The sequence below is a fragment of the Astyanax mexicanus genome, chromosome 8 (genome assembly GCF_023375975.1).
Source record: "Astyanax mexicanus isolate ESR-SI-001 chromosome 8, AstMex3_surface, whole genome shotgun sequence".
NCBI classification, from domain to species: domain Eukaryota; kingdom Metazoa; phylum Chordata; class Actinopteri; order Characiformes; family Acestrorhamphidae; genus Astyanax; species Astyanax mexicanus.
Genome location: NC_064415.1, coordinates 33,012,061 through 34,095,369, shown reverse-complemented (window position 1 = coordinate 34,095,369; position 1,083,309 = coordinate 33,012,061). Strand labels below are relative to the sequence as shown.

The 1,083,309-nt window shown below is 39.3% G+C and overlaps 12 protein-coding genes, 2 long non-coding RNA genes and 404 other non-coding genes across 424 annotated transcripts; 409 read left to right on the top strand and 9 right to left on the bottom strand.

Moving 5' to 3' along the window:
- Positions 1–8,929: 8,929 nt before the first annotated feature.
- On the bottom strand, positions 8,930–9,504 carry LOC111190785 (uncharacterized). The gene is made up of 3 exons (XR_007440124.1): positions 9,392–9,504; positions 9,142–9,233; positions 8,930–9,042 (listed from the first exon to the last, which is right to left on the bottom strand). It is a non-coding gene; the product is annotated as an uncharacterized LOC111190785 (long non-coding RNA).
- Positions 9,505–76,385: 66,881 nt separating this feature from the next.
- On the bottom strand, positions 76,386–84,593 carry LOC111197052 (uncharacterized). The gene is made up of 2 exons (XM_049483064.1): positions 84,143–84,593; positions 76,386–78,263 (listed from the first exon to the last, which is right to left on the bottom strand). The coding sequence occupies exon 2, from the start codon at positions 77,898–77,900 to the stop codon at positions 76,476–76,478; it is 1,425 nt and encodes a 474-aa protein (XP_049339021.1). The 5' UTR covers positions 77,901–78,263; positions 84,143–84,593; the 3' UTR covers positions 76,386–76,475.
- A 51,463-nt stretch (positions 84,594–136,056) lies between these two features.
- Positions 136,057–148,186, top strand: dph2 (diphthamide biosynthesis 2). 2 transcript variants are annotated; one of them, XM_007230325.4, is made up of 7 exons: positions 136,057–136,317; positions 137,501–137,656; positions 139,029–139,141; positions 139,265–139,485; positions 142,395–143,078; positions 145,403–145,597; positions 147,574–148,186. In XM_007230325.4, the coding sequence occupies exons 2-7, from the start codon at positions 137,504–137,506 to the stop codon at positions 147,705–147,707; spliced, it is 1,500 nt and encodes a 499-aa protein (XP_007230387.3). In that variant the 5' UTR covers positions 136,057–136,317; positions 137,501–137,503; the 3' UTR covers positions 147,708–148,186. The 2 variants fall into 2 exon arrangements, with proteins under 2 accessions (XP_007230387.3, XP_007230386.3); XM_007230324.4 differs by having other exon boundaries at positions 136,058–136,317; positions 137,472–137,656.
- A 1,931-nt stretch (positions 148,187–150,117) lies between these two features.
- Positions 150,118–164,735, bottom strand: ncf2 (neutrophil cytosolic factor 2). The gene is made up of 14 exons (XM_007230323.4): positions 164,455–164,735; positions 164,158–164,240; positions 161,824–161,932; positions 159,896–160,030; positions 159,399–159,506; positions 159,205–159,264; positions 155,540–155,583; positions 155,313–155,454; positions 153,634–153,699; positions 153,466–153,531; positions 152,128–152,279; positions 151,882–151,993; positions 150,528–150,636; positions 150,118–150,420 (listed from the first exon to the last, which is right to left on the bottom strand). The coding sequence occupies exons 1-14, from the start codon at positions 164,626–164,628 to the stop codon at positions 150,338–150,340; spliced, it is 1,443 nt and encodes a 480-aa protein (XP_007230385.2). The 5' UTR covers positions 164,629–164,735; the 3' UTR covers positions 150,118–150,337.
- A 1,906-nt stretch (positions 164,736–166,641) lies between these two features.
- Positions 166,642–177,371, top strand: garem (GRB2 associated, regulator of MAPK1). The gene is made up of 6 exons (XM_007230322.4): positions 166,642–166,968; positions 169,558–169,698; positions 172,027–172,157; positions 172,563–173,762; positions 175,063–175,247; positions 176,175–177,371. The coding sequence occupies exons 1-6, from the start codon at positions 166,848–166,850 to the stop codon at positions 176,989–176,991; spliced, it is 2,595 nt and encodes an 864-aa protein (XP_007230384.2). The 5' UTR covers positions 166,642–166,847; the 3' UTR covers positions 176,992–177,371.
- Positions 177,372–183,684: 6,313 nt separating this feature from the next.
- Positions 183,685–256,646, bottom strand: prkdc (protein kinase, DNA-activated, catalytic subunit). Its single transcript, XM_049482503.1, has 86 exons — positions 256,387–256,646; positions 254,547–254,623; positions 254,355–254,459; positions 253,822–253,896; positions 253,618–253,726; positions 253,361–253,473; positions 253,176–253,275; positions 252,830–252,885; positions 248,724–248,754; positions 248,473–248,630; positions 248,240–248,386; positions 246,956–247,120; positions 246,598–246,766; positions 244,006–244,055; positions 243,684–243,824; positions 243,100–243,249; positions 241,669–241,781; positions 241,415–241,574; positions 240,088–240,168; positions 239,539–239,658; positions 238,317–238,476; positions 236,306–236,412; positions 236,055–236,145; positions 235,579–235,742; positions 235,308–235,460; positions 232,330–232,437; positions 231,706–231,932; positions 230,937–231,031; positions 229,459–229,561; positions 229,151–229,284; positions 228,256–228,486; positions 227,056–227,288; positions 226,755–226,963; positions 225,386–225,518; positions 225,139–225,297; positions 224,762–224,965; positions 223,067–223,255; positions 222,841–222,945; positions 222,513–222,680; positions 221,326–221,453; positions 220,987–221,194; positions 220,699–220,877; positions 219,368–219,536; positions 219,079–219,144; positions 218,930–218,993; positions 217,778–217,923; positions 217,235–217,372; positions 216,043–216,162; positions 215,775–215,918; positions 214,989–215,140; positions 214,434–214,565; positions 213,416–213,527; positions 213,196–213,323; positions 212,939–213,088; positions 211,758–211,931; positions 209,162–209,260; positions 208,867–209,077; positions 208,568–208,760; positions 207,459–207,662; positions 207,245–207,360; positions 207,024–207,155; positions 206,744–206,923; positions 205,034–205,245; positions 204,755–204,893; positions 202,860–203,048; positions 200,914–201,138; positions 200,617–200,725; positions 199,849–199,951; positions 198,641–198,803; positions 197,888–198,062; positions 197,245–197,429; positions 196,197–196,377; positions 195,468–195,628; positions 194,618–194,829; positions 194,406–194,493; positions 192,464–192,607; positions 192,153–192,360; positions 190,638–190,705; positions 190,195–190,415; positions 189,699–189,791; positions 188,772–188,852; positions 188,578–188,649; positions 188,137–188,338; positions 186,475–186,663; positions 186,169–186,308; positions 183,685–183,901 (listed from the first exon to the last, which is right to left on the bottom strand). Exons 1-86 carry the CDS (start codon positions 256,580–256,582, stop codon positions 183,697–183,699), a joined length of 12,399 nt encoding a protein of 4,132 aa, XP_049338460.1. The 5' UTR covers positions 256,583–256,646; the 3' UTR covers positions 183,685–183,696.
- Positions 256,647–303,786: 47,140 nt separating this feature from the next.
- abcf2b (ATP-binding cassette, sub-family F (GCN20), member 2b) lies at positions 303,787–319,535 on the bottom strand. Of its 2 annotated transcripts, none has more exons than XM_007230321.4 (15): positions 319,427–319,535; positions 317,064–317,243; positions 314,792–315,004; positions 313,417–313,599; positions 310,712–310,883; positions 310,478–310,573; positions 310,294–310,396; positions 309,138–309,233; positions 308,347–308,466; positions 306,824–306,913; positions 306,374–306,484; positions 306,172–306,234; positions 305,402–305,530; positions 304,305–304,508; positions 303,787–304,206 (listed from the first exon to the last, which is right to left on the bottom strand). In XM_007230321.4, the coding sequence occupies exons 2-15, from the start codon at positions 317,209–317,211 to the stop codon at positions 304,090–304,092; spliced, it is 1,845 nt and encodes a 614-aa protein (XP_007230383.1). In that variant the 5' UTR covers positions 317,212–317,243; positions 319,427–319,535; the 3' UTR covers positions 303,787–304,089. The 2 variants fall into 2 exon arrangements, with proteins under 2 accessions (XP_007230383.1, XP_007230382.1); XM_007230320.4 differs by lacking the exon at positions 319,427–319,535 and adding an exon at positions 319,145–319,251.
- A 1,215-nt stretch (positions 319,536–320,750) lies between these two features.
- chpf2 (chondroitin polymerizing factor 2) lies at positions 320,751–339,315 on the top strand. The gene is made up of 4 exons (XM_007230319.4): positions 320,751–322,327; positions 327,389–327,953; positions 330,463–330,645; positions 334,392–339,315. The coding sequence occupies exons 1-4, from the start codon at positions 322,056–322,058 to the stop codon at positions 335,661–335,663; spliced, it is 2,292 nt and encodes a 763-aa protein (XP_007230381.1). The 5' UTR covers positions 320,751–322,055; the 3' UTR covers positions 335,664–339,315.
- Positions 339,316–347,310: 7,995 nt separating this feature from the next.
- Positions 347,311–348,691, top strand: LOC125803979 (uncharacterized). Its single transcript, XR_007440459.1, has 2 exons — positions 347,311–347,665; positions 347,697–348,691. It is a non-coding gene; the product is annotated as an uncharacterized LOC125803979 (long non-coding RNA).
- Positions 348,692–350,634: 1,943 nt separating this feature from the next.
- smarcd3b (SWI/SNF related, matrix associated, actin dependent regulator of chromatin, subfamily d, member 3b) lies at positions 350,635–434,388 on the bottom strand. Of its 5 annotated transcripts, none has more exons than XM_015606813.3 (15): positions 434,184–434,388; positions 379,498–379,688; positions 373,451–373,540; positions 367,717–367,759; positions 363,688–363,810; positions 362,653–362,775; positions 359,979–360,074; positions 358,634–358,654; positions 356,407–356,508; positions 356,006–356,167; positions 353,671–353,768; positions 353,407–353,542; positions 353,194–353,316; positions 352,878–352,979; positions 350,635–351,584 (listed from the first exon to the last, which is right to left on the bottom strand). In XM_015606813.3, exons 1-15 carry the CDS (start codon positions 434,193–434,195, stop codon positions 351,531–351,533), a joined length of 1,476 nt encoding a protein of 491 aa, XP_015462299.1. In that variant the 5' UTR covers positions 434,196–434,388; the 3' UTR covers positions 350,635–351,530. The 5 variants fall into 5 exon arrangements, with proteins under 5 accessions (XP_015462299.1, XP_007230378.1, XP_015462301.1 ...); XM_007230316.4 differs by lacking the exon at positions 434,184–434,388 and adding an exon at positions 395,859–396,135; XM_015606815.3 differs by lacking the exons at positions 373,451–373,540; positions 434,184–434,388 and adding an exon at positions 395,859–396,132.
- A 5,565-nt stretch (positions 434,389–439,953) lies between these two features.
- On the bottom strand, positions 439,954–466,769 carry nfx1 (nuclear transcription factor, X-box binding 1). Its single transcript, XM_007230314.4, has 24 exons — positions 466,546–466,769; positions 460,124–461,125; positions 458,785–458,946; positions 458,559–458,636; positions 457,332–457,437; positions 455,237–455,308; positions 454,994–455,133; positions 454,729–454,828; positions 454,235–454,452; positions 452,542–452,639; positions 452,413–452,443; positions 452,234–452,316; positions 452,024–452,132; positions 451,779–451,898; positions 450,286–450,365; positions 448,816–449,046; positions 448,590–448,663; positions 446,616–446,714; positions 446,441–446,482; positions 446,121–446,219; positions 444,027–444,093; positions 443,639–443,784; positions 443,095–443,199; positions 439,954–440,092 (listed from the first exon to the last, which is right to left on the bottom strand). The coding sequence occupies exons 1-24, from the start codon at positions 466,565–466,567 to the stop codon at positions 440,026–440,028; spliced, it is 3,351 nt and encodes a 1,116-aa protein (XP_007230376.3). The 5' UTR covers positions 466,568–466,769; the 3' UTR covers positions 439,954–440,025.
- Positions 466,770–471,259: 4,490 nt separating this feature from the next.
- On the bottom strand, positions 471,260–697,706 carry plxdc2b (plexin domain containing 2b). The gene is made up of 14 exons (XM_007230313.4): positions 697,228–697,706; positions 614,176–614,366; positions 581,426–581,572; positions 579,853–579,922; positions 558,310–558,432; positions 555,801–555,919; positions 549,833–549,932; positions 533,951–534,046; positions 531,176–531,257; positions 514,501–514,561; positions 512,311–512,461; positions 500,481–500,519; positions 480,794–480,954; positions 471,260–476,912 (listed from the first exon to the last, which is right to left on the bottom strand). The coding sequence occupies exons 1-14, from the start codon at positions 697,310–697,312 to the stop codon at positions 476,793–476,795; spliced, it is 1,545 nt and encodes a 514-aa protein (XP_007230375.3). The 5' UTR covers positions 697,313–697,706; the 3' UTR covers positions 471,260–476,792.
- Positions 697,707–713,142: 15,436 nt separating this feature from the next.
- malrd1 (MAM and LDL receptor class A domain containing 1) lies at positions 713,143–866,815 on the bottom strand. The gene is made up of 33 exons (XM_049482896.1): positions 866,379–866,815; positions 863,965–864,099; positions 862,484–862,572; positions 858,233–858,406; positions 851,612–851,708; positions 840,021–840,149; positions 839,067–839,219; positions 837,758–837,863; positions 835,672–836,039; positions 834,761–835,194; positions 828,413–828,500; positions 827,126–827,305; positions 826,852–827,011; positions 823,200–823,356; positions 822,952–823,062; positions 818,128–818,341; positions 815,862–816,109; positions 811,317–811,602; positions 792,801–793,046; positions 789,677–789,834; positions 770,405–770,582; positions 757,320–757,448; positions 755,949–756,101; positions 739,863–740,020; positions 732,095–732,296; positions 728,746–729,024; positions 727,518–727,643; positions 725,122–725,188; positions 718,540–718,631; positions 717,567–717,663; positions 717,034–717,094; positions 716,066–716,170; positions 713,143–713,717 (listed from the first exon to the last, which is right to left on the bottom strand). Exons 1-33 carry the CDS (start codon positions 866,542–866,544, stop codon positions 713,655–713,657), a joined length of 5,409 nt encoding a protein of 1,802 aa, XP_049338853.1. The 5' UTR covers positions 866,545–866,815; the 3' UTR covers positions 713,143–713,654.
- Positions 866,816–871,710: 4,895 nt separating this feature from the next.
- Positions 871,711–871,783, top strand: trnaf-gaa (transfer RNA phenylalanine (anticodon GAA)). Its single transcript has one exon. It is a non-coding gene; the product is annotated as a tRNA-Phe (tRNA).
- A 665-nt stretch (positions 871,784–872,448) lies between these two features.
- trnaf-gaa (transfer RNA phenylalanine (anticodon GAA)) lies at positions 872,449–872,521 on the top strand. The gene has a single exon. It is a non-coding gene; the product is annotated as a tRNA-Phe (tRNA).
- Positions 872,522–872,621: 100 nt separating this feature from the next.
- Positions 872,622–872,693, top strand: trnaq-cug (transfer RNA glutamine (anticodon CUG)). Its single transcript has one exon. It is a non-coding gene; the product is annotated as a tRNA-Gln (tRNA).
- A 498-nt stretch (positions 872,694–873,191) lies between these two features.
- On the top strand, positions 873,192–873,264 carry trnaf-gaa (transfer RNA phenylalanine (anticodon GAA)). The gene has a single exon. It is a non-coding gene; the product is annotated as a tRNA-Phe (tRNA).
- Positions 873,265–873,364: 100 nt separating this feature from the next.
- On the top strand, positions 873,365–873,436 carry trnaq-cug (transfer RNA glutamine (anticodon CUG)). The gene has a single exon. It is a non-coding gene; the product is annotated as a tRNA-Gln (tRNA).
- Positions 873,437–874,107: 671 nt separating this feature from the next.
- Positions 874,108–874,180, top strand: trnaq-cug (transfer RNA glutamine (anticodon CUG)). The gene has a single exon. It is a non-coding gene; the product is annotated as a tRNA-Gln (tRNA).
- Positions 874,181–874,678: 498 nt separating this feature from the next.
- trnaf-gaa (transfer RNA phenylalanine (anticodon GAA)) lies at positions 874,679–874,751 on the top strand. The gene has a single exon. It is a non-coding gene; the product is annotated as a tRNA-Phe (tRNA).
- Positions 874,752–874,851: 100 nt separating this feature from the next.
- Positions 874,852–874,923, top strand: trnaq-cug (transfer RNA glutamine (anticodon CUG)). The gene has a single exon. It is a non-coding gene; the product is annotated as a tRNA-Gln (tRNA).
- A 498-nt stretch (positions 874,924–875,421) lies between these two features.
- On the top strand, positions 875,422–875,494 carry trnaf-gaa (transfer RNA phenylalanine (anticodon GAA)). The gene has a single exon. It is a non-coding gene; the product is annotated as a tRNA-Phe (tRNA).
- Positions 875,495–875,594: 100 nt separating this feature from the next.
- trnaq-cug (transfer RNA glutamine (anticodon CUG)) lies at positions 875,595–875,666 on the top strand. The gene has a single exon. It is a non-coding gene; the product is annotated as a tRNA-Gln (tRNA).
- Positions 875,667–876,337: 671 nt separating this feature from the next.
- trnaq-cug (transfer RNA glutamine (anticodon CUG)) lies at positions 876,338–876,409 on the top strand. The gene has a single exon. It is a non-coding gene; the product is annotated as a tRNA-Gln (tRNA).
- A 498-nt stretch (positions 876,410–876,907) lies between these two features.
- Positions 876,908–876,980, top strand: trnaf-gaa (transfer RNA phenylalanine (anticodon GAA)). The gene has a single exon. It is a non-coding gene; the product is annotated as a tRNA-Phe (tRNA).
- Positions 876,981–877,080: 100 nt separating this feature from the next.
- Positions 877,081–877,152, top strand: trnaq-cug (transfer RNA glutamine (anticodon CUG)). The gene has a single exon. It is a non-coding gene; the product is annotated as a tRNA-Gln (tRNA).
- Positions 877,153–877,650: 498 nt separating this feature from the next.
- Positions 877,651–877,723, top strand: trnaf-gaa (transfer RNA phenylalanine (anticodon GAA)). Its single transcript has one exon. It is a non-coding gene; the product is annotated as a tRNA-Phe (tRNA).
- A 100-nt stretch (positions 877,724–877,823) lies between these two features.
- trnaq-cug (transfer RNA glutamine (anticodon CUG)) lies at positions 877,824–877,895 on the top strand. Its single transcript has one exon. It is a non-coding gene; the product is annotated as a tRNA-Gln (tRNA).
- Positions 877,896–878,393: 498 nt separating this feature from the next.
- Positions 878,394–878,466, top strand: trnaf-gaa (transfer RNA phenylalanine (anticodon GAA)). The gene has a single exon. It is a non-coding gene; the product is annotated as a tRNA-Phe (tRNA).
- A 100-nt stretch (positions 878,467–878,566) lies between these two features.
- Positions 878,567–878,638, top strand: trnaq-cug (transfer RNA glutamine (anticodon CUG)). The gene has a single exon. It is a non-coding gene; the product is annotated as a tRNA-Gln (tRNA).
- Positions 878,639–879,136: 498 nt separating this feature from the next.
- On the top strand, positions 879,137–879,209 carry trnaf-gaa (transfer RNA phenylalanine (anticodon GAA)). The gene has a single exon. It is a non-coding gene; the product is annotated as a tRNA-Phe (tRNA).
- A 100-nt stretch (positions 879,210–879,309) lies between these two features.
- Positions 879,310–879,381, top strand: trnaq-cug (transfer RNA glutamine (anticodon CUG)). Its single transcript has one exon. It is a non-coding gene; the product is annotated as a tRNA-Gln (tRNA).
- Positions 879,382–880,051: 670 nt separating this feature from the next.
- Positions 880,052–880,124, top strand: trnaq-cug (transfer RNA glutamine (anticodon CUG)). The gene has a single exon. It is a non-coding gene; the product is annotated as a tRNA-Gln (tRNA).
- Positions 880,125–880,622: 498 nt separating this feature from the next.
- Positions 880,623–880,695, top strand: trnaf-gaa (transfer RNA phenylalanine (anticodon GAA)). The gene has a single exon. It is a non-coding gene; the product is annotated as a tRNA-Phe (tRNA).
- A 100-nt stretch (positions 880,696–880,795) lies between these two features.
- Positions 880,796–880,867, top strand: trnaq-uug (transfer RNA glutamine (anticodon UUG)). Its single transcript has one exon. It is a non-coding gene; the product is annotated as a tRNA-Gln (tRNA).
- Positions 880,868–881,366: 499 nt separating this feature from the next.
- trnaf-gaa (transfer RNA phenylalanine (anticodon GAA)) lies at positions 881,367–881,439 on the top strand. The gene has a single exon. It is a non-coding gene; the product is annotated as a tRNA-Phe (tRNA).
- Positions 881,440–881,539: 100 nt separating this feature from the next.
- trnaq-cug (transfer RNA glutamine (anticodon CUG)) lies at positions 881,540–881,611 on the top strand. Its single transcript has one exon. It is a non-coding gene; the product is annotated as a tRNA-Gln (tRNA).
- A 498-nt stretch (positions 881,612–882,109) lies between these two features.
- Positions 882,110–882,182, top strand: trnaf-gaa (transfer RNA phenylalanine (anticodon GAA)). Its single transcript has one exon. It is a non-coding gene; the product is annotated as a tRNA-Phe (tRNA).
- A 100-nt stretch (positions 882,183–882,282) lies between these two features.
- On the top strand, positions 882,283–882,354 carry trnaq-cug (transfer RNA glutamine (anticodon CUG)). The gene has a single exon. It is a non-coding gene; the product is annotated as a tRNA-Gln (tRNA).
- Positions 882,355–883,025: 671 nt separating this feature from the next.
- Positions 883,026–883,097, top strand: trnaq-cug (transfer RNA glutamine (anticodon CUG)). The gene has a single exon. It is a non-coding gene; the product is annotated as a tRNA-Gln (tRNA).
- A 499-nt stretch (positions 883,098–883,596) lies between these two features.
- On the top strand, positions 883,597–883,669 carry trnaf-gaa (transfer RNA phenylalanine (anticodon GAA)). The gene has a single exon. It is a non-coding gene; the product is annotated as a tRNA-Phe (tRNA).
- A 100-nt stretch (positions 883,670–883,769) lies between these two features.
- Positions 883,770–883,841, top strand: trnaq-cug (transfer RNA glutamine (anticodon CUG)). Its single transcript has one exon. It is a non-coding gene; the product is annotated as a tRNA-Gln (tRNA).
- Positions 883,842–884,339: 498 nt separating this feature from the next.
- trnaf-gaa (transfer RNA phenylalanine (anticodon GAA)) lies at positions 884,340–884,412 on the top strand. The gene has a single exon. It is a non-coding gene; the product is annotated as a tRNA-Phe (tRNA).
- A 100-nt stretch (positions 884,413–884,512) lies between these two features.
- On the top strand, positions 884,513–884,584 carry trnaq-cug (transfer RNA glutamine (anticodon CUG)). Its single transcript has one exon. It is a non-coding gene; the product is annotated as a tRNA-Gln (tRNA).
- Positions 884,585–885,255: 671 nt separating this feature from the next.
- Positions 885,256–885,328, top strand: trnaq-cug (transfer RNA glutamine (anticodon CUG)). The gene has a single exon. It is a non-coding gene; the product is annotated as a tRNA-Gln (tRNA).
- A 498-nt stretch (positions 885,329–885,826) lies between these two features.
- Positions 885,827–885,899, top strand: trnaf-gaa (transfer RNA phenylalanine (anticodon GAA)). Its single transcript has one exon. It is a non-coding gene; the product is annotated as a tRNA-Phe (tRNA).
- A 100-nt stretch (positions 885,900–885,999) lies between these two features.
- On the top strand, positions 886,000–886,071 carry trnaq-cug (transfer RNA glutamine (anticodon CUG)). Its single transcript has one exon. It is a non-coding gene; the product is annotated as a tRNA-Gln (tRNA).
- Positions 886,072–886,569: 498 nt separating this feature from the next.
- Positions 886,570–886,642, top strand: trnaf-gaa (transfer RNA phenylalanine (anticodon GAA)). Its single transcript has one exon. It is a non-coding gene; the product is annotated as a tRNA-Phe (tRNA).
- Positions 886,643–886,742: 100 nt separating this feature from the next.
- trnaq-cug (transfer RNA glutamine (anticodon CUG)) lies at positions 886,743–886,814 on the top strand. Its single transcript has one exon. It is a non-coding gene; the product is annotated as a tRNA-Gln (tRNA).
- A 498-nt stretch (positions 886,815–887,312) lies between these two features.
- trnaf-gaa (transfer RNA phenylalanine (anticodon GAA)) lies at positions 887,313–887,385 on the top strand. The gene has a single exon. It is a non-coding gene; the product is annotated as a tRNA-Phe (tRNA).
- A 100-nt stretch (positions 887,386–887,485) lies between these two features.
- Positions 887,486–887,557, top strand: trnaq-cug (transfer RNA glutamine (anticodon CUG)). The gene has a single exon. It is a non-coding gene; the product is annotated as a tRNA-Gln (tRNA).
- Positions 887,558–888,228: 671 nt separating this feature from the next.
- Positions 888,229–888,300, top strand: trnaq-cug (transfer RNA glutamine (anticodon CUG)). Its single transcript has one exon. It is a non-coding gene; the product is annotated as a tRNA-Gln (tRNA).
- A 498-nt stretch (positions 888,301–888,798) lies between these two features.
- trnaf-gaa (transfer RNA phenylalanine (anticodon GAA)) lies at positions 888,799–888,871 on the top strand. Its single transcript has one exon. It is a non-coding gene; the product is annotated as a tRNA-Phe (tRNA).
- A 100-nt stretch (positions 888,872–888,971) lies between these two features.
- On the top strand, positions 888,972–889,043 carry trnaq-cug (transfer RNA glutamine (anticodon CUG)). Its single transcript has one exon. It is a non-coding gene; the product is annotated as a tRNA-Gln (tRNA).
- A 1,242-nt stretch (positions 889,044–890,285) lies between these two features.
- Positions 890,286–890,358, top strand: trnaf-aaa (transfer RNA phenylalanine (anticodon AAA)). Its single transcript has one exon. It is a non-coding gene; the product is annotated as a tRNA-Phe (tRNA).
- A 100-nt stretch (positions 890,359–890,458) lies between these two features.
- Positions 890,459–890,530, top strand: trnaq-cug (transfer RNA glutamine (anticodon CUG)). Its single transcript has one exon. It is a non-coding gene; the product is annotated as a tRNA-Gln (tRNA).
- A 671-nt stretch (positions 890,531–891,201) lies between these two features.
- trnaq-cug (transfer RNA glutamine (anticodon CUG)) lies at positions 891,202–891,273 on the top strand. Its single transcript has one exon. It is a non-coding gene; the product is annotated as a tRNA-Gln (tRNA).
- A 498-nt stretch (positions 891,274–891,771) lies between these two features.
- Positions 891,772–891,844, top strand: trnaf-gaa (transfer RNA phenylalanine (anticodon GAA)). Its single transcript has one exon. It is a non-coding gene; the product is annotated as a tRNA-Phe (tRNA).
- A 100-nt stretch (positions 891,845–891,944) lies between these two features.
- On the top strand, positions 891,945–892,016 carry trnaq-cug (transfer RNA glutamine (anticodon CUG)). The gene has a single exon. It is a non-coding gene; the product is annotated as a tRNA-Gln (tRNA).
- A 672-nt stretch (positions 892,017–892,688) lies between these two features.
- On the top strand, positions 892,689–892,760 carry trnaq-cug (transfer RNA glutamine (anticodon CUG)). Its single transcript has one exon. It is a non-coding gene; the product is annotated as a tRNA-Gln (tRNA).
- A 498-nt stretch (positions 892,761–893,258) lies between these two features.
- Positions 893,259–893,331, top strand: trnaf-gaa (transfer RNA phenylalanine (anticodon GAA)). The gene has a single exon. It is a non-coding gene; the product is annotated as a tRNA-Phe (tRNA).
- A 100-nt stretch (positions 893,332–893,431) lies between these two features.
- trnaq-cug (transfer RNA glutamine (anticodon CUG)) lies at positions 893,432–893,503 on the top strand. The gene has a single exon. It is a non-coding gene; the product is annotated as a tRNA-Gln (tRNA).
- A 671-nt stretch (positions 893,504–894,174) lies between these two features.
- trnaq-uug (transfer RNA glutamine (anticodon UUG)) lies at positions 894,175–894,246 on the top strand. Its single transcript has one exon. It is a non-coding gene; the product is annotated as a tRNA-Gln (tRNA).
- Positions 894,247–894,918: 672 nt separating this feature from the next.
- Positions 894,919–894,990, top strand: trnaq-cug (transfer RNA glutamine (anticodon CUG)). Its single transcript has one exon. It is a non-coding gene; the product is annotated as a tRNA-Gln (tRNA).
- Positions 894,991–895,488: 498 nt separating this feature from the next.
- On the top strand, positions 895,489–895,561 carry trnaf-gaa (transfer RNA phenylalanine (anticodon GAA)). The gene has a single exon. It is a non-coding gene; the product is annotated as a tRNA-Phe (tRNA).
- A 100-nt stretch (positions 895,562–895,661) lies between these two features.
- trnaq-cug (transfer RNA glutamine (anticodon CUG)) lies at positions 895,662–895,733 on the top strand. The gene has a single exon. It is a non-coding gene; the product is annotated as a tRNA-Gln (tRNA).
- Positions 895,734–896,232: 499 nt separating this feature from the next.
- Positions 896,233–896,305, top strand: trnaf-gaa (transfer RNA phenylalanine (anticodon GAA)). Its single transcript has one exon. It is a non-coding gene; the product is annotated as a tRNA-Phe (tRNA).
- A 100-nt stretch (positions 896,306–896,405) lies between these two features.
- trnaq-cug (transfer RNA glutamine (anticodon CUG)) lies at positions 896,406–896,477 on the top strand. Its single transcript has one exon. It is a non-coding gene; the product is annotated as a tRNA-Gln (tRNA).
- Positions 896,478–896,975: 498 nt separating this feature from the next.
- On the top strand, positions 896,976–897,048 carry trnaf-gaa (transfer RNA phenylalanine (anticodon GAA)). Its single transcript has one exon. It is a non-coding gene; the product is annotated as a tRNA-Phe (tRNA).
- Positions 897,049–897,148: 100 nt separating this feature from the next.
- Positions 897,149–897,220, top strand: trnaq-cug (transfer RNA glutamine (anticodon CUG)). Its single transcript has one exon. It is a non-coding gene; the product is annotated as a tRNA-Gln (tRNA).
- Positions 897,221–897,718: 498 nt separating this feature from the next.
- Positions 897,719–897,791, top strand: trnaf-gaa (transfer RNA phenylalanine (anticodon GAA)). The gene has a single exon. It is a non-coding gene; the product is annotated as a tRNA-Phe (tRNA).
- Positions 897,792–897,891: 100 nt separating this feature from the next.
- Positions 897,892–897,963, top strand: trnaq-cug (transfer RNA glutamine (anticodon CUG)). Its single transcript has one exon. It is a non-coding gene; the product is annotated as a tRNA-Gln (tRNA).
- Positions 897,964–898,462: 499 nt separating this feature from the next.
- trnaf-gaa (transfer RNA phenylalanine (anticodon GAA)) lies at positions 898,463–898,535 on the top strand. The gene has a single exon. It is a non-coding gene; the product is annotated as a tRNA-Phe (tRNA).
- Positions 898,536–898,634: 99 nt separating this feature from the next.
- Positions 898,635–898,707, top strand: trnaq-cug (transfer RNA glutamine (anticodon CUG)). The gene has a single exon. It is a non-coding gene; the product is annotated as a tRNA-Gln (tRNA).
- Positions 898,708–899,205: 498 nt separating this feature from the next.
- Positions 899,206–899,278, top strand: trnaf-gaa (transfer RNA phenylalanine (anticodon GAA)). Its single transcript has one exon. It is a non-coding gene; the product is annotated as a tRNA-Phe (tRNA).
- A 100-nt stretch (positions 899,279–899,378) lies between these two features.
- trnaq-cug (transfer RNA glutamine (anticodon CUG)) lies at positions 899,379–899,450 on the top strand. The gene has a single exon. It is a non-coding gene; the product is annotated as a tRNA-Gln (tRNA).
- A 498-nt stretch (positions 899,451–899,948) lies between these two features.
- Positions 899,949–900,021, top strand: trnaf-gaa (transfer RNA phenylalanine (anticodon GAA)). The gene has a single exon. It is a non-coding gene; the product is annotated as a tRNA-Phe (tRNA).
- Positions 900,022–900,121: 100 nt separating this feature from the next.
- Positions 900,122–900,193, top strand: trnaq-cug (transfer RNA glutamine (anticodon CUG)). Its single transcript has one exon. It is a non-coding gene; the product is annotated as a tRNA-Gln (tRNA).
- Positions 900,194–900,693: 500 nt separating this feature from the next.
- trnaf-gaa (transfer RNA phenylalanine (anticodon GAA)) lies at positions 900,694–900,766 on the top strand. Its single transcript has one exon. It is a non-coding gene; the product is annotated as a tRNA-Phe (tRNA).
- Positions 900,767–900,866: 100 nt separating this feature from the next.
- On the top strand, positions 900,867–900,938 carry trnaq-cug (transfer RNA glutamine (anticodon CUG)). The gene has a single exon. It is a non-coding gene; the product is annotated as a tRNA-Gln (tRNA).
- Positions 900,939–901,436: 498 nt separating this feature from the next.
- On the top strand, positions 901,437–901,509 carry trnaf-gaa (transfer RNA phenylalanine (anticodon GAA)). The gene has a single exon. It is a non-coding gene; the product is annotated as a tRNA-Phe (tRNA).
- Positions 901,510–901,609: 100 nt separating this feature from the next.
- trnaq-uug (transfer RNA glutamine (anticodon UUG)) lies at positions 901,610–901,681 on the top strand. Its single transcript has one exon. It is a non-coding gene; the product is annotated as a tRNA-Gln (tRNA).
- Positions 901,682–902,353: 672 nt separating this feature from the next.
- trnaq-cug (transfer RNA glutamine (anticodon CUG)) lies at positions 902,354–902,425 on the top strand. The gene has a single exon. It is a non-coding gene; the product is annotated as a tRNA-Gln (tRNA).
- Positions 902,426–902,923: 498 nt separating this feature from the next.
- trnaf-gaa (transfer RNA phenylalanine (anticodon GAA)) lies at positions 902,924–902,996 on the top strand. The gene has a single exon. It is a non-coding gene; the product is annotated as a tRNA-Phe (tRNA).
- Positions 902,997–903,096: 100 nt separating this feature from the next.
- Positions 903,097–903,168, top strand: trnaq-cug (transfer RNA glutamine (anticodon CUG)). The gene has a single exon. It is a non-coding gene; the product is annotated as a tRNA-Gln (tRNA).
- Positions 903,169–903,667: 499 nt separating this feature from the next.
- On the top strand, positions 903,668–903,740 carry trnaf-gaa (transfer RNA phenylalanine (anticodon GAA)). The gene has a single exon. It is a non-coding gene; the product is annotated as a tRNA-Phe (tRNA).
- A 100-nt stretch (positions 903,741–903,840) lies between these two features.
- trnaq-cug (transfer RNA glutamine (anticodon CUG)) lies at positions 903,841–903,912 on the top strand. Its single transcript has one exon. It is a non-coding gene; the product is annotated as a tRNA-Gln (tRNA).
- Positions 903,913–904,584: 672 nt separating this feature from the next.
- On the top strand, positions 904,585–904,656 carry trnaq-cug (transfer RNA glutamine (anticodon CUG)). The gene has a single exon. It is a non-coding gene; the product is annotated as a tRNA-Gln (tRNA).
- A 498-nt stretch (positions 904,657–905,154) lies between these two features.
- trnaf-aaa (transfer RNA phenylalanine (anticodon AAA)) lies at positions 905,155–905,227 on the top strand. The gene has a single exon. It is a non-coding gene; the product is annotated as a tRNA-Phe (tRNA).
- Positions 905,228–905,327: 100 nt separating this feature from the next.
- Positions 905,328–905,399, top strand: trnaq-cug (transfer RNA glutamine (anticodon CUG)). Its single transcript has one exon. It is a non-coding gene; the product is annotated as a tRNA-Gln (tRNA).
- Positions 905,400–906,070: 671 nt separating this feature from the next.
- On the top strand, positions 906,071–906,142 carry trnaq-cug (transfer RNA glutamine (anticodon CUG)). Its single transcript has one exon. It is a non-coding gene; the product is annotated as a tRNA-Gln (tRNA).
- Positions 906,143–906,641: 499 nt separating this feature from the next.
- On the top strand, positions 906,642–906,714 carry trnaf-gaa (transfer RNA phenylalanine (anticodon GAA)). Its single transcript has one exon. It is a non-coding gene; the product is annotated as a tRNA-Phe (tRNA).
- Positions 906,715–906,814: 100 nt separating this feature from the next.
- Positions 906,815–906,886, top strand: trnaq-cug (transfer RNA glutamine (anticodon CUG)). The gene has a single exon. It is a non-coding gene; the product is annotated as a tRNA-Gln (tRNA).
- Positions 906,887–907,558: 672 nt separating this feature from the next.
- trnaq-cug (transfer RNA glutamine (anticodon CUG)) lies at positions 907,559–907,630 on the top strand. The gene has a single exon. It is a non-coding gene; the product is annotated as a tRNA-Gln (tRNA).
- A 498-nt stretch (positions 907,631–908,128) lies between these two features.
- trnaf-gaa (transfer RNA phenylalanine (anticodon GAA)) lies at positions 908,129–908,201 on the top strand. Its single transcript has one exon. It is a non-coding gene; the product is annotated as a tRNA-Phe (tRNA).
- Positions 908,202–908,301: 100 nt separating this feature from the next.
- trnaq-uug (transfer RNA glutamine (anticodon UUG)) lies at positions 908,302–908,373 on the top strand. The gene has a single exon. It is a non-coding gene; the product is annotated as a tRNA-Gln (tRNA).
- Positions 908,374–908,872: 499 nt separating this feature from the next.
- On the top strand, positions 908,873–908,945 carry trnaf-gaa (transfer RNA phenylalanine (anticodon GAA)). The gene has a single exon. It is a non-coding gene; the product is annotated as a tRNA-Phe (tRNA).
- A 100-nt stretch (positions 908,946–909,045) lies between these two features.
- trnaq-cug (transfer RNA glutamine (anticodon CUG)) lies at positions 909,046–909,117 on the top strand. Its single transcript has one exon. It is a non-coding gene; the product is annotated as a tRNA-Gln (tRNA).
- A 672-nt stretch (positions 909,118–909,789) lies between these two features.
- trnaq-cug (transfer RNA glutamine (anticodon CUG)) lies at positions 909,790–909,861 on the top strand. Its single transcript has one exon. It is a non-coding gene; the product is annotated as a tRNA-Gln (tRNA).
- Positions 909,862–910,532: 671 nt separating this feature from the next.
- On the top strand, positions 910,533–910,604 carry trnaq-cug (transfer RNA glutamine (anticodon CUG)). Its single transcript has one exon. It is a non-coding gene; the product is annotated as a tRNA-Gln (tRNA).
- A 499-nt stretch (positions 910,605–911,103) lies between these two features.
- Positions 911,104–911,176, top strand: trnaf-gaa (transfer RNA phenylalanine (anticodon GAA)). The gene has a single exon. It is a non-coding gene; the product is annotated as a tRNA-Phe (tRNA).
- A 100-nt stretch (positions 911,177–911,276) lies between these two features.
- On the top strand, positions 911,277–911,348 carry trnaq-cug (transfer RNA glutamine (anticodon CUG)). The gene has a single exon. It is a non-coding gene; the product is annotated as a tRNA-Gln (tRNA).
- A 499-nt stretch (positions 911,349–911,847) lies between these two features.
- Positions 911,848–911,920, top strand: trnaf-gaa (transfer RNA phenylalanine (anticodon GAA)). The gene has a single exon. It is a non-coding gene; the product is annotated as a tRNA-Phe (tRNA).
- A 100-nt stretch (positions 911,921–912,020) lies between these two features.
- On the top strand, positions 912,021–912,092 carry trnaq-cug (transfer RNA glutamine (anticodon CUG)). The gene has a single exon. It is a non-coding gene; the product is annotated as a tRNA-Gln (tRNA).
- Positions 912,093–912,764: 672 nt separating this feature from the next.
- On the top strand, positions 912,765–912,836 carry trnaq-cug (transfer RNA glutamine (anticodon CUG)). The gene has a single exon. It is a non-coding gene; the product is annotated as a tRNA-Gln (tRNA).
- A 498-nt stretch (positions 912,837–913,334) lies between these two features.
- Positions 913,335–913,407, top strand: trnaf-gaa (transfer RNA phenylalanine (anticodon GAA)). The gene has a single exon. It is a non-coding gene; the product is annotated as a tRNA-Phe (tRNA).
- A 100-nt stretch (positions 913,408–913,507) lies between these two features.
- Positions 913,508–913,579, top strand: trnaq-cug (transfer RNA glutamine (anticodon CUG)). Its single transcript has one exon. It is a non-coding gene; the product is annotated as a tRNA-Gln (tRNA).
- A 498-nt stretch (positions 913,580–914,077) lies between these two features.
- trnaf-gaa (transfer RNA phenylalanine (anticodon GAA)) lies at positions 914,078–914,150 on the top strand. Its single transcript has one exon. It is a non-coding gene; the product is annotated as a tRNA-Phe (tRNA).
- Positions 914,151–914,250: 100 nt separating this feature from the next.
- Positions 914,251–914,322, top strand: trnaq-uug (transfer RNA glutamine (anticodon UUG)). The gene has a single exon. It is a non-coding gene; the product is annotated as a tRNA-Gln (tRNA).
- A 499-nt stretch (positions 914,323–914,821) lies between these two features.
- trnaf-gaa (transfer RNA phenylalanine (anticodon GAA)) lies at positions 914,822–914,894 on the top strand. Its single transcript has one exon. It is a non-coding gene; the product is annotated as a tRNA-Phe (tRNA).
- Positions 914,895–914,994: 100 nt separating this feature from the next.
- trnaq-cug (transfer RNA glutamine (anticodon CUG)) lies at positions 914,995–915,066 on the top strand. Its single transcript has one exon. It is a non-coding gene; the product is annotated as a tRNA-Gln (tRNA).
- Positions 915,067–915,565: 499 nt separating this feature from the next.
- trnaf-gaa (transfer RNA phenylalanine (anticodon GAA)) lies at positions 915,566–915,638 on the top strand. Its single transcript has one exon. It is a non-coding gene; the product is annotated as a tRNA-Phe (tRNA).
- A 100-nt stretch (positions 915,639–915,738) lies between these two features.
- trnaq-uug (transfer RNA glutamine (anticodon UUG)) lies at positions 915,739–915,810 on the top strand. Its single transcript has one exon. It is a non-coding gene; the product is annotated as a tRNA-Gln (tRNA).
- Positions 915,811–916,309: 499 nt separating this feature from the next.
- Positions 916,310–916,382, top strand: trnaf-gaa (transfer RNA phenylalanine (anticodon GAA)). The gene has a single exon. It is a non-coding gene; the product is annotated as a tRNA-Phe (tRNA).
- A 100-nt stretch (positions 916,383–916,482) lies between these two features.
- trnaq-cug (transfer RNA glutamine (anticodon CUG)) lies at positions 916,483–916,554 on the top strand. The gene has a single exon. It is a non-coding gene; the product is annotated as a tRNA-Gln (tRNA).
- Positions 916,555–917,053: 499 nt separating this feature from the next.
- Positions 917,054–917,126, top strand: trnaf-gaa (transfer RNA phenylalanine (anticodon GAA)). The gene has a single exon. It is a non-coding gene; the product is annotated as a tRNA-Phe (tRNA).
- Positions 917,127–917,226: 100 nt separating this feature from the next.
- trnaq-cug (transfer RNA glutamine (anticodon CUG)) lies at positions 917,227–917,298 on the top strand. The gene has a single exon. It is a non-coding gene; the product is annotated as a tRNA-Gln (tRNA).
- A 499-nt stretch (positions 917,299–917,797) lies between these two features.
- trnaf-gaa (transfer RNA phenylalanine (anticodon GAA)) lies at positions 917,798–917,870 on the top strand. Its single transcript has one exon. It is a non-coding gene; the product is annotated as a tRNA-Phe (tRNA).
- Positions 917,871–917,970: 100 nt separating this feature from the next.
- On the top strand, positions 917,971–918,042 carry trnaq-uug (transfer RNA glutamine (anticodon UUG)). The gene has a single exon. It is a non-coding gene; the product is annotated as a tRNA-Gln (tRNA).
- A 499-nt stretch (positions 918,043–918,541) lies between these two features.
- On the top strand, positions 918,542–918,614 carry trnaf-gaa (transfer RNA phenylalanine (anticodon GAA)). The gene has a single exon. It is a non-coding gene; the product is annotated as a tRNA-Phe (tRNA).
- A 100-nt stretch (positions 918,615–918,714) lies between these two features.
- trnaq-cug (transfer RNA glutamine (anticodon CUG)) lies at positions 918,715–918,786 on the top strand. Its single transcript has one exon. It is a non-coding gene; the product is annotated as a tRNA-Gln (tRNA).
- A 498-nt stretch (positions 918,787–919,284) lies between these two features.
- trnaf-gaa (transfer RNA phenylalanine (anticodon GAA)) lies at positions 919,285–919,357 on the top strand. The gene has a single exon. It is a non-coding gene; the product is annotated as a tRNA-Phe (tRNA).
- A 100-nt stretch (positions 919,358–919,457) lies between these two features.
- trnaq-cug (transfer RNA glutamine (anticodon CUG)) lies at positions 919,458–919,529 on the top strand. The gene has a single exon. It is a non-coding gene; the product is annotated as a tRNA-Gln (tRNA).
- A 498-nt stretch (positions 919,530–920,027) lies between these two features.
- trnaf-gaa (transfer RNA phenylalanine (anticodon GAA)) lies at positions 920,028–920,100 on the top strand. Its single transcript has one exon. It is a non-coding gene; the product is annotated as a tRNA-Phe (tRNA).
- Positions 920,101–920,200: 100 nt separating this feature from the next.
- trnaq-uug (transfer RNA glutamine (anticodon UUG)) lies at positions 920,201–920,272 on the top strand. The gene has a single exon. It is a non-coding gene; the product is annotated as a tRNA-Gln (tRNA).
- Positions 920,273–920,771: 499 nt separating this feature from the next.
- trnaf-gaa (transfer RNA phenylalanine (anticodon GAA)) lies at positions 920,772–920,844 on the top strand. The gene has a single exon. It is a non-coding gene; the product is annotated as a tRNA-Phe (tRNA).
- Positions 920,845–920,944: 100 nt separating this feature from the next.
- On the top strand, positions 920,945–921,016 carry trnaq-cug (transfer RNA glutamine (anticodon CUG)). The gene has a single exon. It is a non-coding gene; the product is annotated as a tRNA-Gln (tRNA).
- A 498-nt stretch (positions 921,017–921,514) lies between these two features.
- Positions 921,515–921,587, top strand: trnaf-gaa (transfer RNA phenylalanine (anticodon GAA)). The gene has a single exon. It is a non-coding gene; the product is annotated as a tRNA-Phe (tRNA).
- Positions 921,588–921,687: 100 nt separating this feature from the next.
- Positions 921,688–921,759, top strand: trnaq-cug (transfer RNA glutamine (anticodon CUG)). Its single transcript has one exon. It is a non-coding gene; the product is annotated as a tRNA-Gln (tRNA).
- A 498-nt stretch (positions 921,760–922,257) lies between these two features.
- On the top strand, positions 922,258–922,330 carry trnaf-gaa (transfer RNA phenylalanine (anticodon GAA)). The gene has a single exon. It is a non-coding gene; the product is annotated as a tRNA-Phe (tRNA).
- A 100-nt stretch (positions 922,331–922,430) lies between these two features.
- On the top strand, positions 922,431–922,502 carry trnaq-cug (transfer RNA glutamine (anticodon CUG)). Its single transcript has one exon. It is a non-coding gene; the product is annotated as a tRNA-Gln (tRNA).
- Positions 922,503–923,000: 498 nt separating this feature from the next.
- Positions 923,001–923,073, top strand: trnaf-aaa (transfer RNA phenylalanine (anticodon AAA)). The gene has a single exon. It is a non-coding gene; the product is annotated as a tRNA-Phe (tRNA).
- A 100-nt stretch (positions 923,074–923,173) lies between these two features.
- trnaq-cug (transfer RNA glutamine (anticodon CUG)) lies at positions 923,174–923,245 on the top strand. Its single transcript has one exon. It is a non-coding gene; the product is annotated as a tRNA-Gln (tRNA).
- A 671-nt stretch (positions 923,246–923,916) lies between these two features.
- Positions 923,917–923,988, top strand: trnaq-cug (transfer RNA glutamine (anticodon CUG)). The gene has a single exon. It is a non-coding gene; the product is annotated as a tRNA-Gln (tRNA).
- A 498-nt stretch (positions 923,989–924,486) lies between these two features.
- trnaf-gaa (transfer RNA phenylalanine (anticodon GAA)) lies at positions 924,487–924,559 on the top strand. Its single transcript has one exon. It is a non-coding gene; the product is annotated as a tRNA-Phe (tRNA).
- A 100-nt stretch (positions 924,560–924,659) lies between these two features.
- On the top strand, positions 924,660–924,731 carry trnaq-cug (transfer RNA glutamine (anticodon CUG)). The gene has a single exon. It is a non-coding gene; the product is annotated as a tRNA-Gln (tRNA).
- Positions 924,732–925,402: 671 nt separating this feature from the next.
- trnaq-cug (transfer RNA glutamine (anticodon CUG)) lies at positions 925,403–925,475 on the top strand. Its single transcript has one exon. It is a non-coding gene; the product is annotated as a tRNA-Gln (tRNA).
- A 498-nt stretch (positions 925,476–925,973) lies between these two features.
- trnaf-gaa (transfer RNA phenylalanine (anticodon GAA)) lies at positions 925,974–926,046 on the top strand. The gene has a single exon. It is a non-coding gene; the product is annotated as a tRNA-Phe (tRNA).
- Positions 926,047–926,146: 100 nt separating this feature from the next.
- Positions 926,147–926,218, top strand: trnaq-cug (transfer RNA glutamine (anticodon CUG)). The gene has a single exon. It is a non-coding gene; the product is annotated as a tRNA-Gln (tRNA).
- A 498-nt stretch (positions 926,219–926,716) lies between these two features.
- On the top strand, positions 926,717–926,789 carry trnaf-gaa (transfer RNA phenylalanine (anticodon GAA)). The gene has a single exon. It is a non-coding gene; the product is annotated as a tRNA-Phe (tRNA).
- Positions 926,790–926,889: 100 nt separating this feature from the next.
- trnaq-cug (transfer RNA glutamine (anticodon CUG)) lies at positions 926,890–926,961 on the top strand. The gene has a single exon. It is a non-coding gene; the product is annotated as a tRNA-Gln (tRNA).
- A 500-nt stretch (positions 926,962–927,461) lies between these two features.
- Positions 927,462–927,534, top strand: trnaf-gaa (transfer RNA phenylalanine (anticodon GAA)). The gene has a single exon. It is a non-coding gene; the product is annotated as a tRNA-Phe (tRNA).
- Positions 927,535–927,634: 100 nt separating this feature from the next.
- trnaq-cug (transfer RNA glutamine (anticodon CUG)) lies at positions 927,635–927,706 on the top strand. Its single transcript has one exon. It is a non-coding gene; the product is annotated as a tRNA-Gln (tRNA).
- A 498-nt stretch (positions 927,707–928,204) lies between these two features.
- trnaf-gaa (transfer RNA phenylalanine (anticodon GAA)) lies at positions 928,205–928,277 on the top strand. The gene has a single exon. It is a non-coding gene; the product is annotated as a tRNA-Phe (tRNA).
- Positions 928,278–928,377: 100 nt separating this feature from the next.
- trnaq-cug (transfer RNA glutamine (anticodon CUG)) lies at positions 928,378–928,449 on the top strand. Its single transcript has one exon. It is a non-coding gene; the product is annotated as a tRNA-Gln (tRNA).
- A 672-nt stretch (positions 928,450–929,121) lies between these two features.
- On the top strand, positions 929,122–929,193 carry trnaq-cug (transfer RNA glutamine (anticodon CUG)). Its single transcript has one exon. It is a non-coding gene; the product is annotated as a tRNA-Gln (tRNA).
- A 498-nt stretch (positions 929,194–929,691) lies between these two features.
- Positions 929,692–929,764, top strand: trnaf-gaa (transfer RNA phenylalanine (anticodon GAA)). Its single transcript has one exon. It is a non-coding gene; the product is annotated as a tRNA-Phe (tRNA).
- A 100-nt stretch (positions 929,765–929,864) lies between these two features.
- trnaq-uug (transfer RNA glutamine (anticodon UUG)) lies at positions 929,865–929,936 on the top strand. The gene has a single exon. It is a non-coding gene; the product is annotated as a tRNA-Gln (tRNA).
- Positions 929,937–930,435: 499 nt separating this feature from the next.
- Positions 930,436–930,508, top strand: trnaf-gaa (transfer RNA phenylalanine (anticodon GAA)). The gene has a single exon. It is a non-coding gene; the product is annotated as a tRNA-Phe (tRNA).
- Positions 930,509–930,608: 100 nt separating this feature from the next.
- On the top strand, positions 930,609–930,680 carry trnaq-cug (transfer RNA glutamine (anticodon CUG)). The gene has a single exon. It is a non-coding gene; the product is annotated as a tRNA-Gln (tRNA).
- Positions 930,681–931,352: 672 nt separating this feature from the next.
- Positions 931,353–931,424, top strand: trnaq-cug (transfer RNA glutamine (anticodon CUG)). The gene has a single exon. It is a non-coding gene; the product is annotated as a tRNA-Gln (tRNA).
- Positions 931,425–932,095: 671 nt separating this feature from the next.
- Positions 932,096–932,167, top strand: trnaq-cug (transfer RNA glutamine (anticodon CUG)). The gene has a single exon. It is a non-coding gene; the product is annotated as a tRNA-Gln (tRNA).
- A 499-nt stretch (positions 932,168–932,666) lies between these two features.
- On the top strand, positions 932,667–932,739 carry trnaf-gaa (transfer RNA phenylalanine (anticodon GAA)). Its single transcript has one exon. It is a non-coding gene; the product is annotated as a tRNA-Phe (tRNA).
- A 100-nt stretch (positions 932,740–932,839) lies between these two features.
- On the top strand, positions 932,840–932,911 carry trnaq-cug (transfer RNA glutamine (anticodon CUG)). Its single transcript has one exon. It is a non-coding gene; the product is annotated as a tRNA-Gln (tRNA).
- A 499-nt stretch (positions 932,912–933,410) lies between these two features.
- trnaf-gaa (transfer RNA phenylalanine (anticodon GAA)) lies at positions 933,411–933,483 on the top strand. Its single transcript has one exon. It is a non-coding gene; the product is annotated as a tRNA-Phe (tRNA).
- A 100-nt stretch (positions 933,484–933,583) lies between these two features.
- trnaq-cug (transfer RNA glutamine (anticodon CUG)) lies at positions 933,584–933,655 on the top strand. The gene has a single exon. It is a non-coding gene; the product is annotated as a tRNA-Gln (tRNA).
- A 672-nt stretch (positions 933,656–934,327) lies between these two features.
- trnaq-cug (transfer RNA glutamine (anticodon CUG)) lies at positions 934,328–934,399 on the top strand. The gene has a single exon. It is a non-coding gene; the product is annotated as a tRNA-Gln (tRNA).
- Positions 934,400–934,897: 498 nt separating this feature from the next.
- trnaf-gaa (transfer RNA phenylalanine (anticodon GAA)) lies at positions 934,898–934,970 on the top strand. Its single transcript has one exon. It is a non-coding gene; the product is annotated as a tRNA-Phe (tRNA).
- Positions 934,971–935,070: 100 nt separating this feature from the next.
- Positions 935,071–935,142, top strand: trnaq-cug (transfer RNA glutamine (anticodon CUG)). Its single transcript has one exon. It is a non-coding gene; the product is annotated as a tRNA-Gln (tRNA).
- A 498-nt stretch (positions 935,143–935,640) lies between these two features.
- On the top strand, positions 935,641–935,713 carry trnaf-gaa (transfer RNA phenylalanine (anticodon GAA)). Its single transcript has one exon. It is a non-coding gene; the product is annotated as a tRNA-Phe (tRNA).
- Positions 935,714–935,813: 100 nt separating this feature from the next.
- Positions 935,814–935,885, top strand: trnaq-uug (transfer RNA glutamine (anticodon UUG)). Its single transcript has one exon. It is a non-coding gene; the product is annotated as a tRNA-Gln (tRNA).
- A 499-nt stretch (positions 935,886–936,384) lies between these two features.
- On the top strand, positions 936,385–936,457 carry trnaf-gaa (transfer RNA phenylalanine (anticodon GAA)). The gene has a single exon. It is a non-coding gene; the product is annotated as a tRNA-Phe (tRNA).
- A 100-nt stretch (positions 936,458–936,557) lies between these two features.
- On the top strand, positions 936,558–936,629 carry trnaq-cug (transfer RNA glutamine (anticodon CUG)). The gene has a single exon. It is a non-coding gene; the product is annotated as a tRNA-Gln (tRNA).
- Positions 936,630–937,128: 499 nt separating this feature from the next.
- On the top strand, positions 937,129–937,201 carry trnaf-gaa (transfer RNA phenylalanine (anticodon GAA)). The gene has a single exon. It is a non-coding gene; the product is annotated as a tRNA-Phe (tRNA).
- A 100-nt stretch (positions 937,202–937,301) lies between these two features.
- On the top strand, positions 937,302–937,373 carry trnaq-uug (transfer RNA glutamine (anticodon UUG)). The gene has a single exon. It is a non-coding gene; the product is annotated as a tRNA-Gln (tRNA).
- Positions 937,374–937,872: 499 nt separating this feature from the next.
- trnaf-gaa (transfer RNA phenylalanine (anticodon GAA)) lies at positions 937,873–937,945 on the top strand. The gene has a single exon. It is a non-coding gene; the product is annotated as a tRNA-Phe (tRNA).
- A 100-nt stretch (positions 937,946–938,045) lies between these two features.
- Positions 938,046–938,117, top strand: trnaq-uug (transfer RNA glutamine (anticodon UUG)). Its single transcript has one exon. It is a non-coding gene; the product is annotated as a tRNA-Gln (tRNA).
- A 499-nt stretch (positions 938,118–938,616) lies between these two features.
- trnaf-gaa (transfer RNA phenylalanine (anticodon GAA)) lies at positions 938,617–938,689 on the top strand. The gene has a single exon. It is a non-coding gene; the product is annotated as a tRNA-Phe (tRNA).
- A 100-nt stretch (positions 938,690–938,789) lies between these two features.
- Positions 938,790–938,861, top strand: trnaq-uug (transfer RNA glutamine (anticodon UUG)). Its single transcript has one exon. It is a non-coding gene; the product is annotated as a tRNA-Gln (tRNA).
- A 499-nt stretch (positions 938,862–939,360) lies between these two features.
- On the top strand, positions 939,361–939,433 carry trnaf-gaa (transfer RNA phenylalanine (anticodon GAA)). The gene has a single exon. It is a non-coding gene; the product is annotated as a tRNA-Phe (tRNA).
- Positions 939,434–939,533: 100 nt separating this feature from the next.
- trnaq-cug (transfer RNA glutamine (anticodon CUG)) lies at positions 939,534–939,605 on the top strand. The gene has a single exon. It is a non-coding gene; the product is annotated as a tRNA-Gln (tRNA).
- Positions 939,606–940,103: 498 nt separating this feature from the next.
- Positions 940,104–940,176, top strand: trnaf-gaa (transfer RNA phenylalanine (anticodon GAA)). The gene has a single exon. It is a non-coding gene; the product is annotated as a tRNA-Phe (tRNA).
- Positions 940,177–940,276: 100 nt separating this feature from the next.
- On the top strand, positions 940,277–940,348 carry trnaq-cug (transfer RNA glutamine (anticodon CUG)). The gene has a single exon. It is a non-coding gene; the product is annotated as a tRNA-Gln (tRNA).
- A 498-nt stretch (positions 940,349–940,846) lies between these two features.
- Positions 940,847–940,919, top strand: trnaf-gaa (transfer RNA phenylalanine (anticodon GAA)). Its single transcript has one exon. It is a non-coding gene; the product is annotated as a tRNA-Phe (tRNA).
- A 100-nt stretch (positions 940,920–941,019) lies between these two features.
- On the top strand, positions 941,020–941,091 carry trnaq-uug (transfer RNA glutamine (anticodon UUG)). The gene has a single exon. It is a non-coding gene; the product is annotated as a tRNA-Gln (tRNA).
- Positions 941,092–941,590: 499 nt separating this feature from the next.
- trnaf-gaa (transfer RNA phenylalanine (anticodon GAA)) lies at positions 941,591–941,663 on the top strand. Its single transcript has one exon. It is a non-coding gene; the product is annotated as a tRNA-Phe (tRNA).
- Positions 941,664–941,763: 100 nt separating this feature from the next.
- On the top strand, positions 941,764–941,835 carry trnaq-cug (transfer RNA glutamine (anticodon CUG)). The gene has a single exon. It is a non-coding gene; the product is annotated as a tRNA-Gln (tRNA).
- Positions 941,836–942,334: 499 nt separating this feature from the next.
- trnaf-gaa (transfer RNA phenylalanine (anticodon GAA)) lies at positions 942,335–942,407 on the top strand. Its single transcript has one exon. It is a non-coding gene; the product is annotated as a tRNA-Phe (tRNA).
- A 100-nt stretch (positions 942,408–942,507) lies between these two features.
- Positions 942,508–942,579, top strand: trnaq-cug (transfer RNA glutamine (anticodon CUG)). The gene has a single exon. It is a non-coding gene; the product is annotated as a tRNA-Gln (tRNA).
- Positions 942,580–943,077: 498 nt separating this feature from the next.
- trnaf-gaa (transfer RNA phenylalanine (anticodon GAA)) lies at positions 943,078–943,150 on the top strand. Its single transcript has one exon. It is a non-coding gene; the product is annotated as a tRNA-Phe (tRNA).
- Positions 943,151–943,250: 100 nt separating this feature from the next.
- trnaq-cug (transfer RNA glutamine (anticodon CUG)) lies at positions 943,251–943,322 on the top strand. The gene has a single exon. It is a non-coding gene; the product is annotated as a tRNA-Gln (tRNA).
- A 498-nt stretch (positions 943,323–943,820) lies between these two features.
- trnaf-gaa (transfer RNA phenylalanine (anticodon GAA)) lies at positions 943,821–943,893 on the top strand. Its single transcript has one exon. It is a non-coding gene; the product is annotated as a tRNA-Phe (tRNA).
- Positions 943,894–943,993: 100 nt separating this feature from the next.
- On the top strand, positions 943,994–944,065 carry trnaq-cug (transfer RNA glutamine (anticodon CUG)). Its single transcript has one exon. It is a non-coding gene; the product is annotated as a tRNA-Gln (tRNA).
- Positions 944,066–944,563: 498 nt separating this feature from the next.
- Positions 944,564–944,636, top strand: trnaf-aaa (transfer RNA phenylalanine (anticodon AAA)). Its single transcript has one exon. It is a non-coding gene; the product is annotated as a tRNA-Phe (tRNA).
- Positions 944,637–944,736: 100 nt separating this feature from the next.
- On the top strand, positions 944,737–944,808 carry trnaq-cug (transfer RNA glutamine (anticodon CUG)). Its single transcript has one exon. It is a non-coding gene; the product is annotated as a tRNA-Gln (tRNA).
- Positions 944,809–945,479: 671 nt separating this feature from the next.
- On the top strand, positions 945,480–945,551 carry trnaq-cug (transfer RNA glutamine (anticodon CUG)). Its single transcript has one exon. It is a non-coding gene; the product is annotated as a tRNA-Gln (tRNA).
- A 498-nt stretch (positions 945,552–946,049) lies between these two features.
- trnaf-gaa (transfer RNA phenylalanine (anticodon GAA)) lies at positions 946,050–946,122 on the top strand. The gene has a single exon. It is a non-coding gene; the product is annotated as a tRNA-Phe (tRNA).
- A 100-nt stretch (positions 946,123–946,222) lies between these two features.
- On the top strand, positions 946,223–946,294 carry trnaq-cug (transfer RNA glutamine (anticodon CUG)). The gene has a single exon. It is a non-coding gene; the product is annotated as a tRNA-Gln (tRNA).
- A 671-nt stretch (positions 946,295–946,965) lies between these two features.
- trnaq-cug (transfer RNA glutamine (anticodon CUG)) lies at positions 946,966–947,038 on the top strand. The gene has a single exon. It is a non-coding gene; the product is annotated as a tRNA-Gln (tRNA).
- Positions 947,039–947,536: 498 nt separating this feature from the next.
- trnaf-gaa (transfer RNA phenylalanine (anticodon GAA)) lies at positions 947,537–947,609 on the top strand. Its single transcript has one exon. It is a non-coding gene; the product is annotated as a tRNA-Phe (tRNA).
- A 100-nt stretch (positions 947,610–947,709) lies between these two features.
- On the top strand, positions 947,710–947,781 carry trnaq-cug (transfer RNA glutamine (anticodon CUG)). The gene has a single exon. It is a non-coding gene; the product is annotated as a tRNA-Gln (tRNA).
- Positions 947,782–948,279: 498 nt separating this feature from the next.
- trnaf-gaa (transfer RNA phenylalanine (anticodon GAA)) lies at positions 948,280–948,352 on the top strand. Its single transcript has one exon. It is a non-coding gene; the product is annotated as a tRNA-Phe (tRNA).
- A 100-nt stretch (positions 948,353–948,452) lies between these two features.
- trnaq-cug (transfer RNA glutamine (anticodon CUG)) lies at positions 948,453–948,524 on the top strand. Its single transcript has one exon. It is a non-coding gene; the product is annotated as a tRNA-Gln (tRNA).
- Positions 948,525–949,195: 671 nt separating this feature from the next.
- On the top strand, positions 949,196–949,267 carry trnaq-uug (transfer RNA glutamine (anticodon UUG)). Its single transcript has one exon. It is a non-coding gene; the product is annotated as a tRNA-Gln (tRNA).
- Positions 949,268–949,939: 672 nt separating this feature from the next.
- trnaq-cug (transfer RNA glutamine (anticodon CUG)) lies at positions 949,940–950,011 on the top strand. Its single transcript has one exon. It is a non-coding gene; the product is annotated as a tRNA-Gln (tRNA).
- Positions 950,012–950,509: 498 nt separating this feature from the next.
- On the top strand, positions 950,510–950,582 carry trnaf-gaa (transfer RNA phenylalanine (anticodon GAA)). The gene has a single exon. It is a non-coding gene; the product is annotated as a tRNA-Phe (tRNA).
- A 100-nt stretch (positions 950,583–950,682) lies between these two features.
- trnaq-cug (transfer RNA glutamine (anticodon CUG)) lies at positions 950,683–950,754 on the top strand. Its single transcript has one exon. It is a non-coding gene; the product is annotated as a tRNA-Gln (tRNA).
- Positions 950,755–951,253: 499 nt separating this feature from the next.
- trnaf-gaa (transfer RNA phenylalanine (anticodon GAA)) lies at positions 951,254–951,326 on the top strand. The gene has a single exon. It is a non-coding gene; the product is annotated as a tRNA-Phe (tRNA).
- Positions 951,327–951,426: 100 nt separating this feature from the next.
- On the top strand, positions 951,427–951,498 carry trnaq-cug (transfer RNA glutamine (anticodon CUG)). Its single transcript has one exon. It is a non-coding gene; the product is annotated as a tRNA-Gln (tRNA).
- Positions 951,499–951,996: 498 nt separating this feature from the next.
- On the top strand, positions 951,997–952,069 carry trnaf-gaa (transfer RNA phenylalanine (anticodon GAA)). The gene has a single exon. It is a non-coding gene; the product is annotated as a tRNA-Phe (tRNA).
- A 100-nt stretch (positions 952,070–952,169) lies between these two features.
- On the top strand, positions 952,170–952,241 carry trnaq-cug (transfer RNA glutamine (anticodon CUG)). The gene has a single exon. It is a non-coding gene; the product is annotated as a tRNA-Gln (tRNA).
- A 498-nt stretch (positions 952,242–952,739) lies between these two features.
- On the top strand, positions 952,740–952,812 carry trnaf-gaa (transfer RNA phenylalanine (anticodon GAA)). Its single transcript has one exon. It is a non-coding gene; the product is annotated as a tRNA-Phe (tRNA).
- Positions 952,813–952,912: 100 nt separating this feature from the next.
- trnaq-cug (transfer RNA glutamine (anticodon CUG)) lies at positions 952,913–952,984 on the top strand. Its single transcript has one exon. It is a non-coding gene; the product is annotated as a tRNA-Gln (tRNA).
- A 499-nt stretch (positions 952,985–953,483) lies between these two features.
- On the top strand, positions 953,484–953,556 carry trnaf-gaa (transfer RNA phenylalanine (anticodon GAA)). Its single transcript has one exon. It is a non-coding gene; the product is annotated as a tRNA-Phe (tRNA).
- Positions 953,557–953,656: 100 nt separating this feature from the next.
- On the top strand, positions 953,657–953,728 carry trnaq-cug (transfer RNA glutamine (anticodon CUG)). The gene has a single exon. It is a non-coding gene; the product is annotated as a tRNA-Gln (tRNA).
- A 498-nt stretch (positions 953,729–954,226) lies between these two features.
- trnaf-gaa (transfer RNA phenylalanine (anticodon GAA)) lies at positions 954,227–954,299 on the top strand. Its single transcript has one exon. It is a non-coding gene; the product is annotated as a tRNA-Phe (tRNA).
- A 100-nt stretch (positions 954,300–954,399) lies between these two features.
- Positions 954,400–954,471, top strand: trnaq-cug (transfer RNA glutamine (anticodon CUG)). Its single transcript has one exon. It is a non-coding gene; the product is annotated as a tRNA-Gln (tRNA).
- Positions 954,472–955,142: 671 nt separating this feature from the next.
- trnaq-cug (transfer RNA glutamine (anticodon CUG)) lies at positions 955,143–955,215 on the top strand. Its single transcript has one exon. It is a non-coding gene; the product is annotated as a tRNA-Gln (tRNA).
- Positions 955,216–955,713: 498 nt separating this feature from the next.
- On the top strand, positions 955,714–955,786 carry trnaf-gaa (transfer RNA phenylalanine (anticodon GAA)). The gene has a single exon. It is a non-coding gene; the product is annotated as a tRNA-Phe (tRNA).
- Positions 955,787–955,886: 100 nt separating this feature from the next.
- trnaq-cug (transfer RNA glutamine (anticodon CUG)) lies at positions 955,887–955,958 on the top strand. Its single transcript has one exon. It is a non-coding gene; the product is annotated as a tRNA-Gln (tRNA).
- Positions 955,959–956,456: 498 nt separating this feature from the next.
- trnaf-gaa (transfer RNA phenylalanine (anticodon GAA)) lies at positions 956,457–956,529 on the top strand. Its single transcript has one exon. It is a non-coding gene; the product is annotated as a tRNA-Phe (tRNA).
- Positions 956,530–956,629: 100 nt separating this feature from the next.
- Positions 956,630–956,701, top strand: trnaq-cug (transfer RNA glutamine (anticodon CUG)). The gene has a single exon. It is a non-coding gene; the product is annotated as a tRNA-Gln (tRNA).
- Positions 956,702–957,201: 500 nt separating this feature from the next.
- trnaf-gaa (transfer RNA phenylalanine (anticodon GAA)) lies at positions 957,202–957,274 on the top strand. The gene has a single exon. It is a non-coding gene; the product is annotated as a tRNA-Phe (tRNA).
- Positions 957,275–957,374: 100 nt separating this feature from the next.
- On the top strand, positions 957,375–957,446 carry trnaq-cug (transfer RNA glutamine (anticodon CUG)). The gene has a single exon. It is a non-coding gene; the product is annotated as a tRNA-Gln (tRNA).
- A 498-nt stretch (positions 957,447–957,944) lies between these two features.
- On the top strand, positions 957,945–958,017 carry trnaf-gaa (transfer RNA phenylalanine (anticodon GAA)). The gene has a single exon. It is a non-coding gene; the product is annotated as a tRNA-Phe (tRNA).
- Positions 958,018–958,117: 100 nt separating this feature from the next.
- trnaq-uug (transfer RNA glutamine (anticodon UUG)) lies at positions 958,118–958,189 on the top strand. Its single transcript has one exon. It is a non-coding gene; the product is annotated as a tRNA-Gln (tRNA).
- A 672-nt stretch (positions 958,190–958,861) lies between these two features.
- On the top strand, positions 958,862–958,933 carry trnaq-cug (transfer RNA glutamine (anticodon CUG)). The gene has a single exon. It is a non-coding gene; the product is annotated as a tRNA-Gln (tRNA).
- A 498-nt stretch (positions 958,934–959,431) lies between these two features.
- On the top strand, positions 959,432–959,504 carry trnaf-gaa (transfer RNA phenylalanine (anticodon GAA)). The gene has a single exon. It is a non-coding gene; the product is annotated as a tRNA-Phe (tRNA).
- A 100-nt stretch (positions 959,505–959,604) lies between these two features.
- trnaq-cug (transfer RNA glutamine (anticodon CUG)) lies at positions 959,605–959,676 on the top strand. The gene has a single exon. It is a non-coding gene; the product is annotated as a tRNA-Gln (tRNA).
- A 499-nt stretch (positions 959,677–960,175) lies between these two features.
- On the top strand, positions 960,176–960,248 carry trnaf-gaa (transfer RNA phenylalanine (anticodon GAA)). Its single transcript has one exon. It is a non-coding gene; the product is annotated as a tRNA-Phe (tRNA).
- A 100-nt stretch (positions 960,249–960,348) lies between these two features.
- On the top strand, positions 960,349–960,420 carry trnaq-cug (transfer RNA glutamine (anticodon CUG)). Its single transcript has one exon. It is a non-coding gene; the product is annotated as a tRNA-Gln (tRNA).
- A 672-nt stretch (positions 960,421–961,092) lies between these two features.
- Positions 961,093–961,164, top strand: trnaq-cug (transfer RNA glutamine (anticodon CUG)). The gene has a single exon. It is a non-coding gene; the product is annotated as a tRNA-Gln (tRNA).
- A 498-nt stretch (positions 961,165–961,662) lies between these two features.
- trnaf-aaa (transfer RNA phenylalanine (anticodon AAA)) lies at positions 961,663–961,735 on the top strand. Its single transcript has one exon. It is a non-coding gene; the product is annotated as a tRNA-Phe (tRNA).
- Positions 961,736–961,835: 100 nt separating this feature from the next.
- Positions 961,836–961,907, top strand: trnaq-cug (transfer RNA glutamine (anticodon CUG)). Its single transcript has one exon. It is a non-coding gene; the product is annotated as a tRNA-Gln (tRNA).
- Positions 961,908–962,578: 671 nt separating this feature from the next.
- Positions 962,579–962,650, top strand: trnaq-cug (transfer RNA glutamine (anticodon CUG)). The gene has a single exon. It is a non-coding gene; the product is annotated as a tRNA-Gln (tRNA).
- Positions 962,651–963,149: 499 nt separating this feature from the next.
- Positions 963,150–963,222, top strand: trnaf-gaa (transfer RNA phenylalanine (anticodon GAA)). The gene has a single exon. It is a non-coding gene; the product is annotated as a tRNA-Phe (tRNA).
- Positions 963,223–963,322: 100 nt separating this feature from the next.
- Positions 963,323–963,394, top strand: trnaq-cug (transfer RNA glutamine (anticodon CUG)). Its single transcript has one exon. It is a non-coding gene; the product is annotated as a tRNA-Gln (tRNA).
- Positions 963,395–964,066: 672 nt separating this feature from the next.
- Positions 964,067–964,138, top strand: trnaq-cug (transfer RNA glutamine (anticodon CUG)). The gene has a single exon. It is a non-coding gene; the product is annotated as a tRNA-Gln (tRNA).
- A 498-nt stretch (positions 964,139–964,636) lies between these two features.
- Positions 964,637–964,709, top strand: trnaf-gaa (transfer RNA phenylalanine (anticodon GAA)). Its single transcript has one exon. It is a non-coding gene; the product is annotated as a tRNA-Phe (tRNA).
- A 100-nt stretch (positions 964,710–964,809) lies between these two features.
- trnaq-uug (transfer RNA glutamine (anticodon UUG)) lies at positions 964,810–964,881 on the top strand. The gene has a single exon. It is a non-coding gene; the product is annotated as a tRNA-Gln (tRNA).
- Positions 964,882–965,380: 499 nt separating this feature from the next.
- trnaf-gaa (transfer RNA phenylalanine (anticodon GAA)) lies at positions 965,381–965,453 on the top strand. Its single transcript has one exon. It is a non-coding gene; the product is annotated as a tRNA-Phe (tRNA).
- A 100-nt stretch (positions 965,454–965,553) lies between these two features.
- Positions 965,554–965,625, top strand: trnaq-cug (transfer RNA glutamine (anticodon CUG)). The gene has a single exon. It is a non-coding gene; the product is annotated as a tRNA-Gln (tRNA).
- Positions 965,626–966,297: 672 nt separating this feature from the next.
- Positions 966,298–966,369, top strand: trnaq-cug (transfer RNA glutamine (anticodon CUG)). The gene has a single exon. It is a non-coding gene; the product is annotated as a tRNA-Gln (tRNA).
- Positions 966,370–967,040: 671 nt separating this feature from the next.
- On the top strand, positions 967,041–967,112 carry trnaq-cug (transfer RNA glutamine (anticodon CUG)). The gene has a single exon. It is a non-coding gene; the product is annotated as a tRNA-Gln (tRNA).
- A 499-nt stretch (positions 967,113–967,611) lies between these two features.
- trnaf-gaa (transfer RNA phenylalanine (anticodon GAA)) lies at positions 967,612–967,684 on the top strand. The gene has a single exon. It is a non-coding gene; the product is annotated as a tRNA-Phe (tRNA).
- Positions 967,685–967,784: 100 nt separating this feature from the next.
- Positions 967,785–967,856, top strand: trnaq-cug (transfer RNA glutamine (anticodon CUG)). The gene has a single exon. It is a non-coding gene; the product is annotated as a tRNA-Gln (tRNA).
- A 499-nt stretch (positions 967,857–968,355) lies between these two features.
- trnaf-gaa (transfer RNA phenylalanine (anticodon GAA)) lies at positions 968,356–968,428 on the top strand. Its single transcript has one exon. It is a non-coding gene; the product is annotated as a tRNA-Phe (tRNA).
- A 100-nt stretch (positions 968,429–968,528) lies between these two features.
- trnaq-cug (transfer RNA glutamine (anticodon CUG)) lies at positions 968,529–968,600 on the top strand. The gene has a single exon. It is a non-coding gene; the product is annotated as a tRNA-Gln (tRNA).
- A 672-nt stretch (positions 968,601–969,272) lies between these two features.
- Positions 969,273–969,344, top strand: trnaq-cug (transfer RNA glutamine (anticodon CUG)). Its single transcript has one exon. It is a non-coding gene; the product is annotated as a tRNA-Gln (tRNA).
- Positions 969,345–969,842: 498 nt separating this feature from the next.
- Positions 969,843–969,915, top strand: trnaf-gaa (transfer RNA phenylalanine (anticodon GAA)). Its single transcript has one exon. It is a non-coding gene; the product is annotated as a tRNA-Phe (tRNA).
- A 100-nt stretch (positions 969,916–970,015) lies between these two features.
- trnaq-cug (transfer RNA glutamine (anticodon CUG)) lies at positions 970,016–970,087 on the top strand. Its single transcript has one exon. It is a non-coding gene; the product is annotated as a tRNA-Gln (tRNA).
- A 498-nt stretch (positions 970,088–970,585) lies between these two features.
- trnaf-gaa (transfer RNA phenylalanine (anticodon GAA)) lies at positions 970,586–970,658 on the top strand. The gene has a single exon. It is a non-coding gene; the product is annotated as a tRNA-Phe (tRNA).
- A 100-nt stretch (positions 970,659–970,758) lies between these two features.
- trnaq-uug (transfer RNA glutamine (anticodon UUG)) lies at positions 970,759–970,830 on the top strand. Its single transcript has one exon. It is a non-coding gene; the product is annotated as a tRNA-Gln (tRNA).
- Positions 970,831–971,329: 499 nt separating this feature from the next.
- On the top strand, positions 971,330–971,402 carry trnaf-gaa (transfer RNA phenylalanine (anticodon GAA)). Its single transcript has one exon. It is a non-coding gene; the product is annotated as a tRNA-Phe (tRNA).
- Positions 971,403–971,502: 100 nt separating this feature from the next.
- Positions 971,503–971,574, top strand: trnaq-cug (transfer RNA glutamine (anticodon CUG)). The gene has a single exon. It is a non-coding gene; the product is annotated as a tRNA-Gln (tRNA).
- Positions 971,575–972,073: 499 nt separating this feature from the next.
- On the top strand, positions 972,074–972,146 carry trnaf-gaa (transfer RNA phenylalanine (anticodon GAA)). Its single transcript has one exon. It is a non-coding gene; the product is annotated as a tRNA-Phe (tRNA).
- Positions 972,147–972,246: 100 nt separating this feature from the next.
- trnaq-uug (transfer RNA glutamine (anticodon UUG)) lies at positions 972,247–972,318 on the top strand. The gene has a single exon. It is a non-coding gene; the product is annotated as a tRNA-Gln (tRNA).
- A 499-nt stretch (positions 972,319–972,817) lies between these two features.
- trnaf-gaa (transfer RNA phenylalanine (anticodon GAA)) lies at positions 972,818–972,890 on the top strand. Its single transcript has one exon. It is a non-coding gene; the product is annotated as a tRNA-Phe (tRNA).
- Positions 972,891–972,990: 100 nt separating this feature from the next.
- On the top strand, positions 972,991–973,062 carry trnaq-uug (transfer RNA glutamine (anticodon UUG)). The gene has a single exon. It is a non-coding gene; the product is annotated as a tRNA-Gln (tRNA).
- Positions 973,063–973,561: 499 nt separating this feature from the next.
- trnaf-gaa (transfer RNA phenylalanine (anticodon GAA)) lies at positions 973,562–973,634 on the top strand. Its single transcript has one exon. It is a non-coding gene; the product is annotated as a tRNA-Phe (tRNA).
- Positions 973,635–973,734: 100 nt separating this feature from the next.
- trnaq-cug (transfer RNA glutamine (anticodon CUG)) lies at positions 973,735–973,806 on the top strand. The gene has a single exon. It is a non-coding gene; the product is annotated as a tRNA-Gln (tRNA).
- A 499-nt stretch (positions 973,807–974,305) lies between these two features.
- Positions 974,306–974,378, top strand: trnaf-gaa (transfer RNA phenylalanine (anticodon GAA)). The gene has a single exon. It is a non-coding gene; the product is annotated as a tRNA-Phe (tRNA).
- A 100-nt stretch (positions 974,379–974,478) lies between these two features.
- Positions 974,479–974,550, top strand: trnaq-uug (transfer RNA glutamine (anticodon UUG)). The gene has a single exon. It is a non-coding gene; the product is annotated as a tRNA-Gln (tRNA).
- A 499-nt stretch (positions 974,551–975,049) lies between these two features.
- Positions 975,050–975,122, top strand: trnaf-gaa (transfer RNA phenylalanine (anticodon GAA)). Its single transcript has one exon. It is a non-coding gene; the product is annotated as a tRNA-Phe (tRNA).
- Positions 975,123–975,222: 100 nt separating this feature from the next.
- Positions 975,223–975,294, top strand: trnaq-cug (transfer RNA glutamine (anticodon CUG)). The gene has a single exon. It is a non-coding gene; the product is annotated as a tRNA-Gln (tRNA).
- Positions 975,295–975,792: 498 nt separating this feature from the next.
- trnaf-gaa (transfer RNA phenylalanine (anticodon GAA)) lies at positions 975,793–975,865 on the top strand. Its single transcript has one exon. It is a non-coding gene; the product is annotated as a tRNA-Phe (tRNA).
- Positions 975,866–975,965: 100 nt separating this feature from the next.
- trnaq-cug (transfer RNA glutamine (anticodon CUG)) lies at positions 975,966–976,037 on the top strand. The gene has a single exon. It is a non-coding gene; the product is annotated as a tRNA-Gln (tRNA).
- A 498-nt stretch (positions 976,038–976,535) lies between these two features.
- Positions 976,536–976,608, top strand: trnaf-gaa (transfer RNA phenylalanine (anticodon GAA)). Its single transcript has one exon. It is a non-coding gene; the product is annotated as a tRNA-Phe (tRNA).
- Positions 976,609–976,708: 100 nt separating this feature from the next.
- trnaq-uug (transfer RNA glutamine (anticodon UUG)) lies at positions 976,709–976,780 on the top strand. Its single transcript has one exon. It is a non-coding gene; the product is annotated as a tRNA-Gln (tRNA).
- Positions 976,781–977,279: 499 nt separating this feature from the next.
- Positions 977,280–977,352, top strand: trnaf-gaa (transfer RNA phenylalanine (anticodon GAA)). The gene has a single exon. It is a non-coding gene; the product is annotated as a tRNA-Phe (tRNA).
- A 100-nt stretch (positions 977,353–977,452) lies between these two features.
- On the top strand, positions 977,453–977,524 carry trnaq-cug (transfer RNA glutamine (anticodon CUG)). The gene has a single exon. It is a non-coding gene; the product is annotated as a tRNA-Gln (tRNA).
- A 499-nt stretch (positions 977,525–978,023) lies between these two features.
- trnaf-gaa (transfer RNA phenylalanine (anticodon GAA)) lies at positions 978,024–978,096 on the top strand. The gene has a single exon. It is a non-coding gene; the product is annotated as a tRNA-Phe (tRNA).
- A 100-nt stretch (positions 978,097–978,196) lies between these two features.
- Positions 978,197–978,268, top strand: trnaq-cug (transfer RNA glutamine (anticodon CUG)). Its single transcript has one exon. It is a non-coding gene; the product is annotated as a tRNA-Gln (tRNA).
- Positions 978,269–978,766: 498 nt separating this feature from the next.
- trnaf-aaa (transfer RNA phenylalanine (anticodon AAA)) lies at positions 978,767–978,839 on the top strand. The gene has a single exon. It is a non-coding gene; the product is annotated as a tRNA-Phe (tRNA).
- Positions 978,840–978,939: 100 nt separating this feature from the next.
- Positions 978,940–979,011, top strand: trnaq-cug (transfer RNA glutamine (anticodon CUG)). The gene has a single exon. It is a non-coding gene; the product is annotated as a tRNA-Gln (tRNA).
- Positions 979,012–979,682: 671 nt separating this feature from the next.
- On the top strand, positions 979,683–979,754 carry trnaq-cug (transfer RNA glutamine (anticodon CUG)). Its single transcript has one exon. It is a non-coding gene; the product is annotated as a tRNA-Gln (tRNA).
- A 499-nt stretch (positions 979,755–980,253) lies between these two features.
- trnaf-gaa (transfer RNA phenylalanine (anticodon GAA)) lies at positions 980,254–980,326 on the top strand. The gene has a single exon. It is a non-coding gene; the product is annotated as a tRNA-Phe (tRNA).
- A 100-nt stretch (positions 980,327–980,426) lies between these two features.
- trnaq-cug (transfer RNA glutamine (anticodon CUG)) lies at positions 980,427–980,498 on the top strand. Its single transcript has one exon. It is a non-coding gene; the product is annotated as a tRNA-Gln (tRNA).
- Positions 980,499–981,170: 672 nt separating this feature from the next.
- Positions 981,171–981,242, top strand: trnaq-cug (transfer RNA glutamine (anticodon CUG)). Its single transcript has one exon. It is a non-coding gene; the product is annotated as a tRNA-Gln (tRNA).
- Positions 981,243–981,740: 498 nt separating this feature from the next.
- On the top strand, positions 981,741–981,813 carry trnaf-gaa (transfer RNA phenylalanine (anticodon GAA)). Its single transcript has one exon. It is a non-coding gene; the product is annotated as a tRNA-Phe (tRNA).
- A 100-nt stretch (positions 981,814–981,913) lies between these two features.
- On the top strand, positions 981,914–981,985 carry trnaq-uug (transfer RNA glutamine (anticodon UUG)). Its single transcript has one exon. It is a non-coding gene; the product is annotated as a tRNA-Gln (tRNA).
- A 499-nt stretch (positions 981,986–982,484) lies between these two features.
- On the top strand, positions 982,485–982,557 carry trnaf-gaa (transfer RNA phenylalanine (anticodon GAA)). Its single transcript has one exon. It is a non-coding gene; the product is annotated as a tRNA-Phe (tRNA).
- A 100-nt stretch (positions 982,558–982,657) lies between these two features.
- Positions 982,658–982,729, top strand: trnaq-cug (transfer RNA glutamine (anticodon CUG)). Its single transcript has one exon. It is a non-coding gene; the product is annotated as a tRNA-Gln (tRNA).
- A 672-nt stretch (positions 982,730–983,401) lies between these two features.
- On the top strand, positions 983,402–983,473 carry trnaq-cug (transfer RNA glutamine (anticodon CUG)). Its single transcript has one exon. It is a non-coding gene; the product is annotated as a tRNA-Gln (tRNA).
- A 671-nt stretch (positions 983,474–984,144) lies between these two features.
- Positions 984,145–984,216, top strand: trnaq-cug (transfer RNA glutamine (anticodon CUG)). Its single transcript has one exon. It is a non-coding gene; the product is annotated as a tRNA-Gln (tRNA).
- A 499-nt stretch (positions 984,217–984,715) lies between these two features.
- trnaf-gaa (transfer RNA phenylalanine (anticodon GAA)) lies at positions 984,716–984,788 on the top strand. The gene has a single exon. It is a non-coding gene; the product is annotated as a tRNA-Phe (tRNA).
- A 100-nt stretch (positions 984,789–984,888) lies between these two features.
- On the top strand, positions 984,889–984,960 carry trnaq-cug (transfer RNA glutamine (anticodon CUG)). The gene has a single exon. It is a non-coding gene; the product is annotated as a tRNA-Gln (tRNA).
- Positions 984,961–985,459: 499 nt separating this feature from the next.
- trnaf-gaa (transfer RNA phenylalanine (anticodon GAA)) lies at positions 985,460–985,532 on the top strand. The gene has a single exon. It is a non-coding gene; the product is annotated as a tRNA-Phe (tRNA).
- A 100-nt stretch (positions 985,533–985,632) lies between these two features.
- On the top strand, positions 985,633–985,704 carry trnaq-cug (transfer RNA glutamine (anticodon CUG)). The gene has a single exon. It is a non-coding gene; the product is annotated as a tRNA-Gln (tRNA).
- Positions 985,705–986,376: 672 nt separating this feature from the next.
- trnaq-cug (transfer RNA glutamine (anticodon CUG)) lies at positions 986,377–986,448 on the top strand. Its single transcript has one exon. It is a non-coding gene; the product is annotated as a tRNA-Gln (tRNA).
- Positions 986,449–986,946: 498 nt separating this feature from the next.
- trnaf-gaa (transfer RNA phenylalanine (anticodon GAA)) lies at positions 986,947–987,019 on the top strand. The gene has a single exon. It is a non-coding gene; the product is annotated as a tRNA-Phe (tRNA).
- Positions 987,020–987,119: 100 nt separating this feature from the next.
- Positions 987,120–987,191, top strand: trnaq-cug (transfer RNA glutamine (anticodon CUG)). Its single transcript has one exon. It is a non-coding gene; the product is annotated as a tRNA-Gln (tRNA).
- Positions 987,192–987,689: 498 nt separating this feature from the next.
- Positions 987,690–987,762, top strand: trnaf-gaa (transfer RNA phenylalanine (anticodon GAA)). The gene has a single exon. It is a non-coding gene; the product is annotated as a tRNA-Phe (tRNA).
- Positions 987,763–987,862: 100 nt separating this feature from the next.
- Positions 987,863–987,934, top strand: trnaq-uug (transfer RNA glutamine (anticodon UUG)). Its single transcript has one exon. It is a non-coding gene; the product is annotated as a tRNA-Gln (tRNA).
- A 499-nt stretch (positions 987,935–988,433) lies between these two features.
- On the top strand, positions 988,434–988,506 carry trnaf-gaa (transfer RNA phenylalanine (anticodon GAA)). Its single transcript has one exon. It is a non-coding gene; the product is annotated as a tRNA-Phe (tRNA).
- A 100-nt stretch (positions 988,507–988,606) lies between these two features.
- trnaq-cug (transfer RNA glutamine (anticodon CUG)) lies at positions 988,607–988,678 on the top strand. Its single transcript has one exon. It is a non-coding gene; the product is annotated as a tRNA-Gln (tRNA).
- A 499-nt stretch (positions 988,679–989,177) lies between these two features.
- On the top strand, positions 989,178–989,250 carry trnaf-gaa (transfer RNA phenylalanine (anticodon GAA)). The gene has a single exon. It is a non-coding gene; the product is annotated as a tRNA-Phe (tRNA).
- A 100-nt stretch (positions 989,251–989,350) lies between these two features.
- Positions 989,351–989,422, top strand: trnaq-uug (transfer RNA glutamine (anticodon UUG)). Its single transcript has one exon. It is a non-coding gene; the product is annotated as a tRNA-Gln (tRNA).
- A 499-nt stretch (positions 989,423–989,921) lies between these two features.
- trnaf-gaa (transfer RNA phenylalanine (anticodon GAA)) lies at positions 989,922–989,994 on the top strand. Its single transcript has one exon. It is a non-coding gene; the product is annotated as a tRNA-Phe (tRNA).
- A 100-nt stretch (positions 989,995–990,094) lies between these two features.
- Positions 990,095–990,166, top strand: trnaq-uug (transfer RNA glutamine (anticodon UUG)). The gene has a single exon. It is a non-coding gene; the product is annotated as a tRNA-Gln (tRNA).
- A 499-nt stretch (positions 990,167–990,665) lies between these two features.
- Positions 990,666–990,738, top strand: trnaf-gaa (transfer RNA phenylalanine (anticodon GAA)). The gene has a single exon. It is a non-coding gene; the product is annotated as a tRNA-Phe (tRNA).
- A 100-nt stretch (positions 990,739–990,838) lies between these two features.
- Positions 990,839–990,910, top strand: trnaq-cug (transfer RNA glutamine (anticodon CUG)). Its single transcript has one exon. It is a non-coding gene; the product is annotated as a tRNA-Gln (tRNA).
- A 499-nt stretch (positions 990,911–991,409) lies between these two features.
- trnaf-gaa (transfer RNA phenylalanine (anticodon GAA)) lies at positions 991,410–991,482 on the top strand. The gene has a single exon. It is a non-coding gene; the product is annotated as a tRNA-Phe (tRNA).
- A 100-nt stretch (positions 991,483–991,582) lies between these two features.
- On the top strand, positions 991,583–991,654 carry trnaq-uug (transfer RNA glutamine (anticodon UUG)). The gene has a single exon. It is a non-coding gene; the product is annotated as a tRNA-Gln (tRNA).
- A 499-nt stretch (positions 991,655–992,153) lies between these two features.
- trnaf-gaa (transfer RNA phenylalanine (anticodon GAA)) lies at positions 992,154–992,226 on the top strand. The gene has a single exon. It is a non-coding gene; the product is annotated as a tRNA-Phe (tRNA).
- A 100-nt stretch (positions 992,227–992,326) lies between these two features.
- trnaq-cug (transfer RNA glutamine (anticodon CUG)) lies at positions 992,327–992,398 on the top strand. The gene has a single exon. It is a non-coding gene; the product is annotated as a tRNA-Gln (tRNA).
- Positions 992,399–992,896: 498 nt separating this feature from the next.
- trnaf-gaa (transfer RNA phenylalanine (anticodon GAA)) lies at positions 992,897–992,969 on the top strand. The gene has a single exon. It is a non-coding gene; the product is annotated as a tRNA-Phe (tRNA).
- A 100-nt stretch (positions 992,970–993,069) lies between these two features.
- On the top strand, positions 993,070–993,141 carry trnaq-cug (transfer RNA glutamine (anticodon CUG)). The gene has a single exon. It is a non-coding gene; the product is annotated as a tRNA-Gln (tRNA).
- A 498-nt stretch (positions 993,142–993,639) lies between these two features.
- trnaf-gaa (transfer RNA phenylalanine (anticodon GAA)) lies at positions 993,640–993,712 on the top strand. Its single transcript has one exon. It is a non-coding gene; the product is annotated as a tRNA-Phe (tRNA).
- Positions 993,713–993,812: 100 nt separating this feature from the next.
- trnaq-uug (transfer RNA glutamine (anticodon UUG)) lies at positions 993,813–993,884 on the top strand. Its single transcript has one exon. It is a non-coding gene; the product is annotated as a tRNA-Gln (tRNA).
- Positions 993,885–994,383: 499 nt separating this feature from the next.
- Positions 994,384–994,456, top strand: trnaf-gaa (transfer RNA phenylalanine (anticodon GAA)). The gene has a single exon. It is a non-coding gene; the product is annotated as a tRNA-Phe (tRNA).
- Positions 994,457–994,556: 100 nt separating this feature from the next.
- On the top strand, positions 994,557–994,628 carry trnaq-cug (transfer RNA glutamine (anticodon CUG)). The gene has a single exon. It is a non-coding gene; the product is annotated as a tRNA-Gln (tRNA).
- Positions 994,629–995,127: 499 nt separating this feature from the next.
- Positions 995,128–995,200, top strand: trnaf-gaa (transfer RNA phenylalanine (anticodon GAA)). The gene has a single exon. It is a non-coding gene; the product is annotated as a tRNA-Phe (tRNA).
- Positions 995,201–995,300: 100 nt separating this feature from the next.
- On the top strand, positions 995,301–995,372 carry trnaq-cug (transfer RNA glutamine (anticodon CUG)). Its single transcript has one exon. It is a non-coding gene; the product is annotated as a tRNA-Gln (tRNA).
- A 498-nt stretch (positions 995,373–995,870) lies between these two features.
- trnaf-gaa (transfer RNA phenylalanine (anticodon GAA)) lies at positions 995,871–995,943 on the top strand. The gene has a single exon. It is a non-coding gene; the product is annotated as a tRNA-Phe (tRNA).
- A 100-nt stretch (positions 995,944–996,043) lies between these two features.
- Positions 996,044–996,115, top strand: trnaq-cug (transfer RNA glutamine (anticodon CUG)). Its single transcript has one exon. It is a non-coding gene; the product is annotated as a tRNA-Gln (tRNA).
- A 672-nt stretch (positions 996,116–996,787) lies between these two features.
- trnaq-cug (transfer RNA glutamine (anticodon CUG)) lies at positions 996,788–996,859 on the top strand. Its single transcript has one exon. It is a non-coding gene; the product is annotated as a tRNA-Gln (tRNA).
- A 498-nt stretch (positions 996,860–997,357) lies between these two features.
- On the top strand, positions 997,358–997,430 carry trnaf-gaa (transfer RNA phenylalanine (anticodon GAA)). The gene has a single exon. It is a non-coding gene; the product is annotated as a tRNA-Phe (tRNA).
- Positions 997,431–997,530: 100 nt separating this feature from the next.
- On the top strand, positions 997,531–997,602 carry trnaq-cug (transfer RNA glutamine (anticodon CUG)). Its single transcript has one exon. It is a non-coding gene; the product is annotated as a tRNA-Gln (tRNA).
- Positions 997,603–998,100: 498 nt separating this feature from the next.
- On the top strand, positions 998,101–998,173 carry trnaf-gaa (transfer RNA phenylalanine (anticodon GAA)). Its single transcript has one exon. It is a non-coding gene; the product is annotated as a tRNA-Phe (tRNA).
- Positions 998,174–998,273: 100 nt separating this feature from the next.
- Positions 998,274–998,345, top strand: trnaq-uug (transfer RNA glutamine (anticodon UUG)). The gene has a single exon. It is a non-coding gene; the product is annotated as a tRNA-Gln (tRNA).
- A 499-nt stretch (positions 998,346–998,844) lies between these two features.
- Positions 998,845–998,917, top strand: trnaf-gaa (transfer RNA phenylalanine (anticodon GAA)). Its single transcript has one exon. It is a non-coding gene; the product is annotated as a tRNA-Phe (tRNA).
- Positions 998,918–999,017: 100 nt separating this feature from the next.
- Positions 999,018–999,089, top strand: trnaq-cug (transfer RNA glutamine (anticodon CUG)). Its single transcript has one exon. It is a non-coding gene; the product is annotated as a tRNA-Gln (tRNA).
- A 670-nt stretch (positions 999,090–999,759) lies between these two features.
- On the top strand, positions 999,760–999,832 carry trnaq-cug (transfer RNA glutamine (anticodon CUG)). Its single transcript has one exon. It is a non-coding gene; the product is annotated as a tRNA-Gln (tRNA).
- A 498-nt stretch (positions 999,833–1,000,330) lies between these two features.
- trnaf-gaa (transfer RNA phenylalanine (anticodon GAA)) lies at positions 1,000,331–1,000,403 on the top strand. Its single transcript has one exon. It is a non-coding gene; the product is annotated as a tRNA-Phe (tRNA).
- Positions 1,000,404–1,000,503: 100 nt separating this feature from the next.
- Positions 1,000,504–1,000,575, top strand: trnaq-cug (transfer RNA glutamine (anticodon CUG)). Its single transcript has one exon. It is a non-coding gene; the product is annotated as a tRNA-Gln (tRNA).
- A 498-nt stretch (positions 1,000,576–1,001,073) lies between these two features.
- Positions 1,001,074–1,001,146, top strand: trnaf-gaa (transfer RNA phenylalanine (anticodon GAA)). The gene has a single exon. It is a non-coding gene; the product is annotated as a tRNA-Phe (tRNA).
- Positions 1,001,147–1,001,246: 100 nt separating this feature from the next.
- On the top strand, positions 1,001,247–1,001,318 carry trnaq-cug (transfer RNA glutamine (anticodon CUG)). The gene has a single exon. It is a non-coding gene; the product is annotated as a tRNA-Gln (tRNA).
- A 671-nt stretch (positions 1,001,319–1,001,989) lies between these two features.
- On the top strand, positions 1,001,990–1,002,061 carry trnaq-uug (transfer RNA glutamine (anticodon UUG)). Its single transcript has one exon. It is a non-coding gene; the product is annotated as a tRNA-Gln (tRNA).
- Positions 1,002,062–1,002,733: 672 nt separating this feature from the next.
- trnaq-cug (transfer RNA glutamine (anticodon CUG)) lies at positions 1,002,734–1,002,805 on the top strand. The gene has a single exon. It is a non-coding gene; the product is annotated as a tRNA-Gln (tRNA).
- Positions 1,002,806–1,003,303: 498 nt separating this feature from the next.
- On the top strand, positions 1,003,304–1,003,376 carry trnaf-gaa (transfer RNA phenylalanine (anticodon GAA)). Its single transcript has one exon. It is a non-coding gene; the product is annotated as a tRNA-Phe (tRNA).
- A 100-nt stretch (positions 1,003,377–1,003,476) lies between these two features.
- Positions 1,003,477–1,003,548, top strand: trnaq-cug (transfer RNA glutamine (anticodon CUG)). The gene has a single exon. It is a non-coding gene; the product is annotated as a tRNA-Gln (tRNA).
- A 498-nt stretch (positions 1,003,549–1,004,046) lies between these two features.
- Positions 1,004,047–1,004,119, top strand: trnaf-gaa (transfer RNA phenylalanine (anticodon GAA)). Its single transcript has one exon. It is a non-coding gene; the product is annotated as a tRNA-Phe (tRNA).
- A 100-nt stretch (positions 1,004,120–1,004,219) lies between these two features.
- trnaq-cug (transfer RNA glutamine (anticodon CUG)) lies at positions 1,004,220–1,004,291 on the top strand. Its single transcript has one exon. It is a non-coding gene; the product is annotated as a tRNA-Gln (tRNA).
- Positions 1,004,292–1,004,789: 498 nt separating this feature from the next.
- Positions 1,004,790–1,004,862, top strand: trnaf-gaa (transfer RNA phenylalanine (anticodon GAA)). The gene has a single exon. It is a non-coding gene; the product is annotated as a tRNA-Phe (tRNA).
- A 100-nt stretch (positions 1,004,863–1,004,962) lies between these two features.
- Positions 1,004,963–1,005,034, top strand: trnaq-cug (transfer RNA glutamine (anticodon CUG)). Its single transcript has one exon. It is a non-coding gene; the product is annotated as a tRNA-Gln (tRNA).
- Positions 1,005,035–1,005,533: 499 nt separating this feature from the next.
- On the top strand, positions 1,005,534–1,005,606 carry trnaf-gaa (transfer RNA phenylalanine (anticodon GAA)). The gene has a single exon. It is a non-coding gene; the product is annotated as a tRNA-Phe (tRNA).
- A 100-nt stretch (positions 1,005,607–1,005,706) lies between these two features.
- On the top strand, positions 1,005,707–1,005,778 carry trnaq-cug (transfer RNA glutamine (anticodon CUG)). Its single transcript has one exon. It is a non-coding gene; the product is annotated as a tRNA-Gln (tRNA).
- A 498-nt stretch (positions 1,005,779–1,006,276) lies between these two features.
- On the top strand, positions 1,006,277–1,006,349 carry trnaf-gaa (transfer RNA phenylalanine (anticodon GAA)). The gene has a single exon. It is a non-coding gene; the product is annotated as a tRNA-Phe (tRNA).
- A 100-nt stretch (positions 1,006,350–1,006,449) lies between these two features.
- On the top strand, positions 1,006,450–1,006,521 carry trnaq-cug (transfer RNA glutamine (anticodon CUG)). Its single transcript has one exon. It is a non-coding gene; the product is annotated as a tRNA-Gln (tRNA).
- Positions 1,006,522–1,007,192: 671 nt separating this feature from the next.
- On the top strand, positions 1,007,193–1,007,265 carry trnaq-cug (transfer RNA glutamine (anticodon CUG)). The gene has a single exon. It is a non-coding gene; the product is annotated as a tRNA-Gln (tRNA).
- Positions 1,007,266–1,007,763: 498 nt separating this feature from the next.
- Positions 1,007,764–1,007,836, top strand: trnaf-gaa (transfer RNA phenylalanine (anticodon GAA)). Its single transcript has one exon. It is a non-coding gene; the product is annotated as a tRNA-Phe (tRNA).
- A 100-nt stretch (positions 1,007,837–1,007,936) lies between these two features.
- trnaq-cug (transfer RNA glutamine (anticodon CUG)) lies at positions 1,007,937–1,008,008 on the top strand. The gene has a single exon. It is a non-coding gene; the product is annotated as a tRNA-Gln (tRNA).
- A 498-nt stretch (positions 1,008,009–1,008,506) lies between these two features.
- trnaf-gaa (transfer RNA phenylalanine (anticodon GAA)) lies at positions 1,008,507–1,008,579 on the top strand. The gene has a single exon. It is a non-coding gene; the product is annotated as a tRNA-Phe (tRNA).
- A 100-nt stretch (positions 1,008,580–1,008,679) lies between these two features.
- Positions 1,008,680–1,008,751, top strand: trnaq-cug (transfer RNA glutamine (anticodon CUG)). Its single transcript has one exon. It is a non-coding gene; the product is annotated as a tRNA-Gln (tRNA).
- Positions 1,008,752–1,009,251: 500 nt separating this feature from the next.
- Positions 1,009,252–1,009,324, top strand: trnaf-gaa (transfer RNA phenylalanine (anticodon GAA)). Its single transcript has one exon. It is a non-coding gene; the product is annotated as a tRNA-Phe (tRNA).
- A 100-nt stretch (positions 1,009,325–1,009,424) lies between these two features.
- trnaq-cug (transfer RNA glutamine (anticodon CUG)) lies at positions 1,009,425–1,009,496 on the top strand. Its single transcript has one exon. It is a non-coding gene; the product is annotated as a tRNA-Gln (tRNA).
- Positions 1,009,497–1,009,994: 498 nt separating this feature from the next.
- Positions 1,009,995–1,010,067, top strand: trnaf-gaa (transfer RNA phenylalanine (anticodon GAA)). Its single transcript has one exon. It is a non-coding gene; the product is annotated as a tRNA-Phe (tRNA).
- A 100-nt stretch (positions 1,010,068–1,010,167) lies between these two features.
- Positions 1,010,168–1,010,239, top strand: trnaq-uug (transfer RNA glutamine (anticodon UUG)). The gene has a single exon. It is a non-coding gene; the product is annotated as a tRNA-Gln (tRNA).
- Positions 1,010,240–1,010,911: 672 nt separating this feature from the next.
- On the top strand, positions 1,010,912–1,010,983 carry trnaq-cug (transfer RNA glutamine (anticodon CUG)). Its single transcript has one exon. It is a non-coding gene; the product is annotated as a tRNA-Gln (tRNA).
- A 498-nt stretch (positions 1,010,984–1,011,481) lies between these two features.
- Positions 1,011,482–1,011,554, top strand: trnaf-gaa (transfer RNA phenylalanine (anticodon GAA)). The gene has a single exon. It is a non-coding gene; the product is annotated as a tRNA-Phe (tRNA).
- A 100-nt stretch (positions 1,011,555–1,011,654) lies between these two features.
- On the top strand, positions 1,011,655–1,011,726 carry trnaq-cug (transfer RNA glutamine (anticodon CUG)). Its single transcript has one exon. It is a non-coding gene; the product is annotated as a tRNA-Gln (tRNA).
- A 499-nt stretch (positions 1,011,727–1,012,225) lies between these two features.
- trnaf-gaa (transfer RNA phenylalanine (anticodon GAA)) lies at positions 1,012,226–1,012,298 on the top strand. The gene has a single exon. It is a non-coding gene; the product is annotated as a tRNA-Phe (tRNA).
- Positions 1,012,299–1,012,398: 100 nt separating this feature from the next.
- Positions 1,012,399–1,012,470, top strand: trnaq-cug (transfer RNA glutamine (anticodon CUG)). The gene has a single exon. It is a non-coding gene; the product is annotated as a tRNA-Gln (tRNA).
- Positions 1,012,471–1,013,142: 672 nt separating this feature from the next.
- On the top strand, positions 1,013,143–1,013,214 carry trnaq-cug (transfer RNA glutamine (anticodon CUG)). Its single transcript has one exon. It is a non-coding gene; the product is annotated as a tRNA-Gln (tRNA).
- Positions 1,013,215–1,013,712: 498 nt separating this feature from the next.
- On the top strand, positions 1,013,713–1,013,785 carry trnaf-aaa (transfer RNA phenylalanine (anticodon AAA)). The gene has a single exon. It is a non-coding gene; the product is annotated as a tRNA-Phe (tRNA).
- Positions 1,013,786–1,013,885: 100 nt separating this feature from the next.
- Positions 1,013,886–1,013,957, top strand: trnaq-cug (transfer RNA glutamine (anticodon CUG)). The gene has a single exon. It is a non-coding gene; the product is annotated as a tRNA-Gln (tRNA).
- A 671-nt stretch (positions 1,013,958–1,014,628) lies between these two features.
- trnaq-cug (transfer RNA glutamine (anticodon CUG)) lies at positions 1,014,629–1,014,700 on the top strand. The gene has a single exon. It is a non-coding gene; the product is annotated as a tRNA-Gln (tRNA).
- Positions 1,014,701–1,015,199: 499 nt separating this feature from the next.
- Positions 1,015,200–1,015,272, top strand: trnaf-gaa (transfer RNA phenylalanine (anticodon GAA)). The gene has a single exon. It is a non-coding gene; the product is annotated as a tRNA-Phe (tRNA).
- A 100-nt stretch (positions 1,015,273–1,015,372) lies between these two features.
- Positions 1,015,373–1,015,444, top strand: trnaq-cug (transfer RNA glutamine (anticodon CUG)). The gene has a single exon. It is a non-coding gene; the product is annotated as a tRNA-Gln (tRNA).
- Positions 1,015,445–1,016,116: 672 nt separating this feature from the next.
- trnaq-cug (transfer RNA glutamine (anticodon CUG)) lies at positions 1,016,117–1,016,188 on the top strand. The gene has a single exon. It is a non-coding gene; the product is annotated as a tRNA-Gln (tRNA).
- Positions 1,016,189–1,016,686: 498 nt separating this feature from the next.
- trnaf-gaa (transfer RNA phenylalanine (anticodon GAA)) lies at positions 1,016,687–1,016,759 on the top strand. Its single transcript has one exon. It is a non-coding gene; the product is annotated as a tRNA-Phe (tRNA).
- A 100-nt stretch (positions 1,016,760–1,016,859) lies between these two features.
- Positions 1,016,860–1,016,931, top strand: trnaq-uug (transfer RNA glutamine (anticodon UUG)). Its single transcript has one exon. It is a non-coding gene; the product is annotated as a tRNA-Gln (tRNA).
- A 499-nt stretch (positions 1,016,932–1,017,430) lies between these two features.
- Positions 1,017,431–1,017,503, top strand: trnaf-gaa (transfer RNA phenylalanine (anticodon GAA)). Its single transcript has one exon. It is a non-coding gene; the product is annotated as a tRNA-Phe (tRNA).
- A 100-nt stretch (positions 1,017,504–1,017,603) lies between these two features.
- Positions 1,017,604–1,017,675, top strand: trnaq-cug (transfer RNA glutamine (anticodon CUG)). Its single transcript has one exon. It is a non-coding gene; the product is annotated as a tRNA-Gln (tRNA).
- Positions 1,017,676–1,018,347: 672 nt separating this feature from the next.
- trnaq-cug (transfer RNA glutamine (anticodon CUG)) lies at positions 1,018,348–1,018,419 on the top strand. The gene has a single exon. It is a non-coding gene; the product is annotated as a tRNA-Gln (tRNA).
- A 671-nt stretch (positions 1,018,420–1,019,090) lies between these two features.
- trnaq-cug (transfer RNA glutamine (anticodon CUG)) lies at positions 1,019,091–1,019,162 on the top strand. The gene has a single exon. It is a non-coding gene; the product is annotated as a tRNA-Gln (tRNA).
- A 499-nt stretch (positions 1,019,163–1,019,661) lies between these two features.
- Positions 1,019,662–1,019,734, top strand: trnaf-gaa (transfer RNA phenylalanine (anticodon GAA)). The gene has a single exon. It is a non-coding gene; the product is annotated as a tRNA-Phe (tRNA).
- A 100-nt stretch (positions 1,019,735–1,019,834) lies between these two features.
- trnaq-cug (transfer RNA glutamine (anticodon CUG)) lies at positions 1,019,835–1,019,906 on the top strand. Its single transcript has one exon. It is a non-coding gene; the product is annotated as a tRNA-Gln (tRNA).
- Positions 1,019,907–1,020,405: 499 nt separating this feature from the next.
- trnaf-gaa (transfer RNA phenylalanine (anticodon GAA)) lies at positions 1,020,406–1,020,478 on the top strand. Its single transcript has one exon. It is a non-coding gene; the product is annotated as a tRNA-Phe (tRNA).
- Positions 1,020,479–1,020,578: 100 nt separating this feature from the next.
- trnaq-cug (transfer RNA glutamine (anticodon CUG)) lies at positions 1,020,579–1,020,650 on the top strand. Its single transcript has one exon. It is a non-coding gene; the product is annotated as a tRNA-Gln (tRNA).
- Positions 1,020,651–1,021,322: 672 nt separating this feature from the next.
- On the top strand, positions 1,021,323–1,021,394 carry trnaq-cug (transfer RNA glutamine (anticodon CUG)). The gene has a single exon. It is a non-coding gene; the product is annotated as a tRNA-Gln (tRNA).
- Positions 1,021,395–1,021,892: 498 nt separating this feature from the next.
- Positions 1,021,893–1,021,965, top strand: trnaf-gaa (transfer RNA phenylalanine (anticodon GAA)). The gene has a single exon. It is a non-coding gene; the product is annotated as a tRNA-Phe (tRNA).
- Positions 1,021,966–1,022,065: 100 nt separating this feature from the next.
- Positions 1,022,066–1,022,137, top strand: trnaq-cug (transfer RNA glutamine (anticodon CUG)). Its single transcript has one exon. It is a non-coding gene; the product is annotated as a tRNA-Gln (tRNA).
- A 498-nt stretch (positions 1,022,138–1,022,635) lies between these two features.
- On the top strand, positions 1,022,636–1,022,708 carry trnaf-gaa (transfer RNA phenylalanine (anticodon GAA)). The gene has a single exon. It is a non-coding gene; the product is annotated as a tRNA-Phe (tRNA).
- A 100-nt stretch (positions 1,022,709–1,022,808) lies between these two features.
- On the top strand, positions 1,022,809–1,022,880 carry trnaq-uug (transfer RNA glutamine (anticodon UUG)). The gene has a single exon. It is a non-coding gene; the product is annotated as a tRNA-Gln (tRNA).
- Positions 1,022,881–1,023,379: 499 nt separating this feature from the next.
- On the top strand, positions 1,023,380–1,023,452 carry trnaf-gaa (transfer RNA phenylalanine (anticodon GAA)). Its single transcript has one exon. It is a non-coding gene; the product is annotated as a tRNA-Phe (tRNA).
- Positions 1,023,453–1,023,552: 100 nt separating this feature from the next.
- trnaq-cug (transfer RNA glutamine (anticodon CUG)) lies at positions 1,023,553–1,023,624 on the top strand. Its single transcript has one exon. It is a non-coding gene; the product is annotated as a tRNA-Gln (tRNA).
- A 499-nt stretch (positions 1,023,625–1,024,123) lies between these two features.
- On the top strand, positions 1,024,124–1,024,196 carry trnaf-gaa (transfer RNA phenylalanine (anticodon GAA)). Its single transcript has one exon. It is a non-coding gene; the product is annotated as a tRNA-Phe (tRNA).
- Positions 1,024,197–1,024,296: 100 nt separating this feature from the next.
- Positions 1,024,297–1,024,368, top strand: trnaq-uug (transfer RNA glutamine (anticodon UUG)). Its single transcript has one exon. It is a non-coding gene; the product is annotated as a tRNA-Gln (tRNA).
- Positions 1,024,369–1,024,867: 499 nt separating this feature from the next.
- trnaf-gaa (transfer RNA phenylalanine (anticodon GAA)) lies at positions 1,024,868–1,024,940 on the top strand. Its single transcript has one exon. It is a non-coding gene; the product is annotated as a tRNA-Phe (tRNA).
- A 100-nt stretch (positions 1,024,941–1,025,040) lies between these two features.
- On the top strand, positions 1,025,041–1,025,112 carry trnaq-uug (transfer RNA glutamine (anticodon UUG)). The gene has a single exon. It is a non-coding gene; the product is annotated as a tRNA-Gln (tRNA).
- Positions 1,025,113–1,025,611: 499 nt separating this feature from the next.
- Positions 1,025,612–1,025,684, top strand: trnaf-gaa (transfer RNA phenylalanine (anticodon GAA)). Its single transcript has one exon. It is a non-coding gene; the product is annotated as a tRNA-Phe (tRNA).
- Positions 1,025,685–1,025,784: 100 nt separating this feature from the next.
- trnaq-cug (transfer RNA glutamine (anticodon CUG)) lies at positions 1,025,785–1,025,856 on the top strand. Its single transcript has one exon. It is a non-coding gene; the product is annotated as a tRNA-Gln (tRNA).
- A 499-nt stretch (positions 1,025,857–1,026,355) lies between these two features.
- trnaf-gaa (transfer RNA phenylalanine (anticodon GAA)) lies at positions 1,026,356–1,026,428 on the top strand. The gene has a single exon. It is a non-coding gene; the product is annotated as a tRNA-Phe (tRNA).
- Positions 1,026,429–1,026,528: 100 nt separating this feature from the next.
- Positions 1,026,529–1,026,600, top strand: trnaq-uug (transfer RNA glutamine (anticodon UUG)). Its single transcript has one exon. It is a non-coding gene; the product is annotated as a tRNA-Gln (tRNA).
- Positions 1,026,601–1,027,099: 499 nt separating this feature from the next.
- trnaf-gaa (transfer RNA phenylalanine (anticodon GAA)) lies at positions 1,027,100–1,027,172 on the top strand. The gene has a single exon. It is a non-coding gene; the product is annotated as a tRNA-Phe (tRNA).
- A 100-nt stretch (positions 1,027,173–1,027,272) lies between these two features.
- trnaq-cug (transfer RNA glutamine (anticodon CUG)) lies at positions 1,027,273–1,027,344 on the top strand. The gene has a single exon. It is a non-coding gene; the product is annotated as a tRNA-Gln (tRNA).
- Positions 1,027,345–1,027,842: 498 nt separating this feature from the next.
- On the top strand, positions 1,027,843–1,027,915 carry trnaf-gaa (transfer RNA phenylalanine (anticodon GAA)). Its single transcript has one exon. It is a non-coding gene; the product is annotated as a tRNA-Phe (tRNA).
- Positions 1,027,916–1,028,015: 100 nt separating this feature from the next.
- On the top strand, positions 1,028,016–1,028,087 carry trnaq-cug (transfer RNA glutamine (anticodon CUG)). The gene has a single exon. It is a non-coding gene; the product is annotated as a tRNA-Gln (tRNA).
- Positions 1,028,088–1,028,585: 498 nt separating this feature from the next.
- Positions 1,028,586–1,028,658, top strand: trnaf-gaa (transfer RNA phenylalanine (anticodon GAA)). The gene has a single exon. It is a non-coding gene; the product is annotated as a tRNA-Phe (tRNA).
- Positions 1,028,659–1,028,758: 100 nt separating this feature from the next.
- trnaq-uug (transfer RNA glutamine (anticodon UUG)) lies at positions 1,028,759–1,028,830 on the top strand. The gene has a single exon. It is a non-coding gene; the product is annotated as a tRNA-Gln (tRNA).
- A 499-nt stretch (positions 1,028,831–1,029,329) lies between these two features.
- On the top strand, positions 1,029,330–1,029,402 carry trnaf-gaa (transfer RNA phenylalanine (anticodon GAA)). The gene has a single exon. It is a non-coding gene; the product is annotated as a tRNA-Phe (tRNA).
- A 100-nt stretch (positions 1,029,403–1,029,502) lies between these two features.
- Positions 1,029,503–1,029,574, top strand: trnaq-cug (transfer RNA glutamine (anticodon CUG)). The gene has a single exon. It is a non-coding gene; the product is annotated as a tRNA-Gln (tRNA).
- A 499-nt stretch (positions 1,029,575–1,030,073) lies between these two features.
- On the top strand, positions 1,030,074–1,030,146 carry trnaf-gaa (transfer RNA phenylalanine (anticodon GAA)). Its single transcript has one exon. It is a non-coding gene; the product is annotated as a tRNA-Phe (tRNA).
- Positions 1,030,147–1,030,246: 100 nt separating this feature from the next.
- On the top strand, positions 1,030,247–1,030,318 carry trnaq-cug (transfer RNA glutamine (anticodon CUG)). Its single transcript has one exon. It is a non-coding gene; the product is annotated as a tRNA-Gln (tRNA).
- Positions 1,030,319–1,030,816: 498 nt separating this feature from the next.
- trnaf-gaa (transfer RNA phenylalanine (anticodon GAA)) lies at positions 1,030,817–1,030,889 on the top strand. The gene has a single exon. It is a non-coding gene; the product is annotated as a tRNA-Phe (tRNA).
- Positions 1,030,890–1,030,989: 100 nt separating this feature from the next.
- On the top strand, positions 1,030,990–1,031,061 carry trnaq-cug (transfer RNA glutamine (anticodon CUG)). The gene has a single exon. It is a non-coding gene; the product is annotated as a tRNA-Gln (tRNA).
- Positions 1,031,062–1,031,733: 672 nt separating this feature from the next.
- On the top strand, positions 1,031,734–1,031,805 carry trnaq-cug (transfer RNA glutamine (anticodon CUG)). Its single transcript has one exon. It is a non-coding gene; the product is annotated as a tRNA-Gln (tRNA).
- Positions 1,031,806–1,032,303: 498 nt separating this feature from the next.
- trnaf-gaa (transfer RNA phenylalanine (anticodon GAA)) lies at positions 1,032,304–1,032,376 on the top strand. The gene has a single exon. It is a non-coding gene; the product is annotated as a tRNA-Phe (tRNA).
- A 100-nt stretch (positions 1,032,377–1,032,476) lies between these two features.
- trnaq-cug (transfer RNA glutamine (anticodon CUG)) lies at positions 1,032,477–1,032,548 on the top strand. Its single transcript has one exon. It is a non-coding gene; the product is annotated as a tRNA-Gln (tRNA).
- Positions 1,032,549–1,033,046: 498 nt separating this feature from the next.
- Positions 1,033,047–1,033,119, top strand: trnaf-gaa (transfer RNA phenylalanine (anticodon GAA)). Its single transcript has one exon. It is a non-coding gene; the product is annotated as a tRNA-Phe (tRNA).
- A 100-nt stretch (positions 1,033,120–1,033,219) lies between these two features.
- Positions 1,033,220–1,033,291, top strand: trnaq-uug (transfer RNA glutamine (anticodon UUG)). The gene has a single exon. It is a non-coding gene; the product is annotated as a tRNA-Gln (tRNA).
- A 499-nt stretch (positions 1,033,292–1,033,790) lies between these two features.
- trnaf-gaa (transfer RNA phenylalanine (anticodon GAA)) lies at positions 1,033,791–1,033,863 on the top strand. Its single transcript has one exon. It is a non-coding gene; the product is annotated as a tRNA-Phe (tRNA).
- A 100-nt stretch (positions 1,033,864–1,033,963) lies between these two features.
- On the top strand, positions 1,033,964–1,034,035 carry trnaq-cug (transfer RNA glutamine (anticodon CUG)). Its single transcript has one exon. It is a non-coding gene; the product is annotated as a tRNA-Gln (tRNA).
- A 498-nt stretch (positions 1,034,036–1,034,533) lies between these two features.
- trnaf-gaa (transfer RNA phenylalanine (anticodon GAA)) lies at positions 1,034,534–1,034,606 on the top strand. The gene has a single exon. It is a non-coding gene; the product is annotated as a tRNA-Phe (tRNA).
- Positions 1,034,607–1,034,706: 100 nt separating this feature from the next.
- Positions 1,034,707–1,034,778, top strand: trnaq-cug (transfer RNA glutamine (anticodon CUG)). Its single transcript has one exon. It is a non-coding gene; the product is annotated as a tRNA-Gln (tRNA).
- Positions 1,034,779–1,035,450: 672 nt separating this feature from the next.
- trnaq-cug (transfer RNA glutamine (anticodon CUG)) lies at positions 1,035,451–1,035,522 on the top strand. Its single transcript has one exon. It is a non-coding gene; the product is annotated as a tRNA-Gln (tRNA).
- A 498-nt stretch (positions 1,035,523–1,036,020) lies between these two features.
- On the top strand, positions 1,036,021–1,036,093 carry trnal-uaa (transfer RNA leucine (anticodon UAA)). Its single transcript has one exon. It is a non-coding gene; the product is annotated as a tRNA-Leu (tRNA).
- A 100-nt stretch (positions 1,036,094–1,036,193) lies between these two features.
- Positions 1,036,194–1,036,265, top strand: trnaq-cug (transfer RNA glutamine (anticodon CUG)). The gene has a single exon. It is a non-coding gene; the product is annotated as a tRNA-Gln (tRNA).
- A 498-nt stretch (positions 1,036,266–1,036,763) lies between these two features.
- Positions 1,036,764–1,036,836, top strand: trnaf-gaa (transfer RNA phenylalanine (anticodon GAA)). Its single transcript has one exon. It is a non-coding gene; the product is annotated as a tRNA-Phe (tRNA).
- A 100-nt stretch (positions 1,036,837–1,036,936) lies between these two features.
- Positions 1,036,937–1,037,008, top strand: trnaq-uug (transfer RNA glutamine (anticodon UUG)). The gene has a single exon. It is a non-coding gene; the product is annotated as a tRNA-Gln (tRNA).
- Positions 1,037,009–1,037,680: 672 nt separating this feature from the next.
- Positions 1,037,681–1,037,752, top strand: trnaq-cug (transfer RNA glutamine (anticodon CUG)). The gene has a single exon. It is a non-coding gene; the product is annotated as a tRNA-Gln (tRNA).
- Positions 1,037,753–1,038,250: 498 nt separating this feature from the next.
- On the top strand, positions 1,038,251–1,038,323 carry trnaf-gaa (transfer RNA phenylalanine (anticodon GAA)). The gene has a single exon. It is a non-coding gene; the product is annotated as a tRNA-Phe (tRNA).
- A 100-nt stretch (positions 1,038,324–1,038,423) lies between these two features.
- On the top strand, positions 1,038,424–1,038,495 carry trnaq-cug (transfer RNA glutamine (anticodon CUG)). Its single transcript has one exon. It is a non-coding gene; the product is annotated as a tRNA-Gln (tRNA).
- Positions 1,038,496–1,038,993: 498 nt separating this feature from the next.
- On the top strand, positions 1,038,994–1,039,066 carry trnaf-gaa (transfer RNA phenylalanine (anticodon GAA)). Its single transcript has one exon. It is a non-coding gene; the product is annotated as a tRNA-Phe (tRNA).
- A 100-nt stretch (positions 1,039,067–1,039,166) lies between these two features.
- On the top strand, positions 1,039,167–1,039,238 carry trnaq-uug (transfer RNA glutamine (anticodon UUG)). Its single transcript has one exon. It is a non-coding gene; the product is annotated as a tRNA-Gln (tRNA).
- Positions 1,039,239–1,039,737: 499 nt separating this feature from the next.
- Positions 1,039,738–1,039,810, top strand: trnaf-gaa (transfer RNA phenylalanine (anticodon GAA)). Its single transcript has one exon. It is a non-coding gene; the product is annotated as a tRNA-Phe (tRNA).
- Positions 1,039,811–1,039,910: 100 nt separating this feature from the next.
- Positions 1,039,911–1,039,982, top strand: trnaq-cug (transfer RNA glutamine (anticodon CUG)). Its single transcript has one exon. It is a non-coding gene; the product is annotated as a tRNA-Gln (tRNA).
- A 499-nt stretch (positions 1,039,983–1,040,481) lies between these two features.
- On the top strand, positions 1,040,482–1,040,554 carry trnaf-gaa (transfer RNA phenylalanine (anticodon GAA)). Its single transcript has one exon. It is a non-coding gene; the product is annotated as a tRNA-Phe (tRNA).
- A 100-nt stretch (positions 1,040,555–1,040,654) lies between these two features.
- Positions 1,040,655–1,040,726, top strand: trnaq-uug (transfer RNA glutamine (anticodon UUG)). Its single transcript has one exon. It is a non-coding gene; the product is annotated as a tRNA-Gln (tRNA).
- A 499-nt stretch (positions 1,040,727–1,041,225) lies between these two features.
- trnaf-gaa (transfer RNA phenylalanine (anticodon GAA)) lies at positions 1,041,226–1,041,298 on the top strand. The gene has a single exon. It is a non-coding gene; the product is annotated as a tRNA-Phe (tRNA).
- A 227-nt stretch (positions 1,041,299–1,041,525) lies between these two features.
- Positions 1,041,526–1,041,597, top strand: trnaq-cug (transfer RNA glutamine (anticodon CUG)). The gene has a single exon. It is a non-coding gene; the product is annotated as a tRNA-Gln (tRNA).
- A 142-nt stretch (positions 1,041,598–1,041,739) lies between these two features.
- trnaq-cug (transfer RNA glutamine (anticodon CUG)) lies at positions 1,041,740–1,041,811 on the top strand. Its single transcript has one exon. It is a non-coding gene; the product is annotated as a tRNA-Gln (tRNA).
- A 499-nt stretch (positions 1,041,812–1,042,310) lies between these two features.
- trnaf-gaa (transfer RNA phenylalanine (anticodon GAA)) lies at positions 1,042,311–1,042,383 on the top strand. The gene has a single exon. It is a non-coding gene; the product is annotated as a tRNA-Phe (tRNA).
- A 227-nt stretch (positions 1,042,384–1,042,610) lies between these two features.
- Positions 1,042,611–1,042,682, top strand: trnaq-cug (transfer RNA glutamine (anticodon CUG)). Its single transcript has one exon. It is a non-coding gene; the product is annotated as a tRNA-Gln (tRNA).
- A 142-nt stretch (positions 1,042,683–1,042,824) lies between these two features.
- trnaq-uug (transfer RNA glutamine (anticodon UUG)) lies at positions 1,042,825–1,042,896 on the top strand. The gene has a single exon. It is a non-coding gene; the product is annotated as a tRNA-Gln (tRNA).
- Positions 1,042,897–1,046,021: 3,125 nt separating this feature from the next.
- On the top strand, positions 1,046,022–1,049,050 carry LOC125804018 (uncharacterized). Its single transcript, XM_049483121.1, has 5 exons — positions 1,046,022–1,046,195; positions 1,046,278–1,046,741; positions 1,047,046–1,047,373; positions 1,047,814–1,048,612; positions 1,048,750–1,049,050. The coding sequence occupies exons 1-5, from the start codon at positions 1,046,193–1,046,195 to the stop codon at positions 1,048,992–1,048,994; spliced, it is 1,839 nt and encodes a 612-aa protein (XP_049339078.1). The 5' UTR covers positions 1,046,022–1,046,192; the 3' UTR covers positions 1,048,995–1,049,050.
- The last annotated feature ends 34,259 nt before the right edge of the window (positions 1,049,051–1,083,309 follow it).

Here is a 1,083,309-nt window from a genome sequence, read left to right as displayed (position 1 = left end):
AGAGTGTACTGTCCTTTACCACCGGGGTCTGATATTATAGACAGTGTACTGTCCTTTACCACCAGGATCTGATATTATAGAGAGTGTACTGTCCTTTACCACCAGGATCTGATATTATAGAGAGTGTACTGTCCTTTACCACCAGGATCTGATATTATAGAGAGTGTAAAGGACAGTACATTCTCTATAATATCAGATCATGATGCTAAAGGACAGTAGACTGTCTATAATATTTACCATCAGATGGCGCAGAGTTTAAACGTGGAGCGTGGCGTCTCCACTGTAAATGAGATCAGCCGGTCTTTGTTCAGGTCTCTGTTCAGCCAGAACAAAAGACTGAAGCTGAATGTTTAAAGGACAGTTTTAAAGCTATTGATAGATTCTAGTTTTAGAAGAGAGAAAGTTTGACAACGTCCAGGAAAGGCTTCTGGGAAGGGTTCGTCCTTCTGGCTGTTGGATCCAGGAAAGGTTTGTCCACAGTTAAGAAAAGGTATTTGACCGCTTTCCTTGTCTTTCGAGCTGTGGATCTCCTGCAAGCTTGTCTTGAAGAAATAGCTGTGTGGAAACGTTGATCAGACGTTTGGATAAAGTTCTAATATTGAAGGCTTGGGGCAAAATGTGTTTTCTTTGTCTCTCTTGTTAGAACAAAGGAGAGGCCTTGTTGTCTTGTGGTTCTCGTCTCTTTGTTCAGATGTTTACCTGTTGGTGGCAAACTCAAAGAGGGGGAGCTCTTCTTCTTCTTCTATCAGGCTTATGGCGGATGGCAGACCAACAAGGTGCATTACCGCCACCTACTGAGCTGGAGTGTGAAGTGTGATTTCGGGCAAGTTAATTATGCGACAGTAGTGAAAGAAAAAAATTATAAATAATAATAATAAGCAAAATAATTAAGCAAAATAAATATATAAAAATAAATTATATGATATAAAACATTCCAATAGTTTTCAAAAAAAGAAAAATTTGCTTGTGTACAACCCCCATTCCTGACCCATAAGAAAGTAACCCTTTCATAGAAAAATCAGTGTGACCCTTGTCCTTTAGTGCACTAAACCAGCGTTTCTCAACCTTTTTTCTATCACGACACCCTTTAAAATATTGCAAAATGGCAAGGCACCCCAGTTTACAATGGGGGAGGGGCGGTGGCGCAATACTTGAGAACGAGGGGTGTTGCTGGCGGAATACTTTATTTCAGGTGAGAAGGGGGGGGGTATTTACTGACTTTTCAAACGAGTGAAATACTCTGCTACACTCACTGCTGAACTACCACTGGACGAAGAAGTTAATGGCTCCGATTCAGAGCTATCTGAATCTGCAGTCTTCTTTTTAAAAAACGTTCCATGCTAGATTGAGCGCTTCACACAACTCTCGCAGTGCATCGCGTTGGGGAAAAACTTTACAGTGTGTCCCAATTTAGGGGCCGCATCCTTCGGAGGCTGTATTCGAAGGCAGATTGCGTCACAGCTGCGCAGTAATGCACTATCTCTGCGGGTCGCATCCTTCAGAGTATGCTGCCTGTGAATTGGGACATACCCCGACACGAGCTGACTCTGGAAAGGAAATTTGCACGTGAGGCGCAATATTTTGACGGCACCCCCGATGAAGCCAGACGGCACCCTGGTTGAGAAACACTGCACTAAACATTATGTCCCTGTGTGCAGTATATGTTCCACAAGAAAGTAGTACATGTTCAGCAGTTTCCCTCTGGTGACAATTACGACAAAAGCCCCGTGGTGTGCTTTTGTATCATGTGCAGAGAGGAATTTAACAAAGTATGTCCTACTCTGAGCCTGGTGAGAACAGTTTCCTGTCTTCGACCGTACCCTCCACTGCCACTCTAACCAACCCTTGCCTGTATAGCAAAAAGATGCAAGAGGGGGAGTTTCTCACTCCTGAGTGCTTTTGTTAGCTGTGAAGCCACACCCCTATTTCTTCTTTTTGGTGTTGCTTGCATTATGCATTATTGGTGGTGCTGCCACCTACTATTATATTATATTATATATATTATATTACACCTATTATAGACAGTGTACTGTCCTTTACCACCAGGATCTGATATTATAGAGAGTGTACTGTCCTTTACCACCAGGATCTGATATAATAGACAGTGTACTGTCCTTTACCACCAGGATCTGATATTATAGACAGTGTACTGTCCTTTAGCATAATTATCTGATATTATAGAGAGTGTACTGTCCTTTACCACCAGGATCTGATATTATAGACAGTGTACTGTCCTTTACCACCAGGATCTGATATAATAGACAGTGTACTGTCCTTTACCACCAGGATCTGATATAATAGACAGTGTACTGTCCTTTACCACCAGGATCTGATATAATAGACAGTGTACTGTCCTTTACCACCAGGATCTGATATTATAGACAGTGTACTGTCCTTTACCACCAGTATTTGATATTATAGACAGTGTACTGTCCTTTACCACCAGGATCTGATATTATAGACAGTGTACTGTCCTGCTACCTTAGAGAATACCCTAATCTGTTGTATGAGTACAGTATATTGCTGTGCTGGTATTACTTTTCCTACTGAAATATCTGTGATAAAATTGTAGGACTACAGTGCTGGAACCAATGTCAATAGCCAGATCATCCCCCAGCCCTCGGTGACCTGTACAGTAGCCTGGTGCTGGTATTATGACCTTGATAACTGAAGTCCAGAGTAATGTTCAGATTTAATACACATATATCCAACAACAGAGCAACACTATTCAGACATCCCAAGTTGCAAAAGTTGATTTCAGGGAGGTTACCCCCCTGCCCTCCGACAACCACCACCCCCCCCCCCCCCCCCCAAAAAAAAAAATTGATATATATAAAAAAAAAGAAAAAGAAACTTTTTCTTGCCTATTCTGTTAATAATTAATTCGTTTTCTTTATTTGGCAGGCTACACCAAGCCATTGAACAATAAATAAACAATAAAATTACTATTTACCATCTCTGTAAACTTATATATATTCGACTACAACTTTAAACAAGTCCAAGGAGTTTGCTCTTTTCATGTTGGCCATCAGCACATACTTAGCCTCTCTCCAACTAATTGAGACAGCTAAGTTAATATATATTTCTCACATTTACTCACCTCAACATGCCTTCTGCAATCATGAAGTCCCCCGTGAGCAATGCTAAAATCGCTGTTACAAACTGTACAGCGGGCAACACTTTCGTTGTTCTTTACTTTTATCAGACATGGATATAATTTAGAGTATTCAGAGGTGAAATGAGTTTTACATTTTTTCTTTTTGGAAGATCCTGCCTCTGCTTTCCCTGCCTCCGCCATGATCTGCTTTCTCTCACACACTGAACAAATCTCGTCGGGGAGGGGGGAAAAACACTGCCCGCCCACACTAAAATCTGATTGGCTGTCTCGCAGAGAACAGGCCAATCAGAACCTTCTCTGTTTTCTCTCTCTCCTTCCCACACGTGATTAGAGAAAAAAAGTCTGTCGCCTGTGTGCGCGTTTGTGTGCAGTGCACTCTTGGGGCGCTCGTTCTGAATTCCGGGAGATTATATGTGACTCGCGGGCATCAGGGAGCCACTACCGAAATGCGGGAGACTCCCGCAGCTTCAGGGAGACTTGGTTTGTCTGCACTATTTTTAATTAACTAAAAATTAATCTCAAAAAACATTGGGCTAATTCATTTCAATCCTTACTGCTGATTTAGGCTGTTAGCTAGCATTGAGCTGTTAGCTGCATTTGGGGGCCCACAGTGCACACAGGTTTATAAGAAATTAGCCTAATTCAACCCGAAAAACACTTAGCATCACTACTTGGCCGTTAACCTTAAAGACTAATCATATGGCAAATCATATTAAAATGTGCTAAAAAAATCCATTCTTTTTATTTTGTATTTAAAACATTTCATAAGAATATGTTGAAATATGTAAATTCTGTTAATATCTGTATCTGCTGTTTAATCATTGTAATAAGGGCTGGTACATATTAAAGAGTAACATAATTCAGCAATTAATGTAAAATATCTAAGAGTGTAGTTACTCCAAGACATAGTATAATTGTAGAATTTCCAGAAAATAAGCTCTAGCATGTGTGAGGGTCTTCTATAATAGGTGTGTAATGTTTAGGTAAATAAAGTGCACGTATATAAATTGGTCTAGTGTTGTAAGAGATACAGTACTTACAGCATCTGTTACTGACTGATCATTATAGTACGCTTTTAACTCTATACCAGTTATTAATTTACTCCGCACATGCAATTCTACTCAACTCAGTTTAACTCTACAGTTTAATATAATTTGATGACAAATGCAACTGCATGCGATTAACAAATTAACCACTGAGCCTGTAATTATATCTTTTTTAATTGCATGCCCGCACTGGTTTATACACATTCACGTACAAACAGATGGAACCAATATGAAAAGTCCTCATGCTGAGGTTCTAGAATTCATTAGCATTACTTTTACAGGAATATTGAACAGCAAAAAGCAATACAAGACAGTTTTATTTTTAAAAATACTTCAGAAATAAAAGAGAAAAAATACATTCCCAGCGCTCAAAATGCAGCATGTTAGATGCAATATATACAAATAGTAAAGTTAATTTTGTATTAAATAATCACAACACAAAAAAAAGAACAATATTGCATATGGGTAAACAGAATTAGATGTTGGAGATTTTTTTCCTTATGGCAAAGCACTATTAAACCTCAAGCACAGAATCACACCTCAAATCAAGTTGCCCCTGGGGAAGCATTTAATGATCAATTTTCAAGCTGCTATCATATGACTCAAGGCATGACTGTGTATAATGCTTATAATGGTGAAACAGTAGAAATAAGAATAAATAAATAAAACATAAAATAAATTAAATCCTTAAAAGATGTTGGTTGGGGAATGAGTGAGCTTCTCAAAACCATACCACGTACACCATTCAGTGTAAGCATGACAATTTGACATAACTTTTTGAGTGAGCTTTTAGAGGTATTAAACATTTGTTGCCAGTGAAAACAAGTGATATGCTTCAAGTTCTGAACTCAAACCATAAGTCTTATTCCAGTCCATACTTCCATCTCTCATCAGCTTGAAATAAAAATGTCAAGTTTCTGATCCTTTTTCAGTATAGTAGTTTGGGAAGGCATCAAGTCTAAATGTCACTGTCACTGTCGTCTGAGGTATCAGATGTTTGTCTATTGTACTCCACCTTCGGTATGTCCTCATTCCAATCTTCAGGCAGTAGTGAAGCAGTTGCTCCTAAAGGCATGCTGTACCTTGATGAAATGACCTTGATTTTCTGTTCAATGTCTGCAAGTTTCTCTTGGAGAAGGCACATAAGCCCACACCGCCCCTCCTCAGTTAAGTTATCTACAAAGAACGATAGATACAGAGATATACATAGTTTTTAAAACTTTTTAAGTTTTATTTCATAAGCAAAAACAAAAAAAATATGGGATGGGGGGGCGGCGGCTGGGAGCAGGAGCGCAACTCTGCCGGGGGGGGTTGGGGTGTGCCCTTTCTTCAGGTTAGAGCAACTGCCCTTCAAGATTCCTGTGCACGTCCCTGCACAGAAGGTGGTGGTTGCATCTGACTCCAGCTCAGCACTTATGAGCATAAGGAATGGCCAGTCTGATTCAAGGCCAGACCTTATATATGATATAGTGAAGAGAGCAAATAATCTGGTCAAGGCTGGAGTCGACACAGTTTTTCTATGGGTACCAGCGCACATAGGGGTCAGTGGCAACGAGATGTCTGACAAGCTAGCAAAGGAGGCCTTAAAGAAGGACAGCGTTGAGCTTGAAATGAAATACAGTAAGGCTGAGATCAAAAGTGTAGCCAAGGCCAGGACCTCTGGTTAATGGCAACGCATATGGAATGATGGAGAGACAGGGAGGCAGTACCATGCCATTCAGAATGAAGTGGGGAGGCCTAGAAACACAAACAGAGAGAAGAAGGTGGAGGATGTGTTCTCCAGAATGAGGTTTGGTCACACAAAGCTCAGAAGTACACTTTATAAGATGAAGAATCATTTTGATGGGACCTGTGAGTGCAGCGACATCCAGGAGACTGTAGAACATGTTTTGATTCATTGTCCGAAATACCAGACAGAAAGAAAATGTGTCTTTTAATCTCCAGAGCTCAATGTAGTTGAGCACAGGTCATGTGAGCTTTAATCACCTTTGCAGGTTCCTAAAAAACACAGGATTAATTAACAAGATTTAACGGATAAGTCATTTTATCTTTTCTGTTTCATTATTTTTTTTTGTTTGTTTGTTTTTGTATGTGTTTTGAGGGTTGTTAGCTATTCCTGATCCACACTCCAGTCCAGAGGTGGCGGTAATGCACCAAATATGCTGGTTTGCCAACCGCCATAAAACCACAAGAAGAAGAAGACAAATGGGAATGGCGCAGAGTTTTAAACTTGGAGCGTGGCGTCTCCACTGTAAATGAGATGCAATAAAGCTGGTCTTTGTTCAGGTCTCCGTTCAGCTAGGACAAAGACTGAAGCTGAATGTTTAAAGGACAGTTTTAAAGCTATTGATAGATTCTAGTTTTTAGAAGAGAGAAATACAGTAGCTGTATTATTTCAGTGTTAGAAAAGAGAAAGAGATTTGCATGCAGAGAAAAATATAGGTTGGTTTGCTCACAGATATTAGTTTAGAATATAAACAGTTCAGTGGCGGATGCTGGTCTTTCAAGGAGGGGAAGCTCAATTTCGGCCTACATTTTAACATATGTTGTTTTATTTATACGTAAATTCTACTCTCCCTGAGATGTTTTTATTTGTAAACAATAGGCATTATTTTCAAGTTTTCACTACACAACAAAAAGGTACCCATTCTTTACATTGAACAATTACATAAAAAAGACGCTATGGCATGAATAAACATAAAATGATCAGTAAAAAAAAAAAACATTACACAAAATCTTTAAAGTTGGTAAAGGAAAAAATGCAGGTAAATTTATTTCCTTTTTGGACAGTTTTCATTTTCTTGAATAATCCCTTTATTATTTTTAACGAGAACACAATACTTACTACTGGATCCTGTTAATTTCTGTCCTGAGATGGTTTCATCAATAGGCATGACCAACAGTACATTTTATTTGTTACAGCACTTCCAGTCAGCCAGCTCACTTTATCACACCAGCACAGCTGAAAATACCTGTTACTTTCCCCACCTTTTACACCAAATTAATCTGAGCAGTTGATCTGCCCTGCTGTTTAACTCTAATGTTTTTATTCATAAGGAAGACTATCAAATGGCTTCTCCAAAATCCGTCCACAACATTAAAACTGTCTGACATTATGTGAAGCTTGCATTGGCGCGAGGTGAAGTGTGTCCGTCTGTGAGTGCTTTGTGACGAGAGGGGATCATCAGTAGCTGGACAGAAACTGCGCTATAAAAGAGTGATAGAAGTCAGTCTCCAATCACATGCAGCTACAAAAAAACAGCAGAAATAGAAGCTGGATTTGTCGCTAGTAATTTTAATAAAGAAAATGCCGCTGAGAGGATTAGTAAAGTCTCCGGTTTACTAATCCCGCTGTGGAACTCTCTGGACGCTGAGCGTCCGCTCTGTTTAAAGCGCTGTGAAGCTGCGGGAATGAGTGAGAGGAAAACCGCGTCGTTAACAGTGATAAGAAGCTGATTCTGAACTAAAGCTCAGCACGTTGTAGCGCATATTTAATCAGTGACATGTACACACAACAGTATATATTTAATCACTTATTTTTAATCACATTTTAGGGGAAGCTGAGCTTCCCTTGCAGTCTTAGAGCAATCGCCACTGAAACAGTTGCAGATTTCATAAATAAAATCACTTATGTAAAATACAGTAAGTTTAAAGATATGTGCTTTATCTAAACGATGCCCAGATGTTTTAAAAGTTCAGTTTACGCAATGGATATGTTAGAAAATACCCATGTTTTCGTCCTCACTCGTTGGTGGGAATTTTCAGCTTCTTGTAGAAAGGATTTGAAGACGTCCAGGAAAGTCTTCTGGGGATGGTTCGTCCTTCTGGCTGTTGGATCCAGGAAAAGTGTACACAGTTAAGAAAAGGGATCTGGCCGCTTTTCTTGTCTTTCGAGCTGTGTCTCTCGTGCAAGCTTGTCTTTGAAGAAATAGCCGTGTGGAAACGTTGATCAAAAGTTTGGCAAAAGTTCTAATCTTGAAGAATGTAGGCCTAAAGGTGGTTACTTCTTTGTTCTCTTGGTAGAACAAAAGAAGGGGCCTTGTTGTCTTGGTGTCCTGTCTGATGGCAAACTCAAAGAGGCTTTGTTCTTGCCTGCCCAGGGGTTTTGTTTCCTGTGAAGCCACACCCCTATTTCTTCTTCTGGTTCTGCTTGCATTGTGCATTACTGGTGGTGCTGCCACCTACTGGCTGGCTATGGTACCTACACATACTAACAGAACCAGTGTACTAAATTGATTGAATTGAAATTGAATTGAATTGATTGAAAGTGCATAATTTGTGCATTTTTAATACATACAAAAAGAATAAAAAGAAGTCATACACAAAAGCTGAGAACTGCAAGCACATTTTTAAAATGACACATTTAGTACATCTTATAAATGAGAAATGGTCACATTTGTGTGTTAGGTGTGTGTAGTTTGCTAATAGAATAGAAGTTTGTAATGATTTTTTGTTTAGCAGTATAGTAGGTTGGAAAATGAACAGGGAGAACACTTTTCCCATATGAACAGGGAGAACACTTTTCCCATATGTCAAACAAATCGAAACCAAATCGAACCAAGCGGAAACTTTTACTAAGTTAGTAACTGATTGGGACCTGGGAAAACCACTCATAGCTATGCAAATGCCATAAACACACCTAATGCTGATAATCAATGCCTTCATGAGCATCTGATTACTTGAGCAAAGCATGTTAGAACTCTGCTCCTTTACAGAAAAGATCCATTGAATGCTTTAAAGGAGTATCATAATACTGTACCATCAGAAGCCCACTCTCGGACATCATGGACCCACTGTTGCACCATATTCTCAGGACACCCAAGTTCACTGCACATGTTTTTGTAGATTCTGCGATGCTTCATCAGTTTTGCTCACAGTCTGCAACGCAAAGGAAAACACAGCAAGATAGGTATACATGCTATGGCACTAATTAAATATAAAACTCATGAAACATTTAATGTTAAAATGGTCAGTGACCTTGATATATCTGTTGGATAATGAAAGGTGAAGGGTGTTAAGCTTTCGTTGGTTTCATCCAATAGCATGGACATTCAGCATATCATTCCGAGCTTTTGGGAGGTGGGGGTGAGGGATAAAAACAGTATTGGCCCATAGTTAGTTCATCAAGTTGTACATTAAGTTCCCAACTATGGGAACCTTAACATATGATGTCAACTTAAATTATTAAAATACAAGTAAAGTAATTAATAATAAAGCAAACACATACTACATTTCGTCATGTACTTTGTTGTGAGTGCACAGCGAGAGAGGTAGCTGTTCACCATTTCTACTTCCTCCCCTGCAGTGGTTCCAGCACCCTCCAGATTTCTGCCACTCTAGACAATCGAACTCATCATAATGAAATAATTAGTTTAAAAAATATATTAAAATATTAAAAATGCACAATAAATGCACAAACTGTACTGCACACTTAGTTGAATGGGCTTTGGCATGCATCACAGACAGGAACTGACTCATTTGAAGTAAAGAACCCAGTTCTGGCATGGATACTGCCACCTTCTTATGGTATGGTCAATACTTGCATAGAATTGCACACTTGTGATTGCATGAAGCTCCTTTTAAAGAAACAAGGGATAAGCAAATATCTCCCCCTTAAACATATTGAGAGCTTTAAATAGAACTCAGTGTCTGCAGACAGCCACCTCAAGGCCCCCTTCATCCAGTCTGTGAGCACTTCGGGCAGTCTCACGTGCTGCAGACCACTGGCTTGTACCACATGCTCCTTTGCCTTGAGTCTGTTTGAAAGACAGACAAAAAGGTTTAGGGCAAAATTAAGGCAATGTTTTGTAGACTCTAGATTTGGGAACTCTTGCTGGGCGCACTTTGTATGCCCAAATATAGCATGATTACTTTAAATCACTATGGCACATTATAGAACCAGAAACAATATTTATTTTGTTTGAAAAATAATCGTTTTATTCTACATTTTACATATGGGCGCCACTATTATTTTAGACAGGCAAATGACATAAAATGGTTGCACACAATGAAGAGCACTAAACTTAAATACAGAGAAGGCTAGTTTAAACAAAACCATGACACATCGTGTTGCTGTTGGATGTTGTTTCCAGTCGAAGAGCATTTTCTGTTTAACGTACTGTGGTAGGCCCCTGGGGTTAGGGGCGTGATCACTGTGACCCGGAAGGAGGAAGCACGCAGAGATACACAGACACAGGGATTGAATGAACTAAAATCATATCTTTATTTGTTCCAAAACGCCCTCCACCACACCCAAAAACAACTCAAAACATAATCTACGGCCCAGTGGGGCTCTAGAGTCTGTAGTATCACTTTTTAAAGGTTTAAAGTGTCCGTGCAGCCTCAGTCCTCAGCTCCCCAGTGAAAGACCTTCCTCGAGTGAGGGCTGAGGCTGGGTTTATATGCCTGTCCCAGCTGCATTTAATCCATCCGAACGCGGATCAGCTGGGACAGGCAGAGCTGTGCGTGTCGGCGTGGGCGGACCAACGACTCCCCCGCCTCCTCACGCCACAGTACCCTGAATTATGCCCTTATTGCTAGCATTGTTAGCTTTTTGTGAGCCTCGGGTAAAAGCGCTGTATGTTGGAATGCTGGGGGCAAATGGAGGTGGGCTTTTTGACAAAGGTTTGAACTAGACCCATTTCAAGTCCATTTCACTCCAGAGTTCTCCTTAAAGGCTTACAAGTGATACCAGCCAGGGTTCCCTTTAAAACAAAAATATAAATATATTCTATTTACAACAGTTACATATACTTCACATTTCACTTACATTTTTCACTTTGCTCCTGACCTCCTCAACAAAATGGACCACATCAATGTCATCTGCAATGAAGGTAGCATGAAAATATGGTTCCTCTGACCTTGATCAAATAATATGAAATATGTATTCAGTGACCCACAACAGTTCAGCAGTGTTTATGCAAATAATTCAACTGAGGATGCAAAAAGACAAAAGGAACTGGTGGCTGTTGCTACCTGTGTGGCGCCTGCGTAGTTTGCATTGTACATCTGTTACATTTTTTTCCAAATCGGCACCAGATGGCATAAAGAAATCCACAATTAAACATTTTCAACTAAGGAGACCATAGCAGGAGAAACAGAAAATTACATCTGCAAAATGTTTTCTTTTGGTTTATATTTGACAAAAAGCTGAAAATAGAGGCAACCTATTTTTGAATAAGTCAGAATCCATTCTCATTTTCAAAAAAACTTTTTTTTGGGTGAAGCTACTGTTGCGCGGAGCTTTTTAACTGTACTGCGGAGCTCATACTGTCTCGCGGAGCTCACCTACTGTCGCACAGAGCGTTTTAACTGTACCGCTGAGCTCACAGACTGTTGTGCGGAGCTCTTTAACTGTAGCGTGGAACAGGAGAAGATATTTTAATAAATAAAACTCCAACGAGCTACCGGCTCGCTCAAAAAAAAAACAAAAAAAAGCTCCGCGCGACCATGCTCTTACTGCCTCTCTCTATTAGGCTACAGAGGGGTGTGTAGTGTTGTGTTACGGTGTTTGTTGTTGCGCCGCTAAAGTATGGAGGATGAAGAAAAATAAATCCAACCGATTTGAAAGAATCGGAAAAAAATCGAATTGTGACCCCAAGAATAGTTTCTGAATCGAATTGTGGGATTCCTAAAGATTCACAGCCCTAGCGTATGCCATTTTCTAGTTTTTGTGCGTGCGCACACTTTCACTCCAGAAACTACAGAGAGCTTTATAAATGAGGTCCCTAGTTGTAGAGCTGATTCATTTGGAGTAGGGCGCAGACATTAAATAAGTAGCTAAAATTCACAACAGAAAGGAAAAAAAGTATAGTTTGTATATTTAATAATATGTACACAGCTTAGTAATATACTTTTACTGAATGGTCTGCGATATTATTAGCAAAAAGTGTCAATTGTAAAACGTATCTGTTTTTGTTTACAGTGAAATTCAATCCTGACATGATTGGCAAAGAAGTACACAGAAAATGTGACATCGTATTTTATTTAACACTGTACCAGATAACATATGGTCATTATATTAATCATATTAGTCATTAGAGTTAATTCAATATTTTTTTTTAGATTAGATTTGATTCAACTTAATTGTCATTGTGCAGAGAACAGATACAGAGCCAATGAAATGCAGCATCTAAGAGAAAGTGCAATTTACAGTATTATTCTCATAGAGTGTTGTAGTAACCATGACAGGTGCTACAGTGAGTAGTAAAAAATATATAATATGTAAATATAAGCATCTATGTATCTAATCAATACACAGATATATAAGTAATCTATACATTTTAATATAGTTATTAGAGGAATTCAATATGCATGTACTAATATATTCTTACCAAGTTACAAATATTTTACACACACACAATAAATAAATATATGCACAAGTCTGTGCACTTTACATACTAATCTGACCTCACCCATTGGCCTAATACCATAATGTACATTCCTTTTTAGCAGGGCTTGACTGGGACAAAAATATCAGCCCTGGCATTTCTGGTTTAGACCGGCCCCTTATAATTAGCGGAGCACAACCAACTTGTAATTTATGTATGTGGGGTTACAGAGAAGCATAATGTATAATCAACATATTAAATATAAGAAGTTTAATGTCTATTGTTAACTCCACCATTTTTGTCTGCTCTGTAATTTTTTTATCCTTTTTATTGAAACGTAGAGGAGGCAGGATGCAAACGCAAGTCTTCTTTATTTTCCATTAGTAACTATCAAAGAACAAAACACTTTGGAGTAATATAAAGAGAAGGTAACTAAAACAAAACACTATGAAACAGAGGATAAACTAAAAGACTGAAACAAACAAGCAAAAATAACAAACAAAGAAACAAACTACATAAAGCAAACCTGGAACACTGAAGACAAAAAACACAGCAGGCACACTGAGGCTAAACAAAACACAGATAAACAAGATCCAGACAGAGTAACAGGACATGGTCAAACAAAAAGCAAGACAGAGAACAAAGGTGCACATGGGATATATATACACAGGCACACACTGGGACAGCTGTGGAATTAACAAGGGGGCGGGGTTACAAATGAGACAAGAGGGATTGTAGATGACAGGTCGGGGCTAAGGCGGAGACAAGACAATAACACAGGTCACGTGTTTAAAGAGCACATGGGGGAAGAAAACTAAACAGACCGAAACACAGGTCAGAAACAGAAAAGGAAACACACTAGACATACAAAGGCTAAAGGTGTGACAGGTGCTTCCTCCTCTAAACAGCTATAACATGTATTTGTATCAGGCTACAAACTGGGCTGCTTTATGAATTCATGCAACACAAGTATGTCTTCAAAGCGATTGACACTGCTTTACTCTTATTCAGTGTGGGCATACCTTTCGCTAATATTACTTTTATATATTTTTTACACTTACTTTAGTCATACTTAAATTTAAAAGCTTATACTTATCATTTATTAGTTTTAAAATCTGTTATTTCACTTTTGAGTGTTTTTTAAAACATGTTGAACCACAGCATAGAGGATAGAAATTCAAACTACTATTCAGTGTTTCAACACACCTTTAACCTAAATATCTAAAATGCTATGATGTAGCCTAAAATGGACACTTGCTACACTTGCTAAATGTTTGCTATTTTATTAGAATAAGGGGGCCTGGCTTTTGATACAAAAAAGTATGCAAATACTAATTAATACTGATACTAACCAATCGCCATTGTTAATCATTCTCATGTAATAGAGCTACGTTACAACCATCACCTCAAAGTCCCTGTGTAATCCTAACGTTACCTGCTTACGTACTGCACTTTCCCGCTTAGTCTGTCACTCGGTTTCTCTGTCACAAGCCTGCATCTTTGTCTGCTGCTCTCCCGGTCTGCTGCTGCTGTCTTCACCTACAGAGGAAGCGTAGGCTACAGCAGTGAACATTTTGTAGCATCTACAGTGAGATTCGTAAATGTATTTGCGCAAAACTTCTCCGCAACCCCTTTCTGCCGCTTCTGTTTCTCCATGCTTCCTCTCCTTTAACATACATGCGCAACACTGACCCTAGCGGGACCTTGAGTGGGACCACACATGCAAAGAAAGGGTGGGGCCATTTTCATCCTATATACTGATTGGTTCAGTCCACTGTCTAAATTGTGGGCCGGTCTTTTAGACAAAAAATGGAAGAAAAAAATCCAACCGCATCGGCCCCTGTGGACTGTTGGTCCACCGGGCAAATGCCCAGTATGCCAGATTACCAGTCCAGCCCTGCCTTTTAGAATGGTTTATCTAAAAATAAAAGAAATAACTCAACTTTACCAACTGACTGTCACCAGGCAAAAACATTTTTTTATTTATTTAATTTGCAAAATGTAAAAGTTCTTGTTTTTGGTTAATGTTCACATTATTCTTTCCAGAATTTGCTTTATCAAGGCAGTAGTTAATTCATGCAAAATATTTCTACTATATATGTATAGTAATATTATATATAATAATTATAGGTAATAAAGCACAAAGAAATGTCCTCAGGTGACATGACTGTTGTGGGGGAAAATCAACATTTACTTCATGTATTCATAATCAATTACATTGATTATTCTTATTCAAGTATTCATAATCAATTACACTGATTATTCCTATTAATCATTCAATCAGTATTATTACTCCCTGTAACAGAGTTGATCACTGTATTCTTGCATTACACTATATTCTTGTATTTTATCATTGAGTGTTATGTGAACTTATATTCTCTGCTCCTGTGACAAGGCTATTCATTCAGACTGAGGGCAAAGCAAAGAAAAGAAAGTCTGCCTGGAGACAAGCGGGTCATAGGAAATGGAGTTTTCTGATTTATGAATTATTCTTGACTTTTGCTCTCCTAAAAGCTTATCATCTTTTATACGTGCGTTTTCGGTTCCTCTTTTTAAGAGAACAAGACATCCAGTGTTTGTTCAGCATCCTTTCGCCTCTGTGTATTCCATGTATGGTAGTGACTGGTTCCAAAACAAGTCACAGGGAGATTACCTCATGCATGCACGGTGACATGTATATATACGCCCGATTGAGACAGATTAGGGGGGCTCCGATTTTTCTGACTACTTCATCTTTATTGCCTGCTTGCTGTTTTTTTCCTTTTGCATCTTTAAAATAAAGAACTTCTCTTTTCGGCATCCCGGGTCTTTGACTGTCATTTGTCGATTTCCACGACACTGTTCATGGTAAAAACTTTATCATGGTTAAAATTGCTCCTGCATTTATGAAAGCAAGGCTGAGTGCCTTTTACGAGCACTGACGAAGCACTAACGAATGAGGGGGGCTGGGTGGTGATGTATGTAAATAAATATTTTTTTTTTACCTGTAGCTCCCCCCCTCCCTGGACCCCTACCAGTTTGCATATCGGTCAAATCGCTCGATCGATGATTCCATCTACACTGTTCTCCACTCAGCCCTCACACACCTGGACAAGAAAGACAGCTACTTCAGAATGCTGTTTGTTGACTTCAGCTCAGCATTCAACACAATCATCCCTCAACAGCTCATACACCATCTGGACAGTCTGGGTCTGAGCACTTCCCTGTGCAACTGGCTGTTAGACTTCCTGACCGGACGACCACAGGCAGTGTGGGTTGGCAGCAACACATCCAGAATCACTACACTGAACACAGGGGCTCCCCAAGGATGTGTGCTGAGCCCCCTTCTGTTCACTCTGCTGACCCACGACTGCACACCAGCACACACCTCCAACCTCTTTGTCAAGTTTGCGGATGACACGACGGTGGTGGGTCTCATCAGCAACAACAATGAGTCACACTACAGAAGCGAGGTGAGCTGCCTGGCCTCCTGGTGCAAACACAACAATCTCTCTCTGAACGCAGAGAAGACTAAGGAGACTGTTGTGGACTTCAGGAGAACTTGCACACAGCACACTCCTCTGTCCATCAACAGAACTGCTGAGGAGAGGGTGAGCAGCACCAAATTCCTGGGTGTGCACGTCACTGAGGACCTCTACGCAAGCTGAGAAGAGCTGGAGCTCCCAACCCCATCATGAGCACCTTCTACAGAGGGGCAATCGAGAGCATCCTGACCAGCTTTTTCACCGACAAGACACCTCCGCTTTTTTTGCAACAGTGATGCTTCTCTTCCAGATGCACTAAACACCTTCTACGCAAGGTTTGAAGCACAAAACTGCAGAACGGCAAGTAAGACCACACCTTCCCCAAATGATCAGGTACTGTGCCTGTCCTCAGCTGATGTGTGGAGAACTCTACTCAGAGTGAACCCAGAGAAAGCCCCAGGACCAGACAGCATACCTGGCAGAGTGCTCAGAGGATGTGCAGACCAGCTCACAGATGTTCTCACGGACATTTTTTAACACTTCTCTAAGCACTGCAATTGTGCCAACGTGCTTCAAGACGACCACCATCGTTCCCATGCCAAACCTCCTACCATCCCATTGCACTTACTTCCATCATCATGAAGTGCTTTGAGAAGCTGGTCATGGGGCACATCAAAAACCAGCTCCCCTCCTCACTGGGCCCACTGCAGTTTGCATATCGGCCAAACCGATCAACAGACTGTAACTGGGTTTCGGACTTCCTGACTGAGAGATCACAATCAGTCAGGATTGAAACAACACCTCTAGCACCATTAAACTTAGAACCGGTGCCCCCAAGACTCAGCCCACTGCTCTTCACACTGCTGACTAATGACTGTGACAGTGCTTTAGAGTCAGCTAAACACTCAATACCAGAGGAAAACAGCAAAGCTACGATAATTAGCATTTAAATGGCCTTTTAAAAGGTAAATAAGAGTGTTTTTTCTGGGATTAAAAGCATGAATTCAGCTTTAACTGGAAATATCTGCGCAAAACTGCAGAACTGAGCTGCACAGCTTTGGACAGGCTGTCTGAGGCAGTTACAGGGTTCATACACTTTTTATATTTTCATGACCGTACAGTCTTTAAAATATCAGTGCAGACATTAACGATAAAAAAAAAAATCCATGTCAAAACTGATTATAGTAGGCCTATATCTTACTTACAATGTTTTAAAAAAATTCTTTCTGCAATGCTGACAATCTTCAACAATAAAATGTGTCTCAAATCCTGAGAGCTCTATTGTGTATAACGGAATTAACTCTGAACTGATTCCATACACTGCTAAGCATTTCTAATGTTTAACCTGTAAACAGTGGTTCATACTTTCATCAAATAAAATTATATAAATTATTTAGTTTGAAACTTTGAATACATTTTTAATAATCTGGCTGTTGGTTGGGATTTCTAAACCTGCTTCCCAAAGAAAGAGAAAAAAATGCCTTAACACAAATTAGTAACTTGAAAGAGATTCATTTTTTTGCTTTTTAATATTGGCTCAAAAATAAAATATTAAAGCAGATTTTTTATTACTGAACTATTTAACATGTAATATGTTTAATGTGTAAATTACTTATCAATTAGTATAATGAAGCAAAATAAACTAAATGTGTGTAGAAAAGATAGAAAACCTGCTTTTAGAGCCACTCTAAAATATTAGAACACACACACACAAACATACATACATACAGGAAAACACTCTCATCTCTCTCACTCTCAGTACTGCAGGCAGCAGCGTGCACGGGGTTTCCTCTGTGAGTTTTGTAGAAGTTAAATCCGGACAGTCTGTTTCACAGTTTAAAGGAACAGCGAGATTTCTGCACGTTTCTCTCACTGAGTGAATTAGAGCTGCTGAAGCTCCCCCTCCCCCTAGCGTCCGCACTACGACTCCCCCTCGTGCCCGCCTCCCCCTCACGCCCGCACTACGACTCCCCCTCGCGCCCGCGCCTCCTCCCCCTGCTCCTCCCTTGCACGTGTTTGTTCTCATTGCCACATGACATCGCAGGGTCCGCGATGTGACTATCGCACATCGCGATGTCGATGCTTAAACGATATATCGCGCAGCCCTAGTGTGGAGCTCCACAAATGGGTGGATACCTTGAAACGGTGGAGCTCCCGAAAACGGGTGGATACCCCGAAGCGGGCGGATCTACTGAAAAGGGGTGGTGGAAAAAACAGATCCAAAAACAGGTGGACAAACACAAAATGGCGCTGAGCGCGAGTGAGGGAGAAACAGAGGATCGCCTGGAAAGACTCGAGGGAGGGGCGGCGAAGGAGAGCACACAGCTCTGGCTCCACTAGACTCGAGACAGAGAGGACAGAGAAATTAGAGAGAAGTCGAGAAGTCAGCTATGCTGCCCAGTCTCCCTCAAAGTAAAGTGGGAAGCGGCACTTGCCGTAGATAGAGCAGAGGGGAATAGAAAAGAGCAAAAGCACACTCGAGAAACCGGCATAGATTTGCTCTCACAAGCTTCAAAGATCCAGCGTCGAGTGGCTGGTTGGCGTCGCTTAAAAGGTGTTGATAGCAGGTGTTAGTAATTAGCCAAATTAACCCTCGTGGTGGCCTGGTGCGCCCTCCAATGCCCCGGAGGATGCCTCGATCGGGCACCAGCCCTTACAGGATGTTCAGATTTATTTAAATCACATGCATTTGGAGGCTAAGCAGTGTTGTTTGGAAATTAGGTGTTATTTTTGATAATGAGCTCAGTTCTAAATCACACATTATGCAGGACAGCTTATTACCACCTTCGAAATATCGCTAAGGTTCAAGATATTCTTTCTCCTACTGATAGTGAGAAGCTAGTTCATGCATTTATTACTTCGAGATTAGATTATTGCAATGCTGTTTTATCTGATCTTCCAAAAAGCTCTATTGCACATCTGCATGGAGTCCAGAATGCTGCTGCAAGGGTACTGTCTCGTAAAAAGAAGAGTGATCATATTACCCCTACTCTTCATTTATTGCACTGGCTACCTGTCAGATTTAGAATAAATTTAAAGGTACTAGTAATGGTTTTTAAATGTCTTCATTGTCTTACTCCCCTTTATCTCAATGATATGATTGGTATTTACTGGCTAGGTCTCTCAGGTCTTTCATAGTAATTTACTGGTAGTTCCCAAAACTCGGTTGACATCTGGGGAAGCTGCTTTTAGCCACTATGGCCCAAAGGAGCTTTGAGCCATTTCATCTTTGCACATTTTTTAAAAAGAATATTAAAACATTTTTATTTAAATTAGCATTTTCCTAAGGAATCATAATATTTTTTTGCATATTGTATAAATATGTGTATATTGTATAATTACTGCAGAGGTTCTTTTTTGTGTAACACACTTTGGGTTGCATTTGTGTATGAAAAGTGCTGTATAAATATAGATAGTTATTATTATATTACAGTGGATTGTGAGGACAGCTGAGATCATCGGAGTCTCTCTCCTCTTCATCACTGAGATCTACACCACACGCTGCATCCGCAAAACCGCAAGCATTGTGGACAACCCCACCCATCCCTCACACGGACTCTTCACTCTGATGCAGTCCAGGCGGAAGATACAGGAGCATCCATGCCTCCACTACTATACTCTGCAACAGCTTCATCCACAAGGCAGTCAGAACCCTTAACACAGAGAGATTGAGCTGACCCCCCCAACCCCTCCCCAACCATTACTCATCCTACACACTTACACAGAACTGAACTGAACCTACCCCCCCACTCTTCGTACACATATCTGTTCAACTATCTCGTATTTTGTATTTACCGTAGTGTGGTAGTTGTATGTGGCACAACAGTTACACTTTTGCACTTAATGTTTGTCTATTGTATTGTTCCATGCTGCACCATGGTTCTAAAGGAACGTAATTTCATTACACTGTGTACCTGTACTCAGATGTAATGACAATAAAAGCCTCTTGACTTGACTTGAATAACCCTGGCTTTTAATCACAGTTTTCATGCATATTGGCATGTTCTCCTCCACCAGTTTAACACACTGCTTTTGGATAGCTTTATGCCACTCCTGGTGCAAAAATTCAAGCAGTTCAGCCTGGTTTGATGGTTTTGATCATCCATCATCCTTTCGATTACATTACAGTGTTTTTTTTTAATTGGTAAAATTAAAGAAACTTATAATTTTTAAGCTGTGCTTTTCCAGAGCTGTATCACCAAATCAGCCCATTCATCTAATTATTGAATCAGCAGATACAGCCCAGCAGCTTTAGTTAAAGTGCTAACCAATAATTAGAATGTAGAGAAAATGTGATTCTAAATGTAGCGTGATTGTTGATATATAATGGCCCCCAACTAAAATCTAATTGGCCCCCTGTCACGCCACAGTGCTCTCCTTCCACACTCCCAAACTCCACTCCCCAAAAACCGATTACGTCACCGTCAGCCGCTCACCTTCGCCCAAGATTTCGCGTTACACTCCAACCCTCTGATTCACCTGTGTTCTGAGGAAGTTCTGGGTTGTGCTCATCTAGCTTCCTGTATTTAAGGCTGCATTTTGTAAACAAACTCCACAAGGTTTTGTCGACTTATGTGGTGTACTGAGCGTTTTCCCTGTTTTTTTCTGTCTGCCCTTTTGTTATGACCTATTTTTCTGTATCACGGTTTTTGTCTTTCATATTTGCCCTTATTGGATTTTTTGTATTGTTGGACTGCCTTTCTGGTTTCGGATCTTGGACTGTTTACTCTACTACGGCTCCTGTTTTCAGTGTGAGTGTTGTTTATCCTGTTATCTGGCTGTTAATTCCTGTTACACAGTCTGTAAATAAACCAGTCTTTACCTTTTACTCTGCAAGCGTTACTCCTATCTGTCTGGCGTTACATAATACCTCGTAAAAGTGATGGCCGAGTTTAAGTACAAATTACAGCAGGCTGTCGGTAACCAGGGGAGAATGCTTTGACAGCATAGCCAGCTGTTCGAGGATCTGTTAATACTCTCTACGTTCAGCAATCAGAACAACACTCCCAGCTAGCCCAGATAACCGCTAGCCTCCAGGGTAGCTCCACTCAGCTAGCCCATCTAAGTGTAGCACCCCAGCTAGCTTAGCCCCCGCTAGCCAGCCTCCGGCTAGCTTTGCTTATCCTGCCCCGGCAGCAGCTACTTTCTCAGTGAGCAAGCCTGATAAATATGACTGCAACCCTGATCAGTGTAGAGGGTTCCTCCTTCAGATGTCGCTATATTTTGCTAACATTCCATCTAGCACCGACAGAGCTCACATATTGTTTTTTGTTTCTCGTATGACCGGCAAAGCATTAGATTGGGCTACTGCTATTTGGCCTTTAGTGGAAAATGGCACATATGAACAGTTTCTGGGCGAGTTTCAGCTCGTTTTCGATCATCCCCATCAGGGACAATCTCAGGGAGAGTTATTGGTTCGCTTACACCAGGGGAACCGTTCGGTTGTGCATTACGCTTTGGAATTCCATACATCAGCTGCGGGTAGTGGATGGAATGAACCAGCACAACGCGTCATGTTCCGTAACGGGCTTCAAACTGACATTTTAGCTTAATTAGCTTGCAAGGATGACGGACTTCCTTTAAAAGACTTGATTTCCCTGGCTGGATCAGTTAAAATGAAACTCGTCATTGGGTCATAGAACTACTATTACGTCTACTCACCTGGCAACTGCACGCACTACTGGATTTACTCCCAGGATTTCCACCTCTCCTCTACCAGTGACCAGTTCACCTGCCCACGTGGAACCCATGCAAGTAGATGCTACTCGGTTGTCGAGAGAGGAACGTCTACAACGAATACAGGCTGGCTTGTGTCTGTATTCTTGTGGAGCGGGTCATATGCTATGTGAATGTCAGATTCGCCTCTTCTGAGTACCAAAAAGATCTAATACTTCTGGCTTGTCCCACGGTGGGCTCTGCCATGGTCTCCATGGCAACCCGGACCGTCCATACAAGCCACCTGCTACATACTCGGGAAAGCGTGTGGAATCCTCTCCAAGGTCAAATAATGAAAGAAAATTTTGATCTCCATATTGTCACGAACATTGTATCATTACTCCCAAATTAAAGATCCAGCCCATCTCTGTAGAAAGTCCCTTGCACATATTCCCCCCGAGTACTCTGATCTTAGTGAGGTTTTCAGCAAATCTTGTGCCACTCAACTCCCTTCACATCGTCCTTACGACTGTGCCATTGAGCTCATTGACAATCAAATACCTCCTAAATCTCACATCTATCCCTTAACACAGACAGAGGAGCAAGCTATGGAGGAGTATGTGCAGGAGGCTTTTGACTTGTGCAGGGTCATATCCATCATTGTACTTCTCCAGTTGCTGCATCTTTCTTTTTTGTAAAAAAAGAAGGACGGGGGTCTTCGACCCTGTATTGATTATAGACAACTTAATGCAGTTACCAAAACCTACCCGTATCCTCTCCCACTAGTACCAGTAGCCTTAGAACAGTTGCGAGGTGCCTCTGTCTTTACCAAATTGGATTTCCGTAGTGCTTATAATCTTGTGAGAATTAAGGAAGAAGATGAGTGGAAGACTGCCTTTTTCACCACTAGGGGGCACTACGAATACTTAGTTATGCCGTTTGGCTTCAAAAACCTGTTCCAGCTCGACCTTGGTCCCACTTGGCAGTCGATTTTGTTACAGATCTTCCCGTATCCATGGGCAATACAGTTATTATGATAGTTGTAGATCGCTTTTCATGTGGTGTTAAGTTTATTCCCTTCGCTAAACTAACCACTGCATTTGAAGCTGCAGAGAGTCTATTTAATAATGTTTTTCAAGCTTTTGGTATCCCCGAGGATATAGTTTCTGATCGTGGCCCTCAGTTCATATCTCAAGTCTGGTCTGCTTTTATGAATAGGTTGGGCATCTCTGTCAGTTTGTCTTCTGGTTATCATCCTCAGAGTAATGGTCAGTGTGAAAGAATGAAGGTTATCAACCTTCCCTCATGCCGTGGTCAGCTGAACCATCTGACATCCCTGCTGTGGATCAGTGGATGCGCAGTAGCGAGGAAGTGTGGGAGGAGACTCACAGATGCATAGAAGCTGTGTTAGAACAACATAAACAGCAGGCTGATCGCCATCATCGTGAGGCTCTACTCTACTCCCCTGGGGATCGAGTTTGGCTATCTACCAAGTATTTACGGCTCCCTGAGGGAAACAAAAACTATCAGTTAAGTATATCGGCCCTTTTAAAATCGTTAAAAGAATTAATGAGGTAACCTACCGTCTTGATTTGCCTTCTAATTTAAGTATCTGTCCCTCTTTTCATGTTTCTCTACTCAAGCCGGTTATCCCTGGTCCGCTGGATGAGACCTCACATGGGGTTCTACCTCCTCCACCCGTGCTCATGGATGGTGGACCTGTCTACATGGTGGAAAGCCTGTTGGACTCCAGAAGGAGAGGGGGAGCTCTGGAGTACCTGGTGGATTGGGAAGGCTACAGAGAGAAGCTGGGTTCCTGCAGCTGACGTTCTTGACCCTTTATCGGTGGAGGAGTTCCACCGTTCTCACCTGTCTCGTCCAGCACCACGCCCTAGGGGTCATCCAAGCAGGAGGTTTCCTGACCCTGGAAGGGGTAGGCGCTATGGGTCTGCTACTACCCGGTCTCTCAGTTCCGGCCGCAGCTCCACGAGGGGTCGTCCCAGGTCCAGGGCTCCTGTCCAGGCTATTCCCGCTTCCGGTCCTCTCTTCCGTTGGGCCTCCGGGCGGAGAGGGGCGGTTCCTTTGTGTCGTCCTCATCCTTCGGTCCTTTCGGACTCCTCCGGGGGGGGGGGGTGGGGGGTATAGTCCTCCACAGTGCTCTCCTTCCACACTCCCGAACTCTACTTCCCAAAAACCCAAATCCGGGGGGCTTCGCCCCGCTGAGAGAGACAGAGACCAGAGACCCAGGTTCTTGTTCACACAGCCGAGAACTCTGGAAGCCCCAACTTTTCTCACCTTTGGGGTTTTCTCTTATTTTCACCTTTTTATTCAAATTCATTTTTCAATCATCTTTTATTCAATTTTTGATGTACCCAAAACTGTTTTGCTCAGAAGATTCCTTGAATAAATCTGACGAAACTACAATTTTTGGACTGGATCTCTTTTTCTTCTTTATGACGTATCAAGCCAGATACATCATAATTCGAACAATAGATCAATAATCTTTCAATGACGAGCAAGCCCAGGATTTTTGAGATCTGAAAACTTCATTAAAGCAAGAATTGGAGCCCAAGTGGACAACCAGACCAAACGACATCGAAATACACATCACGTAGCCCAGTGGGGTTTGGCGGACGCTGTGAAAACATAGACGTCAAAAAATTGCAGGCTTGTCAGCAATCCTCCTCATGATGTTGTAAGTATAAGGTTGTTTTGCTGTCAGAGTTGTCAGGCTGAAGGGAATGTTTTTGCGGCTTCAATTACTGTTATGTATATGGTTAAAGTTGTAAAAATTCATATCTCAAACTAAAAAGAACTTAGAATTTAAATTTGAAGTTAGTCATGCATTACATGAGATGATTTTATTATTCTGGTGCAATTGTACGACATGGTAGTTTTAAAAATGGTGAAATTCTTGCTATTTGTGTGTGTGGTTTTCCTGATTTTGGTCTTGTGAAGTGGCAAGATGGGCAATACGGCTTTGTTGGTTCTAGAAATATTAACAGCAAGTATTTTGCTAGCTATGTTGTTGTGGCAATTGAGATCGTCAGTACTATAATTCTGCTGGTTTTTTTTTTCCTCCTGGGTGGTTTTTGCTGCTGTGTGTGACCATTTCTCGCTACGCATACTGCCATGGGGAAAAAGGATTTTTTTTTTGTGCCAGTAAGTGGCTAAGCAGATCACTAAACACAAGGTTGAAGAGAATATTGTTAAGGATTTGTCAGAAGCAGAGGATTTGCTGGGTGATTTAGAATCAACTTTGTCAAATCACAAGTTTAAAAATCATGTCCATAAGCTTGCCACGAACCTGTATGCGGTATATAAACTATACTGTGTCACAGATTCACGCCTGTCTCGCACTTAGAAAGAACTCAGCCTTGTTGACGAGCTGGAGGACTTGGTAGATAAGCTGGAGCGAGACGTCCAAATGCAAAAGGCAATCATTACGGACTTGGCTTTTGAAAAAACATAGCAAAACAGATTAACAATTCTGTTCAAAAGCATGCTGCAGATGAGGCTAGAATTAGCACCTTAGCAAAACAGGTGAAGGAGCGTGGTATCGCTTACAAAGCTCTATATGAGGAGAAAAACAAGTCCTCAATCCACCACAAATATTAGACCCAGTTCGTGAGCTAGAAAAACAAAAGCGGGCAACTATAAAAAGAGCCAGGTGTCCATTCTAACCACTGAGGGGGAGGAAGAAGAGGGTAGTGAGGTTCTGCCGGAACCAGGTGCGGTACCTGGTCTGTCTGACCATCACAAATCACATCCTAAGGTATCTTTCAACTCCGGAGATGACTCCATGGCAGAACAAAACAGTACAGGCTCAGAGAAACAGGGTGATAGCCAGTACACATACTACAGACACCCGGGGGACGTTAGGTCTAGGTCTCCCAGTGTCCATAACTTGAATATGGACACTGTGGGCACCAAACACCACTTACAACCCCTCACTGTGCCTTTGATCAGCAGGAAAACAGCAGATTCATTTGCAAATGCTTTGAGGAAATTTGATCCAGAACTTTGCACATTCTTGAACCGTTTTGAACACAAAATTGCTAGTGAACAGTTTGCAGATGCTGAAGCATTACATTACATTACATTACATTTGGCAGACACTTTTGTCCAAAGCGACTTACAATAGTGAAGAACAAAAAATAACAGAAGTTAAAGATAACAACATCATTAGATAGGGCCTAAAGGAGTTTAAATAGGAGTAGAGAAGAGGAAGAAGGAGATGAGGTTAGAAATAGTTAGTTTGTTAGTGGTGTTAGGAGAGTAAGTGCTCTTTGAAGAGCTCAGTCTTCAAGAGTTTCTTAAAGATAGTGAGAGATTCTCCTGATCTAGTAGTGGAAGGTAGTTTGTTCCACCGTTGTGGAACTCTGTATGAGAACAGTCTGGATTGCTTTGTGTGAATGTGGATTGCTTTGGCGACGTTCATTGGAGAAGCACAGCAGCCGGGAGGTAGCGTAAGCCTTGAGGAGTGAGTGCAGGTAGGAAGGAGCCTGTTCAGTAATCACCTTGTAGGCGATTGTAAGAGCTTTGAATTTGATGCGAGCAGCAACTGGTAGCCAATGGAGCTCATTGAGCAGCGGAGTGACATGTGCCCGTTTTGGCTGGTTGAAGACCAGACGTGCTGCTGCATTCTGAATCATCTGTAATGGTTTTACTACATCGGCCGGGAGGCCAGTTAGTATGGCATTGCAGTAGTCGAGACGTGAGATTACCACCACTTGTACCAGGAGTTGGGTGGCCTGTTGCGTCAGAAACGGTCAATTTTTTCTGATGTCATAAAGTGCAAAACGGCAGGATCGAGCAACTGAGGCCACATGGTGCGTGAAGGAAAGCTGGTCATCAACCATAACACCCAGGTTCCTAGCAACCTTTGTTGGTGAGAGAGAGAGAGAGAGTCGATTGTTATGGCAAAGTTGTGTTGAAAAGATGGTTTCGCTGGTATAACCAGAAGTTCAGTCTTTGAGAGGTTTAGCTGAAGGTGATGCTCCTTCATCCATGCGGATATGTCTGAGAGACATTGTGATATCCGTGCAGAGATTGAGAGATCTTCAGGTGAGAATGACAGGTATACCTGAGTGTCATCCGCAAAGCAATGGTAGGAAAAAAGCCATGTGAGCGGATAACCCGACCTAGGTTGTGGAGGTCGTGTATATTGAGAAGAGAAGGGGTCCCAGTACCGAGCCCTGGGGAACCCCAGTGGATAAAGAGTGTGCTGAGGACAGTTGTCCTTGCCATGATACCTTGAACGAGCGCTCATTGAGGTATGATCTGAACCATGACAGCACATTGTCTGAGATCCCCATGTTTGAGAGTATAGTTATGAGGAAGTCATGGTTGACTGTATCGAAGGCAGCCCAGCAGAATGAGCACTGCGGACTGTCCTGCAGCTCTGGCAGTTTTTAACGCTTCAGTCACAGACAACAGAGCCGTCTCATTAGAGTGCCCTTTTTTGAACCCAGACTGGTTTTGGTCCAGGAGGTCATTCTGGGAGAGGAAGCCAGAGACCTGATTGAGAACTGCTCTTTCTAATGTTTAGAAAGAAAAGGTAGTAGTGAGGCCGGTCTGTAGTTATCAACCTGGGCGGGGATGAGAGTAGGTTTTTTAAGCAGTGGTGTGACCTGTGCTTGTTTAAAAGCAGTCGGGAACACACCAGATGTTAAGGAGGCATTGATGGTGTGAGTGATAGCCAGAATAATTGCAGGTGCAATTGTTTGCAGTAGGTCTGAAGAAATTGGGTCAAGTGGACACGTAGTAGGGCGGCTACGTGTTATGAGAGCCAGTGTTTCGTTCTCAGTGAGAGGAGAAAGCGACTCCTTCAGTAGAGGGATACCGGGCAGCAGAGCATGTAGTAGGACTGCTACATGTTGCATCAGTAAACTGGCTGCTGATGGCTGCCACTTTCCTAGTAAAGAATAAGGCAAGTGTTTCAGCTGTAAGGCAGGTAGCCTGAGGAGGAGGTGGAGGGTTGAGTATTGTTTTAAATGTAGCAAATAGTTTCCGGGAGTCTGTGAGGGAGCTGATTTTTTTGTGATAAAATTCAGCTTTAGCATTAGTGATGCTGGCTGAGAAGGAAGCCAGGAGCAGTTAGTAGTTTTTGAGGTCTGCATGATTTTTTTTTTTTTTGCCATTTTCTTTCGGCAGCTAGGAGTTTGGAGCGTAGTTCCCTGAGAGTGTCATTTTTGAGCCATGGCTGTGGTTTGCTTGAGCTAATGGCTCGAGGTGTTAGAGGACAGAGGTTGTCCAAACAGGAGCTTAGCGTGGAGCAGAGAGTTTCGGTGGCATCATTTACATCGAGTGATGAAAATGAGCCTAGTGGAGGCATATTATCAGTTACCAGCGAGGAGTACTGGTCAGCTGAGAGATCTCGAAGATTTCGGCGGAACGAGACCATAGTAGGTATAGCTTTGGGTTTTATCGAAATATGAACATTGAATTGCATGAAGAAGTGATCCAAGAGGTGCAAAGGAGTGACAGTTAAAGAGTCAGTGTCACAGTTACGAGTGAAGATCAGGTCTAGATGTTTGCCAGCTTTATGTGTTGGAGGGCTGGGGACCTGCTCCAGATCGAAAGACTGCATGAGAGATGAGAAGTCTGTGAAGCTGGTACTGTCATGGTGGATGTTCATATCCCCTAGAATGAGCATGGGACAATCGTGCTCAGGGATAGAAGACAGTAGCATGTCAAGTTCATGTGTGAACTCGCCCATTTGTCCAGGAGGACGGTAGATAACAATAACAGCAAGTTTTGCTGGAGTATTAACCAGTGTGGCATGATACTCGAACGAGTTGTATGTATTTGCAGGTAGTAGTGGAGTATGTGTTAAGCCATTAGCGAGCAAAAGGCCAGTTCCACCTCCTCGTCTTGAGAGACGAGGAGTATGGGTGAAGGAATAATTATTAGAAAGTGCAGCTGGAGTAGCAGTGTTTTCTGGTTTAATCCAAGTTTCAGTCAGGGCCAGCAGTTGTAATGAAAGATGGTTTGCATAAGACGCGATAAAATCTGCTTTATTACCAGCCGACTGGCATTTCCACAGCCCAACAGAGAATGAGGTAGTAGTGGGCGTGGTTTGCTTTAGCGGACGCAGGTTAGTATGGTCCTGGTGCCTATGTGTGTTTTTCTGCCTTCTTTGCGTACCGGAGATGACAGGAATGTGATGGGAGCACATTTTAGGAGGCAGTAGGACGGGCTGCCTTGTCAGTGGCCTTGCTCGGTGGACTCACGCAGGTAGACTTGCAGGTCTTTATGAAGCATGTTATCTGCTCAGATACTGTGTTAATGAATTTGATGCCGCTGCTCTGGCCTGTCACAAACTAATTAAACAGAACAGAGCAGATGAACGTGAATGACGCCGTGCATTCTATTCTGTAATGGGAGTTGATGCAGAACTCTCTTATTTGGATATCGCACAAATTGTTCAAACTGATAGGGAATCACCTGAACGTTTTGCCCAAAGGCTGTTTATGTATCTCTCCGAGTGTGAGCCACATAGAGCGAGTGCAACAGAAAGGGAAGGAAGCAGCTCCGCCCAAACAGAATTCTCAGGGAGGGGAGGGGGCAGTTCACATGCCTTTTCACACACACTCACAGGCAGCTCAGCAACACAAACGGGCCACTGATAACACAGGCAAGAGAGAGACAGAGGAGAGGTTTGGTAATTTCTTTTACAAGTGTGGCCGGACAGGACAATAGAACAAGTATGGCCAGACAGGACAATAGAAAAATTTTGCTCAACTGGTTGCAGCAGTTGAAGTCTCTAGCACCTCAGCACCAGAAAATCACAAAAAAAGCAACTTCCAAGTCTAAGTGACTAGCCATGGGGTCACACGCGGCAGCAATGACACCTATTGCCGTAATTGGGAGGGATAATTGTGGGAGACCAACTGTTGATGTTTTAGTGGGTGAAATTAAGGCTTCATGTCTTATTGACACTGGAGCGACAATCAGCCTATTAAATTGTGCTCCAGAACCTGACTGGAGAAGTAATAACTCCATAAATGTGAAGTCTGTGAAGCTGGTACTGTCATGGTGGATGTTCATATCCCCTAGAATGAGCATGGGACAATCGTGCTCAGGGATAGAAGACAGTAGCATGTCAAGTTCATGTGTGAACTCGCCCATTTGTCCAGGAGGACGGTAGATAACAATAACAGCAAGTTTTGCTGGAGTATTAACCAGTGTGGCATGATACTCGAACGAATTGTATGTATTTGCAGGTAGTAGTGGAGTATGTGTTAAGCCATTAGCGAGCAAAAGGCCAGTTCCACCTCCTCGTCTTGAGAGACGAGAAGTATGGGTGAAGGAATAATTATTAGAAAGTGCAGCTGGAGTAGCAGTGTTTTCTGGTTTAATCCAAGTTTCAGTCAGGGCCAGCAGTTGTAATGAAAGATGGTTTGCATAAGATGCGATAAAATCTGCTTTATTACCAGCCGACTGGCATTTCCACAGCCCAACAGAGAATGAGGTAGTAGTGGGCGTGGTTTGCTTTAGAGGACGCAGGTTAGTATGGTCCTGGTGCCTATGTGTGTTTTTCTGCCTTCTTTGCGTACCGGAGATGACAGGAATGTGATGGGAGCACATTTTAGGAGGCAGTAGGACGGGCTGCCTTGTCAGTGGCCTTGCTCGGTGGACTCACGCAGGTAGACTTGCAGGTCTTTATGAAGCATGTTATCTGCTCAGATACTGTGTTAATGAATTTGATGCCGCTGCTCTGGCCTGTCACAAACTAATTAACCCTTGTGTTGTGTTCATATTTTTGTCACTCATTTACTTTTGTAACTTGTATTAAATTCAGCTAAATTAAGCAATTCTACATTAAAATACTTTACACATGCTTGCTTCACCTAAATTACAAGCAATATAAACAGCTTACATTGTTAATATTTGCCCTTTACCTTTTTTATGTTACATTTCTTTTAAAAAGTGCTGCTCTTTTTTTTTTTTTTTTTTAATAAAATGTAAAAGAAAATGAATTAAACTCAAGATTTGAGTAGAACATTTGTTTAGTTTCAAATTTACAAATGAAGCAATGTTTATTAGCTCTTGGCTAAACATACTGTATTTAATATAAATGTGCAGGGAGGGGATGGGGGGTGTATATTGTGTGTTTATCGAAAATGAGTTTTGATATATGTTCTTCACAAAAAATGAGCCAACACCAATGAGTTTAAGTTAGCACAAATATTTTTTTAGTATCATTTGATGAAAAATTAAAACGGGTCCCACAGACCCGAACACCACACAAGGGTTAAACAGAACAGAGCAGATGAACGTGAACGACGCCGTGCATTCTATTCTGTAATGGGAGTTGATGCAGAACTCTCTTATTCGGATATCGCACAAATTGTTCAAACTGATAGGGAATCACCTGAACGTTTTGCCCAAAGGCTGTTTATGTATCTCTCCGAGTGTGAGCCACATAGAGCGAGTGAAACAGAAAGGGAAGGAAGCAGCTCCGCCCAAACAGAATTCTCAGGGAGGGGAGGGGGCAGTTCACATGCCTTTTCACACACACTCACAGGCAGCTCAGCAACACAAACGGGCCACTGATAACACAGGCAAGAGAGAGACAGAGGAGAGGTTTGGTAATTTCTGTTACAAGTGTGGCCAGACAGGACAATAGAAAGATTTTGCTCAACTGGTTGCAGCAGTTGAAGTCTCTAGCACCTCAGCACCAGAAAATCACAAAAAAAACAACTTCCAAGTCTAAGTGACTAGCCATGGGGTCACACGCGGCAGCAATGACACCTATTGCCGTAATTGGGAGGGATAATTGTGGGAGACCAACTGTTGATGTTTTAGTGGGTGAAATTAAGGCTTCATGTCTTATTGACACTGGAGCGACAATCAGCCTATTAAATTGTGCTCCAGAACCTGACTGGAGAAGTAATAACTCCATAAATGTGAAGTCTGTGAAGCTGGTACTGTCATGGTGGATGTTCATATCCCCTAGAATGAGCATGGGACAATCGTGCTCAGGGATAGAAGACAGTAGCATGTCAAGTTCATGTGTGAACTCGCCCATTTGTCCAGGAGGACGGTAGATAACAATAACAGCAAGTTTTGCTGGAGTATTAACCAGTGTGGCATGATACTCGAACGAGTTGTATGTATTTGCAGGTAGTAGTGGAGTATGTGTTAAGCCATTAGCGAGCAAAAGGCCAGTTCCACCTCCTCGTCTTGAGAGACGAGAAGTATGGGTGAAGGAATAATTATTAGAAAGTGCAGCTGGAGTAGCAGTGTTTTCTGGTTTAATCCAAGTTTCAGTCAGGGCCAGCAGTTGTAATGAAAGATGGTTTGCATAAGATGCGATAAAATCTGCTTTATTACCAGCCGACTGGCATTTCCACAGCCCAACAGAGAATGAGGTAGTAGTGGGCGTGGTTTGCTTTAGCGGACGCAGGTTAGTATGGTCCTGGTGCCTATGTGTGTTTTTCTGCCTTCTTTGCGTACCGGAGATGACAGGAATGTGATGGGAGCACATTTTAGGAGGCAGTAGGACGGGCTGCCTTGTCAGTGGCCTTGCTCGGTGGACTCACGCAGGTAGACTTGCAGGTCTTTATGAAGCATGTTATCTGCTCAGATACTGTGTTAATGAATTTGATGCCGCTGCTCTGGCCTGTCACAAACTAATTAACCCTTGTGTGGTGTTCATATTTTTGTCACTCATTTACTTTTGTAACTTGTAATAAATTCAGCTAAATTAAGCAATTCTACATTAAAATACTTTACACATGCTTGCTTCACCTAAATAACAAGCAATATAAACAGCTTACATTGTTAATATTTGCCCTTTACCTTTTTTATGTTACATTTCTTTTAAAAAGTGCTGCTCTTTTTTTATTTGTTTTTTAATAAAATGTAAAAGAAAATGAATTAAACTCAAGATATGAGTAGAAAATTTGTTTAGTTTCAAATTTACAAATGAAGCAATGTTTATTAGCTCTTGGCCAAATATACTGTATGTAATATAAATGTGCAGGGAGGGGATGGGGGGTGTATATTGTGTGTTTATCGAAAATGAGTTTTGATATATGTTCTTCACAAAAAATGAGCCAACACCAATGAGTTTAAGTTAGCACAAATATTTTTTTTAGTATCATTTGATGAAAAATTAAAACGGGTCCCACAGACCCGAACACCACACAAGGGTTAAACAGAACAGAGCAGATGAACGTGAACGACGCCGTGCATTCTATTCTGTAATGGGAGTTGATGCAGAACTCTCTTATTCGGATATCGCACAAATTGTTCAAACTGATAGGGAATCACCTGAACGTTTTGCCCAAAGGCTGTTTATGTATCTCTCCGAGTGTGAGCCACATAGAGCGAGTGCAACAGAAAGGGAAGGAAGCAGCTCCGCCCAAACAGAATTCTCAGGGAGGGGAGGGGGCAGTTCACATGCCTTTTCACACACACTCACAGGCAGCTCAGCAACACAAACGGGCCACTGATAACACAGGCAAGAGAGAGACAGAGGAGAGGTTTGGTAATTTCTGTTACAAGTGTGGCCAGACAGGACAATAGAAAGATTTTGCTCAACTGGTTGCAGCAGTTGAAGTCTCTAGCACCTCAGCACCAGAAAATCACAAAAAAAGCAACTTCCAAGTCTAAGTGTCTAGCCATGGGGTCACACGCGGCAGCAATGACACCTATTGCCGTAATTGGGAGGGATAATTGTGGGAGACCAACTGTTGATGTTTTAGTGGGTGAAATTAAGGCTTCATGGCTTATTGACACTGGAGCGACAATCAGCCTATTAAATTGTGCTCCAGAACCTGACTGGAGAAGTAATAACTCCATAAATGTGAAGTCTGTGAAGCTGGTACTGTCATGGTGGATGTTCATATCCCCTAGAATGAGCATGGGACAATCGTGCTCAGGGATAGAAGACAGTAGCATGTCAAGTTCATGTGTGAACTCGCCCATTTGTCCAGGAGGACGGTAGATAACAATAACAGCAAGTTTTGCTGGAGTATTAACCAGTGTGGCATGATACTCGAACGAGTTGTATGTATTTGCAGGTAGTAGTGGAGTATGTGTTAAGCCATTAGCGAGCAAAAGGCCAGTTCCACCTCCTCGTCTTGAGAGACGAGAAGTATGGGTGAAGGAATAATTATTAGAAAGTGCAGCTGGAGTAGCAGTGTTTTCTGGTTTAATCCAAGTTTCAGTCAGGGCCAGCAGTTGTAATGAAAGATGGTTTGCATAAGACGCGATAAAATCTGCTTTATTACCAGCCGACTGGCATTTCCACAGCCCAACAGAAAATGAGGTAGTAGTGGGCGTGGTTTGCTTTAGCGGACGCAGGTTAGTATGGTCCTGGTGCCTATGTGTGTTTTTCTGCCTTCTTTGCGTACCGGAGATGACAGGAATGTGATGGGAGCACATTTTAGTAGGCAGTAGGACGGGCTGCCTTGTCAGTGGCCTTGCTCGGTGGACTCACGCAGGTAGACTTGCAGGTCTTTATGAAGCATGTTATCTGCTCAGATACTGTGTTAATGAATTTGATGCCGCTGCTCTGGCCTGTCACAAACTAATTAAACAGAACAGAGCAGATGAACGTGAATGACGCCGTGCATTCTATTCTGTAATGGGAGTTGATGCAGAACTCTCTTTTTCGGATATCGCACAAATTGTTCAAACTGATAGGGAATCACCTGAACGTTTTGCCCAAAGGCTGTTTATGTATCTCTCCGAGTGTGAGCCACATAGAGCGAGTGCAACAGAAAGGGAAGGAAGCAGCTCCGCCCAAACAGAATTCTCAGGGAGGGGAGGGGGCAGTTCACATGCCTTTTCACACACACTCACAGGCAGCTCAGCAACACAAACGGGCCACTGATAACACAGGCAAGAGAGAGACAAGTATGGCCAGACAGGACAATAGAAAAATTTTGCTCATCGGGTTGCAGCAGTTGAAGTCTCTAGCACCTCAGCACCAGAAAATCACAAAAAAAGCAACTTCCAAGTCTAAGTGACTAGCCATGGGGTCACACGCGGCAGCAATGACACCTATTGCCGTAATTGGGAGGGATAATTGTGGGAGACCAACTGTTGATGTTTTAGTGGGTGAAATTAAGGCTTCATGGCTTATTGACACTGGAGTGACAATCAGCCTATTAAATTGTGCTCCAGAACCTGACTGGAGAAGTAATAACTCCATAAATGTGCATGGGTTTGGTACTGACGACGCAGTTCGTACGCAAGCAATTCAGACACCCCCTTTAGAGATGGCAATTGGGTCCGACATGTTTGTAGATTCAGTATGGTGTTGTGTTAATTTTGGGCTCAGATTTAATGAGCAAACGAGGCTATCTGGTGGATTATGCAAACAATCTCCTGTGAAAAGGTGATTTCCCTGATGGGGATCATCACACGATTGCAATTTCAGATGCTCATTTTGTTTTTGCAATAAAAGGTTCAGAGGAATTTGCCCTGGACACTCTGTTAGTCCACGAGGATATTGATATGCATAATTTACTCCAGAAGCATAGACAGGTTTTTGCCAAGCATAAACATGATTGTGGGAAAGTTCTGGAAAACATCATGCTGGTAGATGTTCAGGGTATCAATCCTGCCCCACAGAGGCAGTACTGGTTTCTAGTGAGGCGCACCCGTACCTAAAAAACACTATTGAGTCTTTACTGAAGCAGGAGGTACTGAAAGAATGTACATCTCTGTGTAATAATCTGATTTGGCCTGTAAAAAGGCACGCTGAACCTGGTAAGGCCCCTGCCTGGTGCCTGACAATCAATAACTGAGCCTTGAATGCTAAAATTGAAGCTGCTGCACCTGTTGTTGCAACAATCCCAGATATCCTGACCTCTCTGACCCCTGACAGCCTTATCTTGTCAACAATTGATGTGAATAATGCTGTACTGTACAAACCAAGCTCGTTTTTACCCATGACATTGGTCTATGAGGGTCTTCCACATACCTGTAAAACAGGGCCTTCTGTTTTCCATGACTCCTTGTGTTTTCAGACAGCAATGCAAGAAGCAGTGACCAACTTCGTTGGTGGAGCAAGATTCCTGGATCCGGAAACTACCTCATATTTGGCAGGGTTTGCTGTGTGTGTACAGGGGGGAGAAGATTTCTTGTGTGAACCTCATGTGTCTGCACAAACTGCTGAAATAGCTGCTGTGTGTCAAGCTCTGCTCATCTTCACTAATGAACCTCTGAATGTTTACTCAGACAGCTGATTCGTTGTGAACTCGCTGACAGAGTATCTGCCGATCTGGGAGAAGGGAGGATTCATCTCGGCAGATGGGAAGCCCCTGGCACAAGCTGCAGCACTGGAATTTGCTGCTGCTCTTCTTCGGACAAGGGGGGAGGCAGTGGCTGTGATCAAGGTCAAAGCACATCAGAAGCCAGGTGTGTCAGAATTGGCAGATGGCAACAGAAGAGCTGATGTGAGGAACTGCTGCTTCCTCAGGACAAAACTGGACATCGACAACTGTGGATCGACAACTTCATCGTGGAGGGGGGCAATACCCCCCCGACCTGAGACCTGTTGCAGGACCAGACACACCCCCACCACTGACACACACACAGCCCTTTTCACAACCGTTAAACGCTACCTCACACTCTGCCTCACAACCATGTGACCTCCAGCAAACTCAGAGAACTGACATAGTTTTGACTTCTGTGATACAGGCTATCAACACGAGTGCTGCCCTGCTAGATGCCTGGGAGCCTCACAAGGATAAACTGTCACTGCACGAGGGCGTTCTGCTGTATGATGGACTATTTGTGGTGCCTGACTTGTTGCATGGAGATCTGCTATATCTTACCCCCTGAAGTGCCCTTGTCCTGTTACTCTGTCTTTCACAAGAGAGATTCCAAAAGGAAAATCTACATAAAATACACAAAAACACAAAAATAAAAGCAAACACTGACATAATCCATATGCAAATAATAATGAAAAAATTGGCCCAAACTTTTAAATTACATTTATGTTTTAACTTGGTGAGAATTATTAAATAATATCTGTCTCCTCTATCAATACTGTGGCCCTTGATATACCCTTACAGCCTGGGATTCCCACCATTGGTAGAAACTGATGGAAGAATAAATTCAAGTAAACAGTCTTCAGTCAAAGATACATGTAGTACAAAAGGTAAAACAGAATATTGAGGATCTCAAACTCAAGTGATGGCACTTTAAGGCACTTTTACCCTAACCTAATCCTTATATTATTTCATGCCAACGCTGAACTCTTAACTTCCTTAACATAAGCCCCCATATTTCTCAAATGCTTCTAGGGCAAATGTATTGGAATGTCTTTCCAGATGTGTGGAGGCTGCTATAATAATGCTTTTATTATGATTTTGGAATCAGACATTGTGATGGGTGTCCACATACTTTTGGCCATGTACCTCAATCTAACCAACACTGAATAAACTGAAAAAACAAATCTGATGCAATGTAGCCGGTTATTTGTTCCATCAATTTAATTACTTCTCTCAATTTAGTAAAGCATACCCTTAATTTAATTAATTAATCACTTGATTTAATTGATTATTCCATCCATTTAATTAATTGGTTCCACATTTCATAACTCTTCTCCTTAATTTATTCAGTTGTTCCCTCAGTTTAATAAATATTTATTTTAATTTAATAACTTAATTATTAATTTAATTAACTTGATGTTTTTTTGTCAATCAAAAAAATGCAAACAAATATATATATATATATAAATATATATATAAATATATATATATATATATATATATATATATATATATATATATATATATATATTTTGCAGTCAAATCAAATACTCAAATCTTTATATATATATATATATATATATATATATATATATATATATATATATATATATATATATATAAAGATTTGAGTATTTGATTTGATCGCAGTCACAGACGGGAAATTGTGGTCTCTAATATGAATGAAAGTCCATGTGATCTGTTTTTTGTGAAAAAAAGTGCTCAGGTGTTTTTTTTTATTTAGCACTGATTTAGATCACTGTATTATAGGTTATAGGTCTTTAAAGAAAGAGAATATTTCCAGGGCTCAGGAATATTCAAATATGCAAATATATCGCCTCTGATTGGCTAATAGCACTGCAGCAGAGAATGCCAACCTGCCTTCCCCCCACAGTTAATTTTACAGCTCTAAAACTCAAAGGACAAAATGCTTTCAGAGATATAGGCTTAGTTAATAATATAGCACTAAAGGAAGTTAACCCTTACTCGAGTGGCCACAGGGCTGAGAAATGTTATGAACGCCCCGAGCCGAGCTTAAACTGCCCCGCCTCGATGGCTCTCCTCCCCATGGCCGAGAAATGTTATGAACCACCAGAGCTGAGCTCAAACTGCCCACCCCCGCGGCTCTTCTTCTCCCTGCGGCCGAGAAACGTTATGAACCCCCCAAGCCGAGCTGAGACTGCCCACCCCTGGCGGCAGTCCTTCTCCCCGCAGTGTAGAAACATTATATACACCCCTAGCTGAGCTCAGACTGCCCGCTCCGGCAGCTGAAAAACGTTAAAGCCCCGAACCAAGCCGGAGCTTAGCCACGGCTCCTATTCCATCCAATGGTGTTAGCTTATCCTCGGCTACCATTTTACATACATTTTATGCCGTTAGCATAGGTTCAAATTACATTCAATAAAGTTAGCTTAGCCTTGGCTACCGTGAAATTACATCATGTTAGCTTATCATAGTTTCCCTTTACATTCAATGACGTTAGCTTAGCCTTGGCTCCCCTTACATTCAATGGAGTTAGCTTAGCTTCAGCTACCAGCTTAGACTGCCCGCCCCCAGCAGCTCTCCTCCCCGGGACCTAATAACATTATGATGTTATTATACAGCCGATCTTGCTCTGGGGCCGTGCGGATCTCCCTGCAATCCCCCCCACACCTTCCTTCACACCTGCCCCCACCCTTTTAGCTATACTAACGCTAAACTCTTATCTCAGACTCGGTACCTGGGCAGTTTCACCACGTCGAAGCCCCAGGGTCCGCTCTATATCATAAAATTCAATGCGAACAGCTCCCGCTTTGACCAGTTTTTTCCGGCGAGTTATGCTATCTTGTCAAACCATGCTCCAATAGTGTATAAAAGGTCTTGGTAAAGTTGAATCATCCTGAGATCTGAATAAACCCACATTATTTACACAAGATAGCTAAGGCTAACTAGCTCTTTAAACAAAAGCTTTAAGCTCTGCCTGTGGGCGGTTCTGAGGCCCTAGGTGGGCAAGGCTATGAACTCACTGGTTGACATCGACATTTTACATCTCTCTGATCAACTCATATTTTTGAGGATTTTCTTTTATTAGCTACTGCAGACAATGGAGGCTGAGAAACAGTTTCATGTGCAGAATGCATATACAACTCAGAGAGTATTTCACAAAGAATAAGAAAAAGGGGATTTTAGCAGAAGGAGACATTTAAAGAGATTGAAATATTTTTTTGAAACATTATTTTAAAAAGCAGTTCAAGTTCATTTTCAAAAAGATTCAAACCATTTTTTTAAGTAGTTCAAGTCAGTTTTCAAAAAGATTCAAATACTTTTCCAAAAAGTAGTTATTTTTTTTCCTGACATGGAACGCCCTCAAATCAGGACCCCCCTGGCTTCAGCCAATATGGTCGGGCTGCAGCCAGGGGGCGGTTTCAGTCTGAGAGTCTGACTGTAAACTTTTCCACACTCTTCTCTCACCGGCGGACTGAGAGATAACTACAGGACCGGGCTTTAAACCTGCCTTTAGCCGCCCTGTCTGCAAGCAAAACCACACTCGCGCGCGCGCGGAAGTAAAACCACACTCGCGCGCGGAGAGGGCTGGCTGCACGCGCGCGAGTGTGGTTTTACTTCCGCGCGCGCGCGAGTGTGGTTTTGCTTGCAGACAGGGCGGCTAAAGGCAGGTTTAAAGCCCGGTCCTGTAGTTATCTCTCAGTCCGCCGGTGAGAGAAGAGTGTGGTTTTGCTTGCGCCAAGTGACTTTGCTCGCTCGCGAATTTTGACACGGTTTTGACGCCATACAGCATGCCCAAAACACCCTCGAACTCGGTGGAGAAACATCTGGACGGAGTGGAGAACCCCGCGGTGCAGGTAGGGGGGCTTCAAAGTCTTTAGGCTTGTTCGAGATACGGCTGCGCCTCGTGTTGCTGGTCAGCAAGAGCAGGCGCGCGCAGTTGGGTGTTGGAGGAGCTGAGAAGTCAAGTATATAACGTATTATAAGTATTCACAAAACATACTGGCATGTTACAGATGTTTTGTGTAGCACTAAATGAATAATGGGATTAAATTTTGCATTATTCAAAAGTCTGTTCTTCAGATACAGAAAAGTAAAATTTCAGACGATTTTTCAAATGAATCACACATAAAACAATAAGCTTTTAAAACATTGTTTTTTTTATGTGCAGACCAGCTTTTCTGTTCTTTGTTCTTGGAAATAAATACAACATTATGCTCGTTTACACAGCTTTGATTTTTTAGCGTATTTCACAACAGAAAATAATAGAAGGAAAGAAAAGTAGGTCTCAGTGTAACAATTATGTAGTGCTGTTAAATATACTTAATAAGAGCAGTTCAGAACGCTTTAGAAAACAGTAAAAAATTATAGCAGTTGAGCTTTATTAACATATAAAATGCTGATTACGAACAAATAAATATAGTCTTGCTACTATGACCAGTGGCGCAAAAAGTGGGTATGCAGTATGTGACGCATAGGGGCGCTGCACTAGAGGGGGCGCCAAATTGATGCCGGAAAATTATTCGTAGGCGGCATTTTCTGTAAGAGCTGTTTGTTCATGTATGATAATACACAGGGGCGTCGCCTGGCCTGGGCTTCCAGTAGCCCCGAAAAGTTTCGCTCAGCTCAGCTGTATTATTAGTGAGGAGACAGGCCGCTGTGTGTATGGAGAGGAATTAGTGCCAAATTGAAAAGCAAACTCTAGGGTGGAAAAATGTAAAAGCAGTCCACAAAATGCATTGCTTTTCCTCACTAACATGAAGCATAAGTGCCAAAATGAAATGCAAAACTACTATTACATTACATTTTATTGCACTTGATTTCTTTATTGAAAAACAATACACACCTTTTTGCATTTTCAAAACCAAACGCTGAATTAGTGCCAGAATTTAATGAAATACACCTTGAAATGTAAACAAGGCACAGCTGTATTGCTTTTCACCATAAGGTACTTTAAAGCTCACCTTCCGTCGTTTTTTCTTTCATTTTAAAATGTCTAGTTGTGGTCTCTAGTATGAATGAATGACATGTGAGCCGTTTTTGTAAAAAAAAGTGCTCAGGTGTCTCTGTATAGCTCTTTTTTAATGGACTGTTTAGGGGTGTGTCCAAAATGACCGGATTCCAGCTTTGCTCATGAATATTCATACATGCAAACAGCATGCAAATATCTCTCCTCTGATTGGCTAGGAGCACTGCGACGCCCCTCCACCGCTCTGCCGCTCACTGCCTCCCACCTCCTAAAGGTTCTTACACACTGAACGCGGTACACCGCGCTGTATTCCGCTGTGCTGCCGCTCTGCTCTACGCTGGTCAGTTGCGGGTGCGTTGCGCTGCTGCTGACGCCAAGCGTCTCCTGCTGATAATAGGCGGAGTTTTCTAAAACCCATCACCTCTGCGAGCGGTGTTTTGTAGTTTTGAGTCTCTACAGCCTCTGTGGATCTGTATCTGTTTCTCAGCCTCAGAACAAAGCTCTGATTCTTCTCTTCCTCCTGTTATCTCTATATGAGTGTAGGGAAGTGATGTACAGCTGAGGGGATTCACTAATCGCTATTATTAGTCACTCGCGCACGTTTATTGTTGTTTGGACTACAGTTTCTCTCTAGTCGCGTGAGTTCACGTCATGCGTTTTCTGCCGAGGTACCGCTTGCCGCGAGGTCAAAGTTGAACCATGTTGAACTTTGCCCGCGGTAAGCGGTAGCGCGGTGGAGGCGTGGTTATGGGCGGGGAAACGCGCCGCTTTCCGCTCTGCTCCGCGGCAGCGACGCACCGCTCTACCGCTCTAGACACTATTGAATCCTATGGGGGTCAGCGTACCGCGCCGCACCTACCGCGTGCAGTGTGTAAGCACCTTTACTGATGAGCGGTGATGTTGCGTCGCTTCAGCTCCGCCTCTGGGAGTTTCTCGAGCCAACGTGGGCTGGTCTGTGAGTAGGCAGAAAGATAATTCAAAATTCACCCGTTTTTCGGAGGGGGGGAGGGGGGATTTCTTTGCTTAGCTCCTGCAGACAATGGGGGCTGCAAAACAGTTTAATGTGCAGGTGTACACATTCAACTCGGAGAGACCTACTGTATTCCACAAAAAAAATCGGATTTTCGCGGAAGGTGAGCTTTAAACATTAACTCCTCCTTTAAATGTAATACTCACGAGATTGCTTTTAAGCACGTGTAACAGTGTTAAAAGTATATATGTTAAAAGTTCAGTTGGTCACACCAAGGAAAGTTAAAGAACCTCCAACCTTTAGAGGGGATGGTTCAGACACAGTCTCTATACAAGAATGGGAGGATCTTATGAAAACTTTCATGAAAAGAGCCAATCTTAGACTGGAGGATCAGGCTGAAGAAATCCTTGTGCATCTGCGAGGGAAAGCAAAAGATGTTGTGAGATTCGGAATTCGAAACGGTAACCTTGACATTCAGAGCCATCCAGACATGATTTATAGCCTTCTGAGGAAACACTTCAGCTGCTCTAAGTATTCCTCTGTTCCACTGGCCGACTTCTACACAACATTGCCTGAGAACAAAGAAAATCCCTATGACTACTGGCTGAGACTCAATAAAGCTGCTGATATCGCTACAGAATGTCTAAATGAACAGGGTAGGACACTAGACAATCCGGCAATGGAAGTCACACGCATGTTTATTAGAAACTGCCCAAGCAAAGATCTAGCCCTTACATTCAGATCCAAGCCCATAGTTAAGTGGTCAGTGAATGAGGTACAGGAAGTGTTGAATGAATATCATGCTGAGACATCTACTGCTTCTGTATACACTGAAACGAAAGGACACATTGCCATGAACATGGCAGAGGTGGGCCCTAGCCCAGTTGCCACTTCCAGCAGCCAAGTAAAACAGCACACACCAAGCTCTGACCATGCTAGTTTAGCTCGTGTTGTAGAGATGCTAGAGGAAATCTTGCTGCGTGATGCTGGCGCAGTTTAGTCTGGGTTTCGAAAGGGAATCCATAACAAGCTGCCTAGAATAGAAGGTTTTGACAAAACACCTTGCTCTATTTGCAGTGATGCCGCCCACTCTGCCCTTTCTCACTGCCGTGAGAAGAAACTGTGTTTTCAGTGCCATTCAGCTGGTCACACACGCCACAACTGCACTGAGGGGACGAGATTTCTCCGTGAGCATCAGGGAAACTAACCCGTCTGCACTACAGGGAGGGCAGCGCAGACGAATACAACAAGCCTCCCAGAGAGATAGGAGAAACTGATCAAATATATGATTGTGAGTCACTTTATGAACATTACAGTGGCACTGTGTCTTCATCCAAAACAGTAATTTTTCATGGATCTCGCAAGATCGTGACAGCTGATAGCTTGTTCTACACCTCAGTGGATGTCCACAATGGTCCTACTCTCAGAGCAATGATAGACAGTGGATCAATGGCCTGCACCCTAAGTGAAGCTGCAGAGGAAAGCCTTTTACTGCATTTTCCTGACATTATAAAGAAAGAGACTGAAAATATTGTCATTGTTGGGTGTGGTGGTAATCATGTCACCCCTAAGGGCTTGTATGATCTTGATGTCACCGTCTTTGGGTGCAAGATGGTTATTCCAGCACTAGTTGTGCCAGGTCAAACAGAGCAGATGATCTTGGGCAGCAATGCAATCAAGCACTTGTTAACATCATTGAAAAGCACTGACAGCTATTGGAAGCTGATGTCCTTACCTTGCAAAACTGATGATGAGCTCAGTCAATTCATGTCACTGTTGTCCAACACTGAAAGATGGAAGGGTGATTCTGTTCCTGATAAAGTGGGCACAGTACAGATTAAACGATGTGTGATTCTTAAGCCACAAAGTGAGCATCTTCTCTGGGGCAGGTTGCCTGCCTCATCGTCAATGTCAGCAGGCAGCACAATACTTGTGGAGCCTACCCAGTCAAAAGCCAGGCCAAAGCACATCCTTGTTGGGAGAGTCATCACTCCGTTGTGGGGTGATAGGTGGGTGCCAGTCAAAGTAATTAATCCCACCAGTCACACTGTTGTTCTTAAGAGGAATGCAAAGATTGCAGATGTTTCTCCCTGTGTAGCAGTGGAAGATTTGGCTAGCCCTGATGAAGTCCGCTGTGCCATGCAGCACACCCAAAGTGTACAGTCAAAACCTAGATCAGAGGAAGACATAACACACATGTTGGAGACTTAGGCCTATCAGATCTAAACCTGAACTCTTGTGAAGTGTCTATTGAATGGAAGGATAAACTACTCAATCTCATTGTGCAGTATGACTCAGTGTTTTCTCGACACAAGATGGACTGTGGTGAAGCAAAGGGTTTTGTGCATCGCATTCGCCTGGTCGATGATAAGCCTTTTCGTTTACCCTACCGACACATTCCTCCAAGTCATTATGAGAAGCTCAGGACAACCTTGAATGAGATGGAAGAAAAGGGCATCATACAGAAGTCGCACAGTGAATATGCATCGCCGCTGGTTTTGGTGTGGAAGAAAAATGGCGATCTCAGGATTTGTACTGATTTTAGATGGCTGAATGCAAGGACTGTGAAAGATGCTCACCCACTTCCTCACCAAGCAGATTCTCTGGCCGCGCTTGGTGGTAATGCATTCTTCTCCACCATGGACCTCACTTCAGGGTTCTATAACGTCCCTTTGCATGAGGAGGACAGAAAATACACTGCCTTTTCGTCACCATTTGGCCTTCATGAGTATACTCGTCTTCCTCAAGGATTATGTAATAGTCCTGCCACATTCATGCGTATGATGATGTCCATCTTTGGAGATCAGAACTTCTCTAGTCTTCTTTGCTACCTGGACGATCTCCTAGTGTTCGCCCCAACTGAAGAGGTTGCCCTTGAGAGGTTACAGATGGTATTCTCCCGTCTTGCTGTACACAATCTCAAACTCTCACCGAAGAAATGTTCCTTTCTTCAGAGGTCTGTGAGGTTTCTTGGCCACATCATATGTGAAGATGGTGTTCAAACTGATCTGGAGAAGGTCAAGGTCATCAACGACATCGAGACAATAGATCTTATGGAGTCTGATGGGAAGACACCTTGTGCCAAGAAAATCAGATCATTTTTGGGCATGGTCATGTACTATCAACACTTTATTGAGAGATGCTCTGCAAAAGCCAAACCCCTATTCAACCTCACTGCTGAGCCTACCACACATAACTCTGGTAAGGGAAAGCGCAAGGCCCTTAAGAAATCAACACATGTCAAACTGTCTTCATCTGACTGGTCAACAGAATGTCAAGAGGCATTTGAGATCCTGAAGCACGACATCAAGACGAGTGTCACTCTGGCCCACGCCAACAGTGAGCCATTCATTTTGGCGGTGGATGCTTCATTTGATGGAATTGGAGCAGTTATTTCTCAAATGACACCGGATGAGAAAATAGCTAGGCCTGTGGCCTTTGCGAGTAAAACACTATCCAAGTCCCAGTTGAACTACCCCGCACATAGGCTTGAATTTCTCGCATTGAAATGGGCAGTTTGTGACAAATTCAGTCATTGGCTGAAAGGTGGACATTTTGTAGTATGGACCGATAACAATCCATTGACATATATACTGACCAAGCCTCGACTTGATGCGTGTGAGCAGAGGTGGATTTCCAAGCTTGCCTCATACAGTTTTGATCTAAAGTACATACCTGGTCCCAAAAATGTTGTTGCTGATGCTTTGAGCCGACAGCCATTTGTCCAGTCCTGTGTCAGCCACCGCCTTGTATCTGAGCCTTATGCTGCGCTCCTCAATCAAGTTGATGGTGTATGTGATAGAACTGTTCAGGACACATTCAGACTCTCTAACAACTGTCAAGAAGTTCAGAACCAGACTCATGACTCAGCGGAAGGGTTAGTAGACGATCCTACACTGCATGACACAGGGTGTTCTATAGCATCAGATGAGATTGCAGCGTTGTTCACCGCGCAGCAAACTGGTGGTGTGAGTCGGATGGTGAGATTGGGCACTGCTGTTCCTCAACTTCTAAAAGAAGACCCAAGCACGACCCATCCTCAGAGCCAACTGCTTGCTTTGCAAGAACAAGATGACACTATAGGCAGAACCATGTTTTACGTGCAAAGACACAAAAGGCCCAACAAACGTGAACGAGCCGCTGAGCCTCGTAGTGTTATCAAATTTCTTAAGCACTGGAATAAATTCACCATAAGAAATGGTATTCTGTACAAAACAAGAAAGGACCTCCGCACAAACAAGAAGCTCTTCCTGTTTGTTGTTCCTGACTCCTTGAAGAAAAAGGTGCTACATGGTCTCCACAACGCTGCAGGTCACCAAGGCCAGTCTCGGACCCTGTCCCTAGCCAGGCAGAGATTTTTTTGGTGTGGCATGGAGCGTGACATTGTGAACCACGTTAAGGCCTGTGACCGATGCATTGTGGGAAAGACACCTGAACCACATGCTTGTGCTCCACTCGCAAACATAAGGACCACCGAACCTATGGAACTGGTCTGCATTGACTTTTGGACAGCAGAGAAAGGTGACAAGTGTGTGGATGTCCTTGTCATCACAGACCATTTCTCAAAAATGGCACATGCATTTCCATGCAAAAACCAATCTGCTAAACAAGTGGCACGACGTCTTTGGAATGATTTCTTTCTCATTTACGGATTTCCAAAGCGTATCCATTCCGACCAGGGTGCCAATTTCGAAAGCAGACTTATCAGAGAACTACTTCAGATGGCTGGAATACAAAAGTCACACACCACGCCCTATCACCCGATGGGCAATGGTGTCACTGAAAGATTTAACAGAACTCTTGGCAACATGATTAGGTCATTGCCTCCACAGTCCAAAGCAAAGTGGCCTAACATGCTACAGCTCTTGACCTTCTGTTATAATTGTACAGAACATGAGACCACTGGATTTGCACCTTTTTACCTCATGTTTGGGAGGATTCCAAGGCTCCCTATTGATGTCATATTCCAGCATGCTCTCAATGACAACACCGATGTAGTCAGTCATCTTGAGTTTGTGACTCATCTAAAGAGGGACCTATCTGAGGCTGCCCAAATTGTACAGAGGAACACCCGTAAGGAGCAGACGCGTCATGCTAAGCTGTATGACCGAAAAGTAAGAGGATCTCCTTTTTTGGTGGTTGGCGATAGAGTGCTTCTTGCCAACAGAGGTGAAAAAGGGAAGCGAAAGATTGCTGACAAGTGGGAGTCAACCCCTTATGAAGTTGTTTCTGTGAGGCCAGCCATAAATGTCTACAGAGTCAAGGATTCTCTGACAGGCAGAGAGAAAGTCATTCACAGGAATCTTATGCTGCCTGTGAACTTCTTTCCTCTGGATAGTGGCGTGGATGAGACTTCAACACATCTAGACGAGGGTGACCTCACTTACGAACACAATGCTGTTGTGCCTGATGAAGTAGAAGGAAGTGACAAACGTACTATGTCCTGGCTATTGCAGTGTGATGATGCTGGCGAATCACATGTTAATGTGAACACAGTGCCACAAAACTCTACTGAACATCTTGATGAAAGGCCTGACATGATCTCTTCGCTTGAATACTCAGATAGTATTTCTAGACAGTCAGCCCTAGATCATATCAGTGACAGTTCCTCAGTCAGCAGCACTGATAGTTCACCTCAGCCACCACTTACGTCGCATGATCACATTCAGCCAGACATAGACACACTAGAATCACCCACTCAGGATCCTGTAATATGCACACAGCCCACTACAGCTCACACTAGGGTTGGTAGAGTCATTAGGCCTCCCACACGTCTTACTTGTGAGATGAATGACCAAGTCTTGCATGGTCCCAGACCTACTGTTAGTTCCCTGTTTGATTTTGTGAGAGATATGCTTTCAGTATAAACAGTATAATTTTGTGCATTATTGATGGTTAAAAGCTTCTTATAACAGTTGTGCTTTTTGTTTGATTGGAACTATGTGTTAGTTTATAAGGTGTAGAAGGGCACCTTTTATGTCTATGTTGATCAAAGGAGCTTGGTACCTCTCTTTTTTTCCACATACTCTTCAAGGAGAATTTTCTAATTGACGTGTACACAGAAATGTTCCATAGTATGTCCCCACCCCCCTCTTTTTTTTTTCTTTCTATTTTATTATTATCAAGTTCATGCTTCACCCATTTGACAGAATTTCAGGGGGGTATATGTAACAGTGTTAAAAGTATATATAAATAGTTAATAATATATAAATTACTGCAAATGAGTTCAGCACCACCTGCTGGTCAAAGGCTGCCAGTTTTTTAGTATAAAATGAGTGCATGCTGGGAGACCCCCAGCAGTCCGAGATATCCCTGCTGTGGGTGAGTTGGCTCTCTACACAGCTCCAGTAAAAATCACTAAAATAATAAAATAAGTACTAAGTGCTAGTATATTTTAATACTTAACAGCTCTAAATGACTATATAATGAATGTGCATGTGTTAGTTACATGGATTAAGTCATTTTTGTGTGCCAATTAGCTAGCTAATTAAGCTAGCTGATTTAGCTAACAGGCCACATGTCTCTGTTGCTAACAATAGCTAACTCTGTTTAGGCTGTAGGGCTGGGGCGACGCGTCGACATAATCGACGTCATCGATTAAGAAAATACATCGATTTGCATAACGTGCGTCGGCGCGTCGTAAATATGATCAGAACTATGTTAATTAACACGGTAACATAGAAGCATAGAACTATTATTTAATTAAAATGATTTTTAAGAACAGCTAAACACAGTTCTGCAAGTCAAACGCGGAGGAGTTCACGTGCGAGAGAGAGAGAGACACACACACACAAAGAGAGAGAGAGAGAGAGAGAGAGAGACAGAGAGAGAGAGAGAGAGAGAGAGAGATTCGCTTGTTCTGGTGAGAGCTCATATTCTAGTCCCATACATAATTCTGCAGCTCCCTCAGTGTTTTCTGCCGTATTTTGCGGCTAGCGCGAGCGCTTACAACTGACACCGTGGACCGCGAGGTGCCGCCGCGTTTGTGCCGAATCCGACTCTCTGCTGAATCTGACTCCCGCTTCGCGGACAGAATCGGCACAACACCCCCGCTGTAGAACTGCGGTAAAACAGCGCTTATAAATAAATTAGTTTAGTTTCACTTTCAGTTTTCGTTATTTTCGTTTTTTTTAAATAAAAATATAATTAAAAAACAGACGCCTACATCTCGGACTATTTTCTGGAGCCCGGGTCGGATTTCGGGTCGGACCTCGGGTCATGTCGGGTTCGGGCAGAGAATCTAAGCTCTAGAGAGCTTGGACTCCGGAGAGCAATCTCCAGCTACAAAAAAACGCCAGCGGGCATCTAAAGTTTGGGAGCATTTCACGCAAAAGGGCAACAATGTGGTCCTCTGCCATATGTGCAAAAGGAGCACTTGAAGCGCAAACATCCAGGAGCATATGTCAACAGGGTCACACAGTAAGTTACCGTTTACATCAGGGTCTCCGCGGGTGTCCTTAAAAAGACTTAAGGCTGTCTACCAAAGGTTTTAAACCTGCCACAGGCAGAAATTATACAGTTTTGGTTTATATTTGTGCATGGCATTTCGCAGTTTCCAGAAACAGTAGCATTATTCATAAGTTCAGGTGTTTAGCTAAGCTAGCTGCCTTAAGTTATTTTACCTAGCGCCGTCTGCGCTGCGGTGTTACAACCTTTTCTGTCACCGTCGGAATTTTGTGACCAGTGCTCACGGTTATGAGCGTTCATTGGCAAAACGGAAGCTTTCTATACCTACACCTTATTCTCAGCCCTAAACTTAACCGTTTTGGCCAGTCGGGGTAAACATTAGAAACGAACACGCTGAGAACTACTTGCCCGTGGTCACAAAATCTAGCGGTCACAGAAAACAGTGTAACACACGGTTGTGGTGTATGGGAGCTTATTCATTTTTAGCGTTATAGATCTAAACGTGTTGTACATGTAAGTGATTATAAGTGTGGGGTTTGGTTTAGTAGGCTTGTGTTGTTGTTGTTGTTGTTGTTGTTGTTATTATATATAAATATAGTAATTTATCGTTTGCTTTAAAACGTAAAATAACAATTATTTAAATATGTTTCTCAATAAATAGATTAGTCGACTAATCGAAAAAAATAATCGTTAGAATAATCGTTTAAAAAATCATCGTTAGGGACAGCCCTATTAGGCTGGCTAAGCTGACCAGAAACTGATCTGATGTGTTATGTGAATGCTGAACTCGTTGCAGGTGGGTTTAAATATATAATTCGTGTTATTCCTTTGGTTATATTAATAAGTTAAATATTTGAGGAATTAAAAAAAATGTGCTTTAGCCATGAGCCTAGCTTTGCTAGGTGTGTTATATCTGGTGTCCAAAAGGTGGCAGTATTGTATCTCTTTTTTCAATGTTTCTACTGTGAAAATCTACAAAATGGATGATGTGATTTGTGCAGCTGTAGTATAATTTTATAAGAATGTTTTTATTTTATTTTATTTTGTCTTAGTCATTATTTTGTAAGGATAAAGTTAACTTAGATTAATATAATGTATACTAATTATGAGAATAGCGTTATAATATAATACTTCATAATAATTATAATAATAATATAATTACGTAAATAGATACCATTATAAATGTTTAGTTGCTTAATTAATATTTACTATACGATCACTGTTTTTTTTCTATTTTTATGTACCATGGGCAAGAAAAATGTCAAAACTGTACATACAAAAAAAAACGAGCAGTCTGAGATATCCCTGCTGTGGGCTGGCTAAGCTGACCAGAAACTGATCTGATGTGTTATGTGAATGCTGAACTCGTTGCAGAATAAAAATACCCATCATCCAAACCATGTGGTGTCCATCCTTGGGGCGGGACGGAGTATGAGAGGTCACACACGGATGTGAGGAAAATGTGCCAGAATGAAAAGTAATAGCTCCAGTGCACTGCTTTAATGTCACCCAATCTCTGAACAGAAATACAGTGTGTGGGGATTTGTATTTAAAGAAAGAAACGCTGAATTCGTGTCAGAACTGCACTTAAAGTGCAATCACCTCAACTACGTTGTATTTCACTGTGTGGCGCTGCGAATGTGTAAAGCAATCACAATGCCCAGCGATTGCATTCCATCTAACCACAGCGCTGTAAATGTGCCAAAATTAAATCCAATCACTGTCCAATCAGAACGCTCTCCTGAATTTGGGGCGGGGCTGAGACGCCAGTCTCTCGGAGCTGTACCTGAAGAAAAGCCTTTTCGACAGGATAAAAGAGAAAAATAAAATAAAAATAAAATCAAAGAAATCCATAGTTTCAGGTGGTCTCTCTCTGTATGTATGTATGTCTGTATGTATATGGGGGGTGTATGTACATATATTTACATGTATGTATGTATGTATGTACATATCAGTATATACAAATAATAAATTTATACACTTTTTTTAATATGCCATACCATATTCCAGCATGAAAGCAGGTATTTGTAATGTGTAACAGCGTCCTGTTTCATTACTGTGATTATTATAGGTGTATTTTACACCTTCCTCAGTGTAAATTAATGCACTGGGGGCGCGTGCAACTGACGGCATCAGTCAATGCAGTGTCTATGTATATTTGTCTATGGTTGGACTACTGGAGTTGTTCCAGAACGTGCCTCAGCGCATTGTTTGACGTTTCGGGAAAGTCTTTGGCGCTAAATGTGAGAACATGACCGTCTTCTCTAAAATCCACTCCACTCTGAGCAGCACATAGTCATCTGTAACTGCCCCAGCCTCAATTTGTTGAATTAAAGTGTTTATTTTTCTCTTTTATCCTGTCGAAAAGGCTTTTCTTCAGGAACAGCTCCGAGAGACTGGCGTCTCAGCCCCGCCCCAAATTCAGGAGAGCGTTCTGATTGGACAGTGATTGGATTTAATTTTGGCACGTTTACAGCGCTGTGGTTAGATGGAATGCAATCGCTGGGCATTGTGATTGCTTTACACATTCGCAGCGCCACACAGTGAAATACAACGTAGTTGAGGTGATTGCACTTTAAGTGCAGTTCTGACACAAATGCAGCGTTTCTTTCTTTAAATACAAATCCACACACACTGTATTTCTGTTCAGAGATTGGGTGACATTAAAGCAGTGCACTGGAGCTATTACTTTTCATTCTGGCACATTTTCCTCACATCCGTGCTTAAAAGCAATCTCGTGAGTATTACAGTTAAAGGAGGAGTTAATGTTTAAAGTACCTTATGGTGAAAAGCAATACAGCTGTGCCTTGTTTACATTTCAAGGTGTATTTCATAAAATTTTGTCACTAATTTGTCACTATTGCACCAAGTGCAATAAAATGTAATGTAATAGTAGTTTTGCATTTCATTTTGGCACTTATGCTTCATGTTAGTGAGGAAAAGCAATGCATTTTGTGGACTGCTTTTACATTTTTCCACCCTAGAGTTTGTATTTCAATTTGGCACTAATTCCTCTCCATACACACAGCGGCCTGTCTCACTGCTGAGCTGAGCTGAGCGAAACGATTCGGGGCTACTGGAAGCCCAGGCCAGGCGACGCCCCTGTGTATTATCATACATGAACAAACAGCTCTTACAGAAAATGCCGCCTAGAAATAATTTTCCGGCATCGATTTGGCGCCCCCTCTAGTGCAGCGCCCCTATGCGTCGCATACTGCATACCCCCTTTTTGTGCCACTGAGTACACATTATGTCATTATAAAGTGCGATATGGCGATGCAGTGATAAAAAGGAATGTAACGGGGCTGTTGTAGAATACTTAATGGCATATTTGACCAACAGACCACATAACAGTGCAACAACAGTCTTCTGGAATGGGCCTCCTGAAATAGCTCTGCTTCCAGTAACTGTTCAGCTGCTATGAAAAAGGCACTGTTTTGAAATTGTCCTGTCATAACAACCATATGACCTGATCATACCATTACAGTTTTTGGAGCTCAATTTTTTAAAATGGGAAACTTGTGAAATAATATATATATATATATATATATATATATATATATATATATATATATATATATATATATATACTGCTCAAAAAAATAAATAAAGTGAACACTTAAACAACACAATGTAAGGCACTGTTTTGAAATTGTCCTGTCATAACAACCATATGACCTGATCATACCATTACAGTTTTTGGAGCTCAATTTTTTAAAATGGGAAACTTGTGAAATAATATATATATATATATATATATATATATATATATATATATATATATATATACTGCTCAAAAAAATAAATAAAGTGAACACTTAAACAACACAATGTAACTCCAAGTGAACCACACTCTTCTGAGAAATCAACCTGTCCAATTAGGAAGCAACACTGATTATTAATCAATTTCACCTGCTGTTGTGCAAATGAATCAGTTTTGCACATCAAGAGAATTTTTTGCCGATTCTTCCCTGCAAAACAGCTGAAGCTCAGTGAGGTTGGATGAAGAGCGTTTGTGAAAAGCAGTTTTCAGCTCTTTGCAACAGATTCTCCATTAGATTCAGATCTGAACCATTCTAACACCTGGATACGTTTATTTGTGAATCATTCCATTGTAGATTTTGCATTATGTTTTGGATCATTGTCTTGTTGGAAGATAAATCTCCGTCCCAGTGTCAGGTCTTTTGCAGACTCCAACTGAACGGTCCAGAATGGTCCTGTATTTGTCCACATCCATCTTCCCATCAATTTTAACCATCTTCCCTGTCCCTGCTGAGGAATAACGGGCCCAAACCATGATGCTGCCACAACCGTGTTTCACTTTGGGGATGGTGTGTTAAGGATGATGAGCTGTGTTACTTTTCAGCCACACAAAGCATCTTAGGCCATATTTAGGCCAAAAAGTTTGGTCTCATCTGACCACAGTATCTTCTTCCACGTTTGCTGTACAAACAGCACTTCTTATGTCTTTCTTTCAATAGTGTCTTTCTTCTTGCTACTCTTCCATTAAGGCCAGATTTGTGCAGTGTACGACTTATAGTTGTCCTGCCTGCTGTGTTTCCTTGTTCCTGAAGGTAAAGGGGCTGAATAATATTGCACGCCCTACTTTTCAGTTTTTTATTTCTAAAAAAAAAGTTTAAAATATACAATAAATTACATTCACGATTGTGTCCCACTTATTGTTGATTCTTTACAAAAAATTACAGCTGTTTACTTACTGTTTGCTGTCTGAAGCCTGAAATGTGGCAACATAGCCTTACATAGTCCCTGTACACATATGACAGCATGACCAAAAAAAAAGTAAAAAAAAAAAATGTATGAAAATAATTTGAAATGTTTAAGCAAAGTAGACAAATAACAATATCATTTTAAGTTTACTTTTAACAAGTCTATGTTTACTTTTATCTCAATTATTATTAATTAGCTAAGAGATATTTTTTCAGTTTTTAAACAGAATTATAAGTCACATAACATATGTAATGCCTAATAATGAGTTATCAGAACAATGTAGCCTCATCACTACACAATTTGTGTTTACATTGGGAATCTTTTAATATATGTAGTTTACACACTGCATGACTGATCTAAAACACAGGGTCACAAATTATAAAATCTTTCACCAGGAGGAACCCACACTAAATCTGTCTGTTGTCCAAAACCACATTTTGTCAAATGGGAAAACTGATACGATGTCATGTTTGAGACACATGCCTTTAATCTTTCACAGGGTTGCCAACAGGCCCAGATATGAAACCTGCTACATATTTGTTGGGTCTAGCAAGTCATGGTCTAGCAACTCTGGTGACCTCAATTTAAAAGAACAGACAGCAACTTAAAAAATTGTGCTAATATGGTGTAGTGTGTATCTGACATATCAAGTAATGGAACATATTTTAATTATTTTAATTATTTGTTTGATTATCTACGCACTCAAATCTAATAGGGTTTTGTACATATTTTCTTCTACGTTATTTATTACATGAATCTATTGCATATGCTATCATATTGCATGTGGTAACTAAACAAGTGTTATACAGTAGTGCTTAAAATAATAGCAGTCCAATATGACTAACCAGATAATCATTTTATTACCACATGACAAACAATATACCAGTTGGTACAGTAGATTGTTAGAAAACCAACAGACTCAGCATTCATGGCATGCATGCCCTTGAGTCAGTGTGTCTGAATAATTATTTAAAAGGGGTGTGTAAAGAATAATAGCAGAGTGTAGTTAGTGAGGTCAATCATTCTGTGAAGAAACAGGTGTGAATCAGGTGGCCCTTATTTAAGGGTGAAGCCAGCACATGCTGTACATGCATTTCTCCTTAAAAAGCCTGAGAAATGTGGGTAATTCGAGACATTGTTCAGAAGAACAGCAAACTTTGATTAAAAAGTTTAAGAAGATTGAAGAGAGTGAAACTCAAAAACGAGTGCCGACAATAATAGGCTGTTCAGCCAAAATGATCTCCAATGCTTTATAATGGGTTTTGCTCTTCATTATAAAGCATTGGAGATCATTTTGGCTCAACAGCCTATTATTGTCGGCACTCGTTTTTGAGATGTGGAAGACAATGCAATGCTACCAAGGCAAGGCAAGTTTATTCATATAGAGCCTTTCATACACAACGGTAATTCAAAGTGCTTTACAAATTAGAAAATACAAAAAGAAATCAAATTATAAAACATGTAAAAGAATAACAATAATAAAAATAAAATACGAATAAAGCATGAATGATTCAAACATGATTAAAACAAAGAGGTCAAATTTAAAACATGTAAAAGAATAACAATGAATTGGAAATAAAATAAGAATGAGAATAAAAATAGGATTATAACATGATTCAAACATGAAAAAAAAAATATATATATATATATATATATATATATATATATATTAAATATGGAAAATTATCTAAATGAATTAGAATAAGAGTGCGGTTACAAAATAAGTGTGTGGAGCTGCAGTGTTTTAAACTGAGATGAAGGCCTGATCAAATATGAAGGTTTTCAGTCTGGATTTAAAAGTGTTTCGTGTTGGAGCTCTTTTAATGCTCTCTGTTACCTGGTTCCATTTATGTGGTTGGGTTGAATTATATTGTATTATATAATATGTGTAATTAATGTTATATTATGTGTAACTGGACATATTGGAATTGACCAATCAAAATCACTAATAAATCATTAAAATCCAGATTAGTGATGTTATGAGTTCTTGACATTAATGCTGCAATGAATACAATCAATGAACTCCTGCATGAATTCCTCCAAGTCTGTGCATTCTGTAACCAGGCTGTTACTGTGCCATACACACACCAATACACAATGCCCACCAGACTGGTGAAGTTTGGACACGTCTCATTAAATGTTTTTTCATTCTTTATTTTTTTATTTAATTTATTTTCTACAATGAAGATTAATATTAAAACCATGAAACCTATTAATTGACGCATATGGAATTATCTAGTAAACAAAAAGATGCATGGCCTTTACAATACCCTGACGTAAACCCAACTGAGATGGTGATTTGGGATAAGCTGGAGCTTCAAAGCTAAAAGCAGTAGTTATTGTTCAGCACCTCCAGGTACTCCTTCAAGACACTGAGAAAACTATTCCAGGTGACTCTTCCTCATGAAGACACTGAGATGCATATCTGTCCTCAAAGATAAATGTATAAAGTATAAAACATATTCTGGTTGGTTTAAATTTTTTGTTTATAAAATCGTGTTCCTGTAAATAAATAAATTTATATATTAATATTATACATCCTTTTGTTATCCTTTTTAAATTTTTTAGAATATGTATAATGTTGTTGATTACAAGTTTTTAGGGTGTAATAGTGAATAAATACTGCATATTGGCAGCTTTGAATTAATGTCTGTGGTTGGATGTGGTTGAAAGACGTTCTTTAAACTTGTTCGTTAATTTTTTACTTTGCAAAGCTCTTTGGGAAACACTTTTGTCATTTGTTAGTTGGTTCGTTATTCGCTAAGATTGATCGCTTTCAGGAAACCTACCCCAGTCCCTGATGATCTGAGAGTTCTGCTCGGCTCATATTGCTGGAGCACATCACATAATTATGCTGGTCCTGCACCATTAAGACGTTTATAGACCAGTAATAGTATCTTAAAGTCTATTCTGTAACACACTGGTATCCAGTGTAGGGATTTAAGGATAGGTGTGATGTGCTTCCTTCTTTTACTTCTAGTCAGAACTCTGGCTGCTGCATTCTGAATCAGCTGAAGCTGTTTGATGGTCTTTTCTGGGAGTCCTGTTAGGAGTCCATTACAGTAATCAATCCTACTAAAATTAAAGGCGTGGCTGAGTTTCTCCAGATCTGCTTTAGACAGAAAATCTCTGATCTTGTTTATGTTCTTGAGGTGATAGAATGCTGATTTGGTGATGGCTTTGACATGACTGTTAAAAGTGAGATCAGAGTCCATTTGTACACCAAGATTACGCACTAGTAATTTTAGGCCTCTTAAATCCAGATAGGCAGCTAGTCTGTGCCTTTCATTACTATTCCCAAATAAAATTATCTCTGTTTTCTCTTTATTGAACTGCAGAAAGTTCTGTCCCATCCATTTATTTACCTGCTCAAGGCATTTACACAGTGAGTCAATGGAACCGTATTTGTTTGGGCAGAGGGCCATGTAGATCTGCGTGTCATCTGCATAGCTGTGATAAGATATCCCATAATCACACATGATTTCAGCCAGAGGAATCATATATAAATTAAATAAGAGTGGTCCAAGAATTGAACCCTGGGGTACACCACAGGTCACTGGCACAGTCTCAGAAACATTATTTTCCATTTCCACAATGTATTTTCTTCCTTGAAGGTATGAACTGAACCATTTTAGGACAGTTCCAGAAAGTCCAACCCAGTTCCCAAGTCTATCTATGAGAATGTTGTGGTCAGTGGTGTCAGAGGCAGCACTGAGATCAAGCAGTAGTAGAATAGACATTTTTCCTGAGTCTATATTTAAGCGAATGTCATTGATAAACTTAATTAGCGCAGTCTCAGTACTATGATTAGACCGGAAACCGGACTGAAATTACTCACATGAATGGTAGATTAGAGATTGTGTCATGTCCTGGCCCTGTTTCCTGTCTGTCCTCGTGCCTGTGTGTTATCCCCACGTGACCTGTGCTCCTCTGTGTCTCTTGTCAGTAGTTTTCCACCACGTGTTTCTCATTTGTGGCTCCGCCCCTTCCCCAGGTGTTTCCAATTTTAGTGTGTTTCCTGTAAATAGATCCCCTGTGCCACTTGTCCCTCGTCGGTCTTTGCACTAACCCCTGTTATTTGTCGTACCTCAGTTTCTTGTGTTTATTCCTTGGTTCCCTGCTCTGTGTTTATCTCTGTTTATTTTCTAGTTCCCTGTTTAGTTGCCTTGTTTTCTCCCTTGCCCTGTTAAGTTTATCCTGTCTTGTTTTAGTTCCTTGTTTATCTTGTTTATTCTTTTTATATATCCCTGCCCTGTTTTGGTTTTGTATTATTTCTGTTCCTTGTTTCAGTTCCTCGTTTCATAGCCTCCCTGTTTGTTTATGTTAGTTTTATCTCGCATTTGTTTCTTGTTTATTTCTTTGTTCCGTGTTTACTTGTTTCTTTTGTTTGTCTGTTATTTATTTAATAAATTATATTTTGCCCTTACCTGCACATACTTCTGTCTCCTCGTCTCCCTGCCTGGGTCTCAGCATGACAGATTGGTCTGTAATTGTTTAATAAGTTTGAATCTAGATTATTATTTTTCAAGAGAGGCTTCACAACGGCAGTTTTTAATGCATTTGGAAATACACCCGACATTAGTGAAGTATTTACTACTTGAAGAATGTCCGCTGATACGGAGTAAAAAACATTCTTTAAAAACTTGGTTGGTAATGTATCAAGACTGCAAGTGTATGATTTGAGGTGACTCACTGTATCAATTAAATCAATTGACCATGATGCATTGCATGGTTGTGGAGAGAACATGGGCTCGTTGGTGGATATAGATGTACTGATGGCTTGTCTGATATTGTGGATTTTAGAATTAAAAACTTTTGCAAACTCATTAAATCTCTCAGTTGAAACTAGCTCGGGGGCCATATATGTAGGTGAGTTTGTTAGTCTGTCAACCACAGTGAAAAGAACTTTGCTATTGTTAATATTATTGTTAATAATGCTGGAGGATTGTCTAGTTTTGCACATTATTTTATTGAAATCACGCAGTCTATCTTTTTTGTTAATGAGAAGCTTGGTTTTACGCCATCTGTGCTCAGCCTTTCTGCATTCTCTCTTTTGGAGCTGAACTGCAGTATCATTTCTCCATGGAGCTTTCTGCTTGCATGGCATGGTTTTAACTCTTAACTGGTGCTATCTCATCTAAAACACTACAGGGGTGATGGGGGGGCGCACAACATACTACATATGTGACGTGACGTAGGCATAAATGTTGATACATTATTCAAGTAATATAACACAGGAAATTGACAAATCCTGCACCTAACAGCTGGGGTTATGCATAGGGCTCAGCCAGGATCTACTACTCACTCAACTAACAACAATAGCAAAACCACCACAATCTGATACTGGCTCGACAAGAATCCAGAAGCACAGCCTAACACTATGTTCATGGTCCATTGCCTCAACTGCCAAGTAACAGACCTACCAAAAAATAACCTATGAACAAACAGAATCCCTCCTTAATCTAAGCTCACTTCCTTTAACTATGGCAACAACACACTTACCTAAGCACAATCACACACAATAAATCACATTATAAGTTGCGTGAGCAGAACACAGCAACCACTACCATCTGATACTGGCTCGACAAGAATCCAGAAGCATAGCGAACTATGTTCATGGTCCGTGCCTCAACTGCCAAGTACTCAGACATCTGCAAAAACTCATGAGACAAATTATTACAAGAGCAGGACCACACCAATCCCCTTCATCCAAACTCTAACACAAACTTCAGTGCAAGCTCTTCTCAGGGGTCATCAGGCAGGCACCTTCCTTCGTCAGTGTTTCGCTGAATTAGGCCCACGACACCTCCAGAAGGCTCAACAGTGAAGTCTGGCGTCCCAGACCCACCCCCCTCCAAGCTTGCTGTAGAAGCACAAACTCACTCCCTTCCCCACACAGCCTCAGCCCTTCTGAACCACAACCACTGACTAGATCTTTCAGCTACATCTGACAACTCCTTCACTACAGTCCTTAGCACACGACCTCTAATTCCGAATTCAGACAGCAGTCTTGTGGCAGACTTCGCAACAAAGCCTCTAGTACCTACCTCTACCGGTCTAATATACGCTTGCCACCCACGCTCTCTCACCTCAGCCACCAAGTCTGTATACTTCAGCCTTTTCCTTTCATAAGCTCCATCTACCTCGTCTTCAAACGGAACAGTCAGCTCTATAAAATACACTATCCGCTTACTTTCAGGGTACAACACTACATCCGGCCTCAAGGTTGTAACCAGAATGCACTCTGGGATCTGCAGTTTACTACCTACATCCACTAATAACTTCCAATCTCGTGCATTGGCCCACTTACCAGCAGTTTTCAAGCACTGTGCTGTTTCTCCACTATGCTGCCCCTCACGCACAAACGTGATTACCCTACTGCAACCTACAACGGGCATGTTATTAACTTCTAACCGTTTCTTATCAAGTGCACCTGCAAGAGATCTAAGTACCTGATTATGCCTCCATGTGTAGCGCCCCTGGGATAGACTCACCTTACATGCCGACAAAATGTGCTTCAGCGTGCCACTTCCTGCACATAGCTTACAACTTGGATCCTCACCCACCCACTGAGCAAGGTTTTGTGGCGTTGGCAGAACATCATATGTAGCTCCCAAAAGAAACTTTATACGGCCTGTATCCAATCCCCATAACTCTCGCCAGGTGATTCTCCGCTTCTCTACACTTTCCCATCTCATCCACTGCCCCTGTTTACTCTGCCCTGCTGCTTTTGCCCTCCTTGCTTCCTCCTCCTGCTCACGAATAAACCCTGTAACCATACGCCTTTTCTCAGGTGATGTGGTCTTGCCGAATGCTTTCCAAGAATCACCTAAACCTAATCCTGCCCTCCCATTTTGCACCTGCCCCACAACATCCCTGTGATCCAGTGCCCTCCTTGCGGCTTGAGTAGCTTCTCGAGCATTCCACTTTCTCCCAGACCTAGTCACTGGTGCTGTTGCTTTAACCAGCCCGTCTTTTGACCCTAACCCTAACCCCAAACATTTAATAGTCTGTGTATGACCTTATAGTCAAGTGACACATTTTAGATAATGTTTTCATTTTTGCCTTTGTCTATAGTGTTATTCGCGAAAACACAGATCATTTCCATCTTGGTATAGCACTTAAAATTGACTGAAAGAAACTGGCCACGTACGGTTCTACCTGTAAAAACGAATTACAGCGTATGCAGTTAGCAATGAGAAGGAAGCACTAAGAGGAAGAATACAAGATCTAGAACACCATAAAAATAATTATAAAATGCAGGTTTTTTTTTAAAACATGAGGAATGAATATGCACGTTCTGCCCCGAGCCCGACAACCCAATTAAAACCCGACTTTTTTTTGTTAAGTAGAGCATTAAAACTGAGTTGTTTTTTTTGGGGGGGAGGGGCTGTTTAAATGAGTAAAATCTGTTCAGAATTACATTACATTACATTACATTACATTTGGCAGACGCTTTTGTCCAAAGCGACTTACAATAGTCAAGTACAAATAATAGAAGAAGTTAAGTACAGTAATAATAGAAGTTAAAAAAAGTCAAATAAAACATCTTTAGATAGGGCCTTAAGGAGTTCAGAGGGAAATAATGGGATAGAGAAGTGAAGGAGGGGAAGAAGGAAATGAGGTTAGAAGTAGTTAGTTTGTTAGAGGTGTTAGGAGAGTAAGTGCTCTTTGAAGAGCTCTGTCTTCAGGAGTTTATTAAAGATAGTGAGAGATTCTCCTGGTCTGGTAGTGGAAGGTAGTTTGTTCCACCATTGGGGAACTCTGTATGAGAACAGTCTGGATTGCTTTGTGTGAATGTTTGTTTGGCAAAGCGAGGCGACGTTCGAGGAGCGCAGCGGCTGGGAGGTAGCGTAAGCCTTCAGGAGTGAGTGCAGGTAGGAGTGCAGGTAGGATTGCAGGTAGGTAGAATGATGTTGAAGAAGAACTATCTATTTAAAAAAAAAGTGTATTAAGAACAGATTAGAACAGAAAAGAACAGATTAAAACGCCAACAATGCGAAATATGATCCACAAAAAATTGTCTGAATGACCTTCCTCTAATCTAATGTAATTTAACATGGTTTAAGAATATAAAATACTTTCTTAACAAACAAACATTTTAATATATAGCACATAGCCTGTCCAAAAACACAAAAAAGTCTATGCCCTGCACACTTATTAAACCAAAATAACTATGTAACTATAAAATAAAATATACTTAAAATGTGCACAGTAACTACTCTACACTATAGTTTCCTAGAACTATTTGTGAAAATTACTTTTAATCACAGTTAGCTAACATCCAACTTAAGGTGATTTTACAACCTAAACATGTTACTCCACGTTACAGTTACTGTTGTTAGAAAAAATGATGCATGCAATGTCTGAATTATATACATATGACAAAAATGATCAGTTATCACCTAATATTTAAAATAATATAACAGATTAGTTTATTATTATTATTATTATTATTATTATTATTATTATTATTATGTATTGGCATGTCAATTCTGTTGTATATTTACATTTTCTCCACTCTTTAAAAAAAAAACTTTGGGCCATGCTCAGTAAATGGATCAGGTGGAAAACACAATTTTGGGGCAGTGATCAGGGTTAAGAAACTGCTTTAAAGTACCAACTTAAAGTACTGTACTAAATTATGTCAATCCTCTACATCCAGCTTCTAGCTAACTAGCTAAATTAATTTTCTCCTGTAATCCTTTTTTTTGTGATTAACGTTTTATTCAATTTTAAAGCATTATAATAACATCTTACAAAGCACATACAAAGAAAAAAACAGCAATACATATACAAAAACTCTGACTAAACAATGGAAAAGAAAAGACAGTGAAAAAAAATTTAAGGGGGGAGAAGAAGACAAATGAGGCTGTATGTTAGATAGAAGTAAAAAGAGGCATTAAGACAAAATATGCATGTTTTGTATACACAGGAAGGCTGAGGCATGACTATTTTTCTCCTGTAATCCTAAATTAATAAACACAGTTTGAAAATGAAATAGTGATTAGCTGATCAGGTACATCAGGGCAAGTTGAACATTACATATATAGTTTGTTTTTTTTCTTTAACCTTGACTCCCTATCTAGCTAATTCCAAAGTTAAGATAACTCACTAACACAGCTGCAGTTTATTAATCACAGTGGGTTTAATCTGTGTGCTGATTCAGAGACGTGCATTTTTAAGCAGCTATCAGAAACATATCATCACAGTTTACGTGGTTAGCCGACCGTTATCTTTCTTTTAGAAAAATCTCTGTATATCCAGATCTGTTTTAAAATCTGCTGCTGCTACGTCCCGATCCCGCTGCTAAATCTCCTCCGCTCGCGCAAAAACAGCAAGCTGATTGGCTGTTTCTACTGAGAGGCGGGACTTAATACCTGAACCGGCTCTATTTATTTATTTATTTATTTATTTTTATAGAGCCACGCTATGCCGGATTTCCGGCGCAGTGCCGGAATGCTATCACCCCTGATAGCAGTTTCTAAGAGTATCTACAGAGTCTGATGATTTGCATGGTGCAGAGCACACTTTGCTCACAAAAAGTTCAGCTGTCATGTCATTTAATGCAGAGCAGCAGTCCACGGACGGAGCGGCACAGGTAGAGGCTAGCAACAACCAAGACCAGGTAGCAGCTAGCGATATTCTGAAAGCCATCCAAGCATCGAAGGACAAATTTACACCTAAATTCGACAAGCTAGTTTCCGCCATCCAAAGCGTGCAACAAGAGCTGCATGCCCATGAAACCCGAATGAACGAGGCTGAGAGCCGTGTGAGTACTAATGAGGACAATATAGAATCTCTGCAAAGACAAAATGAGAGAATGGAGGCTACCGTAAAGGCACTCACTTTGAAGGTAGACGACCTGGAAAATAGAAGCCGCAGGTCCAATTTACGACTGGTGGGGCTGGAAAAGGCTGAGGGAGGAGACATGTGCACCTTTCTGGAGAGATGAATCCCTGAAACGCTCGGCTTAGAAGCTCTTCCCAAACCCTTAACAATTGAAAGGACACACAGAATCGGACGGAGAGATGAAGGTATGACTGGTCCTGATCAAAGGCATATTCCTCCAAGAGCACTCGTCATAAAATTCCTGAACTACAGTGACAAAGTATGGACCATGAAGGCATCGAGGGACAAGGGCAGCATTATGTTCGAAGGCAGGCGAGTGATGTTCTTCCCTGATATCTTGGCAGAGCTCCACAAGCAGCGAAAACGTTACGACGCGGTGAAAAAGGAGCTTCAATCCCTTAACATTCGCGACCTCCGCTACGGTATTGTTCACCCGGCCACGCTGTGTGTGACATTTAAGAGGAAACGCAGCTCCTTCAGCTGCCCAGTGGAAGCGAGAAAATGTGTTCAAGGCTTGATAAAGACCCAGCAGCAGCGTGAGACGGTCCAAAGCTGCGATTACTTATCGACTGCTAAATTCCCATACGCTGTAGGCAGGGCTCTCAAGTTTTGAAGTTTGGTGGGAGTGAGAATGGGGGTGATTGGTTGGTGGTGGGCGTCCGCGCAGGTCGTATTAGGTTGGGGGGGTTGGTGGGGGAAGAGAAGGTGGGGTAGGGTGTTTGCGTGCAGTTCTTCAGTTGTTCAAAAGGGGGGGGGGGGGGTGTTGGTGAGTGTTTGCGCTAAGTTCTTCAGTTGTTCAACCGGGGAGGGGGGGGAGTGTGCGTACAGTTCTTCAGATGTTCAACGGGGGGGACGTGGTCTGCCTAACAACAGAGCAATCTTTATTCTCATTGGCCGATGGATTGGCAAGCATGACAAATACCATGTGTGGCGTGTGAGCGTGTGAACTCGCTGAGTTGCGTGTGGGTTAACATTGTCAGCCGTAGTCTGCATATTGGCTAAAGTTTAACAATTTATTTCATTGGCTAAATGTCATACTGAAAACTAGTTAACATAGGTTGCCGTTTTATGGCGAACTGAGAAACGTTCGAAACAGATGTTCATGTTTATCCTTTACCTCTTGCGTTTAAAAGAGGAATATTGGTTAATTGTATTAGTTCCAACTGTGTTTTAAAGCGGGTTTAAGCAATTCTATGTGAGCGACGGGGGGTAGGCTAGAGCAATCACATGCATTATGCTGTTCCCCACGGGAGTTAAACGTGTGGACCGGCTTTGCTCCATAATCGGGTCGAAACGTAAGGGAAGGGAAATCTACTCAGATTGGGTTAGAGTAGGAACGCTTGGTTATAGAAGCGTTTTAGTTTGTGTTTGCATGTTCGTTTTTGAGTGTGTAATTGGTTTAATTTGCAGCAATCAGAAAGGGTACTCAAAGCATCAGGAATTTGTACTCCACCACAATAAGTTTACAGGCTGAGATTCAGTTCACATCATGGAATGTAAGAGGCTTAAATAGTTTTATTAAACTGAAACAAGTCATGAGCAGGCTAAAGCAGTTAAAATCCATGATTGTGTTCCTCCAAGAAACGCACTTAGTGCTGGAAAATGTAGATAGAATACGGAGAAGGTGGCCTGGACAGGTGTTTTCTGCATCATTTTCCTCACATGCAAGAGGTTTGATACACAAATCAGTTCCATTTCAAGTAATTAATACAATCAATGACCGCTCAGGGAGATATGTCATTATTCAAGGAAAACTTATGTCTGTTCCGTTAAATCTAGTTAACCTATATGGCACAAATGATTATAACCCAATATTCTTTAGAAATCTATTTCTCTCATTAGCCTCATTGCCAGGATATTTTGTTATAGGAGGGGACTTCAATTGTACCATGTCCCCAGGAATAGACAGGTCCACAGGCTTGGATATTTCTCATCAACAAACACGGCTAGAGGTGCATCAGTGCCTTAGAGACTTTAACTTAGTAGATATCTGGAGGTATAATAACCCTAATGCTAGAATGTTCTCATGTTTTTCAGCTACACATCAGACATTCCTGCATTAACTATTTCTTAGTTTCAGCTCATCTCCAGCCCCAAATTAATAACTGCTGGTATGATAGCATACTTTTTTCTGATAATGCTCCAGGCTCTTTTACAGATGCGCCACCCAACTTCTGTAGAGGCTTTCCAAGATGGCATTTTCAAACAACATGGCTAAGGGACCCTGATTTTCAGAATTTTATAGAGGCGCAGATTAGGGGTGGGCAATATTATATCGTATACAATATATCGTGACACAGAAATATCATGATATTAAAAATCCATATCGTGATAATAGGGATGTTCTGTTTTAAAAGTAGTCTATTATTTACTGTGAAGCTTTAGGTGTATTTATTGTACTAAAATTGTTTTATTATTTTATGCAATATTATTTATTTTGCCACATTATGATTATACTGTTATACTATATTCTTGAAATGAATGAATCATTTTAGTTTTCCTATATCGGCAAGTATATCGTTATCGTAAAAATACCCTGAAATATTGTGATATTGTTTTAAAGCCATATCGCCCACCCCTAGCGCAGATAGACATGTTCTTTGCTCTGAACACAAATGAAACGACAGCAGCAGTGAGATGGGAGGCCTTTAAAGCCTTCCTAAGGGGGCAAATTATAAGCTATACAAGTCATAAAAATAAAGGTGATAAGATAAAGTAAAAAAAAAAAATAGAGGATAAAATTAAAGAAATGGAAGAGCAAATTTATTCAAGTAATGATCATTCTAGACTTATTACCCAATTGCATGCTCTACAATCCCAATATAATGAATGGGCTCTAATCAGGCAATAAAGAGCTTGATGCACCTAAAGCAGAGTTATTATGAACAGGGAGAGAGAGCGGGGAAACTTTTGGCCTGGCGCATTAAGCAGCAGCAGTCAGAGAGAGCTATAAATGCAATTGAAGGTGAGGATGGAAAAATAACAGTTGACCCAGAAGAAATAAACAACTCATTCAGAACCTACTACCAGACCCTATATAGTTCAGAATATGGACATATCTCGCAACAGAGGCAGTCAGATTTTCTTAACTCTATTTCATTCTCAGTGTTGTGCGTGAACGAGTTCAAAAGAACGCGTTCATTGAACATACTCATTTTTTCATGAATGTTGAACTGAACGCAACACATTTTTAATAAAGAACTTGAATAAGTTCACATTATGTGTCATGAACGGCAGACATCACTGTAAATGAATGTTGGATGAGAGCGCGGAGGGCTGAGAGAGAGAGAGAGAATAGAGAATAGAACTAAGCAGAAGCGCAACAACATACTTTTGGGGCATATGCAAACGTAGTATCTGCGGGGGGGAGGAGGGGTAGAGAACTGTTCACTCTGAGCATTTATGAACTGAACTTGAACTAGTTCAGAATAGCTGTGAACTGGCATAACACTGATCATTCTCTACACTAGAAGAAAAGTATTCTACATCTTTAGATCGTGAATTGGAAACCGAAGAGCTCGCAGAGGCAATTAGCAGCATGAAAAGTGGTAAAACATCGGGACCTGACGGCATACCGATAGAAATATATAAATTATTCATGAATAAATTAATTCCACCCCTCATGGACATGGACGAAATATTGAATTCAGAGGTGGGGGGGACACAAATGGCTTGAGAATTGGGGGGGGGGGGGGGGGTTAAATTTACAACAGGTTTACAAGAATTCTAAAATGACCACCTGTAAACCACTTATAAACTACAAATAGATGTTTCTAATCTGATAGATCTACATTTGTAGACAGTGAAATGTTGTGGACATTCCTACATATGAAGTTCTTATAATACAGCCTAAATATAATAATTTTCTAGATTTTTCACATGAAGTCTTTACTTTTTTGGCAGGAATATTATGTATATATATATATATATATATATATATATATATATATAATTATATTTATTTATTTAATGGATTTAAATTGAACAAAGGGTGCACAAATTCTGCAAAATGACTGGTGGTGACCTAATTTTCCTTCACAACACATATATAAAAATTGTATTAACTATATTCTTTTGCAACATTCTTTCTCTTTTAACTTTTCACAAACTAGATTAAACACTGTCACACTATTGACTAAGTTGCTTTAAAGTTACTCAAAACATACAATTACAGTAAAAAAAAAAATAAAAAAAAATTCATTTGTCAGAATCCCTCTATTTACTCAGGATATTAGGTCTTACTGTGATCTTACTGTGAATTACAAATGAACAGAAGTCACGTTAGATCAGTGTTTCTACACCCTGTTACTGCATATTCTACTGCATATTCCCACTGTTCAGTATATTCTACAGCTTCCTCTGTTTACTTAATAAAGTGGTGATATGATGTGTCTAATACACTGCTGATTATACATAATGATTGATCTATGGTAATTGGGAGCTAATGGATTTTAACAGGTAAACTCAATAAAGGATTGTTTATTAGCTGATCAGTTGGATCTGGTGGAAAACAATTTTAGGGCAGAGACCAGGTTGCAACTGCTTTAAACTATCAACATATAGTACTGTACTAAATTATGGCCATTCACCACTAGATAACTAGTTAGCTAAATTGATTTTTGTTCAATATAACATTTAGCTCAGAGTAAATCCTCTAATCCTAAATTAATAAACACAGTTTGAAAATGAAATAGTTATTGGCTGATCTGGCACATCAGGGCAGGTTGAACATTATATATAACGTTAGAGTCTTTTTAACCAGCTATCAGAAACAATCTCATCATAGTTTACATGTTGAGCTCCGTTACCTTTTCTTCTAGTAATCCGTATATCCAGATCTGTTTTAAAATCAGCTCCGACTAGCTCTCACAGCGAGGAGGGGGGTGGGGCTTCCCCACACTGACCCTCATCCGCGCTCCTCAAAACCAGCAAGCTGATTGGCTGTTTATCCTGAAAGGCGGGACATTCTTGTTGAACCGGCACCACGATTGGTGAAGAGACACCCAGCGGTCATTGGTCCTTGACAGGTATGTGGTTCTCAAAAAAACTGAAGGGGACCAAAACTGGCTTTTGAAAAAGTGCAGGGGACATGTCCCCCCGTTCCCCCCCCAAATTACGTCCGTGCTCATGGATATGTATCTTGAGTCCTACAAATCTGGCACTCTCCCCCCGACTTTAAATTGTGCATTAATTACACTGCTGTTCAAACCTGGGAAATGTCCAACAGACAGGAAGTCATATAGGCCAATTTCACTTTTAAACAATGATACAAAAATTCTGTGCAAAGTACTAGCTAGAAGATTGGAAACCCTTTTGCCAAAAATTATACATGAAGACCAAAATGGTTTTGTACAAGGTAGACTAACTTTTTATAATATTCGTAGGGTGCTAAACATTGTACATGTAAATACGGAAATAGATGATAGAGCTGTATTGTCATTGGATGCAGAGAAGGCTTTTGACCGCGTCGAATGGCAGTACGTTTGATGTTCTCCACAGAATGGGTATAGGAGATGGATATATACAATGGATACGTACTCTTTATGCAAAGCCATCTGCTAGAATTCTCACTAATGGGCTGGTCTCTTCTCTTCTATTTCGGTTATTTAGAGGCACACGACAAGTTGCCCCCTATCAGCATTTTATTTACTGCCACCATAGAGCCTCTTGCCACAGAGATATGAACACATACTAGTATTAGGGGGAGGTTGGTGGGATGGAGCATCAAATATCATTGTATGCAGATGACATCGTTTTATTTCTTTCTAATTTGAAGCAGACTATTCCTGCACTTCTTGAATTTATAAGCTCCTTTGGTAACATTTCTGGGTATAAGATTAATAACAACAAATCAGTTATAATGTATCTGCAAGAAAATAACAAGATTCAGCCACCTCTGTTAACACCATTTAGTCCCACTAAAGAGGGATTCACATATCTTGGAATTAAAATAACCCCTGATATAAATAAACCAAATTTGAACTCAACATTAAAGTCAATCTCTAGATGGGCCAAATTGCCTATATCCATGATTGGAAAAATTAATATAATTAAAATGTCTGTCTTACCTAAATTTCTATATATTTTCCAGACGATACTTCTCCAGCCACCACCTTCTCTATTTAATATTTAAAAAAAACAATTTCACATTTCATCTGGAATGGTAAGCATCCCAGGCTGAGATATCCTCTACTCTATCTGCCATACGACAGAGGGGGTCTGAGGTTACCTTACCTTATTAAGGGTAAAATGAAGGAATTTAGAGAGATCTGGGAGGTTTTCCTGAATTTTCTTGAAAAGGGGGAGCTTGCTGACATTGATGATTGATAATTGAAAGACTTGTACCAGTATTTTGATATGTTAGATATAGGTAGCCGGAGAACTAAATCCTAAATCCTAAATCCAAGCCTTGAGAGGAACACCACAAAAGACCTGGACATTGCTGAACTGTAACAACTCTGCAAAGAGAGAACTATGAGCATTTCATACCCTTATTATATATTTTTTTCTTTTTCTTTCTTTTCCTTTTTGTGAGATGTTGGTAAGCTGCAAACTTGTTTTATAAAATACTGCTATAATATTCTTCTGTCATTTTGAAAATCGAATAAAGATATTGTTTTAAAAAATATATATTCTTGGTGCCCCTTTTAAAACTGTACCTAAATATTCAAAAAATGTGAAGTCACCAAGTGATAACTGCTTGCATTGGACTGTATCATCAAACAGCATAGCTACACCTACACCTTTCTTGCCAGTACGTGAGACATTTAGGGCCCTATTTTAACGATCTATAGCGCACTAGTTAATTGCGCATTTGGATTTAGGGGCGTGTCCAGTGTCTTTGCTATTGTGAGGGCGTGAAAAATACACCTTGCGCAGCTCCAACGGCACAAAGGGTGTGTTTTAATTCTCTGAATTATTCATGGGTGTGTTTTGGGCGTACCGTGAAATAAACCAATCAGTGTCAGTACTCATTACCTTTAAGAGACAGGAGCGCGCTGACTTCTGTTCATTCCTATTTTAAGAGCGCATAGAAAACTGACTGCATGTCAGCTGCAAAAGAAACACCAGCAGCTTAAATAAAATAAAATAATTTTATTGTTTATGTAAAAACTGGTTTTGCAACACTGAATATTTAACAAGCAATCGATTATTTACACTGGATAGGGGCCCTCATTTACAATGCCGCTGAGCACTAACAGTTTAAAAGGGATTAAAAATATATATAAAAAAATTTAAATAAAAACTGACATTTACTATAGACAAATAAAATATATACGTAAAAAAGGAAAAATAGGACCTTTTAAAATGATCATAGAAATTGACATAAAAGGTAAATAATTTATATCTTATGAAGATATATATTTAATAATTTGATTATTAAAATAATTAAAATGAATAAATAAATAATATAAAATATAAACTAAAAGAAACTCATTTAAAATAACTCAGGCTTTCTGATAGTGCGCAGAATAATTAAAGTTTCAGTTAGTTTCAGTTTCAAATCATGAAAGCAGCTCACCAAAACCTCAAACTTTATATTTGACAATGTTTACTTACAGGTCCTTACTTATTTTAATTTAACTGAACTCAGTTTTATATTATCTGTAGCCTCGCGCTGAATTCAGCTCCGCACTGCAAAAGAGAGTGAGAGAAAGAGAGAAAGAAAGAGAGACAGAGAGGCGCAGCACATTTTGCCTGATTTCTCTTGATTAATTATCAGTAGCTATAGCAAGTTTAATAACATTAATTTTACTACACTTCTCCGACCTTATTTATTAAAACGTTTATTTTAGAAGACAGAGGTTATTTTGCAGGCAATGCGCGCATGCTGCACCAAGCTCGCTTTGCATGCCTAACATTTTTGAGCACTGGACAGATTTTAATGAATAAATTAATATATTAAATATTTTAATAAATTTTCCCTGGCGAAAAGAAACTAATTCTAAAATATAGCTTTATATTTCTGTGCATGTTTTAAGTTTTATATAATTGACGGGCAGCACCAGACGCTGACAATGTGCTTTATTTTTCAGATATAAAAGTGAATTTCAGTTAAATAATAGCAAAGTTAAATAAAATAAATTTATGTTCAGTCAAAGTGCTTTTTTCTTTTCTTTTTTCATTTCAAAAACTCCAGCTATTGACTGAGAATAAGCATCTGTTGAAATTCTCAACTCAATTAATACACCTTCAGCACTACAAGAATTTAACCATGTCTCTGTTAAAAACAGAAAATCAAGTTCATAATTTGTAATAAAATCTTTAATTAGAAAAGACTTGTTTGCAAGAGATATTTAGTAGAGCAAACTTAATAACCTGTGCGTTGTGTTCTTAAGACTGTGGGTTACATTTTACAAACTGCAAGTTGGATGTATTTACACTATCTGACCTAGACTCCCTGTTCTTTCTGCTTCTGATAAGAACTGGAATTGGGGAGATAATTGGCAGAGATCGGAGTCCATTTGTACACCAATATTACGCACTAGTTCTTTAGATTTTAGGCCTCTTGAATTCAGATAGGCAGCTAGTCTGTGCCTCTCATTACTATTCTCAAAAAAAAATCTCTGTTTTCTCTTTATTCAACTGCACAACGTTCTGTCCCATCCATTTATTTACCTGCTCAAGGCATTTACACAGTGAGTCAATGGGACCGTATTTGTTTGGGCAGAGGGCCATGTAGAACTGAGTGTCATCTGCATAGCTGTCATAAGATATCCCATAATCACGCATGATTTCAGCCAGAGGAATCATATATAAATTAAATAAGAGTGGCCCAAGAATTGAACCCTGGGGTACACCACAGGTCGCTGACACAGTCTCAGAAAAATGATTTTCCATTTCCACAAAGTATTTTCTTCCTTAAAGGTATGAACTAAACCATTTTAAGACAGTTCCAAGTCCAACCCAGTTCCCAAGTCTTTCTATTAGAATGTTGTGGTCAGTGGTGTCAGAGGCAGCACTGAGATCAAGCAGTAGTAGAATAGACATTTTTCCTGAGTCGGTATTTAAGCGGATGTCATTGATAAACTTTTGCAGAAGTTAGCGGAAACCTGAAACCTGACTGAAATTACTCCCATGAATGGTAGGTTAGAGATTGATCTGTAATTGTTTAATAGGTTTGTATCTAGATTATTCTTTTTCAAAAGAGGCTTCACAACGGCAGTTTTTAATGCAGAGCACACTTTGCTCACAAAAAAGTTCAGCTGTCATGTCATTTATCTGCCTTTTCTTTTACCTAATCTGTCTGGCTTCACTTTGTATTAAAGTCCACATTTCAAATAAAACACTGTAGTGATCTGACAGTGCAACATCCTTAAAAGAGGCTGATATGTTAAAACCCTTCAAAATAACCACATCCAGAGTGTGACCACGACAGTGTGTGCTTCCAGTCACATGCTGAGAGAGTTCAGAAGAGTCAAGTACATCATAGAGTTCCCTGGCATAATAATCAATATGAATGTTAAAATCACCAGCAATAATAAAATGATCAAATTCAGTAGAAATAAAAGATAGCATATCTGTAAGATCATCAATAAAATTAGCATTATATCTTGGAGGCCTGTAGACAATTACTAGTAATATTCTTGGTGCCCCTTTTAAAACTGCACCTAAATATTCAAAAGATGTGAAGTCACCAAGTGATAACTGCTTGCATTGGAATGTATCATCAAACAGCCAGTGTGCTCAAAGTGAACAGTTCACGTTCAAAGTTCACAATTTTAATTCTGAGCTAGTTCAATGTTCAGTTAATTTTACTTTTTTCGTGAGATATTCAAATAAAGGCTTTTTTTCACACTACAAGCTAGAAATCACTATACGTTCTTTGAAACTGCTCATTGTAGACATTTGCTCATGACACTGCAATTGAGGGTTTCTTACCAGGTGATGAAAATGTTCATAAAGAGAATCGGTGTCTGTCTCCGTGCATCACTACCACTAGCCATTTTTTTTTTATTGCAGCGCTTTCTCTCACTCTCATCATTGGTCTCTCTCTCTCTTTCTCTCTCTCTCTCTATCTCTGTATCTCTCTCTCTCAATTCAATTAAATTTAATTCAAATAAGCTTTATTGGCATGACCATAGTAATTAACAGTATTGCCAAAGCATTAATTGATTAAATGATTAATTAAAAAAAAGAACAACATTTGATCAGTTATAACATATACATAAACAATTTACATATACATAAACAATTCACATATACATAAATAATTTGCTACATTTAATTACACATTAATTATCATTGTAATTAATTGTTTGGATATTTTCGATTTTTTCAATTATATGATTTATATGATTATCTCTGTATTAGAATCTGGTGTTTTTGGTGTGTTTATAACTGAACTAACACACTCTCCCTCAGACTGTGACACCTGCCAGCCAAAGCAGGACTCCGCCCCTCTCCCAGCACTACCCTCAGTTTCTGTGTGTCTGATAAATCAGTGAACCTTAAGATATGGTCTCTGAATTTGGGAAAGTATTTATCCCTGATGTGCTGCGCACTCTCCGCGTCGTTGCTCCGCGCTCCCCGCGTCGTTGCCAGTATGTTATTAACTAGCCAACGTTCATTTACAGTAATGTCTGCCATTCATGACACATACTGTGAACTAATTCACGTTCAAGTTCTTTATTTAAAAATGTATTGCGTTCAGTTCAACATTCATGAAAAAATGAGCTTGTTCAATGAACGCGTTCTTTTGAACTCGTTCACACACAACACTGCAAACAGCATAGCTACACCTCCACCTTTCTTGCCGGTACGTGAGACATTTAAAAATGTAAAGTTTGGTGGAGCCGACTCAATTAATACACTTTCAGCACTACAAGAATTTAACCATGTCTCTGTTAAAAACAGAAAATCAAGCTCATAATTTGTAATAAAATCATTAATTAGATAAGACTTGTTTGCAGGGGATCTGATATTTAGTAGAGCAAACAAACTTAATAACCTGTGCGTTTTGTTCCAAAGACTGTGGGTTACATTTTACATACTGCAAGTTGGATGTATTTACACTATCTGACCTATACTCCCTGTTCTTTCTGCTTCTGATAAGAACTGGAATGGGGGAGATGATTGGCACACAGGGTCCGTACTTGTTTTGAAATCATGTACTGCTGACATCATCATTGTAGCAGCACAGACCCAAAAGATATGTTTGCTGGATTACTTGTGGTGGCCTCTTCCCTAACGGTAGAGGGAGGTGGGTGAAGCTATTGCTGGTGAAGAGGTTGAGAGCCTGCCAGTAGGGGTGGGCGAAATAATATCAGGGTATTTTCGCGATAACAATATACTTGGCAATATAGAAAAAATTAAAATAATTCATTAATTTCAGGAATATAGTATAAGAGTATAACAGTATAATTATAATGTATAAAATAAATAATATAACATAACATAATATAATGCATCAAAAAATATTGCAGAATATTTTGTGCATATCTTCGGTGTCCAATAAAAACACTTATCTCCAAAACAAAAAAAAAACTTGTAAACTTTCAGTGGAAGTCAATGTAAAAAGAGTTTATTTCAGGTAATTTTGAAGAGTTTCTATTGGTCTATTCATTAAGATGAATTATTTTGGCACAGTATAAGGGACAGTTTGTCTGTTCAAATTATGTAGTAAACCAAAAATTGACAAAAATAGAGATGAAAGTGTTTTTCATAGGACAGCGACGATATAAACTGCTAACTAAACTGCTAACTACAATAAATACACTTAAAGCTTCACAGTAAATAATAGAATACTTTTAAGACAGAATATACCTGTTATCACGATATGGATTTTTAATATCATGACATTTCTGTGTCACAATATATTGTATACGATATAATATTGCCCACCCCTAGCTGCCAGTGCTTTAACTCAGCATGTTTCCTTAATATCTGATGATACACTGAAAATAAATTACATATTGGTCCTGTTACCTAAACCAAAAATTGTTTTAAGTTAATCTATGGCTTGCACCCAATAGAAAAAAACCTAATACAATACAAAGATGATCACACTACATTGCAGAGGTTATCGTTTGTGGTGGAAATACCTGTGACGATTAATAAAGACAAATATTAAGTTCTGAGTCGTGTCAGATGAGTAACAAGTTTTTATTAATGCAAATTATTGAGAGTACAATCAGTCATGAAATCATCACGCTCTGAAAGTGCTCTGAGAGTAACAGTCTCTCAGAGCCATTATTTATCCCCGCTCCGCTGTATCCGGAACCGTAAACCATATAAGGACATAGGGTTTCCGCTTGCAACGGCATCCTTCAAATCTCCCTTCTATCCCAAGACAGAAACTCCCTTCTGTTCCCAGACAGAGTTGTCAGGGTTGGTTCTCGTCAGAAATGTCAGCATAACCTCTTCACGTTCACATCCTAGTGTTTACCCAAAATGGTTATCAGACAAGATTTCTCTGCTAGCTAGCACGTACACAAATGTCGACCTGACCTAAAGAGTAACTCTGCAAAACGAGCTAATATGAAGTGAATTACCACTGTGAATATGAAGTGAATTACCACTGTGATTTTAAGTGTGATTAAGCACATCTAATAAAATGCACATCTAAGAAAATAACCATGCATACAAATGATCAAGTGAAATTAACATGCATAAAATGATTACATTTGTCATAACAAGGTGGTTATAATCGTAATAACATGGTGATAATGAAATTTACCACGTCACTCCTCCCTTTTGATTCTAGGAATCAACTCACGCAATTTCATACACATTGCTCGGATTCTCATACCGAGGTTCCTCAGTAAGCATTAGGGATAGCCCTGTAACAGGGTCTTCGTCACCTGGAATTACCTGAAACATCATGTAGTGACTGAATGCGCGAGTAATCATTTTCGAGATACAATTCATAACACATGGTACGATACATAGGATAAGGAGTCCCAAACAAATAATAGGGAGGACCATAGGCAGTAGCCAACATCCCCATGGCCCAAAGAAAGACTCCAGCCATGCTAGCCATGGCTCATTCACAGGTGGAGGTTCATGGATTGCTTGTTTCATGTGACTTACAAGGTCAGTGATGTTCTCATAATAGTCTGGAATTGAAAAACAACAAGAGGTGTTCAAAACCTGACACACTCCCCCTTCATGGGACAGCAAAAGATCAAGAGCCATTCTATTCTGAAGTACAGCCTGACGTATGGCCCTCATCTCTGCATTTATTAGAAAAAAGGCTTCAGTGCTACTATTAGCCATAACCAACATTTGCCATGCAAGTCCATTGATCTTATTCAAAGTAGCAGTTGTTCCACCTCCTAGGAAAAGGGACCATCCAACTGATGCTCCAGGTGTTGTCCAAGGGTCAGCCAGGACATACCCGTGGTATTTCGAACCCACGGCACGTCGTTTCCTAGTCAAAGAGTTCTTAGGGAGAACTGCCATGTGTGGGACCACCATAGCTGGAGTGCAACACCCACTCCAAGGGAATGAGTGGACCCAAGTCCCGTTCCGGCTCTTCTTTTGTGGTAAGTTGGTGTAGGCAGTTTGGCCACACACCCAGCTCACAGGTCCCGAAGTTCGGGCCCCTGACATGATGTGACATTCTGTGTAGTTGGGTCTCACGGTGTGAGTGCCATCCGATATTGAACAGTTGAAGCCTAAGCTATCATAGAAGGTGATGTTAACTTTACAGTCAGTGTACCCTAAACGAGGCCCTCCTCTTATTCCAGATGAGCACATGCAGGTGGATGCATTGAGAGGGGGCACCGTGGTGAAAGACATGTTTGCAAATTTTGGCTCATATCTTGGTCCGGGGTGGGTCATGTTACATTGGGGCATCATCTGAAACATAGCAGTCACATTTCCATTAAATGGAGGGCTCTGTTTCGTGGCTGCAAAATGGGCTGATACATTTAGCATAAATGCCATCTGAATGTCTAGAGCGCAGTCTGCTGGATCCTTCAGCAATGTAGCAGCGGTCACATTGTTTAAAGGAGTTGGTATCCAGGGGACAGCAAGCTTGTGGCAGACAATACATTCTCTGTTGGGAGACACCTCGTCAGCTGCTGCTACTGTGGCCATGCATGCTTTGTTTCCAAAGCACTGTTGTTCCACTCGGTCCTGAAGGGACTGATGGGACCCAGGTAGGAGGGTCACCACCATTAACAGCCACAGCATGGTGATACTGGTTTATCAGGGTGGGTGCCCCTAGCCTATGTAGACACTTTAGTGCTCAGAGTGCGGGCACGCCCAATCGCACTCGTCCCACCAGCCGTGAGACCTTAAGACACCCACTCACTGATCAACCAGAGCTTCCTCTTCTTCAGGTTTGGTGGGGGCCTTCTTGCAGTGTGTGTGATGAACCCAGGTTCCACGTCCTTCAATCTTCAGCGCCGTGTGGGTCGTCAGGAGCACAAGATGAGGTCCAGTCCACCTTTGCTGGTTCCACCTTCGTCTCCGCAGGTCCTTGATCAGCACCCAGTCTCCTGGCTTGTGGTTATGGAAGGGTTGGTCAGCTGGTTGAGGTAGCACAGCTTTTACCTGTCGAGATGCAGACAAAAGAGAATCATGCAATGAGATACAGTATTCAACAAGTGTGTGGTCTAACAGTTGGTCCTCCAGTGGGGGGGGGCCCACTCCTACATTGGGAGGTCTGCCAAAAACAATCTCAAATGCACTTAGGCCTGTTTTTGCTTGCACCCTGGTTCTGCTTTGCCACAGGACCAGAGGGAGACATTTGACCCAATTTAGACCTGTTTGCTGTGTAATTTTTGCCAATCCATTTTTGATGGTGCCGTTTGCTCTCTCTACTGCGCCTGCTGAGGCGGGGTGGTAACTACAATGCATGTCAATACCCAAATATTTGGTCAAACTTTTGAGCCCTGTGTGTACAAATGGTGTGCCATTGTTGCTAGAAACCCTTTTTGGCAGACCAAATCTTGGGATCAGTTCTCTGAGAAATGCTTTAGCCACTGCTTCTCCATCCTTTTTTCCTTCAGCTGGAGTTAGCTCTACAAAGTCTATCTGCCAGTGTTGAAATGGTTCTGTGGCAGGTGGATGACCTGCTGGCTGCTGTGTAAGTGGTGCAGCATGTCTGTGTGTGTGTTGAGCACAGATGAGACATGAAGAGCAAAAATTTTGGGCAAGTGTATGGAGTCCAGGTGCATACCAATACCTGGAAATCTGCTCTACTATCCCTCCCTTGGCCATGTGACTCCTCCCATGGACAATTTTGATCAAAACCTTAGCATATTGTTTGGGCAGGAGCGGCCTGTTGGTGGATTTCTGTCTCCAAATGCCATTGTCTTTGTAACAATCAGTTTTAGCCCACATTTTTTTCTCTAATGGTGTTGCCATTGACTGAATGTCAATTAAGGAAGGTTTCTCCTGCTCTGGTGTAGAAATTTGTGCAGCTGTGATGTTTGCATTATGAGCTGTGTGCTTAGCGACGCTGTCTGCAAACGCATTTCCCTTGCTCACTGGATCTCCTGCGGATGTGTGTGCGGCACACTTGATTACTGCGATCTGTGAGGGAAGCAAAAGAGCAGAAAGCAAGTTGTTAATCAGCTCATGGTGTTTGATCTTTGTTCCTGAACTTGTCAGGAAATTACGCTGCTTCCACATAAAACCAAAATCATTTGCCACGCCCCATGCGTACCTGCTGTCAGTGTACGCATTCAATGATTGACCTTTTGCCAATTCGCATGCCTTTGTAAGGGCTACTAGCTCAGCTGCCTGTGCTGAGTAAGAGCTGGGCAAAACGCCAGTGTCCAAGACCTCTGTGGCTGACACTACAGCGTATGCTACTCTGTTCGTTCCTGTCTTATCTCTGCTTGCTGAACCATCAACAAAGAGCTCCATTTGCGCATTGTGCAATGGCTCTTCTTGCAAATCTATTCGTGGTGTGCACGCGTGCTGCAGCAACAGCTGACAGTCGTGTGGCTCCCCATCCTCTGGAGTTGGGAGGAGGGAAGCAGGATTGAGCGTGCTACAACGTTGTACTGTAACATTAGGCATGTCAAGTAAAGCAGTGTGATATCGCAGCCATCTCTGGGCTGATAGATGTGCAACTCTCTGATCTTGGAGAATGTTGTGCACTGCATGTGGTACCTTTAATGTAAGTGGAGCATAAGCCACTATGTCTCTTGAAGCTATTAGTGCCTTTTCTGCTGCTGCCACTGCTCTAAGGCAGGTGGGCAGGCCCTGAGCCACTGAGTCCAGCTTACAAGAGAAGTATGCAACAGGGCGAAGCTTATCTCCATGTTTTTGAGTAAGCACTGAAGTCATATAGATGCCTTTTGCATCTACCATCTGAACAAAAGGTTTAGTTGGATCAGGTATGCCCAATGCTGGCATATTTTGCAAAGCCACCTTAAGCTGTATAAATGCTTCTTCTGCCTCTTGTGTCCACTGCAGTTTTGCAGTGCTAACCCCTTTTGTAGGAATAATGTCCCTAAGAGGGCCCTCCTGCTCTGCATAGGAGGAAATGAAAGTGCGGCAATATGAACACATTCCTAAAAAGGAAAGCAGTTGTTTCTTTGTTGTGGGCTTAGGAATTTGGCAAATTGCCTCAATTCTGTCAGTTGCCATGCGTCTCTCTCCAGCCCTTATGACATGGCCCACAAAAGTAACCTCAGTCTTACAGTACTGTAATTTTGCTTTGCTGGCCTTGTGGCCTTGCTCAGCCAAGTGTTTCAGCAACTGTAATGTGGCTTGTTTACAAAGCTGCCGCGAGGGGGCAGAGATGAGAAGATCATCCATGTACTGCGCCAGAGTGACCCCTTGCGGTAGAACTAAGCTTGCCAGGCTATCTCTCAGTGCAGCATTATAGATAGTAGGTGACTCACAATAACCCTGACACAACCTCGTAAAAGTATATGCTTTCCCTTCAAAGGAGAATGCAAACCAGAATCTGCTGTCTGGATGAATTGGAACACTGAAAAATGCATTAGCCAGATCCACTACACTGTAATGGGTGTGTTCCGTTGGTATCTGAGACAAAATAGTGTGGGGATTTGGAACCTCAGGGGCTCGTGCTTGAACTGCTGCATTTACTGCTTGCAGATCCTGTACAAATCTCCACTCATCCCGGCCGGGCTTCTTAACAGGAAAGATTGGTGTTCTAACTGGTGAGTCTGCGCATGGCACTATGACCCCTTTTTCAAGAAGAGCTTGAAACACGGGCCTAATACCTTCAACTGCTTCAGGTTTTAAAGGATATTGAGCTTGTCTAGGCCTATATGAAGACTTAGGTGTAATGGACACAGGTTCACAGCCTTTAATTAACCCTACATCATACTTACTGCTGGCCCACAGCTGAGGAGGGAGAGAGCTAAGCTCCAGTTCCTCTTCCTCTGTGAGCGAAACAGCCTGCACCAGTGGCGCGCTGCCAAACAGCTCCACTGTAGGCTCTGTTTTCAAACGATACTGATAAGGGCATCTCCACGTGTGGGTGGAGGCGCTGTGCTGCACATTGGGGTGTTTTGTATTCACTCAATCTTTAGCCCTGGCCACCCGTAAAGCCCATGGACCAATATTTTTCCATGGCACGGTATGGTTAACTCTGGCCAGGGAGATGTGAGGGGAGGAATTTTCTACTGTGAACAAAGTGTCCTGCTGTTTAGTTAAAGAGACCATAGCTGCTGCCTTTTCACTGTCCCAAATTAAAAATGTTGTAGACAGTGGTTCTGAAGTCTGGTGGTAAAACAACTGTTCGTATTCATGGTCTGGCCCACTGCTAATGTGGGATGTACAATGCAATTCAGTTTGCTTCCATTCTAAAGGCTTTGTCACCAGTTTCTTTGTTTCTGACAGAAAATGTTTCATTGTTTCACTCTGTTCTTCTACACAACGCCACATATATGCATATCCTGGAGCCCCAGGTGCAAATTGGACCATGCATGGTTGTTCAAATTCTATAGATAAACCAGTTGGTGAGCTAATCAAGTTACAACCTAATTTACACATCAAATCTCTAGCCAACAAGTTTACTGGGCATGTTGAGGAGATCAAAAAGCAGTGAGAGAAGGATCGATCATTTAGAGAACATTGGAGAGGCACAGACACCTTTTCTTTAACTATTTGTCCTCCTACCCCAATTAATGCTGTATGTTTTCCTGGTTGTGTTTCACATTTCAAATCCTCAGCCCTAATTACAGAATAACCAGCACCGCTGTCAACCATAAATTTCCATGTCTTTCCACACACTTCAACATTTAACATTGGCATTGCTGTTGGATTATTGGTTAATTGCTGCACTAAACTAAGGTAAGAGAAAGAAAGATCTACTTCCCTGTCCGATGACTCAGTGGACTCGTCTGTGCCGTCCTGCCTCTCCGCCGCCCGTCACTTGTTTGACGCACTGCTGTCAACTTCTCCAGGACAGTCTCTAGCAAAGTGTTCTTCCCTTCTGCAGGCGTAACACCTGTTTGTCCAATCCACTTCAGTTTCGTCCTCCTGACTGTTTTGTTGCTGTTGTTGAGGAGCTGGTGGTCGGAATACAGGCCACTTCGTCCACCTCGTCCACCTCTTCCTCTACCTCTTCCTTTTCCTCGTGCTTTTCCTTTTCCCCTCTGGGAGCTTGCAGTTAGCTCCGTTACCTGCTGTACCATCGTTAACATAGCTTGATCCATCGTTTCAGACTTTTTCTTCTTCTTTTTCTTTTCTTGATTTTTGAAGAGAATCTCATAGTGTCTGGCATGATCTTCAATAACGCTGAGAGGTTGTCGATAATATCCAATACAGTGTTGTTTGATGGAATTGGCCAATTCTGGCTTCAGTCCCAGTAGGAAGCTATTGCGCAAGTGTGCTTCCCAGGAAGAAACCGCATCAGCATTTTCTGCTCTGGCTGCAGGAGCGTCAAGTCCACTATGATCAGTGTGGACTCTGGTTAAACGAACCATATAATCCTGCACAGTCTCTCCGTCTTCCTGTTTGCATTCAGCGATTTTTCCCATGTCGACATGAAGGGGAAAAGCTGCAACAAGGCGCTCTTTTAAGTCTCTTATCATGTTCCTGTACTCCAAATTCACATCTGGGTTTGCTACAGGATCTCGATTCCACTGAACATCACCCAGTCTGATGTCCTGCTGCGGCCAGCCTCTGTCAATCTTGCAGTAACTTGATCCAAGTTTTCTCATCAGGATGCGCTTTATCTCATTGGCTGTGGGTCGGCACGAAATACAAAAGTTCTCAAATTCATTTCCGAATTTCCTTCCTCCAACTTGTTGTGGGTCTGGTAATCCAGTAGAAACTTCCAAAATGTCCCTTTCAGTCCAGTATCTGTGAACTAGCATTGGCCCTTCATGCCCTGCTACTTGAACCATCGGTCCTACGAAAATCAGATCATCTGACTGGTCCAAACTCCCTGTGTTTTGGGGCTTTGCAGGAGGGAGATTGGTTTGCCCCACCCCCCCCCCCCCTCCCCCTGGCCACTTTTGCCTTGTGTTGCTTGACACCGGGGAACTTGCTGGGGCGTTGGTCCCCAAACCTGTGCTGGCTATCATCTCATCCAGCCTCTCCCTCAGTTCTGCATATGGACCGGGCTGAAATGGGCCTGCATACGCTGATGATGGTGGCGGTGGTGGTGGTATCTCAACTGCTGGTGGTGGTGGTGCCTCAGCTGCTGGAGCGCCCACTTGATTGTTGTTCGGTGGTGGGCGTCGGGGACAGGCGGCGTCCAGGTCAGGATCGAGCACTGCTGAGAGACACTGAGACATGGGTTTAATTGCACCCCCCTCCCTTTCTTTCTCCCGTTTTTCTGCCTCCTCTATCCAAAACCCTGCTGCCCTTAACATATTTTCCTTATGCTTTTTCCAATGATTAGTTACTGCCCGTGGACACCCCATGGGCGGCTGCTGTATCCTCTGCTTGAATCTCCCTAAATATCTAACACCAAGACTGCCATTTACTGGAAATCCAAAGTATCTAATCCAAATTGGAACATACATTACACTCTCTGTGCCATAATTTCTACTCATCTCATGAAATAATGGAGCAGTGTGTATTTTTGGGTTATATTTTAGTTCTTTAGCTAAGTGGGATCCCATTTTGTTGTTCTCTCACTTGACTTTGACTCAGAAATTTAGTTCCCAAAAATTATTCTCACCCTCCTCTATTCTTGCAGTCCTTCTAGCGGTCCGGACCTATTTTACTCTAATACACGTCTGTACTTAGAGACCTTATCAACCAGGTGGGTTTTGTACACACGCCGCTAACTGCCGCATCTTTAGACGCCATTAACTGCCACGAGTTATATGCCGTTAAAACTGCCACATATACTATACCGCTAACTGCCACCCCTTTAAAGGGCCGCTAACTGCCATATAGGTACTATTTTATTCTCAAGAAGGAGCTGCTTGAGGACCGGTGGAGGGAATTTAATATTACAGTTTTCTCAAAAAACTGATTTTGTCACTTACCACCAAGGTTCTTATTAAATCCCGTCAGATCGGCGGATGGAGATCTGCCCCCCTTCACCCCCACGGTACTGTCCCTTTGTCTGTGGGCCTTCCTCGTTTTGGGTCCGGTCTCACCGGAGAGCGTCCTCGATGAGAGGGACCTTTCTCCGTCCGTCGATCACTTTGGGATCCTGTCTCGTGACGCCAATTTGTGGTGGAAATACCTGTGACGATTAATAAAGACAAATATTAAGTTCTGAGTCGTGTCAGATGAGTAACAAGTTTTTATTAATGCAAATTATTGAGAGTACAATCAGTCATGAAATCATCACGCTCTGAAAGTGCTCTGAGAGTAACAGTCTCTCAGAGCCATTATTTATCCCCGCTCCGCTGTATCCGGAACCGTAAACCATATAAGGACATAGGGTTTCCGCTTGCAACGGCATCCTTCAAATCTCCCTTCTATCCCAAGACAGAAACTCCCTTCTGTTCCCAGACAGAGTTGTCAGGGTTGGTTCTCGTCAGAAATGTCAGCATAACCTCTTCACGTTCACATCCTAGTGTTTACCCAAAATGGTTATCAGACAAGATTTCTCTGCTAGCTAGCACGTACACAAATGTCGACCTGACCTAAAGAGTAACTCTGCAAAACGAGCTAATATGAAGTGAATTACCACTGTGAATATGAAGTGAATTACCACTGTGATTTTAAGTGTGATTAAGCACATCTAATAAAATGCACATCTAAGAAAATAACCATGCATACAAATGATCACATCTAGTGAAATGAACATGCATAAAATGATTACATTTGTCATAACAAGGTGGTTATAATCGTAATAACATGGTGATAATGAAATTTCCCACGTCACACTTTAACATTATCCAGTAAAGGGTAAGCAGTTCTGCCTGGCACCCATGCATGCTCCATGAGAGGTGTAGCAACCTCTTGGGTAGGGTTGCAACTAATGATCTTAGTAGTCAACTAATCAAATAATCGATTATTTTTCTGATTATTTGAGTAATATTATTTTTACCATGTTTCAAGTTGGTGCCTGAGTCAATGCCTGTTTTATCCCACCTTGAAAGCTAAACCTTTAGGACCATAGACCGATATCATAGGAGGCATTCACGCTAGGGGTGCAAATCTCTCAGTGTCTAGCGATTCGATTCAGAAACTATTTTCGGCCTATAAATTTTGTTTAAATTATGCAAGCAGATAAAAAAAAATGATTTTTTATTAAAAACAATAAACTTAGGTTCCTTACTGTATTAAATCCTTTTGCAACATAGTGACAGTGCCACAATAATGAATGGCTAATTTCTAGCATGGTTAACTAATCCTGAATTCATTTCTAAAAGGAAGACATTGTTAAAACTGGAAAAACACTCATGTAACACAGCCACAAGGTCAAGAGTGGAACATTATATATAATTATGTACAAAAAAAATATGCTTTTTAACTGTACTGCGGAGCTCATCTCATGTCGCGGGAGCTTTTTAACTGTACCGCGGAGCTCACCTACTGTCGCGCTGAGCTTTTTAACTGTACAGCGGAGCTCACCTACTGTCGCGCTGAGCTTTTTAACTGTACAGCGGAGCTCACCTACTGTCGCGCTGAGCTTTTTAACTGTACCGCGGAGCTCACCTACTGTTGCACGGAGCTTTTTAACTGTACCGCGGCGCTCACCTACTGTCGCGCGGAGCTTTTTAAGTGTACCGCGGCACTCACCTACTACTCGTCTACTGTCGCGCGAAGCTTTTTAAGTGTACTGCGGAGCTTTTAAAGTGTACCGCGGAGCTCACGTACTGTCCCGCGAAGCTCATACTGTCCAGCGAAGCTTTTTAACAGTTAAAGAGCTCCGCAGGACAGTAGCTGAGCTCCACAGGACAGTTAAGAGCTCCGCGCGACAGTAGCTTCACCCAAAAAAAGATGAAAATGAGAATCGATTCTGAATGGTTCAATGTTAGAATCGAGATTCAAGCTCGAAACGATTTTTTCCTGCACCCCTAATTCACGCATGCCTCATGTTGAAATTTTCCCAGTGATAATCAGACTGGAATGGGCACTGACTGACATTTATTGATTCACAGGAAAATAAAACCCATCTTCACTAATGTAAACTTAGATTAAGAAGGAAAAAAATGCACATGACCCATAGAATGAATGAGGTGTCTTACCAGACCACCCTTTTTGCCGCATAAAGCAAGAAAGAGGTGGATCTTGTTGATTTTGTGGAAGGGCGAGATTTTATCTGTAAACAGGCACAATAAGACAAACAAGCATTATGAGAAATCCCTTTACACAGCAGTCAGTGGCTGGACTTTTATTAGTAAGGTCTGATTATGCTAATAACCTAATGTTTTCTCTTTGTTTAGGTGGTGGAGGGCCTTTTCCCATTTAGAACTACAGCAGACCTTTACATTCCTTAAGTGCAAGGACGCCAACCAAAAGCCACGATTGTGATAAGGTGAAACTGCCTTTATATTCAGAGTTAGAACATCGTGTTGTGTAGTCAGAGTAGCTTAGTAGTTTATCTAACTGGAATACTATAATTTCATGGATTAGATTTACATATGCCAGCCTGTTTACAATTCAATGCTTTGTTTTTATCACTTAATATTAGTTAATATGTAAAAGCAATTAAAAATTACAGCAGGATGTGTCAGTGTGGTAGAATACAGTGTGATACACTTAGGTCTAGGGCTGGGTATCAAAATTCGATACTAAAAAGGCACCAATCAAAAACATTTAGTGGTGATTATTGTTCTAAATAAAGCTTTACAAACATGCTCACTGTTTGTTCCGACAAAATCTAAAAAGATGGAGTCTTTCATGATGACCGTATGAGAATAAGATTACTCATGTCGGCTGTTAAATAAATATGTTATATGAGAATGATTATAATTTTTTTGTATTTTAAGTTACAGTTGTTGTTTTTTTTAAAGGTACCGGAAAAAGTATTGTTTTGGTATTGGTACCAAATTCAAAGTTTCGTATCAGTACGGTATCAACAATTTTAAAACAATACTCAGCCTTAGTTAGGCCCAGACATATTTGGACAGTGACACAATTTTCATAATTTGCTCTGTGCACCACCACACTGAACTTGAATAAAACAACTGCAACTGTAGACTTTCAGGTTTCAGGAGCCCCTGAAATGAGGAGACCTTGTAAAAAAAACACTTCCACTGCATCTCATTTGTTTCATTTCAAATCCAGTGTGGTGGAATACAGAGCCTAAATCATGAAGATTGTCTCACTGTCCAAATATTTCTGGGCCTAACTGTACTGGTCTTTTAGTTTTTAGACAGGGCACTGCTGTTCAACCCTAAAAAAGGAAACCAAGCCTGAATACTTCAGTAAATATCCAACTTAATAAATAATATGTAGAAATGTATGTCTGGACAAAATGTGCTGTTAAAATATAATTAATTATTGTCAATAATTATTAATAAACAGCAACATCAATAATAATGTTGTGTTGTATTGAATCTGAATCTTTGTGGAAGTTTGTGTGAGTGTAGGGCAGCCATGACAATACAACTTTGATTCTGAACTCACCAACACTTAGCAACAGTAATCTAATAACTCTTACTTGTTACTAGAGCTTCACAGCTGCTGTTATAAGCTCTCTTACTCGGGCACAGAGCAAACGAGCAGTGAGCAACCTAACATTTTTCTCAGCATCTACTTTTCATCTCTCTGGCTCTACCTATCTGCTTCGTAGTAAACTGAATACATTACTGACATGGGAGGGGGCAAAAAGGGGAAGCTAAAACCTGCTGCACTACAATAGTAAAAATAATAACAATGAAAACAATATCACAACTACAATGCATAATAATAATAATAATAATAATAATAATAATACCTTTTAAATTATAGCCAGGAATTGCTGTGTTGTTCATCTGTTGTTTTTGTTAACTTTTATGTTACAATTTTGGTTTCTGTCTAAATTTTATATAATCTATATTTTTCAGGAAAATACTGTTGCAATGGGGAACGCCCCTTCAGAAAACAACATGGGCGACCGGCTGAGATGTTGCAAGTGTGATAAAGTCTTGCCTCGGTGCAAGTCCTTCTCAGATTACTATAAAGATACTATTCATGGGCGATTTGTATATGTTTTTAATGGAGGCGAGTACTACAGACCAGTTGGCCAAGACATGGCATATGAGTGTGAATACTGCTTCAATAAGCCAATCAGGGATCAAGAAAGAATGAGAGAAGAAGAAAAACGAAGAGAGGAAGCAAGGAGAAGAGAAGAAGAGAAACAGAGAGAGGAAGCAAGGAGAAGAGAAGAACTGAATCAAAGACTTGAAGAATCACACAAACAAGCTCAAAAGCAGCAACTGAGCAGATACATATTAGAAAAACAGGAGTCCAAGCATCACATTCTAAAATGCAATCTGAAAGAGTTTGAGACAAATGATAAATCAGGCAGTGACAGTGATCAGCTTCTAGAAAAACTTGCTCACATGACTGCTGATCAGATGGGAAACGTCCTGTTAGTCCTGGACAAACTCCTGTTTGATGAATGGGTCAGTGATCCTCCATCCCTCAGCACTCTGCAGCACACTCAAGTGTTCATCACAGAACTGAGTGCCTGGTCTCTGAAGATATCTGAAGTTTCCCTGGAAAGCATTTCTAATCAGATACAGTCACTCATGGAATCCATCAGTCAGTCTGCAGTTAATGTTTTTGAGAGTCTCCTGTTGGCGCAAGCCCTGTACCTAACCATAATGCACTTGATTACTGAGCATGGCAGCTGTGATTCTGATGCAGCTCTCATAGCCAAACAATGGGCTGAGGACGACCTTTCCACTGAGGATCTCTATCTTATAGAATTCCTAGGCACCCTCATACTGTCACTACAGAATGTGGTTGGAAGAGCCTCTGTGTTTATTTTAAAGATGGAAGTCCAGTGCTTCAAGTTCCTCCTCGACATACTCACACATCTAAATGGTAAAGAAAACCACACAGAGTCTACTAAAATGCTCCTCAGACTTGTGCAAACAAACCAGTGGACACCAGCAGAGGCAGTGGCTCTATTTAAAGCACTGTCTGAGAAATATGTAGAAGATGCTACAATAGCTGAAGTGCTCACATTGGTACATGTGTATGACATATCACCAGAATGGACAGATGACGCTGGACACTCTCTTATCCAAGCTGTTGAATTTGTAGGACCTAAGAGATTCCAACAGGATTTCCCAAAGGCTCTCAGACAACAAGATGCAAGCAGTCTAGATTCAGCTCTAGGAGAAATAAAATCAATCAGGAATTTGGATGATTCTGTTGTTAATGTGATACGAAATATTATCACTGGTGTCCTTCAACATTCAGAAAATGCCCCAAAAGATGAAGCATTTATTAAAGATTCCTTTAAACATGCAGACCTGAACACAGGTGAAAATCTAAACTTATTGTACATGCTCTGCAAAGCAGTTTCAGATACAAAAGGCTGGTGGCCCACAGTGCAGCACATGCTGAGGTGGTGTGTGTTGGTGCTGACTGAGAAGAGCCAAACACCAGAACTGGTTGGTGTGGAAGAGGATCCATGTGTCATAGCCATGTTTGCAGCCACACAAGTCTGGAAGGGAAACAAACTGGACATTGTGCTAAGCTCTGACACTGACTCACATGAGCAAACTGGGGAGTGGTCTGACTTCTACAAGCACCTTAACATTTCTCTCAACACAAACATGAAGAAAAATACCACATCACAGAGGGATATCTATAAGGCAGATATTGTCTATGGTACCATGGATGACTTTGTCTCTGATTACTTTCAATATGGCTTAGAAGTGACAGAAACAGGAAACTCTCACTTTGAAAGAGGATTTATTATTCTTGAAAGAAGTATCACTGACTCCCACTATCTGGAACTTTCAAAGCTCAAAGAAAATGACACTCTGACATATGCTAGGGAGTTCTTGCAGCGTCTCATGGGTAATTTTCAAAATGAGAATGTTGAACTGAAACACAGATTTATTAAGGCCCTTTTTCAGATCCTCACCACTAACCTAAACAAACACACAGAGACTGACAAGATACTTGTAAACATCCTGCAAAAATGTACTGGAGAAAAGCTGCCTTCTGATGAGGTTTACACTCTGACATTTCTTGAGAGTTTCCTCAGAGTGTTCGCTGGAGAAAAAGAAAGTAAAACAAGCAGGGGATCTCTGGTAGGCAAATTTTCTTTGGACATTTTATTTGCCTGTGCAGTTCAATTCCATTCCCTGAAAGAACATGCTAAAGATCTCTTCCAGCTGGTGTCCAATCTTGTGGCACAAAACCTTTGGTCACCAGTAGAAGCACTGGATCTCCTTCAAGCATTAACTGACCATCATTTCACTAAAGACTGTGTTTTCATCAAGCAGATTTTACATCTGATCGAGACTTATCAGGTTTCTTCTGACTGGGAAGATGAGAGTAGTCAGTCTCTACTTAAACTCTTAAATTCAAGAAAAACTGAAAAACTGATCCAGAATCTAGAAAAAGGTTTAAGAGATGAGAAAGAGAAAAGCATTGAATGTCTATTTGAAGAATTACGGCAGATGAAAAACATTGATGAACAAACTCTGAAGAAATCATACTGTATAGTAAAGACTGTTACAGAAATGATTAAATCTGGTGAAATTAAAAAACACAGAAATGTACAGCAAGCTAAGAAGCTGAGTCACAGCACAGAAACAGAAGACCTTCAGGATATCCTGGCAGTCATATGTAATGCTGTACACCAGTGCAATTTTGAAAGAAAGTGGTGGCCCAGAGCCACTCAAATGATAAGCTGGTGCCTCTTGGCCTTGTCTAACACTGGAAAGCTCCTGGAGATGGGAACTGGAGAAGGGAAGTCTTGCGTCATAGCAATGTTCGCAGTGCTGCGTGCACTTAGAGGAGAAAAAGTCGACGTGCTGTCCAGCTCTTCTGTATTATGTCAAAGAGATGCACAAGAATGGACCAAGTTCTACTCGTGGTTTGGCATCACAGTTGACACAAACACAGATAAAACTGAAGACAAAGACAGAAAAGAATGCTACCAGAAGGATGTGGTCTATGGAACAATTGAAGCTTTTGCTGCAGATCACCTTCGCCAGATATTTGAGATGAAAGATGTGAGGCCTGATCGCAGCTATCAGTGCATCATAATTGATGAAGTGGATTCACTGCTGCTGGATCAGGGAGTGCAGCTGACCTACCTTTCCAGCCCCATGGTCTCCATGCAGCACCTGAACGTTATTCTGGCCATGATCTGGGGCCATGTCAGCAAGTATGGCTTCCTGTCAACAGGACACCAGACATTTGTACAGGGTCCACCTGCTTCATTCTTTAAGGCCATATTTGACTCAATTGACACAGAAGGAACTGAAATTAATGACCCCATGGATATTTTACTTCTTGCTGAAGAATCAAACATTGTGCCCAAAGGATTTACAGAGGAGATCTTCCAAAGTGAAAAAGAGGAACTTCTTAGAAAACTAGGAACTGTGAGTCAGGATGCAATGGTAGATTTCTTCAGAGAAATTGAACACTATGTTCCTTATGGTTTTACTGTTTACACTTTAGATGACAAAGGATTGCGCCCTCTTAGAAAGCCCAACTCATACAACAACCAGGACATTCCAGACCTCACATTTCTTGTTTTGGGAGAAGGCTTGTGCTGTGCTCTCTATGATTCTGAAGAAATTCTCATCAAGCCCATTGCAGAATTGATCTCAGAGAAGATTCAGTACACCCCCTGTGAGAATGTTAAAGATAAAATCAGCGTCCCTGGATTCCTGAGAAATCTGATAGAGAAGAAAGTGCCAGTGTGGGTTCAGAATGCCTTTTTGGCAATGCGACTAAGGGAAGGACGGGAATACGTGGTAGAAAATGACAGTATCTGTCCAGTGGACTTCAGATCCACTGGTACTGTAGAACTTAATAAGAAATGGGGTGATGGTCTACAACAGTTTGTTGAGATTAAACACCAAATCAAACTGAGTACAATTTCAACAGTGACAAATTACATTTCCAACATTTGCTTTTTTGAAAAATACCATGGTAAAATATATGGAACGACAGGGACACTTGGGAGCGAAACAGAAATGTTGTTTTTGCGTGACCTGTATCCAAATCTCTCTGCCTGCAAAATGCCAACATTCAACCGGAGAAAATTATTTGAGGTCAAAGGTACACTTAAGACTTCAGCTGAAGAGTGGAAATCTGAAATAAAGCAAGTGCTTCAGGCTGAAATTACCAAAAATTCATACAGAGGTGGAAGAGCAGCCCTGGTGATCTGTGAAACTATCAATACAGCCAAAGACATCCATGAGGAGCTGAAAAGCATCATCCCAGGTGAAATTATTCTATACTGCCGCAGTGACAAAGAGAGTTTGAGCAAAATAGACAAGGAACTTCTTCCTGGTGATGTCATTGTTGCCACAAACCTTGCTGGACGTGGCACAGACATAAAAGTCTCCAAACAGGTGAACAACAATGGAGGATTATTTGTGATCCTCTCCTTCCTTTCTGAGAACACAAGAGTGGAACTCCAGGCATTTGGCCGAACTGCACGCAAAGGTAAACCTGGATCTGCTCAGGTAATCATGACCAATGATCATCTTCCAGAGGCTTTCAGGACAGTTTGTTCTCTGGAGGAGGCAAGAAAAACAAGGGATAGACTTGCAGCAGAAAAGATAACTGACATGATGAATGATATCACTGAGATGAAACTGCGGGAAGACCTGTTTTCAGAGTACTGCAAAACCCTTGAAGAAATTCACAGGATCACAGATGAAGATGAAAAACTAGCTGTTATTGCCATCTTAAATGAGTTCTGGGGGGTTTGGTTACAAACTAAATCAGAAGAAATTGAGCAGTTGAAAATAACTGAATTGCAAAAGAGCTTGACAGCTGATTTGTCTCTGGCGAAAAGTCAGTCTCAAAGTCAGACTTCACCATGTTCTAGCATTTACCACTACATCAAGTTTGGGAATGTTGCATTAGATAAAAAACAATGGGATGTCAGCACAAGGCTGTTTGAGAAAGCTATGAAACAAGATGAAAGTTGGGCAGCCATAGCTTTTTACAGTCATGCATACTGCACTATAAAGCAGCAGAAGGAAAATTACATCACAAGGGCTCTACATGATCTTAATAAAGCACAGGAGTCTCTGAAATACCTAGTTGAGGAAAGCATGGTCTGCCTGCAGTTGGTAAAAATGTCCTCTGTTTTCTCAGCCAACAGTAACCAAACCAGTCTTGAAAAACAGTTAACAACCAAGTGCAACATGTTGGGTTGCTTTGATCAAAACATCAGTGAGGCTGTGAAGAAGCTGGAGGAAATCAAGGAAAGAGGGGGGGATGCAAGAGCCAGTAAATCACCCATGTTCTCCCTGGTGTCAAGTGCTGATGAAGATCTCCAAGAGGAGGCCAACAATCTGTACAGACAAGGTCTGAAATATGTCTTTGCTGTGGAAGAGAAGCCTCGTTTCCCATGGGGAGCTCTGCTGGTGTTCGGGTTAGGAGTTTTACAGATTGTTGGAGGGGTGCTTCTCACTGTATATACATTTGGAACATTAGCTCAAGTCGGCATGGGGCTAATCACTGAAGGAATATCAGACTGCATCTATGGAATTGAGTCCATGGTGACAGGAGAATTCAGTTGGAAATCATGGGCTATAGAAAAAGCTATTTCTATTGGTATATCTCTCATTGGATTTGGAGTTGGAAAACTGATTGCAAAAGGCTTTAAAACTTCTAAAATTTTGCTCAAGAAATTTGGCAAAGAACTTAAGTTGATGCCAAAGTTTCTTTCTAAACAGGCTAAGGATAGTGTTAGTGTTGTTACAAAGACAAATATGAAGAACGCACTGAAGTACACAGCAAAAACAGTGGTACATGAAATCGTTACTTTTGGATTTGGAAAGGCAGAACAGGCATTACTAAATAAAATACTTGAAGGCATAAAGGATGAAGTGAAAAAGAAAATTGCTGAGGCCGTGAAAAGTAACATGGAAAAAGAGCCTTTGGCTGGATTAGTAGACTCCATCATACTTTCACACCTTCAGGATAAACAACAATTGTCTGATCTACTGCAGGACGAAAACAGAGAGAGTCTTCTGGACATTTTCAGAAAGTTAGGCAACAGTGCATTACAGCCATTCTATTCAGACTGGCAGAACAAGCTAAACTCATTCATCTTTGAAGTGATTGAGCGTGCTAAATCTGAGGTTAAAGGCACAACACATGCAATTCTGACAGCTATCCAAGTCGGACACATGACAGGACTTGCAGCAGATGCCATATGTACAGTACGTAGCCTCTTGGACAAGTTTTTCCAAAACTTTCAAGAAGAAATGAACAAATTTGTAAAAGAAAAAGATTTATCAGAAAAAGTAAAGCACAATGAGCTGTCTGCTTCTGAAACTGAGATGCTAAAAGAGTTTAAGAGGGATCTAGCTGATTCCATCTGTAATTTATTAGCTGATGCTCTGGTAGAAGTATTTCACCAGAAGTTCTCCAATCACATTGTTTCACATGTACAAGGCAAAGTAAATGGAATAATTGGAAATTATGTAAAAATGGGCTTAAAGACTCACAGAACAGAGGAAAAACTTAGAGCTGGACAAAACAACAGATATATTGCATACATGCCAGTAGATCTGAATAAAAATAAACTTGCAGAGGCACCAGGTAAATACTCACTGTCTCATGCTGAGAAGATTAAGAATCCCACAACACCTGGTACCATTCTCGATATCAGAGTTCTGTCAGAAGAAACTGGTACTAAAGTTGTTATCCTAACACCTGACAGCAAAGGCAAGCTTACCAAAATGCTGGAGATTAATCCTGACACTGTGCCTGCCAGTCAAACTGTGACACTGATCTACAGACCAAAGAGTGCCCAGTACCCAGGCGGTCATTATGATGTGCACATCAACAATCAGATAGTTAGTGTAACCGGTGAAGACAAGAACTGCCTGTTTCATGCTTTTGCACGAGGCCTGAAACCAAAGGCCAGTGAGAAAAAGATTGCTGAGGATGCAGCCCACCTACGATCTGTGGAGGCAGATAGCCTCCTGAGACACCCAGGCCAATGGGAGCATTTCATCAAGCGTAAAGAGTGGACAGAATCAATCAGAGGAGGGGACTGGTACATGGCAGAGGGAGCTGCACCAAAATATGAAAGTGAAGAAGTGCTCAATGAAGAGGTTGGAAAAATATTTTTGTACAAAAATTGGAAAAAATATAAAGGGAATGATGAAAATGCTGGCATTGGAACATTTATCAATGCAGATCACCAACCACCTGTTCAAAGTATATTGGATGCCAGAGAAAGAAACCAGAGTAGTAAATTAGCTCAAGCCATGCTTGAAGTGGCAACCAATTCATCACGTCTGGATACCAATCTGATTGCTAATGTAAGAAATAATCATGGCCTTGAACTTCCAGCTGTTTATGTGCCAACAGAAATACATCGTGACTTTCCCAGTTCAACTTCACCAGCCTTCAGGAAAGAGGTAGCTACTGCTATAAGCAATGATGATGTTGTGACCACCTTCAAACTGACCATCCTAGGTGCAATGCCTCGATTCATGGTATACAGTGGCACGGAAAATACTTTCAAAAAGTTTAATGATTCCCAAATTAGCAAAACCAGGCTTAATGTTTTTCAAAACAGTTTTAAGCAACATTCTATAAACATGGTAGAGACATGGTTCAAACTGCTTCAAGGCAAGGGTGTCATGGACAGTACCCACGTTAAGACTCTTACTGACTGGATCAACAACAAAGGCTACATGGATCAAAATGATCCTGACCGGAACAAAGTCTCCAGGTGCATAGAACGCAAGGGTAAGACAACATTTTTTTAAAAACAGCAATAACAGTATATAAAAAGTGTATTAAGGGGTTGGAAAATGGAGCAGTGCATTTTTTTAAATGCAAAATTAGTAATTGGGTCATTCTCACGAAATCCTGATTCAGAGGACATCCAGTAGGAAAATTTTCAAAATGCATTTAACAACAAATTTCCTTTTGAGGATTTAAGATTAAGGTCTACATAAATTATTATAAATTATAAATCTATCATAAATATTATTTTCAGAACATTTGTTTGTAAATTGTATTGCATATTTAATTAGCATTTTATAGATGAAGTCCACAAACATGTCTCATTACCGCAATGTGATATGACATTTAATATATGATTAAAAATGCATTTTTTTGCAATTCTGAAAGCAGATTAATGTCATTCATGCACAGGGCTACATAAAAATATGTAGAATATATATTTTTTATATTTGTTTTTTTTTTTCTTCCTAAATTTCTCTCATTACCGCAACATAGTCAGTGCTTTACAACTTGTTTTTTTAGGATATTCAGTTGAAAACTAATATGTTTTTTTCTAAATAAATAGAGATGAAAAAAGATGGTTTATGGATTATGTAAATATGATTGCAAACAAAATATGACTATCTGATTATTAATTAATTTGTAAATAAACAACAATTTCAGTACTGAGAAATATGTTTTGGAAATGAAACTTATCAAAGTAAAACAGTTCAGTACATTCACAGTTAAGCAAGGAAGACTTCTTAGCTTACACTCTTAACACAATGCTACATTATGAAAATAATGTTTTTTTAAAGAACATTTCATATTATTTAAGACAATACACAATGCAAACATTTGTATATCAAAATAATCTTTCATGTAGACCACAGCACCTTCCTCAAAAAAACAACAAATGTCAAAGAAAGACCTCTCAGAAACTCATTTTGCTTACATTCCTGATACCTGGAAATATGAAATTATGATATGCATTCCAGTTTTTGTTCAATTCCTTAGTATGGACTGTGTACAAATAATATCATGTGAAAGTAACTCCAACTGGAACAACTCTCTGTTTGTTTGCGTATGTGGTTTTCTAAATATTGTAATTCTTGCTGTAAATTTTCTACCTAAACTTTGACAGCCTTGCTTTGCTGCTGCCTTTCTTTTCTCAATAGCTACCTGCTTATAAACAAATACACATTGCATATTACAATAAAATATAACAAGATGGAAAAAAACTCTCAAGTTATGTGGTCTAACATTTAATTCAGTGTACGGAATTAGATTTAGCCAGATAAAATGAAACATTAATGACTCTACTGGTGGTTTGAAATAGCTATTGTTAACAAGTTAGAATGATCTACTATAGAAAATGTTCAGGGTAACGCTCATGTTATGACAACCAGGAAGTAAAAAGGCATTTGTACTATGCGTCCTAATCAAATTCTCATTACCGCAACAGGTATTGAAATGTAGCGGTAAGTGAGAATGCGGTTGCGGAGGATGAGTGACTTTAAAGTTTTATGCTAACTGTAGAGGCACCATGAGTGCTAGATAAATTTTCACTCACAGTTTCCATTTAGACCTTAATATACTATATTATAATCAAAAATAAAAACTGTAACTTCAAACTGTAAGTTTAAAACTTGATATATCGGTAATGACAATGAAAAAGAAATCTGATGAGACAATCTTTTAACTTTTATCCAGAAACATATGAGAAGAACTGCTTATCTGGTAGCCATCTTGAGTGTCATGGCCAATGTCTTCCCTAATGTCGAAAATGCCATGAAAATTTAAGTCCCTTGTGGATTTAAACAATAATTGAAAATTGTTGCGGAGGATGAGAAAATTAGTGTTGGACATATTTCTTTTCTTTATTAATTTTAATGCTTTTACTTTTCAATGTAAAATATTTAATGCTTATTTAACAAAAGTGTTTATAGTATGACATGCATTTAAGTTGTTTGGTTTTTTTTATGTTTAAATATTAAAATGTCCAAACAATGTACTGAAATTTTGATATGGACACGTTGCGGAAATGAGAATTTTACTCTAATATGTGAAAAAACAACAAAAATTATATTTATAATGTTCATTTTTAAACATGTGCAAGATAGACCAAAAGAAGTTGTTTCATGATTCTATATTTATTATTTTGTTAATATTTGCTTGTTTATTAAAATTCCTCATGCCACCTCATAAGCCAGTTTCGTGAGAATGACCCAATTATATAAGTTCATCCACTTACTGATATTTAGTCCGACTCAGAGATGTTCCACATGTGAATTAGTAAAGCCTGAGAAAATTCACAGATCATTTTTTAACTTGAGCTGGGCTCTGTATTTGTTTATCAGATATATATATATACTACTGGTCAAAGATTTTATAACACACTTTTTCCCTTTATTTTTGCTTTTTTAGCTCTTCAGGTCCAGTCAATAACTGGAAATGGTACAATTTGGCGTGTAATTTTGCAGTAAACTTCTTTCGCACAGAAAACAAATACAAATTTACAAAAAGTTAAAGAGCTGGTGATTTTTGAGAAACAATAAATTAGTTAACAGCTTAACAGCTGGGGAGGAAAAAATAAAAAAGCAGGTTGTCTGGGCCATACAGCACTGATACTGAACTAATACAAAATAGGGATGTTCTAAAACTTTTGACCAGTAGTATAAGTGCAAAAATCTGGATTCACAGAGAAATTTCTGGATTTTCAAATTATTATATTTTTATTTCCCTTAGGTAGAAGGGTGAATGAGTCAATCTGATTCAGTGAACTCTGGATAATGTCTGGTTCAGATTATCTGCACATTTTGCACCAAAAAATCAAATAATTAGCATCACACTTTCAATCTTCAGGTAAACAAACCCTGAAGTAGAGCAGTGTGTCTGTAGAGCAGCTTTACATCCTCTATTCTAGCCAAACTGTTAAGGAAACAGAGGGCTCAGCATCACCAGGGAAACATATGGGTTTACTGAATACACCAGATCTTAACTCAAAACCCTCTTAGGTATTAAACTGTTGTAGAGCTGATTTATTTGACGTAGGGTGCAGACATTTCCTCAGGGTTAATTAAGTTGCCAAAATTCATATAGGATAAAGTAAAACAAGTATAGTTTGTATATTTATTAATATGTACACAACAAAGCAATATACTTTCATAGAATGGTCTGCAATATTATTAGCAAAAGTGTTAAAATTATCTGTTTTTATATACATCATGTATATTATATTAGATTGGATTTGATTAAACTTAATTTTGCAGAGAACAGATATAGAGCCAATAAAATGCAGTTAGCATCCAACCAGAAGTGCAATTTACTTTATTATTGAAGAAAAGTGTTGTAGTAACCATGTCAGGTGTCACAGTGAGTAGTAAAAAATAGATATATGTTAATATAAGCATCTATATATCTTGACAATATACACATACCTTCAATATAGTTATTAGAGAAATGCAATATGCATGGACTAGGTGCAGCAATGCAAATGAAGGTTTAAACTGTAAGAGTAGGACCTACTGCCTACAAATACCAAAGAACAGTACTATGCACATACGATTAATACAGTAATATAAATAAAACTGCCTTAAAATTAAATTTATAAATCACAACCTGCTTAAAAATGTGCGCAGCTGACCCAGCCTCGTGTTCTGCCTCTGTACTGCCCACATTTACCCATAAAATGTCCATGCAAATCACTCAATGAATATTTAAATGTAGGATTCCCTAGTTACCCTGAGCGGGATAAGGAAGGAACGCACCACAAAGAAGTGAAATTATGGAGACTGTGATGTAGAAGTCCGTGTTTTGAAGGTCAAGGGTAAGGATTGTGTTGTTTTAGGTTTTTGTCAACATGTGGCTGCAGCAGTTAATAATGTAGCTCAACAAGCTGAACTGTTAGAGGTTAAAATGTCTTCAGATTTAAAAAGCTTTTCCATGGGTTGTAAGTGTTAATTTATTACCTGATTCTGTAATAATGGTCTCTAAAGATCTTTGCTCAACTCAGCACACAGTTCCATGAGAGTGGCTACTGGAAACCTAAATCGACTCACAAAAAAAATCTTCAGGATCTCTGAAAATACGTTGTTGCAGTATTTGTCGGTTGTAATAATAATAATTATTTATTTTAGTATTAGTATTATTATTATCATTATTATTATTAGTAGTAGTAGTATTACAATATTTACAATAATAATAATTACAATAATAATAAGAAGAATTATATTTAGCACCTTTACATTTGTTTAATTGTGAGATAAAACAAACCAGATGTCAGGTCTCCAGGATCTCCTCTCACACACCCGAACTCTATTTCCCAAAATCCCACTGGCCATGACGTCACCGTCAGCCGCTCACTCTCACCCAATCGCGTTACGCTCCCCCGTTCTGAGTCACCTGTATTCTAAGAAGTTCCGGTTCATAGTAATTCCATGTTTTGTATATATAGGGTTCGGTTAACGTCTGTTCTTCGCGAGGTATTGCCGACTCATGTTGCGTACTGAGCGTTATTCCAAACCCTTTTCTGTCTGCCCTTTTGTTATGATCTTTTTGCCTGTATTACGGATTTTGCCTTTTGTCTTTGCCCTTATTGGATTTGTTATATTATCGGACTGTCTCTCTGGCTTTGGATCTTGGACTGTCTCCTGTATTACGATTCCTGCTTCCAGTGTGAGTCTTGTTCAACCTGTTCTCTGGCTGTGTTACTCTGTTTACAATTCTGTAAATAAACCCGCCTTTACCTTTTACTCGGCGTGCGTCTCCCCTACCTGTCTGGCGTTACATAATACCTCGCCTCAAAGACAGATGGCTGAGTTTAAGGATTTACAACAGGCTGTAGATAACCAGAGGAGATTGCTCGGGCAGCATAGCCAGCTGTTCGAGGGTCTCACTCATTCTGTTAGCGCTCTCACCGCCCAGCAAACCGAGCAACACTCCCAGCTAGCCCAGATAACCGCTAGCCTCCAGGGTATCTCTGCTCAGTTAGCCCAGCTGAGCATAGCCACCCCAGCTAGCTTAGCTCCCGCTAGCCAGGCCCCGGCTAGCTTAGCTTATCCAGCCCCGGCAGCAGCTGTTTTTTCCGTGAGCAAACCGGATAAATATGACGGCACCCCTGATCTGTGTAGAGGTTTTTTGCTCCAGATGTCGCTATATTTTTCCAACATGCCTTCTACCACCGACAGAGCTCGGGTTTCATTTTTTGTTTCACGTTTAACCGGCAAAGCTTTGGATTGGGCTACTGCTATCTGGCCAGTTGTAGAGAATGGCACCTATGAACAGTTTCTGAACGAATTTCAGATGGTTTTTGATCACCCTCATCAAGGACAATCACAGGGGGAGTTATTGATTCGTTTACGCCAGGGAAACCGTTCTGTTGCGGATTATGCGCTGGAATTCCGTACGCTAGCGGCGGGTAGTGGATGGAATGAGCCAGCTTTGCGCGTTATGTTCCGTAATGGATTACATCCGGACATTTTAACCGAGTTAGCTTGTAAGGATGATGGTCTTCCCATGAATGACTTGATTTCCCTGGCTATTAGACTGGATCAACTAAAACGTAACTCGTTTGTTGGTCAAAAGAACACTCCTACAGCGGCTCACCTGGCTACTCCCCGCGCTTCTGGATTTAACCCCCGCGCTGCTGGATTTACTCCCCGGTTCTCCACCTCACCTCGACCTGCTGCCATTTCATCTGCTCCAGAAGAACCGATGCAAATCGACGCTTCTAGGCTATCGAGAGAGGAGCGGCAACGACGCATCCAAGCCGGTTTGTGTTTATATTGCGGTGGAACTGGTCATGTGCTGCGGAATTGTCAGATTAGACCCCCCCGAGTATTAAATAACAATACTCCTGGCTTGTCCCGCGGTGGGCTCTCCCATGGTTTCCATGGCAACCCGGACCGTCCATACGAGCCACCTGCTACATACTCGGGAAAGCGTGTGGAATCCTCTCCACACGCTAAAGGGGTAAGCGGTCTATACTCTGACATGATTTCTAAATCTATCTTCATATCTATTGTTCTGCTCTGCCAGTCTGCTTCTCCTTTTGTGTTTCCAGCACTAATTGACTCCGGTGCCGAGGGTAACTTCATGAATCACCAACTGGCCAGACAACTCCAGATCCCAATAGAACCCCTGGATAACCCTGTCAAACTGTCTGCTGTGGATGGGAAACCAATTGGACAGGGAACCATTTCCCACGTCACCGTTCCTGTCAGAATGAACGTCAGCGCTCTGCACTCTGAGGAGCTCAGGTTTTTTGTCATAATGGACTCTGATTATTTTGTTATTTTGGGTCTCCCTTGGTTGAGAAAACATAATCCATTGATTTCCTGGTCTAATAATGAAATTATGTCCTGGTCTCCATATTGCCATACACATTGTATTACTGCTCCTAAACTAAAAGTCCAGTCTACCACTGTTGAGAGTCCTGAGCCTGAGTCTCTTGCACATATCCCAGTTGAATACTCTGATCTTGTTGAAGTCTTCAGCAAATCTCGTGCCACACAACTCCCACCACATCGTCCTTACGATTGCGCTATTGATCTCATTGACAATCAAATACCCCCCAAATCTCACATTTATCCCTTGACTCAGACTGAGGAACAAGCTATGGAGGAGTATGTGCAGGAGGCCCTGGCTCAGGGTTTTATTCGTCATTCCACTTCTCCAGTTGCAGCATCATTCTTTTTTGTAAAAAAGAAGGATGGTGGTCTTCGACCTTGTATAGATTACAGACAACTTAATGCAGTTACTAAAACTTACCCGTATCCTCTCCCTCTAGTGCCTGTAGCTTTAGAACAATTACGTGGGGCTTCTGTCTTTACCAAATTGGACCTTCGTAGTGCATATAACTTAGTGAGAGTAAGGGAGGGAGATGAGTGGAAGACTGCTTTTTTCACCACAAGGGGGCACTATGAATACCAAGTTATGCCTTTTGGCCTCAAAAACGCCCCGTCCGTGTTCCAGTCCTTTATAAATGATGTCCTACGTGACATGTTAGGAAAGTTTGTGATTGCATTTTTAGACGACATTCTAATCTACTCATCCGATCTGACCACACACATTCCCCAGGTCCGCACTGTCCTATCTCGTCTGCTAGAAAATCAACTTTTTATCAAAGCTGAGAAATGTGAATTTCACCTCTCCTCTATCTCTTTTCTGGGATATATCATTAATGCTAAGGGAGTTTCTATGGACAATAATAAAGTCCAGGCAGTAGTAGACTGGCCCATTCCCAAATCAGTAAAGGAACTACAGAGATTTTTGGGTTTTGCCAACTTCTATAGACGTTTCATACGCAATTATAGCTCAGTAGCAGCACCACTCACTAATTTGTTGCGACATAATACTAAGACTTTAGTTTGGTCTGAACAAGCGCACGATGCTTTTTCTACCCTTAAGGGAAAGTTCACTTCTGCCCCTCTGTTAAAACATCCTGATCCAAAAGAACCATTCATTGTAGAGGTTGACGCCTCCAGCGTGGGAGTGGGGGCTGTACTCTCTCAAAGATTAGGCTCACCCAGTAAAATGCATCCTGTGGCCTATTTTTCTCATAAACTTTCTCCTGCTGAACAGAATTATGGTATTGGGGACCGCGAACTCTTAGCCATTAAATTAGCTTTAGAGGAATGGAGGCATTGGCTGGAGGGAGCTTTACACCCCTTTGTAGTTATCACTGATCACAAAAATTTAGAGTTTTTGAAATCCATGAAATGCATGAACTCACGTCAGGCTCGATGGTCTTTGTTTTTTGCTCGTTTTAATTTCACTGTTACTTACCGACCAGGGTCCCGTAACACTAAAGCTGATGCACTCTCGCGTATCTATGATGAAAATAATTCAGTCATCTCAGAACCCACCACTATTCTAAAACCAGAGGTAATTTTGGCTCCTATCAGGTGGGAAATTTCGGAGGAGATTAGTCAAGCTAATCAAATTACACCTCCTCCCGCACAATGTCCACCTAACAAAACATATGTACCAAATCCGTGTAGAAATAAATTAATCACATGGGCTCACACTTCCCCATCTTCTGGACATCCCGGTGAGACCCGCACCTATCAATTATTGGAGGGTCGATTTTGGTGGGAAAACATGCGTTCAGACATCCATGAGTTTGTATCATCGTGTACCATTTGCGCTCAATGTAAAATTCCCCGTACTCTACCTGCCGGTAAATTAATACCATTACCAGTTCCAGCTCGACCTTGGTCCCATTTGGCAGTAGACTTTGTTACAGATCTTCCTGATTCCATGGGTAATACAGTCATTATGACTGTCGTTGATCGTTTCTCACGTGGTGTTAGGTTCATTCCCTTCGCTAAATTACCCACTGCTTTTGAAGCCGCTGAAAGCCTGTTTAATCAGGTATTTCGTATTTTTGGTATTCCCGAGGATATAGTGTCTGATCGCGGTCCTCAATTCATATCTCAAGTCTGGTCAGCATTCATGAGTAGGTTGGGTGTCTCTGTCAGTCTGTCTTCCGGTTATCATCCTCAAAGTAATGGTCAGTGTGAAAGGATGAACCAGGAACTAGGGAAATTCTTACGTATATATTGTTCTAACAATGTTCATGATTGGGCCCAATATCTCCCCTGGGCTGAATTGGCTCAAAATTCTCTTGTCAGCTCTTCCACTAAGTTAACACCCTTTCAGTGTGTCCTAGGTTATCAACCTCCGCTCATGCCATGGTCAGCTGAACCTTCTGATATCCCTGCTGTAGATCAGTGGATGCGCCGTAGCGAGGAGGTGTGGGAGGAGACTCACAGACGTATAGAAGCCGTGTTAGAACAACACAAACAGCAGGCTGATCGTCATCGTCGTGAGGCCCCGCTCTACTCCCCAGGAGATCGCGTTTGGCTATCTACCAGGGATTTCCGGCTCCCCGAAGGCAACAAAAAATTATCAGTTAAGTTTATTGGCCCTTTTAAAATAATCAAAAGAATCAACGAAGTTACATACCGTCTTGAATTACCTTCTAATTATCGTGTCTGTCCTTCTTTCCATGTTTCTTTACTTAAGCCGGTTATCCCTGGTCCGCTGGATGAGACCTCGCATGGGGTGCTGCCTCCTCCGCCTGTGCTCATGGATGGTGGACCCGTCTACGCGGTAGAGCGCCTGTTAGACTCCAGAAGGAGGAGGGGAGCCCTGGAGTACCTGGTTGATTGGGAAGGCTACGGACCTGAGGAGAGAAGCTGGGTTACTGCAGCAGACGTCCTTGACCCATTGTTGGTGGAAGAATTCCATCGGTCGCATCCGTCTCGTCCAGCACCACGCCCTCGGGGTCGTCCAAGGAGGAGGTCTCCTGACCCTGGAAGGGGTAGGCGCTATAGGTCTGCTGCTACTCGGTCTCTCAGTTCCGTCCGCGGCTCCAGGAGGGGTCGTCCCAGGACCAGGGGTCGTCCCAGGACCAGGGCTCCTGTTCAGGCTATCCCCGCTTCGGGTTCTCGTGTCCGTCGGGCCTCCGGGCGGAGAGGGGCGGTTCCTGTGTGTCGTCCTCGTCCTTCGGTTCTTTCGGACTCCTCGGGGGGAGGTACTGTCAGGTCTCCAGGATCTCCTCTCACACACCCGAACTCTATTTCCCAAAATCCCACTGGCCATGACGTCACCGTCAGCCGCTCACTCTCACCCAATCGCGTTACGCTCCCCCGTTCTGAGTCACCTGTATTCTAAGAAGTTCCGGTTCATAGTAATTCCATGTTTTGTATATATAGGGTTCGGTTAACGTCTGTTCTTCGCGAGGTATTGCGGTAAACCCTTTTCTGTCTGCCCTTTTGTTATGATCTTTTTGCCTGTATTACGGATTTTGCCTTTTGTCTTTGCCCTTATTGGATTTGTTATATTATCGGACTGTCTCTCTGGCTTTGGATCTTGGACTGTCTCCTGTATTACGATTCCTGCTTCCAGTGTGAGTCTTGTTCAACCTGTTCTCTGGCTGTGTTACTCTGTTTACAATTCTGTAAATAAACCCGCCTTTACCTTTTACTCGGCGTGCGTCTCCCCTACCTGTCTGGCGTTACACCAGATAATACAAATAAAAGTGAAATAAACTACAAGTGTCATATTGGGGACGGAATGCAGACACTCGCAGATACAGATAAAACAAAAGTTTTATTAAGAGCTTGGTTTGTACAGGGATAGTCAGAGACGAAAGTAGAGTAACACCAGCAGACAGGAACAATGTAGGATAAACTATACCATAAACAGGAGACAGTCCAGAGTTCATACACGAGGAAGCCAGTATCAGAGATAATCACAAAAATCAGAAACGAAAACAGTCCAGGTAATACACAATAATTCCACAATCAGAGGCAAAGGCAAAAATCAGCGTCGAAAAAACAAAAGGCAAGGTCATACACAAGAAAAACTATCACAGAAAATAATGCTGTGTAAAGTGGACGAACCAAACAATACGCAGCACAGGAGTGTGCGTGGAGTGTCCTTTTATAGTGATTTCACGTGATTTGGTGTGTGTGTGTGATGTCAGCGGCTGGTGCGTTCTGGGTAGTGTAGATGTCTAACTGAAAATCTCTGTTGGAGAAACAAAAGCACCAACAGCACAAGACGTGACAGTACACCAGTACATCACCGTCGGCAACCCAGCAACTCTCCTCAGGGCCGTAGCCCTCCCAGTCGATAAGATAGTGGAGCACAACGACGTGCCTGCGAGAATCCAGCACCTCTCTCACCGCGTAGGTGGATGAATCCTCCCCCTCCACTGCCGCGGGCGGCAGGTCATCTGGAGTCCCCTCAGCGAGTGGGCACGGGACTAGAGGCTTAAGCAGAGAAACATTAAAGGAGTTATGAACACGTTTGTACGTAACTTCATTAACTTGAGACAAAACTTTGAAAGGACCAATATACTTAGGTAACAGTTTCCTGCATCCCCCCTCGAACCTCAAGTCCCGGTTTGACAACCAAACTCGATCCCCGGCTTGGTATTGGGGGGTACAGAGGCGGTCTTTGCATAGAGGCATAGCTAGGCAACTGCCTTGGGCCCCTCCCACTGTAGGGGCCCCCTGACAAGCTGCAAACGTCCCATAGGCCTACAGCTGGTAATTGGGGCCCTTTGGAAAGTAATTCACAGATAGTGCGTTGATAAATCGTGATTCTTGTATGTTTAAAATGGAAACAAAGACAACACAATAAATTACAAAGAAATACAGATTTCGTGCACACCCCCCTCTTTCGCGTTAAAATGGAATATTCCATCCATGCCATGTGCGCTAGACGAGATCAGCTGTACTATTAATGAGGAGACAGACCGGACCAATCACGGAGCCGGTTCAGGAATTAAGTCCCGCCTCTCAGTAGAAACAGCCAATCAGCTTGCTGGTTTTGCGGCGCGCGGAGCCCCTTCCTCGCTGTGAGATTAAGCAGCGGGACCGGGATTCAGCTGCTGATTTTAAACAGATCTGGATATACGGTGATTAAAGGTAACGTTAGACTAACCACGTAAACTGTGATGATATGTTTCTGATAGCTGGTTAAAAATACACGTCTCTGAATCAAAACACACAGTTTAAACCCACTGTGATTAATAAACTGCAGCTGTGTTAGTGAGTTACCTTAACTTTGGAATTAGCTAGATAGGGAGTCAAGGTTAAAGAAAATAAATAAACTATATATGTAATGTTCAACTTGCCCTGTACCTGATCAGCTAATCACTATTTCATTTTCAAACTGCTTTTATTAATTTAGGATTACAGGACTTACTGTGAGCTATAATGAATGAAAATTCATTTAGCTTTCTAGTTGCCTAGAAGCCAGATGTAGTGGATAGCCAGAATTTAGTACAGTACTTTGTTTGTAATTTAAAGCAGTTTCTTAACCCTGATCACTGCCCCAAAACTTTGTTTTCCACCTGATCCAGCTGTTCAGCTAATAAACAGTCATTTACTGAGTTTACCTGTTAAAATCCTTTAGCCCCTATGGAGCCTCAATTAATCATGTATATCAGCACTGTATTAGACACATCATACCATCACTTACTTTATTAAACTGTCTTTAAACAGAGAAAGTTGTATAATATGCAGAACAGTGTTAATATGCAGTAGAATATGCAGAACAGTGTTAATACACAGTATAATATGCAGTAACAGGGTTGAGAAACACTGATCTAACGTGACTTCTGTTCATTTGTAGTTCACAATAACACATGTCCTGACGTTTATAAAAAACTCTGTGAAACAGATATGTTTATTGATTACACATATAAAAAGTACAATTAGCATCGAAAGCGTCAATTTCCTTTTTTAACTATTTTTTAAATAAATATTTTCCATTTTGACACATACAATAGTGTTATATCTGAAATTTATTTCTCGCATATTAATGTTGATGGGCCCCCTAGCTAAATTCGCCTTGAGCCTCCAAATTGCTAAGTCCGCCACTGGGGGGGTATTACCTCGGTGTCTGTCAGACTGCTCCTTGTATTTGCGCAACGCTTCCGAAACCTGCTGGTGAGTGTCCTCCCACACCTGCTCACTCCGCTTCATCCAGTCGTCCACCGCAGGTACCTCAGAAGACACAGCTGTCCACGGAGCTAACGGAGGTTGGTACCCAAAACGCACTGAAACGGTGTAAGACCAGAAGTGTTAGTGACCAGAAGTGAGTTAGTGAGGGAGTTTTGCGCTATCTCAGCCCATATAAGGAACTGAGACCAGTCAGTGGGATGCTTATAACAGTACAAATGGAGAAACTTGCCTAATTCTTGATTAACTTGATTGCACTGACCATTACTAGTGGGATGAAACCCAGATGTCAGGCTGACATGAACACCCAAATGATCAAAAAACTATTTCCAAACTCTAGAGGTAAACTAAGGGCCACGGTCAGAGAGGATATCTTCGGGAATACCAAAATGTCTAAAAATGTGTGTGTAGATAGCCTGTGCGATCTGAAGAGCTGTGGGCAAAGCTGGGAACGGAATAAACTTAACACTACTACAGTGAGAACTGTGGTGTAACCCTCAGATTCAGTTAAATCTAGAGAAGAATAATGACCAACGAGCTTGGCGAGGGTTGAGGCGCTTAGCAGTGCGTAAGTACTCTAAATGGTCAGTGAGAACCGTGAACAGGTGTGCGGCCCCTTTCAGCCAGTGACGCCATTCCTCGAGAGCCAGTTTGACAGCAAGAAGCTCCCTATCCCCTATGCCGTAGTTACGCTCCGCGGGTGACATCTTCCGCGAAAAGAAGGCTATGGAATGGAATTTAGGCGGATACCCACTACCCTGCGAAAGAACAGCCCCCACCCCAGTATCAGATGCATCGACCTCGACCACAAATGGAAGCTCAGATTTAGGATGCGCGAGAATAGGAGCAGACACAAATGCAGCTTTAAGCTCATCAAAGGCTTGGTCAGGCTCGGGAGACCATTTGAAAACCTTAGTGGCCTTTTTAGTTAATGCAGTGAGAGGAGCAGCAATACCACTGAAATTGCGGCTGAAACGCATATAAAAATTAGCAAAGCCTAAAAAACGTTGAAGCTCCTTTATCGACTGAGGAACGGGCCAGTTAGTAACAGCGGTAACTTTGTTGTCCTCCATAAGGACACCCTGGGAACTGAATACATAGCCGAGAAATGCGACCCGTTGGAGATGGAACTCACATTTCTCGGCTTTGGCAAAGAGACTATTTTCCAGTAAACGCTGGAGAAAACAAATAAGTTTTATTAAGAGCTTGGTTTGTACAGGGGTAGTCAGAGACGAAAGTAGAGTAACACCAGCAGACAGGAACAACGTAGGATAAACCATACCATAAACAGGAGACAGTCCAGAGTTCATACACGAGGAAATACACAATAATTCCACAATCAGAGGCAAAGGCAAAAATCGGGTAGTGTAGTTGTCTAACTGAAAACCTCCGTTGGAACTGTGTGTGGGAGGAACAGAAGCGCCAACAGCACCAGACGTGACAACAAGTGAAATACGCAAGTAAGCATAAAAATAATAAAAGGCGAATAATTTATGGCAAGCATTAAAATTTTATACATAGACAGACAAAATATATTTAAACAAGTACATTTATATTTTGTTATATTTTAACTTCTTTAATCTTATGTTTTTAATCTTAAATCACAGTTTCTGCTTGAGATGTTGTGCACGCACATTTCAGGCCTGTTTTTGAGGGTACGCACCCTTTATAAATGAGGCCCCTGATCTTAACTCATAACTTGTGTAACATACCTTTTTTGGCTGACATGGGGCCTCATTTATAAAGGGTGCGTACGCAAAAAACAGACCTGAAATGTGCGTGCGCAACATCTTATGCAAGAACTGTGATTTATAAAGAAATACTTGGGGAGAAAACGAGCGTATATATAGGGAAACAGCTGTACCTAATTGTAGTAATTTACAGCTCTATAAATAGACATAAAAGAGTGATGCACTGTCTGTTGTAATGGTGTTTATGCTCGAAGATCTAGCCAACCAACAACGTGATTTCAGAGATGTTTTTTGCGGAATGAATGACTGGTTAATGAACCGATTTAGGTTGGGGGCAGATTTATAGAGACCATTGTTACTGAATCAGGTAATAAACGTCCATTTACAGGTGTTAATATCCCTTGGAAGATGTGCGCAGGTGAAACAGGGTTTTCAATCTGAAGACTTTTATTTAACCTCTGTAACAGTTCAGCTTGTGGAGCTACATTATTTGCGGTGCGTTCTTTGCATCCCACTCAGGATGAATGGGGAATCCCACATTTAAATATTCACTGAGTGATTTGCATAGACCTTGTAGGGGCGGTACATATGTGGAAGACGAGGTTGGGTCAGCTGCGCACAGTTATAAGCAGGTTGTGATCTATAAAAAGGAAACAGCGTTCAGGTGTGCCAAGGGCGTAGGAGCGGGTTTGATATTGGGGGGGGGGGGGCACATTTGCTAATATAAATCAAAGCCCACCCTATAGTGACTTAGAACAACATTTGTGGAATTACTTTAAATATGCGTGCAATGTCTAAATTATATACAAAAACTGATCAGTTATTATCTAATATTTAAAATAAAATAATAACCGATTTGGTTATTATTATTATTATTATTATAAAGCTGGCACCCAAAGAGGCGAAAGCTCGGGTCAGTGAAGCTGCTGACTGCAGGACATTTCTAAACAGGAAATGTTTACCACTATAATGTGTAGATTTTTTTTTCATTCAGTGGATTTAAAATTGAACAAAGGGTGCAGAAATTTTTGAAAATGACTGTTGGGGACCTAAAAATAATATTGGAGCTTTTACTAAAGGAACAGATATATTCCATCAGTAAATCCATTCCTCAATAAAGAATGCAAAACAGTAGTAGGGTGCAGACATTAAACAAGTAGCTAAAATTCACAGGAGAACGTAAAGGGGAGGAATGTTTGTATATTTAATAATATGTACACAGCTAAGTAATATACTTTCACTTAATGGTCTACAATATTATTAGCAAAATGTGTAAAGTGTTAAAATGATCTGTTTTTGTTAATAGTGGAATTCAAACCTGAAATCAGGTTCAACAAACTCCAAACCTAACCCTGAACTCCGAGTTGACTTACCTCACCCTGTCATACTCAGAGTTTTCAGTTCCACAGCAGCTGATCAGAGTTGGTTACTCAACTCTGATTAGGTTAAACCCAACTGAAGCGCGCTCACAGTTACCTACAAACAGACATTCTCAATGGAGCGCTGAAACAGGGATTGACCATGAAAATGAATGAAGGAAAGCACAAGGCATCATATTTGACTCATATTGAGCAGGAAATATTAATTTCTGCGTATGCAGAGTATGAAATCATATTCAGGCCTAAAAGCAATTCAGCGGCAAAGCAAAGGGAGTCAGCTTGGGCAAAAATAGCTGACAGAGTTAATGAAAAACTTACAACAATAGACTTAGTAAAAGACATAGGAAAATATTTGAATTGTTGTTTAATTTAATTGTTTAGTTGGTATTATTATTCAAACATTTTTATTTGCGTTGATTTGTACACTTTTCTTTTTTTAAATTAACCTAGGTGTAATCCAAGTGGGATTAAACGCACATGGTAGCAAGTGAAGATGAAATATAAAAACGTAGTCCACAGTGGTATGACTTGTACACAACTACCTAATGTTGTTACTTTTATCAAGCTATGTTTGATTATGGTTTTGTAGCTAATAGGAAAAAGGCCGGGGTAAGAAAAACAGGAGGGGGCCACCACCGCCGCCTTTTACCCAGGCAGAGGAGACCAGTGATTGGTGGTGTGGTGCAACTAAATGAGCCTCCTTCAGTTGTAAGTTATCTTAATGTTCCCAAATCTTATTTGATGTGTATAAATATCTGTGTTTAACAAAAAAATCTGAATTCCTGTTGCAGGATGATGATGAAACAATCTCTGCTGCCTCAGAATGGAAGGATCCTCGGAGGCACATGGAGGTGCAGTATGTTTAATATGTTGATCATAGTATTTAATTTGATTAAACATGGTAATGTGTGTGACTGTCCTATAACAGAATGTGACTGGTGATCAGAAATCTGATGAGGAACCATCCACCTCCAAAGCTCAGCTTGGAACAATAAGAATCTCAAAACACAAAGCTATTTATTTAAGCATAACATGGTATTTTTTGTCTCTTTCTTTCAAGATGTCTGTTAAAGATTTATACTAGGTTCACCTAAAAAAAAAACAATCTGAGAAGTGTGATCTACAAAAGGAACACATAAAACTGCAAATAAAATAGACAAGACTGGAAAATGGAGTTGCTGGAATATAAATTAAAGGTGGGAGTAGTTGCTGTGAGTGTACATCTATTTTTACCAAGAATAAGGACAAGAAAATTCACTGGTTGACATTTTTTTTTCTTCAGGAAATAAATAAATCATAAACATAGGCAAACCCTGATAAGATTTACTGTATAGAGCAAACCCTCGACAAATCCGTGCATCATGTACAGAGCCTGGCCATTTGGCTTCAACATTAGTAATAATGTTAGTAGCATCACATATGATCGTAATGGAGGAGAAAATACGTTTTTGTAATGTATTAAATATTAGTCCTTTGTTTTTTTTTTAAGTAGTACATTTATGATCACTACTTGTATATTAATGCTGTGGAAGGATTTTCTGTTTACATAATCCCCTTCATTTTTGGCAGGTGCTTTAATTGAAATGCGGTTTCCATCCATGCATCCAATGACTCATGGAAATCCTAAAATATGAAATATTGCAGAGCTATTTATCTTTCACTTCCCATATGTCTGGTAATTTTGTAATCTTTGTTATAAAGAAAAGGCTGCAATATTGTGGAATTCCTCTTTAATGTTCATCAAAGTCTTATTCCCAGGGAATACCACAAAACTGGACAACTGTTTTAAAGCGAGGCATACTTTGCAGACTGACTGACATACAGTTGCCTTGTCTATGTGTTCAGCGTCTCCTATATTGTACAAAAGACCCATTGGCAAAGAAACGGAGAGCAATGCAAAGACTTGAGGGCTGATCCACGATGCATGATATTTTAAATGTGTGGCTTTAAAATATTGTTTAAGTATAAAATTGACTGCAAGGAAAAACAGTAACATTCGAGGAGAAAATGAAAGCACGTCTTAACTGGGTCAAAGTACTCGTTCACGAAGGAGAGCTCTGTGAATAATTGCACTTCAATATCAACTGGATCCGTTTGCATGAGAAAAGTGGGTGTAATCTGAGTTCGGAGTAAGTTAACCTGCCAGCGAGCAGGTTAGCTTCAGAGCATAAGTTGCTCTAGTAACAGACCCAGGTTCTCTCTAAGCTCTGTTTTTGGAACGGAAAATCCTGGGTTTCCATTAACTCTGAGTTTACTTACCCGTTTTTGTCACTTAACCTGCTTTCTGGAATACCCCTCTGACATGATTGGCAAAGAAGTACAACGAAAACTACAGTTTTCTACCAAGCTGATGTTCACCTGTCTGGATATTTTTAAAAAAGATTGCTTTTTTATTCAGAATAATTACACAGAAAATGTGACATTGTTAAATTAAATCTTGTACAGTTGAATTTAACACTGTACCAGATAACATATGGTCATATGTAATAGTAGTAGTAACAACTACAAAAGTTAATATTTTACAGTTAATTCAACATCATATGGGGTCATATGAACATCACGTATATTAGATTAGATTGGATTCAACTTAATTGTCATTGTGCAGAGTCAGAGCCAATAAAGTGCAGTTAGTGTCTAACCAGAAGTGCAACTTCCAGTATTATTCACATTAAGTGCTGTAGTAACCATGACAGGTGGTACAGTGAGTAGTAAGAAATATATAATCTGTAAATAAAAGCATCTATATATCCAATGTATGTACACATACATAAGTAATATATACATTTACTGTTATTAGAGAAATGCAATATGCATGTACTGGGAGCAGCAATGCAAATGAAGGATTGAACTGTAAGAGCAGTGTGAGTACACAGTAGAATAAATACCAAAGAACAGTACTATGCACATAAGATTAATGCACTAATAGGCTTGGCAGATATGAAGAAAGTGCATTGACAGTACAGAGGGTGCAAGGATGCAGATAAGTGTCATTGCAGCATTTATCAGGATCACAGGCTTAGAAAAAATATCTGCTTGAGGCACATACCCTGGACAAAGGGTACAAATATAGGAAAGGTGCTATAAAATAAAACTTCCTTAAAAGAAATTGTCTTTAAAGAAATTCCATTAATGTGTGAATTCTGAAATTGAATTAAATTTTCTAAATTCTAAATTTTATAAAATAAATAAAAATAAGCCCTTGCATTTCCTGGAGTGCTGCCTTGCAGTGCTACAGCTGCTGTTTTTCAGTGCAGTTGGTCAAGCTACTGTTTTATTGGCTGGTACACTTTTTCATTGGTATGTAAATGGTGTGTTGTGTGCAACAAAACATTAAAAAAAGAAGAAACAACATGATGTCCACTGTAATTGACGCAGGGTCTGAAAGGGTTGAATAAGATATTTTGTATATTCTTCAACGTTATCTAACCTAGTCCTTTACATAAACAGTTACAGAACGTTTTTGCATTTTTCAAGTCTTCAAGGCTTTCATTGTCATTACATCTCAGTACAGGAACACAGTGTAACGAAATTACATTCCTCCGGAACCAACACAGTGCAACATGGAACAACAAATACAGTAGATAACAAAGTGCAAACATTTAAAGAATGTGCAACATAAAACTATAACACTACAATAAATACAAAAGACAATTTAACAGACAGGACAGTGCAGTACCAATATGGTACAATGAAATGTGAGTAGTGAGAATAAGGTTCATGTGCAAGATACTGTAACATATAGGCACATGTGCATAATCACAGCAGTTACTGAGGTAGAGAATTTATAGTTCTTGTAGATGAGCAGCAAATATTGCGTAGATGTGGGTGCTGGTTGCAAATCTGAAGATTTGGCTTTTTCTCCTGCAAATAAAACTTTTTTTCCAGAAATATATTTAGTCAGTCAAAAACTGAATTTGTCCACATATTTACTTGAAAAGCACATTGTGCTATCACTAAGAAACAACTTTTCAGAAAAGCGCATAGAAAACAACAGCAACAGTACCTCCTGGAACAGAAATGCATCACTTTCTCAAAGTAGAATTCTCCAAAATTGTTTAACAAAGACTTTTTCTGACACTTATAAACATGATGCATGGCACGATATTTCAGGGTATAATATCGTTAACGTATTTTACCCTATTCACAAAACAGTTGGCAATATTACGGCATACGATACAATATGGCACATAAAACATAATTTCTCTGAAACATCAGAGAAGAGGCCAATCACGGGCCTAGACAGACAGATGTCAAACAATCTGCCAATGTTGAAATGGTTCTGTCGCTGAGAGGTGTCCTATAGGTTGATGCGAGAGAGTTTGTGAATGCCTGTGTGTGTTGTGCACATATGAGGCTCGAGGAACCACTGAGCTTTTTGAGTCTGCTCTTATTACGTGACCCAGAAAGGTGACAATATTGTAGCTTCGCCTTGCTGGCTTTGTGACCGTTTGCTGCTAGATGCTCTAGGAGGTATATGCAGGTATATGCTTTTCCTTCAAAAGAGAAAGCAAACCAAAATTGGCTGTCTGAATGAATTGGGACACTGAAAAATGGTCCTGAACTGCAGCGTTTACTACCTGCAGGTCTTGAACAAATCTCCAATCATCCCGGCCGGGTTTCTTTACTGGGAAGAAAGGTGTTGTCATTGGTGAATCTTTGCATTGTACTATAACCCCTGATTTCAGCAATGCTTGAAATACTGGCCTAATCCCTTTCACAGCCTCTGGTTTTAGGGGATACTGGGCCTGTTTTGGTCTTTATGTAGACTTTGGTGTAATTTGCACCAGTTCACACACCACGATCAGCCTAACATCATGTTTACTAGACACCCACAGCTGAGGGGGAAGTGAAACTAATTCCAGTTCCTCCTCCTTTGTGAGTGTGGCTGCTTGCATGAGGCAGGGTTCAAGCGATACTGAAAAACAAATCCTGCAAGTGTTTGTGGAGGCACTGTATTGCACATTGGGTCTAGTGGAAAGATGCCAATCCTTTGCTTTAATAGCTTTTGCTGTCCATGGTCCCAAATACTCCCAGGGAATGGATGGACTAGCCCGTGCTAGTGAAATGTAAGGATGTGAGTCATATATGGTGAACATTTCACCCTGCTGTTCAGTCAAAAGGACCACAACTGGTTGGAAATCTTAAATATTTAATCCAGAGTGAAACATACATTGCACCATCAGTCCCATAATCCCACTCATCTGACTAAATAATGCTGCACTGTGTACCTTGGGGTTGTGTTAAAATATTTTTTTTGCTAATTGGGATCCCGTTTTGTGTTCTCTCGTTTGACTTTTGTCCTCAGAAATTTAGTCCACCAAACAAAATTCTCTCACCTGCCTTCCCTCATTAATACTGGATGTGCCGTCAACTGCCACAGATTTTAATCTGCCGCTGATCTGCCACACGTTGTATATTAACACCCCTTCCAGCGGTCCAGACCTTTAATACTCTATAATACGTCTATATATAGAGACCCACCTTGGGTGCCTGATACCGTTAACTGCCGTGCCTTTTCAGACACCGCTAACTGCCATATCACGATTAGTACCATTAACTGCCATGCTCAATCACCGATAACTGCCATACTAACTCATTTCACAGGTAGGAGTGTATTAGGCCAGGTGGAGGGGATAAACTATTATTTCTACTGAATTAATATATCACTCACCACCTCTGTTCGCTGATGAAGTTTGAACTGCGAGAGGAGGGATGATCAGTCACGCCTCACCCCCGCGGTACTAGCCCTTATTCTGTGGGACTTCCTCATCTCGGGTCCGGTCTCTGCTGGAGAGCGTCCTCGGTGTGCATCCCGCTGTCCTCCCCCCTCGTATATCCAAATTCATCCTGTTCGTGAGGCCAATTTGTGGTAGAAAAATTATGACAGAAAGAATGATCTGAGTCTCTGAGCTGATGCCAAACAAGTAACCCATTTATTGAGAAGAGATAAAAGGAAGTTCAAATCTCATCTGCCCTAGCTGGGCTCACACAAAGCTTTTTGTAAATAAGAAAAAGTCCTTATCACATTGTTGAAATACACTCTCACCCCTGCCCGAGTTTATTCTCAGTGGCAGAGGTAGGGAGGAGAGAGCAGGATGATTCTCTGTGTCTATTCTTTGTGGTTGTTATAATTTCAAGCAAAAATAAACTGCACAAGCAATTCATAACTCCAGAGTACATTTTCATAAACACACATGTATTATAATTTAATCAACTTGTTAAGATTACTGAATCACATCATAAAAATACATGACAACCACCACACTGAATTTGAAGACAACAACTGAGATTCAATTGAAATGTATACTTTTAGGTTTTAGAAGCCCCTGAAATGAGAAGGCATTTGTAGAAAAATAGTTAAAATTTCTAAAAGCGCCATTAGATGTTTTTGTTCAACCCGTTAAATCTGAAATTCTACACTTCCGCTGCATCTCATTTGTTTAATTTCAAATCCAATGCGATGGAATACAGAGCCCAAATCATGAAGATTGTCTCACTGCCCAAATATTTCTAATCTACATTTTTCAGGAAGAGTAAGTAAAGAGAAGAGAAGAAGAGAGATGGAGAGAGGAAGCAAGGAGAAGAGAAGAAGAGAAACAGAGAGAGGAAGCAAGGAAAAGAGAATAGAGACGGAGAGAGGAAGAAAGGAGAAGAGAAGCGAGACGGAGAGAGAGAAGCAAGGAGAAGAGAAGAAGAGAGACAGATAGAGGAAGCAAGGAGAAGAGAAGAAGAGAGACAGAGAGAGAAAGCAAGGAGAAGAGAAGAAGAGAGTCGGAGAGCGGAAGCAAGGAGAAGAAGAGAGACGGAGAGAGGAAGAAAGGAGAAGAGAAGAAGAGAGTCGGAGAGAGGAAGCAAGGAGAAGAAGAGAGACGGAGAGAGGAAGAAAGGAGAAGAGAAGAAGCGAGTCGGAGAGAGGAAGCAAGGAGAAGAGAAGAAGAGAGACGGAGAGAGGAAGCAAGGAGAAGAGAAGAAGAGAAACAGAGAGAAGAGAAAATGAAGGAAGAACAGCACAGGGCAAGAGAAACAGAGCAGAAAAAGCAACAAGAAGAACTAAATCAAAGACTTAAAGAATCACACAAACAAGCTCAAAAACAGCATGAGCAACAACTGAGCAGATACTTATTAGAAAAACAGGAGTCCAAGCAACACGTTCTAAAATGCAATCTGAAATAGTTTGAGACAAATGATGAATCAAGCAGTGACAGTGATCAACTTCTAGAAATCCTTTCAACAAAATGTAGCATCCCTGTCCCAAAACTTAGTCTTGCTCACATGACTGCTGATCAGATGAGGAATGTCCTGTTAGTCCTGGACAAACTCCTGTTTGATGAATGGGTCAGTGATCCTCCATCCCTCAGCACTCTGCAGCACACTCAAGTGTTCATCACAGAACTGAGTGCCTGGTCTCTGGAGAAATCTGAAGAAGTTTCCCTGGAAAACATTTCTAATCAGATACAGTCACTGGTGGAGTCCATCAGTCAGTCTGCATTTAATGTTTTTTTAGTCTCCTGTTTGCGCAAGCCCTGTACCTTACCATAATGCACTTAATTACTGACCATAGCAGCTGCGATACTGATGCAGCTATCATAGCTAAACAATGGGCTGAGGACGACCTTTCCACTGAGGATCTCTATCTTATAGAATTCCTTGGTACCCTAACATTCTCACTACAGAATGTGGTTGGAAGAGCCTCTGTGTTCATTTTAAAGATGGAAGTCCAGTGCTTCAAGTTCCTCCTCAACATACTCACACATCTAAATGGTAAGGAAAACCACACAGAGTCTACTAAAATGCTCCTCAGACCAGTGGACGCCAGCAGAGGCGGTGGCTCTACTTAAAGCACTGTCTGAAAAATATGTAGAAGATGCTACAATAGATGAAGTGCTCACATTGGTACATGTTTATGACATATCACCAGAATGGACAGATGACTCTGGACACTCTCTTATCCAAGCTTTGGAATTTGTTGGACCTGAGAGATTCCAACAGGATTTCCCAAAGGCTCTCAGACAACAAGATGCAAGCAGTCTAGATTCAGCTCTAGGAGAAATAAAATAATTCAAGAATTTTGATGATTCTGTTGTGAATATGATCGGAAATATTATCACTAGTGTCCTCCAACATTCAGAAAATGCCCCAAAAGATGAAGCATTTATAAAATATAAATATAAAATATAGATTGACTATATAAAGAAAGGTATTTTACAGAATATTTACCAAATATCATGCCACTTCTGGTATATGAGTTAGATGTGTCCTGATTAAATTTTCCTACACAGTCTGAATCAACAAGGTTTAACTAGTATTTGATAATTTAGCTGTATTTAGTTATCAGTGGCATATTATCTTTTAAGTGATTTAACTGGTGTTAAATAATAACATGACTCTTGATCTATTTTTGACAAGGTACTATCCATTGTTGTATTTTCTAGGATTATCTTGAATGTTACAAACTGTTTGTAGGCAGAACATATAATTTACATTTATTGTGATTCAATTGTAAAATTGTTGTTTTCTGAATTTATCCTCACAAACTGGTATGCTGAAGATTGTATTTTGATCCAATGTTTAATTGAGTTTTCTTTTGGGTCTGGTCGATCAGTAAAATAAGAAATCTCTCACTAGCCGAAAGCAGGGGGGGAAATGTGGGGTGTTTTATTGCTCTTTGTGTTACAAGATCATCTTCCCCGACAAGATTTGAAATCACTCCTAGACCAGTTAAAACACAGACACATTAGTAGCTCCGGCCCCAAAAAGCCAAATGAGCCAATCATAGACCTCAGGGTCCGAAGCAGGCCATAGAGATATACACACAGGTCAGTTCAGTAGAAAGTAGTCATTTGTAGACAGTTGGGAGAGTCAGAAGGAGAAGGTGGACAGAGAAGTCCAGCTTAGGAGCCAAGGGCTCAGGTTAGTTTAGGTTTAGTCCTGAGTAGAGTCTAGAGGAGAGATGGAAGGATAGCTTAGTTTAGTATTTTAAGCTCCAGTTATTGATAGTTTAGCACTCTTAGTATAACTCATTTAATCATCTTCAAGTATATGGTATTAGTTATTCTAGTTTAAAATAACTAAGCTATTTTATGATCTACTGAGTTCTTCTGTTCGCCAAGATAGTTAATTCAGTAAACCAACTAGACCAACCGACGGATCACCGAAAGGGTACGCCAGTCCAGCCAGCTCCGGGGAAGGCTTTCCCTGTGCCGAGACTAGAAGCGGGTGTCAACCAGGTGTGCCGCTGGCCCACAGTGCACCATCTTTACCCTGCGGATAGGTTCACGTTGGGTTCAAACGTTCAAAGTTTGGGTATTTCTTTCAGTAATTGGTGTTTTGGTTGGTCAAGTCTAGTTTGGTTATTGTTATTTTTCTTAGTATAGATTCATTTCTAGTTATTTGGCGAAAAGGATGATCTTTGTAGGTCCTAAAATATCTTAATTATCTACATATTTTAATGTTTTCATTTGATCGTTTTGATCTCATTACATTTAGACCCTTATTTAGAAATCCTCACTTAATAGGTCTATTAATCTTTATTTCTTTCATACCAGTATTATAACATTTGTTATTTTGTTTCTCATTTATTATTACACACTATGATTTAATATCTAATGGCTACATTTAGGACATTTTAATGAATTATTTACTCATCTGTGTGATTTAATAAAAATACTTTTATATTACTAAATCTGTAATTTCAGTGTGTTTTCTGGATAACTTGGTTATGAGAATTCCTGTCACCTGTAGAAGCCACACCCTGAGATGTCTTGTGTTATTAATTAATTTGATTAATTAATTTATTAATTATCTAATTTAATTAATTTAATAACTGGCGCCCAATTAAAAATATTTTAACATTTCAATTAGCACCAGGTATTAAACCGCTGAGTCCGCTACATTCAGATACAAAAGGCTGGTGGCCCACAGTGCAGCACATGCTGAGGTGGTGTGTGTTGGTGCTGACTGAGAAGAGCCAAACACCAGAACTAGTTGGTGTGGAAGAGGATCCATGTGTCATAGCCATGTTTGCAGCCACACAAATCTGGAAGGGAAACAAACTGGACATTGTGTTAAGCTCTGACACCGACTCACATGAGCAAACCGAGGAGTGGTCTGACTTCTACAAGCACCTTAAAATTTCTCTCAACACAAACATGAAGAAAAATACCACCTCACAGAAGGATATCTATAAGGCAGACATTGTCTATGGTAAAATAGATGACTTTGTCTTTGATTAATTTCAATATGGCTTAGAAGTGACAGAAACAGGAAACTCTTACCATAACAGAGGATTTATCATTCTTGAAAGAAGTCTCAGTGCCTCCCACCATCTGGAACTTTCAAAGCTCAAAGAAAATGATGCTCTGATATATGCTAGGGGATTCTTGCAACGTCTCATGGACAATTTTCAAAATGAGAATGTTGAACTGAAACACAGATTTATTAAGGCCCTTTTTCAGATCCCCTACACTAACCTAAACAAATGCACAGATACTGACAAGATACTCGTAAACATACTGCAAAAATGTACTGGAGAAAAACTGCCTTCTGATAAGGTTTACACTCTGACATTTCTTGAGAGCTTCCTTCGATTTTTGGCTGAAGAAACAGAAAGTAAAACAAGCAGGGGATCTCTGGTAGGCAAATTTTGTTTGGATATTTTATTTGCCTGTGCAGTTCAATTCCATTCCCAGAAAGAACAAGCTAAAGATCTCTTCCAGCTGGTGTCCAATCTTGTGACACAAAACCTTTGGTCACCAATAGAAGCATTAAATCTCCTTGTAGCATTAACTGACCATCATTTTACTAAAGACTGTGTTTCCATCAAGCAGATTTTACATCTGATGGAGACTTATCAGGTTTCTTCTGACTGGGAAGATGAGAATAGTCAGTCTATACTCAAACTCTTAAGTTCAAGAGAAACTAAAAAACTGATTCAATATCTAGAAAAAAGTTTAGGAGATGAGAAAGAGAAAAGCAGAGAGTGTCTTTTTGAAGAATTACGGCAGATGAAAAACATTGATGAACAAACTCTGGAGAAATCATACTGTATAGTTAAGATTGTTACAGAAATGATTAAATCTGGTAAAATAAAAAAACACACAGATGTACAGCAGGCTAAGAAGCTGAGTCACAGCACAGACACAGAAGACCTTCAGGAGATCCTGGCAGTCATATGCAATGCTGTACACCAGTGCAATGCTGAAGAAAAGTGGTGGCCCAGAGCCACTCAAATGATACGCTGGTGCCTCTTGGCGTTGTCTGACACTGGAAAGCTCCTGGAGATGGGAACTGGAGAAGGGAAGTCTTGCGTCATAGCAATGTTCGCAGTGCTGCGTGCACTTAGAGGAGAAAAAGTCGACGTGCTGTCCAGCTCTTCTGTATTATGTCAAAGAGATGCACAAGAATGGACCAAGTTCTACTCGTGGTTTGGAATCACAGTTGACACAAACACAGATAAAACTGAAGACAAAGACAGAAAAGAATGCTACCAGAAGGATGTGGTCTATGGAACAATCGACGCTTTTGCTGCAGATCACCTTCGCCAGATATTTGAGATGAAGGATGTGAGGCCTGATCGCAGCTATCAGTGCATCATAATTGATGAAGTGGATTCACTGCTGCTGGATCAAGGAGTGCAGCTGACCTACCTTTCCAGCCCCATGGTCTCCATGCAGCACCTGAACGTTATTCTGGCCATGATCTGGGGCCATGTCAGCAAGTATGGCTTCCTGTCAACAGGACACCAGACATTTGTACAGGGTTCCCCTGCTTCATTCTTTAATGCCACATTTGACTCAATTGACACAGAAGGAACTGAAATTAATGCCCCCATGGATATTTTACTTCTTGCTGAGGAATCAAACATTGTGTCCAAAGGGTTTACAGTGGAGATCTTCCAAAGTGAAAAAGATGAATTTCTTAGAAAACTAGGAACTGTGAGTCAGGATGTAATGGTAAATTTCTTCAAAGAAATGGAGCACTATGTTCCTTATAGTTTTATTGTTTACACTATAGATGACAAAGGATTGCTCCATCTTAGAAAGCCCAACCCATACAACAACCAGGACATTCCAGACCTCACATTTCTTGTTTTGGGAGAAGGCTTGTGCTGTGCTCTGTATGATTCTGAAGAAATTCTGATCAAGCCCATTGCAGAATTGATCTCAGAGAAGATTCAGTACACCCCCTGTAAGAATGTTAAAGACAAAGTCAGCATCCCTGGATTCCTGAGAAATCTGATAGAGAAGAAAGTTCCAGTGTGGGTTCAGAATGCCTTTTTGGCAATGCGACTGAGGGAAGGACGGGAATATGTGGTAGAAAATGACAGTATCTGTCCAGTGGACTTCAGATCCACTGGTATTATAGAACTGAATAAGAAATGGGGTGATGGTCTACAACAGTTTGTTGAGATTAAACACAAAATCAAACTGAGTACAATTTCAACAGTGACAAACTACATTTCCAACATTTGCTTTTTTGAAAAATACAAAGGTAAAATATACGGAACGACAGGGACTCTTGGGAGTGAAACAGAAATGTTGTTTTTGCGTGACCTGTATCCAAATCTCTCTGCCTGCAAAATGCCAACATTCAACCGGAGAAAATTATTTGAGGTCAAAGGTACTCTGAAGACATCAGCTGAAGAGTGGAAATCTGAAATAAAGCAAGTGCTTCAGGCTGAAATTACCAAAAATTCATACAGAGGTGGAAGAGCAGCCCTGGTGATCTGTGAAACTATCAATACAGCCAAAGACATCCATGAGGAGCTGAAAAGCATCATCCCAGGTGAAATTATTCTATACTGCCGCAGTGACAAAGAGAGTTTAAGTGAAATAAATAAGGAACTTCTTCCTGGTGATGTCATTGTTGCCACGAACCTTGCTGGACGTGGCACAGACATAAAAGTCTCCAAAGAGGTGAACAACAATGGAGGATTATTTGTGATCCTCTCCTTCCTTTCTGAGAACACAAGAGTGGAACTCCAGGCATTTGGCCGAACTGCACGCAAAGGTAAACCTGGATCTGCTCAGGTAATCATGACCACTGATCATCTGCCAGAGGCTTTCAGGACAGTTTGTTCTCTGGAGGAGGCAAGAAAAACAAGGGATAGACTTGCAGCAGAAAAGATAACTGACATGATGAATGATATCACTGAGATGAAACTGCGGGAAGATTTGTTTTCAGAGTACTGCAAAACCCTTGAAGAAATTCACAGGATCACAGATGAAGATGAAAAACTAGCTGTTGTTGCCATCTTAAATGAGTTCTGGGGGATTTGGTTACAAACTAAATCAGAAGAAATTGAGCAGTTGAAAAGAACTGAATTGCAAAAGAGCTTGACAGCTGATTTGATTCAGGCAAAAAGTAAGACTCTAAGTCAGACTTCACCATGTTCTAGCATTTACCACTACATCAAGTTTGGGAATGTTGCACTAGATAAAAAACAATGGGATGTCAGCACAAGGCTGTTTGAAAAAGCTATGAAACAAGATAAAAGTTGGGCAGCCATAGCTTTTTACAGTCATGCATACTGCACTATAAAGCAGAAGAATGGAGATTACATCACTAAGGCCCTAGATGATCTCAATAAAGCACAGAAGTCTCTGAAATACCTAGTTGAGGAAAGCATGGTCTGCCTGCAGTTGGTAAAAATGTCCTCTGTTTTCTCAGCCAACAGTAACCAAACCAGTCTTGAAAAACAATTAACAACCAAGTGCAACATGTTGGGTTGCTTTGATAAAAACATCAGTGAGGCTGTGAAGAAGCTGGAGGAAATCAAAGAAAAAGGGAGGGATGCCATAGCCAGTAAATCACCCATGTTCTCCCTGGTGTCATGTGCTGATGATGAAGATCTCCAAGTGGAGGCCGACAATCTGTACAGTCGAGGTCTGAAATATGTCTTTGCTGTGGAAGAGAAGCCTCGTTTCCCATGGGGAGCTCTGCTGGTGTTCGGGTTAGGAGTTTTACAGATTGTTGGAGGGGTGCTTCTCACTGTATATACATTTGGAACATTAGCTCAAGTCGGCATGGGACTAATCACTGAAGGAATATCAGACTGCATCTATGGAATTGAGTCCATGGTGACAGGAGAATTCAGTTGGAAATCATGGGCTATAGAAAAAGCTATTTCTATTGGTATATCTCTCATTGGATTTGGAGTTGGAAAACTGCTTGCAAAAGGCTTTAAAACTTCTAAAATTTTGCTCAAGAAATTTGGCAAAGAACTTAAGTTGATGCCAAAGTTTCTTTCTGGACAGGCTAAGGATGGCCTTAGTGTTGTTACAAAGACAAATATGAAGAACGCACTGAAGCACACAGCAAAAACAGTGGTAACTGAAACCATTACCTATGGACTAGGAAAAGCAGAAGAGGCATTACTTAATAAAATACTTGAAGGCATAAAACATGAAGTGAAAAAGGAAACTGTTGAGGTTGTGAAAAGCAACATGGAAAACGAGTCTTTGGTTGAATTAGTAGACTCCATCATACTTTCACATCTTCAGGATAAACAACAATTGTCTGATCTCCTGCAGAACAAGAACAGAGAGAGTCTTCTGGACATTTTCGGAAAGCTAAGCAAGAGTGCATTACAGCCATTCTATTCAGACCTCAGCTGGCAGAACAAGCTTAACTCATCCATCTTTAAAGTGATTGAAAGTGCTAAATCTGAGGTCAAAGGCACAACATGTGCAATTCTGACAGCTATACAAACCATACACATGTCAGCACTTGCAGCAGATGCCATATGTACAGTACGTAGCCTCTCAGACAAGTTTTTCTCAAACTTTAAAGAAGAGCTGAACAAATTAAAAAAAGAAAAACAATCAGAAAAAGTAAAGCACAATGAGCTGTCTGCTTCTGAAACTGAGATGCTAAAAAAGTTTAAGAGGGATTTAGCTGATTCCATCGGTGCTTTATTAGCTGATGCTGTGGTAGAAGTGGTTCACCAGAAGTTCTCCAGTCACATGGTTTCACTTGCCCAAAGTGAGGTAAATGGCATCATTAGCAAGTATGTAAAAAAGGGCTTAAAGAGTGAGAGAACAGAGGAAAAACTCAGAGCTGGACAAAACAACAGATATATTGCACACATGCCAGTAGATCTGAATAAAAATAAACCTGCAAGGCCATCAGATAAATACTCACTGTCTCATGCTGAGAAGATCAAGAAGTCCACAACACCTGGTACCATTCTCGATATCAGAGTTCTGTCAGAAACCACTGGCACTAAAGTTGTTATCTTAACACAAAACAGCAGAGGCAAGCTTACCAAAATGCAGGAGCTAAACCCTGGCACTAAGCCTGCCAGTCAAACTGTGACACTGATCTACAGACCAAAGAGTGCCCAGTACCCAGAAGGCCATTATGATGTGCACATCAACAATCAGACAGTTAGTGTAACCAGTGAAGACAAGAACTGCCTGTTTCACGCTTTTGCACGAGGCCTGAAACCAGAGGCTGGTGGAGAAGACATCACTGTGGATGGTCTCCGATCTGTTGTAGCTGACACTCTTCTAAAAAACACGGGCCAATGGGAGCCTTTCATCAAGCGCAAAGAGTGGACAGAATCAATCAGAGGAGGGGACTGGTACATGGCAGAGGGAGCTGCACCAAAAAACGTGGAGGAACAGACAGAAAATGTAATGCTCAAATCAGAGTGAGGAAAAATTCAACCACACAAATATTGGAAAAACTATGCACAAAAAAATTACAAAAATGCTGGCATTGGACATGCTATCAATGCAGATCACCAACCACCTGTTAAAAGTATATTGGATGCAACAATATCAAACCAAAAAGCAAATTAGCGCAAGCCATGCTGAAAGTAGACCAAAAAAATGTGAAATCTGAAAAAAACAATCTGAATGAAGTGATTCTTAGGGTAAAAAAAATCATGGCCGTGAACTTATAACTGTTTGTGTGCCAACAGAAATACATTGTGAGTTTCCCAGTATGTCACACATTTAAATATACATTTAATGAGTATTACAGCTGTATCACTATTATACGCCGGGTATATTAGAAATGTACTTAGAATTGATATGAAATATATTTACATTAGTGTTGGGTATAAAAATATATATTAATATACTGTTATTTGACACTGTATCCTATAATTTACTTATATTTATATTTTCCTAATTATAATTACAGAGCACTGAAATACATTGTAACTGTTATGTTAATGTAATACCTATTAATACCTAAATATATTTTACCATTTAACAATTTTTCAATGTAGTAATTTAATTTACTTTCTAAAATTTACATAAAACACTGTACTTTAAGTGAACTAATGTAACAGTTATTTTTAACAAACTTTGCTAAAAATCTACAAAAGAATATTTTGAAATAAGTATTATACTGAGTTACAACAAACTAAAAGTGTACTTCATAGTAATCTATTTATTTAAAATACAAAATAATATTGAACTTTTTAAGACGTATTATCAAAGTTTACTTTCAAACATTTGATGAAAGCATTATATTAATGTACTTTTCATATATTTTAGGTAAGTACAGAAATCTGTTATTTCAATCTGTATATTTACAGCATACTTAGACATTTCTCAATATGTTTTAAGTACAATTAAGTAGATGTTTTTTCACCAGGGCAGTCAAACGTTTTATAACATATTTGTCCCTTTATCTTCAGGTCCAGTCAATAACTGAAAAAGGTACAATATAGCATGTAGATTTGCAGTAAACTTAATGGCCAGGGCCTTTAGGGAAAAAAAATACAAATTTACAAAAAGTAAGAGAGTGATTTTTGGGAAACAATTAATTGGTTTACAGCTTAACAGCTAGGGAGGAGAAAATAAAAAAGCAACTTGTCTGGGCCATACAGCATTGATACTGGACTAATACAAAATAGGGATGTTCTAAAACTTTTGACCAGTAGTGCAGAAAATCTGGATTCACAAACAAAATTCTTGGCTTTTCTATTTGAATTTCCCTTGGGTAGAAGGGTGAATGAGTCATTCTAAATCAGTGAACTCTGGAACAGATTATCTGCACATTTTTCACCAAAAAAGCAAATAATTAGCATCACACTTTCATTCCTCAGGTTACCAAACCCTAAAGTAGAGCAGAGTGTCTGTAAAGCAGATTTACATCCTCTATTCTAGCCAAACTGTTCAGGGAACAGAGGGCTGAGCATCACCAGGGAAACATATGTGTTTAATGAATGCACCAGGTCTTAACTCAAAACCCTCTTAGGTATTAAACTGTTGTAGAGCTGATTTTTTTGAAGTAGGGTGCAGACATTTCCTCAGGGTTAATTAAGTAGCCAAAATTCATCAGGAGAAAGTAAAACAAATATAGTTTGTATATTTATTAATATGTACAGCTAAGCAATATACTTTCATTGAATGGTCTGCAATATTATAAGCAAATAGTGTAAAATGTAAACATTATCTGTTTCTGTTTACAGTGGAATTCTCTCCAGACATGATTGGCAAAGAAGCACAACGAAAACTACAGCTATAGATCATCCTGATGTTGACCTGTCTGGATGTTCACCTGTCTTCCTTTTTTTTAATCAGAATAATTACACAGTAAATGTGACATTGTTAAATTAAATCTTACAAAGTTGAATTTAGCACTGTACCAGACAATAACCTATGGTCATGTGTAATAGAAGTAGTAACTTCTACAAAAGTTAATATTTTAGAGTCATAGAGTACAGATACAGAGCCAATTAATTGCAGTTAGCATCTAACCAGAAGTGCAGTTTACAGTATTGTTCACATAAAGTGTCGTAGTAACCATGACAGGTGTTACAGTGATTAGTAAAACAAATATAATATGTAAATATAAGGATCTATATATCTAATCTATATACACATACCTTAAATATAGTTGTTAGAGTAATGTAATATGCATGTAGCAGCAATGCACATGAAGGTTTAAACTGTAAGAGCAGTGTGATTACACAGTAATATACAGAATAGAAAAATAACATCTGCAGTAGAACAAATACTATAGGAGCCAAAAGAAGGATTGCCTTTAATGTATATATTGTTTTGCATATATATTGTTATATATTGTTATTTCTTTATTGATTTCTTTGCCATTTTCAAGAGACACACATACCACATTGTTTAGAATGTTTCTTTTGATGTTAGTTTCAATAACTGGGTAATTGTGTCCTGTCTCTTGTGTGAAAGACAGCAAGAATGTTCTAGAATGTGTTTTTGCTCACTAGAAGGAGAAACAGAGCTGCAGTGAAAACATAGGTGGAAAATGGAGCACACGTTAAATGGATATTTTTTGTGAAAGTTCTTGGAATTTTTGCTTATTGGAAAACTTTTACTCAGTAAACATTTTCAAACAACAAGTGGTGTGGTTACTGCTACGCATCAACCTTACTCAACCAACCTGCTGCCTACAAATACCAAAGAACAGTACTATACACACTTAATACAGTCATAAACAAAAGTGCCTTAAAATAATTTTTTTATAAAATAAATCCCAGAAGTGTTGGAATTTTGACATAAAAAGTCTTAACCTTTTTGCTCTCTCGGCGGCTCTCGCCGGATCTGTCAGACAGCGACATCTATCGGTTAGGAACTGTAGTGCACGCCGGGGTTAGGCAGCAGTGAGAGTGAGCAGTGACGGTGCAACTGCGCGCGCACACGCACACACAGCGGAGAGTGTGTTAGCTAGCGAATGTATTCGAGGATAATTTGACTTTCTTAAAACTAAAGAGCTTTAGAGAGCGTTTGAGGAAGTTTAGTCCAGAATGGGCTGTGTTTTAAACTGTATTCCTCAGCTCCGGTGTGGGAGTATTTTGGCTTTAAGCCAAATGAACGAGGAGAACCATCAACGTGAATCAGCCGGTATGTTTACAAGGTTTCACAACAGTGGCAACAAAAGCTGGCAATACTACTAACCTGAGATCTTATTTAAGCACAACCATCCAGCTCAATTCATCCAGCTGAATATTGAATATAAATATTAAAATAAAAAAACACTGCTGACCATGCTTCTAGATCCCTATCTTCTACACATCTCTCCCAGTCTTCATTGTTCACCGGACCCTCTTTCTTGTGTCAGCCACCTGCACAAAAAACACAGACAAGTGATACATTTTAGCTAATTGAACCCGAGAATTACCCAGAAATTCGTCCACAAATACAAACCTGTGCTACCAACCTGGAAGAACCAACACTTACCTCTGATCGATTCCATCAGTTCTCCACCTTCACCTCACTGGTAAGAGGAATTGCTTTCCTTATCCACATAGCAAGATCCTTCAAACTCTCAAATCAAAGCAAAACATGCAAAGGCTGGCACAGATGTAGTTTACCTAGCACTCCAGATGAGATGGACGAAGCAAAGCATGTAATTCTAAAAGCCACATAAAAACAAGCTTTTTCAAAAGAATTGGTAACCCTCCGAGCCAACAAAGTAATACCCAAAAGCAGTCCCTTGCATAAACTCAGCCCCACTTTGGTGGATGATCTCATTTGCATTCAAGGCAGGCTCAGGCACTCTAGCCTTGCTGACATGGAAAAGTGCCAGTAATTATGTGCAAAGGGAATCACATCTCTGCTACTAACACGGCATTACCATGAGCAGGTGAGACATCAGGGCCGTCACTCGACGGAAGGAGCAATTCAGGCTGCAGGACTGTGTATTTTGGGAGTCAAGAGGTTAATCAATTCCGTGCTCCACAAATGCATAACTTGCTGCAGATTGCGCGGAAAGCTGTCAGAACAACGCATGGCAGAACTGCCACCTGAACGCCTTACAACCTGCCCTCCCTTTACGTATGTAGGGCTTGACGTATTTGGACCCTGGTCTGTCATAGCCAAGCGAACTAGAGGAGGACACGCAGAGAACAAGCGGTGGGCCATCATGTTCAGCTGTATGTCTTCCAGAGCTGAGCATATTGAGGTCATTGACTCTTTGGACACATCCAGCTGCATAAATGCTCTTAAGCGCTTCTTTGCACTCAGAGGGCCTGCAAAGCAGCTTCATTACGATTGTGGCACCAACTTTGTAGGAGTGTGCAAGGAGCTTGGAATGGACAAAACAGTGCAGAGATACCTTAGTGAGCAGGGATGCAGCGGGGAATTCAACCCTCCTCATTCCTCTCATATGGGAGGCTCCTGGAAGCATATGATTCAATGCCAGAAGAGCGCATTGCCAGAAGAATCCTCAATTCAATGCTCCTTTAATTAAATACTCACCTAAACCAGGATGTACTTTGCACATTAATGGCAAAAGTTACAGCCAGTATAAATGCAAGACCGCTGCTACCTGTTTCTGTGGATCCGGAAAAGCCCTTCATACTTTCACCATCAATGCTACTCACACAAAAGATTGGAGTTCCACCTCCACTTGGAGACTTCTCAAGTAAGGACTTGAATACAAAGCAGTGGAGGCAAGTTCAGGCTCTTGCAGACCAGTTCTGGGCTCCCTGGAGTCGTGAATACTTGCATTCATTACAACAAAGACAGAAGTGGACAGTGCCAAAAAGGGATCTGTAAGTCGGTGACATAGTTCTGCTCAGGGATAAGCAGACTTCCCGGAACTGCTGGCCTATGGCTACAATTATTTCCACATTCCCTGGTAAAGATGGACATGTAAGGAAGGTTGAGGTGAAGATCACTGATCAAGACAATGTAAAAACCTTTCTGAGGCCAATAACAGAAATTGTTTTGCTCCTACCCACTGGCTGATCAGGTTTTCTGCAAGTTCTTAGTAACCTCACACAGGTCAGGCGGGGAGTGTGTTGCTTAATGCATCAAGTTAATTTTCTACTTTCTTTGGATTTTAATTAAATACAATTTTTATTTAAATACAATTTTTATAAAAGCAAAGAAGGTGTATTAGGCCATTAAGTTTATGTTGTATACTGTTTTTTGGAATAAATTAGTGTTATTTTTCTAATTATTTATTGTGTGATGTCACTTCCTGTTTGGGTCAGGGTTTTTAAGGATTTGCAGACCTCTTTTTACTGGTTTTAAACTAATGGAAACATGGAAACATGTTAAAAACATTGTTGTGAATGGGAAAATACGTTTTAACCTAGCTGAGCCAGGCTGTTACTTCTGCATTCAATTCAAGGACAGCTGCTGTGACTGTTAGTATTGCGAGTTTAATCAGCTGTTTAAATCGCATGACAATATGTGAAGTTCATAGGACATTAATTCAGACTAATACAGTACTGTAGTACTGTAATTGTGGCTGTACTTGAGCATTTGTTCTACAAAAAGTTAAAATATATTTGATTCGAAACCATCAACTTACTCAGCAGGAAACATGCAAAACTCACAATCTTTAAAATATTATGCCAAAAATATGTTACTAATGTATTATTTAGGCTATATATATTGTAATCATTACCACAACATGAACCGACAACAATACTATAAAAAAAATAACAATGAAATGTTACTTAAAAAAATACACATATTTGCTACTACTATATATTTGTTAAAAAAAATAAATAACAATTTTACATTGAAATATACACTAGGGTAGCATGGTTTGACAGGGTAGCAAAACTCGACAGTACACTGGATGGAAGCCTACTTCGAATCCCAGTGGTGGTTTTATTCTTAATGTTTTTTTTTATAATGGCAATTAATGTTCTCATTTTTAAAAATATCTATTAATGTAGCCTACATATTTCTACTTATTTCCTGTGATGAATATTATTAAACAAAGACTAATTGTTAACATTTGTACATCTATTACATCCAGAGGAGTAATTAGGTAATTCAAAACACCTGCTTATTGCATGTCTCTATAATTTTCACTTTTATTTTAAGACATTTTTTTACTTAGTTTTTTCTTGTTATTAATATATAATTAAAAGACACATTCCATGCCTACTGTATGGATACATTTGTTTCACATTTTAGCTAAAGAGCACTTCAGTACACTTTCACTATACTGGATTCATGTTTGCCAAAGAAAGCTTAATGTTAAAGATAGCAATTATCTTACATTATCAAAATACATTTGAGTATTTAATTTGATTATTTTTCCTGGGCGCACATGGGTAAAAGTAAAGTGGCTCAATAAACGTGATAAACACAAACATTAAAAAAATAATTAGGTACATGTTCAAAACACTTGACATCTTAAATCCTCGTGCAGTAATATTAATGTGATTTATCAGCTTTCTGAATCCTACCATCCGTCGTCTGCACTAATCACCTGGGGCCAGTTGTTCAGAGGTAATCTGATCGGATTTTGGTTATCGGATTGGATCAAATCTGGAAAACGGGTTGTTCAAAAGGGAAAGAAGCATTCTGAAATCGGATCAGATCACGTAATCCAATCCTAGTTTGTAAATGGATCAAACCTTCAGTTTCTGTTGTTCAAAACTTTTCAGTAGGATTTGGATAACTCTGATCCAAAAAAACAGGATTACCCTGATCCCAACAAGGGGTAGGATTTCAAGGGGGATTTCAGGAAGTAAATGTGGTAAAACTTTAAAATCAAAGTTTTAAAGTAAAAAAAATACATTTGTACAATTTAGTGTATATACCCCATTTAGTGTATAGACCCCATTAAATAAACCCCCCAAAAGATTTCAATAACAAACAAAAATAATATATTCATTTTTTCATCTACGTCACTGTCATTCATCACTGTATATTAATGTCAAAGAAACATTCATCAGATATGAAGCTGTCAAAAATAATTTCGAACAATTGAAAAGAACACCAGAGTTTGTTCTGGTTCTTCAACGGGCTCAGGTGCATCATAAACATCACAGAGAGGGACATTGCGTCTGGTAGCAACAGTGGGCAGGACAATACATGCAAGTGTTATGTTGCATGCTCCCTGTGGTTCGACTCGCAAATAGTTAAGTCATGCAAAGCGTCTCTGCAGAACGCTCAATTGCTCGTATTGTTTTGCAATAAGCAGTATCTTGTTACTGCAAGAAAAGAAGTCATCAACCCCTGTTGGTTCTTCTATCTGTTTTTTACATAGCTAGTGATCCGGATTAGGTAATCCTGAAAACTGTGTTTCTGGATCAGGTTGATCCAATCAAATATTGCTTTGAAAAACTGGCTTAAAAGTAAGACAGATCACCTGATCCTGGATAGCAAAAAATGTGATTACCAAATCTGGATAATTTTGATCCGGATTACATTTTTTGAACAACTGGCCACTGGATAAACTCCTAACGACAGGTCTAGAGCTGTAGTTGGAACGACGCAGCTGAACGACGGTAGTTGCGAAGGTTTGCTGGAACTACGGTTTTGGGAAACACCTGAGTAGCTTAACTAAGGTTCGCACTATCTAAGTTACTAACGTGGTTACCTCCATAGTTCCAACTACGCTTTTGGGAAACACCTTCATCGCAAGTTGCTGATAATGTGATGGAAGCAAACAAAACAACGTGAAGCAATGCTACAAAAGCACTACTCTCCTCCTTACTCTCCTTTAATAGTGCCTAGATGTCTGGCATGTTCTGTGTCTGAAATAAAAAGATGTGGAATTAAATTTAATTTGAACTGTGCAATTTACAAGACTTCTATAGTGAAAGGTGATATGCATTAATTTTGATTAATTAATCACATCATGGAATTAACTATAGATTTTTTAATCTACTGACAGCCCTGTATTGTGTATATAAACTCACGTGTCACGTTGTTGTCATTATTTTTATTATTTTATTTATAAAATATAATTTATTATATTTTAAAATTTAAAAAGTGAATTAATCAGAACATCTGAATAAAATGTAATTTTTTATTACATTTAAAATGGTAAAACACCCACTACAGAATGAAAATGGGTAATATAAAGTATTTGTTTTATTTTAATTGCAAAATAAAAGTTTTTTAGTCCTCTATTTACACCGTCACCTCCCACAGCCACGCCACTGTTGCAACTGTCACTCACCACTGGGGGGAACACGTAGCACCGTCACAGTCAGGGACGTGTAAAATATGCCACTGCAGTAACTGGCCTGCACCACTTGGGGGCGCCATGATGCCAGTAAATAAACAATACAGTGAAATTTGCCCAAACTTGCAGAGGTGATAGTCTAGGAAAGACTCTTTTAAATGGTAGTGGAATTGTTTTGGCATTATTGGAACATCATGAGTAATTTATTTAAAGCATGAATTTAAATAAAAAAAAAAATTAAATTAAAATAAACAATACAGTAAAATTTACCCAAACTTGCAGAGGTGATAGTCTAGGAAAGACTCTTTTAAATGGTAGTGGAATTGTTTTGGCATTATTGGAACATCATGAGTAATTTATTTAAAGCATGAATTTAAATAAAAAAAAAAATTAAATTAAAATAAACAATACAGTAAAATTTACCCAAACTTGCAGAGGTGATAGCCGTGTACAGACTCTTTCAAATGGTAGTGGAATTGTTTTGGCATTATGGAAAAATCATGAGAAATTTAATTTTAAGCATGAATTAAAAATATTTAAATTAATATAAAATAAACACAGACACACACGTTCATTTCTGTTCAGGCACTGTACTGAGCTGCCTTTTCTGCATCCACCCACGAGGTTTAAAAGACGTAACGTTATTACAGATAAATAAACGCTCTATGAAATGGAATCGCATAAGCCTCTCTGGTATGCGGGCGTTATTCTGAAGTAGTATGAAACACAGCCTATAGTCATTTTAGAGAAAAACTGACCAGTAAGGCGAGGCGCAGCTGTATCTGGAACACGTCTTGTATGTGTCTGTGTGTCACTAGATGGCGCACATTCGGTGTTTGAGAGAGAGCGAATCTGTTTATTCACCACAGAGGAAGAGGAGACTGAGCGCGAGCTGCTGTTTTCACGTGGGCCCGGGTTAAGGAGAATACATGCTTTTATTTCAGTATGTAAATTAAACTGTATATATTTCTCTCTCTCTCTCTGTAAACCCTGTTTTCACCCGCTTTTCCTCTTTATATGATTCGCTTAGTGTCATGTTTCAGTCTTTATCCTGCTCCTGTGAACTCAGAGATATATCATTACTGAACTTTACCTTCAGATAAATAAACAGACATACAGATATAATTATGTAATTATTATATGTAAAATTTGATACAGATATAGATGCCCTCTTTGGTGATTTTGACGGACAATGAGAGCCGTGAAGATATTATCTAGTGTCTCTGCTGTCAGTGTGTTTCATTTATATTTTCTCCTGGTTTGGCTCCTAGTACTTGTCTAACAGCTGTGCATTTACTGAGTGCTTTCTATTAATTTTAAATGACACTTAAAATATATAGATAATAAAGAGAAGAACATTTTCATCTTAAGATGTGTTTTTTTCTGTCTATCAGTTACTAATTACAGTTTTATGCAATGCAATGTTATATGCAATGACTGTATATCATTATGTATGTAATACTTATACACTTGTCCAGCAATTAGATATGTTAACATTGTGCACTGGGTCAGAAATGTAACTAAAACATTTTAATCATGTAATAAAGAGTCCTTATCATTTATATATTATATATCTCATATCATATTTACTGATGATGCAATTTTTTAGGTCTTACATTTGTTTGGTATTTATTATTTGTTTATAATTCAGTTTAATGATTTGTAATTAGGGTTTCCGTGCTCCCTGGATAATCTGGAAAGCCTAAAAATGATCAACAATTTTTCCAGTCATGGAAACTCAGGGACAATTTGAAAAGTGTTAAAAATTGATCCTGAAAAAGGATGTTTATCATTTTGTCTATGAGCTGAGAAAATATTACATACTTAATAATCTTTTTATTGAACGCCAAGTGATTCACAGTGGAATTCGCCTTTTACAAACTTAAGTATATGAGTTTAGTATAAGAGTTGAATGGTACATTTCGTAATAATGTGTGTAAAAAAAAACAAAAAAACAATGCCGACAGGCTATCGATGCACTAATGAAATATTTTGGAGAAGTCCTGCAAAGCCCTGGACTCTTTGTAATACTTTACTGTATTATTGGATTATAACATGTATTACTTTATTATTTTGTGTTTTTCCTCTTTATTTTAGTCTGTTAATGCGGTGCTTCTCTGAAACAGAAAATGACGGAGGCGTTCAGCAGTAACAGTGAGGCGGTCTTGCAGCGCACTGTGGATGTAGCTTCCACTGAATCAGACCACCAGGCTGGAGATCTAGAGGGTCTATATCAGATCAGTGACACCTGTCATTTCATTCAGAGCAAAGGTTTTAAAAAGGTGAGTTTTCTATACATTGTTTTTACATCTCATTTTGCACTGCTGCTACTGTGGTCAATGAACAAAATATATTTCATACAGAATCAGGGGTATTGTGACCATGAGACTTAAGTAAATGGTCTTTTTAATTTTTGTTTTTATGAAACAAAGAAAGGCATAATTCCTTTCCATAATACAACCAGTTTGTAATTACTTTATGTCTTTAACAATTAAATTATCAATGATGGAAGTGACTAAATCTCTGTAACCAAACCCTTTTCTATTTTGTACCCCTACCCCTTGTTTTCGAGTGTAACTCTTCTTCTTGGAACAAAGTTATAAGGGGAAGGGGTGAAATCCTCCCCTAAGAAATGGGACAACCCTTAAAGCCCCTGATACATATACAGTTATAAACGTGAAGCGCAAAAGTTCAGCAACTTAACTGCTGCTGGATAACTAGTAAACTTTAGGGCAATGTATATCATCAGAATGAGGGTAGGTAGAACAACAATTCATTATTATTGCCACTCCCTAATTCCTCTGTGATGGGGAACTGAAATTAGCTTTTATTTTATTTATCAGTTCCACCTTAAATGCTGCAGCCTCTGCCATCTGTTGCACCATTTAAGGTGGAACAGAAAAGTTAGCAAGCTAGCCACTAAGCCTAACAACTATCACTTTTTTCTGCTTGTTATGAAAAAATGGCCATAAAACATTAAAACTACACATTAAACTATGGTAATTGTAGTGGTTATTGTAATTTTAAACAAGGAAATGCTTAAATTTGTAGGATTCTTTGGTCGCTTGTGCCGCCATCTTACCAGTGATTCTCAAAGCCCTCTGTTTTGAGTGTGCCTCTGAAAAATTTCAGTTTGAAGGGCCATGTAGTCCTAACACTTCCTCCTACCCTTTCAGCATAACATGAATTGGGACACCCTACCCCTAGGTGTGCACATGCAAAACAAAGGGTTACGGCAATTGGGTATGTTGAAAATAAATCACCATGGACAACTTTACTGTTGCTACTCTGGACCTTGAATACTGCTTACTACACTAATTAATTCGGGTGAAGCTTGTATAAGATTTTAAAAAATTAAATTACATTTTTTTTTCTTCAAAATTCTGTAGTAGTTCTTTACAGTCTCAACCCGGATGCTCCTTTCACATTAGAAGTCAGTGCTAAATCTCGTTTGTCTACAAATGCACTTTTGTAACTGTCCACAAGGGGGCACTCAGAGGAGCAAAAATAAAATTCTACCATGGTGCTGCTTTAAGCTACTTCTGTACACTTAAGGATTTCCTGCTGTGGCAACAAAAAAAATAAAGATAAAATAAGCAATTTTACTAGCAGCCATAAATATTCTTAATAGACCGTTTTCTGTTTTCTACACAGGTAGCTTTGCAGTTTCCTGATGAACTCCTGGTTGATGCAGTAGGAGTGTCTGCAGCAATCGAGAAGGAAACCAATGTAAAGACGTACATTTTAGGAGACACATCCTATGGCAGGTAAGACCTGCTCTCACATTTGTAGTTTTTCTAGCTTTTGTATTTACTGCTGGAGCATGTCATTATTAAAGTGTAAAAGAACAGTAAATAACCTTGGTTCTTGTTTATGGTTCTCTTCCACAGCTGTTGCGTAGATGAAGTAGCTGCAGAGCACGTTGGGGCTGACTGCATCGTGCACTATGGCAGATCCTGTCTTAGTCCATCCAGAAGACTGCCTCTCATGTATGTGTTTGGGAAGAGACCAATGGACGTCCAGAAGTGTGCTGAAACCTTCAGAGAACTTTACCCTGAGAGTGACAGCTGTGTGGTTGTATTATACAGTGTCATTTACGCACATGCCATAGGTGAGGTCACAACATTTTGACAACATTTCAAGTGTGGACAAATAGTTTAATATCTAAATTTAATGTAAATGTATCTGATTAGACTAATCATTTGTTATTGAACAAAAACAAAAATTAATTTCACTAATAAAATGTCCAGTCATTTGAAAAGGGCCCTCAAACATTTTGTACTGATTAGATATGTTTTTATAGCTAATTTTTGTGTGGAAAAACACAAACCCTTTCCCTATAAAATCTGCCATTTCAACTCTTACGAAGAGAGAAAAATAATAAATTAACAATAAAATAACGCGACCTGAATTAGCGTATCAGTTGGTTATGGGGAAGAAAAACACAAGGTGCATCATACAGTGCTATGTCTTTAGTACTTCTTTCCCTCTATATTCGGTGGAAATTAGATTAAACTGACATCCTGTTATGTCTGTCTGTGAGCTGAAGTTGCAGGGCAGTTGACCTATGCAACAAGACAATGATCCAAAGCACACAAACAATTTTACTTTAAAATAGGGTTGTGTACCCAGTGGGTAGTTTTAAGGGCAATAGCCAAATGATATTGGTATTTCTAAGAACACAGTCAGTGCTGCTTCCTCAATTATTTAAATATTTGTAGATCAAATTTCTAGTAATTTTTAAAAACTTTTTGGGTATTTTTATTTTTCCAAAACGTATCCAGGCCTGGAAATTGCTATTTTCAAATTCCATGACTTTTCCAGGTTTTTCATGACCATACAAACTGCTTTTATGCAGCTTGCCTTCAGCTGCCGGAGCCCTGAGAGAGCACAGTTGGCCTTGCTCTTTCTGTGTGGGTAGATGACGCTCTTCCCCTCAGCACTCCGTGATGTCAATCAGCACAAGACACTTGTGAGCTGATGTATTAGAACCGAGTCGCTGTGCTTTCCTCCAAGCGTGCTGGATACTTGGCAATGCTACATCAGAAGCAGTTTGTAAAAAGGCGGTGGCTGACTTCACGTGTCGGAGGAGGCATGTGCTATTCTTTACCCTAAATTGAGAGAAAATGGGAAAAACTTCTTAGAAGTACCAACATCATTTTGCCAGTACCCTTAAAAGTACCTACTTGGTACCCAACCCTATTTTGAGTTCAATTTGTTTGTGTGCTTTGGATCATTGTCTTGTTGCATGAGGCAACTGCACTGCAATTTCAGCTCACAGACAGACATAAACGGATATCAGTGTATTTGAATCTCAATTTTAACCTGATTTCAACAGAATATTAATAAAAATAAATACTGAAACTTTTTTTGCACTCTGTATGACAAAAAAAATACTTGTTTCACTTTTCATGTGTATATTGTATCATAATATTTTGTAATACTTAATTACTTCTGGTCCCCTACTTCAGTAACTATGAAGAAAAAGGTTTAAATCTCAAACACAGTTCACCCTTTACACTCTTGGAGGGTCTATGTTAACTAGTCACTGGATGCATGGACAGGACAGCCTTTTCTTTTGAATAGCACAAAGCTCTTCAGTGTTTTCCCCATAATTAATTTAGTAGTGATGCGCCCACAATTGCTTCTGCTTGGTAAAAATAAACAAAATGTGTATAAATCTTTTGCCCTGATTCAGTTACTCATGGAAAAAAAGGATTTACACCTTTTTAATTTGTTTTGTTACTTTACTACAATAAAGTAAAGTCAGGGAAATATAGCATCATATTCACCAACTTAAAAGTTTTTCCATGTATGAGAAACCACCGCCAGAGGGCAGCAAGTCATAGAAGCACAAATTCGTTTAGATCTCAATAAAGAAGATGTGTGTTGTGTGTAATTATATATATATATATATATATATATTGTACTTCGTTTTCTTTTTTTATTTGTTTTGATATATGTTTAGTGATTACTAAAAGTTTACCGGCTCATCAAACTTATCAGTGCTTATAGAACCTAAGTACTACTTGATGTGTATTGGCTTTAACCCAAAAGAGCTCACAATGACATGTTGATGTACATACACTTTGTCCTTCACTGTTAACTTGTGAGGTCCTAGGTACTGAACATCTCAGTGCATCACAGAACAGTGTATGAACATGTGATTATGTGACCATTATGTGTTTACAAAATATTGCCGTACTTGGTTAGTGCTTGAGAAAAAAACAGCTTATTTTAAAAGTTTATTTTTGCTTCAAAATGTCTGTTTCAAGACCTTTAATTTAAACTCTCTAATGAAAGGTTATATATTGACATCTGACCCCATTTCTTGAACCCAGTGATAATTCGCATGTTTTAAAGTTACTCGTTGTAACGTGTCATTATATGATTTTACCCTTTAAAATATTTGCAGTCATGTGAATGTGTTTCCATAATTCGAAAAAAAATAAATGAGCTTCTCAATTAATTTAACTCTCTATGGCATGATGTTGCCTTCAGGCAACAAACCACTTTTTAATTATTACATTGTCCTTTTTAATGTGTATTGTTAGTCTACATAGATGTGGCTGTTTTGTTTTCATTAACTCACTTTTCTTTATTGTTGCCTCGGGGTAACATTATGGAATTAAATGATCTATATCAATGGGGACACCCAAGCTCTCAACAAACAGACTAAATATATATTTTTCTCAACAAATATAAAAATCATGCCATAGAGGGTTAACCGATTCAGTTATTTAGTATAAATATTCAAAACTGGGTCTGGGCTCATATGGAAATATTACTTCAACATTTTGCACCTGTAAGGTCTCCAGCATTAAATTTGGAATTAAAATAAATTAAAATAAATATAATAAAAATCTTATAACTGTTATTCTGCATTGTTTCCTTAAAATGTCTTCAAATATCCTGATTTCACACTGTGGCCATATCTCAAACCCTCTAATTAACTGTATGTTAACTGTGACCGTTCATTTGTCAGAATTTTAAAATCTAATATCTTCTTTCTCTTCTCAGATGACTGCAGAAAGCTCATTGGTGCCTCTTATCCCAACACTGTGTTCTCTGTTCTTAGACCAGAATGTTCGGATGGTCAAGAACAGGTTTACGGACTTCTCTCAGACGGTGATCACTCAGACTGTCTGGGCGACAGGGTTGTCAAAAAATTGGGCAGATATTTTAGGTTGAAAGAAGGGAAGAGCGTGGAGGATTACAGTATGTTCTATATTGGCCATGAGGGTCTTACTCTTACAAACTTTATGATGACCTGGAACCGCTGTGCCTTCAGTTCATTCGACCCCGAGACGTCCACAGGCCGAACCGAATCCATTAATATTAACAAAGCGCTCATGAAACGCTACTACGCCATTGAGAGGGCAAAAGATGCCGGTGTGGTGGGCATCTTGGTGGGCACGCTAGGAGTGGCTAACTACCTGACCATCATTGATCAGCTGAAGGAAAGCATTCGGAAGGCTGGAAAGAAAAGCTACATGTTTGCGATGGGCAAGATCAACGTAGCGAAGCTGGCTAACTTCTTGGAAATTGATGTATATGTGTTGGTGGCTTGTCCAGAGAATTCTCTGCTGGATTCCAGTGAGTTCTACAGGCCTGTGGTGACGCCCTTTGAGATGGAAGTGGCCTGCAACAAGCATCGTGAGTGGAGTGGAGAGTATGTGACAGACTTCCGTGACCTGCTTCCTGGTACGTACTTCCCTGTAGACTGTAGATTCTTCCTTTTGCTTTACCTTGCTTTAGCTTTTTGTCTGGAGTGTTCAGTTGTCTTGATGTTAAACGTTTACCAGACAGAACGTTCCACATTTCCAGAAAGGCTGCTTAGTTATTTGGTGTAGTTTGGTAAATGACCATTAAGAAATCTGAACTACCCAGCAAATAACACTCTACTTTTAGCCTGACAAGTTTGTTTCATGTTTGCTCACTCTGTATTTGAATATTACATCTGTTGTAATATTACATCTGTTCTAATATTACTTAAAATAGTGCAGCTGATCATAATCCTTAAAAAAACACACACAATGTACATAGACTACTACCATCTACCATCCCAGGGGTATCAAATAATTAATAAAATTATTATTTTTATTTAGCTTTTTACTGTACTCTACATTTTAAAAATAGTCTTTTTCACCTCAGCTTGTTTTCATTTAGGTTTGTGGTCACTTACAAAATTGTCCAGATAAATCTCTCCATCTGGACAGAGTGAATTTGATTGTGGTTGAATGAGAAGTATAAATAAACTTTATTCAGACACCATATTGATTCATACCAGTGAATATAAAGAATGCATTACAAATTATATAAACTAAAAATTTTACAACGATGAACCACTCAAGCACATTTTCAGTTTCCTCTGATTGGTCAAAGCTGTCTGGTTCAGGAGCAAGAAAGTAAATATAGAATGAAGATTCTGTTTTCCAGCATGTATTTCAAACACAGTGTTTTTAATGGGACGTGCAGCACAGAGTCACACAGCTGCAAGCAGTGAACTCTGCATGGAGGAGCAGCAGTGTTTGTTTATAGCAGTATATTATCTAGCTAATATATCAGATAAAACTGCACTTTATCAGCTGTGTAGTTCAGATAAAAATAAGTATTTTTGATAGCCAGGTCGCATTGAGACCTGATGATGTTCACACCACAAGCGAACTGGAATTCAAAATTAATCGCGTGCGTTAACGGTTTAATGTTGAGAGCCCTTGTTTATACACAATCCATCACACCTGCACACATCACGTTACACTCCAGCAAGAACATAGCAGACATATGTGGTCTCAACTAAGCTTCTTTAATATATTTGCGTTGTACTAAACTGCATTCATTTTTAATGGGCATATATGCATCTGAAACAGGGAGTCTAGCGTATCCCAATTTTTTCAACATTAACATTTTAATATAACAATTAAGTCATTAAGTTTTTTTTTTTATGTGTTTTCGGGAGGGGGGGGGGGGTATTGCACTATAGGCCCCTGTGGCGTTGCCTAAGCTTTTGTCCTTAGTGGCATTTTTTTTTTATTTCTCCTTTGTACAATCCTAGAAACAATATTTCCCCTTTTTTAAACCAACTGCATCTGTGTTTAGTACACTTGCATGAGATTTCAGAATAACCGTGTGAAATCTCCATGATTTAGCTTTAGTTTTATTTTAGGTTGTTTGGTAAATATTGCAGTACTGAATAAAAGACACTTATGTCAAATATAATTCATATTGGCAGGCTTTTGTTTGTATTATTATAATGTTGCTCATGTTTTTATCTTGCAAGTGAAGGCATCGTTGCTAGGTTACATATGTATGAGTAATATTTGAGGTGCTTTGGTACCAGTGCCAGTATTGTGCAATATTTGCACTCCTAAAACTGTATCTCTCAGCCTATAATGTTGTGGTATAATAAACTATAGCTCAAAAAAACTACAATGCTAAAGCAGACAGCATAGAAAGTCCATACACAGATAACATATGACATAAACATAGAGACCTGCAGCTACAGACGTTACAGCTTGGGCCTTGTTTACACATACCTGGATTTTTATTTATTTATTTTTTTTTTTATGGGGCTAAGCACTTTGCTATGACTAAAAGACAATATCAAGGACAGACACTCTCTGTTTCATCATACAAAGGCCTATGTGCCTGTGCATGCAGTACAGTGCAGTAGCCTTCCGCACCAGCACCTTCTGCTACTGGACTGATTGCAAACATACAGGCTGAGTGGAAAGTACATGGAGACACACCTTTCTTTTTTTCATTAAGAACAAAGTACCAATACTGCAAATGAAATGTTCAGTGCAGTAATTACATACGAGTTGTTTCTAAAATGTGAAAATGTGTATATATATATATTTGTTTTCAGTATTTGATTTGTTCACTTATCCTTATTTAGAAAGTGAACAAACTGTCATTTCACCAAGAATTCATTCATAGGCATAAGCCTGTGTCTTTGTGTGTGCATGTTCATGTGCACGTGTGCTTAGTGGCTCAGGAAGCAGCTTAATTTGAATTACTTGTAACAGGAGGCAGCAGTCATGTGGACTTCCCAGAGCCAGATGAATCCGCTAATGAAGAGGACTCGACAGATGTGTCGCTGATCACTGGAGCCCTTCGTTCTTCCTGTTTACGTTCATCCTCTGAGCCTGCGAACGCTTCATCAGCGTCATCACTGGTCATCAGGAATCAGACTCTGACTGTGGCCAACGCAAACCCTGCAGGTAAAACACTACGAAATCTGCTTAGATACGTATACTTAGTGATTAACTTATTATTTTTTGAAGATCAGCCTTGTAGTACTGAGTTTACATGCATTTCCTAATCTGATTACAAAAGGATTTCCACAGTTATCTAATTAGTATTCAAGTAGTCACATAAACAGCATACTCTGATTCTGATCAGTGAGGTCTAAAATCTGATTAAGAAAACTGATATAGAAAGAGAGCTAGTATTTCTCTGTCCACTCTTAACAAGGGTATTCTCCGATTTTTCGGTCTGTGATTTTGTAAAAAACAGACCTTGGTACCAGAAATAAGCAACAATATAAGATGGCAATATAAACACTTGATGTTTGCTGAAGGATATATATCATGTATATCATCCTCTTTGGCTGATGACTATATTGTGGCTTGGGCTGGGCATTACAAAATCAGGGCAGGGCAATATGACTTTTATCTAATTGCAATAAATTTGTTCATGTGATGAGTTATGCACTTCTCTAATCATATTGTGGATATCATAGTTTCTAAAAAACACTGACCGACTGTACAAAACGTTACAGAAAGTGTAACTAGTGTTTTTAAATAGCTATAGCATTTTAATTGTTTTTGTTAAGAATCGCACAAAAATCTGCTACTAATGTCTCTCAAATTTGCGATATAAGCATGCGTACAGCCCCACACTTACGCTTATAGTCAGTTTCCTCTGCTGAGAAGCTCTGCGCTGTTAAAATACCAATCCGCCAAAGTCAGAGCACACATGGTTCTTACAGTTAATGGCAAGTGACACGCTGATTGGTTTACGTCATGTTAGGCCCAAAACACACCCATGGTAAAATAAGAGATTAATACGTTTTGATCGGCGCAAGGCGTATTTTTTGCATCCTCGCAAGACCAAACACACACTGATGTGCCCTAAATCAAGCTGTGCAGTTAACGGCTCACCTATAGATCACTAAAATAGGGCCCATTCTATTTTACCATATTACTCAGCTTTAGCATGATTTTTTTTTTTCATGATGTTTATATCACATCATATTCTGTGAAAGTGTTGGCTGGTTGCAAAGCAAAAATCTGATTATTGACTTATTCATGTAAACTAAAACTTGAAGTTGCATATTATCTGATTACAGAAGTTCATCTGATGGTTTGCAATAATCAAATTATGAATTGCATGTGAACGCTCCTTAAACACTCATTAATTTGTATGTAAACAAAAATATACATAAAAACAAAATGGACAATATCAAGGTTTCAATATGTTATTAACACATCCAGTTCACATCCATGTATTACGTAGATAATATTATTATTGTGACAGGCTTAAGAGCTGTTATCCACCATCTTAACTAAACTAAAGTGTATTATGGACTACTTAGTAACGCATTACTCTAATCTGACTATTTTTTTCTGGTAACGAGTAATCTTACATCTTACTATTTCCAATCTAGTAATTAGATTAAAGTTACTTGTCCAAGTCACTGTGCACTGTGTTACTTTTTGTTTTGTTATTTCTCTTAGTAAAAAGATATTGTAGGGTCCGGCTGGTTAAAAGGATAAATGGGAAAGACGTTTACAGTAGTCGCTTTATTGCTAGAACTTACAATGGTTGCTGTCGGCTGCAACTATGCCATAATAACAGGCTAGCGAGCTAACAAGCTAAAACTAGCATTCGGGCTGAACACACACACTCACACAGCGAGTTTCCCTCTCTCACACAACCACAGCGAGCCCACCTCTCTCTCCACTTCACACACACACACAAACACACAAGCGCAGCTGCTAAATTTAACTAATAAAGTAGCTTTTAATCTAATTCAGTTACTTTTAAAATCAAGTAATCCATAAAGTAATTAAGTTACTTTTTAAGAGGTTACATTTTCAAAGTATTTATGCCATCACTGATTATGGCCAGTGTTGATGTAGCCACATACTGTACTGCTGGTTTAATAGATTTGTGCTTTCTGCTTTCTCTGCAGTTTCCTTTCTTGCAGGACGTAGTTGGCAGGGCTTGGAGCCCAAACTAGGAGAAACCCCGGTGGTGAAAGCTGTAGAGGGAAGACGAGGCATTGCTATTGCTTATGAAGAGGAGGGCACAGACAAAAGAAACTGATTCACCTGATCATACTGTACTTTCAACAGTACTCAGCAGACCAGGAGGAAATGAGAACGAGAAGTAACCTAGACTGCAGCTCCATATGATGTCATACTATGTAATGGTCATGTAACGAGGTTACAGTACAGTAGGGCTGGTTTTAAAATTGTAATGTATGTCCTGTTTTGGGCAGTAAGACTGTTGGAACAGCTGAGTGTGTCCTGCTGTTGAAAGATAGACAAACCTGGTGGTATTAGCTTCGAATGTGTCTTTAAATAAAAGCTACAGAAGACATGGAGGTACAGCACAACTGAGCATGTGGCGAGCAGGTTGGTAAGCATGAAAAGAAGACTGACACAAAATCACCAGTCCATTTAAACCTGAGCAAAATCAAGTACTACAATCATCAGAAAGCCAAGTATCCAAAGCATAAAGGGTGCCAGAATGTAATTGACATTTTACAACTATTTAAATAAATAACAGAAATGAAAGATGAACAGCTGATGTCTTCTTTTTCAGAGAACCATAGGAACCGTTTTGTGTCCCACAGTTTCACTTCTTCTTTTCTCTTCTGTCATGGAAAAAACACACTTTCGTCTTTCTTCCTGATGACTGTGTTTGTCATCAGTCAATCATCACCAATGTGGTCATATAATGTTTCTCTCTCAAATATTGGTGTTTCCCACATCCATTTTATTCTAGTATAAATCATGATTTTTCTCTGCATATCATTTGTTAGATTGTGTGAAGCAAAGGAAGCATTAAGAGAAAGTCAGCAGGTTGAAGATCAAGCCGGAAAAAAGATTATGCTTGGTTATATTTAAGAAGAATTCCACTAATTTCTGTCAGTGATTCCATAAGGTTAATTATATTGAGAATTATGTACAGTGATTATGTGAACCATGTCTTATTTCTTGTATATATCTAAAATACTCTGGAAAAATTTAAGAGACAACTTAAGTTTCTGAATCAGTTTCTCTGATTTGCTATTTATAGATATATGTTTGAGTAAAATGAACATTGTTGTTTTATTCTATAAACTACGGACAACATTTCTCCCAAATTCCAAATAAAAATATGCTCATTTAGAGCATTTATTTGCAGAAAATGAGAAATAATACGTTTTAAGAGTTCAGAAATCAATATTTGGTGGAATTCAGTTTGGTTTGATTATATTTCAGAGATTTTCAATTTGGTAAAATCAAAGAAACTCAATTTTTAAGTGGTCTCTTATTTTTTTTCCTAGAGCTGTATATGCTCATTTTAAATACCTAGATGTGTATGTATTTTATGTGGGACAATAAGGATAATACCATGAAACATACCATGATTCTCAGTGCTGTTGTGTCATCTTTTAAAATCATTATAAAATAGCTGCAAAATAACATGCCTTTTTTCTGTACACTTAAAATGTACACCCAGTTCACTAGTGAAAGCCTTTCCAGGCTAAAAAGTTAATATCAATATTATGTGTCCTGTCTGTCTGTAGAATAGTTTGTGGAAGTCCATTTTTCAAGATTTATTTTACATTAATTTAAATAAATTCAGCAAAGCAAAGGATATCTTTGAAACATAACAGGATACCATGGGCAATTCAACATGTCTGCAACTCTTGGTCAACCACCATTTCATAAAATACCAGTTTTTGCTAAATCAATTGTGCTGTGTCCAAGCCATCATTGTCTACCCTTTCATGCATGACCATGGATAAACTGTGATTAAGTTGTCTAAGGTTTGAGGGATAGAAGGCACAGTATTCTGATAATGACCCAACTCTTTCAGGCAGTTATAGGAGGTGAGACTAAAAAAAAACTACAAGCCTGTTTATAGAGAGCCTACCCACTTTCTATCTCCCCCATTATATAAAAAATAGACTGTAAACTGCTAGAGGGTGCCTGTGAGTTCAAAATTAATGGGGTATAGAAACTATAAATACAGATACTAAAACCTTCAATTAAAATGTGTAAATATCCACTTGACTAGGACATTCCTTGAATTTTTGAAAGTGGAATGACTTAAAAGTAGAATAAAAAAACATTTTGAAACTGAAACATAATAAAGAGTACAAACTGTTGTGGAATAGCCCACCTCTGCTTTTAGCTGATGCTACCAACACACTGTGCTACAGCTATCCAATTTAACAGCTCCAATTCTGATCTGTTTGTCATGAAACGTGCAGTTGGTCAGTGTTTTATGTACTTTTAATGTCTGTTAACTAGGAAATATTTAATTGAAGTCTATTACCTTTTGCAACTATTTGATTTTAGGTGAGATTTCCATGTTCTACCAAGCAGAGAACATTAATATGAAATTGTTAGTTTAGAAACCCTCCTTAACTTTTTTGATTGAACAAAAAAATGTAATAAAAAAAATGAATTAGGATCCCCATTCATGTTGATGTAAGAAGTCACTTCAGCAGGTCTCTTAACTTAAAATAATTTATTTGCAGCATAACGACAATATAAAAGCATACAGATTTTAATTTATTTTGTCATTTGTAAAAGTATTTCATGAATTGAGTAAAATTTAAAAGTATCACATGTTAATGTTAACTAATGTGATAAGCAGAACCAGTTATTTAAATTATTTTTGTATTTCTTGGTTGTTTTTTCTTTCTTTTTTTTTTTTCGATTGGTTTCAGCAATACCTCAGCCTACTTGATCTGTAACAAAAGTTGAGGGAAAAATACCAATCTTCCCATTGCACTCCCCTTCCAGCCACTCTTCATTGACTGAAATGGAAAGAAAAAACATTATTAAAATATACTTTATGAGAATACTCTGTTTATGAATTTCTGATACACTGGACTGTCAACCCTCAGCTCAGCTGTGTTCTTACCATTAGAGAGGATGGTGATGACATCACCTTGGCTGAACTCCAGATCTTCTGGTGTGGAAGCTTCATAAGAGTACAGAGCCACCATTTTCTTCTGAGTTACACTTTTATCCTGGAAAAATAAATAGGAAAAAGAGTTTTTTTTTTACACAAAATAGATGTGCAGTAGTTTATATCTTGTCTGTAACTATTCATTTATATAATTTGTGTATTTGTTAATAATACATCACAGTGCTATAGCACCAGTCAAAAAGGAATGACAATGCTGACAATACTGACGAAGTGTGCTACTGTTTAAAATGTTTGGAATTTTAACAATTATTTTTTTATGGCAGATAATTTATGTAGACAAACTTTTTTTTTTAGGTGAAACCAAATAAACTGTAGGAAGCTGTACAGAGTTAAGAAATGTAAGATGTGTCCAGAATGATGAATGGCACTGTAGATCATTCTGAAATGGAGAACATCAAAGTAAAATAGGATTTGTTTTGTGGTTAATTTTAATTTTATTACATTTTCTTAAACATTTTTTTTTTTTTTTTTTAGAAATTTCAATTACCCAATCCTCTCATTAGGATTCCACCTATCACTAGTAACACCCCCAACACTACGAGAATAAGGGCTAGTACATGACTCTTTTGATACACCAATTTCCTTTTTTTATAATATTATTTATTTTTTTCCCCTTTTCTCCACAATTTACACAGCCAATTACCCAACCAGGAGGGTGAAGACGAGCACATGCCTCATCCGATACATATGAAGTCAGCCCACACCTCTTTTCATTGCCGAGAAGCCAGCGAGCTCAGAGGAAAGCGCAGTGGTTTCTGGTTCTGATACATCAGCTCACAGATGCCTTGTGCTTTTTGACATCACCCTTTGGAGTGATGTGGTCAGGGAGTGCCATCTACCCACCCAGAGAGAGCAAGGCCAATTCGGTAGCCGATGGCAAGCTACATGAACAGGATTCAAACCAGCGTAGCTTAGCCCACTGGACCACTCAGAGCCATGATACACCTCTTTTCAACCTGTTGCTGGTGCACTGGTAAGCACAGCGCACTTTGAAGAAAGCACAGCGACCCAGCTCTGATACATCAGCTATCAGATGCCTGTACTGACCAGCATCATGCTAGAAGTGATGTGGTGAGAGAGCACCATCTACCCAGCCAGACATAATGGACAATTGTGCTCTCTCAGACTCAAACTGAACTGTTTGGAGCCCAATAACGCAAAGTAAGTTTGTATTGGTAAATATATGTCCCTTTCCTGTTAAATATTTAAATGATCAGGTTCTTTTCTTTCTTGTAGTGGATATGTATTTCCTAAGTGTTAGATTCTGGTAATAAATTAGGATTACCTCCGTAGCTGAGCACCACAGCGTCAGGCGATTTTTCTTTATGCAGCTCCACAGCAACTCCATCTCTGACTCGTCAACAGTCTCTCTCTTTTCAGAGCCAGGCTTCACATAGCTAACAGAGATATTAAAAAATTATTATTCAGTGACTACACTACCAATAGAAATATTCTTATAACTGGCACTTTCACAAGTGGACAGACTGTGTCACTAGGAGGCAGTAGTATTAGTAGTAGTGGATGTTTTCACCTCAGAGTAAGTGCAGAAGCAGGTCGTTTGACTTTAGTGCTGATCTTCTGGAGCATGGTTTGATATGGCTGGCCCGGTTTAATGCAGATTGCTATCGTAAACACAAAATGCACTTTCACAATGCACCCAAAGGAAGCTTCAGTTCCGTTCATCTACAAGAAAAAGAAAGATTATATATGAACTGGACAGGATTGTGCAAGTAATCTTTCTTAACATTCACGCCTTTCATGGATTTAATGGAACACAAGTGTTGGACACAACTACAACTGTTTCTGTTCTGTTTACATTGCAAGAATCTAAATTAGCAAGTGAATGTATCTAATTACAAGGCAATAAATCATATTTATATGTTTATTAAGCATTGTATGTGTAAGATATTTTTTGCTTATTTTAGAAATAATTATCTAGATAATAATCAGTTTTAGAATTTTAACCTTATTTTAAGTACTTTTTAAATGTTTAACTCACCAGTCAAGTTATTCTGGTTCTTGATTTCAAATTCAAGTACACAAATCAGTGATTTTTGCATGAATTAGGTCTTATTTTACACCTTTACAGATTTTGCATTCGCTTATTTAAAAAAAAAAATCTTACTATAAAACATTTGCTTAACTTATTGGCAGATTTGTTTGCTCAACTTAAGCATATATCTGAATCAGAATTTAATATAATGTGTCTAGTTTTTGCAAATGTTTTTTTATGCAAAACTGTTCATTTGTGTTTGTTGGAAATAGCAGGAATTACAAGCTTACCATAAAGTCTGTGAACCTAACATTGGTGTTTTGTGCTTTTTGCCGTATTTTTTTTGCTCAAGTACGCAGCTAACATTTTTTGTTTAGTAGAACGTTTTCTGAAAATTACAGTTAACGTCTTTAGAATGTTGTTTTCTGGATGTTCTTAGAACATTTTTATTTTAAACATGTTGACATCACTGCAACGTTACTTGTGACAGTGTTTTTAGTATTTTTGGTTATGTGAGAATCGTTCTAATAAAGGCTGTGAAGCATACCATTATTATATTGCATGTTTTTAGAAAGTTCCTGGAACATTATTTCTGTAATGTTACAGGTTAACCTTCCTGGAACTCTGCTAAACATTCTTTAACGTTCGCTGTTAGCTGAATAGTATTAATCTGCCTCTGAGGGATATTAAAATGTTTAAAACATTATTAAATGCAATTTCCTTATACATACAGATACCCTGAGCAGCATGCAAATAACTGGGAGAGCTAGTTAGTCAAAAGTGCAGCCTCCACACTGTGGGGTTAGTTTTAACAGTGGTTTAACTAAGTCTCTCCAAAAGTTGAATAACAGAAGTTTTTGCTTCTTCTTTGCTTACAGGTTTACTTGGTGCTTCTCTTCTTGGTGGGGCAGGTATGTTTTCATTGCTCTGGACTGGTGTAACCTACAGATTAAAGAAATTGTTGAAAATGTTTGAGAAATTAGGGGGAAACTGTTGTTTGTTTTGGGATTATAATACAAAAAAACTCTCAAAAAGGACACTTACCGGCATGACCCTGGATGCCACTGTAATATCCAAGGGTTCCAAGAAATTATATGGAACTAGTCCTCTCTGAAAACAATGACAGCAACCAGAGAACAAGATTATCTGTCTCCATTCACACGCGTGTGAACACATGTTTTCAAGTGGATCAGTGGATGGCTTGAGAAGACCCACAGCTGTATAAGTATGATTTAAGCAAGGCCTGGTAGTTGGCAATGAATTGGACATTCCATTTCTAAAGTTAATTTTAAAACTTTTACTCTCTTCTGTCCACAGTGTCACATGTGTACCAGGAACACATTATTCAAAGCATTACCACCCGTAGTGAACAGTAAATCTTCTCAATTTTCTTCTTTGATTTTTTTTGTTAATAAAAAAGTCTGGTCTCAGCTATAAGGACTCAATATGTCCTGGTGTTGGTCTTAATTTGGACTTGGCACGAGCAGTCTTGACTACAACACTACCTAAGAGAGATCCTGTCTATTTTTCACACTCTTTGACTGGCTTAATGCTTCATTTAAAAGCACAAATTGCAAAATGACAAATGCATGGGTGAAATTACACAGAGCATATAAATTTTGGTGCAGTGGAAAATAGGCAAAAAGGACTGAACAATTCAGGAGACTTACTTGAGAGGATTGATGCTGTAACTAAGACTACATTTACATTACAAGCCACATTGCTCAAATCCGGATTCCTTGCTCAGATCAGATTTGGCTTTTTTGACGGCTGACATACACAAATGTAAGTGAGCTGTATCTGTGTGTAATGTCAACGAATCTGTCCCTGAAACGCCTCATATTGGCACATTGATTTGTGTATAAACGTCGCCTTCTTCACCTACAACAAAAAACGTCATAATTGAGAGACGACTCGTAGCTTTATAAAGGTGAAATGGATGCGTTAGCAGCTCATATGTAAAAGCAAAAGGACGCATGAATTACGATTTGACCGTTCACATTCATGTTGCATGTCCATGGATCAGATACGTATCAGATTTAGGACTACATATGGAAGTGGCTCAGATCTGGTTTGAAAAAATCTGATTTCACAAGTTCACACAGTCTTTAAAAATTTTTTTTTGAGCCACATTGAGACAAAAAATCGGGTTTGAGTCACTTCAGCCTGGTAATGTAAATGTAGCCTAAGACAAGTAAGAATAAAAGCTGGTCTTAAAGGGGCACTAACCCCCTGATTTTTGCTGACTCCTCCCTTAGCTTAAATATGAAAAAGGCAAAAAAAAAAAATGTAGAGGTAGTTTTGAGGGTCAATGGGTGATGTATGGGTTTAGAGGCAGGGCAGGACGATCAGTAAATTGGCTGAGCTGCAGCAGCAGAAGTATGCCTCTGATAGAGCTATTGCACTTTTGCACTGCTCTATAGTACAGTTGATTCTGAGAGAGTGCTGCAGAAGTGGAAATTACAACAATTAAATTTTTTTAAGCAAGACTTTACTTCATTTCAGCTATTATTGGAAGAAATATGATTTAGGGTTTAGAGGCTCTTTAAAAAGATGGTGGAAATCGTATTGATATCTGCAATTTACAGATATCAGCACCTTGCAGTGCCCTCAAAACTATCAAAACAAATCTGCTTTCAAAAGGTCACTGATAAAAGTCGTATAAGTCAGGAATCACATAGTAAATTACGTATTCTGGGCACAATGTGACATAGACAACACACCCTTTCATTGAAGATAACAGATGCCCAGTTGTCAGCCCCTCTCTGAAGAACAAAAACGACGTTGCCTGGCAACACTGCTAACTCCTCTTTGGTCTCCGGTATGAACTCGTACAGAACAGTGTGTGGCTCACCTTCGAGTGCCCTGCAGATTACACAAAGCAAGAGGCTATAAATAACACCCCCAAACATCTGTGCCCTGGCTTAGGAACGGCCGTACAGTACATTACCTCAGTACTTCAGGAGCCTTAGGTGTAGCTGGTACATCTTCAACCTGTTCAAAGAAAAACGAGACATCAAACATGCATGGGAGTGGAAAGTGAAGTACAGGTGTGCATCAGCTTATTATTCAAGTTATTTATGAGCATTTTCTAGCTCTCAATTGAAAAACTAATTTCTTGATGAATGCCCCAATAGAAATTCACCAAAATAAGCTATTTTTACATTGACTTCCACTGAAAGTTAAAAAGGTTTCTTCTCTCCTGTTTAGAGAAACTTATTTTTCATTGGACAGCAATGATTTTCACTCTGATATGGTGTAAAACCTGCAGCAGTATTAAATAAATAGATGTCAAGTAACTAGGTACAAATACTTCTAGGTACTTAAGTAGAATTTTTTTGTTACCTATACTTTACATAAGTAATTCTTTTTCAGACGACTGTTTGGCCTCTTTACTTCTATTTCATTTCAACTTGTTTTCATTCCAGTTTGTCATTGTTCAGAAAAATACTATCCAGACAAATCTCTCCATCCAAAGAGTGAATTTGATTGTGATTGGATGAGATGTACAAATATATATATATATATATATATATATATATATATATACAATTCCAACACCCTATTGGTTTATACGTAATCCACCATGTCGCACTCCAACAAGAACATAGCAAATGTAGTATGAAGATAATCTGTGGAGAAACTCAAGAGAACTTGAGTGAAATGTCCCAACTAAGCTTCTTTAATATATTTGCATTTAATTTAGTTTTTAAGCCAGTAATTTTACACTTTTATCTAAGTAAAAAGCTTGATTTATACCTCAACTTCTATAGAAACATTTAAACTCTAGTATCTACACTTGTACCTGAGTAATAAATATGTGAATACATTTGACACCTATATATTAGTAATAAATAATATTAGTAAAGCTCAAAATAGCGTTTTAGGTGCTTGTTAAAGAACACATTGCCTTGTCATACTAACATTACTATTGACCTATGCAAGTATATAGACAACAATTAGCTTTACTTACTGTTATATTATGCTAATTGATGATTACTAGTTTTATTGTACCAATATTAGCATGTAGTCTATAGTTAAACTGTTCCAAAAAAACAAAGGCATTAGTTTAGCCTGACATGCTAACTATGCTAACAGCTAACAAAAAAAACTGAGAAGAACACTAGTTACTGTTTTTAAACATAGTAGCTTTATTAGGCTTAATCCCAATGCTTTAAGGGCTAGCTTTGGTTTTAAAGCTAAAGAGAGCTTTATGAAGTTACACATAAATTAATGAGTAAAGTTTTGTATAAAGCTCCATTCCATTTAAGGTGGAAATAGGATTTTAAACCTAGGAAAAATATCTCAACCAAGCTGACTGCATTATAGATAAACATTTAGATAATTATACACTTTTTAAAAATACATTTCTTAAAAAATGTTAGCTAAGGATTTTAAAGTTTACCATGACTAGTTTGAGAGTTAATTACTTGTGTTTATGATGTATCTTAAGAAAATATATCCCATTCTTTATGTACCAGATTATCATTGTTAGCATTGTCACAGGTTAGCATTGTTAGAAATTCCAGTGGATAAAGACTGCTTACATATTATTTTGTAATTTTGAATCCAAACACCATAAAAACATGTCAACACAGAAATTGAACAGTTCTAGTGCGTGTTTGACTGATTTAATCAGACATAAAAAGCAGAAGTGCTAATAAATAGTAGCTATAATGCTATTGCTTTTACTACTGTTCATGTGTGGAGCAGCTGTCTTGGATTTTAAACAAAGTTGGAAAGGCTTCGCTAATTTTTCAGTCAATTCCAACTTATAGGGGTGTTCCTTTTGAAATGTTGTACTTGGAACTTAGAAATTCTGACATTTCAGTTCAAATGGATTGCAGCATTAGAGCTGTTCTGCGGTTCTGCTTCATAGTTATTATTATTAGACAACTGATCACTGCAGACATCCCAAGTTGCAAAAGTTAATTTCAGGGAGGTAACCCTGGACTTGTGAAGCCATTTGTGTTCACTCTTGTAAAGTATTACACACAATGGTTACAAATATGTTGCCAGATGCATGTGACTTCATTTTACAATAAATTAGAATTTACCATAATCAACATTATATTTAATAGAAATGCTTAGAACACATGTTTAGGTTACTAGAGATTTCTTTTGGTAAAATAGTCATAGTTGTGTTGTTGATGAGACAGCACTTATTTTCAATTGCCCACATGTTAAAGGAGAAAGCCGGTGTGAAATGGACTTGTGGTGTAGTGAAACATGATAATGAGTTAAACTTTTGTTTAATAACCCACATCCATTCCCCCTTGGCATATTGAAATACAGCACTTTTAGTAATTTTGAATAATTTTGCAATCTGTTCCCTATCCTACCTATTAATTCATGTTCTTCAGTTGACTTATTGCTTTAAATATTAGGGCCCTCAGAATTCTACCAATGAGGTGTGGAGCTACTTTGAGTTTGTTAGGCGTGTAAAATATTTTTTTGCATGGGTAACGCTATGCCCCTATCACTCGCATTGTAAGCGTGATGAAAGCATCTGTAAAATTGGTGTTTTTAGAATGCTGCTCGACAAAATTCCATACTTGTTATCATGTTTCACTACATCCCAAGTCCATTTCACACCGGTTTTATCCTTTATGGAAACATGTTAAGTAGTCAGAACATTTCACACCAAACCACTCTGAATGATGCTGCTTAAATCTCATCTAAACAACTCGTTTACCAATTTTAGAGCTACCCCTGAAAGTGAGGACTTTGGAAACCGGGGTGAGCATGTTGCTTCAGCATCAGTGGAAACTCTGAGCCAGTACCAGTGTTTGTGCTTGTGGTTTTGTGTACTTGTGTGGATTCTTGAGTTTTCTGGTCAGTGTCAAAGTGTGACATTTTTCAAACATGCAAAAACACAAAGTAGAAGGCCACATTACATGGACCCTTTTTTGTACACCAAATACATTTTTTCCATGTTGTGATGTTGTAACATGGTGAGAAGAACAACATCTTGATGTCCGCACAATTAACTGAACTTTTGATATATCTTGAAAGGCATTGTGTTTTTGTAACCAGAATCACAATCTTAATCCCACCCTGTCATTCTGGGATAACCGTGCTTTTGAGAAAGTAACATCAGTAACAGTAACATCAAACCTTCACAGTATTTTCATTTCAAGGGACTGAAAAAATTTACTACATTCTCAATAATCAATAATATTTATTTAACTCAATATTTCTCATATTGTCTCCATTCTTATCTGAGGTAATGCTGAAGCTGCCATCCTATCATGGTAAAATATCAAGGTAATTAAAATAATTTTAGAAATGTAATAACGTATCTTTACACGTCTGCAACTCTAGGTCAACCATGGTTTATGTTCAATATTATATTAATATGATTTATTTTTTGATAAAATTGTCCACCCTGTCTTGCAGCTTCCCATGATGTACCAGGGTGTATGCATGGATGATATAAAAGATCGAGAAAAAACACAATATCTGTGTAGTCTAATGTCTTATAATAGGCTTATAATAGTATAATTGATAAATAGTATTATAAATATTATAAATAGTCTTTTAAGTGATTGTAATGTTGTGAAGGACAAAAAGCACTGTATTCTGATAATGACCTAATTGTTTATCGTGACTTACCTGAGGCTGTAGAGGGGCGAACCCAGAGAAACTGTCAGCTGGAACAACAGAAGACAGAACCTGTGGGCAGAACGTCCATACAGTTCAACTATTTGTTTTAACACAGCACATCTTAATGACACACTACGAGGTAAAACAAAATGTGGTATCTCATGTAGCAACCTCTAAAATTGTGTAATGATTTATTATTGTACCTTGGCCTTTCCAAGGTAGTCCTTTTTCTCAAGCTCTGCCACATACTTCTTATTGGGTTTGAACAGAAGGCCTGGCTTAATCACTGCCAGAGAAAAGAGCTTCTGCTTCTGTACATGTGAAAAGAGACAGTTAAAGGAATATAGACAGTATAATGCTCAAGTTAAACCCTGCAGCTTAATACAATAACATGCAATGGAATGATACTGATAATGAGAACAAAATTTGGAAATGTCTTTACTATTTATTTCTCTCTTTCACGTTGAAACCTAGCATAGCAGTTACTTCTGCAAGAATAAGTGTCATAAACATGTGAACATGTTTGTGTAACCTCTGCAGCCCACGTACCATACCTTCCCCTCAGTCTCTAACGAGAACCAGTGATGCAACCTGACCCTCATGTTCCTCATACAGAGAGATTCTGTCGCCATCAAGTCTAAGAAGTATCTACAATATAATACAATTACATTTTAAACTAAGCTATTGAGGATAAACTCACCAGAATGGACTCCAGGGCTTTGTCAATGTGGCTGGATTTGGCTTCAGTGCGAACATTAAGAGCAGCTGACAGGTTCTCCTGGGCCTGTTCCCATTTCCCCAGGTTGGCATAGAGAAGACCAATATTGTGCAGCACCTGGCATGATTATAAAGACTAAATAGATCAGTTAACAATGTATTATATGTATCATTATCTACCATCATTTGTGTACAGTAAGAGACATAATGGTCTCCGTGGATAAGATCAATGAGACATATTTGTCTATAACCCTGACACTGGCTCCACTGTTTGGCATTTCTTAGAGAACCTTTATTAAAAATACATACTACATATTGTACCAGACAACATTAGAAAATAAGACCTGTCTGATATTGTGGAGATGTTCAGACCCAGTCTAAGATGTCACAACTTGGCTCTTGTCAAAGTGCCTCAGATTTCTATGCTTGGCCATTTTTTCTGCTTTTAAACACACTACCTTAAAACAAGAACTTACTTACTTTCCACTAATATAAATATCCCACACTCTGACCGGTGACAGTGTAGATGAAGATAATCAGTGATTTCATATTTGTAAGTGGTCTTAAGGTAATGACTGATCAGTTTATGTTTTTCATGTGTTTTTTTAGTACACATGGGACTGATTGCTAAATTTATTGCTAGATTGTCACATTTTAAGCAGAGTACGTTTCAATAAACTGTTCATATGTGGTATCATCAGGTAATAGAGTTGATTGTCCACATAACCTGTCAAATATATATATATATATATATATATATATATATATATATATATATATATATATATCAAAAATGCCGTAATCAGAAGAAATTTAAAAACAAATGAGAAAAACCTGGAAAAGGTTACCAGGCTTAAAAAGCTTTGGGTCTCCAGTGAACCACTGTGAAAGCTAATATTTACAAATGAAGAAAACATGGAACACTGGTGAACCTTCCCAGGAGTGACCAATCAACCAAAATTATTCCAAAAGGGCAAGGACAGCTCATCGAGGAGGTCACAATAGAATCCAGAACAACATTTTAAAGACTGTAGGTCTTTTAGCTCAGTTAAGGTCAGTGCTAATAACACATAATACATAATGGCCCGTCTCACAATTGCCAAAAAAAACATCTTAATGATCCCCAGGACTTTGGCTAAATATTTTTCGGACTGACGTGACAAAAGTGGAACTTTTTGGAAGGTGTGTGTCCCATTGCATTTGGCATAAAACTAACACATAATTCCAGAAAAAAAGAATACCACACTGAATGTAAAACATGGTGGTGGTAGTGTGATGGTCTCAGACTGCTTTGCTTATTTAGGGCCTGAACAACGTGCTTTTATAGATGGAACCAGGAATACTGCTGGTTATCTGTTTGTGACCTCAAGCTCAGCCGTACTTGGGTTCTGCAGCAGGACAATGATTCAAAGCACACAAACAAGTCCACCTCTGAATGGCTTTAAAAAACAAAACAAAGGTTTTGGAGTGTCCTAGTCAAAGTCTGGTCGAAATGCTGCGGGATGATTTTAAACAGGACGTTCATGCTTGAAAACCCTCCAATGTGGCTGAATTACAACAATTCTGCAAAGAAGAGAGGAACCAAATTCTTCCACAGAGATGTGAAAGACTCTTTACCAGTTATTGGTAAGCTTGATTGCAGTTGTTGCTGCCAGTGGTGGCACAACCAAGTTGTTAGGTTTAGGGGCAACCACTTTTTACACAGGTCTAGATTGGGCTTGAATAGTTTTTTCCTTTAATAAATAAAACAATTATTTAAAAAATTATTTTTAAATTTATTCAGGTTATATGTGTCTGATTTTAAAGTTTGTTTAATAATCTAAAAAATATTGTTATGACAAATTTCACACCTCTATTTTTATTTATCTAATTTTCTGTTTACAATCATATGTAAGTCCAAACAGTTCTTACCTCACTAGCATAAAGTTTATACCTCAGGCCAAGAGGTTTGTAGTCTATCAACTGGTTTCCTCTTAGCTCCTTAAAGGCTTGCTGGAAGTCCAGAAGTGATTCCTCAAATCTGTAAGGAGATATATTTAGATATTACGCTTTATTTAAATCTGCAGTGCAAGCTCTACTGATAAAAAAAAACGAAGCCCTTTCTCAACATGTTTCCTGTTAGTGAAACACTGTGGGCACTGCAACGTTACATCAAATTCCCTCCAGTTTCACAAGGCAGACAAGAGACACACCACAAGCTAACATTTGTGGAAAATGTAGCTAACATATTAAAGATCATGTACTTCAACACATTCTGGCTGAATGGATTTGGTCATCTTATTTTAAAAGGAAGTGTTTTAATCAGACAGTTTTGTGTGCAATAAAGGAACAATCTGGTGCGCAATTAACTTTGGGTGTAGTGTAGGGTGACCAAACGTCAGTATTTCACGTCCTGTCCCAGGCGTCCCGGGTTTTTTTCAAAAAGTGAGGAAATGTCCTAGTTTTTAAATGACCTTCATTGGACCATTAAATTTACAGGCACTAGGGCACTGCGCACGGCGCTGCATGTGACATAATCCCTGAGCCGCCTCAGTGAGAGCAGTAGTGTCAGTCTCACAGTCAGAGCACCTAGACCCCAAGGAACAAGTATGAGTGTAACCAAGTGACAACTAAAATGTGTATTTAACTTAAATATTATGGATTTATTGTGAAAAAAAAAAAAAAATTAAGCATAGATGCGTTTTGGACTCACGCAACAATGCAAAAATCTCTGAAGGATTTTAATAATTATATTTTATGGTAAAATCTATAGTTAGAGAGTGGGGACAGGTAACAATGCTATATATATATATTTTTTTTTATGTTGCTAACATTGGCTGCTTTTGCTGTATTTCGTAATCCAGAGGGCGTAAGAATATGTTTTTTTTAAACAAACGTTTGTCATGTTTCACTACATCCCAAGTCCATTTCACACCTGATTTCTGCTTTAATGTCATGATTACTTCACCAGACACTTTACAGTTTTTCAGATCAGGGCCAGGCAAAGATATAGCCTCCACACAACAAGGTCTGGTTACATATAACAGTGTTACATATAACCTCCCCAAAAAACATAAAAAAAGTCCATGTCCCCTCATATATCAGTGCTATTGTTCTGATATGTATTATCAGAATACAATTTGCCATTTATGAGATGTTTTTATTTCTCTAATCCTGTTTATTTAAGTTCAGATATGTATGTGTGTTTTGACATGCCAAAAGTCATGGAATAGCAGTGTGCAAATTTATTAATTGTGAAGTATTGTTTACATCCTGGGACAGCTTGGGAGTACGAACACCTGTAAAAGTTGCGAGGTGTTGTTTTATAAGTGTGGCTGAACACAGGCAAAGTGAATTATGGGAATTACAGCAATTTCTAATAGTGGGTGCCAGATAAATGGATCATTCCATTTCTGAAATGGTGCAAGCACAGTAAACAGCACGCACAGTGGATGGTAATGACAGTGACCAGTGGTGTCTGGTGAGAAGTCACATCCATATGCAGTGCAGGAGACGGGCAGTGCATTGTTCTTTAGCTTAAAGACTAGTCAAATCTACACTGCCTGGCCAAAAAAACGTAGCCACTAAAAAAAAGTTCACACAATCTAATATTTGGTTGGATCACCTTTAGCTTTGATTGCAGCACACATTTGCTGTGGCATTGTTTTAATACGCTTCTGCAATGACACAAGACTTATCCAGTGTTGCATTCATTTTTCACTGATCTTGCAATGATGATGGTAGAGTCTGACCGCTGCACAAAGCGCAGAACATCCCAAAGATTCTCAATGAGGTTAAGATCTGGACTCTGTGGTGAACAATCCATGTGTGAAAATGATGATTTCATGCTCCCTGAATCACTATTTTACAATTCCAGCAACATGAATCCTGACATTGTTATCTTGGAATATGCCTGTGCCATCAGGGAAGATAAAAGAATTCATTGATGGAATAACCTGGTCTATATTCAGTATATTCAGGTAGTGAGCTGACTTTTTTTTCCCCAGGCAGTGTACTTTCAGCCACTGTTTCAATTAGCTCTTTAGTCTGTTACACTAAAAATCCCTATGAGATGTTTAGGGTTTTTGTGTAAAACATTTTGAAAACTCTTTTATATATAATATTTTTCTAATAAAATATTTAATTAAAATTATTTAGCAAAACAAAACAAAAAAAAAACATTGATTCAACCTTCACACTTCCCTACTTATTCTGTTGCATGTGGCAAAATTAAACATGGTACTAAATAATCACTGAAGCACTTACTTTTCTTTTTTGTAGAATGTAATTCCCCTTTGAAAAAAAGCCACAGCCAGATGCTCATCTTTTCTGATACTGCAGTCAAATGCCTTGAAATGAGAGATTAGAGAGTTTCCTCTTAAAAGCCTGAAACAACTTTTACTTCTCCTTTTTCAAAGTAACATTTATTTTAAGAAGAACATTAGAAAACGATACTGTAGCATTCTGTTTTACAATATTTTAAGTTTTGAAGCTACTTATTATAATCTGATAACTTTATCTATGACCTTTTTGACAAGGCCAAGAGTCTACAGTCGACTTTACCTTCTCAGCAGCCTCAAAGTCATCAGCGTTCAGATGGAGGCATCCAATGTTGAAGGCGATTTTAGAAGTCTTCTCCTCAATGTCCTGGAATGTCCTGAGGGCTGCGGCTACATCTCCTTTCTCTGCATAAGCCACTGCTTCATCCCACTGCCGCAGAGTGCTCACAAAAGACATGTTCCCTTCACTGCTGCTGAAACCTCACTGAAATGGCTCTTCCCTGTTATTGAGAACCAACTCAGCTCGGAACAGCCTCTTACTGTCAAAGAGGAAGTGCTTCAATCAGAGCTGGCTGCTCATTATTTCCTATGGCAGATTAACTTTCTCTGTAACTGTATTAGAGCTGGCACAGGTCCAGAAAAGACAATGGACTGAGAATCCCCCCCTCCATTCAATTTTATTTGTGTGGTCATTTTACAACACACACATTGCCACAAAACAGCTGTTCCAGGAAAAGTAACCCAGAAACAAAAAAATGAAACCAGCCCCATGACTGTCTTGTGCAAGGCTGATGGATTTGAGATCTTTTTATATCCCTCCTCAGACTCGTCTACATCTACAACCTTCTTTCTACAGTCCTCAGAGAACTCTTTGAGTTATGAAACTTTAGCAATCAACAGCAAACCAGACTTAATATCTGAGGTTTAAAAAAGACAGGCTCCTCCAGAATCCTCTCTAACCATATTCTAATCAATCACAGCTGATGAGCTGGACCTGGTTTAATAGTCTCAAAAGTTGCATTGACATATACTAATAAAGATTAAACAAAAAGGGGATGACAATTTATTAGGTTAATATAATGATTACACTCAGAGAACAGAAAACAAACATTTGAACATATTTTTAAGCATGGGGTGCTGTTAACCTGCGGTTTCTGAGGCTGGTAACTATGATGCAACAGAGGTAATTTTCCTGGAGCAGTCCTGATGAAAGCCAGTTTCATTTTAGATGGTCTTTGTGACTGCTCTTGGGGATACTTTCAAAGTTCTTAAAATTTTTCGGATTAATTTACCTTAATTTCTTAAAGTCATTTTTTTCTTTACTTAGTTGAGTAGTTTTTGCCATAATATGGATTTGAACATAATTTAAATAGGGCTATTCACTGTATACCAACTATACCTCTTTACAACTTTACAACTGATGCTCTCAAACACCTTAAAAGGGCAAGACATTCAAGACATTACTTCTTGACAAGTTCAGCACAGCTGTTAACTGAAAGTCATTCCAGGTGACTCTACCTCATAAAGCTGACTGAGAAAATGTTGAGATGTTTAAAACTGTCATTCACGCAAGGTGTTACTTTGAATAATGTAAAATATATATTTTTTAAATGTATATGTATTTCTTCATAGTATGGGTGACTTTAGTAATAAACTATAAGGCAGAAAATATGTAAATATATGTAGCTTTTTACTATCTTGAAACTCTGTATACAGGTGTATACCACAACAACTGGTTGAGTTTGAGGAAATGTATAAAACGATTTTGTGACCTAATTGCTCTTGGTTCACATCAGTACAACATGGCAACATTTTTCATTTGAAAAATGTGTGATTTTAAATAAACATTTCTCCTAAATTTCAAATAAAACTATTGCCATTTAGAGCATTAATTTGCAGAAAACGAAAAACAGAATGAAAAAGGAGTTTTTATATAAATAAATAATGCAAAGAAAACAAGTTCATAATCATAAGGTTTTAGAAGTTCAGAAATCAATATTTGGTGGAATAACCCTGGTTTTTAATCACAGTTTTCATGCATCTTGGCATGTTCTCCTCCACCAGTCTTACACACTGCTTTTGGATAACTTTATGCCACTCCTGTTGCAAAACTTCAAGAAGTTCAGCTTGGTTTGATGGCTTGTGAAAATTCAACTTCCTCTTGATTATATTCCAGAGGCTTTCAATTTGGTAAAATCAAAGAAACTCATATTTAGTAGTAGCCCATACTGGGGAGGATTTGGCAAAGCGACATTTATCTATTTAATATTTTGTTATGATTTTAATATTATTAATTAGGATTATTATAAGATTATTAGATTATTGTTTCATCTTCTTATATTTTTCAATAACGCATAATTGTCTGTTTTTATATGAGATAAAAATCTGTATTTATGGATTAGGAGGAGTTTAGCCATTCACGGCGGCGGTTTCCCGGGCAACCCGAGCAGCCAGTGGTGTGAGAGGAGGAAGCGGCTCCAGATCTCTATGGTCAGAGAGAGCCATGGCATTTCCTGTGAGTGTAAACAGAGCCGTCGGGCTGCCATGGCCTCGTCCTTTAGGTGAGGGGGAAAGAGCGGCCGCCGGAGCGCTCTCTCCATGAACCAGCAGCCGCTCTGCGCCGCGGGAGAACTGGGCGGTGAGGCATGAGGCGCTGGTGTTAGCGAGCGAGCTACCATGGACGTGGGTTCAATGCTGTACAACAGTTTGAAAGATGTGACCTGGAGCTCCACCACTCTGCCCCTGGATCGGCTGGTCAGCGCCTACAGACTCCCGCAGATTGTGAAGCTGGACGGCGGTAAGGCTGGACTTATAAACTGGACTTTAATAAACTCGGCTGCAGGTGTGGGATGTGTTTTTGGGCGGCTTTAGTTGGTACTAGGCGAGTTTTGGCTCGGATAAACTCGCTCCAACTCCCGAGCGTGGGTGGCGTTGTAGCTCGCCTGGAATTCCGAGCATTAGCTCTGGCTGGTTAGCTTAGCACGCCTGCTAAAGTTAGTTAGCTCGTTAGCTCCATTGTCAGTGCTGGTGGACTGCTGGCCATCATAAAGTTAGGTTAGCCAGCCTTTAATAATAATAATATTGCAGCAGGGAAGCGTTAGCTAGCTGTGTTTTATTAGTGGATATCTAGGTAATCTAGCTAGCCATGTTCTTTCTAACAGGTCAGGTCAGTGTTAACCACTGAAACTAAAGTTACAGTCCATAATGTCGAGTAACAAAAATATTATTAGCTAGCTTAGGTTAGGTATTCACAGACTAGAGGTGGGTAAGGCAGCTCCAGAAAGTAAAAATCCACCACAGGGTTTTGTACCATCTGCCAGCTGCAGCAGAGCCGCCCAGGCAGTTGGTACAAAACCCGGGGATGGATTTTTACTTTCTGGAGCTTGCTTACCCACCTCTATCCCAGACTCACCATATTGCTTATATTTTTTTAGTTTAAACGCCAATGTTGAATCTAGTTTACTTTAGGTGTTGTCAACAGAGTTGAAACCGCTGACCTAGTTATCTAGGTTAGATAGTATTGTTCTTAACTATGTTATGTGCAGCTAAGGCACACTGAACTATAGCTAAAGCACTAAAGTCAGGTCCAGCCCGTAAACCTGCTAGCGGTTAGGAGCTGTAAATCACAGGATCCGCAGAAAGGTTGGTCTTCTTGCTCTCTCTGTTGGTGTAGGAACTGGCTTGACAACAGAGATTTGGTTTACTTACAGAGAAAGATTGCCCCAGTGATAACTGTATGCATATGGTTGTCAAGGCTGTCACAATTTGAAGACATTTACTTAATATTTGAATGAACAAAGCTTGGTTCCAGATGTTTGTTGGACACAGTGTTCAATTCCATCACCAGCTTCCCTGATATAACGTCATTAAGCACTGACTTAGCAAACTAGGTGTTTGATAATAACCAGGCCTCTCACAATAATTTGCTACATTATTGACTTATCATACAATATTGTGATCAACAAACCTTTTTTTTGTTAACACTAATATTGGCCTTTTTGTTTAGTTTCTAAGATGAACGCATTAGCTAAGTTTGTAAATTTATTTATTTTTTTGTTATAATTAGGGCTGCAACTAATGAGTGTTTTGTTAGTTGACCAATCTAACGATCAGTCGATTAGTCAGCGATTATTTTTACAATGTTCTACATCTGTCAAATGATAAAAACAGCTAAAAAAAGATTTATACGCCATTTAAATGTCTAGATGTTGTTTAAACATGGAAAGTTCAGAGACACAGACTAAGTTGAGTGTAACCTGTGTGAGTAACCCATTTATCTCACATTGTGTTTCTGTCCATAGCACTTGTGTGTAATGTGTACTGTTACGGTCACAAATTAAGTATTAGTTGACAATGAAATTTGTAGTAGACAAATAAAAAATATATATAACATTGTCGATTATATCGACTTATTGTTGCAGCTCTATTAATAATTAGTAGGTAAATGCTCATTAAAGATGTTCATTGACGACTAATTGTTAACCTGTAGCACTAAGCAAAGTACGAAGGTCAGAAACACAATGGGAAAAGGGTAACACTAAACTTGACCTGCATCTCCAAAAGTGCCCAAACACATCAGATGACACACACTAAATAGCTGCACCATCCAGAACAATGTTCAGGACATTTAAAGAGCATTTAAATCCCACATTTAGCTGTTGCTATTGTTTGGAGCGACAGAGAAAGCTAGAAGGAAGAAAAATAAAAAAAAGTAAGGAAAATAAAGTTTTTGCACTATACTGTATACATTTAATATCATGCTTCTACACAAAAAAATCTGTCCTTTAGCTCTGTGATCACAAAACTCTCATCATCTTATTTCACCTCCCAAATGTGCTGAAATGCTGAGGTAATATTACCGTCTGTCTTAAATTCTGAAGTAATTTGGGACAAACCATTGAGGGAAAATTCTGGGAACTGTCTGGCATAATCTCCTCTGCCTGCATCCACACAAAGCCTGAATCATTAATAAGGAACCCAGATGAGCACTTTAATGGCACCCTGCTGTCTGTGACACATTCACTTCACTTAGTCAGGTCAGGAGCTGAAAAGATGAATAACTCGTCTGGGTGGGAATTAGTGAATGAAAGTGATTTGCATGGAGATGCAATCTGGAAAGGCTACATCCGTAGATTTTTATGTAAATGACTTCCCTGAGCATTCCCTCGAGTTGAGAACGCAGGCTTGATATTAGCTTAATTAAATTCAGAGGGCTGGCCTGGTTTAACTCTGTTACAATATTTCAGTGTTGCTACATGAAACATTTATTTGTGTTGAGATTATATCTCTGAATGCCTGCTTGTCTCTGTGGCCTTACCTGACTTATTGTGCTGATACTATAGTGTCATATTTCCATATTGATGTAGATAAGTGTCTTTTTCTCCAGGGGAATCGGTGGAAGGGCTAAGAGAAAATGACTACCTCTTGATTCATTCATGTCGGCAGTGGACCACGATTACTGCTCATAGCCTGGAGGAGGGCCATTATGTCATCGGACCGAAAATCGAGATCCCTGTCCATTATGAGGGTGAGGCCTCTCATAGTGTTGTGTAGGGCTCTCTCTCTCTCTCTCTCGGCTGTCCGCAAACACTGTACATTCTTTTTGCTGTGTTAACAAGATGTATGTATATGCCTTGCTCTTACATGTGTAATATTTTTAGACATATAAAACACTAAGTAATAACAGAACAATTGTCGGGAACAAAACATGAAACAGTTCAAGCCAAATAAAGCAGAGAAATTGTCATCATAGTAAAGCTATTGCATCTGCTATGTAGGCTGCAGCATTTTCCATCAGTTTTACGCTGGCAGGCAATTATCTAATTGACCCCTCCATATAGACGTCACTCTAGTGACCGAACAAATGCTGAGGACTGGAAAAAAGGTCATTCACTTTCAGTTTGAAAATTGATGTTCAATAAGTGGCAGTAAATTCCCTGATATTTATGTAGCTACTTAAATTAAGAACATCAACCCCATTGTTGCAGCTTATGTTAATAAGTGCTCCAGTGATGCAATCTAGTTTTAATGCTTTGCAGTGTGGACTTTGCAATGTTTGTTTACAGCAGAGGACGTGGTCTGATAAAGTTAATCTTTTAATTTCCAGTTGTAAAAGAAATGAAAGTGTAAGCCCAGTGGAAGTGTTATTCCCTGCTATTTACAGCTATATTAAGTCTAAACGTTTTATGCAGTAAAAAGTTTTATTTATATGTATAAATATATTTTTATTTTCGCTACTGGTTTGAATTTTTTTGGTTAGAAACTATCTGCAGGTTAGGTTTAAAGCAGGAAACATGAGTTGTGTTTGACCGATGGAGATGGCAGATAGCCTTGTTTTTATAATTCTGCTGAAGGTTGCCATTTTCAAAGCTACACACACACTGCAAAAGCAAAAAATCTAAAAGAAATTAGTAAGGACTATTTCTGAAAGCCATTTATATGTGACCTTGTTTCCATATGACAGAACATAAAGAGCAATAAACACAAATAATAATCCAATTCACTACTTTAAATTTATTTTTATAAGTGGAAGTATTCACCCTTGAATCTTCTGACATTTTGTAGTGCTACAGTCTGGAATTCAAAGATGTTTTATTGAGATTTTATGTCATGAATCAGTATCAAGTAGTCCATTGTACTGTAATAAAATTCAGGTGTAGTCTGCAAATAGTTTTTAAATAAAAAGCATCACATTATTGCTCCAGTATTCACCTCTTTAAAATACTTTTAAATCCCCTAAATTATTTCTGGCTCAATCAAATGCTATCAAAGTGTTTCCAGAGGGACTTCTGAGCTTGTTAGATAAGTATTGCCTAATCAAACTGCATTATGAAGTCCAGGATAAAGTCAGAGTTTGGTTATATATATATATATATATATATATATATATATATATATATATATATATATATATATATATATATATATATATATATATATATATATATATACCAAAAACTTATACCTTTATTAAATAATCCATTGAATACATATAATATTATATCATTTTATTAAAGATTTCATTTGTGTATAAAAGGCTGTTACCCAATAATCAGTGTGCAGATGTGGACTCAAGAGGAGCTGGACAGATGGAAGAAACCCTGTAAAGGACAGTCAGAGTCTGGGCACTTGGCTGATTTTTATGGAAGAAAGCCACTGTTGGAAGTTGCCAAAAGAAGTGTTGAGAACTCAACAAATATGTGGAAAAAGCTCTTCAGTCAGATGAGACCAGAATTGATCATTTTTGGCATTGTTCCTAACTTTAAAAACATCATTCCCACAGTGAAGTAGCATGAATACGAGGATCCAGATGTGCAGCGCTGATTGGCTATTTCCCAAAATGAACCACAGCTGAAGTTCTAAATACTGAAGCAGAGTGAATAACACATTAGACATACTGGGTGAATCAAATGGGGAATTAGTTCCATTTCAGGATCAAGTGGCAATGTAAAAAAACATCAAGAGTGCTTAAATATTTGTGGAGAGACTGTATGAACCATCTCATAGCATGGTTTTTGAGTAGGGTTTTTGCAGAGTGAACAAAACAGGTGGTAACTGAACTAAGCTGTAACCCAGCTGAATTACTATGGTTAATAGTAGTCAACAGTTGTCAGTAGTAGTAAAATAGGCAACTGAAATGACACTTGTCAGACGGTGTTATTTTCAAAATATTAATGGCTGACGCAATCTGACTTTTAAAGCAATACTTTTAAAATGAAAAATAAAAATAAAATCTACAATTTTAAAATGAATGTTAGTGTATATAGAATTCTTACCGTTTGAATAAATGTAGAATATACTCTTATTTGTACAATTTTACCATTATTTAAATGTTTTGTTTTTTGCTGTTTGGCAGGCCAGTTCAAACTGTTGGAGCAGGACCGGGACATTAAGGAGCCTGTGCAGTACTTCAACAGCGTGGAAGAAGTCGCCAAAGCATTCCCTGAGCGAGTCTATGTCATGGAGGAAATAACATTTAATGTTAAGGTCTGGCATGCACATGTGACTCTCGTACCTTCTATATAATGCTTTCCTGTGATCACCTTAATTGTTTAAGAATTACTTGTATTCTGTACAGTCTTTGTCCGTTCTTGTATTTTAAGTGCGTAATTCGTAATCTCATTATCTGTATTCTGTTACTTCCTAACCCTGATTAGCAGTAAGCACTCTTGCTCGTAGCATAGCTGATGGGCCAACGAGTCTGAAACAGACCTTTCATTGTGTTCTGAGCTGAATTCACAATGGCCGCTCTAAATGCAAAGTCCCATTGTCTTTGAGTGTCCTGTCTTTGTTCTTTGTAGTTGGCCCTAAATGTTTTGTATGTGCATGTTAATATAGGCTGTGAGGAAGTTGAGCATAAAATCTGTTTACTGATGTAAGTTTCCCCTGCAGATGGCCTCAGGTGAATGCAATGAGGACACAGAGGTCTACAACATCACTCTAAGCACTGGAGACGAGTTAACTCTTATGGGCCAGGCCGAGATCCTCTACGCCAAAACGTCAAGGGAAAAGTCACGCTTCAACACCATCTTCAAACGCATCGGCAAGCTCAACTCCATTGGCAAGCTCGGCCGTGGCAAGATGCCGTGCCTCATCTGCATGAACCACCGCACTAACGAGAGCATTAGCCTGCCTTTCCAGTGCCGCGGCCGCTTCAGCACCTGCTCCCCCCTGGAACTGCAAATGCAGGATGGAGAGCACACCATCCGCACAATCGTGGAGAAAACTCGGCTGCCTGTGAATGTTACAGTGCCCAGCAGTCCACCGCGCAACCCACATGACCTGCACCTGATCCGTGAGGGCCATCGCTATAAACTTGTTAACATCCAGACTAAGACGGTGGTGGTGTGTTGCGTGCTGCGCTCCAACAAGGTGCTGCCTGTGCACTTTCCTTTGCATGTGTCCACTGCCCTACCGAGGTTGTTAGTGCCTGAAGGGCTGCTGCACGGGGAAGCCTGGCTAGAAACAGTGGTACATCGATGGTTCACTTACTGCCAGGAGCAGTTCGACATTGACGATTACTCAAGGGCTGTTCGGGATGTGCGGGTGGACTGGCAGGAAGACGGTAAGAGTCCCAAGAAGAGCGGTACTGGAGGAACCGGCAGCGGTACTGGAGGTGGAAACAACAGTAGCGGCAACATCGGTACCAATGGCTGCCCCAGTCACGTTCACTTGCCGAGCTCTCTCAGTTCAGCTCGAGATGAGCTAACGCAGTCCTTCCATCGCCTGTCCGTTTGCGTCTACGGTAGCAACCTTCATGGCAACAGCGAGGTGAACCTGCAAGGGTGCGTTAGCTTGTATGGCGAATATGTGCCTCCTGAACCACCAGATGCTGATTATCTGTTTCCCGAGCTGCTAGACACCACCTCAGGCCCAGGCAGTTTGTACAAACACGATCTGCCGTATGAGGAACTGTGGCTGGACGCAAAGAACCGTGGACCTGTACATGAACTGACGGAAGTTGTGAGAATAAATGCAAGCATCTCTAACTGCTCGTCTGCCCTGCCCTACCCCAGCGTAGGTTCTTCTAGTGCTCTCCTCAGTACAGAAATTAATCTACCTCCACCCCCTGTGCCTCCAAAGTCCGAAGCTGTGAGTATGCCATGTATACGGTTATTTATTTAATTACTATAACATCTTGACACAGGTAATGCAACTAGTAAACAGCAGCAATTATTCATTTACAGCAGAATGAACCCTGGTCTAAAAGGAAAAATGACAAATATGGTGCACTTTTGGAAATGACGTGTAACTGCTGCTCAAAGATCATCCAAATATTTGCCAAAGCAATGTCCTTTATGCTTTTTTTAGTGTCACTCAAACACATGAATAAGTACTACAAACATTAGTGATCTGCAGGATAAGCATGGACTAAGGACCAATCCCATTTCTCATTGGTACCCCTTGCCCTAATTTTTGAGTATTACCCTTCACCTTGGAACAAATCCAACCACTAAGAATTTGGACAATACAGATAAATATAAAGCTATAGCAATGGAGCGCAAAAGGTCAGCAACCAAGCTGCTGTTTAACTAGTTAACTTTAGGGCACTGTGTATCTTCAGAAGGGGGGCAGGTGGTGCAGCAATTAATTATTATTGTCCATCACTTTATTCCTCTGTGAAGGGAAGCTGACATGAGATTTTATTATTTTTTATTCGTTATTTTTCCCTTCCATCTTAAGTGCTGCACCTTACCCTTACGTGTGTGCATGTGCAAAACAGATAAGTGGTAGGGCCAAGGGGTGAAATGGGATTGGGAGACATCAACTGTCTTAACTTCAGTCAGAATCTCACTCTGCAAGGTGACATTAATACACTGTCTATTCCAGGTTAGAAGTCATCCATTTTTCTTTTCAGTTCTGTGGCTTGAGCAATGTAGTCTGGAATTCTGGACTCCAAGGTTACATTTGACCTATATCCACAAACGGTTTAATCTTACGTACTTTGTTGTTGGTATTTTTTTTTTTTTTTTTAGATTTTTTTTTTTTTTTTTAGATTTTTTTTTTTTTTAACTAAAGGGCTTGTCCACTTTAAAACTCCAATTAAACATTTTAAACATCCTACAAAATCCTTAAAAAAAACTAATCATTGAAACAATTATTCCTCTCATAATTGCTAGATATTATGATGTAGCCATCAGATTTTACTTTTAGTTTGAGATTGTTTTATGGTTTTGCCTAAATACCCAGAAAAAAACGCAGAATGTGTGAAGTACAAAATACAATCACAATCCAACTACTAACTACTGTAGCAGCAATAAACTATAACAAAATAATGTAAAAAAAAATATATATATTTTTTTAGATTTTATTTTCCTTAAAAATAATCGTTTGAATATACATTTGACAAAAAGTTGCTACAGGTGTGTATAAAATCGGATGATCTTTGCAGGTGAAGGAGGAATGCCGGTTGTTAAATGCTCCTCCAATTCCACCACGGAGTTCCAAACAAATGGGCACAAGCTCCACAAGCTCCACAGGTGCCACCCTGCCATTCCCTCCCACCAAGTTACGGCAGACAGACACTCGCTCCCCGAGTCCAACCCTGTCCTACTACTCCTCAGGCCTACACAACATGTGAGTACTGGTCTGTTTAATTGGCTGTACGTTTTTTATTTTACTGTCCCAATCCAGGTTTTCAGGCCCAGATTGAATTCCAAAAAAGTACCAAAGCTGTGGAAAGTATTCGCATTGAAGTATAGATATTAGAGTTTAAATATTTTTGTTGAACTCAAGCTCTTTACTCAAGTAAAAGTGTAAAAGTACTGGTTACAAAACTGTAAAAGTAATATAAGGGGAAAATTTAAGACAAGATGGATCATGTATAAACCAATAGGGTATCCAAATGGAATAAGTTTATACTTTTTATTCATACAATTAAATTTACTTTATCTAGATGGAGAGATTAACCTGGATTTTTTTTATGAGAAGCCAGAATGAAATAGGAGTAACAAGGCTATTTTTAAAATGTAATGAGTGGAATAAACAGATAATTGTGTGAACATAAGTAGAAGTAAAAAGTTGTCTGAAAAACAATTACTACAGTAAAGTAGATAACCAAAATTTGAGAGTTCAAACACACACACACACAGTCAATTTTATGTGTCAGATGCATTCTCACTACAATGGTTTGTATGGTTTATACATAGAACAGCACTTGCGTTGCATATGTATAAGGCATGGCATGACCCACTGTGAATTCTCCAGAAAATAACCTATTCACACAAATGTTAAAAACTATGTTTGTAATGGAGATGTAAATAAAAAGAACATTTATTTGATGTTTTAAAATTATTTACATCTCTATTACATGGTTCATTATGGAACAATGTGGTGTTGTTCTTTAGCGATGTAATGTGCCGCTGATTGGAACAGCTGAAAGGATCGGAGCGCTGTTGCACCTAAAACAGCAGATTCCTAATCCGTTAGAATATGCCTAGATCAAATTGGTGCGATGTTCACCATATTATATCGTATTTAACAAGACATTCTCTCTTTCTGCAGAGGAGGAGAGAGAGAGAGCGAGTCGTCAAAAGAAGCAGACGACCAGAACCACGTGTGTTATCCGTGCAACTGGATTCGACCTGACGCCAAAGAGAGCACCAAACTGCACCCCTGCCTCAGTCCCTCCATGGATGCCGCGCTCTCTCGTCTGTCCTGGCCCAACAACTTTTGTGGGGCTGAGCTACACAAGGCAGAGGACTTTGCATCAGTCCATTGTCGCAGTTACTCCAGCTACCCCAGAAAAAGGACCCCCGGTACCCCCAAGGCTTGTTCCTCGGGTCTCTTTGACTTCAACAAAGGGGAGAGGTCTGAGGGAAGTGCTGCAGCCACAAAAGCCCAACAGTCTGCTCAGTTTTGTACTAAATCTACTAGTTATACCCTGGAAATGTACAGAGACAAACCCATCGAGGAATGTAACACTAAGCAAAGCCAGTCCTGCCCTATATTGCCACCAAGAACCCCCAAATCCTGTGATGCAAAGAAACATAAGGAATGTCCGTCGACAACAATAACCAGTGTCGACACCACAGAACTTCAGGTGGTAAGCTGCTTGCCCGAGACCCCACAAGAAGAAGCTACTGGGTTGCATTGGCAACCACCAAACAACCTAGCAGGCCTTTCCATTGAAGAGGTCTCCAAGTCACTACGGTTCATTGGGATGTCCGAGGATGTGGTTGCTTTGTTTGTCAACGAAAAAATTGATGGCAATTTGCTTCTGCAACTAACGGAGGAGATTCTATCTGAGGACTTTAAGTTAAGCAAACTACAAGTGAAGAAACTTATGCAGTTTATTAGCGGCTGGAGGCCCAAAATGTAAGCTTGAACAAAAAACAGTCAATGGCAAAACATGCAATGTGCTGCAGAAAGCAGATTCTAACACCTTGGCCTTCAGTATTCCGTCAAACTGTTTTGTATCTATATGCTATGCACAGTCCAAAGTCTTGTAATGATTTCCCCTGGTTTGTAAAAAAAAAAATATGTATATATATATATATATATAGGGTGCTTTGTGTATTAACTTTCACATCTTTACTTGTACCCTTGTCTGTATAATCTTTCTCTGTGACCGTACGGTACCTGCACAATGAACTTAACACTTTGCTCAAACCCAAAGCCTTGACAAATATGAATTTTGACCCAACCTAATTATGCCTTCTCTTCTCTTGGTTGGTGATCAATAAATATTAACAAACCCTTTATATGTGCCACATGTAGATATTCAAAGACTGGTCATATTTGGTATTCAAATTTCCTTGACAATTCTGGTATTTATCTTAAAGAAACATTCAGGATTATATTTCCAGTACTAAATGGTGGTGAGGAGTAACTAAGTTAAGTAAAGCTAAGCTAAGTAAACAAAACTGTAATTAAAAAAAGACTTTCTTTTAAAGTCAACTGATCGGTGGATTTTAATCTACACAGATTTTTCTCCTGAAAACTGTTTATTTGGGTGAGTAAAGCGAAGAAAGGAGAGATTATCGAATTTCTGCTGCACTAAGGCTAGAGGCTACAGGCTGATAATACCCATCTCTGAGTGGGACAATAGCTAGCGCAGTTAACGGGTAATGCTAATGCTGCTTCAGCAGTACTAGCTGGGGTTAGCAGCAGGCTACAGGCTGATAACACTCAACTTTAAATAGGAAAATACCGGTTAGTGGCTAATGCTAATGCTACTTCAGCCTTGGAGCTGGAGAACTTGGTGCGCTTTACAGTGTGAAAAATACTGTACTGGAACTGTGCAGTATGTGACTGATATCTGTGTGCTGCTCAACATACATTCAGGTTGGCAGGTTTAAAAACACAAGATAAGCCTTGGAAGCTAACAAGCAAATCTTAGCTACTACACAGCCTACACAGTGCCTTGGCACTCGTCGAAAAAGCTCAAAGACCAAAGACAAATAAAACAAGTAAATATTGGCAGTGAGTTTGACAGATGTAGTAGACTTGGAGCTCAAAAAGGCAGATGCAGAGGCTAGCTACTTTAGCCATGTTATTTAACGCTAGCTGAATTAGCAAGGCAACGGTATTATATGTTGAGCGATTTCTTATGTCCAAATCATGTAACGGTAAATGTTACTCATGACCATTCCTGACAACTAGCTAACGCTAGCTATTTAGCGGTTTATTTTCAGTCTTTACTGACATTGTCTGACACCAGTGAGAGCAGGTCGTAACTGAGATCTAGATCAGGCTGCAGATGTATATGGTATCTGCTAAACGAAGCAGTGTATTACTGCAATCTGTGAAGTACTAAATCCAACTCTAGGGTGTTTATTTATAGAGCAGAGGGCTTTTTTCTGGTATAACTGACTTGGCTTAGGCTAATGCAGCTAGCGGTGCATAAAGCTAGCTAGCTAACTGCGAAAAAAGTTAAATAAAATCCACATATATAAAAAAAAAACTTTATAATATTGCTTGCCATGATAGAAGTTATTTATCTTGGCAACCTTAGTGAGCTAGGCATATGTGGAGGTGTTTTAAAACTGGACTGCTGTAGCCATTTTACACACTCGCCCACTTCATTTCTTAATGATTGCTGCTTTAACATCCTCAACTACTGTTAATCAGGTTGGCATTATTTAATGATTTTTTTCCTGAGACAATGGGTTTGAACATATGTAACAGGGTTGATTTTGTTTTTATACTCCAGAACCTCTCATTTTAAATCCAGTGTCAGTATTAAGGTTAAAGTATGCACACTCCCAGTGTCCCAGCCCAGTGTCCCGGTACTTTTGAACTGGTCCATGTATTGTAGTTTGTTTCTATATGGACTGTACGCATGACATAAATCACTATGCAAGTCATCAGGTTCAGGTTTTGTCCAGAAAGAATACTCCCCTGTATGATGCTGGATTGCAAAAGCATTTAGAAAAAAACAGCTCTGGAAAAAAAATTAGACCACTTAAAAATGATAAGTTTCTTTAATTTTACCAAATTGAAAGCTATTGAAATATAACCAAGAGGAAGATGGATGATCACAAGCCATCAAACCAAGCTGAACTCCTTAAATCTTTGCACTAGGAGTAGCATAAAGTTATCCAAAAGCAGTGTGTAAGACTGTTGGAGGAGATTGCCAAGATGCAGAAAAACTGTGATTAAAAACAGATTTATTCCACCAAATATTTATTTCTGAACTCTTAAAACTTTATGAATATTAACTTGTTTTTATTTGCATTATTTGAGGTCTGAAAGCTCTGCATCATTATTGATATTTCAGCCATTTCTCATTTTCTGCAAATAAATGCTCTAAATGACGATATTTGGAATTTGGGGAGAAATGGTGACCGCCGTTTTTTAGAATAAAACAACAATGTTTATTTTAATCAAACATATACCTATAAATAGTAAAATCAGAGAAACTGATTCAGAAAATAAGGTGGTCTCATTTTTCCCAGAGCTGTATATATATATGCAAATGCCTAATGCAAATATTTGGGTAGTGAATTGTTTCAATCAATAACCAAGTCAATTTTTTATATAATTCTTTTTCACATTGTATAGCTCCATGTGGTCAGGCACCCTGAAAGTTTAGTATTTAGAAACACCCTGCTCTGCAGGTCTCTCAGCTCTCAACTTTTTGTGGCCAGCTAAGAATCTTTTAGGTCTTGTTTGAGTGATTTTTGTCTTTTTTTTTTTTTTTAAGTTTTCTTGTTTGGTGAGATTCTTGGGCTGTGTTGCTGCTGCTATTTTGATGCCTATCTTGATGTTTAGGTTAAGGAGAATGTAAAGGCCATCAGAATCTTTAAGCTTGTCTCTTGAGTTCATTGGTGGTTGCTTTAGGGTGTTTTCACAACTGTAGGTTGTTTCTCTGGAGTGTTGGAGCACGTTGTCTCCTCTGATTGGTCAGAGCTGTTTGGTGCAGGAGCAAGAATGTAAATATAGCTAAAAGGTCCTGTGTTCTAGACCTGTGCATATATTTGTGCAGTGTGAAGCTGCTGTACATTCAAACAGTGTTTTAAATAGATATATTTAAGACGGTAAGCTGAGTTGCGTGGCCTTGAGTGGCAAGCAGTGTGAAAACAGCTTAGTATGGAGGAGCTGCAGCAGAGACCATGCTTGTTCATAGCTATTGTTATTATCAGGGTAATACATCAGGTTAATTTGCACCTAAGTGTTACTACTGTTTTTATTCCTGCCCAAACAGACTGGACCAAGGGTACTAACAAACCAGAGCCTGTTTTAACCGGACCACATTGTGCTGGTGTGAAAACAACCTGAATCCCTATTTGGACGGGATTAGTTTCTCAGGGGGACAGCTGTAAAAAACATTTAACACTTCTACTTAATGATAAAACCCTTTCATCTGGACTGCAATTAAAAAAAACAGGAGGATCAGTGAATTGTTTGGCTTTCTCAGTGACATTGCGTTGTCGCAAAATATCAGGAGCACAATGGCGGCATTTAAGCGCTCTAAAAGATACTGACTCTTATTTCGGTTTGGGGCGAAGCCAAATTTCAGCAACAATTTAAAAGTATAGTTCACAACCACAAAGTGTGAGAGTCCAAAGGGAAATGCGTCTGTGAGCTGTGTCCATTTCCACCCGCTGTTGTGTTCACGTGGATCTCAATGGGAGCGCGCGCAGATTCAAAGATGTGCGTCCAGACGGGACTTAAATTGCCGGAGGACCACGGAGTTCAGTGAAAAACTGGTAATTCAGCCTGTAATTTTCTCAGAGGACGTCTGAGAAAAACACATACATGGTCGGGAATAAAATCACAGAGAACCCCCATAAAAAAAGAAAATTACACCAGAACTCCCTGAGAAACGATTCCCCTCCGGATAGGGCTTGTTTATCTTTCTTTATTTCAGAATTAGATTTTGGTGTTCTTGATGTTTGCATGTAGAATTTTCTTTCAGTTTAATTAATTCTGCAGGACCAGGAGTGCCCAAACTTTTGCACTTTCAGCATATACAGTTTCCACGTCATCATTGTTGCCATGGCCTTTGCTAATCAACATGCTTGACTTAAGATGGTGTCCCAGCATAGAGAACCATACATATCTGTTCATTTTTTTTTTTAAATGTTGCAAAATATTTTTTGCAATGCTATTTAGAAGGAAGATAAAGGTTACAAGGAACAATACTAAAAATGTAGACTGACCTGGGTAACTTTTGATCATATTTTTTTTTACACACACAGAATGTGTGTGACAACATGCCAAAAAATGTCTCAGCGTGAAATTATAGAGATTTCTAGTGGTGTCCTGTGATATATTTCTTCCCAATCTGCAGATTTTTGGATTTGCGGTCAACGCAAGCTCTCATAACAACAGCAGTATGTTTGAATAGCTCACCGGAGTGTGTCCAGAAAAGGTAGGGATCACTGGCGATGCCACCGTCTGTCATGATTACACAGCAAGTTTCAGTCCTGTCTGTTAATTCTTTTGAGGTGTGTATAGTAACAAAACCCAGAGTCAAATCTGACCTCCTACCTACTAGTGGGAATAACCATCCTTTGCTTACATTATACTAGTGAGCTGTCAGGGCCAGGACTAATACCATATCCATTCAGTGTCCAGAGATGCTCATAAGTTCCTTTTTGCATCAGTTGCCTGTATAAGGTAAGATACTCAATGGTGTAAGGAGTCAATTCCCAGTATACTTTCACTACGGTGGCTTGAATCATAATCAGCAGTTTCTATTACTCTTTGCCTGGTAGGCTAATAGCATTCCTATTTGAAGATCAGTGAAACTGCATCCTTTGTCCATGACAGTCGTTTTGCACTGTACTACAAATTACTAACGAGCTCATATAGTCATCATTTAATCAGGTGCAGCAAACCCAATCCACGTGATCTCCATGGAGATCAATCCAAAACAGGGGTGACTCACTAAATGACTAATTCACTTGATGACCTGCTCACTCGATGACTCATTTAATAGATAACTCACTCAATTGATGACTCATTTACTCAATGATTCGTTCATTCGATGACTCGTTCACTCGATGACTCACTCAATCTATGACTTGTTTACTCAATCAATGACACACTTACTTGACTAATTCGCTCGATGGCTCATTCGCTCATGGCACACTCGCTGGATGACTCACTCACTCAATAACTCACTCAAACTATGACTCGCTCAATCTGACTCCCTCATTCCAATGATGACTCATTAACTCGATGACTCATTAACTCGATGACTCACTCACTTGATGACTCACTCACTTGATGACTCACTCAACGACTTACTCATTTAACGACTCACTTGATGACTCAGTGACTCACTCGATGACTCACTCACTCGATGACTCACTGACTCACTCAATGACTTACTTATTTAATGACTCACTTGATGACTCAGTGACTCACTCAATGACTCACTCACTCAATGACTCACTCACTCAATGACTCACTCACTCGATGACTCACTCAATGACTTACTTATTTAATGACTCACTTGATGACTCAGTGACTCACTCAATGACTCACTCACTCGATGACTCACTCATTCGATGACTCACTCACTTGATGAGCCACACACTCGAGGACTCACACACTCGAGGACTCACACACTCGAGGACTCACACACTCGATGACTCACTGACTCACTCAATGACTTACTCATTTAACGACTCACTTGATGACTCAGTGACTCACTCGATGACTCACTCACTCGATGACTCACTGACTCACTCAATGACTTACTTATTTAATGACTCACTTGATGACTCAGTGACTCACTCAATGACTCACTCACTCGATGACTCACTCATTCGAGGACTCACACACTCGAGGACCCACACACTCGAGGACCCACACACTCGAGGACCCACACACTCGAGGACTCACTCACTCGATGACTCAATCACTCGATGACTCAATCACTCACTCAGTAACTTACTTGACTCACTAAGTACATCTAGTGACACTCTGGATCGAGGAACGTCAAATGCCCACACAACTTCGTAAATGGTATGTTCCTTTCACTCACCATTGGGCCTTATATGAACTATTTGAATAATTTGAATAATTTGACGTCACCTCGCCATTAGAAAGCTGGTCAGTATTCAACCTTACACCTTACCGCAAGATAAAACCTCACAACTGTTACAGGTGGAGATTTTCCCAAGCAACACCCTGAGGTAACACTTTATGATCAGTTTACATACTGCTAATCGAAGACTTTTTGATCCCACAATTATGCTAATATGAAATGACCAGAGTTTGTTTTACTGTTGAATTTATTTATTTATACAAAATTAATTTGGATATTACCCTTTTAAAATATGCAGACAGATGTTCTAGTTGTAATTCAACTAAATTTGGACAGCTAGGCATAACACAATTTAGTACAATAAGATCCACAGATAAGATGTAAAGCTTTAAAGCTGAACAAAACCTGTTCTCATGTAGTTTTATTTACTGCCCCACAGTGATCAACTGATTTCAGTTAGTCACCAAAATCCATACCTTCCCCCCCCACCCAACAATGACACATCATACACATACTGCTGTTAGAAGCTGTTCCGTCAATAACATCAATAAGTCCAATTAATCAACTGACAGATCTATACCCTTACATCCAGGGTTCCCAGCCTACCCACACCCTGCCCAGTAGGTTGGCATCAGTTGCTTGATCAATAAGGCAGTCCACCTGGTGTTCCACGCTCAGATCTTTCTCTCCTAGTCGAGCACGTATGTTGTGTTCCTCACTCCCTCGAGCCACGGCCAGCATGCCCTTAAACGCAGCTGCTTTTTCAAAGCCGAGACGCAGCTCCTCACTGAAAGAGTAAAGAAAACGCATTTACAATTACAACTTATAATGGTACACTTTACTTTTACTCACATGTCTAGGAGAAACTGCTTGGAGAGAGTAAGGCAGAGAATATATTAGTGTACTGGTGGTTGACGCACTCCTGTCATGGTCTTTGGGCCCCGACATTGAGTTTCGGCAGACTTCACAAGCATATTCATTGCCAATGCAAAAAGAATCACGGAGATGGTGCAGCCTGTGATGATCCCAACCTCCACTCTGTGCCACTCTGATGTTATGGACCCTGTTGATACTCTCATGCTGAACTGGTCATAGTAGTCCATGATGAGTTCAGCCACTTGGCCCGGCACATGGTGCCTCTCCAGGGTTGTTTGGACCAGCTTGTGTGGGATGGAGCCGTAGTCAGGGCATTCATGGACGACCTGACTATTACCACCGAATCAGTACCCGGCAGTAGGTGGATCCTTCAAGGGCTGGAGGAGCTATGTGGGTGGGCTAGGATGAGATTTAAGCCCGAAAAATCAAGGTCGCTGGTTTTGAAGCGGGGCAAAGTTGTGGATAAGTTCCGCTTCAGTATTGGAGGGGCATCAATCCCAACTGTCTCAGAGAAACCAGTGAAGAGCCTGGGCAAGGAGTTTAACAGCAGCCTGAAGGATTCAGTATCCGTTCAGGGAACCTGTCAGGAGCTGGAAAGCTGGTTGAGAGCGGTGGACCGGTCTGGGCTTCCTGGTAAGTTTAAGGCTTGGATCTACCAGCACGGCATCCTGCCAAGGGTACTGTGGCCTCTGCTTGTTTACGAGGTGCCAATCTCAATCGTGGAGGGCTTAGAGAGGAAAGTCAGCAGCTTCCTCAGGAGGTGGCTGGGTCTGCCTAGGAGCCTTAGCAGCATTGCTCTCTACGGACGCAACACCAAGCTCCAATTGCCCCTGAGATCACTGGAAGAGGAGTTTAAGGTGACAAGGGCCAGAGAAGTAATGATGTACAGGGACTCCAGCGACCCTAAGGTGGCCCAGGCAGGGGTCAGAGTGAAAACCGGGAGGAAATGGGTAGCCGATGAAGCCGTATTACAGGCAGAGTCGCGGATACGGCACAGAGCTTTGGTTGGAGCTGTAACCCGCGGTAGAGCTGGCCTGGGGACCTTTCCAACACCTCAGTATGAGAAAGTCAAGGGGAAGGAGAGATGCAGACTGGTGCAGGAGGAAGTGAGGGCAGAGGTGGAGGAGAGGAGGATTAGCAGAGCTGTCGGTTTGAGGCAGCAGGGTGCCTGGACAAGGTGGGAGCAGGCCATGGACAGGAAAGTCACATGGTCTGAGCTGTGGCGGGCAGAGCCGCAGCGCATAAAGTTCCTTGTCCAGGCAGTGTACGACATCCTGCCCAGCCCATCAAACCTCTCCATCTGGGGCAAGACGGAGTCTCCCAACTGTCCGCAGTGCCCAGGCAGGAACATTGGAGCACATCCTGAGCTGCTGCCCAGTAGCTCTTGGGCAGGGGCGATACACCTGGCGCCACAACCAAGTCCTGAGACCCATTGCGGAAGCCATCAGCATGGGAATCAGCAGTAGCAAACGGTCCCACTCCACCACCCAGATGATCGCCTTTGTGAAGGCTGGCGAGCGCCTGGGGAAAACCACCGGAGCCAGAAACCCAGCAGGACTGCTGGCGACGGCGAAAGACTGGCAGCTGTCGGTTGACCTGGAGAAACAACTGAAGTTTCCCCAGCACATAGTCGCCACCACCCTGAGGCCAGACATCCTCCTGGTCTCAGAGGAGACAAAGAACATCCTCCTGATTGAGCTAACAGTTCCATGGGAGGACCGATTGGATGAGGCCCACGAGAGGAAAAGGACCAAGTACGAGGAGCTGGTTATAGACTGCCGCAAGCAGGGCTGGAAGGCAAAGTGCATGCCCATCGAGGTAGGCTGTAGGGGGTTTGCAGGCCAATCACTCTACAAGACCCTGAGCGCTCTGGGCATAACTGGGATGGAGAGAAGAAGGGCCATCAAGAAAATCATGGAGGAAGCAGAGAAAGCCTCCAGATGGCTCTGGATCAGGAGAAGTGACCCATGGAGTAGTAGCAAATGCCACCTGAACACAAGCCGGGTCTGATCAACCTAGGCTGGGTCGCCAAGGGTGTCTGATGTTGAAAGACCCGAAACACCCGAGGACCCTTGGTTACATCACTGACGATGTGTTCAGGAGCATCCTAGAGATGTATTTCATCAAGTGGAGCATCCTAGAGATGTATTTCATCAAGTGTCCAAGACTTCAGCTTACCTTGTAATCACTGCAGGATTGGCTCCCTCTAACTTTCTACGGGCAAAGTTGACTTTCTGTAGTGGGTACCAGTTGATCTCTTGAGTATCCACACTTTCAGTCCAGGTACCTCCTTTCTTAAGCTGTTTCACTGCAAAGTTCTAAAGAATGATACAGATACAGGGATACAGAACTTTTTAAAACTGTACAGTTTAAATGTAAAACTCAAAATGATCAATAGGGTGTGTATTAAAGGGACACTAAGTCCCTTAGCTGTTCCATGATCAGAAGTGACCAAACATTTGCATGTCATGTCACACTGCCTACCTTCCAGTCCAGTGAAGGCTCTTTTACGAACACGTCCATGGTGTTGAGCAGCAGCTCAGGGTCGTCTCTGTAAGCTCGGAGAGAGTGCACCATCACACTACGGATCAAACCAGACTCTGCCATCGGCCTCATGAGATTCACAAACTGTCGTGTGAGCCGGAAGGGCATCAGCTCCGGCACTGGCAGAAACTGCAGAGTAAAAACAGTGATTTACATTTCCATTATCCTACATATTTCTTTACTTTTTCCTAGTTAGTATATATGGGGTCAATAAACTCTTTAAATGTCTACATAATGCACTCTTAAAACCAAACATGCTTCAAATGATGTAAAGAAACTTTGAACTGGTACAGAATCATTAAATTAGGGCTGGGCGATATGGATATATAATAACAAAAAGACACTTCTGAGTAAAGCTACATGTTCCAGATTTCAAACAAGCACTTTTATTATTCAGTGCCATAATCCTGTATATTAGAGTAGCCTAGTTGTTCTAGCAGCATTTTATTTTGTCAACAACTGAAAGGCAATTCAGATTACACAAATTAATTATAAACAACAGATTTTTCAAATGAGTTTTTGTTTCCCCACTGCATTAAATACAGTGTGCTTTTGGGAAAAGTGCGTCTAAAGTGCTTAAGAAAAAGTAAATAAGTAAATAAAAAGAGCAGATTGAGTTTTACTTTTTCTTTCTATAAATCTGGGCTGAAACGGTTTCATGTTTAATCTCATACCCGTGTAAAGAGCAGAAGGACATTTCTGAGAAAAGCTACATGTTCCAGATTTTAAACTAGTGCTTTTAATATTTAGTGCCATAATCCTGTATATTAGAGTAGCCTAGTTGTTCTAGCAGCATTTTATTTTGTCAACAACTGAAAGGCAATTCAGATTACACTAATTAATTATAAACAACAGATTATTCAAATTAGTTTTCCCCCCACTGCATGTAGCCTAAATACAGTGTGCTTTTGGAAAAAGTGCATCTAAAGTGCTTCAGAAAAAAGTAAATAAGTAAATAAAAAGAGCAGATTGAGTTTCACTTTTTCTTTTTCTATAAATCTGGGCTGAAACGGTTTCATGTTTAATCTCATACCCATGTAAAGGAGCTGATTGGTCAGTGTAGGTTAGAGTGGGCATGTCTGCTGTAAAGATTAGCGGTGGCACTTCACGCTGCTGCTGTTTATTAACGCTCTGATCTTAGAACATGAGACGTAAGGCAACGTCTGTGTCCAGACTTGAACCATGATTTGACTATTAGTGACTCATGTTTTACAGAGTACCTTATTCTGCTGCTCATCTGACAATCTGAACCCCAAGCATCTCCAAATAATTGAGCAACTAAATTTCTTTTTACTAACCAAATCCTTTTCTATACCTTCCGTCATGTGTTTATGCATCTCTGGGCTCTCACTGCCTGCATCGGTTCCGATACATCAGCTTACAGACGCCTTGTGCTGATCAACATCACCCTTTGAAGCCATCTACCCACCGACAGAGAGCAAAGCCAATTGTGCTCTCTCGGGGATCCGGCAGCTGATGGCATGATACATGAACGGGATTCGAACCAGCATACTGATTACAGTAATGTGAATATGAGAAATGATCTGACTATTTTGAGTGTAATTTCCGGTCCTGTTTCCCCAATAATACAGTGCAGCACACCTGCGTGGCTGATCCAAACGCATGGCCAAAGTCGATGCCAATCATGCCTCCTGTCTCCGTGTTGATCATGAAGTTGGAGAGATGGCGATCTCCAATGCCGAGCACCCACTGACTGATACAGAGCAGGGCGTGGGAGCTGGCGAAGTGAGAGCGCAGTGAGAGGAACGCCTCCGGGGTAGTGCTCATCCTTACAAAGGCTCGCCTGAATGGAGACAAAACCAATTAATACCATCAGAAACTTCAGCCTGGTACTAATCTGGAGGACGACGTGTCTCTACTCAGTAACTGGCTACTCAGAATTCTATAGCTAATAAACTATAGAGTCAGTTCTGATGCCAGAAAAAAACAGTGGAGCAGAGTACAGTATAATGTTGGCTGGAAACTTTTGGCACATAAATCACACAGTAATCACAGGATAATGTAACCGTCACAGGCGCATACCTCAGCAGATCCTCTGGCACAGTCTGCTCAATCTTCTTGAAGTTATTTACAGTGTCTGTGCGGTTGGCCTTCCTGTGGTAAAATGACATCAGATACAGTAATGCTACACTTGACCTTTCCACTTACTGCAGACACTGACACCCAACCCAACACAACATTACTGCCAGATAGAAGGAAACTGATCAATAGCGCACCTGTATACTTCAGCGTATCGCATTATTCCCTCAGATTTCCCAGCAGCTTTACTTATCCAGGCATCGTATATCTCATTAGGCCTGGAAAAAAACCCCAAAAAAACAAAAGATAAAGTTTTTAATACTAACAGCATTTATTACAAATAAAGGAGTCTACAGTTCTTCATATAGCAAAGCAGAATGGGTTATCCCTAGAGTAGAAATTATGACTGTATATTCAAATGAGGATGATTTTTATTCTGTGTACTACAGAGTATTGCAGTACTACAGAGTATTTATGTACTACAAAGTATTTCACTATTACAGATTACTGAAAGGTCCAAAATGTCTCATCTTGCTGCGCAACAAGGTAAACAAAAAACACGACGAGAGCGTGAACAGAAATGCGTCTGATTCTACATCTAAAGAGTCATCCACACATTTTTCCGCAAACTGTCAACAAACTATCACGGTCCTTAAGTCTCAATTTGTACTTTTTGTACATGTAATGCTGTTGTTTTGTTTTTAATAAAGCACTACACACATGCTAACTGTTTTTGTTCAATCAAGATCCAAAAAGCTGGTATCCTCTAATGGCGACAGTTTGAGAATGAGATTACTCATGTCTGCTGTTAAACAAATACACTGTGTGATGATAATCTCTTTTTGTATTTTTATTTTTTTTTTTACAATTAGGAATAAAATATATATATAAAAAGGTATTGTTTGGATATTGATATAACTTTTAATAAAGATACCCACACAGCCATAAAAAGATAATTCATTTAAGTCACAGGGTGGTGGCACTGTGGGAGCTCACAGATGTTGCACTCTTAAACAGGTGGAGGTAGAGAAGACAGAAAGAAAGAAAGAAAGAAAGACAGAAAAAAAGAAAGAAAGAAAGAAAAAAGAAAGAACAGCAGTTGTTCTGGTTAGTAAAAGGTATACCGTGTGATGGTCTTCTGCTCTTTCTCAGTTCTTCTGCTGGCTAAGAAGTCTTTTAATGTGCAGGTATTCTCCATCCACTCTATCAGTCCAATCCTGCAAGTAGCAGACAACAGACCAGAAATGTCAAAAATAAAAATCTAAAGTTATATATAAAAAAATGGTAATATAAATAGTGTTTAATGCTATTTAGTGTACATTTTTTATTTTGACAATACTATATGTAGTTTTAGATGTCTTGTTTCATTTTACAGGATATATTAGGTATTTTGCAGTTTGTTTCTTTGTTTTTTTTTAATTGTTTTCAAGCAGAAATAAGTGAGAAACTTGGTAAGCAAAATCCTCTGACCAAAGTATAATTTGCAAAAGGGAATTCAACCAATAGGTGCGCTGTACATACATTATTTACTGTACATTATTGATTGAATATTACATTTTGTATTTGTTAGTTGAGTCACACAGTTTGTTGAGGAATCTGATCCAGAAACAGGCGCTCTACCTGCTGGTCATTGGAATAACTTGGTAGGTGCGCAGCATCAGGCTGCGCTGAGAACAGGCCGCATCCTGGCTGAGGATGATGTTCATAACGCCAAAGAGCTGCTCAATGCGCTGGTCCTGCCGAAGATCTTCTCCTCCTTTCACTAGGAATGGATGGTCCTTCTCATCATCACCGCGAACGATCAGACGCTTCGGACGGCGAATGGAAGTCATTACCTTTACCTTTAATAGAAGTAGCACAAATAAGCCTTAAACTTCATTAACATACTGTAAAATACTCACCCCCCCAAATACATTTAATTGTGATATAATCGGACTGACTTATTTAGTTATTTAAATAAAAAAATGTAAATAAAATCCTATGTTGGCCATTGTTCATTTTGTAACAGTTACAGCTGTGTGTCCTGTCAGTGTGTTTGGGAATCAGGTTGTACATGTACCTACCCTCTCATCAAATCCTGTGATTTTAGCATGGTACTCTGGCAGCGGTTTTGATCTACCATCATATTGTCCTAAAGGGGAGAATCAAATTAGTATAAACAAGTCTTATAAAAAATAATTTGATATCACTAGCAATGCTCCCAACAGGGTGAAGACCTGCACACAAGGGCTGGGTATCATTTAACCTCTTAACACGCCCTGGCTCATGGATGGGCCAGAAAAATATCATATTTAATAAAGTATAAAATTAGTAGTTTTTATTCTTATAAAGTTTCCAGTCCTTTGGAGAAAGAAAAGACCATACCAGGTTCAGATCACAATAATATCTAACCAGTGAAAAGGAGAAGTTTGTAATTTTATATGATGAATGTAAACACATTATAGCAAAATATAGAGCTGCAAAAAAATTAATCCATATAAATATTTAATTTTATGGATCTGAAAATAAAAATAGAAAATCTGAAAAGCGCCTAAAATTTTCCTGTTTTTTACCATATTTTGGCTATTACATGTTCAATTGAATAATTAAAGTGTCTTAAATGAATTGTGTAAAGGCTTCTAAGTCATATTAATTCATAACATTGCCCCTGAATTATTTAATATTAGAGTGAAAAGCCTTCAAATGTGAGTATGTAATTTCAGGTGGAAATTGGTAAAAAATAGGCTTGGAGTTTAAGAGGCTAAAAAAATGTGATACCAATACAATACTTTACAATACTGATACCCAAATGATTTCAATATTTTTTTTTAACTGTAACAAAAAAAATGTGATAATTAATCTCAAAAAAGTGTTAAATACACAGAGTGTTTATTTAACATAGTCTCTAATGGCGACAGTATGAGCATAAGATTACCTAACATCTTTTTGGATCTTTTTGAAACAAAAACAGTGAGCAGGTTTGTGGCGATTTATTAAGAACAAAAATTTTAAATATTTAAACTATAATTATTTTTTTCTCTAGGCATATTGCATTTTAATAGTTCTTTTAAAAAAATAAGAACATTACATGCTTGCTAATTTCATTAATTCACAATCATTTGTTTGTATGCCTTGATATGGATTGGCACTCTCTGCTGGGTAAACTCCTCAGGGCCTGATGCAGTCCTCTAGGTGGACGGTCATTCCTGTTGAGAGTACGCTGTGCATGACTGGCTGCTATGAGTGCCTTGAAAAGCATCCTTGAGTGCTTATAAGTGTAATTGTAAATTAAGAAAGAAGGTATGGTGCTTTGATGTGGTGGTGCTTTGATGGGCAGTTGACAGATGCAATCACCCCCCCCCCCCTGACCAACATCCCATTGTGAAAAAAAGCCATCAATCCACCACTGACAAGGCAAGGTTCTCTCTGACTAGCTAATGGTAGAAGTATTGCCTGAGATTTCAACCAGTGATCCTTGGATTATGGTGACAGCGCCTTGGTCCAGTACCATTCAAAGCTGTTTGGTGTTTACCCTTTTTAATAAGTCTAATATCATAATTTCACAGATTGCTAATAATAGTAGACAACTCTTTCCTTACCCGGAACCTCCAGCTCACTTCTCAGCGTCTCCACTCTGAAGTTGCTGAGCCATGGCGAATACTCCTTCAGGTTCCCCGGCTCTTTCTGAAAGCCTCTCATGGACTTAGCCAGCTCATCCACTTTCTTAAGGTACTCCTTATCCTTTCGCTTCTCATACAGCTTTGAGCCACCAGGACCAAAAAGCTTCTCCACTTCTTTGGAGAATCTCTATTTAGAAAAAGACAAAGGACATATAAGAGATAGAATTTCCGAATCAGTTACGTTTCAGCAAATACCTTTAAAAATCATTACAAGTATCATGATGGTGAACCTGAACAAATTTCTTCCGGAATGATCCAAACCCCGGGGCTTTTGAATCACAGAGCGAGGCACTCATCTCTCCATAGAGGTCCCTCAACACCTTTTTGTCCACACTTGGTTTTTCCAGCTGATTCTGGACTTCATCCAACCAATCCTGCCAATCAACCAAACATTAAAAACATTAATCACATCTCCTAAAAACAGAGTTCAAGAGTCACATGTTTACATTTAATGTGCATTTAATGTTTAAACACCAAAGATATCACAGTTCACACTCCCCTCAGACTCACCAGTGTTATTAGTAAAATATGCATCAACATGGATCCAGTAAATATTCTGCACTGATTCATTTTAATTCTTTGTTAAAAAATCAGAAGAATATTGAATTATATACCAGGAAAAAGGTGACACTAAAATTTACCAACATGGGTCTTTGAAACAATTATTCAAAGTTCTAAAATTAAAACAGTTCAGTTATCTGAAGTAGTGTAGTAGTGTTTTCTGGCATGTCTACGATATGGCAAAATCTATCATGGAACAGGACAAACCAGTTATCACTTTTATATATCAATGACCCAAACTTACATTAGGTGTCACCCTGCACCTGGAGTTCACCACTTTGCTTAACACTTAATTAACACTTTCAAACATGCATTAAGTAGTAGTGTGTGTAGTAGTGTTGCAATACTCTTATTGAAATCACCAACAAAATGTAATTTTGAAAATCTTTGCTCTATGGTAAACAATGATTTAACCCTTTATGTGACGTGTCGCCGTGTTTTACTTCTAATTCAGCAGGTCTTGCCGCTGGGTGATTGTAGGTAAGACATGGTGATTCTAGGTAGCGGTTCATCCCACATAGTTTGTTTTAACCCAGTAAACACGCAGACTACGGTCCAATATACTTGCCTCTGAATGGCAAAAGAGCTAGCAATTAGCATGGTTAGTGCATGGCTAATGCTAAGGCTGCTCCAGCCTCGACCCTGGCGAACAAAAGTAAAACTCCTTTATAACGCTGTACTTTAGCGGGATGGATTTACTGCTTCTTACAACCGGACTGGTAAAATTCATACATAAGATATATTGGATTATAAGCTGCACTGATGATTATTGGGGAAAATTAAGGATTTTATGTGTGCCGTATAGTATGAAAGATACGGTGTGTATGTATGAAGGCTTGAAAGTAGGTATGGCACATTTTTCTTTTTGTGCTCTCTCAGACTCTGGTTGTAGATGGCAGGCAGCTTGATAGGGGGTTTGATATGGTGGTCCTCAGACTACAGCAGTGGCATCTAACTCCACTGGACCACTCGACACTCAAGCAGTCAGTCGCTGTAATACAATGTATATTCCTTTGACTTTCCATGCAATTGGAAGTTTATACCAATTGCTATTTTATTTCACTCTTTATTCAGTAAAAGGAAAAAGGTCAAACAGCCATAGATGGGTAGTTAGTATTACAGCAGTCTGAATATTGATTGTGCTGGTTCAATGCCTGTTATAGGGTTAAATTAAGCCTTTTAGACCTGAATTATGTTTCATTGATGGGAAAACATAAGAATGCTTCTTTTCTGTCTCTAATGCACACAGAATGAGACACCACTATCCTAATATAAATCTATATACAAATAAAGGTAATTAACTAAAATGTGTATTTCTTAACATGATAAAAAGTGGTCTTAATCACAGAGAATTAGTAAAAACGACCTTGCATTACTTTGCCTCATTTGATCTGTAGAGCTGACATGCCATAATGTCTGAGTTACTGATGAGTTACTAATGGCTAATCTACTGTTTCATTGGCTGGTTTGTGATCTATTTTAATGGACAACAGGTCTCAATTAGTGTTCTGTGCAACAAAACATTTAAAGAAAAAAAAACATGATGTCCATTGTAATTAATGAAGGAACTGAAAGGGTTAAAATACTAAATAAATGCTAAATATCTGTTACCTTGAAGAGCATTTCAGGGTTAGTGAGCTGCTGAAGAGCATCAACAAACTCTTTAATGACTCCCCCTTTATCCAATGTTGACTTTAGCCTGAAATACATTAACATGCACACAAATTAATTATACAGTAAATTATAAAGATTGTATAATTTCTTACCATGATTTATATATCTCATATATCCATATGTCAGTTTTTTTATCATTATTGACATACTTCTCCACAAACTCCTGGTTCCTGTGACCACTAGCAGACTCTTCAAAGGTGTAGCTCTCACTGCTGATCATGAACGGGTAGACGAGGGCTTGTGGGTAGCACTCTGCAATCTCCTCAAGTACATGCTGCACCGCCACTGCTTCTGGCTTATCCAACAGGGCCATCATCTGACTAATCCAGCCAATCAGCTGCCAGCAAGGTACACTTACCACCTGTTAAAATGCAACTGTATTTAGGGTCTGTATCAAAAATGACAAAATTCAAACTGACAACTCAATTCAAACGGGACAGCACGAAACCCTAATACTGAATAGAGGGTTCTGCCCCACCACGCTACTCCCCAGATGTAAAGCTCATGTGGGTTGCCAGATTAAAACACAGTGGTAAGCGATAAAGAGTCACTACACAGCCCATCTCTACTACAATAATGGTGGTAATAAATGACCCAGCTATAATCAGCAACCATACAGAAAGGATTTCCTGTTCAGCAGTTGAATAGCCCGTTTCTATGGCTGCAGCACACCATTTGCATGCTGCTGTGTATACCTGGCAACCCTGAGTGTGGAAATGTGACTGCGGGAATGGAGGTTCAGATTCGGATGTTAAAACCCAAACAGATTTCCGTGACTTAGCACACAGTTTAAATTAAAAAAATACTGTCTGAAGCTCTGCTGACGAGAACTATCAATGCTTAACCTTAGCATATGTTCTGGTCAGTCTTTAAGTTAACAGAGAATATATAATCCTTAATAATTTTCCTTTAAAATTGGTCAAAAAGTAAGAAACTGGATATTGGCATCAGAAGTACATAACTAGTAATGTTCACAACCCAATCCAAAACCCCACCCACCTCTCTTGCCATCAGGTCCAGGGTCTCTTTAGAGTAGAGCTCAACCAGCTGCAGTAGACGAGGGAACCTGAGTCTGGCTTCTTCAGAGCCAAGCTTTAGCGCTTTCAGCATCATCTTCACCACATGTGCAGGTAAGGTCTGGAGCTGTTGTGAGCTGCTCACTGCAACAAACAGAATTTAATATATTAAAATAATTTTAAGACATGCAAAAATATCAGGTACATTATCTAAGGACCACAAGGCAATGGCAAAACCTTTAGCTAGCACCTATTAAGGTAAGAGTTATCACACAAACCTAAAGCATGAATTACCTTTGGGCTTAACAGTTTTTTTTCACACACACTTGTTTCATTGCTTTTTATAGTGTACTATAAAATGTCTTTGATTTGCTTCTTACATTAATATTTGTTGTATAGTTAATAGTTTTCTTATCACGTTTTATATGATAATTAATCCATGAAATTCATATTAGTTCAGACATGCACAGCACAATAATGCTCTATCAGTTCTATTTCATCTCAATTTTGCTGAAGGCCTTTTGCAGTCAAACACTCTTATCTTGCTTAAAAACGGTAAAATTTTTAATGTTGTGATTTATGGAGATATGTTCATCCTCCATTCACTCAACCATTTACAGCAACAGAAACATTAATCAGATGTGCCCAAAATTTGTACAACTCGTATCATTTTATTATCTTTTTGTACTTTTGTTATGCAGTGCACACATACCCTCCCCTTTTTGTTCATCTTCCCTCAGTCTGTGGTCACAAAAATTGGCGAGAGTCATGTAGGCCTCCACAATGCCGAGTGTGTCGGCATGCTTGCGGCTGAATGACTGCTCTTCTTCCTCTGCCCTGCGAGCAGCACTGTGCAGCAACTCCAGAGCACGCATCCGCAGCCCCTCCACCACCTAAAAGTTAACAAAAGCCAAACATACTAGACGGATCAGTGTTCACATAAAAACATTGTAAAAAGCTGACCTTTAAATCAGTCTGATTAAACTGGTGCCTAGGGATGCCCAATCACATTTTTTGCCCCCAAGTCTGAGTATCTGCTGACAGAGAGTCCCGATCTGATACTTTTTAATAATAAATTTAAAATTGTTATTGAAAGAACAGTATCAAAAATGACCATTTTGGCACAAAATAAACAATTACTAAATGGCTATATGACTGATTTCCATTTAAATATGCATCCTATCTTAGATAAACAAACTAAAAAATGTTGCACAACAACAATTGTGTGACAAAACATAACCAAGATCATGATACATTTTATAAATTTGCTGTTAGTTCTGTTTTTTGGGCAGGGGACAGTAATAGTAGTGTTGTGTGGTTCAGGCTTAGTTTGTGTATGTGTATATAAGAGAGAGAGAGAGAGAGAGAGAGAGAGAGAGAGAGAGAGATTTTAAGGAAAACAGTGTGGATTAAAGGAAAATGTCGGATGGCTCCATAGGTCATTGCTAACCAGACATATATCAGCATTAATAAACACTGTGACAGCAGAGGCGCCCACAAACACACTCACATGAGGGGCTTGTCACTGCTAGTGTGAACATAGCATGGGCATTTTCACTGTACAGCATATATAGTGAACTTGTGAAGTAAAAACACAACATTACATTTTTGATAAATCAGTGATTTGGATCTTTTCCACCAATTCCGACCCTTTGAAAATTACGTGACCGGCCCCCGATTTCCGAGGACATCCTTACTTGAACCCAAATATTTCAGTCAAGAAAAAAACAACTCAGAACAAGATCTTTACAACACCAAACCTGGTTAGTTGAAGAGCCTCCGGAAAGTTCCTGAACTCTTTGTGCCTTCTCTTGTCCGAGAGTCTCCAGAGCAGAGGGACTGCGAGCCACAGCACCAGCCAGAAGGTCGAAGGTGGTGCCCAGCAGGATTTTTTGGTCTCTAAAAACACTCCCCACAGATCCTTCACTCTGCCTCTCAATCTCCTCTACACACCAGAAACATATAATTAATATTTTATTTATGTGACAAACTACACTGAAACAAAGTCAGGGCAGAATTTATGAACCAGTTTGAAAATCTATTGACTTAAACACACATTAGAAGATAGCATGTCATAAGTTAGAAGATTAAGTTAGAATTTAAAATTAAGTTAAAATTAAGATAGCATGTTATACTGGTGATTAACTACCAGTTAGTTTTAGAACACCTCTATGTTTTTATCTTTTCATTTCATTATGGGCTTCACCGGTCAGACCCCTAATTCTTCTCTTCACTGCTAAGACTGACATTGATATTTCGCACAATGTTAAGCTGAGCTAAAGGCACTGTAATGTGAGTGAGTCAGATTTTGTACAGTGAATTTTGTATGATTCCGGTTAATAACCTTAAAAAATAAAGGGTAAAAAAGGGGTGTTTTAAAACTTAGCGTAGGTAAGATATTACCAAGCAGTGGTACAGTCTTGAGCAGGGAGCTGATCTGCTCTGCTGGGCCGATACTTTGGCTCCTTCTTTGAGTAAAATGAGTAAAGCAGTGAACCCAACGCTGCAGCCAAGCTTTCTCAGTCTTCGCCTCCCGGTGAAGCTCTTTCAACACCTTTGTTGCCACAGAGAAGTTGTTCTGGGAAAACATCACACACACACAAAAAAAAAGCTGAAGCTGAAGCTGCAGTCTGAGCACAGCACACATCCCGGCCACGTCTTCATGTATACAGCATGAACTTAAGTTAACATTATGTGCTCTTCACTGTACTTATCATTACTTTAATTTAGGATGGTGGCACCCGGAGATGTAGGTTACGCCACCTGTTGTTTTTAGGTGTTTTTTAATAAACTTCTTCTGCACTTTTAAAGTTCTTAATGTCTCATTTTAAATATCAGAGATCTCTGAATTCTTCCAATGAGGAGCCTGGATAACGGTGTAAAATCTGCAGGGGCAAGAATATGATCCGTATCACCCAGTCTAGAGGGTGTTAGGACAAGCAGAATAAAAAACGCTGGATCTCAAAAAGCTGCGGGAGAACAGAGGTGGGCTATTCAACAAAGCTTAGTACTCTTTACCATGTTTTACTACACCCAAAGTAAATTTCACATGCTTTAAAGATATGATCTGTTGTGTTAAACCCTGCCTAAATTCTTTTACTGTTAATGTTCTTTAAAATGATGCATGTAAGAGGAATAATGACTATGTATCGCTACCTGTTTCCAAGCACTGTCTGCCATCCTCAGTTTCATATTAAACTTGCATTGCTTCACCAGTGACCCTATCGCTTCTGTGCTGTCTTGCTCAGCTCCATCCACTTCCATACTGTTAGCAGGAGAAGAGTTCAACTTCTCCAAGATCTTATCCAGAAAGAAACAACTGGAAAAAAAAACAGCACACAGAGCTGGAATTAAGCACTAGGTCACAAAAGGTATTACTCTGATGGTTCAACTGGTGTTTGTAGACTAAACAGATGAATATCCTCTTTTTAGAGAAATGCCACAAAAATGATTTAAATCAGCTGACAAGACAAGGTATTACACTGCTCATCAAGTGAAGGAATAGACTAAGCAGAGATAAAGCTTAGGTGATGTCAGATTAGATTTAAAAAGCATTTTAAGAACTTTTGAGACTGTACTGGAAATATGTGGAGCGAAAAATCTCTAGAAAAAGAAAGCAGTTTGACAGCTGTGAAGGGTATCTGGCAAAACCTTCATTCAGATCATATGAACTCCTTTAACCCAGCTTACCTTGCTTTTGAATTCTATTATTCAGGAATGATGTACTAACTTCTGTAAATGATTCAGTATCTAACAAATGACCCAGTATCTAGTGCTTCAAATGATCTAGCAACTGCTGTATATTATTCAGTAAAATATTGCTCCCTATAGTCTCCCTTCTACATGCACTTACTCTTGAAGGCTTATGTTCCCTCCTGGCAGCCGCACTCCTCCAGTGAACCAAACATTCCCACAAAGCAATCCAGAGTGTTTTCCTACATAAAGTTTCCCAACGGTACCTTCCACTACCAGATCAGGAGAATCTCTCGCTATCTTTAAGAAGCTCCTGAAGACAGAGCTCTTCAAAGAGCACTTACTCTCCTAACACCTCTAACACACTTGCTACTTCTAACCTCATTCCCTGCTCCTTTCCTCTTCTATCCCACTATTTTCCATTTGGCCTCCTTTAGGCCCTGTCTAAAATGTTTTTTCCTTGAACTTCTATGTCCTCTATTGCTAAATGTAAATATTTTTTGTAAGATAAAAGCATCCACTAAATGTAATGTAATGTAATGTAATGTAATGTAATGTAATGATCCATATCTAAAAAAAGAGGTTTTTCTCTTTTTGATCACTACAAAATAACATTAGGATTACTTTTCATCTGCCAGTGTAACGCAGCAAAAATCACACTGATGACTCACCGAGAGGTAATGATGTCATCCCACACATTCATTGGATCGATTTTAGCATCAGGATAGTGACTGGTCCATCTTTTGATCACACGTTTCAGGGAGCACACTGAAACTGGAAGAAACAACTCAGGGTTATTGCTGGAAATGCTATATTATACAAACACAGACACCATCATAGGAAGTCATTTATTGTACATTTAATTGGAAACAACACACATAGGCATTTTTGCATACCATATTTTTCGCACAATAAGGTGCACCGGATTATAAGACACATCTTCACTGAATGTCTATTTTCTGGTCTAGTTTTATACATTAAGGCGCACTGGATTATAAGGTGCATTTTAAGAGACACTATAAGGAACTTCTTATTCAGCAGGTCTCACCGCTGGGTGGTGGGGGGTAACTAAGTTAAGTAAAGCTAAGTTAATTAAACAAAACTGGAAAAAAAACTGACCATTTTTGGAAAAATTAAAGGATTTTAAGTGCGAATTATAGTGCAAAAAATATGATACGCAAAGATTCAGAGTTTATTTCAGAATTGCTGGTGATTTGATCTGATACTTTACTGTTTAATATCCCCACCAAAAAGCATCGTAAAAAAAGAATGCAAGTGAATGGTAACTGGTAAACCCACCACAAATCAAATGTGATCTACACATGTTCAAGGTTCAATGTATAAATACAGCTATCAACCTAGATACTAACCTAACTCAAAAAAATATATATAAAATGACTAAATCTGTTTAAAAAAAGAACACAACTACGGTATCTTACCCTCCCCTGTGATGAAATGCAGGAAGTCCTGGATCTCAGTCAGAGCCTGGACTGACTGGAGCACAGACAGTCGGCTGCGATTCAGTAGAGGATCAATACTGGAATAGTTCTAAAAAAAAAAAAAACACACAACAGCATAAAAGAAAACCAAATTAAAAAAAAAACGTTATTGTGTAAACATTGAGTCAGTGGATGCTTTCATCATACGTTTCAGCATTTATTGTCTTTTAACTCAAAAAATGCATTTGAAGACAGTAAAATCATTTTGTATCCACCTCTAAAAAAAGCTAAACTGACCTGCATGAAGACCTGCATGCAGTTGTTTGCATAGTATTTAGCCCGGTCATAATCTTCTTGAAGGATGTACAGTAGACTCAGCTCCTGACTGTAGTGAGTCTCCATCACCAGTTTGCGTCCCTCCACCTTCATGGCAGCATCCACAAAGCTCAGCAGAGCCTGGTCCCTCTCGCCCAACTGCAGCTGCTTCAGCATGCTGCGCATCATGTACTGCAGGTATGTTTCCTGTTAGACATTTAAAAAGCAAAACATTAAATGGTGTAATTATAAAGTACACCGATATTTTAGCTTAAACTACGGGTATTTTTCGCACTTTAAGGCACAGCGGATTACAAGGCGCATTTTCAAAGACACAATAAGGAACTCCTAATTTAGCAGGTCTCGCCGCTGGGTGGTGGAGGTAGCTAACTACGTTAAGTAAACAAAACTGTAATAATAAAAAAAAACATTTTCTTTTAAAGTCAACTGAGCGCTGGATGTAAATCTACACAGATTTCTCTCCTGAAAACTGTGTATTTGGGTGAGTAAAGCACTTCCGTTTATTTACAGTAAGCTTAGATTCCCATATTTCTACAGCACTAAGGCATTAGCATTAGCGGCTAACCGCTCCAGCAGTTAGTGGCTAATATCCTGAGTGTTCCCGTAAAACCCTGTACTTACCGTATTTTTCGGACTATAAGGCGCACTTAAAAACTTTTAATTTTCACAAAAATTGACAGTGCGTCTTATAATACGGTGCGCCTTTTGTATGGATTTTACTCGTCAGGTTGTAAGGAGCAGTAAACACACACTCCGTGCAGCGTTATAGAGAGTTTCAGTGCTATACAGAGTCCAGAGCCGTGCAGCTCCGAGGCTGGAGCAGCAAATAGCATTAGCTAGCTTATTCACTGTTCAGAGATCAGTATTATCTAAATTTTACCCGTCAGGTGTAAGGAGCAGTAAACACACACTCCGTGCAGAGCCGTGCCGCTCCGAGGCTGGAACAGCAATAGCATTAGCTAGATGCTAACCGCTTAGCTAGCTAGCTTTTTCACTGTTCAGAGATCAGTATTTTCTAAATTTAGCACTTTTAATACTGCTGGAGCAGTATTATTAGAGTTAGATGCTAATCGCTAAGCGTTCACCGTTCAGAGGTGAGTTATCAGCCTGTAAGTCTGTGCTGCTTTGCCTGGCTAGCATTAGCTAGATGCTAAGCGCTAACTCTCTCAGAGGTGAGTTTTATCAGCCTGTAATCTGCTTGTTTACCGTGTTAAAACAAGCTACGGGGGACGAATCGCTAGCTAATATCTCACTGTCTTACCAGAACACGCAGGATTACTCAGTGTAACGCTGTCGTTTAAGTTTGGGTTAACTTTACTAGTTTAGGTGACTAGCTAGCGTGCTAGCGGATAGCTATGCTAACACTGGTGCAGCAAGCCTTAGTGGACATCTGGAAATCTAAGCTTACTGTAAATAAACTGAAGCACGTTACTCACCCAAATAAACAGTTTTCAGGAGAGGAATCTGTGTAGATTAATATCCAGCACTCGTTTGACTTTGAAAGAGCTATATTTGTATACTGAGACGCTCCACCGGCAAGCGACCACCCCCGGTGGGGGAAGGGAAACATGGCGCCACCCCTGTTCACTTTGATATAGGCACCCTTTCTAGTGTCACTTAACGCGCCTTATAATGCGATGCGCCCTATGTATGGAAAAATAGCAGAAAATAGGCGTTCTTTGATAGTGCGTCTTATAATACGGTGCGCCTTATAGTAAAATACGGTAATTGGACTGGCTTTACTGCTCCTTACAACCTAAATGGTAAAAATTATACAAAAGACACACCAGATTAAATGGCATACTGACGATTTTTGGGAATATTAAAGGATTTTAAGTGCTCCTTTTAGTGTGTAAAATACGGTATTTTATATTATACAAAACATTAGAAAAAAATAAAATAAAAACCTGATAAAAGGGGTCATCCCACATCTTCTCCAGATTCACAGGGGTGCTGTCATCTATATTGACTGTAGCACAGTACTGCAGAGACTTCCACTCTGTCAGGTGATTGTAGGCTTCCAGAGCTGCTGTCTCCCAGAAGTCCTTCTCTGTATCAGTTGGCTCTCCATCCATCCACTCTTCAATGTTCAATGCCTGAGCAAAAGAAAAAATAAACAAAGCAATGGTTATTTTTTTACATCAGCTTGCCAAGATTTTGTGGCTGGGTGTCGGTGCCTGCCTTCCCTGGATCCCTGGTGGTCTTTACAACTGTGTGAATTCAGTAGTGACTGACACAATCCTCATAACTTATTTGTTTTCCTCTTTTACATGTATTAGGATAGCCTGCTCATCCGGGCTCTCCACTGCTGCCTGCTACAATCCTGTCTTGCTCTGGACCCCTGCAATTACTGTTTAACCTGCATTGACTTTCACATTAACACATGTTCAACACTTATTAATTCACAATTCAAGCTCTATTAGCTATTAGTTTTCTCACATTCTGTCCAATTATTCTTGTTTTTCTGTTATTCATTGTGATATATGGTGTATTTGTAGTGCTACTGTGCATTAACCAGAGTCATAGCTTCTCCCAAGGAACTTTGTTACAACATTTGTTGTGAAAAGTGCTATATAAATAAATGTGAATTGAATTTAATTTCCTCATCTTTCAATTCTACACTTAGAAACATCAGATGGTTTAACCAATTTTTCTCCAGACAATTAAGGTTAAGGAAGAAGTATAACGTATAACATACAACAGCCTAGTATAAAGTAGAACAGCCTAGTCACCGACTGCTACAGAAAAGGCTGGAATGCTAGGTGCCTACTGTGGAGGTTGGGTGCAGAGGATTTGCAGGTCTTAGCTTCTAAGTAGGGCTGGGTATCATTTTGAATTTTTTTTGATACTGGTAAAGATACAATACTTTAAATCCAGTACCAATACCGATAGTTTTGCGATACCTTTTCTTAAATTGTAACCAAAAAATACAAAAAAAAATATATTTGTTTTTACACAATGTATTTATTTTACAGCCGACATGAGTAATCTCATTCTCATACTGTTACCATCTTTCTAGACCTTGTTGGAACAATCATGTTTGTGGCACTTTACTAAGAAAAAAAAACACTTTGTGCATAAACTACGCATATAGCTTTATGCAGATTATTTTTTTTTATATTTTACATTGACAAAATTAAATTTAATTATATTAGTGGAGTCAATCACTAAAAAATATTATATTCATGATTCTTTTAATGCTGACAGTTCCCTGTATTTTGAGAAGAGGGCAGTAATAATGGTGTAGTGTGGTTTAGATCGGGAAGAAAAGAGAGTTTTTTTTTTTTTTTTTACTGTCTCTGTACCATTGGGGTTGTTTTTACCTTGCTGTGCGCGCTTTCCAAGTTTGGCTCATTTATGCGCATTTTAGGCAAAGTATCAAAAACAGGCACCAACTTTTTTGTACTCAATAATCAGAAGTAATGGGACATTCTTATTAATGATAATAATAAAAAGGGGAGGATTAAAAATCAGTTGCAATAAAAAAAAAATGGCTTTACACTTCGGCCCTTTGTTCTCTCTAAATATCGGCATTGGCCATTAAAAAACAATATCAGTCTTTTGCGACATATAAAGATGTATCACAACAAGATAATTCTCCAAAACACTTAATCTATAAGTCAACTAAACCTACACAGGCATATATAGACTTTAAAAGCTAATTTTAAATAGTGTCAGTAGTCAATTTCACTTCCTGGAATAAGCCTCTGAAGATGTTTAGGTACAGAAGGTTTATGTTAGAGGTCATGAATGGCTTGAAAAAGCTGCCCTTCTGAAAATAGTAACCAGATTGTCTTATTACCTCATTATAGAGCTTCACAGCCTCAGCGTAGTCACTTTTTGCCTCTGCCTGCAGCGCAGAGCATGTAATGGGCTTTGTGCCAATCTTCCCTCCAAAGATGCCCCTGACAACATCATAATCCCCCAAAGATCTATACAACCTACACAAGGTGACAGAAGAATTAGTTCAGAGAAAGCCGCCACATATTTACACATACAGTATATTTTATAGACATGTTGAAATTGAAATGAGGCATGTAGGAGGGGTAAATAAGTGTTTGAATAGTACAGCTGAACTCACTTGGCTAGATGAATCCAGCGCTCTGTGTCTGGGGGCAGCTCTCTCTTGCCCCGTGCCCGTTTGGAAGGAGGTTCATCAGGCACACTGCTGGAGTGCAGGAGACTCTCCTCTAGGAGCAGAATGCCCATGGGCTGCTGGAGGCTCGCCAGACAGCTGGCACTGACACTGGCTGGATGAAGCTCCAGTAGAGCCCTGTTATGGTAGCACATGTCCTGCAGAGAAAGCCATCATCAATCATGTGGTTTGAGATTAAAATCAACTGAATTGTGCATTGTGTGATAAACATTTGACAAAACAGCCGTTTTGATTTTCAATATTTTATGATGATTACGCACATAAAAATGTGCCAAAATGTGTTTTGATTTAAAACTAAATCAATTAAATTGTTCTAGTTGATGTTCCACTTTGTCATACTAACTTGCTTTACCTATAAATAATGTATAATTGCTATAAAAAAACACAAAGAGGAAGTGCCATCATTCAAGCATTTGAGCAGCCAGAAACAAACAAAAAAAATGTTCTAACACACAGCTCTGGAAAAAATAAGAGACCACTAAAAATGATAAGCTTTTTTTAATTTTACCAAATTAAAAATCTTTGGAACGTAATCAAGAGGAAGATCACAAGCCATCAACCCAAACTGCTTGAATTTTTGGACCAGGAGTGGCATAAAGTTATCCAAAAGCAGTGTGTACGACTGGTGGAGGAGAACATGCCAAGATGCATGAAAACTGTGATTAAAAACCAGGGTTATTCCACCAAATATTGATTTCGGAACTCTTTTAAACTTTATGAATATAAACTTGTTTTCTTTGCTTTATTTGAGGTCTGAAAGCTCTGCATCTTTTTTTGTTTTGTCAGCCATTTCTCATTTTCTGCAAATAAATACTCTAAATGACAATATTTTTATTTGGAATTTGGGAGAAATGTTGGCTGTAGCTTATAGAATAAAACAACAATGTTCATTTCATTCAAAAATATACTTATAAATAGAAAAATCTGAGAAACTGATTCAAAAACTGAAGCAATCCCTTAATTTTTTCCATATATATATATATATATATATATATATATATATATATATATATGGAAATATAGCAATTAAGTTAAAAAAGAGTACATATATATGTGTATATATATATGTATGTGTGTATATATATATATACACACATATATATGTACTCTTTTTTAACTTAATTGCTAAGCCAGGAACCTGACCACAATACGAAATGCAGATATTTTGGAATTAAACTCATCACCCAGTGATAAATTCGAATCCCCAGAGTCCACTCTAAATCATAAAATCCCACGCAAACAGCGCCCGCTTTGAACAGTGTTCTGTCGAGTTTTGCTACCTTGTCAAACCGTGCTTCCCTTGTGTATATTTAAGGTCTTAATAAAACGTTAACTAGCTGGTGTAAATAGACCTATAATTAAACAGCCGTGGTTCGGCGTCAGCAGTGGGAGTCTCTTCACGCTCACAATCTTTTCTACGGAAGGACACATCTCTGTTATGCACACTACACTTTCACACATCTGATTTATGTTTTTTTGCGTCCTGTCATCATTTTGTTTTTAGTTATTGTTAACGTCTTAAAAACTTTCTCGTTTCGTTTCTCTTTCTCGTTTGTGAATCAATGCAGAAGATGCATCTAAGAATCCAAGATTTACCCACCCCTAACTATAACCTACTGTATAACTATAACTTACCTGCACACAAGAAATAAAAGGTGGGAAGTACGTAGTACTCTTGTGCAGATAGTCATTCATATTCTGCAGCAGGTTTTTCAGAACTCCCTCCCTCTCTCTAGATGACTTGGATCCCTCCATTTCAACAAGGACACCAGCAAACAGGGAGCTGAACAGCTGCTTGGCCAGAGTGGCATCTCTCTGAGGTAGTAAAATAAATGAATTTATTAAAGAAATATGATTAATGTACATTTGTCATTAAATGGTAAACTTGATCTGGTTTAAAAACATCAGCTCATACTTGTGCCAGAGCCTGTAAAGGAGCAATTAGACTGCTGTGCTGGATCTGAATGTCTGGCAGGTCTCCCACCCTGTAGCTACGGTACATGGTCACTTGAGCTTCTCGTTGTATCTTCTGGTCTGCCCTTTTTTCCTGTTCATCAAATAGACAGAGAGTTACAGTAAAACAGCATACAGTTACAGATAAAGACGACAAACTGGTTACTGTGTTGAGATTCCTACCCTTTGGATCTGTTGGGACTGAATCTCTCTTTTGGCAAACTTTACGCTCTCTTTCTCTTTGTCCTTTAAGAACCTTCTTCTCAGTCGCAGGATGTCAGCTCGCTTTTCCCGATCAGCTGTGTGGAAAGTAAGTGCATTTTAAAGTAAAACGACCCGCACTTTATTGCCTGCTCATTGTTTGCATAATTAACTGCTTCTTTAGCTACCAACAGACCTGCACTGCGGCTGTCTGTCTCGTCAGTGGGTGCGGCGAGACGTCTGGAGCCGAAGCCAGGGCCGACGGCTCGGAAGCTTTGGGGCCTCTCGGCTCTCTTCTTCTCAAATACCAGCAGGGAGGACAGAGAGTCCGAAGATAGAGAATAATCGGCCAAAGTGTCCACGCTGCTGCCCGTCAACCAGTTATATGCTGAACGACGACCTGAAAATACAGAAAAACACTAACTAGCATTAGCATGTGGATGATATCTATTGTATACAGAAACAAACGAATAGAAAAGGCCTGCTGAGTCTGAACTGATCCTTGATCAGCAAGACTTGTGGCTAAAAGTCTGTGAAAGTTTAGCAGGTAAAAGAACTAACCATAGTTATGTAGGCTGCTTTTTAGATAAATTAATAGACCAGGGGGGGTCGGCAATAGGCGGCCCGCGGGCCAGATGTGGCCCATGAGGTTGTTTGAAGTATAATGAACAATAATAAAAAAAAAAGTTTAAAAAATAAAATTCTTCTCTGGCGAGCTTTTGTTTACATTTCTCCCCTGTGTCTCTGTCACGCACTGTGTGACTTTAGTTTCCGCCCGTTCTCGTTTTTTCCGCTCGTTCTCGGGTTTTTCCCCAGTTCGCGTCCGCGTGAGAAGCGGTGTGTTTATTTCTTTCTTTTTTTCCTTTCTTCTTGAGTAAACATACATATAAGCATGCTAAAATCTCTTTAAAAAAACAATATCCAGCCTGTGTAAATGTTTCCTATAATATACTTTGTAGTATTTAGTGTAATATACGTACATCAAACTATCAAAATGTACTGTAAAAACAGTATTGGGCCTAAAGGTTTAGCTGTCCTCACCAGTAGGAAATACAATGTAGGGCACGACAAAGAAATAATCGTGACTAATCGAACAAATAATGGGCAGATTAGTCGAATAGTAAAATATCCATTACTGGCAGCCCTACGTGCCATAGAGGGTAATAGAGCTAAGGTGAATATTGAAGACTGCCTTTTTAGATGAGCTAAATATTTAACAGAGCTCAGAGAAGTAACGAATGCTGCCTCATCAGAGAAGCTAGCAAAAAACTCCTTGAATTTAAAACTTAAAAAAATAAAAAATACCTGCACCAGGAGCCTGAGTCTGGGAAAACTCCAGAGAGGCCTGAGTGGCTCTGATTTGGCCCTTCATGCTGCCGGCCTGTGACTTTGCGCTGTCTGCACCCTGAGTGCCTGTAGCCTGGGTTGCCTGAGTCTCCATGAACATAGGTGTGAGAACTGTGCTCCTCAACCTCCAGTTGGAGTCGATTGTGTAGTCCTGCAGAAAAAAAGAAATAACACAGAGAAATTAATTAATGTAATTACTTTGCACCATTAACTATGTGAAATCCATCCTGAATGTAAAAGCCTATGCAAGAGCCTACCTGAAACTTGCATTCAGAGAGTGGGAACTCAAACATATCACGAGTGTAGTCAGGACTCTGGCTGGTCATTTCCAGGAGTAAATCTGTAGCCAGACTTAAGAAGCGCTCCTCAATGCGGGCTGAGTACAAAGAACCCAGCACCATCAGCATCCGCTCCAGTGTGGCAGGAGGCAAGCGCTTCTCATGACTCCAGAAGTTACGAACGTACAACCTGAGAAAATACACAATAGCTGAGAAAACAGTGGCATTTTAAACAGTATGCCTGAATTACTAGGAAATCTGTGTAAGTACTCACTGTAAGCCCTGGTTTTCATCTGTCAGCCCTTGAAGGAGTGTATCTTTGGCCGTGTTGAGCACCTCAACGGATGTACTGTCCTCTCTGCTCTCAGCATCACTGTCAATACACAGTAAAAGCAATGGCAGTTACGATGGTCTAATCAAGTTTACTAAAAAATATATATTTTTTTTCTATTTTGAGAAGTAAAAATTATTTTAAATATATAAATAGTTCAGCAAATGTAGATGTAAAGTTAATTAATAAGATGATAAGTTCATTTATTTGCAAAACAACCACGCTTAGGTCCACCTAAATGATTGGTTTGACAAAGTACAGTCACAGGCAGAGATAGCTAGTGGACTGACACGCTAGCTGTGTTATTAATGAGAGTCTGATTGAAAGCGGTAGGTGTTTTACACATCATGGATAAATGATTAAAAGGATCTTTAGCAACAAAAGACCCTGAATTTCAAGAAAATTGTCTATAGCGTAGGCCTATGTTTCTTTTTTATTTCAATTTTTTTCCATTTTCTCCCCAATTTACACGGCCAATTACCCAACCCAGTCATTAGGATTCCCCCTATCACTAGTGATACCTCAACACACCAGGAGGGTGAAGACTAGCACATGTTTCCTCCGATACATGTGAAGTCAGCCACCGCTTCTTTTCGAGCTGCTGCTGATGCAGCATTGCCGAGCAGCCAGCGCGCTCGGAGGAAAGCGCAGCAACTCGGTTCTGATACATCAGCTCACAGACGCCCTGTGCTGCAGATATCACCCTAGGAGTGAAGTTGGGAGAGAGCGCCATTTACCCACCCGGAGGGAGCAGAGCCAATTTCGCTCCCTCTGAGCACCGGCAGCTTGATGGTAAAGCTGCATGAGCTGGGGTTCGAACCTGCGACCTCCTGCTCATAGTGGCAGCGTTTTAAACCACTCAGCGCCTAGGCCTATGTTTTTATTGCTATTTATTATTGTATAAAAATCTACTGCATAATAATCTGAATACAGCAAAAGTAACTAATCAAACTACACAGGTTACGGCACAGGTTAGAATGGTAATGTAATGCCGCATATCACTCAAATCCGTGTGCTGTGCTGCGCACCTCACAGCGGTGCAGGAAGTGGCCAGCAGCCAAGATAACAGAAACTTTTGGGAGCAGGCACCTGCCACTCGGAATTGTAGTTAAAAAGTTTTAAAGGGGTTTAAACCGGATTCATATTTACATTTTTGGGTGGCTGGGTCAGGCTCGTGTAGAACATACACAGGCTCGGGTCGGTACCAGAACATTTTGTGTCTCTATTGTAGGGACTTTTGATGGTAGACAGGGTTAGCTTGTTGGTGTATGTATCTTAAGCAGAGGTGGGCAATTAATTTTCCCAAAGGACCACATGAGAAATTGCAATTGTTTTAGAGGGCCAGACTAATATACTTAGCTCGGTTCTGCCCAACAAATACATACAAAAACAACAAATGAAATATTAAAATGATACAATAAAATGTGGTGATTTATATAATTATTTAATAAACATTTGATGGTTCAGTTTAGAAAACTGTAAACATTTTGCATTATTTTGACTAGCACCCCAACCTGACATAAAACAGCAAGTTTTTCAAAGACTAGCATAATAAATTAATAAAGAACAGTAAATTACAGCATTGCAATTAAAATGTTGAGCACATAATTATATAAATATTTAACAAACATTTATGAAAAAATATTTTAAAAAATCTGTAACATTAACAGTGTTTACAAAACTAGCAGCACTATCAGCTACACAACTTTACACAAAAATCAAGACCAGCAACACTTAACTTTATGAAAAAAAATGCATTAAATGCATTTGTATGTTTTTTTCTACCTCAGTTTTTTTAGTTCACTGAGAGAAATCAAGCCTGTTTTGGGCTTGTACAAGTGCATTAAAGTCAGGCTGAATATCTGATGTGGAAATGCAGCAGGACAGCACACAAGTGATCAAACCTGTTTTATGAACAACTGAATATAGATTTATCCTAAGTTTGTCTTTAATACATGAGAAAGAGAACTTTAAGCATACAGTGGTGTGATATATTAACTCTTTGATTTTCCTGTTTTATAGGACTCTAAATTGTCTTATTTTTCAATATTATTACTGGAAACATACATAATAAATACAATTAACAATGTTCTTCAAGACTTTTGTGTTATCATTTGATAACCATTTGATTTGTTTATTTTATAGGACTCCAAACATTTCTAAAATTTTACACTGTTCTACAGATATGCAGTTGTGTTTCTGGTGTGTATTAGTTGATTAGACTTGGTTAAATTATATTAATTTAGCTGTAAAACTAGTTTCTGTTCCATTTTCAGTCTCTGCAGGAGAAGCCCGAGCCTCTGCCCCTCTAGCTCCGCTGTGCACACGGCTACGTTGATACACTGCTTAGATGTGCACACAGGTTTTCGGTGCGTATAGCTTTATTTACAGATTTACTATTCTCTTCTAATTACCAACAATCTCACATGGGCCATACAATGCCCAGGTCTGATCTTAAGGAATAAAAACAACAAGTAGGAATTGGAAGCTGTTTGAGTTAGTGAAATAACAAAACAAAACAAAACAAAGTATAAGGTACCTGTAGTTGTCCTGGATCCACATCAGGATGTCATACATCCTTTCCCTGCACACGGGGGACGGATGAGAGACAAAGGCACAGACTGTCCCCAGAAACTCCTTCAGCTCCTCAGGCTTCAGAACAGCCAGGATTTTATGCACAATATCCAGACACACTCGCTGCCTGGCCTCGTCTCTGAAAAACACATTTTAATAAATCAATATTCAGAGACAATCTTTTTAGTCTTCACAGGAAGTCCTGAACTAAACTGCACACCTGTTTAACATAAGCCTAAGATTTACTGTGAAACCAGTTAATTAATATACACTGTTCTAAGTTTTAGAATAATTTATTTCTGGCTTTTAAGCTCTTCAGGTCCAGTTAGTAAAATGGAAATGGTACAAAATCCAGGGTACAAAATTTTGCTGTAAACTGCCTGGACTTTAAGAAACTAAATGAATTAAAAACTGAAAAGGTAAATTTTAGAACTGCAATAAATAAATAAATAAATGAATAAATAAATAGCAGAACACTGTAATCAGAAAAAAATCATATTGTCTCTACCCAATGAAAAACAAGTCCAAATCAGCAAATTTACAGCAGAGAGAAAAAACCTTCTAAACCTTTAATGGAAGTCAACGTAAAAACAGGTTATTTTGAAGTATTCCTATTGGTCCGTTCATCAGGAAATTTAGCACAGTGTAAGGGACAGTTTGTCTGTTCCAATTATGTAGTAAACAAAAAATCGACAAAAATGGAGATACTTGTTTTTCATTGGACAGCAATGATATATTGTTTAAAAAAGAAAGTGTGATTTTTAGCAAATAAATAAGTAGATTTTTAAAAATGTCAATTTTGTGTTACTGCACTCATTATTGTAGCATCTACATTTCTTTAGAGAAATTACAGATTAGGTCAGAGAATGTTAAATACTGTTTCCTACACCTTCAAAAGACAGAAAGAGTCACGTCTGGCTGACTACATGGCAATGCCTTTAGCTCAGCTTAACACCAGAGTGTCAGTTTCAGTTTCAACAGTAAAGAGAAGAATTATAGATCTAATAGGTGAAGTGCAATAATAAAGTTATTGCTAAGATATGAAAATAAAAAAAGCTTGTCTGGGCCAAACAGCACTGCTACTGGAAAAGTAAAAAACACGGGGGTTAATTGAAAAAGTCTGAAAAAAGACACCTGAGAACACACCTGTGAGCCATAATCTGAACAAAGCCCTTGGTCTTGAGGTGCATGAAGATATCAGGGATAGAGTCAGCGCAGCTGAGGACGCACTCCAGACAGTGAGTCTTCAATATTCCATGCAGCTTCGGCAGCAGGTAAAAAGCAGTGTTTACAAATCTAGTAAAGACAATCAGACACACACATACAGTTTCCCCAATAAGAAATTCACAGAAGTCAATCAAAGGACAGTTTAGAGAAAAGCTCTGGATTTTGAATCAACTTACTGAGATACCAGAGGTGGGAAGTGTCTGGACACTTTGCTCAAACAAATGACAAATTTGTCACTCAGGTCTTTCTTCTTTAAATCCGTCAGCTTTGTAACCGTTGCGTTTAACAACGGAGCCTGGTTTTGCTGAATAAAAACAATCATCAATAAACATTCAAATCAATAATATTCCCCCCACTGAGCTTTTAATGTAATAGCTGTATGCACCGTATACATACGTCTTCCCTGTCTTTCATGTAGTTTAGGGTTAACCCAATGATCTCCGCTGCAGCAGAGTAGATTTCCTTGTATCTGATGAAGGACAGGTTGCTTGCAAGAGACTGGAAATACCTGTAAAAAATTGTAATTTGCAATTTAATTAGTGGTGTCAATCAACAAAAAGAAAATTTTAATGTGATTATTATACTTTTTCTTTTAAAGAATAAGCTTTTGATAATAAGTATTTAAATGTGAATAAATAATCAGTGTTAGAAATACTTAGATTTGTTTTATTGTGCCAGAGATTAAATCCTGGATAAAATCATGCATTTTTTTTTAAACTTTATTTTTAATTTGTTCTCCCAATTTTCAAACTGGGGGGTATAAAGAAAAAAATACAATATAAAGATAAATACAAGGGCATAGTATATGTAGATACAAATGTATACAAATGTAAACAGATGTGTAGAAATAAATCAAGTGTATATATATATATATATATATATATATATATATATATATATAAGAAACTACATACATTAATAATAAAAAATAATAATACAAAAAAAAAGAAGAGAAATACAGGGTGCCTCTTTGCTTACAGAGTCAGAAAAACATTTTTTAAATGCTGGTATTGAACTGTATTTTTGGGAAAGGGACAGTAATAACAGTGGAGCGTGGTTTACACCTGGAAGACTAGATCCTTTTTCCTCTGTATTGTAATATCTTAGGATAGTTTTGATGCGTTTTAATTCAGAATATTGTTATATGCTAAAGTGTTACTGAGTTTAATGGAGTTTTTAATGGAGAAAATAAATGCTAGTGTAGTATCATATTCCAACAACATGAAAAGAGAAAACATGCCATCAGCTGTGCGTGTGTGTGCACGCGTGTGTGTGTGTGAATGTGTGAGCATGTGTGTGTAAGAAAAAGAGAGAAAGAGAGAGAATAAACCTCAGCATAAATAAACAGTAACCTACTGTCTGAACTCAAATAGGAGAATTGCTTTAAGCTTGCCTTAAAGACTTGAGTTTATACCTGTCATGGTCAATGCCACAGGCAGCATCATAAGGGGAAAGGTGATTGGCCAGCACAATACCCAAGAGCTGCAACCCAACAGAGTTGTCTTTGCTGTTGACATCAGTTCCAGAAAAGCGCTCAAATATCAGACTGTAACAGAACAAAAACAGACAGAAACTTTGAGTTTCTGAGATAATATTTTTGCACTCTTCCTTCGGAATACTTTAATACTCTGAGAATACTTTCATTATATACTTTTATATATATTTATCATAAAGGAGAAGGAATCAATTGACAGGATCTAAACTTAGTCATAAAGTGACTCAGAATGGCAACAGGTCATCTTTAGTGACAAGTCCCACAACCATTTCTTTGATATAAGTGTTTATACACATGCAGACGCTCACTGTATACTTAGCTAAATGGTCATGGAACTTGACATAGTAAGCACAGTGCTATTGCAATAAACTAATTTCATATAATATGACATATTCAGGAATATATGGATTTTGTATTTTATACTGTAATATTGTGTATTGTTACATCCCTTAAAAACAACGTGCCATCCCATACTTGTACGGGATGTGCAGACAATCTTTCCAGCATTCCACTATGGTACGAATAATCTCCAGATTATGCCTGAACACAGCCCGCTTGGAATGGAAGCAGTTTTTCATCAGAAACTCTATCAGACGATTGGCCAGGACCTCATCTCTGGTGTTTCCCTGAACAGAAAACAAAAAAAAAAACACAATCAGAAGTCTAATAAAACAGGCTCAGTGGCTTAGTGGTTAGCACGTTTGCCTCCCAGCACTGGGGTCTTGGGTTCAAGTCCCTATCTGGGTGGAGTTTCCATGTTCTCCCTGTGTCTGCGTGGGTTTCCTCCCACAGTTCAAAAACATGACGACCAGGTAAATAGGATACTCTAAATTGCCCATAAAAATTTAAATTGAATACTCTAAATTGATCTGTGTATGTGTAATATGTGTATGTATGTAAGTTTGTGTGTGTGTAAAAGTATGTATAACTATGTGCCCAGATATGGATTGGCACTCCTAGGTAAATGCTGTAGAGCACGATGCAGTCCTCATGGTGGACAGTCGTTTCCGGTTGAGAGTACGCTGTGCGCTATTGGCTGCCGCTTCTTACTGGTGTGTGGAGGAGTGTTCATGTGTAATCTGCTTGTGTGTAAAACGTGTAAATTGTAAAGCGTCCTTGGGTTTCTAGAAAGGCACTATATAAGTTGAACTTCATTTATAGAACAGACAGAAAAACCTAAAAGAAATGTTTATTTCGTATACTGTACCTTGAAGGTTATGATATTTTCTTATATTAAAACTTAAATATACACACACAAACCTTTGGAGTGGCTACACCGGTCCAAGAGAGGACAGTGACCACAATGTCCACCACCATAAAGTGGATACCCTCTCCTCCATTGTTTCCAGAAACCACAAGCTGCAAAAGGGGTCCCAGCCAGTGCCTGGCATAAGGACGGAACATCTGTATAAAAAAAAAAAACAAACAAACAAAAAAACTTTATCACAGAGAAAAAACACAAATTTAAAAACCCAGAAGTAATAATTGTTCAGTGAGAATTTGTCATGCAAAACACTGAAAGGGTTACTTCTTCTGTATTAATGATGAGTTTAGCAATGAACAGGCGAATGTTCAGAGGTGTGGAGGGATTAGCCAGCTTCCCATGCAGGAACTTCATCCACGGGGGCAGATCACTGGGAGTCGAACCCTTAAAAAGACAAGACAGCTTAAATACTGTGTGTACAAATGTCTCTAGACATTTTCTCATACAACACTTCTTCTGAAATTAAGGGTACTAGCACAGACGTAAGTTTCACTACAATATCAGCATCTTCTTTTTTGAAAAAGGTTTATATTAGACAGTCAAACACTGCTGAGAGAATTTGATTGTAATCAGCTGCAAGAACATAAGTAAGGTCCAGCTTGATGATGATGAATAGCAGAGTTTACAAATATAACTGCACTGATGGGCATGGTGGTCTAGAAGTGAGATGTGTTAAAGTAAATTTCTTGTGTATTGCTATCTTGGCAACAGAAAGCACAGAGTAACCCCTGACTGATTAAAACCCTGACAACAGTCAACGGTCAGATGTGCATTCCTATCTTGATAATGCAGGCGCACCGTGCACTCAGCATGTGCACACCCCCACACGTTACACTCACACATGGATGCGCTGCATTGCGTAAACACTACTTTTACAGCAGGAACAGAACACACAAAAAAATATATTATTGTTTCTGTAAACGACCTACGTATTCACATTGTGAAGGTGCGAGAGCAGGTCAGTTTCCCCTCTTGAGAAGTGCAGAAGTACTGCGCCATTAAAATAGCAAGCTGCCAAAGTCAGAGCACACCTGGCTCTTAAAGGGAATGGCAACTGACACACATTCACGAAAGTCATATTTTTAGCGGCCTTACCACAGTAAAAAGATACACTAACACCCTAAGTCAGTTGTTGCGTTGCCCAGTGAATGACTCGTCTATAGATCAAAAACAAAGGTCCCATGCAAAACTCAATGTCTCTCGGTGTACTCCCGATAGTACTTAAACAGTAAAATCAGTAAAAAAAAAAAAAAAAAAAAAATCCCTCACTTAATCATTTGGTTTTAATAATTAGAGAATCATGGGCTAAAATGTGCAATCTAAGTGATTAAAAAGTTTACTTTTCTAGGACTTTTTCTAGCAATTTTCTAATTTTTAATGTTAAATGAGAAAGGGTGTCTGGATACATCAAATCAGATCTATCATTAATAGATGTGAACGTCAACATTTTACTCACTTCCTCAACTTTAGGGGTGATGTTGTTTCTCTGCATGTGGCGGAACAGAGCAGTCATGGTGGCCATGCACTCATGTTGGTTCAATTCATCCATCTCCAATTCAACAGTTTCATCCTGAGGCACCATCTCCACACGTTCCTAAAAGAAAAAGGAATAAACTAATTACAACTGTTTGTAATGGTTTGGGGAATGTGTTCTTGGCATGCTTTTTATACTCAACTAATAGCAGTCAATCATCACTTTAATGCCACAACCTATTTTAGTATTAATGTCTTCTAATAGCTTATTCTAAAATGAAAATGCAACACCTCACAAAGACATCACTAAACGGGTTTCATAAAGACGATAATGTAATGATGTGCGTTTACCTGATCTGAATCCAATAGAACACATTTGGGATGTGGTAGAGTGGGAGATTCATTAAAATGCTCATGAACAATCAGCAGTAACTGACATATATCAAAATATCAAAGAAGCATTTTCAACATAATGTGGATGCTGTCACCAAGATCTAAGTGGGGAAAAAAATTGCATTTCACTCACCCTTGCCCTACCGCCACGGTGCCCTGTGGGATTTTGGGAGCTGTAGGAAAAGCTCTGGACTCCAGTAGAGAAGTCAAACTGACTCATCTCCTCACTGAGGCTACTGTCTGCCATGTAGGACTGAGAGGAGAGATATACTGGTGCATCTAAGTAAAATAAAAAACAAACATGAATTAACAAGCATACTGAAGAAGAAACCCAATATTATTAAGCTTGGTTATAATATTAGAACTGCCTAGAAACTTTAAAGTTACACTGTGTGTCATTGTGTCATGTGATGAGTATGAGAAACGAAAAAACAAATCTAGTGACAATCAGGGGAGAATAGCATGTTAATCACAATATAACAGTCATAAATCATACTTTTTTTTTTTTTATTGTATAAGTTAGAATGTTATAAATCACACAGCTCTGGCCTGTGCAGTGCAGCTCCTTCAGTGCACATGTGGTGCATAGTCTCATGCTGTTTTTTTTTTTGGACATAAGTTAAATATTAAATATGAAAATGTTTGTTCAGAAAGTGTTTTATATTCTTAAACCTTGTTAATCATATTAGAGTAGATGAAATTAATTTTAAATTCATTGTTGTTGGCCTAATTGGTTTTAATGATTGTGCGGCGCATAGCAGTATTGCTTTTTGTGTTTCTGCACTTAGGATAAGCTCAAATGTTTGTTAAGAAATAATTTTATATCCTTAAACCATGTTAAATTATATTAGATTAGAAGAAATGGCATTCAGACATCATTCGTGTAGCTTAATTTACTGATGTTAAGGCTGTGGATCATTCTTTGCATTGTTCATGTTTTAATCTTTCGGAGATCTGATGCTCCTTCAGTGTTGCAGTGTTAATTTACATCTTTCTGAACAGATTTCGCTCATTCAAACAGCCCCGATGTTTTTCAAAATTTTACTTAATAAAAAAAAATTCAGGTTTAAATCAGGCTAGGGCTAACAAAGACAGTTTATAGGGCGGAGCGGGACGGGCTGCATTTTTTGGGACCAATCTAAGCTCTTAGTCACCCCCCTTTGATAACAATGCATTTTGGCACTACTTGGTCATACCATCTTCTAGTCCTCATGTGGCACACATAAAAATGTGATTAAGATTAGGGGTCCCATAAAATGTACTAGTAAAATTAGTAACACTTTACCTCCATTTTCTCCACTCACTTCCTTTCTTATCATGACATATTTCTTCTTTCTCTCAATGGGAACCTAATTAAAGAAAAAAAACATGCACTGCATCAACAACCAAACCTCACATCATATTCTTTTTTTTTAAAGAAGAAGAATGACTTACATCAATCTCTATAGGAAAACTGTATGTTCTTTGTGTGTCAACAAGGTTCTCAAAAATGAACTGATTCTGTAAGGAAAAAAGAGAAAAAACAATAACAAAATGTTTAAAATGGCAACTCTGCAGAAGAACGAAACAACCTTATTAACTTTCAATGGAAATCAATGTACAAAATATAAAATTCTGAAGCATTTCTATTGATCCTTTCATTCTGAAATTGTGACAGTGAATTATAAATAGGCTACTATTGCTGCCTCACATATGCTCCCTGCAAGAAAATCTCAGTACTCACCTTCTCTGCTTTTTCGGTGAAGAGAAAGCCCTGATAGAACTTGGTTTCATTAAAGCTACAGCTAATAAGGGCAATGGCACAGTTGTAGGCAGAGCAATGATACTGCCTCCTCAGCTCCAACAGTGCAGTCTCTCCTGCCATGTTCTCAGTGAACCCTTCAAAACACGACCTGCAAAAGAATAAAGGCAAATTTAAGAAAACTCCAAAAACTCCAAAATGGTTTTAATTAAAGCACTCTGTTTTTACAATGAATATTCAGCTCTGTAACAGTGTTAATTTTGACAACAAATTTTGATTTAGTTTTAGTCATAGTCTTGTGACGAAAATAGCATTTAGTTCTAGTCATAATTTAGTCATCTGAAATGTTTTTAGTTTTAGTCGACTAAATATCATAAGAATATAATGTAAAATGTGAAGGGTGTAAATGTAAATGCTTTTTCATCAGTTCCCTTGAATTATTAACTACACACTTAAAAAGTTAAACATTTATTAACCAGTTGTGTAATATTGTTAATGTTTAAATGTGAAATATATGTATATTTATATATGATTTAATGTATATTATTATTGTAGGTATGTGACTATAAATATTTTACATTTAAAATTTTGTTCTAAAAATCAGGTCATAAAGCATTTAAAGAGTTAAACTGTAGTTTAAACAGACCTGTAGATGCAAAAATACAGCTTTTAAAGCTTGTTTTATCTCCAGCACTAACCCAACACATCTATTGAAGCTACATTCCATAAATGACCTCAAAAACACACACACATTCACACACTGTCCTTAGGATGTACTTAGAGACTTCAATAAAATTAACACTGCTCTGGAAAAAAATAACAGACCACTTAAAACTTAAAAATTATGAGTTTCTTTGATTTATAATGAAGAGCAAGATGGATTATCACAAGCCATCAAACCAAGCTGAACTGCTTAATTTTTTGCATCAGGAGTGGCATAAAGTTATCCAAAAGCAGTGTGTAAGACTGGTGAAGTAGAATATGCCAAGATGCATTATTTGAGTCTGAAAGTTTGAGAACTCTGCATCTTTTTTGTTATTTCAGAGATTTCTCATTTTCTGCAAATAAATGCTCTAAATGATGCTCTAAATATGTTTATTTTGGAATTTTTGAGAAATATTGTCTGTAGTTTATAGAATAAAACAACAATGTTTTTTTCCATAGCTGGATAATTATGCCAGGAAAATGATAGCATTTATTTGAATATTTACCCCTCCACTTTTAGGAATACTACTGTTTCAATTTAAACAAAAAATTGTAGGGACTATTGCTTTCATTACTTCTTCAATTACTACAAAAACAGTTCTACTCACTTGAGCAGGTTCTTGGACAGCTCGTTTCCTTCTGCTTTGACTGGGCCGCAGAACGCCTGGTTGATTGCAGAGTCTTTAGAGTAGACCTCCTCTTTAGGCAGACGAGAGTAAAGCAACTCCAGCAGCTTACAGCAGCCAATCTTCGTGATGATTTGGCTCTCAAAGGCAGACTCTACAACCTGTTGAAGACATGAGGATCTGGATTTAAAAACAGCTTCTTAAAGGTTGCAACAACCAGCAGGACTCTATTTTTAACGTCCATCTCATGGCTGCAAAACCGCTACTTACTTTAGAGAAGCGAGCCTGTAGAGTGGTCATGATGGTGGCCACATTAGTGATAAAGAACTGGGACAGAGCTTTTGGACTACAGTGAGTGGTCAGGGGGATCAGCACTCTGTCCAGCAAGCCAATGAGCATGGAGTTCATGGGAACATCTTTGGTCTGGAACATCTCAAAGATGGTGCAGAGCAGGAGAACTTGCCCTTCACAGGTAGACCTGTTGATGTGGAGTCATAGCTTCAGATACTACATTTGCCCTTAAAGATACATGCCCATAAATGTCTGCATACATACACACACACACACACACACACACACACACACACAGAAAATAATGCAGTTTCTTACTGTCGAGCAATTCTCTGGAAGCATGTCTGAAAGTTGTCCTCCATGATGTGCTTTTTGTCCCGACACAGGACTTTAGCCATTAGCTTCAGCAAGACAGGACTCTGGGACAGCTCCAATGCATCTAAAAACTGAAGTCAGTCATCAATATCTAATTAGGTATAATTTTTTGTAATTAAGGTTGGAAAAAAAATGTAAACCGGATTTTAAGGTGCATTATGCAACAATAGTAAAGAACAGGGGTGTCACCATGTTTCCCTTCTAATTCAGCAGGTCTCGAGTGGCGAGTGGGTGGTAAGACCTGTAAAGCTAAGCTAAGTAAACAAAACTGTAATTCTTAAAAAAAAAAAAAAAAAAAAAAAAACAGTGCTGGAAGTTAATCTACACAGATCTTTTTTCTCCCCAAAACTGTTTATTTGGGTGAGTAAAGCATTTTCATTTATTTACAGTAAGCTTGGATTTCCAAATTTCCACTAAGGCTGGGTGCAGCAGTATTAGCATTAGCCAAGAGTGCTAAACTGAGGAACCCTGAGTGTTCTGGTAATCCAGGGCAATATTAGGTATCGGTTAGTCCAACATAGCTTATTTTAACATGGTAAACGCAAAGACTACAGGCCAATAATACTCACTTCTGAACGGCAAAAGAGCTAGTGCTTAGCGTGGTTAGTTGCTCCAGCAGTGCTAGCCGAGGTTAGCAGGAGGCTACGGGCCGATAATACTCACCTCTGGAATTTGAAAAAGCTAGCGCTTAGCACAGTTAGCGGCTATTGCTAATGCTGTTGGAGAAATAAACTGAAACTCCTGTATAACTCTGGACTTTAGTGGAGTGTCTTTACTGCTCCTTACAACCTGATGGTAAAATTCATACATGAGGAGCACCAGATTATAAGACGCACTGATGATTTTTGGGAATTGGTACTTTGTATAATGGGGGTGTCCCGTTCAAGTTCACATGATCAGTTCCCTAATACAATGTACCAAACACCCTAAATAAACTCCAACTGTGCTTACCTGTTACATCTAATGACTTCATTCTTCGTTACAATAACTTAATATTTGAGCTTTAAGTCAATTTGCTCACTTTCTCTCTCTGCTTGATCTGATTATACTTCAGGTTAAGTCGTTAAAAGAAAGAAGAAAGATATGTTACAATATGTGGAAATTTTTTCATGCAAATAAAAGCAGTTCACCTTACGAACGCAGTCCATATAATTATTGCACTGGAGCGATCCTCGAGGGAACTCATCTGACTGCATGGGGAAATGGGCGACCACTAGACTATTCAAAGCTCCCTGCAGCTCCTCCAGAGGGCCGCTGGGTAATTTGGTAAAGAAGGGCAGGATGATCAGGGCCTGACTCTGTGCAAAATAGAAAATCAATGAAAAAATTGGAGAATTGTCTTTTTACAGTGCTCATGTGGGAGAATGCATTTTCAAGGACTTTTACAAATAAAAATATTAAAAAAGATATTAGAAATATACTAAACATCATTAAAATGATGTATTATGTATGTATTACCTTTAGATTTAAGGGCAGAGCTGTATCAGTGATGAGAGTGGTGAAGGTAGAAAATATTGCAGTAAATGCTGGGTGGTTGATGTCTGAACACACTGAAGAGTCAATCTGTGATTAACAATAAAAAGTAATGTAAACACATGCATCATTTTATAAATATATAAATAGGGCATTAGTTTTAAATATTTAACCACACTTTATGAGTAAAGGGTCTAGTAGTTTGTGGTACCTGCAGAACTTTGGAAAGCAATGTAAGGATCGAGGTTTTGCTCTCTGGTGAAGAGGCAGGGATTCCCCACCATGGTTTCAGAAAGTCCCACCCCTTCAGGAGTTGCTCTGCCAATCGAGAGCCTTGAGTCTTCCTGACAGACCGCTCTCGGAAACTGTGGTCCAACATGCCATTGAGCAAGATACTAACCTGAGAAAGAGGAAAACGTGGGCATATTGCATGTAAAAACTGAACCATTTTCACTGTATTTGATTGTGTCCAGCGTCAGATCATATAATTCACTAATGGTGGGCACGTGGATACTATCCAAAAATAAACAAAAAAAATTGCATAGTTTTGAAAAGTTGGAACACATACTAAAACTGAGTGTTATCACAATCCAATTAAGCTGCACTATTGTCTGCAAATGCAGACCTGCCAACCTTGAAACAATTTTATGAATACAAACTAGGGGTGTGTCATATCGTATCGTGGGTGATAATATCGCCAAAAATGTTGAATATCGTGAACGATATTATACACTGAAATATCGTGCCATATCACCCACCCCTAATTATCACATCAGGGTACTACTTTTTTTGCCGTTTTTAGCAAAAGAAAAATTCACACTGTTCTCATTTCTCATTATATATATACTAGAGACAGATTATATCTTTAATCATGGATATATGGATATATTTGGAGTACATTACTAGTATCATGACATTCTGGATCATTGACTTCTGTTACAAATCTGATGAAGGGTATTTTTTTTAATATCTCAGTTTTAGCCATATCATATTGCAGGCAATAATGAAATTCTAAATATTTTTTCTAATTCAGTGTTTTGTCATATCGCCAAAAATATAGTTATCGTGAAAATAGCATGAAATATTGTGATATTATTTTAGAGCCATATCGCCCACCCCATTACATGGGTTTAACCATATCTTGTAACTCAGCAGGTCTCAACACTAAGTACACAAAACTAACGTTAAACATGCAGACTACAGGTCGATAATACTCACCTCTGAAATGCAAAAGAGATAGCGCTTAGTGCACTTAGTGGGTAATGCTAATACTGCCCCAGCAGTGCTAGCTGGGGTTAGCAGCAAGCTACAGGCCGATAATACTCACATCTGAACAGTGAAAGAGCTAGTGCTTAGCGTAGTTAGCAGGTAATGCTAATGCTACTCCAGCAGCGCTACCTGGAGTTAGAAGCAGGCTACATGTGTCATCATTATATCTTAGCCTTTTTTTGTAGCATCTGTGTACTATGTATACCTGCTAAAGTATGTCCAAAATTTCCCTCTGGAATCAATAAAGTATCTATTTATCTGTCTGTCTGTCTGTCTGTGCTGAGTTACTGAGTTTAACTAAGAGATTTAATAGAGGAAATACACAATAGTGTAGCTGTGTATTCTACCTCCAAGAACCTGGAAACATGCCATAAGCTGTGTGTGTGAGTGCATGCAAGAGAGAGAGAGAGAGATTGAACTTCTGAGAATCTTCAGTACAGTGACTGTGTTTCAATAATTTGGAGGAAAATGAAGCATGGATAAAACTATCGGATGGCTCAGCAGTTGGTTTTCTGGATTAGCGTCATTACTAACCGGACACACAATAAAATGTGTACATGTTGGCAGGTCTGCAATCAGTCAAATCATGAAGTGAACTCACATGGGGTCAGAAGTGACAGATACACGTAAGTCTCACCATGTTGGGACTCTGGGTGGCTGCAGTGAGCAGCAGGGGTACAGAGCGATCTAAGCAGCACAGAAGCTCTGTGTTAACGGTGGTCTGGAAAAGGCTGTAGAAATACTCTCCATGGGAGAAGCTGAGGAAGTGAGGGTTCAGGCTGCCGGACAGAGGCACTGAGAGAGTAATAGAGTTCAGCAGCAGGCCCACCAGCTGTTCAGTCTGTGAACCAACAAAAGGAAAGAACACAATTTAAACACAGAATTGTACAATATTAAACAACAATCAAATAACATGCATTGGTTTTAACTGTAGGAAACAATATTTCTACTGGTGTTAAAGAAGAGTTCCACGATACAGATATAAATATAGGAGATAGCAATTTAGTTAGTTACCTGGTCCCCCAATGAGAAAGCCAACTGCACCAAACCATCAGCCAATTTTCTGCTACTAACATCCATAGAGGGGAGGGACTTCCTGTCCTCTCCTGGTGCAATGCCTTTGTAGACTGCGTTAAGAAGCTTGAAGCCTAAAGAGCGGCAGTAAGCTGCATCCTATACAATAATAATGTTAAAATTCATTACAGTCATAACAAACACTAAAATCAGCTATGACATCAAACTAATGTAAAAAAAAGCATACCTGGTTATGTAAGATGGAGTTGAGAAGCCCACATTGGTGAAGCTGTTTGCAGGCAGAGAGTAACAGCTCAAGCTTGGCATGGCTGTCACACGTGTCTGGGTCATAGAGATCTACAGCACATAACTCCTCCACACTTTTAAGAAAAATTAAATGCAAATTTACAAGAAAATAGTAAACAGAAAACGTCTACAAAATGTGATCCAGGAGATGCAGATTTTAATTTAAGGTCAACCAGTTCTGATCATTGATTTTACCTTTATTAATTGTAATTATTCATAGCCTTTAGCAGGGAGGAGAGCTTTCAGAAAGTACCAGAGCAGTTTAGAGTCTGCAGTGTAAAAGTATATACATTGTTCACTAAAAACATGATTTTCCCTATACAGTATATATTAGCAGCACATGTTACCGAAATTCTGTGATCTTTGTTCTAGTAAAACACAGAACTCTTATGCCTGGTTCATGCAGCTCTACTTTTTGAGTCTTCAGGTTGTTGTGCTGTTCAAATTACACGAGTGGTTGTGCTGCACCTGCGAGTCCTTCAGTTGTTGTGGCTTTCACACTACATGACTGATCAGCGACGCGATTACAAATTAGACAATTTCTCACAGGGGAAAACTCTTTTGGCTGATTTCCAAAACATGTTGTATCACATGTAGGTTTAAAAAAACCTAAACAGGACTGGTGTGTATAATTACTAAAAAAAAAAAATTCAGCTATTGATGATAAAAAATATATGCTTTAGGGTTTAGAGTCTCTTTAAGGTTTTAAACTCAGTTATAAGCATTTTAAACATGCTCTGGCTGAAATGTACAGGTATGCTTTCTTTGCTTTTTAGTTAAATGTTAAATCTTCTACTTTCTAAAATTTACAGAATACTCTGAACCAGTTTTCACACTTTATCTCCATTCAGCCCTATTTGTAAGTTCTCTCTAGCCGTTAACAGTCATTTTCTGACATAACAGGGAAACAGAAAGTGGTCAGACCCTCCAAAAATGGCTCTGGCCATGCAGAAGATTGAGGACCCGTGGTTTTCTCTTTGTACATGATCCCTTTGGCTGTAGATATCTGCTGTTCTTGACACCCAGTCATCGACTGGGTCAGATATTAAACACAACAGATATTTGTGACTCATCAGCGCCTGGTATAAAAACGTGTACTGTGAACTAGACATTTGCATAAAGGTTGGTGGGCTGGATTGTGTAGGGCAAAAAAAGGAAAACAGCAAAACAATAATGCTGTGTGAGTAGAAAAATAAAATATGCCCACTAAAAAAATCTCTTAAAAATAAATTAAACATCTTAAATGTTAAAAAAGTATTTTTTTCTTTAAAATAACAAGATCATTACCATCATTGCTATCGCTACCTTACCTCTGAGAAGTTATCTTCTTCCTAATGCTTTTCTCCAGATCGGTCCTGTAGGGTGTTGATGCCAGGGCCTTCAGCAGTGTTACACACACTTCAGGCAGTCGAGTCATCACCTCCAGGTCAGCCATGTTGAAACCAACAGAAGAAGGTTCACACACCGCTAGGGCAACCAGTGTGAAGAAGGAGCCATTGAAAATGTCCCGTTCCAGCAGCTGGAATCAGAGCAAGTACAATACAGTGCCTTTTAATAACAAATCACAACATTAAAGAGGTTAATACAACGTGAGAAAGCAGAGGATCACACCTTCCAGAGGTCCTGCTGGCATTTCTGCAGCACCATGGTGGAGAACTCCAGCAGCCGTACAATAATTGTACACTTGCTGTAGCTGTAGAGCTCAGTCTCTCGAGGGCTGAAGTGCGGAGAAACACCCGAGTCTGACACTCTGAAACAGGCCGAGGCTGCTTTCAGGTCATGCACGGCCAGTTCAGCCAGAAAGAAACGAACAGCAGGCAGGAAGCTGGACTTCTCACCAGAATCTAATGATAAAAAGAATGAAATAAGCTATGAATCTAAGAATGCACAGAATATTTGGCAACCAATTATTCAGCCAAAAATGTCAAAAAAATATTACCATATTTTTTACACTATAAGGGCACACTGGATTTAAAAAGGCACAATTTAAGCGGCACTTGTCAGGAACAGTAGTGTCGCTGTGTTTCCCTTTTTTAATTCAGTAGGCTACAGGTCGATAATACTCACTTTGGGCCAAATAGATAGCATTTAGCGGATAATGCTAATACTGCTTAAAAATTAAACTGAAACTTCTGTATAATGCAGCACTTCAGCAGAGCGGCTTTACTGCTTCTTACAACCTGACCGGGAAAAAAAATCATACACGAGTCACACTGGATTATAAGGCACACAAACGATTTATGGGAAAATTAAAGAATTTTAAGTGTGCATTATAGTGCGAAAAATACGATAAGTGAAAAGGCAGAATTATTTACACTATACAATTATTAAATAATTTTCAGTTTTTCTTTAAACCTTAGGAGTCACTACTAATTTTCCTTACTAATGCCTACAAGGTGATGATGGAACAGACTCCCTCCTACTTGCACTTACTCCTTAAGGCTTACGTTACCTTCTAGTCGCTGTGCTCCTCTAGTGAATGTCACTTAGCTTTTGCCAAACATTTATACAAAGCAATGCAGACTGTTCTTATACATGTATTTTTCGCTAATGGTGGAAAATGCTACCTACCACTTCAAAAGCAGGTGCGTCCCTCGCTACCTTTAAGGAACTACTAAAGACTGAGCTCTTCAAAGAGCCCCTACTCTCCTAACATATTATCCCAATATTATCCATCTGCCATCTTTCAGGCCCTGCTAAATGTTTTACTTTTTGCTTTGGATTTAAAGTCCTATTGCATATGGAACTCATATTCAACATCATTTGTAAGTCCACTAAATGTAATGTACTGTAATGTAAAGTGGGGCTCACCAAGAATTTTCTGAGGCTGGATGAGGCGCAGGCCAGTAAATGTGTTATAGCAGTCGAGAGCAGCCAGCAGGAGATCCATCCACTGTAAGGCGGCTCTGACACTAAATGGGGCTTCAACCTCTCTCAGAGTGGGCTGGGACAGCAAGCCCGCTCCCTCCAAACGTGTGATTAGAAACCTTTGTCCTTCTTTTTTAACCTGTTCCTCCAGCCACTGTGCAGGTGAAGGTTTACCTGGTGATCAAAATAAAAAATAATAATTCAATCTGTTCATGCAAAACTGAAACAGTCATCTGTACTTTCTCACTACAACAGGCTTAGGGTATGTGATGATACGGTGACAATAATTTATAACCAGTTTTGGCCATACATTGATGATCACCCACTCTCCCAAGGTTTCTTCCTCGAGCTTTGAGGGAGTTATCCTTGTCATTTTTGGATTTGGCTTGTTTAAAAGGAGGTTTTATTTAGTCTTATAACAGATTTCAAAAAAGCAGCTTTGCTACAACATCATCTAAAAATAATTAACAAACAAAAATAGACAAATAAATTTGTCACTGGATTTTATTTTTTTTTTGCTCCTGGTCTCCCTCTTCTGCCGAGAAGAGTCATTAACAACAACTTTACACATGCATTTCTGGACAGGCTATGAGATACAGAGCTGCCACTGAAGGTAAAAGAAGAACATGGACTGGTACTGTAGAATATATCTCACACAGTGCTATTCCTTTCTCACAATTGTTGTCCTTCATTAAATGCTTCATTAAAGTTGCAAAGTGCAGTTAACAGCATCTGAGGCCCTGAGTAGCTATCATATTTCTATTCTGACTATTACCCTCCAGTATAGGAATCCAATCATACATATTTACTGCAGAATATCATCTGTTATTTCGCTTACCTGGCAAAAGTGGAACAAACTCATAAAAGAGCTCCATGCACTTATGGCGACACTCAGTTTGAGGACGTCCACACTGGGTCAGCAGCCACATGACCACATCGCAAAGTAAGACTGGCTGCTCTGGAGGAAAACCTCTGTGAAATATATAAACAGACACAGCTAAACATTTCTGACCTGTACGTTTGGTGAGCTTCATCAAATCAACAAAGAACAAGGGAGTTTAATTTAGTTAATGTATATATATATATATATATATATATATATATATATATATATATATATATATATAAAATATAGTCATGTTATACCTGGGTATGCGTCTCTTGGTGCTCTTATTGTTAAGCGAGTCTGCCTTGTGTTTGATAATCCTTTTAAGGTGGTCTAGGGCACTACAGCACTGTTGAACCGTTCCTGAAAATCACATAACAGTATTGGTCATGACAGTACAGTAAAAAGACACAGTACAGTACAGTACAACATTAGCATACGCATCCAAGCATCTATGCAAAAATGGTTTATACAGTACATAAAAACTTGTGTTGTAAATTTATTAAAAAAAGTATTCAGATCACAACAATATTCTGTGATTAACTGCGATTTATCGAACTTGTTCTCCTTAAGACACATTTTTATAGTGGATATTTAAATGTAAACACACAAATGAAAGTAAGAAAGGTAAAATGCAATTAAATTTATATTAGGAGTGTCAATTAAAATACTATTATATACTTGTATGTTTGAGGGGAGAAAAAAAAACAAAGTGGGGCACTGAAATAAAGAACGAATAACACTTTAGATAGAGGAAACTTTTTCTTTTTTTTTACTTTATTGTAAGATTTCTGAATTGGAACTTAATTTGCTGAGTATAAAAGCGTGTTTTCACACCAAAGTTGGTTTCTATGGTCCGGATCATTGGATGAGTTTGTTTATTTCACACAGGCATAAACCCAAACACACCAAAATGAGCAACAATAAACCAAGCGAGCACATTGTCTCCTCTGATTGGTCAGAGCTGTCTGGCGCAGGAGAAATAAAGTAAATACAGAGAGAAGATTTTGTGCTCCAGCGCATATATCTGAGCAGTGTGAATCTACTTTAGCATAGAACGCTAAAAAGTTGCCACTGCGCTTTTAAACACGGAGTGGTTTGCTGAGAGCAGTGAACACAGCGCAGACCGTGCGTGTAAACAGCATGGAGCAGCAGAGACAACATTTGTTTATAGCAGTATATTATCTGTCTAATATATCAGATTAAACTGTGCCTTATCAGCAGTTTAGCTCAATTAAAAATAAGTTTATATTCATGTTCTCACCAGTGAACCGCTCTAGAAAAATAATCTGCACATTGGGAGGGGGCGGGGCAGATTACAGCAGAAGTTGGGGTCACAAATGTATCTATTTCATATGGCTTTTACAATGAAATTGATTATGTGTATTGTGAATACATGACAATGTATCTTAACAAACTGCCAAAGTCAGAGCACACCGGGCTCTTAAAGGAAAGGCAAGTGAAATGCTGATTGGTTTATTTTTCATGCTATGTCCAAAATACACCCATGATTAGTACATGACTTTTTCGAGTTTCAAGCCACACAAGTGGTATTTTTTGCGTCTTCACGATACCAAAGACACACTTATGCAACCTAAGCCAAGTTATGCAGTTGGCGGCTTGTGTATATATATCTCTAAAATTGGGCCCTAAGGGTTTGGACTGGGAAATATGAATAAAATCAAATGCTCTTGCTAAAGAAACTTTAAAGAATCAAATTTATAAGAGAGTAGCTTACCCAAAGATTTTTCATCAGAATGTGCCAAAGCCAAGCTCTCCACAAACACCACCAACACCTCAAAGACAAATTGTTCCACAAGAGAGTTCTCCTCTCTGAAAGTAAAAAAGAGTGATGTTTAGACAAGCATCTAATTTAAAAAATTAACTAGAGTTAGATTTCGAATCAGCATCTGTTTTTGTACTGGCTAGCTAGTCAATATTAACTTTTACTTCTGACATGAAAACTTAAGTAATTTTCTGCATGTGGCTCAAGAATTCTTAACACCTGTCTGGAAACTGCATCTTCACATACATTGGCTTCAAAAGTATTTATACCCCTTGAACTTTTTCCCATTTTGTCACCTTACAACCGCAAACATAAATGTATTTTATTGAGATTTTAAGTAACAAACTAACACAAAGTAGCACATAATTATGAAGTAAAGAAAAAATTGGGGCAGAATCATGCTATGGGGATGCTTTCTTTGCAGGGACAGCGAAGCTGGTCAGAGTAAGAACATGGATGGAAGAAAACCAGTTGGAGGCTGCAAAAGACATGAGACTGGGAAGGAAATTCACCTTCCAGCAAGACAATGACTCTAAATATACAGCCAGAGCTACAGTGGTGGCATCGTTTAGATAAAAAATAATAATGCGTTAGAATATTATTTGTAATGTTGCCTAAGACATTAGAATGAATTTATATGCATGATATCACACTTCATACACCCTAATTTAATTATTCACTACTGGACTCTAACTGCTCATTTTATAATGATGAGACAGACCTGAAGTGCCTGTAGATGCTGTTGAAGGCCAGTGCAGCTCCCAGTCTCTTGAACACATTGGGATGCAGGGCCAGGCTGTAGATACGTTTGAACAAGGACTTCATGTTGGCCGGACTCTTCTCCTGCTGCTTTGGGGTGGTCTGTTTGATCGACCACTTTACAAACTCCTGGATGCACCTGCCACTGAAGTCCCTTAAAGTGCTGTCCAGTGGGTCCACCACTCCATGCTGAATTAAAAAATATATAAAAATATGATTTAATTTTTATCAATTAAAAAATAACATGATAAAACTATTTTTAAATTATTATTTTTCCTATTGTGAAGACGTGACAATGCATCATGGGTGACAGATGTGCAAACAGGACTGAGAGACGTGGGAAAAATAATACAATCATGATATTTAAAAACATTTTCACATTACATAACATTTATCGTGATACATATGATATCACAATAAATCAATTTCCCTCATTTGCAGAAGATCCAATGCTAACTACCTGTAATAAAGATTTAAAAAATGATTTCATGACTTCTGTTCATGGACATAAAATACATGTTCTTTAATAATAAGTAAATCAGACATAAATCTCTGCTAAATAATATAATTAAACAACAATATTTACCAGTATGGCTTCCAGCACAGCTACTGTGTCTTGACTTTCAAACTTTTTGTTGTTGGTGAACCAGTGGATCAACTGCATCACCAGAGGCTCAAAGAGTTGTCTTGCCACCTGAAACAAGTGTGTAAGTTCATACCCAAATAATTAATTTGATAATCTAATATAATTAAATAAAACTTTAACACACAACAATTACAAACGCTGCATTACACTGTAAAAAATGTCCATAGAATTTACGGTGAAAAACTGTCAAACCATGACAGTAAAAGACTGTAAACGCTAAAAAGGCTAAATACTGTTTCGGTAACAACAAAATACCGTAAATTCATATATCATCCAATACACTAATTTTTACACATTTTCTCTGGAAAAAATACATTATTTCAACGTAAAATTCTCTTGCACTGTGTTTATAACAGAAATTTTCCGTATTTTTGGATAACTGGTAAAACCGTAATTTCTACATTATTTTTTTGTGAATAATACATTTTTTCTTTGTTAAATATACAAGCCATTATTACATTTCCGTATTATTTAGATAACAGCCAAAACCGTAATTTCTACATTAATTTTTTGTGATTAATATTTTTTTTTTACTGTTAAATACACAAGCCATTAATAAATGTCCATATTATTTGGATAGCGGCAAAAACTGTAATTTCTACATTTATTTGTCATGAATAATATTCTTTTCACCATTGAATACTGTAAAAAATGTCCGTGAAAATTACAGTGAAAAACTGTGAAATGGCAACAGAAATAAACCGTAAAGCAAGAACTAGCTTATTGTTGTAGAATAAACATTGAATTACCATAAATTAAAAAACTGACATGGCAATGGTAATAGATTGTAATATTAAAAACAGCATATTACTGTATAATCACTGAGAAAAAAATTTAAAATTTACGGTAAAATACTGGCAGCTGTGGTTGCCAGAATTTCACCGTAAAATAAACGGTTGCCAAGAATTGTACTGTAATATCTTCTACATGGCAACCGTTTATTTTACAGTAAAATTCTGGCAACCACAGCTGCCAGTATTTCACCGTAAAATAAACAAATGCAAATGTATAAGATATTACAGTTTAATTCTTGTCAACAGTAAATTTCATATTCATAAACCGTTTTGTTTACAGTATATTCTTGTGAAAAAAAGTATATTACATTGAAGGAGAAGGATATTATTAGGGCATTGTATATAATGAGTTTGTTTGCTCCTGGATTTTATTGATATCCGCAGGGTCTGAATGGGATGTAACACAGCTGTCTATGGGGCGTGGTTATGTTAATTAGATGTTTAGTTTAGAGAAGTCACCATGATGTAGTTTCATAGCGGTTTTATCCACCTGGCTGGGTTTTAGACTATGAGTATATAAGTGATTTTACTCTCCGAGCACATCTCTGTGCTGTAAGTGAGCAGTAGTCCAGTTAATGAAATGTTTTTGACAAAGATCATGCTGTTTAAAACTGTATGTTGTTAACAACACACGTTTACAGCGAGAATCAAAATTATTGCACAACCACATACCAAGTGTTTTAACAAAAATTGACCATAAAATAGGACAATAAATGCTGTGGAATGGATAGTTTTTCACCGTAAATTTGACAAGAATTTTTTTTACAGTAGGCTTTTTACAATGTAATATACTTTTTTTTACAAGAATATACTGTAAACAAAACGGTTTATGAATGTGAAATTTACTGTTGAAAAGAATTAAACTGTAATATCTTATACATTTACAACTGTTTATTTTACGGTGAAATACTGGCAGCTGTGGTTGCCAGAATTTTACCGTAAAATAAACGGTTGCCATGTAAAAGATATTACAGTATAATTCTTGGCAACTGTTTATTTTACGGTAAAATTCTGGCAACCACAGCTGCCAGTATTTTACCGTAAATTTTACGGTGTTTTTTTTTACAGTGTACTAAAGCACATCCTTCTATTTAATTAAATTACATTTGCACCTAATATCCTGAATAACAGAATTTAAGATTGTCACAGTTTGCCAACACTGGCATGAGTATAAATTTGTAGGAGGGAACAAGAGGCTCTGCAGACCAATCACAGTTGATACATTTCTGCAGTGCACAATGCATACCGAATTTTTCGCACTACAATGTGCACTGGATTACAAGGCGCACGATCAATGAACATATATTTTCTGATCTATTTGCACACATGAGGTGCACCGGATTATGACTCGCATTTTAAGAGACACTATAAGAAACTTCTAATTTAGAAGGTCTCGCCGCTGGGTGGTGGTGGGGGGAGGTAGCTAACTAGGTTAAGTAAAGCTAAGTTAAGTAAACAAAACTGTAATAAAAAGAATAAAGACTTTCTCAAACGAGCACTGCATGTTAATCTACACAGATTTCTCTCCTGAAAACTGTTTATTTGGGTGAGTAAAGTGCTTCCGTTTATTTACAGTAAGCTTAGATACCCAAATTTCTCCAACTCTAAGGCTGGACATTAGCAGCAGCACATTAGCATTAGCAGTTAACCAGTAGCGGCTAATGCTGCAAACCAGCGCAACACTGAGGAACCCTGAGTGTTCCGATAAGACAGGGCAATATTAGCTAGCAGTTCGTCCCACGTAGCTCGTTTTAACACGGTAAACACGCAGGCTACAGTCTGATATACTCGCATCTGAATGGGGAAATAGCGGTTAGCGGCTAATGCTACTCCAGTCTAGGTGCTGGAGTACTTAACTTAAACTCCTGTATTACGCTGTACTTCAGCAGAGTGGCTTTACTGCTCCTTACAATTTGACTGCTAAAATGTACACATGGCTCACTTAAAATTTGGGGGAAAACTTAAGGATTTTAGGTGCACCTTATAGTGCGAAAAACACGGTTATTAAATTTTTTTTTGGGGGGGGGGGGCACATCAGGCATCACACTCCACAGCCGAGAGCACGTGGCTAAGCATAGGTTACACTTTGATACCATTTCATATATCAAAAATAACTCTTCAAACCTGGTCAACATCACACGCCAAGCGCAGAAGCACAGGAAAGACTCGTTTGTGTAGATTGTACATGGGTGGGGTAGATGTTTCTCCTTCAGTCATCTGAACTCCTTTCCCCACCATATACACCACCACACTGTGGAGGAGCTCACACGCTGCAACCTAAACAAAACACACAAGATTACCACTAAAGAATACAATTCACTAAACCAGATTTTTCACATAATTAATTAGTTAAGTTGAGATTTGTGAAGATGCGGTGAGGTTATAATACTCAAACCTTGGTTTGCCGGTCACTGGAAGAGAGAGCAAGCTCTGTAATTCTTGGCAGGAAAGGATCGAGGTAAATGACGGGTTTAATATCCTTGAATGGCACAGCGAAACTGAGCCTCTTCTCACTGTCCCATGCAACAAATTGCTTCATCATATCCTCTGCAGAAATGGCTAAAAAGGAGAAACAATTAACCCAGGAAAATGTGGAGGGTAAAAGTATAGACACTATTTATAATCAAACAGATCGTAATTTCTCGTCCTCTTTAACTCAAAATCTTTCAACAAACAGTGATAACGGAACTATGGTATAATCGCAATTATACACTTGAGGGTCGGGCTATAACGTGTAATATTGGCACTGCTGTGGTCGTAGGCACAAGACACAAGATCAGCACTCCCTCTTGTGTATTATTACTTAATTGTATTACCAGGTTCTTGCCAAAACACAACCCAAGCACAAAGGACTCTTTTACAGTAGCATACCTGTAACAAGGCTTCTGTTGAGCTGCCCCCCAAGATGACCCAAAAGCTGTACCACTCGCCGTCGCACTGCAGCAATCGGAGACTCGTCCCCCTGAGAGAAAATATAAGTTAACAACAGAGAACAACAGGCAGAACCCAGTTCCTCTAATCTTGCTTTAAGTCTGTCTCAGATTTCTAAACACAATTTCCTACAATGTGAGAATATGAAAGATTATGTGAACGCAGAGAGTATATAATTAATGAATGGTTACCACAGGCAGGTGTCTGGACTTCTTCAGAAGCCTCATCATTACTTGGCCGTACCCCTTCGCAGTGCCCGATGACACAAAGGTAACGTTCATACTGCCCTCATCTTTATCTGGTGAGACAATCATAAAACAAACATTTCTTTACAGAAGGTGAAATACAATTCTATTGAAGTAAGGCACATTATGCGACATTAGTAAGGAACGGGGGATGTCGGAATGCTGTATGTCAACCTGTAAAGCTAAGTTAATAAACAAACTGTAATTAGTTTAAAAAACAAAACAAAAAAAACATTTTTTAGTCAAATGAGCACTGGATGTTAATCTACACAGATTTCTCTCCTGAAAACTATTTATTTGAGTGAGTAAAGTGCTTCTGTGTGTCTACAGTAAGCTTAGATTTCCAGATTTCCACAAAGGATGGGTGCAGCAGCATTAGCAGCTAACCGCTAGCGCTAGCCTGAATGCGTTACACTGAAGAACCCTAAGTGTTCCAGTAAGGCAGGGCAATATTAGTTAGAGGTTTGTCCCACACAGCTTGTTTTAACACGTTAAACATGCTGAGTACAGTCCAATATACTCGCTCTCTGAGCACGGTTAGTGACTAATGCTTACACTGTTAATACAGTTTTAGCTGGGGTTAGCAGCCGACAACAGGCAGATAATACTAACCTCTAAATGGTAAAAGAGCTAGCGATTAGCACAGTTAGCTGCTAATGCTGCTCCAGCAGTGCTAGCCAGGGTTAGCATCAGGCTACAGGCTGAAAAAACTAACCTCTGAACGGCGAATAAGCTAGCGCTTAGCACGGTTAGCGGCTAATGCTTATTTTTTTAATACAGTCCTAGCTGGGGTAGCAGCAGGCTACAGGCCAATATTCCCCACCTCTGAACGGCAAAAGAGCTAGTGCTTAGCATAGTTAGCTGCTAATGCTGCTCCAGGAGTGCTAGCTGGGGTTGACAGCAGACCACTGGCAGATAATACTCACTTCCAAATGGCAAAAAAGCTAGCGGTTAACACGGTTAGCTGCTTATTCTAATGCTGCTCCGGCAGTGCTAGCCAGGGTTTGCAGCAGGCTACAGGTCAAAAAACTCACCTCTGAACGGCGAATAAGCTAGTGCTTTGCACGGTAAGCGGCTAATGCTAATATTTTTAATACAGTCCTAGCTGGGGTAGCAGCAGGCTACAGGCCAATATTCCCCACCTCTGAACGGCAAAAGAGCTAGTGCTTAGCATAGTTAGCTGCTAATGCTGCTCCAGGAGTGCTAGCTGGGGTTGACAGCAGGTTACAGACACACTGACAATTTTTGGGAAAATTTAAGGATTTTATGAGCGCCTTATAGTGCGAAACATATGGTAATAGCAGAGACTGTAAAAAAAAGATGGGATGCGTGTCGTCGTTCCCATTCATTTAATGAAAATGATGCCAAAATCTTCCGCCATGTTGGCGATCCTGATACCCGAGTCTGCGCAGTAGAGACCAGAGGAGGGAGAAAGACTGTGGAGAGACAGCCATCTCATTTGAATAAACCCGCCCCTAAGGGCTGCCTCGCGGTCACAGGCTGCAGATTGGAGCGGAGCTGACGGTCTGTTATTGGTCCTGCCCATAACCAGACCTTTTACAATAACCACACCTTTTTTGAATAGAGCGAAATAACATTTTAAAAACGAATTCTGTGGGGATATAAAAAATTGACAATATAAGCAGAGGTTACACTAGCTGTTGCATTTAAATAATGGAGGTAGAATTACAGTATATTAGAAAAAACGTGATTGAAAGTTGTCTGTTTTGCCATTAAAACCTATGGGGATTGGTGGGGTTACACAGCTTTCTGCAACCGAACAGCAGGGGGCGCCCGACCTGTGGTGGCTTTACTTTTGAGAGACGATGCGCTGTCCAGCTATACACAGTCTATGGGTAATAGTAACATTTAATTTTATGACAAAACAATGTTATCTTCTGCATTATATGAGCAATTTTAGCCTTTCATATTTATAAACAAAAGAAAGCAGCTTTACCAGTGTTTGCAGCTGTTTTGAGGTAGCCGTCCAAGTGGGGCAGTATGTCTGCATAGTGGGGCTGTATGATGGGAAAGGGGATGTGGGAAGACCAGGACTCCAGAGCGTCCAGCGCCGCAGTGGCCAAAGGAGCATGACTCAGACCAAGCCGTAAAGCAGCCTGATGAACATACACACAAACACATGCACACTGATTCCTCAGTACACAAACTTTTATAGCAGGTTTAATAAACTGTAACAAAAAAAAAAAAAAAAAAGTGTGTAACTGGTACTGACTTAACTTCTGCTTAAACCATAGACTGCATACAAGTATGGACAGCACGACAGGGGTTGAAAAGTGAAGCCATTACGTCTCTTACGCCCTCTGGTGGCTGGCTCCGGTATAACTTTTAACCCCGCCTGTTTCCATTCAACTGAATGAGAGATGGTGGAATCTTTAATCTAAAATTACACATCCAGCAATTTTTTTTGGAAGTTGGCTTCTGTATATTCTGCAAGCGCCCTCCTGTGTTAATAACCCCTAGTTTTTTTCTTTACAGTTAATACGTTTTATTGAAGTAACTCTGTGATACTTGTTTGGTAAAAATTACAGTGAAACAGAATAATTGAGGGGAAGGGCAGGGTTTGGGCAGTCACAATAATTAATTAATTTCAGGAATATAGTATAAGAGTATAACAGCATAATCATAATGTGGCAAAATAAATAATATAGCATAAAAATAATATACTGCAGCAAAAATATTGCAGAATATTTGGTGCATGCATATAAACTGCAAATAAAACAATTATACAATAAATACACTTAAAGCTTCACAGTAAATAATAGACTACTTTTAAGACAGAACCTCTCTATTATCACAAAATGGATTTTCAATATCACGATATTTCTGTGTCACGATATATTGTATACGATATAATATTGCCCACCCCTAGTGGCAGCTGCCATTTTGGCCATACTTTGGCTTCAAAACGCTGAAATGAGAGTGAATGGGGATGTCCTTTCCATACTTATATACAGCCTATGGCTTCAACATAATAACTAGACTCAGAATTACACAAATACATGGAGTCAGGAGTCACTAACACAAAATGTAATAGGTCCCAATGTAACAAAATAATATTTTCTGGTAGTGCATGAAGAAACTCTAACTTACAAATAGGTCTGCATCACCTTTAACACACTCACTTGCTGACTAAGACTTTCTGCTGGTTCTGGTCTTACCTGTAGTGCAGGTATGTAAGCTTTAATGTCCAGAGCCACCATGTCAGGGTGGAGAGAAAGCACAAAAGTCAGACAGGCAGCCAGAAGCTCGTCTTTGTACTGTTTAATACGGACACACACCTGTGGGCAACACCATCGATTACACTTATGTTCAGTATCTTGAAGGAGTAGTAAAAGATTTCAGACACATTTAGGTGAGCATTTCCACCTTTGAAAGCTAGGAATATTCCTTAAACAGATTTATCTTTGTCACACAATTACAAAACATCATTGCATTCCATTCCTTTTGTCAATATTAAAACTCTTTTCTAGCACAAACAAGACTGTTTTTTTAAAACAGAAATTCCTTCAGAATTTGTGAGTTGTTTGTGCCCAGTGCTAGACATAAACTTTTTTAATACATCCTTATATAGAAAAAAATAACTAAGACACTTAATGCTGAATAACATTGACAAATGTTTTAATTCTATTAAAATAAATGCAAGTAATTAGAGACAAAATTATTTTCAATCAGGCAGATAGGGACTACAAAAATGATCAACATCATACCTCCTTCCCAAACTTTGAGACAAGTGCAAAACAAGCTCGTCCAGCTGGAGAGCCTTCATTAGTGCTTTTTGGTCCTTCATCCTGTAAATAACAAAACATTTTCAAGAGTCAAATAACCAACAAACTTTCACAGTCTACTACAGTGGTTTTCTCTGCAAAAAGTTTGGAGAATTAGATCCGGACATTACCCAGAGCCGTCACGGGATGTGTGCACGTTACACAATGCACTCAACAGCATACATGCAGTGTTCGCATACAAACTTCACACTTGCCACTAATTCGGTCAGGACGTTCTGCTGCCTGTTTGGTGTACATGCATGAAATCCCTTAAACCAAGCTGATGTGTTAATAAAAAAAGTTTCCTCTATTGAATTTTTCATGAAATTTTTAATCCAGCACCTCACATTGGCTTTATCTCCCCTCAAACATACAAATATATATCAGTATTTTAACTGACAATAACATAAATATTATTGAATTTTACATTTCTTACATTAATTCTTTAATTTACACCTAAATTTACACTATAAAAACTTGCATCTTAAGAAGAACAAGTGCAATTAATTCGCACTTAATCGCAAAATATTGTTGTGATTAATCAGATTAAATTTTTTTAACCAATTGACACCACTAGTTAATATACACAAAATATGTTTTAAAGCTCACCTTCCGCGAAAATCCGATTTTTCTTGTTTTTTGTGGAATACAGTAGGTCTCTCCGAGTTGAATGTGTACACCTGCACATTAAACTGTTTTGCAGCCCCCATTGTCTGCAGGAGCTAAGCAAAGAAATCCCCCTCCCCCCCTCCGAAAAACGGGTGAATTTTGAATTATCTTTCTGCCTACGTAGACAGAAACTCACAGACCAGCCCACCTTGGCTCGAGAAACTCCCAGAGGCAGAGCTGAAGCGACGCAACATCACCGCTCATCAGTTAGGAGGTGGGAGGCAGTGAGCGGCAGAGCGGCGGAGGGGCGTCGCAGTGCTCCTAGCCAATCAGAGGAGAGATATTTGCATGCTGTTTGCATGTATGAATATTCATGAGCAAAGCTGGAATCCGGTCATTTTGGACACACCCCTAAAACAGTCCGTTAAAAAAGAGCTATACAGAGACACCTGAGCACTTTTTTTTACAAAAACGGCTCACATGTCATTCATTCATACTAGAGACCACAACTAGACATTTTAAAATGAAAGAAAAAACGACGGAAGGTGAGCTTTAATGTTAAAAAGGGGTGGCACAGTGAAAAAGCTTAAAAACCCATAATAGATCTAGTTCCTGATGACCAATGTACCGACCAATCATGAGCTGTAACTGCAAAACGTACCTGGAAGTATTTGATCTTCTTGGCAATGTTCATACAGAGTGCCAGAAGCTTATAGAAGCCGCTGACCAGAGGGAAGCGTATAGACTGAAGGATGAGCTCATGACACAGTGGGTACATCCACTGAGCAAAATACTCAGGGTTCTTCAAAGGCAGCAATTTGCTGTAAATCAAACACAAATTAATAAAAAGCATAAGAAACAGATTTCGATCTCTAGCATTCTCACTTGGTAGAATCTATAGGTTCATTGAGGTACCTGCAGAAGTCCACCAGATTGATGAAAGCAGTGAAATCTTTGGGTTTATTAGGCATCAGGTTGGTGGTGGGGTCTGACGAGGGGATAAGACCGGCACTCAGGTCTCTTTGTCCCTGATGATCAGAGGAAATAAACCATAATCACCACAAGATTATTTAAGGATACAAATGGTCGAGAGGGGCCACTGAGGAAGGGGAGGGGTCACCAAACCTGACTTATAGCTGTATAGGTTTCCCTCTATTACACAATAGAAGTAAATAAGAATGGCAAAGTTTAGCACTTGTTTCACATGACACATCACAGTAACTACAATTAAAGCACCGCAATTACAGAACAGCTTGTTCTTGTTCAGTTGTCCTTCCTTTTTCTTTGTGAAATACAATAGGTCTGTCTGAGTTGTATATGCATGCTGCACCAGAAACTGTTCCTCAACCTTCATTGTCTGCAGTAGCTAGTAAAAAAAATATTCAGGAAAAGCACCGTGTCTACATCAACCCGTGAATTAGTATTCATGGGCTCGCCTTTCTTGGCTCACGACCCCCCACAGACAGAGCTGTAGCCAACACAGTCAGATAGGCTAACAGCGCTAGGAACAGCATGACAGTGCGTTCCTGTGTAATTTGTGCAAATAACACATCAGTGTTATATGCTTTGCCCAGTATTTCAGAACTAAGGAACAAATGGTTAGAATTTGTCTATGAAACACCACCAGCGAAGTACAATTGAGATAGATAGGTGTATGTTTAGAACAGTTCTGTTTACACTAGTTAAAAGTAAAAATCCACCCAGTAGATTTTTTTTTCTGGACCTGGACTACCCACCTGTGTGTGTTTACATAGAATCTCCGGTGGATTTTGCATTTTACAGACTCTAAGACTAGGTCAGTGGCTGAACTGCACTTATCAGGGCATTACACATGTTGTAAAGTAACATCTCACATTGCAAAGGCTGTTATTAGTGTAAAAATGTCTTTAATTTTTAAAACATTTCAAAATGGCCGTCTTGCTGCCTTGCAGTGCTGTTAGCCAATCAGAGGCGATATTTTTGCATGTATAAATATGCATGAGCAAAAGCCGAAAATCCTTCCATTTCTCTTTCCCCAGCACCGTTAAACTAGATCAACGGAGCACATTTTTTTCCACAAAAACCAGCTCACATGGCATTCATTAATACTAGAAACCACAACTATACATTTTAAAATGAATTAAACATTTTTGGAATGAGACCTTTAATGCACTTGGGAGGAGAACACTAGCAACTAGCAGCAATTTGTTATCACCATGCAGAGTGACAGGGTAAGCAGGAGATCTACTTTTCCAAAAAGCAAGGTTAATTATGGTGAACATCAAAATATTCCTGGCGGCAGAATAACTTACGGGCTTTTTGTATTTGGTATTCACTGAGTGTACTTTGGTTTATACAAAACTCTACCTCATCATCTGCGTTGACTTTCTGCACAGAAAGATCAAGCTTCTCCACAATCTTCATGATGGACTGCACTAGTGCATCATACAGGAGCTTGTTCAAAGCCTTCAGGCTGTAGCTTGTGGATGCAACAAAACCATCTAGAAGTCCAGGGTCCTAGACAACAGGACAACATTTCACATGAATATTTAGGGCATTTAGCAGACACCACCTTATCCACAACTTTAAAAAATGCTGTTATTAATATTCTTAGCTAGTTTGTAGAGGCTAGAGGCAAAATATACATCAAACTTGATGGTGCAAAAGTCTTTCTGCTGTTCAGACACTTCAGAAGTTTGTTCCACACCCTTGGTGCAAAGACAGAGAAAAGTCTGGGTAATTGTTTTTCTGGGTCTTGAAGGAAGGTGGGTCAAGCGAAGCTGTACTGGAATCTTAAAGAGCTTTTGAGTACGGATCTGGCTTTAACATTTTATTTTCATGCAAAATGACAGAGCTCAAAAACAGAACGTTTTACAGGCACACTTCACACCACTTCTACACACTGCTTAAATGAGTATGAAGTGAAAATTCCTAATTAGCAAAACATATACCTTCATATTCTCACAGTCAAGAAGCACTTTGAAGAGATCCAGATAATCATTGCATGATGGAAGCTTCCATTTACCAGAGCGCACCAGGGAGGATTGCCCCGATTCATCCTCAGCTCTGGCACCAGCCTGAGCAGTGCCAGCCTACATAAGGAAACAATGAGTGAGTGCTTCAGATAAGAGCTAAAGTTTTGAGGCATGAGCTAAAAGAAAATCTTAATCCCAAAATCAATCATCAAATGTTGTAGCATACGTCTATGCTGTGTCAACATACAAGACTGTTGTACAGATTTCTAGATTAGATATAAATATGAAAATAACTTACCTGAACTTGAACAACTGGTTTTGAACACACTCGAATCAATCCTTGGTGTACTTGGGGGGGAAAAAAGGGAAAAAAGTTTTTAGAATAGCAGTTTTTAAAAGGCTTGTAACTAATCACTAGTGTTTATGTACAATAAATGTAGCTATTCTTGTAATTGTTGGCTAAGAAGTCTTACACCTGCTGCATCAGAAGTTAACCTTGTTAGATGCAAAGGATGTCGTAAACCAAAATTTGCTCAGCCAAAAAAGGGGGCCTCAGTCTGGATGAACTCAACCATGGTTCAATACATTTCCAGTACTTGAGGTGTCCAGTCCCTGAGCTCTTGTAACACACCCATCCCACTACTCAGCAGAGTTTTACACAACCATTCTAACCACTTTTCCTTTCCATTTTTTCTGTTTTCTCTTTATGTACTGTTGGTAGTATTACTGTGGTGCTCGCTCATAAGAGGCTTGGACCTGTATCTCTCTGAAGCTGCTTTATGAGAACAATTGTTGTAAAAAGCATATAAATAAAACTGAACTGACATTGCACACACAATATACAGTTGTAATGAAGTTAGGCCTGGACAATAATTCGATATCGGTATTTATCGCGATAAGAAATGTTTCAATAACGGTGATATCAGTTTTGTGGTATATCGATATGTATTAGAATCACGGACAGGCGTTTTTTTACTGGCGTCAGCTCGCCGCAGAGCTCAACACATTCAGCCTCCGTAGCTGGGCTACGTCAGTGCGTGATGACGTACCCACACAGGCACGTAGCCAAATAGGCTAGGCTAGGCAAGGCTAGGTTAAAATGGCTAGGCTCGGGTCCGCTTCGCTACGCAGCAAAAATGTCTCGCGCTGGTTCGGTCGGCCCCGGATCCTCGAGGCCGGCCGCGGGTCCGCTCGCTCGGCCGAGGGTCCTCGAGGCCGGCCGCGGGTCCGCTCCCTTGCCGCTTTGCTGCAAATTGTGCCGGAGAGTGCAGCCGACCAGCAGCGGTAATGTTAATACATCTAAACTGTTCCACCACTTCAAGCAACTCCACTACATACAATATTTTTCTTATACTGACTGAAGCACTTTTATAGCTTATGTTGTAACTAAGTTATTCATAGTTGATAAAGCCTGTAGGTTTGTTTATTTGACGGGAAAATCTTGTTGCTTTTACGTATATAAAGGCTTATTGTATTCTATATCCTAGTGGAAACACTTTTGTTTTAATCTGTTAAATTTGTTCACAAAGAATAAGAAGCTCGGCCTCTGTTGTAATTTAAAGTTATTTTTATTGGTAATAGTTATATAGGCTTATGTTTGACAGGGATGTCATGTTATTATTTTGCTATATGCAAATAATATTGAGCATTCATTTATTTTGACTACTTTTATTTCTAAAGTATTAAAGTTTTTGTGAAAGGAGGTTTCAAAGCTTAAATTAAATTTTCAGACAGTAGTAGGTACAGATTTCCATTAGATAGATAGGTAGATAGATAGGTAGATAGATAGATGTGCATATAATGAGGGTATCTGATGCCAACCATACAAAAAGTGCAAATACACAGTTATATAATAATTTAAATTCGCAGTGCTGCAGGGATTGCAGGGCTTCTTAGCAGTTTTCTGAGGCCTTCAAAGTATTTATATCGATATCGAAATTATATCGTATCGACCGAAATTTAAGGAATATATCGTGATATAAATTTTGGCCATATCATCCAGCACTAAATGAAGTAATGATTATACTGATGATTAATGTATTTACTGTAAGTATAGATTAAGACACAAATATAAACAAAAATACAAGAAACTAATAAAAATGAACAAAATAATGAAAACTTTTCTTAACTTAAACTTATAGAAACTTAATTAAAAGAAAAAAAAACGATAATTAGCTGGAAATGTATTGAGAGTTTATAAAACTAACTAAACCGAACTGAAATTACAGGTAGAATGCCCTTCGTTTTCGTGTTTGTGAATTATTTATAAGCGCTGTTTCCAATCGAGCAGTTTTACAGCGGGCAGTGCTGTGCCGAAATCCTGCTTGCGAAGGGGAGTCGGATTCTGCAGAGAGTGGATTTCGTCAACACGCTGCAATGCAGTAGTTTTACATATTTTTCTATTACATATATTTTGCACTTAAGGCTGCTAGCTTGTGGACTGTTACAGTTTTTTTTTGTGGAGAGTCGGTTGTTTCTCAGTAACTGAGTATTTTTTTAATGGTTTCTTTTGTTGAGTTTTATTACATCTTATTGAATCCAGCATCTCACTTATACTAGAGTTAATAATAACTAACGAAAACTAAGCACTAATAAAAACACAAAAACTAATAAAACCTAGCAAACCCATTATAAAAGATAAATTGGAGGAGAAAAAGTGAAAACGACATAAAATTAAGCTATAATGAAAAATGAAAAACTATTATAACCATGGTGAGAAGGCAACTTGCTGAATTAAAAAACATGCTGATGTGCGACTCATACACTTCTCCAAACCAATTAACGTGAAGTACAGAAAGACAAATACAGGACCAAACTGATATAACAATCATATAAACCTTGGTTTAAATTTTGGTCTTGACTTTCAGTTGTAAAAACACCTGGTTCTTACCAACAGAGCTGGTGAAACTCCAAAGGACTGGACCCTTGGCGGCCATGGCCATGAGCACCTTGATGATGGAGCGGCAGGTGGCGTACTGCATTCTCTGGCTGTACTGAGGGTACGTGTCAATTTGAACCACCAAGAGGCGCTCCAGCACTGATGTATAGACTTCAGGAACCTGATACAAATTAAACAACATAAAACTAAAGGTAATTAATTTCACTAAATATCAAACTTAGGAGGGTCAAAGTTAAGAAGACGTCAAATAACTCAATACATGTATATTTAATACTTAATATAGTTTAAATCCAAATCCTATTCACACTGCAAGATAAAGACCTGAAAAAAAACAGCAGCTGTTTCATACCCTGTCCAGATGGACCAAAACACTAGCTATGGAGTCCAGGAAGCTAGGCAGCTGGTAAACGTTATCATCGTCCCGGTCAGACTCAGTCAGGTACATCTGCTTACAGCGTTGGATAAGCTCAGTGTACATCAGGTCTACATCCTGAGGACATACCGCCTTACAGGGCTGTAATAAAAAAAAACAAGAAGATTAGAATCTTTAGATATTTTTCTGACTTTTTTATTTCAATTCCATATTATAAAAATATATTATTGAATGAATTGATTTAAGGGATTATTCACGGCAAAGTGTGGCAACAGAAAGCAACTGTTTTAAGCACCATTTAAAGTGTAAAAAAACTGTCAAATAATTAACAGAGAAGCAGAGTGGTCCAGTGGTCTAAAGTGATGGCAATATGTTCGAGAGATCTCTGGTTCGAATGCCGGTCATGCGGCTTGCCATCAGCTTTCGGAGCTCTGAAATGGGCACAATTGGCCTTGCTCTCTATGGGTAGGTAGATGGCACTCTTTCCCCTTATCACTTCAAGGGAGATGTCGATAAGCACAAGTCGTCTGTAAGCTGATGTATCGACAATGCTGCAATGCTGACTTCACATGTCTTGTGGCATCACTAGCGATAGGGGATACAGCTGTGTAGCAGCTAAATGGGTCCAGTGGAACCACCACTGACCTAGTAGAGATGTGCTTTTTTTGACATATAGTAACTAATTGGTATACAGTCACTGATTAGCTACAGAGTAACACTCAGTGTAGCTTGCCACTGTTTCAATCTGGCAACCTGCGTGAGCTTCGTGTCTGGGGCAGAAAACTCCAAAAGATGTGACTGCCTACTCCCAAACAGTTATTTTGCATCAATTGCGCAAAATAAATAAATAAAATAAAATATATCAGACATACAACACTGAGAAATTTCGTATGGTGAAAAGCATGAAATAAAAGTGAAAGTGAATTTGGACCATTAGTTTATAGCAACATCATCAATTTTACCTTAAACTATCAACTTCAAAATGACTGTAATGGACCACTACCTAAAATAGGCAGAAAGAAATCTCCATCATTGCCAATCTGTTTATGTTTTGATGTCCTAGGCTAAAAAAAAAAAGGTCAAGAAAATTGAGGCTCTGTAACAAAAGCCCAGACCTAGTTATACTCCCCGAATCAAACTGTGACTGCAATCAAAACAGACTGTAGTATAAAACAAAGCACTCTGGCTGCATTAAAATATCTGACTGATGCAACAATAACTAAACAAAAATGTACAATAATAAATAAGAAACAAACTCACAGCAGCAAAAAATCCATATCCTCTGATAGCAATGGAGAGTTCTTTGTTACTGGAGTCCATCGTCCTGATGATGGAACAAAACTTCTGCATGAAGAACTTCAGTTTGCTTTGGTGCTTCTCAACATTCTCAGCCACAAGAAAGGCAACCTATGATAAAGAGAAACAAAAATGTACACAATTTGAACCCAAACAATCCTAAAACACAGAGCTCAGAGCTGAGGATGCTCCCTCACCTGTTTAAGAAAAGACTCTAAAGCAGAATAGCTGGTTTTCTTCATCTCAGCGTTTATGTGTCCACATAGTTTCGACATGACATCAAACACAGTCCTGTAGTGGTCCATGAGGCAGCTGCTGAACTGTCCGGCGTGCTTAGCAAACAGTTTAAGCCCAGCTGCCGAAAGAAACAGTGTACTTCAGTGGACTTTAATTTTATTTTTTTTTTTTGTGGAAAAATTTTTTATATGAGCAAAATCAAGTTACATACCAAAGGTGACTGCATAGCGTTTCATTTCAGTCTGGAGGAGAAATATAAAGAAAAGAAGTTTCATAAATGGTATGATGACTGTTTAAAAGAACCAATACATACACTACAAAGACACAAGAATTTTTTTGGACAAATGCATACTGTAAAAAGAACACATTCCTGGCAGGAATTAGGTAATAACATTGTGCATACCATATTTAAGGGGTGGGCAATGTGGCCCTAAATAATATTGTAGTATTTAAGATTATTTTTGCGATCACAATATTTTGGCGACATGACAAAACATTGAATAAAAAAAAACATAATTTTAAGAATATACTACTTCAAAAAAATTTATATTACATTTTATTTGGTGATATTACTGCCTACAATATATGACATTACACACCACTGAGATTTTCACCAGAGAACAGCACAAAGGTGTACCCTACTAATGGCCCATATGTGTCTTTTTGCAATAACGATATTCAAAAGTTTTGGACGATATTTATCACGATACTTCATGGTATTTTTGCGATAACAATACTCTTGGCGATATAACAAAACATTGAATTTAATTTTTTTTAAAAAAAATACACTACTGCAACAAAATTAAAATAAATGTTATAATTGTATACGATATGATATGGCACACCCCTATGCACCAACACACATAGCTAGCTAAATGCTAACCTGAATATCTAGTGTACGAACACACATAGTTAGCTAAATGCTAACCTAACTAACTAGTGTACCAACACACATAGCTAGCTAAAATGCTAACCTAACTAACTAGTGCACCAACACACATAGCTAGCAAAAATGCTAACCTAACTAACTTGTGTATCAACAAACAGAGCTAGCTAAATGCTAACCTAACTAATTAGTGTACCAACACGCATAGCTAGCAAAAATGCTAACCTAACTAACCAGTGTACCAACACATATAGCTAGCTAAATGCTAACCTAACTAACTAGTGTACCAACACACATAGCTAGCTAAATGCTAACCTAGCTAACAAGTGTACCAACACACATAGCTAGCAAAAATCTTAACCTAACTATCTAGTGCACCAACAAACATGGCTAGGTAAATGCTAACCTAACTAACTAGTGTACCAACTAGGGTTGCAACGGTATGAGATTTTCACGGTATGATAACCGTCTCAGAAAATACCGCGGTATCACGGTTATCACGGTATCACAGTTTGTTACATATATTATTAAACTGACCCTTAAAGAAATTACAACAAAGGTTTTTTTGTTCAATTAACTATTTATTGTAGAAACCTGGAACAATTATACAGATAATGTCTCCTTAAAAAAAATAAACTGTACACCATTAGGTGAAGGAAACCAGGTTTTTCCACTACTCTCAAGGGCATTAAGGGTGTATAAAAAAAAAAAAATATATATATATATATATATATATATATACACATACTTCGCGCTTCACAGCGGGGTGGTGTTCATGGAGATGGGAGACCAGGTTTGATGTATGTCCACCTTTAGCTGTGACTTTACGGCCACATTGATTACAAATCGGATAACCATCCTCGGGTGCGTTCGGCGGGTCTCTGCTAATTTTAGTTTAGCCTTTTTTTAGGCGGACGGAGATTTGTTTAGTCTGATGCACTTTATGCTGTTCTCACCGCTGTGTGCTGAGCAGCTGAAGCGGAGCACAGTTGCGCACGCGCGGGTGAGTTTCTCCGCTGGCTTGCGTTTTACCGGTAATAAGCAAACACACACGGTATGATAACCGTGCATTTTAATACCATGGTATATCGTGAAACCGGTTACCGCTGCAACCCTAGTATCAACACACATAGCTAGCAAAAATGCTAACCTAACTATCTAGTGCACCAACAAACAGAGCTAGATAAATGCTAACATAACTATCTAGTGTACCAACACACATAGCTAGCAAAAATGCTAACCTAACTAACTAGTGTACCAACACACATATCTAGCTAAATGCTAACCTAACTAACTAGTGCACCAACACACATAGCTAGCAAAAATGCTAACCTAACTAACTAGTGTACCAACACACATATCTAGCTAAATGCTAACCTAACTAACTAGTGCACCAACACACATAGCTAGCAAAAATGCTAACCTAACTAACTTGTGTACCAACAAACAGAGCTAGCTAAATGCTAACCTAACTGTGTACCAACACACATAGCTAGCAAAAATGCTAACCTAACTAACTAGTGTACCAACACACATAGCTAGCTAAATGCTAACCTAACTAACTAGTGTACCAACACACATAGCTAGCTAAATGCTAACCTAACTAACTAGTGCACCAACACACATAGCTAGCAAAAATCTTAACCTAACTATCTAGCGCACCAACAAACAGGGCTAGGTAAATGCTAACCTAGCTAACTAGTGTACCAACACACACACAGCTAGCTAAATGCTAACCTAACTAACTAGTGCACCAACACACATAGCTAGCAAAAATCTTAACCTAACTATCTAGCGCACCAACAAACAGGGCTAGGTAAATGCTAACCTAACTAACTAGTGTACCAACACACATAGCTAGCTAAATGCTAACCTAACTAACTAGTGCACCAACACACATAGCTAGCAAAAATCTTAACCTAACTATTTAGCGCACCAACAAACAGGGCTAGGTAAATGCTAACCTAGCTAACTAGTGTACCAACACACACACAGCTAGCTAAATGCTAACCTAACTAACTAGTGCACCAACACACATAGCTAGCACAAATGCTAACCTAACTAACTAGTGTACCAACACACATAGCTAGCTAAATGCTAACCTAACTAACTAGTGTACCAACACACATAGCTAGCTAAATGCTAACCTAACTAACTAGTGCACCAACACACATAGCTAGCACAAATGCTAACCTAGCTAACTAGTGTACCAACACACACACAGCTAGCTAAATGCTAACCTAACTAACTAGTGCACCAACACACATAGCTAGCACAAATGCTAACCTAGCTAACTAGTGTACCAACACACATAGTTAGCAAAAATGCTAACCTAACTAACTAGTGCACCAACACACATAGCTAGCTAACTAGCTCGCTATATACAGGCCACACACACACATACACACAATATATTTACTAGCTAAGAAGTGGTGCTCCTCTCCAAAGTTTCTCTTACCCAGTGCTATTTATCAAGCAGAGCAGTTCCAAAGAATGGCACCGGGAAGCATCAGTCTCTACATTTTCAAAGCCTGACTATTTGAAAGATACAAACTGAAAAATGCTAGCTTAATCGACCACTAGCATATGCTGCTTTAAGTCCTCCTCAGAAATTCCTACTTACACGGTTGGTGTTGGTAACTACGATTTGACGTGTGAGTGTTAATGTCTTTTTAGCTGAAAGACTGTCTGCTTTTCTCTGTAAATTTCAGCTACATATTCTCGAACATGCTGTAGATTTCTGTTTTTAAGATATAGTTCTATATTATATAAAGATATAATTTTGTCTGCATATAAATAAACAAAATAGTATCAAGCAGGAAATAACAGAAAATGTACCGATAGCAAAGACAACTTTAAACTGCTAAAAACAAACACTTAAAAAATTACAGTAATGTAATTCACAAAAAAAAAAATAGTTAATTTAGTTTCTTTGCAAATCTACAAGTGACATGCTGTATACAGGTTCTATAGAAGATTTATTTTTATTATACAGTAGCAATGTTGTAACATCTCAAGAAATTTGTTACAGTGCACCAATTGGACTGAGACATGCAGGATGGCGGTGTCAACAAACTGGTCACCATATAAGAGGTTCTTAGCAAGTTGTAAGGAGGTGTTGGTTCATGTAAAGTGAAATTCTTTTTAGAGCATGGATAGCTACAGATTTATTTGCAACTAAATGCCCCAAATATTTAAAGTACATTTGGTTATTTTAAATACTAATTACAGTGTTATAATGTATTTACATACTCTGATACTAACAGCATATTATTAATTTAATTATACTTCAATATGCTGTAATTATTCTCCACAGTTAATTACTGTAATTTTACAATTCTTCATTGGCAACTTTTTTATATTACAAAACCTTTTTTATAATTATATGTTTGTCTATGTGTTATTTCTAATTATATTAGTTGTTTACTCACCTGTGGACAGATGGACTTGAGTGCATATTCAAAAATGTCCTTTGAGGTAACAGGGTCTGTTTAACAAGATGCAGGTGGTCACATTTGATAAAGCATGTATCTAGGTCTGTCACAATAACTGCGTTATTGACTGATCAAAACATATATAGGTCATAGCTCAAAAGTTATTGCTGACCTCAAAATTGTCCATTATGGTTTTCTCAATTACAAAATCCTTTTATTCTATGTTCCTGACCAATATCCAATTTAGCATTTTTTATTTTTATCATTTACCTATCAAATTTAATAATATTAATATGCATGTCCCCACACATCACAGCTTGTACACAGACACACTTCCACCTACCTTCTTCCATTGATTTGGTGAAGTTCACCATCAGTGCTGTGATTCCCCTCAGACAACCGGCGACGACAGGAAGCTTGGGCTCCTTGGTATTCGAGGTCATCTGGAAGAGATTGACAGACCGCCACTTATGGACATCATAAAGCTGTAACTCGTCAGATGCTGTGCGAGTATAATGAATAAATTACCTGTCCCTTCAGTTCTCCCAGGTAGGCCTTATAAAGTTTGTCTGAATTGTTCACCATCTCACTGGGGTGCACCTCACCCAACACACCAAGAAGTTCATAAATATTACCCAACACTGCAAGGAAACACAACACAAACACATGTTAGCAGATTAATTTGTAATAATATTATACACCATAAAGAGCATAGCATTTCACATTAATGCACACAAGCTCACAGCCATTTTTTGATGCATCTAGAGAAAAGTACTTTAACTTACCTGTGTCAGGTAGCTTATTCTTCTGGCTTAACTCCCCATAAAATTTGTTGAACATGTCTCCAATTTTGAAGTCTTGGGAGACGCTTGAATCCTTCGTTGCATACAGCACCTGGTAACATTATCAAAAATAAAGTTAACTGAATCCTATGTTGTTCTTATCTAATATATATATCTAGCATTTACTGGAAGACACAATGTAATTACCTTGATTAGCAGCTCTAAAGCAGGCCCTCTACATTTTGCTGCCTTATCCTTTGTGTAGACAACTAGACAAACATCCTGTTTAGAGAAATAAACATAAAACAGGCACATAACATTTTGTATTAAACTATACACTGTTAATATAAAAAGGCTATTTTGCATGGCACTGTCACTTTGATTCAAGTATAGATATTTTGATTATTTTGCAGATAATGCTGCCTTCCTTTAGCAGCCAGTTTGAGTTTGAGACAGCCTAATTGGTCATGAGCTTTCTCTCGGAAGGGGAGATTTCTAATGACATGCTGGGCCACACAGGTGTTTTTAAGGTATTTTTGAGACTGTACCATTTTAGGATTGGTTTTTAAGGTTTTGGAATTGGCCAGCTTTGGGTTTGCAACTCCATTTGATGAATATATGTTTCAATGAAGAGACAACAGTGTTCAAACAAACATGTTAAACTTGTTTATTAACTTCATTTCTAAGCACCGTTAAAATAAGTCAGTATATTTTACAGTGATTTACTGAATTAGACAGACCTTCAAATCAACAGCATAGTTCTTCTCCCATCCTTTAACACCAACAGACATTTTCTGCAGGAACGTGCCCAACAGGTTAAAAATGTCCACCCTGGCGTCCCGTAGCTGTAAGTTTAGGACCAAAGGTCAGTATGAACAGAGGTACCATAAAAAATTTAACTAAATAAAGCATTAGCTTGGAAACAGTTTCACCTCATCATTGGACAAGGACTTTCGGAGGAAGCTGAGCAGCCCTTCATCCTTAGCAAACAACAAGGAAGTCTGAAAAACTGTCACAAAATATTTATTAGAAAAGGAATGACACACAAGTGAAAAACTAAAGTAAAACACTGAATACAACTGTTGAAGTGCAGATGTTTATATGCATGTGTTGTACCACATAGCAAGCTTTAACGCTCTCTTTGGTGTGTAAAAAAAATCTGTGGAGACACAGTTGACCTAGAATTTGGCTAAAGATTGCAAGAGAAAAAGATCAGAGTAAAACAGAGGGAACAGAGGTGGAATGAAGCTTCAGTCAAAAACATTTGTCAACTCACCAGTTTCATTTGAAACAGTGAATCCAATATTGGCATTAAAAACTACATGAAAGAACTAAATATTTACTGAAGACATTCTTAGAATAGTGACTTCTTTACTGTATTGTTACAAAAATAGGCTATATACATTCAATTTCATATATTCTTCAATCAATGTATTATATAATTATTAGTTATTTAATTAATTATTATTAATTTAATAAATTATGTCCCTATAGCTAGCATTGTAAGCCAATGTTGGGAGCATTGTATTGGAGAATTCTGGAGTAAATGAAGGTGAGATATTTGACATCAGTTCATACTTGTTACGCCGTTTTACTTCACCCCAAGTCCATTTCACACCGGAATATTTCCTTTAACTACACCTCTATAAAGGTGACCATAAATATCTACTAAACTGTTACAGATTTTGATCTAAATCAAACAATGATGATTGATGAATTTGCTAGGCCACATTCTAACTAAAGGCACCTCAGGCTTAGAACCGAACATTATACTCTACCAGTCAAAAGTCTGGACACACCTTTTCATTTATTGCTTTTCTATTTTTCCTAATATTTTAAATGAATACTAAAGTCATCCAGACGATGAAGGAACACATAAGGAATTGTGTAGCAACAGAGTAAACTCTTGCTCTTCTTTTCCTGAGGTGGTCCTGATGAGTGCCAGTTTCATCATTATGTTTTTGATGGTCTTTTTTTGACCTAACTTGAAATTTTTCATATTGACTGACCTTTATTTCTTAATGTATTTTTTTCTTTGTTTAGTTGGTTAGTTCTTGCCATAATATGGATTCAAACATTATATTTACTGTATACCAACTCTACCTCTTCAAAACTTTACAACCGATGCTCTCAAACACATTAAGTGGAAAATAAATTCAAGTAATTAACTCTTGACAAGTTCAGCACAGCTGTTAACTGAAAGCTGTGATTAGAGATGACTCCACCTCATAAAACTGACTGAGAAAATCCAGCCAAGATGAGCAAAACTGTGCTACTTTGAAAACTTGAAAATATAAAACATTCTGCTTAATCAATTTTTTCGCTTAACAAATAACTCCATGTGTTTTTGTTCATCGTTTAGATGATTTAAATATACCGTTCAGAAAAAAACTATCAAAATCTTATTTTAACTAAGTACAAAAGTAAATTCACTGAATGCTGTCTGATATTTAGCTACCTTGATACTTCAGAGGCGTATAACGCAAATTATTTAGCTATAAAATAAGCTAACTAGCTAAGCTAGCTAACTATACATGTTGAAACCTATTTCAGCTCGTATTCTGTAATAATAACACAGATATAAAAACTTTTATAATGTAAACAAGAAATTAGCAAGCTAACAACTAAACACGGGGGGTTATATCCAGTCTCAGTGAAGGCTGGTTTAATTTAAAGCCTGTAATAAACATAATTAGAGCTGGTTGAGTGTTTTCGGTCTGATGGCTAGTGTTAAATGCTGTAGGTTAAGGAGGAGGGGGTTGAGCTGCTCACCCAGCTCGTTCTCGGTCCTGGAGCTCATGCACTCCTGCACCAGGTCTCCGATAATATCGTGACATATCAGAGCGGCGTTCCTGCTCTCTGTGTCCCCCAGGAAAGAGTGCAGCTTGTGGAGAAAGCCCTGAATTCCTCCTCCAGCCGCTGCTGCTGCTGCTGTATCAGGAGAAGTGGAGGAGGAGGCGGAGGACATGTTTCAGCTCCCCGAAATCAAACCGGCGTGCTCTGCTCAGGCGCCAAAACACACACAGCCCTCCTCCTGCACACAGAGCGACCAAACACCCAGCTCCACTTCCTACAACCACCACAAACCACCTGCAGAGGGCGCTGCCGCTCCTCCACCACTGAGAGTCTGAGCAGAGACTGCTCTATGGGAATAACCAGGTGAGCAGGTAAAATTGTGTATTTCCTTGCTATTTTGGTCCTTATTTAGACTTAAGGAAATTCCCATTTAAAGTCAAATATACAGCTCCACTTCAGTTCCTGCATTAGTTTCTCTGATTTCGCTATTTATTTACATATTTATAAAGTTTTAAGAGTTCAGAAATCAATATTTGGTGGAATAACCCTTTTTATTTTATTCACATTTTCTATGCATCTTTGCATGTTCTCCTCCACCAGTCTTACACACTGCTTTTGGATAACTTCATGCCACTCCTGGTGCAAAAAAAATCAAGAAGTTCAGCTTGGTCTGATGGCTTTTGATCATCCATCTTCCTCTTGATTACATTACAGATGTTTTCAAGTTGGTAAAATCAAAGAGACTAATTTTTAGGTGGTCTCTTATTTTTTTCCAGAGCTGTATGTTGTATATTTTTGATGACCCTTCATTTGACCAAAAGGAAAAAAATATATAGTAAATTTAATTATAATTTTAGGTCAATTTTATATTCACCATACCTGTATTTCAAATACCATTATTTCAAAAATGTGTTTATTCAGACCTAAATAAATATATTTACTTATTGACAAATCCATCAATATTTTAAAGCTTTTCAATTTTATTTGAATCCCACTTTTATTTTTCTGTTTGTTTTGTTTGTTAGTTTATTTATGTTTTTGTTTTGATGTGCTTGAGATGTTGGTTGTATTTGCATGTGCTGTTTGACCTATTATTGTGTCTATTTTAGGCTGCTGGATTGTATTGTATACAAAATTAATACAATAAATATAAATAAATAACCAGGTGAGAAGAGAAGAAAAAAGAAGAAACACATTTTACACACAAAAAACTTTTAATTATAATTATAAACACTATTTACTAGTTCATATCATAATATTTTATTATATTGTTAGATATAATTATATATTATAATGATTTCAAATTTGACAAGTGGGTCGTAATAGATTCAAACTGAATCCAAAAATATTTAAATCTTTTTGAATGTAGATTCAATTTATTTTTAAAAGATATTATATATTTTTTAACTAGTCCGGATCATTTTTCAAAATGATTCAAATCTTTTTCAAAATTAGTTTGAAACATTTTGCAAACATATTTCAATATTTTTCAAAAGTAGCTAATTTCTTGTAGGATTTGTTTTTAAGATTTTTTTTTAAAAGTAGTTTCAGAAAAATGTTAATCTTTTTTTTCCAGATCAGTTCCAAATGATTAGACTGTTTTAAGTAGTTTAAATCAGTTTCAAAAATGTTAAAAAATTTTTATTTTTTTAAAATATTCAAAGTTTTTCAAAAGTAGTTCGGATCTGTTTGCAAACATATTCAAATATCTTTCAAAAGTAGCTCAGGGGTGGGTTTTCCAAAAGCTTCGTAACTCGTCCTTAAGATTGATTGGGGTGTGTCAACTTGCAAATATACATAGTGTCAAAAGTTTAGACACATCTTATTTAAAGTTTTTTTTCTACATTGTAGATAAATATTTAAGACATAAAAACAATTGACAAATTGTTTGTCAACAAGTGACAAATATGGAATTATCTAGTAAACAAAAAAGTGCATGCCCTTTTTGGAAGGAGAGAGAGAGAGAGAGAGAGAGAGAGAGAGAGAGAGAGAGAGCAGTTTAATGTTTTAAAATAGATTATGGCATTAATATACAATTTTTGTATTTATTTAGTCATGTGGATCTTTAGAGTATTTAAAGTATTTTAAGTACATCCTTTTGTTATTTAAATTTCCGAGTATGTATAATGATATTGATTTAATCGATGTGTGTGGTTCGATTGAGTGCGCTGTTTCGGGGGAGGAGTCAACAAAGACGTTCTTTAACCTCGTTCGTGTATTTTCGCTTCGCAAAGCTCTTTGGGAAACACTCGCAGAACTGCCTGGTTCTTTTATCACGTTCGTTTTTCACATTCCTTAGTTTGTTTGTTATTCGCTAGGATTGATTGTTTTCAGGAAACCCACCCCAGATCAGTTTTCTGAAAGATTTTAATGTTTTTTTAAAAAGTAGTTTTAATTAGTTTTCAAAAAGATATGAATCTTTAAAAAAGTCCTTTTACATCATTTAAAAGATGATTACAATCTTACATTGTCTGGAAATCCTGGTTTATCTATAGTCAAGTCCAGCTCCATTGTTCTGTATGCTACACAGATATTACACAGCTACAAGTATAACAGGAATGCAATACAGAGGGTTAAAGAATAGTATTTTCAAACATAATATTAAACAGGACAATAGAAATCATATAGTTATGTTTACTATTTTAACAGAGTTCTAATAAGTATATACAGGAATATGTTGAGCAGAATAAATTACATTTATATAAAATGTATATACAATATCTATTTTTTTGCCTAAGTACAATATAACAGCAGTCAAGCCTGTCCAATAAGAACAGAGCTGAGAGACATTCCTGTTGTAAATTCATAATAGCTTACTTTATGTGGAGCAAAACACAGTTGTGGCCAGCTTTAATTATTTTGGCATGTAACAAGATAGTCATTGATTACTGAAAAACTGTAAATCATTTATAACTCAATAACATATTGTTTTAAAATAATTTTATTAGAATCATTACTGACAGACTTACAGAAAATCTCATTTTAATCTTTACATTACTTTTTTAGTTCAATTACTGCTGATGATCAGATGGGTTCATCTTTCAGTTTTTTCGACCCTTTTTCTTGCTCTGCTTTCCTGCTTTAAATTTAAAACAGACAAAATAGAAATTAAAACCATTTCTCTGGCAAAAGTCATTTTTTTAATCAAAACACTGTAATAAAGATTCACTGTAAGCTATTGCTGTAGTTTTATTGTTTTAAATTTTTGAACCATTATTGTTATTGTAATTTACAATAACATCCTCTATTCAGACATTACTGTATATTACTGCATTTTGCACTTTCACACCCTCTGCACCTCCTCTTTTAAGCAGTTACTTTGAAACATGAGAAAATAAACAGATCTTAGTAATGTAACTGTATATATTTTATTTGTATACAGTTACTGTAATTTCTGGGAGGAAAGCGCAGGAACTTGGTTCTGATACATCAGCTCACAGACGCCTTGTGCTGAGCGACATCACCTTTGGAATAATGTGGGGAGAGAGCAAAGCCACTTGTTCTCCCTCAGGGCTCTGGTAGCTGATAGCAAGCTACATGACCAGGATTCTCCTGATCATAGTGCTTAGCCTGCTGGACCACTTGGTGCCCTCTTATTTTACAGTTATTACTGGATTTTTTTTGTCCTGTAAACTCATAGTACAATATTTTACAGTCTATATCTAATGCCTAATGTACATTTACAAAACTGCCAGTAATTGGCTGTAAATATTACAGTAATGCAGTAAAAAGGGCGGACACACTAATCTTTTAAAATGCTTTTGAGTTGTGGAGGCTTCTATTTAGTTTTATGCTGAACATATATTTATGTATTTTTCTGACACTGAAAATGAATAACTAGTGCTTAATCATTAAATGTGCTTAAATTAAGTCTTATCTGTTTTAAGATTTGTTTTTTACCGCTTAACCGTCGAGAAGAAAGAAAGCTCTTTTTAGAATCCCGTAGATCTTTATCAGTTGGTCCATGTCCAGATTCATATCCCGATCCAAATATAGATTTAGATGTCGCCACAGCAGCCTTTGGAGATCAAAACATAAATATTAGGAACTGCACAGATAACCTTCTTGTTTCTACACACATTATCATTTTATATTCACTAACTGTACAGACACTGGCATGATGGTGATTATTGTGTTGGTATGTGTTGTGCTGTATGAGTGGATCAGACTCAGCTGTGCAGCTGAAGTGTGGCCTCCACCCTTAACCTCCCCAGGCAGTGACCAAACACAAACACACACTCTAGTGAGTTTTGCCAGTCTTTGCCAGTTGTTTTTGTGAATTTAGCTGTTTACATCTTTTGCTTCTGGAATCTCTCGTTTACTTCTGCTTCAGTTTTTGATTCTGAGGTTTGGCACAGTGTTCACGGGTGGGTAAAAAGCATTCACCTGGAATTTTCGTTGATTACCTGATTTTAGAATGACAGGTACATGAAACAAAAATGTCAAAGACTGACAAATAGGGAAATTATTCACACCGCAGCTCCTCCTCTCCCACTTACTGAATAAACTTGATTTATTGGATAAGCTCAGCTGCGCTACCATGAAAAACAAAACTCGAAATATAGGCATGTGTCTCATCACCAAGATATTTAGAAAGGTAAGCTATTTAGCTAGTCTGGTATGTCTCTGGTTTATTGTTAGCAATGTTTAATGTCTAAAAGGTATCTGTGCAATCCATGATTATTAGCTGAGGTGTTTCGGTAATATTGGCCAAAATTGTCCCTCTTCCCTGACCCTTGAGACAAATTTTATACAGCCTTCACTGCATTTTACATTGTATTAAACTACTGGGTAATGCACGTTAGTCGTGTTACTCCGCTTTACGTGTAAATTAACCTTAATTCCTGTACGAATGAGTAGCAGATTATTAAACACACAGAGAAGCAGCACATGTAGATGTGTCTGTTCCAAACATGGCAGAACAACCATTTCTTTTGATTCTTAAAATTTAGTTTGCAGTAATTTTTGGACAACTTTTAGCACACATTTAACTCCATAGAAACTCATATATTTTTTTTTCTTCACATAAATAAACTTTAATGATTAAAAAAACATTTTAGGCAACTCTGTTTCAGAAGCGTAATTTTAAAATGAACTCTACACCAGAATTTTCTGACATTTTTCATTTCTGTGGTGTTGTTTTTATTTTTCCCATGTAAGTTGTAAATTTGCGGGTAACCAAGGGCTGTAAAGGAAACATTAGTTGAATATTTAAAATCCCTCTGAAACAAGAGATAATTTCAGAGCTTCCTTAACTTCAGTTTCAAACTGATTATAAGCTAGCTATACACAGAAAATTTGGCAGTGTTAAATCAACACTGTTAGTGTTAAATTAACACTGAGAGTGTAAAGTTTAACACTAATAAGTGTTGATTTAACATTAACAGTGTTGATTTAACATTGCCAAATTTCCTGTGTAGAATGGATGGTGTGTTCAGGGTGAATAGCAGTGTTATAGCAGTGCTAGCTAGCTTTAGTGACATGCTAACTAACCGTAGCAAGGAACTAACTAAAATTCTAATGTTACCAGGGAGAGAACTAAAGCTAGCGACAAGCTAGCTTATCTTAGTGACAAGCAAGCTAAAATACTAATCTTACATGGGATAGTCCTTAAGCTACTGTCATGCTAGCTAACTTTAGCAACGAGCTAAAATACACACTAATGTTACCGGGAAGTGATCTGAAGCTAGCAAAGAGCTAGCTAACCTTAGTGATGAGCTAGCTAAAATACTAATGTTACTGGGTAGAGAACTAACATTAGTGACAAGCCAGCTAACCTAACGTTGAGCTAGCTTACCCTAATAATGAGCTGTTTGAGGGCAAATTGTCTTTGTTTTTGTTTTTAATTTTAGAATAAAAATGCGTGAAATTAAATTCTATTTCCAATGAAAATGTCCAATGAAATTGAAATTTGAATGTTTATATTTAATGCTTAATCTGGTCTCGGTCTTGGACTTGGTCTCGGTTTTTCCCGGTCTTGGTCTTGACTCGGATTTGACTATTTTGGTGTGTTGATATCTTAACAGTGCTGTGCTTTTGCGCATCTCAGTATTCACGCTGTGAAGGTGAGCCAGCAGGTAATTTACGGGAACAGCAATTGAATTATATTGTTATTCTGTTTATTGTCCGTGTGTGTATGTGTGTATAAGGAGTGGGGGTGTATGCACCCTGAGCACATGCCTCGCGCATGGCACATCTATGGACAGGTGACGGTTGACTGTTGTTAGGGTTAAAATAACTCAGTGAGACACCTGTGTTTTCTGCTGCCAAATTGCAATACACCAGAAAATTACCTGAACACACCTCACTTCCAGACCACCACAAGGACTCAATAGACTTTATTGTCATTTGCATCACATGTGGTACATGAGGTGGAAAGAAATTGTCATCTCACGTACCTTTTTACTTATTTTAGTGAGGTAGAGAGGTAGGGCAAGGTGAAGCCGTCCAGAGACATGGGGAAAGCTGACAGAGCTCACTGTAAAGCACTATTGTCTATATCGATATTAACAATATTGTCTCATTTTATATATTGTATACCAGTGATGGTATAGTTACTTTGAAAAAGTAATCCGATTACTGATTACTGATTACTCCTTTAAAAAGTAACTTAGTTACTTTATGGATTACTTGATTTTAAAAGTAACTAAGTTACTTTACAAGTTACTTTATTAGTTATTTTCAGCAGCTGCAGACACAACCTCCCGCCGCCTTAACATTAACATTATAACCAGTTTTGCCAATACTCCCTTTATTGGAAAATGCATTTTTAACAGCAACAATTTATCTCTGTTAAGTTGAACTATTTCCTAAAAAAATACGTTTTTTTTTATAAAAATAAAAAATTAACATAAATATATTTTTTTATAAAAAATAAAATATGGTCTTTCTTGATTTTACTAAACATAAATACTTGTTTTTATAAAAAATATATAAAATAAAGAAAGTCTTTCTTGACCTGACATATTTAACACTGTAAAACTGAACATTGAACTTGTTGTTCTCTGCAGGGCAGCAAGGAGTGGTTTTATAAAACAGAACCGTGTATATGGTCTAGACCAGGGATCACATATTTGCAGACTGGGGTCCGGGTCCGGACCCAGATGTTGTCCAATACGGACCCATACCGGACCCAACTACTGAGAAGGATTTAATTCTGACAGTGTTCATTTAAAGCACCGGAACTTTTCTTGTCTTTACGGTATACGCGCAGTGAACTTCCAATCACGTGTGGTGTAAAATCTTTAAATGCTCTCCTCTGCCAATCAAATTTGTGGCAGACCGCTGCCCTGGCTAGTGAATTGGGACGCGGCCGCAAAAAAACGCTTTAATAAAGAGATAGGGCGCCGAGAACTGGCGGAAAACGAAAACGGGCGGAAACTAAAGACACGCCGAGCGCGAGAGAGAGAGACAGGGGAGAAAGCGAGACGCGTGTGATTGGGGAAGAGCGGAGGGGGAATAGGTAAAGAAGCGGTGTGTGTGTGTGTGTGTGTGTGTGTGTGTGGAGGAGATGAGGTGGAGAGAGAGAGTAACGCACAGTGACTTAAATAAGTAACTTTAATCTGATTACTGGATTGGAAATAGTAACGCGTTAGATTACTCGTTACTGAAAAAAGGGTCAGATTAGAGTAACGCGTTACTAAGTAAAGCGTTACTGACATCACTGTTGTATACATATGACATATGAAAATATGTCAATATTTTTTAACATCTCAATATTTCTCCCAGCCCTAACAGCCATGTCTTGGTAGGATTGCAGTTGTAGAATATTTTTTTCCACTCCCCACAACTTTATCTCTGACTTGTCTAATGAGTTCCTTGGTCTTCATGATGATGTTTGTTCACTAGTGCTCTAACAAAAGTTAAATTACACACAGCTGGACTCTAGTCACTATTAACTAAGTGACTTCTGAAGCCAATTAATTGCAGTGGACCTGTGTTACATTTTCCTCATTAAACAGCCCAGCAGAACCAACTGAGAGCATCGCACTGTTACAGCTCAGGTTTCTTTTCACCAGCCAAATTTATAAATAAAAAAAAAGAAAATTAACTCACTGAACGTGCAGGAGGACCGGCCAGCAGAACTGTGCGTCCAATTTTCTATGAAATAAATAAAAATAAAAAATAATGAAACACTCCTTAATCTCCACCGGGCTTCATTCACCAAAGTCCTAACAAACAGTCCAAATAAACAGTCTACATCAGATTAATGACTTAATCTTAATGCAACTATTCTCTTATAATGATGGATCACATTTTCCTCATAAAACTGAACAAATACAAAATAAGGAAACATTGGTGAATGTCAAGCTCTTTAAACAAACTGTGTAAATGGATTTAAAAAAGACATTTCTTTTAACATTGAGTTTAATACTTAGTAAATGATCAGGATCATCTACTAAGAATTAAACTCAATGTTAAAAGAAATGTATTTTTCTTAATTATTTCAAACAGAAATAATTAGTAGATGCAGACAGTGTTGGGAAGTAACGGATTACATGTAACGGCGTTACGTAATCAGATTACAAATTATAAGTAACTGTAATCCGTTACAGTTACTGCTTCAATAAATGGTAATCAGATTACAGTTACTCTGCTAAAATTAAAGAATTACATTGCGGTACTTTCCTATTTTTGCTCTTCCAACACTGACAAAACGCAAATAACATGAAGGTGGATCAGTACCCGCCTCTCCTGCAGTAGCGCCGCGCGCTCAGTTACAAACCCGGGAATTAACCTGTCGATACTTACGGAGCTCGACTGGAAGTTAACTCGACAGTGTTCAGTAGGGAGAGAGAGATAGAGAGAGAGAGAGAGAGAGAGAGAGAGAGAGAGAGAGAGAGAGAGAGAGAGAGAGAGGGGCGATATATTTCTCCTTTGACGTCGCAAAAAACAAGATAACGTGTAAACCGCGTGGAGCGACTCCATTACCGGTAAAACACCACTAATCTTTCAGCTTCTGCAGACCAGAGTCCCACAGATCTCCATTGAGAGATCAGCGTTTTAATGCTGATGTTATTTCATGAGCTGATGTGTTTAACTCGGCAGTGCACTAAAACACAGAACTGATACAGAACCCTAACTCATTAAGATCAGATCATCTGTTTAGTCTCACAGTGGGAAAGATATAGCTAGTGTTAAAGCAGGAACAGCTCAGAAAGGAAGTCAATAATATAACGAAAATAAAACAATAAAATAAGTGAATCTATGAACCCAAAAGTCTGTGTAAAGTTCCTTACAGCACTTTCTCATAAGTTTCTCACTTTAACTCATGAAGTCTCTCAGTACATCCTGAGAGCATCTCTACAGGACAGTGTGTGAATGTGAGTTTCTGATCTCATTTATAGACTGTAGCTCCAGTAGGTGTGCTGGGTTAGTGCTGGAGATAAAACTAGATCATTTAAAAGCTGTTTTTGCATCTACAGCTCTGTTTAAACTATAATTTAACTATTCAGTTGTTTTATGACCTGATTTCTAGAGCAAAATTTCTAAATGTAAAATATATATAGTCACACACCTATAATAATAATAATAATATACATTAAATCATATATAAATATATTTCACATTCAAACATTAACAATATTACTCAAGTGGTTATTAAACGTTTCATTTTGTATACATGTAGAGTTAATAATTCAAGGGAACTGATGAAAAAGCATTTACATTTACACCCTTTACATTTTAGTCGACTAAATTTACTGTAATTTTAGTCGACTATATTCTTATGACATTAAGTCGACTAAAACTAAGTCGACTAAATTACTAAATTGTGACTAAAACTTAATGCTATTTTCGTCACAAAACTATGACTAAGACTAAATCAATATTTGTTGTCAAAATTAACACTGGTGGCAAACCTGCAAGTAGATAGCTTACAGTTGTTGTTACATTGTTTGGTTTTAAATTGTTTTATCATCAATTTATAGAAGTGTTTCATAAAATTGTTTGATGAAATGGTTTCATAAGTATTTTTATAGGGTGATAGAAAATGCTGTTTTATTTGTTTATCTATTTGTCAAATGGAAAGAAAAATAAAAGGATAATATGCAATATGTGGTTGCTACATTCATTCAGGCTTAAAAAATGACAATATTGTAAGTAATCCAAAGTAATCAGATTACGTTACTCACTTGAAGTAATGTAACTGATTACGTTACAAATTACATTTTGAGTGATGTAATCAGTAATCTGTAAGGGATTACATTTTAAAAGTAACCTTCCCAACACTGGATGCAGATATAATTTCTTAAAAACACATAATCATTTTATATCTTACCCAAACAGCTTTACTCGGTGTCTTTGCAGTTTGCTTAATCTTTAGAAAACAACAGAAGTCATCACTTATGGTTATTTTCCATCAATTACTTTTAACATTTCTGTTCTTGAAAATTGTATATTTTATACTGTAAGTTACACTTTAAATCTTACCTTCTTGGGGGCTTTATCTCCTCCACAACAGAGATGAACAGACAGGAACAGGAGTGCTGTTAAACACAGAATTGTTTTGGGGTTCATTCTCACAGTGTAGAGCGGTGGATCTGCAGCTGTGCTGAGATGAGAGAGGTTTAGGTCTGGTGTGAGAAGTGAACAGTTGCAGGTTGAGAGGAAGAAGCAACAAAATTATTTATCTTGTAAAAATCTTATCTGATCTGTAGTTTTGTAACCAAGCCATGCTTAGAGCTTAAAGAATGCCCTAACCACACAAGAGTACAACAACAGCAGTAGTAGCAGTAGAAGCAGTAGTAGTAGTATTAGCAGTAGTAGTAGCAGTAATAGTAAGACTAATAGTAGCAGTAGTAGCAGTAGTAGCAGTAGTAGCAGCAGTAGTAATATTAGTAGTAGTGACAGTAGTACTAGTAGTAGCAGCAGTACTAGTAGCAGTAAAAGCAGTAGTAGTAGTAGTAGTAATAGTAGTAGGGGAGTAGCAGTAGCACTATTAGTAGCAGCAGTAGTAATATTAGTAGTAGCCGTAGTAGTAACAGGAGTAGTAGTAGCAGTAGTACCAGTAGTAGTAATAGTAGTAGTAATGACAGTAGTAGTAGTAGCAGCAGTACTAGTAGAAGTACTACTAGTAGTAGCAGTAGTAATAGTAGTAGAAGTAGTAGTAGCAGTAGTAACAGTAGTTGTAGCAGCAGTAGTAATAGTAGTAGTAGTAGTAACAGTAGTAGTAGAAGTATTAGTAGCAGCAGTAATAAAAGTAGTAGTAGCAGTAGTAGCAGCAGTAGTAATAGTAGTAGTAGCAGTAGTAGTAGCAGCAGTAGCAATAGTAGAAGTAATAATAGAAGTAGCAGTAGTAACAGTAGTAGTAGAAGTAGTAGCAGCAGTAGTAGCATTAGTAGTAGTAGTATAAGTAGCATTAGTAGTAGTAGCATTAGCAGTAGTAGCATTAGTAGTAATATTAGTAGTAGCAGCAGTAGCAATAGTAGTATAAGTAGCATTAGTAGTAGTAGAATTAGCAGTAGTAGTAGTAGCAGTAGTATTAGTAGTAGTAGCAGCTGAGTAAGAAGTACTTAGTTACAGTAGCAATACTTCACAAAGAGAAACTAAACTGAACAGGCAAATATCCTCACTGATTTAATTATCTATCTGCTATTATTCTCCAGTGTTTCTCCAGTCTGTAGTTATGTGTACTTGGTCTTGTCTGTGTGCTTTTTTCTGTAAACTGTAGGAGTGGTATCTCTATTCTGTTTATAGGTGTTATGATTTCTCCCTTGAGTGATTTAACCACCATAGTACAGTGCATCCGGAAAGTATTCACAGCGCTTCACTTTTTCCACATTTTGTTACGTTACAGCCTTATTCCAAATTGTATTATATTAATTTCTTTCCTCAAAAATCTACACAAAATAACCCAGTATGACCATGTGAAGAAAAAGTTTTGTTGAGAGTTCTGGATTTTATTTTTAAATAAAGAACTAGGAAATCACATTTATGTAAGTATTCACAGCCTTCACTATGAAGCTCAAAATTGAGCTCAGGTGCATCCTGTTTCCACTGATCATCCTTGAGTTGTTTCTACAGCTTAAATGGAGTCTGCCTGTGGTAAATCCAGTTGATCGGACATGATTTGGAAAGGCACACATCTGTCTCTATAAGGTCCCACAGTTGACTGCATGTCAAAGCGCAAACACCAAGCATGAAGTCAAAGGAATTGTCTGTAGACCTCCGAGGCAAAATTGTCTTGAGGCACAAATCTGGAAAAGGATACAGAAAAAATTATGCTGCTTTGAAGGTCCCAATGAGCACAGTGGCCTCCATCATTCATAAATGAAAGAAGTTTGGAACCACCAGGACTCTTCCTAGAGCTGTCCGGCCGTCTAAATTGAGCGATCGGGGAAGGGCCTTGGTCAGGGAGGTGACCAAGAACCCGATGGTCTCTCTGTCAGAGCTCCAGCGTTCCTCCGTGGAGAGAGGAGAACCTTGCAAAAGGACAACCATCTCTGCAGCAATCCACCAATCAGGCCTGTATAGCAGAGTGGCCAGGCGAAAGCCACTCCTTAGTAAAAGACACAAGGCAGCCCGTCTGGAATTTGCCAAAAAGCACCTGAAGGACTCTCAGACCATGAGAAACTAAATTCTCTGGTCTGATGAGACAAAAATTGAACTCTTTGGTTTGAATGCCAGGCGTCATGTTTGGAGGAAACCAGGCACTGCTCATCACGAGGCCAATACCATCCCTACAGTCAAGCATGGTGGTGGCAGCATCATGCTATGGGGATGTTTTTCAGCAGCAGGAACTGGCAGACTAGTCAGGATAGAGGGAAAGATGAATGCAGCAATGTACAGAGACACCCTGGATGAAAACCTGCTCCAGAGTGCTCTTAACCTCAGACTGGGGCGACGGTTCATTTTTCAGCAGGACAACAATCCGAAGCACACAGCCAAGATCTCAAAGAAGTGGCTTCAGGACCACTCTGTGAATGTCCTGGAGTGGCCTAGCCAGAGCCCAGACTTGAATCCGATTGAAATCTTTGGAGAGATCTGAAAATGGCTGTGCACAGACATCTCCCATCCAACCTGATGGATCTTCAGAGGTACTGCAAAGAAGAATGGGCAAAACTGCCTAAAGAGAGGTGTGCCAAGCATGTGGCATCATATTCAAAATGACTTGAGGCTGTAGTTGATGCCAAGGGTGGTTCTACAAAGTGTTAAGCAAAGGCTGTGAATACTTATTTAAATATGATTTCTTTTTTTTTTTTAATACATTTTCAAAACTCTCAAGAAAGCTTTTTTCACATGGTCATAATGGGGTATTTTGTGTAGAATTTTGAAGAAAGAGATTAATTTAATACAATTTGGAATAAGGCTGTAACGTAACAAAATGTGGGAAAAAAAGAAGCGCTGTGAATACTTTCCAGATGCACTGTAACATAAGGGTGTATGCTGAGTTTTTACAGCAGGACTGTGCGTGTGTGTGCGCGTATGTATAAGTCTATCCAGTCAGAGTAATTGGAAATGGCAGTGTGGTTAAAGTTATCCAAAAGCCTGATAAGCCGGGGAAAGAAACTGTTTGTGAGTCTGGGTGTCGTGTGCAGAAGATCATATCTTATCAAAACAGGAAACAGAGAAGAAGCACAAACTGTTCTTGAAACAGTGAAGCTGGTATGATGCAAGATTTTCATAATACTACATTTTATTTTTTAGCATCATTTAAAATTGGGATAATCCAAGAGACCAATGAATAAAATTCTAAAACACTTTCACCATTCTGGCTATTTAGTGTTTTAGGGTTTAAGCACCGGTACTGTTTGACAGTGGAGATGTAATACTGTTGTCCTAATAAAGTGATGGAACATTCCACAACAGTTCAAATAGAGTTAAATTTTTGGGATGGACAAAAATCTTGGGCTGGCCAACTCTGGCCCTCTTAAACATATGTTAGATTAATATACAGCTAATGATTGTGAAATATAAACAGTGTATAACGTATAAAGAAACAATACCACAGAATATATATAAAGAAACAATATTTTTCTTTATAAATTATAAATTAGACAGGTCCATAAATTTATTTAAATACCTTTTGAACTAATTATTACAACAAAATTAGTTTGGTAAGCTCATTGATCCTTGACTTACATACACAGCTGAATCTAATTATGAGAAAGGGTTAAGGTGCCAATTGCAAAGATTGAAAACAAAGATTGTTCAACATCATGGTTTAGGGGAAGGACACAAAAAGCTCAGAGATCTCAGAGATTTCAGCTGTCAGTTTCCACTGTGAGGAACATAGTGAGGAAATGGAAGAACCACAGACTCAGTTCTAGTTAAGACCTATATCACGCTAGCCACATTTCCTTCTGCTCCCCCTGTCACTCCTGGTGAGCCTGAGCGTGGCTTTAAAGCTGAATACTACAATCCCCAAAACTCTATGGACTTTAACGAGGTGACATAACTGATCACTCATACATAAGAATGCATCACAATGCTTCAAAATACACTTAAATAAATAATAAAAACAATAAGCATAGTAAAACCAATTACAAAGTAAACATTTTTATTTTTAAAAGTTAATAAAATAATATAAAATAGATTGAGTATAGACATTAAGTATTAAAATATAATCCAGATTAAAATAAACATACATAAAATAAACAAATTCAAACAAAAAATGTAATATAATAAAAAAATACATGACACTTGAACGTTTGTTATTTAAAGAATTCTTATTTTACAAGCCTTTTACCTATGATGACGTTTTTGACTCATTCTTAAAAAATGTGGCAACCCGCACATTTACACATTTCTTCCGCTCCCAGCCACAATCCTAATAGGAATAAAATGTAGTGCTTGAAATTTACTTATGTATTTATTAAAACAGCAATGTAGCGCTGGATTAGCTGTCCCAGTAACTTAGATCGGACCCAAAATCCCAGCCCAAGCCTGTACACGTTCTGCCCAAGCCCACCCAGACCCATAACCTGTCCTATTTAAACATATATGTTTAATGTTGAATTGGAGATGCTGAATTAGTCTCATCGCAGCTTGTGTGTATGTGTGTGTGTCTGTTGGTCAATTATCCTCTGCTTTGATATTTATCAGTAGTATATTTTTTCGTTTCTTGCATTGGATATTAACTTAAAAACTCCTTTTTTGCAGCTTTTCTTGAGTGCCAATTGTGAGTCTGTTATACTCATAATGTTTGTTTTAAAATGAGTTATTCTCAGTGCAGAATACATTAATCAAGATTTAAGCATTATTGCAGCCAGATCAAGAATCTTGCAGTAGATGTGGATTTAGGCCTGTAAACTGGATGAAGGGATTGATCCAGGAATAAAATCAACATTGTCACGAGTGTCATGGATCAAAACGCAGTACACAAACCAGATGTAGTCTAAAGTTTTAGGTATTTAAGCACAAGCAGCCCAAATCCATCAATACAGGTGGTGAAAGAAGGAACCACTCATCAATATAATCTGATTTGATTGTAGCTTAAAACCTAATTTATGCTTTTTAATTTTAAATAAATGCCCCCTTTTCCTTTTTTTTGCTCACGTTCTTCATGCACTGACATTGGGTGTGTACATTTGCTGCTACACCCCTGAATGCAGTATCTATGCACATATGTCTATGGTGCCTCAGCTCAATTTGTTGAATTAAAGTTCTTATTTCCTCTTTTGTCCTGTCGTGGTACAGCTTCTGGTACAGCTCCGAGCGACTGCTTCTGACTGACAGCCCCGCCCCAAATTCGGGAGAGTTTTCCTTTTGCATTTCAAGGTGTATTTAATTAAAATTTAGCACTGCATCTGAACTTGTCTCTGTCTTGCCCGGCCCTTCTGACAGTGTTGGGAAGTAACGGATTACATGTAACGGCGTTACGTAATCAGATTACAAATTATAAGTAACTGTAATCCGTTACAGTTACTGCTTCAGTAAGTGGTAATCAGATTACAGTTACTCTGCTAAAATAAAAGGGTTACATTGCGGTACTTTCCTATTTTTGCTCTTCCAATCCAACACTGACAAAACGCAAATAACATTTTGCGGTGAATACGCTCTGATATGACAGGGAACTGTCTGCCCCTCCTCCCGTCTCGCTGCACACACACACATACAGGGAGGAGGGGCAGCGGCTCACAGCGGCTCCACGCTCACACAACGAGACGAAATTAACTGACATTTTGGTCAACGAATAAAAACGAGACGAAAATGTTTGGCAGGGACGAAATCCAATCAGAACTGATTTAGGTCTGTGAAAGGTAGGGACCAGTTAGGAAGAGATCCAATCACTGCTACTTTAGCGAAGGTGGAGTACCCGCCTCTCCTGCAGCAGCGCCGCGCGGAATTAACCTGTCGATACGGAGCTCGACTGGAAGTTAACTCCACAGTGTTCAGCAGGGAGAGAGGGAGAAGGAGAGAGGGGAGAGGCGATATATTTCTCTTTTGACGTCGCGAAAAACAAGATAACGTGTAAACCGCGTGGAGCGACTCCATTACCGGTAAAAAAACACCACTAATCTTTCAGCTTCTGCAGACCAGAGTCACAGATCTCCATGCAGAGATCCGCGTTTTAATACTGATGTTATTTCATGAGCTGATGTGTTTAACTCAGCAGTGCACTAAAACACAGAACTGATACAGAACCCTAACTCATTAAGATCATCTGTTTAGTCTCACAGTGGGAAAGATATAGCTAGTGTTAAATCAGCAGCAGGTCAGAAAGGAACTCAATAATATAACGAAAATAAAACAATAAAATAAGTGAATCTATGAACCCAAAAGTCTGTGTAAAGTTCCTTACAGCACTTTCTCATAAGTTTCTCACTTTAACTCATGAAGTCTCTCTGTACATCCTGAGAGCATCTCTACAGGACAGTGTGTGAATGTGTGTTCATTTATAGACTGTAGCTCCAGTAGATGTGCTGTTACTGCTGGAGATAAAACTAGATCCTTTAAAAGTTTTTGCATCTACAGCTCTGTTCAAACTATAATTTAACTATTCAGATGTGTTATGACCTGATTTCTAGAGCAAAATTTTAAATGTAAAATATGTATAGTCACACACCTACAATAATAATAGTAATAATAATAATAATATACATTAAATCATATATAAATATATTTCACTTTCAAACATTAACAATATTACTCAAGTGGTTATTAAACGTTTCATTTTGTATACATGTAGAGTTAATAATTCAAGGAAACTGATGAAAAAGCATTTACATTTACACCCTTTACATTTTAGTCGACTAAATTTACTGTAATTTTAGTCGACTATATTCTTATGACATTAAGTCGACTAAAACTAAAAACATTTCAGATGACTAAATTGTGACTAAAACTAAATACTATTTTCATCACAAGACTATGACTAAGACTAAATCACAATTTGTTGTCAAAATTACACTGGAGGCAAACCTGCAAATAGATAGCTTACGGTTGTTGTTACATTGTTTGGTTTTAAATGGTTTTATCATCAATTTATGGAAGTGTTTTATAAAATTGTTTGATGAAATGGTTTCATAAGTATTTTTATAGAGTGATTGAAAAGGCTGTTTTATTTGTTTATCTATTTGTTACATTCATTCAGGCTTAAAAAAATGACAATATTTAAAGTAATCCAAAGTAATCAGATTACGTTACTCACTTGAAGTAATGTAACTGATTACGTTACAAATTACATTTTGAGTGATGTAATCAGTAATCTGTAAGGGATTACATTTTAAAAGTAACCTTCCCAACATTGCCTTCTGACAACCTGAAGTGGCAGGCCAAGAAAAATCTATAAGCAGAGGAAGAGAGTGAGAGAGAGCATGAGTTTGTTTTAAGTTGAAGGAGTGTAGATAAATGTATAGGAAAGGCAAAAGGCTGGCTGATTCTGATTAGTCATAGACTGATGAATATTCATAAGCTATAAAAAGGAGTGGTGTCCACAAGACTTTAAGTAGTCCACAGCCTGAGAAGTGTTTTTTAACATGGGGATTTATGGGAAAACAACAAGAAAACAATTTAGACTAATAGAACAACACGTGTGAAAACCTGTCATGTCATTTTTACCTGTCAATAACGAGGGAAATGTTTAGATTAGGTCGTTGAATTCAATGTTTGTTGGTTTGTGGGTAATCTGTTCTCTACTGGAATCTTCTGGTGCTTGCTCATGAACAAGTCCCCATGGGCTGAGAGGGGAAGAGAAGGGTTAAGAGAGAACTCAGTAAAACACATTTACTAGTGAAACCCAACTCTTCTGAAGGTTTAGGGGGCTGCTGATGTGGGCATTGAGCTAAAAACATCTTTTTGCCCAAATATTTCAGTCAATGATATAGAATTCTTGACTAGTGAATTGGTAATGTCCCGTTAAAGAGAAAAGGAGAAAAAAGTGATAAAAAGGAATATAATTTCCAAAGAAATATCAAGATGTGGTTTATTACTGTAGGACATTTGTGAGCAAACATTTCTTAATTAATAGAAATATATAAATGAGAACACAAGTGGGCCATATAAAAATATGCAAAAAATAGTAAAATAAAAATAAATAAACAGCCCAGCTGGCATTTCAACGTTGAATAAACGTTGATCAACGTAGATGTTATGGTTGAATCAACATTGATTTTGAAAAGTGAAAGTTGTTTCAACTTCATACGTTCAACCTTTAATAACCCATAGGTCACTAAAATTAAAACATCCTATGGTAACAAAGTGTTAACAATAAACTTACATCACTGCAGTAAAGCTGAGTATAAAGAAAGTTACCCACCACTACCAATCTGGGGTACGTTTCCCAAAAGCGAAGTTGCTAAGTACGTTAGCAACTTACATAGTCTGGACGATGTAGCTGCGATGAAGGTGTTTCCCAAAAGAGTAGTTAGAACTATGGAGGTAACAGTGTTGGGAGTAACGGCGTTAAAACTAACGGCGTTACTAACGCAGTTACTTTTTTCAGTAACGAGTAATCTAACTAATTACTCTGACTGTAACTATAACGCCGTTACCATTTCCGACACCCCGTTACTGCACGTTACTTTAGCCGCTCTATGAACTTTTTTTTTTTTTTCGCTTTGCCCTGGTTAACCCCTCCTCTGTCCGGTGAACTTGAGCTTCTGGCCGCTGTGCCTGTGGTTTGGCGTGGTGAAGTGAGGCACAATTGTGACGATTTGCGTGCTCTAATCAATTCAGTGATTGCCGGACAACCCAAGTTCCGAATTAAGGACGTTAAGCTCTTTTTAGCTGCTCCGGTTTTTGTGGTGCTGCTGCTTTCTATTTTAGAGCTTAGATTCTCTGCCCGAATCCCACCTGACCTGAGGACCGACCCGAAATCAGGCTCCTATTTTTATTTTATATAAAGCTCTGGTGTGATAATCACAATGTTGCTAAGTAACCAATTATTATTGTTCACTAAAGCGAACGAAATAGCGAAAATTGAAAGTGAAAAACATTTGTGTTAACTGAATCTAATAAAAACGGTAATTAAAAGGAAAAACATAACTATCTCGAACTGTATTTTGTGTTTATAAAACTAACTAAAACGAACTGAAATTACTGATAGAATACCCTCATTTTTGTGTTTAATTTATTTATAAGCGCTGTTGTACAGCGGAGTTGTACAGCGGGAGTTGTTGTGCCGAGCGCGCGGCACTCGTGGTCCGTTAGTTCTTGTGTAAAGCGCTCGCGCTAGCAAGCCCACCCTAAAATGAACAGAAAAAATTAAAACAAAATAAAATTAAACTATAATAAAAATGAAAACTGTAATCACGTAGCTCTGGGCGCACGTGAACGCCTCCGCGTTTGACTTGCAGCATTGTGTGTAGCTGTTCTTAAAAATCATTTAAATTAAATAATAGTTCTATGCTTCTATGTTACAGTGTTAATTAACATAATTCTGATTATATTTCGCTCATTCAATCAGCCCGAAAACAGACAGTTTATGGGGCGGATCGGGTCAGGCTCATAATGACAGTTTATGGTTCGGGCTTGGGCAGAATGTGCACGGGCTCCGGCTGGGTCGGATTTTTTGGGCACGATCTAAGCTCTATTCTCTTTTGGTGAAGCTGTTATATTAATACCATTTTAACGGGCATTAAATTGTTGTTTTTGTCCATTATTTTGTTTTATATATACATATTTCTTTTGAGTGTGGCTTGGTTTGTTAAATTTCATCCCCAGACGCGTTTTTCCGCTTTTTTCAGTATTACAAGTTTTAGTAATTTTCTTTGGTTGTGTGGAGAATTTCGTTTTATTTTTTTGAAATTCGTTAGATTATATTTTTGTCAACATTTTGGGTTTATTTTCGTTTGTTATTTTTTGTTATTTTTCTAATAATAATAGTAAATGCATAATTGATTTCCTTTTTTTGACGGGCGAATAATAAAAAGTAACGCGATAGTTACTTTTACTGGTAACTAATTACTTTTATAGTGGAGTAACTCCGTTAGTAACTCAGTTACTTTTTTGGAGAAGTAACGAGTAACTATAACTAATTACTTTTTCAAAGTAACATGCCCAACACTGGGAGGTAACCACGTTAGTAACTTACATAGTGCGAACCTTAGTTAAGCTACTCAGGTGTTTCCCAAAACCGTAGTTCCAGCGAACTTTCGCAACTACCGTGGTTCAGCTGCGTCGTTCCAACTACAGTTCTAGACCTGTCGTTAGGAGTTTATCCTGGTGATTAGTGCAGACGACGGGCGGTAGGATTCAGCAAGCTGATAAATCACATTAATATTACTGCACGAGGATTTAAGATGTCAAGTGTTTTGAACATGTACCTAATTATTTTATTATTGTTTGCGTTTATTACATTTATTAAGTCACTTCACTTGTACTCATGTGTGTCCAGGGAAAATAATTAAATTCAGTACTCGAATGTATTTTGAAAATGTAAGAAAAGTGCCTTTAACATTTAGCTTTATTTGGTAACCATGAATTCAGTGTAGTGAAAAAAGTGCATTGAAGTGCTCTTTAGCTAAAATGTATTTTACAGTCTTGGAAAGTCAATTATTCAAGCAGGCATCTCTTGAGTAAAGATAACTTGTGCTGTGAACATTGAATAAGTGTATTTTTTTTAAACCCACTGTGCTATATGCACTCTCTGAATAAGGTACCAAACTGTCACTGGGGTAATACTCTAAAACACGTGTCAAACACAAGGCCCGCGGGAGCTTGTAAAATCTTAGGCTGTGACCGAAATGGCTCCCTATTTACTAGTTAGGGCACTATTGAGTATGTCAGCCATTTTTCTTTGAGTGTCCGAATCATAAGGGGGGATTCGAACGTGATTTTGAGGGCACAAAAAACTCCCATAATGCATGATGATTTATAGTAAACTTTGCTGCTTACTAAGCGAGCTGAATGTGTCCCAAAATGCTTTGCGGGTCTCGGAACTAAGCAACAGACAGCCGAAGAAACGGAGCGGACAGCGAGCCACCAGGGTTGCCAGATTGTTACAGTGGGATTCAGATAAAAAATTTACAGGGTAAAACGTGTTTCAAATCCACAACATTACAGAGAAAACCACCCAAACAGCTGATGTTCGTCATATTAACAATATTACAGGGTTTATTCCAACATGATCTTAACTAAAATACCATAAATATCTTAAATATCACTGATTACAAAAAAATATATTTAAATGAGTTTATCAGCATATTTGTATTATGTGTTTTGTGCCTTGTATCATTGGACACACGAAACAATAACTTAAAAACAGTACATAAAAACAACCTTGCAAGCAATGAAAGAAAGAAATAACTTACTCACATATAATAACGAACATAAACACAGCTTCAAATTTCCATCATCAGGACTAAAAGCTCTGACTCTGCAGGGTTAGATATCTAACTGCAACACCGATGAGTTAAATTTCCCAACTCTTTACACTTGGTAGTTTTGTTCACCTGTCAAATCACAGCGTTTCCTCCAAACAATTTCAGATACAACTGGACATTTGGCATGAAACCACCCAATCTGGCAACAGTGCGAGCCGGTGTACGCTGCTATTTTTAAGGTTTTCTTCATGTAGTTCAGTAATGTGAGGATCATCTTCTAAACAGCGTAAAAATAACAAACAGATGAATAACTTAATGATCAGCTCAGAGCTTCACTAACTTTAATTCAGAGTTCAGCTCGTGTGTTTATGGAGTTTTAAACACAGTTCAGCCCCTCTCTCACCTGTGTGTGTTTATGCGACCGGTGCTGGTGCATGATAATGATGAGTTAGTGTCCGAATTCACACCAGTTTTACCACTAATTAGTGAACTTATTAGTATCTCCCTACATAGCGCAACACTAATGAGGGAGTAGGGAGCCATTTCGGTCACAGCCTTAGTGTCTATAATAAATAGGTCAGAAGCGTTCTTTGACCAAAAACTACATTTCCCACAATGCTTGTCGATTGTATTACCCGCGAAGTTACGGCTTACTGCCACTACACGGCAGTGTAGTCATTAATGTGGAAACCCTGCCGGAGGGAAGGCGTAACTTCGCGGGTGAAATTGAGACATACAAATGTTTATCCCATAATATCCAGAAAAAGAGAAGTTGATGAAGACGGACGGCTGTGCTTCAAGGCGAAAGACCGGTATGCCTTTTGTGTTACGAAGAGTGTTTCTGACCAAAATAAACGCTTTTTAGGAGAGATATAAGTTATGTGTAAATATTTATAAGACAACACCTGACAAAATCTGTTTTAATGATGTTAATAAACATCACTGTGGCAGCGCTAGTCACAGTTTCACCGCAGGGAGGGACGAGGACGTGAATCACTTGTCTAACCAGCCTTTACTGATTTCTGCCCTCAATAACCCTTTCAATAACCTCCAATAGCCTTTAATAGTCTTCAGTAGCCTTCAACAGTCTAACCTTGCAGCCGTGGTGTGTCCACTAATCTCCGTAGTTATAAACATGCTGAGGTTAGCAGCGCGCTAACTGACCTGTTTATAATGTAATCCGAGCAGTGACTCCGTGACGGCTGCTCTAAACTCCTGCTGTTAGCTGCTTGGGCTGAAAGATGAACTGTAGAGAGCTGTATTATCCGGTTAGTGGGGTTAAAACCTTTATTTCATACACGGAAGAACTTAAAAATTTTAAAAACGCTCCAGACTGGCTCAGCTGAGCCCTGTAGCCCGTGGCTGGGCTGTAGCTCTGACTGAGTAAAGACTGCTGGCTTGTGTTGTTGCTGCTGCAGCTCCGACTAGTGGTTGTATGAGGAACTGCTAAATCTGAGGAAATGCTAAATCTGTCACATGTTCTTAACAGCTCACAATTTTTGATTTTATATTTATTAAGCCTTATTTCAGTATCAAACGTTTTGATCAAAGTTAATATAACTTGTATTTTATGTCATTTCTATTCACTTGAATAGTTTGGTTCTTGATTGATGGAGTTTTTGGATTTCATAACATGACAAATTAAAAGGATTTATGTTAATAGAGCAACAAGCAAACATTTTTTCCATGCAACTGTAATATTTGATTGAATAAATAATATATTGAGAGTTATTTAACAGTAATTACATTCATTTTATATTACATTTGGTTACATTTTCTTACATTTATAAGTTACATCTGGCCCTCAGAGGACAGCCAATATGCCAATGTGGCCCTCGGCCAAAATGAGTTTGACACCCCTGCTCTAAAATGACTTTAACGTAAACACCTGTACCTTAAGAACCTTTGAGGGTATATTTGCATTGTTTGTACCCAAGAAACAAATGTATTTATACAGTGAATGTGTCTCTTAAAAATATATTCATAACAAGAAAAAACTAAGTAAAAAGTGTCTTAAAAAAATATATATATATAGAGACATGTAATAAGCAGGTGTTTTAAATGACCTAATTACTCCTCTGGAGGTAACAGGGCCAGACAGAGTGTGAATAAAGAAAATGAACCAATTAGTAACACGCATTTTTCATTGGTAAACACAAAAGTAACACTGTCTGTTACAATTAATAATGAATATAACATTTATTGTGTGGATTTTACTTGCATTTCATTATTTTACTAATATTATTGTTGTCAGTTCATGTTGTGGTGATGATTACAATAGAAATAGCCTAAATAATACATTAGTTACATATTCTTGGCATAATATTTTAAAGATTGTGATTTTTGCACGTTTCCTTCTGGGAAAGTCTGGCCGAACACGTCTGGAACCACTTTAGTTAAAATCACGGTGGTGGAGTTCTGTGGTACCAACAAAGTACTTCAGATATTAGTTAGTGTAACGATGCATCGTACAACACAATGTGAACCACTGTACGACACTATGGATTACATGTAATAGTAAAAAAATATCTATACTGTGTTTCTGAAATTCGACACAGTATTGCGAAACAATATATTGCGATAGCAAAATTAATTAAATGAAAATAGAACAAATATTCTGCTTTGTTTACATTTTTTTGTTTAATAAATAATTCCATGCGTTTTTGTTCATAGTTTGGATGACTTAAATATACTGTTCAAAAAAAAAAAACTATCAAAATCTTCTTTTAACTAAGTACAAAAGTAAATTTTTAAGCTATAGAATAAGCTAACTAGCTAAGCTAGCTAACTATACATGTTGAAACCTATTTCAGCTCGTATTCTGTAATAATACCACAGATATAAAAAACTTTTATAATTAGCAAGCTAACAACAAGCAACAAACAAGCCAGCTAACCTCCTGCACACAGAGCCACCAGACACTCAGCTCCACTTCCTACATCCACCACAAATCACCTGCAGAGGGCGCTGCCGCTCCTCCAGCACTGAGAGTCTGAGCAGAGACTGCTCTACAGGAATAACCAGGCGAGCAGGTAAAATAGTGTATTTCCTTGCTATTTTTGGATTTATCTTTTTTTTCTTTTGTTTAGGTAAGGCATTTTTTCCTCAAAGTGCAACATACAGTTCTGGAAAAAATAAAGAGACGGCTTCAGTTTCTGAATCAGTTTCTCTGATGTTGCTATTTATAGATAACTTATATATTTGAGTAAAAATAACACTGTTGTTTTATTCTATAAACTACAGACAACATTTCTCCCAAATTCCAAATAAAAATATTATCATTTAGAGCATTTATTTGCAGAAAATGAGAAATAGCTAAAATAACAAAAATATGCAGAGCTTCACCTCAAAAAATGCAACGAAATCAAGTTCATATTCATAAAGTTTTAAGAGTTAAGAAATCAATATTTGTTGGAATAAGCCTGGTTTATATTCACAGTGTTCATGCATCTTGACAGGTTCTCCTCCACCAGTCTTACACACTGCTTTTCAATAACTTTATGCCACTCTTGGTGCAAAAAATTCAAGCAGTTCAGTTTGGTTATATTTTTGATGACCCTTCATTTGACTGCAATGGCAAATTAATAGTACATTTAATTATGATTTTAGGTCAATTTTATATTCACAAAACTAAATTTGCTAAAAGATACCATTATTTCAAACTTTTGTTCATTCAGACCTCAATAATTATATTCACTTACTGACACTTTTTCGACAAAAAACATAAATCCATCTAAATTTTTAAGCTTTTCAATTTTATTTGAATCCAACTTTTTTTGTTTGTTTTGTTTGTTTAGGTTTCATTCATTCATTCATTTATTCATTAATTCATTTATTCATTCATTCATCGTCAACCGCTTTATCCATCAGGGGTCAGTTTTCCAAACGATTAGAACTTTTTTAAGTAGTTTAAATGAATTTCACAAATGTTCCCATTTTTTTTTAAATGATTCAAATCGTATTCAAATATTTATTTTATTTTGCAGGTTTGTTCAGTAGGGTAGGCATTCTTATAGACAACAATTAAGTGTGATGTGATGTGATATTACACAGATACTACTATAAAACAGGAATGCAATACAGAAAGTTTAAGAATAGTATTTCTAAACATAATATTAAACCAGACTACAGAATTCATACAGTTATGTTTACTATTTCAAGAGAGTTCATATAAGTATACACAGGAATATTTTGAACAGAATAAATTAAATTTAAATCATATCTATCTATTGCTCAAGAACAATATAACAGTAGGATTTCTTAGTTTATAGCTGAAACACTTGCACTCCTACTAAAATTCAATAAGAACAGAGCTGAGGTATATTCCTGTAGTAAATCCATAACTTTAGCTTACATTATATGGAGCAAAACACAGTGTATAGCCTTAAACAGTTGTGGGCAGCTTAAATTCTTTTGGCATGTCACAAGATAGTCATTAATTGCTGATAAACTGGAACTCATATATGATTCGATTACATATCACTGTTTAAAAAATATTTTATTAGAACCATTACTGACAGACTTACAGAAAATCACATTTTAAACTTTACATTCGGCTTCTTTTTTAGTTCAATCACTGCTGAAGGCTGGGCGGGCTCATCTTCCTGTTTTTTTACCCTTTGTCTTGATCTGCTTTCCTGCTTTAAATTGAAAACAGACAAAATAAAAATTAAACAATTTCACTGGCAAAAGTCATTTTCTGTCAAAACACTGTAAAAAAAAAAATCCATACGCAATAGCTGTAATTTTATAATTATTTTATTGTAATTTACAATAACATCCTCTATTCAGACATCACTGTATTTTACTGCATTTTGCAATTTTACACCCTTTGTACCTCCTCTTTTAAGCATTTACTGTACAACATGAGAAACTAAACAAGTAATGTAATTGTATATATTTAATTTATTTAGAGTTAGTGTGATTTCTATATGTAGTTTTAATCAGTCTATATATTTACATTCATTTTGCAGTAAAAAAATTACAAAAAAAAAATGTACATTTAACATTACTTTAAAAAGATATTACTGTCATTAAACATGTATTAGTCTTTAGCTATAAACACATTGTTCATTTGATTGTAGATGTATTTTTATATTGTTTCAAACAGTTACTACAATAGTTTTAATCACAGCTTAAATTTACAGTAAAAAACATTGACCGCCAAAAGCATTATATAAATTTATATATAAAATTATTTTAGTTATAATAATATTATAATAGTATAAAAATTTCCCAACCCACTCATTAGGACTCCTCCTATCACTAGTGATGCCCCAACACCAAAAGGGTAAAGAGTAACACATGCCTCCTCCGATACATGTGAATTCAGCCAACGCCACATCATAGTGCGCTCGGAGAAGACAGACGAGAAGACAGAAAGCTCTCTTCAGCATCCCGAAGATCTTCATCAGATCCAGATCCAGATTCATATCCCGATCCAAATATAGATTCAGATGTCGCCACAGCAGCCTTTGGAGATCAGAACATAAATATTAAAAACTGAACAGACAGATCAAGCATAATATTATGACCACCTTCTTGTTTCTACACCCATTACAATTAATAGATTCACTGACTATAGACACTGGCATGGTGGTGATTAGTGTATTAGTTTGTGTTGTGCTGGTACGAGTACACGAGTACATCAGACTCAGCTGTGCAGCTGTAGTGTAGCCTTTAGCCCACCCATGCAGAGGCCAAACAAACACTTACTGAATAAACATGATTTATGGGATAAGTTCAGCTGCGCTACCATGAAAAACAAAACTCAAAATATATAAATATTTAGAAAGATAATCTATTAAACTAGTTTGATATTTGGTTTTTATTTTTTTTGTTTCTTTACATAAATAAAGAAATTTATAAAATAATAATATTTTAAAGTGATTTTGCTTCAGAAGTGTAATTTCAAAATGAACTCTGCATATATATTCACATGAACTCTGCACATCATTCATTATTTAATTTTTTGTTTTTGCATGATTGAGCTTTTATATTGGTCTGTGACTTACTGTAGTGTTAGGAGTACGAATAATATAAAGCACTAAGGCTTTAAATTAAGGCTTTGATTACCATTTGGTTTATGTTTTGTCACAAAATTACACAATATGAGGTAATCAAACTTTATTAGCAGAAAAACAGCTAAACAATGTAAAAAAAAAAATAGACCTTAAAAAGAGATACACCAACAACATTAACACGGCTTCCTTTACAAAACTAAATATTTTTAAAATAGTTTAAGCCATTAGAGGCATTAGAGTTTTAAAATCAGCCACAATTCCCTTGGTTCTCCCGTTAACAAATACATTCAGTTCAGTTTGGATTAATATTATCTTTCAGGCTACAGTATTAATATATTTAAACAGGGCTATAGTTACTGCTTACCTCAAGTTTTAGGTTGTTTTGTGTGTGATTTAAGCTGCTAATGTTAACCTACGCTGTGGCCTGGGTGTATCCAGAGCGGACCGCGTTTGTACCTCTCCGTGCACAGATCAGTGGCTCTATATGGCGTCAAAATAGGGTCAAAAGTTTAAAGAATCAAAAGTTTAATCCATAACCACAAAACTTAAATTTGAAAATGAAAGGACAATTATTGATATAAAAAAAATTAAATCATGTCTGTAAACAGAATATTTAATATTGAATAGGGAGAGTTTAATATTCCCTTTAATGTTTTAGATTCATAAGAAATCTGTTTGCGCTTTAAGTATTTTTTTTTTATCAGTTGCGCTTCTCTCAGCTGCGCTTCTGGATTAGTTTTGACCCTCTTTTTACGGGTGGGTGGGGACTAGTCTGTTATTGGCTGCTGGAAATAGGCCCCACCCTCTAAGGTAATTCCACTCGCTCACAGCAGTACAACCCGCGGTTTGTGAAAAATGGCGAACCGTCACAGTACGGGGCTTGCGGATCGGTTCAGAACTATAGCTCACAGGCAGGCTGCTGCCTGAAAGCTTTTCCACTGCAGGGCCAGGAGGTTTTAAATGTCGTGCAGTCGTTGTGTTCCTGGCTGGTTCTGACCCGTTAGCTTAACAATGCTAGCAGCGACCAGGTCTACAGCGGCGCTAAGGACCCAGTAGCAGTGCCCGGCCTGGCCCGCTAGCCTTTAGGCAGATCCCGCTACTCCCTCCCGCTCAACAAACCCGCAGCGGCAAAACAAATTCAGTGTTTGGGCTGTAATACAACTTATTTAAGTTCCATTAATATTATGAAATTAATGAATGGTGAACCATTACTTTCCTAAATAATTCCCTTAATTTAAAAATGTATATATTTCCATAATTTAAAAATCGCTCGCACTCACCACCATCTTGTTTTTTTCTGAAGCGAGCTGGAGAAGCCAGTCGTAATGCATGGTGGGATGCAGTACACCATAGTGTAACACAAGATAGTTCCCCATGCAACCTGTGAAATCGGAGCGGAGTAGTACACCATATACTACAGATCCTTAGTTTGGTCGCATACTGCGTACTGCATACTAGCTTTAGGCAGATTTAGTACACAAGTAGTATGTAGTATGCCATTCCGACTACAGCCGTGGGTTGTGCAGCTGTGAACCAGTGGAATGCTTTAAGTGGGCGGGGCTTATTTCCAGAAGCCAATAACAGACAAGTCCCCACCCACCTGTAAAAAAAAAAAGGGTTAAAACTAATCCAGAAGCGCAACTAAGCAAAAAAAAAAAAATGAATGCACACACAGATTTCTTATTAATCTAAAACACAAAACAAAATATTAAACTCTCCATTCAATTTTAAATATTCTTTTAACAGACATGATTTTGAAATTGTTGATATATGAATAATAGTCCTTTCGTTTTCAAATAAAACATTTGTGGTTATGGACTTTTGATTCTCAAAACTTTTTTGACCCTATTTTGACGCCATAGCTCTAGGCCGCTCTACAGGTTTAAACTGTGAAGGTTTAAACTGCATAGGTATGGAAGGGTGATGGTTGACTTTTGTTAGGGTTTAAATCTGTCACTGGACCTGTGTTAACTTTACCTCATTAAACAGCCCAGCAGAACCAACTGAGAGCATCGCACTGTTACAGCTCAGGTTTCTTCTCACCAGCTAAATTCTAAATAAAAAAAAGAAAATGCACTCACTGAACGTGCAGGAGGACCGGCCAGCAGAACTGTGCGTCCAGGTTTCTATGAAATAAATAAAAATAAAAAATAATGAAACACTCCTTAATCTCCACCGGGCTTCATTCACCAAAGTCCTAACAAACAGTCCAAATAAACAGTCTACATCAGATTAATGACTTAATCTTAATGCAACTATTCTCTTATAATGATGGATCACATTTTCCTCATAAAACAGAACAAATACAAAATAAGGAAACATTGGTGAATGTCAAGCTATTTATAGAAGCTGTGTACATGGATTTTAAAAAGACATTTCTATTAACATTGAGTTTAATACATCTTACTGAGTATCAAACAGAAATAATTTGTTAAAAACAAAGAATAATTGTGTATCTTACCCACACAGCTTTACTCGGTGGCTTTACAGTTTGCTTAATCTTTAGAAAATAACAAAAGTCATCACTTACGGTTATTTTCCATTATTCACTTTTAACATTTCTGATATATTTTATACAGTAAGTTACACTTTAAATCTTACCTTCTTGGGGGCTTTATCTCCTCCACAACAGAGATGAACAGACAGGAACAGGAGTGCTGTTAAACACAGAATTGTTTTGGGGTTCATTCTCACAGTGTAGAGCGGTGGATCTGCAGCTGTGCTGAGATGAGAGAGGTTTAGGTCTGGTGTGAGAAGTGAACAGTTGTGCTCTTCTTGCAAGTTGAGAGGAAGAAGCAACAAAATGATTTATCTTGTAAAAATCTTATCTGAGCTGTAGTTGTGTAACCAAGCCATGCTTAGAGCTTAAAGAATGCCCTAACAACACAAGAGTACAGCAATAGTAATAGTACTGGTAGTAGTAGCGGTAGAAGTATCAGCAGTAGTAGTGGTGGTAGTAGTAGGAGTATCAAGTGCAGAAGTAATAGTAGTAGAAGTACCAGTAGTAGTAGTAAGAGTAGCACCAGTAGTAGTAGTAGTGGTAGTAGTAGCAGTACTACTGTAAGTAGCATAAGCAGTAGCAGTTGTAGTTTTAGCAGTAGTAGTGCAGTAGTAACAGTAGTAGTAGTAACATTAGCAATAGTAATAGTAGTAACAGTAGTAGTAAAAGCATTAGTAGTGGTAGTAGTAGCAGTAGTAGTAGTACCAGTCCTAGTAGTAGTAGTACCAGAAGTAGTAGTAGCAGTAGTAATAGTAGTGACAGTACTACTATACTAAGTAGCATAAGAAGTAGCAGTAGTAGTCGTAATAGTAGCAGTAGTATCAGCAGTAGTAGTAGTAGTAGAAGTAGTAGTAGTAATAGTAGTAGTAGTACTACCAGTCGTAGTAGTAGCAGTAGTAGTAATTGTAGTAGTAGTAGTAGCATTAGTCGCAGTAGTAATAGTAATAGTAGCATTAGAAGTAAAAGTAGTAGTAGTAGCAGTAGTAGTAGCATTAGTAGTAGTAGTATTAGTAGTAAAGTAGTAGTAGCATTAGTGGTAAAAGTAGTAGTAGCAGTAGTAGTAGTAGCAGTAGTGGTAAAAGTAGTAGTAGTAGCAGTAGTAGTAGTAGTAGCATTAGTAGTAGTAATAGTAGCATTAGTAGTAAAAGTAGTAGTAGTAGCATTAGTTGTAGTAGTAATAGTAATAGTAGCATTAGTAGTAAAAGTAGTAGTAGTAGCAGTAGTAATAGTAGCATTAGTCGTAGTTGTAATAGTAATAGTAGCATTAGTAGTAAAAGTAGTAGTAGCATTAGTCGTAGTAGTAATAGTAATAGTAGCATTAGTAGTAAAAGTAGTAGTAGTAGCAGTATTAGTAGTAGTAGTAATAGTAATAGTAGCATTAGTAGTAAAAGTAGTAGTAGTAGTAACAGTAGTAGTAGTAGCATTAGTCGTAATAGTAATAGTAGCATTAATTGTAGTAGAATTAGCAGTAGTAGTAGTAGTAGTAGTTGTAAGATGTACTCAGTTACAGTAGCAATACTTCACAGAGAGAAATCAAACTGAACAGGGAAATATCCTCACTGATTTATTCATCTATCTGCTATTATTCTCCAGTGTTTCTCCAGTCTGTAGTTGTGTGTACTTGGTCTTGTACTGTCTGTGTGCTTTTTTCCAGTAAACTGTAGGAGTGGTGACCCTATTCTGTTTATAGGTGATACGATATTTCCTGTCAGGAATAGCTTCTAATATTACTGAATAAAGATCAACTATTGTACAGCAGGAAACACTGTAAACTATTGCCAAATTTATTTGTATTTTGTCACCGGCCAACACATCAATTTAATTCTCTTCCAGTGATCGGAATTTCATGCATTTACAATTTATGTAATCTATATGCATGTGCAGTGACATGACAGAAGATCATATCTTATCAAAACAGGAAACAGAGAAGAAGCACAAATTGTTCTTGAAACAGTGAAGCTGGTATGCTGCAGGATTTTCGCAATACTACATTTTATTTTTTAGCACATTGGGATAATCCAAGAGAACAATGAATAAAATTCTAAAACACTTTCATCATTCTGGCTATTTAGTGTTGTAGGGTTAAAGCGCATGTAATGTTTGACAGTAAAGATGTAATAAAGTTTAAAGTGATGGAACATTCCACCACAGTTCAAATTACAAATTATTAGGCCTAGACTGGAGACTAAGGACCAGGAAAAGTAACTACAAAAGCTAGGAATCTTGGGATGGAGAACTCTGCTGCTACAGGAATACTGAAGGCCCTCTGAAACCTATGGGAGATTACAATACAGCTTATAATTGTGAAAAGAAAACAGTGTATAAAGAAATATCTACATTGGAATGAAACAAAAAATCTTTATAAATCATTGGTTGTTCACATCAGTGATTTCAGTTAAATATATCGTATAGCAGACGAACACAATGATGTTTGAGAAGTGAAATTAAGTTTATAAGATTTACAAAAAATGTGCAATAATTATTTAAACAAAATTAGGCAGGTGCATAAATTGATTTTAAATATCTTTAGCACTAATAATTAAAACACAAGTTAGTTTGGTAAGCTCTTGGCCCTTGACCTACATACACAAGTGAATCTAATTATGAGAAAGGGTTAAGGTGCCAACTGCAAGTTTTTCTCCTCTTTGCATCGTCTCTGAAGGTTGGCAACATGGGAGCCTCAAAATAACTCTCAAATATATATATAGATAGATAAATAGATAGATATATAGAACTAAATAGATAGATAGAACTCTATAGACTACAAACATGGTAACCAATCACATGCCGCAGCGCTGCAATACGTCACCGGAGTGGTAATTCCGAACACCTGGATATTCCACTATTTAAGGACGCTATTTTTCTTTGTTCCTCGCCACGTATTGCCTTCCGTGCTTACAAAGCGGTTCTCCTTACTATATCTCTTTTATCTCGTTTTTGCCATGTTTTTTATCCCTTGCGTTTTTGAACTCGATTTTTGGATTGCCCCTTGGACTTGATCTGACTCTGAATGGACCCTGTTTACATTTTGTATTGCCTCTGTTGTTGTCGTTTGCCTGGTTTTTTTTTTTACCCTGCTTTCTGGTATGTTCGTTTTGAGCCTCTGGTGCCTACTGTTTATGTATATATTTGTAAATAGTGTAAATAAACTTTCTTTAGCACCGCATCTGCACTTGTCTCTGTCTTGCCTAGCCCTTCTGACAACCTGAAGTGACAGGCCAAGAAAAATCTCAGATAATCAGAGGAGAAGGATGGTGAGAGAAGTCGTAGTCAGTCCACAGATCAGCTTCAAATACCTACAACATCATCATCTTGCTGCAGATGGAGCAGCAATTCGTTCAGCTATTTGTGCACTTTGCACAAGGGGAGGCTGTATGGGAGAGCAATGCAGAAGAAGCACATGTGTACAAGCCAGCTATTTGGTGGGCGGTTATTTATGCATGGTGCAAAAAGAACACATTGTTCCAAGACAAACACTTAAAGCTCCCCACAGTAAAATTTGGTGGTGGTTCATCATGCTGTGGAGCTGTGTGATCAGTGCAGTTACTGGGAATCTTGTTAAAGTTGAGGGCCACATGGATTCCAGTCAATATCAGCAGATTCTTCAGAGCAATTTACAAGAATCAGTGAGAAAGTTGACGTTGAACACTTCAACAAGACAACGACCCTAAACAGTAATGTTCACAATCTACTAAAGTATTCATATAGAGGAACAAGTACAACGCTCTGGAATGATCATCTCAGTCCTCAGACCTGAATATTATAGAAAATCTGTGGTGTGATTTAAAGTGGGCTGTTCATGCTCAGAAACCATCAAACCTGACTGAACTGGAGATGTTTTGTACAGAAGAATGATCCAAAATACCTTCAACCAGAAACCAGACTCTCATTAAAAGCTATAGAAAAGGTTTAGAGCAGGGGTGTCCAAACTTTTTTTGTTGGGGGCCAGAAGGAGAAATATATTTGAAGTCACAGGCCACACTCCTAAAAAAACAAATAATGAAATATACCACTTTAAATAATACTTTTTTTCCTGATTATTTCATTTACACACCATTTTACTTGACTTACTATTTATCTTTGACTGTGTTGTGTAAACTAAGATTTTTTCAAATTGATGTTTAATTTCATGATGTCTCTTAATATTAAACTCCTTAATTACAGCAACTTTTAGACTCTTTGGCCTGTTTTTCTGCGCTAGAAATGCGCACTCTCTCTGCTTTTAGACTCTTTGGCCCCGATTTTCTGCGCTAGAAATGCACACTCTCTCCGCTTTTCGACTCTTTGGCCTGTTTTTCTGCGCTAGAAATGCGCACTCTCTCCGCTTTTAATTTGCCACCAATCTTATAGGAGTAACCCTGGTTTTTAATCACAGTTTTTATGCATCTTGGCATGTTCTCCTCCACCAATCTTACACCCTGCTTTTGGATAACATTATGACTGCACTTCTGGTGCAGAAATTCAAGCAGTTCAGCTTGGTTTGATGGCTTGTGATCATCCATTTTCCTCTTGATTATATTCCAGAGTTTTTCAATTTAGTAAAAGCAAAGAAACTCATCATTTTGAAGTGGTCTCTTATTTCTTTCCAGAGCTGTATTTTGTATATTTTTGATGACCCTTCATTTTACCACAAGGAAAAATGTATAGTCAGTTTAATTACAATTATAGGCCAGTTTTGTATTCACAAAACTAATTTGCTAAAAAGATACCAGTATTTCGGCGGGTTTTTCTCCCCGTGTCTGCGTGGGTTTACTCCGGGTGCTCCGGTTTCCTCCTGCTGTCCAAAGACGACACTTTCAGGCTAATTGGGATGTTTGTGTGTGAGTGAATGATTGGCGGACTGTCCAGGGTGTATCCTGCCATCCGCCCGATGCCGGCTGTGATAGGCGTCAGACAAACCCCCCCGCCCCCCCGCGACCTTTAATAACGGATAAAGTGGTTGACAATGAGTGAGTGAGTGATACCATTATTTCACACTTTTGTTTATTCAAGCCTTAATAATTATATTCACTAACTGACACATTTCCGACAATTAAAAAAAAAAAATCCATCGATATTTTGAAGCTTTTCAATTTTATTTGAATCTCACTTTTTTCAGTTTGTTTTGTTTGTTTAGGTTTATTTGTTTATTAAATGTTTTTATGTGCTGAAGATGTTGTTTGTATTTGATGTGATATTTAACCTAGGCTGTTGCATTGCATTACATGCAAAATTGCTATAAAAAAAACCAACCAGGTGAGCAGAGAAGCTTCTCAGAATTCACAGAAAAAATCATTTCATTGTTCAGTAGGGTAGAGATTCTAATAGACAACAATTAAGTGTGATGTGATGCTACACAGATATTACACAGATACTACTATAAAACAGGAATGCAATACAGAGAGTTAAGGAATAGTATTTTTTAACAGATTATTATACAGCACTATAGAAATCAAACAGTTATGTTTATTTATGTATATGTTCTTATAAGTATATACAGGAATATGTTGAGCAGAATAAATTACATTTTAATCATATCTATGTTTTGCCCAAGAACAATATAACAGTAGGGTTTCTTAGTTTAGCTGAACAACTTGCACTCCTACTGAAAGTCAAGCCTGTCCAATAAGAACAGAGCTGAGGTATATTCCTGTTGTAAATTCATAACTTTAGCTTACATTATATGGAGCAAAACACAGTGTATAGCCTTAAACAGTTGTGGGCAGCTTAAATTCTTTTGGCATGTGACAAAATAGTCATTAATTACTGATAAACTGGAACTCATATATGACTCAATTACATATCACTGTTTAAAAATTAGTATTTTTAGAACCATTACTGGCAGAATCACATTTTAAACTTTACATTCTGCTTCTTATTAAGTTCAATCACTGCTGAAGGCCGGACGGGTTCATCTTTCAGTTTCTTCCACCCTTTTTCTTGATCTGCTTTCCTGCTTTAAATTGGAAACAGACAAAATAGAAATTTCAGTGCCAAAAGTCATTTTCAAACAAAACACTGTAATAAAGAGACACTGTAAGCAATTATAAAAAATAATTTTATCATTTTAGAATTTTCAATCATTATTGGTACTGTAATTTACAATAACATCCTCTATTCTGACATTACTGTTTATTACTGCATTTTGCACTTTCACACTCTGCACCTCCTCTTTTAAGCAGTTACTATACGAGTAATGTAAGTGTATATATTTTATTTGTTACTGTAATTTCTATATGCAGTCTGTATTTTACAATCATTTCAGTGTAAACAAAAAAATATATATTTTTACATTTAGCATTACTTTAAGAAAGACATTATTGTTATTAAACATATATTATACTCTTTAGCTATAAACACATTGTTGATATTATTGAAGATATATTTTATCAAACTATTTAATAGAATTACTACAATGAATTGAATTACAGTTTAAATTCACAGTAAAAAATATTTAGAGTGCCATTCAGAAAAATTCTAACCGGCAGTAACATTTAAATTTTACAATATAAAATAATTTCAGTGTACTGTACATGTACAAAAACATACTGTACATTTTACGATTATTACGATTATTTTTTTTAGTCCTGTAAACTTATAGTACAGTATTTTACAGTCTATGTCTAATGTCTAATGTAAATTTACAAAATTGCCAGTAATTGGCTGTAAATATTACAGTAATGCAGTAAAAAGGGATGACACACTAAAATCCTTTAAAATGCTATTAGGTTATAAAGGTTTCTATTTAATTTTATGCTGAACATATATTTATGTATTTTTCTGACACTAAAAATGAATAACTGATGCTTATTGGTCATTTTTACTTGAAATCAAATAACATAAATAGAAGGATAATCATTAAAAATGATAATCATGAAAAAACTTTAAAAATGAAGTCTTGTCTGTTTTTACGTTTGTTTTTCAATTTTTTACTGCTTAACCGACGAGAAGACAGAAAGCTCTCTTCAGCATCCCGAAGATCTTCATCAGATCCAGATCCAGATTCATATCCCGATCCAAATATAGATTCAGATTCAGTCTTCTTTACAACCTTTGGAGATCAAAACATAAATAGTCATACAGCCTTCACTGCATTTTACATATTATTAAACTAATGGATAATGGCAGCTGGAGCACCTGCCCATTTGGCTCTTACTGCCCAAAGTACCCTTTTGTGTACCCTTATATATACTGTATATATATTTGTAAGTGCATGTGTGTGTTTTGGATGAGGTACTACCGTTTCTTTTACAACTTTTTTTTTGGCATTTTCCCGTAAATTTCCTGTATAATATTAAAAAAACTGACCACTGTACGCCAATCACGGTGCAAAGATAAAGTCCCGCCTTTCAGGAGGAACAGCCAAATGACTTGCTGGTTTTGCAGTGTGAGTGGAGCTAGCTTATATAGGTAGTCAAGGTTTGAGAACAAATCTAAATGTATTGTTTAACTTGCCCTGCCTGATCAACTATTTAATATTAAAATTATGTTTATTAATGTAGGATTGCAGGACTTACTGTAAGCTATAATAAAATGCAATTTAGCTAATTAGTTAGCTAGAAGCTGGATGTAGTGGATAGCAAGAATTATGTTGGTAGTTTAAAGCAGTTTCTTAACCCTGGTCTCTGCTCTAAAATTGTGTTTTCCACCTGATCCATCTGATCAGCTAATAAACAGTCCTTTACTGAGTTTACTTGTTAAAATTCTCTTAGCCCCCAATGAACCATAGATCGGTCATTATATCAGCAGTGTATGAAACACATCATACCACCACTTACTTTATTAAAGTGCATTTAAAGCAGAGAAAGCTCTACAATATGGAAAACTACACTGCTCAAAAAAATAAAGGGAACACTCAAATAACACATCCTAGATCTAAATGAATAAAATATTCTCATTGAATACTTTGTTCTGTACAAAGTTGAATGTGCTGACAACAAAATCACACAAAAATCATCAATGGAAATCAAATTTATTAACCAATGGAGGCCTGGATTTGGAGCCACACACAAAATTAAAGTGAAAAAACACACTACAGGCTGATCCAACTTTAATGTAATGTCCTTAAAACAAGTCAAAATGAGGCTCAGTATTGTGTGTGGCCTACACGTGCCTGTATGACCTCCCTACAACGCCTGGGCATGCTCCTGATGAGGTGGCGGATGGTCTCCTGAGGGATCTCCTCCCAGACCTGGACTAAAGCATCCACCAACTCCTGGACAGTCTGTGGTGCAACGTGACGTTGGTGGATGGAGCGAGACATGATGTCCCAGATGTGCTCAATCGGATTCAGGTCTGGGGAACGGGCGGGCCAGTCCATAGCTTCAATGCCTTCATCTTGCAGGAACTGCTGACACACTCCAGCCACATGAGGTCTAGCATTGTCCTGCATTAGGAGGAACCCAGGGCCAACCGCACCAGCATATGGTCTCACAAGGGGTCTGAGGATCTCATCTCGGTACCTAATGGCAGTCAGGCTACCTCTGGTGAGCACATGGAGGGCTGTGCGGCCCTCCAAAGAAATGCCACCCCACACCATTACTGACCCACTGCCAAACCGGTCATGCTGAAGGATGTTGCAGGCAGCAGACCGCTCTCCACGGCGTCTCCAGACTCTGTCACGTCTGTCATGTGCTCAGTATGAACCTGCTTTCATCTGTGAAGAGCACAAGGCGCCAGTGGCGAATTTGCCAATCCTGGTGTTCTCTAACAAATGCCAAGCGTCCTGCATGGTGTTGGGCTGTGAGCACAACCCCCATCTGTGGACGTCGGGCCCTCATACCATCCTCATGGAGTCGGTTTCTAACCGTTTGTGCAGACACATGCACATTTGTGGCCTGCTGGAGGTCATTTTGCAGGGCTCTGGCAGTGCTCCTCCTGTTCCTTCTTGCACAAAGGCGGAGGTAGCGGTCCTGCTGCTCGGTTGTTGCCCTCCTACGGCCTCCTCCACGTCTCCTGGTGTACTGGCCTGTCTCCTGGTAGCGCCTCCAGCCTCTAGACACTACGCTGACAGACACAGCAAACCTTCTTGCCACAGCTCGCATTGATGTGCCATCCTGGATGAGCTGCACTACCTGAGCCACTTGTGTGGGTTGTAGAGTCCGTCTCATGCTACCACGAGTGTGAAAGCACCACCAACATTCAAAACTGACCAAAACATCAGCCAGACAGCATAGGTTCTGAGAAGTGGTCTGTGGTCCCCACCTGCAGAACCACTCCTTTATTGAGTGTGTCTTGCTAATTGCCAATAATTTCCACCTGTTGTCTATTCCATTTGCACAACAGCAGGTGAAATTGATTGTCAGTCAGTGTTGCTTCCTAAGTGGACAATTTACTTGGAGTTTTATTGTGTTATTTGAGTGTTCCCTTTATTTTTTTGAGCAGTGTATATGCAGTAGAATATGCAGAAACAGGGTAATAAACATTGCTCTAACGTGACTGCTGTTCATTTGTAGTTTATAGTAAGACCACCAATCAACCGGATATATTGTAAGGTGTGTTTCTGTATGGTGTTTTAAATTTGTGCTCGATGTGCCCCCTTTTGAGCACTTGCCCCTCCAAAGGTCTCTACATGGCCCTGCTGGACTGAACGAGTTTTAAGTCTAGTCTACTGAAAGCCAGTAATGTTAGTATAAATCTATACTTTGTGTATAATTTCAGAAACTTGGCTTTATTTGTCCCATAACCTTTACAGGTCACTTGCTTTAAAACATGTTAATGTTAGCATAATTTAATTGCAGCAAATGTTAAAGGCTAATAATAACAAAAAATAACATCACACATCTAAAATAGTAAAACAATGAAAATATGTAATACATACTTTGTGTTTGCCCAAAATTCATTAGAATAAACTCAGTGGTGTGCAGTAAGGCCCTTCTAACTCTTCAGAGAAGGGGTGACAATAGATGCATGTAAAGCTTTGGAGGTGGTCTGTGGATTGTCCTTGACTGTTCTCACCATTCTTCTTCTCTGCCTTTCTGATATTTTTCTTGGCCTGCCACTTCTGGGCTTAACAAGAACTGTTCCTGTGGTTCCATTTCCTTACTATGTTCCTCACAGTGGAAACTGACAGGTTAAATCTCTGAGGTAACTTTTTGTATCCTTCCACTGAACAACTATGTTGAACAATCTTTGTTTTTAGATCATTTGAAAGTTGTTTTGATGAGCCCATGATGCCACTCTTCAGAGGAGATTCAAATAGGAGAACAACTTGCAATTGGCCTCCTAAAATACATTTTCTCATGATTAGATACACCTGGCTATGAAGTTCAAAGCTCAATGAGGTTACCAAACCAATTTTGTGCTTCAGTAAGTCAGTAAAAAGTAGTTCTTGCACATTTTCTGTTAGTACAAAAAACCTAATTTCAATCCTGAAATATTACTGTGTCCATCAGTTATTAGATATATTAAACTGAAATGGCTGTTGCAAACAGCCAAATATTTATAACTAAAATGATTAAGATTAATAGGGGTGACCAAACTTTTTCATATGACTGTATTCTATGAATTACGCATTTATTTGCACACAATTAGAAATGGCTGAAATATCAACAAGATGCAGAGCTTTCAGACCTCAAAAAATGCAAAAAAAAAAACAAGTTCATATTATAAAGTTTTAAGAGATCAGAAATCAGTATTTGGCGGAATAACCCTGGTATCTAATCACAGTTTTCATCCATTTTGGCATGTTCTCTTTCACCAGTCTTACACACTGCTTTTGGATAACTTTATGCCACTTTCCACTGTGCAAAAATTCAAGCAGTCCAGTTTGGTTTGATGGCTTGTGATCATCCATCTTCCTTTTAATTACATTCCAGAGGTTTATAATTTGGTAAAATCAAAGAAACTCATATTTTTTAAGTGGTCTCTTTTTTTTTTTCAGTAATGTATAGTCCTAAACTGTGACGCTATTTGCATGGGTGCAAGACATGAATAGACTGGTGACAGGGTGTAATATTAGCAAAGAGCATTGCAATGCGTATTGCACAGGGTGTACAGTATGGCCCTTTAAACCCCAACCATCTCTTTTTACTAAGCAGCTTCTAGAGAGCTTCTTCTATACCATGATGCCATCCAGAGACACGGGGAAAACTGACAGAGCTCACTGTAATGCAGTATAGTCTATATCGATATAAACAATATTGTCTCATCTTATATCTCATATGAAAATATATCAATATTTTTTAACATCTCAATATTTAGCCAAATTTATAAATTAAAAAAAAGAAAATTAACTCACTGAACGTATAAGAGGACTGGCCATTAGAACTGTGCGTCCAGGTTCCTTGAAAAAAAAAATAAAAAAAAATAATAAAACACTTCTACATCTCACTGGGCTTCCTTCACCGAAGTCCTTACAAACAGTCCAAATAAACAGTCTACATCAGATTAATGATTTAATCTAAATGCAACTATTCTCTTATAATGATGGATCACATTTTCCTCATAAAACAGAACAAATACAAAATAAGGAAACATTGGTGAATGTCAAGCTATTTATAGAAGCTGTGTACATGGATTTTAAAAAGACATTTCTATTAACATTGAGTTAAATGCATCCTAAGTATCAAACAAAAATAATTTCTTAAAAACAAAGAATAATTTTATATCTTACCCACACAGCTTTACCCGATGGCTGAGCAGTTTGTTTAAGAAAACAACAAAAGTCATCACTTATGGTTATTTTTTCTTTATTCACTTTTAACATTTCTGATATATTTTATACAGTAAGTTACACTTTAAATCTTACCTTCTTGGGGGCTTTATCTCCTCCACAACAGAGATGAACAGACAGGAACAGGAGTGCTGTTAAACACAGAAATGCTTTGGGGTTCATTCTCACAGTGTAGAGCGGTGGATCTGCAGCTGTGCTGAGATGAGAGAGGTTTAGCTCTGGTGTGAGAAGTGAACAGTTGTGCTGAGTTTTCTTCTTGCAGGTTGAGAGGAAGAAGCAACAAAATGATTTATCTTATAAAAATCTTATCTGATCTGTAGTTGTGTAACCAAGCCATGCTTAATGCTTAAAGAATGCCACAAGAGTACAGCAATAGTAATAGTACTGGTAGTAGTAGCAGCAGTATTAGTAGTAGTATTGGTAGTAGAAGCAGAGATACTATCAGCAGTAGTAGTAACAGTAGTAGTGGTAGTAGTACCAGTAGTAGTGGTGGTAGTAGTAGTAGTAGCAGTAGCAGTAATAGCAGCAGTACTAGTAGTAGTAGCAGCAGTAGTAGTAAAAGTAGCAGAAGTACTATCAGCAGTAGTAGTGGTAGTAGTTTCAGTAGTAGTAGTAGTAGCAGCAGTAGTAGTAGTGGTAGTGGTGGTAGTGGTAGTAGTAGTAGTAGTAGTAGCAGCAGTAGTGGTAGTAAGAGTAGTAGTGGTAGTAGTAAATAGTAGTAGTAATAGTAGCAGTAGTAATAGTTGTCACAGTTGTAGTAGTAACAATATTATCAGTAGTAGTAGCAGTAGCAGCAGTAGTAATAGTAGTAGTAGAAGTAACAATAGTAGTGGCAGACATATCAGTAGCAGTAGTAGTATTAGTAGTACCAGTAGTAGTAGAAGAAGTAGCATTATTAGTAGTACTAGCAGCAGTAGTAGCAGTAGTATCAGCAGTAGTAGTAGCAGTATCAGCAGCAGTAGTAGTGATAGTAGGAGCAGTAGTAGTAGCAGTAGTAATAGTAGTAATAGTAGTAGCAACAGTAGTAGTACAGCAGTAGTAGTAGAACCAGCAACAGTAGTGGTACCAATATAAGCATTAGTAACAGTAGTAGTATTAGTAATAGTAGCAATAGTCGCTGCAATAGTAGTAGTAATAGTAGAAGCAGTAGTAATAGTAGCAGTAGCAGCAGTAGTAGAAGCAGTAGTGACAGTAGTACTAGTATTAATAATAGTAGTAGTAGTAGTAGAAGCAGTGATAGTAGTAGTAGTTGTAGTAGCAGCTGAGTAAGAAGTACTCAGTTACAGTATCAATACTTCACAAAGAGAAACCAAGCTAAACAGGGAAATATCCTCACTGATTGATTTATTTATCTGCTATTACAGACATCCCAAGTTGCAAAAGTTGATTATTTTGTTAAGGGAGCCGTGTTAAATTTGTTAGTGTATCTATTTTTAAGGTCTATTGTTCACATTCTTAAGCTATTTTTCTGATAATAAAGTCTTGTTTTCTTCATATATTGTGTAATTTTGTGAACCAAAGTAAACCCAATACTAATCAAAGCCTTAGTGTTTTATATTATATGTACTCCTAACAGTACAGTAACTCACAAACCTGTATTAAAGCCCAGTCATGCAAAAAAAAAAAAGAAAATAAATAAATAACGTGATATACTGTGAAATCGTCAGAATATTGAAAAATACTGTGATATGCATTTTTGGCCATACCTCCCAGCACTAGGATTTGGTGATGTAGATGTTCTGTAGTTCGGGGCTCATGAGATGAACTGTGCTGTTCTGATAACACACTGGAGGTTCTTCTTTCCTTGGCAGTAAAGTTTTCATGCTACACTACGATATTTACCATCAAGGAATAGCTTCTAAATTTGTTGTACAAACATCATGAAACACTGTAAACTATTGCCAAATTTATTTTTGTTTTGTCACCCTTCCGCTGGGCCAACACATCAATTTAATTCTCTACCAGTGATCGGATCTTATGTACCAGAGTTACTCGTTTATATCATTCTTTAGTTCAGACTGAACATCTGTTTCCTTAACAGAATAAAAATACATTTGAATCTGAAATTTGTTTTTTTTTTTGCATTTACAATTTATGTAATCTATGTATATGCATGTGCAGTGACATGGCAGAAGATCATATCTTATCAAAACAGGAAACAGAGAAGAAGCACAAACTGTTGATGCAAGATTTTAACAATACTACATTTAATTATTTTGCATCATTTATATTGGAATAATCCAAGAGAACAATTAATAAAATTCTAAAACACTTTCATCATTCTGGCTATTTAATGTTTTAGGATTAAAGCACCGGTAATGTTTGACAGTGCAGATGTAATAATGTTGTCCTAATAAGGTTCAAAGTGATGGTAAGTTCCACCACAGTTCAAATAGAGTAAAATTATATTACATAAGGCCTAGATTGGAGACTAAGCACCAGGAGGAGTAACTCCAAAAGCTTGGAATCTTGTGATGGAGAACTCTGCAGCCACAGGAATACAGAAGGCCCTCTGAAACCTATGGGAGATTACAATACAGCTAATAATTGTAAAATGTAAACAGTGTATAGATAAATATCTACAGTGGAATGAAAAATATTTTTCTTTATAAATCATTGATTGTTCAGATCAGCAATTTCAGCAAATTTTTGCATCTGCCTAATTCTGTTTAAAGAATTATTACACACATTCTGCAAATACTATAAACTTTATTTCACTTCACAAATATCTCTGTGTTCATCTGCATTATGATATATTTAACTGAAATTTGTGATCCCAGCAACCAAAGATTTCTAAATGAAAATCATAAAAATGACCAGGTCTGCCCAAACTTTTTCATACCACTGTATATCAAATAAATGGTTTTCCTGAATGCAACACAGACTGCTTATGCAACTTAAATGGTTCCCTTGACCTGCCAGGTTGTTGCTATGGTATTCCAGGTATGCAATTCTGTTGCAAGGTGAATGCAATGGTATTTTATAGGGATGTTGTGATCAGTTTAATTTGCCACCAATTTGCCAACAGGAGTCTCTTAATGCTGAACTACAGCTGACATCTATATAATTCTGTATTTATGTGAATAATGTAGTCACACACTTTAAATATTTAGATGCGCTGCTGAATAATAAAAGTATAATCGTTTAACATTTTTAATAATATTTTTTAAAGCACTGCCTCACAGTGGGTTTTTAATATCTTATAATCCAGTCAGACTCTTGTCAATGACCATTTAACTCCCAGTTCCTTTAAAACATTGCTCTCAACTTTGTGGGATATTTTCTCCTGCCAGTCTGTCTGTAGACATAATGTTATGTTTTCATGCTCTGCAGTTAAATAGCTTACCACTGCAGACTTTAAATAAAGGTATTTAGTTACCTTCTGAGAACTCTCCTTAGTGCTGCATGAAGAGAGCAAACAGAGAGGAGGTGCAGCGGCTGACAGACTGGTGTACAGTCAACAACCTTCACCTGAATGTGGACAAGACAAAGGAAATGGTTGTTGACTTCAGGAGAGCACAACACCCCCACTCTCCACTCAACATCGACGGGTCCTCTGTGGAGATTGTTAAGAGCACCAAGTTCCTTGGTGTCCACTTAGCAGATAACCTCACCTGGACCCTGAACACCAGCTCTACAGCCAAGAAATCCCAGCAGCGTCTCTACTTCCTCCGGAAGCTGAGAAAGGCCCGTCTCCCTCCACCCATCCTCACACTCTTCTATAGAGGGACCATTGAGAGCATCCTGAGCAGCTGCATCACTGCCTGGTTTGGGACCTGCACCGTCTCTGACCGCAAGACCCTCCAGCGTATTGTGAGGACAGCTGAGAGGATCATCGGCGTCTCTCTCCCCTCCATCACGGACATTTAAACCACCCGCATCATCCGCAAAGCAACCAGCATTGTGAATGACCCCACCCATCCCTCACACTAACTGTTCTCCCTCCTGCCTTCGGGAAGAAGGTACCGCAGCATCCGGTCCAGCACGACCAGATTCTGCAACAGCTTCTACCCCCAAGCCATCAGACTCCTCAACTGCAGAGACTGAACTGATGGTTTTTCTGTACATACACACACACTCTTACCCCACTTACCCCAGAAAATGGAAAGCACTAAAAACCCTACTACCTCACTGGACTCTATTGCACACTGTGTAATAGAGGTAATTACTACCTCACTGGACTCTATTGCACACTGTAAAATAGAGGTAACTACTACCTCACTGGTCTTTTTTGCACACTGCATAATTTGCACACTGTCTTGTTATTTATTATTCTTTGTCTGTATTGTGTTGTATTGTCTGTCTGCACTTTTGTACTGTTGCACTTATTGTTCTGTCTACACTGTGTTTATGTGCACCATGGTCCCTGGAGGAACGTTGTTTCGTTTCACTGTGTACTCTGTATATATCTGAAATGACAATAAAAAACACTTTGACTTTTGACTTGAAATAAAGTGTGATAATGGCACTTTGATGACACCAGATGGCTTGGCATTAAAGGCTTTGAACTAAATCAGTAGATCGTTGCTACTGTGTTGCATTTGTTGTTGTACCCCATGTGATTTGTTTTGTGTAGGGCTGCACTATACTGGAAAAAAAGGACACTGTGATATTTTTTTGTTCTGTGATATACAGTCTATTGCGATATTAAATATAGAATATCACCAAATGTCAATGATCCAACCCAACGTGTCAGGATATGAATATATATAAATAATGCAGTCTGTGTATTAGCAATTGGGGTAAAATAAAGGGATACTGTTGTGCACAATGAGAACAGTGTGAATGTTTGTGTATTGTCAAGCAGCATTTTTTTTAATTTAATTTGAGATTGAACAGAACATTGTGTGTTCTGCGATTTGGCTATTGATATTGATCTGATGCTGAAACAATACATTGTGGAGCCCTAGCTGGGTTTTACTTGTGTCTTTAGCCCTATGCAGACGGGATTAGTTTCTCAGGGGATGATGGGTTAATTTTCTCTTTTATGGGCGATCCTCTGATTTTATTCCCGTCTGGAATGACCATGTCTGAGTTTCGTCACTTCACGTTTAATAAAATAGCCATTTGTCCACTGCCACGCACTTAGACACCATCATCATGCTCCGTGTGCAAAACCTGATATCAAGCGACAACGCGTCATGTGACCGAGAAAGCCTAAAACTCACTGGTCCTTCTGTTTTGTCAATTGCAGTCCAGATGCAAGAGTTTTATCACTGAGTAGAAGTGTGAAATATTAGTGCTTCACCATGAATTTTAAAGTGTGTCAAAACCTTTGCACCTCATTCCTTCCATCTATTCCATCCCATGCTTTGCAATGCACAACCATAATGATCCTTATAAAGGTTATTCGACTTTCTTTAATTTTTTTCTGATCAAATCAGTACGTGGCAGATTAAAAACAAATCTTAATCATATATAAACTATATAACAGGCCTATGGATTCATTTGTGCAGCTAAACTACACCAAGATACAACTCTCAAACTTACCACTCTGAACAAACTTGGATTTATTCAACATTATTGCATTTGTGATATTAAATAAAAACAAAAACAACACTGGTAGCGAGACTGTTCAGCATATGGGCGAGAATGTATGCATGTCTATTTGAGTCGTCAATGATGAACAAATAGAGAACTCGAATGCGATTCACTATCAATCCTCAAAACGTTTCGTGGGCAAGTCCAAGAGCCGATGCGGTTTAAAAAGTGCTTACATGCATATAAGTAAGAGGAGAATATGAAAGATGAAATAATCTATCCATGTTGTAGAAGAAGAGTCCAGCTAACAGAGCTCTAAACGTCGTGGGTCTGCTTGTCGATCTTTGATTTTAAGTGCTCCTTGTAGGCCAGAATGTCCCCATTCCATTTGGTGATGGTCTGCTTCTCACACACCCAGATCTCCTGAGCCACCTGCAAGGGAAATGCAATTTGGCACTTTCAAAAAAAAACTATTCAGAATTTTAAAAGGTGAAATGTCAGAAGGCTTTATCCACAAAACGAATCCATACCTGCTGGATAAGTCTAAAGTCGTGACTGACCAGCATCATCCCTCCCTCAAAGTCATTGATGGCATCAGCCAGTGCATCAATTGTCTCGATATCCAGGTGGTTGGTGGGCTCATCAAGGAACAGCATGTGAGGGTTCTGCCAGGCCAGCCAGGCAAAGCACACACGGCACTTCTGACCATCTGAGAGGTTCCTGATGGGACTCACCTACAGAAGGAGAGCAGAGGTAATCTGTTGTACCAAATCACAATTTTGATTTAGAAAAAGGATTTTGTATTGGGAGCACTGAAAACTGCTATCCACATGCAGTACCAGTCAAAAGTAAATTGTAAATTTAATATTGAAGAAATTAAAGCATGAATGGACGGAACACTGGAATGCCATCATCCTCAAACGTTTCACAGGCAAGTCCAAGAGCCAATGGTGTATGATGTAAATTTATTTTTGAAGATATTACAACAATATAGAAACACATTTGCAATTATTTAGTAATCAAAAATTGTTAAACCGGAATATGTATTATACTTGAGATTCTTTTAAGTGCCACATTTAGCTTTGAAGACAGATCTGCACACTCTTGGTATTTTAATCTCTGTGTCTTCATGAGGGAGAGTCACCAGGAATAGTTTTTTTCAGCATCTTGAAGGTGTTCCTGGAGGTGCTGAACAGTAGTTGCTGCTTTTTCTTCACACTGTGCTCCAGCATTTTTAAAATTATTATTATTTATTATTCAGATCTACATTGATGGCACAGTTTTCACTACTCCCATTCCCATCCTTTTCCTAAGATTGCTGTACCCATGCTCTGGGAGCACCTGTATTTTTTGCCTCACTTTTGTGACCCCTGCAGCACTTCTTCATCTTCTATTTTTTTCACAGTTTTATTTATGTTAGAGCTTTACAAAGCTTAAAATGCCCCGCAATCACAGACCATAAAACAACCAACTGTGGAAAAAAATATCTATTTTCATCGAAATATTACTAAACAGCCAAAATATGTTTTTTTGTCTAAAGTTTTTATTTTTTATTTGTAACAGATTTTAAATAAGTGGACTCTAAAATGAAACATCTCAATTTAAACCCTCAGAAACACACACACACCTGCTGTTTGCCCGTTAGGCCGTAGCGTCCAATGATCTTCCTCATCTCCTCTTTCTCTTTGATCTCTGGGTAGCACTTCATCATATATTCAAGAGGGGACAGATCTAACTCCAGTTGTTCTGTCAGATGCTGCAGACCACAAATAAGACAAGATTCAACCAATCCAGTCGAAGCACAGTTATATGTAAGAAATAATATATGTACAAATTAAAAACATACATTGATTAAATTAATTTGTGGTAATAGAGATTCTATGAAAAACTGTTGGTAATAAAAAAGAGAAAATCACTGTAAATAGGTGCTTTTTAAGATTATGACATTGTCTGGACACATGTGAGCCTTGGTTCCTCCCAGTGTTTCTTCCTCCTCCAGCTCTGAAGGAGTTTTGTATGTTTAATGTTTTGTCTAATTGAATGCTAACACATTTCTGTAAAGCCACATCAGTTGTAAAAAGCGATATATATATATATATATAAATACAGTTGCTTAGATGTACTTATTATTTTATGTTAGCCTGACATAAAATGTTTTATAGTGCAGCACTAGTACTGCTATTTAGCTGCCAGTCCATCAACTATTAATGTTATCTTTTAAAATATTTACTTTTGACTTATATTGACATGATCATTTAAATCCATATACTTTCACGTTTTAGCATTTCTCTATACCTTTTACACCCTAAGACGTTTGCCCTGTGGGAGCACAGTGATTCAAAATCTTTGAGCTATATTTCATATTTCAGCAAAATATTATACATTTGGCCGGATTACCTGGTGATATCTGCCAATCTTCACATGTGAGTGTTTTCTGATCATACCGTCAGTTGGGAGCAGCTAGAAGCAAAAGGCAAAAAAAGGCACAAAAAAAGATTAATAACAGAAAAACAAGTGGGTTTTATACACAAATTAACATTTAACCTGGAGTAAACAAAACACATATTTATTTACTTAAATTCTGTCACACCCAACTGACCTCTCCCATCAGCAGTTTCAGTAGTGTGGACTTCCCTGCTCCATTGGGCCCCACTAAAGCCACTCGTGTGTCCAGGTCAATGCCAAACTCCAAGTTCTTATAAATACATGGCTTTTACAAAGAAACAAGGCAATGGAGAGAGTGAGAGAATGAACTTGTTGAACAACTTTAACATTATGTAAAATTACTTTCATTCACCAACAAATAAATAAATACTGCTTCAAATAACCAGCAGCCATAATTGACTAAATCCACACCTAATATCACTGAGTTTAATGTTCTTCAGTCTCCTGTGAAGTGGAGAATAGGAATGTTGGATATAGAAGGTTTTTGTGTGACATTAGCGATAGACTGTACTGCTATGTGACTGTGTGAGAAAAATCACACTGAGCTGTACTGAGCGAGGAGCTGTGCCGTCAGCAGACACTCTCTACTGGATCCAGTACGTACCGTGTCTTCAGAATATCTGAAACTGACATTCTGCACCATGATGACAGGAGGCGGGATCTTCCCACAGGGAGGAAAATAAAATGACAGAGTCTGAAGAAGTAAAGAAAATAAGCTCCAGGTTAGAACAATAGAATGCACTATTGAAGGTGACATACACAAACATAAAAAAAAAAATCAAGTGTGTATATAATTTCCACATAAAAAATGTTCATAACCACATAATTTTCATTATAATTATTTTTTTTTTCATAACCACACATCAACCTTGCAGCTTGATTTAGGGCTTGATGTAGATCCGTGTGTCTTTGCTATCGTAATCATGGGAAAAGTATGCCTTGCATACTTTGTACTAATTCTTTTAATCAATCGTGTGTTTTGGGCGTAACATGAAGTAAACCAATCAGCATGTCAATTCCTATTCCCTTTAAGAGCTAAGTGTGCTTTGATTTTGGTTTTGGATTGTTGGATTGCTATTTAAATGGCCCATAGTCTTAAGTCAGAAGAATCCAAGGTAATAGGATCTTGTTTTATTATTATTATTGGCATGCGCTATGGGTTTGTGCACTACTGTGTGTCCATGTGTGAGTAACAAGCATGTTGCATGTGTATGTGTGTTGGGCACGCAGCTGTGACCATTCACTGCCAAGATCGCAATTGAACATCTGACAGTTGGCGTCTGCCTAGGTTGTTTTCAGTCAGTGGCGCACCTGTGTTCATTGCCAAGATAGCAATATGCCAGAAATTTACCTAAACTAACTCATGTCGAGACCACCACACCTAACAGTGTGGATATATTCACAAGCGCAGTTCTATTTAACTGAAACAGACTAATTAGGCTTGTTTTATATACAGTGTAAAAATATTATGATTCCAATTCAAAATTTCCTCAATTCCAATAGAAATGCTCCAAAACCATTTTACACTGGCTTCAAGTTCTTAAGTTTCTTTCTTGTTGCTGTAAATATGCTGTGTTAGTGACAACGCTAACAGATGGACACAGCAGTGGTGAAGCTGCAAAGCTAACCAACACAGAAGCTATCCTTGGAAGGGATCAATTGAGGTGCAATGCCAGTTGTTTCAGAGCTGGATTACACCATGTTGTTTAGATAGTGTAGGCTTTGATGTTTGCTGTGACATGTGTATCATATCTGTAAGGAGCCTAGAATATTCTAATATGGAATTAGTGCATCCCTAGTTAATATGAGCTGTCTGTTAGGCTATCCTCATCTGGTGTTGTATGTATGATTTTATGTACTGTATAAAGACAGAAGTCTATAATGGAGATCTATCATAAAAAGCTCTGGTTTTAAAACAATTCAATGGTACGAAAACAGAAGTAAATGACAGAGCGGTTTAGTGTATTTACTCAAGAACAAGATCTAAGTGAAAAGTCATTTATCATTGAATGCAGCTCTATTTCTACATTACATATTAGGCAATGGCTGTTGGCACACAAAAAGATATGTCACAAGAGGCTACATGGAAGTGGCTAGAGTGAGCACTGTGGGTGTTGAGTGTTAGACCTTATCGCTGACTACACGGGAGGTCAGGCCTGAGGCCACCATCTTCTGCAGGGTCTTCTCTTTGCTCTGAGCCTGGCGGGCCAGCTTAGCCGAGCCGTGACCAAATCGAGCAATGTAGTTCTATGTGGAGAAAGAAAAACAGAGAAACTACTGAAGATTTACTCAGTTTCTTACAAAGCTTTACTGTTCAACATGGGTTTAGTCCCGTGGGACGTTAAAAAAAATATACTGTATTTTTCACACTATACGGTGCACTTAAAATCCTTTAATTTTCCCAAAAACGTATAATCCGCCTTATGTATGAATTCTACCAATCAGGTTGAAATGAGCAGTAAAGCCACTTCACTGAAGTACAGCGTTATATAAGAGTTTTGTTTAGTATTAACCCTGGCTGGCACAGCTGGAGCAGTATTAGCATTAGCCAATAACTGCTCTACACGCTAGCTCTTTCCCCGTTAAAGGTGAGTTTTATTGGTCTGTAGCCTGCTGCTAACCCCAACTAGCACTGCTGGAGCACCATTAGCATTACCCCCCAACCACGCTAAGCGCTAGCTCTTTCTTTTTTTTAAGAATTACAGTTTTGTTTATTTAAATTAGCTTAGCTGTACTTGCTGAATTAGAAGGAAAACATGACAACACCCCTGTTTCTTACTAGTGTCGCATAGTTCATCTTATAATCCAGTGCGCCGTATAGTGCAAAAAATACGGTAAATAGGGAATATTTACATTTAGACAGTTATTGTCCATGTACTGATTACTCTCATGTCCACAGGGTAGCAGTGTTTATTTACCTTCATGTGTGATATCTGGTCCTGCTCCCAGTTGTAACGCTTCATCTGGTTCTCCTCAACCTCCAGCCTTGTTTTCACGTACTGGTCATAATTACCCTTCAGTCAAAAACAGAGTCATTAGTCACACACACTGAAGACACGGGGCACAGCCCTTTCCTTTTAGACTTTCAGGTAAAATAACTTGTTTTTTAAATGAAATAGTATGTTCCTATCATTCCCTGTTGCATTAAAATAATGTATTTGTTCAAAAGTAAAGGTACAATGAATTGCTTATGAATTTACAGTAGTTAGATATTAAAAGTATGTTGAGTTATTATAGGTGCTCTACTAATTGATATAGGGGGGATACTGAATACTTTTGCACTTTTCAGATTTTTATTTGATTAAAATTTAGAAAAACATGTATTACTTTAATTACACTTCACAATTATGTGCTACTTTGTGTTCGTCTATCACTTAAAATCTCAATTAAATACATTAAATACAAGATTTGTAGGGATTGTAGGGTGACAAAATGTAAAAAAAAAAAATTATGGAATACTATGAATACTTATGAATACTTTTGCCACTGTATTACAAACTTATTGAATTAGTTAAAGGGACAGTACGTAAGTTTTTGGTGACAATGTGTAATTGCACTGAACATGCTAAAAAGTAAAAGTGTAAAACATGCATTGTGGTGTGGTCTCTATTTAGCGTGAATGAATCTGGTCAGAATTAGCAGAACCATGGTTGCTCAGGTAACCAGCAACAGCTGTCAGAGCCAGAAACATGTCTTGTGACCTACCAGACACCTCGTTTTTTAAATAAACCTACCTCAGGTAGCCCAGGGGATTCACTACACACTAATGGTGAGTTAGTGGGTGAGTTAGACAGTGAGAAACAGATTGAGCTAGAAGGCAATGGAAAAGATGCTGCCAATGGCAACAGACTAAACTCTTTATTATTAGAAGTTATTATAAGTTGATTCAATTTAAACAGATCTCTGTTTAAATGTATGTGTGCCCACAAAATTCACCTAAATTAAAATAGTTGAGTAATGTTAAGAATTATCCAATTTTACATAAAACACACTTAATTTGTTTGAGTTTAAACTAATTGTGGGTTTACAGTGTATGTGTAGGTGTCATGTAGAAGTGTGTCTGAAATTACTCACGGTGTAGTATTTGAGTTTCCTTTGGTGCAGATGGATGATGTTGGTGCAAATGCCGTTCAAGAAGTCTTGGGAGTGTGAGATGAGTACCAGAATTCTCTTGAAGCTTCAAAACAGTAAAAGTTAAACGTACAGGCCACACTCAGACAAAAAAATTACAATTTACAGTGGCAGGAGTGGCACTTACGATTTCAGCTCTTCCTCAAGCCACACACAAGCATCCAGATCAAGGTGGTTTGTGGGTTCATCCAGCAGCAACATGAAGGGCTTAATGAACAGGGCTCTGAGAGTGTGAAACAGAAACAGAAAAATTTTATGTGGTTTAACAAACAGATAAGTAAATATCTTTTCCATCTCTTATCTTCTTATAAATCAATCACACCAGCAAAATTTAGTTCTCCACATTGTGATGATGTCGTACCTGGCCAGCGAGACGCGCATCCTCCACCCACCACTGAAATCTTTCAGCTTTTTGCGCTGCATGGCTGGAGTGAAGCCCAAACCGTAGAGAATTCGAGAGGCTCGAACCTGGGCTTTGTCTGCGTCCAGCTCCTCCAAACGCTCATAAATCTCCATCAGCTTTTCACACTCCGCTAGAAGGAGCAAAACAGAAATTGATTTTAGTTTGTTATTTTAAACCACGGTACATATTAGGGGTGTCACGATTATCTAAGTCCTCGATTTGAATTTATTTCCGATTTTAGGGTCACAATTCGATTAGATTCTCGATTTTCTTTTTTTTTTTTACAGCAGAGAGGCCTATGCCAGTTTTAGATTAGTATATGGTCAGTCATTGGTTTGATTCATCAAATTTACAATATCTTATTTCAAAAGGTGGGCTTCATATGTGTGATGATATAAGTGATGCAAAGTGATACAAGTGATCTGTAATACACCACATTAGGCAGTAATGGTCAAATTTATATAATTTAATTAAGATATATATGTAATGCCATCTAGTGTCTTTTTTTGGTAGAAGCAGTGTGCACTATTAAAACAGCAATTGTGCAACATAAAATAAACAATAAAAATACAGGAACAGTCATGTTCAAAATAATAGAACAATTAGAGCCTTAACAAACTGAACTCTATCCTACTATAACAGTTAAACATTAAAAATAAGACTCTGTCCCTGAGAATGACAAGTTTTTTTATCTGAGAGAAAGATGCTCCTTAAGGTACCAAAACTATTAACATATTTCAGGCTAGACAAAACAACTGTTATTTTTATATTTTCAAGTTTTTCTTTAAGAGGATGGGAATGTCCACATTCTCTGGAGAAAGGGCTGCTCTTTGAGCAGTCACAATGTCCCAGCGTCGGCTACAGTGTGCTGTGCCATTTGCGTAGCGCGTGCTTGCGTAGCATAGAGGGAGGGATCGTCGATCCTCTTTTTGACTTCTAGGCTCGAGACCATGACATAATTTCAAGCGATTTCGATAAAATATCTAAATCGTGACACCCCTAGTACATATGTATGATCGCATTTACTATCTAATAAAGACAATGTTTTAATGAAAATAAATGTGTGAAATGGCTACAATGAATTTTCTGCTCTACACACTCTTCCTCAGACATGAGTTTTATGCAGGTTGTCAGATTGACACACAGTGGCAAGTGACCATGAGTCTTGCTCTGTAGCTGATTATTGAATACATAAGTTTCAGTGTCCAAAATGCCTGTCTCTATTACGCTTGTGGTGGTTATAAATTACCCAGCTGTGGTTAGCAACCTTACTAAAGCTCAGTGATTATCTGTTCAGCAAAAAATAGCCAGCCTTCCCATTAATATAGCTGCAGGACTCTGTTTAAGGGATTGGTGTGGGGCAAATTATCATGACATACCACACAGTTCAAATAAGAAAATACCGTCTGAAGCTTTGAATATGTTTAACTTAACACATTTCCTTTATATCTGATAAATCATCCTGATCATGTAAAATAAAGTAAAAAGTATAAAACCACTAGAATTCCCTAATTGAAACTGATCCTTTTTAAATAGTGTATGCCACATAATGTAACAGATTAAGATGTAAGATTCTGTATGGAATTTAATCATGAAATTCTGTCTTACGTATATATGTGAGTGATAACATTTAGTGGAAATAGTGAGGAAAACACTGTACTTCTTTTAAAAGAAAAACCTGCTCATTCATTGTTTTTTTTCCCTAAATAAATAATATTATTATAAAAAAACAGTTTATCCTGCTTTTGTTGGAGTAATGGACACTACTGCCCAGAGAAGGCATTGATGTTAGGATCTGACTGCATTCAGACAACAGCAACAAGAGCATTAATAAGGATTAATAAGATCTTCACCACACCTCATCCCAAAATCCTCCACTCATCCCAGAAATACTGGATGAGGCACCATCATTCCTGAGAACACAGTTCCCTTGCTCCAGAGCTCAGGACCAGAGCTCAATATTGGGGTGTTTTATACCCCTTTATACTTCTCTAGCCCACATTTGGCATAAAAGCGTTGTGCCAACAGGTTCAGGTTTGTATATACTCTATAGGGTATTTCTCTACAAGGTTTAAACATGCTGTTGTGCATGTGTCAGCAATGGGTGCAGCTGAAAGTAACTGAATAGATTTATTAGATCTTTTGGACGTAGTGAACATTACAAAAAGTTATATAGATTTATAGTAGATACTGAAAAAAATATATCAGTTACTAAATAATTTATAGCAGTTACTGAATAAAGTATAGTAATAACTGAACCATTTGTAGTAGTTACTGAATCATTTATATCAATTACTAGATAATTAAAAGGTTCTGAATAATATATATTTTTAATAGAAAATAAGCTTAGAGTTTATGGAGTTTTTTTGCCTTTAAAACAACTTTTAAAGTACAGTTTTATGTGTGGAGGGGTTTGAGGCTTAGTAAAAGCATGCCCTCTTGTGGTCATTAATGTTTATGCATTAAACCTTGTTAAAATTCAAGAAGCTGTTGTATTATGTAACGATTTCTCAGATGCAATGAACAGAATTAAAATACTGTTTTAAATCATGGATCTCTACACAGTAAATTTGCCAGCATCCGTTTCTTTGTATGCAGCCGAAAAAATAAAAGCACCGGATTTGGTTTAAGTTCAGACCTCTCTGTTTGAGTGTGTGACTCACAGTCCTCATGAGCTAATCTCTCCGCCTCCTTTTCTAACTCGATCCTCTCCTTGTCCACCTCCATGACACACTCCAATGCCGTCTTCTCGCTGGGAGCCATCTCTCGTGTCAGATGATAGATGTCTATGTGCTCTGGGATGGGAACCTCTCGATGGCCAATAGCAGACAGGAGCATGGACTTGCCTGTCAAAAGTGACAAAAAGAGACTGATAAATGTTGACACTGGTTCAACACTGTCTTAATGCTGAACCTCCCAAGATTAGCCTATACTTAGACTTTTATTTCAGTATCAATTCAAGACATATGACGAATAACTATATTATCTAGGTCATGTTAGCTTTATCGAAGCTCAAGACCTGAATTTTTCTACCTATCCTTATGAATACAAACAATGTACACATGCTGTATGGCTGGTGCTGAATATTATCAGTAGTCATTAATGTGTGATTAAATGCGAGAAACTCAACCTACATTATATAATTTTGGTGTGACAGCTGTATCCTTATATAAGTTGCAGCAACTTATTTACAAGTAAACAAACCATAAACCAAAACTAATTTCAATTCAAGATACATGAACAGACAGGACTTCCAGAATAAACAAGAAATAAACTACAGACAGAAAACAAAGAAACAGCAACCTGACTGACGTATAAAACGCACAAGACCAGACAACCTAACACTGAAAACACAGGAGCTTAAACACACATAGAGGGAACAGGAAACAGAAAACACTTGGGGACAGGTAATGAGGGACAAAGCTATGAAAGAACACTGAAGACATGGGCGGAGACAAGGACAGGACAATAAACAAAGGACGGGACAAATCCACCCTCATCTCTCTGTTTTATAGCCATGTTCTATCCTTGTGTTTCAGTATTGTCTCCCATATTTACTTTTAGACTTGTACTGTGTTTATTTTTTTTATTATAATGAAGCAAATTACTCATACTAATTAGTGCAGCTTCTAGTCCTCATTGCCCAGCTATGACACAAAGGTTGCAATTATTTTAGATAATTTAGAATTTTTTTCTTATACAACCAAAAAACCAGAGTGGCTGAAAATCAGTATTATGTTAATATGCTTTTGTTTGAATTGTCAGTTTATAACAGTGTGCATTACAAATATCTGAAACAAAATCCTTTCTTTGTAGTATTCCTATGTATTAACCTAGTCACAACTTCATATGTTAGCCCTTAGCTAACAATAGGCTCTGTTCAACAACCATCCTTGGGAAGATTTTTCTAATAACCAGTTATGCAGGTAACTGGGGGGATTCTGACAATAGTTCTAAGGTCTGAAGAGACTCATGAGATCTCAGCGTGCTGCAATATCCTATCTAATACAACAGCATGAGGGACAGCTGCTGTCATACCTGTGCCATTGAGGCCGATGAGACCGTAGCGTCTGCCCGAGTTCAGCTCCAGGCTTGTGTCGCTCAGCAGCTCCTGACCGTGGAAGGTGAGTGAAAGGCTACTGATGTGAACATCTGTACTGTTAGGGTGGGATGCCAAGACGCCTGTGACGGCCCGTGCCTCCATCTTACGCAGCTCAAACTCGTCCAGCTCTTTAGTCAGAGCAGTCACTTCTGCAGAGAGTAAAGAAGTGAAAGAGTGAGGGCAGGGAAAAGACAAGAATAAAATACTGAACAATCGTTCTATCTCCATTTCTCTGCAAAATTTGATATGTATATCAAACAGCAATCCTTAGGTCAGAGCTGCATAGACACTGACTGCATGAACACTAAATATTACCTGTTACAATAATCAAGTTGTCGTATATGGATAACCACAGCAAGATTTTGCTGACATTAATATTGCTCAATTATTTTTCTCAGAATGGAAATCCCATTGATATAAATAAGCTGTTTTATTTAAAAATGTTTGCATTACAAATTTAAGGTTTGAATATTATTAATAATTTAAAGTTCATTATTTTCTTAAAGGGTGTAAATGCATAATTTCTTTTGTTTTATTATTATTATATAAGAAATAATAATAATAAAATAATATACCGCAATAACAGGTTATTTGGTTTAAGGGGTTTTGTAACCTTTTGTAACACATGCAATATATACCATAAATACATAACATGCAACGTAAATATGTAAGATGTAACACAAACATGTAACGTGTAACATAACATAATTATCGCTGCTATTTGTGTTTACCTTTTTTGAATGAGTGATCAATATGTAACACAAATTGTTACGCAGCCTGACTCTCCTTCCACACTACCGGACTCCATTTCCCAGAATCCTACGATTTATGACATCACCGTCAGTCGCTCTCCTTCGCCCAATCACGTTACGCTCCGACGCTCAGATTCACCTGTGTTCTGAGGAAGTTCCGGGTTATGCTTATCATGGATTTTGAAATTTTAGGCTGCATTTTGTATACTATCTTCGCGAGGTATTGTCGTCTTTTTTTTGCATACTAAGCGTTTTTTTCATGTATTTTTCTAGTGCCTTCTCGTTTCTACCCTCTTTTCTGATTAATCGGTTTATGTCTCTTGCTTTGCCCCTTTTGGATTTAATGCTTGGTTGGACTGTCTTTTGGTTTCGAACACGGACTGTTTATACTACTACGGCTCTGGTATTTGGTGAGATTATTGTTTGTTTGGCTCTGGTATCTGTAATATCTGGTTATCAGCCAGTTAATAAACCAGTCTGTTCATTTCACTCGGCTAGCGTCACTCCACTCTGTCTGCCATTACACAAATAAGTAACATGTAAAATCAGATGTAATATGTAACGTACAACTTGTAACATATCTTTGTGACATCATAATTATGTAACAGGCAACATAAAAATGTACTCATAAAACTGTATTCACTCTCTCTGCCCCAGTTCCTCCAGTTCCTACAATGCATTACCCAGTTTATTTAGTCAAGTAAAATTAATTTGAGATATAGGCATCATTACTTTCATACTTGGCATGAAACAAAAACTAGACCTCCCTCACATACATGCTTGTTTCATGTTGCATGATGATGAAATGGAGATGTGTTATGTCTGTCGTGTCTTTCTACACAATAAAACAGTCATGACCTTTTTTGATCTTCCTCTTTACAACTGGTTGGTTTGTCAGTTTAGATTTAAGCAATCAAACCCTGATGCTTAGCCAAAATCACATTCCACCGATCCATTTGTAGCTAAATGAATCTGTTCAAATTAACCAGATTCATTAAAAAGAGAAGAGTCAAAATGCCCTAAATCAACAGGAGTAAGGCTGTTCTATAACATTTCTGATTCATTCATAGTCATTTCACTCCACTTTTTTGAGTTTTACTGTATTTGGAGAGAGAACTGTCAAACAACAGAATGCCCCAATAATTCTAAGATAGGCCTAAAAATGTTAAAGCAGTGTTTTATCATACATTGTTTATTGCTTATTACACTTATATTATATTATACTATATTATATTATAAGTATGGTGGATGTTTAACATTTTGGGGGGGATACAGATATTTTAGATACTGTTAAGAGTTAAACTGGTTAAATTGCTGGGATTGCATTTATGTCAGATCTGTTGTTCAGAAAAGAGTGACTCCTCTCAGATGCTGTTAACACAGAGCACTGACCATATTATGACCATATCAGTGGGTCATTCTTCAGTGTAAATTCAATAGATTAATAAAAACACACCTCCGTTTGCTTCACCGTTAGAAACTGCTCCATTTTCCTCCGGCTGCTTGGTGTCCGCGCTCACCTCCTCATGCTTTTTGACACGCTGGCGAGATTTGGCTGCCTCCTTCTTCTTGGCAGCCTTCTTCTTAGCAAGGTCTGAGGGCATGGTCGCAGAGGGCAGCAACCTGTGGGGAAGAGCTGCACAGTATACTGTGTGTTACTCAGTACATCATAATAATAAATTAAATATTGAATAACAATAAAACGGTAAATTCCTATTTACAAATACAATGCTCAGCTTGACACTGACATTGACATTCCTTACAAATCAAGTATTTTTTGCTCTACTATGTTATAAACATTTCCAGGCATCAGCTCATCCCAATGTGTCTTCCAAAATAAGACATTTTAAAAAGGAGTTTGTTGTACTATTGTGAGAAAAACAAAACTTGACAACACGTGCGTACAGTATATTACACCAAGATGGAAAAATACATGGATAAACTGGGTGAATGGATGGATAGAAAGACACATAGAAAGACAGAAAAATGGATGAAAGGATGGGTCGATTGATAGATGGATGGCTAATGGAGAGATCTACTTTGTGGTGGTGTAGATCTGCTGTGTGGTGGCAAACATTGTAGGTCTGCTGTGTGGTGGTGTAGATCTGCTGTGTGGTGGTGAACATTGTAGATCTGCTGTTGGTTGGTGTAGATGTGCTGTGTGGTGGTGAACACTGTAGATCCTCTGTTTGGTGGTGAACATTGTAGATCCGCTGTTTGGTGGTGTAGATCTGCTGTGTGGTGGTGAACATTGTAGATCCTCTGTTTGGTGGTGAACATTGTAGATCCGCTGTTTGGTGGTGTAGATCTGCTGTGTGGTGGTGAACATTGTAGATCTTCTGTTTGGTGGTGAACATTGTAGATCCGCTGTTTGGTGGTGTAGATCTGCTGTGTGGTGGTGAACATTGTAGATCCTCTGTTTGGTGGTGAACATTGTAGATATGCTGTGTGGTGGTGAACATTGTAGATCCTCTGTTTGGTGGTGAACATTGTAGATCCACTGTTTGGTGGTGTACATTGTAGATCTGCTGTGTGGTGGTGAACATTGTAGATCTGCTGTGTGGTGGTGGACATTTTAGATCTGCTGTTTGGTGGTGTAGATCTGCTGTGTGGTGGTGAACATTGTAGATCCTCTGTTTGGTGGTGAACATTGTAGATCTGCTGTGTGGTGGTGAACATTGTAGATCCTCTGTTTGGTGGTGAACATTGTAGATCCGCTGTTTGGTGGTGTACATTGTAGATCTGCTGTGTGGTGGTGAACATTGTAGATCCTCTGTTTGGTGGTGAACATTGTAGATCCGCTGTTTGGTGGTGTACATTGTAGATCTGCTGTGTGGTGGTGGACATTGTAGATCTGCTGTGTGGTGGTGGACATTGTAGATCTGCTGTGTGGTGGTGGACATTGTAGATTTGCTGTGTGGTGGTGTAGATCTGCTGTGTGGTGGTGGACATTGTAGATCTGCTGTGTGGTGGTGAACATTGTAGATGTGCTGTGTGTGTGTGAACATTGTAGATCTGTTGTGTGGTGGTGAACATTGTAGATCTGTTGTGTGGTGGTGAACATTGTAGATCTGCTAAGCGGTGGTGTAGATCTGCTGTGCTGCGCAACAGTGTGACATGTGCAGGATCAACGGGGTAACGAGGCCTACTTCAGATAAACTTAGACTCAACACTCACACACTCACAAACACACAGAGCTAACAGCGCTAACACAGCTCAGTACACCACTTCATTACACACACAGTACAGTAGAGACATGACAACACCTCCCACACCTCCCTGTACCCTACACTGGTCCAGACCTTCAGTCTAAAGCCTCTGAATCAGAATGTAGGTTATTTAACTGGCTTAAAGCGACACCGGCGCCCTGCCTGACTGGCCGACATGCTACCGCTAACCTAGCTAACCGTCCTGTGGACATTACGACTGTTATTACCGTGTAAAGACAACGCGGACAGAACAAGCGCGGTCTGGACCAGCCTGTGTGTTCATTAATAACATTATAAACTACAGACGCGGAGTGTTAGCTTAGCTTACCCTCACACTGTCAGCAGCTACAGCACAGACAGCAGCATGGGAGAAACGGGTGACAGCCCGAAAGAGAGAGAGAAAGAGAGAGAGGAGAGATGGAGAGAAGGGAGGGAGAAAGAGAGGTGAACCACGTGAACCATTAAACACACTGATCCCCCCCCCCCCCCCCCCCCAACTGTCAGTTGGTTACTTAGATAACTAGCCAGGTTGCTAATAATAAATAATGATAAATAGCTGTTACTCTGTAGTTGTAAAGACTCTATAACCATGTACAGAGAAGCAGCTTACCTTATCTAACTGTAATAAGCCGCGGGTGTTGGTTAATAAACCTGTTATAGACTTAGTGACACTAAACTGCTCTCCTTACTTGGTCACTGTTTGAGCCGGTGTTTGGGGCAGGGCGGAGAGATCGGAGACCACGCCTCTTGTGGGCGGGGCCAGATGATGCGCGTTCTCTTGTGGACAGCTGTTATGTTATAGAATCAGATTTGTGCCAAAAGCCTGATCAGCGAAATACAATCAGAGAGACCCGTAAGCAAAAATACACATTTTTAAATGTGAAAAAGATCAATAGTTTACTCCATTACACAAATTATTGTTTTGCAGGTAATATTGTTTCTTTTTTGAGGTGAAGTTTTTTTCCTTTCATAAATTCTCAGTCAAATCTATACCGAAAGACACACAGATAGATAGATGGATGGGTAAAGGCTTAAAAGGATAGACAGACCTACAAAAAGACAGATATCAATTTTTGTTGATGTTTAGTTACTACATAATTTGAACACACAAACTATCCCTTACACTGTCAAAAGTAAAAAAATCCATAGATATTTTGAAGCTTTAAATTGTATTTGAATCCCATTTTTCTTTTTTCTATTTGTTTGTTTGTTTTTGGTTTGTGTTTTTGGTTTGATGTTTGTGATGTTGGTTGTATATGCTGTGAATTTGTCCTATTATTATGTCTATTTTATGATGTTGGATTGTATTGTATACAAAAATTTATTAATTAAAAAAGGATCAAGGTACCATGTCCTTACAGCAAAGCGGGACTTCTTGCTGACTGGGAACTGTCATGTAGTAACTCTTAACTGTGCAGGATTAATTTGCCAATGTGAGAAGAAAATAGGCTGGCAGTAGCTAGGCAGGGCCATTTTATCCTGTATTAGGGAATTGAAACGCAAGTTAACCTTTGTTGAATAAACAATGTTTAGTCATATGTGACTTTAAAAAGACAAGTAATTGAAAATAATGAAAGTAATTAAATCAAAGTGATTTTAATATAGTAGTTCATTAAATCAATAATAATCATAACTAACATACAGTATAGTGGAGAAAAAGTAAAAGAGAAGCATACTTAAAAATTCTCATATATAAAATATATCTCTTCATCAAAATCACCTCTTCATGAAAATGCAATTAATGAGACTACACAACTTTAAATGTAATACGATTAGTATGAAACGCTCAAATCCCGAGATAGACAGGCTATGTGCGGAACGTTCTTTATGGGTTTTTGTTTCCCGCGGTGTGCTGTTACTGTACACGGCGTGTGCGTGTACAGCTGTGTGTGTGTGTGTGTGTGTGTGTGTGTGTGTGTGTGTGTGTGTGTGTGTTTGTGTGTGTGTGTTTTCCGTTTCTCAACGAGATGTGAGCGAGCGGGGCTGCTAGCAGCAGTCCGTTTAATAGAGGAGTTATCTAGTTACATGTTTTGCACACCGGAGAGAATGTGTTATGCGTTAGCTACCCTTGTTAACTAGTTATCTAGCTAGCTAGCTAACCTAGTTTATTTCAGGTTAGCTAAATCTATACAGAACAAGCGAGCGAGCGACTGGTCTCGGTAACGGTGTCCGTTAAAGGGAGGACGAGGAGCAGGATGGAGTGAAGGAGAAAAGAGAAGGAAACGAGAGGAAGGAACACTGGAAAAACTGAAAAATCTTCGGAGGAGAGAAATTAAACCTTTAGCCCTGTTGGTCATTGATTTTTCGAGTCTAGCTAACTAGCTATGTTTATCTCGAATTTCTCCATCCTAAAACGAGCAAGTTCTGGGTTTGGCTATTGGGGTTCTTTGAAGAAAAATTGTTAACGCTAGCTAGCTAACCTAGGTTTAACTTTACATTAGTAAAATACGTTTTATAGTGAAGAAGAAACCTTAAAAACTTGTATAAGTTACATGAGCGTATTCTATTTATTACTCTCTTTATTTGTTTTTGATTGTTCTTTTTTCTTTAGAACTGAAGTAAGCTAGCTAACGTTAGGTATCTAACGTTAGCTAAGTTAACCCAGCTAGCTAGTTGGTTAGCTAGCGATAGTTTACTAACCTAACGAGTTAGCTAGCTAGCTTCCTTGATATGCTAAGCTAGCTAGTTAACTGTGTGTTTCTCTTATTTTGACTCAAATGAGGAAGGATAAAATCTACTCTGCTTTACAGCAGCTCTTTTACTGAGCAACTGAACATTTTTCAACACCGTATTTTAACTTTTAAATCTTAATAATAGTCTTTTCTAATTATCTATGCTTACTTAAATGTCTATTCTTAAATGGAAATGCTTCCAGTCTCATATTAACTTATTTTGTAAAGGCTTAAAATCTTTAGGTGACTAAGCGCCTCTGTTCCCTAAAAATGCGGGTTACATGTTTTACAATACTGTGAATTGTGAAGGGCTGGGCGATATGATAAATATATTGTATCACGATATTTAAAGGCATTTTCATAATACAAAATATATATTGTGATATTATTTAATTAATTAAAGTTTGCTGCACTCCCTCCCTTCTGCAGAATTTTTCATGAAATTTGGAAATGAGCCATTTTAGGCAGAACTTTTGAGGTGCCTTGCCATCCAGCGGACTTATATGTCACAGGACTTTTGCAAAAGATCTGGTGGACTCTAGTTACTAAAGTAAAACTTGCTCCATCATGCGCCTCTCCTCTTTTCTGGCTGTTTTCCGCCCTGCTCTGCCCCTCATCCTGGGACTTTCTCTGGGCTGTAGTCTCAGTCTGCTCATGGTGTCATGGACACAGGATCCAGATGAGGCCTGCAGTGAAGAACTGGTGAATGGAGGTCTGCTCCGGGGCAGTCATATTGTAGAGCCTAAGGGGGGCAATGAAGGGGATGGGAATGAAGACTTCCAGCCACGCATTGTACCCTATCATAAAGATCCCAGCAAGCCACATAAGAAAGTACTCAGGTCAGTAAAATACCAATACCACACTTTTTTACAGTAAAGTTCTGGTTCTGTAATTTTGTCAAATGTGCATATTGATTTATTGAAGCAAGGCTGTGAGGTAAATACTACAGTACTCATACAGATGCACATAATGCACTGAATCCATCTGTTTTGCATGCTGTTCCTTTTGGATCTGATGGTTTTGCTTAAAATAGTAATGCTCTAGTTTGGAAGAAGTAATTCAACTAACGCTGATATCTACAATAGCCCTATCTGGACGGGATTATTTCTCAGGGGGATGTCCCTGAAAAATATTTCACACTTCTTCTTAGTAATGAAACTCTTGCACCTTGACTGCAATTGAAAAAAACAGAAGGACCAGTGAATTTTTTTGGCTTTCTCGGTCACATGCCATCTTGTTCAGTAGCTCTTCCATTTCCACTCGCTGTTGTGTTTATGTGGTTCTCTGTGGAAACGTGTGCTCAAAGTGTAATTATAGTGCGTACCAGTGGACAAATAGCTAGTTTGTTAAACGTGAGGTGACGAAACTCAGAGATTTGCCATAAATCAAATCAACTTACCAAGAACACTTTGGCCAGGTGTCAATCTCACTCACAAGATAACACCTCACAACATATACTGAAGTAGTACATCATGATCAGTTGTATACTGTATACTGCTATTACATGATATTTGCATGTTATTGTATATCTTCAAAAGCACCAATAAAACAAAAATTTTCTTGCTATTCTTACTATTAATCTGTTATAAAAATTTTAATGTATTGTCAAATTGTAACAGCTGCCAAATTCCAACCTGCTGAATTTTTCTCAGAAATATCTAAAACTGTACACACGTCATATTATAGATATTATATATTATATAGATATTATATAACATCTTATTTAGTAAAATTATATATCTGATTATAGTATTTGATCATGATACTACCATGCATTCTTAGTTTAAATGTTTGATCTTTTTTGAAAAAAACAAATATGCAAATATAACAAATACATTTACAAAACAAGTGCATCCCATTAAGTAGCGGTCAGCAGTCAGCAAGTGTTTAGCACATGTATTCTGCCCAAGAGACCTTAAATGATAGATTAGTGCAAAGAGCTCTGACTTTAAACATGTCTTCAGTTCTCAGTTTGGTGGGACACTCTCACACTGTAATGACTGTTAGTTGGTGAAATGTGTCATCGCCCTATCACTGGCAGTATGAAAGGGAAACTGTTTCCATTTAGACAACTGTGGTTCAAACGTTGCGTGGCAAATGTGAAAATATTCTACTGTATTAATATACGGGCATAATATGAAGGAGACCATCTTGAATTTAATCACTTAGTTTAATTAAATATTATTTCCACAAAGTACAACATTCTCTCACAAACCAATGTATTAACATTAGATGTCAAAACAACCTTTTAATCTTTGTTGCATGGTTCCACAAGATATTTAAACCATTCCTTTTAGATTAATGTTTATTTTTGTGGAGCATTTTCATGCTATGAATCTAATGTTTGAACACATCCCAAATGTGTTCTATTGAATTCAGTTCTGGTTACTAAAAATGCAACATGCTTGGAATAGCTGTTAGAAGTTGGGTAAATTGTGGTTGAGACGGGATTGCACACAGTCAACAAAATTACTCAAGTAGGCTGTGGCATTCAAAGTAATTGACTGGTATAAATATTTCTAAAAATGTACCAACAAAAACATTCCTTCAGACTAATACACCCCCACTTTCACCAACCTGGACTGTTGCCACAAGGCAGTCAGGATCCATATATTCATGCTGTTGGCCCCATTTTTGAGCCTATAGGTCTTAAATGAGCCCATTTTTGAGTGCCTAAGCAGAAATTGAGGTTTGTCATACAGAGCTAGCTACCTTTCTCCAGTCTTTAGCTATCTGGTTTTGGTGACTGCAGCCTCAACTTTCTGTTCTTGGCTGATGGAATTTGAGCTCAATATGGCATATTGCTATTCTAAATTTCTTTTCTGGTCACCACAATTGTATAGAGAGGTTATGAGTTACTGTAGCATTTTTGTCAGCTCTAACCAGTCTGGCAATCCTCTGATGACCTCTCATCAACAACATAGGAATGACTACTGCTCAGTAGGTATTTTTGTTCTTTATTTCACTATTCTAAAAAACTAAAAAAAACAGAGGAGTTATAACAACCAACAATCCAGTTCAAAATCACTGAGATGAAAATTTCCTCTCATACTGAAGCTGCAACTTTGTCTGCAAGGTTTAGTTAATTGCACTGCTGACACATGATGTGTACACCTACACGATATGGAGAAGAACAGGTCTTAAAAATGCTATATTTTGAAACACTGTACATTGTAGGGCTGCACAATGTTGGAAGAACATTTTTTGTTGTACAATATGTATTGTCATGTTAAAAGCTATTTTTCCAATTTCTCCAGAAGTCTTAATATAACTATATACCCTTTGTGTATCAAAGATTGGAGTAAAATAAAAAATATAGTTTAAATATCAGGTTTGTATCAGGCAAAGGATAGCATATTGTGTGTGATTTAATCTGTAAATATTGTGCATGCATACATTGCAATGAATATGATAAAGCACTGTATTGTGCAGCCCTAGTACATTATACAATATAGAATTAAAGCTGTTTTTGGTCAGCTGTTTAAATTTCTATTTATTAATATCTTTGTGATAAATTTGTTTGCTGTAAATATATAATAGAAACATGGAGAACATTGAATTTGACACATCAGCAAGTTTGTGGTCCTCAGAGGGTTAAAGGTATTTAAACATTCTTTTATGCCTGTGAATGGTTTTGCTGTTTTCTGCTATCAAGACGCTTCTCCTGCTGAATATCTATTAATGAAAGAGGCTTTTGATAGGCTGCTCTTAGCAGTAGCTAGTTAATTATATCTCTGCCTGCATTAGGCCTGAACCTCTCTGCTTTAGCAAAAATCCATCCAGCCATGCAAGCTGCAGAGTATAGACTACATTTAACAGCTGAATATTCAGCTTCTCTTGCTTTAGAATAATGATCTAAATCTTGGGTTGTCTATATCAAAGCCTCCTTTATATTACCTTAAGCTGATTACTGTCTAGTATGAGTTTAATTGTTGAGTTGTCTGCTCTACTCCCTAATCTACTCTGCTAGAGGTTTTCTAAATTAGTGCAATGTCCCAGATTTTCAGGGCGATTTTCATTATCTAAATGAAGTGGAGCTCATGCGATTACTGTGATTAAGATTCAGAAGAGCTCCTTCTCTGCAGACAGTTACAGAGATTTTCACTTGATCTTCATTTGAACCTTCAGCGATCTGCCACTGTCACAGTCATAAACGGGGTGGCAGAGGTCAGTTTAATAAATTGAGCTTCTTTATATAAATAGCTGTAATGAAATGACTTGTGGAACTACAAAGCATCATGCAAGATCTTGTCTACAGCTTCTTCAACAATCATCATAGTTGTACACAGCAGAAGTCCAGTAACAAGCAGGCAGAAAAATTGCAGGGATCTCCATTCACATTCCAAGAAAACCTTAGAGTAACTAGTCTAGAGAAAGCTGGGGTAAACGGGTAAACAAGAGTAACAAAGCAAGTCAGAAACAAGTCTGGTTTTGGCAACAACAGACACATTTTTTAACTGTTAACCAGAGGCAGAAATCGCAGGGCAATAGTGCAATGCAAACAAGACAAATATGCAAATAGAATCAATAGGGAGGAGCAACTCCTTTTCCATACTAACTGTATATAAAAACTTTATATTACGGGAGCATAGTATGAGGCCCACTTAATATTTAAAATTTTCTCAAAAATCCTCAGTCCACCTTATAATCTGGTGCAGTTTATGAATTTTACCAGTCAAGTTGTAAGGAACAATAAATCCACTCCGCTGAAGTACAGAGTTATACAGCAGTTTTAGTTTAGTTCTCCAGCACCAAGACTCCAGTAGTATTAGCATTAGCTGCTAATGCCTTCTAGCACTGCTAAAGCAGAATTAGCATTAGCCGATAACCACGCTGAACGCTAGCTCTTTCGTCGTTCAGAGGTGGGCATTATTGGTGTGTAGTCTGCAGCTAATAAAACCCGGCTAGCACTACTGGAGCAGCATTAGCATTAGATGCAAAATGCAGTAAGTGCTAACTCTTTAGCTGTTCAGAGGAGAGTATATCGGACTGTAGCCTGCGCGTTTACTGTGTTCAAAAAACCTACATGGGACAAAACCAGCTAATATCTCCCTGACTTAGTGGAACACTCAGGGTTCCTCGGTGTAGCGCTGTTGGGCTGCATTTACTAGCTCTAACCACGACTAGCACTAGCGGTTAGCCACTAATGCTAATGCTGCTGCACCCAGCCTTAGTGGAAATCTTGAAATCTAAGCTTACTCTAAATAAACAAAAGTGATTTACTCACCCAAATAAACAGGAGAGAAATATGTGTAGATTAACATCTAGCGCTTGTTTGACATCTTTTCTTGTTCAAGACTGTGTACAGCAGAGACAGGTTACAGGTATGGAGCAAATGGAGCCTGCAATCAAGTGCTCCTCTAAGCAACTGTCTAGCTATCTGAAAACTAAAGTAATTAATGCCCAGGGGGAAAAAAATATTACTTACTCTTAATGTAATTAAGAAATGGTATTTAAGAGCAATGGTGGATGGCACCATGAGCTCTTGAACCCCAAAAAATCTTCCAAACAGGACTACTTGTAGGATTGCTAAAAAGAAAACCAGAACACTCATTTTAATGAAAAAAGGACCTTTAGGAAGGTCCTACACAAAACGTAGAACCTGAGGCTGTTTTTAGAACCTAACAATATTGGTGTATTATTTTTGACATTTTATATTATTGTATTCTATTATTTTGGACATAGCCTGAGAGTTCTTGCCAGAGTAGATATCATCAGAGGTAACTCTGTGGGGCAGTAAATGATTAGAACAGATAAGCCTTTGATACGTATAAATAAGTACTGCTGGCTTCAGAACTGTTATTCCATATCTTCTCAGCTTGATATCATCAAAAGAAAAGACCTATAGCTTAATTAAACAAAAATAAATTAATTTATTTATGTTTTCTTTTTTTCTGTAGGACTCGTTATATCCACACAGAACTTGGCATCCGAGAGCGTCTCTTGGTGGGCATCCTGAGCTCACGCACCACCCTCGGCACATTGGGCGTAGCAGTGAACCGCACAGTGGCACATCGCTTTCACCGAACCTTCTTCTTCACCGGCCTCCGAAGCGCTAAGGTGCCTCATGGGATGATTGTGGTCGCTCACGGTGACGACCGTCCGGTCTGGCTGATGTACGAGACGATACGTCACCTTCATCAGCACCACGGCAACGAGTACGACTGGTTCTACCTGGCGCAGGATGATACGTACACTCAAGCAGAGCGGGTAATGGACCTTGTGGGACACTTAAGTGCAGGGCAGGATCTCTATATGGGGCGTGCAGAAGAGTTTATTGGTGGAGAGGAGCGTGCTCGTTATTGCCACGGTGGATATGGCTACCTGCTCTCTCGTAGTCTTCTCGCCCGGCTGCAGCCCCACCTGGACTCCTGCCGCAACGACATTCTCAGCGTCAGACCTGACGAGTGGCTCGGTCGCTGCATCATTGATTACTTGGGTCTGAGCTGTGTGGAAAAGCATCAGGTGAGGTCAAATCTTACACTTTTTTGGATTGATAAAGCTGTTCTCTGTCAGAGTAACTACGTAATTAGTTACATAGGCACATTTCCATGCAAAAGTTTGGGCACCCCAGTCAAAATTTCTGTTATAGAAGATGAACTGATCTCAGAATAGAATTTTTTTTGTTTGTTTGTTTTTACATTTTAAGCAAGATTAGTGTATTTGTATTCTTTGGTATAATTTTAAAGTGAGAAATAGAACAGAAAGTTTGAGTTTTCAAACCTGTGGCTTCTTCACAGTCATCACTAGCCAATACCAGATGCACATTTCAAATCTTAAACCTTGTCTGAACAATCAACAGCCATGAAATCTTCTACACAGCTGCCCAGCACTCTGAACTGTAGTAAATTTAGCTGTTCACAGGAAACCTAAAGGCAAGGCACTGTTTAAAGGCACTGTTTAATCTGGTTAATTTGGACTTGTTTTTACCTTTGGCGTGTTTACATAGTAATTACACCTAGATACAGACCAAATAAAACCCCACAAAGACCCTTGAGAGGTGCGAAGGGGGTTAATTTGTTGTAAGAATTCTGGTTATGGAGGCTGAAAGCACTGTCCTTCTTATATTAGTGTACCTCTGCTCCAAACAGTCAGACACAGTACTGACAAGTGCAGGAAGGTGTGCCTCCAAAAATAGGTTTGGGAAACATTAAGTTTAACCATACCTGCACTCATGTGTAGTTGAACTTAATTTATTATCCAGATAATTACTACAGCTATGGCATTGCTGTGTTAACTGCACAAAAACATGCATTAGTTCAGAGCACAGAACCTTCTTCCTGTATTTAATTTGTAGCCTCCAGTCTCTAAAGCAGAATATTTTTAATAAAAACATGATTCAACCTTAAGTCATCTTGGACCCAACCCATCAATCACATGTACTTATCTAGTTTGAATCAAAATGTCTGTGTAGCTGCTAAAGTTCTATATATATATAAAAAAAACACAAAAAAACAATATATATACTATATATATATATATATATATATATATATATATATATATATATATATATATATATATATATATATATATATATAGATGCTCCATTAAAACTGCACATAAATACGCACTAGTTCAGAGCACAGAACCTAGGCCTAGCCAATAACCAAAACAAACTTTTTGTTCACTTGGTTTATTCACTTGAGAAATCAAACCAAACCACATGCTCCCTTTTCTACTAACTTGTTAACTTATTTGGACCAGAGTAAACCTTCTGTAGGTGTGAAATTGCCCTAATACTGTCAGGAATGATTTAGCAGATTCTGAGTTAGTGGCGCACTGTTTTACTGTTGAGCAACACAAACATTGATCAGTGGTGCTCAGACATTTGTATACCAGTGTAAGTAATAAAATTCTGTTTAACTTTTAGTTTTTTTATGTATGATGTTTTAAAGATTTCTATGTATAGATTTCTATGTTTATGATATAATGAATGAGAAGTTATTTCAAATGACAGTTTGCCTTTGATTTTCACTACTGATATGAGCAACTTCTAAAGGTTAACATTGACCAGTAAGTTCCCATTAAATGCATGAGCTGTTGTGGCATGGGTGTTGCTAATACCCTCAGACTTTATATGAAACTAAACTTTGTAAAGAAAAAAAAGTGTCAAAAGTTGTGAAACCTAACTGCAAGAACAGCATGAACACCATTATCCTCCAAAAATCGGTCCAGTGTGTCCCAGTGGCATTACATCAGTTCAAATTGGAGAACATCATGTTAATATTCTGCAGTACAGCTGCACAGATTGCTTAAAATGAGTTTCACATGTTTGGCTCTATATAGTGGCAGGATTATCTTACTAGACTGATAACTATATTCAGATTGAGTTCTTTATATCAGGCTCAGATTAAAGGGTCTGTTGGAGTAATAATATGGGTTGATATGCAATGAGTTCAATAAATTATATATTTTTTACATGTTGTTTAATAGGGCTGTGTATTGCAAGAACTTGGTGATATGGTATGCATCTTACGATTCAATATATCAAAATATATGTGTGTGGAGAGACAGTACAGTTTTTGTGAGAGTGTGAAAAGTGGTAAGGGGTCTTAGTTTAGTCCCTCAAGGAGTGTGAAGGGTGTGTGGTAGTTGTGGATGTTGTTCAGCTCAGTCGCTGTGTGTTGAGGAGTCTGATTGCCTGGTGGAAGAAGCTGTTGCAGAGTCTGGTAATGGAGGCTCGGATGCTCCTGTATCTTCTGCCGGACGGCATCAGAGAGAAAAGTCGGTGTGAGAGATGGATGGAGTTGTCTACAACGCTGGTGGCTTTGTGGATGCAGCGTGTGGTGTTGATGTCTGTGAAGGAGGGTAGAGGCTATCTGAATACAGTATTGCAGTATTACTTTGATATATTGTCACTTTCTTACACCCCTGTTGTTAACCTGACAGGCTATCCAGTGTAACTCGTACACAAACAATATGTAAGAATTTAAGAATTTATTTGATTTAACTTTTTTTTTCTTTCTTTTAGGAAATGACCTACCGTTACTTTGAGCTGCAGAAAAATGCTGACCCTGAGCGTGAAGACAGCTCCCAATTCAAGAACGCTTTCACCGTGCACCCCGTCTCAGAGCCAACACTCATGTACCGCCTGCACAAACGCTACAGCCAGATTGAACTGGACTGGACCTACGCTCAAATACAGCAGCTGCAGGTGTGTAGACTTATTGATTTAGTAATGGCAGCGCCGTGTCCATTAAACATGAGCAAACAGGCGCCGAGTGGTCCAGCGGTCTAAAGTGCTGCCACTATGAGCAGGAGGTCGCAGGTTCGAACCCCCACTCATGCAGCTTTGCCATTAAGCTGCCGGCGCTCAGAGGGAGCAAAATTGGCCCTGCTCCCTCCGGGTGGGTAGATGGTGCTCTCTTCCCACATCACTCCTATGGTGATGTCTGCAGCACAAGTCGTCTGTGAGATGATGCATCGGAACCGAGCTGCTGCGCTTTCCTCCGAGCGCGCTGGCTGCTCGGCAATGCTGCATCAGCAGCAGCTCGAAAAGAAGCGGTGGCTGACTTCACATATATCAGACGAAGCATGTGTTAGTCCTCGCCCTCCTGGTGTGTTGGGGCATCACTAGTGATAGGGGGAGTCCTACTGAGTGGGTTGGGTAATTTGCCGTGTAAATTGGGGAGAAATAAAAATATAAAAAAATAAAAAATAAAAAAAAAGCACACACACACGAGCAAACACATTTAAAGCCCCACTAGGTAGGATTGAGATTTTGTGCTCGTGGGCTCCCCGTACAGTTGTAGAGTGTAATAAATGTTTCAGGCGGATTAGTTTCTCTTTCTCGTTTTCTGCCTTACACAGACATATTCAGTCTCTTTCCAGCTTCTGCCAGAGTGTCTGTATGTTAATTTGTAAAGAATGAACCAGTAGTCCTTGTAGAACTGTTAGAACTAAAGGCCGGAAAGCAGGTCGCAGTTCTCGGGAGCGTTGGTCGAGGGCGCCTCGGAAAACTTAGTCTGGTTTGAGCTCAGAGGAGCTCCAGCACAGACACGAGAGCACCGCTATTCCTCCTATTACACCTCAATGCAGCGCTGCAGTTTCAAGCTGTAATTTTACTTCTTTAAAAAGATAAAAAATCCAGAAAATCCTATCTAGTGCTGCTTTAACTCCACAATACTCTACAGTCAGTCTTACAGTTTAAACTCTGACTTCTATATTAATTATATTACCCTTGGTGAGTTAAATTACTGCAGGGAGCTGCTTAGGTGAGTTTAAACAGGCTTCACATGTTCATTAACGTTACTAACATTAGTTAAACTAACGTTCACTGCCTAAATGTTAGAAAGATACAGTACTCTGTCATTAATATTAAATTACGTGTTATAGTAACTACAGACTTTAATAAAAAAAATAAATCTTCTAGGAAAATTGTAAGAAAAAAAGTTTAAAAATACATTCAAGTATCCTAGAATCTTCTGAAAATAACATCCAGCCTCTGTTTCCTATAATGTATTTTGTAATTTTTAATTTATTATAGGTACCTCAAACTATCAAAATGCACAGCTAATTGGTCTTGGGGGCTTAATGTTCAGCTGTCCTCATCAGTATGAAGAACAAATGAAGGGCATGCCAAAAATAATATAATAATAATCGTGACAAATCAAATAAATAATCGGCAGATTACTACTACAGACACCTAAAATGGTCATTAGTTGCAGCCCTAGTAAAGAACTTTCTAAGGGTGTGATGGAACTTTATTGGATGTCAATGTTTTACATTCACACATCGATATTACAAAAATAGTTCTTTATAGCATCAAAAGTAGTTTTTTTGCAGTATCGTTGTTTTGTGCCGTTGATGTGTTTTAAAACAAACAATCATGAAATAAACAGCATTATATTGTATGATATCATACAATATACATACAAGTCTCATAAAAACACTACCATAACAACACTGTAACCTTATCAGTGAAAATAATTGTTCACTGAACACTGCTGTTTTTAAAACCAGTGTTGCTAACTTAACTTTTTTTTGTTAGCAACATCTACCAAATTATTTTTTCTAAATTGAGTACTTCTCACAGAAAAAAGTGCCCTAATCACCCCTGCGTGAGGCACACCCCTCTCTCTTTTTCACTCTTTCTCTGTAAACGTGCATGTGCAATGTTCACTCCTACTTTACATTCAGTTTATTCACTTTTCTGCTTGATAAATTATTAATTATAGGCTTATATAGCTCATTAATCTAAATCTGTTTTCCGGGTGTTAAGGTGAGATTTTGGGTCCCTTATAAATTATAAGGGAATAGAGTGTTAAGGGACTTCATGCAACATTTTTGGGATTATTTGGGGGAAATTAGATACGCAAGTAAAGATTTAAGGGGTTTCCCTTAAGAAAGCTCTAAGATTACATTTGAGGCATTTTTCTTCAACACACTACGGCATTGTTAGGAGCAAGCTTGAGGGAAGTAATTCACTTAAGGTGTTTTATGCAACTGGGCACATAGCTTTAAAATTGTAACTTTAAAAAAAGTAAAAAAAAAAAAACTTTCAAAATATTTTGAGCATTTCTGTAGGTCCCTTCTTCATGAGGTATTGATAACATTGGCCTGCTGGGAGAAAAAATACTATTCATTTATGTCCAGGTTCCCACTGAATAATATTCTCAAAGATATGCTGGTATTTTTGCCTTAAGCTCTCTTCATAGTGCATGTTTCATCAAGCCCACATCTGAGTTGAAGCATTACCAAAGTGTTTCCATTCAAACTATACAGACTTCTCTTAAGAAAATGGTTAAATTTTCTCAATAACTTTAGTCCATATTGACCAGGAATAAATCAGCATGGGCGCCATAGCTGTGGAAACCTGAGTAACTTAGCAACAACTTTAACTCAACAGCAGGTCAGAGGATTTGTTCATCTGATGATGTGAGTAGGACAATCAATGTAAGGATTAAAATGGTATGTTTATTTACTTTAACACAGCTAGTAAATAAATTAACTGTGTTCTTTGAAAAAAATGCATTGAATTAATTTAAGGATTAAAGTTGTGATCTAATACAAATAAAATGTGCACTTGGAATGCAACAAATATTAATTATACTGCTCATTACAATTGTATTTAATGATATCTGATGAAATTGTTTGGTATATTACTACACTGACAGAATGCAAGAAAAAGACATTGCTGTGATGGTTAATCAGAGGTTGGCACATGGTTGTTTGCTCCACTGGCAAATTCAGTCTAATATTCCACTGCTAGATCAACAGCCTGGCGAGAAGGCTTATTTTGCAGACTGAGCAAACAGTCTACGGGGTGGCAGAACAGACTGCCTGCAGAGAAAAGGGAATTTTATTAGTTGACCCACAGTCAAAGTGACCTAGAGTGAACTGGTTTTCTATAAATTTGGACTAATTTCCTCTATTGTCTGTTGTGGTTTTAAAATATTTTAAAACACACTGTATTGTGTTCATTGACCAAATCCATTCTCTAGCTATAAATGTGCTTAAATGTGTGAAATATGAAAAAATGCAGTTGTGGGCAGAGCAGTGGCAAATCATTAGAGTGCCATGATCTGAATTTCTGTTTAACACTTTGTGTTTGTATTTCTCTTCCAATTGCTCACACACTGTTGGTCACTCTATTTATCACAATTCATCAGCTTACAACCACAAATATGTATTTTATTAAGATTTTAAGTGAAGCCAACACAAAGTAGCACATAATTATGAAGTGGAACAGAAATTATACATGGTTTTCAAAATTGTAATCAAATAAAATCTGATGGGTGTTAAGTTCCAAAGTATTATCACATGCAAAAAAAATATTGATATCTTCTGACAATTCTGACAAGTGTCTTAATAATATGATTAAATGTAATATCACCAACCCCTTGTTCTGGAAAATCTTCATGATTGTTTTGTTGAAATTCCTCCTGCTCTTTCTGACAGGTTCAAATCAGTAACCTGAGTGAACTCACTCCAGAGGGCAAAGCTGGTGCCACCTGGCCCATTGGCGTCAACCCTCCCTTCCGACCCAAGACGCGCTTTGAGGTGATCAACTGGGAATACTTCACTGAAGATCACATCTATTCGTGTGCAGACAGTTCGCCCAAATGTGAGCTCCACGGTGCAGACCGTGCGGATGTCAGCTCCATCCTGGAGACGGCTGTGGAGCACCTTAACGAGCGCTACCAACCCCAGCTGCGCTTCCGTAAGCAGAGGCTGCTGAACGGCTACCGTCGCTTCGACCCCACGCGAGGGATGGAGTACATGCTGGACTTGGCCCTGGAGGCCTTCACCCAGAAGGGTCACAGTCAGGTCATTGCCAAGCGGGTGGGCCTGCTGAGGCCTCTCAGTGCCATCGAGATCATTCCCATGCCTTATGTGACCGAAGCTACAAGGGTGCAGGTCATCCTTCCAGTGACTGTCCGTGACCAGGACTTTGTGGGCAACTTCTTGGACACGTACGTCATGAACGCCTTGGACACTCGAGACAATGCTCTGCTGACGTTCCTGTTTGTGTACGACCCCTTTGATGCGCAGAGGGTCAGCCAGACGGACGTCTTTGCTGGAGTCAAGGCCATGATCGGCGAGGTGGAGAAGCGCTACAGCGACGTGAAGATCCCATGGATTAGCGTCAAAACTGAGGTACCTTCCCAAGTCAAGCTGATGGACATCATCTCTAAGAAGCATCCAGTGGATACCTTGTTCTTTCTGGCCAGCGTTTGGACAGAGGTGAACGCTGACTTCTTGAACCGCTGCCGGATGAACGCCATCAGCAACTGGCAGGTCTTCTTTCCTATTCACTTCCAGGAGTACAGCCCTGCTCTTGTGTACCGTGACCAGCAACCTTCAGCCGCATCGTCCTTTTCTTCGGATTCTTTGCGCGATGGCCGCTTTGACCGCCATGTCTTCGAGGAGGCCTGTTTTTACAACGCAGACTACATGGCTGCCCGCACCAAGATGGCGGCTGACATCTTGGACAACGATGAGATGCTGGAGAGCATGGACGTGTATGAGATTTTCGTACGCTATTCGGGCTTGCATGTGTTCCGGGCGGTGGAGCCGGCTCTGGTGCAGAAGTATGTCCGACGAGCCTGTAACCCTCGGTTCAGTGAAGATATTTACCATCGCTGTGTGCTGAGTAATCTAGAGGGGCTGGCCTCTCGATCACACCTGGCCATGGCACTGTTCGAACAAGAGCAGGCCAACAGCACCTAAGAACCTGTTCTGGAAACTGTTACAATAAATTACAATTCTTCTGCAAACAAACTGGCTCTCCTGGACCTCACTGAATAAGCCAGAATGTAGAATAGGAGACAGTAAATACAGGAAGTTCCCCAACACGAAGAGTTTTGGTTCTTACCTAAAGTGAGCATGACTGGATGGAGCTAAGTGCTAATTTAGCAATCTCAGAGACTTACTGACTCACTCTCATTGACATTAACATTAACCGACTTAAGTCAAAACTGTGTACATGACTACTTCACCTGGATGTAGCAGACTGGACTGGGTAGTTGCATTCTCTGTTACCTGAACTGAATTCTTCTCAATGGTTCTCAAGAAAGAAAAGGAAAGCAATTTATTTGACTTATAGTTCAAACTTAATTTTTATGTCCATAAAATTAATTAAGGTAGATTCAGGTATTTTGGGGCCCTCAATTTTTTTTAGATCTTTATTCAAATTATTTTGAAATGAGCAAAAGAAAAACTCAATTGTGTTTTCATCTCATACTGTCCAGCCAGTGTCCCAATTTCCCCGACTCTATCCATCCTTCTGTTGCAGAATTATAATTATAATGTTATGCTATGCAAGTACATTGTTACACTAAATTTGGTTTCATGCAGTTACCCTGTGGATATTAGAGGAGTATCTACACTTTACTAGCATAATGCTTACACTAAATTCTAAATCAAATAAGAATAAGAAAATTTGGCTTAAAATATATAAATTTAAATGATTGGTGCCTAAACACAATCCTCTTGTTGTGTTTAGTAGGAGAGAACGGGGCACAACCTACCTCTTCTTTAGTGTTTTTTTTTTTTTTTTTTTTTTTTTTTTTCGTTTTTGCAAAATCATTTTAAATTTATTTGAGCAAGGTTAATAATAGTTTTTATTTTATTAGTGACCTGCACATCTCTACCACAAATAAAAATATGGTATAGTTATCAGCAACAAATGTTGCCGGCTCATCGGCCAGTTCAGCAGTAAGTAAAATATTTATCACTTACTTTGTTACTCAATAGATTGGGTAAGTTGGAGTTAACTGTTACAGGCTTTTACTATAAATCAACAAAATCTGTTAAATTAATACAAACACAGTTAATTAAGTACAGTTGTGTGGGGCTCTGTCGAATATGACATTTGAACATTTATTATGACAAAAAAAATCTAAATTATTTCTCTTTTTTGTGACTTTTTACTTTAATTTGGCTGCATTTACAATTTAAACATCTTACATTTCATCCACTATATTATTTGAAATCTTTCATAACTTTTCCCAGCCTACGAGAATCTAATCCTGGAGAACCAAAACTTGTACATAGTGCAACAAAAAGCACTTGTGTGATTGGCTTCAGTCAAAAGTGACTGACATGTCTTCCGCTGTAATTAGAGTCTGGGGAGCTTTTACGCTAATATTGGTAAAATAACCCCATAGTATGTAATTTGTACTGTAAAGACCTGGCTAGTGCTCACTGAGTTGTTTACATGTTTAAAAAAGGGTATATGTTACAGCAACCAAGAGTAATACAAGTGAATTCTGACCTATACCTAAAGCTCATTCTGCTGAAACCTGAACTACATGGAACAGATGTTACATTTTTACACTGTGTTTTTCTTTGTGCCCCGGTCACCCCTACTTTAAACTGGACCATTTAAAGCAAAAGGTCATCCTGAGATGTGGATATTATCCAAGCAGTCAGAATTCAAAACTAAAATCTTATTAAACTCTGAATATGTTAACAGTTTACTGTATTCTTACACAGAGTACTTGAATATACAGCCCTCAGGCGTCAGCTTGTTGCTGCCCACATGTTGCATTTACACACATAACTCATTAAAAATCATGAGGGACATGTGAACAAGGAGAAGAACTAAATGTAGTGAACTCTGACCTTAAATGGACTCTTCAACATTTTGGCAATACAAAATATAATACACACTGAGTGGAGAAAAGCATTAGGACACATATTAGGCTCATTCAGTGTTTCTTCTAAAACAAAAGTACAATATCCTGTTTTATTGTCATTATTCCTGTTGTGGCTCTTCTGTTCAGAAAAGGGTTTTATGCTGGATTTCAGATCCTTGCTGTGAGGATTTGGTTGTATTGAGCAACTTGAGTGTTAGTTAGGTTGTTGTTGTATTGATGAGATGATGCACCATCCACCATTCCAGAGAGTATACCCCTCTAGCCCACACAATTATTAGCAATACATAAGTGCATACCCATTTTACCCCTTCGCCCAACCAGTTACCCTATCCCTCTGTTTTACCCCTTCATATCTAGAGGTAGGGTGTCCCGATTCTTGTTAGGCTGTAGAGGACTTAATGACTCTTCAAACTGAGATTTTCTTTTTAAATGCTGGTATATAGGATTATGAGAATCACTGGCAAGTTTAAATATTTTCCTGCTTAAAATTGTGATAACTGCTATATTACCCAGGTTTCTTCATAACATAAAAAAAAATCATTAGTAGATCGTCTCAGTAGCTAGCTATGTAGCTAACTTACTCACTCCACCTTAAATGGTGCAACAGTTGGCAGAGTCTGCAGCATTTAAGGTGGAACAGAAAAATAAAATAAAAGCTCATTTCAGCTTCCCATTACAGAGGAATTAAGAAATGGACAATAGGGGTGGGCGATATGGCTCTAAAATGGTATTTTCACGATAACGATACTTTTGGCGATGTGACAAAACACTGAATTAGAAAAAATATTTTGAATTGTATTATTGCATGATAATATGATATGGCTAACTGAGATATTAAAAAAAAAGAATTTTATCAGATTTGTAACAAAAATCAATGAACCAGAATGTTATGATTCTAATAATGCACTCCAAATATCTCCAAATATCCAGGATTAAAGATTTAATCTTATAGTTAACTCTGTTTCAAGGGGAAGGATTACACTTGAAAATAAGGGGTAGGGATACAGAAGAGAAATGGGATTGAGCCTTAATACTTAATTACTAATAAAACTTTGAAAAGAAGTGAATGTACTTTGGGCATAAATAATATAATATATACATATACATTCATTTTCTTGCCATCCTGAGATGTGAGAACTTCTTCTTTTACTGTGTGTAGGCGCATTCCTTCCTTCAGCGCTCTGGATATTTGAGAGGGAAAGACTTAAATCTTTGCTGTCAGAAATTTGGAACACGTTTGTCATAAACATCGTACTTCAACAATGAGCATTTTGTAACCAAGATGGAGACATTTAGAGTTGTTTTCCTCCTCACAGTTGCTGTCACTGCCTGGATTTAGGCAGTAAAATTGCAGTCAGAAGGAAAGTCTAGCTCAGCCCTGTTGTAAGAGAAGTGCCTTGCTCAAGATTTTAACGGCTCAGTGCGACTGTGTGACTACAGCTCACCAGTACAGAATCACTCCCACTGTTTTAAAAGAGCTTTAGATACAGAGCTGCTGACTGTATTAGTGAACAATGTACAGAGTATTAAACAATATTACTTTCATGTATTCTAAATAAAGTTTCTACCTAAAAGATGCTCTTATTGCCAAAATGTTGAACTGCCTATTTAAGCTTCAAATGCACCTTGAGCCTTTTGCCTTTTTTTACATACATGATTGTATAAGGTTTGAATAAAATGTTTCGATTGTACTGGTGTCAATAAAAAAATATTGTTAAATATTTTAGCCTTTCAAATATGATCCACTCTCTATCCTGCTTTTTTCTAAAGCATATTTTCTGAAATGAACACAGGGTCAAAACTATACTTACAGGCTCAGAACAATAAATACAGCACACCTAACATTGCCCAAATGTCCCTTTACACGGCCCATGTTCATGTAAACCTGGCTGATTGATGACAGTTGCAGTGTTTAACAGCTCCCAGTTCATGGCAGGCTTTTTCCTGGATTGTTTGTGTCCACCCAAACCCATTTCCTCAGTCGTTAAAAAAAAAACTATTTTATCATGAGCACGGTGAAGCTACCAGCTGTGAACTGACAGCAGCACTCTGTAATGAACATCATTCAGTGACAGGAAATGTGTTTACAGATCATATCACCAGTGTTTAAACATTTTCTGTTGAGATATACAGCTCTGGAAAAAAAAAACAATTAGAGACCAATTAAAAAAGGTTGAGTTTCTTTGATTTTACCAAATTAAAAACCTCTGGAATATAATCAAGAGGAAGATGGATGATCACAAGCCATCAAACAAAACTGAACTGCTTAAACATTTTTGCACCAGGAGCAGCATAAAAGTTATCCAAAAGCAGTGTGTAAGACTGGTGGAGGAGAACATGCCAAGATGCATGAAAACTGTGATTAAAAACCAGGGTTATTCCACCAGATTTCTAAACTCTTAAAACTTGTTTTATGAATATAAACTTGTTTCCTTTGCATTATTTGAGGTCTGAAAGCTCTGCATCTTTTTTGTTATTTCAGCCATTTCTCATTTTCTGTATATAAATGCTCTAAATGACCATATTTTCTTTGGAATTTGGGAGAAATGTTGTCTGTAGTTTATAGAATAAAACAACAATGTTCATTTTACTCAAACATAAACCTATAAATAACAAAATCAGAGTAACTGATTCAGAAACTGAAGTTTTTGTCCAGCCCTAGGGTGTATGTATATTTATTTTTGTGTTGATATTAATCATCATGTTTCTATGTTGCCATTTAACTATATCAGACAAGTGACATACATTAAATACAGTTTTACACAGTTCCATTAAACCTTTTGCTTTAGTGGAATTCCTACCCAGTGAGAATGAAGTTTAATGAATTATTATAAAAAATGCTTTGATTCTACTACTATTCAGAATTTTATCAAGAACACAAAGCTCCATCTGTTTGTTTGACTTTGTTGTTCTCATTCTAAAGGTCTTGCGGCTTTGCTTCCTCTTCGTCTCATCCTCTTTCCATCTTCATGCTTGTTAGCTTTCATGTGAGACCAGTTTAATATCCTGTGGTAAGTGAAACATGCTGATGCCAGCAAGCAAACATTTTATGAGCTACAGTCCACATGTGGTGTTTTATTAGACTTCTAATCTGTTAACTCTCTGCAGGTTCAGATTCTAACAAATGTGCTACTACATTTCTACTGTAAACAGTCTCACCTTTATACGTGGCTGTGGCTTTACCTGAGATTCAAGCGATGTGTCCTGATGATATGGCCGACGCCAAGGGCCTATTTAATAGAGGTTCTAGATTGTCCTATTACAGAACAAGATCACGTTTGCCCATACGAAAAAAAGAACCTTGTGTGATTAAGTATTTTAATGGAAGCCCATTTCTGACATGTTTTTGGTCTATTATTAAGTACATTACTATCCATGTTTAAGCCAAGTCATATCTCAAGATAATTCTTTTATATTTTTATATTATTTTATACTATTTTTAAATTATTAAGTAATTTTGAGATGCTAATTATTTTGAAATATGTAATTCTTTCTTTTGTCACTATTCTAAGATAATATCTCATTTTTAAAGTCATTATTCAGTAAGTCAACCTAAAATACTATCTTTATTTTGAATTATTTTGAGTTTTGTGATGCCAATTCATTATTTTGAGAGACAGATAATTATTTTTACATTATTTTAGACTATTTTTAATTATAAGTCACTTTGTAATGCTGAGTTATTACTTTGAGGTCATTATTATGAGATGAGTTATGAGATGAGTTATTATTTTGATTGTGTAATTCTTTATCTTGTCACTATTCTGAGATACTATCTCATTTTAAAGTCATTATTATCATTCAGTAAGTTAAACAGTAAGTCAACCTAAAATACAATCTTTATTTTGAATTATTTTGGGTTTTGTGATGCTGATTCATTATTAAGATAATTTCACATTATTGCGAGATTTCAAGCTGTTTTTTATGCTAAAACATTATTTTGAGAAGCTTGGTAATTATTTTGAGATACTATCTTATTATTTTTAGATACTATTTCATTATTTTGAGATACGATCTCATTATTTTAAGATGCTTGGTAATTATTTTGAGATACTATCTCATCATTTTAAAATACTGCATCCTTATTTCTTTTTAGATAAAACTTAATTTTGAGACAGCAAGTCATCATGAAATGCAGTCATTCGTTTTAGATACTACCTCATTATTTTAAGATTTCCAGTCATTATTTTGAAGTTGAAAGTAATTTAAAAAAAAAATCTCATTATAATGAGCTAATACATGGGGTTATGGTTTAAGATATGTTATTGATATGATGAGATGACCTCATTATTTTAAGATGCTTACAGTTACTGGTTATTTTAAGAAACTTGGTTTGTAAAATTGGAATATAAAAAAGTTTATTTTTATGCTAAGTGACATGTTTGGGCTTTTAAATACATATTTTTTTATTTTATATATTACATATTTTATATATATATAGGCTTTACTTCTCTGAATGTTGTAGTTTTTGTGACATCAGGTCTGTACACACAGTTTTATCAGTGCTGTGAGTGTTATGAGTGGTATCTGCTTGGGTTAAGCTGCAGATTGTTGCAGGGTGTGCTGCTTTAAGTGGAAGCCTGGGGGAACAGGGGTTAGTTTTATATTAAATCTGCTTCTCTATGTCACGGCAGAGCAGACAGCAGTGAACAGGCTGTGCTGAAGAAGCTTCTGGGTGCAGCTCTGCTGTAAATGAGTTCTTCTGAACCCCCTCCCCCCTACAGCCTTCATATCACCAGCCTGACTGGAATTCAGCACACATACTGCAAAAGAGAGCGAGCTTAAAGAGGTAGTTCCACAAAAAAATCTATTCACGCAGTTCCCCCTAAACCTGATTGGTTAATCAGCAGTCTGTGTGAAGTTTGCTTGTGTAGTTTAAGGCTAATGTAATTAATGTGGCTAATGAGTAGTAAAAGCTAATATTCTCTGATTAGCCCTGTTTAAACCAGATAATCTCTAATAGAGAGGAGACTACCCACTTAAGAATCTCTTCCAGGTTAGTCAGACCACCAGATGGCGCTCCTGAGTGACTCCAATATGAAATGGGTCCATATGTAGCAATTATACTGAAAGTGTACTCATTTCCTCAACAGAGAACAATATCAAATGTTTAATTCCACTGCATTTTTCAATAGTAGGAAACATGTCAATGGTAGTAAAGCAGCAGTATTATATTGTCACTTTTATTTATTTGTTTGTCATTAAATCAGTCGTACACATAGCACTGTCCAGCTTTTCTCTGTGGATGTGTTTTCATGGTGTTTGTAGGCACAAAAAAACTGCAGAATGTTTTGCTACCAACTGGTGTTTCTAACAATGCTAACCTTAGACAATGCTAACAATAATAACTAAATGTTTTAAGAGAACATATTCCCATTCCTAACACCCAACTTCCAAAGTAAATGAACCACAACATCTCAGTCCGGACCCTGCAAGCCATTAGTCAGCAATAGGTGGCCTGTGACGCCCGCAAATATGAAATATCTGGCCCTTGAGGTTGTTTGAACTATAATGAACAATTAGGGGAAAAATGCTTCTCTGGCGAGCTTTTGTTTACATTCCTCCCCTCTCTCTCTGTCGCGCTCTGCGTGACTTTAGTTTCCGCCTGTTCTCGTTTTTCCGCTTGTTCTTAGGCTCCTTATCTCCTTATAAGGGCGTTTCCAGGCCATATCCTAATTCACTAGACGGGGCAGCAGTAAGATATTGGAACGCGACCCTGACGACAGGGGTTGGACCCAGCGTGAGGACCAGTGTGTTTATTTATTATTTTTTTTTCCTTTCTTCTTTCTTCCTTACCTGCTTTGAGATCAACTGTTCTGCAATTAAATTCAACAACCCTCTGGGCTCGAGAGCTACTAGTCTGTAGCACTTCATCCCATTGTCACTGTGTCACCATAAAAATTGGCATCTCTGTGGTGCTGCTCATAAGACCTGTTTTTCTCTGTAAAGCTGCTTTGTGACAAGTTTTGTTGTAAAAAGCGCTATAGAAATAAAATTGAAAATCAATTGAATTACACTTCATTTTCCAAAACAGATTTTTTTTTGTGGCCCGCCACGTAATGGCTTGGAAAATATCTTGCCCGGGACTTAATTGCCAACCCCTGCTGTACAGTGTTTCCTAATGTTTACACAGGCTACACTGATAGTTCCAGATACATTGACCAAGCATATGTTTATCAGCACCTCCTAATTTCTACACCTATTATTATGATTTTTTCCAACTCAACTGAGCATAAGGAGCACTCTGTATTTATATCACTACAGACTGTAGTCCTGTAATCTGTTTCTATGCATATTCTGTATTATTCTCCTTTCATCCTGTTCTACAGCGTCCTCTAACCACTGAAGAACCAACACACACATTGCAAAAAAAAACCCTATTTTACACCCTGCGCAAGGCACATTGTGAAGCTCATTACTATCTTGCACCCCGTCAACAGTCACGTATTTTCACGCCTTGTGCACCTGTATTATTTAAATAACAACTGAGCTTGTGAATATATCTACACAGATGAGCGTGGTGGTCTGGAAGTGAGGTGTGTTCGGGTACATTTCTGTCGTATTGCTATCTTGGCAATGGAAAACACAATTGCGCTACTGAACGATAAGAACTGTTAAGAACAGTCAACTGTCAGATGTTCATTGCTATCTTGGTAACACACTTATGCCTGCAGTGCACAAACCCAACATTTTCTTCAACGTTTAACAGAATTAAAAATAAAATAACTTCGCTGTTCCAGTAAATTACCTGCTTGTAGACCTTCACAGCGTGAACACAGAGGTCTGTTTCCTCTTCTGAAAAGCGCCAAAGTGCCATGTCGCTAAAATAGCAATATGCTAAAGTCAGAGCACACCTGGTTCTTAAAGGTATGGCATGTAACACAGTGATTAATTAAAAGAATTAGTACATGCCATGGATGTTTCGAGATGAACAAGGTGTTGGCAGCTCACATATAGATAGCTAAAATAAGGCCCTATGTCTTTACATATACACCACCACCATGTCAATTATTGTCACTGCAGTGCTGAGAATGATACTACACACATAAATAACTTTCTGGTAATGCTGTTGGGTCCTGACCAGGGTTAAAGGAGGATAACTAAAGTATGCTGAGAAATAGTCTAGGACTACAATCTGTAATTATAGAACTACAAAGTGTTGCTTTATGCTTTATGGAGCAGCTGAGAAAATTGATAATAGGTGTAAAAACATGATGCTTAATCAGTGTGTACTGCTGACAGAACAGCACTGCACTCTTCTATTTTCTTCTAATTTAAAGCTGAGGTCCATAAATGTTGGGATTTGGTAATTGCACCGAGCATGCGGAAGAATCATTTTAAACTGGGCGGGTGTGATGCGGTCTCCTTTCAGAGCGGATAAATCCAATTCAGGTTATGTTCACTCAGAGAGAGAGAGAGAGAGAGCATGCTTAGCCAGAAGCTTCACTTCATTGTTTCTTTGTTTTTACTATGAGTGAATGAGTTACTGAGCTCTGAGTTTTCCCTTCACCAGCTGCTCACGTTCGGTAAAACTGAGCCGCATGGTCTTTTAGAGGCTGTATGTGTAAAGTAAGTATGTAAAGACGCATAACGTGACCAGAAAATCAGTTTTTAGAATGAATATATTAGGCTTAGCAGGGATAGTAGTTCCAGCGCACTGGTACCAATAAACACAACATTTTTAATCACTTCTCCACTCAGAAATGCTTCTGCTTTCAGTTTAGAAACAAAATAACACAGACTGCCACTTTAATAAAACAGAGAGGGGTAGAGAGAGATTGAGAGGGTGGGAACAGGAGAGCGAATGAAAGAGCTCTTTTTATGAAGAGGAGGCTGAACCTTATTAATGCACAGCCAGACTGCTGTACAAACCGCCACCTGTTTCCTCCTCAGTATAGAGAGAGAGAGAGACAATCACACATCTGTCTGCACAAGAGGACCCAGATCCATCACAAAACACACACTGCGGACAGAATTCTGCTCTGTCACTGAGAGACTATTGTGATTTATTACTGAGGTTAATGACATTTGTTCATATTTATGTTTTGAGAGCTTAAAACATGAGAGCAAATTAACAGACCTGCTATCTTATGATTTAGCACCTCTGCAAATGTTCCATTACTACTATACAATATTTTATTACATACAAAGGAATATTTAAAATATAAATGACTTGCGCTTAACCCTTTAATGTTCTGTTGAATTTTTTTGGTTGAGGCTATTTTCAGACATTGTATCAATTTTTCTCCTAATTTAGCAATTTATTTTTCAATTTTACTCGGATAAAAACACTCATATCACAAGGAACAGCAACAGGAGCTCTTCAGATAAAGTACTGTTCTAATTTATTCTCCAAACAGTACCGGATGAACCGGTATACCACTCAGCACGACATGCAGTTATTAATTTTAGACAGTACCTCATTATTTTAAGATTCCCATTCATTATTTTGCAATACAAAAAAAAAAAAAAAAAAAAAAAGCTAGAAAGTATTTTGAAAAAGTATCTCATTATTATGAGATGATACATGGGGTTTTGATTTAGGATATATTCTTGATATAATAAGATGAATTATTATTTTAAGATCCTTACAGTTAATAGTTATTTTAAGAACCTTGTTTTGAAATATAATCTATTTTAATTTGGTTTGTGTATTTTGAATATAAAAATAGTTTCATTTTATTTAAAGTGACAGATATAAGCTTTTTTTTTCTATAAATGTATTTCTAATTTTTTACCATTTTCTCCCAAATTAGCTAGGCATCAGTGCGCACACTGAGGAAAGTCTTCTGATATCTGATATCTTGTGATACATCAGCTCATGTTTGGTTGAATTATTTTGGTAGAGCATATTTTCAGATATTGTAACATTTTATATTTATGTATTTATTTTTCATTTTCTCCTAATTTAGCTCGGCCAATTTTCCCACGAATTCAGCTGCTACTCAGCTGTATATCCCTAAGACTAGCACATGCCTCCTCCGATACATGTGAAGTCAGCCACCACTGACCAACATTGTTGTTTTATTCTACAAACTACAAACAACATTTCTCCCTAATTCCAAATAAAATTCATGTCATTTAGAGCATTTATTTGCAGAAAATGAGAAATGGTTGAAATAACAAAAAATATGCAGAGCTTTCAGACCTTAAATAATGCAAAGAAAACAATTTCATATTCATAAAGTTTTAAGAGTTCAGAAATCATTTTTGGAGGAACAACCCTGTTTTTAATCGCAGTTTTCATGCATCTTGGCATGTTCTCCTCCACCAGTCTTACACACTGCTTTTGGATAACTTTATGCCTTTACTCCTGGTGCAAGAATACAAGCAGTTCAGTTTGGTTTGATGGCTTGTGATCATCCATCTTCCTATTGATTATATTCCAGACTCATTATTTTTAAGTGTTCTCTTATTTTTTCAAAGAGCTGTATATTTACTTTTTTTCTGTTTTTAAATGTGCAAATACACTTTTTTCATTTGATTCTTAAAATCTTTTTTGTGTTAAAACTTTTGCCACAAAATTAACTTCATTAAAGTGTTTGAGATTTTGGTGCCCCTCTATGAATGCTGCGGCCCCTTACTTGCTCTTTTTTTTTTTTAAACTTTTCTTAAGTACACTGTGGTTGTTTCAGAATGAGTCATCACACACACACACACACACACACACACACACACACACTCAAATAAAACTCACAGCAGCCTCAAGAGTCGGGTCCCTTTTACAAACTTTGGCAAACGCTTGTTTATTTACATCCACGCTACACCACAAAGTCACAGCTGTGGTTGTTATACTGGTTTGTCTCTGCTGACAGTGGAACAGGGTGATACAGCAAGTGAACAACAGAACTGGTGAGAAAGGCAAATCAACCAAGACAAGACAAACTGCTCTCGTTATACTTCTTCATGTGCATCCACTGCGTACAGACTGCCTCCCTCTATTGATCAGTCTTTACATCTTCAGTTCTAATAAAAGATCACTGATCAGCAGTTCATGGCAACTCCTTTTTATGCTATATACATTGAGGCTAGAAGAAGATGCCCATTTTCAATGCAGGTTTTAAACCAGTGGTCAGGATTAGCTGGTAAACTGGTGTAAAAGGGCAGCTTCTATGCTAGGCCACAGGAATACATAGCTTCAGGTGGATCCATCACTAAAAACGTAGAGTTAAAAAACTTGACGCAGCTTGACACTGGGTAGATCTACACAATGTCCATGAGCATCAATTAATCAGGACAAAAGAAAGAAAAAAAAGAGGTTTCTGGTGTTCTGAAGTTCAGAAGTTGAACACAACTGAAACAACAACAAGCTAGCTGCTAATACCACAGATTCAAAAAGTCAAAAAAGTGGTCTGTACTGCTGTAGATGCAGATCTCAGTTCTTTCAGGAGGATTCAGTAGGAGGCGCTGTAGTCTTGATGATGAACCAGACTGAAATCATCCTGTTTCGTCCTGGTAGAAATCCCCTTTGTGTGCTTCTTTAATTCTTCAATTTTAATTCCCAATACTAAAATCACTAAAGTCTTTCATAAAGACAAAAACAACAACAAGACAGAGAAGACCTTCAAAACAAATCAAAAGAATACAAGAAGATGACACACACAGATCTGATTGACCCAGTCCGTCTGGGTCAGTGCTCTTCTGATCTCCTCCCTGTGGGTCAGAAGGGTTTCAAACGTCCTTGTATGAAAGTATAAAAAAGCTCTGTCCATGCAGCATGCATAGGCCTTAGAAAAATGACACGGAGCCTCCTGACGTCTCGAGGTTCCGCAAAACAAAGGGCTTAAACATTTAAACTCCTCAAAAAATCTTAATGAGCTGAAAATGTTGCTGTAAATGACGTAGATGTAGAGGAAGATGAAGATGGTGTTCCCATGGATGTACCAGAATCAAATCTCATTACTCAAAAACAATGAGATCTGGTAGAAAGCTGAGAACACTGAGAACATTGAGAACACTGAGATCAGTGAGCCTCCAAAAACTACACAATTACAAAAAAAAACCTGATACAGACCTCAATGATCAAGACTTTAGGTTATTTAGTTAGTTAGGCTACGTTCACATTACCAGGCTGAGGTGACTCAAATCTGACCTGAGCCATATGTGGTCCTAAATCGAATACAGATGTAAAGCATAGATTGTGTATAGCTGGACAGCGCATCGCCTCTCAAAAGTGAAGCCACCACAGGTCGGGCGCCCCCTGCTGTTCGGCTGCAGAAAGCTGTGTAACCCCACTCATCCCCATAGGTTTCAATGGCAAAACAGACAAATTTCAATCATGTTTTTTTCTAATATACTGTAATTCTACCTCCTTTATTTAAATGCAACAGCTAGTGTAACCTCTGCTTATATTGTCAAATTTTAATATCCCCACAGAATTCGTTTTTTAAAACGTTATTCAGCTCTATTCAAAAATATGTGTTTATTGTAAAAGGGCTGGGTTACACCTAGCCTGGGTGGGACCAATAACTGTATGGGTGGGACCGTAGACTGTGTATAGCTCTGTCAGGCAGCCCTCACTTTAATACTGAAAATACAAGTAGGTTATGTTTGTACCATCTTTAATATAAAAGCTGCATGTACGTTTGAGGAGCAGCTTACTATTCGTAAACAAAAAAAATCAAATTAAATTTAAAGGGAACAATAGTTTTGCCTCATTTTAAATAGTGCTGTCTGTTTCCAATATTTTTTTTCAATTTCGCCCAGCTCTAATAGACACTAGAATAGTTTGAAGGTCTAAAAAGATTTTAATAATTGAAAAGTAGTTCAAATAATTTTCAGATATCAAATAAATATTATAGCGCCAAGTTTTCCTTGTGTCTCTGGTATGTGGTTGGAAGTTCTAAGATAAATTCTAAGACAAAGTAATATTTGGATGGAATAAGCCTTGAAATCTGTAAGTAGTTAGCTGAATTGGTAATATTTGGGTGAAATAAGTCTTTAAATCTGTAAGTAGTTAGCTGAATTGGTAATATTTGGGTGAAATAAGTCTTTAAATCTGTAAGTAGTTAGCTGAATTGGTAATATTTGGGTGAAATAAGTCTTTAAATCTGTAAGTAGTTAGCTGAATTGGTAATATTTGGGTGAAATAAGCCTTTAAATCTGTTAGTAGTTAGCTAACGTGGTGGTATATTTAAGGTGTAGTAAGTCATTAATTTCGCTAGGTGGCAGTGTCGCGAAAACATAGGGTCCTAGAACTGCGGTCTCCGGTTCTGTAGATATATATACTATTGCCTCGACCTGAGCATGAACTTCAGACCAGCTGTTTACTCTCTACTCCAGATTCTCCACATATGAGCTGCTAACACATCCATTTCACTGTCTTAAAGCTACGAGTCGTCTCTCAAATATGACGTTTTGTGTTGTTGGTGAAGAAGAAGACGTTAATACAGGTATCAATGTGCAAATGTGAGATGTTTTAAGGACAGATTCGTTCACATTACACACAGATACAGATCACTTACATTTGTGAATGTGAACCCTCAAGATCTGAGCAAAAAATCTGATTTGAGCAATGCGGCTTGTAATGTGAACGTAGCCTTAGTCATTTCTATCAAAATAAGTTCAGTTCATTTTCCTTCATTAGTCCGTTCGTTCGTTGCCTTGTTCATTCAAGTGACAGTTAAAACGATGGAGACAGATGTGTATACGATGACGTTCTACTAATGTACAACAACTTAGTGCAAAAAAGGTTTTAAGTTGTGGTGCTTGACTGAGGTGTGACTTATTTTTTCTTCTTTTTTTCTCGTTTTTATTCCAAACTAAACATTGTACGTATTTAGTCGGTCTACTTTCTATGTACTCCAATATTTAACAGTCTAACAACTAGCTGGTGCCCTTCATTATTATGAAAATGACTCAATAAATACTTAAAACCTAAGAGTGTGTGACCTTTGGTAGACATCAAACAAAGAAAGCATTCTTAAAAAAAAGGCCAGAAAAAAGACAAACGCTGAGAACAGTACTGTTCATAACCCCCCGCCCCATACCCCCGTACCCCCATACCACTACAAACAAACACCCACCCACCCACCCGCCCATAGTCCCGTGTTTTGGGTCATAGCAAGCATATGAACACATTAATAATAATAATACTAATATCTTACAGCTAACCAGAAAGAGACGACTAACAAAACTGTGCCCCCATATTTACACAACGCTAGACATTTAATGAACCGTGTTTGTATGAAGCGACTGCACTACAGCTTTATACTGCAAAAGAACAGTATTATTAATATTATTATAGGTATTATTTTCCATATGTGCCTTTAGTGTTCTTACTGTAGTCTTCTGATTATAATCTTTCCCCTCATAATGAGCTATAAAAAACAAACAAACCTGAACCTCAGATCATCGTATTCCAGCATGCCATATTCCAGCATATGTTGTGGGTTCCATGCTTTATAAATACTGATAACAAAAAAATTAACCATTTGAAGCCGTAACACTGAAAACAGAGTGAAACCATCAAAGTATTAGGCAGGAAATCACTCTTACCTTTCCTAGAACATATTTTCATTTAGCAAATTGAATAGAAATTGTTCTTTTCTATTAATTTATGTGCATAATTAGGGTACAGTGTAGTGATTTTAAATGTTTCGGGACTGTTGAACTGTATTGTACACAATAACAAAAGATGTGAGCAGTAGGTTGTGAGCTCTAAAGTAAAGCTTACGGGGCAAAGCACCATCATGACTGTTTAAAAAGGACAGATTCAAAGGGGCCTCTGAACCTCTGTACATAAATGGGTCTTGGATCACAGTGACAACAAACAAACACATCCGTAGACAAACACCCCACTCACATACACTCATACACTCACTGCAGGGGGGTAAAAAAAAGAGGGGATAATGAGGAGTGAGGGGGATCCATGTGGCTCAGACTGAAGAAGAGCAGACAGAGTGGGAGCTGAGGGCTGAGGAGGTCTTGGTGCAGTCTAAGTGTTCCTTATAGCCAGGGCTTGCTCCAGCTCCTGTCTTCTCTGCTGAATCTGAGAGAAATGAAAGAGTAGAATTATTAGATTTTATAATCAGTATTAGAAACGAGTTTCATAACACCACACTGAGGCGCAAAAGGCGTGTACTATTTCTCTTAATTAATCAGGGGTGTGTTTTGGACATAATGTGAAATAAACCAATCAGCGTGTCACTTGTCATTATCTTTAAGAGTCAGGTGAGCTCCAACTTTGGCAGATTGGAATTTTAAAAATGGTGCTGTTGTGTTTTCCATCTCCAAGATAGCAATACACAAGAAATTTACCTGAAACACACCTCACTTTCATACCACCACGCCAATCGGCATAGATATAATCACAAGCTCTGTTGCTATTTTAACAATGCAGGCATAAGGCGTGAAAACTGCGTGCTGAAAGATTTGAAGATTTAGATTAAGAAAAATTAAGGCTTTTTTTAAATAAATTAATTTAAGACTTTTTAAGACTTTGTTTAGCTCTGCAGACACTCTGATGAATGCACTTTTTTCAAATTATATAATCGTTGCATAATAATTTAGGGATCTTAAATAATTTAGATGACACATTTTTATGAAGTGCCATAATGTGCCATTTTTTTATTATTTATTTATTATTATTTTATTAGTTTTTATTTTTCATCCTGCTTTTTTTCTTAATTTAGGTATGCTGATAATCCCACCCAATCAGCTGCACTAACCCTATCACTGGTGATGCCCGAACGCCAGGAGGGTTAGGACTAGCACATGCCTCCTCTGATACATGTGAAGTCAGCCACCGTCTCTTTTCCAGATGTAGCCAGCGCACTCGAGAAAAGCACTCGGAGGAAAACGTAGTGGCTCGGCTTCAATACATCATGCCTGTGCTGACCAACTGGGTAGCACGGCCAATTGCTCTCTCTCAGACTCCAGCAGCTGATGGTAAGCTGCATAACATCTCCTGATCACAGTGCCAGAGCCTTGGTCCACTGGACCACTTGGAGCACCAGCAAACGCAGCTATAGACATGTATAGACTAAACAACCCTGGGGCATTGCTGTGAGCACAGGTTTGTTTGGGGAAAACGAATACAGAAATTTATGAAAAGAACACTTAAAACAACTGTTAAGCACAGGGGTGGATCAATCATGCTTTGGGCTTGTGTTGCAGCCAGTGGCAATGTGAATATTTGATTCAAATAGCTGACTGATTCTCGGACTAAATATTGATTTGATTCATCCAGTAAAATATTGTATGTCCATTTATTAAATTGACTGATTTCTGTACTGAATATTGATCTAATGCATCCAATAAAATATTGTATTTCCTCTCTCACCTTGCAGTAGAAGTAGCGGCTGACGGCCTCCTGAGACCAGGGCTGATGGTAAAACTCCGCCCTCCTCTCCTCCTCTGGGTTCCCAACAACATCCGTCATCAGCTGAAACCAGTCAGAATGCAATTATTGAAAAACCTATTCCCACTGTTGACTTTTAACAAAAGGTCTTACACTCGAACAACAAAGAATGGTCATCTTTGGTAGAGTGAGATGTTTATAAAAGTGAAGTGACACCATTAGATGCTCCCCATTAGAGCTTTGCTTTAATAAAATGCACTATTGAACTTAATGCAGTTTAGAAGAAAGTTGGACTTACTTTGAGGTCTCTGCTCTGAGATTTCAGCCAGTCCTGAATGTAGCCTTTAGGATCCCTGGAGAAGCTGAGCATGAAGTCTCTCTGAATCTTCAGCTGGTTGATGGACTCAATGGTCTCATGGATCTGTAGCAGATTATAAAGTAAAATGCAAATGTCACAAAAGCACATCTAGGATTCATGTGTGTTCCATGGATGTTGATGCGATTTATTTACCTTATTGTCAAGTGACGCAATCTCCTGCTGATTGGCTGTGGAGAGCAGGAAGTTGCTCATCTGGGCTTTGAGCGGATCCTCCACTTCAACGTCTATATCGTAGCAGGCTGTTTTCTTCTGATCGTTAGGGTCCACACTAAACACCAAGGATAACACACCCAGCATAGGTTGTTTTATCAAAAATAAAATCAAGATAACACAACACATTTAACAAACTGGCCAAAGGAAAACCAATAATAGTCGAAGACTGTAATGTGCACTGACCTAATGATGTGGTTGATGACGATGGGGTCGGGGGGCAGCAGCAGGTTGGTGAGGCGCTGAGGGATCTCAGAGAACTTTAGCCGAGGACAGTCAAAAATCTGAGAGAAGAAAGGCATCTTTTGTTAGTACATTTAAACTGAAATAAATAGAAAAAGTTTAAAACTAATTAATTATTAAATAACAATCTTTGAAAATTTCAAACACATTAGTTCTAACATATTTTAGCTGGATTCTGCATGGTTAAATTTCCACTGCATGGTACCTACCAAGCGTGAGAAATACCATGTGTGGCGTGTGAGTGTGTGAACTCGCTGAGGTGTGTGTGTCACACGCTCAAAGCGTGAGACTTGAGAACACTGCTCATAACTAAAGGCCAGAGAAGTGTACAGACAGCACACCAGCACATTCTAATATCTGAAAGCAGTAATTAATTTAGCTCACAAAACAGTTAGCATCAGTGCTAACACACTCCAATCCTTACTGTTGAATTCGGCTGTTAGCTAGCATTGATTCACATATCACATCAAACCCCAGAATCTACTAATCTAACCAACACAATGCCATCCACCTGTTATCAAACATTAGTGATTAGTTGAGTTTGGAAAACAGTTAACATCAGCAGTTAGCTGTTAGCCATTGTGGCAAATCATTTTTTAAAATCACTTTCAAGCACTATTAAAGATAATTGACATTGACCCCTCCTGTTAACTTTTATTCATTAATTACATTATTACCTGAGAAAAAGCCACCTAAAACAGTTTGCTAACACTATCTACCTATAGCTTTGTGGGTATCAACTAGGCTAAAAATGTCCATATATCACAATTTCTCCCTTTTCTGGCTTATTGTAGGTTAAATTATTAAGTGACTCCATGAATGAAAAAAATATGTGTGATAAAATAATTACAAAAATAAAGGATAGTGGGAAATGGTTTAAGTATAGTTATTAATTGAAGAGCCTAAAGAATTTCAGTTAGAGGACAGGAGGTTTGAGGAGACAGAGAATGTATAAAGCTTTAAAATGTGTTTCCAATGACTGTGAAAAAGCCATAGACCTAATGTAGTGGATTAGAAACATTATTTTTCTTGCACATAAAATCCCTCTCTAAATATATTTGTTATTTTCTTTCGGTACTTCTTGGGTTTATTTATTTATTTTTTGTGATTTTGTGCAATTTCACGTTGGAATATTGAGTGTAAACTGAACTGTGTTGCAGACTTTTATTTTGAAATCGCTTGAGTTCTCAGTATCAGCGCTGGGCTCCACTCTCCTCAGTTCGTGCTAAATCTTGGTGAGGGGAGGTGGGTGTTAACAGTGCTGTTCGTAAAATACTGTTTAAATATTGTTTAAGCACTTATTATGAACTAAGTTCGTTAGTTAATCTGTATTTTATAACTGAGAGTTACGTACTGTGGGTTGTGTGTGTAGTTATTGTGTGTACAGAGTGTTTTAATTAGTACAGCAGACTAAATGGAGTTAATGGAGGTGCAGCTACCAGTTAAATGGTGTGCTTTTCTTCTCACAGCTGCAAATGTGTGTGTGGTGTGTGTGAGAAACTGATAAATCACTCCATGCTGTGTTGCTACTCTCATACACAAATATTGCCACAGTTCTTTGTTTTATTGAACCAGTTAATTGTTTAATTGCAGCAGCTGTTTATATTTTACATGTGTTTTGTTAAAAAATGTCATTTTAAGAGCCAATCTGTATGGGCATAGGACAATGTATTATAATAACGTGTAATATTTCATTTTATAGCTTTAAATATATTAGTGATACTAGGTTTATTTTTATAACTTTGTATTCTGTATTTGTAATCCAGTATTTTTATAATATCTATCGTATTGTGTGTTTTAATAACCAGATACAGAAAGAAAAAGATACACATGGCATTATCATATGTCAGTTTGTGCTAAATCTTGATGAGGAGAGCTGCTTGTGTATGTGTGAGAAACAGACAATTCACTTAATGCTGTGTTGCTACTCTTATGCACAGGAGAGAGAATAAAGCCCTCAATATATGCCAGAGTATGTCCAGTCTTTTCATTCCTTCAATCACATTGCAGAGGGTATTAAGGCTCAAGGGAAGAGACAAAGACACACACACAAGTCATCTGAGAACTTGGACCTGTAGTCGAGCCGAAACCTTTACATTTCCTCTTTTCCACTGTAGAATTTTAGAAGAAAAAAAAAAAATCTAATGACTAAACGAATTATTTATCTTTAACGTAATGCTTTTTAGAAATAGGCTCATCTTCTACACACTTAGCTATTACAATAACATAACTTTTGACTAGGAGTACCTAAACTTTCGCACACAGCCCTAATTCTCACCTGCTGGAAATACTTGTCACAGTTGATGTACTCCTTGTCGTGGGAGTCCTGCAGCTTGTTGGTTTTGATGTACTGCCAGAGGGCCTGGATGATGCAGGAGCGGGTCTGAGTGTGAATACCCAGCAGGCGAGCAAGCCGAGGGTCCAGCTTGAACTGAGGGGGCTACACACATCATACATAAAACATTTATTGGTGAATAATTGTTGTTGAGATCTAGTTCCCTAAAACAGTTTAGTATTAAGGTACTCTTAACAGTCAGAAAGAGAGAGTGTTGACTGTGATGCACTTTCGACCTTCTAGGAATAATCTTTGTGCTTTGATCTTTCAGGAATTCAATCCGTGTGTTTTAATAGAGCAGTAAAGTGTATAAAATGCAGTACAGTGCTCTCTGGCACCCTCACCTGGTAGTCCAGCATTAAGAGCAGTGTGCAGCGTACATTAACATCACCTGGCCTCTTCACCTGGAAGCCGTCAGTCTCCTGAGTGGTGGGAGTGCGATGCCACTAAGATGCAAAACAGAAATACAATCTTGTTAAGAACAATATAATGTACCATACACACACACCCCCACCCACATCCACCCATGCACACACATACACCCCCCCACACATACAAAATGCAAAAAAAACAGGCACAGGAACAAAGGAAATACACTAGGGATGGACAATGATATTGGAATTGTACTGGTATTGGCACTGGTATTGATTGTGCTGCAAAAAAACAAAAAGCTGCATTTCATTTTCTATTTCTACCATGCTAAAAATCTGCATGTTGTTTAATATAACATAATTTGTAATTCTTTAAAATGAATTAGTGATTCTTCAATTGGGGATTTTTTTTTAGATTTCTAGTTACATTTGTGTTACAAAGCTAAGAATTAGCTAAGAAATTAAATCTATATTAATTATTAGACCAAAAAAATTAGGCACCACAATATTTTCATTTTTTAAAAAAAGAAGGAAAAAATGACCTCTTGATACAACCTGGAATTCTGTACTCTCACAATTAGCAAATAAATAGAAAATTGAATTGTACAGCTCTGGAAAAAATAAAGAGACCACTTCAGTTTCTAAATCAGTTTCTCTGATTTTGCTATTTATAGGTATATGTTTAAGTAAAATGAACGGGTTTTTTTTTCTATAAACTACAGACAACATTTCTCCCAAATTCCAAAAAAATGCATAGTCATCTAGAGCGTTTGCTTGCAGTAAATGAGAAATGGCTGAAATAAAAAAAAGATGCAGAGCTTTCAGACCTTAAATAATACAAGAAAACAAGTTCATATTCAAAGTTCTAAAAGTTCAGAAATCAATATTTGGTGGAATAACCCTGGTTTCACAGTTTTTATGCATCTTGGCATGTTCTTCTCCACCAATCTTACACACTGCTTTTGGATAACTTTGTCACTCGTGGTGTAAAAAATCAAGCAGTTCAGCTTGGTTTGATGGCTTGTGATCATCCAGCTTTAGCTTGATTATGTTCCAGAGGTTTTCAATTTGGTAAAATCAAAGAAACTTTTTTTTTCATCATTTTTAAGTGGTCTCTTGATTTTTCCAAGAGCTGTATAAGACATAAGATCAGTCTTGCACACCATTAAGTCTTTACCTGAAAGCATGTGAACACTATTTTAACCCTTTCAGATCCTGATTCCATTCCAATGGACATCATATATTTCCTTTATTTTCAAATGTTTTGTTTCACATAACACTATGTGAAAGCTGTTGTGCATCAGAATAGACCATTAACCAGCCAATGGACAAGTTTATAAACCAAATGAAACAGTAACTTGGCCACGCCCTCTGTACTGGACAAACAGTAATACTAGAGCCATTGAGAGAAAGTAACAGCTATTTTTTTTACGAACCTGATGTGATTTAGAATACATTTTAATCATGATTTGTTTTACTGTGTAGGGATGGTTTATGAAATAAAATGGTTGACATGAAATTTAAAATATTACACACAGGCTTCCAGTGCAATGGAAATAAATCAATTATTAAATATTTTAGTTATAATAGTACAGTCTTAAAGTCTCATTTTCTGTGCATTACAGACAGATAACAGCATTCTTACATTTCATCCCATCACTTAAGATAATTCAGGTCTAAAAGGGTTAACAAAATTTAAACTGTATTATTGCTCATTTAATTTTACCAAAGTAAAGAAGACAGAAAAAAAGCACCCAATTGAAGAATCACCCAAATGCTGTAATTCCCTGTAATGAAATCCATAAGAACCAATAGTCACAGGCAGACATTCCCATATCAGTACATCCCTAAAATCCACTCACAGGAAACTGCACATTCCATCTATATTCCCTGTGTAAACACTGCAGTGTAAAAGTGTCTGTATGCAAGAAGAAGTTTAACTTGAATGACCTCCACACAGCTATGCTATACTGCAGCTTTCAGACACTGACTCAATTGTATTAGAACCTGCACAACATACTGAAGTCTCTGAGTGAAAAGCTAAAATTTGACTACAGTTGCTACACACTGATTCTACTCCTGATTGATGTTGTATAGGGGCTACTTCATGCTGTTGGTATGTGCTTAAGCATTAAAAAAAGGAGGCTGAATCTCCACTTTAACAGACTCTGTTTGTGGTGTGAGCAAGGCTGGATCTTACCTGAGCCTTGCTGCTCAGCAGCTGAAAAGAAAAACATTTCAAGCTCCCAGAGATTCAAGGTAACTGTACGCACTAAGCATGCAACACTCGCTTAGCAACTACACACGCCAAGTACTACTTAACTCTGACATGCACACGGCTACAGGGATCATCACTCATGGGATATAGTAAGTGTATATATGATAAATGTATATATATATATATATATATATATATATATATATATATATATATATATATATATATATATATATATATTGAGAGTAGTCACACTTTAAGATGACTAATCATATACGTTTAGCAGATAACTAATATGGATTTGGGTCTGTAGGGGTTTAGCCTCCAAAAGCAGGGCTATCTTTGAGGTTCTATGTTACAAAATAAGTGAATGGAGGGATCATGCACTCTTATTACACTTATGAAACAAAGCAAAAGCAAAAATCAAGCACAAAACTTCATACAGAAAAAAACTTAAAAGGGCTGGATATGGAAATGTTGGAGGAAAGTGTTCACAACCAATTCACAACTTTTGTTTATAGACCAAGTTCCCTTTTACGGACTAGATATAGATTAACATATAGGGAAATTCAATAAATTCAGTATCTCAAGTAAATTTAGCTTGGTTTTTTTTATTGAATATGTTTCAATGTGACTCAATAACTCATCTTAATATGCTCATATCTAGAGTGTACTAGTGCATACTTTTTCAGTAATTCAGTTAAATATGTGAAATCTGTATGTTATATAGTTGTGTTACACACAGAGTGATCATTTATTTACTTTTTTGTTAATGATTCTGGCTTACATCCATAACAACCCAAATATGAGTGTCTATTAAATTAGTATATCATATAGAATATTACATAAGACCAATTGGTACGTTTGGCAGTGTGGGTAGTGTGCCAAGTCCTGCTGGAAAATGAAATCCATGCCTTTATTTTTTTAACCAAAATTTGTCTTTCTATTGCATCATTTAATAAATATAGCCTTTTTAATTACCATAATCCTTCCTTCTACTAGATTTGCTGATTTTGAGCTTTTTGTGACTGCAGAAGATTTGATCGCATTGATTACAACCACTCCTTATATTCAACTTCTTCAAAAAGAGTATTGTAGTGTAGTGTTGTAGTGTTTTTTCAAAATGTAATTCTATGTGAATAGAAAATATTCCACCACACCAAATAAAAGCATGTGTGAAATGAAGTGAGAGAAATAAAACCATTTAGAACAAAAACTGTTAATGAAAATGGAAATGCACTAACTCTTAATATTAAACCATTACATGTAGGATTCACTATCAGAAGACCTGGGCCTGGAAGATCATACAGTGGTAGTAAATGCTCACCTCCACTAGGTGGTTGTCTGGTCCGTACAGGTCTTTGTCCAGCTCAATGACCAGGCTTTTAAAAAACGAGGAAAATTTCCTTTTCACCTTGGCTGGCTGAGAAGAACAAGGAAGAAGAAGAAGAAGAAGAAGAAGAGAACCAATGTAAAGTGTGTTCCTGTGTGTGTTTTTATTTGTAACTAGAACCTCTCATTAGCTGCAATGCTACTTCAGAAAATTCAGTGTTTGAAAAAATTCCTCAAACTCCAGGGTTGGTTTGGAGGACTGGCCTATGGAAGAGGATGGAATTTAAACCAAAGTGTGGAGCTAATGTATAAAACTGTCATCAGTGACTACTGTTTCCATTCGGGCGGTTACAGAGCATATGCTTAAGCTGCTCTTGGCCTGACGCTCAGGCTTTGGTTAGGACTGCTGGCTACTACTGCTTTGGTAAACCATTTACTCTTAGCCTCGCTCTTATCCAAGCAAAACAAGCAACCGCCGGAGCTAATCACTGGCCAAACATACCGTCAACGTATCCAGAGACTAAACACTACGGCTGTTTATGGCTGGAAGCGGAGCGAGTCTTTTTGAACCCTCAGAGAATGCTTTTGGGGAATGTTCTCCATGTTGTCTTTTCCATAGTCAGAGAAGGTTTCTGGAGTACAGAATGGCAAAAAGGGGCATCAAATGCTTCAAAGGAGGGGGAAAAGAAAGTCGAAGGAGTCAAAGAATGTTAATGTTTGCACAGGAGCGGACAAGTGACCTCATTGGTAAGTGGGGCATACTGCTGTGGAGGAAACTTGGAGCCTACGCGAGTAATTTTAACCTCACCACTGTAAAACACACATAGCTGCCATTCAGAGGCTGTGAGGTCACTCAGACAAAGGCACAAGGCTGCTGCACTTCTTGCCTTTGGTGTTCACCAGCTCTGGCCTGAAATGGGATTCTGAAGATACTTCAATAATAACTAATAATTACTTTACTTCTCAGCACTTAGCAGTTCTGAAAGGCCGTGGCCTTTTGAGATACATCCTTTGTACCACATATCCTTGTTTGCTAAGAGTATATCCCTTTTTTAGAGTCATCTTATATACAGGGGCTTGTAAAAGTATTCATACTCATTGAACTTCTTCACATTTTGCCACCTAACAAACATAAACCAACACAAGGTAGCACATAAATGTGAAATGTGACGAAAAGACATAAAGTTGTGCAGAAGTTTAAAGCAGGGTTACGTAATAAAAACATATCCCACGCTTTAAGCATCCCAAGTAGCACTGTTCAATCCATCATCCAAAAATGGAAAAAGGATTCTACATTGGAAAGACATGGCCGTCCACCCAAAATGACAGACTGAGCATGGAGAGCCCTGGTCAGAGTAGCAGCCAAGAGGCCAATGGTCACTCTGGAGGAGCTGTAGAAATCCACAGCTCAGGTGGGAGAATCTGTCCACTGGACAACTATAAGTCATACACTCCACAAATCTGGCCTGGAAAGAGTGGCAAGAAGAAAACCACAAACGACTTGAGAGTGGGAAGGAGATTCACCTTACAGCAAAACAATGACCCTAAACATACAGCCAGAGCTACAGTGGAATGATTTACATTTGCAGCTGTAACTGCAGTGAATGGGGGCTGTATTATATATTGATGTAGGGGGGCTGAATACTTTTGCATGTCACACTTTTTAGACTTCACACCTAAAATCTTAAAATATCACCTAAAATATTTCAATAAAAAAGTTAGTGGTTGTGAGATGACAAAATGTGAAAACGTGTAAGGGGTATGAATACTTTTGCAAGCCACTGTACATTGATCAGCTATTAATACCACAGCTGATTTGTCCACTTAACAGCTCCAATTATGATAATAAATGTATGAACTATTTCTTGAGGATTTCTATTCAAGCATTACATAAAAAGGTTATAGGTTTGATAAGAAATGCAAATTGTAATTGTATTAGAAAACATTTTAAAATATTGAAATCTACAATTGTCAAAATATAATGATTACACATAATAAAAATTGCACTTTCCTGAACTTCATTTTAAAATAAAAAAATTAGAAATCAAATAAATGTAAGAATTTGGGGTTGATTGCTCTTCTTTATCTAATATTATTAAGTGAAATAGAGAGATAAGTCAGTTTTTCCAAGTGTCCCGTAGGAGTCTCCAAAGCCCTTAAAGTTTTCAGAATACAAGTAAATTATTTCACTGCAGAGAAAAAGGATTTTGTAAAATCTACACTTGTGGCCTGTACTGGTTGTCAGCATATTTCTGTACAATATGTAAATGTAATTTTTTTTGTTTTTTTAAAGCCATAGCATCGTTTGCACTTTTTCAAACACTGGGTCTATTTATTTGCTGAATGCAAAAAAATTAAATAAAAAACAGGTGTCCTAACGTTTGTGCATACCCCATATTTTATGTTTCCTAATATAATAAATTAAGCTATTTGAAGATTCATTCTGCACTAAAAATATGGACATTAACAGTAAATTTAAGAAAAACTAAATCTAATATTTGTTCCTTAAAAATAAAGCATTACCCATGTTTTCAGCATAACATTAAAAATGCATGTGATTTCACTACAAGTGCCTGAATTTGTGCAGATGACTGTACATCTGTACTCCACCTGGTAAGACGTGAGCATGTGAGAGAGTGTGTATACGCTGCATGCATCAACTGACTCACATCGTCCAGTAACTTTCCCTCCACCCGAAGCTCCCAGGATGCAATGCTGCCGTCAGAGTCATCAGCATCAGCCTTGGCCGGGTTGAAGGTATTAGAGATGTAGAGTCGCAGTTTGCGTTTTTGCTGCAAAAGACGAATAAATAACTCTTGCTTTTCCTTCTGAACTGAGAGGAACTCAAAAAAGTCCCTCAGACTCACAGACACATTACAAACTAGATAATTAGATGATATTAACAAAGCAACATATCCTGATCAACATATCATACACACTGGCTGCATCTAGAAACCCCAAAAGTTACCCGGAAACTGATGCCTGTCCAAATACTGGAGGAGACGAAAGATGCCTGTGCTTAAAATGTTCCTCAAAGCTTTTTCCAGCAGAGAATACACTAGAGAATACAACGCAGGATGACTAAGGGGATTTTGGAATGACATCACTGTGGCCACGCCCACAGAGCACAAAAGTATGCAATATTATTATTATTTTTTAAATATTATTTATTTACTTATATGATTTTTTTTTTATTGTGTATGTGCAGAAACAATACAAATACTTTTAATACATTAGTTTTCACTTATATATATATTATAATATATTATATATGTTTACTTATTATGAACAAATAAAAAATATTTATTTAAATAAAATACGTAAATAACACAAAATACGTTCACTTTTATCCGATATTTCATAAAATTTCAAAAATTAAGTATTTTTTCTGCAATAAGCCACGGAATAACATAGACTGCTTGTAGAAGCTGTGATTGGCTGGGCAGTATTGGTCTGAAAGGTGAGCCGAAAGCGAGCATTGTGATTGGCTCAGTTCATCAGTAGTCAATATCCTGTTAAATAAGATTAGCTGTCCCATTTCTCTAACTACTACTGCTCCCTCTCTTCCTCCCTCCTGCTCTTCTCTTCTCAATTCCTTCACCTCCTTCTAGGATTAGGAGAGGAGGAATAGGAAAGAAGAAGGGGGAGCAAATGTTTCTGGACTCAGTCAGTGTATACTGTTAGTGAAAAGCGTTATTACATACCTTCATGGGTCTCTTCAGTGCCTCTTGGATGTCCACACGCTTGCGCATTATGGTTTGGTCCAGTTTGCGCTCGAATGCCAGCAGGTCCATATAAGCCTGAGACTCAGGGACCAGCTCACGGATCTGAAAAGAAAGGAATTAGGAAATCAATTAATTTTTTTGATTCCTCAAAAACCAAGTTGCTTAAAAATAAATATATGTCATTTAGAACAGGTTGTTGGAATTTTCTATCAATACATCAAAAATATAAAAACAATATAAAGAACATCTGCTGGAAAGTAGCTATGTTGGAGATAAATATAGTCATAAATATAGTCATTTTAATGACTGTCCAAGACCAAAACATAGCATTTACTAGATTTGCTGACTGACTTCAAAACAGACGGGAATATTACTGTAAGAATTGCATTCATGATTGCATTCAGCAACAAGAGCATTAGTGGGGTTTGAATATTGGACGATAAAGACCACACCTCATCCTTAACTTCTCCTAAAAGTATTAGATGGAGTACTTTCATTCCAGAGAACACAGTTCCACTGCTCCACAACACAATGCCTGGCTTAGGTGCTTAGGTACATTTCCGGCATATTGTTATCTTGGCAACAGAAAACACAGGTGCGCCACTGACTGATTTAAACCCTGACAACAGTCACTTGTCAGACTCTCATTGCTATCTTGGCAACGCAGGCAGCCTCAATGTGTGTACACCCCCGCTCGTTACACACGCAAGGACATGCAGCAGCACACAAAACTTTTACATTACAAACTTTTAAATTAACAAAAAAGAGATTACAAAATAAAATAGCATTGCTGTTGCCGTAAATGACCTGCTCACACACACGCACAGCGTGAACACACAGCTCAGTTTCCTCTGCTAAGAAGTGCAGAAGTGCTATGCTGTTAAAATACCAATCCAGTACCAAATTGGAATGGCAAGTGAAACACTGACTGGTTTATTTCACATTATGGCCAAAACATACACATGAATAATTAGGAGAATTAGTACATTGCTTTTTGCGTGTTTTGAGCCGTGCAAGGCATAATTTTCCCACCGTTACGATAGCAAAGATATACTGACAGGCCATAAATCAAACTGTGCAGTGTGTAGTTGACATCTCGTCTATAAATCACTAAAATAGGGATTAATGTACCTCTCTGTCCTTTTAAAAAAATATATTTTATTCATAAAATAAAATAAAAAAATTGAACACATTTAAAACAATTCATTTAGAAAGGAATGTAGGTAGACTGGGCATGTCCATGTGCTTTATCTGACCTTATATATTATACATATTTAACCCCTTAAACACAAAGAAAATCACGTTCCTTATACTTATATAGTAAATTATACAGCAGCACTGGAGCAGAACTTTCTTAAGGACCTTGCCTAAGAAGCAGCAAAAACAGACCTGGGTATCAAACCCACAAACTACAGTGTGATCAATACCCCAGCACTCTAGTAACCACTGAGCCACCACTGCCCATAATGATCCACTGCCCATGTCTGTGTGTGTGTGTGTGTTCAAAAGCTCTTATCCCTCTGTATCCATGTCTATTTCCCCTCTGTCTGTCTGTCTGAGATTTAAATGACCCCTCCGCCATTCACCGCAGTGAATGTTCAGAAGTGTTTTGTGTGCTGTGTGTGAGTGTGTGTGTGTGAGTGTGTGTGTGCGAGAGTATGTGCAAGCTATCTGCCAAGAATCCACAGCAACCCCTCCAGTGCCACATTATCATGCGCACACACAGATGGTTGGGGCGAAGTGTGTGCCAAAAAGCTTCCCTCCATAATGGGCAAAAACCCCATAGATTCCGACACTGCACCAGTCCCTCTATACCTCTTTCTCTCTAAACCTCTCTCTCTCTCTCTCTCTCTCTCTCTCTCTCTCAGAACGATGGAGTGTGCTGTAGACGTGTTCAGTCTATGAGTAATGCGAGCGGCGTCTGAGTCTCTGCCGTATCTACACACGTCTGATAACACACCCACCCACTCACTCACTCACTCCCTTACTCTCTCTCAAGTGACTAAGACACATACCCATGACCCCTGGATTATATTGCTTTAAACAAACACGCACACACACACACACAAACACACACACCGGCTATTGTATCTTGGGTCTTATGAACACTTTACAACAAGAAAAATGGGAAAGAGTCAAAAAAGGTACCATATTATACAAAAGGTCAAAATCATAAACCATCCAAAATTCCAAGAAAGCTTTAAAAAAAAAAAAACATGCAGAATTTTATAATAGCAATACAGTTTTATTGCCCCCCCCCTTTTGCCCACAACAAATAATAAATAAATAAATAAATATTCTAAACTAACTATTCTAAATATTCTAATAACTATTCTAAAATAAAAATGATTAATAATAAATAATACAAAAAGTATAATAATTAAAAAAAGGTAATCAATTAAGTAATAAACTTCTGAAATGGAGAAAGATTAATAACAAATAATACTAGAAATAATAATAAATAAATACATTATTAACTAATTAAATCTATTCTAAAATAAAAAAGGACTAATGATAAATAATAATAAAATAAAATAAATAAATAATACCACACATAATACAAAAAATGAATAAATACATTATTTACTAATAAATACTATTATAAAATAAAATAAAAAAAAAGATTCTAAGGAATTTGAATGTAAAAATTAAGCAAAATGGCAAAAACTTAAAACAAAAAAAAACTTTTTTTTTGTAAAAGGGAAAGCAGCAAAAAACATGCTATACTAAGATATAAGATAATTGATTTTTAATTTTGATTTTGTTTTATTTTATTGGTCCACTCAACAAAAATGTAAATATAAAATCAAAAAATCAAAAATGGAAAAAAAAGGAAAAGGTTAATGTAAAAAAAAAAAGATTCCAAGGAATGCTGGATCATTTCTGGTTCTGCCCTTTAATGATAAAATAGTCACACACCATCAAGACTGACTGTTGTATGCAAATGACAAAATAAAAAACGGTACCAATTTAGCAAAATGTCAAAATCTTAAATCCATAAAATATAAAAAAACAATTGGAAAAGCAACAAAATACATGCTACATTTTATAATGGAATTTATTTAATGGACTAATGGACTTTTTAGTAATTAAAAAAAAAAAAAACTCTTAATGGAAGTCCAGTTCTATTCCTAGTGTACACTCACTAAAAAAGTAAATAAAAAAGTAAACAACAAAACAAAAGCTTAATGGTGACTGGTAAAAACAAAAAAATATATATTCCATGTAATTCTGAGGCATTCTGCTGGTCCATTCATGATGAAACATTTATGAATTGCATGAAGTGCAGCAGCTGTGTGCAAAGCACAAAGTCAAAATATTAAATTAAAAAACTGGGAATTTTAAATGGGAATGCTGCAAAAACATGGTGAACTGTAATTTATAATAATGCAATATGATTTTATTTTTTCCAAGCAATTGCAGAGCATTTGTGCAGCTCCATTTATGATGAGATGTTTACACTGCATGAAGGGCAGCTGCTGTGTGCACATGTGATAAAAACATAAAAACATATACATTAACAAATAAATTAAGTGCATATCACTAAATTTGCTTTAGTAATATACAGTCATAGTTATTTAGATTCTGACTGAATCCAGACTCTACCTTCTCCTCCTGCCTATCCAAACACCTGCAGCCCGTTCTGGGACTCGGCGTCTTGGTCCTGTTATATTTGGGTTAGAGCTACACACACCTGTGGAAGCTCCGCGCTCCTCTCTGAATACAAATGTCACCGCCAGAACACTGCGTCCCTACTAAGTTTGACCGCTGATTGAAAAACGTGACCCAAATGTACGAGGAGTCTTCCCAAGCCCTTTCCCTCTCCCGGCTCCTTCCTGGTCTTGGGAAGCGCCCAGAACGCATCACTTATCTGCCATTTGTTTCTCCCGTGTTCAAAAAATTAAAAAGGGCTGTGTTCCAAATCACACAGCGGCACATGTGGTCATACACATAAACACACATGCACACACTCATATACCCCAAAAAAACATTAGCGTTCCTACTCACCCTTTGTGGAAGAATCTTATCAGCCATTTTCCTCCTCTTGGTGCTGCAGAAAAAGAGGGAGAAAAAGGAGCGACAGAGAAAGACAGAATGAGAGAGAGAGAAAGAGAGAGAGCGAGAAAAAAAAAAAGAGATGTTACTATGGAGACCGATAGTGTAGCACCCGGGACATCTGCTAAAATTCTGGGGCTGGTCCAGGATGCAAGAATGCCGGCGGCGCGCGAGTGAGTGAGTGTGAGTGTGTGTGTGTATGAGTGTGTGTCTGTGTGCACGCGCCAGTGTTTTAGTGATGCCAGCCCAGATGGTCCCCGCCAATATGGGCACCGAGACTGGTAGTAGAGTGGCACCCACGGCTTCACACCATGGAACCTGGCAAACAGCTCCAAAGCTGAGCCTAGACTGAAGGTAGGTGGTCTTTAGGTGTGAGATCTGTCTGTTTTCTTCTACTTCCAGCAGGATGAAGATCCTTTCTCCAAGTGAACGCTTGAATCCTGACACTTCTCTGACTGGGAACTCTTAACGGTTCTGTCCGTTCTCTTCAATTAGCTTCTTTCTTTACTTCAGCAGACATCCTCACGTCTCAATTTAAGTCAGTTCATGGCTCCGAAAGACCTTATTAAACATCCCGTGGACCAGACATTGGAACACAGGCTACGTTCACATTGCGAGCCAGATTGCTTCAATCTGATTTTTTGCTCACAAATGCTTCACAAATGTAAGTCGCCTTCTTCACCAACAACAAAAAATTTCATATTTGAGAGACGACTTGTAGCTTTATAAAGGTAAATAGATGTGTAAGCAGCTCATATGTGGAGCATCTTTTGCTGGAGTGTAGAGGAAACAGCTGGTATGCAGTTCATGCTCAGGTTGAGAAGGAGAAAAAAGGCCATGGGGTTTGCTTTTGCTGTTTTTGTAGCTATAGCGAGTTGTGTGGGTACGAGAGAGAAGCATGTAGTATATCGGTAAAAGCTAAAAGATGCATGAATTCCGATTTGACCGTTCATCACATTCATGTTGCATGTCCACGGATCAGATATGTACGGTGGCCGAGAAAGCCCAGCGCAGTGCAAATTGAAAAGCGCTGCAAAAGCACAAAACACATCCATCAAAATTACAACACAGGCGCAGCAAATAGAAAAACGCGCTGCAAAAAGAAAAACGCGCAGTAAATACAACCACAACACAACGGAAGTGAGTCACAACACAACGGAATTTTCCCGGGGGACCTTAAAAGATGCTGTACCAGCTGTATACAAAGGACCATAAGGGGCAAACAAGCTTCTGAAAAGTAAGTTATGTTTATTACCTGTGATTACCGTTGTGTGCATATTATTAAAAGTTCTGCTTCACAAAACGCCTTGTTTGCCACTTATTGTCCTTTGTACACATAGTGAAGTCCGAGACGTTACTGAAGACGCAGCTTAGCTGGTACAGTATCTTTTAAGGTCCCCCGGGAAAGTTCCGTTGTGTTGTGACTCACTTCCGTTGTGTTGTGGTTCTATTTGCAGCGCGTTTTTCTATTTGCAGCACGTTTTTCTATTTGCTGCGCGTTTTTCTAGTTGCTGCGCCTGTGTTGTAATTTTGATGGATGTGTTTTGTGCTTTTGCAGCGCTTTTCAATTTGCACTGCGTTGGGCTTTCTCGGCCACCGTAGATATGATCCGATTTTGGACAAAATATGGAAGTCGCTCAGATCTGATTTGAAAAAATCAGAATTCGGATTTCACACATTCACAAAGACAGGAAAAAATCAGATCTGAGCCACGTTAAGAAAAAAAATCAGATTTGAGTCACTTCAGCCTGGTAATGTGAACGCAGCCTTGATGATACAGGTGGAAACACAGCCACAGGTTCACTAGGCTTAATAAAGTAGAGCTGTTCATTAAACTCATGCAATTTTATGAAGATTCACCAGTGCTTCTTATTCAGGATTGGGTAAAAGGACAGATATGTGAATGGTTCTGTAAGTAGTTAGGTTAGGTTGTTTTTCAAGAAAAAATAAATAAAAAAGATATTGTTGCATAAAGCCCACTGTCATTAGATCAGATTAGGGTCAGTTTATTCAAACCACATGTAGAGGCAGTCAGAGAAGTTCTAAACAAAACACAACTACACAAATATATATTTTTTGTACACTTTTTCCTGCATAGTAAATGAAAACTAAAGTTATCCAGACTATAAAGGAACACAAAAATCATGTAGTAAATTTAAAGTGTTAAACAAACCAAGATGTGAAGAAGCATTTAGGTGCTCTTATCTGGGGTCAAACTGTTAACTTGCGTTTTTTTTTTTTTTTTTTAACTCTGATGAACTTATAATGTGTAACAGAGGTAAGTCTTGGTTGTCCATTCCCGGGGCAGTCCTGATGAGGGCCAGTTTCATCATAAAGTTTTTGATGGTCTTTGCGACTACACTTCAATTTTTAAAGTTCTTAACATTTTTCAGATTGACGGACCTTCATATATTAAAGTATGTTTTTCTTTACTTAGTTAAGTTCTTTCTTCTACTTCCTGCAGGATGAAGATCCTTTCTCCAAGTGAATGCTTGAATCCTGACAGTTCTTTTACTGGAAACGCTAACGGTTCTCTCCGTTCTCTTCAATTAGCTTCGTTCTTTACTTCAGCAGACATCCTCAGGTCTCAATTTAAGTCAGTTCATTACTCTGAAAGACTGTTTAAAGGGAGAGTGGGTATTTTCACTGTATACCTCTAACTCTCCCTCTTCAAAACACTACTATTGCTCTTAAACACATTTAGAGGACAAGAAATTCAAGTAAGTAACTCTTAACAAGTTCAGCACAGCTGTTAACTAAAGACTATTCCAGGTGACTCTACCTCATAAAACTGACTGAGAAAATCCAGTCAAGATGTACAAAGCTGATCGCTAAACAAAAGGTGCATATTTTGAAGAATCTAAAATCTAAAACATATTCTGGTTTGTTTAACACTTTTTTAGTCTACTCAATGATTCCATAATGAAGATCGGTTTAGTTATTTATTTTTCTAGCCGTTTAAGAGCAGCTGTCTTTGAAACCTCTCTTCTAGTTCTCAGTTTGACCTCCAACATCCCTTGTAACAGCTATTCCTTAATTACGTTATAAACTGAGAATCTGGCTACATGAAAATACTGCAAGAATAAGATTCTTTCTTACACTCATCTCCTGCTTTGCGAGCATCAGTTGTGTAATGTTCAGAGTGCTCGGCAGCTGCAAAGAGGATTATTGCCATTACTGTTAGAACAAGTTCTAAAGTTTGCTTCACCTTGCCTTTTTTAACCCTTTCAAACCTGAATTATCTCCAGTGATGGGAAAAAGTAAGAATGATGTTTTCTGTCTGTAATGGACACAAAAGAAGACTCTACAATAAAATCTATATAGCAAATAATAATATATATATTTAGAAGACTCTAGTACATACCACCAAGAAGGACCAACCACATCCAACAGGATTAACTGTGGACGCAAGAGGAAGCCGAAACGGATGTTTGGGTGCTAACCCGGATTGTATTCAAAAAACATAAAACCACGGCTGATCAAATCACGACAGAATTCAATGTGCACCTCAACTCTCCTGTTTCCACCAGAACTGTCTGTCGGGACAATAAATTACTGTCGTCTAAAACCAGGTGTTTCAGTTTTATTGTCCAACCCCTGTAAATGTTATATAACCAGCTTAACACTCAGTTAAAAGTCTGAAAACATTTGCATGGAGTTCATTTCATAAAACAATGTTTTATCTGGTATTATGCTCATTTGGAAGGAAAATGTTTTATTGTATATGTGTTTTTATGTTCCTCTGGGATTTTGTTTAGACTTCTTGATTGGTAAACTTAGTTTCCTCAGTTACGGCAAACATGCAGACATATTTCACAGAGCAGAGTCGTTCCTGTAGCTACTAATGCTTAAATTCTCCACTGTCTGCTGTGAGGATCCTGGCCAGTCACAGACAATGTAATTGGATGATTGGATGTATCAAGGTTTTCACATGATCTAATTTTGTAAGTCATTATAAAGAATAAAGTAGTCCAGACCAGCTATATAAAGTGTGTACTGATTATAACTTTGATTTGTCTTTTTGTCAATTTTACACAACTCAGAGTACTGAACAACTGCCACAGTATTGCCTTAATGCATTGAACACATGACTCTACGTCTTATATAACAATTAGCTTAATTTAGGAATCAGGAAAAAAATGACACTTTGACTCTCACTCTCACAATTTGCAATTAAAGTAGTGACTGAAAAAAGACTGCATACACAGCTGAGGGTGAGGATAGATTGATAGATTATGCCTCATATACCATCCCCATATACCTTTAAATCATGAAAACAGGACATTACCTCAAATGATGCTGCAGAGATGCACTTAACATTCATTTAAACTGTCATTAAAAGTGACCTGAAGTCATTTAAAGTTACCTAAATATATTGAAAGTGATTACATTTTTTTGATTGATGTAAACTTACTTTTAATGGATTTAAGGTTATTGAAAGTTAACCAGTCATTTGAATCAGAGAATATTAAAAAATATTACTAGGAGAGTCAATTTAATTGATATGAAATCGTATAAAGTGATCTAAAATTTGGGATCCTCTGAGATTGAAAAATATCTACATATAACATGATCTGCATATACTAAAAGTGATCAGGTGATCAGATTTCATTTTATGCGATCTTAACATACTGTCAACATAAAGTCATTTTAAAGTATTTAAAGTGATCTGAATATATTGTAAGTGATCTGATGATAATAAAAGTGATCTGAGTGCACTGGAAGTGATCTGAAGTCATTTAAAGTGATCTAAATATACTAAAAGTGATCTGAATCATTTAAAGTGATCTGAATGTACTGAAAGTGATCTGTTGATACTAAAAGTGATCTGAATCATTTAAAGTGATCTGAATCATTTAAAGTGATCTGAATATACTGAAAGTGATCCGTTGATACTAAAAGTGATCTGAATCATTTAAAGTGATCTGAATATACTGAAAGTGATCTGTTGATACAAAAAAGTGATCTGAATCATTTGAAGTGATCTGAACCATTTAAAGTGATCTGAACCATTTAAAGTGATCTGAATATACTGAAAGTGATCTGTTGATACTAAAAGTGATCTGAATCATTTAAAGTGATCTGAATACTGAAAGTAAACTGAAGTCATTTAAAATAGACTGAATATACTGACAGAGTTCTGATCTAAAATACTTGAAAGTATTCTGGTCATTTAAGTGATCTGGTGATATTTAAAGTGATTTGAAGGAAGAAGGTAAAACCCTTCACACCTGGGATGTATTGCATTTTGTAAGCAACATTTTGAAACTTAATTTTGAGACTTAATTAAGTCAATATCTATCAGAAACTACATCTCCCATCATGCCATGCAGCAGCATATGTCATGCACATCCATGCGTAAACAGTCTGTGATACAGGAAAACTAGTGCAGGAAAATAATCGGATGTAGTTGTAGATCTTTCAAAATACCTTGGCTTTAAAAATGTAGTTTAGTTTATTATAATTTATATAATTAGCTGTATGAATATTCATGAGTGCTGACCTTATTTAACACTAAAGGTAGTGGTTGGGGGTGTGGTCCAAAATGCTTGTTAGGGGACACTGGTTTGGTATGAAACACACTTCAGGGGTTGTGCAGGGGTCAGAGGGACAGGGGGGTTGGGGGGGGGTTGGGGGGGGTCAAAAAATGCATGAAAATCTGTCATGCAGCACAATAAACTCCTACTTTGATCCAAGCGTGGGATCTGATTGGGCCTCTCTCATGTCCATCTGCCTTCCTTGCATCTCACTGGCTCCGGGAAATCCCACAGGCTTCCTATGGGTCGATGGGATTTGAAGGGTCTTTCATTAGAGAGTTTAGAGAGGTTTAAACATCTTCTTGTGTATAAGTATATGAATATGTTTAGGGTTTTATCCTGACATTAAACATGTGTAGGGGTTCAATGTGTGACATATTTTTTTAAAACACTAAAAATGTACAAATGACCTTTCAAACTCCAAATGTGAACACAAAAATAATCAAATAAACAAATAAAATTAAAGCATTAAAATAAATAGAAGGGCCATTGAAATTGCTTGAGTCTTCTTGTATGAACATCTAAACTCAGTTATACAGTTATATGCAACATTTCACCACCCTCTGGCCAAATTACACATATTGTTTATAGTCTTATATTTGTAGAAAACCTCAATTAAAGCACAATTACTGATTATTAACTTATTTTACCATTTAAAAATAAAACATTAAATTTGCACAATATCTATGGGCCATTTCACCCAATGGGTGCCATTCCTGTCCACAGGAAATTGCACGTATAAATGTGCACACATAATAACTTTAAAATACATTTTATTATTAAGCACATTGTCTTGTCCATTGACCTAATTGCAAAAGTAAAATATATAATTAAAAAAATAATAAAAACTACTTACAACACTGAAAAAAATAAATGGTATTTGTTACCTGTCCCCACTCTCTAAATATAAATTTTACCATGAAATATAATGAATAAAATCCTTCAGAGATATTATTTTTTTGCATTGTTGTGTGACTCCAAATCCCATCTATGCTTTCAAACAATTGTTTTTCATAATAAAGCCATAGTATTTAAGTTAAAATGCACATTTTTAGATTTTATTTGTTTATTTAAAAAAAAAATCACTAGAATGTGCTCAGTGTCCTTTGGGTATTAGCATAGCTGCTATTTAGCTATTTTTCATGTTTAAGCTAATTCTATGCTAAAAACGCATTCCTGTTACTCAAAACAAAAAAATAACAGAAATGAGTGCCCATAACAGGAGTGATTTTTTGTCATAAATATTAATTATTTGAACATGCAGTCAACCATTTCTTTTAAAATAGAGACTTTCTTGAGAGAAAATCAAAGAAATTAGTGAACTTGCTTTTAAACATGCTTTTAAATGAGTTTTGTAACCAACTTTGGCTTAGAAACCTTGTGACAAATGAAGTAAAGCTGCCTGAGTTATTAGATTCAGAGGAAAGATTAAAAAAATAAGTTTAACTTGGAAGGTGCCATTTACAACAAGCAAATGGCACCCATTCAGTGGAATGGCCCATAGGCACTTTGACAGCTGAAGTGACCCTACAATGCTCATCCACCTATTGCTGCCCTCTCTAAAACACATTCAACAAAAACAATCTGATTTCATATTTATTAATTAGTGATGCTTTTGGTCACCAGGTTTAAATGCTTGTAAATGCATGAAGTGACCAGGGTCATAATGTTGTGAACACCAATGCATTTAGATGAATGCATAAGCTTGTATAGCCTCACCTATTCACAATAAAGTTACTAGAGTTTCAGCTCTGGTTGTTTTGGAACAAAAAATAGCACAAATAAGCCTCAATCAGAATTAATCTTATTATTAATCTTATAAGCACCATAACAAAAACAAAGACGCAACATAAATCCTGGCAGTTTTTGTTTTATTACAAATGTTTTACTGTAAAAATACTCAATTCATATTAAGGTATTTTTAGTATGAATGTCAAAATGTATGAATTGGTTAACCTCTAATATTGTCCCTGTAAAAGCACTGACTGATATAACACGACTTATAAACCGGAGCTTCAGCCATTTCAGCCATAGTGGTTCTTCACCTCAACCCTGGGTCATCACTATCAGTCACCAGGGGGCAGAACAACTTAGATAGCTTCGGAATGATTCACCAGAACCAACTGAAGTCTGCTTCTTTAGTTTGGGGTAAATTGTGAACGTTTGATTCTTTTTTTTTTTGTCTTTTTTGTTTAAAAAAAATATTCAATATACACTCTAAAAAACAGAGGTACAATATGAGTACTTTTTTGTACTCAGAGGTACACTCTTCATAATTGTACCCTCAAAGGTACAATATTGGTCTTTACAGGGTCAGATTTGTTCCCTCTGAAGTACAAAGTAATTTCTAACAGAAATAAGTACAAATTTGTACCATTTAACCAAACAAAAGGTACATTCTGTATTCTGCATCACTGTACTAATTAACAATATATATTTTAATTGCACATTTTTTATTTGAAAGCCAGACAATTATGGATCACAGTTTTTGAGCCATATTTAGTTGATGATAATGTTTATAATCTTTATAATCTTTACTGGCACAAAAACCATGGGTACAAAAAAGAGCTTTCACTGAAAAGGTACTTTTTTGTACCTCAATATAAGGTACAGCCCCAGCGACAAGCTTTGTACTCTTATATTTCTTAGTGTGTAAGTTTAAATACAACCGACACAGCAATACAGGCCACTCCTGGCCATTGATTGGCTGTGAGCAGAGCGAGCTGGTACAGACACTACTAATGCAGATAACATTACACTACAGTATCTGACAAGGTCAGGAGAGCAAATGAGTGTGGGAAGATCAATCGAAACAAGGGAGGAGAAAGAGAGAGAGAGAGAGAGCAAAATTCTGTAGATACAGATAGACAAATGAGCTAAAACACTGTACAAAGAATATTTTTGCTGACAGAGCAAATTAAAGTTACCCATGATTAAGGATTAAATCTGTTATATTAAACAAAAAAAATAACTTTTTTTTGACTGAAAAAAGACGAACTGTAAAAAAAATCAAGACTACAACTTTTTTACAGGCGTACAATCAATAAACGTCTATTTTCTGATCCCTTTCCTACATAAGGTGCACCACATTATAAGGTGCATCATGCGACACTAGTAAGGAACAGAGGTTTCGCCATGTTTCCCTTCTAATTCAGCAGGTCTCACCAAAGAATTATAAAACTGTAATTCTTAAAGAAAAAATAACTATTTTCAAACAAGCGCTGGATGTTAATCTACACAGATCTTCGCCTAAAAACTGTTTATTTGGGTGAGTAAAGTGCTTCCTTTTTTTTTTTTTTTACAGTAAGCGCTTTACTGGGGCTTTACTGCTCCTTACAAGCTGTCTGATATAGTTTAACTGAGTAAACCTGGGTGATATTAGCTAGCGGTTCGTCCCACATAGCTTGTTTTAACACAGTAAACATGCAGACTACAGCCGGATAAACTCACGTACGAAACGGAGGAAGAGCTAGTACTTAGCGGGGTTATCAGCTAATGCTAATACTGCTCCAGCAGTGCAAGCCGTGGTTAGCAGCAGACTACAGTTGGATAAACTCTCCTCTGAACAGTGAAATAGCTAGCGCTAATGCTAGAACTGCTGGAGAACTAAACTGAAACTCCTTTATAAAGCTGCACTTCAGCAGAGAGGCTTTACAGCTCCTTACAACCTGACTGATAAAACTCATACATAAGGTCTGGAGACATACTTGGCCAGCTTTAGCTTCCTCTGCAAGGCAGTTGTCATATTGGAGGTGTGTTTAGGGTCATTATCATGTTGGGAAACTGCTATGCAGCCATGTTCTTGAAGGTAGGGCATCATACTCTGCTTTAGAATGTCACAGTACATGTTGGAATTCAGCTCCCCAATGCCAGAAGCACTCATACAGCCCTAGACCATGATGCTACCACCACCATGCTTAACTGGGGATGGATAATAGCTTATTGGGCACAACTAATGGCTGTGTGTTGAGTTATTTTGAGGGTACAACATATTTCCATGGTTATACAACCTTCATACTGACTACTTTACATTGTATCAAGACAAGACAAGTGGCATGTCTTCAGTGTTGTCCCACGAAAAGATACAATAAAATATCCACAAACCTGAGGGTTGTATGCACTTTTGTGGCATATATGTGTACATATGTGGGGTGTGCATGATTGTAGTTCTCTACTATAAGGTACATTTTAACCAATTTAAACTTAGTTTTAACTGCTTTCAATAAGAAACACACCTTATGACAACACACCGTTATAGACTATCCAGCACACACAACTGCAGCAGCCTGTGAAAAGGGAAATACTGACAGACTATAGATAAAGAACACCTGGCAGTGCTTTTCATTTTATAGCTGCTGCTCTTCTTCATCTCCATCAAGCATCACTACTCATTATATTTGGAAGTGTATGGTTTTTTTAAATCTCGAGATAAAATAGGCTGAAAATGTCTTGATGCAAAGGAATTCACAAAGCCTCTCTCAACACATTATCATCTTATGCACTGAGTCTCTTCGGGACCGTACATTATTTATCATGAGGAGGGATATTTGGGGGGAGGTATCATACATTCATACTGTTTTATGCATGTAGCCTACAAATGAAATGTCCGTATATTAATATTTCATACAAATATTACAAAGATTTCTAGTTATGTGAAAATTTAAATCTGGGCAATGTTTATTACTTACTAAAACACTATTATTTAAAGGGGACATAATATACCTTGTTTCACACAAGTTAGAATAGTTCTATGGGCTATAAAAGTCACATTTATGAAGACTTTACAAAAAAAAAAAAAAACGATCTAATTCGGACTCTGGCTCATAGTCATAGTTTATGGGGCGGACTGGGTTGACTGGATTTTATTTATCTAAGCTCTAAGCCAGGGGTCGGCAATAGGCGCCAGGTGTGGCCCGCAAGCATGAAACATCTGGTCCGTGAAGTGGTTTAAACTATCATGAACGATAATAGAAAATATTATATAAAATAATAGATAATATAAAATGCTTCTCTAGCAAGCTTTTGTTTACCATCCTCCCCCGTCTCTCTGTTGCGCTCGGTGTGACTTTAGTTTAGTTTCCGTCCGTTCTCTTTTTTCAGCCAGTTATTGGGCTCCCTATCTCCTTATAAGGGCGTTTTTTCATGGTTGTGTCCCAATTCACTAGCCGGGGCAGCAGACACAGGTTCGATCGTGCATGAGGAGCAGTGTGTTTACTTATTTATTTTTTCCTTACTTCTTGGGTTTACCGGCTTTGAACTTAACTGTTCTGCAATTGGGTTCAACAACCCTCTGGGTTGGAGAGCTACTAGTCTGTAGTCTAGTCCCATCACATTCCAAAACAGAATTGTTTTTTGTGGCCCGCCAGGTAATGACATCTGGCCCGCGGCCAAACTTAACTGCCGACCCCTGCTTTACTTAATAAAAAAATGTCTGATGTAAATGGAGCTCTGGCTCATAATCACAGTTTATGGGGCGGACTGGGTTGACTGGATTTTTTTTTTATCTAAGCTCTAAGACATAGTGGTTGGTGTAAGTGATGGCACCAAGGTGATTCCCTTTTATTTGAACAAATCATAGCCCAATTTATACTTCTGCATGAATTGGAGCTGCATGGAATGAATTATTGGAGGACACCATTAGGAACCTCTACAACTACAACTAAGAGTTGCCCATCAGTCTATACTTTTAGTCATTTATTGTTCCTAGTAACACTTCCTTCTGGGTGCAATTACTTTTTTAAGATAATCTACAAGACACTATATGTATTAGGAATACTCGTATGGCTGCTCAAGCCCTTGAATCCCTGCAGACTTATTAAAAACTTGTCTGCGACCATGTGAACACTAACAGCACTAAAGTCCAAAACTGGAGCGCAACCAACCAACGGCACATTCACTTTCAGCTCAACTGCGCAGACGCCACAAACGCCTTCCTAATACCCCCAACGCCTGCAGCCACGGTAACAGCCCAAGGGGCTGTCGCCATGGTAACGGCTTACTTGTCTGTTGTCTTGGCAACAGCCTCTGAGCTGCACTCTGTGCAGAAGCTTCCAGACTGTAGGCGAGACTACAGCCCAGTGCTGGTGACCATAGTAACACCTCTCCTTTCATCTAGAGTTCGCTAATTGGATCCGGGTACTTGAGAGGTAACAACCCTGAAACCACCCAGGCATGGGCATGGCTAAATCATACTCACTTCCTGTTTCTGTTCTGGACGGCCTGCTGCTGCATCTGTTGCTGCGAGGGCGCCGGCCGTTTGCGGTTCGCCTCCATGGTGGGGTTGGTCAGCGCGGGACGGACGGCGGGGTTTCCTCCGTATGGCGGCCCTGGCGGTCCCATCGGCGCCCCCTGATGAGGCATTCTCGCACCTGATGGCATGCCGGGACGCTGTAGAGAAAACAGAGAAAAAATAGCAGATATGAATTAATTGAAAAAATGACTCCCACAGCTGGGGGTCCGTGAGAGGTACAGTCTAAGAGATGTAGTAATAAGAGTGGACAGTATGCCCCACACCCCATTAAATCCCATTGCAAAGTATTAAAACCAAAAGATTGTCAAAATGGTAGCTGCCACTTTGTTTGAGTCTCAGTTTGAGAACATTGGACAGTACACAGCAGAATTAGCCAGCAGACTGGCAGATCTGTACTTTCAAAGAATGAGATTTGTTCTTCTATCGCAGTTAAGCACAAACTAGTTTGTCCATCTTTTTAGCACTTTTAGCACATTTAGCACAAGCTAACACTAACGTGTGGTAAACGCTCATGGGGCGTGTCCAGCAACAGCTTAAGTGCATAAAAGTGACAGAGCCCTTAAATGGCTCATTTTGAAAGGGACTGAGTGTGGGAGAGACAGGGTGGCTTTGGCACCAGGTGTGAAAAGTTTTATTATAATTATTTGTAACACCCAAAATATGTATTTGAATAGAAAATATCTGTGTATTCAAGCAGGCTCCAGTGAAAATGTAAATTTTTCTTAGTTTTTAGTTTCATTTATAGAGGAGAATAGAGAATAGAGGAGTTGTCCCATGTATTATGTACCGGTAAATGTTTCATGATAAATGGATCAATAGAAATGCTCCAAGATTACATACGTTGATGTCCACTGAGAGTTTAAAAAAGTTTTTATTTCTCCAGTGTAGTTAGTATTTTTTTTAAAGTTAGTTTTTCAATATTATTTTTAAGCTCTGTAGCAATTAGTTCTTCAACAAGGTTAAAGGGTTAAATATGCTTGAGTTAGTATGTGCCCATGCCTTCAAAGTAAATCTATCGAACAGGATATTTTTACATTGGTTTCCATTGAGAGTTAAAAAGGTTTTTTAATCCTCCTGTAAAGTTAGAATGTTGGAGATAGAGATGTTTTTTATTGGACAGTGACAATATTATTTTTGGGATTAAATCACACATATATAAGCTCTGCAGCAATTAGCTCTGTTTAAAGGGTTAAATGTCCTTGTGTCTATGACTTTGAAGTAAAGCTGTGGACCAGGATAAGAAACACATCAGCCATCCAACCATAACCCTCTACAGACACTCACGGTGAAACTGGACACGGGTAAAAGACAGCTGTCCGTCTCTGAAACAAAAGGAGCCGTGTTCAGCAGCCATGCTTACTCTATAAAGCATGAACGACTCCACAAAGTAAAAAGAGTCTTAACACCCTTCCACCTGTGCCAGTCACTCCTCTAGCAACAGCTGCCATGTGTGTGTGTGTGTGTGTGTGTGTGTGTGAAGTGCTGGACGTTTATGAGGACCTCTTTATGCTGGTGTGATTGAATTGAGTGTAATCTAATTCCACTAGTTTGTGAGTGTAGGACATTTGAGCCATGTCATTGATTATGCTGCATGAACGCAGGGTTCTCTCTGAGGAGAGGAAGTCATAGGAAGTTTAGATCTTATCTTCAGAGCTAATCACCCAAATTAAACTTACACCAGCAAATCAGCAACATGACCAGTATGGCTTCAAGTCTGACTTCACTGTATATTAACCAACTGTTTTCCCTTACCAACAATGTAGCCAACAATGGGACATATGGTGACCAGCCTTTACTTTATATACAGGTTTACACTGGAACTATGGAGGGAAGTCAGTGTAATTCTTGCAGCAAATTAAAGAGCAAAGATTTAAACAAAATATTTACAGTGGTTTCTCGAATTCTCAAGAAACCTGGACAGTAGGAACTGTCCACAGTAGTTGTGATCTGACCAGACATCTAGCCTCTAATAGCTACATCACAGAAATGTATTGGATAAACATTGGTTTACAAACACCATAGTAACAGCATGGGTCATCGAGTGTGTTTAAATGTTGTTATAATGCTGTCTAAAGTGCCGGTTCGAACCCCCGCTCATGCAGCTTTGCCATCAGCCCTGCTCCCTCCAGGTGGGTAGATGGGGCTCTCTCCCCACATCACTACTAGGGTGATGTCCACAGCACAGGGCGTCTGTGAGCTGATGTATCAGAACCGAGTCTCTGCGCTTTCCTCCGAGTGCGCTGGCTGCTCTGAAAAGAAGCAGTGACTGGCTTCAAATGTATCGGAGGAAGCATGTGTTAGTCTTCGCCATCCTGGTGTGTTGGGCCATTACTAGTGATACAGGGAGTCCAAATGAGTGGGTTGAGTAATTGGCCGTGTAAATTGGGTAGAAAATGGGAAAAATTAGAAATAAATTATATATATATAAAAAAAAGTTAGTTAATTAAAGTTTCACGATGCACTGAACGTTCGATGCTTTTTCAATACAATTTCACTGAAACTTATTTATAACAGTGTACAGTGGTTTTACTGATCCCTAAAACCTGACTGGTAGAATTCATACATAAGGCGCACTGGATTATAAAATATATTAAAAACGATTAATTTTTTTTTTTTAGCATTAGATGCTTTCACTACTGTATAAAGCCCAGTTACTAGCTTCAAATGAGTTAAATTAATGCAATTTGATTCACTTAATAAGAAAACTGATTCACACCATGGCCCGTGTGAATGGCAGGATTAAGGTTAACCTAGTATTCTGAAGAAATGAATCAATTCGCTTGTACTAATTTGACTCAGTTGAGCAACACACGCACACGCAAGCCAGCAGCGAGAGAGCAGCAGCGCGCACAGAATAGTGACAGCTAGCATAAAAGACATCCTCTATCGTTCGCGACTCGTGGACAAAGCAGGCTCGAGGAATGAAGTGGGGCATGTTTTGCCTATATCGCTCATTAAGATGGGAACCCGACCAACACCACAAATCCAGTTTACAAATGGTGTTACAAATCTCTCCAGAGCAAAGGAGCAAACAGTAGCAACTTGGCTCAGTGGACAAGCACCCTGATCTCTACAGAGAGCTGAGAAGTGGAGAGGTTAGAGGGCTGTAGAGACAGTTATTTTAAAGAAAAGCAGGATTAACTATTGTAATGCTCTTCATTTCAGAGGAAACACACATACTGTATGCATGGGGAACCCCAACCAAAACAAAAACCACAACAAGCTCAATCCTAGTTGTTAATTTAGCCACTGCTGGGATGCTGTGATGTTCAGTTACTTTCACCCAGTGACCCTTATGTGAGAAAGATGTGTCCTGTTGCTGTGCAGGATGTGAATCCTGAGCAGAGGAATGTGCTGCTGTAAGTGTGTGTGTGTGTGTGTGGTCGTTATCTCCTCATCTGATCAGAGGTCTGTGTTTGCTGTGATAACAGTTAAGGTTAACACCTGGAGGAAACTCGAAAGAAACAACAGGGCAACGGCAGTGGCACTTTCACACATGCTGCGTCTTTGATGAACCACCAAATAACACTCCTCCCCCCGTTCACGCTCAGACGCCACTCGCTCTGCTGTGTGTACAGTAGCGTGTGTGTGTGTGTGTGTGTGTGTGATTGGAAGCTTTATTTTTTCCTGTAGGCTGGTAAAATGGACTCTACACTATTGTGAAATAAAAGCAAATGAAGCAGAGAAAAAAAAAACACATAAGTTGCAAAACTAAAGGCAGTGATTTCCACAAACACTCATTCCCAGAGGAATATCAAAACACACAGACACACAGTCTTAGTTAAAGTTACTGTATGCTTCAGTCAGTAAAGTTAATGTTCCAACAATAAAAAGAAAACAGACACCAATTATTAACCTGCAAGTGATGCTGAATTATGTTCTCTCAAAGGCTTAAACTTTAGATAAATAATACACTTAGTGCCAATGAGTCAGTAAAATAGACAATGTTGATCAAAACAAAAAATTGATTCCAAATTTCAGAGTTGACTAATCGTTAATTTGTAACAGTACCGCATTACACAAAGTACTGGGGTCAGAAACACAATAGAAGATGGGCAATGAACTCACTCACACAGGTGACATTCAAGTTGGTCTGTCTCTGAAAGTGCCCAAACACAACAGATTACAAGTTCACAGTATTATTGCACTAAAAGGTGCACTTAAAATCTGTTTTCCCAAAAATCTTCAGTGCACATTATAATCCTGTGTGTCTTATTTATGAATTTTACCAGTAGTCACTCCACTGAATTACAGTGTTATACAGGAGTTTAGTTCTTTAGCACAAAGGCTGGAGCAGAATTAGCATTAGCCGCTAACTGCAGTGCTAGCTCTTTCGCCGTTGAGAGGTGAGTATATTCCTCAGTGTAGCTCTGTTGGGCGACGTTAACTAGCGCTACATGCTGCTAACTGTGACTAGCACTGCTGCTAACTGCACTGTTGAAAATATTGTAAGTCTAAACTTACTGTAAAAAAAGCGGAAGCGCTTTACTCACCCAAATAAACAGTTTTCAGGCGAGAAATCTAGGTAGAATGCTGTGCGGCACCCTTGTTCCTTTGTCGCTTAAAATGTGTCTTATAATCCGATGCACCTTATGTATTAAAATAGACCAGAAAAAAAATTCATCGATAGAGCACCCAATCATCTGGTACGATTTATAGTCCGTAAAATACACTACTCCCTTAATATCTGTTTTTTTTTCCACATTTAAACATCTTCTGGGCATTTAAAATCCCATTTCAGCTGTTAAGCTGTTTCTTTCATTTTAAAGCAATGGAGGGCATGGCAGAAATATTCAGTGACTAATCGACTAATTAAAAAAATTAATAGTCACATTAGTTGATTACTAAAATAATCAGTAGCTGCAATCCTTAGTTATCCACTTATGACAGAACAAACAGCTTGACATCTATGAGAGTTAGCAAACTATAGACAGGTTTTAGATTAAGAAGAGTAAAAACGAAAACCACAAAGCTCTAAACAGTTAGCCATGTAGGCTAACGTGCCATATCATATTGTCCATGATGATATTATTACATTTTCTGAAACAATAACTGTAATAATAGTGCTATTCTGTCTTGAAAGTTTTTATGGTTTTGTTTTCATACTGTTTTATTGGGTGCACTATCACTGAATGTCTTGTTCATGCACAAGGCGCACTGGATAATAAGGCGCAATTTAAGTGACACTAGTAAAGAACAGGGGTGTAGCTATGTTTTCCTTTTAATTCAGCAAGTCTCACTGCTGGTGGGGGGGGGGAGGTTGGGGCTAATTAAATAAAACTTTAATTCTTAAAAAAAAATTCCTTCAAAGTCAAATGAGCACAGGATGTTAATCTACACAGATTTCTCCTGAAAACTGTTTATTTGGGTGAGTAAAGTGCTTCAGTTTATTTACAGTAAGCTTAGATTTTCAATATTGTAGTGCGATTAGCAGCAGTGCTAGCCGCAGTTAGCAGTGTTTAGCACTAGTAAATGCTGTTCAACTGAGCTACACTGAAGACCTCTGAGTGTTCCGGTTAGCCACGGCAAAATTAGCTAGCGGTTCATCACATAGCTTGTTTTAAACCGGTAAGCGCACAGACTACAACCCCGGATGGCTACACCACTTTTTTTTACAATCTTTCCTGTGTGGAAATAAAACGTTTGTTATTTTGCCGATTTGTATCAGAAGATGATACTATTTGGGAAGTAGCTGTGCTTTGTGTACTCCTTTGTTTTGCAGCATCTCAGTACTTGCTCTGGATCTGGTCAGCTGCCAGGCGTTACTGTCACTCATGGTTTTGGAACAGCTGTGAGCTCTGTCTGCTGGTTGCTGTTGCTGCGCTGCTTTTCTTACCCGTTCAATAAAGCGGGAAATGAAGTGACTGGGGCAGCTAGGACTAATCCAGTAACTAATAACACCACCGATACTGCCTTTTCTCAAATTTCTCTCATTACTAAAACCTCAGACTCTCTCTCTTTCTTTCTGACATTCAAAACCATACCACACTCAGTCTGATCACACAGACACCCAAATATCCCACTGGAGAACATTTAGACATAAATGGAGGCTGGATGATCATTTAGGACATAATTATCACAAGGTTAGCCTTTTCCGTGAAGAAAAATAGATTTTAAAACACTCACATGAGCATGTCTTCCAAGTACAGGCCATTTTAGCTAATATAACACATCACATTTCTAAAGAACACAAAGTGAGTGTGCTGTGATACAAACACAGAGATCCTTCTAATAATGTAGCACTAATTTAGGACTGTTCTACAAGATTTTTTTAAGCCTATTAAAATACTGAACTTATGTTTTGTTTTGAACTGATTAACTGGTTAATAATGATAAGAAAAAATAGACTTTGACAAGTAAAATACCAGTGTCTCACGCGGTCTCTCGCACTGTTCTTTCTCACTCACGTTGTCTCTCGTGCTGTCTCTCGCTCACTTGTGCTGTCTTTTGCACTGTCTATCACTCATTCGCGCTGCCTCTCACTCTCACGTTGTCCCCCGCTCACTCGCGCTGTCTCTCGCGCTGTCTCTCGCTCTGTACCCTGCTCACTCGTGCTGTCTCTCACTTACTTGCGCTGTCCCTCGCTCACTTGTTCAGTCTTTTGCGCTGTCTTTCACTCTCTTACACTGTTCTTGCTCACTCACGCTGTCTCTCGTGTCTCTGGCTCTCTCGTGCTGTCTCTCGCTCACTTGCGCAGTCTTTTGTACTGTCTCTCTCACTGTTCTTTCTCACTCACGTTGTCTTTTGCACTGGCTCTCGCTCTATCGCACTGTTTCTTGCTTACTCACACTGTCTCTCGCTCTCTCGTGCTGTCTCTCGCTCACTTGTGCTGTCTTTTTCACTGTCTCTCACTATCTCGCACTGTCTCTTGCTCACTCACACTGTCTCTCGCTCTCTTGTGCTGTCTCTCACTATCTCGCACTGTCTCTTGCTCACTCACACTGTCTCTCGCTCTCTTGTGCTATCTTTTGCACTGTCTCTCGCCCTCTCGTGCTGTCTCTCGCTCACTTGTGCAATCTTTTGCACTGTCTCTCCCTCTCTCACACTGTCTCTCCCTCTCTTGCTCTTGAGTATTTTTTGGGTATCTGTATCGAATTAAATGTATCAAATCAATATCAGTATTAACAATTTTAAAATGATATCCAGCCCTATCGACCACCTCTTTGATTTGTATTGATTGTATGTTATGATTTTGCAAAGAATCACTGATTGCTTTACTCAAACTTTTACTCACACACACACACACACACACACTGTTTCTCTGTGACCCTCTGTCTCTGTCGACTTCCACGCACCAAAGCATTTCTCAGCCCTCAGGCCCGCCCATGGAGAGTTTGTCACTGAATGAACGGACACACACTGCGCTGCGGTGGGTAAGAACACCATGACCTTCAGCGCTCCACAGCCCGTGTGTGTACGGTGTGTATCAATTATTATCATTACTCCTTAGAGGATCGGAATGTGGTCTGCCTTTAGGCAAGTGGACCTGACACAGCGCGGGCGCAGTATTTTAGCCCTCAATGAAAGTGAGTCTGTACCAAGCAATCCAACACTGTATACACCTCCTCTAATCAGCACACAGCTTTAAATACAGCCCATGACTTCCTGCAGAAATGAACATTAGTCCTGGATAATCTATTTCCAATAGTTTTGACAAACAGCTGAAGGAAACAGTTGATGTAAAACAGTTAATTTCTCGCATGTTCTTGCTGATTTGCCAGTTTGAGCGGCAGCATGTTCCTGCACTCCTGCGAGAGAGAGACCGGGACAGCATTTGAGCCGTCAATCAACTCTGACTGACAGGCTTTTGAAGCTGAACCCTGTCGATAAACAGCACTCTCCCGCCGGCACGCTTACGTCTCCTGCTGAAGCTCCTGTCTTTGTAATTACTCTGACAGCTGAGCTGACAGCTCCTTAGATGTACCTTGATTATCACCGAAGGGAAAACGTCATTCACTCATGTTGAGTTACAGGGCTTTTTTTCCGTGCATAAGCGACACAGGCTGAACAAAAGTCAAGCATGAATCTCAATTGGGTGAAAGTTGGCTCGTTCTGAGAGCATGATGCAATGGCACATTTTGAAATGAGCAGCAAAAGATATCTTTAGCAGCTTGCTGGTTTGATTCTTTTCTGTGTTTCTGAAGATATTTAACTGAAGAGCTTCTGCATTTGATTAAATGAAAGACTGAATAAAGAAATTACATAGAAATCACACAAATTGGACCTTTCCTTTTCTATGACTTACTTTTCTATGACTTACTAAGTCACTATATGGTAATTTACGACCAATTATATGATTAGGTGATCTATATAGCAATATATTGCCAAGTGTATCTCTACTGATGTCTTTGGGTACCTATTACAACTATATGACCAACTGTTTGACTGTTACATAACAACAGTATGTCCAAATGTCGAGCCACTACATTGCTACTATAAAGTCAGCTAATGCTATATTACTACCGTATTTTCAGTGCGCATTTTAATCCAGTGCGTCTTATGTTTAAATTCTACCAGTCAGGTTGTAAGGAGCAGAAAAGCCACTCCACAAAATGTCAGTTTTATTCAGGAGTTTCAGTTTAGTTCTCCAGCACAGAGACTGGAGTAGCATTAGCATTAGCCGCTACCCACTATTTCCCCAATCATGTGGCCTGCTGCTAACCCCGGCTAGCACTGTTAAAAAAAGCATTAGCATTACCCGCTAACTGCGCTCGCTATTTTCCCGTTCAGAGGGGAGTATATCGGCCTGCTGCTAACCCCGGCTAGCACTGCTGGGGCAGCATAAGCATTGCCCGCTAACCGCGTTTGCTATTTCCCTGTTCAGAGGGGAGTATATCGGCCCGTAGCCTGCTCCTGACGCCGGCTAGCAATGCTGGAGCAGCATTAGCATTACCCGCTAATCGCACTCGTTATTTTCCTGTCCAGAGGTGAGTATTATCATCCTGTGGCCTGCTCCTAACCCCGGCTAGCAATGCTAAATTTGGTAATCTAAGCTTACTCTAAATAAACAGAAGCGTTTTACTCATAAAAAAAAAGGAGAGAAATCTGTGTAGATTTACACTCAGCACTCGTTTGACTTTAAATAAAAGTCTTTTTTTTATTACAGTTTTGTTTACTTAGCTTAACTTGACTTAGTTAGCTTATGTATAAAAATAAACCAGAAAATAGACATTCATTGATACTGCTACTTATGATACCGTGCACTTTATAGTGTGAAAAATATGGTACTATCTAGTCGCCAAAAATGTAACTCATTCAAGACATCCATGGACTCCATTAAGGCTACTAAATGGCCAGTTAGATGGTCATCTGTATGGCTCCTTATGGGTGCTATATGACCATATATATAGTCAACAGATGGTCACCCACATGCCCCAATGAAATGGCTATTGAACAGCCAACTGAATGGTCATTCATTTGCCCGATCTGCTGTTAGCGCCAAATGAATGGGAAAGCATGTTCCCTGCAACTTTCACCCGCTGAGTGAAACGACCCTCAGGTCATCTTTATTTATCCACATAGTTACACAGTAAAGGCCAGTCTGTCATTAACCAACGCACTGTGTGTTCCATCTACACAAGCAACTACAACCAAAACAAATCAGCTGGAGGGCATGTTCGGACCAAAAAGAGAGGACGTAACTGCACATAAGGACGTACTTGCGCATAAACCATAAGCCATAAGAGTCATTTTTGAACCAGGGACCGCATTCATCCATCCACTTCATTTATAAAACTCTATTCCAAAAGAAAGAACGCTTGACTGTGTAATATTAGAACCATTTCTGTAGAAGATTTTTTTTTTTCGCTGCAGACTTTCGCTGGTATATAACAGGCAGTCGAGCTGAGGACTCATGCTGGACTGTGTTCAAATCACCTCTTCACTGCAAACCTTGATATGCACACACTGTTCCTTGCCTTGGAAACAAGGCTGAACCTCCACATTCTTCCTCCAGAGCCAAACATTTTCAACCAGCGCTATAAGATAACGACTATAAGAACCTGCCGTTGGTGTAGAGCACGTTGCGGATTGGACACGGTCGTGCTCCTGCACTGCTTTATAGGTCTAAAAAATATGCTACATAACATGAAAGAGAATGAAAAAGAAATATGATATATCGTTGCTTTTATGCAAAAATGGCAACCACACAGGATGTAAAAAAAAAATCTTTTCAATAGAAAATTTGATGAAAGTCAGTGTAAAAAGATTGAACTCCAAACCGATTCTGGAAGTAAATTGGGCATTTCTATTCATCCATTCATTCACTATACAATTAAGACTAAATGTAAAAGAAGAAAAGCCACCAAGAAGAATCAACTAATAAATCCATCTTGTCATGGAGAGATTTAAAAAGGCAGCAGATCGTCTTCAAAGACGAGTCCTGCTTTTGTCTTGGAGAAGATGACCAAAAAATCTGTGTGCCAGTGCCAAGATCATTAGTGTCTTTGCTCATCATTACAGGCACTTTGACAGCTGAACATTCGGTTAATAAGGTCCTGCAACCAATCATCCTACCTTTTCTAAAGGAACACTCTGTTGGCTCTGTGATATTCAAACTAGTGCTGGGTGGTTTCAGGATTAATTTGGTTACTTCGAATTACAGTTTTAATGCGATTATCAAAATCTTTTACATACAGACATTATATATTTTTAATCTAAAATATCCGAAAACGCTACTCATTTCTGAAGTGTTTATCCGTTTTACCTTGGTTACGGGTGCCTCCCACAGACCAACGTGCGTATATATTTTAAACATTTTGCTCAGTCCGAGGAAAGTTCCAGCACTGTTTTGGTGTTTTAACACAAACAATCGGTGGAATAAAGCATTTACTGTAAAACTGCAGAGTCATCACTCTTCGGTAAGGATCCGTGATTTATTGTGGAAAACAATAATAATCGCTCTTTTAAAGTTTCTTTTGTGTCTCGTTTAGGGCTTTATTTCTCAATTTTCAGTCACAAATCCGCGATCTGAAGTATAATCCAGAGTCCGTCAGTGTTTCGCGGAGTTTCTCCACGCCTGTGTAGATACGAGGTCAGCACATAATATTAAAGCAATGTAAAACAATGTTTTCAATAATTGATTCACTCAATGAGTCAACCCAAAGCGCCTATACACCAAACAGATCACATGATTATTTCAGGAAATATCAGCGTTTATATGTGTCTCAGCTTTTAAATGCCTTATTTTCTTTTTATTTTTTTTGTCAGATAAACCCCTTTTTATATAATTTTATTTATATATATTTTTCCCAATTTCTCCCCAAGTTACACAGCCAGTTACCCAACCCAGTCAGTAGGACTCCCCCTATCACTAGTGATGCCACAACACACCAGGAAGGTGAAGACTAACACATGCCTCCTCCAATATATGTGAAGTCAGGCACTGCCTCTTTTTGAACTGCTGCTGATGCAGCCTTGCCGAGTAGCATCACAGCGCACTTGGAGAAAACGCAGTTACATCAGCTCACAGATGCCTTGTGCTGATCAACATCATCCTTTAGAGTGATGTGGGGAGAGAGCATCATCTACCCACCCAGAGAGAGCAAGGTCTATTGTGCTCTCTCTCAGGGCTCCGGTAGCTGATGGCAAGCTACATGATTAGGATTCGAACTGGCAATCTCCTGATCTTATTGGCAGCGCTTAGCTGGCTGGACCACTCAGAGCCCATAAACCTAGTTTCGAATCATTTCTTTGTCATCTGTAGTTTGATTTTTAGTAAGTGGGGAAAAAAAACGATTCAAAACAAAAATCTGTTTTTTTTTTTTACTTTTTCTAAGGCCTTAATCATCAAGCATTGATTTCAACAGAACAATGCTCATCCACATACTGCTGCCATCTGAACGCACAATCGCTTTACCATGGCCAGAAACTGCATACAAATATTCTATTTTATCTCAAACGTAATGGCAGAGAAGCAAAGAGGCAAGAGGAAGCCAAAATAAGAAGCTGGAAATGTTTGGCCAGGAACAACGAAAGACTCGTCAAGGTTAATTAGTCTGTAGAGATGTGACTGCTTCGCTCATTCATCACCCAAACTCGGTTTATAGTTTGCCTTTCTGCTTACTGCCTGCTGCCCACTCACTCTCAGAAGCTTTATTCTGTATTCTGGGCCACACGTACATTAGTATATTGGAGTGCAGGAGGTCAGGGCTGATTATTGTAACTGTTAAATATCACTGAGACTTTCCAGAGCAATTAGGAAAATTATGGACTCATCTACAAAAGCCTTTAACAGCGTCCTCACAGCACTGGCACTATTTAACAAGCAGAGCTCACTCTCCTAAACGTAATCACTAAAAACTCAAAGCAAACGCCAGAACCTCAGATCCAACCAAAAAAGGACAAATCAGACTGTACTGCAGACTAGATCTTTCTAGTAAGAAGAAAAAAAGCTGACGAGGTCTGAAGCTGGGCTGCTTTGTAGACCGAGCTTAAAGGCACTGCTGAGGTAAATTAAAGCATCTCTGCTTTTACACTACAAATGTTTTGTAGCCACAAATGTAAAGTTCAGCCTCATTATGTCACATACTGTGTCTTAGAGAAGAAGTGATGCAAGACAGATTTCACATTTCTCAAAATCTGTTTTGACAACACTGATATGATCTGATAATGTCCTGGCTGCAGATGAAGCTGTAGTTATTATAAATAAAAGATTAAACTTGCACTGTACAAAAACAAAACCCTCAGAAAGCAGGGTAGCTCAGTTGGTTCAGCGTGGTGCTAATAATGGCAAGATTGCTGGTTTAATCCCTATATGGGCCCAAATATACTTGTGGGCGTGGTGGCTCAGCGGTTAGAGCACTGGGCCATCAACGACAATATGTTTTGATACCTAGGCTTGACGATCTGCCCATCATTTCAGGCATGCGTTTCACTGAGCATGCTCATTAATGTCTATAATGCACTGATCTATAGTCCATCAATCAATTGTGCATTGCGCAGCTTGATTTAGGGTGTGTCCTGTGTCTTTTGTATCATGAAAGTGCATAAAACACGCCTTGCACAGCTCAAAATGCACTTATTCTTTAATTAATCATGGGTGTGTTTTGGGTGTAACCAATCAGTGTGCCAGTCGTCATTCCCTTTAAGAGCCAGGCATGCTCTGACCTTGGCGCATTCGTATCTTAACAGTGGCGCTTTTGCCTGTCTCAGCAGAGGATACAGACCTGCGCGTTCACACTGTGAAGGTACACCAGCAGCACATTTAAGGGAAAAACAATGTTATTTTATTCTTTATTCTGTTTATTTATAATGTAAAAGCTGGATTTGTGAATGGTGCTCCTGCATGGCTAAGATAAGACTGGGTGGCTGACTGTTGACTGTTGTCGGTGGAGCACCTGTATTTCCTGCAGCCAAGATAAAAACACGGCAGATATTTACCTGAAAATGCCTCGCTTTCAATCCACCACGTCTATCAGTGTAGATGTATTCCTAAACTCAGATACTATTTTAACGGGCACAAGGTGTGAAAATAGACTGCTGACTGGGTGTAAGATAGCAACAAGCATCATGATGGGCAAGGTGCAGGTTGTACACTGTATGTTCACTGCATGGATGGGTTAAAGCAGAGGCCACATTTTATCTGTGCCCCACACCAGTATGGTGCATATGATTGTCTTGTATGAAATGAACAAGTAAGCAAGTAAAATTAAATTTTCTATTAAATCTATTTGACCTGTGCTAATATAAAACAGTATAATCATAACAATTACTAGAGCTAGCAGATGATTTTTAGCCCAAATAAACAAGATCTGTTTTGTTCAATGTAAGAGTTTTAACCATGTGAACAGAAACAAGGTCACGGAGGTCATACAGCAAAGGAGTCTAAGGCACCAAATGCTGGTTTATACTTTTACTGAAGGTGTGGGCGGGAACACATGCTCAGCGAACCAATCACAGCTGCTGCTGTCCACATTGTGTAGTTATATTTCTGGGGAGTGGTCTATAGTGCAGGGTACGGGTAGGCTAAGGTGTAGTAGGTTTAATGCAGAATCAGAAATTGGCCTTAAGCAAAATAACATAGTAGTAAGAAGACAAAAATGAGAGACTTATTTGATCGCAAAAGATCTCCAGGAACACTTACTAGACTCCAGTATAGTGATGTACTGTTCTATTTTGAAGCACCGCTTGCACGAAACCTGACTTTAATGAAAGCATCATCAAAATAAGGCCGTAAGCTCATTTCATAAAATACAGGGATCTAAATAGGCCTGATGCATTTCTGATGGATTTCCTTTAGACCGATAAAATAGGATTCTGTGGCCACAATAACCAAAGGGACATTTACAGACATTCACATTTACAATCACAGAGCTGGATTTATCAAGTTTTGGGCTCGGGTTGTAGCCAGTGGCACACAAACAATATTACTGCTTTCACTGCTAGAAGGAAGAATGGATTCAAATAAATTTCAGCAAAGTATGAAAACAAAAATCAAATCCACTATCAACTTCTGATCTAAACATCATCATAAATCTGTGAACAGCCCTTAAAAGAGCAATGCTGCAAAAACGACCCAAAAATCTCACAGATCCGGAAGTTTTTGACAAGAAATTGCTTTTTATGGGGATACATTTTGTTTCAATTTTAAATTTAAGTAAACCGACAAAGTACACTCTTTAAAACAATGGTTTAGTAGTTGAATGTCTAAAACATGTTACTGTATTTGTTATCACATCTTATACAGCTCTGGAAAAAATTAAGAGACCACTTCAGTTTCTGAATCAGTTTCTCCAATTTTGCTATTTATAGGTATATGTTTGAGTAAAATGAACATTGTTGTTTTATTCTATAAAATACGAACAACATTTCTTCCAAATTCTAAATAAAAATATTGTCATTTAAAGCACTTATTTGCAGAAAATGAGAAATGGCTGAAATATAAAAAAAGATGCAGAGCTTTCAGACCTCAAATAATGCAAAGAAGACAAATTCATATTTATAAAGCTTTAAAAGTTCAGAAATCGATATTTGTTGGAATAACCCTGTTTTTTAATCACAGTTTTCATGCATCTTGGCATGTTCTCCTCCACCAGTCTTACACACTGCTTTTGGATAACTTTATGCCACTCCTGGTGAAAAATTCAAGCAGTTCAGTTTGGTTTGATGGCTTGTGATCATCCATCTTCCTCTTGATTATATTCCAGAGGTTTAAAGAAGAAACTCTTACTGTTTAAGTGTTTTCTTGTGTTTTTTACAAAGCTGTATATGTATATACTGCTAGAGCTGCACAATATTGGGAAAACTGGCATTGCGATGTTTTGTTGCTCAGTGTATTAAAAATATAAGACGTGTCTATTGTGCTTGCACCCACAGCCCTACATTAGGTATAATGTATATAAATACTTCTTTAAACAATCATTCATTGACTGATCTTTAGGTAACAGTTGGAAATTTTCTTTTTTATCAAGCAAGCTAAAGAATGACATGTATGGTTACTATTAGACAAACTGTGACTTCTGCGCTTGAACCCCTAAATCTATCTATACATTTTGCTGCCCTAATATCGGGTATCATGTACAGGATAATGATATAATATAAGTGCCATTTAGCCAACCACTACTCTTGAACTTTCTTCTTTACACCAAAATTTACACCAATTTACAGTGAATACATCTATATAATCATCCATTCATTCAATGGTTCTTCCTCAGGGAACAAAACAAAAAGTGGACCCAGTGTAGCCCCATGTATATCCAGTGTTTCCAGTCTGTTTAGCTGTGATTCTTGTACAAGAGTTACGAGGCAGTCGTTGACGGGGAACATGGGAACATCCTAGCCATGTTGTTTTCTGTGAGCAGCGCCGCACGCTCGAATGTTATTGGTGCAGGCGTTGGTGTAGTCAGAGCAGAGTTAGTAGTGTGCTGTCAGAGTGCTGTGCTGTGCTGTGTTTAGGCTGGAGGAGCGCATTGTTCTGAATGAAAACACTCGCTGCTTGAAGCTCCCTGTTCATGCCATCCGTCCTCCAGTCCTCCAGCGTCTGGACCACTAGCTTCAGCCTTTCTTTGCTCCCCTCTCCTCCCTCCATTCCTCCTTTTGATCTGTCTCTTTTTCTCTGTACACAAATGCACGCTTGCTTGCTTATCATTTCTCTCACTCTCTCTCTCTCTTTCTCTCTCTCTTTCTGTCCCTAGGTCTCTCGCCCTCTCTCTCTCTCTTGGCTTTAAAAAGAAAGAGCAGCATGCTAGGACTGGAAATAACCTTCACATGGATGGCTTTCCCAGTGCACGCACACACACACACACACACACACACACACACACAGAGGGCTGTCTCTGCATTCTCACACTCACACAGAGGGTACTCACCACTCCATGGACGAGGAACTCGAACAGTTTGCTCTTGGTGGCTTTCCGCGCCCCTCCGGCCGTCTCCTCCGAAGCCATTTCCCCCCCTTTTACTTCCACTCTCTCCTCTCCTCTTCTTTCTTTTGTCTTTCCCTCTCTCCTTCCCTTCCCTCTCTCCTTCCCTTCCCTTCCCTTCGGTCTCTCTCTTTCTCTATTCCTCTTCAACCTCCGTTCACCTCCTCCTTCTCCACCACCTCCTCCTCCTCCTTCTCAGCCCCCAACCTCCTCCCCTCCTTCTCCTCCTCCTCCCCTCCTCCACCCCCTACTCCTCCTCCTTCTCCTGCCTCTCTCTCTCTATCTCTCTCTCTTTCTCACTCACTTACTACTCCACTTCCTTCGCGTTCTGCCCTCCTCCTCCTCCTTCTCTCTTTAACTCTCTCCTTCTCCTCCTCTCCCCCTCTGGCTTGCTCCACTTGGAACGTGCTGCCCTGCTCTCTCTCTCTCTCTTTTGCTTGCTGGCTCTCTCTCTCTCGCTGGCTCTCTCTCTCTCTCTTGCTCGCTCTCGCGTATGGTCGAGCCGTCTTTCAGGAGCCCGGCTGAGAGGGAATGTGGGGGGTTGAGAGAGAGTCGGGGGGCTTTCAGGGGGGTTCCTGCTGGCCCACACACACGCTCTCTGTCATAGTCTCTCTCTCTCTCTCTTACACACACACTCTGTCGCTCACTCTCTCTCTCTCTTTTTCTCACGTGCATACACACACTCTCCCATAGGCTCCAGCAGCTGTTGCATTCCATCAGTAGATAAGGGAATGCTCTCTGACTGGCTGGTGCTGTAGGAGCTGATTCAACACACACACACACACACACACACACACACACTCACTCTTTCTCACTCTGTCCTTCACTGCAGTCAAAGCCGGCACGACTGACAACATGTCACTCATTCTCTAAAACACAAGGAGACTCTTACTTTACTATTACAGAACACTGTTATATTATAATAAACAAAGGCCTTCTATAGGAGTCCTTATTATACACCGGTCTTATTTCGCACATACACAGCTCTGAAAATAATTAAGAGATAATTAAGAAATAATTAAGAGAGGTTTATGTTTGAGTAAAATTAACATTGTTGTTTTATTCTATAAACTACAGACAACATTTCCCCCAAATTCCAAATAAAAATAATGTCATATAGAGCATTTATTTGCAGAAAATGAGAAAAGGCTGAAATAAAAAGATGCAGAGATTTTAGAACTTAAATAATGCAAAGAAAACAAGTTCATACTTATAACGTTTTTAGAATTTTTTTATAAAAAAATTTTATACCAAGGTTATTCCACCAAATAAACTCTTAAAACTTATAACGTTTTAAGAGTTTATTTGGTGAAATAACCTTGTTTTTTAATCACAGTTTTTATGCATCTTGGCATGTTCTCCTCCACCAGTCTTACACATTCATCCATGCTTTTGGATTATTTTATGCCACTCCTGGTGCAAAAATTCAAGCAGTTCAGCTTGGTTTGATGGCTTGTGATCATCCATCTTCCTCTTGATTATATTACAAAGGTTTTCAATTTGGTAAAATCAAAGAAAATTTTTAGGTGGTCTCTTATTTTATCCAGAGCTGTATATGGAGTTGGTGTGGCACAGTGGATAACACCACTGTCTGCCAGTAAGCTACCATGTCATGTGGGAGACTTTGATTTAGTGGGTGACTATGTTGTGTAGATCAATAAGAGTTTTTGGGCAGGACTCCTAACACTACACTGACCCACCTCTGTCACAAGAATAACCTTGTATGTCACTCTGGATAACAGCGTCAGCTAAATGTCATAATTCAAAAGCTTTAATTAATAGCTATTGCTATTTTGTATTATATAAAATCATTAATTTGTCATTATTTTGTATACTGAATTTTATTAATGTTTCTTATCTATTACTTTACATAAATTTACATTTTATATATTGTTCTCATTCTATAATATATATCATTATTATCTCTTATTTCTTATATTATTATCTCTACTAAATCTAAATTAATTATTATACATTAGTTAAATATTTTTACCACCTCCTATACATGTCTTATCTATCACAATTTTTTTGTCTGTTATATTTTTTTGTATTACACCTTACATATGTTTATATGCTCTTATAAATCATTAGATCTCAATGCAATCATTATCTTTAAGCATTAAATACCACTGTTACTTCTTATTTGTCAAAATTACCTTTTACATATTATTATCTCTTGTATATGATTAATAATTATACCTCATATATGGTTATTCTTCATTTTATATATATACATTCTTTCTCTTATAAAAATATCTAACTTATCTGAAAAAATATCTCTCTATATATATACTATTGCTTCTTGTAAATTATTACTATTTCTTACATATTGCTATGTCTGCCCAAACACAGTCAAAAAACTGTACTTTAAAACATACAGGAACTATGTATAATTGTTCTTGTGGATGATTATACAAAATTCATGATTATACAATTCATGTAACTAATGTAATTTATATTTAAGTACCCACATTTATTTAAATAGGAGGAAATATATCATATGTAATGTTCCATTACGGAATAGAGTCACAATCTTTGGGCTGCTTATAAGAAACCCTAAGCTTGTAGATGCAATACATAATTCATATATTTTTTTAATATTTTGCCTGGAAGATGCATATTAGTGCCTAACTGGTTCTCACATCTTTGCTGAATTACCTCTGAGGTAAAGACTCACTTATTAAATTATAGATTATGCATGGAAGGCTCTTTTAATATTTCAGTGGCTTTGAACAGAAATGTCCATTTAGTGCAGCTTAAATTAATTAGGTCAGAACTCAACATACAGGCTCTTTGCATGCAGAGACCTACGCAGTCTTTAATACGAACAAAAACCCGAACTGAAAGTCTGATCCTCACAGATGGAGCTTTTCTTTTCTTTCATAGAAAACTAAAAATATAATTTCTCATTTCTATCTCTAGATCTCAGATACCTTCATTCTTTAATACTAGAGAGAAAGCAGTTCCTGATGAAACTGTGAGTGTTAGATAGATAGATAGATAGAAACTTTATTTATCCCGAAGGAAATTTAGGCATCCAGCAGCAACACAATACAATAAGAAACATACTCAGACAAATCAAAACACAGAAGAATAGAAAATATATAAGGCTATAAAAAACAAAAACTAACTATACAAGGTAAGTTATTGTGACCAAAGGTAAAATATTTGGTGCCAAATATTTGATTAATCAAAAGATGCTGGATCAAAAGTAAAGTCATCTGTTGGAGGGCAGACAAGAGAGAGACAAGAGGACACACACATGTTCTCAAAGCTGGTTTGTGTGTGGGAGAGCTGACTACTGTGATATTAAAGGTGAGACTGTTCTAAAAATTAACACAACAATTCATTCCTATAGAGTTATTCATGATACTTTATGTATTGTTAGTACTATAAAGCGCGCCGGATAAATGATGCACTATCAATAAATATATCTTTTCTGGTCTATTTTCATACATAGGGCACACAGGATTTTAAGGCGCATTATGAGACACTAGTAAGGAACAGAAATGTTGTTTTTTTTAACTACAGCTAAGTTAAGTAAACAAAAACTGTAATTCTTTTTTAAAAAAATCGAGCACTGGATGTTAATCTAAACAGATTTCTCTCCTGAAAACTGCTTATTTGGGTGAGTAAAGCACTTTACAGTAAGCTTAGTTTTCCAGATTTCCACTAAGGCTAGCTGCGACAGAGCTACACTGAGGAACACTACACTGAGTGTTGTATTGAGCCAGGGTGATATTAGCTAACAGTTCGTACTACGTAGTTTGTTTTAACACAGTAAATGTGCAGACTACAGTCTGATATACTCACCTCTGAACAGGTAAAGAGCTAGCGCTTAGCAGCTAAGTCTAAGTCTGCTCCAGCAGTGCTAGCCGGGGTTAGCAGCAGGCTACAGTCCAAAAATACTCAGCTCTGAACAGCTAAAGAGCTAGCGCTTAGTGTGGTTAACGGCTAATGCTAATGCAGCTCCAGCCTCGAGTCTCGGTGCTGGAGAACTAAACTGAAACTCCTGTACAACGGTGTACTTCTGATAAAATTCAAACAATTCATATTCTTAAGAACTGTCAGTCAATTTTGGGGGAAATTTAGGGATTTTAAGTGTGCCTTACAGTGCGAAAATTTACAGTAAATCAGATTGGTTAAAAATATGGAAAACAACAGTTTTAGTTCTACTATTGTCTCAAATTTGCTGTTTGTAGCTTTGTGCATTTCTATAGGAGTGTTTTGCACACCCCTGTTTTGTTTGACACTGTATTACTGTATGACCACTAAAGACTGTATACAGTATTTAAACATGAGTTAAATCTGGAACAACACCAATATCTCAAAAGATCTGTCCTCAAAGATAATTGTGGTAATTAGAAGAATCTGTTCATGTGTTCCTGTTTAGCTTTAATGTCTTTAATATTACATTTTGCAAATGTAAAAAATCCTAAAAAGAAAGAAAACACATTCAATTTTAATTGGTACTTTATATATTAAATTCAAAGGTCTTATATATTGTATACTGTGAATATTATCTCTAACATATGGTTATTACGTCTTATATTTAATTATAATCTTTCATATATCATTAATTCTTATACACAGCTCTGGAAAAAAATAAGAGACCACTTCAGTTTCTGAATCAGTTTCTATGATTTTGCTACTTATAGATATATGTTATATATGTTTGACTAAAATGAACATTATCGTTCTATTCTATAAATTGCGGACAACATTTCTCCCAAATTCCAAAAAAAATATATATTGTCATTTAGAGCATTTATTTGGAGAAAAAAATGACAAAAAAAAATAAAATAACAAAAAAGATGCAGTGCTATTAGATCTCAAATAATGCAAACAAAACAAGCTCATATTCATAAAGTTCAGAATCCGTGTTAGTGGAATAACCCTGGTTTATAATCACAGTTTTCATGCATCTTGGCATGTTCTCCTCCACCAGTCTTACCCAATGCTTTTGAATAACTTTATGCCACTTATGCCACTATGCCATGGTTTAATGGCTTGTAATCAATCCATCTTCCTCTTAATTATAATCCAGAGATTTTCAATTTGGTAAAATCAAGAAAAACATCATTTTTGAGTGGTCTCTTATTTTTTTCAGAGCTGTGTATCCTCATTATTTCTTATCTATCACCATTCCTTCTGATACACTATTATTTCCCACTTAGCGATCACAATGTGTTTTCTAGCAGAGTGAGGCCTGCAGCGTTAGGCGGCTCCCACTGTAGAGAAGTGTAAGTGTGACTTTCGGAGAGTGGCTGTGATCTGAGTCTGGAATGTGTTCACTTTTACTATTTAACAACACAGTGTTAAAAGCTGGCCTGGGGTAAAACAGACGCAGGCCGTATGTTCAACCCCTGCACTCGCGCACTCAGAGTGCACTCGGCCCACTCACTAACAGTCAGTCAAGTGCACTCTGGGCACTGAAGTATGGAAATTGAAAAACAGGCAGTCCAGATCAGCTGCCGCCACACTTCCCCAGCACAGTGGGTCATTAGCTGGAGTGTGACGACACTTTATAGCCTTATTTCATCCCCCCACCTTCACCGGGAGAGCATGAATTATTCATCAGACTGTTTGAATGGCAACGTTTCTAAATGCTAATTGATTGCTGGCCTAATCTCGGATTTCCACTGCAGCCTATTCACACATATCACACGTTTGACCAGACTTGCCAGACGCAGTAAGTGATGACCACGGCCTAAAGCCATTTGACCCACTTCACCTTCTACTACTGAGCTTTGAAGTGAGCTGAGATCTTAATTGAAGCACTTCACTTAAGATGAGCATCTAAAAGCAGTACTCCAACTACTCAGAACTGGACAATTTCACATGAAGCTAACAGCATCACAACACATTTCTGTGTGTGTTTCTTTAGATATATTTTAGAACTGAAGATAATTGGGCTAATTGGCACCTGATTAGTGTAAAAACAAAGAAATATCTGCTTACTTGGTGTAGTGTGTGAAAAAAAAGATGTCCACATATGAGGACTTTAGTTTTATATTTCAATAGAATTTAATTTGTGCCTGAACACAGCACCATTTTTTGCCTCAGTGCAAAACAAAAGTAGAAACAACAATTATGCCCCTTTAAACAGAACAAAACACAACATTTAAGCAAAACATTTGAAGTGCTGCTTCAACACAAAGACATAACAAAGTAAAAAACAAAACATTTACTGTATTTACTGTTCATTTAAATTTCTGAACAAAATCAGAACTGTAACGTGTTAACCTCTTCTGCCACCACTAAGTGACAGAACAATGGCCTCATAAGTGGACATGTATTGTCCACATATGTGGACGCTAGGAGGATATCATGTACAGTATACACTTTTAAACTACCACAATAACCAATTAGAGAGTGCAGTTCCTGCAGAAGCTGTGAGTGTTGGCCCCAATTCAATTTCTAATTTGTACCCCTGCCCCTTGTTTTTGAGGGGATGGGGTGAAATCCCATTAAAAGAACAACCCTTTAAGAACCTGTTCATGACCCTGCCAGGCTGATGTGATAGTAGTCAAGTGCTAAAGTTAAGTTCAGAAATCTATCTGCTTGTTTTTTCCATTACATATTAAATAATGCAGCATCTGCTGACTGTTGCACCAATTAAGGTTGAAGTGGAAACTTAGCGAGACCAATTACTAGCGAATTTTATGCTGGTTATGAAAAAAATGGCAATAAAACATTGAAACTACATGTTAAACGATGCTAATATAGTAGTTATCATAATTCTTTACTTTATTTGTGGGTTTCGTTTATAGTTTGTGCCGTCTTCTTGCTAGTGATTCTCAGCTGAAAATCTCAGTTTAAAGGGTCATGAAGTTCTAACACCCTCCTGCCTAATAAGAATCAGGACACCCTACCCCATAGACATGCATGTGCCAAAAAGAGGGACAGGACTATGTGGTAGGGCCATAGGGGTAAAATGGAATTGGGCCTTATTGTGGTCAAAGCTAAATTGTGGGCTGCCAAAAGGTTTAACCTGAAGGTGCATGGTTTAAAATGCAGATTTAAAAAACATATACAGTATTAGACTCTCCTTTTAGTTCTGTGGTTTTATCAATTGATCAAAATTTAAAGACTTGTACAGACTTGTACAATCTTGCACAATTTACAGTTACTGTACAAATACTATCGCACATATCCTAAAGCTGTATATGACATACAAAAAAGCTGAAGCCTCATTAATATCTTGAAATGATAACAGTTTATATAGTACTAATTGGCCTCATTTACTCATTTTCATTTTTCTTAAATTTTCTCAATTTTTGAAGCAATTACTGAGCAAGAACTGAATGAACCCTAAACCGAAACTGTTAACAATGTGTGTTCTTGTCCTGAATTTCCCTCATTTATACTGAATCGACTCACCACCCTATAGGTTAAAAGAACAAGCATGTTCATTTCTGTTTTTAACATGCCTTTTTTAACTTTCTGGACCTGGAATACCCACCTCTGTGTGTAACTATAGGTTTACTTAGGATCTCCAGTGGATTTTACAGTTTACAGAGACTCTAAGACTAGGTCAGGGGCTGAACTGCACTTAGCAGGGCATTACACATGTTGTAAAGTAACATATGACATTAGAAAGACTGTTATTAGTGTAAAAATGTCTTTTTTTAAAACGTTTCTAACTCTTGGCCGTCTCACTGCTTTGCAGTGCTGTTAGCCAGTCAGAAGCGTTATGTTTGCAAGTATGAATATTTTTGAGCAGCAGCCGAACCCTGTCTCTCCCCCTCCGCTCCTCCTCGCCGGACTAAAGCAGTGTTATACCAGATCACCAGAGCTTTTTTTCACAAAACCTGCTCACATGGCATTCATTCATACTAGAGACCACAACTAGACATTTTAAAATGAATGAAAATTGGAGATCCAATAAACATTTTAATTAAGTTTATAATGTAGTCTACACAAAACCTATAGATAATAATTGCAGTTTTTGGCCGTGTAAGCGTTGGTGTAAAGCTGTGGTGTATTGACATCATGTTTGTTGTTGTTAGCCAATTAGCTTGCTCCCGTGTTACGCTACTCTGTTGTTGGTTATTTTGCATGAACCTTCATGTTAAAATAGATGTTTTTTGGCCACATTTACATATACAATAAAATTGTAAGCCTCTTCACAAAGTGGAATATGGCAGAATTAAAAGAATTCTGGTTTTCAGGAATAAATAAGATCCAAAATAATATTATAATATATCCAGTTCAGGCCAAAAGTTTGAACACACCGTCTCATTCAATGTGTTTTCTTTATTTGCATGAGTATTTACATTGTAGATTCTCAATGAAGACATCAAAACTATGAATGAACACATATGGAGTTTTATGTACTTAACAAAAAATGAGCTGGCCTCCACAGTCACCGGACCTGAACCCAATCCCGATGGTTTGGGGTGAGCTGGACCACAGAGTGAAGAAGGCAAAGCAGCCAACATGTGCTAAACACCTCTGGAAACTCCTTCATCTCCTTCAAGACTGTTGGAAATCCATTTCAGGTGGCCACCTCTTGAAGCTCATTGAGAGAATGATGCGAAGAGTGTGGAAAGCAGTAATCAGAGCAAAGGGTGGCTATTTTGAAGAAACTAGAATATATATATTTTTCAATTATTTCCTGTTTTTATGTTAAGTATAAAACTCCACATGTGTTCATTCATAGTTTTGATGTCTTCAGTGAGAATCTACAACGTAAATAGTCATAAAAATAAAGAAAACGCATTGAAAAAGAGAAGGTGTGCCTATCATTTGGCCTGTACTGTATATATTCAGCACTGTGCAATCACAGCTCTCACACATCACTACATGACACTATATACACACACGAAAAAAAGTTTTTTTTTTTGTCTCCCTTTATTTTTTAATAAAGGGAGTGGCATCTCCTTTCAGCAGTACATCACAAATCAGACTGAAACAACAACAGAAGCAAAGGAGCAAAACCCAGCAGATCTTTTCTGAGCTGTAGAAGCTCTAGTTTGACTCAACAGTGCCCCCTGTTGAAAAAGAAGGCTTATTACAATCCATTTCACAGGGTTTACAGTATAATCTGCTGCTCTGTTGGATATTACATGGTTTGATCTTATCTGTTAGTGTGATGCCTGTGGACTGTACTGTATATTAGAGTAGGATGCCTATACTTTAGACATATATATCTATATATACAGCTCTGGAAAAAATTTAGAGACCACTTCAGTTTCTGAATCAGTTTATCTGATTTTGCTATTCATAGGTATATGTTTGAATTGTTGTTTTATTCTATAAACTACGGACAAAATTTCTCCCAAATTCCATATTAATTTAGAGCATTTATTTGCAGAAAATGAGAAATGACTGAAATAACAAAAAAGATGCAGAGCTTTCAGGCCTTAAATAATAAAAAGGAAACAAGTTCATATTCATAATATTCAGAAATCAATATTTGGTGGAATAACCCTGTTTTTTAATCACAGTTTTCATGCATATTGGCATGTCCTCCTCCACCAGTCTTACACACTGCTTTTGGATAACTTTATGGCACTCCTGGTGCAGAAATTCAAGCAGTTCAGTTTGGTTTGATGGCTTGTGATCATCCATCTTCCTCTTGATTATAATCCAGAGGTTTTCAATTTGGTAAAATCAAAGAAACTAATAATTTTATCATTCATGTTATACACAATGAAAACGATATAGACTTTTGATATTTTTCAATAGATCTATTAGTTGCTTGGTGTCCATCGGCAAGTCTGAACACTTATTATTATATAAATTATTAACTAGTATATATTTTGTAACATCGTTTAATTAGATTAAACATAAAGCTGATCATTTAAGAGTTTAGGATTAGTATATGATAGTCTGCAATTATAAATACAGTGGTATAAAATGAAAAATGATCAGACTTTAATATCTCTCTATTCCTGATCTCTAAAAGATATTTTCCTCCTCTGCACTCTTCATAAGGGGGACCTGTATCTACTAAGGGGTTGTAAAATGATCTGAAATGAGATGAAACGAACCGCTTGTCTGAATACCCCCTGCTGGTCCCCCTCCTCCGTCTCTCCAGCTCTCTATCCCCCACCAAACACAGTCTCATTGACTGGGGGGATGAGAGAGGGGAGGGGGAGGTGGAGAGCTGTGAGTCAGGCTGCAGTGCTCCATCTCTCCTGCAGAGGGACCTACCACAGTCTAATAGTGTTACTATACGAGCTGAGCCACTTTTGCATTATTATTTATTAATATATTTATTTATACTCAGAGGAGGAAAACATATTCCACTGCAGTAATATTCACTGTACCCACACTGATCAGTGCACTAACCCTCCTTGTGCTTCTCTACAGCTCGGACACAAGGGGGCTTTTCATCAGAGACTGAAAGAGCATGCTGGCACGGACCACCACTCTTCAACCTGTGGTGCATTATCTAAGCAGTTCAGGGCGGGCAGCAAATGTCATGGACCTATACCACAAATAGCTGCCAAATATGTAATAGACGAGTGCACTATTAATGTCACTCCAAAAGAAATATAGAAGCAGATTACGGATCATCAGCAAAAATTAAAAATTCAGCCTGCAATGTGCAAAGAAATACCAAACAAATACAGAGAACTAGGGCTGTCAATGTTAAAGTTCTACTGCACGCGATTAATTTAAAAATTGTAACTCATTATTATTTTTTTTAAAAACACAATTAATTAGGCCTCTAACTTCTATCATTATCTGCGACGACCACGCCCAACACGCAGATTTTCCTTTCTTCTTATACAGCTATCAAATATTCTTTTTTTTTAATTGAGCTAAACTGCTGATAAAAAGCAGTTTAAACTGATATATATGTTTTATTTATTCTTAACTTTTATTTTTATTATTTTAGTTCTCCTAGTTCTTTATTTCGTTTTTATTTCTTGTACTAGTCTTGTAATATAGTTTTGTACTATGTATTTTTTTATTTACTTTTTTTATTTTTCTTTTATTATTATTATTTTTATTATTGTTATTATATTACTGTACATTTATTTATTTGTTTTTTTATTGTATTATGTAAAAGTTAGTTTTGGCTAAATTTTAACTATTTTTGTTGTATTATTATCTTATTTATCCTATCTTCTTTTGATCTTAATTTCTTATCAATTAAACAAAGTTTTATTATTTTTTACATTCTAATTCTATTTTTATTTTTTTATCTATTTTTATCTTTTATTTTCTGTTATTTTAAAATGATTAAATTTATTTATAATTTTCTCTGTCAATCCCTGTATTTGTAAATGCTTGGCTACACTGAAAATGAGGGTTGCCCTCAATGTACTTTAGAGTCAAAATAAAGGTTGATTTTGGTGCGTTCATGTTCATGCCTGTATGAAAGCAAACCAAACAGAGGGAGAAAACGCTTAAAGTAAACAAACTCATCAACTGATCCAGACCAGAGAAATAAACTACAGGTGTGAAAATTAGTTCAAATTCAGAAATCCTTACAACCAAACTGAGATGTTTACTCCAGCGCCCCATGTCAAATATACAAGTATATACTAATATTTTAATTGACATCACTAATGTCTCTAACTAAATATAATTGCATTTTACATATCTTACATTCATTCTTTTATATTAACATGTTAATATCCACTTTAAAAACTATAAGAACCATCGGGATTAATCACAATTTTTAAGTGATTAACACCACCAAATTCTAACACATAAATTCTGGAACAAGGCTTAGTTATGGCATCATGAGATGATGATTAATCTCTACTAAAATCCAATTCTAAACATACAGGCTCATTTCTCCAGCGTGCTGTAGGTAGTGTCATGTCTTGAGTTTCACAGATTCTTCTTTTGGGTAGTGTACCTCATGGAGAGAGATCATCATCACAGACTGGAAATGTATCATCTTTAGCGATGAATCCAGGTTCTGTTTGGGATCCAACATCAATCAGATTCTGGGAAGTGTGCAGGCCTAAGCGCTAGATCTTTCACTGTTCAGAGGTGAGTATTATCAGCCTGTAGCCTGATGCTAACCACAGCTAGCACTGCTGGAGCAGTATTAGCATTAGCTACTAACCACTCTACGTGCTAGCTCTTTTTGCCGTTCAGAGGTGAGTATTATAGGCCTATAGCCTGATTCTAACCATGACTAGAGCTGCTGGAGCAGTATGAGCATTACCCGCTAACTGTGCTAAGCGCTAGCGCTTTCCCAGTTCAGAGGTGAGTATTACTGACCGCTAGTCTGCATGTTTACTGTGTTAAAACAATCTACATAGGATGAACAGCTTGCTAATATCGCCCTGGCTTACCGAAACACTCAGGGTTCCTCAGTGTATCACTGTCGGGTGTCATAAGCTGTTAACCGCTGCTAGCACTAGCAGTTAGCTACTAATGCTAATGTTGCACCCAGCCTTAGTGAAAATCTGGAAATCTAAGCTTACTGTAAATAAACAGAAGCGCTTTACTCACCCAAATAAGCTGTGTTTTGGAGAGAAATCTGTGTAGATTAACATCTAGCACTTGTTTGATTTAAAAGGAAAATGTTTTTTTTTTTAGAATTACAATTTTGTTTACTTAAATTAGCTTAGCTTGCCCTGCTGAACCAAATAAATTAGAAGAAAAACATGAAGACACCCCTGGTCTTTACTAGTGTCGCATAATGCACTTTATAATCCAGTGTGCCCTATGTATAAAAATACACCAGAGAATAGACTTTCACTGATAGTGTGCCTCATAATCTGGTGCGCCTCATAGTGCGAAAAATACGGTAAATCTGACTTTTTCACAGGACTACTCCTTAAAAAGTCTGATTTCAATTGGTTGTGCCAAGCAGCTCAAACGGAAATGGTTTACAGGGCCATAAAACACAGCAGTGGAGTGAAGTGATAATTAAAAAGTAAGCTTTCACCAGAGATAGACGGAGGAGTCGTTAAACAGAACTTTCCCTGCCAAACCTCAGACAGTGATTCCAATTACACTGAGACGCTTCTGGCTGAAAGCAGACAAACAGTGATCAATGGTAGATACACTAAAGAAAAGCCATGCTAAATCTCTTCTGTCCTGCATAGTGTATATGTACTCTGTTTAATGCCTTGTTTTTATGTACACTCTTCAAAAAAAGTGATATGAAGGAGTGCACAGAAAAAAAAACATTTTGTTGTTATAAAGGACCATTTTTGCTAAAGAGATATATGCTTGAAATATACCTTTACAAATTCTTTAAGGAAATAAAATTGTTCTTCTATTGCAAAGGTCACTTATATGTGGACTACAGTTCAGACTACCTGGACCTGGACCTTTAAATAATAAACTATAGCGCACTATTCATTTTGATGCATGTTTATTTTAATCAGTGTTATTGGCCTACCCTTTATAGTGCAGATTTAGGAAACTCAGGAAAAATCACATGTTAAAAACATTAATGTTAAGTGCTTTAAGTTACAAATCACTTAAAAATTAAACTATACTTGACATAAGAAATGGGCATTTTTTATTTTGTTAAAACCAATTATAAATATTGCTAAAATAAAGAGCTGTTATAAAAATAACAACGTTTTAAGAGGAGAAACATGTTTTATTAATTCTTCTCAACTCTTTACAAACGTCTCCTCCCTTTAACTCTGATATATCTCTCCTTCCTAACTCACATTTATCACAGAGGCAGACTGACTTCCTATGACAAGCAGAAGCACCTAAACTCCTCCCCAATAATCACACACTGATGGTATTTTGCCAACTAGCAAATTTAACTTTAATTAAAGAGTTCATTTGCGGAAACAGATAAGTGCTGTTTTTAAATATACCTTAGTTACTTACTCGTCAGTTGTACTTTTAATTTGTTTTGGCCGTTAGCTGATGATTAAATAAAACGTTAACATATATACAGTTGTGGTCAAAAGTTTACATACACTTGTAAAAAAACATAATGTTATGGCTGTCTTGAGTTTTCAATAAGTTCTACAACTCTTATTTTTCTGTGATAGAGTGATCGGAACACATACATGTTTGTCACAAAAAACAGTCATAAAATTTGGTTCTTTCATAAATTTATTATGGGTCTGCTGAAAATGTCACCAAATCTGCTGGGTCAAAAATATACATACAGCAACAAAATTTGTCAATTTTGGTGATGTAGCGAGTTGTGTCAATCAAATTAGCTTCATGTCATGGCCTCTTCACTTCTTGTAAGTGATTCTGATTGACTACAGCTGTTGACTTCTCATGAGCCCATTTAAATAGGGCTCATTTGACCCAGTGATTAGACTCAGCTACAAAAGCTACAATGGGAAAGTCAAAGGAACTCCGTGTGGATCTGAAAAAGCGAATTATTGACTTGAACAAGTCAGGGAAGTCACTTGGAGCCATTTCAAAGCAGCTACAGGTCCCAAGAGCAACTGTGCAGACAATTATACGCAAGTATAAAGTGCATGGAACAGTTGTGTCACTGCCACGATCAGGAAGAAAACGCAAGCTATCACATGCTGCCGAGAGGAGATTGGTCAGGATGGTCAAGAGTCAACCAAGAATCACCAAGAAGCAGGTCTGCAAGGATTTGGAAGCTGATGGAACACAGGTGTCAGTCTCCACAGTCAAGCGTGTTTTACATCGCCATGGACTGAGAGGCTGCCGTGCAAGAAAGAAGCCCTTGCTCCAGAAAAGGCACCTTAAGACTCGGCTGAAGTTTGCTGCTGATCACATGGACAAAGATAAAACCTTCTGGAGGAAAGTTCTCTGGTCAGACGAAACAAAAATTGAGCTGTTTGGCCACAACACCCAGCAATATGTTTGGAGGAGAAAAGGTGAGGCCTTTAATCCCAGGAACACCATGCCTACTGTCAAGCATGGTGGTGGTAGTATTATGCTCTGGGGATGTTTTGCTGCCAGTGGAACTGGTTCTTTGCAGAAAGTAAATGGGATAATGAAGAAGGAGGATTACCTCCAAATTCTGCAGGAAAACTTAAAACCATCAGCCCGAAGGTTGGGTCTTGGGCGCAGTTGGGTGTTCCAACAAGACAATGACCCAAAACACACATCAAAAGTGGTAAAGGAATGGCTAAACCAGGCTAGAATTAAGGTTTTAGAATGGCCTTCCCAAAGTCCTGACTTAAACCCCATTGAGAACATGTGGACAGTGCTAAAGAAACGGGTTCATGCAAGAAAACCATCACATTTAGCTGAACTGCACCAATTCTGTCAAGAAGAGTGGTCAAACATTCGACCTGAAGCTTGCCAGGAGCTTGTGGATGGCTACCAAAAGCGCCTAGTTGCCGTGAAAATGGCCAAGGGACATGTAACCAAATACTAATGTTGCTGTATGTATATTTTTGACCCAGCAGATTTGGTGACATTTTCAGCAGACCCATAATAAATTTATGAAAGAACCAAATTTTATGACTGTTTTTTGTGACAAACATGTATGTGTTCCGATCACTCTATCACAGAAAAATAAGAGTTGTAGAACTTATTGAAAACTCAAGACAGCCATAACATTATGTTTTTTTACAAGTGTATGTAAACTTTTGACCACAACTGTAATCTAGGCTATTTTGGTGTATTGGTGTAATGAATCATAATGCAATTAGACAATATAAAGTTCTAGGGTCAGTGTAACAGTTTGAGGTGACATTTATAGTCAAAATGAGTGTAAAACTAATTTGGTTCATTTGCTAAAGTTAAAAAAGATAAGGGGTTTTCACCTAATTTTAATTTTTAGCTTTTGTATTCATTCAACACAATATACGTTTCTAACCCTAGTTTCAAAACTGAAAAAATATTATTTGCTTGACTTTTCCTTTTTTGCACCTTGTAACATAGAATTATACACTCAGATTTGTGTTACACAATGCAAATAATGCAAAATCAGAAAATCTAGTAAAGATAATTTTTTCTTGAGAATGACTAGAAAATTAGAAAAAATGGATAAAAACCCATTCTTTTTTACACATGCCAGTGCTGACCAGCATCATTTTAGGATTGATGAGCTGAGAGGGCACCATTACCCACCCAGAAAACGCATAAACAATTATCCTCTCTCTGACTCTGGCTGCTGATAGCAAGCAGCATAATCCAGGATTCAAACCAGCAGTTAATTTGCAGAAACAGATACGTGCTGTTTTTAAATCAACCTCAATTACTTACTCTTCAGTGGTACTTGTTTTTTGGGTGTACAGTGTAAAGTACTGAATCATAATAAAATAGATAATATAAAGTTCTAGGGTCAATGTAACAGTTTGAGGCTACATTTAATGTTAATGTGCAAAATCCATTTGGTATATTTGCTATAGTTAAAAAAGAAAGGGGTTTTCACCTATTTTTAATTTTTATGTTTTTTTTGTCTGCCCCACAATCTTGAGTTTCAGGAAAACTGAAAAATGACTCTTTACTTTATTTTCGGATTGTTCCTTTTTTTGCACCTTGTAACATTGGATTTTACACTCAGATTTTTGTTACAAGATGCACATAATGCAACACTATAAAAAAACAATTCTTCTTTACTATACTAAATGAAAAAAAAAAAAAAAGCTTTAACACACAATTGATTTTAGTCTTAAATGGCCAGAAAATTAAATGTATAAATGTTACGCTGATCTTCCAGACCTTGTACAAAGACATTTTCTCTAACTGGATCTTACTGAATACTGCTGTTCTATGGCATACGTTTAGGAAATTGAGTAGATTGTAGATTTCGGGTGCACTTCTAGTCAGTACTTTTACTCAGTAACTGGGCTGTTGTTTATTTTTGCTATTATCGGAAAGAATGCGGTTGAGGCAGAAAATAAATGCATGAATGTAAATGTAATTAATTTTGTGACTCACTGTGCCATTAATCATGTCGGCTAGTTGTGTAATTCTACATTTACATAACTGTGTAATTAGTTATTAAGCTATTAATCCTAATGAAGAAGCTGCTGTGATTTAGTCCCACAGGTTTCTATTTTAGGGCCTCTGAAATGGATGTTACTTTTGACAGTAATGTAGTAATAAGAATTCTGGTTGCTTACAATAAAAAACCTGCAGCCAGCACACCAGCTCTCTGTGGATAAGGATTGAAACCCCTGATCTGCTCTATGGGTTAAAAGGGTCTGTTTATTAAACAAATCTCTTTTTTAAACTAAAATAATGTTGCATCACTATTGCATCACAAAAACCTTTTGTAACCTTTTTTTTTTTTTTAATCTAATGATTTAAAAAAAAAAAACAGTAATCAAGCTGTGTTTATTTTTTCAATCAAAAGAAACTATGCAGTTAAGGCTGAATATAAAATGAATGTATTAGATTGTATTATGTTTTATGTGACTGACTCACTTTGCCATTAATCATGTTAGCTAGTTGTGCAGTTCTACATTTACATAAGTGTGTAATTTATTATTAAGCTATTATTTCCTAATAAAGAAGCTGCTGTGGATTGTTTGGTAAAAGTGCCTTTAGCAGGGTTCTATTTTAAGGCCTCTGAAACTGATGTTAATTATGACAGTGATGTAGTGATAAGAAGTGCTAACTGATCAACAATTGCCTTGTTATGTAAGCAACAGAACACGAGAGGGAGTGTGTTATCGTGAATAACTACTACTGCTTTTATACAACAGTTTAAAAAAAAATAAGTATGAATATGCTTTAATATGGACTGTGCCTTCCACCAAAAAGTAGTTCCACAACAACTGTAACAGAACTGAAACTTAACTAAAAAACGGGGCATGGTTCATACAGACTAACACCACGAAAGTTTGGGAGTATTGGGAATAAGCGAAGATGGTAATGTTAGGAGCGTGAAATAACGCTAATACTCTCCTCTCCTGCTCAGTGGAGTCATCTTCAGGTGAAAGCTGCGCATTTTTAGAGCATTTCTGCTTGTTTTGCTGGGTAATAAGTGTTGGTTAGCTAGCTGGCTGGACTGTGGTTAGGTTAGCGTAGCTTGCTTTAGCTCAGCATTAACTTAGCTTAGCCTAGCCTGGCTGGTTAACGTTCTGGCTGTCAGACAGCATTAGCCAAGCGCTTTTTTTCCCTTTTTTTCCACAAAAGACAGCCAGCGCTGCAGGCGTGCGTGCCAGTGGAGTGATAGAAGTTTAGTGTGAGAAGGCCATGATGTTATCACAAATTTCAGCACGGCTAGACCACTTCTCAACCAATCAGATTGTGAGGTCGGAAGTAACTGTTGTATAATGACTAATATATAATATATAAATATATATAATCCCATTAGCTAGAGCTCCGAGTGGTCGAGCAGACTAAGGTGCTGACACTGTGGTCCACGAATTGCAGGTTTGAATCTCGGATTATGCTGCTTGCCATCAGCAGCCGGAGTCCGAGAGAGGACAATTATAAATGCTTTCTCTGGGTGGATAGATGGTACTCTTACTTGCAACATCCATTCTAAAATTATATTAGTCAGCACAGGCATCTGTTAGCTAATTTGTAAGAGCCGGGTCGCTGCGCTTTCCTTCAAGCTTGCTGGTGCCTCAACATCAGTTTGAAAAGAGGCGGAGCTTCATGACTTCACATGTACCGGAGAAGATGTGTGCTAGTAATCTTAACCCTTCTAGTGTTGGTATATTTTTATAAAGCACAGATATTTAATTAATAACAGTCTGTGAGATGTATATATTTTTGTTTCCGATGCTGCAGTCCACTTGTTATTGCAAGACTGGCTAAAATACATTGGCTTGCAAAAGTATTCACACCCCTTATACTTTTTCACATTTTGTCACCTTACAACCATAAACTTAAACGTATTTTATTGGATTTTGTGTGATACACCAACACAAAATAGAACATTATTGTAAATTAGAACAAAAATGATGCATGGTTTTCAAAAACTGAAGGTGTGACGTGCAAAAGTATCAATCCCTCTTTACTCTGAAATATCTTAATAAAATCCAGTGCAATCAGTTGCTTTCAGAAGTCAGTTAAAACATCAGTAGAGTCCAGCTGATTGTAATTTAGTCTAAGGGTGAATCCCATTTCTCCCCTTGGCCCTACCCCTTACCCCTACCCCTTCTTTTCGAGTGTAATCCTTCCCCTTGGAACGGAGTTACAAGGGGAAGGGGTAAAATCCTACCCCTAGGAATTGGGACAACCCTTCAAGCACCCGGTGAAAGGTGAATCTTATTGAAAATAGCCTCCATAATATACTAGAAATTGTATATCACACTGGTTCCCAACACTGGTCCTGGAGCAGGTAATGTGTTACAAAAACAATATAATGTGCAAGAATATGGGTCCTCAGTGACAGAGGAATCGCTGGTATATCACAATGACGTTTGTCAATGAACAATAAATACATAAATAAATAGCACTGATTTATGACCAGGCTACTAGCGGTGGTGTGTAGGTGACCCTGCTGGGCTGATGTGATGATAGCAGTGGAGCGCTAAAGTTCAGTAGCCTAGCTGCTGGTTAACTAGTTAACTTTAGGGCATGGTATGTGTACAGAAAGGGGGCAGGAGGTGCATAAATTAATTAATATTGTCCATTCCTTAATTCCTCTGTGATGGGGAGCTGAAATTAGCTCTGATTATTTTTTATTTGATTTATTTTTTCCGTTCCGCCTTAAATGCGGTAGCGCCTGCCGTCTGTTGCACCATTTAAGGTGGAGCGGGAAAGTTAGCTAGCTAGCTAGCTACCGAAACGAACTACTAGCGAACTTTTTATGCTTGTTACGAAGAATTCAGCCATAAAACATCAAAACTACACAATAAACTAAGGTAATACAGTGCTAATCGTAATTTTTAACATGGAAAATACTTTCTTTGGTCGCTTGTTCCGCCATCTTGCCAGTCATTCTCATACCCCTCGGTACGAAGTGTGGGTCTGGAAAATCTCCGTTTGAAGGGCTAACTAGCCCTACCCCTTACCCCTACCACTTCATCCTAACAGGAATCGGGACACCCCTACCCCTTGACGTGCACGCGCAAAACAGCGGGGTAGGGGTAAGGGGTAGGGCCAAGGGGAGAAATGGGATTCACCCTAAGTATAAATACACCTGTTCTGTGAAGATCTCAGTGGTTTGTTAGAGAACACTAGTGAACAAACAGCATCATGTAAGGAGAGCACTGATCAGTGAAGCAGCAGAGAGACCATGGCCACTCTGGAGGAGCTGTAGAAATCCACAGCTCAGATGGGAGAATCTGAACACAGAACAACTCTAAGTCGTGCACTTTACAATCTGGCCTTTATGGAAGAATAGCAAGAAGAAAACGAGAGAAAAGACATAAGAAGTGTCGTTTGCAGTCTGCCACAAGCCACAATGTAAATACTAATAAACTTTTTGATAAATTGATATTGTAATTATCTTACAGGCCTGAGTGCAGTCACAATGGACCTTTGTGACAAAGATTTGACACTCCTGGTCTAAAGGTTCTTTGTTCACACATTCCTCTTTTAAATAATGTATTGTTATGGACACAACAATGAAGCATTCATAGCACCTTTATTTTTAACAGTTAATCTGAGAAGCAGCTCCTGCTCCTCATCATCTCACTAAACTAAACCATTTCCTTCAGAAGAAAAAAGACACCGGCGCTGTCGTCACAGTCCGCTCCGGCTGGCAGGGGGGGGTAAAGCAGATTTTGCAGGGCTTCTTGGGACAAAGCATCTTTATCCTCTGGGCGTTGGCAGGACCTGTGCGTGAGCACTGCGCAGAAAGAGCTGAGCCATCACACGCTCCCCTCAGTTAACCCCGAGCTCACCCCCGCCCCACCCCGAACACAGGACAAACTGTTCTGGGATAAACTAATGAGCTTTTTCTGTTCTCTCTGACAGCGCACTCACCTGAATTAAACACAAGGGCAAAAAGAAAAATATATGCCTCTAAATCACGCTGGTGTAAACGCTGCTGCGCGCTGTTTATACTGGCTTTCAGGCAGACCTGCTGCTTTGTCCTTTTAGTGCACAACAGGAAATGTGAAACTATATCAGATCAATAAAACAAATACGTGACTTACTATAGAAACAGAGCACAGCACAGTCAGCGCAGCACAAAATGTCAAACTGCACAGAGAACAGCACCAGCAAAATGCATTTATCTGATTCAAACTTTTATCAATTCCTTCTTATCTTATTATAAAAACAGTTAAGTGGACAAAACAAATATGGTTTATTCATTAGTTAGAAAGCAAAGATATTCGATTTGTGGATTATACACAACATAAATTTATAAAATGTAGAATCTGGGTATTCTTTTCCTCGACTTATCCTGTTTTTAAATAAAGAATTAGTTTCTAAATAGAAAGTAGCATAAAATACACTTCATTTGTATTGATTTTACTGATATTTTAAGTGATAGACCAACAAAAAGTAGCACATAATTGTGAAGTGGAACAAAAATGATACATGGATTTTAAAAAGGTGAAAAGTGTGCCATGCAAAACTATCCATCCCCCTTTACTCTGAAACCCCTAAATAAAACCCAGTGCAATCAATCGCCTTCAGAAGTCACTTAATTATTAAGTAGTTAAAAGAGTCCAGCTGTGTGTAATTTAGTCTCAGTGTAGGTTAATCTGTTCTGGTTTTTAGAGATCACTAGTGAACAAACAGCATCGTGGAGACCAAGGAGCTCACCAGACAGGTCAGAGATAAAGATGTGGAGAAGGAGTTTAAAGCAGGATTAGGTTATAAAAACATATACCAAGCTTTGAGCATCCCAATACGCACTGTTTAATCCATAATCCAAAAATGGAAAAAGTATTTTACAACTACAAACTACAAAGACATGGCAGTCCACACAAACTGACAGACTAAGCCCATAGTCACTCTGGAAGAGCTACAGAAATCCAAAGCTCAGGTGGCCACAGGACAACTGTAAGTTGTGCACTCCACAAATCTGGCCTTTATGAAAGAGTGTCAAAAAGAAAAAACATTGTTGAAAGAAAGACATAAGAAGTGGTGTTTGCAGCTTGTCACAAACCACACTGTTGGGGACACACCAAACAAGTGAAGGACAATTCTGTGGTCAGATGAAACCAAAGTTGAACTTTTTGACCTAAATGCAAAGCAATGCTATGTGTGTCAAAAAAATAACACTGCTCATCAGCCTAAACACATCATCCCCACTGTGAAACATGGTGGTGGTAGCATTATGATGTGGAGATGTTTTTCGTCAGCAGGGACAGGGAAACTGGTCTAACCTGGCTGAGCTTGGGCTATTTTGCAAAGAAGAATGAGCAAAAATCTCAGTCTCTAGATGCGCAAAGCCGGTATATACATACCCTAAAAGACTTGTAGCTGTAATTGAAGTGGAAGGTGGCTCTACTAAGTATTGATACAGTGGGCTTTGGATTTTTATTTGATTCAAATTTTGTAAACCATGTATTATTTTCGTTTGATTTTACAATAATGTGCCACTTTGTGTTGGTCTATCCGTTAAAATCTCAATAAAATACATTTAGGTTTGTGGTTGTAAGGTGGCAAAAAGTAAAAAATTCCAAGGGCTATGAATACTGTACAATGCTTCAGATTGTGTAATTCTAAGTAAATGGCAGTATCGGTGAGTATAAAAATACATGTACTTGTACTCTTCTGGAAAAAAAACACATCAATGCATGCCTATTTAAAATGCCATAGGGCATCTTATTTTCATTATACCTCCAATTTCTAGCTAATACAGCACTGGAAAAAAAAGAGTCCACTTAAAAATGATGAGTTTCTTTGATTTTACGAAATTGAAAACCTCTGGAATATAATCAAGAGGAAGATGAATGATCACAAGCCATCAAACCAAACAAGGCTGAACTGCTTAAATGTATGCACCAGTAGTGGCATAAAGTTATCCAAAAGCAGTGTGTAAGACTGGTGGAGGAGAACATGCCAAGATGCATGAAAACTGTGATTAAAAACCAGGGTTATTCCACCAAATATTGATTTCTGTACTCTTACAATTTTATGAATTATGAACTTGTTTTCATTGCATTATTTCTCATTTTCTGCAAAAATGACAATAAATGACAATATATATATATTTTTATTTGGGAGAAATGTTGTCTGTAGTTTATAGAATAAAACAAAAATGTTCATTTTACTCAAACATTGACCTATAAATAACTAAATCAGAGAAACTGATTCAGAAACTGAAGTGGTCTCTTATTTTTTTCCAGAGCTGTAAATCCTGCTTGAGCTCTACCCAGACTACCCAGTATGGAAACATGCTGCATTGTATAGAAAGAGAGAGAGGAAGTGACTAATACTAACAAAAATCCAGTTTGTGGTACCATAACTGAGGGCGATTATCTTCTATGCTTCTCCGCAGGCAGCACAGCTTTCTAAAGGACCACATCTTCCTCTATACGGTAAGTAACATAGTGCTGAGAGTTACTGTATGTTCACTGAATTTCAACATGTGGAAAACGGATGCTCGCTGCTGGGGTCCGAACGTGCCGCGCCTACCAATTCCAAACGCGCGTTCCCCAAAACAGCTACATTCAGCCTCATCATGAAGCACATCCCCAATGTTCTGCAGCTTTTATACATCTGCAGCTCATTAGCTGAACCCCGCCATTCAATGGAACAAATGTCAGACTGGAGCTTTACTCGAGTCTACATCCTTCAGAAACGCTCGGATTGTGCAGGACGAGCTCGGGAGCAGACAGATCGGGGCAGAGGGGGTAGAGGAGGACAAATCCAGCTTTCCTGCTCATCACGTGTAAAGCAGGGGGCTTTCGAAAAACTCCCCTTTTTTATTTCATTTTGTTTCATTTCGTTCTTGGAGAAAAAAAGAGAAAATGTCATTTGGGAACGCGTACAACTGAAATCATGCGTTACACTCGGGGAGCAGGCGTCCTTTCCCATCTGTTAAAAGCCAGCCCTGGGTCTTTATGGATTAGCAATAACAAGTCAGTGCACTAACTCAATATGTCGCTCGCCCTCTCTCGCTCTCTTTCTCTTTTTCTCTCTCTCTCTCTCTCTGCTTGGGGTGGCTGAATGGGATATTGAGCATTTCCCCTCGTACAATTGGGTCAGCCTCAGCGAAAGCCAGACAGTCTGTCTCAGAAACGAGCAGCAAATTCTCGAGCAGCGAATGAGGGGAACGTTCTGATGGCCAGTTAGCCTCCCCTCCAAGACCCGCACAGTAAGTGCAGCCCAGCAGCCAGCCCATCTGACCCACAATGGGGTACTTATTAAGTCCAGGCTTTGAAAAAAAAAATCGTGCGACGTGCTCTGTGGCCTGCTGTGAACAAATTGGAGTGGAGTTTTTTTCTTTTTTTTTTGTGAGGAAATCAAGCGTTAGATGAAATCATCATATTATTATACATTCAGAAAAAGACAGAAAAAAGGAAAAATAAAAAGAAGAAAAAAAAGCTGGCTTTCCTCCATCTCTAGCCTGGTTTACTGCAGTCCTGCTACAATAAATCAATGCTGGTGCAGATTAAATATCCTATTTGCAGTGCTAGAGGGTGTGTGCTCTGTATAACCGAATTCTCAACGCTGAATGCTGAACGCTGAGCACTGAACGCAGTTCTTTTTCCATTTACAGCAGGCAGGGCTTTACATGGTCAACGGCACACCAGCCCAATAAACATTTTCAAGCAAAGGTTTGCAGTCAGTGTGGATTTCAGGAATTCAAACAAGCTCCTCACAAAGCATTCCCTCTAAAATCCCTCTAAAAGTGTTTTCACATTATTGGGTAAACAATCTTGGTAAAAGAATCTACGTACTCTACCCCTACCTGCTACTCTTCTAATCAGATTTGCAGCTCAAGCCTGAAAATCAAATCTGCACCCATGAAAGTATCCGGGCTTACAAAACCCAGCTTTTCTCTCAAGCTGCCAAAAGCATTCCAGACCGGCCAAACAAGGAAGTTCACCATTGTCCCCCTTTCTCTGTACTGTTCAATACACTGACCCAGCACGGTGGAGGGTGTTAATTCCGGGACACAGATGCCAAAAATATATCCCAAACCTATCCATTATAATCAAGAGACCTGGATTTTTTTTTTTCATCTAAGCACATGAACCAAAGTGCACAGAACGTGATTAATTCAAAAGGAAATCATAATGAACAACGGGGAGAAAAAAAAGAAAGAAAAAAACGCTGAATGAAAAGACCTGCCGTTCTGCTCGAGCGATATTAAACTGCCGGCAACAAAAGAGGTCCCAGAATAGAGCCGGGGGGAACCTCTAATTCCTCACATCCACGTTTTGGACGGCTAGACGGTGCCACCTGCAAACCTTGATAAAAAGGGGAGTAATGAGAAAGGAAAAAAGTGAGAGAATGAAAGAGAGAGCTTTCAGCAATAATCGGTTCTCCCCTCGGCTGCGTCTTCTCTCTCTGCTCTCTCACACTTGTGAAAGAACCGAGCCTCTTTAAAGCACTTGAGGTGTGACAGAAGAAAAAAAAAACGTGGGTCCTTGAATACTAATAGGATTTCTTTCTTTCCGTCTTTTTTCTATTCAAACTCCCGTCTAACTGACAGATTGGAAGGTGGTGAGGCAAGCGACTGCGATCATTCTCAGGTGTTGCCGGTCACTTCGGCATGTTTCTAAAGGCAATACAAGACAAATGGCTCAAAAACAAGACTCCTGGGACCAGATATACCAGAGAGAGACCTTCCTTCACATCTGCTGACTCTGATACTCTGCTGATACTGTTGAGCTAAACTGACACAATTCAAGTGACGTTAACAACATTTAGATCAATGACTCCACAGTTAGTCTAGACAGCTCTCTGACTCAATACTGAAGTGCAATGCTCTGATTCTCCATTGTAGGGTTGAGAAATTCACAAATAAATTAAATTGAACCTCTATCCGGTGTAATCTTGCATAATCAAAATAATAATAATAATTATACACATTTTGCCCAGTGTGTTTCCTAGATGCACTGCCCTCTTAAAAAAATAATAATAATACAATGGGTGTAATCATGTCAGTCTGCCCATTCTGTAAAATGAAAGCAACATAGAAAAGAACCTAAGACTAAAACAACTGTAAAATGTTTAGTTATTATTCACATATTAATGTTATACCTCCCAGCACCTCCCCATTATATAAATTACAGGAATGCAATTTATATAACCTGGACTCATTTCAGAAATCCCAGATTTTTTTTCTATTAAAGATGTATGCGGTCATTCATTATTATACCATAGAAAAACAAAATAAAAAATAAAAAAATCACTGATTTTTCAGTATATCGAAGAAATTTGTCCATGATGAGTGTATGTATGTAAACCTCCAACCACAACGGTATACACAGTAAAACATCAGATATTCATATTTATTATTAATATTAAGGCTGGATGATATGGCCAACTTTTTTTCTAAGATGTGGATCAATTATGCAATTATTTTCCTTTCTTTTCTGAGAATATAATTGCTGTTTGCTGTTTTTCTATTTTACTGGGAAAAAAACACTATAAAATACAGTGGGAAGCAGCAGCAGGAGCTCCTCAGATAAAGTGCTGTTCTCATTTTTCTTCAGACAGGACAAAGCGCTTGACTCCACAGAACAGAGCTACTGTCACGCCGGTGTATTAGCTTGTTATGCTAACTGGCTAGCATTAGTAAGTGAACTGTATCTACTGTATCGCGCTCCGCAGCACCTCTAGCAGTATGACGGTATGCGAAAAATGCATAACAGTTTTAATTTCCCCTCCAATATAGCAGATGAAACGGATATACCGCCCATCACTAAGATGAAGGAAATGGCATAAACATAATATCACAATAATTTTCATGATACACTATATTTTTTTCTGATGTCTGATGAGTTGAAATATAAACTATATAAACTACTAACTATAAATATTTAAGGACAAATTATTGTTATTTAACATTCCACTCACCTGTCTGAATCTAGCTAACAATTATTAGAAAACTAATAATTCTCTGTATATTTAGAGCTTGGAAATGTAACAAAACTGTATAGTTTCATGATAAATATGTTATTGTGATAGACGATACATATCTCTGAGAATATCTGAGTGAAATTTAACAGTGTTAAAAAAACAAACCGAACAACTGCACATTTAATTACAGACAGTGCAAATATAGCCCTGCTTTAATTAGGGGTGTGCCATATCGTATCGTACATGATAATATCGCCAACATTTTTGAATATCGTGAACGATATTATACCCTGAAATATTGTGCCATATCACCCACCCCTAATTATCACATCAGGGTACTACTTTTTTGCTGGTTTTTAAAAGAAAAATTCACACTGTTCTTATTTCCCTTTACATATATTATATATATATATATATATATAAAAAAAGAGACAAATTATATCTGTCCAGTATCATTGATTTCTGTAATCTGATAAAATTCTTGCATTTTTAATCTCAGTTAGGGCTGTGCAATATGCATGCGATACAAAAAAATATATTTTCATTTTGTTGTAGTAGTGTATTCTTGAAAATATATATTTTTAATTCAGTGTTTTGTTATATCGTCAAAATAATCGTTTTCGCGAAAATACTAAGAAATATCTTGATATTATTTTAGGGGCATATCGCCCACCCCTAGTTTTAATGAATGCAATGCAGTGCAGCACATTCAGAATAGAAATAACTGTATTTAAATTGATGTTTTTTAGAATGCATTCTGTCTGCATGTAAAAATAGGAAGAAAAAATGTATATAGTGAACATTTCTATATTATTAGTTACAATACTATATATTACATTTTTTACTGTATTGCACAGCCTCATCTGTAATAGAAATCAGGCTTTAGCATGCTATAATTAGGCGTAATATATTCAATTTTACATGAGCTGATCTAAGCTGGATAGAATGAAGCGTTGGATATTCTGTATTTACAAGCATCTCTGCTAAAGCGTTCATTTCACTGATTTTTTTTTATTCAAGTTTTTATGACTGCCATAAACCAGGCAAAGAATATAATAAAAGTGCAGCTTATGAGCTCCCGATGACGTGGCTTACATAATTACAAAGATCATTTTAAGTAGGCTATATGTTTCTTTCATTGATTTTTTTTTTTTAGTCTTCACTGCATTTTTGGGTCTACAAAATAATTATTTAAGGTTGCTCCACAGTTTCTACCTGTTTATCTGAAATTAAAATAATTTGTGTAAGATGTATAAATACATTAAAGCAATATATAGTTTACGTCCTCAGGGAACACCACGATCCGTGACACAAAACAAGCCACCTTTCATCCAAAATCCAGCTCCGGAATGTGCGGGGCAGTGGTAAATTCTTCATTAGCTGATCTTAGCAGGCTAGAACGAGGCCTCGGATAGAATTCATAAGCGCTGCACTGTAAAGCCTTCATTTCAGAGCCATTTTGATTTTAATGAGAGCCATAAACCAAGCAAAGGAATGCATTAAGTGCAGCTTAGACCTGTGTTATTAAAGCAGAGTATGAGCACAACATTTCTCACTGCATGAAAAGAGAAAGAAATTCTCTCTCTCTCTCTCTCTCTCTCTCTCTCTCTCTCTCTCTCTCTGTCTCTCTGTCTCTCTGTCTCTCTGTGTTTGCCCTGCAGACGCCACACATTCCAGCTGGGTTGTTACATGTAAATCAAAAAGTCCGGATGGAATCTAAGCAAGGAATGGAATCTAATGAATACAGATCATGATACATACTTTATCTAAGTCGTGAGGAGTCAGCTCACTTAGCTATGATCTCTGATATGCCATCAAAATACCTCAGGACTTCAAACACATCAATACTATCTCACTTCTACATAGCCACAAAAGTGCAAAAATGCAGGTTACATAAACACACAGCAGGCTATCACATATACATACTAGGGGTGTCACGATTCTCTAAATCCACGATTCGATTTTATTTACGATTTTAGGGTCATGATTCGTTTCTCGATTTTCTTTTTTCTTTTTTCTTTACAGCAGAGAGGCCTATGCCCGTTTTAGATTAGTCTATGATCAGTCATTGGTTTGATTAATCAAATTTACAATATCTTATTTTAAAAGGTGGGCTTGATATAAGTGATACAAGTGATCTGTAATACACCACATTAGGCACTAACTTTAAATAATTTAATTAAGATATATTTGTAATGCCATCTAGTGGCTTTTTTGGTAGCAGCAGTGTGCACTATTAAAACAGCAATGTGCAACATAACAAAATAAATAATAATAAAAAATACAGGAACAGTCACGTACAAAATAATAGAACAGTTAGAGCCTTAACCAACTGAACTCTATCCTACTATAACAGTTAAATATGAAAAATAAGACTCGGCCCCTGAGAATGACAAGTTTTTTTCTTTAATAAAGATATATTATTAACTTTATCTGAGAGAAAGATGCTCCTTAAGGTACCAAAACTATTAACATATTTCAGGCTAGACAAAACAACTGTTATTTTTATATTTTAAAGTTTTTCTTTAAGAAGATGAGAATGTTCACATTCTCTGGAGAAAGGGCTGCTCTTTGAGCAGTCACAATGTCCGCGGCGTCGGCTACAGTGTGCTGCGCAATTTGCATAGCACGCGTGCATGCTTGCGTAGCTTAGAGGGAGGGATCGTCGATCCTCTTTTTGACTTTAAGGCTCGAGACCATGACATAATCTCGATACACATACACAAAAATGCTTGTTTTTTTTTTTCTTTTTTTTTCAGATCATCAAACTAATTTAAATATTAATCAAAGACAACACAAGTAAACACAAAAGGCAGTTTAGGTCTTAAAGTCTTTCCCATCACTGTGGAGGAATTTTGGTACACTCTTCTTTGCAGAATTGTTGTAATTTTACCCTATTGGAGGGTTTTCAATCATGAAATGCCCTTTTTAAGTCATTCCACAGCATATCAATAGGATTCAGGTCAGGGCTTTGACAAGGCCACTCCAAAGTCTTCTCTTTGTTTTTCTTCAGCCATTCAGTGGTGGATTTGCTGGTGTGTTTTTTTGGTCATTGTCCTGCTGCAGAACCCAAATTCTTTCAGCTTGAGGTCTTTAGACATTACACATTCTCCTTTAGGACTTTTTGGTAGACAGCGGAAAAAATGGTTTCATTTATCACTGCAATAATTTTAGATTCTGAAGCAACAAACCAGCCCCAGACCATCACACTACCACCACCATGTTTTACTGTAGGTATGTAGGATGCTCTTTTTCTGGAATGCAGGGTTACTTTAAGCCAGATGTAATGGGACACACATCTTCCAAAAAGTTCAATTTTGTCTCATCAGTCCACAGAGTATTTTTCTAAAAGTCTTGGGGATCATCAAGACGTTTTCTGGCAAAATTGAGACAAATTTTAACGTTCTTTTTTTGTTCAACAGTGTTTTTTGTCTTTTTACTCTGCCATGCAGGCCATTTTTGCCCAGTCTCTTTCTGATGGTGGAGTCATGAACACTGACCTTAACTGAGACAAGGCCTGCATGCTTTGGCTGTTGTTGTGGGGTTTTTTGTGACCTCTTGGATGAGTCGTCGCTGTGCTCTTAGGGTCATTTTGATCGGAAGTCCACTCCTGGGAAGGTTCACCACTGTTCCACATTTTTGCCATTTGTGGATAATGGCTCTCGTTGTGGTTCGCTGAGTCCCAAAACTTTTTAACATTTATAAAAATTTCCAGACTGATATATCTCAATGACTTTCTTTCTCATTTGTTCCTAAATTTCTTTGGACATTGGCATGATGTCTGGCTTTTGAGTATATTTTGGGTTGCTTTTCTTTGTCAGGAAGGTCCTATTTAGTGATTCAGTGATTTCTTGATTGAGGACAGGTGTAATCAGGCTTTAGTGTTGCTAGAGAAATTAAACTCAGGTGTGACAAACTACAGTTAAATTAGGTTTTAATTTGTGTTTACTTGTGTTGTCTTAGACTAATATTTAAACTAGTTTGATCTGAAACATTTAAGAGTGACAAACATGCAAAAAAAATTAAACATGAAGAGGCAAACACTGTTTCACACCACTTTATAAATCTATTTTACAGACTGTCCTCTGTCTGTTTCTATGCAACTAATGATTATTATGGAAATTTACTAATTTGATGATTATTTTTCTGATATATCAATTATTTAACGATTAATTTTGCTGATTAATTAATTTTAGTAAATATGTAATCTGTCGTGTTTGGGTATTTTTGGAGACCAGGTTGAGACCAAGTTGATTGTAAACTGTGTGAGTGAGCCCATTGCACATCTCCCAATGCGCTTCTGTCCACAGCACTTTGTGTAATGCGATAGTGTTACAAATGAACGATTATATCACCTAAACGTTGCAGCCTCTTCTTTAATGGTCAGGACCCTGTAGGACCACCACAGAGCAGCTATTATTTGGGTTATGGGTCATTCTTTCTCAGCACGTCAGTGTGTCACTGCAATGGTGGTGGTGTGTTAGTAATGTGTGTTGTGCTGGTACGACTGAGTGGATCAGACACAGCAGTGCTGCTGGAGTTTTTAAACACTGTGTAACTCACTGTCTGCTCTCTATTAGACACTCCCACCTAGCTCCTCCACCTTGTGGATGCCAAGTCCTCAGGATGCTGTTGTCTGGATATTCCTTGTCTGTGGACTATTCTCAGTCCAGAAGGGACACTGTGACAGTGTTTAAAAACTCCAGCAGCACTGCTGTGTCTGATACACTCACATGAGAGCAACACATTCTAATAACACACCACCACCCAAATTTTGCCTGATCTGTGGTGGTCTCTCCTGTGGAGTCCTCACTACTGAAGAACAGGGTGAAAGAAAGATTATAAAGTTTGCAGAGAAACAGATACAGGCCTATAGTATGTAATTATAGAACTACAAAGTGCCCTAATATGATCAGTGGAGTTTAAAAAATAAATAATGAGTATGGAAACAAAAAGGGAGTCGTAATATTGTGTCTGGAATATGCATGTGCATATGAATATGTATATTTATAATCTATACAGAAGTGTAATGGCCTTGTAATAGAATAGACTCCTTTTATTGCTTCAGACAGCATGAGTTCCTGCAATGCACCCATGCAGAAGTGATGCGACAGTCAGAGTGCATTCCTCACTGCTTTCTGCAGATACCGCTCTGATGCTACCTCAGCCACAGCCCTAAAGCCCATGATTCACATCACAGCAACATGCTGGAAATCTGGCTTCTTCTCAGTATATAAACTGCATTATCTAATATATTCATTTATCAGCTGGTTTTATACTGTATTGAAAAAGTAGAGAACTATTAGGGTCTTCTAGGTTATTCTAAGTTTGCATCATTTATCTGTCGCACAGAAAACTGTTTTGATTCCCAAAAGTATTCATATCCCCTGAACTTTTTTTTACATTTTCTCACTATGTAACCACAAACTTAAATGTATTTTATTCACATTCATTCAATGAAAATGAAGCCAAAATCTTCCACCATGTTGGCGATCCTGAAAAAAACGTGATTGAAAGTTGTCTGTTTTGCCATTGAAACCTATGGGGATGGGTGGGGTTACACAGCTTTCTGAAACCGAACAGCAGGGGGCGCCCGACCTGTGGTGGCTTCACTTTTGAGAGACGATGCTCTGTCCAGCTATACACAGTCTATGGGTCATTCTAACACATGAATATTCTTTGATCTAAACCATTCCACTGTAGCTCTGGCTGTATCTTTAGGGTCATTGTCTTGCTGGAAGGTGAATCTCCTTCCCAGTCTCAAGTCTTTTGTTGCCTCCAACAGGTTTTCTTCCAGGATTGCCTTGTATTTATATCCATCCATCTTCTCATCAACACTGACCAGCTTCCCACCACAGCATGATGCTGCCACCGCCATGTTTTACAGTGGCAATGGTAGGTTTAGGGTGATGAGCAATGTTACTTTTCCGCCACACATTGCAAAATGTGATAAAGATCAAAGAATATTTTTAAAACTTTTTCTGATACTCTCACCACAATATCAGCTTTGAGTACCATCAACTGGGTAAAAGCAGTTCTTTTGAGTATATTTAGGTAGTCAAAACATCTTTGACTAAAAGCTTCAGAAATTGCTTGTTCCAAAGCAAAATTTAGTAATAAATAAAGTGTAATTAGCCACTTTGATCACCATGAATAAGCACTTCCACAAAGTGGGGTCACGAATCCAACACTTCCGAAAGAGAATAGTTATCATTTCTAATGGGCTTCCACAACCCTACAGCCACAATAATACTTCTGATTGTATTGTGTAACAGTTACTAAATATATCCCAAGTAGGGCATCTCATAGTCAGACCCACTCCACCACCCTTCAGTAAGGAAAGCACATTAAGCTGACGGGCAGGGTTTGAACTGTGACAGTCTTTTGAGCGTAAACAGTACAAGTTCAGACAAGTTCACAATACACAAATAAATGATTGTGGCTTAAGAATTAATTTGAATTACTATGCAAAATTAACTGTGAACCTAAAAAATACCCCAACACCAGGAGGTTGAGGACTAGCACATGCCTCCTCCGATACATGTGAAATCAGCTGATGCAGCATTGCCGAGTAGCATCTCAGCGCACTCGGTGGAAAGCGCAGCAACTCGGCTTTGATACATCAGCTCACAGACGCCTTGTGCTGACCGACATCACATTGGGAGTGAGGATTGGGATTGTGAGGATATAAAGAGAGCGCCATTTACCCACCCAGAGAGAGCAAGCCTAATTGTGCTCTCTCAGACTCCGACTGCTGATGGAGAAGCAGCATAACTGGGATTTGAACCAGCAATCTCCTGATCATAGTGGCAGCGCTTTAGTCTACTGGACCACTCAAATCTGCCCCAGGAATCTAGTTTTTAACCATGTACTAACTTAGTTTTTTAGACTCTTGAGATGTCTTTCAACCACACTGAGATACAGGGGTTGGACAATGAAACTGAAACACCTGGTTTTAGACCACAATAGTTTATTGTCCCGAAGAACAGTTCTGGTGGAAACAGGAGAATTTGAGGTGCACATTGAATTCTGTCGTGATTTGGGCAGCCGTGGTTTTATGTCTTTTGGATACAATCCGGGTTAGCACCTGAACATCCCTTTCAGACAGCTTCCTCTTACAGCGTCCACAGTTAATCCTGTTGGATGTGGTTCGTCCTTCTTGGTGGTATGCTGACATTACCCTGGATACCGTGGCTCTTGATACATCACAAAGACTTGCTGTCTTGGTCACAGATGCACCAACAATTTGTCCTCTTTTGAACTCTCTTTTTTGAAGAGCAAAACTGTGCTCTTACCCTGGTAATTGAACCTTCACACTCTGCTCTTACTGGTGCAATGTACAATGAATGAAGATTGGCCATCAGGCTGCTCCAATTTAGCCATAAAACCTCCCACACTAAAATGACAGGTGTTTCAGTTTCATTGTCCAACCCTTGTAAGTATCGGGACATAATTAATTCACATGTTAATAATTTAATTCAGGTGTTTCACTCAGTCCCATTGTTGCAGTTATATAAGACTGAGCACCTAGCCATGCAGTCTGCCTTTACACACGTTGAAAGAATGTGAAAGAATGGATTCTAAAAAGGTCACTGAGTTCCAGCATGGTACTGTAATATGATGCAGCACTGCAGCTCGTCATTTGGTGAAATTTCTTCCATATTAGATATTCCACCATTAGCTGTGAGTGATATGAGGAATCACGGCAACTCACAGCAAGGTATTAAGTATCAGACCACTTAACATTATAGAATGGACTCTTTAAGTTTATACAGTATAGAAGTATAGTGTATACAAAAAAAAGTCCTTTAAATGTCCATTTTTTAAAACATTTATTTATTTTTTTCGACATAAAAACACGTTAATGGAACTGGACCAAACACTTAAATGACAAGAATGCAGCTAATTGGCCAATCCAACTCAAAAAAGAAAAGCTAATCTAAACTAGGTAAATTACTGATGACTATAGCACTTAACCAGCATAAGTCCACACTCACCAGTAGAGTAAGCTGTAACTTCAGAGGTTTGGCAATCACAACAATTCATAACACAAATACATAAGGCATGTAAATTCATCATCAAGCCTGGAACTCTTAAGCCTCCTCTCAATTAGTTGTGGCCACGGTCATATCAGATCATACCTTGATGATCTCTAAGAAAGTTTGTACATAATTCAAATTTTCATGTGTGGACTTCATAAAGTGATATATTGTAAAGTAGTATTTTTTTTGTTTTAAAAACACTACACATGCATGTATATACAAAATATAGTTGATATGTTAAAAATCAGAGTATTTTCTTTTTTTATGGAAAACTCACTATAAATCGGGTCGGTTCGGGCCGAGATTTCCCACCTCATTCCTTGGGACGGGTCATGTCGGGCTCCAGAAAATTCTGAGATGTAGGCATCTGTTTTTTTATTTTTTTATTTTTAAATAAAGTTCTGGTGTGATAAATCACAATGTTGCTAAGTTACCAATTATTATTGTTAACGAAAACGAACCAAATAACGAAAACTGAAAGTTCTACAGTGGGGGGGTGTTGTGCCGATTCTGTCCGCGAAGCGGGAGTCAGATTCAGCAGGGAGTTGGATTCGGCACAACAGCGGCGGCACCTCGCTGTCCGCGGTGTTAGTTGTAAGCGCTCGCGCTAGCCGCAAAATACGACAGAAAACACAGAGGGAGCTGCAGAATTATGTATGGGACTAGAATATGAGCACGAGGAGATAAAAGAGAAACAGGAGATACAGTATGTGAGAACCTTTACCTGTGAGTAGCTCATACCAGAACACGCAAATATCTCTCTGTCTCTCTGTGTCTCTCTATCTCTCTCTCTCTCTCTGTGTGTGTCTCTCTCTCCCTCTCTTTCTCTCTCGCACGTGAACTCCTCCGCATTTGACTTGCAGCACTGTGTTTAGCTGTTCTTAAAAATCATTTTAATTAAATACTGTTACAGTGTTATTTTACATAATTATACTGATCATATTTCGCTCATTCAAACAGCCCGAAAACAGCCAGTTTATGGGGCGGGGCGGGCTCGGGTTCATGATAACAGTTTATAATTCAGTTTGGGTCGGGCTCGGGCAGAACGTACACGGGCTCAGGCTGGGTCAGGTCGGATTTTTTGGGCCTGATCTAACCTCTACTCAAGAGTACGATCAACTCCATATTTATGCCTGCGGACCTGAAATGAGTCATTATTTGCTTCTGTAGGTGTGATGTGTAGGTGTCCAAAGACTTTCAAACATATAGTGTATTATCAACACCACTGTGAAACATTCTGGCTCTGCACGTCTCTCTGGATACATCTCTGAAATTTCTCCTTAACATATTAAAATGAGTAGGTGTATTCTAAAAAAATCAAGAAACTGCTGGAGAGTGTGGTTATGTCCAGTTGTTTGCGTTTATTTACCACTATTTTACTCATCTTATTTTAACCCTCGATGGCATGAACCAAACCCCAATTTTTGATTATTACACCTTTCTATTCCATAGTATATTATAGTATATACTACGTATCCATTTATCTTAATATAATATTACATGGCATATACAATGAGGCAATGCAAAAAATATCTAGATGTGCAACAAGGAAGTATATATTGCTGTTTATATTTTACATGTGTTTTTTTTTTACATTGTTATGAAGGTAGTTGGGTAGTTGGCCAACAAAGATCAAAGCCTGTAATAGTTGGTGAGGTCACAAAGAAACCCAGTGTAGCTTTAAAGCAACTGAAGGCCTCTCTTCCATTGCCTAATGTTAATATTGATGAGTTCACCATCAGGAGAACACTAAACAACAATGGTGTGCATGGCAGAGTTTCGAGGAATGAGCAATTTACTCTCGAACGTGAACATTGCTGCTCTTCTGCAGTTTGCTAAAGATCACAAGAAAAAGCCAGACGGTTATTGAAAGAATGTTTGGTGGACAGATGAGTTCATCTTTGGTCCTGGAGACTTCCTCCTACCTTGCATGTTTTCAGTGCAAGGTAGAAAAATATACTTCATGCCATAGAGCTAAAAAAAAATAATGTCTGGATGATATGGCTAACATTTACATTACAATAATACATTTCTTAATGTTGGTCAATACAATGTAATTCCGATATTGAAATGAACAATACACAAAAACACAGAACAATTGCTAAGAAAGCCCACAACAAATGTCTGTACCTACAAAATTTACTCTGAAAAGTAAATATGGAAATTTTCAGTCAGTGATAAGCTCTACCCGGACAGGTTTAGTTTCTCAGGGGGACGTCTGTGAAAAACATTTCACACTTCTTCTCAGTGATAAAACTCTTGCATCCAGATCACAATTGAAAAAAAAGGAGGACCAGTGAGTTTTTTGGCTTTCTCGGTCACATGACATCGCGTTCAGTAGCTCCTCTATTTCCACTAGCTGTTGTGTTTACGTGAATCTCTATGGAAACGCACGCCCAAAGTGTAATTACAGTGTGTAGCAGTGGACAAATAGCAATTTTTATAAACACGAGGTAATGAAACGGACAGGACTAAAATTACCAGAGGACCATGGAGTTCAGCAAAAAAAACAGTAGACACTTCAGCCTGTATTTTTACAGAGGACGTCTGAGAAAAACACATACATGGTCGTTCCGGATAGGGCTATAGATACTCTTAAAAATAATGAATACTGAAATATCGGAAATATAATTTAAAAACATATTCGTCTCTGTGTAATTATTGATTCACAGAGACAGTACCCCCCAAGTTGCTCTTATGGGAGGTCTCGGGAAGACCCCCCACCCCTTCTTAACCGCTTCTTAACCCCTTCTTAACATTGCCTGTTATCATCGTAATCTGTTCCACTCACTCAGCCTTGAAGCCTAGTCTGGTGAGGGAGAAGTGTGAGGCTGTTCAATCCACTTGACATGAGAGTAGAGACAGAAAAGACAGAAGAGTGTGAAGGAGCAGAGGATGAAGCAGAACTGAAGGAGAGGGGGGTACATCGGTCTCTCTCTCTCTCTCCAGTGGTCTGTCCAATACATTAGGACCAGTAGCTTCACTACTGCTACCTCATAAAGTGGCTCAGAGTCTGATAAAAACAAAGCAAGGTGAACAAGAACAAGCCTCTCCTGAAGAGACTGCTGCTGCTGCTGCAGTGGAGCCAGACTTACTGTAGCCTCATTATTACACAGACACACACACACACACACACACACACACACTGAGACTCTCACACAGACACACACACACTCACAGCACTGAGCCGGGAGGAGGCTTAACCCTCAGCTAAATCCCACCCAAACACTCTAATTCACCTTATATTTCCCATATTTACCATTTTCTCTCTCTTTAGCTAGCTGACTACATCACTGCCTGGGTTTCGCAGCTAAGCTACACACACAGTACACAGAGAGCTGGGCTGGCCAGTGTGTGTGTGAGTGTGTGAGTGTGTGTGTGTGCAGACTTTCACTTGTGGCAACAACACAGAAAACCGCAGAACAGTTAAACTAGCGAAGAGAGAGAGAGAGAAAGAGAGAGAGAGATGCTAAAGGGATGCTAGGTCTCCTACCTTTCTCTCCATGGCGCTGGTGTAACCGCCGCCGCCGCTGCTGCTCTGGCCGCTGGGAGGTGCGCTGAGGGCGGGTGGTGGTGTGGGTGGGCTGCGCTGGTCTTCTCTGGGAGCGGGGGGCCGGTGCTGGCGGAGCGGAGTGGAGGCTGAGGCCGGGCAGAGTGCAGGCTGAGCGGGGAGAGGCTGCGGCGCAGGCGCGCCAAACCACCTCCAGCACCGCGGGAGGAGGAGGGAGCGTCAGCAAATTACAGCAGAGCTGCACGATCCCGCTCACTACACTGACCCGACAGCGGTACCGATACCGATACTACAGCCAGCAAATCACGATACGGATCTATATATTATTATTATCAGTACTGTAATAATGTAATAATACATAAATAAATAAAAAAAATAAATACCCCCCCCCCCAACACACACACAAACACACACACAGTGGTATGAAAATGTTTGGGCAACCCTGATAATTTTCATGATTTTCCTTTAGAAATCATTGATTGTTTGGATCAGCAGTTTCAGTTAAATATATTATATACAGATGAAAGGAGTGATATTTGAAAAGTGAAATTAATTTTATAGGGTTTACAGGAAGTGTGTAATAATTCTTTAAACAAATTTAGACAGGTGAATCCAATTAGTGGCAACATAGGAGTCTTAAAACAACTCTCAAATGACCTGAAAACAAAGATTGTTCAACATCATGGTTTAGGGGAAGGATACAAAAAGCTATATCAGAGATTTCAGCTGTCAAGTTTCCACTGTATGGAACAGAGTGTACAAATGGAAGACCACAGGCAAAGGTCTAGTTAAGAAAAATCTCAGATTAGCAGAGGAGAAGGATAGTGAGAACAGTCATAGTCAACCCACAGATCAGCTCCAAAGATTTACAACATCATCTTGCTGCAGATGGAGTTGCTGTGCATCATTCAACTATTCAGCTATTTATACTTTGCAGAAGGAGAGGCTGTATGGGAGAGTAAGTAATGCAGAAGAAGCCTTTTCTGAGCACATGCCACAAACAGAGTCGCTTGAGGTATGCTAAAGCACATTTAGACAAGCCAGCTTCATTTTGGAATAAAGTGCTGTGGACCGATGAAACTAAAATTATTATTAAAAGAGTTATTTGGTGGGTGGTTATTTATGCATGGTGGGAAAAGAACACAGCATTCCAAGATAAACACTTAAAGCTACCCACAGTAAAATTTGATGGTGGTTCATCATGCTGTGGGGCTGTGTGATCAGTGCAGGTACTGTGGATCTTGTTAAAGTTGAGGGTCACATGGATTTCAGTCAATATCAGCAGATTCTTAAGAACAATGTTTAAGAATCAGTGAGAAAGTTGAAGTAGTGTCTGGGCTGGACTCTTCAACAAGACAACGACCCTAAACACTAAACACTGCTCAAAATCTACTAAAGCATTCATACCGAGGAACAAGTACAACGTTCTGGAATGATCATCTCAGTCCCCAGACCTGAATATTATTTAAAAAATTGAGGTGTGATTTAAAGTGGGCTGATCATACTCAGAAACCATCAAACCTGACTGAACTGTAAATGTTTTATAAAGAAGAATGATCTAAAATACCTTTAACCAGAAACCAGAGGAGCCCATCGTTGCAGATTTTTTGAGAAAAGGACTGCAGATTCTATGCATGAATAATTAGTTCTTCTTTCCAAGGTTTTAATAATAGGTCTATATAGCACCATAAAGGGTTCTATACGTGTGACAACAGTGAAAATCAAAAGATTTTGCTATAAATATACAGTACTACCAGTAGGATCTAATGACTGGGGTTTCAGAAAAAGAAGATCTAAGAAAATTTACAACATAGTACAAGTACAAGTACAAATGCATATACTGGAGTCTGTGAACGACTAAACACTGGCAGTTATTGTTACATGATCTGGCTGTTGTCTAAAGGTTGGTTTTGGAAAAAAATCAGTGGCTACAAAGAGCAGAAACCTCAATGCAAGGCAACATAAGGATATATATTTATTATACATCTTAAAATATACCAATAAACTCTTTCATTTTCTGATGCATGGACTAAGCTATTCAGCACAAAAAGCCTAAAAAACAACACAAAAAACATGCTCTGTCCTGTCAGTTGACTCTTTTCTAACACTGTATTCCATGGTCTTGACACTATGTGTGGTTTCAAAGGTTCAATAGGTCCACAGTTTCTGGGATCAGCTCTCAGGGATTAAAACAAAGAAAAGCTTTTTAGGAATGTGTGGAATCTAACAAGCCCTTCGCACAGCTTTTGCCAGGAATACTAATACAGTGCAAAAACATTTCCATATATTTTGGGAATTTTAGGGAAACAATTCTGCAGAAAAGAAAATGATCTCAGCATATTGCAGCGATGGATAACAAATCATTAAGTAATAGAACACCAATGGAAAACACACTGAAACAGCTGAACAAACCTGGTGGTTTGGTACCTAAACTGTATTGTATCCTGGTGAGATACCACATGCACAGTGGTATGAAAAAGTTCAGGCAGCCCTGATAATTTTATAATTTACCTTTATAAATCATTGGTTGTTCAGATCAGCAATTTTAGTTCAATATATCATATAGCAGACGAACACAGTGATGTTTGAGAAGTGAAATTAAGTTTATAGGATTTACACAAAGTGTGCAATATTTTTTAAAACAAAATTAGGCAGGTGCATAAATTTGGGCACCTCAACAGAAAAATTACATCAATATTTAGTAGATTCTACTTTTACAGAAATAACAGCCACTGAACGCTTCCTATAGCTTCCAATGAGAGTCTGGCTTCTGGTTGAAGGTATTTTGGATCATTCTTCTTTACTAAACATCTCCAGTTCAGTCAGGTTTGATGGTTTCTGATAATGAACAGCCTGCTTTAAATCACACCACATATTTTTAATTATATTCAGGTCTGGGGACTGAGATGATCATTTCAGATCATTGTATTTGTTCCTCTGTATGAATGCTTTAGTAGATTTTGAGTTTAGTGTTTAGGGTCGTTGTCCTGTTGAAGGACCCAGCCCCGGCGCAACTTCAACTTTCTCACTAATTTTTAAACATTGTTCTGAAGAATCTGCTGATATTGACTGGAATCCCACAGCTCCACAAAACTTAGGTAGCAAGTGTTTGACTTGGAATGATGTGTTCTTTTCCCACCATGCATACCGCTCTCCTAATAACTCAATTTTAGATTCATCAGTCCACAGCACCTTATTCCAAAACAAAGCTGGCTTGTCCAAATGTGCTTTAGCATACCTCAAGCGACTCTGTTTGTGGCATGTGCTCAGAAAAGGCTTCTTTTGCATTTCTCTCCCATACAGCCTCTCCTTGTGTAAAGTGCTCTGAATAGTTGAACGATGCACAGTGACTCCATCTGCAGCAGAATGATGTTGTAGGTCTTTGGAGCTGCTCTGTGGGTTGACTTTTCACCATCCTTCTCCTCTGCTTATCTGAGATTTGTCTTGCTCTGCCACTTCAGGCCTTAACTAGAACTGTGCCTGTGGTTTCCATTACCTCACAGTGGAAACTGACAGCTAAAATCTCTAAAATAGCTTTTTGTATTCTTCCCCTAAACCATTTGAACAATCTTTGTTTTCAGATCATTTGAGAATTGTGTTTTTAGGCTCTCATGTTCCCACTCTTCAGAGAAGATGCAAAGAGGAGAAAAACATGCAATTGGCCACCTTAACCCTTTTTCATAATTGGGTTCATCTGTGTAGATAGGTCAAAGGTCAAGCTTACCAAACACATTTTGTGTTCCAATAATTAGTGCTAAATGTATTCAAATCAATAAAAAAAACAAGGGTGCCCAAAAGTAGTTTAAATAATTATTGCATACTTTCTGTAAATCTTATTTCACATCTCAAATATTACCTTGTTTGTCTCCTATGTGATATATTTAACTAAATATGCTGATCCAAACGATTTCCAAATGATTTATAAAAGAAAATCATGAAAATTATAAGGGGTGCCCAAACTTTTTCATACCACTGTATGACTGTATGAATACTGGGTAGTCAGACTGAATCGGATTGTTGTGTGGGAAAAAAATGCAAATCCGATGTATTAGTCTTATTGTACATACATCTTATTGTATTAGTAAATGCAGAAAATACCAACCTTTCACTGGGACCCATTCTACAGCAAAATAGTATTTCAAGCCTCTTATTATCTTTGGGGTCAATTTGACCCCATTCAGTGTTTAATGTCTTTAAATAAATTATTATTTTTTTTTTTTACTTCATATTTAATTTTGACTTTTCCTAATTCAATGGGGACAATTTCATAAACAGAAAAAATTAACATGACATGTAAGCAGTTGTGTTCTTTGGGGTCAATTTGAGGCTGTTTTAGCTGTATAAAACATATAAACAATATTAGCATTTTATACACATTGGCACTATGACATTCAGTTATATAATCTAAAAAAAAATAAAAAAAACTAAACTAAAAACATAACCATAACTGCAATAGTGTGAGAACCACTGATAGTTCCTACCACAGTAAATGGGATTTTATGGTGATATATTCTGGTTGGATAAGGAAGGTGGGTGAGTGAGGCATGTGTTATAAAATTATGTAACAATTATATACTCATTTTCTGGAGGTTAAAATTGCTGGATATGTGATAAAAGATGTAAGAAACAAGTTATGTTTCTTTTTCTAAAAATAATGAGATGTTAAATAAAGCTCCATCCAAATGGGCTAGAGCTGAACTCTATAATAATGATGCTAATGAAGCAGGATGGGAGCTATAGGATAAACTGTGGCTGCTTCCTAAACCACATAAAATCATATACTATATGTTAAGCCTGTTACAATAATTACACTATCAGTGTATCATACAATATACAAATAAACTTCAATCATTTTTGCTGACCTCAATATTGTCCACTGAGAAAAGCAAATTAACTTCAATGAGCCGATATTTCAACTACGTACTACTTACTTTTTGGTTAATAAACACTAAGTGCAGGCAGGAACTGTTGGTGCAACACTTTTTTAATATGAAACTGATCTACAAATCTGAAGCCATTTATGAAACCCTGCATTGTTCTCTGCAGCGAGTCACGTAAGCGCCACCCGGTGTCCAACATTGGAACACATGGATATTCAGGTCCACTGAAGCACTGACTTTTACACTGAAATGTGTGGATATACCTGTATACCTGGATATAAAAGTTACTTTATTTCAGTAATTCAGTTCAAATTGTGAAACTCATATTATATAGATGTATTACACACAGAGTGATCTAAGTGATTTAAGCATTCATTTTTTTTATTATAGATTATGATTTACAGCTAAAGGAAAGCCATAAATCAGTGTCTCAGAAAATTAGAATATTATACAAGACATATTGATACTTTTGGCAGTGTGGGTTGTTTGCCAAGTCCTGCTGGAAAATGAAATCTGCATCTCCATAAAAGTTGTCAGCAGAGGGAAGCATGAAGTGCTGTAAGATTTTGACTTTAGACTTGATGTAACACAGTGGATCACTGATCATCAATACATTTTACATTTAATTTATAAATAAAGGGATCAGATTCTGGAGGAAGAGTAGAGAGAGACACAGTCCAAACTGCTCGAGGTCTAGAGTGAAGTTTCCACAATCAGTGATGGTTTGGAGAGACATGTCATCTGCTGGTGTTGATCCACTGTGTTTTATTATTTATTTATTATTAAGTCTAAAGTCGGTGCAGTGTTTTCCCAAACCCTTTGACTGTTACTGTATTTTTAGTTGCAAAAAAAAAAATAAAAAATCAAAGACATTTCTGAGTTCCAATTCACCAAGTGACTAGTTTTATTTAATCTGGTTTCAGTGATGAGTACATCAGCTTTAATCAATCCTGAACATCAAAATAATCAATAGGACTTTCTCTTCCGTGCCTTGGCCATGCACCGTCACCCCTGAAAAAAATAATAATAATTACAATATGCTAAAAAAAACATCTTCAAACATTCTAACAGTAAATCCAAACATCCTCACTCTTGCAATAAAACCTCCTGTTTCTCTTTTCTCATTATAAATATATATTTTTATTTATTTATTTATTTAATTATTTCATATGTACCTTTTATGCAGAATCAACCAAAAGAAATGATATAAAAGCAGGTATGTACATGGATTAAAAACTGATTTCCACCCTGTTTTAAGCTTTGCTGCTGTTTAGCACAGACTGTATGCTATAAATTCACTGCAGTGTGGGTCACTTTATTTTTAGAATTTATGTGGAGTAAATAATGCATTTTCTGACTTTCTGCTCAGTGCAGTGCCTCACTTTTCATCCTTGGTTCACTACACTCTTTCCTAACAAAAAGCACAACCTATTTTCGGTAAATACAGTAAGTTGCTAACGTATTCTTGCCCCTTGAACTGTTTCACATTTTGTTACCTTACAACCACAAACTTAAATGTATTTTATTAAGATTTTAAGTGATAAAGTAAAACAATGTAGCACATAATTGTGAAGTGGAACAAAAATAATACATGGCTTTAAAACAAATCAATCAAATCAAATAAAAATCTGAAAATGTGTGTGACATAGAAAAGATTAATCTGTCAGCAAGACAAACATACTAAACATCTCTAAACATACAGCCAGAACTACAGTGGAATGAATTAGATCAATCAATATTCATATGTAACAATGTCCCAGTCAAAGTCCTGACCTAAATCATATTGAGCTTCTGTGGAGAGACATGAAAACTGCTGTTCACAGAAGCTCTCCATCCAACCTGGCTGAGCTTGAGATATTTTATAAAGAATAATGAGCAAAACATTCTAGATTTTTCTCTCTTTGTCTCTAGATGTGAAAAGCTAGTAGAGGCAAACCCCAAAGTATTGATATGGGGGGCTAAATACTTTTGCACATCACACTTTTCAGATTTTTATTTGATTAAAATCTTGAAAACCATGTATCATTTATGATCCATTTCACAATTATTCAATACTTTGTGTTTGTCTATCACTAAAATCTCAATAAAATACATTTAAGTTTGTGGTTGTAAGATGACAAAATGTGAAAAAGCCACTGTATGTGTTAGCTCTATTTGTTTGAAATACTATAGTACAGTACAGTATTTGTATAGGCTTGGGACTGGCTTGTAGTAGACTGCTTGTGTGCCTAACCAAGATATACATACAAGATAACTATTTTTTAACTATTCTTTATATAACTATAGCATTTCATGGTGTGTGCCTTGAGCTCTGGTAAAATATAAAGATATAAATAATATAAAAAAAAAAATATATATATATATATATATATATGAAGAGTTTGATTCCAAAACGCGATAAACGCAATAAAAAGAATCAGAATGTTATGTGACCACTCTTGAAAAGCCAATATTTAATTTATCAAAACGCCACATCCGCCGTGTAATACTGCCCTGTTTTCTCTCTTTCTTTCCAAAACGCAACAAACGGCAGTCTTGATTTTCCGCGGAATGCCACATCTCCCCTCATCAAATCACAGTGCAGCATTCCACGAGCTATAGAATGTAAACAACGCGCCCTGTTGAGCCGGTCGGCATTTCGTGTAGCCTACTTTCACTTTGGGTTTTCACTCTCAAAGTCCGTGAAAATGAACGGTTTTGATGGTAAAGAGGAGCCTGTTCGTGAAGCAGTTATTGTAAAAAAAGAGAAAGCCATCAAAAGAGTCTCATGTACGTGAAAAGGTAAAGAAAATGAGGCATTCAGGAGGGGTGAAATGCCGGCTGTCATCTGCAGTACACACACACACACACACGCACGCACGCGCGCACACACACACACACACACACACACACACACACACCACTACACTACACTACACTACACTACACTACACTACACTACACTACACTACACTACACTACACATGAATGTAACATGATTTTGGGGATTTTATAGTCTTAATGTCTTGTTCGTTAATGAAATTGTGCACTTTTTGAAAAGAAAGGTTTTGAAATTTGTGTTTTTAGGCCCAATGGTCAGACTATTATATTCAGATGTACAATTAAATAAAAAATTAAAATCTTGATTAGATTTTTTTGTGTTATTTTAACCTTAGTATATGGTATTTGATAGTTTGAAACAGAAAACGGTGGTTTTCAGCCTACCACTTTCTTGCTAAAGAAAACCCTTTTTTACTCAAATTGATAAAAATGGATTTATAGTGTTTGGAACCAAACTCTTCATATATATATATATATATATATATATATATATATATATATATATATATATATATATATATATATATATATATATATAAACTATATTCTTTACTACAGAAACCAGTTGGTCAGCCAGTGCTATGAAATATGTTAAAAAAAAAAAAAAAAATCCTCATAATGTCTTTTTTGATAGCTAAAGAGGCTGCTAGCTTCTGACTTGCTTTGACTTGCTCTTGCCATTTCAGTGTGTTTGCTAAGTTTTTCAGACTGGGATTATTCGTGTTTTATTAAATTGTTGCTCTGAATATTTTAGGAACTGCTCCTCAATGGCTTACTTTAGCTTTCTGTTAACATCTGCACACACTGTGAAGAGTGTTCATGATCACTACATGTTTTGTGTGTGTTTGCACAACTGCAGCACAGAAACAGCCAAAGTGAACCACTGTGTGGCACATCAGTGTAAATTTGACGCTAAAAAAAAAAAAAAAAGTATATTTGAGATGTTCTTCAGTCCCGTGGCTAATTAAGCTTAAATTTAGCAGAAAAAAAAAACAATTTAACAAAAAAAAAAAAAACATGCAACAATTATTTCCATAAGGTTTTGTATTATAGGAAGGACTGTTAACAACAGTAAAGATTTATTTGTTTCAACCATTTGAGAGACTTTGTTTCTGCTCTACTTTCATCAATCAGAAGTCATGCAGTGATTCTACCCTACAGCTCACAAACACTAATCTGATCCAGTGTTTTACCTGCTGTTGTACTGTTTGATATGAGCAATGGGTGGAGGAGCCCTGCCAGCAGTCTCTCTCTCAATCAAGGCAATCAGAGTGACGTTGGGACACGCAGACTTCCCCCTGTACAGAACACACACACACACACACACACACACAACACACACACAACACACACACAACACACAGTTAAACAGCTGAAAGATTTCTAGAGTATCAGAGTGCAGTGTACTGTATCAGATAAAGCAGCAGATAAAGGCACTAATACAAAACAAACATGTAAATATTATAACAAAATGTCAATTTGTTTTTATACTATACTTTATTTATATATAATCATTTTTATTCAGAAGTGAGTGTGCAGAAATTCGGCACTCTAACACATTAGGCCACCAGCTGTCCACCTCAGCCCAGCCTAGAGAAGTGACCCAAATACCAGCATCACTTGCTCATGACCTCATTTCATACCTTATGAGCTCATCTTTTTTTGGGTAAATAACATTTTAGCTGCAGTTCATCATCATCATCATCATCCTCCTCCTTAGAAAAGTTCATCACTGACCTGGTGGCTGTGATGACCACGTTGCGTTTGGGTTCACTATCATAGCTCATGCTCTCCACACCATAAACCTCAGCCAGTTCATGGACGATTCTCCGGTGCTCGCGCTTCATGGGAGGAAAACAGTGACTCCTCTTCGTCTGTTTGCCCTGAAAAGCACGCATGCATACATGCACACACGCGCACATAGAGTAAGAAACACTGCAGAATGAAAAGATACGATTTAGAAACAATCTGACTAAAATTGGCAAAATGTGAGCTCAAACGTTGTGTGTACTGTAGAACATGGAACCTTACAAGTGTACTAAGAGGTCAAAATGCATGCCTGCTACAGAAAATGGGCAGGTCTAAAACATACTGAAATGTCTTAGTGGTGAATGTTGTGTATTACCTTGTTTGCAAGTTCCACCAGATTTTTGATCTCCTCCTCCACATCATTGACAAATTTAAACTGTCTTCTGTATTGGGGGACAAAAATGAAACAGAGTTTCAAAAAAATAAAATAAAACTGGGTCTGCAGTACTGTAGTAACGTTTATATTTATTATATATGATACAAGTACAACTCCATAAAGACCAGTACCTACTATTCGAATTTAAATCCCTGGATGGAAGTCTCTGTGTACCCTAAAGTGCAGTATCTGCTGATATAGGTCCAGTCCCACAAATTTAGCTAAGATGTGCTGCTGATATGTCCTGAAGTATAATCACTTTATTTGTACTGTTTAACAGTTTATATAATGAGAAATTCTGAACTAGTGTGTTTAGCTTTTCAGTTTTAGAGTGTTCAAAATCTTATAATAAAGTCCCAAGGAACTTCCAGCATGTCAACTTAAAATCTGAGTTGATGAATGCTGATACTCAAATCTGAAGCAGGGTTAAAAAAAGCTATTGCGTTTGCATCACTTCTAGCAAGAAAAAGGATGTTACTCAATTGGAAATCACCTCATCCCCATTAAAGGTAAAATCCAGTGTGTAAAGGACTTGGGGTGTAGTGTAACATGTTAAATGAGTAGGAACTTTAGTCGAATAGCCCACCTCTGTCCACCCCCAGCATTCCGAAATACAGAGCTTTCAGTCGATGCTCCCAACAGATTTACAATGCTAGTGATAGGGGCATATTGTTGTCCATGCAAAGAAATCACTATTTTGAAACTCATAGTAACCCCACTTCTCATTGGTAGATTCTGAGGGCTCTAAAATTTAAAATGAGGCACTGAAAACTTTGAAAGTGCAGGTAATGTATTAAAAACACTGTTTATACACTAGGGGTGTCACAATTTCGATATTTTATCGAAATCGATCGGAATTATGTCATGGTCTCGAGCCTCGACGTCAAAAAGAGGATCGACCATCCCTCCCTCTAAGCTACGCAAGCACACGCGCGCTACACAAATGGCGCAGCACACTGTAGCCGACGCAGCGGACATTGTGACTGCTCAAACAGCAACCCTTTCTGCTTAAAGAAAAACTTGAAAATATAAAAATAACAGTTGTTTTGTCTAGCCTCAAATATGTTAATAGTTTTGGTACCTTAAGGAGCATCTTTCTCTCAGATAAAGTTAATAATATATCTTTATTAAAGAAAAAAACTTGTCATTCTCAGGGACCGAGTCTTATTTTTCATGTTTAACTGTTATAGTAGGATAGAGTTCAGCTTGTTAAGGCTCTAATTGTTCTATTATTTTGTACATGACTGTTCCTGTATTTTTTATTATTTATTTTGTTATGTTGCACATTGCTGTTTTAATAGTGCACACTGCTGCTACCAAAAAAAGTCACTAGATGGCATTACATATATATCTTAATTAAATTATTTAAATTTGACCATTACTGCCTAATGTGGTGTATTACAGATCACTTGTATCACTTATATCAAGCCCACTTTTTGAAATAAGTTATTGTAAATTTGATTAATCAAACCAATGACTGACCATAGACTAATCCAAAACTGGCATAGACCTCTCTGCTGTAAAAAGAAAAAAGGAAATCGAGAAGGAAATCATATCTAATCGAATCGTGACCCTAAAATCGGAAATAAAATAGAATTGAGGATTTTGAGAATCGGGACACCCCCATTTTACACACAGTACCTTCCAGTAGTTCTCCAAGAGCCACCATCTTTAAATTAAGTCACAAGAAGTCAAATGAATCAATAAAGTAGAATTGGGGAACAGACAGCAGAATTAATTATGTGGAAATGCTTGAATTTCAGACGCTGTGGAATTTTTTTTCTGTAATATTCATGTATTCTTGTTTATGGTGTAAAAATAGTGTTTTTTTTTTTTTTTGCATGGGCAATACTATGCCCCTATCGCTAGCATTGTAAGCCTGTTGGGAGCATCGGATAAAAACGCTTGTATTTTGGAATGCTGTTATTTATACTCTGCTCCCACATCACATACTGCTCACATCATGTACTACTTTGGAACAAAATCCATTCAAAAACAGAGAAAAGGTATTGAAAGATAAGGTATTGAACAAACCTTGCATCATCTTTGAGAGAGTCACTGAACTTGCATGTGGAAGTTTTGCTGTTAAATGGATCAGCTGACTGATCAATCTGCAGCGCTTCAGCCAGACGCCTGCAAGAAATCACCAGAAAATATAAATCGACTTAAAATTAAAAGCTGAGCTGATATTTTCTGATATATTTTTAGATATTCTAATAAAAATACTAAAACTATGTTAATAGCACGGACTGAAAATGCAAATTTGTTCTGTGAAACACTTCCTCTTAACAAAATAATGTACATGCACAATGTCTTAACAGGAGAAGCACACATAAATGTATCAAACGTCTCACCGATTTCTCTCCAGAGTTGCACATTCTTGATCACATTCCAATCTATAAAATACATAAAAGATCAACAGAACAGGATGAGTCATTTTTTGTGTAAGGTGTCTGTCGCCCCCTGCAGTTTATAGACAAGTTTGCAAAAAATCAAGCCCAAAAAACCTCAAGACTCCTCAGATGTTACCTGGCCTGCTTTTGCTCCTTCTTAGTCATCAGCCCGATATCGACAGACTCTCCCAGCTGCATGTCTGACAGCTTACTCGCCACAGAGATAGCAGCAAATCTGTGTTCCAAACACAACCGCTCGATTAATCATTCTTACACCAGCAAGTGCTTCCATTTCATCTCTGCTGCAGTGCACATATTAATGCTTTATAGCCTTTATAGTCATGCCATTCCTTACCGGCACTGAGATTTATTTTTTACCAGCTGCTTTGTTCTTATTCCAGTAAGAGTGAAACTTGACTGAGTCTATAAAAGGGCTCTACTTGCATCTATACCTATATATTTAAAACAGTATTATGTAAGAAATGGTGTTTCTAGCTCTCAGGCTCCCCATACGATCCTGAACTATAATTTGCTGTTAGAGACACCCATGAGAAAGAACTCGCATTTCTGGACATGCTAAAAGATAAGACTTAGAAGTGCCACTAAAAGTGAAAGATGAATGCATGTAGGCTGAGGCGGTAGAGTAATATTTCTTTTTTCAACCTTTATTTGACTGCTTTTATCTGCGCAGATATGCACGCTGGAACACTGAATCCTCTCGCAATATTTACCATCTTGTTCTGACCAATCAGAGCAGACAATGTGCTTGTGTGGTTTATTGGTGCGCATTTTGCTGGGTTTAGGTTTATGCCTGTGTGAAACCAAACCAAACCGAGGGAGAAAACGATACATATAAATTTATAAAAATAATGCTAAAGATAAATACATAAAAATAAGTTAACTACAGGTGTTATACTCAGCTAATTAAGTTCTAATTCAGAAATCATTACAACCAAGCTGAGATGTTTACAATAAAGTAAAATTTTCCTCTGAACAATGTGTCATGCATTCTTAATTTCATCGCCCCACGTAGTTTCATTTCTCCTCAAACATACAAGTATATACTAGTATTTGAATGGACACTACACATATACAGGAGTTGGACAACGAAACTGAAACACCTGGTTTTAGACCACAGAAATGTATTGTCCTGACAGACAGTTCTGGTGGAAACAGGAGAGTTGAGGTGTACATTGAATTCTGCCGTGATTTGAGCAGCCGTGGTATTATTTTTTTTGGATACAATCCGGGTTAGCACCCGAACATTCCTTTCAGACAGCTTCCTCTTGCATCCACAGTTAATCCTGTTGGATGTGGTTGGTCTTTTAAGGTGGTAAGCTGACATTACGCTGGATAACGTGGCTCTTGATACATCAAAAAGACTTGCTGTCTTGGTCACAGATGCGCCAGCAAGACGTGCACCAACAATTTGTCCTCTTTTTATCTCTGGTATGTCACCCATAATGTTGTGTGCATTGCAATATTTTGAGCAAAACTGTGCTCTTACCCTGCTAATTGAACCTTCACACTCTGCTCTTACTGGTACAATTTGCAATTAGTGAAGATTGGACACCAGGCTGGTCCAATTTAGCCATAAAACCTCCCACACTAAAATGACAGGTGTTTCAGTTTCATTGTCCAACCCCTGTAAATACAGTTGCATTTGACATTTAACTTAAATATCCACTATAAAAACTTATATAAAATTTCCACTATAAAAACCACAATATATTACTGTGATTCATCTGAAATCAAATTGACCACTAAAAAAATAGCTGATGATACATCCTGATCATGTAATGAGTTCCTACAGAAAATATTATCCATAATGTTAATGTTAAAGGACAGTTAAATGACAAGTAAGAGAGAAAACTAGAATTTAACGAAAGTTACGCTGCGTTACACAGTGCTCACACCAGACCACTTCACTATGTAAGTTATGTGCCAAGCCTGAAATATCAGTGATAGAGAAGCTATTTTCTTTATTACAGGTCAGAAAAGCATCACAATGATTTAAAAGCTGTTATTCTCTGGTAAAAATGCTACATAATGCTGTTTTTTTTTAGCACGTAAATGCAAGCAGGGATGATGAGTTGATTGGATGACTGACCTCTGCTGAGAATTGGCCGCCTCTGTGCAGGGCATGGTCTCTTTCCTGCGGCCACATTCACACTGCATGGACACCTAGAGATCAAAACAAACACTTACTGCTATAATGCGAGTTACACCTGCTGTCATAAAACAGTAACATATGCTCACTGCAGTAGCAGTTTTAAACACAACCCCAAACAAGGGGTATTCACAGACAGTAGGATCGGCTGGGTGGAAGAAGATACCTTGGCAGGGCAGGTGTTGCGTGGGCAGGGGGTGCCAGGGTGGCATGGGGCACTACAGGGATGCCCACATTCAGGCCTGGGGTGAGAACAGGGCTGTTTACACTCGCCTTCTGCATCACACTCCCCACGATGACAGATCTTCTTACAGCGATGGGAGCAACTGGGCAGAGGCTTATTACACACCAACCCACATGAAATGTCCTGGAGGTGGCATGGGATGTTGCTTCTTTGCTGCGGGGAAGGTAAATGGAGGGGTAAATGACTGACAAGTAAGCAAGGGAAAGAAATCCATTACTTTAAAAAAAAATTTTTCTCGTGTTGTCGTTCTAAACAACTAAAGCACCAATAAAATCTTTTTAAAAATCTTCTGCAATGTTCTGTGTACTGTTACGCTGTATAAAGCCTTGATTTTCTTTCTTTGACTGAAACAAAAGGTGTTGCACTAAACCAGGGCTGTCCAAACTGCGGCCCGTTTCCTTTTTTGGAGCGGCCCGCCAGGTATTTTAGAAATAGAATGAAAGTTGGCCCGCTGTTAAGCAGGTTTTTATAATGTGAGATTCGAACGCTAGGTGTCAGAAACGGGCCAAAGAATCTAAAAGAGGCGAGAGTGAAGTTGTAGCACTGAAAAACGGGCCAAAGAGTCTAAAACGGAGAGGGTGCGCAATTGTAGAGCAGAAAAACATGCCAAAGAGTCTAAAAGCGGAGAGGGTGCGCAAAGAGTGTAAAAGTGGCGAAAGTGTTCACTTGTAGAGCAGAAAAACAGGTGTAAGAGTCTAAAAGCGTCGAGTGTTCAGTTGTAGCACAGACAAACAGGCCAAAGAGTCTAAAGGTGGCGAGAGTGCTCAGTTGTAGCGCAGAAAAAGGGCAAGAGAGTCTAAAAGTTGCCGTAATTAAGGAGTTTAATAATCAGACACATCATGAAATGAAACATCAATTTGAAAAATCTTAGTTTACACAACACTGTCAAAGATAGATTAAGATAGTAAGTCAAGTAAAATGGTGAGTAAATAAAAATAATCAGTAAAATGTATTATTATAAGTCTCCTTTTGGCCCCCAACAAAAAAGTTTGGAGACCCTGAACTAAACTATCACATTATGTTAAAGGAGAAATCTAGTGTGTAATTTACTTGGATTGTAGTTAAACATGACAACAAATACAACGTTTTTTGTTGAAAAGTCCATCTCTGCTCAACCCCAGCATTCCAAATTAGAGCTTTTAGCCAACGCTCCCAACAGACTTACAATGCTGGAGAAAGGGGCATAGCATTACCCATGCAAAGAAATCGCCATCTTTACACCATTAACAAGCTCAAAGTCATTCAAAACTTTATTGGTAGAATCAGCTAAAAGGTGGGCTACTCAACAAAAGTTTGTACTTGTTATCATGTTTAACTACACCCCAAATCCATTTTACAATGCATTTCTCTTTTACTTAATGAAAGGATGACTCAGAAAGTGTGTTTTGTTACCTCATGGTTGCCCATGCACCACTTCTTGGTGAGGTAGGTACAGGGAGGACATCGATCCTCACTGTGACAGGAGTGGAAAACTGCAGGACAAGAGGTCAAGATTAATGTAAAATCAATTGAAACGGACATTCAGAACCTCTAATTGGCATAAATGCAAGATTACTACACTTGTTACTACAACTGTTTTTAATGGACGAAAAATATTCCAGTATTTATCACGATAAACTATTGTATAATGTGTTTGCGTGTGTTTGTGTGTGTATGAGAATATACATATACATACTAGAGCTGTGCGATATGACGATAAATACTGTAGGGACGATAGAAAAGTCCCTATCGTTTCTACAGTAACTTCATCAATTATTCATGCAAATATATATTGGTGTGGTCACTTTGCATGAACTTTGCACTTTGAATAAACTAATCTTCGCAAAAAAAGCTTCATAATGTGGTTTTGCGACATGACGCTGCTTTACGTCATTGGCGGACACTTTTAAAAATGTTAATTGAGTTTATTTTGATAACTCAATTTAAATACCTGTATAATTTTGAAAAAATAAAAAGTTAGTAATTCTCATTTGTAAAAGTTGGGTTTAATGTCATTTTGAAATAAAGGTGGAAAAAGGCAAGCAATGATATTATTTAGTCATATTTTTCGAAGAATAACTAAAAAAACTCAAATGTGGTATATCACAATATATATCGTTATCGTGATATAAAAAATTCCATATAGTGATATATGATTTTTTTTCCCCACATCGCCCAGCACTTATACATACTGTTGTTAAATAAAGTCGACATATCAGCTTCAATATAGAAATCACTGAGGCAGGCCTAACTTTAGGTATAGAGCTATATTTGCTATATATATTAGGCGTCTGTGAGCTGATGTATCAGAACCGAGTCACTGCGCTTTTCTCCGAGTTCGCTGTGAAGCTACTCTGCAATGCTGCATCAGCAGCAGTTCAAAAAGAGGCAGAGGGTGAATTCACATGTATCAGAGGAGGCATGTGTTAGTCTTCACCCTCCTGGTGTGTTGGGGCATCACTAGTGGTAGAGAAAGTTCTAATGAGTGGGTTGGGTAATTGGAACTTAGTTGGAACTACGTTATTATACACATAAGTGCGTTTGCTATCCACTAATGTGTGGAGTAGTAAGGCAACCAAGGCCATGGAAGTAAAGTACCATTAAGCTGGATACATGTTGGAGCCAGAGGTGATGGGGACGCTCTGTAAGTTTTTAGAGTTTTTAGTAAGTTAATTCTATTGTTTTCTCACACTCTGTGTTACTAGAGCCTGCTAGAGTAGTTAAACACGACGTTTTATACTTAGTTAATTTATATCTTACTCACGTTTAGCGAACAAATCGGCAGCAGAGTTTTTCCTTCCACTTAAATGTAGAAGCTCGACTCGAAGTTACAGTTACAGCAATTCCAATCGACAGATTAAATCGATTATTAATATAATTGTTAGTCGCAGCCTTTGTTTGCAAACCTGGGTGATCGCAGTCGTGCTGTCGGGTGCAGGGCTTCTTGCACTCCGGTGGTTTGGTGCCACAGGGAACAGGTGGAAACATCACAGTTTCTCCACAGTAGCAGGACAGCTCATCAAAACCTAGAAATTAATCACACAGAAAGAAAGCACTGGCTTAGGAAGACTGAGAAGAATGTGAGAAAATAACACAACTAAAGAAAAGCTGCTCTGGGCTGCTGGATGCTGTTATGGGAAGTTAAACTCACTGGTTTGCCAGCAGGTATGGCAGTTTCCACGGTGACAAAGTTCCTGGCAGCGGTGTAGACCACAGTTGAGTTTGTATCCACAAATCTTTGAGCATTTATGCTCAATATCCTGATAAATGAGAGAGAAAGAGATAGGGGAGATTTGTTCAATGCGCTTCAATTTTTTATTTGCATCTAGAAATAATTTCAACTAAATAGAGATAGTCTTACCACACAGCACATCTCTCCACACTTGTGCCGGCCACAGGAGCGCTTCTTAGTGCAGCGTCTCTCACAGGTAAACATCAGCTCTTCTACATATGAAATAAACACACATGCTTTAATAAGAATAAAGACAAAATAAATGTAATTAATCCTAATAATAAATTAACACAAGTAGCCATCATTACCTTCTCTCTGAATTACAGCACACGGAACCTCCTGAGAACAAGGAAAGTGATTCATTATAAGATCTGTGGCTCTCAAAGCAGATTAATCTCAGACACTTAGCCATGTACTTCATGTACTCACTGACTGACCTTAGTCTTGCTGCCACATCTGCATTTAATAGTGGAGGTGAGAGCGCACGGGCCACAGCTGTCCTCGTGGCAAAGCTTATCACACAGATGAATTGTATCTGAATAAGAGATAAATGAGAGAAGGGATGCAAGTTTCAATACAACTACACTGGTTGGAATCAATGCTAACAGACGCAGCAGCAGGGCTTGGCAAGTATGAGGCAGGTTAACTGAGATGCTAACAGCCAGGTAAGGCTAAGTTGAAGCTGGTGTACAGCCAGCTGTGCTCGACAGGGTTGGAGCAGGTTAGCAGTGATGCTAATAGCTGCCCTTGGCAGGGTTGGAGCAGGTTAGCTGTGATACTAATACTGCTAATACTAGCTGGAATAAATCTCATTGTTACATAAAATGCGTTGTTGACCTAGAATCACTGGGCTTTGCCCATAGTGAAAGTTATAAATTAATGTTTTTTTAATGTTTTTCGAGATTGTAACTTTTAATTCCTGTTAAAGGAAGTGTTTTAATCCTCTCCGAGTTTTAAATGTTTTTTAATAAGACAGCAGCAATCAACAATGCTGATTTCCAGCACACTTTTAAATTCACTAAATATAAAAAGCAAAAACACATATTACAAGAAAAACATACATATTATACAAGATACTTATTTTTTTTTTTTTTATATCTTGTATAATAAGTAGTTTCATTTTATAGTTTCTATGAAGGATAGAGTTTTGGTCACATAAGTTTGGTCACATAAGTGTACCCAATGCTATGAAGTTTTAATTCCCTGTTGAGTTGAACTTGATCCAGGTAATGAAAGCCTTTAGACCAGGGGTGTCCAAACTACGGCCCGTGGGCCATTTGTGGCCCGTTTCCTTTTTTGGAGCGGCCCACGAGGTATTTTAGAAATAGAATGAAAGTTGGCCCGCTGTTAAGCAGGTTTTTATAATGTGAGATTCCAAGTTTGAACGCTAGGTGTCAGAAATGGGCCAGAGTCTAAAAGCGGAGAGAGTGAAGTTGAAGTGCAGAAAAACGGGCCAAAGAGTCTAAAAGCAGAGAGGGTGCGCAGTTGTAGCACAGAAAAACGGGCCAAAGAGTCTAAAAGCGGAAAGGGTGCGCAGTTGTAGCTCAGAAAAACGAGCCAAAGAGTCTAAAAGCGGAGAGGGTGCGCAGTTGTAGCGCAGAAAATCGGGCCAAAGAGTCTAAAAGCGGAGAGGGTGATCAGTTATAGCTCAGAAAAACGGGCAAACGAGTCTAAAAGCTGAGTGGGTGCGCAGTTTTAGCGCAGAAAAACGGGGCCAAAGAGTCTAAAAGTTGCCGTAATTAAGGAGTTTAATATTAAGAGACATCACAAAATGAAATATCAATTAGAAAAATCTTAGTTTACACAACACTGTTAAAGATAGATAAAGATAGTAAATCAAGTTAGTATATTTCATTATTTGTTTTATTATAGAGTCTGTGGCCCGTGACTTCAAATATATTTCTCCTTCTGGCCCCCAACAAAAAAAGTTAGGACACCCCTGCTTTAGACACATTAGAATATTAGAGCTGTATTGGGCCTGGACCCTGTATGGCAGCAGATCTTTAGTACACTGACTGGTCACTACTGCCTTACACAGTCTCATACAGACAACCCATAACATTTAAAACTAACCAGAAGCACTGAGGTAACTTTGTCTCAATACGTCTTCATAATTACATTCTCACTCACCAGCGTCGCCGCAGGGCAGTGGCTTTCTGCAGATTTTGCCACAGGAGGGAATGGGGTCAGTGCAGCTCCGTCTCTCTGGGTAGCCAAGTTCCAACAGCTTGGCCAGGGCCGTCTGCCCACAGGGACAGCTGCGTACCAGCTTGGGCGAGAGAGGGCATGGCTGGCACTGGCCAGTGTGGCATGTTTGCTGACAACGGTGGACCTGGCACTCCAGCATCCTACAGATTTCACACAGGGAGGAGACCATGTTAGAGCTAATCTGCTTAGTAGGAGTTTGGGGATTCCCTAGCCTTACACATTTATTAAACCTGGTACCCAGTTCCAGGAAGATTTATGCCCCTCTGGACAGCCATCAGCATTGCCTTAATCTCATATGCACCTGATCCAGAGCATCCTATTCTATTGGCAGTAACCTAAGCGATATGTGCAGAATTGCAGAAAAATGTGAGTGTACCTTAAAATAGTTCAATTCACTAATTATAAAGGGAACTTACTTTCCACATGGCTTATTGCAAGAGAAATGTCCAATGCCATCAAAGCGGTCCCGATCAGTCCCACAAGGCACCTCCCTGTGCACCACTCCACAGTAACACACTGCAGAACACACAGAAGCAACGAGATTCAGAGTAGCATCACCAGACTTAAATATTAATAATTTATAGCGGTTAATAAATTATATATCCTAAAATGAAGAATGCCAATTCTGCTGCATACAGAGATGACCTGAATCCATCAACTTCCCTAATAAGGCATGCTTACCTTGCTGCACAAGGAGCTGGCAGGGTTGGCAAACACCTTGGTGACAAATCTGGGTGCAGGGATGTTCTGCACAGTTCAGCAAAGCACCACACACTTGCTCACAGCGCAGAGATTCTGCTTGACTGCAGCGTACCTGCTTACTACACACAAAAACACACAGATGTGCAGGAAAATTATATTTAAAAAAACACAACAACTTGGTTTCTTTCTCAATGGTCCATTTTATATTGCAATGTGTAGTACCTTGTTCTCCCACAGATGCATGATTTAGTGACGAATGCTGGACACTGTGGACAGGGGCCTGGATGACATAAGCTGAAGGAGAGAAAGAAAGGATAAAAGTTTAAGATTTAGAACTAGGGATGAATAAGAATGGCCTGTCCAGTATTCTGTTTATTATTAAAGGTGTGACACATGATATTGGGTTCACAAGATTATATTTTAACAGTATACAGCTCTGTAAAAAATTAAGAGACCACTTCTAAATCAGTTTCTCTGATGTTGCTATTTATAGGTATATGTTTGAGTTAAATGAACATCGTTGTTTTATTCTATAAACTACAGACAACATTTCTCCCAAACTCCAAATAAAAATATTGTCATTAAGAGCATTTATTTGCAGAAAATGAGAAATGGCTGAAATAATAAAAAAAAGATGTAGAGCTTTCAGACCTCAAATAATGCAGAAGAAAACAACCAGCTCATATTCATAAAGTTTTTATGAATTCAGAAATCAATATTTGCTGGAATAGCCCTTGTTTTTAATTACAGATTAATGCATCTTGGTATGTTCTCCTCCACCAGTCTTACGCACTGCTTTTGTATAACTTTGTGCCACTCCTGGTGCAAAAATTCAAGCAGTTTAGCTTGGTTTGATGGCTTGTGATCATCCATCTTACTTCTGATTATATTTCAGAGGTTTTCAATTTGGTATTTAAGTGGTCTGTTATTTTTTTTTTTCCAGAGCTGTATTTTTTTTTTTTCATTTTCAAAGTTAAAATAAAATCACAATATCACAAAATGTAAAACAGATTCAAATGAATTTGAAAATATTTTGTAAGTAATCATCTTGTAAAGGAGGTCAATCAATTTTTATTATGAATTATGAGTAATGTATTATTTATCATATGCAGTAGAAAACAGAACAGTCTCAGGTACTATTTTTTACCATAAACCAAACAACTTCACTCCTGTATGATCTCACATGAGTCTTTTCAGGCCTCGTGCAATATTGTCAGAATCCCTTCAGTGAGGGATCTGTATTAAACTGGCACCCCCTGTGAGGCTTCTATACAGACCTAGCAACCTACGACAGACTCTCAGCACATTGCCTGTGTGTGTCTGCAATTCCGTGTTTAAACCGCAAAGGCGGTGGGTGGAAACACAAAGCACACGAAACAACACGCTAAATTCAGCAGATAAAGTCAAGCAGGTGCGTGTACGCAGTTACCTATGCATAAACCTGCGACATATTTAATACCTGACAAGAAATATTGTGCCGTTTTAATCTAGCAAGATCTTAAAACACCCCTAATTATGAATTCTTATACATGCTTATTTTCTTTAAATTGGTTGGTGATACTCTAGTGAGCATAATGTGCCACACTAATAGCATCATGTGATAGTGTTATTCCGTGCACAAGAAAGGACCCTATTATTTTAAATGCTTCCATGCTTTCTAATATATGTAAAATCAACTGCTAACAATAAACATGTTCAGAGTAAAATGCTGGATTCCTGTGCTAACATGTGCTCTATGGAAGCGACGAGGAGAGAGAGAGAGAGAGAGAGAACCATATACCTGACAGGAGAGAGCAATACCAATTGTGCTCTCTGGCTATGGCTGCTCATGGCAAAGTAAAATTGATTTAGGATTCAACCTTATGATCCTGAGACTACAGTGTCAAAATAATATAAAAGTGCTGTCCTATTTAGAGCAGTATTGTAAAAGAATTCATGGTAGGAAAGTGTACTTTGCTCAAAAAGGACATGCTGGGAGAAGATACAGAACGACCATAAAATGAATGAAGCATGTGGACTGCGGTGATACAGTGATATTACAGGATTTACACAAAATGAGTTCTTGCCAGAGCTGTCTTGTCCACTACGTCAAATTAAAATTGTACAGTTGTCACTGTGGTGACCCTAGAGAACACTGATAGTAGTGTTTTTTTTTCCTTAGAAGAGAATCATAATGATTTAGAAGCTGTTATTTTAAGGTAAAATGCCACATAGTGGTGATTTAAAACCCAATCAAATCAGATATGCTACTGTAGGTTCAAATTTCTTGAATTGCTTAATGAACAGTTTAGATTTGGGTGTGGCAGTGTATGTTTACATGTTGCAAGGATGATTGCAGTTTCCTCCAGTCCTTTTCTTCCCACACATATCTCCACAACTGTGGGGAATCTCACTTCGGTGATATTCTGGATTGGTCATCTTTCCTGCAGGTCAAAAAAAAAAAAGTGACCACAGACCACACACACACACACACACACAAAGAGCATTACCAAAAAACTGAAACTGCAGCTAAAAAGCTACTGTAATTTCCAGGCTATTGAGTGCATCTGAGTGCAAGCTGGACCCACTCATTTTTAAAATTTGTACATATACAGACTGCACCCGATTATAAGCCGAACTTTAACTAAATAGGCTACGTCCACAAATAATGTTACATACCGCCAGCGCTGTGACATGACTTGTTTAAAAAATACAGTAGCCTACCAGGAAAAGTCATGATATTAAAGTCTTATACTTCTAGGGAAAAGTAGATTAATTACTTGGGCTGCCAGTTTAAGAAGCTCAGAGGGAAAGAAGCATTTTATGCTTATGACTTGTTACATTGGCTGCTGTGATTACCATCAGTTAGTTACATTTTTAATCTGCTTCTTATTCATGATCTAGTGTTACAGTTAGCCTAGCCTATATTGCGCTTCGGCTTTGGCACCCGAAGAGCATGCGTTGGTTTGCAGAGGTGCTCGATGCTTTACTTTAGTTAAGGAACCCAAATACAAACAATTTCAGTCATGACTAAAGGAAATAAGCCTTTTACTGATGCAGGATGACTGTTGGTCTTATTTGAACCATATCAAGATCAAATGTACTGAGAAGTGTGATATGTGTTCAAGTTATGATCTCTAGAATGTGGAATAGTGTTTACTGAATTAGTTCTAACTGTACACTGTAAAAATAAAATAAATAAAAAAATGTATATAATGGAATTTGGGACATGTCTATTAAATGACTGCTTTAAATCTGTAACACTATATAAAATTCAAATAGATAGTCTAATATAATAATAATACAATTTCTTTAAGATTTTTATTTCATTTTGATCAAACTGATATTACATTGCTATCTAAAATGTAATTGTAACATGTAGAACATTAATATTGAGATATTACTCTAAAAACAATGATCATTTTCATTGAATTAATTTATTAGCCTAATGTTAATTTATGAGAGAGTGAATAGGGTGTCATTGAATGTAACTTCACAAAGTGTGTGAAAAAAGTAGCAGCTTATAGCCCAGAAATTACAGTACTGTAAAGCAGTAGGATCTTACCACAGAAGCAAATATAAGAAGTCGGGGCCTTGGGTGCCACGTTTTGGCAAGCAGGACAACGCCAGCCCTCACCACTGTCTGTAAAACAAACACTGTGATAAACAGACAAACACTACCATTATAAGAGAAAAACAAGCATAGAGAAGATCTGATCAAAGATTATAACACGTTCAGACAGGGATATGGAAAAATGACAGATATACTGTGATCTGTAGGAATAGAGTACCATCAGCCTGAGAGGCTGGTGAGCGAGCCCATTTCTTGATGCAGTTCAGGTGGAAGACGTGGAAACAGCTCTGACAGCTCCACACCGGCGCCATAACACGAATCACGTCGCAGCAGACCATGCACTCATACTTTTCCTCCGACAGCTGCTCGATCAGACAGCCTGAACACAAAACACACACTTTACAGGACCAGTATCATACTATAGACTGTGTAGACCACATCATACTACACTTAACATGGTATTGTTAATAACTAGGATACAGTTGAACAGTCTAATACATGGAAACACCATAACATGATCCTTTAACACTCATCTCAGGGATTGGAGACTAAAATAAAAGCTAATTAAAATAAAACAAAACTAAAGCCTTGATTTGATCTGTTTAAACCCACAACATTTACATGGATCCAACGAGTGCAAGCTCGTGAAAGTTGGTTAAATTGTAAAACTTTCTGCTCCCCTTTAGAGTGATTTGAAGCAAAGTTTAAAAAAAAAAAAAAAAAAAAAAAAAAAAAAAAAAAAAAAAAAAAAAAAAAAAAAAAAAAAAAAAAAAAGCAAACCCAGAGAAGCAAGTGGAAAGAAATGGAGGACAGGAAAAAAAATCAAAATCACAATTAGTTGACACTGGAAGTAAAGACTACGGTAATATATTTAAGGCTGTGTTTTAAAAACACTTGAGCCACATGTTCTTGTGATTAACCGATAAATCAGCCAGTCAATAAATCGGGTTGATTATTGCCTCTCTGTAAATTGGCAACGACAAATTATTTCATTTATGAATTGGGCTGCTGTGGGGCAACGTTAGAGCTCCCTCTAGTGTCCATTCCGCCATTCTACACACAGTCAGCAGTGGATTTGAGACACACACACACACACACACACACACACACACACACACACACACACATTTAATTGGCTTTGGTAATGAGCAGTGTAGTTCTGTGTTACCAGTGTAGCTCTGTGGTAGCTAGCTGGCTACTTTAGCTCAGCTTGTAATTTTGACTAAACTAAACATCAGTTGCAACAAAATATATATATATATATATATATATATATATATATATATATACACACACACACATATCGGCCACTTGTTCTCTTGGCCATTAAAAATAAATAAATAAATAAATTAAAAATTAAAAACACCTCACCAAGCTGTCAGCTCAAATATCAGTCTGACTTACTGAACACACTTTTTACTACCAAGTGTAAAGCACTTGGTAGCTTAAATCTCATCAGGATGCAACTCAGATACAAGTCACATGATGTGACCAGGTGTGAATGGCGTCTATGATTCCTAACTTTTGACAGGAACGGTAAAAACAGCACCTCTCACCTGTCTGAGTCTCCTTGCTTTTGGGGACCTCCACTCGTTTAACTGGCCCAGTCCTTCTTTCTGTGCGTTTCTGTACTTGTTCTTGTACTCGTGGTCTTTTCCCTTGATCTCTTCCATTCCCACCTCTACGATTAGCTTCATTTTTGCCTCCTCTGTTTTCTTCTTCTCCTCTCTGTTCTCCATCCTGTACTTCAACTTGGGTTGGCTCTCTTTCTCTCCAGTTGCTGTGGTCACTGGGGTGGAAGGCAGGGCCTTTCTTCCTGGGGTTTGGCTGCCTCCCCCCTCCTCCTGCTCCTGCTCCACCTCCTCCTGCTGCTCCTGCTCCTACACCTGCACCTCCTCCTCTCCATCCTTTCTGATTCCTCTTCTCCTGCCCAGTTTCTAGATTTTCAATAGATGCATCATTGACCACAAAATCTTCAGCTTCTGCAAAATTCTCAGGATTTGTCACTGTGTTTCTGGGTAATGCCCCCCGTACCCTTTCACCCCTTCCTCTCCTGGACCTTTTTGGCCATGTGTCTCTTGGGTCACCTTGGCCTTCTTCCAAGTAGGGTCCTCCAGGAAGTCTTTGTTGATTCTCCACTTCTGTAGACCTAAAAGGAGGTGGAATATTGGGTCTTTGGCCCCAGTTTTGCCCATGATCCCGTCCTGAGGGGCCATCATCAGTTCCAGCCTTTAACCACCTCGGTCCCTGGGTCCAACGATCATTATTGCGGCTGCTGTCGCCTCCTCGTCCTCCTCTTCCCCTCCCTCCTCTTATCTGATGCCTGGTAGAAGCGTTGTCAGGTGGTACAGCAGAACTGTCATGTGATTCATAGGTGTTTTCTTTGGCATGACCTGCTTGATTAGTGTATCCCGACCTTGGATGGGGTCTGTCAGAACCCCCCCACTTACGACTGCGATCTGGCCTTGGCCGGCCTCTCCTGGAAGGTTGCTGGTTGGGTTTTCCTGCTGCAAACCCAGATGCTGATGCTGCAGACGACGCTCTCAAATCGTCAGTGTCTAGAAGACAAGGGAAAAAGTTCATATAAAAAGTTTACAGCTCATTAGTGATCCACAGTCCTGCCCTGTAACTGCATACCAACAAACTCAAACAATGGGTGTAACAGCCGAGCTGGTAAATTACTGCCTAGGAAAATTGAGCTCACTCTCTGCAGGTCACTCCTGCACTTGCAGTATAGCAGCTTGCCTGCACAATGCAGTTGGTTAATGATTAATGCAGTGTAATAAAAGAAATCCAGCCTTTGCAATGCTGACAATGCAGAAAGCTGAAACACAAGAAGACCATTTTAAAGGTCCCATATCACAGAACACCAGGCACGATCACATTTCCTTGACTTACTTGAGAGATTTAGACAGTAATGTAAACAGTCATATTTTAAAGCACTGTTCACTTCTCCTGTGTGGCCAAAAGTATTGGGACACCTGTTCGTTCGTAATTTCTTCCTAAATCAAGGGTTTTAATAAAAATATATCCTGCATTTACTGATATATTTGTCTCTACAGTCTAGGGAAGAAAATTACTGCTGTAAAGAGTAGATTCAGTGACAGTATTGTAAGTGGGGTCAGGATGTTCAAAGACAGGGTTGCTACAGGTTATCTGAATGCTAGTAGCTTGAAGGGGTATCCACAAATATTTGAACAAACCATGTATATGGGTATAATTTCCTTCATATCCACAGCATGCTGATAATAAAGAAAGGCATCCCTAGGCCCACTGAGACCTATAGTACTGTTGCCAGTTGTATTTGGAGAATCCTGACCAATTCCAGAATAGTTTGTATTAGAGATCGGTGTTTTTGGGTTTTGGGATTCTGATCGCCGATTGTCTTTCATACCGATCTTAGGCGGGGCCAAATGCCACATTAATGCCACACAGGTGCCAGGCAAACCTGGTACAGATTCCCCTAATTACATCCACGCCTAAGCAAACATTGGTAATTTACACTGATAGTAAATAAAGTCAGTGTTACTGACCAAAATAAACGCTTTTCAGGAGAGATATAAGTTATGTGTAAATATTTATAAGACACCAGAATTTTTATATTTATATGCCAATACCGCAGGAATGTGTATCCCAACATCAACCGCCTCACAGCCTGTTTTTACTTTTTTAGCTTACTGCTTAAAATAGGTCACATTTACTGTTAATATATAACTAATTATATATTATTTTATTAAGAACAACAGTAATCTAGAGCTGTTGTTCTTCCAGCTAGAGCTTAGATTGGGCTAAAAATCCAGCCTGACTTTGCCTGCCATCATAAACTGTTAATACGAGCGCGGACCTAATTTAAACTTTTAGTAAGTAACGTTACAGCAATAAAACGGAGCTTTTAACTAAATTTCCAAATAGTTGGAATGAGCGAAATCTGTTTTAATGATGTTTTAATAAACAGTACAACACGGAAGAAGACTTTTTTTATTTTACGAAACTGTGACAGCGCTGTGTATTCTCCACAGCGAGGACGTGAATCACTTATCTAACCAGCCTGTACTGATTTCTGTCCCCAATAACCCTTTCAATAACCTCTAATAGACTTTAATAGTCTCCAGTAGTCTTCTATAGTCTTACCTGGCAGCCGTGTCCACTAAACCGCGCAGTTATAAACATTCTAAGGCAGGGGTCTCATTTTTGCCGAGGGCCACATTGGCATATTGGCTGTCCTCTGCCAGATGTAACTTATAAATATAAGAAAATGTAACCAGATGTAATACAAAATGAATGTAATTACTCCTTAATGTTAAATAACTCTCAATATATTATTTATTCAATCAAATATTACAGTTGCATGGAAAAATGGTTGCTTGTTGCTCTATTAACATAAATCCTTTTAATTTATAAGTCATATTAACTTTGATCAAAACGTTTGATACTGAAATAAGGCTTAATAAATATAAAATCAAAAATTGTGAGCTGTGACAGATTTAGCATTTCCTCAGATTTAGCAGTTCCTCATCCAACCACTAGTCGGAGCTGCAGCTGCAGCACCACAAGCCCGCAGTCTTTACTTAGTCAGAGCTGCAGCCCAGCCACGGGCTACAGGGCTCAGCTGAGCCAGTCTGGAGCGTTTTTAAAAATTTGTAAGTTCTTCTGTGTATGAAATAAAATAACCCCACTAACCGGATAATACAGCTCTCTACAGTTCATCTTTCAGCCCAAGCAGCTAACAGCAGCAGTTTAGAGCAGCGTCACGGAGGCACTGCTCGGATTACATTATAAACAGGTCAGTTAGCGCGCTGCTAACCTCAGGATGTTTATAACTACGGAGTTTAGTGGACACACCACAGCTGCAAGGTTAGACTGTTGAAGGCTACTGAAGACTACTAAAGCAGGCAACGCAGCGTAAGCAAAAAAACAAAAACCACACACACACCAAAATACAAGTTAAGATAAAATATGAAAACGAACATAATAAAGCATAAATAATTAAATTGAATTGCGGGCCAGATGTATGTTTATTTTGTTAACCCGTGAGGGGCCGTATGAAACCGCGTCGCGGGCCGCATGTGGCCCGCGGGCCGCTACTTTGAGACCCCTGTTCTAAGGTGAGCAGCGCGCAAACTGCAACGTGCCTTTAATTTTATCTGAGCGGAACTGCGGCTTCCTCAGCGCGTCCAGTATAAACCGATACGGAGTGAAGGAGCTGGATTGTGAGCACACAGAAACTGCAGTGAGGTGCGAAAACTTCTGCATATCCAGCTCTAAAAACACTGACTATAGTCCCCTGCTGTTGTTAGCTTGTGAGCTAACTAGCTTCGTGACTGATGCGGCTGTTTGCTGCTGAGCTTGTGAGCTAACCCAGCTCTGTGACTGCTCCTGAGGTTAGCTGCTGTAGAGAGCAGTATTATCTTGTTATTGTGGTTAAATCCTTTTTCTTTTCACTGTAAGGCGCATTAGTCCTACATATAAACTGCAGAAACTGTAAAAAGCCTCCAGACTGACTGAGCTTTGCCTGTAGCCCGTGGCTGGGCTGTAGCTCTGTTACTAGTGTGAAGAGAGAGCGGGGCTTGTTCTGCTGCTGCAGCTCTGGCTAGTGGTTGGATGAAGAACTGCAGCTTCCTGTGAGCGAACAGTTTCTCCGGCCATCCATACACAGCTCTGCTTTACTGTTTAACCCATAGACTGTATATAGCTGGACAGAGGGTCGTCTCTCAAAAGTGAAGCCACCACAGGTCGGGCGCCCCCTGCTGTTCGGCTGCAGAAAGCCGTGTAACTCCACCCATTCCCATAGGTTTCAATGGCAAAACAGACAACTTTCAATCACGTTTTTTTCTAATATACTGTAATTCTACCTCCTTTATTTAAATGCAACAGCTAGTGTAACCTCTGCTTATATTGTCAAATTTTTATATCCCCACAGAATTCGGTGTTTAAAACGTTATTCAGCTCTATTAAAAAAAGGTGTGGTTATTGTAAAAGGGCTGCTTATGGGCGGGACCAATAACAGACCGTCAGCCCTCAGGGGCGGGTTAATCAAATGAGTAGGCTGCTCTCCACAGTCTTTCTCCCTCCTCTGGACTCTACTGCGCAGAATCAGGTGGCAGGATCGCCAACATGGCGGAAGATTTTGGCTTCATTTTAATTGAATGAATGGGAACGGAGATACGGCGTCCATCTTTTTTTACAGTCTCTGGTTTAACCCTAAACTTCTGAATCGGATCGGCTAAAATCAGAGGAATATCAGCCGATAGCCGACACCGTATTTTGGCTGAAAATCGGCCGATACCGATACACTGCCGATCGATCGTTCCATCTCTAGTTTGTATGGCAGTTTTGAAATGAAATTTATAGTCGACAAATTTAAATAATTGACATTGTTGATTATATCGACTAATCGTTGCAGCCCTAATTAAAACCTCAATAAAAGACTTGGAGTCAATTCCCTGACTTCTATTCAATTTACTAATCCAGTACTCAGAGATGAATCTAAGTTAGATTAGCTACATAAAAAGCCACCTTAGGTAATTAGCTAGCTTCTATATAGTTAGCTAGTTTAGACAAATTTTGGCTCAACCAAGTGTCACATTAGTGTCAGTGAATGAAAGCAGATTCATCTGATACTTCCTCTGTAATTGTATGGTCAAAATAACATTTACATAACATATGTGGTTCTGGCAACGTGTGTAGAACTGATATTATTACAAGTAAAGAGCCTATAACCCCAAGCTAAGCTAGCTTTATCTCTTAATTAAGAGTTTTTACTAGCTAGTAAGAACTGAGTCAGGACCTGAAGTGCTGGTGTGCCATAACTGCTTCCCATAGTTAACTATCTAACCGAGCTGGTTATAGCTTGTTAATGTTAGTTAGCGTTAGTTAACTAAACAAGCACAACATGAAAAGATACATTAGGTAACTAGCTAGGTAAGTTATCTAGCTAATAGCTATACAGTTTAGATAGGTTAACTAGGATAACGTTAGTTTAGTAGACTGATTTAGGCTTAACCAAGTGTAACATTAGAGTCAGTAAATGACAGCATATTCACCTGACATTCCCCTGTAACTTCTATTTAATCTACTTACCCAGTACTCAAGAGACAAATCTTGCTTTGCTAATTTAACTAACGCATTAACTTACGTTACCTTAAATATTAACTTAACCAAGCTTAGCTAACCTAACTAGCTAGCTAGTTACTCGGGACCAGCAAACAAGTTTGTTGGCTAAGCCAGTGTTCTGTCGAGTTGTGCTACCTTGTCAAACAGTACTACCCTAGTAGAATTTAATTTTTAAAAAGGTAAAAATACCAAAAAAGCACCATATTAGAAAACCTATAAGAAAATACTCCCAGCAGAAGCCAAGGTATGATATGTGGACAGACTAAATCATTGAATTAGGGAAAGTTCAAAAGTTAAAGCCATATACGTGAGCATAAACCGTATTAGTTTTATTGATTTTTTTTACTTTCCATTGCTATTTTAACTGCTATTTGCAGTTTTTTTTACATTCAATCAGGTTGTTTAATGATACTTATAAAAACTTAAGGAATTATCATGAAAACATTCCAAAAAAAATAGTTTGGCGCATGCGCACTGGTGTTGTGAAGCACATATCGATAGATAGCATAACTCGACAGAACACCTGTCTGGCTAAAGCTAGCGTTAGCTAACGGTTTAGCACAACAGACAGACTTACACTCAGCTATCTAACGTTATATGTTTATCATACACAACCTTCCTCCTGCCTTCCACTGTATGTCTCTATACGTTTATAAAAAACACATTAATTCATAATTTTAACACGGTTCTAACCCCTCAGCCAGTGACTGTTAGCCCCTGTATTCTACATTAGCCAGCTAAGCTATGTTAGCTATAAGGCTCCTGCGTTACTGCTGCCGGTCACGCTGAGAGCGCTAGGCTAGTCCCGGACAGACAGTCAGTCCTGTGGAGAAAGTTCCAGGTTTATTCACGGTCAGATATTTACCTGTAACCGAGGCTTCAGCCATCCGGCTCCACCCGGAGGAGAGTCTCCCCCGCTGTGTTTCAGAGATCACCGCTCTGTGTGGAGCTGGAGAATGGGGAATAACTGGAGGTAGATATTGATAAGCTAAGTGTGGAGCAGGTTAAACACAGACCTGCTAACAGCGCTGATCCGCTACACAGAGAGAGAGGGAAGTGAGAGAACCAGGGGGCGCTGACTCACACAGTCTGCTGAAGAGCCGGACTGGATCAGCTAACTACACAGCTCAGGTATTTAATAAGATTCATCTTATTTCTGCGTTCTGTATCTGTAACACTCACTCATTATCATCAGGCTGCAAACTAGATCCTTTTTTACTGTATTATAAGATCTCAGTGTAGTTCTGATGCTTTTTAAACTAGAATATTGGGATGCACTGAGTTACTGAGTTTAACTGATAGTTTTAATGGAGAAAATAAACACTTTTTTTTTTCTATTTTCCACACTCAGCAGCTTGAAAAGAGGAAACATGCCATCAGCTGTTTGTGTTTGTGTATGCCTGACCACGAGTGTGTGAGACAGTAAGCACAAAATGTAGCATAAATAAAAGATAATCTAACAGAATGTCAATTTATATATATTATATATATATCAACACTCCAACATTTTTCACATGTTGATAAAATATAATGTGCTTTTAATTAAATAATAATGTACTTTTTGTATATTCACAGTCTGAACTGTGGTTGAGCTTGTTGCTGACTGTTCACACAGACTGGTAAGAACTGATACCATTGTTAGCTAACCAGTCTAACCAAACGTTCTCCCTAAACAAAGAGACTCCACTTTCTTTCTCTTTTTATGCTTCCTTTTCTTTTTTGTATGTGTATTCGTGATGGGGCCCCAGGTGGCACAAGGTTTAAAAATTATGATAACCAGTATATTACCATAGTTTAATGTGTAGTTCCTGCAAACTTGACCAGGCCTTCTTATCCTACATTACAAAAAAAATATGCTTCTTGATGAATGGTAAAAAAAAAAAATCCCATATACACATACCTAAACCATGTAAATAGCCCTTCTAGAAGAGTTGATGCTGTTATAGCTGCAAAATGTGGGACTGCTGCACTCAAATGTTGCAATGAATTAAAATTCCCATCTCTACTGCTCTAGTGGTGGTGCTAAATTTGCAAGCTTTGGTTAGCGTACTTTATTAAAGCTCAGTGATTACCGTATTTTTCGCACTATAAGGCTCACCATATTATAAGGCGCACTATCAATAAACGTCTACAATGTCTAAAACTTCTAATTCAGCAGGTCTCACCCCTGGGTGGTGGAGGGGGGGAGGTAGCTAAGCTAAGTAAACAAAACTGCAATAAAAAAAGAAACATTTTCTTATAAAGTTAAACGAGTGCTGGATGTTAATCAACACAGATTTATTTTCTGAAAACTGTTAATTTGGGTGAGTAAAGCGCTTTCTTTTATTTACAGTTAGCTTAAATTCCAGCACTAGCACTAGGCTGGAGCACTAGCATTAGCGGCTAAACACTTCAGCAGTGCTAGCTCAGGTTAGAAGCAGACCACAAGCCGATAATACTCCTCTCTGAAGGGAGCAATAGCTAGCACAGTTAGCAGGTAATGCTAATGTTACTCCAGCAGTTCTAGCCAGGGTTAGCAGCAGGCTACAGGCCGATAATACTCACCTCTGAACGGGAAAATAGCGGTTAGCGGCTAATGCTACTCCAGCCCTGGTGCTGGAGAACTAAATTGAAACTCCTGTATAACACTGCTATTTGTGAGTGTCTTTACTGCTCCTTACAGCCTGACTGGTAAAATTCATACATAAAGACGCATTGGATTAAAAGGCGCACTGACGATTTTTGGGAAAATTGTGTGGAAAAATACGGTACCTGTTTAGGAGAAAAATAGCCAGATTGCTAGTTTCTGAAGCTGCAGCACAATATCTGTGTGCTGTTGTGTTCTATACCTGACAACCCCTGGTGTGGAAATATGACTGGAGAAAGGGAATGAAGGTTAAGCGAATGAACAGAGTTAATACACTGCTCAAAAAAATAAAGGGAACAGTAAAATAATACATCCTAGATCTCAATTAATAAAATATTCCAGTTGAAAATCTTTATTTATTACATAGTGGAATGCGTTGAGAACAAAATAACATTTAAAAAAATTATCAATGTAAATGAAAATTATTATCTCATGTCTGGATTTGGAATCATACTCAAAATTAAATGACAGTCAGATCCAACTTCAGTGGAATTTCCTCAAGACAAGTTAAAATGATTTTGCAGGGATCTTGCACTGCTCCTCCCGTTCCTCCTTGCACAACGGAGGAGGTAGCGGTCCTGCTGCTGGGTTGTTGCCCTCCTACAGCAGTGTTGGGAGTAACGGCGTTAAAACTATTTTTCAGTAACGAGTAATCTAACTAATTACTCTGACTGTAACTATAACGCCGTTACCATTTCCAACACCCCGTTACTGCACGTTACTTTAGCCTCTATGAACTTTTTTTTGGTTTGCCCTGGTTAACCCCTCCTCTTTCCGGTGAACTTGAGCTTCTGGCCGCTGTGCCTGTGGTTTGGCGTGGTGAAGTGAGGCACAATTGTGACGATTTGCTGCTCTAATCAATTCAGTGATTGCCCTGGACAGGCCAAGTTCCGATTTAAGGACGTTAAGCTTTTTTAGCTGCTCCGGTTTTTGTGGTGCTGCTGCTTTCTCTTTTAGAGCTTAGATTCTCTGCCCGAACCCGACCTGACCCAAAGACTGTCCCAAAATCGGGCTCCTATTTTTATTTTATATAAAGCTCTGGTGTGATAATCACAATGTTGCTAAGCAACCAATTATTATTGTTCACTAAAGCGAACGAAATAGCGAAAACTGAAAGTGAAAAAACATTTGAGTTGAATCTAATAAAAACGGTAATTAAAAGGAAAAAACATAACTATCTCTAACTGTATTTTGTGTTTATAAAACTAACTAAAACGAACTAAAATTACTGAATTTTCGTGTTTAATTTATTTATAAGAGCTGTTGTACAGCGGAGTTGTACAGCGGGCGGTGTAGCCGCAAAATACGACAGAAAACACTGAGAAACAGAACTACAGTATGTATGGGATTACAATATAGCAAATATCTCTCTCTCTCTCTCTTTCCCTTTCTCTCTTTCTCTCTCACATTTATTAGATTGATCTCTCTGATGAGCTGTGTGAAAACTAATAAAAACTAGCAAGCCCACCCTAAAAACAAATTAAAACTTACTGAATCAAACTATAATAAAATGAAAAATGTAATCACGTAGCTCTGGGGGCACGTGAACGCCTCCGCGTTTGACTTGCAGCACTGTGTGTAGCTGTTCTTAAAAATCATTTTAATTAAATAATAGTTTTATGCTATGTTTCAGTGTTAATTAACATAATTCTGATTATATTTCACTCATTCAATCAGCCCGAATACAGACAGTTTATGGTTTGGGTTGGCTCGGGCTGATAATGACAGTTTATGGTTCGGGCTTGGGCAGAATGTGCACGGGCTCCGGCTGGGTTGGGTCGGATTTTTTGCGCCCGATCTAAGCTCTATTCTCTTTTGGTGAAACTGTTATATTAATACCATTTTAACGGTCATTAGATTGTTGTTTTTGTCCATTATTTTGTTTTGTTTATATATACATATTTCCTTTGAGTGTGGCTTGGTTTGTTTAACTCCATCCCCAGACGCGTTTTTCCGTTTTTTCCGTTTTTTTCAGTATTATATGTTTTAGTAATTTTCTTTGGTTCTGTGAAGAATTTCGTTTTTATTTTTTGTAATTCGTTAGATTATATTTTTGTCAACATTTTGGGTTTATTATCGTTTGGTATTTTTCTAATAATAGTAAATACATAATTCATTTCCTTTTTTTTTGACGGGCGAATAATAAAAGTAACGGGATAGTTACTTTTACTGGTAACTAGTTACTTTTATAGTGGAGTAACTCCGTTAGTAACTCAGTTACTTTTTTGGAGAAGTAACGAGTAACTATAACTAATTACTTTTTCAAAGTAACGTGCCCAACACTGTCCTACAGCCCCCTCCATGTCTCCTGGTGTACTGGTCTGTCTCCTGGTCTCTGCTTCATACTCTGGACACAGTGATAACAGACACAGCAGACACAGCTCGCACTGATGTGCCATCCTGGATGAGCTGCACTACCTGAGCAACTTTTGTGGGCTGACAGTGCAAAAGTGACCAAAACATCAGCCAGAAAGGATGAGAACAGAGAGAAGGTCTGTGGTCACCACCTGCAGAACCACTCCTTCATAGGGGTCGTCTTGCTAAATGTCTCTCATTTCTACCTGTTGTCTGTTCCAACAGCAGGTAAAATTGATTCACAATCAGTGTTGCATCCTAACTGGACAGGTTAATTTTAAAGTTTAAAGTTTGATTTACTTGGAGTTACATTGTGTTGTTTAAGTGTTCCCTTTATTTTATGAGCAGTGTAAATAAATATAATCCCTAATGGTTCATTACTACTATCTGTGATCTAGTGATAATTATAAAGTGACTTAAAAAATGTAGCAATGCCGGCGAACTGACGCATCACGACACACTAATGAACTGTTTGTGTATTGTACTCAATACTACAAAGGCCTAGCTTACCTAAGCACAGTTTCAATGATGGTCTACCCAAGATTGTGTGAAAAATGCTATGCTTAGAAGTGTTTTGACAGCCTGGAGAGAAGAGAAGCTTGTTTAAACAACTTTATTATTTTAAAATGTAATCAAAATGACAGTAGTTACAGAGGAGCACGCAGAGTTACATCGGCGAGTCGTTCAGCAGCTCTCAGCGGGTCGTGACTTTTTCTTGTCATGATTATCCAAATTGTGCCTCCAATTGAGAGCAAAGTCTGCTGTCGACTGGAAAATTGTCCTCGTCTGTCTGAGTCTCGTTGTTTTGCGATTATTTCACAAAATAGTCATCCATTATAGGATTCATTATCATGTGAGCAAACACACACACACACAAGCATACACTTGCAGAGATAGGGGGAAACTAAATGAGTCAAATGAGTCCAGTTAAACAGGTCATGAACAAAAAAATAAAAAATAAAATAAAACAAAGACAAAAAACTGACACTCAATGCTGGACTAGTGAATAATCTTTGCTGATGCAAAGATGCAAAGAAGCAGCTGATGCAATTTAATCATATAATAATTTCCTCTGTTGGCTAAACTGAATATAAATCAAAGCAACTGATTTAACAGCATTTTTTATTTTATTTAACTCAACTTTCTATTAGAGGCAAAGAGCACCTAAAAACCTGATGGTAAAAAAACAAAACTTGCACATGTTTACCAAGCAAAAGATTTCCCACAAGGGAGCTCAAATAGCTGTTAGTGCTCATCATCAGTGACACTGTGTGTACTGATGTGTTAGTCACACATTCTCTTTACTCATGTTTTTGAGTGCAGTAAACAATACAGTTAAGACTGTGGTGCCACAATCTTCCACTGAGTGATAGGGGAGTCTAAACTCTACTGGATTTATGCAACAGTTCAGTACAAAATGGAGGGAGACATTTAAGGAGCATTCCAAATTGTCATGCAGCTCAAGCAACTCAAAAATGTTTGACTAAAATAAGTTGAGCTAAATCCAAAAACACTGTGTAATCAGTTACATTTGAAGTTGAACCAACGTATTTATGTATTATTTATTTAATATATTTGCAATATATGATTTATGTTGACCATATCTCAGCAGTTTAATGTATTAAAATAGAGTAGTAAAATAGAAAAGTTTACATTTAAGATGTTAAAGAATGTGTATATTGTCACTGTCCTAAGAAAACCATATAAGGAACATGTTCCTAACTTTAAATGTTCCCTAGAATGGAGGAATGTATTTATCTGGGAACTGAATGTGTAATTTAAATACCCTATAAATGGCCAGAAGATGTTTAAATGAACATGAAATGTTCCAATACTTGGTTAGGTTCCCTCACTGCATTTCTGCCTTCAGCACTTTGTGTAGCAGTTGGTTAACACTGATATTCAAAAGTGGGAAAAGCCCCGTTATCGTGGAGATCTGCACAAGCACAGTAGCAAAAATAAGCCAATAAATCTGTTCTTTTGTGGATTGTTGAGCCACATGCTACAAACTATTTTTTCCAGATTTTATTAGTAATTTAAAGTACATTTTACCTTCATTTTTTATTTATTTATTTGTTTTATTTATCAGGCATCAATGCTAGGCTAAAAGCTAACTCCAGCCTCACATTGGCAGAGGAATTGCATTGGCAGAGATAATATCAAGAAAAACGTTTATAGTTCTGACTATGCTAACGTTATGTTGACATGTTGACTCTATGTGAGCCATTGCAGTGCCTTGACGTAAACCAGCCAATCAGAGCAGAGCTCATCAAAGTATTCCTGAGTCCACCATACATGGAAAATCGGCTTGTTTCATTCTGAAGCCAAATAACAGGCTTGTAAATGGAGAAATAAAACTACATCTGGGCATTTTATGGCACAAACATACATTAATAAGAACTTTAAATACTTGGTCCACTTCTGTAAATCTATCCATTTGTAAATTCCCCTCCAAAGTAAAGTAAAGTAAAAGAATAAATAAATGTGTTGTTTTATTAAGACAGTGACAATGTACATTTGTACTCAAATAGCTGTAATACAAATCTATAGATTGTTTGTGGGCATCAGAATCTATTTCTTTTATTATTTACACTTGGTTTAATCCTTGCATGTTGCTTAATCCTTAGTTCCCAGAACTCTGGAGGAGTCTGAATGAACCTGTGTGTTTGTGAGTGTTTGTAAGTGTGTGTCTATATAAGGTATAAGACAGTAGTTCTGATGCTGTGGAAACATTAGGGTCTTTGGTCTTGATATTACCCAAACACTTCTAAATAATCTCAGTTAGAATTAGTAGCAGGTGCTATAACTACAGTCCATTATACATGTATTAAATCTGTCACTGGTCAGTTTCTGACAGTATATTGCTATTGAAATGACTGCAAAGATTCCTGGAGTTCAGTACCCATCAGTGCCTTAGTGTAGATAGTGAAAGTCTAGACTACATTAATGATGAACTTGAGGCTGTTTACCGGTCTGTCTGTGCCTATAAACACTCCAGTTGTTTAATACAAACAAAGGTAAAGTTTTGCAAATCTAATATTTATGTATGTATATAGATATATACGTCATTACATATGGACATATATCAACCATATATATTCTTAGTGAAGCAGTCACTGGCACGTTTATTGCAGGACATTATCTCGCATTATCACAAAAGTGTCAAAAGTGGTGAAATGAATCTCATATTCAGTAATGTTTGCAGTAGGATATGAAGAATCTCCTTTCAGTGTGTCGTACACTCTTCAAAATAAAGGTACAAAAGGTTCTTTAGTTATGGTCAGACTGCAGGCACTGTTTTTTGCTAGTTATCAGATTTATTGGATTTGTATGTCAGGGGGACATAACAAACCTATTTGCATGGAATGCTGTGGTGACGATGTAGGCGTCAGTATCTACACTGGATATGTAAAGTGTACACACCCCTGTTAAAATGGCAGGTTTAGTGATGTAAAAAAAATATATATATATATATTATTAATACAATATTGTTCACCTATAACCTCCAAATTGCAACAAATTATGTTTTTTTACGAGGAAGAAGTAAAAAGTAAAAAAGTAAAATAATGTGGTTGCATAGTTGTGCACACACTCAAACACTCAAGGGTAACCTCACACTAGGTAATCCATGCCTAGTTATTTGACTAGTGTGATCTCTCCGAACCGCGAACTGAACACTAAACTGTTCACATCAGTGATGCAACGTTCCTGTAAACAAACACTGTGGATATTTTTTTCCCCAAAAATCATCCCCTGTCAGGGATGTCGCTATGTATGTAACTGTGACTGAGATAACCGTGATGTTTAGTGCATATTCTTAAGTAAATTAAAGCGTATTATCTCCGCTTTTATCAAGAAGGCGACATGTACTTGCTCTCAAGAGAGGGTGCTTTGCATGGTCGGGGGTGCTGAATGGTGCTCCGAGTACCAGCTAAAGAAAAACATCCCCACAGCATGATGATGACTTCACTGTGGTATGGTGTTCTTTTGGTGATGTACAGTGTTGGTGCAGTGCACCAAATGTATCTTTAGGAATTATTGACGAAAAATGTTCAACCATGGACCTGTAGGCCTCATTGTAGCCTTGTAGTTTTCTTCTTGTCTTTTCATCAATTTTGGATGGATGTTCTGTTCTTGGCCCTATATATTTTTCCACTTGATGATGACTGTCTTCACTGTGTTCCATGGTATATCTAATGCCTTTGAAATTCTTTTCAACCCTTCTCCAGACTGATGCTTTTTGACAATAAGATCCATCTGATGCTTTAGTGACTCTTGCATGTCTTTTGCTGTAAGATGCGACTTATTTGGGGTTAATCAGAGGCACATTAAATGATGGAAGGTGTCTACTGATTCCTACTTACCATGAGTTTGAAGTTAATTGGTTCATTCTGAACACAGCCACACCCCCCCCCCCCCACCCCCCAGTTATAAGAGGGTGTGCAAACTGATGCAACCACAGTAAAGTTTTATTACATTATAATTTCCCCCTAAATATTTTAGTTTGTTTTTTATTTACGATATAGAGGTTAAAGGTCACATTAAAGGTGGAAATGTTTTTAAATCTCTAAACCTGGATCTGGACTGGTGCCCTGTCAGTTCATCTCTGTATTTGATGAGGATGTGTTTGTCATATTTTGTCAGATAAAAATTACACTTTTATCTGATTAAAATGTCCACAGAGACCAGACTGAATCAAATGCTGAATTGTAATTCAATTATTTTGCAGAAATGTCAGAAACATGTGTCTTGCTGCCCATATAATCTGAAATCAATCTAGATGCAAACATTTGAAGCTCAGTTTTTGATGCCCAGTCTATAAAAATAAATCTGATTGCAGTCTAGATATGCAAAGAATCGAATTTGTGCTTGCAGTCTGAACACAGTCTGTCCTAAAGCACTGCCAGGAAAGAACTACTTTTGGTTCTATAAAAAGAACCATATCAAGTGTAATGTACCTTAACATTGGCAAAGAACCTTTAAATCAATTGTAGGTTCTTTAAATATTCATTTACAGAATTATTTTACACAACCAAAAGTGTTTTTTTATGGCAGGGCTCCAAAAACCCTTTATACCTTTAGATTGAAAATGAATTCAGTCACAAAAATATAAATCCAAAAAATATATATATAAAAAAGAAAAAGGAAATGCATCCAAACATAGGCTCACGCACACTTACACACATCCAGGACACAAAAGTACAGAATCTCACAAGCGCCTGTCTTGTAACGCTGCATTAGTAACACAAAGGAATCCCAAAGAAATAAAAAAATAATATATGTGCATTAAAAGGATCTGTGCAAAAATGTAAAATATGGTTTTAGCTCTAGGTGTGGAAAAGTGGAGCGATGCTGTACTGTTGGCAGATCGGTTACAGTAAGCAAACCTTTCCCAGTTAGAGCAGAAAACAAAGCACAATGTTCTTCAGTTTTGTCGTAACTGCATTAAAAAAATCAAGCAAAAAAAAAAAACTGTACTAAAGGCTTCAAAACTACTCCTCCAAAAAAAAATAAAAAACTCAAAATTAAAGAGAAAGAAAGAAAAAAATTACTTTAAACATCAACGTAAATAAAAGAACACCCAGAAACCCATTGCAAAGATATATAAAGTTTCTAATCAAGTTTTCCTAATCATAAACTGGAGATGTACACCTCTGATTTTTCCTTTAAAAGCGCTTTAAAAGCACATCTTCCTCTGTGCTGAAAGGAAGGGACATATATATCCGAGTGGAACGCAAAGCTCAGGTTTCAGTTCTCATCTGCTCCAAGGTCAGAATGGGGTCCAGTGGGCTGTGAGTGCGGTTCCTAGGTCAGATCTGGAGCTCAGCCTGCAGTTAAAAAACAAAACAAAACAAAAAAAACTATACGAAGGCCAAACTTCCTCCGTCTGCTCCAGAGTCAGGGCTTTCTTTCCTCTACTCGAGGCTCGTTTTATTACTGTCGAGCTGTTGAAACACTAGATTGCTGTGTTATTGTTGTTTAATCCTCAGGAACCGTGTATTAGCTCCGTACTGTCGTTTCATTTTGTTTGGAGGGCTGATGAAACGGGCGATTACAGTTTGGACGTGGATGAGTGGAGTTGAGGAGGAAGCAGGGCAGTGTATGGGCTCTCGAGGTTACAGGGTGGGACCTCAGCACTGCTCGGACTCTATGAATCCTTCCTTCTCCTGGCCGATGGGCTCTACCTCAGCGTACGCAGGATGACCTGAACCCCGGCGGAACTTCATCGCAGGCCATCTGCTTGGCCGTCTCTGCAGAGAAAGAGACAAAAAAAAGAGTGATGGAGGAGATATGGATGAGTGACTTTGTGTTATTGGCAGAGTCTTCCTCTGAAAAAGTAGTTCCAGCAGCTTAGAGTTTTGTAGACTATTGTTACTTAGTGGAATGATACCAGTATGGTGTAAAGAGGTTCTGATACTACATATAAACTAAAAGAGAAACACAATATTTACAATACAAAAACATTCATGTTTATCCATCCACCCATTCATCCATCTATTTACCTATTAATTAGGCCACCCAACAACCATCCATTCATTCACTCATGTAGTAATCTATCCATCCATTTACCTATAAATCTGTCCATCCATAAAACCATGCATCCACCTCTTCACCAATTAATCAATCCATCCACCCACCCACACACACATCCATCCAATCAAACCATTCATCCTCACATCTATCCACCCATCCCCCTATTAATTAGTGCATCCACCTATTTATCAATCCATCCAACCATTTACATATTTGTTTCTCCATCCATATACCCATCCATTTATGCATTCACCAATTCAACTGTATGGACACAACTCTTTCTGTCTTTTCAACCATTCATTATTCTATCCATTCACACTTCCAACCGTTTCACCTATTGATCAATTCATCCACCGACAGCTCCATCCTTCCTTTCACCAATCCATCAGTTTCTCCACCCATCGATCCATTCTCCAATTCATCAATCCATCCAACCACAAACTATCCATTTACCTATTAATCAGTTCAGTCCATCCATCCATCAATGTATCTATTGATCAATCCATCCACCGACAAATCTATCTATCCAATCACCTATCAACCACTCCATCCATCCATCCATCCATCCACCCACAAATCTATCTATCCAATCACCTATCAACCACTCCATCCATCCATCCATCCATCCACCCACAAATCTATCTATCCACCTGTTTGCCAATTCATCAATCTATCCCCAATTCATTAATCTATTTACCTGCACATCCATCCATCATTTCGCCCATTCATTAATTCACCCACCCACAAATCCATCTATCTATATATATACCTCTGTCCAATTCATCTGTTTATTTATCTACTCATCCATCCATTCATCCCCCTATCCACCCACACCTCCATCCAAACAAGTCAAGTCAAAAGGATTTTATGGTCATTTCATCTGAGTCATACATTCCTTCAGAATCATAATGCAACATGGAACAAAGAGTATTTATCTGGTCATTTTGTTGAAGAACGCTTTATTATAATAGTCACTGTTATTATAAGCAGCTGATAGTAAATATCCAGTGTACTAAATCACTTTCATTAGGTAGGAATATTGGCAATATTGGAATTTTGCATGGGAGGTGGGAATATTATGAAAAATAATACTCATGTATTCTAGTAATAAGCCATGTAATGAACTATCATCAAAATTCTTATACTTTCAACTAATATACACTTGAATGTAACTATTACTGAAAAGAAAACTCTTGTGTAAATGAATTTGACATATGTACATTCAAAAATAAGTACAATTTTGACATTTTTCAGCAGCTCAATGTCTTCTGGTATAAGGAAAAATTGTAGCACGTGGCTGTCTCCTAACATAACTGTTATAACATGTGAAAGGGAAACTGACTGAAACGGAGAAAAAAACACACCAAAATTGTCTGGGGTTCAAAGAGTTAATCAGTCCATCCACCTATCCGTCCATCATCTATTTACTAATCTCTTAATTCATCCACTCTTCACCCACCCAGTTCATTGTTTTTTGAAAATAATGTGTAATATCATTGTTATGCTACTATATTGTCATTATATCAGTGGCAAAATAAGTCCCAACAAAGTGGTTTATCGTGATAAGCCAAGTGAGTATACCCTATAAATCATCCAGTCTCAAACAGAGCTGTTAAAGTAAGTGAAGTTAGAAAGTCATTAATTTTAGCAAGCAGAGACTTTTTAAATAACCCCAGTATGAGTGGGGCTGCTGAAGCTGCTCTGTGGTTGTGTTTGATGAAGACCTTGACTGGGGAGCATTTATTACACTGGTGCTGCTCAGGGAGCAATTTACACACAGTTCACATCCAGCAGCTGTACTGTAGCGGCAGATTTAGACAGAAATAAAAAAAATCATATCCTTGGAGTTGTAAAGAATGATCATTACAGACCACCGTGACGGAGGGGCAAGGTCAGCGTGAGTTATGATCAGGAACACAAGCCTTAACACAGGCGTAAAATTATAATGAACCACACATAGAGATGTTCAGGATGTGCAGAGCCTGCACTGATTAGTTAGGAAAGGTGGCCATGTGGATAATGAAAGTGGTTTAATGGACTCATTTTAGGGATGATGTGTTTTTTGTTGTTTGGATGCACAATAAAAGAAGACATGCCTGGAGGCCCTCCCCCATGCAGAGCTGGTCCCACCGATGTGATGTTGACAGAAAACTGAGTAATTGGGTCTGTTTAGCTACTGCAATGTCAGAATTACATTGGAATGAAGACATTTACAGAGGCAAATTAACACTGCTCATCATCCAGAACACACCATCCCCACTGTGAAACATGGTGATGGCAGCATCATGCTGTGAAGATGTGGGGATTTGTCTTCAGCAGGGACAGGAAAGCTGGTCAAAGTTGATGAGAAGATACAGGGCAATCCTGGAAGAAAATCTGTTGGAGGCTGCAAAAGCCTTGAGACTGGGGCGAAGGTTCACCTTCCAGGAAGGACAATAATCCTAAACGTACAGCTAGAGCTACAGTGGAATGGCTGAGATTACAGAAGACATGAAAATTGTGCTTCCCAGATGCTCTCCATCCAACTTGGCTAAACTTGAGCTGCTTTGCAAAGAAGAATGGGCAAAAATCTTAAGTATCTAGATGCACTAAGCTGGTAGAGACAAACTCCAAAAGACTTATAGCTGTAATTGCCACGAAAGCTGGCTCTACTAAGTATTATTTAGGGGGCTGAATACTTTTGCATGTCACAATTTTCTCATTTTTATTTGATTACAATTTTGAAAACCATGTATCATTTTTTTAGTCCACTTCACAATGATGTTCTACTTTGTGTTGGTCTATCACTTTAAGTCTCAATAAAATACATTAGAGTTTGTGGTTGTAAGACAGAAATTGAACATTTTCAAGGGGTATGAATAATTTTGCAAGCCACTGTAATTTAATTCACATCAGTAACTAAGCATTGTTGTCATGATCTTGTCCTGTTCTGTGTCCTTAGTGTTTGTTTTCCTCCTCCATGTACCTTTTAGCACATGGCAAAAAGTGTTGTGTTGTTCTTGTCTCCTTTCTTGTCTTTAGTTATTCCGCCTTTGTTGTCTGTAGCTCCGCCTCCTAATTACCTGTCCCAGGTGTTTCCTGTTACTGGTCCATGTGTATTTATAGCCCCTTTGTTGCTAGCGTGGTTGTCGCATCTTGTGGGTGTTCTACATTGGTCAGGTTGTTTCTATGTTTCTTTGTTTTCAGTCAGAGTGTAATCCGTGTTTCTATATTGTTAAGTTTTTGGTTCACTGTTTACTGTTTTCTCTGTCAGTTTAATAAATTAATCGCACTTGCGTCCATCTCCGCATCTCCCTGCTGCACACCTGACAACCTTGGACAGCCTAGAAGCCCTAACGATTTATCACTGCTGCTAGTGAGTGCAGGCTGATTGATTGGTGAGCTGATCAGCTCATTGGCTCAGTACAGCAGGATTGAAAACAAATGAAATAGAAATCAAACACAATTTTGTGAAAAAAATTGAACACTATTCACAATCATCATTCATCTCACATCTCTCATCAACAATGTCATTCATCTCACAATCCCTGTCATCAATAATGATTTGATCTATTGTTTATCTGGCTAGTCTGCCAGAGAAACACACACACACACAAACCTCAATGAAGAAGAGTCCAGCGGCAGAGCTGGGGTGATGGTATATGTACACGGTCACCAGGACAACAACCACCATCACTAACATCAGCATCAGCATCCCCAGAATCAGACCTGTGTGGAGAGGGTGTGTTTCCCGCTCTGCTGTACTCTCTGCTGCTGCAGCTGCAAAACACACAAACACATACAAACAGTTAAAATTAAATATCACAATGTATTGCATTATTGTATTGTACACTGTATGTACATTCATTATACTTACAGCTCTCAATCATACACAGAGTACATACTACATTTCCATCTTACACACACACACACACACACACACTCATGATCATGTTCAATCATCTACTGCTCTGGAAAAAAAAGAAGAGACCACTTAAAAATGATGAGTTTCTTTGATTTTACCAAATTAAAAGCCTCTGGAATATAATCAAGAGGAAGATGGATGATCACAAACCATCATATCAAGCTGAAGTGCTTGAATTTTTGTACCAGGAGTGGCGTAAATTTATCCAAAAGAAGTGTAAGACCCTGTCAATATGCATGAAAACTGTCATTAAAAACCAGGGTTATTCCACCAAATATTGATTTCTGAACTTTTCGCTCTGTAGGTTGCATTTAAAATCCTTTTATTTTCCAAAAAAACGTCAGTGTGACTTAGAAGCCGCTACACCTTATGTATGAATTCTATCAGTCAGGTTGTAAAGAGCAGTAAAGCCATTTCGCTGAAGTACAGCATTATAGTTTATTTCTATAGTTTAAGCGCTAAGTGCTAGCTCTTTCTCAGTTGAAAGGTGAATATTATTGGACTGTAGCCTGCTGTTGTCCCCGGCTAGCAATGCTGGAGCAGCATTAGAATTAGCTGCTAACTGCTAGTTAGCTCTCTCACTGTTCAAAAATGAGTATTATTTAACTGTAGCCTTCTCGTTTACCGTGTTAAAACAAGCTACATGGGACGAACCACTAGCTAAAATCGTCCTGGTTTACCGGAACACTCAGGGTTCCTCAGTGTAGCTCTGCCTGGCTAGTCTTAGTGAAAATCTGAAAAATGAACAACTTCTGTTGCTTTTTAAATAGGCAGTCACGTCTCAAAGTAACTTTATTTTTACGTAAATGTTATTATAAGATCAGCAGTTAGCCGGAACTTTTACTCTATGTTTTTGTTCTTCATTTTCAAACCTATTATAGACAAATTGTTCAATGATGAGCTAGCTTTACAATGAGGCACTGTGGATGAGGTGAGTGACAGGCTACGTAATGACTGACTGAGACTGTGTGAGTTCAATTCAGTGATTTCTGCTCGCTGAGGACAGTTCCTGAAGAGCATGTGTGTTCATCACAGAGTCTCCAAAAGTCTCCAGTAACACCACAAAAACTTGCTAGATTTGTCACTAGTCACTTTTTTACAAAAAAAAAAGTCACCAGAGGGTCTGAAAAGTCGCTAAATATAGCGACAAAGTCGCTAAGTTGGCAACACTGCACACACAATGAAGTGTGTTCCAGCAGCAAAACCCACCAGAAGATGCAGGACAGTTTACACAGACAGAAGGGGGCAGTGTTTATCCTGGAATCTCCACTGTTCAGATCATTTCTCAGCAGAGCTGCTGTTCAGTGTCATGGACAGAGACTGAGTGATGGTGAAAGGTTAAGGTTGTTCAGTCTGATTTGTTGTGTCTTTAAGGACACCGCTGGCAGGCTTCTCTGGCATCGCTGACCTTCCCGGACATTAATATCCAAGCTTTTGACCAAAACCAGATAGAAGCTGTTTCTAATGAACAGAAAATGAGGAACGCTGATAAGAGCGATGAGTCCATTAGCCAAAAGAAAAAAAACATGGACACTAGTGCTCTCAGCATCTGCGTCACATCACCACTAATGTGTCTGATAGACGTCAATGATGAAAACCACAAGCCAGTAAAGAAAGCACTGTATTCTTCCACTGAGGAGCATCTCTGTACTGTAGACATGAGGTTAAACAGGTCATCAACATCTCCTCAAAAATTCACCATAATATAGATCAAAACCTCCAATATATCTGCTAACCTGATTAGTTTAGCTAAATAATGTGTGGTGTGTGAAAGTTGGTGCAGTTTTAGTATGAAAAATACATTGTAAAAGTTGCTTTAGGATCTTTAGAAGTATGGTGACCAAAAGCCATCATCAGCTAAACTTAATGTTAGTATGTAAGATCTACACATATGTAAGATCTGTCATATTTTAACATTGTTACATTTTAATGAATTATGGATTTGTACATGGTGTTGAGTAAACAACAATTTAATGTGTGTCTAACATTGGAAATTAATGTCAAGTCAATGTTTTTTTTTCTGTTAGATATGCAACTTTAATTTGCAACCAAATTTCAACATCTGTAGAATGTTGGGTTTTGATGTCAACACAATTTTCATTTCAACTAAAGTTCAACATCTGTAGAATGTTGTATTTTGATGTTGACACAATTTTCATTTATAAGAAAGTTCAACATCTGTAAAATATTTGATTTTAATGTTAACACAATTTTAATTTCAACTAAAGTTCAACATCTGTAGAATGTTGGATGTTAATGTCACCACAGTTTTCATTCACAAGTAAAATTCTACATCTGTACAATGTTGGGTTTTGATGTCAACACCATTTTCATTTAATTTTCTTTTTTATTATTATTTTATCCTAATTTACACAGCCATTTACCCAACCCATTTATTAGGACTTTCTCTATCACTAGTGATGTCACAACATCAGGAGGGTAAAGACTAGCACATGCCTCCTCCGATACATGTGAAGTCAGCCACCGCCTCTTTCTGAACTGCCAAATAACCAGCGCACTCAAAGGAAAGAGAGATTGCTGGTTTAAATCCTGTTCATGTAGCTTGCCATCAGCTACTGGAGCCCCGAGAGAGCACAATTGGCCTTGCTCTTTTTGGGTGGGAAGATGGCGCTCTTTCCACTCATCACTCCAAAAGGGTGATGTTAAACAGCACAATGCGTCTGTGAGCTGATGTATCAGAACCAAGTCATGTGCTAGTCTTCACCCTCCTGGAGTGTTGGGGCATCACTAGTGATAGGGGAGTCCTAATGAGTGGGTTGGGTAAATGGCCTTGTTGCTTAAAAAAACAACAAATCTGCCAAAGTCAGAGCGTACCTGGCTCTGGAAGGGAATGGTAAGTGATACATTGGTTGGTTTATTTCATGTTACAGCAGATACACACCCATGATTAACTAAGAGAATTAGCCCTCGCAATACCAAAAACATCAAACACGTCCTTAATCAAGCTGCAAAGTGCGTGGTTGATGGCTCACGTTTAGATATCTTAAATAGGGCCCTTTGAGTCAAAAATTGGGATTTTTATATTGTCCCTTTAACGTGGCTGGAATGAGCTTCCTAATGTGTGTGATTTAATGTCAGTTGGTAATGTTAGCTATGCGATAGCTGGTTAGCCACATTAGCTCCCTAGCTGCAGTGCTAAATTTAACAAGCAAACATGTCTAAACTCTGCGCTAAAGAGGGAACTGGGTATATGTCTTCTCCTTTAAGAGGACAGTGAGACAGATACTAATAAATACATCAGTATAAGAGTGCAGCAGTGTGTTTAGAGGAGATCTGAGGGAATAAATAAATAATGCTCAGGTCTGTTTTAACGTGTTGATTTGAGATTTCAAGTGAACAAAAGTGAAAATAGCTGCTTCTGTGGTGACTGTAGCTCTACAGCTTCTCCCTGATCTGCCTGAATATTCTGCATTCAGCAGCCTCTCAACCTGAACAGAGCGCTGGGGGAGATTAGCATCGCTCCAGCCTAGCGTTTCCACACACACACACACACGAGCGAGAGCGAAAGAGCGCTTTTGGGCTTTCAAAACAAGGCTGTGCTGGGCTTGAGCGACAAGCCTAACCTGAGGTTAACAACCCGCTCAAAACCTGAACTTCACACTCTAGCTTTCTCTTTCTTTCTATTTCTCTCTCTCTTTTCCCTGCTTTCATATTCTGCTTATTATTTCACGTTCTCTTTCTCTCTCCCTAGATCGTTTTCATATTTCTCTTTATTTCACCCTTTTCATAATTCTCTCTTCCTTTTACCTTTCAGTTCTCTTCCTAATTCTCTATTTTTCCCATTCTCTCTATCTCTGCCTATTGCCCTTAATTCCTTCTCTAGCCTTATTTCTTTCTTTCTTCCCTTTCTCCACCATTCATCTTTCCCCATGTTCTGCCTCCAAAACATTTTCCCTCCCAGCTTCCCTCTTTATCTTTCCATGGTTTTCCCAATTACTTCCAATTTTTTCCCATCCTTCCTTTTCTGTTCTGTGTCCCTCTCTTCCCATTCCCTCCCTATCATGCTCTTTCACCCCATTGTCTGTATCTCTGCCTATCTTTTCTCATTCTTCCTCTAGCCTGTCTTTCTTCCTTTTCTTCTCCATTTCACATTTAGCTCAGTAAATGCAATCTCAACCTCTTCCCTCCCATTTTTCCACATTTCTTTTGTCCACAATTCTTCCTTCCTTCCGCCTTCTTGATTATCTTTCCTACTTCCCATTTTCACAGTTTTTTGTCCATATTTTCTCAATTTCTACCAATTTCCCCATTCTTATGCTTGCTTTCTGTTTTTTTTTCTCTTCCTTTTCTTTTCCTATCTCACTCTCCCTTTTCCCAATCCCTGTCCACCCTCATATTCTTATGGTCCCTCTTTTTCTCTCTACCCCTCACTCTCTCAGACTGCTTTTCTCATTGTCTCTATTCACTTTCCCTCTTACTTTGCTCATTCTTTCTCTTTCTTCTCATATCTGTCTCTCCTTTTTACACAGTTACCCCATCACACACTTGACTTAACACAACAGTGCATGTTTTAAGAGTCAGTAAACACAGAACATTACTGCAGATTCACTACAGTATATTTTTTATTTCTTCTTCCAAAAAACAACGTCAAATTTGAAGAAATGTTTGGAGTCGCAGCGGCACACTTACAGAACGAGTCCTAAAGCTGCAGCGAAGCTTCCAGTAAAGTGAGTTTTGGCAAAAGTGTTATGTTAAGGTGGCATTAACTTGAAAGTCACTTTAAAATAACCTAAAATTTAAAATCCAGTAATCCATAAAGTAAAGTTACTTTTTTTAATTTCAAATTTTTCCCCATTTTTACGCAACACTCATTAGGACTCCCTGTATCACAAGTGATGCCCCAACATCAGGAGTGTGAATACTAGCACATGCTTCCTCTGATACGTGTGAAGTCAGACTGCGCCTCTTTTCAAACTGCTGCTGATGTAGCATTGCTGGGAAGCATCACAGCACGCTCGGAGAGAGCACCATCTACCCACCCAGAGAGTGCAAGGCCAATCTTGCTTTCTCAGGGTTCTGGAAGCTGATGGCAAGCTACATGATCAGGATTCGAACCGGCGATCTCCTAATCATAGGGGTAGCGATTAGCCCGCTGGACCACTCAGTATTTCATTAATTAGATTTTTTTTTTCAAAGTAACTGGTTGTGTGTTAGTGTGCAATTGCACATGTGTCAGCAATGGCTGAACTTAAAGTATTAGATGTGTAGATGTAAAAAGTATAGACAAAATAACACAAAAGCCCCCTATCAGCCCCCCTCCCTTTCCTTTCTCTCTAATCACATGATTAACTCATTCCTGAACCCCACACTCTGATCCACTTTGATCAGCGTGCACATTTTCCTCTATTCTCGTCTCCTGGGGGAAGAATCTGGATATAAACATTCTCTCTCACACACACGCACAGTCCCGCTCAGGAACACAGTGCACACATGCTAATCATTTATTTATTGGGATAAATTATACAGCTCTCACGGCTGCAGCGGGGTAGCTTTATTAATGATGTCTGATTATTCCCTCTGCTCTGTGCTCCACGCTTTTTTTCATCCCCCTCTCCTCCCCTCACTCTGTTTCACACTCGACCCCGTTCACCGCACACACTCCTCACTACAGGGCTCTTACCTGCAGCCTGATATCAGCTGTTCAAAATAATAACCCGTCTGCTCTGCCTGCCAGACACGCTTTAAATACAGATGAGCATGTGTTCCTCTCTCTGTCTGTCTGCAATAACTTAATAGCAGACCCAGCAGGACGTCTGCATCTTCAGAGAAGCCCTAATGATTTCTGGGAACTAAAAATATGTCTGTAATTTCTGTTCATTTTTATTTAATAGGATCATCATGTTTGTGGTCTTTGAATTATAACTGGGGATCCTGCAGTAATCCACTGTTACATGTGGCTGGAAACAAAAGGATCAAAGTAAAAAAAAAAAAAAGCAAAATAAAAAACTGTCCAGTTAGGATTTTTGTCTCAGTGGTTTCTAGGCAGATTTACTGGATAGAAGACTGACATCATATTTTAATTAGGAGTAATCAATCACGTTCTGATTTGTTCCAATGTTTGTGGACACCAGTGATGTCAGTATTTATCAATATATCAAGGTTGGTTGTTCACTTTGTGCAGCAACAAAGTGCAACCTGTCTTCAAAAACACAACGTCAAAAAAACAAACAAACAAACAAAAAAAAAAACATGTAGCGCATGTGTTAAAGATAAAAGACGCATGAATTACGATTTGACTGTTTACATTCATTTCGCATGTGCATGGATCAGATATGTATTTGATTTAGGACCACAAATGGAAGTGACTTAAATCCGATTTGAAAAAAAAAAAGGAGTTGGCACGTTCACACAGCCATAAAAAAATTAGATCTGAGCCACATTGAGCAAAAAAATCAGATTTAAGTCACTTCAGCCTGGTAATGTGAACGTAGTACTACATCACACGTCCCAAAAGTGGAACAAAGCTTTCAGTAAAGTGAGTTTTGGCAGTACCTTAAAATTACTTCAAAAGCAACTTAAAAACACCTTTAAAGTACCTTAGTTACTTTTAAAATCTAGTAATCCATAAAGCAACTAAATTACTTTTTAAATGGGTTATCAGTAATCAGATTACTTTTTCAAAGTATTACTTTTTCAATGCATTAGGTACTGAAACTTAGTACTGGAATCAAAACAGTACTGTAACTTTTCAAGGCCTGACCTGCCCCATACCTGCTCTACTGCTTATACTTGCACTGTCATACCCACTTTAATTAGCCCTACAACTGTGACATTTTAAGAACTTTACGCACTCATTCACTTTACCAGCATTAAGCTTTTTATACCTCTATATTTGCACTACTGTTTATACGGGTTCTGTTTATACTGGTACTGTCATTCCCTCTTTAACCCCCCATCACTACTGCACTATTTTCTTGTGCCTCTTGTCTCACGGATGTCTATCTGACCCACTGTTGTATTGTCTCTCAATCTTTTATATTTATAATCTTATGTTGCTGTACTTGCTGTAACTTTTGGGAAACAGAGTAACATAATTTTAATTTTCTGTATGTCCTGTTCATATGCCGTATGCAATATCCATAAAACTACTTGACTTGACCTGAGCAGTGAATCAGTAATCTCTGGAATGGTGGATGGAGCTCCACACAATTTATTTGGAATGATTTGGGCAGTTTGGGGTGATCCGGTGTGAAGAACATCCAGGTGTGGCAGGTGTCCAAAAACTTTTGTACATATACTGAGAAAATGAACTAAAGCCTAAACATAGATAGACAGATGTACCCTAACCAATGTTCGTACAACATTCAATCTGTCAAGTTTTCTGGCTGTTCTTAGAACATTTTTATTTAAGGTTTTTAAACGTTTTGGTAACGTCACCTCAACGTCACTTGTGTCAGTGTTTTTATTTTAAGTTTTGGGAATGTTACTTATAAAGTTTCCATAATGTTATTATTTTTTCTAGCTGGGAATGTAACGCTATGTGGAAAACATTCTAATAATGTGATGCAGAACTTGTCCTATAACTTTATTTCTGTAACATTAAAGATAACCTACTTGGAATCTTTACAAAACATTCTGCACGTTTTTTTATCTGCTTCTTTCTGGTCAGATTCACGGTGGATCTGGAGCTTACATGGCTTTAATGGGAACAAAGAAGAAAACCCACTAGAAGGATAACAATCCACCACAGCAGGGTACCATGGGGTACCGTATGGTACCACATGCATAAATGTACCCAGATTTAATTGCAACTTAGCAAAACCAATGTTCTTTACAGCAAGGAACATGAAGATGATCTTTGTAGCAACATATAGTTCATCTGGTTCACATATTCTGCACAAATATATGGAAACAGACACACACAGATATCAAGAGTTGGGCGTAGGGCCTGGTGTTGACACACAGATGTGGTTTAGCGGAAGCTGTTAACCTCGCCTACAAATACAACCCTTGATTCCATTAGAGCACAGAGGAGCTAAATGACCTTTAAACAGAGCTAATGGAATTGTACAGGCTTTTATACAGAGAAAGAGAGACAGAGGGAAAGATAGAGCGAGAGGCAGACTGAGAGAGATAGACTGAGAGAGATGCTACTATTATGGAAAATGAAACATATGTGTGTGAGTGTGTGTCTGTGTATATGAGTATATAAGCATGTATGAGTGTGTAATGACTAGATTAACTTGCCGTTCCTGCTCCAGTGCTTCTGTAGAGCATGTTCAACAGCTCTTAAAACTCCACTAATGGAAAAGTCAGGTAGCACACACACACACACACACACACAAACACAGGAACACATTATCTTTATTTGACATTTGGTGCCAAATGCGGAAATAGAGAAAATTAGAGTTTAAGTAAAATGTAGAATATTCAGAGATTAGAGAAGATCCATCCATCCAATCATCCATCCATCCATCCATCCATCCATCCATCCATCCATCCATCCATCCAATCACCCATCCATCCATCCATCCATCCATCCATCCATCCATCCATCCATCCATCCATCCATCCAATCACCCATCCATCCATCCATCCAATAATCCATCCATCCATCCATCCATCCAATCACCCATCCATCCATCCATCCATCCATCCATCCAATCATCCATCCATCCATCCATCCATCCAATCATCCATCCATCCATCCATCTTGGCGTGTAACTGTCATGTCCTGGCCCTCTCTGTCCTCGTGCCTGTTTTTAACCTGTGCTCCTGTGTTTCTGGTTCAGTACTTTTGCACCTGTGTTAATTTGTAGCTCCGCCCCCTAGCTCCAGGTGTTTCCACTTCACGTGTGTGTCATATAGTCCTCCTGTGTCAGTGTTTGCTGTTGGTCTTTGGACCTGCACCTTTATCTGCATTTCATAGCCCTTTCTTGTTTATCTTGTTTGTTTCTCGTTTATCATTTGTTATTTTCTAGTCCCTCGTTTATTTCTGTTTTGTTTTCTTTATTTTGTTTGAGTTATTTGTTTTATTTCCTTCCGTTAGCCTCCCTGTTTGTTTGTTATTTAGTATCTCTTGTTTGTTTAGGTTTTTGTTCTGTTGTTTCACTAGTTTGTTTTGGTTATTTGTTTATTTGTTTCTTTGCTATTTATTTAATACATATACCTCTTTACCTGCGTATGCGTCCGCCTCCACGTCTTCCTGCCTGTGTTTCATGACAGTAATGGTACAAAAAAAATCACAGTTCGGTTCACACCTCGGTATAAACCCCACGGTTCGGTATGTTTTTTGGTACAGTTGGTGGAAAAAATAAAGAGACTGGGCATTCTGTATAGCCTCAGCTTTTATTAACTTTATAATAAAAATTAATCTTTATTATAACTTAACATTTAAATCTAACCCTAAAACAAACTCTTAAATGTTAAGCTTAGGGTTAGGGTTAAGGTTAGGGTTGGGTGTAGGGTAGCACTCTACCCCACATTACATTACTTGAGCATTCACTTGTCAACAATGGAACATCCAATAAAGTGTTGACTTGTAGTTTTCACAGGTTTTTGTCTGTATTTGTCAATTTATTCTAGAGTAAGAAACGAAAGTAATTTATAGTATATTTTATGAATTATAGACGTGCAAAAACAGGAAATCAGGATAAGTGTTCATTTTCCATTTAGTAGATGAACTAAAGCAGGATATAAACAAGTTGACACATGGAACAGCTGTGTCCTGAAGGCGAGCAGCTGATGTGCAGTGAGTGGAATTAGGAGTTTATGTGAGTCTCACGAGAACATAAACAAAAAGCCAAGAAAGTAGAAGTGGGACACAACTTCCTGCAGAAGACTCTGAAGACTGTTCCCTGCTCTCTGGAAAGCAGCACAGCCATCTGCTCAAGAGGAAAATACAGAGAGAGAGAGAGAGAGAGAGAGAGAGAGAAGGAAGGAGAGAAGGAAGGAGAGAGAGAGAGAGGGAGAGAGAGAGAGAGAGAGAGAGAGAGAAGGAGAGAGAGAGGTCTGCAGTGTCGGTCTGACCTCTGCACAGCTGCAGCAGTGATCAAGGCACATCCTGGAGCTTCCTGTAGGACCTCTCACTGTCACCCACACACACAACCACTGAGAAGCACTGTGAATTTTAATATGTGTGAGTTTTCTATGGTATTTTAGTATTCTAGATATCTATAGCTCAAGCCTCAATAGAATCCAGCCATACAAATATAAGTAACATCAAAACCAAAGAGCACAAAAAGTATTCTAAACAAATCAAAGATAGAATATTTGGTGTGAACCAGATAGTTACAGGCAACAAAATAAAACCCAACTGCTTGGAGACACCAGTAAATCCTGTCCTGTTAGCCTTAAGGAAATTGATGCTGTATCAAACAACTCAGGCACTGCTAGGATAAGTCCATTCCTCAAAACATTTTATTAATATTTGTATAAAAAATATAAAGTGAAGTAAATATGAATGAGGCCAACAATCACTCTGAAGGAGCTAAAGAGCTCAGAGGCTGAGGCTGGGCATCTTCTTAAGACTGAAAAAAAGGGTGGAAAGTGCAAAATATCATGAGGAACTGCCAAAAACTAAAGCTTAGGAGAAAATTCACCATTAAGCAGCCCAATGATCTGAAGCACAAAGCCAAAATATTATGAGTTGCATTGTCAATAAATGTCTATTTTCTGGTCTATTTTTATACATAAGGTGTACCGGATAATATGGCGCATTATGTGACACTAGTAAGGAACAGGAGTGTCACCATCGTTTTCCTTCTAATTCTGCAGGTCTCACCGCTTGGCAACAAAGCCTTTAAAGTCAAGCTTAGAAAACAAAACTGTAATAACATGTAATAACATTTTCTTATTAAGTCAAATGAGTGCCGGATGTTAATCTACACAGATTTCTCTCCAGAAACTGTTTATTTGGGTGAGTAAAGCACTTTTGTTTACAGTAAGCTTGGATTTACTTAGATTTACACTAATGCTGCCCGACATACAGTAGCTACAGTGAGAAACCCTGAGTGTTCTGCTAAGCCAGGGTGATATTAGCTAGCGGTTCGTGTAGCTTGTTTTAACGTGGTAAGCACACAAACTACAGTCTGATATATTCACTTCTAAACAGCGAAAGAGCTTAGCGTTGTTTGCGGGTAATGCTAATGCTGCTCCAGCAGTGCTAGCCGAAAGGATTTTAATTGTGCCTTATAGTGCAAAATATAGGGTAGATACAATACAATTTTATTTATTTGATACTATTTGAAAAATGTGTTCCACTGTAGTCATCTAACTCAATCCACTAGATGGAAACAAATACACAAACTGTGTATAATATGTTTAAAAGGTGAAAAAAAAAAAACCTAAGCTGCTAAAATAGATGGTTTACCAGTTCTTGGCCCCCATGGAGTGTGTTGCATTTGATTTTGTTGACACTGGTCATGCCAGTCAGACAATATGGTCTACCATCTTGTAGACCATATTATGTTATTATGTTGAATTGTTGGTCTCATGCTTGTTGACCAGCGTGGTAAATCTTAGGCTTACAGTGTCTTTTATATTTAGCTTGGAATACATGAAACATGCAGTTAATCTGTGCATCAAGATATGACTGGCATCAAAATATAAATAAATTCAGTCTTATTAAAAGTCTTATCAATATTACATTAGCTATTTACAGTAAAATACATGACCACAGGTGCCCAAACTCTTGCATGTCACTGTACACTGTGTTCCATTTGACACCTTTATCACCTTCACCACTTTAGTCAGTCAGCCAATATGGTCAACCATCTTGGTCCTGTTGGACATCCACTTATGTTGTTTTGCTGGTCTCATGCTTGTTGACCAGCGTGGTAAATCTTAGGCATACTGGTTGTCTAATTTTGCAACAAAATTACATGAACTGCCTATAAAGTTATCCAGAAATGTAATAACAATTAAACATTAAGTCAATGTGGTGAAATTAGATTAGACTCTATAATTGCTTTAGAAGAGAAGATATGGAATAGGTAATAAAGCTAAATCTTAAGATAAATGCACCTGCAGAGGTGGAGAAGCTGCAGATGTCCACCTCGCTGTCTGCCAGCATCACTAAAAACCCACAGCTCATTTACTCTTCACTGCTGTTCCTGCCGTAGAGCGCTGTTCCGCTTCAGATACGAGACCCTGAAAACACCCAGCCCCCCCCCCCTCTCACTGCCTGAGCTGTCTTGATGAAGATACATTTAGACAGTAAGTGGCATCCCAATCCAACACAAGCATACATGACAAAAATGTGCTACTCTGAGTTATAAACACATTAATCTGTCATAATCCAATTCCTTCAAAAAGCCCCAGCAGTAATATGCACAATGCAGTGCAACAGAAGCATGACAAAGCACTCTGGAAAATAAGCTATGACGGATTATGAACACGCTCGTTTTTCTCCGTTTAATTATGCCAGAGAGGCTTGTTTTGCCAGATTGGCTTTTTTTCTGAGATGTCTAAACTTGGATGAACCTCAAAAAAAGCTCTAGATCAATGAAATAATGCATTTACATTCTTCTCATTTTCCCTCGGCGCCAAAACAGAAGAGAACGTTAATTTATCACCTCAACATTTTTGCTTTCAGCCAAGTTTAGAAGCATCATGACCTCTTTTTGAGGCTGCGTTTACATTCACATACCAAGCTGACGTGACTCAAATCTGATTTTTTTGCCTTAGTTTCACAAAAGCTCTATCTGGACGGGATTAGTTTCTCAGTAGGGTGCTTGTGAAAAATATTTCACACTTCTGTCAGTCATAAAACACTTGCATCTGGACTGCAATGGAAAAAACAGGAGGACCAGTCAGGGTTTTTTGGCTTTCTCAGTCACATGACATCACTTTCAGTAGCTCCTCCATTTCCACTCGCTGTTGTGTTTACCTGGATCTCTTCCGATACGTGGCAGTAGACAAATAGCTATTTTATTAAACGTGAGGTGATGAAACTCAAAGATGTGCGTCCGGACAGGACTAAAATTAGCGGAGGACCACGGAGTTAATCAAAAAACAGTAATTTAGCCTGTAATTTGAAAAAAAAACACATACATGGTTGTTTCGGACGGGAATAAAATCACAGAGGACCCCCCATAAAAGAGAAAATTACCCCAGAACCCCCTGAAAAAACTAATCCCACCCGGATAGGGCTAAAGGCACATTTTATTCAGGGCTGTGTATATTTGAATCACTTTTATTGGTTCTAGATGTATTGTTTTGACTGTTGCTTAGTGCTGTCACCATCAGCCAGCACCGGTTGCTGCACACCTGTCTCTCCCACCCTCTAAACTACGATACCCAGAATGCACCTCACACTGATATCACCCCCTCACGCAACCACATTACACTGCACACGGCACTACAAGAAAAAAAAATCACCAGAATATTGATTTCACCTGTTCTCCACAGTATAAATACACCTTCACTCCACACACACACCTCGTTGAGTACTGTCTGGTTTATCCACTTTACAAAGCTTTACCTTTGCCTTTGTTGTCTCTCTATCGTTTTCTGACCTTGTTTTATATATTTTTTTTACCCTGTTTCTTGCCTCGCCTTGCCTCTGATATTGCCTTGCCACGCTTTGACTTCTGGACTGTCCCTCGTTTTTAGTACGTTTAACCTCTACTGTTTACCAGTTTTGACCTTAATCGCTCTGACTACTCTCTGTATCACCCCATTTTATAAAGTCTGTAATTTGCATCCCTGTGTGTCTGAGTTCTGTCCGATTATGACACATTGGTATTATATGAATTGTCAGAATAGCCAAATATTTGCAACAATTGATTGATGCAATTTGAATATAGTGTTTTTCATTTTTAGCTTAGAAAGAAGAGACACCTTTATCACCTTCAACACTTTAATAAAGGCCACACTTCATTAGAAGGAGAAGAAAAATGAAACATTCTATTCTACAGTAGCAGCCTGAAGGCAGCGTGATTAGTGTCTTCTAAAGTGGTGTGTGATAGATTGAGTGAGTCCACTTCTCCTAGCCTAATGTTCTTCAATCATACATAACCTCACATCAGGCCTCCTGTGGTTAAACTGAGAGATGATTTATATATAACCAGTGCTGAGGTTTATCTGAACACCAGTATATACCGTATTTTTGCACTATAAGGTGCACTGGATTATAAGGCACACTATCAAGGAACGTCTATTTTCTGGTCTATTTTCATGTTTGAGGAGCACTGGATTTTTAATTTGGGGGAGTAAAGCGCTTCTGTTTATTTACACAAGGCTTACAGCATGTTATAATGCACCTCTGAATGGTGAAAGAGCTAGCGCTTAGCATGGTTAGCGGGTAATACTAATGCTGCTCCAGCAGTGCTAGCCGGGGTTTGCAGCAGGCTACAGGAGAATAATACTTACCTCTGAACGTCAAAAGAGCTAGTGCTTAGTGTAGTTAGTGAATAATGCTAATGCTGCTCCAGCAGTGCTAGCTGTGGTTAGGTGCAGGCCACATTACGATATACTCACCTCTGAATGGTGAAAGAGCTAGTGCTTAGTTCAGTTAGCAGCTAATGCTAATGCTGCTTCAGCAGTGCTAGTTGTGGTTAGCAGCAGGCTACAGGCTGATAATACCTACCCCTAAACAACAAAAGAGCTAGTGCTTTGCGTGGTTTGTGTGTAAAGCTAATGCAACTCCAGCAGTGCTATCCTGGGTTAGTAGCAGGCAACAGGCCGATAATACCTACCCCTAAACAGTAAAACAGCTAGTGCTTAGTGCAGTTAGTGGCCAATACTAATGCTGCTCCAGCAGTGCTAGCCAGGGTTAGCATCAGGCTACAGGCTGATAATACCTACCCCTAAACAACAAAAGAGCTAGTGCTTTGAGCGGTTTGTGTGTAAAGCTAATGCTACTCCAGCAGTGCTAGCCAGGGTTAGCAGCAGGCTACAGGAAAATAATACTCACCTATGAACGTCAAAAAAGCTAGTGCTTAGCGTAGTTAGTGAATAATGCTAATGCTGCTCCAGCAGTGCTAGCTGGGGTTAGCAGCAGGCTACAGGAGAATAATACTAACCTCTGAACGGGAAAAGAGCTAGTGCTTAGCGTGGTTAGCGGGTAATACTAATGCTCCAGCAGTGCTAGCCTGGGTTAGCAGTAGGCTACAAGCTGATAATGCCTACCTCTACATGGCAAAAGAGTTAGCACTTAGCGTGGTTAGTGGTAATGCTAATACTGCTCCAGCCTGGTGGTGGAGAAACTAAACTTAAACATCTTTATCGATGTACTTCAGCAAAGTGGCTTTACTGCTCCTTACAACCTGACTGGTAGAATTCAAAACTACATAAGGTGCACCGGATTATTTGCACACTGACGATTTTTGAGGGGAAAATTAAAGGACTTTAAGTGCACCTTATGGTGCGAAAAAAACAGTATAGAGCTGATAGTTTTTCAGAGCTGCTCTCCTGGTGCTTTAAACCACACTTGAGATAAACAGACCTCGGATTGAGATGTAGCATTTCTGGTATAATTGGGATAAATGGCTCTTGAGCCACAGGCTAAGGAGGTGAACTAATATCTTGTAATCATCTCCCATTCAACGTTCTCTGCCACTGACCGCTCGCTGTCATTTCTTCAAATCCTCCTCACAGCAGGCAATCTCATAATGCTGATGAAAACGCTCCCGGGTTTCTGCTCCCAGCTTTATTACAGTGGCAGAGAAAAGAGGCTCATATAGCAGCTTTATTGAGGCTGAGGTAACGTCCTTAGGGCAGCCATCTCTAAATGCTTAGCGCTGACGCTAATCGCTTTAGCGCTAAATGCTGCTCCCTGCACTCCTCAAGGTTACAGGATGGAGCACAGGAGGAAGAGTGAGAGATGAAAAAAAGGGAACTGAAAATAGATGAATGTGTGTAAAAATGCTCATAAATGTTCTTTCTTTGTTGATTTAATAGCTTTGTTTGAGGAATTTGCCATGATAAACAGTTGTAACATTGTTTTACCTTTATGCTAGCTAGCTAGCTACATCTCTGCTCTCCACATCTCTTTAATGTTACAAACACACACACACACACGCGTACAAACACGGCCACACACCCTCACAGAGCACAGACATTTAATGGGATTGGTGAGAACAGTCAGTCCTGGGCAGCAGAGCTAAGCTAGCGAATCCAACAGCACTGTTAGCATAGCACAAAGTGAGCTGCCTAAATATACACTCTGTGTTCAGAGCGAACCAGCAGAAGCTCCTGAAGGCAGCGCTGCACTTCTATCAAAGCTGAGTGCAGTCACACAGGACAGCTTTACTCATTTCCACGTCCCAAAAAAAGTCCTTTACCTGCACCTTCTGCCGGCCTCAGATAAGTTTTCAGTCAGCCGTTTGCATTTTTAAGACGTTTATCGAAAATAAGCTGTTAGCACCAAAATGACTACAAACTACAAACTGCTCCCCTCCCTCTTACACTCTGCCTCTCCTGCCTCCTCTTAATCCTCCCAAACCATAAACACTAATTACCCCTAATTACACACGCGAAGTGAGAACAACAACAACAACAACAACAACAGCACTGTGCTATATAAGACATGGGGCCCCAGTTTAGCGATCTATAGGCGAGCCATCAACTGTGCACTGAGCAGCTTGATTTAGGGTGTGTCAGTGTGTCTTTGCTATCATAACGGCAGGAAAAGTACACATTGCGTGGTTAGAAGCACACAAAAGGCATGTATTAATTCTCTTAATTTATCACGGGTGTGTTTTGGGCATAACATAAAACAAACCAATCAATTTGCCATTATCTTTAAGAGCCAGGTGTGCACTGACTTTGGCAGATGTGGTATTTTAACGGTGCAGAAACTGACCTACGCCTTCATGCTGTGAAGGATTGTAAGCAGGTTATTAACAGGAACAGCAATGTTATTTTATTTTGTATTGACCACAGACAGGGCTGTACATCAGTGTCCGTGTCACTGCTGACCACTGACCTGCCATTATATCTACTACTATTCACCATTATTCACTACTGACCAGGATATATGTCAGTGCCACTGCAGACAACTGACATGGCTGTACATTAGTGCCAGTGTCAACGCTAACCACTGACAGGGCCGTACGTCATTGTGAAGTGTTAATGTTGACAACTGACAGGACTGTTCATCAGTGTCAGCTTCACTGTTGACCACTGAGAGGGCTGACTGTCAATTGTAATACTGACTACTGACCAGGATGTATGTCAGTGCCCCTGTTGACAACTGACAGGGCTATACAACACTGTCAGTGTCATGGATGACCCCTGAAGAGGCTTCATGTCAGTTTCACTACTGATACCGACCAGGTTGTATATCGCTGTCAATTCCAATGCTGATCACCGACACTGGCTGTATTAACTACTAATCAGGGGTTTCTACTAAAGTGCTCTGCTACTATTTACTGGATTCTTTGGAGATGTTGAGAAATGGAAACTAGGAAAAGAGCAGAACTGAACTTAAGTTGGAAAATTATTAAATCCCTCGATGGCGAGAACCTCAGCAGCTACTTTACAGGAAAAGGAATAAAGCCAGAGGAATGTGCCTGAACTTCACTTCTTCAGTGAGATAGAACTGTGCTCGTTCTCCTTTAAAATCAGGCCTGACTCCATGACTCCATACAACTTTATCCCACAAACAGTAACTTTAACTCCACTTTATCTGGGTTAATAGAGAATGAAACAGGGAGAGGCAGATATTTTGGCAGTGCTGTTTTGGCTGCCGGTGCATCGTTCTGTTTTAGTGATAGAAACTTCAGATGCTGTCCAGCTCGCCATTTCCCAGTGCAGGAAAAAAACACTGAACGTGCTCCTAATCAAAACCACATGAGCTCCATCACACTAAAGCTTCCACAGAGAAGAGAGAGAGAGAGAGAGAGAGAGAGAGAGAAGGCAGATGGATTTATAAAGGGTAGCTGAGAATAAAAAACAGAAAGAAGAAGGAAAGATAGAAGGAACTTAAAGAAATCTATTAAGAAATAGTGTGTGCTGAGAGAAAAGGAAAAAGAGAAGAAAGACATGGAAGAGAGTGAAAAGGCAATGGGCTAATGGAGAAATGTAAGGGGTACAGAGAGAAATGAAAAAAAAAAGAAATAGGGCAGTGAGAAGGCAGTGGGGAGGATGGAGAGATACAAGGGTGTGCTGAGAAAAAAGAAAAAAGAGAGAGAGAGAGAAAGAGAGAGCAGACTAAGGGAAAAGGCCGTTGGAAAGATTGAGAGATAGCAGTGTGTGCTGATAGAAAAAAGGAGAGAGAGTGAGGGCACAGGCAGAAAGATAGGAAGATAGAGGGCATTAGTCATTATTGAGTGACGCCAGATAACAATTTTTGGTTATTAGAATGTTTTCTAAACATTAAAGTTATCTGTCAAGTTTTCTGGAAATTCTTAGAATGAATCTTATTTAACATTTTTAAATGTTCTGGCAACATTGCTGCAATGTCATGTGTCAATGTTTTTTTTATTTTTTTTCTGCATTCACTAGCCCCCTATCACTAGCGGACGACTAGCACATGCCTCCTCCGATACATGATATACTACTTTGTAGTGATGTGGGAAGAGAGCGCCATCTACCCACCCAGAGAGAGCTCTCTAGAGGCTCCAGTAGCCGAAGGCAAGCTACATAAACAGGATTTGAACCGGTGATCTCCTGATCAAAGTGGTAGCGCATATCCAGCTGGACCACTCAGAGTCTTTGTCAATGCTTTGATTGTTAATTTAGGGAATGTTAGTGTTTGTCTATCTGGGAATGTTATGTGAGAAGTGTTCAAATGACATTGTGATTATGTGACACATTTTCAGAACGTTTCTGGAACATTATTTCTGTATTGTTATAGGCTAACATTGCTGGAATGTTGCTATATGTTCTTATAATGTTCTCTCTTAGCTGGGAAAGCAGACAGAGAGAAGGCAAAGAAGAATATTGAGACAAAATAAGGTACAGACAGAAAAAGGGGGAAAGAGAGAGAGAGAGAGAGAGAGGAAGAAGAAGAAAAAGATACAGAGAGAGAAAGAGAGCAGAGAGAATAATAGAAAAAAGAACAGGATGCCATTAGTAAAGGGGATAGAGGGGTAGAGAAAGAGAAAAAAAGAGAGAGGTATGATAAGGAATGTGTGTTTGACTCCAGCATGAGGAAATGAATTGGCTGTGTGCCTTACAAAAAATGGACAAGGGATCAGGCCTGGAATTTTGGATTCGCCACACATACAGACACACATTTATCACACACACACACACACACACACACACACACACACACACACACACACACACACACACACACACAAACAGAGCAAGAAGAGACCAAGGTCTTTTTCAGGTGCTCTGTTTTGTGACATGCTGAGTGTGACAAGGACATTTGAACTGAACACTTTCCCCCTCTTTGTTTCCCATACACACACACACACACTAAACCACGTGAATGCTACTGATGGTAATACTGTCAAGATCCTACCTCCATTGTCTTTAAGATGAAGGGCAATCTTGGTGTCATCTGTAAAAAAACAAAAAAAGAGAAATAGACATCATAAGATTTATACTAAAGAAACAATTATAATACATAATTCAGAGGCCAGTGGCATTTAGGGAAAAATGTTCAGAGAACAAAACACAATAGGTTTGAAACTTTTCTTTATCACAGTAGACTCCTGGGTGGCCCAACTGTCTAAGTGTTGGCTCGCCACAGGCATGCACAGGTAACCCTGTGTACTAGCAGGAAACATAGCGATAAAAAGTGACCAGTCATTTCCAGTCATTGGGAATACATGTGATTTAGTGACAGAGTGACTAGTGACAAATTGAGTTGAGATTTTCTCACCGAAATTCTAAACCAACTGGGCCAGCAAACTCTTTGGACTAATAAAGACATGATCTGTTGTAGAGCTCGAGCTCGATCCCGTACACAACAGCGACACGGCGTCCATATTCTTTTACAGTCTCTGAGTAGGACCAATTTTGCTCCCTCAGAGTGCCGGCAGCTTGATGGCAAAGCTGCATGAGCGGGGGTTCGAACCTGCGACCTCCTGCTCATAGTGGCAGCGCTTTAGACCGCTGGACCACACTGTGTCCCAAATTCATAAAGTTTTAAGAGTTCCTAACAAACTTTTGTTCATGTTCTCAAAAGCGTGATATTATATAAGCGTGACTCTCATAACTGCCATTTCTGCTTTTCCTGTTTTATGTGACGCACATTTGCACATACAGGGACAAGTCAAACAAGAAAAATACTGTGCTAGATTAGCCAGCATGCAAACTGGCCACGCAAGCGTGCTTAAAAAAACACCTGTATGCTGTGATAATGTGAGCAATTTGTTGCCTGCCAGTGTAAACGCTGGGCAAGAGTCCAAAAGAGCAAAACTGACAGCCTAAATGGGCTTAATCTGTCTCTAGATGGCCTCCATCCTCTCTGGAAGTCCAATAAAAAAAATAACATTGACGTACTCGTACTGAAAATATGAGAAATGGAAGTTCTGAGTCAACTACTTTCCTGGAAAGACACTAGAGCGAGCTATAATTAAACAGAAACTCTCTCTCTCTCTAGGCACGTCAATATCAGTGTGTGTGTGTTTTTTTTTCATCTTGTTCTCCTTGTTCTCTGTATCTTCATGTTCTGTACCACAGAGCGACACTAGAACAGTTCAAGCGTGAAATTGAAATGAATCATCACGGTGCGAAATTGACTAATTTCAAATCAATTTCACTCCTTTCTGCATTCTGTATTCTTCTCCACCTCTCACGTATATGTATGTGTGTGTATGTGTGTGTGTCTCTCTGTGTGTCTGTGTGTGGTACATTCAAGGAAGGGCTCAGAATTGGTGTGATTTCTGAAGTGAGAGATAGGATTTCAACTGTAAAAAGGGTGGAACGGACTTATCACAGAGAAGAAGGAGGAGAGAGATCAAGGGGTAAAGACTAAGGTGTGAGGAAGTGAGTAAGGAAAGAGATTAAGAGGCAGAGAGAGGCAGTGAGAGAGGGAGAAAGAGTGAGAGCGGGTGTGCACCAATGAAAGAGACAAAGATAATTATTATTGGGGCAATTAGGAATCCACAAACTTGCATATATGACACTTTGATATAATGTAAAGTAGTCCGTGTGCAGCTTATATAACAGTGTATATGTGCTGTGCCCTCAAAATTACTCAATATACAGCCATCAATGTCTAAACCAATGGCAACCAAAGCAAGTAATGGCCAAATAAAGTTAAAGTGGCCAAATTGTGCCCAAATTGTCAATATTCTGTGAGGTCCCCTTTATTTTCCAGCAGTGCCTTAACTCTCTTGAGCATGGAGTTTACTAAAGCATCACAGGTTGTCACTGGAATCCTCTTCCACTCCTCCATTATGATATTATGGAGCTGGTGGAGGATGCCCCAGAGGTGCTCAATAGAGTTTAGGTCTCGAGATATACTTGGCCATTCCATTGACTTTTTTTTATATTTATAGGTTTATGTTTGAGTAAAATTTACATTGTTGGTTTATTCTATAAACTACAGACAACATTTCCCCCAAATTCTAAATCAAAATATTGTCATTTAGAGCATTTATTTGCAGAAAATGGCTGAAATTTCAGACCTCAAATAATGCAAAGAAAACAAATTCATAGGGGTGTGACGAGACACTAATCTCACGAGACGAGACGAGACACGATACTGGGTTCACGAGAATGAGACGAGACGAGATTTAAAATAAAATTTTAAAGCAAACCTCAAAAATGAAAAATGGCTTGAAAACTAGAGTTTTATTTGACAAAATCATTTAACACAAACTTAACAGACTGGTTTCTCTCACACATTGATTTTTATAAGAAATAGAAATAAGAATAAATTGGTTTGTGTTTTTTTCTCCGAAATCTCTTGTAATTTAACTATGCATAACCATAACCAGTCATATTAAGACTATGCTTGAAGTGCAAACATGGACAGAACATTTTTTTAATACAGTACAGAGTTAAGGGATTAGTACAACTGCCTATGAAACAGTCACGTGTAGGATTTATGTACAGTATTTACATATGGTTTGTGTCTTTTTGGTCACTCTGTTACCGTTTATTGTTTCCTCTGGAGCCAAAATGCAGCCAGACATACAACTTGAAAAGGGGGTATGCAGCAAATGCGACGCATAGGGGCGCTGCACTAAAGGGGGCGCCAAATGAAAGCCGCAAATATTTTTTTTCTCAGGAGAAACAGCCAATCGGCTTGCTGGTTTTGCGGAGCGCGGTGGGCTAGTAATGACAGAACGTATCTCCTCCACCCCCTCCCCTCCCGGGTGCGCATACACCACCAACAGAACGTAGTTGCACTCCTGCTGTGTTGCCAGATCCCGCTTAAAAAGTCCACACTAAACTCTTTTTTTTCCCCCGCGACGAAGCTTGACGAGAAATATTGTCACGAGATCTCGTCACACCCCTACAAATTCATATTCATAAAGTTTTATAAGATCAGAAATCAATATTTGATATAATAACCCTGTTTTAATCACAGTTTTTATGCATCTTGGCATGTTCTCCTCCATCAGTCTTACACACTGCTTTTGGATATCTTAATGCCACTCAAATAAAAAAATTCAAGCAATTCAGCTTGGTCTGATGGCTTGTGATCATCCATCTTTCTCTTGATTATATTCCAGAGGTTTTCAATTTGGTAAAATCTAAGAAACTCATTATTTTTAAGTGGTCGCTTTTTTTGTTTCCATAGCTGTATTTTAATTTCCCTCATCAGGGTGCTATTCTTTTCATTTTTGTGGTTCAGATGACCACTTCACTGCATTAGCTAAAAAAATTAAGTTGATCTTAAACATTTTCCACCTTGCTATGTGGATGAAGGCCAAAAGAACAAGAGAAAAAGAAAAACATTTTTAAAGTTTGCCCTGAAATCCTACGAAAAAACAGGATACTCAACCGCATACACCAGTGGAGAATCAGGGACTTGCTTTCAGAGTTAACGGGGGGACCCTTATCAATACTTCTCAAAATCCTCTCAGAGAAGCACAGGGGGAGGGTTAGTTGATAAGAAAGCCCAAAGATACCTATCACATTTTCTTCAAGTAACCCAGCTCAAGTCTTGACAAAACAAATGAATGATTAAAAAAAAAATTACACGTTTCAAGTGTCCTTGAGAAAGAAGACTCCTTCATGGCTACTATGTTAGATTAGTCAACACAGCCTCCAGCAATGTCATAGGGAACAAACCCCACACCACCAGACCGTCTTAAAAGTACAGTGACAGCATCTTTCCAGGGAGAAGAGCTGTGGGACAGCAGGCACTAGGCAGCTTGAAGACAAATTCACAAAACCTTTGCTTCACTTTTGCACCAGGAGGAATAAGAGAGGAGCTTAAACTCAGTCACCAAATATCCTCCAGACCATGGTCTCCTTCTTGAACTATAAGACAGCAGCTTAAACTTAGTACTGTGTTTTTGCACTATAAGGCACACTTAAAATTCTTTAATTTTAACAAAAATCATCAGTGTGATTTATAATCAGTGAGATTTATATATAAATTTAACCAGTCAGGTTGTAAGAAGCAGTAAAGCCACTCCACTGAAGTACAGAGTTATACAGGAGTTTCGGTTTAGTTCTCCAGCGCCGGGGCTGCAATAGCATTAGCATTAGCCACAAACCACTATTCCCCCGTTTAGAGTTGAGTATTATCGGCTTGTAGCCTGCTCCTAAATCTAGCTAGCACTGCTGGAGCATCATTAGCATTAACCATTAACCGCACTAGCTCTTTCGCCAGTCAGAGTTAAGTATTATTGGCCTGTAGCCTGCTGCTAACCCTGGCTAGCACTGCTGGAGCTGCATTTACATTACCTTCTAACCACTCTAAGCACTGGCTCTTTCACTGTTCACAGGTGAGTATTATCGGACTGTAGTCTGTGTGTTTACCGTGTTACAACAAGCTTTGTGGGTCGAACCACTAGCTAATATTGCCCTGGCTTACCAGAGCACTGAGGGTTCTTTGAGTGTAGCTTTGTCAGGCTGCACTAGCCCGCTAATGCTAATGCTCCAGCCTTAGTGCTGAAGAAACTGGGGAATCGAAATAAACAGAAGTGTTTTATTCACCCAAATAAACAGTTGTCAGGAGAGAAATTTGTGTAGATTAATATCCAGTGCTCATTTATCTATTCTATTAGAGTTTTGCTTCCTTAGCTTAGCTTTACTTAACTTAGTTAGCTAAACTCCCACCAACCAGCAGCGAGACCTGCTGATTTAGAAGTTCCTTATAGTGTCTCTTAAAATGTGCATTATAATCCATTACGCTTTATGTATAAAATTCACCAGAAAATAAATAATTAATTGATAAGTGTGCCTTATAATACGGTGCACCTCATAGTGTAAAAAAATGGTAACTAAATATTCAGAAAACCTTTGTCCCCTTTTTGAACTGGGAGGTTAAAAAATTCAGTTAAAATAAGATCTTGATTTATGTTGTATCTAGTTTCATACGACATAATAAAAAAAATAGCTTTGCTAGTTTTTTAAAATAATCTTTCAATACAAAACAGGGTTTTTTGGAATGCAATGGATAATGGAAAATGAATGTTTAAGGTAAAAAGGGCATCAAAACAGCGAGGCTTCAAAGTTCTGACTATGCTTTGGCTTTAGTCGTAAAGCTATACGCCACTCTTAGTCAGAGTTACCGAAGCCCATATTGATCTAAGTGCTTTGAAGCTCTCAGCCAGCATATCTCAGTCTCCCCCAGTCTAAACTCGAGTCTGACCAGCTTCAGGTGCCTCACGCCATAATTTACTTACTTATCCCTTAACTAACAAAACTTATCACAAGCTGAGGACATACAACACTCACTCAAGGTTGATGTGATCTAAGACTATGACTAGTCTCAACTTCGATTTGAATAGCCTGTTCTAAAAACATATTAAAACAGGTTCCATATGTTTCTCTCTGTTAAGATGCATAGAAAGCGCTTGTGATACTTTGTGTTTCACACTATAAGGCACACTTAGCATTATTAGCATTAGCTGCTAACCACGTGAAGCTCTAGCTAGCTCTTTGGCCATCCAGAGGTGAGTATTATTGGCCTGTAGCCTGCTGCTAACTCCGGCTAGCACTGCTGGAGCAGTATTAGGATTAGCTTCTAGCTGCGCTGAGCGCTAGCCCTTCAGATGCGAGCATACTGGACTGTAGCATGCTGTTAACCACGGATAGCCGCTAACGCTGATGCTCCAGCTTTAGTGGAAATCTGTAAATATTAGCTTACTTTACAATAAACGGAAGTGCTTTACTCACCCAAATAAACAGTTTTCAGGAGAGAAATCTGTATAGATTTACATCCAGAGATTGTTTGACTTTTTTTTTTTTAAGAATTAATTACAGTTTTGTTTAGCTACTTAACTTAGCTTCACCCAGTGGTGAGACCTGCTAAATTTTAAAGGAAAACATGGCGACACCCCTGTTCCTACTACTAGTTACGCATAGTGTCGCTTAAAACAGCCTTATAATCCGATGCGATTTATGTATGAATTTTACCAGTCAGGTGTAGGAGCAGTAAAGCCACTCCACTGAAGTACAGCATTATAAAAGAGTTTCAGTTTAGTTCTCCAGCAGTATTAGCTTTAGCTGCTAACTGCGCTGAGCACTAGCTCTTTGACCATTCAGAGGCGAGTTTAATCGAACTGTATCCTGCTGCTAACCCCAGCTAGCACTGCTGGAGCAGCATTAGCATTAGCCGCTAACCAAAGTGCTAGGTCTTTTGCTGTTCAGAGGTGAGTATTTTGGACTGTAGTCTGCTTGTTTACCGTGTTAAAAAAGCAACGTGGGACGAACCACTAGCTTATATCGTCCTGGCTTACCAGAACACTCAGGGTTCTTCAGTGTAGCTCTGTCAGTTGGCATTAGCCGCTAACTGTAACGGTTAGCAGCTAATGCTAATGCTCCAGCTTTAGTGGAAATCTGTAAATTTAAGCTTACTGTAATTAAATAGAAGCACTTTACTCAACCAAATAAACAGTTCTCAGGAAAGAAAATTGTGTAGATTTACATCTAGAACAGTTTTGTTTAGTTACTAAACTTAGCTTCACCCAGTGGCAATACCTGCTGAGTTTAGTAAAATGTAATCCGATGCGACTCCGAAGCCACTCTGCTGAAGTACAGCGTAAGAGTTATTAGTATTAGCATTAGCTGCTAACAACGCAAAGTGCTATCTCTTTGACCATCCAGAGGCGAGTATAATCGGACTGTATCCTGCTGCTAACCCCAGCTAGCATTGCTGGAGCAGCATTAGCATTAGCCGCTAACCAAAGCGCTAGGTCTTTTGCTGTTCAGAGCTGAGTATACTGGACTGTAGTCTATGCATTTACCGTGTTAAAGCAAGCTACATGGGAAGAACCACTAACTAATATTACCCTGGCTTACTGGAACACTCAGGGTTCCTCAGTGTAGCACTCTTGGGTGGCATTAGCCGCTAATGCTAATGCTCCAGCTTTAGTGGAAATCTGTAAATCTTAGCTTACTTTAAAATAAACTGAAGCGCTTTACTCACCCAAATAAACATATTTTTTTAGGAGAGAAATATGTGTAGATTAACATCCAGCGCTTGTCTGAAATGCTCTTTTAAAAATTACAGTTTTGTTTAGCTACTTAACTTAGCTTCATCTGCTGTTATTGATAGTGCGCCTTATAATCCGGTGCACCTTATAGTGTGAAAAATACAGTAGTCCACAAAATACTGATTAAATGTGTTATAAGGCAGCTGATCAATCCCAGTAACCGGTTTCACCCTCTTACACTGGGAGGTATAAGATAGCAGCTCAAATTCTGTAACCAAATATCCACAAGACCTTTTTTCTCTTTTTTAAACTGATATATTGAACCGATGTGAATATTGAATATCCTGAAAGCCTGACCCTTCTGTCCTTCGTGCAAAGAGAGGTATAGGGCAGCAGCAAGAACCTAGAGATGGAATTCCCACAACAATCTGTCCTTCCTTTTGCAAAGGGAGATACAAGGTAGTTACTGAAACATAATCACCCATGCAGTAATTCTCAGATGGGAAGCTCTTACCGATCTTCTTAGTTAAATCCAGATGGTCGTCTATTTTCTCCAGACTTTGCATAGACTTTAGAATAGGGTTGTTGATCTTGAGGAGGTACTGGACTGATGACCACTATTAAAAAGTGTGTATAGAGTTCTCAGTGTTGGCCTGACCACGAAGATAACCAACATGCATCAAGTATGTAGGTGGTTGTAGTCTGTACTTCAAGATGAAGGTGACCAAATTCTTGATATCCAGCACACAACGCTTTAAGGCCAGCTAGGGTAGCGATCATGCACTAAGCTGAGCAGCATACAATAACTAAACGACAGAGGAACCTATTGTACACCCTAAGAAAGGTGCACAACGATGCTCTTTGCTATTTTACACCTCGTCAACAGTCACACCTTGCTCTAGCGGCATTAAAATGCTGTCTGAGTTTAGAAATGTATCTACACTGATGGGTGTGGCGGTCTGGAAGCGAGGTGTGTTCAGGTAAATTTCTTGCATGTTGCTATTTTTGTGGTAGAAAACACTGGTGTGCCACTGACCTAAATGAACCTAGACAACAGTCAATCGTCAAAAGTCAAAAGTCCATTCCTACAGGTGCCTCATGCGCGCTGTGAGCGAAACCTGATTTTTACCTTAACAATAAACAGAATAAAGAATAAAATAACATTACTGTTTCCTTAAATGAGCTGCTGGTGTACTTTCACACCATGAACGCACTGGTCAGTATCCTCTGCTGGGATGCACAAAGCATTGTGCTGTTAAGTTACGACCGCGCTAAGGCCACAGAACATCTGCCTCTTAAAGGGAATGACTACTGGCATACTTTTTGTAAATTTACTTCTCATGTAAAATTAGTTAGCAAAAAAAAAAAAGGAACGTGTTCACCTGAAACAAAATATTGCTCTCGAGCCAATAGCATTCGCTGAGGGAGGCGATTCTGACCCCAGCCCCAAACCGGCAAAACCACCCCTTTCAACACTCCCACGCAACACTTGAGCAAAAAGAAAAGCTGCAGGCAATTTGCGACAAATGTGAATTTGAGAGGGAAAAAAATCGCTCGGGAGCCAAATTTTGTTCAGCATGCACACGATTACATTTTTTTTTCTTTTTTTGTTTCACATTTGCGCTTGCGAGAAGTAAATTTACACACGCAAAATGTTAAAACGCGCATGTTAATTTTTTTTCTGCCCCCAACTTTTGATATTGGTGTGTCACCATATAAAACATAACCATGATTCCATGATTAATTAAGAGAATTAGTTTATGCCTATTGCGTGTTTTAAGCCGTGCAAGGTGTATTTTTGTGCTCTCACGAAACCAAAGACACATTGACATGCCCTAAATCCAGCTGCTCAATCTGCAATTGACTAGTAAGCTATAGATCGGTTAAATAGGGCCCAGAGAGAGAGAAAGGGAAAAAAATAAATAAATAAATAAAAGAGGAGGGAAAGAGAGAAAGAGAAGGAGCGAGAGAGAGACAGAGAGAGAGAGCTTTCATCTTTTATAAAAGTTCACCAGCCTGACCTGGACTTGATCTCTCATACCTTCTGATCTGAGTCTGGTAATTTGTGTCTCCGTGTGTATATGTGTGTGTATATGTGTGAGTGTGTGTTCCCCGCCTTTCTGTTGTGAATTCAAACGGTCCACTCAGACGAGTAGCTGTTCATGAACTTTGTGCTGCTCCTAGCAATTATGAAGCAATTATTACACACATAGAGAAGAGAGGGAGGATTCTGAATCAGTTTCAAACGTTCATTTATTAGCAGATGAGCTCAGTGAACAAAGAAATGTATCAAATCGGAGTTTAGCAAACTGGCTTTCCTGATGTAATGTTTTATGATCAAGTTAAATACTGCTATCCTGTTATATGTATGAGTATTCGTTCCTTGGCAACAGTTCTTAAACTCAATTTCATACAAAATAAACTGCTAATGCTATTACTTAATCGCTTAATGGCTTTAATGATGAAATGGATGCTAATAAGCCGCAGTGTCATTTATTTAACTAGTGTCTGTGGTGTCTCCTGAGTATAAAACACCAAAAACAGCTGATCAAGAACAAACACTAGCTTCCCTATATTATCTAAAGCACATTTAAGCTTGAGTTTAACTCATCCACACTAACTTAAATGCTGTCAGTCAGCGAAGTGCTGTAGTACACAAGACTGTGAAAGATCTAAAAACATCTAAAAACACAAAAGAAATATGAGAGGAGGATGAAACAGAGAGCATTTGTTTAAGAACTGAAGCTATGGGCATTCATTCTGAAAGAGCTCCTCTCATTCCTTTATTCTATGACTCGTTTAGCTCATCATCCCTGTTGCATTCACGGCCTACACTGACAAGCGTCACAGAAAAACACAATGTAAACAGCGTTCACGCCTGCGCACAGACATACATTCATCAGCCCTGACAACATTTAATAAACCTTTCAACCAAGAGCTGCTGACAGCTTCAAGACAGACAGGAGAGAAGACAAGCAAAGGAAGGATATGATGTGTTGTGTTGTGTAGTGGTGTAGTAGTGCAAGATGTAATCTGGTGGTTGATGATTGAGAGTTTGGATGAAAACCACAGGGAGTCAGGCCAAGCCGAGCTCTGGACTCTTGACTCCATACACAGTGTATAACAGTGCTCACCAGTCCAGAACCTCCTCAAGAACAACAACAACACTATTCAACAGTTCAAAATCACTATGTTATTATTATATAAACTGCCTGGACAAAAGAAGGTCACCACCTAGAATTAAATACATAAGTAAATAGGTGCACCACAAAAAACTAAATCTTAGCAAGTGAAATTTTCTAAATTTAAAGAAATACATTTTATTTTCTTCTCTGATAAGACTTTATGTCTTACTAAGCATTGTCCTACTTACTTAGAATTTGTACCTTTTAAGTAATTTGCACAATAAAGCAGCAATCAAGTTATTCTGATTCTTGTGTCCAAAAACAGTGACTTGTTTTGCTTGATTTAAGTGTTACTTCACTCATTTTGAGACTTTGCCATTGCTTTTTGTAAGAAATTTTACTAAGAAAATGTTGCTTACCCCATTGGCAGATTTTTTGCTTAATATACATATATTTGTCTTCATTTGCATATATTTTGTCTAGTTTTTGCCAATGGATTTTTTGCAGTGTGAGAACCTTCCATTGGATGATTACTATACAGGTGATTATGTTTCACCTGGCAACAAGTAATTTAACCCTAACTGATGCAGTAAGTAGCTTCTCATCTGTTAAACCACCATGTGAAAAGACAGTCTGTGGTCATGAAAATATGCTAATCTGTTTCAGAATTTTTCAAGTTTTTATTTTAGAAAAACAACACTAGAACTCAGGGACATATTTAAAAGTGAAAGTAAGAGCATTTCCACACAAACAAAGTGACAGGAACTCAAGGGATTGGGACTAAACAGCTGCCCTGAGAGAACAATTTATCAGTGAGGCTAACCTGCAGAAACAGCTAATAGTTTGCTGGGAAGCATAAATATTGGATTCTGGAGCAATATATACTAGACATTTAAAAATTACTTTATTTTAGTAATTCAGTTCAAAATTCAAAACTCATTTATTATATAGATGTATATATATATCTGTAAGTTTTAAGCATTTTTTTTTTTTTAATTTCTTTTATTGTTGATGATTATGGCTTACAGACAATGAAAACCCAAAATCAGTATCTCAAAAAAAATGAATATCAAATGGTACTTTTGTTAGATTGTCCTGCTGGAAAGTCAGTTTTACTATTGATCTGATTCAGTTCAGCGCGGATGTCCATCTGCAATTCCACCTATAGTCCAGTACATTTCAAGAATAAATCAATATATATGATTCACAATTTAATAGCAAGTCAATAGCACTGTCAGTCAAGCCTGACTGAATATGATTCACTTTCATCCACTGTTCGGTTTTATGTCTCAAATGGTTAATTTGCGATTCCTTTGTGTATTTACAAAGTAGTGAATATAGAGAATAAAAAAACAATACATAATTCACAATTCAATATGATTTTATTCAATTTGATTCATATTAGCAATCATGTTTTCCATGCTCACAGCTAGTGAGTAGGAATCAGCAACTTCTAAACTGGGAAGAAATTATAATTTATCAGAACTAAGTAGCTAACTATTTGACACTGCTGTATAAAGGAGTGATGTACTAACTGCATGTACAACATGTGGATGTGTAATAAAGACAAAATGAGAGATATTGAAGAGTTTGGAACAGAGAGAGAGAGAGAGAGAAAGAGATAGATTTAAAAAAAAAGGGGAAAATGTGTCTGTACCTTCAGTAGGTGCGCTGGTGGGGGGGTGGGAGGTGGTCTGGGTGGAGTCAGCCTCTGTAGCCAGTCTGTTTCTTGTGGTTGTCTTTGTGACTGTCGCTGTGGTGGAGGTCTGGAACTGAGTGGTGTTGATGTCACATGTGTTGTCTTTCGTCTGTAAAAAAAAAAAAAAAAAAAAAAAAAACAAAACACTCTGACTGATGTGCCACATATCATGGGACAGGAACTAGTATCACTACTAGTGTCAATAGATTATGTCACGTCTCATGGAATTTATAGAACATGGGATATGCATTGTCTATTGAATGTGGACGTGACTTCTGTTAGACTGACAGAAGCTGTGTCTCAATTCAGGGGCTGCATCCTTCGAAGGACTCATTTGAAGGCCGATTACGTCACCGCGGTAATATATATATATATATATATATATACATATATATATATATATATATAAGCATTATTTACTTTATATATGTAGTATCATGTTTATGTTGTTATATGTTAATAGTTTATATATATATATATATATATATATATATATATATATATGAAAAATACTTATATATTTATTTACATAAACTAAATTATATACATATTTCATTTATTTTATATTTTATATATATAACTTTTTTTTTTATTTGTTTATGTTCAGTTCCACCCGTTCACATTTAAAATATTTAAGTAACTGCACAGTTAATTAACCTGGACTTAATTAATTTGGTATTTTGTGGTCTGAAGCAAAACTAGAATCAAAATCTCTGGCTCATTTCTCAGCTCTGACTTTGGTTGTGGCGGGTAGAATCTCAAACAGGAAACAGGAAATACTCCGTAGGGTAGACTGTCCCATTTCAGTACTGCCATCGCAGCCTACCCATCCTTCCAAGGACACACCTTCGTAGACCACGTCCTTCGAAGGATGCAGCCCCTGAATTGAGACACAGCAATAGAGTCTGTTTGAATGGACAATCCTAGCAAGATGCCACCAGTCATGATCATTACCGCCTGCAGTGGACAGCACAGTATGTGCCTTCTATCTGATATTCATTAATGTTCACATGTGACACTGTGGATTGAGGAATGTTAAATGAGCACACGACTTGCAATGAATACACAGGCCAGGGTTTAGCCTCATTAATAAGATAACACTTCACAACTTTTTTGAGGTGTGGGCATTTCCAAGCTGTTGCTAGTGACTTAGCTAACGCTAGTTAGCTATCTTATATAAGTAACTATAGGTTTACATAGGATACCCCCCTAAACACTGCTCAGACTTTTGCCGTATTTCTAAATAAGTTAAATCAGATTTTCTCTACTTCTATCAGAGAGAGGGTGCTTTTCATGGCGGGGGTGTTGAATTCGGCACAACACCGACTAGCCCACTGAGCAGTGAGTGGGCTAGTAAGCATGTAAGCATGCTTAGGCACGGATTGTTTAAACGCAGTGTGAATGCAGTTCAGCGGGGGAGTGGGGAGGGGGCACAACCTTGCTCAAGCAGGATTCAACCAAACTGTGCCTTACAGCTGCAAAGTTGACTACAGAGCAGAGGCAGCTTGACTCACTGTTGGCCAATCAGAGACGATATGTTTGCATGTAGGAATATTCATGAGAAAGAGATAAAATTCTTTTGTTCTTCCCTGTCCTCTCCTCCACCCACCGGACTAACACAGCATTATACCAGATCACTGGAGCACCTTTTTGACATTCATTCATTCATTCTAGAGACCACAACTAAACATTTTAAAATGTAATGAATGAAAAAACGATAGAATGAGACCTTTAAGATTTAAAAACAAAATCCAAAACTAATGGTGTTCAATCACCAAATTAGATTTTTTTTACACACCAACTATACAAGAGATTAATTTTGTTATGCCAAGAAAAATGACAAAATCTGTATATGTAATCTTGTATACTCTAAAGTTTTAAGTCTGCTCTGTTGAATGTGAGTTGGGTACAATGATGTAAAACCAATTATATATTATGAATTATTATAACCAAAATCTCTTTGGTTATATGGTTTGGTTATATGACTACATGTTGAACAGTCAACTCCCTTCTATTGGTGTCCACAAACTTTTGGACAATGCTTGGTGAAAAACCACCGACCAAATGATAGCCAGCATACGTTATGTGGCACCAGCAACAAGCCAGGTGCTGAAACAGATGCAGTCAAACACACACAGACTCACACACCTCGTCTGGGCAGCTGTTATCCACCCAATCTTGCCGATGGCGATCAAAGCCACTGGAACATCTGAAATGAGAATAAAAATCATTAGCATCACTAACGAGCAATCCACTGACAAGCCAATACACACAGAAATCATTTCCACTTTCACACAACACCTGCTTACTAACACTGTAAAACAAGGGGGGGTACCTTTGGGAATTAATAAAGCATGAACAAGAAAAAAGAAAGAAAGTGTAAGCGCTGTAGATTCAGATGCCTTTGCTACCTGAAAGGGTTTCCTTCCTGCTTAACACTGTAGATTGTAGATTTGAGTCGAAATGAAAGCATAAAGGACGTCTATCAATAACACTGGAGAACAGCATACAGTATGTCTCTACCAGCTTTGAGCATCTAAAGACTTTTAGAGATTTTGGCTCATTCTTCTTTGCAAAACAGCTCAAACTCAGCCAGGTTGCACAAAGAGCATCTGTCAACATCAACCTTCATGTTATGCCACAGGACTTTGACTGGATCGTTCTAACACATCAATATATCTAGATCTAAACTATTCCACTGTAGGCTGTATGTTTAGGGTCATTATCTTGCTGGAAGGTGAATCTCCTTCCAAGTTTCAAGTCTTTTTTTTTTAGCCTCCAACAGGTTTTCTTCCAGGATTGCCCTGTATTTATCTCCACCCATCTTTCAAATACAACTGACCAGCTTTCCTTTCCCTGCTGAAGAAAAATTCCCACATCCCCACAAAATGATGCTGCCACCATGTTTCACAGGGGGATGATGTGTTTAGGGTGATTTAGGGTTTTACTTTTCCGCCACAGATTACAACTCTTCAACTTTGGTCTTATCTGAACATAGCACCTTCTTCCACATGTTTGCTGTGTTCCTACATGGCTTGTTGCAAACTGCAAACAGCACTTTCTATGTCTTTCAATCAACAATTGTTTTCTTCTTGCCACTCTTCCATAAAGCTCAAATTTGTGGAGTACATGGGTGTGCTGTTGATTTCTGCAGCTCCTCCAGAGTGACCATAGTCTCTTGGCTCCTTCTTTGATCAGTGCTCTTCTTGCTTGATCTGTCAGTTTGGGGGATGCCCATGTCTTGGTAGGTTTGCAGTTATACATTTGCAGAATACATTTCCCATTTAAGGATAATGGATTAAAGAGTGCTCTTTGGGGTGCTCAAAGCTTAGAAAATGTTTTCATGATGCTGTTTGTACACTAGTATTCTCTAACAGACCACTGAGGTCTTCACAGAACAGCTGTATTTATACTGAGACTAAATAACACACAGCTGGAATCTCAAAGTTAAGGGGACTGAACACTTTTGCACATCACACTTTTCAGATTTTTGTTAGATAAAAAAAAACATGTTATCATTTTCATTCTGCTTCACAATGATGTGCTTTTTTGTGTGAGTCCATCACTTAAAATCTCAATAAAATACACATACACAAAAGTTTGTGGTTGTAATGTGACAAAATGTAAAAAAGTTGAAGGGGTATGAATACTTTTGCAAGCCTCTGTATGTAGTGGTTAGCACATTACAGCTTAAACTAGTCACCACAGCTACACAAGAAGCATAAAAACCTTTATTAATAGCTTCTTTCTTCTCAACCGGTTTCTTATTGAGCCCTGCCTCCGGCTGCTTGTAATCAAACAACCTAAAGCTCTTTGATTGTAAAATTTCAATCAATATCAATCTTTTATTCTTTTATATTATATTTATATTATGTATAAAACGTTCTCATGAAAAATGGCTCTATGAGGGCTTATTCTAGAGGCATTCCCTCTATATACAGAATAAATCTGCTGAATAAAATGCAGAGATGAAAGCGACTCAGCCTGTGCTTTTTTACCAGGATCTTATTGAACTTATTGATTCTTCATCTCTGCCTGCATGAAAAGCCACGATAAGCAATAAGAATAGCAGCTCTGGCTAAAACTGAAATATAAAATATGTTCATAGATCACAAAGTGTTCTTATTGATTCAAAATCACATTCAACAAGCTGTGAAACAACGGCTGGAGGAACCCAGTGGCTAGGAATTAAATAAAAAATAAAAAAGAATAGATGGTAATTCACTGGAAGTAGGTGCCACTGGTTTGAAGTTTGTTTAGACAGGCCACAGCTAAATCACCTATTCCAGATTTCTTTTTTAAAATAAATACAAACCGCAGGCTTGGGATCAAAGACAAAAAGGACCAGGCAAGCTAAGCTATCTGCAACAACTCCTTAAATTATGCAGCATTAATGCAGAACAGTACATTAAGATCACTTTTTAAAGGGAAACCCACAAATTTTTCATGTTTCAATTCAAAACCACATGCTGCACACATTACAAAGGAGGAAGATGATACAGGACTGGACAAACCTACCTGAAGTCCTGGAAGTGTTGTAAGAAGGAGTGGCAACAGTACAAAGTGGTAAAAGCTTTAGGGCCCTATTTTAGCAATCTTTAGTGCACCGTTCAATTGCATATCTCTTAATTCTCTTAATTAATCATGGGTGTGTTTTGGGTGTAGTATATTTTCATTGACCTTCAGCTGTACAACAGTCTAACTAAGGAGTGGGCAATTCATTTTCCCATGAGGCTACATAATACACTGGGCCTGTTTTGTAGGGCCAGACCAACAGATTCACCTCAATTTGGCTTAATGTTAATTTAATTTAAAAAAAAATTATATTGTTTTAATGAGCTCTTACTGGTAAGGTTAGTAGATGTTACTGTTTTTTTTTTCTTGTTCAGTGAGAAAGAGATCTAGTTTTGGGCTTGAACAGGTGCAGTGCAGTTCTGTTTCTATGGTGGGTATGAATAAACATCTGACTGTTGTCAGGGTTTTAATTAGTCAGTGGCGCACCTGTGTTTTTTGTTGCCAAGATAGCAATATTCCAAAAATTTACCTAAACACACCTAACTTTTTTTTATAAACTCCATCACTTTTTAAACAGTGCAGGCACAAGGCATGAAAAAAAAAACTATTCACAGGGTGTAAGGTAGCAATGAGCCCTTTCTCTCTCTCTTTCCCTCTGTCTCTCTTTCTGATATACTGAGGACATATTGAAAGAGACCCAATTCCTCATCCCTGGCAGCACACATGAGGTCAACAAAGCAACAGTGTGTCTATGTCAGTGCGTGCGTGTGTGTGTGTGTATGCATGTGCATGTCCAGTTATTGAAGCTGGTTTGTTATTCAGCAGATAATGGCCTTATCCGAGTGTGTGCTGTTCTATTAGAAATGTCAGCCAGAAATCACACTGAGTTTTTTGCCACGGGCTCAGTGGTCAGTCTTATTCCCCACAGTGACCGCTCGCCGTGCCAAATCAATCCTGTTTACACAATCAAACCTTATGAAAACAAGTAAACAACAAAGTCCATTCCCTCACAGAGTTACTGAGGGGAGACTGATTGTGCGCGTCTGTCTGTCTGTCTGTCTCTCTGTCTGTCTACACGCCTGTTTAGCATTCCCAGCAGAAATCACTAGAATATGAATCTGCTCCCGCTGGATTTTCCCTCGCTTTCAAAAGCTTCTGCTTCGCCCCGCTTGGCTCTGCGTGCCGCTAAATACCAAATTGCGATCGGCCTGCGCTGCGTCATTTGCATATTAATGCATGCAAATGCGCAGGGCTTGGCTGTGTTATGGTGGCGTTCAGTATCCGTGCGATATCGAGGGAGAAGGAGTGTACTAAACAGCTGCAGCAGTGCTGGGGGGCACGACGGCACGCAGATCCGATTATTAAATCCACATCAGTCAGGATGCTGCACAGATGCTGCTATCAAGTCAGGGAAAATGATTTAGGTCAGAGATTTAGGTTAATTTCATTAGGTTTGGATAATAAATAGCTTATTCATGTTTTTCCTTTAGGTGATTCCTTGAGTCAAGAATTTTGCTAGTTAAATTAACACTTAAGCACTTAAAACGGTTTGACAGTGGGCCAACACTTCCATTCTCTACTCTCACAACTATATAAGATAATACTTGTAATACTTGTTTACACATATTGTATTTTTCGCACTATAAGGCGCACTTAAAATCCTTTCATTTTCTCAAAAATGCTGCTATCTGCGACTGGTTAGCGCTACTAACCAGGGCTGGCTAGTGCTGCTAATTGGGGCTGGCTAGTGCTGCTAATTGGGGCTAGCTAGCACTGCTAACCAGGGTTGGCTATTGTTGCTAACTGGGGCTGGCTAGCACAGCTAACCATGGCTGGCTAGCGCTACAAACTGCAGCTGGCTAGTGCTGCTAACCAGTGCTGGCTAGTGCTGCTAACCTGGGCTGGATAGTGCTGCAATCCGGGGCTGGATACTGCTGCTAATTGGGGCTGGCTAGCTCTGCTAACCGTGGCTGGCTATAGCTGTTAACTAGGGCTGGCTAGCTCTGCTAACCTGGGCTGGATAGTGCTGCAATCCGGGGCTGGATAGTGCTGGTAATTGGGGCTGGCTAGCTCTAATAACCAGGGCTGGATGGTGCTGCTAATTAAGGCTGGCTAGCACTGATAACCGTGTCTGGCTATCACTGTTAACTAGGGCTGGCTAGCTCTGGTAACCAGGGCTAGATAGTGCTGCAATCCGGGGCTGGATAGTGCTGCAATCTGGGGTTGGCTTGTGCTGCTAACCAGGGCTGGTTAGCAGTGCTAACCGTGGCTGGCTAGCACTGCTATCTGTGTCTGGTTACCGCTGCTAACTATGGTTGGCTAGCGCTGCCATCTACAACTGGCTAGTGCTGCTAACCGTGGATGGCTAGCTCTGCAAACTATGGCTGGCTAGCACTGCTAACCAGGGCTGGCTAGTGCTGCTAATTGGGACTGGCTAGCGCTGCTAATTGGGACTGGCTAGCGCTGCTAATTGGGGCTGGCTAGTGCTGATAATTGGGGCTGGCTAGTGCTGATAATTGGGACTGGCTAGCGCTGCTAATTGGGACTGGCTAGTGCTGATAATTGGGGCTGGCTAGTGCTGCTAATTGGGACTGGCTAGCGCTGCTAATTGGGACTGGCTAGTGCTGATAATTGGGACTGGCTAGCGCTGCTAATTGGGACTGGCTAGTGCTGATAATTGGGACTGGCTAGCGCTGCTAATTGGGACTGGCTAGTGCTGCTAATTGGGACTGGCTAGTGCTGATAATTGGGGCTGGCTAGCGCTGCTAACCAGGGCTGGCTAGTGCTGATAATTGGGGATGGCTAGTGATGCTAACTGAGTTTTTAAGCAGTCAACAAACAAATATAGCATGTGACATAAACCTGAGTAACAATTTTAATTATTATATTAATTATTATATAATCATTTTCTGGAGGTTAAAGTTGCTGGGCTCAAATTTATGGTAATACATTTGAAAGTAATAGGAGGGTTGATCTAACAACTTGTTCACACAATGGGCAATATTAAGATCAGCAAAAGTTACTGAAGTTATGTCCTTATTTTGTACAATAAATCAAAAACATAATTATTGTGACAACCATGTAGGTAAGATGTGAAGAACGCTACAGCAATGGAAAAAGACCCTAATCCATCAACTGAAAGTAATAGTAAGGCTAAAAAAAGGTCAATTATTACTTTCAGTTGATGGATTAGGCTCTTGTCCATTGGTTTAGATTCATTCACAGCTGCTGCTGACCTACAGTGTAATAGATAAAATCCAATGTTCTGTGGCATTACAGTTTAAATGTGTATTAAGTATTTTTCAGCGGGCCGGATTATAACGGGCACTCTGTGAACGTCTATAGGGGTATTGCCATGTCTAAAGGTCTACAGGTTTGTACAGGTCTAAATCTATTATCACCAGTCAAACAAGCATTGGATGTTTTTCTACACTTTATTTCCTAAATTTGGGCGAGTAAAGTGCTTCTGTTTATTTACATTAAACTTATATTTCCAGATTTTCTGGGTGCAGCAGCATTGGCATTAGTAGCTAACCACCACCTGTCAGTGCTACACTGAGGAACCCTGAGTGTTCTGGAAAACCATGCCGATATTAGCTAGCGTTTTGTCCCATTCCATATACTTTCCTCTGAACACTGAAAGAGCTAACACTCATTTAGCAACTGATGCTAATGCTGCTCCAGCAGTGCTAGCCAGTGCTAGCCAGTGCAATAGTGCGAAAAATATGGAACATCTATAAAAACACCGTACTTTCTACTGGTCCAAATCTGTTACCACCATCCGCACACAAACACAGAAATATAATAATCCTGATTGTGACAAAAGATTAGCCTTCATATAGTGACTAGACTAGACCATGTTATTGGCTAGAGCTGATGTGGAGACTCCCGAATGGTGCAGCACAAACACAAGCAGACACACACACACACACACACACTCACTATCACAGCCTTGACCAAGCCAAAGAAAAACACACTTTAATTACTGGGATTGTTTTGAATTGCACCTCGTTTCATTAACCCCCAACTAAACAAAAGCCTCCATGCATTTTAATGTGCTCCCAACTTCCTCGCCCCAAGGCGCCGGCCAGGACAGACAATGAACATCACTCTACAGCCAGCGGCATTCAGGAAAATGCTTGCATTTAATTACAGCACGGCTTAATCAGACTGAATCAGCCCCAGACTGTGGCTGGACTTTAATAGAGTCATAGAATGGAAATGGAAATGGTTTCTTTTTAGGCAACAGCTCTAATGAAGCAGATATATGTCAATTATACTACACGAGCCCCACTTTCCCAAGATTAAGACTTCATTATCGGACTCATCAAACTTTCAAAACTACAGTTCTACAGTTTTATCAGAAACTTTGGGCCAAAATTACACATTTTGACTTTTTTAATTGAGAAGAAACACAGCTTCTGCTAAAATACACACAAACACACAAATAAAAAATAGGTAACACTTTAAAATACACTTTATAAGACTATCTTTATAAAGGTTTTATGAATGGGCATAAATGAGTTTATTAATGGTTATTAATTAGGTTAAAAATACTTTAAAACCCACTAATAAGCAGTCAAAAAATATATATAACAACACTTAAATAGAAATGGCAACAGTGAGCTGAAAATGTTCTAATGTGGTTGCACACTTAGTTATTCTGTCAAACTTCAGATCCTTCTAAATACTTAATATGAATTAAATTGATTAAGTTGATGTATATGCCTAAGCAAACAATGAGTCACTGTTGCCTTTTAATTGATATGTTGTAACTGCTTATCAATGGTAATTACAACATTTACAACCTAATCAATAATAATTAATAAACCCATTTATAAACAATGTATAAACCCTTTATAAGGGTAGTCTTATTTTAAATTGGTACCAACAACTTGTGATACATTTGGGAAAAATCCCAGCTTTCACTTGTAGCAGCTACGACTCTTTCAATTCTCATAGTCCAGCACCTCTTTTTTCGTGCAGTATTTGAAGGAATTAAATGTTGTCCAGTCTTCAGCAACTAAAATTATTTAGTGAAAAAAAAAATTGGGTTAATAACTACATTGTGGTATTCTGAACAGAAAATTCTAAGGATAAGCAACACCAACACATAAAACATACACATTTCATAAAAAAAAAACATACTCTAGGAAACAAGTGGATGACCTGTCCTGAACTATAAGAGAGTAATTCAGCTCAAAAATAAATAAGTAAATAAAAAAACATACTCTAGGAAACAAGTGGAGGTCCTGTCCTCAACTATAAGAGAGTAATCCAGCTCAAAATGTGATAGAGAATGTGAATATGTCAGAGCTCTACCAGGCCAATTATATAAAATAAAAATTTTGATGTGCCCAAACCTTGGAATTTAGAGTTTTAACTTTAAAATTGTTTAAATTTGTACGAAAAGAAAAAAAATCATTTCTGACATATTACAAACTTTAATACCAGACAAATAGAACCTGAATAAATATAAAATGATGATTTCGTTTATTAAGTGAAAAAAAAAGACTATCCCTTTGTAAAAAAGTGTTTGCCGCCCCTAAAGTTCAATTTCACTATTTCATCTAAGTTCAATTTTACAATTAACCAAAACCAGGCCTGAATATTACAAGAAATCACTTAAATAGAACCTGTCTAAAAACATGAAGCAGCTAAAAGATCTCAAAAAGCATCACATTACGGATGTAAAAAACAGATAAGAAAACAAAGTCATTGATCATCTATCAGTCTAAAAAGGTTATAAAGTAATATCTAAGGTTTTGCGACTCAGTGAGAGCTATTATTCACAAATAGAGAAAACGTGGAACACTGGTGAACCTTCCCAGGAGTGACTGGCCCAATGAAATTATTCCAAAAGGGCATGGACAACTCATCCATGAGGTCACAAAAGAACGGAATATTAAAATGATAGTTTAAAATGTGCTTTTAATATTTACTCAGGTTATCTTTGTTTCTTATTAAAGTTTGTTTAATAATATCAGTAAAAACTAAATAAATTTGTAGGGGGCAAAAACATTTTCATGCCACTGTATATCTCTCTGACTTTCCTCTGTTCTTTTTAATGTTAGAACTAACTGACTGAACATTTGACACGAAATCAGCCTCTTTTTTTGTGATTTTCATGCTTGATTCCTGCTCATCTCCATCTTGGCATTAAAAAACACAGCCGTCTGCTGAGTGACCGTTTCAAATTCCTCTCATGTGTGATCACCAGTGTACCAGTGTTAAATTCACCATGGCAAATATGCATCTGCAGAGAAATTAACTCATTATGAAAGAATGCAGCACGCTGCTTTAACTTCAGTCTCCGGTTGCGTCTGGTTATCTCGGGTCACAGCTGCGCTATTCCTTATTTACCGTGATCTACAGCCTCAGAAACATGACCTTCATCTGTTCATCTGAAATATATGATGGACATGTGACTCTGTGTAAGAAAAACCCACTATCAATCAAACAGAAGCAGCTTTTTTATTGGCTTAGACAGAACATCAATAAAGCACCATAAACCACTGAAAAAAAGAACAGAACAGAAAGAGCAGCTCATAAAGAACCAGTGAAGAACAGACTTTCCAAAGAACTTCACTCAGTGCTCCTCCAGCGCTGAGGTACAAAAAAACCAATGAGTCTCTCAGTCAGCACACACTAAAACACACACACACATCACACACACTATACACTATACACTATACACACGTCTGGTATGTGTCTGTTGAATTGAGGGAAATAATAAGAAAGCAAGACACAAGAAAAGGAGGAGTAGGTAGAAGATTCAGGATATTACAGAAGATACAACAAGAGAAGAAGAGAGAGAACGAGAAAGAGGAGAAGAGGATGTAAAAAGGAGGTATGGAAAAATAAGAGTAAGATGAGAAGAAAATAAGAAACCTGAACAGAAGAAGAGAGACAAGAAGTAAAGATGGCAAGAAGACAATTAAAAAAACTGAATTGACAAAAAGAAAATAAGAAGAAAGCAGGGGAGAGAAGAGAGAAGTGGAGAGAGAAAAAAAGTAATTAGAAAAGATGAGGAGAATAGAAAACAAAGGAGAAGAAACAAAAAGAAACAAAAACAGGATAACAGGACAGAAGAAAAGACAAGAGATGAGAAGAGAACAGGAGAGGATAAAAATAGAGAATAAATGACAGAGAATGAAAGATAAAAAGATATGGGAAAAGAGAATATAAGAGAAAAGGGAAGAAAAGAAACAAGAAAAGAAAAAAAAGAGAAGAAGGGCAATAGCAAGACATACCAAGAAAAAGGGAAAAAAGGAAACAAGAAAAGCAGAATGAAGAAGAGTTCCAAAGAGAAGAAAAAGAAAAGATAGGAGAAGAGAAAAGCAGAAAGAAGAGTTGAAAAAGAAAAGAACACAGGAGAGGAGAAGAAGAAATCAGAAAGAAGAAGAGAAGAGTTAAAAAGAGAAAGACAGAGAGGAAGGCAGAAGAAAAAAGTTGAAAGAAGAACCGAAGAGTTCAAAAGAGAGGAGAACAGAACAGAGAGGAGAAGAGAAAAAAAAACAGACAGAAGAAGAAAATTTATTAAAAAAAAGAGAAAAGAAGAAAACAGCAGACAGGAAAAGAAAAAAGCAAAAGAGAGGAATGAAAAGTAAAAAGAGAAGATAACAGATATGAGAGGAGAAGAGTCAGAAAGAAGAGAAGAAGATAACAGAGGAGAGAGGATTTTAAAGAAAAGCAGAATGACGAGATAAGTTCAAAAGAAAAGAGAAGAATAGAAAGGAGAAAAGAGAAAATAAGGAAAAAGAGAAAGGTTCGAGAGAGAAGAGAACAGAGTAGAAAATAAGATAAAAGCAGAAAGAATGATTAAGAACAGAAGAGAACAGATGAGAGAAGAATTTAAGAGAAAAGCAGAAATAAGAAACATGTTAAGAAGAGAGAAGAACAGAAAGGAGAAGTTAAGAGGAAAGCAGAAAGAAGAGAAGAGTTAAGAAAAGAAGAGAACAGAGATGAGAGGGGAAGATAATAGAAAAGCAAAAAGAAAAGAACAGTTAAGAAGAGAAGAGAACAGCAGAAAGATGAGAAGAGTTAAGACGAGAAGAGAACAGAACAGAAGAGAGGAGAAGTTAAGAGAAAAGCAGAAAGAGGAAGAGAAGAGTTAAGAAAAGAAAAGAACAGAGGAGAGGAAAAGTTAAGAAAAAAGCAGAAAGAGGAAAAGAAGAGTTAAGAGGAGAAGAGAACAGAGATTAAAGAAGTAAAGAGAAAACAAAAAAGAAGAGGAAGAGAAGAGAGGATAGAAATAAAATGAACAGAAAGGAGCAGAGAGGAAAAGAAAATGGAGCAGGAGAAAGATGACAAGAGAAAAACAACAGAAGAGAAAGGAGAAAATGAAGATGTGAACAGTGAAAAGCTGCTGATGAGAAGATTGTAGAGGAGAGGAGAAGAGAGGAGAGGAACAGTGGTTGGTTAGATGTGGGAAGCGGTGGGGAAAATGAAGACAGCATGCAGCACGAGTGACTGACTGAATAAATGTGGGAAACAGGAAGCCACAGAGAAAGAGGGATTTAGAGAGACAGAGAGAAAGAGAGAGGGTAAAGGAGGAAGAGGAAGAAAAGAGAAAGACACACAGGGATTTAGTAAAGGAATAGAAAGCAGTTGTTTTGATGCTGAGTGGTTTATTGTCAGTGCTGTTGGGCTCTGGTGGAGGGAGGGTGAAAAGGGTGGAGGTGGAGAGGTGAAGGAGCACACATGAGTCGGCAGGACAGAGGCGGGAACTACACCCCCTAAGAGGAAGTGAGGGGGGAAAAGAGGCAGATCTGAAGAATGGGGATCCTCTGAAGCCCTGTTCACACACTGGGAGGAGGAGAAGAAGAAGCCAGTGAAGGACAGTGGGAAGGAGAAACCGCTGAGAACATCAATAGACTCTTCATCCTTCCCATTCAGAACACCAAGCTCCAACCTCAGCATCAGTACGGCCAGAACGAGACAATAATCCATGCTGGAGAAGAGCCATGCACACATCCATACAACCCCCGATTGTTCTTTCTGACTAAAGCTTGACCTTGGTAAAACAGCCAATACAAGAGTTCTGTGATGCTTCATTAGTGTAAGATCCACCTTAAACAATCTAAGCCAGCAAAAAATACCTAGGGTGCGTTTCCCAAAAATGTTCTTAAGGGTAAAAACTTCATATCCTCACTGTCCACTGAAAAACAAGTATCTCCAGAACAGCAACTTTAAAGGAGAGAAAAAAAACTTCTAAACCTTCAATGTTTATGAGGTAAACAGTAGCAGTGTTGAGGCGCTTAAATGGTGGGAAAAAGAGACATACGCAGAGGATCATACTGAGGATATTGTTGCTGTCCAATGAAAAACGAGTATCTCCATTTTTATCGATTTTTAGTTTACTACAAAATTTGAACAGACAAACTGTCCCTTACACTGTGCCAAAATTTCATAATGAACGGACCAATAGTTCAATACTTCAAAATGACCTGAAGTAAACTTTTTTACATTGACTTCCATTGAAGGTTTAGAAGTTTTTTTTTTTCTCTCCTTTAAAGTTGCTGTTCTGGAGATACTTGTTTTTCATTGGACAGTGAGGATATGAAGTGTTTAGTCTTAAGAACATTTTTGGGAAACGCACACTAGGTATTTTTTGCTGGCTTAGAAAGTTTAAAGTGGATCTGACACTAATGAAGCATCACAGAACTTTTGTATTGGCTGTTTTACCAAGGTCAATTTTGGTCAGAAAGAACAATCAGGAGTTGTATGCATGCCTCTTCTCCACGCTGAGGTTGGAGCTTGATGTTCATATCCTCACTGTCCAATGAAAAACAAGTATCTCCAGAACAGAACTTTAAAGGAGAGAAAAAAAACTTCTAAACCTTCAATGGAAGTCAATGTAAAAGGGTTTACTTCAGGTCATTTTGAAGTATTGAACTATTGGTCCGTTCGTTATGAAATTTTGGCACAGTGTAAGGGACAGTTTGTCTGTTCAAATTTTGTAGTAAACTAAAAATCGATAAAAATGGAGATACTCGTTTTTCATTGGACAGCGACGATATCCTCAGGATGATCCTCTGAGCATGTCTCTTTTTCCCACCATTTAAGCGCCTCAACACTGCTACTGTTTACCTCGTAATTTGCTATAGTTTGCATTGAAATTCAGTAATTTTTGTTCAGCTGACTCAAAAAATCTCATTAAAGCAGAACAATTTTAAGTTTTATTTCTACAGTGGCCCTGCAATACTGGACAATCTAAATGAAACTGAAGAATGTATATGCATGCATGTAAGCTTGTTAAGCAGAAGAACATCCTCAATTTTAAAAAAGGATCTTCTGTTGGAAACCTGTTTAAAAAGATCCTGGTACCTAAAAAGTCAGTATGGTGAAATTGTGACTGAAAAAAAAAACACCCTGAGTTCCTGAAAATGCCTCTTTTTTACCACTTCCCACCATTCCCATAAACCCTTTGCCCCGCCCCCTGCTTTTCTGCTTTTCCACCAGGCTGTCAGAACCCTTCACCAGGTGTGCTCCTTAAAAACATATATACCCACGCTTACCATAAAGCTTCACCCTTCAACACCTACACACACACACACACACACACACACACACACACTCTCTACACTTTATTACTGGACATTCTCTTCCCCAGACGGTCCACATTTACCACACAAGCACTCTTCATTAGCTGGCTGATATGATATATTGCTAAGCTGCAGGCTGAAACTGTCGACTTGTCATTTGCACTATGGCAGATGCTGTCAGAGTTAAGGATTCATTTATAATTTCCACAGATCCATTCAGGTTTGTATGCTTTTGCTGTCTGTCTGTTTTCTCCTGCAATTGTTTTTGTGTTGGGGTAGGGTTTTTGGGGGTGAGGCAGTTTTGCGATGTTGTCTATTTTTTTTATAGGTCCAGCTGTAATATTTCTGGAGTCCTTAACACCACTGGCAGAGAGGAGAGCCCTCAGTAAGCTGCTGAACATCATGGACAATGTTCACCACCCTCTGCACAGCACCATGACCAGGCAGAGGAGCTCATTCAGCGGCAGACTGCTGTCCCAGTCCTGCTCCACAGACAGACTCCGAAAGTCTTTTGTCCCTCAGGCCATAAGACTTTTCTCTTTTACTCTATCTATCTATCTATCTATCTATCTATCTATCTATCTATCTATCTATCTATCTATCTATCTATCTATCTATCTATCTATCTATAGGGAGGTACTCTTACTAAAGTGATACCCAATAAAATGTTTATTTTTGTTATATTGTAGTAGTGTTTTTAAAAGTCCTAAACTGTAAATGCCAGTCTAAACAACCTTCTGTAATATTCTAAACATAGAAAATACTCATGTCTTAATCAAACTTATGATAATGCACAAGAAAACCTGTTAGTGTGCTATCAATGAACATCTATTTTCTGGTCTATTTTCACACATAAGGCGCACCGGATTAAAAGGTCTATTATGCAACACTAGTAAGGAACAGGGGTGTCGCCATGTTTTCCTTCTAATTCAGCAGGTCTGGTTGCTGAATGTTGGTGGCTGGGTAACTAAGTTAAGTAAAGCTCCAGAAAACTGTTTATTTGAGTGGGTAAAGCACTTCAGTTTACTTACAGTAAGCTAAGTATTTCAGTTTCACAAAGGCTGCAGCATTAGCATTAGCAGCTAATCGCTAGTGCTATGCCGCTCGACTGTGCTACACTGAGAAACCCTGGGTGCTCCGGTAAGCCTGGGTGATATTAGCAGTGTTGGGCACGTTACTTTGAAAAAGTAATTAGTTATAGTTACTAGTTACTTCTCCAAAAAAGTAGCTGAGTTACTAACGGAGTTACTCCACTATAAAAGTAACTAGTTACCAGTAAAAGTACCTATTGCGTTACTCGATACATTTGAGGTGTATGCAAACATACTATGCCCCACCCCTGTTCTATAACTTGTTAGTTTTATGATGCACAGTCTACTTACTTACTTGTTATGATCCATTATATTGTAAATACAGCACCTGTCCTGCAGGTGTGCATGCCTGATTAGTGCTTGTTTTTTTATATATTTTATATAAATATAAAACATAAAACATACAATTTTAGAGCAGGGACCAGGGTTAAGAAACTCATTTAAACTACCGTATTTTTCGGGCTATAAGGCGCACTTAAAATACTTATTTTTTCCCAAAAATCGTCATTGCGCCTTATAATGCAGTGCGCCTTGTGTATGGATTTTGCTTGTGTTTACTGACCTCGATTTTTATGTGGTACACGGCGCTCTGTTGTGCAGAATTCCTCACCCACGCCAGAAAAAGATCCCCCTCTTGGGCTAGCGCGCGGTTACCTTTGACTGCCGTACTGCCTCTCGGCTGTGGTTCAGGGTAGCTAGTTTCCACTGTAGCTCCGTGGCCAGAACAAGGTGCCGGTAAACTTTCCTTTCCACCCGTTCTGGGGTAATAGCACAAACTGTTTCTTTTTAGCGCCCACTTCTAAGTAAAGTTAACCTCTTAACACGCGCTGGCCCACCGGCGGGCCAGAAATATTTAATATTTCATAACTGGCTGTGTTTCTGAATAGTTATGAACAGTTACAGGTTCAATATAGACATCCAATATACCATTTTAAAGCTTAGAATCTCTGCTTTTGAGCTATTTAGCCTATTTAGCAGAATATCCTTTCAGAAAATAAACATTTAGGGCGAAATATGCCTTGGTTATGATTTTAATAATTCATAACTCTCATATTTGCGTTTATCGTTCGTCCATATTTCATCGAATGCGGTCATGTCATACACCATTCGAACCGTCTGGCTCTCCGGATTCCAGAACTGTGCTTTTACTGTAGGATGTATGTTTCATGAATTAGAGCTGCGTCAGAGCGCATGTTTCCAGTAATAAAAGGCTCTCCTTTTGTCCTGGGGTAACCTCCGGTCACTGCCGCCACCCCCCGAACACACACCCGCGCTCAGCCACAGGTCCTACCTTCAAAACGCGTCCAGACTAAAGAGAATCCATCAATCCAGTCTCCTGTACCACAGTTATATCCAAACAGCGCTGGAAATCACTTCATCCAGAAATGAAACTTATCCAATCTTTATCTCTGTTTTAAAACCGTTTTATTCACCGAATTCGGCACAACACGCTATTATAGTCAGAAGCCTTGCGGAGTAATGCGGTACTTGCTGTGCTTCAACATAATATTATGGTCTGTCGGAGCGTTGCGGCTACCGTTGTCAGGAGCGTCGCGGAGTAATACGTACTTGCTGTGCTTCAACATAATATTATGGTCTGTCGGAACGTTGCGGCTAAGTTTCATTTAGTGCGCCTTATAATCCAGTGCGCCTTGTGTATGGACTAACACTAAAAATAGACCGTTCACTCATCGTGCGCCTTATAATACGGTGCGCCTTATAGTCCGAAAAATACGGTAAGTATAGTACTAAATTCTGGCTATCCACAACATCCAGCTACTAGCTAACTGGTTAGCTAAATAAATGTTTGTTAATTATAGCTTACAGTAATCCTGCAGTCCTAAATGAATAAAAACACAGTATTCATTTGAAAATGAAATAGTTATTGGCTGATTAGGTACTTTCTCAAACCTGAGTCTTGTTAAGCAGCTATCAGAAACATATCATCACAGTTTACATGGTTAGTTCAGTTACCTTTCTTGTAGAAAAATCTAAAAGAGCTATTGCTGACTGGTACAATTCATACATAAAGTAAGTAAGCAAGTAACTTTAATGAATCTAACTGCTGCCAGTATGGTTATGATTTACCAATAATTTATAATTGGTAACTAACCGAAAGAAACAAAGGAGGACGGGTCCCCACTTGTCAATCTTGGTTTCTGAGCGAGTGTCATCAATAATTGCTTGCTCACTGGGGATTTATGCTCCATATTTTTACGTTTCATCTTTTGTCTTGTTACCACACTTTACAAATAAATGTTATTTGATTTGATCTGATTGGGGTTTTCAGCTGACACATATCTCCGTATGTTACGTGATGTTCACTGCAACTGCAAATAACATTACACAACCTCATCTTGTAAAATACATCCAGCTTCAGTTCAGTTCCACACAGTTTGCCACTTGTGTGGTCATGTAATCACTGGTCTTGTGTTAATGTGTCTCCTACGTCCCGGAACTTCTAATTGGTCAGGATGACATAGTTTTCCTTGACTCTTGACCTGACTTTAAAAGTAATGAAGTGAAAGCAATTCAGCTTCCTCTGAGCTGAGGAGCAGCTGGAGGCTCCATAAAGCTTTAAAGCACTGAAAGGCAACTGAATTTGCTTCCTTCCCTTTCATTCTGTTTCTTTCAGAGAATGTTCTGGAAGGGTGAAATGCTTCTTCTCACCTGTTGAGTCGGTGACACCAGCTGCAGTTGAAGTTGATCTCTGCTGCCATGCAGGTGGAGCAACTTGTGAACTGCAGACAGGCTGATAAAAAGAGAGAGAGAGAGAGAGAGAGAGAGAGAGAGAGAGAGAGAGAGAGAGAGAGAGATAGAGAGAGAGAGAGAGAGAGAGAGAGAGAGAGAGAGAGAGAGAGAGAGAGAGAGAGAGAGATGAGAAATTAACATAACATCATACAGGTCTCACTGACCAAATAATAAGACCTCGAAATACACCTACAGTAAAATCTAGACGTAGAAAACGACACATTAAGCTCTCTGGCTGACTAAAATGTATTGGCTTTGTCTGTAAAGTGCATTTTGCAAAAGCCATGGATGACGTGGATGGACTCAGGTCTCACTTTTAGCTCAGCAGAGACAATGAATAAATCTTTATGTGGAGAAACCATGGTCAAAAACATCACATGACCAGAAGGCCTGGAGGCATCGTGTCCAATGCCAGATCATGTTTTATCATGTGTAATTTTGTTCATCTGACCTCATTTACAGAATGTAGGAGTGCTGGGTTAGTGCTGGAGATAAAATTAGCTCTTTATAAAGGTGTATTTTAGCATCTACAGGCTTGTTACAACCATTTAAATGCTTTCATTTAATGTATTACATTCCATACATCTAGTTCTGACCTGATTTCAAAGGCCACAATAAAAAAAAACACAAATACATTCCTCACTGAATTTATTCAAATCAATTTTGAACTTGGAATCAATATTCAGAAGTGAGTCTGGGCTCTTATGGGTTAAAGACATCAAAACAATTAAGGGACACATATGGAATTACGTAGTAAACAGTAAAAAATAGTGTTTGTCCTCCACGATCCTCTGATCTGTGTCTTTCCTGTTCTGTCTCCTGTTTGTTTATTTACTTTACTCTCACGTGATTCATTTGTAGCTCCGCCCCCTCGTTACCTTTCCCCAGGTGTTCCCTGTTTCCTTTCCCGCCTTGTGTGTATTTATAGCCCTGTGTTTCCTGTTTTCTTTTGTCGGTTTTTGTTTGTGTTTAAGTCGGTTCAGGTTGTGTATGTTTCCTTATGTGTTATCAGAGGTCCTGTTTTTTTGGTTTATAGTTTCTTGTTTGTTTTGTTTGTTTCTTTGTTGTTAATGAAAATCTCTCGCATTTGCATCCGCTCTCCGGGTCCTCTCCTTGCTCCTGCACTTTTCCTAACATCTAAACCCAACTGAGATGGTGATTTGGGATGAGCTGGAGCTTTACAATGTGAAGAAAATACGGCACCTATTGTTCAGCACCTCCAGGAACTTCTTCAAGACTACCTTATTAAGGTACTGAGAAAACACTTTTTGTTTACAGAATAATCATGCATGTGTTCCTGTATAGCTTTAATGTAGTCTTCAACATTACATTTACAATATAAAAAATTCTAAAAAGACAGAAAATACACTTAATGAGAGTTGTCCAAACTTTTGACTAGGACAGTATATATTGCATATGCCACATAAAACTGCATTTCTATTTTTGACATTTTTCACTTTCACTTTATTATAATCAGCTGTTCTTAACACTTTGTTTCACAATTTTATAATAAATGGGCCAATTGAAATGTCCTAAACTGACTTAGAATATAATTTTTTTTAAATTGACTTCCACTAAAAGTAAGGAAGTTTTTTTTCTTTTCAGTCATGATGTTGTCAGTCTGCCTGCCATTTACTCTAGTACACACACTAAAGACTCCATATCCCAGCATGCACTTACACCAGACCTCCTGGACATTCCTGTTGACGTGAGGCTTTGGCGATCTGACTCACCCAGTTTCTAGATTGCTCACACCTGCTCTCCCCTGTATAAATACCCCCTGTCTTCTGTTGTTCCCTGCCTGGTATTGAATCTAGTTTCCTAGCTCTTCTACCTCATGTTTTCTTTGTGTTTTGCATCTTTGTTTTGTTTATAAACTTCTCTTTTTGCCTTGTCCTTCTACCTGCTTTTTGGATATCTCGCCTCTGATCACTTCTGCCAGCTCACTCTTTGGTATGTTACTATCTATAGCTGCCATTCTGATTTTGACCCTGTCTGCTAACTCAAGTCTAAGCCCTTATTTAATAAACTGTTTGTTTGGTATCTGTGTGTGTCTGTCATGGACAGCTCTGGAAAAACATAAGAAACCACTTAAAAATGAGTATTTCTATGAGTTTCTTTGATTTGATCAAATTTGAAACCTCTGGAACATTTAAGAGGAAGATGATTGATCACAAAGCATCAATCCAAACTGAACTGCTTGACGTTTTACACCATAAATAAAGGCATTAAGTTATCCAAAAGCAGCGTGTAAGACTGGTGGAGGAGAACATGTCAAGATGCATAAAACTGTAATTAAAAACCAGGGTTATTCCACCAAATATTGGTTTCTGAGCATCTTTTTTGTTATTTCGGCCATTTCTCATTTTCTGCAAATAAATGCTCTAAATGACGATATTTAAATTGAAGAAAATGTTTTTATAAAGAGAAATGTTGTCTGTAGTTTATAGAACAAAACAACAATGTTCATTTTACTCAAACATAAACCTAAGAGGTGGTCTCTTAATTTTTTTCAGAGCTGTATCTGGACATTTCTACTCGTGAAAAGTTGGAATTGTGGAGAAATTGAAGCTATTTTTGTGTGACAGTGATGATATATGGAATACATTTTTGCATATATTTATAGCCATGCATCTCGAGACTGAATAAAGAAGGCCGGTGCGTGTGTGTGTGTGTGTGTATGTATTGTCTTACTAGGCAAAGGCATCATCTGCACAGCTGTACTGTTTGTGATTTTGGTCTTCAGCAACTCCACACGATGATACTCATAAATGGTCTTCCTCCGAACATCTGGAGACACACAAACACACACACACACACACACACACCATATGCCATGAGAATAATTTACAACACTGAAACTAGGGCAGAGAAGAAGAAGGGTGGCAAAAAAAAAGTCACATTATGTCAGAAAAGGAGAGCATTCATACTTTTTTCCAATTTCCATTTCCACCTATTCTATCAGGCTGTTTTTCAGCAGCGCATTACTCGCTATATCTCATGACCGTACTTCATGACATTTTACATCACTATCTGCCACACACACAACACCCTGTCCAGCACTCTCCTGTACGCTGAGTGCTTTTCGGGACCATTTACAACATTTCTTCCCTTCCCATCCCACCCAGATTACTCTCTCCACATACTTCCTCTCTTATAGCGCATCACTTCTTTCGTCTGGCCCCATCCCTCGCTCTGCATGCAGACAAACCAGATGAATGTTCCCTTAAATTGGACTTAAATTCTCGGCGTTTCTTGTTGCTCATGATGAATGAGGACCTGCAGAGTCAGTAGGAGTGTGTGTGTGGAGGTCAGCGCTGAGAGTGAAGGGCGGGCAGATCAGATTGGGATTAAATCTGAATCTTAATCAGTTTAATTGATTACGAGAGAGACTGTATTATGCTTTTAGTTTTTTTTTTCCTTTAAAATTAATCTAAAAACATAAAATAAAATAAATGTAAATGCAAATATTCAAGGTAATATGGCAGAATTTTTAAGTCCTAGTATAAAAACAGATATAAAAGTGGCTGTAATGATAAAACAGTGCTGGGTGATCTTTTTTTTTTCATATAATTTATTTTAAATTTTTCCCATTTTCTCCCCAATTTACACGGCCAATTACAGGACTAACCCTATCACTAGTAATGCCCCAACACACCAGGAGAGTGAAGACTAACACATGCTTCCTCCGATACATGTGAAGTCAGCCACCGCCTCTTTTCGAGCTGCTGCTAATAAAATATTGCTGAGCAGCATCACAGCGCGCTCAGAGGAAAGCACAGCGGCTCGGTTCTGATACATCAGCTCACAGGCACCCTGTGCTGCAGACATCACCCTAGGAGTGATGTTGGGAAAGAGCTCCATCTACCCACCCAGAGGGAGCAGTGCCAATTGTGCTCCCTCTGAGCTCCGGCAGCTTGATGGCAAAGCTGCATGAGCGGGGGTTCGAACCCTGCTGGGTGATCATGATCATGATCATGACTTGGAAAGTCATGTGACTGCACATGTGGTAGTATGTTTTTTTTAAGGAGACAGTACATAAACACGCACAGAAGGAAAAGTATTAACAAAACAAACAAATAAAATAGTTAAAGAAAATTACAATGTAATAAATATGAGCAAGTTTTAATTAATTTTCTGTTTATTGTACAACACTATGTTATTATTTACAGTCTTTACAGTCAGCTCCATAAGTATTTTGACAGTGAGACAGCATTTATTTATTTATTTAATATATGTTTTTCTTTTGGCCCACCACCACCCCACTCTCTGGACAACTTTACAACTTTATTTTAATTAGTTATTTATTGAGGAAGGACAAGGGCATAAACAACCCTGAAACTAGAGACGAAAAAAAAAAAATAAATAGAATAAAAAAAGAAAAGAAAAAAAAAACAAGAGAAAACAAACATAACTAAGGAAAGGAAAGAAAAACGAATAAATGTAGGTAGAGATAATTTAATTATTAGTGGGAGAGAAGTAAATAAACAATAAATAAATGTATAAACAATGGAAGAGAAAATTTATGAATACCTAAGTAAAAACCAAATGTTGCTTTGATATGAAGACGGAGCTCTTCAAAGAGCACTTACTCTCTTAACTCCTCTAACAAACTAACTACTTCTAACCTCATTTCCTTCTTCCCCTCCTTCACTCCTATATCCCTTTATTTCCCTTTGAACTCCTTAGCCCTATCTAAAAAATGTTTTATCTTTAACTTCTATTACTTTTGTACTTGACTATTGTAAGTCGCTTTGGACAAAATCGTCTACCAAATGTAATGTAATGTAATGTAATGTAATGTATTTATGTAGGTATGGGATGAGTTTGTGGTACTTAGAAGAACGCAAAGTATGAAACATTGCCACGCCTGGTGCTGAAAGCTCACCTGTGTTCCTTACACTCAGCTCTACCTGCGATCTTCAGTCTCAGGACTACATTACCCATAACACATCATACATGGACTACACTCAGGAAATTATCAGAGTAATTAGGTTCACCTGTTCCCCTGTGTGTTTGTACCCCTTCAGCTACTACCCCTACTCTTTGCATTGCCCCTTATTTCAAGAAAGCCATAGTTCTGCCTGGCTATGACAGATTTATATATTTTAATTTTAATTTGTTTAACACTTTTTGTTTACAAAATAATCCCACATGTTGCTGCATAGCTTTAATGACTTTTATATTAAATGTAATTTAATCTAAAAAAATCATACAAAGAAAGAAAATACATTAAATGAAAAGACAACGTGAGTACAAATTATTGACTGGAGCTGTATCTATGATATTTGCAGTTACAAATAACACCATTTTTCCCAAAATTCTGTGTGAAATGGAGATGGAGAACAATAAAAGTGCAGCAGCAATGATATTGAGAACACTTAAGAAATGGCAGTGATGTATGTTGGTATGACAATTCTTCATCACCTCCTGTTAGTTCTGAACAAGTATGTATGCTAATTTTGACTCTGCCAAAACCTGCACTATTAAGATTAGTATACAGCATAATATACAGCTTTGAAAATAAATAAATAAGAGACCACTTCAGTTTCTGAATCAGTTTCTCTGACTTTTACTATTTATAGGTTTATGTTTGAGTAAAATGAACATTGTTTTTTTATTCTATAAACTACAGACAACATTTTTCCCAAATTCCAAATTAAAATATTATCATGTAGAGCATTTATTTGTAGCAAATAAGAAAAAGCTGAAATAACAAAAAAGATGCAGAGCTTTCAGACCTTAAAAAATGAAAAGAAAACAAGTTTATATTAAAGTTTTAAGAGTTCAGAAATTTGGTGGAATAACGAAAGAATATTTGGTGGTCTCCTCCATCAGTCTTACACACTGCTTTTGGATAACTTTATGCCACTCCTGATGCAATAATTAAAGCAGTTCAGCTTGGTTTGATGGCTTGTGATCATCCATCTCCATCCTCTTGGTTATATTCCAGAGGTTTTTAACTTGGAAAAATCAAGGAAACATAATATTAATCTGTTGTACGTATTTGTTTCTCTGCCATGTTTTTATAAAGATAAACATAAAGAAAGAAGATACAAAGGCAGCAGAAGTGGATATGGAAATGTAACTGATTAGATAAATTACTATGTAACTAAACCTGTAACTGTTACTCATGAAGAATACAACACAAACATGTTAATATATAATTTTTTGGACAGTAATTTAACCCTCTTGAATTTGCACATCTTTCTCTCTCCCTCTCTCTCTCTCTCTCTCTCTCTCTCTCTCTGGCTCACACAGAGAGATATTTGGTAATACAGAGGGTGTATGAGACTGGTCGTTGAATTAGCTCAAGCACTGATGTGGAAAATTGAATTACAATGTACAGTGAAGAGGCAAGGCAACAAACAGACTGTTTATGTGTATATGAGTGTGTGTGTGTGTGTGTGTGCAGCAGCTCAATACTCTCATTTGTCAAACCTTCCCACCCCATAATGATTAAATCACCTATTTTACAGTTACTACATTACTGTTCACTCCTCTCATTAATCATTTTTATTATTTCATATTCCATAACAACTTTTACAATGTAAATATCAATATCAAAGCTATAAAATACACTTTAAATAAGTGTAAGCATTTTCAGAACAACAAGCTTATTTACAAGTTATTTACAGAATAATCGATAAAACTGAGGCTGTAGTGTGGAATATATGTAGATGTAGTATCGGCCATCTGACTCCACCCTTGATTCACAGCTTCCTTTAGGGCATGTTGGTGTGTCTTTATAGTGTCTTTCAGGGTGCAAAAAATATACCGTGTGCGGTTTAAAACACAAAAAAGTCCAGTACTAATTCTCTTAATTAATAATGGGTGTGTTTTGGGCATCACATGAAATAAACCAATCAGTGTGGCAGTTGTCATTTCCTTTAAAAAAACAGGTGCACTTGGAACTCTCCCATGGAGACCATTTTTGACTAGTTTATTTATTATTATTGAATCATTAACACTGACCTTAACTGAGGCAACTGAGTCCTGCAGTTCTTTAAATGTAGTTCTGGGTTCTTTTGTGACCTTCTGCATGAGTTGTCCATGCCCTTTTGGAGTAATTTCGGTTGGGCAGACACTCCTGGGAAGGTTCACCAGTGTTCCGTGTTTTCTTTATTTGTGAATAATAGCTCTCACTGTGGTTCGCTGTGGTCCGAAAGCTTTAGAAATGTTTTTGTAACCTTTTCTAAACTGATAGGTGATCAATGACTTTGTTTTCTCATCGTTTTTTGAATCTCTTCAGAGCATAATGTGTTGCTTTTTGAGATCTTTTAGCTGCTGTGTGATTAATCACAGTTAATGACAGTTAATTTATGGGTGCTTTTTGAATTTACTCAGGTTATACAGGGGTTGGACAATGAAACTGAAACACCTGTCATTTTAGTGTGGGCAGTTTCATGGCTAAATTGGAGCAGCCTGGTGGCCAATCTTCATTAATTGCACATTGCACCAGTAAGAGCAGAGTGAAGGTTCAATTAGCAGGGTAAGAGCACAGTTTTGCTCAAAACATTGCAATGCACACAACATTATGGGTGACATACCAGAGTTTAAAAGAGGACAAATTGTTGGTGCACTTCTTGCTGGCGCATCTCTGACCAAGACAGCAAAGTCTTTTTGATGTGTTAAGAGCCACCGTTTCCAGGGTAATGTCAGCATACCACCAAGAAGAACCAACCACATCCAACAGGATTAACTGTGGATGCAAGAGGAAGCTTTGTATGCAAAGATTGTATCATAAAAAAAACACGGCTGCCCAAATCATTGCAGAATTCAATGTGCACCTTAACTCTCCTGTTTTTTTCACCAGAACTGTCCGTCTGTCATTGTCCAACCCCTGCATTTGTCTGATATTATTCTTTCACTAATGTTTGTGGAAACGTCTGCAATTCTGAGCTGCTTAGTTTTTTTTATTTATTTTTTTTTTACACCTGTGGCCATAAAAGTGATTGGAACCTGAGTTTAATGTTTTGAGCACATGAAGGAATACTATTGGCTATATATATTGTATGTGATCAACAGTGGTAGAGTGGTCATACAGCAGAGATAGGTGTGGATGGGGGGGGGGGTTCTAATAAAGTGAATGGCTTGTTCATATATTTTATGTTAGACTCTAGTGATACATTTACATTCACGTCGGGACAAGGAGGAGAGTGTGATGATATTGGTTGCCATGGTAACGCCACATTCTCTGCTCCGGTCTGACAGTAGGCAGAGATGGACTGATTTGTCATCATTTACCAAAGACACATTTCTGCCCTCGCCGCGAGCCGAGACCGAGACCACCGAAGCGGAAGCTGCATCTCCGACAAGCTCCGACCGACGCAAACCAGACAACATGATGGAAGCTCCAGTTAACAGTGAACAGAGATCTGCAGATACGGTATGTTTATTAATGTTCTAAGGAGTTCGAAGAGACACGAAAACAATTAAGGGACATATGGAATTACGTAGTAAACATTAATAAAAGTGTACATCCTCCACATTAATCCCCTGATCTAAACCTGATCAACTGAAATGGGTGAATTGAGGTGATTTGGGATGAGCTGGAGCCTCACAGCGTGAAGGAAAAGCAGCAACTATTGTTCAGCACCTCCAGGAACTCCTTTAAGAAGCTGAGAAACTTCTTTAAAGGAGATTAAATTACAAAAAAAATTACAGTGGCTACAAAACTAACCACAAAGCACAAGGCTTTTTCCTGTGACTCATTTCACAAGATTTATGAGCTGATTGATGCTGAAGGAAGCTGCCGGGATGTGTTCTAGGGCGAGAAATGCATTAGACTGTCTGTCAGTAAAGCTTCAACAGCCGACAGAAGAAACAGCTCACTCAGTTTCTGCTCAAGCCCACATATCTCTCTGTCTCAGCATCTCAACAGCAGTCTACTGACTGTGTAGCATCTCTAAAGCGGGCTGTGTTTTTTTTTTTGTCTTAGGAATTTCAGAGCGTAAAGAACAATAGTTAACAGAAGCCTTATGTTAACCATGTCCGGAGGCGGTGTCGACTTCCCTGGGCTTGGAAACATCTGGGATGGATCATCACACAGTGGAGACATGCATGCATTATCATTCGAATTTATCTGCCTGGGTAGCATCTCAGTGGCAGGCTTTGGGTTATCTCCTGAGTCACCTCAGTACAAGCACACGAATACCTTGACATTGTGTAATCCATTTTTCATTATTCAGATGTATTCGTTGTGTTTTTTTCCACTGAATATATACACTGAACAATTCCAGACATACTGCTCTGGAAAAAAAACAAGAGACCACTTAAATATGGTGAGTTTCTTTGATTTTACCAAATTGAAAACCTCTGGAATATAATCAAGAGGAAGATGGATGATCACAAGCCATCAAACCAAGCTGAACTGCTTGAATTTTTTTTTCACCAGGAGTGCAGGCATGAAGTTATCCAAAAGCAGTGTGTAAAACTGGTGGAGGAGACTATGCCAAGATGCATAACAACTGTGATTAAAAACCAGGGTTATTCCATCAAATATTAATTTTTGAACTTATAAAACGTTATAAATATGAACTTGTTTTCTTTGCATTATTTGAGGTCTAAAAGCTCTGCATCTTCTATCTATCTATCTATCTATCTATCTATCTATCTATCTATCTATCTATCTATCTATCTATCTATCTATCTATCTATCTATCTATCTATCTATCTATCTATCTATCTATCTATCTATCTATCTATCTATCTATCTATCTATCTGCTGAACAAGCTACGTGGGACGGGCTGCTAGCTAATATTGCCCTGGCTTACTGGAACACTCAGGGTTCCTAAGCTTACTGTAAATAAATGGAAGCGCTTTCCTCAAATTACCCAAATAAACCGTTTTTAGAAGAGAAATCTGTGTAGATTAACATCCAGTATATATTACATGCAATATATATATATATATATATATATATATATATATATATATTAAGAAAAAAGTTTTGTTTACGTAGCTTAGCATTACTTAACTTATTTACCCCTGCCCCCACTCACCACCAACAACACCCAGCGGCAAGACCTGCCTGAATTAGAAGGAAAACATGATGACACCTCTGTTCCTTACTAGTGTCAAATAATGTGCCTTATAATCTGGTGTGCCTTATAGGGCGAAAAATACGGTGGTGTATTTGGTGTAATAATACATAAATATATATACTCATTAGACTCCTAAAATGTAAATAGGAATCCATTACAGCCACAGTCTTAGACATAACGAGGGCGTGGCTTGTGGCGTAACGAGGGGCGAGGCTGTATGTGGGCGGAGCTGGATGTCCAACCCCGCCTTCCTACAGGCTGCAGCGAGAGGCTCCTCCCTCTGTGAACTGACTACATATTAAAATGTTCAGGCTACATATTACATTAAAAATTAATGAAGGACTTGTTCCTCATGGCTTCTTTAGCTTGTAGCACTTTAGCTAGTGACAATAAACCTAATTAGTAGTTCAGTTATGGACAAGCACACAGAAGCTAATGAGTGTGTGTGTGTGTGTGTGTGTGTGTGATAGCTGGAGGGCAGGAAATTGTGGCCTGTTCAGTGGAGGATGTTCAGAGGGTTAAAAGCCTTTTCCTGTAGTTAATTACCTGGCCAGCCTGTGGGGCGTCACCAGCCTCTTCTGTAGTGTGCTGGCACTTTGCCTGCAGATGTGTGTGTGAGTGTGTGTTTAATCCTGACAGCAGTTTGTGGTGTAATGAGTTTCCAAGGTTTAATTGGTAACAGCAGGCCGGACTAAAACAGCTCTACGTCTCTTCATCTTTCCTTCAAATTCTCACACTTTTTTTCTATGCTGTATTTACAGTGGCTTGCAAAAGTATTCATACCCCTTGAACCTTTTCCCATTTTGTCATCTTACAACCACAAAGTTAAGGTTTTTTTAGAGATGTTGAGTGATAGACAAACACAAAAAAAGCACATAATTGTAAAGTAGAACGGAAATGACAGAAAGAAATGTTCAATATTGTAATCAAATAATATTTTCTGAAAGTTGTGAAAGTCTTTTGCGGATTGTCTCTACCAGATTTGTGCATCTAGAGACTTTTTTTTAAGATTTTTGCCTCATTCTTCCTTATAAAACAGCTCAAGCTCAGCCAGGTGCTTTAGGTGGGATTTAGGTCAGGAATTGAACTGGGCCATTCTAACACATACAAATTATTTGATCTAAATCATTCCACTGTAGCTTTGGCTGTAATGTTTAGGGTCAATGTCTTGCTTGAAAGAGAATCTCCCTCCCAGTCTCAACACTTTGTCAGCCTCCAACAGGTTTTCTTCCAGTATTACCCTGTATTTAACTCCAACCATCTTTTTATCAAAGAAAAACATCTCCACAGCATGATGCTTCCACCACCACGTTTCACAGTAGAAATGGTTCAGAGTTCAGGGTGATGAGCAGTGTTACTTTTCTGCCACACATAGCATTGCTTTGCATTTAGGCCAAAAAGTTCAACTGTGGTCTCATCTGACCACAGCATACTTCTTCCATGTTAAGGGAAAGATATACTTGTTGTTAACTATGCGTTCGCATACGCAACTATGGCTGCTTCGTGTATCCTGCGTCTGTTTGGAGCGTAGATCGTGCACATCCTTCAAAAATGAATGCGACGTGTATGCGAGATGCAATACACACAAAACCACTAGGGGCAGTGTAGCTGTTGTAGCATGTTTGCATCGTTCAAATCAGGAAGCCCTTTGCCAAGTTTGTGCAAATTGTGTAAATCCCGAAGTCCTTTTTATGTTCTGCCCTCTAGTGGAAGCCTTCAGTTACACGCGTTGTTACACAGCTCCTCCATAGTGACCAGAAGAAGTTAATACTTTTTCCAATTTTGGATGATGGATTGAACAGTGCTGCCTGGGATGCTCAAAGCTTGGGATATGTTTTAACACCTAATCCTGCTTTAATCTTCTCCACAACTTTATCTCTGACCTGTCTGGTCTGGAGTTCCTTGGTCTTCATGATGATGATGTTTGTTCACTAGTGTTCTCTAACAAACCTCTGAGGTCTTCACAGAACAGTTATATATATTTATACTAAGACAAAATAACAAACAGCTGGACTATATTAACTTATTTAGTGACTTCTGAAGGAAATTGATTGCACTGGATTTTATTTAGGGGATTTAGAGAAAAGGGAGCAAGATTTTGATAAAAAAATATATATATATATATATTATCCCCTTCACAATTATGTGCTACTTTGTTTTGGTCTATCACTTAAAATCTCAATAAAATACAGTTAAATTTGTGGTTGTAAGGTGAAAAACAGTGAAGAATTTCAAGGGGTGTGAATATTTTTGCAAGCCACTCTCTCTCTCTCTCTCTCTCTCTCTCTCTCTCTCTCTCTCTCTCTCTCTTTCTCTCTCTCTCTCTCTCTCTCTGCTGTCGCGTCAGTCCAGGAGACAGACAGATTGGGGGTCAGAAGATGCAAATGCTGACCTTTTCTCAGCTTTCTCTCCCTCACACAAACACACACCGTATACACACACCTGTCACTGTGTTAAATATCAAACTTCAGTTGCTCACTCTGCAGCAGCAGATACAGTGCTGCTATGTGTTTATATTCAGTGTTTCCTTCAGTGGAGCTAGTTCAGCTCCCGCTGAGCTAAACATTCCTGCTCCATAAAAGGACTTTCCTGTTCAACAACACACACACACACACACACACACACACACACACACACACACAGCTCAGCTGCTGCTGGAAGACATCCGCCAGCTTCCAGCAGCCAAACACCATGTCAGAGAGGGCTTCACACAGTTCACATCACTTGCTAATAGCTAATCACACAGCTCGCCAAATCCTACGACAAAAACACACAGTAGTTCAGGTCTGAAATTAAGTTACGATCCACAAAACTATCATCACACAGTGTTTTGACCCAAAATAAGGGGAGGAAGGGTCTGCAGTTTGGTGGGCAGAGAATTGCATCGCTGCTTTTTGCAGCAATGATGTACAGCTCTGGAAAATATGAAGAGACCACTTCAGTTTCTAAATAAGCTTCTCTGATTTTGCTATTTATAGGTATATGTTTCAGTAAAACAATCATTCTTGTTTTATTCTATAAAATACGAACAACATTTCTCCCATTCTCCCTGCATTTATTTGCAGAAAATTAGAAATGATGGAGAGCGTTCATATCTCAAAGAATGCAAAGAAAACAAGTTCGTATTCATAAAGCTTTAAGTGTTCAGAAATCTTGGCATCATGTTCTCCTCCACCAGTCTTAAACACTGCCTTTGGATAACGTTATGCCACTCCTGGTGCATGAATTCAAACAGTTGAATTCAAGCTTGGTTTGATGGCTTGTGATCATCCATCTTCCTCTTGATTATATTCCAGAGGTTTTCAATTTGGTAAAAACAAATAAACCCATCATTTTCTAAGTGGTTTCTTAATATTTGTCCAGAGCTGTATGTGGTCCTGATGGCGTCATTATCCTGCGAGCTGCAGCACTTGCGGGATTGGTTTTTAACTAAATGTTAAGAGAATGTTAGCACCTTTAAATCAGAGGCAATGGTTCTCAGTAGTCAACCTATGGATTGTCTACTTCGGGTATGTCAGGGTCTTGTTCACAAAAAGGGAATCTGAGCAAAAAAAAAGCTAAGCTCTGCATCTACTTAGTCTATCTTAGTTCTCTTTTTTATGTAGAGTGTTCTGAGATAACTGTACTTTTTCCTTAGCCCAGTCCATCATTAGTCTCTATTTTTGCTCTTGTTTGGATCCTTTTAAAGCATGTGGAGCATTTGAAAGAATGTTGAGTATGTTTTCTACTACTAGATGTTTTGAGTCTAATTGGAATAATGACTTTTTGCTCTGGGGTTCCCTGCAATAAAGCTCCTCTGCACATGTATCTACTTCCTCCTCTCCTTTTTCAAGCTAGCAACAGTTGCTATGATAGTATGAATGTATTTGAAAACAGAAAATGGACAGGTCAGTGCATATTAAATTACTCCATACTTCTGATATTACTCACAATTTGCATGTTTCTTACTACATAAGTCTTGTCTTGTTGGAAAAGCAAACAACAGGAGTTTGTGCTTTATAAGGCGCACCTAAAATCCTTTAATTTTCCCAAAAATCTTCAGTGTGCCTTTTAATCCAATGCGCTTTATGTATGAATTTTACCAGTCAGATTGTAAGGAGCAGTAAAGCTATGAGGTACAGTGTTATACAGGAGTTTCGGCCTGTAGCCTGCTGCTAACCCTGGCTAGCACTGATGGAACAGCATTAGCATTACCCGCTAACCGCATCAAGCACCAGCTCTTTTGCCGTAATACTGTAATATCGGCCTGTAGCTCGCGTGTTTACCGTGTTAAAACTGCTAGCTAATGTTGCCCTGGCTTACTGGAACACTCATGGTTCCTTAGTGTAGCACTGTTGGGTATTATTATTGGACATCTGGAAATCTAAGCTTACTGTAGATGAACGGAAGCGCTTTACTCACCCAAATAAACAGTTTTCAGGAGAGAAATCTGTATAGATTAATTTCCAGCGCTTGTTTTACTTTAAAAGAAAATGTTTTTTCTTTAAGAATTACAGTTTTGTTTACTTAACTTAGCTTAGCTTAGGTTGGTAAATTAGAAGGAAAACATGGTGACAACCATGTTCCTTATTATTATCGCATAAAAGGCTCCTTATAATCCAGTGTGCCTTAAGTATCAGAGGTCTGGGATTTGTGGCAACAAACCCTTGATCTTGGGATCTCCACCAAGACAAAAGCAAAACTCATCACTGAAGATGAGACACTGACAGTCTGAGACACTCCATTTGCGTCTGGCACGACTACCCCACGACTGGGTTTCATTCCTCTCGGTTGATTTCTTCTGCTTGCATCTTATACAACATTTTTTTGACAATGAAAGCTCTGGCTTCTGTTCTCTCTCCTGCTTCTTCTTTGAATGGTTATGGTGGGCAATTACAGTTGCCAGATGGTGTTTTAATGGAGAACAAGGAATGTGTGAGTGTCTGACTGAGCAAGACAAGCCTGACTTCAGCATCTCCACAGCGTCTCTGTTAAACTGCAACATTATGTCTGAGGCTTCATTTCTATCTGTTCATAACTGCAGTGTTTCCAGCCTTAATGAAGTAGCAGCAAATAATACTTCATCTGAATGTGGAAGTTATAAGGGATGAAGACCCTTTAATGTGTCGTAATATTCTAAAGCGACCTAAAACTCCTAACAAGCTCACATCCAGATCTATAAAGTCTATTAAAGGCCTACTAAAAAGGTCAGCCATATGTCTGAGTAAACAGCACATCTGCTGGATGACTGCTGAATTATGTCATTCTGTTTAATCTGAGAAAATGTCTGTAAAACATTATAGGACCTTAGAATAAACAAAGTAAAATAAAATCAGGGGTCAATAATGTCACACCTGGCCCTGTAGGCACTCCTCTCTCTCCCACACTCAGCTCTACCTGCGGTCTTCAGCCTCTGGATTACGATACCCAAAATGCTACACGACTAGGAAGCCAATCACCAGAGTATTGATTTCACCTGTTCAGCTCCCTTTTCGCAGAGTGTTTTAGGTCATCCTCTTTACAAAGCGTTTTTTGTCCATTGCCTGTTTTTTTGCCTCTCCGTTGCAACCCCTTTTTCTGTTTCTTCAACTGTTATTTTTACCTTTATTGACCCTGAGAGGCAAACATGGCCTTTGGCACTGGCATTCATAAATAAGGCTGCCTTGAGGAAGTTTTTTTTTATGCATTAAACTGAGATTTTCATTGGACAGCGACAATATATAAAATGGACACTATACCACTATAGTAATATTAAAGTGTGTTTGATAATCTTAAAAATGTAAGTAAGATAAAAATGTATGGGATTAAATACTTTTTTATGCCATATATATACGTATATATATATATATACGTATATATATATATATATACAGTTGTGGTCAAAAGTTTACATACACTTGTAAAAAACAATGTTATGGCTGTCTTGAGTTTTCAATAAGTTCTACAACTCTTATTTTTCTGTGATAGAGTGATCGGAACACATACATGTTTGTCACAAAAAACAGTCATAAAATTTGGTTCTTTCATAAATTTATTATGGGTCTGCTGAAAATGTCACCAAATCTGCTGGGTCAAAAATATACATACAGCAACATTAGTATTTGGTTACATGTCCCTTGGCCATTTTCACGGCAACTAGGCGCTTTTGGTAGCCATCCACAAGCTCCTGGCAAGCTTCAGGTCGAATGTTTGACCACTCTTCTTGACAGAATTGGTGCAGTTCAGCTAAATGTGATGGTTTTCTTGCATGAACCCGTTTCTTTAGCACTGTCCACATGTTCTCAATGGGGTTTAAGTCAGGACTTTGGGAAGGCCATTCTAAAACCTTAATTCTAGCCTGGTTTAGCCATTCCTTTACCACTTTTGATGTGTGTTTTGGGTCATTGTCTTGTTGGAACACCCAACTGCGCCCAAGACCCAACCTTCGGGCTGATGGTTTTAAGTTTTCCTGCAGAATTTGGAGGTAATCCTCCTTCTTCATTATCCCATTTACTTTCTGCAAAGAACCAGTTCCACTGGCAGCAAAACATCCCCAGAGCATAATACTACCACCACCATGCTTGACAGTAGGCATGGTGTTCCTGGGATTAAAGGCCTCACCTTTTCTCCTCCAAACATATTGCTGGGTGTTGTGGCCAAACAGCTCAATTTTTGTTTCGTCTGACCAGAGAACTTTCCTCCAGAAGGTTTTATCTTTGTCCATGTGATCAGCAGCAAACTTCAGCCGAGTCTTAAGGTGCCTTTTCTGGAGCAAGGGCTTCTTTCTTGCACGGCAGCCTCTCAGTCCATGGCGATGTAAAACACGCTTGACTGTGGAGACTGACACCTGTGTTCCATCAGCTTCCAAATCCTTGCAGACCTGCTTCTTGGTGATTCTTGGTTGACTCTTGACCATCCTGACCAATCTCCTCTCGGCAGCATGTGATAGCTTGCGTTTTCTTCCTGATCGTGGCAGTGACACAACTGTTCCATGCACTTTATACTTGCGTATAATTGTCTGCACAGTTGCTCTTGGGACCTGTAGCTGCTTTGAAATGGCTCTAAGTGACTTCCCTGACTTGTTCAAGTCAATAATTCGCTTTTTCAGATCCACACTGAGTTCCTTTGACTTTCCCATTGTAGCTTTTGTAGCTGAGTCTAATCACTGGGTCAAATGAGCCCTATTTAAATGGGCTCATGAGAAGTCAACAGCTGTAGTCAATCAGAATCACTTACAAGAAGTGAAGAGGCCATGACATGAAGCTAATTTGATTGACACAACTCGCTACATCACCAAAATTGACAAATTTTGTTGCTGTATGTATATTTTTGACCCAGCAGATTTGGTGACATTTTCAGCAGACCCATAATAAATTTATGAAAGAACCAAATTTTATGACTGTTTTTTGTGACAAACATGTATGTGTTCCGATCACTCTATCACAGAATAATAAGAGTTGTAGAACTTATTGAAAACTCAAGACAGCCATAACATTATGTTTTTTTACAAGTGTATGTAAACTTTTGACCACAACTGTATATATATATATATATATATACGTATATATATATACGTATATATATATACGTATATATATATATATATATATATATATATATATATATATATATATATATATATATATATATATATATATATACGTATATATATATATATATATAAGGTTAACAAGACAAAATCTGAAATATCTTGGAGTCAAACTGGGATTAATTTAAAAATAGACAAAATATATGTAGGAAATGGTTGATTTACTCGTTCCATACAGTCCCAGTCTTTTCTGATTTGTGGTTATGTGTTTTTTTCCCAACAACAACAAGAAGGAAATTGCTGGCAAACTCTTCACTCCAGACTTCAGAAGAGCTGGTGAACTAACCCTACATTAACCTGGATTAGGAGCATCTCAATGTCTGCTTAAAGTAAATACTAATAACAACAATAGCAGCCGTAAAACAGCAGGGTGGAGCGTCTGGACCTGTAAGAAGCAGTCTGAGTTCCTAATCCTCCTGTGTAATTGTGAAAAATATGAAGACTGAAGGCTGGTGGTGGTGGTGTGTTCAGCAGTGCGGGGGAGTTTATTTTAAATGGAGAGATTTAGTGAGAGATTTGAGGGAGGCTGAGAATGTCGTCTGGCCTGTAGGCCAAAAAAATGAAGCTTGAGCTGGATAAACTGCGGCGTTTGAGATAAACTATAAAGAGGATTCCAGTCAGATTCAGTAGCTTCACCTCACATTCAGCTGACACTCAGGATGCATCTGATGTACGCTGCTAAAATTAGCCTTAAAAAAAGTGACATTTCCACATTTATAAGTTTTAAAAGTACTGTATGTCGTCTGAAACATCTTCAAATTGTTTTTTGCGCAAACCTAGCCAAACTAAATACTTCAGGATGCACTGGAACTCTGTAAAAACTCCTTTGCTTAGATCCCACTGTCTTAAACAAATGTTTAAAGGTCAGTATGTGCAGACAAATACCAAGCTATAAATCTTCATTTTGTTTAGAGAAGATACTGTATGTTTCATTAATAAAAAAGAAGATCTGTATTACTTACTGGGGACCTGCTGGATCCTGTGGACCACCACGAATGCATCAGAGAGCCCCACCTTCACAGGATGATTGACAGAGCTGATCTTAGCGATCTGAATTGGAACCTGAGACCAAAAACACAAGAAAATCTTAAATATTATTATTATGTAATATAACACCTTACCTTCAACCCTATTAACTTATTAACCCTTGTGTGGTGTTCATATTTTTGTTACTCGTTTATTTTGTTATTTGTATTTAATTCAGCAAAATTAAGCAATTTCACATTAAAATGCTTTACACATGCTTGCTTCACCTAAATTGCAAGCAATATAAACAGCTTACATGGTTAATATTCGCCCTTTACCTTTCTTATGTTACATTTCTTTCAAAAAGTGCTACTCTTTTTTTTATTAGTTTTTTAAATAAAATGTAAAAGAAAATGAATTAAACTCAAGATATGAGTAGAAAATTTGTTTAGTTTTAAATTTACAAATGAAGCAATGTTTATTAGCCCTTGGCCAAACATACTGTATGTAATATAAATGTGTATAAATGTGTCACCTGCAGCCTCTCCCATGAAGGGGTGCTTTTTCTGGCAGGGGTGCTGAATTCAGCACAACACCGTTCATAAGGACCCTGTGTAAAGCGGCTGTGTTCTGATCACTGCTCAATAATATCATTTATTACAAATAATTTCCCCATTCCTCAGTCTTTAAAAAAATTTGTTTAGTTTTTATTACTTATTACAAATTTTGTCAGTTTTTGTTTAAGTAGTTATTTTTATTCAGATTTCATCTCGTTTTCCTCATGAAAAATATGTTATTAACGAAGATTTTTTGTCATAGTTTTCGTTAATGAAATTATGCTGTGGAGTCACTACCACTTGTATGCATAGCTCAATAAATATGACCAGGAGTTGTATAGCATTACAATCCGAAATATCCTTCTGAGTGCACCTATCTTTGTTAATATTTCTATTTCTTTGACGATCAGTGTATAAACTATTTAGAAACTACTTCTACATGATTTAATAACTGATAAATATTATATATTTTCTTCAGTAAAGCCTAGAATTTATTTAACAATTGCTATAAATGATTCAGAGTTGCTTTCTCTCCTGGCATTACTGGTTTACTTCATTTTAATATGTAAACAACATATTCAAGTTACATAAGCAAAGCCTAGAAAAAAACTCAATTTCTTCAGTTTCTGAGGTGTGTAATGCACTTGCTCTCTGTAATAACTCCACATACAGAAGAGTTTAAACATCTGAGACCCTGTCCCAGATTCCTCAGTGTGCTCCTGACCTTCACTTAATTAGGAATAAGTGCACGTTCACCCTGATTTACACACCTCAATCCAGCATTCACAGGCCTTTGAAGGCCTTGATCAAGTGTGTGAGTTGAAGGCTGGAGTGAATCTCTTCAGAAGGCTGAGCCAGAAGCAAAGTTCAATACACACAGATATATATATATATATATATATATATATATATATATATATATATATATATAGAACGCCAGAGCAGCACAAATCATTTATGAGGCGTTTTAGGTTTTTCGTGGATAAATAATTCAACCTTACTTAATAAGACATCCAACCATTTCTATTCTATTGGATTTAACTCAGAGCTCTGATCAATATCACGTCTCATCTCATTTCAGTCAGTGTATTATTGTACGAGTGCAGAGTGTAGCTTAACCTACAGTGTTAGGTAGATCTAGCTTATGAATGGAGAAAAAAGGTAATGGAAACTTACTGTCACAGATCTGCCAATGTTGAAAGAATTTAATGAGTACAACACTCCCCCCCATTAGCACACTGACCTCCCTCTGCTCTCGGCATCAGCAGCAAGCTGAATAGCTGTCTTTGTTGAATAAATATAATATAAACAACAAATGCCAGTGTTCCAGGGAGTGCTCATGTCTATGTTACCTCCTGGCACTCTACTTATAGTTTGTTTCTATGGTCCGAATCAGTTGTTGAGTTTGTTTATTAGGAGCGTTTTCTCCCTCTGTTTGGTTTGGTTTCACACAGGCATAAACCTAAACCCACCAAAATTCCTATCAATAAACCAGGCGAGCACGCTGTGTCCTCTGATTGGTCAGAACTGTCTGCCGCGTGAGCAAGAAAGTAAATATAGTGAGAAGATTCTGTGTTCTAACAGTCTAAACAAACCAGAGTGCGATTTAACTGAACCAAGTAGATTAAATAGTGCTGGTGTGAAAATGTTTTATGCTTAATTAAGGAAGGATCTTTTGAAACAGATCTCCACAGCAATGGTCTCTGGACTATGATACCCAGAATGCACCACACACTCCCCTGATATCTCTCTCATGAACACATGTCACTGGCACCTACAGGAAGTCAATCACCTGAATATTGATTACACCTGTGTACACCCCTATACGTATATACACATATATATATATATATATATATATATATATATATATATAACGCGTTTATTCCATGCCTTTGTTTACTTTCTCGTTTACTACCTTTTTTCTTTTTCAACCTGAGTATCATTACACTCAGGTTGCAAAAGCAGCACAAGCAGCAAGCTGATTGGCTGTTTTCGTTAAAGTGCGAGATTTTATCCTTGAACGGACGCCATGATTCGGTTTTGCGAGAAATCCCATTCATACTGCAGTCAGTGGCAGGTCTCATCATTCATTTTCAAGGTCTTTGACTGAATCAGGAAGCCAGGTAAGGTGGAGTGGGGTGCTTTGATTGGCCGAAAGCACTCAACTTATGTGCAGATCTCTGTAGCTCAGCGGTGCAATCAACTTCAGTGACAACCTGCTGATAACTTGACTGAAACTGTCGAAATGCGAGATCAAACGATATGCATATTTTAGAACATGGAATCATAAAAATGTACTAGAAGGTGAAAATACGGGCCTTTTACACAAAATGCGTAAATGTCGTAAGGTCTGCTGTCAACTTCTTTACAACATTAATCCTCACTCTGTTAATATTTGCTAGAACCTGGCCTGGTATTCAGATTGATTCAGATTACGTAGCACATACAAAAGAGAAATTTACAGAAATACATAAAACAACAAACATGAACAAATGCCCGTGTTTCAGGATGAGCACATGTCAATGTTACTTACGATTTTACTCTACAGTGAATATATTCTTTCAAAACAGATCTGTACAAAATCTTTATTCATTACATTACATTACATTACATTTGGCAGGCACTTTTGTCCAAAGTCAAGTACAAAAGTAAAGAAGTTAAAGGTAAAACATCTCTAGATAGGGCTTAAAGGAGGTGGAAGAGAAATAATAGGATAGAGAAGTGAAGGAGGGGAAGAAGGAAATGAGGTTAGAAGTAGTTAGTGTGTTAGAGGTGTTAGGAGAGTAAGTGCTCTTTGAAGAGCTCTGTCTTCAGGAGTTTATTAAAGATAGTGAGAGATTCTCCTGATCTGGTAGTGGAAGGTAGTTTGTTCCACCATTGGGGAACTCTGTATGAGAACAGTCTGGATTGCTTTGTGTGAATGTTTGTTTGGTAAAGCGAGGCGACGTTCATTGGAGGAGCGCAGCGGCCGGGTGGTAGCGTAAGCCTTCAGGAGCGAGTGCAGGTAGGAAGGAGCTGTTCTGTCATCACCTTGTAGGTGAATGTAAGAGCTTTGAATTTGATGCGAGCATCAACTGGTAGCCAGTGGAGCTCAATGAGCAGCGGGGTGACATGTGCCCGTTGGTTTTGGATGGTTGAAGACCAGACGTGCTGCTGCATTCTGGATCATTTGGAGTGGTTTTACTACACAGGTCGGGAGGCCTGTTAGCAGGGCATTGCAGTAGTCGAGGCGTGAGATGACAACTGCTTGTACCAGGAGTTGGGTGGCCTGTTGCGTCAGAAACGGTCTAATTTTTCTGATGTTATAAAGCGCGAAGCGGCAGGATCGAGCAACCGAGGCCACATGGTGCGTGAAGGAGAGCTGGTCATCAACCATAACACCCAGGTTCCTAGCAACCTTTGTCCGTGAGAGAGAAAGAGAGTCGATGGTTATAGCAAAGATGTGTTGAAAAGATGGTTTTGCTGGTACAACCAGAAGTTCAGTCTTTGTATTCCATATTTTGTCCATATTTCTGAACTAAATATCTGATCTATGTTTTCGCAGACTCTAATAGAGCTTTCTAAAAGCACATTTAAGTAGAAACTAATCCACCATATGGTTCAGGGACGGGGCGATGCTCTCATATTTCCAGCAGCTTTGTTAATCAAGAAGGAAATGAGATTTTCACTCACTACAGAGTCATGCAACACTTTTATTACCCCAAAAACACTACGACTGAGAGCAGTCTGCACTGTAATTACTCAGACTGAAAAGAAACAGAGAGAAACTGAGAAAGAGAATAATATAAACAGAAAATTGCCTAAAAAATTAATTCATAGGAAGTTTAAAAGAGAAACACAACTCTTTTCATATAAGATGAAACATATAATTGCTGTTATATCAAAGCCTCATTACTATAATATTTTTACATAGACAGCTGCCTAGTTTTCTGTCTATTTAAAATAAATGGCATAACATAGAATGATGATAGGGTCAATATAATGAGGTTTGATTAATGTATTAAGATAGTTTTGAGAATGTATTTGTACTGTATGTATGCAGGCTGTTCTAAGGCAAAATAGTGCCACAAAAAACTCTTCTTTCAGATTTAATATGATTTTACGCACATATTGTTGCTGCTGTTTGTATCTTTGAACTCTGTCAGATAAACTGGAGGTGAGAACTCTGCAGTATATATTTTTTCTGCAGTAAAGTAGAGCTGAAGTACTACAGTGAATTCTCTGTATGTGCGCTTGCTGTTACAAAGCTCTTTATTCCTCTAAAGGCCAACCCAGAGAAAGAGGAAGAGCACTGTCTGAATTCTGTACACACAGCAGAACACACTGGACATTCTACACTTATGAATATTAATATTATTTATTAAGTATTTACTACCTCACACTAAAATACTGCACATCTTGCACTTTACACACTAACCTAACTTAAGCATATCCTCATCTTCTATTTTTAAATCTGTATAGATGTTTTTGTTCATACACATTTGTACAGATTATTTTTCTTACTTTAATATCAGACAAAGATAACCTGAGTAAATAAAAAAAGTATTTTTTAATGATGAAAAAAAAATCCAATTCAAAGTGTTCACCCCCTAAACCTAATTACTTGTTTGTTCCTCCCTTGGCGGCAACAACTGCTTTAAATTAAGCTTTACTGATAACTGGCAATGAGTTTTTCACATCATGTGGAGGTATTTTGTTCTACTCTTCTTTACACAACCGTTTTAATTTAGACACATTGGAGGATTTTCCAGCATAAATGCCCTGTTAAAGATCATAATCAGCCACAGCATCTCAATCTGACTTTGACTAGGCCACCCAAAAAACTTCATTTATTTTTCTTTAGGCCATTCAGAGGTGGACTTGTTTGGGTGCTTTGGATCTTTGTCCTGCTGCAGAACCCAAGTACGCCTGAGCTTGAGGTCACATCTATTACAGCAAGTTATCCAGGACTTTTTCACAAAGGGGTAGATTGGTTGGATAGTTTTTTTTTTTAATAAAAAGTGTTTTTCATATTTACTGAGGTTATATTCGTCATATTTTTAAAAACAATTGTTTAAAAATCTGAAAATTGTATCTATCTGTACATCCATCTACCCTTCCATCTGCCCATCCATCCATTCATCCATCTGTATGTTTGTCTGTCTGTCTGTCCCTCCATGAATCTATACATCTGCACATTTACATTTTAATTCATCAACTAATCTATTAACCTCTCTGTCTGTCTGATTTATTAATATATACATTTATCTCTCTCTCTCCATCAATCATTTTTTACTCATGTTAAACTTAATGTAAATAAACTTCTGATCCTCATAGACGACATAAAGTCAGAGAAAACATCATTAAACACAAAACAGAACTCAGAAAACACAAAAAGAGAGAAAGAAAAGCAGAACTTTCTCACCTCCTTGTAGGCGAAGATGATTCTGCCGTCACTGTGTAGCGTAGCCTGGAAGGTGAAACTGCCCAGATTATACGAGTCCTGGAGATGAACATGATCCCACTGAACCACCAGTGCAGTTCCTTTACACACACACATATAAAAACATAGATTTTAATACATAATTAGATAAAATATACATATACAGTATCATATATCTAATTAAACACTCTTCAGTGTAGTTTAATCTGCAGCACAGAGCTGCACTCTGCCCGTGCGCTCCAGCAGCACAGCTCCTTCAGTCTACAGCTATTATACTACTGATTACTGCACTGTGACAGGTGTACACTGTGCTGATCTCATATCAGCCATGTCCAATTACATCACACCCTGCAGCGCGTCAATATCACTGCTGATTACACAGAGATTCCTACAGTATAATAATCCAATCTACCCACACTACAATCAATAACTTAACCTGATTTATTTATACTGCCATTATTCTTACTGTAACTCTCTGTCTCACTGTGTCTGTAACTCTGTCTTTCACTCTGTCTGTAACTGTCTCTCTGTCTGTAACTCTGTGTTGTTGTTTCTGTAACTGTCTCTCTCTCTGTCTGTAACTCTGTCTCTCGCCGTCTGTAACTCTATCTCTCTCTCTCTGTCTGTAACTCTGTCTCTCTCGCCATCTGTAACTCTGTCTCTCTCTCCGTCTGTAACTCTGTCTCTCTCTCAGTCTATAACTCTGTCTCTCTCTCCGTCTGTAACTCTGTCTCTCTCTCCGTCTATAACTCTGTCTCTCTCTCCGTCTGTAACTCTGTCTCTCTCTCCTTCTGTAATTCTCTCTCTCTCCATCTGTAACTCTGTCTCTCTCCGTCTGTAACTCTGTCTCTCTCTCTGTCTGTAACTCTGTCTCTCGCCGTCTGTAACTCTGTCTCTCTCTCCATCTGTAACTCTGTCTCTCTCCGTCTGTAACTCTGTCTCTCTCTCTCTGTCTGTAACTGTGTCTCTCGCCGTCTGTAACTCTGTCTCTCTCTCCGTCTGTAACTCTGTCTCTCTCTCCGTCTGTAACTCTGTCTCTCTCTCCGTCTGTAACTCTGTCTCTCTCTCCGTCTATAACTCTGTCTCTCTCTCTGTCTGTAACTCTGTCTCTCTCTCCTTCTGTAATTCTGTCTCTCTCCATCTGTAACTCTGTTTTTCTCTCTGTCTGTAACTCTGTCTCTCTCTCCGTCTGTAACTTTGTTTCTCTCTCCATCTGTAACTCTGTCTCTCTCTCCATCTGTAACTCTGTCTCTCTCTCCGTCTGTAACTCTGTCTCTCTCTCCGTCCGTAACTCTGTTTTTCTCTCTGTCTGTAACTCTGCCTCTCTCTCCGTCCGTAACTCTGTCTCTCTCTGTCTGTAACTCTGTCTCTCTCTCCGTCTGTAACTCTGTCTCTCTCTCCGTCCGTAACTCTGTTTTTCTCTCTGTCTGTAACTCTGCCTCTCTCTCCATCTGTAATTCTGTCTCTCTCTCCGTCTGCAACTCTGTTTCTCTCTCCGTCTGTAACTCTGCCTTTCTCTCCGTCTGTAACTTTGTCTCTCTCTCTGTAACTCTGTCTCTCTCTCCGTCTGTAACTCTGTCTCTCTCTCCGTCTGTAACTCTGTCTCTCTCTCCGTCCGTAACTCTGTTTTTCTCTCTGTCTGTAACTCTGCCTCTCTCTCCGTCTGCAACTCTGTTTCTCTCTCCGTCTGTAACTCTGTCTCTCTCCGTCTGTAAAACTGTCTCTCTCTCCGTCAGTAACTCTGTCTCTCTCTCCGTCTGCAACTCTGTCTCTCTCCGTCTGTAACTCTGTCTCTCTCCGTCTGTAACTCTGTCTCTCTCTCGCTGTCTGTAACTTTGCCCTGTTGTTTCTGTAACTATTTTGTCTCTGTCTCACAGTGTCTTTAACTCTGTCCCTCTAACTCTGTCTGTAAATGAGTCCCTCTCTGTCTCAGTGTTTGTAACTCTGTCCCTCTCTCTTTTTTCCTCTCTGTATCTGTAACTCTGCCCCTGTCCCTGCCCGCTTCTGTCAGTATCTGTGTCTCTGTATGTATTTAACTTTGTCTCACTCTGTCTGTAACTCTGTCACTCTATCTCTGTCTGTCTCTCTGTACCTCTCCGTCTCTCTGTGTCTATGACTTAGTCTCTCTCTTTTTTCCCTGTGTCTTTACCTCTATCCTGCTAGCTCAGTCTGTAACTGAGTCACACTCTGTCTCTCTGTGTCTGTAACTGTGCCCCTCTCTGTCTCTCTCTCTGTCAGTAACTCAGTCTCTCTGTCTGTAACTTTCTCAACCGGTACCTCTTTTTCTATCTCTTTTTGTATAACTGTCTGTCTGTGTCTGTAACTGTGTCTCTGTGTCTGTAACTCTCTTTAAGTGTCTCTAATTCTCTCTGTATGTATCTCATTCTGTATCTCTATGTCTCTCTGTCTGTAACTTTATCTCTCTTCTTTAACTTTAGTCACTCCTATGTTCCTGTTTTTCTATCTTTATAATCTGTGTAAAACATCTTACCGTTGTCGAAGTAAATGACGGTGGAATTTCGGGACAGACTGGGGTCGAAGTTGGCCATGAGTGGGGCGATGTACTGCGTGGCCGTCAGCATTCTGTGTACAACATCTCCAGTGTAGATAAAACCTGTAATGCAAGCACAGAGATTTAATTACAGATCTCACTAATAGCAATTTTATATACATATAATTCCAACATTTCAGACACAACACTACTAATTCTGCTGCAGAAAAGCTGTAGAGAAATGCTTCCACTGTAGCAAGTGTTAGGGACCTTCTTACACCCTTACATCTTACATCCTGTGTGTCGTGGAAACAGCAATGGTGCTTGTGAATACATCCATGTTTGGACGTGAGGTGTGTTCAGGTAAATTATTAGTCTATTGTTATCTTGGCAACGGAAAGCACAGTTGCACCACTGACTGAAATGAACCTAGAAAGACATGAACCGTCATTGCTATCTCGGCAGTGAATTGCCACCACAATACACATGCAACACACAGCAGTGCACAAACCAATAGTGCATAGTACCAGCTGGCAGCAATACAACATTTTACATCAACAATAAACAAAATGAACGAGAGGAAACAAGTGTAAATGAGCAGATCAGTTTTCTCTGCTGAGAAGCATTGGACACGTTCATGTAGCTCCGCCCCTGAAAAAGCAATCCGCCAAAGTCAGCTCCAAAGAATGCAACGTAAAGGTAATGACAGGTGACGTGCTGATTGGTTAAGTTCATGTTACGGCCAAAACACAGCCATGATTATTTAAGAGAATTACAACTTTTCCCATCGATATGATAGCAAAGACACACTGTTTACACTGTTTCCTCTGAACAGCTGGAATGTACAGACCACCCGACTGGGGGTAATGTTACTATGAAAGCAGCAGCTGTGAGCCGCACGGAACGAGCCAAACAACGCGCTCACCCAGCAGAGCAGCGAGAGGTAACTTACCGAAAGTCTAGATAAGCTGACAAGTAGCGTTAGCTACTTATCTAGCTATCTTACCATAGCTAGCCAACGATAGCTAACTAGCTAACGCTAACTAGATGAAGCTAGATCCCCAGCAAGCCTTCTAACTTCCAAACTGAACGGTTTATCAACCAAACAGCGGCTGGATGTTCCAATATCCACTTAAACCATGTACGTTTCATTCAGTCTTAATGGGTTTCTGCACGGCTCCACGTAGAGAGAGAATAGACACCCCCAAACGTCTCTCTCTCAGAAAAGCATCTGAAAAGTTCTGCTCAGGTTTCTGCAGGAAAGATCTCTGAGTAAATGCTCCATGTTAGCCTAGTTCAGCTTCGTCTTCATCCATAATCTCCACAAACAACAAGCTCTTTTCCTCTAGCTATATGCCTTGGATCTTAAACCAACCAACCTCGTGACGTCACCAGAGCTGCACGGGCAACATGGCAGCGCCCTAGCTCAAACGTAACAAACATAAATATATTATAATTTAGTGTGTAAACATTTTATATAAAAATCCCCCCCCCAATAAATTCCATTATATTTAATCCCTTAGAAAACTTGTACAAACTGAAATGTTTCATGTCACCTTTAAGCGATGACAAGAATATAATTGATGCTCATGCAACATTACATCACACTTCAAACCCAAGACCTGCGTTGAAATGCGTTTCAAATATTTTCTTCTTCTACTATTTCAGCACTACAGCAGCAGCAGAAGCCTTTATGTGCTTCCTGCATCTCTCAGTAACGATAAAGACAATGTAACACCAGACAGATAGCAACATGAGTCGACAATACCCCGCGAAGAACATATGCTAACAGAACCCTATATATACAAAACATAGAATTACTATGAACCGGAACAACTTAGAACACAGGTGACTCTGAACGGGGGGGGGCGTAACGCGATCGGGTGAAGGTGAGCGGCTGACAGTGACGTCATCGCCAGTGGGTTTATGGGAAATGGAGTTCAGGAGTGTGAAAGGAGAGCCTAGAGACGTGACAGACAACTCCCACTAAATCAGCCATCAGACATTCTTCCTCTGAAGTTAAGGTATTATATAATAATTAATACCTTTATAATTATGACGAGCTCACTAATTGAGGATTAGTGGGATTTTTCCCACAGCTACAGCTCCTGCAATAAGTTCTGCTGAAAAAAACAAAAACAAAAAAAAAAACAATCCCACCTGCTCCACCTCGCACGCTTTTCCATCCTGGCACACAGCCAAGACCTGGCTGCAAGTGATTAATTAACTAATTAAGCGTATAAACTCCCACATCACTTCCAGCACATTTAGCTGAGTCATTTAGCAACACACTCACGAACGCACGCACACACACACACACACACACTGTAGTCAGACTGTAGTCAGACCCATTAGCATTGGTGGTGTGACGCATTTCTTGTAATGATTATTGTAATTGTGGTGTAGACTGACGTATTCAAAGGGTTTAACCAAAATATTGCAAAAAAAAAAAAGCTTTAGGAATTTTTTGGAAATTCCCCCAGCATGCAATTGGACAGAAATTTGATAAAACAGCTTAATGGCCAGTGATTTAAAACAAAGCACAAAAGCAACTTCACAAGCAACTCAAATAAACTCAACTTTCTGTTATTTCCATGGCTTCCAGAATTCAGGCAATTTCAAACTATGTTAGTTTTAGGGCTGTATGATTTGGAGAACTTTATGTTGTTGTTCTGTGAAATAAACAGCTCTGGAAAAAAATAAGAGACCACATAAAAAGAATTTTAGCAAATTGAAAACCTCTGGAATATAATCAAGAGGAAGATGGATAATCACAAGCCATCAAACCAAGCTGAACTGCTTGAAATTTTAACCAGGAGTAAAGGCATAAAGGTATCCAAAAGCAGTGTGTAAGACTGGTGGAGGAGAACATGCCAAGATGCATTAAACCAGGGATATTCCACCAAATATTGATTTCTGAACTCTAAAAACATTATGAATATAAACTTGTTTTCTTGCTTTATTTAAGGCCTGAAAGCTCTGCATCTTTTACATTTTAGCCATTTTCTGCAAATAAAAGCTCTAAATGACAATATTTTTATTTGGAATTTGGAAGAAATGTTGTCTGCAGATTAAAAAATAAAACAACAATGTTCATTTTACTCAAACATATACCTATAAATAGCAAAATCTGAGAAACTGATTCAGAAACTTTAGTGGTCTCTTCATTTTTTACAATGCTGTATTGCGATATTAAAAAATACAGGATTTTTCACCTAAAAACAAAGGAAATTTTGAGAGAAGTCAATCAGAAGTGAATTAGACAACATGTCATGATATGAAAAATGCAATCTGTGTATCACTAATTAGGGTAAAACAAATTGTATTGGTAAATATATTCATTATGAATTTTTCTTTGTATGTAGCAGAAATGTTTAAAAAATGTAATTAAACATCACACAAATCATTGCTCATCCTACGAAGTTTTTTTTGTCTCATGTTCTCCTGTCATTGTTCCTAGCTATGAGCTCTTTGAGCACATGGCTCTGTTTGTTGGCTTGTCTCCGCCCCAGTCCTGCCCTGTCATTAGTGTTGCCACCTGTCTCGTCTATAACCCCACCTCCTCCTTACTTCCCCAGGTGTTTCTTGTCTGTGCCTGTGTATAAATACCCCATGTGTTCCTTTGTCCTCTGTTGTGCTTTTTGTTTGACACTGTTGTGTTACCTTGTTTATAGGTTGATTGCTGTTTGTTGCTGTTTAGAGTCTCAGTTCTGCCATGTTGATGTAAGTTTCTGGTTTGTTTTCTTTATTAGTTTGTTTTTTTAGTAGTCTTTGTTTTAGTCCTTTGTTTTATAGTCATTGTTTATAAAGTCTTAATGTTTGCTTCCACTTCAGTATATTTGATAGCTGGGTCGGATCGAGACTGGATCACATTCTCACTTTAAGCAAAACACTCCAGAGTTCGATTGAGACCACCTCCTCTAGCAGGTCTCGGTCTGGTTGTTTTGATCTGCACCTGAGTGCTATTACTGTTTTTACACCTGCTCAATTAAAACCACATTAAGGGTACAAACAAACCAGAGTCTGTTTTAACTGGACTAAATAGTGCTGGTGTGAAAACACCCTCAGATGTTCAGACTATCAGAAATGGAACTCAAATGCACTATGCAAGAAAGGACAACCCAGGGGAAGTGTTTAGGTGCTTATCTAACCCTATGAAACTAAACTAAAACTCAATGAGCTGATCAGAGTATCATTAACTCAATTTTTGTTTCAATGAGCCTGAATGAGCCACAAAAGGAAAAATATAGTGTTTTATTCTGAGGCAAATTTACAATGTGCTCAATAGGCTTACTGCATGATGTCTGTGCATTTTCCACCCAAACCAAACTCACATACCCACTATTTACATATAAAACAACAACTTATTCAGTATTATTTTACAGCAAAAATGTGACACCAGCTGCAAAATAAGTTCCTCCTTCAGCCATCTGTTCAGTAAACATGTACAGAGAAGGAGTTTGATGGATTGATGATTTAGCAGATGTGGGTGAAGTGTGAGCAGACAACCTGGACAGTGGCATCAGCAGAAACTCACAACTCACAGCTGCTGAAAAACACTTTTCTACTATTCTGAGTGTGTCATCGTTATCAGCGAGAACACTGAGGAACAGCACATGATGTAATCAGAGAGATTTAGAGCAATGATAGACAGCCTGTGAACAACAAGCACACCAGAGGAACAGTAGAAACTGCAGAGTAATCTCAGCTAGTATCTTACTGGACTGATATAATAGTATATTAGTGATGTGTCCTTCTGTTGCTTCATAAACATATAGTGCTGTTTAGTTTTTATTTAAAACACTAAAAATCACTCTCCACAATGAGATGATTATTAACATAAGTGTTATAAACTATTCATGAGGCTTTTATCAGATTTTATCTGTAATTGAACCTTTAGTTTAGAGAATATTTTGGTCTCTTCTCATTCATAGAAGTCATAGCTTGGCCTTTTGTGACTGGAAATACTGTAATTGCCTGACAGCATTGGAAAAATGGCCGCCAATTGACAGACTTATAAGTACATCAGACTTCACAAAGCTGACATGGCACCATATTTGAATGTTAGACAAATCTGATTTGGAAAAATCAAATTTGACATGTTCACACATACCTGGAAAAAAAAAAATCAAATTTGTGTCACACATGACAGCAGAAGGTCAGTCTCAGCCTGTTCATGTGAAACCCACTCATTCGAACTACCTATTTCACTTGCAATGCTCCCGACAGAAAAAGAGTAAGGACAAGTGCATGCCTCCTCCGATACACGTGAACTCAGCCATGACCGCCTCTTTCCAAACTTCTGCTGATGCAGCAGCATGCTTCTAAGAAAGCGTTGGATCCCCTGCTCTGATGCACCAGCCAGGAGATGCCTGTGCTGGCCAGCACTTAAGTGGGGGTAATAAGGGGAAAGAGCACTGTCTATTACACCATCTATTTACGCATCGTTATTGAGCTGTGTGCACGCGCAATATTCACATTGCAGGACGTGCAATGGCACCTCAGGCAATTAAATCAAACATGTCATGTTGCAATGTTTTGCTTCTTAAAACAACAAGTACATAGAGAGTGTTCAGCGCTGTCTCTGTGTCTGTGTGAGTGACAGGCTGCTGCTGCCTGAGAAGCGCGAGGGGGAGGGTCAGTAAACGCAAGGTTACCACATGGACTCCACCACATGCTTGTAAACGCAGCAGCTGACACCCTGCCGAAAGCTGTGCACCTCAGTCCAGCACAGTTTTGCGCAGATATTTCCAGTTATAGCCAAAAACACGCTTTTAATCCCACAAAAACTCTCCTATTTAGGCCATTTAAATGCCCGATGTCCGCGAGTCACATATAATCTCCCGGAATTCAGAACGAGTGCCCCAAGAGTGCACTGCACACAAACGCGCGTGGGAAGGAGAGAGAAAACAGAGAGGGTTCTGATTGGCCTGTTCTCTGCAAAGAGTCTGTGAGACAGCCAATCAGTTTTTAGTGTGGGCGGGCAGTGTTTTTTTCCCCCCTCCCAGACGGGATTTTTTCAGTGAGTGAGAGAAAGCAGATCATGGCGGAGGCAATATTAATAATTATTGTAATATGATATGAAATGTTTTTGATGTTGTGCAATTTTTTGTGATATTGTAACTGTCAATTTTTGTCAAATAAAGGCTTTTTTCCAAAAAAAAAAAAAAAAAAAGGAAAGCATAGGCAGGGCCTTCTAAAAAGAAAAAAGAAAAAAACTAATTTCACCTCTGAATTCGCTAAATTTAATTTAATAAAAAAGTAAAATTAATTAATATAAAAGTAAAGTTTCGTTATCCTTTGGTGTTTGTGCAAGTGTTTTTTTTGGGGGGGTGGGGGGGGGGGGGTAACCTCCCAGAAATCAACTTTTGCAACTTGGGATGTCTGCCTAAAACATCATTGTCATCAGTCCTAAACTTTTAGGAAATTAGGAGAATGGTTTCTCTTCTTCTACTTTAAATACTTGTTTGACAATCTGATGATGTTTTAGGTCATATTTATGCAGAAATATAGAACATTCTAAAGGTTTCAGAAACTTTAAAGCTCACAAACACTGTATAGCTCACATTCTAGCACACAGTGTTACGAGAATAAAATGCCACAGAGTAATGAAGTTATGACATGAAACATGTTGGCCTTAAATCCTGGCAAAAAAAACCCTCAGCCTTACAAACACTTACATATCTATCTTATAAACCTGACGTTCTGCCAAGCAACACACACACACACACACACACACACACACACTCCAATCCACGAGAAAATTCCCCCTCATACAAACAGACTGCAATGTGCTAGATGAAGGTGATCTAGTGCTTTAGTCCACCAAGAAATATCGTCCTATTACTGGGCCATAAACTCCGCAGCACGCCGGCCATTCCCAAACAGCATTCAGCGAAATTGAATTCTGACCCATCAGAAAATAAATATGGAATAGAGAGGATATTATGCATCTGATGGGAGTTGGAATTGTGCTGAATGTGAGTGGGGTGTGTGTGTGTGTGTGTGTGTGTGTGAGTCATGCTAGCTGAGAGTTTAGCAGTAAGTGTGAGGATAGCTGCTGGGGTCAGACCCAAAAAGAGAAAGAGCTATTATAAAAAAACCTGCTGACTCAGGATTTCTGTAAAGCTTCAGCTGAATCACACACACTCTTACTCACTTCTTCTCTCCATATTTCATAATATAATGAGTTTATTTAAATTCTGCTCTCTTCTGCTGTCCAGAAAATTGTGTTGAGCCAGAGAGTCGAGGCCGCTGACAAATGATGATTATGAGCACATTCCTACTTTAAGGAATGTCAAGCTAACATTAATCAGTTATGGATAAATAAGAGCCAGTGAGGACCACCACAGAGCAGGTAATTATTATTTGGATAAGGGGTCTTTCTCAGCAATTATGCATCGTGCTGCTGGATTTAGGGGGTGTGATTTTGGTATCGTAAGGGCGCAAAAAATAGGTTTTGAGTGGCTTGAAACGTGCGAAAAGCATAAACCTATGAGTGTGTCCCTTGCCATTATTTTTAAAGCTGATGTCTGTAAGATTTTTGGGATTTGGGGGATTGAGGGCCCTCTCTGGTTAAAATGGGTAATTGCACCGGGCATGTGGAAGAATTGGGGACTCGGTGGGTGTGATACGGTCTCCTTTCAGAACAGATAAATCCGATTCCAGGTTATGTTCAGAGAGAGAGAGAGAGAGAGAGAGGGACAGCGAGTGCTTAGTCAGAGGGAAATGTCTTCAGAGGATGTAAGAGAGTTGTTATACACGGTTGTCAATTTTGTCAGTGTGAATACTGTATATAATTTTTTTTATTTTTTATTCCGATACATACTGTGATCTTTAGTTTAGGGTAAAAGCATTTTAGATGAAATACTGTCACTATGCAGACCAATTACATCCAACAGTTAGCTAGAAAACTAAATATGGCGAAATGCAGTTTGAAGGCATTTTTAAACAGTCGCCTTCACTAAGCAGCTAATAAAATACCAGCATTAAGTGTTAATAGATGGTCAGTTAGACTGTAGCTATTTATATTGCTTGAAATAATCATATTTTATATATTAGTGTGACCTTGCCATTATTTTTAAAGCTGTTGTCTGTAAGTTTTGGGATTTGGGAAATTTAGGGCCCTCTCTGGTGAGAATGGGCAATTGCACCGAGCATGCGGAAGAATCGTTTTAAACTGGGCGGGTGTGATGCGGTCTTCTTTCAGAGCAGATATATCCGATTCCAGGTTATGTTCAGAGAGAAAACGTGTGTGCACTCTCTCTCTTTCTCTTTTTAGTAATATGCTTAGGAAAAAAAATATTTGTAGTTTAAGCAGTTAAAGTTATGCTGTTGTTTAACGCTCAACAACCAGACTCATTGCTTGTTTGTTCCAACAACATTTAAAATATGGAGTCTCTCATGATGACAGTAGGAGAGAACCCTGGTTTCAAGCATTTAATAAAAGAGCTCGAGCCCCGTTACAACATTCCATCCCAAAAACACAAAACATGATTATAATGAAGTTCTATTGTTATTATGAAGTTAATAAAGGTAAGTCTATACAGAATGCCCAGCCTCTTAATTTGTTCCACCAACTATACAAAACATGCCAAACCATGGAGGAGGTATGAACCGAACCGTGAATTTTCTGTACCGTTACACTCGTACTATTTATATTGCTTGAAATAATCTTTTTTTTTTAATAATTATAATTAGTAGAGGGTGAATGTTAATATTTTCTGTATTTTACATGTTCATAATTATGGGAAGCTCTGTAGCCACTAGGGGGCGAGTTAGACTTATTGTGTATTTGTGTGTACACACTGGTACCATTAAACACAATATTTGATCCCTTCTCCACTCAGAAATGCTTCTGCTTTCAGTTTAGAAACAAAGTAATACGGACTGCCGCTTTAAGAGCCAGGTGTGCTCTGACTTTGGCGTGTTCGTATCTTAAAAGCGCGGCACTTTGTGCATCTCAGCAGAGGATACAGAGGAAATTACATGTATGAATATGTACACAATTTTATTATTAAGCATAGTGTCTTGTACATTGACCTATGTTCAAAAGTAAGATATGTAATTAAAAACATTAATAAAAACAGCTTAAAACACTGGAAAAATAGCATTTGTTATCTGTCCCCCGTGAAGGAAAACTTTATTTTTTATTTATCCTGACCATTAAAAAACTGTGTAAAATGATGCTTATAAGGTGGAAGAAGGTATAAGAACAACTTGTAATTCTAAAAAAAACAACAACCGATTTAGTCATCATTTTAGATTTCATCCAAAACTCATGCAGATCTTCTGTGCTGAGGTTAATCTGGGTTGAATGTGATGAATGTGTTTTTGTCTGGACCTGCACATCTTTGCTTTTACTTTCTCTTCTGCCACCAGAAGATCTTGGAGATGAAGAACAGAGACACTATGAGGAGATACTCATCTTCACCCTGACGTGCTCCTGCAGCATTTGTCTTTCAGAAGCAGGAGAAGATGGACAAGCAGATGAAGCTGAACTCTGCGCAGCGCTACAGACGTCAGGCTAACTGCACTGTGTTTTGCTACCTGCGTGTTTATTCTGGGCAGCAGAAGTGTATGCTGATAGAAGAACAGATTGTCCTTTCAGTGCTCCACCTGTTATAGGGGTGAAATAATAAAGCCGTGTCCCAATTGTGCACAAAGCACCAACTCTATATTTGAGTGTGCAATAGGGGAAACGGCCCAGAAAGCACCAGAACACTGCCCCAGGGTCAAACATCAAGATGGAAATGCATTTCAGAGTAGATTTGGGAAAAAATGAGAAATTGAACCTCCTATAGTTATATTAGGTTGTATATATTGCTGTGTGAAGGTTTGGGGGTTGCTGGTAAAAATGTCTGTTAATGAAAAAGTAATTAAGTGTTTAGTAGAAAAATTAAATTAATTTTAAAATTAAATTATTTATTTTTTTGTGTGGTACTATTAGGAATTGAAGTACTATTTAAAAGAAACAGAGTAGATTAAACCCCACCAGCAGTCTATTTTCACAATTTGAGTCTGTGTTGTTTAAATAGCAACAGTGCGTCCCAATATATCTACGCTGATAGGTGTGGTGGTCTGGACGTCAGGTGTATTCAGGTAAATCTTTGGCATATTGCTATCTTGGCATTGGAAAACACACGTGAGCCTCTGACTGAATTCAACCTTGACAACAGTCAACAGTCAGACAACTGACTTTCCTGTGATTACAAACAAAAAGCTCTGGAAAAAAATTAAGAGATCACAGTTTCTGAATCAGTTTCTCTTATTTTACTATTTATAGCTATATGTTTGAGTAAAATTGTTCAACATTTCTCCCAAATTCCAAATAAAAATATTGTCATTTAGAGCATTTATTTGCAGAAAATGAGAAATGGCAAATAATGCAAAGAAAAAAGTTAATCTTCATAAAGTTAGTCATAAAGAGTTTCAATCAATATTTGGTAGAATGACCCTGTTTTTTAATCACAGTTTTCATGCATCTTGGTATGTTCTTCTCCACCAGTCTTACACACTGCTTTTGGATAACTTTATGCCACTCCTGGTGCAACAATTCAAGCAGTTCATCCTACTTCGATGGTTGTGATCATCCATCTTCCTCTTGATTATATTTCAGAGATATTCAATTTGGTAAAATTCAAAAACTAAACATTTTAAAATGATCTGTTAATTTTTCCAGAGCTGTATTTATAGTGTTTTTGATATATTAACATTTACTAAATATTTAAATATGATATTATGGTGTACATGTATGAAATGTCAGTACAATCAATTGTCAGTCCTGTTACTGTCTGTCTGTCTGCCACAGACTCTAATGCTCCTGAAACGAACTCCATTTTCCATGATACACCTGCACTCAACTCTCCGGATATGCTGGATCACGTGACTCATCTGCGTTCCGGTTCATCCTCCTACTGATTGCACACACCTGGACTCTATTCTATAAATGGCTCACTCTTGCTTCTACTCTCTGCCCTGTATTGAACTTGCGGTTCTTTTGTGTTTTATCATTTTATTTCTGCCTGTTTTTTTTTTTTTCGCCTGTTTCACTACTCTTTAGCTTAGCCCTTTGTTTGTTAGCTTTTTTCAGTTCAGACCTTTTTTTTGTATATTGAAAATCCCTTTGCCTTGTCCTATTACTCTGTATTGGATTTCCTGTGCATGACCTATTTGCCTGCACACTCTGGTATATTGCTTATTTACGCTGCCATTTTGTTTCTAATTATTCTTATTTGCCTTATTCCTCATTTAACAAATGATCTATATTATATGCGTGCTTGTCTGTCCTGTGTTTGGTGAGATCAATACTTGTATTTCTTTATAGATGCATTATTCAGCGCTTATAAATGTGCAATAAAGGCTCTTTGTAGGTACCCTTTTAATAAAGTGTCACCTTTTTTTTTTATTTCAGCAAATTCTGGAAGCAAACAAACATCGCACAATCAGGAAACAAGATGAAAAGATGAAAAGAGGATGGCTCCCAGAATTAGATTACAGCTGACACAAAATGACTGCTATCGCGCCATTGATCCCTCCATTTTGCACCGGAGGAGGAAAGAAAAGAGGTAGAAGAGTTGAAGGGTGTTGTTTTATTGCATCGTCTCTTCTCCTTTAATGCTTCAGCGCTGTCTTCTCCGAGCGCATCACCACATGGCTTTATTTACCCGGCGCTGCTCCGAGCATCTTTTCCCTCCACTGCTCACACTTCTTCTGTACTATTCCCTCTGTTCTCCTCTTTCATCTCTCCTTCCAATCCACAAACAAACACACACAGAATTAGAGAACAAGGAAAAAAATGCAAATCCACTGACAACAGCAAACGCATACAAAACACTGCGCTCTGTGCAGGGATGTGGTCTGGGATTAGAGAGAACACGAGGAAGAGATGGAAGCCGTAAAGGAATTGTAATGGAGTAAAAAGAAACGTCTTTATGAAAGAGAGAGATAAACATATCATACACATCAGAGGCGTATTCAGAATTTCATTATATTGAGAATTTGAGACCACACACTGAGCCAGTTTTTTTGAAAGAAAAAAAAAATGAAAGAAACATCTAAACAAGCCAGTGGACTCATAAATCTTTTAGCTGCAATAAGCAACGGTGCACTTTTGGCCAGACAGTTTCCCAGACAGGGATTCAGCCTAATCCTAAACTATGCATCATGTTAAATGGAGAATTTTCATGGAAAGGAGGTACCACTTTAAAATAAGACTACCTTTATAAAGGGTTATAAATTGTTTACAATTAGTTTATTAATGGTTACTAATTAGGTTGTAAATGCCTTAAAAAATATTAATAATCAGTTATAACACATACGCAGAAAGGGCAACAATATAGATGGCTGTGGGTTCGCTATTAGGCAAACAACAGGTCATTGTTGCCCTTTCTACGTATGTGTTATAACTGATCATTATTGATTTTACAACCTAATTAGTAACCATTAATAATAATTATAATTGTAAACCATTTATAAACCCTTTATAAAGGTAGTCTTATTTTAAAGTGGTACCAGAAAGGAAAACATAGTCTATGACTAGGCTTAATTCCTGTTGTGAAAACTGACCCTTTGGGCCCTATTTTATTGTTCTATAGCGTACAGGTCAATTTGGCATTGGCACAGTTTGATTTAGGGCAAGTCTGTGCGCTTTTGGTATTGTGAGGGTGCAAAAAAAAACACTTTGGGCAGCTCAAAATGTGCAAAAACAATATATGAATTATATTTCCAGTGTTTATGATATATTTAAATAGTGTATATTTTCTACACAGACTCGAATGCTCCTGAAACAAACTCCACTTCCCATGATACACCTGCACTCAACTCTCCAGACATGCCGGTTTTACGTAACTCATCGGCGTTCCGGTTCGCCGTCCTACTGATTGCACACACCTGCACTCTATTGTATGAATAGCTCACCCTTGCTCCAACTCCTTGCCCTGTACTGAATCTATTTTACCTAGTTATTCTGCCTCACGTTTCTTTTGTATAGTGGTGTGTAAAGGTTTGGAGGTTGCTGGTCAAAATGTTTATCACTATGAAAAAATGGTTTCGACAAACTGTGATCAATCACACTTTTTGGAAAGCTGAATTCAAATTCACTACTAACCACAACCAGACCTGAAATCACTTAAACAAACTTGAACCTCTCTAACAACATGAAGCAGCTAAAAGATCTCAAAAAGCAACACATTATGCCACGATGTGAAGAAATTTGGATATTGGATAAATATTTTTTGGACTGACGTGTCAAAAGTGGAAATTTTTTTAAGTTGTGCATAAAACGAACACATCATTTCAAAAAAGGAACATCATACTGAATGTAAAACATGGTGGTGGTAGTGGAATGGTCTGGACAATGTGCTGCAATTGATGGAACCAGAAATTTGCTGTTTACCAGAAAATCCTGAAAGAGAGTGTCCGCTTAGGTTACATTTGTCTAATATTAAAGTGTGTTTGATAGTAGGGAAAATATCAGTGTGACAAAAAAAGCAAAAACAAAAGAAATCTGTAGGGGACAATTTTTTTTTACACAACCGTATACAATACATTACAGTACAACACACCAGTGCAAGTTCCTTTAACCTGAACAGCTCGTCTTTGTGTAAGCAAGACAGAGACTGATTTGATTACTGGAGTGATGAGCTGGAATGACAGGTGCTGTGATAAACGTAGAGAGAGGATGTAATTGAAACCGAGCAGATTTAATAACATTATGGGCATGCTTCATTCATCATTTATTGTTCAGCTCTGTCATTTATCATTTACTGTGAGCTGAATGATGAACAGTAGGGAAAATATTATAATCTAATGGTTAAAACAGAAAAATGGAAACAATGAAAGGATAATTAAACAGCAAAAACAGATGCTTTGCTTTTTTTTTTAGATGATTTTAAAAGCTTGCTCACTTCAGTATCCTATCAAATCACACACAAGGGTGTTAAAAGAAACACTCCTCAGTAGCTTCACAGAACAGCTGCATAAAGAAGAGACTCAAAAAAACTGCTATCCAAGTTTAGCCGAAGCTGCAGTGATTGTTTTATCACACCTGTCATTTTAATATGGTTCAATAGTCAAACCCAGCCGAGGAGCCTCCCTCCTGCAGTTCGACTCGGCACGAAAATGACAAGCTAAATATAAAACTCACATCTCAGATAAAATTAGACAAACTGCAAGAGTTGGTAAAAAAAAAGTGCTACTTAAAGTATAAGAGCGTTTTCAAACTCGAAAGTTCAAACCCGAGTCTGTACCAAAGTTTATGTCCACATTGTATACATTGTGTACTGAACATTTGTTCTGTTTAGTTTTGGTTTCTCACTGCAGTTTAAAGAGCGAATTAAAGAACTTTACTACATCCTGTCGTCATCAGCTACATGGGCTTTGACTCTCTATACTTTAGAAATAATACACTCAAGGATTGTGCTATAATGTGTAATATTGTCACTGTGCCAATATTACACCTTATAGCACGAACCTCAAGTGTATTATTGCGATTATACCACAGTTTTTTCAAATCTAAGCTTACTGTAAATAAACGTGAAAGCTTTACTCACCCACATAAACAGTTTTCAGGAGATAAACCTGTGTAGATTAAAGTCCAGTTCTTGTTTTTTTTAAGAATGAAAGTTTTGTTTAGCCGCATATATGCCCATTGAAAATGAATGTATATTAGTACTAAGCAAATATATTTAAAAAGCTCAGTTGGGACATTTTGTTTGAGTTTTTTTGAGTCTCTGCTACAGATCATCTTAATACTAGGCTACATATGTCTGTTATGTTCTTGCTGGAGTGTGACATGACAGTGTGCAGGTATGATGGAATATTTTTATAGTCTTATCCAATCAATGTCCAATTCACTGGATGGAAAGATTTATCAGGATAGTGTTTGTTCTTTGAATGATAAGAAGTAAAATTAAAAAAATAAAAAAGAGATAGAGTAACAAGGCAATTTTTTTTAATGTAAAGGCAAAAAGTTGGCTCAAAAATGATAACTACAGTAAAGTATAGAAAAACAAAATGTCTACTAAAGTATTTGTTTTCTTGGCTACTTGACACCTTTGTATTTTGACGCTATTTTCATACCATGTTTACAGTTTCACAAGAAAAAGTATGTAAACCCTTTGGGATTACTTGGATTTCTGCATAAATTGGTAATTAAATGTGTTCTGATCTTCATTTAAGTCACAACAATAGACAAACACAGTCTGCTTAAACTAATACCACAGATCAGACCTGCACAGCAGTCAGGAGGAATTTTGGATCAGCAATATTCTTGGGATATCTGGTGTGAATCGCTCTCTTGAGGTCATGATGCCACAGCATCTCAATTAGGTTGTGGTCAGGACGTTCCATCCTCTGTTGAGCTTCAGTTGGCGGACACATAGTCTTTAGTTTTCCTGCAAATTGTCTTGGTAAACTTGGGAATAAATTTTTCCGTTGATGAAGGCAATCCGTCCAGAACCTGAGGCAGCAAATCAGCCCCAAACCATGATGCCCCTCCACCATGTTTCACAGTTGGGATGAGGTTTTGATGATAGTGTGCTGTTTTTTTTTCTCCACACATAGCGTTGTGTTTTACTTCCAAACAACTCAATTTTGCTCAGGGTTTTATCGGTCCACAGTATATTTAGCCAGTAGTGCTGTGGAACATCCAGGTGCTCTTTTGCAAACTTCAAACGTGCAAACATGCAAATGCTTCTTAAAAACAGCAAACTCAAAACTAGAGTGTGTCATTGTTGTGACTTTGATGAAGATCAGAACACAATTAATGACCAATGTATGCAGAAATCCAAGTAATCCCACATACAAGTATGTCATGTATCAACTCTTTCAACAGAACACTCAAGAACTTTCAGGAACGACGTCCACAGCGACTAGAATGAAAATACCATAATCTAATCAATAAAAACAACTACACTGTATTGACATTTCTCCCACAGAAAGAGCTGCCACGGGAAAAGAGTAAAAAGGAGGTGCCGGAGAGGTGGCAGGTTTCTGCTGTCTAATAACCCCAACCTGAACCCGCCAGCAGCCACCCAGCAGAGATGAAAAGCTGACAGCGGCTGTCAGAGGAGCTCTGAATGATGTAAAGTGGGCTTGCTCAGCAACTGAGCTTAAGGCTTAGCTGAAAAGGCACCTTTCAAACCTTTGTTTTACAGCATCCGTATCGAGGATAATGATTTTACCCTGCGCTCCTGAAAACGAGGGGATTGATGTATTATGTATTAACACGGTAAACATTTCAAAACCTACTGTTTACTCCAACTGTCCTTTCAGTTTTACACCTCACTATGAATTTATCCAGGTTGTGATGTCACAGCCCTGAATACATTTACGGTATATTTATCTGCTCACTTAGACGACAGTAGTCAGTGTCCTCTGTAGGATTTTACTGGCTTTTACTGATTTTTTTACTGATTTTACTGGCAGCTGAACCGTGCCCGGGCCCGCTTGGAGAGGTGGGCCCGAGCACGGTTCACTTGGGCATCACTGACGTCATCTTGATCCGTGCCCGGGCACGGATCAAGATGACGTCAGTGATGCGACGCTACTGTAAACGGAGGACGTTTTATACACAATTCTGCATATAATATTTTTGAAAAGAGTTCTAAAGAGCACCATAATGGTTAGTTTTACCCATAATAAATTAGGACTACTATCTACAAGTCCTACAAAACAAACACATTTTATTATTACTTGAGTTTTATGTTTCGCTCCTTTGGTCACTATTTATGTATATAGCAAGTACGTCTCTTACCTTACTGATGAACGTGAATTGTAGTCCGCGAGTAAAGCTGCAAATTTCTCCCTGGACGTCTGCTGCTTGTGTAAAAACCTTCTTACACGTGCAGCACGATTAGCAGTAAATCGTTGTGTTGCACAATCAATGAATCTCTGGTTCAGTTGCGTATTTGCACACCCAAAACGACTCCAGAGAAACAAAAACAACAGTACAATCCTGAACTCCATTGTTTAGCGCGCGCATACTGTTCTTCAAAACAAAAGTCACCTGTTGATGACGAAAGCGTGCTCGGGCACGGATCGTTTAGCGCAGTGTGAGTGCAGGCCTGCAGGGGAGTGGGGAGGGGGCCGAACCGTGCTCCGGCACGATTCAACCAAACCGGGCCTAGTGTGAGTACACCCTTAATACCGATCAGTCTGTATAAACTCCTCTGAGAAAACAGACAGACAGACTGACTGCCAAAAATCACATTAATAAATTATAACCAAAATCTGACCATTTTATTTAGTTTTATTAAATAGCTAGCTAACCAGCCAGGATGGTTAGACTTTTATGTTCAGAATTTATATTATATTTGTTTAATGCCCAAGCTAAACTGATTTAATCTGTGTGTTTCAGATTCAACTATCCTTCCTACTGGAGAGGATGAAGACGAAGAGAGGGAGAAAAATGAACAATAACGAATTAAAAAATAAATAAAACCATTTAAAAGACTTGTCATTCTTGTATTTTGTGGGAAATATATTTGTGTAAATATGCAAGTGAGGGAAAAAAATATATTAAATAAAATAACTAAAATAATTTTTTAAAATTTACATTTTATTGCCAAATCTGATCCCCAGTTTTCCCGAAACTGACTGGTTCTAGCATATTTTATTTACATCATTAATGCATATATGTTGGCCTTTATGTTTAATGCAGTCAGTAAAAGATAATGTATAACAATATGGATCATGTGTTTAAATATTTATGCTAGAAAAGGGAATTCTGAGGTGAAATGGAAAGGCAGGAATTAATTAACATTTTAGTATTTATCTTTGAAAGTTTTTGATAGTTGTTTTGTTGCATAAGCAAGTATTATTAATATACTTCACGAATATTAAACAATCCGTTTATAATAATTATTAATTATTTCATATTTGAGGAAATATTAATTTTAAGTTTTTTTTTACAGTCAGTGTTTATTAAATATAACTGGTTGGGTGTTTATTTATTAATAAGAGCTGATTAATGAGGGGATTTTAATTAAATTAGGGTAAAGCTCTGTAAAGTGTGCCGCTGGTAGAGAGGGGTGAGAGGTGAAAGGGCGTCAGAGGTAAGATGGTGGATGAAGTGCGTTCGAGGCTGCGTGCGTACTGCGGTCTGGCGTACTGAAAAAGCGTACTGCTTTGCCCGGTGAGCAGTGCGTACTCACCCCAATCCAGTACGTACTGCTTAAGTACGTGATTTCGGACGCAGCCTAGGTCTCTAAGGCAGCATTCGTCGCTAACTGCTAGCGGTTAGCTGCTAATGCTAATGCTCCAGCCTAGTGCTGGAGAAATTCAGGAATATAAGCTCACTCTAAATAAACGGAAGTGCTTTACTCACCCAAATAAAATAAAGTTTTCAGGAGAGAAATCTGTGTAGATTAACATCCAGCGTTCGTTTGACTTTAAAAGAAAGTATTTTTTTATTAAAGTTTTGTTTACTTAGCTTAGCTTTAATGAACTTAGTTAGCTACCCCCCACCACCACCACCCAGCAGCGAGACCTCCTAATTTTGAAGTTCTTAAAGTTCTAAAAATGTCTTATAAAATCTTATAATCCAGTGCACCTTATGTATGTAAATAGACGAGAAAATAGATGTTTATTGATAATGTGCTTTATTATGCAGTGAATATATATATATATATATATATGGTACATATATATATACAAACTAGATACTCAATAAAAGCTCTTTTGGCTTTTACATTCCATTTGAGGTATCCAATAATAGGAAGGTCTTCAACATCTTTAACATGCAGTAATAAACATGCACAGTTTACCTCTAAACAGATACTGAAAATTTTACTATTTTGTGTCATCTAGCCACAGAAATGCTGAAGTGTAGAAAAATACATGGAATGAAAACATGTTTAAAATGCTTTAAACTTGAGAATATGCTTTAAACTGGAATTTGGCAGCTAGTACACAGTGTTACAGCCGGCCTGAGGCAGTGGCTTGTGAAGTGTCTAGCTCCTACTGAGGAAAAGGAGGAGCAGTGGTGCTATCAGCATGCCACCAGCGCTCGGTCCATAAAACTCTGTGTTCAAAGCTGGATTTAACCCAGTGGCTCATCAGCGCGAAACCCTTGAACTCTCAGGTACTTATGTTTTGGAATAGCCTGGTGGCAAGTAAAAACAAAAGTGTCAAAGGTAATCATAGATTTGAGTTTCCAGTTCAGTCCATCACAATAAATACACAATAAAATAACAGCTCAATTTTCAAAAAGTTGGGACGTTTTGTAAAATCTAAGTGAATTAAGATAACAGAATGCAACGATTTGCAAATCTCATAGACCCATATTTCACTCACAGTGAACATAGAGTGTTATTCCCATACAGGAACACCACCATCTTCCCTGGGCCAAAGCTTATTTTAAAATTAGCAGCTGTTCTGTGCTCAGAGAAATCAAAATTTAGAATTCTTCTTGGAAACTATGCATGCCCTGTCATGCAGACTCAAGATGAGAGGAACCATCCAGCTTGGTATCAGTAGACAATTCAAAGACCTATGTAACGACTTAGGAGGCAGGGTGCAACTACATGGAGGTCTTGATAGATGAGAAAGTCAAACGAGCACCAAATATAAATCTATACACATTTCCCTCCTGAAAACTGTTTATTTGAGTGAGTAAAGCACTTCTGTTTATTTACAGTATTTTGTCCAAGGGTGAGCACTAACCCTGGTTAGCAGAGCCGGCCAGTCCGAGTTCGCAGCGCTAGCTAGCTGCGGTTAGCGGTAGTAAAAGCCGCCCAACAACAGTACACCAAGGAACCCTGAGTGTTCCTGTAACCCAGGGTGCAATCAGCTAGCGGTTCATCCCACATAGTTTGTTTTAACAGGGTTAACGCACAGACTACAGTTTGAAATACTCACCTCTGAACGATGAAAGAGGTAGCGCTGCGGTTAGCGGCTTCTGCCTCAGTGCTGGAGAACTAAACTGAAACTCTTATATAAAGCTGTACTTCCGCAGAGTGTCTTTGCTGCTTTATACAACCTGACTGGTAAAATTCATACATAAGGTGCACCAGATTATAAGGCGCACTGACAATTTTTGGGAAAATTAAAGGATCCTTACAGTGCGACAAATATGCTATACCTGAGATTTGCAAATTGGTGCATTCTGCTTTTATTTACATGTATTTTCATTTGACAGTGTCTGAACTTCTTTGGAATTGGGTTGTAAAGACACCTCGCCCCACACACACACACGCACACAGAGTTTTATATCCACAGTGCTGCTGAATGCCACTGCAAGATCCAAAACGCCAGACCATAAACTATTCACACCCATCTGCTTATTCACGCTCAAACAAGAAGTAATCAATTATGCATTGCTCTTCCCCCTCACGCAGAATACAGCAAGCAAAAGTGGGACAAAGCCTGTTCCAGAAAAGGCTTAGCTTATTAACTCATATCACACAGAAATAGGCCAACTCTACCACAGCACACAATACACAACACAGAGCCCCAAACACACACATTCTCTATATGTGCCCCGGATACAAACACAAACACACACACACACACACACATAAATTAACTGCATTACTTCACACAAAAAAAACGTACTCTAAAGTGTAGATCATGATTTACATATGAATTATATAAAGTATACTGCATTATATCAACACAATTGCTACCAAATGTGGCCTAGAGGGAAAACTGTGTTGAGGTAGTATGTTTATGTTTTATTCATTTAGAAATAAATAAAACACACACACAGACATTTGGAATACGTCAATTTGAATTCAATGCAGCACTGTTTTTTTTTACTATATACATGAAAACTAGGGGTGCAAGAAAAAATCCAAATATGCCAAAGTTTTACAATATTCTCAAAAACACAGTTTTGGTTTATAATTACTAATTAGTTTACCTGTAAAGATTGGTGTCGGACATTGGTTTCCTTTTTAGGCCGAATCCCATTTCTCTTTTGTACCTCTAACCCTTGTTTTCGAGTGTAACCCTTCCTCTCGGAACAGAACTAACCATAAAGCAGGGGTTGGCAATTAAGTTTGGCTGCGGGCCAAATATTTTCCAAAAACAATGTCTGTTTGGGAAAGTCAAGTGTAATAGGATGGAGTGCTGCAGACTAGTAGCTCTCCAGCCCAGAGGGTTGTTGAACCCAATTGCAGAACAGTTGATCTCAAAGAAGGTAAACCCAATGAGAAAGGAAAAATTAAAAATAAATAAACAGAACACTCCTCACGCAGGATCGAACCCGTGTCGTCAGAGTCGCGGTCTAACACACTACCGCTGCTCTGGCTAGTAAATTGGGATACGGCCGGGAAAAAAGCCCTTATAAGGAGATCGGGAGCCCAAAAACAGGCAGAAAAAACGAGAATGGGCAGAAACTAAAGCAATTAATTTTTTTCATTATAGTCCAAACAACCTCACGGGTAAAATGTTTCATGATTGCGGGCCACATCTGGCCCATGGGCCGCCCCCTGCTAAAAAGTAAACTTTTTTTGGATTATTCAGATTTACCTCTTAACCAACTCACACACATGAACATATCCACTCATAGACACACAGAGATAAGTCTGGTGCACTTACCGCCTGTTGCCACAGTGATCTCCCTCAGAAAATGTCCATAGAAGGGGAAGTCGAAGGAGAGGTTGACTCGCTGTGGAGACAAAAACAAGGATCAAATAGGAATTCTGGTAAAAGCAATGGAAAAATAGGAATGCTGGTGAGAGTATTAGGATTGAGGTCAATTCTTTTATTTTACTGAGCCATTGATACCTTAACAGAAAAGTCAGAAGTAGAGAGGGAAGGACTGATAGAGTGAGAGAGAAAAAAACTTATTGTAAATGCAGTTTGAGCAGTCATATCCACCCAGCAGAACCAATTCCGCAGTCAGTCAGCGCAGACTCCTCTCTACTTCAGAGTAAATGAGCAGATCTGACTTTGTTCTTTAGCGGAGGTGAGTCTGTCCGCTGTGGGTTCTCTTGTTTACTGGAGATAAAGTGCTTAGCATGCTGGGTGGATATGGCAACGCACTGCTATAATGCCATAACGCACTGCAGTAATCCAGCTTCTTTTCCCACTACAAATAAACGAGGACACTGCCACAGGGCAGGGTTTACACTCAGTGCTCTACCTGAGAATACACAAGCAGACCAGTTCTGCCAGAATTGATTGGTTAGAAGTTTTGGTATTCTGAGGGAGAACTTGCTGTGCTGTACACAAACACACAGCCTAAGAGCAGGAAAGCAGAAAAGCAGTGTGAAAGTTTCAGTATTGAAAAATTATGAACGTTTGAGATCAACCACAAAAAGGCTGTTCAATAAATCACATTTTTATCATCAGCAGGATATGAATTTTCACTGGGATATTAACCCATCATCCCTCTCCTGACTTATCTCCTCTTAATGGCACAATTTTCAGTACAATTTTCTAAAAATAAGACAATAATAATTAGATAATTAGATGTTTGAGTGGCACTAAGACAACTCTGGACAATGTCTTAATCTGAAAGAACCGTCTTTAATCAACAAAGTAACTCATGAAATTTCTTAGGGACTATGTCAGGACCACCTTTGGGGTCACAACCCCCAGCTTAAGAACCCCTTCTATACAGTGGAGAACATAATTATTTCTTGCTAGCGCATCTGTGGCCAAGACAGAAAGTCTTTATGATGTATCAAGAGCCACGGTATCCAGGGTAATGTCAGCATACCACCAAGAAGGACAAATCACATCCAATAGGATTAACTGTGGACGCAAAAGGAAGCTGTCTGAAAGGGATGTTCAGGTGTTAACCCGGATTGTATCCAAAAAACATAAAACCACGACAGAATTCAATGTGCACCTCAACTCTCCTGTTTCCACCAGAACTGTCCGTTACCACAATAAATTATTGTGGTCTAAAACCAGGTGTTTTAGTTTCAGTGTCAGTCCTACTGTATATAAAAGCAGTTTTTAAATAACAATAGATTTTTCCCTTTATAAATAAAATAATAATTTAAAAACTGCTTTTTGTATTTACTCAGGTTATTACTGTCTGATATTAAAGCTAGTTTAATAATCTGTACAAAACAAAAACGAAAGAAATCTGTAAGGGGGAAAATTCTTACAATTTCTCAACACTGAAAGTTATCTGTGTGTACAGTATGTGTGCTCTTACCGCTGCTTGTCTGTGCGTGTTGGACAGGATTCCATGGATCTTCACTTTCTCCTTGTCCATCTGATCAATATTTACCCACAGTTCTTTGCTCATGGGGTCGCTGGGGCCGTAGGTTTTTGACGTGTAATAATTGTGGTCTGTGTCCTCCTGCAGGGTGAGAGAGAGAAAGAGAAAAACACATTTCATCACACATTCATACACTTTCCAGAGTTTCTATTACTAAACAAATACTGGATTTTACATCATCATCGACAAAACTGGGAATCACTGGTTTGAAAGATACTGCAATATACAGAAATCTGGGTGCTGTAGTCAGATGAGACCAAAGTTAAACATTTTGGCCTAAATGCAAAGTGCTATGTGTGGCGGAAAAGTAACACAACATCCCCACTGTGAAACATGGTGGTGGTAGCATCATGCTGTGGGGATGCTTTTCTTCATCAGGGAAAGGAAAGCTGGTCAGAGTTGATGGAGAGATGGAGAAAGATAAATACAGGGCAATCCTGGAAGAAAACCTGTTGGAGGCTGGGAAGGAGATTCACCTTCCAGCAAGACAATGACCCTAAACATACAGCCAGAGCTACAGTGGAATAGTTTAGATAAAACAAAAATCATGTGTTAAAATAGCCCAGTCTTAAATCACATTGAGCTTCTGTGGCAAGACGTTAAATTTGCTGTTCACAGATGCTCTCCATCCAACCTGGCTGAGCTTGAGCTATTTTGCAAAGAAGAATGGGCAAAAATCTCAGTCTCTAGATGCGCAAAGCTGTTAAAGACATACCCCAAAAGACTTGCAGCTAAAATGGCAGAGAAAGCCATGTATCGTTTTAGTTCCATTTTACAATTTAGTGCTACTTTGTGTTGGTCTATCAATCAAAATCTCAATAAAATACATTTAACCCTTGTTTGGTGTTCGGGTCTGTGGGAGCCGTTTTCATTTTTCATCAAATGATGCTAAAAAAATAGTTTTTCTAACTCAAACTCATTGGCATTGGCTCATTTTTTGTGAAAAACACATATCCAAACACATTTTCGATAAACACACACTGTACACCCCCCCCCCCCCCCCTACACATTTATATTACATACAGTATGTTTGGCCAAGGGCTAATAAACACTGCTTCATTTGTACATTTGAAACTAAACAAAATTTCTACTCATATTAAAAAACTACTAATAAAAAAAAGAGTAGCACTTTTTGAAAGAAATGTAACATAAGAAAGGTAAAGGGCAAATATTAACCATGTAAGCTGTTTATATTGCTTGCAATTTAGGTGAAGCAAGCATGTGTAAAGCATTTTAATGTAAAATTGCTTAATTTTGCTGAATTAAATACAAATAACAAAGTAAACGAGTAACAAAAATATGAACACCACACCAGGGTTAAGTTTGTGGTGGTAAGGTGACAAAATGTGATAAAGTTTAAGGGGTATACAGGAAATTTGGCAGTGTTAAATCAACACTTTTTAGTGTTAAACTTTACACTCTCAGTGTTAATTTAACACTAACAGTGTTGATTTAACACTGCCAGGAATACTTTTCCAGGCCAAAAAAAAAGTAAACCTTATACAGATGAAGTAATCCCAAATGAAGCTGAATCCCCACTACGCCAATAGAATAGCAGATAAACGTGGTCTAATGTCAGGCATGAGATAAGGGGGTAAATTGAGCTGTGGAGTAGGAACTGTGTTCTCTGGAATGATGATGGAGCTCCATCCAGTAGTTTTTTTGGATGAGCTGGGCAGTTGGAGAAGAGATGGAGTTATGATTATCCAACATCCTGATCTCACTAATGCTCTTGTCGGCTCTAATCCGCTGGGTATCGAAATTCGATACAAAAAAGGGACCAACCGAAATGTCTCAGTAATACCGAGTACCAAAATGTAAAAAAAAATATGAAATGCAAGGTAAAAACAGAGACAGAAAGCGCATGCAGAAACATGGTCGACACACCGCCAATGTGTTGAAATGTCTCAGGCGCTTGCTTTGTCTCTCTCGCTCACTTAAGCTGTCTGTCTCTCGCTGTATGGTAGTCTCTCATAAGATTACTCATGTCGGCTGTTAAATAAATAGGTTTTGTGAGAATAATTATGGTATATTGTATCAAAAAGGTATCGAATATTGTTGGTCATCGAATTCCAATTATCATATTGGTACCGCTATTGACATTTTTAAAATGATACTTAGCCCTAAATGTAAGTATGATAAACAAGCAAAAACAATAGAAATCTGTAGATGGGGCAAATATTTTTTCACAGCACTGTAATATTAGCAGGTATCTGGCATAATAGCTTTTCTGGGGCCCTATCATACACCATGAGCAAGGCCTGTTACAATGCTCATTGCTATCTCACACCCCATCAACTGTCTATTTTCACACCTTGTGCCTGAGCTGTTAAAATAGCATCAAAGTTTAGGAATAAATCTACACTGATGGGTGTGTTGGTCTGGAAGTGAGGTGTGTTCAGGTAAGTTTCTGGTGTGTTTCTATATATTTTGGTGGCGGAAAACACAAGTGCGCCACTGACCGATTTAAACCCTGACAACAGTCAGTCGTCAGAATCCATTGTTAAACACACAAACACATGAACACACTGCAGAGCGCAAACACGAATATGGTACCACTTTAAAATAAGGCTCATTTATAAAGGGTTTATGAAGGAGTTTATTAATGGTTATAAATTAAGTTGTAAATACTTTAGAAAAACATTGATAAGCACTTACATACGACACATGAATAGAAAGAACAACAGTGACAATAACTTTTTTATTTCACATATCTAATAAAATAATATAGAAAGTCAGTTTAGTTATTTAATGTTACTATAGTTAAATGAATAAAGTTATTAACAACATTTTAAGGATGACTGATGGATAAGACAAAGTAAGATATGCATCTAGTAAGATCTGAGGTTTAACAGTATAGATAAAAGTAAAGTCACTATTTGATACGTGGCAGGAAATGGTTGCCTTACCTATTCATGTGTTTTAACTGCTTATTAATGGTTTATAACCTAATGAATAACCATTAATAAACTCTTTTATAAAGGAGCCTTATTTTAAAGTGGTTTTGAAGTGGTTGAGACACTGTTAGGATATGAACATGCCAAAGTCAGAGCACACCTGGATCTTAAAAGAGAATAACAACTGACACACTGATTGGTTTATTTTACATGAGGACCAGAACACAGCCATGATTAATTAAGATAACTATTACATGACTTTTGCATGTTTTGAGCAGCGAAAGGTGTATTTTTTCCATCCTCACGATACCAAAGACACCAAAGATCTGTTTTAACTGCAAAATGTTCACACCAGTCAGGCCCTACCACAAACACTCGCACTCAGCCTGTCAAAATGTTGGTAATACCTTACATTTTTTTAAAATTCAGCAGAGACAACATGTTTACTGCAGTGAAACATGTGGAAAAGCTAGCCTCCCTACACACTTCTGACACACACTCTTCCTCTCAGTCCAACACAAACCCAGACTCCTTCAGTGCAGCCCGTCTGTGTGCTGCGTTTGCTGTCTGGGCTTTCAGGGGCAGGAGCTCTCGCTGAAGAGAATCACTTCAGCATTGATCAGCAGCAGCTGTGTGTGCGGGTACTCTGCTTTCTGTCTGAATGTTTGGAAACGATCAGAGCAGCGATGAGGCCAGCTGGATCATCTAAACACTGCTTCCCCTGTACCATACAGAGCCAGACTAAACCTCTCACACAGAGAGAGAGAGACACACAGAGAGAGAGAGAGAGAGAGAGAGAGAGAGAGAGAGAGAGAAAGGTTAAGAAGCAGTTCAAAAAAAAAAATCCAATTTAGACTTCTCTCCTATTTCACAAAATAAAGTCAACCAGCCAAGAAATGTTCGGCATCTGAACTTTAGTTTTAAAGTTCCACACTGGATCAATGAGGGTAAAATAAATAATTGAAGCCTCTTACCTCAAATATGCATGTTTTATCTCTAAAAGGAACATTAGTCAATTTTCTGCTCTTTTCTAATGAAATAGATACTTTAAAAAAGATGTATTACTTGTTATAAAATCTGTTATTTTAGCAAAGTCGCCAGTACCTGTGTATTTAGTGTCTTGGAAAGCCTGATTTGAAAAACAGTGCCCTGATTTGCTGCCAGTCACCGTATGAAAGACTCGTCAAGTCCACATCGGCGCATTCCTCCACCCTCACCTCCATAATACTCCATTAATCCATAATAATAATGTCTTCTCTAAACCAATGTTTCATTACTCCAACACATCTCCTCAATGCGCCATAACTCCACCCTCATCTTCTTAACATCCTATTAGGACGTCATCTTCTCAACTAAGATCTCCTCAAAATCACATTACTCTAACCAATCTGCTCAGTGTCCCCTTACTTTACATTATCTCCTCAGCACTGTATTACTCCACCAACATCTCCTTAACATCCCAGCAACTAGCATCTCCTCAAAATCACATTACTCCACCCAATCTCCTTAGCACTGTATTACTCCACCAACATCTCCTTAACATCCCAGCAACTAGCATCTCCTCAAAATCACATTACTCCACCCAATCTCCTCAGCACTGTATTACTCCACCAACATCTCCTTAACATCCCAGCAACTAGCATCTCCTCAAAATCACATTACTCCACCCAATCTCCTCAGTGTTATACTATCTCCTCAGCACTGTATTACTCCACCAACATCTCCTTAACATCCCAGCAACTAGCATCTCCTCAAAATCACATTACTCCACCCAATCTCCTCAGTGTTATACTATCTCCTCAGCACTGTATTACTCCACCAACATCTCCCTAACATCCCAGCAACTAGCATCTCCTCAAAATCCCATTACTCCACCCAATCTCCTCAGCACTGTATTACTCCACCAACATCTCCTTAACATCTCAGCAACTAGCATCTCCTCAAAATCACATTACTCCACCCAATCTCCTCAGTGTTATACTATCTCCTCAGCACTGTATTACTCCACCAACATCTCCCTAACATCCCAGCAACTAGCATCTCCTCAAAATCACATTACTCCACCCAATCTCCTCGGTGTTATACTATCTCCTCAGCACTGTATTACTCCACCAACATCTCCCTAACATCCCAGCAACTAGCATCTCCTCAAAATCACATTACTCCACCCAATCTCCTCGGTGTTATACTATCTCCTCAGCACTGTATTACTCCACCAACATCTCCTTAACATCCCAGCAACTAGCATCTCCTCAAAATCACATTACTCCACCCAATTTCCTCAGTGTTACACTATCTCCTTAGCAGTGTTATACACCTCCAATCTCTTCAGAGCATCATTACTCCACCCTTATCTCCTTAACATCCCGTTAGTACCCCAACTTCTCAACTAACATCTCCTCAAAATCCCATGGCTCCACCCAATCTCCTTAGTGTTATACTTAATGCTGGGCGATGGCCTAAAAAAATCATCTTCATACCAAAAAAAATCCCAGCACTGTTCCAGCACTTTCAAAACAGTCCTCGGCTGAACGTTTAGCAAATATGCACGCATTAATCTGTAGGAAGCGCCGGTAATCAAGGTAAAATGGATTAACACTTCAAAAATGAGTAGCGTTTTCAGATATTTTAGATCAAAAAGATAAAATGTCTGTATGTAAAATCGTGATTATTTTAGTTTGAAAATAGCATTAAAACTGTAATTCGAATTAACCATATCTCCTCAGCACTGTATTACTCCACCAATCATCTCTTCAGTGCACCATTGCTCCACCCTCATCTTCTTAACATCCCATTAGTACCCCACCTTCTCAACTAGTAAACTAACATCTTCTGAAAATCCTATTACTCCACCAAATCTTCTCCCTTTATTCCCTTACGTATCTTTAGCACTGTATTACTTCACCAATAGTCTCTTCAGTGCATTATTGCTCCACCCTCATCTTCTTAATGCCCCATTAATTTACACCATCTCTTCAGCGTTCTTTTAATCCGTCAAACATCTTTCTCTCCCAGTACTCCACCTCCACCTCTCCATACCTACCACTCCACCCCATCTCTTCAACGGCCCGTTACTTTACCCTATCTCAATGCCCCATGACTCCACCGAATCTCCTCAACAGTAAATTTCTTGACCCCCTCAGTGGCCCATTACCCCCCTCCCCACCCATCACTTCCACATTTCCATTTCCACATTTTACTCAACATGAGATACACATAAGTCTGCCCTGCAAAGAAATCCAGCTCAACACCAGTTGGTCAACTAGAAAAAACATACCCATTTTTTTTCTGAACCAGCTGGTGTTGAACTGAATTCTTTAGCCTCTCTGTATAAACAAGAAAGTAACAAGTGCTCACTAATCTAACCTGCATTCTGAAAAAGAGATCAAACACTCTTTATAGTGATGCACACAACAATAAAGACCTTCTGAAGCTTCAAAACATCACAAGCAAATACAACTTTTATATCTCCTAAACGCCAACTTTTGAGGAGAATAAAAAAACATTCCTAAATTTCCATGGAAAGTACAGAAAGTGAAATAAAGAAAGACGGATGACTGATTAAAAATGTAGACCTATATAGCCAATATTTATTGAGTTACACATACTTAAATAGCACAAAGGAATTGTGCACCGGAAAAAGCGTATTGAAATGTTTGTTCAGAAAAGGTAGAGTCACAGGGCTATCAAAGTCTCAAGAGTTCGCCATAGAGACACAGATGCTTATGGTTGTTAGTCAGTTGCGTTGCCAGATCTGTCCCTGATAGGGTGTGGGATACCATAATGGAATACTGTTTGATGCACCATCAACACTCCACTCCACACCTGCCTCACAATCTGCAGGAATTTTCAATGTTCAAGTTGCATAAGACAGATTGTTGCAGGACATCATTAGGAACCTCTACAACTCTATGCTGAGATGTCTGGCATGTTGCATTACAAATGTTACATACAGTATGTGTTACACAATACTTCTGTATATATAGCATAATAAATATTGCCCGTATCAGTCTAAATGTTTTGATCATGAGTTGTTTCTGGTAACTTTTATCCTCTTTCTGTATAACATTGCAATCCTACACTTCCTTCTGGCTGCAGCTTTTAAATTATGTCAAAATGTAAAAAAGTACTGCAAGCATTCTGTGGCAGATTTAAAGAGGGCAAAGTAAAAGTCTCTGATAAGATTGACAGCATGGAACTTAGTTTAGGGTTAACAGACCTGTGGCTTCTGACACACAGTTGTCAATAACTATTGTTTTCAGAGCAAACTGGAGTCTTGGGGTCCCCAGGGGTCAATAAAATGTGGTCTGCAATGGTTTTATATGTTTCTGAGCCAAAGTGAACTTTGACACTAGCCAAAGGAAACATGATTTAAGATATGCTACAACAGAGCAACTACTTTACAGACAACTGACTATAGTAAACATCATTTCAAGCAAAATGACGAGTACCTGAAGTCTGATTAGGGCTGTGCGATACTGCAACATTTGGTATCGATCCAATACCAAATAAAAAATACAGGGCTGGTATAGCCGATACCGATTTCAATACAGATACCGATACTTTTCACTATTACTATCTACTTTTGTGTAGATGAGAGCAATGTTTCATAATTTATTAAGTAAATGCATTATCAATATGCAAACTTACATTTTAATTATTATTTAATTATTTTGTAAAATTTCCTTAAAATAAATAATGTCTGTGAAGATAATAAAAGGACAAAGTTTTCAGGCAAATAACAATATTTTTATTAAGTTTAACAAAGATTAATAAACTCAAGTTTTATTTTTCCTAATGTTTCTTTGACAGTTCAATATACATAAAACATTTATTCAGTCATATTTAAATTCCAGGTTTGAGGCATAGCTATATATATATATTTGTACGTAGCATATCTGTTTTAGTTCTAGTATAATTATTCATTTCTTTCCAAGAAGATTAAAGTATTCTAAGCATTATTATGCTATAGTGCACTAAAGTGTACTTGCAACCACATTATTAATCAGTATATTTAAAGAGTGCAAAGGTCTTGGATATATCAAATGGTTACAATAGACTGTAATTATACCAGGATGCTAGTTAGTAGCTTAGCTGATCACTAAAATACAAATATATCATATAATGTAAAAGCCAGATTGTCTTCACTAAAAATCTGTGGGTGTTCATGCATTTTTTATAAAACAGAAGGTCCAGGCTGCATTTAGATGATCCTAGATCAAAAAACAATAGATACCGCACATTATTCACATAAAGTTCCGACCTCAAAATCTGATTCGTTAAGAAGTGTTCTTCTCACACTAAATCTGTATCACTCCGCCGACGTGTTGCAGAGTAACGGTGTAAACATACCGGACAGTTTGGAATCATCACCTCCACCTGCAGCAGCAGTAGAAGCAGCAACAGAAGCAGCAACATTAGCTTAGCACAGGCTTATCTTTTTTGGAAAAAAGAGAAAGAGAAAGGGAAAGGGAAAATTACCTCAGCCACAGTCTGACAGCCAGAACGGTAACCAGCCAGGCTAGGCTAAGCTAAGCTAATGCTGAGCTAAAGCAAGCTACGCTAACCTAACCACAGTCCAACCAGCTAGCTCAAACCAACACCACCCAGCAAAACAAGCAGAAATGCTAAAAAAAACGAGCAGCTTTCACCTGAAGACGACTCCACAGAGCAGGAAGGAGAGTATTAGTGTTATTTTACGCTCCTAACGTTTATCATCTTCGCTTATTCCCAATTTTGATTTCAAGCTAATGTTCGTGGTGTTAGTCTGTATAAACTGTATAAGTTCTGTTACAGTTGTTGTCTAACTACTTTTTGGCAGAAGGCACAGTCCATATTAAAACATATTCATTCGGAATTTCTTGAGGTTCCTTGATTTATTTTCTTTATTCTTTTTGTAGAAAAAAAAAACTGTTGTATAAAAGCAATAGTGTGCCTTCGGCTCGTTATTCGCGATAACACACTCCCTCTCGTGTTCTATTGCTTAAGTAAAAAACAGTAGCAAGACCAGTCTTAAATACTTTCACGGATAATCATACGTAAACAAGTAAATTAAATATTACCAAACAACTGAAAACAAACAGTTTGTGACAACGGTTGCCAGATTTCCACACTGGAGGAGATGTTTAGCAATCAGCCAGCATGTCTTCATCAAGATCAACATTCAGTGTTTTCTGCTGTGTTCTTGTGGATGGTTTATGGGTTTTGTGGTGTGTTTGTGGTTTACAGATACTCTTTAAGCACACTCAGGGGAGAGAGAGAGAGAGAAAGAGAGAGAGAAAGTGAAAGAGAAAAGCACAATGACATGTCTAGGAAAAACATTCAATCTGCTTTGAACAGCAAATAAAGTACATTTAGACAGTTACAACCGGACGCTGGATAACAGCTCAAGACTGCCCTGTCCGGTCCAAAACCTCAAACCTGGCAACCCAGCTTGACGCGAGTGTGTGGTGATTTATGCTGCACACCATTTATATTATGTGTGATGTTTGAGCTGGGAATTACATCACAGTCAAGTTCAGATAAGTGCAGACTATTTTAAAACATTTTTTAAAAAACACTTTAGAGTTTACCGCAACTGGTTTGACAATTAATTATCAGTGTTTTATGGCAAATCCCCCCCCCCCCCTCCTTTTTATGTCTTAGTCCAGCGATCAATGTTTGCTTAGGAGAATGTTTTCTGAATGTTACGATTATATACAGCTCTGGAAAAAATAATGGGCCACTTAAAAATGATAAGTTTATTTGATTTTACCAAATTGAAAATGGAATTTAATCAAGAGGAATATTGATGATCACAAGGCATTAAACCAAACTGAACTGCTTACATTTTTGCACCAGGAGTAAAGGCATAAAGTTATCCAAAAGCAGTGTGCAAGACTGGTGGAGGAGAACATGCCAAGATGCATAAAAATGTGAATAAAAACCAGGGTTATTCCACCAAATATTGATTTCTGAACTCTTAAAACTTTATGAATATGAACTTGTTTTCTGAAAGCTCTGCATCTTTTGTGTTATTTCAGCCATTTCTCATTTTCTGCAAACAAATGCTCTAAATTACTATATTTTTTATTTGGAATTTTGGTGAAATGTTGGCGCTGCGCCATTAAAATACCAATCTGCCAAAGTCAAAGCGCTTCTGGCTCTAAAGGGAATGGCAGGTAAAACACAGATTTATTTTACTGATTTATTTTCCTGGTTTATTTTATGTTACACCCTCATACAACACTCCCATAATTAACTAATGAAATAAGTAAATGCCTTCAGTGCTTCGAGCTGCGCATGCTGTACTTTTCCCATCGTTATGATAGCAAAGACACACTGACACGCACACCCTAAATTAAGCTACACAGTGACGGAATGACTTGTGTGCCCAGCGCTTCAGTACTGTGTGTGTTTGGAGCAGCTCCTGAATGAACCAGGTATTGGGCAAAAGTTTGGACAACCCACACGTCCAGAGCAACCTAGCTTCCATAGCTGCTACGTATGTTTGCAACATAGCAACCACGTTGCAACCACTTAGCAACACCATAACAACCAACACAGATACCATAGCAACACCTTAGCAACCACTAAGCAACGTCATAGCAACCACCAAGGATAGCACTTTAGCAACCACCTAGTAACACCTTGGCAACCACCTAGCAACCACCACAGATACCATAGCAACACCTTAGCAACCACTAGCAAATCCTTAGCAACCACCTAGCAATGCCATAACAACCACCACGGATACCACTTTAGCAACCACCTAGTAACACCTTAGCAACCACCAAGCAACCATTTAGAACTAACATAGCAATCACCATGGGCACCATAGCAACACCTTAGCAACCACCTAGCAAATCCTTAGCAACCACCTCGCAACACCTTAGCAACCACCTAGCAACACCTTTGCAACCACCAAGAAACCACTTAGCAAAACCATAGCAACCACCACAGATACCATAGCAACACCTTAGCAACCACCTAGCAGTGTCATAGCAACCACCATGAATACCATGGCAGCACCATAGCAACCATCTAGCAACACCTTAGCAACCATTTAGCAACCAGTTAGCCTCACCATAGCAACCACCACGTAAACCATAGCAACACTTTAGCAACCACCTAGCAACACCTTAGCATCCACTTAGCAAAACTATAGCAACCACCACAGATACCATATCAACACCTTAGCAACCACGTAACAACCACTTTGCCACCCCATACCAACCACCACATTTAACACAGCAATACCTTAGCAACCATTTAGTAACTCTTTCGAAAAATCATAGCAACCACCACAGAAACTATAGCAACGCCTTAGCAACCATCTAGTAACCCCTTGGAAACATCATAGCAACCATCAGGCAACACCTTAGCAACCATCTACAACACCTTAGCAACACCATAGCAACTTCCATGGATACCATACCAACACTTTAGCAACTGCTCAGCAACACCATTTCAACCACCTACCAACTGCTTAGCAACACCATAGCACCCAGCCACAAATCAGCACTGTATCTCACAGTTTCTGCAAGAACTGCAATCTAGAGTACCCTGGTAACTAATTTAGTTACTTTTAAAATGCAGTAATCAGTAAAGTAACTAATTTACTTTTTACCATCCCTGCTGTTTATGTGTTTGTACACAAGAAGTATGCGTCTTTACTGCAGTCTGAACAGCAGACACTTCATCACACGTCAGTAACGTCTTCTATAATAATCACTTTAACTCAATCTAACTACACCGCCGGCTGGATAACGGAAAAGAACGTACGATCCAGCATCTGCAGAGACAGCACTCAGCTTAAACACGAGACACAGGCCTATCTACAGCACAGAGCATTCAAACGCCTCGGGGAAGAGAGGGGGGAAAGAAACTAATGAAAATCCAGTCTGCAGCCTGACTTCTGTGCAGCGGCAAAAAGCTTCAGATTCACGAGCTCCATTTGTATATGAGAGATTGTCTGTGGCAGCGGCATCAATATTGCACTATTCTACCTTCTGTCTGTTCCTGAGGAGCAGAGCGCGCTGACAGCATCAGCCGAGACGCTGCAATGAGGAGAGGAGCCGTGTTTCTGTGCAGACGATAAAGTGTCGAACAAGCCGAGGTGCATTTGCATGGAGCAGATATCCTGAAATACATCACTCCTGGGGATTTTACAATCCGACACGAAGCGCTCAAACAGCATCCGTCAAAAATCTGAAGAGGCCTTGCTTTCTTTTCAGTTAAGAAAGATAGTTAAATATGCACTGACATTCCAAATGTCATGGAACTGGAACTAATATCATGTCCCATGACTTTTGACATGCTCCATGGAAGCTGAAGAATGCTGGCTTGACCTGTGTGGATTAAATGCAGATGTGATTTCTGCAAAAATTCACTTTTCTGTTCATATGGACAAGTGGGAAACATTATCACCTATTGCACTGTCCTTTTTTGAACATGAACAATTAAATCAAGAGCAAAACAAAACACCATACATAAACATTTATACACAGGGGGGATTTATAAAATAGTCCTAGGGATTTGCAAATAACTTTTAATTTAATATTAACTTAAAGTCTTTGCAGCCTTTCTGTTTGTTGATCCAAGTATAGATTGAATATACATTTTGATTTCAATTTCAAAAATCGTAAACAATGGGATGCTCTTTTTAACTTTACATTTCTGAATATGAATTTGGCTAAAATCATAATTAGATTGATGATATAATATTGATCTATCTTATGTTCAACGTTATTAAAACCAACTAAAACATGTTTCAGGTACAAAGAAAAATCAGTGTCAATATGATCAATAACAAATCTTACTCACAATGCAAAAAACTAATGGAACAGGGTTTCTGGGTGTAGCAACTGCCCTTTTGCCGTCCTTGGCTGATATTGCCCTTCTGAGGGAGGGGAAAAATAATATAGGCAAATATGATTTCATATTTCAACAAGATTTTCTTTATAATTCGTAATTTTGATTGACGTTTCGTAAAACAAAGTTTTCAGAGTCAATCATTCTCATGTCTCATGTACTAAAGGTGCGTACGCACAAAAACATAGCGTACGCCATGTTTCACGCTCACAGTCAGATGTACTAAATTTGACTTGAACGTGAGAAAGTGCATTCCCCCATGGCACTTTCGTTTCGGGCGTACGCCTTTTTTTTTGTGCGTATGTATTGTGTTTTTGTCATTTGGCGACACTTAGAGGCGATGCATTGAAACTACAACTAATAAGATATCCTTTATGCACACATTGGAGTAAGCATTATTGGGTAAAATAAAGCCAATTAATTATTGGAAAATATTGCTAATGGCCAAATTCACTGAGAGCTAATTTTCCGTGAACATTATGTTTTTTGGCCCATGATGATGACTGGCTTATAAGCCGTTTTAGATTTCCAAGAGCATAAGAGGAAAAGACAACAAGCTGAGTGCGTGACGTGTGGCTTCTTGGTAAGCAACTTGTTTAAAGCATTTAAATGAAAGCATTTATTATCTATCTTAGAATAATACAATTTAAAACATGGGTAATCATACGCTGTATAATATAATAATAATAATAATAATATTAATAATAATAATAATAATAATAATAATAATAATAATAATTATTATTATTATTCTAACATTATACTCTGCGTAATTGAGGGAGGAGTCATGGCAGGTGTGATGTTTTTGTGCATTTGCGCTTGATTTCAAGTTGATTGCGATGTACTAAGAGAAAGTACTTGGAATTCTGCCTACGCACGGTTTGATAAATCAGGAATTTTCAGGTTTGAGCGTACGGAACATTTTAGTAGGAAGTCCACGCAAGTCTTAGTACATGAGGACCCTGGAGAGGGCGTAGCGGGGGACACACAGCACGCTTCACTAGAAATAAAAAAAAAGGAAGCGCAGCACATGACCGGGTTAGGGTGTTTTGTGGGAGGCTAACTAAACTAGGTTACATGCAGCTGATAACATTTCATTTTATCAAGCAAGATGAATGGCGGACATAAAGCACTATTCGAATTATTCACATGCACGTTGTGTTGATGCAGAAAATTCGAAATGCCCACGCAAAAGAGACGAATACAGGAGAAAGAGAGACTCTTTTATTTTTTTGGGGAGGGGGTTGCCCTTTCTTCAGGTTAGAGCAACTGCCCTTCAAGATTCCTGTGCATGTCCCTGAGATGGTTTCACTCTTATACTTATTGAAAGTCCAGGCTATCATATCATAGCAATGAGCTTTACTGGAGCAGATTATGAAGCTCTGTCCATCATATCTCACTTTGCACTCTTCCAGAAAACGATGATGTTAAAAACATAAAAGAAAAGAGGATCATTTAGTGGAAGGAAAGAGGAGATCATTAACCCTCTACTCTGATTTGAAAGCATGGATTGATGGACAGCTTAAACACACGCTAAGCTGGAGGGATGGATCCACTCACTGGATCTGTGAAGTGGACTGTGTTAAATGTGAAGCAGTTTCTCAGGCTCTGTAGTCGGGCGCTCCGAGCAAGTTGAAGTGTAATTGAACACACATGGGCCGTTAGCTCTGATGAATGTGGGAGCCAGACGTGGAAGCTGAACTATGTTAACTTAATGTTTAATTCAATACTTTTCTGGATAGTTCTTGTGGTTATCTGCTTTTATTTTCCATTCTCAAGGACTTGTGGAGATAAATTAGGCCATCTGAGCTGTATGTCACAGGCTGAGCTGCCTTTAGCTGTAAGTGGTTAAATATACTGATAAATCATTAAATTAAAATCATTTCCCCGATAAATCACTTTTTCCACCATTATCCAGTAGCTCAAAGTAGTTCCACACCTCCTCTTGCTACAATCCTGAGAGCCCTGACTTTTAAAACCAGGCATTAATAACTTAAAAAGTGCACACGAAGCTAATAAAAAACACTGTTTACATCCTATAATGCAAGCTTTCGCTCCATGCTTTTTTTTTAGCTTGTAATCTTCAGTTTAGTTGTTTGTGTGTGAGTATAGCTAACAAGCAGCTCTTTTAGCTCTTTTTTGGAGAAACGTCTGGATGTAAACTTTAGATAGTTTGATTTTACAACGTATTAGCTTGTATAGCTCACCTCCGCTCTACTGCAGCTTTTTGAGTAATTTTGTGCTTTTTGTTAAGCACTCTGTACAATGGGCGCTTCAGGGCATCTACTTGCCCCTGCAGATAAATCGCTTTTTACAAGGTAGAATCCGGAGAGCTCTGACATTTAAAACGAGGCATTAATAACTTAAAAAGAAATGTATTTAAAACCAATGTTTACAACCCGTAGCGTATCCTTATTTCCTTACTGTAAAGTCATGATCAGTACAGTGATGGCGGCATTCGGAGCAGCAGCTAGCCTTATGGGATGTAACCAGTGTTTTTTAATAAGCTTCTTGTGCACTTTTTAACTATTAATGCCTCGTTTAAAAAGTCAGGGCTCTCCGGATTCCAGCTAGGAGGTGTGGAGCTACTTTGAGCTGAATAACGGTGAAAAAAGTGATTAATCGGGACAAATTATGCCCCGTATCACCCAGTCTGAAGGGTGTTTGGACAAACTGTTAAAATCTCTGGATTTCAGAATGCTGTGGGAGAGCGGAGGTGTGCTATCCTCAAAGGTAAGTACTTTTTATCATGTTTTACTAAACCAAAAGTCCATTTTACACCATAGTTCTTCTTTAAAGTAAAGTCATGATCAGTATAATGATGGCAGTGCCCGGAGATTATCCTATGCTATGAGTTGTAAACAGTGGTTTTCAATAAGCTTCTTGTGCATTTTTAAAGTTAATAATGCCTCATTTTAAATGTCAGGGCTCTCTGGATTCTACCAATGAGGTGTGGAGCTATTTTGAGCATGGATAATGGTGTAAAAAGTGATTTATCTGCAGGGGGGAAATGTGTCCTGAAGGGCCAGTTGTAAAGAGTGCTGGGCAAAAAGAACAAAATTACTGGATCTCAGAAAGCTGTGGGAGAGCGTGGTGTGCTATTCCTCAAAGGTAAGTACTTTCTATCATTTTTTACTACAACAAAAGTCCATTTTACACCGGAGTTCTCCTTTGAAGCAAAGTCATGATCAGTACAGAGAGGCAGGCTACATTACAGGTTGTTTACAAAAGTTTTTAATAAGCTTCTTGTGCACTTTTAAAGTTATTAATGCCTCATTTTAAATGTCAGGGCTCTCTGGATTTTACCAATGATGTGTGGAGCTACTTTGAGCCTGTATAGCAGTGTAAAAGCGATTTATCTGCAGGGGCAAAATATGCCCCAAAGCACCCGTTGTAAAAAGTGCTGAGCGGAGGTTTGCTATTTAACAAAGGTTAGTTACTCTTTATCATGTTTTACCACATCAAAAGTCCATTTTACACCAGACTTTTCCTTTAAGGCATGTACGAATTCTCTTAAATAATCATGGTGTGTTTTGGGCGTATTAAACTTGCAATAAACCGAACAGCTTGTCACTTTTCATTCCCTTTAAGAGCCTGGTGTGCTCTGGCACATCAGTGTAAATGCTGTAAAACAAAACACCAAAAGCACACCAGCCTTGTATCCATTATCAGATTTAGATGCAGAAGGCCGGTATTCAGTATTAAATATTGAAGATGCCACGCTGATACTGAAGCATCCTGCAGAGTGGAAAGCCGTGCTACACACTGTGATCCTCAGTGGATTTTTTTGACTTTACCCAAACAGATCGAATCGTCCATTACCCCGACTGGTCAACCGTGAAGAATTAGATCTGTGTACGGCTCTGCTCGTCGCTGGGTTCCAACCTCAACTTCTCACACACTTCTCACATCCTCAGCTGCTTCTCGATAGAAGAGATAAGAGGCCACAGAGCACAAGAACAGATAAGTCACAGAACAGAAGGAGGCAATCAATAGAGGTGCCACCGACTGAGCTAACAGATTAGAATTATATTAAATCAACAGTAACTATGATTTTTCCTTTGAAATTGGGAGTTGGGAGTGGCACATTTCTAATGAATTGTATCAGGGTCCTGGCCAGACAAAGACTGTAGAAAAGATGGACGCTGTGTCGTCGTTCCCATTCATTCATTGAAAATGAAGCCAAAATCTTCCGCCATGTTGGCGATCCTGAAACCCGAGTCTGTGCAGTAAAGACCAGAGGAGGGCGAAAGAAAGGGTCATTTAAATAACCCTGCCCCTGAAGGCTACCTCCATAGGGCTATACACAGTCATTGGTTCCACCCCGGCTAGGTGTAACCCAGCCCTTTTACAATAACCACACCTTTTTGAAAATAGAGCTGAATAACATTAAAAAAAAATGAATTCTGTGGGGATATAAAAATTTGACAATATAAGCAGAGGTTACACTAGCTGTTGCATTTCAATAAAGGAGGTAGAATTACAGTATATTGGAAAAAAACGTGATTGAAAGTTGTCTGTTTTGCCATTGAAACCTATGGATATGGTGGGGTTACACAGCTTTCTGCAACCGAACAGCACCAGCTATATACAGTCTATGTGGCAAGACCATCCCTTCAACTAATCTAATCTATTCATTCTAAAAGCAGGGCGGTCTGGTAGATTTTTTGGATGTATTAGTCTCGACATGTTGACAGTATTTTCATAATTTCATAGCTAACTTTCTTGTTCCACCTTAAATGGTGCAACAGATAGCAGAGGCTGCAGCATTTAAGGTGGAACGGAAAAATAAAATAAAATAAAATGAAAAAGTAAAAGCTAATAAAAGCTTATATTAGCTCCCCATTTACTTCACCACCTGCCCCCTTTCTGAAGACAAACGACTAGGGGTGTGATGAGACACTAATATCACGAGAAGAAATGTGAAACGATACTGGGTTCACGAGACGAGATTTAAAAATAAAATTTTAAAGGAAACGTCAAAAATGGCTTGAAAACTAGAGTTTTATTTGACAAAATCATATAACACAAACTTAACAGACTGGTTTCTCTCACACATTGATTCTATAAGAAATAGAAAAAAGAATAAGAATAAAAAATTAAAATACAACTTTTCTAGGTCTTATATAGTGCAAACAATAAGTGCAAACCACAACCAGTCATATTAAGCCTATGGTTTGTGTTTTTTGCTCCTAAAACTCTTGTAATTTAACTATGCATAATCATAACCAGTCATATTAAGACTATGCTTGAAGTGCAAACAGAGACAGTCACGTGTAGGATTTACTTACAGTATTTACATATGGTTTGTGTCTTGTTGGTCACTCTGTTACCTTTATTGTTTCCACTGGAGCCAAAATGCAGCCAGACTTACAATTTAAAAGTAGCAGAAGCGTCTTCTATACAAATGCCCGAAATTTCCTCTTCTGCTGAGAGCTGCTCTCACTGCTCAGCCACCACACTCTCTGCTAAAGCTACTGTGTTGCCAGATCCCTCTTAAAAAGTCCAGTCCAGTTTTTTCTTTCCGCGAGACAGGTTTAAGCTTGATGAGAAATATCGCCACGTTTTAATCTCACAATATCTCTTGCCACGAGATCTCGTCACACCCCTACAAACAATGCTTTTAAGTTAACTAGATAACACTCAGCTAGGTTGCTAGGCTAAACTTTAGAGCTTCACTGCTACAGCTGTATCTGAATCAGGTGCTTGAAGGGATGTCCCAATTCTAAGAGGGAGGATTTCACCCCTTACCCTTAAGGTTTTCCCTGTTCCTAGGAGAACGGTAAAACTCAGAAACAAAGGGTAGGGCTACAAAAGAGAAACTGGATTGGGCTCAAATCTACATTTTTTGTAACACATTTGGAGATTGTCTTTCTGACTTGTACAGTAACTCCCAGAACGCTTAAAATGTGTCACTTACAACACATCAAACAACAACCTCATCAAATCCAGAGTAAAAAAAAATCACTGATAAGCTATTTGATTTGAGAAACAAACCCAGTTTCCATGCAGTCTGAACACAGCCTAAAATATTCCAGATTATTACAAGACAACAAGCAGTGTAGTGTGGAGAGCACACAGATCTGAAGGCTCTGGAAGTTGTGTGGTAAGTTGGCAGAATATTTACACAAAGCCGTGTTGTACTGGATTCCCAGCACTAAACTAGAGGTAACATAAACTGACATTATCTATGAGCTGCAGCAGCGAGAAGGGTATTTAGAAGGTAATGGGTGGTGTAAATGACTGCAGCTGCTGGAACTAAGCAGATAGAAGTGAATACCTGTGATATCTGCAGTGCCAGTGTTTCAAGTGTGATTAAGAAAGCAGCCTTTCTCCAAAACAGGTAAATTAGCTGCTCTAAAAACTGGAGTGAGGTAAAGTAAAACATGTGGGAATTTTGAAATGACGCTTTAGAACAACAGTGCTGAATTAAGTGCTCAGGGCATGTTTTCCTGAAGGATCTGTCTGCAGAACACAGAGGGAAAACTCTTCATTCACTCCAAACACTTTACTGTCAGAGAGGAAGCCCGAAACACTGACATGTGTCAGTTAAGAGTGTCCTAAATAAATACATCATTCTATAAAGATACTGTATAACTACAGACACAAAAACAGAATGCACAATTTTTTTTAATTTGGATTGGTAGAAAAAAACTTGTCAATTTATTGCCACACTAATGAAAAACTAATTAAGCGATATATCATAAACTCAATAATAACTCTTAAAGTAATAAAACCTCCTCCCTGATCTGATCACATGATCAGAAATCGTTGCAGATCATGTAATTTTTTTAAACAATCGGAATCGGCAGTGTTGCCAACTTAGCGACTATGTCGCTATATTTAGCGACTTTTCAGGCCCTCTAGTGACTTTTTTTGTAAAAAAGCGACTAGCGACAAATCTAGCGAGTTTTTGTGGTGTTATTGGAGACTTTTGCAGACTCTGAGATGAACACGCGCACTTCAGTAACTGTCCTCCGCGCTGCAGTGGGCGCTGCCGTAAGCCCCGCCCACAACACTCACAGTACTCACCTCATTCACCCCATAGCCTGTCACTCTCCTCCTCCACAGTGTCTGCCTCTTTATAAAAAGCTAAATATCTATTGAACCATTGAACAATTTGTCTATGATAGGTTTAAAAATAAAGAAAACTTAAGAAAACGTAAAAAATAAAAATAAAAATAAAACAAAGCTAAATACAAAGCCAAAAATAAATTAAAAAATAAAACAAAGGTAAATATCTATTGAACCACTGAACAATTTGTCTATGATAGGTTTAAAAATAAAGAAAACTTAAGAAACGTAAAAAATAAAAATAAAATAAAACAAACAAACTAAAAAAAAAAAAAACTAAAAAAAACATATAATAACAGTTCCGGCTAACTGCTGCTCTTATAATAACATTTAATAACATGGCAAAAAACTAATTTATGTAATTCACGTAAAAATGAAGTTACTATAAAAAAGTGACCTCCTATTTAAAAAGCAACAGAAGTTGTTCATTTGTAACATTTCTAACATATTTATGGTGTTTTTTACTCACTTTTTTCTCTCCCACAACCATAATCCTTTACAGCTTCAAAAACATGTATTATGCAAATTAGGCGATGACGTCATTTAGCGACTTCTAGCTACTTTTAGGACAGCCAATAGCTACTTTCTTTAATGAGGGAATCGGGTGGAAATCAAAAATGTATTGTTACGTTTTTCTCTGCTGCACCACGTGCAGTGAGAACACCCATGCTGTGTTCACACTGGCAGCGACAAGCCCCTCATGTCATGAGCTGTGAGTGTGTTCTTGGGCGCTTGTGATGTTATGCTGTTTATCAACGCTGATTTATGGCCACTTAGCGCAGAGGCTAATCCAGCAAGATACCTATAGAGCCATCCACTTTTTTCATCCACTCTACATTTCACTCCAAAGTGCGCACACAGTCACACAGTGCTGAAGACTGTCTCACACACATACACACACAAACAGCGATTTATCTTTCCAAGCTGGAATATGTAACTCAAAACATCACTTAAAACATTTGAATGCAATTGAATGTAATAGTTTGAGTAATGTTTTTGAGACACTGAGGAACCCTGAGTGTTATGGTAACCCACGGTACTATCAACTAGCGGTTCATCCCATGTAGCTTGTTTTAACATGGTAACCATGGTCCAATATGCTCTATTCCCTCTTCAGCGGAGTGGCTTTACTGCTCCTTACAACCTGACTAGAAAAATTCACACAAAAGACTCACTGGATTCTAAGACACATTGTCAATTTTTGTGAAAATTTAAGGATTTTAAGTGTGCCTTATAAGGTGAAAAATACAGTACTTGGATCTATTAAGACACTAAAAACAGGTATAATCAGTCAGTAAAGTTTTTTTTTATCATATTATTTCTAATTTTTTCCATTTTCTCCTCAGTTTTGCACAGCTAATCACCCAACTCACTCATTAGGACTAATACTAGTGATGCCCCAACACACCAGGAGGGTGAAGACTAGCACATGCTTCCTCTGATACATGTGAAGTCAGCCACCACCTCTTTTTAAGCTGCTGCTGATGCAGTATTGCTGAGTAGCATCACAGCACATTCAGAGGAAAGTGCAGCGGCTCAGCTCCGGTACATCAGCTCACAGGCGCCCTGTGCTGCAGACATCACCCTAGGAGTGATGTTGGGAGAGAGCGCCATCTACCCACCCGGAGAGAGCAGTGCCAATTGTGCTCCCTCTGAGCACCGGCAGCTTGATGGCAAAGATGCATGAGCGGGGGTTCGAACCTGCGACCTCCTGCTCAGTCAGTACAGTTTTTTTTGTAAGGATTTAAAATAATGTAGATACATCCATTTAGTTCTAACTGCAATTTTACAACGTATCATTTTATAACCTGCCAAACCCTGACACCCTGCCAAAAACAGAGCAAAATAAAATCAGCTGAATTGGACTTCTGATTCATTTAAATAAACTGTTTGAAAGAACTGGTTCAGAAAAATGATTCCAACTTTCCATCTCTAGGAGTGAGTTGTAATACTGGCTGGCAAAGAGTTGTTTAAAACTGTTTAGAAATGTGTGATTTAACTTCAGGTTTTGACCCCTTCTACTTCTGAATACAGATACATACATTAATATTTAAAGTGCTAAACAGATGAAGGTACAAATAATAATATCATAAGGTGACATTCCAACTATAAATAAAGATAATAATTATTGATTATAGCACTGATATTATTATTATTAGATTATAGTAGGCAGGCGAGCATGTTTCTCCTATAATGAACTGGAATTACCTCAGACTTTAAGGTTTTTGAAGTCTGAACTCTGAAGCTTTACTCTTTATTATAAGATAAATTAAACCATTTCATTGTGTTACAATGCTCATTGCTATCTTACACCCAGCGAACAGCCTGCACCATTTAATCTGCAAAGATGCTTGTGAATATTTCTACGCCTTAATATATATATAGACAACAGTCGCATTTCAGATGCCCATCTTAATAATCAATATACAGCTCTAGAAAAAAAATAAGAGACCACTTAAAAATGATAAGTTTCTTTGATTTTACCAAATTGAAATGTTGATAGTCTATATAATAAAACAACAATGAGTATTTTACTCAAACATATACCTATAAATAAACATTTCTCCCAAATTCCAAATAAAGATATTGTCATTTAGAGCATTTATTGGCAAAAAATAAGAAATGGCTAAAATAAGTAAAAAGATGCAGAGCTTTCAGACAAAAGCTCTAATGCAAGAAAACAAGTTCATATTCGTAAAGTTTTAAGAGTTCAGAAATCAATATTTGGTGGAATAACCCTGTTTTTTAATCACAGTTTTCATGCTTCTTGGCATGTTCTCCTCCACCAGTCTTACACACTGCTTTTGGATAACTTTATGCCACTCCTGGTGCAAAAATTCAAGAAGTTCAGCTTGATTTAATTGTTTGTGATCATCCATCTTCCTCTTGATTAAATTCCAGAGATTTTCAATTTGGTAAAATCAAAGAAATTCATCAATTTAAATGGTTTATTATTTTTTTACAGAGCTGTATATTAAACATTTACATTAGAAAGTGAAAGATAAGCCCCCTCTCTCTCTCTTTTTTCCTCCTAAAGCAGGTTAAAATAGTGAGGAGAGATTTGAGGGAATCTGTGGTTCGTTATGTAATCCACTGCTCACTGTCGACCGGCCAGCATGATGGCTCATTAGCAGCGAGAGGGCTTTGTTTTTAGCGAGTGTGTGAGTGTGTGAGTGTGAGCGCGAGTGTGAGCTTCGGCCCGGTCTGTCCGAGATTAAAAGGCGAGTCAGCGCCAAGCTGTCTGTCTCTCTAGAAGAGGAAAAGAAAAGCAATAAAAGCAGAGAACATGGGAGAAGAATATGAGAAAAAAAGGGACATGTCCAAACCTGATCAAACATGCAGCTCAGCACAGAACAACAGAGTCTAAAGGCAGCAGACTGAGTGACAGAGAACAGACCCAACATGCCTGTCACAACACAGAGATCTACACTGTCTAGATCTACACTGTCTGGTGCAGTAAATTGCCGCTGCCGGAGGTAGGCCAAAGTCGATCCATAATTCAAAGCAGTGCACGATGTTCTCAGACTATCAGAATGTGCATGTGAGCTTTTCTGGTTACATTCTGGTATGGGCTATTTATTTGAATGTGATGGAATGCAAACTTTTCTAAGAACAAGTGTTTGAAGTTATAAAAAGATAAAAAAGAAATACGGTCTTGATGCAGAGAAAAAATTTACATTGCATCGCAGGGAGTTTTCACACCTGAAAGTCCAAATCAGAGTTTAAACCAGGTGTCGGCAATTAAGTCACAAAAAAAATCTGTTTTGGAAAATGAAGTGTAATGGGATGGAGTGCTACAGACTAGCAGCTCTCCAGCCCAGAGGGTTGTTCAACCCAATTGCAGAACAGTTGATCTCAAACCAGGTAAATCCAAAAAGAAAAGAAAAAAGGAAATGAATAAACACACAGGCTTAAAACCCTGTTGTCAGGGTCGTGGTCCAATACACTACCGCCGCCCCGTGAATTGCTATTGAATTGGAACACAGTTGTGGGAAAACGTCCTTATAAGGACATAGGGAGCCCAAGAATGGGTGGAAGTCACGTCCAGCAAAACAGAGTCACAGGGGACAAATGTAAACAAAAGCTCCAGAGAAGCATTTTATTTATTTATTTATTTATTTATTATCATTCGTTATAGTTCAAGCAACCCTGCTGACCTCCTATTGCCGACCCCCGCTTTAAACCAAGGTTTAAATAATTAAGGGTGTTTTTTTACCCCAGCAATATATGGTCTGGTTAAAACAGACTCTTGTTTGTACTCTTAGTGCGGTTTGTTTGAGCAGGTGTGAAAACAGTAATCACACTCAGGAGCAGATCAAAACAACCATACCAAGACCTGCAAGAGGAGGTGATCTCAGTCTGATTCCAAACAACCTCCGAAGAGGTTTGTTTGTGACGAGAACATGGTCTGAACTAATCATCAAATACGGCTGTTCAGGTGCAGTTTAACCTGATTTATTACCAGACAGCTACTATGGCTCTATGCCATAGCTTTTTCACACCAAAGGCCATATAATTTGTGCATGTTTGAAAAAACAAACCAAACCGAAGAGGAAAACTCCTCAACTGATTCAGCCAATGAAATTAACTGCAGTTGTGAAAGTGCGTTTAGTTACAGTGTATCTCGTCCTGTTCTGTGTCTCTCCTGTCTGTCTCGGTGTTTGCCCTCCTGTTTGTTTATTTACCTTCCCCTGCACATGGCCTGTGTGTTCCTCTTGTGTCTCCGCCTTAAGTGTTTTCACCTGTGCACATTTGGAACTCCGCCCCCTTGTTACCTAACCCCAGGTGTTTCTTGTTTCCTCTCCTCTTACCTGTGTATATATTTCCGTTGTCAGTTGTTGAACAATAATCTTTCTGTTCATGTTGCGTGTAATTCTTTGTTTTCTTTCAGTCCTTTTGTAGTCAGTGGTTCTTTGTTGTTCATGTTTTTGGTTTATTGTTTTTTTTCTTCATTTGTAAATAAAATACTTGCATTTGCATTTACTCTCCGAATCCTCACCCTGCTGCAATCCTGACACCTGCTGACCATGATGACCCGCCTTAGCTTCCTGCAATTCATCCCGTAAGCCCTGTAAAAGTTCAAATCATCTAGAAAAGCACCAGTGTGCTGTTCTCCTTTTTAACTTTCAAATAAAAAGCTGTCTGCAGAATTTTATAATTGTATAACTCATCATAATGATGATCACAATTCATAAAATTCTGAAGCAGTGGCAGCAATAATATACTATGAATATTATATACCGGTGCGAAATGTACAGTATATAGCAAAAACATTGTGCTATTCTTTATTTGTTGGTCTTCTGAGATGTTAAAATGTTCAGTTATGAATAAAAAATTCAATTGTAGTTTTACAATTTGATTTTTCTTTAAAACACTCAACAAAAATCATGGTGAGAAAGACCTTGTATGACCTTTTATGTGAAGCAGTCATGTGGGCTCATTCGTGAAACAAGAAATTGCTTAAAAATAATATAAATATATAGAAGTTTCTATTTTTACATTACTTTATACTAATTTTAGTCAATTTTCTTCCCAATTGGAAGGTTAATTACCCAACCGACTCATAAGGATTCCCCCTAAAACCAGTAATGTCCTCAACAATAGGCGAAATGTAGGAGAAGACTAGCACTGCTCATTCTTTGATTTAGAGGAAAGCACAGTGACCCAGCTCTGAGACATGAGCTAACAGAAGCCTGTGCTGACCAACATCACCTTGGGAGTGATATGAAAAAAGAGCACCATCTAACCACTCAGAAAGAGCAAAGCCAGTGGTGCTCTCTTGGACTCTGGCTGCTGAAGGAAAGCAATAGAACCCAGGATTTTAACATCTAAGGTTTACCATGTATCACACATGAAATTCCGTATCAGATCAGCCTATTACATAACACCTTTAAAAAAACCCTACAGTTGCACACACCTTTTCCATTTAGATTCAGTTAGGATGTTTATTCTATGTTGTAATGAAAAGATAAACGAGCCAGAGGTGAAAGAGACGCATAGTCATGGTGAGATGTCAAATATACATTCACCTCCTCCACACCTCCCGCTGATGTTCTCCTCCTATTTCCAGTGTTGGGCACGTTACTTTGAAAAAGTAATTAGTTATAGTTACTCGTTATTTCTCCAAAAAAGTAACTGAGTTACTAACGGAGTTACTCCACTATAAAAGTAATTAGTTACCAGTAAAAGTAACTATTGCGTTACTTTTTATTATTCGCCCGTCAAAAAAAGGAAATCAATTATGCATTTACTATTATTATTAGAAAAATAACAAAAAATAACAAACGAAAATAAACCCAAAATGTTGACAAAAATATAATCTAACGAATTTCAAAAAAATAAAACGAAATTCTCCACACAACCAAAGAAAATTACTAAAACTTGTAATACTGAAAAAAACGGAAAAACGCGTCTGGGGATGAAATTTAACAAACCAAGCCACACTCAAAAGAAATATGTATATATAAAACAAAATAATGGACAAAAACAACAATTTAATGCCTGTTAAAATGGTATTAATATAACAGCTTCACCAAAAGAGAATAGAGCTTAGATCCTGCCCAAAAAATCCGACCCAGCCGGAGCCCGTGCACATTCTGCCCAAGCCCGAACCATAAACTGTCATTATGAGCCCGACCCGATCCGCCCCATAAACTGTCTGTTTTCGGGCTGATTGAATGAGCGAAATATAATCAGAATTATGTTAATTAACACTGTAACATAGAAGCATAGAACTATTATTTAATTTAAATGATTTTTAAGAACAGCTACACACAATGCTGCAAGTCAAACGCGGAGGCGTTCACATGCGCCCAGAGCTACGTGATTACATTTTTCATTTTATTATAGTTTAATTTGATTTTGTTTTTATTTTTTCTGTTCATTTTAGGGTGGGCTTGCTAGCGCGAGCGCTTTACACTAACGGACCACGAGGTGCCGCGCGCTCGGCACAACACCGCCCGCTGTACAACTCCGCTGTACAACAGCGCTTATAAATAAATTAAACACAAAAATGAGGGTATTCTATCAGTAATTTCAGTTCGTTTTAGTTAGTTTTATAAACACAAAATACAGTTCGAGATAGTTATGTTTTTTCCTTTTAATTACCGTTTTTATTAGATTCAGTTAACACAAATGTTTTTCACTTTCAGTTTTCGCTATTTCGTTTGCTGTAGTGAACATTAATAATTGGTTACTTAGCAACATTGTGATTATCACACCAGAGCTTTATATAAAATAAAAATAGGAGCCTGATTTCGGGTGGGTCCTCAGGTCAGGTGGGATTCGGGCAGAGAATCTAAGCTCTAAAATAGAAAGCAGCAGCACCACAAAAACCGGAGCAGCTAAAAAGAGCTTAACTTCCTTAAATCGGAACTTGGGTTGTCCACGGCAATCACTGAATTGATTAGAGCACGCAAATCGTCACAATTGTGCCTCACTTCACCACGCCAACCCACAGGCACAGCGGCCAGAAGCTCAAGTTCACCGGACAGAGGAGGGGTTAACCAGGGCAAAGCGAAATAAAAAAAAAAGTTCATAGAGCTGCTAAAGTAACGTGCAGTAACGGGGTGTCGGAAATGGTAAGGGCGTTATAGTTACAGTCAGAGTAATTAGTTAGATTACTCGTTACTGAAAAAAGTAACGGCGTTAGTAACGCCGTTAGTTTTAACGCCGTTACTCCCAACACTGCCTATTTCTGGCTGTTAACATCTGTTTCAGCTGTGTGGATGCTCCTGAATAAACAGATTCTCTAATCTTGGGCTTTTGAAAGTTATTTCAAGAGAAGCAGCAGGAAACCGCACCACCTCCAAGCACCAATCGACCTGAAGGAGTCTTATAGACGTCACTCTTAGCAAAGCGACGCTTTCAGGCGCGTATGCCAGCTGTGCTACCTCATCAAAATTGGACACCATGGTTTATATTTATAGGAAAATCTGCCTGAATAAAACAGCAGGTAGGATATTTTGAGAAAATTAGAAATACTCCCAGCAGAGGTATGAGCAGGATAGTTGGACAGCCAAAATCTCTGTTTCAGGGTAAAGAGAGGTGTGCCACAAGATCTCATAAAATTAATGCCAAGTTCACACTATATGACTTTCTGAGTCTTCATTTGTTGTGTCATGAGAACACGGCAGGACTAAAACTCACGAGAACTAGCGATGCCCTGTCAGAGAATCTCTAGAGGAGAATACGCACTTGCAATGAGCCAAAAATGAATGGGTTCATATGGAGCAATTGAGTAAAATCAGAGTTTATAAATGTCTGATCATTTTTTTTTTACTGAAGTATGTACTTATGTCCTCAACACAGAACTATATCAAATGTTTCAGCACCAGGTTTAGGTTTAAACAGTTCTAAGCCTTTTAATGTCAGTGCTCTAGCTTTAGCTCACCAACCAGTCAGCCCACAGCAGTAATGCTAGCGTCTTTACTGACTAAACCTATAGAAAAGTTATGCTCTAGAAAATGCTATAGAAAAATTGTTGGTTTACAGGCATGCTTTCTTAGCTTTTTTTGGGAAATTTTAATTATTCTACTTCTAAAATTAAAGGCATACTTAAAATAGTATTTAGTAGTTAGTCACTGTTTTTTAATAAAAAAAAATCTTTCAGCTCCATTCACCCCATTCATAGAAGACTCACTTGTGAGCTCCCTCTAGTGTTTAACAGTAATGTACTGATATAACAGGGAAACAGAAAGTGGTCAGACTCTCAAAAAACAGCTCTTTCCGTGCAGAAGATGCGTTTCTGACCCATGATTCTCTCTTTCTGTGATTCCATTGGCTGTAGGTAGCTACTGCTACTGACTCCCAGTCACCAACTGGGTCAGATATTCAGCATGCCAAATATTTGCTGGACATCTCTGACTGGTCAAAGTTCATTCAGCTATGGCTCAACAATTGTCTTTTAGTCGTTCACACTACAGGACTGAGTGAGCGCAGAGAGATCGCCGATTTGAGTAGAGTTTTTGTGGGTGATCAACGAAAAACTTTCACAGATTCAAAAACTGGGCTAAAATCGCTTACTATAAACCTGGAATAATTCGGCACAATATTTCTGGTCAGGTGTCCAATGTGTCTCATGACGTTTCTGCCCAGGTATCCGAAACAAATTTGATCAATACGGTGGCAAACTGCAGCCCTGTTAACTATAATATCTAATTTTTCACCCTCAATACTCCAGCCATTATACATCACCCGCAATTTAGACGTTAATTTTAGACCAGACAGAGAGAGAGAGGTTCCCGCCTCTCTCTCATCTGCCTCTGTGTCTATCATTCTGATGCTGGTTGGTTGCAAACAAGGTTTATACAAGGTTTTTGCAAGTGATGTTCACAAACAAACGCAGAGCTGCAGCCCTTAGAGCTGCAGAGATTCAGTCATAGGTTGCCAGGTCTGTATAGAACCCTCAAAGGCCAGGTCTGAAGAGACTGATGTGAAAGTAATCAGAGTAAATGATTACTTACAAAATATTTGAAATTTCACCTGCACTTTTGCATAATGCTCACAATTAATTTGGAATCAATAACGCGTTTTTATTTTGTTACGTCACCAAGTTTAACCCCAACTTCCCCAGGTTAATGCTTGTGTGAAAGCAAACCAAACAGAAGGAGAAATGCTCCAAATAAGCAATCTCATCAAACAATCTGGATCACAGAAACCAAATGCAGTTGTGAAAATGCCCTTTTATGCTCAGCAAATTAGGTTCTAATTCAGAAATCCTTACAACCAAGCTAAGATATTTATAAAAAAGTAAAAAAAAAAAAAAGTTTCCTCTAATCAATTTGTCATGCATGCGTTGGCTTTATCTCCCTTCAAACATACAAGTATATTATAGAATTTTAATTGACACCACTAATATAAATATACATTTAAATATATTATACAGACAACATTCTGGTCACAGATGCTCCACCAAGACGTGCACCAACAATTTGTCCTCTTTTGAACTCTGGTGTGTCATCCATAATGTTGTGTGCATTGTAATATTTTGAGCAAAACTGTGCTCTTACCCTGATAATTGAACCTTCACACTCTGCTCTTACTGCTGCAATGTGCAATTAATGAAGATTGGCCACCAGGCTGCTCCAATTTAGCCATGAAACCTCCCACACTAAAATGACAGGTGTTTCAGTTTCATTGTCCAACCCCTGTAGATACATTATATAAACATTACACGTTCTACACTGATATTTGGGAGTCACTTGATTACACACAGTACCTATATATTTTCATAACATGTTTTACTCTATAGCAGTGTGTTAACCTGAAACTAGTGAATATCCAGCATCAATCTACATAATCAGCTAAACTTCATAATCAACAGTCGCATACATGAGAAGAAGACTGAAAAACAATATGAAATATTGTTGTAAATCAATTTAAAAAAACTAAACAAAGCAATAACAAAAAAGCCAATATAATAAAAGTAATGATCTGCGGGGAGCGCTATAATACTAGAGTTTATATGCATTAAATTATTATCTGCTGTTATTTGATTTTTCTTCAAGTCCATGTGGAAACAGTCTACTCTGAGCCCTGAGTCTCCAACTATCTGATTACCCGAGTGCATGTTAACTCATTGATTGGTTTAAAATGCTTACAGTTGCTTACATTTGTATGTTAATTAGGTAGTCAGTTATATCTTTACTTTAAAGCAGGATTGGTTAAATGGTGAATCAGACAGAGTCCATACAATTTAGAGTAAAGATAAGACCGCCTTCCTAATTAACATACAAATGTAGAAATGTGAAAATAAATAAATGTAGAAATGTGGAAATAAATGAATAAATAAATGAAGAAATTTGGAACAAAAAAATGAAGAAATGTGGAACTGAATAAACAAATAAACGTAGAAATGTTAAAATAAATAATTGAAGAAAAAAATAAATGAATAAATAAATACATCAATCAACACATGTATTCATAAATAATGTAGAAATGTAGAAATAGCCCCAAATAAATGGATGGAAATAGATTCCTGATATAATTGTAACATTTTTATTGACAAAATGTATTTATTCATTTCTTTATTTATCTATACAATTCTTTATTCATGTTTTTATTTATTTATTTATTCATTTATATGTGCATTTATTTATTTATACTTTTATATTTGTTTGTCCGTGTGGGTTCATCATACACTCTGGAATGTCAGTGTGATCCACCTCAATATTTTACTATAGCAGCTTCTCCACATGCTCAGATGTGTGTGTGTGTGTGTGTGTGTGTGTGTGTGTGTGTGTGTGTGTGGCCTCTATTGTGTAGCTCTAAACCACACAACAGTGGTGGGCTCTCGATGCTGCAGGAGACAAACTGTTCAATCAAGCAGTGAGCAGACAAGAGTGTGTGTGTTTGTGTGTGTGTGTGTGGATATACAAGCACATTACAAAACCCCCTAAGGTGCTTATTACAAACAACACGACCAAAGTCAAAGACACACACACACACACACAAATTCCTTCATCATTCACTCATTCCACCCTTTATATCTCACATCTCTATTTCTCTCTGACACACACAAACACACACCCACACACACACACACAACACAAGCCTACCTAATTTACCTCCTGCTCTGCTAGAAAGAACTCTTTCTTCCATGTGCACACACACACACACATACACACACACACGCACACACAAACACACACACACAGCCACATTTTGAGCACAAACCTAGACCCCTTATGATTTAATATCAAGAACTGATCTGTGTGTGTGTGAATTTTGCAGTGTTTATTTGCTATTTGAGGACAAACGCTAATGCGTTTCTAAGTCCTACACACCATTCATCTCATCAGACCTGACACACACACACAAACACACACACACACACACACATACACGTCTGTGTAATCAGCTACAATGCTCCTGCTCTTCTCTCATCTCCCACCAGTCGCTATCTCCTCCCTCGATGTCTCGCTTTCTCTCTCTCCTCTTTTGCTCCACCAGTCGAAAGCTTATCACTCCAGGGTGGAGAACCAAACTCATCTACTGCAGCCAGGCTTCAAACTTTCTCAGCAAATCACACCAAACCAGCGTTTTACATTCACCATTCATTTCCTTAAACACTGGACTTCAACATCCCGCTAATCTGACTCTGGGGCTGCTTTTCCACACAGTGAATAAACCAGGATGAATGTGAATTCCAGTTCTGGAAGACCACAGTCTTGCCTCATTTGAATAATGGGTCCATTTCTTCAGCATGGAGAAAACCAGAAGTAGACCCACCTTGAAGCGTAACACTATAAGGCACCGAAAGTTTGGACACGCAAAAGTTGAATGTTTATATGAGAAACACTGCTCAGCCCAATCAGCTCTCCCTTCTGCCACACCTCTAAACCCATACATCACCCAGTGCCCCTCCCAAACTACTTCTTTCAAATTTGTCAGCTAAAATCAGGGGGTTTAATTACCCTTTAAAACCAAGTTCAGGTAATATCTGAATTAGCAATGGTTTTAATAGAGCAGATCAATTTTTTCAGAAAATTAACACTGCATTGTGTTGTAGCTTGTCTTCGCACTACATTGGCATCACTTCTTATCTAAGCCTCTCTATAGTAAGAACACATCTGATGTATATAATCACCAGCTGTTTTCTGCATTCCTAAAAGGACAACTCTGAATAACACCTGGATCCAATTCTCTGGACATTTTCCAGAGTTCATATGTAAAAACAGCATTAGTTAGTAAGTCAGTGGTCAGGTTGTCAGTCAGGGAATGCTTTCTTATGCCAAGGTTGGTCTTTTCTGTTCTGCCATGGCTTCTTATGGTAAGCAATAACCAATGCACGTTTTCCCCACCACAGCTCCACTGCTGATCAGAACTATGGCATTACAACAACAATAGAAGAAATGTCACCTCTATCTGGGAGCTGTTGTCTGCTTCACTGTCTTCCAGCAATCCAGGTAAATCCTCCACACTCTCCAGGCTGGCTCTGTTGTTGGTCATTGGGCGGGGCTCTGACAGAAGCCACCGCCTCCTCCTCAGAACTTCCACAGTCACATCTTCAGCCTGAGCCAGACTTCCCTGAAGCGTTGAATAAGAAACTCCTGAAACACAGAAGAGAAGCATCCAGTCAGAAACCTTTTCTTCTCCATGATTATAAAAATAAACATGGAACAGAAATATGTGCAGTATCAGTCAACTGTTTGAACACACCTTCTTATTCAGTGTTTTTTTTCTTACATTATAAATGAATACTGAAGTCATCCAGACTATGAATGAACACATAAGGAATCATGTAGAAATTTTTAAAGTGTTAAACCAACCAAAATAGTCTGAACATTTAGCTGAGCTCTTATTTGGGGTGCTGTTAACTTGTGCGTTTTGAGGCTGGTAACTCTGATGAACTTATCTTGTGCAACAGAGGTAACTTTTGGTCTTCCTTCCATTGGGCAGTCCTGATGAGAGCCAGTTTCATCATAACATTTTTAATGGTCTTCGTGACTGCACTTAAGGATACTTTTAAAGTTTATACATTTTTCGGATTGACTGACTTTCATCTCTAAAAAGTGTTTTTTTTTTTTACTATTTTCTTTACTTAGTTGAGTCGTTTTTGCCATAATATATTAAACAAATAGGGCTATTCAACTATTATACTAACTCAAGTAATTATACCAAATTCAAGTAATTAGCTCTTGACCTTGTCAAGAGCTAATTACTTGAATTTGGTATAATTACTTCAGCACAGCTGTTAACTGAAGGCCATTCCAGGTGACTCTACTTCTACCTAAAGCTGACTGAGAAAATCCAGCCAAGACGTTCAAAGCTTTCAACTAAGCAAGAGGTGCTACTTTAAAGAATCTAAAATATAAAACCTATTCTGGTTTGTTTAACAGGTTTTTGTTTTAATAAAGACTCCCTTATCTTTTTCTTTAAAGTTAGTTTCACAATACTAAAAAAACACTGTATTTAAGGTTTTCAAAACTTTTAACTGGTACTGTATATAATATTGAATATTTAAAAAATAGAAATAGAAGCAAGTATCTTCACCACAAAACTTTTCAAGGACACAAAAAATTAACACAAGCCTTTAAAACAGGACCAACAGCATCATCCTTATTCAGTCTTTATGGCACATCAGTCCTGCTCTGTTTGCTGTGTTAATAAGTGTGGACTCATACGTTCTCCTCGGGTCCTGTTAACAAAGTCTGAGTTAAAGTCAAACAAGCGTAGTTTACACAGTGATATTAGTCCAATGATCCTTTTTCAGAGACACTGCATGAAAACACACATACACACACAGATAATGACTCACACTGGAATGGAGGCATTGATCTTTTTGTCTTTTGCTAATACTGCTGTTTTCACTACATCACTGCACTATAAACTCAAGCAGAGTTCTTTAACAGACAGATAAAAGACGAGAAAACACACTTTTCCTGACGACAGAACATATAATAAAAGAATATAATAAAAAATGATAAATGCAACACTGAAGAAAATAAAATGCACTGTTGGAAAACTAAGAATAAACTGTGTAATGCTGTATAACAGAAAACACCTTTGTGTAAAATCCTGTCACAACTCTAATATCTCAGTCCACATGCTGCTTTCACTTTTAGTGGTTTGGAGCAAGGTCTCAGGACACTAAAGCAAATCGAAGAGTTGGATTTTTGTTTTATATTTGGGCTGAAACTGAACAAAATTAAACATTTTGCCACTTTTTCCAGCACTGCATAAACGTATTTTTTTGTCTTACTTCTCAAATAAAAACATCTTTATTCTCTATAAGCTAGAGAGCTCTATAAGCTTTTTTTCCCCATTTTCAGCAATATATTTGGTGTGGATCACTCAGCGCTCGCACAGTGGCGTAGTGTGGACTACTGAAAGACACTCGCCAAGCCATCACCAACTGATCGCCAACCAGTAGCAGATGGCTGGCAAATATTTGGCATGTTAGCTCCATGTCAGGAGCTATGGCTACCCACAGTCAATGGAATTACAGTAAAAGAGAAAAACACAGGTCCAAAACACACCCCCCTGCATTACCAGACCTGTTTATAGAGAGTCTGACTACTTTCTGTCCACCCTGTAATATCGGTAATGGACTGTTAATCTCTATAGGGAGCCTTAATGTGGAACAATGTATTTTACTAAAAAAAATAATAAAAGATAGAAAGTGTTCCTAAATATATTACAGTTTATCAACAGAAAACAGTTTTACACTGTAAAGCACTGTCATTACCGCTGCTTTGAGCTGATTGGTTGTCATTGGTTGGTTTGCATCCTGAAGATGCAGGTAGAGGTATATAACTGTTCAAAAAGATAAAAAAAAGGTCTCTGCGGTACTGAAACATTTGATATAGTTCTGTGTTGAGGACATAAGTACATATTTCAGTATAAATTGATCAGACATTTATAAACTCTGATTTTGCTCAGTTGCTTCATATGAACTGTTGCACTCACTGCAAGTGTGTATTCTCCTCTATACAGATTCTGGCATGGCATCGCTAGCTTTCGTGTGCATTTAGTTCAGGTTTGTTCTTGTGAAGAAACGTGTTTCTCAAGAGCAGCCAGGTGAGTCGGCGATTACCCACAGTGAGAAATCGTGTAATTTGTGACCCTGTGTCACCGATCAGTCATGTAGTGGGAAAGTCTCAACAACTGAAGGCACAACGACTGACGACTCAAAAAGTTGTGTAGCGTGAACCTGGCATTAGCTTCCATGGCACATAGCAAAGGTTATGGACACAATCCAAGCTTCACTAGTTTTAATAGCCATATATAATCAGGCATGCCAAAACTAAAGGTGTATGATATGGACAAAAATGTAATGTGCGATAGCGCTATTGGATAAATATTGATCCTGAATTAATTTAGGCCCCTCAAAGTTTTTCATACTTTAATTTTTCAATAACAATATGATTTACCTTACTGCACTTGTCAGAACACATGGAGACACATTCTGGACACATCTCCACAAAATGCTAACAAAAAGGACAACTAGCTAGTTAATTAGAACTATCGGCTAATACTCAGTACTGTCCAGTACCTTTCCTTTCATAGTTAACTGGAATTAGCCTTTATAATCACTACTCTGCAGTGTTTTGCTAATATAGTTAACTAGAGTTAGCAGCCACTTCTCAGCACTGTTCAGTGTCTGGCTTTTATATAGTTAACTGGAATTAGCGGCTAATGGTCAGTACTCTCCAGTGTTTTGCTTTTATAGTTAACTGGAATTAGCGGCTAATGCCTAGAACTGTCCAATGTTTTGCTTTTATAGTTAACTGGAATAAGCGGCTAATGCTCAGTACTGCACAGTGTTTTGCATTTATAGTTAACTGGAACTAGTGGCTAATGGTCAGTACTCTCCAGTGTTTTATTTCTATAGTTAACTGGAATTAGCCGCTAATGCTCAGTACTGTCCAGTGTTTTATTTCTATAGTTAACTGGAATTAGCCGCTAATGCTCAGTACTGCACAGAGTTTTGCTTTTTATAGTTAACTGGAATTAGCTGCTAATGCTCAGTACTCTTCAGTGTTTTGCTTTTATAGTTAAGTGGAATTAGCCGCTACTGTCCAGTCTTTTATTTCTATAGTTAACTAAAATTAGTGGCTAATGGTCAGTACTGTCCAGTGTTTTGCTTTTACAATTAACTGGAATTAGCCGCTAATGCTCAGTACTGTCCAGTGTTTTGCTGTTATAGTTAACTGGAATTAGCGGCTAATGGTCAGTGTTCTCCAGTGTTTTGCTTTTATAGTTAACTGGAACTAGAAGGTAATGGTCAGTACTCTCCAGTGTTTTATTTCTATAGTAAACTGGAATTAGCGGCTACTGGTCAGTACGCTCCAGTGTTTTATTTCTATAGTTAACTGGAATTAGCGGCTAATGGTCAGTACTCTTCAGTGTTTTGCTTTCATAGTTAACTGGAATTAGACGCTAATGCTCAGTACTGTCCAGTCTTTTATTTCTATAGTTAACTGGAATTAGCCGCTAATGCTCAGTACTCTCCAGTGTTTTGCTTTTATAGTTAACTGGAACTAGCGGCTAATGTTCATTACTCTTCAGTGTTTTATTTCTATAATTAACTGCAATTAGCGGCTAATGCTCAGTATTCTCCAGTGTTTTGATTTTATAGTTAACTGGAATTAGCCGCTAATGGTCAGTACTCAACAGTGTTCTGCTTTTATAGTTAACTGGAACTAGCAGCTAATGGTCAGTATTTTCCAGTGTTTTGCTTTTTATATAGTTAATTGGAATTAGCGGCTAATGGTCGTACTCTTCAGTGTTTTATTTCTATAGTTAACTGGAATTAGCGGCTAATGGTCGTACTCTCCAGTGTTTTATTTCTATAGTAAACTGGAATTAGCGGCTAATGGTCAGTATTCTCCAGTATTTTGCTGTTATATAGTTAATTGGAACTAGCAGCTAATGGTCAGTATTTTCCAGTGTTTTGCTTTTATATAGTTAACTGGAATTAGCGGCTAATGTTCAGTACTCAACAGTGTTCTGCTTTTATAGTTAACTGGAATTAGCGGCTAATGGTCAGTACTCTCCAGTGTTTTGCTTTTATAGTTAACTGGAATTAGCAGCTAATGTTCAGTACTCTTCAGTGTTTTATTTCTATAGTTAACTGGAATTAGCGGCTAATGGTCAGTACTATCCAGTGTTTTGCTTTTATAGTTAACTGGAATTAGCCGCTAATGGTCAGTACTCAACAGTGTTCTGCTTTTATAGTTAACTGGAACTAGCAGCTAATGGTCAGTATTTTCCAGTGTTTCGCTTTTATAGTTAACTGGAATTAGCAGCTAATGGTCAGTACTCTCCAGTGTTTTGCTTTTATATAGTTAACTGCAATTAGCGGCTAATGGTCAGTACTCTTCAGTGTTTTATTTCTATAGTTAACTGGAATTAGCGGCTAATGCTCAGTACTATCCAGTGTTTTATGTCTATAGTAAACTGGAATAGCGGCTAATGGTCAGTATTTTTCAGTGTTTTATTTCTATAGTAAACTGGAACTAGCGGCTAATGGTCAGTACTCTCCAGTGTTCTGCTCTTATAAAAAAGCAGGATATTTGATAACTGGATCTGGGTCATTTTAGACGGCTACAGCTGAGACACTGCATGTTCTTTTTCTTTTTTTTTCTGGGTTAAATGAGACTTTTCCAGCTGAGAGATCTAAAGGCATTTCACTTCTCATTCCCAAGCTAGCGCATTTTTCTCCTTCTCAATGTTTCTGACTCGTTTTTCTCCACCAATCTGTCTCTGTCTCTCCACTGAATCCACTTCTCACTCTTTCATTAAGCGCTTTCACTCCTCTGTTCGCACTCTGTTGTCTGTCTTGTCGCTCTCTGAAGACTCCCTTCTTTTCTGCTGCAGGCCAGACGCTTATGCTAATGGAGGCACTCCATAAACAAAAACACCCTGCTTCTTCTCGCCAGTCACATGACCCAGCTTTAATTAACAAGATGTCTTTAGCTTCAGCCCTCTCTCTCTCTCTCTCTCTCTCTCTCTCTCTGTCTGGAATGGCCATTAATGTCCAGCTAATTTAGAGAAAGGACGAAAGAAGGGGTTTGTAAGTGTATATATTATTTTCACTTCTTCTTAGTGTGTGTGTGCGCGTGTGTGTGAGTGTAATTAGGAGATGTTTAAGATGAAACCACAATAAAAGTAGCTGCTGACTTCGATAATTTCCATCTAAGATGTAACAAAGAGAAACAGAGAGAGAGAGAGAGAGAAAGAGAGTGATAGACAAAGAATATAGGTAAAGAAAAAAAGACAATGCAAGTTACAAAATGAATAGAGCATTATATGTTTGTAATAGAACAGTATTTAAGCTGAGCACAAAGAGCAGAACATCATAGTGTACAGTAGCCTGACAACTAGGGATGGGCGATATGGCCCTAAAATAATATCATGATATTTCATAATATTTTTGCAAATACAATACTAAATAAAATTTTATTAATGCATACAATATAATATGGCACACTCCTTACTAAGATATAAAAAAAATATCCTGATGTAATTTTGGTCATTTTATCCAGCACTATATGTACATTGGCATGTCAAAAATCATGGTATGCCAGACAATTGATCATGGGGATGGCTTTCAGCTGAACCAGCACTGCTTGTTATTTTTTCATGCTGCAGCACCACTCGCTCGCTGTTGTGTACTGTACTGGCAACCTTGGGGTGGAGTTATTGTTGGGGAACAAGCAGCAGGTGGAGTCAGACGCTAAAACAAACACAGATCCTGTGACGCACTGCAGAGTTCAAATAGAAAAGTACTGGCTCAAGCCCTACTCATAAGAGCTGCCAGTGCTTTAACTCAGCATGTTTTCTTAATATCTGATGATACCTTCTAATCATTTTTATTATTTACTACTAAAGATATAATCCCATTATAACATTGACAAAAGTGATATTGCAGCAACATTACAAAAAATGTTCTAGGAACATTTCGAAACCTTGACAGTTTTATCGTTCTAAGAACATTAATTGCAACATTTTACTGACCAACAATATTAGCTAGGAAGGACAGAGAGAAGAAAGAGAGAGAGAGGAATCTATCGTTTCTTAAATCTTCTAGCTGCTGTTTTGCTCTGATCTTGTTCTGGTTTTATATAATAAATCAGAAGGTTATGCACTGATAACCCTGTAAAATCTTTGAAGGATTTAGAAAGCATATAGAGACACTAACCACTGCTATAGACAGTTACATTTAACAGCTACTGTTAGAAAACATTCCTTTTGACAAAGTAGCTCATGACCCATTTCCCACCAATTTGCATGAACACATTTATTGCATGTCATCGGTGTAAAAAAAATTAAGATCACTCAAAAACAGCAGTTGTGCAAGCTCCGCTGTGTAATCAGCCTGTCAGCTCGCAGAGCACGTACGGTATTTTGCATGTTGCCAATTACCGTGCAGCAGGACTCTCTGTTGTTTTTATGTGTTTAAAACGCTGTCTGATGCCAGGCTTTCAGTCACTCTCTCTCTCTAAACCAAGACATCTGGCATTTCTCAGGCCCTTTTTCTAAAGTGGTGCAGTTTTGCACATTAAAGTGTCATTCTATACGTTTGGGGAGTTTAGAAATCTCTCTGGTGAGAATGTGTAGTTTAAATGAGCCTGTGGAGAGTACTTTTAAAACGTGTGTTGTGGTGTGGTCTCCTTTCAGAGTCTCTTTTTTTAATTTGTCAGCTCTCTACAGCTCTAATTGTGCATTTCTTTGACTTAATTATGTATGAATTAAAAAAAGTAGAAAGCATTAGATTGCTGTTCTGATATCTCCATGTTCGCAGTACCTCTTGTATCAGCAACATTAGCAGTGCTGTGGTTGCTCAGGTAACCAGCAGAAACTGCTGCTGATGCAGCATTACCGAGTAGCATCACATTGCGCTCGGAGGAAAGCGCAGCGACTCGGTTCCGATACATCAGCTCACAGGCGTCTTGTGCTGAGCGACATCACCCTTGGTTTTGAAGTGATGTGGGGAGAGAGCACCATTTACCCACCCAAAAAGAGCAAAGCCAACTGTTCTCCCTCAGGGCTCCAGTAGCCGATGGCAAGCTACATAAACAGGATTCGAACCAGCAAAATATTTCCATCCATTTTCAGCTCAGAGAAAAATAATATGACTAGAAAATATGACTTAAGCAATTATCTTCTCTTCTGAAATGTAGTTTCTAAGAAAGCAACCCTCTGGTTTTCTCACTTCAGGTTTGGTGACCAAAACATCCTCATTTCCCAGACATGTCCCCTTTTAGAGATATGAAACATGCAACTGGATAGAACTTCCAAGTTTTTACATTGATTTCACTTCAACTTTTACAGTCACCACACATTCTGTCACAAGTTTAGATACGTTTGTACCACAGTCACACAGTAAAAACTATGCACAAGTATTGTGCTTCAATGAATCAGACTTACAGATATTTTTTTTGGAACAAATGGAGGTCATGTGCTCCAGATCAAGGCTTGAAAGGACTATTAAGACTGTTATCAGCCACAATTACAAAAAACAGGGTCTTTTATGTAATGAAGCTGTTTTAGTACACTTCTGTGGTGCAGCATTCATTTTTTTTTCAAGTACGTCCATGCATTTTCCAACAAGACAATGCAAAACCACATGCTGCATACATGAAACAAAGGCATAGCTGTGGAAAAGAAAGCTGCAGGCAATCGCTGTATCTCTATATCCTTCAATACCTCATAGAAAATGTGTGTAGAAATTTCTAAACAATATATATACATACAGTTACACAGCTTTAGTCGTGTTTGCAAAAAGAATGGGACAAAATAACGACTGAGATCTTCACCACAAGTCACAGTCACAAACTGATTAATATATCATCAACCCTAATATTTTTGGACTGCTTTTCTGACATGAAATGTAGGAATGCATGTACAGCTCTGGAAAAAAATAAAAGACCACTTAAAACGATGAGGTTCTTTCATTTTACCAAAATTAAAAACCTCTGGAATATAATCAAGAGGAAGATGGATGATCACAAGCCATCAAACCAAGCTGAACTGCTTAAATTTTTGCACCAGGAGTGTAAAGCATAAAATTATCCAAAAGCAGTGTGTAAGACTGGTGGAGGAGAACATGCCACGATGCATGAAAACTGTGATTCAAAGCCAGGGTTATTCCACTAAATATTGATTTCTGAACTCTTTAAACTTTATGAATATGAACTTGTTTTCTTTGCATTATTTGAGGTCTGAAAGCTCTGCATCTTTTTTTTCAGCCATTTCTCATTTTTTGCAAATAAATGCTTTAAATGACTGTATTTAATTTGAAATTTGGGAGAAATGTTGTCTGTAGTTTTTAGAATAAAACAACCATGTTCATTTTACTCAACCATAAACCAGAAACTGATTCTGAAAATGAATCAGGAAATGAAATCAGACAAAGCACAAAATATGCAGACAAAATATGAAAAATCTTGCGTTAATATTGTCTTCAATGAAATAAAAGTCAAAGTAAATATGAGAAACTCAACTTTTTCCTAAATTAGGGTTGTATTTTATCTAAAAACTCTCAGAGGATCAATTCACCAATATTTCCTTTCATTCCTGAGCCTGCGGGTCTAACCCTGGAGTTTATAAAGTTCAGCGTAATTGATTTTAGAAGCTAATCTTACATGAAATGCATAACAGCTCCTTCTCCTTATTCACGCCGCGCTCCCTGAGCGGAATGACCGAGGAAAAGAAACAAAAGGAAAGGTGCAATCCTTCTTCAAAGGCCAAATCTCATTTCTCCAGCTCCATTCATCCCTCCATCCTTCCATTCATCTGTGGGGCGGCCTAATCTTTCCTCGCCTCTGCTAAAGCACCTCAGCGCAGAACAAAAGTGCTCTCGGAAGAAGAAGAAGAAGAAGAAGGAGTAGAAGTAGAAGAAAGAGGGGGGTAAACCAGACTCTTGCGAGTCATTTCAGACGGGCGGTTCTTTTTTTTCCCTGCAGCTCCATGGCTCCAGGTTGCTCTTTTAAAGTCCTGACTGAGTAAGTATGTGAGTAAGTCTTCTCAGTGCCACAGGCTTTATATAAAGCCTATTATATATAGAAGCAGAGCTGAAGGTGAAATAGGAGTTACTGTCAGCCGCTGCAATTGAAGCCCAACGACAGGCCGAGTCTCAGCGTGGCACGCTGTGAAAGACCCCCTCAGCAGGAACCGAGATGCTCCCTGCTACCATTTCCTACCATACATTCTCACTCTCTCTCTCCGTTTCTCTCACCCGCTCTCTTTCTATCTCCTTTCAAATGAAACTAAGCCCTTTCCTCTCCTCCTTTGTTTTGTTAATTCTCTCACTCCTTCAATGGATGGTATGCAGACTTCTCCTGACTCCTGAAAGCCTCTCAGTTCCGCTCATTCCAGTCAACCTGTGCAAATTATGACTAAGGCTGGGAAAGCGCTTTCATTACTACAAGTCTAGACCTATTGTTGAGCTCTACATTTCATTTGCATTACATCATCACATCATAATACAGTTAGTAAGTAAGTAAGTAAAGAATCATGTTTATAATAGTGTACTTCTCACAAAAAAATACTTAAAAATCAAGGGTTGACGAAGGGTTCTTAAAAGTGCAAACATGCAACTAATTTCTATAGAAATGGGAAAAAAATAAGAGACCACTTAAAAATGGATATAATCAAGAGGAAGATGGATGATCACAAGCCATCAAACCAAACCAAGATGAACTGCTTGAATTTTTGCACCAGGAGTGGCATAAAGTTATCCAAAAACAGTGTGTAAGACTGGTGGAGGAGAACATGCCAAGATGCATGAAAACTGTGATTAGAAAAAAAGCTATTCCATCAAATTTTTTCTGAACTTTTATATTTTCTGAACTTTTCATATTTGAGGTCTGAAAGCTCTATTTTTTTGTTATTTCAGCCATTTCTCATTTTCTGCAAATAAATGCTCTAAATGTCGATAGTTTTATTTGGAATTTGGGAGAAATGTTGTCGGTAGTTTATAGAAAAAAAAAAACAATGTTAATTTGACTCAAACATTTACCTATACATAGCAAATAAATCGCAAAATCAGAGAAACTGATTCAGAAACTGCAGTGATCTCTTCATTTTTTCAGAGCTGTATGTAGTAAAATAAAGGCATCTTAAGCAGAAAATGATGTCCCAAACTGTCTGTGTTGGAAGATTAACTTAGGCCCTTCCCAACAGACCAAGACAGTGATTGCCCACACTGCACTGTTCATGGAAGATGGTAAAGTGTGGTATGAAACATTTAGGTGAATTGCTAACAGCCAGGCTCAGATGGGTTGAAGCCACAATGCTAACAGGAACAGCAGCAGGACTTGCGGACTAAAATATTACATAATGTTTATCCTTGTTTTTTTAACCTTTCATTTACAGTTCTTTTTAACTGAACACCTTCATTTTCTGAGAATAAGAGAGGGGGGCAATGCTAACTGCACTATGTGACTTTTGTGGAGCTGCATCAGCGTTCTAGATCAGTGAAACCCTATTGTGTAAACCTATTGCATCCTACTCATTTCTGTGCCATGCCATGGTGCATGTTGGGTTGTGTTGAATGCAGCCTCATTGTACTGTGAAAAGTTCAGCAAAGCTCAGCTTTATGGAAATGAGTATGTCTGCTGTGCTGCATCTAAACAATCACAAAAGAGTACACTGAGTCTTCACACACACGCGCATACAAGTGCCACAGACAAAACAGTAGCTTTTCAAACAGGAATAGAAGCTGCAAACTGGAGAATATAGATTTACAGAACTGTAAATAAGAATGACGATTAAAATGTTAAAATCATAAAATTTTGACTGCAAATTTCAAGAATGTTTTGTTGCTTCATTTGAATTAAAAAACGTATAAGACATGCTCAAAAGACGAGCCGAGAGATACTACATGGCAAAATGTGTTCATGGAAAAAATGACCATATTTTTCACACTATAAGGTGCACCAAATTATAAGGCTCATTATCAATGAACTATTTTCTGGTCTATTTTAATACATAAGGCGCACTGGATTATGAGGCGCATTTTTAGCAGCACTTGTAAGAAACTGGAGGAAGGAAAGCGCAGCAACTCGGTTCCGATACATCAGCTCACAGACGCCTTGTGCTGATTGACATCACCCTTCGGAATTCTGAGTGGAAAGAGTGCCATCTATCCATCCAGAGAGAAAACAAGGACAATTGTGCTCTCTCAGGGCTCTGGCAGCTGATGGCAAGTTACATGACCGGGATTCGAACCAGCGATCTCCTGATCATAGTGGCAGCGATTTAGGTCGTTGGACCACTCGGCTCCCCTTGTACCTCTGTTTTAAGGGGAAGGGTTACACTGAAAAACCAAGTACAGGGGTACAAATTATGACCTTAGTAATAATTAAACCAACTGTAAGGAGAGACATTCAAGTCAATTAATAAAGCCGTGGTCAACAACGTCAAATCCTAAGAAACGGCTAAACTCAGCAGGACAGTGCTGTAAATTAGAACTGAAGGACTCTGAGAGGGAGGAAATGAACAATGCCAGAGAGACAAAGAGAAGCGAGAAGGTCAGGAAGGTAGAGAGGGATTTTTTCACTCTTTTCTCCTTCTCTTCTCAGAAGCCTGCTAGGTATTTCTTCTCTGACCGACAGCCTGACTCAGTGCCACCGACAGCACACTTCCGCACAGCCTACAGAAGCGCCTGTGTGTGCTTCTAAGTGTGAGTGTGTGTTTGTGAGTGAGTGAGTGTACATGCATATGTGTATGACAGTGAGATAAACGACTTGTGAATGAGTGTGTCAGCCTACAGTGAGCGGAGATGCCGCCAGGCTAGAATAGTGTACTGCCTGTCTGTCTCTCTCCTTCTTTATTTACTCCCTCGCTTCTCAAAATCTCCAGCAAAGAACGCAAAGGTCTCCGTAGATCTCCTCCTAATTTCAGTCCGTTAACTCCGGCAACTATAATGCTGGTATTTATTAGAAACATCTGTACAAACATCTGTCAAATTCGAAAAAAAAAAAAAAAAAAAACTCCACTGCACACATCATAGAAACTGCCAGCACTTTTTTATTTAAGAAACAATAAAGCAAATACGCCGACTATATTGAACCATTTATCACCCTGCTGCTGTTCCCTTTCATGGAGAAATTATTTTTAGAGACAATATCTACAAACAGACATATCTACAAACCAGCAGCGTCAGGAACAAAAAGAAGCGTTCACTTCAAATTAACAGGGATTTACAAATGATGGCTGTGAACTCAAACACAGACAAAAAAGAAGGTTAAAGGTTCCAAAGAATGCATTTACTGAGTATTTTAAGGTGTTATTTGATGTATAAATAATAAGAGACTTTCTTTGGAGTGAAAAAATGCTCAGATACAGAGATGCGCACTTGAGTTAGTGCCTCAAATTCGACAGACTTCAGACTTGACCTGCAACGGAATTCTAATGACAACTAACTTGACTCAGACTCATTCAAATCAATAAGTGTCTTTCTATTATACAGACACAGTGTGTGAGTTAAAGCAGCACTAGGTAGGATTTCCTAGGGTTTTGTTCTTTTTAAAGAAGTAAATTTAAAGCTTGAAACTCACTGCAGCGCTGCATTGAGGTGTAATAGGAGGAATAGCAGTGCTCTCGTGTCTGTGCCGGGCTCCTCTGAGCTCAAACCAGACTCTGTAAGTTTTCCGAGGCGGCCGCGACCAACGATCACGAGAACTGCGCCCTGCTTTCCGACCTTTAGTTCTAACAGTTCTACAAGGACCACTGGTTCATTCTTTACAAACTAACATACAGACACTCTGGCAGAAGCTGGAAAGAGACCAAATATGTCTGTGAAAGCCAGAAAACGAGAAAGAGAAACTAATCCGCCTGAAACATTTATTCCACTCTACAACTGTAGGGGGAGCCCATGAGCACAAAATCTCAATCTTACCTAGTGGAGCTTTAGTAAAGGAATTTTATTTATTTGATTTTGTCACATCAGTGCATCTGGCTAGCAAAAGCAAAAGTTTGAAATCAGACACTGTTACAAAGACCAGCACTGGTGGGAGCACCATACTTTAAAGCTAGAAAGGTGTATGAGACTGAGAATTCATATCCTCATGACCTCTTTATTGTTTAAGCCAATATGTCTTGTGGACGGATGAGACCAAGATTGAGCTTTTTAGTAAAGCACATCATTCTACTGTTTGCCAAAAAGTGAATGAGGATTACAAAAAAAAAAATACACACAATATGGTGGAGGGTTAAAGAGGTTTAGAGGTGGTTTTGCTGCCTCAGGCACTGGGTGCCTGCCTTGACTGTGTGCAAGGAACTATGAAATCTGAAGATTACAAAAGGATTTTGGGTCGCAATGTAGGGCCTTCCAGCAAGACAATGACCCCAAAATGAGTTCAAAAAGCCCTAAGAGATGGATGGAAACAAAGTGCTGAAGAATTCTGAAATAGCCAGAAATGATTACAGATCTAAATGCCACTGAACACCTGTGGAGAGATTTTAAAATTAGTGTTGGGAGAAGGCACATTTTAAATATGAGAGACCTGGAGCAGTTTCCAAAATTTGAGTGGTCAAAATTCCAATTAAGAGGATTAAGACCCTATTGATGGTTATAAGATATAAATGATTTAAGCTTTTTTCCAAAGGGCAGAAAGTTAAGGGTGCTAAAAGTTGTGGCTCGCCCATTTTTTTATAGTTTTGCATGAACTTCTAGTATTTCTGTAAAAACAGGGCTGTACTGGTCAGTAGTAGTGTTAGAACAGCACAGAGCCGAGTCTTGACTTTGCTGTAATGACAAACAAATGCCTGTCAAACAAACTTCAGATTTGTTTGTTCTGACAGTGTGAAAACAGTAACATTTAAAAATGGAAAAATGTGACTGTCACAATGATAAATCAGACGCTGGACATCTGTAACCTGTTCCTGCAAAAACATGACAGGCCCCCACTTCTGCCATTTAATCCATTATTCTCACCAAATGTCTTTTGCATTGAAATCTACAGTGCCTTAAAAATGTATTCATACCCCTTGAACTTTTCCACATTTTTACACTACTGAAAACTGCACTGAACACACCATCCCCACTGTGAAACATGGTGGTGGCAGCATCATGCTGTGGAGATGCTTTTCTTCCACAGGGACAGGAAAGTTGGATGGAACTATAGTAAATGCAGGGAAATCCTGGAGGAAACCTGTTAGAGGCTGCAAAAGACTTGGGGTTGGGACAGAAGTTCACCTTCCAGTGTGAACAACGAACATAAGTATACAGCCAGAGCTACAGTGGAATGGGTTAGATCAAATCAAACTCGTGTTACAGTGGCCTAGTCAAAGAACTGACCTAAATCTCATTGAGAATCTGTGGCAAAACCTGCTGCTTTCCATCCAACCTGACTGAACTTGAGCTATTTTTCTCACAATTGATGATGAGATGTACAAAGCTGATAGGGACATACAACAAAAAGTTAATGGATGAATTATTATTTGTAAAAAAAAATACTTGCTACTGTGTGTTGATCTATTACATAAAAATATGCATAAAATACAATGACTTTTGTGTTTGTAACATAAAAAATCTTAAAGGGTTATGAATTCTTTTTCAAGGCACTGTAAGTCAAAACTCACGTTTTTAGATTTGGTTTCTTTGGATCAAAACTGTGCTCTGTTGCTTTCTTAAACTCAAGTATTTGCTTAAGAGAAGGCTGTGTAAATATTTAATCAGGTACAAATTTTCATGGCAAAACCATCTGTTTGAGGTAGGTTGTTTCTCTCAACCCTGGCCTATATTTTTACCTTTTATATGCTGACGGTGTTTTGCACATGCATATAAAGTGAGTTCGTTTTCAGCACAACACTGTGTAAGTGTTGAACGGTTGATGATGGCCTGCCTCGGCTTCCTATATTTGGTCCAAAAGGCGAAACCATCTAGAAAGTATTACACTGCAGCTGAACTGGACTATAGTTCAGTGGATCTAACATTTTTCTACCACTTTCGGCCAGACCAGTCTTGGTCTTTTGGCCCAGATTGTGGTTAGGACCTGGTTTTTTTTACTGAAAAGTCTGTAGTAGGTGCACCCTTAAATATAGACCTTTTAATGTTTTTGGACGCCTTTTAGTTGATTTCCATTGTGCCAGTAAGTGGCCACTGGAAGCTCTATGGAAAAAGGAAAAGCATGACAGATGCTTCACATCTCATAAAAATGCTGTTGTGTGTTGTGATAATGACAAAAATTAGTCAAGTAGTAAAGAAGTCTTAAGAAAGGAACAAATATGGGACTCTGTGGCTCTTCAGGGCTCCTGTAAAATACAGTTTAAAGGCTTTATGTGTGAAGCAGGCAAAGCCAGAAGATCTGTGGTATTAGTATCCCGGGAATGTTCTGTGTCTGGAGTATGAAAGAGAGAAGAAAAGCAGACTCCAAGAATTGACTAATAGACTAAACAAAAGAGCTGAAGACCTTCTTTTAATCCTGGCCCACACTGTGTGTCTGTGTGAGTGTGAGTGTCTGTGTGTGTGTGTGTGTGTGTGTTACATTACCCACAACTGAACTCTGCTCTGGTCACACGTCGCAACAAGTCAAAGTGACTGATTTTATTCTTTGTAATTGACTGCAGTGATACAGAGAGAAGCAGAACAAAAAAAAAGAGGATGGAGAGAAAATGAAAAGAAAGAGAAGTTGCCCACATGCTGAGTCATCTTCAGACGTCCTGACTCACCGATGTGAAGCGGTGAAACAGACGGAGGGGCGAGGGGGCCGTCCCAGTGGGGGTGGCTCTTATAAAATACCTTTGCATTGCTAAACTATAGCCTCCTGCTGAGTATCACACTCCACATTAAAGATGGCGGCAGCGATTTCCCACTGTCTAAAGACACTGACATGCCAAACGTCAAGAGACAAGAACTAGTATTGAGTCCCATGACTTTTGCCTTGTCCCATTGAAGCCTGCCTGCAGCCCTGACCTGCAGAGTATGCCTGTGGAGCTTCCTGCATTGAATGTGGATATGACAACGGCCTGCCAGAGTCACTGTCTTGTCTATTTAGATGGACAATTCTAGCGAAAAGCCGCAAGTCACGATCATTGTAACCCACTGTGCTGTCCACTGTGAGAAGTAATGCCTTTATTTATGTATTTTTGGTGCACACGGCACTGAAGAAATGTCAGAATCTGACTCCCTTCACCTACTGTACATGTGTGTCACGCAGCATCATGAGCCATCATCTCAGTTTTTGTTTCTTTCTGTTAATAAATGAGGGTTAATCTACAGTTAGAGTAGATACAGTAGTCACAAGCATAAGTGTTTGCACCTATACTCATGCATGATGCACTCATGCATTTAAATATTTTTTTTTTACCCTGTTCTACAATGCTTAGGATTCCACTGAGTGGTATTTCATTCCCAGCACTGCAGTGACTTCAATGCTGTTGAAGTTTTTAAACACCTCATGTCAGGTTCATACTACACGATTTTGGTCATGATTTTGGAAGTTTTTCAGTCGCTGGCAGTTTTTTTTTTGTTGGCGTACCAGCTAGGTTTAAGTGTCTAGACTGCAAAGTGAGAAGATTAAAAACTTTTGAGTGTTTAAAAACTCCAGCAGCACTGCTGTGTCTGATCCAATCATACCAGCGCATCGCAGTGTGTTATTGCAGTGCTAAAAATGACCCTCCACCCAAATAAAAGCTGCTCTTTGGTGGTCCTGAGCATTGAGAAACAGGGTGAAAGGAGGATAATAAAGTAAGAAGAAAAACAGATGGACTCCAGTCTGTTATTTTAAAACTACAAAGTGCTCCTATATGCTCAGTTAAGCTGAGCGAAACATGGATAATGGGCATAGAATCAAGGAGGCGGTTATGACGTCATACTTTTTCTAATATTATTATGTCCTATATATATATATATATATATATATATATATATATATATATATATATATATATATATACTGTATATAAACAAAGACAAATGAACAAACTTTAAACACATATTTCATTAAACAAGTGGGAAAAGACAGAAAACCACCCAGACCTATTAAATTCTCTGTCCATCTGTTTGCACTCGCAGTGTGTAATCTATCACAAACATTAGATGAACACGTTCATCTGGTCTTCATCTGGCTCCTTCCCATTCCTTCCCTGTTCCTCATCCAAGCCTCACAAACACCGCCCGGCTCCTCCATCAGCTCCTCTTTCAGCCTTTACCATCATAAGCTCTGCTCTAATACTCCTGACTGTGGAAAATGTGGGAAAATAAGCGCTTTCTGAACAAACAGAAAGTAGTAGAGCACGCTTCAGACATCTCCAGGCACGCTCTCCACTTCAGCTTCTCACAGCAGAAAAAAAGACCATTTATCTCCGTCTTCTTGGACCAAGGCCCAAATGTTGCGGAGGGTCTGGGGAAAGTTCCCACGCTACACACACGTCCACTTCTCGTCTAAACAATAGTTAAAGAGTGAGATTTATACAGTTTCCCTTTCACTGCAAATGTAGCACATCAGCCATGCTGGAGGACTGTAGTAGTGTAGCACTGGAGCTACTTCAGTATTCGAAGTATAGAATAGACTGTAAATAGTATTGCTGTCTTCACGGCTGTTAAAACATGTAGCGGTATTGAGTCATCTAACATACTGTACATCAATGCTTTTTAATGCCAATAACACATGATTAGTTGATTGCTGATACCCATACCCATAATGCGCTGGTAGCAACATTAATTTTCCAGGCAAATCTTGTAATGAATGATCATGCAGTGCTGCACTCTCAAGAGGGGTATCCTGTTGTGATGTTTAGTCTGTTACGTAAAGACGTTAAAGAACCGACAAAGGAAACAGAAAACACAGGACTATAAATACAGACACAAGGTGTGGAAAGGAATCTTGAAACACCTGAAGAGAGGTAACAAGGGGGGTGGAGCTACATATGAAACACAGGTGAAAATACTTAGGGTGGAGACATGGGAGGAACATACAGAACCACGTACGGCATAACACAGGTACGGAGGATGATACACACGAGCCGTCAACCGTGCACCGTGACATTTTCTGCTGCCAAGATAGCAATACACCAAATTAAGAAGGTTTTTCCTTCTTGTGTGAAGTTGCCAATTTGGAGATACAACATGCATTGCATGACAGAGATGATAAGCAACAGTACTACATGGAATAAGACAGCTTAATAGCTCTAATGCAGCAATACTGTACAAAATGAGGAAAAACTGTTGCCTAAATCTTTTAAAACCCATGAGACATCACAAAAACAGCAATGCTCTTTGCAATCTTACAACCCATCAACACTCTATTTTTACGCCTGGGTTCACACCTGGAGTTTAGGAATATATCTACAATGATGGGTGTGGTGGTCTGCTATGCAGGTGTGCCGTGTGAGGCAAATCCAGCTTTTATCCAGCAGTTAAGAGCGAATTAGTTCATGCCTTTTGCATGTTTCGAGCTGCACAAGGTGTATAGTTTGTCCTCAGTAGCACAGATGCAGTGAAGCATCGCAGAAAACTGTCTAGCGATATATCAGGTATTGCAGAATCACAGTATTATTACATAATTATTATAGGCAATGTATCATGATAATATCATATTGTGAGATTCCAACCCTCCAACTATCAAACTCATTCTTAATCTGTTTACTTCACAATGAGAATTTAAGTGTGAGAAATCAAGGCGTGAAAATAGGTAAGAGTGAAATTACAGCACCGAGAGATAATGGGTAGCGTGATAAATGAGAAAGAGAGTGAGAGAATGAGATCATTAACAAAATAATAAAGCATACAGAGCAATAACCTTCATAATGTGCCGGTATAGATTAGCATCACAAGCGAGCCACTGTCCTGTCCAATCCACTGTAATATATAATACGAGAGGATTTCAGGAAAAAAGCACCAATACTGATGTTGTAAACCTAACTGAAGTTAGTCAGCATTGATAAAAGAATAAAAAACCTCAATCATTTCATCTGCATGTTTATGACAGTCACTAAAAATGAGGCCAACACTGGAGCCAGCGCTGATAATGTGCTAATAATAAGTGCACTGAGCATGTGTAAGAATCATTTTAAACTGGGCGGGTGTGATGTGGTCTCCTTTTAGAGAGGATGAATCCGATTCCAGGTTATGTTCAGTCAGAGAGAGAGAGAGAGCGTGCTCAGTCAGAAACTTCGCTCTTTGGTTTTACTTTGAGTAAATGAGTTACTGAGCTCTGAGTTTCCTCTTCTGAAGTCTCCATTGCTCCACCAGCCACTTGTGTTCAGTAAAATTGAGTCGGATCTTCTTTTAGAGGCTGTACATGTGACGCAAGTACGTAAAGACGTGTGACGTGACCAGAAGATGGTGGTTTCAGCACACTGGTACCATTAAACACGAACGTTTTTTTTTCCCTTCTCCACTCAGAAATGCTTCTGCTTTCAGTTTAAAAACTAAATATTACAGACTGCCACTTTAATAAAACAGCATTAGAGCAGATGATGCTATAAATACTCACAAAATTGTATAAAATATAACAATGAATAGTCTGGAAAATGTACTGTTTGATGCTTTCTGTGCAAAACTAGAAGCATGATACAGTTTCTAGTGCACAATGGCCCAATGCTTAGGTCTGTTTCTTGTTATAAGAGGTCTGAAACAGACATTAGGGGCGCTATTTTAACAATCTATAGTGCACTGATCATTTGTGCTTTGCACAGATTGATTTAGGTGTGTGTCCTGTGTCTCTGGTATCCTGAGGGTGCAAAAAATATGCCCTGTGCAGCTTGAAACACGCAAAAGGCATGAACTAATTCTCTTAATTAATCATGGGTGTGTTTTGTGTGTAACGTAAAAAAAAAAAAACAATCAGTGTGCCAGTAGTCTTTCCTTTTAAGAGCCAGACGTGCTGTGACTTTGGCACGCTCCTATCTTAAGAGCCCTGCGCTTTGTGCGTCTCAGCAAAGGATACAGATCTGTGCATTCACGCTGTGAAGATACACCAGCAGCTCATTTAAGGGAACAGGAATGTTATTTTATTCTTTATTCTGTTTATTATTGAGTTATAAGTCGGATTTGCGCTAATAAATACAGCTCTGGAAAAAAAATAAGAGACCACTCAAAAATTATGAGTTTCTTTGATTTTACCAAATTGAAAACCTCTGGAATATAATCAAGAGGAAGAGGGATTATCACAAGCCATCAAACCAAACTGAACTGCTCGAATTGTTTGCACCAGGAGTGGCATCAAGTTATCCAAAAGCAGTGTGTAAGACTGGTGGAGGAGAACATGCCGAAATGCATGAAAACCATGATTAAAAACCAGGGTTATTCCACCAAATATTGATTTCTGAACTTTTAAAACTTTATGAACATGAAATTGTTTTCTTTGCATTATTTGAGATCTGAAAGATCTGCACCTTTTTTGTTGTTTCAGCATTTCTCATTTTCTGCAAATAAATGCTCTAAATGACAAAATTTGTATTTGGAATTTGGGAGAAATGTTGTTTGTAATTTATAGAATAAAACAACATGTTCATTTCACTCAAACATATAGCTATTTAGACTAAAGTGACTAAAGTGGTCTCTTAATTTTTTTTCCAGAGCTGTAAGGGTAATCTACAGTTACAGCAGATACAGTAGTCACGAGCGTAAGTACAGAGAAACATAGTGTTGACAGGGTATAAGATAGCGATGAGCATCGTGACGCGCCGTGTACATTGTGTACAATAGGGCCTCATGTCCGTTACTCTACATAGGCAAAAGTACTGGGACACCTTAATTGTGTTTAAATATGTTTATGTATAGGACAGAGGTGGAAAGTAATGAATTACATTTACTCAAGTTACTGTAATTGAGTAGATTTTATGAGTAATTTGTCATTTTTAAAGTAGTTTTTAAAATAGGTAATTTTACTTTTACTCAAGTACATTCTGACACAAGTAATTTACTTTGCTACACTAGAAAACTCCCAATTACTGCACATCCGTGCTAATTTTTTTCCCCCAGCAGAATGCTTAAATGTTAAAAACATGTAAATATCAATTTAAGCATAGCAATGGCAAGTTAAAAAATAATAATGAACTGTAAAACTATAAAATTACAGTTTATAGTCGCCTATATTACCATAACTTTTTAATAGTAAAGAAAAAAAATGGATCATAGAAACCTATGCCAATTGTTCTTGAAATGTTTTATGGGGTGGTCTGAACAAATACTGCCTGAAAGATCCAAATTATTATGTGGAATAATAGTTCATTTAAAACATTTTAATTTATGATTTGTTTTTACTTTTTTACATCAAATAATTAAAAGTAACTATGTAACTTTTACTCAAAGTACATTTTAAATTGAGTACTTTTTACTTTTACTCAAGTAGATTTTTAGATGGGTACCATACCTGTCAAGTCTCCCGTTTTGGCCGGGAAACTACCGTATTTTACTCCTCTTTCCCGCCGTCCTCCCGTATTAGTATTTTCCCGTAAATTTCCCGTATTATACTAAATAAAAAAATATATAGGCCACAGGCGACAATGCACTGACCGTTGTGTGTCTCTTAACCAATCGTGGTGCCGGTTCAAGGAGAAAGTCCCGCCTTTCAGGAGAAACAGCCAATCAGCTAGCTGGTTTTGCGGAGCGCAGTTTAGTGTGCGGGAAGCCCCGCCCCTCCCCTCGCTGTGAGTTCAGGCAGCTAGTCGGAGCAGCTGTCGTTAAAACTAACCTGGATATACGGAGATTTTTCTAAAAGAAAGGTAATTAACCATGTAAACTGTGATGAGATTGTTTCTGATAGCTGGTTAAAAAGACTCTTCTCTGAATCAAAACATAAATTAAACCCACTGTGTGTTTAATAAAATACAGCTTGTGACTCAGCTTAACTTTAGAATTAGCTAGATAGATATTCAGGGTTTGAGAAAAATCTACATATATATATAATGCCCTGCCCTGATGTGCCTGATCAGCCAATAACTATCATTTCCAAACTCTATTAGTTCAGGGCTAGTTTTAGGGTTTGTTAGAATTTGTTTAAACCTCAAGTATTGTGGTAATGTATTATAATGTAATGTAATGTATTATTTAGAAGGGGTAGAAGAGATGGTTGAGCTGGAGAGAGAGAAAATGTGGAGAGGGCTGAAATTAACTGAACTGATCAGGAGTGGACTGAATGATAGAAAGAAGTATTAATGAAAGATTATTAATTGTGTAGGCCCCTTAGGACTATTATTTACTTATGGAATATATCTGATCCATGTCCTTTTTGTAAATTTGTGCACCCTTCAATTTCAATTTTAAATCTATTAAATAAAAAAAAAAATATATAATATATATATATAATATATAATATATATATATATATATATATATTATTAATATTATTATTATTATATATATATATATATTTTTTTTTTTCCCTCGTTTGGGCTGTTGGGGCGGCGGAAAAAATCCCTTATTTTTAAGTCCAAAACTTGACAGGTATGATGGGTACTAGGGTTAGCAAAGTAAAGGTACTTTTACTTCATTACAATTTTCAGTACTTTTTCCACCTCTGTTATAGACCGCTTCAATGATGGAAAACAATAACAAAGCAAAGCAAAGCAAAGCATGTCTGTTCCTTCGACGCTTCCGGTGGCGCTATTTTAAGTATACAGCTGTCAAAATGAGAGCGCATATTTTGCTCCCGAACACAAACACGCAAACATGCTATAGTGTTTGTAAAAAAATATCAAACCCCTTTTCCTGATCCTTTTGAAAAGGATTTAAGAGGGAAGTTTTTTCCTCTGATTTAAAACGCTTGCCAGTGGTGACCTACCCAGATGTGATCATTACCCTGTTGAAACGGAGGCAGTGAAAGCGCACCGCAATTTGGACGCATATAATTACTTTCTCAGTGGAAAAGTTGGGAATATTTGTTCCTGAAGTAGAGAAGCATCACTATAGTGTATTTTGAAGTTGGAGCAAGTCAAACGCTATCCAACATGTACTCTGCATGATTTATAGATAAGAAGGAGGGAGAAGTTGTGAGCGGATACTGTAACTGCATGGCAGGTTAGCAGTGTGAAAAACGAAAGCAGGCGTGTTTACTATTGAGGACCAAAAATGACATAAGTATAAATAAATAAATGTTGAAATAAATAAATGTTGAAATAAATAAATGAATAAATAAATAAATGTTGACATAAATAAATGCACATATAAATGAATAAATAAATGTATGAATAAGAAATGTATTTATTAATTAATTTATTTACCTATACAATTATTTGTGCATGTATTTATTTATTTATTTAATTATTTATTTATTCATTTATATGTGCATTTATTTATATATTTATTCATTTCAACATTCATTTATTTATTCATATATTTATACATTTACATGTGTATTTATTTATACTTATGTAATTTTTGGTCCTCCACAGTTTACTTGTTTAAAGAACAATTTGACCTGATTTTCAATGTTTGTGACTCTCAGATTAGGTGAAGTTTGCATTCATGTTAAATTAAAAGTTACGTCCACTGTTTTGAACGATGTTTACCCCTAAACAGAAGTGTCCTAGGAACAGCTACGTCACTTCCTACGCTCATGAATATTCCTCTGAAACGGTCTATAGGAGCACTTTCTTAGACAGGGGTTAAGCCTAGTCTTGGACAAAACGGCATTTCATTGGAGATTTTGTTTTCTCCATTAAATGGAAAATTTAGTCTAGGACTAAGCTTTGTCCCTGTCTGGGAAACTGGCCTTGCTGTGTTAATTTGACAATAATAGTGTTGATTTAACACGGGCAGATTTAGTGTGCATGCACTGGGGAAAGCATTCCTCAGCAGAGTTGCTCAAAGCTCTTGTGGCAAAACAATGGGGACTTACACAATATTATTCCAAATATAATTGAAGAGCGAAGGCATGCTGCAGTCTGAAGTGTGCTTCTTTAGTGCACTGGAGCTGTTAGTCATAAATTAGAATACGTTTGAATCCACCAATACATAGGAGATTAATTAAAGCCTTTTGCAGAGTATCTGTTGGGTTGGAAAGCGTGTGAAGGGCCGCAAAGTCGTGTGTCTTTGCAGATTTCTAATTACCCATCTTACAGTAGGCCAGTTCTAATTTCTTACATGTCTAATGTGCTGTGGCACTTTTGCTGCGTGTCACTGGAGCTGTGCTGTATCCCACTGCGAGCTCTGGCCTGAGTTCAGGGACTTAACTAAACCCATATTAACTGTTCGCCTCTGAGTGGGAGTGTGTGTGTATCAGTCAGTGTGTGTTACAATGATAATACAGTCTAATTATATGTGGCAACTGGTAAAAATCACAGTGAAGAAAATGTACAAATTGTTTGTCTTGATTATTATTATTAATACACTAATTAATTCCCAGCAAACATGGGGTCAAAAAATGCCATGATATCCCTTCAGTGACCATTATGGCCCACTCTGATCTCCTAGAATCTCTAGAGGTGCTGGTTGCTACTGTTACAGCACATCTAGGATGCACAATGCACAGTTATCATACATTACTTTAACTTATAAAGTAATCCGCAACTGTAAACAACGCCAGGAAGTAAGAGGATAATACCAGCTCAACCACCAGGATACCAGCTCAATTTAATCTCTATTTATCTTTAATTTGTGATAAGAATCTGCAATAAATGAGCCTTAACGACACCACCGCAGTTAAGAACATCAATTAAGCTAAAAAAAAACAGCCTTATCCAAAACACCCCTTTAGATGTAACGCCACTCACAGCCAAGAACAACCTGATAGCTTAGACCAGACACCAAGCTAAGAGTACCAGCTTTGGCCAAGAACACCCTGATATTTAAGAACACCAGCCTTTGCCAAGAACACCAGCCTCAGCTAAGAACACCAGCCTCAGCTAAGAACACCAGCCTTAGCAAAGAATTCCAATCCTTAGCCAAGAACACCAGCCTTAGCTAAGAACACCAGCCTTAGCTAAGAACACCAGCCTTAGCAAAGAATTCCAATCCTTAGCCAAGAACACCAGCCTTAGCCAAGAACACCATGATAGCTAAGAACACCAGCCTTAGCCAAGAACACCCGCCTTAGCCAAGAACACCCTGATAGCTAAGAACACCTGGCTCAGCTTAGAGCACCAGCCTTAGCCAAGAACACCCTGATAGCTTAGAACACCAGCCTCAGCTAAGAGCACAAGCCTCAGCTAAGAACACCAGCCTCAGCTAAGATAACCAACCTTAGCTAAGAACACCAGCCTTAGCCAAGAACCACCAGCCTCAGCTAAGAACACCAGCCTTAGCCAAGAACACCAGCCTTAGCCAAGAACACCCTGATAGCCAAGAACACCAGCCTCAGCTAAGAACACCAGCCTTAGCCAAAAACACCAGCCTCAGCTAAGAACACCAGCCTCAGGTAAGAACACCAGCCTTAGCTAAGAACACCAGCCTCAGGTAAGAACACCAGCCTTAGCTAAGAACATCAGCCTCAGGTAAGAACACCGCCTCAGCTAAGAACATCAGCCTCAGCTAAAAACACCAGCCTCAGCTAAGAACACCAGCCTCAGCTAAGAACACCAGCCTTAGCCAAGAACACCAGCCATAGTCAAGAACACCCTGATAGCTAAGAACACCAGCCTCAGCTAAGAACACCAGCCTTAGCCAAGAACACTAGCCTTAGCCAAGAACACCAGCCTCAGCTAAGAACACCAGCCTTAGCCAAGAACTCCCTGATAGCTAAGAACACCAGCCTTAGCCAAGAACTCCCTGATAGCTAAGAACACCAGCCTCAGCTAAGAACATCACCCTCAGCTAAGAATACTGGCCTTGGCTAAGAGCACCAGCCTTACCATTTCTTTTTCTTCTTCTGTTGTTTAAGGCTACACTGCCTTAAATTCCTGTAATTGGTCTAAAAACAAACTGGATGATGGTTTAGTTGATCCAGACTGAGACCATCTACTTGGTCAGACCACCGTTTGGTTCTTTGGTCTGGATTGTGGTTCACAGTATCTTTCATACTTTACCTTCATGCTCTTTGGGTTCGGACAAAACGGAACAGTTTAAAAATTCGGACCAAACAAGGGCTCAGATTTAATTTACACCACACACAGTACATTCACAGCATTTAAATAAATAAATATCCATCTCTCCTTCTCTTTCTCTCTCTGTCTCTGTCAGTGTGTGTGTGTGTGTCACTTTCACTTGTACACAGTCACACTTGCTGGTCTTGCTCTTTTATAAATAAAGGCTCATTAGCACCAGGCTCTTCACACAGCCTTCTGCCTGTTTATCTGTGTGGGAAGGTGGCGGTGTATTTAGTAGCTCATCATGCTGAGTGTGAGGGCCTGTGGGCGGGTGAGAGTGTGTGTGAGTGTCAGACTGCTGATGCTATTCGGCTCTCAGCCACAGGCCCTACCCTGTACCAGACAGATTAAGTTCAGATGAAGGACATTATGTCTAGGGGATCTATCCAGATTTGGTCCAGAATTTGGTCATTTCCTGTAAAAACACAAGGGATGATCTGGACTATACACCCACCCATAAAACACACACACACACACACACACACACATACACACACTTTTTCATTAGGCCTCAGTTAAGATGATGCCAAAACGTCATTCTGTGTGTGTCTGTAATGGGTGGGAAACTGGGTCAACTTATGTTCATGCATGCTGTTTGTGTGTGTATCCAGGTGTCCAGGTGTGTGTGTGTGTTTGTGCTGGAAATAATGAAACTTATTTTCTAACCTTTACACCTCAGACACCAAAACGGATAAGCAGTTTAGCCAGACTGCAGAAATACACATGCACTCAGAATCATGGACCCACTTCATCATCCCTTTTTTCCTCAACAAAAGCCAAACAAGGTTTTACAGTCATATTCAATTCAATTCAATTCAATTCAATTTTATTTATATAGCGCTTTTTACAACAAAGGTTGTCATAAAGCCGCTTTGGAAAAAGTTTGGGCACCCCTATTAATCTTGATCATTTTTAGTTCTAAATATTTGGGTGTTTGCAACAGCCATTTCAGTTTGATATATCTAGTAACTGATGGACACAGTTAATATTTCAGGAATATTGAAATGAGGACAAAGTGCAAAGTGCACTGTATTGTTGACCGATGCACAGTGACACCATCTGCAGCAAGATGATGCTGCAGCTCTTTGGAGGTGGTCTGTGGATTGTCCTTGACTGTTCTCACCCTTCTTCTTCTCTGCCTTTCTGATATTTTTCTTGGCCTGCCACTTCTGGGCTTAACAAGAACTGTCCCTGTGCTCTTCCATTTCCTTACTATGTTACTCACAGTGGAAACTGACAGGTTAAATCTCTGAGAAAACTTTTTGTATCCTTCCCCTGAACAACTATGTTGAACAATCTTTGTTTTAGATCATTTGAGAGTTGTTTTGATGAGCCCATGATGCCTCTCTTCAGAGGAGATTCAAATAGAAGAACAACTTGCAATTGGCCTCCTAAAATACCTTTTCTCATGATTGGATACACCTGACTATGAAGTTAAAAGCTCAATGAGGTTACCAAACCAATTTTGTGCTTCAGTAAGTCAGTAAAAAGTAGTTAGGAGTATTCAAATCAATAAAATGATAAGGGTGCCCATACTTTTTCACCGGTCAAATTTTGGTTTAATGCATATTGCACATTTAAACCTCATTTCAATCCTGAAATATTACTGTGTCCATCAGTTATTAGATATATCAAACTGAAATGGCTGTTGCAAACACCCAAATATTTAGAACTAAAAATGATTAAGATTAAGAGGGGTGCCCACACTTGTTTATATGACTGTATATGGGGAAACTTCAGACTGTTTATTTTCATTATAAGCTAGACCAATGACTTAAACTCCAGACAGATTAGGAATAGCCTAAATTCTTATATGTGGTCTTGCATTACACAATCATTATTCAACAATAATAACAATATTGCAGTTCAGCACAGACAAGGGGTTATGAATAATTACTTTGATTTTGGCACTTGGTTCAGATTTCTTTGGCTATGTTCAGACTGCCAGCCCAAGTTCTGTAAAGTCCTACAGAGGTCCTGTCCTATTTCAATTGCAGCACAGACTTTGAAACATGGCTTCTGTTTTAGTCTTACCTTAACAGTTTACAGCTTAACAAATCCTAATTAAGGTTTGTTTTTTTTTTTGGGGGGGGGGGGGGGGGAGACTATGGAAGGCAAATATTTTATAACAGATAGTAATTTTATAACAGAGTACATCTATTGTTCCATTCATCATTATGGAAAAATGTGGCAAAAGCTGCGATTCATCAATGTCACATAAATTTACACAATCAACCTAAACTTAACCATTCAACCATATGCAGCCAATTCTAAAAACACACCTAGCTGTGTCCTTCATCATTTTCACTGAGCCCTTGCTTGAAAAAAGGCTTAGCCATAGCACCGTCCTCGTTTTTTTTTTTTTGCTATCTAAGGATGTAAGCTATAACTGCTAGCCTACCGACTAGAGTTTAAATGCCCTGCCAGAGTCAGACTCGATGCTGATGCTGACGCGGGTCGGGCTCAAGAAAGTATTCTGTGGTGTAGGCATCTGTTTGTTAATGCTATTTTTATTGTATATAAAGCTATGGCGTTATAATCACAATAAATCAAAGTAACAAATCAAACAAATAAATCAAATAAAAGTTGCACAAGTTATAATAATATAATCATGCAGCTCTGGCCTGCACACTGTGTGTTTTTGCACTTATGCTTATTTATAAATTTGAAAAAAAAGTTTAGGAAATATTATATATACCTAAACTATGTTAAATTATACTAAATTAGAGGAAAGTGACTGTAAATTATGTTATTGTTGTAGGCCTATTTCGGTTTAATAATTGTGCAGTGCATAATCGATTGTAGTTTTGGACTTAAAGCTCAATGTCTAATGTACATAATAACTTTTTATTTATGTTGAAGGGAAGAAGGTGATTATAACAATGGAGAAAAAAGAGTGAAATGCAGTAGAAACAATACATTACATAATATTCTTGATATGCGTAATAACAGAAGACCAGTTTACTATTGTAATACATTTTTTTCTTAAATAATAGGTCTATGCTTCTTCAGTGCTGCAATGTTAATTATGCTGAACAGATTTCTCTCAGTCATACAACCTGAAAATGTTTTAATCAGGCTCAGACTCAGGCAGAATGGGAACAATCTAAACTCTAATATAGACCATAAGCCTAGTTTGTTTTTAGCTTAGGGCTTAGCCTTTAGCTCTGTTTTTCTGACATTGACTAAAGATGTGTGTACTACTGATAACCTTTTGACATTCACATTCCTGACTGCAGAAAAGTGCTGTCAGTATGTTAACTGGTCTGGTCTGCATTTCTCATTGACTGATCAAAATATTACATCATATAGATGAGTAGCTACTGTTTAAATGCAGTACTATTATCGTCACAACGGTTCTGCTTTGTGATTTTAAATCACGCAGTTATTATGAACTAGTACAAATGTCCTTGTGTTTACTTTTAAAGGACTTGCTGCTGTTTTGCCAGTTCAGGAATTATAAATGTGCCCTCTTCAGTGAAAGCTACCACTGCTTTTATATCAGGGCTTTTTATCTTTAGCTGCAAAGTGAGGTTGCAGAGGAAGTTAATTGAGGGCCGTGCCCACTCATAAACAATGCCTTAAATGTGTCTGAAAACCACACTTTAGTAGTCTGAGAATAGACCACCAACCAGCAATATCCAGACAACATTATACTGTGAGATTCACATTTTACAGCAACAAATTAAAAGAGCTTCTGTCTTAGGGCCCAATGGTACAACCTGCGCAAGATGCTTTGCAATGCTCTTTGCTATCTTACACCCCGGCAACTGTCTATTTTTTGGCCTGTTAAAATAGTGCCAGAGTCGGATTTTTACTTTTTGGACCTGGACTACCCACCTCTGTGTGTTTACATAGGTTTACATAGGCTCTCCGGTGGATTTTGCATTTTAGGATCAGTGGCTGAACTGCATTCAGCAGGCTATTACACATGTTGTAAACTAACATATGATACTGCAAAGACTGTTATTAGTGTAAAAATGTATTAAATTTAAAATGTTTAACTGTTGTCTGCCTCGCAGTGCTGTTAGCCAATCGAAGGTGATATTTGCATGTATGAATATTCATGAGCAAGAGCCCGAAATCCAATCGATTCTCCCCCCCACGCCTCCACCGGACTAAAGCAGCTTTATAAAGGATCACTGGAGTACTTTTTTTTCACAAAAAAACAGCTCACATGGCATTCATTCATACTAGAGACCACAGCTACGCATTTTAAACTGAATGAAATAAATGATGGAATGAGACCCTAAACTCAGCAATAAACAGAAAAAAAAAAAAATAACATTGCTGTTCCTTTAAACAAACTGCTGGCGTACGTTCACAGCGTGAACAAGCAGACCAGTAGCATTCCCGCTGGCCACCAACATCAATAGATGTTAAATTCAGATTGAATGTTGGTCATGACGTCAGATGAGAATCCGCAATTGACCGCTAAAATAGGGCCATCAGGCGGAGCAGCATTTATTTAGGAGTGGAAACAGTGTTTAAAAACTCCAGCAGCGCTGCTGTCTCTGATTCACTCAGCACCATATTAGTGTCATTGTAGCTAAAAATAACCAACCACCCACATAAGAGCTGCTCTGTGGTGGTCTCTCCTGTGGGGTCCTGATATTGTGACTGTGGGCGTGGCCTCCGTGACCTGACACAGGCTGTGAGAGACACAGACACAGGGAATGAATGAACTAAAAAACGTACCTTTATTAGGAAAAATGACCTCCATCACACCAAAAACAAACTAAAAGAAACACAGTAACAGCCCGTTGTGGCTCTAGGCTCTTAAACTTAAGTGTCTTTTAGGTTTGTGTTGTCTCAGCCTTTCACTCACCAGCAGTGTATCTCTTGAGTGAAGGCTGAGGCAAGGTCTTTATTGCCAGTCCAACGCGGGCCAGCTGGGACAGACTGGGGCCGTACGTCATTTAATGGGGTGAACCCTTCCTGGTATGGTTCCCCTGCCTCCCCTGGTTCAAGCTGGGAACTTTTTTGGGGTTCCAAACATTAGGTGTGTGAACAGTAATGGAAATGTATTGTCTTTAAAAGGGTGTAATTTTTTTGTTATGATATTATGTTATCATTATATTAGTGACATTTAATCTTATCCCTCTCTCTTTCTCTCTCTCTCTCTCTCTCTCTCTTTCTCTCTCTTTATCTCTATCTGTATGTCTGCTCTGCTTTCTCTCAGTGGGCAACCTTCATAATTACTCACGCACTTGCTGTGTCATGACAGAAGAGATGATCGCCCCGGGGTGTTGTGTGGTAGCAGTGTGTGTGTGTTTATGTGTGTTTATGTGTGTATGTGTGTATGTGTGTATTGTTGCCACTGCCTCATATGTTTAACCCCCTGCTGCAAAATCGCACACTGCAGCCCACAAGTCATTCAAGCTTCTTGTTTACCATCTGTCATAGACTGTAATTAACCCACGCACTGGCATGTCTGATGAATGTGAATACATAGAGTGTGTATGTGTGTGTGCTGTCTTTGTGTGTGTGTGTATATATCTCACACACATACAGAAGCAGGGCAGAGGTTAAATTCACATCCAAATGATACAAATGGCCTTGCACTGGACTCAGGCCCATTCTTCAGCCAGTATGAATTCTTCATGGCTTCCTCTCCCGCAGGAAATCCCTCATGAATAAATCACTCATCCTCTGCTCCTAGAAAGCACCAGTAAACAAACACAGCAAAGCAGACAGCAGCAATGGCATTGTGTGCATAGTTTTTTTTTTTAGGTCAACTCTTCTAATAAGTGAGTTCAGCTACTATTATAATGTTCCGATTGCTGTCAGTTATACACACAGCTTGTACAGTTGTACATAAGCCTGAGTTCACCCTGCCCATTGCCAGGAAAAGGAATATAAAGTGAGTATAAAGTGGCGCTATGCACTTTTTTCATACCTGTGCAAGTCCTGTGTTTGTATGGCTACAATACCATCAAATTCACTATCTAAGTAAACACTACACTCATGTTTAGGTCAGTCATACAGTAAAACGCTGCATAAAATTAAGATACTGGCCCCATTCTGTGGCCATACCACCCAACCCAGACCCGTTGCAACAAGGCAAGCAAACCAATCAATTGACTGGGGCACCCAAGCAGGCTCCAAAACAAGAAAAACCTGTGTGAGCACCCCTTTAAATTCTATGACGGTCAATGATTGAAAGTTCAATGACAGTGTTATCGTCCAGTAGTTGCTTCCAGTAGCCAACCAGCCAGGTTTGTGATTCCTGCAGCCGGTAATAATGTAAAACTTTGAGAATCGTGAATCAATATGAAGAGTTATGGGTAAAGTTTACAGTGGCGTGAAAACGTATTTACCCTCTTTACAGATTTATTTTTTGTCATACCATTTTTCTGATTATCAAACAAACTTTAATATATAACCTGAGTAAATATAAAAGGAAAAAAACAACTATTCAAACCAATCTAGTCTTTTATAAAAAAAAAAAAAATTAAATAACTGTGATTAATCACACTTTTTGGAAAGCTGAGTTAAATTTCACTACTAACCACAACCAGGCCTGATTGCTGTCAGACCTGTAGAATCAAGAAATCACCTAAATAGAACCTGCCTGACAACAAAAAGCAGATAAAAGATCTCAAAAAGCAACACATTATGCCCCAAACTAAAAAAATTAAATAAAACTGAAGAAAAAACTAATTCATTGATCTTCCATCAGTCTGGAAAAGGTTACAAAGCCACTTCTGAGGTTTTGGGACAGTTTTTGGGTCAGTGTTAATGATTTAATTAAAAAAAGAACATCATACTAAACTAAAACGTGGTGGTGGTAGTGCGAAGGTCTGGTCTGTTTGAGACCCGTAAAGAAGAGTGAGCCAAATTTCTCCCAAAGAAATGTAAAAGACTCGTTACCAGTTATCAGTAAAGCTTGATTGAGGTTGTTGTCGCCAAGTGCAGCACAACCAAGTTATTAAGTTTAGGGCGCAAACACTTTTTCACACAGCGATAGATTGGTTTGCATAGTTTTTTTTTTCCTTTAATAAATAGAATTATCATTTAAACAGTGCTTTTTATATCAGTATGAGAAAAAAAAGCAAAAACCAAAGCAATCACACTATTGTATAATAGCTACTTGCCAATGCTAGTAATGCACTAGAACCGTTAGTGCAACTTATTTTCTAATGGGCTGATAATATGGATACAAACTGTAATATGTTATAGTGTTACGTTTTGGAAGGGAAGGGACTGTTACTGCACTCACTGCACTGAACTTACTCTGCACCCTGAACTTTATCTTTACATTACTCACAGTCACACACTGCACCCTCCCACACTTTTCTCCCACTTGCCCTGTCACATACTATGGGATTCACATCTATTCTAATTGTCTTATAGAAATATCCCTGTATATAACAATATACAGCTCTGAAAAAAAATTAAGAGACCCCTTCAGTTTCTCTGATTTTGCTATTTATAGGTTTATGTTTGAGTAAAATGAATATTGTTTTTATTCTATAAACTACAGACAACATTTCTCCCAAATTCCAAATTAAAATATTGTATTTAAAGAATTTATATGCAGAAAATGAGAAATAGCTGAAATAACAAAAAAGCTGCAGAGCTTTCAGACCTCATATTCATAAAGTTTTAAGAGTTCCTGAAATCAGAAATATTTGATGGAATACCCTGTTTTTAATCAGTTTTCATGCATCTTGGCATGTTCTCCTCCACCAGTCTTACACGCTGCTTTTGGATACCTTTATTCCACTTCTGGTGCAAAAATTCAAGCAGTTCAGATTGGTTTGATGGCTTGTGATCATCCATCTTCCTCTTGATTACATTACAGAGGTTTTCAATTTGGTAAAATCAAAGAAACTCAACCTTTTTAAGTGGGCGCATTTTTTTCCAGAGCTGTACATATAGTTTATATATGAATCCTTTCACACTGCAATAAAGTATGTATGGTATACGTTATGCGCAGGAGTCTAAGAATATATTTTCTATATTTCTATTTGTAAGGATGTATGGGAAGTTTTTTTGGAGCTACAGATACCATGCAAATTATTTCTCGTAAATCTAAGGAACACTTTAACCTGGCAATAATAATAGCATCCAGATGTATCTTTGAGTTGTTTGTCTTTGTGTTGTTTAATTAATAGGATTTTTCAATACTGTATTAATCCTTACCCATGCAGTAAGGATTTTTATTTATAGTTTACATGTAGAGATTGGTGTCAGATAGTGGTCCATTTAATTTTAACTTTTGAGGATGAACTGCCGCACTCTAAGCTGCAACACAGAACACAGCATAGTAATAGGAGTTGTGTAGCTGCAAGCAGTGAATGCTGTACATACTGCACACCATGTGTAAACAGCATGGAGCAGGGTCAGAGCTGGAAGTCTGAACCGAGATCAGCTCTGGAGCGTTACAACTGGCTTTTGCACACCGGGGGATTTCCTTGGTCAGTGGCTGTGTCTCAATTCAGGGGCTGCATCCTTCGAAGGACTCATTTGAAGGCCGATTACGTCACTGCGGTGCGACTAGACTGTCCCATTTCAAAGACTCCTTCGAATGCGGCCGACGAATGCAGCCTTCTTTTCTTAGGAAACGAAGGATGCACCGGGTGTATCCTTTACAGCCTACAGTATCCCAAGATTCATTGCACGCCGGCTTATTTCAGCGCGAAAAGGGCGGAGTCAGCAGAGGAGTCGGCTGTATTATGTAGTTTATAGATAGTGTAGATAGATAGTGTAGACTGGATATGTAGTTTATATAAATACTTATAGATATTATAAATATTATTTATATATTATATCATTTATATTATTTAGTTTATATATATATGTGTATAAGTATTATTTAGTTTATATATGTAGTATCATGTTAATGTTGTTATATGTTCTTAGTTTATAGATATATAAATACATATATTTATTTACATAAACTAAATAATATATATATATATATATCTGTGTGTATGTCTTAATGTATTATTTAGTGTATTTATGAGTATTGTTTAGTTTATATATATAATATTTATATATATATATATATAAACTACATAACACTACATATATAAATATATATATATATATATATATATATATATAACTAATATATAACTAATATATAACTAAATAATATTTTATTCTAATTTATTCTCTTTTTCCAACTTAATTTCAAACGCCCTTTTACTTGTTTATGTTCAGTTCCACCCGTTCACATTTAAAATATTTAAGTAACTGCACAGTTAATTAACCTGGACTTAATTAATTTGGTATTTTGTGGTCTGAAGCAAAACTAGAATCAAAATCTCTGGCTCATTTCTCAGCTCTGACTTTAGTTGTGGCGGGTAGAATCTCAAACAGTAAACAGGAAATACTCCGTAGAGTAGACTGTCCCATTTCAGTACTGCCATCGCAGCCTACCCATCCTTCAAAGGACACACCTTCATAGACCGCGTCCTTCGAAGGATGCAGCCCCTGAATTGAGACACAGCCACTGTGTTGTCTGTGCGTCTGCGCATTGTGCAGGGGTGAGGCAGATTACGGCAGAGGTTGGGGGTCAAACTTGGTCATGTAATTAATTAGCTTTAAAAGTAGTTGTGTGAGTTAATGCTTTAAGGTTGACAGCCCTAGCTTTCACACAATAGTTCCAGTTTCAATGAGTTCTGGGCTCGTTACTCGTCTCTACACTCTTCTGCAGAAAACAGAACAAACTCAGAACTGGGTCAGGAAAACAGCAACATATGGAAAATGAAGGAAAGACTGCAGGAGAGAAATTAGAGAAACAGAAGCACAGAAAGTCAGGGAGGGTGAGAGAAATGAGAGAGAAAAAAGACTGGAACGTAAAAAAGTGAATCCTGCTGACTAATGAGAAACAGCAGAGCATCTGTGCAGCGAACAATATTCAGGTAAGTGGTGACCGACCACTTGCATACACACACACACACACAAACACACACACTCAGACACTCATGCTGAGGTAGAGATATGGGCAAATTGTGCTGAAGAACCAACTCTAAGCGTTAGTACCAAGTTGAAAAATCATAAAGTATGTGTGTGTGTGTGTTGTGCTCATATTTAAAAAAATAAATAATTCATTAAAGTAAATGAAGCATCTGCTGCTGAGACCACCATTACTTCATATGAGCTAACAAACAGAACAGATAAGAAGGCTTTTAATCCGCCCTCTCCCTTCTTTATCATTGTATAGTAGAGTAGCACACATTTTTTGCACACACACAACCCACACACTGTAAAGTAAGTCCTGTAAAATGTGGTATTTTACACATACCCTCACACACACACACACACACACCAATGTATCTATACCAATACACACATACACATCTACTTGTACACAAACATATACCATATTTTTTGCACTATAAGGTGTATTTGATTAAAATCCTTTCATTTTCCCAAAAATCATCAGTGCGCCTTATAATCCGGTGCACCTTATGTATGAATTCTACTAGGCAGGTTGTAGTTATCCAGCACTGAGACTGGAGCAGCATTAGCATTAGCTGCTAACCCCTATTTCCCCTTCCAGAGGTGAGTATAATCAGCCTGTAAAAAGTTTATTTGGGTGAGTAAAGCACTTCCGTTTATTTACAGTAAGCTTACATTTCCAATATTTTGTCTAAAGTTGGCAGTGAAGTTTCTCCTGCACTAAGGTTGCGATGCAGCATCATTAGCATTAGTCGCTAACTGCAGCGCAACTGGGTTGAAAATGCCGACTGATAGCACTAGACCAAGGAACCCTGAGTGTTTCGGTAGCCCAGGGCGCTATCATCTAGCGGTTCATCCCACGTAGCTTGTTTTAATATGCCAAACATGCAGACTGCCGTCTGAAAAGCTCACCTCTGCTGATGCTAATGCTGCTGCACCCAGACTTAGTGCTGGAGAAACTTTACTAAAAACTCATCTCGGGTTACTGACCCCTCCCAACCTCTCTCTCCTCATAACGCGCCACCTGATTGACCGACAGATTTCATTCACATGCGCTTTTAACGCAGTAATCGAAGACAGACGGTTTTAATACGGCTTTAAAACAAATATATTCTTTCGGGCCGAATTTCGTCAAGCACTCTTTGGGCCTAAATGAGGATTACTACTGGCGACTGGTTTAATGGATCTGCTGATATGTGGAGCGGTTTTAAAGACAGGAGTCTGAGGTGAGCGCTGGGTGGGTGTGCGTGTGTGCTGAAGTAGAGACCTGTAATAAACGCTGCGGTGAAACAGTGGTTCTAATTCAGGTACCATGCATCCTATAGTGACATGGTTCATATTTCACCTTTAAAATGGCATATTGGGTGTCTGTATTGAGCCTATAATTATTCATAAACACGACCAGATATTAATTATGATGGCCAGGGTGCATTTGGAGGTAAAGATTGTTCCTCACGCCAATATTCATTGTTTAGATGGTTATTTAGGTTGCTGGCCTGTGTATTCAGATCTGTATTGTGTGAACTGATATAGGAGTTGTAAAAAAACTCATCAGGAGAAGGTAGACGGTAGTAATCCTACTCCATAGCGTTAGCGTTCGACTCGGTAGCGTTAGCGTTCGGCTCGATAGCGTTAGCGTTCGGCTCGGTTAGCGTTAGCGTTCGGCTCGGTTAGCGTTAGCGTTCGGCTCGGTTAGCGTTCGGCTCGGTTAGCGTTCGGCTCGTTAGCAGGGTAATATACTCAGCTTTGGTTGTTTAACGTTTGCTGTTTGAGCAGAAAGGCACGCTGCTCTTTGCTATGCTGCTCGATTTTGTCTGTATGTTCTACCTGCGCTGTTTACCCTGCTAATTTTTACACCCGCATTCCAAACCTGGAAATGGTATTGGCCGAAACCCATTAGCGATACCGAAATTGTGTGTAAGTGCCAGTATCAGCGCTGATACTGATACGGTATCGGTTCAACCCTATTTATAACACTGTACTTCAGCAGAGTTGCTTCACTGCTTCTTAATACCTGACTTATAGAAATTCATACATTGGGTGGGGAAAATTAAAGGATATTAAGAGTGGCTTATAGTGTGAATAAAAAATATGATATGTTTTACAAACTATCCATACTTCATTGTAATTGGGGTTGTATGTATATACACAGATACACACATTCTGAAAGATCCATTACTAAGTGTTAACCCCTGACACAGTATTTTTTTCGAAGCAATACAAAAGCACTGTAAAATGTGGCTCTTTAGACACAAACACACACACACAGAAACACACGCACACACACACATATACACGTGATTGCTCTGTGGTCAGTGCAGGCGTTTGAGCAATGGCTTACATTTGCTGTGCACCACAGTCTTGGCAGCTCTAGCTAAAAGTTGTGCTGAAACACATACACACACAGACACACACACACAATATACACACACACACACATTAAAATGTGTGGCTTTGGAACTCTCATCGTGTGCAATCAAGCCATCAACTCCTCTGCAGTAAGCAGTTCTACAGTTTTACTGAACAAGTGTTCAAATACAAAAATACTTTATTTCATTTCATTTAAATATGCAATTTAATTATTTTGTCTCCTTAATTAATTCCAGAAACGAAAGAGGAGATCAAAAGAATACTCCAACATATGTTCTCTTCAACCATCTGTTTACAGTCGATTACCACAGATGGTCATTTCTGCATCTTTTTCTTTCTTTCTTTTTGTGATCAATAGAAATGTTTGTATATTTAAATATATACACTTATTAAACTTTTTAAAAATCTCAGAATAAAAAATAATGAGATTTCCGGTCTCTGTACTCCACTAAATGGCACTATTCACTAAAGAGCATTTTCACTATGCTGCCAAAAAGAAATACAAAACACAGCTGGCTTGACTTGTGTTTGGTGATGTAAGGCTTGGATGGAACTGCTCGGCCATGGAAACTCAATCCACGTAGCTCTCTACGCTCTACAGTTCCGGAGCTGATCTGAAGACCACATAAAGTTTGGAGGTCTGTAGTGATTGACTCTGCAGAAAGTATCCGCTGACCCTGGTCTGTTATTATACATTGACAGTTGATTTTACAGTTGACTATGGAATATTTAGTAGTGAGGAAATTTCACGACTGAACTTGTTGCACAGGTCCTGCATCCTTTCACAGTATCACGCTGGAATTCCCATATTTTTCACACTATAAGGCGTACTTAAAATCCTTTAATTTTCTTAAAAATCCTCAGTGCGCCTTATAATTCGTGCACCTTATGTATGAATTCTACCAGTCAGGTTTTAGGAGGCAGTAAAGCCACTTTGCTGAAGTACAGCGTTATAAAGGAGTTCAAGTGAAATTTCTCCAGCACCAAGGCTGGAGCAGTATTAGCATTAGCTGCTTAACACGCTAAGTGTTAGCACTTTATTGGCCTGTAGCCTGCTGCTAACCCTGGTTAGTACTGCTGGAGCAGCATTAGTAGAAGTAGAACCACGTTAGCTCATTGGCTCATTGGCGTGGCTAAGGCTAGTGGTTAGCCGCTAATGCTAATGCTGCTGCACCCACCCTTAGTGGCAATCTGTAAATCTAAGCTTACTGTAACTAAATAAAGAGCTTTACTCATCCAAATGAACAGTTTTCGGGAGAGAAATCTGAGTAGATTAACATCCAGCGCTGAATGGCTTTAAGCGAAAATGTGCCTTATGTATGAAAATAGACTATTAAATAGACATTTATTAAAAGTGCACCTTCTAATCCGTTGTGCCTTATAGTGTGGAAAATAAGGTAACTGAGCTCCTGGGAGCAACCCATTCTTATTCTCAAATTATGTTTGTAGAAACTGTCTGTGTCACACCTTAACCAGTGTCTGTCTTGTGTTTTTTCCTTATTTGGTTCCGTGTGTTTCTGCCCTCTGTTTTTCTGTCTTGTGCTTTCAGCCATGTGCTTTTTTTAAGCACATGGCCTTGTTTTGTTAGTGTTCTGTCTCCGCCCTAGCCCCACCCTAGCCATTAGTGTTGTTACCTTGTGTCTTATTTGTAACCCCGCCCCCTTGTTTTCCTGGCTCAGGTGTTCCTCACCCTCCTTGTGTATTTAAGCCCCTCTGTTTCAGTGTTCAGTGTGGAGTCTTTTGTGTGTCTCAAATGCTGTGTATTTGGGTTATACGCTTGTGGGGTCTGTTTGATTTTGTGCTGCTTGTTTATTGTTTCTTATTTTCTTAGTTAACTTTAAGCTGTTAAATCTAAATCTTTATCTAGTTTTGTTTGGTTAGGTTTTTTCTAACCATCCTAGGTTTTTGTAGTTTAGTTTACTTAGACTTATATTGTATTTTTTCAGTTTTGCTTTTGTTTATATTGTTAGTTTAATAAATTGTATAATTGTTTAATAAATAACTGCAATTACATGTCTAGGTGCTTGCTTTCATACAGCTGTGGGCTTTGAAATGATTGGAATTGGAATCTGAGTTCAGTAATTTGGATGGGTGAATGAATACTTGGCAATATAGTGTATTATGTTTGGTCCAAAATTCCCATTATCAGGGCTCTGTTTCCCAAAGCTGTCTAATGGCTCATTTATGCCCAATTTTACCTATTAATATAGAAACAGACACAGTCTTATGTCTGTATTATGTATTCGTTTTGTTGATATTTGTTCATGTTATTTGGAGGTTTATGGTTACAGATGGATAAAAGCAGCACCTCGATACTCACAAAAGAAACTTAAGAAAAATAAGAAGAAAAATTTCACTACATCCACCACTATTCCATCGCCATGTTTGTTGTTGAGAGAAGAATCTGACTCTGAACTGGCCTTGTGTGGGTGTATTGCCCAACATCTCTGCCAACCTAAAGAATGCATTGAACTATGATCCTTTAAAGAAGAAAGACCACTGTTGATGTCTAAAGGCTATTAAACACTTGAGATGAAGCTCTGCTCCACATCGCCTGTGAGTTTGTTTGGCTTCTCTAGCAGATATTACAAAATGTGGCTACAGCACATACTAGCTACTGAGGCTGTTTTCACACCAGCACTATTTGGTCCAGTTAAAACAGACTCTGGTCTGTTTGTACCCCTAATCACACTCGGGTGCGCTTCCAAACGAACTGAACTGGTCTTGATCTGCCCCAGTTATCAAATATACTTCTTTCATTTAAACTAAACTGCTGATAAGGTGCAGTTTAATCTGATATATTAACCACATAATGCTTTTTAACACAGCTATAAACCAACGCTGTCTCTGCTGCTTCATGCTGTTTACACAGTTTGCACAGTCTGTGCTGCGTTCACTGCTCACAGCTGCGCGACTCTGTTTACTACATGGACCTCTGCGCTGCACATTCCATTGAAAACACTGTATTTAAAAAGGCAGCCGCACATTTCCAGCATTGTGTTAAAGCAGCTTCACACTGCACAGATATACAGTACATGAAACACAAAATCTTCTCGCTATATTTACTTTCCTTCTCCCGTGTCAGAGTCAGCTCTGACCAATCAGAGGAAACAATGTGCTCGGGTCATTTATTGGGACGCATTTTGGGTCATTTAGGTTTGTGCCTGTGTGGAATTAAACCAAACAGAGGGAGAAAACGCTTCAAGTAAACAAATTCATCAACTGGTTCAGATCATAAAAAACCAAGTACAGGTGTAAAAAAAATGGCGTAAGTAAGGACGTAACAGTACAGAAAACCCACAGTTCTGTACATTTTCAGTACGGTTGGTGGAAAAAATAAAGAGGCTGGGAGTTCTGTATAGCCTCATAATAACACTGAATCTTCATTATAATCATGTTTTGTTTTTTGGGGATGGAATGTTGTAAGGGGCTCGAGTTCTTTTATTAAATGCTTGAAACCAGGCTTCTCTCCTACTGTCATCATGAGAGACTCCATCTTTTAGATCTTATTTGAAAAAAACAATGACAGCATTATTTTACCTGCTTAAACTACAGATATTTTTTCCTAAGCATATTACTGGATGCATTTTAGTGTTTGAGTTCTTTTTCAGAAATATCAGGATTAGATTGTCAAAATTAAATTATAATAGTGGTCTCAATAATAATTTTGTTTAGAGAGAGAGGGAGAAAGAGAGAGAGGCGGTGAGAGAGAGAGACCCTGCGTTCACAGTGGAAAGCGTTTGTGCTTTTCTGACTTGCAGTCAGAGCTAAACTTCTCAGCGCAGGCTATGGGCTAAGTCATTAGCGAGTTGCTAATAGCAACAGTGCTACAGCTACACTTTGTGGGTTAAGTTAATTGGTTCCACAAGTCTCCAATAGACTGTCTGTGTATTCTGCATGCAGCGTTTGTGCGTACCGAACCGTGACCTCCGTACCGTGACGGTTTGCAAAGAATACACGTACCATTACACCCCTAGCCATAAGTCAATGAAACATAGCAATAAACAATAAAGTGTTCCAGTTTATTTTACCCTCAAATTACTGAGATTTATTTAAATACAACCTGCAGCATCATTTAGCAAAAGAGCTAGCACTTAGCGAGGTTAGTGGCTAATGCTAACACTGCTCCAGCAGTGCTGGCCGGGGTTAGCAGCAGGCTACGGGCCGATAACACACAGCTCTGAATGGCAAAAGAGTTAACTAGTGCTTAGTGTGGTTAGTGGCTAATGCTAATACTGCTCCAGTCTTGGTGTTGGAGTTTCATGTTAAACTCTAGAAGGGAAAATAAGACTTTGCTAAGCTAACAACATTAGCAGGGGGAAACAGACGCTTAGCATGTGTCGGTTTATATTGCATACCTATAGTATTTACCTCAAAACACTTTTTTCCCCCTTTTTTATCAAAGAAACTTTGATTGGAGAGTAAGACGGCTGTCGACCTTCAGATTTCACTATTAGCACTATGCCATATCTCTTGGCTGACCATTTACAAGCAATAAGTTGTCCTCCTCCTACTAATAAATTGATATTAAGTCTTTAATCTGTAAAGCTGTCAAGCCAATATTTGTCCTGGGTAATTTCCAGACCCAGCCGCTGCTGAAGGAGAGATAATTAGGAGCGAAGTTAGGCGCAGTTGGTTTCTAATGACACAGCAGTTGTTGGTTGTTTTCCAGAGGGAGGCATACTTAAACCAGAACATCTTACATCACAAAGTTTTAAAATGTAGGAAAACATGTGAAAAGCATTTAGGAATTACTGTCATAAACTTTGTGTAATGAGCGCAGCTAAACAAAAGCTTCTGGTGCATTTTCAAAGCATTTGTAACAAACTGACTGGAGAGATTTATGAGCTCTTTCTTCATGCTTTGCTTATGTATTGTATAAGATATGTTTTCACATGTGCTGCGTTTTAAGACTGTTTCTTTGTATTTTTGTTTTATGGTTTTATTGAAGCACAGATTTATGCTAACTTCGGTTATGATTAAATGTCCGAGTAAATGTCTTTGACATATTCTGGGATAATATAGCACAGAGCCCAAAGGATGGTCCTTGCTAACCAGAGGTGGAAAAAGTACTGGAAAATTGTAATTACGTAAAAGTACCTTTGCTTTGCTAAAATTCTACTCAAGTAAAAGTAAAAGTACCCATCTAAAAATCTACTCGAGTAAAAGTAAAAAGTACTCAATTTAAAATTTACTTTGAGTAAAAGTTACAAAGTTACTTTTAATTATTTGATGTAAAAAACTAAACATAAATTAAATTGTTTTTAATGAACTATTATTCCACATAATAATTTGGATCTTTCAGGCACTCCATAAAACAAGTGGCATAGGTTTCTATGATCCATTTTTTTTCTTTACTATTAAACGTTTATGGTAATATAGGTGACTATAAACTGTATTTTTATATTTTTACAGTTCATTATAATTTTTTAACTTGCCATTGCTATGTATTTAACTGCTATTTACATATTTTTATTAACATTTAAGCAGATTGTTTAATGATAAAAGTACTTACACCACATGCTTTCTCAGGTTTGATGTGGAAGTTTTGAAAGCTGACAGCTCTGCCCGGTGGGGCACATTTTGTATTGCATGAGGACGTTACTGCCTCGTTATTCCACGCACGAGCATCCATGCCAATTTATTTATTTTTTTTTAATTCAGACAATAGTTTTTTTTCCCCCAGCATTTTTTACTCAGTAACGGGGAGTTTTCCAATGTAGTGAAGTAAATTACTTGTGTCAAAATGTACTTGAGTAAAAGTAAAATTACCTATTTTAAAAACTACTTTAAAAATTACAAATACTCATAAAATCTACTCAATTACAGTAACTTGAGTAAATGTAATTCATTACTTTCCACCGCTGTTGCTAACAGATAGCCCTAGTTCATAATGGCGACCAATGCTAAAACCAGAACTGTCTCAAGGCATTTGGGGCCTTTAGCAAAATGGACATGTTATCAACCTGTTTGAAAAAAGTTTCTATAACTAGTTTGTTAACACAACCCAGGTAGATAACATAAACAACACCCATATAATTTATTGCTAGCCTACATGCTGCTAAATTACACTATAAAGTACAAGACACATAGGTCAAATTTATCCACTGTGAATCATCACTAACTGCTGTCTTGTTTTTTTTTCTCTCCTTTCTTTTACGGCTTCCTGAAGTTTCATGTTTTGCAGGAATCACAAACCTGACTTGTTGGCTACTGTCAGCAACTATTGGGATGGGCCTCAGGGGCATTACAAAAACAGTTTTGTTGTACTTCTTCTGTGCTGACCCTCACAGAATTTAAAGGGGTGCTCACACAGTTTGTCATTGCATTCAATTCATAACTAGTCATTGTTGTTATTTTTTCGATTAGCAATACAAACAAACTGAAATTTGAAGTTGACAGAGTTTAATAGGCAGCATTGACGACGAATCGTTTCAGCCCTAATAGCACTGTGGTGATGCAGAAGATGCTCCAGTTCATTTAACACCATGATCACTTAGATCTAATGGAATAAACTGAATAAAACTTTAAGAATTATTTAGGGAAGTTATCATTTTTTATGTCCAAACAGAGGACAAAACAGGCACTCTGCATTCCTCTGTTATAGATAGTACTTAAATAACATAAATAGTACTTATATTGGCGTAAACTTATAAAAGAAAATAACAGAAGTGATAACTGCTTGTTAATTGAAGTTAAACCTTAAAGGACTTAAAAGTGTTTGTCTTGTGGTAAAAATGTGATTCGACCTCTGATCCTGTGTACTCCACAAGTTTAAAACTAAACGTCGATATAGCTGCTAAAGCTCTGAACAAATGAGCTGTCTGCAGTTGCTCCATTAAAAAACTGCACTAAAATATGCGGTAGTTCAGAATGCAGGACCTTCTTCCTGTATTTACCTACTTGCTCCCGCCCCAGACTGGTCGGACCAATTAGCGAAGAGAACGTTTTCATGCGGTTTGTTGTGACACATTTTTGCTGCATTATGTTTCTTTCTTGTGCTCAAACTTATTAACTACTACAGTCCAGAGTGCCTTAGTCCGAATAATAAACATTGTTTATTATTTGTTTATTTGGTGTTCTGATTAGATGTATCTGTGCCTGGGCTGTTGGCATTATTATGATTTTTGATCCTATAGAATGCAAAAGAATCCAACCAGAATTAGCAGATAAACATCAGGAGCTGCTGAGGTGAGTTTTAAGCTACAAAGACAATTGTAAAAAATATATATTCCATAATTATTGATTATTGACTTTAACCAAATATCCTATTTGCTTCATTATGTTTAGCTAACTAGCTAAACATAACTAACTAGCTATTGAGCTAAGGCTAATTCAACTAGCATAATTACAGGTTAGCTACTTTGTCTGATTCTCTGCTGGTCTTTTTTTTTGTTTGTTTAGTTTATTTGTTTGTTTAAACACTGTCCATTGTATAATAATCTCTATAACTAGCCTGGATTTGAACCAAGAAGGTTTGAGAAAGGTATCTCAAATAAAAGCTAATGTTTTTAGCCTTTAGCCTTACTCACAGCAGGGGTCTCCGGCACCAGCTTCAGAGCCAGGTTCAGGCATTTCCCATGCTTCCAGTACACTGGATGAGATATTTAAAATTCTGGTGTGGGGACACAGTCAGAAATGAAGAATAAATTGATATATAATTGTTATATCCATAAGCCATCCACAGATGTATTCTTGGCAGCATATGTTGCTTCAAAAATGCATTCCAGACTAATGAATTCAGATTGAGTCTGAGTTTAAAATGCTGCTCTATCAAGCTGGACTGAGTAGCTAATCAACGCTAGGCTGTGTGGAAATGACAACGAATTTGCCACAGCGCAAACATTTCATCAGAGAAAATATTTTTTAAAAGATCAATTTACTTGTGCAATAATGTTTCTTATTGGGTTTATTAGTGTTTTGTTCACTTTATTCAAGAATTCTTTAATAAGTATAGGTCAATTCATTCGTTGTAATAAATGTTTATAAAAGGAATACTGTAGTGTTTTGCCCCAATGTTCTTTCAGTTGCCTTTTGTAAAGTAATTAAACACCTTTAAAATACACCCATTTATTTTTCACACTTTATTTGCATAAATATAATGAAATTAAGTTTCCGGCACTACTTGTCATGCTAAGTTAAGTCAGTTAAGTAAATTTACTACTTCCCCTGAAAGATACAAGCTGTACAGGACTAGGATGTTAACATTAGCTGAGGTAGCTTAGCTTTAATCTTACTGACTGTCTTCCTCTGTGTAATTTTATCTCACATGTTGTGTATTGTGGATTATGTTGTCTCAATATGGCTTTAATTTAAAGCAGCACTGACCAAATGCTATGCCGAGGAACTGAACCTGAGGAATTGACTTTAATTCAAGGGGTTGAACCAAAATATCCTATCACGCGTTTAGGAATCACAATGTATCTACAAAGCCTCCTCATTTCAGGGGCTCAAAAGTAAGGTCCATTTTTAATACTTAATTTTTAGTACGCAATGACTACCTGAAGTCTGAATCCCATGGACGTCATCAAACACTGGGTCTACACTCTTCTATTATTATGCTTTGCCAGACCTTTACTGCAGTTGTTTCTCCCATTGTTGCTGGTTTGTGGGACTTTCTACTCATTAGTTTTGTCTTAAGCAAGTGAAATGCTTTGTTTTTTGTGAAAATAAGTGTTCAGGTGTTTCTATTTAGCCCTGCTTTAGATCACAGAATTAGAGGTCTCTGAAGAAAGACAGGTTTTGGTTCGTACTCATGAATACTCATACACCCAAATGTATCGCCTCTGATTGGCTAACAGCACTGCAGTCAAATTTACAGCCCAAAAATTTGAAGGACAAAATGTTTTCAGAGATAGAGCCTTAGTTATAAAGATATATCACTGAGTGTTAGATAAAGTTAACCATCAAACTTCGCTTAACGTCAGACTCTCAGCGAGGTGAGCGGCCCCGCGGTCTGAGAAATGTTATCAATTCCATGACGCCCCTTTTAGGCTCCACCGCGCCGAAGCACCAGAGTCCTCTCTATATCATAAAATCCGACGTGAACGTCACTTGCTTTAACCGGTGCTCTGTCCAGTTGTGCTACCTTGTCAAACCGTGCTCCCATAGTGTATATTTAAGGTCTTGTTAAAACACAGAATCAACCGGAGATCCAATTTAAACTTAGGTAACTTTCACAATATAGCTCTGCCTGTGGATGGTCCTGAGCTGAGGTAAGTGAGGCCATGAATTCACAGTTTGACGTAGACACAGAACATCTCTCTGATCAACTCCTTTTTCTGATGCTTTTCTTACTGCAAACAATGGAGGTTAAGGAAGAGTTTTATGTGAAGCATGACCTATAGTAAGACCTATAGTATTTCACAAAGAACAAGGATTTTAGCAGAAGGACACCTTTAAACAGAACACCTTATGAGTCAGAGATCACCCCCTGAAATTCTATTAGAAAGATGCTGTAGTTTACAGGTAGTTAATAGAAGCAGCACGCTTTCTTCTCAGGATGAGGCTTTGTCTCCAGCCGGCTGCATTGTGTTCTCCAGGCACGGTTCTCCGGCCTCAAACAAGTCATAAATGAGCTTGGCTGGTTCTCCTGCCCCTGTCCCCTGCACTACTGCGTTACTATTTGTTTTGCTCTTCAGGAGATGAATGTTCCCAAGATGCCGTACTGTCAGGGAGCGTTATTGGAGTCTTCCATTACAGCCAGTGGAGGTCAGAGGTCAGCCTGGACCACACTCCATAACCGAAAGCACACAGTACATCAGTCTCCCGCAGAGCATGAGGGGATAGAGAGGAAAACATGAATTTCTGGAGCAGTGGTTACACTGTGACTAGCTGACCTGACCCTGCTTTTTTAGACTGTTCCAGCCACCGAAATCACAAAAAATCTATTACTCAATGCACAATTTGACGTGTATGCCAGAAATGTTGCATGAAAGGCATTATCATCCACAGTAGGCAGCACAGTACAGCTGGTGGTAATGATCACGACCAGCGGCATCTGGCTAAAATTGTCCATGCAAACAGGCAAGCAATTCTAGCAGAAATCAATTCTACATTTAGTGTAGGAGGTCTCGTTGTCAGGGACTGCCAGGCTGGAAGACGAGGAGGCGGACGCAAATGCAAGTAATGCGGAGTTTTATTAAATAAATAAACAAAGAAACAAACCAAAACAAACAAGGTGTAACGATAACATAAACAAACAGGTAGGCTAAACAAAGAAACAAACGAGTAACTGAAACAAGACTGAAATAAACTATACAAAGGGCAAGGGAGATAAACAAAGGAATAAACAAGAAAAAAAACACAGAAATAAACAAGGGCAATGACTAAGAACACGAGAAAGCAAACGCGGGAATGACAAACAACAGGGGTTAGTGCAAAGACCAACTAATACAGACTGAAACACAGGGCTATAAATAGACAGGAAACACACACGAGAAGTAGAAACACCTACGGGCTAGGGGGAAATGAACACAGGTGAATGGAACATTACTGGGGAATAAACACAGAGGAGCAAGGGTCAAGTGGGGGTCACACACAGAGACACATGAGAGCAGACAGGAACAGGGCAAAGACGTGACACATGTGCAACTTCCATGGGACATGGCAAAATTCATGGGACACATACTAGTTCCTGACATATGACACTTGACATGTAATATGACATATTTCCATGTACATTCAAACAAATTATAAACACAATCCAATGGTTTTCTAGTTATTTTATAGTAATTATTAGGTCATCAACATATTATACAGTACATGAAAATAGCTTTAATATTTTTTGCTGACCTTGATATTGCTCATTGTGTTTACTTATTTAAGAATGCTTAACATTAACATTAACTCGAAACTTTGATATTGTACAATAGCAGATAATAAAAGAGTTATTATTTTAGTTTTAGTATTTTGTATTTATTATTATAGGTATTATTATGGTATTGCGTTATCATTACATCGATGTGATAAAATGGTCTTAAAATGACAATGACATTTGTTACAATTTGTCACAATTATGCCTGGGACAATATATATCGTCCAAAAAATGTTGTTATTGTGACAGGCCTAAGTGAGAGATATGTGATGTGCTGTTGCATTTCCAGTACATATTGACTACACTCTAAGAAATATAAGTACAGATTTGTACTTAAAAGAGTACAAAGCTTGTCGCTGGGGCTGTACCTTATATTAAGGTTCAAAAAAGTACCTTTCAGTGAAAGTACTTTTTTGTACCCATGGTTTTTGTGCCAGTATAGATTATAAAGATTATAAACATTGTCATCAACTAAAAATGGCTCAAAAACTTGATGATACAAAATTGTCTGGCTTTCAAATAAAAAATGTGCAATTTAAATATATACTGTTTATTAGTACAGTGATACAGAATACTGAATGTACCTTTTGGCTGGTTAAATGGTACAAATCTGTACTTATTGCTGTTAGAAATGACTTTGTACTTCAGAGGGAACAAATCTGACCCTGTAAAGACCAATATTGTACCTTTGAGGGTACAATTATAAAGAATGTACCTTCGAGTACAAAAAAGTACTCATATCGTACCTCTGTTTTTTAGAGTGTACATTACCATCCTAAAAACTAACATGCTAATTTAACTCTTTATTAAAACATCTGATTATATATATATATATATATATATATTTATAAAGTACATCATAAGAATGATTTACCACAAAGACACACACATACAAACACACACACACACACACACACACACACACACACACACACACACACACACACACACACACACACACAAACACTAAAACACATCATAAGAGAAAGCTCTTTCAGATGCACAACACATTGGCAGCAGTTCCTGTGTGCACCGATCGATAGAGCAAATCCCTCCGTGCTAACACCATCACCTCGACACATAATCAATACACACACTTATCATACACCTGCTACTGACTGAGAGCGAACACGACATCTACAGGAACCAGGAGCTGAACCACTGAGATTACACTCCTCTCTGTGACACTTATCATACAAATCTAATATAAAGACCATCTGAGCCATTCTGTTTAAAATTGTATTTATTTTCCCCACAAACTCATGTTCCCGCTATCAGCAGGTAGAGTTACTCAGAATAACTCTCACAACCTTATGCTCTAACTGCTGAGCACTAGGGCCGTTAAAAGAGTGAAAGCCTAAGTACTCTTTTAACGCCTTTCCACTGATGTGGAACCCACACCATTTTGGTTTGCAAACATAATTTAGAAAGTTTGCTGCGTTTCCACTAACAAAAGTAGATTCCAGAAACTAGGAATGTTCATTTGCAGTGAAAACTGAAGAATACTAGGTTCTTTAGCGATAACCATGACTGCTTTTGTTCACTGCTGCTGTGCAACGCCCTCTGTTCATGATTTATGATGTGATGTTTTAACGGTTCCAATAAAACTGGTGGAAACGCGGGTTGGGTCCCTAAAAGCATCACGGTGCTTATAAACCTAACCGAAACTGGTCCAAGAACCAGAGTTTTTTTTTGGTGGAAAAGCGCTATTCGATGCACTGCAAAATTTATATCTTTACAATGCTAATAATATTTACCTCAGTGGTACATTTAAGCTGCTGCAGCTGAACTGTTGAGGTAAAGTTCATTTATTCAGGATTTGCGCACCTGGAACAATGGAAAAATACTTTCCATAATGTTAAGCACTTGAATCAAAATATTATATTGAATTTCTTCAAAAGATAATACTGTAAAAGATGGATATAAGGGTGCATAGTGTCTTAAAGAGTATGAAAAATGGCCATTATCATCAACATTAGCAAAAAAAGCAATTAAAAGACCAAAAGCAAGCCTCCAGTAAAAAAAAATCAACATCAACAAGTTTAGCGTCCCAGTCGAGTGTTTCTCACACAAAAGCTGTAGCAAATGAGCTGCTTACGAATGGATTCAAAGATCAAGCGGAACAAGAGCGGTAAAGCCAGCTAATTATTTAACATTAATTGAGGGATTTAAGAGGATAAATCAGAACTAAAACTGGGTGAAGAAACATAATCACATAATCGCATAACCATTTTTTGATTGCTTCAGACTTTTTGGTTGCTCCCAGACTCTGAAACAGCAGGCCAACGCCACAGTGCTACAGCGGGTGAAAAGTTCGAGTCCCACTTGTTGCACATTATTTCTGCCTCCACTTCACACTGGCATGAACCCCCGACCTCTCCGTCAAGGACGCGGCGTAACAAAGCCTGCTGGGTAATAAAATGCATAATTTATTCATTATTAGCCTGTCAGACTTAATTCCCAGCACATCTCATTAGAGTCAGCCGGGGTATAGCACACAAAAGCCTGTTCATTACAGTCAATTACATTTCAGTGATTAAATTAGCATAGAAACAACCCACTGATGCACGGAGAGAGACATACACTGATGCCAAATTCTGGGAGCATGAGATAAAGCCCACATGAGTGCACATTTATTTGTGTACAGTGTTAAAAATATGAGAAAAACAGTGTAAATAATACTCTAACACAGACACTCAGTGTACACTCAGTATATGGGGCAATAATAATTAGCATCTATAATAACATTAAAATAAGTATAATAATTAGAGTTACATTGTATGAACTTTGTGCATAGCTTGATTACCAATACCCATTTGATACTATTGTTGAATTAATAAACCGCTTACCTTACCATGTATTGGTTTGCCCTTTTTTTTAGATTGACAAAATATATCGGTATTGAAATCTTTAAAACGGTACCCAGCCCTAGTTGTGCTGTATTTGTTTAAATTGCAAAAAATAAATAAATAAATTATTAAAATATTAAAATGTAAAAAATTGTGGCGGGCTACGGGGGCAGTGAGTTGCAAATGGTTGGGAACCCCTGGTATAAACAGTGTTTTTAATAAACTTTCTGCGCACTTTCAAAGTTCTCAGTACCTAATTTTAAATATCAGGTCCCTCAGAATTCCACCAAATGAAGTGCAGCGCTTCAATAAGCTTGATAATGGTGTAAAAATAACATTTTGTTTGCATGGACAACTCTATGCCCCTATCTCTAGCTTTATTAACCTGGTGGGAGCATCGACTGAAAGCTCTGTATTTCTGAATGCTGGGGGAGAACTGAGGTGGAATATTCGACAAAATCTTGTACTCGTTATCATGTTTCACTACAACCCAAATCCATTTTACACCAGATGTCTCCTTTAAGGCATAGGCAGTGAGAGAACAAAAATCAACAGTGAGCCTTATAATGCAGTGTGTCTTATGTATGAATTTTACCAGTCAGGTTGTAAGGAGCAGTAAAGATACTCTGCTGAAGTGCAGCTTTATACAGGAGTTTCAGCTTAGTTCTTCAGCACCGGGGCTGGAGTAGCATTAGCATTAGCTGGTAACCGTGCTCGCTCAGAGGCGAGTATTATCAGACTGTAGCCTGCTGCTAACACCGACTAGCACTGCTGAAGCATTTAGCTGCTAATGCTAATGCTCCAGTGCTAGTGCTAGTGAAATTTGGGAACCTAAGCTTATTGTAAATAAACTTTAAAAGAAAGTGTTTTTTGTTTACTTAGCTTAGCTTTACCTAGCTTAGTTATCTATCCCCCCACCACCACCACCCAGAGGTAAGACTTGCTGAATTATAAGTTTCTTATAGTGTCTCTTAAAACGTGCCTTGTAATCCGGTGTGCCTAATGTATGGAAATAGAACAGAAAATAGACATTTATTGATAGTTCACCTTATATTCCTGTGCGCCGTATAGCGCAAAAAATACAGTAATATTTGATGATAAACTGCATACGACTGCCAGTGCACAGCCTTTGTTTTGAGGGTGGTGTTGGACAGCTGCTAGTCACATGGCTTTTCATGTGGATGGGAATATGGTAATATCTGATGAGAAAGAAACTCATCTTTATTGCTCCTCTGGTGCAGAAAAGGATTGCATTCTCTCAATCTACTGACCTTCACCTCTAGCTGCCATAACACATTCCATACCTACACGGGCTTCGTTAGAAATGCTGAAAAATCTGTTCCTCATTAAAGAAGACTGTTTCAGGTTTCAACTAGGAAAACTGAGCATCTGAGGAGATTAAAACTGGTGGAGAGAGAACCAAACTGAGTTTAACTACATTTCTTTATTTCTCTCTATCGTGTTTTCTAAGTGTTTTGACTTTAATGAATGTTGTGTTGTCAACAACTGAAAGGCAGTTTGATTCACGGCAATTAATTACAAACAACATATTTTTCAAATAAATGTTTTTTTCCACTTCAAGTAGCCTTAAAAACAAGAGACGCGTATAAAACACAGTGTGCTTTTGGATAAAATGCATGTAAAATCCTTAAATAAGTAAATAAATAGTGCAGTTTGAGTTTTATATTTTCTTTTTCTTTAAATCTGGGCTGAAACGATGTCAGGTCTGTTCTCATATACTACTACATCTCAAAAAATTAGAATATCATTGAAAAAGTTACTTTATCTCAATAATTCAGTTTAAAATATTAAACAGATGTATTACACACTAAGCATTTATGATTATGTTTTATTGTTGATGATTATGGCTTACAGCCAATGAAAACCCAAAAATAAGTGTCTCAGAAAATTAGATTATTATATAAGACCAATCGGTACTTTTGGCAGTGTGGGCAGTGTGCCAAGTCCTGCTGGAAAATGAAATCCACATCTCCAAGAAACCCTGTAAGATTTTCTGGGAAAACACTGCATTGACTTTGGACTTGATTTAACACAGTGGATCAACACCAGCAGGTGACATGTCTCTCCAAACCATCACTGATCATCAGTAAATTTTACATTTAATTTGTAAATCAAGAGATCAGAGTCTAGAGGAAGAGTGGAGAGAAACACAGTTTAAGCTGCTTGAGGTCTGGAGTGAAGTTTTCTCAATCAGTGATGGTTTGGAGAGACATGTCATCTGCTGGTGTTGATCCACTGTGTCAAGTCCAAAATCAGTGCAGTGTTTACGTACTGTAGCCTAAATGCTTTTTACAGTAGATCTAGCACACCAGGAGAATTCATTAATAGCTCCAGCCTTTATAAACAATAAATTAAAAGGCTACGTACACAAATAACATCTAGTAATTTGTGTTTCTGACCAGGGCTGCGATACGGCTGCTTACAAAAATATAGTAGCCTACCAGGAAAAGTCATTATCGCTTTCTTCCTCTTCCTTCTGTGCACTTAAACCACTGAAGTCATCTTCTTCAGTGTTGGAATTGAAACAGCCTTAAAAATTATTTAATCACACACTTTCTCAGTCTCTCTTTCGTTGTCGCTCTAAGGTCGCCTTTGTCTCAAAGCAAATTCTCTTTTGAGGTTGTGCTGTCCTCTTCATCATGCAGCAGTCCAGCCTTTCAAAACCTGTTGATGTTAGTGGATTTTTGACGCTGCTCCACACTGTCAGAACCCACAGGCAGACTTGAGTAAAAGTTGGTCTTCGCATGCGTCCTGTTTTGGCAAATTATTTTTCACCACTTTTCATCCAAGCTCTCCACTCAGCTTGCAGTGCTAATTTAAATGCATGGTTCACGCTGATGTCAAGTGGCTGCAAATAATGAGTTGCCCTGACTCATTATCTTTTCTGAAAACTGCTGTGTTTTGGCGTCATGAATAAAAATAAATAAGTAAATAAAACATATATTAGCCGCATCATAAATAAGCCACAGTGTTCAAAGCGTGTGAAAAAATCGTATTACAATATATCAATATTTCTTTAAATCTTGATTGTCTCGCCCAGCTCTACTCTGAATAAATGAGGGTATTTTGTGGTAGTAGAGTGTCCACACCTGAACACACCACATTACCATATAAATACCTGCAGGTAGACAGAAACACTGCACAGGAATTGAAATGCTGAGGTACTTAGAGATGACCCGGTGAGCCGTCCGCTGATACCAGAGTGATGTTTTTTGGATTGAGGTCACTATCTGTCTCTCCCCCTCGCTCACACACAAACACACACATGCACACACACACCTCACAGAGACAGGAACATGGCACGCTCTGCTAAAGAAAATCAGATAGGGGCTGCAGCCTGAACGACTGAGGGCAGAGGAGGACAGGAGAGAATATTGCTGCTGCAGTTGCAGCCATATCCCATCTGCCAACCTCAAATAAACAACAGAGAAAGAACAGAGAGAGAATTTCTCTCTGAACTAGATTTTGGATAATGTAGAGTCCCAGAAATTACTGTCATACATTACATTATTTTTACTATTCATTTCAGCGCACTTTGCACAAGGAGAAGCTGTATGTGGGAGTGAACCACAAACAGAGTCGCCTGAGGTGTGCTTTAGCCGCTGTATTGTTGACCGATGCACAGTGACACCATCTGCAGCAAGATGATGCTGCAGCTCTTTGGAGGTGGTCTGTGGATTGACCTTGACTGTTCTCACCATTCTTCTTCTCTGCCTTTCTGATATTTTTCTTGGCCTGCCACTTCTGGGCTTAACAAGAACTGTCCCTGTGGACTTCCATTTCCTTACTATGTTCCTCACAGTGGAAACTGACAGGTTAAATCTCTGAGACAACTTTTTGTATCCTTCCCCTGAACAACTATGTTGAACAATCTTTGTTTTTAGATCATTTGAAAGTTGTTTTGATGAGCCCATGATGCCACTCTTCAGAGGAGATTCAAATAGGAGAACAACTTGCAATTGGCCTCCTAAAATACCTTTTCTCATGATTGGATACACCTGGCTATGAAGTTCAGTAAAAAGTAGTTAGGAGTATTCAAATCAATAAAATGATAAGGGTGCCCATACTTTTGCACCGGTCAAATTTTGGTTTAATGCATATTGCACATTTTCTGTTAGTACAATAAACCTCATTTCAGTCCTGAAATATTACTGTCCATCAGTTATTAGACATATCAAACTGAAATGGCTGTTGTAAACACCCAAATATTTAGAACTAAAAATGATTAAGAATAATAGGGGTGCCCAAACTTTTTCATATGACTGTAGAGGTAATGTTCTTGATGCCTTAGTAATTGCGTGTCTGATTAAATATAATGTAAACCAACAAACATAAAAAAATACACAATGGACGACTAATGTGACATAAATAAAAAGTTTGAGGTGTGCGTTTGAGGTGTGTGTATATTTTTTAAAAATCTATATATGAAAATGATATTCTTTTAAGTTTTATTTTATGTATAAATGTTTATATTTGCAGTTGACATGCATGTACTAAATAAGCTGACTTTTAGGCCTGTGTTCTTTTGTAGCTCCGCCCCCTCGTAACCTGTGCCCAGGTGTTTTCTGTTTCCTGTCTACTTCTGTGTGTATTTATGGCACCTTGTTTCTGTTTTCCCTTGTCGTATGTCTGTTAGACTGTTGGTTATTTTTGGATTTTTTTTTTCAGTCTCAGTGCAGTCGTTGTTTCTTTGTTGTTTTGGTTTATCTAGTTTTATTTCTGGGTTGTTGTTTGTTTTTCTGTTTATTAAGGATATCTACTTGCAAGTCAATATGTGGGTTACAAGTGGTATTTTTTAATAAATACAGTATTTTTTTAAATAAATAATTAAGTACTGTTATTTACCAATCAGGTACATGTTTACAGATTTTTTGTTTCTTCTATAAGTTTGAAACTTAGATTTTTACCAGAGATGTATGAATACCAATACTGGTATCGGGTATCTGCCTGATACCATGCTCATTTAATTATATTCTTACAACCAAACATCAGATTTTGTGTGTCTAGCAAAGTGCAGAAGATGGCACAAGCAAGGGAGTAAGCGAGAGTTTCAGCTACAGAGAGTAAGAACATAATGAAAGTATGATGGATGTTGATTTTTACACTGAAAAAAGTGAACAGGCCGGTATATATCGGCAGATTTATGTTTTAAAAAAGAGTTGTTCTAATAGAGAATTCCAACTTCTTAGTACGAAGTTCAGCTAATGGTTGTCAGGAAATTCTTCAACTAAGAGACAGACTGTACAGTTTACCTCAGTCCCATTAAAACTGAGAAACAGCCAAACGACCCCAAACACTGGCAAATAAAGTGAAGCTAATTTCTCATACTCTGCTGCGACAATGTATTTAGCTAAAAAAAAATATTAAATGAATTAATTATGAGAATGTGTTTGAGTCTGGTAGAAATATGTGCTAATTGCACTGAGCCAGCGCGTGTTTTATAGTGTGCTGTTTATAGTCATGAGAGGTCCTGAGAGAAATATGTACAAAGTGAAGAATGACTTGGAAAAGGACTTGCTCCAACAGGCCAAACACTGCTGCGTCTGATAAAACCAACACAAACACAGGAGCCCAACCTCTGAGGTAAAGCACAAACCTCCCTATCTCCCTCTTTCTCTCTCAATCTCTCACTTTCGCTCTTTGGGCCGCGGGTTGTAATAAACATGTCTTAAATTCTGGCTTAAATGTTCACCAGCAGCAACAACATATACAACAAAAAAGCAGGAAAACAAAGCAGAAAAGGCTCTACACTGTGTATAAACTAAATATACAGTTTTATAACTACAGATATTACTGCATTTCACCTAAATTGCATGGATTTAATCAAATCAAATCAGCTTAATTGCAAAACACAAACAAACTAGTTCATGCTTACTGCAATAGAAGCACAAAAACTCATTATTTGAAAGAACTTTCATCTGCCTCATCTGCTGACTTGCCACAGACAGTAGGTACAGATCCCTCCTTCAGAAGAAGTCTACTGGCTAATCCTACTGTGTACTGTCTGAGGTTCTCAAACAAAATTTTATAAATGGTGTTTCTTCAACTGATCTAGTCGGTGGGGCTCTAGAACGGCTCATAGAAGCATATGATTCCTGACAACAATCTTTCAGGTGTGGATTGATATTTTTCGCACTTAGAGTGTTTATAGGGCATCCAAAAAATGAGTTTTGCATAATTTATCCCTTTTACATGTGTCTTGGGTATGCTTACAGTTATATTTTTATGTGGTTTGGTCTTATCTAGATAAAATCCTGATACTAAAGACACCTGAAGTGACCTAGCTTTTGGTGTTTTCTGCCAATGACACTCTGTGTACTTGTTTTGTTATGATCACTAATACACAGCTAAAACAGCAAATAATAATAATAATAATAATGAAAGTTAATATGATGTTAACGTCTGCCTAAAAATGAAAAGACAAATGTCATTTTCGTCATATGTTCATGCCATTTTATAAAACGGTCTAAATGAACTGTTTCCCATATGTTCCTCACAGCAGTCCACACACTTATTAAAGTGATGGAAATTTTTCTTCTCAATACATTCCCCAGCCCAGGCCCAGACCAAGTTCTTAAAACGCTATTTAAATAGGGCCCTACATCATTACAACTTCCTCACTCCTCAGTCCACTTCATTATTTGTTGAACTGTGTGCCATCTTGGCTCGTGTTGGCAGATTAATGCATTTTGTTCGAACACAGTCCGAGCACTTGTTAAACATCAGTATGTCACATATGTACATATGGGCATATCTGCCAGTACATTAGCTATTGTGTTTACTGCACCCTGACCTACTTGAAGTGCACAAACCCATTAATATTGTCTGAAGAACAATGAAAGGACATGGAGAAAAAAGCATATTAGGGCCATACACAGCCATGAAAACCCCTGGTCAAGCAGAGGTCAGTCTGTATCTAATAATAGACTCTGGTGCTGAATGTACACTGTGAGAATACTGTATATTAATTGTAAGTTAATTAAAGCAATTATGATATAGAGCACTGCCCAGAGGAAAATTATATTGCTTAAATGTTGCTCTATGATGTCTCAGGAGACATATTTGTGATTATCCCTTGTCTCATTTAGATATCAACAGATGTTTCTCCTAAAATTGCCTAGGAGAAATAAATTTAGACAAAAATGAGACATCAGATTTTTTATGCTAAATTGTGTAATTCATGTTCTGCGTTGTTTAGATATATAGTCTATTCATTTCGGAAGCTTCTTCTTGGAAAGTTATTTTTTTTCATGGTCTACTTTTATTTAAGCTTTTCTATATTTAGTAAACTATTACTGTTATTTTTTTTTATCAAATCTGAGCACAATGTAAGACTGTATTAAGATCTGTAGTAAAACTCAGGAGGAGATGCATGTGGGATTATGGAAGTCTTTGTCTCAGGAGAAACATCTGAGCAGCAGGAGATTTAAAGTAAAATCTCTCTTGGTTTTCCTTCTAATCTCATATCTGTCTAGGAGATACAACAGAGACATTAAGGAAATCCCCTTTTTAATTTTTCTTTCCTATGGGTGTACACTTGAAGCAAGAATGGTTATATACATCACTGAATAGAGATTATTGGACTGAAAACAATTGTGGAACCATTTTGGTGGTTAGAATACAGAGTAGTTTTTCCATCCATGCAAAAGTCAACTTAACCAGAAAAAGAACAATTGAAGCATTTTAAAAAGCTCCATGTAGATCCAATTGTGCTATTAAAAATATATATATAATTATACAATTTCTTATTCAATGTTTTTTCTATTTTTTAATAAATTAATTCTGAAGTCACCCAGACTATGAAGGAACACATAAGGATTAATATAGAAACTTAAAAGTTTCAAACCACCCAAAATAATAATTTAGATGCTCTTATCTGAGGTGATGTTAACTTGTGGTTTCTGAGGCTGATTACACTGATAAACTTATCCTGTACAACAGAGATAACTTTTTACCGCTTCACTTCTTTCTTTCTCAGGGCTGTCCTGATGAGAGCCAGTTTCATCATAACGTTTTTGAAAGTTCTTGGAATTTTACGGATTGAATGACCTTCATTTTTTTAAGGATTTTTTTTTTCTTTACTTAGTTGAGTAGTTCTTGTCATAATATGGATTAGAGCATTACTCAAATAGGGCTATTCACTGTATACTAGTGAATATACTCTACCTCTTCACAACTTTACAACTGATGCTCTCAAACACATTAAGAGACAAGAAATTCAAATAATTAACCCTTAACAAGTTCAACACAGCTGTTAACTGAAAGCTGTGATTCCAGGTGACTCTACTCTCAAAAAAATGACTGAGAAAACTCAGCCAAGATGTGCAAAACTGTTATCCAAACAAGAGGTGCTACGTTGAAGAATCCAAAACATATATTCTGGTCTGTTTAACAGTTTTTTTTTGTTTAGTAAACAATTCCATATGTCCATATTGCCGCTGTCCAATGAAAAACACTTTTATCCATTTTTGTCGATTTTAATTTACTACATAATTTGAACAGACAAACTGTCCCTTACACTGTGCCAAAATTTCTTGATGAACGGACCAATAGAAATAAATCAAAATGACCAGAAATAAACTCTTTTCACATTGACTTCCATTGAAAGCTTACAAAGTTTTTTCTCTCTCCTGTATGGTTGCTGTTTTGGAGTTAAGTGTTTTTCATTGGACATCGATGATATGTGTCCAAACTCTTGCCTGGTACTGCATATACAAAAAAGCTTACACTGCAGGTTAGGGGCTCTGTGTTTAATACAATCAATACGCATTTAAGATTTATAAAAAGTTTTATACACTTATTAGCAATAACACTAAAATCCCTGATTATTGTGTTACCGTTTTTTGATTAGTAACATTAGTGGAACCACCTTTTTGGGCTAAAAGCAAAATGTTTCAAAATGTGCCATTAGACAACAAAACCATTTTACCAGAAAGAGAAACATTTAAAAGATGTCATGGTTCTACTGCATATAGAACGATTGCTTTACTAAAAAGCTTTGTAGAACCTCTTTTAAGGGTTTACACACCATCAGCTAATAAAAGTGTTTATTCACACTAGGGGTGTTTTATATTGTATCGTATGCAATTATATTGGCAACATTTTAAAATATCGTGAACGATATTATACCTTGAAATATTGTGCAGATATTGTGCAAAGAAAAATTCACACTGTTCTCATTTCCCATTATATATCTACTAGAGACAGATTATATGTGTCCAGTATCATTTATTTTACTTTAATTCTGGATATATGGAGATATTTGGAGTGCATTGTTATTAGTATCATGACATTCTGGATCATTGATTCTGTTACAAATCTGATAATAATATCTCAGTGAGGGGTGTGCCATAATTAAAATTTTGTTGCAGTAGTGTAGTCTTAAAGAATTTGTTTTTAATTCATTTATTATCGCTAATTATCGCTAATTTTAAAATACCATGGAATATTGTGATATTATTTTAGGGCCATATCACCCACCCCTAATTCTCACAGTCAGTCCTTTCAGGCCATGTATTAAAGCATAAGATGTCCTTCCTTGGCCCAATGGTCAACCCTTGGAAGGGTCATGGGCACCCAAAGCTGATGGATGTGAGCCATGAAGACATTATGTTTTACCTCAGTGGCTGTAAAGGATCTGTTGCTAATGTCTTGCTGACAGACAGATATCACAAAACTGAAATTACAAGAAAATACAAGACAGAAACAACTTCATGTGAGCATATGAAGTTGTTTCTGTCTTGTATTTTGTTCTAATTTCAGTTTTTCCAACGTAAGGCTCATTAGTTTCAGAGAAAAGTGAAGCTTAGTGGTTTAGAGATGATAGTCTTGCATTATTCTAGTAGATCACTAAATCATAACTATATAAAAAGTAGGTCAGGTTGCAGGTTAGATAGTAGGCCACAAAAAAGCCACAGCGAAAGCTTACCCATGTGTTTTCAACGACTCATTGTTCTAAAATATGCAATCTCTGGGGTTCAATTGCTCGACGTCTGCAGGACATCTCTAATATTTCCAGGGCATTTTTAACATTTTTCCCATTGTCCAGGTGTTCCCATGACTGAAAAACAAGTCTCTAAATGTTCAGGTTTTCCAGATTTTCCAGGACACATGGAAACCATGAATAAAGTGATTGATTGTAGTGGTTAGATGAATATATTCAGAAAACTTCTTATCCATGTGGTTTCTGCAGAAACTGTCTGGATTTGTTAAGTTCATCCAGCAGCTCATCTGCTGCACTGTAATGAAGAATTAATTTAACAAATGAGAATATTGTTTGGCAACTGTAAATACTCTGATTCCTGAGGAGAACTTTTAAAAAGCTGATACATTAACACTTGGTGCAATTTTCCCAAACATGGATTAATCTTAATGCCAGACTTCATTGCAGTGTCAGTTGTGACTCGTGAATCACCAAAGGAAATTCATTTTAGTTAAGGCTTGTCTGAGGGTGTTTCAAAGATCAAGTTTTTTTTTCAGGTGTTGTGCTGAATTCTGGCTCCCTACCAGAACTTGAGAGTCATGCAGCAGAATCATCTTAACAAAGAAATTCCAATTTTGGCACAACACGTTCTTTTTATTTCTTCTGTTGTTTAATGGGTGACGATACAACTTGTTGTAATGGGTCCAAAAGTGTAAATCATCCCTAAAGTGGATTCAAACTAAACACGAACCGGATCATGGTTCTGTTGATCCAACCACCCACTTTGACTTAGACCACCCACTTTAGCTTGGTCAGCTTTTAAATGAGTATCAGTGTGTAAGACTGGTGGAGGAGAACATGCCAAGATGCATGAAAACTGTGATTAAAAACCAGGGTTATTCCACCAAATACTGATTTCTAAAGTTTATGAATATGAACTTGTTTTCTTTGCATTATTTGAGGTCTGAAAGCTCTGCATGTTTTTTGTTATTTCAGACGTTTCTCATTTTCTGCAATTAAATGCTCTAAATGACTTTTTCCTTGCACTCCATCTCACCGCAAACGTTCCTCTAGAATCAAGGAGATGATCGTTGCTGCAGAGCCACAAGTCCAGTGGGTGGGGCTGTATGTAATCCTTCTACATAGTGTTTTCATTGGTCTGAAGCAGATCGGACCCTAATCCTAACTTTAACTCTAACCCTAATGCCCAATTTATACTTCAGAGTCGAACCTACGCTGTAGCCTATGTGTCTCCAGTGTGAGTGTGCTACCAAGAGGAGCGCGTTTACACTTCTGCGTGTACGTATCAGCGGCTCTGCGTCGCTCTGCAGTTTAAACTGCTAAGGCGGGAATGTGTGAGAGGGACGTGAGGCCCAAATTCCAAATAAAAATACTGTCATTAAGAGCATTTATTTGCAAAAAATGAGAAACGGCTGAAATAACAAAAAAGATGCAGAGCTTTCAGACCTCAAATAATTCAACGAAAACAAGTTCATATTCGTAAAGTTTTAAGAGTTCAGAAATCAATATTTGGTGGAATAACCCTGTTTTTTAATCACAGTTTTCATGTATCTTGCCATGTTCTCCTCCAGCAGTCTTATACACTGCTTTTGGATAACTCTATGCCACTCCTGGTGCAAAAATTCAAGCAGTTCAGCTTGCTTGATATTTTTAACAAATGAACTAAAGCCACAGATAAATAGCTTTACAAGTCACTTCCTCAGATGTCTAAACGTTCTGCACAACATTGTAGGAAGGTTTAAGCCATAAGGGAACCAAGAAAAGACAGTGACTTTGAATGGAACTGAATGGAGTCTTTTTGGTGTGCAGTGAGAAAAGCTGGTGAGCTGTCTGTTCAAAAGACGAGTTTGATCTGTTTGGCACTGTAGCTGCTTAACTGTGTGTGTGTGTGTGTGTGTGTGATGGGATGGTCTTTCCTTAGACCAAAGTTTCTTTCTCACACACACACACACACACACACACACACACAGTTGAGGCTGCAGAAACACAAAGCTCCATTGTTGAACTCTGAGTTGGTGAGGGCCCGTAGGGTCTTGCTAAGACTTGCAGCCAGCTGACAATACAATCAATGTGACTGTGCGCCTGGCTGTGTGCGTAATTGTGTGTGTGTGTGTGTGGAAATTGTATGGGACGAGTCCAGATTTTGCCCAAAAATGAAAACATTTGAGTTGTTGAGTTCAGACAGAAGCAGAGAGCAGCTTTGCTTTATGCTTGACTCATTATAACCCTGTCTAAACATATAAACAGAGTTGTTCTTAAACAAGTAAATTTCTCAAAATTCCACTTCACAACATATAAGATACTGTTAATGTTAATCCTCCAAAAGCAAAAAAATGGCTTTCATTTATTTAATATTAACCTTTTATTTAGACAATGGAGCTACATTCACCATAAAGCGATACGGGGTGGTATAAAAAGAAAAAAAAATCAAACAACCTTGACGGCACCCTAACAATAATATTTTTTTTTTTTTTATAATTGACAACACTTATAAATATTATTCAATTTTGCCAATCTAATGCTGATTTTTTTTAAAGAACTCTTGAAAATGAAATGCATCCAGTTATTTGCTTAGGGAAAATATTTGTAGTTTAAGCAGTTAAAGTTACACTGTTATTTTTGTTCTTAATAAAGCGCCACAAAATAATATGCTCATTGTTTTTTTTTGTTCCAACAAGATCCAAAAGTAGGGTAGCCTCTCAAAATGACTGTATGAGAATGAGATTACTCATGTCAGCTGTTAAAAAATAGGTTTTGTGAGAATATTATCGTTTTTTTATTGTTTTTTTTTGTTAGAATTTAGAAAAAAAGTATAGAAAAAAGTATCATTTGAGTATCGGTACTGATTTCAAAGTATCGAACCGGTACCGGGATCAAAATAATTAAATAAAAAAAGAATATAATTTTAAGGATGATTCCATTGGGTTTTTCCTGATAAAGACATGTGAACTGTTTTGATCCACATATCTGCTACATCTATAAGCATCTCTCTGATCCTTCCCAGCACCCCTACACTCAGCTGCTCCGTGTCATGTCCTTCACCCTATCTGAGACTCGGAGGTGAAGAGTGCACTACACTGCACATCTGTGTGAGCACTTCTAGATAAACTATGACATACATCAAAGCTATCAGAGCTCCAGCAGGAGAGTTCACCGGGGGTCAGCGGCAGGAAGATTGATTCTCTGGCTGTTTTGACGTTGAGGTTTAATAACACTAAGAGGGGAATCGTGAGGGTGAATAAGAGAGCAGGATGCTGCATTATTGGTATCACACTGTACAGAATAAAGGTCTGCACTAGTGACAATAGTGACTAAGTACTGATAATGATCCACCGCAGCTGTACAGTGTAATTTTTCTGAATGACTATAAAGACGCTGACCTCAGAATCTGTAATCTTACAGCCTACCACAACCAGCAGTAGCTAAACCAGCACTAAACGGGCCCGCTGCGAGCCTCTCGACCAATCACAGCTCCGGATAAGTGCCTACTCATAAAACAGCACTGCATTCACCAGAGCTGATCTAACAGTGTGTTTTTAATACGCTGCAAGACATGTTGCAACTGCAGAGAGCGGTAATAAAATCACAACATGGAATTATGCTCACATCGTGCAGGCCTGCACACACACACTCACACACACACACCAACCTCAACACCGAATCTCTGGTATTGTTTCAATTAAAATAACTTACTATCTAGAACAATGGAAATGCACAGCTGAGGAAAAGAGAAAAGGCAAAAGAGAAAGCAACAGAAAGGAAGAAAGGAGAAAGAGAGAAAAAAGAGATGAAAAGGTAAAAAAAAATGAGGAAAGCAAGAAAAAGAGAGAGAAAGACGAAAAAGAGAAAAATTAAGAAAAATACAGCATGTAAGTAAAGAAAACAAACATGATAAAAGAAAGTGGGAGAAAAAAACGAGGAGGTAGAATAGGACAGAAAAAGTTAGGAGAGAAGAGCTGAATTAGAAAAACAAAAATAAGGAAAGAGGGAAGGGTTCCACAGAAATGCAGGTAGAAAAGTAAGAAAATAGAGAAAGAGCGATGAAGAATTAGAAGGGGAAGAGAAGAAAAAGTAAAGTGAGGAAAGATCTACAAGTGAGGGAAAGTACAGGAAAAGAAAAATAGTAAGAGTGGAAGAATGAATAGAGACAAAAATAATAAGTGATGAGAGGTAAGGAATAGAGTGAGAAAATGGGAGAGACAAAATGAAGAAAAAAGTGAGGTGAATAGAGATATAAAGTAAGAAAGAGAAGACAACAAGAAAAAGAAAACAAGAACGAGAAAAAGCAGGTAGAAAAAAAAAACAAAAGGTGAGAGAAAAGGTAAAAAGGAAGGGAGAAAATTTGAGAAAGAAAAAAGAGAGCAAATGAGCAAGAGAGAGAGAAAGTAAAAAAGAGAGAGAGAGAGAGAGAGAGAGAGAGAAAGTGAGGAAAATAGAAATACAATAGAGGAGAAAAGGTCATATGGAAAAAGTGATGAAAAGTGAGAAAGGAGAAAAACAAGAGTCATTGAGAAAAAGAGAAGAGAGAAATGAACTGAGAAATGGAAGAGGAAAGTGAGAGACAAAGAAAAGTGTGTGAAAAAGAATGTGAAAGTAAGAGTGAGAAAAGTGAGGCAAACAGAGTAAGAAAGTAAAAAAGTGAGAAAGTAATCAAAAGTGAGAAAGTGAAGGAGAAAAAAAGAACATGAGAGAAAATAAAGAAAAAGAGAGTGAGAACAAGAAAGATGAAGTGAGAAAATGAAGGAGAGGGAGAGAGAGAGAGAGAGAGAGAGAGAGAGAGAGACTCCTGCTGGTCTTTTGTCCTCTATTGAGAATTCTTGAGGGGACTGCAAAAACCCTACACTCTCAAAGTGCTAACCTCTACTATCCCTTGACAGACAGTCTTCACACGCCCACACACACACACACACACACACACACACACACACATCCCTCCCTCTTTCTCTTTCTCCTCTCCGTGTCTCACGCTGGCTGTAGCTGTAAGGTTAGTGGCTGGTTTAACCTCAGCGGTTACTCTGGGGTCAGCGCACTTCAACAGGTGGGAGTGACCCCCCAGCTGACCCTGAGACTGAGACTGTGCCTCTGCTACAAAAATCAGCACCAGCGTCTCCACAAGCAGCACAGATATTATTCTCCTGTACTGCCCAGTCACATAGTAGAGTCACTGTGTTCCTAATCAAGTGGCAATTTCTTTATTTTTTTTTACAAACACTACATTTTATTACTTTACACTTTACAGAAGTCTTACCCCCTTGTTACAGTGGATTACAAACGTTTGGGCACCCCTGATCATTTTCATGATTTTTCTTTATTAATCATTGGTTGTTCAGTTCAGCAATTTCAGTTAAATATATCATATAGCAGAGGAACACAGTGATATTTGAGAAGTGAAATAAAGTTCATAAGATTTTTTAAACAAAATTAGGCAGGTATGTAAATAGAAATGGGAGTCCTTGTCATTTTGTTGATTTAAATATTTTGAGCACTAGTTATTGGAACACAACATTTGTTTGGTAAGCTCATTGACCCTTGACCTACATTCACACATGTTAATTAAATTATAAGAAAGGGTTAAAATGGCCAATTACAAGTTGTTCTCCTCTTTGCATCTTCTCTGAAAAGAAAACACAACTCTTAAATGACGTAAAAACAAAGATTGTTCAACATCATGGTTTAGAGGAAGGATACAAAAATATATCTCAGAGATTTCAGCTGTCAGTTCAAAGAAAAGGAGAAATTTACCTTCCAAAAAGAGGAGCTGTGTCTATATTTGAAGGCGTCCATTACATTACATTACATTTGGCAGATGCTTTTTGCCTGTGAGGTAAGGTAGCTAAGTCATTAGCCTAAAAGCTAACTTTTAGGCTAATGACTTAGCTACCTTACCTCACAGGCAAAAAGCATCTGCCAAATGTAATGTAATGTAATGGACGCCTTCAAATATGTATTATTGGGTGCCTTCAAATGTATTATTGGGTGCCTGTGAGGTAAGGTAGCTAAGTCATTAGCCTAAAAGTTAGCTTTTAGGCTAATGACTTAGCTACCTTACCTCACAGGCACCCAATAATACACCCACTTCACTGGAGCTTCATAACCAAATTACCTCTCAAAACATGGGCAGAGGTTTGTGGAGGTTTGGAGGGATATTTTTAAATGCAGCTATTCAACTATTGACACAGGTCTTTTTGTACTGAAACGTGGTGGATCTAAGGTACATAGTGACGTCCCACAACACTCCCATCTGTCTGTGTTGTGTGTGAAACTAGTTCGCTACCCTTTAAAAAAAGCCTGTCTGTTGCTATGGCAGGTTAGCATAGCTAGCTACTTCATGATTATCAGTGCCACAGCAGTAGTCTACTTCAGAGTGCATTTCTTTAAAATTGAACATGAAATTAAACCATTTGTTGTTGTTGTTGTGAAATTACCAGAAATGTTAACACAAAGTTAGAAAAACAAGGAAAAGCCAGGAACCACCTGTGGCTCTGAGGAGTAAGAAAGAAGAAGCTAATTTACACACATTTCAAAGAGAAGCCTCATAGCCGTGAAACAAAACAAACCAAGGCATACTGAAGCTGAGCTGCGTTTTCATACCAGCACTATTTTGTCCAGTTAAAATGGACTGACTCTGGTTTGTTTGTACCCTTAGTGCGGTTTGATTAAGCAGGCGTGAAAATCTAAGCAGGATGCGGATCTAAACAACCGGACTCAGTGGAGGTGGTCTCGGTCCAGTCCCAAACGAACTTTGAAGCGATTCGCTTGTGGTGAGAATGTGATTTGGTCTTGATCTGGTCCAGCTATTAAATATATGAGTTTTATTTGACCTAGACTGCTGATAAAGTGCAGTTTAATCTGATTTATTAGCCAGATAATGCTAACTACCACAGCTATGAACAAATGCTGTCTCTGTTCCCTGCTGTTTACACGTGCAGTCTGTGCTGCATTTACTGCTTGCAGCCACATGACTCCGTTTAGTACATGTACACATTTGCGCTGCACATTCTATTAAAAATATTTTAAAGGCACGGCGGCAAGTTTTTAGCGTTCTGTGTTAAAGTAGCTTAACACTGCACAGAACACAGAATCTTCTTGCTATATTTACTTTCTTGTTCCCGTGCCAGACAGCTCTGACACATCAGAAGAGACAACCTGCCCACGTGGTTTATTTTGTGTGATGCATTTATGTTTATGCCTGTGTGAAACCAAACCTAACCAAACAGTGGATGAAAACGCTCAAAGTCTGACACTCATCAGCTGATCCAGACCACACAAAAAAACTGGAAGGTCAGTATCATTTTATTTAGTCTCCTAGATCTCAGTAATGAAGTAATTTCTCAGCATAAAGCATCATTTATCATGTAGCTAGCTAGCTAGTCCTCTAGTTACCTAAATTTCTCTCTTAAGGCTAACATGCACCAAGCTAAGCTATTTTTATTGCAACATAGCGCTAACAGCTAGCCTGTTATATTAACTAGCATTTCCAACACTGACCATATTTTAGCCTGATAACAACCATGTCTCAATACCAGAACAGCCAAAACAGACAATCATTTACAGCCACAATAAGCCACTGAATATGTTTATTAGGGCAATGAGCTTAACTGCTGTGTAATTAACAGTGGCTGAAGAATAATCCCCTGGGCTCTCAGGTCAAAGACCACATAGCGGGCTGCATTATTGCTACCCTGCTGTGAAAGAGAGGAGAAGACAGAAAAGAGAATGAGACAGAGAAAGAAAGAGAGAGAAACAAAAGCCCTGCTGAAGACAGAAAGAGTATTTTAAGCACGTGAAAAACACAAAGCATGCCCAAAACTCAAAGACATCCTCCGAGCTCAGACTTCCATGAAGTCCTCCTTCCTCTCCTCCTTTCACTGGATCATCCATTGCTCCAGCTGTTAGGAAGACTATGAACTGACCCCTGCTTAAGTTCTGACTGTTAGTAGATTTAGGAATGTACACACACAGCTCTGGAAAAAAAACTAAGAATATAATCAAGAGGAACATGGATGATCATAAGCCATCAAACCAAGCTAAACTGCTTGAATTTGTGCACCCGGAGTGCAGGCATAAAGTTATCCAAAAGCAGTGTGTAAGACTGGTGGAGGAGAACATGCCAGGATGCATGAAAACTGTGATTAAAAACCAGGGTTATTCTACCAAATATTGATTTCTGAACTCTTAGAACTTTTTAAATATGAACTTTTCCTTGCAATTATTTGAGGTCTGTTTATCATTTATATTTAATGCTTCTAGCTGTAAGATTCAGATATTAAGTGTATTTCCTAAAAGTGTAGCTCAGAGTGGTATGATGGTATGGTGTTATTTAAGATTTAAGATTTGAGTTTTTTTTTAAGGTTTTGGATGTGTCTGCGGTTTATTAAAAAACTGAATAATCTCCTAAAGAAACTTATTTCAGTCAGATTTTGGTGATGTCTGAGATTTAATAATGCATTGAATTGTGTCCTAAACTATCATATTGCATTAAAAATAATAGTATGTGACATTTAATAATGCAATGATTCATATCTTAAACAATTCAGGTTTTGAATGTTTTAATATCAGTATATGTTTTAATATCATTTGAATGTTCATTCAATATCAGAGATCCATCAGTATCAGATTTGTGATATGTTTATATATTGTAGATTTAATCATTGAATCAGTACTTAAAGAACAGTGACCAACTGCATTTCTTATTAAAAAGAAAGGAAGGAACAAGATTTTATAATTGGTTACTGTTCTAAATATTGTGTAAAATGTAAAAATCTTTGCAGTCTAACTGCTTTTATTCTGTTGCAAAAGCAAACTACGGTTGTGCATCATTGTAATTGTATTATATTGCACAATACTAGTAAGTTACTGAACATTTAGGGGCTTTTTTCAGTGACCGTCCAATCAGAGAGCTTCCAATCAATCTGCTGACACAAAGTGGCATGAAAGGGCACCCACACACAGGTACCACACACACACACACACAAACACATTCACAAATAGACACACAGACTAAAAAAGACCCCCTGTCTCCTTCATTGCTCTGTTCATATTACTCACAGGAAGTCATTGGTGAAAAGATAAAGCCTGGAGTCTTCAGTTCCTCTAGCAAAGGGGAACAGAGAGAAAGGAAAGAAAAACAGCAAAAATACCAGACCCAAAGACAGGATTCCCTGAAAAACCACAAACTCTCTCCCCTCTCCTTCCTCTCTTCCTTAATTTGTGCTCTTCTTTGTTCTGTTCTTCTTTTTTCCAGTCATTACTGCATTCATGAAAAAAGTGGAAGAATCTGCAGTGGGTATTGGGAGTGTGCTTTAAGAAGAGCTTTGTTGGTTAACAGAGTGTCAAAAATCTCTTTTTAAAAACTGGTATGGAACAGATGTTTAGAGGCAGTATGTAAACTGATCGCGAACCGTTATCTCAGGGCATAGCTTGGGAGCACCCACACCTTTATATGCTGTGAGGTGTTATCTTGCGACCAAGCTGAACACTGGTATAGCAACGTGAATTGTCAAACAAAGCCTGATGGATGGGACACTTCATTTCTGATGTTGTGTAAATGCTTAACATTTCTCAATCCTATATAACGTGTGTACCAAGAAAGCAATAGAAGGTTTAGCACCTACTTCACTATCCACTGTCCAATTATTGTGACTGGCAACGTCTAGCTAGAGTTGTCCTTTAAAATCAACTCTCACCCACATTTAGAAATCACATTCACATTGAAAAATCATTCAGAAATCATTCAGAAATCACGTTCTCATACAAAACTCACGTCCACATTCAGAAATCACATCCACATATAGAGATCATTCAAAAATCACGGTCACATACAGAAATCATTCAGAAATCAAATTCACCTTCAGGAATCACATCCCATACAGAAATCACATTCATATCCAGGAACCATGTCCACATACAGAAATCATTCAGAAATCATGTATACATTCAGAAATCACATCCCATACAGAAATCACGACCACATTTAAAAATCATATAGAAATCAAATATACATTTAGAAATCACATCCTGTACAAAATCACATCCACATTCAGAAATCATTCAGAAATCAAATTCACATACAAAAACCGCATCCAGATTCAGAAATCATTTAAAAATCAAGTTAACATTCAGAAATCCCGTCCACATTCAGAAATCACATCCTATACAAAATCAAACTCACATTTAGAAATCATTCAGAAATCCAAGTCAGAAAAAATTTTAAAATCAAGTTCACATTGAGAAATAATTCAGAAATTACGTACCATAAAAAAATCAGATCCACATTCAGAAATCACATTCACATACAGAAGTCATTCAGAAATCAAATTCACATTCAGAAATCACATCCCATACATAAATCACATTTATATCCAGGAATCATGTCCACTTACAGAAATAATTCAGAAATCATGTCCACATTCAGAAATCATTCAGAAATTACATCCTATACAAAATCTATCAGCTATTACCCTGATATGATTTTTTTCAATGTTTAAAAAATGATGACAGTATTATTGTTTATGAAACGTTAAGGCACACTACTTCTATTAACCTCTACCTCTCTGGTTCTCTTACTCTCTAAACAGCAGGAGCAGCAGACTCTCAGCTAAAGACCTACAGTCACTCCTGTAAAACATGAAGGTCAGTGTTGCTTCTGGTATAGTCTATAGTCTCCAGCATATGTGTGTGCGTGTGTGTGTGTGTGTGTGTGTGCGTGTGTGTGGCCAGTGGCATTATGATGGATGAGAAGCTCCTCCCTACAGCCAGGCAGTGTATCACGTCCACCGCTGGTTAACTTGCTGTCAACCCAGAGACCAGCTCTGTGTGTGTGTCTCATACCAAACAACTAAAGGCTTACAAGTAGAGATGACTCATGACCAAGTACTGCTTTCTCACTCTCTTTTTCCCGACACTCACTCACACACACACACACACACAGTCCTTACAGTGTTACAGACATTCTTGTCTGGCACAACGCTTGGCACTGAGGGAGTAGAGGAGGATGTTTAGCTTTAATGACGACCAGATGGAACAAGCATACTTATCTCTTACACACGCTACAAGCATATCTTACACTGGCAACACAAACAGCACAGCGTGTGAGCGCACGTGTGTGCGTACACACACGTGTGAGGAACCATCTCTTGTTTATATTTGTGTGTTGTTTTACTGCATATGAAAATTTGAAATCACAGTTGGTACCGGTAAAATAAAATTTTAATTTTAAAAAAGCAAGTGAACGGTGTACTTTTTTGTATGTGCAAAATATACTGCATTTTATGATTGATGTTGTGTGTTGTGTCGTATTTAGCAAAAACAATTTCCTGATATCAAAACGGACAAAAAAGGCAAAAGGAATAAAGCAGAGGCTCCAGACCGGTGCAACAATGAATTCTGTGTTTTATCAGGAAAAAGTTAAGACATCTGTCCTTGAACTGAATCTCAAGAGAAGGTGGATCATGCAGCAAAACAACGACCCTAAGCACACAAGTCATTCTCCCAAAGAGCAGTTGGTGTCACCCCTTCACCTTCACCCAAAGAGCAGTTGGTGTCACCCCTTCACCTTCACCCAATCACGTTACGCTCTGATGCTCAGGGTCACCTGTGTTCTAAAGGAAGTTCCGCTTCACTCTCATCTATCTTCCTGTATATAAGGCAGCAGTTTGTGGTTGTAGTTCGTTGATTTGATGCATTGTCAGACTCTCTTCTGGTTACGATCCTGGACTGTTTATTCCACTACGATTATTGTATCTGGTGAGAGTTTTGTTTGCCTGGCTATTCTGGTTATCATATCTGGTTTTCTGCCTATAAATAAACCAGTCTTTGCCTTTTACTCGGCTAGCGTCACTCCATTCAGTCTGGCGTTACAGATGGAAATGTTGTGGAAGGAGCTGAAGTGAGCAGTTAATGTAAGTATCCCACCAACATCTCAGAGTTGAAGCTGTTCTGTACGAAAGAATTGGCTAAAATTCCTCCAAGCTGGAGTGCAGGATTGATCAACAGTAACTAGAAACATTTAGTTGCAGTTACATGTATTGCTGTAAAGTAGGGTCACATCAGTAACTAATGGCCACAGATTGCTCACTAAATTTGAGTCACTGTGAAAATGGGTAAAAAAAAAAACACAGGACTAACTAGTTGCTAGTTGTCTAATAATGGCAATGTTCTCTGTTCAGGTCAAAAGCAAAGAAAGACAATGAACTTGCATATAGGAGTCTACGTGGTCCTCTGGTAATTTTAGTCCCGTCAGATTTAATTTTTGTCTCCTTGCGTTTAATAAAAAAGCTATTTGTTCACTGCCACGCGCCGTAATTACACTTTGGGCGCGACGAGTGGAGCGAGGGGAACTGGAGGAGCTACTGAACACAATGTTGTGACCAAGAAAGCCAAAAAACTCACTGGTCCTCCTGTTTTTTCAGTTACAGTCTGGATGAAACAGTTTTATCACTGAGTAATAAGTGTGAAATATTTTTCACAGACGTCCCCCTGAGAAAGTAATCCCGTCCAGATAGGGCTTTAGAGTCTTGAGTCTTGAGAGGGACTGTACTCGGACTCAACCACCAAAACGGCTCATCTCAACTTGAACCTGCATGAAGTAACTTCTGACATCTTTGCTTACAGATATTTGGGTCGCTCCAATTACAAAAATAGCTTGTTTACGTTAACATAAATATAAATACCTCATTTAATGAAGAAGTAACAGTGAGAATTCCCTAATCTTCTGATGGGTGGAATATATACCAGCACAACTCTGTGTGCCAGGTTTATTATTAGAGTATATGTGTGTGTGTGTGTGTGTGTGTGTGTTAGCTGTCCCACTCTAGGCCTGTCTTTCTTTTCATGGACTCTGGACAGTTTATCGTAGCTGGATACACTCCACGTGCCAGACCATCGGGAAAGTCCTCAACGCCCATTCGATTTTAGCATGACCCTATTAATAATGCAGCGTGCACGAGGGGAGGGACACTCCAGCCCTATGCAGCAAAAGCAGCACATGCAGCCAGAGCTCTATAAATACTGCTCTATCTGGGCCATGAGCACTGAGACAGTCAATCCAAAACTCTGCGAACAAGAGAAGCAAAACACCATAACTCAGCCCGAAGTGTGACTACGGGGACGAGAAGCCTGACTCATAGACTGTCCACATGAGCCATGGACAAGCCCACAGCCATGTCAATGATTTAGAGCCAAACAACAAACCAGGAGATGTTCCGACTCATAACTCAAACAGAGTAAAGCCATAGAGGGAAGGGATGGGTGTAGAACTCCAAGGAAAATGGTCACAGATTGCCATAATGGAATAGATAGGTGTAATTTAGTATGCTGGGGACATCGATAAGAGCAACTGTTCTACATTGCACAGAATAGAAGCCCTCAAATTGGTCCTCAGGGCCTCCCACTAGGGCCACACTTCAAAAAGTTAGACTATCTGGGAAGGCCTGGACACTTATTTGAAATCTAAAGGTGTGCATGGTTTCACTGGTACTGATAAAGCTACACTGTACTGTTTAAAAGTTTGAAATAACAATTAGACCCTGGTCACAATCATTACTACCCACTACTGCACTTGTACACTGTGGGTGGTAATACATGGTAGGACATATTTCTGGTACGCATGTGACACTGTGGATCCTGGAATGGGAAATGCATGCACAACTTAAATGTAAATGGAATATCTCTAACAGGCCATCTATCACCCACCAACAGGCCTTAATCAAATTCCTACCTTGCCATGAGCAGGCTGGCCTGCACAAGATAACACCTCATTGCTTATACAGTTGGGGGCTTACCCAAGCTGTCACCTAAAGTAAAATTTCATGATCAATTTACAAACTGCTGTCCCATTAATACTATAAATGGAACACTTCATCTACAGTAATTAGTCAACTTCGCACTTTTAGTGAACTGAAAATGGTGCTTGTAATAAAGTGTCACCTTTATTCTTGTCATTATTTTAAAATGATGTCATAGCAATGTTATCAGTGCACGTATAGTGCAAGCAATGTAACCGCAATGCCAATGCAGTTCAAACTACAATATTTCATTTTCCAATTACTAAAATAATCTGCTCAAACACAAATGCATTAGCTGTTCCGTGCTTATACATTTGTCATGATCTAAAGTGTTCATCGCTATCTTACATCCCTCCAACAGTCTTTTTTCAGGCCTGCATTGTTTAAATAGCAACGACACCTGTAAATATACCTACACCAATGGTGTGGGCTCGAAATGAGGTGTGTTCAGGTAAATTTAGATAGAGTATTGCTATCTTGGCAACGGAAAACACTGACAAAAAAACAGCTTGTTATGAACACACAGATGAGCAGCAAAACACACCCATGATAAATACTTTTCCCGTCGTTATTATAGCAGAGACACACCGACATTCCCTAAATCAAGCTGCACAGTGCAAGATTGACGGATTGCTGATAGATCGCTAAAACAGGGCCCACAATGTTTTGGCATGACAACAACAATATGCCATAATCCATTATGAGGCAGATTAAAGAAGTCTCTCATGGCTGCACAACAAAATCAGCTGAGGAAATGAACAGGCCAGTGGCTTCTATTTGTTTCTGCATCTGGGACAAAATAAGGCATTCCCAAGTTGCATTTCTATTAGCACAGTCTATTCATGAGGGAGCGTGAAGTGAGGAGGAGGAAGGAAAGGGAGATGGAGAGAATGTGTGAAAAAATGTCTAGAAGGGAAAACATAACGCCTACAGTCAGACCATTTTTTTCTTTATTTTTTGCATGATCTGCAAACGATCATCAGCATGTCGCGTGCTGTCCAAGCAGTAATTCATCCAGTTAGTAGGGTGCTGTGGACAGCTTTCCATCAATCTATTTTTTTTTTTCAGTTTAATAAATATAAGCTTTCTGTTAATTAAAATGTAAAACAACTCTTGGTGGTCATATTAGAAATGTTTAACTCACAATGCCTTGAATGTGGATGAATCTGATTATCAAAAAGTTCTTTATAGGGGGAGAGACAGCAGACAGAGGGGGAGAGGCAGAAGACAGAGAAATGAGGCAGCAGACAGAGAGGGAGAGGCAGCAGATAGAGGAAAAGAGGCAACCAACAAAGGGGGAGAGGCAGCAGACAGAGGGGGAGAGGCAGCAGACAGAGAAGGAGAGGCAGCAGATAGAGAGGGAAAGGCAGCCGATAGAGGAAGTAAGGCATCAGATAGAAGAGGGGAGGCAGCAGATAGAGGAGGAGAGGCAGCAGATAGAAGGGGAGAGGCAGCAGATAGAGGGGGAGAGGCAGCAGACAGAGAGGAAGAGGCAGCATATAGAGCGGGAGAGGCAGCAGATAGAGGGGAAGAGGCAGCAGACAGAGGGGGAGAGGCAGCAGATAGAAGGGGAGAGGCAGCAGATAGAGGAGGAGAGGCAGCAGACAGAGGAGGAAAGGCAGCAGATAGAAGGGGGAGCACCAACAGATAGAAGAGGCAGCAGATAGAGGGGAAGAGGCAGCAGACAGAGGGGGAGAGGCAGCAGATAGAAGGGGAGAGGCAGCAGATAGAGGAGGAGAGGCAGCAGACAGAGGAGGAAAGGCAGCAGATAGAAGGGGGAGCACCAACAGATAGAAGAGGCAGCAGATAGAGGGGGAGAGGCAGCCGACATTTCCCCATAAGAATCCTTTCAAAAGTGTCTCTACAGGTCAAAGTTTTTTTTAGCTAGAACTGTGATAATCGGTATAATTGTAGGACTTGTGCTTTTCTAAACCAACTTACTTAAAGTTTGTTCACAAACTTTCCCTCTCTCACCAAAAATTCCTTTATTTTGGTGCTGTTAGCATGCTAATGTTAGCTAACTAGCCAATCACCAAACGTTTAAAAATATATCTGATAAATTTATCTGAATTGTATTTGACAAGTTTGCGTAACTTAGCTAGCAATGAGCAGGCGGGCTAATGAAGCTAGCACAAACAGTAATGACACAAATGTGGTAATGTGTGTTCAGCTTCGCTCGGCCAAGGAGCTACCTTATCTAGTAATTTACAATAAAGTACAGTAAAATAACAGAATAAAAGATTAATACAGTCTTCTGATTGACTCCATGCGCAATCCTGCAATCTCTCTTGCATTAGTTCATTGAGAGCTGAAAAGAAGAAGAACTGCCATGTTTGGACACGGCTAACATTAGCATTTCCTCATTTCTGGGTATTCAGAACTGGGCTAGCTGCCCCTTTCAAGCTTAATCAATGGACTCCAACCATAAACAATAAAGCTTTGTTGTGTGTGGCGGCATAGTAAATGGTTTATCAATTATTATGCTTTAGCTAAATGCTTAATTAGTAGTAGTAGAAACAGAAGCTCATTCACCTCTTTTTCTTTTCCAAAACAGATGTTAAAACTTTGAGTACCAGCCAATACTCATTTTATTTAATTAAAGGAAATCACTTCAGATGAAAATCTACAAAAAGGCTACCATGTCACTTGACTGCTCCACTGAAAAAAACACATCTAATGTAACAAAGTATAAATCAGGATCATTATTTTTTCCCCACCAGTATTTTTCTGCAGATATGGACTGACCCTATACTGGAGGTGGAATACCAATGCCAATCATAATCATGACCCAAATTTTAAGACTCACAATTTGGAGACTTACAACAACAAGTCCTCAAATGTCTTCAGGTTAATAGGATTTAAACAGAATTACCCGCACACACAGAATTACATGCACACACCAAGACCAAAGGGTTAAGAGCCATGTAAAGGGAAAATGATACCAGATGTAGCAATACTTTATCTATGGAGCTTTATCTTCTACATATGGCTCGAGAGAGATATGTCTGCAACATGTCTGGAGGCAACAGCTACAGTTTAGCAATATGTCATGGTTGAATGGCCTATATCATCTGCGTCGGTGGTAAGGCAGTGCTGTATCTCTTGCCAACTGAGGACACATTTCTTGCATAATTGAGAGCACATGCACATACATTTAAAGATAAGAGTACTGGTGAAAAACAGTTTATGGCTGGTATTTGACATAAAACCTGTAACGCAGTCCATATTCTCACATTAAAACATGCCAGCAATTTATAATCCTCATAGAGACAGTAAATCATATCCTGTGAGGGTAATGTCGAGTAGGACAAACACATGGTTTACAGGTCATGCATGACCCTTCTGTCTGAGAAACGTTTGACTGGTTGTCACTAACTGCTAAACCAGACGTGTGGGAACCTCAGCATAACTCGGGTCTATGTTTTTCTCAGCAAGTGTTGATCCTTAGTGATGCCAGCACCCTCTGTGTCCAGGAGTCTGGAGTGTTAAAATGCCTTTCCTTGGTCAGTGTTTGTATTTAAAACATGTGCATATGTTCACTGATAGCATGAAGGATAATCCAATGAGAAGGTAGCAGATCTAAAGGTAGAAAGAGAGCAGATAGCAGTTCAAAAAGATTTTGCCAGTGGTTTATTTCATTTGTCTAAGAGGAAGGACAGAGACTCCTACCCCTCAAACCATCCATCCATTCCAACTTTAAACCAACTTTACAGTTACCTTTCTGAATTTCAATGGAAGTCAATGTAAAAAGAGTTGTTATTTCAGGTTATTTTGCAGAATTGTTATTGGTACAATCATTCAGACATTGTCACACAGTTTATTCCTCTATGGCATATGGCATGTATTTTTGGTGTAGAAAAACATCACACCATTGTTTAAGAGATTTGTTTGCTTTAAAACTTTTTTTTATTTTGAAAACAGGCTGATTACTTGGATAATAAATGCTTGATTATGATGGCCCTTACAAAAGTGATCTATATAATGTTGCCCATAGGCAGCAAATTAAATAAAACTTGTTTTAATAAGCTTAAACAGCTAAATACACTTTATTACAAATTATTGCACATATACATATTTTTATTTATGAGTCACGTGTATGTCTCATTGTACTAGACATAGATATGCCCTATTTAAAAAATAAATAAGTAAATAAATAAGTTATGGTATGATATGAAATGATGTAATAACCCAAAGCTGTTTTTTTATCTGAGGGCAGCATCGTGTAATAAAGGGTTAAGGAAATTCTTGTGTAGACTCAATAGTATATTACTTATGTAGTATACTAAAAATCAACAAAAATGGGAGATACTTTTTTTTCATGGGACAGCCACGATATGCGACGATAGGAACTTATGTAATCAGTCAGTCAACAATTTTATTTTTGCTTTGCAACCAGCCAATAAACTCCCAGCTTGATTATAGATCCGGTTATAAATATTTATGTAAACTGACTCAGAGGTGTTCACTGATTCGTTTGGAAGTGAAGAATCGATTCGATTAACTGACTCGAACCAAACCGAACGAGTCACTAAATTTGAAATTCGTCTGGAGCGCGTGCGTAAAATCACCAACGGCTCCGTGACTAGTGTTGTGTTTTTTATGGTAGCCTGTATTAAAGGTATTTTTCACAAATATCTAAATTCAACACACACACACACACACATATAACATGAAGTCTTAGAGAAGCGTGTGCGCGAGCGAGTGTGTGAGCGAAATCCACTGTCTGAGAAGTGCTGAAGTGATGAACAACGTTTTAGCCGCCTGCTAGGCTAAAGACCGTGACACCAAAACTAGTTGGAGCAGGTAGAGCTCCTGAGGGCAAAATACGAGAGAGGTGAGAACCTTCCCCTGAAAACACACTGTCACAGTTCATCTTACACACACACACACACACCACCGTGCAACAGTAGCTCCCCAAAGTACACTAGCAACACTAGCACCCCATTTAACAAAAAACAGCCACATGAATCTCAACTCTTCACCAATCTTCTACCAAATCACTGCCTACTCTATAGACAAAGTAGTAAATTAATAAATAAACTGTAAAAAATGACAATATCACACCAATATTACATGCAGCCTGTTTGTGTCTGGGTATCAATAATATCATTTTGTGTAATAAGGATGTATTACATTGTCTAAAGCCGTTATCTCGTGACTTTCACCACAGTAAGTGCACTAGTTACATAAAAAGAAGAGAAGCAATTATTTGAGACACAGCCAGAGCTAGACGGGGTGAAAGCCTAAACGAATAAAAAAAATCAGCACACATCAATGCTGTTACACTCTCCACTACCCCTCCTTTTCCTTCTCTCTCTCTCTCTCTCTCTCTCTCTCTCTCTCTTTCTCTGTCTCTCTCTCACACACACACACTTTACAAGTCTACATCCCCAGAGAGCACTTAAGCACCGGTCTGGTTACTGGAACTGCCACTCAGAAGTGTGTAGTAAGTTGCTGCTGATTAATAAAGCACTTACCACCAAAGCCACCACAGCTAGAAGGTTTGTGAGTTAGAAAAAAACAACAACAATAGAACCCCTAACCTATATATAGCAACAACAACTCCACTTAACACTCACTCTGTTTAAAGTGTTAAAGTAAGCAAAATCGCTCCCTACTCCCTAGATAGTGCAACAAAGTCATCATAAATGGGAGAGCTGGTCACTACATGTTAACACGTGTAACTATTCTATTTAAAATAGTAATATCAAAACCCTCAGCTGGATTTCAATAACACGTTGTTCAGTAGGCATGTAGGGCACTATTTGCATTTGCAGCCGTTTTAAGGAGCAGTGAGTGATTTGAGACACGGCCAGAGAGCTGCGAGGTGAAAACAATGTAAATGGAGAAAAGCATCAACAACACACCTCAGTGCTTTAAGACTGTCAGATTCCCTCTTTCTCTCTCTCCCTCTCTCTCTCACACACACACACACACACACAAACAATTTACTGGTCTACATCTCCAGAGACCGCTTAAGCCACTCAGAAGTGTGTGGTAAGTAAGTGTGCAATAATGCACTGACCACCACTGCCACCACATCCCAGCAGTGACTTAAGGAGACCACTAGGACCCCTATATAGCAGCAACAGCTTCATCCGAGAGTGTAAGTGTCTGAATTTATAAAAACTGCTCAAGTGTTAAAGTAAGCAAATCGCTCCCTACTACCTTAAGAGTGCGGTAAAGTCATCATGAAAGTGTGGGAACTTGACGATGCATGATAGGCGTAACCACTCTATTGAGAATAGTTGCCAATGTGCCTGTAGCTGGATATCAATAACATGCTCTGCAATGGACATGTAGGGCACTATTTGCATTTGCAGCCGTTCTAAGGAGCAGTGAGTGATTTGAGACAAGGCCAGAGAGCTGCGAGGTGAAAATCTAAATGGAGAAAAGCATCAACAACACACCTCAGTGCTTTTAAGACTCTCTGATTCCCTCTTTATCTCTCTCCCTCTCTCTCTCTCTCTCTCTCCCTCTCTCTCACTCTCTCGTTCTCTCTCTCTCTCTTTCACACACACACACACTCACACACCACAATTTACTGGTCTACATCTGCAGAGACCGCTTAAGCACCGGTCTGGTTACTGAGGGCTGCCACTCAAAAGTGTGTGGTAAGTTAGTGTGCAATAATGCACTGACCACCAGTGCCACCACAACCCAGCAGTGACTTAAGAAGACCACTAGGACCCCTATACAGCACATACAGCTCCATCCAAAAGTGTGAAAGAGAGTGTGTGCGTATAAAAGCTCAGTTAAAATGTAAAATTTTGCAACAGCGGGTCTTACCGTGCTCTGTCTCTCTCTGGATCTCCACACTTCCCACCACTACTGCCAGTCCCAGCAGCAGCAGCAGCTCCGTCCCGCGCGCCATATCCTCACCACCTCCTCCTCCAGCCCCGCGAGCTCACCAACACCACCGCGCGCGCGAGGCTATGTGTGTGTCCGCGTGTGTTATTGAATGTGTGTGCGTGTGAAGAGAAGAGGCTGAGGTGGTAAAACAGCAAAGAACCGAGAGAAGGAAAAAAAGCCTCTGGATTTAGTCCTGAAGAGAGAGAGAGAGAAAAAGCAGCGCTGCTCCTCCGACCCGCGCGGGTGTGATCTGAGTGTGCGCGCGCGTGTGTGTGTAAATGTGTGTGTGAGACACAGAGAGAGAGAGAGAGAGAGAGAGAGAGAGAGAGAGAGAGAGGGAGAGAGCCTTGAGCGCGAAACTGATCGTAAAAACACGCTTCACAACATCAGCTCCTGTGCGCGCACACCTACTGAAGGCAGTGTGTAAGTGTGTGTGAGAGTGAGTGTGTGTGAGAGTGTGTGAAAGAGAGAAGAGAGAGAGGCAGAGAGAGAAAGAAAATGTGTGCAAGTGTATGTTTACATCTTCCTAAGGACCTTGCATGCCCCCACAATGATGGGATAACGGGAAACATATGGACAAAAGTGTTGGGACACCTGCTCATTCCGTTTTTCTACTAAAATCAATATTATATAGAGTTTACCCTTTTTTGTTGGAACGAAGGACTTTCTACTGAATTTTGGAGCATTGCTGGAGATTTGATTGCAACAGGGCTGCCACATGTTCTTAAAAAGCCTTACATGTATGGAATGCAAAACCTTACATTTAAGGTCTTAAAAAGACTTAAAAACAGCCAGAGTTCCATCCAGGTTTTCAGCCAAGTCTTACATTTTTACTTTTTACTTGTTTTGTTAATTCCTGGAAAGTGTAGTTTAATCAGTAGTGTTTTCAAATGGTGTTAGTACATAGTGATTAAACTACAAATCACATGATAACTGCAGGCAGGAAACATTCCTGTTGGGCCACTACGTGCACGCCAAATTCTAAAGTCTCGCACCAAAGCCTCTGGAGTTAATGCGACTGCTTGTCGTGTTTTCAATGAGACTTGGCTTGATAGCAAAGATTTTTGCATTTGGTTGTTTGTTTGGTTGAGACATTGGGTGCCAAGGCACTTAAGTCTCATGTCAAGGCAGAGAAACACTTACTTGCCAGGAAAAGCCTCTGCAGCCTCAAGCAACACCTCATTTGACAACTGAAGTTGAAGTTGGTACTAAAAAGGAAGAACTTGAGTATAAAATTTATTTTAAAATGGTCTTAAGAGTCTTAAAAAGCCTTACATTTAAAAAACCCACGCCTAGCCCACACCTGGTCAAAGAACCATGTAAAGCATTCAAATAATGATTTTAGTTGTCTTGCATAGTCTGTATAGACTCACTGGAGTCATACTTATCATACATGATAGATGAAATAAAACCGTATTACACTCGACAACCGTAGGTGGACTCAGGAGCAAGTGCTCATTAAAAAAAAAACAATTGTGTCTCAGGTTGTTTTTTTCTGTTTTGTCCAAACTAAAATAGCATATGTAAAAGGTGATGTGAAATCCACTTCCAATTCCTGACTGTAGGGGGAGCCCAGGAGCAAGAAATATCATTTACCACATACTGTTGCTTTAAAATAAGCATAAAACAGAACTTGAATTGGGTGGCTAAGACAAATATAACTTCATGTGGGCGAGGCTTATATTAATATAATTGCACATAATAATCTAAACAATTTTCTTCACCGTGTACTACCTGTGGTGCTATTCAGAATAATATAGTCTGTGTAGAATGAAAGTGTTCAACATTAGCAGAAAATACATACTGTCTACTTATCTAACGAGGACCTGTGGCCTTTCTATTTTTGTGTCTTATAGAAAACCTTATTGATAGATGGTCAGCCTGGCTTGACAGCATGATATTCTGAAGTGAGCTGAATTTTTAACAGTGTTTACATCTGGTACTTGACCAGGTTGGACTTATGTGATTGTAATGTCATTCATTGGCCTTGTCAAATATTGTCTGGTCAAATATTGTCTTGTTTACCTCTACTGGTAAACAAATTCAGATTTAATTTTTTTTTAAACTAGAATTTCATCACCCCCGTACTTACTGCAGTTGTCTAATAATGGATTGGCGCAGTGAACACACTGCTATAACCCACACACATACATACTGATAAACATGATAAACTAATACTGTTTAGGTCTGTTTTATCGTATTTTTCCGAGCTACCCTGTTTTTATTAGACAAATTTAATAAGCTCACCAGCCAGAAATGTACAACACATTTGAGTTAAACTGTGATGGGTTGTTCTGTTATGTCTAATACATTTTCTGATACCATGGAAGAACTACTTTCGGCTTTACAGAGAACCATGTGTATAATAGAGTTGTGAGAAAGTGGAGGACCTTTAAACTGGCAAAGAGTGAAATGTAGACATTTAACTGATTATTCATAATCATCACGTTTAAATGACAAAATAAAGGCTTGAAATAGTTTTTAAAAAGTGTTAAAAGCACATTCTGCATTTCTTATTCCTGGGCTCCCCCTACAGGTAGGAAGTTTGTGCCAGGACACACTGAACACATGCCTTTCTGGACAGGCTAAGAAATATTATCTAAAATAATATGACTTAGATTACAGAGCGTTATGCCATTCTTACAAGTGAAAATGATTTAAAAGCTGTAACTTTAAGGAAAATTAGTTGTAGTGCTCATTTACGACTAACACATCAGAAAAAGGTACAACACAATTAAAAAAGGTACAGACAGTCCAGACTAAAATGCTTATATTTCAGTTTAACTGAAAAGTTGTTTTGCAGCTTTGTTTATATTCATAGAGCATACAAACTTAACATTTTGTTTAAACTATATATAAAACAAATTTAAAAAGGGGGGTGTAAGTTCAGTTTTGCATGATACATGTCCTAATCCTCTAATCAGTAGCTTTTAATTATTATCTGTGGTGTTAAATAAGGATTGAAAGTGGTCCATGTTTTGTTTTCTTTTGCAGCCCTAACATTACAAAATAAGATATCATCTTTTTTGGCATTTACTATTATATTATATTATTATAGAAAGCATCAAACTAATCTTTCTCTGAAGTTTACTTTTAATGTATGTGCATCAAAGACTTCTAAATCTAAAACCCTTTAGAATTAAGATGACTGCTTTTAACCCTTGTGTGGTGTTCATATTTTTGTTACTCGTTTACTTTGTTACTTGTACTTAATTCAGCAAAATTAAGCAATTTAACATTAAAATACTTTACACATGCTTGCTTCACCTAAATTGCAAGCAACAAAACCGGCTTACATGGTTAATATTTGCACTTTACCTTTCTTATGTTACATTTATTTCAAAAAGTGCTAGTCTTTTTTTTATTAGTTTTTTAACAAAATGTAAAAGAAAATGATACTCAAGATATGAGTAGAGAATTTGTTTAGTTTCAAATTTACAAATGAAGCAATGTTTATTAGCCCTTGGCCAAAAACAGTACGGTGTGTGCTTATCGAAAATGTGTTTGGATATATGTTTTTCACAAAAAATGAGCCAATGCCAATGAGTTTGAGTTAGAAAAAAAAAATTTTTGGTATCATTTGATGAAAAATGAAAACGGGTCCCACAGACCCGAACACCACACAAGGGTTAAGACTGATACATTGTAAATTCGACTATTCATTTTCTGGGGCAGAGTTTTTGGTGAACAGTTTTAATGTTTTGGGGGGTTTATGAAATCCATGCTGGGTCAAATATATGCAAACACCCACTTTTAAGACCTGAACTGTCATACTCTTCTAGAAAATTTGTTTAGATGGTCTAGATAAACCAAAGAACCACCAAAGAACATGTCTGCCATTAAATGGAAACTGTTAGAACACCAGTGTTGTCTAGTCATGCAAAGTTTATGCCATCATGACATCATAGACAAGAAGTCCCTGTTCAAAACTGACACCTTCAATCTCGACTTAAGTTTGTGGTTGACCACGTGGACAAGAAAAAGTCTTCTGGAGGAAAGTTGTATGGTCAGATGAGACTAAGATTAGATTTAGATGAGTAAAGTTGAGGCATTCAACCACGAGAACACTGTATGAACTGTTAAGCATGGTGATGGTAGCATTTGGTTCAGTGCTACATTGAAATGTTTAAGCTTTCCTAACTGAACATAAGCCAGTGCAAAACTAAAGGAAAGCAAGGAAACAAACCATCACACACAAAACATCTGGTGCGGCTGTAAGCTCTTCTGTTTTCTAAGTGCTGTGAAGGTGAGTGGAGATAAACAGTAGCCCACTCCTCTGTAGGGAGAGAGAGAGAGAGAAAGAGGGGGGTCATTAGTGGTTGGCAGTAGGGCCTGTTCATTTGCCAGCTTGAATCCTTTGGGGGTACTGAGAGGCAGTGAGCCACCCGAGCGCTAAGCAGCCACCATCAACCCTGCAGGCCGGGACAAGCTGCCGGGGAAAATTGTTTAGCATGGAGGCCTCTGTAAAGCAGTCCAGTTCAAACACCCTTTATGATGTAGCTGTGGAAAAGGCCAGGCCACATTAAAATGCCGAGCGAAAGCGCCGGTCGTGGATAAATTGAATTTGGATTCTGGTGTTAGCTTTTACGACCGGAGCCTTTTGATAGGGCTTTTCTGCGGCAGGACGGCAGCATGCCTCCTGAGCCAGTTTCACATAAAGTCCTCCAACAATTTACTCTGAAGTTCAGACCTCAGCTCACAGCATGGACCTGTCTGACGAGTCAATCATTTATTTTAATGAGACCCAGATGGAAAAGGTAAGACAGTGTCAGCACATTTTGTTAGCTGTTACTGAGTGAAAGTAAAGAAAAACAAGACAAAAAAAGTAAATTACTACATCAAAGATGACATTCTCTTTTTTATTATTATCTAGAGACAACCATGTTATGTACAGCTCTGGAAAATAATTGAGAGACCACTTAAATTTCTGAATCAGTTTCTCTTATTTATAATATTTATAGGTATATGTTTGAGTAAAATGAACATTTCTGTTTCATTCTATAAACTACAGACAATATTTTTACCAACTTCCAAATAAAAATATTGTCATTTAGAGCATTATTTGCAGAAGAAATAACAAAAAAGACCTCAAATAATACAAAAAATACAAGTTCATATTCATAAAATTTCTGCATTTGAAACAGTTGCAAAGACACATCATTGTGCCCCCCCCACCTAACAAAGAGATTCTGATTGGTACTGCGTCCGAGCGGACTGCTTTTTACCCTGCTTTTGTCTAAAATAGATAATATAGATAAATATATTCATAAAATTTCTGCATTTGAAAAGACACATCATTGTGCCAAGCATTTTTTATGGGTAAAATTGGGTTCCTGAATCCTCATTTTGCTACTTTTATTTTTTTTAATAGATGAACCATTCAGAAACTGAATATCATCACAAGAGACATACAATCTTCCTAACTTTCAGTGAAAGTCAATGTAAAACGGGTTTATTTTAGATAATTTGAGCAATTTTCTATTTGTACATTTATCAAGAAACTGTGACATAATGTAAGAAAAAAATTGAGCATTCAAATTATGTATTAAACTAAAAAACTTTTTTTGTTTTATACCTCAGTGGCGATATCCAACTCAACCAACTAGTTGAAATTCTTAGTTAGTCTCCTTTATACTCCCTTTTATTACAAAAAAATACATAAAATACATCTACAAAAGAGCATTTCAGAGTCAAACATAGGGTTTCACCGTTTTTTATTACAGCATTTTGATTGCAAGAAGGTTTATTGTTTGGTTGCAATGCATGTTAAAGGTTTAAAGTCTTCTTTTTCAGTTATATACTGTGAATGTACATAGTATTGTACTATGATTGTTTCAAATGTATCATAATTATAATGTCATGAGCACTGATATATTTACATTTGACTATTTGTTTGGTTAGAAAGTGTGGCTTGATCTCATTTTCCCATCATTTATCCTCTAAAACCGTTATTGATTCCCTTCAGCCCGCACTGCTAATTGAAAATACTGTGGGATTTACAGGTGGTCTGGCTAAAACTCAAGCAGAGCTCAGCAATGTCCATTCAAATGTCAACCAACCCCTCCATTGCTTATCCCCTCTATAATAATTTATCATACGATTGGTCTAAAATGACTTCTTAACTCTTGAGCTTTTAGTGAGTTCTGGGTCTCTGAAAAGATCTGCTCAGAGTAAGGTCTAAAATGTGTCTGTTCCAGAGGAACTCAGCTGTACATCATTTACACAACTGTTTTTTCATATTTTTATTAAAGTGATGACATTTTTAGAATTCAGTTTTTGAATTCAGTAGATTTAACTAATAATAAGTGCTTTAAATTTAAATAAGTATTGTAAAGATATAAACAATTCAGTTTGCCATTTACTGACTGCTTGTTCCCCCATCTGTGAGTTTTAGCTAATTAGAGATTCTTATGTTGTTTTCTACATCCATACGTAACATGGAGATCCTGATTGATTCTGCCTCTAAGTTTCATTCCTTTTTCCCCATCCCCAACCTAGCCTGCAGATTCTGATTGGTTCTGCCTCTTTCCACCACCCTAACATAATAAGGAGATTCTGATACGTTCTGCTTTTGAGTTCTCTGACGGTTGCCCAGTTCAGAGCTAAAATGTAGATTTTGATTGGTTCAGTGTCTACGTTTGACTGCTTGTTGCCCCACCTACAGCTAGAATATAGATTCTGATTGAGTTCCCTGATGGTTGCCCCCTTTAGAGCCAAAATTTAGATTCTAATTGGTTCTGTGTCTATGTTTGATTGCTTGTTGCCTCACCTACAGCTAAAATGTAGATTTTGATTGGCTCTGTCTCTGAATTTAATTGCATATTGGTCGGCCCCAGCTAACATGGAGATCCTGATTGGTTCTGACTCTGTGTTTGAGTGCCCCCCCCCCCCACCTAACAAAGAGATTATGATTGGTACTGTGTCCGAGCGGACTGCTTTTTACCCTGCTTTTGTCTAAAATAGAGATTCTCATTGGTTCTGCCTTTGAGTCTGACTACTTGTTGCCCCAACCACAGCAAAAAATGTAGATTCTGATTGGTCTGCCTGAGTTGACTACTTGTTGCCCCACCTCTTACAACAAAAATGTAGAATCTAATTGGTTCTGTGTATGCCTATTGACTGCCTATTGCGCCACCCCCAGATAACATAGAGATTCCAATTGGTTCTGGTTATTAGTTTGACTTACTGTTGCTAATGTAGAGATTTAGTTTGATTCTGCCTCTGTGTTAACTGGCGGTTGCCACATCCACACCTAAAATAGAGATTTTTATTGGTTCTACGTCTGAGTTGACTGCTTTTTATCTTTTTTTTTTTGTCTAAAATAAAGATTCGGATTTGTTTTGCGTCAGTTGAGTTGACTGTTTTTTACCCTGCTTTTGTCTAAAACGGAGATTCTGGTTGGGTCATATGTTTCACACCCCTGGTCTATTCTATGAACTAACGCCTCTACAGCCCTTTTTAAAACGTTTAGACCCCACACACTCCACAGGCTGACGTGCAGCACCGGCTGAAGCCGAGCCTACAGGCATTTTGTGTCACTTTGGAGGAGTGTTATTGAGGGAAACGTGGTACAGTAGGCACAGCAGCCAGCACTCATTATGTGACACACACTGTGAGAGAGGCTGACAGGTAACTACGCTGAACACAGCGCATGAATATCAGTGAGGTGTGGAGAGGTGTCCTCTATCCGGGACATGGTCTGCTGAGACACCCTTATACTTCTTATCATGCTGGTGTGCACAGACACACTCTCACACACACACACACACACACTTACTGACTGGCTTGTTTGCCTGACTGCACTTTTCCTGTGCTCTGTTCCTGCAGTGTTTTATGGTCCCATGAAACGAGTGAAAGCTTCCTTAGGCTCAAACACCAGGAAGTGAGAGCTTCAGTGAAAGTTCAACCAGGAAACTCTAATACTAGGTCATATTAACCTTGACCATTCACAAATCTTTAAAAAAGATTCAGGGGGACAACTGAATAGCACACTTGTATAGCTTGTGAGGTATTATCTTGTAAGTGAGGTTCAACACTAGTCAGTGTGCTCATTACACAGCAGTGTGAATTATTGGAATAGGACCAACGCCAGATAGTGAGAGCAGATGGACAGAACATTTCATTTCCAAAATGTAACATTCCTCGATTCACAGTGTCGCATGTTTACTGGGAATATGTAACAGACAGCATTACCTTCCAAAGTGGACAGAGCAATGGGTGCTAATGATTATGACTGGAGGTGACTAGCTAGAATTGACCCTTTTGAACAGACAAATTGCACTGGCAGAAACCACATCCCCATTTAGTGCAGGAGACTAATAGCACTTTTCCACTGACGTGTAACCAGCGCCATTCTGGTTCGCAAACCTAATTTTGAACCGTTTGCCCCGTTTCCACCAACAAAGGTAGGTTCCGGAACCAGGAACGTTCGTTCACAGTGGGAACCAAAGAATATTAGGTTCTTCTGTGACAACATCTGTAAGGGTGATGTGACGTTTTGACGGTTCCACTAAAACTGGTGGAAGCATGGGCTGATTTGCTGAAAAGCACCACAGCCCGATTGGAACTGGTTCAAGAACTACAGTTATTTTGGTGGAAAAGTGCTCTAAAGTAAATATTTAAAACAGAATCAAATCAAATTAACACAATAGTCACTACAAATGTTTGGTTAAAGGGGACATATTATGCAAAATTCACTTTTTGCATGCTTTGTATTTCCACCTGGGTCATGACTGTCTTTGTAAACTCTCCAAGCTACAAAAAAACATCCATCCATTCATTTTCTGTGAGTCAGTTAAATATAATCTTCTATAAGCTGTTTGGATGGCTCCTTCATTGTGACATCACAATAAAGAAAACACCCTGAGCAGCATTTAGGCTAGCAACAAAATATATGGGTAATGTTTATTTTAGCTAACTGCCTTGCAGTCAATGCTAGTCATAAACTAGTTAGCACAACAAACTGGCTGATAATATATACATTTTGCTTGGAGCCCCCAAATGCCTTAAAACAGCGTTAAAATATACTGAAAAACCAGGTGTCATTACTGTAGCTAGCTGTTTTGTGTGTTGTGGGAATGACATTTTCACATTTAAATCATGGATTTCTAACACTAATCAACTGCTAGAATTAGATGCACTGTATTTCACATTTTTAACAAATATTGCAATAATGGTATAATAGAAATGATAATGACACTTAATAAATGTACCCCATTGATCAGGAAAAATACATGGTGAATTGACTATTTTTTCCAGACATTAACACATCATCTTTCTCTCAATGCTGAGATGTGCTCCTCTGTTAATCTTTGTTTAAATGGTTACAACAGAAATACATTTTACCTTCCTTACAAAAAATCACACACTATTGCAGTAATGACAGCAATGTTGGGAATTGGAAAACAAAAAAGAACATACCAAAAGAACCAGAGTAATGTATTCATATTTCATATTCAAACATCTAAACGTCTATAGGTCGGTGTGACCAGAAACATACTAACACACATACTTCTTCACAAATGACAATGTTCAGCTAACATAATTCACAGCTCTGCTGTAAAAACACGCGCATTCTAAAATTACTGTGGCTGTTTGCACTCTCAGTCCTCAAGGGAGCGATAGAAAACAGTCAGTGAATGGAGTCTGCTGTTATCCTAACACCCTCACCTATCAAACCTGTCGACGGTAGAGCGGTGTGTGCGGATGTTGGTTGAGCTGCTGGATTGAAGAGGTGATGATGTCTCTTATATACAGTATATTTATAAAAACAGAAACCAGCTCTTGTCAAGCTGTTGTTGTATGATGACAACCGACTGAACCAAGGGTGTTTTTACACCTGTAGTTCATTTTTCTGGTCTGAATCAGTTGATGAGCTTGATAGACTGTTTTCTATTTCCATTTGGTTTGTTTTCACAGAGGCACAAACCTAAACCCAACAAAATGCTCCCTAACAAACCATACCAGCAAGTTTTCTCCTCTGATTGGTCAGTGCTGTCTGGCATGGGAACAAGAAAGTAAATACAGGAAGAAGTTTCTGATGTCCCAGAACAGCACGTATATTTGTGCAATGTGAAGGTGCTTTAACACTTTTTTAATATAACTTTATTTAAATTTTTCCCCCATTCCTTCCCCAATTTACATGCAAATTACACAACCCTCTCATTAGGACTCCCCCTATCACTAGTGATGCTCCAACACCAGGAGGGTAAAGACTAGCACATGCCTCCTCTGACCCATGTAAAGTCAGCCACCGACTCTTTTCCAAATGCTGCTGATGTAGCATCAAAGCACACTTGGAGGAAAGCACAGCGACTCGCTTTCAATACATCAGCTCACAGACACCTTGCACTGAGCAACATCACCCTGTCAGTTTCTACTAATAATTAGTGCTTAAGGTATTTAAATCAATAAAATGTCAAGGGTGCTCAAATTTATGCCTGCCTAATTTTTTTTTTTAATAATTATTGCACACTTTCTGTAAATTTCACTTCTCAACTATCACTGTGTTCCTCTGCTATATAATATATATTTAACTAATTGCTGATCTGAATAACCAATGATTTATAAAGGACAAGCATGAAAATGATTAGGGGTTCCCAAACGTCTTCATACCACTGTATTGATTAACTAAGCATTGTGGTGCGGTCTCCTTTCCGAATGGATCACTGATTTGTTTCACTATGAGTGAAAAAGCAGATGAAGACTTTTTCTGTTTGCTGTTTTGATTTCTCCATAAACACAGTAGCTCTTGTATTATTACTGTTATCAGTTACTATCAAAATTGGCTGAGTATTGTTGTTTCCAAAAAACTCCCAGAAAGACCTACCAGACCATTCTGCTTCTGTTATAATTAATATATATTTGGCTTTGCAGGGATGACTGCAAAAACACATGATCCCACTTATTCCCACTCAGGGGTAATACAGCTTTCTATATAAAATAAAAAATCTTAAAGACTGCTGCTTTTAGGATTGTTTTTAGTATGTGTGTGTGTGAATGCTTAATAATAAATGTTGCAGCTATGAATGTTGGCGGCACTCAAATGTTGGCTTAGTGGTTAGCACGTTCGTCTCCCAGCACTGGGGTCTTGGGTTCAAATCACTCTTACCTCTTTTCCAACAAAAAAGTGCTGGTGCCAGAGCCGGGTCCTGCGAACCTGTGAACCTTTTAAGAACCGGCCCGTGTTTCCACTGCTTCAAGGAGTCACTCACTACGTATGTGAATGTGAGCGTCAACAGAAGTCAGTGGACGATTTGAAAACAACATGTCGGAACCCAAGCTCCTTTTAAAACTTGTGTTGCTATCCTCGGTGGAGCACTGTTCATTTTTTATTCATTTAGCTGCTTCTGCTGCTCTTAGCTGTGAATGGTGATGTTTGTAAACAACTTTGCGCCGGAGACGCTTCAGCGCCCCGCCCTTTGGCTGGTCACGTCACACGTTCACTAGTTCCAGACCAGCAAGATTGTGGGGCCAGTACGAAACCGGCTTTTCTGGCCCAGAACCTGTGATTTTGCGGTGGAAACGCAAAGAACCATTCGGGAAACTGGCACCAGCACCGGCACCATGCCGGTGGAAAAGCGCCCTCTGTCCTTTGTAAAAGCTGTAGAGCCTGATGCAGTCCTCCAGGTGGACGGTGGTTTCTGGTTAAGAGTACGCTGTGTGCTATTGGCTGCCGCTTCTCACCTGTGTGTGGAAGTGTGCTGAGTATGAATGGTTGTGTGAAAAAAGTGTAAATTGTAAAGTGCCCTTGGGTTTTTAGAAAGGGGCTATATAAATGTAATTTCATTCAATTATTCATAAACATAGATAGACACACATCAGGCATACATATACACACTCTGCCTATCTAAAGGTATTTTTTATTCATTTGTTTATATGTTTATTTATTAGCAGACTAATTAGATGAACAGACACAATAAACAAGATCTTGTTCCACCTTAACATTTCCACTCTAAACTGTTCCCTGCCTCCAACCCCCATCAGTTGCCTTTAAAGTTAGTATACATGAAATGAAATAGCCCTAAAAAAACACAACAGTGCTAGTATTGCTGAAAATGTGAAAAAAGATTGCATCTGAATACTACTATAGTCCTTTATAATTGTGCAGTTAAGACGGGAGAAGTGAGGGGACCTAACACTTAGGGATAATCTGTTTAAAATGATGTTAATGAAATAAAAAAAATGAATAAAAATGTGTAAGAGCAGCTAAACACAGCGCTGCAAGTTAAACGCAGACAAGTGGAGAAGCTCGCCCGCGCCCAGAGGTGCCTGATTATAACATTCTAACTAATTTTTTTAAACAGTTTGATTTGTTACTTAAGGTTACGTTTAGTTTTGAATGTTTCATTATAGTTTCATTTTATTTTGTTTTCACCTTTTCTCACCCAATTCAGTTAGATTGAATTGTTTTGTAGAGTGAGTTTGCTAGGTTTAATTAGTTTTTACACATCACAACAGAGAGCTCAATCTGAGAAACACATAAATGAACTCAAAAACTCAATAAACTTTACAGGTTTCCCTAATTTTCACCAAAATGATCAACTTATGAGTGAGTGCGAGAGAGACAGAGAGAGAGAGAGATTTATCAGTTTATTCTCCGCGTGGGGTGTTCTGGTGTATGAGCTACTCACAACAGGTACTGTATCTCCTGTTCTATCTCGCGCTCATATTCTAATCCCATTCTGCAGATTCCTCAGGGTTTTCTGTCATTAGTTTGCAGCTAGCGTTATAAATAAGAACTAACGCCACAGACCGCGAGATGCCATTGTGCTGCAGCTGTTGTGCCGAATCCGACTCCCCGCAAAACCTGACTCTGCTTCGCGAGGAGATTCGGCACAACACCGCGTGCTGTAAAACTGCTGGAGTGGAAACAGCGCTTATAAATAAATTAACAAACACAAAAACTAAGGGTATTCTATCAGTAATTTCAGCTCGTTTTAGTTAGTTTTTTTCTTTCAGTTTTCGTTATTTCGTTCGTTTTTCGTTAATGATAATACTTGTTTACTTGGTTATATTGTGATAGTCATGCCAGAGCTTTATATAAAATAAAAATAGCATTAAAAACAGATGCCTGTCACAGACTATTTCCTGGAGACCGACGGTCGGGTCGGGATATATCGAAACCGAACCGATACTGTGGCCCAAGAACAGCGATACAAACCGAACTATGGCCACACTGTACCGTTGCATCCCTAATGATATCTAAAGGTATTTTAAAGGTTTCTAAAAACATTAAGGCAAAAATGGACTTCAAATGTCTGCAGTGTAAAGCAGTAAAGCAGGTGTGAGGGAGCCCTCCTCTGTTCCACAATATCACTCCCTTTTTCCCCTCATTCACTCCCAGTGAAAAGCGAGCTTTCCAGAGCTGCCACTGAATGAGAGAGAGAAAAAACACAGAGTGAAAGGAAAGAAACAGAGAATGAACTGAATCGCAGTAGCTGCATTTTTTCAGTCAGCTGACCGTCATGTGAATGGAGGCTAAATGAGACAGGAGAGAGTGTGTGTGTGCGTGAGAGTGTGTGTTCAGGCTTTAAACTCAATAGCAACACAAATGAAACTGAAGTGCTGACTCACTGTATTAAAGAGAGAGTGTGAGTGTGTGTGTGTGTGTGTGTGTGTGTGTGTGTAAGTGAGTGTGTATAAATAGCTGGGGGGACTGTTATCCCCCATGATCATGTAACTTTTGGCTGACATGCTTGAGACATGTGACGATCTATAAATCCGTAAATACCTCCTCACACCACAGTTTATTAGTGTGTGACACTAATAAAGAATGTACCAATCATTATTATTATATTAACCTTCCACACATCTCTATGGTATATAAATTAATATGGTGCTGATCTTCCATAGATATACTTAAACACTGAACATAACAAACACTGCATTCACCTTTATAGATTTAGATGCAATATGGATCAATATGACGCCGATTGTTCATTATCTATACTACCTACAATATATAGAGATTATTATGGCAATGATCTTCTATAGATGTTTATATGGTACAAGGATTAATAGCATAAGGGTCTTTCATTGATCTCTATGAAACACTCCCCTCCAAAAGTATTGGAGCAGTGAGGTTGATCCCTTTATTACTTGGGCCTCTCATTAAAATATACATATGAGATACATATGAGACAAAAGAGCAATATTTAGCTTTTATTTCCAGGTATTTATATCTGGATCTGATGCACAGTTCAGAAGAGTGCACCTTCTGTGTGAACCCACCCATTTTTCTGGTTTATACACAATTCATCACACCTACACACGTCTCGTCACACCCCAGCAAGAACGTAGCAGTCATATGTAGTATAGAATGAAGATGATCCATTTAGAGATTTAAAAGAACTCGAGTCAAATGTCCCAACTAAACTAATTATTTAATATATTTACACACATTTATTTTAAATGAGCATTTTATTAACATTTTATTATAACATTTATAGTCATTATGACTTTTTTTTTTTTTTTTTAGAAAAATGTGTTTTGCTTTTATACTTTAACCCTCCTGTTATGTTCTGGGTCAAATTGAGCCGTTTTAAAGTTTGATCTAGGAAAAAAAGATAAAAGTATTTTTTTCAGTATGAAAATCCTTTTGCTTTGCCTTAATTAGTGTAATAAACATATAATATGAAAATGGTTCATCTCACATATTTGCATACACCTCTTGCAAAAACAAAAATCTAAAACCAAATTGCATTGAAAAATGTCATGCTTCAAATGTTATGTAAAACTGTTGTGTTTTATAATGTAATAAAGTAGTGAAACATTAAATTAAAAGTATTTTTCAAATGAAAAACAAGTTAATTATCCTAATTGAACAATTACCTATTAAATTTTAGGAACACCATTGCATTAAATATTGATAGAATAATTAGTAATGGAGTTAGAAATGAAACATTTACACTGCTTGTTAGGATTTTTCTTTTTTTTTTTTTGTTTCTCTTTGGCATAATTAAACATGCATCGGCTCAAACTGATGCGGGAACACCATTGCTGTTCCTGACAAATGAACATAACAGGAGGGTTAAGTACTTTTGAAAGTAGTACTTTTACACTTTTACTTGAGTAAAACGCTTGAGTTGATACTTCAACTTTGAATTGAATAATTAATGTGAATACTTTTGGCACCTTTGTTAATGAATGTGTGTTAAGTGAATCAGAACCCTGTCCAGTTTTCAGATGGGTTGTTTAAATGATCTTTTGCTTGTTTAAAAATTACTCTAAATTGTCTGTATTTTCATTACGTTATAGGTTTAGTTTTGCAGTAGAACAGACAAAGGTTAAACATGTCATATGTATGCAGTTCTACCATAGGCTATGAAATACACTGCAGGACAAGCTCAAGCTAATCATTTTATAAAAGAAAAAGAACATATATATATATATATATATATATATATATATATATATATATATATATATATATATATATATATATATATATATTACTATAGTTTAACTATATCCTAATGTTTTTAACTTATACATTTTTTCAGACTTTTAATTATGGAACATACGCTGCTACTGTTCTGAGAATGATCCAGTGCTCAAATAATACCTGAACACTAATGGCACTGTATGAATTGTTGCATTATACAGAGAAGCTGTAATGTGAGTAGAACTGAAAGTGGACGGAGAGAGATGAGGTACAAGGTAGGGCTTTCTGGCCAAATAGCTTGGAGAGTTCATGTCATTTCCTAAATGTAATAAAAACATCGTTTTAGGAGATGAGTTTGCAAGCGGCATCACCACAAGTAGTGTAATGTTAGTAGTTCTGAGTAGAAGAAAGAGAGAGAGAGAAAGAGAGAGAAAGAGGGGAAAAAGAGAGAATGATTAAAGTCAATGCCGGTTTGGGTAGTATGTCCACTTTTATTGGTGTTTGCTGCGGTCCAAAAGAAAAGCAGTTTCCATGATTTAAATGGGAAATGAACCCCGTGTTTCGCAGCGGAGCATAGCCGAGTCTGTTATATGAATAATACTGAAAACCACACAGGCTGGAAAAAAAGAGGAAATGAGCAGCAGATTTACAGTCTTAATTGAAGAATTATGGACTTCTAATAAGTGTGTTTTCCTAGTACTTAACATGGCCACTTTTCTCCACTCCAGAATCGCTGAACACAGCCTATAATATGTTGAGTAATAAGCTGATAATTTGCAGTTGCTTTCACTGTTTTCCCATGACAGTTAAAGAAATTAAGTTTTCATGGATTTTACAGTTTTTGGACGCTGTTCATGTATAGTCATGCAGCCAAGGAGGCTCAAATTACACAGAAAGTATAGCCATGCAAGGGCATGTAGTGTCATTGTGTGTCTTTGTGTGTGTGTGTCTTTGTGTGTATGTGTGTGTGTGTTTATCCTCAGGCCTCGCAGCTTCTGGTTTCCTCATAGAGTGGGTTGGAGAAAAACAGCTTGGCAGCATACTGAAAGAAACCCAGAAAAACAGACATAATAAATGAGCGTCTGGAAGAACTAAGGTAAACAGGTAAAGCTTGGGTGAGTTTGTACGAGTGGTGTGCAGTGAGGCCCTTATAAACCTTCAGAGAAGGGATGACAATAGGTGCATGTAAATCATTACATAATATTTAATCAGGAAATATATATTATAGTTATTGTAAACTATAAGCATATATTTTATAAATTAACTAAAATAAAAAACAGCAACTAATTCAAAGCATTAGTCTGCGTTTTTCAGTTGCTACAGGACTCATATCTGACTGACAGCACTTTTAACCAATCAAAACTGCTTTTTAAACTGGCTTCTGCCCCCTTGTGTCTGCGTGACCCTTCTGCTGTTTTTTTTTTGACGGATTTAGTAATGAGTCTATTAGCAAAGTCGTAGGACAATCTAACCTATCAGATTCATGATATTCACTCCAGGGGCGGGGCCATGGCTGTGTAGCCCCTTCTCGTGGCTCTGCTGAAGAGGCTATGTGTTGCTTAGTCGTAAAACGGAGCTCATGCTGGATTAATTCAATAATTAGCGAACTATCATGGAATTGCGGCTGTAAATCAGACAGATATTGTGTCACTTCATATTAAAAATCCTTTTTAAAGGCTGCTCTTCAATGTGAAACTAATTCACAATAATAGGCCGTCTGACTGGTGAGTTTTTGTGTGTACTTAATGTTTTGGCTGACCTGGCGTACTGTAGGCATACATATGAGTGGTATTTGTTGAACGGCTGTACTCGTAGGAGTGGTGAGTGGTGGGTGTTGCAGAAGGGGTACCCACTATATTCACTGCACGCCACTGGTTTATACAGTCTTACTTACTGATAAATATTGTAATTTTTTAAAATTGACATGTTTTTTTTTTTAGCAAAACTAACATCAAACAGCTGAGTTTACATTCTAGCATTTCTTGTTGTTGAGGAACACATCCCCACATGCCCAGAATCTCAAGCCAGCAGGTATCCTGCTCTGTATCCTGGCCATCAAAACAGTTCTCCCACATTTCATCTGCAACACAGACTCACCCATGTTGTGAATATGTGAGTAACACCAGCAATAGAAGCAGGTGAACTCAGTTTGAGGCAGTGTATCGTACGTAAGCGCGGCCTGTCACTATGATGGTGATGTTTTTGTAGAGTTTTACGCGTCCTTGTGGCTTGGAGAATACGTTCTGATGTAAGACGATACTCTCCTCTGCAAGGATTTTTAGCTGCTCTGAAGACCAGATATAAAATTTGACACAAATCTGGTTAAATGATATAAAGTTTGCACTTTGTGTTGTATGTATTGCACCATGCTTCTGGAGGAGCGTAATGTCGTTTCACTGTGTACTGGTACTTGACTTACCACACTGTGAAGAATCAGTACAATCAGGCCAACTTAAAATAATAAAAACATTATATAGTTCTATATCTTAGTTTTAACTATTGAGTTAAGCCTTATGATGAAATATGTAGCAAGTACATACTCACCTCTGAAAATAGACGTTTATTAATAGTTTATTAATGCATTATAGTGTGAAAAATACTGTATTGTAGTTTCATAGCTCTGGAGTGGCCCTACAGTCTAACTGCTGCTCAACAAGTGTACGGAGATCATGGGCCCTGTTTTAGCTATTTTAGTGCACAGCACAGCTTGACTTGCTATCTCAACGACAAGATAAGTTCACCTTGAGCATCTTGAAAAACGCAAAAGGCATGTACTAGTTCTCCTATTTAATCATGGGTGTGGTTTGTGCATAACATGAAATAAACCACATCAGCATTCCACTTTCCAATTTTTTAAGTGTTCTGACTTTGGTGGATTGGTATTCTAACGGCGCAGCACTTCTGCACTTGCATGTTCATGCTGTGAAGGTGCACGTGCAGATCATTTACGTGAAGAGCAATTTTATTTAGTATTTATTTTATTTATTTTATTTTTATTTAGTATTTATTGTTAATGTAAACGTTGGGTTTGTGCACTGCTGAAATGTAAAGACTAGCACATGTCTCCTTTGATACATGTGAAGTCAGCCACCGCCTTTTTTTTAACTGCTGCTGATGTAACATTTTCGAGTAGCCAGTGGTTATGATACATCAGCTCACAGATGCCTTGTGCTGATCGACATCACCCTAGGAGTGATAAGGGGAAAGAGGGCCATCTCCCAATCAAAGTGGCAGCGCTTTAGGCCGCTGAAAAACTCTGCGCCATACCATGTTAAAGATTTGTCCCATTTATTACATGCTCTATGCAGTAATTTTTGGAACACTTACCACTTGTAAATCATTGCATGTGTGTGTGTTCAGGTGTGTGTGTGTGTGTGTGTGTAAGCATACCTCTAGTTCATCTCTCCATGGGTAAACACTGATAGAAGGCTTGGGAAATGTACGAAATGTACTCCAGTAGTACTTGGCTCTGGTTTTGGCTCTTACATCTGGAAACTGAACCAGTCATTACACTGTTATAAACCAAACATCAGTAACTCAGATAACTCAATACGGATACTAATGTGTTTTATTATAGACCATGGACAGGAAACACACATCATAGTACACATAATAAAAAAATATTAGCAGGGATATTGAATTTTTAGAGTTGAACTTTTGAAGTGATAAAGGCTGGTTTATACAGAATCATTGATACTAATAGTACATTACTAGTAATTCAGGGCAAAAATATGCATTTCTGAATATTTTTTTTTATATATTTTGGGATTATTATAAGGTATTCTACTTATGTATAGCAACATCAGTATTGGACAAAGAATCATTAGTTAATGAATTTAAATGTTTATAATAAATATGTAGCAGAACATGCATGACATTGCTTGTTGTTGTACTATTAACATATACATTATTACATTTTATTATAATGTGGTGATTATGGTCTACATAATGTTATAAATTGTATAAATTGCTCTATGTTGGCTATTGCCTATGCTGATCCCGAAGACTGACCCTGAATATAATTTGTGTGGCAAGTTTACAGAATAAGAATATTTTTACACCTTAGTCCATGTTTGTAGTGTTTCCACTTTTGTTACTGGTTTGTGTTCTTGCTTGTCTTTCTTACTCTGCCTGTGTTCCCAGTTTTTTGTAGCACATGGCTCTGTTTTTCTCTCTTTTGTCTCCACCCAAACCCCGCTTGGCCATTAGTGATCCCACCTGTGTCTCATTTGTAACTCAGCCCCGTCGTTATCTTCTCCAGGTGTTCCTTGTCTGTGTCTGTGTTTATATACCTTATGTATGAACAGCGAAGAAAATCAAATAAAGGAAGTGCACACCATCATATAATTTTTACTGACCTTTTCTTTCTGGTTACACACAGAGCTGTCCGTTTCCATATTGGCAATTAAGCTGGAATCTCTGAGCATCCGAAAACACGGTAAACAACAAAAAACACAATAACGCAAACATTTAGATTTAATGGAATGGAAAGAGTGAATACATTTATTATGATTTAAAGTTGTTTAGGGTTAAGTCCTGATAGATCCTGACAAATATTTTATAACTTTTATAACATTTTGTTCTAGAAATCAGTTCAGAACTAGTTAAATGTAACATAAAACTATTACAGCACTTGAATTGTTAAAATGGTAGGAACAGACCACATAAGCTAAATCTACACTGTTAAAAAGAACTAGTTTTATCTCCAACACACCTACATTCTGTAAATAGGGTATGATAAACATTTCACACACTTTTACTGTAGTGATGTTCTCAGGATGTTCAGTATATGTTAAAGTGAAAGACAGAGTTCTGGGCTTTTGTCCCAAGTATTATTATTATTATTATTATTATTATTATTATTATTAATAATAATTATGAATAACCTCACCTTGCTGAGTGTTTCCGTTGAAAGAAGAAGAGCATGGTGACACCACCTGCAATAGCCAGTAGGACCACTGCTATACTTACACCAGTGTATACTGTCACTAAAACACACACACACACACACACACACACACACACACATGCACAAATAGTTAAATAGTAATAATAAGAGTAGTAAACTAAAAAGATCTGTGATTCTTTCAAATTTGTGGTAAGTAAGATGATTGTGTGATTTAGGCCAGAACTGATCAATAAGTCCTTCTATGCATTATTAGGTTTTGGTTTACAATGTTGTGAAGTGTGTTTTAATGTACACAAAATCACAAGAAGAAAAAACTTATTCATGATACTGGGCCTTATTTATTAACAATCTCAGAGGAAAAGTACTGAACTAAGATCTTGGATCAGCATTCTTATTCAGAGATGTCTAAAAAATATGGGCTATTGTGTGTATAATTTCTTTAAACACAATTTTGACACATACAGTACCAGTCAAAAGTTTGAGCACACCTCCCCTTAAGTGTTTTTTTTCCTAAATTATTTTCTACATAGTAGAAGACATGAAAAGAATTAGCAGACACCCATTGAATTATTTGTTCTCTACAATCCCCTGACCTAAACCCAACTGAGATGGGTGATTTGAGATGAGCTGGAGCTTCACAGCATAAAGAAAAAGCAGCAACTATTGTTCAGAACCTCCAGGAACTCCTTTAAGAAAAATATTCCAGGTGGCTCTCCCCCATGAAGACACTGAGATTAAAATACCAAGTGCGGATCTGTCCTCAAAGATACATTTTTTAACACTTTTTGTTTACAAATTAATTCAGCATGTGTTCCTGTAGAGCTTTATTTTGCCTTCAATATTAAATTTATAATGTAAAAAAATCATAAAAAGGAAGAAATCATATTGAATGAGAAGATGTGTGTCTAAAGTTTAGACTGGTACTGTAAACAGATATTTAGTTACACATATTTACCTAATTCTGTGTCGGGAATCACATCTGAAGAAGTGGGTGTGGCTGGTTTTTGCTCCACATGACAACGGTTTCCAGTCCATCCTGACTTACAGCTGTGTAGGAATGAAATGAGGTATTAACAATTACAAAAACACATACCCTATGCACACATACTAGTACATAAACACATACACATATCTAGTAGAAGGAACTGTGATAGCCATTAAGATTACAGATGAATTCACACCAGTGTGCACTGCCACTTAAAGCTCCACCAAGTAGGATTGAGATTTTGTGCTCGTGGGCTCCCCCTACAGTTGTAGAGTGTAATAAATGTTTCAGGCGGATTAGTTTCTCTTTCTCGTTTTCTGGCTTTCACAGACATATTCGGTCTCTTTACAGCTTCTGCCAGAGTGTCTGTATGTTAGTTTGTAAAGAATGAACCAGTAGTTCTTGTAGAACTGTTAGAGCTAAAGGTCGGAAAGCAGATCGCAGTTCTCGGGAGCGTTGGTCGAGGCCGCCTCGGAAAACTTACAGAGTCTGGTTTGAGCTCAGAGGAGCTCCGGCAAAGACACGAGAGGACTGCTACTCCTCCTTTTACACCTCAATGCAGCGCTGCAGTGAGTTTCAAGCTGTAATTTAACTTCTTTAAAAAGATAAAAAATCAAGGAAATCCTACCTAGTGCTGCTTTAAGCAATAGTAAGTGTGCAATAAATTACAATATAAATAAGTATATATATTTAGGTTTAAGACTTCAGTTTAGTGCACAAATCTCAAAACTCACTCATTTACTAAACAAAAAAAAATATTTAGAACGTTTCACATCTCACTCTGTAAAACCATAAAAAATACATGTGTATGAAAACATTCACTTTTTCACAATTTTCACAACTCTTTCTAGAGTATTTTGTTGAAACAATGCATTTAATCATGTTCAATGTTTTCTAGATTAAAACACAGACATTTTAAACAGTGATAAAGATATTTCATTTTTATTGTAATAGTTGCTCAAAATACAGATTTTGTCAATGTTTTTTTTTTTTTGTCCCAGAATTCCCAGAAATCATTAGGCATTCTCCAAAGACCTAGAAAGCTCCGTTTTCCTTACTGATGAATAAAATTGACCCAGCCTATTTGTGTGGTCTGTAATGAGCAGCAAGTTGATACACACACACACACACACACACGCATTCCTTGAGCAGAATGCAAATCACAGAGTAAAGGTCTGTTTGGTATTCTATAGTAGCTTGCAAAAGTGTACACCTTCTGAATCTCTCTCATACACACACACACCTTTATGACCTTGCCATGAGGCATAAGTAGCTCTTATAGTTTATCAATAAGAGCTGTGAGTTTGTGGCTGCTTGGCTGACTGACAATGCCACTTCAGTATCATGAGACAGAGGAAGAGATGGAGAGATAGAGTGAGAGAGAGAGAGAGAGAGAGAGAGAGAGGAGAATAGAGAGAGGTTCAGTTACTTGGCAGCTGCGGTGTTGTAATCTCAGATTTGGTGCTTTGGCAGTGGTCTGCAGGTGCATGTTTAAACTCTGAGCTTGTGCCCTATGCTCCACTTGAAATTCAATGTGACATTCACTTGGCATTGTGGGATAGCACGAATACAGTGACTCAGGGTAAAAACTGCACACTGGAAAACATGACCCAGACAGTCTTTAAATGACTACAAGTGATAGTTCATCTACAGATTTTCTGCCTAACCCAAATATAGCTTTCAGCCAAAATGTGTTTGATGACTTGATCGTTTTGAGATCTATGAGGATTTTGTAGCTCTACTTTTGTAAAACAGGGTTCCTTAAGAGTTTTTATTAAGATAATGGTTCTATATAGGGACACAACAACTTAAAGAAGGATTTGGATGCTTTGTTTGATGGTTCTTTGTCTGATTACACACTGATCTACATTTTACAGATGTGTTTTTTAAAGCCTTCAAACTAGTTTCCAGTCCTGGACTATGTGCTCTGTTTACTCTGATATTGTGTAGCTTTCATCATAAGTCGTTACATTTAAAGCTGAAAAGATTGTTTTCTCTCCTAAACAGGTAATTTTTGACCTTTACCAATGGTGATATACTTGCTGTTTGCGTATAATGTTTTTTGTGTCCCGCGTCTGTTTGTTGGTTAAATACATCTTCAGAAATTTGAAAGTCCAAAACTACCAACATCTGTATTATATGTTCTAATCAGAACAGCTGTTGAGAGATCAGCATCATTTAAAAAGTTTTTGCGGAAACAGGTAAAAGCAACTCTTTTCCAATTAAATTATATAATAATATTTTCAAAACCCACCAGAGACCCCAACAATCTCGGCAACCTTTCTCCACCTTGTATTATGTTGATTATAGTGCCTGTTAATAAGCAGGGATTGATCATAAAGCACAGGGAAGCCTGAAACCGTAATGATTAGCTTTTCTTCCACGCTTTTCTGGAACGCTTGAAAGTGGAAATAACATTATTTTATACACTGTGCGGAGAATGGTTTCCTCTCTGATTGGATAGACACATCGTGATGGACAGATTAATTTGCATAAAGATACATTGCTGTGCCTTTACGTTAATGCAGAGACAACACAGGGGCTTAAAAGCTTTTTTTGCAGTAACTGTGTGGTGATTTACTAGTTAGGAGTTAGAGGTCTCCATGGGCATAAAGCTGATGTCTCATCCAGACCCATCCTTAAGACTGGAGGCAACCAGGTCTATCTAAATTTTCTGAGTTGGTGGATTTTTCTCGTTTTATGTTTTAAGCTGACAGCAGTGTGTACAGAGTGTAGCCACTCCCATCTAAGTTTTTAATGCCAAGATTCGTGTGAATCAGTCATAAATTTCACAGATGTCCTGTACTAAAATTACATTACTCCACCTCTCCGTGTAAATCGAATCCCGTCAGAATAGGGCTTAATACAGCTAAATCTGAAACCCTTACTCGTGACTTTGTGACATGATCTGAACTGCAGCAGCACTGCCAAATTGTAAACCCAAACCGGACCCCAAACCGCACGCATACACTAACAGAGATGGATTATCTCTGGCATGTATTTTCATGTTCTTCTTCTAGCAGTAGACACTGCATGAACTTGCGTGAAGAAGAAGTAATTCAACACATTTTTTTTTTTCAGGACAGTAGCTGCTATGGAATGGCTTAGTTCTTGGTTAAGATGTCACTGAAGAGATAATGTTATTGTTCTCTCTTTGCAGATATCCAATCTTGCAGAAACTCATCCTGTTTAAACTTGCTTTAAAAGTTCTTATTCTATCATTTTTTCATTTATATCAAAATGTCTAGTTGTCGTCTCTAGAATGAACAAATGCCATATGAAAAAACTACGATGATCCAGTATAACGCTGTTTTTGGTTCGGTGTAGGGTGGAAACAATAGGATTTCGGCTCTTGCTCATGAATATTCATATATGCAAACATATCACCTCTGATTGGCTAACAGCATTGACACCAGGAGGCACGGACGAGATGGACAACAGTTCGAAATGTTAAAAAAAGACATTTTTACACCAATAACAGCCTTTGAAAAGTCATATGTAACTTTACAACATGTATAATGCTCTGCTAAGTGCAATTCAGCCACTGACCTAGGCTTAGAGTCTCTGTAAAATGTGAAATCCACCGGAGATCCTATGTAAACCTAGTAACTTACACATAGAGGTGGGTAGTCCAGGTCTAGAAAGTAAAAATCAACCCTGGCTAAGCAGATGGAACAAAACCCAGACTCCAGTTTTAAAATTAATTTGGACACTAAACTCAAATAAATTAAACACAATAAAGCATTCAGCATCATTTATCACACTTGGTATCAGTTTACTACCTCCTAACAAATTTAAGCTCTAAGATACAAGCTGTACTGAATAGAATAGTAACATTAGAAGAAGTAAAAGCTTTAGAATTTAGCTTTTTTTTTATTCTCTGTGTAAAATTCACTCGAATGCGGATTGAGCAGCACTACTGAGGTCAATCAATCATTAGAATAGCACTGTAGAAGTAGTTTCATGACTCAAATTGCACTACTGAAATAAGCATTTGCTTAAAATAGCACTGCTGAGGTACATTTATGATTAGAACAGCACTGTTGAGGTAAATGTATGACTGACCAAAATGTGCACTACTGAAGTAAATGTGTGACTAGATTAGCACTGCTGAGGTACATTCGTGATTAAAATATCACTTTTAAAAAAAGGCAATTTAGGCTATTACATATGTTCATTGGTGAAATGGCAAAATGAAGGAAAATCTGTGAAAAACATTGTTTGGTTTTAGTTAAAAAACTAATTTCTGCCGTCTGCATCTCTTTTAGCACATGGTATGGCACCATAGGTGGCATAGCATGCTTATATAAATGGAGTTACACATACAACTTAATTACCAAACTATAACCAAACTGCTCTAAATACTCAGCCCTATAGAAATCCTAGCTTCACACCCTCCACCTCCTCATCTCATCCCTTCTTTACCTTTATCGTACGTATTTATAAGGGCTTCGGCTTCACACACCCACCTAAAAGCTCCTTAAAGCTGCTCTGAACTCCAGGATAAAAATGCCACCGAGTTTACCTTCATATTCAAGTCTTCAAGGCATGGGTAATACAAACAAAATGTCTATTAAACACATTTAATCACCACTGCAGAGCAGTAAAGCAAGATTCAGCCTCTATATTTGACCCATCCTTTCAATATATAAGGCCCATTACAACCTATTATGATTCCCAACAAAATCAAAGGTAAAATTCTTGTTAGCGGTTGAAGCAATTTACTCTTCTGTTCCCGTTACTGCGCAGACAGTCTACTCCTGGTGGAATATCGCTGTCAGAACTGTCAGTATATGTCAGGCCTTATCCACACTGACAGCCCAGCCTCACATGCTCTACAAAGCATGACTGTGTCACAGTGGCTAGCTTTTGAGTATCTTTGTGCATTCAGGAGCTTGAAGGAATACTCCAGGGTTTTCCCTAAACTCTAACCTAATCTCTGTCAGTTACCACGGGCAATGGTCCATGCTCCAAGTGTTGCTCTGTGCTCTTAGAAAATAACAAAATGCTTGTTGACTTGAAACAGGCTTGGAAATCAATGGGCTGCTGCCGCCCAGTTCTGCCAGCAAACTATTATTTCTTCATAAATCATTCACAGGGACCTGTAAATGAAGCCATATATAGGGGTTGGACTGTGAAACTGAAACACCTGTCATTTTAGTGTGGGAGGTTTCATGGCTAAATTGGAGCAGCCTGGTGACCAATCTTTATTAACTGCACATTATTGCACCAGTAAGGGCAGAGTGTGAAAGTCAATTATCAGGGTAAGAGCACAGTTTTGCTCAAAACATTGCAATGCACACAACATTATGTGTGACATACCAGAGTTCAAGAGGACAAATTGTTGGCGCACATCTTGCTGGCGCATCTGTGACCAAGACAGCAAGTCTTTGTGATGTATCAAGAGCCACGGTATCCAGGGTAATGTCAGCATACCACCAAGAAGGACCAACCACATCCAACAGGATTAACTGTGGACGCTGTAAGAGGAAGCTGTCTGAAAGGCATGTTCGGGTGCTAACCCAGATTGTATCCAAAAATCATAAAACCACGGATGATCAAATCACAGCAGTATACAATGTGCACCTCAACTCTCCTGTTTCCACCAGAACTGTCCGTCACCACAATACATTATTGTGATCTAAAACCAGGTGTTTCAGTTTCATTTCCAGAAAGGATTGAAAAAATAAAGTAAGTAAAGTTCAGTTCACTTATTTACTCTATGTAACATTTAAGTCTTGAAACTGAGTTGAAGTTACTTAAATTTATCTGAAATTAAATTTACTTAAAAAAAGCAAATGCAGAAAGTTTTTTTTTTTTACTTTTTTAAAGTAAAGTTTACGCATTATTTTTTTCAGTGTAGAACAGAAAATTCATTCACCCTTTTGTGATTCAATAAAGCGTGTTTGGCCAATTTTATGTGCATTTAGTGTAGGAGCAGTTAGGAAACTAAAGTCAGGAAAATTAAGCAGTATCTGTGCTAGGCTACAAGCTAACACTAGCCAGCTGTATTTTACCATATATTCTCTCCACTGTTCACTCTTCTGGACTACCTCAGGCAAGAGTGAAGTGAACAACTCATCAGAAGAGGAACTCAAATGTGTGAGATCAGAGATCATCCTAGGCTAAGAGCTACTTTAGTCTAAGAAGATGGCAACACTATCCTGTAAGACACAACAGAGGATAAATGACAAAAAAAAAACAGTTATGTTGATAAAAATGAAAATTGTGTGTAAAAAAAGAAAATTGTATGTAAAACTACATGAACATTTTTTCTCTCTAACAAAAGTCACAGGCTTAATATTTATACATCAAATAGCTTCAAAATGTATTCAATGCCACCTTAAATATTTCAAACATTTTTTCACCGATTTTTACAGCTGCCCATTAGACTCTGTCATAGACTTTTTGTTCTCAGAGGTAAATCTGCTGAAATGGTGAAAACTGCCATTGTCAATTGTAATGCCATACAGATTTTTCTATTCAGAAATGCTGGAATCTTCCTTTAAATTGTGTATCAGGTGTGTTTTTGAACAGGTACTCTTTACTTACATGCACACAGGTCCATGGTTTCCCACGAAACATATTCCACGATTGAGGCAGTAGCCAAAAGGGCACACTGTAAACCAGACACACACACACACACACACACACACAAAATACAAATCACCGCTAAAGCTAATCAATTACTGGAGGCTCCCACATCCTCCATTATTCCCGAAGCAGATACAGTGTTTACCAGTGTGTGAAATATAAAGCGCTGTTGCTTTCTGTTGTGAAGCTGTTGATTTCTGATTGCATGTAAATAGAAATGGCTCGTTTGCAGATTCATCAAGTCAGTTTTCACGACTTTGTCATCTTGGAATGTATCGTGACGCTAAGATTACAATTTAATTCAGCCGGAAATAGTAAACTGGATATTTTATAAACACAAAGAAACTGTGTTTTGCCTGTTCCTATTTACATGTGTGACTATACAGTGATTTAATTTAATTTAATCTGCATCCATGTTATTTTATTTGATTATTTATTCTCCCTCCTTTTCAACCATGTCTTGGCCTTTTCCTCCCAAATCTAATCCTCCTACACAGTCTGACTCACTGCATCACAGCACATGGTACTACACAGAGTATCCATAGGCATCAGACGCCTATACTTTTTTATTAAAGATGGAAATCAGCAAGGAGTGATATTTTCGATTAATGCTGTTGACAATTCTGTTATAATATTGACTAATTCTGTTTATTATTATTTTTTTACTCTTATATCTTATCAACAGTGGCGTGCACAGACATTTTGGGGGGCAAGTGCTCAGGGGGGAAAAAGGGCACTTTTTAGCGCACGTGGAACACGTCATTATAAAAAAAATTACACGCACATGTTGAATGAAATTTGACTTTTATTTGTAACATTCTCTAAATGTGAGTTTTCAATGGAAAAATGTCACACCACCAACTGATAAAATACATAGTAGTTTGGTGCTGTATGAGACATTTTACTGCACAACAAACTGATTTCACATTGTGCTTAGAGGGCAAACGGTAGGATTTTACTTGATGTGTATGTTACCTGGCTGGTGGGACACGGGGGAGAAGAAGCCTATCTGTTGCTGTGCGTGCTGTGCTGAAGACTCGCTGAACTGAACTGCTGCTGCAGCGCATCTAGTGTGCCTTGCGCACGACCGCGCGGGGTCACGTGACAGAGGAAGAGAGAGGTCGGGGGTGTGTGAGCTGATTTCAGGGCATTCTGTTTTCACTCGTTTTTAATCGCTCAGGTTTTCAAAAGATCATTTCAAACCGGCCTCAGTAAAATCTTAATAATAATAATATTATTTTTTTTTTTCAAAAGGGCACTTTGGTTGATTAAGGGCAGAGTTGATGTCTATGTCTGCACGCATCTGCTTATCAATACACCTATACCTGCTTTAGTCTGTGTTAATGTAGTAACAGTCAAATGTTTGGATACACCTTCAATGTTCATTCAATGTGTTTCTTTCTTTCTTTCCTCTTTCTTTCTTTCTTTTAGATCTATATTAAAAACATCAAAACAATATTGTGCATTTTGAATTACACAGTAAACTAAAAGTGTTTGGCGTCCACAATCACCTGATCTAAACCCAACTGACATCATGACTTCTAAATTCCTCCTACACCCGAGAGTAGCAGTGATCTCCTAGCTCCAGACTTCATTGCCCAGAATGCATCACACACTAACATTACTCACTCACTTCCTCACATGACGCAGCACGTGACTGATCAGATGACACCTCCCAGTCCACAATCACCTGAGTATTGATTTCACCTATTCACCTCACTGTATATACTTCTGCACTTTACTGACTCTCTGCCGAGTATTAGTTCCGTTTTTGGCCCATGTTATTTTTTTATCCATGTTTTTCACCATGTTTACCACAATTTTGCCTTGCTCTCCTATACTGCCCTGCCACGCTATTGACAAAGACTCTCATACTATTCTTGATATGCTCTCTGTGCTTTCATGTTTGTTGTCTGGTTTTGCCTTTGCCTGTTTGTGACTACGATTTTGGATTACTCATATTTAAAAAAGCCCTTCTATTGTATTCATGATTGTCTCATCCCTGCCTGGGCCTGACAGTGGTGTTTGGGTAAACAGAAAACAAACTTTTTCTGTTTGAGAACTATTATTATCATGAGCTTTGATTTGTGTATTGTAATTTCGTTTTTGTTCACTGTATTTCTCATAAATTGTGTCTGAATCCATGATGTCAGCAGTTTGCTTTACAGTTTTGCAATGCAACAGCAATTCATGCCAGCACTCAGAACAGAAAACAAAGGAGCAGAAGAAGCATGCTGTTTCTAAGTGCTCAGTGGGTTCAGAACCAGCTGTTTCTTGTTTTTTTATTGTCAGAAAAATAAACAAATATAAAGTAACTTTACTTTACTGATTCTGATTTATGGTGTGTGCGTTACCATCGCAGCTGGACTCGTCAGGGTTAAAGGGGGGGCAGTCTGAAGTATGATCACATCGCCTGGAGCAAGGAACACATCCACCAGTGCTCTCACACACCAACTCTCCATTGTCACACTGAATAGAAGCTACAGCGAGAGAAAAAGAGAGAGAGTGGATGATCATCACATAGATTTTGATACAGAGCAGCTCATCTGATTTTCCTTAATAAAGCACCTAATTTATCAAAATAAGTACTAGATGACAATATTTTAAAGCAGAGTCTGGCAAATGGTTATACCAACACATCTATATCTTTAAATAGGACCTAAAATGAAAAATGACAGACTTCCCAAGTCTCCTGAAAGTTGCGTGAGACTACCGCATATCAATAACGGCTCCCTGATACCCGGAAGTCAGATAAAATCTCGCAGGTGATGTTTTTTCCCATTGTGCATGTTCATGAAATGCATTCAAAACAGAGAGGGTTCTGATTGGTCTGTTCTCTGGAAAGAGTCTGTGAGTCAGCCAATCAGTTTTTAGTGCGGATGGGCAGTGTTTTTTCCCTCCTGGACGGGATGCATTCAAGAGCATCATGGCTCCCATCAAAACTCCCTCACAAACCTCTGAATTCTCTAAAGTATATCCATGTCTAATAAAAGTAAAAACAATGTCTCGCCCACTGCACTGCATATATATATATATATATATATATATATATATATATAGACAGTATTGTGCAAATGTTCAGGCACCTGTGGTAATTTGAGTATAGAAAAAGCTTCTTATCTGTAAAGTGTTTATTAGCTCAGTAAAACACTAGCATTACAAAAAATACAAACAGCAATGTTACAAGTTTTATAGAGTTATTACCTGGTTTGGTAAATTGTTAAAGTTGGTAAATCAGGTGAGCTGCTGACGGAACTGAACATATACACATGCTGGCTGAGGAGCATCCAGGAGAAATCTGGAACTACACTTTGTTCTTCAGCTTGGCTCACAGGATATAACATACTTTGTTAAAACATTATGTATGTTTATTTGCATCTGTTTAAATCATATGTGTTTATTTAGGTAAAAACACTCCTATTGCTGAGATAAATGGATTAGTCCAGGTCCGAGTCCAGTCTGAAATGGTAATCTTGTTCTCAATCCCCTAAAATAAAATTTACCATATGTTGTAAAATGGGCAAGTTACAAAAACCCAAATACAACGAACATGTGTGAGTTTTGTGTGTGTGTGTGTCTTACGGCATCCATATTCATCTTCTTCATCAGGGCAGTCTGGTACACTGTCACAGCGCAGCAGTGCGGGGACGCAGGTGCCATTGCTGCAGCGAAACTGTGTGTCCTTACAGACGGTCTGTGGGGGTACTGTGCCCGGCGTCACACTCTCACAGCCCTCCTCATCCGAACGGTCCACACAGTCCGCCTCCCCATCACACCGCCAGCTCAGCGGCACACACTCCAGCAGGTACACACACTGGAAGGATTCCGGGTCACATGTGGGTGGGGTGGAGGTCACAGGGGCTAAAAATAAATAAATAAATAAATAAAAAAGCACTGAAATAAGTACATAATTAAAGATATACATGCCTGCCAAAACTCAGCACATGTGGCAGACACTCTTATTCAGGCCAAATAACCACTTAATAATGTTACAATGGAAGTGGTGTTTCCACTACACTATATACCTATCACCTGCCAGGACCCTTTAAGTGTCGCACACTGGCTTCTACAGTTTGGTTAGTTTTTTTTAGGTAGACTAATGCAGCAATAACTGTGAATGCATAAGAAATAGAGGTTTATGTACACCAATCAGTAACACACAATAGGGCTGGGTGATATGGCCCTAAAATAATATCACAGTACTTCAGGATATTTTTGCAATAATATTCTTGGCGATATGACAAAATGAAGTTTTGTATAGTATAAATATAACATGTCCATACATTCAGTAGAAACAAAAAATCTATAAACATTTGGTTATTTTGAAACAGTAGTCTTAAAAAGACCTAGATAAAATAAAATACAAATAAAAAATAAAAAGTATTAAAACAACAAAGATCCACCACAAAACTAAAGTTCCAGCACATTTACTGCATGTAAGCTGCAAACAAACAAATTAAACTAAATAAAGTAAATTAAAACTAAATACAAATTAGACTGCATTCAAGAATATTGCAATATTACGATAATACGTTTTTTATTGTGTCAGAATTTTTGGCAAAATTATTGCATACAAAACCTAGCTAACTAGTGAGATGCAGTTTATCCAACGCACAGCCAACAGTTAGCAATAATGCAAGCAACACCTAACAAGAGCTTAAGTAAAACCAACCGGCACAACAAATGCTAAAAAGCTAACAACAACTAGCTAACTAGTTAGCTAAAGTTAAAGCTAAACCAGCCAGCATTACCAAACGCTACCAAGCAACCAAGCAAAACTAAACTAACTAACATTGCCAAAGTCTAACAGGCTACCAAGCGTCATCAAACATGTCAGCTGAAGCTAATCCAAACAGTGTAACCAAACACTTCTAATGCATTAAGCAAAAGCTAATCCAATATGCAAAAGCAATTATTAGCTAGCTAGCATTATGCAAGTTAAACCTAAACCAGCCAGCATTACCAAAAGATACCAAGCAAAACTAGAGAGCCTGAGCTAAATAAAAATTACATTACCAAAGTCTAATAAAATTAAGATACCAAGCAATACCTAACAAGTGAGCTGAAGCTAATCCAACTAGCATACCCAAAAGCTAACAAGCTTACAAATCACACCTAACTAGAGAGCTGAAGCTAAACTAACCAGACATTAACTAACCATTGGCAAAGTCTAACTATTCATTACCTAACTAGTGAGCTAATTGGAGCCAATCGGAATAACAAATGCTAAAATCTAACTACAATGTGACCAAACACTGGCTAATGTACCATATTTTTCGCACCATATTTAGGCATACCTAAATTTCTTCCATTTTTTTCAAAAACCATCAGCATGCCTTATAATCTGGTGTGTCTTATGTATAATTTTACCAGTCAGGTTGTAAGGAGCAGTAAAGCCACTCCGATGATGTACAGTGTTATAAAGGATTTTCAGTGATTTTTCTTCAGCACCGAGGCTGGAGCAGCATTAGCATTAGCTGCTAACCGCAGCGCTAACTCTTTCACTCTTCAGTGATGAGTATATCGGACTGTATTTGGTGTGTTTACCATGTTAAAACAAGCTACGTGACGAACAGCTAACTGATAGAACCCTTGTTTACCGGAACACTCAGGGTTCCACAGTCTAGCGCTGTCGGGCGGCATTACTAGCTCTAAGCAGCATTTACTAGCCTGCTAACTGTGGTTAGTGCTGCTGCTAATCACGGCTAGCGCTAAGTGCTGATAACCATGGCTAAAACTGCTGCTAACCACCCAGTTGAAAATATTGGAAATCTAGGCTTTACGCGAGAGAACGGTATACCGTACACTTCAGTATTCTATACAGTCGAACTTTCCCCGTGATTTAAACAATAAACAACAGTATTCTAAACTATTGTTATGTATAAAATATAATCTGGGGTCATTGCCAATCCTTCCTCTTTCCATCAAAACAGGTCAGTGACCATCCACGTGGGTTTTCTCTTGAAATTCCGGTAGGTAGGGAGGAACTGCCTGCAACACCCGAAAACGAGTGGGTGGGGAAGGGTTAACAACGCTGAGGAAAACTTTATTGATTAGTTCACGTAAGGTTTTACCCACTTTTAACATCACATTTCACCCAAAATGCAACATTAAACATCCAACTAACAGCATCTGGTGTAATATTTGATTGAAGAATTAATAAATCATAGTTTATAACTTACTTTAAAAACAAGCTAGCTCCACTCCACTCGCAGCTTCAGCACAACATTTTTTCATAGACAACTTATTATCAAATTTTGAAAAAAACAACAAAAAAAAAAACAGACACCACGAGTGGAAATCTGAGGTGTACGGAACACTGTTGCCTGTTTGTTGGCAGGTGTACGGAATACTGATGCAAAATGGAGACAGGACTGAGGGCAGTTTTTTGGGGTTTTCTTTAAAACTATTGGTCCAAAAGTAACCAATATTTTTTTTTGGTTGCTAGGCAGATATTCCATAGTTTAACCAATCACTGCAGCCTATTTGAACTTGGGTATTTTTGTAATATCCACTCAAACGCAGAAAATACCAAAACTGTGTAAGGAATACCGTTCGCTTGTGTACATTAAAGCACTTTACTCACCCAAATAAACAAATTTCAGGAAAGAAATCTGTGTAGATTAACATCCAGCACTCACTTGACTTTAAAAAAGAAAATGTTTATTTTTTTAAGAATTAAAGTTTTGTTTACTCAAGCAACATTAGAAGGGAAACTTGGGACACCTTTGTTTCTCACCAGTCACTTAAAATGTGTCTTATGTATGAAAATAGACCGAAAAATAGACATTCATTGATAGTGCGCCTTATAATACAGTGCGCCTCATAGCCTGTAAAATACTTTGTAGCAGATAGAGGTAATACAGAAAGAAAAATAGGACTAAAAGAAAGACATGAAACAGCAAGTCATGGCATGAGAAAAGTCCAGTACCTCCTATAGAACAGCCTGGGGTGAAGGACAGATCATCTATAGCGATGTCTGTCCACTTGTCCCCTCCCACCACCGCCTCGAAGGTCACTCTGAAGGGCAGCGGGTTGGACAGGACCACATTACTGTAGCGCCAGCTGCGTCCGTGATTTCCGCTGGCCGCCCACATCAGCAAGGGAACGCCGTTCCTGCCTACTGTGTAAACCTGTAACAAATCAGCATGTTCAGCCCTCTGGGGTGTAATACACCTACACAGCTTTAGAGTTTATTTTACGCTGAACAAACAGAAAAAGTTCCGTAAGTGCAGACTGATTACATAACTCAGTATATAATTATTATGATTACAATTTTGAGTGGGAAAGCCTTCAGATAAGATCTTTTACCTTTGTAAAATGAAATAAAAATATGTAATGTATACAAAATATAAAATGTGGTTCATAGAATTTAATTTATGTATACTAACAATCAAAAGATTTAGAAAACTCCAATTTTTCAGTTCAGCGCTGTTCGTATTACTGCATTTCACTTAATTCTTCTTTGTACTGCTGAACCTGCACTAAGGTTTTTTGAAGGTGTAGGAAATAGTACCCAACGCTTATAGTCATGGCTGGTCAGGACTCAGACACACGCAGATGCAAATAAAGTACTTCATTAAATAAAGTAGTGGGTGTAGGAGTAGTAAGAATGAGCAGGGTCAACAATATTAAACAAGAGAACAGAAAAAGAAAGAAAACCTACCATAAACCATAAACAGTCCAAGGATCATACATAGGCAAGGTAGTGTTAGAGGGCAGGCAAAACTAGGGTCATTAATTACATAAAACAAGGTTAAAAATGAGAGAAGTATCACAGGCAAAATCTGGGAAATAGTTAGTGGTGAGTAAGTGAAGTGAGTATATATAGTATGTGCAACAGGTGAAATCAATATTCAGGTGATTGGCACCAGGCAGTGCCGTGTGCATTGTCATGTGGTCGTGAATGGAAGCTATGTCAGTGTGTGGTGCATTCTGGGTATTGTAGTCTGTAGACTGGAGATCACAGGTAGAGCTGAGTGTGGGAGAGACAGATGTGCTTTCACCACCAGGCAAGCCACTTTTATATTTTTAACAGTAACAGAGTTATCTGTGTTTTGGTGTGTCTTTTTCTTGTTATTATGATAAAAGTGTGAATGTGCTGTGTGTAAGTGTGTGTAAAGGCTGCTGTAGAGAGTGCAGTAACACACTCCAATACTGATTTATTACAGACAAAGGCTTTGTAAAATGACATTTTTTACAATCATTTACCAAAGCTCAGTTTATTACCATTGCTACTTACCAGCTGTTAACCACTGAATTGTTTGTTAAAAATAACCCCTCTTTTTAAAACATTTTTTGACAGTATAATTTTACAATATATTATTTTTTTTACAATACTAAAATTTATTTTTTTCAGTATATGCTTATTTGTTTTTCTTAAAGGAGTCTGGCAGTTTAAAACAAAGTTTTGTACATCAATTTTTGTACCATTTCCAGTTTTTGACTAGACCTGAAGAGCTTAAACTGTAAATTAACGAGGAAAAAAATGGGAGTGTTCTAAAACTTTTGACTGGTATTGTAAGTGTTGGGTTAATGTCCTTACGCAAAGATTTTGGAAACAAAATAATAATAATCTGGAACAGGAAGACAATGGTTAGAGTCTAGCCAGATACAGTGAAGTTCATTTCATGGCTGTCCAATTAAAAACAAGTATCTCATTTTTTTGTCAATTTTAGTTCCACACAAAAACTGTCCCTCACACTGTTTAAAAATTCCATGATGAATGGAACAATAGAAATTCTCAAAAATGACCTGAAATGATCTGTTTGACATAGACTTCCATTGAAAGTGATAAAAGTTTTACCTCTCTCCTGTAAAGTTACTGTTTTTGAGATACTTGTTTTTCATTGGACAACAATGATATTTTATTTGTTATTATTAATAATATTTTATTAGGACTTCTTAAGCTGGTCAGGAGACCTTGCAAGTTCAGTTAAACCTCCACAAAGAATCCCACCAATTTTACAAAAGTACGATGTACTCAACTGCCATGATCCAGTACATTTCTATCCATGTTTTCTTTCTAAAAGATTTAACCCCCTAACATGGATGCATTTTTGTCAATATTCTGCCTGATATTAAACAGCTATACCATATAAGGATTTGTCTTCAAGCATTACATATAAAAGTTTCATGTTTAAAAAGGAACATTATTGAAAATCTTAATTGTAATTGTAATAGAAAATATTCAAAAATAAAGTGAATTTGCAACTGTTGAAATAATGAATAAAAATCATAAAACTGGCACTTTCTAAAATTTACTTTCTCAATATTTTCCTAAATACAAATAAACTATTTAATTGTCCTCTGAACCTTTAGTTTCGTTATAATTGTTTTTATGTCTATTTTAAAATGTAAGAATTTGGGGTCGATTCCTCTTAAAACTGATTAAGTGTATTAAGAGTACAGAGTGAACAGGCAGCTTCCCAAGTGACCTGTAGAAGAATATCTCCAAATCCCCCAAAGTTTTATGAGGGAAATAACTTATTTTACTGTAGAGATAAAGGGTTTTGTATCATCTTCACCTGTAGCCTGTATACAGACCAAGGACTGTTAAGGGGTTAAGAAGATTTAGGATTTGGGATTCCAGCCCTGCTCTGGGAGGCCATACTTCACCCTGCTTAAACGGACATAGCCAGAGGGGTCTGCTGGGGGAAGTTCTATGATGTGGTCACTTTGAAATGCTTAAAAACGGGAAGAAATTGAGTTTAACTCAAGAGAGAGGGAGAGAGGGAGAGAGAGTGGGATGGAAAGAGCAAGGGAGGAATTTCTGACTCTCTTCTCTCTGTTGGGAAATATCACAAAGTGCTCTTATAATAAATATCTGAATCGTACTGAATATTTGAATTGTATTCCTCACCAACGGTGGCCCCTAAGAGGTTTTATGCTGTGTGGCACAAGTATATCTAAATAAATTAGAAGCTGGTAAAGTTGGTGATTATTTAACATTTTCATTTCTTCAGGACATTTTCAGGATTAATTATTATGTGGTATTTGTCATATTAAAATATAAAGTATGTGCTTTAGCCTCATCACATTAAATTAATCACTCCATTATAACTTTGTACATGTATCTGTGTTAACTTAAACCAAGGTGGACTACCTTTGTTTTTAAGAGATTTATAAAGGTTTGAAGATTCTTCATACTCAAATCTCAGATATACAACTGTGGAAAAAAATTAAGAGACCACTTCAGTTTCTGAATCAGTTTCTCTGATTCTGCTATTTTTAGGTATATGTTTGAATAAAATGAACATTGCACTTTTATTCTATAAACTAAAGACAACATTTCTCCCAAATTCCAAATAAAAATATTATAATTTAGAGCATGTATTTGAAGAAAATGAGAAATGGTTGAAATAACAAAAAAGATGCAGAGCTTTCAGACCTCAAATAATGCAAAGAAAACAAGTTCATATCAATATTTGGTGGAATAAACCCTGGTTTTTAATCACAGTTTTTATGCATCTTGGCATGTTCTCCTCCACCAGTCTTACACACTGCTTTTGGATAACTTTATGTCACTCCTGTTCAGCTTGGTTTGATGGCTTGTGATCATCCATCTTCCTCTTGATTATTTTTCAGAGGTTTTCAATTTGGTAAAATCAAAGAAACTCGTCATTTTTAAGTGGTATCTTATTTTTTTTCCAGAGCTGTATTTACAGTTGCCTTTTCTATTTAAACCATGCAGGTGCATGACGTAAAAATAGACTGTTAAATAGTAGGTAAGATAGCGATGAGCATTGCAACACAATGCACAAATGCACAGTTACACAGCTTATCTATTTCCTTTAAATACATACTGCTAACAGAAAAGAACTTGCTGAAACAGATGAATACAAACCTATTGACACTATGTCTACTGCCAGATACAGGCTAGTTGGGTATAAAACATTGGTGGATGGAGCTCCATCCAATATGTTTGGAGTGATCTGGGTTAAGGAGGTTAAGGATGAGGTGGGATGGTAGTCATTCACTGAAATTAATCAAATCTTCACAGCAGTGCTCTATAATCTAGTAAAAACGAAACCTTCCTGAGGCGAGTGAGACCTGCAGTTCTTTAAATGTTGTTCTGAGTTCTTTTGGGACCTCCTGGATGAGTTGTCCATGCCCTTTTGGAATAATTTTAGTCGGTTGGTTTCTCCTGGGAAGGTTCATCAGTGTTCCATGTTTTCTCCATTTGTGAATCACTGTGGTTCTCTGGAGTCCCAAAGCTTTAGAAATTACTTTATAACCTTTTCCAGACTGATAGATGATTAATGAATTTGTTTTCTCATCTGTTTTTAAATTTCTTCAGATTGAGGCATTATTGAGGTGTTGATTTTTGAGATCGTTTATCTGCTTGTTTTTATCATGTTGTCAGAAAGGTTCTATTAAAGTGATTTCTTGATTCTACAGGTCTGGCAGTAATCAGGAAAACGGTGTGATTAATCACAGTTAATTTATGGAGGGAAAACACTTTTTCACATAGGGCCAGACTGGTTTGTATAGTTATTTTTCCTTAATAAATGAAATCATCATGTAAAAAGTGCTTTTTATATTTACTCAGGTAATATTTGTCTGATAATAAAAATTTGTTTGATAAAGGGGCAAATACTTTTTCACGCCACTGTACATGTAGAAATTGTAAATATGAACCATGATTAACCAATAATGCCTTTTTTTTAGGCATTATTAACATCTGTTAAACATTACTGAGCACTTATACAGCTCTGTTCAGTGAAATAAAAGTACCTGATGTAAAGTGAAATTTAAATAATTCTAATCCATGTAGAGATGTATTGCAAATAGAAGTAAAAATGTAAAATATATAATATTATATTAGTTAACGGACATCAGGAAACAAAAAAGTAACTGCATAACCACTGCATGAGTGTTATCACAGCCAAATATATTTATAATTAGTATTTAATAAATAAATATTTAACAATGACTGTATGCATAGCTGCAGCATACTGTATAGGCAAATTACAAAAGAGCAGTTGTTACTTGTTTACCTAACATTAGTAAACAATAATAATGAAGTATATGATTTATTGTTCACTAAACAACAGGGCAGGCTCCATCTCTGCCCTTCAGGACTGTTTTGAGTGCACTGCATGGGACATGTTTAGGGAGGCTGCTACTGAAGGCGATTCTTTTGATTTGGAGGAGTATGCAGCATCAGTCACTGGCTACATCAGCAAGTGTATTGATGATGTCACTGTCTCCAAGACCATCACCACACGCCCAAACCAGAAGCCTTGGATGACTGCTGAGGTACGTGCGCTGCTGAGGACCCGCGACTCCGCCTTCAGAGTGGGTGACAAGGTGGCCCTGAGGAAAGCGAGAGCCGACCTGTCAAGAGCTATCAGAGTGGCATGTGGCAGGGCATCCAGGCAATCACCAACTACAGGACAATGCCACCGTCCTGTGAACGTGATGCCTCTCTCCCTGATGCCCTAAACAACTTTTATGCACGGTTTGAGGCACAAAACAACACGATGGCGAGAAAGACCATGCCCAAGCCGGACAAGCAGGTGTTGTGCCTGACTGCAGTGGATGTGAGGAACACTCTGCGCAGAGTCAACCCACGAAAAGTTGCAGGACCAGACAACATCCCCGGCAGAGTGCTCAGGGAGTGCGCAGACCAGCTGACAGATGTTCTCACGGACATCTCCCTGTGCAGCGCCACTGTCCCAACGTGCCTCAAGTCCACCACCATCGTCCCCGCGCCGAAGAAGTCCACAGTGTCCTGCCTCAATGACTACCGTCCCGTTGCACTTACACCCATCATCATGAAGTGCTTCGAGAGGCTAGTCATGAGGAACATCAAGACACGACTGCCCTCTTCACTGGACCCCCTGCAGTTTGCGTATCGTCCCAATCGCTCCACGGACGATGCCATCACCACCACCCTTCATCTCTCCCTCACCCACCTGGAGAAGAAGGACACTTACGTCAGAATGCTGCTTATAGACTTCAGTTCAGCATTCAACACCATCATCCCACAGAACCTCACCAGGAAGCTAAGCTCGCTCGGCCTCAACACCACCCTCTGCAACTGGATCCTGGACTTTCTGACGGGGAGACCCCAGTCAGTCCGGTTCGGGGGCAGCACCTCCAGCACCATCACACTGAACATGGGGGCCCCCCAGGGCAGTGTCCTGAGTCCTCTGCTGTTCACCCTGCTGACTCATGACTGTGCTGCAAAACACAGTTCTAACAGCTTTATCAAGTTCGCCGATGATACAACCGTGCTGGGTCTCATCACCAAAGGCGACGAGTCAGCATACAGAGAGGAGGTGCAGCGGCTGACAGACTGGTGTACAGTCAACAACCTTCACCTGAATGTGGACAAGACAAAGGAAATGGTTGTTGACTTCAGGAGAGCACAACACACCCACTCTCCACTCAACATCGACGGGTCCTCTGTGGAGATTGTTAAGAGCACCAAGTTCCTTGGTGTCCACTTGGACCCTGAACACCAGCTCTACAGCCAAGAAAGCCCAGCAGCGTCTCTACTTCCTCCGGAAGCTGAGAAAGGCCCGTCTCCCTCCACCCATCCTCACACTCTTCTATAGAGGGACCATTGAGAGCATCCTGAGCAGCTGCATCACTGCCTGGTTTGGGACCTGCACCGTCTCTGACCGCAAGACCCTCCAGCGTATTGTGAGGACAGCTGAGAGGATCATCGGCGTCTCTCTCCCCTCCATCACGGACATTTACACCACCCGCAGCATCCGCAAAGCAACCAGCATTGTGAATGACCCCACCCATCCCTCACACTAACTGTTCTCCCTCCTGCCTTCGGGAAGAAGGTACCGCAGCATCCGGTCCAGCACGACCAGATTCTGCAACAGCTTCTACCCCCAAGCCATCAGACTCCTTAACTGCAGAGACTGAACTGATGGTTTTTCTGTACATGCACACACACTCTTACCCCACTTACCCCAGAATATGGAAAGCACTAAAAACCCTACTACCTCACTGGACTCTATTGCACACTGTGTAATAGAGTAATTACTACCTCACCTGGTCCTTTTTGCACACTGCAAAATTTGCACACTGTCTTGTTATTTATTATTCTTTGTCTGTATGGTGTTGTATTGTCTGTCTGCACTTTTGTACTATTGCACTATTGTTCTGTCTACACTGTGTTTATGTGCACCATGGTCCTTGGAGGAACGTTGTTTCGTTTCACTGTGTACTCTGTATATAGCTGAAATGACAATAAAAAACACTTTGACTTTGACTTGACTTTGACTAAAGTTAGTTCATCTACATTTCACGTGAAAATAACATTAATTAATGCTGTTGTTCCGTGTTTAATTAACATTACCTAAGCATTGGTACTGTATTATTCATGGTAACTTAGGCATTAATTAATGTTTTAATTAGTCAACACTTAATGTAAAATGTTACCACAATAGCTTTGTCCATATAGTGTATGAATGGCATGACCAAGAGTTCTACTGTCTTTTTCTATTAAAACAAATGCAATTGCAGTGCTAATAACTTTACTGATGGATGGATTTGAATGGATGTTTGAATAGATGTTTTTACATTATGACTCACACTAAAAGGCAAGCTCTAATCTAGTTATGATTCAACACATGCAATTAGTAGGTAATTATATATAAATAGAACAATGTCAACAATAATTAGACCTCTAAAGGTTAACTGATTCTTTTCTCTTTAGTCATTTTCCTGCTCACCTTCAGCGTCCCCATGCGCTTGGAGCCGAACATGTAGAACCACAGCCGCAGATGGCACACACCGACGCTGGCCGGAAACTCCAGCTGGGTGGTTACCCTGGCAACATCCCCCTCTCGCTGCAGGGCCGAGTTCACATACAGGTATCCTCCCGACCCGTCTAACCATGGTCAACAATGACAAACACACACAAAGGCCATTCAGCAGAGCTTTTCACACACACTAGAGATGCTAAAAATCAGAATAAATGTAAAATTATGAATATAATAATCCACAGGTGAATCAGTCCCACACCACAGGAAGTTCTACACAGCTGCAGATGCTGAACAGCCCTGGTTTGGACCACTACAGGCAGGTAATCAAATACAGTAGTTTTTCATGATTTTTCTTTATAAATCATTGGTTGTTCATATCAACAATTTCAGTTAAATATATCATATAGCAGACAAACACAGTGATATTTGAGAAGTGAAATGAAGTTTATAGGATTTTCAGAAAGTGTGCAATAATTCTTTAAATAAAATTAGGCAGGTGCATAAATTTGGGCACCCCAACAGAAAAATTACATCAATATTTAGTAGATCCTCCTTTTTGCAGAATAACAGCCTTGAAACACTTACTATAGGTTCCAATTCTGATTGAAGGTATTTTGGATCAATCTTCTTTACAAAACATCTCCAGTTGTACAAGTTAAAGAAGTAGTAGTAAACTAAAAATTACTAGGTGTTACAATAGACAATACACTATCATGAGTAAATCATATTGATAATGTAATAAAAAAAGTGGGAAAAAAAGCCGTTATTATCTGCTATAAAAAGATATTCTGTATTTTTTACACAGGCGGTTTTAAAACTGGTAATACAATCAAATGCAAGAAAAAAGATTTTTGCTGTTTTTTAACTTGTGTATTTTACATTATAAATATTGAATGTGTATAACCATGTTACAATTGTGGACATATATACATTCAAACAGAGATCCTTGAGTTGAAACAATTTAATAGTAATAACTGAATTTAGTCTGTTACCATTGGCCGCTTCTTTTCCATTGGCCTTTGGCACTATCTATTTGCATACTGGGTGTCTACCCATTTTCTGACACGCATCTTTAGTGTGTAGTCATTCCCTCTGGGCTACCTTAGGTAAACTTGTAGGTCAGATATAATGATTGTAGCGGGCTCAGTGGTTTAATACCTGGTGCTAATTGAGATGTTGAAATATTTTTTTATTGGGCGCCAGTTATTAAATTAATTTAATTAGATTAATTAATTAATTAATTAATTAATTAATTAATCAAATTAATTAATAACACAAGACATCTCAGGGTGTGGTTTCTACAGGTGACAGAAATTTTCATAACCAAGTTATCCAGAAAAACACACTGAAATGACAGGTTTTGTAAAATAAAAGTATTTATTAAATCACACAGATATGAGTAAATAATTCATTAAAAAGTCATAAATGTAGCCATTAGCTATCAAATCATAGTGTAGAATGATAAATGAGAAATAAAAGAACAAACACGTTATAATGCTGATATGAAAGGAATAAAGATTAATATAACTATTAAGTGAGTATTTCTAAATAAGGGTCTAAGGCATTTTAAGTCTACGAAACCAATTCTTATTTCCAACCAAGCCACTCAAAATGAGTCATCTATACTAAAGACGCTCTATTAAAGACCCGACCAAACCATGACCAACAGACACCATCTGCCGAAAGATTAAACCCAGCTCTGCCTTACTCTGAGTTGTTGAAGTGGGCCTTGGTGACGTCCGCCTGGGTTGGTCGTCTGCTGCTTCACCCCGAAAAAGGATCACGTGAGCCTGTCTGCAGGGTGGGTGGACTTCCTGTGTCAGCACGGAGCCCCATTAGAACCCACAGGGAAATCCCTTCGCTCTCAGGTGGCTTGCTGGTGGCCTCCGGACCGCAGATTTCTGGGTTGGATCTGGCGGATCTCTTTTTCAGCTGTACTTTAGCTAAACTTAGATGGAATAATGCTTGGCTTCGTAGATTGTAAAATAACCTTAGATATTTTAACTAGGATAGCTAATATTAATATACTTGAAGATTAAATGCACTAGTCTAAGAAAACTAACTTAAGATGACTAAACTAACAGTCTATCCTTCCTCCATCTCTGGGCTCCCTAACCTCTCTCCTCTAACTGTTTTCCTCAACTCATCTTCTCCAACTCCTTCTCTAACTGCTTCTCTAACTGCTTCTCCTCCAACTGCTCTGACCTGAACTCCCAAAACTCAACTGGCAACTCTAAACTGGAAACTGAACTGTGTCTGCCCAGTTTAACCTATTAGTCTCTGTGGCCTGTTTGGCCCCTGAGCTATGATTGGCCCTGTGGCCCAAATGTCTGTGTTTTGATTGGTCTAGGAGCAATTTCAAACTTTGGTGGGGATTCACAAAGGGCCATAAACCCCCCCTCCTCACATGGTCAACATGCTTCAGCTAGTGGTCTATGTTTCTAATAGACCAAACCAAAAGAAAACTCAACTAAACAGTGGATCAAAATACATTTTTCAGCATATCAGTTTGTGATGATAAATTCAGGAAACACAATCTTACAATTGAATCACAATAAATGTAATATATATATATTTTGCCCACAAACAGTTTTGTAATACTCAAGATAATCTTAGGAATACAATGATGGATGGTACTCTGTCAGAAAGAGATCAAGAGTCATGTTATTATTTAAACCCAATTAAATCACTTAAAAGATAATACATGGTTAAACCACTGATAACCAAATAAAGCTAAATTATCAAATGCTAGTTAAACCTTGTTGATTCAGACTTGAATGTGTAGGAGAATTTAATCAGGACACATCCAAACACATATACCATATACCAGACACATATACCATTATCTAGTAAACATTCTATAAAACACCTTTTTTATATAGTCAATATATATGTATTTTAAGCAAAATCTTCTCAGTGAGAAATTCCTCTCCCTCTGCTGTGTTTAGATAAGCGGCTGTCGTCGGAATTTACGACCGTGGGGGAAGTTGGTGAAGTTGGTGTTGGGAATGTAATTTCCAAGCTAAGAGCATTCATTTTAACTTCATGAATCTTATTTCTAAGTGGTTGCAGAAAGCACAAACCCCTAAATTGGTATAATATATTTGGTGAATTTACAATTTCCAAGGCATTCATTAAGTTTTGAACCCTCTCTCAAGTCCCGTAGTCCCGTCCTTGTCCTGGTGATTGTGCTGTTGGCAAAACCACAATTGTGCACAGTTCCAGATGTTTAAACATTAACGGTCCTAAATCCAGATTTACGACTGACAGCGTCTGAAGGAATGTCAAAAAAGAATTTAAAAATGTTTACCCTGACTTGCATTTAGGGTTCTCGAGCGAGGCTGAGTGAAGAAATAGTCAGGAAATGTCATTTTGAAATTTAAGGCTGTTTGAAAAAGATAACTCCAAGGCTTTTAGAGTGTTCTGGGGGTTGAAGTTCCTTATAGACCATAAAGTGGGGGTAGTGTGTGTGTGTGTGTGTGTGTGTGTGTGTGTGTCCAAGCGATGCAGGAATCCTCTGTTTAATCCACTACATTCCCCCCCCATCGATCGATGGGCCACTGGACGTTGGGTCATCGGTCGATGTCAACGTGGATTTCTGTAGACAGAGCATGTTAGGGTACATCTTTCATGCAATTGGTGTCTTGTTGGTCATGCTTTCTTAAAACAATCTACTACAAGGTCGCTGACAGAGTTTTTGGTCTAATGGATATACAATTTCTCTGATGATCAGTTTTTTTTTTTGTTGTAGCTATTGGCTTTTGGTTCTGAATAGAATAGTTAATTTAATGTGATAGTGTGGCAACAAGCATATGAAAGGGTCACAAATAGTTTGCTAGCTATTTGTTCCTTTATAACTTTATCAAGACAACCTACCCATAAGGTATGCTTCAATAATTAGCCACTACTTAGTCAACAATTGAGAACAATATAGCGGAGCAAACGTAGTCAGAAGGGAAACAAAATATGTTTTGGGCACCTGAAGAGAGGAGAAAAAAAAATTGGCACCCCCCCTTCTCCACGTATTTATTATACTGCTATGCTAATGGTTTGAAATGGTGATTCAAACTCTAGGTTTAACAAAATATCCAATTTGTTGTGGGTTATGCTACTCGGATAGGTGAGTTCCAGACAATGAATGTGTGGTACGTTCTCAATTTAACAATTGCGTCAGGCCAGAAAATGGTGGACAATGAACACTCAGTGTGTGTAGGTATTTAGCCCCGTATTATGATTTAACCTAGGGCATTATTGGTCCCGACTTGTCCCATGGGGCTTTTGCATAGTTTAATTGGGTTACAGTGAACTTGTTTGAGAATCGGTTTAATAAAACACTGACGATGCGGGATTTGGTTCCAGATGCGAGGCAGTTTGTCTGCCCCTGCATGAGGACCAAACCAATGAGACCTGAGCTCGCGAATTGTTTTGCCAGTGCTGTGCTGGGACCTCACCAGTAGCTTGTCAGCAGTGTAGCACAATGGTTGGTATCCAAGCGTGCTTTTTCCCAGTTTTGGGTGTTTCCGCAGTTCTCCGCTAGAACGGTGAGATATACCAACACCTGAGAAAGTGTGGTTCAGCGAAAAAGTTGTGGCCTGAGCCATTTCAATAGGGTCTGGGGGACGTCCCCTCCATCTGGCAAATGCACCTGCCACAGTGATGCGATGTTTGTTCCTTCGAACAAATTTCATGAGTCTTTCGACCCAATCCATTTGTGGAATTGGCCATATACCACACAGATCTTCTGAAGATTGGGGATGAAAACACACTAGCCTTTCTCCAACAAGTGGCAGATATGTCAATTGTGGGAATGCTTGGTGTGTTTCCCCCATCATTTTGTGGTCCACCCATGGGTGATCGAGGGCCTGGGCCAGGCTCTCCCCCCCATGGCGCTGAGGCACCACGAATGAAGATGAAGCGTGTGTATCTGGGGCATAAACAAACAGGCCCTTGAGCATCCTGAAAGACGCACAGTAAGTGGCAAGTGGATCAAGGTGAAATGCCAGTGTTCTGAAAGAAGTGTTGTCACATGCACCAATTGTCATGTTAACTTTCCATTTGATTTGAGCATTCCGAAAAGCACATCCATCTGTGTAGATGGTGGGAATGTTTTTACATTCATAAGAATCCAAGGGACTGTGTTTGTCTGGAACCACTGGTGCAGGAACAAGAAGAGAACAATCCTTTTGGTGCACGAACAGAGGATCACAGTTAGTCCGTGGCAAGGAACCTGCAGGTGGTCTGTGAACAGCTGACTTGTCAGCCCATGGAACAAAGATTTCACCGTTGACCGTTGTGTTAAGAGTGAATGACTTTCCAGCTTTTGGGTTGTACTCATCTACAGCCGTAGAGGGAGTCAATGCCCATGAACAGGTGTTTTGTTTTAGAATCATGCTAGGGGATTCTGAGGATGGTGGTTTCAGAACCCTGACCATGAGCTTCTCATTGATTCCCGTGGAATTTGAAGGTTCAATGAGCTTGTGTGGCTCAATGTTGCTAGCAACATGATAGCATTGAACTCTCTCCTGTGCCTTAGGACAGGGCAGGGGTTCGCAAACCTGTGCCCAGATTCTACGATGCTGAAAGTCAATCAATGGTTTGAACCGGTCAAGGAGGTCATTGCCAAAGAGCAATGGGACGTTCTCCAATGGAGAAATGTGAATTGGATGGGTGAGGCTCATTGGACCGATGGCAACGTGCACCAGGGCTGCAGAATGCAGAGTGATACCAGTGTGCGAATATGGTTGAAGGTGAAGAGCACACTTTTTCAGAGGTATCTCTTTGTTGTTTCGGCGGGCTGTCGCCCTCACCTGGTCAAAAAGTGAATTTGACATTAAAGAAATGTCTGACCCCGTGTCCAAAAGAGCTTCATACCCGAACACATCTTCCAGCCAGGTGGCTAGGTAGAATTTTGGTGTTGAACCTTTCTCGGTTAAGAAACCCAAGAATTGTTTAGGTGGTGGATCCTCCAGGCTGAGGAAAGAAGCTTCCTCAGTGTGGTTGTTTTCAGCGTCTGGCTGTACAACCAAGGCTGCATTGGGGTGGATGGATTTCGCACCCCCCCAAGCAGGTTGATCTGGAGCTTGGACAATTGGCAAGAATTCAGATTCAGCATTGTCCTGCTTGCGTATTTCGTTACGAAATTGTCTGAGCAGACTGCCGTCTTTAGTGCTCAGGTTAGTTGGATATGTCTCATGCTTGTGCCCTTTAGGTGGACACCAACGTTTGTGGTGCTTTGGGCTCTTTCTCCTGAGCGGAGATTGAAGTTTGCTGGAGCTCTGTGCTCGAGCGTGGTGCTGTGAGTATTTGCCATTCCAACTGCGTTTTATCCTACCTTTCCTTCGATAGGTGGGCTTTTGGTCACTTTGCTTGGCCCAATGTAGGGACGAGCGACGCCAAGAGTGGAACACTCTCTGGTTTTTGTGGTTTAACTGGGTCTTAGGTGGCATTGGAGCCTTGTGTGCCCCTTTTTGCTTGACGTGGGAGGACTGCTCATTAATTATCAGGACGTCATTTGACTCTGATTTTTTATTAATGTTTTGTTGGAACTTAGCAAATCCTCTGAGAGCCAAATCACGCAGCTGCCGGCTTGTTAGCGTACGAGGGCAGGCTGCGACTCCAAAAGAGTGACTGGTGGAGGGATGGAGGTTTCTCACGAACAATGTTTTGAAAACTTCCTCTTCCTCCATTCCAGGCTCATTTCTATAGCCGAAATAAGCGTGCCTGAGGCGGTGATAGTACTGTAGGGGTGTTTCCTGGCGACTCTGCTTTATTGCAAGAGCTGCAGCAAGGCCGGTTTGAACAAGGTTGTTGGAGAACTCATTCTCCAAAGCCTTGCAAAGAGCAGGATAGTCTCTCTTAACCTGGGGTGGTTGGCGCTCAATGAAACGTCCAACTTCCCGACTAGAGGACACCTTAATGAGGTAGATTTTATCATCTACCGTGGCCTTGGGGAAACGGCGTAAGAAGAAGTCAATGTCGCGAAGATACTGGTGGACATCATTAGAACCGTCCGGTTCTGGTTCAAAGCGTGGGATGTTACGCGCAATTTTGTCCAAATCTCTATCAGAGGGTGCTTGAGGATGCACAGAGGTCCCATGTGGCTGGGAACGCTGAGTGAACCTTGGTTCTACTGGCGCTTCAGCACCTTTAAGGGAGACTAGAGGGATTGTATTTGTGGATGGTTGTTGCCTAGGATCCGGAACCCCAGGGGTTCCTGATTTACCAGCTGGATTGATGGGGGAGTCTCCCTCCATCATCAGCTCAAATGTTAACTCTGTTTGGTCTCGAGTTAATTTGACTGCATTGTTAGCATGTGCTAATTCAGTTTGTAGCTCAACCTGTCTTGCAATAGCATGTTTTAGTTTTTCCTGTGACTGAGCTGCAAGTTGGGTAGCTATGTTGGCTTCCTTTTGAAGCAGCTGCACTTCGGTTTTTAGGTCTCTTTGGTTCATTTCAGACTGTACAGTTTTGTTCTCTAGGTCTGCAACTCTATCATTTAAAGTCACAATCTCTGCTTGGAGATTTTGAATGGTTTTGGAGGAAGCAGCAAGTTGATCCTGTGACAACAGCAGTTGTTTCCACAGTATTAGGGAAATCGGATCCACTTGTTGCTTGCCCTCAAGGATTTTAGATCCACACTCATTGAGGCTTTTGGCAATTAGTGCATGGAGACCCCCACTGTCCATTTGTTGGACTGGGATGGTAAGTCCTGGGGGTAAACCAGCTGTAAGCTCTAAAAGAGCTTTTTCGGTGGCACACATTTTGATTTACGTAAGGCACGTGGAATCAAACAATTTTGATGACAAACAAGTTTATTTTATGTTCGAGTCAATTAGCATTTTGCCTTTGCTAAGAAGAAAATCTGTTAAAAGTGGGTGACCTAAGGTTACAATTAGTAGATTAATTTAAAAGAATAGTTAGATTTGTTGTCAGTGGTGCTAGTGAACAGTTTAATAACTGTAGGGCACTATACACAATATGTCTAAATATGAGTATAGTTATTAACTATGTACAGGATGGGAGAATTTAACTATGTATTAAGCACAGGTGTGCTGGGTATATGGTTGAGTAACTGATAACTGGATAAGTTTTTTTTTTTTTTTTTTTTTTTTTTTTTTTTAAATGGTTAATTAATTAATTAATTTCAATTAGTTATTAATAATTGATCTTAATCGATCAGGAATTAATCTTAATTTATTTGAAGATGGTTGAATTAAATTGAAAATAATTAATTAACAAAAATTTAATTAACTTTACTTAATCAAATTGATTAAAATGACCAGTTAATTATTTATGTTGTGATTAGTTACTCAATGGAGATAGCTATTTAGCTTGGTTCAATGTAACATAAAGAGTAATGTTTGAGAGAGCAGACCTGAAACTTAAATTTAACTATTTAATATAAACCAATTAAATGAATGCAGTTATTTGTTCACTTATTTAGAAACCATTTAACCCAACCACAATGCAAATTCCCTTTATTAACTTAACAAAAGTTTGTTTGAAATTGCACCCTCTGGCGACAGAAACTCTAAATGCACTCTACGGGATGATAGCAATTACACAAGTACAACACCAGGTGGCGACACAGCTATATGGCTAAGTGGCTCCCTCTGGTGGTCAAACAAATGAAATGCACCTTTCTGCACTGTATGCAGTTAACCAAATCAAACACCAGATGGCGATGTGGCAGTGTACCCCCCCTAGTGGTGAGGGGTAGTAAAACACCCTTTGAGTTTGAGTGTAAATAGTCAGGCTGTCCACCAGATGGTGGCAGAGGCCGACTGGTGGGAGTGGTCACGCCCACTGATGATGCCACGTTAAGGACCGCCCCTTGGGTCTGGGACCTGGTCAGCAGATTTGACTGACTCAGTCGACTGTGAATAGCAGAGGAGAAGGGCACGGCTGTCCGAAAGTTTAACACAGCAGCAACACACTTCACAAGATGAGCAAAGAGGATTTACATCCTGGCGTGGTTAGTTTAATCACGCACACAATAAACTTCCTGCCACTCAGGGTGGTGTTACATAAAAGTTAGCTACTCTTTTACGCACGTGGAAGTGTCCAGTACTGCAGGATTTTACGGATTTCGCGCAAAAACCGGCAGTTTTAACTGGAGCGCGGAGTCGATGAGCCGGAGATCCGCGACTCAGGGCTGCGCGAAGGCCTTATCAGATCAACACTGGCAAAATATGTCTATTTTACCGGAAACAGTTCGAACTTTATGTAAGTACACACGTATATACACGTATATACACCCGGGTTTAAGGTTACCCACACACGGCGGTGTGTCAACCAAGCTTATTTTACAAATAAGCGTAATGTTTTCAAGAGCGCTCGCATACCACACACATAACTGTACACGTTATACAGACACACAGGGGACCGTGCGCGCGACGCGCACACACAGCGGGGGACTGGCCAGTCCTGAATTGTAAACAAAAACACGTGTAGCACATGCGCGTGTGTTTCTAACACGCTGGGTTTATGCAGTTAACTCCAACTAGGCCAGCTAGCCAGCAGCTAACGCATTTAATAATAACAACAAAATACACTTTATTCTGCAACTTACAGCGCTATTTTCTGGAACTGGTTATGAAATGTGTATATATTCTGGTCTCGCGGCGGAGAACCAATAAGAATATAATCCTGCCCCACGTTGGCGAGCCAATTTATGTAGCGGGCTCAGTGGTTTAATACCTGGTGCTAATTGAGATGTTGAAATATTTTTTTATTGGGCGCCAGTTATTAAATTAATTTAATTAGATTAATTAATTAATTAATTAATTAATTAATTAATCAAATTAATTAATAACACAAGACATCTCAGGGTGTGGTTTCTACAGGTGACAGAAATTTTCATAACCAAGTTATCCAGAAAAACACACTGAAATGACAGGTTTTGTAAAATAAAAGTATTTATTAAATCACACAGATATGAGTAAATAATTCATTAAAAAGTCATAAATGTAGCCATTAGCTATCAAATCATAGTGTAGAATGATAAATGAGAAATAAAAGAACAAACACGTTATAATGCTGATATGAAAGGAATAAAGATTAATATAACTATTAAGTGAGTATTTCTAAATAAGGGTCTAAGGCATTTTAAGTCTACGAAACCAATTCTTATTTCCAACCAAGCCACTCAAAATGAGTCATCTATACTAAAGACGCTCTATTAAAGACCCGACCAAACCATGACCAACAGACACCATCTGCCGAAAGATTAAACCCAGCTCTGCCTTACTCTGAGTTGTTGAAGTGGGCCTTGGTGACGTCCGCCTGGGTTGGTCGTCTGCTGCTTCACCCCGAAAAAGGATCACGTGAGCCTGTCTGCAGGGTGGGTGGACTTCCTGTGTCAGCACGGAGCCCCATTAGAACCCACAGGGAAATCCCTTCGCTCTCAGGTGGCTTGCTGGTGGCCTCCGGACCGCAGATTTCTGGGTTGGATCTGGCGGATCTCTTTTTCAGCTGTACTTTAGCTAAACTTAGATGGAATAATGCTTGGCTTCGTAGATTGTAAAATAACCTTAGATATTTTAACTAGGATAGCTAATATTAATATACTTGAAGATTAAATGCACTAGTCTAAGAAAACTAACTTAAGATGACTAAACTAACAGTCTATCCTTCCTCCATCTCTGGGCTCCCTAACCTCTCTCCTCTAACTGTTTTCCTCAACTCATCTTCTCCAACTCCTTCTCTAACTGCTTCTCTAACTGCTTCTCCTCCAACTGCTCTGACCTGAACTCCCAAAACTCAACTGGCAACTCTAAACTGGAAACTGAACTGTGTCTGCCCAGTTTAACCTATTAGTCTCTGTGGCCTGTTTGGCCCCTGAGCTATGATTGGCCCTGTGGCCCAAATGTCTGTGTTTTGATTGGTCTAGGAGCAATTTCAAACTTTGGTGGGGATTCACAAAGGGCCATAAACCCCCCCTCCTCACATGGTCAACATGCTTCAGCTAGTGGTCTATGTTTCTAATAGACCAAACCAAAAGAAAACTCAACTAAACAGTGGATCAAAATACATTTTTCAGCATATCAGTTTGTGATGATAAATTCAGGAAACACAATCTTACAATTGAATCACAATAAATGTAATATATATATATTTTGCCCACAAACAGTTTTGTAATACTCAAGATAATCTTAGGAATACAATGATGGATGGTACTCTGTCAGAAAGAGATCAAGAGTCATGTTATTATTTAAACCCAATTAAATCACTTAAAAGATAATACATGGTTAAACCACTGATAACCAAATAAAGCTAAATTATCAAATGCTAGTTAAACCTTGTTGATTCAGACTTGAATGTGTAGGAGAATTTAATCAGGACACATCCAAACACATATACCATATACCAGACACATATACCATTATCTAGTAAACATTCTATAAAACACCTTTTTTATATAGTCAATATATATGTATTTTAAGCAAAATCTTCTCAGTGAGAAATTCCTCTCCCTCTGCTGTGTTTAGATAAGCGGCTGTCGTCGGAATTTACGACCGTGGGGGAAGTTGGTGAAGTTGGTGTTGGGAATGTAATTTCCAAGCTAAGAGCATTCATTTTAACTTCATGAATCTTATTTCTAAGTGGTTGCAGAAAGCACAAACCCCTAAATTGGTATAATATATTTGGTGAATTTACAATTTCCAAGGCATTCATTAAGTTTTGAACCCTCTCTCAAGTCCCGTAGTCCCGTCCTTGTCCTGGTGATTGTGCTGTTGGCAAAACCACAATTGTGCACAGTTCCAGATGTTTAAACATTAACGGTCCTAAATCCAGATTTACGACTGACAGCGTCTGAAGGAATGTCAAAAAAGAATTTAAAAATGTTTACCCTGACTTGCATTTAGGGTTCTCGAGCGAGGCTGAGTGAAGAAATAGTCAGGAAATGTCATTTTGAAATTTAAGGCTGTTTGAAAAAGATAACTCCAAGGCTTTTAGAGTGTTCTGGGGGTTGAAGTTCCTTATAGACCATAAAGTGGGGGTAGTGTGTGTGTGTGTGTGTGTGTGTGTGTGTGTGTGTGTCCAAGCGATGCAGGAATCCTCTGTTTAATCCACTACATGATTAACTGCCTGGTCTCTTTGTTGTAGGCTGTAAGAACAAACATCAGTTTATGAGCTGCAGTAACTCTGTGTTGGCTGTATGTTATACTGTTCACTTTACAGAATCTTTTTCTTCATCTAATTTTTTCATACATATTTCAAATCTGTATTTTACTTAAATTAAATCAAAGAGAAGATTTAATACAAAACTTCTTTATTTACCTGACCATAACTAAAATGGTCAGGTAGAATTACAGTATGTTTTGCACTATAAGGCAAAACATTCCCAAAAATCATTAGTGCGTCTTTTAATCTGGTGTGTCTTATGTATGAATTTTACCAGTCAGGTTGTAAGAAGGAGTAAAGCTGCTCCGCTTAAGTGCAGCGTTATGCAGTAGAGTTTCAGTTAACTTCTCTAGCAGTATTAGCTTTACCCGCTAAGCGCTAGCCATTCGGCCATTCAGATGTGAGTATTATTATTATTATTGACCTTTCAGATATAAGTATTATCAGCCTGTAGTCTGCGAGTTTACCATGTTAAAACAAGCTACGTGGGACAAACCGCTAGTTAATATCACTCTGGTTTACTGGAACACTCATACTTTCTCAGTGTAGCGCTGACAGTTGGCAGTTATTAGCGATTAGTCGCTAATGCTAATGCTCCAGTCTTGTTGGAAATCTGGAAATCTAAGCTTACTGTAAATAAACAGAAGCCCTCTACTCACCCAAATAAGCAGTTTTCAGTAGATTAACATCCAGCACTAGATTGACTTGTTTGACTCATCTTAATTTTTTTTTTTTTTTTTTTTTTACAAATTGCAGTTTATTTACTTAGCTTAGCTGTACAAGTCCTTTATAATCCGGTGCACCTTGTATATGAAAATTGAGCAGAAAATTGACAGTGAAATTGAAAGTGTTCTTTACAGTGCAAAAAATACTGTACAATGCAAAGGAATTTATATAACAACAAAAAAAAAATCAATGAAATTATCTTACAATTCAGGAAGAATAACTAGATTTTAGACTAATTAACTAATGAACCCAAGTTTTTAGTAAACATTACTCAGAAATCTGACAAAATAAGGCATAGTAAACGTAACATTCCCAGGCTTACAGTGTAACCTGCATATGAGAATAAATCAAACTAACTGCAAAACTAAAAAAACTATGATGAACTTTTGACTAACTATTGACTAAAAGTTGAGATAAATCTAAATGAAAACACTCTGCAATCAGTTACTTTATAGTCCTAAGCTGGCCTGATCTTACATTTTATTATAGCTCACAGTTGGGCTGATGACAGTAGCTTTATGACTAAACTCTGCAGGAGTCTTTCCACTCGTTCTCTGCTCTCTCACTGCAGACTTTATAATCCCCCCAAGGAGTTCAATAAATGGAAGCATGGCTCAATTTCCTTTTATGAATTCCCATAATGATGCTAGAATACTGCAATAATTTAGTGCCACTCAAATCCAGGAAGCCATCTAATCAGCCACTGATTGGAGTCAGTCTCAGAAGTGCTGGTCTTGAACAGAAGACCACTTGATGCATCTTGCCATTAAAGTGACTTATTTTATACTCATCACTGTACCTACCATCGTACATGCAGTACTTCAGAGTATGTTAATGTACTATATAAGTTAACACAGATACTGGAGAATCTGTGCTACCCTATGCATCACTCTCTGACAGCGCTGAGAAGCTTCTTCAGTGTCCGGCTGCTGCTGCACCCGCAGTGTGTGAAGGAGAGATAGTGCAGGTCCTTCTATCCGGCTGCTGTCAGGCTATCAGTCACTATTTCCACTATTTCTTTTTGTGTGCAATAAAACTGTTTATGTATTACTGTTCTAGTGTTCTGTTCTAGTGCAATAGCTAAATTCACCATGTGTAGTATAATCGCTTTACCAACAATATGTGCAACGCCACCACTTATTTAATATTTATTGGCCATTTAGGTACCACTTTAAAATAAGACTACCCTTATAAAGAGTTTATAAATAGTTTATACATGAGTTTATTAATTATTATTGAATAGGTTGTAAATGCTTTAAAAAGCATTGATTAACAGTTGCAACACATCAATTAAAAAAGGCAACAGTGATCCGTTGTTTGCTTAGTCATTTAATTTATAGTAAACAGTTAAACATACTTACAAATATATTTAATATGAAAGGTTTATGAAAAACACAAAGTAAGATCAGTATTTAGGAAGATCTGAGGTTTGACAGTATAAATGAGGGTGGAATCAAATTAGCAAATTTTCAGCTCACTGTCGACATTTCTATGTATGTGTTGTTATATATTTATTAACTGTTTATTAAGTGTTTAATTGTTTTTTAAGTATTTGCAACCCAATTAATAACCATTCATAAAATCATTAACAAACCATTCATAAACCCTTTATAAAGGTAGTCTTATTTTAAAGTGGTACCGCCAGTTATTACTATTTTATGTTTTAAATGTATGGCCAAAAAAGTGGCCACCAGGATTTAAGTAAGTAAGTGATGTGGGGTTGATGCTGCAGTTGGTCAGGTCTGGATACAGCAACAGTACACTGAAAAAAATGATGAGTAAAATTTATGATACATAATATATTATATTTTCTGAAATGTAAAAATACTGTCTCAACACAGACTTGTTCTATTTACAAAATAACTCTTTGAGATTATTATGTAAATATTTGAATATGTTTTTTTAACTAAAGATATTTAAATTTCAGAAATTCTAATATATTATGTATCATAAATTGTTTGAGTAATATTGTATAAATTAAGTAATTGTTATTAGTAGGGGTGTCACGAATTGTATTTCCGATTTTAGGGTCACGATTCGATTCGATTCTCGATTTTCTTTTTTCTTTTCTTTTTTACAGCAGAGAGGTCTATGCCCGTTTTAGATTAGTCTATGGTCAGTCATTGGTTTGATTCATCAAATTAACAATATCTTATTTCAAAAGGTGGCTTGATATAAGTGATGCAAAGTGATCTGTAATACACCACATTAGGCACTAATGGTCAAATTTATATAATTTAATTAAGATATATATGTAATGCCATCTAGTGTCTTTTTTTGGTAGCAGCAGTGTGCACATAACAAAATAAATAATAAAAAATACAGGAACAGTCATGTACAAAATAATAGAACAATAAGAGCCTTAACAAACTGTACTCTATCCTACTATAACAGTTAAATATGAAAAATAAGACTTTAAGACTTTTTCGGTCCCTGAGAAAGTTTATTTTTCTTTAATAAAGATATATCATTAACTTTATCTGAGAGAAAGATGCTCCTTAAGGAACCAAAACTATTAACATATTATGATGAGAATGTTCACATTCTCTGGAGAAAGGGCTGCTCTTTGAGCTACTTGACTTCGATGCTCGAGACCATGACATAATTTTGATCAATTTCGATGAAATATCGAAATCGTGACACCCCTAGTAATTAGGTAATATTGTGTGCAGAAATTAAGTAAAGAAAGTATTGATTCAGCAAAAATAAATGAATTAAAGTTTACTAAAAGAAAGGATTGACTGAAGTTCAGTTCGTTTATTTTCTCTATGTAACATTTGAGTCTTGAAAGGGAGTTCAAGTTACTCAAATTTATCTGAAATTAAATTTACTTAAAAAAAAAATCAGATGCAGAAAGTTGTGAAACTTTTTTAAAGGAAATGTTATTTTTCAGTGTATGTGCTGAAAGAATGAGGCCAGCTGACTACCTGAATATACTGAATATAGACCAGGTTATTCCATCTGTGTGTTTTTTTTCTTTCCTGATGACACGGCCATATTCCAAGATGACAGTGCCGGGACTGATGTGATCAGGGAGATCATAGATTGTTCACCACACAGTGCAGACCAGATTTTTTGACCAGGCAGTGGATCTTATGTTATCTTACCTTTTATTCTATAATCTATGGAAAAGTAGGACTGCTATAATGAGCAGTGGTCACGTTTTAAGACTTGTGAAGTCTGTTCATCAGCAGCACCTACCCAGGCTGTGGTCACTGGAGGGTCCGGTCCCTTGATGGACCTGACCGTGCCCGATCTGCCAGTCAAAATCATCATTCTGGTCCTGCTGCAGCCGACACTCCAGCTCCCACTGCTCCTCAGGCATGTTAAAGTTACAGGCTCCTGCCAGGCCAGCTGGAGAAACACAAAGAAAAAAGGAGATGATCGATTTCTTTCACAGGAAAAAACAACAGCAGCATGGATTTTGTTCTGTTAGCAAATGTCACCAAGATTTGAATGCATGAATGTATTCGACTTATTTGGGTCTTTTTCCTCATAAAAGGATTCATTGTTATTTTGTATTATTATTATTTATTTTTTATTATTATTATTGTATATTGTATTATTATTATTATTTATTTTTTTTATTATTATTATTGTAAATTGAAAGACAATGCAGATGTTTTATCATGCAGCTTCTGTACCTGAATGCTGATTGGTTGACAAAGTACAAAAGTCACAGACTGTTGCTGCCATGCAACATTTTTTCCCACTTTAAAATGTCATTCTGTCTGCTTTCCTTTACACTGCGTCCGAGTGTCAAAATAAATGGACCAATAGTAATACTCCGAAATGACTTGGACACCCCTTCTAATGAATGCACTAAGCTATCCAATGTTAAACACACACAAAAAACAGCTTGTGTGTTAAGACACACTTAAAATCCTTTAATTTTTACAAAAAATCGCCAGTGTGCCTTTTAATCTGACGCGTTTTGTGTGAATTTTACCAGTCAGGTTTTAAGGAGCAGAGGTTTACAGAAGTAGCATTAGCATGACCTGCTAACTGTGCTAAGCGCTAGCTCTTTAGCCGCTCAAAGGTGAGTATTATCGGCCTGTAGTCTGCTGCTAACTCTGGCTAGCACTGTTGGAGCAGCATTAGCATTAGCCGCAAACCACACTAAGTGCTAAGTCTTTTGTCGGTCAGAGAGGAGCCTATCGTTTATCGTGTTAAAACAAGCTACGTGGGACGAACTGCTAGCGTTTAGCCGCTCGAACCTTAGTGTTGGAAAAATTTGGGAATCTAAGCTTACTGTAAGTAAATGGAAGTGCTTTACTCACCCAAATAAACAGTTTTCAGAAGATAAATCTGTGTAGATTAATATCCAGCGCTCGTTGCACTAAAATGTGCCTTAAAATCCTTATGTATGAAAGCATTATGTATGAAAATAGACCAGAAAATAGATCAGAAAATAGACGTTCATTGATAATGCGCCTTATAATCTGCTGCAATTTATAGTGCGAAATATATGGTTTACCAAAACCACAATAATAATTGTAGATATTTATGTGTTACAAGAATATAATGCAGTTTGTTTTGTATTAAAGAGGAAATAGAAATGTAGTTACTTACTACAGTCCAGTTCGTCAGACCTGTCAGCGCAATCAGCCTTATTATCACACACCAGACTGGAGTCGATACAGTCGCAGTTGCTGCAGCGGAAATCAGTGGCTGCGGGGCAGGCGCCGGGGTGGATGACACCTGCAGATATAATGAATGCAGAACTATATGAGAATATATGGGTTCAAATATACGCAACGTCAGGAGCGTTTGAACTGTGAAATGAAGCTCTGCTGAAGCCGAGCTCGTGAGTGCGAGTGTGAGTGTGGGACTCTTGCCAGAGAGGCAGCTCTTTGCCAAATGCTAATTATTTTAGAAGGTTAATGTAATGAGCGACACCTGCTCGCAGAACAAGGGTGATGACAATATGCTCGTGGTAATATCTACAACACTCCAAAACCGCAGAGCAATCTTCAGAGAGCTGTGAAACCTAGATCAGACACTAGATACACTGCCTGGCAAACGTTTTTGTTCAACACATTAACATTAATTTAATTTAGACATTTTGGAGACGACTAACATGTACGCATGCAAGTCTTTTGGCCCAATTCCATTTCATCATTTGACCCTACCCCTTACCCCTACCCCTTATTTTCGAGGGTAAAATCCTCCACCCTAAAAATTGGGAAAACATTTTAAGCACCCAATACATCATCAGGAGCGTTAAAAGTTCAGTAACCTAGCTGCTGCTGCTGCTGCTGGATGACTAGTTCACTTCAGGGCTTCATTGTTTGTCTTCAGAAAGGGGGAAAAGGTGGTGTAGAAATTAATTATTATTGTCCATTTCTTAATTCCTCTGAATTGGGGAGCTGAAAAATAGCTTTGATTAGCTTTAATTTAATTTTATTTTACTGTTCTACCTTAAATGAGGTCTGTCAACATTTAAAGGTGGAATTGGAAAGTTAGTTAGCTAGCCAGCTACTAACACAAACTATTAGCAATCTTCTTGTATGCTTGTTATGAATAATTTGGCCATAAAACATTGAAACTACACATTATACTACGGTAATATAGTGCTAAAATCAGTTTTAACAAGGAAAATACTTACATTGTGGGTTTCTTTGGTTGCTTGTTCCTACACTGGTGTAAATATTTACAAATATTGCACATTTAAGATAGATAGATAGATAGAAGTTAGAAGTTATCTGGATGTTCTTTTTTCATTTAAAAAGCGATAGTTTGGGCGGGTCACTGGGTGATGTATGGGTTTAGAGGCAGGGCAGGAGGGAAAGCGGTTTGGCTGAGCTGCAGCAGCATCAGAGTGACTCTGATAGCGTTGAGACAAAGATGGTTGGACTTCAGGAATTATTGATACACAGATCTGCATTTTGTGATGTGTCTGCGTACCAAATTAAACCAACACATCATCGCTAAATGTTCTTATAAGTTCTGGTTAACCAGCTTAGCTGTTGAATAATCCAATGAATCAGCTTAACTTCTTAATCAGTATAGGGTTTTTCTCCTGGGTGACCACCTTTTTTATTTTGATAATAAACGTTTGCTTCAGACCATCAGGATCCAGTTATGAGTGCGGGAAGAGGTAAACCAGTGGCAATTGGGAAGTTGAGGCACTTAATTGCTGTCTCAGTTGTCTCAGTATATTCATTACTAAGTCTACATAGTTAGCTGCTAGTGAAGTTTAGCCACTTTATCAATAAACACTCAAAGTACTTTAACGAGGACATATTATGCAAAACTCACTTTTTGTGTACTTTTGGTTTCCCACTAAACACTCCAAGCAGAAAATAAATCCATCCATCTGTTTTCTGTGTGTCAGCCTATTGGATGTGACATCACAATAAGGAAACGTTCATAGAACCACCCAGGCACCATCCCTAACCCGTCAACACCCACCAGAGCCCCACCCACTAGGTCAGTTGAAGAAACACCTTTTTAGCATGAAATTAGAACCTCAGACAGTACACAGCAGGATTAGTTAGACTTTGTCTGATGAAGGGATCTGTACCTACAGTCCGTGGCAAGTCAGGAAATAAGGGAGAAGTAAGTTCTTTCAAATGATGAGTTTTGTGCTTTTATTGCTTGCTAACACTAACTTATAGCAAACACTCCAGCAAATTTTATTTGCATAAAAGTGACTGAAACTAGCAAGAATACAACTGGTAAGATGTACAGCCCACATACCCATTTCTACCCTGTGTAAAAACCTGTATATTAAGACCTTTCCATGCTTTAATACTCATGTCATGCTGGAAACATTCCTTTGAGATTCTGGTCCATGTAGACATGATTGCATGAAAGTTCCTGCAGATTCTTTAGAAGCAATTTCATACTGCGAATCTCCCACTGTACCACATCCTAAAGGTGTTCTATTGGATTCAGATATGGTGACTAGGAAGGCTTCTGAAGTTCAGGAAACTCATCATCATGCAGGAAATAGTTGTTAGAAGACTGGTAACTTGGTAAATTTGGTATTAACTGTGATGGGCAGTGCTGCACCACTGGCCACCAGCAGGGGAGCTGGGCAACAGAGGGGAAAAAGAAGTGGCATTGGGTCCCGAAACTCCAAGTCCCAGAATCCCCAGCGGTGATCAGTGGCAACCAGCGACACCTGTGCAGCACTCTATATAAAGCCCAGTCAAACCACTCATTCTCGTCGCACCTTTAAAGAGGGGTGACCGGTAACAGAGGGTGTAAGAAAATAAAATAAAAGAAAGAAAGAAAGAAAGACAGAAGAAAATAAAAGAAAGAAAGAAGAAAAGAAAAGAAAAGAAAAGAAAGTTTCACAAAAAAAAAAAAAAAGATCTCAAAAGAAAGTAAAAGTAGAGGTCTGAGCTGTGCTCAGTCCGTTTTGAGTTTGATTGTGTTTTGGTTTGAGTTATTTGAAGCTAAAAAGCTGTGTTTCAGTTGTACATGCCATTTTGTGGCATTTCCTTTGTTCTGTTTCCCGCCTTTTTTTGTGCACCTCTTCAGGGTTTTGTTTTCCACCTATTTTCCAGTTTCCTCTGTGGAAAACCAAACCAAGTTCCACAAGCACACCCTTTTGACACAAGCAATATTAAAACATATTTATAAATATCAGAAACAATCGAGTAATCAAGTAATTATAAATATACCTAAGCAAACATATATGACTGAAGATATAAATTATTACATACATCCCAAAACAAACAACCATTTTGCTCTGCACTTGGATCCAACACCACCCTATCCCGTAACATTAACAGCCCAAAGTGTGGCAGGAATACACTCTTCGCATCACATTCAGAATAATAGAGCAGTAAAATGGTTATAGGCCTGAATAGCCTGCAGAAAGAAGCTTTTCCTCGTTCCCTGTGTCGGCGTTCACGAAATGAAAGAGCATTCTCGACTGCTGAGTTTGTTGTTTGGAAGCTTGTGGTCCTTCACTATCCACCTGGTCCCTGGGAGCTCAGTCCAGATAATGCACTCAGCTTTGGAGGCTTTTAAATTGTTTTGGCAACCCAATGGCTACCTCATTAAGACCATCCAAGAAGTGCTACTGTTGAGAACGAGCCCTAACAAATCAATACACTGCCCATCAACACTCTCGCACTCATTCTTGCTTCCTTACTCTACCGATGGAGCCAAATCAGGGACACAAGTTTTTGTCAATTTGAAAAAAATAAATTGAAACTGAAAGTTTAAGTTTTATTTAAATAAAAATCAAAAGTGTGACAAATGTTTTTTTCATCTTATATTTAATTTAGATATAATTCGGGAATTGTTTTAAACAAACTTTTTTTAATTTTCACTTTCTTGTGGATTTTGATATTTAAGATCGTATATTTTTCAGTTGCAGATTTAATTTTTTTGTAATCAGTTTTTTTTCATGGTTCAAATCTTTTTTCACTTTCAGATCACAGTTTTCTGGTTTTAGACTTTTGGCCCTGATCTTGTGTGGGGGTGTGGCATCATAGGAAAGGGGCGTGGTATGCAGTTAAGGACCTACTCTGGAGGACCCTGTCAGTGTAATATGTCTGTACGTCAAACACCAAATTTCAATTCCAATTCCAAAAATAAAATCGGCAACTGAAAAATATAATATCTTAAATATTAAAATACACAAGAAAGTGAAAAAAAAAAAGTTTCAAACAATTTCCGAATTGAATCAAAATTATATATAAGCTGAAAAAAAACATTTGATACACTTTTTTTGTTTGTTTTATATATTTTTGTATTTTTCATTTTTCAAATTGATAAAACTTTTGTCCCTGATTTGGCTCCATATCTCTCTCTTTATCTTCAGACCGAAAACTTAAGCAGTCTTCTGGTGAGCCACCATTAGCTACTCAACATCTCTGGTCAAACATTATTTTCCATTAAAACTTTAAAGATAACTCAGACACACTAGTCAATTAACAAAACAAACGCCAGCTCTGTTAAGAGAATCAAACTTCATTCATCAGGCTGCCCTAAATCCTTTAAACCCCATCAGAGCACAGCTTCCTCTGAGGGAACTGAGGAAAAAGACTGGGAAAAAGACACTTTGTAAGTGTGCTGCCTGCGGTTACCTGAGGCATGATGCGGTTTAATCTTTGCTAGAGCAGTGGTTCATAATCCTGGTGCTGGAGGACCAGCTGTACTGCACATTTTAGTTTATACCATGCTCCCAAAACACCTGATCCAGCTAAGAAGCTAATAATTAAACACTCATTGATTTGAAGGTGGTGTGTTAAGAACACAAAACCACTGAAATATGCACAGAAAGGGTTGGAAAACACTGTTTTTGAAAAGAGCTTAACGTTTTTGAGCTTAAAGTATTCCAGAGAACTAGGAATTCCCTGATCATATTATTGTGCCAATGATTCAATTCATGTCTCAGGATTGTTTTACTTGCTATCTGAGAACTCTCCTCAGTGCTTACTTAAATAACTGGACTGGACTAAATGGATTAAATTAGATGATTCTGGATCCAATAAAATATGACTGGACTGGCTAGAATGGCCCCTTGTTTGCAGGTGTTTCTGAACAGTAAAGCCATGGGGCCATGGTTTCTTGGGGCTTTTGGCTGACGTACATTTTGGCAGATTTGGGGATCTGTTGCCTGATAATGGGTGTGCCATGATCTTGCGTGGTCATGTGGTATACCGTGCCTAGTGGTTCCCTACACATTCCCACATTACCTTGTTTAAACTGCAGAGTGAAGCAAAGGCCCTATTTTAGCGATCTTTAGTCCAGCCATAAACTGTGCAGCTTGATTTAGGGCCTGTCAGTGTAAAAAGTACGCCTTGAGCAACAAAACATAATTACTAATTCTTAAAATAATTCATAAAATTACTCATTGTTTAAACTATATGGGCACTTAAAGAAAATCATCAAAAATCAAAAATCATCAGTGCTCCTTATAATCCAGTGTGCCTTATGTATGAATTCTACCAGTCAGGTTGTAAAGAGCAGTAAAGCCACTCCGTCAGGTGGCATTCACTAGCAGTAAGGTGCTAATTCAGCTTCACCCAGCCTTAGTGGATATCTGGAAATCATTATTATTACTGTAAATAAGCAGAAGCGCTTTACTCACCATAATTAACGTTTTTTGGGAAATAAATCTTTGTAGGTTAACATCCAGCGCTCATTTGACTTTAAAAGATAATGTTTTTTTAAGAATTATAGTTTTGTTTATTTATCTTAGCTTCACTTCACTTAGTTACACTCTCCCACTACCAGAATTAGAAGGAAAACATGGGGACACCCCTGTTCCTTACTAAGGTTGCATAACGTGCCAGAAAATAGACATTCATTGATAATTCGGTGGGAAAAATACTGTAATCAGCCACATTTTGGTGGATTGGTATTTTTGCATTTCTGTGCTTCATTTCTGTTCTAATCAGTCAGTGGCGCACCTGTGTTTTCTGCTGCCAAGATAGCACTGCGCCAGAAATTGACCTGAACACACCTCACTTCCTGACCACCACACCCATCAGCGTGGATACATTCTTAAACTCTGTTTAAAAATATTTAAACGATGCAGGTGAAAGACATTAAACTAGACTGTTGGCAGGGTGTAAGATAGAGCCCTAGGTGTTTGATTATTAAGTTATTAGCTGGATCATGTATATTAGGAGCAGAGTACACACTAAAATGTGCAGTACAGACAGTCCCCCAGGGACTGGGATTATGAACCACTGCTTTGGAAAAGACTGATCCGCATCATGCCTCAGGTAACCGCAGGCAATAGACGTACAAACTGTCTTCTTCCCAGTCTTTTTCCTCCATTCCCTCAGAGAAAGCTGCAGGCAAGACTCTATTATCAGCCAGAATTAAGAGCAATCTGTAAAAACATGCGCCACATCTGAGTAATGACGCTGTTTAAAACCTACTCAATTTAACACCATCCACCTTCCTTGTTGTTACCAAAGAGTTTAAAGAAACACAGTTTCTCATGCAGACACCTTGAATTTTATGAGTTCCTTAACACACACACACACACACAGAGTATTAAAGTAGCACCGATGAGAGTTAGGCTAAGCGCTTCTTTCATTATGTTGTTTAATGCCTCTCTGCTTTTATGACCAGAGTGGGAGAAGAAACGAGAGAGATATAAAAAAACAGAGAGAGAGAGAGTGAAAGAGAAAGACTGTAAAAATGATGAGTTAATGTTTTTTAATCTTATCTGTCTGCTGCATAGCTTTGTACTTTAAACTAACAATAACGTCTGTGTTTCCTGTGCTGCTCACTTGCATTTACGACAGAAGCCAATGGGCGGCTGCTAAATTCAATCAACAGCCAGGAATGCACTGAGCTCTTTGAAGTTGCACCCATTGCACATGCACACACACACACACACACACACACACAGCATGTTTACTAACTGTACAGATGTATTTCCAAATGAAATATATAAGACTCTCTAGATCAGATGAACATTAACCTATCAGCACCATACCTAATGCCAGGTATGTGTTATAAAGTGGTATAAAGCCTTTAGCATTAAGTTGTGCAACAGAGTGGAACAGTGTTCTCTGGAATGACATAGGGCCCAATATCACACAGCTGGATTTAGGGCGTGTCGGTGGGTGTTTGGTATTGTGAGGGCACAATAAATATGCCTTGCGTGGCTCGAAAGGCACAAAAGGCAAAAGGGAATAATGATTGTCTTAATCATTTAAGGCAACAGCAGTGTTATTGTATTCTTTTTTCTGTTTCTTGTTGATGTAAAAGCTGGATTTGTGAGCAGCATCGCGTTTATTTGCATGTGCTCCTTCATGGCTAAGATAGGATTGAGCGCCAGACTCTTGACTGTTGTCAGGGTTTTAATCAGTCAGTGGTGCATCCATGTTTTCTGATGCCAAGATAGCAATAAGCTAGAAATTTGGCTTAATACACCTCATCTATGCTCATTGCTATATATATATTTGTAAGCTATGTTGCTATTTAGGTGAGGTGATGAAACGCGTCCGGACGGGACTAAAATTACCGGAGGACTACGGAGTTCAATGAAAATCAGTAGATACTTCAGCCTGTAATTTTCTTAAGCCCTATTTGGACGTGATTAGTTCCTCAGGGGGTACTGGGGTAATTTTCTCTTTTATGAGGGGGGGTCCTCTGTGATTTTATTACAGTCCAACCATGTCTGTGTTTTTCTCAGACGTCCTCTGAGAAAATTACAGGCTGAATTACCTACTGTTTTTTTTTTTGCTGAACTCCGTGGTCCTCCAGTAATTTTATTCCAGTCCGGATGCACATCTCCTCAGAGAGTTTCATCACCTCGTGTTTTATAAAACAGTAATTTTTCTACTGCCACCCACCGTAATTACACTTTGGGTGAGCGTTTCCACGGAGATCCAGGTAAACACAACATGCAAGTGGAAATGGAGGAGCTACTGAACGTGATGTCAAGTGAGCGAGAAAACCAAAAAACTCACTGGTCCACCAGTCCAGATGCAAGAGTTTTATCACTGAGTAGAAGTGTGGAATATTTCTTACAGACATTCCCCTGAGAAACTAATCCCGTCCAGATAGGGCTTTAGAGGACGTCTGAGAAAAACACGTACATGGTCGTTCTGGACAGAAATTAAATCACAGAGGACCCCCCATGAAAAATAAAAATCACCCCAGGACCGCCTGCGAAACTAATTCCATCCAGATACGGCTTTGTGTATATAGATCACTCACCATGTGCACTGGAATCTACAGTGATTAAATCTGAGTCAGACTAATGCTTCATATAGCCCAAAGCTCTGTCTCTTCCCTTTGAAGCTCGGCTAACATCACATCCCCGACTACACCCGAACTCCACTTTAATTATTAGACCTCAGAACTGACAGACAAGAAATTACATTCTCCCCTCTTCTCTGCTCTTTCACATGGGAAGGGGGAAAAAAGCAAGCTTGTCAAATTTAGCAGATCAGTGTCTTTTTCTCGTCCAATTAACAGCGAGATGTGATATTTTCATTAGGCGCTGCTGAGATCTGCCCAAGAGGTGCTGATGGTCATGTATCTACAGTAATATTAAATAAACAGTGAGACCAGGGGGAAATTAGAAGTTGAGAGCCAGGAGAGACACCTCACCAGAATGTCAAACGGGTGTTTTTGTTGTGTATCGCAGCAGACGGAGGCCGAGATTTCGAGCCCAAGGCCAGTGTAATCACTCACTCACTCACTCAAAACGGGTAAGGCCTGTGATTGGAAAGAGTGAGGCACTGTAAGCCTCAGAGGTGAACCTGCATCTGTGCAAACATTTATAAACTTACTTTAAACACTGTTGTCATTTCCTTTCCACGTCATAGCTGGATGAAATATTGTACAGCTCTCTTTGCTACATTTAACAGAGCAAACAGGAGGATGAGGTCAATGCTACTCTTTACTATTGTAAAGTGTTACCCACTATTCTGAGCTATGTAATAAAAAAAAGAAAAGGTTTTTCTGCTGTAAATCAGAGAAGTCACTTTTTTCATAACAGTAATGATAACAGTATAATATTACACTGATAAGTACAACAAAAGTTATAAATTCACAGTGCCTAGTCTCCTTTGGAATAAATAAAGTATCTATCCATCCATCCATCCATCCACCCACCCACCCACCCACCTACCTACCTACCTACCAACCTACCTACCTACCTACCTACCTACCTACCTACCTACCTACCTACAGGAAAACCTAGAAATAAGCGAAAGTAAAACCAGACTGAACATCAATAAGGACTTCAAATAGTACAGTGAACTGTAGCCTAGAAAGTGTTAGACTGTTTAGTCTGGTTGATAGTGGAATTTGTTATTTTAGACAACATACAGTAGTTTTGTTTTTTCGATTAGATTTAGTTGAATTATCTTTCATTTCCAAATCTTAATTGCTTAAAAAAGTTTAATGTGTTTGTTTTTTTATGTATGTTTATCTGATTTTCTCCCCAGTTTACAAGGCCAATTACCCAACTGATCCATAAGGACTCCCCCTATCACTAGTAATGCCCGAACACCACAAGGGTGAAGACTAGCACATGCCTCCTCTGATACATGTGAAGTCAGCAAACTGCTGCTGATGCAGCATTGCCGAGTAGCCAGAGTTCTCGGAGGAAAGCGCAGCGACTCAGTTCCGATACATCAGCTCACAGATGCCTCGTGCTGATTTGAAGTGATGTGGGGAGAGAGCGTAATGTACCCACACAGAGAAAGCAAAGCCAATTATGCTCTCTCACAGGGCTCCGGCAGCAGATGGCAAGCTACATAAACAGGATTCGAACCAGCGATCTCACGATCATAGTAGCAGAATTTGTATGTTATAAAATGTGTGTCAGCAGTGTAATTGTAGCTGAAATGTGTGTGTTTTCGTCTGTAAACACACAGATACTAGGGGTGTAGCCGATCCTATATTCAGTATCAGATACTGGTCAAAATCACAGGATCAAACATCAAAAGGAAAAACTTATAAACTAATAAAGCATTTTAAAACTCGAACTGAAAGGGCTTTTATCCACGAGCAGTTCATAAGTAAATGATGTCAAGTCATGAGAACAGAAGAACAAACACGGATGCCTGTTGAAGTTCTGAAGTCACCTAAAATAAAACAACTACTCGAAATTTATCATTGACTACATTAAGCTAGGTTTGCTTGAGGCAAGGAAACCACTGAACCGTGCAGGTCATTAGGACTGCGTTTGGAAAAGGTAACTTCACATAACTGCACTGAAAAAGACAAAAGACAGAAGTATGAAAGGCTTCAACCAAAAAGAGATTAGGTAAAAGATGCGGTGAAACTGGAGTTAACTGGTAGAGGGACTTGTAGCCTAGAAAGTGATGCTGTTGAGCAGGTTATTACCGTTTTGTCTTGTTGATAGTGGATTTTTTTATTTTCCTGAATGATTTAGCCAGCATACTGATTTCAATATAGTTGAATTGTCTTTTCAATAAATATTTCAATAAAAATAAATAATGTGTTGTGTTTAAAATGTGTGTTACTAGTGTGTTCACACAGAAAAAGGCCTGTTACCTGAAACTTGTCTGTTTTTGTCTGTGAAAGAAATGCACAGATACTAGATGTGTGCAGATCCTATATTCAGCATCAATATCTGATACCATCCAGATTCAATGGTCAAAAATCCATTAACACACTTTTTAAACATGTAAACCATAATAATTAGACGAAAAGAGGAGGAGCCTTTATTCACATGAAGTTCTTAAAAAATGTCAAGTCATGAGAACACAAGAACACACATGAATGCCTGTCTAAGTCCTGGAGTAACCTGAAATGTACTGCTGTAGGGATTTTTGGGTATTTCATGTACTTGAAACAACTCACAGGATAATTATCATTGACTAAATTAAATCAGGTTTGCTTGGAGCAAGGAAACCACTGAATCATGCAGGTCATTAGGACTGGGTTTCGAAAAGGTAACTTTACAAGACTGCACTGATAAGTACAAAAGGACAAAAACTGAAAAAAAGAAATAGGAAAGGCTTCAATTCAAAATGGATTGGGTAAAAGATGCAGTAAAACTGGAGTGAACTTCCTTAAGGATTCCAACTGGTAGAGGGACCTGTAGCCTAGAAAGTGATGCTGTTGAAGAGCTTATTACCGCTTTGTCTTGTTGATGGTGGAATTTGTGATCTTCCGGAATGTTTTAGCCAACACAAAAATAAAATGTTTTTTTTTTTAATCCATTAAAGCATTTTTAAAACCTTGCATTTGTTTGTAGATAATGATCAGACTTGAAGAGAAAGAGCCTTCATTCAAGTTCATTTCTTAAATAAATTATGTCAAGTCGAACACATGCAGATGCCTGTCTAAGTCCTGGTGTCAGTCCTGATGCTGACAATCTGTTTGCTTAAGACTCTAAATTGTCCTATAAAGACTCCACTTTCCAGCATACACCCATACTGGAGTTTCCTGACTCCACTGACCACATGATGCTACAGCGTTCATGCTCTCCGGGTTACTAATTGGCTCCACCTGTCCTCCTTAGTATAAATGCCCCTCTGTTTGCTGAGTATATAATAATCTCTGTTTATGGTCTTTAGCCTTGCCCATTCTACTGAATACCTGGTGCTGACCATTTTTGTATTTTTTTGCCTTCTCCCTTGTTTTGCTGGATATTTAATTTTTTTTTATTCATTCTTTATGTAACAAGGCAAGTCATTAAGAACACTTTTATTTACAGTGGCAGCTTGGCAAAAGGCAAAAAGACTCTTGAAAAAAAATACAAATGCACAAACAAAAAATAATGACAGGTTTATGACCTTGCCTGCCCCCTACAACTCTTGTAAGCCTAGTCTCTATTGTAATAAACACTTATTTTTTATCTGTGAATGTTTGTCCTTCTTCTGTCCTGTCTGAGACCTGAGATGCACTGCTGTAGGAATGTCTGTGCTCACATTCACTTAAAACAGAAGTAGGAAAGTCCTCAATCCAAAAGAGATAAGGTAAAATATGCATTGAAATTGAAATGAACTTCAGTAAGCATTTCAAAAGGTAGAATCACCTGTAGCCTAGAAAGTGATGCTGTTGAGCAGGTTACTACTGTTAGTGGAATTTGTTATTTTGCTACATAGCGATTTCAATTTAGTTGAATTACATTTTCTATTTGCACCTTCATTTCTTGAAAATATTTGATGTGTTATTAGTGTATTCACACTAAGGACGTTTTCACACCAGCACTATTTGGTCCAGTTAAAACGAACTCTGGTCCGTTTGTAACTTTAGTGCGGTTCGATTGAGCAGGTGTGAAAACAGTAATCGCACTCGGGTGCAGATCAAAAGAACCGGACCGAGACCAGCTAGAGGAGGTGGTTTCGGTCCAGTACCAAACAAACTCTGGAGCGGTTCGCTTTGGTGAGAACGTGATCCGGTCTCGATCGGATCCAGCTATTAAATATAGTCCATTTATTTGAGCTAAACTGCTGACAAGACGCAGTCTAAACTGATATATTAGCCAGATAACGCTTATTACCACAGCTGTGAACAACACTGTGTCCATGCGCGCGCCGTCTGCGCTATATTCACTGCTCACAGCCGCATGACTCTGTTTATTATGTTTACATCTGCGCTGCACATATAAACGCTGTGTTTAAAAGCGCAACGTTTCAGCGTTCAGTGTAAAAACACATATATGCGCTGGAACCCAGAATCTTCATGCTATATTTACTTTTTTTGTATATGTATATTTACTTCCACGCCAGACCACGCTCTGACCAATCACAGGACACAGCCTGCTTGCGTGTTGCGTGTATTGGTGCGCATTTTGGTGCGTTTACATTTATGCCTGTGTGAAACCAGACTAAACAGAGGGAGAAAACGCTCCAAGTAAACGAACTCATCAGCTGATTCGGACCAGAAAAACGAACTACAGGTGTGAAAACGCGCTAAGAAAGGCCTGTGCAAGAACACAAGAACACAAGAACACACATGGATGCCGGTCTAAATCCTGGAGTATCCTGAAATGCACTGCTGTAAGGATTTCTGTGTTCTCATGTACTTGAAACAACTCACAGGATAATTATCATTGAATTAATTAAATCAGGTTTGCTTGGAGCAAGGAAACCACTGAACCGTGCAGGTCATTAGGACTGTTGGTCTGGATTTGGGAAACAATGATCTATTCAAATTATATAAAAAGAAGAAAACAGAAAGTTTCTCTTTGCGTTCTAGTGTGTGTGTGTGTGTGTGTGTGTGTGTGTGTTACTCACTGCGAGCACAGTCTATAAACTCTAGGTCGTCCAGGGCTGCCCCGCCGCTCACGTCGATGACCCGAACCGCTTCAAAAATGAGCTCGAAGTTCCTCAGGTTCCTCAGAGGCACTTCTGCTCTCTTCCACTCGAACATCCTCCTCTGCTCCATCCAGACCTCCCTCAGCTCATTCTCTGTCTGACCATCACACAACACAGAAAACACAAACGCCACTTTGCTCAGGGCTTTTACATCAGTTCCGAGAGTTCAGAGAGACACTGTCAGAGCAGCTCTGAGTCTCTGAAACAATAGCTTTAAATTGGAATGAAGAACCATACTAGACACTGGCTAAAATATATAAAATACATTTTTCTGTAACTTTACAATAAGGGTACTTACTACAGAATATCTCAACTAGTTACACTAGTTACATCATTATTAATCCTTAATTAACCCATTTCAACCCATCAGTCACAATTGTGACCAAACTAATTTAATTAATTATAAGCCTCTAAAAATGTTACTGGTTAATTTCCCAACACTCTATAAGGAAATATTGAAATATTACAATGTTTCAATTAAATGTGTGCAGTATCACTTTTTTTTTAGTAAATTGTCACATGACCAGAGCTGTTTCCTGGTTGCATCTTGAGAAGAGGATGGCTGCCTCAAAGCTCCCAAATAAAAGGCTGGTAAAGTATGTTAAAATAAACATAGAAACAAATATTTTTGTACACATGCTCTATAAGTTGTTTAGTTATGACATATGCATTTGTAATTAGTCAAATGTCTTTGGTGTGTTTGCAGAATGAGTAAACATGTAAACAGTCACAAATGGGACCGATGGGATAGATTGTTGTGTCTAGATGCACACATACTTTACATACAAACAAATTTCTTGTTGCATCTTACCTATATATTTTTTATTTTAGGATGACTAATTTTAGGCATGCAACGTTGCTATCATACCTCAAAATGAGAAAGATGCTATTATAAGTGATTGTGATAGTGATGGGTCAGATATGGACTACCATATCTGGTAACTTTAATTTCTAAGTTACTGTAATACAATGTCTGACTGATTGTTGATCAACAGAATCAAGCACTTCGCTCAGGTGCATACCTCGTTACTGTATACCTGCCTATAATCAAATTTTTGTTAAATTAGGTCTGTTCCTTACAGTGCTGTACTTTTAATTCTTTACTGTTTTCTTTCATCTACTTTTCTATGAGTATTTAAAAAAAATAGTTGAATGAAACCAGAAAGAAGACTAAATACAAGTTTAGGAAAAAATTAATTTTAAATATATATGTATATGTATTTGTTAAGTTCACTGTACTTAAAAATTATATTACATGAACTTAAAATGTATTAGAATATTAAAATGGGTTACAACAAAAGTTTTGAATTTAGTCAACTTATCAGGTTTTACAGTGTGGTATAAATGAATAATACGTATGTTACTGTTGAAATTCTGTTATTTGTAACCCTAATTGTAGAGAGTTAGCATTTTTCTAAGCTATGTAATAAAATAAATGACAGAAAAAATGTTCTGCTGTAAATCAGTGGAGAAATGATAGCTGTTCTGTTTCAGCTCCAAACTCACTTCCACCAATTAACTGAAACTGGAAACAGGTGTGTTTGAATATGAAACAGGACAGAAATGTGGACGGGGTCCCCATACACTGACCTAGACCCTATGGTGAAATGTGTCAGTTTAAATTTGCCTGATTAAATAAAACTAGTGGTTGAAAATTAATAAAATGTGTTACATGAACAACAATTCAATGGATTTGGCAACAATTGTGTTCATAAAATACAGTTTGTTTGCAACCAAATGGCATTAGTTTAGAAGAAAATGCTAAATATAAAACTCCAATGATGAATCTTTTCTTGATTTTCTCATTTTTCCATTTTTGCATCTTGTAACAAAAATCTGATTGATGAAACACTTAAAAATGGAATATTCCCAACTTTTTACTGTCAATTTAGCCTTAAATTGTCAGAACATTACAAAGGTTCTGCAATCTCATTGACCCCTTTGTCAAATTCTAGAGTTTGTAGACGACACTAAAGTCATTGTTTCCTCTGAGATGATGATGACTCTGCTTATATATTAGTGTTTGAAATGCTGTTCATCTAGTGCAGCAACAACCTGGAGCTGAACATGCTTAAAACAGTGCCGATATCTATGGACTTTATGAGAAGCCCCATTACCCTTGCCAGTCTTCACCATCCTTGATACAACTATAAATACTGTGAAATCTTTCCAGTTCCTGCACAGTAAATGTGCTGTGTTGGAACTACATGTAATAGGGAACTGAAGTTGGGCATCAACATTGACTATACCACAAAGAAAGCCCCGCAAAAGTTCTGAAGCTGCTTCAGGAAGTGCTGCTTTAGATTTACACAGCCAGCAAAGTATAGTTTATCATCCCTACCACCTTCATAAGAGCCTGCTGTAGCTCTTATGAATGCAAGGCATTCACAAATTTGATCATATCTGTCAGAAAACCATCAGTTTTCACCTTTCCATCTCTATAACCTAGACTGCAAACATGTCCCTTACCCTGACATGCCAAATGTCATGGGATATTTAGACTAATAGTGTCCCATTGAAAATAAAGAATACCTGTTAAATACCACAATTTCAGGAATGGAATTTCCCATCCATCCACACCCACAACCAGGCATTGCTCTAACTTATATGAATAATTCACACTGCCTTACCAAAAGCACTCTGGCCAATGTACAACCTCACACACAAGATAACACCTCACAACTCATCCTGGAGTGAAAATTCATGACCAATTTACATGCTGATCTCCCCTTTGACATTTTACATTGTACATAAATCATAAACAAATCATAAAAAAGTACAAATTGTCCAAAAAAGTACAAAAAGTGCAAACCACTAACTCCTTGTGTTGGCTTGGTAGCTCATGTTAATAGAATTTTGAATTTAAACACATTTATAATGCTACTCGTATGAAGGGAGTTGTCCAAATGACTTCAGTACATCAGTGGTTAAGTATGAATGTGTGTGCACCAAACCCATCTTTCATTTCATTTTAACTTTTTAAGTTTCAAACATTCCTTTTTGGGGACCAGAGGAACGTCCCCAAAACACACCTCAAAAACCAAGACACATTGTCCCCTTAGATGGAAAAAACAAGTACACACACTCACACGTATAATACAGCCTCAAGCTGAGTATATACAGTCTACACACACACAAAGCCCAAGTCTTACTAATGCTTTCTCTGCTCACCACATTCAAACATGATTCATCTGGTTAGAATGCAAGTCCTCTCCACCCATTCCTCTCCTCACTGTGCTTATTAGATACACTGCTCACTTCTTTCATTCCTTCCCAGACACACACACACACACACACACACACACACAGAGCTTTCTTCTTTATCATTTTTAATGTACTAGAACAGGGACTCATTTGGAAACTGCATTACAAAGCTAATCCGTGTGTTTTTAGTGTTTATGTGTCTGAAGGGGACAGTTTTTTTTATTGCTTTAATGTTTATTGTCTCCAATAAGAATAAATAAAACAGCCAAATGACAATAACAGTAAAACAAAACAACAAACTGCTGTCTGCTGTCATTTTAGAGTCAAACAACCCACAAAATCATGGGCCTGAAGTGATTATACTGTTATAGACAGTAATCAGTAAACAATAATCTCCTAAATAGCTGGAAATACAGCTTAAATGCAGTCAAAGCATTATAATCACGTAAATGATAAAAAATGTTAATGCACCATTTTGTTACATAGCTCAACACTTCAGACTTTAAGCTGTTTTGATATTTTTTGATATTCCATGAAAGTGCCCTCTCAGAACAGCTGCTAAAATAAAATAACAGAACTGGAACAGGTATAAAATAAATTTAATTCTATCCATTAAAATATCCTTAGATCAGCACCACCAACCCAGAACTGCTGGATTACATTGGGGCATCTTATTTTTTTTCCAGTATTTATTTATTGCTGTATTTTAACAGAGAGTACATCTGCGAAAATGTGGCTCTGATTATTGTAATTGTGAATTTTGGCACCCCAACAAACAAAGCATTGGTCATTATTACGTACGAGCTTATTAACATGTTAATGTTTATTTGTCATTAGTGCTATCTGTGAGTAGAGAGTAGATGCAAATGCAAGTATTTAAACTTAATAAAAAACAAACCAGAAATAAAATGAGATGAACAAAACAACATAGAAACAAGGAATACACAGAGAAAAAGAAACTAAGAAAAACGGACAACGTACAAGAGCCAACAAGGGAACACAGAAACAAAGGGGCTATAAATAAAATAGGAAACAGGAAACACCTGGGGACAGGTAACAAGGGGGCGGAATTACAAATGAACACAGGTGAAAACACTAAGGCGGAGACACAGTGTCACGTCTGGTGCTGTAGGCACTCCTGATCCTTCCACACTGAGCTCCAACGGAGGTTTACAGCTTAACAACTACACTACCCAGAACTCACCACACACTGACATCACACACACACCCACGCACGTGACACCTCACCTGCTTCCGCCAGGAAGCCCCGAGTATTGATCACCCCAGGGTATTTAGGGGCGCTTCACGAACTCCTTGGTGCTGCGTATTGTTGGTTCTACCTCATTACAAAGCGTTACTGATTACTTGTCTCTGATATTTCTGTGTATGAACTTCCCTTTTGTTTTTCTCGACGCCGATTTTTGGATTATCTCTGATGGGTGGATTGTGGATTTTTCTGTGTTTGACCTGGACTGTTTCAGGTTTTTGGATTATTGGATTATCTCTGATGCTGGCTTCCTCGTGTTTGAACTCTGGACTGTTTCCCACTCATGGTATGGTTATTCCTATGTTGCTTCTGTTTGCCGGTGCTCTAAGTGTTTTTGTACGACTACCCTTTTCTCTGCCCAGTGTTTTAATAAACTACCCCTTTTACTGTATCCGCGAGTGTCTGTATTCTGTGCACACCATGACACACGGGAAGAACACACAGGCACGGAGGAGGAAGGTATATAAACTAACCATGACATAAATCCTTTATGTCATGTTAAAGGAACTGAAGTAAAAGATTATAAAAAGGCTTTGTTCATTTTTCCACACTACTAATATTATTGCAAGTTTCTCAAAAAACATTTATGTAACTTTATTTAATTTTACATTTGAGGACTGACAAATGATAAAATAAAAACATTAGATAACATTTTAGCTCAGATGGCAAATTTACAACTAATTTATATTATGTATTTAAAATATTAGGCATAAAATATCAGTACCTCTGAAACACACAATGTATTTTATTTATTGTTCTTTGGCACCGGTTCTCTTTAACATTTGATGTGATAATTCCCTCAACTGCTGGGACATACTGTAACAGCCCAGATCAATTCCAAATTCACACTAATTTGCTCTCCTATGACAGAAAACTGTCTCTCCACTGCAATCACTTTACATTAAAACTCTTACTGCTGTAGTTTACTGCGAATAAATGACGTTAAACATGAAATTCTGGCAATACTTAACCAATACAAGCAGTTTTTATTGGGTTAGTAATAAAAAGGGAAATGAATACTACCCAGGAGGCCATGCTTCCCATCTGTAAGGGCTTCACTATTCTGTTTAATTTCCTTTATCCTAATGATTTTTGTCTGTTGTACTGGCCAAAGGCAAAGAGGCGTATAATCATATGTAGGCTTACAAAACCACTGAACCACAGATTTACATTTAAAAAAAAACTTACGTAATCAGAAACAAGATCTAGACATTTAAAAATAACTCATCTATTCAGACAGCTAATGAATAATGTCCTCATTCTGACCCACGTTTATTCAGTTCTGGCCTACACGCTGTCCTGGAATGGTGCTGATGACTTCATCTGAATCCAGGTGCAGAAACACAATTACAAACTGAAATGTTGTGGAAAATTGTAAATGATAGATTGCATATGTGGCCCATAGTTCAAATGTCTTGAAATGTGTCATAGAATGCATATTGTCAGATATATTTGTATTAGTAATATGATGTAAAATAAGCATGTACATGAACATTATATGTAGAGTATAAATCAAGTATATTATTAGGGTAAATCATGTATATTTGTTATTGTGTTTGAAAGAGAACCATTTGATTTCGGAGATATTTTGTCACAGAATCCCCAATATTTATGATTATTGAATATTGTTGTGCTTGCTAAGACACCCAAAAACTGGTGCTTGTAGCACAATTTTAGAAATTACTAACCGTTAACTGTTAGGGACCTACAGAGGGTTGGACAATGAAACTGAAACACCTGTCATTTCAGTGTGGGAGGTTTCATGGCTAAATTGGAGCAGCCTGGTGGCCAATCTTCATTAATTGCACATTGCACCAGTAAGAGCAGAGTGTGAAGGTTCAATTAGCAGGGTAAGAGCACAGTTTTGCTTAAAATATTGCAATGCACACAACATTATGGGAGACATACCAGAGTTCTAAAGAGGAAAAATTGATGGTGCACGTCTTGCTGGAGCATCTGTGACCAAGACAGCAAGTCTTTGTGATGCATCAAGAGGAAATGTCAGCATACCACCAATAAGAACCAACCACATCCAACAGGATGTACCTGTTACAGGTTACCTGTTACCTGTTGGTGCACCTTCACAGCACATAGGTCAGTCTTATCTGCTGAGAAGCAGAAAAGCGCCACGCTGTTAAAATATCAACACACCGAAGTCAGTGTGCATCTGGCTCTTAAAGGGAATGGCAAGTGACACCCTGATTGGTTTATTTTCTGACCCGTGTTTTCCACTGCAGCACAAGGTATCTGTGAGCTGATGTATCATAACCGAGTCGCTGCTCTTTCCTCCGAGTGCACTGTGATGCTACATGGTAATGCTGCACTAACAGCAGTTTGAAAAGAGGCAGAGTCTGACTTCACACGTATCAGAGGAGGCATGTGCTAGTCTTCACCTTTCTGGTGTTGGGGCATCACTAGTGATAGGGGGTATCCTAATGAGTGGGTTGGGTAGTTGACCTTGTAAATTGGGGTGAAAATTGGACAAAAATTGATCTCTAAATATCTCTAAAATATATCTCTATATTCATCTGAATTAGTGGTCTTTACTGCATTCTCCACTTTCGCCCACTGCTGTTGTTAGAGGTATATTCCAGTGAGTTCTGTAGTAATCGAGGGCAGGAAACGGCTTGCTGTTCTTCCGGGATTTTTGCGGGCTGTGAAAAATAATCGCGCTGTTGTGGCTGTGAGACAGTCAATCCATCAGCCGGCAGCTCAGTTCACTGTAGTGTGGAGAGAGGCAATATTGCTGTAGGCAAACTTAAGTACAGATAAACAGCCAATCCCAGTGCAGCGCTTTAGGAGATTTATGTGTGAGACACAGGGCGAGGACTCAATCAGATATTAGGGGTGAATGATTACTACATGACATAATGAAAAGCGGCGTGTTGATGCCTTTATAGGACGTACAATACATAACTACAAAACAAGCAAAAGAAGGAACCAAACTACAGTTTTACACTATGAAAAATCTGTCTGAGATTAGCTAATGCGGATTGAAGTAAGTGTGTGACGGCTTAGACATGCAATTTAATCAGTGCAGAGTGGTGTAAATACATAGGCAGGAACTAGTTTAGTTCAGTTTTTAAGTTTAGGCCTGCAAACAAAGTTTATGTTATTGTGAAAAAAATTAATTTCCAGGAGACACACGGCGCCAATTTTAGAGATCTATAGGCGAGCCATTAATTGTTCACCATAATTTTTTTATTCTGATAATTAAACTAGATTAAGAAAGACAAAAACTCACAGTTTAAGTATAGTATTTACATTTTTAAATACTATCTTGGCAAGGCGCAAAGCACGTCGCAATGCCGTGTGCCCTCATCATTAAAATAGAGTCGAAGTGTAGGGATATATTTACGCTGATGGGTGTGGTTCAGCTAAATTTCTGTCTTGGTGGCGGAAAACACAGGTGCCCCACTGGCCGATTTAAACCCTGACAACAGTCAGTAGTCACCCATCCATCTAAGCTACGCAGGTGCACCATGCACAAAGCACACGCTCAGTGCACATCAGGGACGTGCATAGGAATCTGAAGGGCAGTTCAGAAAAAAAAGGAAGTCTCTCTCTTCTGTATTCATCTCTTTTCCGTGGGCATTTCAAATTTTCTGCATTAACACAGAGTGCATATGAATAATTTGAATAGTGCTTTATGTCCGTCATTCATCTTGCTTGATAAAATGAAATGTTATCAGCTGCATGTAACTTAGTTTGGTTAGCCTCCCACAAAACATCCTGAGCCATGTAAAACGTTGACTGCAAGCTAGCTTTTTTTGCTACCTAAACGTGGCACAGTAGGTGGCTGTCAGATTATTTAGGATCACTAAACGTCGACGACTTTGGATTTTAGAGATGTTGATTGTGATCATGTCTTGTAATACTGTTTTTCAAGCTCACCTTCAGGGCAGTCGCTCTACTCCCACGGCATCTTCAAACTCCTCTTGGGTCTCTGCTAGTCGGCTGAAGCGCCGCCCGGTCGTGCACTTTTTAAAAAAAAAATTCTCTCGAGGTGTCTGAATCTGAATGATTGACTCTGAAAACTTTGTTTTAAGAAACTTCAATCAAAATTACGAATTATAAATAAAATCTTGTTGAAATATTAAATCATATTTGCCTATATTATTTTTTCCCCTCCCTCAGAAGGGCAATATCAGCCAAGGACGGCAAAAGGGCAGTTGCCCAAGCACATTGAGCCATAGCGTCTGCAATCCAGCCTTTACATCAAGAATAAAGTAATAAAGTATAAAATAACACTGCTGCTCACTTAAATGACCTGCTGGTGCACCCTCACAGCGTGAACGCACAGGTCAGTTTCCTCTAATTCTGCAGGTCTCACTGCTGGGTGGTGGTGGGGGGTAGCTAACTACATTTAGTAAAGCTAAGCTAAGTAAACAAAACTGTAATAAAGAAGTCAAACAAGCACTGGAAGTTAATTTGCACAGATTATCTCCTAAAAACTGTTTATTTGGGTGCGTAAAGCGCTTTTGTTTGTTTACAGTAAGTTAAGATTCCCAAATTTCTCCAGCACTAAGGCTATAGCTTTAGCAATAGCATTAGCTGTAAGTAAAAGTACAGTACTGTGTTATGTAGTTATTACAGAAATCAGTGGAAAGTTCTCAGAGTGATAGGCAGAACAGGAGCAGCGAGGTCTTTTTATAAGAAGAGCTTGATTTGTTTTATTCACTCAATTAGGAGCTTTATCAAACCCGATGACAGTGCAGAGCATCTACCACTCTCGCTTTAGTGATAATGTGGGTTTGGAATGTTTACTAACATTTTTATAACTGTAACGAGTAAGAATGGAGCACATAAAAAATGTATCAGAGCAAAAGTATTAAACTCATCAAAAATATGTAGTGCAGTAAAAGTGGAAGTAGTAGAAAAAATATTACTCCATTAGATACAGATACAGCATTTTACTACATAAGTACAGTAGTAAAGTAGTTCTACTTTATTACTAAACACCTCTAGTTTTTGGCTACTATACCCACCTCTGATTGGTCACCCGGATCAGGTTATTTCAGCTGCTGAATGAACTACAATAGCACATGTTCTAGATTATGTGTGAAAGCTGTAATTACAGTAGTAGAATAACTTCCTGCCACTGCCTGGCTTCACTGTTCTGAAGCTGAAATGGACTCTATATTCATGATTCTACATTCCCTGCTTTTCATCATACAGGCTGCTCTGCTTATCGTTTAATAACACCTACTCTCTCTTTTCCTTTCACACACACACGCACACACACACACACTTACACACACACTTACACACTCACGCAAACACACACTCACTGCCATTCTCTTTAAACCCACAATCAAAATACCTGCTGAATGGAGTCATTTACAACAGGCAGTTCATAGATCTGCGAACACACACACAAGTCTGCCTGCCAATCTCTGCAGTTTAATATGATACATTTTCCAGATTGAAATCTGATCAGAGTCAATCTCAGGTATTATACTGTAAAAAAACTCCCATCTTTTTATTCAGGAAGCTGAGAAAAAGGAGAGCGGGAAAATGCTTCTGGCAGACAACATCAGACTGTCAGCTACGTGATAGAAACTAAATAGCGTGAAATAGAAGGAGAACAGAGGAAAAAATAAACCTTTGGCTCCTCTAATGTAAGAGATAAAGTGCTGACAAAAGAACAGGGAGAACGAATAGAGAGAGAGAGAGAGAGAGAGAGAGAGAGGAGGGGCAGAGTGAGATAGGGACAGAGATAAAAAAACAAAAACAAAGAGATACACACATATACATTGGCGTGAAAAAGTTTTTGCCCCTTACAGATTTCTTTTGTTTTTGCATTCATGTTATAATTACATTTTTCAAACAAACTTTAATATCAGACAAATATAACCTGAGTTAATATTAAAAAACACTAACCACAAGCAGGCCTGATTACTGCCATACCTGTAAAATCGAGAAATCACTTAAATAGAACCTGTCTGACATCATGAAGCAGCTAAAAGATCTCAAAAAGCAACACATTATGCCGTGATCTGAAGACATTTGAAAACAAATTACAAAACAGAGTCATTGATCATCTATAAGTCTGGAAATGGTTAAAAATGTCATTTCTAAGGCTTTGGGAGAAAACATGGAACACTGGTGGACCTTTTCCAACCTAAATTACTCCAAAAGGGCATGGATTACACATCAAGGAGGCCAAATATGAACACAAAACAACATTTAAAGAACTGCAGGTCTCACCTGCCTCAGTTAAGGTCAGTGTTAATGATTCAATATAAAGATAGAGACTGGTCAAAAATGGTCTCCATGGGAAAGTTTCAAAGCAAAAAACATTGCTGACCAAAAAGAACACAACGGTCTGACTCACAAAAACCTCTTGATGATCCCCGAACTATGGTTGGGCAAAACCTAAAGTTAAGCTAAGTCAAATAAACAAAACTGTAATTCTTAAAAAAAATAAAAAAACATTTTCTTTTAAAGTTAAATGGGTGCTGGATGTTAATCTGCACTGATTTCACTTCTGAAAACTGTTTATTTGGGTGAGTAAAGTGCTTTTGTTTATTTACAGTAAGCTTACATTTTCCAGATTTTCACTAAGGTTGGGTGCAGCAGCATTAGCACTAGCAGCTAACCGCTAACAATAGCTGCAGTTAGAGGCTAATGCTGCCTGACAGAGCTACACTGAGGAACCCTGAGTGATCCAGTAAGCCAGGGCAATATTAGCTAGCGGTTCCTCCCATGTAGCTTGTTTTAACATGGTAAAAAAGCAGGCTAAAGTCAGATAATACTCACCTCTGAATGACGACAGTATTAGCGCTTAGTGGGTTTAGCAGCTAATGCTAATGCTGCTCCAGCAGTGCTAGCCAGGGTAAGCAGCAGGCTGCAGGCAGATTATATTTACCTCTGAACGGCAAAAGAGCTGGCGCTTAGCATAGTTAACGGTTTATGCTAATACTACTCCAGTCTTGGTCCTGGAGAACTAAACTGAAACTCCTGTATAAAGCTGTACTTCAGTGGAGTGGCTTTACTGCTCCCTACAACCTGACTGGTAAAATTCATACATAAGGCGCACCAGATTTTAAGGCAAACTGGCAATTTTTGGGAAAATCAAATTACTGTAAATTTTCTGTAGGTATTAAATTTTTAGATGGTGTGTTTAATGCCGGTGGCACATACTAACTTTAGCAGCGAGTTACCGGGGAGAGAAGATTAGCAAAGAGCTGGCTTACATTAGCCGTGAGCTAGCTAACGTTACTGGTGAGAGAACTAAGGTAAACGTAGAGCTGGCTAACATTAGTGGAGAGCTAGTTAAAGTTACCGGGAAGAAAACTAAGTTTAGCAGAGTTAATATTAGCGGGAGCTAGCTAACATACTAACGCTAGCAGTGAGCTAGTTATGTTAGCGGGGAGAGAACTAGGATTAGCGGAGATCAAACTGATATTAGCGGCAAACTAGCTAACATGCTAAAATGCTAACATGTTCTGCATCACAATGGAACAAAATAAAAAAAAGGAAATTCATACAAATGGGAAACGTTAAGTTTTAATTTTCAATACAATGAATCTATTTCTACTAAAGAAATTATAAGTACATTTTTGTACATAAATTATATTTATTGAGGTCTTAAAAAGGTCTTAAAAAGCATTAAACTTGACTTTTAAAATGGAGCAAGAACCCTGTTTAGAGAGGGAGCAGCGGAAAAAGAGACGAGCAAGAGAGAAATCTTTTGGTTTTGGTTTAATTATCTTTCGGGGTGGTCTCTGAGAGATGTCGACTCTCTTTTCCGCTTCACTGACTTACATTCACATAGTTAAACTGAGCAGCACTCTAACTCTCTCTCTCTCTCTCTCTCTCTCTCTCTCTCTCACACACACACACACACACACACACACACACACACACACTTGAACAAAGCAGGAGAAAGATCTTAGGTCTTGTTATCCACAGTCATTCACAGTCGTCCTTTATTACAGTCAGCAGATCTAATTAAAGGTGCAGAACGATCCACAAAGAATGACAAGATCTTGTAAAGGAATCCATTCAGCAATTATCTCTCATTCACTGTTATCTTAACTTGTACACACAAGTGCGGTACACACTCTCACACACACAGAGATGCTCACACACACATACTCACACACTCACACACACACACTCAGATGCAGACGGGGTTTCTGGGGATGCTTCCCTCCTCAGAGCAGGGCCAGATGGTAGTATAAGACTGCTCTGGTGTGCGAGTGACCAGATAAACCACACGGACAAGTTTGGCATCTCATCACCTTCAGCACAGATGGCACAGAACTGAGCAGCAATGCCACGGGATTGACTGCAGGACCCTTACACAACACGCAACAGGGGACAGGACTGTGATTACAGACGAGAAACTGGCGATTCAGAGATTACCATTACATGTATGTATGTAACGATGATACATTGCAATTCTTAAAGACCTATTTTAGCAATCTGCTAAAATAATAAAATCTTTATTGCACTGGTTAATTGTGCATTGCGCAGCCTGATATAGGTCAAGTCGGTGTGTCTTTGCTATCCCGAGGGCACAAAAAATATGCCTTGCGCTGCTCGAAACATGTAAAAGGCATGTCCTAATTCTCACACTAATTAATTGTGGAGGTGTTTTGGGCAGTGGCGTGCAGTTTATACAGTGGGTATCCCTTCTGCAACAACCCCCCCCCCCCCTCCTCCACCCACCGACCTACACATAGAATATTAGAATAATAGAACTACGTTTTCTCTGTCTCGACTTAGTTATATGAGCTTAATGCACATTAACAGCCCACAAATACAGCTACAAACGACAAAATGAATGCTTAATTTTCCTACAAGTACAGCCGGCCAACAAATATCACTCATTTGTATGCCTACAAGACACCAGGACAGCCAAAAGATTAAGTACACACAAAAACTAACCAGTCATTGTCACTATTATTGTGAATTGGTTTCACGTTGAAGAGCAGCCTTTAAAAAGGCTTTTTAATATGATATGACACAATATTTGTCTCATTCACCGTCACAATTCCATTATGCGCCCCGTTTTACACCAAGAAATGCGTAGCCCCTTCAGCAGAGCGCTGAGAAGGAGTTAGACAGTCATGGCCCCGCCCCCTGTGTAAAAACCATGAATCTGATTGGTTAGATTGTCCTGAGACAGCCTGAACGGCTGTCAGTCAAATAAGAGTCCTGTAGCAACTGAAAAACGCAGACTTATGGTTTAGGGAGAAGGGTTAGAAGGGCCTTGTTTTGGGTGTAATGTGAAATAAACCAATCAGTATGGTAGTTGTCATTCCCTTTAAGAGGCAAGTGTGCTCTGACTTTGGCGTGTTCGTATCTTAACAGCGTAGCACAGTTGAGCCTCTCAGCTGAGGATTTTGACCTACAACACACACTGCGGTCCTTTATGGCTAGGATATGATTGGTTGGTTGAGTGTTGACTGTTGTCAGGGTTTTAATCAGTCAGTGGCCCACCTTTTTTTCTGCCACCAAGATAGAAACATGCCAGAAATTTACCTAAACACATTTCACTTTCAGACCATTTTAAAGGTGTGGGCACAATGTGTGAAAATAGACTGTTAACAAGGTGTAAGATAGCAACAAGCATCGCAACGCAACTTGCACAGGGTGTACAATAGTAAATCTGTCATAGTATAAAAACACATCATCATATGCACAAAATCTGATCTGACTAAATGAACAGTGGGATTTAAAGAAAGCAAAACAGAAAATGAATCACTAACCACCATAAATCTTTGCATGTAAACTACTGAATAAAAATATGTACTATAAGAATCTATTAGAATATACACAGTATCTGAAAACATAAAATCTGAAATACTGCTAGGGTAGGGTTAGCCTTTAGCCAGGCACAGAAACCTGCTCTCTTGTTTGCCTTTTGCTTCCTTGTGTTTGTAAATACTTTTGTATGTAGTGGGGGTGCAATTTCCTACAATGCTAGATTACCTTTGCTCTTTATTACAGGAACTTTGACAGCTCAACCTTGTGGTAATAAGGTCCAAAACATACAATGCGCTCTTTGATGTGCTATTCCAACAGGACAATGCTGGTCCTCATACTGATGCCAACTCAAGAGCTTGACTTAAAGACACAAATGCCCCAGACCTATCCCAGATTGAAAATGTGTGGGATGCTATTTGATGCTTGACCCATACAAGAAAATCAGTAGGAATATTGGAGCTGCATGGGATGGATTACCACAGGACACCATTAGGAACTTCTACAACCGCAGTCCAAGACCATCAAGACTACTTCTGTATGTGTGTATGTCTAACAAATATTGCCCATATCTAAGTAAATCTAAGTAATTTATTGTTCCCAGTAACCTAAAATTGCACAGCAATTCAAACACTTCCTTCTGGGTTTTAATATACATTGGCGTAAAAAAAATAAGTATTGGAGAATGGAGAAAATATAGAACACTTGTTAATCTTCCCAGGAGTGGCCAGCTGATCGAAATTATTCCAAAAGGGCATGGACAACTCATCCAGGAGGTCACAAAAGCTGAACACTGTCTCCACCTGTGTCAGGGTTGACCCAGGCAGAGAGACGAGGAGGCGGACGTAAGTGCAGGTAAGGTGAGAATTTAATAAACAAAGAGACAAGTAAACACGTAACAACAAAATAACTAAACAAACGAGGGAGGCTAGAGAACATAAAACTAAACAAACGCTGGAAAATAAACTAGGAATAAACAAGAGAGAGAGACTAATGTTAAATAAACAAATAAACAAGTAAACAAGAAACAAAGAAATAAACAAGAAACGGAGGCAAGATAAAACTAAAACAAATAGGGAGGCTACTAAACCAGAAACTAAACAGAGCTAAGAACATAAACAGGGAATAACTAAAGACTAAACACTAAGCAGGTGAATAGGGAACACGGAAACAAACAAGAGATACTAATGATAAATATAAACTACAAACAAAGAGGGAGACTAAACAAGGAAAACAAAATGAATAATGAAACAAGACTATGAACTAAACAGAGCAAGGATAATTATAAGGATTAAACTAAGATAGACACGGAGAGAAACACGGAGAGAAACACGGAGAGAAACACTGAGAGAAACACTGAGAGAAACACTGAGAGAAACACTGAGAACAGAGAAACGCAGAGGGACAGACAACGGGAGACAGTGCAAAGACCGACAGAGGACAAGTAACAGAGGAAGTCTTTTTAACATAACAGGAAACACACTGGGAGTGGAAACACCTGGGGAAGGGGTGGAGCTACAAATGAGACATGAGGTAATGGAAAATCACAGGCAGAACACAGGGGCACGGGTCACGTGGGACAACACAGGCACGAGGACAGACAGGAAACAGGGCCAGGCGTGACAGAAACCTCCCCCTAAACGCGCAGCTCCCGAGGCGCGGAAAAACAAACCCCGGGGGCTGGCGGCAGGGAGAGGCCGGGGAAAACAGGAGACCGAACGGGAGACTGGACAGGGAACTGGACAGGAGATGGAGACAGGACAGGGGACGGAGACAGGACAGGGGACAGAGACTGGACAGGGAACGGACACTGGACGGGGAACTGGACAGGTGACGGAGACTGGACAGGGAACGGAGACTGGACGGGGAACTGGACAGGTGACGGAGACTGGACGGGGAACTGGACAGGTGACGGAGACTGGACGGGGAACGGAGACTGGACGGGGAACTGGACAGGTGACGGAGACTGGACATGAGACAGAGACTGGACGGGACCGGACATGGGAACAGGGACAAGAACATTGACGGGGACGGAAACAAACACAGTAACAGGGACAGGAACAGAGAAACCACCGGGGACAGGAACTGGAACACTCACAGATACAGGGACCAGGACAGGGAGAGACAGGGGGACCAAAAACATAGGTGGGTGCCCAGGACTGGCAAAAGTCTGTGGGGACAGCCTGGGCACATAACTGGGGGCAAAGTCAGGAGGCCTTGGAGCAGGCCTGGAAATACGGGGCCTTGGAACAAACATAGTTCTGGGAGCTGCAGGTGCTTGAGCTGGTGCTGGAGCAGCTGGGACTGCTGGTGCTGGAGCTGGAGCAGCTGGGACTGCTGGTGCTGGAGCTGGAGCAGCTGGGACTGCTGGGGCTGGAGCTGGAGCAGCTGGGACTGCTGGGGCTGGAGCTGGAGCAGCTGGGACTGCTGGGGCTGGAGCTGGAGCAGCTGGGACTGCTGGGGCTGGAGCTGGAGCAGCTGGGACTGCTGGGGCTTGAGCTGGAGCAGCTGGGACTGCTGGGGCTTGAGCTGGAGCAGCTGGGACTGCTGGGGCTTGAGCTGGAGCAGCTGGGACTGCTGGGGCTTGAGCTGGAGCAGCTGGGACTGCTGGGGCTTGAGCTGGAGCAGCTGGGACTGCTGGTGCTTGAGCTGGAGCAGCTGGGACTGCTGGTGCTTGAGCTGGAGCAGCTGGGACTGCTGGTGCTTGAGCTGGAGCAGCTGGGACTGCTGGTGCTTGAACTGGAGCAGCTGGGACTGCTGGTGCTTGAACTGGAGCAGCTGGGACTGCTGGTGCTTGAACTGGAGCAGCTGGGACTGCTGGTGCTTGAACTGGAGCAGCTGGGACTGCTGGTGCTTGAACTGGAGCAGCTGGGACTGCTGGTGCTTGGGAGAGCGGCGCGGCCGCCGCTGAAAACTCGGAGAGCGGCGCTGCCGCCGCTGCAGTCTGTGAGCGCGGCGCGGCCGCCGCTGAAGTCTCGGGGAGCGGCGCGGCCGCCGCTGAAATCTCGGAGAGCGGCGCGGCCGCCGCTGAAATCCCGGAGAGCAGCGCTGCCGCCGCTGCAGTCTGTGAGCGCGGCGCGGCCGCCGCTGAAATCGCGGAGAGCGGCGCTGCCGCCGCTGCAGTCTGGGAGAGAGGCGTGGCCGCCGCTAAAGTCTCGGAGAGCGGCGCGGCCGCCGCTTGTATCAAGGGGTGCAGCGTTTCAGACGCGTGCTTCACGGGGCGTGGCAAGAAGAGATCTGACGCTGCAGCACTGGAGCCCGAAGCTGCGGTCGAAGTGAAAACCCGGACTGGAGTCCTACTCTCTCGTGCAGCGTCAGGTGTGAGGTGTCAGGTGTCAGGTGTTTCGCTGGTGAAAGCTGGCGCAGGGAAAGTCTTTGACCGCGGCTGGCTCGCCGCGCAGGGGGTCTCGGAGCGCGGTTCTGCTGCTACCGCGGGAATCACGGCCTGCAGTTCGGCTGCCACCGCGAAAGACACAGGGCGCGGATCGGCAGCTACCGCAGGAGGAAGTAGCGGCTGGCGGGCTGGTGCAGGAGGGCAGTCCTCAAACTCCTCTTCACTGGACGCAGGTGTGAGGAGATCGGAGTAGTCCCAGGAATAGGACTCCTCACAGCCTGCATCCATGCCACCCCCGTCCTCGTCGGGGCGAGGATCGAGGCTGACCGCACACAGCCCAAGCGCCCCCCCAAGAAAATCCTCCCCGGAAACGGGCTTCTCCTCCGGCTGGCGGGACCCCTTAAAACGTCTACCCCGAGGCCTGCGGCGTCCTTGAGGCCTCGGGGATTCCAACGCCGGGGTCCCGAATGGAGCATGGCGGATCGCCATCCTGGAGCCAGTCCACGGGATCCCCTTGTGGGTCTCGGTGGGCGCCACTGAAGCTGGGCTGACGGGCTCCAACCCGAGGAAAGGCGCTGGGAGCGGTTCATCTCCTCGGATTTGCTCGGCGAGGAGGCGGAGAAATTCCAGGTCCGCCTTCCGAGCAGCATGCCACTGGTGTACGTCCATTAGGTCGGTCTTTTTGTCAGGGTTGACCCAGGCAGAGAGACGAGGAGGCGGACGTAAGTGCAGGTAAGGTGAGAATTTAATAAACAAAGAGACAAGTAAACACGTAACAACAAAATAACTAAACAAACGAGGGAGGCTAGAGAACATAAAACTAAACAAACGCTGGAAAATAAACTAGGAATAAACAAGAGAGAGAGACTAATGTTAAATAAACAAATAAACAAGTAAACAAGAAACAAAGAAATAAACAAGAAACGGAGGCAAGATAAAACTAAAACAAATAGGGAGGCTACTAAACCAGAAACTAAACAGAGCTAAGAACATAAACAGGGAATAACTAAAGACTAAACACTAAGCAGGTGAATAGGGAACACGGAAACAAACAAGAGATACTAATGATAAATATAAACTACAAACAAAGAGGGAGACTAAACAAGGAAAACAAAATGAATAATGAAACAAGACTATGAACTAAACAGAGCAAGGATAATTATAAGGATTAAACTAAGATAGACACGGAGAGAAACACGGAGAGAAACACGGAGAGAAACACTGAGAGAAACACTGAGAGAAACACTGAGAGAAACACTGAGAACAGAGAAACGCAGAGGGACAGACAACGGGAGACAGTGCAAAGACCGACAGAGGACAAGTAACAGAGGAAGTCTTTTTAACATAACAGGAAACACACTGGGAGTGGAAACACCTGGGGAAGGGGTGGAGCTACAAATGAGACATGAGGTAATGGAAAATCACAGGCAGAACACAGGGGCACGGGTCACGTGGGACAACACAGGCACGAGGACAGACAGGAAACAGGGCCAGGCGTGACAACCTGACAGTCTTTCTCCACCTGACGTTCTTGAGATATGACACTGTATGTATTTGCACTGTACCAATGGCGAGCAAAAGACATAAAAACTAATCAACATGTCCTGTATTGACATACAGACATGAATTAAGTTCCACAGTTTCAAGTGACGAGTAAAAAGCTTGTTACCTTCAAGAAGAGCCGGATGAGTCCTGTTGCCTTGTGGGAAATGTAGTACCAGAAAGCCAGTTTACAGGTGGCGCTGGACTCCCTCCACACAGAGCTCCTCAAATGAGCTTTATCCCCTTTTAAACCTACCGGAGTAGCTGCCATATACATGAAGTGACCTGAGAGAATGAGACAGAGACAACTAAACAGGAATTGAAATTCTCATAGAAATTGAAATGACAGTTTGTATAGTAGATTTTTAAATGTAAATAAAATAATAAATGTGTCTTTTTCTGGTCCTGTTCTGTGTCTCTACTGTCTGTCTCTGTGTTCTTCCTGCCCTCCTTTTTTTTGTACTTTTTTTTTTTTAAACAGAAGTTGGTGTCAAGCTTGGTGGAGTAAATAATTTGCATTACAAAAATAATAACGCTTTACTGATTTCACATTAGTTTGTGTTAATGCTTTAACATTGACAGCAATAATTATAATATTTTCTTCAATAATTATCATTTAACTGCACAGTTTAAAAGCATGTTATTATGGAAAACTGAATATCCTTTATTGATTTGGAAAAAAAAGAAAATACAGGGAATTAATAAGGGGAGATGCTGTAATTATATTTTATTTTCTCTGTGTTTTAAGGTGTTCTTTGGTATGCACTGTATGTGACTTGGATTGTGTTGAAAACACGCAAATGCAGTTTTTGCAGCCTATGAACAAACCCATTATTTTGCCTCACTTTTTCCACCCACTCAAAAGACAGCTCTCAGGAGTGTTCCAAGAATAAGAGATTTTAAAATGAAGTATAACTGAACACTGTCAGAGGTTGAAAAAACAAACAAACAAAAAAACAGTTACATTTGATTTAATCTAACTGTGAATAAATATTATCCTATCAAATAAAAGTAAAAATGAGCTTCAGGAGTGTTCCACTCTCTTGATTTTAAATTAGTTCTCAGCAAACAAATCATGGATAAAACAAAACGAGGAATAAATTGACTGAAGTGCGAAAACAAGAAGAGCATCATTTGGTCTCATGAAGCACAGATAGCCAGGTGTCGGTCATTAAATATTATACTGTATATTTAAGAAATCTTTCTGCTTCAGTAAACTTCAAATAAGTAATATCAAAACTGCTTATAATTTACACCATTTTCCCTATTAGTTATTGTAACCATTTAATAACAAACCAATTTTTAAAAATGGTTAACCCATAAGAGCCAGACCGAGGCCTGTCACAATATTTATATTATCGACCTATCGTTCAATAAATGGACATGACCTCAATTATTTTCACAATCGTGATATCGTCCATTGTGTTTGGACTTACAAAATGAACACAGCGAGACACAGACACAGGAAGTCAATAAACTCAAATTGTACCTTTATTAGGAAATATGCCCTCTATCGACACCTTAGTTTAGTGTTGCCTCAGCCTTCCATTCACCATCAGCGTATCTCTCAAGTGAAGGCCAAGTCTTTCAATGTGGGCCAGCTGGGACAGACCGGGGCTGCTGCACATCATGGTGTGGGGCAGACCCGCAGTTTCCATACCTCCGCACTTCGCAATGTGTGTGTGTATGTATATATATATATAAAAATGTAGCCTACTTTGGTTCAAGCTGGGAACTTTTCAGGTTCCAAAATTAGAAAAGTTTATTGTCTTTAAAAGAGTTAATTCCTTTGTCATATTATGTTATCTTTTTATTAGTGCCAAATTGTGATCTAAAAATGCCAGAAATATCATTTATCGCAATCATTTCTGGGACAAAATATCGTTCGCAACAAATTGTAATCGTGACAGGCCTAGCCAGACCCATTTTTGAATATTGATACCAATTTTAAAATTTAATCAGATAAATTGAGTGAGCAGCTCATTTTTATTATGTACACAGAAATATTTCCTAACTTAAATTAACATTTTGTTCTAGAAACCAGGTCAGATCTATTTATATGGAACATAAAATATTAATGTAAGCATATGAATGGTTGAATTGTAGAAGCTAAAATAAACTTTTAAAATCCATCACTAACCCAGCACACCTACATTCTGTAAATAAAGTCAGATGAACAAACACAGATTAGCACACTGTACAATGATTCTCTAAGGATGTTCGGTATTTGACACTTAGGAAGTTGTGGGTTTGTGGCACTTATGTCACCATGTGCTTTTGGGTTAAAATTACTTTTTTTTTTACTTTTTATTTGAGAAACTGGCTAAAAATGTATTTTATTTTAGTAATTTAGTTAAAAACATGACACATACAGGGGTTGGACAACGAAACTGATACTAATTTATTGTCTTGATGGACAGTTTTGGTGGAAACAGGAGAGTTGAGGTGCACATTGAATTCTGCTGTGATTCGGGCAGTCGTGGTTTTATGTTTTTTGGATACAATCTGGGTTATCAGCCCAACATCCCTTTCAGACAGCTTCCTCCTGCATCCACAGTTAATCCTGTTGGATGTGGTTGGTCCTTCTTGTTGGTATGCTGACATTACCCCGGATACCGTGGCTCTTGATACATCAAAAAGACTTGCTGTCTTGGTCACAGATGCGCCAGCAACACGTGCACCAACAATTTGTCCTCTTTTGAACTCTGGTATGTCACCCATAATGTTGTGTGCATTGCAATATTTTGAGCAAAACTTTGCTCTTACCCTGCTACTTGAACCTTCACACTCTGCTCTTACTGGTGCAATGTGCAATTAATGAAGATTGGCCACCAGGCTGCTCCAATTTAGCCATGAAACCTCCCACACTAAAATGACAGGTGTTTCAATTTTATTGTCCAACCTCTGTATGTATTATATAAATGTATTATGCACAGAGTGATCTATTTTAAGTGTTTGTTTCTTTTATTGTTGCTGGTTATGACTTACAGCTAATAAAAACCCAAAAATCAGTGTCTTAGAAAATTTGAATATTATATAAGTAGAGTAGAATGTTATATAAATCTTATATATATATTATATGGTCTTATATAATTTTGGCATTGTGGGCAGTGTGCCAAATCCTGCTGGAAAATGAAATCTGCATCTCCAAAAAAGTTGTCAGCATGAAGTGCTGTAAAATCGTTTCAATGATATTCAGTTTTTTTAAGATGCACCTGCAGTAGATCTGTCTATAAAATGAATGTTCTTACCATTTTCATTCATCAGAGTGTGATCATGTGGTGGTTTGATGCTCTGGGCGGAGCCAGTACCCAACACCCAATTAAACTTGTCAATCGGAGAACTCTTCCAACCACAGCGGCCATCTTCAAACGAGCAGGACGTCCCACAGTCCTTCTCGTCAGAGTTATCTCCACAGTTATCCTTAAAATCACAAGACTGCTCTGGTTTGTAGCAGCTACCATTGTCGCAGGGAAGCATTCCTAGTGGACAGGAGCCTGTAAAACAGAGTACAAATATCCAGGTTGATAGCAGATATTGCAGAGATTACATAACTAAGGAATAGAATTCATTTTGGTTCTTATACTTCCTTATTACAAGCCAAGTCGAGAGGCTTTTATTGTCATTTCATCTGAGTACAGGTACACAATGCAATGAAATTACGTTCCTCTGGAACCATGGTGCAACTTGGAACAGTAATACAATAGACAAACATAGCAAACAAGTGCAAAAGTGTAACGAATGTGCAACATAAAACTATAACACTACAATAAATACAACAGACGAGACAGTTTAACAGACAGGACAGTGCAGAACTTACTTTCAATTACCCTTATATAGGGCCTTTTTGCACCCAATTATATTTACAATAACATTAAATACGTATTATTTACACTCAACCAACACACACACACACACACACACAGCCAATCGTGCACAGCGTACTCTCTACCGGAAACAACCACCCACCTAGAGGACTGCATCGGGAGCTGAGGAGTTGACCTAGCAGAATCTAGTGCCAATCCATATCTGGGCATACATTCAGACATACATTCACAACGACAGGGTAATTTTACACTATCCAATTTTTCTGGAAAAAGTTTTACAGTCCAATTCACCTGAACTCCATGTTGTGTACTGTGGAATAAAACCGGAGTCCCTGAAAAAAACTAGACATAGCGCTTTTCCACCGACATGAATCCAGCACCATTACAGATGATTAATTACTTTTCCACGCACTGGTGCATCTAAAAAAATAATAATATAATTGAAAAGTTACTTTATTTCAGTTATCCAGTTAAAATGTGAAACTCACATTTATCTATATTTTGTATAGATGTATTACACGCAGAATTGTTTTTATTATTGTTGATTATTATGGCTTACAGCTAATAAAAACCCAAAAGTCAGTATCTCAGAAAGTTTGGTTGGTCTTGTATCATTTTGGCAGTGTGGGCAGTGTGCCAAGTCCTGCTGGAAAATGAAATCCATATCCTCATAAAACCAGTTCCGGAACCAGTAACGTCTGTTCTTTGGCGCAGACTGGCCCCCAAGGTTGCACAGTGGTCTGTTTACTGCCGCTGTGTGACGCCCTCTATTGATGACGTACGATATAACGTTTTGACGGTTCCAATAAAACTAGTGGAAATGTGGACTGGTTCACAAAATAAAAAACAATTCTTATAAGCCCGAATGGAACTGGTTTAAGAACCAGTCGAAGAGAACATGAGAATCCACCTCATTGAACCCTCACTTGAACCCAAAACCTCCAAACTGGAATGCGAACATGCTAACCACTAGGCCACCAAACCATACTGGTTTCTGTATGGATTATGTATGAATCTGGAATATACTGATATTAGACCACTACAAACATTCACAAAGTGTTAGATAATGCTGCATCAATCATATGTTTGGCTTTAAAAGACAATAATAGTTTATAGCAATACAAAAAGCCTTTAGCCCATAAAGAACTGAAGCAACACTGACATTGTGCTAATCGCACAAATTATTGTGATACCTGATTGTCGTATAATGTGCAGGTTTTAGTTTTTTTTTTACATTCTTGCCTTCTGCTCTGCAGCTCAGGCATAATGGTCTGTTTTGTAGAGGAGAAAAAAAATGAGGGAACAAAAAACAGATTACAGGCGTGTTGTGAAAAAGATTCTTTCTGGCTTCCAGCTCTCCGCAGGAAGAAAGGATTAGAGGATTTATTCATTCATTTTTTTTTCTGTGATTAGAGACCTCCTCTATTCCTCACGCCTCATCACCCCTTTAATGCCTAACAGCCCTGCAGGCGGGTACATGCACGCTCACACACACACACTCATACTCACACTCATATTGCTGATTTATAAACTGGCAAATGCCGGAGACCTCCACCCTTCATCTATTTAATTACCAGTCAAACTGGTAATAAACATACCCTACATCCAACTCTAACCCAAACTCTAATTTTAACATTTTAGGATTGGATTTAGGGTTAGATTTAGGCCCCGTCCACAAGAATCTGGATATTTTTCATTTTCAAAAATATTTCCGTCCACACGAGCAGTGTTTTCAAAAATGTCCCCTCAAAACCGCTGAAATAAACATTAGATTCTCTAAACATTCTGAAGTTTTCTCGCAACTCCTCAGCAACAGTTTTTGTCCCACCAGGTGCTTGTTAGTTCAGACCTGGTCCAGATTTACCGTTCGCAGTAAGGTTTGTACCTCCGGACAGGAGGATTGTAAAAATCAGACATGCACAGGCTCGCTGTGTGACATCAGCATTTTCCAGAGGTGGAAAGTAATGAATTATATTTACTCAAGTTACTGTAATTGAGTAGATTTTATGAGGAATTTGTCATTTTTAAGTAGTTTTTAAAATAGGTAATTTTACTTTTACTCAAGTACATTTTGACACAAGTAATTTACTTTGCTACATTGGAAAACTCCCCGCAAAAAATAAAATGCTGAGGGAAAAAAAAAAATTCTGTCAGAATTAAAAAAAAAAAAGTGCCCCACCGGACAGAGCTGTCAGCTTCCAAAACTTCCACATCAAACCTGCGAAAAGTTAAGTTAGCAGTTAAAGTAGAGCAATGGTAAGTTAAAATATAACAATTACCTGTAAAACTATAAAAATACATTTTATAGTCACCTATATTACCATAACTTTTTAATAGTGAAGAAAAAAAATGAACCATAAAAAATTTTATGAAAATGTTTTATGAGGTGGTCTGAACAAATACTGCCTGAAAGATCCAAATTATTATGTGGAATAATAGTTCATTTAAAACTATTTAATTTATGATTTTTTTTACATCAAATAATTAAAAGTACATTTTAAATTGAGTACTTTTCACTTTTACTTGAGTAGAATTTTAACAAAGTAAAGGTAATTTTACTCAATTACAATTTTTCAGTACTTTTTCCACCTCCCCGTCCAAACGGCTCAGATGATAGCAGAATTTTCAAAAATCTCCACCTCCACCGTTTTTGTGTGGATGGAAGACCAAAACAGAGACAAAAAATATAATTTTTAAATATCCGGATTCGTGTGGACGAGCCATTAAAGTTTAGGTTAAAGTTAGGGTTACGTTCTATTTTGAATAATTTACATTCAACATAGGGTTAAGTTGCTTTTAATTGATATTCAGTTGCATGTTAATTGAATGTCAAATTGGGAATCAATGAGGCCATTAAATGGACCATCCAGGTAAAGCGTTACAGATAAATCACTTGCATAAGGAGAGGCAGTGTAATGCATGCAATCAAAACAAAGAACAATCAGAAATAAATGTGTACGAGTGTGAGAAATAGTTACAGGAGTCCAATTTCCAAACTCTAGATAGTTTTCAGGAATAGTTGGATTTTATCCAGAAGGTGGTGTGTACACTCTGGCGAGAGGGGGTGCTTTTCATGGTGGGGGTGCAGATTTAGGCACTACTATGGAGCCGAATTCAGCTTCCCCGCCAGGAGAAGCACCCCCTCTCAGGAGAGGCTGCAGGTGACATGAACCTTCTTCCTTTTCCTTCCTACTTCTTCTACAATAATAACTGAATCTGTTGTTATATTTTTTTAAAATATTAGGCAATAACTGATCTTTTCTTTTCATATTTGTATATAATTAAATCATTGTATGCATACTTTTTTCTAACAACAGTAAATGTAATGTGGAGTTAGATGCTTAGGTTGTAAAGTCACCTTTGTTTGGATGTAACCAACAATAAACAGAAGTATAGAATTTTTTTTTATTGTTGTAATTTGGCAAATGTTGTTCTAGTTCACAGTTGAGTGCTATAATCATAAAACAAAAGAATAAGTACGTGCAAACGTTTGACTGGTACTGTACTGTATACTACACAACTACACACACACACACACCACACACACACTCTGAAAAACTGCTGTATCTGCATGACTGGAGGATAAGAATGAGGAGAACAGCAGTGGTCTGTGTGAAACATATCTCTCATCAGTGTATCTCTGGAGAGCGGTGCACAGCAGCACAGCTCTAATAGCTTCAGGACAATGTGAGACTAATTAAAACTTGGAGCCCATCTACTGCAAATGTGCGATATGATGCTGATCAAACCCGCGAGGATGAGAACACCCTGAGAGCTGTGCGGCTTAAATTAACAATATGCCTGAGCGTATTAACAGCTTAACCTAAAGTTCAGTGCTCATCATTCAGTTATTAATCTTAGCACTCAATATATATATTAGTTCGGTAACATTGTATTTTAAGGAACACAAATTAGGTGCTTATTAATGTTGTTTGCTTAATAAAGCCTTAATTAGACATTTATAAATGATTTATTTACTACTTATTAGGCTTTATTCTGTGTAAGTGTTGTTGGGGCTTAATTAGTTGTCTGTTATGTGGAAATGATAAATTAATAATGGCTGTATTAGTTCTTATGGTGCACTATAAACAGTTATATTAGCACCCTGTTAAGCAGATTATTAAGCATGAACTATTAGCTAATTCCACATGTTATTAGTGTCAAATTGGCAGCAGTTTGATCTATGTGAGTTTGGCAAGGTTATGGCTGTACTGGAGTTTATTGAGTTAATAAGGGGTTAATAATTCACTAATAGACCAAGATGTGTACCATATTTTAAAGTGAGGTTCTGTTCATCACTAAATAGAGGCTAAAAAGCAGAAAATAAACATTTAATAAGTCAATCTCCATCACAGTTTAGCTAATAAGAGATTAATAAGTCACTAATAGAACAAGAAGTGTACCATATTCTAAAGTGAGGTTCTGTTCATCACTAATTAGACACTAAAAAGAACTGTGTGTTTGACTTCCCATGTACAGAAGTTGAATGTCAAAAATGCAATATAATATAATACAATGCAAAATAATATATTTGTTATTATTTATAAATATTTATTTATAATTATGTGCAAGAATATATAAAGAAGTATATTTGGCTGTTTTTATTCTTACTGTATTCTTGTTGTAAACTTACTAAAAAAGTGTTTTCTTTCTATTTGTTGCCTTTGGGCAACTTTAAGCAGGTAGGACACGAATGTTTTGGCTGCGTTCTTGCTCTAAAAAATCTGATTCAAATGATCAGTGTTATCAAAAGTCAAAATATACATTTATATTTGTTATAAGCACAGGAACTTATAAAAGCTTTCAGAAAAATAAAACAAAATACTCAATATATAATTCCTTCCATAGAGAGTTAAAATTGTGTGTCTGTAATAAAAATATTGAGAACTGGCTTGCTTTAACAAGAAATGTCATCAAAGAGCGTGGTGGAAAATACAGGTTAAATACATAAAAGTTTGAATGCTACATACTGGCTACTTATTTAACCCTCCTGTTTTGTTCATTTGTCAGGAACAGCAATAGTGTTCCCGGGTCAGTTTGATCCGGTGCATGTTTAATTGTCCAATTCATATCCAAATAATATTTTATCCAAAATAATGATTATTCAAAAAATGCAAACAAGCAGTGTGAATATTTTATTACTAGTTACATTGCTAATTATTTTATCAATATTTAATGCAGTGGTTTTCCTCACCTCTAACAGGTAATGGTTCAATCAGAATAATCAACATAAGCAATAAAATACATGTTCAAACTTTTTTTTAATGTTTCACTACTTCACTACTACTTTTGAAAGACTAATATATTAGACACAATAACTTTACATAACATTAAAACATTAACATTAATTAAGGCAAGCAGAAGAAGTTTTATACTGAAAAAATACTTTTAACTATTTTTCCTAAATCTTCAAACTTTAAAACGGGTCAATTTGACCCAGAACATAACAGGAGGGTTAAATAAACACTAACGCAGCGCTGCAAAGTTCTGTTTAACTGACAGTGAACGTTATCCTACATTCAATGTCAGACGACTCTGCAAACCTCCTTCATCAGAGCAGACTCCTAAAGCAGATGGAAAAGCAACTAAATAGTCATTAATTATAAGGAACAGTGATTAAGCAGATGGTGCCTGAATTTTAATTGAACAGCTTGTATTATATATATCTAATATTATATGCATTGGCACAAACATTCATCAGGCTTATTCAGACAGTATTTGGCACACGTCTGTACGCAAGATGTACTCCTTCACTTTCACTCTGCCAAGCTTGATGCAGTTAGACTGCGTGTTACTGCTAATGGCTAATTTGGCAACTAGTGCTGTAAATCTCAAACGTGATAGATAGACCCCAACTGAGGTAAATGAATAGACTGTTAAGAGTTATTTGATATATTCCTTCATATTTCTCTATCACATCATACTGTAAAGAAATACAGCTAAATTATTCAACCCTCCCCCTCCACTCGCCGACCTACACATAGATTTATATTAGAACTACATATACTCTGTCTCGACATTAACAGCCCATAAACACAGCTACAAACGACAAAATGAATGCTTAATTTTCCTACAAGTACAGCCGGCCAACAAATATCACTCATTTTTATGCCTACAAGACGCCAGGTCAGCCAAAACATTAAGTACACACAAAAACTCACCAGTCAGGTGGCCTAGTACTGTGAATTAGTTTTACATTGAAGAACAGCCTTTAAAAAGGCTTTTTAATATGATCTGACACAACATCTGTCTCATTTACAGTCGCAATTCCATTATAGTTAGCAAACTATTAAACTAATCCAGCATGAGCTCCGTTTTACACAAAGAGTCTAAAAGCGGAGAGGGTGCGCATTTCTAGCGCAGAAAATCGGGCCAAAGAGCCTAAAAGCGGAGAGAGAGCGCATTTCTAGCGCAGAAAATCGGGGCAAAAGAGCCTAAAAGCGGAGAGAGTGCGCATTTCTAGCACAGAAAAACGGGGCAAAAGAGTCTAAAAGCGGAGAGAGTGCGCATTTCTAGCGCAGAAAAACGGGGCAAAAGAGTCTAAAAGCGGAGAGGGTGCGCATTTCTAGCGCAGAAAAACGGACCAAAGAGTCTAAAAGTGGAGAGGGTGCGCATTTCTAGTGCAGAAAAACGGGGCAAAGAGTCTAAAAGTTGCCGTAATTAAGGAGTTTAATATTAAGAGACATCATGAAATTAAACATCAATTTGAAAAATCTTAGTTTACACATCACTGTCAAAGATAGATAAAGATAGTTAGTCAATTAAAATGACGTGTAAATGAAATAATCAGGAAAAAAGTATTATTTAAAGTGATATATTTTATTATTTGTTTTATTATAGAGTGTGGCCCCTGACTTCAAATATATTTCTCCTTCTGGCCCCAAACAAAAAACCTTTGTTGGGGGCCAACAAAATTGTTGGGGGCCTTCTCAAAATCAGCAGAAGGGTCCACGCAGACACACGGGGGCAGAAGCCATTTTAAAAAGCAGTTTTGATTGGTTAAAACCGCTGTCAGTCAGATAAGAGTTTTGTAGCAACTGAAAAACGCAGACTAATGCTTTGAATTAGCTGCTGTTTTTTATTTTAGTTAATTTATAAAATATATGCTTATAGGTTACAATAACTATAATATATATTTCCTGATTAAATATTATGTAATGATTTACATGCACCTATTGTCATCCCTTCTCTGAAGAGTTAGAAGGGCCTCACTGCACACCACTGATCTTTTGTAACTCAGGTGTGAGCATGATTGAACACAGAAAGGTTACATACAAAGTCTTGTGATAATGATGAATAAAGGTGTATTCTACTTTATTACTGTATAGAAAACTGCTTTTACCAAAATAAAACCTATACAAATAGCACACTGTATTATATAGTTGGACAAGTAACACACACTAACTTTGTGAGGTGGGAGAACACACACAGACAATAGCGTTACACACCGATACTCTGGAGAAAAATAAACGGTAAGTTCCAGGAACAACAGGAACATTTGTTTCGTCCCCTCACACCCACAGTGCAGGGAATCGATAAAGAAAGCGCCGATAACTTTCAACATCTCACCTCTCTCTTCCTTGCCCTCTCGCTCGTTCCGCCCCTCTCTTTCTCTCTTCTCGCTTCTCTCTCCGAGGAGATGATGTGTAAATAACTGAAGGGACACGCAAAACCTCTCTTTGCTTTGCAAAGAAACTAAAGTAGTACAGCAATTTATACAAGACGGACGCAGAGGGATCTCATAAATAATGCAGAAACGCACATCCAAAGGGAACTCATTCATCCAGGGGAATCAATGGACTAAAACTGATTGCTTGCTGATTAATTGTAATGATTGTATTTAATCACTGAGTCCCTGCAAGAATGTAGAAATAGAAAAAACTGGGTAAAAAAAAAATAAGATAAGAAAGAGTAATAGGTAAGGTTTATGGACTAAACAACCACAGATACCTTTTCACAACATCTTATTTTTTTATACAAAAAATCCACACTGAGTTGTCTAACTTTGGTATTGATTGTGATCATTTTTATGCTATATCAATATAGGAGGTCCTCATGCTGAACAGCAGCACAATTAGGGTGTCACGATTGACCCAGGCAGGGAGACGAGGAGACGGACGTAAGTGCAGGTAAGAAAGAAATTTAACAAATATATGTAAATAAACAAAGAAACGAGAAACAAGTAAACACGTAAACATGAAACAGGGAGATATATACAAGGAACTGGGGAATAAACCAAATAACTGAAAATGGATAAACAAATAACCAAAAACCAAAACAAGCGAGAGAAACTAAAGAACAAAAACTAAACCAACTAGGGATAATAATAAGAAACAAACTAAACAGGGCAGGGAAATATATACAAGACATAAACTAAGAAAATAAACAAGGAAATAGACTAAATATATAAACAAGGCAAAAACAACAGAGGAAGGTGCAAAGACCGACGAGTGACAAGTGGCACAGGGGATCTATTTAACCAAACAGGAAAAACACACTAGAAAAGGAATCACCTGGGGAGGGGCAGAGCTACAAATGAGACACGTGGTGGAAAACTACTGAGACAGGAGACACAGAGGAGCACAGGTTACGTGGGGAAAACACACAGAGACATGAGACAAGGCCAGGACGTGACATAGGGCTTTATTTTAGTGATCTATAGGCTAGCCGTCAACCGTACAGCTTAATTTAGCACATGTCAATGTGTCATGTATCATAACATATCTAATAACTAATTATCTTAATTAATCATGAGTGTTTTTTGTGTGTAACGTGAACTAAAACAATCAGTGTGTCACTTGCTATTCGCTTTAAGAGCCAGGTGTGCTCTGACTTTGGCAGATTTCTATTTTAATGGTGCAGCACTTCTGAATAGAGAAAACTAACCTGTGCGTTTACACTGTGAAGGTGTGTGAGCAGGTCATTTTACCGGACAGCAATGCTATTTTATTGTGTACTCTGTTTATTCTTTATTGATGTAAAAGTTGGGTTTGTGCACTGCTGATCGTACTTGTGTGTGTAACGAGCGGGGGTGCCTGCATTGTCAACATGGCAATGAATGTATGACTGATAACTGTTGTTTAGGCTTTTTCAGTCAGTGGCACACTTGTGTTTTCTGTTGCCAAGATAGTAATATGCCAGAAATGTACCTAATTGCACCTCACTTCCAGACCACCACACCTATCAGCGTAGATACATTCACAAGCACCATTGCTATTTAAATAACGCAGAGAGAAGATGTGGAAATAGACTCTTTGTGACTCCAAAGGTGTTTGAAAGCTGATGAATTTGTAATGGGTCACAGGTGATTCATCCTGAGATTCATTCATGATTTGCACACAGTTAATTTTGCTAATCCTAAGATTTGACTGATGTCTCTAATGGTTTTATCCTTGTTTTGAGCCAATATTATCATAATATCTTCTTTGATATTCATTGGCACATCTGTTGTCCGCATGCTGAACGACAGAAGCTACAGGCTCTAAAGACTAATCTAAAAGTGGATTAATTGTAATGGCTGTATTCACTTACTGTATCTTTGCAAGTAAATCATGCTATGTTTAAAACATAAGGCTACCTTATCTTAGATACTGTTTTAGACCTTGAGAGGAAATTAAAGTGTAATTGAGATGCAGCTCAATCTATTAGGTCTATTTCTTTACCATAGTGAGGAATTTTGTGCTCTTAATGGTGGAGGTCTTCCTTGGCTTACCAGTCTTTAGAACCTTTGAGACTAAGCATATCAATGCATTTTTCTTTCTAATGATTTTGGACAAAGTTGATTTTGATAATCCCAAAGTTTGACTGATGTCTGTAATGGTTTTATCCTTGTTTTGAGACTCATAATATGTTATTTGACATTTATTGGCACATCTGTTGTCCTCATGTTAAACAACAGAAGCTAGAAAGGTGTCTAAAAGCTGATGAATTTGTAATGGCTAATTTAATCACTGTATCTCCACAAACTAATCATGCTGTATTTAAAATGCAAGGCTGCCTTAAGTTACACAGAGATAATAGGTCAAATGTATACTGTAGTCAAACTTGAGTTTGATGTTGGCATGAAAATGCAATGCAATTAAGAACCATCTAAATTAGTAATTTTCTTGTTTTGTTTGTTTACCATAATGATCATTTTTATGCTATCAGTGGTAGAGGTCTTCCTTGGCCTACCAGTCCTTTAGCAATTAATTAAGAATTTTTCTTTCTGAATATTTTTCACACAGTTGATTTTGGTGCTTTTAATGTTTGTCTCTATTGGTTTTATTCTCTTCTATTCTATTTTCAAGACTTGCGCCTGCGCCATTTAAATAGTAACAGCGCTTGTGAATATACTGTATCTACGCTAAAAGGCATGGTGGTCTGGAAGTGAGGTGTGTTCAGGTAAATTACTGCCATATTGCTATCTTGGCACTGAAAACCAAAGTCAAATCGCTGAGATTTGGGCCGGTGCTGGGCCGGATTTGGCCCATGCCTGCGAACAGAATCTGTACTGGTATTGGCCCACCGTAAAAAAGGACACTGGGCCAGATCTGTTTTACGGACCTGGGCCAGAACATTTAGATGATCTGCGCCAGATAGGGCCAGATCATTTTTGCTATCTGGTAACTTAGCCCTTGTATGTCTTCTTTTCTTACCTCCTTTGTCCCTCCTGTTCCTGTCCTGTCTGTCTTTTCCGCAGCATGTTTGTTTCCTTGCCCATGTGCTTTTTAAGCACTTGGACCTGTCTTGTCTCCGCTCCAGCCCGCCCTGTCTTTAGTGTTTCTCGTTTGAAACCCCGCCCCCTCATAACCTTCCCCAGGTGTTCCCAGTCTCCCTGAGTATATAGAGCCCCTTTGTTTCAGTGTTCCTTGTCTGTTTTTTTGTATGCTTTGTCAGGTTTGTGTGTTTTTGATGTTTGCATTTATGTCCAACCTCTCATCTCTCACCATCCGTGACACTGACACGGATCCAGGCTGGAGGAGATGCAGATCCAGGCCGGAAGAGACGCGGATACAGACCGGAGGAGATGCGGATCCAGGCTGGAAGAGATGCGGATCCAGGCCGGAGGAGATGCGGATCCAGGCTGGAAGAGACGCAGATCCAGACCGGATGAGATGCGGATCCAGACTGGAGGAGATGCGGATCCAGACTGGAGGAGATGCGGATCCAGACCGGAGGAGATGCGGATCCAGACTGGAGGAGATGCGGATCCAGACTGGAGGAGATGCGGATCCAGGCCAGTGGGCATATAAATGCAGGCTGGAGGAGATACAGAGCTTGTTGCGCCGGATCCGGGCCAGATAATTTTTGCTGTCTACAGTAAGACCACACCAGCCTCTTAAAGAGAATGGCAAGTGACTCACTGATTGGTTTACTGCACTCTTGCACCCATGATTAGTTAAGAGAATTAGTACATGCCTTTTTGCGTGTTTTGAGCTTTGCAAGATGTACTTTTCTTGTCGTTACGATAGCAAAGTCAAAATGACAACTAATTAAATGTAATAGGTGTATTTAATTAGTGTATCTCAGCAAGCACATTTTCCAATTAAAGTATAAACATGTATTGCGATACCTAAAGTAAAATTAGACTGTCATGCTGTATTAAAAATATAAGGTTGCCTATTTTGCACAGAAATAACAGGTAAAATGTAAGCACTAACCAACTACAGATACCTTTTCTGAATATTTCATTCCATTTTCTTTTCTTATTCTTATATCTTCCATTTCCCATCCAATTTCCTCATACAAACTATTGAAAATGAATGGCCAGACATATTGTATCCACACTGGGCTGTCTAACTCAGTATTGCCTTAGATGTTGACAGGGAAACTCACTGCAATTGAGATGCATCTCCAGGGCAAAACTGACTAAAGACAACCCATCAATACTTAATGCATTCGGGGAGACTGAGCGAGCAAGCGGGAAAGAGGGATAGTGAGATAGAGAAGCTGTTATATAGAATATAGAAAAAAGTGACTGTGACAAAATATGAGTTTTACTGCATTAACCAGCTGGAGCTGTTTTATTATAGAGGAGTCTGTTATGAATATATGAAGTGCCAGCTAGAAAATGAAGAAATATGAAAATGGAGACACCCGGAGAGGAGCGAGAAAAATGATAAAGAGTACTGCAGAATAGGAGGAGGAAGATAGAGGTGAAAAGTATAATGTAATAAATAGGCAAATTGGACTGAGAAATAGTAGTGGAGCTGAAGTACCGCTGTGCATTAACTCTGTCGGCTTAAAACACATAATAGATTTTTTCATTTGTTATGATCTGTGCAGGTTTTAGGATCATTGGAACAAGCTGAGGAATTCCATTAGTTTCCATGTAGTTTCTAAACTTACAGCACCAGTTTTTTATACATTGTAAATGAATACTGAAGTTATCCAGACTATGAAGGAACATGTTAGGAATCATGTAGAAAACAAACCAAAATACTCTTATCTGAGGTTAAGCTGTTAACTTGTGGTTTCTTAGGCTGGTAACTCTGAAAAACTGATTCTGTACAACACAGGCAATGCATTGTCTTCCTTTTTTCTGGGGCGGTCCTGATGAGAGCCAGTTTCAACATCATGTTTTTGATGGTCTTAGCGACTACACTTGAGAATACTTTCAAAGTTTCTGAATTTTTTCAGGTAGACTGACCTTCATTTCTTAAAGTATTTTTTTGATTTACTTAGTTGAGTAGTTCTTACTCAAATAGGGCTATTTACTGTACACCAACTCTACCTCTTCACAACTTTACAACTAATGCTCTCAAACACATTAAGAAGCATGGAATTAAAATGATTAACTCTTGACAAATTCAGCACAGCTGTTACTGAAAGCCATTCCAGGTGACTCTACCTAATAACGTTTCCAGAATGGTTACCATGGTGTTATAAAGGTGATTGTTATGGTGTCGCTACATAGATGCTACAGTGTTACAAGGTGGTTGCCATTGTATCTCAGGTTGTTTCTAGTGGTTGCTATGGCACCCTATGTAATTGATTCTGTACTAACAGTGTATTTGTATCATAATGACAATAGAACATTCATTCACAAGGAGAAAATGATGTATGTAGAACCTAAATGCAAATAAAAAGATAATATGAATTAAAAAACCTTTATATATAAAATATATACAGGGGTTGGACAATGAAACTGTAACACCTGGTTTTAGACCACAATAATTTATTGTCCCGTCAGACAGTTCTGGTGGAAACAGGAGAGTTGAGGTGCACATTGAATTCTGTCGTGATTTGGGCAGCCGTGGTTTTATGTTTATTGGATACAATCCGGGTTAGCACCCGAACATCCCTTTCAGACAGCCTCCTCTTACAGCGTCCACAGTTAATCCTGTTGGATGTGGTTGGTCCTTCTTGGTGGTATGCTGACATTACCCTGGATAACGTGACTCTTGATACATCACAAAGACTTGCTGTCTTGGTTACAGATGCTCCAGCAAGACGTGCACCAACAATTTGTCCCCTTTTTTTTATCTCTGGTATGTCACCCATAATGTTGTGTGCATTGCAAGATTTTAAGCTACAATATTCTGTGCTCTTACCCTGATAATTGAACCTTCACACTCTGCTCTTACTGGTGCAATAATGTGCAATTAATGAAGATTGGCCACCAGGCTGCTTCAATTTAGCCATGAAACCGCCCACACTAAAATGACAGGTGTTTTAATTTCACAGTCCAACCCCTGTATATATTCAGAAATACACAACATAAAATGATGCTTTACATATTCTAACCATGGGGTTGCATTATTTCCTTTATTACTGCATTACTGTTATCAAAAAAGCACTGCAATATCGAGTTAATATATATATATATTTATGTTTATGTGTAATAAATAGAAAATAACTATTATCCCTGTAGGCTGATTATACAGACCAATTAATGAAAATGCTAATAATACACCAATAATTACAGACCTATTTAGAATATTTAATAATTAATAGATTTCTTACAGATGCTTGGTTTCAACCAGTTTCAATTCAGTTTTAGTTCAGTTCATTTATAATCAGTTTATGATGTGTATTAAAGAACTCTGATACAGAGCATGTCCCACAGCAACAAAACATCCTTACTCTGTTCTACTACCACCACCATGTTTTAAAGTTTGCATGGTGTTCTTATCTTAAAACCTAGCAATATCTTTAAACCTAGATAAACATAGATCTCTGTCATCCAACTGATACATTTCAAACTCGCCAGTCTTCAAAATATTATTCCAGAAGGCTCAGGGATTGTCCATGATTTTTTTTTCATAAATGAATCCAACACTTATATTTCGGTTAGTTAGCAGTGCTTTCTGTCTTGCTAATCTCCCATTATTGTGAGTGTTACCCAGTGTCTTTCTTACTGTATAGTCATAAACGCTGGTCTTGGCTGAGCTAGAGGCCTGCAGTGCTCTGGAACATTTGCTAACTTCATGGATGATTTGCCATGTGTGCCCTTTTGGAAATGTTGGCAGACCAACCACTCCTGGGAAGATTCACTACTGTTTCCTGGCATAACGGCTCTGGCTGTGAATCAGTGATGCTCATGAAATGATTATGTAACTCGTCGTAATGTCATATACAGCTCTGGAAAAAAATAAGAGACCAAATTGAAACCTCTGGAAAATAATCAAAAGAAAGATGGATGATCACAAGCCATCAAACCAAGCTGAACTGCTTGAATTTTTGCACCAGGAGCGACATAAAGTTATCCAAAAGCAGTGTGTAAGACTGGTGGAGGAGAACATGCCAAGATGCATGAAAACTGTGATTAAAAACAGGGTAATTCCACCAAATATTGATTTCTGAAATCTTAAAACTTTATGAATATAATCTTGTTTTCTTTGCATTATTTGAGGTCTAAACGCTCTACATCTTTTTCTCATTTTCTACAACAAATGTTTTCTTCATCTCTTAAACTTTTTTTTTGCTTATTATGAATTTTACATGAATCTTACATCCTGTGCAAGGTGCGTTGCAATGCTCATTGCTACCTTACACCCTTATGACAGTCTACTTTCACGCCTTGTGCCTGCGTCGTTTAAATAGTAAAGGTGCTTATGGTGCTTACACCAAATTATTTATATAATACATTTGTATAGATTCATTTTTCATGGCTAAATTGGAGCAGCCTGGTGCCCAATCTTCATTAATTGCACATTGCACCAGTAAGAGCAGAGTGTGAAGGTTCAATTAGCAGGGTAAGAGCACAGTTTTGCTCAAAATATTGCAATGCACACAACATTATGGGTGACATACCAGAGTTTAAAAGAGGACAAATTGTTGGTGCATGTCTTGCTGGAGCATCTGTGACCAAGACAACAAGTCTTTGTGATGTTTTAAGAGCCACGGTTTCCAGGGTAATGTGAGCATACCAACAAGAAGAACCAACCACATCCAACAGGATTAACTGTGGACGCTGTAAGAGGAAGCTGTCTGAAAGGAATGTTCGGGTGCTAACCCGGATCGTATCCAAAAAACATAAAACCACGGATGCTCAAATCACGGCAGAATTCAATGTGCACCTTAACTCTCCTGTTTCCACCAGAACTGTCCGTCGGGACAATAAATTATTGTGGTCTAAAACCAGGTGTTTCAGTTTCATTGTCCAACCCCTGTGTAAATATAATGTTACATATTTTTCAATTCTTAAAATCAGCATCAGTATCAACCACAAAATTGTTTTATTGGTTAGGCCCTAGCCATGTGTAAACTTTAGGTCTAACTATTAGCTTGAGACTGATTAAGCTATTGATAAGGTGGCAATGATAAATGCCAAAAGTCATGGGACAGCAGTGTGAAGGGGGCAGGTGGATGGGACATTCCATTTCAAGTTACAATAGGGCCCAGCGTGTTTATTAAGAATTACATTACACAGATCATTATGTCTGTTAATAAACTTATTCAGAAGGTCTACCTGAATTCAAGTCTTTTTTTTTTTTTTTTAACACAAATGACTTATGCGTTGGACCTTTTTACTCTTGTTTTCAAAAAGAAATGTCAAGACTCAAGATTGATCTGTTCAAAGCACACTGTTGCCGAGGTCCTGGTCTTTGTCTGTTGGTTCTCTGGCAAACTTTAGATTTGCTTTGATATTTTTATAGATTTATGACAACAAGGGTTTCCTCCTTCCACACCTCCTGTGAAAATCAAACTTTTGCAGTCTCTCTCTGAGGGTAGATGCTGCACTCTGACATTAGCTGTGGCAGAAGCTCCCCGTAGGTCCTGTGCTGAGGAGAATTCTTTACTCATCTTGTGGTCGGCTCTTGGGCTGAACTTGCTAGTTCTCCACTTGTAAATTATTTTCCAGACAGTGGAATGGCTGACTTTTAATTTCTAATTGTTCTGTTCTTGTTTTCTGCATCTACAGGATTTTTTCTGAAGGTCTCTGGGGTATGAAGAGGAATTAGTGCCAAACTAAAAAGCAAACACTACAGTGAAAAAATGTAAATGCAATCCATAAGATGCGTTGCTTTTCCTCACTAACATGTAGAATACGTGCCAAAATAAAATGCAAAACCACTATTAAATTACATTGCACTGCACTTGATCTTTAATATACAAAATAATACACAAGAATTTACATTATCAAAACCGAATGCTGAACTCGTGTCAGAATTGAATCAACTGCACTGTGTTCTGTGGTGTGGTGCTGCGAATATTCAAAAACAAATCACAATGCACAGGATTGCATTTCGTCTAGGAGCAGCATGGAATTCATGCCAAAATGAAATGTAATCACTGTCTAATCAGAACCCACTACTGAAATTGGGGTGGAGCTGAGAAACCAGTCAGTGTAAAAGTTTAATAAGGGGAAGCATCACATTAAAAATGAACCAAACACACCCACACCAAATTATTATAATACATTTTTATAGGCTTAAATATTTATATGTTTAAATATGTAAAAGAAAAATGCAGTGTCCTAATTGTTTTATATGACAAAGAGATGTTTACTTTTTTCATTTTGCAGTGATTTGATACAATAATAAAGGAGATCAGGCAACTACCATGATTAGAATATGGACAGCATCATTTTATATTGTGTATTTTTAAATAAACAGCTCTGGAAAAAAAAAGAGATCACTTAAAAACGATGAGTTTCTTTGATTTTACCAAATTGAAAACCTCTGGAATATAATCAAGAGGAAGATGAAAGATCACAAGCCATCAAACCAAACTGAACTGCTTAAAGTTATCCAAAAGCAGTATGTATGACTGGTGGAGGAGAACATGCCAAAAACTGTGATTAAAAAACAGGGTTATTCCACCAAATATTGATTTCTGAACTCTTGGTTTTCTTTGCATTATTTGAGGTCTGAAAGCTTTTTTTTTTTATTTGGGAGAAATGTTGTTTGTAGTTTAAAGAATAAAACAACAATGTTCATTTTACTCAAACATGTAGCAAAATTAGAGAAACTGATTCAGAAACTGAGGTGGTCTAATTTTTTTTCCAGAGATGTATAAGATGTTTTTTAATATGTATATAATATTTTAAATTCTTAAAATCAGCATCAGAATCAACCACAAAAATGTTATATGGGTTAGGCCCTAGCCATGTGTAAACTTTAGGTCTAACTCAAAAGTTTCATTATTTCATATATTTTAGACGATTAAGACTGAGCTATTAATAAAGTAGAAATGATAAATGCCAAAAGTCATGAGACAGCAGTATAAAGGGGCCAGATGGATGGGACATTCCATTTCAAGTTGTGTTGGCATTTATATTTCTCAATCAACAGTGTCATGTGTGTACTAGCAATATGTCATAGAGGGCATTACCACCCACAGTGGACAGCATGGCGTGTGGTAATGATCGTGACTGCCAGCATCTGGCTTGAATAGCCTATGCGAACAAACAAACGACTCATGGGACATGATACTAGTCCCTATTTCATGATATATGACATGTCAGTGTAACTTAAGGGCGGGAAAATGAAAAATTTGAAAAATGATTCTTACCAGTGGGTGGAGAAGGGGGAAAGTCTGCCAGGGGATTGTTCTTAAGGAGACAGCCAGGTGAAAAAGTGATGTCATCGAGGCAGATGTCACCTTTGCTGTTTCGGCCCACGGTGCCCTCAAACATGACCTGAAAGTGCTCAGCAGACGACAGGGGCACCTCATGTCTGATCCAGTAGTTGCCTTGATGCCCACTGATGTTGAGCTGGAGGGCTTGGGATAACTTTGTGGTGAGATACACACTCAGCGTGCCGCAGCCATCGCCAGACATGTGCAGGTAAAACATCATCTGGAACAGAGAGAACCACTCACTTTATGAGAACATCCTGCCAAAACAATGCAGGGAAGACTTACTTATGTTTTACAATGTTTTTGGAGCACTAATGTGATGATTTCATTGTTTTTTGAATAACAAGAACGTTAGCTCAGAAGATCAGGTCAGGATTTTGTAAGATCACCACCCAACCTCATTCCTATCTAAAGTGTAAATCAGGGGTCGGCAATTAAGTTTGGCCACGGGCCAGATATTTTCCAAGCCATCACGTGTCGGGCCACAAAAAAAAAATCTGTTTTGGAAAATGAAGTGTAATGGGATGAAGCCCTACAGACTAGTAGCTCTCCAGCCCAGAGGGTTGCTGAACCCACTTGCAGAACAGTTGAATTCAAAGCAGGTAAAGCCAAGAAGAAAGGAATAAATAAATAAATAAACACACTGCTCCTCACGCACGATCGAACCCGCGTCATCAGGGTCGCAGTCCAATACGCTACCGCTGCCCTGGCTAGTAAATTGGGACACAGCTGGTAAAAAAACGCCCTTATAAGGAGCAGTGTTCGGCAAGTTACTTTGAAAAAGTAATTAGTTATAGTTACTTCTCACTAACTGAGTTACTCCACTATAAATGTAACTAGTTACCAGTAAAAGGAACTATCGCATTACTTTTGAGTTACTCGCCCCCCATAACGTGCAGTAACGGGGTGTCGGAAATGGTAATGGCATTATAGTGACAGTGTAATTGTCACTATAAGAGTAATTAGTTAGATTACTCTATACTGAAAAAAGTAACTGCGTTAGTAACCGTTTATTTCAACGCCGTCATTCCCATCACTGATAAGGAGATAGGGAGCCCAAGAACGAGCGGAAAAACAAGAACAGGTGGAAACTAAAGTCACGCCGAGCGCAACAGAGAGAGAGGGGAGGGCTTTTTTTACATATCTGCTGAAGAATTTTGTTCCCACCTATCTTTGCATATTTGTTTTAATTCATGGAGGGTTTTCCAACATAAATGCCTTGTTTAAGATAATGCCACAGCATCTCAATCAGACTTTGACTAGGCCACTACAAAACCTTCATTTTGTTTTTTTTTTTTTTTATATCCATTCAGAGGTGAACTTGTTTGTGTGGTTTGGATCATTGTCCTGCTGCAAGACCCAAGTCGCCTGAGCTTAAAGTCACAAACTGATGGCAAGACATTCACCTTCAGAATTTTTTTTTGTTAGAAAGAAGAAATAATGGTTCCATCAATTACAGAAAGCTGTCCAGGTTCTTAAACAGCTGGCATGTTTGACTTTTAGTATGATAAACTTTCTCTGAAATTATGTGTTCATTCTAAGCCAGACACACACCTTCCAAAAATCTCCACTTTTTCTCGTCAGCACACAGAACATCTCCCCAATGAGTTGTTTGTTGGCAAATGTGAGACAGGCCTTTGTGTTTTTTTTGCCAGCAATGTTTTTTTTTCTTTTCCCACCATGGATTTAATTCATTTCTTATTATTGAATCATTAACGCTGCCCTTACTGAAGCTAGTGGGCCCTGCATTTCTTAATATGTTGTCCTGGGTTTTTTGTGACCTCCTGGATGAGTTGTCCATGCCCTTTTAATTATAGAGTAATTGCAGTATGCTGGTCACTCCAATGGACTTTGTTTTCTCATCTGTTTTTGAAATTGTTGGACAGGTTAAATTTAATTCATGTCTTGATTCTACTGGTCTGGTAGTCATCAGGCCTGGTTGTGGCTAGTGAAATTGAACTTTCTAAAAAATGTAGTTAATCACAGTTACACAGTTATTAAATGCAATCATTATTTAAAACTGAAAAATATTAGTACGATAAAAAAGCAAAAACAGAAGAAATCGAGAAACATGTAAGGGGGAAATATTTATCTATGGCACTGTATATCTGCCCTAGAGAGTCCTGTTTCAATGTCAATACTTTGCCCCTGTGTCTCTAACTGTCCTCTTTTTCATTTCGTTCTCTCTCTCTCTCTAGCACACATGCCCACATGATGTGATGAAAAGCCGACTGATTGATGCCTGCATGTCTGCCTGTCAAGCTGGATGGGTCTCCAGTGAGTCATGCAGTTGTTTTCGATGGATGGTCTGCATGCAAACGCACAAATACACACATATTCAGCTGCATTCATGCAAGCCTGAAAGGACATTCTATAGCATGGCAACTGTACAGTATATCCTCCTCATGTATATCCCTCCTCTTTCCCCCTCTCTCTCTCTCTCTCTCTCTGACAGAATGATTGATAGGTGGTAGGCGATGAAGGTAAGAAGGGGCGATCAGGCTCAGAAGCTGATTGATGTGATCCAGTATTATACAGACACTGCTTTCCTGGAGTCAGCCTTCATCAAAACTGCAACATGCTCCATGTCAGTCCACACATTTACTCTACCAATCACCTGATAGCAGGAGCAGTTTCTTTATTAGGGCGATTGGGTGACGCATCACCACAGAGCAAAAAGGAGAGACATGTTTTCAGCACATTTAACCTGTGTTTTATAGACCAATCACAGTTTCACGCTCTGCTATGTAATCTCAATGGGTTCTGGGATGGTTTCCTTAAACTTCTTAAATTCTAAATCTTTTCTCTAAGCATATGCTGCATGCAGTTCAGTTTTCTTTTTAAAGAAATATCAGTGTTAGATTAAATTATATTCAGTTTAGTGGTGTCAATGACTTAAAAATGAATTAAAATCATGATACATTTTTGTTACGTTTCCTGTATTTTTGGAAGGGCGACAGTAACAATAGTGTGGTGTTATTCTGGTTTTATTTCTGGCAGACGTACTGTATTATCATATCTCAGAGTGGAGTGTAAAAGAGAGAGGGGGAGACTCCCCAAGAGATAGAGCAAGTGAGCGAGAGGGAGAGACAGATCTAGAGAGCAAGAGAGGGATAGAGAGAGTGACATACAGCGCAAAAAAGGGAGAGACAGTAAGTAAGTGAGAGACTGAGTGAAAGAGGAAGAGACAGAGCACGTGAGTGAGTGAGAGAGGGAGAGTGCAAAAAAGGGAGAGAAAAAGCAAGAGTGAGAAAGTATAAGACAGTGAGAGACAGTGCAAGGAGAGACAGCGAGGGAGAGAGACAGCGAGGGAGAGAGACAGAGAGGGGGAGAGACAGAGGAAGAGACAGATCAAGTAAGCGAGAGAGGCAGAGACAGAGCGAGAGACATTGCAAAAAAGCGAGAGAAAGAGCAAGTGCGCGAGAGTGGGAGAGACAGAGCGAGAGACATCGCAAAAAAGCGAGAGAAAGAGCAAGTGAGCGAGAGGGAGATACAGATCAAGTGAGCGAGAGTGGGAGAGAGACAGAGTGAGAGACATCGCAAAAAAGCGAGAGAAAGAGCAAGTGAGCGAGAGGGAGATACAGATCAAGTGAGCGAGAGTGGGAGAGAGACAGAGTGAGAGACATCGCAAAAAAGCGAGAGAAAGAGCAAGTGAGCGAGAGAGGGAGAGATGGATCAAGTGAGCGAGATAAGGAGACACAGAGCAAGAGACACTGCAAAAAAGGGAGAGAAAGAGCATGTGAGCGAGAGAGGGAGATACAGAGCAAGAGACATTGCTAAAAAGGGAGAAAAAGAGCATTTGAGCGAGAGAGAGAGAGAGAGATGGATCAGGTGAGCGAGAGAGGGAGATACAAAGTGAGAGACATTGCAAAAAAGGGAGAGAAAGAATGAGTGAGCGAGAGAGGAAGAGATGGCTCAGGTGAGCGAGAGAGGGAGATACAGAGCGAGAGAGTGCAAAAAAGGGAGAGAAAGAGCGAGTGAGCGAGAGAGGGAGAGATGGATCAAGTGAGCCAGAGAGGGAGATACAAAGCGAGAGACATTGCAAAAAAGGGAGAGAACGAGCGAGGAAAAGACAGAGCGAGAGACAGTTAAGAAAAAAATACATTAATAAATGAAGCTTGGTCAATTTCAAACATTTTCAAGAATTTTGAAAGTACACTCAAGTGCAGTCACGAAGACCATCAGAAACATAATGATAAAACTGGCACTCATCAGGACCGCCCCAGGAAAGAAAGACCAAGAGATCCCTCTGTTGCACAGGATTAGTTCATCAGAATTACCAGCCTCAGAAACCGAAAGTTAACAGCACCCCAGATAAGAGCACCTAAATGCTTCACATAGGATATTGATTTGTTTAAGAATTTTAAGGTACTTCATGATTCCTTATGTGTTTCTTTATAGTCTGGATTACTTCTGTATTAATTGTATTAATTGAATGAGAAAGTGTGCTGAAACTTTTGACCTAAATTTGTTTTTCACCTTGCAGTCTTGGCTGCGGTGGCTGAACCACAGTCCAGAGAGTCGAGCAACGTCTCCAGAAACCTGGGGGAAGGAGCTGTCCAGGTAAAGGTAGTGTCCCAAAGAGTTCCGCAGCGTGTGGTCAGTGGAGGGACCCGTACCCAGAGTAGGAGTTCTTCCTGTTTTAATTAGCCAATCAACACTGTCGCTTTTATGCTGCTTCCAGGAGCAAATGTCAAATTCAAAGTTGCACTGGCCGTGGAAGCCCTCTGGATAAGAACACAGATACACACAGACATAAATAAGTATTAGTATCTACATTAAGCTAAAAAAAAGTTCAGATCCAGTCAATAACCAGAAATTATTGAATAGAATTCAGTGTACAATATTTTTATATTGTAAAAAAAATAGTATATGTTATAAGTATATTGTAAAAGAAAATCTGTATCTCTTCTCTATATTGTTTTAAAAAAAAATATATTTAACAACTAACAGCTTATAATAGCAAAGGAAATACATTTAGCTTTGGAAATTTAATTTAAAAAAATCTATTTTCAAAGCCTTTGTCTGTACTAAAACAGTATTGGAACTCTCTAGTGCAGTATTTACACACTTACACACAGAAAATTCAGTATATATAATATATATATACTACATATATATATAATATATATAATACCATATATTCCACTCTATAAGGCACATTGTATTATAAGGCGCACTATCAATAAACGTCTATTTTCTGGACTATTTTCATACATAAGGCACATCAGATTATTAGACACATAACAGAACACTAGTAAGGAACAATGGTGTCGCCATGTTTTCCTTTTAATTCAGCAGGTCTCGCACCTCCATAAACAAAACTGTAATTCTTAAAAGAAACATTTTCCTTTAAAGTCAAACGAGTGCTGGATGTTAATCTACACAGATTTCTCTCCTGAAAACTGTTTTTTTGGGTGAGTAAAACACTTGCATTTATTTACAGTAAGCTTAGATTTACAGGTTTCCAATAAGGCTGGGTGCAGCAGCATTAGCGGCTAACCACTAGCGCAAGCGCTTAGTGGCTAATGCTACTCAACAGCGCTAAACTGAGGAACCCTGAGTGTTCTGATAAGCTAGTGCGATATTAGCTAGCAGTTGATTCCATGCAGCTTGTTTTAACACGATAAAAAAAAAAAATTACATAACAAAGCAACACTTGGTATTATCACTCTCTACCAACATTTAATCTTCTTTTCTATCCCTACCTATTTTTTTCCATTCCCATTATCTTCCTCTGTATTATTTTTTCTTCCTCCTTGTTTTTTGTATCTTTCTTTTTCTTTTGTGAGTCACATGTTTGCTTATGTCCCTATCCTTTAAAAATTAAGTCTTAAATAGTCCTTCGATAAGAGGAGGGGCAAAAAAAAAAAAACACTTAGCGGTTAAGGCTAATGCTGCTCCAGCAGTGCTCTCCAGGGTTAACAGCAGGCTACAGACTTATAATACTCATCTCTGAACGACAAAAGAGCTAGCGCTTAGCGGTGGAGAGCTAAACTGAAGCTCCTGTATAATGCTGTACTTCAGTGGAGTGGCTTTACTGCTCATTATAACCTGACTGGTACAATTCATACATAAGACGCACCAGACTCTTAGGTGCTCTGACGATTTTTGGGAAAATTAAAGGATTGTAAGTGTTCCTTATAGTGCGGAAAATATGATAATATCTAGAAAAAGACACAGAAACACAGATAACTCTGTAACTATTGACTATGGACTAAGTGAAGTGAAGAATTGGAAGTTATAAGTGCAGTAATGCATTGCTAAAATGACTTGTCTGAGCCATACAGTACTGCTACTGGACAACTAAAATAGGGATGTTCTAAAACTTTTAGAGTTTTTAAGAGTGGTAGTGTATACAAAAAAGTCAATAAATGCATAAATAACTAGAAGAACATAAAAACGCAGCACAGACATTAAAACAAATGTAAAAGAAAATCTGTATCTGTAGGGAGAGATGGATCAAGTGAGCGAGATAAGGAGACACAGAGCAAGAGACACTGCAAAAAAGGGAGAGAAAGAGCATGTGAGCGAGAGAGGGAGATACAGAGCAAGAGACATTGCTAAAAAGGGAGAAAAAGAGCATTTGAGCGAGAGAGAGAGAGAGAGAGATGGATCAGGTGAGCGAGAGAGGGAGATACAAAGTGAGAGACATTGCAAAAAAGGGAGAGAAAGAATGAGTGAGCGAGAGAGGAATAAGAGCGTCTAAAGGCAAACAGATAAACATTTTAGTGTGGTGTCTCACTGCAGATGTAGTGGTTTTCGTCTGAGGAGTCTCCACAGTGGTCGATAAAGTCACACAGGTTGCCTTGGGGGATGCAGTGGCCATTAGCACAAGCAAACTCATCCTTTCTGCAGGAACGGTCAGAGAAGACGGGAGGGGAACAGTCTATAAAAGCCACGTCATCAACCACCACATCTCCCATGTAGCTCACACCTCGCTTAGCACGTAGGATCACCTAATAAACACACACACATACATACATATCATTCTTACCATTTTCTGTCTTCTTTTTTATATTATAGAGTAATACTGCATATATCAGAACTATGAAGACAAATGCAATTTCGTAGGAATCAAAAATGTCTTTAAACTCTAAAATCTAAAAATCAGTAAAGATGGTTTGGGATGTGCATCGTCACCATTAAATCTTCACATTTCATAAATATTGGTATAGACCCACTTCACAGCGTGAACACTCAGGTCAGTATACTGTAGAGACGCACAAAGCGATGTGCTATTAAGATATAAATGTGCCAAAGTCAGAGCACAACTGACTTTTTTAAGGAAATGGCACGTGATACAGAAATAATTGGTTTATTTCTCGTTACACCCAAAACACACCCCTGATTAATTAAGAGAATTAATACATGCCGCGCAAGACGTATTTGCGGCCTCAAAATACCAAAGACACACTGACATGCCTTAAATCCATCCATGCAATCCGCAATTGACCGGTGCCCTACAGATCGCTAAAATAGGGCCCAAAATATTAGTTCAAACCAATTCTCTTAATCAATAAGAGAATACACATAATACCGAAAATCCACTCTGCATGCAAGTAAGGTGAATGGTCAAGGCAGTTACTGTAGTGGTAAATGCAGGCTGCTGGAAACTGGAGGAGGTAATGTCAGCCCCATTACTATCTCACAAAGTCCAGCTTTTGCTAAAACCTCACTCATGTGATATATTATTTAACCATAGGCCATGTTAAAGGAATGTTCGGTAACACTTTGCATTAAGTGTTGATTCACTAACATGAATTAATGCATTAGTAACCATGAATAAGACATGAGGTAAAACAGGAACAAAGATTAGGTAATGTTAATTCAACTCAGAACTACAGCATTAATTAATGTTACTTTAACATTACAAGTGAATCGTTTCTTAAGATGAACAATAAATCATATACTTTACTAATGTTGGGTAAACAAGTAACAACTGCATTAGTTCATCTTCTTGTCATTTGCTTGTATACTGCAATTATGCATACAATAATCGTTAAATATTTATATTTAAGTAAATATTAGTCTGGATGGTGCTTATGCTTCATTTCTTCATTTATATGTTTGAGTGTTTGTTGGAACTTAACTTACATGTAACTTACATCTAACAAAGTGTTAGTGCAGATGTACACGTAGTAAACGGAGTCACGCGAGTGCGAGTAGTGAACGCAGTACACACAGCGCTCAATGTGTTAACAGAATGAGGCAGCAGAGACAGTGTTTGTTCATAGCTGTGGTAATTAGCATTATCTGGTTAATATATCAGATTAAATGGCACCTTATCGGCAATTTTGCTCAAATAAAGGGAGTGTATTTGATAGCTGGGTCGGATCGAGACTGGATCATATTTTACCACAAGCGAAAGACTGTAGAGTTCGTTTGGGCCCGGACCGAGACCACCTCTTCTAGCAGGTCTCGATCTGGTTGTTTTGATCTGCACCCGAGTGCAATTATTGTTTTCACACCTGCTCATTCGAACCACACTAAAGGTACAAACGAACCAGAGTCCGTTTTAACTGGACCAAATATTGCTGGAGTGAAGACAGCTTTAGACTAATTTCAGTCTGGTCCAACCAAAATATTAGGTGTGAAAAGTGCTGCAAAGAACAGTCCAGACCAAAAGACATTGGTTCCGACTCTGATCCAAACATTCAGGTACGAAAATGCTGCTCTGGATCAGGAGCATCTGCTTTATGGCTTCGTATAAATGCACATGTTCTTCTGGATGTTCTTCTTAAACTTTAAGGGACAGTGCAAGATTTACAGTATAGCCCTTGAAAGAGACAGAGAGAGAGAGAGAGAGAGAGAGAGAGAGAGAACAGAGGGGAAGAGGAAAAAGAGAGCGAATAGAGTGTGAAGTGGAAATGTGAAGCAGTGGAGTGCAGGTAGAAGGAGCTAAATGAGCATTAAGAGTGTGAGAGTGAGCAGAGAGAGAATACTTCAGCCTTCAGGGAGCCCCTGAAGAGCACTTCAAGGCAGAGCCCTGATGAGAGTAGAAGAAACCATACTGTGTGTGTGTGTGTGTGTGTGTGTGTGTGTGTTTGTGAAGATAAATGTTAATGATGCCAATAGAAAGATCCAGATGAAGAAAGGTCATGGTATTTCTAAATAGACATCTGCAGATCAAGAGTGTCTCTAATCAGCTAACATTTGGGCTTTGCATCCACGCGCATGCATGCACACACACACACCATGGTGGCTATGTAGTAAAGCGACCGAAAGGCAGTTATTTAGCTATTACTGAACAACAATGTTTGACCAGCTAACCAACAATCTAAACGAACATCTCCACAATCCACTTAGCTATCCGGCAGCAAACCACACCTTTAAAAATAGTGGAACAAACCAGTGTTGCCAACTTAGCAACTTTGTGGCTATATTTAATGACTTTTCAGACCCTCTGGCGACTTTTTTGACAAACCTACCACACTGTAAATGAACTGAGCATCCCCACAGCCCCCGCTGACTGACCCCGCCCCGTATTTACAGAGAAGAAGTATAAATATTAAAGTGTCTTCAGTGTGACACGAAAAGAAATCACTTAATTTAACTCACAGTCAGTCAGTCACTCACCTCATTCACCACATAGCCTCCTACACACCTCCTCCACAGTGTCTGCCTCTTTGTAAAAAGCTCAACATCTAGCTAGCGACCTCATCATTGAACAATTTGTCTATAATAGGTTTGAAAATAAAGAAAACTTATATAAAAAAAAACTTTAAAAAAAAGTATAATAAAAATTTTGGCTAATTGCTGATCTCATAATAACATTTAACAAAACTGATTTATGTCATTTGCGTTCTCTGCTGCAGTGCTGTTAGCCAATCAGAGACGATATATTTGCAAGTATGAATATTTATGAGCAAAAGCCAAAACCTGTCTCTTACTTTAGAGCCAAGTAATTCAGTAATCTAAAATACAGCTAAGTAAAAACACCTGAGCACTTTGGCATTTATTCATACTAGAGACCACAACTAAACTATTTAAAATAAATTTTAAAAACGATGGAATGAGACCTTTAAGTGGGCTTAAGCATGTGGCAAATCATGCAGCAACATTTTCAGATTAGCTTTAACCTGAGGCTAGAAATGGCAGTGATCAGCTGCTGTTTTCTGATCAAATTCTGCTTGTCAAACCTGAATGCTCCTTACTGCTTTCTATCCTGAGGGCACCTGGACGTGTCATTACTACACTCCCTCTTGACATCAGCAATCAAATTCCCAACTGATAGAGTTATGCCTGCTTAAAGAGCCTTGTTAAACTGTCAGTCAAACCTTCTGAACTACAGGCAATAAATAATTATTCAGTTATTTATGTAAATACACACAGCATTACTCAGAAATGACTTTAAATTACTTTGTAACTGTCATGAGCAGAAGCTTAAACCACATTCAGACAAACCTTTTGTTTTTTATGCGTCTAAATGCTGACACAGAAAGACAGTTGCTGTTGCTATCTAGCCTAGCTACAATATGAGATATGGTTGGCCATAAAGGAATACAGGTTTTGTATGGCATCCTGCAACACATTTGCCCAAACACAGACAGGTAGCTGGGCATGTAGATCCTGCATACTCATAAAATACCGAAGATACCGTCCCATCTGGTAAAATCTGGTGACTGGACAGGCCAAGAAGGTTATGTATAAGACGAAACACATGTCACAGGCCACAGAACGTCCTGCATCTATCACTGCACAGTTAGCATCCCTTGTACCACTACTAGGGATGAGCAACTGTTATGTGCAATGACCCACCAGAGCGTCACACCAACAGTTAAGGCAGTGTGTTGCTCCACAGCAAAGGCAGGATTGAAGCATTCACTTCAAGGCCTTCATAGTTGAAAATAGATAAACTGTTCTCCAAAACTTAATAAGTTAAGAGGATTTATTTAGTTTTTACACTGAGATAAGCGATTTTGGATAGTTCTTATAAAATGATCAGTTACGTCATCAGTATACTTTATGATATAGGTTTAGCCGAACTTTGCAGTACAGTCATGAGTCAGCAGAGTAAATAGCAGTGGACTGAGCATATAGCCCTGGGGGGCACCGGTGCTCAGTATGTTAGGTATGCAGCAGGGAAAAGCGGAGGCTGACACAAATGCTCAAATGAGTATTTAATGAACAGAAATTGAAAACACACAATAAACCAAAAACCTAACGACACAGAAACACGGAGTACACATATAAAAAGTGGCTATATAAATACACAGAGGGAACAGACAACAAGAAACACCTGGGGCAGGTAACATGGGTGGGGCGGAGCTACAAATGACAGAGGTTGAAACACTGAAGACAGGGGCGGAGACAAGGAGAACAACACAGAGTTGAGAGGAAAACAATCAGGAAGGACAAAAAACAGGACGAGAATGTGACTGGGGGTTTTATTTCCTAATATTCCTAAGTAAAAGTATTAAACTCAGCAAAGACACGTAGTGAAGTAAAAGTATGAGAAAATATAATTCTCCAGTAGATACAGTATTTTAATACTTAAGTACAGCAGTGAAGTAGTTCTACTTCATTGTTATACATGAGAAAGGCAATGTAAAGTTTTTTCACTGACCTGAAAATTGTGGCGAATTCCGATGAACACCTCGCCACGCATCCAGCGGCTGCCCTGGTTCCCAGTTTCAGACCAAACTTCATGTGTGGCATTTGCAGACTTTATAAACACCTATACAAGAACACAAGAACAGAAAAGACCAGGAAATAACTGACTGTAACTTACATTACATTACATTAGTACAGTTATTGAACTATTATATTGATTATATTATAGCCATTTATTAACAGATTTAATGAGAGGTTTACCTGTAGTGTGCCCACAGTGAAACCACTCATGTAGTACCAGAATCCCATAGTGCACTGGGGCCCAGTGGCAGTGATTGGTGGAGTCAGGAGAGCAGATGTTTGGCCATATCCTCCATTAGAGCTGTCTGCATACACATACCAACCCTCTAAAGTGCCACTGCATCAACACACACACACACACACACACACACACACACACACACACAATTGAGGATTATCCAAAAGGAACATCTGTCAGCACTTTTTATTATATTGGACAGGATTAACTTTATTCTTTTTTCTAACTTTTTGATCTGGCTAAACTGTGGAATCATCCTTTGTGGCCAGGCCATTTAAATTGCATCATCATTATTTATCAACACACACATCTGGACACGTGACACTCACAAATTGAGGGAACATTGGTGTTAATAATTTCATTAAAGTTTTTTATTTATTTAGGGTGCTTTTACACCTGAAAGTCCGGAACGTGGTACAAACCAAGGCTCATGTGTTTGCTACATTGTTTATTTTTGGTCTGCTTATTTTTGTTTTCACACTGCAGTTTAGGGAGCGCACCAAAGACTTTTGTGTGATACTCCTACATCCTTTCATCATCACTTATGCAAATCGATAAGTGATGCGTTTTAATTAACTTGAGGCTGATTGGTTTTAGAAGGACAAGCGTCTGCAGCGCCTGCAGCATCTGGTTCATTCGGCGGGAAGCCTTTCCCAGGATCAGGATAAAATGAATGAACAGATTTATTTCGTCTCCATAGTAGTGCTGCTATTGTGGTTTTTATACCAGCAGCAGCAACTGCATTATTAAATATAATGTGCGGTTTAAATACTGTGTACACTACAATCGTGTGAGACTGACGAGGCGTGGCGTGGACAAAGTGGGTGGGACTGGACGCGCTGGACGTCCAACTCCACCTTCCCGCAGGCTGCAGTCAGTAGTATTTGGTTATTTTTCTTCTTCTGCTGTCGTTGTTGAGGAACGCCTGCTCAGCTTCCTGTAATTTGTCAGAAAGTTCGAACCATCTAGAAAAGTGCTTTCACACTGCAGGAGAACCAGACCATGTTTCAGAAGATCCGGACCGAGACCACCTCTCTTGGTCGGACCAAAATCTGGTCCTTTGTTCCGGACCGTGGTTCGTGGCCCATTTCACACCTGCTACTTTGGTTCGGACCAAACTGAAAAGTCTGAAAGTCCGGACCAAATGATGCAGGTGTGAAAGCACCCTTAATCTAATCTGCCATGTAACATGTAACTCTTTTTTTAATCTACTTCAATTCTAAGCATTTCCTAAGGAATGTACGCCTGCTATTTCCTGGTGCTGCCAGTAGATGGCAGTATACCGCTGGCTATGCTGTGATTAGCTGTGACCAGCTGTAGTAGCCTTAATTTTTTTCTTCTCTCAGACCAGAGAGAGAGAGAGGCATTCGTAAAGACAAGTCATGGTTTCTGTCTCCTGCTTTTAAACCTGTTTTTCAGGTGATTTCTCTGCTAAAAATGCACTAAAATCATTTTAAACTAGGTAATAAATCATTCTAGTCCATGTTTTTACACCTAGGTTGAGCTGTGAATCAAATAAATGTTTATTATTGGGTAGAAATGAAGACCTGTGGATGAAGGATAAAACGGCAGGTGTATTGGGTGTTGTACAAGTTACTTGTGTACCAGCTATGTTGAAAAATAATAAAAAATAATAATAATTATATGTTCTAAACTGTCAGTTTCAGATTATTTTTGCCACCTGTGGAGATTTTTTTTCGTGATTTTTGTTTTATTTTCTCGTCAGCTTTACAGAACCCAATTTGACTCCATATTCTAAGAGGTATTAACAGTATTTGGAGTTATCAGCTTTAGTATTTGTTTTGTTTGTCTCCCTGTTCAGCTCAATGTAAATCAGTTTGCAAGGGAACCTCCTCTGAATTTTTGTGTTTGGTAAATAGTGTGTAATGATCAGTGATGTCAGTAACGCGTTACTCTAATCTGACCCTTTTTTTTCAGTAACGAGTAATCTAACGCGTTACTATTTCCAATCCAGTAATCAGATTAAAGTTACTTATTTAAGTCACTGTGCGTTACTCTCTCTCTCTCTCTCTCCACCTCATCTCCTCCACACACACACACCGCTCCCTTACCCATTCCCCCTCCGCTCTTCCCCAATCACACGCGTCTCGCTTTCTCCCCTGTCTCTCTCTCTCTCTCTCGCGCGCTCGGCGTGTCTTTAGTTTCCGCCCGTTTTCGGCCGCGTCCCAATTCACTAGCCAGGGCAGCGGTCTGCCACAAATTTGATTGGCAGAGGAGAGCGTTTGAAGATTTTACACCACACGTGATTGGAAGTTCACTGCGCGTATACCGGAAAGACAAGAAAAGTTCCGGTGCTTTAAATGAACACTGTCAGAATTAAATCCTTCTCAGTAGTTGGGTGCGGTATGGGTCCGCATTGGACAACATCTGGGTCCGGACCCGGACCACAGTCTGCAAATATGTGATCCCTGGTCTAGACCATATACACGGTTCATTTTTATAAAACCACTCTTTGCTGCCCTGCAGAGAACAACAAGTTCAATGTTCAGTTTTACAGTGTTAAATATGTCAGGTCAAGAAAGACTTTCTTTATTTTATATTTTTTTATAAAAACAAGTATTTATGTTTAGTAAAATCAAGAAAGACCATATTTTATTTTTTATTAAAAAAATATTTATGTTAAGTTAATTTTTTTATTTTTATAATAGAGATACATTGTTGCTGTTAAAATTGCATTTTCCAATAAAGGGAGTATTGGCAAAACTGGTTATAATGTTTATGTTAAGGCGGCGGGAGGTGGTGTCTGCAGCTGCTGAAAGTAACTAATAAAGTAACTTGTAAAGTAACTTAGTTACTTTTAAAATCAAGTAATCCATAAAGTAACTAAGTTACTTTTCAAAGGAGTAATCAGTAATCGGATTACTTTTTCAAAGTAACTATACCATCACTGGTAATGATAGTACAATTTACTATTTGTATTCTAATAATAAGAGACCAACGTATGAATTGATTTGATTTTACCACATTGAAAACCTCTGGAATAGAATCAAGAGGAAGATGGATGATCAGAAGCCATCAAACCAAACCAAGCTGAACTGCTTGAATTTTTCACCAGGAGTGAAAATTTCACCAGGAGTGAAAATTATCCAAAAGCAGTGTGTAAGACTGGTGGAGGAGAACATGCCAAGCTGCATGAAATTTCAGTTAAATATATCATATAGCAGACAAACACAGTGATATTTGTAAAGTAAAATGTGTTAAATAAATAATATGTGAAGTGAAATAAGTTTATAGGATTTACAAAAAGTGTGCAATAATTTTTTAAATAAGTTAAACAAGTTTTTTCTCCTCTTTGCATCTTTTCTGAAGAGTGGCCTCAATAGAAGCCTCAAAACACAACTCTCAATTGACCTGAAAACAAATAATGTTTCTACTAAATACTGATGTAATTTTTCTGTTGGGGTTCCCAAATTTACGCACCTGGCAAATTGTGTTTAAAGAATTATTGCACACTTTCTGTAAATCCTGTAAACTTCATTTCAGGGTATTATCGGTTTATGTGTCTCAAGCCTGGGACCTGTAACAATTACACTACATGCACACACACACACACACACACACACCCTTACTCACAGTGTATGGTCATGATAAGGTCTATGAAACTCCTCTCCATGGTGGATAGTTTCTCCCTGCCCTGCCTGCCAACGGAAAGCATGAATCGGCACCGGAGGGGCGGGGCTGGCCAGATTCCACCCGCAGAAATCCCCGTCCTCAAAATCACAGTGCTCTTTTACTAGACCCAGGAGAGAGGAACAATATGTGTAAGAAAAAGGGGGAGAGATATGGATGTGTTGATCATTACATTGGATATACTGTATTATTATTAATGGTGAAAACACAAACATACCACAGTCCTTTTCATCAGAACCATCAGAGCAGTCCAGCCTGAAGTCACACACCTGACCCTGACTTACACACTCTCCATAAGACCCACACGCAAACTGACCCAGTGGACAGCTGTGAGGAGGGACTGATGAAGAAGGAGGGGGAGGTGTTGGAGTGATGGACTCCGCCGATGGGAGCGAGCCTACATAAACACACACAAACAACTTAAATTTAAAAATACCATACATATAAAGTGCATACTCCTTCTCAGGCAATGTGTTATTTATTTATTTTTTCTCTTGGTCTTCCTTTCCTGTTGTAATCCTGATGAGAGCCAGTTTCATCGTAACTTTTTTAAAGGTCTGTGTGACTGCACTTGAGGATACTGTCAAATATTCTGGTTAGTTTAATACTTCCATATGTTTTTTTCCACAGTTTGGATGACTTTAGTATTTACTATTTAGTAACTACAAGAAACTAGTATTTAGAAACTTCAAGAAAAATGTTGAATAATGAAAAAACACTGAATTTATGGTGTGTCCAAATGTTTCACTGATACTGTATTTAAACAATCATATTAGAATATTTTTGGCACTTTTACCAAACATATATGAGAAATAATTATAATAAAAAAAAAATAATATTTGTAAGCGCTGCATCGTTGCTAGGTTACCTGTATGTGGCGGAGTAATACATCCTTACAGTGCACTAGCCCCACCTCCCTCCCTAAAACACATATTTCTAAAAGCCATAATGACTATATGCTATATTAAATTGTTCAGGTTAGTAAGTTTGGGATGCACTATTCTCCCTGTTTCAGCTGCATATATCCCATTGAAAAAGAATACATTTTAGTACAACATAAATATACTAAAGATGCTTAGTTGAGAAATTTCTTTTAAGTTCTCTTGAGACTCTTCACGGATCATCTTCATACTAGACTACATACATCTGCTATGTTCTTTTTGGAGTGTAACGTGCTGTGAATGGAATATGTTCATATTTTTCATCCAACCACAATCAAATTCACACCATCTTGATAATTTATCGATGAAAACAAGCTGAAATTAAATAAGAATAACCAGCCTGTTTTTTTATGTAAAGAGTAGAAAGCATATATAATTTTGTATGAAAATAACTGCTCCAGTAAAGAATAGATAACCAAAATTTCTATCTAAGAAAGGTAATTAAGTATAATAATGGAGAGGATGACTTCTATCACACTCTGTATTTCATGAAAAACAAGGAAACACACAGATTCCCACAATCTGGGCCTTTTTTTTAATATGTTTCAGTGTATCCCACTCACCTTCATATGGCTCACAGCCTAAGAAGGACAGGTCATCTATGGCAATATCTCCTGTGAAGTCATCCCCCACCGTGCCCTCCACTAAAATCTGAGACAGAAAGAGAGAGTGAGAGAGGGAGATAAGGCAGAGGTTAAAAGACGGGGGTGAGGGGAGAGCAAAGTCACAGAGAAACTCCCTTTAAATCACTCACTGAGGATTTTCGAGGTGCCATGTTGGCATTTTTAGTGTGTGTGTGTGTGTGTGTGTGTGCTTAATGAACTACTGGTGAAAGTTTTACTGCTCTGGGGTAGAGGCCTCAATATTGCTGATAGCAGACATCTCCAAGTTTACAGTGCTTTAGAGAACATCTGATTACAGTTATCAGCTGAATGACAGGGTCGTGAGTGTGTGCGTGTATCTTTGTGTGTGTGTGTGTCAGTTTCCATATGTGAGTAGGTGAGAGCTGTTCTCAGTAATGAAACACGTGTATAAAGGCTGTAATAAACTCCCTCAGGAATAAGGGCAGATTGAGTTTAGTCATTACTGAATGAAGAACAGGTAAACACAGCGAAGACGGGTCATGTTGTTTTTAGATAATGGGAAACGTGAAGGTAGAAACAGCAGTGCTGAATCAGTAATCAGACCTTAATCGAGTCCTCATATTTACTGAACATATTTGTATTTAATTGGCTCTCATCCATTTTTAATGCAGTTTGAAGGCTGTTTGGTGTGTCTGACTGCAGAGTGAAGCCCTTTAGCATATAGCCTAGTTTGGTAAACTAGCTTATAACTGAATGTGGTTTAATAGTCTTTCTGTAGTTATTTGCAAGTTGAACAAAATAAAAATGTGAAAAAATGGTGTATATCGATACATTTGTATCATGTTTGCATACTGATTTTTAAATAAAAGATACTTCTGCCATTTTTATCCTTAAATTTCAGCCCAATTTCTTCATAGACATGAAGTTTAAATATTCAAATATTCCTGATTGTTCTTGCTCTGTAAGTATACTACACACATTGTAATTTACATAGCCACAATGTATGCCTTACTAAAAGTGTCTTTTACATTCCTTTACAGTAATCAGTGCACTTACATATATCAATACAAGATCTTGAGGAAAATGAATGCAACTCTGAACAGAAATAAATGTTGTGACAGTGTAGAAGCTTAAAGGAAATGATGCTACTGATGCTATGATGAATTAATACTATAATCAAAGTTAAAAGCGGTCCAACCAAATATTATAGTGTATTATCTTTTTTTGACAGGTAGAGTAGTAAATCTGTGTTTACCACGCTTTTTACTGTTTTTATCATTTTACTATGTTTACCATGATTTTACCATGTTTTTATAATTTTACTGTTTACCATGATTTTACCTTGTTTTTTATTTTACCATGTTTACCACAATTTTATCATGTTTTTATAATTTTACTATATTTACCACGATTTTACCATATTTTTATAATTTTACTATGTCTACCACAATTTTACCATGTTTTTTATGTTACCATGTTTTTATAATTTTACTATATTTACCATGATTTTACCTTGTTTTTTTATTTTACCATGTTTACCATGATTTTACCTTGTTTTTATAATTTTTCTGTTTTTATAATTTTAACATGTTTGCAATGATTTTTACTATGTTTTTATAATGTTACCATCTTTTTTAATTTTACCATGTTTACCACAATTTTACCATGTTTTTTTATTTTACCATGTTTACCACAATTTTACCTTGTTTTTATAATTTTACCATGTTTACCATAAATTTACCATGTTTACCACGATTTTACCATGTTTTTTTATAATTTTACCATGTTTACCACAATTTTACCATGTTTTTATAATTTTACCATGTTTACCATAAATTTACCATGTTTACCACGATTTTACCATGTTTTTTATAATTTTACCATGTTTACCACAATTTTACCATGTTTTTTTATTTTACCATGTTTTTATAATTTTACTATGTTTTTATAATTTTACCATGCTCGCTGCAATTTTACTGTGTTTACCACAATTTTACCTTGTTTTTCTATTTTACAGTGTTCACCACAATTTTTAATTTTTTTATTTTACCATGTTTACCATGATTTTACCATGTTTTTTAATTTTTCATGGTTTTATGGTACTATGTTTTTATAATTTTACCATGTTTTTTTATTTTACCATGTTTCACACGATTTTACCATGGTTTTATAATTTTACCATGTTTACCACAATTTTACCACGTTTTTTTTATTTTACCATGTTTACCACGATTTTACCATGTTTTTACAGTTTTACCTTGCTTACCACAACTTTACCATGTTTTTTTTATTTTACCACGTTTTTATAATTTTACTATGTTTTTATAATTTTACCATGTTTTTTTATTTTACCTTTTTTTTTTACCGTGTTTACCACAATTTTACCGTGTTTTTTTTATTTTACCATGTTTACCACAATTTTGCCACGTTTTTTATTTTACCGTGTTTACCACAATTTTTACCATTTTTTTTATCATTGTACCATGTTTACCATGATTTTTACCATGTTATCCACAATTTTACCATGTTAACCACGATTTTACCATGTTACCCACGGTTTTACCATGTTTACCATGATTTTACCATGTTTTTATAATTTTTTCTATGTTTACCACGATTTTACCATGTTTTTAAAATTTTCCCATGTTTTTATGATTTTACCATGTTTACCACAATTTTACCATGTTTTTATAATTTTACTATGTTTTTTTATTTTACCATGTTTACCACAATTTACCATGTTTTTATAATCTTAATATTTTTTTTATGTTTCCATGTTTTTATCATTGTACCATGTTTACCATAATAATACCATGTTTACCATGATTTTTACCTTGCTAACCACGGTTTTACCATGTTTACCACGATTTTACCATGTTTTTATAATTTTTTTTATGTTTACCACAATTTTACCATGTTTTTAGAATTTTACCATGTTTTATGATTTTACCATGTATACCAAAATTTTTCCATGATTTTTTTATTTTACCACGTTTACCACGACTTTACCATGTTTTAATAATTTTACTGTGTTTTTTTATTTTACCATGTTTACCACTATTTTACCACGTTTTTATAATTTTACTGTTTATTATTTTACTATGTTTTTTTATTTTACCATGTATACCACGATTTTACTGTGTTTATTACGATATTTACTGTTTTTTTATAATTTTACCATGTTTACAATGATAATACCACGATTTTACCATGTTTTTATAATTTTTCTATGTTTACCACGATTTTGCCATGTTTACCATAATACCATGTTTACCATGATTTTTACCATGTTTACCATGATTTTTACCATGTTAACTACGGTTTTTACAATGTTAACCACGGTTTTACCATGTTTACCATGATTTTACCATGTTTTTATTTTTTTTCCCATGTTTACCAAGATTTTACCATGATTTTAGAATTGTGCCATGTTTACCACAATTTTACCATGTTTACCAAGACATTACCACATTTTTATCATTTTACCATGTTTACCACGATTTTACCATGTTTTTTTATTTGACCATGGTTTTATAATTTTACCATGGTTACCACAATTTTACCATGTTTTTATAATTTTACCATGTTTACCACAATTTTTACCATTTATAATTTTACCATGTTTACCACAATCTTACCATGTTTTTAAACTTTACCATGTTTTTTCAATTTTACTATGTTTACCATGATTTTACCATGTTTACCACGATTTTACCATGTTTTTATAATTTTACCGTGTTTACAACGATTTTACCATGTTTTTATAATTTTACCGTGTTTACAACAATTTAACCATGTTTTTTATTTTATCATGTTTGCCACGATTTTTACTATGTTTTTACAATTTTACCATCTTTTTTTATTTTACCATGTTTACCACAATTTTACCATGTTTATTTTATTTTACCATGTTCACCACAATTTTACCATGTTATTTTTATTTTACCATGTTTACCACAATTTCACCATGATTTTATAATTTTACTATGTTTACCACAATTTTACCATGTTTACCACGATTTTACCATGTTTTTATAATTTTACAGTATTTACCACGATTTAACCTTGTTTTTTTTATTGTATCATGTTTCGCACGATTTTACCATGGTTTTATAATTTTACCATGTTTACCACAATTTTACCATGTTTTTTTTTATTTAACCATGCTTACCACAATTTTACAATGTTTTTTTTATTTTACCGTGTTTACCACAATTTTACCTTTTTTTTTTATTTTACCATGTTTACCACAATTTTACCATGTTTTTTTATTTTACCATATTTATAATTTACCATGTTTTAATAACTTTTCTATGTTTTTATAATTTCACCATGTTTGCCACGATTTTTACTGTTTTTATAATTTTACCATGTTTTTTTATTTTACAGTGTTTATCACAATTTTACCATGTCATTTTTATTTTACCATGTTTACCACAATTTTACCATGTTTTTATAATTTTACCATGTTAACCAGAATTTTACCATGTTTACCACGATTTTACCATGTTTTTATAATTTTACCATGTTAACCAGAATTTTACCATGTTTACCACAATTTTACCATGTTTTTTTATGTTACCATGTTTTTAAAATTTTACTATGTTTTTATAATTTTTCCATGTTCGCCGTGATTTTTACTGTTTTTATAATTTTACCATTTTATAATTTTACCATGTTTACCACAATTGTACCTTGTTTTTTTATTTTACCATGTTTACCACAATTGTACCTTGTTTTTTTATTTTACCATGTTTACCACAATTGTACCTTGTTTTTTTATTTTACCATGTTTCGCACGATTTTACCATGGTTTTATAATTTTACCATGTTTACCACAATTGTACCATGTTTTTTTATTTTACCATGTTTTTATAATTTTACTATGTTTTTATAATTTTACCATGTTTTATAATTTTACCATGTTTACCACAATTTTACCATGTTTTTTATTTTACCATGTTTTTATAATTTTACTATGTTTTTATAATTTTGCCATCTTTTTTTTATTTTACCATGTTTCAGACGCTTTTACCATGGTTTTATAATTTTACCATGTTTACCACAATTTTACCATGTTTTTTTTTATTTTACCATGTTTACCACGTTTTCCATGATTTTACTACGTTTTATAATTTTACCATATTTTTTAATTTTACCATGTTTACCATGATTTTACCATGTTTACCACGATTTTTACTGTTTTTAAAATTTTACCGTGTTTTTATAATTTTACCATGTTTACCACAATTTTTACCATGTTTTATCATTTTACTGTGTTTACCCCGATTTAACCATGTTTTCGTAATTTTACGATGTTGTTCTCATTTTACCACAATTACCATGATTTTACTGTTTTATAATTTTACCATGTTTTTAAAGTTTTACCATGTTTTTATAACTTTACCATCTTTACAACAATTTTATCAAGTTTTTATAATTCTACCACGTTTTTATAATTTTACTGTTTTTATAATCTTACCATCTTTTTGTCATTTAAACATGTTTACCACGCTTTTACCGTGTTTACCACAAGCAAAATCATCTCCATGCATGACACTGTTCCATCTCATGCTGCAGAGAATACCTCTGTATCATTGGCTGCTATGGGCATAAAAGGAGAGAAACTCATGGTGTGGCTCCATCTTCCCCTGAGCTCAACCCTATAGAGAACCTTTAGAGTATCATCAAGCAAAAGATCTATGAGGGTGGAGGCAATTCACATCAAAACAGCAGATCTGGGGGTTTATTCTGATATCATGCAAATAAATTCAAGCGGAAACTCTTCAAAAACTCACAAGGTCAATGGATGCAAGAATTGTGAAGGTGAAATCAAAGAAGGGTTCCTATATTAACATGTAACTGTAAGATGTTTTGGATTAAAATAGTTTTTGATTTCAGTACATTTGACCTCCTAATGCTGCACATTTAACAAATGAACATTTTCAGTTCTTTACAGCCTATAAAAAGTTTTGAAACTCTGCTATTCATAATAATTTGGAACAGTGCACTTTAAGATTTTTTTTTATTTTTGAGGAATATACTGTTATCATCGGGAGGTTCGTTTAGTAAAATTCGATTTAAACTCTAACGGGTGATGACTTTTATTTATTTTTTTTAAACTGTCATTTGCATTGACCATTTAGGAAAATCATGGAAAAATATAATTTGCATAATAATTTGGAACGCAGTGTAAGCTAGAGCTACCGATCAGCAAATAGCATTAGATCCACCTCTGCCGTTTTTTTATTCACTTACTAACTGAAACCTCTACAAGAAGAATGTAGCTGTAGAGTAAATGTAGAGGAATGGTGTAAAGAGCTTCACCTGGAAGGGACGCACGCTGTTGAGGTACAGTGTCTTCCTGTGCCAGAGGTCTCCCTGTTCACCGTAGCGGACCCACAGCATCTGGCCCCGCCCCCCACTCCGGTTGCGGATGTAAACAGCCAGGCGGAAGATATGCTCCCCCAGCATGTGGTAGTGGAAGCGGAAGACGCACGGAGACACGGGGTCTCGGCTTTCACTGGCGGTGGGCTTGAAGGCTCGGCTGATGAGGACGGCTGTGTCTTTAAACTCCTGAGGAGAGGAGGACTCGATGTAGAGGTAATGTCCGTCTACAGTCCCCCACGTGTGATCCTTCAGAGGGCCAGTTTTAGGAGTGGGTGTGGGGCCCTGGATTCGGCTCCAGTCAAAGATGTCTCCCTCTACATCCTGAGTCCAGCTGCATAAACCCTCTTCAAAATCACACATCAGTTCTGAGGCTGGAAAGCAGAAGAGAAAGAACATTACTAAATAATAAATATTAAATAATAAATAATAGCACATTCTTTCTCCAATATTTCACTACAAATCTTAAAATAAATAAAAATCTAATATTTCTTATCTGCTGATATGGACCCTTTTCTACCTGACTAACCCTTTGTCTTGCGTTTTTTAATAAAGCTCTATTTTTTGTATGTCTGCGTGTGCCTGTATTTTGCCCAGACGTGACACATACTATATAACATAGTGCAGTCACTGATTAAACTGGTCCATTTTAAAAAGGCGTGATTCCTATTGGACAATCCTCACTTTAAGCCTAAAATATAACTGAATGACCCCTCCTGCTCTTCAAAGTAAGGATAAATAGAACATTTCCAAACTTCTCCCTGGTTTCCTCTATGTCCTTGACTCTGTCTAGACGGACAGCTGTTCTATTAGAGGAAGTTCATCAGAGCTCTATTACTGTAGAGACTTACAGCAGTTTTCCTCGTCCGACCCGTCTCCACAGTCATCCACAAGGTCACACAGCTGGAGGCGCTCCACACACGCTCGACTCCGCCTACAGTGGAAGTGGTCCGGGGTGGGACACTCGTCCATAGGCTTCGGCAGCGAGCAGTTCTGGAAAGTGATGTCATCCAGGGCCGAGACGCCGTCGTACACGCCTAGACTCAGCTTGGACACGGATATGTAGAAGGGCCTGGTCTGCCGGCCAATCTGCACCGTCACCGGCAGCCACTGGTTGCCTTGGTGATAGAGTGTCCGCCACAGGACGGTGAGGGTGTCCATGTCCTTCACTCGGAGATACATGTTGGCAGCGCCCACAGACAGACCAGCGTTGAAATGCCTGAGGACACAAAAAATGGACAATGGACAAATATTAATTGTAATTAAGGGCCAGTGTGGAGGCTTTTAATTAAGACATTTAATTGCCCCACAAATATATTCTGTTTTTTTTTATGTAAATTATTTTAAATCAAGACTAAGGCCATTTTTGGTTAAATGGCAATCATGACTCTTTTAAGAAATTTTGTAAAGAACATACAGTTCTGAAAAAATTAAAATAAAAAAAGAGACCACTTCAAAATTATTCATTTCTCTGATTGTACTTTTTATAGGTTTAGGTTTGAATAAAATGTAGATTGAATTTTTCCTAGTCTTTTAGAGCATTTGTTTGCAGAAAATAAGATTAAAAATAAGATAAAAAAAATATGCACTGCTTTCAGACCTCAAATAATGCAGAAAAAAGTTCATATTCATTTAGAAACAACAATACTAATGTGTGTAATACTCAGGATAAATGCAATCAATATTTGGTGGAATGACCCTGATTTTTAATTACAGCTTTCATGCAGCATGGCATGCTCTCCACCAGTCTTACACACTTTCCCACACTGTACTTCCCACACAACTTTATTTGCACTTTACTCAAAGTGATTCTGTCACCTATTGGCCCATTTCCTCACTTCCACACACACACACTCAAAATATCTGCACATCTATATAGCATCATATTTATATATTCAGTCTTTCCTAACGTATTTCCGTGTAATACCATTTTCAGTGTGTCTATAGTGTAAGTTATTGTGTGTATTGTTATTGTGCATTATTTCACTATTCTGTGTGTTGTGAATACTGTTGTCTGCACAATTGTGGGAACCTGCACCCAAGTTTTTCACTCACATGTACACCCGTACTCTGTGACGTGACAATAGAAATCTTGAATCTTGCTTTTGTGTGACCTTATGCCACTCCTGCCACAAAAATCCAAGCAGTTTAGCTTTGTTTGATGGCTTTAAAAACAACCCAACTAAATAAAAAAATGTGTGCTTGCTTGATAACTTAAAAAATACACTGAAAGTTATATTTATCTTCACATAAATGTGTCACAGTGGCACATGTAATGAAATGCTACTGTGCTTCTAGTGTATAGATGTGTATTGCTTTTCTGGCAAGCTATCATTACAATGTTATTATGATAAAAATTATACATGTAGTTATGACCATTTCAAATAATTATTAGAAAGCTTTTCTTGTTAATGGCCTGAGGACACAGGCTAGCACAAGTGTCAATGACTCTATCTAACAGTATGATGAAATTCATATTTTTAAACAAATAACACAAGAAATGTAAAGATTTTGACAATTTAGGAAAAGTCAATTGGAATTGGATTTTTTTCTTGGAAATTTTTATATGACTAGTCTGCCGTTTAGTCTATGCTCACAATGTGTCCTTTCAAAGTCCCTCATTTGATTATATATTAGAATAATAACACAGTCTAAAAGTGTGTGCCTGTATTTTGAGCTGTGTGCTACAATTTAAATTAAGTTGAAAGGGAATCAAATAAGCACTTAATAAGCAATTTGCATGTGGACCATGAATAGGTCAATTCCTCACACTCATCACAACATAACATACATAATAATTATTGAACAATGGTTACTGAAAAATTTATAGTGACTATACATGTCTGCAGGTTAATATTAATGTATCCAAATGACTAATTCTGCAGACTGAAATATAACATGAAAGAAAAAATGTGAGGCACCCGCCCCCATGTTTACCAGAAAGTAATGGTACAGTTGGAGCCTGACTGCTGAAATGTGGGGCTGTGCAGTAAAGCACGCTGAGAGAAACTGTTGCTGTTCTTCAGAACAAACATGAAGTGACCTGAAAGACAGATATTATGTCATTGTCGATGTCATGTTTTATTTTTACTTGATGAAGAAATATGAGTCCAGCTCAGGTACATAGCAAACTGACAAAGATAAAACAGATAACAGTTAGTGCCAGAGATTTCAATAGATAAAGCAGGAAGGAGCACAGGTTTAACATCATTTAAGATTCACCATTATTATAATTCACACAACATGACACGAACAATTAGGGTTTCAAGTGTTAAGTTAGCACATCTAAGCAGTCCTTATATTCCCATTGTCCTATTGGGTAAATATTTAACTAAATACTGGAGAACAGTCACAGTAAAGCTAAGTGGTGCCAAAATAGGTCCTTCTGTTTTGGATAAGAGCAATTAAACATCACAGCTGGCTAAGTTTTAGGTAATTCCACAAAACCTTGATGGAATTAAGGTCAGAATTCTTCTGACTGGACTTTTCCAAAACCCCAAATCACCATGTTTTTCAACCATACTTTAGTTGATTTACCAGAGTTGAGCTTTGGCTCACTGAATCATTTGTCTTGCAGCACTAACCACCATCTATTCAGTTTGAGGATGGTGGAGGAATGGTGGCCCTAAATGTTCCTATAAAGTGTTTTGATACACCTTAAAATTAATTTATCCTTATTACAAGGCATCTAGGTCCAATACTGGCAAGGCAATACCAAACCATGATGCACCCTCTACAGCTTGGTGTTGGTATGCTAGGTGTGTTATCTTCCGTAACACATGGTTGTTGGACTTTACATTTTTTTATTGCAGTCTCTTCTGTATATTTTCTGCTACTTTTGTGTTCTATCTCATCCTGTTTCAGTATTGTCTGTTGTGTTTTTCTAGGCATTTTAACAGGATGTTTACTCATAGGTAGAGAAGCAATCTCTAGACCATTAGTCTAAATGTTAATTAATGTTTACTCAGCTCCTCAGCAAAGCTTTAGGAGGCATTTCTAGCTTCATACATCTTTCTGGCCTTGTGTCCTTTTATTTAATTGGTAAATCACCTGTGGAAACACTTTCAATCTCATCATTCTAATTCAAATACATTTAGCCAATTAGATATTGGAGAAGATTTGTTGTTTTTGGTTTTGGAGAACATAAGTTTAATTTGTGTCCATTAACAAAACAAGATTGATGAGAAATGTTGGCTGTGCAAACATTTATTTGTGTGTGTGTGTGTGTGTGTGGGTATGCACTTACCACTGCTGCTGTTGGTAGAGTGGTCTCTGGGAGGTGCTTGGTATTGGTACTGAGTGGGGACGTCCACTGGTGAGCTCCTCACCCAATCAAAACCATCTCCTGGAGCGAACTCATGCCAACCACATGAGTCTGTCTCAAAGTCACACTCTGCAGCTGAAGAACACACATAAACACACATGTACACATTCAGTAAGTTTGTGTTATCACAGGAAAACCTCATTAGACCTATTTTAGGACCTTTGGGTAAACACTTAACTGCGGACCATGTAGATTGATTTAGGGCATATCAGTGTGTCTTTGCTATCGTAACGATGGGAAAAGTACACCTTGTGCAGCTTGAAATGCGCAAATAAGGCATGTACTAATTGTCTTAATTAATCATGGGTGTATTTTGGATGGAACATGCAATAATCCAATCAATCATCTATCTATCTATCTATCTATTGTAGACATCTGTCTTGTTTTTTTAGTCAGAGGTGTACCTGTGTTTTCCAAAATAGCAATACAGCAATAACTTTCAGCCACCAAGTTAATCAGCGTACATATATTTAGAAGCATCAGTGCTATTTCAATGACAAAAGCCCAAGGTGCAAAAATAAACTGTTTGCAGTGTGTGCATCATGATGTGCCTTGCAAAGTGTGTATGGTAGGGGCCCATATCTCCAAAACAGTGATTTTTAAGCTGCTAAAAATACAATTATTATTAACAATACCAGAAAAAGTAAAAAAAAATCCTAATACATAAGAAAAAATTACAATTTAATAAAAAAAATTTACTGTGAGAATCTGGACACATTAAAAACACAAATATGTACATTAATTAAGGTTCGTATTAAACAAAGAAGGCAAAAGGATCTTCTTAACCTGGATTTAAAACTAACAGTTGCTTCCTTTTAGTAATTATTATTAACATTAGACAATCCTGAGTGATTTATAAGGCTTTACAACACTGACCACAGCTGGCCTCGTCTTCTCCTTGAGGACAGTCTGGAGTGAAGTCACACACTCTCTCTGCGTCCACACACACACCTGCACTGCAGTCAAACTGAGAGGAACTTCTGACGGGGAAAAGATCAGCTCCCACTGTGACCAAAACACCAAAAGACAAACATAAATAGCCAGTGTTAGCTCCTTTCAAAATCTCTAAATCAAAATACAGCATAAAATACAGCTCATGTGTAGTTCTTCCTGTCTCAAAAGTAGCTTAGTTAAAGAGTCAAGACTGTGTGTAGTTAACTTACAAAATAGCTAATGCGATATTATTAGCTATAATACTAGCTAATGCTGCTAGGTAGCTGGCTAACAAATGGTGTTAGAAAGTTAGTCTACTAGCTAGCTAGCACAGTGACCATATCCTCAGACTGTAAGGTAAGTATTTCAAATACTAGGGTTTATTCATCACTTTATTCATCTCTTTTATTTAAAGTAAACATATTTGCCTAAATTCAGGCTTCCAGATGGCTGCTAATACTGTTTTGTTTTATAGAACATAATGCAATTAAAAGGGATCAATAAGTATTATATTTTCAGTAGTAAATGATAAAATGATCAAGATGTATGATACATGTTTCAGATATTAAGGAAACATGCAAAGCTTAACCACTGTCATCTGCTGTCAGTATTTTATAACTAGAACTAGATGGCACCACAATACACACATCTATAGTTAAAACTGCAATGTATTTTTATTAAAGTTATACAAAAAAAATAGCAAAAGTTTTCTTTTTCTTTCAATTTTTTATTCCACTTTTCTCCCAAATTTAGCTATGCCAATAATCCCACCCACACTTTTTTCTGCACTCCCCCTATCACTAGCGATGCCCCAACACCAGAAGGGTGAGGACTAGCACATGCCTCCTCCGATACATGTGATATAAAAGGTACAAGTCAAGAACCAGCTTTTTTTTTTTTCAAATGAGTCCTGTTGAACATACAGTAAAATCAACATGTTTTATCTTTTCTTTCTTCCTTTTCTAAAGGGCCTTTTGCGGACAACATATCCAAGATACCCACATTTAATTTTACCTCCACCATTGCAGTGCCAGGTTGCATGTGTTTGCTCTGTGATTAAAGATAACACAGAGCATGTGCATCATTCAGTAATGCTCGTTTAACATGGCTGTAATTAGAGGCTGGCATTTACTTAATGAACTGCAGCCCTGCATCAGAGATGGAGCCTCATTGTGAGATGATAAGTGATGTCATGAGGTTTTCAGGTATATTGAATGCATGTGACGATCATCTCCATGAAATCAAATGAGAACTAGGGATTCCATTAATTTATTTTCTTTTTTATTTATTATTAAAATAATTAAATAAAAAATATGAAAACATTTTTGTAGCAGTTGCTAGACTTTAGTGAATGACTTTTATTCTCAGCATTATATAAATGTTTGTATTTTTGTCTCTCAGTTATGAAACATAGTATAATTTTACACTGCTGTCTTAAAAAATCATACTGATTAACTGATTAATCCTCCGATTAACAACTTTACACATGCATTTGTTGACAAGCTACATATGTATGTATGTAAGCTAAATAATGCTATAGTTTGAACAGTGGGATATGTGTTTTGGGGCACTATACAGTGAATGTGTATTTGATTTCTGCCAGATTCTCCTGTCTGTTCACACACTGACAGTGTAATACACAGTACACTGTTGAATGAGGAATTATAAATTCCTGCTAAACTGTCTCCCATCACCTTGACATGAGCCTGCCGGCCAGTGTTCAACCTCACTCACAAGATAACTCCTCACAACTTATACAGGTGTGGGTTTGCTCAAGTTCTCCCCTGGGGTAACCCTTCATTGTCAATTTACATACTGCTGGGTCAGGATTTTGGCATGTCAGTTTATGTAAATGAACAGAAAAGACTATGTTTTTAAATGCATTTCAGCAGTTAAGACGGTAGATTAAGATATACAGTACCAGTCTAAAGTTTGGACACACCAGAAATCTTGCTTTTTTTGCAGGGTAGATTAATACTGATAAGTCATTGAAACTATGAAACATATGGAATTATTTAGTAAACAAAAAGGGTTAAACAAACAGGAATATATGTTTTATATTTTAGATTCTTCAAAGTAGCGGGATTTTCTCAGTCACCTTTATGTGGTAGAGTCACCTTGAATAGCTTTCAGTTAACAGCTGTGCTGAACTTGTCAAGAGTTAATTTCTTATTTTATTAATGTGTTTGAGAGCATCAGTTTTAAAGTTGTGAAGAGGTAGAGCTGGTATACATTGGAGTAATGTTAAAATCCATATTATGGCAAGAACTACTCAACTAAATAATGAAAAAATACTTTAAGGACTTAAGTGCAGTGACATAGACCACCAAAAACATTAAGAATGATGAAACTGGCTCTCATCAGGACTGCCCCAGGTAAGCAGGACCAAGAGCTGCCAGCCTCAGAAACCGCAAGTTAACATCACCCCAGATAAGAGCACCTACATGCTTCATTTTGGTAACACAATTTAGTAGGTATACTACATGATTCCTTTTGTGTTCCTTTATATTCTAGATGACAGAATTAATTTACAGTGTAGAAAAAAACATACATTGGTATTTAAGACCACTGGAAAAAGGATGTAAATAAAAAAAAAAATTCTATCCCTGGCTGGTTTTCAGTCTAAATAAAGAACACCACTTGACTCCTCTGCATGGTGATCATGAGATTTTTGATACAGGAGGCCGTATTCAGGACAGTAAGAAATGTCTGAATTCTATTTCCTATCTAATATTAGACAGCACTGCTGAAATGGCTCAGACTGCAGGCGAGCAAGTCTTTATTACTGATACCATTTTTATTGGAGACTCAACTGAAATGTAATAACTCTGGGAGCCGTTCTTATGAGCGCAATAATTATGATTCGTTCATGTGTCATGATTCTGACCAGGTAATCATGACACAAATCCTGAATCTTCCATTTATTGCAGATGTAATCAAATCTCATTGGGCCGGTGTAACGTCTGGAGACCAGACCAATTTTGAAGTGTGCTGACTCTGTGCTTCCTGCCGGACTGGATGCGTATCTTTGGCTCTGACTGGTACAGTAGTTAGCGCCGTGACAGAAAGATGCAGCAGTGTTATTTATAGAGGAGCTGAAAGTGCAGCTGAATTTACCGGGAGGAAATATTTCTTTGTGTCTGTGTGCAAGAAGAAGTGAGCCATAAAACATATTTACAATAAAAATGACAAGTCGCAATAACAAAGACAGATTAAAAATGTCATTCATCTCCTCTCCCGCTCTCCCGCTCTCTCCCTCTTTTTCATTTGCATACAGACCAACAGTTAGACGTGCACCATCTAAGATGAAAAATGTCACTCAACCCCTCTCTCTTTTTTTCTTAGTACCCTGCGGCAACATTTTAACAAGCTACGCTACCATCTTAAAACCTTCACGCTGAAGCTCCAGTATATTATCCCATTCTGCCCAAAGCTGATCACAGGCCAGTTTCACCAATCCAGATCAGCTTAGTGATGTAGAAGCATTTGTAAAATACTTTCTCTCTCTCTTACTGCCTCTAACTATAGTTATAACTAAGTTAGATATAAAATCTTTAAGGCTGCAATTGTGGATATATTATAGCTAATAAGAATGCAGTTGTGGATATAAGCCAGATGAATTATATGCAAAAGTGCATAAACAGCTCTGAAAAAAGAGACCATTTAAAAATGATGAATTTCTTCGATTTTACCAAATTAAAAACCTCTGGAATATAATCAAGAGGAAGATAGATGCTCAAAAGCCATCAAACCGAGCTGAACTGCTTGAATTTCTGCACCAGGAGTGATGTAAAAAGGTATTCAAAAGCAGTGTGTAAGACTGGTGGAGGAGAACATGCCAAGATGCATGAAAACTGTGATTAACAAACAGGGTTTTTCCACCAAATATTGCTTTTTTTTTGCATTATATGAGGTCACTATTTGAGGTCAGGCATTTCTCATTTTCTGCAAATAAATGCTCTAAATGACAATATTTTTATTTGGAATAAAATATTTGAGAGAAATGTTGTCTGTAGTTTATAGAATAAAACAACATTGTTTTATGTTCATTTTACTCAAACATATACCTATAAATAGCAAAATCAGAGTAAATTATTCAGGAACTGAAGTGGTTTCTTTTTTTTTTTCCAAAGCTGTATTTGATTATACAGTGTTTTAATTATATGAGACATATTGTACATACCATTGATTACAACCATATGTAAGTTTAAATTAATTTCATCTTACTAAAAAAAAGGAATATGAGCTGCTGCATTAAAAACATTGCCTTACAACAACTACTTAAGATTTAATATCATTAATAACACTTAACACAAAGGGTTAAAAAGATGCCTATACCCAATACACCACAAACACATCTAGTCACAATCCTACTGCACTTCATCCTCCACTTTTCACTGTTTTTTATTTATTGCTCTGCATTTACTGTGCAGCACCTCTGAGGAGGTTTCTGAATTCCTGTCTCACCACCGCAATACTGTCCCACTCCCCCCCTGTGTACAAATGGGGTAATAACTTGCCATTGATTTACACCTTTCTCGACCCGATAAGCACCAGGAGCACCATGAGCTCACAAATGGGCTCATAAACACAGCTCACATCAACCTCAGGTCAGGCCTAAAAAGCCCCATAGAGGCTGTTTTGAAGATCATAAGAGAAAGATGTTAACAAGAGTCATTCCTTTAACTGTGAAGTGTTGACTCCAGGAGGATTTGAGGCTCTCGGTCAGTACACACTGGTCAGACAATTCAAATCAATAATAGTATAATACGGGCGCAGAGTGGTCCAGCGGTCTAAAGTGCTGCCACTATGAGTGGTAGGTCTCAGGGTCGAACCCCCGCTCATGCAGCTTTGCCATCAAGCTGCCGGTGCACTATTGGCCTTGCTCCCTCCGGGTGGGTAGATGGCGCTCTCTGCCCATCACGCTTAAAGGTGGCGCCGGGCGACACGAGGCGTCTGTGAGCGGATGTATCGGAACTCAGCCGCTGTGCTTTCCGCCGAGTGCGCTAGCTGCTCAGGCAATGATTCATCAGCAGCAGCTCGAAAAAAAGGGGTGATTGACTTCACACATGTCGGAGGAGTCATTTTGCTCGTCCACATCCTCCTAGGGTCGCAGGTGCCACCGGTGATGGGGACGCACAAAGGGGTGGGACCATTGTGGATAGCCAAATTAGGAGAAAATGGGGAAAGATCCAAAATAAAATTAAATAAATAATAATATAATACAGATTGTAAACTCTCAACCCACATCATATTTGTGACTGTAAGTAAGATGATTTACCAATATATGTGCACTTTATTTCATTTTGTCATTATATACAGTGGAAAACTAAGTGAATCTGCTGAGGTAAATGTGTCGATACTAGGGGTGTAACGGTTTGTGGACTTTTTTACCAACCACCACGGTACGGGGGTCACGGTTCGTTTTGCACAAATGCATGCAGAATACACAGAACACAGGCAGTGAAAGTGTACTGTAGCACTGTTGCTATTAGCAACTTGCTACTGACTTTAGCTCTGACTGGAAGTTGGAGCACACAAGCAGAGAGCGCAGAAACGCAGATCATTCAAACTCTCCCCACACCATCGCTGCACTGCCGTAGAAAACTAATGGTGGCATGTCGCTTTTCAGTGTGAACGCAGGGTTAGGCACTCGTACTGTGTCTCACTCTCTCTCTCTTTAGCTTGCATTGTCTTTCTCTCTCTCTCTCTCTCTCTCTCTCTCTTTTGCTCGCACCTCCTGTCTGTCCCTCTCTCTTTTGTTTTCGCCATCTGTCTGTCTCATTTTCGTTCGTGCTGTCTGACTGTCTGTCTCTCTCTCTGGCTCTGCCTCTAAAAATTTGCGCCATCTGTCTGTCGCTCTCTCTGTCTCCCTTTCACTTGCGCCATCTGTCTGTCCTTTTCTCTCTTGCTCTTTTTCTTTCGCTCGTGCCGTCTGTCTGTCTGTCTGTCTCTCTCGCTCTCTCTTTTTTACTCATGCTGTCTGTCTCTCTCTCTCTCTCTCTCTCTCTCTCTCGTAAACATACCAAACCTTGGAGTTTATGTGAATCAAACTGTGAATTTTCTGTACCAATACACTCCTAGTCGATACATTATGTAAATTAAGTATAAGTTAAAATAAATATGTAATTTTAAATGGGGCTACACAATCCGTGTATCATTCGTTCATTTGATATTCAATTGAGAATCAAAATCGGAAAATTAAAAAACCAATTCGTTTTTTCGTTTTTTCGTTTTTGAATATAATACCAAAAAACGAATAACGGCTTGTATTTTGTATTTTTATTTGGTTATCCAAACAAAAATTGGAAATTTAAAAAACGGACCAGGAGCCGAATTTGATTTTGATTTTGATTGCCATCAGCTCCAGGAAATACAGCTACGTTGTTGTCATCAGTGATGTAGACACTGGGACCGTGTACCTTTTCAAATGAAAACAGTGAGGGAAGAAGTTTACTACACCATGTATAGACTAACCAGCTAGCTAGCTAGGTTAGTTAGCCAGCTAGTCACGTATATAAAAAAGTATGTAGGCGGCAATTCACAGAATAACATTAACTAAATATGACATTTAGCTACGGAACGTTAGACAAACACCTGAAAGATCCTGCCGATTTTTTCTGTTGTCATATCGTCTTCTTTCACTGCAACGCGTTTAGTTCCTCTGAACAAGATAAAACTCTCCATCCTCAACTCCATCCAAAGCCTACAGCAATACAGACTGTGTAGATAACACTGCAGTGAACTCCCGCGCAACAGAAACCCACCAAGAATAAACAAATCAGTAACTTCCGGGGCACACAAATGGGTCAAGTTCAAAATCAAAATCAAATTCGGCTCCTGGTCCGTTTTTTAAATTTCCAATTTTTGTTTGGATAACCAAATAAAAATACAAAATACAAGCCGTTATTCGTTTTTTGGTATTATATTCAAAAACGAAAAAACGAAAAAACGAATTGGTTTTTTAATTTTCCGATTTTGATTCTCAATTGAATATCAAATGAACGAATGATACACGGATTCTACACAATTACTCTTGCAGAGTACAGCAAAGTAACAGCAATAGCTCTTTGTCTAATGACTTCTCCTGACTAATAAGATCTAAGGGTCAGAATTGTCTGTCTTTATAAAGGTCTGCTGGTAATCTCAGTATACAATAACAGCTTTAATGATTCAATTAAATCTTAATTATATTGATAATACTATTGGAAATTAGAAGCAGGGTTCTGCAGTGTCTTCTTCTCTGGGTGCCTTTCAATATCATTGCTCTCATTCTTTCTTTCTTTCTCCCTCTCTGTCTCTGTCTCTCTCTCTTTCTTCCACTCTCTCTTTCTTCCACTCTCTCTCTCTCTCTCTCTCTCTCTCTCTCTCTCTCTCTCTCTCTCTGTCATTTTTATCTCTCTCCAACATTACAGATGGAACCCTAAAGAAAGAAAGCCATTGTGAAGCTTGATTTGTATGTTTGGCAGAGAAGCATTTTTTGATAGCTGAAAAGGTAATACTGAGTTAGAGGTAATACATTTACAGTGCCCTCCATAATTATTGGCACCCCTGGTTAAGATGTGTTCTTTAGCTTCTCATAAATTGAGTTTTGTTCAAAATAATATAGGACCACGATGGAAAAAAAGAGTAAAATACAACCTTTAACTCAAGTGAATTTATTCAGTAGGAAAAAAATCCCACATTAAGAAATAATTATTTAACATCAAATCATGTGTGCCACAATTATTAGCACCCCTGATGTTAATACTTTGTACAACCCCCTTTTGCCAACAAAACAGCACCTAATCTTCTCCTGTAATGTTTCACAAGATGGGAGAATACAGAAAGAGGGATCTTTGACCATTCCTCTTTGCACATTCTCTCTAAATCATCCAACGACCTGGGTCCTCTCCTCTGCACTCTCCTCTTCAGCTCACCCCACAGGTTTTCAATGGGGTTGAGGTCTGGGGACTGAGATGGCCATGGGAGGAGCTTGATTCTGTGTGCGGTGAACCATTTCTGTGTAGATTTGGCCACATGTTTAGGGTCATTATCTTGCTGAAAGACCCAGTGACGACCCATCTTCAGCTTTCGGGCAGAAGCCACCAGATTTTGTTTTAAAATGTCCTGGTATTTTAGAGCATTCATGATGCCATGCACCCTAACAAGGTTCCCAGGGCCTTTAGAAGAGAAACAGGCCCACAGCATCACTGATCCCCCGCCGTATTTCACAGTGGGCATGAGGTGCTTTTCTGCATACTCAGCTCTTGTGTTACGCCAGACCCACTTAGAGCATTTGTTGCCAAAAAGCTCTATCTTTGTTTCATCTGACCAAAGCACACGGTCCCAGTTGAAGTCATAGTACCGCTTAGCAAACTCCAAACGTTTGCGTTTATGATTGTGAGTGAGAAATGGTTTCTTCCGTGCATGCCTCCCAAACAGCTTGTTGGCATGTAGATAGCGCCTGATGGTTGTTTTGGAGACTTTGTGACCCCAAGAAGCTACCATTTGTTGCAATTCTGTAACAGTGAGCTTTGGAGAACTTTTTATTTCTCTTATCATCCTCCTCACTGTGCGTGGTGGCAAAATAAACTTGCGTCCTCGTCCAGGCTTGTTTACCACTGTTCCAGTTGTTTTAAACTTCTTAATAATTCCTCTGACAGTAGATATGGACAGGTGTAGGCGAGTAGCGATTTTCTTGTAGCCATTGCCTGACTTGTGAAGGTCAACACACATCTGCCTCACTTGAATGGTATTTTCCTTTGTCTTTCCCATGTTGAAGATAAATGGCCTCTGTGTCACGTCATATTTATACCCCAGGGAAACAGGAAGTTGTGAATTACTAATTAAATGTTCCTACATACTCTGATCAACTTCGTAAACTACTGTAGAAGTGACAGAAATACTTTTATTAAATTTATTTCCTAAGAATTATTAGGGGTGCCAATAATTGTGGAACTGGTGATTTTATGAAGAATAATTATTTCTTAGTCAGGGATTTTATTTCCCCCTTAAAATTTACTTGAGTTAAAGGTTGGACTTTACTCTTTTTTTCCATCGTGGTCCTATATTATTTTGAACAAAACTCAATTTATGAGAAGCTAAAGAACACATCTTAACCAGGGGTGCCAATAATTATGGAGGGCACTGTATATTGATAAGTGGGAGATTGATCATGCTAATGGACATTTAGTTCAATTAAAATAATAATAAAGTAGAAATAGAGGTCCAGAATAAGCCATTCCATTACAAATATGTGTTAAGACAATAGATATAGTGAGAGTATATTCATTTATAGGCCTTATTTTGTTATTTTGTTTATGCATTTTGGTCATACTTACAGTTTTCAGATTATTAAACAGACTTCAATATAAGATTTTTCGAATGATGATTTCATCTGTTAAGGGAAAAAAACTATCCCAACCAATCTAGCCCTTTTTAAAAAATAAATTTGTGATTAATCACAATTTTTGGAAAGCTGAGTTAAATTTCACTACTAACCACAACTAGGCTGATTACTGCCAGACCTAAAGAATCAAGAAATCACTTCAGAACCTGTTTGACAACAAAAGATATCAAAAAGCATTACATTACATTACATTACATTACATTACATTTGGCAGACGCTTTTGTCCAAAGCGACTTACAATAGTCAAGTACAATGTAAAATAAGTTTAAAGGAAAAACATCTTTGGATAGGGATAAAAGGAGGACAAAGGGGAATAATAGGATAGAGGAGTGAAGGAGGGGAAGAAGGAAATGAGGTTAGAAGTAGTTAGTGTGTTAGAGGTGTTAGGAGAGTAAGTGCTCTTTGAAGAGCTCTGTCTTCAGGAGTTTCTTAAAGATAGCGAGAGATTCTCCTGATCTGGTAGTGGAAGGTAGTTTGTTCCACCATTGGGGAACTCTGTATGAGAACAGTCTGGATTGCTTTGTGTGAATGTTTGGCAAAGCGAGGCGACGTTCACTGGAGGAGTGCAGCGGCCGGGAGGTAGCGTAAGCCTTCAGGAGCGAGTGCAGGTAGGAAGGAGCCTGTTCTGTCATCACCTTGTAGGCAATTGTAAGAGCTTTGAATTTGATGCGAGCATCAACTGGTAGCCAATGGAGCTCAATGAGCAGCGGGGTGACATGTGCCCGTTTTGGCTGGTTGAAGACCAGACGTGCTGCTGCGTTCTGGATCATCTGGAGTGGTTTTACTACACAGGCCGGGAGGCCAGTTAGCAGGGCATTGCAATAGTCGAGGCGTGAGATGACGACCGCTTGCACCAGGAGTTGGGTGGCCTGTTGCGTCAGGAACGGTCTAATTTTTCGGATGTTATAGAGCGCAAAGCGGCAGGACCGAGCAACTGAGGCCACATGAAGCAGCATATTATCTGAAGAAATAAAAAAAAAACTGATGATAAAAAAGATGAGAAAAAAGTAATTAAACATCTATCAGTCTGGAAAAAGGTTACAAAGTAATTTCTAAGGAGATCACAGTGAGAGCTATTATTCACAAATGGAGAAAACGTGAAACAATGATGAACCTTCCCAGGAGTGGCTGACCGACCAAAATTACTCCAAAAGGGCATGGACAACTCATGCAGGATAACTGCAGGTTTCACATTTGCCAAAAAAACTCTTGATGATCTCCGGGACTTTGGGTAAATATTTCTTGACATCTGACATAAAACTAACACATAATTTCAGAAAACGAACATCATACTGAACACTCTAAAAAACAGAGGTACGAAAGGAGTACTTTTTTGTACTCAAAGGTACACTGTTCATAATTGTACCCTCATGGTACAATATTGGTCTTTACAGGGTCAGGTTTGTTCCCTCTGAAGTACAAAGTCATTAACAGCAATAAGTACAAATTTGTACCATTTAACCAGCCAAAAGGTACATTCAGTATTTTGAATCACTGTACTAATAAACAATATATATTTTATTTACACGTTTTTTTAGTTGAGAGCCAGACAATTTTGCACCATGAATGTTCTTGACACATATTTAGTTGATGATAATGTTTATAATCTTTATAATCTTTACTGGCACAAAAACATGGGTACAAAAAAGGACTTTCACTGAAAGGTACTTTTTTGTACCTCAATATAAGGTACAGCCCCAGCGACAAGCTTTGTACTCTTTTAGGTACAAAGCTGTACTTACTTTTCTAAGTGTGAACGTAAAACCTGGTGGTGGTAGTGTGATGATCTGGAGCTGCTTTGCTGCTTCAGGATGGAATCGGGAATTCTGCTGTGTACCAGAAGGAGAATATCCGACTATCTGTTTGTGACCTCAAGCTCAGGTGTACTGATTAAAAATCTGATTAAGATGCTGTGGCACAGGACGTTTATGCTTGAAAACCGTCTAATGTGGCTGAATTAAAGAGATGTGAAAGACTTGTTCCAGTTATCGATTAAGCTTGATTGCAGTTGTTGCTGCTACGGGTGGCAGAACCAAGTTATTAGGTTTAGGGGGCACAGGGCCTTTGTCTGAAGTTAAAGTTAGTTTGATAATCAGAAAAATATCAGTATGACAAAAAATGTGTGTGTGTGTGTGTGTCTTACCTGCATTTAGTACACAGCCTTGGCTGAAGGACAGGTCATCAAATGCAATAACCTCACCAGGATCAGTGCTGTGAAAGATCAGTCCACGGATCACCACCTGTGGATATATAGGAGTACAATAGTATTACATTATTTCATACACATGAATTACATTTTTGTTAACATAAACTATGATGCTGTGTTGATGATGCATCCTAATCGCTCTGATGCCGTCACTCTTCGCTCTGATGCCGTCCAGCAGAAAATACAGGAGCATCCATGCCTCCACTACCAGACTCTGCAACAGCTTCATCCACCAGGCAGTCAGACTCCTCAACACACAGAGACAGAGCTGAACCCCACCCCACTCACCACACACCCACCACACTCACTGAGAACTGAACTGAACCCCCCCCCGACCACCTTTTTACACACACGAAGACTGTACTTCACACACACACACAGACTGTTATGTCTCTATTCCTATCAGCAATAGTTGCTGCTACTCTCAAAAACTATAAACTCTCTACCTCAGTAACTGCTGTGATTATATATGTTCTATATGTTTCTGTATGTTACACATCTCTGCACCTTATCCTCACTATACACTTTATTATACCGTATCGGTACTGCACTGTCCTGTCTTTTAAATTGTCTCTTCTTTTGTATTTATTGTATTTATTGTATTTATTGTAGTGTAATTCGAACAATTATACAGAAAATAGCATGTGTTGCCTCATAGGGTTCTACTAAAGGAGGACTGTATTTTTTGGACAGTAAGGCACATTTAAATTCCTTAAATTTTACCAAAAATCAACAGTCAGGTATTAAGGAGCAGTGAAGCCAAAGTATGAAGTACAGCATTATAAGGGTGAGTTTTCATTGAAGTTTCTTCAGCGCTAAGGCTGGGTGCAGCAGCATTAGCATTAGCCGATAACCGCAGCGCTAGGTTTTTTGCTGTTCAGAGGTGAGTATATTTTACTGTAGTCTGCGTGTTTACAGTGTTAAAAGAAGCTACGTGGGTGTGATGATGTCAGGGCACCTACTCAAGAGACATTTTATGTATATTTCATTTTGTTTTTTTTGTTTTTTTTGGGGGGTTTGGTGCTTCAGTGGTCACAAACATAAACATAAACAAGGGGGATTCTTACCTGGTTCCAGACTGTTTTTACATCTCTACATCACCTCTCTCTGGTAACCTACTGACCACTTGTCCTCACACTACCACAGTGGGACAAACTGCTAGCTGATAGCGCCCTGGGTTATTGGAACACTCAGGGTTCCTCAGTCTAGCATTATCGAACGCCATTTACGCCCCGCTAGTGCTACGGTTAGTGACTAATGCTAATGCTGCTGCACCCAGCCTTAGTGCTGGAGAAACTTCACTGAAAACTCACCCTTAGTCAAAATATTGGAAATCTACGCTTACTGTAAATAAAGGAAAGCGCTTCACTGACCCAAATTGACCCAAAAGTTTTTTTAGGAGAAAATCTGTGTAGATTAACATCCAGCTATTGTTTGAAGTGTTTTGTTTACTTAGGAGCTTCAGCTTTCCCATTAGAAGTTAAACATGGTGAAACCCTTGCTCACTTCAAATGTAGGCATCCTTAGTAGTGTCACTTAATGGAAAGAAAGGCATGCAAATTGTGATCTTTTCAGTATAATTTGTTCATTTAACTAAATCATCTGAACACCAGAAGTACTTATTTTAATAGCCAATTCTGCCAAATATTTGGTTCATCCCTAGTACAAACAGCATCACAACCTATTAAAGAACACAAGTCCCAATCTGATCACTAATCAAATGTAAACGCCCATCATAACACATGCCTCTGTGTATCAGGCTCAGATCTTAGCAGATCTCACTACTCAAAGTCCATCAGCTGATGTTTCCAGCAATGCAGTTTATGAGTGTGAATGATAATACTGGACTGATAAAGGCTCAATGTGTTTCATTTCACTGCTTTTAAATAACAGCAGTGCACAGGCCCAAATCACCGCAGCAATAACATCAGTACTGAAGCGCTCTGTAAACTGCGGAATGAGCCGCAGCAAGTGCCCACGCAGCAAAGTGCCTCATTCCCATCACCACAAGGTTGCAGGTTTAATGATACATTTAATGATGCACAAAAGAAATAAGACTTAATGAAGATGAGACTGGCTGTACAGGATTGCGTCCTTCTGTAAGGCATGCCCTGTAAATACAGCTAGTTCAAACGTTCACACCGAAAAAAAGTGTCAGAACATTTTAGAACTTTTTAGAATATCAAGTGCAATTGTTCCATGATTATACTGTACAGAAGTTCTTTACAGCAAGTTTATTCAACATATTATACAACCCAGAAAAAAAACAGAATCATTTCCTAAATAGTTTTCCATTAGAACAGTTGCCTAATGAAAGCTAATAAAGTAAAAAAAATAAGTTAGGTCCCCCACTGTCACATCTGGCGCTTCTGTTCCTTCCACACTGAGCTCCAATGGAGGTTTGCAGTCTAACAACTACACTACCCAGAACGCACCACCAGCTGACATCACACACACACCCACTCACGTGACACCTCACCTGCTTCCTCCAGGAAGTCCGGAGTATTGATTACCTGCCCTATTTAAGGACACTGCACGCACACACCTGAGCCGCGTATTGCCTGGTTTCGCCAACTTTACAAAGCGTTATATTCTGTGATTGTTTTCCGTGTATGACCTTGCTTTTTGTTCTCGACTTCGATTTTTGCCTCTGCCTTCACTGTGGATTATCTTGTGTATTACCTGGACTGTTTACGTTTCTGATTTCTGGATTATCTCTGATACTGGCTACTTCGTGTATGAACTCTGGACTGTCTCCTGACTCTGGTATGGTCTTTGCCTCCAGGTACCTGTTTGCTGGCGTAATCTGTTTTCTAACCCTGTATTTTTAATAAAATCTCAAAACTGGTTCCACGAGTGTCTGTATTCCGTCCCCACCATGACACCCACTAATCCCAAAGGAGAAATAAAAATGCAGACCAAGCAAAATGACAGTTGCAAGAAAAAGTATGTGAACCCTTTGGGATTACTTGTATTTCTGCATAAATTAATCATTAAATGTAATCTGATCTTTATCCAAGTCACAACAATAGACAAACACAGCCTGTTTAAACTAATACCACACAGAACATTATATGTTAGCATGGTTTTATTGAACATAACATGTTAAAATGTTACAGTGCAGGGAGGAAAAGTATGTGAAGCTTTGGATTTAACAACTGGTTGATCATCCTTTTGGCAGCAATAACCTCAACCAAACATTTCCTGTAGTTGCAGATCAGACCTGCACAACAGTCAGGAGGAATTTTGGACCATTTCTCTTCACAAAACTGTTTCAGTTCAGCTACAATATTCTTGGGATATCTGGGGTGAATCGCTCTCTTGAGGTCATGATGCCACAGCATCTCAGTTGGATTGAGGTCAGGACTCTCCAGAAGGCGTATTTTCCTCTGTTGAAGCCATTTGGTTGTTGATTTACTTCCATGTTTTAGGTCGTTGTTCTGTTGCATCTTCCATCCAGCTTCAGTTGATGGCAATCCGTCCAGAACCTGAGGCAGCAAAGCAGCTCCAAACCATGATGCCCCCTCCACCATGTTTCACAGCTGGGATGAGGTTTTGATGATTGTGTGCTGTGCCTTTTTTCTCCACACATAGCATTGTGTGTTCCTTCCAAACAAATCAATTTTGGTTTCATCAGTCCACAGTAAATTTAGCCAGTAGTGCTGTGGAACATCCAGGTGCTCTTTTGCAAACTTCAAACTTGCAGCAATGTTTTTTTTGGACAGCAGTGGCTTCCATTTGTCAACACAAATAAGTCCTTAGCTGACACTCTAGGATTCTTCCTCACCTCATTGATCATTTTGCACTGTGCTCTTGCAGTCATCTTTACAGGACGAACACACCTAGGGAGAGTAGCAAGAGTGCTGAACTTTCTCCATTTGTAGACCTTCTGTCTTACCGTGGACACATGAACAACCTTTTCCAGCTTCATACTAGTCAACAATTCTTGAACTTAGGTCTTCTGAGAGCTCTTTTGTGCGAGGCATGATTCACATCAAGCAATGCTTTTTAAGAACAGCAAACTCTAAACTGGTGTGTGTTTTTTTATAGGGCAGATTTAACCAACACATCCAATCTCATCACTGTCATTAGCCTAGGGGTTCACATGCTTTTTCCACCCTGCACTGTGAATGTTATCATGTTGTGTTTAGGAAAACCATGCAAACACATAATTTTTTGTGTGGTATTAGTTTAAGCAGACTGTGTTTGTCTATTGTTGTGACTTAGAGGAAGATCAGAACACATTTAATGACCAATTTATGCAGAAATCCAAGTAATCCCAAAGAGTTCAGATACTTTTTTCCAACTGTAAATGCTGCATTTCATTAGTTTGTTTAGTGTGAGAGGATTTGTTCTTTTCTTGCCATATATATATATATATATATATATATATATATATATATATATAAACATCTTTTCAATATGATTGTAACCAACCAAATTTACTGAACACAAACTCAAAATTATCCTGGAAAAGAATTAAAAACTACAATTGGATTTAATAGATAGTTAAGTAAAAAAATAAGTTAAACAATAAGAGGATCAAGTACAATGCATCTGGTTGATAGGACACATTACTATTATTTGTCATTAATGTAATTTTCTGTTATAAATTAGCTTAGTAAATAATTTTCAAAAACAAACGATACAAGATTTGAGTGCCTTAGATCTCTGCAGAGTTCACCTTTATCTGGAGCTCTGAGTTTTTTTTTTTTTTTAGTAGTGCACAGACAGACAGCATATGGGTTCATGAAAGCGGTGAGGTGAGTCATTTTGGAATGGAAGAGAGAAAAACTGCAGGAAATGAAAGGAAGGACACAATCCAATCAGTAGGGCAGAAGGTGAAGCAAGAGAAGAAGAGACATGAAAGAGGATTGGACTGCGTCCAGGCCTGCAGATTGACCATTGACTGAGTGAGGGCCATCTGTACATGCTTTCTCTGCTTTCTCCCTCATTCAGCACGCACTGAGCACTATTAATACTTTACAGAAGGTTACATTTATTATTTATTTTTTCAGCAGTTTAAAAAAAAGCAATTTAGAATAAAACAAAGATAAAAAAAGATAATAGAATCTTCTGTATTATTACAGTACCAGCCAAATGTTTGGACACACCTTTAATTCAGAGGTTTTTCATTATTTTTAAGTGAATGTTTTGCATTGTAGATTAATAATAAAAATCATCCTCACTATGAGGAAAAACATATGTAACTACTAGGTATACAAAAAGGTGTCACCAAATCAGAATTTGTTTTATATTTTAGATTTTTCAAAGTAGCCCCTCTTGTTTAGACAGAGACAGTTTTATGAGGTAGAGTCACCCGGAATCACAGCTTTAATTTAACAGCTGAGTTAATGCCTTGAGTTAATGACTTGAATTTCATGCACCTTTAATGTATTTATCAGCATAATTTGTAAAGTTGTGAAGAGGTAGAGTTGGTATGCAGTTAATAGCCCTATTTGACTAATGTTATAATACTGTTCTATACTGAGTATAGAAAAAAATACATTCCGAGAACTTTTAAGAAAGTATTCTCAAATGCAGTCGCAAAGACCACAAAAATGGTGTGATGAAACTGGCACTCATCAGGATCATCCCAGAAAAGGAAGACCAAGAGTTACCTCTGTTGCACAGGATAAGTTTATCAGAGTTACCAGCCTGAGAAAACGCAAGTTAACAGCACCCAAGATAAGAGCACTGAAATGCTTATTAATATATTAGTTTGTTTTACACTTTTAAGTTTCTACATAATTCCTTATGTGTTCCTTCACAGTCTGGATGATTTCAGTATTAATTCTCAATGTAAAAAAAATCGATTGAGAAGGTGTGTCCACGCTTTTGACTGTTACTGTATGTCATCTTCTGTCAGCAAACTACATTCATTGTCAAAGAAAAAATATTATGGATTATGGGCAATTGATTATTGAACGAGCATTGTCCTGTTGGAATGGCACGCTGAATTGTGCTTTCAGAAAAGGTAAGGCCACTGAAAGTGATCTGGCATCATAAAAAAATTGCACCCCACACTTTCTCAGTCACATGACATTGCGTCCAGTAGCTCCTCCATTTCCACTCGCTATTGTGTTTTACGTGAATCTCCATGGAAAGGAGCACCTAAAGTGAAGCCGTCCAGATAGGGCTAAAGATGCTAAGTATGGGCTATGGTCCTTTTTTTTAATGCCTACCAATTATGTATGTTCTCTTGGCTCTGCTCACCATAACACTGTCTAATTAACCCCAGTGTATAAAAGGTGGATGTGGACAAAACAGAACTGTTTTAAATCCAGTTGCAGCAAAGACTTGAACCAAAAGGAACAAATAAAGTTTAAGATTAACTTTAATTCAGTTCAATCACTCCAGAGCTGCCTTTAAATACGAACGTGAACTAAAAGCAATACACAGGCATGAGTAACCAGCACACTTGTGCTCCATAAGACTGTAAGTGTTTGTAGATAGAAAGAAGCAATTCTATTCTTCTGGAAATGAGAGCCTCCACTGATCTCATTTTATGATAAATGTGATTTGATGATACGCAGAGACTAAAGCACACACTCCTACCCGAAACTCCTGGCTGTGTCTGAAAGTCACTGATGATCTTATCCAAGGGGTTTTGAGTGGGTCAGCATTTGGTTTGGTCTCAGTCCAGATTTGCAGATCCTCTCCTGAAAGCAGATCTTCAGTCAGAAGCTGCAGAGCTCCGTCCAGCAGCCCTATGTGATGGTAGAATGTTATCTGTGGAGGAAAGGAAGATGTAAACTATACAGTGATGGCATAGTTACTTTGAAAAAGTAATCTGATTATTGATCACCCCTTTAAAAAGTAGCTTGGTCACTTCATGGATTACTGTGGCGCGCTTTCTCTACTTAGAGGTGAGTGTTATTGGCCTGTAGCCTGCTGCTAACCCCCGACAGCATTGCTGGAGCAGTATTAGCATTAGCCACTAACCATGCTAAGCACTAGCACTTTTGCTAGCTCTCTTAGGGAAGAGGGAAGTGTAAGGGTTACAGGGCCCTTTAACAATTTATATTACAATATCTACAATAACACCATACTTTAATATGCACTAACTTGTTTGTGTTTTGACCAGAGACTGTAAAAAAAGATGGACGCCGTGTCGCCGTTCCAATTCATTCAATGAAAATGAAGAAAAAACCTTCTGCCATGTTGGCGATCCTGATACCCGAGTCTGCGCAGTAGAGACCAGAGGAGGGAGAAAAACTGTGGAGAGACATCCTACTCATTTAAATAAACCCGCCCCTGAGGGCTGCCTCGCGGTCACAGGCTGCAGAGCGGAGCGGAGCGGAGCTGACGGTCTGTTATTGGTCCCAACCATAACCAGCCCTTTTACAATAACCACACCTTTTTAAATAGAGCTGAATAACTTCTTAAAAAACGAATTCTGTGCGGATTTAAAAGATTGACAATATAAGCAGAGGTTACACTAGCTGTTGGATTTAAATAATGGAGGTAGAATTACAGTATATCAGAAAAAAATGTGATTGAAAGTTATCTGTTTTGCCATTAAAACCTATGGGGATGAGTGGGGTTACACAGCTTTCTGAAACCTGAACAGCAGGGGGCGCCCGACCTGTGGTGGCTTCACTTTTGAGAGACAATGCTCTGTCCAGCTATACACAGTCTGTGGTTTTGTGGTTTCTGTGGATTTAGCACAAACTAACACTAATGTGTGATAAATGCTCAGCACAACCATGGCATGACCAGCAACAGCTTGTTTGCAAAAAAGTGTCAGAGCCCTTAAACGTCTCATTCTGAAAGAGACTGAAAGTGGAAAGAATAACGCTGGTAAGATCTCTTTATTTCTTTATGTGAGACTGATTTTGGGCAAAGAACTTCATAAACATGTTTTGTATAGCTCTTAAACCTATTCATTTTTTTTAATTCTAATATCAGTGATTAGAAATTCCATTTACATGCTTTAACATGAACATTGAACACAATTAAATAAACGCATTAGTGATGAGTGCACATAGGTGTGTAGATACATCTGGGGATGCACTGGGACACATCATCAGTGATGTTTCCTGAGATCCTTAGGTGTTTCGGGTCTCACAACATCAGACACCCTCCCTCAGGCGACCCAGTCAGAGCTGAACAGACCCCGACTTGTGTCCCAGCAGCTTTGGCCCACGTTTCGGACCTTTTGATCCAAATCCACCTTGAGGCTCTCTCTGCAGCCTCTGTAGTGGACTTGATAGCTCTCCTTTTTGCAGCTCCTGTGACGCCAAGGTGGGTATAGGTCTTGCATAGGGAGCGGGCTGCGAAGCCTCGACATCCCACCTCTATTGGCACACAGTGGGCTTTCCAGCCTTTCCTTCGACATTCCTCTACCAGCTCTTGTTACTTAAGTCGCTTGCGTTCATTAGCCTCTTCCATGCGGTCCTCCCAGGGGACCGTTAACTCCAGTAAGAGTACCTGCTTGGATGAGAGAGATATAAGCACCAGGTCTGGTCTTAAAGAAGTTGATGTCACATACTCTGGGAACTTGCCTACCCAAGTCCACTCTCATTTCCCAGTCTGATGCAGATGAAATTAGGCTGGCTGGTGATGTCTGCTGTACTCGTGGCTGTTCTCCAGCTTTTAAGAAGGATACTGACCTCTGACTGTGGGTGTGCTTGTTGTTGGCAACTGCAGTGGAAATGGTCTCAGCCACTGCCCTCAATACCTGGTCATGACGCCAGCGATAGCGGCCTCCACTGAGGGCTGCTGGGCAGCTGCTAAGGATATGTTCCAGTGTGCCCCTTCCTGGGCAGAGAGGACATGTGGGTAGGTCACTCTTTCCCCAGGTGTGCAGGTTGGCTGGGCTGGGTAGCACGTCATACACAGCTTGGACCATGAACTTGATGCGCTGTGGTTCTGCCTTCCAGATTTCATTCCAGGTCAGCTTCCTTTCCAGCGCTCCTTCCCACCTTGTCGATGCTCCCTGCTGCTGCATGCTCACCATCTTGCTGGTCCTCGTTTCTTCAACCCCTGCCCGCACCTCCTCCAGGACAAGATGGCGTCTGTCCTTTCCCTGGGCCAGATCGCAGCGTGGCTGAGGGATGAACCCCAGTCCTGTTCGTCCAAAGGCCACCGTGCCCAACAGAGCCCTGTGTCTTAGCCGGGACTCTGCCAGCTCCAGCTCCTCTTGAACCTTAAACTTCCTGCCTGTCTTTACCACTATGCCTGCTGCTGCAACTCTGGTATCACTGGAATCTTGACAGGCTAGTGCCTCTCTCGTGCGAGAGACTCTGAATTCCTCCTCCAGGCTGCTGAAAGGAAGCTGTAGTTTGTTGCTTTTTCCATACAGTGCTGCACTTGTAAGACTTCGTGGTAGGCCCAGCCATCTTCGGAGATAGGAGCTGATCTTTCTTTCCATGGTCTCCACAGTGGACGTGGTCACCTCGTACACCAGCAAAGGCCAGAGGATACGGGGCAAAATACCATGTTGGTATAGCCATGCCTTGAACTTTCCGGGAAGGCCGGACTTGTCCACGGTGGACAACCAGGCTTCGAGCTTCTTGATGGTGGATTGGACTGATGCTGTGTCTCTGAGGCTACAGTTAAAAACCTTGCCCAGGCTTGTGACTGGTTTTTCAGTGATAGATGGTATTACCACACCATTCACGGAGAAGCGGAACTTGTCCACCACTTTCCCCCTCTTCAGGACCATGGACCTGGACTTTGAGGGTTTAAAACTCATCCTTGCCCAACTGATGAGCTTTTCCAGGCCCTGAAGGATCCACCGGCATCCAGGCACAGATGTAGTGGTGACCGTCAGGTCATCCATAAAGGCTCGGATGGGGGGCTGTCGAACTCCAGACTTGGACAGGGGGCCTCTGCACTCTGTCTCAGCTGCCTTCACCAACATACTCATGGCAAGGGCGAACAGGATGACTGAGATTGTACAGCCTGTAATAATCCCTTTCTCTAGCCTATGCCAGTTGGATGTTATGCTCCCTGAAGTCACTCTCAGCCTGAAGTTCCCATAGTAGTTCAGAATGAGGTCCTTGATCTTATGGGGTATGTGGTATTGGTTCAGAGTGATTTCTACTAGCTTGTGGGGGACTGACCCATATGCATTAGCTAGGTCCAGCCAAAGCACTGACAGGTCTCCATTCCCTTCACGAGCCTCTCTGATTAGCTGGGTGACCACTCCAGTGTGCTCCAGGCAGCCAGGGACTCCAGGAATGCCACCCTTCTGTACTGAAGTGTCAATGTATTTGTTCTTGAGGATGAAGTCTGTCGTCCTTCTGGCAAGAACCCTAAAGAAGATCTTTCCCTCCACGCTGAGAAGTGAGATGGATCGGAACTGCTCCAGCCTGGTTGAGTTCTCCTCCTTGGGTATCCAGACACCTTCCGCCTGCCTCCACTGATCTGAGATGGTCCCCCTCCTCCAAATCACTCGCAGCAACTTCCAAAGGTTTCTGAGGAGGTTTGGACAGCGTTTGTACACCTTGTAGGGTACTCGACTGGGTCCTGGAGCAGAGCTGGATCTGGCTGCTCTTGTCACCTCCTGTACCTCCTGTGTTAAACTCTATTATTGGGGCCGGGACATCCAAGAGGGCTCTCTGTGGTCCAAGCCCTTGCTCTCTGTCCGGGTCACTGAGGGTGAGTTACTTTGAGAAACATTCTACAATGAAGTCAAAAAGTGTAACAGGTTTCATGGGCAGCGGTCCTGGAGTTGTGCTGTATAAAGACATTCATGTGTATTCACTGAATTTGACTCAATGAAACATTTTTAATAACTAATAACTAATTAGTAACTAATAGCAAGAAGTGTCTGCATTGGAAGAGCATGAGTCAAATTACCCTGCAGGATTCTGAAGGCAGAAAGAATGGACTGGAGATTTCTGCAGTAGCCGCCTCTCCATTGTCAGAGTGCAGATACAGGTAGTGTCCTAAACAGAGAAAATTTAACTTTGTCACACTTTTACTATGTTCATTAATACAACACAAACAACAAACAAAACTTATGTTTCTTCACTGTCACACAAAAACTTTGTTTCTCTAAAATGAAAAGATAAACTTTCTTTACTTTTAAGAGAAGTAATTGTAAAGAGTTTTTATTTAGAGTAATTTTGGAGTATTTTGTCACACCATGGCCTGTGCCTGTCTTGTGTTTTTTCCTTTTTTGGTCCCATGTGCTCCTGTCCTCTGTTTTCCTGTATTGTGTTCTTAGCACCTGACCTTGTTTTGTTATTGTCCTGTCTTTGTCCTAGCCCCACCTGTCTCATTTGTAACCCTGCCCCCTCGTTACTTCCCCAGGTGTCCCTTGTCTGTGCCTGTGTATAACTGCCCCATGTATTGCTTTCATCTCTGTTGTACTTTTAGTTTGATCCTGTCATTATTTTACCCTGTTTATTGTGGGATTGCAGGTAGTTTGAGCCTCAGTGCTGCTGTATTGTATAAAATTCAGGTTAGGCTTTTTTAGTTTGTTTATTTTTGCTTTGATAGACCTTGTTAGTCATTTGTTTGTTTGTTTTATAGTCTTTGTTTTTTTAAGCTCAATGTTTGTTTATTTGTCCCAGTTTTGTTCTTAATTTTTGTTTTGTAATGGCTACTAATAAAAGGACGGACTTAAATTTGCATCCTGCCTCTGAAATGTTACAGTCTGTCTAGTTCCAAAAACATTTAGCACAATGTAAAGAACCAGATTTTAATTATGTATTAAATAAGATAAAAGAAAGGGTTTTGACATAATTGTTTATTGGTAGATCTCAAATGTTTTCCAATAACATCAAAGATAAGCTAGTTTAAATAGGGTTATCTTAAGATCTATCATATTAAAAACATGTATCTCTATTTTTATAGATTTCTTAGCTTATTTCATAAAACCCAAATTGTCCCTTAGACTGGTTCAAAATGTCTTGATGAATGGACAAACTGAAATTCTCCAAAATTACTTCTTATTCTTATTTTTCTCCTGTAAAGTTGCTGTTTTGGAAATGCATATGCACATTTATTGGACAGTGATTATATACAATCTGTGTAAACCCTTCTGCATTCCCTTTAAACTAATTAAGAAAGACAACTAAAGAAAGATGAAACCTTCTTAACTTTCAAAGGAAGAGTGAGTTTGTTTCAGGGTATTTGGGAGAATTTCTATTAGTCCATTTATCAAGAAATCTGACACTGACACAGTATAAGGGATGGTTTGTATATTCAAATTATGTAGTAAACTAAAAATTGAGAGACAACAATTGAGAACAAAAATGTGTTTTTCATTGTACAGCAATGATATTTTATGTAAATGAACTGAGTTTTGTAAAGAACATAAAAAAGTGTGGTACCTGTGGCATTGCCTTTGTGGTCTAAAGCTGGCCCAGGGTCAGTCAGACATGTGCCTCTGGTCCAGATTTGATCTGAGCGTGTTGTTTGAAGACCACAAAGTCCATCTTCAAAGTTACACCTCGTATAAAATTCACCTTTAAAATAAAACAAAAAAATACAGAATCATTATTAGTCAAGCAGATAAAAAAACATGATCTGAAGAAAAAGAAATATGAGGACTGATTCAGACTGATATCAGATGATTTGTCTGCTGGTGGAGAAGGCCCCTCGCTGTGTTTATTTTAATCAAATTTTAAAATTATCGATTTTAAATGTTTCTGAAATGGGAATCTGGCGTTTGGGTTACAGTATTTTTGTCTCTCTCCATTCAAACAAATTCAAGGTTGTTCTTGAATAAGCGCCCAATCATGTTACAAAGATGACTTGCATATAAGGACTAAACAGGTACCAGTCAAAAGTTTAAACACACTATAAATTAAATTTTCTGCTTTGTATATTAATACTAAAGTTATCCAAACTATGAATATTGAGTAATGTTCTAATCCATATTATGACTACTCAACTAGGTAAAATATATAGATATGTATTTAGGATAGATAAAGGTCAGGCAATCTGAAACATTTCAATAACTTTGAAAAGGACAGAGACTATTGCAAATAATGTTTGATGAATCATTAATGTTATGATGAAACTGGCTCTCATCAATACTGCCCCAGGATAGGAAGATCAAGAGCTACCTCTGTTGCCTAGAATAAGTTAATCACAGTTACCAGCCTCAGAATCCACAATTAACAGTGCATCAGATACGTGTTTTGGTTTGTTTAACACTTTTAAGTTACTACATGATCCCTTCATAGTCTGGATGATTTCAGTATTAATTTACAACCAAAGAAGATAAAAAATATAAACAGTGAATAAAAAGATATGTCCAAACTTTTGACTGGTACTGTGTGCTCCTAAAAACATATTTACGTACAAAAAAAGATAGCGCTTCCTGGAAGAGTGATTATTTTATGGGTTTGGGCATGCTATTAAAATGTAATCTCAACACTGCAAACAAACAGGCATGCTCACAATAAAAATATTTGTCTTTAATAGATCTTAACATCCAACAACAATCCGACATCAAAAACACTAATGTCTCAACTGGAATAGATTCAAACACAGTCAGGATGCTGTTTAACACACACCTCTTAGATCAAGCCAGAGTAAATATAATATCAGCCATGTTTCATCTTCTAAAAGACCCGGCTGAGACCGAGGCTACAGATGCAGTCATAAAAGCCCCGCTGTAGCTCATATCTGAGCGTGTCTGCTGAGGGCTGCTTTACGAGCACTGTTCCTGTTCAGAGCAATAAACCGCACTGTTTATATATTAAAGCTTGTTTAAAAGCATGTTTTCACTGTTAAAGGCTAAAAGAGGAAGCTATTAGAAACGATATATTGCTATAAAATATCCGTATAGTGTTTTGATGAGAATTGCAGTCTGACCTGTATGTTTTTGAACACAATTACGACGTTTAGATTAGAGATCTTTGTTTGTAGATGTTTGCAAATGAATGTAAAGTATGAAAGAGTATTTAATATCTTTTAAGCCTTACAGAGGAATTGATTCATGTCACGCCTGCACCTGTCTCTCCCGCACTCAGCTCTACCTGTGATCACCAGCCTCTGGACTACGATACCCAAAATGCACTCACGCAACCCCATAACACTGCACATGGCACTGCCTGGAAGTCAATCACCAGAGTATTGATTTCACCTGTTCCCCTCAGTATCAGTACCTTCACTCCACAGACACAGAACACTGCCTGGTTTATCCACTTTACAAAGCATTACCCTTGTCTACGTTGTCTCTCTTTCAGTTACGGACCTTGTTTTGAATTTTTAAGCCTGATTATTGCCTCTGTCATTGCCTTGCCATGCTTTAAATCTCTGGACTGTCTTTCATTTTTTGTCTTTCAGTTTAACTACTGCTACTTCTGTTTAACTTATTACAGCTTTGAGTATTATAGTAAGCCATGAATGGAGCTTGTCAACTTAAGTTGACCACACAAAATCTCTCATATTAGTTGTTCACAGTAAAGCTGAAATAATTAATAATTGATTCTGAAAGATTCATTTTTGATGCTCATGACAAGACAATAATACACTGTACAAATATTTTTTAAATTTTAAGTTTTGAAGAAAGTCATCACTAGTTGTGCCAACTAGAACTTCCAAGAATTTCACGCTAAATGTTGGTCATGACGTCAGATGACAAACATTTTATGTCAGCTTGACGTCTAATACTGTTACGTGCCTGCAGGTTAAGGTAATACATTTTTTGTATATATAAAAAACTTTTTACAGCTTCACCCACAACTTTATCACAGCTTAATCACAAGGCTACAGTCGTTGCTCTCATACTCACAGTGTTTCTCATCGCTGCTGTCTTCACAGTCTTCACTAAAGTCACACACACTCTCCTCCGACACACACTCTCCTCTCCGACACTCAAACTGGCCTGGCAGACATGTCTGACCCGAAACACACGCCACGGCATAGGCCAGGAGGGAGGCCCGTATCCAGGCTGTCATTAGGCTTTCCGACAGTAAACTGAAGACCTCATACACACACACACACTCACTCTTTTACAATCACACCCATTCACACACACATACACCTGCACTCCTGAGATCCAACTGAAATTAGGAAAAAAAAGTCCCTATAAATCTCATACAGCTTGTCCGTACTCGACCATGAATGAATTCACCAAGAAAAGCAAAAGTTATTCTCTTGGACAAACCATGAGCCATAAATGCCCTTTTATGGCTGTTACTCAATGGATATTCAGTGTGTGTGTGTATGTGTGTAGCTGGGGACTAAAGTCAACTGGCTGGAGATAAGCCCACTATAAAATCTACAGTCCAATCTGTAGCGTTTAAGGGCAGGTGCTCAGCACTAACACACACTATGGAATATCTGTGTAGCTTCTTATTACACTTTCTGTTCAATAGAACAAAATAAAAAATGGAAAATGTAGACAGAGAATTGAGCCAGCATGTTTTATGCCCCATTAGTTCCTCCTGCAGCCCCGTGCTCACTTTACAAATGTTCCCTGATGTAATTTCATTTTTCATGAATCAGTGGCTAAAGGACGACAGCTAGACACGGGGTTAACTGGTAAAGGAGCCACGCTGGTCATAGTAATGTTCATACTAATACAACAACCTTCAGAAGAGACAAGCCATGCACTGAATAATACAACAGCACATGGGTCGAGCAACGTACACTGATAAGCTATACTAGCGACTGTAGAAAAGATGGACACCGTGTCCCCATTTCCATTCATTCAATGAAAATGAAGCCAAAATCTTCCGCCAAGTTGGCGATCCTGAAACTCGCGTCTGCACAGTAGAGACCAGAGGAGGGAGAAAGACTGTGGAGAGACAGCCTACTCATTTAAATAAACCCACCCCTGAGGGCTGCCTCCACAGAGCTATACACAGTCTATGATCCCAGCCATACACAGTGTTGGGCACGTTACTTTGAAAAAGTAATTAGTTATAGTTACTCGTTACTTCTCCAAAAAAGTAACTGAGTTACTAACGGAGTTACTCCACTATAAAAGTAATTAGTTACCAGTAAAAGTAACTATAGCGTTACTTTTTATTATTCGCCCGTCAAAAAAAGGAAATCAATTATGCATTTACTATTATTATTAGAAAAATAACAAACGAAAATAAACCCAAAATGTTGACAAAAATATAATCTAACGAATTTCAAAAAAATAAAACGAAATTCTCCACACAACCAAAGAAAATTACTAAAACTTGTAATACTGAAAAAAACGGAAAAAACGGAAAAACGCGTCTGGGGATGAAATTAAACAAACCAAGCCACACTCAAAGGAAATATGTATATATATATATATATATATATATATATATATATATATATAAAAAACAAAATAATGGACAAAAACAACAATCTAATGACCGTTAAAATGGTATTAATATAACAGCTTCACCAAAAGAGAATATAGCTTAGATCGGCCCAAAAAATCCGACCCAGCCCTAGCCCGTGCACGTTCTGCCCGAGCCCGACTCAACCCGAACCATGAACTGTCATTATGAGCCCGACCCGATCCGCCCCATAAACTGTCTGTTTTCGGGCTGATTGAATGAGCGAAATATAATCAGAATTATGTTAATTAACACTGTAACATAGAAGCATAGAACTATTATTTAATTAAAATGATTTTTAAGAACAGCTACACACAGTGCTGCAAGTCAAATGCTGAGGCGTTCACGTGCGCCCAGAGCTACGTGATTCCATTTTTCATTTTTATTATAGTTTAATTTGATTTTGTTTTTATTTTTTCTGTTCAGTAAGTTTTTAGGGTGGGCTTGCTAGTTTTTATTAGTTTTTACACATCTCATCAGAGAGATCAATCTAAGAAACGTGAGAGAGAGAGAGAGCGAGAGAGAGAGATTTGCGTGTTCTGGTATAAGCTACTCACAGGTAAATGTTCTCACACACTGTATCTCCTGTTTCTCTTTCATCTGCCTGGTGCTCATATTGTAATCCCATTCATAGTTCTGCAGTTTCTCAGTGTTTTTTTGTCGTATTTTGCGGCTAGCGCGAGCGCTTTACACAAGAACTAACAGACCACGAGGTGCCGCACGCTCGGCACAACACCGCTGTACAACTCCGCTGTACAACAGCGCTTATAAATAAATTAAACACAAAAATGAGGGTATTCTATCAGTAATTTCAGTTCGTTTTAGTTAGTTTTATAAACACAAAATACCGTTCGAGATAGTTATGTTTTTTCCTTTTAATTACCGTTTTTATTAGATTCAGTTAACACAAATGTTTTTCACTTTCAGTTTTCACTATTTCGTTCGCTTTAGTGAACAATAATAATTGGTTACTTAGCAACATTGTGATTATCACACCAGAGCTTTATATAAAATAAAAATAGGAGCCTGATTTCGGGTCGGTCCTCGGGTCAGGTGGGATTCGGGCAGAGAATCTAAGCTTTAAAATAGAAAGCAGCAGCACCACAAAAACCGGAGCAGCTAAAAAGAGCTTAACGTCCTTAATTCGGAACTTGGGTTGTCCACGGCAATCACTGAATTGATTAGAGCACGCAAATCGTCACAATTGTGCCTCACTTCACCACGCCAAACCACAGGCACAGCGGCCAGAAACTCAAGTTCACCGGACAGAGGAGGGGTTAACCAGGGCAAAGCGAAGTAAAAAAAAAAAAAAGAGTTCATAGAGCGGCTAAAGTAACGTGCAGTAACGGGGTGTCGGAAATGGTAACGGCGTTATAGTTACAGCCATAGTAATTAGTTAGATTACTCGTTACTGAGAAAAAGTAACGGCGTTAGTAACGCCATTACTCCCAACACTGGCCATACAGTCATTGGTCCCACCCCGGCTAGGTGTAGCCCAGCCCTTTTCCAATAACCACACCTTTTTGAATAGAGCTGAATAACGTTTTAAAAAAAGAATTCTGTGGGGATATAAAAACATTACAATATAAGCAGAGGTTGCACTAGCTGTTGCATTTAAACAATGAAGATAGAATTACAGTATATTGAAAAAAACGTGATTGAAAGTTTTCTGTTTTGCCATTAAAACTTTTAGGAATGGGTGGGGTTTCTGCAACTGAACAGCAGGGGGCGCCCGACTTGTGGTAACTTCAGCTATACACAGTCTATGAGCTATACCATTAAAATCACCTGCCTAATATAGTGTGTAGATCCCCCCTCTTCACTTAAAACATATTAAGAAATGTCTAAATATGCTGTAAATATACTAACAGATTGATATACTTACTTAAATATATATTTAAAAGTAAATTAATATTATGCTTTCATCAAATGTTTGAAAGAAAACTTATCATAAATAAAAGGTCCATATATAGTGTATTTTTAAAAATTACTACTATGAAGTACACTTTTAGTTTAATGTAATTTAATATACTTAAAAAACCTATTTACAAATATATTTTTGTAATTTTAGAAAGTAAATACATTACTACTACTAATGAAAAAAATTAAGTACATTTGTAACACACAAAGAATTGTAGTGCAGTATATAAAAATATATTTTTATACCCAACGAAGTATACTAGAAATGCGCTACTTACAAATAACAGGACTGTACTCTACTGTACACCAGCACCACATACTTAGTGGTGAGCACCACATACTAAGGGGTGACCACCACATACTAAGTGGTAAACAACACATCGTAAGTGGTGAGCACCAGATAATGGTAGCTAGCAAGCTATAGATCGTTATAGAGGAATATTCATGAGCGTTGGAAGTGACGTAAGTATAAATAAATACACATGTAAATGTATAAATATATAAATAAATAAATGAATAAATACATTAATGTTGAAATTAATAAATATATAAATAAATGCACATATAAATAAATAAATATTATTTATATATTTATCTATTCATTTATGTGCATTTATTTATGTCAACATTTATTTATTTCAACATTTATTTATTTATACTTATGTCATTTTTGGTCCTCCGTAGTAAACACGCCTGCTTTCGTTTTTCACACTGCTAACCTGCCATGCAGTTACAGTATCCGCTCACAACTTCTCCCTCTCCCTTCTCCTAAACTGCGGTGTGCTTTCACTGCCTCCGTTTCAACAATGTAGTGAAACACATCTGGGTAGGTCACCTCTGGCAAGCGTTTTAAATCAGAGCAAATCAAAAAACTTCCGTCTTAAATCCTTAACAAAATGATCAGGAGAAGAGGTTTGATCAGTTTTTACTAATTTCTGACCAGATGTTTGCTCTGTTTTCGGGAGATTTGTGAAATATGCGCTCTCATTTTGACAGCTGCATACTTGAAAATAGCGCCACCGGAAGCGTCGAAGGAACAGACATGCGCAGTAGCTTTGTTATTGTTTTCCTCATTGAAACGGTCTATAGTCTGTCTGATTGTGGACAGACAGGTGATGCAGCGTGAGGTTTCCTGTGTGTGCTGCCGAAATAGCTCAGTTGGGAGAGTGTTAGACTGAAGATCCCTGGTTCGATCCCGGGTTTCGGCAGAACACTGAGGGTGTTCTTTGTGCTTGTTGACGTTGTGATTCTAATCAGCTTTTGACATGATAAGTTTATAAGAAGTCTTCAAGGTAAGCTTTCGATGTGGGTTCCATGTTGTAATGGTTAGCACTCTGGACTCTGAATCCAGCGATCTGAGTTCAAATCTCGGTGGAACCTTGTTTTCCTTCAAAATACAGTTAATTTGAGAAAACAGGGCAAAATAACACATCGCCTACCTAAAGATTCTGTAGAGTGTTGAAATACATCCATCGTTTTTCATGAACACTGCCTCAAATGAAGCCTTGTAAAAGAACTCTAGATCCTGTGCCGTCACTGTGTGGTAAGGAAAATGCTCTGTTTCAAAGACAAAACCACTGCAGAGAGTGGTGAAACCTAACAAGTGGTTTAGTAAATCACGTTTTTTGGAGTACACAGTATCGTTCTGTGCTCCTCGTTAGTATAGTGGACAGTATCTCCGCCTGTCACGCGGAAGACCGGGGTTCGATTCCCCGACGGGGAGAAAGTTATTATTTTTCAAAGGCAAAGCATAGCCTTCCACATAGCTTTCCACCCAAGAAAGACACATTAAGTTGTTGCAAGGTTTTTGTTGGAGTTTGCTAGCTTAACTGAACATGGACAGACAGGTGATGCAGCGTGAGGTTTCCTCTGTGTGCTGGCGAAATAGCTCAGTTGGGAGAGCGTTAGACTGAAGATCTAAAGGTCCCTGGTTCGATCCCGGGTTTCGGCAGAACACTGAGGGTCTTCTTTGTGCTTGTTGATGTTGTGTTTCTAATCAGCTTTTGACATGATAAGTTTATAAGAAATCTTCAAGGTAAGCTTTTGACATGGGTTCCATGGTGTAATGGTTAGCACTCTGGACTCTGAGCGATCCGAGTTCAAATCTCGGTGGAACCTTGTTTTCCTTCAAAATACAATTAATTTGAGAAAACAGGGCAAAATAACACATCGCCTACCTAAAGAGTCTGTAGAGTGGTGAAATACATCCATTGTTTTTCATGAACACTGCCTCAAATGAAGCCTTGTAAAAGAACTCTAGATCCTGTACCGTCACTGTGTGGTAGGGAAAATGCTCTGTTTCAAAGACGAAACTCTTGCAGAGAGTGGTGAAACCTAACAAGTGGTTTAGTAAATCACGTTTTTTGGAGTACACAGTATCGTTCTGTGCTCCTCGTTAGTATAGTGGACAGTATCTCCGCCTGTCACGCGGAAGACCGGGGTTCGATTCCCCGATGGGGAGAAAGTTATTATTTTTCAAAGGCAAAGCATAGCCTTCCACATAGCTTTCCACCCAAGAAAGACACATTAAGTTGTTGCAAGGATTTTGTTGGAGCTTGCTAGCTTAACTGAACATGGACAGACAGGTGATGCAGCGTGAGGTTTCCTCTGTGTGCTGCCGAAATAGCTCAGTTGGGAGAGCGTTAGACTGAAGATCTAAAGGTCCCTGGTTCGATCCCGGGTTTCGGCAGAACACTGAGGGTCTTCTTTGTGCTTGTTGATGTTGTGTTTCTAATCAGCTTTTGACATGATAAGTTTATAAGAAATCTTCAAGGTAAGCTTTTGACGTGGGTTCCATGGTGTAATGGTTAGCACTCTGGACTCTGAATCCAGCGATCCGAGTTCAAATCTCGGTGGAACCTTGTTTTCCTTCAAAATACAGTTAATTTGAGAAAACAGGGCAAAATAACACATCGCCTACCTAAAGATTCTGTAGAGTGTTGAAATACATCCATCGTTTTTCATGAACACTGCCTCAAATGAAGCCTTGTAAAAGAACTCTAGATCCTGTGCCGTCACTGTGTGGTAAGGAAAATGCTCTGTTTCAAAGACGAAACTCTTGCAGAGAGTGGTGAAACCTAACAAGTGGTTTAGTAAATCACGTTTTTTGGAGTACACAGCATCGTTCTGTGCTCCTCGTTAGTATAGTGGACAGTATCTCCGCCTGTCACGCGGAAGACCGGGGTTCGATTCCCCGACGGGGAGAAAGTTATTATTTTTCAAAGGCAAAGCATAGCCTTCCACATAGCTTTCCACCCAAGAAAGACACATTAAGTTGTTGCAAGGATTTTGTTGGAGCTTGCTAGCTTAATTGAACATGGACAGACAGGTGATGCAGCGTGAGGTTTCCTCTGTGTGCTGCCGAAATAGCTCAGTTGGGAGAGCATTAGACTGAAGATCTAAAGGTCCCTGGTTCGAGCCCGGGTTTCGGCAGAACACTGAGGGTCTTCTTTGTGCTTGTTGATGTTGTGTTTCTAATCAGCTTTTGAGATGATAAGTTTATAAGAAATCTTCAAGGTAAGCTTTTGACGTGGGTTCCATGGTGTAATGGTTAGCACTCTGGACTCTGAATCCAGCGATCCGAGTTCAAATCTCGGTGGAACCTTGTTTTCCTTCAAAATACAATTAATTTGAGAAAACAGGGCAAAATAACACATCGCCTACCTAAAGAGTCTGTAGAGTGGTGAAATACATCCATTGTTTTTCATGAACACTGCCTCAAATGAAGCCTTGTAAAAGAACTCTAGATCCTGTACCGTCACTGTGTGGTAGGGAAAATGCTCTGTTTCAAAGACGAAACTCTTGCAGAGAGTGGTGAAGCCAAACAAGTGGTTCAGTAAATCACGTTTTTTTGGAGTACACAGAAGTGTTCTGTGCTCCTCGTTAGTATAGTGGACAGAATCTCCGCCTGTCACGCGGAAGCCCGGGGTTAGATTTCCCGACGGGGAGAAAGTTATCCTTTTTAAAAGGCAAAGCATAGCCTTCCACATAGCTTGTCACCCAAGAAAGACACATTAAGTTGTTGCAAGGTTTTTGTTGGAGTTTGCTAGCTTAACTGAACATGGACAGACAGGTGTTGCAGCGTGAGGTTTCCACAGTGTGCTGGAGAAATAGCTCAGTTGGGAGAGTGTTAGACTGAAGATCTAAAGGTCCCTGGTTCGATCCCGGGTTTCGGCAGAACACTGAGGGTGTTCTTTGTGCTTGTTGACGTTGTGTTTCTAATCAGCTATTGACATGATAAGTTTATAAGAAATCTTCAAGGTAAGCTTTTGATGTGGGTTCCATGGTGTAATGGTTAGCACTCTGGACTCTGAATCCAGTGATCTGAGTTCAAATCTCGGTGGACCCTTGTTTTCCTTCAAAATACAGTTAATTTGAGAAAACAGGGCAAAATAACACATCGCCTACCTAAAGATTCTGTAGAGTGTTGAAATACATCCATCGTTTTTCATGAACACTGCCTCAAATGAAGCCTTGTAAAAGAACTCTAGATCCTGTGCCGTCACTGTGTGGTAAGGAAAATGCTCTGTTTCAAAGACGAAACCACTGCAGAGAGTGGTGAAACCTAACAAGTGGTTTAGTAAATCACGTTTTTTGGAGTACACAGCATCGTTCTGTGCTCCTCGTTAGTATAGTGGACAGTATCTCCGCCTGTCATGCGGAAGACCGGGGTTCGATTCCCCGACGGGGAGAAAGTTATTATTTTTCAAAGGCAAAGCATAGCCTTCCACATAGCTTTCCACCCAAGAAAGACACATTAAGTTGTTGCAAGGATTTTGTTGGAGCTTGCTAGCTTAATTGAACATGGACAGACAGGTGATGCAGCGTGAGGTTTCCTCTGTGTGCTGCCGAAATAGCTCAGTTGGGAGAGCATTAGACTGAAGATCTAAAGGTCCCTGGTTCGATCCCGGGTTTCGGCAGAACACTGAGGGTCTTCTTTGTGCTTGTTGATGTTGTGTTTCTAATCAGCTTTTGAGATGATAAATTTATAAGAAATCTTCAAGGTAAGCTTTTGACGTGGGTTCCATGGTGTAATGGTTAGCACTCTGGACTCTGAATCCAGCGATCCGAGTTCAAATCTCGGTGGAACCTTGTTTTCCTTCAAAATACAATTAATTTGAGAAAACAGGGCAAAATAACACATCGCCTACCTAAAGAGTCTGTAGAGTGGTGAAATACATCCATTGTTTTTCATGAACACTGCCTCAAATGAAGCCTTGTAAAAGAACTCTAGATCCTGTACCGTCACTGTGTGGTAGGGAAAATGCTCTGTTTCAAAGACGAAACTCTTGCAGAGAGTGGTGAAACCTAACAAGTGGTTTAGTAAAACACGTTTTTTGGAGTACACAGTATCGTTCTGTGCTCCTCGTTAGTATAGTGTACAGTATCTCCGCCTGTCACGCGGAAGACCGGGGTTCGATTCCCCGACGGGGAGAAAGTTATTATTTTTCAAAGGCAAAGCATAGCCTTCCACATAGCTTTCTACCCAAGAAAGACACATTAAGTTGTTGCAAGGATTTTGTTGGAGCTTGCTAGCTTAACTGAACATGGACAGACAGGTTATGCAGCGTGAGGTTACCTCTGTGTGCTGCCGAAATAGCTCAGTTGGGAGAGCGTTAGACTGAAGATCTAAAGGTCCCTGGTTCGATCCCGGGTTTCGGCAGAACACTGAGGGTCTTCTTTGTGCTTGTTGATGTTGTGTTTCTAATCAGCTTTTGACATGATAAGTTTATAAGAAATCTTCAAGGTAAGCTTTCGATGTGGGTTCCATGGTGTAATGGTTAGCACTCTGGACTCTGAATCCAGTGATCTGAGTTCAAATCTCGGTGGAACCTTGTTTTCCTTCAAAATACAGTTAATTTGAGAAAACAGGGCAAAATAACACATCGCCTACCTAAAGATTCTGTAGAGTGTTGAAATACATCCATCGTTTTTCATGAACACTGCCTCAAATGAAGCCTTGTAAAAGAACTCTAGATCCTGTGCCGTCACTGTGTGGTAAGGAAAATGCTCTGTTTCAAAGACGAAACCACTGCAGAGAGTGGTGAAGCCAAACAAGTGGTTCAGTAAATCACGTTTTTTGGAGTACACAGTATCGTTCTGTGCTCCTCGTTAGTATAGTGGACAGTATCTCCGCTTGTCACGCGGAAGACCGGGGTTCGATTCCCCGACTGGGAGAAAGTTATTCTTTTTCAAAGGCAAAGCATAGCCTTCCACATAGCTTTCTACCCAAGAAAGACACATTAAGTTGTTGCAAGGATTTTGTTGGAGCTTGCTAGCTTAACTGAACATGGACAGACAGGTGATGCAGCGTGAGGTTTCCTCTGTGTGCTGGCGAAATAGCTCAGTTGGGAGAGCGTTAGACTGAAGATCTAAAGGTCCCTGGTTCGATCCCGGGTTTCAGCAGAACACTGAGGGTCTTCTTTGTGCTTGTTGACGTTGTGTTTCTAATCAGCTTTTGACATGATAAGTTTATAAAGAATCTTCAAGGTAAGCTTTTGACGCGGGTTCCATGGTGTAATGATTAGCACTCTGGACTCTGAATCCAGCGATCTGAGTTCAAATCTCGGTGGAACCTTGTTTTCCTTCAAAATACAGTTAATTTGAGAAAACAGGGCAAAATAACACATCGCCTACCTAAAGATTCTGTAGAGTGTTGAAATACATCCATCGTTTTTCATGAACACTGCCTCAAATGAAGCCTTGTAAAAGAACTCTAGATCCTGTGCCGTCACTGTGTGGTAAGGAAAATGCTCTGTTTCAAAGACGAAACCACTGCAGAGAGTGGTGAAACCTAACAAGTGGTTTAGTAAATCACGTTTTTTGGAGTACACAGTATCGTTCTGTGCTCCTCGTTAGTATAGTGGACAGTATCTCCACCTGTCACGCGGAAGACCGGGGTTCGATTCCCCGACGTGGAGAAAGTTATTCTTTTTCAAAGGCAAAGCATAGCCTTCCACATAGCTTTCCACCCAAGAAAGACACATTAAGTTGTTGCAAGGATTTTGTTGGAGCTTGCTAGCTTAATTGAACATGGACAGACAGGTGATGCAGCGTGAGATTTCCTCTGTGTGCTGCCGAAATAGCTCAGTTGGGAGAGCGTTAGACTGAAGATCTAAAGGTCCCTGGTTCGATCCCGGGTTTCGGCAGAACACTGAGGGTCTTCTTTGTGCTTGTTGATGTTGTGTTTCTAATCAGCTTTTGACATGATAAGTTTATAAGAAATCTTCAAGGTAAGCTTTTGACGTGGGTTCCACGGTGTAATGGTTAGCACTCTGGACTCTGAATCCAGCGATCCGAGTTCAAATCTCGGTGGAACCTTGTTTTCCTTCAAAATACAATTAATTTGAGAAAACAGTGCAAAATAACACATCGCCTACCTAAAGAGTCTGTAGAGTGGTGAAATACATCCATTGTTTTTCATGAACACTGCCTCAAATGAAGCCTTGTAAAAGAACTCTAGATCCTGTACCGTCACTGTGTGGTAGGGAAAATGCTCTGTTTCAAAGACGAAACTCTTGCAGAAAGTGGTGAAACCTAACAAGTGGTTTAGTAAATCACGTTTTTTGGAGTACACAGTATCGTTCTGTGCTCCTCGTTAGTATAGTGGACAGTATCTCCGCCTGTCACGCGGAAGATCGGGGTTCGATTCCCCGACGGGGAGAATGTTATTCTTTTTCAAAGGCAAAGCATAGCCTTCCACATAGCTTTCCACCCAAGAAAGACACATTAAGTTGTTGCAAGGATTTTGTTGGAGCTTGCTAGCTTAACTGAACATGGACAGACAGGTGATGCAGCGTGAGGTTTCCTCTGTGTGATGCCGAAATAGCTCAGTTGGGAGAGCGTTAGACTGAAGATCTAAAGGTCCCTGGTTCGATCCCGGGTTTCGGCAGAACACTGAGGGTCTTCTTTGTGCTTGTTGATGTTGTGTTTCTAATCAGCTTTTGACATGATAAGTTTGTAAGAAATCTTCAAGGTAAGCTTTTGACGTGGGTTCCATGGTGTAATGGTTAGCACTCTGGACTCTGAATCCAGCGATCCGAGTTCAAATCTCGGTGGAACCTTGTTTTCCTTCAAAATACAGTTAATTTGAGAAAACAGGGCAAAATAACACATCGCCTACCTAAAGATTCTGTAGAGTGTTGAAATACATCCATCGTTTTTCATGAACACTGCCTCAAATGAAGCCTTGTAAAAGAACTCTAGATCCTGTGCCGTCACTGTGTGGTAAGGAAAATGCTCTGTTTCAAAGACGAAACCACTGCAGAGAGTGGTGAAACCTAACAAGTGGTTTAGTAAATCACGTTTTTTGGAGAACACAGCATCGTTCTGTGCTCCTCGTTAGTATAGTGGACAGTATCTCCGCCTGTCACGCGGAAGACCGGGGTTCGATTCCCCGACGGGGAGAAAGTTATTATTTTTCAAAGGCAAAGCATAGCCTTCCACATAGCTTTCCACCCAAGAAAGACACATTAAGTTGTTGCAAGGATTTTGTTGGAGCTTGCTAGCTTAATTGAACATGGACAGACAGGTGATGCAGCGTGAGGTTTCCTCTGTGTGCTGCCGAAATAGCTCAGTTGGGAGAGCGTTAGACTGAAGATCTAAAGGTCCCTGGTTCGAGCCCGGGTTTCGGCAGAACACTGAGGGTCTTCTTTGTGCTTGTTGATGTTGTGTTTCTAATCAGCTTTTGAGATGATAAGTTTATAAGAAATCTTCAAGGTAAGCTTTTGACGTGGGTTCCATGGTGTAATGGTTAGCACTCTGGACTCTGAATCCAGCGATCCGAGCTCAAATCTCGGTGGAACCTTGTTTTCCTTCAAAATACAATTAATTTGAGAAAACAGGGCAAAATAACACATCGCCTACCTAAAGATTCTGTAGAGTGTTGAAATACATCCATCGTTTTTCATGAACACTGCCTCAAATGAAGCCTTGTAAAAGAACTCTAGATCCTGTGCCGTCACTGTGTGGTAAGGAAAATGCTCTGTTTCAAAGACGAAACCACTGCAGAGAGTGGTGAAGCCAAAGAAGTGGTTCAGTAAATCACATTTTTTGGAGTACACAGTATCGTTCTGTGCTCCTCGTTAGTATAGTGGACAGTATCTCCGCTTGTCACGCGGAAGACCGGGGTTCGATTCCCCGACTGGGAGAAAGTTATTCTTTTTCAAAGGCAAAGCATAGCCTTCCACATAGCTTTCTACCCAAGAAAGACACATTAAGTTGTTGCAAGGATTTTGTTGGAGCTTGCTAGCTTAACTGAACATGGACAGACAGGTGATGCAGCGTGAGGTTTCCTCTGTGTGCTGGCGAAATAGCTCAGTTGGGAGAGCGTTAGACTGAAGATCTAAAGGTCCCTGGTTCGATCCCGGGTTTCGGCAGAACACTGAGGGTCTTCTTTGTGCTTGTTGACGTTGTGTTTCTAATCAGCTTTTGACATGATAAGTTTATAAAGAATCTTCAAGGTAAGCTTTTGACGCGGGTTCCATGGTGTAATGATTAGCACTCTGGACTCTGAATCCAGCGATCTGAGTTCAAATCTCGGTGGAACCTTGTTTTCCTTCAAAATACAGTTAATTTGAGAAAACAGGGCAAAATAACACATCGCCTACCTAAAGATTCTGTAGAGTGTTGAAATACATCCATCGTTTTTCATGAACACTGCCTCAAATGAAGCCTTGTAAAAGAACTCTAGATCCTGTGCCGTCACTGTGTGGTAAGGAAAATGCTCTGTTTCAAAGACGAAACCACTGCAGAGAGTGGTGAAACCTAACAAGTGGTTTAGTAAATCACGTTTTTTGGAGTACACAGCATTGTTCTGTGCTCCTCGTTAGTATAGTGGACAGTATCTCCGCCTGTCATGCGGAAGACCGGGGTTCGATTCCCCGACGGGGAGAAAGTTATTATTTTTCAAAGGCAAAGCATAGCCTTCCACATAGCTTTCCACCCAAGAAAGACACATTAAGTTGTTGCAAGGATTTTGTTGGAGCTTGCTAGCTTAACTGAACATGGACAGACAGGTGATGCAGCGTGAGGTTTCCACAGTGTGCTGGAGAAATAGCTCAGTTGGGAGAGTGTTAGACTGAAGATCTAAAGGTCCCTGGTTCGATCCCGGGTTTCGGCAGAACACTGAGGGTGTTCTTTGTGCTTGTTGACGTTGTGTTTCTAATCAGCTATTGACATGATAAGTTTATAAGAAATCTTCAAGGTAAGCTTTCGATGTGGGTTCCATGGTGTAATGGTTAGCACTCTGGACTCTGAATCCAGTGATCTGAGTTCAAATCTCGGTGGACCCTTGTTTTCCTTCAAAATACAGTTAATTTGAGAAAACAGGGCAAAATAACACATCGCCTACCTAAAGATTCTGTAGAGTGTTGAAATACATCCATCGTTTTTCATGAACACTGCCTCAAATGAAGCCTTGTAAAAGAACTCTAGATCCTGTGCCGTCACTGTGTGGTAAGGAAAATGCTCTGTTTCAAAGACGAAACCACTGCAGAGAGTGGTGAAACCTAACAAGTGGTTTAGTAAATCACGTTTTTTGGAGTACACAGCATCGTTCTGTGCTCCTCGTTAGTATAGTGGACAGTATCTCCGCCTGTCACGCGGAAGACCGGGGTTCGATTCCCCGACGGGGAGAAAGTTATTATTTTTCAAAGGCAAAGCATAGCCTTCCACATAGCTTTCCACCCAAGAAAGACACATTAAGTTGTTGCAAGGATTTTGTTGGAGCTTGCTAGCTTAACTGAACATGGACAGACAGGTTATGCAGCGTGAGGTTTCCTCTGTGTGCTGCCGAAATAGCTCAGTTGGGAGAGCGTTAGACTGAAGATCTAAAGGTCCCTGGTTCGATCCCGGGTTTCGGCAGAACACTGAGGGTCTTCTTTGTGCTTGTTGATGTTGTGTTTCTAATCAGCTTTTGACATGATAAGTTTATAAGAAATCTTCAAGGTAAGCTTTTGACGTGGGTTCCATGGTGTAATGGTTAGCACTCTGGACTTTGAATCCAGTGATCCGAGTTCAAATCTCGGTGGAACCTTGTTTTCCTTCAAAATACAATTCATTTGAGAAAACAGGGCAAAATAACACATCGCCTACCTAAAGAGTCTGTAGAGTGGTGAAATACATCCATCGTTTTTCATGAACACTGCCTCAAATGAAGCCTTGTAAAAGAACTCTAGATCCTGTACCGTCACTGTGTGGTAGGGAAAATGCTCTGTTTCAAAGACGAAGCTCTTGCAGAGAGTGGTGAAGCCAAACAAGTGGTTTAGTAAATCACGTTTTTTGGAGTACACAGTATCGTTCTGTGCTCCTCGTTAGTATAGTGGACAGTATCTCCGCCTGTCACGCGGAAGACCGGGGTTCGGTTTCCCCGATGGGGAGAAAGTTATTATTTTTCAAAGGCAAAGCATAGCCTTCCACATAGCTTTCCACCCAAGAAAGACACATTAAGTTGTTGCAAGGATTTTGTTGGAGCTTGCTAGCTTAACTGAACATGGACAGACAGGTGATGCAGCGTGAGGTTTCCTCTGTGTGCTGCTGAAATAGCTCAGTTGGGAGAGCGTTAGACTGAAGATCTAAAGGTCCCTGGTTCGATCCCGGGTTTCGGCAGAACACTGAGGGTCTTCTTTGTGCTTGTTGATGTTGTGTTTCTAATCAGCTTTTGACATGATAAGTTTATAAGAAATCTTCAAGGTAAGCTTTTGACGTGGGTTCCATGGTGTAATGGTTAGCACTCTGGACTCTGAATCCAGCGATCCGAGTTCAAATCTCGGTGGAACCTTGTTTTCCTTCAAAATACAGTTAATTTGAGAAAACAGGGCAAAATAACACATCGCCTACCTAAAGATTCTGTAGAGTGTTGAAATACATCCATCGTTTTTCATGAACACTGCCTCAAATGAAGCCTTGTAAAAGAACTCTAGATCCTGTGCCGTCACTGTGTGGTAAGGAAAATGCTCTGTTTCAAAGACGAAACTCTTGCAGAGAGTGGTGAAACCTAACAAGTGGTTTAGTAAATCACGTTTTTTGGAGTACACAGTATCGTTCTGTGCTCCTCGTTAGTATAGTGGACAGTATCTCCGCCTGTCACGCGGAAGACCGGGGTTCGATTCCCCGATGGGGAGAAAGTTATTATTTTTCAAAGGCAAAGCATAGCCTTCCACATAGCTTTCCACCCAAGAAAGACACATTAAGTTGTTGCAAGGATTTTGTTGGAGCTTGCTAGCTTAACTGAACATGGACAGACAGGTGATGCAGCGTGAGGTTTCCTCTGTGTGCTGCCGAAATAGCTCAGTTGGGAGAGCGTTAGACTGAAGATCTAAAGGTCCCTGGTTCGATCCCGGGTTTCGGCAGAACACTGAGGGTCTTCTTTGTGCTTGTTGATGTTGTGTTTCTAATCAGCTTTTGACATGATAAGTTTATAAGAAATCTTCAAGGTAAGCTTTTGACGTGGGTTCCATGGTGTAATGGTTAGCACTCTGGACTCTGAATCCAGCGATCCGAGTTCAAATCTCGGTGGAACCTTGTTTTCCTTCAAAATACAGTTAATTTGAGAAAACAGGGCAAAATAACACATCACCTACCTAAAGATTCTGTAGAGTGTTGAAATACATCCATCGTTTTTCATGAACACTGCCTCAAATGAAGCCTTGTAAAAGAACTCTAGATCCTGTGCCGTCACTGTGTGGTAAGGAAAATGCTCTGTTTCAAAGACGAAACCACTGCAGAGAGTGGTGAAACCTAACAAGTGGTTTAGTAAATCACGTTTTTTGGAGTACACAGCATCGTTCTGTGCTCCTCGTTAGTATAGTGGACAGTATCTCCGCCTGTCACGCGGAAGACCGGGGTTCGATTCCCCGACGGGGAGAAAGTTATTATTTTTCAAAGGCAAAGCATAGCCTTCCACATAGCTTTCCACCCAAGAAAGACACATTAAGTTGTTGCAAGGATTTTGTTGGAGCTTGCTAGCTTAATTGAACATGGACAGACAGGTGATGCAGCGTGAGGTTTCCTCTGTGTGCTGCCGAAATAGCTCAGTTGGGAGAGCATTAGACTGAAGATCTACAGGTCCCTGGTTCGAGCCCGGGTTTCGGCAGAACACTGAGGGTCTTCTTTGTGCTTGTTGATGTTGTGTTTCTAATCAGCTTTTGAGATGATAAGTTTATAAGAAATCTTCAAGGTAAGCTTTTGACGTGGGTTCCATGGTGAAATGGTTAGCACTCTGGACTCTGAATCCAGCGATCCGAGTTCAAATCTCGGTGGAACCTTGTTTTCCTTCAAAATACAATTAATTTGAGAAAACAGGGCAAAATAACACATCGCCTACCTAAAGAGTCTGTAGAGTGGTGAAATACATCCATTGTTTTTCATGAACACTGCCTCAAATGAAGCCTTGTAAAAGAACTCTAGATCCTGTACCGTCACTGTGTGGTAGGGAAAATGCTCTGTTTCAAAGACGAAGCTCTTGCAGAGAGTGGTGAAGCCAAACAAGTGGTTTAGTAAATCACGTTTTTTGGAGTACACAGTATCGTTCTGTGCTCCTCGTTAGTATAGTGGACAGTATCTCCGCCTGTCACGCGGAAGACCGGGGTTCGGTTTCCCCGATGGGGAGAAAGTTATTATTTTTCAAAGGCAAAGCATAGCCTTCCACATAGCTTTCCACCCAAGAAAGACACATTAAGTTGTTGCAAGGATTTTGTTGGAGCTTGCTAGCTTAACTGAACATGGACAGACAGGTGATGCAGCGTGAGGTTTCCTCTGTGTGCTGCTGAAATAGCTCAGTTGGGAGAGCGTTAGACTGAAGATCTAAAGGTCCCTGGTTCGATCCCGGGTTTCGGCAGAACACTGAGGGTCTTCTTTGTGCTTGTTGATGTTGTGTTTCTAATCAGCTTTTGACATGATAAGTTTATAAGAAATCTTCAAGGTAAGCTTTTGACGTGGGTTCCATGGTGTAATGGTTAGCACTCTGGACTCTGAATCCAGCGATCCGAGTTCAAATCTCGGTGGAACCTTGTTTTCCTTCAAAATACAGTTAATTTGAGAAAACAGGGCAAAATAACACATCGCCTACCTAAAGATTCTGTAGAGTGTTGAAATACATCCATCGTTTTTCATGAACACTGCCTCAAATGAAGCCTTGTAAAAGAACTCTAGATCCTGTGCCGTCACTGTGTGGTAAGGAAAATGCTCTGTTTCAAAGACGAAACTCTTGCAGAGAGTGGTGAAACCTAACAAGTGGTTTAGTAAATCACGTTTTTTGGAGTACACAGTATCGTTCTGTGCTCCTCGTTAGTATAGTGGACAGTATCTCCGCCTGTCACGCGGAAGACCGGGGTTCGATTCCCCGATGGGGAGAAAGTTATTATTTTTCAAAGGCAAAGCATAGCCTTCCACATAGCTTTCCACCCAAGAAAGACACATTAAGTTGTTGCAAGGATTTTGTTGGAGCTTGCTAGCTTAACTGAACATGGACAGACAGGTGATGCAGCGTGAGGTTTCCTCTGTGTGCTGCCGAAATAGCTCAGTTGGGAGAGCGTTAGACTGAAGATCTAAAGGTCCCTGGTTCGATCCCGGGTTTCGGCAGAACACTGAGGGTCTTCTTTGTGCTTGTTGATGTTGTGTTTCTAATCAGCTTTTGAGATGATAAGTTTATAAGAAATCTTCAAGGTAAGCTTTTGACGTGGGTTCCATGGTGAAATGGTTAGCACTCTGGACTCTGAATCCAGCGATCCGAGTTCAAATCTCGGTGGAACCTTGTTTTCCTTCAAAATACAATTAATTTGAGAAAACAGGGCAAAATAACACATCGCCTACCTAAAGAGTCTGTAGAGTGGTGAAATACATCCATTGTTTTTCATGAACACTGCCTCAAATGAAGCCTTGTAAAATAACTCTAGATCCTGTACCGTCACTGTGTGGTAGGGAAAATGCTCTGTTTCAAAGACGAAACTCTTGCAGAGAGTGGTGAAGCCAAACAAGTGGTTCAGTAAATCACGTTTTTTTGGAGTACACAGAAGTGTTCTGTGCTCCTCGTTAGTATAGTGGACAGAATCTCCGCCTGTCACGCGGAAGCCCGGGGTTAGATTTCCCGACGGGGAGAAAGTTATCCTTTTTCAAAGGCAAAGCATAGCCTTCCACATAGCTTGTCACCCAAGAAAGACACATTAAGTTGTTGCAAGGTTTTTGTTGGAGTTTGCTAGCTTAACTGAACATGGACAGACAGGTGTTGCAGCGTGAGGTTTCCACAGTGTGCTGGAGAAATAGCTCAGTTGGGAGAGTGTTAGACTGAAGATCTAAAGGTCCCTGGTTCGATCCCGGGTTTCGGCAGAACACTGAGGGTGTTCTTTGTGCTTGTTGACGTTGTGTTTCTAATCAGCTATTGACATGATAAGTTTATAAGAAATCTTCAAGGTAAGCTTTCGATGTGGGTTCCATGGTGTAATGGTTAGCACTCTGGACTCTGAATCCAGTGATCTGAGTTCAAATCTCGGTGGACCCTTGTTTTCCTTCAAAATACAGTTAATTTGAGAAAACAGGGCAAAATAACACATCGCCTACCTAAAGATTCTGTAGAGTGTTGAAATACATCCATCGTTTTTCATGAACACTGCCTCAAATGAAGCCTTGTAAAAGAACTCTAGATCCTGTGCCGTCACTGTGTGGTAAGGAAAATGCTCTGTTTCAAAGACGAAACCACTGCAGAGAGTGGTGAAACCTAACAAGTGGTTTAGTAAATCACGTTTTTTGGAGTACACAGCATCGTTCTGTGCTCCTCGTTAGTATAGTGGACAGTATCTCCGCCTGTCACGCGGAAGACCGGGGTTCGATTCCCCGACGGGGAGAAAGTTATTATTTTTCAAAGGCAAAGCATAGCCTTCCACATAGCTTTCCACCCAAGAAAGACACATTAAGTTGTTGCAAGGATTTTGTTGGAGCTTGCTAGCTTAATTGAACATGGACAGACAGGTGATGCAGCGTGAGGTTTCCTCTGTGTGCTGCCGAAATAGCTCAGTTGGGAGAGCATTAGACTGAAGATCTAAAGGTCCCTGGTTCGATCCCGGGTTTCGGCAGAACACTGAGGGTCTTCTTTGTGCTTGTTGATGTTGTGTTTCTAATCAGCTTTTGAGATGATAAGTTTATAAGAAATCTTCAAGGTAAGCTTTTGACGTGGGTTCCATGGTGTAATGGTTAGCACTCTGGACTCTGAATCCAGCGATCTGAGTTCAAATCTCGGTGGAACCTTGTTTTCCTTCAAAATACAATTAATTTGAGAAAACAGGGCAAAATAACACATCGCCTACCTAAAGAGTCTGTAGAGTGGTGAAATACATCCATTGTTTTTCATGAACACTGCCTCAAATGAAGCCTTGTAAAAGAACTCTAGATCCTGTACCGTCACTGTGTGGTAGGGAAAATGCTCTGTTTCAAAGACGAAACTCTTGCATAGAGTGGTGAAACCTAACAAGTGGTTTAGTAAAACACGTTTTTTGGAGTACACAGTATCTTTCTGTGCTCCTCGTTAGTATAGTGGACAGTATCTCCGCCTGTCACGCGGAAGACCGGGGTTCGATTCCCCGACGGGGAGAAAGTTATTCTTTTTCAAAGGCAAAGCATAGCCTTCCACATAGCTTTCCACCCAAGAAAGACACATTAAGTTGTTGCAAGGATTTTGTTGGAGCTTGCTAGCTTAATTGAACATGGACAGACAGGTGATGCAGCGTGAGATTTCCTCTGTGTGCTGCCGAAATAGCTCAGTTGGGAGAGCGTTAGACTGAAGATCTAAAGGTCCCTGGTTCGATCCCGGGTTTCGGCAGAACACTGAGGGTCTTCTTTGTGCTTGTTGATGTTGTGTTTCTAATCAGCTTTTGACATGATAAGTTTATAAGAAATCTTCAAGGTAAGCTTTTGACGTGGGTTCCATGGTGTAATGGTTAGCACTCTGGACTCTGAATCCAGCGATCCGAGTTCAAATCTCGGTGGAACCTTGTTTTCCTTCAAAATACAATTAATTTGAGAAAACAGGGCAAAATAACACATCGCCTACCTAAAGAGTCTGTAGAGTGGTGAAATACATCCATTGTTTTTCATGAACACTGCCTCAAATGAAGCCTTGTAAAAGAACTCTAGATCCTGTACCGTCACTGTGTGGTAGGGAAAATGCTCTGTTTCAAAGACGAAACTCTTGCAGAAAGTGGTGAAACCTAACAAGTGGTTTAGTAAATCACGTTTTTTGGAGTACACAGTATCGTTCTGTGCTCCTCGTTAGTATAGTGGACAGTATCTCCGCCTGTCACGCGGAAGACCGGGGTTCGATTCCCCGACGGGGAGAATGTTATTCTTTTTCAAAGGCAAAGCATAGCCTTCCACATAGCTTTCTACCCAAGAAAGACACATTAAGTTGTTGCAAGGATTTTGTTGGAGCTTGCTAGCTTAACTGAACATGGACAGACAGGTGATGCAGCGTGAGGTTTCCTCTGTGTGCTGCCGAAATAGCTCAGTTGGGAGAGCGTTAGACTGAAGATCTAAAGGTCCCTGGTTCGATCCCGGGTTTCGGCAGAACACTGAGGGTCTTCTTTGTGCTTGTTGATGTTGTGTTTCTAATCAGCTTTTGACATGATAAGTTTATAAGAAATCTTCAAGGTAAGCTTTTGACGTGGGTTCCATGGTGTAATGGTTAGCACTCTGGACTCTGAATCCAGCGATCCGAGTTCAAATCTCGGTGGAACCTTGTTTTCCTTCAAAATACAGTTAATTTGAGAAAACAGGGCAAAATAACACATCGCCTACCTAAAGATTCTGTAGAGTGTTGAAATACATCCATCGTTTTTCATGAACACTGCCTCAAATGAAGCCTTGTAAAAGAACTCTAGATCCTGTGCCGTCACTGTGTGGTAAGGAAAATGCTCTGTTTCAAAGACGAAACCACTGCAGAGAGTGGTGAAACCTAACAAGTGGTTTAGTAAATCACGTTTTTTGGAGTACACAGTATCGTTCTGTGCTCCTCGTTAGTATAGTGGACAGTATCTCCGCCTGTCACGCGGAAGACCGGGGTTCGATTCCCCGACGGGGAGAAAGTTATTATTTTTCAAAGGCAAAGCATAGCCTTCCACATAGCTTTCCACCCAAGAAAGACACATTAAGTTGTTGCAAGGATTTTGTTGGAGCTTGCTAGCTTAATTGAACATGGACAGACAGGTGATGCAGCGTGAGGTTTCCTCTGTGTGCTGCCGAAATAGCTCAGTTGGGAGAGCATTAGACTGAAGATCTACAGGTCCCTGGTTCGAGCCCGGGTTTCGGCAGAACACTGAGGGTCTTCTTTGTGCTTGTTGATGTTGTGTTTCTAATCAGCTTTTGAGATGATAAGTTTATAAGAAATCTTCAAGGTAAGCTTTTGACGTGGGTTCCATGGTGAAATGGTTAGCACTCTGGACTCTGAATCCAGCGATCCGAGTTCAAATCTCGGTGGAACCTTGTTTTCCTTCAAAATACAATTAATTTGAGAAAACAGGGCAAAATAACACATCGCCTACCTAAAGAGTCTGTAGAGTGGTGAAATACATCCATTGTTTTTCATGAACACTGCCTCAAATGAAGCCTTGTAAAAGAACTCTAGATCCTGTACCGTCACTGTGTGGTAGGGAAAATGCTCTGTTTCAAAGACGAAACTCTTGCAGAGAGTGGTGAAACCTAACAAGTGGTTTAGTAAATCACGTTTTTTGGAGTACACAGTATCGTTCTGTGCTCCTCGTTAGTATAGTGGACAGTATCTCCGCCTGTCACGCGGAAGCCCGGGGATAGATTTCCCGACGGGGAGAAAGTTATCCTTTTTCAAAGGCAAAGCATAGCCTTCCACATAGCTTGTCACCCAAGAAAGACACATTAAATTGTTGCAAGGTTTTTGTTGGAGTTTGCTAGCTTAACTGAACATGGACAGACAGGTGTTGCAGCGTGAGGTTTCCTCTGTGTGCTGCCGAAATAGCTCAGTTGGGAGAGCGTTAGACTGAAGATCTAAAGGTCCCTGGTTCGATCCCGGGTTTCGGCAGAACACTGAGGGTGTTCTTTGTGCTTGTTGACGTTGTGTTTCTAATCAGCTATTGACATGATAAGTTTATAAGAAATCTTCAAGGTAAGCTTTTGACGTGGGTTCCATGGTGTAATGGTTAGCACTCTGGACTCTGAATCCAGCGATCCGAGTTCAAATCTCGGTGGAACCTTGTTTTCCTTCAAAATACAATTAATTTGAGAAAACAGGGCAAAATAACACATCACCTACCTAAAGAGTCTGTAGAGTGGTGAAATACATCCATTGTTTTTCATGAACACTGCCTCAAATGAAGCCTTGTAAAAGAACTCTAGATCCTGTACCGTCACTGTGTGGTAGGGAAAATGCTCTGTTTCAAAGACGAAACTCTTGCAGAGAGTGGTGAAGCCAAACAAGTGGTTCAGTAAATCACGTTTTTTTGGAGTACACAGAAGTGTTCTGTGCTCCTCGTTAGTATAGTGGACAGTATCTCCACCTGTCACGCGGAAGACCGGGGTTCGTTTCCCCGACGGGGAGAAAGTTATTCTTTTTCAAAGGCAAAGCATAGCCTTCCACATAGCTTGTCACCCAAGAAAGACACATTAAGTTGTTGCAAGGTTTTTGTTGGAGTTTGCTAGCTTAACTGAACATGGACAGACAGGTGATGCAGCGTGAGGTTTCCTCTGTGTGCTGGCGAAATAGCTCAGTTGGGAGAGTGTTAGACTGAAGATCGAAAGGTCCCTGGTTCGATCCCGGGTTTCGGCAGAACACTGAGGGTGTTCTTTGTGCTTGTTGATGTTGTGTTTCTAATCAGCTATTGACATGATAAGTTTATAAGAAATCTTCAAGGTAAGCTTTCGACGTGGGTTCCATGGTGTAATGGTTAGCACTCTGGACTCTGAATCCAGCGATCTGAGTTCAAATCTCGGTAGAACCTTGTTTTCCTTCAAAATACAGTTAATTTGAGAAAACAGGGCAAAATAACACATCGCCTACCTAAAGATTCTGTAGAGTGTTGAAATACATCCATCGTTTTTCATGAACACTGCCTCAAATGAAGCCTTGTAAAAGAACTCTAGATCCTGTGCCGTCACTGTGTGGTAAGGGAAATGCTCTGTTTTAAAGACGAAACCACTGCAGAGAGTGGTGAAACCTAACAAGTGGTTTAGTAAATCACGTTTTTTGGAGTACACAGTATCGTTCTGTGCTCCTCGTTAGTATAGTGGACAGTATCTCCGCTTGTCACGCGGAAGACCGGGGTTCGATTCCCCGACTGGGAGAAAGTTATTCTTTTTCAAAGGCAAAGCATAGCCTTCCACATAGCTTTCTACCCAAGAAAGACACATTAAGTTGTTGCAAGGATTTTGTTGGAGCTTGCTAGCTTAACTGAACATGGACAGACAGGTGATGCAGCGTGAGGTTTCTTCTTTGTGCTGCCGAAATAGCTCAGTTGGGAGAGCGTTAGACTAAAGATCTAAAGGTCCCTGGTTCGATCCTGGGTTTCGGCAGAACACTGAGGGTCTTCTTTGTGCTTGTTGACGTTGTGTTTCTAACCAGCTTTTGACATGATAAGTTTATAAGAAATCTTCAAGGTAAGCTTTTGACGTGGGTTCCATGGTGTAATGGTTAGCACTCTGGACTCTGAATCCAGCGATCCGAGTTCAAATCTCGGTGGAACCTTGTTTTCCTTCAAAATACAGTTAATTTGAGAAAACAGGGCAAAATAACACATCAACCACCTAAAGAGTCTGTAGAGTGGTGAAATACATCCATTGTTTTTCATGAACACTGCCTCAAATGAAGCCTTGTAAAAGAACTCTGGATCCTGTACCGTCACTGTGTGGTAGGGAAAATGCTCTGTTTCAAAGACGAAACTCTTGCAGAAAGTGGTGAAACCTAACAAGTGGTTTAGTAAATCACGTTTTTTGGAGTACACAGTATCGTTCTGTGCTTCTCGTTAGTATAGTGGACAGTATCTCCGCCTGTCACGCGGAAGACCGGGGTTCGTTTCCCCGACGGGGAGAAAGTTATTCTTTTTCAAAGGCAAAGCATAGCCTTCCACATAGCTTTCTACCCAAGAAAGACACATTAAGTTGTTGCAAGGATTTTGTTGGAGCTTGCTAGCTTAACTGAACATGGACAGACAGGTGATGCAGCGTGAGGTTTCCTCTGTGTGCTGGCGAAATAGCTCAGTTGGGAGAGTGTTAGACTGAAAATCTAAAGGTCCCTGGTTCGATCCCGGGTTTCGGCAGAACACTGAGGGTGTTCTTTGTGCTTGTTGACGTTGTGTTTCTAATCAGCTATTGACATGATAAGTTTATAAGAAATCTTCAAGGTAAGCTTTCGACGTGGGTTCCATGGTGTAATGGTTAGCACTCTGAACTCTGAATCCAGCGATCTGAGTTCAAATCTCGGTGGAACCTTGTTTTCCTTCAAAATACAGTTAATTTGAGAAAACAGGGCAAAATCACACATCACCTACCTAAAGAGTCTGTAGAGTGGTGAAATACATCCATTGTTTTTCATGAACACTGCCTCAAATGAAGCCTTGTAAAAGAACTCTAGATCCTGTACCGTCACTGTGTGGTAGGGAAAATGCTCTGTTTCAAAGACGAAACTCTTGCAGAGAGTGGTGAAACCTAACAAGTGGTTTAGTAAATCACGTTTTTTGGAGTACACAGTATCGTTCTGTGCTCCTCGTTAGTATAGTGGACAGAATCTCCGCCTTTCACGCGGAAGCCCGGGGTTAGATTTCCCGGCGGGGAGAAAGTTATCCTTTTTCAAAGGCAAAGCATAGCCTTCCACATAGCTTGTCACCCAAGAAAGACACATTAAGTTGTTGCAAGGTTTTTGTTGGAGCTTGCTAGCTTAACTGAACATGGACAGACAGGTGATGCAGCGTGAGGATTCCTCTGTGTGCTGCCGAAATAGCTCAGTTGGGAAAGCGTTAGACTGAAGATCTAAAGGTCCCTGGTTCGATCCCAGGTTTCGGCAGAACGCTGAGGGTCTTCTTTGTGCTTGTTGACGATGTGTTTCTAATCAGCTTTTGACATGATAAGTTTATAAGAAATCTTCAAGGTAAGCTTTTGACGTGGGTTCCATGGTGTAATGGTTAGCACTCTGGACTCTGAATCCAGCGATCCGAGTTCAAATCTCGGTGGAACCTTGTTTTCCTTCAAAATACAATTAATTTGAGAAAACAGGGCAAAATAACACATCACCTACCTAAAGAGTCTGTAGAGTGGTGAAATACATCCATTGTTTTTCATGAACACTGCCTCAAATGAAGCCTTGTAAAAGAACTCTAGATCCTGTACCGTCACTGTGTGGTAGGGAAAATGCTCTGTTTCAAAGACGAAACTCTTGCAGAGAGTGGTGAAGCCAAACAAGTGGTTCAGTAAATCACGTTTTTTTGGAGTACACAGAAGTGTTCTGTGCTCCTCGTTAGTATAGTGGACAGAATCTCCGCCTGTCACGCGGAAGCCCGGGGTTAGATTTCCCGACGGGGAGAAAGTTATCCTTTTTCAAAGGCAAATCATAGCCTTCCACATAGCTTGTCACCCAAGAAAGACACATTAAGTTGTTGCAAGGTTTTTGTTGGAGTTTGCTAGCTTAACTGAACATGGACAGACAGGTGATGCAGCGTGAGGTTTCCACAGTGTGCTGGAGAAATAGCTCAGTTGGGAGAGTGTTAGACTGAAGATCTAAAGGTCCCTGGTTCGATCCCGGGTTTCGGCAGAACACTGAGGGTGTTCTTTGTGCTTGTTGACGTTGTGTTTCTAATCAGCTATTGACATGATAAGTTTATAAGAAATCTTCAAGGTAAGCTTTTGACGTGGGTTCCATGGTGTAATGGTTAGCACTCTGGACTCTGAATCCAGTGATCTGAGTTCAAATCTCGGTGGAACCTTGTTTTCCTTCAAAATACAGTTAATTTGAGAAAACAGGGCAAAATAACACATCGCCTACCTAAAGATTCTGTAGAGTGTTGAAATACATCCATCGTTTTTCATGAAGACTGCCTCAAATGAAGCCTTGTAAAAGAACTCTAGATCCTGTGCCGTCACTGTGTGGTAAGGAAAATGCTCTGTTTCAAAGACGAAACCACTGCAGAGAGTGGTGAAACCTAACAAGTGGTTTAGTAAATCACGTTTTTTGGAGTACACAGTATCGTTCTGTGCTCCTCGTTAGTATAGTGGACAGTATCTCCACCTGTCACGCGGAAGACCGGGGTTCGATTCCCCGACGTGGAGAAAGTTATTCTTTTTCAAAGGCAAAGCATAGCCTTCCACATAGCTTTCCACCCAAGAAAGACACATTAAGTTGTTGCAAGGATTTTGTTGGAGCTTGCTAGCTTAATTGAACATGGACAGACAGGTGATGCAGCGTGAGATTTCCTCTGTGTGCTGCCGAAATAGCTCAGTTGGGAGAGCGTTAGACTGAAGATCTAAAGGTCCCTGGTTCGATCCCGGGTTTCGGCAGAACACTGAGGGTCTTCTTTGTGCTTGTTGATGTTGTGTTTCTAATCAGCTTTTGACATGATAAGTTTATAAGAAATCTTCAAGGTAAGGTTTTGACGTGGGTTCCATGGTGTAATGGTTAGCACTCTGGACTCTGAATCCAGCGATCCGAGTTCAAATCTCGGTGGAACCTTGTTTTCCTTCAAAATACAATTAATTTGAGAAAACAGGGCAAAATAACACATCGCCTACCTAAAGAGTCTGTAGAGTGGTGAAATACATCCATTATTTTTCATGAACACTGCCTCAAATGAAGCCTTGTAAAAGAACTCTAGATCCTGTACCGTCACTGTGTGGTAGGGAAAATGCTCTGTTTCAAAGACGAAACTCTTGCAGAAAGTGGTGAAACCTAACAAGTGGTTTAGTAAATCACGTTTTTTGGAGTACACAGTATCGTTCTGTGCTCCTCGTTAGTATAGTGGACAGTATCTCCGCCTGTCACGCGGAAGACCGGGGTTCGATTCCCCGACGGGGAGAAAGTTATTCTTTTTCAAAGGCAAAGCATAGCCTTCCACATAGCTTTCTACCCAAGAAAGACACATTAAGTTGTTGCAAGGATTTTGTTGGAGCTTGCTAGCTTAACTGAACATGGACAGACAGGTGATGCAGCGTGAGGTTTCTTCTTTGTGCTGCCGAAATAGCTCACTTGGGAGAGCGTTAGACTGAAGATCTAAAGGTCCCTGGTTCGATCCCGGGTTTCGGCAGAACACTGAGGGTCTTCTTTGTGCTTGTTGACGATGTGTTTCTAATCAGCTTTTGACATGATAAGTTTATAAGAAATCTTCAAGGTAAGCTTTTGACGTGGGTTCCATGGTGTAATGGTTAGCACTCTGGACTTTGAATCCAGTGATCCGAGTTCAAATCTCGGTGGAACCTTGTTTTCCTTCAAAATACAATTAATTTGAGAAAACAGGGCAAAATAACACATCGCCTACCTAAAGAGTCTGTAGAGTGGTGAAATACATCCATCGTTTTTCATGAACACTGCCTCAAATGAAGCCTTGTAAAAGAACTCTAGATCCTGTACCGTCACTGTGTGGTAGGGAAAATGCTCTGTTTCAAAGACGAAACTCTTGCAGAGAGTGGTGAAGCCAAACAAGTGGTTCAGTAAATCACGTTTTTTTGGAGTACACAGAAGCGTTCTGTGCTCCTCGTTAGTATAGTGGACAGAATCTCCGCCTGTCACGCGGAAGCCCGGGGTTAGATTTCCCGACGGGGAGAAAGTTATCCTTTTTCAAAGGCAAAGCATAGCCTTCCACATAGCTTGTCACCCAAGAAAGACACATTAAGTTGTTGCAAGGTTTTTGTTGGAGTTTGCTAGCTTAACTGAACATGGACAGACAGGTGATGCAGCGTGAGGATTCCTCTGTGTGCTGGCGAAATAGCTCAGTTGGGAGAGTGTTAGACTGAAGATCTAAAGGTCCCTGGTTCGATCCCGGGTTTCGGCAGAACACTGAGGGTGTTCTTTGTGCTTGTTGACGTTGTGTTTCTAATCAGCTATTGACATGATAAGTTTATAAGAAATCTTCAAGGTAAGCTTTCGATGTGGGTTCCATGGTGTAATGGTTAGCACTCTGAACTCTGAATCCAGCGATCTGAGTTCAAATCTCGGTGGAACCTTGTTTTCCTTCAAAATACAGTTAATTTGAGAAAACAGGGCAAAATAACACATCGCCTACCTAAAGATTCTGTAGAGTGTTGAAATACATCCATCGTTTTTCATGAACACTGCCTCAAATGAAGCCTTGTAAAAGAACTCTAGATCCTGTGCCGTCACTGTGTGGTAAGGGAAATGCTCTGTTTCAAAGACGAAACCACTGCAGAGAGTGGTGAAACCTAACAAGTGGTTTAGTAAATCACGTTTTTTGGAGTACACAGTATCGTTCTGTGCTCCTCGTTAGTATAGTGGACAGTATCTCCGCTTGTCACGCGGAAGACCGGGGTTCGATTCCCCGATGGGGAGAAAGTTATTATTTTTCAAAGGCAAAGCATAGCCTTCCACATAGCTTTCCACCCAAGAAAGACACATTAAGTTGTTGCAAGGATTTTGTTGGAGCTTGCTAGCTTAACTGAACATGGACAGACAGGTGATGCAGCGTGAGGTTTCCTCTGTGTGCTGCCGAAATAGCTCAGTTGGGAGAGCGTTAGACTGAAGATCTAAAGGTCCCTGGTTCGATCCCGGGTTTCGGCAGAACGCTGAGGGTCTTCTTTGTGCTTGTTGACGATGTGTTTCTAATCAGCTTTTGACATGATAAGTTTATAAGAAATCTTCAAGGTAAGCTTTTGACGTGGGTTCCATGGTGTAATGGTTAGCACTCTGGACTCTGAATCCAGCGATCCGAGTTCAAATCTCGGTGGAACCTTGTTTTCCTTCAAAATACAATTAATTTGAGAAAACAGGGCAAAATAACACATCACCTACCTAAAGAGTCTGTAGAGTGGTGAAATACATCCATTGTTTTTCATGAACACTGCCTCAAATGAAGCCTTGTAAAAGAACTCTAGATCCTGTACCGTCACTGTGTGGTAGGGAAAATGCTCTGTTTCAAAGACGAAACTCTTGCAGAGAGTGGTGAAGCCAAACAAGTGGTTCAGTAAATCACGTTTTTTTGGAGTACACAGAAGTGTTCTGTGCTCCTCGTTAGTATAGTGGACAGAATCTCCGCCTGTCACGCGGAAGCCCGGGGTTAGATTTCCCGACGGGGAGAAAGTTATCCTTTTTCAAAGGCAAAGCATAGCCTTCCACATAGCTTGTCACCCAAGAAAGACACATTAAGTTGTTGCAAGGATTTTGTTGGAGCTTGCTAGCTTAACTGAACATGGACAGACAGGAGATGCAGCGTGAGGTTTCTTCTTTGTGCTGCCGAAATAGCTCAGTTGGGAGAGCGTTAGACTGAAGATCTAAAGGTCCCTGGTTCGATCCCGGGTTTCGGCAGAACACTGAGAGTCTTCTTTGTGCTTGTTGATGTTGTGTTTCTAATCAGCTTTTGACATGATAAGTTTATAAGAAATCTTCAAGGTAAGCTTTTGACATGGGTTCCATGGTGTAATGGTTAGCACTCTGGACTCTGAATCCAGCGATCCGAGTTCAAATCTCGGTGGAACCTTGTTTTCCTTCAAAATACAATTAATTTGAGAAAACAGGGCAAAATAACACATCGCCTACCTAAAGAGTCTGTAGAGTGGTGAAATACATCCATTGTTTTTCATGAACACTGCCTCAAATGAAGCCTTGTAAAAGAACTCTAGATCCTGTACCGTCACTGTGTGGTAGGGAAAATGCTCTGTTTCAAAGACGAAACTCTTGCAGAGAGTGGTGAAACATAACAAGTGGTTTAGTAAATCACGTTTTTTGGAGTACACAGTATCGTTCTGTGCTCCTCGTTAGTATAGTGGACAGTATCTCCGCCTGTCACGCGGAAGACCGGGGTTCGATTCCCCGACGGGGAGAAAGTTATTATTTTTCAAAGGCAAAGCATAGCCTTCCACATAGCTTTCCACCCAAGAAAGACACATTAAGTTGTTGCAAGGATTTTGTTGGAGCTTGCTAGCTTAACTGAACATGGACAGACAGGTGATGCAGCGTGAGGTTTCCTCTGTGTGCTGCCGAAATAGCTCAGTTGGGAGAGCGTTAGACTGAAGATCTAAAGGTCCCTGGTTCGATCCCGGGTTTCGGCAGAACACTGAGGGTCTTCTTTGTGCTTGTTGATGTTGTGTTTCTAATCAGCTTTTGACATGATAAGTTTATAAGAAATCTTCAAGGTAAGCTTTCGACGTGGGTTCCATGGTGTAATGGTTAGCACTCTGAACTCTGAATCCAGCGATCTGAGTTCAAATCTCGGTGGAACCTTGTTTTCCTTCAAAATACAGTTAATTTGAGAAAACAGGGCAAAATAACACATCGCCTACCTAAAGATTCTGTAGAGTGTTGAAATACATCCATCGTTTTTCATGAACACTGCCTCAAATGAAGCCTTGTAAAAGAACTCTAGATCCTGTGCCGTCACTGTGTGGTAAGGGAAATGCTCTGTTTCAAAGACGAAACCACTGCAGAGAGTGGTGAAACCTAACAAGTGGTTTAGTAAATCACGTTTTTTGGAGTACACAGTATCGTTCTGTGCTCCTCGTTAGTATAGTGGACAGTATCTCCGCTTGTCACGCGGAAGACCGGGGTTCGATTCCCCGATGGGGAGAAAGTTATTATTTTTCAAAGGCAAAGCATAGCCTTCCACATAGCTTTCCACCCAAGAAAGACACATTAAGTTGTTGCAAGGATTTTGTTGGAGCTTGCTAGCTTAACTGAACATGGACAGACAGGTGATGCAGCGTGAGGTTTCCTCTGTGTGCTGCCGAAATAGCTCAGTTGGGAGAGCGTTAGACTGAAGATCTAAAGGTCCCTGGTTCGATCCCGGGTTTCGGCAGAACGCTGAGGGTCTTCTTTGTGCTTGTTGACGATGTGTTTCTAATCAGCTTTTGACATGATAAGTTTATAAGAAATCTTCAAGGTAAGCTTTTGACGTGGGTTCCATGGTGTAATGGTTAGCACTCTGGACTCTGAATCCAGCGATCCGAGTTCAAATCTCGGTGGAACCTTGTTTTCCTTCAAAATACAATTAATTTGAGAAAACAGGGCAAAATAACACATCACCTACCTAAAGAGTCTGTAGAGTGGTGAAATACATCCATTGTTTTTCATGAACACTGCCTCAAATGAAGCCTTGTAAAAGAACTCTAGATCCTGTACCGTCACTGTGTGGTAGGGAAAATGCTCTGTTTCAAAGACGAAACTCTTGCAGAGAGTGGTGAAGCCAAACAAGTGGTTCAGTAAATCACGTTTTTTTGGAGTACACAGAAGTGTTCTGTGCTCCTCGTTAGTATAGTGGACAGAATCTCCGCCTGTCACGCGGAAGCCCGGGGTTAGATTTCCCGACGGGGAGAAAGTTATCCTTTTTCAAAGGCAAAGCATAGCCTTCCACATAGCTTGTCACCCAAGAAAGACACATTAAGTTGTTGCAAGGATTTTGTTGGAGCTTGCTAGCTTAACTGAACATGGACAGACAGGAGATGCAGCGTGAGGTTTCTTCTTTGTGCTGCCGAAATAGCTCAGTTGGGAGAGCGTTAGACTGAAGATCTAAAGGTCCCTGGTTCGATCCCGGGTTTCGGCAGAACACTGAGAGTCTTCTTTGTGCTTGTTGATGTTGTGTTTCTAATCAGCTTTTGACATGATAAGTTTATAAGAAATCTTCAAGGTAAGCTTTTGACATGGGTTCCATGGTGTAATGGTTAGCACTCTGGACTCTGAATCCAGCGATCCGAGTTCAAATCTCGGTGGACCCTTGTTTTCCTTCAAAATACAGTTAATTTGAGAAAACAGGGCAAAATAACACATCGCCTACCTAAAGATTCTGTAGAGTGTTGAAATACATCCATCGTTTTTCATGAACACTGCCTCAAATGAAGCCTTGTAAAAGAACTCTAGATCCTGTGCCGTCACTGTGTGGTAAGGAAAATGCTCTGTTTCAAAGACGAAACCACTGCAGAGAGTGGTGAAACCTAACAAGTGGTTTAGTAAATCACGTTTCTTGGAGTACACAGCATCGTTCTGTGCTCCTCGTTAGTATAGTGGACAGTATCTCTGCCTGTCACGCGGAAGACCGGGGTTCGATTCCCCGACGGGGAGAAAGTTATTATTTTTCAAAGGCAAAGCATAGCCTTCCACATAGCTTTCCACCCAAGAAAGACACATTAAGTTGTTGCAAGGATTTTGTTGGAGCTTGCTAGCTTAATTGAACATGGACAGACAGGTGATGCAGCGTGAGGTTTCCTCTGTGTGCTGCCGAAATAGCTCAGTTGGGAGAGCATTAGACTGAAGATCTAAAGGTCCCTGGTTCGATCCCTGGTTTCGGCAGAACACTGAGGGTCTTCTTTGTGCTTGTTGATGTTGTGTTTCTAATCAGCTTTTGAGATGATAAGTTTATAAGAAATCTTCAAGGTAAGCTTTTGACGTGGGTTCCATGGTGTAATGGTTAGCACTCTGGACTCTGAATCCAGCGATCCGAGTTCAAATCTCGGTGGAACCTTGTTTTCCTTCAAAATACAATTAATTTGAGAAAACAGGGCAAAATAACACATCGCCTACCTAAAGAGTCTGTAGAGTGGTGAAATACATCCATTGTTTTTCATGAACACTGCCTCAAATGAAGCCTTGTAAAAGAACTCTAGATCCTGTACCGTCACTGTGTGGTAGGGAAAATGCTCTGTTTCAAAGACGAAACTCTTGCAGAGAGTGGTGAAACCTAACAAGTGGTTTAGTAAAACACGTTTTTTGGAGTACACAGTATCGTTCTGTGCTCCTCGTTAGTATAGTGGACAGTATCTCCGCCTGTCACGCGGAAGACCGGGGTTCGATTCCCCGACGGGGAGAAAGTTATTATTTTTCAAAGGCAAAGCATAGCCTTCCACATAGCTTTCTACCCAAGAAAGACACATTAAGTTGTTGCAAGGATTTTGTTGGAGCTTGCTAGCTTAACTGAACATGGACAGACAGGTTATGCAGCGTGAGGTTTCCTCTGTGTGCTGCCGAAATAGCTCAGTTGGGAGAGCGTTAGACTGAAGATCTAAAGGTCCCTGGTTCGATCCCGGGTTTCGGCAGAACACTGAGGGTCTTCTTTGTGCTTGTTGATGTTGTGTTTCTAATCAGCTTTTGACATGATAAGTTTATAAGAAATCTTCAAGGTAAGCTTTCGATGTGGGTTCCATGGTGTAATGGTTAGCACTCTGGACTCTGAATCCAGCGATCTGAGTTCAAATCTCGGTGGAACCTTGTTTTCCTTCAAAATACAGTTAATTTGAGAAAACAGGGCAAAATAACACATCGCCTACCTAAAGATTCTGTAGAGTGTTGAAATACATCCATCGTTTTTCATGAAGACTGCCTCAAATGAAGCCTTGTAAAAGAACTCTAGATCCTGTGCCGTCACTGTGTGGTAAGGAAAATGCTCTGTTTCAAAGACGAAACCACTGCAGAGAGTGGTGAAACCTAACAAGTGGTTTAGTAAATCACGTTTTTTGGAGTACACAGTATCGTTCTGTGCTCCTCGTTAGTATAGTGGACAGTATCTCCACCTGTCACGCGGAAGACCGGGGTTCGATTCCCCGACGTGGACAAAAAGTTATTCTTTTTCAAAGGCAAAGCATAGCCTTCCACATAGCTTTCCACCCAAGAAAGACACATTAAGTTGTTGCAAGGATTTTGTTGGAGCTTGCTAGCTTAATTGAACATGGACAGACAGGTGATGCAGCGTGAGATTTCCTCTGTGTGCTGCCGAAATAGCTCAGTTGGGAGAGCGTTAGACTGAAGATCTAAAGGTCCCTGGTTCGATCCCGGGTTTCGGCAGAACACTGAGGGTCTTCTTTGTGCTTGTTGATGTTGTGTTTCTAATCAGCTTTTGACATGATAAGTTTATAAGAAATCTTCAAGGTAAGCTTTTGATGTGGGTTCCATGGTGTAATGGTTAGCACTCTGGACTCTGAATCCAGCGATCCGAGTTCAAATCTCGGTGGAACCTTGTTTTCCTTCAAAATACAATTAATTTGAGAAAACAGGGCAAAATAACACATCGCCTACCTAAAGAGTCTGTAGAGTGGTGAAATACATCCATTGTTTTTCATGAACACTGCCTCAAATGAAGCCTTGTAAAAGAACTCTAGATCCTGTACCGTCACTGTGTGGTAGGGAAAATGCTCTGTTTCAAAGACGAAACTCTTGCAGAAAGTGGTGAAACCTAACAAGTGGTTTAGTAAATCACGTTTTTTGGAGTACACAGTATCGTTCTGTGCTCCTCGTTAGTATAGTGGACAGTATCTCCGCCTGTCACGCGGAAGACCGGGGTTCGATTCCCCGACGGGGAGAAAGTAATTCTTTTTCAAAGGCAAAGCATAGCCTTCCACATAGCTTTCTACCCAAGAAAGACACATTAAGTTGTTGCAAGGATTTTGTTGGAGCTTGCTAGCTTAACTGAACATGGACAGACAGGTGATGCAGCGTGAGGTTTCTTCTTTGTGCTGCCGAAATAGCTCAGTTGGGAGAGCGTTAGACTGAAGATCTAAAGGTCCCTGGTTCGATCCCGGGTTTCGGCAGAACACTGAGGGTCTTCTTTGTGCTTGTTGACGATGTTTTTCTAATCAGCTTTTGACATGATAAGTTTATAAGAAATCTTCAAGGTAAGCTTTTGACGTGGGTTCCATGGTGTAATGGTTAGCACTCTGGACTTTGAATCCAGTGATCCGAGTTCAAATCTCGGTGGAACCTTGTTTTCCTTCAAAATACAATTAATTTGAGAAAACAGGGCAAAATAACACATCGCCTACCTAAAGAGTCTGTAGAGTGGTGAAATACATCCATCGTTTTTCATGAACACTGCCTCAAATGAAGCCTTGTAAAAGAACTCTAGATCCTGTACCGTCACTGTGTGGTAGGGAAAATGCTCTGTTTCAAAGACGAAACTCTTGCAGAGAGTGGTGAAGCCAAACAAGTGGTTCAGTAAATCACGTTTTTTTGGAGTACACAGAAGCGTTCTGTGCTCCTCGTTAGTATAGTGGACAGAATCTCCGCCTGTCACGCGGAAGCCCGGGGTTAGATTTCCCGACGGGGAGAAAGTTATCCTTTTTCAAAGGCAAAGCATAGCCTTCCACATAGCTTGTCACCCAAGAAAGACACATTAAGTTGTTGCAAGGTTTTTGTTGGAGTTTGCTAGCTTAACTGAACATGGACAGACAGGTGATGCAGCGTGAGGATTCCTCTGTGTGCTGGCGAAATAGCTCAGTTGGGAGAGTGTTAGACTGAAGATCTAAAGGTCCCTGGTTCGATCCCGGGTTTCGGCAGAACACTGAGGGTGTTCTTTGTGCTTGTTGACGTTGTGTTTCTAATCAGCTATTGACATGATAAGTTTATAAGAAATCTTCAAGGTAAGCTTTCGACGTGGGTTCCATGGTGTAATGGTTAGCACTCTGAACTCTGAATCCAGCGATCTGAGTTCAAATCTCGGTGGAACCTTGTTTTCCTTCAAAATACAGTTAATTTGAGAAAACAGGGCAAAATAACACATCGCCTACCTAAAGATTCTGTAGAGTGTTGAAATACATCCATCGTTTTTCATGAACACTGCCTCAAATGAAGCCTTGTAAAAGAACTCTAGATCCTGTGCCGTCACTGTGTGGTAAGGGAAATGCTCTGTTTCAAAGACGAAACCACTGCAGAGAGTGGTGAAACCTAACAAGTGGTTTAGTAAATCACGTTTTTTGGAGTACACAGTATCGTTCTGTGCTCCTCGTTAGTATAGTGGACAGTATCTCCGCTTGTCACGCGGAAGACCGGGGTTCGATTCCCCGATGGGGAGAAAGTTATTATTTTTCAAAGGCAAAGCATAGCCTTCCACATAGCTTTCCACCCAAGAAAGACACATTAAGTTGTTGCAAGGATTTTGTTGGAGCTTGCTAGCTTAACTGAACATGGACAGACAGGTGATGCAGCGTGAGGTTTCCTCTGTGTGCTGCCGAAATAGCTCAGTTGGGAGAGCGTTAGACTGAAGATCTAAAGGTCCCTGGTTCGATCCCGGGTTTCGGCAGAACGCTGAGGGTCTTCCTTGTGCTTGTTGACGATGTGTTTCTAATCAGCTTTTGACATGATAAGTTTATAAGAAATCTTCAAGGTAAGCTTTTGACGTGGGTTCCATGGTGTAATGGTTAGCACTCTGGACTCTGAATCCAGCGATCCGAGTTCAAATCTCGGTGGAACCTTGTTTTCCTTCAAAATACAATTAATTTGAGAAAACAGGGCAAAATAACACATCACCTACCTAAAGAGTCTGTAGAGTGGTGAAATACATCCATCGTTTTTCATGAACACTGCCTCAAATGAAGCCTTGTAAAAGAACTCTAGATCCTGTACCGTCACTGTGTGGTAGGGAAAATGCTCTGTTTCAAAGACGAAACTCTTGCAGAGAGTGGTGAAGCCAAACAAGTGGTTCAGTAAATCACGTTTTTTTGGAGTACACAGAAGCGTTCTGTGCTCCTCGTTAGTATAGTGGACAGAATCTCCGCCTGTCACGCGGAAGCCCGGGGTTAGATTTCCCGACGGGGAGAAAGTTATCCTTTTTCAAAGGCAAAGCATAGCCTTCCACATAGCTTGTCACCCAAGAAAGACACATTAAGTTGTTGCAAGGTTTTTGTTGGAGTTTGCTAGCTTAACTGAACATGGACAGACAGGTTATGCAGCGTGAGGTTTCCTCTGTGTGCTGCCGAAATAGCTCAGTTGGGAGAGCGTTAGACTGAAGATCTAAAGGTCCCTGGTTCGATCCCGGGTTTCGGCAGAACACTGAGGGTGTTCTTTGTGCTTGTTGACGTCGTGTTTCTAATCAGCTATTGACATGATAAGTTTATAAGAAATCTTCAAGGTAAGCTTTTGACGTGGGTTCCATGGTGTAATGGTTAGCACTCTGGACTCTGAATCCAGCGATCCGAGTTCAAATCTCGGTGGAACCTTGTTTTCCTTCAAAATACAATTAATTTGAGAAAACAGGGCAAAATAACACATCACCTACCTAAAGAGTCTGTAGAGTGGTGAAATACATCCATTGTTTTTCATGAACACTGCCTCAAATGAAGCCTTGTAAAAGAACTCTAGATCCTGTACCGTCACTGTGTGGTAGGGAAAATGCTCTGTTTCAAAGACGAAACTCTTGCAGAGAGTGGTGAAGCCAAACAAGTGGTTCAGTAAATCACGTTTTTTTGGAGTACACAGAAGTGTTCTGTGCTCCTCGTTAGTATAGTGGACAGTATCTCCACCTGTCACGCGGAAGACCGGGGTTCGTTTCCCCGACGGGGAGAAAGTTATTCTTTTTCAAAGGCAAAGCATAGCCTTCCACATAGCTTGTCACCCAAGAAAGACACATTAAGTTGTTGCAAGGTTTTTGTTGGAGTTTGCTAGCTTAACTGAACATGGACAGACAGGTGATGCAGCGTGAGGTTTCCTCTGTGTGCTGGCGAAATAGCTCAGTTGGGAGAGTGTTAGACTGAAGATCGAAAGGTCCCTGGTTCGATCCCGGGTTTCGGCAGAACACTGAGGGTGTTCTTTGTGCTTGTTGATGTTGTGTTTCTAATCAGCTATTGACATGATAAGTTTATAAGAAATCTTCAAGGTAAGCTTTCGACGTGGGTTCCATGGTGTAATGGTTAGCACTCTGGACTCTGAATCCAGCGATCTGAGTTCAAATCTCGGTAGAACCTTGTTTTCCTTCAAAATACAGTTAATTTGAGAAAACAGGGCAAAATAACACATCGCCTACCTAAAGATTCTGTAGAGTGTTGAAATACATCCATCGTTTTTCATGAACACTGCCTCAAATGAAGCCTTGTAAAAGAACTCTAGATCCTGTGCCGTCACTGTGTGGTAAGGGAAATGCTCTGTTTCAAAGACGAAACCACTGCAGAGAGTGGTGAAACCTAACAAGTGGTTTAGTAAATCACGTTTTTTGGAGTACACAGTATCGTTCTGTGCTCCTCGTTAGTATAGTGGACAGTATCTCCGCTTGTCACGCGGAAGACCGGGGTTCGATTCCCCGACTGGGAGAAAGTTATTCTTTTTCAAAGGCAAAGCATAGCCTTCCACATAGCTTTCTACCCAAGAAAGACACATTAAGTTGTTGCAAGGATTTTGTTGGAGCTTGCTAGCTTAACTGAACATGGACAGACAGGTGATGCAGCGTGAGGTTTCTTCTTTGTGCTGCCGAAATAGCTCAGTTGGGAGAGCGTTAGACTAAAGATCTAAAGGTCCCTGGTTCGATCCCGGGTTTCGGCAGAACACTGAGGGTCTTCTTTGTGCTTGTTGACGTTGTGTTTCTAACCAGCTTTTGACATGATAAGTTTATAAGAAATCTTCAAGGTAAGCTTTTGACGTGGGTTCCATGGTGTAATGGTTAGCACTCTGGACTCTGAATCCAGCGATCCGAGTTCAAATCTCGGTGGAACCTTGTTTTCCTTCAAAATACAGTTAATTTGAGAAAACAGGGCAAAATAACACATCAACCACCTAAAGAGTCTGTAGAGTGGTGAAATACATCCATTGTTTTTCATGAACACTGCCTCAAATGAAGCCTTGTAAAAGAACTCTGGATCCTGTACCGTCACTGTGTGGTAGGGAAAATGCTCTGTTTCAAAGACGAAACTCTTGCAGAGAGTGGTGAAGCCAAACAAGTGGTTCAGTAAATCACGTTTTTTGGAGTACACAGTATCGTTCTGTGCTTCTCGTTAGTATAGTGGACAGTATCTCCGCCTGTCACGCGGAAGACCGGGGTTCGTTTCCCCGACGGGGAGAAAGTTATTCTTTTTCAAAGGCAAAGCATAGCCTTCCACATAGCTTTCTACCCAAGAAAGACACATTAAGTTGTTGCAAGGATTTTGTTGGAGCTTGCTAGCTTAACTGAACATGGACAGACAGGTGATGCAGCGTGAGGTTTCCTCTGTGTGCTGGCGAAATAGCTCAGTTGGGAGAGTGTTAGACTGAAAATCTAAAGGTCCCTGGTTCGATCCCGGGTTTCGGCAGAACACTGAGGGTGTTCTTTGTGCTTGTTGACGTTGTGTTTCTAATCAGCTATTGACATGATAAGTTTATAAGAAATCTTCAAGGTAAGCTTTCGACGTGGGTTCCATGGTGTAATGGTTAGCACTCTGAACTCTGAATCCAGCGATCTGAGTTCAAATCTCGGTGGAACCTTGTTTTCCTTGAAAATACAGTTAATTTGAGAAAACAGGGCAAAATCACACATCACCTACCTAAAGAGTCTGTAGAGTGGTGAAATACATCCATTGTTTTTCATGAACACTGCCTCAAATGAAGCCTTGTAAAAGAACTCTAGATCCTGTACCGTCACTGTGTGGTAGGGAAAATGCTCTGTTTCAAAGACGAAACTCTTGCAGAGAGTGGTGAAACCTAACAAGTGGTTTAGTAAATCACGTTTTTTGGAGTACACAGTATCGTTCTGTGCTCCTCGTTAGTATAGTGGACAGTATCTCCGCCTGTCACGTGGAAGACCGGGGGTTCGATTCCCCAATGGGGAGAAAGTTATTATTTTTCAAAGGCAAAGCATAGCCTTCCACATAGCTTTCCACCCAAGAAAGACACATTAAGTTGTTGCAAGGATTTTGTTGGAGCTTGCTAGCTTAACTGAACATGGACAGACAGGTGATGCAGCGTGAGGTTTCCTCTGTGTGCTGCCGAAATAGCTCAGTTGGGAGAGCGTTAGACTGAAGATCTAAAGGTCCCTGGTTCGATCCCGGGTTTCGGCAGAACACTGAGGGTCTTCTTTGTGCTTGTTGACGATGTGTTTCTAATCAGCTTTTGACATGATAAGTTTATAAGAAATCTTCAAGGTAAGCTTTTGACGTGGGTTCCATGGTGTAATGGTTAGCACTCTGGACTCTGAATCCAGTGATCCGAGTTCAAATCTCGGTGGAACCTTGTTTTCCTTCAAAATACAATTAATTTGAGAAAACAGGGCAAAATAACACATCGCCTACCTAAAGAGTCTGTAGAGTGGTGAAATACATCCATCGTTTTTCATGAACACTGCCTCAAATGAAGCCTTGTAAAAGAACTCTAGATCCTGTACCGTCACTGTGTGGTAGGGAAAATGCTCTGTTTCAAAGACGAAACTCTTGCAGAGAGTGGTGAAGCCAAACAAGTGGTTCAGTAAATCACGTTTTTTTGGAGTACACAGAAGCGTTCTGTGCTCCTCGTTAGTATAGTGGACAGAATCTCCGCCTTTCACGCGGAAGCCCGGGGTTAGATTTCCCGGCGGGGAGAAAGTTATCCTTTTTCAAAGGCAAAGCATAGCCTTCCACATAGCTTGTCACCCAAGAAAGACACATTAAGTTGTTGCAAGGTTTTTGTTGGAGCTTGCTAGCTTAACTGAACATGGACAGACAGGTGATGCAGCGTGAGGTTTCCTCTGTGTGCTGGCGAAATAGCTCAGTTGGGAGAGTGTTAGACTGAAGATCTAAAGGTCCCTGGTTCGATCCCGGGTTTCGGCAGAACACTGAGGGTGTTCTTTGTGCTTGTTGACGTTGTGTTTCTAATCAGCTATTGACATGATAAGTTTATAAGAAATCTTCAAGGTAAGCTTTCGATGTGGGTTCCATGGTGTAATGGTTAGCACTCTGGACTCTGAATCCAGTGATCCGAGTTCATATCTCGGTGGAACCTTGTTTTCCTTCAAAATACAATTAATTTGAGAAAACAGGGCAAAATAACACATCGCCTACCTAAAGATTCTGTAGAGTGTTGAAATACATCCATGGTTTTTCATGAACACTGCCTCAAATGAAGCCTTGTAAAAGAACTCTAGATCCTGTGCCGTTACTGTGTGGTAAGGAAAATGCTCTGTTTCAAAGAAGAAACCACTGCAGAGAGTGGTGAAACCTAACAAGTGGTTTAGTAAATCACGTTTTTTGGAGTACACAGTATCCTTCTGTGCTCCTCGTTAGTATAGTGGACAGTATCTCCGCCTGTCACGCGGAAGACCGGGGTTCGATTCCCCGACGGGGAGAAAGTTTTTCTTTTTCAAAGGCAAAGCATAGCCTTCCACATAGCTTTCTACCCAAGAAAGACACATTAAGTTGTTGCAAGGATTTTGTTGGAGCTTGCTAGCTTAACTGAACATGGACAGACAGGTGATGCAGCGTGAGGTTTCTTCTTTGTGCTGCCGAAATAGCTCAGTTGGGAGAGCGTTAGACTGAAGATCTAAAGGTCCCTGGTTCGATCCCGGGTTTCGGCAGAACACTGAGGGTCTTCTTTGTGCTTGTTGACGATGTGTTTCTAATCAGCTTTTGACATGATAAGTTTATAAGAAATCTTCAAGGTAAGCTTTTGACGTGGGTTCCATGGTGTAATGGTTAGCACTCTGGACTTTGAATCCAGTGATCCGAGTTCAAATCTCGGTGGAACCTTGTTTTCCTTCAAAATACAATTAATTTGAGAAAACAGGGCAAAATAACACATCGCCTACCTAAAGAGTCTGTAGAGTGGTGAAATACATCCATCGTTTTTCATGAACACTGCCTCAAATGAAGCCTTGTAAAAGAACTCTAGATCCTGTACCGTCACTGTGTGGTAGGGAAAATGCTCTGTTTCAAAGACGAAACTCTTGCAGAGAGTGGTGAAGCCAAACAAGTGGTTCAGTAAATCACGTTTTTTTGGAGTACACAGAAGTGTTCTGTGCTCCTCGTTAGTATAGTGGACAGAATCTCCGCCTGTCACGCGGAAGCCCAGGGTTAGATTTCCCGACGGGGAGAAAGTTATCCTTTTTCAAAGGCAAAGCATAGCCTTCCACATAGCTTGTCACCCAAGAAAGACACATTAAGTTGTTGCAAGGTTTTTGTTGGAGTTTGCTAGCTTAACTGAACATGGACAGACAGGTTATGCAGCGTGAGGTTTCCTCTGTGTGCTGCCGAAATAGCTCAGTTGGGAGAGCGTTAGACTGAAGATCTAAAGGTCCCTGGTTCGATCCCGGGTTTCGGCAGAACACTGAGGGTGTTCTTTGTGCTTGTTGACGTCGTGTTTCTAATCAGCTATTGACATGATAAGTTTATAAGAAATCTTCAAGGTAAGCTTTTGACGTGGGTTCCATGGTGTAATGGTTAGCACTCTGGACTCTGAATCCAGCGATCCGAGTTCAAATCTCGGTGGAACCTTGTTTTCCTTCAAAATACAATTAATTTGAGAAAACAGGGCAAAATAACACATCACCTACCTAAAGAGTCTGTAGAGTGGTGAAATACATCCATTGTTTTTCATGAACACTGCCTCAAATGAAGCCTTGTAAAAGAATTCTAGATCCTGTACCGTCACTGTGTGGTAGGGAAAATGCTCTGTTTCAAAGACGAAACTCTTGCAGAGAGTGGTGAAGCCAAACAAGTGGTTCAGTAAATCACGTTTTTTTGGAGTACACAGAAGTGTTCTGTGCTCCTCGTTAGTATAGTGGACAGTATCTCCACCTGTCACGCGGAAGACCGGGGTTCGTTTCCCCGACGGGGAGAAAGTTATTCTTTTTCAAAGGCAAAGCATAGCCTTCCACATAGCTTGTCACCCAAGAAAGACACATTAAGTTGTTGCAAGGTTTTTGTTGGAGTTTGCTAGCTTAACTGAACATGGACAGACAGGTGATGCAGCGTGAGGTTTCCTCTGTGTGCTGGCGAAAGAGCTCAGTTGGGAGAGTGTTAGACTGAAGATCGAAAGGTCCCTGGTTCGATCCCGGGTTTCGGCAGAACACTGAGGGTGTTCTTTGTGCTTGTTGATGTTGTGTTTCTAATCAGCTATTGACATGATAAGTTTATAAGAAATCTTCAAGGTAAGCTTTCGACGTGGGTTCCATGGTGTAATGGTTAGCACTCTGGACTCTGAATCCAGCGATCTGAGTTCAAATCTCGGTGGAACCTTGTTTTCCTTCAAAATACAGTTAATTTGAGAAAACAGGGCAAAATAACACATCGCCTACCTAAAGATTCTGTAGAGTGTTGAAATACATCCATCGTTTTTCATGAACACTGCCTCAAATGAAGCCTTGTAAAAGAACTCTAGATCCTGTGCCGTCACTGTGTGGTAAGGGAAATGCTCTGTTTCAAAGACGAAACCACTGCAGAGAGTGGTGAAACCTAACAAGTGGTTTAGTAAATCACGTTTTTTGGAGTACACAGTATCGTTCTGTGCTCCTCGTTAGTATAGTGGACAGTATCTCCGCTTGTCACGCGGAAGACCGGGGTTCGAGTCCCCGACTGGGAGAAAGTTATTCTTTTTCAAAGGCAAAGCATAGCCTTCCACATAGCTTTCTACCCAAGAAAGACACATTAAGTTGTTGCAAGGATTTTGTTGGAGCTTGCTAGCTTAACTGAACATGGACAGACAGGTGATGCAGCGTGAGGTTTCTTCTTTGTGCTGCAGAAATAGCTCAGTTGGGAGAGCGTTAGACTGAAGATCTAAAGGTCCCTGGTTCGATCCCGGGTTTTGGCAGAACACTGAGGGTCTTCTTTGTGCTTGTTGACGATGTGTTTCTAATCAGCTTTTGACATGATAAGTTTATAAGAAATCTTCAAGGTAAGCTTTTGACGTGGGTTCCATGGTGTAATGGTTAGCACTCTGGACTCTGAATCCAGTGATCCGAGTTCAAATCTCGGTGGAACCTTGTTTTCCTTCAAAATACAATTAATTTGAGAAAACAGGGCAAAATAACACATCGCCTACCTAAAGATTCTGTAGAGTGTTGAAATACATCCATCGTTTTTCATGAACACTGCCTCAAATGAAGCCTTGTAAAAGAACTCTAGATCCTGTGCCGTCACTGTGTGGTAAGGAAAATGCTCTGTTTCAAAGACGAAACCACTGCAGAGAGTGGTGAAACCTAACAAGTGGTTTAGTAAATCACGTTTTTTGGAGTACACAGTACCGTTCTGTGCTCCTCGTTAGTATAGTGGACAGTATCTCCGCCTGTCACGTGGAAGACCGGGGGTTCGATTCCCCGATGGGGAGAAAGTTATTATTTTTCAAAGGCAAAGCATAGCCTTCCACATAGCTTTCCACCCAAGAAAGACACATTAAGTTGTTGCAAGGATTTTGTTGGAGCTTGCTAGCTTAACTGAACATGGACAGACAGGTGATGCAGCGTGAGGTTTCCTCTGTGTGCTGCCGAAATAGCTCAGTTGGGAGAGCGTTAGACTGAAGATCTAAAGGTCCCGGGTTCGATCCCGGGTTTCGGCAGAACACTGAGGGTCTTCTTTGTGCTTGTTGACGATGTGTTTCTAATCAGCTTTTGACATGATAAGTTTATAAGAAATCTTCAAGGTAAGCTTTTGACGTGGGTTCCATGGTGTAATGGTTAGCACTCTGGACTCTGAATCCAGCGATCCGAGTTCAAATCTCGGTGGAACCTTGTTTTCCTTCAAAATACAATTAATTTGAGAAAACAGGGCAAAATAACACATCACCTACCTAAAGAGTCTGTAGAGTGGTGAAATACATCCATTGTTTTTCATGAACACTGCCTCAAATGAAGCCTTGTAAAAGAACTCTAGATCCAGTACCGTCACTGTGTGGTAGGGAAAATGCTCTGTTTCAAAGACGAAACTCTTGCAGAGAGTGGTGAAGCCAAACAAGTGGTTCAGTAAATCACGTTTTTTTGGAGTACACAGAAGTGTTCTGTGCTCCTCGTTAGTATAGTGGACAGAATCTCCGCCTGTCACGCGGAAGCCCGGGGTTAGATTTCCCGACGGGGAGAAAGTTATCCTTTTTCAAAGGCAAAGCATAGCCTTCCACATAGCTTGTCACCCAAGAAAGACACATTAAGTTGTTGCAAGGTTTTTGTTGGAGTTTGCTAGCTTAACTGAACATGGACAGACAGGTGATACAGCGTGAGGTTTCCTCTGTGTGCTGCCGAAATAGCTCAGTTGGGAGAGCGTTAGACTGAAGATCTAAAGGTCCCTGGTTCGATCCCGGGTTTCGGCAGAACACTGAGGGTCTTCTTTGTGCTTGTTGATGTTGTGTTTCTAATCAGCTTTTGACATGATAAGTTTATAAGAAATCTTCAAGGTAAGCTTTCAATGTGGGTTCCATGGTGTAATGGTTAGCACTCTGGACTCTGAATCCAGTGATCCGAGTTCAAATCTCGGTGGAACCTTGTTTTCCTTCAAAATACAATTAATTTGAGAAAACAGGGCAAAATAACACATCGCCTACCTAAAGAGTCTGTAGAGTGGTGAAATACATCCATCGTTTTTCATGAACACTGCCTCAAATGAAGCCTTGTAAAAGAACTCTAGATCCTGTACCGTCACTGTGTGGTAGGGAAAATGCTCTGTTTCAAAGACGAAACTCTTGCAGAGAGTGGTGAAGCCAAACAAGTGGTTCAGTAAATCACGTTTTTTTGGAGTACACAGAAGCGTTCTGTGCTCCTCGTTAGTATAGTGGACAGAATCTCCGACTTTCACGCGGAAGCCCGGGGTTAGATTTCCCGACGGGGAGAAAGTTATCCTTTTTCAAAGGCAAAGCATAGCCTTCCACATAGCTTGTCACCCAAGAAAGACACATTAAGTTGTTGCAAGGTTTTTGTTGGAGCTTGCTAGCTTAACTGAACATGGACAGACAGGTGATGCAGCGTGAGGTTTCCTCTGTGTGCTGGCGAAATAGCTCAGTTGGGAGAGTGTTAGACTGAAGATCTAAAGGTCCCTGGTTCGATCCCGGGTTTCGGCAGAACACTGAGGGTGTACTTTGTGCTTGTTGACGTTGTGCTTCTAATCAGCTATTGACATGATAAGTTTATAAGAAATCTTCAAGGTAAGCTTTCGACGTGGGTTCCATGGTGTAATGGTTAGCACTCTGGACTCTGAATCCAGCGATCTGAGTTCAAATCTCGGTGGAACCTTGTTTTCCTTCAAAATACAGTTAATTTGAGAAAACAGGGCAAAATAACACATCGCCTACCTAAAGATTCTGTAGAGTGTTGAAATACATCCATCGTTTTTCATGAACACTGCCTCAAATGAAGCCTTGTAAAAGAACTCTAGATCCTGTGCCGTCACTGTGTGGTAAGGAAAATGCTCTGTTTCAAAGACGAAACCACTGCAGAGAGTGGTGAAACCTAACAAGTGGTTTAGTAAATCACGTTTTTTGGAGTACACAGTATCGTTCTGTGCTCCTCGTTAGTATAGTGGACAGTATCTACACCTGTCACGCGGAAGACCGGGGTTCGATTCCCCGACGTGGAGAAAGTTATTCTTTTTCAAAGGCAAAGCATAGCCTTCCACATAGCTTGTCACCCAAGAAAGACACATTAAGTTGTTGCAAGGTTTTTGTTGGAGTTTGCTAGCTTAACTGAACATGGACAGACAGGTGATACAGCGTGAGGTTTCCTCTGTGTGCTGCCGAAATAGCTCAGTTGGGAGAGCGTTAGACTGAAGATCTAAAGGTCCCTGGTTCGATCCCGGGTTTCGGCAGAACACTGAGGGTGTTCTTTGTGCTTGTTGACGTTGTGTTTCTAATCAGCTATTGACATGATAAGTTTATAAGAAATCTTCAAGGTAAGCTTTCGATGTGGGTTCCATGGTGTAATGGTTAGCACTCTGGACTCTGAATCCAGTGATCCGAGTTCAAATCTCGGTGGAACCTTGTTTTCCTTCAAAATACAATTAATTTGAGAAAACAGGGCAAAATAACACATCGCCTACCTAAAGATTCTGTAGAGTGTTGAAATACATCCATGGTTTTTCATGAACACTGCCTCAAATGAAGCCTTGTAAAAGAACTCTAGATCCTGTGCCGTTACTGTGTGGTAAGGAAAATGCTCTGTTTCAAAGACGAAACCACTGCAGAGAGTGGTGAAACCTAACAAGTGGTTTAGTAAATCACGTTTTTTGGAGTACACAGTATCGTTCTGTGCTCCTCGTTAGTATAGTGGACAGTATCTCCGCCTGTCACGCGGAAGACCGGGGTTCGATTCCCCGACGGGGAGAAAGTTTTTCTTTTTCAAAGGCAAAGCATAGCCTTCCACATAGCTTTCTACCCAAGAAAGACACATTAAGTTGTAGCAAGGATTTTGTTGGAGCTTGCTAGCTTAACTGAACATGGACAGACAGGTGATGCAGCGTGAGGTTTCTTCTTTGTGCTGCCGAAATAGCTCAGTTGGGAGAGCGTTAGACTGAAGATCTAAAGGTCCCTGGTTCGATCCCGGGTTTCGGCAGAACACTGAGGGTCTTCTTTGTGCTTGTTGACGATGTGTTTCTAATCAGTTTTTGACATGATAAGTTTATAAGAAATCTTCAAGGTAAGCTTTTGACGTGGGTTCCATGGTGTAATGGTTAGCACTCTGGACTTTGAATCCAGTGATCCGAGTTCAAATCTCGGTGGAACCTTGTTTTCCTTCAAAATACAATTAATTTGAGAAAACAGGGCAAAATAACACATCGCCTACCTAAAGAGTCTGTAGAGTGGTGAAATACATCCATCGTTTTTCATGAACACTGCCTCAAATGAAGCCTTGTAAAAGAACTCTAGATCCTGTACCGTCACTGTGTGGTAGGGAAAATGCTCTGTTTCAAAGACGAAACTCTTGCAGAGAGTGGTGAAGCCAAACAAGTGGTTCAGTAAATCACGTTTTTTTGGAGTACACAGAAGCGTTCTGTGCTCCTCGTTAGTATAGTGGACAGAATCTCTGCCTGTCACGCGGAAGCCCGGGGTTAGATTTCCCGACGGGGAGAAAGTTATCCTTTTTCAAAGGCAAAGCATAGCCTTCCACATAGCTTGTCACCCAAGAAAGACACATTAAGTTGTTGCAAGGTTTTTGTTGGAGTTTGCTAGCTTAACTGAACATGGACAGACAGGTTATGCAGCGTGAGGTTTCCTCTGTGTGCTGCCGAAATAGCTCAGTTGGGAGAGCGTTAGACTGAAGATCTAAAGGTCCCTGGTTCGATCCCGGGTTTCGGCAGAACACTGAGGGTGTTCTTTGTGCTTGTTGACGTCGTGTTTCTAATCAGCTATTGACATGATAAGTTTATAAGAAATCTTCAAGGTAAGCTTTTGACGTGGGTTCCATGGTGTAATGGTTAGCACTCTGGACTCTGAATCCAGCGATCCGAGTTCAAATCTCGGTGGAACCTTGTTTTCCTTCAAAATACAATTAATTTGAGAAAACAGGGCAAAATAACACATCACCTACCTAAAGAGTCTGTAGAGTGGTGAAATACATCCATTGTTTTTCATGAACACTGCCTCAAATGAAGCCTTGTAAAAGAACTCTAGATCCTGTACCGTCACTGTGTGGTAGGGAAAATGCTCTGTTTCAAAGACGAAACTCTTGCAGAGAGTGGTGAAGCCAAACAAGTGGTTCAGTAAATCACGTTTTTTTGGAGTACACAGAAGTGTTCTGTGCTCCTCGTTAGTATAGTGGACAGTATCTCTGCCTGTCACGCGGAAGACTGGGGTTCGTTTCCCCGACGGGGAGAAAGTTATTCTTTTTCAAAGGCAAAGCATAGCCTTCCACATAGCTTTCTACCCAAGAAAGACACATTAAGTTGTTGCAAGGATTTTGTTGGAGCTTGCTAGCTTAACTGAACATGGACAGACAGGTGATGCAGCGTGAGGTTTCTTCTTTGTGCTGCCGAAATAGCTCAGTTGGGAGAGCGTTAGACTGAAGATCTAAAGGTCCCTGGTTCGATCCCGGGTTTCGGCAGAACACTGAGGGTCTTCTTTGTGCTTGTTGACGATGTGTTTCTAATCAGCTTTTGACATGATAAGTTTATAAGAAATCTTCAAGGTAAGCTTTTGACGTGGGTTCCATGGTGTAATGGTTAGCACTCTGGACTTTGAATCCAGTGATCCGAGTTCAAATCTCGGTGGAACCTTGTTTTCCTTCAAAATACAATTAATTTGAGAAAACAGGGCAAAATAACACATCGCCTACCTAAAGAGTCTGTAGAGTGTTGAAATACATCCATGGTTTTTCATGAACACTGCCTCAAATGAAGCCTTGTAAAAGAACTCTAGATCCTGTACCGTCACTGTGTGGTAGGGAAAATGCTCTGTTTCAAAGACGAAACTCTTGCAGAGAGTGGTGAAGCCAAACAAGTGGTTCAGTAAATCACGTTTTTTTGGAGTACACAGAAGCGTTCTGTGCTCCTCGTTAGTATAGTGGACAGAATCTCCGCCTGTCACACGGAAGCCCGGGGTTAGATTTCCCGACGGGGAGAAAGTTATCCTTTTTCAAAGGCAAAGCATAGCCTTCCACATAGCTTTCTACCCAAGAAAGACACATTAAGTTGTTGCAAGGTTTTTGTTGGAGTTTGCTAGCTTAACTGAACATGGACAGACAGGTGATGCAGCGTGAGGTTTCTTCTTTGTGCTGCCGAAATAGCTCAGTTGGGAGAGCGTTAGACTGAAGATCTAAAGGTCCCTGGTTCGATCCCGGGTTTCGGCAGAACACTGAGGGTCTTCTTTGTGCTTGTTGACGATGTGTTTCTAATCAGTTTTTGACATGATAAGTTTATAAGAAATCTTCAAGGTAAGCTTTTGACGTGGGTTCCATGGTGTAATGGTTAGCACTCTGGACTTTGAATCCAGTGATCCGAGTTCAAATCTCGGTGGAACCTTGTTTTCCTTCAAAATACAATTAATTTGAGAAAACAGGGCAAAATAACACATCGCCTACCTAAAGAGTCTGTAGAGTGGTGAAATACATCCATCGTTTTTCATGAACACTGCCTCAAATGAAGCCTTGTAAAAGAACTCTAGATCCTGTACCGTCACTGTGTGGTAGGGAAAACGCTCTGTTTCAAAGACGAAACTCTTGCAGAGAGTGGTGAAACCTAACAAGTGGTTTAGTAAATCACGTTTTTTTGGAGTACACAGTATCGTTCTGTGCTCCTCGTTAGTATAGTGGACAGAATCTCCGCCTGTCACGCGGAAGCCCGGGGTTAGATTTCCCGACGGGGAGAAAGTTATCCTTTTTCAAAGGCAAAGCATAGCCTTCCACATAGCTTGTCACCCAAGAAAGACACATTAAGTTGTTGCAAGGTTTTTGTTGGAGTTTGCTAGCTTAACTGAACATGGACAGACAGGTTATGCAGCGTGAGGTTCCCTCTGTCTGCTGCCGAAATAGCTCAGTTGGGAGAGCGTTAGACTGAAGATCTAAAGGTCCCTGGTTCGATCCCGGGTTTCGGCAGAACACTGAGGGTGTTCTTTGTGCTTGTTGACGTCGTGTTTCTAATCAGCTATTGACATGATAAGTTTATAAGAAATCTTCAAGGTAAGCTTTTGACGTGGGTTCCATGGTGTAATGGTTAGCACTCTGGACTCTGAATCCAGCGATCCGAGTTCAAATCTCGGTGGAACCTTGTTTTCCTTCAAAATACAATTAATTTGAGAAAACAGGGCAAAATAACACATCACCTACCTAAAGAGTCTGTAGAGTGGTGAAATACATCCATTGTTTTTCATGAACACTGCCTCAAATGAAGCCTTGTAAAAGAACTCTAGATCCTGTACCGTCACTGTGTGGTAGGGAAAATGCTCTGTTTCAAAGACGAAACTCTTGCAGAGAGTGGTGAAGCCAAACAAGTGGTTCAGTAAATCACGTTTTTTTGGAGTACACAGAAGTGTTCTGTGCTCCTCGTTAGTATAGTGGACAGTATCTCCGCCTGTCACGCGGAAGACTGGGGTTCGTTTCCCCGACGGGGAGAAAGTTATTCTTTTTCAAAGGCAAAGCATAGCCTTCCACATAGCTTTCTACCCAAGAAAGACACATTAAGTTGTTGCAAGGATTTTGTTGGAGCTTGCTAGCTTAACTGAACATGGACAGACAGGTGATGCAGCGTGAGGTTTCTTCTTTGTGCTGCCGAAATAGCTCAGTTGGGAGAGCGTTAGACTGAAGATCTAAAGGTCCCTGGTTCGATCCCGGGTTTCGGCAGAACACTGAGGGTGTTCTTTGTGCTTGTTGACGTTGTGTTTCTAATCAGCTATTGACATGATAAGTTTATAAGAAATCTTCAAGGTAAGCTTTTGACGTGGGTTCCATGGTGTAATGGTTAGCACTCTGGACTTTGAATCCAGTGATCCGAGTTCAAATCTCGGTGGAACCTTGTTTTCCTTCAAAATACAATTAATTTGAGAAAACAGGGCAAAATAACACATCGCCTACCTAAAGAGTCTGTAGAGTGGTGAAATACATCCATCGTTTTTCATGAACACTGCCTCAAATGAAGCCTTGTAAAAGAACTCTAGATCCTGTACCGTCACTGTGTGGTAGGGAAAATGCTCTGTTTCAAAGACGAAACTCTTGCAGAGAGTGGTGAAGCCAAACAAGTGGTTCAGTAAATCACATTTTTTTGGAGTACACAGAAGCGTTCTGTGCTCCTCGTTAGTATAGTGGACAGAATCTCCGCCTGTCACACGGAAGCCCGGGGTTAGATTTCCCGACGGGGAGAAAGTTATCCTTTTTCAAAGGCAAAGCATAGCCTTCCACATAGCTTGTCACCCAAGAAAGACACATTAAGTTGTTGCAAGGTTTTTGTTGGAGTTTGCTAGCTTAACTGAACATGGACAGACAGGTGATGCAGCGTGAGGTTTCTTCTTTGTGCTGCCGAAATAGCTCAGTTGGGAGAGTGTTAGACTGAAGATCTAAAGGTCCCTGGTTCGATCCCGGGTTTCGGCAGAACACTGAGGGTGTTCTTTGTGCTTGTTGACGTTGTGCTTCTAATCAGCTATTGACATGATAAGTTTATAAGAAATCTTCAAGGTAAGCTTTCGACGTGGGTTCCATGGTGTAATGGTTAGCACTCTGGACTCTGAATCCAGCGATCTGAGTTCAAATCTCGGTGGAACCTTGTTTTCCTTCAAAATACAGTTAATTTGAGAAAACAGGGCAAAATAACACATCGCCTACCTAAAGATTCTGTAGAGTGTTGAAATACATCCATCGTTTTTCATGAACACTGCCTCAAATGAAGCCTTGTAAAAGAACTCTAGATCCTGTGCCGTCACTGTGTGGTAAGGAAAATGCTCTGTTTCAAAGACGAAACCACTGCAGAGAGTGGTGAAACCTAACAAGTGGTTTAGTAAATCACGTTTTTTGGAGTACACAGTATCGTTCTGTGCTCCTCGTTAGTATAGTGGACAGTATCTCCACCTGTCACGCGGAAGACCGGGGTTCGATTCCCCGACGTGGAGAAAGTTATTCTTTTTCAAAGGCAAAGCATAGCCTTCCACATAGCTTGTCACCCAAGAAAGACACATTAAGTTGTTGCAAGGTTTTTGTTGGAGTTTGCTAGCTTAACTGAACATGGACAGACAGGTGATGCAGCGTGAGGTTTCTTCTTTGTGCTGCCGAAATAGCTCAGTTGGGAGAGCGTTAGACTGAAGATCTAAAGGTCCCTGGTTCGATCCCGGGTTTCGGCAGAACACTGAGGGTGTTCTTTGTGCTTGTTGACGTTGTGTTTCTAATCAGCTATTGACATGATAAGTTTATAAGAAATCTTCAAGGTAAGCTTTCGATGTGGGTTCCATGGTGTAATGGTTAGCACTCTGGACTCTGAATCCAGTGATCCCAGTTCAAATCTCGGTGGAACCTTGTTTTCCTTCAAAATACAATTAATTTGAGAAAACAGGGCAAAATAACACATCGCCTACCTAAAGATTCTGTAGAGTGTTGAAATACATCCATGGTTTTTCATGAACACTGCCTCAAATGAAGCCTTGTAAAAGAACTCTAGATCCTGTGCCGTTACTGTGTGGTAAGGAAAATGCTCTGTTTCAAAGACGAAACCACTGCAGAGAGTGGTGAAACCTAACAAGTGGTTTAGTAAATCACGTTTTTTGGAGTACACAGTATCGTTCTGTGCTCCTCGTTAGTATAGTGGACAGTATCTCCGCCTGTCACGCGGAAGACCGGGGTTCGATTCCCCGACGGGGAGAAAGTTTTTCTTTTTCAAAGGCAAAGCATAGCCTTCCACATAGCTTTCTACCGAAGAAAGACACATTAAGTTGTTGCAAGGATTTTGTTGGAGCTTGCTAGCTTAACTGAACATGGACAGACAGGTGATGCAGCGTGAGGTTTCTTCTTTGTGCTGCCGAAATAGCTCAGTTGGGAGAGCGTTAGACTGAAGATCTAAAGGTCCCTGGTTCGATCCCGGGTTTCGGCAGAACACTGAGGGTCTTCTTTGTGCTTGTTGACGATGTGTTTCTAATCAGTTTTTGACATGATAAGTTTATAAGAAATCTTCAAGGTAAGCTTTTGACGTGGGTTCCATGGTGTAATGGTTAGCACTCTGGACTTTGAATCCAGTGATCCGAGTTCAAATCTCGGTGGAACCTTGTTTTCCTTCAAAATACAATTAATTTGAGAAAACAGGGCAAAATAACACATCGCCTACCTAAAGAGTCTGTAGAGTGGTGAAATACATCCATCGTTTTTCATGAACACTGCCTCAAATGAAGCCTTGTAAAAGAACTCTAGATCCTGTACCGTCACTGTGTGGTAGGGAAAATGCTCTGTTTCAAAGACGAAACTCTTGCAGAGAGTGGTGAAGCCAAACAAGTGGTTCAGTAAATCACGTTTTTTTGGAGTACACAGAAGTGTTCTATGCTCCTCGTTAGTATAGTGGACAGAATCTCCGCCTGTCACACGGAAGCCCGGGGTTAGATTTCCCGACGGGGAGAAAGTTATCCTTTTTCAAAGGCAAAGCATAGCCTTCCACATAGCTTGTCACCCAAGAAAGACACATTAAGTTGTTGCAAGGTTTTTGTTGGAGTTTGCTAGCTTAACTGAACATGGACAGACAGGTGATGCAGCGTGAGGTTTCTTCTTTGTGCTGCCGAAATAGCTCAGTTGGGAGAGCGTTAGACTGAAGATCTAAAGGTCCCTGGTTCGATCCCGGGTTTTGGCAGAACACTGAGGGTCTTCTTTGTGCTTGTTGACGATGTGTTTCTAATCAGCTTTTGACAAGATAAGTTTATAAGAAATCTTCAAGGTAAGCTTTTGACGTGGGTTCCATGGTGTAATGGTTAGCACTCTGGACCCTGAATCCAGTGATCCGAGTTCAAATCTCGGTGGAACCTTGTTTTCCTTCAAAATACAATTAATTTGAGAAAACAGGGCAAAATAACACATCGCCTACCTAAAGATTCTGTAGAGTGTTGAAATACATCCATGGTTTTTCATGAACACTGCCTCAAATGAAGCCTTGTAAAAGAACTCTAGATCCTGTGCCGTTACTGTGTGGTAAGGAAAATGCTCTGTTTCAAAGACGAAACCACTGCAGAGAGTGGTGAAACCTAACAAGTGGTTTAGTAAATCACGTTTTTTGGAGTACACAGTATCGTTCTGTGCTCCTCGTTAGTATAGTGGACAGTATCTCCGCCTGTCACGCGGAAGACCGGGGTTCGATTCCCCGACGGGGAGAAAGTTTTTCTTTTTCAAAGGCAAAGCATAGCCTTCCACATAGCTTTCTACCCAAGAAAGACACATTAAGTTGTTGCAAGGATTTTGTTGGAGCTTGCTAGCTTAACTGAACATGGACAGACAGGTGATGCAGCGTGAGGTTTCTTCTTTGTGCTGCCGAAATAGCTCAGTTGGGAGAGCGTTAGACTGAAGATCTAAAGGTCCCTGGTTCGATCCCGGGTTTTGGCAGAACACTGAGGGTCTTCTTTGTGCTTGTTGACGATGTGTTTCTAATCAGCTTTTGACATGATAAGTTTATAAGAAATCTTCAAGGTAAGCTTTCAATGTGGGTTCCATGGTGTAATGGTTAGCACTCTGGACTCTGAATCCAGCGATCTGAGTTCAAATCTCGGTGGAACCTTGTTTTCCTTCAAAATACAGTTAATTTGAGAAAACAGGGCAAAATCACACATCACCTACCTAAAGAGTCTGTAGAGTGGTGAAATACATCCATTGTTTTTCATGAACACTGCCTCAAATGAAGCCTTGTAAAAGAACTCTAGATCCTGTACCGTCACTGTGTGGTAGGGAAAATGCTCTGTTTCAAAGACGAAACTCTTGCAGAGAGTGGTGAAACCTAACAAGTGGTTTAGTAAATCACGTTTTTTGGAGTACACAGTATCGTTCTGTGCTCCTCGTTAGTATAGTGGACAGAATCTCCGCCTTTCACGCGGAAGCCCGGGGTTAGATTTCCCGGCGGGGAGAAAGTTATCCTTTTTCAAAGGCAAAGCATAGCCTTCCACATAGCTTGTCACCCAAGAAAGACACATTAAGTTGTTGCAAGGTTTTTGTTGGAGCTTGCTAGCTTAACTGAACATGGACAGACAGGTGATGCAGCGTGAGGATTCCTCTGTGTGCTGCCGAAATAGCTCAGTTGGGAAAGCGTTAGACTGAAGATCTAAAGGTCCCTGGTTCGATCCCGGGTTTCGGCAGAACACTGAGGGTGTTCTTTGTGCTTGTTGATGTTGTGTTTCTAATCAGCTATTGACATGATAAGTTTATAAGAAATCTTCAAGGTAAGCTTTCGACGTGGGTTCCATGGTGTAATGGTTAGCACTCTGGACTCTGAATCCAGCGATCTGAGTTCAAATCTCGGTAGAACCTTGTTTTCCTTCAAAATACAGTTAATTTGAGAAAACAGGGCAAAATAACACATCGCCTACCTAAAGATTCTGTAGAGTGTTGAAATACATCCATCGTTTTTCATGAACACTGCCTCAAATGAAGCCTTGTAAAAGAACTCTAGATCCTGTGCCGTCACTGTGTGGTAAGGGAAATGCTCTGTTTTAAAGACGAAACCACTGCAGAGAGTGGTGAAACCTAACAAGTGGTTTAGTAAATCACGTTTTTTGGAGTACACAGTATCGTTCTGTGCTCCTCGTTAGTATAGTGGACAGTATCTCCGCTTGTCACGCGGAAGACCGGGGTTCGATTCCCCGACTGGGAGAAAGTTATTCTTTTTCAAAGGCAAAGCATAGCCTTCCACATAGCTTTCTACCCAAGAAAGACACATTAAGTTGTTGCAAGGATTTTGTTGGAGCTTGCTAGCTTAACTGAACATGGACAGACAGGTGATGCAGCGTGAGGTTTCTTCTTTGTGCTGCCGAAATAGCTCAGTTGGGAGAGCGTTAGACTAAAGATCTAAAGGTCCCTGGTTCGATCCTGGGTTTCGGCAGAACACTGAGGGTCTTCTTTGTGCTTGTTGACGTTGTGTTTCTAACCAGCTTTTGACATGATAAGTTTATAAGAAATCTTCAAGGTAAGCTTTTGACGTGGGTTCCATGGTGTAATGGTTAGCACTCTGGACTCTGAATCCAGCGATCCGAGTTCAAATCTCGGTGGAACCTTGTTTTCCTTCAAAATACAGTTAATTTGAGAAAACAGGGCAAAATAACACATCAACCACCTAAAGAGTCTGTAGAGTGGTGAAATACATCCATTGTTTTTCATGAACACTGCCTCAAATGAAGCCTTGTAAAAGAACTCTGGATCCTGTACCGTCACTGTGTGGTAGGGAAAATGCTCTGTTTCAAAGACGAAACTCTTGCAGAAAGTGGTGAAACCTAACAAGTGGTTTAGTAAATCACGTTTTTTGGAGTACACAGTATCGTTCTGTGCTTCTCGTTAGTATAGTGGACAGTATCTCCGCCTGTCACGCGGAAGACCGGGGTTCGTTTCCCCGACGGGGAGAAAGTTATTATTTTTCAAAGGCAAAGCATAGCCTTCCACATAGCTTTCTACCCAAGAAAGACACATTAAGTTGTTGCAAGGATTTTGTTGGAGCTTGCTAGCTTAACTGAACATGGACAGACAGGTGATGCAGCGTGAGGTTTCCTCTGTGTGCTGGCGAAATAGCTCAGTTGGGAGAGTGTTAGACTGAAAATCTAAAGGTCCCTGGTTCGATCCCGGGTTTCGGCAGAACACTGAGGGTGTTCTTTGTGCTTGTTGACGTTGTGTTTCTAATCAGCTATTGACATGATAAGTTTATAAGAAATCTTCAAGGTAAGCTTTCGACGTGGGTTCCATGGTGTAATGGTTAGCACTCTGAACTCTGAATCCAGCGATCTGAGTTCAAATCTCGGTGGAACCTTGTTTTCCTTCAAAATACAGTTAATTTGAGAAAACAGGGCAAAATCACACATCACCTACCTAAAGAGTCTGTAGAGTGGTGAAATACATCCATTGTTTTTCATGAACACTGCCTCAAATGAAGCCTTGTAAAAGAACTCTAGATCCTGTACCGTCACTGTGTGGTAGGGAAAATGCTCTGTTTCAAAGACGAAACTCTTGCAGAGAGTGGTGAAACCTAACAAGTGGTTTAGTAAATCACGTTTTTTGGAGTACACAGTATCGTTCTGTGCTCCTCGTTAGTATAGTGGACAGAATCTCCGCCTTTCACGCGGAAGCCCGGGGTTAGATTTCCCGGCGGGGAGAAAGTTATCCTTTTTCAAAGGCAAAGCATAGCCTTCCACATAGCTTGTCACCCAAGAAAGACACATTAAGTTGTTGCAAGGTTTTTGTTGGAGCTTGCTAGCTTAACTGAACATGGACAGACAGGTGATGCAGCGTGAGGATTCCTCTGTGTGCTGCCGAAATAGCTCAGTTGGGAAAGCGTTAGACTGAAGATCTAAAGGTCCCTGGTTCGATCCCAGGTTTCGGCAGAACGCTGAGGGTCTTCTTTGTGCTTGTTGACGATGTGTTTCTAATCAGCTTTTGACATGATAAGTTTATAAGAAATCTTCAAGGTAAGCTTTTGACGTGGGTTCCATGGTGTAATGGTTAGCACTCTGGACTCTGAATCCAGCGATCCGAGTTCAAATCTCGGTGGAACCTTGTTTTCCTTCAAAATACAATTAATTTGAGAAAACAGGGCAAAATAACACATCACCTACCTAAAGAGTCTGTAGAGTGGTGAAATACATCCATTGTTTTTCATGAACACTGCCTCAAATGAAGCCTTGTAAAAGAACTCTAGATCCTGTACCGTCACTGTGTGGTAGGGAAAATGCTCTGTTTCAAAGACGAAACTCTTGCAGAGAGTGGTGAAGCCAAACAAGTGGTTCAGTAAATCACGTTTTTTTGGAGTACACAGAAGTGTTCTGTGCTCCTCGTTAGTATAGTGGACAGAATCTCCGCCTGTCACGCGGAAGCCCGGGGTTAGATTTCCCGACGGGGAGAAAGTTATCCTTTTTCAAAGGCAAATCATAGCCTTCCACATAGCTTGTCACCCAAGAAAGACACATTAAGTTGTTGCAAGGTTTTTGTTGGAGTTTGCTAGCTTAACTGAACATGGACAGACAGGTGATGCAGCGTGAGGTTTCCACAGTGTGCTGGAGAAATAGCTCAGTTGGGAGAGTGTTAGACTGAAGATCTAAAGGTCCCTGGTTCGATCCCGGGTTTCGGCAGAACACTGAGGGTGTTCTTTGTGCTTGTTGACGTTGTGTTTCTAATCAGCTATTGACATGATAAGTTTATAAGAAATCTTCAACGTAAGCTTTCGATGTGGGTTCCATGGTGTAATGGTTAGCACTCTGGACTCTGAATCCAGTGATCTGAGTTCAAATCTCGGTGGACCCTTGTTTTCCTTCAAAATACAGTTAATTTGAGAAAACAGGGCAAAATAACACATCGCCTACCTAAAGATTCTGTAGAGTGTTGAAATACATCCATCGTTTTTCATGAACACTGCCTCAAATGAAGCCTTGTAAAAGAACTCTAGATCCTGTGCCGTCACTGTGTGGTAAGGAAAATGCTCTGTTTCAAAGACGAAACCACTGCAGAGAGTGGTGAAACCTAACAAGTGGTTTAGTAAATCACGTTTTTTGGAGTACACAGCATCGTTCTGTGCTCCTCGTTAGTATAGTGGACAGTATCTCCGCCTGTCACGCGGAAGACCGGGGTTCGATTCCCCGACGGGGAGAAAGTTATTATTTTTCAAAGGCAAAGCATAGCCTTCCACATAGCTTTCCACCCAAGAAAGACACATTAAGTTGTTGCAAGGATTTTGTTGGAGCTTGCTAGCTTAATTGAACATGGACAGACAGGTGATGCAGCGTGAGGTTTCCTCTGTGTGCTGCCGAAATAGCTCAGTTGGGAGAGCATTAGACTGAAGATCTAAAGGTCCCTGGTTCGATCCCGGGTTTCGGCAGAACACTGAGGGTCTTCTTTGTGCTTGTTGATGTTGTGTTTCTAATCAGCTTTTGAGATGATAAGTTTATAAGAAATCTTCAAGGTAAGCTTTTGACGTGGGTTCCATGGTGTAATGGTTAGCACTCTGGACTCTGAATCCAGTGATCTGAGTTCAAATCTCGGTGGAACCTTGTTTTCCTTCAAAATACAGTTAATTTGAGAAAACAGGGCAAAATAACACATCGCCTACCTAAAGATTCTGTAGAGTGTTGAAATACATCCATCGTTTTTCATGAAGACTGCCTCAAATGAAGCCTTGTAAAAGAACTCTAGATCCTGTGCCGTCACTGTGTGGTAAGGAAAATGCTCTGTTTCAAAGACGAAACCACTGCAGAGAGTGGTGAAACCTAACAAGTGGTTTAGTAAATCACGTTTTTTGGAGTACACAGTATCGTTCTGTGCTCCTCGTTAGTATAGTGGACAGTATCTCCACCTGTCACGCGGAAGACCGGGGTTCGATTCCCCGACGTGGAGAAAGTTATTCTTTTTCAAAGGCAAAGCATAGCCTTCCACATAGCTTTCCACCCAAGAAAGACACATTAAGTTGTTGCAAGGATTTTGTTGGAGCTTGCTAGCTTAATTGAACATGGACAGACAGGTGATGCAGCGTGAGATTTCCTCTGTGTGCTGCCGAAATAGCTCAGTTGGGAGAGCGTTAGACTGAAGATCTAAAGGTCCCTGGTTCGATCCCGGGTTTCGGCAGAACACTGAGGGTCTTCTTTGTGCTTGTTGATGTTGTGTTTCTAATCAGCTTTTGACATGATAAGTTTATAAGAAATCTTCAAGGTAAGCTTTCGATGTGGGTTCCATGGTGTAATGGTTAGCACTCTGGACTCTGAATCCAGCGATCTGAGTTCAAATCTCGGTGGAACCTTGTTTTCCTTCAAAATACAGTTAATTTGAGAAAACAGGGCAAAATAACACATCGCCTACCTAAAGATTCTGTAGAGTGTTGAAATACATCCATCGTTTTTCATGAAGACTGCCTCAAATGAAGCCTTGTAAAAGAACTCTAGATCCTGTGCCGTCACTGTGTGGTAAGGAAAATGCTCTGTTTCAAAGACGAAACCACTGCAGAGAGTGGTGAAACCTAACAAGTGGTTTAGTAAATCACGTTTTTTGGAGTACACAGTATCGTTCTGTGCTCCTCGTTAGTATAGTGGACAGTATCTCCACCTGTCACGCGGAAGACCGGGGTTCGATTCCCCGACGTGGACAAAAAGTTATTCTTTTTCAAAGGCAAAGCATAGCCTTCCACATAGCTTTCCACCCAAGAAAGACACATTAAGTTGTTGCAAGGATTTTGTTGGAGCTTGCTAGCTTAATTGAACATGGACAGACAGGTGATGCAGCGTGAGATTTCCTCTGTGTGCTGCCGAAATAGCTCAGTTGGGAGAGCGTTAGACTGAAGATCTAAAGGTCCCTGGTTCGATCCCGGGTTTCGGCAGAACACTGAGGGTCTTCTTTGTGCTTGTTGATGTTGTGTTTCTAATCAGCTTTTGACATGATAAGTTTATAAGAAATCTTCAAGGTAAGCTTTTGATGTGGGTTCCATGGTGTAATGGTTAGCACTCTGGACTCTGAATCCAGCGATCCGAGTTCAAATCTCGGTGGAACCTTGTTTTCCTTCAAAATACAATTAATTTGAGAAAACAGGGCAAAATAACACATCGCCTACCTAAAGAGTCTGTAGAGTGGTGAAATACATCCATTGTTTTTCATGAACACTGCCTCAAATGAAGCCTTGTAAAAGAACTCTAGATCCTGTACCGTCACTGTGTGGTAGGGAAAATGCTCTGTTTCAAAGACGAAACTCTTGCAGAAAGTGGTGAAACCTAACAAGTGGTTTAGTAAATCACGTTTTTTGGAGTACACAGTATCGTTCTGTGCTCCTCGTTAGTATAGTGGACAGTATCTCCGCCTGTCACGCGGAAGACCGGGGTTCGATTCCCCGACGGGGAGAAAGTAATTCTTTTTCAAAGGCAAAGCATAGCCTTCCACATAGCTTTCTACCCAAGAAAGACACATTAAGTTGTTGCAAGGATTTTGTTGGAGCTTGCTAGCTTAACTGAACATGGACAGACAGGTGATGCAGCGTGAGGTTTCTTCTTTGTGCTGCCGAAATAGCTCAGTTGGGAGAGCGTTAGACTGAAGATCTAAAGGTCCCTGGTTCGATCCCGGGTTTCGGCAGAACACTGAGGGTCTTCTTTGTGCTTGTTGACGATGTGTTTCTAATCAGCTTTTGACATGATAAGTTTATAAGAAATCTTCAAGGTAAGCTTTTGACGTGGGTTCCATGGTGTAATGGTTAGCACTCTGGACTCTGAATCCAGTGATCCGAGTTCAAATCTCGGTGGAACCTTGTTTTCCTTCAAAATACAATTAATTTGAGAAAACAGGGCAAAATAACACATCGCCTACCTAAAGAGTCTGTAGAGTGGTGAAATACATCCATCGTTTTTCATGAACACTGCCTCAAATGAAGCCTTGTAAAAGAACTCTAGATCCTGTACCGTCACTGTGTGGTAGGGAAAATGCTCTGTTTCAAAGACGAAACTCTTGCAGAGAGTGGTGAAGCCAAACAAGTGGTTCAGTAAATCACGTTTTTTTGGAGTACACAGAAGCGTTCTGTGCTCCTCGTTAGTATAGTGGACAGAATCTCCGCCTTTCACGCGGAAGCCCGGGGTTAGATTTCCCGGCGGGGAGAAAGTTATCCTTTTTCAAAGGCAAAGCATAGCCTTCCACATAGCTTGTCACCCAAGAAAGACACATTAAGTTGTTGCAAGGTTTTTGTTGGAGCTTGCTAGCTTAACTGAACATGGACAGACAGGTGATGCAGCGTGAGGTTTCCTCTGTGTGCTGGCGAAATAGCTCAGTTGGGAGAGTGTTAGACTGAAGATCTAAAGGTCCCTGGTTCGATCCCGGGTTTCGGCAGAACACTGAGGGTGTTCTTTGTGCTTGTTGACGTTGTGTTTCTAATCAGCTATTGACATGATAAGTTTATAAGAAATCTTCAAGGTAAGCTTTCGATGTGGGTTCCATGGTGTAATGGTTAGCACTCTGGACTCTGAATCCAGTGATCCGAGTTCATATCTCGGTGGAACCTTGTTTTCCTTCAAAATACAATTAATTTGAGAAAACAGGGCAAAATAACACATCGCCTACCTAAAGATTCTGTAGAGTGTTGAAATACATCCATGGTTTTTCATGAACACTGCCTCAAATGAAGCCTTGTAAAAGAACTCTAGATCCTGTGCCGTTACTGTGTGGTAAGGAAAATGCTCTGTTTCAAAGAAGAAACCACTGCAGAGAGTGGTGAAACCTAACAAGTGGTTTAGTAAATCACGTTTTTTGGAGTACACAGTATCCTTCTGTGCTCCTCGTTAGTATAGTGGACAGTATCTCCGCCTGTCACGCGGAAGACCGGGGTTCGATTCCCCGACGGGGAGAAAGTTTTTCTTTTTCAAAGGCAAAGCATAGCCTTCCACATAGCTTTCTACCCAAGAAAGACACATTAAGTTGTTGCAAGGATTTTGTTGGAGCTTGCTAGCTTAACTGAACATGGACAGACAGGTGATGCAGCGTGAGGTTTCTTCTTTGTGCTGCCGAAATAGCTCAGTTGGGAGAGCGTTAGACTGAAGATCTAAAGGTCCCTGGTTCGATCCCGGGTTTCGGCAGAACACTGAGGGTCTTCTTTGTGCTTGTTGACGATGTGTTTCTAATCAGCTTTTGACATGATAAGTTTATAAGAAATCTTCAAGGTAAGCTTTTGACGTGGGTTCCATGGTGTAATGGTTAGCACTCTGGACTTTGAATCCAGTGATCCGAGTTCAAATCTCGGTGGAACCTTGTTTTCCTTCAAAATACAATTAATTTGAGAAAACAGGGCAAAATAACACATCGCCTACCTAAAGAGTCTGTAGAGTGGTGAAATACATCCATCGTTTTTCATGAACACTGCCTCAAATGAAGCCTTGTAAAAGAACTCTAGATCCTGTACCGTCACTGTGTGGTAGGGAAAATGCTCTGTTTCAAAGACGAAACTCTTGCAGAGAGTGGTGAAGCCAAACAAGTGGTTCAGTAAATCACGTTTTTTTGGAGTACACAGAAGTGTTCTGTGCTCCTCGTTAGTATAGTGGACAGAATCTCCGCCTGTCACGCGGAAGCCCAGGGTTAGATTTCCCGACGGGGAGAAAGTTATCCTTTTTCAAAGGCAAAGCATAGCCTTCCACATAGCTTGTCACCCAAGAAAGACACATTAAGTTGTTGCAAGGTTTTTGTTGGAGTTTGCTAGCTTAACTGAACATGGACAGACAGGTTATGCAGCGTGAGGTTTCCTCTGTGTGCTGCCGAAATAGCTCAGTTGGGAGAGCGTTAGACTGAAGATCTAAAGGTCCCTGGTTCGATCCCGGGTTTCGGCAGAACACTGAGGGTGTTCTTTGTGCTTGTTGACGTCGTGTTTCTAATCAGCTATTGACATGATAAGTTTATAAGAAATCTTCAAGGTAAGCTTTTGACGTGGGTTCCATGGTGTAATGGTTAGCACTCTGGACTCTGAATCCAGCGATCCGAGTTCAAATCTCGGTGGAACCTTGTTTTCCTTCAAAATACAATTAATTTGAGAAAACAGGGCAAAATAACACATCACCTACCTAAAGAGTCTGTAGAGTGGTGAAATACATCCATTGTTTTTCATGAACACTGCCTCAAATGAAGCCTTGTAAAAGAATTCTAGATCCTGTACCGTCACTGTGTGGTAGGGAAAATGCTCTGTTTCAAAGACGAAACTCTTGCAGAGAGTGGTGAAGCCAAACAAGTGGTTCAGTAAATCACGTTTTTTTGGAGTACACAGAAGTGTTCTGTGCTCCTCGTTAGTATAGTGGACAGTATCTCCACCTGTCACGCGGAAGACCGGGGTTCGTTTCCCCGACGGGGAGAAAGTTATTCTTTTTCAAAGGCAAAGCATAGCCTTCCACATAGCTTGTCACCCAAGAAAGACACATTAAGTTGTTGCAAGGTTTTTGTTGGAGTTTGCTAGCTTAACTGAACATGGACAGACAGGTGATGCAGCGTGAGGTTTCCTCTGTGTGCTGGCGAAAGAGCTCAGTTGGGAGAGTGTTAGACTGAAGATCGAAAGGTCCCTGGTTCGATCCCGGGTTTCGGCAGAACACTGAGGGTGTTCTTTGTGCTTGTTGATGTTGTGTTTCTAATCAGCTATTGACATGATAAGTTTATAAGAAATCTTCAAGGTAAGCTTTCGACGTGGGTTCCATGGTGTAATGGTTAGCACTCTGGACTCTGAATCCAGCGATCTGAGTTCAAATCTCGGTGGAACCTTGTTTTCCTTCAAAATACAGTTAATTTGAGAAAACAGGGCAAAATAACACATCGCCTACCTAAAGATTCTGTAGAGTGTTGAAATACATCCATCGTTTTTCATGAACACTGCCTCAAATGAAGCCTTGTAAAAGAACTCTAGATCCTGTGCCGTCACTGTGTGGTAAGGGAAATGCTCTGTTTCAAAGACGAAACCACTGCAGAGAGTGGTGAAACCTAACAAGTGGTTTAGTAAATCACGTTTTTTGGAGTACACAGTATCGTTCTGTGCTCCTCGTTAGTATAGTGGACAGTATCTCCGCTTGTCACGCGGAAGACCGGGGTTCGAGTCCCCGACTGGGAGAAAGTTATTCTTTTTCAAAGGCAAAGCATAGCCTTCCACATAGCTTTCTACCCAAGAAAGACACATTAAGTTGTTGCAAGGATTTTGTTGGAGCTTGCTAGCTTAACTGAACATGGACAGACAGGTGATGCAGCGTGAGGTTTCTTCTTTGTGCTGCAGAAATAGCTCAGTTGGGAGAGCGTTAGACTGAAGATCTAAAGGTCCCTGGTTCGATCCCGGGTTTTGGCAGAACACTGAGGGTCTTCTTTGTGCTTGTTGACGATGTGTTTCTAATCAGCTTTTGACATGATAAGTTTATAAGAAATCTTCAAGGTAAGCTTTTGACGTGGGTTCCATGGTGTAATGGTTAGCACTCTGGACTCTGAATCCAGTGATCCGAGTTCAAATCTCGGTGGAACCTTGTTTTCCTTCAAAATACAATTAATTTGAGAAAACAGGGCAAAATAACACATCGCCTACCTAAAGATTCTGTAGAGTGTTGAAATACATCCATCGTTTTTCATGAACACTGCCTCAAATGAAGCCTTGTAAAAGAACTCTAGATCCTGTGCCGTCACTGTGTGGTAAGGAAAATGCTCTGTTTCAAAGACGAAACCACTGCAGAGAGTGGTGAAACCTAACAAGTGGTTTAGTAAATCACGTTTTTTGGAGTACACAGTACCGTTCTGTGCTCCTCGTTAGTATAGTGGACAGTATCTCCGCCTGTCACGTGGAAGACCGGGGGTTCGATTCCCCGATGGGGAGAAAGTTATTATTTTTCAAAGGCAAAGCATAGCCTTCCACATAGCTTTCCACCCAAGAAAGACACATTAAGTTGTTGCAAGGATTTTGTTGGAGCTTGCTAGCTTAACTGAACATGGACAGACAGGTGATGCAGCGTGAGGTTTCCTCTGTGTGCTGCCGAAATAGCTCAGTTGGGAGAGCGTTAGACTGAAGATCTAAAGGTCCCTGGTTCGATCCCGGGTTTCGGCAGAACACTGAGGGTCTTCTTTGTGCTTGTTGACGATGTGTTTCTAATCAGCTTTTGACATGATAAGTTTATAAGAAATCTTCAAGGTAAGCTTTTGACGTGGGTTCCATGGTGTAATGGTTAGCACTCTGGACTCTGAATCCAGCGATCCGAGTTCAAATCTCGGTGGAACCTTGTTTTCCTTCAAAATACAATTAATTTGAGAAAACAGGGCAAAATAACACATCACCTACCTAAAGAGTCTGTAGAGTGGTGAAATACATCCATTGTTTTTCATGAACACTGCCTCAAATGAAGCCTTGTAAAAGAACTCTAGATCCAGTACCGTCACTGTGTGGTAGGGAAAATGCTCTGTTTCAAAGACGAAACTCTTGCAGAGAGTGGTGAAGCCAAACAAGTGGTTCAGTAAATCACGTTTTTTTGGAGTACACAGAAGTGTTCTGTGCTCCTCGTTAGTATAGTGGACAGAATCTCCGCCTGTCACGCGGAAGCCCGGGGTTAGATTTCCCGACGGGGAGAAAGTTATCCTTTTTCAAAGGCAAAGCATAGCCTTCCACATAGCTTGTCACCCAAGAAAGACACATTAAGTTGTTGCAAGGTTTTTGTTGGAGTTTGCTAGCTTAACTGAACATGGACAGACAGGTGATACAGCGTGAGGTTTCCTCTGTGTGCTGCCGAAATAGCTCAGTTGGGAGAGCGTTAGACTGAAGATCTAAAGGTCCCTGGTTCGATCCCGGGTTTCGGCAGAACACTGAGGGTCTTCTTTGTGCTTGTTGATGTTGTGTTTCTAATCAGCTTTTGACATGATAAGTTTATAAGAAATCTTCAAGGTAAGCTTTCAATGTGGGTTCCATGGTGTAATGGTTAGCACTCTGGACTCTGAATCCAGTGATCCGAGTTCAAATCTCGGTGGAACCTTGTTTTCCTTCAAAATACAATTAATTTGAGAAAACAGGGCAAAATAACACATCGCCTACCTAAAGAGTCTGTAGAGTGGTGAAATACATCCATCGTTTTTCATGAACACTGCCTCAAATGAAGCCTTGTAAAAGAACTCTAGATCCTGTACCGTCACTGTGTGGTAGGGAAAATGCTCTGTTTCAAAGACGAAACTCTTGCAGAGAGTGGTGAAGCCAAACAAGTGGTTCAGTAAATCACGTTTTTTTGGAGTACACAGAAGCGTTCTGTGCTCCTCGTTAGTATAGTGGACAGAATCTCCGACTTTCACGCGGAAGCCCGGGGTTAGATTTCCCGACGGGGAGAAAGTTATCCTTTTTCAAAGGCAAAGCATAGCCTTCCACATAGCTTGTCACCCAAGAAAGACACATTAAGTTGTTGCAAGGTTTTTGTTGGAGCTTGCTAGCTTAACTGAACATGGACAGACAGGTGATGCAGCGTGAGGTTTCCTCTGTGTGCTGGCGAAATAGCTCAGTTGGGAGAGTGTTAGACTGAAGATCTAAAGGTCCCTGGTTCGATCCCGGGTTTCGGCAGAACACTGAGGGTGTACTTTGTGCTTGTTGACGTTGTGCTTCTAATCAGCTATTGACATGATAAGTTTATAAGAAATCTTCAAGGTAAGCTTTCGACGTGGGTTCCATGGTGTAATGGTTAGCACTCTGGACTCTGAATCCAGCGATCTGAGTTCAAATCTCGGTGGAACCTTGTTTTCCTTCAAAATACAGTTAATTTGAGAAAACAGGGCAAAATAACACATCGCCTACCTAAAGATTCTGTAGAGTGTTGAAATACATCCATCGTTTTTCATGAACACTGCCTCAAATGAAGCCTTGTAAAAGAACTCTAGATCCTGTGCCGTCACTGTGTGGTAAGGAAAATGCTCTGTTTCAAAGACGAAACCACTGCAGAGAGTGGTGAAACCTAACAAGTGGTTTAGTAAATCACGTTTTTTGGAGTACACAGTATCGTTCTGTGCTCCTCGTTAGTATAGTGGACAGTATCTACACCTGTCACGCGGAAGACCGGGGTTCGATTCCCCGACGTGGAGAAAGTTATTCTTTTTCAAAGGCAAAGCATAGCCTTCCACATAGCTTGTCACCCAAGAAAGACACATTAAGTTGTTGCAAGGTTTTTGTTGGAGTTTGCTAGCTTAACTGAACATGGACAGACAGGTGATACAGCGTGAGGTTTCCTCTGTGTGCTGCCGAAATAGCTCAGTTGGGAGAGCGTTAGACTGAAGATCTAAAGGTCCCTGGTTCGATCCCGGGTTTCGGCAGAACACTGAGGGTGTTCTTTGTGCTTGTTGACGTTGTGTTTCTAATCAGCTATTGACATGATAAGTTTATAAGAAATCTTCAAGGTAAGCTTTCGATGTGGGTTCCATGGTGTAATGGTTAGCACTCTGGACTCTGAATCCAGTGATCCGAGTTCAAATCTCGGTGGAACCTTGTTTTCCTTCAAAATACAATTAATTTGAGAAAACAGGGCAAAATAACACATCGCCTACCTAAAGATTCTGTAGAGTGTTGAAATACATCCATGGTTTTTCATGAACACTGCCTCAAATGAAGCCTTGTAAAAGAACTCTAGATCCTGTGCCGTTACTGTGTGGTAAGGAAAATGCTCTGTTTCAAAGACGAAACCACTGCAGAGAGTGGTGAAACCTAACAAGTGGTTTAGTAAATCACGTTTTTTGGAGTACACAGTATCGTTCTGTGCTCCTCGTTAGTATAGTGGACAGTATCTCCGCCTGTCACGCGGAAGACCGGGGTTCGATTCCCCGACGGGGAGAAAGTTTTTCTTTTTCAAAGGCAAAGCATAGCCTTCCACATAGCTTTCTACCCAAGAAAGACACATTAAGTTGTAGCAAGGATTTTGTTGGAGCTTGCTAGCTTAACTGAACATGGACAGACAGGTGATGCAGCGTGAGGTTTCTTCTTTGTGCTGCCGAAATAGCTCAGTTGGGAGAGCGTTAGACTGAAGATCTAAAGGTCCCTGGTTCGATCCCGGGTTTCGGCAGAACACTGAGGGTCTTCTTTGTGCTTGTTGACGATGTGTTTCTAATCAGTTTTTGACATGATAAGTTTATAAGAAATCTTCAAGGTAAGCTTTTGACGTGGGTTCCATGGTGTAATGGTTAGCACTCTGGACTTTGAATCCAGTGATCCGAGTTCAAATCTCGGTGGAACCTTGTTTTCCTTCAAAATACAATTAATTTGAGAAAACAGGGCAAAATAACACATCGCCTACCTAAAGAGTCTGTAGAGTGGTGAAATACATCCATCGTTTTTCATGAACACTGCCTCAAATGAAGCCTTGTAAAAGAACTCTAGATCCTGTACCGTCACTGTGTGGTAGGGAAAATGCTCTGTTTCAAAGACGAAACTCTTGCAGAGAGTGGTGAAGCCAAACAAGTGGTTCAGTAAATCACGTTTTTTTGGAGTACACAGAAGCGTTCTGTGCTCCTCGTTAGTATAGTGGACAGAATCTCTGCCTGTCACGCGGAAGCCCGGGGTTAGATTTCCCGACGGGGAGAAAGTTATCCTTTTTCAAAGGCAAAGCATAGCCTTCCACATAGCTTGTCACCCAAGAAAGACACATTAAGTTGTTGCAAGGTTTTTGTTGGAGTTTGCTAGCTTAACTGAACATGGACAGACAGGTTATGCAGCGTGAGGTTTCCTCTGTGTGCTGCCGAAATAGCTCAGTTGGGAGAGCGTTAGACTGAAGATCTAAAGGTCCCTGGTTCGATCCCGGGTTTCGGCAGAACACTGAGGGTGTTCTTTGTGCTTGTTGACGTCGTGTTTCTAATCAGCTATTGACATGATAAGTTTATAAGAAATCTTCAAGGTAAGCTTTTGACGTGGGTTCCATGGTGTAATGGTTAGCACTCTGGACTCTGAATCCAGCGATCCGAGTTCAAATCTCGGTGGAACCTTGTTTTCCTTCAAAATACAATTAATTTGAGAAAACAGGGCAAAATAACACATCACCTACCTAAAGAGTCTGTAGAGTGGTGAAATACATCCATTGTTTTTCATGAACACTGCCTCAAATGAAGCCTTGTAAAAGAACTCTAGATCCTGTACCGTCACTGTGTGGTAGGGAAAATGCTCTGTTTCAAAGACGAAACTCTTGCAGAGAGTGGTGAAGCCAAACAAGTGGTTCAGTAAATCACGTTTTTTTGGAGTACACAGAAGTGTTCTGTGCTCCTCGTTAGTATAGTGGACAGTATCTCTGCCTGTCACGCGGAAGACTGGGGTTCGTTTCCCCGACGGGGAGAAAGTTATTCTTTTTCAAAGGCAAAGCATAGCCTTCCACATAGCTTTCTACCCAAGAAAGACACATTAAGTTGTTGCAAGGATTTTGTTGGAGCTTGCTAGCTTAACTGAACATGGACAGACAGGTGATGCAGCGTGAGGTTTCTTCTTTGTGCTGCCGAAATAGCTCAGTTGGGAGAGCGTTAGACTGAAGATCTAAAGGTCCCTGGTTCGATCCCGGGTTTCGGCAGAACACTGAGGGTCTTCTTTGTGCTTGTTGACGATGTGTTTCTAATCAGCTTTTGACATGATAAGTTTATAAGAAATCTTCAAGGTAAGCTTTTGACGTGGGTTCCATGGTGTAATGGTTAGCACTCTGGACTTTGAATCCAGTGATCCGAGTTCAAATCTCGGTGGAACCTTGTTTTCCTTCAAAATACAATTAATTTGAGAAAACAGGGCAAAATAACACATCGCCTACCTAAAGAGTCTGTAGAGTGTTGAAATACATCCATGGTTTTTCATGAACACTGCCTCAAATGAAGCCTTGTAAAAGAACTCTAGATCCTGTACCGTCACTGTGTGGTAGGGAAAATGCTCTGTTTCAAAGACGAAACTCTTGCAGAGAGTGGTGAAGCCAAACAAGTGGTTCAGTAAATCACGTTTTTTTGGAGTACACAGAAGCGTTCTGTGCTCCTCGTTAGTATAGTGGACAGAATCTCCGCCTGTCACACGGAAGCCCGGGGTTAGATTTCCCGACGGGGAGAAAGTTATCCTTTTTCAAAGGCAAAGCATAGCCTTCCACATAGCTTTCTACCCAAGAAAGACACATTAAGTTGTTGCAAGGTTTTTGTTGGAGTTTGCTAGCTTAACTGAACATGGACAGACAGGTGATGCAGCGTGAGGTTTCTTCTTTGTGCTGCCGAAATAGCTCAGTTGGGAGAGCGTTAGACTGAAGATCTAAAGGTCCCTGGTTCGATCCCGGGTTTCGGCAGAACACTGAGGGTCTTCTTTGTGCTTGTTGACGATGTGTTTCTAATCAGTTTTTGACATGATAAGTTTATAAGAAATCTTCAAGGTAAGCTTTTGACGTGGGTTCCATGGTGTAATGGTTAGCACTCTGGACTTTGAATCCAGTGATCCGAGTTCAAATCTCGGTGGAACCTTGTTTTCCTTCAAAATACAATTAATTTGAGAAAACAGGGCAAAATAACACATCGCCTACCTAAAGAGTCTGTAGAGTGGTGAAATACATCCATCGTTTTTCATGAACACTGCCTCAAATGAAGCCTTGTAAAAGAACTCTAGATCCTGTACCGTCACTGTGTGGTAGGGAAAACGCTCTGTTTCAAAGACGAAACTCTTGCAGAGAGTGGTGAAACCTAACAAGTGGTTTAGTAAATCACGTTTTTTTGGAGTACACAGTATCGTTCTGTGCTCCTCGTTAGTATAGTGGACAGAATCTCCGCCTGTCACGCGGAAGCCCGGGGTTAGATTTCCCGACGGGGAGAAAGTTATCCTTTTTCAAAGGCAAAGCATAGCCTTCCACATAGCTTGTCACCCAAGAAAGACACATTAAGTTGTTGCAAGGATTTTGTTGGAGCTTGCTAGCTTAACTGAACATGGACAGACAGGTGATGCAGCGTGAGGTTTCTTCTTTGTGCTGCCGAAATAGCTCAGTTGGGAGAGCGTTAGACTGAAGATCTAAAGGTCCCTGGTTCGATCCCGGGTTTCGGCAGAACACTGAGGGTGTTCTTTGTGCTTGTTGACGTTGTGTTTCTAATCAGCTATTGACATGATAAGTTTATAAGAAATCTTCAAGGTAAGCTTTTGACGTGGGTTCCATGGTGTAATGGTTAGCACTCTGGACTTTGAATCCAGTGATCCGAGTTCAAATCTCGGTGGAACCTTGTTTTCCTTCAAAATACAATTAATTTGAGAAAACAGGGCAAAATAACACATCGCCTACCTAAAGAGTCTGTAGAGTGGTGAAATACATCCATCGTTTTTCATGAACACTGCCTCAAATGAAGCCTTGTAAAAGAACTCTAGATCCTGTACCGTCACTGTGTGGTAGGGAAAATGCTCTGTTTCAAAGACGAAACTCTTGCAGAGAGTGGTGAAGCCAAACAAGTGGTTCAGTAAATCACATTTTTTTGGAGTACACAGAAGCGTTCTGTGCTCCTCGTTAGTATAGTGGACAGAATCTCCGCCTGTCACACGGAAGCCCGGGGTTAGATTTCCCGACGGGGAGAAAGTTATCCTTTTTCAAAGGCAAAGCATAGCCTTCCACATAGCTTGTCACCCAAGAAAGACACATTAAGTTGTTGCAAGGTTTTTGTTGGAGTTTGCTAGCTTAACTGAACATGGACAGACAGGTGATGCAGCGTGAGGTTTCTTCTTTGTGCTGCCGAAATAGCTCAGTTGGGAGAGTGTTAGACTGAAGATCTAAAGGTCCCTGGTTCGATCCCGGGTTTCGGCAGAACACTGAGGGTGTTCTTTGTGCTTGTTGACGTTGTGCTTCTAATCAGCTATTGACATGATAAGTTTATAAGAAATCTTCAAGGTAAGCTTTCGACGTGGGTTCCATGGTGTAATGGTTAGCACTCTGGACTCTGAATCCAGCGATCTGAGTTCAAATCTCGGTGGAACCTTGTTTTCCTTCAAAATACAGTTAATTTGAGAAAACAGGGCAAAATAACACATCGCCTACCTAAAGATTCTGTAGAGTGTTGAAATACATCCATCGTTTTTCATGAACACTGCCTCAAATGAAGCCTTGTAAAAGAACTCTAGATCCTGTGCCGTCACTGTGTGGTAAGGAAAATGCTCTGTTTCAAAGACGAAACCACTGCAGAGAGTGGTGAAACCTAACAAGTGGTTTAGTAAATCACGTTTTTTGGAGTACACAGTATCGTTCTGTGCTCCTCGTTAGTATAGTGGACAGTATCTCCACCTGTCACGCGGAAGACCGGGGTTCGATTCCCCGACGTGGAGAAAGTTATTCTTTTTCAAAGGCAAAGCATAGCCTTCCACATAGCTTGTCACCCAAGAAAGACACATTAAGTTGTTGCAAGGTTTTTGTTGGAGTTTGCTAGCTTAACTGAACATGGACAGACAGGTGATGCAGCGTGAGGTTTCTTCTTTGTGCTGCCGAAATAGCTCAGTTGGGAGAGCGTTAGACTGAAGATCTAAAGGTCCCTGGTTCGATCCCGGGTTTCGGCAGAACACTGAGGGTGTTCTTTGTGCTTGTTGACGTTGTGTTTCTAATCAGCTATTGACATGATAAGTTTATAAGAAATCTTCAAGGTAAGCTTTCGATGTGGGTTCCATGGTGTAATGGTTAGCACTCTGGACTCTGAATCCAGTGATCCCAGTTCAAATCTCGGTGGAACCTTGTTTTCCTTCAAAATACAATTAATTTGAGAAAACAGGGCAAAATAACACATCGCCTACCTAAAGATTCTGTAGAGTGTTGAAATACATCCATGGTTTTTCATGAACACTGCCTCAAATGAAGCCTTGTAAAAGAACTCTAGATCCTGTGCCGTTACTGTGTGGTAAGGAAAATGCTCTGTTTCAAAGACGAAACCACTGCAGAGAGTGGTGAAACCTAACAAGTGGTTTAGTAAATCACGTTTTTTGGAGTACACAGTATCGTTCTGTGCTCCTCGTTAGTATAGTGGACAGTATCTCCGCCTGTCACGCGGAAGACCGGGGTTCGATTCCCCGACGGGGAGAAAGTTTTTCTTTTTCAAAGGCAAAGCATAGCCTTCCACATAGCTTTCTACCGAAGAAAGACACATTAAGTTGTTGCAAGGATTTTGTTGGAGCTTGCTAGCTTAACTGAACATGGACAGACAGGTGATGCAGCGTGAGGTTTCTTCTTTGTGCTGCCGAAATAGCTCAGTTGGGAGAGCGTTAGACTGAAGATCTAAAGGTCCCTGGTTCGATCCCGGGTTTCGGCAGAACACTGAGGGTCTTCTTTGTGCTTGTTGACGATGTGTTTCTAATCAGTTTTTGACATGATAAGTTTATAAGAAATCTTCAAGGTAAGCTTTTGACGTGGGTTCCATGGTGTAATGGTTAGCACTCTGGACTTTGAATCCAGTGATCCGAGTTCAAATCTCGGTGGAACCTTGTTTTCCTTCAAAATACAATTAATTTGAGAAAACAGGGCAAAATAACACATCGCCTACCTAAAGAGTCTGTAGAGTGGTGAAATACATCCATCGTTTTTCATGAACACTGCCTCAAATGAAGCCTTGTAAAAGAACTCTAGATCCTGTACCGTCACTGTGTGGTAGGGAAAATGCTCTGTTTCAAAGACGAAACTCTTGCAGAGAGTGGTGAAGCCAAACAAGTGGTTCAGTAAATCACGTTTTTTTGGAGTACACAGAAGCGTTCTGTGCTCCTCGTTAGTATAGTGGACAGAATCTCCGCCTGTCACGCGGAAGCCCGGGGTTAGATTTCCCGACGGGGAGAAAGTTATCCTTTTTCAAAGGCAAAGCATAGCCTTCCACATAGCTTGTCACCCAAGAAAGACACATTAAGTTGTTGCAAGGTTTTTGTTGGAGTTTGCTAGCTTAACTGAACATGGACAGACAGGTTATGCAGCGTGAGGTTTCCTCTGTGTGCTGCCGAAATAGCTCAGTTGGGAGAGCGTTAGACTGAAGATCTAAAGGTCCCTGGTTCGATCCCGGGTTTCGGCAGAACACTGAGGGTGTTCTTTGTGCTTGTTGACGTCGTGTTTCTAATCAGCTATTGACATGGTTAGTTTATAAGAAATCTTCAAGGTAAGCTTTTGACGTGGGTTCCATGGTGTAATGGTTAGCACTCTGGACTCTGAATCCAGCGATCCGAGTTCAAATCTCGGTGGAACCTTGTTTTCCTTCAAAATACAATTAATTTGAGAAAACAGGGCAAAATAACACATCACCTACCTAAAGAGTCTGTAGAGTGGTGAAATACATCCATTGTTTTTCATGAACACTGCCTCAAATGAAGCCTTGTAAAAGAACTCTAGATCCTGTACCGTCACTGTGTGGTAGGGAAAATGCTCTGTTTCAAAGACGAAACTCTTGCAGAGAGTGGTGAAGCCAAACAAGTGGTTCAGTAAATCACGTTTTTTTGGAGTACACAGAAGTGTTCTATGCTCCTCGTTAGTATAGTGGACAGAATCTCCGCCTGTCACACGGAAGCCCGGGGTTAGATTTCCCGACGGGGAGAAAGTTATCCTTTTTCAAAGGCAAAGCATAGCCTTCCACATAGCTTGTCACCCAAGAAAGACACATTAAGTTGTTGCAAGGTTTTTGTTGGAGTTTGCTAGCTTAACTGAACATGGACAGACAGGTGATGCAGCGTGAGGTTTCTTCTTTGTGCTGCCGAAATAGCTCAGTTGGGAGAGCGTTAGACTGAAGATCTAAAGGTCCCTGGTTCGATCCCGGGTTTTGGCAGAACACTGAGGGTCTTCTTTGTGCTTGTTGACGATGTGTTTCTAATCAGCTTTTGACAAGATAAGTTTATAAGAAATCTTCAAGGTAAGCTTTTGACGTGGGTTCCATGGTGTAATGGTTAGCACTCTGGACCCTGAATCCAGTGATCCGAGTTCAAATCTCGGTGGAACCTTGTTTTCCTTCAAAATACAATTAATTTGAGAAAACAGGGCAAAATAACACATCGCCTACCTAAAGATTCTGTAGAGTGTTGAAATACATCCATGGTTTTTCATGAACACTGCCTCAAATGAAGCCTTGTAAAAGAACTCTAGATCCTGTGCCGTTACTGTGTGGTAAGGAAAATGCTCTGTTTCAAAGACGAAACCACTGCAGAGAGTGGTGAAACCTAACAAGTGGTTTAGTAAATCACGTTTTTTGGAGTACACAGTATCGTTCTGTGCTCCTCGTTAGTATAGTGGACAGTATCTCCGCCTGTCACGCGGAAGACCGGGGTTCGATTCCCCGACGGGGAGAAAGTTTTTCTTTTTCAAAGGCAAAGCATAGCCTTCCACATAGCTTTCTACCCAAGAAAGACACATTAAGTTGTTGCAAGGATTTTGTTGGAGCTTGCTAGCTTAACTGAACATGGACAGACAGGTGATGCAGCGTGAGGTTTCTTCTTTGTGCTGCCGAAATAGCTCAGTTGGGAGAGCGTTAGACTGAAGATCTAAAGGTCCCTGGTTCGATCCCGGGTTTTGGCAGAACACTGAGGGTCTTCTTTGTGCTTGTTGACGATGTGTTTCTAATCAGCTTTTGACATGATAAGTTTATAAGAAATCTTCAAGGTAAGCTTTCAATGTGGGTTCCATGGTGTAATGGTTAGCACTCTGGACTCTGAATCCAGCGATCTGAGTTCAAATCTCGGTGGAACCTTGTTTTCCTTCAAAATACAGTTAATTTGAGAAAACAGGGCAAAATCACACATCACCTACCTAAAGAGTCTGTAGAGTGGTGAAATACATCCATTGTTTTTCATGAACACTGCCTCAAATGAAGCCTTGTAAAAGAACTCTAGATCCTGTACCGTCACTGTGTGGTAGGGAAAATGCTCTGTTTCAAAGACGAAACTCTTGCAGAGAGTGGTGAAACCTAACAAGTGGTTTAGTAAATCACGTTTTTTGGAGTACACAGTATCGTTCTGTGCTCCTCGTTAGTATAGTGGACAGAATCTCCGCCTTTCACGCGGAAGCCCGGGGTTAGATTTCCCGGCGGGGAGAAAGTTATCCTTTTTCAAAGGCAAAGCATAGCCTTCCACATAGCTTGTCACCCAAGAAAGACACATTAAGTTGTTGCAAGGTTTTTGTTGGAGCTTGCTAGCTTAACTGAACATGGACAGACAGGTGATGCAGCGTGAGGATTCCTCTGTGTGCTGCCGAAATAGCTCAGTTGGGAAAGCGTTAGACTGAAGATCTAAAGGTCCCTGGTTCGATCCCGGGTTTCGGCAGAACACTGAGGGTGTTCTTTGTGCTTGTTGATGTTGTGTTTCTAATCAGCTATTGACATGATAAGTTTATAAGAAATCTTCAAGGTAAGCTTTCGACGTGGGTTCCATGGTGTAATGGTTAGCACTCTGGACTCTGAATCCAGCGATCTGAGTTCAAATCTCGGTAGAACCTTGTTTTCCTTCAAAATACAGTTAATTTGAGAAAACAGGGCAAAATAACACATCGCCTACCTAAAGATTCTGTAGAGTGTTGAAATACATCCATCGTTTTTCATGAACACTGCCTCAAATGAAGCCTTGTAAAAGAACTCTAGATCCTGTGCCGTCACTGTGTGGTAAGGGAAATGCTCTGTTTTAAAGACGAAACCACTGCAGAGAGTGGTGAAACCTAACAAGTGGTTTAGTAAATCACGTTTTTTGGAGTACACAGTATCGTTCTGTGCTCCTCGTTAGTATAGTGGACAGTATCTCCGCTTGTCACGCGGAAGACCGGGGTTCGATTCCCCGACTGGGAGAAAGTTATTCTTTTTCAAAGGCAAAGCATAGCCTTCCACATAGCTTTCTACCCAAGAAAGACACATTAAGTTGTTGCAAGGATTTTGTTGGAGCTTGCTAGCTTAACTGAACATGGACAGACAGGTGATGCAGCGTGAGGTTTCTTCTTTGTGCTGCCGAAATAGCTCAGTTGGGAGAGCGTTAGACTAAAGATCTAAAGGTCCCTGGTTCGATCCTGGGTTTCGGCAGAACACTGAGGGTCTTCTTTGTGCTTGTTGACGTTGTGTTTCTAACCAGCTTTTGACATGATAAGTTTATAAGAAATCTTCAAGGTAAGCTTTTGACGTGGGTTCCATGGTGTAATGGTTAGCACTCTGGACTCTGAATCCAGCGATCCGAGTTCAAATCTCGGTGGAACCTTGTTTTCCTTCAAAATACAGTTAATTTGAGAAAACAGGGCAAAATAACACATCAACCACCTAAAGAGTCTGTAGAGTGGTGAAATACATCCATTGTTTTTCATGAACACTGCCTCAAATGAAGCCTTGTAAAAGAACTCTGGATCCTGTACCGTCACTGTGTGGTAGGGAAAATGCTCTGTTTCAAAGACGAAACTCTTGCAGAAAGTGGTGAAACCTAACAAGTGGTTTAGTAAATCACGTTTTTTGGAGTACACAGTATCGTTCTGTGCTTCTCGTTAGTATAGTGGACAGTATCTCCGCCTGTCACGCGGAAGACCGGGGTTCGTTTCCCCGACGGGGAGAAAGTTATTCTTTTTCAAAGGCAAAGCATAGCCTTCCACATAGCTTTCTACCCAAGAAAGACACATTAAGTTGTTGCAAGGATTTTGTTGGAGCTTGCTAGCTTAACTGAACATGGACAGACAGGTGATGCAGCGTGAGGTTTCCTCTGTGTGCTGGCGAAATAGCTCAGTTGGGAGAGTGTTAGACTGAAAATCTAAAGGTCCCTGGTTCGATCCCGGGTTTCGGCAGAACACTGAGGGTGTTCTTTGTGCTTGTTGACGTTGTGTTTCTAATCAGCTATTGACATGATAAGTTTATAAGAAATCTTCAAGGTAAGCTTTCGACGTGGGTTCCATGGTGTAATGGTTAGCACTCTGAACTCTGAATCCAGCGATCTGAGTTCAAATCTCGGTGGAACCTTGTTTTCCTTCAAAATACAGTTAATTTGAGAAAACAGGGCAAAATCACACATCACCTACCTAAAGAGTCTGTAGAGTGGTGAAATACATCCATTGTTTTTCATGAACACTGCCTCAAATGAAGCCTTGTAAAAGAACTCTAGATCCTGTACCGTCACTGTGTGGTAGGGAAAATGCTCTGTTTCAAAGACGAAACTCTTGCAGAGAGTGGTGAAACCTAACAAGTGGTTTAGTAAATCACGTTTTTTGGAGTACACAGTATCGTTCTGTGCTCCTCGTTAGTATAGTGGACAGAATCTCCGCCTTTCACGCGGAAGCCCGGGGTTAGATTTCCCGGCGGGGAGAAAGTTATCCTTTTTCAAAGGCAAAGCATAGCCTTCCACATAGCTTGTCACCCAAGAAAGACACATTAAGTTGTTGCAAGGTTTTTGTTGGAGCTTGCTAGCTTAACTGAACATGGACAGACAGGTGATGCAGCGTGAGGATTCCTCTGTGTGCTGCCGAAATAGCTCAGTTGGGAAAGCGTTAGACTGAAGATCTAAAGGTCCCTGGTTCGATCCCAGGTTTCGGCAGAACGCTGAGGGTCTTCTTTGTGCTTGTTGACGATGTGTTTCTAATCAGCTTTTGACATGATAAGTTTATAAGAAATCTTCAAGGTAAGCTTTTGACGTGGGTTCCATGGTGTAATGGTTAGCACTCTGGACTCTGAATCCAGCGATCCGAGTTCAAATCTCGGTGGAACCTTGTTTTCCTTCAAAATACAATTAATTTGAGAAAACAGGGCAAAATAACACATCACCTACCTAAAGAGTCTGTAGAGTGGTGAAATACATCCATTGTTTTTCATGAACACTGCCTCAAATGAAGCCTTGTAAAAGAACTCTAGATCCTGTACCGTCACTGTGTGGTAGGGAAAATGCTCTGTTTCAAAGACGAAACTCTTGCAGAGAGTGGTGAAGCCAAACAAGTGGTTCAGTAAATCACGTTTTTTTGGAGTACACAGAAGTGTTCTGTGCTCCTCGTTAGTATAGTGGACAGAATCTCCGCCTGTCACGCGGAAGCCCGGGGTTAGATTTCCCGACGGGGAGAAAGTTATCCTTTTTCAAAGGCAAATCATAGCCTTCCACATAGCTTGTCACCCAAGAAAGACACATTAAGTTGTTGCAAGGTTTTTGTTGGAGTTTGCTAGCTTAACTGAACATGGACAGACAGGTGATGCAGCGTGAGGTTTCCACAGTGTGCTGGAGAAATAGCTCAGTTGGGAGAGTGTTAGACTGAAGATCTAAAGGTCCCTGGTTCGATCCCGGGTTTCGGCAGAACACTGAGGGTGTTCTTTGTGCTTGTTGACGTTGTGTTTCTAATCAGCTATTGACATGATAAGTTTATAAGAAATCTTCAAGGTAAGCTTTCGATGTGGGTTCCATGGTGTAATGGTTAGCACTCTGGACTCTGAATCCAGTGATCTGAGTTCAAATCTCGGTGGACCCTTGTTTTCCTTCAAAATACAGTTAATTTGAGAAAACAGGGCAAAATAACACATCGCCTACCTAAAGATTCTGTAGAGTGTTGAAATACATCCATCGTTTTTCATGAACACTGCCTCAAATGAAGCCTTGTAAAAGAACTCTAGATCCTGTGCCGTCACTGTGTGGTAAGGAAAATGCTCTGTTTCAAAGACGAAACCACTGCAGAGAGTGGTGAAACCTAACAAGTGGTTTAGTAAATCACGTTTTTTGGAGTACACAGCATCGTTCTGTGCTCCTCGTTAGTATAGTGGACAGTATCTCCGCCTGTCACGCGGAAGACCGGGGTTCGATTCCCCGACGGGGAGAAAGTTATTATTTTTCAAAGGCAAAGCATAGCCTTCCACATAGCTTTCCACCCAAGAAAGACACATTAAGTTGTTGCAAGGATTTTGTTGGAGCTTGCTAGCTTAATTGAACATGGACAGACAGGTGATGCAGCGTGAGGTTTCCTCTGTGTGCTGCCGAAATAGCTCAGTTGGGAGAGCATTAGACTGAAGATCTAAAGGTCCCTGGTTCGATCCCGGGTTTCGGCAGAACACTGAGGGTCTTCTTTGTGCTTGTTGATGTTGTGTTTCTAATCAGCTTTTGAGATGATAAGTTTATAAGAAATCTTCAAGGTAAGCTTTTGACGTGGGTTCCATGGTGTAATGGTTAGCACTCTGGACTCTGAATCCAGTGATCTGAGTTCAAATCTCGGTGGAACCTTGTTTTCCTTCAAAATACAGTTAATTTGAGAAAACAGGGCAAAATAACACATCGCCTACCTAAAGATTCTGTAGAGTGTTGAAATACATCCATCGTTTTTCATGAAGACTGCCTCAAATGAAGCCTTGTAAAAGAACTCTAGATCCTGTGCCGTCACTGTGTGGTAAGGAAAATGCTCTGTTTCAAAGACGAAACCACTGCAGAGAGTGGTGAAACCTAACAAGTGGTTTAGTAAATCACGTTTTTTGGAGTACACAGTATCGTTCTGTGCTCCTCGTTAGTATAGTGGACAGTATCTCCACCTGTCACGCGGAAGACCGGGGTTCGATTCCCCGACGTGGAGAAAGTTATTCTTTTTCAAAGGCAAAGCATAGCCTTCCACATAGCTTTCCACCCAAGAAAGACACATTAAGTTGTTGCAAGGATTTTGTTGGAGCTTGCTAGCTTAATTGAACATGGACAGACAGGTGATGCAGCGTGAGATTTCCTCTGTGTGCTGCCGAAATAGCTCAGTTGGGAGAGCGTTAGACTGAAGATCTAAAGGTCCCTGGTTCGATCCCGGGTTTCGGCAGAACACTGAGGGTCTTCTTTGTGCTTGTTGATGTTGTGTTTCTAATCAGCTTTTGACATGATAAGTTTATAAGAAATCTTCAAGGTAAGGTTTTGACGTGGGTTCCATGGTGTAATGGTTAGCACTCTGGACTCTGAATCCAGCGATCCGAGTTCAAATCTCGGTGGAACCTTGTTTTCCTTCAAAATACAATTAATTTGAGAAAACAGGGCAAAATAACACATCGCCTACCTAAAGAGTCTGTAGAGTGGTGAAATACATCCATTATTTTTCATGAACACTGCCTCAAATGAAGCCTTGTAAAAGAACTCTAGATCCTGTACCGTCACTGTGTGGTAGGGAAAATGCTCTGTTTCAAAGACGAAACTCTTGCAGAAAGTGGTGAAACCTAACAAGTGGTTTAGTAAATCACGTTTTTTGGAGTACACAGTATCGTTCTGTGCTCCTCGTTAGTATAGTGGACAGTATCTCCGCCTGTCACGCGGAAGACCGGGGTTCGATTCCCCGACGGGGAGAAAGTTATTCTTTTTCAAAGGCAAAGCATAGCCTTCCACATAGCTTTCTACCCAAGAAAGACACATTAAGTTGTTGCAAGGATTTTGTTGGAGCTTGCTAGCTTAACTGAACATGGACAGACAGGTGATGCAGCGTGAGGTTTCTTCTTTGTGCTGCCGAAATAGCTCACTTGGGAGAGCGTTAGACTGAAGATCTAAAGGTCCCTGGTTCGATCCCGGGTTTCGGCAGAACACTGAGGGTCTTCTTTGTGCTTGTTGACGATGTGTTTCTAATCAGCTTTTGACATGATAAGTTTATGAGAAATCTTCAAGGTAAGCTTTTGACGTGGGTTCCATGGTGTAATGGTTAGCACTCTGGACTTTGAATCCAGTGATCCGAGTTCAAATCTCGGTGGAACCTTGTTTTCCTTCAAAATACAATTAATTTGAGAAAACAGGGCAAAATAACACATCGCCTACCTAAAGAGTCTGTAGAGTGGTGAAATACATCCATCGTTTTTCATGAACACTGCCTCAAATGAAGCCTTGTAAAAGAACTCTAGATCCTGTACCGTCACTGTGTGGTAGGGAAAATGCTCTGTTTCAAAGACGAAACTCTTGCAGAGAGTGGTGAAGCCAAACAAGTGGTTCAGTAAATCACGTTTTTTTGGAGTACACAGAAGCGTTCTGTGCTCCTCGTTAGTATAGTGGACAGAATCTCCGCCTGTCACGCGGAAGCCCGGGGTTAGATTTCCCGACGGGGAGAAAGTTATCCTTTTTCAAAGGCAAAGCATAGCCTTCCACATAGCTTGTCACCCAAGAAAGACACATTAAGTTGTTGCAAGGTTTTTGTTGGAGTTTGCTAGCTTAACTGAACATGGACAGACAGGTGATGCAGCGTGAGGATTCCTCTGTGTGCTGGCGAAATAGCTCAGTTGGGAGAGTGTTAGACTGAAGATCTAAAGGTCCCTGGTTCGATCCCGGGTTTCGGCAGAACACTGAGGGTGTTCTTTGTGCTTGTTGACGTTGTGTTTCTAATCAGCTATTGACATGATAAGTTTATAAGAAATCTTCAAGGTAAGCTTTCGACGTGGGTTCCATGGTGTAATGGTTAGCACTCTGAACTCTGAATCCAGCGATCTGAGTTCAAATCTCGGTGGAACCTTGTTTTCCTTCAAAATACAGTTAATTTGAGAAAACAGGGCAAAATAACACATCGCCTACCTAAAGATTCTGTAGAGTGTTGAAATACATCCATCGTTTTTCATGAACACTGCCTCAAATGAAGCCTTGTAAAAGAACTCTAGATCCTGTGCCGTCACTGTGTGGTAAGGGAAATGCTCTGTTTCAAAGACGAAACCACTGCAGAGAGTGGTGAAACCTAACAAGTGGTTTAGTAAATCACGTTTTTTGGAGTACACAGTATCGTTCTGTGCTCCTCGTTAGTATAGTGGACAGTATCTCCGCTTGTCACGCGGAAGACCGGGGTTCGATTCCCCGATGGGGAGAAAGTTATTATTTTTCAAAGGCAAAGCATAGCCTTCCACATAGCTTTCCACCCAAGAAAGACACATTAAGTTGTTGCAAGGATTTTGTTGGAGCTTGCTAGCTTAACTGAACATGGACAGACAGGTGATGCAGCGTGAGGTTTCCTCTGTGTGCTGCCGAAATAGCTCAGTTGGGAGAGCGTTAGACTGAAGATCTAAAGGTCCCTGGTTCGATCCCGGGTTTCGGCAGAACGCTGAGGGTCTTCTTTGTGCTTGTTGACGATGTGTTTCTAATCAGCTTTTGACATGATAAGTTTATAAGAAATCTTCAAGGTAAGCTTTTGACGTGGGTTCCATGGTGTAATGGTTAGCACTCTGGACTCTGAATCCAGCGATCCGAGTTCAAATCTCGGTGGAACCTTGTTTTCCTTCAAAATACAATTAATTTGAGAAAACAGGGCAAAATAACACATCACCTACCTAAAGAGTCTGTAGAGTGGTGAAATACATCCATTGTTTTTCATGAACACTGCCTCAAATGAAGCCTTGTAAAAGAACTCTAGATCCTGTACCGTCACTGTGTGGTAGGGAAAATGCTCTGTTTCAAAGACGAAACTCTTGCAGAGAGTGGTGAAGCCAAACAAGTGGTTCAGTAAATCACGTTTTTTTGGAGTACACAGAAGTGTTCTGTGCTCCTCGTTAGTATAGTGGACAGAATCTCCGCCTGTCACGCGGAAGCCCGGGGTTAGATTTCCCGACGGGGAGAAAGTTATCCTTTTTCAAAGGCAAAGCATAGCCTTCCACATAGCTTGTCACCCAAGAAAGACACATTAAGTTGTTGCAAGGATTTTGTTGGAGCTTGCTAGCTTAACTGAACATGGACAGACAGGAGATGCAGCGTGAGGTTTCTTCTTTGTGCTGCCGAAATAGCTCAGTTGGGAGAGCGTTAGACTGAAGATCTAAAGGTCCCTGGTTCGATCCCGGGTTTCGGCAGAACACTGAGAGTCTTCTTTGTGCTTGTTGATGTTGTGTTTCTAATCAGCTTTTGACATGATAAGTTTATAAGAAATCTTCAAGGTAAGCTTTTGACATGGGTTCCATGGTGTAATGGTTAGCACTCTGGACTCTGAATCCAGCGATCCGAGTTCAAATCTCGGTGGAACCTTGTTTTCCTTCAAAATACAATTAATTTGAGAAAACAGGGCAAAATAACACATCGCCTACCTAAAGAGTCTGTAGAGTGGTGAAATACATCCATTGTTTTTCATGAACACTGCCTCAAATGAAGCCTTGTAAAAGAACTCTAGATCCTGTACCGTCACTGTGTGGTAGGGAAAATGCTCTGTTTCAAAGACGAAACTCTTGCAGAGAGTGGTGAAACATAACAAGTGGTTTAGTAAATCACGTTTTTTGGAGTACACAGTATCGTTCTGTGCTCCTCGTTAGTATAGTGGACAGTATCTCCGCCTGTCACGCGGAAGACCGGGGTTCGATTCCCCGACGGGGAGAAAGTTATTATTTTTCAAAGGCAAAGCATAGCCTTCCACATAGCTTTCCACCCAAGAAAGACACATTAAGTTGTTGCAAGGATTTTGTTGGAGCTTGCTAGCTTAACTGAACATGGACAGACAGGTGATGCAGCGTGAGGTTTCCTCTGTGTGCTGCCGAAATAGCTCAGTTGGGAGAGCGTTAGACTGAAGATCTAAAGGTCCCTGGTTCGATCCCGGGTTTCGGCAGAACACTGAGGGTCTTCTTTGTGCTTGTTGATGTTGTGTTTCTAATCAGCTTTTGACATGATAAGTTTATAAGAAATCTTCAAGGTAAGCTTTCGACGTGGGTTCCATGGTGTAATGGTTAGCACTCTGAACTCTGAATCCAGCGATCTGAGTTCAAATCTCGGTGGAACCTTGTTTTCCTTCAAAATACAGTTAATTTGAGAAAACAGGGCAAAATAACACATCGCCTACCTAAAGATTCTGTAGAGTGTTGAAATACATCCATCGTTTTTCATGAACACTGCCTCAAATGAAGCCTTGTAAAAGAACTCTAGATCCTGTGCCGTCACTGTGTGGTAAGGGAAATGCTCTGTTTCAAAGACGAAACCACTGCAGAGAGTGGTGAAACCTAACAAGTGGTTTAGTAAATCACGTTTTTTGGAGTACACAGTATCGTTCTGTGCTCCTCGTTAGTATAGTGGACAGTATCTCCGCTTGTCACGCGGAAGACCGGGGTTCGATTCCCCGATGGGGAGAAAGTTATTATTTTTCAAAGGCAAAGCATAGCCTTCCACATAGCTTTCCACCCAAGAAAGACACATTAAGTTGTTGCAAGGATTTTGTTGGAGCTTGCTAGCTTAACTGAACATGGACAGACAGGTGATGCAGCGTGAGGTTTCCTCTGTGTGCTGCCGAAATAGCTCAGTTGGGAGAGCGTTAGACTGAAGATCTAAAGGTCCCTGGTTCGATCCCGGGTTTCGGCAGAACGCTGAGGGTCTTCTTTGTGCTTGTTGACGATGTGTTTCTAATCAGCTTTTGACATGATAAGTTTATAAGAAATCTTCAAGGTAAGCTTTTGACGTGGGTTCCATGGTGTAATGGTTAGCACTCTGGACTCTGAATCCAGCGATCCGAGTTCAAATCTCGGTGGAACCTTGTTTTCCTTCAAAATACAATTAATTTGAGAAAACAGGGCAAAATAACACATCACCTACCTAAAGAGTCTGTAGAGTGGTGAAATACATCCATTGTTTTTCATGAACACTGCCTCAAATGAAGCCTTGTAAAAGAACTCTAGATCCTGTACCGTCACTGTGTGGTAGGGAAAATGCTCTGTTTCAAAGACGAAACTCTTGCAGAGAGTGGTGAAGCCAAACAAGTGGTTCAGTAAATCACGTTTTTTTGGAGTACACAGAAGTGTTCTGTGCTCCTCGTTAGTATAGTGGACAGAATCTCCGCCTGTCACGCGGAAGCCCGGGGTTAGATTTCCCGACGGGGAGAAAGTTATCCTTTTTCAAAGGCAAAGCATAGCCTTCCACATAGCTTGTCACCCAAGAAAGACACATTAAGTTGTTGCAAGGATTTTGTTGGAGCTTGCTAGCTTAACTGAACATGGACAGACAGGAGATGCAGCGTGAGGTTTCTTCTTTGTGCTGCCGAAATAGCTCAGTTGGGAGAGCGTTAGACTGAAGATCTAAAGGTCCCTGGTTCGATCCCGGGTTTCGGCAGAACACTGAGAGTCTTCTTTGTGCTTGTTGATGTTGTGTTTCTAATCAGCTTTTGACATGATAAGTTTATAAGAAATCTTCAAGGTAAGCTTTTGACATGGGTTCCATGGTGTAATGGTTAGCACTCTGGACTCTGAATCCAGCGATCCGAGTTCAAATCTCGGTGGAACCTTGTTTTCCTTCAAAATACAATTAATTTGAGAAAACAGGGCAAAATAACACATCGCCTACCTAAAGAGTCTGTAGAGTGGTGAAATACATCCATTGTTTTTCATGAACACTGCCTCAAATGAAGCCTTGTAAAAGAACTCTAGATCCTGTACCGTCACTGTGTGGTAGGGAAAATGCTCTGTTTCAAAGACGAAACTCTTGCAGAGAGTGGTGAAACCTAACAAGTGGTTTAGTAAATCACGTTTTTTGGAGTACACAGTATCGTTCTGTGCTCCTCGTTAGTATAGTGGACAGTATCTCCGCCTGTCACGCGGAAGACCGGGGTTCGATTCCCCGACGGGGAGAAAGTTATTATTTTTCAAAGGCAAAGCATAGCCTTCCACATAGCTTTCCACCCAAGAAAGACACATTAAGTTGTTGCAAGGATTTTGTTGGAGCTTGCTAGCTTAACTGAACATGGACAGACAGGTGATGCAGCGTGAGGTTTCCTCTGTGTGCTGCCGAAATAGCTCAGTTGGGAGAGCGTTAGACTGAAGATCTAAAGGTCCCTGGTTCGATCCCGGGTTTCGGCAGAACACTGAGGGTCTTCTTTGTGCTTGTTGATGTTGTGTTTCTAATCAGCTTTTGACATGATAAGTTTATAAGAAATCTTCAAGGTAAGCTTTTGACGTGGGTTCCATGGTGTAATGGTTAGCACTCTGGACTCTGAATCCAGCGATCCGAGTTCAAATCTCGGTGGAACCTTGTTTTCCTTCAAAATACAATTAATTTGAGAAAACAGGGCAAAATAACACATCACCTACCTAAAGAGTCTGTAGAGTGGTGAAATACATCCATTGTTTTTCATGAACACTGCCTCAAATGAAGCCTTGTAAAAGAACTCTAGATCCTGTACCGTCACTGTGTGGTAGGGAAAATGCTCTGTTTCAAAGACGAAACTCTTGCAGAGAGTGGTGAAGCCAAACAAGTGGTTCAGTAAATCACGTTTTTTTGGAGTACACAGAAGCGTTCTGTGCTCCTCGTTAGTATAGTGGACAGAATCTCCGCCTGTCACGCGGAAGCCCGGGGTTAGATTTCCCGACGGGGAGAAAGTTATCCTTTTTCAAAGGCAAAGCATAGCCTTCCACATAGCTTGTCACCCAAGAAAGACACATTAAGTTGTTGCAAGGTTTTTGTTGGAGTTTGCTAGCTTAACTGAACATGGACAGACAGGTGATGCAGCGTGAGGTTTCCACAGTGTGCTGGAGAAATAGCTCAGTTGGGAGAGTGTTAGACTGAAGATCTAAAGGTCCCTGGTTCGATCCCGGGTTTCGGCAGAACACTGAGGGTGTTCTTTGTGCTTGTTGACGTTGTGTTTCTAATCAGCTATTGACATGATAAGTTTATAAGAAATCTTCAAGGTAAGCTTTCGATGTGGGTTCCATGGTGTAATGGTTAGCACTCTGGACTCTGAATCCAGTGATCTGAGTTCAAATCTCGGTGGACCCTTGTTTTCCTTCAAAATACAGTTAATTTGAGAAAACAGGGCAAAATAACACATCGCCTACCTAAAGATTCTGTAGAGTGTTGAAATACATCCATCGTTTTTCATGAACACTGCCTCAAATGAAGCCTTGTAAAAGAACTCTAGATCCTGTGCCGTCACTGTGTGGTAAGGAAAATGCTCTGTTTCAAAGACGAAACCACTGCAGAGAGTGGTGAAACCTAACAAGTGGTTTAGTAAATCACGTTTCTTGGAGTACACAGCATCGTTCTGTGCTCCTCGTTAGTATAGTGGACAGTATCTCCGCCTGTCACGCGGAAGACCGGGGTTCGATTCCCCGACGGGGAGAAAGTTATTATTTTTCAAAGGCAAAGCATAGCCTTCCACATAGCTTTCCACCCAAGAAAGACACATTAAGTTGTTGCAAGGATTTTGTTGGAGCTTGCTAGCTTAATTGAACATGGACAGACAGGTGATGCAGCGTGAGGTTTCCTCTGTGTGCTGCCGAAATAGCTCAGTTGGGAGAGCATTAGACTGAAGATCTAAAGGTCCCTGGTTCGATCCCTGGTTTCGGCAGAACACTGAGGGTCTTCTTTGTGCTTGTTGATGTTGTGTTTCTAATCAGCTTTTGAGATGATAAGTTTATAAGAAATCTTCAAGGTAAGCTTTTGACGTGGGTTCCATGGTGTAATGGTTAGCACTCTGGACTCTGAATCCAGCGATCCGAGTTCAAATCTCGGTGGAACCTTGTTTTCCTTCAAAATACAATTAATTTGAGAAAACAGGGCAAAATAACACATCGCCTACCTAAAGAGTCTGTAGAGTGGTGAAATACATCCATTGTTTTTCATGAACACTGCCTCAAATGAAGCCTTGTAAAAGAACTCTAGATCCTGTACCGTCACTGTGTGGTAGGGAAAATGCTCTGTTTCAAAGACGAAACTCTTGCAGAGAGTGGTGAAACCTAACAAGTGGTTTAGTAAAACACGTTTTTTGGAGTACACAGTATCGTTCTGTGCTCCTCGTTAGTATAGTGGACAGTATCTCCGCCTGTCACGCGGAAGACCGGGGTTCGATTCCCCGACGGGGAGAAAGTTATTATTTTTCAAAGGCAAAGCATAGCCTTCCACATAGCTTTCTACCCAAGAAAGACACATTAAGTTGTTGCAAGGATTTTGTTGGAGCTTGCTAGCTTAACTGAACATGGACAGACAGGTTATGCAGTGTGAGGTTTCCTCTGTGTGCTGCCGAAATAGCTCAGTTGGGAGAGCGTTAGACTGAAGATCTAAAGGTCCCTGGTTCGATCCCGGGTTTCGGCAGAACACTGAGGGTCTTCTTTGTGCTTGTTGATGTTGTGTTTCTAATCAGCTTTTGACATGATAAGTTTATAAGAAATCTTCAAGGTAAGCTTTCGATGTGGGTTCCATGGTGTAATGGTTAGCACTCTGGACTCTGAATCCAGCGATCTGAGTTCAAATCTCGGTGGAACCTTGTTTTCCTTCAAAATACAGTTAATTTGAGAAAACAGGGCAAAATAACACATCGCCTACCTAAAGATTCTGTAGAGTGTTGAAATACATCCATCGTTTTTCATGAAGACTGCCTCAAATGAAGCCTTGTAAAAGAACTCTAGATCCTGTGCCGTCACTGTGTGGTAAGGAAAATGCTCTGTTTCAAAGACGAAACCACTGCAGAGAGTGGTGAAACCTAACAAGTGGTTTAGTAAATCACGTTTTTTGGAGTACACAGTATCGTTCTGTGCTCCTCGTTAGTATAGTGGACAGTATCTCCACCTGTCACGCGGAAGACCGGGGTTCGATTCCCCGACGTGGACAAAAAGTTATTCTTTTTCAAAGGCAAAGCATAGCCTTCCACATAGCTTTCCACCCAAGAAAGACACATTAAGTTGTTGCAAGGATTTTGTTGGAGCTTGCTAGCTTAATTGAACATGGACAGACAGGTGATGCAGCGTGAGATTTCCTCTGTGTGCTGCCGAAATAGCTCAGTTGGGAGAGCGTTAGACTGAAGATCTAAAGGTCCCTGGTTCGATCCCGGGTTTCGGCAGAACACTGAGGGTCTTCTTTGTGCTTGTTGATGTTGTGTTTCTAATCAGCTTTTGACATGATAAGTTTATAAGAAATCTTCAAGGTAAGCTTTTGATGTGGGTTCCATGGTGTAATGGTTAGCACTCTGGACTCTGAATCCAGCGATCCGAGTTCAAATCTCGGTGGAACCTTATTTTCCTTCAAAATACAATTAATTTGAGAAAACAGGGCAAAATAACACATCGCCTACCTAAAGAGTCTGTAGAGTGGTGAAATACATCCATTGTTTTTCATGAACACTGCCTCAAATGAAGCCTTGTAAAAGAACTCTAGATCCTGTACCGTCACTGTGTGGTAGGGAAAATGCTCTGTTTCAAAGACGAAACTCTTGCAGAAAGTGGTGAAACCTAACAAGTGGTTTAGTAAATCACGTTTTTTGGAGTACACAGTATCGTTCTGTGCTCCTCGTTAGTATAGTGGACAGTATCTCCGCCTGTCACGCGGAAGACCGGGGTTCGATTCCCCGACGGGGAGAAAGTAATTCTTTTTCAAAGGCAAAGCATAGCCTTCCACATAGCTTTCTACCCAAGAAAGACACATTAAGTTGTTGCAAGGATTTTGTTGGAGCTTGCTAGCTTAACTGAACATGGACAGACAGGTGATGCAGCGTGAGGTTTCTTCTTTGTGCTGCCGAAATAGCTCAGTTGGGAGAGCGTTAGACTGAAGATCTAAAGGTCCCTGGTTCGATCCCGGGTTTCGGCAGAACACTGAGGGTCTTCTTTGTGCTTGTTGACGATGTGTTTCTAATCAGCTTTTGACATGATAAGTTTATAAGAAATCTTCAAGGTAAGCTTTTGACGTGGGTTCCATGGTGTAATGGTTAGCACTCTGGACTTTGAATCCAGTGATCCGAGTTCAAATCTCGGTGGAACCTTGTTTTCCTTCAAAATACAATTAATTTGAGAAAACAGGGCAAAATAACACATCGCCTACCTAAAGAGTCTGTAGAGTGGTGAAATACATCCATCGTTTTTCATGAACACTGCCTCAAATGAAGCCTTGTAAAAGAACTCTAGATCCTGTACCGTCACTGTGTGGTAGGGAAAATGCTCTGTTTCAAAGACGAAACTCTTGCAGAGAGTGGTGAAGCCAAACAAGTGGTTCAGTAAATCACGTTTTTTTGGAGTACACAGAAGCGTTCTGTGCTCCTCGTTAGTATAGTGGACAGAATCTCCGCCTGTCACGCGGAAGCCCGGGGTTAGATTTCCCGACGGGGAGAAAGTTATCCTTTTTCAAAGGCAAAGCATAGCCTTCCACATAGCTTGTCACCCAAGAAAGACACATTAAGTTGTTGCAAGGTTTTTGTTGGAGTTTGCTAGCTTAACTGAACATGGACAGACAGGTGATGCAGCGTGAGGATTCCTCTGTGTGCTGGCGAAATAGCTCAGTTGGGAGAGTGTTAGACTGAAGATCTAAAGGTCCCTGGTTCGATCCCGGGTTTCGGCAGAACACTGAGGGTGTTCTTTGTGCTTGTTGACGTTGTGTTTCTAATCAGCTATTGACATGATAAGTTTATAAGAAATCTTCAAGGTAAGCTTTCGACGTGGGTTCCATGGTGTAATGGTTAGCACTCTGAACTCTGAATCCAGCGATCTGAGTTCAAATCTCGGTGGAACCTTGTTTTCCTTCAAAATACAGTTAATTTGAGAAAACAGGGCAAAATAACACATCGCCTACCTAAAGATTCTGTAGAGTGTTGAAATACATCCATCGTTTTTCATGAACACTGCCTCAAATGAAGCCTTGTAAAAGAACTCTAGATCCTGTGCCGTCACTGTGTGGTAAGGGAAATGCTCTGTTTCAAAGACGAAACCACTGCAGAGAGTGGTGAAACCTAACAAGTGGTTTAGTAAATCACGTTTTTTGGAGTACACAGTATCGTTCTGTGCTCCTCGTTAGTATAGTGGACAGTATCTCCGCTTGTCACGCGGAAGACCGGGGTTCGATTCCCCGATGGGGAGAAAGTTATTATTTTTCAAAGGCAAAGCATAGCCTTCCACATAGCTTTCCACCCAAGAAAGACACATTAAGTTGTTGCAAGGATTTTGTTGGAGCTTGCTAGCTTAACTGAACATGGACAGACAGGTGATGCAGCGTGAGGTTTCCTCTGTGTGCTGCCGAAATAGCTCAGTTGGGAGAGCGTTAGACTGAAGATCTAAAGGTCCCTGGTTCGATCCCGGGTTTCGGCAGAACGCTGAGGGTCTTCCTTGTGCTTGTTGACGATGTGTTTCTAATCAGCTTTTGACATGATAAGTTTATAAGAAATCTTCAAGGTAAGCTTTTGACGTGGGTTCCATGGTGTAATGGTTAGCACTCTGGACTCTGAATCCAGCGATCCGAGTTCAAATCTCGGTGGAACCTTGTTTTCCTTCAAAATACAATTAATTTGAGAAAACAGGGCAAAATAACACATCACCTACCTAAAGAGTCTGTAGAGTGGTGAAATACATCCATCGTTTTTCATGAACACTGCCTCAAATGAAGCCTTGTAAAAGAACTCTAGATCCTGTACCGTCACTGTGTGGTAGGGAAAATGCTCTGTTTCAAAGACGAAACTCTTGCAGAGAGTGGTGAAGCCAAACAAGTGGTTCAGTAAATCACGTTTTTTTGGAGTACACAGAAGCGTTCTGTGCTCCTCGTTAGTATAGTGGACAGAATCTCCGCCTGTCACGCGGAAGCCCGGGGTTAGATTTCCCGACGGGGAGAAAGTTATCCTTTTTCAAAGGCAAAGCATAGCCTTCCACATAGCTTGTCACCCAAGAAAGACACATTAAGTTGTTGCAAGGTTTTTGTTGGAGTTTGCTAGCTTAACTGAACATGGACAGACAGGTTATGCAGCGTGAGGTTTCCTCTGTGTGCTGCCGAAATAGCTCAGTTGGGAGAGCGTTAGACTGAAGATCTAAAGGTCCCTGGTTCGATCCCGGGTTTCGGCAGAACACTGAGGGTGTTCTTTGTGCTTGTTGACGTCGTGTTTCTAATCAGCTATTGACATGATAAGTTTATAAGAAATCTTCAAGGTAAGCTTTTGACGTGGGTTCCATGGTGTAATGGTTAGCACTCTGGACTCTGAATCCAGCGATCCGAGTTCAAATCTCGGTGGAACCTTGTTTTCCTTCAAAATACAATTAATTTGAGAAAACAGGGCAAAATAACACATCACCTACCTAAAGAGTCTGTAGAGTGGTGAAATACATCCATTGTTTTTCATGAACACTGCCTCAAATGAAGCCTTGTAAAAGAACTCTAGATCCTGTACCGTCACTGTGTGGTAGGGAAAATGCTCTGTTTCAAAGACGAAACTCTTGCAGAGAGTGGTGAAGCCAAACAAGTGGTTCAGTAAATCACGTTTTTTTGGAGTACACAGAAGTGTTCTGTGCTCCTCGTTAGTATAGTGGACAGTATCTCCACCTGTCACGCGGAAGACCGGGGTTCGTTTCCCCGACGGGGAGAAAGTTATTCTTTTTCAAAGGCAAAGCATAGCCTTCCACATAGCTTGTCACCCAAGAAAGACACATTAAGTTGTTGCAAGGTTTTTGTTGGAGTTTGCTAGCTTAACTGAACATGGACAGACAGGTGATGCAGCGTGAGGTTTCCTCTGTGTGCTGGCGAAATAGCTCAGTTGGGAGAGTGTTAGACTGAAGATCGAAAGGTCCCTGGTTCGATCCCGGGTTTCGGCAGAACACTGAGGGTGTTCTTTGTGCTTGTTGATGTTGTGTTTCTAATCAGCTATTGACATGATAAGTTTATAAGAAATCTTCAAGGTAAGCTTTCGACGTGGGTTCCATGGTGTAATGGTTAGCACTCTGGACTCTGAATCCAGCGATCTGAGTTCAAATCTCGGTAGAACCTTGTTTTCCTTCAAAATACAGTTAATTTGAGAAAACAGGGCAAAATAACACATCGCCTACCTAAAGATTCTGTAGAGTGTTGAAATACATCCATCGTTTTTCATGAACACTGCCTCAAATGAAGCCTTGTAAAAGAACTCTAGATCCTGTGCCGTCACTGTGTGGTAAGGGAAATGCTCTGTTTCAAAGACGAAACCACTGCAGAGAGTGGTGAAACCTAACAAGTGGTTTAGTAAATCACGTTTTTTGGAGTACACAGTATCGTTCTGTGCTCCTCGTTAGTATAGTGGACAGTATCTCCGCTTGTCACGCGGAAGACCGGGGTTCGATTCCCCGACTGGGAGAAAGTTATTCTTTTTCAAAGGCAAAGCATAGCCTTCCACATAGCTTTCTACCCAAGAAAGACACATTAAGTTGTTGCAAGGATTTTGTTGGAGCTTGCTAGCTTAACTGAACATGGACAGACAGGTGATGCAGCGTGAGGTTTCTTCTTTGTGCTGCCGAAATAGCTCAGTTGGGAGAGCGTTAGACTAAAGATCTAAAGGTCCCTGGTTCGATCCCGGGTTTCGGCAGAACACTGAGGGTCTTCTTTGTGCTTGTTGACGTTGTGTTTCTAACCAGCTTTTGACATGATAAGTTTATAAGAAATCTTCAAGGTAAGCTTTTGACGTGGGTTCCATGGTGTAATGGTTAGCACTCTGGACTCTGAATCCAGCGATCCGAGTTCAAATCTCGGTGGAACCTTGTTTTCCTTCAAAATACAGTTAATTTGAGAAAACAGGGCAAAATAACACATCAACCACCTAAAGAGTCTGTAGAGTGGTGAAATACATCCATTGTTTTTCATGAACACTGCCTCAAATGAAGCCTTGTAAAAGAACTCTGGATCCTGTACCGTCACTGTGTGGTAGGGAAAATGCTCTGTTTCAAAGACGAAACTCTTGCAGAGAGTGGTGAAGCCAAACAAGTGGTTCAGTAAATCACGTTTTTTGGAGTACACAGTATCGTTCTGTGCTTCTCGTTAGTATAGTGGACAGTATCTCCGCCTGTCACGCGGAAGACCGGGGTTCGTTTCCCCGACGGGGAGAAAGTTATTCTTTTTCAAAGGCAAAGCATAGCCTTCCACATAGCTTTCTACCCAAGAAAGACACATTAAGTTGTTGCAAGGATTTTGTTGGAGCTTGCTAGCTTAACTGAACATGGACAGACAGGTGATGCAGCGTGAGGTTTCCTCTGTGTGCTGGCGAAATAGCTCAGTTGGGAGAGTGTTAGACTGAAAATCTAAAGGTCCCTGGTTCGATCCCGGGTTTCGGCAGAACACTGAGGGTGTTCTTTGTGCTTGTTGACGTTGTGTTTCTAATCAGCTATTGACATGATAAGTTTATAAGAAATCTTCAAGGTAAGCTTTCGACGTGGGTTCCATGGTGTAATGGTTAGCACTCTGAACTCTGAATCCAGCGATCTGAGTTCAAATCTCGGTGGAACCTTGTTTTCCTTGAAAATACAGTTAATTTGAGAAAACAGGGCAAAATCACACATCACCTACCTAAAGAGTCTGTAGAGTGGTGAAATACATCCATTGTTTTTCATGAACACTGCCTCAAATGAAGCCTTGTAAAAGAACTCTAGATCCTGTACCGTCACTGTGTGGTAGGGAAAATGCTCTGTTTCAAAGACGAAACTCTTGCAGAGAGTGGTGAAACCTAACAAGTGGTTTAGTAAATCACGTTTTTTGGAGTACACAGTATCGTTCTGTGCTCCTCGTTAGTATAGTGGACAGTATCTCCGCCTGTCACGTGGAAGACCGGGGGTTCGATTCCCCAATGGGGAGAAAGTTATTATTTTTCAAAGGCAAAGCATAGCCTTCCACATAGCTTTCCACCCAAGAAAGACACGTTAAGTTGTTGCAAGGATTTTGTTGGAGCTTGCTAGCTTAACTGAACATGGACAGACAGGTGATGCAGCGTGAGGTTTCCTCTGTGTGCTGCCGAAATAGCTCAGTTGGGAGAGCGTTAGACTGAAGATCTAAAGGTCCCTGGTTCGATCCCGGGTTTCGGCAGAACACTGAGGGTCTTCTTTGTGCTTGTTGACGATGTGTTTCTAATCAGCTTTTGACATGATAAGTTTATAAGAAATCTTCAAGGTAAGCTTTTGACGTGGGTTCCATGGTGTAATGGTTAGCACTCTGGACTCTGAATCCAGTGATCCGAGTTCAAATCTCGGTGGAACCTTGTTTTCCTTCAAAATACAATTAATTTGAGAAAACAGGGCAAAATAACACATCGCCTACCTAAAGAGTCTGTAGAGTGGTGAAATACATCCATCGTTTTTCATGAACACTGCCTCAAATGAAGCCTTGTAAAAGAACTCTAGATCCTGTACCGTCACTGTGTGGTAGGGAAAATGCTCTGTTTCAAAGACGAAACTCTTGCAGAGAGTGGTGAAGCCAAACAAGTGGTTCAGTAAATCACGTTTTTTTGGAGTACACAGAAGCGTTCTGTGCTCCTCGTTAGTATAGTGGACAGAATCTCCGCCTTTCACGCGGAAGCCCGGGGTTAGATTTCCCGGCGGGGAGAAAGTTATCCTTTTTCAAAGGCAAAGCATAGCCTTCCACATAGCTTGTCACCCAAGAAAGACACATTAAGTTGTTGCAAGGTTTTTGTTGGAGCTTGCTAGCTTAACTGAACATGGACAGACAGGTGATGCAGCGTGAGGTTTCCTCTGTGTGCTGGCGAAATAGCTCAGTTGGGAGAGTGTTAGACTGAAGATCTAAAGGTCCCTGGTTCGATCCCGGGTTTCGGCAGAACACTGAGGGTGTTCTTTGTGCTTGTTGACGTTGTGTTTCTAATCAGCTATTGACATGATAAGTTTATAAGAAATCTTCAAGGTAAGCTTTCGATGTGGGTTCCATGGTGTAATGGTTAGCACTCTGGACTCTGAATCCAGTGATCCGAGTTCATATCTCGGTGGAACCTTGTTTTCCTTCAAAATACAATTAATTTGAGAAAACAGGGCAAAATAACACATCGCCTACCTAAAGATTCTGTAGAGTGTTGAAATACATCCATGGTTTTTCATGAACACTGCCTCAAATGAAGCCTTGTAAAAGAACTCTAGATCCTGTGCCGTTACTGTGTGGTAAGGAAAATGCTCTGTTTCAAAGAAGAAACCACTGCAGAGAGTGGTGAAACCTAACAAGTGGTTTAGTAAATCACGTTTTTTGGAGTACACAGTATCCTTCTGTGCTCCTCGTTAGTATAGTGGACAGTATCTCCGCCTGTCACGCGGAAGACCGGGGTTCGATTCCCCGACGGGGAGAAAGTTTTTCTTTTTCAAAGGCAAAGCATAGCCTTCCACATAGCTTTCTACCCAAGAAAGACACATTAAGTTGTTGCAAGGATTTTGTTGGAGCTTGCTAGCTTAACTGAACATGGACAGACAGGTGATGCAGCGTGAGGTTTCTTCTTTGTGCTGCCGAAATAGCTCAGTTGGGAGAGCGTTAGACTGAAGATCTAAAGGTCCCTGGTTCGATCCCGGGTTTCGGCAGAACACTGAGGGTCTTCTTTGTGCTTGTTGACGATGTGTTTCTAATCAGCTTTTGACATGATAAGTTTATAAGAAATCTTCAAGGTAAGCTTTTGACGTGGGTTCCATGGTGTAATGGTTAGCACTCTGGACTTTGAATCCAGTGATCCGAGTTCAAATCTCGGTGGAACCTTGTTTTCCTTCAAAATACAATTAATTTGAGAAAACAGGGCAAAATAACACATCGCCTACCTAAAGAGTCTGTAGAGTGGTGAAATACATCCATCGTTTTTCATGAACACTGCCTCAAATGAAGCCTTGTAAAAGAACTCTAGATCCTGTACCGTCACTGTGTGGTAGGGAAAATGCTCTGTTTCAAAGACGAAACTCTTGCAGAGAGTGGTGAAGCCAAACAAGTGGTTCAGTAAATCACGTTTTTTTGGAGTACACAGAAGTGTTCTGTGCTCCTCGTTAGTATAGTGGACAGAATCTCCGCCTGTCACGCGGAAGCCCAGGGTTAGATTTCCCGACGGGGAGAAAGTTATCCTTTTTCAAAGGCAAAGCATAGCCTTCCACATAGCTTGTCACCCAAGAAAGACACATTAAGTTGTTGCAAGGTTTTTGTTGGAGTTTGCTAGCTTAACTGAACATGGACAGACAGGTTATGCAGCGTGAGGTTTCCTCTGTGTGCTGCCGAAATAGCTCAGTTGGGAGAGCGTTAGACTGAAGATCTAAAGGTCCCTGGTTCGATCCCGGGTTTCGGCAGAACACTGAGGGTGTTCTTTGTGCTTGTTGACGTCGTGTTTCTAATCAGCTATTGACATGATAAGTTTATAAGAAATCTTCAAGGTAAGCTTTTGACGTGGGTTCCATGGTGTAATGGTTAGCACTCTGGACTCTGAATCCAGCGATCCGAGTTCAAATCTCGGTGGAACCTTGTTTTCCTTCAAAATACAATTAATTTGAGAAAACAGGGCAAAATAACACATCACCTACCTAAAGAGTCTGTAGAGTGGTGAAATACATCCATTGTTTTTCATGAACACTGCCTCAAATGAAGCCTTGTAAAAGAATTCTAGATCCTGTACCGTCACTGTGTGGTAGGGAAAATGCTCTGTTTCAAAGACGAAACTCTTGCAGAGAGTGGTGAAGCCAAACAAGTGGTTCAGTAAATCACGTTTTTTTGGAGTACACAGAAGTGTTCTGTGCTCCTCGTTAGTATAGTGGACAGTATCTCCACCTGTCACGCGGAAGACCGGGGTTCGTTTCCCCGACGGGGAGAAAGTTATTCTTTTTCAAAGGCAAAGCATAGCCTTCCACATAGCTTGTCACCCAAGAAAGACACATTAAGTTGTTGCAAGGTTTTTGTTGGAGTTTGCTAGCTTAACTGAACATGGACAGACAGGTGATGCAGCGTGAGGTTTCCTCTGTGTGCTGGCGAAAGAGCTCAGTTGGGAGAGTGTTAGACTGAAGATCGAAAGGTCCCTGGTTCGATCCCGGGTTTCGGCAGAACACTGAGGGTGTTCTTTGTGCTTGTTGATGTTGTGTTTCTAATCAGCTATTGACATGATAAGTTTATAAGAAATCTTCAAGGTAAGCTTTCGACGTGGGTTCCATGGTGTAATGGTTAGCACTCTGGACTCTGAATCCAGCGATCTGAGTTCAAATCTCGGTGGAACCTTGTTTTCCTTCAAAATACAGTTAATTTGAGAAAACAGGGCAAAATAACACATCGCCTACCTAAAGATTCTGTAGAGTGTTGAAATACATCCATCGTTTTTCATGAACACTGCCTCAAATGAAGCCTTGTAAAAGAACTCTAGATCCTGTGCCGTCACTGTGTGGTAAGGGAAATGCTCTGTTTCAAAGACGAAACCACTGCAGAGAGTGGTGAAACCTAACAAGTGGTTTAGTAAATCACGTTTTTTGGAGTACACAGTATCGTTCTGTGCTCCTCGTTAGTATAGTGGACAGTATCTCCGCTTGTCACGCGGAAGACCGGGGTTCGAGTCCCCGACTGGGAGAAAGTTATTCTTTTTCAAAGGCAAAGCATAGCCTTCCACATAGCTTTCTACCCAAGAAAGACACATTAAGTTGTTGCAAGGATTTTGTTGGAGCTTGCTAGCTTAACTGAACATGGACAGACAGGTGATGCAGCGTGAGGTTTCTTCTTTGTGCTGCAGAAATAGCTCAGTTGGGAGAGCGTTAGACTGAAGATCTAAAGGTCCCTGGTTCGATCCCGGGTTTTGGCAGAACACTGAGGGTCTTCTTTGTGCTTGTTGACGATGTGTTTCTAATCAGCTTTTGACATGATAAGTTTATAAGAAATCTTCAAGGTAAGCTTTTGACGTGGGTTCCATGGTGTAATGGTTAGCACTCTGGACTCTGAATCCAGTGATCCGAGTTCAAATCTCGGTGGAACCTTGTTTTCCTTCAAAATACAATTAATTTGAGAAAACAGGGCAAAATAACACATCGCCTACCTAAAGATTCTGTAGAGTGTTGAAATACATCCATCGTTTTTCATGAACACTGCCTCAAATGAAGCCTTGTAAAAGAACTCTAGATCCTGTGCCGTCACTGTGTGGTAAGGAAAATGCTCTGTTTCAAAGACGAAACCACTGCAGAGAGTGGTGAAACCTAACAAGTGGTTTAGTAAATCACGTTTTTTGGAGTACACAGTACCGTTCTGTGCTCCTCGTTAGTATAGTGGACAGTATCTCCGCCTGTCACGTGGAAGACCGGGGGTTCGATTCCCCGATGGGGAGAAAGTTATTATTTTTCAAAGGCAAAGCATAGCCTTCCACATAGCTTTCCACCCAAGAAAGACACATTAAGTTGTTGCAAGGATTTTGTTGGAGCTTGCTAGCTTAACTGAACATGGACAGACAGGTGATGCAGCGTGAGGTTTCCTCTGTGTGCTGCCGAAATAGCTCAGTTGGGAGAGCGTTAGACTGAAGATCTAAAGGTCCCTGGTTCGATCCCGGGTTTCGGCAGAACACTGAGGGTCTTCTTTGTGCTTGTTGACGATGTGTTTCTAATCAGCTTTTGACATGATAAGTTTATAAGAAATCTTCAAGGTAAGCTTTTGACGTGGGTTCCATGGTGTAATGGTTAGCACTCTGGACTCTGAATCCAGCGATCCGAGTTCAAATCTCGGTGGAACCTTGTTTTCCTTCAAAATACAATTAATTTGAGAAAACAGGGCAAAATAACACATCACCTACCTAAAGAGTCTGTAGAGTGGTGAAATACATCCATTGTTTTTCATGAACACTGCCTCAAATGAAGCCTTGTAAAAGAACTCTAGATCCAGTACCGTCACTGTGTGGTAGGGAAAATGCTCTGTTTCAAAGACGAAACTCTTGCAGAGAGTGGTGAAGCCAAACAAGTGGTTCAGTAAATCACGTTTTTTTGGAGTACACAGAAGTGTTCTGTGCTCCTCGTTAGTATAGTGGACAGAATCTCCGCCTGTCACGCGGAAGCCCGGGGTTAGATTTCCCGACGGGGAGAAAGTTATCCTTTTTCAAAGGCAAAGCATAGCCTTCCACATAGCTTGTCACCCAAGAAAGACACATTAAGTTGTTGCAAGGTTTTTGTTGGAGTTTGCTAGCTTAACTGAACATGGACAGACAGGTGATACAGCGTGAGGTTTCCCCTGTGTGCTGCCGAAATAGCTCAGTTGGGAGAGCGTTAGACTGAAGATCTAAAGGTCCCTGGTTCGATCCCGGGTTTCGGCAGAACACTGAGGGTCTTCTTTGTGCTTGTTGATGTTGTGTTTCTAATCAGCTTTTGACATGATAAGTTTATAAGAAATCTTCAAGGTAAGCTTTCAATGTGGGTTCCATGGTGTAATGGTTAGCACTCTGGACTCTGAATCCAGTGATCCGAGTTCAAATCTCGGTGGAACCTTGTTTTCCTTCAAAATACAATTAATTTGAGAAAACAGGGCAAAATAACACATCGCCTACCTAAAGAGTCTGTAGAGTGGTGAAATACATCCATCATTTTTCATGAACACTGCCTCAAATGAAGCCTTGTAAAAGAACTCTAGATCCTGTACCGTCACTGTGTGGTAGGGAAAATGCTCTGTTTCAAAGACGAAACTCTTGCAGAGAGTGGTGAAGCCAAACAAGTGGTTCAGTAAATCACGTTTTTTTGGAGTACACAGAAGCGTTCTGTGCTCCTCGTTAGTATAGTGGACAGAATCTCCGACTTTCACGCGGAAGCCCGGGGTTAGATTTCCCGACGGGGAGAAAGTTATCCTTTTTCAAAGGCAAAGCATAGCCTTCCACATAGCTTGTCACCCAAGAAAGACACATTAAGTTGTTGCAAGGTTTTTGTTGGAGCTTGCTAGCTTAACTGAACATGGACAGACAGGTGATGCAGCGTGAGGTTTCCTCTGTGTGCTGGCGAAATAGCTCAGTTGGGAGAGTGTTAGACTGAAGATCTAAAGGTCCCTGGTTCGATCCCGGGTTTCGGCAGAACACTGAGGGTGTACTTTGTGCTTGTTGACGTTGTGCTTCTAATCAGCTATTGACATGATAAGTTTATAAGAAATCTTCAAGGTAAGCTTTCGACGTGGGTTCCATGGTGTAATGGTTAGCACTCTGGACTCTGAATCCAGCGATCTGAGTTCAAATCTCGGTGGAACCTTGTTTTCCTTCAAAATACAGTTAATTTGAGAAAACAGGGCAAAATAACACATCGCCTACCTAAAGATTCTGTAGAGTGTTGAAATACATCCATCGTTTTTCATGAACACTGCCTCAAATGAAGCCTTGTAAAAGAACTCTAGATCCTGTGCCGTCACTGTGTGGTAAGGAAAATGCTCTGTTTCAAAGACGAAACCACTGCAGAGAGTGGTGAAACCTAACAAGTGGTTTAGTAAATCACGTTTTTTGGAGTACACAGTATCGTTCTGTGCTCCTCGTTAGTATAGTGGACAGTATCTACACCTGTCACGCGGAAGACCGGGGTTCGATTCCCCGACGTGGAGAAAGTTATTCTTTTTCAAAGGCAAAGCATAGCCTTCCACATAGCTTGTCACCCAAGAAAGACACATTAAGTTGTTGCAAGGTTTTTGTTGGAGTTTGCTAGCTTAACTGAACATGGACAGACAGGTGATACAGCGTGAGGTTTCCTCTGTGTGCTGCCGAAATAGCTCAGTTGGGAGAGCGTTAGACTGAAGATCTAAAGGTCCCTGGTTCGATCCCGGGTTTCGGCAGAACACTGAGGGTGTTCTTTGTGCTTGTTGACGTTGTGTTTCTAATCAGCTATTGACATGATAAGTTTATAAGAAATCTTCAAGGTAAGCTTTCGATGTGGGTTCCATGGTGTAATGGTTAGCACTCTGGACTCTGAATCCAGTGATCCGAGTTCAAATCTCGGTGGAACCTTGTTTTCCTTCAAAATACAATTAATTTGAGAAAACAGGGCAAAATAACACATCGCCTACCTAAAGATTCTGTAGAGTGTTGAAATACATCCATGGTTTTTCATGAACACTGCCTCAAATGAAGCCTTGTAAAAGAACTCTAGATCCTGTGCCGTTACTGTGTGGTAAGGAAAATGCTCTGTTTCAAAGACGAAACCACTGCAGAGAGTGGTGAAACCTAACAAGTGGTTTAGTAAATCACGTTTTTTGGAGTACACAGTATCGTTCTGTGCTCCTCGTTAGTATAGTGGACAGTATCTCCGCCTGTCACGCGGAAGACCGGGGTTCGATTCCCCGACGGGGAGAAAGTTTTTCTTTTTCAAAGGCAAAGCATAGCCTTCCACATAGCTTTCTACCCAAGAAAGACACATTAAGTTGTAGCAAGGATTTTGTTGGAGCTTGCTAGCTTAACTGAACATGGACAGACAGGTGATGCAGCGTGAGGTTTCTTCTTTGTGCTGCCGAAATAGCTCAGTTGGGAGAGCGTTAGACTGAAGATCTAAAGGTCCCTGGTTCGATCCCGGGTTTCGGCAGAACACTGAGGGTCTTCTTTGTGCTTGTTGACGATGTGTTTCTAATCAGTTTTTGACATGATAAGTTTATAAGAAATCTTCAAGGTAAGCTTTTGACGTGGGTTCCATGGTGTAATGGTTAGCACTCTGGACTTTGAATCCAGTGATCCGAGTTCAAATCTCGGTGGAACCTTGTTTTCCTTCAAAATACAATTAATTTGAGAAAACAGGGCAAAATAACACATCGCCTACCTAAAGAGTCTGTAGAGTGGTGAAATACATCCATCGTTTTTCATGAACACTGCCTCAAATGAAGCCTTGTAAAAGAACTCTAGATCCTGTACCGTCACTGTGTGGTAGGGAAAATGCTCTGTTTCAAAGACGAAACTCTTGCAGAGAGTGGTGAAGCCAAACAAGTGGTTCAGTAAATCACGTTTTTTTGGAGTACACAGAAGCGTTCTGTGCTCCTCGTTAGTATAGTGGACAGAATCTCTGCCTGTCACGCGGAAGCCCGGGGTTAGATTTCCCGACGGGGAGAAAGTTATCCTTTTTCAAAGGCAAAGCATAGCCTTCCACATAGCTTGTCACCCAAGAAAGACACATTAAGTTGTTGCAAGGTTTTTGTTGGAGTTTGCTAGCTTAACTGAACATGGACAGACAGGTTATGCAGCGTGAGGTTTCCTCTGTGTGCTGCCGAAATAGCTCAGTTGGGAGAGCGTTAGACTGAAGATCTAAAGGTCCCTGGTTCGATCCCGGGTTTCGGCAGAACACTGAGGGTGTTCTTTGTGCTTGTTGACGTCGTGTTTCTAATCAGCTATTGACATGATAAGTTTATAAGAAATCTTCAAGGTAAGCTTTTGACGTGGGTTCCATGGTGTAATGGTTAGCACTCTGGACTCTGAATCCAGCGATCCGAGTTCAAATCTCGGTGGAACCTTGTTTTCCTTCAAAATACAATTAATTTGAGAAAACAGGGCAAAATAACACATCACCTACCTAAAGAGTCTGTAGAGTGGTGAAATACATCCATTGTTTTTCATGAACACTGCCTCAAATGAAGCCTTGTAAAAGAACTCTAGATCCTGTACCGTCACTGTGTGGTAGGGAAAATGCTCTGTTTCAAAGACGAAACTCTTGCAGAGAGTGGTGAAGCCAAACAAGTGGTTCAGTAAATCACGTTTTTTTGGAGTACACAGAAGTGTTCTGTGCTCCTCGTTAGTATAGTGGACAGTATCTCTGCCTGTCACGCGGAAGACTGGGGTTCGTTTCCCCGACGGGGAGAAAGTTATTCTTTTTCAAAGGCAAAGCATAGCCTTCCACATAGCTTTCTACCCAAGAAAGACACATTAAGTTGTTGCAAGGATTTTGTTGGAGCTTGCTAGCTTAACTGAACATGGACAGACAGGTGATGCAGCGTGAGGTTTCTTCTTTGTGCTGCCGAAATAGCTCAGTTGGGAGAGCGTTAGACTGAAGATCTAAAGGTCCCTGGTTCGATCCCGGGTTTCGGCAGAACACTGAGGGTCTTCTTTGTGCTTGTTGACGATGTGTTTCTAATCAGCTTTTGACATGATAAGTTTATAAGAAATCTTCAAGGTAAGCTTTTGACGTGGGTTCCATGGTGTAATGGTTAGCACTCTGGACTTTGAATCCAGTGATCCGAGTTCAAATCTCGGTGGAACCTTGTTTTCCTTCAAAATACAATTAATTTGAGAAAACAGGGCAAAATAACACATCGCCTACCTAAAGAGTCTGTAGAGTGTTGAAATACATCCATGGTTTTTCATGAACACTGCCTCAAATGAAGCCTTGTAAAAGAACTCTAGATCCTGTACCGTCACTGTGTGGTAGGGAAAATGCTCTGTTTCAAAGACGAAACTCTTGCAGAGAGTGGTGAAGCCAAACAAGTGGTTCAGTAAATCACGTTTTTTTGGAGTACACAGAAGCGTTCTGTGCTCCTCGTTAGTATAGTGGACAGAATCTCCGCCTGTCACACGGAAGCCCGGGGTTAGATTTCCCGACGGGGAGAAAGTTATCCTTTTTCAAAGGCAAAGCATAGCCTTCCACATAGCTTTCTACCCAAGAAAGACACATTAAGTTGTTGCAAGGTTTTTGTTGGAGTTTGCTAGCTTAACTGAACATGGACAGACAGGTGATGCAGCGTGAGGTTTCTTCTTTGTGCTGCCGAAATAGCTCAGTTGGGAGAGCGTTAGACTGAAGATCTAAAGGTCCCTGGTTCGATCCCGGGTTTCGGCAGAACACTGAGGGTCTTCTTTGTGCTTGTTGACGATGTGTTTCTAATCAGTTTTTGACATGATAAGTTTATAAGAAATCTTCAAGGTAAGCTTTTGACGTGGGTTCCATGGTGTAATGGTTAGCACTCTGGACTTTGAATCCAGTGATCCGAGTTCAAATCTCGGTGGAACCTTGTTTTCCTTCAAAATACAATTAATTTGAGAAAACAGGGCAAAATAACACATCGCCTACCTAAAGAGTCTGTAGAGTGGTGAAATACATCCATCGTTTTTCATGAACACTGCCTCAAATGAAGCCTTGTAAAAGAACTCTAGATCCTGTACCGTCACTGTGTGGTAGGGAAAACGCTCTGTTTCAAAGACGAAACTCTTGCAGAGAGTGGTGAAACCTAACAAGTGGTTTAGTAAATCACGTTTTTTTGGAGTACACAGTATCGTTCTGTGCTCCTCGTTAGTATAGTGGACAGAATCTCCGCCTGTCACGCGGAAGCCCGGGGTTAGATTTCCCGACGGGGAGAAAGTTATCCTTTTTCAAAGGCAAAGCATAGCCTTCCACATAGCTTGTCACCCAAGAAAGACACATTAAGTTGTTGCAAGGTTTTTGTTGGAGTTTGCTAGCTTAACTGAACATGGACAGACAGGTTATGCAGCGTGAGGTTCCCTCTGTCTGCTGCCGAAATAGCTCAGTTGGGAGAGCGTTAGACTGAAGATCTAAAGGTCCCTGGTTCGATCCCGGGTTTCGGCAGAACACTGAGGGTGTTCTTTGTGCTTGTTGACGTCGTGTTTCTAATCAGCTATTGACATGATAAGTTTATAAGAAATCTTCAAGGTAAGCTTTTGACGTGGGTTCCATGGTGTAATGGTTAGCACTCTGGACTCTGAATCCAGCGATCCGAGTTCAAATCTCGGTGGAACCTTGTTTTCCTTCAAAATACAATTAATTTGAGAAAACAGGGCAAAATAACACATCACCTACCTAAAGAGTCTGTAGAGTGGTGAAATACATCCATTGTTTTTCATGAACACTGCCTCAAATGAAGCCTTGTAAAAGAACTCTAGATCCTGTACCGTCACTGTGTGGTAGGGAAAATGCTCTGTTTCAAAGACGAAACTCTTGCAGAGAGTGGTGAAGCCAAACAAGTGGTTCAGTAAATCACGTTTTTTTGGAGTACACAGAAGTGTTCTGTGCTCCTCGTTAGTATAGTGGACAGTATCTCCGCCTGTCACGCGGAAGACTGGGGTTCGTTTCCCCGACGGGGAGAAAGTTATTCTTTTTCAAAGGCAAAGCATAGCCTTCCACATAGCTTTCTACCCAAGAAAGACACATTAAGTTGTTGCAAGGATTTTGTTGGAGCTTGCTAGCTTAACTGAACATGGACAGACAGGTGATGCAGCGTGAGGTTTCTTCTTTGTGCTGCCGAAATAGCTCAGTTGGGAGAGCGTTAGACTGAAGATCTAAAGGTCCCTGGTTCGATCCCGGGTTTCGGCAGAACACTGAGGGTGTTCTTTGTGCTTGTTGACGTTGTGTTTCTAATCAGCTATTGACATGATAAGTTTATAAGAAATCTTCAAGGTAAGCTTTTGACGTGGGTTCCATGGTGTAATGGTTAGCACTCTGGACTTTGAATCCAGTGATCCGAGTTCAAATCTCGGTGGAACCTTGTTTTCCTTCAAAATACAATTAATTTGAGAAAACAGGGCAAAATAACACATCGCCTACCTAAAGAGTCTGTAGAGTGGTGAAATACATCCATCGTTTTTCATGAACACTGCCTCAAATGAAGCCTTGTAAAAGAACTCTAGATCCTGTACCGTCACTGTGTGGTAGGGAAAATGCTCTGTTTCAAAGACGAAACTCTTGCAGAGAGTGGTGAAGCCAAACAAGTGGTTCAGTAAATCACATTTTTTTGGAGTACACAGAAGCGTTCTGTGCTCCTCGTTAGTATAGTGGACAGAATCTCCGCCTGTCACACGGAAGCCCGGGGTTAGATTTCCCGACGGGGAGAAAGTTATCCTTTTTCAAAGGCAAAGCATAGCCTTCCACATAGCTTGTCACCCAAGAAAGACACATTAAGTTGTTGCAAGGTTTTTGTTGGAGTTTGCTAGCTTAACTGAACATGGACAGACAGGTGATGCAGCGTGAGGTTTCTTCTTTGTGCTGCCGAAATAGCTCAGTTGGGAGAGTGTTAGACTGAAGATCTAAAGGTCCCTGGTTCGATCCCGGGTTTCGGCAGAACACTGAGGGTGTTCTTTGTGCTTGTTGACGTTGTGCTTCTAATCAGCTATTGACATGATAAGTTTATAAGAAATCTTCAAGGTAAGCTTTCGACGTGGGTTCCATGGTGTAATGGTTAGCACTCTGGACTCTGAATCCAGCGATCTGAGTTCAAATCTCGGTGGAACCTTGTTTTCCTTCAAAATACAGTTAATTTGAGAAAACAGGGCAAAATAACACATCGCCTACCTAAAGATTCTGTAGAGTGTTGAAATACATCCATCGTTTTTCATGAACACTGCCTCAAATGAAGCCTTGTAAAAGAACTCTAGATCCTGTGCCGTCACTGTGTGGTAAGGAAAATGCTCTGTTTCAAAGACGAAACCACTGCAGAGAGTGGTGAAACCTAACAAGTGGTTTAGTAAATCACGTTTTTTGGAGTACACAGTATCGTTCTGTGCTCCTCGTTAGTATAGTGGACAGTATCTCCACCTGTCACGCGGAAGACCGGGGTTCGATTCCCCGACGTGGAGAAAGTTATTCTTTTTCAAAGGCAAAGCATAGCCTTCCACATAGCTTGTCACCCAAGAAAGACACATTAAGTTGTTGCAAGGTTTTTGTTGGAGTTTGCTAGCTTAACTGAACATGGACAGACAGGTGATGCAGCGTGAGGTTTCTTCTTTGTGCTGCTGAAATAGCTCAGTTGGGAGAGCGTTAGACTGAAGATCTAAAGGTCCCTGGTTCGATCCCGGGTTTCGGCAGAACACTGAGGGTGTTCTTTGTGCTTGTTGACGCTGTGTTTCTAATCAGCTATTGACATGATAAGTTTATAAGAAATCTTCAAGGTAAGCTTTCGATGTGGGTTCCATGGTGTAATGGTTAGCACTCTGGACTCTGAATCCAGTGATCCCAGTTCAAATCTCGGTGGAACCTTGTTTTCCTTCAAAATACAATTAATTTGAGAAAACAGGGCAAAATAACACATCGCCTACCTAAAGATTCTGTAGAGTGTTGAAATACATCCATGGTTTTTCATGAACACTGCCTCAAATGAAGCCTTGTAAAAGAACTCTAGATCCTGTGCCGTTACTGTGTGGTAAGGAAAATGCTCTGTTTCAAAGACGAAACCACTGCAGAGAGTGGTGAAACCTAACAAGTGGTTTAGTAAATCACGTTTTTTGGAGTACACAGTATCGTTCTGTGCTCCTCGTTAGTATAGTGGACAGTATCTCCGCCTGTCACGCGGAAGACCGGGGTTCGATTCCCCGACGGGGAGAAAGTTTTTCTTTTTCAAAGGCAAAGCATAGCCTTCCACATAGCTTTCTACCGAAGAAAGACACATTAAGTTGTTGCAAGGATTTTGTTGGAGCTTGCTAGCTTAACTGAACATGGACAGACAGGTGATGCAGCGTGAGGTTTCTTCTTTGTGCTGCCGAAATAGCTCAGTTGGGAGAGCGTTAGACTGAAGATCTAAAGGTCCCTGGTTCGATCCCGGGTTTCGGCAGAACACTGAGGGTCTTCTTTGTGCTTGTTGACGATGTGTTTCTAATCAGTTTTTGACATGATAAGTTTATAAGAAATCTTCAAGGTAAGCTTTTGACGTGGGTTCCATGGTGTAATGGTTAGCACTCTGGACTTTGAATCCAGTGATCCGAGTTCAAATCTCGGTGGAACCTTGTTTTCCTTCAAAATACAATTAATTTGAGAAAACAGGGCAAAATAACACATCGCCTACCTAAAGAGTCTGTAGAGTGGTGAAATACATCCATCGTTTTTCATGAACACTGCCTCAAATGAAGCCTTGTAAAAGAACTCTAGATCCTGTACCGTCACTGTGTGGTAGGGAAAATGCTCTGTTTCAAAGACGAAACTCTTGCAGAGAGTGGTGAAGCCAAACAAGTGGTTCAGTAAATCACGTTTTTTTGGAGTACACAGAAGCGTTCTGTGCTCCTCGTTAGTATAGTGGACAGAATCTCCGCCTGTCACGCGGAAGCCCGGGGTTAGATTTCCCGACGGGGAGAAAGTTATCCTTTTTCAAAGGCAAAGCATAGCCTTCCACATAGCTTGTCACCCAAGAAAGACACATTAAGTTGTTGCAAGGTTTTTGTTGGAGTTTGCTAGCTTAACTGAACATGGACAGACAGGTTATGCAGCGTGAGGTTTCCTCTGTGTGCTGCCGAAATAGCTCAGTTGGGAGAGCGTTAGACTGAAGATCTAAAGGTCCCTGGTTCGATCCCGGGTTTCGGCAGAACACTGAGGGTGTTCTTTGTGCTTGTTGACGTCGTGTTTCTAATCAGCTATTGACATGGTTAGTTTATAAGAAATCTTCAAGGTAAGCTTTTGACGTGGGTTCCATGGTGTAATGGTTAGCACTCTGGACTCTGAATCCAGCGATCCGAGTTCAAATCTCGGTGGAACCTTGTTTTCCTTCAAAATACAATTAATTTGAGAAAACAGGGCAAAATAACACATCACCTACCTAAAGAGTCTGTAGAGTGGTGAAATACATCCATTGTTTTTCATGAACACTGCCTCAAATGAAGCCTTGTAAAAGAACTCTAGATCCTGTACCGTCACTGTGTGGTAGGGAAAATGCTCTGTTTCAAAGACGAAACTCTTGCAGAGAGTGGTGAAGCCAAACAAGTGGTTCAGTAAATCACGTTTTTTTGGAGTACACAGAAGCGTTCTGTGCTCCTCGTTAGTATAGTGGACAGAATCTCCGCCTGTCACGCGGAAGCCCGGGGTTAGATTTCCCGACGGGGAGAAAGTTATCCTTTTTCAAAGGCAAAGCATAGCCTTCCACATAGCTTGTCACCCAAGAAAGACACATTAAGTTGTTGCAAGGTTTTTGTTGGAGTTTGCTAGCTTAACTGAACATGGACAGACAGGTTATGCAGCGTGAGGTTTCCTCTGTGTGCTGCCGAAATAGCTCAGTTGGGAGAGCGTTAGACTGAAGATCTAAAGGTCCCTGGTTCGATCCCGGGTTGCGGCAGAACACTGAGGGTGTTCTTTGTGCTTGTTGACGTCGTGTTTCTAATCAGCTATTGACATGATAAGTTTATAAGAAATCTTCAAGGTAAGCTTTTGACGTGGGTTCCATGGTGTAATGGTTAGCACTCTGGACTCTGAATCCAGCGATCTGAGTTCAAATCTCGGTAGAACCTTGTTTTCCTTCAAAATACAGTTAATTTGAGAAAACAGGGCAAAATAACACATCGCCTACCTAAAGATTCTGTAGAGTGTTGAAATACATCCATCGTTTTTCATGAACACTGCCTCAAATGAAGCCTTGTAAAAGAACTCTAGATCCTGTGCCGTCACTGTGTGGTAAGGGAAATGCTCTGTTTCAAAGACGAAACCACTGCAGAGAGTGGTGAAACCTAACAAGTGGTTTAGTAAATCACGTTTTTTGGAGTACACAGTATCGTTCTGTGCTCCTCGTTAGTATAGTGGACAGTATCTCCGCTTGTCACGCGGAAGACCGGGGTTCGATTCCCCGACTGGGAGAAAGTTATTCTTTTTCAAAGGCAAAGCATAGCCTTCCACATAGCTTTCTACCCAAGAAAGACACATTAAGTTGTTGCAAGGATTTTGTTGGAGCTTGCTAGCTTAACTGAACATGGACAGACAGGTGATGCAGCGTGAGGTTTCTTCTTTGTGCTGCCGAAATAGCTCAGTTGGGAGAGCGTTAGACTAAAGATCTAAAGGTCCCTGGTTCGATCCCGGGTTTCGGCAGAACACTGAGGGTCTTCTTTGTGCTTGTTGACGTTGTGTTTCTAACCAGCTTTTGACATGATAAGTTTATAAGAAATCTTCAAGGTAAGCTTTTGACGTGGGTTCCATGGTGTAATGGTTAGCACTCTGGACTCTGAATCCAGCGATCCGAGTTCAAATCTCGGTGGAACCTTGTTTTCCTTCAAAATACAGTTAATTTGAGAAAACAGGGCAAAATAACACATCAACCACCTAAAGAGTCTGTAGAGTGGTGAAATACATCCATTGTTTTTCATGAACACTGCCTCAAATGAAGCCTTGTAAAAGAACTCTGGATCCTGTACCGTCACTGTGTGGTAGGGAAAATGCTCTGTTTCAAAGACGAAACTCTTGCAGAGAGTGGTGAAGCCAAACAAGTGGTTCAGTAAATCACGTTTTTTGGAGTACACAGTATCGTTCTGTGCTTCTCGTTAGTATAGTGGACAGTATCTCCGCCTGTCACGCGGAAGACCGGGGTTCGTTTCCCCGACGGGGAGAAAGTTATTCTTTTTCAAAGGCAAAGCATAGCCTTCCACATAGCTTTCTACCCAAGAAAGACACATTAAGTTGTTGCAAGGATTTTGTTGGAGCTTGCTAGCTTAACTGAACATGGACAGACAGGTGATGCAGCGTGAGGTTTCCTCTGTGTGCTGGCGAAATAGCTCAGTTGGGAGAGTGTTAGACTGAAAATCTAAAGGTCCCTGGTTCGATCCCGGGTTTCGGCAGAACACTGAGGGTGTTCTTTGTGCTTGTTGACGTTGTGTTTCTAATCAGCTATTGACATGATAAGTTTATAAGAAATCTTCAAGGTAAGCTTTCGACGTGGGTTCCATGGTGTAATGGTTAGCACTCTGAACTCTGAATCCAGCGATCTGAGTTCAAATCTCGGTGGAACCTTGTTTTCCTTGAAAATACAGTTAATTTGAGAAAACAGGGCAAAATCACACATCACCTACCTAAAGAGTCTGTAGAGTGGTGAAATACATCCATTGTTTTTCATGAACACTGCCTCAAATGAAGCCTTGTAAAAGAACTCTAGATCCTGTACCGTCACTGTGTGGTAGGGAAAATGCTCTGTTTCAAAGACGAAACTCTTGCAGAGAGTGGTGAAACCTAACAAGTGGTTTAGTAAATCACGTTTTTTGGAGTACACAGTATCGTTCTGTGCTCCTCGTTAGTATAGTGGACAGTATCTCCGCCTGTCACGTGGAAGACCGGGGGTTCGATTCCCCAATGGGGAGAAAGTTATTATTTTTCAAAGGCAAAGCATAGCCTTCCACATAGCTTTCCACCCAAGAAAGACACATTAAGTTGTTGCAAGGATTTTGTTGGAGCTTGCTAGCTTAACTGAACATGGACAGACAGGTGATGCAGCGTGAGGTTTCCTCTGTGTGCTGCCGAAATAGCTCAGTTGGGAGAGCGTTAGACTGAAGATCTAAAGGTCCCTGGTTCGATCCCGGGTTTCGGCAGAACACTGAGGGTCTTCTTTGTGCTTGTTGACGATGTGTTTCTAATCAGCTTTTGACATGATAAGTTTATAAGAAATCTTCAAGGTAAGCTTTTGACGTGGGTTCCATGGTGTAATGGTTAGCACTCTGGACTCTGAATCCAGTGATCCGAGTTCAAATCTCGGTGGAACCTTGTTTTCCTTCAAAATACAATTAATTTGAGAAAACAGGGCAAAATAACACATCGCCTACCTAAAGAGTCTGTAGAGTGGTGAAATACATCCATCGTTTTTCATGAACACTGCCTCAAATGAAGCCTTGTAAAAGAACTCTAGATCCTGTACCGTCACTGTGTGGTAGGGAAAATGCTCTGTTTCAAAGACGAAACTCTTGCAGAGAGTGGTGAAGCCAAACAAGTGGTTCAGTAAATCACGTTTTTTTGGAGTACACAGAAGCGTTCTGTGCTCCTCGTTAGTATAGTGGACAGAATCTCCGCCTTTCACGCGGAAGCCCGGGGTTAGATTTCCCGGCGGGGAGAAAGTTATCCTTTTTCAAAGGCAAAGCATAGCCTTCCACATAGCTTGTCACCCAAGAAAGACACATTAAGTTGTTGCAAGGTTTTTGTTGGAGCTTGCTAGCTTAACTGAACATGGACAGACAGGTGATGCAGCGTGAGGTTTCCTCTGTGTGCTGGCGAAATAGCTCAGTTGGGAGAGTGTTAGACTGAAGATCTAAAGGTCCCTGGTTCGATCCCGGGTTTCGGCAGAACACTGAGGGTGTTCTTTGTGCTTGTTGACGTTGTGTTTCTAATCAGCTATTGACATGATAAGTTTATAAGAAATCTTCAAGGTAAGCTTTCGATGTGGGTTCCATGGTGTAATGGTTAGCACTCTGGACTCTGAATCCAGTGATCCGAGTTCATATCTCGGTGGAACCTTGTTTTCCTTCAAAATACAATTAATTTGAGAAAACAGGGCAAAATAACACATCGCCTACCTAAAGATTCTGTAGAGTGTTGAAATACATCCATGGTTTTTCATGAACACTGCCTCAAATGAAGCCTTGTAAAAGAACTCTAGATCCTGTGCCGTTACTGTGTGGTAAGGAAAATGCTCTGTTTCAAAGAAGAAACCACTGCAGAGAGTGGTGAAACCTAACAAGTGGTTTAGTAAATCACGTTTTTTGGAGTACACAGTATCCTTCTGTGCTCCTCGTTAGTATAGTGGACAGTATCTCCGCCTGTCACGCGGAAGACCGGGGTTCGATTCCCCGACGGGGAGAAAGTTTTTCTTTTTCAAAGGCAAAGCATAGCCTTCCACATAGCTTTCTACCCAAGAAAGACACATTAAGTTGTTGCAAGGATTTTGTTGGAGCTTGCTAGCTTAACTGAACATGGACAGACAGGTGATGCAGCGTGAGGTTTCTTCTTTGTGCTGCCGAAATAGCTCAGTTGGGAGAGCGTTAGACTGAAGATCTAAAGGTCCCTGGTTCGATCCCGGGTTTCGGCAGAACACTGAGGGTCTTCTTTGTGCTTGTTGACGATGTGTTTCTAATCAGCTTTTGACATGATAAGTTTATAAGAAATCTTCAAGGTAAGCTTTTGACGTGGGTTCCATGGTGTAATGGTTAGCACTCTGGACTTTGAATCCAGTGATCCGAGTTCAAATCTCGGTGGAACCTTGTTTTCCTTCAAAATACAATTAATTTGAGAAAACAGGGCAAAATAACACATCGCCTACCTAAAGAGTCTGTAGAGTGGTGAAATACATCCATCGTTTTTCATGAACACTGCCTCAAATGAAGCCTTGTAAAAGAACTCTAGATCCTGTACCGTCACTGTGTGGTAGGGAAAATGCTCTGTTTCAAAGACGAAACTCTTGCAGAGAGTGGTGAAGCCAAACAAGTGGTTCAGTAAATCACGTTTTTTTGGAGTACACAGAAGTGTTCTGTGCTCCTCGTTAGTATAGTGGACAGAATCTCCGCCTGTCACGCGGAAGCCCAGGGTTAGATTTCCCGACGGGGAGAAAGTTATCCTTTTTCAAAGGCAAAGCATAGCCTTCCACATAGCTTGTCACCCAAGAAAGACACATTAAGTTGTTGCAAGGTTTTTGTTGGAGTTTGCTAGCTTAACTGAACATGGACAGACAGGTTATGCAGCGTGAGGTTTCCTCTGTGTGCTGCCGAAATAGCTCAGTTGGGAGAGCGTTAGACTGAAGATCTAAAGGTCCCTGGTTCGATCCCGGGTTTCGGCAGAACACTGAGGGTGTTCTTTGTGCTTGTTGACGTCGTGTTTCTAATCAGCTATTGACATGATAAGTTTATAAGAAATCTTCAAGGTAAGCTTTTGACGTGGGTTCCATGGTGTAATGGTTAGCACTCTGGACTCTGAATCCAGCGATCCGAGTTCAAATCTCGGTGGAACCTTGTTTTCCTTCAAAATACAATTAATTTGAGAAAACAGGGCAAAATAACACATCACCTACCTAAAGAGTCTGTAGAGTGGTGAAATACATCCATTGTTTTTCATGAACACTGCCTCAAATGAAGCCTTGTAAAAGAATTCTAGATCCTGTACCGTCACTGTGTGGTAGGGAAAATGCTCTGTTTCAAAGACGAAACTCTTGCAGAGAGTGGTGAAGCCAAACAAGTGGTTCAGTAAATCACGTTTTTTTGGAGTACACAGAAGTGTTCTGTGCTCCTCGTTAGTATAGTGGACAGTATCTCCACCTGTCACGCGGAAGACCGGGGTTCGTTTCCCCGACGGGGAGAAAGTTATTCTTTTTCAAAGGCAAAGCATAGCCTTCCACATAGCTTGTCACCCAAGAAAGACACATTAAGTTGTTGCAAGGTTTTTGTTGGAGTTTGCTAGCTTAACTGAACATGGACAGACAGGTGATGCAGCGTGAGGTTTCCTCTGTGTGCTGGCGAAAGAGCTCAGTTGGGAGAGTGTTAGACTGAAGATCGAAAGGTCCCTGGTTCGATCCCGGGTTTCGGCAGAACACTGAGGGTGTTCTTTGTGCTTGTTGATGTTGTGTTTCTAATCAGCTATTGACATGATAAGTTTATAAGAAATCTTCAAGGTAAGCTTTCGACGTGGGTTCCATGGTGTAATGGTTAGCACTCTGGACTCTGAATCCAGCGATCTGAGTTCAAATCTCGGTGGAACCTTGTTTTCCTTCAAAATACAGTTAATTTGAGAAAACAGGGCAAAATAACACATCGCCTACCTAAAGATTCTGTAGAGTGTTGAAATACATCCATCGTTTTTCATGAACACTGCCTCAAATGAAGCCTTGTAAAAGAACTCTAGATCCTGTGCCGTCACTGTGTGGTAAGGGAAATGCTCTGTTTCAAAGACGAAACCACTGCAGAGAGTGGTGAAACCTAACAAGTGGTTTAGTAAATCACGTTTTTTGGAGTACACAGTATCGTTCTGTGCTCCTCGTTAGTATAGTGGACAGTATCTCCGCTTGTCACGCGGAAGACCGGGGTTCGAGTCCCCGACTGGGAGAAAGTTATTCTTTTTCAAAGGCAAAGCATAGCCTTCCACATAGCTTTCTACCCAAGAAAGACACATTAAGTTGTTGCAAGGATTTTGTTGGAGCTTGCTAGCTTAACTGAACATGGACAGACAGGTGATGCAGCGTGAGGTTTCTTCTTTGTGCTGCAGAAATAGCTCAGTTGGGAGAGCGTTAGACTGAAGATCTAAAGGTCCCTGGTTCGATCCCGGGTTTTGGCAGAACACTGAGGGTCTTCTTTGTGCTTGTTGACGATGTGTTTCTAATCAGCTTTTGACATGATAAGTTTATAAGAAATCTTCAAGGTAAGCTTTTGACGTGGGTTCCATGGTGTAATGGTTAGCACTCTGGACTCTGAATCCAGTGATCCGAGTTCAAATCTCGGTGGAACCTTGTTTTCCTTCAAAATACAATTAATTTGAGAAAACAGGGCAAAATAACACATCGCCTACCTAAAGATTCTGTAGAGTGTTGAAATACATCCATCGTTTTTCATGAACACTGCCTCAAATGAAGCCTTGTAAAAGAACTCTAGATCCTGTGCCGTCACTGTGTGGTAAGGAAAATGCTCTGTTTCAAAGACGAAACCACTGCAGAGAGTGGTGAAACCTAACAAGTGGTTTAGTAAATCACGTTTTTTGGAGTACACAGTACCGTTCTGTGCTCCTCGTTAGTATAGTGGACAGTATCTCCGCCTGTCACGTGGAAGACCGGGGGTTCGATTCCCCGATGGGGAGAAAGTTATTATTTTTCAAAGGCAAAGCATAGCCTTCCACATAGCTTTCCACCCAAGAAAGACACATTAAGTTGTTGCAAGGATTTTGTTGGAGCTTGCTAGCTTAACTGAACATGGACAGACAGGTGATGCAGCGTGAGGTTTCCTCTGTGTGCTGCCGAAATAGCTCAGTTGGGAGAGCGTTAGACTGAAGATCTAAAGGTCCCTGGTTCGATCCCGGGTTTCGGCAGAACACTGAGGGTCTTCTTTGTGCTTGTTGACGATGTGTTTCTAATCAGCTTTTGACATGATAAGTTTATAAGAAATCTTCAAGGTAAGCTTTTGACGTGGGTTCCATGGTGTAATGGTTAGCACTCTGGACTCTGAATCCAGCGATCCGAGTTCAAATCTCGGTGGAACCTTGTTTTCCTTCAAAATACAATTAATTTGAGAAAACAGGGCAAAATAACACATCACCTACCTAAAGAGTCTGTAGAGTGGTGAAATACATCCATTGTTTTTCATGAACACTGCCTCAAATGAAGCCTTGTAAAAGAACTCTAGATCCAGTACCGTCACTGTGTGGTAGGGAAAATGCTCTGTTTCAAAGACGAAACTCTTGCAGAGAGTGGTGAAGCCAAACAAGTGGTTCAGTAAATCACGTTTTTTTGGAGTACACAGAAGTGTTCTGTGCTCCTCGTTAGTATAGTGGACAGAATCTCCGCCTGTCACGCGGAAGCCCGGGGTTAGATTTCCCGACGGGGAGAAAGTTATCCTTTTTCAAAGGCAAAGCATAGCCTTCCACATAGCTTGTCACCCAAGAAAGACACATTAAGTTGTTGCAAGGTTTTTGTTGGAGTTTGCTAGCTTAACTGAACATGGACAGACAGGTGATACAGCGTGAGGTTTCCTCTGTGTGCTGCCGAAATAGCTCAGTTGGGAGAGCGTTAGACTGAAGATCTAAAGGTCCCTGGTTCGATCCCGGGTTTCGGCAGAACACTGAGGGTCTTCTTTGTGCTTGTTGATGTTGTGTTTCTAATCAGCTTTTGACATGATAAGTTTATAAGAAATCTTCAAGGTAAGCTTTCAATGTGGGTTCCATGGTGTAATGGTTAGCACTCTGGACTCTGAATCCAGTGATCCGAGTTCAAATCTCGGTGGAACCTTGTTTTCCTTCAAAATACAATTAATTTGAGAAAACAGGGCAAAATAACACATCGCCTACCTAAAGAGTCTGTAGAGTGGTGAAATACATCCATCGTTTTTCATGAACACTGCCTCAAATGAAGCCTTGTAAAAGAACTCTAGATCCTGTACCGTCACTGTGTGGTAGGGAAAATGCTCTGTTTCAAAGACGAAACTCTTGCAGAGAGTGGTGAAGCCAAACAAGTGGTTCAGTAAATCACGTTTTTTTGGAGTACACAGAAGCGTTCTGTGCTCCTCGTTAGTATAGTGGACAGAATCTCCGACTTTCACGCGGAAGCCCGGGGTTAGATTTCCCGACGGGGAGAAAGTTATCCTTTTTCAAAGGCAAAGCATAGCCTTCCACATAGCTTGTCACCCAAGAAAGACACATTAAGTTGTTGCAAGGTTTTTGTTGGAGCTTGCTAGCTTAACTGAACATGGACAGACAGGTGATGCAGCGTGAGGTTTCCTCTGTGTGCTGGCGAAATAGCTCAGTTGGGAGAGTGTTAGACTGAAGATCTAAAGGTCCCTGGTTCGATCCCGGGTTTCGGCAGAACACTGAGGGTGTACTTTGTGCTTGTTGACGTTGTGCTTCTAATCAGCTATTGACATGATAAGTTTATAAGAAATCTTCAAGGTAAGCTTTCGACGTGGGTTCCATGGTGTAATGGTTAGCACTCTGGACTCTGAATCCAGCGATCTGAGTTCAAATCTCGGTGGAACCTTGTTTTCCTTCAAAATACAGTTAATTTGAGAAAACAGGGCAAAATAACACATCGCCTACCTAAAGATTCTGTAGAGTGTTGAAATACATCCATCGTTTTTCATGAACACTGCCTCAAATGAAGCCTTGTAAAAGAACTCTAGATCCTGTGCCGTCACTGTGTGGTAAGGAAAATGCTCTGTTTCAAAGACGAAACCACTGCAGAGAGTGGTGAAACCTAACAAGTGGTTTAGTAAATCACGTTTTTTGGAGTACACAGTATCGTTCTGTGCTCCTCGTTAGTATAGTGGACAGTATCTACACCTGTCACGCGGAAGACCGGGGTTCGATTCCCCGACGTGGAGAAAGTTATTCTTTTTCAAAGGCAAAGCATAGCCTTCCACATAGCTTGTCACCCAAGAAAGACACATTAAGTTGTTGCAAGGTTTTTGTTGGAGTTTGCTAGCTTAACTGAACATGGACAGACAGGTGATACAGCGTGAGGTTTCCTCTGTGTGCTGCCGAAATAGCTCAGTTGGGAGAGCGTTAGACTGAAGATCTAAAGGTCCCTGGTTCGATCCCGGGTTTCGGCAGAACACTGAGGGTGTTCTTTGTGCTTGTTGACGTTGTGTTTCTAATCAGCTATTGACATGATAAGTTTATAAGAAATCTTCAAGGTAAGCTTTCGATGTGGGTTCCATGGTGTAATGGTTAGCACTCTGGACTCTGAATCCAGTGATCCGAGTTCAAATCTCGGTGGAACCTTGTTTTCCTTCAAAATACAATTAATTTGAGAAAACAGGGCAAAATAACACATCGCCTACCTAAAGATTCTGTAGAGTGTTGAAATACATCCATGGTTTTTCATGAACACTGCCTCAAATGAAGCCTTGTAAAAGAACTCTAGATCCTGTGCCGTTACTGTGTGGTAAGGAAAATGCTCTGTTTCAAAGACGAAACCACTGCAGAGAGTGGTGAAACCTAACAAGTGGTTTAGTAAATCACGTTTTTTGGAGTACACAGTATCGTTCTGTGCTCCTCGTTAGTATAGTGGACAGTATCTCCGCCTGTCACGCGGAAGACCGGGGTTCGATTCCCCGACGGGGAGAAAGTTTTTCTTTTTCAAAGGCAAAGCATAGCCTTCCACATAGCTTTCTACCCAAGAAAGACACATTAAGTTGTAGCAAGGATTTTGTTGGAGCTTGCTAGCTTAACTGAACATGGACAGACAGGTGATGCAGCGTGAGGTTTCTTCTTTGTGCTGCCGAAATAGCTCAGTTGGGAGAGCGTTAGACTGAAGATCTAAAGGTCCCTGGTTCGATCCCGGGTTTCGGCAGAACACTGAGGGTCTTCTTTGTGCTTGTTGACGATGTGTTTCTAATCAGTTTTTGACATGATAAGTTTATAAGAAATCTTCAAGGTAAGCTTTTGACGTGGGTTCCATGGTGTAATGGTTAGCACTCTGGACTTTGAATCCAGTGATCCGAGTTCAAATCTCGGTGGAACCTTGTTTTCCTTCAAAATACAATTAATTTGAGAAAACAGGGCAAAATAACACATCGCCTACCTAAAGAGTCTGTAGAGTGGTGAAATACATCCATCGTTTTTCATGAACACTGCCTCAAATGAAGCCTTGTAAAAGAACTCTAGATCCTGTACCGTCACTGTGTGGTAGGGAAAATGCTCTGTTTCAAAGACGAAACTCTTGCAGAGAGTGGTGAAGCCAAACAAGTGGTTCAGTAAATCACGTTTTTTTGGAGTACACAGAAGCGTTCTGTGCTCCTCGTTAGTATAGTGGACAGAATCTCTGCCTGTCACGCGGAAGCCCGGGGTTAGATTTCCCGACGGGGAGAAAGTTATCCTTTTTCAAAGGCAAAGCATAGCCTTCCACATAGCTTGTCACCCAAGAAAGACACATTAAGTTGTTGCAAGGTTTTTGTTGGAGTTTGCTAGCTTAACTGAACATGGACAGACAGGTTATGCAGCGTGAGGTTTCCTCTGTGTGCTGCCGAAATAGCTCAGTTGGGAGAGCGTTAGACTGAAGATCTAAAGGTCCCTGGTTCGATCCCGGGTTTCGGCAGAACACTGAGGGTGTTCTTTGTGCTTGTTGACGTCGTGTTTCTAATCAGCTATTGACATGATAAGTTTATAAGAAATCTTCAAGGTAAGCTTTTGACGTGGGTTCCATGGTGTAATGGTTAGCACTCTGGACTCTGAATCCAGCGATCCGAGTTCAAATCTCGGTGGAACCTTGTTTTCCTTCAAAATACAATTAATTTGAGAAAACAGGGCAAAATAACACATCACCTACCTAAAGAGTCTGTAGAGTGGTGAAATACATCCATTGTTTTTCATGAACACTGCCTCAAATGAAGCCTTGTAAAAGAACTCTAGATCCTGTACCGTCACTGTGTGGTAGGGAAAATGCTCTGTTTCAAAGACGAAACTCTTGCAGAGAGTGGTGAAGCCAAACAAGTGGTTCAGTAAATCACGTTTTTTTGGAGTACACAGAAGTGTTCTGTGCTCCTCGTTAGTATAGTGGACAGTATCTCTGCCTGTCACGCGGAAGACTGGGGTTCGTTTCCCCGACGGGGAGAAAGTTATTCTTTTTCAAAGGCAAAGCATAGCCTTCCACATAGCTTTCTACCCAAGAAAGACACATTAAGTTGTTGCAAGGATTTTGTTGGAGCTTGCTAGCTTAACTGAACATGGACAGACAGGTGATGCAGCGTGAGGTTTCTTCTTTGTGCTGCCGAAATAGCTCAGTTGGGAGAGCGTTAGACTGAAGATCTAAAGGTCCCTGGTTCGATCCCGGGTTTCGGCAGAACACTGAGGGTCTTCTTTGTGCTTGTTGACGATGTGTTTCTAATCAGCTTTTGACATGATAAGTTTATAAGAAATCTTCAAGGTAAGCTTTTGACGTGGGTTCCATGGTGTAATGGTTAGCACTCTGGACTTTGAATCCAGTGATCCGAGTTCAAATCTCGGTGGAACCTTGTTTTCCTTCAAAATACAATTAATTTGAGAAAACAGGGCAAAATAACACATCGCCTACCTAAAGAGTCTGTAGAGTGTTGAAATACATCCATGGTTTTTCATGAACACTGCCTCAAATGAAGCCTTGTAAAAGAACTCTAGATCCTGTACCGTCACTGTGTGGTAGGGAAAATGCTCTGTTTCAAAGACGAAACTCTTGCAGAGAGTGGTGAAGCCAAACAAGTGGTTCAGTAAATCACGTTTTTTTGGAGTACACAGAAGCGTTCTGTGCTCCTCGTTAGTATAGTGGACAGAATCTCCGCCTGTCACACGGAAGCCCGGGGTTAGATTTCCCGACGGGGAGAAAGTTATCCTTTTTCAAAGGCAAAGCATAGCCTTCCACATAGCTTTCTACCCAAGAAAGACACATTAAGTTGTTGCAAGGTTTTTGTTGGAGTTTGCTAGCTTAACTGAACATGGACAGACAGGTGATGCAGCGTGAGGTTTCTTCTTTGTGCTGCCGAAATAGCTCAGTTGGGAGAGCGTTAGACTGAAGATCTAAAGGTCCCTGGTTCGATCCCGGGTTTCGGCAGAACACTGAGGGTCTTCTTTGTGCTTGTTGACGATGTGTTTCTAATCAGTTTTTGACATGATAAGTTTATAAGAAATCTTCAAGGTAAGCTTTTGACGTGGGTTCCATGGTGTAATGGTTAGCACTCTGGACTTTGAATCCAGTGATCCGAGTTCAAATCTCGGTGGAACCTTGTTTTCCTTCAAAATACAATTAATTTGAGAAAACAGGGCAAAATAACACATCGCCTACCTAAAGAGTCTGTAGAGTGGTGAAATACATCCATCGTTTTTCATGAACACTGCCTCAAATGAAGCCTTGTAAAAGAACTCTAGATCCTGTACCGTCACTGTGTGGTAGGGAAAACGCTCTGTTTCAAAGACGAAACTCTTGCAGAGAGTGGTGAAACCTAACAAGTGGTTTAGTAAATCACGTTTTTTTGGAGTACACAGTATCGTTCTGTGCTCCTCGTTAGTATAGTGGACAGAATCTCCGCCTGTCACGCGGAAGCCCGGGGTTAGATTTCCCGACGGGTAGAAAGTTATCCTTTTTCAAAGGCAAAGCATAGCCTTCCACATAGCTTGTCACCCAAGAAAGACACATTAAGTTGTTGCAAGGTTTTTGTTGGAGTTTGCTAGCTTAACTGAACATGGACAGACAGGTTATGCAGCGTGAGGTTCCCTCTGTCTGCTGCCGAAATAGCTCAGTTGGGAGAGCGTTAGACTGAAGATCTAAAGGTCCCTGGTTCGATCCCGGGTTTCGGCAGAACACTGAGGGTGTTCTTTGTGCTTGTTGACGTCGTGTTTCTAATCAGCTATTGACATGATAAGTTTATAAGAAATCTTCAAGGTAAGCTTTTGACGTGGGTTCCATGGTGTAATGGTTAGCACTCTGGACTCTGAATCCAGCGATCCGAGTTCAAATCTCGGTGGAACCTTGTTTTCCTTCAAAATACAATTAATTTGAGAAAACAGGGCAAAATAACACATCACCTACCTAAAGAGTCTGTAGAGTGGTGAAATACATCCATTGTTTTTCATGAACACTGCCTCAAATGAAGCCTTGTAAAAGAACTCTAGATCCTGTACCGTCACTGTGTGGTAGGGAAAATGCTCTGTTTCAAAGACGAAACTCTTGCAGAGAGTGGTGAAGCCAAACAAGTGGTTCAGTAAATCACGTTTTTTTGGAGTACACAGAAGTGTTCTGTGCTCCTCGTTAGTATAGTGGACAGTATCTCCGCCTGTCACGCGGAAGACTGGGGTTCGTTTCCCCGACGGGGAGAAAGTTATTCTTTTTCAAAGGCAAAGCATAGCCTTCCACATAGCTTTCTACCCAAGAAAGACACATTAAGTTGTTGCAAGGATTTTGTTGGAGCTTGCTAGCTTAACTGAACATGGACAGACAGGTGATGCAGCGTGAGGTTTCTTCTTTGTGCTGCCGAAATAGCTCAGTTGGGAGAGCGTTAGACTGAAGATCTAAAGGTCCCTGGTTCGATCCCGGGTTTCGGCAGAACACTGAGGGTGTTCTTTGTGCTTGTTGACGTTGTGTTTCTAATCAGCTATTGACATGATAAGTTTATAAGAAATCTTCAAGGTAAGCTTTTGACGTGGGTTCCATGGTGTAATGGTTAGCACTCTGGACTTTGAATCCAGTGATCCGAGTTCAAATCTCGGTGGAACCTTGTTTTCCTTCAAAATACAATTAATTTGAGAAAACAGGGCAAAATAACACATCGCCTACCTAAAGAGTCTGTAGAGTGGTGAAATACATCCATCGTTTTTCATGAACACTGCCTCAAATGAAGCCTTGTAAAAGAACTCTAGATCCTGTACCGTCACTGTGTGGTAGGGAAAATGCTCTGTTTCAAAGACGAAACTCTTGCAGAGAGTGGTGAAGCCAAACAAGTGGTTCAGTAAATCACATTTTTTTGGAGTACACAGAAGCGTTCTGTGCTCCTCGTTAGTATAGTGGACAGAATCTCCGCCTGTCACACGGAAGCCCGGGGTTAGATTTCCCGACGGGGAGAAAGTTATCCTTTTTCAAAGGCAAAGCATAGCCTTCCACATAGCTTGTCACCCAAGAAAGACACATTAAGTTGTTGCAAGGTTTTTGTTGGAGTTTGCTAGCTTAACTGAACATGGACAGACAGGTGATGCAGCGTGAGGTTTCTTCTTTGTGCTGCCGAAATAGCTCAGTTGGGAGAGTGTTAGACTGAAGATCTAAAGGTCCCTGGTTCGATCCCGGGTTTCGGCAGAACACTGAGGGTGTTCTTTGTGCTTGTTGACGTTGTGCTTCTAATCAGCTATTGACATGATAAGTTTATAAGAAATCTTCAAGGTAAGCTTTCGACGTGGGTTCCATGGTGTAATGGTTAGCACTCTGGACTCTGAATCCAGCGATCTGAGTTCAAATCTCGGTGGAACCTTGTTTTCCTTCAAAATACAGTTAATTTGAGAAAACAGGGCAAAATAACACATCGCCTACCTAAAGATTCTGTAGAGTGTTGAAATACATCCATCGTTTTTCATGAACACTGCCTCAAATGAAGCCTTGTAAAAGAACTCTAGATCCTGTGCCGTCACTGTGTGGTAAGGAAAATGCTCTGTTTCAAAGACGAAACCACTGCAGAGAGTGGTGAAACCTAACAAGTGGTTTAGTAAATCACGTTTTTTGGAGTACACAGTATCGTTCTGTGCTCCTCGTTAGTATAGTGGACAGTATCTCCACCTGTCACGCGGAAGACCGGGGTTCGATTCCCCGACGTGGAGAAAGTTATTCTTTTTCAAAGGCAAAGCATAGCCTTCCACATAGCTTGTCACCCAAGAAAGACACATTAAGTTGTTGCAAGGTTTTTGTTGGAGTTTGCTAGCTTAACTGAACATGGACAGACAGGTGATGCAGCGTGAGGTTTCTTCTTTGTGCTGCTGAAATAGCTCAGTTGGGAGAGCGTTAGACTGAAGATCTAAAGGTCCCTGGTTCGATCCCGGGTTTCGGCAGAACACTGAGGGTGTTCTTTGTGCTTGTTGACGTTGTGTTTCTAATCAGCTATTGACATGATAAGTTTATAAGAAATCTTCAAGGTAAGCTTTCGATGTGGGTTCCATGGTGTAATGGTTAGCACTCTGGACTCTGAATCCAGTGATCCCAGTTCAAATCTCGGTGGAACCTTGTTTTCCTTCAAAATACAATTAATTTGAGAAAACAGGGCAAAATAACACATCGCCTACCTAAAGATTCTGTAGAGTGTTGAAATACATCCATGGTTTTTCATGAACACTGCCTCAAATGAAGCCTTGTAAAAGAACTCTAGATCCTGTGCCGTTACTGTGTGGTAAGGAAAATGCTCTGTTTCAAAGACGAAACCACTGCAGAGAGTGGTGAAACCTAACAAGTGGTTTAGTAAATCACGTTTTTTGGAGTACACAGTATCGTTCTGTGCTCCTCGTTAGTATAGTGGACAGTATCTCCGCCTGTCACGCGGAAGACCGGGGTTCGATTCCCCGACGGGGAGAAAGTTTTTCTTTTTCAAAGGCAAAGCATAGCCTTCCACATAGCTTTCTACCGAAGAAAGACACATTAAGTTGTTGCAAGGATTTTGTTGGAGCTTGCTAGCTTAACTGAACATGGACAGACAGGTGATGCAGCGTGAGGTTTCTTCTTTGTGCTGCCGAAATAGCTCAGTTGGGAGAGCGTTAGACTGAAGATCTAAAGGTCCCTGGTTCGATCCCGGGTTTCGGCAGAACACTGAGGGTCTTCTTTGTGCTTGTTGACGATGTGTTTCTAATCAGTTTTTGACATGATAAGTTTATAAGAAATCTTCAAGGTAAGCTTTTGACGTGGGTTCCATGGTGTAATGGTTAGCACTCTGGACTTTGAATCCAGTGATCCGAGTTCAAATCTCGGTGGAACCTTGTTTTCCTTCAAAATACAATTAATTTGAGAAAACAGGGCAAAATAACACATCGCCTACCTAAAGAGTCTGTAGAGTGGTGAAATACATCCATCGTTTTTCATGAACACTGCCTCAAATGAAGCCTTGTAAAAGAACTCTAGATCCTGTACCGTCACTGTGTGGTAGGGAAAATGCTCTGTTTCAAAGACGAAACTCTTGCAGAGAGTGGTGAAGCCAAACAAGTGGTTCAGTAAATCACGTTTTTTTGGAGTACACAGAAGCGTTCTGTGCTCCTCGTTAGTATAGTGGACAGAATCTCCGCCTGTCACGCGGAAGCCCGGGGTTAGATTTCCCGACGGGGAGAAAGTTATCCTTTTTCAAAGGCAAAGCATAGCCTTCCACATAGCTTGTCACCCAAGAAAGACACATTAAGTTGTTGCAAGGTTTTTGTTGGAGTTTGCTAGCTTAACTGAACATGGACAGACAGGTTATGCAGCGTGAGGTTTCCTCTGTGTGCTGCCGAAATAGCTCAGTTGGGAGAGCGTTAGACTGAAGATCTAAAGGTCCCTGGTTCGATCCCGGGTTTCGGCAGAACACTGAGGGTGTTCTTTGTGCTTGTTGACGTCGTGTTTCTAATCAGCTATTGACATGGTTAGTTTATAAGAAATCTTCAAGGTAAGCTTTTGACGTGGGTTCCATGGTGTAATGGTTAGCACTCTGGACTCTGAATCCAGCGATCCGAGTTCAAATCTCGGTGGAACCTTGTTTTCCTTCAAAATACAATTAATTTGAGAAAACAGGGCAAAATAACACATCACCTACCTAAAGAGTCTGTAGAGTGGTGAAATACATCCATTGTTTTTCATGAACACTGCCTCAAATGAAGCCTTGTAAAAGAACTCTAGATCCTGTACCGTCACTGTGTGGTAGGGAAAATGCTCTGTTTCAAAGACGAAACTCTTGCAGAGAGTGGTGAAGCCAAACAAGTGGTTCAGTAAATCACGTTTTTTTGGAGTACACAGAAGTGTTCTATGCTCCTCGTTAGTATAGTGGACAGAATCTCCGCCTGTCACACGGAAGCCCGGGGTTAGATTTCCCGACGGGGAGAAAGTTATCCTTTTTCAAAGGCAAAGCATAGCCTTCCACATAGCTTGTCACCCAAGAAAGACACATTAAGTTGTTGCAAGGTTTTTGTTGGAGTTTGCTAGCTTAACTGAACATGGACAGACAGGTGATGCAGCGTGAGGTTTCTTCTTTGTGCTGCCGAAATAGCTCAGTTGGGAGAGCGTTAGACTGAAGATCTAAAGGTCCCTGGTTCGATCCCGGGTTTTGGCAGAACACTGAGGGTCTTCTTTGTGCTTGTTGACGATGTGTTTCTAATCAGCTTTTGACAAGATAAGTTTATAAGAAATCTTCAAGGTAAGCTTTTGACGTGGGTTCCATGGTGTAATGGTTAGCACTCTGGACCCTGAATCCAGTGATCCGAGTTCAAATCTCGGTGGAACCTTGTTTTCCTTCAAAATACAATTAATTTGAGAAAACAGGGCAAAATAACACATCGCCTACCTAAAGATTCTGTAGAGTGTTGAAATACATCCATGGTTTTTCATGAACACTGCCTCAAATGAAGCCTTGTAAAAGAACTCTAGATCCTGTGCCGTTACTGTGTGGTAAGGAAAATGCTCTGTTTCAAAGACGAAACCACTGCAGAGAGTGGTGAAACCTAACAAGTGGTTTAGTAAATCACGTTTTTTGGAGTACACAGTATCGTTCTGTGCTCCTCGTTAGTATAGTGGACAGTATCTCCGCCTGTCACGCGGAAGACCGGGGTTCGATTCCCCGACGGGGAGAAAGTTTTTCTTTTTCAAAGGCAAAGCATAGCCTTCCACATAGCTTTCTACCCAAGAAAGACACATTAAGTTGTTGCAAGGATTTTGTTGGAGCTTGCTAGCTTAACTGAACATGGACAGACAGGTGATGCAGCGTGAGGTTTCTTCTTTGTGCTGCCGAAATAGCTCAGTTGGGAGAGCGTTAGACTGAAGATCTAAAGGTCCCTGGTTCGATCCCGGGTTTTGGCAGAACACTGAGGGTCTTCTTTGTGCTTGTTGACGATGTGTTTCTAATCAGCTTTTGACATGATAAGTTTATAAGAAATCTTCAAGGTAAGCTTTCAATGTGGGTTCCATGGTGTAATGGTTAGCACTCTGGACTCTGAATCCAGAGATCCGAGTTCAAATCTCGGTGGAACCTTGTTTTCCTTCAAAATACAATTAATTTGAGAAAACAGGGCAAAATAACACATCGCCTACCTAAAGAGTCTGTAGAGTGGTGAAATACATCCATCGTTTTTCATGAACACTGCCTCAAATGAAGCCTTGTAAAAGAACTCTAGATCCTGTACCGTCACTGTGTGGTAGGGAAAATGCTCTGTTTCAAAGACGAAACTCTTGCAGAGAGTGGTGAAGCCAAACAAGTGGTTCAGTAAATCACGTTTTTTTGGAGTACACAGAAGCGTTCTGTGCTCCTCGTTAGTATAGTGGACAGAATCTCCGCCTTTCACGCGGAAGCCCGGGGTTAGATTTCCCGACGGGGAGAAAGTTATCCTTTTTCAAAGGCAAAGCATAGCCTTCCACATAGCTTGTCACCCAAGAAAGACACATTAAGTTGTTGCAAGGTTTTTGTTGGAGCTTGCTAGCTTAACTGAACATGGACAGACAGGTGATGCAGCGTGAGGTTTCCTCTGTGTGCTGGCGAAATAGCTCAGTTGGGAGAGTGTTAGACTGAAGATCTAAAGGTCCCTGGTTCGATCCCGGGTTTCGGCAGAACACTGAGGGTGTTCTTTGTGCTTGTTGACGTTGTGCTTCTAATCAGCTATTGACATGATAAGTTTATAAGAAATCTTCAAGGTAAGTTTTCGACGTGGGTTCCATGGTGTAATGGTTAGCACTCTGGACTCTGAATCCAGCGATCTGAGTTCAAATCTCGGTGGAACCTTGTTTTCCTTCAAAATACAGTTAATTTGAGAAAACAGGGCAAAATAACACATCGCCTACCTAAAGATTCTGTAGAGTGTTGAAATACATCCATCGTTTTTCATGAACACTGCCTCAAATGAAGCCTTGTAAAAGAACTCTAGATCCTGTGCCGTCACTGTGTGGTAAGGAAAATGCTCTGTTTCAAAGACGAAACCACTGCAGAGAGTGGTGAAACCTAACAAGTGGTTTAGTAAATCACGTTTTTTGGAGTACACAGTATCGTTCTGTGCTCCTCGTTAGTATAGTGGACAGTATCTCCACCTGTCACGCGGATGACCGGGGTTCGATTCCCCGACGTGGAGAAAGTTATTCTTTTTCAAAGGCAAAGCATAGCCTTCCACATAGCTTGTCACCCAAGAAAGACACATTAAGTTGTTGCAAGGTTTTTGTTGGAGTTTGCTAGCTTAACTGAACATGGACAGACAGGTGATACAGCGTGAGGTTTCCTCTGTGTGCTGCCGAAATAGCTCAGTTGGGAGAGCGTTAGACTGAAGATCTAAAGGTCCCTGGTTCGATCCCGGGTTTCGGCAGAACACTGAGGGTGTTCTTTGTGCTTGTTGACGTTGTGTTTCTAATCAGCTATTGACATGATAAGTTTATAAGAAATCTTCAAGGTAAGCTTTGGATGTGGGTTCCATGGTGTAATGGTTAGCACTCTGGACTCTGAATCCAGTGATCCGAGTTCAAATCTCGGTGGAACCTTGTTTTCCTTCAAAATACAATTAATTTGAGAAAACAGGGCAAAATAACACATCGCCTACCTAAAGATTCTGTAGAGTGCTGAAATACATCCATGGTTTTTCATGAACACTGCCTCAAATGAAGCCTTGTAAAAGAACTCTAGATCCTGTGCCGTTACTGTGTGGTAAGGAAAATGCTCTGTTTCAAAGACGAAACCACTGCAGAGAGTGGTGAAACCTAACAAGTGGTTTAGTAAATCACGTTTTTTGGAGTACACAGTATCGTTCTGTGCTCCTCGTTAGTATAGTGGACAGTATCTCCGCCTGTCACGCGGAAGACCGGGGTTCGATTCCCCGACGGGGAGAAAGTTTTTCTTTTTCAAAGGCAAAGCATAGCCTTCCACATAGCTTTCTACCCAAGAAAGACACATTAAGTTGTTGCAAGGATTTTGTTGGAGCTTGCTAGCTTAACTGAACATGGACAGACAGGTGATGCAGTGTGAGGTTTCTTCTTTGTGCTGCCGAAATAGCTCAGTTGGGAGAGCGTTAGACTGAAGATCTAAAGGTCCCTGGTTCGATCCCGGGTTTCGGCAGAACACTGAGGGTCTTCTTTGTGCTTGTTGACGATGTGTTTCTAATCAGCTGTTGACATGATAAGTTTATAAGAAATCTTCAAGGTAAGCTTTTGACGTGGGTTCCATGGTGTAATGGTTAGCACTCTGGACTTTGAATCCAGTGATCCGAGTTCAAATCTCGGTGGAACCTTGTTTTCCTTCAAAATACAATTAATTTGAGAAAACAGGGCAAAATAACACATCGCCTACCTAAAGAGTCTGTAGAGTGGTGAAATACATCCATCGTTTTTCATGAACACTGCCTCAAATGAAGCCTTGTAAAAGAACTCTAGATCCTGTACCGTCACTGTGTGGTAGGGAAAATGCTCTGTTTCAAAGACGAAACTCTTGCAGAGAGTGGTGAAGCCAAACAAGTGGTTCAGTAAATCACGTTTTTTTGGAGTACACAGAAGCGTTCTGTGCTCCTCGTTAGTATAGTGGACAGAATCTCCGCCTGTCACACGGAAGCCCGGGGTTAGATTTCCCGACGGGGAGAAAGTTATCCTTTTTCAAAGGCAAAGCATAGCCTTCCACATAGCTTGTCACCCAAGAAAGACACATTAAGTTGTTGCAAGGTTTTTGTTGGAGTTTGCTAGCTTAACTGAACATGGACAGACAGGTGATGCAGCGTGAGGTTTCTTCTTTGTGCTGCCGAAATAGCTCAGTTGGGAGAGCGTTAGACTGAAGATCTAAAGGTCCCTGGTTCGATCCCGGGTTTTGGCAGAACACTAAGGGTCTTCTTTGTGCTTGTTGACGATGTGTTTCTAATCAGCTTTTGACATGATAAGTTTATAAGAAATCTTCAAGGTAAGCTTTTGACGTGGGTTCCATGGTGTAATGGTTAGCACTCTGGACTCTGAATCCAGTGATCCGAGTTCAAATCTCGGTGGAACCTTGTTTTCCTTCAAAATACAATTAATTTGAGAAAACAGGGCAAAATAACACATCGCCTACCTAAAGATTCTGTAGAGTGTTGAAATACATCCATCGTTTTTCATGAACACTGCCTCAAATGAAGCCTTGTAAAAGAACTCTAGATCCTGTGCCGTCACTGTGTGGTAAGGAAAATGCTCTGTTTCAAAGACGAAACCACTGCAGAGAGTGGTGAAACCTAACAAGTGGTTTAGTAAATCACGTTTTTTGGAGTACACAGTATCGTTCTGTGCTCCTCGTTAGTATAGTGGACAGAATCTCCGCCTGTCACGCGGAAGCCCGGGGTTAGATTTCCCGACGGGGAGAAAGTTATCCTTTTTCAAAGGCAAATCATAGCCTTCCACATAGCTTGTCACCCAAGAAAGACACATTAAGTTGTTGCAAGGTTTTTGTTGGAGTTTGCTAGCTTAACTGAACATGGACAGACAGGTGATGCAGCGTGAGGTTTCCACAGTGTGCTGGAGAAATAGCTCAGTTGGGAGAGTGTTAGACTGAAGATCTAAAGGTCCCTGGTTCGATCCCGGGTTTCGGCAGAACACTGAGGGTGTTCTTTGTGCTTGTTGACGTTGTGTTTCTAATCAGCTATTGACATGATAAGTTTATAAGAAATCTTCAAGGTAAGCTTTCGATGTGGGTTCCATGGTGTAATGGTTAGCACTCTGGACTCTGAATCCAGTGATCTGAGTTCAAATCTCGGTGGACCCTTGTTTTCCTTCAAAATACAGTTAATTTGAGAAAACAGGGCAAAATAACACATCGCCTACCTAAAGATTCTGTAGAGTGTTGAAATACATCCATCGTTTTTCATGAACACTGCCTCAAATGAAGCCTTGTAAAAGAACTCTAGATCCTGTGCCGTCACTGTGTGGTAAGGAAAATGCTCTGTTTCAAAGACGAAACCACTGCAGAGAGTGGTGAAACCTAACAAGTGGTTTAGTAAATCACGTTTTTTGGAGTACACAGCATCGTTCTGTGCTCCTCGTTAGTATAGTGGACAGTATCTCCGCCTGTCACGCGGAAGACCGGGGTTCGATTCCCCGACGGGGAGAAAGTTATTATTTTTCAAAGGCAAAGCATAGCCTTCCACATAGCTTTCCACCCAAGAAAGACACATTAAGTTGTTGCAAGGATTTTGTTGGAGCTTGCTAGCTTAATTGAACATGGACAGACAGGTGATGCAGCGTGAGGTTTCCTCTGTGTGCTGCCGAAATAGCTCAGTTGGGAGAGCATTAGACTGAAGATCTAAAGGTCCCTGGTTCGATCCCGGGTTTCGGCAGAACACTGAGGGTCTTCTTTGTGCTTGTTGATGTTGTGTTTCTAATCAGCTTTTGAGATGATAAGTTTATAAGAAATCTTCAAGGTAAGCTTTTGACGTGGGTTCCATGGTGTAATGGTTAGCACTCTGGACTCTGAATCCAGTGATCTGAGTTCAAATCTCGGTGGAACCTTGTTTTCCTTCAAAATACAGTTAATTTGAGAAAACAGGGCAAAATAACACATCGCCTACCTAAAGATTCTGTAGAGTGTTGAAATACATCCATCGTTTTTCATGAAGACTGCCTCAAATGAAGCCTTGTAAAAGAACTCTAGATCCTGTGCCGTCACTGTGTGGTAAGGAAAATGCTCTGTTTCAAAGACGAAACCACTGCAGAGAGTGGTGAAACCTAACAAGTGGTTTAGTAAATCACGTTTTTTGGAGTACACAGTATCGTTCTGTGCTCCTCGTTAGTATAGTGGACAGTATCTCCACCTGTCACGCGGAAGACCGGGGTTCGATTCCCCGACGTGGAGAAAGTTATTCTTTTTCAAAGGCAAAGCATAGCCTTCCACATAGCTTTCCACCCAAGAAAGACACATTAAGTTGTTGCAAGGATTTTGTTGGAGCTTGCTAGCTTAATTGAACATGGACAGACAGGTGATGCAGCGTGAGATTTCCTCTGTGTGCTGCCGAAATAGCTCAGTTGGGAGAGCGTTAGACTGAAGATCTAAAGGTCCCTGGTTCGATCCCGGGTTTCGGCAGAACACTGAGGGTCTTCTTTGTGCTTGTTGATGTTGTGTTTCTAATCAGCTTTTGACATGATAAGTTTATAAGAAATCTTCAAGGTAAGGTTTTGACGTGGGTTCCATGGTGTAATGGTTAGCACTCTGGACTCTGAATCCAGCGATCCGAGTTCAAATCTCGGTGGAACCTTGTTTTCCTTCAAAATACAATTAATTTGAGAAAACAGGGCAAAATAACACATCGCCTACCTAAAGAGTCTGTAGAGTGGTGAAATACATCCATTATTTTTCATGAACACTGCCTCAAATGAAGCCTTGTAAAAGAACTCTAGATCCTGTACCGTCACTGTGTGGTAGGGAAAATGCTCTGTTTCAAAGACGAAACTCTTGCAGAAAGTGGTGAAACCTAACAAGTGGTTTAGTAAATCACGTTTTTTGGAGTACACAGTATCGTTCTGTGCTCCTCGTTAGTATAGTGGACAGTATCTCCGCCTGTCACGCGGAAGACCGGGGTTCGATTCCCCGACGGGGAGAAAGTTATTCTTTTTCAAAGGCAAAGCATAGCCTTCCACATAGCTTTCTACCCAAGAAAGACACATTAAGTTGTTGCAAGGATTTTGTTGGAGCTTGCTAGCTTAACTGAACATGGACAGACAGGTGATGCAGCGTGAGGTTTCTTCTTTGTGCTGCCGAAATAGCTCACTTGGGAGAGCGTTAGACTGAAGATCTAAAGGTCCCTGGTTCGATCCCGGGTTTCGGCAGAACACTGAGGGTCTTCTTTGTGCTTGTTGACGATGTGTTTCTAATCAGCTTTTGACATGATAAGTTTATAAGAAATCTTCAAGGTAAGCTTTTGACGTGGGTTCCATGGTGTAATGGTTAGCACTCTGGACTTTGAATCCAGTGATCCGAGTTCAAATCTCGGTGGAACCTTGTTTTCCTTCAAAATACAATTAATTTGAGAAAACAGGGCAAAATAACACATCGCCTACCTAAAGAGTCTGTAGAGTGGTGAAATACATCCATCGTTTTTCATGAACACTGCCTCAAATGAAGCCTTGTAAAAGAACTCTAGATCCTGTACCGTCACTGTGTGGTAGGGAAAATGCTCTGTTTCAAAGACGAAACTCTTGCAGAGAGTGGTGAAGCCAAACAAGTGGTTCAGTAAATCACGTTTTTTTGGAGTACACAGAAGCGTTCTGTGCTCCTCGTTAGTATAGTGGACAGAATCTCCGCCTGTCACGCGGAAGCCCGGGGTTAGATTTCCCGACGGGGAGAAAGTTATCCTTTTTCAAAGGCAAAGCATAGCCTTCCACATAGCTTGTCACCCAAGAAAGACACATTAAGTTGTTGCAAGGTTTTTGTTGGAGTTTGCTAGCTTAACTGAACATGGACAGACAGGTGATGCAGCGTGAGGATTCCTCTGTGTGCTGGCGAAATAGCTCAGTTGGGAGAGTGTTAGACTGAAGATCTAAAGGTCCCTGGTTCGATCCCGGGTTTCGGCAGAACACTGAGGGTGTTCTTTGTGCTTGTTGACGTTGTGTTTCTAATCAGCTATTGACATGATAAGTTTATAAGAAATCTTCAAGGTAAGCTTTCGACGTGGGTTCCATGGTGTAATGGTTAGCACTCTGAACTCTGAATCCAGCGATCTGAGTTCAAATCTCGGTGGAACCTTGTTTTCCTTCAAAATACAGTTAATTTGAGAAAACAGGGCAAAATAACACATCGCCTACCTAAAGATTCTGTAGAGTGTTGAAATACATCCATCGTTTTTCATGAACACTGCCTCAAATGAAGCCTTGTAAAAGAACTCTAGATCCTGTGCCGTCACTGTGTGGTAAGGGAAATGCTCTGTTTCAAAGACGAAACCACTGCAGAGAGTGGTGAAACCTAACAAGTGGTTTAGTAAATCACGTTTTTTGGAGTACACAGTATCGTTCTGTGCTCCTCGTTAGTATAGTGGACAGAATCTCCGCCTGTCACGCGGAAGCCCGGGGTTAGATTTCCCGACGGGGAGAAAGTTATCCTTTTTCAAAGGCAAAGCATAGCCTTCCACATAGCTTGTCACCCAAGAAAGACACATTAAGTTGTTGCAAGGATTTTGTTGGAGCTTGCTAGCTTAACTGAACATGGACAGACAGGAGATGCAGCGTGAGGTTTCTTCTTTGTGCTGCCGAAATAGCTCAGTTGGGAGAGCGTTAGACTGAAGATCTAAAGGTCCCTGGTTCGATCCCGGGTTTCGGCAGAACACTGAGAGTCTTCTTTGTGCTTGTTGATGTTGTGTTTCTAATCAGCTTTTGACATGATAAGTTTATAAGAAATCTTCAAGGTAAGCTTTTGACATGGGTTCCATGGTGTAATGGTTAGCACTCTGGACTCTGAATCCAGCGATCCGAGTTCAAATCTCGGTGGAACCTTGTTTTCCTTCAAAATACAATTAATTTGAGAAAACAGGGCAAAATAACACATCGCCTACCTAAAGAGTCTGTAGAGTGGTGAAATACATCCATTGTTTTTCATGAACACTGCCTCAAATGAAGCCTTGTAAAAGAACTCTAGATCCTGTACCGTCACTGTGTGGTAGGGAAAATGCTCTGTTTCAAAGACGAAACTCTTGCAGAGAGTGGTGAAACATAACAAGTGGTTTAGTAAATCACGTTTTTTGGAGTACACAGTATCGTTCTGTGGTCCTCGTTAGTATAGTGGACAGTATCTCCGCCTGTCACGCGGAAGACCGGGGTTCGATTCCCCGACGGGGAGAAAGTTATTATTTTTCAAAGGCAAAGCATAGCCTTCCACATAGCTTTCCACCCAAGAAAGACACATTAAGTTGTTGCAAGGATTTTGTTGGAGCTTGCTAGCTTAACTGAACATGGACAGACAGGTGATGCAGCGTGAGGTTTCCTCTGTGTGCTGCCGAAATAGCTCAGTTGGGAGAGCGTTAGACTGAAGATCTAAAGGTCCCTGGTTCGATCCCGGGTTTCGGCAGAACACTGAGGGTCTTCTTTGTGCTTGTTGATGTTGTGTTTCTAATCAGCTTTTGACATGATAAGTTTATAAGAAATCTTCAAGGTAAGCTTTCGACGTGGGTTCCATGGTGTAATGGTTAGCACTCTGAACTCTGAATCCAGCGATCTGAGTTCAAATCTCGGTGGAACCTTGTTTTCCTTCAAAATACAGTTAATTTGAGAAAACAGGGCAAAATAACACATCGCCTACCTAAAGATTCTGTAGAGTGTTGAAATACATCCATCGTTTTTCATGAACACTGCCTCAAATGAAGCCTTGTAAAAGAACTCTAGATCCTGTGCCGTCACTGTGTGGTAAGGGAAATGCTCTGTTTCAAAGACGAAACCACTGCAGAGAGTGGTGAAACCTAACAAGTGGTTTAGTAAATCACGTTTTTTGGAGTACACAGTATCGTTCTGTGCTCCTCGTTAGTATAGTGGACAGTATCTCCGCTTGTCACGCGGAAGACCGGGGTTCGATTCCCCGATGGGGAGAAAGTTATTATTTTTCAAAGGCAAAGCATAGCCTTCCACATAGCTTTCCACCCAAGAAAGACACATTAAGTTGTTGCAAGGATTTTGTTGGAGCTTGCTAGCTTAACTGAACATGGACAGACAGGTGATGCAGCGTGAGGTTTCCTCTGTGTGCTGCCGAAATAGCTCAGTTGGGAGAGCGTTAGACTGAAGATCTAAAGGTCCCTGGTTCGATCCCGGGTTTCGGCAGAACGCTGAGGGTCTTCTTTGTGCTTGTTGACGATGTGTTTCTAATCAGCTTTTGACATGATAAGTTTATAAGAAATCTTCAAGGTAAGCTTTTGACGTGGGTTCCATGGTGTAATGGTTAGCACTCTGGACTCTGAATCCAGCGATCCGAGTTCAAATCTCGGTGGAACCTTGTTTTCCTTCAAAATACAATTAATTTGAGAAAACAGGGCAAAATAACACATCACCTACCTAAAGAGTCTGTAGAGTGGTGAAATACATCCATTGTTTTTCATGAACACTGCCTCAAATGAAGCCTTGTAAAAGAACTCTAGATCCTGTACCGTCACTGTGTGGTAGGGAAAATGCTCTGTTTCAAAGACGAAACTCTTGCAGAGAGTGGTGAAGCCAAACAAGTGGTTCAGTAAATCACGTTTTTTTGGAGTACACAGAAGTGTTCTGTGCTCCTCGTTAGTATAGTGGACAGAATCTCCGCCTGTCACGCGGAAGCCCGGGGTTAGATTTCCCGACGGGGAGAAAGTTATCCTTTTTCAAAGGCAAAGCATAGCCTTCCACATAGCTTGTCACCCAAGAAAGACACATTAAGTTGTTGCAAGGATTTTGTTGGAGCTTGCTAGCTTAACTGAACATGGACAGACAGGAGATGCAGCGTGAGGTTTCTTCTTTGTGCTGCCGAAATAGCTCAGTTGGGAGAGCGTTAGACTGAAGATCTAAAGGTCCCTGGTTCGATCCCGGGTTTCGGCAGAACACTGAGAGTCTTCTTTGTGCTTGTTGATGTTGTGTTTCTAATCAGCTTTTGACATGATAAGTTTATAAGAAATCTTCAAGGTAAGCTTTTGACATGGGTTCCATGGTGTAATGGTTAGCACTCTGGACTCTGAATCCAGCGATCCGAGTTCAAATCTCGGTGGAACCTTGTTTTCCTTCAAAATACAATTAATTTGAGAAAACAGGGCAAAATAACACATCGCCTACCTAAAGAGTCTGTAGAGTGGTGAAATACATCCATTGTTTTTCATGAACACTGCCTCAAATGAAGCCTTGTAAAAGAACTCTAGATCCTGTACCGTCACTGTGTGGTAGGGAAAATGCTCTGTTTCAAAGACGAAACTCTTGCAGAGAGTGGTGAAACCTAACAAGTGGTTTAGTAAATCACGTTTTTTGGAGTACACAGTATCGTTCTGTGCTCCTCGTTAGTATAGTGGACAGTATCTCCGCCTGTCACGCGGAAGACCGGGGTTCGATTCCCCGACGGGGAGAAAGTTATTATTTTTCAAAGGCAAAGCATAGCCTTCCACATAGCTTTCCACCCAAGAAAGACACATTAAGTTGTTGCAAGGATTTTGTTGGAGCTTGCTAGCTTAACTGAACATGGACAGACAGGTGATGCAGCGTGAGGTTTCCTCTGTGTGCTGCCGAAATAGCTCAGTTGGGAGAGCGTTAGACTGAAGATCTAAAGGTCCCTGGTTCGATCCCGGGTTTCGGCAGAACACTGAGGGTCTTCTTTGTGCTTGTTGATGTTGTGTTTCTAATCAGCTTTTGACATGATAAGTTTATAAGAAATCTTCAAGGTAAGCTTTTGACGTGGGTTCCATGGTGTAATGGTTAGCACTCTGGACTCTGAATCCAGCGATCCGAGTTCAAATCTCGGTGGAACCTTGTTTTCCTTCAAAATACAATTAATTTGAGAAAACAGGGCAAAATAACACATCACCTACCTAAAGAGTCTGTAGAGTGGTGAAATACATCCATTGTTTTTCATGAACACTGCCTCAAATGAAGCCTTGTAAAAGAACTCTAGATCCTGTACCGTCACTGTGTGGTAGGGAAAATGCTCTGTTTCAAAGACGAAACTCTTGCAGAGAGTGGTGAAGCCAAACAAGTGGTTCAGTAAATCACGTTTTTTTGGAGTACACAGAAGCGTTCTGTGCTCCTCGTTAGTATAGTGGACAGAATCTCCGCCTGTCACGCGGAAGCCCGGGGTTAGATTTCCCGACGGGGAGAAAGTTATCCTTTTTCAAAGGCAAAGCATAGCCTTCCACATAGCTTGTCACCCAAGAAAGACACATTAAGTTGTTGCAAGGTTTTTGTTGGAGTTTGCTAGCTTAACTGAACATGGACAGACAGGTGATGCAGCGTGAGGTTTCCACAGTGTGCTGGAGAAATAGCTCAGTTGGGAGAGTGTTAGACTGAAGATCTAAAGGTCCCTGGTTCGATCCCGGGTTTCGGCAGAACACTGAGGGTGTTCTTTGTGCTTGTTGACGTTGTGTTTCTAATCAGCTATTGACATGATAAGTTTATAAGAAATCTTCAAGGTAAGCTTTCGATGTGGGTTCCATGGTGTAATGGTTAGCACTCTGGACTCTGAATCCAGTGATCTGAGTTCAAATCTCGGTGGACCCTTGTTTTCCTTCAAAATACAGTTAATTTGAGAAAACAGGGCAAAATAACACATCGCCTACCTAAAGATTCTGTAGAGTGTTGAAATACATCCATCGTTTTTCATGAACACTGCCTCAAATGAAGCCTTGTAAAAGAACTCTAGATCCTGTGCCGTCACTGTGTGGTAAGGAAAATGCTCTGTTTCAAAGACGAAACCACTGCAGAGAGTGGTGAAACCTAACAAGTGGTTTAGTAAATCACGTTTCTTGGAGTACACAGCATCGTTCTGTGCTCCTCGTTAGTATAGTGGACAGTATCTCCGCCTGTCACGCGGAAGACCGGGGTTCGATTCCCTGACGGGGAGAAAGTTATTATTTTTCAAAGGCAAAGCATAGCCTTCCACATAGCTTTCCACCCAAGAAAGACACATTAAGTTGTTGCAAGGATTTTGTTGGAGCTTGCTAGCTTAATTGAACATGGACAGACAGGTGATGCAGCGTGAGGTTTCCTCTGTGTGCTGCCGAAATAGCTCAGTTGGGAGAGCATTAGACTGAAGATCTAAAGGTCCCTGGTTCGATCCCTGGTTTCGGCAGAACACTGAGGGTCTTCTTTGTGCTTGTTGATGTTGTGTTTCTAATCAGCTTTTGAGATGATAAGTTTATAAGAAATCTTCAAGGTAAGCTTTTGACGTGGGTTCCATGGTGTAATGGTTAGCACTCTGGACTCTGAATCCAGCGATCCGAGTTCAAATCTCGGTGGAACCTTGTTTTCCTTCAAAATACAATTAATTTGAGAAAACAGGGCAAAATAACACATCGCCTACCTAAAGAGTCTGTAGAGTGGTGAAATACATCCATTGTTTTTCATGAACACTGCCTCAAATGAAGCCTTGTAAAAGAACTCTAGATCCTGTACCGTCACTGTGTGGTAGGGAAAATGCTCTGTTTCAAAGACGAAACTCTTGCAGAGAGTGGTGAAACCTAACAAGTGGTTTAGTAAAACACGTTTTTTGGAGTACACAGTATCGTTCTGTGCTCCTCGTTAGTATAGTGGACAGTATCTCCGCCTGTCACGCGGAAGACCGGGGTTCGATTCCCCGACGGGGAGAAAGTTATTATTTTTCAAAGGCAAAGCATAGCCTTCCACATAGCTTTCTACCCAAGAAAGACACATTAAGTTGTTGCAAGGATTTTGTTGGAGCTTGCTAGCTTAACTGAACATGGACAGACAGGTTATGCAGCGTGAGGTTTCCTCTGTGTGCTGCCGAAATAGCTCAGTTGGGAGAGCGTTAGACTGAAGATCTAAAGGTCCCTGGTTCGATCCCGGGTTTCGGCAGAACACTGAGGGTCTTCTTTGTGCTTGTTGATGTTGTGTTTCTAATCAGCTTTTGACATGATAAGTTTATAAGAAATCTTCAAGGTAAGCTTTCGATGTGGGTTCCATGGTGTAATGGTTAGCACTCTGGACTCTGAATCCAGCGATCTGAGTTCAAATCTCGGTGGAACCTTGTTTTCCTTCAAAATACAGTTAATTTGAGAAAACAGGGCAAAATAACACATCGCCTACCTAAAGATTCTGTAGAGTGTTGAAATACATCCATCGTTTTTCATGAAGACTGCCTCAAATGAAGCCTTGTAAAAGAACTCTAGATCCTGTGCCGTCACTGTGTGGTAAGGAAAATGCTCTGTTTCAAAGACGAAACCACTGCAGAGAGTGGTGAAACCTAACAAGTGGTTTAGTAAATCACGTTTTTTGGAGTACACAGTATCGTTCTGTGCTCCTCGTTAGTATAGTGGACAGTATCTCCACCTGTCACGCGGAAGACCGGGGTTCGATTCCCCGACGTGGACAAAAAGTTATTCTTTTTCAAAGGCAAAGCATAGCCTTCCACATAGCTTTCCACCCAAGAAAGACACATTAAGTTGTTGCAAGGATTTTGTTGGAGCTTGCTAGCTTAATTGAACATGGACAGACAGGTGATGCAGCGTGAGATTTCCTCTGTGTGCTGCCGAAATAGCTCAGTTGGGAGAGCGTTAGACTGAAGATCTAAAGGTCCCTGGTTCGATCCCGGGTTTCGGCAGAACACTGAGGGTCTTCTTTGTGCTTGTTGATGTTGTGTTTCTAATCAGCTTTTGACATGATAAGTTTATAAGAAATCTTCAAGGTAAGCTTTTGATGTGGGTTCCATGGTGTAATGGTTAGCACTCTGGACTCTGAATCCAGCGATCCGAGTTCAAATCTCGGTGGAACCTTGTTTTCCTTCAAAATACAATTAATTTGAGAAAACAGGGCAAAATAACACATCGCCTACCTAAAGAGTCTGTAGAGTGGTGAAATACATCCATTGTTTTTCATGAACACTGCCTCAAATGAAGCCTTGTAAAAGAACTCTAGATCCTGTACCGTCACTGTGTGGTAGGGAAAATGCTCTGTTTCAAAGACGAAACTCTTGCAGAAAGTGGTGAAACCTAACAAGTGGTTTAGTAAATCACGTTTTTTGGAGTACACAGTATCGTTCTGTGCTCCTCGTTAGTATAGTGGACAGTATCTCCGCCTGTCACGCGGAAGACCGGGGTTCGATTCCCCGACGGGGAGAAAGTAATTCTTTTTCAAAGGCAAAGCATAGCCTTCCACATAGCTTTCTACCCAAGAAAGACACATTAAGTTGTTGCAAGGATTTTGTTGGAGCTTGCTAGCTTAACTGAACATGGACAGACAGGTGATGCAGCGTGAGGTTTCTTCTTTGTGCTGCCGAAATAGCTCAGTTGGGAGAGCGTTAGACTGAAGATCTAAAGGTCCCTGGTTCGATCCCGGGTTTCGGCAGAACACTGAGGGTCTTCTTTGTGCTTGTTGACGATGTGTTTCTAATCAGCTTTTGACATGATAAGTTTATAAGAAATCTTCAAGGTAAGCTTTTGACGTGGGTTCCATGGTGTAATGGTTAGCACTCTGGACTTTGAATCCAGTGATCCGAGTTCAAATCTCGGTGGAACCTTGTTTTCCTTCAAAATACAATTAATTTGAGAAAACAGGGCAAAATAACACATCGCCTACCTAAAGAGTCTGTAGAGTGGTGAAATACATCCATCGTTTTTCATGAACACTGCCTCAAATGAAGCCTTGTAAAAGAACTCTAGATCCTGTACCGTCACTGTGTGGTAGGGAAAATGCTCTGTTTCAAAGACGAAACTCTTGCAGAGAGTGGTGAAGCCAAACAAGTGGTTCAGTAAATCACGTTTTTTTGGAGTACACAGAAGCGTTCTGTGCTCCTCGTTAGTATAGTGGACAGAATCTCCGCCTGTCACGCGGAAGCCCGGGGTTAGATTTCCCGACGGGGAGAAAGTTATCCTTTTTCAAAGGCAAAGCATAGCCTTCCACATAGCTTGTCACCCAAGAAAGACACATTAAGTTGTTGCAAGGTTTTTGTTGGAGTTTGCTAGCTTAACTGAACATGGACAGACAGGTGATGCAGCGTGAGGATTCCTCTGTGTGCTGGCGAAATAGCTCAGTTGGGAGAGTGTTAGACTGAAGATCTAAAGGTCCCTGGTTCGATCCCGGGTTTCGGCAGAACACTGAGGGTGTTCTTTGTGCTTGTTGACGTTGTGTTTCTAATCAGCTATTGACATGATAAGTTTATAAGAAATCTTCAAGGTAAGCTTTCGACGTGGGTTCCATGGTGTAATGGTTAGCACTCTGAACTCTGAATCCAGCGATCTGAGTTCAAATCTCGGTGGAACCTTGTTTTCCTTCAAAATACAGTTAATTTGAGAAAACAGGGCAAAATAACACATCGCCTACCTAAAGATTCTGTAGAGTGTTGAAATACATCCATCGTTTTTCATGAACACTGCCTCAAATGAAGCCTTGTAAAAGAACTCTAGATCCTGTGCCGTCACTGTGTGGTAAGGGAAATGCTCTGTTTCAAAGACGAAACCACTGCAGAGAGTGGTGAAACCTAACAAGTGGTTTAGTAAATCACGTTTTTTGGAGTACACAGTATCGTTCTGTGCTCCTCGTTAGTATAGTGGACAGTATCTCCGCTTGTCACGCGGAAGACCGGGGTTCGATTCCCCGATGGGGAGAAAGTTATTATTTTTCAAAGGCAAAGCATAGCCTTCCACATAGCTTTCCACCCAAGAAAGACACATTAAGTTGTTGCAAGGATTTTGTTGGAGCTTGCTAGCTTAACTGAACATGGACAGACAGGTGATGCAGCGTGAGGTTTCCTCTGTGTGCTGCCGAAATAGCTCAGTTGGGAGAGCGTTAGACTGAAGATCTAAAGGTCCCTGGTTCGATCCCGGGTTTCGGCAGAACGCTGAGGGTCTTCCTTGTGCTTGTTGACGATGTGTTTCTAATCAGCTTTTGACATGATAAGTTTATAAGAAATCTTCAAGGTAAGCTTTTGACGTGGGTTCCATGGTGTAATGGTTAGCACTCTGGACTCTGAATCCAGCGATCCGAGTTCAAATCTCGGTGGAACCTTGTTTTCCTTCAAAATACAATTAATTTGAGAAAACAGGGCAAAATAACACATCACCTACCTAAAGAGTCTGTAGAGTGGTGAAATACATCCATCGTTTTTCATGAACACTGCCTCAAATGAAGCCTTGTAAAAGAACTCTAGATCCTGTACCGTCACTGTGTGGTAGGGAAAATGCTCTGTTTCAAAGACGAAACTCTTGCAGAGAGTGGTGAAGCCAAACAAGTGGTTCAGTAAATCACGTTTTTTTGGAGTACACAGAAGCGTTCTGTGCTCCTCGTTAGTATAGTGGACAGAATCTCCGCCTGTCACGCGGAAGCCCGGGGTTAGATTTCCCGACGGGGAGAAAGTTATCCTTTTTCAAAGGCAAAGCATAGCCTTCCACATAGCTTGTCACCCAAGAAAGACACATTAAGTTGTTGCAAGGTTTTTGTTGGAGTTTGCTAGCTTAACTGAACATGGACAGACAGGTTATGCAGCGTGAGGTTTCCTCTGTGTGCTGCCGAAATAGCTCAGTTGGGAGAGCGTTAGACTGAAGATCTAAAGGTCCCTGGTTCGATCCCGGGTTTCGGCAGAACACTGAGGGTGTTCTTTGTGCTTGTTGACGTCGTGTTTCTAATCAGCTATTGACATGATAAGTTTATAAGAAATCTTCAAGGTAAGCTTTTGACGTGGGTTCCATGGTGTAATGGTTAGCACTCTGGACTCTGAATCCAGCGATCCGAGTTCAAATCTCGGTGGAACCTTGTTTTCCTTCAAAATACAATTAATTTGAGAAAACAGGGCAAAATAACACATCACCTACCTAAAGAGTCTGTAGAGTGGTGAAATACATCCATTGTTTTTCATGAACACTGCCTCAAATGAAGCCTTGTAAAAGAACTCTAGATCCTGTACCGTCACTGTGTGGTAGGGAAAATGCTCTGTTTCAAAGACGAAACTCTTGCAGAGAGTGGTGAAGCCAAACAAGTGGTTCAGTAAATCACGTTTTTTTGGAGTACACAGAAGTGTTCTGTGCTCCTCGTTAGTATAGTGGACAGTATCTCCACCTGTCACGCGGAAGACCGGGGTTCGTTTCCCCGACGGGGAGAAAGTTATTCTTTTTCAAAGGCAAAGCATAGCCTTCCACATAGCTTGTCACCCAAGAAAGACACATTAAGTTGTTGCAAGGTTTTTGTTGGAGTTTGCTAGCTTAACTGAACATGGACAGACAGGTGATGCAGCGTGAGGTTTCCTCTGTGTGCTGGCGAAATAGCTCAGTTGGGAGAGTGTTAGACTGAAGATCGAAAGGTCCCTGGTTCGATCCCGGGTTTCGGCAGAACACTGAGGGTGTTCTTTGTGCTTGTTGATGTTGTGTTTCTAATCAGCTATTGACATGATAAGTTTATAAGAAATCTTCAAGGTAAGCTTTCGACGTGGGTTCCATGGTGTAATGGTTAGCACTCTGGACTCTGAATCCAGCGATCTGAGTTCAAATCTCGGTAGAACCTTGTTTTCCTTCAAAATACAGTTAATTTGAGAAAACAGGGCAAAATAACACATCGCCTACCTAAAGATTCTGTAGAGTGTTGAAATACATCCATCGTTTTTCATGAACACTGCCTCAAATGAAGCCTTGTAAAAGAACTCTAGATCCTGTGCCGTCACTGTGTGGTAAGGGAAATGCTCTGTTTCAAAGACGAAACCACTGCAGAGAGTGGTGAAACCTAACAAGTGGTTTAGTAAATCACGTTTTTTGGAGTACACAGTATCGTTCTGTGCTCCTCGTTAGTATAGTGGACAGTATCTCCGCTTGTCACGCGGAAGACCGGGGTTCGATTCCCCGACTGGGAGAAAGTTATTCTTTTTCAAAGGCAAAGCATAGCCTTCCACATAGCTTTCTACCCAAGAAAGACACATTAAGTTGTTGCAAGGATTTTGTTGGAGCTTGCTAGCTTAACTGAACATGGACAGACAGGTGATGCAGCGTGAGGTTTCTTCTTTGTGCTGCCGAAATAGCTCAGTTGGGAGAGCGTTAGACTAAAGATCTAAAGGTCCCTGGTTCGATCCCGGGTTTCGGCAGAACACTGAGGGTCTTCTTTGTGCTTGTTGACGTTGTGTTTCTAACCAGCTTTTGACATGATAAGTTTATAAGAAATCTTCAAGGTAAGCTTTTGACGTGGGTTCCATGGTGTAATGGTTAGCACTCTGGACTCTGAATCCAGCGATCCGAGTTCAAATCTCGGTGGAACCTTGTTTTCCTTCAAAATACAGTTAATTTGAGAAAACAGGGCAAAATAACACATCAACCACCTAAAGAGTCTGTAGAGTGGTGAAATACATCCATTGTTTTTCATGAACACTGCCTCAAATGAAGCCTTGTAAAAGAACTCTGGATCCTGTACCGTCACTGTGTGGTAGGGAAAATGCTCTGTTTCAAAGACGAAACTCTTGCAGAGAGTGGTGAAGCCAAACAAGTGGTTCAGTAAATCACGTTTTTTGGAGTACACAGTATCGTTCTGTGCTTCTCGTTAGTATAGTGGACAGTATCTCCGCCTGTCACGCGGAAGACCGGGGTTCGTTTCCCCGACGGGGAGAAAGTTATTCTTTTTCAAAGGCAAAGCATAGCCTTCCACATAGCTTTCTACCCAAGAAAGACACATTAAGTTGTTGCAAGGATTTTGTTGGAGCTTGCTAGCTTAACTGAACATGGACAGACAGGTGATGCAGCGTGAGGTTTCCTCTGTGTGCTGGCGAAATAGCTCAGTTGGGAGAGTGTTAGACTGAAAATCTAAAGGTCCCTGGTTCGATCCCGGGTTTCGGCAGAACACTGAGGGTGTTCTTTGTGCTTGTTGACGTTGTGTTTCTAATCAGCTATTGACATGATAAGTTTATAAGAAATCTTCAAGGTAAGCTTTCGACGTGGGTTCCATGGTGTAATGGTTAGCACTCTGAACTCTGAATCCAGCGATCTGAGTTCAAATCTCGGTGGAACCTTGTTTTCCTTGAAAATACAGTTAATTTGAGAAAACAGGGCAAAATCACACATCACCTACCTAAAGAGTCTGTAGAGTGGTGAAATACATCCATTGTTTTTCATGAACACTGCCTCAAATGAAGCCTTGTAAAAGAACTCTAGATCCTGTACCGTCACTGTGTGGTAGGGAAAATGCTCTGTTTCAAAGACGAAACTCTTGCAGAGAGTGGTGAAACCTAACAAGTGGTTTAGTAAATCACGTTTTTTGGAGTACACAGTATCGTTCTGTGCTCCTCGTTAGTATAGTGGACAGTATCTCCGCCTGTCACGTGGAAGACCGGGGGTTCGATTCCCCAATGGGGAGAAAGTTATTATTTTTCAAAGGCAAAGCATAGCCTTCCACATAGCTTTCCACCCAAGAAAGACACATTAAGTTGTTGCAAGGATTTTGTTGGAGCTTGCTAGCTTAACTGAACATGGACAGACAGGTGATGCAGCGTGAGGTTTCCTCTGTGTGCTGCCGAAATAGCTCAGTTGGGAGAGCGTTAGACTGAAGATCTAAAGGTCCCTGGTTCGATCCCGGGTTTCGGCAGAACACTGAGGGTCTTCTTTGTGCTTGTTGACGATGTGTTTCTAATCAGCTTTTGACATGATAAGTTTATAAGAAATCTTCAAGGTAAGCTTTTGACGTGGGTTCCATGGTGTAATGGTTAGCACTCTGGACTCTGAATCCAGTGATCCGAGTTCAAATCTCGGTGGAACCTTGTTTTCCTTCAAAATACAATTAATTTGAGAAAACAGGGCAAAATAACACATCGCCTACCTAAAGAGTCTGTAGAGTGGTGAAATACATCCATCGTTTTTCATGAACACTGCCTCAAATGAAGCCTTGTAAAAGAACTCTAGATCCTGTACCGTCACTGTGTGGTAGGGAAAATGCTCTGTTTCAAAGACGAAACTCTTGCAGAGAGTGGTGAAGCCAAACAAGTGGTTCAGTAAATCACGTTTTTTTGGAGTACACAGAAGCGTTCTGTGCTCCTCGTTAGTATAGTGGACAGAATCTCCGCCTTTCACGCGGAAGCCCGGGGTTAGATTTCCCGGCGGGGAGAAAGTTATCCTTTTTCAAAGGCAAAGCATAGCCTTCCACATAGCTTGTCACCCAAGAAAGACACATTAAGTTGTTGCAAGGTTTTTGTTGGAGCTTGCTAGCTTAACTGAACATGGACAGACAGGTGATGCAGCGTGAGGTTTCCTCTGTGTGCTGGCGAAATAGCTCAGTTGGGAGAGTGTTAGACTGAAGATCTAAAGGTCCCTGGTTCGATCCCGGGTTTCGGCAGAACACTGAGGGTGTTCTTTGTGCTTGTTGACGTTGTGTTTCTAATCAGCTATTGACATGATAAGTTTATAAGAAATCTTCAAGGTAAGCTTTCGATGTGGGTTCCATGGTGTAATGGTTAGCACTCTGGACTCTGAATCCAGTGATCCGAGTTCATATCTCGGTGGAACCTTGTTTTCCTTCAAAATACAATTAATTTGAGAAAACAGGGCAAAATAACACATCGCCTACCTAAAGATTCTGTAGAGTGTTGAAATACATCCATGGTTTTTCATGAACACTGCCTCAAATGAAGCCTTGTAAAAGAACTCTAGATCCTGTGCCGTTACTGTGTGGTAAGGAAAATGCTCTGTTTCAAAGAAGAAACCACTGCAGAGAGTGGTGAAACCTAACAAGTGGTTTAGTAAATCACGTTTTTTGGAGTACACAGTATCCTTCTGTGCTCCTCGTTAGTATAGTGGACAGTATCTCCGCCTGTCACGCGGAAGACCGGGGTTCGATTCCCCGACGGGGAGAAAGTTTTTCTTTTTCAAAGGCAAAGCATAGCCTTCCACATAGCTTTCTACCCAAGAAAGACACATTAAGTTGTTGCAAGGATTTTGTTGGAGCTTGCTAGCTTAACTGAACATGGACAGACAGGTGATGCAGCGTGAGGTTTCTTCTTTGTGCTGCCGAAATAGCTCAGTTGGGAGAGCGTTAGACTGAAGATCTAAAGGTCCCTGGTTCGATCCCGGGTTTCGGCAGAACACTGAGGGTCTTCTTTGTGCTTGTTGACGATGTGTTTCTAATCAGCTTTTGACATGATAAGTTTATAAGAAATCTTCAAGGTAAGCTTTTGACGTGGGTTCCATGGTGTAATGGTTAGCACTCTGGACTTTGAATCCAGTGATCCGAGTTCAAATCTCGGTGGAACCTTGTTTTCCTTCAAAATACAATTAATTTGAGAAAACAGGGCAAAATAACACATCGCCTACCTAAAGAGTCTGTAGAGTGGTGAAATACATCCATCGTTTTTCATGAACACTGCCTCAAATGAAGCCTTGTAAAAGAACTCTAGATCCTGTACCGTCACTGTGTGGTAGGGAAAATGCTCTGTTTCAAAGACGAAACTCTTGCAGAGAGTGGTGAAGCCAAACAAGTGGTTCAGTAAATCACGTTTTTTTGGAGTACACAGAAGTGTTCTGTGCTCCTCGTTAGTATAGTGGACAGAATCTCCGCCTGTCACGCGGAAGCCCAGGGTTAGATTTCCCGACGGGGAGAAAGTTATCCTTTTTCAAAGGCAAAGCATAGCCTTCCACATAGCTTGTCACCCAAGAAAGACACATTAAGTTGTTGCAAGGTTTTTGTTGGAGTTTGCTAGCTTAACTGAACATGGACAGACAGGTTATGCAGCGTGAGGTTTCCTCTGTGTGCTGCCGAAATAGCTCAGTTGGGAGAGCGTTAGACTGAAGATCTAAAGGTCCCTGGTTCGATCCCGGGTTTCGGCAGAACACTGAGGGTGTTCTTTGTGCTTGTTGACGTCGTGTTTCTAATCAGCTATTGACATGATAAGTTTATAAGAAATCTTCAAGGTAAGCTTTTGACGTGGGTTCCATGGTGTAATGGTTAGCACTCTGGACTCTGAATCCAGCGATCCGAGTTCAAATCTCGGTGGAACCTTGTTTTCCTTCAAAATACAATTAATTTGAGAAAACAGGGCAAAATAACACATCACCTACCTAAAGAGTCTGTAGAGTGGTGAAATACATCCATTGTTTTTCATGAACACTGCCTCAAATGAAGCCTTGTAAAAGAATTCTAGATCCTGTACCGTCACTGTGTGGTAGGGAAAATGCTCTGTTTCAAAGACGAAACTCTTGCAGAGAGTGGTGAAGCCAAACAAGTGGTTCAGTAAATCACGTTTTTTTGGAGTACACAGAAGTGTTCTGTGCTCCTCGTTAGTATAGTGGACAGTATCTCCACCTGTCACGCGGAAGACCGGGGTTCGTTTCCCCGACGGGGAGAAAGTTATTCTTTTTCAAAGGCAAAGCATAGCCTTCCACATAGCTTGTCACCCAAGAAAGACACATTAAGTTGTTGCAAGGTTTTTGTTGGAGTTTGCTAGCTTAACTGAACATGGACAGACAGGTGATGCAGCGTGAGGTTTCCTCTGTGTGCTGGCGAAAGAGCTCAGTTGGGAGAGTGTTAGACTGAAGATCGAAAGGTCCCTGGTTCGATCCCGGGTTTCGGCAGAACACTGAGGGTGTTCTTTGTGCTTGTTGATGTTGTGTTTCTAATCAGCTATTGACATGATAAGTTTATAAGAAATCTTCAAGGTAAGCTTTCGACGTGGGTTCCATGGTGTAATGGTTAGCACTCTGGACTCTGAATCCAGCGATCTGAGTTCAAATCTCGGTGGAACCTTGTTTTCCTTCAAAATACAGTTAATTTGAGAAAACAGGGCAAAATAACACATCGCCTACCTAAAGATTCTGTAGAGTGTTGAAATACATCCATCGTTTTTCATGAACACTGCCTCAAATGAAGCCTTGTAAAAGAACTCTAGATCCTGTGCCGTCACTGTGTGGTAAGGGAAATGCTCTGTTTCAAAGACGAAACCACTGCAGAGAGTGGTGAAACCTAACAAGTGGTTTAGTAAATCACGTTTTTTGGAGTACACAGTATCGTTCTGTGCTCCTCGTTAGTATAGTGGACAGTATCTCCGCTTGTCACGCGGAAGACCGGGGTTCGAGTCCCCGACTGGGAGAAAGTTATTCTTTTTCAAAGGCAAAGCATAGCCTTCCACATAGCTTTCTACCCAAGAAAGACACATTAAGTTGTTGCAAGGATTTTGTTGGAGCTTGCTAGCTTAACTGAACATGGACAGACAGGTGATGCAGCGTGAGGTTTCTTCTTTGTGCTGCAGAAATAGCTCAGTTGGGAGAGCGTTAGACTGAAGATCTAAAGGTCCCTGGTTCGATCCCGGGTTTTGGCAGAACACTGAGGGTCTTCTTTGTGCTTGTTGACGATGTGTTTCTAATCAGCTTTTGACATGATAAGTTTATAAGAAATCTTCAAGGTAAGCTTTTGACGTGGGTTCCATGGTGTAATGGTTAGCACTCTGGACTCTGAATCCAGTAATCCGAGTTCAAATCTCGGTGGAACCTTGTTTTCCTTCAAAATACAATTAATTTGAGAAAACAGGGCAAAATAACACATCGCCTACCTAAAGATTCTGTAGAGTGTTGAAATACATCCATCGTTTTTCATGAACACTGCCTCAAATGAAGCCTTGTAAAAGAACTCTAGATCCTGTGCCGTCACTGTGTGGTAAGGAAAATGCTCTGTTTCAAAGACGAAACCACTGCAGAGAGTGGTGAAACCTAACAAGTGGTTTAGTAAATCACGTTTTTTGGAGTACACAGTACCGTTCTGTGCTCCTCGTTAGTATAGTGGACAGTATCTCCGCCTGTCACGTGGAAGACCGGGGGTTCGATTCCCCGATGGGGAGAAAGTTATTATTTTTCAAAGGCAAAGCATAGCCTTCCACATAGCTTTCCACCCAAGAAAGACACATTAAGTTGTTGCAAGGATTTTGTTGGAGCTTGCTAGCTTAACTGAACATGGACAGACAGGTGATGCAGCGTGAGGTTTCCTCTGTGTGCTGCCGAAATAGCTCAGTTGGGAGAGCGTTAGACTGAAGATCTAAAGGTCCCTGGTTCGATCCCGGGTTTCGGCAGAACACTGAGGGTCTTCTTTGTGCTTGTTGACGATGTGTTTCTAATCAGCTTTTGACATGATAAGTTTATAAGAAATCTTCAAGGTAAGCTTTTGACGTGGGTTCCATGGTGTAATGGTTAGCACTCTGGACTCTGAATCCAGCGATCCGAGTTCAAATCTCGGTGGAACCTTGTTTTCCTTCAAAATACAATTAATTTGAGAAAACAGGGCAAAATAACACATCACCTACCTAAAGAGTCTGTAGAGTGGTGAAATACATCCATTGTTTTTCATGAACACTGCCTCAAATGAAGCCTTGTAAAAGAACTCTAGATCCAGTACCGTCACTGTGTGGTAGGGAAAATGCTCTGTTTCAAAGACGAAACTCTTGCAGAGAGTGGTGAAGCCAAACAAGTGGTTCAGTAAATCACGTTTTTTTGGAGTACACAGAAGTGTTCTGTGCTCCTCGTTAGTATAGTGGACAGAATCTCCGCCTGTCACGCGGAAGCCCGGGGTTAGATTTCCCGACGGGGAGAAAGTTATCCTTTTTCAAAGGCAAAGCATAGCCTTCCACATAGCTTGTCACCCAAGAAAGACACATTAAGTTGTTGCAAGGTTTTTGTTGGAGTTTGCTAGCTTAACTGAACATGGACAGACAGGTGATACAGCGTGAGGTTTCCTCTGTGTGCTGCCGAAATAGCTCAGTTGGGAGAGCGTTAGACTGAAGATCTAAAGGTCCCTGGTTCGATCCCGGGTTTCGGCAGAACACTGAGGGTCTTCTTTGTGCTTGTTGATGTTGTGTTTCTAATCAGCTTTTGACATGATAAGTTTATAAGAAATCTTCAAGGTAAGCTTTCAATGTGGGTTCCATGGTGTAATGGTTAGCACTCTGGACTCTGAATCCAGTGATCCGAGTTCAAATCTCGGTGGAACCTTGTTTTCCTTCAAAATACAATTAATTTGAGAAAACAGGGCAAAATAACACATCGCCTACCTAAAGAGTCTGTAGAGTGGTGAAATACATCCATCGTTTTTCATGAACACTGCCTCAAATGAAGCCTTGTAAAAGAACTCTAGATCCTGTACCGTCACTGTGTGGTAGGGAAAATGCTCTGTTTCAAAGACGAAACTCTTGCAGAGAGTGGTGAAGCCAAACAAGTGGTTCAGTAAATCACGTTTTTTTGGAGTACACAGAAGCGTTCTGTGCTCCTCGTTAGTATAGTGGACAGAATCTCCGACTTTCACGCGGAAGCCCGGGGTTAGATTTCCCGACGGGGAGAAAGTTATCCTTTTTCAAAGGCAAAGCATAGCCTTCCACATAGCTTGTCACCCAAGAAAGACACATTAAGTTGTTGCAAGGTTTTTGTTGGAGCTTGCTAGCTTAACTGAACATGGACAGACAGGTGATGCAGCGTGAGGTTTCCTCTGTGTGCTGGCGAAATAGCTCAGTTGGGAGAGTGTTAGACTGAAGATCTAAAGGTCCCTGGTTCGATCCCGGGTTTCGGCAGAACACTGAGGGTGTACTTTGTGCTTGTTGACGTTGTGCTTCTAATCAGCTATTGACATGATAAGTTTATAAGAAATCTTCAAGGTAAGCTTTCGACGTGGGTTCCATGGTGTAATGGTTAGCACTCTGGACTCTGAATCCAGCGATCTGAGTTCAAATCTCGGTGGAACCTTGTTTTCCTTCAAAATACAGTTAATTTGAGAAAACAGGGCAAAATAACACATCGCCTACCTAAAGATTCTGTAGAGTGTTGAAATACATCCATCGTTTTTCATGAACACTGCCTCAAATGAAGCCTTGTAAAAGAACTCTAGATCCTGTGCCGTCACTGTGTGGTAAGGAAAATGCTCTGTTTCAAAGACGAAACCACTGCAGAGAGTGGTGAAACCTAACAAGTGGTTTAGTAAATCACGTTTTTTGGAGTACACAGTATCGTTCTGTGCTCCTCGTTAGTATAGTGGACAGTATCTACACCTGTCACGCGGAAGACCGGGGTTCGATTCCCCGACGTGGAGAAAGTTATTCTTTTTCAAAGGCAAAGCATAGCCTTCCACATAGCTTGTCACCCAAGAAAGACACATTAAGTTGTTGCAAGGTTTTTGTTGGAGTTTGCTAGCTTAACTGAACATGGACAGACAGGTGATACAGCGTGAGGTTTCCTCTGTGTGCTGCCGAAATAGCTCAGTTGGGAGAGCGTTAGACTGAAGATCTAAAGGTCCCTGGTTCGATCCCGGGTTTCGGCAGAACACTGAGGGTGTTCTTTGTGCTTGTTGACGTTGTGTTTCTAATCAGCTATTGACATGATAAGTTTATAAGAAATCTTCAAGGTAAGCTTTCGATGTGGGTTCCATGGTGTAATGGTTAGCACTCTGGACTCTGAATCCAGTGATCCGAGTTCAAATCTCGGTGGAACCTTGTTTTCCTTCAAAATACAATTAATTTGAGAAAACAGGGCAAAATAACACATCGCCTACCTAAAGATTCTGTAGAGTGTTGAAATACATCCATGGTTTTTCATGAACACTGCCTCAAATGAAGCCTTGTAAAAGAACTCTAGATCCTGTGCCGTTACTGTGTGGTAAGGAAAATGCTCTGTTTCAAAGACGAAACCACTGCAGAGAGTGGTGAAACCTAACAAGTGGTTTAGTAAATCACGTTTTTTGGAGTACACAGTATCGTTCTGTGCTCCTCGTTAGTATAGTGGACAGTATCTCCGCCTGTCACGCGGAAGACCGGGGTTCGATTCCCCGACGGGGAGAAAGTTTTTCTTTTTCAAAGGCAAAGCATAGCCTTCCACATAGCTTTCTACCCAAGAAAGACACATTAAGTTGTAGCAAGGATTTTGTTGGAGCTTGCTAGCTTAACTGAACATGGACAGACAGGTGATGCAGCGTGAGGTTTCTTCTTTGTGCTGCCGAAATAGCTCAGTTGGGAGAGCGTTAGACTGAAGATCTAAAGGTCCCTGGTTCGATCCCGGGTTTCGGCAGAACACTGAGGGTCTTCTTTGTGCTTGTTGACGATGTGTTTCTAATCAGTTTTTGACATGATAAGTTTATAAGAAATCTTCAAGGTAAGCTTTTGACGTGGGTTCCATGGTGTAATGGTTAGCACTCTGGACTTTGAATCCAGTGATCCGAGTTCAAATCTCGGTGGAACCTTGTTTTCCTTCAAAATACAATTAATTTGAGAAAACAGGGCAAAATAACACATCGCCTACCTAAAGAGTCTGTAGAGTGGTGAAATACATCCATCGTTTTTCATGAACACTGCCTCAAATGAAGCCTTGTAAAAGAACTCTAGATCCTGTACCGTCACTGTGTGGTAGGGAAAATGCTCTGTTTCAAAGACGAAACTCTTGCAGAGAGTGGTGAAGCCAAACAAGTGGTTCAGTAAATCACGTTTTTTTGGAGTACACAGAAGCGTTCTGTGCTCCTCGTTAGTATAGTGGACAGAATCTCTGCCTGTCACGCGGAAGCCCGGGGTTAGATTTCCCGACGGGGAGAAAGTTATCCTTTTTCAAAGGCAAAGCATAGCCTTCCACATAGCTTGTCACCCAAGAAAGACACATTAAGTTGTTGCAAGGTTTTTGTTGGAGTTTGCTAGCTTAACTGAACATGGACAGACAGGTTATGCAGCGTGAGGTTTCCTCTGTGTGCTGCCGAAATAGCTCAGTTGGGAGAGCGTTAGACTGAAGATCTAAAGGTCCCTGGTTCGATCCCGGGTTTCGGCAGAACACTGAGGGTGTTCTTTGTGCTTGTTGACGTCGTGTTTCTAATCAGCTATTGACATGATAAGTTTATAAGAAATCTTCAAGGTAAGCTTTTGACGTGGGTTCCATGGTGTAATGGTTAGCACTCTGGACTCTGAATCCAGCGATCCGAGTTCAAATCTCGGTGGAACCTTGTTTTCCTTCAAAATACAATTAATTTGAGAAAACAGGGCAAAATAACACATCACCTACCTAAAGAGTCTGTAGAGTGGTGAAATACATCCATTGTTTTTCATGAACACTGCCTCAAATGAAGCCTTGTAAAAGAACTCTAGATCCTGTACCGTCACTGTGTGGTAGGGAAAATGCTCTGTTTCAAAGACGAAACTCTTGCAGAGAGTGGTGAAGCCAAACAAGTGGTTCAGTAAATCACGTTTTTTTGGAGTACACAGAAGTGTTCTGTGCTCCTCGTTAGTATAGTGGACAGTATCTCTGCCTGTCACGCGGAAGACTGGGGTTCGTTTCCCCGACGGGGAGAAAGTTATTCTTTTTCAAAGGCAAAGCATAGCCTTCCACATAGCTTTCTACCCAAGAAAGACACATTAAGTTGTTGCAAGGATTTTGTTGGAGCTTGCTAGCTTAACTGAACATGGACAGACAGGTGATGCAGCGTGAGGTTTCTTCTTTGTGCTGCCGAAATAGCTCAGTTGGGAGAGCGTTAGACTGAAGATCTAAAGGTCCCTGGTTCGATCCCGGGTTTCGGCAGAACACTGAGGGTCTTCTTTGTGCTTGTTGACGATGTGTTTCTAATCAGCTTTTGACATGATAAGTTTATAAGAAATCTTCAAGGTAAGCTTTTGACGTGGGTTCCATGGTGTAATGGTTAGCACTCTGGACTTTGAATCCAGTGATCCGAGTTCAAATCTCGGTGGAACCTTGTTTTCCTTCAAAATACAATTAATTTGAGAAAACAGGGCAAAATAACACATCGCCTACCTAAAGAGTCTGTAGAGTGTTGAAATACATCCATGGTTTTTCATGAACACTGCCTCAAATGAAGCCTTGTAAAAGAACTCTAGATCCTGTACCGTCACTGTGTGGTAGGGAAAATGCTCTGTTTCAAAGACGAAACTCTTGCAGAGAGTGGTGAAGCCAAACAAGTGGTTCAGTAAATCACGTTTTTTTGGAGTACACAGAAGCGTTCTGTGCTCCTCGTTAGTATAGTGGACAGAATCTCCGCCTGTCACACGGAAGCCCGGGGTTAGATTTCCCGACGGGGAGAAAGTTATCCTTTTTCAAAGGCAAAGCATAGCCTTCCACATAGCTTTCTACCCAAGAAAGACACATTAAGTTGTTGCAAGGTTTTTGTTGGAGTTTGCTAGCTTAACTGAACATGGACAGACAGGTGATGCAGCGTGAGGTTTCTTCTTTGTGCTGCCGAAATAGCTCAGTTGGGAGAGCGTTAGACTGAAGATCTAAAGGTCCCTGGTTCGATCCCGGGTTTCGGCAGAACACTGAGGGTCTTCTTTGTGCTTGTTGACGATGTGTTTCTAATCAGTTTTTGACATGATAAGTTTATAAGAAATCTTCAAGGTAAGCTTTTGACGTGGGTTCCATGGTGTAATGGTTAGCACTCTGGACTTTGAATCCAGTGATCCGAGTTCAAATCTCGGTGGAACCTTGTTTTCCTTCAAAATACAATTAATTTGAGAAAACAGGGCAAAATAACACATCGCCTACCTAAAGAGTCTGTAGAGTGGTGAAATACATCCATCGTTTTTCATGAACACTGCCTCAAATGAAGCCTTGTAAAAGAACTCTAGATCCTGTACCGTCACTGTGTGGTAGGGAAAACGCTCTGTTTCAAAGACGAAACTCTTGCAGAGAGTGGTGAAACCTAACAAGTGGTTTAGTAAATCACGTTTTTTTGGAGTACACAGTATCGTTCTGTGCTCCTCGTTAGTATAGTGGACAGAATCTCCGCCTGTCACGCGGAAGCCCGGGGTTAGATTTCCCGACGGGGAGAAAGTTATCCTTTTTCAAAGGCAAAGCATAGCCTTCCACATAGCTTGTCACCCAAGAAAGACACATTAAGTTGTTGCAAGGTTTTTGTTGGAGTTTGCTAGCTTAACTGAACATGGACAGACAGGTTATGCAGCGTGAGGTTCCCTCTGTCTGCTGCCGAAATAGCTCAGTTGGGAGAGCGTTAGACTGAAGATCTAAAGGTCCCTGGTTCGATCCCGGGTTTCGGCAGAACACTGAGGGTGTTCTTTGTGCTTGTTGACGTCGTGTTTCTAATCAGCTATTGACATGATAAGTTTATAAGAAATCTTCAAGGTAAGCTTTTGACGTGGGTTCCATGGTGTAATGGTTAGCACTCTGGACTCTGAATCCAGCGATCCGAGTTCAAATCTCGGTGGAACCTTGTTTTCCTTCAAAATACAATTAATTTGAGAAAACAGGGCAAAATAACACATCACCTACCTAAAGAGTCTGTAGAGTGGTGAAATACATCCATTGTTTTTCATGAACACTGCCTCAAATGAAGCCTTGTAAAAGAACTCTAGATCCTGTACCGTCACTGTGTGGTAGGGAAAATGCTCTGTTTCAAAGACGAAACTCTTGCAGAGAGTGGTGAAGCCAAACAAGTGGTTCAGTAAATCACGTTTTTTTGGAGTACACAGAAGTGTTCTGTGCTCCTCGTTAGTATAGTGGACAGTATCTCCGCCTGTCACGCGGAAGACTGGGGTTCGTTTCCCCGACGGGGAGAAAGTTATTCTTTTTCAAAGGCAAAGCATAGCCTTCCACATAGCTTTCTACCCAAGAAAGACACATTAAGTTGTTGCAAGGATTTTGTTGGAGCTTGCTAGCTTAACTGAACATGGACAGACAGGTGATGCAGCGTGAGGTTTCTTCTTTGTGCTGCCGAAATAGCTCAGTTGGGAGAGCGTTAGACTGAAGATCTAAAGGTCCCTGGTTCGATCCCGGGTTTCGGCAGAACACTGAGGGTGTTCTTTGTGCTTGTTGACGTTGTGTTTCTAATCAGCTATTGACATGATAAGTTTATAAGAAATCTTCAAGGTAAGCTTTTGACGTGGGTTCCATGGTGTAATGGTTAGCACTCTGGACTTTGAATCCAGTGATCCGAGTTCAAATCTCGGTGGAACCTTGTTTTCCTTCAAAATACAATTAATTTGAGAAAACAGGGCAAAATAACACATCGCCTACCTAAAGAGTCTGTAGAGTGGTGAAATACATCCATCGTTTTTCATGAACACTGCCTCAAATGAAGCCTTGTAAAAGAACTCTAGATCCTGTACCGTCACTGTGTGGTAGGGAAAATGCTCTGTTTCAAAGACGAAACTCTTGCAGAGAGTGGTGAAGCCAAACAAGTGGTTCAGTAAATCACATTTTTTTGGAGTACACAGAAGCGTTCTGTGCTCCTCGTTAGTATAGTGGACAGAATCTCCGCCTGTCACACGGAAGCCCGGGGTTAGATTTCCCGACGGGGAGAAAGTTATCCTTTTTCAAAGGCAAAGCATAGCCTTCCACATAGCTTGTCACCCAAGAAAGACACATTAAGTTGTTGCAAGGTTTTTGTTGGAGTTTGCTAGCTTAACTGAACATGGACAGACAGGTGATGCAGCGTGAGGTTTCTTCTTTGTGCTGCCGAAATAGCTCAGTTGGGAGAGTGTTAGACTGAAGATCTAAAGGTCCCTGGTTCGATCCCGGGTTTCGGCAGAACACTGAGGGTGTTCTTTGTGCTTGTTGACGTTGTGCTTCTAATCAGCTATTGACATGATAAGTTTATAAGAAATCTTCAAGGTAAGCTTTCGACGTGGGTTCCATGGTGTAATGGTTAGCACTCTGGACTCTGAATCCAGCGATCTGAGTTCAAATCTCGGTGGAACCTTGTTTTCCTTCAAAATACAGTTAATTTGAGAAAACAGGGCAAAATAACACATCGCCTACCTAAAGATTCTGTAGAGTGTTGAAATACATCCATCGTTTTTCATGAACACTGCCTCAAATGAAGCCTTGTAAAAGAACTCTAGATCCTGTGCCGTCACTGTGTGGTAAGGAAAATGCTCTGTTTCAAAGACGAAACCACTGCAGAGAGTGGTGAAACCTAACAAGTGGTTTAGTAAATCACGTTTTTTGGAGTACACAGTATCGTTCTGTGCTCCTCGTTAGTATAGTGGACAGTATCTCCACCTGTCACGCGGAAGACCGGGGTTCGATTCCCCGACGTGGAGAAAGTTATTCTTTTTCAAAGGCAAAGCATAGCCTTCCACATAGCTTGTCACCCAAGAAAGACACATTAAGTTGTTGCAAGGTTTTTGTTGGAGTTTGCTAGCTTAACTGAACATGGACAGACAGGTGATGCAGCGTGAGGTTTCTTCTTTGTGCTGCCGAAATAGCTCAGTTGGGAGAGCGTTAGACTGAAGATCTAAAGGTCCCTGGTTCGATCCCGGGTTTCGGCAGAACACTGAGGGTGTTCTTTGTGCTTGTTGACGTTGTGTTTCTAATCAGCTATTGACATGATAAGTTTATAAGAAATCTTCAAGGTAAGCTTTCGATGTGGGTTCCATGGTGTAATGGTTAGCACTCTGGACTCTGAATCCAGTGATCCCAGTTCAAATCTCGGTGGAACCTTGTTTTCCTTCAAAATACAATTAATTTGAGAAAACAGGGCAAAATAACACATCGCCTACCTAAAGATTCTGTAGAGTGTTGAAATACATCCATGGTTTTTCATGAACACTGCCTCAAATGAAGCCTTGTAAAAGAACTCTAGATCCTGTGCCGTTACTGTGTGGTAAGGAAAATGCTCTGTTTCAAAGACGAAACCACTGCAGAGAGTGGTGAAACCTAACAAGTGGTTTAGTAAATCACGTTTTTTGGAGTACACAGTATCGTTCTGTGCTCCTCGTTAGTATAGTGGACAGTATCTCCGCCTGTCACGCGGAAGACCGGGGTTCGATTCCCCGACGGGGAGAAAGTTTTTCTTTTTCAAAGGCAAAGCATAGCCTTCCACATAGCTTTCTACCGAAGAAAGACACATTAAGTTGTTGCAAGGATTTTGTTGGAGCTTGCTAGCTTAACTGAACATGGACAGACAGGTGATGCAGCGTGAGGTTTCTTCTTTGTGCTGCCGAAATAGCTCAGTTGGGAGAGCGTTAGACTGAAGATCTAAAGGTCCCTGGTTCGATCCCGGGTTTTGGCAGAACACTGAGGGTCTTCTTTGTGCTTGTTGACGATGTGTTTCTAATCAGTTTTTGACATGATAAGTTTATAAGAAATCTTCAAGGTAAGCTTTTGACGTGGGTTCCATGGTGTAATGGTTAGCACTCTGGACTTTGAATCCAGTGATCCGAGTTCAAATCTCGGTGGAACCTTGTTTTCCTTCAAAATACAATTAATTTGAGAAAACAGGGCAAAATAACACATCGCCTACCTAAAGAGTCTGTAGAGTGGTGAAATACATCCATCGTTTTTCATGAACACTGCCTCAAATGAAGCCTTGTAAAAGAACTCTAGATCCTGTACCGTCACTGTGTGGTAGGGAAAATGCTCTGTTTCAAAGACGAAACTCTTGCAGAGAGTGGTGAAGCCAAACAAGTGGTTCAGTAAATCACGTTTTTTTGGAGTACACAGAAGCGTTCTGTGCTCCTCGTTAGTATAGTGGACAGAATCTCCGCCTGTCACGCGGAAGCCCGGGGTTAGATTTCCCGACGGGGAGAAAGTTATCCTTTTTCAAAGGCAAAGCATAGCCTTCCACATAGCTTGTCACCCAAGAAAGACACATTAAGTTGTTGCAAGGTTTTTGTTGGAGTTTGCTAGCTTAACTGAACATGGACAGACAGGTTATGCAGCGTGAGGTTTCCTCTGTGTGCTGCCGAAATAGCTCAGTTGGGAGAGCGTTAGACTGAAGATCTAAAGGTCCCTGGTTCGATCCCGGGTTTCGGCAGAACACTGAGGGTGTTCTTTGTGCTTGTTGACGTCGTGTTTCTAATCAGCTATTGACATGGTTAGTTTATAAGAAATCTTCAAGGTAAGCTTTTGACGTGGGTTCCATGGTGTAATGGTTAGCACTCTGGACTCTGAATCCAGCGATCCGAGTTCAAATCTCGGTGGAACCTTGTTTTCCTTCAAAATACAATTAATTTGAGAAAACAGGGCAAAATAACACATCACCTACCTAAAGAGTCTGTAGAGTGGTGAAATACATCCATTGTTTTTCATGAACACTGCCTCAAATGAAGCCTTGTAAAAGAACTCTAGATCCTGTACCGTCACTGTGTGGTAGGGAAAATGCTCTGTTTCAAAGACGAAACTCTTGCAGAGAGTGGTGAAGCCAAACAAGTGGTTCAGTAAATCACGTTTTTTTGGAGTACACAGAAGTGTTCTATGCTCCTCGTTAGTATAGTGGACAGAATCTCCGCCTGTCACACGGAAGCCCGGGGTTAGATTTCCCGACGGGGAGAAAGTTATCCTTTTTCAAAGGCAAAGCATAGCCTTCCACATAGCTTGTCACCCAAGAAAGACACATTAAGTTGTTGCAAGGTTTTTGTTGGAGTTTGCTAGCTTAACTGAACATGGACAGACAGGTGATGCAGCGTGAGGTTTCTTCTTTGTGCTGCCGAAATAGCTCAGTTGGGAGAGCGTTAGACTGAAGATCTAAAGGTCCCTGGTTCGATCCCGGGTTTTGGCAGAACACTGAGGGTCTTCTTTGTGCTTGTTGACGATGTGTTTCTAATCAGCTTTTGACAAGATAAGTTTATAAGAAATCTTCAAGGTAAGCTTTTGACGTGGGTTCCATGGTGTAATGGTTAGCACTCTGGACCCTGAATCCAGTGATCCGAGTTCAAATCTCGGTGGAACCTTGTTTTCCTTCAAAATACAATTAATTTGAGAAAACAGGGCAAAATAACACATCGCCTACCTAAAGATTCTGTAGAGTGTTGAAATACATCCATGGTTTTTCATGAACACTGCCTCAAATGAAGCCTTGTAAAAGAACTCTAGATCCTGTGCCGTTACTGTGTGGTAAGGAAAATGCTCTGTTTCAAAGACGAAACCACTGCAGAGAGTGGTGAAACCTAACAAGTGGTTTAGTAAATCACGTTTTTTGGAGTACACAGTATCGTTCTGTGCTCCTCGTTAGTATAGTGGACAGTATCTCCGCCTGTCACGCGGAAGACCGGGGTTCGATTCCCCGACGGGGAGAAAGTTTTTCTTTTTCAAAGGCAAAGCATAGCCTTCCACATAGCTTTCTACCCAAGAAAGACACATTAAGTTGTTGCAAGGATTTTGTTGGAGCTTGCTAGCTTAACTGAACATGGACAGACAGGTGATGCAGCGTGAGGTTTCTTCTTTGTGCTGCCGAAATAGCTCAGTTGGGAGAGCGTTAGACTGAAGATCTAAAGGTCCCTGGTTCGATCCCGGGTTTTGGCAGAACACTGAGGGTCTTCTTTGTGCTTGTTGACGATGTGTTTCTAATCAGCTTTTGACATGATAAGTTTATAAGAAATCTTCAAGGTAAGCTTTCAATGTGGGTTCCATGGTGTAATGGTTAGCACTCTGGACTCTGAATCCAGAGATCCGAGTTCAAATCTCGGTGGAACCTTGTTTTCCTTCAAAATACAATTAATTTGAGAAAACAGGGCAAAATAACACATCGCCTACCTAAAGAGTCTGTAGAGTGGTGAAATACATCCATCGTTTTTCATGAACACTGCCTCAAATGAAGCCTTGTAAAAGAACTCTAGATCCTGTACCGTCACTGTGTGGTAGGGAAAATGCTCTGTTTCAAAGACGAAACTCTTGCAGAGAGTGGTGAAGCCAAACAAGTGGTTCAGTAAATCACGTTTTTTTGGAGTACACAGAAGCGTTCTGTGCTCCTCGTTAGTATAGTGGACAGAATCTCCGCCTTTCACGCGGAAGCCCGGGGTTAGATTTCCCGACGGGGAGAAAGTTATCCTTTTTCAAAGGCAAAGCATAGCCTTCCACATAGCTTGTCACCCAAGAAAGACACATTAAGTTGTTGCAAGGTTTTTGTTGGAGCTTGCTAGCTTAACTGAACATGGACAGACAGGTGATGCAGCGTGAGGTTTCCTCTGTGTGCTGGCGAAATAGCTCAGTTGGGAGAGTGTTAGACTGAAGATCTAAAGGTCCCTGGTTCGATCCCGGGTTTCGGCAGAACACTGAGGGTGTTCTTTGTGCTTGTTGACGTTGTGCTTCTAATCAGCTATTGACATGATAAGTTTATAAGAAATCTTCAAGGTAAGTTTTCGACGTGGGTTCCATGGTGTAATGGTTAGCACTCTGGACTCTGAATCCAGCGATCTGAGTTCAAATCTCGGTGGAACCTTGTTTTCCTTCAAAATACAGTTAATTTGAGAAAACAGGGCAAAATAACACATCGCCTACCTAAAGATTATGTAGAGTGTTGAAATACATCCATCGTTTTTCATGAACACTGCCTCAAATGAAGCCTTGTAAAAGAACTCTAGATCCTGTGCCGTCACTGTGTGGTAAGGAAAATGCTCTGTTTCAAAGACGAAACCACTGCAGAGAGTGGTGAAACCTAACAAGTGGTTTAGTAAATCACGTTTTTTGGAGTACACAGTATCGTTCTGTGCTCCTCGTTAGTATAGTGGACAGTATCTCCACCTGTCACGCGGATGACCGGGGTTCGATTCCCCGACGTGGAGAAAGTTATTCTTTTTCAAAGGCAAAGCATAGCCTTCCACATAGCTTGTCACCCAAGAAAGACACATTAAGTTGTTGCAAGGTTTTTGTTGGAGTTTGCTAGCTTAACTGAACATGGACAGACAGGTGATACAGCGTGAGGTTTCCTCTGTGTGCTGCCGAAATAGCTCAGTTGGGAGAGCGTTAGACTGAAGATCTAAAGGTCCCTGGTTCGATCCCGGGTTTCGGCAGAACACTGAGGGTGTTCTTTGTGCTTGTTGACGTTGTGTTTCTAATCAGCTATTGACATGATAAGTTTATAAGAAATCTTCAAGGTAAGCTTTCGATGTGGGTTCCATGGTGTAATGGTTAGCACTCTGGACTCTGAATCCAGTGATCCGAGTTCAAATCTCGGTGGAACCTTGTTTTCCTTCAAAATACAATTAATTTGAGAAAACAGGGCAAAATAACACATCGCCTACCTAAAGATTCTGTAGAGTGCTGAAATACATCCATGGTTTTTCATGAACACTGCCTCAAATGAAGCCTTGTAAAAGAACTCTAGATCCTGTGCCGTTACTGTGTGGTAAGGAAAATGCTCTGTTTCAAAGACGAAACCACTGCAGAGAGTGGTGAAACCTAACAAGTGGTTTAGTAAATCACGTTTTTTGGAGTACACAGTATCGTTCTGTGCTCCTCGTTAGTATAGTGGACAGTATCTCCGCCTGTCACGCGGAAGACCGGGGTTCGATTCCCCGACGGGGAGAAAGTTTTTCTTTTTCAAAGGCAAAGCATAGCCTTCCACATAGCTTTCTACCCAAGAAAGACACATTAAGTTGTTGCAAGGATTTTGTTGGAGCTTGCTAGCTTAACTGAACATGGACAGACAGGTGATGCAGTGTGAGGTTTCTTCTTTGTGCTGCCGAAATAGCTCAGTTGGGAGAGCGTTAGACTGAAGATCTAAAGGTCCCTGGTTCGATCCCGGGTTTCGGCAGAACACTGAGGGTCTTCTTTGTGCTTGTTGACGATGTGTTTCTAATCAGCTGTTGACATGATAAGTTTATAAGAAATCTTCAAGGTAAGCTTTTGACGTGGGTTCCATGGTGTAATGGTTAGCACTCTGGACTTTGAATCCAGTGATCCGAGTTCAAATCTCGGTGGAACCTTGTTTTCCTTCAAAATACAATTAATTTGAGAAAACAGGGCAAAATAACACATCGCCTACCTAAAGAGTCTGTAGAGTGGTGAAATACATCCATCGTTTTTCATGAACACTGCCTCAAATGAAGCCTTGTAAAAGAACTCTAGATCCTGTACCGTCACTGTGTGGTAGGGAAAATGCTCTGTTTCAAAGACGAAACTCTTGCAGAGAGTGGTGAAGCCAAACAAGTGGTTCAGTAAATCACGTTTTTTTGGAGTACACAGAAGCGTTCTGTGCTCCTCGTTAGTATAGTGGACAGAATCTCCGCCTGTCACACGGAAGCCCGGGGTTAGATTTCCCGACGGGGAGAAAGTTATCCTTTTTCAAAGGCAAAGCATAGCCTTCCACATAGCTTGTCACCCAAGAAAGACACATTAAGTTGTTGCAAGGTTTTTGTTGGAGTTTGCTAGCTTAACTGAACATGGACAGACAGGTGATGCAGCGTGAGGTTTCTTCTTTGTGCTGCCGAAATAGCTCAGTTGGGAGAGCGTTAGACTGAAGATCTAAAGGTCCCTGGTTCGATCCCGGGTTTTGGCAGAACACTAAGGGTCTTCTTTGTGCTTGTTGACGATGTGTTTCTAATCAGCTTTTGACATGATAAGTTTATAAGAAATCTTCAAGGTAAGCTTTTGACGTGGGTTCCATGGTGTAATGGTTAGCACTCTGGACTCTGAATCCAGTGATCCGAGTTCAAATCTCGGTGGAACCTTGTTTTCCTTCAAAATACAATTAATTTGAGAAAACAGGGCAAAATAACACATCGCCTACCTAAAGATTCTGTAGAGTGTTGAAATACATCCATCGTTTTTCATGAACACTGCCTCAAATGAAGCCTTGTAAAAGAACTCTAGATCCTGTGCCGTCACTGTGTGGTAAGGAAAATGCTCTGTTTCAAAGACGAAACCACTGCAGAGAGTGGTGAAACCTAACAAGTGGTTTAGTAAATCACGTTTTTTGGAGTACACAGTATCGTTCTGTGCTCCTCGTTAGTATAGTGGACAGAATCTCCGCCTGTCACGCGGAAGCCCGGGGTTAGATTTCCCGACGGGGAGAAAGTTATCCTTTTTCAAAGGCAAAGCATAGCCTTCCACATAGCTTGTCACCCAAGAAAGACACATTAAGTTGTTGCAAGGTTTTTGTTGGAGTTTGCTAGCTTAACTGAACATGGACAGACAGGTGATACAGCGTGAGGTTTCCTCTGTGTGCTGCCGAAATTGCTCAGTTGGGAGAGCGTTAGACTGAAGATCTAAAGGTCCCTGGTTCGATCCCGGGTTTCGGCAGAACACTGAGGGTCTTCTTTGTGCTTGTTGATGTTGTGTTTCTAATCAGCTTTTGACATGATAAGTTTATAAGAAATCTTCAAGGTAAGCTTTCAATGTGGGTTCCATGGTGTAATGGTTAGCACTCTGGACTCTGAATCCAGTGATCCGAGTTCAAATCTCGGTGGAACCTTGTTTTCCTTCAAAATACAATTAATTTGAGAAAACAGGGCAAAATAACACATCGCCTACCTAAAGAGTCTGTAGAGTGGTGAAATACATCCATCGTTTTTCATGAACACTGCCTCAAATGAAGCCTTGTAAAAGAACTCTAGATCCTGTACCGTCACTGTGTGGTAGGGAAAATGCTCTGTTTCAAAGACGAAACTCTTGCAGAGAGTGGTGAAGCCAAACAAGTGGTTCAGTAAATCACGTTTTTTTGGAGTACACAGAAGCGTTCTGTGCTCCTCGTTAGTATAGTGGACAGAATCTCCGCCTTTCACGCGGAAGCCCGGGGTTAGATTTCCCGACGGGGAGAAAGTTATCCTTTTTCAAAGGCAAAGCATAGCCTTCCACATAGCTTGTCACCCAAGAAAGACACATTAAGTTGTTGCAAGGTTTTTGTTGGAGCTTGCTAGCTTAACTGAACATGGACAGACAGGTGATGCAGCGTGAGGTTTCCTCTGTGTGCTGGCGAAATAGCTCAGTTGGGAGAGTGTTAGACTGAAGATCTAAAGGTCCCTGGTTCGATCCCGGGTTTCGGCAGAACACTGAGGGTGTTCTTTGTGCTTGTAAACGTTGTGCTTCTAATCAGCTATTGACATGATAAGTTTATAAGAAATCTTCAAGGTAAGCTTTCGACGTGGGTTCCATGGTGTAATGGTTAGCACTCTGGACTCTGAATCCAGCGATCTGAGTTCAAATCTCGGTGGAACCTTGTTTTCCTTCAAAATACAGTTAATTTGAGAAAACAGGGCAAAATAACACATCGCCTACCTAAAGATTCTGTAGAGTGTTGAAATACATCCATCGTTTTTCATGAACACTGCCTCAAATGAAGCCTTGTAAAAGAACTCTAGATCCTGTGCCGTCACTGTGTGGTAAGGAAAATGCTCTGTTTCAAAGACGAAACCACTGCAGAGAGTGGTGAAACCTAACAAGTGGTTTAGTAAATCACGTTTTTTGGAGTACACAGTATCGTTCTGTGCTCCTCGTTAGTATAGTGGACAGTATCTCCACCTGTCACGCGGAAGACCGGGGTTCGATTCCCCGACGTGGAGAAAGTTATTCTTTTTCAAAGGCAAAGCATAGCCTTCCACATAGCTTGTCACCCAAGAAAGACACATTAAGTTGTTGCAAGGTTTTTGTTGGAGTTTGCTAGCTTAACTGAACATGGACAGACAGGTGATACAGCGTGAGGTTTCCTCTGTGTGCTGCCGAAATAGCTCAGTTGGGAGAGCGTTAGACTTAAGATCTAAAGGTCCCTGGTTCGATCCCGGGTTTCGGCAGAACACTGAGGGTGTTCTTTGTGCTTGTTGACGTTGTGTTTCTAATCAGCTATTGACATGATAAGTTTATAAGAAATCTTCAAGGTAAGCTTTCGATGTGGGTTCCATGGTGTAATGGTTAGCACTCTGGACTCTGAATCCAGTGATCCGAGTTCAAATCTCGGTGGAACCTTGTTTTCCTTCAAAATACAATTAATTTGAGAAAACAGGGCAAAATAACACATCGCCTACCTAAAGATTCTGTAGAGTGTTGAAATACATCCATGGTTTTTCATGAACACTGCCTCAAATGAAGCCTTGTAAAAGAACTCTAGATCCTGTGCCGTTACTGTGTGGTAAGGAAAATGCTCTGTTTCAAAGACGAAACCACTGCAGAGAGTGGTGAAACCTAACAAGTGGTTTAGTAAATCACGTTTTTTGGAGTACACAGTATCGTTCTGTGCTCCTCGTTAGTATAGTGGACAGTATCTCCGCCTGTCACGCGGAAGACCGGGGTTCGATTCCCCGACGGGGAGAAAGTTTTTCTTTTTCAAAGGCAAAGCATAGCCTTCCACATAGCTTTCTACCCAAGAAAGACACATTAAGTTGTTGCAAGGATTTTGTTGGAGCTTGCTAGCTTAACTGAACATGGACAGACAGGTGATGCAGCGTGAGGTTTCTTCTTTGTGCTGCCGAAATAGCTCAGTTGGGAGAGCGTTAGACTGAAGATCTAAAGGTCCCTGGTTCGATCCCGGGTTTCGGCAGAACACTGAGGGTCTTCTTTGTGCTTGTTGACGATGTGTTTCTAATCAGCTTTTGACATGATAAGTTTATAAGAAATCTTCAAGGTAAGCTTTTGACGTGGGTTCCATGGTGTAATGGTTAGCACTCTGGACTTTGAATCCAGTGATCCGAGTTCAAATCTCGGTGGAACCTTGTTTTCCTTCAAAATACAATTAATTTGAGAAAACAGGGCAAAATAACACATCGCCTACCTAAAGAGTCTGTAGAGTGGTGAAATACATCCATCGTTTTTCATGAACACTGCCTCAAATGAAGCCTTTTAAAAGAACTCTAGATCCTGTACCGTCACTGTGTGGTAGGGAAAATGCTCTGTTTCAAAGACGAAACTCTTGCAGAGAGTGGTGAAGCCAAACAAGTGGTTCAGTAAATCACGTTTTTTTGGAGTACACAGAAGCGTTCTGTGCTCCTCGTTAGTATAGTGGACAGAATCTCCGCCTTTCACGCGGAAGCCCGGGGTTAGATTTCCCGACGGGGAGAAAGTTATCCTTTTTCAAAGGCAAAGCATAGCCTTCCACATAGCTTGTCACCCAAGAAAGACACATTAAGTTGTTGCAAGGTTTTTGTTGGAGCTTGCTAGCTTAACTGAACATGGACAGACAGGTGATGCAGCGTGAGGTTTCCTCTGTGTGCTGGCGAAATAGCTCAGTTGGGAGAGTGTTAGACTGAAGATCTAAAGGTCCCTGGTTCGATCCCGGGTTTCGGCAGAACACTGAGGGTGTTCTTTGTGCTTGTTGACGTTGTGCTTCTAATCAGCTATTGACATGATAAGTTTATAAGAAATCTTCAAGGTAAGCTTTCGACGTGGGTTCCATGGTGTAATGGTTAGCACTCTGGACTCTGAATCCAGCGATCTGAGTTCAAATCTCGGTGGAATCTTGTTTTCCTTCAAAATACAGTTAATTTGAGAAAACAGGGCAAAATAACACATCGCCTACCTAAAGATTCTGTAGAGTGTTGAAATACATCCATCGTTTTTCATGAACACTGCCTCAAATGAAGCCTTGTAAAAGAACTCTAGATCCTGTGCCGTCACTGTGTGGTAAGGAAAATGCTCTGTTTCAAAGACGAAACCACTGCAGAGAGTGGTGAAACCTAACAAGTGGTTTAGTAAATCACGTTTTTTGGAGTACACAGTATCGTTCTGTGCTCCTCGTTAGTATAGTGGACAGTATCTCCACCTGTCACGCGGAAGACCGGGGTTCGATTCCCCGACGTGGAGAAAGTTATTCTTTTTCAAAGGCAAAGCATAGCCTTCCACATAGCTTGTCACCCAAGAAAGACACATTAAGTTGTTGCAAGGTTTTTGTTGGAGTTTGCTAGCTTAACTGAACATGGACAGACAGGTGATACAGCGTGAGGTTTCCTCTGTGTGCTGCCGAAATAGCTCAGTTGGGAGAGCGTTAGACTGAAGATCTAAAGGTCCCTGGTTCGATCCCGGGTTTCGGCAGAACACTGAGGGTGTTCTTTGTGCTTGTTGACGTTGTGTTTCTAATCAGCTATTGACATGATAAGTTTATAAGAAATCTTCAAGGTAAGCTTTCGATGTGGGTTCCATGGTGTAATGGTTAGCACTCTGGACTCTGAATCCAGTGATCCGAGTTCAAATCTCGGTGGAACCTTGTTTTCCTTCAAAATACAATTAATTTGAGAAAACAGGGCAAAATAACACATCGCCTACCTAAAGATTCTGTAGAGTGTTGAAATACATCCATGGTTTTTCATGAACACTGCCTCAAATGAAGCCTTGTAAAAGAACTCTAGATCCTGTGCCGTTACTGTGTGGTAAGGAAAATGCTCTGTTTCAAAGACGAAACCACTGCAGAGAGTGGTGAAACCTAACAAGTGGTTTAGTAAATCACGTTTTTTGGAGTACACAGTATCGTTCTGTGCTCCTCGTTAGTATAGTGGACAGTATCTCCGCCTGTCACGCGGAAGACCGGGGTTCGATTCCCCGACGGGGAGAAAGTTTTTCTTTTTCAAAGGCAAAGCATAGCCTTCCACATAGCTTTCTACCCAAGAAAGACACATTAAGTTGTTGCAAGGATTTTGTTGGAGCTTGCTAGCTTAACTGAACATGGACAGACAGGTGATGCAGCGTGAGGTTTCTTCTTTGTGCTGCCGAAATAGCTCAGTTGGGAGAGCGTTAGACTGAAGATCTAAAGGTCCCTGGTTCGATCCCGGGTTTCGGCAGAACACTGAGGGTCTTCTTTGTGCTTGTTGACGATGTGTTTCTAATCAGCTTTTGACATGATAAGTTTATAAGAAATCTTCAAGGTAAGCTTTTGACGTGGGTTCCATGGTGTAATGGTTAGCACTCTGGACTTTGAATCCAGTGATCCGAGTTCAAATCTCGGTGGAACCTTGTTTTCCTTCAAAATACAATTAATTTGAGAAAACAGGGCAAAATAACACATCGCCTACCTAAAGAGTCTGTAGAGTGGTGAAATACATCCATCGTTTTTCATGAACACTGCCTCAAATGAAGCCTTGTAAAAGAACTCTAGATCCTGTACCGTCACTGTGTGGTAGGGAAAATGCTCTGTTTCAAAGACGAAACTCTTGCAGAGAGTGGTGAAGCCAAACAAGTGGTTCAGTAAATCACGTTTTTTTGGAGTACACAGAAGCGTTCTGTGCTCCTCGTTAGTATAGTGGACAGAATCTCCGCCTGTCACGCGGAAGCCCGGGGTTAGATTTCCCGACGGGGAGAAAGTTATCCTTTTTCAAAGGCAAAGCATAGCCTTCCACATAGCTTGTCACCCAAGAAAGACACATTAAGTTGTTGCAAGGTTTTTGTTGGAGTTTGCTAGCTTAACTGAACATGGACAGACAGGTTATGCAGCGTGAGGTTTCCTCTGTGTGCTGCCGAAATAGCTCAGTTGGGAGAGCGTTAGACTGAAGATCTAAAGGTCCCTGGTTCGATCCCGGGTTTCGGCAGAACACTGAGGGTGTTCTTTGTGCTTGTTGACGTCGTGTTTCTAATCAGCTATTGACATGATAAGTTTATAAGAAATCTTCAAGGTAAGCTTTTGACGTGGGTTCCATGGTGTAATGGTTAGCACTCTGGACTCTGAATCCAGCGATCCGAGTTCAAATCTCGGTGGAACCTTGTTTTCCTTCAAAATACAATTAATTTGAGAAAACAGGGCAAAATAACACATCGCCTACCTAAAGAGTCTGTAGAGTGGTGAAATACATCCATTGTTTTTCATGAACATTGCCTCAAATGAAGCCTTGTAAAAGAACTCTAGATCCTGTACCGTCACTGTGTGGTAGGGAAAATGCTCTGTTTCAAAGACGAAACTCTTGCAGAGAGTGGTGAAGCCAAACAAGTGGTTCAGTAAATCACGTTTTTTTGGAGTACACAGAAGTGTTCTGTGCTCCTCGTTAGTATAGTGGACAGTATCTCCGCCTGTCACGCGGAAGACCGGGGTTCGTTTCCCCGACGGGGAGAAAGTTATTCTTTTTCAAAGGCAAAGCATAGCCTTCCACATAGCTTTCTACCCAAGAAAGACACATTAAGTTGTTGCAAGGATTTTGTTGGAGCTTGCTAGCTTAACTGAACATGGACAGACAGGTGATGCAGCGTGAGGTTTCTTTTTTGTGCTGCCGAAATAGCTCAGTTGGGAGAGCGTTAGACTGAAGATCTAAAGGTCCCTGGTTCGATCCCGGGTTTCGGCAGAACACTGAGGGTCTTCTTTGTGCTTGTTGACGATGTGTTTCTAATCAGCTTTTGACATGATAAGTTTATAAGAAATCTTCAAGGTAAGCTTTTGACGTGGGTTCCATGGTGTAATGGTTAGCACTCTGGACTTTGAATCCAGTGATCCGAGTTCAAATCTCGGTGGAACCTTGTTTTCCTTCAAAATACAATTAATTTGAGAAAACAGGGCAAAATAACACATCGCCTACCTAAAGAGTCTGTAGAGTGGTGAAATACATCCATTGTTTTTCATGAACACTGCCTCAAATGAAGCCTTGTAAAAGAACTCTAGATCCTGTACCGTCACTGTGTGGTAGGGAAAATGCTCTGTTTCAAAGACGAAACTCTTGCAGAGAGTGGTGAAGCCAAACAAGTGGTTCAGTAAATCACGTTTTTTTGGAGTACACAGAAGCGTTCTGTGCTCCTCGTTAGTATAGTGGACAGAATCTCCGCCTGTCACGCGGAAGACCGGGGTTCGTTTCCCCGACGGGGAGAAAGTTATTCTTTTTCAAAGACAAAGCATAGCCTTCCACATAGCTTTCTACCCAAGAAAGACACATTAAGTTGTTGCAAGGATTTTGTTGGAGCTTGCTAGCTTAACTGAACATGGACAGACAGGTGATGCAGCGTGAGGTTTCTTCTTTGTGCTGCCGAAATAGCTCAGTTGGGAGAGCGTTAGACTGAAGATCTAAAGGTCCCTGGTTCGATCCCGGGTTTCGGCAGAACACTGAGGGTCTTCTTTGTGCTTGTTGACGATGTGTTTCTAATCAGCTTTTGACATGATAAGTTTATAAGAAATCTTCAAGGTAAGCTTTCGATGTGGGATCCATGGTGTAATGGTTAGCACTCTGGACTCTGAATCCAGCGATCTGAGTTCAAATCTCGGTGGAACCTTGTTTTCCTTCAAAATACAGTTTATAAGAAATCTTCAAGGTAAGCTTTCGACGTGGGTTCCATGGTGTAATGGTTAGCACTCTGGACTCTGAATCCAGCGATCTGAGTTCAAATCTCGGTGGAACCTTGTTTTCCTTCAAAATACAGTTAATTTGAGAAAACAGGGCAAAATCTTCTTTGTGCTTCTTTGTGCTTGTTGACTATGTGTTTCTAATCAGCTTTTGACATGATAAGTTTATAAGAAATCTTCAAGGTAAGCTTTTGACGTGGGTTCCATGGTGTAATGGTTAGCACTCTGGACTCTGAATCCAGCGATCTGAGTTCAAATCTCGGTGGAACCTTGTTTTCCTTCAAAATACAATTAATTTGAGAAAACAGGGCAAAATAACACATCACCTACCTAAAGAGTCTGTAGAGTGGTGAAATACATCCATTGTTTTTCATGAACACTGCCTCAAATGAAGCCTTGTAAAAGAACTCTAGATCCTGTACCGTCACTGTGTGGTAGGGAAAATGCTCTGTTTCAAAGACGAAACTCTTGCAGAGAGTGGTGAAGCCAAACAAGTGGTTCAGTAAATCACGTTTTTTTGGAGTACACAGAAGTGTTCTGTGCTCCTCGTTAGTATAGTGGACAGTATCTCCGCCTGTCACGCGGAAGACCGGGGTTCGTTTCCCCGACGGGGAGAAAGTTATTCTTTTTCAAAGACAAAGCATAGCCTTCCACATAGCTTTCTACCCAAGAAAGACACATTAAGTTGTTGCAAGGATTTTGTTGGAGCTTGCTAGCTTAACTGAACATGGACAGACAGGTGATGCAGCGTGAGGTTTCTTCTTTGTGCTGCCGAAATAGCTCAGTTGGGAGAGCGTTAGACTGAAGATCTAAAGGTCCCTGGTTCGATCCCGGGTTTCGGCAGAACACTGAGGGTCTTCTTTGTGCTTGTTGACGATGTGTTTCTAATCAGCTTTTGACATGATAAGTTTATAAGAAATCTTCAAGGTAAGCTTTCGATGTGGGATCCATGGTGTAATGGTTAGCACTCTGGACTCTGAATCCAGCGATCTGAGTTCAAATCTCGGTGGAACCTTGTTTTCCTTCAAAATACAGTTTATAAGAAATCTTCAAGGTAAGCTTTCGACGTGGGTTCCATGGTGTAATGGTTAGCACTCTGGACTCTGAATCCAGCGATCTGAGTTCAAATCTCGGTGGAACCTTGTTTTCCTTCAAAATACAGTTAATTTGAGAAAACAGGGCAAAATCTTCTTTGTGCTTCTTTGTGCTTGTTGACTATGTGTTTCTAATCAGCTTTTGACATGATAAGTTTATAAGAAATCTTCAAGGTAAGCTTTTGACGTGGGTTCCATGGTGTAATGGTTAGCACTCTGGACTTTGAATCCAGCGATCCGAGTTCAAATCTCGGTGGAACCTTGTTTTCCTTCAAAATACAATTAATTTGAGAAAACAGGGCAAAATAACACATCGCCTACCTAAAGAGTCTGTAGAGTGGTGAAATACATCCATCGTTTTTCATGAACACTGCCTCAAATGAAGCCTTGTAAAAGAACTCTAGATCCTGTACCGTCACTGTGTGGTAGGGAAAATGCTCTGTTTCAAAGACGAAACTCTTGCAGAGAGTGGTGAAGCCAAACAAGTGGTTCAGTAAATCAAGTTTTTTTGGAGTACACAGAAGCGTTCTGTGCTCCTCGTTAGTATAGTGGACAGAATCTCCGCCTGTCACGCGGAAGCCCGGGGTTAGATTTCCCGATGGGGAGAAAGTTATCCTTTTTCAAAGGCAAAGCATAGCCTTCCACATAGCTTGTCACCCAAGAAAGACACATTAAGTTGTTGCAAGGTTTTTGTTGGAGTTTGCTAGCTTAACTGAACATGGACAGACAGGTGATGCAGCGTGAGGTTTCCTATGTGTGCTGCCGAAATAGCGGGCACCGTACCTACGATAGTCTGTACAGAAGCTTCCAATGATGTGACGAGTTCAGTGTTTCCTAAGCCAATCCCATAGGGAGTTCAGTGTTTTTAAACCAACCGCAAGGGGAGTTCAGTGTTTCTTTAACCAATCGCAAGGGGAGTTCAGTGTTTCAGAGACCAATTATATGGCGAGTTTGGGTGTTCCTTAAACCAATCACAGGATGAGTTCAGTGTTTCCAAAACCAATCACAAGCCCCAAAGCTTTTACACCCTCCCCCACCCCACACCCCCTCTATCAACGCATCATCACTCTGAAAAAAAAAAAAATCCGCTACTGTACGGACTACGAGAAAAAACAACGAGCTGAAACGCTACAGTACGGACTACGAGACGGACGAGAAAATACTAGCTAGCTGGGATTTGTGCAGGACGACGTAAGTACTTTGCTGTCTGTTTATCTTATATGTAGGTAGAAAATTATGCATAATTTAATTGGGAACAAGGTTAAGTTAACTTAATTCACATTTCTAGCCGATGTAATATCAGCTGTGTCCCCCTATAATGTTACATATAACGTTACATATATATTTTTTCATAGCTAGCTAGATTTCTAACTATGTTTATGAGGTAGTAGCCTCGGTTTTCGGACTTTGCAAGGACCAGGTAATTGGCTTTTTGGAGGTAAAATGAGTCTTAATTTTTACTTGCATTCTCTAACTTAACGTTACATATCGTAAAACAAATGACACGTAATGTAAACATCTCTTGTTTTCTAGTTAGCTAATGCCACCCAACATCGGTTGCCTCGGTTCAGCGTTATTTATTAATGTTGTTTCTCGAAATTAGCAATAATCAGGTCATTTTTAAGGGGAATTTCAGGTAGCACTCATATTAACCATATTATAATAACCTAGTATCCTCGGTTTAGGGACAGTAACTTAACCGGGAAAACTGCAGGGACAAGTCGGCTTAAACGCGTTTATTTAATTACTCATTGTATTACGCGTTTATTTAATTGCTCATTGTATTTTGTCATTTTTTGGACATTGCAACGATAATTTTGGAAGGAACTTGATTATATTAACCTAAGGTAGCCTGTCTATCTTGTAATACACACAGCTTAGGGACAATAAACGGGAAAAAAAATTGGAGGGAAAAATCAAAATTGGAGGGAAAATACGGCTTAAGCGCGAACAGAGAATTTTGGAGGGAAAGTCAGGCAGTGTATATTCACAGAGAATTTTGGAGGGAAAGTCAGGCAGTGTATATTCACTTGACCTGTCTGTCATGTAGTAGCTATTATTGATTACAAAAATACATAACATTTTTCATATTTACGATTCTATTGCTCTGTAGCAATATATACAATTATGTTAGTACCATGTGTAAACTGTCATTAGTTTTGTGGTAGCTCCAGTTTTCAAAATTAGTCGCAGTTATCATATTTTTGATAATTTCATTGTAATATATCCTACCTATATTTATTATAGTAAGTTAATGTCTTTTGTCCTGGACAAGTAATATTGGTGAGTTTAATTTTACTAGTTGCAGTGGTATATATTGTTTCAGGTTATGGCAAAATCTCACAAATCCATGGCAGATTCTGAATGGCTTCATCGCCTTCAAACATTTGCCAGTACAGGAGCCTGGCCTTCTAATGCAGGTAACTGACCTGCTCCAAGGCAGAAGAAATGGCATGACCTCTATCATAAGGTAAAATTATATATATGTATAAATACGAAAAGCATTTATAAAAGTGTTGTTTATTGTATATATTTTACTATTCAATTCTGAGTCATGCTCATGTTTACAGATAGAAAAATGCCCTCTGCAGCTGAGGGGACAGGCCACCCTTCTGGCAGGAGTGCAGACATGTACTTGTGGATTTCACAAGGTAACTTTAGTATGTAGTCATGCTTCTGTGCTTATTTAGTTTTTGTTGGGGTCTATTCCACAAAGCAAAATAAAGTTAACTTCAGACCATGTACTAATTTAGCACCTGGTTCTGTTGTGTATTGACTTCTCCTTGGTTAAGTAGTTAGTTAGACTTGTTTGTTTATTTCTGCTTGTGTTCATTTTCAGTTAATTGCTTTATTTTCAATTAAATTGATGTGCATGTGTCTGCCACCTAATCCTTCTACACCTGTGGTGTACAAATTCTGCATGTATAAAATGGAGATTAATGTATTTTTATCAGGTTTGCAGTTTTTTTTAATCAAATAAATTCTGAATTTTGACTATATATTTAGGGACCTGCCACACACCCACAAGTCCCTTCACCATCTGTGAGCACAGTGCCTTCTACAAGTGTTGGGTCAAATCCCCTAAAGAGGCATGAATTGACATTGTCAATGGTAAGTGCTATTTAATTTTCAAGTGCTCATGTATTTTGAAATGTGTGAAGGTTTTACATGTATTTCCTCAGATGTCATGTTACTTGTTTTTGTGTAAGTTTGAAAAATCAAGGTTTGGAGGTTCACATGGAAATGCAGCAAAACCAAACCTAAACCTAAAGAGAAAACTTCCTCAGGTGAGTACAAAAAAAACATGTTTATTTTTTAACCTTCATATTCATGTTTCTTTATAACTATTATGCTATTATGAATGTGTTACTTTAGACACAAGTGGTCATTGGTTCACCTGCTGCCTCAAAACCATGCACTGGTCTCCAATTTCCACCATCCCCCCGCCCTCATCATGTTGTGCAGTCCACCTCTCCCTTCTCCTTTGGGCCACCACCGCCACCATCCTCTGTGGAAGACATTGTGCCACATCAACTGCCGGAAGCTGCTGTGAAGAGCATGGTAAAATTTTGTTTAAATCATGAATGTGCTTGCTTAAATTCATGCTTATACCCAACTTCTGTTTAACAATTGTTTATCACAGCCAGAGAATCCTGCTGAGCTCCCACTTCTGTGGCCACAGACAGTGCCACAGCAGGACCGCAAGTGGGTATCTGAGGCCCTCTTTAGAGTTGGTGCCAAAGGAAAGCTGGAGCTGCGGGACAACCTTCAGCTGTGGTATCACCCCCCACCACCAGCCCTATTGTACCACCAGGTGCCGGGTCCTGACAGGTTCTTCTCACAGTCTTTGCTGCTGTGGATGCCATACAGGTTGTGGAAAGTGCGGCTACAGTGCATCGATCCTGCCTGCAATGGACGCCAGTGGAGTGGAGGAGGTCTGCACAGGCGGGTACGGCAGGTCCTAGACATCGACAGGTACTACAACCTCGCAACGGAGACCCTTATCTGCACTGGGTGTAGAAGCAGCTACTTGTCTTGGAGTCAGACGATCCTCCAGCAGCTGGATTTAGCACATCGCTCAGAGTTTAGGGTCATCCTCACACGCAGGTGAATAAGACAATTGCCTAATACTTTTGTATCACACAGACTCATTGCATGCTTTTCATGCATCTTTATCTAAAGGCATATTTATTTTTCAAATTTGATTCAGAGTTGATATTTAGTTTTTTTGAAAAGCTGTAAAAAGTATATAAAAAAAACCAACCTACTAATGCACTTTCAGATTTAAAATCCTAATAGACTGAATGCCCATTACTCGATTTGCGGCAACCACATTAACCCTTAGTATTAAGAGAAGTATTAAGATCAAGATAAGTGACACCTGACACCTTTTATATTTGTGGTTTTCTAGATATGCCTGTGACATACGAGTCATTCGTCTGTTACGTGAACGGAGCTTGGGAAATGGACCTGTGCGTATCATTGGCCAGCTGAAAGAGAACCATAGTGAAGAGTGGCTCCAGCGGGTGGCGCGATATACATCAGAATGTGCTGCATTCGTGACCAGCTCGGGCCTACTTCCACCATGCTTTCAGGAGCCCCCAAAACTCTCTACAGTCCCCAGTTACAAGTGGCTTCTCACTGTGTACAGCCAAGATATCCTCAATAGGCTGGAGGATATCAAGGCTAGTATCACATCTACTTATGGAACCATTTTAAAAATGGATTCTACTAAAAAGGTTAGTAGTCTTGAGTGTTTTATTTTTGTTCATAACAAAGAACACATCTGATGTAAAGCAAACATATTTATTTTCTAAGATAACTGCCAAGATTTTTCAATGTTGTCCCATAATTTATAAATGTATATATGGTAATTGGTAAAAAAGCCTTTATCAGATAATTGACTTCTTTATTTGATGCAGGATGTGACTCATCAGTAAAGATTAGCATGTAAAGCTCATATGGACACGGTGTTTACAAATAACATTTTATTTCACAATGACTTGGATTATTGAAGCAATGACTAACACATGACTGAAGTGCTGGAATCATGTAAAATTATTGTAAAAGTATTTTATGTTGTTTAAAAGGCACATTTTATATAGAAAAATGACTCACTTTCTCCAGTATGCAAATTAACACTCCTGGACTATGTTCTGTTCTCTGTCTGTAATTTCAGATCACAAAGAAGCTTACAGGGCCAGCCAAAGGCACTGCACAGTGGCTCACCTCAGTTGGGAATGAAAGCGGTCAGGTGCTGATAAGTGTTCTCACTGCAAATGAAGGAGCAGGACTGGACCTAATGGCTGCAGGTCTAGTGAACAGGTACCAGAGGGCTGGGGTAGATCCTCCTGTTGTCCTGTATGTAGACTGTGGCTGCTGCAAAGAAGTGGGAGAGACCAAACTGAAAAGCAGATTTGGTGGATGGCCAGACATTATTGTGCGTCTTGATATCTGGCATTTCATGCGTCGTCTGGCAGCCGGATGCACAACTGACGCCCATCAGCTCTATCCCACTTTCATGTCCCGCATATCATCGTGCATATTTGAGTGGGATGCTGGTGATGTTGGACTGCTGAGGAAGGCCAAGAGGGAGCAACTTGCCCAGCAGGGCTGGCCTCCATTAACGGAGAAGGAGCTTGACCGACATCTCACAAAAGAAGAGCTGGCTCTCCATTGCAGAAGAAAAACAAGAGGAGAAGAGACCACCATCCGCCTTCTTTCTCAGCTTATCGGAGAGCTCATGAGCAAGGGGAATGATGCACTTGGGGTTCCTCTTCTCGACAGTGTCAGGATGCAACACATTTGGGATGTCCAGAGGCGACATGTGGCATGCATTCAGGACCCTCCAAATGTAGCACTGTATACAGAGACAGGAAGCATCACCAAGGGAGGGGTGGTTTTAAAAACATACCGGTGTGCCAGGGGTTCTACATCTCTGGAATCATTTCACTGCCATCTGAATCGCTTCATTCCAGGTTTGTGATCTTGTCCCTCTTGGTAACAAAAGCATATTGTGCTTTAAATGTTTTACATAATTTTAAGTTAATTTTAATTTCATATTTTATTTTACTGTTTGTCCCGTGAACTTATTCTGTTCTTCACTTTCTTTTAGGGAACAGTGCCAACTCGCTGAACTTTCAGGTTTATCTTTTGGAGGGACTGAATCGCTGGAATCAGGACCGAGCTGCTGCTGCTGTTGTGAAGGAACCCTCACCACTGCGCACGTACACAGGGGAGTTGGTTCACTTTGTGAATGACAGCTTTTTGAAAGTGTTCGGAAAGAAGTTGGTTACTGCATTCACACCACCTGGGCAATACACTGGTAAGGATGCTCTTATAACAGCAATTACTTTCTAAACATTTTTGTAATCTCTTATCAAACCTAATATGTGTTTGCTTGTTTTTTTTTAGGGGAGCTCATTGGGGTACAGTACTTGCTAAGGCAGAACAGCGAGCCCTTGCAAGACATGTGCTCCACATCTGAGACCATGTCAGAGTTGCTGGGGGATTTGGATGTACAAGATCTTGAAGATGAGGGCTTTGCCGAATCAGCTAATGATGATGGTATCATACTGGCAGATCTAATGATTTCAGATGTGGCATCTCTCTCTGAGCCCCCAGAAGCACTTTTCCAGTGTTTACCCGTGCCTTCACTCCAGCCTGCACTCCAGCCTGTGCCTTCACTCCAGCCTGCACACCAGCCTGTGCCTTCATTCCAGCCTACACCCCAGCCTTTGCCTTTACTCCAGCCTGTGCCTTCACTCCAGCCTGCACTCCAGCCTGTGCCTTCACTCCAGCCTGCACCCCAGCCTTTGCCTTTACTCCAGCCTGTGCCTTCATTCCAGCCTGCACCGCCTTCACTCCAGCCTACACCCCAGTCTGTGCCTTCACGCCACCCTGCACCCCAGCCTGTGCCTTCACTCCAGCCTGTGCCTTCATTCCAGCCTGCACCCCAGCCTGTGCCTTCATTCCAGCCTGTGCCTTCACTCCAGCCTGCACCCCAGCCTGTGCCTTCATTCCAGCCTGCACCGCCTTCACTCCAGCCTACACCCCAGCCTGTGCCTTCACTCCAGCCTGCACACCAGCCTGTGCCTTCATTCCAGCCTGCACCGCCTTCACTCCAGCCTACACCCCAGCCTGTGTCTTCACCCCAGCCTGTGCCTTCACTCCAGCCTACACCCCAGCCTGTGCCTTCATTCCACCCTGCACCGCCTTCACTCCAGCCTGCACCTCCGTCTCCAGCCAGCTCGTCACAAGTAGCTGGGCATCAAATGGTAAATATTAGTTTCTTTTACTTGAAGTTTAATGTCTACAGTAAGCTCTACACCATGTTCCTATTTTGTATAATCATTTAACTGTACATGAACAAATATGTAAGTCTTTAAATCCACCATAATCAGTGGCTTTCCCTTTTTTTCTTTTTTTTAGGCAGTGGATGTGCATGGCATACCTGGTATGGACAGAGTTGACAGTTTGGCAGAATGTCTTGTGGAACTTCGGACACAATCAGGCCTCACTTTAACAAACCAGCAAGCCAGCACTATTGTTAGTCTCTGGCAGAACTTGGACCAGTTCGATAAGGACCGGCTGGTGTATGCAGCCCGTCATCAGGACCGGATGCTTACTGGCCGATTTAGATCGCCAAAAAAGAAAGCCACTTTCACTCCTGGGGTTGACAGCACAAAAAGGTGTGTCTTGGGATCAAATGGCTCCCCTGCTCAGTGGCCTAACTGCTGCCGGCTAATTGAAACAGTTTTTATTAGATTATGCAGCATCCACAAAAGCCCCAAAAAGCATGGCAAATCAAGTCTTTCAAGATGGGCGCTAATATTGCAGGACTATCAAAAAATAAGGCAGCTGGTTTTGAGCAATGGCATAGTGATGGAACAGACCACCCTTCAGCTGGTTGAGGTAAACCAAAAAACTCTAATGCACTGGTACAAAGAGCGCATCAAAGCTCAAGAGGTGTCTGTGCTTCTTCAAGGGGTGCACCTTCCTGAAACCAGGCCAATGGCAGGTGAACCTCTGCAGGCAGCGAGAACCAAGCCAGATGTACCTGCACAGTATGCACACCCAGTTCACCTGTACCAAATTCTACCCAACACAGCTGGACAGGCCAAAACAAGAATGAAAACGAGACCCATTTTGCCGTCTCCCCAGCTTCCCACCCAGCCACTTGCCACTCACCTGCAGCATCATGTCTCTGTGGTCCAAACTCCAGCTCCCTCTGCAAGACTTAGATTAATTTGTCCCAACTCTACACCAGCACCAGCTGTCCCTGTTGTGCGTCAGTTGTTTATGTCTTTCACACCTGGTACCTTTTGTTCTTCTCACACCATAAATACAGCAACTACCTCCGACACAACTGTAACTGACACTGCCCAACCCACAAAACGTCAGTACAACAGGACAGTTGCATCAAACGCCTGCAGGAGGTGTGGACAGTTTAGAACCCAAGAAACCGGCCACAGCCAGTACAAGGGCAAGATTTTTTGCCCCAACTCTGAGTCAATTAGCAAAGAGCAGTGGTTGGCAAAAATGAGGCGGATGTAATTCATATATTTATTGTTGTATATTACATAAGATGTATATTATATATTAGCCTAGTATTAACTTTATTTGATAGATTTATAATGCCGCTTATTATTATTATTATTATTATTGCTATCTATGTATATATATTAAATTATTATATGGATCTTTAATGTTTATTTCAAATATAGGCATTATCTGCTTCTTGTGCATTACATTTTATATAGTACTATTATTATTATGTATATGTTATTATATTATTGTTATTATTATGTCTATCTATATATATTATAAATTGTTGTTTGGATCTTTAATGTTTATTTCAAATATAGGCATTGTCTGCTTCTGTTGCATTATATTGTATATAGTACTATTATTATTATTATTATTATTATTATTATTATTATGTATATAGTGTATATTATTATTTATATATATATATATATTCAATTGTTATGGATCTTTTCATGTTTATTTCATATATAGGCATTGCCTGCTTCTTGTGCATTATATTGTATATAGTACTCTTATTATTATGTACATAGTATTATAATAATATTGTTATTATTACTAGGGTGTGTATTGCATTATATTTGTTTGGTGCAGTTTATTGCATTTCATTGGTGTGTTATTAATGTGTTTGGTGCAGTTTTAGTTCAATGTTGATGTGGTACATTATATAGTATTGTATGTTAATGGTTGTTATTATTATAATTGACATTTGTATTATAAGTGGTGGTTAATTACATGACTGTAACAGTATTCCATTAATGTGTGTTATTTATATATTGTGTGATTCTTTTTATTGTATCATAAATCACATTTTGTGAACCAACACTTGTTAAAGAAATGACAACTAAAAGTATTTCATAGATTTATATACTTATAACACAGCCTTTCATTTTTGTCTTATTATGTTGTACTTTAATTGTATCATATTTTTTATTGTATTATGTGTTTAAATTAAATTTATTTTGAATAAATTAAGTATTCATTCAGTTTGTTTTATTTTATTGGAATACTGGACATTGTAAAATGTAATACATTCGCTACGCAATAACATAGAGGCATGAATAACGCAACAACTGATTTTATACAAGTTGCCATTAGATATAATGTTGCAACTAAATTACCATTTCTAACTAGGAATGAAAAAAAACTTGTGCCACAACCAGGATTCGAACCGGCGATGCACTGTTTTTTTCTTCCCTTTCTTCCCCATTTTTTCCCCTTCTTCCCCCTCCCATACGGTCAATTGTTCCCCAGCTTGTCTATAGTAGGGTGACCAAAAGTCCGTATTTCCCAGGACATGTTTGTATTTCACATCCTGTCCCAGGTGTCCCGTTTTTTTTTTCAAACAGTGAGAAAATGTCCTGGTTTTTAAATTACCTTCAATGGACCACAGTGGCGCAAAAAGGGGGAATGCTATGGAGTCAAATTGGGGTCTTTAATGCTAACGAGAAAATAAAACTGTCACAAAAAAAATCTCCACGAATGGCAAAAAAAATCAAATTTTGCAAACAAAGAAGAGAACATAAGTTACCTTTTTTCAATTGTAATATTTTTTTTAGAATTAATCTTTTGCAAAAACACTTTTTCTTTGCGTTTTGCACTTTGCGTTCCTTTTTTCTCTTTGCAATACTTTCCCTCCTTTGCGTTCCTCCGTTTTGTTTGCGAGTCTATTTTGACCCCTTTTTGACGTGGGGGCGTGGGGAGAGGAGAGGGGCGTGGCTATGGAGGAACGCATCATCAGCTGGAGCCTCTGCTCAGCCTAGACGCTAGCCAGGCTGAACAACAGCTATTTAACAGTTATAATTCATAAGTTAATTCTAATCATTTATTTTACATATACCTACTACTGAATTATATAATATTGTTGTTTTCAGTTAAATTAAGCAAAACGCTGAATTTTAGCTTCTTTTTTATCCAGCGTTCTTGCTGCAGTTACACGCGGCCGCCTGTAGATGGTGGATTTTAACAGTGAAAAACGCCATTAAAACACAACGCTGCAAAAACGATCTAAATAAAAAGGAAAAACCCAGAACGTTTAATTTGTACCACGGCCCGGAAACTTACTATTTTCTTGATGGAACCATATATTCTGTAAACACTCAGAATAAAAAGGTAAAACACAGAAAGACCTCCAAGTTTATTTAAACTTCAATGTAATATAGATAAAATAAAATAATAAAACAGAACATAACAAAAAAGAATATTAATGTTCAATTTACAGTGTGATTATACAAAATATCAAAAGTAATATTTGCTCTTTAGTGTGAGGTACTGTATCTTACATCTGACATTTAAATGTTTTCCTGTTTTCTATTATTATTTTAATAATTAATATATTTTTGCTTTTAGGATAACTTCATATGGGCACACTGCACATGTGTGTCTAACCTTATCTCACAGTCTCCTCTTTTTTTATTTTTCTGTCATGTGTTTGTGTGTATCTGTATAAAAGTTCCTGGAACAGACTAATTTCCACAGGGAGATTAATACATTATTTTTTATGCTATGTTCGGTTTTATTATCTTATTTTACCTATATTATTTTGAAGTCCAAATTAAACGTTCTGTGTTTTCCTCTCCTCTCCCCACGCCCCCACGTCAAAAAGGGGTCAAAATAGACTCGCAAACAAAACGGAGGAACGCAAAGGAGGGAAAGTATTGCAAAGAGAAAAAAGGAACGCAAAGTGCAAAACGCAAAGAAAAAGTGTTTTTGCAAAAGATTAATTCTAAAAAAAATATTACAATTGAAAAAAAGGTAACTTATGTTCTCTTCTTTGTTTGCAAAATTAGATTTTTTTTGAAATTCGTGGACATTTTTTCCGTGACAGTTTTATTTTCTCGTCAGCATTAAAGACCCCAATTTGACTCCATAGAATGCAGCCTATGACATAGGGGCGCTGCACCAGAGGGGGCGCCAAATTAAAGCCCCAAACAAATTTGCGGAGCGCGGTAGGAAAGTAATGACAGGGCTAATATTGGGGATTGTTTTAGCTAACTTTTGCTAGGTCAGCTAATGTTAACTACTTTATTTTACTGGGGAATGTTTTAGCTAACGTTACCTAGGATAGCTAATGTTAAATACTTAATTTCAGTGGGTAATGTTTTAGCTAACGTTACCTAGGTTAGCTAATGTTAACTACTTTATTTCAGTGAGGAATGTTTTAGCTAACGTTACCTAGGTTAGCTAATGTTAAATACTTAATTTCAGTGGGGAATGTTTTAGCTAACGTTACCTAGGTTAGCTAATGTTAAATACTTTATTTCAGTGGGGAATGTTTTAGCTAACTTTAGCTAGATTAGCTAATGTTAACTACTTTATTTCAGTGGGGAATGTTTTAGCTAACGTTAGCTAGGTTAGCTAATGTTAAATACTTTATTTCAGTGGGGAATGTTTTACCTAACTTTAGCTAGGTTAGCTAACGTTAACTACTTTATTTCAGTGGGGAATGTTTTAGCTAACGTTACCTAGGTTAGCTAATGTTAAATACTTTATTTTAGTGGGGAATGTTTTAACTAATGTTAGCTAGGTTAGCTAATGTTAACTACTTTTTTTCAGTGGGGAATGTTTTAGCTAACGTTAGCTAGGTTAGCTAATGTTAAATACTTTATTTCAGTGGGGAATGTTTTAGCTAACGTTAGCTAGGTTAGCTAATGTTAAATACTTTATTTTAGTGGGGAATGTTTTAGCTAACTTTAGCTAGGTTAGCTAATGTTAACTACTTTATTTCAGTGGGGAATGTTTTAGCTAACGTTAGCTAGGTTAGCTAATGTTAAATACTTTATTTCAGTGGGGAATGTTTTAGCTAACGTTAGCTAGGTTAGCTAATGTTAAATACTTTATTTCAGTGGGGAATGTTTTAGCTAACGTTACCTAGGTTAGCTAATGTTAACTACTTTATTTCAGTGGGGAATGTTTTAGCTAACGTTAGTTAAGTTAGCTAATGTTAACTACTTTATTTCAGTGGGAAATGTTTTAGCTAACTTTAGCTAGGTTAGTTATACTAAGTATATGGTGCTCACAACTTAGTAAGTGGTGCTCACCACTTAGTATGTGGTACTCACCACTTTCTACATAAAAAAATATACACCACATAGCGTTTTTTTTTTTACATAAAAAGTGGGGAGCACCACATACTAAGCGGTGAGCACCACTTACTAAGTGATGAGCACCACATACTAAGTAGTGGGCACCATGTCCCTTCAGGGGCTCCATCCTACTGTACACTAATGTAAATATATTTAATATCAATTCTATATAATAATATAATAGTGATACAGTTCTAATGCTCATTAAATATATGATAATTTTATTGTAAGCATATATAAAATATGGGGTTATATACATAAAGTAGTATGTTTAAATGGTACTTAAGTATATTTAATATAGTTCCATTTAGATTTTTGTACAATTTAATACAATTAAAGTATGATAAGCACAAAAAAAGTGGTTTTATTTTAGCACTCTTTAAATATACTGATTAATAATGTGGCTACAAGTACACTTTAGTGCACTATAGCATAATATGCTTAGTATACTTTCTACTAATCTACTTTTTTCACTAGGGTTGTGATGCCAAAACAGCCAAAACAGCTCTGACCAATCGTTAAATGGATTCTACAAGGTTTCGATAGGTGTCCTGTGGTCACATCTGCAACAAGACGTTATAGCAGAAAATCCTGTAAGTTGTGAGGTAAGGCCTTTATGGATTGCATAAGTGAGTCTTGGCTGTCTAAGACCCTGTTTGCCACTGGTTTACATGGTGATCTTTCTTTGACCAGTTTTGGTAGGTACTAATAACTGCATACCAGAAACACCACAAAAGACCAGAGCAGAATACCAAATAAAATGACATTGTAATTTTTATAAAGGAGACATGCAGAAGTGCTGCACCCCATAAGATAGCAATGTGCCAAAGTTATTCCTTTAAAACAATGGCAAGTGACACGCTGATTGGTTTATGATTAGCTAAGACATGAGTACATAAGTACATGCCTGTTGTGCTTTCAAGCTGTGGAAGATTTACTTTTTTGCATTTTTACAATCCTAAACACACACTGCCACACTAACTTAAGCTGTACAGTGCGTGATTGACAGCTCCCCTACAAATCACTATAATACTCCCCAGGTCTTCCTTTCTTCATTATGTTCAAAGAACTTCATGAGCATGTTTTTTGTATAGCTCGTAAACCTATTCTAACCTGGATACAATGATGTACTAAACTTGTATATATTTCCATCAACCCTGAAGATGGATAGATGGATTAGCCAATCAGACAATCGATAAATACACAAAGTCTACAGTAAAATCTTCAGTAAAAATGTCCCCCAGAAAAACCTTGGTGTACAATTTTTATTGTCCATTATGTTACTCCTGTGCAAAACATTGTTTTTTTATTTTGTGTTAAAAGAATGAATGATCAAAATTCAGAAAGACACATGCTGCCACACCCATCAACATGTCATTTGCTTTAGATATTAGAGCTAGGACAGGTTTATCCATCTTTCCTGGCAACGCTGGAATGCACATTTCGGTTCCCTCGGCTGCCGTTACCAAACGCTATTCTGCTTCATTACGTTTCTCATAGACAGCCCCATTTCTAACGGCTCTATTCCATGTCAAACGACTGACGCAGGAGGTTATTCACCAACATGTCCTTTAACGCTCTTACATTCTGTTTTATATTCATTCAGATGAATGGATTTAGACCTTTGCTGGCTTGCAATCAGTCGCTGACTAGCATACAAATACGTTTTGAACGGTTTTAAAGAAAAAAAGGAGATACAGGAAGACTATATGGAGTAAAATATTGGGATTTCACTGCATTCTCTAGTCCAACTTATCCCCAACCCATTATAAAAAGTATTGGATGTTTCTGCAACTTGTCTATTCTTGACTGATGATGTTTTGGTTTCAGACGGGGTGGATGGGGGGCACATCTATCTTAAGTCTGAGGTTGGAGAAAGATGGGGGTGAACTGTTTGAGTTAACCACCCTGCAATGTGATTGGCTGAGAGGTGTTTTGTGAGTGACATTATCAGCCGGTAATGCACTGTAACCGAAGCTCTCCATGTATTACTTCTCCACATACAGGTAACCTAGCAATGATGCAGCGCTTACAAGCCAAATACAAACCAAATGAGATGTCATTATACATTACTGGCAGCCGCTGGATCCCATAAACAGGCAAAGACGCAGTCCCACAAATAAATAAGCCCAGCGATTCAAAAAAAAAAAACGTATTATTACACACATTATCAGCCACCAATATCAGGTTCAGAGTTGCATTTATACAAATAAAAGATTAAAAGCATATATTAGTTAATATTAGTTAATGTTTCAGTTAATATACTGTATTTTAAGCTGAATGTAAGGTGGCCTAAAATAGGGGACCTTTGTAATTCTAGGTCTTGGAGGTAACCACGAACATTGCTCATAGACCACTGAAGTCAAGTCGTCACTTTGTAGTGGGCGCCATGTTGTTTATGCCCATATTTGGGGTCCCTTTTGCAGTTCCGTGTCTAAGCAGTTCAAGTCAATACGGGATTTGAATGGGCTTTTCAAAAACTGGCCTCTGTCACATTCTGTGGTAAATAAATATGTACAGAACCCTGTACGTTTAATTCTGTGTACATTTCACTCCTAAATATCACTGGATCCTCTGAATTTCGAGATCGTCTAAGGGGAGTAATCAGAAAAATGATAACTTTAAGCTAATGCTTAACTGACGTCACAGCACCGCGGCTGGAAATGACCCTGAAGTGGATTCTGCATAACAACAGCGAACTCCGGTCAGATCGCGTTTAGGATTATAATGCTTCTTCACAGAGGATCATTAAAGCATTTAAAGCTCACCTTCCGCGAAAATCCAATTTTTCTTGTTTTTTTGTGGAATACAGTAGGTCTCTCCGAGTTGAATGTGTACACCTGCACATTAAACTGTTTTGCAGCCCCCATTGCCTGCAGGAGCTAAGCAAAGAAATCCCCCCTCCCCCCCTCCGAAAAACGGGTGAATTTTGAATTATCTTTCTGCCTACGTCGGCAGAAACTCACAGACCAGCCCACCTTGGCTCGAGAAACTCCCAGAGGCGGAGCTGAAGCGACGCAACATCACCGCTCATCAGTTAGGAGGTGGGAGGCAGTGAGCGGCAGAGCGGTGGAGGGGCGTCGCAGTGCTCCTAGCCAATCAGAGGAGAGATATTTGCATGCTGTTTGCATGTATGAATATTCATGAGCAAAGCTGGAATCCGGTCATTTTGGACACACCCCTAAAACAGTCCATTAAAAAAGAGCTATACAGACACACCTGAGCACTTTTTTTTTACAAAAACGGCTCACATGTCATTCATTCATACTAGAGACCACAACTAGACATTTTAAAATGAAAGAAAAAACGACGGAAGGTGAGCTTTAAACAGGTGAAAACTCTTTTAGTATTGTTGAGCAGTGTAACATTGAGCAGTGTATTCTGTGTTAGAGCTTTAAAAAGCAGATAATAAAAGAAAGTGGCTCTCAGTTCAGGATCAGCGCTTGATCAGTAAGGGCAGTTCGTTCATTAGTTGGCTCAGCTGAGTTTAATATGCTGTTTGATACGGCCGGAGTTCGCTGGTGTTGCGCCGAAAACAGTCCCCTGCTAATCTCTACAGTGGCACCGGGGGTTCAGTTCACTCCGCTGTAGCAGTAGCTTAAAGTTAGCATTTTTCTCATTACGACTCTTAAGCGATTTCATAATTCAGAGGATCCAGTGTTTTTCCGGAGTTAAATGTACACAGAATAAAACGTACAGGGGTCCAATCAGATTTATTTACCACAGGATGTGATAGAGGCGGGTTTTTAAAAACCCTATTCATTTTTCTCATAGGGAAAAAAACGCTTAGACACGGAAGCTGTACGAGGACTAGAGAATGACGCACGACTTTAGTGGTCTATTGCCAGCAGTGCTCTGGAAAGAGAGGAGCATTTCTACAGCACTCCTCCAATCAGCCCTGTATGTTAGAGTGGCCAGACGGAAGCCACTCCTCAAGAGAGCCAGTCTGAAGTTTTTGTCAAAAGGCAACTGAAGGACTTTCAGACCATGAGAAGCAAAATTCGCTGTTCTAATGGCCTCAGTGTCTGGAAAAAAAGCAGGCTACACTTATCACCATCATTTCAGAGAACATAGTTCCACTGCAACACTTCTCAATGCTGCAGGGCTTTATACCCCTTTAGTTTAGGCCTGGCTTTAGGCATGCTCTCAATAGGTTCATGTTTATTCTATTGTATTTACAGTATGTCTCTACAGGGATTAGACAAGCTGTGAGTGCATTTGCACATCTGTGTCAGTAATGGAAAGCAAAGTTTGGACATGCTTTACAAAATTTATGTTACAGTAAATAAGTGAGTAGAAGAAAAACTGATTTTCAAATGGTATGATGATAAAGATGAAACATTGTTTTAAAAAGATCATTGTGTTCTTTTTGTTTTATGCAAAAAGAAGTTACAATATAACTTCTTAAAAAGTTACAATATAAAGTGTAATCTCACCTACAATATAATGTAAATTAAGTCAAATTGTGGGGTGAGTCTTATGGAGTTTAGAGCACCTTCAGTATGTTTCAATAAAAATATCTATATTTGATGACACATATATATATATCATAATGTATCACAAACGAAAACTATATCATCTATTGCCAAATCAATCAAAATGTTTTCCCCACCTCTAATTTATATTCTATTTATTTAAAATTTAAGATAATTCCAATTTTTAAGAACAATAAAGTATATAGAGTTAAGAAAAGTTTTTTTTTTAAGTTTCCCATCATTTGGGAAATTCCCCTAAATTAAAAGCCAGGAAAGTTACAAAGTATTTGTGCTAGGCTATAAGCTAAAACTAGCCAAATTTGTTTTATCATATATTTTCTCCACTGTACACTCAGTTATTCTATTCTATGGTATGTCATGCTATGCTAAGATATGTGCACTTGAATATTTGCACTAGTACATAACATCAATGCTGAGACAAAATAACAGCATTGTAAATATGTGTGTATAACTACATGTTGGCAACTTTCTCCCCATATTTAATATTGATGCATCAGATAACTGTAAAATCTATTCAATGCATCCCAGTAGTTGTAGCTCAAAAAATCCATTTCATTTTATATTAGATTTTTAACAGATGCCCATTAGCTTCCATAATTAATTTTCTGTTTTACAGAAAAATGTGCTGAATTGGTACAAAAATTGTTATTTTCAGTTATATTTGACAGTGCCATAGAGAGTTTAAATGACCCAATTTAGAAAGTGATGCAAACTAAAGTTTTAATACTGAAAACAGGTGCAAGGACAGATCTTGAATATCTTGACCCTTAGAAAAGGACAAACACAACAGGAGGCTTAATCTCCTGCAAATGCAAATCTCTCTACCTCTCCTCTTTCTTACTCTCTCGCTCTCTCTCATGAATGTGCAGGTCCTGAAATCACCTTCAGTATGAGCAGAGAGGTCACAGTGCTGCAGAAAGGCACCTGACGTAAATAAAAACAGACACCTCATTTTACTCCTCTGGGACGGTGTAAGAACAGAAACCATGTCAGGAATTACACGCTGTGAGTTTGTGCTAGATTAAGATTAAAAGCTGATTACATTTTCATTTTCATCACTGAGCCCAGTGACCTTCGACTTCTGCACTGTATAACCACGTTAAACTGTAGAGGTGTGCCAAAAAATCGATTCACATAAGAATCTTGATTCTCATTTACTACGATTCAGAATCGATTTAAAATGTCCCAAAATCGATTCTGAGGGGCGGGTTTTAGACTGATTTTGGGCTGGGTATTTTTGTTGGACCTGGCAACCCTGGGGATAGCGCTTGTCCCTTTGGAGATCTTCCAGACACACACAGAGCGTAGGTGTTTGAGAATCACCGCTAAGATGGCAGAACAAGCACTATATTACCTTAGATTAACGTGTAGTTTCAATGTTTTATGGCAGAATGCTTCATAACAAGCATAAAAAAGATCGCTAGTAGTTAGTTTCAGTAACTGTTAGCTAGCTAACTAGCTAACTTTCCAGTTCCACCTTAAATAACGCTACAGGTGGCAGCGGGCTGCAGCATTTAAGGCGGAACGGAAAAATAATAAGCTAATCAGAGCTAATTTCAGCTCCTCATCACAGAGGAATTAAGGAATGGACAATATGAATTAATTTCTCCACCTCCTGCCCCCTTTCTGAAGAAATACAACCACCTTAAATTAACTAGTTAATCAGCAGCTGCTCCTGAACTTTAGCGCTCCACTGCTATCATCACATCAGCCCAGCAGCGTCACCTACACACCACCGCTAGTAGCCTGGTAATAAAGCAGTGTTATTTATTTATGTATTTATTGTTCATTAACGTCATTGTGATATCCCAGTGATTCCTCTGTCACTGAGGACCCACATTCCTGCACATTTTATTGTTTTTGTAACACATTACTTGCTCCAGGACCAGTGTATATTATGGAGGGTTTTTTTTCAATACGATTCATAAGCCAGAAGCAGAAATATTTATAATTCAAATCGTTTTGAATCAAAAATCGATTTTGAATCGAATCGTGGCCCCCAAAATCGGAATCGAATCGAATCGTGAGATAGTAATCGATTCCCACCCCTATTAAACTGTGTATGTACTTTACATATTCCTCTCCAAAAGTATTAGAAAAGTGAGGCAGATCCTTTTATTTCTGCTGTTGACTGAAAACATTGGGTTTGATATTAAAAGAAGAATATGAGATAAAATATTAACATTTCAGTTTTTTATTTCCAGGTATTTACATCTGGACCTGATGAACAGTTCATAAGATTTTGAACCTTATGTCTGAACCCACCCATTTTTCTTGTAAGCAAAAGTATTGTAACAGATAAACTTAAAGTAAATTATAGTCAATTAGACTTAATATTTAGTTGTGAATCCTTTGTTTGCAGTAACTGTATCATGTCTGTGACCCACTGACATCACTAACCTTCTGCATTCTTGTTCTGTGATGCTTTTAAAGGAAGTGTGTTTTGGGTCGTTATATTGATTTTCCATGATCTCCCAACCCCAATGCCACAATATAATCAATGTAACAATGGTTCCTGTTGATCCCTTCTGTCAAGAGATTACAGGTTCAAACCCCCCATATAGTGCTTTAAAACCAAAAGAACTAGTTCTTAATCCAGTTCTATTCGGGCTAGTAACAGTGTTGCCAACTTAGTGACGTTGTTGCTATATTAAATCAACTTTTCAGACCATCTAGCGACTATTGACAAATCTAGCAAATTTTTGTGGTGTTATTGGAGACTTTTGGAGACTCTGAGATGAACACACATGCTCTTTAGTTACTGTCCTCAGCGCAGCGGGTGCTGCCGTGAGCCGTGAGCATTCAGAGCAGAACCACACCACTCCATGAACACACTGTAAATGAACTGTGCATGCCCAAAACCGCCGCTGACTGACCCCGCCCCGTATTTACAGGGCAGGATTATAAATATAACTGCCTTCAGTGTGACACGAAAAGAAATCACTGAATTTAACTTACACAATCTCAGGCAGTCACTCACCTCATAAAAAAATAAATATAATAATAAATAAAACAAACCCTGAAAAAAAAAAAAAAGAAAAAAAAAATTGAAAAAACGTAGAATAACAGTTCCAGCTAACTGCTGCTCTTATAATAACATTTAACAACACATTGTTAAAACTAATTTATGTAAATTGCGTAAAAACAAAGTTATTTTGAGAAGTGACTGCCTATTTAAAATATCAAAAGAAGTTGCTCATTAATTAGAGTTTATGTTTAACATTTTTAACATATTTTTTAATTTTATATTTTACTCTTTTTTGTCTCCCACAACATTAATCCTTTACAACTTCAAAAACAGGCATTATGCAAATTAGGCAATGGCGTCATTTAGCGACTTTTAGGACAGCCAATAGCTACTTTCCTTACTGAGGAGTTGGCAACATTAACAGCATTTACAACTGTAACACCCCTCTCTGTCCAATAGTAAAAACTATGGACGGGCGTTGGGTTCGTATCTGTTACAAGTAAACTAAATGAACTTCTTTTAGTTTTTTTGTATTATTGTAACTTAGCCTTTTGCTGTCTTTTTTAAACCTAACTATGAGTATAGCTAATTTTGATAACCTTCTTAACTGGTCATATAAAAAAGAACCTTTGGGAACAATGACATATAATAACACTTAAATAACAGTAAAAGAACAATAGACAGAAACCTTTAAATTTAAATATAAAAGTATTAACACTCTTTACTGAAAAAAATGGGTTCAAGGAGTTTACAATTACAATCAGTATAGTTTTAAGCTCTCAACTTAAACCTCAGAATTAGACAATATAAATGTCACAACAAACACTGTAATGCAATCACAGTTTTAGCACTTAGTAAACTCAAAAATAAAACTCTATGGGCCCTTAATAGAACTGTCTGAGCCGGCATTAAATTAAATAAAAAAACAAAAGTTGCAGGCCTGGACGTAGCTGGGGTTCGTAGTGGCCCAAGAAAACAGAAACTGGCCTCTTCGCTCAGGGAGCTGAACAAAAATGTGTGTGTGTGTGTACCTGTAGTTACTGAGTACCTCAGTTGTATTGTGGATCCAGTAATAGCTGCTTTAATCAGTGCAACTCAGCTTCTCAGCTCTCTCTCGGTTCAGCAGCAGCACAGCTCACGCAGCTCACTCGGTTCAGCAGCAGCACAGCTCACGCACCTTCACTCGGTTCAGCAGTAGCAGAGCTCCGCAGCTCACTAGCCAGCATCTCTCTCGGTTCAGCAGCAGCACAGCTCACGCAGCTCACTCGGTTCAGCAGCAGCACAGCTCACGCACCTTCACTCGGTTCAGCAGCAGAACAGCTCACGCACCTTCACTCAGTTCAGCAGCAGCACAGCTCACGCAGCTCACTTGGTTCAGCAGCAGCACAGCTCACGCAGCTCACTTGGTTCAGCAGCAGCACAGCTCACGCACCTTTACTCGGTTCAGCAGCAGCACAGCTCACTCGGTTCAGCAGTAGCAGAGCTCCGCAGCTCACTAGCCAACATCTCTCTCGGTTCAGCAGCACCACAGATCACGCAGCTCACTCGGTTCAGCAGCGGCACAGCTCACTCGGTTCAGCAGCACCACAGCTCACGCAGCTCACTCGGTTCAGCAGCACCACAGCTCACGCAGCTCACTCGGTTCAGCAGCACCACAGCTCACGCAGCACACTCGGTTCAGCAGCAGCACAGCTCACTCGGTTCAGCAGCAGCACAGCTCACGCAGTTCACTCGGTTCAACAGCAGCACAGCTCACTCGGTTCAGCAGCAGCACAGCTCACGCAGTTCACTCGGTTCAACAGCAGCACAGCTCACTCGGTTCAGCAGCAGCACAGCTCACGCAGTTCACTCGGTTCAACAGCAGCACAGCTCACTCGGTTCAGCAGCAGCACAGCTCACGCAGTTCACTCGGTTCAACAGTAGCAGAGCTCCGCAGCTCACTAGCCAGCATCTCTCTCGGTATAGCAGCAAGCATATAGTTAAAAGAGAGTTCTCCTTCAGCCCAACTGTGTTAGTTCCACTGGGGATGAACTCTGTCGACTCTTGCTGTTGACAATATCTCACAGTTATAACTGACCTTACTTTACAGTTCAACGAGGAACGTTGCCCTGATGCAGGCCCTTTAGCTCCACGCAGCTAACTTAGCCAGCTAGCAGACTCGTGAGTTCCAGGCTTCGAGCAGAAACACTGACAAAGGGTGCATATAAAGTCCAGCACAACTCAAAAAAGGTAGACAAACACACTGTCCGAGGTTTTTACCTACTTAATGAACTCAAAACTAACATATTTCTCTAGTTGAGAAACTTTTAGCTGGCTAGGCAGCGAACTCACAACCTCCTGCTGCTGCCCAGTGCTCACCCTTCCCCCCTCCTCTTTTTTTCTCTCTCTCCAACCTTCTGCGGCTCCGTCTCTATGACAACCTGCTGAATCCTCATTGGTTAGGATTGATTACACACACTAAACGTGTAGATTACTCACAATAGTCCTTATATTTTACATATAATTCTTTTAGTTACACAGAAATTAATATCCTACAAACCATTTCATAAATGTATTATTATTTTACTGCTTTTCTATAATATAATATATAATGTTTACCTACTAACTATTATTTTTTCTCTTTGTGTTCTAACATACACATACATATTTTTGGCTGGGTTACACAACAATACACACAGCTGATCCAACTAATGAACTAACTGCCCTCTCTAAGGAGAACTGAGCGTGTCAGAAAATTACTAACACTTAGTGATTAGATTTTTGTTTTATTTCTGCATACATAAAACCTAAAACATCACAGTTAAATTAATCCCATATAACCCATTGTGTTTAATTGTGTTAATTCTCTCTCTCTCCCTCTCTTTCTTTCTCTCTTTCTCTCTCTCTCTCTCTCTCTCTCTCTCTCTCTCTATATATATATATATATATATATATATATATATATATATATATATATATATATATATATATATAGAGAGAGAGAGAGAGAGAGAAATTATATATATATAATTTATTTATATATTTTTTTACCAATATTTACATACGATAGAAAGCTTTTTCTCCTCCACAGTAATGATTAGAGCTTCAGTGATAAATCAGCATTTTCAGTATCAGTAAATCATAAGGATCAATAAATCATAATTTATAGACTATGTAATAAATAAATGTACTGGATTTCTGTGTAAAATATCTGATATTGTTGTTTTCAGTACCCGGATTTCCTCCAGTGGAGACCTTGGTGTTCCATCCTTTCCTCTCCTTCGGCCGGATGGATTTGCTCAGTTACTTTACCTCCCAGATGTCGGTGAGTTTCTCATCAGTCTAGATCTCTCTCTCTCTAAATATTACTAATAGAACAGAACTATGTGCAGCACATAAACAAATCAGATCTGTATATAAAAGCTGTACATGTGCAGTTGTACCGGATTAAACTGTAAATGAGTTTAGATGGTTTGAGCAGAACTGATGAGGTCTATTTCTGTTTTTCTGTTTATCTGCAGGTCTGTTCTACCCCACTTTCTTCCCCTTGGTGTGGGAGGACAGAGCCGAGTACTGGGAGTGGCGTCTGAGCAGCCTCGTTGCCCACCTGTGCTACATGGATCTGCTGTGGAGAGACTTCCTGAAGACCAGGGTCCCCCCGATTGCCTGCAGACAGCTGGAGCCTCGACCAGACAGGGACCATAAGCCAGGGGGCCACAGCATCGCTCTCCCTGAGGACGACTGCGCACCACTTCGCAAGAGACGCCGCATCTGATCCCCCTGTATCATTTATTTATTAATCTGTATATGTATATCTATCTATTAATGATAAATTGACTTTATATTTGTATAGTCCATAAATTAACTAGCTATATTTTTATAGAGTAGATAAGTTTACTTTATCATTTTATAAAGTTTCATAAGTTTCCCTAATATTTTTAGAGTTCATAATTTAATTATATATTTTTTAGAGATTATAAGTTTACCTTATAATTTTTATAGTGTTCATAAGTTTCCTTTTTCCTTTTTATTGAGTTAATAAGTTTCCTTACCATTAGACTTTAATTAACCATTTATTTGCTTAGTTACCTATCTGCCTAATTAACAATGTATTTGTTTAATCACCTACTCATTTGTTCAATTAACAATTAATTCATTTTATTAACTTTCATGTGCTTTATTAGCTTACTTAAGACCAGTTACAGACCAATTTAAAAGTCCAGTTTTTTTTGCATCGCTTAATCCTGTTTCTAATTACTTTATGTTGTAAAAACTTAAACTTGCATTCTTTGTATAAAATGTGCTTTATTAAAATAATAATAATAATAATAATAATAATAATAATAATAATAATAATTAATTAACAGTAATATTATTGTTATTACTCTAGTCACACATTCAAATAATATTTAGTTATTTAAATTGTTAACTACAATTTTAAATATTTTACAACATTTACAGCAGTTTTTTATCTGTTATTTTAATTTAAATTTACTTTATTAGATTTAAAGCTTTAAAAATATTAGCTTTTAAAACATAATAGCATTACACAGTTTCATAATTAGTTTTGGAGTCTCAAAATTGTAAATGTTTAAATAATCAGTATTAAGCATTTAAGAATGTTTTTATGAATCTTTAAATTGTCATTGTTAGTATATAGTTTTTTTTGCCAGATTGTTAATAGTATTATTGTTATTAGTCTAGTCACATATTCAAATAATATTTAGTTATTTCAATTGTTACTGACAATTTTAGATATTTCCCAACATTTACAACAGTTTTTAAACCTTTATTTTACTCTAAATTTACTTTATTAGTGTAAGGTCCTTGCCCTGTTGCCCTGTCTAGTGTCATGTTTATTTACCTGTTCCTCGTGTCTGTCTCATGTGACCCGGCTCCTCTGTGTTTCATTCCCAGTGTTTTTCCACTCACCTGTGTTCATTTGTAGCTCCACCCCTTCGTCCCAGGTGTTTCATGTTTCCTGTGTGTGTGCACCTCTATTTAAGGTCCGTGTTCCATTTCCCCGGTGTCGATCCTTGTACGTTCATCGTCTGTCAGTGGTCCGTGTTTTCCCCGGTTTCCTCAGTCTTGTTTCAGTTTATCCCAGTTGTTATTTAGTATCTATTTTTGTTAATAAATCCCCTGTTGTTTGCATTTGCGTCCGCCTCCTCGTCTTCCCTGCACCTCCACCCTGACAATTAGATTTAAAGCTTTAAAAATAATAGCTTTTAAAATGTAATTGCATTACAAATTTCATAATTAATTTTAAATTCTCAAAAATGTAAATGTTTTTATGAATCTTTTTAATTGTAATTGTATATAGTTTTTTTCTGCCAGATTATTATTAATAAACTCTATTTTAACCTACATTCTGTCTCATGTCTTTTATTTCCTATACCTGTTTGTAAACATTATCTACTCAACTGTGTGTCATGTTATTTTAGCACTGATACCAGATATACAAGCAATTTAAGTGCTCTAAAAAACTGCATGAATGCACTAAACTGTTTTGATTTTGATTAATTTGTGATTTTAAACCTCTCATAAGAAATTCAGTTATCTAGTGTGCTATGATGCTCAGTCCGAAAGATCAGCACTAGCCTTTTATATATTAGTGAGTGTAACTGCTTAAGGACATTACAGGAAGGATGTACATCTACTTCTTACCACGAGATTTAAAATCAGAATGGCCTATAGTGAAATCAGGGAAAAGCTAGCTGCACACAGACGGTACATGTGGGTCATTTTTATAAGAGAAAGACTATGCTCTCCTCTAATAGCATGTGGTCATCACATAAATCTCTGTATTGCTGTACATTTATCTACCTTAAACTGGGGTTATATGGACGTTGTGATGAGCACATCACACAAGCCATTGAAGACACAGCTAACACCATACACACTCTTTCCCCTGAACTGCTTCAATCCTGTTGTATCATGCAAATAATGTAAGAAGACTCCAGGAGCAGAATGTGTATAATAACTGCATATGGCTCTCTCTCTCTTTCTTCGTCGGACACTGTAAAAACTACGACAAAACAAAGCATCCGTTCAGCGTATGCTAGCTAGCACAACAATATTCAATTCAATTTTATTTCTATAGCGCTTTTTACAACCAAAGTTGTCACAAAGCAGCTTTACAGAGAAAAACAGGTCAACGCCTCTTATGAGCAGCACCACAGAGATGCCCATTTTTACGGTGACACAGTGGCAAGAAAAACTCCCTTTAAGAGGAAGAAACCTTGGAAGGAACCAAGACTCACTCAGAGGAACCCATCCTACTCGGGTTGACCCGCTCAGTACAAACAAATAACCAACAACAAACAAATAACTAACAGAACAAAACAGTATAGAGAATTAATGTGAGCTATAGCTAATGTAACAGGTACTAAATTACGAATATAAAAATGTGATGAGCACAAACTATAGAGCTATGGCTAATGTAGAAGCAGATTCTGAGTGTGTTAACGTAGATCAGTGCAGGGTTGCAGAGCTGGAGAATAACACAGCGAGCAGTGGAGAGCCAGGCTGGGAACATCAGGAACAGCATCTCCATACATGTAAAAGAGATAGATAGAGAAAACAGAAAGGAAAGAAAGAGAGAAAAAAAGCAGGCGTTAGAAGGGTTGTGCAATAATTCTGATAAGTAGAAGGACAGGGCTGATTCCTGGAAAGCTGGAACCACAGATGGACACATCCACATCCAATGCTTTTATAAAACTTTGCTGGAGTGGGATGGGCACTTGGTGGCAGCAGCTCAGGACATGGGGAGAGAAAGAGAAAGCAGATGATTAGGGCAGGGTTTATTTTAGCTGGATAAGCTGTAAGAGTAGTAGTAGTTAGGGCAACAGTAAGAGAAAAAATATAGAAATTGCAACATTATTCAAAAGCTTGAGCAAATAGAAATATTTTGAGTCTAGATTTAAAGATGGAGAGTGTGTCTGAGTCCCGTATATTAATAGGGAGGCTATTCCAAAGTTGGGGAGCTTCATAAAAGAAAGCTCTTCCTGCAAGATGAATCATTAGAAGGATGTATATTACTAAACTGCCCATTACTTAGACCACTAACCTGGGGTGCGTTTCCCGTACAACGACGGAGCCTAGCATTGAACTAACGTGGTACGATGCATCGTTAAACTAACTAACATCTGAAGTACGACCGTTTCCCGAAACCATCGTACTTTGTTGGTACCACAGAAGTCTGAACTATGTTGGTTTGAACCACCGTGGTCTTAACTAAGGTGTTTCCAGATGTGTTCGGCCAGACTTTCCCAGCAGAAAACGTGCAAAACTCACAATCTTTAAAATATTATGCAAAAAATATGTTAATAATGTATCATTTAGGCTATTTATATTGTAATTATCACCAGAACATAACGGACAACAATACTATTGATAAAATAACAATGAACTGCAAGTAAAATGTACACAATAATTGCTATATATTAATTATTATTTGTAACAGACAGTGTTACTTAAAAAAAACATACACCTATTTGCTATTGCAATATTTTTTTAAAATAAAATAATCACCATTCAGTGGTTCAGCAGAGCGCCTACGACGGTGCAGCGCGCGGTGTTCTGTCGAATTGTGCAACCGATCGAGATGTGCTTCTCAACACCAGCGCCCATGCGTGGAAACATTTTTTATTTATTTATTGTTTTTTTTTAATGGTAATTCTGTTCTTTTTGGGTGCATTAAACAACCAGAAACCCCTTGCCATTATTTCTGAGTATTACAAATGCGTAAATGACAGCTGATGATAATGAAAGTAATTATAAGTTAGCAATAATAAAAAACATAAGGTTTATAATCACCCCTAATAACCCTAAACTGTCTCCTGATATTTTGATTCAGGCTTTCCAAATATTCTACCGAAAGCATGTTTAAATATGGGGCTTTTTCTAGCAATTTTATATTTAAAAATTAAATATGCACTAGGGTAGTATGGTTTGACAGGGTAGCAAAACTCGACAGAACACCGGATGGAAGCCTAGTTCAAATCCCAGTCGTGGTTTTATTCTCTTAATGTTTTTTTTCATAATGGCAATTAATGTTATTATTTTTTACATATATATTAATGTAGCCTACATATGTCTACGTATTTCCTGTAATATATTATTTAACAAATACTAATTGATAACATTTGTATAGGCCTAGAAACACACGTTGTACACAGGAAATTTGGCAGTGTTAAATCAACACTGTTAGTGTAAAATTAACACTTATTAGTGTTAAACTTTACACTCTCAGTGTTAATATAACACTAACAGTGTTGATTTAACACTGCCAAATTTCCTGTGTATTGGCTAAATAATACATTTTCTTTATTCACACTCTGTCTGGCCCTGTTACCTCAGGAGGATAATTAGGTAATTCAAAACACCTGCTTATTGCATATCTTATTCACAGAGTGCATATAGCACAGTGGGTTTAAAAAAAATAATTATTACCTATTTCATAAATGTTCACAGCACAAGTTATCTTTACTCAAGAGATGCCTGCTTGAATAATTGACATACATCTTTCCAAGACTCTAAAATACATTTTAGCTAAAGAGCACTTCAGTGCACTCTTAAGACTACACTGAATTCATGTTTGCCAAATAAAGCTAAATGTTAAAGACAGACTGAATTATATTATTTTACCTGGGCGCACATGGGTAAAAGTGAAGTGGCTCAATTAATGTAATTAACACAAACATAAAAAAATAGGTACACTTGACATCTTAAATCCTCGTGCAGCAATATTAATGGGATTTTTCAGCTTTCTGAATCCTACCGTCCATCGTCTGCACTAATCACCAGGAACTAAGCTCCTAACGACAGGTCTAGAGCTGTAGTTGGAACGACGCAGCTGAACCACGGTAGTTGCGAATATTCGCTGGAACTACGGTTCTGGGAAACACCTGAGTAGCTTAACTAAGGTTTGCACTATGCAAGTTACTAACGTGGTTACCTCCATAGTTCCAACCACGCTTTTGGGAAACACCTGCGTCGCAGCTGCATCGTCCAGACTAAGTAAGTTGCTAACGTAGTTAGCAACTACGCTTTTGGGAAACGTACCCCTGGTCGGTATGACTGGTTAAAGCCAGTCAGTCCCGGCGCAGCACCGCCTCAGTGTCCCAGGCGGACGGGGTGAAGCCCGTCTCGGTGGAAGAGGGCTGGACACTCCCGAAAGCTCTCCCAGTTGTCCACGTAGCCAACTCCACTAGCAGAGCACCAGTCCCGCAGTCAGCAGTGGAGAGCGTAGAGGCGACTGAAGGGCTGGCTCCCGCGGCGGTAGGTGGGCATCGGACCAGAGATGAGAAGGCCTGCGAGCGGTGTCCAGAAGAGCGCGGAAGTGCTCCTTCAGGACCTCGCTGTGCCGGGCGGACGTGTTGTTGGTACCCACATGCAGGACACGGTGCCGGGGTCCCCGTGATGCCGAAGCACTGCAGGAAGCCGCCAGGCGACGTCCAGGACCCGAGCTCCTGGAAAACACGACACTGCAGCATTACCCTTAGCTTTAGACACCTTTAATGCCTAACAATAGCATCCCCGACAATGAGGATACTGCCCTTATCTGTTTTCTTCAGGGCTGGGGGAGGTGAAGGAAACCCGCTTGCCTTGGCCACGCTGACGCTCCCAGGCCCCTCCCAGAGCGGGGGTGAAGATGGCGACCGCCGGGGTCCGGCGCGTCGGCAGCTTCGGGGTGGAGACGGCCGCAAGGGAGGCATCGCGGGACTCCTCCAGCCTCGTTTTCTGTTGGATAGAGCTCCGACTGCCTCTCGAGCAGGCGCTGAATCAGCCGATCCAGTCGGGCGACTTCCTCGCTGAGCGTCAGGAGAGCACGGTCCTCCACGTTCGTCATTACCTTGAAGTAAGCACAAAAACAGCAGCAAAAATAAGTAATAACACGAAATGAATAGCTACCGGAGGTATTTTATAGGTTTGGGAAGGTTGTAAAGACGGTTAAAAGTTAATAAATAGTATAAAACGTAAAGATGTTGTTCTCCCTCTGCTGCTAAGTTAGTTCGGCCCCACATTTCTCCATTTACCCGACTAAGTACTCTTTTTTTTTACCAAATATTATTTTATAGATGTATATTTATAAACACATTTTAGCCTAATTTTTGGACCTTTTCATATTGATTTTAGCCCTTTTTCACAACCACATGAAATTAAATGACAATGAATTTATAATGCTAAACAAAAATAAATATACTAATTAACACTCACTCTGACAGTTACACTGGGCTTACTTTCACATGTGAATCGGATATACTAGCTAATCAACTTTAAAAAGCAGACAGTCTTCTCTCTTCTAATAAAAAAAAACATTTCTAAATAAGAATGGAATGTTTTAGTTATTTAGCATTTAAAATCCATATTAAACTTTAGAATATCTTGATTTCCTCTTGCAGCCTAAAGAAAACAGAAAAAGATCATTATTTTTGAAACAGCACAAAAAAAAAACCCAATAAAAAACTAAATACATGTATTCAGCTTTCCATAATAGAACTGGTTACTTCAGCTGGTGTGTTTCAATAAATGAATAAATAAATAAAATGAAAAGGGAAGAATGATGTGTGACACTAAAAATAAACATTTAACATATGTAGTTGAAGAACAAAGTTGGAGCAGTTGCCTACTGGTGCCTCTGCGCTATTTATGCACTCAACATATTCAAGAGCATCCGGCACCATTTAAAGTGGAACGGGAAAATTTAAAGAATGATAATTAATTTTTAATAATAAAAACTGTAAAAGAGAAGTTTGACCAGCAAATGTGACATTACAGATTGTTTAAGAGTCGTAAAGAGGAAAATGCTAGCTTTAAGCTAATGCTACAGCAGAGTGAACTGACCTCACAACTGCAGAGATCAGCAGGGGACTCTTTGGCACAACACCAGTGAGCTCTGGCTGTATGTTTACAGCCAGCTGACCCAACTAATGAACTAACTGCCCTCACTGAGGAGAACAGAGTGTCACAGCAGAAAACACTAACCCAAAAGCACAGAGTTACCCCAGAACCAGCTTTAAACACTGTGCCCCGTTTTAATATTTACAGTCTTTATTGTGCAGTGAAATAAATTAGAGATGTTTGATCTTTCTGGTTCGTTTTAAATAATACTTTTTTCCTGATTATTTCATTTACACACCATTTAACTTGACTTTACTTGACTATCTTTATCTTTGACAGTGTTGTGTAAATTAAGATTTTTCAAATTGATGTTTAATTTCATGATGTCTCTTAATATAAAACTCCTTAATATTAAGGAGTAATATACGCATTTCTAGCATTTTTCTGCGCTAGAAATGCGCACCCTCTCCGGTTTTAGACTCTTTGCCCCGTTTTTCTGCGCTACAAATGTGTACTCTCTCCACTTGTAGACTCTTTGGCCCGTTTTTCTCAGCTAGAAATGCGCACCCTCTTCGCTTTAAGACTCTTTGCCCCGTTTTTCTGTGCTAGAAATGCGCACCCTCTCAGCTTTTAGACTCTTTGGCCCATTTTTCTGCGCTAGAAATGCACACTCTCTCTGCTTTTAGACTATTTTGCCCCGTTTTTCTGCACTAGAAATGCGCAACCTCTCCGCTTTTAGACTCTTTTGCCCCGTTTTTCTGCGCTAGAAACGTGCACTCTCTCCGCTTTTAGACTCTTTTCCCCCGTTTTTCTGCGCTAGAAATGCGCACTCTCTCCGCTTTTAGACTCTGTTGCCCCGTTTTTTTTGCGCTAGAAATGCGCACTCTCTCCGCTTTTAGACTCTGTTGCCCCGTTTTTTTTTGCGCTAGAAATGCGCACTCTCTCCGCTTTTAGACTCTGTTGCCCCGTTTTTCTGCGCTAGAAATGCGCACCCTCTCCGCTTTTAGACTCTTTTGCCCCGTTTTTTTTTGCTAGAAATACGCACCCTTTCCGCTTTAAGACTCTTTGCCCCGTTTTTCTGCGCTAGAAACGTGCACTCTCTCCGCTTTTAGACTCTTTTCCCCCGTTTTTCTGCGCTAGAAATGCGCACTCTCTCCGCTTTTAGACTCTGTTGCCCCGTTTTTTTTGCGCTAGAAATGCGCACTCTCTCCGCTTTTAGACTCTGTTGCCCCGTTTTTTTTTGCGCTAGAAATGCGCACTCTCTCCGCTTTTAGACTCTGTTGCCCCGTTTTTCTGCGCTAGAAATGCGCACCCTCTCCGCTTTTAGACTCTTTTGCCCCGTTTTTTTTTGCTAGAAATACGCACCCTTTCCGCTTTAAGACTCTTTGCCCCGTTTTTCTGCGCTAGAAATGCGCACTCTCTCCGCTTTTAGACTCTGTTGCCCCGTTTTTTCTGCGCTAGAAATGCACACTCTCTCTGCTTTTAGACTATTTTGCCCCGTTTTTCTGCACTAGAAATGCGCAACCTCTCCGCTTTTAGACTCTTTTGCCCCGTTTTTCTGCGCTAGAAACGTGCACTCTCTCCGCTTTTAGACTCTTTTGCCCCGTTTTTCTGCGCTAGAAACGTGCACTCTCTCCGCTTTTAGACTCTTTTGCCCCGTTTTTCTGCGCTAGAAATGCGCACTCTCTCCGCTTTTAGACTCTGTTGCCCCGTTTTTTTTGCGCTAGAAATGCGCACTCTCTCCGCTTTTAGACTCTGTTGCCCCGTTTTTTTTTGCGCTAGAAATGCGCACTCTCTCCGCTTTTAGACTCTGTTGCCCCGTTTTTCTGCGCTAGAAATGCGCACCCTCTCCGCTTTTAGACTCTTTTGCCCCGTTTTTTTTTGCTAGAAATACGCACCCTTTCCGCTTTAAGACTCTTTGCCCCGTTTTTCTGCGCTAGAAATGCGCACCCTCTCCGCTTTTAGACTCTTTTGCCCCGTTTTTTTTTGCTAGAAATACGCACCCTTTCCGCTTTAAGACTCTTTGCCCCGTTTTTCTGCGCTAGAAATGCGCACCCTCTCCGCTTTTAGACTCTTTGGCCCGTTTCTGACACCTAGCGTTAAAACTTTGAATCTCACATTATAAAAACCTGCTTAACAGCGGGCCAACTTTCATTCTATTTCTAAAATACCTCGCGGGCCGCTCCAAAAAAGGAAACGGGCCGCAAATGGCCCGCGGGCCGTAGTTTGGACACCCCTGTTTTAGCACATTAATCCACGTTAGGATTTGTGGTTATAATAGGCTAGTGGAATTAGTGGAAAAACACACACATTAAGTCTTTTTATATTAAGTATTTAAGACTCTATGGTTCTTTAGTCGTTCTGAACTGCTGCATCACAAAGCTCGCCTTAGGCAGAGCCACCTCCAATAGCCTTTAATAGACTTCAGTAGCCTTCAACAGTCTAAACCAGTGGCTGTGCCACTTGAACGTGAATTAGTTAACAGTATGTGTCATGAACGGCACACATCACTGTAAATGAGAGAGAGAGACCAATGACGAGAGTGAGAGAAAGCGCTGCAAAAAAAATGGCTAGTGGAAGTGATGGCACGGAGTCAGACACCGATTCTCCTTATGAACATTTTCACCACCTGGTAAGAAACCCACAATTGCAGTGTCATGAGCAAATATCTACAATGAGCAGTTTCAAAGAACATATAGTGATTTCTAGCTTGTAGTGTGAAAAAAAGTATTTATTTGAATATCTCACGAAAAAAGTAAAATAAACTGAACTTTGAACCAGTTCAGAATTAAAATTGTGAACTTTGAACGTGAACTGTTCACTTTGAGCATGTATGAACTGAACTTGAACTAGTTCAAAAAAGCTGTGAACTGGCACAACACTGAATATCTGCCGATTGCCGATAGCGTATTTTGGCCGAAAATCGGCCAATACCGATCTTTCCATCTCTACCCTAAACGATCTCATAATTCATAGGATCCAGTGTTGTTCAGGATGTAAATATACACAGAATAAAATGTACAGGGTTCTGAACATATTTATTAACCACAGAATGTAATAGAGGCCAGTTTTTGATTTTTTTTCCATTGACCTGAACCGCTTAGACACAGAACCCCATATACTGTTACTATGAGCCCGAACCGAATTAAACCCACATTTTTTTTAGCAAGTAGAGAGATAAAACGGAGCTTTCTAAAAAACACTTTCGGGCTGTGAGTATGAGTGGAGGTCCCCGTCTTTTTGCTGTGGAAAGCTAGGAGCACGTGGCACTTAACACACTCTATAAAGCCGACACACGCGCTGTTACTATCCACAACTAACCTGCAGTAGCTCCATACAGAGTGTTGTAGTACTCGAGTCCGATCTCGTCTCAGACTCGACCTCAGTATTTTCTCTGCTACTCCCGCTCTCCTTTAGTATCCAATCAATGAACACTTTTCATTTTGAATAGTCCAACATTGAGTTGAATGTGCTTTTTTATGGGCTTCGAAAAACGAATAGACCCACAAGCACCGTCTTAATAAGCGCCCAAAATAAAAAAGCCAGCCAGACACTGTGTGATTTTAGCCCGATTTTTTATTTATTTTTTAATAATTTTATTTCTAATTTTTCCCATTTTCTCCCCAATTTACACGGCCAATTACCCAACCCACTCATTAGGACTCCCCCTATCACTAGTGATACCTCAACACACCAGGAGGGTGAAGACTAACACATGCTTCCTCTGATATATGTGAAGTCAGCCACCGCTTCTTTTCGAGTTGCTGCCAGTGCAGCATTGTCGAGCAGCCAGCGCGCTTGGAGGAAAGCTCAGGTACATCAGCTCACAGACGCCCTGTGCTGCAGACATCACCATAGGAGTGATGTGGGGAAAGAGCGCCATCTACCCACCCGGAGGGAGCAGGGCCAATTTTGCTCCCTCTAACGCCGGCAGCTTGATGGCAAAGCTGCATGAGCTGGGGTTCGAACCGGCGACCTCCTGCTCATAGTGGCAGCGCTTTAAACCGCTGGACCACTCGGCGCCCCATTTAGCCCGATTTTAAGCCCGATTTTAAGCCGATCTGGTCGGATGCGTCTGAACATAATAATTTTACCTTCATCGTGCGTCGTTTGTCCTGCAGTATGAGAGGGGAAGCGATGTCCGGTTAATCGCCCCAACCAGCTGCTAATGCGAATTTAATAATAACAGAAAAATAAATATCAAACTGGAAAATCACCTAAACTGAACAAAATCCAAAATATTAACAGAAATATGATCTAACGAATTTCAAAAGATAAAAACGAAAAAGTCAACACAACAGCAGAAAATCAATAAACTAATATTATAAAAAAACGCTAATGCTAAACTGCGTCTTTGTGAGGAAACTAAACAAATACATAAAATCAAAGAAATTGAGCACTGCGCAGGCCAGAGCTGCGTGATTATAACATTATAAATTGTGCAACTTTTTTAATCATAGTTTGATGTGTTACTTTTCAATATTTTGATTATCACGCCATAGCTTTATATAAAATAAAAATAGCATTAGCAGGTTATGGACCATTTTTTTTAGCCCGAGCCCGACCCGGCCACAAGAGTGGTGGGAAATCCTTCCAACCCGGCCCGAATTCGGGTCCGGATCCAGCAGAAAATCTAAACTCTAACGTACTCATAATGGCTGGCTATTTGGTTATTTTGGTCCAGGACAGAATAAAGTAGTGAATTACAGATTATGAATTAACCCCACTTCGTTATTTGGACATGCAAACTATATCGGGAAGAGCTGAACCCGCCTTCCCTCTTGCTTTTAACAGTCCGTCCAGGGTGTGTTTCTAGACAGTGTTAGCAACTTTCCTTGTCGCAGTGCAAGTAGGCCACCTACTAGCTGCTAAATTGCTAACTAGTTTAGCAAGAGAACGTTAACAGCCGTCTACCTCTGACTGAACAACACATTCGCTTTGGTTTCTCTAACTAGCGTCTCAAAATGTATTCATCACAACCAGAGACTGTAAAAAAAGATGGACGCCGTGTCTCCGTTCCCATTCATTCAATGAAAATGAAGCCAAAATCTTCCGCCATGTTGGCGATCCTGATACCTGATTCTGCGCAGTAGAGACCAGAGGAGGGAGAAAGACTGTGGATAGCAACCTACTCATTTGAATAACCCCGCCCCTGAGGGCTGCCTCGTGGTCACAGACTGCAGAGCGGGGCGGAGCGGAGCTGACGGTCTGTTATACAGTCATTGGTCCCACCCCGGCTAGTATAACCCAGCCCTGTGGTGGCTTCACTTTTAAGAGACGATGCTCTGTCCAGCTATATACAGTCTATGATCACAACCAATTCCTCTCTGGTGGCGTCTATTATGTAGTTATTGTTCGACTATAATGACAAAACGTTGAGGTTAATCTTACCTTAATGATTTCGCGGCTTCTCAGCGAAGTGGAAAATTCTGTCCATCCCCAGACTGAACTGGCCACCTTCGAATCAGAGAAAGTAGAACAGATGAGAAGGCTCATTCTGATTGGTGCCCATAACCTAATGACAAGTCCTTTCCAGGGAACCAACAGTCAGAGAGGGATTAAACACTCTGCTGTGGTCTAATCATTAATTTTAAAGCATTCGGAAATTAAAGAACAAGTGTGAAAAAAATAAACACAGGAAGAAAAAATGATCTAGCCTGAGATTTCTTTGTAAAGGTGAGAGCGTGACATCAAGTCTGAAAGAGTGAGTGTCACGCCAGATGCGTAAGATTTGGCAACCCTGCTAGTAAGAACCCTGGTGCTTTTCTTTTTTGTTTGTTTATAAAGAAACTTTATTGATTATTTCAAGGTTACAAAAATACAAAATAGATATACACAACCATCAACATCAAAAATTCTTACAAACACAATATCAAAAGTTAAAAAGATAGAAAGTCCCAAATATGTCCTATTTGATTTTTTTAAGTCCAATGTCCTTCGTCGCTTGAGTTCACAGATTATTTGTTTAAAAACAGTATCACTGGACACAAAAACATGGTCTATTCTCATACGACATCTAGAAATCCACAGTTTATATTTTGTACCAGTGCTTTTCAGCGAACCAGCCAGTGTTTCCACCAGTTTTAGTAGAACCGTCAAAATGTCATCAACAGAATGTGTTGCACAGCGAGGTTTGCACTGAAGAACCTTGTATTCTTCGATTCCTGCTGCGAACAAACATTCTTGGTTCCAGAACTTACTTTTGTTGGTGAAAACGCAGTGAATAGTGCAAAATTAGTTTTATAAGACATAGTCACCTGGAATGGCTTTCAGTTAACAGCTGTGCTGAACTTGTCAAGAGTTTATTACTTGTATTTCTGACCTCTTAACGTGTTTGAGAGAATCAGATGTGTTATGAGTTAGAGTTGGTATACACTGAATAGCACTATTTGAGTAAGGTTTTAATCCATATTATGACAAGAAATACTTAACTAAGTAAAGAAAAAATGACTTTAAGAAATCCTAAATATCTGAAACATTTAAAGAACTTTGTAAAAATAAAAAGTGCAGTCGCAAACACCACTGAAAACATTATGATGAAAGTGGCTCTTATCTAGCTGCCCCAGGAAAAGAAGAGCAAGAGTCACCTCTGTTGCACAGGATAACATTATTAGAATTACCTGTCTCAGAAAATGCAAGTTAACAGCACCACAGACAAGAGCACCTAACTGCTTTTTCACAGAGTATTTTGGTTTGTTTAACACTTATAAATTTATTACATGATTTCTTATGTGTTCCTTCAGTATCTTCATTATTAGTGTAGAGAAAAAGAAAAACAGTGAATAAGCTAACCGCGGTGTTGAAATTAGTGAAAATCCAAATTTACTATAAGTTATGAGAGTTTTCATGGGAGAAATCTGTGTAGATTAACATCCAGTGCTTGTTTGACTTTGAAACAAAATGTTTTTAATTACAGTTTTGTTTACTTAGCTTAGCTTTACTTAACTTAAGTTAACCAACTTACCCCACCACCATCCAGTGGCGAGACTTACTTGTGTTACTTGTGTCACATAATGCGCCTTCGAATTAGGTGCGCCTTATGTTTAAAAATAGACCAGAACATTTTGTTTATCGATAATTTGCCTTATAGTGCAAAAATATGGTAAGTAGAATTGTTGAGTAAGTGAATTGGTAAAACAATTGTAAAAAAAAATGTAAAAACTTTTATATTTTATGTTATATTAACTTAGGCAAAAAAAAAAAAAACGTATAATATAGTAAAGCAGGTATCCTTATACTTTTGTAAGTGTAGTATACTTTTAAGACTTTAAGAAGTAATAAAATCTATATTTGACAGAAGTTGAGGTTGTCAGTAATGGCTGGGTAAAAGCTTTTGAATCTGACTCCTGTTAAGCCTGAATTTTTCCAATTACGGCCGATTGAACATTTTGAGCTTTTTTTTCCCATGGCCAATTAGAACTCCTCCTACAGCCTCAACCCACCTGCTGTTCACAGCCATCAACCTCTATCAATAATGGTGTTACCTTGATGGATGTAATTAGTCATTAATTAAGTGAAGGCACACCCGCTCTCACGCAGCTCCTCTGGAGGAATGCAGGTCTTCCTCTAGATTATTCTCTGCCTCCGTGATTCATGGAGTTAATTGAACGTTAGAGAAAAGAGGTGATTTGATTGACTACGCTTGCCCTGCATGTTGCCTAATAATGATGTCAGTCTGAGCGACGCACTAAACAAAAGAAGCCAAATCACTGCGTTAACCTCATCGATCCTGAGGTGCTGACACACAGGAAGTGCAGTCAGTTAATGTGCTGTGTGTGTTTAAGGCAAACTAATGCAGTACTGAGAAGAGCAGGGCGAATTTCATTAAAACGCTAATATGCTGTAATGTCCAAATTTTACCCCAGTTTAAAGTGGTTTCTGTTTACATGGAGTGGTGAATTCAAGGAAGGACCTTTATTAATATGCTGAACACATCTATGACACATTTAAAATGCCAATGCTAATGTACAGTTGCAAGAAAAATATGTGAACCCTTTGGAATTACTTGGATTTCTGAATAAATTGGTCAGTAAATGTGTTCTGATCTTCATCTAAGTCACAACAATAGACAAACACAGTCTGCTTAAACTAATACCACACAAAAAGTATATGTTTGCACAGTGATGGGGGGGAAAGGTATGTCAACCCCTAGGCTAATGACTTTTCTAAGAGCTAATTGGAGCCAGGATTTGATGAGATTAGATGTGTTAGTTAAAGCTGCCGCTGCCCTATAAAAAAAACACACACCAGTTTTGAGTTTGCTTTTCTTAAGAAGCATTGCTTGATGTGAATCATGCCTCGCACAAAAGAACTCTCAGAAAACCTACGTTCAAGATTTGTAGACTTGCACGAAGCTGGAAAGGGTTACAAAAGTATCTCTGAAAGTCTTGATGTTCATTCATGTGTCCGCGGTAACAAAGACGTTTTATAAATGGAGAAAGTTCAGCACTGTGCTACTCTCCCAAGGCGTGGTTGTCCTGTAAAGATGACTGCAAGAGCACAGCACAGAATGCTCAATGAGGTTAGAAAGAATCCTAGAGTGTCAGCTGAAGACTTATAGAAATCTCTGGCACATGCTAACATTTTTGTTGACAAACCTACAAAAAGGAAAACATTGAACAAGAATGGAGTTCATGGGAGGACACCACGGAGGAAGCGACTACTGTCCAAAAAAAACATTGCTGCACGTTTGAAGTTCCACAGCAGTACTGGCTAAATATACTGTGAACAGATGAAACCAAAATTGAATTGTAAAAGAAAAACACAAAGATATGTGTGGAGAAAAAAGGCACAGCACACCATCATCATCATCATACTTTTTAAGTGTGATTGTCTATTGTTGTGACTTACATGAAGTAATCCCAAAGGATTCACCTACTATGATGCTTTGGATAAAAGCGCCTGCTAAACGTAACGTAATGAAATGTAGTGTAAAATGACCCATCTGTATCACCAATGACATAAAAGATTAGACTTGGGCCACTTTAACCTGCTATGTGAACTAGCCTTTGACTGCCAGTGTAACTTCAATGGGTGCCAATAATAACACTGGAGTGTTTCTGAGAAGAAAACTTGTTCTTGCTCCAGGAGTTTCAAATAACCCCACAGATATAAAGAACAATCTTTAAGTGAGCGCAGCCCTCAGAGTTAAGATACGATCAAGAGCAGAAAAGCTGACTGTGATGAAAACATGAGACGGTTTGACTTTCCTCCACCGTTCTGAGAGCGAGACGAGAAGACGAAGGAATGCAGGTGAAGGAGGGAGGGAGAGAGGGAGGGCTTCAGTAAGGATGAAAAATGGATCACTGTTGGACCTGTTAATATTCTGCTGCAAATTCAGGTCAGATTTGGAAGAAAGCAGCCGAATCCTTCAGAATGACGGGGGAGAATAATGAGAGAGAGAGAGACGGACGAGAAGCAAAGTCAGAGAGAAGCAAGTCATTTGCATTCCTGGCACACTCTCAGATATGTGACTGGCTGTATGCATGAAGTGTGGTAATATAATGATTGAAACAGAAGAACGGCTACATGTGGAGAACTGATCTTCAAACTAATAGAAATGTGCAGGTTGTTCTTTGGCACTTTTTCGGTCTGGTTGTTTTTCCGCATGGTAATAACCAGGAAACGAGGAGAAGAGTAATGAGCAATAGTACAATAGATCACTGAAGTCTTGTCATTTTTTTCTAGTCGGCGCCATGTTGTTTATGCCCATATTGGGGTTCAATGTCTTAGAGGTTCAGACCTATTGGGAAATT

Bases quoted from the DNA above. Each gene is read 5' to 3' on its own strand.
- LOC111197052 (XM_049483064.1), bottom strand. From the start codon at position 77,900: ATGCTGTGGCTGTTAATGGTGGTGACCCTCCTACCTGGGTCCCATCAG.
- dph2 (XM_007230325.4), top strand. From the start codon at position 137,504: ATGACGGAGGCGTTCAGCAGTAACAGTGAGGCGGTCTTGCAGCGCACT. The intron at 139,142-139,264 runs GTAAGACCTGCT...TCTCTTCCACAG, and splicing joins GGAGACACATCCTATGGCAG to CTGTTGCGTAGATGAAGTAG. The intron at 139,486-142,394 runs GTGAGGTCACAA...TTCTCTTCTCAG, and splicing joins CATTTACGCACATGCCATAG to ATGACTGCAGAAAGCTCATT.
- ncf2 (XM_007230323.4), bottom strand. From the start codon at position 164,628: ATGTCTTTTGTGAGCACTCTGCGGCAGTGGGATGAAGCAGTGGCTTAT. The intron at 159,507-159,895 runs GTGAGTTTATCC...TCACATGTACAG, and splicing joins AAGCCCTGGAGTCCATTCTG to AAGCAGAAGCTCTTTTCTCT. The intron at 151,994-152,127 runs GTGAAAACATCC...TATCTCTGTTAG, and splicing joins GCTTCTGCACTTACTCTGAG to CTATGTGAAGCCTGGCTCTG.
- garem (XM_007230322.4), top strand. From the start codon at position 166,848: ATGGACGTGGGTTCAATGCTGTACAACAGTTTGAAAGATGTGACCTGG. The intron at 169,699-172,026 runs GTGAGGCCTCTC...GCTGTTTGGCAG, and splicing joins GATCCCTGTCCATTATGAGG to GCCAGTTCAAACTGTTGGAG. The intron at 175,248-176,174 runs GTGAGTACTGGT...CTCTTTCTGCAG, and splicing joins TCCTCAGGCCTACACAACAT to AGGAGGAGAGAGAGAGAGCG.
- prkdc (XM_049482503.1), bottom strand. From the start codon at position 256,582: ATGTCCTCCGCCTCCTCCTCCACTTCTCCTGATACAGCAGCAGCAGCA. The intron at 253,276-253,360 runs GTAATTTATTCA...AATCTCTTCCAG, and splicing joins TGGGAGAACTGAAGGGACAG to ATGACCTCGAATACCAAGGA. The intron at 214,566-214,988 runs GTATGGGATGGC...GTTCTGTTACAG, and splicing joins TGTCTGCACATCCCGTACAA to TCTGATATTTGAGCGCTTTT.
- abcf2b (XM_007230321.4), bottom strand. From the start codon at position 317,211: ATGCCCTCAGACCTTGCTAAGAAGAAGGCTGCCAAGAAGAAGGAGGCA. The intron at 313,600-314,791 runs GTATGACAGCAG...CACTTTTGACAG, and splicing joins CATCGGCCTCAATGGCACAG to GCAAGTCCATGCTCCTGTCT. The intron at 306,235-306,373 runs GTCAGTTGGGTG...TTTTGCTTCTAG, and splicing joins TGAAACTGCTGATGGGAGAG to CTGCTCCCAACTGACGGTAT.
- chpf2 (XM_007230319.4), top strand. From the start codon at position 322,056: ATGCGCCTCTCCTCTTTTCTGGCTGTTTTCCGCCCTGCTCTGCCCCTC. The intron at 322,328-327,388 runs GTCAGTAAAATA...TTTTTTCTGTAG, and splicing joins CCACATAAGAAAGTACTCAG to GACTCGTTATATCCACACAG. The intron at 330,646-334,391 runs GTGTGTAGACTT...TCTTTCTGACAG, and splicing joins CTCAAATACAGCAGCTGCAG to GTTCAAATCAGTAACCTGAG.
- smarcd3b (XM_007230316.4), bottom strand. From the start codon at position 395,936: ATGGCTTCGGAGGAGACGGCCGGAGGGGCGCGGAAAGCCACCAAGAGC. The intron at 373,541-379,497 runs GTGAGTATGATT...ATCGACCCATAG, and splicing joins GTCCAGAACAGAAACAGGAA to GAAGCCTGTGGGATTTCCCG. The intron at 353,317-353,406 runs GTAAATAAATCG...AATCTGCTACAG, and splicing joins TTGCGTCACTTGACAATAAG to ATCCATGAGACCATTGAGTC.
- nfx1 (XM_007230314.4), bottom strand. From the start codon at position 466,567: ATGGCTGAAGCCTCGGTTACAG. The intron at 452,444-452,541 runs GTCAGTCAGTGA...CCTTGTTCTCAG, and splicing joins GATGTGGCAGCAAGACTAAG to GAGGTTCCGTGTGCTGTAAT. The intron at 443,785-444,026 runs GTAATACACAAC...CGTGCTTTTCAG, and splicing joins TGGTGGAACTTGCAAACAAG to GGCAAACAGACGAAGAGGAG.
- plxdc2b (XM_007230313.4), bottom strand. From the start codon at position 697,312: ATGGCGCGCGGGACGGAGCTGCTGCTGCTGCTGGGACTGGCAGTAGTG. The intron at 512,462-514,500 runs GTGTGTGAGTCT...TTTTTTTTACAG, and splicing joins ATAACAGCTGCCCAGACGAG to ACGAAAGACAACACATGTGA. The intron at 500,520-512,310 runs GTACAGACACAT...GTTTTTTTACAG, and splicing joins CACCAGCGCACCTACTGAAG to ATGACACCAAGATTGCCCTT.
- malrd1 (XM_049482896.1), bottom strand. From the start codon at position 866,544: ATGACAGCCTGGATACGGGCCTCCCTCCTGGCCTATGCCGTGGCGTGT. The intron at 725,189-727,517 runs GTAACGCACACA...TCTGGTTTACAG, and splicing joins TGACGAGTCCAGCTGCGATG to TGTGCCCTTTTGGCTACTGC. The intron at 717,095-717,566 runs GTGAGGTTATTC...TCGGATGCTCAG, and splicing joins CAACGGAAACACTCAGCAAG to AGATTCCAGCTTAATTGCCA.
- LOC125804018 (XM_049483121.1), top strand. The intron at 1,047,374-1,047,813 runs GTTAGTAGTCTT...CTGTAATTTCAG, and splicing joins AAATGGATTCTACTAAAAAG to ATCACAAAGAAGCTTACAGG. The intron at 1,048,613-1,048,749 runs GTTTGTGATCTT...ACTTTCTTTTAG, and splicing joins TCTGAATCGCTTCATTCCAG to GGAACAGTGCCAACTCGCTG.